Genomic DNA, 1,153,433 nt, shown 5'->3' on the forward strand with positions numbered 1-1,153,433 from the left:
AGTGCAATGTGATGTTTCCTCACATTGCACTCCTCCGTATTATATGCCAGTGTGAGTGAGCCCTAAAGGTGGTGATGCTGGTCGAGTGCTTGTTAGGCTATTTACACAGGTACATGATGTGCTGCAGAGAACTATGGTAGTGTATGAACAGAATGATCTATTATTCTGTGTGAATACTAAATGCGGTCTGCCAGTCCGCAGACCGAATTTAATATGTTGCAAATTGGCGGTCGTTTAATGCCGCCGGTTTGGTAACATAGACCAGGCAGCATATAATCCCCCATGTACATTTGACTAATGTCAGCTGAACCCACTAATATCCATGGCTTAGCGGGCATTCTAATGTGCATGAGGGCCCCTGACATAGAGGTGAGATAAAGATCTAGCATAATTCTGTGGATCCTTTTGTTCCCTGTGTATTAGAGAGTCAGGTGGGATAGCAGCCAGCCAAACAACCAACTGAACCATCGTTATATCAGGGTCAAAGAAGGGGTTACTGTCTGACTCATGAGACACAGGAAGAGGAACTGTGACCGTCTTGTGTTCAGTCTAGAAATGGCCTAAACAGTGGAAGGACCTGCTGGAAAGGGATCCAGCAGAATCTGCATCTGGGAGCATCCCACGGACAGCAGAGAAGTGGAAGATTGGAGCTGAACTTTATTGTGACCAGAACCTGTCTAGATTTGAGGAGATTTCTGTCAGGAACGCTGTTAAAAGATGATAAAGACCAGAGGTTCCAGCCATTTGGCAAATATAAAGTGGAATGTTATGAATGTTTTCTATTGTCTGGTTGAAATAGTTTTTCTTGAGAACAAACTGTGTAAGGCTATGTGCCCACAATGCAGAAAATTTCTGCATCTCCCTGGCAGAAAAAACACATGCACAATCTGCATGCGTTTTTCCTGCAGAATACATGCGGATTCACATGTGTACCCACATGCGTTAACGTATGTGTTTCTGCATGCGGACTGACAAGCACTTTCCAGGCGATAGCATCACTTAGAAAGTGCTTGACAACTAGGTCACACTGTATAAATCCATGCAAACAACATGGATTTATACAGTGTGACCGTAAAAATAAAAAAATAAAGCTATACTTACCCCGATCCTTCGCCGCGTGTGCTGTCGTGCTCTTCCTGGCTTCTTCCGGGTTGCCGGCATCTCACGAGACAGGCTGCGGTCACATGACCGCGACGTCATCTCAGGTCCTGGAAGATAAGCGCGCTGGGGCCGCCGGACAGGTGAATATAAACTTTATTTATTATTTTATTCTTTTTTTTTACAGGTACAATGGTACCCAGGTCTGGATGAGAGTCTCCTCTTCTCCAGACCTGGGTACCATCCACACATAGAGACGCATATTATCCGCGTGTACAAATGTACAGACACGGATTCTATGCGTCTCAATGCAAGTCAATGGCGGCGCTTCCGCAAAATTAATGAACATGCTGCGGATTTATGAGCGCTGCAGAAATGTGCATTGACATTGTGGAATGCCATTGGGGACCATGGGGTGCGGATTACCATGCGTTTTTGATGCGTTTCCGCTGCGGAAATTCCGCAGCGGAAACGCATGAAAAACGCATCGTGTGCACGCAGCCTAAGAGTCAGTTTTCTTCGTCCATTACTCCGCCATGTCCTGAAGAACACCACTGGTACACGACTTACAAACAGCTATCTAAAGTGTATGGGGTTTTAGCCACCAAATATATCAATAGATATACTCGTCTTCATCATTTATTATGATTGTTCCAAAATAAAACTTTCCTATTCCTTATAATTAATCATTGTGTTTGGCAGACACATTTTTATGCAAGTCAGATAAATTTTTTGGCAGATGAAACAGATTTTAATCAGATCCAATGGCCATTTACACACACCAATTTTGGTGTCAGAGGACAGACAATTGACAGTAGGACTAGGACATTTTGAAGCATCCTGCTGAGATCCCAAATGTGGCAGTGTCAGTTATAGATTATTTTACGAAAAGTAATGTGTTGGACAATGGACTAGTGATAAGAAATGCAATGTAAAATAACAATATAAAAACAATAAACAGAAAAGAAGCTATCTTAACTTCCCCTTGTAGATATATTAATGCTAAAGAAGTTAAACCTTTCAACTTTTTTTTACTGATTTTGTCTTTACTGTAATATAATTAATAAAATCAGTTTATATTCATTTTCCTTGGGTCCAGCACTGTGTCTCCGCTGCTCCTTAGGTGACTGTGTACAGGCTCTGCACCAGTGACATTAGATCACCATTGCTGCAACCAATCCCTAAGCGGTGAAGATGTAGTGATGGACCCAGGGAGATTGAGTACTTGCTAATTGTATTATTTAAATTATGGGGAGACTATGGAAATTAGTGAAAAAAGTTGAAATGGGAAAGACTCTATAAATCATGACATGTACATGCAAATTTATGTAAAAAGTAAACATTAAAGCTGGGCAATTACAGTCTGAAGTTACTGGTAAAGTCAATCATAGCTGACAGGATGCAATTGCCATCTATTGTCTATGGCAATCTTTATCCATATTAGATTTCCCTTTTTATTTATCCCTAAAAATATTGTAATCAGCCACAGTAATCACAAAAAAAGCTTTTCTGCCACAGTGAGCTAATTGGAATGAGGTCCATTCCCTAGATTGTGACTGGCTTTACATTTCATATTATGTTGTCCCATGTTTGAATGACATCTTTATTTCATAGTTGAAAGTTTACAGCTCCCCCTCTTGTTGTTTCAAGGGTTCTTTCCAAGACACATGTGTTATCAGTCGTGGTACCACTTGACCATCCTTTAACCCATGTAGGCTTTTTCCTCTTCTGTCATCCAGCAATGGGACATGATCCTTATTTAGCTGCCTTGTCAGATTCTTTGCTTCAAGTGATTGCTCCTCAGTTAAATGTTGTGCTTTGATAGATAGTTCTTCATCCAGATACTTTCGAAGAGACCCCATTTCTCTCTTATGTGGCTGGCTTCCTGGACTACCCCAATGTGCAGTCTCTCGGGTTTCATGTTGAAAATGTAATATTCTTGACAAAGCTGCATTATGCAAGGACCTGGAAAATACTAGGAAAAGCAAGAAATGTTAGCTGGGTTATGTGATGTTTTTACTTTAATCTCATAAAAACCAGGACTGAAAAAGCCTTAATGACCAGCCATTCTCTTTTTTCATTCTTGTCTTCCCACATTTACTCAGCACAGTTTTTTTATTTTTGTACTTATGTGGCTGTATATGGCCTTGTTTCATTCTGGAGATTATGTATAGGTTTTATGAATCTGGTAAGGGGTACATTATAAATAAATGCATAATTTATATACATTTTTTTCAACGCAAATATAGATATAAAGCAATTCTAGCCATATTTTTATTATTGTATGCTCTTCAAATTGGCAAACGCGAAGACTAACTTTGATAAACCGCTTCCATCTTCTCTTCAGGATCCCTAGCTGTCAAAGACCTGATAGAGCTAGACTGCAGGAGTGTTAATGCAGTGACGTCAAAACTGCAGACTGTAACTGCAGACTGAGGACCAGCACCACCCACACTCAAAAGACAGTGGACAGTAACAAAAGGGTTAATATATGGACAGCATTAAAGCTGTCAAGCTCAAGCGTCTCACTACTTTTCATACTAAATAAAGTATAATTTCTCTTAAAGAAGCACTCCCATCTAAGTTTTTATCCTTTTAATATATTGCAGGCATCATATTATATAGCACTGTGTCGTTACAATTGCTCATTTTGCCTTTTTACCCAGTTAATTATTCTCTTTTCTCTTCTCTATTTAGAAACAGGAAGTCTCTTGTCCCTGCATTTATCATTACCCTCTTCAACTGCTGACCCAGTAACTCAACTCCCCCCCCCTCTGCCATTGCAGTGACTCATGACTTGTGCAAAGAAAAAAGACTTCCTGTTTCTACATAGAGCATAGAAGGATTCAGCTAGTCAGTTTTTAGTCACATGATGTCCTAGACCTAATGGAAAAGAGAAGAATAAGCTGGGTAGAAAGGCAAAATGAGCAATTGTAAGTACACAGTGCTACATAATATTTTGATTGCAATATATTAAAATTTCAATTGAAGTGTTTCTTTAGCCTGTTGGTACGCTGCCATTTATTGTTTCTACCATACCATATGCATTTGAACCAGGGAATAAAATTCCAAGCAGTGTGGAATAGAAAATATAAACAGCAAATCCATGACGTTTTTTTAGGGGTTTTTTTGCGACATTTAAAAATGATCTGTTAACTTTGTTTTATAGGTCGATATAATTTATATTCCGACAAATATGAAAAGAGTGATATGTTAATTTTGTTATAGTTTAGATTTCACTATTTACATTTTGGGAAAAGGGAAAGGGATTTAATATAAACTTTTTTGTTAACAGATTGGTGCTGGATCCATTTCTAACTGATGATTACTAGACATGTGAACTTTTCCTCCATAACGCTCATGGGTCGGCTGGGTAAGGCTGTCATTGATGAAAAAGAAAAACTGTTATGAATCTTGGAAAATAGTGATACAAACGCAATTTTTTTTTACCTCCTTACTTTTACAAACCACTTGAATAAAAGAAAACTAAACAAATGTGTTATCGGCTTAATAATATTGACCTGAAGATTAATACTTTCCATTTTTTTCTATATAATGAACATTGTAAAATCAATATCTAAAAAACAATGGCAAAACTGCATTTTTTTCACCATTTCATTCTGCATAGAATTTTTTACCCATGTTTCAGTACATAAAATGGTAAAATTAATAGTGGCATTTAAAAGTACAACTTGTAGTACAAAAAAAAAATCAAGCCCTCATACAGATATGTCGATGGAAAATTTAAAAAATTAAGGATAGGTTGGAGCTTAACTAGTTGACTGTTTTAAAAAAGACCCATATTGAGGAAGAGGGAGAAACACAGGGCTTGCCATGGAGGAAATACCTAGACCATCTACCCTCAAAAAAAGACTTTAAAAATCTAATAGCAGAGGTGAAGGAAACTTGCCGGTCAGAAATAGCCTGGCTAAGACAGGATATACACCAACTATCAGGTCCCTTGGACTCCCTACAAGGTGAACAGGACACACGTGGGAGATCTTCAACTAGTGGTCACTCATCAAAAAAGTATAATACAAGATCTCCAATCTCACATTGAAGATTTGGACAACAGAGGCAGAAGGTCTAATATTAGGATAAGAGGTCTCCCTGAATCAGAGGGACAAGAGGACTTAAAAGCTGTGCTGGAAGAGATTTTCAACCACATCACAGGGGACAGTCAGGACACTTCCATTAAATTTGACAGAGCTCACAGAGCCCTAAAGCCCAAGTCTGCAGCATTCCCAAGGGACATTATTTGTTGCCTTCATGATTATGAAACAAAGGAGAAAATAATGACAAAAGCAAAGGCTCTAAAAATCATAAAATTTAAAGGGACCGAATTACAAATATATCCTGACCTCTCTCACATCACCCTTCAGAAAAGAAGGCTACTCAAGCCTCTATTAAAAGCCCTGGTAGAGCAGGGGATCCCCTACCATGGAGGTTTCCCGTTTGCCTTGACAGCACACAGGGATGGAATTTCATCGATACTTCGCTCTCTAAGAGATTTGGCATCATTTGCAAGGACTTGGACTTAAGAGCAATTAAGATCCAGGACTGGTACAGCTCCACCCCGTCAGATCCACCTCCACCTGTCTGGCGTAAGGTGGGGACAAGGGGGAGAGTGGGACCCTCGCCGCGTAGGAGCTTGACCCCATTTCTGTAGAGATAATCCTGGCTGACTCTGAACGTTGCCTTTTCCTCTTGATTTTTTCTCCGGGGATGTATTGGTCTCTCCCTTGTTTCAATACCGGCCAGTATTACATAGCACACTACATTGGTTTAGTAATTACTGTTGCTTAAAAAGTTTATAACATAATATTGCTCGGTAGAGTGACCTGACCCTTAAAGTTGGGTTATTCCTTAATTTGAATAAGGTACTCTTGGGTGTCCCTCCCACATCTAATTTTTGGGGTCACGAGAATTAGGCCTGGTGCGCTCTCTTAATATCTTGTGGGCTCACTTCGTGCCACATAGCCGACCCCAAACCAAGACTATTTCTTGGGAATACTGGCGTTTAGGTTAATATTTGCTTCTTTGTTTGGCTGTTTGTATGTGTTCATGTCTACCCCCACCCCCATTGTCTCATCCCTTCTCCTCCCCCCTACTATTCCTCCTACGGGAGGAGCTCTTGCAAATACTGGAGGATCGAGGAGGTTTCTATCGCATACTGAGGAGATTGAGGAGACAGGAGAGGTCTAAGGCATTAGTGAGTATATACGGAATTAGTAGAGCTCTTTCTATACTATCACAATACTTAGGTTAATAATAGTGATGAGCGAGCACTAAAATGCTTGGGTGCTCGAAGCTCGGGTCGAGCACATTGGAATACTCAGGTGCTCGACCCGAGCAACGAGCCCAATGTAAGTCTATGGTAATCTCGAGCATTTTTCTGACGGTCCCCCCAGGCGGTCTGCAGAAGGTCAAAAATTGCCCAAATCGATGGGAACGGTGCTCAATTAAACGTCAGGCAGGCAGAATATATAGGAAGACAGGCAGGCAAGGTATATAGGAGGGTGCATGAAAAACATAGCAGGGCAATTGGAACACAATAGTGCCCTCCGATTTTCATGCACCCGTCTCTTTAAAAAAGCCGGCAATTCATCAGCGGCATACATCGGTACCCGACAATTTAGAACAGAAAGAATAGAGCATCACACATAGATTAGATAGATAGAAACAGGTCAGTCACATATATAATAAGTACAGTGATAGTGTTGATTACTGTACTTGTCATTTAGTGTTAAAATAAAGGATTTATTAAAAAAAAATTGGCGTGGGGTTCCCCGTAATTTTAGTCTCTAGCGGAGGTTAAGCAGATGGCTGGGGCACATGTTTGAAGCCAGGGAAGGGGGTAATACCCACGGAGCTTCCCAGGCTACTAATATCAGACCCCAGCTGAATACCTAGCCTTTACTAGCTATTAAAATGGGGGACCCAAAAAAAAAAAAAAATGATGTGGGGTCCCCCCTATTTTAATAGCTAGCAAAGGCTAGGCAGACAGCTGGGGGCTGATATTAATAGCCCAGGAAGGGTGCCATGAATATTGGCCCCCTGCCAGGCTAGAAACACCAGCCGTCAGCCGCCCCAGAAATGGCGCATCCATAGGATGCGCCAATTCTGGCACTTAGCCTCGCTCTTCCCACTGCCCTGTAGTAGTGGCAGTGGGGTAATAGGGCTGGGGTTGATGTCAGCTTATAATGCCAGCTGACATAAAGCCCAGGTTAGTAATGGAGAGGCGTCTATAAGACACCCCCATTACTAACCCCATAGTCAAAGTTAAAAAAAAAACAAACACCCAGAATAAAGTCATTTAATGGAAATAAACACACAATTCTTTAATGTTCTAAATTAAACCCTACTTACCATCACGCCCATTCCAGCTGAAGCCAATGTCTTCTGCAATAAAAATAAAATAAACCAACCTCATCCTTACCTTTCCATGGTTCCCTGGACAGCTCCAGCTCTGCTACATTCACATGACAGGCTGGATCGCAGCCGAAAGAGGCCATCCAGCTTGCCATGCCGCAGACACTGAGAAGCTCAGGCATGCTTGCGCTCCTCAGTGTCTGGCTGTGAGGGCATCCAGATGAGCCGAGTTCATGTCCAATTAACTCAGCTCACCTCATGCACGTCATTGACAGCGTGGGAGAATTCTCCTGCGCTCAAGCAGGAGAATTCTCCCATGCTGGGATGGCATTGAGATGACAGGCTGGATGGCAGCTGAGCGCTGCCATCCAGCACGGCATCCTTCATAGACACTGCAGAGCGCAGGCATGCTTGCGCTCTGCAGTGTCTCTGAAGGATGAAAAGCTGGATGGCAGCGCTCAGCTGCGATCCAGCCTGTCATCTCAATGCCATCCCAGTGTGGGAGAATTCTCCTGCTCAAGCGCTGAGCGCAGAATTCTCCCACGCTGTCAATGACGTGTATGAGGTGAGCTGAGTTCATTGGACATGAGCTCACCTCATGTACATCACTGACAGCGTGGGAGAATTCTCCTGCGCTCACTGCATGCGCAGGAGAAACCTCTCACGCTCACCGCATGCGCAGGAGAATTCTCCCACGCTGTCAGTGACGTGCATGAGGTGAGCTGAGTTCATTGGACATGAACTCGGCTCATCTGGATGCCGTCATAGCCAGACACTGAGGAGCGCAAGTATGCCTGCGCTTCTCAGTGTCTGCGGCATGGCAAGCTGGATGGCAGCTTTCTGCTGCGATCCAGCCTGTCATGTGAATGTAGCAGAGCTGGAGCCATCCTGGGAACCATGGAAAGGTAAGGATGAGGTTGCTTTATTATTTTACTTTTATTGCAGAAGACATTGGCTTCAGCTGGAATGGGCGTGATGGTAAGTATGGTTTAATTTAGAACAATAAAGAATTGTGTGTTTATTTCAATTAAAGGACTTTTTTCTGGGTGTTTGTGTTTTTTAAACTTTGACTATGGGGTTAGTAATGGGGGTGTCTTATAGACGCCTCTCCATTACTAACCTGGGCTTGATGTCAGCTGGCATTATAAGCTGACATCAACCCCAGCCCTATTACCCCACTGCCACCGCTACAGGGCAGTGGGCAGAGCGAGGCTAAGTGCCAGAATTGGCGCATCCTATGGATGCGCCATTTCTGGAGCGGCTGATGGCTGGTGCTTCTAGCCTGGGAGGGGGCCAATATTCATGGCACCCTTCCTGGGCTATTAATATCAGGCCCCAGCTGTCTGCCTAGCATTTGCTAGCTATTAAAATAGGGGGTACCCCATGTCATTTTTTGGGGGGGTCCCCCATTTTAATAGCTGGTAAAGGCTAGGTATTCAGCTGGGGGCTGATATTAGTAGCCTGGGAAGCTCCGTGGGTATTACCCCCTTCCCAGGCTTCAAATATCTGCCCCAGCCGCCTGCTTAACCTCCGCTAGAGACTAAAATTACGGGGAACCCCACGCCAATTTTTTTTTTTAATAAATCCTTTATTTTAACACTAAATGACAAGTACAGTAACCAACACTATCACTGTACTTATTATTTATGTGACTGACATGTTTCTATCTATCTAATCTATGTGTGATGCTCTATTCTTTCTGTTCTAAATTGTCGGGTACCGGTGTATGCCACTGCTGAATTGCCGACTTTTCATGTTTCACTGTGAGCACTGTTCCCATCGATTTGGGCAATCACTGTAATGCCACAACCACCATGGCTGTGACATTACATTGAGTGGCAGACAATCCCTGCATGATTGGTGCTCTAAATAGCACCAAACATGCAGGATGGGGACCCGAGCTCCCGCCCGAGCATCTTGAAAGTACTCGGCGAGCTCCGAGCATCTCGAGTACTGTGATGGTCGGGCGAGTACCGAGCAGTGGCGAGCATGCTCGCTCATCACTAGTTAATAACTCTCAATGTTAAGGGCCTCAACTCCCCCAGAAAAAGAAGACTGGCTCTTCTCGAGCTGAGGGCCCAAAGGGCTGATATCGCCCCTTTACAGGAAACACACTATGATCACTCAGGAACATTTAGTTTTGCAATGCAACACTTCCCTTACGCCTTTTCGGCCTATAGCACTTCCCTTGCTGAACACTTGACCCAATATTTTCAAACTAATAATGGATCTACATCATCTTTGGCTATCCTATGGGAAACCCATAAGGCAGAGTTCATAGGATGGTGCATAGCGGAGGGGACAAGACTAAAGAGAAACTCGACCCAACTACATTCTACCCTATCTTCTCAAAGGAGGCTCTGAGAGGGAAGGTTGGCCACCTCTCCGTCAACTCGCATATTGAGGAAAGTATTAGCTGTTAGGGACAAACTAAAAGATCTATCCATCCGTAAAGTGGAGAAGTTACTTATCTTCTCAAAATAGAAATATTATGAAAGGGGAAATAAGGCCCATACTCTACTTGCTTGTCAACTTCAGGAACGCTCAGTGAACGAGGCACCCCAGGCCCTCAGAAACAGGGAGGGAAATATAAACTATGATTCTGCAGCAATATCTGACAACTTCTTTAAATTATTAAAAAATCTTTACAACTTGCAAGACCAAGACCCATTAACAGGGGATGTTGAGCGTAGGAGAAGGTTGATGGAGGTGTTTTTTTCTGACCTTCGACTTCTGTCTCTCTCTCCTGGGGCTGTAGCATCTCTCAATGAGAGGGTTTCGGAGGAAGTTGTTCAGGACATTTTGAGAGATTTGCCCCAGGGGAGATCGAGGGGACTCGACAGTTTAATGAACTTGTACTATAAGACCTTTTCGGGCATATTGCTTCCTCCTATTGTGGAACTGTTCAACTGTTTTATGTCGGGCTCCCCAATCCCGGAGTCTCTTTCACACTCTCATTTAATACTTATTCCCAAACTGGATAGAGATCCACTCGATTGCGAAAATTACAGGCCTATAGCCCTTCACAAATCAGATTTTATATTTTTTACAAGACTACTTGCAAACAGACTTAATCTTTGGCTTCCTGGTCTCATTCATAAAGATCAGGTGGTGTTTATACCCCATCGACAGGGAGGAGATAACACAAGGAGGATGATTGACCTGGTGCATGTGGCTAATAGAAAAAAGGTTGGAGTGTTATTAAGTTTAGATGCAGAAAGGGCCTTCGATCGCCTCAGCTGGCCATTCCTATTTGAGACTGCTGGAGCCTTCGGGATTTCGGGGGTCTTCACCTATGGCATCCATTAAACTTCCTCACCATGTTTCACCCAGGTTTAGTATAGCTAATGGTACAAGGCAGGGATGTCCCCTGTCCCTGCTCCTGTTGGCGTTGTACATAGAGCCTCTCACCGGAGCTATCCGTAATAATAGAGACATTTCGGGGATAAAGGTTAGGGATAGAGACTTTAGACGTTCGCCGATGACGTTCTCCTTACCCTTACGAATTTCCATATAACACTTCCTAATCTCAAATATGTCCTCAAAAATATTGACGTTTTTACAGGGTATAAAGTTAATTCAGATAAAACAGAGGCGTTACCCCTAAATATTCCCGTGAAGAATTAGAGCTTAGACATTAAATTGAATTACAAATTTAGATGGAAGACTGATGCCATACAATATTTGGGGATTAATTTGACATCCTCTTATAGATCTCTATATTATTATAACTTTCCTTCCCTTATATCAGAATTGAAGGGACTCTTGGTTAAGTGGCCCAAACATCCAATCTCGCTTTTGGGATGTATATCGGCGGTGAAGATGACACTTTTCTGTAAATTGTTATATTATTTTGAGACATTACTGGTGATGGTTCCTAGGAGGGCGCTTAGGGCCCTTCAGACTTGTACAATTAAGTTTATCTGGAACAATGGGAGACATAGAATCTCTAAACACATACTAATCTCTAGTAGATCACACGGGGGACCTAACCAAATATTTTTGCGTCACACATCTAAGGAGGATTCCGTCATGGGCCTCCTTGTGGGCTTACTGTATAACAAGTGGACAGAAATCGAAAAATTGTGGTTGGCCCCGATACACCTGAATTCATTGTTATGGCTGAATAATCCGATTAGGATTCCATGCTTATTATTGGGCCCGATGCAGTTCACTAGGGATGTATGGATGTTTTGTAATAGGAGATTTGTTCTGTCCTCCAAAAACTCTCCCATGATATCCTTTATATTATAACCTTTATTGACAAAGAGCCTGAAGTCACCCATGGCCTTTTCATGGACCAATGCGGGGTTATTCAGATAAGCAGATATAGTAGATAGACAGTCATTAGAGATCCTCCAGTTTGATTTCTTAAAGTTCAACTATGGGCTAACTAACCGGGAAACTATGCAATACATATAAATTAAACACTTGACCCCTACTGATTTTGAAATTCTGTGTAAAAAGGGTCCCTCCACCAAAGGCCTTATTTCAGATATTTATAATTTGATTACTTCACCCAGGGGCAATTATCCTTCCAAACACCCTTATATGACAAGGTGGGAGGACTTGGGAAGAACCCTTCCTTTGCAGACTTGGCAGGTAATATGGATCAAGGCAGCGAAGACGTCAATATGTACTTTGTATAAAGAAAACCAATATAAGATCATGATGTTTTGGTACCATACTCCAGATTTGCTTAACAAAATGAATACTCGGGTTTCGAAACTGTGTTGGAGGTGTATTTCCTTTATGGGGACCCTACAGCACATTTTTTGGATTTGTGGGGCCTTGTCCCCTTTTGGGAAATAGTTTTAACTATGATACAAGAGGTATTACTGGTGGAGTTGGACTTGGATCCCTCGGTTTTTCTTCTTAATGTTTCCCCTAAGGGTTTGGGTAAAAACTCCTTTAAAATTCCTACTACATCTGCTAACAGCAGCCACATCTATAATTGCTTGCTGTTGGAAGAGAACTCCCCCCCCCCATCTAGGCAAGAATACACCTCAAGAATCTGTGATGTTCGACAGATGGAATCAATGACAGCTACTATAAATGACAAGATTGAAATGTTTAACACGGTGTGGGCTCCTTGGGACTACTATTGGGCCCAACATATAGTATAAAATCTTTGCTAGGTTATCTGACACATTATTGAATGCCTTCATGGCCCCTCTTCTTTAGCTAACAATAAGCTGCCCCTCAACCCCCCTTCTCCCTTATGTTTCGTGTCTTATATCTGTTATAATTTTTCTCTTTCTTCTATAACCAATTAAGTCTATGAAAAGTTGGGTTCAGTGAGTAGATTACTTATAAAGAAATGCTGATGTTATAGTTACTATCTGGAAATTACTGATTTAACTCTGTCCATACATATGTACCTTCATATGGTTTTAATTTGGATATATAAAATTTTCAAAATTCTTTAATAAAAATTACAGTTGCAAAAAAAAAATAAAAAGCCCATATGAGGTTTTAAAAAAAGGAAATAGCCAAAGGGGTGACTCCGGTGAACCTTCCCGCAATGGCCCCCTTTCTAAGTAGGTTCCCCAATAAAAAAAAAGGGCGGTCCTCATTTCTCAGGGTTTTGTGGAAGGTTTCAAAATTCCCCAATTTTGTAATCAGGTCCCCTTCTCGATGAGGAAATTAAGGTCGCATTTGAACATCCTGGGGTAGTGTCAGATAAAATTAGGAAAGAAGTTCAGCTTAGGCATATGGCTGTGCCCTTTGAGATTCCCCCGATGTTAGATGTGGTTATATCACCATTGGGTGTGGTCCCTGAAAAAAGAGCCAAGTAAATTTTGGCTGATTCACCACCTTTCGTACCCAAAAGGATTATCGGTGAGTGATGGAATCGATCCCGAGTTATGCTCAGTGGAATACACTTCATTTGATGCGACAGTGCAGTGGGTTATTCGTTGTGGTCTAGGGACATTATTAGCTAAAACAGATGTTGAATCAGCTTTTAGATTATTTCTGGTTCACCAAGAGAGCTTTTGTTTGTTGGGGTATCATTGGGAGGGGGCATATTATCTGGACAGGTGTTTGAATCTTTCACTTCTTTTTTAGAGTGGGTTGTGGGGGACTTTGCAGCAGTATGGTCTGTTATTCACTATTTAGACGATTTTTTGATTTTGGGTCCCCCTGATTCTACTGTTTTTTACCACTTGTTGAGAACAATGGTATGAGTAACAAAGAATTTTGGTATTCTCTTGGCGGAGGAAAAAAAGAAAGGGCCTAGTGCACGGTTGTGTTTTTTTGGGAATTTTCATAGGTTCTGTGGCAATGGAATGCTGTTTACCTAAGGATAAGTTGTTGTCTTTGCAAAAGGAGGTGAATAGTGTTGAGCCACCCCCGTAGTGTTCGAGTTCGGTTCGGTTCGTCGAACACCCGTGTGTTCGCCGAACTGTTCGTCGAACTGTTCGTCGAACACCGTTAAAACCAATGGCAGGCAAACAAAAACACATAGAAACACATAGAAAACACCTTCAAAGGTGTCCAAAAGCTGACAAACTGCTCAGAAGACACAACTAACACATGGAAAAGTGACAAGTACATATAGTCATGCGAAAAGAAAAGAGGTGGAGGAGTAAAAGGAGGGGGAGACACAGATATAGGCATGTCATGCCCTTCTAAAATCCAAAGAGTGAGAAGCCGACACGTTCAGTCAGCTCCTGCCCGTGCCACCTCCGCGTCGCCGGGTTTGTGCCAGAGCCGCAGTGAACCCTGACGGCCAGCCCCCCTCTCCCAATACTGGTGCCTGTCCGCTGGTGGGTCGAGCGAGCCCCCCTGTGGTGGAGGCAGCTCTAAGCTTTTTAATTTAAATTGTCTCTCTAATTTGAATGAATACACTTTAAATCCATTTACAAGGATCTATTGGAGGGCAAGTCTCATGCCAGCAGCCGCTTAATTCCAGCTCCAGTAGCGTCCACTAAAGCTGCTGCAGTTAAAAAGCTTTTATAAGGATCGAGCTCGGCTGTCCACCGCAAGGCATCCTACTGCCAGTCCCAGCCCCTATGCTTTGGGGTGCCTCCTGATGCTCTTCACTGAGTATCCCGTGGTCCCGAAGCATTTCCTTTGAAAAAATTAAGTGTCCAAACTACAGGTGGTGTAGCTTGCTTAACAGCCGGGATAATCTGCTGACTAGCAGACACTGCTACTAGGCACAAAGTATTTCCTGGGCTAGATGCAGTTAAAAATTTGTAATTAGATACTCTCGTTGGATGCTGAGAAAGCATTCCATAGAGTCTCCTGGCACGCCATATATGATTCTCTTAAAAACCTTGGGGTAGGGGTCTAGGGGACCCTTTTATAGCCAAAATCACGGCCCTGTATCGCAATACGTCACCTAGGCTGAAGATAAATGGAACTGTAGCACCCTGAGGGCTCGGTTGCTACAGAGGTATTGCACCTCACCCAGAGGTGTGATATCTCACTCTCAGGTAAGGATGGAGTGTGGATCAGGACCCGACACCTGCATGCATTACACCACATTGCCGTGGGGCAGGGCGACCAATATGCCCCTGAGATGGGCACGACAGTCCCTGTCCCTGGCTGGAGTGGGGGGAGGGAACACTGAGGAAGGGGAACCCTGTAGTGCAGGAGCAGGGAGGAAGCAGTTCCTAGGTGCATTGAGAAGGGAGTATAAACGGTGGGCACCATCTTAGTTCAGTGCAGAGAAGTCTGAGCAGAAGTGGCAGGGAGCAGGGGCTCTGCATGAGCTCTGCTCCGGAGGCGGGCCTAGTAACAGAGGCCCAGGCCTGGAAGAGGGAGAAGGAAGGAAGAGGAGCGGAGAAGGCTCCAGGAACGAGGAACGAAGGGATCCCAGGGGTGCGGACGGGCGAGTCGCCACCGCACGCCCGAATCCACCTGCGTGGAGGGGTCAAGCCAAAGGGGGAGACCGGTCCCCGAAACTAGTGGAGGCAGGAAACGACCCTCAGCTAGAAACAGGAGGCTGTGACATTTTATGTGGCGCAGCCCCTCGCTACACCCGCTAGGAAGGCACCACATAGGGTCAGGGAAACTGGCGCCAAGTTTACCAAGAGGAGGCCCGAGGCAGCCGGACAGAAGGGTTGGTAAGAAAGGCCAGACAAAAGGACACACAAAGGGGGTTCTGTGAAGCGCTCCAAAGTTATCTGGGAGTTGTCTGAGCCCCTCACCTGGTGAGCACAGTAGGACGTGGGCAGCCGTTACCTGCAGACGTGGTCTGGATAATAAGAACTGTGAGTAAAGGCCCTGGACTGCATCACTGACTCGGTGCAGGGCAGCAGCAGTAACGACACGATCACCCCCATCCTCCGCATACACTGCCCTGAGGCTATACTCCTCCCGTGGGGAGTTATGCTACGCTCTGCTGCACCCACAACACCAGCCTCAGCGGTCTGCCCTGGAGCGGCGGTTCACTCTGACCGCAATCTACGGGTGGCGTAGTCGGACATTTAAACATCAAAACCACATAAATAGTTCCGCCACTGGTTTGACCGCCCTGAGCCACGGAACCGGGTCGCCGCCACGGAGACTACAACCACCAGCATCCACCAAAAAGGGTCCGGCTCCGGGTGTCCCAAGGCCCAGGGGGCGCGTCTGAACATTTTCATCACCTTTCACAATCACCAATGGGACAAGGCAGGGATGTTCTCTGTCCCCTCTCTTATACATCCTAGTGACGGAGCACCTGCTCTCATCAATTCGCCAAAACCCCAATATTAGGTGGATTGAGGTGGGAGGCACCGAGTACAAGTGCTCTCTATTTGCTGATGATGTTCTAGTATATATCACTCAATCACATATATCCATCCATGCTGTTATGGCTGAAATAGATCACTTTGTTACATGGTCAAATTTTAAAATCAATGCAGCGAAGTCTGAGGCCCTCGATGTCTCCCTCCCCAAATCCATATAGGATTCCAACCAGTCCAACTTTCCCTTTGCCTGGCCCTCACAGGGTATCAAATACTTAGGAATTCCTATTCATAGAGACCTCTCCCATCTATGTTATCTTAATTTTGGGCCCTTTATTGAACAACTCCATACAGACCACGGTTGGCAAGTTAGAACTGTAAGATTCACTACGTGAACCACTGGTGTTTTGTGGAAAAGCACATGTACACTGTGTTCCAAATTATTATGCAAAAAGTGTTTAGGAGTGATAAGGGAAGAATTTGTTTGTTTGTCAGTTAAACTCATTGATGGTGATGTGTGTCAGGGCTCTTTATATCACTGTAAGCAATTGCAGACACCTGTGCTAATTAGTTTGGCAGGTGTGTCCAATGAAAGGCAAGACTACTTAAGAAGGCTGTCTCACATTATTAAGCAGCCAACATTTTCTGCCAAAATGGGAAAGAAAAAGGATGTGTCGGCTGCTGAGAAGCAACAAATTGTGGAGTGTTTAGGTCAAGGCATGACTACAATCAACATTGTGCGATGATCAGGATGAAGTGTCTTGGCAATCAAGAAGTATGTAGCTGATTCACAGTACACACGTGTGCGTGCTTTTAAGGGCAAATTGAGGACTCTTTCCTACAGGCAATTACGTCAGGTTGAAAGAGCAGCGGCAAAAAAGCCTTGTCATAGCAGCAGACAAGTTTTTGAAGCTGCTTGTGCCTCCAACGTCCCCCGAACAACAAGATGCAGGGTCCTTCAGAGGTTTGCAGCTGTGCATACGCCATCCTGTCGACCTCCTCTATCCACTTCACACAAGCAGAAACGGCTCCAGTGGGCCAAACATTACATGAAGACTGATTTCAAAACTGTTTTGTTCACGGATGAGTGCCGTGCAGCGCTCGATGGTCCAGATGGATGGAGTGGAGGATGGCTGGTTGATGGACACCCCACGCAAACACGGCTACAGCGCCAACAAGGAGGAGGTGGAGTAATGTTTTGGGCTGGAATCATGGGGAGAGAGATTGTCGGCCCCTTTAGGATCCCTGAAGGCGCTAAAGATGAACTCCATAACGTATGTGGATTTTCTCAAACAGCACTTCCTGCCATGGTTCAAGAAGAAGAACCGTGTATTTCACAGCAAGATCATTTTTCTGCATGATAATGCACCATCTCATGCTGCACATAAAACATCTGCATCTCTGGCTGATATGGGCATAAAAGGGGACAAACTTATGGTGTGACCCCCATGCTCCCCTGACCTCTACCCCATTCAGAACCTTTGGAGCATCATTAAAAGGAGTGTCTATGATGGCGGGAGGCAGTTCACATCTAAGCAACAGCTCTGGGAGGGTATTCTGTCCTCATGCAAAACAATTGAAGCAGAAACCATCCAAAACCTGACAAATTCAATGGACGAGAGAGTTCAGAAGCTCCTTTCGAACAAGGGGTCCTATGTGAAAATGTAACATCACCTAGAATAAAGTTTTGAGTTGAAAACTGTTTGATTTTAGTTTCTAACAACCTGCTAATGCTTATAATTTCAAAAATGACCATTTTTTTGGTCTTTATTAAAATGAAAAGGTTGATCGAAAAGTTTGGGGGATCTAAGAGTGTGGCAACCCAGTAGTCATGATTACTTCGTATTCTGACAATATGAGGGTCATGCTGCAGGTAGTGCAGCAAGAAGGCACTTATGTGTCTTGCGCATCTCGGAGCCCCAAAATTATTTTCCGGGCTAGATGCAGCTAAAAATTATTTTTAATTTTAAATCTGGTGAAGCTTTAGTATAGATGGCCTAATAGGATCAGTGCTGCACACTGCTACAAAGCCCAAATTATTTTCCAGTCAAGATACAGATAAACATGATTAGTAATTTGAAAGCTTAAAACGGTTGGTAGGGTGATTTTAACCAATCATCAAGCTTTTACTCTCCCCAGGATGACACAGGGGTAGAAAAGTCGTTTCGGATCCATGATTTGTTCATCTTTATGAACGCGAGTCTGTCTACATTATCAGTGGAGAGCCGCGTGCACTTATCTGTCAGCACACCACCAGCAGCGCTGAACACACGTTCAGACAGAACGCTGGCTGCGGGGCATGACAAGATCTCCAAGGCGTAAGTGGCTAGCTCCGGCCATTTATCCAGATTGGAAGCCCAAAAAGAGCAAGGGTCCAGTGACACAGTCATGGCTTCAATGTTTACTTGGAGATACTCCTGTACCATCGTCTCTAGGCGTTGACTATGTGTCAGACTTCTTGTCTCCTGTGGCCTTGCAAAGGATGGGCTAAAAAAGTGGTGAAATGATTCCGCAAAATTGATGTTACCAGCAGATACTGTGGTTCTGTTACGGTTTGAGTGCTGAACACTTGACGGTCCCACGGTTGGCAAGTTGGAACTGTGAGATTCACTACGTGCACCACTGGTATTTTGTGGAAAAGCACATGTAAGATTCTGCAACAGTCTCTGCTGATACTCCTGCATGCGTGCATCCCTTTCTATGGCAGGAATAATTTCTGCAAATTTACTTTTGTACCGGGGATCTAACAGTGTGGCAACCCAGTAGTTAGGATTATTTCTAATTCTCACAATTCGAGGGTCATGTTGCAGGTAGTGCAGCAAGAAGGCACTCATGTGTGTTGCGCATCCAGGTGCACCAAGTCCCTGTTGTGTTGGTGGCGAGGTAACAATCATGCTTCCTTCCTCTGTCCTCTCCCCCCAACCTCGCACAACAGAAATGTGATCAAGGTCTCCCTCATCTGATGAGTCTTCCATCAGTTCGTCCTCCACTTCTTCCTGGGCTCCTGCACCTTCCTCACTAGTTTGGCTGCTACCATGCGCCCTGGTAAAACCATCTCCCCCACCCTCACATGCCTGCCGCCTTGGTGCTGCCGACCGTCTGGACCTTGCAGATGTTAGCCCTTCCGCATACACCTCCTCCTCCTCTACTTCCTCCACCTCCTTTTGTGCCACCACCTGACTCCGAATTCTGTTTAACATGTGCTCCAGCATGTAAATCACCGGATAATGGCATCGTCAGCACTAAACATCTTCGTCGCCATTTCAAAACTGTGCAGAAGGGTGCATAGGTCCCTGATCTGAGACCACTCCTCCAGCGTGATTTGCCCCACCTCTGGATCTCGTTGGCCCAGGCTATACGTCAGAACGTATTGCACCAGGGCTTGTCGGTGCTGCCACAGTCGCTGCAACATGTGCAGAGTTGAATTCCACCGGGTAGGCACATCGCATTTTAGCCGGTGAAGTGGCAGGCCCAACGACTTCTGTAGAGATGTAAGTCGCTGAGCTGCGGGATGCGAACGGCGGAAGTGAGCACACAGCGACCGTGCCCTCTGCAGAAGGCCATCTAGTCTGGGATAGTGGGCTAAAAATTGCTGGACAACCAGGTTCAACACGTGAGCCATACAAGGCACGTGTGTGACATTGCCCCGGCGAAGGGCCGCACCCAGGTTTGCAGCATTGTCGCACACGGCCTTCCCTGGTTTCAGGTCCAGTGGAGACAACCATTCATGAAATTGGTTCTCCAGAGCTGACCACAACTCCTCAGCTGTGTGACTCACATTTCCCAGACATTTCAAAGTAAAAACCGCCTGATGACGTTGAGCCCTACTGCCAGCATAGTAAGGAGGTGTGCAGGATCCCTTCTGCGCAGTTAGAAAGCTTGTGGCATGACCAGACAGGCTTTGGGTGCAGGTGGAGGACCGAGAGGAGGTTGAGGAGGCAGAAGCAGTGGAGGAACTTTGACATAAAGAGGATTGACGCACAACTCGTGGGGACGGCAAGACTTGGACAGCAGCCCCTTGTCCTGCTGTCACCATAGTTACCCAGTGCCCAGTCAGCGACATGTAACGCCCCTGTCCATGCCTACTCGTCCAAGTGTCTGTGGTGAAATGCACCCTGTCACACACAGAGTTTCTCAAAGAAGCGGTGATGTTGTGTGCGACATGCTGGTGGAGCGCAGGCACACCTTTCTTTGAGAAGTAGTGCCGACTGGGCATCTGGTACTGGGGCACTGCGACGGACATAAGGTCTCAAAAATCCTCTGTGTCCACCAGGCGGAAAGGCAGCATTTCTGTAGCCAAGAGCTTGCAGATGGTGAAATTCAACCTCTTAGCTTTCTCATGGCTAGGAGGAAATGGTCTTTTACTTGTCCACATCTGAGGGACCGAGGGCTGGCTATTGTGCTTAGACGGGGTTGATAAGGGTGTCCCCGGCAAACTGCCGGTCTGTGAGGAAGATGCAGGCGGACATGTTAGGTTGCCTTGATCCAAAGGTGGTGCTATCGATGTCGGACAGCGCTCAACACCAGCTGGTGTTACCACCTCCAAAGAAAATGATGACCTGCCAATCACGCTGGCTGTTGCGGGTGAAGAGGTGGCAGGTCTGCGCCCCAAAACAGGTGTGACTGCTGTCCCCCCAGTCACAGAGGATGAAGAGGCCGCGGATGCACAAGATATGGCAGACGGTGGTTGGCCCGGCCGGCTAGGCCGCATTGTAGCACACTGAGCTTCCCACTGCAACTTATGCTTCATGTCCATGTGCCGGTTCATGCATGAAGTACTCAAACTATGTATTTTTTGGCCTCTACTTAGCTTTTGCTGACAAATGTTACAGATAACACGAGTTGGGTCATCTTTATCGATCTGAAAAAATGCCCAGGCTATGCAAGGCTTAGCACCCATGCGACCTGAAGAGCCACCACGACTTTTGGTGAGAGGCAGAGTTGTGTTTGAGGATGCAGTTGTTGACGTGCTTCCAGTACTACGTCTCTGTCCAGGAAGGCGCAACCTGACCTCATCGTCACTAGCATCTTCCTCCACCTCCTCTGCTGACCTCATCTCTTGGCTGACTGTGGGTTGATAGTAAGTGGGATCTCCAACCTCATCATCATCACCCTGTGCATTATCACACCCGTCGTCCTCAGAGCCAACCTGTTCCTGCCCTGACAAAAAACTAAAGTTGTCGCTCCAATCAGGTATTTGAGTCTTATCATCGTCTTCCTCATTGTCTCCACCAACAGGAGTTACAGTTTGGGAATGAGGGTCTACATTATGGTCAGAACCTTCTGCGTCTGGTCCTGGATCCGACTCATAAAGATTCTGGGCATCAGTGCAGATCATTTCCTCGTCTGGATTCACAGAAGCGCTGGAGTCGACCTCTGATTCCCAGGCTATAGTATGAGTAAACAGCTCTGCAGACTCAACCATCTGTTCTACCTCATACTCAGACGGGCAGCTGGAGATTTGGGAGCTGTGAGGAAGCAAGTGCGATTGGGGTGACACCTTTGAGGACTGGAGTATTTGTGATGTTGAAGTTGATGCTGTTTTTGTGCCTCATCTGGAATTTGTAGCGATTGGCGTGGCCGTAAGAAAGGGATCTTATCACATTGTCCGCTAAAAGAAGTAGACATCTTAGTTTGGCTGGAAGATGGTCTTTCTTCTGCAGATGTTACTGTTGCTTTAACACCTACCCCACGGACACAACCTTTTTTCCCCTTCCCAACATGCCTATTCCCCTTTCCACCAGGAGCAGGCCTTTTTCCACTCATTTTGGTGGTTAACTAATTCACAACTCTGGAGTTGTTTGCACAAAAAAACAATGGATGGGAACCGAGCAGAGCTGAGTGGCCAAACTGTGGTATTAGGCCAAAACTATTGGCTGGGTTAGATGCAGAAAAAAATTATATTCAATTTGCAACCTGATGGAGGTCAGTATAGATGGACTAATAGAGAAAGTCCCACACACTGCTAGAAGGCCAAATATTTTTTCAGAGCTAGATGCAGATAAAAATTATATTCAATTTGCAACCTGATGGAGGTCAGTATAGATGGACTAATAGAACAAGTCCCACACACAGCTAGAAGCCCAAATATTTTTTCAGAGGTACTGTAGATGCAGATAAAAATTATTTTTAATTTTCAACCTGATGGAGGTCAGTATAGATGGATTAATACAACAAGTCCCACACACAGCTAGAAGCCCAATATTTTTTCAGAGGTAGATGCAGAAAAAAATATATTCAGTTTGCAACCTGATGGAGGTCAGTATAGATGGAGTAATAGAACAAGTCCCACACACAGCTAGAAGCCCACATATTTTTTCAGAGGTAGATGCAGATAAAAATTATTTTTAATTTGCAACCTGATGGAGGTCAGTATAGATGGACTAATAGAGAAAGTCCCACACACTGCTAGAAGGCCAAATATTTTTTCAGAGCTAGATGCAGATAAAAATTATTTTTAATTTTCAACCTGATGGAGGTCAGTATAGATGGACTAATAGACCAAGTCCCACACACTGCTAGAAGGCCAAATATTTTTTCAGAGCTAGATGCAGAAAAAAATTATATTCAGTTTGCAACCTGATGGAGGTCTGTATAGATGGATTAATAGAACAAGTCCCACACACAGCTAGAAGCCCAATATTTTTTCAGAGGTAGATGCAGAAAAAAATATATTCAGTTTGCAACCTGATGGAGGTCAGTATAGATGGACTAATACAACAAGTCCCACACACAGCTAGAAGCCCAATATTTTTTCAGAGGTAGATGCAGAAAAAAATATATTCAGTTTGCAACCTGATGGAGGTCTGTATTATTGGATTAATAGAACAAGTCCCACACACAGCTAGAAGCCCAATATTTTTTCAGAGCTAGATGCAGAAAAAAATTATATTCAGTTTGCAACCTGATGGAGGTCAGTATAGATGGACTAATAGAATGATGCTATGCCCAAAAGATTTTACTTCACTAGGTGCAGTAAAAAAATTGGTATTCTATACACAGGTGGTATATCTTGCAACACAGATAGGCTACTCCACTGACTAACACACTCTGCAATAGGCCAAAAAGGATTAGCTTTGCTAGATTCAGCCAAATGCTGTGAAAAAAACTTGCACAGCACTGGCACAGACCTGCCTGGCAAAAACTGATAGGAACTGATGTAACCTAGTCCTGAAAAGGACTCCAATTACAATTAGTCTTTACTCCCACAATCTATCTATTTAAGAGCACAGACCTGCCTGATAAAAGTCGTAGGAAATGCTGTAACCTAGTCCTTAAAAGGACTGCAATCACAACTATTCCCTACTCCCAAGCTATCTGTAGATTTGTGCGAAAATTGGCTTGAAATTAACAAGGTATAGCGCACACAGCAACAGCGATGCCGTCTAACACGCAGCTGCAGCAGTGAGAAAATGGTGGCGATGGGGAAAATGGCTTGGTCTTATAGGGCAAGGACATGTGACATACACTGCCAATGACACATGCCCTTGCTTGTGTGAAAAAAAAGCACTTCGCTCCGTGTGTGCGCTGCTGATAGGCTGACAGATTGCACCTCCCCACTGTAAATGCGAAAAGAGAAAAAAAATGGAGATCTTCATTATTCCTGCAGAGATCCATCCCCTGCCCCTCCCCCCACCCCGCTGTACACTCAAACTGCGTATTAACATTAATTTTCATCATTACTGAGAAAAAATCCAGTTATGATTTTGGTGCACGAACAGTTATCGAACATAACCTCGAACAGCCGAATTTTTCTCAAATTGTTCGTGTTCGCCGAACGGCTCGAACACCGCCCAAAACAGCTCGAATTTGAGATTGGCGAACAGTTCGAGTAGAACAACGCTCATCTCTAGAGGTGAACAGGGCTCGACGTTTAAGAAAAGTAACATTGAGAGAATTGCAGTCGTTGTTGGGAAAGCTATATTTCTCTTGTAGGATCATGCCTATGGGTAGGATTTTTTGCCGGAGATTAGCAGGGGCGACTGCAGGAGTGCGGGCACTGCATCATTATGTGCGATTAAATAAAGAACAAAGGGATGACTTGATGGTGTGGGGAACATTTATAAAGAATTACAACGGACTGTTTATGATACAAAATGAGGTGAAGAGTAATTTTGATTGCAAAATTTACACAGACACAGCAGGAAGTGCTGGTTTTGGCCTATTGTAAAGGTCAGTGGTGTGCGGGGGCTTGGCCTGAGGTTTGGGACAGACTAGGTTTTTTAACCCCTTAGTGACTGGACCAATTTTTGGAAATCTGACCAGTGTCACTTTATGATCAAGACTGTCCACTCACACGGCATTATAACACGGAAAGTCTTTTGGTATGCCTAGGGTTCTACATGGATATGTTATATAGTTCAATACACAAAGTACAAGATCATCATATAGAAAGGTAGTGTACATCAGAACTAACCATAGTTTGAAATAAACTAAATAATACCCAGAGGGAGTAAATCTAAATAACCAATCTTTATTAACAAAATATTCATATTAAAAAGCACATAACATTTTAAAAAATGGGAAAACCACCAGATGGCACCATAACCCATAACAGTAATTAGCTAGCACAGGTCTAACCGGAAAAAGCAATACCACTATGTAGCACCTTGCTGTGTGTGAACACAACTAAAACTTGGAGTAGTGTGGTGTACACATACTCACCACTATATTGCTCACCACATCAATATGAATACTGCTAGTAAAAACAAATTACCTGCTGTGGGTTAGAGGACATCACATAGCCTTCTTCTGAGGTCCAGTCTCAATTTAGATGTTGTAGTCACTATTGATAGCAGCATCTAAGGGGTTAAACAGCCATGATCTGTGCCAAAACTGATCATGGCTGATGCAGCAAGTTGTCAGATATAGTGTACAGGTGACAGCTGCTGGATGGTCACCTGTCAGGGGATGCTAGTTTCTTATATCGCAGGTGAGTAAAAAGACATATTGGTGGTCAAGGGTTAAAGAATTTGACACGGTTAGTTATTTCCAATCATAGTGGTGGTGTCTTTATGGGAAGAGGAGTTTCGGGATCGCAAGATTAGGTTTCATTGTGACAACATGGGGGTGGTAGTGATCATTAATAACCTCATGGCTTCACCTCCACCTGTTATAAGATTGCTCCAGGGAACTAGTGTTAAGGTGCCTTAAACTTAGTGCATGGATTATAGCAGTGCATGTCCCAGAGGTTGAAAATCCATTGCCGACTCTGTCTCGTCTCCAGTTGGACAGTTTTCGCAATTTGGCTCCAAAGGCTCATCAAATCAGGATTGGAATGTCTGAGGCACCTGTGGAAGAGGATTACACAGGTGCAAGGCACTTTATTTGTGGGTCAGTTACTGAGTGCACACGCGAAGCTTATGAGTCAGTGTGGTAAGTATGGGAAAGCTGGTTGTTATATTGGGTTGACATTTTTCTGATAAGAATATGATGTTTGCAGTATTGTTTTTTATTGGGTGAGCATCTGAGTTAAAATGGTTGGTAGCAAAGACAAACAGTTTTGTGGCGGGGCTTGCATTTGGTTTTCAACTTTGGGGCCAAAAAGAAGTGACTAAGGAATTTTTGGTGAGTCAAGCTTTGAAGGGTTATGTCACGGGTGTGTCAGCAGTGACAAACAGTCGCCCAGTAGGTGGTTGCAGGAGATTTCTTCATTTGGCATTAGACACCTTCTTAGAAGCTGTCTCTCTAGGACCCAGTGGCTACCCTCCTCTTGCTAATTAACATCCTGGCCTGGGAGTATAAATACCTGCTGTTTGCTAGAGGGAGGTGACCCCTTGTAAAGGCTTAGAGCAAGTGCATTACTTCTTCCACTCTGGAGCTAAGAGGACATGTGTTCAGCTCTCTGAAGTCGACTAAAGCTAAGCTACCTTCACTTGCTTGTTCCCCCTTGTCGTCTTTAGTGGTCAGTGGGGATCGACTAGCGCTCATCCCCTCCCTTCCCTAGCCAGGGCCAAACGCCAGGGAAAGACAGGGCAAGGTTCCTCTGCAGCGATTGGTGCGGAACCAATATAGGGACGTTAGGGGAGACAGGGTAATACAAGGTCAGCCTGGGAGGTCTCTACTATCCCCTTTTCCAAGAGTCTGGGCCCCCTTTTTCCCCTTCCCTTTGTGTTGCACTTAGTCTTTCCTACACCTTGCGTGACAGGTTATCGAAAGGGTTAATTAAAAATGGATAAGTGACGTTTGGTTTCGTTTGGTGTTTTAGAAAGGCTCAGAGGACAACTGAGAGAGGTTTGTACTTCAACATATGAAACGGCGTTGTTCCGTTTAGTCTTTCCTCTTGCATTCTTTGGGGCTTTGAGAGTCTGTGAATTGGTTTCAAATGGCAAACGGAGGGGAGGCGGTTTACTGTGGGAGGATACTACTTATTGACTGGGGAATAAAATTTTGGATTGCTAGGTTCAAAATGGATCAGGGAGGTTCAGGCAGAAGGATGGTATTAGGAATGGTGATTAGTTCATTAATGCTTTGTTAAATAGATTATCAATCATTTTGGGTGGACAAGAAGGGCCCCTTGCTTTGCCATGCATATGGTTCCTTCCTTTCGAGATTTCAATTTACGGCAGTAATGCGGAAGGGTTTGATGGGTTTTGACTTAGGTTTAGATCCATCTTGTTTCACTTCTCACTCCTTTCAGATAGGCGCAGTAACGGAAGCTGCAGATAGGGGCCTCACGCCGGAGGAAATCAAGCTTTTAGGTAGGTGGAGTTCTCAACATTATAGATCATACATACAACATTAAATGGGTATTATGGTATTTTGTATAAGTTGGGGTTACATGTTTGTTTGCTGCTAATGCGGTTGGTCTTGTGGTTGTGTATTGCAGATGATGGGTCGTATTTAGCATGGATATTCAGACACTCTTTTGTTCATTGGGGGGACTTTGTGTTCGGACATCAGGCCAGAGGGATAACAGCAGGGTTTTTTGAGAGAGGCGGTAATTAATTTATGGCTGAGATTCAAAGGTATGGTGTAGAGTTGGGTGTTACCAGGTGGCATGCCTGGACTTGATGGACAACATATTGGTTCTACATGTAGGTGGGAACAACTTGGGGGCAAGATCAGTTAGAGAAGCTGATAAGGGATATCAGGTTTGACCTTCTGAGATTATAGTTAGCATTTCCCAAAATGTTAGTTGTTTGGTCAGACATAGCTATGAGAAAAACATGGCATCCAGCAAGATCGGTGAAATATATCAACAGAGCACTGGTCAAGTTGAATAGGGCTGTATCGAACTTCATGGCTCGCAATGGTGGCATGTGTGTGCCTCATCATGACTTGGAATCTGGGATGTGTATTTCTGGTTGAAAGATGGGGTTCATTTGAACGCTATTGGGATTGACATTTGGGAGCTGGCTATTCAAAAAGGGATAAAACGCGCTATGGAATTGGTGGCGAGCGCATGCACCTGTCGTTTCAGGGTGCGTTTACGGTGGCGGTGATGGATTTGGTAAAAATTGGTGTTGGGGGGGGAATTTCTGGACTGTTCGCTTCTGGTTGGAATTAAGAATGGCTGATCTGGCACTTAGTGAGGTTCTGGGATGGACCCTGGATGCCTGTGGGTTGGTAGTTGGTTAGTGTGGTCATGGAGATACCGCGACAAAAGGGGGCCAGAAGATTGTAGCGTCTGGTTACACAAACCCCTGCTTCACCTTCCTTTAAGTAGTTCAGGTATTCCATGCTCTATTGTGACCTCCCAGCTCTCTCTCTTGACACACCCCCTGCTTCCCTGTCACATGACTCCTCTGCTTGCAGTCTGTCTTCCCCCTGCAAAAAGAGGTACGGCCCCGGCAGTTCCGGATCCCTTGCTCTGAAAGCACTTACACCCCGGTCTTCCCCCTTACACTCCCGCTCTCCTTTAACTCGCCATTCCACGGGCGAGAGTTCCTTCATAAAACGTTCACATTCTTGGACTTCCTGGACGATACGGTACCATATGAATTGATCTTGCTCGTAACGGTGAGGAGGAACTTCTTCTGTTGTCCGTTCTGACCGGTGTATCTCAGTTTGACCGATGGGAGGTGCAGGGTCACTCGGATTTCCAATCTCCGCCTGCCCAGTGGCTTCAACCGATGTTGTTCCCTCGCCGCCTGCACTGGGGACTGCAGGTAATCGAGTGCTGGGGCTCGGAGGTAGAAATCAACAACTCTTCTTCGTCCACATCGTGGCTTGGAGCAACTGTGACAGGTCCCTCTCTAGAAGCAGGTGATTCTTCTTCATCCTTGTCATCTTTAGACAGACAGGGTCGCAGCATACTACGATGAACCACTCTGGTAGGGGCTCCTTCAAACATAGGTCCTTCAGCGCCAATCCTGCGCTTCACTCGGTGCGGGATCCGTTCCCACCGCCTACTCAATTTTCCCCGGGGTCGCCTGTCCCGAACCAACACCCGCTCCCTTGGCCTCAGAGCTGTCCCTCGAAGAGGCAATGTCTCATGATGTTAGAGCTCCTGAAACTTTTGTTGTACCAACCGTCATAGGGTCTGCAGTCGATGCCGATGTTCTCGGACCCAGGAAGACACCCCCGTCCGTGAGTAGTCCTCCTCGGGGTCCAGCTCTAACTCTGTGATCGCTCGCCCCTTTCGTCCAAACAGCAAGGTATAAGGAGTGAACCCCGTCGTACTATTCACTCGGTTGTTGTAGACCCACACCAGCTCGGCCACAAACTCAGGCCATCGTACCTTCCGATCTTCCTCCAACGTGCGGAGCATTTGGATCAGTGTCCGATTAAAGCATTCACAGGCCCCATTTCCTTGAGGGTGGTAAGGAGTAGTCTGTGACTTCTCAATCTTGTACAACCGGTGCAGCTCTTCCATCACCCGGCCTTGGAAGCAGGCGCCTTGATCGGAATGAATCCTCTTTGGGCAGCCGTACACCCGAATGAAGTCTCGGCAGATGGCCTGCGCAGCTGACTCGGCGGTCTGGTCTCTGGTCGGGGTCACTACCGCAAACTTGGTGAAGTGGTCTGTCATTACCAGGCAATGTTCATACCCGAGATGTGCCGGTCCAACAGTCAAATAGTCGATCATCAGCACCTCCAAGGGGGCAGAAGTCACAATAGTTTGTATGGGGACCCGCTGCTCTGGGGGCTTTACCAGCTCACAGCTCCGACATCTTCGACAAGTGTCTTCTATTGTTGCTCGCAGTCGGGGATGATACACCAGCCTCTGCAACCATTGAAACGTCTTCTCTGGTCAGAAGTGAGCTCCTTGTTCATGAGCTTCCTTAGCCACTACTCCGACCAACTTCTCTGGGATCACCACTTGCCAGGTGCTCCCGAACTCTCGCAGTAGCTGCACCCATCGGTACAGCAGCCCGTCTCGCAAACACAGTCTCTCCCATTGTCCCAGCATTTTCAGCGCTCCCTAGGACAGGGTACTCCTCTCTTCTCGACTGGGGACTTGCCGCAAAGCCACCCATTGATGTAATTGAGCAACTTCTCTGTCAGTCTGTTGAAGTCGGATCCAGTCAGCTCTTGGCCGTCCTAGCACTTGTTCTTCCGACGTCTCTCCGATCTGTCCCTGCGCCGCAGCCAGCGGTCCCACGAAACTTCGGAAGCTTGGGGTCTCATCCGCCTCCAAATCTTCATCGCGGTCATGATCAGGCCGTTTATATGTCACTCTGGATAGGGCGTCGGCGTGAGTATTCTCTGCCTTAGGCCGGTAGGTGATCTTATACTGATACCTGGCCATGCGGGCCACCCACCGCTGCTCCAGGGCCCCCTATTTCGCATTCTCCAAGTTGGCCAGCGGGTTGTTATCTGTTCTCACCAGTACTTTGGACCCGGACAAATACTCAGCAAGCTTCTCCATCTTTGCCCAAACCAGAGCCAGCAACTCTAATTTGAAAGAGCTATAATTATGTGGGTTCCTCTCGGAGTCGTGAAGGGAGCGGCTGGCGTACGCAATCACGCGCTCTTTCCCCTTCTGTACTTGGGATAACATGGCTCCCAGACCATGTAGGCTCCATCAGTGTGGAGTATGAAAGGTTGGGAGAAATCCGCATAGGCAAGTATTGGGGCCTCGGTCAGGGCCATTTTTAGGGCACGGAAGGCCTCTTCCTGGCTGCTTCCCCACCGAATCACCTGATTCTTGGAGCCCGCCGGCACTCCCTTAAGTAGCTCCAGCAATGGGTTGGCTCTGCGGGTGAAGTTCTTCACGAATCTTCGGTAGTACCCGGCAAGTCTCAGGAAGGCCCGAACGTCCTTCACTGTCTTCGGGGTAGGCCACTCCTGTACGGCGGCCACCTTTTCCTGGGTGGGCCTGACTCCTTCACCGGACACAGTATGACCGAGATATTCGATCTGTTTGCAGAACAGGTGGCACTTCTGGGGCTTCACCTTTAGACCATGACTCTGTAAATGACTCAGTACTTGCTCCAGTCGCTGGAGGTGTTCCTCGAAGGTGGCGGCATAGACAATTATGTCGTCAAGGTAAATAAGTGTTGCCTCAAAGTTCAAATCGCCGAGGCACCTCTCCATCAGATGCTGGAACGTTCTGGGGGCGTTAGTCAGGCCGAAGGGCATCCGATTGAACTCGAACAGTTCCATGGGTAATATGAACGCCGTCTTCGCACGGTCATGTTCAGCCACGGGCACCTGCCAGTACCCACTGGCCAGATCCAAGGAGGAGAAGTATCTTGCCTTCCCTAAGGCCGACAGGGACTCTTCGATTCGGGGTAGTGGGTAAGAGTCCTGTACTGTACAGGCATTCAGTCGTCTACAGTCCACACAGAACCGCAGGGTCCCATCTTTCTTCCGGACCAGGACAATCGGGGCTGCCCACGGACTCTGACTCTCCCGTATCACACCATTCTGTAACATATGGGCTAGCATCTCCTTAACCTCTTTATACATCTGGGGAGGTATCTGCCGGTATCTCTCCCGCACTGGGGCAGCGCTCCCAGTAGGAATCTCATGGGTAATGGCTTCGGTGCAACCAAAATCATCCTCATGGCGAGCAAAGACTTCCTGGTACCGCTCCAGCACATCCTCAACCTGCTGCACCTGTCGAGGTGTAAGTCCCGTCAATTCAGCCTGCATTCGTTCTAGGATTCTTCGTCCCCACTTCGCACTAGCCCGGTGGGGTTCAGGGGCACGGTGACCGCCAGAGTCCAGGGGTCTCCTCGTACAGCGGACAGCTGTACCACATTAGGTCGCACCAACTTCTCTGGCATTCCCAGAATCTGGGCTATTTCCACCCTGGGAGGGAGTGTGAGATCATCTTTGCCCAGATTAACACACCGCACTATAATATTGCCACCCCGGACGGTGGCCAGTGTCCGAGCCACCAAGAGTCCCGGGGGTACTTTGTCCATAGATGTTGGTTCTATATGAACTTCGACCCCCTCAAGAGGTGTGCAGGCCCGTGCGGGTAATGCGAGTACAGTTTGTCCGGGCGGTAAGGTGAGCGCCGCAGCTGCTGGCACTATTATTTTCCCCAGGATCTTCCCTTCATTCGACGTCTCCTGAGCCTGGGCAGCTTGGATTAGTTGTTGAAAGACCCTCCTTTGAGGAGTTCGCGGGTCCCACTGGTCTAGAGGAATCTCCTTCGGCTCACTAAGCAGAATTTGCCCGATCTCTTTCAGCACATTCATTCCGAGGGTCACCGGGGGTCCACTTCCGGTTCACCCTGCGACCAGGACGACTCCTTTTTTTCCCACATCTTTTCCACACACTCGTATCTTCATCCACACCACTCCTGCGACCGGGATGGGTAATTGATTAGCTGCTGTGAGTCTAATTACTGGTCCCCAATCAGTCCGCGCTATATCTGGAAATTGCTGTTGAAAGTAGGCTTCTGTCAGCGTAGTCACCTGGGATCCCGTGTCAACCAGGCAGTGAACAGCCCGACCGCTTATTTCGGCCCAGACAGTCGGGCTGCGGGAAACTAGGTCCTTGGGACTTCCTTTCTTTCTTTCCCCTTCCTCAGGCTCCGTGCTGTGTCCCCCGAACACGAAGCCCGCTAGTTTAATGGCTGTCGCGACAGGGGCCGCCTTCGGCAAGCACAGCCCCTGGCATAATTTCCTGCGCCTCCACACTTCCAGCAGGTCGCGTCTGTCTGTATAGGGCTGCCTTACTCCCCTACGGAACTCTCCTGCAAGGGGGGTCCTGAATTCAATTGTTTCCATAACTGGGGCAATCGATCTGGGTATCTCTGGTGTCGGGGCAGGGGTCTTCTTGAGACTGGACCATTCATCCCGCATCTCCTGTATCTCCTTCCGCATCTCTCGAGCCAATTCCTGTTCAGCTGCAGGCGGGGTGGGTATCTTATTACTCCGGACCATCCCTGCCAGGGCCATCACCCCCATCTCCTACTCTCTCACACGTGCATCTGCCCCCACTTCTAGAAAAGTCATACGTGGGTTGGCACGCAGGCGCTCCCGCAAGGCCTACTTCAGCTGCACATCCCTGAGGCCTGCCACAAACTGGTCCCTTAAGATCACGTTAGGGGGGGCCTATTCCCAAATTCCCCATGTCGTCTTTTCTAGTGATATAGGCATGCACCCTCTGTAAGGCATTAACATACAGCGTCACAGTCTCCCCCCTCTTGCTGCACTTGGTGAAATAGTCGTATCCTCAGCTCTCCTACATTGGTGGGATCCCCATGCATTTCCTCCAGTATCCGTACCACTTTTTCTACAGTATCCCGGTCATGGGGAGGGCGGTACATCACGGACTGTCGGGCCTCGCCGTCCAGGGCCAGTAAGGCTATTTCGGCTTGCATAGCTGGGGTCATCGGGTGCATACGTAACATACTCCTAACTCTCTCAGTCCAGTCCCAAAGCATCATATGGTCCCCGGTGAACTTCGGGAGATTGCGGAGCATGGCCCCCAGTGGCAAGCTAGATTTAGGGGCTCCCAGGATGGACTGCTCTGCAGTGTCAGTGTCTAACGACTGCATCCTGCCGACTACGCCAAATGTAACACAGGTACTTTAGATGCAGTGACACAGAAGCACAGAGCAGCCAATACAGGGTTAATAAACAGGGGAAGTTTATAATAACAGGGTAAATCTCCACGCAGGGAGTAACATGGGAGAATATGGAGAAATAGCAGATATTAGTCTGTAACTGACAGTTTTCAGTTTAACTAGATGTAGCAGAGTCAAACGGGTAACAAAAGACAGTTTTTTCACTTATCTGACGTGTATCCTCCACAAGGCAGTTGCTAGCTGGTGCTGGTGACGCTGTCTTCAGGTTTCCCTGCCCAAACAATGCTCCGTCTTCTGGCGGCAGCGGGCGGTCTCCGGTTTTATCCGCTGAGCCCCTAGTCCATAACACGGCACCTCACGTGCTCAGCTCCACGGACCCTGCGTCTCTTCTCCCTACAGTCAGCTTGACACCTCCGGTCCACTGCACTCGGATCCCTTGCTCCAAGTCCTGTAGCCAGGAGCCTGGACCCTCTCACACTGCTCTGCTCCGCGGGACTCCGCTCTGCTTTCCCACGCAAACATCCTTGTCTCTCCCTCTCTCTCTCGTCACACCAGGAGTCCTTCTGTCACCTGACCTCCCAGCTCTCTCTCTCTCGATACACCCCCTGCTTCCCTGTCACATGACTCCTCTGCTTGCAGTCTGTTTTCCCCCTGCAACAAGAGGTACGGCCCCGGCAGTTCCGGATTCCTTGCTCTAAAAGCACTTACACCCCGGTCTTCCCCCTTACATATATACTGACAGACCATGTGACACTTAGATTGCACACAGGTGGACTTCCTTCCACTTAGCTTGTGACTTATGAAAGTAATTGCTTGCACTAGAAATTTTTAGCGGCTTCATAGCACAGGGGGTGAATACATATGCACATGCCAATTTTTATTTATTTTATCCCATACATTTAACTTTTGCCTATATTTTTCTCACTTCACCAACCTAAGCTATTTAGTGCTGTTGCATCACACACAAATCGGATAACAAAAATGTTTAAACACAGTTTGTAATGTATCAAAATAGGTAAAAAGCCAGGGGGGGGGGGGTGAATATTTTTGCAAGTCACTTTATATCTGGAACGCAAAGCACCTTTGATATTGCAAGTATTAGTACATTCTATATATTTCTACCAGGAAAAATCTAAATAGAGACCATATAAATTAGCACTATGTAGCATGACACATATCTCTAAAACTGTGTGGCAAAATAGGGAATACAATTAGGGAAAAACTGGCCACTTTTGATATAGTGACAGGTCCTCTTTAAGTATAGATGTTATTGAAAGGAAAGCACAACAAGGAATTGAGTAATTTACCTCTGACTGGCTGGAAATCACTCCCCTCTGGGGCTTTGTTTTTTGTAAATTGACTCAACGATGGGAAAATGATAAGGGAGAAAGACAGTAGTAATACCTGCAAATAAAGAAAATATAAGAGGGCTTAGAGGCAGAAATCTGAGTAGAAAACTTATATCATTAAATTGTTTAAAAATAAACATTCACTGAAAGCGGACATGCTACCTCAGGTTCTTTTTATTTTCATAAATTCCTTATATCTGTACTCTTGGCCACTCTGTCTAAATGAAATAGGACACATTTGCGAGGGACTGTAACATACAGAATCCTAACAATGTGTAGTGTACTCGCAGTTAGGATACTGCTGTTTCTACCTTCCCAGTGCTCATTATTTGAACATTAACATGCAATCTGCATACTTGCAATCACATGCCAACTACCTTAAATTCCACTTGTCTCAATGATCTAAAAAATGGTCCACAAGAAGTTGAAAGCATCAAAGTACAAACTATACTTATAGGCAGTTACCATGTGTTGTCTTTTTCTCCCAGGTGATATCATTTTAAGGGTATTTTTACGATCTTAAACCTGAAGGCATCAGCAAAGATTATTTGCTGGCTGAAAATCAGCTTTGAAAACAGAGTCATTCTTGCCTCAATGGGCACCTTCTGTTCTAGGTCATGCCACATGCCTATTGTGAAGCTAGTCACTACTAACAGACAGGCCGTGAGGCAGAGAAGTCAGACGTTCCGGGGTCAGTACAAAGAGAGCACGTAGTAAACTAAGGGAAAAGACAAAAGCGTATGTCGGGTCACAGTCCAGGGTCATAATACCAGAGAAATAGCGGATCTAAACAAAGAGGCAAAAACAAACGGGTCCAAAGGTCAGGCAGCAATAGATTAGAACTCACAGCACAAGAATCAGGCAAGCACACACCAGAGAGCAGAAGCTTTGACTGGCACGGATCTAGGCCAGACAGCTCACCTAAATAGCAGGCCAAAGACTAAGAACAGGGAGCACCTGCAGAACTCTGTACCTCCCAAGTCTCAGATATGTAAACTGAGCTGTCAATCAAGGCACCGACAGCTCAGCATGCCCAGCACTGGATAGGATAACAGAGCTGTTCATCACTGAATGCCAGACACACTGAGCGGAGGAATCGAGACACCTAGTAAAATAAACTAGCACATTTTTGGTATCATCATGCCTGGGAGAAATAGGGAAATGTTTTAAGAGATAATTTAGACCAATCACTAATGATTAGAAATGAGCGTTGTTCGAATCGAACTGTTCGCCAATCTCAAATTCGAGCTGTTTTGGGCGGTGTTCGAGCCGTTCGGCGAACACGAACGTTTTGAAAAAAATTCGGCTGTTCGAGGTTATGTTCGATAACTGTTCGTGCACCAAAATCATAACTGGATTTTTTCTCAGTAATGATGAAAATTAATGTTAATACGCAGTTTGAGTGTACAGCGGGGTGGGGGGAGGGGCAGGGGATGGATCTCTGCAGGAATAATGAAGATCTCCATTTTTTTTTTCTCTTTTCGCATTTACAGTGGGGAGGTGTAATCTATTAGCCTATCAGCAGTGCACACACTGAGCGAACTGCTTTTTTTCACACAAGCAAGGGCATGTGTCATTGGCTGTGTATGTCACATGTCCTTGCCCTATAAGACCCAGCCATTTTCCCCGTTGCCACCATTTTCTCACTGCTGCAGCTGCGTGTTAGACGGCACCGCTGTTGCTGTGTGCGCTATACCTTGTTAATTTCAAGCCAATTTTCGCACAAATCTACAGATAGCTTGGGAGTAGGGAATAGTTGTGATTGCAGTCCTTTTAAGGACTAGGTTACATCAGTTCCTATCACTTTTTGCCAGGCAGGTCTGTGCCAGTGCTGCGCAAGTTTTTTTTCACAGCATTTGGCTAAATCTAGCAAAGCAAATCCTTTTTGTCCTCTTGCAGAGTGTGTTAGTCAGTGGAGTAGCCTATCTGTGTTGCAAGATATACCACCTGTGTATAGAATACCAATTTTTTTACTGCACCTAGTGAAGTAAAACCTTTTAGGCATAGCATCATTCTATTAGTCCATCTATACTAACCTCCACCAGGTTGCAAATTCAAAATAATTTTTATCTGCATCTAACCCAGCCAATACTTTTGGGCTAATACCACAGTTTGGCCACTCAGCTCTGCTCGGTTCCCATCCATTGTTTTTTGTGCAAACAACTCCAGAGTTGTGAATTAGTTAACCACCAAAATGAGTGGAAAAAGGTCTGCTGCTGGTGGAAAGGGGAATAGGCGTGTTGGGAAGGGAAAAAAAGGTTGTGTCCATGGGGTAGGTGTTAAAGCAACAGTAACATCTGCAGAAGAAAGACCATCTTCCAGCCAAACTAAGATGTCTACTTCTTTTAGCGGACAATGTGATAAGATCCCTTTCTTACGGCCACGCCAATCGCTACAAATTCCAGATGAGGCACAAAAACAGCAGGTGCTTCAACGGATATCAAGTGCTCCTTTAAGTGGTCTCTCCTCCACCTCAACTTCAACATCACAAATACTCCAGTCCTCAGAGGTGTCACCCCAAATCGCACTTGCTTCCTCACAGCTCCCAAGTCTCCAGCTGCCCGTCTGAGTATGGCGTAGAACAGATGGTTGAGTCTGCAGAGCTGTTTACTCATACTATAGCCTGGGAATCAGAGGTCAGCTCCAGAGCTTCTGTGAATACAGACGAGGAAATGATCTGCACTGATGCCCAGAATCTTAATGAGTCAGATCCAGGACCAGACGCAGAAGGTTCTGACCATAATGTCGACCCAAGTTCCCAAACTGTAACTCCTGTTGGTGGAGACAATGAGGAAGACGATGATGAGACTCAAATACCTGATTGGAGCGACAACTTTAGTTTTTTGTCAGGGCAGGAAGAGGTTGGCTCTGAGGACGACGAGTGCGATAACACACAGGGTGATGATGACGAGGTTGGAGATCCCACTTACTGTCAACCCACAGTCAGCCAGTCGATGAGGTCAGCAGAGGTGGTGGAGAAGGATGCTAGTGACGACGAGGTCAGGTTGCGCCTTCCTGGACAGAGACGTAGTACTGGAAGCACGTCAACAACTGCATCCTCAAACAAAACTCTGCCTCTGACCACAAGTCGTGGTGGCTCTTCAGGTCACATGGGTGCTAAGCCTTGCATAGCCTGGGCATTTTTTCAGATCGATAAAGATGACCCAACTCGTGTTATCTGTAACATTTGTCAGCAAAAGCTAAGTAGAGGCCAAAAATCCATAGTTTGAGTACTTCATGCATGAACTGGCACATGGATATGAAGCATAAGTTGCAGTGGGAAGCTCACTGTGCTACAAAGCGGCCTAGCCAGCCGGGCCAACCACCGTCTGCCACATCTTGTGCATCCGCGGCCTCTTCATCCTCTGTGACTGGGGGGACAGCAGTCACACCTGTTTTGGGACGCAGACCTGCCAACTCTTTACCCGCAACAGCCAGCGTGATAGGTCATCATTTTCTTTGGAGGTGGAAACACCAGCTGGTGTTGAGCGCTGTCAGACATCAATAGTTTGGCTTGATCCAAAGGTGGTGCTAACATGTCCGCCTGCATCTTCCTCACAGACCGGCAGTTTGCCGGGGACACCCTTATCAACCCCGTCTAAGCACAACAGCCAGCCCTCGGTCCCTCAGATGTGGACAAGTAAAAGACCATTTCCTCCTAGCCATGAGAAAGCTAAGAGGTTGAATTTCACCATCTGCAAGCTCTTGGCTACAGAAATGCTGCCTTTCCGCCTGGTGGACAGAGGATTTTCGAGACCTTATGTCCGTCGCAGTGCTCCAGTACCAGATGCCCAGTCGGCACTACTTCTCAAAGAAAGGTGTGCCTGCGCTCCACCAGCATGTCGCACACAACATCACCGCTTCTTTGAGAAACTCTGTGTGTGACAGGGTGCATTTCACCACAGACACTTGGACGAGTAGGCATGGACAGGGGAGTTACATGTCGCTAACTGGACACTGGGTAACTATGGTGACAGCAGGACAAGGGGCTGCTGTCCAAGTCTTGCCGTCCCCACGAGTTGTGCGTCAATCCTCTTTATCTCAAAGTTCCTCCACTGCTTCTGCCTCCTCAACCTCCTCTCGGTCCTCCACCTGCACCCAAAGCCTGTCTGGTCATGCCACAAGCTTTCTAACTGCGCAGAAGGGATCCTGCACACCTCCTTACTATGCTGGCAGTAGGGCTCAACGTCATCAGGCGGTTTTTACTTTGAAATGTCTAGGAAATGTGAGTCACACAGCTGAGGAGTTGTGGTCAGCTCTGGAGAACCAATTTCATGAATGGTTGTCTCCACTGGACCTGAAACCAGGGAAGGCCGTGTGCGACAATGCTGCAAACCTGGGTGCGGCCCTTCGCCGGGGCAATGTCACACACGTGCCTTGTATGGCTCACATGTTGAACCTGGTTGTCCAGCAATTTTTAGCCCACTATCCCAGACTAGATGGCCTTCTGCAGAGGGCACGGTCGCTGTGTGCTCACTTCCGCCGTTCGCATCCCACAGCTCAGCGACTTACATCTCTACAGAAGTCGTTGGGCCTGCCACTTCACCGGCTAAAATGCGATGTGCCTACCCGGTGGAATTCAACTCTGCACATGTTGCAGCGACTGTGGCAGCACCGACAAGCCCTGGTGCAATACGTTCTGATGTATAGCCTGGGCCAACGAGATCAAGAGGTGGGGCAAATCATGCTGGAGGAGTGGTCTCAGATCAGGGACCTATGCACCCTTCTGCACAGTTTTGAAATGGCGACGAAGATGTTTAGTGCTGACGATGCCATTATCAGCATGACTATTCCGGTGATTTACATGCTGGAGCACATGTTAAACAGAATTCGGAGTCAGGTGGTGGCACAAGAGGAGGTGGAGGAAGTAGATGAGGAGGAGTTGTATGCGGAAGGGCTAACATCTGCAAGGTCCAGACGATCGGCAGCACCAAGGTGGCAGGCATGTGAGGGTGCGGGAGATGGTTTTACCAGGGTGCATGGTAGCAGCCAAACTAGTGAGGAAGGTGCAGGAGCCCAGGAAGAAGTGGAGGACGAACTGATGGAAGACTCATCAGATGAGGGAGACCTTGATCACATTTCTGTTGTGCGAGGTTGGGGGGAGAGGACAGAGGAAGGAAGCATGATTGTTACCTCGCCACCAACACAACAGGGACTTGGTGCTCCTGGATGCACAATACACATGAGTGCCTTCTTGCTGCACTACCTGCAACATGACCCTCGAATTGTGAGAATTAGAAAGAATCCTGACTACTGGGTTGCCACACTGTTAGATCCCCAGTACAAAAGTAAATTTGCAGAAATTATTCCTGCCATAGAAAGGGATGCACGCATGCAGGAGTATCAGCAGAGACTGTTGCAGAATCTTACATGTGCTTTTCCACAAAACACCAGTGGTGCACGTAGTGAATCTCACAGTTCCAACTTGCCAACCGTGGGACCGTCGAGTGTTCAGCACTCAAACCATAACAGAAACACAGTATCTGCTGGTAACATCAATTTTGCGGAATAATTTCACCACTTTTTTAGCCCATCCTTTGCAAGGCCACAGGAGACAAGAAGTCTGACACATAGTCAACGCCTAGAGACGATGGTACAGGAGTATCTCCAAGTAAACATTGAAGCCATGACTGTGTCACTGGACCCTTGCTCTTTTTGGGCTTCCAATCTGGATAAATGGCTGGAGCTCGCCACTTATGCCTTGGAGATGTTGTCATGCCCCGCAGCCAGCGTTCGGTCTGAACGTGTGTTCAGCGCTGCTGGTGGTGTGCTGTCAGATAAGCGCACGCGGCTTTCCACTGATAATGTAGACAGACTTGCGTTCATTAAGATGAACAAATCATGGATCTGAAACGACTTTTCTACCCCTGTGTCATCCTGGGGAGAGTAAAAGCTTGATGATTTGTTAAAACCACCTCACCAACCATTTTAAGCTTTCAAATTACTAATCATGTTTATCGGTATCTTGGCTGAAAAATAATTTGGGCCTTGTAGCAGTTTGCAGTACTGATTCTCTTAGGCCATCTATATTAAGCTCCACCAGCTTTCAAATCTATAATAATTTTTAGCTGCATCTAGCCCGGAAAATAATTTTGGGGCTCCTAGATGCACAAGACACATGAGTGCCTTCTTGCTGCACTACCTGCAACATGACCCTCAGATTGTCAGAATTCAAAATAATCCTGACTACTGGGTTGCCACACTCTTAGATCCCCCACACTCTTCGATCAACCTTTTCATTTTAATAAAGAACAAAAAAATGGTCATTTTTGAAATTATAAGCATTAGCAGGTTATTAGAAACTGAAATCAAACAGTTTTCAACTCAAAACTTTATTCTAGGTGATGTTACATTTGCACATAGGACCCCTTGTTCGAAAGGAGCTTCTGAACTCTCTCGTCCATTGAATTTGTCAGGTTTTGGATGGTTTCTGCTTCAATTGTTTAACATGAGGACAGTATACCCTCCCAGAGCTGTTGCTTAGATGTGAACTGCCTCCCGCCATCTTAGACACTCCTTTTGATGATGCTCCAGAGGTTCTCAATGGGGTTGAGGTCAGGGGAGCATGGGGGTCACACCATAAAGTTTGTCCCCTTTTATGCCCATATCAGCCAGAGATGCAGATGTGTTATCTGCAGCATGAGACGGTGCATTATCATGCATGAAAATGATCTTGCTGCACAATACAAGGTTCTTCTTCTTGAACCATGGCAGGAAGTGTTGTTTGAAAAACTCCACATACATTATGGAGTTCATCTTTACACCTTCAGGGATACTAAAGGGGCCGACAATCTCTCTCCTCATGATTCCAGCCCAAAACATTACTCCACCTCCTCCTTGTTGGCACCGTAGCCGTGTTTGCATGGGGTGTCCATCAACCAGCCATCCTCCACTCCATCCATCTGGACCATCGAGCGTTGCACGGCACTCATAGGTGAACAAAACAGTTATAAAGTCAGTCTTCATGTATTGTTTGGCCCACTAGAGCCGTTTCTGCTTGTGTCCAGTGGATAGAGGAGGTCGACAGGATGGCTTACGCACAGCTGCAAACCTCTGAAGGACCCTGCATCTTGTTGTTCGGGGGACGTTGGAGGCACCAGCAGCTTCAAAAACTTGTCTGCTGCTATGAAAAGGCTTTTTTGCCGCTGCTCTTTTAACCTGACGTAATTGCCTGTAGGAAAGAGTCCTCAATTTTCCCTTATCAGCACGCACACGTGTGTACTGTGAATCAGCTACATACTTCTTGATTGTGCGATGATCAGGATGAAGTGTCTTGGCAATGTTGATTGTAGTCATGCCTTGACCTAAACACTCCACAATTTGTTGCTTCTCAGCAGCCGACACATCCTTTTTCTTTCCCATTTTGGCAGAAAATGTAGGCTGCTTAATAATGTGGGACAGCCTTCTTAAGTAGTCTTGCCTTTCATTGGACACACCTGCCAAACTAATTAGCACAGGTGCCTGCAATTGCTTACAGTGATATAAAGAGCCCTGACACACATCACCATCAATGAGTTTAACTGACAAACAAACAAATTCTTCCCTTATCACTCCTAAACACTTTTTGCATAATAATTTGGAACACAGTGTACATGTGCTTTTCCACAAAACACCAGTGGTTCACGTAGTGAATCTTACAGTTCTAACTTGCCAACCGTGGTCTGTATGGAGTTGTTCAATAAAGGGCCCAAAATTAAGATAACATAGACGGGAGAGGTCTCTATGAATAGGAATTCCTAAGTATTTGATACCCTGTGAGGGCCAGGCAAAGGGAAAGTTGGACTGGATGGAATCCTGTATGGATTTGGGGAGGGAAACATCGAGGGCCTCAGACTTCGCTGCATTGATTTTAAAATTTGACCATGTAACAAAGTGATCTATTTCAGCCATAACAGCAGGGATGGATATATGTGATTGAGTGATATATACTAGGACATCATCAGCAAATGCAGAGCACTTGTACTCGGTGCCTCCCACCTCAATCCACCTAATATTGGGGTTATGGCGAATTGATGAGAGCAGGTGCTCCGTCACTAGGATGCATAAGAGAGGGGACAGAGGACATCCCTGCCTTGTCCCATTGGTGATTATGAAAGGTGATGAAAATGTTCTGACGTGCCCCCTGGGCCTTGGGACACCCGGAGGCAGACCCTTTTTGGTGGATGCTGGGGGTTGTAGTCTCCGTGGCGGCGACCCGGTTCCGTGGCTCAGAGTGGTCAAACCAGTGGCGGAACTATTTATGTAGTTTTGATGTTTAAATGTCCGACTACGCCACCCGTGGATTGCGGTCAGAGTGAACCGCCGCTGCAGGGCAGACCGCTGAGGCTGGTGTTGTGGGTGCAGCAGAGCATAGTATAACTCCCCAAGGGAGGAGTATAGCCTCAGGGCAGTGTATGCGGAGGATGGGGGTGATGGTGCAGGGCAGCAGCAGTAATGACACGGAGTCAGTGATGCAGTCAAGGGCCTTTACTCACAGTTCTTATTATCCAGACCACTTCTGCAGTTAACGGCTGCCCGCGTCGTACTGTGCTCACCAGGTGAGGGGCTCGGCCAACTCCCAGATAACTTTGGAGCGCTTCACAGGACCCCCTATGTGTGTCCTTTCTCTGGCCTTTCTTACCCCACCAGTGACCACGCTTCTGTCCGGCTGCCTCGGGCCTCCTCTTGGTAAACTTGGCACCAGTTTCCCTGACCCTGTGTGGTGCCTTCCTAGCGGGTGTAGCGAGGGGCTGCGCCACACAAAATGTCACAGCCTCCGGTTTCTAGCTGAGGGTCGTTTCCCGCCTCCAATAGTTTCGGGGACCGGTCTCCCCTTTTGGCCTGACCCCTCCACGCAGGTGGATTCGGGTGTGCGGTGGCGACTCGCCCGTCCGCACCCCTGGGATCCCTTTGTTCCTCGTTCCTGGAGCCTTCTCCACTCCTCTTCATTCCTTCTCCCTCTTCCAGGCCTGGGCCTCTGTTACTAGGCCCGCCTCCGGAGCAGAGCTCATGCAGAGCCCCTGCTCCCTGCCACTTCTGCTCAGACTTCTCTGCACTGAACTAAGATGGTACCCACCTTTTATACTCCCTTCTCAATGCACCCAGGAACTGCTTCCTCCCTGCTCCTGCACTACAGGGTTCCCCTTTCTCGGTGTTCCCTCCCCCCACTCCAGCCAGGGACAGGGACTGTCATGCTCATCTCAGGGGCATATTGGTCGCCCTGCCCCACGGCAATGTGGTGTAATGCATGCAGGTGTCGGGGTCCTGATCCACACTCCATCCTTACCTGAGAGTGAGATATCACACCTCTGGGTGAGGTGCAATACGTCTGTAGCAACCGAGCTGTCGGGGTGCTACAGTTCCATTTATCTTCAGCCTAGGTGACGTATTGCGATACAGGGCTGTGATTTTGGCTATAAAAGGGTCCCCTAGACCCCTACCCCAAGCTTTTTAAGAGAATAATATATGGCGTGCCAGGAGACTCTATGGAATGCTTTCTCAGCATCCAACGAGAGTATCTAATTACAAATTTTTAACTGCATCTAGCCAAGGAAATACTTTGTGCCTAGTAGCAGTGTCTGCTAGTCAGCGGATTATCCCAGCTGTTAAGCTACACCACCTGTAGTTTGGACACTTAATTTTTTCAAAGGAAATGCTTTGGGCCCCCGGGATACTCAGTGAAGAGCACCGGGAGGCACCCCAAGGCACAGGGGCTGGGACTGGCGGTAGGACGCCTTGAGGTGGACCGCCAATCTCGATCCTTATAAAAGCTTTTTAACTGCAGCAGCTTTAGTGGACGCTACTGGAGCTGGAATTCCCGCAGCTGCTGGCATCAGACTTGCCCTCCAATAGATCCTTGTAAAAGGATTTAAAGTGTACTCATTCAAATTAGAGAGACAATTTAAATGAAAAAGCTTAGACCTGCCTCCACCGCAGGGGGGCTCGCTTGACCCACCAGCAGACAGGCACCAGTATTGGGAGAGGGGGCCTGGCCGTCAGGGTCCACCGCAGCTCTGGCACAAACACGGCGACACGGAGGTCGCACGGGCAGGAACGGACTGGCCGTGTCGGCTTTGCATTTTTTTGGTTTTAGAAGGGCATGACATGCCTATATCTGTGTCTCCCCCTCCTTTTACTCCTCCACCTCTTTTCTTTTCGCATGACTATATGTACTAGTCACTCTTCCATGTGTTAGTTGTGTCTTCTGAGCAGTTTGTCAGCTTTTGGACACCTTTGAAGGTGTTTTCTATGTGTTTCTATGTGTTTTTGTTTGCCTGCCATTGGTTTTAATGGTGTTCGAAGGTGTTCGTCTTACAGTTCGTCTAACATACGGGTGTTCGATGAACCGAACTCGAACACTACAGGGGTGGCTCAACACTACTAATGATTTGAAAATTTTTAACTATAACTCTATGGTATGTAGTAATGTGGTTTAGAAAGGTTTGTTCTTATATTTATGCTATGATCTACAAAGTAATGAAAGGCCATATCCAATTTTCAAAAAATATAATTTCCTTATTAAATTTAAAATATATCAATGTATTTTAGAATATACATTGGTCTAAAAAATACATATTAGTATATTTGGTATCTATGTAATCAAAATAAAAACAGAAGTAAATCTAGAGACATAAGTAAAGTTTTGTATTTAAAAATGTACACATGAAATTTAAGAAAATTTAATTTTTCCCACTTATTTGCAAGATTTGTATTACAATAAAAGAAATATATCTATCTATAATATGTATCAATAAAAGAAGACCCTGGTACCTTTGCAATTACAGTAGTAAAATCATGGGGGTACATATAATTTCTACAAGGTTATAATCTATTAAATATAAGCATGGCAAAATTGCTAAATTTAGTTTAGTTATTAACGCCTTAACCCCGAAGCCTGTTTTCACCTTCCTGACAAGGCCAATTGTTTTAATGCTGATCAGTGTCACTTTATGAGGTAATAACTCTGGAATGCTTCAACGAAGTGCCCTTGGGTCATGGCCAGCAATGTACACATGCGCTGCCTGCGCTCCGGTTGGATGCTGACCCCGTGTCTCTGCGTCTGGTGACTCGGGTCACATGACCTGTTCCCGGCGTCACCGATCACATGACGCAGGTGCCCGCAACTTCCAGTCCCTCCTGGTGGCGCATGCGTTGTCACCTTGTTTGGTCTTTCCACATCGGCCATCAATCATCGCCAGCGTCTGTGGTCACAGAACGCCACATATCCGCCCCTTCCAGCCCATGGTCCGCAAACTTCCAGTTTCACTTGTACAGTATGAACGGTGTCATCTCCCTTGGTTCCCCTGATTGGTCACAGCACCTTTTTAAATCTCCTGGTTCTAATGGACACTACCACCTAATGAAGGATTCTCATCCGAAACGCACGCAGGGGCTGCGCTTCACTTTTCTCCAGTACCACTTTGTTCAGGTATTTAAATCATACTTTTTTGTCTATCATTTTTGACCTTACCATATGACCACCTTTCCTGTCACCTTCCTCCCCTTCCCCTTCCTTTCCCTTTCACTTTATATTGTTATATGTGTCGACACATACAGGCGCTTCTCACAAAATTAGAATATCATCAAAAAGATAATTTATTTCAGTTCTTCAATACAAAAAGTGAAACTCATTATATAGGGTAATTACAAACAGAGTGATCTATTTCAAGTGTTTATTCCTGTTAATGTTGATGATTATGGCTTACAGCCAATGAAAACACAAAAGTCATTATCTCAGTAAATTAGAATACTTTATAACAACTAATGATGAGCGAGCACTAAAATTGGAATGCTCGAGTGCTTTGTCCGAGTAATGAGCCCAATGTAACTATGGGAAACTCGAGTATTTTTCCGGCGGCTCCCCCCGCCGGTCTGCAGAGGGCCTAAAAGTTGCCCAAATTGATGGGAACCATGCTCAAATGACATAGGAACAGCATGGGGAAGACCCCTGGAAGCATTTCTGACTCCCAGGTTTCTGCTGTCAACAATGTTGTCAGAGGTATTACACCACTTTTACAGACTCACAATAAAGCTTACAAAAACAAAACCAAAATAGATTTTCATGGGAAAAGTGTTAAGGAACATACGGTACTTTCCAGGGTAATGACTTGAATATAAGGCAAAATAAATATACAAAAACAAAAATGCTCCTCCACACATTGAGCTATGTTTTGCACTTTTGCTTTGCTTTCAAATAAGACAAATGCATTCACTGGGAAATGTCAGTTTAACATTTTACAACTTTATCTGGCCATGTGGTGTGTGACACATCATCAGACACATCCTGTTTTATTTATGATGGAGGGACTCTGAAAGTCATAAAGCCTATTTTTATAGGGACATCAAATGGCCCTTACTATTCTTAAAAGGCCAGCAGTCGGACCTCGCTATTGTTAGAGAGTCATCAGCCAGTTATGCTTTGTTGTTCCCATTATTAATGAGTGGGTCTCATACTGTTATTGCATATGCAGTGACTGCAAGGGCTGCCAGAAATTTGGGTGCAACCCAATACCCCTAGAGGAGGGTCTCAGTAAAAAAAATGCTCCCATTATAAAGGAGCAGGTCTCCTATAGTGGTAATTCCCAGCTGTGACTGCAAGGGCTGCCAAAATTTGGGAAAAACCCCACTAACAATTTAAAGACACATAGAGCTAGGCCACAGTAACAACATGTTCCCATTACAAAGGAGAGGGTCTGCTATAGGGTATGCAGTGAGTCCAACAGCTGCCATAATTTAGGAAAAACCCTACTAACAATTTAAAGACACAGAGGTGGGAATTAAAAAGTAGAAGGTCTCCCATACTGTTTGCCTATGCAGTGACTGCAATGGCTGCCAAAATTTGGAGGCACTCCAATGCCCCTTGCAAGAGACGTAGAGGTCAGAAAACAATATTCCCATTAATAGGAAGTGGGTCTCCCATACTGTTTGCGTATGCAGTGAAGCAACGGATGCCAAAAATTTGGAAGAACTCCAATGCCCCTTGCAAGAGACGTAAATATGTTGATATGGTACATATGGTGGTGATATGGTGGTGGAGGATGAGGATGTGGAGAAGGAGGAGGACAATAGAAAATAGACAAAATCAAGAAGCGTATACCCATGTCTGGGTGTGAAGACAGAGGTGCATGGGAGCTCCCCAAAAAAAGACACTGTATTTGAGTTTATGCTATGCTGCTATCATTCAGTGGTGTTGAGAAGTCTGGTCCAATCCAGCCCTTGTTCATTTTTATAAGAGTCAGCCTGTCAGCATTTTCAGTTGACAGGCGGATGCGCCTATCGGTTATAATTCCACCGGCGGCACTAAATCCCCGCTATGACCTCCATGGCATAGAGAGCCAGTTCGTGCCACGTGTCCAGCTTGGATATCCAATAATTATAAGGCACAGAGGAATCACGGAGGATGTTGGTACGGTCGGCAAGGTACTCCCTCACCATCTTCCCAAACTTTGCACTCCTTGTGAGAGTACCCCCTGCTTCAGGACCTGTGTGATAGGAGGGTCTGAAAAAACTGTCCCAGAACTTTGACAGTGTTCCCCTGCCTCTGCTGGATTGCATTTGTGGCTCTCTCACCTGTACTCCTTGGTTGTCTAACGAACTGTGACCTCTGTCGCCAGCATTTTCAGATGGGAATTTTTTTTAATAATTCCGCAAAAAGGGCATTCCGGTACTCCCCCATTTTATTAGGCCTGTCCAGCGTGGGAATAAGAGACAAAGTTTTCCTTGTTGCGTGGGTCTAGAAGTGTCACCAACCAGTAATGACTGTCACCTAAAATTTGGACAATGCGGCAATACTTCCATGTCCTCACCAAGAGGACAATTGACCATGCTCCTCATCCTCCCTGTCCTCAGGCTATCCACACTGAACAGACGGTATGACAATTGTGCGGATAGTACCATCTATAGCACAGGAAACACTTTGCAATGAGATAAGGCTGGGCTGTGTGGAATCACCCTGAATGGTTCCTTGCTCCATCTCATCGTATTCCGCCTGCAATGCATCCTCTTTAATTGTGAGCAGAGAGCGTTTCAGAAGACAGAAGCGGGATGGTGACGCTAATTATGGCATCATTGCCGCTCACCATCTTGGTGGAGTCCTGAAAGTTTTGGAAGATGGTACATATGTCTGACATCCATGTCCACTCCTGAGGTCTTATGTGTGGAGTCTGAACTGAATACTGATGGCCTTGTTTTTGCTGGTAGTCAACAACTGCCCTCTTCTGCTCACAAATCCTTCCCAACATCTGCAATGTAGAGTTCCATCGCAGATCAGTCGGTGAGCTGGAAGCTGCAAACGCTGCTGAAGCACTGCAAGGGCGGCGGAAGCTGTAGGTGACTTTCTAAAATGGGCACACAGGCGGCGTACTTTGACAAGCAGATCCAGGTAGGTTTTGAGAAACTGCTGAACGACGAGGTTAAGCACATGGGCCAGGCTTGGTACTTGTGTGAGCTCACCTTGCCTCAGAGCCGCCACCAGGTTCCAGCCATTGTCACACATGACCATGCCTGGCTGTAGGATCAGCGGTGTCAGCCACAGATCTGCCTGCTCTTTCAGAGCTGTCCACAACTCTTCAGCCTTGTGCGGTTTGTCACCTAAGCTTATTAGCTTCAGCACAGCCTGTTGCCATTTGGCCGTGGCAGTGCTGCAGTGCTTCCAGCTTGCGACATATGTGGTAATTTTGGAGATGGAAGCTGAAGAGGAGGAGGAGGTGCAGAAGCTGTAGAATGTGGGGGCAATCCTGATTGACCCAGGGCCCGCAATCCTCGGCGTCGGGAGGTCGTGTTCCATCCCGAGGTCCAACTGGGTCCCGGCTTCCACTGTATTAACCCAGTGTGCAGTCAGCGAGATCTACCGTCCATGCCCACAAGCACTTGTCCACGTGTCCGTGGTTAGGTGGACTTTCCCAGTAACTGCGTTGTTGAGGGCACGTCTAATGTTGCGGGACACGTGCTCGTGTAATGCGGAGACGGCATAAGGAAGAAATAGTGGCGACTGTGGACAGAGTATCGAGGGACGGCCACCGCCGACAGGTGGCGGAAAGCTTCCGTCTCCATGAGCCTAAAAGGCAACATTTCAAGTGCAAGCATTCGCGAAATGTGTGAATTTAGTAGTGTGGCCTGTGGGGCATTGTGTGCATATATGCTATTGCTTTCTAAGGACTGGGGTAGGGACAACTTATGGGGACAAGAACGTGGACGTGCTTGTTGATGGTGCTAGTTGAGAGTGTGCAATGAGAGGTGCAGGGCGTGAGGCATTTTGGCACGCGCTATGGACAGGGGATTGGCGTGCACGCGGAACAAGCAGTGGTGTCACCCACAGACACTGTTGTGGACCCTGGGGTTCGGCCCACTTAGTCGGGTGGTTTGCTGCCATGTGCCTGATAATGCTGGTGGTGGTCAAGCTGCTAGTTTTGCTACCTCTGCTGATGCTGGCCTGGCAGGTGGTGCAAATGGCCTTTTTGGGGTTATCAGCAGAGTCTTTAAAAAATAACCAGACTTGGGAAGACCTAACAGTTGTACTGGCAACTTCTGTCGTGTTGGTGTTAAGAGGAAAGCTTTCCTGCCTTGTGTCGGCGGCCACCACATTGCTTCTTCCTGCCTGTTATGGTGCTATGCCTCCCTCCCCCTGTGTGCTGCTGTCCTCACTCTGTATGTTCCTCTGCCAGGTTGGGTCAGTTACCCACCTCGTCTTTCACTTCCGCACTCTGGTCCTCTTCCTGACTTTCTGGCATTTGTGTCTCATCATCATGATCATCCACCTCTTGTGACAGTAATTGCACTTTCCCACCATCGCCTTTGTGTGACCGTGGCTGTTCCAATATTTGGGCATCACTACACGCGTTCTCCTCTTGACTCGCTTGAAGCTGGCCGGGCGAGAGGCCCGAATCCTCAAATGGAAAAGTGAACAGCTATTCCGAGTGTCCAAGTGTGAGATCAGTTGTCTCCGGGCACTCGGCATGGTGGGAGGAAGGAGGATCAGGTGAAGGACTATGCGGTCCAGACTCACGGCTACAGAGACTTGACCGTGTAGAAGACAAGGTGGTGGTGGTGGTGGCTAAGTGACTGGAAGCATCGGCTATCCAACCAATAACCTTTTGACACTGCTCTGGGTTCAATAGTGGTGTTCTGTGGTCCCCTAGTTATTGGGACAGGAAGGTCGAGCGACAAGATGTGGGTGTTTGTTGTGGCACAATTTCAGCTTGCCCACTGCCTTGGCCTCTGTATGCACCATCATCACCATCATGTCCAGTTCCCCATCCCTTGCCACGTGCCTTCCCAATTTTAAATGGAGGACAATATCTTCCACGCTCACAACAAATGACTGAATTTGGAGCGAACTTATATGTGGTCCGTGTGACGGAGAAAACACAGTTTTAAATGCCTGGCCTGTAGGTAACTATTTTGAACAGCAAACCGGTGTCAAAAACTTTCTGACACTGAAAAAAAATTGAATGGAGGCCAGAAATGGCAGTATTCCACTTGCCCGTCCTTTGCCCATTTTTAATGGAGGACAATATTTTCCATGTACACGAGAAATGGCTGATTTTGGAACACAGTTATATGTGATAAGTCTGATTGAGAACCACGATTTTAAATAGCAGGCCTGTAATTTGCTAATATTATTCTACACAGAGATCTAGTGCGAATAGCTTGACCGACCCACTGCAACAGAATGGAAATGGAAGAAATGTCTGATTTTGGAACACTCTTATATGTGATATGTCTGACAGAGAACCACGGTTTTAAATAGCAGGCCTGTAATTTACTAATACTATTCTTCACAGACACCTAGTCTAAATAGCTTGACCGACACACTGCAACTAAATGGAAAAGGAAGCCAATATTTTCCACGTTCAGTTCAAATTTCTGGGTTCTTATCGCTGAAATATGGAACAGATCTGGCTTTATTCTGCAGTTAGAACAAGCAAATGGAGCAGAAAAATGGTGTACTCTGGATTGTTTTTAAGCAAATAACCAGGATTAAGATAAAAAAAATAATTTGCCCTGATATCTGAGGCCATGTCTACAAATATCTGTAAATATTACAGCAGCAGCAGACAGGACGTTCAATGAACCTTCTTGTGCTGTGTCATACCCTGCAGTCTGCCACATACACTGCTTGCCTACCTAGCACCGGTTATATTCAGCTGGATTAGTCCTCAGAAGGACTGTTCGTTCAGATGGATATAGATATATGTTGTGGAATACCTATACTAACTATAAACAAGCAAATCTCTCCTTGACTCAGCAGCAGCTCTCCCTACTCCAGGGGTAGGATTCAGCCGGTTCGATGGAACCGCTTGTTAGTAGAGCAGCCGGTTCCTTGAACCGGGAACATCCAGGGCCGCAATCCGGTTCAGTGACTTCTCTCTCTTCTCATGCTGGCCACAGTGTTTTTTGTCTGCTGCTCCTGCCACTGATACACCTGGGGCAGGAGTCTGGCCAGCCGGGAGAGGGTGCTGCCGGGAAGCTGCCTGTGCCCCACTGTCCTGCTGCTGTGCTGCGCCGTGTACCTGGGGGGTGCTGTGTGCGTGCTGCTGCTGGGGACGGTGTGCATGTGCACCCTGCATTGTGCCGGCCGCCGGGCGGGACCCGGGCCCCCAAACTTCACCCGAGCCTGTTGGTGGGATGTCACTGGGAGACGGTGCATCACCAGCAGGAGTTGTATGTGACCTCTCTGCTGGCCAAGTCTGGCACAACAAGCAGGTAGTAACTAGCTGTCCATTAGTATTCGGGCACATTGCCAAATAAAAAAAAGTCCCAAACAACCCCTTTAAGTGCATCTTCCCATCTGCTTGACTTCTATCTATCTCTACCCTTCTCTGGCTCTATGCAACCAGTGCTGTTGATCAGTGAGAGGTGGAAACATATGGAAACCAAGCAGGTGGGAAGGTGTATTTAAATGATTGGCCCGCCGTGAAACACTGATCTTCAGTAATTGGTTTAAACAGTCATTTGGTGCTCACAGAGTCCTTTAGGGCTGTTCAAAACAGATAAGGCGCTTAGTGCTTCATGGTGGGGCCAATCATTTAAATACACCTTCCCACCTGCTTGGTTTCCATGTGTTTCCACCCTTCTTTGGCTCTATGAAGCCAGAGCTCTCAGAGGGGGAGAGGAGATTGAGGGGGAAAAAAGTAGTGGGAAGGTCGGTGCACTTAAATGTTCAGCCGCCATAATGCACCAAGCGGCGGGACTTTGTCAGCATACAATGACTGTTCAAAATGAGTCCCTTTTAAAGGGGACGTGTCATGTAAAAAAATGTTGTTAATCTGCAGGTTAATAGGGTTCTGAAACTGCCGGGCTGTGCGCACTAAAAGCCAGGAATAAATTTACGTCATTCCTTTGACTTTCAGTCATAAAGGCCCAGCTTCCGTTAAGACTTTGTACATAGTGAACGGTGGCTGTAACCACGCCCAGGCAATGACTGACAGCTGGCTCAGCATTGCAAAATACATTTTGCATGCATATGTAAATTTTTGCATATGGAGGGTTGATGTTATAAATATAATTTTTTTGTTGACTATAAATTCACAGTTGCAAAAGGACCTATGGATTCAAACACAGAAATACATATAACTAGATTATTGTTGGCTGGTTTTTAAAAAGTCGACTTTGAATATTCATATATACTTGCATATGTCTTTCAGGCAAAATACCGAGTATTTCTGGGGTTGCTCGGTGGGAGCTCGGGTCTCCTCCCTGCATGTTTGGCACTCTTTAGAGTGCCAATAAACATGCAGGGATTGCCTGACACTCACTGTAATGCCGTAGCCATGTTGGTTGTAGCATTACAGTGATTGGCTGGCTGCACAGCGTCATCAGGTCTATATCAGACCTGGCGCAGCCATGCTCGTCAGTCACTCGGGAATCAGACAGTGTAGGGAGAGGTGCTGCTGAGCTAGGGAGAGATTTGCTTGTTTCTAGTTAGTGTAGGCATACCAAACTATATTAGAGACAAATATCCATCTCAACAAACAGTCCTTCTGAGGACTAATCCATCTGCAGAGATATCAGGCAGGCAGGGTATATAGCAGACTGCAGTGCACATAGGACAAGAGGCTCCATTCCAGTTTTGTCTGCTGAAGCTGTTAGATATTTCTAGAAATAGGCCAAGGAATAATTTTTTTTTGCATCTTAATCCTCATTATTTTCTTAAAAAGCAATCAAGAGAACACAGTTTTTCTGCGCCATTTGCTTGTTGGCACTGCAGAATACAGCCAGGTCCTTTCCATATTAGAGCACTAAAAATCCAGCTATTTATAATCGTGCTTTTCTCCATCACACGGATCACATATACGTTTTCAGAAAATACTGCCATTTCTGACTTTCATTCAATTTTTTTTTCAGTGTGTCTGCAAAGGTTTTTACACCGGTTTGCTGTTCAAAATAGTTACCTACTGGACAGGTATTTAAAACTGTGTTTTCTCCGTCACACGGACCACATATAAGTTAGCTCCAAATTCAGTAATTTGTTGTGAGCGTGGAAGATATTGTCCTCTATTTAAAATGGGCAAGGCATGTGGCAAGGGATGGGGAACTTTACATGATGGTGCATACAGAGGCCGAGGCCGTGGGCAAGCTGAAATTGTGCCACAACAAACACCCACATCTTCTCAGTCGACCTTCCTGTACCAATTAATAGGGGACCGCAGAACACCACTATTGAACACAGAGCAGTGTCAAAAGGTTATTGGTTGGATAGCAGATGCTTCCAGTCACTTAGCCACCACCACCACCACCTTGTCTTCCACATGGTCAAGTCTCAGTAGCTGCGAGTCTGGACCGCATATTCCTCACCCTGAACCTCCTTCCTCCCACCATGACGAGTGCCCAGAGACAACTGATCCCACACTTGGACACTCCAAAGAGCTGTTCACTTTTCCATTTATAGATTCGGGCCTCTCGCCCGGTCCACTTGAAGCGGGGCAAAAGGAGATCGCATGTAGCAATGCAAAATTATATTAGAGCAGCCACGGTCACACAAAGGTGACGGTGGGAAAGTGGCACAAGGGGTGGATGATGATGAGACACAATTGCCAGAAAGTCAGGAGAAGGACCAGAGTGCGGAAGTGGAAGACGAGGTGGTGGATGATATAGTAACTGACCCAACCTGGCAGGAGGACATGCAGAGCAAGGACAGCAGCACACAGGGGGAGGTAGGCAGAGCACCCCAACAGGCAGGAAGAAGCAGTGTGGTGGCCAGAGACAGAAGGCAGGCAACCGTTCCCCGTAACACCAACACGAAGGAAGTTGCCAGTACATCTGTTAGGTCTTCCAGAGTCTGGTTGTTTTTTTAAAGACTCTGCCGATAACCCCAAAAAGGCCATTTGCACCACCTGCCAGGCCAGCATCAGCAGAGGTAGCAAAACGACCAGCCTGACCACCACCAGCATGATCAGGCACATGGCAGCAAAGCACCCGACTTTGTGGGCCAAACCGCGGGGTCCAGGAACAGTGTCTGCAGGTGGTACCATTGCTTCTTCCGCTGTTGTGCATGCAAGCCAATCCCCTGTCCATGGTGCATGCGAAGATGCCTCCTGCCTTGCACACTCTCAAGTATAAATACAGCACAGGAGACTGATTGGAATCAGACACAATAGATACCCAGTCAGAAGGATCCATTAAAGCGAGGGTAAACTAGATAATTAATACTTAACCTTTAATAGATTTAGTTAAAATATTTATGATTAAAAAAGAAGATAACCACGGTATAGACCCAAACACATATAAACCATGTCAGGTCAGAGACCTAGATGTCCTACAACAGGCCATGGTGGGCCGGGGATAAGTTATCCCGACCAGAACAATGCCTGCTACAGTGTCCAGCCAATATTGGATGGACAAGAAGAAATAGCAATCAAGAGGAGTAAACTGGTATCAAACAAATTCTCAATGTTCTCAATGGACACACAAAGCCAGAATACTCACAAATTTTTAAAAATATAGACAGTGCTAGATAACTAATATATAAGGAACGTCCTTACCCATGAGTTGCAGAACATCTATGGTACCGGGAGGAGTTCTCCAAGGAGGGGAGGCAGATCCACTTGCCCCTAACAACCCCTTGCTCCTGCCCTTACAAGGACAGTCCACATCTAGCCACTGTACTCTATAACCCTGTGCTTTCCCTATAGTATTAATTGTCTAGTTTTCCCTCGCTTTAACTGATCCTTTAGACTTGGTATCTGTTTTGTCTGATTCCAATCAGTCTCCTGTGCTGTATTTGTTATGATCTGCACCAAGAACTAAGGAAAGATAGGGGAAAGCTGTCCCTACAGTAAGACTAAGCTGAATCAGTACAATGTAGCGGGCTGCCTGTTCCTAGTGAACAGACCCACCTTCGTCCTTGGCTAGTCTGAACGAAGACCTATAGAATTAAAGGAGGGGGTCCCTAAAAGAACTAAGGACTGGGACAAAAATGGGACACCTCCTAAACAGAAATTGTTGTAGAACACAAAAGACAAACTGACAAAAAGTACTAGAGGTCCAAGAGGACCAAGCAAACTGACAGAGATCGGCACCGAAGCACCAGGCTAGCAAAACAGTCAATAAACACTGAAGTCCAGCAAAGCCAGAAGGGTGGAGCTGGAATATATAGGCAGATGGTCATGTGACCGCAAACACCAGATAGAATCCTCCTGTTAGAAAAAACTAACAGTAGTTATATTTTGATTTTAAGGGTTTAAGGCAGGTTTTCTATCAACAGGATTAAATACAGAACAGTGGCTACTGGAAGCTAGGGAAGTCTTTTCTGATCAGAGTTTCACACAAAAGAGATACACCCCCTTATAATGCAGCCTTTAGAGAATTAACACAAACATATAAAGACCAGATTACTACTAGGTGGGAGGTGAGAAGCTTGGAAAGCTACATTAAAGAAAAAATTGTGCCCCGAGGGCTTAGGATCAACCTAATAGCGGGCCCTAAGCATAAGGACCCAAACTTTCTCGTTAGGTGGGAGCAGGAGGCAACTAGCAGTTCCATTCGCTTTATTCAGTTATTACTAGAAGAGGAACAGTTGTCCCTGACCACACTGAACGAGAGGGTAAAGGAACAAGTGGAGGTCATTAAAAAATTCTCAGCAGAGCCGGATTTCTCGACAAAAGAGACTAAACTTCAGAACGCTCTAGAACGATTCCAAAATCATCTGAAAGATCGTAAACATAAACAATACTCTACAGACAGTCAGGACTTGAAGGATAACAAGGCCTATCTTGTACTTAATAATAAAACTACCCTACATGAGAGAGAAGTTGATCTATCTTCTACCGAAAACGAACGGTCGGACTCTGAGATTAGGGGTAGACAACAAAAGAGAGGAGGGAGAGGTAGGGGGTCACTCACGTGGGGGATATAGAGCATATGATCAACAATTTAAATCCCCTGGCTCCCCTTTTCCTTTTTTAGAGCAGGCTTACCCACTCAGGAGTCACATTCAACAGAACAAAAATTAAAATCTGATATTCAGATTATTAACTTCTCTAAGAGAATTTTGAATCAGACTGAAATTGGAGTCCTGAGCAAGGGTCTTTCCTTTATCCCTACCTCCAATTTTGATACTTTCTGGGCTAATAAGGACCTCCACCTGTTCCTCATTTCAACATTTTATCCGCCAAGATAATAGTATGTGCTCAGAAATGGGCATTTCCAGTGAGATACTAAGAGATATAAAACTATTGAATAGCATCGGTGAGGTAGATCCCAACCTGAGAGGTATGGGTCCGTTTACTTCCTTAAAAAATAAGAGCACAAAAAAATGACATCTCTGCAATTGATGTTTTTTGTAATCTTGTCAGCAGGGACTTCAAAAATCTTTCTGGTCATTATAATCCCTCGGCTTTCAATTGCACTAAATTAGAGATAACGGCCTTGAGGAGTTTGGAACAGGACAGCCACAATGTCATCAAACCCTCTGGTAAGGGTGGCAACGTGGTTGTCCTGAACACTCCTCACTACAGACAAATGTGTGAGAATCTTTTGAACGATCTCCAGGGGTATGAAGTGTTACCCTATAATACCACAGCACAGTACACGCAAGAACTTAAAGTGATACTTGATGGACTGTCTAATAAAGTAATCAGTAAAACTGAACATGATTTTCTGTTACGAACACATCCGGTCACTGCCACATTCTACTGCTTACCGAAAGTTCACCCTTTAACAGGATAGACCCATTGTCTCTGGGATAAATAGTTTGACTCAAAATATAGGCATTTATTTGGACCAGATTTTAAAACCTTTTGTTACATCCCTACAATCATTTGTTCAGGACACCCCTGATCTGTTACATAAATTGGAGGGCCTCTCTGTCGAACCTGAGGTAATGATTGGAAGTATCGATGTAGAGTCTCTCTATTCTTCTATATCCCATTACAAAGGTCTGCATGCAATGCAATTCTTCCTGAGTACAAGAGGCTGCCAATACGAAACCCATAACAAATTCGTGATTAAACTGTTGGAATTCTGTCTGACGAGAAACTATTTCCTCTTTGACCATAAAGTGTACCACCAGCTCAGGGGCACCGCGATGGGCAGTCCCTGTGCGCCCACTTACGCAAATCTGTTCCTGGGCTGGTGGGAGGACACTGTGGTCTTTGGAGGAAATATGGAAGAGCACACCTCTAGACTCGAACTATGGACACGTTACATTAATGACATGTTCTTGATCTGGAAGGGGGATCAGCATAATTTTGATTTTTTCATCAATTCACGGAACCATAATGACATTGGGATGTATTTTACATTGGTACTCGAGAAATCCACACTTCCCTTCCTTGATGTGGTTATTACCAAAAACGAGACTGGTGAATTGGCAACCGAAACATACAGAACACTGACAGCAACAAATTCACTCGTACAATGGGATAGCAGCCACCCCAAACATCTAAAAATGGGCATACCCAAGGGGCAGTAGCTAAGGCTAAGGAGGAATTGTTCCAGTATGGCAGTTTTTGAGACTCAGGCCAGAGACCTGAGAGATAGATTCAGGAATAGGGGCTATCCTGACTATATCCTAAAGAAGGCCTACCACGCGGCAAAAAATATGAATCGCTGCTGTCTTTTGGTACCTAAGAAAAAAGCCCCTACACCTGAATTGTTCAGATTTGTGACAACTTTTGACAATGGGGCCAAACAAGTGAGGGAAATCCTCAATAAACACTGGGCCATCTTGCGCATGGACTCTGATGTCGGAAACCTTTTGACTGACTGCCCTCTGATTACCTAAAGAAGGGGTAGATCTATAAAATGACAGGTTGGTTCACAGTCACTATGGAACACCCAGAACTCCTACTTGGTTGGACAATCATAAAGGATGTTTTAAATGCCATAATTGTGTCGCTTGGCAATATATCCAAACTGGTACAAGTTTCAGAAGCAAGGTTACTGGTAAAAGCTACGACATACGACCGTTTATTAACTGCCGTACCAGAGGGGTGACATACAAAGCCACGTGCACCTGTGGCCTCGAATATGTTGGCAAAACCATCCGTGAGTTTATGCGCAGGATAGGTGAGCACATTGGCGATGTGAAACATCAAAGGGACACCCCCTGGCGAGGCACCTGAACTTATGCCACAATGGCGATACTAAACTCATCAAATTTATGGGGATTGATCACATACGGAAACCACAGAGTGGAGCAAATTGGGACAGGCTGGTTCTGCAGGCGGAAATCTGGATACAGTGTCCCCACTGTTAGAATCCTCCTGTTAGTTTTTGCTATCTTGTGTTTTGCGGTCACGTGACCATCTGCCTATATATTCAAGCTCCGCCCTTCTGGCTTTGCTGGACTTCAGTGTTGTTTTGACTGGCTCTCTAGCCAGGTGCCCATCTCTGTCAGTTCTTGGTCCTCTGTGACCTTTAGTACTTTTTGTCAGTTTGTCCTTTTTGCTATGCAACAACTTCTGTTTAGGAGGTGTCCAATTTTTGTCCCAGTTCTTAGTTCTTTTAGGGACCCCTCCCTTTATTCTATAGGTCTCCGTTCAGACTAGCCGAGGACGAAGGCAGGTCTGTTCACATGGAACAGGCAGCCCACTACATCGTAGGGATTCAGCTTAGTCTTACAGTAGGGACAGCTGTCCCTTATCTTTCCTTAGTTTAGGTTGCAGATCATAACACCCTCTGGGCATGAATGAGCAGTGTACATATAATGGCTTTATATAGTCCCCTGTAATTTGCTTGACCTCCTTCTATGGTTTCATAATTATCCCTTTACATGTGTTTTTACATACATCTCTATTAGTACTCTGACCTTCCCATACATGGTCTAATATAAAGCTCTAGTGGCTGCTTTTATTCTAATTCTGTAATAGTTGTTGCCATAGGTAACCCTTATATTCCTGTCAATTTTACCACTTATACAGTGTCCACTCATTAAATAGTTCATTGAGCTTGATATATACCTATATTTGGTTTCGTCTCAATGCGTGTGTGTCACCCAGTAATTTTTTCTTGATTTGATAATTATTTGACTGACTAAACACGTGCATTGTGAACCCCCCGGTAATTGCAACTACGCAATCTTGGTAACCAGCCCGGACGCTGTATGCGGTGACGTCACCGGATGTGACCTCACTGGTTGTGATGCATCTGTGTTTCATTGGGCTGGTTTGCATTTCACTGTTGGCTCCGGTATGTGCGGCCGGACGTGACATCACCGGATGCTGCATCACTGGAAGTGACGCTCCTGCGGTCCACACAAGCGGAAGTGCGGTCCATACACTGGGCGTGCATTCCACATGCTACTCTAGGGCCATTTGCAGCGTTATAGACCTGACATATGAATATAATGGTGGTCATTTACATACTACTCCTTTCATTGGACAATGAAACTAGCGCATTATGTTTTTGTTACACCCCATCTCTATATAAACCCTGTACTATGACTGATAGTCATGCTCTTTGAGTTAGTGATTAGTCTAGCTCCATATGTGCTATAGTTCAAGTCCCCTGATGACTCAGGTTGGAAGAAATGCGTTGGGACTATAGGGAAAGCACAGGGTTATAGAGTACAGTGGCTAAATGTGGAATGTCCTTGTAAGGGCAGGAGCAAGGGGTTGTTAGGGGCAAGTGGATCTGCCTCCCCTCCTTGGAGAACTCCTCCCGGTTCTTTATATATTAGTTATCTAGCAAGGTCTATATTTTTATAAATTTGTGAGTATTCTGGCTTTGTGAGTCCATTGAGAACATTGAGAATTTATGTTTGATACCGGTTTACTCCTCTTGATTGCTATTTATTCTTGTCCATCCAATATTGGATGGACACTGTAGCAGGAATTGTTCTGGTCGGGATAACTTATCCCCGACCAACATCCGCCTGTTGTAGGACATCTAGGTCTCTGACCTGACATGGTTTATCTCCGTTTGGGTCTATACCGTGGTTATTTTCTTTTTTAATCATAAATATTTTAACTAAATCTATTAAAGGTTAAGTATTAATTGTCTAGTTTACCCTCGCTTTAACGGACACTCAAGTAGCAGCATCAGGAACACGTCCATGTCCTTGTCCCAGCGCAGCGTTCAGTTGTCTATACCCCAGTCCTTGGAACTGAAGCGCAAATACGCAGCCAATGCCCCACAGGCCACACTACTAAATTCTCACATTTCACGACTGCTTGCGCTCAAAATGTTGCCTTTTAGGCTGGTGGAGATGGAAGCATTCCGCAACCTGATGGCGGCGGCCGTCCCCCGGTACTCGGTCCCCAGCCGCCACTATTTCTCCTCGTGTGCCGTCCCCACATTACACAAGCACGTGTCTCAAAACGTTAGCCGTGCTCTCAACAACACAGATACCGGTTAAGTCCACCCAACCAAAGACACGTGGACAAGTGCTTGTGGGCAGGGACGGTACAGCTCGCTGACTGCACACTGGGTTAACATAGTGGAAGCCAGGACCCAGTCGGACCTTGGGATGGAACACGTCTTCCAGATGCCAAGGATTGCGGGCCCTAGATCAATCAGAGTTGCCACCAGAGTCTACAACTCCTGCACCTCATTCTCCTCAGCCTCCTCCTCCTCTTCAGCTTCCATCTCCGAAATGACCACATCAGTCACAAGCTGGAAGCACTGCCACGGCCAAGTGGCAACAGGTTGTGCTGAAGCTAATATGCTTAGGTGACAAACCAAACAATGCTGAAGAGTTGTGGACAGCTCTGAAGGAGCAGGCAGATCTGTGGCTCACACCGCTGAACCTACAACCAGGCATGGTGGTGTGTGACAATGGCCGGAACCTGGTGGCGGCTCTGAGGCGAGGCGAGCTCACACACGTACCATGCCTGGCCCATGTGCTTAACCTCGTGGTTCAGCGGTTTCTGAAATCCTACCCAGAGCTGCCAGATCTGCTTGTTAAAGCACGCCGTCTGTGTGCTCATTTTAGAAAGTCACCTACAGCTTCCGCCGCCCTTGCCATGTTTCAGCAGCGTTTGCAGCTTCCGGCTCACAGACTGGTGTGTGATGTCCCCACGCATTGGAACTCAAAAACTGCCCTCTTCTGCTCACAAATCCTTCCCCACATCTGCAGTGTAGAGTACCAGCATCAACAAGGCCATCGGTATTCAGTTCAGACTCCACACATAAGACCTCAGGAGTGGACATGGATGTCAGACATATGTACCATCTTCCAAAACTTTCAGGACTCCACCAAGATGGTGAGCGATGCCATAATTAGCGTCACCATCCCGCTTCCCTGTCTTCTGAAACGCTCTCTGCTCACAATCAAAGAGGATGCATTGCAGGTGGAGCACGATGATGTGGAGCAAGGAACCATACAGGGTGATTACACACAGCCCAGCCTCATCTCAATGTGGTTTGGGTGACAATGAGGAAGAGGAAGAACAAGAGCTAGTTTCATGCGCTATAGATGGTAATACCTGCACAGCTGTCATACTGTCTGGGGAGGAAGGGAGGAAGGGAAGGAAGGAAGGAAGGAAGGAAGGAAGGAAGGAAGGAAGGAAGGAAGGAAGGAAGGAAGGAAGGAAGGAAGGAAGGAAGGAAGGAAGGAAGGAAGGAAGGAAGGAAGGAAGGAAGGGGAGGAGGGGAGCATGGTCATTCATCCTCTTGGTGAGGATACGGAAGTCTAGCCTGTTTGCAGTCTGGCACGCATGGCTGAGTTTATGTTACGCTGTCTTTCCCATGACCCTCGCGTTCTCAAAATTTTGGGTGACAGTCATTACTGGTTGGTGACACTTCTAGACCCACGCTACAAGGAGAAATTTATATCTCTTATTCCTGAGGCAGACAGGTCTACAAAAATGGGGCAGTACCAGAAAGCCCTTGTAGCATTACTATTAAAAAAATTCCCCTCTGAAAACACTGGTGGCAGAGATCACAGTTCGTTGGACAACCAAGGAGTACAGGTGAGAGACACAAATGCAATCCAGCAGAGGCAGGGGTACACTGTCAAAGTTCTTGGACAGTTTTCTCAGACCCTCCCATCACATAGGCCCTGAGGTGCGGGATACTCTCACAAGCAGTGCAAAGTTTGGGAAGATGCTGAGAAAGCACCTTGCCGACCGTACCAACGTACTCCGTGATTCCTCTGTGTCTTATAATTATTGGGTATCCAAGCTGGATACATGGAATGAACTGGATCTCTATGCCTTGGAGGTCCTGGCCTGCTCTGCCGCTAGCATTTTATCAGAGCGGGTTTTAGTGCCGCTGGTGGAATTATAACTGATAAGCGCATCTGCCTGTCAACTGAAAATGCTGACAGGCTGACTCTTGTAAAAATGAACAAGGTCTGGATTGGGCCAGACTTCTCAACACCACCGAATGATAGCAGCGTAACAAACTCAAATCCAGTGTCTTTTCTTGGGAGGTGTATTCCCATGCACCTTTTCACACCCACACATGGGTATACGCTTCCTGATTTTGGCTATTTGCTCTTGTCCTCCTCCTTCTCCTCATCCTCATCCACCATATCACCATGGTGACTGTGGTCCGTGAAGCAACACCCACATAATTTTTTTAAAGGGTGTTTATGATGCCCGTAAAAAAAATTTTTTATACAGTATGTTCATATATACCCCCCAGGGGTAAATGTTTGCCAGCCCATACACTTAGTGCATGGGAATTACAAGTATAGGAGGCCCACTCCTTTCTAAGGGGAACATTTTTTATGAGGCCCTCCTCCACGTCTCTTCCAAGGGGCATTGGAGTGCCTCCCAATTTTTGGCAGTCCTTGCATTCACTGCATAGGCCAACACTATGGGAGACCCTCTCCTTTCAAATGGGAATTTGTCATTACTGTGGCCCTGCTCAATGTGTGTTTAAATTGTTAGTGGAGTTTTTCCAAAATTTTGGCAGCCCTTGCAGTCACAGCTGGGCATTACCACTATACTTCCTTTATAATGGGAACAATTGATTTTTACTGAGACCCTCCTCTATGTCTCTTCAAAGGGGTATTGGGTTGCGTCCAAGTTTTTGGTAGCCCTTGCAGTCACTGGATACGCAATAACAGTATAGGAGACCCACTTGTTAATAATGGGAACAACAAAGCATAGCCAGCTGATGGCCATCTAACAATAGCGAGGGCCGACTGCTGGCCTTTTAAGGCTGCCTGATGGCCCTATAAAAATAGGCTTTATGACTTTCAGAGTCCTTCCATCATAAATGAAACAGGATGTGTCTGATGCGTCACACACCACATTGCCAGATAAGATTGTAAAATGTTAAAATGACATTTCCCGGTGAATGCATTTGTCTTAAAAAAAATAACATAAAAAAACCCAAAACAATAGGATCTTTCTTTAGTATAAAAACAACGTCGCCAATGTAACTTCAATGTAATCACATTGTTCAGCTCTTGCACCTCGTCCTCCATCTCCGAAATGACCACATCAGTCACAACAGCACTGCAGCACTGCCTTGGCCAAGTGGCAACAGGCTGTGCTGAAGATAACATGCTTAATGCTTAGGTGACAAACCGCCCAGCGCTGCAGAGTTTTTGAAAGCTGTAACACAGCAGCCTGATATGTGGCTCTCACCGCTGAACATACAGCCAGGCATGGTCGTGTGTGACAATGGGCGGAATCTGGTGACGGAGAAATGACAGCTGGAGTAGATATGGTTTCACTGTATGCCAGTCCTTTCACCGAGCTAAAGAATATGGCTGTGGTGAAATACAACTCCCACTAAGAAGCCGTTTCAGATTGAAAAACATTGTGCCCACCAGAAGGTTTGATTCTGAAGGCTCACCTTTCACCCCCACTCAAGAGCCCCACTGGGAGAAATAGTGACTGCTGGGGACCAAGTATGGACACGAGGCATGAGGCTGTGAAAAGCTTCCGCCTCCATGAGCCTAAAAGGCTACATTTGAAGTGCAAGCAGCTGTCCAGAAATCTGGCAGTTTAGTATTGCGGCCTGTATGGGTGGCTGGCTGCATACTTGCACTTGCATTCCAAATAACAGAAAACTAAGCAGATGGTGGTCTCCATCATGATCATGGCCTCACCTCGGCACTATGAACTTTCCGGAAGGAGAAGCCAGGGCCCACCGGAGGAGTCTCCGGTTTTCTGGTGGGTCAGTCCATCCCTGCCGAGAAGCAGCCCTGGCTAAGAAAAGTGTGGGGGGGGGAGGTTCCCGGACACTCTATGGCTGCTTTTTTAATGTGGATGGGATGTGCTTATGCATTTTATTTCTCAAACCGCATTGCAGATCAGGCCATTGCCCAACTCTGTAGTCATGAAATTAAATGTGCAAAGAAAGAGGTTTGTGTGTCAAAGCACCACCAAAAAGTAGAAGCTGATGTTGCATGGGCTGCCATTGTTTCTGCAGCAAGTTGCATTAGAGGACTTCTTGAGAGAAATGACACGCAGAGTAGATGCAGTTTCCAGTATGCCAGTCCTTTCACTGAGCTAAAGAATATGGCTGTGGTAAAATACAACTCTAAGCAAAAAAAGCTATGGACTGGCTCCGTACCGTCCCTGGCCACATTCACCTGTCCACGTGTTTGTGGTTAGGCGGTCCTTCCCAGTAAGTGCACTGGGGAGGGCAAGGGTAATGTTGTGGGACCCATGCTTGTGGAAGGCGGAGACGATACCAGGAGAAATTGTTACGAAACTGCAACTCCACACTAGGGCAGAAGACGGAAAAGCTGTCCATGCACTAGCTCTAGACTGAAGCCGTACAGTGGAGTGGGCAACCTATTCCTAGCGAATAGACCCACCAACGTTTCCTATACTAAACTCAAAAGGAGACCCTGAAAGAACTAAGGACTGGGAAAAACAAACAAACAGGTAACCTCCTAACAAGAAACTAGAGGAAGCTGCAGGAACGAAAAAGGGAATAAAGGAATCTTCAGCAGGCAGAACTAGAGGATCCTAGAACTGCACAAAACTAAAACACAGAAAGTACTACTACCAAACCTCCTAGCCAGAACAATAGCAGATAAACACTGTTGTCCGGCAAGGACTAGAAGGCAGGTGCTGGGTAATAAAGGGTGATACATTCACCTGATCTTAGTCAAAACCAACACCAGGGGAAAAAGACCAACAACCTGAAAACCACAACAAAATGGCGGATGGTCCCAAAGAAACAGATTCTGACAGTACCTCCCCTTTTATGAGGATCCTCTCGGCTGAGCCTTATTCAGGAATCTCCTGTGAAAAGCTTTAATCAGCCTTGAGGCCGAGTCATCTTCAGCTTTCACCCAAGAATTATCCTTGGGACCAAATCCTTTCCAGGACACAAGATACTGTAACTAGTGTTGAGCGAGCACTAAAATGCTCGGGTGCTCGAAGCCCGGGCCGAGCTCACCGTGATACTCGGGTGCTCGACCCGAGCAACGAGCCCAATGTTAGTCTATGGGAGACCCGAGCATTTTTGCGTCGGCACCCCCGGCAGTCTGTAGAAAGCCTAAAAAGTGTCCAAAACGATAGCGACAATGCTCAAATAACATGGGCATCGCCCCAGGATGCATTTTTGACCCCCAGGTCACTGCTATCAACAATGTGGTCAGAGGTATTAAGCCACTTTACAGGCTCACAATAAAACGTTCAAAAACTAAACTGAAACGGTTTTCCTGTGAAATATGTTAAGGAACATCCTTTCCAGGGTAAAGACTTGTGTATAAGGTAAAATAAATAATCAAAAACAAAAATACTCCACCACACCTTGGGCTATGTTCACAAGTAGCATTTTTTATGCGTTTTTGCACTTTTGTATTGCTTTCAACTGTGACAAATGCATTCACCGGGAAATGTCATTTTAACATTTTACAACCTTATCTGGCCATGTGCTGTGTGACACATGCATACAGTGCTGAAAAGACATGGGAACAGCATGGGGAAGACCCCTGGAAGCATCTCTGACACCCAGGTCACTGCCTAAAAGTGTGCCCATCAGAAGTGATCCTTGCCGCATCATAAGATGCAGACTTGCAACTATCCCCGTGCAAGTCCTTGTCCCAGGGCAGTGTTCAATTGTACCACCCCCATTCCTTGCAATGCAAGCACAAGTATGCAGCCTGCCACCCACTCACCCCCAAGATGCAATACCATACTGCTTGCTTGCACTTGAAATTGGGCCTTTTAGGCATGTGGAGGCAGAATCTGGCCACCACGTCATGGCTGCATTGGCGGCCTGGTATCCATACTCAGCCCCCAGCCACCCGGCGGCCGGGTGTCCACGCTTGGTCCCCAGCCGCCGGGGGGGCGGCCGGGTGTCCATACTCTGTTCCAAGCCGCCCCGCGGCCGGGTGCCCACAGACGGTCCCCAGCCGCCGGGGGGCGGCCGGGTGTCCATACTCTGTTCCCAGCCGCCCCGCGGCCGGGTGCCCACAGACGGTCCCCAGCCGCCTGGGGGTGGCCGGGTGTCCATACTCTGTTCCCAGCCGCCCCGCGGCCGGGTGCCCACAGACGGTCCCCAGCCGCCTGGGGGTGGCCGGGTGTCCATAAACGGTCCCCAGTCGCCCTTATTTGTCCCAGTGCGCCTTATACACAAGCGCGCATACCAAAACATTAACTGTGCCCTCCCCAGTGCATTTAGTGGGAAGGACAGCCTAACCACAAACACGTGGACAAGTGAATGTGGCCAGGGATGGTCCAACTCACTGACGCCTCCACACTAGATTAATATTGTGGAAGCCGGGAAACAGTTGGACACTGGGATGCAACACGTCCTCCAGACATAGAGGATTGCGGGTCCTGGGTCAATCAGGCTTCAACACAAAGTTCAGAAGGTAGACAGCAGCTGTGGTTGGCCTCCTAGACAACGAATAAATTATTCATGATCATGAGGCCATCCATCTCCTTAGCTTTCTGTTCCTTGGAATGCAAGCGCATGTATGTAGTAGCGTTTTGGCGCATATCCTACCTCCTCCGAGGAATGCTGGATGTTTTCCTGCTACTATCCCAGTTCTATGACTCCCGTTAAAACAAAGCTTCAGGTGATGAATGATGGATGAGGTGGTGGCAAAGGAGAAAGAGCAGGAGTAACAGGGACCATTCACATCAATATCAGGCCAGTCAACCACACATGTCTTGTAGGATATGTCTCTGTACCAAAAGGAGCGGTTCGGCTACACAGTTATAGGGAATACAGTAAGTACAAAACCTATCAAAAATTTTGAGGCACTCCAATGCCCCTTGGAAGTGACATGGAGGTCAGAGGTCCTTAACTAAACCATTTTTCCATTTATAGCAACTGGGTCTCCTGTACACTGTTGGCCTAAGCAGTGAATGGAAGGCTTTCCAAAAATTATGAAGAACTGCAATGCCCCTTGAAACAGACGTGGATTACAGCGTACTAAAAACCTTCTACCCATTATTGGGGAGTGGGTCTCCCTTAGTGTTCGCCTATGCATTGAAAAGCAAAAGCTGACTAAAATTAGGAGGAAATGCAATGCCCGTTGGAAAAGTCGTGGAGGTTAGAGGTAATTAAAAACATTATTTCAATGCCCCTTGGAAGAGCTGTGGAGTTCAGAGTGGTTTAACAAGACGGTTTTAATGCCCCTTGGAAGAGACGTGGAGGTCACAGTAGCTTAACAAGATGGTTTTAATGCCCCTTGGAAGAGACGTGGAGGTCACAGTAGCTTAACAAGATGGTTTTAATGCCCCTTGGAAGAGACGTGGAGTTCAGAGTGGTTTAACAAGATGGTTTTAATGCCCCTTGGAAGAGACGTGGAGGTCACAGTAGCTTAACAAGACGGTTTAAATGCCCCTTGGAGGAGACGTGGAGGTCACAGTAGCTTAACCTTCCTCTTGTGTTAGGGTCGTGACCGACCCGTTTTAGGTTTTAAATGCATACAAATTCTACATACATTTGTTTATTGCATCAAGACTGACTTTTTCAGGAATTTATTTTTAAACAAAATACAATAAATAAAACAATTTTACTAAATTGTAAAAATGCTCTTATTAAAATTATAACATTTGTGTTGTTGGGGTCAATTTCGACCCAGGTCTAATATAAGAGTAAAAAAACAATAAGTCCCAAAACTGAACTCATAAACACAATATAAACCAACAGCCCACAGCCAGCTCTACCTCCAACAACTTGAGTTAGGGACATGTCTAGGCATGTATGGCATCTCCAGTTTACACATGCAACAATGAGGAGAAGATATGATGTAAGCCAAATTCTGGATTATATCTTAGATGATAATGAATCAGAGGACACACAGCAGCAAACTGATACAGATGAACAGGTTTCTGAGGAGGAAGATGATGTGGAGTATCAAGAGGAAGACACAGACAGTTCTGATCAGTCTGATGAGGAGGTCACTGGTGCTGAAGCTGCTCCCGCTGAAAGATTCAAATCCAAAAGTGGCAAGATCAGTTGGAGCTCAGTACCTCCAGATGTACATGGCAGGGCAGATGCTGCAAATGTCATAAAAATGACCTCTGGGATCACAAGGTTTGCTGTGACAAGAGTAAGTGACATCAAGTCATGTTTTGATCTGTTTATGACATGGTCAATAAAAAAAGTCATTATTGCTATGACAAACCTTGAAGGAAAAAAAGTCCATGGCAACATGTGGAATGACCTTCATGATGATGTCCTGGATGCCTACATTGGTGTTCTTCTCCTTGCTGGAGTGTACAAATCCTGCCATGAGGCAGGAATATTTTCCGGGCAACAATGTCACTTCAAAATTTTCAAATGATATCAAGAGTCCTCAGATTTGAAAACAGAGACACCAGAACAAAATCTGACAAACTTGCTCCCATCAGGGATGTTTGGGAGAAATGGGTGCAGCTCCTTCCACTGATGTTCAACCCAGGGCCAGAGGTGACAGTAGACGAACGTTTTCTACCTTTCCGCGGAAAATGCCCCTTCCGGCAATACATGCCAAGTAAGCCAGGCAAATACGGCATAAAAATTTGGGCAGCCTGTGATGCAAAAACTAGCTATGCATGGAATCTACAGATTTACACAGGCAAGTCTGCAAGCGGCATCCCTGAAAAAAAAACAAGGAAAACGTGTAGTCCTCGATATGACTACTGGACTGCAGGGTCACAACATTACTTGTGACAATTTTTTTACCAGCTATGACCTTGGGCAAGAACTTCTCAGGAGGAAAATCACCATGGTGGGCACAGTGAAAACAAACAAACCTGAGCTGCCCACTGAATTGTTGCAGATGAAGGACAGGGCTCCACTTTCCTCAAAGTTTGTTTTTACAGACACCACCACTACTGTTTCATACTGCCCCAAAAAACGACGGAATGTGGTACTGATGTCCACACTTCACAAAGATGCAGCTGTGTCATCAGGAAGTGACAAAAAGCCCAGAATCATCCTGGACTATAACAAAAACAAAGGAGGAGTGGACAACCTGGACAAGGTGACTGCCACCTACACTTGCCAGCGAATGACTAGGAGATGGCCAATGGTTGTATTTTACAACATCCTTGATGTGTCAGCATGCAATTCATTTGTGTTGTGGACCCACATTCACCAAGGATGGAATTCAAAGAAAAAACACAAGCGGAGGATGTTTCTTGAGGAACTAGGAAGATCCCTTGTCAAGGCGCACATTGACCAAAGGGAACGAGTGCCCCGAGACCCAGCCGCTGCAGCCTTGGTCCGACAACTCCAGAGCTCAACAAGTGCTTCGTCCACACCCACAGCAACACAGAGCATCATCACCAGCATCCTCCTCAACCAGGCCTGCCTCAACATCAACCACAACAGCCACAACCCCAGTGAGACCACCTGATTCTAAAAGAAAGAGGTTTCAGGTCTGCCCTAGCAATAAGGACAGAAAGACAAATAAATCGTGCTTCGGCTGCAAAAAATACCTCTGCAAAGAACACACAAAAAGTGTCACTTTTTGCCACACATGCATCTAAATACTAATGCATCAAAAAACTAGTACTTGATTTCTGTATATTTGCTTGATTGATTGTTGTTTGTTTGTTTGTTTGTCCTAGAAAAGCTACTTTTTATTATTATTGCTATTAATGTTAATATAATTTTCATCTTTTATTTGTATTAAAGTTCAATAAAAAAAAAAATCTGTTTTTTGCCTTTTTCATAAAGTAGTTAGATATGGGTCAAAATTGACCCTTAACACCATAGATGTTACTAGAGTTAATATATATATATATATATATATATATATATATATATATATATATATATATATATACACACATACACATATATACACACATACATACATACATACATGCTTTTTTTTTACATTTAAGAAATGTGTTCCAAAACCCTTCAGTAATAGTCAGGCAATATAACAAACTTTTTTAAGTTTATATTATTCTCTTGAGGTTCATTTGACAATATTTTTATATTGAAAATGAAGGGTATGCTCTCAAATGAAAGGCCCAGAGGGCCACAACAAAAATATTAAAATCAATCCTTCCATGGATGAGAAACCCTAACAAGGTAACTAAGAGGTAAGAAACAAATCGGATCATAAATAACTGTTTGTAGGGTATCCTAGGGGTGATTTAAGACACGGGTCAAAACCGACCCGTTAACATAAGAAAGAGTAACAGAAAGCTAACAGAAGAGGAAGGTTAACAAGATGGTTTTAATGCCCCTTGGAAGAGCCATGCAGTACAGCATATTAAAAACATTATTTCCATTATTAGGGAGTGGGTCTCCCATAGTCTTTGCCTATGCCTTCCAAGCAAAAGCTGCCAAAAATTAGGACGGAGGAACTTGCAATGCTGGCAACACGGACCACGGTCACCCTGGTGGTATAGTGGTGATGGAGGCTGAGGATAAGGAGAAGAGCAAAAAACAGCCGAAATGAGGAAGCATATACCCATGTGTGGGTGTGAAGCGGTGCATGGGAATACACCTCCCGAAATAACACAGTGGATTTGACGTTATGCTACTCTGCTGTCATTTGGTGGTGATGAGAAGTCTGGCCCAATCCACCCCTGGTTTATTTTGATAAGGGTCAGCTTGTCAGTTGACAGGCGAGTGCGCTTATCAGTCATAATTCCCCCAGCAGCACTAAAAACACACTCTGATAACACGCTAGTGGCAGGGCAGGCCAGGACCTCCAAGGCATACAGAGAGAATTCATTACAAGTGTCCAGCTTGGATACCAATAATTAAAAGGCACAGAGGAATCACGGAGGACGCTGGAACGGTTGGCAAGGTACTCCCTCACCATCTTTTGAAACTTTCCACTCCTTGTGAGAGTACCCCACGCCTCAGGGCCTGTAAGCTGGGCGGGTCTCAGAAAACTGTCCCAGAATGTTGACAGTGTTCCCCTACGTCTGCTGGATTGGAGTTGCGTCTCTCTCGCCTGTACGCCTTGGTTGGGCAACGAACTGTGACCTCTGCCGCTAGCGTGTTCAGATGGGAATTTTTTTAACAGTTCTGCAGCAACGGCCTTCTGGTACTGCCCCATTTTTGTAGACCTCTCCACCTCAGGAATAAGAGAGTGAAAGTTCTCCTTGTAGCGGGGGTCTAAAAGTGTCACCAACCAGTAATGACTGTCACCCAATATTTTGACAACGCGTGCCAGACTGGTAATGGGCAAGATTTCCGTGTCCTCACCAAGATGACGACCTACCATGCTCTCCTCCTCCTTCTCCCCCCTGTCCTCAGGCCACCCACGCTGAACCGACAGTGTGACAGTTGTTCAGGTAATACCGTCTACAGCGCATGATACCAGCTCCTGTTCTTCCTCCTCCTCCTCTCCCTCATTGTCCCCGAATGCACGTTGGGATGAGATGAGGCTGGGCTGTGTGTAATCGCCCGCTATGGCTTTTTGATCCATCTCATCATACTCTGGCTGCAATGCCTCCTCTTTAATTCTCTGCAGAGAGTGTTGCAAAAGACCGACAAGTGGGATGCTGATACTAATGAAGGCGTTATCGCCACTCACCATCTTGGTGGGCTCCTCAAAGTTTGTCAGGATGGTACATATGTCAGACATCCAGGTCCACTCCTGAGGTCTTATGTGTGGAATCTGACCTGAATATCGATGGCCTTGTTGCAGCTGGTACTCCACAACTGCTCTCTTCTGCTCACAAATCCTTTGCAACATGTGAAGGGTAGAGTTCCAACGTGTGGGGACATCACACACCAGTCGGTGTGCCGGAAGTTGCAAATGCAGCTGCAACACAGCAAGGGTGACAGAAGCTGTAGGCGACTTCCGAAAATGAGCTGACAGGTGGCGTACCTTGAAGAGCAGATCTGGCAACTCGGGGTACGATTTAAGAAACCGCTGAACCACGAGGTTAAGCACATGAGCCAGGCATGGTACGTGTGTGATCTTGCTTCGCCTCAGAGGGGGGAGGGGGGAGGGGGGAGGAGGAGGAGGAGGAGGAGGAGGAGGAGGAGGAGGAGGAGGAGGAGGAGGAGGAGGAGGAGGAGGAGGAGGAGGAGGAGGAGGAGGAGGAGGCAACTCTGACTGACATAGGGCCCGCAATCCTCGGTGTGGGGAGTGTGTGTTCTGTCCCAAGGTCCGATTGGGTCCCGGCTTCCACTATGTTTACCCAGCGTGCCGTCTGGGAGATGTACCGTCCCTGGCCACAAGCACTCGTCCACGTGTCTGTTGTCAGGTGGACTCTCCCAGTAACTGCGTTGTTGAGGGCATGGCAGATGTTTTGGGACACGTGCTTGTGTAGTGCGGGGATGGCACACCGGTCAAAATAGTGTCGGCTGGGGACCGAGTACCGAGGGACGGCCACTGCCATAAGGTTGCGGAAGGGTTCCGTCTCCACCAGCCTAAAAGTCAGCATTTCCTACACAAGCAGTCGTGAAATGAGCGAATCTAGGACTGTGGCCTGTGGGGTGTTGGCTGCGAATTTGTGCTTTCGTTCAAAGGTCTGGGATATGGACGCGGACGTTGATGCGGTTTCTTGAGAAACTGCCATAACAAGTGAAGGCTGAGAGGAGGGGGCATCTTTGCATGCAGTATGGACAGGGGATTGCCTTGCACACACAACAGGGGGTTCTCTTACACACACAACAGCGGAAGAAGCAGTGGTGACACCCGCTGACACTGGTCGTGGACCCTGGGGTTTGCCCCACAAAGTCGGGTGCTTTCCTAACATGTGCCTGATCATGCTGGTGGTGGTCAGGCTGGTAGTTTTATCACCCCATGCTGATGCTGGCATGGCAGGTGGTACAAATGGCCTTTTTGGGGTTATCAGCAGAGTCTTTAAATAATTCCAGACTCTGGAAGACCTACCGGTTGTAATGGCAACGTCCCTCGTGTTGGTGTTACGGGGAAAGGTTGCCCGCCTTCTGTCTGCGGCAACCACACTGCTTCTTCCTGCCTGTTGGGGTACTCTGCCTCTCTCCACCTGTGTGCTGCTGGCCTCGCTCTGCGTGTCCTCCTGCCACGTTGGGTCAGTTACTAGATCACCCACCACCTCCTTCTCTTCCACTTGTGCACCACGATGCTCCTCCTCACTTCGTGGCAATTGTGTCTCGCCATCATCCACCTCTTATGACAAATTGCCAGCATCGCCTTCCTGTGGCTGTTCAAATATTTGGCCATCGCTACATGGGATCTCCTCTTCCACCACTTCAAGCGGAGCAGGCGAGGGGCCCAAATATTGAAATGGACAAGTGAACAGCTCTTCAGAGTGTCCAACTGTGGGATCAGTTGCTGTCTGACGACTCTCGGCATGGTGGGAGGAAGGAGCATCAGGGTGAGGAGGAGTATGCGGTCGAGACTCACGGCTACTAAGACTTGACCGTGTGGAAGACAGACCGGAGGTGGTGGTGCCCAGGTAACTGGAAGTATTATCTGCTATCCAATTAATAACCTGTTCACACTGACCAGTTCGCAATAGTGGTCTTGTTGTTGTGTGCTTCCCTAGTAATTCGGTCAAGAACTGGGAGCGAGAAGATGTGGCTGTTGGTTGTGGCACATTTTCACCTTGGCCACGGCCTCGTCCTCTGCACGCACCATGACCAGAACGTCCAGTTCCACGTCCCTTGCCACGCGCCTTGCGCATTGTAAATGAAGTAAAATAGCTTACACTCGCACTATCAATGGAAAAAGGGTAATACAAAGTAGATTAGAACCGTGGAAGAGGAAAACCACAGTTCTATTTCTCTGGCCTACACCAGAATCTTTTAAACAGATATATTTGTGTCTGAACACTCACAGACACACTCAATTTTTTTTTTTTTGGGGGGGGGGGGGATACAAAAATGTTAATAAGACGGGTATTTGTACAGTCTGACTAAGGAAAAAAAAAAAAAAAAGAGGATTTAGATGAAAAAAAAAAAAAAAGTATTTTTCCTGGCCCCTGAGACCTGGGGATAAGTCGAGCAATTTGACCAGCAGCAGCACACAGGACTGTTATGCAGTGTTTGTTGGTATACAGCCTGCCTGCCTGATATCTGGGATGGATATTAGTCCTCAGAAGGACTGTTTGTTTGAATTTGAAGGCTTTAGAGACCCTACACTAAATCTCTCCCTAGCTCAGCAGCACTCTCCCTACACTGTCTGATCCGGAGCTACTGTGTCCAAGATGGCGGCGCCCGGTTTTAAATACTCGAGGTGACGCAGTGCGGCCAGCCAATCACTGTAATGCCCACAACCAACATGGCTGCGGCATTACAGTGACTGTCTGGCAATCCCTGCATGTTCATTGGCTCTGTAAAGAGTGCGAAACATGCAGGGCGGAGACCTGAGCTCCCGCCCGAGTAACCCGAAAATGCTCGGTGCTCGCCGAACATCCCGAGTAGTGAGATGCTCAGGTAAGTACCAAGCAGTGTCGAGCATGCTCGCTCAACACTAACTGTAACCCTCCTCTGAGCCACCTAGAATCTAAAATGCGTGAAATTTCAAATTCGCTGTCCTCATCAAATGGAGGGACAGTCGGCATCGCCCCCTTATCTGGCGTGTCCGCTTTCTTCAGTAACGATACTTGAACTGAATTAATTCTCCAGGATGAGGGAATGTTTAATCTCACCGCTGCCGAGCTGACCACCTGAACCACTTTGAAGGGTCCTGCAAACTTAGGCCCCAGTTTTTTAGAAGGGATCTTCAAACGCAGGTTCTTAGAGGACAACCAGACCATGTCCCCAACAGCAAACAAAGTCTCCCTTCTTTTCTTGTCAAAATATTTTTTGGACCTCTTATTCGCCTCTTTAAGATTATGGCGTACCTCGGTCTAAACCCTTTCCAAATTTTCTGAGAAACTCTCCTCCTCAGGCACTGCCGCCCTAATTTTAGAAAATGGGCCAAAAGATTGATTCCTCCCTGTACAGCAAAACGAAGGAGAACACCCAGCCGAGGAAGACGTATGGTTATTAAGAGCAAACTCAGCTAGTGGTAGATATGCAGACCACATCTCCTGATTATCTGCTACAAAACACCTTAAAAACTGCTCGACGTCTTGGTTCTTCCTTTCGGTCTGTCCATTGGACTCCGGATGATATCCAGACGAGAATGACAAATGAACCTTTAATCTGTCACAGAAAGCACGCCAAAAACGAGCCACAAACTGAGGTCCTCTATCGGAAATCATGTCCGTGGGAACAACATGTAGCCTGACAATCTCTTTCACAATCGCCTTAGCTAGAGTCTTGGCGCAGGGTAGTTTATTGAACGGGACCAGATGGCACATCTTACTAAACTGATCCACAACAAACCCGATGACAGAAAACCCCTCAGAGAACGGCAGATCGGTGATAAAATCCATAGCAAGATGCGTCCATGGCAAACTAGGGACCTCCAAAGGTCACAGCAACCCCGCAACCGGGGCATGTGAGGCCTTCAACCTAGCGCACACAGTACACTGATGCACCCACTTGATGATTTCTCTTAGCCACTGTGGCCACCAGAAACTCTGACCAATCGACCTTCTAGTTTCCGAAATGCCTGGATGACCCGCCAACCGAGACTCCTGACATTCAGCAAACAAAGCTCTCCTCAAGGCTCTAGGCACAAATAATTTACCATACGGAGTGTTTGTTGCTGCAGCATTCTGGGCCCCCAGGATGCTATTCTCCAACTCAGAACCAAATGCTGCTACCACCACCCCACTCTGCAAAATACATTCCTCCTTCTCCGTATTAACCGCTGGAGTGAAATTATGAGACAGGGTATCCGCTTTAACATTCTTTGTCCCAGGAATATATGTTATGGAGAAATGGAACTGGGCAAAAAACAGTGCCCACCTAGCTTGATGGACATTCAAACGTTTAGCAGCATCCAGATATATCAGATTTTTATGATCAGTAAAAACCTGTATCGGATGTCTAGCCCCCTCCAAAAAATGTCGCGAATGTTCAAATGTGAGTGTAATTGCCAGCAGTTCTTGGTTCCCTCGATCATAGTTGAGCTCTGCTTCCGAGAATTTTTTAGAAAAGAAAGCACCCCATCCTTACCCTCCTGGGACAGAACTGCCCTCATCCCTACTGATGAGACATTAACCTCTACCATAAATGGCTTGATCTCATCTGGCTGGATCAAAACAGGGGCAGAGCTAAACCTCTCTTTGAGATGCTCAAAAGCCTTAACTGCCTCAGTGGACCATTGGACCGTATTAGCACCCTTCTTGGTGAGATCAGTTATAGGTTTAGCGATAACAGAAAAATTCTTTATGAACTTTCTGTAATAATTCGCAAACCCTAAAAATCTCTAAATGGACTTTAAACATTCAGGCCTAGGCCACTCCAGTACTGCCTGAACCTTCACCGGGTCCATCTCAAACCCATCACCGGAGACAAAGTACCCCAAAAAACTAATTTTCTGAACCGCAAACTCGCACTTCTCTAGCTTAGCAAAGAGACTGTTTTCACTCAAAATCTGTAGAACTTCGTGGACTCTGCCAATGCGACAACAGATTGGGTGAATAGATCAAAATATCATCCAAATAAACAATAACGCTCCTACCGATCAACGGCCTCAGAATGTCATTAATAAAAATTTGAAAAAACGCAGGCGCATTTGTAAGGCCAAAAGGCATCACCAGACGCTCAAAATGACTCTCCGGGGTATTAAAAGCTGTCTTCCATTCATCGCCCTCCTTCACCCGCAACAAATTATATGCCCCTCGAAGGTCAATCTTAGAAAACCACTTCGCTCTAGTTAGTTGATTTAACAAATCCGGAATCAGCGGCAACGGGTAAGGATTGCGCACAGTGATCTTATTAATCTCCCGAAAATCCAAACACGGCCTAAGACCCCCATCCTTCTTTTTAACAAAAAAAAAATCCTACAGCCACAGGGGACTTAGAGGGTCTTATATGACCTGCAGCTAAACTAGTCTGTAGGTACTCCTTCAAAGCCTCTCTCTCGGGAATCGTCAGATTAAATAAATGACTCTTAGGGAGCGTAGTACCTGGGACGAACTCATAGTAACATAACATAGTAACATAGTTTTTAAGGTTGAAGGAAGACTAAGTCCATCTAGTTCAACCCATAGCCTAACTTGTTGATCCAGAGGAAGGCAAAAAAAAACATGTGGCAAACACTAAGCTCCAATTGGGGAAAAAAATTCCTTCCTGACTCCATACGACAATCAGACTAGTTCCCTGGATCAACGCCCTATCAAGGAATCTAGTATTTATAACCTGTAATATTATACTTTTCAAGAAAGGCATCCATGCCCTTCTTAAATTTTAACAGTGAATCACTCATTACAACATCATGCGGCAGAGTTCCATAGTCTCACTGCTCTTACAGTAAAGAATCCCCGTCTGTGATTATGATTAAACCTTCTTTCCTCCAGACGTAGAAGATGCCCCCTTGTCCCCGTCTCAGGCCTCATAGTAAAAAGATCAGTAGAAAGTTCTTTGTACTGTCCCCTCATATACTTGTACATAGTAATAAGATCACCCCTAAGCCTTCTTTTTTTCACATTAAATAACCCCAAGTGTAATAACCTGTCTTGGTATTGCAGACCCCCCAGTCCTCTAATAACCTTGGTCGCTCTTCTCTGCACCCGCTCTAGTTCAGCTATGTCTTTCTTATACACCGGAGACCAGAACTGTACACAGTATTCTAAGTGTGGTCGCACTAATGACTTGTATAGAGGTAAAATTATGTTCTCCTCATGAGTATCTATGCCTCTTTTAATGCATCCCATTATTTTATTTGCCTTTGCAGCAGCAGCCTGACACTGGCCACTAAACGTGAGCTTGTCATCCACCAATACACCCAGGTCTTTTTCTGTTACAGTTTTGCCCAGTGTTTTACAGTTAAGCATATTATACATTTTATTTCCTCTGCCCAAGTGCATTACCTTACATTTATCCCCATTAAAGCTCATTTGCCATTTATCAGCCCAAGCTTCTAGTTTACATAGATCCTCCGGTAATATAAAATTGTCCTCCTCTGTATTGATTACCCTGCAGAGTTTAGTGTCATCTGCAAATATTGAAATATTACTCTGTATGCCCCCTACAAGGTCATTAATAAATATGTTAAAAAGAAGGGGGCCCAATACTGACATCTGTGGTACCCCACTGTTAACTGAGACCCAGTCTGAGTGTTTTCCATTTATAACCACCCTTTGTTTCCTATCACTGAGCCAATTCTTTACCCACATACATATATTTTCCCCTATCCCCAATGTTCTCATTTTATGTATCAACCTTTTGTGTGGAACCGTATCAAAAGCTTTTGAAAAGTCCATATACACAACATCCACTGCATTTCCTTGGTCCAGTCCAGAACTTGCCTCCTCATAAAAACTGATCAGATTAGTTTGACAGGAACGGTCCCTCGTAAACCCATGTTAATATTGGGTCATGAGGTTATTCTTCTTCAGATACTCTATCATAGCATCTCTTAGGAAACCCTCCAGGATTTTACCCACAGTAGAGGTTAAGCTTACCGGCCTATAATTTCCAAGTTCAGTTTTTGTCCCCTTTTTGAATATTGGCACCACATTTGCTATACGCCAGTCCAGTGCTACAGACCCTGTTATTATGGAATCTTTAAAGATTAAAAATAATGGTCTATCTATGACATTACTTAATTCCTGCAGTACTCGCGGGTGTATCCCATCCGGGCCCGGGGATTTGTCAACTTTAGTGATTTTTTGATACACACCTGCTGGGTTAAGCAAGTGACATTTACTGGAGAATTTTTGTTATCACTAATCATGTTTTCTGTTATGCGATTTTCTTGTGTAAATACGGTTGAAAAAAAATCATTTAGCATATTGTCTTTTTCCTCATCCTCATCCACCATTTCACCCAGACTATTTTTAAGGGGGCCAACACTATCATTTTTTAGTGTTTTACTATTTATGTAGTTAAAGAACATTTTGGGGTTATTTTTACTTTCTCTGGCAATGATTCTCTCTGCCTCAATCTTTGCTGCCTTGATTTGGTTTTTACAGAATTTATTTAATTTTCTATATTTATTTAATGCCTCATCACTACCTACTTGCTTTAGGTCTGTAAATGCTTTCTTTTTGTCACTTATTGCGCCCCTTACAGCTCTATTTAGCCATAGTGGTTTCCTCCTATTTCTAGCATGTTTATTCCCAAGGGGTATATATTGTGCACAGGTCCTATTCAGGATGTTAATAAATGTCTCCCATTTGCTTTGTGTAGCTTTATGTCTCAGGATATCGTCCCAGGACCACTGGAGCCGGCAAATTAGCAAGTACAAATAAGTCTATATGCTCCATATTCATAATTAGTGGGAACCCGGAGACCTTCCGAGAAATGCGCCCATGCTCCAGGGGAGTGTTATCAATCGCCACAACAGGGAAAGGAGACGACAAAGGTTCAAAAAAACTTATACTTGGCTAGAAATTGTTGATCAATCAAATTAAGAGCAGCACCACAATCAACCATTACCTGAAAATCAATGGAATAACCATGATAGGCTGTATTGCCAGATAAAAACACTCCTGCGGAACATAAAAATGCTATACAAACAGGAGAGTTGCTCCTGCTGACCCTTTTTTTTTTTTTTTTTCCTTCCTTATGTGAGCCTCGCATTGCTTAATAAAATGGTCAGCCTTACCACAATACAAACATAGCCTCCCAGAGAACCTCCTCTCCCTCTCCTGGGAATGGGAGGACATCGCCCCAACTTGCATCGGTTCACCGCTGACGGCGTGACTACCCTGAGAGACAGGGTCCAACATTAAAAGGGTCTTCTCTTCACTCTGCCTGGCTCTCAATCTTCTATCCACACAGATAGCTAGCTGCATAGCTGTTTCCAGAGTGGCAGGTGCAGGATATGCAATGAGCAAATCTTTAACTCTTTCATTCAAACCTGCCAGAAACTGACTCTTGACTGCTGGGTCATTCCATCTGACCTCTGCGGACCATCGTCTGAACAGGGTGCTATACCTCTCAGCCTCACCAGAACCCTGTTTAAGCCGTCTGAGCTCTGCCTCATCTGATATGACCCAATCAGGATCATCATATAGCAATCCCAATGCAGTAAAAAATGCTTCTACTGATGTCAAACAATAATCATTAGGATGTAAAGAAAATGCCCAGATCTGGGGTTTGCCTCGCAATAAAGACATAATAATCCCCACACGCTGTAAATCACTCCCTGAGGACCCAGATCTAAGCCGAAAATATACTAAACATGCATTTTTATACATAAAAAATTCCTGCCGTTTACCAGAAAAAAACACAGGTAATCCTACCTTCGGATCATCAGGGCGTGCTCCAGGGCAATTACTTACTCAGGTGCTGTTGCAGACTGGCTGCTTGCAGAGTTAACCCTTGCAGGCGCTGAGCAAGCTCCTGGACGCTGTTCATACTGAAGGAATCAGGATGAGGATTTTTTTATATATAACTGTTAGGAAACTGCAACTGCACACTAGGGCAGAAGAGGGAAAAGCTGTCCCTGCACTAGGTCTAGACTGAAGACCTACGGTGGAGTGGGCAACCTATTCCTAGTGAATAGGCCCATCAAAGTTTCCTAGACTAAACTCAAAAGAAGACCTAAAGGAGGTAGGGAAGGGGACCCTGAAAGAACTAAGGACTGGGAAAAAACAAACAGGTGACCTCCTAACAAGAAACTAGAGGAAGCTGCAGAAAAGCAAAAGGGAATAAAGATAAAGGAATTTTCAGCAGGCAGAAGTAGAGGATCCTAGAACTGCACAAAACTAAACACAGAAAACCTCATAGCCAGACCTCTAGTGGATAAACACTGTTGCCCAGCAAGGACTAGAAGGCAGGTACTGGGTAATAAAGGGTGATACATTCACCTGATCTTAGTCAAAACCAACACCAGGGGGAAAAGACCAACAACCAGAAAACCACAACAAAATGGCGGATGGTCCCAAAGAAACAAATTCTGACAGAAATAGTGGCGACTGGGACACCCAGCCGCCACCGGCATGAGGTTATGAAAAGCCTCCGCCTCCACGAGCCTAAAGAGCCACATTTCAAGTGAAAGCAGCTTTAGAGGACTTCCTGGGAGAAATGACAGGTGGGTAGATATGGTTTCCCAAGTCCTTTCGCCAAGCTAAAGAATATGGCTATGGTGAAATACAACTGTCAGCATAAAAAGCTGTGGCCGTACCGTTCCTGGCCACATTGACTTGACCACGTGTTTGTGGTTAGGCGGTTCTTCCCAGTAAGTGCACTTGTGGAAGGCGGAGACGATACCAGGAGAAATAGTGGTGGCTGGGGACCGAATATGGATACCCGGTCGCCGCTGCCATAAGATTGTGGACAGCTTCTGCCTCCACGAGCCTAAAAGGTCACATTTCAAGTGCAAGCAGCTGTCAAAAATTTGGCAGTATAGTATTGCAGCCTGTGGTTGGCTGCATACTTGCGCTTGCATTCCAAGTAATGGGGTAGGGACAACTGAACGCTGCACTGGGACAAGGACGTGGACGGTGATTGTTGCAAGTCTGCAAAGACAGGTGCATGGCGGGAGGCATCTTCGCATGCACCAATGATCACTTATGATGGGCACACTTTTAGGCAGTGACCTGGGAGTCAGAGATGCTTCCAGAGGTCTTCCCCATGCTGTTCCCATGTTTTTTCAGCACTGTATGCATGTGTCTGAGGATGTGTCACAAACCACATGGCCAGATAAGGTTGTAAAATGTTAAAATGACATTTCCCAGTGAATGCATTTGTCTTGGCTGAAAGCAATGCAAAAGTGCAAAAACGCATAAAAAACGCTGTGTGAACATAGCCCAAGTTGTGGAGGAGTATTTTTGGTTTTGGTTATTTATTTTGCCTTATACACAAGTCTTTTCCCTGGAAAGGATGTTCCTTAACAGATTTCCCAGGAGAATCCATTTTGGTTTTGTTTTTGTATGTTTTATTGTGAGTCCGTAAAAGTGGCATAATACCTCTGACAACGTTGTTGACAGCAGTGACCTGGGAGTCAGAAATGCTTCCAGGGGTCTTTCCCATGCTGTTCCCATGTCATTTGAGCACTGTTCCCATTGATTTGGGCAATTTTTAGGCCCTCTGCAGACCACCGGGGGGAGCCTCCTGAAAAATGCTCGAGTTTCCCATAGACTTACATTGGGTTCGTTGCTCGCGTCGAGTACCCGAGTATTCCAATTTGCTCGACCCGAGCAACGAGTACTCGAGCATTTTAGTGCTCGCCCATCACTACATGCAATGTCTAGATCTCACGATAAAGCTGAGACATTTTTAGAGCTTCAAAGGGTAGTATACTAACAACGGCTTTTGACAGGGTCAATGAGAAAGTATTGGCTTCAACAATACATGTTTTTAATATTGTGTACAGTCTAGCTTTACGAAATCAGCCTTTGGCTGACATAGAGGCAGAAATTGAACTAAATGAAACAAATGGCGCTGATCTGGGAGTAGGTATGCATTCAAGGAAAACTGCCATGACAATCATTCAACATATATCCTCAGAAATTAGAAAGGATTTGTTTTTTTAGGGTGAGTGCACACGATGCGGTTGTAATGCGTTTCCGAGGTGGTTATTCCGCTGCGGAAACGCATTAAAATCACTTGGAAAGAGGTCTGCCATGTATACCAATGATATTCCGCACGTGCTGTGCACCTGATACGGAAATTTCCACTGCGAATTATCATTGCGGCACAAACCGCAGCACAACAAATTTAGGCGTGATTTCGCGGCGAAATGGCGCCCATTGACTTGCATTAAATCGCAGCAAACCCGCATCTAATATATACTTACCTTGTAATGTCTTCACATCCTGTTCCGTCCATATGTGTCCGGATCCCAGAATTCCAAGCAGTGGAAGTTCGCAGACCGCCATATTGGGACACCCAAGTGATGGGTGTCTCAATATGGAACCGCTGGTGGTACCAGCCTCTTGCGCGGTACCATCAGTGAAACACAGTCGCACAACACACACACACTGTATACGCTGTATGCACCACACATACACAAACACACACACTCTGTATAAGCCGTACGCACCACGCACACACACACTGTATATGCCATACGCACCACACACACACACTGTATACGCCGTACACACCACACACACACTGTATACGCTGTACGCACCACACACTTTATATGCCGTACGCACCACATACACACACACTGTATACGCCGTACACACCACACACACATTGTATACGCCGTACGCACCACACACGCTCACTGTATTCGCCGTACGCACCACACACACACACACACACACTGTATATGCCGTACACACACACACACACACTGTATACGCTGTACGCACCACACACACTGTGTACGCTGTTCGCACCACATACACACACTGTATACGCCGTGCGCACCACACACACACACTGTATACGCCGTACGCACCACACACACTGTATACGCCGTACGCACCACACACACTGTATACGCCGTACGCACCACATACACTGTATACGCCGTACGCACCACATACACTGTATATGCCGTACACACACACTCTGTATACGCCGTATGCACCACACACACACTGTATACGCCATATGCACCATCACACACACACACACTCTGTATACGCCATACGCACCATACACACACACTGTATATGGCGTACGCAACACACACACACTGTATATGCTGTACACACCACACACACACTGTATACGCTGTACGCACCAAACACTTTATATGCCGTACGCACCACATACACGCACACACACACACACACACACTGTATACGCCGTACGCACCACACACACATTGTATACGCCGTACGCACCACACACGCACACTGTATTCGCCGTATGCACCAGACACACACACTGTATACGCCGTACGCACCACACACACTGTATATGCCGTACACACACACACACTGTATACGCCGTATGCACCACAAACACACTGTTAAAAATTTGCAATTAGATACTCTCATTGGATGCTGAGAAAGCATTCCATAGAGTCTCCTGGCACGCCATATATTATTCTCTTAAAAAGCTTGGGGTAGGGGTCTAGGGGACCCTTTTATAGCCAAAATCACGACCCTGTATCGCAATACGTCACCTAGGCTGAAGATAAATGGAACTGTAGCACCCCGAGGGCTCGGTTGCTACAGAGGTATTGCACCGCACCCAGAGGTGTGATATCTCACTCTCAGGTAAGGATGGAGTGTGGATCAGGACCCCGACACCTGCATGCATTACACCACATTGCCGTGGGGCAGGGCGACCAATATGTCCCTGAGATGGGCACAACAGTCCCTGTCCCTGGCTGGAGTGGGGGGAGGGAACACCGAGGAAGGGGAACCCTGTAGTGCAGGAGCAGGGAGGAAGCAGTTCCTGGGTGCATTGAGAAGGGAGTATAAAAGGTGGGCCTCATCTTAGTTCAGTGCAGAGAAGTCTGAGCAGAAGTGACAGGGAGCAGGGGCTCTGCATGAGCTCTGCTCCGGAGGCAGGCCTAGTAACAGAGGCCCAGGCCTGGAAGAGGGAGAAGGAAGGAAGAGGAGTGGAGAAGGCTCCAGGAACAAGGAACGAAGGGATCCCAGGGGTGCGGACGGGCGAGTCGCCACCGCACGCCCGAATCCACCTGCGTGGAGGGGTCAGGCCAAAGGGGGAGACCGGTCCCCGAAACTAGTGGAGGCGGGAAACGACCCTCAGCTAGAAACCGGAGGCTGTGACATTTTATGTGGCGCAGCCCCTCGCTACACCCACTAGGAAGGCACCACATAGGGTCAGGGAAACTGGCGATAAGTTTACCAAGAGGAGGCCCGAGGCAGCCGGACAGAAGCGTTGGTAAGAAAGGCCAGACAAAGGACACACAAAGGGGGTCCTGTGAAGCGCTCCAAAGTTATCTGGGAGTTGACTGAGCCCCTCACAGTACGACGTGGGCAGCCGTTACCTGCAGAAGTGGTCTGGATAATAAGAACTCTGATTAAAGGCCCTGGACTGCATCACTGACTTCGTGTCGTTACTGCTGCTGCCCTGCACCATCACCCCCATCCTCCGCATACACTGCCCTGAGGCTATACTCCTCCCTTGGGGAGTTATACTACGCTCTGCTGCACCCACAACACCAGCCTCAGCGGTCTGCCCTGCAGCGGCGGTTCACTCTGACCGCAATCCACGGGTGGCGTAGTCGGACATTTAAACATCAAAACCACATAAATAGTTCTGCCACTGGTTTGACCGCCCTGAGCCACGGAACCGGGTCGCCGCCACCGAGACTACAACCACCAGCATCCACAAAAAAGGGTCCGGCTCCGGGTGTCCCAAGGCCCAGGGGGTGCGTCAGAACAATTTCATCACCTTTCATAATCACCAATGGGACAAGGCAGGGATGTCCTCTGTCCCCTCTCTTATACATCCTAGTGACGGAGCACCTGCTCTCATCAATTCGCCATAACCCCAATATTAGGTGGATTGAGGTGGGAGGCACCGAGTACAAGTGCTCTGCATTTGCTGATGATGTCCTAGTATATATCACTCAATCACATATATCCATCCCTGCTGTTATGGCTGAAATAGATCACTTTGTTACATGGTCAAATTTTAAAATCAATGCAGCGAATTCTGAGGCCCTCGATGTCTCCCTCTCCAAATCCATACAGGATTCCATCCAGTCCAACTTTCCCTTTGCCTGGCCCTCACAGGGTATCAAATACTTAGGAATTCCTATTCATAGAGACCTCTCCCATCTATGTTATCTTAATTTTGGGCCCTTTATTGAACAACTCCATACAGACCACGGTTGGCAAGTTAGAATTGTAAGATTCACTACGTGAACCACTGGTGTTTTGGGGAAAAGCACATGTACACTGTGTTCCAAATTATTATGCAAAAAGTGTTTAGGAGTGATAAGGGAAGAATTTGTTTGTTTGTCAGTTAAACTCATTGATGGTGATGTGTGTCAGGGCTCTTTATATCACTGTAAGCAATTGCAGACACCTGTGCTAATTAGTTTGGCAGGTGTGTCCAATGAAAGGCAAGACTACTTAAGAAGGCTGTCCCACATTATTAAGCAGCCTACATTTTCTGCCAAAATGGGAAAGAAAAAGGATGTGTCGGCTGCTGAGAAGCAACAAATTGTGGAGTGTTTAGGTCAAGGCATGAATACAATCAACATTGCCAAGACACTTCATCCTGATCATAGCACAATCAAGAAGTATGTAGCTGATTCACAGTACACACGTGTGCGCGCTGATAAGGGAAAATTGAGGACTCTTTCCTACAGGCAATTACGTCAGGTTAAAAGAGCAGCGGCAAAAAAGCCTTGTCATAGCAGCAGACAAGTTTTTGAAGCTGCTGGTGCCTCCAACGTCCCCCGAACAACAAGATGCAAGGTCCTTCAGAGGTTTGCAGCTGTGCGTAAGCCATCCTGTTGACCTCTTCTATCCACTGCACACAAGCAGAAACGGCTCCAGTGGGCCAAACAATACATGAAGACTGACTTCAAAACTGTTTTGTTCACCTATGAGTGGCGTGCAACGCTTGATGGTCCAGATGGATGGAGTGGAGGATGGCTGGTTGATGGACACCCCACGCAAACACGGCTACAGCGCCAACAAGGAGGAGGTGGAGTAATGTTTTGGGCTGGAATCATGGGGAGAGAGATTGTCGGCCCCTTTAGGATCCCTGAAGGGGTAATGATGAACTCAATAATGTATGTGGAGTTTCTCAAACAGCACTTCCTGCCATGGTTCAAGAAGAAGAACCGTGCATTCCACAGCAAGATCATTTCATGCATGATAATGCACCGTCTCATGCTGCACATAACACATCTGCATCTCTGGCTGATATGGACATAAAAGGGGACAAACTTATGGTGTGACCCCCATGCTCCCCTGACCTCAACCCCATTCAGAACCTCTGGAGCATCATCAAAAGGAGTGTCTATGATGGCAGGAGGCAGTTCACATCTAAGCAACAGCTCTGGGAGGGTATTCTGTCCTCATGCAAAATAATTGAAGCAGAAACCATCCAAAACCTGACAAATTCAATGGACGAGAGAATTCAGAAGCTCCTTTCGAACAAGTGGTCCTATGTGCAAATGTAACATTACCTAGAATAAAGATTTGAGTTGAAAACTGTTTGATTTCAGTTTCTAATAACCTGCTAATGCTTATAATTTCAAAAATGACCATTTTTTTGTTCTTTATTATAATGAAAAGGTTGATCGAAGAGTGTGGAGGATCTAAGAGTGTGGCAACCCAGTAGTCAGGATTATTTCGAATTCTGACAATCTGAGGGTCATGTTGCAGGTAGTGCAGCAAGAAGGCACTCATGTGTCTTGCGCATCTAGGAGCCCCAAAATTATTTTACGGGCTAGATGCAGCTAAAAATTATTATTAATTTTAAATCTGGTGGAGCTTAGTATAGATGGCCTAATAGAATCAGTACTGCACACTGATACAAAGACCAAATAATTTTCCAGCCAAGATACAGATAAACATGATTAGTAATTTTAAATCTTGTGGAGCTTCGTATAGATGGCCTAACAGAATCATTACTGCACACTGCTACAAAGCCCAAATAATTTTCCAGCCAAGATACAGATATATATGATTAGTAATTTTAAATCTGGTGGAGCTTAGTATAGATGGCCTAATAGAATCAGTACTGCACACTGCTACAAAGCCCAAATAATTTTCCAGCCAAGATGCAGATTAACATAATTAGTAATTTGAAAGCTTAAAACGGTTGGTGAGTAGTGTTGAGCGATACCTTCCGATATCAGGAAATATCGTATCGGATTGGATCGGACCGATACTCAAAAAGTATCGGATATCGCCGATTCCAATACCGGAAACCAATGCAAGTCAATGGGACACTAATATCTGAATGAAAATAAACCCTTTCTTTCCTTGTAGGTTAATTCTACATGAAGTAAAACAACTAAGAATAATGTAGAATGTATTATGCGAAAAGCCGGCAATTCATCAGCGCATACACCGGTACCCGACAATTTACAACAGAAAGAATAGAGCTTCACACATAGATTAGATAGATAGAAACATGTCAGTCACATATATATGAAGTACAGTGACAGTGTTGCTTACTGTACTTGTCATTTAGTGTAAAGGATTTATTAAAAAAAATAATAGTGTTTTCATGCACCGTCTCTTTAAGAAAGCCGGCCGGCAATTCAGCATCTGTACCCGACAATTTAGAATAGAAGGAATAGAGAATCACACATAGATTAGATAGATAGAAACATGTCAGTCACATATATATGAAGTACAGTGACAGTGTTGATTACTGTACTTGTCATTTAGTGTTAAAATAAAGGATTTATTTAAAAAAAAATTGGCGTGAGGTTCCCCTTAATTTTAGTCTCTAGCGGAGGTTAAGCAGACGGCTGGGGCAGATGTTTGAAGCCTGGGAAGGGGGTAATACCCACAGAGCTTCCCAGGCTACTAATATCAGCCCCCAGCTGAATACCTAGCCTTTACTAGCTATTAAAATGGGGGACCCCCCCAAAAAAATGACGTGGGGTCCCCCCTAATTTAATAGCTAGCAAAGACTAGGCAGACAGCTGGGGGCTGATATTAATAGCCCAGGAAGGGAGCCATGAATATTGGCCCCCTCCCAGGCTAGAAACACCAGCCGTCAGCCGCCCCAGAAATGGCGCATCCATAGGATGCGCCAATTCTGGCACTTAGCCTCGCTCTTCCCACTGCCCTGTAGCGGTGGCAGTGGGGTAATAGGGTTGGGGTTGATGTCAGCTTATAATGCCAGCTGACACCAAGCCCAGGTTAGTAATGTAGAGGCGTCTATAAGACACCCCCATTACTAACCCCATAGTCAAAGTTAAAAAAAAAACACAAACACCCAGAATAAAGTCCTTTAATTCAGGGGTCGACAAAGTTGTTCAGAATCTAGGAGCCAGCCAAAAAATTTAGGAGCCAGAATTTTTTTTAAGCAAACTGTACATATAGACCCCCTCACACACGGCGTCTCCCCGGGGAGCACGGCCTTTGTATGTACTTACACAGGTAGCGGGAGATGAGAACGGGCCCCCGGCCACAGCGATCCTTCCCCCGTAACCCAACTCTCCCTGTCCAGTCCCGGAGCATAAGGGGGGCGGAGCAAAGTGGAGAAGGCGGCCTGAGCGATACTGTCCCTGCTTCCTCCGATTGGATGACTCCGTGCAGGAGGTGGGATTGGATTGAGAGTATTTTTTTTTCTTCTCAACTCCTCAACTCCTCAAGCACCAGGCAACATTTTCTAGGCGCCACTGGCGACCAGGCGCCTGGGTTTGTCGAGCCCTGCTTTAATTGAAATAAACACACAATTCTTTATTGTTCTAAATTAAACCATACTTACCGTCACACCCATTCCAGCTGAAGCCAATGTCTTCTGCAATAAAAGAAAAATAATAAAGCAACATCATCCTTACCTTTCCATGGTTCCCACGATGGCTCCAGCTCTGCTACATCGAGATGACAGGCTGGACCGCAGCAGAACGCTGCCATCCAGCTTGCCATGCCGCAGACACTGAGAAGCGCAGGCATGCTTGCGCTCCTCAGCGTCTCTCTGTGACGGCATCCACATGAGCCGACAATGAACTCGGCTCACCTCAGGCACGTCACTGACAGCGTGGGAGAATTCTCCTGCACTCAGCGCTTCAGCGTGAGAATTTTCTCACGCTGTCAGTGACGTGCATGAGGTGAGGTCATGTCCAATGAACTCAGCTCACATCATGCACGTCACTGACAGTGTGGGAAAATTCTCACGCTGAAGCGCTGAGTGCAGGAGAATTCTCCCACGCTGTCAATGACGTGCATGAGGTGAGGTCATGTCCAATGAACTCAGCTCACCTCATGCACGTCTCTGACAGCGTGGGAGAAATCTCACGCTGAAGCGCTGAGTGCAGGAGAATTTTCCCACGCTGTCAGTGACGTGCATGAGGTGAGCCGAGTTCATTGGACATGACCTCGGCTCATCTGGATGCCGTCACAGAGAGAAACTGAGGAGCGCAAGCAAGCCTGCGCTTCTCAGTGTCCGCGGGATGACAGGCTGGATGGCAGCGTTCTGCTGCGGTCCAACCTGTCATCTCGATGTAGCAGAGCTGAAGCTGTCGTGGGATACATGGGAAGGTAAGGATGAGGTTGCTTTATTATTTTTCTTTTATTGCAGGAGATCGTTGGCTTCAGCTGGAATGGGCGTGGTGGTAAGTATAGTTTTATTTAGAACAATAAAGAATTGTGTCTTTATTTCAATTAAAGGACTTTATTCTGGGTGTTGTGTTTTTTTTAAATACTTTACTAGAAATTCATGGTGGTCATGTCTAATATTGGCGTGACCCCATGAATTTCGGGCTTAGGGCCAGCTGATAATGCCAAGCTGGCCTTAACCCCTTTATTACCCAGTGAGCCACCGCACCAGGGCCCTGGATGAGTTGGGTACAGCGCCAGAAGATGGCGCTTCTATGAACAAGCCATTTTCCGGGGCGGCTGCGGACTGCAATTTGCAGCGGGTGGGGCCCAGAAAGCTTGGGTCTCCCTGCGCTGCAGATTCCAGCCCCCAGCTGCCTAGTTGTACCTGGCTGGACACAAAAATAGGGCGAAGCTCCACGTATTTTTTTTTTTAATTATTTCATGAATTTCCTGAAATAATTAAAAAAAAATTGACGTGGGGCTTCGCGCTATATTTGTGTCCAGCCAGGTACAGCAGGCAGGAACGGGCTGCCCCCAACCACCAGCTGCCTATTTGTACCTGGCCGGACACAACAATATAGGGAAGCCCTTTTTTTCTTTATTATTTCATGAATTTCATGAAATAATTAAAAAAAAAAATACGTGGGGCTTCTCCCTATTTTTGTGTCCAGCCAGGTACAACTAGGCAGCTGGGGGCTGGAATCTGCAGCGCAGGGAGGCCCAAGCTTTCTGCCCCCCCCCTCCCCCGCTGCAAATTGCAGTCCGCAGCCACCCCGGAAAATGGCACGTTCATAGAAGCTGGATGCTGTACCTGGCTGGCATACAAAAATATGGCAAAACCCACGTCAAAATTTTTGGGAAAAATTAATTAAAAAATAAATAATAATTTAGGGACTGCATCTTTATTAACTCCTCAAATGTCATTTAGTGTTAAAATAAAGGATTTATTTAAAAAAAAAATTGGCGTGGGATCCCCCATAATTTTAGTCTCTAGCGGAGGTTAAGCAGACGGCTGGGGCAGATGTTTGAAGCCTGGGAAGGGGGTAATACCCACGGAGCTTCCCAGACTACTAATATCAGTCCCCAGCTGAATACCTAGCCTTTACTAGCTATTAAAATGGGGGACCCCCCCCAAAAAAATGACGTGGGGTCTCCCCTATTTTAATAGCTAGCAAAGGCTAGGCAGACAGCTGGGGGCTGATATTAATATCCCAGGAAAGGTGCCATGAATATTGGCCCCCTCCCAGGCTAGAAACACCAGCCGTCACACACTTAGCCTCGCTCTTCCACGCTGCCCTGGTGCGGTGGCAGGGGGTAATAGGGCTGGGGTTCATGTCAGCGCCAGCTGCCATGAAGCCCAGGTTAGTAATGATGGGCGTCTATAAGACACCCCCATTACTAACCTACAAAGTGTTAAAAAGAAAAAACACACTACACCCAGAAAAAAATAATTTATTTGAAATAAAACACACCATTTTATTTAATTCTTAGTTTACTAAAAAAAAAAATAGTTACCTGTCCACGTTCCTGCGCTGATCTCCCATGCACAGCTGTCACATCTGGAGATCTGTGCATGGCTGCTGTAAGCTCACGCTGCCGGGAACACGTCCGCTCCCGGCAGCGGGAGCCACTGACTGAGGTCACCGGAGTGCATTCACGATACAGCAGGGCCGTAAAGCAGCTAACCGGAGCAGCGCTGCCTAAACTCCGGTGTACCCGCTTATGCAATGACGGGGCTGCTTTACGGCCCCGTCATTCTAGCGGCGGCAGCGGTTCAGAGCGGTCACATTCTATGTGGCTGCTCTGAACTGGAGATCTTCGTGGGACACTCGTGGACTACTACGGAGGGGTAAGGATAAGGTTGTGGTTTATTATTTTATATTTTATTACAGGAGATCGATGGCTTCGGGGAATTAGGTGTCTAGGTGAGTATAGGTGTAGTTTTTTATTTTTTACTTTATTTTAGGTGGCGATCGGCGGGGACAGGTAATGTATGAACTAATTTATTGTAGGTAACCACTGGCCACCAATGACATGTATTTAAAATTTATTGGGGACCATGGGCAGTTTAAATAGCAGGATCAGGCTGATGGGAACTACTGCTCCCATCGAGCTGATCCTGCTGGCACGAGTGGACGGGGGACAGACATAGGCCGATGGGAGTAGTAGTGTCACATCGGCCTATGTCTGCCTGCACGCACACACCCGCAGACATCGCACAGACACCGCGCACACACACCCGCACAGACACCGCACACACTCGCAGACATTGCTCAGACACCGCGCACACCCCCGCAGACATCGCACAGACACCCACACACACCAATCATGACGGGTCTGGGAGGTGAGGCTGACCTGTGCGGCCGTGGGAAAGTTCATGTGATTTCATGCAATGCAGTCAAGCATGAACTCACATGAACCCTCCGAGGGCACCGCGGCGACTTCAAATGAACAGCTGATCGGCATCACCTGATACCTCAGCTGTTCATTTGAAATAACCGGCGGGAAAGCGCAGCACAGAAAGGGAAAGCCAGCGGTGAAGTCTTTTCACTGCCGGCTTCCCCGCCCAGGTCCTTCGCTCCCTGCTCCTTGGTGCTGCGCTCCCCGCCCGGTCTTAACTTACGATCAGGATGGGAGGTGGCGAGGGGAGTGGAGGATCGAGGTGGGAGGCTGCGGGGAAGCAGTATGGGGCTGTGTGATTGTTTAAAAGCCGGCGGCTATTTACCGCCCGCCGGCTTTTTACCGCGCGCCGGCATTTAAACAATCAGGAGAATTCTCCCACGCTGGGATGGCATTCTGATGACAGGCTGGATCTCAGCTGAGTGCTGCCATCCAGCTTGTCATCGTTCAGAGACCCTGCAGAGAGCAGGCATTAGGGGAACTTCCGATTCCGGTATTCGATATTGTAAAAGTATCGGAATTAAGTATCGGAATTCCGATACCGCGAATATCGGCCGATACCCGATATTTCAGTATCGGAATGCTCAACACTATTGGTGAGGTGATTTTAACCAATCATCAAGCTTTTACTCTCCCCAGGATGACACAGGGGTAGAAAAGTCGTTTCGGATCCATGATTTGTTCATCTTAATGAATGTGAGTCTGTCTACATTATCAGTGGAGAGCCGAGTGCGCTTATCTGTCAGCACACCACCAGCAGCGCAGAACACACGTTCAGACCGAACGCTGGCTGCGGGGCATGACAAGATCTCCAAGGCGTAAGTGGCGAGCTCCGGCCATTTATCCAGATTTGAAGCCCAAAAAGAGCAAGGGTCCAGTGACACAGTCATGGCTTCAATGTTTACTTGGAGATACTCCTGTACCATCGTCTCTAGGCGTTGACTATGTGTCAGACTTCTTGTCTCCTGTGGCCTTGCAAAGGATGGGCTAAAAAAGTGGTGAAATGATTCCGCAAAATTGATGTTACCAGCAGATACTGTGTTTCTGTTACGGTTTGAGTGCTGAACACTAGAGATGAGCGTTGTTCGACTCGAACTGTTCGCCAATCTCAAATTCGAGCTGTTTTTGGCAGTGTTCGAGCCGTTCGGCGAACACGAACGATTTGAGAAAAATTCAGCTGTTCGAGGTTATGTTCGATAACTGTTCGTGCACCAAAATCATAACTGGATTTTTTCTCAGTAATGATGAAAATTAATGTTAATACGCAGTTTGAGTGTACAGCGGGGTGGGGGGAGGGGCAGGGGATGGATCTCTGCAGGAATAATGAAGATCTCCATTTTTTTTTCTCTTTCCCGCATTTACAGTGGGGAGGTGCAATCTGTCAGCCTATCAGCAGCGCACACACGGAGCGAAGTGCTTTTTTTCACACAAGCAAGGGCATGTGTCATTGGCAGTGTATGTCACATGTCCTTGCCCTATAAGACCAAGCCATTTTCCCCATCGCCACCATTTTCTCACTGCTGCAGCTGCGTGTTAGACGGCACCGCTGTTGCTGTGTGCGCTATACCTTGTTAATTTCAAGCCAATTTTCGCACAAATCTACAGATAGCTTGGGAGTAGGAATAGTTGTGATTGCAGTCCTTTTAAGGACTAGGTTACAGCATTTCCTACGACTTTTATCAGGCAGGTCTGTGCTCTTAAATAGATAGATTGTGGGAGTAAAGACTAATTGTAATTGGAGTCCTTTTCAGGACTAGGTTACATCAGTTCCTATCAGTTTTTGCCAGGCAGGTCTGTGCCAGTGCTGTGCAAGTTTTTTTCACAGCATTTGGCTGAATCTAGCAAAGCTAATCCTTTTTGGCCTATTGCAGAGTGTGTTAGTCAGTGGAGTAGCCTATCTGTGTTGCAAGATATACCACCTGTGTATGGAATACCAATTTTTTTACTGCACCTAGTGAAGTAAAATCTTTTCGGCATAGCATCATTCTATTAATCCATCTATACTGACCTCCATCAGGTTGCAAACTGAATATAATTTTTTTCTGCATCTAGCTCTGAAAAAATATTTGGGCTTCTAGCAGTGTGTGGGACTTGTTCTATTAGTCCATCTATACTGACCTCCATCAGGTTGCAAACTGAATATAATTTTTTTCTGCACCTAGCTCTGAAAAAATATTTGGCCTTCTAGCAGTGTGTGGGACTTTCTCTATTAGTCCATCTATACTGACCTCCATCAGGTTGCAAATTAAAAATAATTTTTATCTGCATCTACCTCTGAAAAAATATTTGGGCTTCTAGCTGTGTGTGGGACTTGTTCTATTAGTCCATCTATACTGACCTCCAACAGGTTGCAAATTAAAAATAATTTTTTGTCTGCATCTAGCTCTGAAAAAATATTTGGCCTTCTAGCAGTGTGTGGGACTTTCTCTATTAGTCCATCTATACTGACCTCCATCAGGTTGCAAATTAAAAATAATTTTTATCTGCATCTACCTCTGAAAAAATATTTGGCCTTCTAGCAGTGTGTGGGACTTGTTCTATTAGTCCATCTATACTGACCTCCATCAGGTTGCAAATTGAATATAATTTTTTTCTGCATCTAGCTCTGAAAAAATATTTGGCCTTCTAGCAGTGTGTGGGACTTGTTCTATTAGTCCATCTATACTGACCTCCATCACGCTGCAAATTCAAAATAATTTTTTGTCTGCATCTAGCTCTGAAAAAATATTTGGCCTTCTAGCAGTGTGTGGGACTTTCTCTATTAGTCCATCTATACTGACCTCCATCAGGTTGCAAATTAAAAATAATTTTTATCTGCATCTACCTCTGAAAAAATATTTGGGCTTCTAGCTGTGTGTGGGACTTGTTCTATTAGTCCATCTATACTGACCTCCATCAGGTTGCAAACTGAATATAATTTTTTTCTGCATCTAGCTCTGAAAAAATATTTGGCCTTCTAGGAGTGTGTGGGACTTTCTCTATTAGTCCATCTATACTGACCTCCATCAGGTTGCAAATTAAAAATAATTTTTATCTGCATCTACCTCTGAAAAAATATTTGGGCTTCTAGCTGTGTGTGGGACTTGTTCTATTAGTCCATCTATACTGACCTACATCAGGTTGCAAACTGAATATAATTTTTTTCTGCATCTAGCTCTGAAAAAATATTTGGCCTTCTAGCAGTGTGTGGGACTTTCTCTATTAGTCCATCTATACTGACCTCCATCAGGTTGCAAATTAAAAATAATTTTTATCTGCATCTACCTCTGAAAAAATATTTGGGCTTCTAGCTGTGTGTGGGACTTGTTCTATTAGTCCATCTATACTGACCTCCATCAGGTTGCAAACTGAATATAATTTTTTTCTGCATCTAGCTCTGAAAAAATATTTGGCCTTCTAGCAGTGTGTGGGACTTTCTCTATTAGTCCATCTATACTGACCTCCATCAGGTTGCAAATTAAAAATAATTTTTATCTGCATCTACCTCTGAAAAAATATTTGGGCTTCTAGCTGTGTGTGGGACTTGTTCTATTAGTCCATCTATACTGACCTCCATCAGGTTGCAAACTGAATATAATTTTTTTCTGCATCTAGCTCTGAAAAAATATTTGGCCTTCTAGCAGTGTGTGGGACTTTCTCTATTAGTCCATCTATACTGACCTCCATCAGGTTGCAAATTAAAAATAATTTTTTGTCTGCATCTAGCTCTGAAAAAATATTTGGCCTTCTAGCAGTGTGTGGGACTTTCTCTATTAGTCCATCTATACTGACCTCCATCAGGCTGCAAATTAAAAATAATTTTTATCTGCATCTACCTCTGAAAAAATATTTGGGTTTCTAGCTGTGTGTGGGACTTTTTCTATTAGTCCATCTATACTGACCTCCATCAGGTTGCAAACTGAATATAATTTTTTTCTGCATCTAGCTCTGAAAAAATATTTGGCCTTCTAGGAGTGTGTGGGACTTTCTCTATTAGTCCATCTATACTGACCTCCATCAGGTTGCAAATTAAAAATAATTTTTATCTGCATCTACCTCTGAAAAAATATTTGGGCTTCTAGCTGTGTGTGGGACTTGTTCTATTAGTCCATCTATACTGACCTCCATCAGGTTGCAAACTGAATATAATTTTTTTCTGCATCTAGCTCTGAAAAAATGTTTGGCCTTCTAGCAGTGTGTGGGACTTTCTCTATTAGTCCATCTATACTGACCTCCATCAGGTTGCAAATTAAAAATAATTTTTTGTCTGCATCTAGCTCTGAAAAAATATTTGGCCTTCTAGCAGTGTGTGGGACTTTCTCTATTAGTCCATCTATACTGACCTCCATCAGGCTGCAAATTAAAAATAATTTTTTTCTGCATCTAGCTCTGAAAAAATATTTGGGCTTCTAGCAGTGTGTGGGACTTGTTCTATTAGTCCATCTATACTGACCTCCATCAGGTTGCAAACTGAATATAATTTTTTTCTGCATCTAGCTCTGAAAAAATATTTGGCCTTCTAGCAGTGTGTGGGACTTTCTCTATTAGTCCATCTATACTGACCTCCATCAGGTTGCAAATGAAAAATAATTTATATCTGCATCTAGCTCTGAAAAAAATATTTGGCCTTCTAGCAGTGTGTGGGACTTTCTCTATTAGTCCATCTATACTGACCTCCATCAGGTTGCAAATTAAAAATAATTTTTTGTCTGCATCTAGCTCTGAAAAAATATTTGGCCTTCTAGCAGTGTGTGGGACTTTCTCTATTAGTCCATCTATACTGACCTCCATCAGGCTGCAAATTAAAAATAATTTTTTTCTGCATCTAGCTCTGAAAAAATATTTGGGCTTCTAGCAGTGTGTGGGACTTGTTCTATTAGTCCATCTATACTGACCTCCATCAGGTTGCAAACTGAATATAATTTTTTTCTGCATCTAGCTCTGAAAAAATATTTGGCCTTCTAGCAGTGTGTGGGACTTTCTCTATTAGTCCATCTATACTGACCTCCATCAGGTTGCAAACTGAATATAATTTTTATCTGCATCTAGGTCTGAAAAAATATTTGGCCTTCTAGCAGTGTGTGGGACTCATTGTATTAGGCCATCTATACCAAGCTCCACCAGCTTTGAAATTAATAATAATTTTTAGCTGCATCTAGCCCTGAAAATAATTTTTCCCAATAGTGGTAGCAATAGAAATATGGGGCGCGCGCCTGGCTACCAAAAATATACGCTTCATAACACAAAACACCAGCCTAGCGCACTGCATTAATAAGATGGCATCATCGTCTCTCCCAGTGCTAGGCCTACTACGCAGGCTAGCATTCCTGTGCCTAAAACACAATGTATGGGTCCGCGCTAGCCACTATGCTGAGGGGTATAAAGCTGCTGCTAACGCTTTATAACAATTCAATTGGCAGATTTTCACAGAGCTCTTCCACAACGCCCACCCATCGGGCAACAGTTGCCCACCCTCCCTATGGGATCTAGTGGCGAATAGTTGATGCCATTAATCAGAGCGTCAGTTGCCCCGTCAACGTGGCAAGCATACGGTAAGGCATGGGAAGAGTGGACACGACTAGTAGCAGGCAGACGGGTTGACCAATGTGAACAAGCCAGATCACAAGTCACCATAGAATTTCTCCACCAGCTAATGATGAGGGGCATATCAGGGGCGTCAGCGCAGCGGTGTCTGACCGGAGTAGCACTTCACTTCCAACTACTGAATTGGGGAGATGTGACAAAGATTCATCATCAGACAATCCATAAAAGGGTGGAAAAGGGGTCAGCCAAGTCAGGAATGTAGACGTCCCGTCCCGTGTCACTAAAACTGATTTCTCACATCTTATCCCTAACACCATTAACATGACACTCACAATTTGAAGCAACACTAATGTCTACTGCATTTGTGATCGCCTTCTTCGGGGCGCTATGTATAAGCGAATTAGTCCCTCAATCCAAAATTACCACCAGTGGAGGCTTATTACACCAGGACGTAGTCATAGCCAATAATGCAATACGTCTACGCATACACCAATCGAAAACGGTTCCAGCGGGCAGGGGTACTTGGGTACTTCTACAACCCACAAACGGTACACTGAGTCGGGTAACAATAGTAAAAACATATCTAACCATCAGATCACAAAGTAATTTCTTCCTATCACACATTGATGGAACGCCATTATCAAGATACCTGTTCCAAGCTATATTTAATAAATGCATAACATCGGCAGGGAACCACCCCAAAGATTACGGGACACACTCATTCCGCATAGGTGGGCCACGGAAGCAGCAAGAGCAGGACTGTCAGAAACGGAAGTTCAGAGGATAGGGAGATGGCGATCCACGTGTTTGGCGAGATACATAAGACCGGACTTGTTATCCTAACGTGGTTTGTTTCTTTTACAGGTGACGCTAAGCCAACGGTGTGAGTGATAGGCCACTCGTATATATATTGGGCACAAAAAAGGGCGAAAGTCCGCCCAGGCGGGAGGAAATTAGAGTTTCATAACACATATTTCAACTGGAGAGGTATTAGAGGCCTGCTATGGCCACAGGTACTAATGGAGGTAATCAAGGTAGGGAGAGAGGCAAGAGGTCCGGTCATCTTAGTTATACAGGCCGGGGGAAACAACCTAGGTCATCACAAGAGCGCATAACTAATGGCAATAATGAAACTAGACACTGAGCGCTTCAGAGAATTTTTCACAAAATTAGCTATAGTATGGTCAGAGATTGTACCGATAGCGGTATGGCAAGGTGCGCGAGACATCACGGCCATCGAATGGACAAGGCGGGTAATAAATATTCGGATGGCAAAATTTAGAAGAGACAGAGGCTGTGTAGTGATACGACACCGACAACTGGAAGGAGATAAAGCAGGCCTCATACGGCCCGACGGTGTTCACTGAATAGATATTGGACTGGACATATTCCTGTCAGGACTCCAGGACGGAGTGGAACAAGCGTTAAGAGTGATGGGTGGGGGTCAGAGTCCTGCATACGAGTACGCTGGATCCTCCGTGGCCTGGAAATAGAAAGGACATGTTGGAGAGTTACACTTGTTGGCCAACTTGCCGCAGTGGGGACCCAGGGCATGCTGCAACAAGCTGAATTATTTTAGAAATAAAATGCCTTTCTAATGGAATGAGTATAAAGAGTTAATAAAGCTGTGACCGATCCTCACCCATCCAGTTGTAAGAGTTACATTATTGTATTGTCCATGAAAGGGGGGCGGTAGGGGGGCTGAGCATCTGGGTTTGGTTGGGGGTCCCCACAGTCTGCCTAGGCTAGATTCATTTAAAAATTCTTATTAGATACACAGGCGGTGCAGCTTGCTTCGCAGCTTGGCTACTACGCCCAAAGTATTGCCTAGGCTAGATGCAGTTAAAAATTCTACGCTGACTAGCAGACACTGAAGATTTGGAGCAGACCTCTGAGTAAACAGCTCTTCAGACTCAACCATCTGTGTTACCTCAAGCCATAGTGTATGTAGTTTCTTACAGTTAAAAGGGGGGGGGGTGCGACCCAACCCACCTGGAATTGATGATGCCAACATCACGTAAGACACAGCAAGGGGACTCCCAAAATTGTGGCACAGACACCACTTAACCCTAGAACGCATACCTGTGGCCTTGCAGGCCCGCCCAGTTAATTGTTTTCTATTTTCTGCAAGATTACTTTAGTTAGAATTTTGAAACTCTAGGTATTCTTCATGTATATAGTTGTTTGTCATTTGAGTTTGAGTTATTCCATGTTATTTGCACACGGGCCTAAAGGGCCCCAGGTATGTGAAAGTGTAGATTTTTATGGTCATGCGTTCTAGGGTTAAGTGGCATCAATTTCCCCACTGTTGCTTAAAACGGTTGGTGAGGTGATTTTACCAAATCCCCAAGCTTTTAGTCTCCCAAGGATGACACAGGGGTAGAAATGTCCTTGCGAATCCATGATTTGTTCATCTTTATGAACGTGAGTCTGTCTACATTCTCAGTGGACAGCCGCGTGCGCTTATCTGTCAGCACACCACCAGCAGCGCTGAACACACGTTCAGAGAGAACGCTGGCTGCATGGCATGATAAGATCTCCAAGGCGTGAGTGGCGAGCTCCGGCGATTTTTCCAGATTGGAATACCAAAATGAGCAAGGGTCCAGTGACACAGTCATGGCTTCGATGTTCACTTGGAGATTCTCCTGTACCATCCTCTCTAGGCATTGACTATGTGTCAGACTTCTTGTCTCCTGCGGCCTTGCAAAGGATGGTCTAAAAAAGTGGTGAAACGATTCCACAAAATTGCTGTTACCAGCAGATACTGTGTTACTGTTACTGTTTGAGTGATGAAGACTCGACAGTCCCACCGTTGGCAAGTTAGAACTGTGAGATTCACTACGTGCATCACTGGTGTTTTGTGGAAAAGCACATGTAAGATTCTGCAACAGCGTCTGCAGATACTCCTGCATTCGTCAATACCTTTTTATGGCAGGAATTATTTCGACAAATATACTTTTGTACCGGGGATCTAAGAGTGTGGCAACCCAGTAGTCGGGATTACTTCGAATTCTGACAATCCTGGGGTCATGTTGCAGGTAGTGCAGCAAGAAGGCACTCATGTGTCTTGCGCATCCAGAAGGACCAAGTCCTTGTTGTGTTGGTAGCGAGGTAAGAATCATGCTTCCTTCCTCTGCCCTCTCCCTCCAACCTCGCACAACAGAAATGTGATCAAGGTCTCCCTCATCTGATGAGTCTTCCATGCCCATCGCCAGTTCGTCCTCCACTTCTTCCTCGGCTCCTGCACCTTCCTCAACAGTTTGGCTGCTACCATGCGCCCTGGTTAATCCCTCTCCCCCACCCTCCCATGCCTGCCGCCTTGGTGCTGCCAACCGTCTGGACCTTGGAGATGTTATCCCTTCCGCATACGACTCCTCCTCTACTTCCTCCACCTCCTCTTGTCCCACCACCTGACTCTGAATTCTGTTTAATGTGTGCTCCAGCATGTAAATCACCGGAATAGTCATGCTGATAATGGCATCGTCGTCAGCACTAAACATCTTCGTCGCCATTTCAAAACTGTGCAGAAGGGTGTGTGGCGCCCCTGAGGGTTCAGTCGCCACAGAGTTACTGCATCTCACCCAGAGGTGTGGTATCTCACCCTCAGGTAAGGAAGGCGTATGGCTCGGGACCCTAACTCCTGCATCCAACACATACCCGCAGTGGGGGTAGGGCGAGATTGCTCCTAAGGGAGAGCACAGTCCCAGGTCCCTAGCTGGTTTGAGGGTCCTATGTAGTGGGTGCTTAGGGGAGCAGCTTAGGGGAGCACATGACAAGGAGAGTATAAATATGAAGCCATCTTAGAAAGAGCAAGCCAGACAGAGGAGGAAAAGTGACAGGAGCAGAGACTAGGCATGAGCTCTGCTCCGGAGGCAGGCCTAGCCTGGGAGGCCCAGGACTGAAGGAGAGAAGAGAGGAATGGGAGCTGGAAGGCTCCAGGAACCGAAGGGACCCTACGGCTACGGGCCGTGCAGAAGGCCACCCGTACTCCCGCTGCTACCAGGAGGTAGAGGGGTCAGGCCAGATAAGGGGAACCGGTCCCTCAACTAGCGGAGAAACAGCAAGGCTCAACTAGAAACCGGAGGCTGCTGCATTTCATGTACTGCAGGCCAAAGTCCACACCAGTCTCACTAAGAAGGTAGCCACATAGGACCCAGGGGACGGAACACACGTCACCCGCCAAGGCCCGAGGATACCGGATAGAAGTGTCACTGGGTGTGAGGTGCAGGGAGAAGGCCAGAGAAAGGACACACAGAAGGGGGTCCTGCTAAGTACTCCGGAGCTATCTGGGGGTGGACTGAGCCCCTCACTGAGTATGCACAGCACGACGGGGGAGATTGCTCTGGTACCTGTAATCTGGACTACAACAACTGTGAGTAATATCTTGAGACGATATCACACGGACTCTGTGTTCATTACTGACTCCCTGCACTACAACCACCATCATCCACCCACACTGCCCTGAAGCTACACTCTTCCTGTGGTGAGTAATAATACCGTTGCTGCAAAACCACCAGCTTCAGAGGACTGTTCGGCAGCGGCGGCCCCTTTGGCCGCACTCCACAGGTGGCGTAGTCAGACATTATAAAATCCATATATACAAATTACCCTTGGATTGACCGCCCTGGGTCACGGACTGGGTCACCGCCACAGTGACTACAACCCCCAGCGTCTACCGGCCCGGCTCAGGGTACCCCATGGCCCAGGGGGCGCGTCAACTTCATAGGTCCCTGATCTGAGACCACTCCTGCAGCGTGATTTGCCCCACCTCTGGATCTCGTTGGCCCAGGCTATACGTCAGAACGTATTGCACCAGGGCTTGTCGGTGCTGCCACAGTCGCTGCAACATGTGCAGAGTTGAATTCCACCGTGTCGGCACATCGCATTTCAGCCGGTGAACTGGCAGGCCCAATGACTTCTGTAGAGATGTAAGTCGTTGAACTGCGGGATGCGAACGACGGAAGTGAGCACATAGCGACCATGCCCTCTGCAGAAGGCCATCTAGTCCGGGATAGTGGGCTAAAAATTGCTGGACAACCAGGTTCAACACGTGAGCCATACAAGGCACGTGTGTGACATTGCCCCGGCGAAGTGCCGCACCCAGGTTTGCAGCATTGTCGCACATGGCCTTCCCTGGTTGCAGGTCCAGTGGAGACAACCTTTCATGAAACTGGGTCTCCAGAGCTGACCACAACTCCTCAGCTGTGTGACTCACATTTCCCAGACATTTCAAAGTAAACACTGATGCCGTTGAGCCCTGCTGCCAGCATAGTAAGGAGGTGTGCAGGATTCCACCTGTGCAGTTAGAAAGCAGGTGGCATTACCAGACAGGCTTTGGGTGCAGGTGGAGGACCGAGAGGAGGTTGAGGAGGCAGAAGCAGTGGAGGAACTTCAAGATACTTCGAGATAAAGAGGATTGACGCACAACTCGTGGGGACGGTAAGACTTGGACAGCAGCCCCTTGTCCTGCTGTCACCATAGTTACCCAGTGCCCAGTCAGCGACATGTAACGCCCCTGTCCATGCCTTCTCGTCCAAGTGTCTGTGGTGAAGTGCACCCTGTCACACACAGAGTTTCTCAAAGAAGCGGTGATGTTGTGTGTGACATGCTAGTGGAGCACAGGCACACCTTTCTTTGAGAAGTAGTGCCGACTGGGCATCTGGTACTGGGGCACTGTGACGGACATAAGGTCTTGAAAATCCTCTGTGTCCTCCAGGTGGAAAGGCAGCATTTCTGTAGCCAACAGCTTGCAGATGGTGAAATTCAACCTCTTAGCTTTCTCATGGCTAGGAGGAAATGGTCTTTTACTTTTCCACATCTGAGGGACCGAGGGCTGGCTGTTGTGCTTAGACGGTGTTGAGTAGGGTGTCCCCGGCAAACTGCCGGTCTGTGAGGAAGATGCAGGCGGACATGTTAGGTTGCCTTGATCCAAAGGTGGTGCTCTCGATGTCGGAGAGCGCTCAACACTAGCAGGTGTTTCCACTTCCCAATGAACTGACGACCTGCCAATCACACTGGCTGTTGCGGGTAAAGAGGTGGCAGGTCTGCGTCCAAAAACATGTGTGACTGCTGTCCCCCCAGTCACAGAGGATGAAGAGGCTACGAATGCACAAGATGGGGCAGACGGTGGTTGGCCCAGCTGGCTAGGCCGCATTGTAGCACAGTGAGCTTCCCACTGCAACTTATGCTTCATATCCATGTGACGGTACATGCATGAAGTACTCAAACTATGGATTTTTTGGCCTCTACTTAGCTTTTGCTGACAAATATTACAGATAACACAAGTTGGGTCATCCTTATCGATCTGAATAAATGCCCAGGCTATGCAAGGCTTAGAGCCCATGTGACCTGAAGAGCCACTACGACTTGTGGTCAGAGGCAGAGTTGTGGTTGAGGATGCAGTTGTTGACGTGCTTCCAGTACTCCGTCTCTGTTCAGGAAGGCGCAACCTAACCTCGTCGTCAATAGCATCTGTGATGCCCCGCTGCGCTTGGTATCACAGATCCTAGAAGAGTGCATTGATGGAATCCTCCACAAGAGGCCCCCATAAACATTCACACATCTCCACCTTCCACCTCAGACCAGCAGAGGGAGCCCGTTAGGGATATAAATAGGGAAGGTGGAGCTAGGCAGTTCAGTTCCTCTGAAGAGTTCCTGCAGTAGAGAAGCCTAAGAGAGGTCAGTCTGCAGTGGAGCTCAGTCTAGTCTAGAGAACCCAGTTAATAGTTCAGCAGTGGAGCACGAGGCTCCTGCTTGCTAGATTCAGGGAGCCCAGATAGAGCTTAAGGTGTGCCGGTGCCGTAAGATTAGTGAAGCGCGGCAAGCTGCCGTTAGTGTGTATAGCCTAGTGAGGGCCCGAGTAGGCTGAAGGCGAGTGGCGAGTTAGTACATAAGGGGCAGAGGAGCTTAACCAGCTCACCCCGAAGCATTTACCAGATACAGGATCCGAGCTTACCGGTATCTCTATGACCCAGTAAGGCATAACCGGAATCCCTGGAGAACTACAAGTCCCAGGATCGCTAAGGTGCTGATATGTAACAGAGCCAGGAGAAACTTAGGCCCCGCATACTGGGAGCTTGAACTCCAAGAGAAGGCCCTACCACAAGGTCAGCCAGCGCAGGACAGAGACAAAGTTAGGCCTAGCTCCAGGCAGGTCAGAAACTTACTACGCAGAGGCAAGAAACAGGAGGCCCTACACCCGCTCATTGGGGAGGATCCTGATATGCACCCTTCACCCTACAGTGCTCCGGGATGTGCCTGAATTTCCACCAGTAAAAGGTACTGAAGTGACAACCGTGTCCGTTCCCGTTCTTGCTCTGACCCAGCTGGGTCTCGCCTGTCCTGCATTCCCCCTGCATACGCTGCCCTGAGACCTAGTTCCACCTGTGGGGAGCTATACCATCGAGCTGCCTTATCACCGACCTCAGTGGACTGCTGCAGCACTGGTGCTTGTCACCAGATACCACAGGTGGCGTCATGAACTCTTATAAAATTAACAATTATCCACCCTTTTAAAGAGAGACCCCAGGGTACGGGCCAGGGAGCCGACCACCGCGACATCCCCAAGGCCAGGCAAATGCCCGGGTACCGAGTCATCCCCATCCCCAGGGCTAGTCACATCCTCCTCCACCTCCTCTGCTGACCTCATCGACTGGCTGACTGTGGGTTGACAGTAAGTGGGATCTCCAACCTCGTCATCATCACCCTGTGTGTTATCACACCCGTCGTCCTCAGAGCCAACCTCTTCCTGCCCTGACCGAAAAGTCAAGTTGTCGCTCCAATCAGGTATTTGAGTCTCATCATAGTCTTCATCATTGTCTCCACCAACAGGAGTTACAGTTTGGGAACAAGGGTCTACATTATGCACAGAACCTTCTTCATCTGGTCCTGGATCCGACTTATAAAGATTCTGGGCATGAAATCAGATCATTTCCTCATCTGGATTAACAGAAGCTCTGGAGCAGACCTCCGTTTCCCAGGCTATAGTATGAGTAAACAGCTGTGCAGACTCAACCATCTGTGTTACCCCATACTCAGACGGGCAGCTGGAGACTTGGGAGCTGTGAGGAAGCAAGTCCGATTGGGGTGACACCTCTGAGGGCTGGAGTATTTGTGATGTTGAAATTGAGGTGATGGAGAGCCCACTTGAAGGAGCACTTGATATCCGTTGAAGCACCTGCTGTTTTTGTGACTCATCTAGAATTTGTAGCGATGGGCGTCTCCGTAAGAATGGGATCGTATCACATTGTCCACGAAAAGAAGTCGACATCTTAGTTTGGCTGGAAGATGGTCTTTCTTCTGCAGATGTTACTCCCCCCCCCCCCCCACCGTGGGGGGCCTCGACCCACCGGCGGACAGGCACCAGTATTGGGATAGGGGGGCTGGCCGTCAGGGTCCACCGCGGCTCTGGCACAAACCCGGCGACACAGAGGTGGCACGGGCAGGAACGGACTGGCCGTGTCGGCTTCTCACTTTTTGGATTTTAGAAGGGCATGACATGCCTATATCTGTGTCTCCCCCTCCTTTTACTCCTCCACCTCTTTTCTTTTCGCATGACTATATGTACTTGTCACTTTTCCATGTGTTAGTTGTGTCTTCTGAGCAGTTTGTCAGCTTTTGGACACCTTTTGAAGGTGTTTTCTATGTGTTTCTATGTGTTTTTGTTTGCCTGCCATTGGTTTTAACGGTGTTCGAAGGTGTTCGACGAACAGTTCGGCGAACACACGGGTGTTCGACGAACCGAACCGAACTCGAACACTACGGGGGTGGCTCAACACTACTGAACACTCGACGGTCCCACGGTTGGCAAGTTGGAACTGTGAGATTCACTACGTGCACCACTGGTGTTTTGTGGAAAAGCACATGTAAGATTCTGCAATAGTCTCTGCAGATACTCCTGCATGCGTGCATCCCTTTCTATGGCAGGAATAATTTCTGCAAATTTACTTTTGTACTGGGGATCTAACAGTGTGGCAACCCAGTAGTCAGGATTCTTTCTAATTTTCACAATTCGAGGGTCATGTTGCAGGTAGTGCAGCAAGAAGGCACTCATGTGTCTTGCGCATCCAGGAGCACCAAGTCCCTGTTGTGTTGGTGGCAAGGTAACAATCATGCTTCCTTCCTCTGTCCTCTCCCCCCCAACCTCGTACAACAGAAATGTGATCAACCAGGTTCAACACGTGAGCCATACAAGGCACGTGTGTGACATTGCCCCGGCGAAGGGCCGCACCCAGGTTTGCAGCATTGTCGCACACGGCCTTCCCTGGTTTCAGGTCCAGTGGAGACAACCATTCATGAAATTGGTTCTCCAGAGCTGACCACAACTCCTCAGCTGTGTGACTCACATTTCCCAGACATTTCAAAGTAAAAACCGCCTGATGACGTTGAGCCCTACTGCCAGCATAGTAAGGAGGTGTGCAGGATCCCTTCTGCGCAGTTAGAAAGCTTGTGGCATGACCAGACAGGCTTTGGGTGCAGGTGGAAGACCGAGAGGAGGTTGAGGAGGCAGAAGCAGTGGAGGAACTTTGAAATAAAGAGGATTGACGCACAACTCGTGGGGACGGCAAGACTTGGACAGCAGCCCCTTGTCCTGCTGTCACCATAGTTACCCAGTGTCCAGTCAGCGACATGTAACGCCCCTGTCCATGCCTACTCGTCCAAGTGTCTGTGGTGAAATGCACCCTGTCACACACAGAGTTTCTCAAAGAAGCAGTGATGTTGTGTGCGACATGCTGGTGGAGCGCAGGCACACCTTTCTTTGAGAAGTAGTGCCGACTGGGCATCTGGTACTGGGGCACTGCGACTGACATAAGGTCTCGAAAATCCTCTGTGTCCACCAGGCGGAAAGGCAGCATTTCTGTAGCCAAGAGCTTGCAGATGGTGAAATTCAACCTCTTAGCTTTCTCATGGCTAGGAGGAAATGGTCTTTTACTTGTCCACATCTGAGGGACCGAGGGCTGGCTGTTGTGCTTAGACGGGGTTGATAAGGGTGTCCCCGGCAAACTGCCTGTCTGTGAGGAAGATGCAGGCTGACATGTTAGGTTGCCTTGATCGAAAGGTGGTGCTATTGATGTCGGACAGCGCTCAACACCAGCTGGTGTTAACACTTCCAAAGAAAATGATGACCTGCCAATCACGCTGGCTGTTGCGGGTAAAGAGGTGGCAGGTCAGCGTCCCAAAACAGGTGTGACTGCTGTCCCCCCAGTCACAGCGGATGAAGAGGCCGCGGATGCACAAGATGTGGCAGACAGTGGTTGGCCCGGCCGGCTAGGCCGCATTGTAGCACAGTGAGCTTCCCACTGCAACTTATGCTTCATGTTTATGTGCCGATTCATGCATTAAGTACTCAAACTATGGATTTTTTGGCCTCTACTTAGCTTTTGCTGACAAATGTTACAGATAACACGAGTTGGGTCATCTTTATCGATCTGAAAAAATGCCCAGGCTATGCAAGGCTTAGCACCCATGCGACCTGAAGAGCCACCACGACTTGTGGTGAGAGGCAGAGTTGTGTTTGAGGATGCAGTTGTTGACGTGCTTCCAGTACTACGTCTCTGTCCAGGAAGGCGCAACCTGACCTTGTCGTCACTAGCATCCTCCTCCACCTCCTCTGCTGACCTCATCTCTTGGCTGACTGTGGGTTGACAGTAAGTGGGATCTCCAACCTCATCATCATCACCCTGTGTGTTATCCCGTCGTCCTCAGAGCCAACCTGTTCCTGCCCTGACAAAAAACTAAAGTTGTCGCTCCAATCAGGTATTTGAGTCTCATCATCGTCTTCCTCATTGTCTCCACCAACAGGAGTTACAGTTTGGGAATGATGGTCTACATTATGGTCAGAATCTTCTGCGTCTGGTCTTGGATCCAACTCATAAAGATTCTGGGCATCAGTGCAGATCATTTCCTCGTCTGGATTCACAGAAGCTCTGGAGCCGACCTCTGATTCCCAGGCTATAGTATGAGTAAACAGCTCTGCAGACTCAACCATCTGTTCTACCCCATACTCAGATGGGCAGCTGGAGATTTGGGAGCTGTGAGGAAGCAAGTGCGATTGGGGTGACACCTCTGAGGACTGGAGTATTTGTGATGTTGAAGTTGAGGTGGAGGAGAGCCCACTTAAAGGAGCACCTGATATCCGTTGAAGCACCTGCTGTTTTTGTGCCTCATCTGGAATTTGTAGTGATTGGCGTGGTCGTAAGAAAGGGATCTTATCGCATTGTCCGCTAAAAGAAGTAGACATTTTAGTTTGGCTGGAAGATGGTCTTTCTTCTGCAGATGTTACTGTTGCTTTAACACCTACCCCACGGACACAACCTTTCTTCCCCTTCCCAACACGCCTATTCCCCTTTCCACCAGCAGCAGGCCATTTTCCACTCATTTTGGTGGTTAACTTATTCACAACTCTGGAGTTGTTTGCACAAAAAAACAATGGATGGGAACCGAGCAGAGCTGAGTGGCCAACCTGTGGTATTAGGCCAAAAGTATTGGCTGGGTTAGATGCAGATAAAAATTATATTGAATTTGCAACCTGATGGAAGTCAGTATAGATGGACTAATCGAACAAGTCCCACACACTGCTAGAAGCCCAAATTTTTTTTCAGAGCTAGATGCAGAAAAAAATTATATTCAATTTGCAATCTGATGGAGATCAGTATAGATGGACTAATAGAACAAGTCCCACACACTGCTAGAAGCCCAAATATTTTTTCAGAGCTAGATGCAGAAAAAAAATATTTTTAATTTGCAACCTGATGGAGGTCAGTATAGATGGACTAATAGACCAAGTCCCACATACTGCTAGAAGCCCAAATTTTTTTTCAGAGCTAGATGCAGAAAAAATATATATTCAATTTGCAATCTGATGGAGGTCAGTATAGATGGACTAATAGAACAAGTCCCATACACTGCTAGAAGCCCAAATTTTTTTTCAGAGCTAGATGCAGAAAAAAATTATATTGAATTTGCAACCTGATGGAGGTCAGTATAGATGGACTAATAGAATGATGCTATGCCCAAAAGGTTTTACTTCACTAGGTGCAGTAAAAAAATTGGTATTCTATACACAGGTGGTGTAGCTTGCAACACAGATAGGCTACTCCACTGACTAACACACTCTGCAAGAGGCCAAAAAGGATTTGCTTTGCTAGATTTAGCCAAATGCTGTGTAAAAAAAACTTGCACAGCACTGGCACAGACCTGCCTGGCAAAAACTGATAGGAACTGATGTAACTTAGTCCTGAAAAGGACTGCAATTACAATTAGTCTTTACTCCCGCAATCTATCTATTTAAGAGCACAGACCTGCCTGATAAAAGTCATAGGAAATGCTGTAACCTAGTCCTTAAAAGGACTGCAATCAGAACTCTTCCCTACTCCCAAGCTATCTGTAGATTTGTGCTTAAATTGGCTTGAAATTAACAAGGTATAGCGCACACAGTAACAGCGGTGCCGTCTAACACGCAGCTGCAGCAGTGAGAAAATGGTGGCGACGGGGAAAATGGCTGGGTCTTATAGGGCAAGGACATGTGACATACACTGCCAATGACACATGCCCTTGCTTGTGTGACAAAAAGCAGTTCGCTCCGTGTGTGCGCTGCTGATAGGCTGACAGATTGCACCTCCCCACTGTAAATGCGGGAAAGATAAAAAAAAAATGGAGATCTTCATTATTCCTGCAGAGATCCATCCCCTGCCCCTCCCCCCGCCCCGCTGTACACTCAAACTGCGTATTAACATTAATTTTCAGCATTACTGAGAAAAAATCCAGTTATGATTTTGGGGCACGAACAGTTATCGAACATAACCTCGAACAGCCGAATTTTTTTCAAATCGTTCGTGTTCGCCGAACGGCTTGAACACCGCCCAAAACAGCTCGAATTTGAGATTGGCAAACAGTTTGAGTCGAACAACGCTCATCTCTATTTATAACATGGAGCCGTGAAAATAAAAAAATCAAACTTTTTCCATAAAAATTATGTTTTAGCCCTAATTTTTTTATTTTCACAAGGGTAAGAGGAGAAAATGGACCCCAGAAACTGTTGTGCAATTTCTCCTGAGTACGCCAATACCCCGTATGTGGGGAAAATACAGTGTTAGGGCGCACGGCAGAGTTCAGAAGGGAAGGAGCAATGTGTGACTTTTTGAACGCAAAATTGGCTGGAATCGAGAGTGGACGCCATGTCGCATTTGGAGAGCCCCTGATGTGCCTAAATAGTGGAAACCCCCCCACAAGTGACCCCATTTTGGAAACTACACCCCTCAAAGATTTTATCAAGGGGTATAGTTAACATTTTGAACCCAGAGGTACGACACAGAATTTGATAACATTAGGTCATCATATTGAATAAATTGTCATTAGTCTTGAGCGCAAGTGCTCGCTAAGCAAGTGATCACGGGTGCTCGAGTGACATGCTCGAGTCCCCACCCGTATGTTTCACGGTTATTAGACACCCAAAAAAACATGCAATCCTCGCAAGGTTTTTTGGCCACGAAGCATATGGGGTGGAGACTCGAGCATGTCACTCAAGCACCTGCGATACTCAGTGCATACCCGAGCAACCGAAACAAACTCAAGTAGCGAGCACTTGCACTCAACGCTAGTCGCCATATCGTCATCTTTTTTTTTTACTTTTAAAAAAAATTCCAACCCTAACCCTAGCCTTACCCTAACACCAACCCCAACCCTAGCCCAACCATAACCCCAACCCCAACCCCAACCCTAACCCTAGCACAACCCTAAACCGAGAGTTTATTTTTTACACCCTTCCTCGTGCAGTATAAGTGATTAGACTACTTTATTCTTCGGGTCGGTGCGATTACAGCGATACCAGAATCATATCGGGATTTTATGATTGACAGCTGTCACACACTAAAAGACACATTTTTTTGTAAAATCTAGTTTTTGCATCGCCATATTTTAAGAGCTATAATTTTTCCATATTTTGGCCGACAGAGTCATGTGATGGCTTGTTTTTTGCAGGATGAGTTGACGTTTTTATTGGTGCCATTTTCAGGCACGTGACATTTTTTGATCGCTTTCTATTCCGATTTTTGGGCAGATAAGGTAGCTTTATTCTTTGGATCAGTACGTTTACAGCCGTACCACATTTATATAGCTTTTCTATGATTTGGCGCTGTTTCACAATGAAAGCTATTTTATAGAAAAAAAATATTTTTTGCATCGCTTTATTTTGAGAGCTATGACTTTTTAGTTTTTCGGCTGATGGAGCTGTATGGCAGCTTGTTTTTTGCGGGACAAGATGACGTTTTCAGCTGTACCATTTTTATTTATATTCGTCTTTTTGATTGCGTGTTATTCCATTTTTTATTTTTTTTTTACTGTGTTCACTGAGGGGGCTAACTAGTGGGACAGTTTTATAGGTCAGATCGTTCCGGACGTGGCGATACCAAGTATGTGTACTGTTATTGTTTTGTTTTGTTTTTTTCATAATAATATTTATTGATGGGTACATTATATTTTTATTTTTGGTGGATTATTTTTTTTTTATATTTTTAATTTTTTTAATTTTATTTTTTCACTTCGACACTTTTTTTTACTTTTATTCTTTGTCCCACTATGGGACTTTCACTTTTTTAATTCTGATCACCTGTATAGCATAGGGATGGAGCACAATCCCTGTGCTATACAGGCTGTCGGCGCTGCAGATGCAGAAGATACTTTGGTCATGCACTGTGCATGACCAAAATATCTTCCTGCTGTCTGGTGACCCGGATGTTGTAAAGACGACATCAGGTCGTCATGGCAACATCCGGGAAGCAACGGCAGACATCGCTGGACGCCGGCAAGAGAGGCGAGTATAACGATCACCTCCCCTTGTCCCCACAATGCTGCAATCGACTTTGATTGCTGCATTGCGGGGGTTACTGTGCCAGGAGTGGTGCGGGACGCTCTCAGCACATAGCACTGGATGTCAGCTGTGACAATCAGCTGACACCCGGTGGCGATCGAGCCCGCACACCCGGGCGCGATTGCAAAGATGTACTAATACGTATCAGGCTCTTAAAGCTGAGGGCGCAGATACGTATTAGAACGTCTTGGGCTTTAAAGGGGTTAAAAGACTACTGTCACAGATACCACAATAACACAGAAAATTGCATCAATTGTGAAGGCTACACTATGAAAGATGTACAAGATGTGCTTCTAATCCATGGGAAGTCTTTTGATGATTTCAATTTACCACGACCAGCAAACAAAAAAAGTCAGCCTCAAGAGGACTACGATAAGGAATATGAGTTGACAAGGGCTGCAGAGATGAAAGAAACTCTGAATCAGGAGCAACATTTTGCCTACGAGGCCATAGTTCAAGCTTTATAAGACACCACATTAACACCTAAGTGCTTCTTTATTGATGGCCCTTGTGGCAGTGGAAAAAACTACCTATACCATCTACTCATACATTATGTACGAGGACAAGGAGACGTTGTCTCACCTGCAGCCACAACAGGAATAGCAGCCAACTTGCTACGTGGAGGACGAACAATGCACTCTCTCTATGGCATACTGTTACGCTCACGCCCGGACTGACTGGCGTGAGCGTGGTTAGTGGTCCCACTGGGCCACGAACCGAGGAGTGCCTGGAGGGGCATGACAGAGACAACGAGTTGAAGTTATGTGCAGGTTCAGATACTTCAGGAAAAGGGAAGAATCGGACATAGAGACAAACAGGTAATGGGCAAGGACACAGTTCAGATAGGAACTGAACCTGGAACAAGATACAGGAACGAGCCTGGGTACTCAGCCCTCAGGGTGGTTGAAACAGACTAGAAGTCCCAGATACAGGTAAAGGGCCTGGGTACTCAGCCCCCAGGGTGGCTGAAACAGACAAGATACCTGACAGGCCCTGGCAACTCAGTTGCACAGAACACACTGAAAGAAAGCGTTGCTCAGGCACCTTCTACTGGGTGGAGGGGGTTTAAGTATCCAGTGACTCACAGCAATAGGCTGGGGATGCATTAGGACTGCGCACACTAACTTTAAGAATCAGGAAGTAACAGCGCCGCCACCCTAAGCAATCAGACAAGAGACATGCACACAGCAAGTAATGGAGCAAAGTGTGTAGCCGGGACTGATAGGTAAGTTGGCGGTCTTGCATGGTGGGAGATGGTAAGCCATGCCAGCACGCCGCCAGGGATGTTACACATACCAATTGATATCAACGAAACATCTGTTTCCGGGATTAAAAGTGATACCAATGCCACCAAAAAGTTACAACATACTAAACTTTTTATCATTGATGAGTGCACAATGGCACAAAACCATGCTTTGAATGTCATTGATAGACTTCTATGTGATGTCATGACAACACATGTTGCTGACAAAAATCAAGTACCCTTTGGTGGTAAAGTTTTTGTTTTTGGAGGAGCCTTCAGACAATGCCTTCCTGTACTTGCTAATGCCACAAGAACAGAAATTGTAGACTCCTGTGTTAAATATTCAAAACACTGGAAAAACTTTATAAGACTGCTGCTATAACAACATACGCTTCCAGTGATCCAGAATACAGCAATTGGTTGCTTAATCTAGGAAACGGTGAGCCCGTCAACGAACACAACCTTGGAGATTATGTCATAGAAATTCCTCCTGACATGCTGTGCACTGGCTGTTTAGTGATTGACATCTTTGAAAACATTACCATTTTGCCAATGACAAAGACAGTGTTAACACTGCAGCATCACATGCAATACTCTGTCCAAAAAATGAGGATGTACACCTTCTCAACTCTCAAATAATGGATAGAATGAGTGGCGAGTACATTGTATATACAAGCGACGATTCTGTGGATGCTGATGGCGATGATGAAAGTGAGCAGTACCCAGTGGAGTTTTTAAATTCTCTGACGCCATCGGCAATGCTATCACATCAACTCCAACTTAAAATTGGCACCATTGTCATGCTACTGTGAAACCTCAATACCAACAAAGGTCTCTGCAATGGAACTCAGCTGATTGTCACTGCCTTACACCCCAACATCATACAGGCTAAAGTGATTACTGGATCAGCCGAAGGGGGCATTGTATTTATTCCACGCATAGATTTGTGTCCATCTGACACTGGGTTACCTTTAAATTAAGAAGATGACAGTTTCCAGTCAAACCTGCATTCACAATGACTATTAACAGACCCTTAATCGAGTGGGTATTTATTTACCTGAACCAGCCTCTAGACATGGACAGCTATACGTTGCTTTCTCCAGAGTGAAGCAACGCTCCCATGTCAAAGTGAAAGTTAATAATACACCATTTCAAGGAAAATTGTTATGTAATAGTGATAACATTTTTACAAGGTATGCTGTTTATAAAAATGTTTTAAATTAATCCATTTAATTTGTAATATGATTAATAGATACCGTGTAAGATTTATAGGTAGATGACGAATAAATATCACATAGATATACATAGACAGTATAAATAGATAGATATTTTATATATAAATACATATAACATAGATAGGTGGATAGATAGATGCACATACACATAGATAGATGTTTCATAGCTATGAGATAGATATAGATAGATTGTGTGATATATAGACAGATATTTAATATTGTAAGGTGATCACAGGGGAGATATGTGTCATGCAGTTTGTAAAACTTGGTGATATGAACCCGGATTTAATGCTCCAGTGTCACAGATGCTGAGAAACTTAAATTAACTTTAACAGGGCTGGGTTTTTTGTGAACAGCTAAAGAGATGGGTGGAACGGATGTTCACCATATCTCCACCTCAGGGTGTGGTCCATAGAGGTAGATAGATATAAACATACATAGATAAATAGATAGCTAGATAGATGATAGACACATATGACATACATTGATAGATGATAGATACATGTGAGATACATCGATGATAGAGACATACATAGATGAGAGATAGAAAGAAATGACATACATACATTAAATATAGATTGAGACATAGACAAATAACAGATTATAGAGACATGGGTAGTAGTGATGAGCGAACACGCTCGCCACTACTCGGTACTCGCCCGAGCATCATGGTGCTCGACAAGCTCGGCACTCGGCGAGTATTTCCGGGTTGCTCGGGTAGGAACTCGGGTCCCCTCCCTGCATGTTTGGCGCTCTTTAGAGAGCCAATGAACATGCAGGGATTGCCTGCCATGCACTGTAATGCCGTAGCCAAGTTGGTTGTGGGCATTACAGTGATTGGCTGGCCGCACAGCATCATCAGGTGTATATCAGACCTGGTGCCGCCATGCTCGTCACAGTCACTCCAGATCAGACAGTGTAGGGAGAGGTGCTGCTGCTGCGTCAGGGAGAGATTTGCTTGTGTATTAGGTAGTGTAGGGAGAAAAACCGTACATTACACATATCCATCTTAACAAACAGTCCTTTTGAGGACTAACTAATTCATCTGCAGAGATATCAGGCAGACAGTGTATATAGGCAGGCAGGCAGTGTATATAGCAGACTGCAGTGCACATAGGACAAGAGGCTCCATTCCAATTCTGCCTTCTGCTGCTGTTAGATATTTCTATACAAAGGCCCAGGTCTCAGCGGCCAGGAATAATTTTTTCTGCATCTTAATCCTCATTATATGCTTAAAAAGCAATCCAGAGAACACGTTTTTTCTGCACCATTTGCTTGTTGCCACTGCAGAATACAGCCAGGTCCTTTCCAAATTACAGCGCTAGAAATCCAGCTATTTAAAACAGTGTTTTCTCCGTCACACGGATAACATATACGTTTTCAGAAAATACTGCCATTTCTGGCCTCCATTAAAAAATGTTTTCAGTGTGTCAGCAAAGTTTTTGACACTGGTTTTCTGTTCAAAACAGTTACCTACAGGCCAGGTATTCAAAACTCTGTTTTCTCCGTCACACAGCTCACATATACGTTGTCAGAAAATACTGCCATTTCTGGCCTCAATTAAAAATTTGTTTCAGTGTGTCAGTGAAGCAATTCACAGCAGTTTGCTGTTCAAACTACTTACCTACAGGCCAGGTATTTAAAACTCTGTTTTCTCCGTCACATGGATCACATATAAATTTGCTCCAAACTCAGTCATTTGTAGTGAGCATGGAAGATACTGTCCTCCATTTAAAATTGACAAGGCACGTGGCAAGGGACGGGGAACTGGACGTGATGATAATGGTGCATGCAGAGGCCGAGGACAAGGCCGTGGGCAAGCCGAAATTGTGCCACAACAAACACCCACATCTTCTCGCCTGACCTTCCTGTCCCAATTTCTAGGGGACCGCAGCACACCACTATTGAACCCAGAGCAGTGTCAAAAGATTGTTGGTTGGATAGCGGATAGTGCTTCCAGTCACTTAGCCACCACCACCACCCTGTCTTCCACACGGTCAAGTCTCAGTAGCCTTGAGTCTGGACCGCATATTCCTCACCCTGATCCTCCTTCCTCCCACCATGCCGAGTACCCAGAGACAACTTATCCCACACTTGGACACTCCGAAGAGCTGCTCACTTTTCCATTTATAGATTCGGGCCTCTAACCCGGTTGATACATAAAATGAGAACAATGGGGATAGGGGTAAATATATGTATGTGGGTTAAGAATTGGATCAGTGATAGGAAACAAAGGGTGGTTATTAATGGAAAACACTCAGACTGGGTCTCAGTTAACAGTGGGGTACCACAGGGGTCAGTATTGGGCCCCCTTCTTTTTAACATATTTATTAATGACCTTGTAGGGGGCATACAGAGTAATATTTCAATATTTGCAGATGACACTAAACTCTGCAGGGTAATCAATACAGAGGAGGACAATTTTATATTACAGGAGGATCTATGTAAACTAGAAGCTTGGGCTGATAAATGGCAAATGAGCTTTAATGGGGATAAATGTAAGGTAATGCACTTGGGCAGAGGAAATAAAATTGTATAATTATATGCTTAATTGTAAAACACTGGGCAAAACTGTAACTGAAAAAGACCTGGGTGTATTGGTGGACGACTAGCTCACGTTCAGTGGCCAGTGACAGGCAGCTGCTGCAAAGGCAAATAAAATAATGGGATGCATTAAAAGAGGCATAGATGCTCATGAGGAGAACATAATTTTACCTCTATAGAAGTCATTAGTGCGACCACACTTAGAATACTGTGTACAGTTCTGGTCTCCGGTGTATAAGAAAGACATAGCTGAACTAGAGAGGGTGCAGAGAAGAGCGACCAAGGTTATTAGAGGACTGGGGGGTCTGCAATACCAAGACAGGTTATTACACTTGGGGTTATTTACTGTGGAAAAAAGAAGGCTTAGGGGTGATCTTATTATTATGTACAAGTATATGAGGGGACAGTACAAAGACCTTTCTACTGATCTTTTTACTCTGAGGCCTGAGACGGGGACAAGGGGGCATCTTCTACGTCTAGAGGAAAGAAGGTTTAATCATAATCACAGACGGGGATTCTTTACTGTAAGAGCAGTGAGACTATGGAACTCTCTGCTGCATGATGTTGTAATGAGTGATTCACTATTAAAATTTAAGAAGGGCATGGATGCCTTTCTTGAAAAGTATAATATTACAGGTTATATATATACTAGATTCCTTGATAGGGCGTTGATCCAGGGAACTAGTCTGATTGTCGTATGGATTCGGGAAAGAATTTTTTTCTCCAATGTGGAGCTTAGTGTTTGCCACATGGTTTTTTTTTGCCTTCCTCTGGATCAACATGTTAGGCTATGGGTTGAACTAGATGGACTTAGTCTTCCTTCAATCTTAAAACTATGTTACTATGTTAGTTAAAGCGGGGCAAGAGGAGATCGCATGTAGCGATGCCCAAATATTTGAGCAGCCACGGTCACATGAAGGCGACGGTGGGAAAGTGTCACAAGAGGTGGACGATGATGAGACACAATTGCCAGAAAGTCAGGAGGAGGACCAGGGTGTGGAAGTGGAAGACGAGGTGGTGGATGATATAGTAACTGACCCAAGCTGGCAGGAGGACATGCAGAGCGAGGACAGCAGCACACAGTGGGAGGGAGGCAGAGCACCCCAACAGGCAGGAAGAATCAGTGTGCTGGCTGCAGACAGAAGGCAGGCAACCGTTCCCCCTAACACCAACACGAAGGAAGTTGCCAGTACATCTGAGTCTGGTTGTTTTTTAAAGACTGTGCCGATAACCCCAAAAAGGCCATTTGCAACACCTGCCAGGCCAGCATCAGCAGGTGTGGCAAAACGACCAGCCTGACCACCACCAGCATGATCAGGCACATGGCAGCAAAGCACCCGACTTTGTGGGCCAAACCCCAGGGTACAGGAACAGTGTCTGTGGGTGGCACCATTGCTTCTTCCGCTGTTGTGCATGCAAGCCAATCCCCTGTCCATGGTGCATGACTAGATGCCTCCTACCCTGCACCTGTCGTTGCACACTCTCAAGTAGCAGCATCAGGAAGCACGTCCATGTCCTTGTCCCAGCACAGTGTTCAGTTGTCCATACCCCAGTCCTTGGAACGCAAGCGCAAATATGCAGCCACCGCCCCACAGGCCACACTACTAAATTCTCATATTTCACGACTGCTTGCGCTCGAAATGTTGCCTTTTAGGCTCGTGGAGATGGAAGCATTCCGAAACCTGATGGTGGTGGCCGTCCCCCGGTACTCAGTCCCCAGCCACCACTATATCTCCCAGCGTGCGGTCCCCGCATTACACAAGCACGTGTCCCACAAGTTACCGGTAAAGTCCACCTAACCACGGACACGTGGACAAGTGCTTGAGGGCAGGGACGGTACATCTCTTTGATGGCACACTGGGTTAACTTAGTGGAAGCCGGGATCCAGTCGGACATTGGGACGGAACACGTCCTCCCAACGCCAAGAATTGCGGGCCCTAGGTCAATCAAGGTTGCCCCAATGGTCTACAGCTCTTGCACATCATCCTCCTTAGCCTCCTCCTCCTCTTCAGCCTCCATCTCCGAAATGACCACATGAGTCACAAGCTGGAAGCAATGCAGCATTGCCTCGGCTAAGGGGCAACAGGCTGTGCTGAAGCTAATATGCTTAGGTGAAAAAACACACAATTCTGAAGAGTTGTGGACAGCTCTGAAAGAACAGGCAGATCTGTGGCTCACACCGTTGAACCAACAGACAGGCATGGTCATGTGTGACACTGGCCGGAACCTGGTGGCGGCTCTGAGGCGAGGCGAGCTCACACACGTACCATGCCTGTCCCATGTGCTTAACCTCGTGGTTCAGCGGTTTCTCAAATCCTACCCAGAGCTGCTGGATCTGCTTGTTAAAGTACGCTGCCTGTGTGCCCATTTTAGAAAGTCAGCTACAGCTTCCGCCGCCCTTGCAGTGTTTCAGCAGCGTTAGCAGCTTCCGGCTCACAGACTAGTGTGTGATGTCCCCACATGTTGGAACTCTACACTGCAGACGTTGGGAAGGATTTGTGAGCAGAAGAGGGCAGTTGTTGAGTACCAGCATCAATAAGGCCGTCGGTATGCAGTTCAGACTCCACACATAAGACCTCAGGAGTGGACATGGATGTCAGACATATGTACCATCTTCCAAAACTTTGAGGACTCCACCAAGATGGTGAGCGATGCCATAATTAGCGTCACCATCCCGCTTCCCTGTCTTCTGAAATGCTCTCTGCTCACAATCAAAGAGGATGCATTGCAGGTGGTGCACGATGAGATGGAGCAAGGAACCATACAGGGTGATTACACAGAGCCAAGCCTCATCTCATCCCAACGTGGATTGGGTGACAATGAGGAAGAGGAGGAGGAGGAAGGACAGGATGTAGCATCGGCGTCTCTGCCCCCTGCCAGGCAGAGACGCCGTCCCTCTCACCTCCCTGCTCCCCGTCCAAATGTGTTTTTTTTGTCCTCATATGGATACAATGTAAATTAAAGCACCTTTGTCATAAATTTTTCCATGTTAATAAAATGTTACCTTTACCTACTTTGTTTTCATTTTAACACACGGGGAGGGGTGAGTGTGTGGCGCCCCTGGGGGTTCAGTCGCCACAGAGGTACTGCATCTCACCCAGAGGTGTGGTATCTCACTGTCGGGTAAGGAGGGAGTGCTGCCCAGGACTCAAACACCTGCATCCAACACATCCCACTTCAGTAGGGGCAGGGCGAGATTGCTCCTAAGGTAGAGCACAGTACCTGGTCCCTAGCTGAAGGGTGGAACCATGTAGTGGGTGTGGGTGGATGAAGATGTTCAGGGGAGCACATGAGAGGGAGAGTATAAATAGGGAAGCCATCTTGGGAGTGGAGAGACAGTCTGGGAGAACAGTGAAGGGAGCAGGAGCTCTGCAGGAGCTCTGCTCGGGAGGAGGGCCTAGTGAGAGAGGCCCAGGACAGACTGAGGAGGAAAGGAGCAGGAAGAAAGGCTCCAGGAGTGAAGAAGGGATCCCAGGGGTACGGGCAGTGCTGGAGGCCACCCGTACACCCGAATCTACCAGGCGGTGGAGGGATCGAGCCATAGAGGGGACTGGCCCCTAAATAGTGAGAATTACAAAGTTCAACTAGAAACCGGAGGCTTCTGTACTTTCATGGTGCAGTTGCCACATCCGCACTCAAGTCGCCAAAAAGGTAACCACATAGGATCCAGGGAACTCCAGGTTGCCCAGAAAGATCCGAGGATACCGGCTTGGGGCACTGTTTGCAAGGCGCAGGGCAAGAAGGGTGAGAGCCAGCGCAGGAAGACGGCTGAGAAGGGCATATAGAACGGGGTCCTGTCAGGCACTCTTGAAATACCTGAGGGATTGCTGAACCCCTGCCCGGTGAACGCAGCACGATGTGGGAAGTTATGATCTGCAGTTGTAACCAGGAGCAAAGTGAGAACTGTGAGTAAACCCAGAAGACTGCACCCCACTGTCTCTGTGAATTATTGCTGCGCCATCACCCACTGCACTACACTGCCCAGCATCATCTACCTCATCATAACAACTACACTGCCCTGGAGCTAAGCTCTACCTGTGGAGAGCTAAACCAACTCTGCTGCATTAATAATCGCTCCAGAGGACCCGCTCCGCAGCGGCGACTCCCTTTAGCCGCATACCACAGGTGGCGTCACGAACTTTATATAAAAACTATAAATCCCCTGTAAATAACCCCTTTTATTGACCGCCCTGGGTCACGGACCGGGTCACCGCCACTGTGACATCTCCCCTAGAAACGACCTGCCCGGCTACCGAGTACCCCACGGCCCAGGACAAACGAGAGAACACATGAGGGAAGAAGACAGCACAGGGGTGGAGAGATGGAGCAGGCAAGGGGGAGAGCACATGGGGTACACAGGTCAAAGAAGAGATCACATGAGAGGAGAAGACAGCAGATGGGGGAGAGAGAAAGTGCAAAAAGGGGAGAGAGAGAGAGAGCACGGGGGGGGGGACAGCTGATTAACCCCAGTGACCCCCTGCAGCCTGTATACTGACAGGGGGTGATTTTACAGCTGTGTCAATGATGGCTGATGTCACAGCTGTAGAATTGATCCGGATCGTCGTGGGACAGTCGTGATCGTGAATTGCGTCGTTGATGACGGATGTAACATACCTGGCGGCGTCCTTCCATAGTGGTCCATCTCCCACTGTGCAAGAGCGCGCACTTGATCTCCAATCCAGAATGTCTCTCTGGCTTCCCTCCATGCTGTCTGTTTGCTTCTGTGTGCTGCTGCTTAAGGGCGGCGCCTGATCACTTCCTGCTTTTTATACCTGCTGCAGGCACACCCCTTGTGCGTCCTCAGCCTATTGCTGTCTGTCACCTGGTATTTAAACCAGCTGCTCCAATTAACCCGTGCCTGAGCATTGTGTTTCATTCAGTGTGTGCTTTCACTCTGAATGTGCCAGGTCCCTTTCTGTGTTTGCTTGCCTTTCTTGTAGGCTGTATTTCCAGTCCTGTCTGAACACTCTCCTTGCCTGTTCGTTCCGCCCTCTAGGGGCCGCATACCTAGACCCACTCCCGTATCTTGTCTGTCCTGTCTGAACACGCTCCTAGCCTGTTCCTCCCGCCCTCTAGGGGCTGCATACCTAGACCCGCTCCTGTATCTTGCTGCTGTGTCTGTTCTTGTCTGTATACTCTCCTAGCCTGTTTTCCTGTGTTTCTCTATGTCCGTTCCTTTCCTTTTTCTGCAGAGTCTGAACTCGTACCTAACTCCTGCTTGTTGTCTCTGTACTCCCGTTTGTGAGTTTGTGGTTCAATCGCTACTTCACTGCAAGTACCCTGTGGGTATCTGGCTCTGCCTTTCCCTTCCTGTCTGTTCCGTGTGAAGAGACTTGTCCCCCCAGCTCTGCCTTGCTCACCGCTCCGGCGGTTCTAGCCTGCTCTGCCTTGCTCACCGCTCGGGCGGTTCTAGCCTGCTCTGCCTTGCTCACCGCTCGGGCGGTTCTAGCCTGCTCTGCCTTGCTCACCGCTCCGGCGGTTCTGGCCTGCTCTGCCTTGCTCACCGCTCCGGCGGTTCTAGCTTGCTCTGCCTTGCTCACCGCTCCGGCGGTTCTAGCCTGCTCTGCCTTGCTCACCGCTCCGGCGGTTCTAGCCTGCTCTGCCTTGCTCACCGCTCCGGCGGTTCTAGCCTGCTCTGCCTTGCTCACCGCTCCGGCAGCCTTGCTCCGCTCTGACCCTTTTGCTCACTGCTCCGGCAGTCTCGCTCCGCTATGACTCCTTTGCTCACTGCTCCGGCAGTCTCGCTCCGCTCTGACTCCTTTGCTCACTGCTCCGGCAGTCTCGCTCCGCTCTGACTCCTTTGCTTACTGCTCCGGCAGTCTCACTCCGCTCTGACTCCTTTACTCACTGCTCTGGCAGTCTCGCTCCGCTCTGACTCCTTTGCTCACTGCTCCGGCAGCCTTGCTCCGCTATGACTCCTTTGCTCACTGCTCCGGCAGTCTCGCTCCGCTCTGACTCCTTTGCTCACTGCTCCGGCAGTCTCGCTCCGCTCTGACTCCTTTGCTCACTGCTCCGGCAGTCTCACTCTGCTCTGACTCCTTTGCTCACTGCTCTGGCAGTCTCGCTCCGCTCTGACTCCTTTGCTCACTGCTCCGACAGTCTCGCTCCGCTCTGACTCCTTTGCTCACTGCTCCGGCAGTCTCGCTCCGCTCTGACTCCTTTGCTCACTGCTCCGGCAGTCTCGCTCAGCTCTGACCTCTTGCTCACTGCTCCAGGCAGCCTTGTCCTGCTCTACTCTTGCTCACTGCTCCAGGCAGCCTTGTCCTGCTCTACTCTTGCTCACCGCCCCAGGCGGCCTCGTCCTGCTCTACTCTTGCTCACCGCTCCAGGCGGTCTCGTCCTGCCCTGCTCTCGCTCACCTCTCTGGGCGGCCTCACTCTGCTGTGTTTGTCTGCCACATCTGTGGTTCTGTTCCTGAGTCCCAGTGTGTACTGGGTCCTATCCCACCTGTGTTCCTACCTGCTAGTGCCTCCCTGTCTGCACTCTAGCTGTGCTTGCCTGTACCCCCCTGCCTGCATACCCGCCTGCCTGCTTACCAGTCGTGCCTGCCTATACCCACCAGTCTGTGTGCCAGCCTACCAGTCTGTTCCTGTATTCCCTTGTGTGGGTCAACAGCCGTGTCCGGGGTCTGTCCTGGAGTAGCACCTGGTCCCTCTGCTCGGTTCCTCCTTGGTGCACTGGCGTCGTATGCCGTCGTGCGACCCTGGTCGGATCGGGTGAATACCTAGTTACGCCCCTCCAGGCATTCACTCTCCGGCACGGTCCAGTGGAATCACACGCACACGCCGCTCAGCCCCGGCGTGTGCATTACAACGGACAGGTGAGGGATACTGTTGTTTGTTTTTTTCAGGAGATCGAGGGCTTCGCGGAGGCGAGTCATTAAAATACTTTATTCTGGCCGTGTCATTTGTTGAAAATGTGCCGACCATTTTACTAATCGGTTAGTAATGGGGCGTCTTATAGATGCCCTCCATCACTAACCTGGGCTTCACATCAGCCGCCAATACAAAGCTGACGTGAACCCCAACCCCATTACCACCAGCCACCACTACAGGGCATTGTGGAAGAGCAAGGCTAAGTGCCAGATTTAGTGCATCTTATGGATGCGCCATTTCTGGGACTGCTGAGGGGTGATATCAATAGCCGCAAAGGGGGCTAGTATCCATGGCCCCTTCGATGGCTATTAATATCAGCCCACAGCTGTCTATCTTAGCCTTTGCTGGCTTGATTTTATAGGGGGACCCCACATCAGTTTTTTTCCAGTAATCTAGCCAGTAAAGGCTAAACAAACAGCTGTGTGCTGATATTAATAGCAATGGAACATTGTTGGCTAATGGCCCCTTCCGCGACTAATAATATCATCCTCCAGCAGTCGGCTTTCCCTCTGCTGGTTATAAAAATGACGTGGGAGCCAACGCCATTTTTTTTTTAATTTTAGACTTTGTGCCCATAATTCAGACGTAGCAGCGCTTTGGACGCAAATTTTTGCTGCTTCCAAAATGTTGCATTCTATTGAATGCAGGTAAATCCACATGTGTTCACTGAACTTTTTCTGGCAAGGAGAGACAAAAATGCTCAGGAAATTTCTGCTTCAGATCTGCATCGTGGGCACATACCCTCAAATTGTTAGTTGTAAAGCTAAGTTGTGTCTTATAATTGATGAATAATCCACTGTATCTCAGAAGAGTGTTCTGGTTATCTATATACGTTGTAATCTACCCACTTGTCCAGACCCTGTCAATGTCTTTGTTGATCTGAAGGAGCTTTAGTTTACTACCGCTGAGACCATAACCAATGCTCTCTTTTCATGCTTGTGGGAAAAAGGTTTTAACAAAGAGTATTTAATGGAAAATTTGATAGGATTTTGTTCTGCTGGAGCTAGTGCCATGCTGGGTTGCAAGTCTGGGGTGGCTACCAGTGTTCCAAAAGAATATCCAAAAATTGTCATATGGCACTGTTTAAGCCACAGAGTTCAACTTGCTCTTGATGATGTAATCAGTTCCATATCTCAAGTGAATCACTTTAAAATTTGCCTTGAACAAATATATAATATTTACCATGTATCCAACAAAAATCAGTTAGAACTTCATAAAATAGCAGCAGATCTAGAGTTGGAAATAGTCAAGATTGGTAGAATTCTGGGTCCTCGTTTGGTAGCTAATAGTGCTCGGCTCGTGCTGCAAAAGCTGTGTGGAGCGTGTATTCAGCCCTGTATAAGCACTTTTCAAATGACAAATCTTTAATGGGGCTAAAAAAAAAAAAAATGGAAAATTTTCGTTTCTTAAAAGATTTGGCTTTAATGATAGAAATTCTGGAGGAGCTTTCTCTTCTATCCCTTGCTTTACAACAACGAGAGATATTTCTTGTAAGAGCTGACCATCTAGTTTGTAGATGCATTAGGGCACTTAAAAACTTAATACAGAGCCATTTAAAGATATTCCGTTTCAAGTTATTGAAAAAAATACTGGGCTTCGACGATCAAAATTAATCCAAAGTGTCATTGACAATATGAAAAGTAGGTTGCTTTCTACTGCTAATACAAGACAGATGGACACTGCTACATGTGAACAAAATGTAAACCACTACAAATATTTATTGTCCCTCTTCTTATTATTGGAACCAAGTTCATGACCATCTGAGCTCATACTATCTCCATGGGCCGAAGTAAAAGGCAAGTTACAAAATTTAAGTGACATCCTCAAATTCCACATCAAAATGAATGATTTTCGTGACTACATAGACAACCGATGTCTTGCAACTAGTAGCCTTCCACCCTCCATTCAAGAATTAAAGAAAATTATTTGTGTAATAGAAGTCAGTAGCGCTGAAGCTGAAAGAGGATTCAGCATCATGAATAATATTGCTACACAAGAAAGAAGCAGCCTTAGTGTTTCTAATATTTCACACCTTATGACGATCAAAACTCCTGCCAAACCTCTTTCCAACTGGGGTCCAGAAAAATATGTGAAGTCTTGGTTAAGGAAAAATCATTACACTGCCACAGATCGTAGAGTGAAAAAAACAAAAACAAAACATTATGATGAAAATTCTGTTGCCATTTGGTCTCTGTTTTAATGGTCAATAAGTACAATATTTCAGTTTCTCTGACCACGTCTTTTTGTCTGCTAATCCATCTTCATTGATTTAAAATGGGTTTGCTGGACGTCAGCACTCCTCCCTGTCATTGCGCGCTGACAACTGACAACCTATGCAGTCCTGTACATATGGTATGGCCGGACAGTTTGGCTGCATAATATGTCAGGTGTCACCAGGCAATAACCTGAGCAGTTCTCGCATTGACTGTTGGCAAGCCTTGCTGCATAATTATTCTCTGCACTTGGGTAAACCATTCTCCATACTTTCTTTTAGTTGCTACATCAACAGCCAATACTGTAGGAAAAGTGTGAAAAGCAACAATAAATTCAGACAAACTAAATCTTGAACATCTTTTTCTTTGAGACAGACAACACTTATCAAATGTTGTGGTGCACTAAGGCTGTGTGCCCACAATGCGGATTTAATGCATTTCCTCCACGGAAACGCATTAAAATCGCTTGTTAATAGGTCTGCCATGTTTCCCAATGATAATCCGCATGTGCTGTGCACATGCTGCGGAAATTTCCGCTTAGGATTATCATTACGGAAAAATCCGCAGCACAACCATTAATTGTGCAGAATCGCAGCAAAATCGCCATCATTGACTTGCATTGGACCGCATAATATCCGCATGACTACATGTACACATGTACACGCATGGATGGTACCCGGGTCTGGAGAAGAGGAGACTCTCCTCCAGACCCGGGTACCATAGTACCTGTAAGTAAAAAAAGAATTAAAATAAAAAATTACCTTATATTTACCTTCTGATGGCCCCCCGTTCTGCTCCCGGTGTCGCTGCTGGCTCCGTGGCGGGTACTGGTAATGTAAAAGGACCTTCCATGATGTCAGCGGTCATGTGACAGGTCACACGACCACCACTTTTTTTTGGAGGTTTCTGTATGTTTCAGAATTTTAGCAAGAATGTGAATACTGAGAATTTTCAGCATTGCATTATTGCAAATTTATCTTGTAAACTAATTCTTTTATATTGTTACTACATTTTTTCTGGTTGTAATATAATTAGTGATGAGTGAGCAATAAAATGCTCGGGTACTCGTTCGAGTCGAGCAAATTGGAATGCTCAAATGCTCGGACCGAGTAACAAGCCCAATGTACAGTACAGACCAAAAGTTTGGACACACCTTCTCATTTAAAGATTTTTCTGTATTTTCATGACTATGAAAATTGTACATTCACACTGAAGGCATCAAAACTATGAATTAACACATGTGGAATTATATACTTAACAAAAAAGTGTGAAACAACTGAAAATATGTCTTATATTCTAGGTTCTTCAAAGTAGCCACCTTTTGCTTTGATGACTGCTTTGCACACTCTTGGCATTCTCTTGATGAGCTTCAAGAGGTAGTCACCGGAAATGGTCTTCCAACAATCTTGAAGGAGTTCCCAGAGATGCTTAGCACTTGTTGGCCCTTTTGCCTTCACTCTGCGGTCCAGCTCACCCCAAACCATCTCGATTGGGTTCAGGTCTGGTGACTGTGGAGGCCAGGTCATTTGGCGTAGCACCCCATCACTCTCCTGCTTGGTCAAATAGCCCTTACACAGTCTGGACGTGTGTTTGGGGTCATTGTCCTGTTGAAAGATAAATGATGGTCCAACTAAACGCAAACCGGATGGAATAGCATGCCGCTGCAAGATGCTGTGGTAGCCATGCTGGTTCAGTATGCCTTCAATTTTGAATAAATCCCCAACAGTGTCACCAGCAAAGCACCCCCACACCATCACACCTCCTCCTCCATGCTTCACGGTGGGAACCAGGCATGTAGAGTCCATCCGTTCACCTTTTCTGCGTTGCACAAAGACACGGTGGTTGGGACCAAAGATCTCAAATTTGGACTCATCAGACCAAAGCACAGATTTCCACTGGTCTAATGTCCATTCCTTGTGTTTTTTAGCCCAAACAAGTCTCTTCTGCTTGTTGCCTGTCCTTAGCAGTGGTTTCCTAGCAGCTATTTTACCATGAAGGCCTGCTGCACAAAGTCTCCTCTTAACAGTTGTTGAAGAGATGTGTCTGCTGCTAGAACTCTGTGTGGCATTGACCTGGTCTCTAATCTGAGCTGCTGTTAACCTGTGGTTTTTGAGGCTGGTGACTCTGTTAAACTTATCCTCAGAAGCTGAGGTGACTCTTGGTCTTCCTTTCCTGGGGCGGTCCTCATGTAAGCCAGTTTCTTTGTAGCGCTTGATTGTTTTTGCAACTGCACTTGGGGACACTTTCAAAGTTTTCCCAATTTTTCGCACTGACTGACCTTCATTTCTTAAAGTAATGATGGCCACTCGTTTTTCCTTACTTAGCTGCTTTTTTCTTGTCATAATACAAATTCTAACAGTCTATTCAACAGGACTATCAACTGTGTATCTACCAGATTTCTGCACAACACAACTGATGGTCCCAACCCCTTTTATAAGGCAAGAAATCCCACTTATTAAACCTGACAGGGCACACCTGTGAAGTGAAAAACATTTCCGGTGACTACCTCTTGAAGCTCATCAAGAGAATGCCAAGAGTGTGCAAAGCAGTCATCAAAGCAAAGGTGGCTACTTTGAAGAACCTAGAATATAAGACATATTTTCAGTTGTTTCACACTTTTTTGTTAAGTATATAATTCCACATGTGTTAATTTATAGTTTTGGTGCCTTCAGTGTGAATGTACAATTTTCAAAGTCATGACAATATAGAAAAATCTTTAAATGAGAAGGTGTGTCCAAACTTTTGGTCTGTACTGTAAGTCTATGGGAAATTCGAGCATTTTTATGGCGGAACCCCCCGGCGGTCTGCAGAGGGCCTAAAAATTGCCCAAACCTATGGGAACAGTGCTCAAATGATATGGGATCAGTATGGGGAAGACCCCTGGAAGCATTTCGGACAACCAGGTCACTGCTGTAAACAATGTTGTCAGAGTATTACACCACTTTTACGGACTCATAATAAAACATGCAAAAACAAAACCAAAATGGATTTTCCTGGGAAAAATGTTAAGGAACATCCTTTCCAGGGTAATGACTTGTATATAAGGAAAAATAAATAACCAAAAACAAAAATGCTCCTCCACACCTTGGGCTATGTTCACATGTAGCGCTCTGATGTGTTTTTTCACTTCTGAATTGCTTTTAACCAAGACAAATGCATTCACTGGGAAATGTCATTCTAACATTTTACGTTAGCTGGCCATGTGGTGTGTGACACATCATCAGACACATCCTGTTTCATTTATGATGGAGGGATTCTGAAAGTCACAAAGCCTATTTTTATAGGGTCATCAGGTGGCCCTTACTATTCTTAAAGGGCCAGCAGTCGGCCCTCGTTATTGTTAGAGAGCCATCAGCCGGCTATGCTTTGTTGTTCCCATTATTAACGAGTGGGTCTCCTATACTGTTATTGCATATGCAGTGACTGCAAGGGCAGCCAAAAATTTGGAGGAACTCCAATGCCCCTTGCAAGAGACATAGAGGTCGGAAGGCCTCCTGCAAAAAAGGCTCCCATTATTGGGAAGTGTGTCTCTCATACTGTTTGCCTATGCAGTGAAGCAACGGATGCCAAAAATTTGGAAGAACTGCAATACCCCTTGCAAGAGAAATAAATATGTTGATATGGTACATATGGTGGTGATATGGTGGTGGAGGATGAGGATGTGGAGAAGGAGGAGGACAATAGAAAATAGACAAAATCAAGAAGCGTATACCCATGTCTGGGTGTGAAGACAGAGGTGCATGGGAGCTCCCCAAAAAAAGACACTGTATTTGAGTTTATGATATGCTGCTATCATTCAGTGGTGTTGAGAAGTCTGGTCCATTCCAGCCCTTGTTCATTTTTATAAGAGTCAGCCTGTCAGCATTTTCAGTTGACAGGCGGATGCGCCTATCGGTTATAATTCCACCGGCGGCACTAAATCCCCGCTATGACCTCCATGGCATAGAGAGCCAGTTCGTGCCACGTGTCCAGCTTGGATATCCAATAATTATAAGGCACAGAGGAATCACGGAGGATGTTGGTACGGTCGGCAAGGTACTCCCTCATCATCTTCCCAAACTTTGCACTCCTTGTGAGAGTACCCCCTGCTTCAGGACCTGTGTGTTAGGAGGGTCTGAAAAAACTGTCCCAGAACTTTGACAGTGTTCCCCTGCCTCTGCTGGATTGCATTTGTGGCTCTCTCACCTGTACTCCTTGGTTGTCCAACGAACTGTGACCTCTGTCGCCAGCATTTTCAGATGGGAATTTTTTCACTAATTCCGCAACAAGGGTCTTCTCGTACTGCCCCATTTTAATAGGCCTGTCCTGCAAAGGAATAAGAGACAAAGTTCTTCCTGTAGCATGGGTCTAGAATTGTCACCAACCAGTAATGACTGTCACCTAAAATTTGGACAACGCGAGGGTCACAGGAAAGGCAGCATAACATAAACTCAGCCATGTGTGCCAGACTGCAAAGAGGCAAGACTTCAGTGTCCTCACCAAGAGGACGACTGACCATGCTCTACTCCTCATCCTCCTCAGGCCATCCATGCTGAACAGACGGTATGACAGTTTTGCAGGTAGTATCATCCATAGTGCAGGAAACTACCTTCTGCTCTCCTCCTCCTCTCCCTCATTGTCACCCAATACTCATTGGGATGAAATGAGGCTGGGCTGTGTGGAATCACCCTGTATGGTTCCATGCTCCATCTCATTGTACTCTGCCTGCAATGCATCTTTTAATTGAGAGCACAGGGCATTTCAGAAGACAGAAGTGGGATGGTTACGCTAATTGTGGCATCATCACCACTCAACATCTGGCTGGAGTGCTCAAAGTTTTGGAGGATGGTACATATGTCTGACATCCATGTCCATTACTGAGATTTTATGTGTGGAGTCTGATCTGAATATTGATGGCCTTGTTGATGCTGTTAGTCAACAACTGCCCTCTTCTGCTCACAAATCCTTCCCAACATCTGCAATGTAGAGTTCCAACGCGTGGGGACATCGCAGATCAGTTGGTGAGCTGAAAGCTGCAAACACTGCTGAAGCACGGCAAGAGCGGCAGAAGCTGTAGGTGACTTTCTAAAATGGGCACACAGACAGCGTGCTTTAACAAGCAGATCTGGCAACTCTGGGTAGGATTTCAGAAACCGCTGAAAGCACATGGGCCTCAGAGCTGCCACCAGGTTCCAGCGATTGTCACACATGACCATGCCTGGCTGTAGGTTCAGCGGTGTCAGCCACAGATCTTCCTGCTCTTCAGCGTTGCGTGGTTTGTCCCCTAAGCATATAAGCTTCAGCACAGCATGTTGCTGCTTGGCTGAGGCAATGCTGCAGTCCTTCCAGCTTGTGACTGATGTGGTCATTTTGGAGATGGAGGTTGAAGAGGAGGAGGTGCAGGAGGTGTAGAATATGGGAGCAACTCTGATTGACCCAGGGCAGGCAATCCTCGGCATCGGGAGGACGTGTTCTGTCCCAAGGTCCGACTGGGTCCCGGCTTCCACTATGTTAACCCAGTGTGCCGTCATCGAGATGTACCGTCCCTGCCCACAAGCACTTGTCCACGTGTCCGTGATTAGGTGGACTTTCCCAGTAAATTCGTTGTTGAGGGCATGGCTAATGTTGTGGGACACGTGCTTGTGTAATGCAGGGACGGCACACCCGGAGAAATAGTGGCGGCTGGGGACTGAGAACCAAGGGACAGTGGCCGCCATCAGTTTGCGGAAAGCTTCCGTCTCCACGAGCCTAAAAGGCAACATTTCGAGCACAATCTTTAGCGAAATGTTTGAATTTAGTAGTGCGGCTGTGGGGCGTTTGCTGTGTATTTGCGCTTGCGTTCCAAGGACTGGGGTAGGGACAATTGAACGCTGCGCTGGGACAAGGACGTGGACATGCTTGCTGATGGTGCTAGTTGAGAGTGTACAATGATAGGTGCAGGGTGGGAGGCATCTTAGCATGCGCCATGGACAGGGGATTGGCATGCATGCACAACAGCGGAACAAGCAGTGGTGTCACCCGCAGATACTGTTTCTGGACCCTGGGGTTCGGCCCACTTAGTTGGGTGCTTTGCTGCCATGTGCCTGATCATGCTAGTGGTAGTCAGGCTGCTAGTTTTGCTACCCCTGCTGATGCTGGCCTGGCAGGTGTTGCAAATGGCCTTTTTGGGGTTCTCGACAGAGTCTTTAAAAAACAACCAGACTCAGGAAGACCTAACAGTTGTACTGGCAACTTCCGTCGTGTTGATGTTACGAGGAAAGGTTGCCCGCCTTCTGTCTGTGACCACCACATTGCTTCTTCCTGCCTGTTGGGGTGCTCTGCCTCCCTCCCCGTGTGCTGTTGTCCTCGCTCTGTGTGTCCCCCTGCCAGGTTGGGTCAGTTACTATATCATCTACCACCTCGTCTTCCACTTCCGCACCCTGGTCCTTTTCCTGACTTTCCGGCAATTGTGTCTCATCATCGTCCACCTCTTGTGACACTTTCCCACCGTCGCCTTCATGTGACTGTGGCTGCTCAAATATTTGTGCATCGCTACGTGGGGTCTCCTCTTGCCCTGCTTCAAGTGGACGAAAGAATCTATAAATGAAAAAGTGAACAGCCCTTTGGAGTGTCCAAGAGTGGGATCAGTTGTCTCCGGGCACTCGGCATGGTGGGAGGAAGGAGGATCTGGGTGGGGAATATGCGGTCCAGACTCACGGCTACTGAGACTTGACCGTGTGGAAGACAGGGTGGTTGTGGTGGTGGCTAAGTGACTGGAAGCATTATCTGCTATCCAACCATTAACCTTTTCACACTGCTCTGTGTTCAATAGTGGTGTTCTGCGGTCCACTATTAATTGGGACAGTAAGGTCGAGCGACATGATGTGGGTGTTTGTTGTGGCACAATTTCAGCTAGCCCACGTCCTCAGCCTCGTCCTCTGCATGCACGATCACCATTACATTCACTTCCCCGTCCCTTGCCACACGTCTTACCCATTTTAAATGGAGGACAATATTTTCCAAGTTCACTACAAATGGCTGGATTTGAACTGCAGTGATATGAGATACGTGTGACGGAAAACCACAGTTTTAAATAGCTGCCCTGTAGGTTACTATTTTTCACAGCTACCTTGTGTCAATAACTTCACTGACACACTGCAACAAAATTTAAATGGAGGCCAATATTTTCCACGTTCACTACAAATTTCTGGATTTTTATCGCTGTAATATGGAAAGGACCTGGCTGTATTCTGCTGTGGCAACAAGCAAATGGAGCAGAAAAACGGTGTTCTCTGTATTGCTTTTTAAGCAAATAATCAGGAATAAAGATCAAAAAAATCATGAATTATTCCTGGCCCCTGATATCTGGGGCTATTTCTAGAAATATCTGTAACAGCAGCAGCAGGCAGACATGGAATGGAGCCTCTTGTTATGTATTATACACTGCAGTCTGCCAAATACACTGCCTGCCTCCCTAGCTATGATATATTATATGTATATACGTTGTGGAATACCTAGACTAACAGGACGTTCAATGGACCCTCTTGCTATGTGCACTGCAATCTGCCACATACACGGCCTGCCTATCTCCTGCTATCACCTGCACCACTGAAAATATGCAGCTGGATTAGTCCTCAGAAGGACTGTTAGTTTAGATGGATATATATATGTTGTTGTATACCTACACTAACTAATAAACAACCAAATCTCTCCCTAGCTCAGCAGCAGCTCTCCCTACTATGCCTGTTTCCGGGGTAGACTCTGACGAACATGGCGGCGCCAGATCTGATATAGACCTGATGACGCTGTGCGGCCAGCCAATTACTGTAATGCCACAACCAACATGGCTACGGCATCACAGTGTTTGACAGGCAATCCCTGCATGTTCACTGGCTCTCTAAAGAGCGCCAAACATGCAGGGAGGGGACCAGAGTTCCCACTCGAGCAACCAGGAAATACTCGCAGAGCGTCGAGCATCTCGAGCAGTGAGATGCTCGGGCGAGTACCGAGCAGTAGCAAGCATGTTCGCTCATCACTAAATGTAATTTTTGACCACCCATTCATGGTCAAATTCGCATTTCTTTTGTTGCTTGACTGTTCTATTTGCCTGCTGAATCAGTCCTGATACTGCTTGACCTCAGCACTGCTTACTGTCAATGAATGCTGACAATTTGTGCAGTCCTGTACATACTGTATGCCAGGACAGTAACGTTCGTGTATATAATTGTTTAATGTGGATTTTTATCTGTATTTTCTGTTGAATATTAAAATATCTAATCAGTAAATTGCATGTTATTTTTTAACTAACAAATTAGTATTTAGTTCAAATCCCTTAATCTTTCACACTATGGCACACAGTTCAGTATTTATTTTGACATTACTATAGTAAAATATGACAATTTAACTCTGCAATTAAAATCATCATTGTTTGACATAGATGGGTCTTGAGTAACGCCAGTTAGCAGGAAGGATATAGTGATTTTAATTTTAATTACCATTAGGACACAGACAGACTGTCGTATGAATCAGAATGTAGTGCACAGCCTGGCCAGCCGGTCAGCCAACTTAGACAGCTGCATAGAAATACATGCAGCCGTCACACTTAGGTCAGGAGAGCCACCCGCCAGAAAGTGCACTGTTCTGATCTCACTGTAATTTATTTTTTTCAACTGTTTGACTACGCCCCTACTTGTATATGTTTGAAGAAAAGGTGTGTGTAAATGGGTGTGGCTTAAAAAGGTTGTGGCTTTAAAAAATGGGTGTGGTTTTCCTACACACAAACACAGAACCTGCTGTTAAAAATTTGAATCCCGCCCCTGCCCTACTCTGCCTGGTTCCGGTGTAGACAGACGAGCATGACGGCGCCCGGTCTTATATAGACCTGATGATGCTGTGCAGCCAGCCAATCATTGTAATGCCCACAACCACCATGGCTGCGGCATTACACTGCATGGCAGACAATCCCTGCATGTTCATTGGCTCTCTAAAGAGCGCCAAACATGCAGGGAGGAGACCCGAGCTCCTGCCTGAGCAACCCCGGAAATACTCACCGAGCTTGTCGAGCACAGTGATGCTCGGGCGAGTACCGAGCAGTGGCGAGAGCGTTCGCTCATCACTAATAACAGCTTGAAAAATCATTTTAAAATCTGAAATGTTGGCCTACTGAAATGTATGTTCAGTAAATGCACTCAATACTTGGTCGGGGCTCCTTTTGCATCAATTACTGCATAAATGCGGCGTGGCATGGAGGCGATCAGCCTGAGGCACTGCTGAGGTGTTATGGAAGCCCAGGTTGATTTCATAGCAGCCTTCAGCTCGTCTGTATTGTTGGGTCTGGTGTCTCTCATCTTCCTCTTGAGAATACCCCATAGATTCTCTATGGGTTTAAGGTGAGGCGAGTTTGCTGGCCAATCAAGCACAGTGATACTGTTGTGTGTAAACCAGGTATTGGTACTTTTGGCAGTGTGGACAGGTGCCAAGTCCTGCTGGAGAATGACATTTCCATCTCCAAAAATCTTGTCGGCAGAGGGAAGCATGAAGTGCTCTAAAATTTCCTGGTAGACGGCTGCACTGACTTTGGTCTTGATAAAACACAGTGGACCTACACCAGCAGGTGACATGGCTCCCCAAACCATCACTGATTGTGGAAACTTCACACTAGACCTCACGCAGCTTGGATTGTGGCCTCCGCACTCTTCCTCCAGACTCCTGGGACCTTGATTTCCAAATGAAATGCAAAATTTACTTTCATTTGAAAACAACACCTTGGACCATTGAGCAACAGTCCAGGTCTTTTTCTTCTTGACCCAGGTAAGATGCTTCTGGCATTGTCTATTGGTCATGAGTGGCTTGACACAAGGATTGCGACACTTGTATCCCATGTCCTGGATACGTCTGTGTGTGGTGGTTCTTGAAGCAATGACTCCAGCAGCAGTCCACTACTTGTGAATCTCCCCCAAATGTTTGAATGGCCTTTTCTTAACAATCCTTTCAAGGCGGTGGTTATCCCGGTTTCTTGTGCACCTTTTTCTACCACACTTTTTCCTTCCACTCAACTTTCCATTAATATGCTTGGATACAGCACTGTGTGATTTGCAAGCTTCTTTAGCAATGACCTTTGGTGGCTTACCCTCCTTGTGGAGTGTGTAAATGACTGCCTTCTGGACATCTGTCAAGTCAGCAGTCTTCTCCATGATTGTGGAGCCTACTGAAACAGACTAAGGGATCACTCAGTTTGCAATGACTCTATATAATATATGAGTTTCAATGTTTGTATTGAAAAACTGAAATAATTAACTTTTTGATGATATTCTAATTTTGTGAAAAGCACCTGTATATATAAAATGGGTGGAATTTGCATACTACCACTGGTCATATATGTATGTACCTCTTCATTCTGATGACAGTACATCTCATAGGGACATGAAACACGGCACAACATTTCAATTTCACACTATACCAATATGCATTATATGTACAGTATGTCATGCATGTGTGATTTATTGTTTGCACATGGTGGTCTATTATCCATTACACATTTGACAGTATATGATATATCATAGGTACTGTCCATGTGCACACCACACAGGTACCATATACAATTTTCGTGTGTGATACACTTTTGCCACATGGTGGTCGATAATTTATTGTATATTGATACCATATGTTATACCCTAAGTACTGTCCATGTACATAATCCTTTTTGTGGTCCTCCACCTGTTGTTACTAATATTCTATTGATTGATTTATTGATTTATTAATTTTGAGTGCAGGCTCTCTTGTGCATGTAGTTCCACTTTAACCATTTATTCAATAAAGGTTTTTTATCCTTTCTAATTATTGGACCCAACAATCGGTAGTTCTCCTGGTCAGTTGTGTTCTCATCCGAATAGTCTGCCATTTATTCGTCCATATAGCAAACATATATTACTACATGGGTGATTTTTATTGACTATTCAGTCTCTTTAAAAATCCTCTATACATGTTGCTATGCTTAGTGTGTTTTGTGGAACTTTGTAAATACAGTAGTAAAATCATGGGGGTACATATAATTTCTACAAGGTTATAATCTATTAAATATAATCATGGCAAAATTGCTAAATTTATTTTGATCCTTAACCCTTTCACCCCGAAGCCTATTTTCACCTTCTTGACCAGGCCAATTTTTTTTTATTCTGACCCGTGTCACTTTTTGAGGTAATAACTCTGGAACACTTCCACTAGGATTCTGGTTATTCTGAGTGTGTTTTTTCGTGACATATTGTACTTCATGATAGTGATAACATTTCTTTGATATGGCTTACCTTTATTTGTGAAAAAATCTGAAATTTGCAGAAAATTGTGAAAATTTAGCAATTTTCAAACTTTTAATCTTTATGCCCTTAAGTCAGAGAGATATGTCACACAAAATAGTTCATAAATAACATTTCCCACATGTCTACTTTACATCAGCACAATTTTGGAAACATAATTTTTTTTGTTATAAGGGTTTGAAGTTGACCAGTGATTTCTCATTTTCCAACAAAATTTACAAAACCATTTTTTTAGGGACCACATCACATTTGAAGTGACTTTCAGGGGTCTATATGACAGAAAATACCCAAAACTGCACCCATCAAGGTGCTCAAAACCACATTCAATAAGTTTATTAACACTTCAGGTGCTTCACAGGAATTATTGGAATGTGGAAGGAATAAATAAACATTTAACTTTTTTTCACAAAAATTTTACTTTAGACCTCTTTTTTTTTTTTTTTTATTTCACAAGGGTAACAGGAGAAAATGGACCCCAAAATTTGTTGTGCAACTTCTCCTGAGCACATCAATGCCCAATATGTGTGGGAAAACCACTGTTTCGGCACACGACCGGGCTCGGAAGGGAATGAGCGCCATTTGAATTTTTTAATGTAAAATTTGCTGGCACAATTAACGAACGCCATGTCGAGTTTGCGAGTTTGGAGGGCCGCTGATGTGCCTAAATAGTAGAAAACCCCACAAGTGACACTATTTTGAAGACTAGACCCCTCAGGGAACTTATATAGATGTGTAGTGAGCACACTGAACCTTCAGGTGCTTTACAGAAGTTTATAACATTGAGCCATGAAAATAAAGAAATCACCTTTTTCCACAAAAATGTTTTATTTTAGCCCCAAATTTTGCATTTTCACTAGGGTCACAGGAAAAATTGCACCATACAATTTAATTAGCAATTACTCCTGAGTACACAGATACCCAATATGTGGAGGAAAACTACTGTTTGGGCGCACGGCAGGGCTTAGAAGCGAAGGAGTGCCATTTGACTTTTTGAATGTAAAATTTGCTGGAATAATTTGCATTTGGAGAGACCCTGATATGCCTAGAAAGTGGAAACCCCCCCCCACAAGTGTCATCATTTTGGAAACTAGACCCTCAAGGTACTTATCTAGATGCATGGTGAGCACTTTCAACCTCCAGGTGATTCACAGAAGTTTATAACATTGAGCCGTGAAAATAAAAAAATAAAAAAAAAAACACATTTTTCCCGTAAGGCTTTGTGCCCACGATGCAGAAATGAAGCAGAAAATGTATGCAGCATTTCTGCATCTCCCTGGCAGAAAAAACGCATGCAGATTGTGCATGCGTTTTCCTGCAGAATACATGCGGATTGACATGCGTATCCACATGCGTTAACGCATGTGTTTCCGCATGCGGACTGACAAGCACTTTCCAGGCGATAGCATCACTTGGAAAGTGCTTGACAACTAGGTCACACTGTATAAATCCATGCAAACAACATGGATTTATACAGTGTGACCATAAAAATAAAAAAATAAAGCTATACTTACCCCCGATCCCCCGCCGCGTGTGCTGTCGCGCACGTCTTGGCTTCTTCCAGGTTGCCGGCATCTCGCGAGACACCCTACGTCATCTCAGGTCCTGGAAGATGATCGCTGCTGGGGCCGCCGGACAGGTGAATATAAACTTTATTTTTTATTTTATTCTTTTTTTTACAGGTACAATGGTACCCAGGTCTGGATGAGAGTCTCCTCTTCTCCAGACCTGGGTACCATCCGCACATTGAAACGCATATTATCCGCTTGTACAAATGTACAGACACGGATTCTATGCGTCTCAATGCAAGTCAATGGCGGCGCTTCCGCAAAATTAATGGACATGCTGCGGATTTATGAGCGCTGCAGAAACGCTGCGGAAAAATCCGCAGCATGTGCATTGACATTGCGGAATGCCATTGGGGACCATGGGGTGCGGATTACCACGGGTTTTTGATGTGTTTCCGCTGCAGAAATTCTGCAGCGGAAAAGCATGAAAAACGCAACGTGTGCACGCAGCCTAAGAATGTTTTTTAGCACAAAATTTTGCATTTTCACAAGGGTAACAGGAGAAAATGGACCCCAAAATTTGTTGGCAAATTTCTCCTGAGTATGCAGATACCCCTGACCTGTTACTGCCAATGTGGTTTCCTACCTGATGGCTTCCCTCTACCCACATACCCAGGGATCCCATGATCCCGTCCCTGAAATAAAGACTCTACAACATGTTATTTGTTGGATAAATTTGGCCACAGCGGCAGTTTATATATATATAATATATGGAGGGAGGGTTCTTGGAGCTAATAGATCTGGCTTTAAATTAACTATAAAAATCAACCACCATGTTACCCTCAGCCGTTCAGCACCAGCTGGAGGGCACCAAAACTTCCACATTCCGTGAAAGACCAACCAACTAAATGCTCCCGAGGTAAAAACCCCGTCCAGAGCCCAGAACCAACTGCCAGATCACCCTCCACTCAATTTAAACGACCTGGAATTTTTCCCAATTCCTTCCACCGACAATTCAGTACCAACTCCAAGAACCCCACCCCCGCCAACCACGAACAGCCCTGAAACCTTAGGCTCGTGAGTGCCCCTAAGCCACCAAAGCCCTTTCAATCCCCTCCTGGGATTGAAGGGCCCAAAGATCGATACCGATATCATTGAGATGAACACCGTCCTTCAACCAAAAATTTCCAACCCCCGATTCCAACTCAAAGCGCCTAACACTTATGCCACCATTCCTTGACACAAAGCTAGACACCGCCCTATTTAATTTTACTCTTGCCCTATTTATACCTTTTTCTGATCTGACCACCCGCCATTTTTTCCTGGGCACTATATCTGACCAAACCGTCACAATCTCAAAAAATCAAAACGGATATCCAAAATCCACTCTCTCACGGGCCTTGCACCCAAATCGTTCCCTCCCAAATCCACAACCAGAATATCCGGTGTTCTGTCCAATCTTGCCGTTTTATGAAATTCTGACAAAACCGGCTCCATACCATCCCCTAAAACCTAGCCACCTTATAACCACTTGTACCCTCGGAAAGCCCAATTGCCTACCGTCACGCCTTACGTCAGCACGCAGCGCCCCCCCAATGCACATACGAATGTCTAAAAATCCAAGCTAACAAGGGAATGTCACCTAAAAGAATAATAATAAGCATATTCAACAACTATTCAACAACTCTCAAATAACAAAAATCTGCGGTATTTAACTCCAAACATACGTCAAATAACGGTCCGAACTCCACCTGCCAATCCGCTTTATCACCTCAGCCCCCAAACCGCACCTATCAGCCTCAGACGCTGCGCCAATCCTAAAGGAATGCGAACCATAAACACCTGGACTAAGGCCCAACTCCTGCACTCCCTTTTTTAGGACCGCTATAAACTGGAAAAGGGAAAGAAATGACCCGTCGCAATGACGTAACAGTGGGCCGGATCTACCTGACCACACTTGTCAATAAACCTCCAAGCACCTTCTTGGACACATCAAAGCCCTGTTCACTCAAAGCACTTACCTCTACCCAACTGATGAATTTTTTAGCGTCTAATCCAAAAATCGATACCCCAGGCCCAGCAACTCATGTCTTCGGCTAATAAACCTCCCTCCCCATTTCTGCTGGGGGCGACCAACTTGCCTACTCTCATTGCCCCGAAAAAAGCTAAGGAAAAGGCTAACTTAAACAGAGCCGCCTCAAAAGTAGAACAACAAATCCTTTCCAACATACTAAACGTGACTGGCCTACGCTTATCCAAACTCTTGCTACCTTTTCGAAAACCTCTAAGTGCCTGCTTGACCAAAAAGGATTTAGTAACATCAGTCAAACCCTGTAACTTGAAACCGAATGCGAGTCCAGCAACAAATTTAATAATTCTAGATGCCGACCACCCTAAGTCCGCAGCCTTTCCAACCAAAAACAAGGCAGCCAGCGTCCTATCCTCGTCACTCTCTATTGCCCCCCAATGCGACACCCAGCTTTGCCATACTCGCCATGATGCCTCGTAAGCAGACCAGATTGAACTCGCCACTGACTCCTGGATCAATCTTCCAGCTCGTCCGTAATCAGCTGCCACAACTGCGAAGGGCATTCCACTCCTGCGACTTCTGCCTCTGGTGCCAATGCACGGAAACGCTCCCACTGGAAACGAGACAAAGTATCCGCTATAGAATTTTGGACACCCGGCACATGTACCGCTGAAATCCATGCATTCAACTCCAAACACCTGAGTACCAGTTCCCTGACCAGATTAATAACCGGAGGAGACGAAGCCGACAAGCTGTTAATCACCGTCATCACACCCATATTATCGCAGTGAAACCTGACTCTCCGATTCAAAAAGAAATCACCCCAAATCGAGACTGCAACTACAATTGGGAATAATTCCAACAGAGCGCGATTCTTTGTAAGACCCCTCTCTTTCCACGAATCAGGCCATTTACCCACGCTCCACTTTCCCTTACAGAAAGCTCCATAGCCAGCACTGCCTGCCGCGTCCGTGTAAGTCTCGCAATCAAAGCTGTTCAAAAACTCCTGCTGAATCAACTACCTGCCGTTGTAATTGCCCAAAAAACACTTCCACACCAACAAATCCGCTCTATGCTCTCTATTCAAATGAATAAAGTGATGCGATGCCCGCACTCCCGCAGTTTCCCTTGACAACCTACGACAAAATATTCTGCCCATAGGCATGATCCCACAAGCAAAGTTCAATCTCCCTAGCAGCGACTGGAGCTCCTTCAATGTCACCTTACGCAATTTACCAATTCACTCGACCTCCTGCCTGAGTAACAACAATTTATCCTTGGGCAATCGACACTCCATGCTTTCCGTATCAATCAATATTCCCAAAAAACTCAATACAGTACAAGGACCTTCGGTTTTCTCTTTTGCTAAAGGGACCCCAAAACGTTCCGCCACCCACACCATGGCTGCTAACAAATTACCATAGACAAACGAATCTGGGGGACCTATGAACAAAAAATTGTCCAGGTAGTGGATAACTGACTGCACACCTGCAACATTCCTGACCACCCATTCCAGAAAAGTACTGAAAGTTTCAAACAATGAACATGAAATAGAACAACCCATAGGCAAACACCTATCCAGGTAATAACCTTTGTTCCAAAAACAACAGTCATTAACCGAACAACCTTTCGGGTACGACAAATGCTGGATGAGGCGAAATTTGTTCGGCTCCTTCTTAGGCACTACCCCCAAAGGAGAAATGATCACACCTTCAACCGGTAGACTATCAAAAGGCCCCGCCATACGACGTAACTCCACTTCCTTTGCCAACTTAACACCGACAACCTTTGGATGCAACAAAGCAGACCTCAAATTCTTAACAGAAAAAGGAACCGTATGGTCAGGAGGCGGGATCCTGAAAGCTTCCAAAAACCATCATTAATAATCCTGGCCTTCGATTGATCAGGATATCTACTTAGAAAGGGGGCCATCCCTAGCAGATTCATTGGAGTCACCCCCTTGACCAGTACCCACAGACATCCTTCCTTTTCCTTTTTTGAAGCATTTTGCAGCCCCATGGGAGCTCCCGTTGCAATGGGAACAAACATGTTTGAACTTACAGCCGTTCCCATATTTGCACTGGCCATCATTAAATTGCCAGCACGTTCCCGACTTCTCTTTTCCTCCCTGTGCTCCCTGACTACCTCCACCCGGTCCTGAATATTGACTCCCGCTTCCTCCGCTCCTGTGAAAGGACTGCCCGTATCTAGCCAGGGCCATTACTTTTAACCAAAGACCAATATCCTTCTGGTCCCACTTAATCTCAGGCCGCACCGCCTTCCTCTGCCTGAATTGCTTGTCGTACCTCAGCCATGTCTGACCTCCGTAAGTACGATGCGCTTCCCCAATCGCGTCTAAGTAATAGAATAAACCCGAGCAATTTTCAGGAAACTTTTCCCCAATGACGCTGGCCAATACAGCATATGCTTAAAGCCAATTTGCAAAAGTCTGAGGGATCAAGCGCCACCTGCGCTTCTCTTCCTCTTCCTTTTTGCTATCATCCTTCCTCCCCTTGTCTAAATTAAACTTCTCCATGGGAAGGAGGGAGAAAATTTCAACATATTCATCACGCCAAATTTTCTCCTTCACCTCCTTTTTTAAATGTGCCCCCAGTGGCCCCTTGAAGCACACATACACCTTACCCTTTGCCCTATCATCCAGCTTCACCGTATCGCACTTGTCCTTTTCCGTCTGAACCGATACTGAAACGCCCATAGATGCTACCTCTGTGCCCGCCGCAGACCCTATCGTAACGCAACTGGGTTGCAGCAAAACCTCCTGGCCTGGTAACCAGGCTCCTACGGGGGATGCCCTTGAGCCATCCGCAGCCCCGCTCTCCATTCTAAGCAAAATCTGTGACATGCTATGCAATATATCCCTAATCCCCAATACCTCTGCACCCCTGGGACCACCTAAACTCCTCCCCCTGGCCCTACAAACTGACCGCTACCTCCCCCTAGCAAAACAGCCCCTGCGGGTCGACAAACAAGACATAGAATCATACTCACGCAACTGTGCAGGTGCTGTGTCCCCGCCAGCCGGAATTCCTGAGTCCTGATGATCACCTCTTCCGTCACAGTCACCGCTGGAATCGGATCCTTCTGTGTCCGTTCGCCGCTCAAGGCCCGTGCCCCTGGCCTCCACGTCACCAGGGGACTGTCTTCTCCTCGACGATCGCCTCCCACCAGACCGTCTTGCACTCCTGGATCCAGCTCTGGGCCTCCTCTGGCTACCAGACCCAGACGCACTGGCCTGATCCGTGCTTACCGAACGAACGCTGCCAGGCAGCGCGGTGTCGCTGCCCGCCGCTCCTTCCCTTCCGCATCGTCCATGTGAGCCAGGCAGCAGTGGATCCCTGGACTGCTTGCCTGCCAGCAGATGCTTGCCTCCCTGGTGTCATAGCGGTCCTCCCAGCAGGCACCCCGATAGGGGCATCTCCAGTGGCGCCTGCCGTTTACTGCGCTGCTCCCCTGATTGTCCTGGGCCCTCTCCCATCATTATGGCCCCCACCGCTGGTAGCAGTTGACCTGTGCGGCCCAGCTGCACCGCTCAGCCGGGGCCCGGACCTCCAGCGACGCTGTTCCCGCGGGCCGCACATCCGGTGTGGCCCTCACTTCCGGCGCGGCCCTGACTTCCAGTGCGGGCCGCGCTCCGCGCCGTGCAGAGCCAACAGGCTAGCTGGACGGATTCCTGCCGGGGCGAGCGCAGCGGGCAGGGACCACACCATCTTGCTCTCCTTCCGCAGGGTCCCCGGATGGGCTCCAGAGCCTGCGCCTGTTGCCCATGGCTACCTCCGGTGACCGTCTCTCCAGGGGCCGGGTCCTCCTGCTCCTTCTCACAGCTCCGGACAGCGCCTCCATATTCACAGCTGGGCCTCCAGCCATCCCCCTCTCCGTGACCTGGCGACGTCTCTGAGCTGGCCCACAAGGGATTCGACGGACGCCATCTCTGGGTAAATCACTCTGCTGCTCCTCAGGGGATGGCGGTTTTCCCGCACTTTTCCCTATATATACACCTCTCCCACTACCCGTCCCCAACTTCCCCTTATCCAATCCCCAAGACCGCTTTATTCAAAAAAGGGGGGGGGTGAAACCCCCAGGCCAATCCCGGTCATGGGTGGCTTCCCCATAGCTGTGCTGTCTCCAGCCCCCTCCTATATGTGGTCGAAAACTACTTTTGAGGAATAGTGAAAAGCTCAGAAGGGAAGAAGCGCCATATTGAAGTTCAGATTTTGCTGGGCTGGTTTGAGGGTGCCAAGTCACATTGGCAGAGCCCCCGAGGTGCCAGATCAGCCGGACCCCCATAAGTGACCCTATTTTACAAACTACACATCTCAATGAATTACTCTAGGGGTGAGGTGACCATATTAACACCACAGGTGTGTCACAGAATTTTATACCATTGGGCAGTGAAGAAAAAATAATTGCATTTTTACCACAAAAAAATTTTTTAGCCCCAGATTTTACATTTTCACACTGGGAAATGGGTAAAAATGGCACTAAAATTTGTCCCACAATTTCTGCTGAATGTAGAAATACCCTGTACCCTACTGCATAGCCACACGGTGAGACTCAGAAAGGACGGAGCGCTTTTTGCCTCCTGGAGTGCAAATTTTCCTAGAAAAGTTTGCGGACTCCATATACAGAGTCCCTACGTGCTAGAAGACCAGAATCCCCTCAAGTGACCCCATTTTGGAACTTATACCCCTTTGTGAATTTATCCACAGGTGTAGTGACGATTTTGACTCCATGGGTGTTTTCCAGAAACAAGCAGCAGTGGATGTTGCTAAGTGAAGATTGTAAACTGCCATTGTAGTTACCAGTACGCTGTAGTGAGCAGTACGTTATGCCCAGCTCATGCTTCTGGAGACATGCACCCGTAAATTAGGCGGGCTCTCATCGCTACAGGAATGCCAAACATGTGGACACTAACTGCAGTTTTGATGCACTGGAGCTCAGAAGGGAGAGGGATATTTGGATTTGGGAGCACAGAATTTGCCGAGTTTCTTTTGGAGGGCGAGGAGCCATTTCGTTTTTCCAGAGCCTTTGTACTACCACTAACGTGGAAGCCCCCTATATTTTCATTAACAGGTGACGGACCTGAGTGGGAACTTGCATTTTTTGTGAATGGAGTTGAAGCTTTTATTGGGAACATTTTACATAACATTTGGGATCACATTTAACCTGCGCTTTACGATGAGCACTTATATTGGTGTTCCCATCTAAATCTCAAAGTGACGTGATTCAGATGAAATCCCCAAGGGATCCATTCACTATGATGAGGCAGCAGAGATTCTCTGGACTCTTATCTGGCCTCTGCTCAGAGGTATCCTTTTCAGAAGTGCACAAAACTGTGGCCAACAGCACTTTTATGCATGCTTAATAAAAAGACGGACACCTCCGAATCATAGGCCAGAAGGCGTCCACAGTGTCTCCATCTGCCTCATTACAGGGAATCTTCCGCCGGAGGTTCTATCTGAATCACATATTTCACAGATTTACACGGAAATCCTGCTGCAAGCACTCAGCGCAGGGCGCAAGATAAATGTGGGCCGAGCCATACTGCGATCTTTGTGAGGCAGAAAGAACCAATCAGCAGCAGGTGAAGAATTGGTTTTATTTATTTTTTTATGGTGTACCTCGTATACGGTATCATGATAAAGCATAACTTTTTTGTCTTGTTTTTCATTTGATTTTTTTACGGTGTTCACTGAAGGGGTTAACTAGTGGGACAGTTTTATAGGTCGGGTCCTTACGGACGCGGTGATACCAAATATGTGTAATTTTTTTTACACAGATAAATTTATTTATTGCAGCACTGATAGAGAATATTTGCTCTAATAGACCTGCTAACACAAAAAAACGTAAAGATAGAAATAATTAAAAAAATAATTTATTGTATTGATTTTTCATTAAAGTGCTGCATGTGGTGGAAGACTTATCAGTTAGGACACAACCGTGTGCTCCTATGTGAGAACTACTCAAAAGATAGCTGACTGACCTTTTCAGGCTATGGAACACTTCCTAGAAGGAGGATGTACCTTTAATATTAATGTAAAAGGGGGGGGGGTGGAGGGGGTTTGAGTGATGGCACAAGTTCAATACACAAACTGTCAATTGTGAGTACTTGTAGGCAGCTGATGGTAGGATGACAGTCAATGATGCAATCACTGATGGATTGGCAGAATGAGAGATTAATCTTGTGCTTGTTTGTGCCTAGAGGCTGCGGACCAGAAAAGATGGTTTAACTTAACATCTGGTGTCAGGTCCTGCTTATGGCCCTTCTTGCTTCCTGGGCGGGTGAGGTGAGGGTGGCAGGCTGCGGTTACCGGATGAAGAATCCACTGCAAATTGGGGTGTGTTGACTCAGGGCTCCAGGTTTTTGTGGGCCCTGGGCGAAAGAGTCTCAGTGGGCCCCTTTAACACATACCATGATTCATGATGCATAGATACCGCAGAGAAATATATATATAGAGTACAATGCCAAAGATTTCACTTCATACATTATATGAGCGATATCTATTGTAAATTCTTCAAAAGCTCAGAAACCTGCGAATCCTCGCAGTGCACAGTGCAGCACCACATAGTCCTCCATACAGTATTATGGGCCCCATATATTGCTCCATACAGAATAATGACCCCACACTGTCCTTAATACAGTGTTATGGGCCCCATATAACACTCCATAAAGGATACTGGCCCCCCTATAACGCTCCATAGAGGATACTGGCCCCCATATAACGCTCCATACAGGATACTGGCCCCCATATAACGCTCCATACAGAATACTGGCCCCCATATAACGCTCCATACAGAATACTGGCCCCCACATAATGCCCCATGCAGGCTGTGCCCCTACATAATGCCCCATGCAGGCTGTGCCCCAACATAATGCCCCATGCCGGATGTCACTTCCCCCCATATAATGCCCGAAGCAGGATGTCACTCCCCCCATAAAAATTCCCCATGCAGTGTGTCACCCCCCCCCATATAATGCCCCATGCAGGATGTCACTCCCCCATATAGTGCCCCATGCAGGATGTCACCCCCCCATATAATGCCCCTGCAGGATGTTATCACCCCCCCCATATAATGCCCCATGCAGGATGTCATCACCCCCCCCATATAATGCCCCATGCAGGATGTCATCACCCCCCCCATATAATGCCCCATGCAGGATGTCATCACCCTCCCATATAATGCCCCATGCAGGATGTCATCACCCTCCCATATAATGCCCCATGCCTCCATACATATAAAATCAAAAACAAATGCTCACCTCACTTCTCACCTGCTGCTGCTGCTCTGGGTTCCAGCATCACTGGCGTCTTCCCGCTCTGCTCTGGCTCAGGAGAGAGCGTGGTGTAAAGACGTCACCGTGCCCTCAGACCTGAGACGTCACAGTGCAGCAGCCGCAGAAGAGATAGGACCTGCTGCGGAGGCACAGGGAGGGGTAAGTATTGTGCTTCCGGGGCCCTGATCAAGCGGGAGGGGGGGCCCAAGCACTGGCACCACACCGCTCATGGGTCCCGTAGCACGCCGGTGTGGCCAACGTTGAGTGCCCGGGTGCTGACGCCAGCCCTGCGGTGACTGCTGCAGAGCAGAAGGGAAGCTGAGGGAGATAGGAAGCAGAGCCCCGGCTGGAGACTCACAGTCCACAGTGGTGGCTTAGAAACGTTGGCACGCTGAGAAATTAGCAGGTAGGACCTGCGTGACGTCACGGCACGTGCCGGGTCCCGTGATAGTATCGGTACATGTGATAGCTTCCAAACTAATGTCATTAATGACATTTGACTCATTAGCGAGAAAAGATGTTCTAACTTCAAACACGGCCTATGAACGCAGAGCAGTTAAACAAATATAATCCAATCAAAATATTATTATACGTCCGTCAGATAAGAGGGGAGAGATTGTAGTGAGCTGGCAGGCTCTGGCTGTTCTGTGATAATTGAGATAGAGCCTGTGACAGAAATGATAACGCAGGATGGTGTTGCCACCTTGTGGCCAGAGGTTGCACCTGCGCAGGATGTGATGACAGAGAAAAAGACTGAGTCTCCTGTGTCCCTCCCTGGAGAGTCACGTGAGCAAAGTGGAAAAAAAAAGCGCGCGAGGAGTCTGAGGTGGTCTGTGAAAGGAACCAGGACGGTGTGCAGGTCCTCGTGTGTGCCGTAGAGGATACTCTCAACGTGGTTTCTGTTATCTGACACCTTATCCTCAGAGTTTTCCCCAGATTCCGCACTGCTGAAGGATTCAGCTGTTACACTCCCCGCTACTGGAGTGTGAATCACATAAGGGAATCCACAAGAGCTACTACCCGGATCAGAGAGACTGTAAGCGGGACCTCTGGCGAGAGGCCAAAGTATTCCTTCCTTTCAACAAAGTCTGCTGTTCCAGTTTTTTTCGGCTGGGACGCCTTCCTGCAAAGAAAGACAGGCATGCGACGGGGGTCACATCCTTCTGGAGTAAAGGACTGGTAACGTGTGAGTAGGGACAGTGAGGGTCAGCTTATAAGTACACGTTATTGCTGTGAACATTTACGGTTGTCATTTATTGTGTTCGGCTGTGTTAAAAATGTATACAAGTAAAGATACGGTTATCAAGGTAGAGTCTGTGTGTGGGGATCTTGCTGGGCCAGATCATGGATATCAACGCGCGACCTTGCCTGCGGTCACTTCATCTGGCGTAGTCGGCAGGATCTGTGACCAGCAAGATTCCCACCCAGGCCACGTGTACAGTCAGAAAGCCCCGCCGGTGTCTATGTGAATCAGGTCAGGAAATTTGGCGGACGAAACTACTCTGTACCAGAGTGGGCGGAACAAGTCCGGATACTGGGGGAAATGTATAATATTGACCCTAAGACCTTGGCAGAAATGGCGGTACTGACGCTAGAAGGGGAGTCAGACTGGAGACGGTCAGGGGCCAGCGTACAGTGGATGATTTGGTGCGGGTGCTGGAGAACACCTATGGGCCGACCACATACCCGGGAACACTGCGACACATGTTCTTTAGACGGACGCAGCTTGAATGGGAGGATATTCCCCAATATGCGAACGCCCTTCAGGTACTCCTTGAACAAGCCTGTGGAAAAGGGGAACAACTAGCTGGTATGGCTCCTCGTGACCTGGTACTGAGAGACCAATTTGTAATAGGACTGAGAGACCAGTATCTTAACCGCACGTTACAGGACTTGATCCGGATGATGCCGACTCTTACTTTTGCTGAAGTCAAACAGGAAGCCATAGAACATTCAAGGGGACCCGTCATGGATGTGGGGATTCAAGGTGCTGCGTGCAGATCCATATCTGACATTAAAAATCCGAACAGTGACACGGAAGACCTGAAACAGAAGGTAGCAAACTTACAGAAACAGATATTACAGTTAACATTAGACCGACAGGGAGACCAGCGAAGACAGCCTAGCCGTCCCGTGGGACAGTGTTGGTCATGCGGTGATCCTCGCCATAGGGCAAATCGTTGTCCTCAACAATTCCCTCCGCAAAAACCTCCGTCGCACCAACGAACAAACCCTCAGTCACCCCAGCGAAGGGAATTTCGATCAGACCAGCGAATGGAACCCCAGCCATATCCACAAGCAGAGCTACCATGCCGGGCCTCACCACAATGGCCGCCGTTAAACTAGACACCCCTGCAGTTGAGGCTCGCACGGCAGGGGAGGCCAAAGAGAGGAGTGTGGAAAAACAGAGCCTACGGCAGAGTACTCTTGCCTCGAGTAGCCCGACACCTGAAGATGTCCTGGAAGGAATTGCCGTACAGGGACTGATGGACACTGGGTCACAAGTGACCACGATCTCTGAACAGTTTTACGAAAATTACCTCAAACCAAGAACTGCTTGAGACCCAGACACCGCCATTAAGATTATTGCAGCTAATAATCTACCCATTCCAGTGACCGGAGTTGCTTGGATGGACACAAAGGCCTGCGGACAGGGAAACGAGGGATCGTCATCGTCAAGGAAGGTTTCGGCTCCGAGACCCCAGTGATAGTTGGAATGAACATCTTGAAAGACCTGGATCTTATGCTGTTGACAAGAAAAGGACCCAAATACTGGCAGAAAGTCACCAAACATAAGCCGACTCGTCTGGCGTTCCAGCGCGTAATCCGGACCGTTGGACTTCAACAGATGGCAGAGGAACAACTACCCCTAGCCGCCATTCCGGTGCCACGCCGTACCCGGATTACTTTGCCCGCTGAAAAAGAGACAGTCATTTCCTTACCCCTTAACACCTACCGACAACTTGAGGGGGTTGAAGTGTTGATCGAGCCGAGGACCCCAAGTGGGGGTAAGCTAAACCCACTAGTTGCTCGCACTCTGGCCGTCGTGAGGAACGGGAGAGTCCCTGTCAGGCTAAACAACACCGCAGACGTAGGCCTAGCCCTTGAAGCCGGCACTCAACATGCCCGGGTATATGCTCTACCCACGGAAGTGAATCCCATTGGACCCCTAAAATTCACACCGTCTACAGAAGGCGACTGGACGGTAACCGTCTCAGCCATAAACGCTAAAGTAGACGATGAAGACATTGGGCGAAAACTAAGGGAAAAAGTACAGCTAGACACGTCTCAATACACCAAACAAGAAGTGTCTCAAGTGGAGGAACTCCTACGGGAACACCAAGACTCCTTTGCAAAGCATGACACAGACTTTGGGTGTACCACCAGTATCCAGCACGAGATACCCACGGGCGATACCCCCCCTATCCGCGAGAGGTACCGGCAGATACCACCTCAACAATACCAGGAGGTGAAAAGCCTATTAGAATTCATGCTACACACCGGAGTGGTACGTGAAAGCCAGAGCCCGTGGGCTGCACCCGTGGTGATAGTCAAAAAGAAAGATGGTTCCCTGAGATTTTGCGTAGACTAAAGTAGGCTGAACGCTTGCACTATCCGGGACTCATATCAACTTCCCCAGATCGAAGAGTCACTGACCGCCCTGAAGAAGGCCAAATATTTTTCGTCCCTAGACCTGGCCAGTGGATATTGGCAGGTTCCAATGAGTGAGAAGGACAGGGAAAAGACCGCCTTCATCCTTCCCATGGGCCTGTATGAGTTCGACCGGATGCCGTTCGGCTTGAATAACGCACCAGGGACCTTTCAGAGACTGATGGAACGCTGTCTGGGAGACTTCAACTTTGAGTGTATGCTGATATACCTTGACGACATCGTGGTATACTCCGCCACCTTTGAGGATCATCTTCACAAGCTTGGCCAAGTGTTCCAGCGCTTGAGGGGACATGGCTTGAAGTTGAAGCCCAGCAAGTTCCGTCTGTTCCAGCAGGAAATCAATTACTTGGGTCACCGGATCTCGGCCGAAGGTGTCCAGCCCTCTCCGGAGAAGATAGCAGCCGTTCAAGAGTGGCCGCAGCCAACTACCGTCAAAGAAGTCCGGGCTTTTCTGGGGCTGTCAGGCTACTACCGTCGGTTTGTCAAGGACTTTGCTCGGCTTGCTGAACCACTGCATGAGGTTCTCCGAGGGACCGCGAACAGTCCCAGAGGACGACGCATCAGTTGGGGGCCTGACCAAGAAAAATCCTTTCAGGCACTTAAGGCTGCTCTAACATCACCCCCTGTTCTGGCGTATGCAGATTACACATTACCGTTCCAGTTGCACACCGACCCCAGCCTTCAAGGTCTAGGGGCGGTCCTCTCTCAAGTTCAAGATAATAAAGAACGCGTAATAGTCTATGCCACTAGGTCTCTCCGTGACACCGAAAAGAATCCCGTCAACTACAGCTCCTTCCGCTTGGAACTCTTGGCTCTGACTTGGGCTATGACGGAGAAATTTGCTGGCTATCTGACAGGAGCGGAGGTGCTGGTCATGACGGACAACAATCCTCTCGCCCACCTAGAGAATGCCAAACTAGGGGCAATGGAACAGCGCTGGATGGCCAGGCTCTCTAGATTCCAGTACAAAATTAAATACAGAGCGGGGAATGAGAATCAGAATGCTGACAGCCTGTCTAGAGTGACATCATCCCCGCCAGTGGGGGACCGGGATGAAGAGTGGGAGGAAGATGTGATGCCTGACTTTGCCCGGCTCGCAAAGCAAATAGAAGATAGCCACCAGTATGCTGTAGGAGGGATTGAAGCTGTAGTGGGATCTCCCCTGTCCCAGCAAGAATGGGCCAAGCTTCAAGATCGAGATCCCGAGCACGTCTTACTGAAACGGTATGTGAATAAACAAGAGAAACCGCCCTCCGAAGTGAGAGCCCGACTGTCGACCGGAGCCTTGACTCTGCTTGCCCAATGGGATCGGCTGATCATGAAAGATGGAGTCCTGTATCTCAGGGCCCTTTTATCCCATATGCTGGAGGAGTGTTTGCAGATTGTCGTCCCGCTGCAGTTGGCCCATGAGATGGTGGGCGAAGCTCACAGGAGGAACGGCCACTTCGGCATAGACAAGACCCTCCGGTGGACCCAGCAGTTCATTTTTTGTCCGGGGCTCCGTAAGCTGGTTGAAAGCGTCTGTCAAGAATGCCGTACCTGTGAATTCCACGAGTCCGCTGAGCAGCGTGCACCCGTCCAGACTATTAGGACGTCGAGGCCCCTCGAGCTGTTGATGGTAGACTATCTGTTGATGGGGACGGCGAATAGTGGCTACCAGTACTGTCTGGTGATGGTGGACCACTTCACGAAATTCGCCGTAGCTGTTGCTACCAAGGATCAGACTGCCGAATCAGCTGCACAGGCCATCTGTCAACAGTTCGTTCGGGTCTACGGATGTCCGGAGCGGCTGCACTCTGATCAGGGGGCTTGTTTCGAAGGGCGAGTCATTTAAGAACTCCAACGGATGTATGGAATCAAGAAGTCCAGGACCACCCCTTACCATCCACAAGGGAATGGCGCGTGTGAACACTTTAACCGGACCCTCTTACAACTGATCCGGACACTGGCTGAAGACAAAAAGCCCGACTGGCCTCGATTCCTCCCAGAACTGCTGTGGGCCTATAATAATCAAGTCCATTCCGTCACCGGATACACCCCATACACCCTTCTATTTGGCCATCCAGGCAAAGACATCCATGAGTTGCAACTGTCTAACTCCGAAGAAGATACCTGTGGTACCTATCCTTCCTGGCTACCAACACACCGCCAGAGAATGGAGACTGTCTACCGGCTAGTAGGCCGACAAATCCAGGATCAAGTGCATGCTGACCCACTTCCGGTACAAGAGGACTCACTGAATTTAGGTCAACTGGTCCTAGTCCGTATAAAGAAACCGCAAGGGAAACTCTGGCCCAAGTGGGAGACCGAAGTCTATCGAGTAATTGGACACCCGTACCCCGGTGGCCTCGTCTATCGAGTGCAGGGCGAAGACAGCGGCAGCATCCGTAATTTGCACCGTAATATGTTGTGCCCCTGTCGCTCCTAGCCTGACTCCCCTACTGTGATACCTAGAGAGATGGATATCACTTATACTGTCGGAGACACTGACCCCGGGGATGTAGAGATTGAATGCATGCCTACCCCTGTCCGTCGGACTGACGCTCTTGAAACGATTACCTCCTCTACTGACATGTCGACTGGGAAAGAGAGTAGGGTGACTGATCGTAGAGAGGGGATCCAACCCGTTAGACGGACAACGAGGACCACTGCAGGGGTACCTCCAGGACAGTCCTACAGGGACCAATATGTGTGGCCCTCTTCCCAGCCGCCCCCTGTCACATCCACAGCCATCGCCGCCCTGGAGCCGGTCGTTGGCAGGGACTGCCAACCTTTGAGCAGGGGGGGCGTGTAGTGAGCTGGCAGGCTCTGGCTGTTCTGTGATAATTGAGATAGAGCCTGTGACAGAAATGATAACGCAGGATGGTGTTGCCACCTTGTGGCCAGAGGTTGCACCTGCGCAGGATGTGATGACAGAGAAAAAGACTGAGTCTCCTGTGTCCCTCCCTGGAGAGTCACGTGAGCAAAGTGGAAAAAAAAAGCACGCGAGGAGTCTGAGGTGGTCTGTGAAAGGAACCAGGACGGTGTGCAGGTCCTCGTGTGTGCCGTAGAGGATACTCTCAACGTGGTTTCTGTTATCTGACACCTTATCCTCAGAGTTTTCCCCAGCTTCCGCACTGCTGAAGGATTCAGCTGTTACACTCCCCGCTACTGGAGTGTGAATCACATAAGGGAATCCACAAGAGCTACTACCCGGATCAGAGAGACTGTAAGCGGGACCTCTGGCGAGAGGTATTCCTTCCTTTCAGCGAAGTCTGCTGTTCCAGTTTTCTTCGGCTGGGACGCCTTCCTGCAAAGACAGACAGGCCTGCGACGGGGGACACATCCTTCTGGAGTAAAGGACTGGTAACGTGTGAGTAGGGACAGTGAGGGTCAGCTTATAAGTACACGTTATTGCTGTGAACATTTACGGTTGTCATTTATTGTGTTCTGCTGTGTTAAAAATGTATACAAGTAAAGATACGGTTATCAAGGTAGAGTCTGTGTGTGGAGATCTTGCTGGGCCAGATCATGGATATCAACGCGCGGCCTTGCCTGCAGTCACTTCAAGATTGTGGTGCTGGATTAAGACCAATATCACATTTAATCTATGAGACTACTGAGCGATAACAGCACGTACAAATTAATGAATAATACAAGTCATTTTTGAAATTCATACCAAGAGGAAACTTGGTGTCTAATTGCAGTATCCAAAATGCCTCAGGCAGTGCCAGCTGTTGCTGCCAGCTACCACCACGTGTAGGACACTGAACTTTTTCAATAGCAAGAAAAGAAAAAAATGATAGATCCCCTTTATGCAAGGTGGCAAAATGCTTTACAGCTCATATTTTTAGCTATCCACTTTTTTATTTTCCGAGTACTGTATCCTATGTAATAAAGGTTGCATTTGTTGCATTGAATACAATACACCACATGGCTTATCTCACAGTTTATAAAAGAGTTTATGCGATACTGCATGCCTATGTGTGAATTGAAGGTGCGTTTTTTATGCTACGCATAGCAGCATACCCCGCATCTATTGAGAGAACACAACATTTGAGGAAACCTACAATGGAGAGCCACGACGTCGGGGTTTTTAGACAGCGCAGCAGACTGGGTGACAGAATATCTCCAAGAGAGACACCCTTTCTAGCAACACATTTACAGCCACCTTGAATATACTTTATGAAGGGTATCATCCTGATTAACAACAGGTAGGTATTATGCAGGCGAGCTTTAGGTAATTTGGCACCAGGAACAAGATCAATAGCACAATCTTAAGGACGATGAGGAGGTAATGTCTGTCTCTCTTCCGAAAACACATCTCTGAAGTCTTTCAGGTACCCTGGCAGACCCTCCAGAGTAGCAGAGCATAATTGTACAGAACTGAAACATTTCTTATAACAATTGAGGCTGCTCCACTTAACAATCTCCTTCTGACATCAATCAATAAAGGATTGTGAATAAGCAGCTATGGAAGCTCCAGTACCACTCCAGCAAGAAAATTATCCAAGACCAAACAGGAAATGGATTCAGAGCGAAGTGTGATTTCCACCATTACCCATTTAACGAAGTTCTGAAGTAGTGGTGTTTTGTCAATGGTAAAAATTTAAATGTTTTTTTTCCAGATCCCTAATAATAATTTCAGGACCAGTCCCGAATCAATAAAGTTAGCTGCAGAACCGCAGTCAATGAACGCCAATGCTGGCAACACATGACTTTTGAAGGACAAAACCATGTTAAGCAGCACTTTATATGAGGAGAAAAAAGATACCTGGAATATAAGGAGAAAAGAGGTACTTGGAAGTCTCAGTGACCCCCTAGACAATCACCCAAACGTGTTTTTGCGACGGCTTGTCCGTTTGAAGGTGAGTTGGACAGTCATTAAAAAAAATGTCCTGCAAGACCACAGTATAGAAAGAGTCCAAGATCTTGTCTACATCTTTTCTCCACAGAACAAAAACTGTCAACTCCAATTGCCAATGTCTCCACCTCAGGTAAAATGAACATGCTCCAGGGTAGTATAACAAGCACACTGCTGCTCACTACATTTCTTACAGATTCTGCTGTCCATCCACATGGCCTGGGTCATGGCCTCCGCCTAAAAACAAGGGGGATGGTGAAGACCCAGAGCCTCCTTCAGAGTCTCAGAAAGACCTTTGTGGAACTGGTGCCTAACAGCTGTATCATTCCACAGAACTTCAGTGGACCATTGCAGAACTTGGTGCAGTAGTCCTCAGCGTTACGGTCCCCCTGTGTCAGGTTCATGATCTTGCCACAGCAACCTGGATCCTGTCAGGTTCATCATAGATTAAACCTAAGGTGCCAGAAAAGGCTTCAAAAGAAGACTCTTCTGGGGCTTGTGGGGATAAAGAAAATGACCAGGTCAGAGGACCCGCTCGTTGTAGGAACAAGACTATCCGCACCCGCTGGAACTCAGCCCCTGAAGACCAAGAAAACAGGATACAAAATAGCGTACAGTTGTACCCGAACACCCTATAATGGATTTTCTCTCCTGAAAAATGAACATGGCGTGTCACTACAGGTCCGGGAGAGACCAACTGTACATCAGAAGGTACAGACATCACAGCCACTGCTGGCAGTAGAGAACTATAGGAAGTTTTCAAACTAAATATCTGACCCAGCAACTGATATTGCATTCCAGACATCATTTGCGTCAGAGTCGCCACAGAGCGTGTGAATGGGATCCATACTGGCGAAAAAGACAAATATATAGACCAATTGTAATATGACACTTGGTCAGATCTCATGGATAAGCCTTGAGTCGGGAACGTCAAGTAGTCTGAGGTGATAAGCCAGGAGGGCAAGTCATAAACAGAGGGATGAGCTAAAGGCGTAGTCAGGTCACAGTCCAGGGTCAGAAATTCCAAAAAGGACGCTGAGTGGTGGAATCGTGACAAGAAATGTGGATTTTAGATCGTTCATCCAACCCAGTACCATATGAACAATCTCAACAATGGTTGCCGTAGACATCTATCAGAGACACTCCAGGCTTCAATTCTTTTATCTCTGGTTCAGGATGATGATTTTAAGAACCGTATTTTTCGGACTATAAGACAGGCTGTGGAGTCGGAGTCGTGGAGTCAGAGTCGCTGTCCATTTTGGTGGAGTCGGAGTCCGTATAAAATGGACCGACTCCAACTCCTAAAATATATAATAAATTGGGTACAGTAGTTCAATGCAGTTTGTGGGGAATATTTTTTTCATAATAATTTGGGAAAGTTATGAAATGTCCTATAAATACCTGTCCTATTCCAGATCTAACGGTCTAGACATTAAGCTGAGATGAATCTGTGCTACAGAAAATTTATCACTTAAACATGAGCCATGTATGAGGGAGTCAGAATCGTGGAGTTAGAGTTAGAGTCATGGAAATTGAGGAGTCTGAGCCGGAGTTGGAGTCGGAGGTTTGGATTAACGACTCCACAACCCTGCTATAAGATGCACATTTTTCCTCCAATATTTTATATTAATTATATATATATATATATATATATATATATATATATATATATATATATATATATATATATATATATATATATACATATACACACACCGTACAGACGACAAGTTTGGACACACGTCATTCAAAGATTTTTCTGTATTTTCATGACTTTGAAAATTGTACATTCACATTGAAAGCATCAAGACTATGAATTAACACATGTGGAATTATATACTTAACAAAAAAGTGTGAAACAACTGAAAATATGTCTTATATTCTAGGTTCTTCAAAGTAGCCACCTTTTGCTTTGATGTCTGCTTTGAACTCTTGGCATTCTCTTGATGAGCTTCAAGAGGTAGTCATCGGAAATGGTTTTCACTTCACAGGTGTGCCCTGTCAGGTTCAATAAGTGGGATTTCTTGCCTTATAAATGGGGTTGGGACCATCAGTTGTGTTGTGCAGAAGTCAGGTGGATACACAGCTGATAGTCCTACTAAATAGACTGTTAGCTGCTTTTTTCTTGCCATAATACAAATTCTAAGTAAAGAAAAACGAGTGGCCATCATAACTTTAAGAAATGAAGGTCAGTCAGTCCGAAAAATTGGGCAAACTTTGAAAGTGTCCCCAAGTGCAGTTGCAAAAACCATCAAGCGCTACAAAGAAACTGTCTCACATGAGGACCGCCCCAGGAAAGGAAGACCAAAAGTCACCTCTGCTTCTGAGGATAAGTTTATCCGAGACACCAGCCTCAGAAATCGCAGGTTAACAGCAGCTCAGATTAAAGACCAGGTCAATGCCACACAGAGTTCTAGCAGCAGACACAACAACAGTTAAGAGGAGACTTTGTGCAGCAGGCTTTCATGGTAAAATAGCTGCTAGGAAATCACTGCTAAGGATAGGCAACAAGCAGAAGAGACTTGTTTGAGCTAAAGAACACAAGGAATGGACATTAGACCAGTGAAAATCTGTGCTTTGGTCTGATGAGTCCAAATTTGAAATCTTTGGTTCCAACCACCGTGTCTTTGTGCAACGCAGAAAAGGTGAACGGATGGACTCTACATGCCTGGTTCCCACCGTGAAGTATGGAGGAGGAGGTGTGATGGTGTGGGGGTGCTTTGCTGGTGACACTGTTGGGGATTTATTCAAAATTGAAGACATACTGAACCAGCATGGCTACCACAGCATCTTGCAGCAGCATGCTAATCCATCCGGTTTGCATTTAGTTGGACCATCATTTATTTTTCAACAGGACAATGACCCCAAACACACCTCCAGGCTGTGTAAGGGCTATTTGACCAAGAAGGAGAGCGATGGGGTACTACGCCAGATAACCTAGCCTCCACAGTCACCAGACCTGAACCCAATCAAGATGGTTTGGGGTGAGCTGGACCGCAGAGTGAAGGCAAAAGGGCCAACAAGTGCTAAGCATCTGTAAGGCAGCGCTAGTCATCATGCTGGGGGACACTCGCTGCACCGGGTCAATTAAAGCACACCAGCCACGTTTTCCAGTGTTTCACAATCCAGCAGTTTATTATACTTCACTACTGCTTATCACCGAGTCCAACTCAGTGGCTCGCCGACATACACATATAATGTCCAGGAGCCTTTTCAAGTGGCAGACAGGTCCACTTGGCTCCAGCTACAGCCTTCAGAAAAGTCACTTATATCAATGTCCATATTAATGTCCACATCAAGCAGTGTTTTACCTTTGCCAGCTCGTAGCTGCTTCAGTCAGTTTTGTTCTGCCACCACTGTGGCTTTATGGCTTCCCAGCCCTCGTTCCCTCAAAGGCTACTGGTATGTTTCACGCACACACAACATCCAGCCTTCGCCTTCCAGGACTCTTGCCTTCCAAGCCGGCTTTCCCTCCAAGGCCACTGGCATCTCTACACAGGATCCAGCCTCTGCCTTTCAGGACTCTGCCGGGCTTCACTAAGCCTCACTAGGCCTCTTACTCTCACGGTGTCCCACACACGGGGAACAGGCCTCATGCCTTTTCACACCCTGTCTCAAAAGCACCAGGGTTTATATATCATCCAGTGCACACACAGGACCTGTGCTGATGTCACAGTCATGTGATCAGACCTTCTGTGTGCACAGGACCTGTGCGATGTCACAGTCATGTGACCAGTCACCTGAGGGGGAGGTACATGGTCAGCCAAAACACACCCTGGACCATTACAGTAATGCCGCAAGCCGCTGCATTACACATCTCTGGGAACTCCTTCAAGATTTTTGGAAGACCATTTCCGGTGACTACCTCTTGAAGCTCATCAAGCGAATGCCAAGAGTGTGCAAAGCAGTCATCAAAGCAAAAGGTGGCTACTTTGAAGAACCTAGAATATAAGACATATTTTCAGTTGTTTCACACTTTTTTGTTAAGTATATAATTCCACATGTGTTAATTCATAGTTTTGATGCCTTCAGTGTGAATGTACAATTTTCAAAGTCAGAAAATTTTCAATACAGAAAAATCTTTAAATGAGAAGGTGTGTCCAAACTTTTGGTCTGTACTGTATGTGTGTGTATATATATATATATAATATATACACACGCACACACACACACACACATACACACTGCTCAAAAAAATAAGGAAAACTCTCAAATAACACATCCTAGATCTGAATGAATGAAATATTCTCATTGAATACTTTGTTCTGTACAAAGTTGAATGTGCCGACAACAAAATCACACAAAAATCATCAATGGAAATCAAATTTATTAACCAATGGAGGCCTGGATTTGGAGTCACCCCCAAAAATAAAGTGGAAATACACACTACAGACTGATCCAACTTTGATGTAATGTTCTTAAAACAAGTCAAAATGAAGCTCAGTATTGTGTGTGGCCTCCACGTGCCTGTATGACCTCCCTACAATGCCTGGGCATGCTCCTGATGAGGTTGCGGATGGTCTCCTGTGGGACATCCTCCCAGACCTGGACTAAAGAATCCGCCAACTCCTGGGCAGTCTGTGGTGCAACGTGACGTTGATGAAGCGAGACATGATGTCCCAGATGTGCTCAATCGGATTCAGGTGTGGGGAACAGGCGGGCCAGTCCATAGCTTCAATGCCTTCATCTTGCAGGAACTGCTGACACACTCCAGTCACATGAGGTCTGGCATTGTCCTGCATTAGGAGGAACCCAGGGCCAACCGCACCAGCATATGGTCTCACAAGGAGTTTGAGGATCTCATCTCGGTACCTAATGGCAGTCAGGCTACCTCTGGCGAGCACATGGAGGGCTGAGCGGCCCTCCAAAGAAATGCCGCGCCACACCATTACTGACCCACTGCCAAACCGGTCATGATGAAGGATGTTGCAGGCAGCAGATCACTCTCCAGACTCTGTCACATCTGTCACATGTGCTCAGTGTGAACCTGCTTTCATCTGTGAAGAGCACAGGGCGCCAGTAGCGACTTTGCCAATCCTGGTGTTCTGTGGCAAATGCCAAGCGTCCTGCACGGTGTTGGGATGTGAGCACAAACCCCATCTGTGGATGTCGGGCCCTCATACCACCCTCATGGAGTCGGTTTCTAACAATTTGTGCAGACACATGCATATTTGTGGCCAGCTGGAGGTCATTTTGCAGGGCTCTGGCAGTGCTCCTCCTATTCCTCCTTGCACAAAGGCGGAGGTAGAGGTCCTGCTTCTGGGTTGTTGCCCTCTTACGGCCCCCTGCACGTCTCCTGGTGTACTGGCCTGTCTCCTGGTAGCACCTCCAGCCTCTGGACACTACGCTGACAGACACAGCAAACCTTCTTGCCACAGCTCACATTGATGTGTCATCCTGGATGAGCTGCACTACCTGAGCAACTTCTGTGGGTTGTAGAGTCCATCTCATGCTACCACGAGTGTGAAAGCACAACTAACATTCAAAAGTGACCAAAACATCAGCCAGAAAGCATTGGTACTGAGATGTGGTCTGTGGTCCCCACCTGCAGAACCACTCCTTTATTGAGGGTGTCTTGATAATTGTCAATAATTTCCATCTATTGTCTATTCCATTTACACAGCAGCATGTGAATTGATTGTCAATCAGTGTTGTTTCCTAAGTGGACAGTTTGATTTCACAGAAGTTTGATTTACTTGGAGCTATATTCTGTTGTTTAAGTGTTCCCTTTATTTTTTTGAGCCGTGTGTGTATAATTATATATATAATATATATATATATATATACACACATACACACACACATACTGTGGCTCTGGGTGGTAATGGGTGTCTTCAGCCTACACTGAAAATGAAAAATGAATATTCACTGCTCCCTATGCCCATGGGAGTGAGGAGCAGTGAATATTCATTTTCCTTAATAGCGTGCACACTGTACCTGTAGTGCGGCTCCTGGTATGTATGGCACCCTCATCCCTCTTCCTGGTATGTATGGCACCCTCATCCCTCTTCCTGGTATGTATGGCACCCTTCATCCCTCATCCCTCTTCCTGGTATGCTTGTAACCCCCTGATCCCCATCACGCTGCACACAAAAAATAAACAATTATACTCACTTCCTCTCTCCTCTAGCGCTGCATCCTGCTCTGCTGCCGACAGGGATCTCAACTGTGTGAGCCGCGCATGGCGTAACTGCCATGTGCCCTCACACTGTGAAATGCTGTGCCAGAATAATCACTGCTCCCTACGCCTGGACTGTTTGCATGGGGAGCAGTGACCATTCACTCTGCTTAATAGCGCACACACTGTACCCCCAGCACAGCTCCTGCTGCCGCTCTGCGGTCTGTGTGCCTGCTATTAAAGACCATGAATATTCACTACAACCCATGGGAGTGGATTCACCTGATGATGTTCAGCTCACCTGATGGAAAAAAAACTTTTAACTTTCAAGATGTGATTGGACACTTTATCCCAGTTGGAAGGAAATTAGAACATATGTGAAATAACGGTAATCTGGTCCACCACTCAATCTACAAATTTTTCAAGTAAAAAGACGCTTTATTGATCCATTGAAAAAGTACAAAACCTACAAAAAATCCGTCATGTTTCAAACTTAGAAATATGTATGGTTCTTAGTTATGGCATGACTAAGAACCTTACATATTTCTAGGTTCGCCCCTGTCAATACTGAGATCTGTGTAGTGCCATCTTCCCTTCTCTGTTACTATCTCTAAAAGCTTTAGTGGATTTGTAAAATTTTTGCAAAGCACTCAGCTATATAGAAGACTTTGCAACAACAAAATGGTAAAAAAAAATTAATGAAGACGATTAAGAAAGTTGCCTAAATTTACATTAGGCAAGCAAGTGAAGTCACACATTGGACATCTGGCTACCTGACCACATACTAAACATCATCAAGTTTCACTTATATTGTAAATTAAAAAAAAAAACATTGCTATAAATAGATCAGACTAGACAAACAAGTCCATATGACCCTACATGAAAAGTGTACTAGAGTAAATGGGAATATCAATTCCCACTATCAATCCTACTTGCCACGCCAGATAAATGCAGGCCCAGACATGACAATTAATAAAAGACTTGGTCAACTAAATCTAATAAGGAGTAGTGTTGATCGAGCACTAAAATGCTCGGGTGCTCGAAGCTCGGGCCGAGCTCACCGTGATACTCAGGTGCTTGACCCGAGAAACAAGCCCAATGTTAGTCTATGGGATACCCGAGCATTTTTGCGGAGGCACCCCCGGCAGTCTTTTAAAAACCTAACAAGTGCCCAAAACGATAGTGACAGTGCTCAAATGACATGGACAGCATGGGGATCGCCCCAGGAAGCATTTCTGACCCCCAGGTCACAGCTGTCAACAACGTGGTCAGAGTTATTAAGCCACTTTTACAGGCTCACAATAAAACGTTCAAAAACGAAACTGAAACTGCTTTCCTGTGAAATATGTTAAGGAATTTCCTTTCCAGGGTAAAGACTTGTGTATAAGGTAAAATAAATACCCCCCCCCCCCCCAAAAAAAAAACTCCTCCACACCTTGGGCTATGTTAACAAGTAGCATTTTTTATGCGTTTTTGCCTTTTGTATTGCTTTCAACCGTGACAAATGCATTCACCGGGAAATGTCATTTTAACATTTTACAACCTTATCTGGCCATGTGCTGTGTGACACATGCATACAGTGCTGAAAAGACATGGGAACAGCATGGGGAAGACCCCTGGAAGCATCTCTGACACCCAGGTCACTGCCTAAAAGTGTGCCCATCAGAAGTCATCCTTGCCGAATCAGAAGATGCAGACTTGCAACTATCCCCATGTAAATTCTTGTCCCAGGGCACTGTTCAATTGTACCTCCCCCATTCCTTGCAATACAAGCGCAAATATGCAGCGTATGTGGCGCCCGGGTGGAGGAGAGGTCGGTGATGGTTGTTGCGCCTCTCCTTCCCCCTCTCGCTAGCCCACCCTGAGAGTTGGGGTACTCGGAGCCGGGCCACTGTGGAAGTTGGATGTAGTCGCGGCCTAGGCCCGGTCCGTGCCCAGGGTGGCCACATAAAAATAAGGGCTAGGAGGGACGGTGGTCTGTGACAGTGATTCGAGTGGTATTCGACTACGCCACCTGTGGTGTCTGGTGATGGCCACCAGCGCTGCGGCAGTCCTCGGAGGCGGGATGTAGTGGCAGCAGGCGATGGTATAACTCCCCACAAGAGGAGCTGGGCCTCAGGGCAGAGAAACGCGGATGGAGGGAGTTGTAGTGGATTCTGGTGCTGTACGGTGTGGTGCGATAATAAGAGTCCGGAGGCCATAGGGGTAGTCTTCCAGGTCTTTACTCACAGATTGGTAAGCAGCGGCAAGGCTTCTCCCTGCTCCTCACGGCGCTCTGCGGCCACCAGGTCTGGGGGTCCGGCAACCTCCGAGGTAGTTCAGGTGCTTGATCAGGACCCCGCACCAAAGTGTTCCTAGACTTTTAACGAAGTCCTCTCCTGTCCGTGTGTGTAGTAAGGCCGGGTCTCCATCTGGACTATGCACAGAACAAGGGTACGGCGGCAATTCCGTTCTGTCCGTCACCCGGTGGGATCCACTGAGCCTTCCGGGATTCTCCGACAGAGACGTGAAGTAACAAAGTCAGATATCGGGGGCCGGTACCCCTTTTGCAGCAGGAGTCCCTCTGACTAGGCCAGAATGAGGTATGCAGGTGGCGTAAGCTGCTCCGTCCGTATTCCCTGGGATCCTTTTGCCTGTGGAGCTTTCTCCTCTACTCCCCTCCTGGCCTTCTTAAGCAAGGGCCCTTGACCCAAATGATGATGATGATAAAACTTAGCATCTGCTTTGTTTTCTTTTAATGCAAGCATAAGTGTGCAGCCTGCCACCCACCCACCCCCAGGCTGCAATGCCATACTGCTAGCTTGCACTTGAAATAGGGCCTTTTAGTTTTGAGGAGGCCGAAGCTGGCCACTACCTCATGGCTGCTTCAGCAGCGAGGTATCCATACTCAGTCCCCAGCCGCCCCTATTTGTCCCGGTGTGCCTTATACATAAGATTAAGCGCGTATACCAAAACATTAACTGTGCCCTCCCCAGTGCATTTAGTGGGAAGGACAGCCTATTCCGCTGTAGTATGTGCAAGCCAAATCCCTGTTCATGGTACATGCGAAGATGCCTCCCACCCTGCACCTGTCGTTCCGGACTTGCAACTATCCCCATTCAAGTCCTTGTCCCAGGGAAGTGTTCAATTGTACCTCACCCATTCCTTGCAATGCAAGTGCAAGTATGCATCCTGCCACCCACCCACCCCCAGGCTGCAATACCATACTGCTTGCTTGCACTTGAAATTAGGCCTTTTAGGCATGTGGAGGCGGAATCTGGCCAACATGTCATGGCTGTGTTGGCAGCCTGGAATCCATACTCAGTCCCCAGCCGCCCAGCGGCCGGGTGACCACAAACGATCCCCAGCCGCCTGGGGGCAGCCGGGTGTCCATAAACGGCCCCCAGCCGCCCATATTTTTCCTGTCAACTTCCCCCCACACACTTTTCTTAGCCCGGCCTGCTTTAGGGCAGCATTGGACGAGACCACCAGAGAACCAGACTCCTCTGGTGGGCCCTGGCTTCTCCATCAGGGGAGTTGAGAGTGCCAAGGCGAGGACCATGATGATGATGATGATACAAGTTAGCATCTGCTTTGTTTTCTTGGAATGCGAGCGCATGAATGTAGTAGCGGCTAGGCCTGAGCTGGTCAGCGTTTTGGCGCATATCCTACCTCCTCCGAGGATTGCTGGATGTTTTCCTGCTACTATTCCAGTTCTATGACTCCCGTTAAAACAAAGCTTCAGGTGATAAATGATGGAAGAGGTAGTGGCAAAGGAGAAAGAGCAGGAGGAACAGGGACCATTCACATCAATATCAGGCCAGTCAACCACATATGTCTTGTAGGATATGTTTCTGTAACAAAAGGAGAGGTTTGGCTACACAGTTATAGGGCATACAGTGAGTGCAATGCCTACCAAAAATTTTGAGGCACTCCAATGCCCCTTGGAAATGACATGGAGGTCAGAGGGCCTTAACTAAACCGTTTTTTCCATTTATAGCAACTGGGTCTCCTGTACACTGTTAGCCTAAGCAGTGAATGGAAGGCCTTCCAAAAATTATGAGGAACTTGCAATGCCCCTTACAAGAGCCATGCAGTACAGCATATTACAAACATTATTCCCATTATTGGGGAGTGGGTCTCCCATAGTATTTGCTTATGCCTTCCAAGCAAAAGCTTCCAAAAATTAGGACGGACCAACTTGCAATGCCCCTTACAAGAGCCATGCAGTACAGCATATTACAAACATTATTCCCATTATTGGTGAGTGGGTCTCCCATAGTATTTGCTTATGCCTTCCAAGCAAAGGCTTCAAAAAATTAGGAGGAAATGCAATGCCCGTTCGAAGACTCGTGGAGGTCCCAGTAGCTTAACAAGATGCTTTTAATGTCCCTTACCAGAGACGTGGAGGTCAGAGTGGTATAACCAGATGCTTTTAATGCCCCTTACAAGAGACGTGGAGGTCAGAGTGGTATAACCAGACGCTTTTAATGCCCCTCAGAAGAGACATGGAGGTCAGAGTGGTATAACAAGACGCTTTTAATGCCCCTCAGAACAGACGTGGAGGTCAGAGTGGTACAACAAGACGCTTTTAATGCCCCTCAGAAGATACATGGAGGTCAGAGTGGTATAACAAGACGCTTTTAATGCCCCTCAGAAGAGACGTGGAGGTCAGAGTGGTATAACAAGACGCTTTTAATGTCCCTCAGAAGAGACGTGGAGGTCAGTGTGGTATAACAAGACGCTTTTAATACCCCTTACCAGAGACAGGGAGGTCAGAGTGGTATAACAAGACGCTTTTAATGCCCAATACAAGAGACGTGGAGGTCAGAGTGGTATAACAAGATGCTTTTAATGCCCCTCAGAAGAGACGTGGAGGTCAGAGTGGTTTAAGAAGACGCTTTTAATGCCCCTCAGAAGAGACGTGGAGGTCAGAGTGGTATAACAAGACGCTTTTAATGCCCCTTACAGGAGCCATACAGTACAGCATCTTAAAAATATTATTCCCATTATTGGGGAGTGGGTCTCCCATAGTCTTTGCTTATGCCTTCCAAGCAAAATCTGACAAAAATAAGGACGGAGGAACTTTCAATAATGGCAACACGGACCACGGTCACCCTGGTGGTATAGTGGTGGTGGAGGCTGAGGATAAGGAGAAGAGCAAAATACAGCCGAAATGAGGAAGCGTATACCCATGTGTGGTTGTGAAGCGGTGCATGTGAATACACCTCATGAAATAACACAGTGGATTTGACTTTATGTTACTCTGCTGTCATTTGGTGGTGATGAGAAGTCTGGCCCAATCCAGCCCTTGTTCATTTTGATAAGGGTCAGCTTGTCAGCATTGTCAGTTGACAGGCGAGTGCGCTTATCAGTTATAATTCCCCCAGCGGCACTATAAACACGCTCCGATAACACGCTAGCGGCAGGGCAGGCCAGGACCTCCAAGGTGTACAGAGCGAGTTCATTCCAAGTGTCCAGCTTGGATACCCAATAATTAAAAGGCACAGAGGAATCACGGAGGATGCTGGTACGGTCGACAAGGTACTCCCTCATCATCTGTTGAAACTTTCCACTCCTTGTGAGAGTACCCCACGCCTCAGGGTCTGTCCAAAGGGAGGGTCTGAGAAAACTGTCCCAGAACATTGACGGTGTTCCCCTGCCTCGGCTGGAGGGGAGTTGCCTCTCTCTCGCTTGCACGCTTTGGTTGGTCAACGAACTGTGACCTCTGCCGCTAGCGTGTTCAGATGGGAATTTTTTTAACAGTTCTGCAGCAAGGGCCTTTTGGTACTGGCCCATTTTTGTGGACCTCTCCACCTCAGGAATAAGAGAGTGAAAATTTTCCTTGTAGTGGGCATCTACAAGTGTCACCAACCAGTAATGACTGTCACCCAACATTTTGACAACGCGAGGGTCACGGTTAAGGTAGCGTAACATAAAGTCAGCCATGCGTGCCAGACTGGTAACGAGCAAGACTTCAGTGTCCTCACCAAGATGACTACTGACCATGCTCTCCTTCTCCTCCTCTTCCTCCTCCTCCTCCTCCCCCTTGTCCTCAGGCCACCCACTCTGAACCGACGGTATGACACTTGTATAGGTACTACCGTCTACAGCGCATGATAACAGCTCCTGTTCTTCTTCCTCCTCCTCCTCTCCCTCATTGTCCCCCAATGCACGTTGGGATGAGATGAGGCTGGGCTGTGTGTAATCGCCCACTACGGCTTCTTGTTCCATCTCATCATACTCTGGCTGCAATGCCTCCTCTTTAATTCTCTGCAGAGAGCGTTGCAAAAGACAGACAAGTGGGATGCTGACACTAATGATGGCATCATCACCACTCACCATCTTGGTGGCCTCCTCAAAGTTTGTCAGGATGGTACATATGTCAGACATCCAGGTCCACTCATGAGGTTTTATGTGTGGAGTCTGACCTGAATATCGACGGCCTTGTTGCAGCTGGTACTCCACAACTGCTCTCTTCTGCTCACAAATCCTTTGCAACATGTGGAGGGTAGAGTTCCAACGTGTGGGGACATCACACACCAGTCGATGTGCCGGAAGCTGCAAACACTTTTGCAACACAGCAAGGGCGGCAGAAGCTGTAGCTGACAGGCGGCGTACTTTCACGAGCAGATCTGGCAACTTGGTTTACGATTTAAGAAACCGCTGAACCACGAGGTTAAGCACATGAGCCAGGCATGGTACGTGTGTGATCTCGCCTCGCCTCAGAGCCGCCACCAGGTTACGGCCATTGTCACACACGACCATGCCTGGATGTAGGTTCAGCGGTCTCAGCCACAGATCTGCCTGCTCTTTCACAGCTGTCCACAATTCACAAGCAGTGTGAGGTTTATCTCCTAAGCTTATGAGTTTCAGCACAGCCTGTTGCTGCTTGGCTGAGACACTACTGCAGTGCTTCCAGCTTGTAACTGATGTGGTGATATCTGAGATGGAGGCTGAACATGAGGAGGAGGAAGAGGATGATGCGCAGGAGCTGTACACTGTGGGGGCAACTCTGACTGACATAGGGCCCGCAATCCTCGGTGTGGGCAGGATGTGTTCTGTCCCAAGGTCCGACTGGGTCCCGGCTTCCACTATGTTTACCCAGTGTGCCGTCAGGGAGATGTACCGTCCCTGGCCACAAGCACTTGTCCACGTGTCCGTTGTCAGGTGGACTCTCCCAGTAACTGCGTTGTGGGCACGGCAGATGTTTTGGGACACGTGCTTGTGTAGTGCGGGGATGGCACACCGGGCAAAATAGTGTCGGCTGGGGACCGAGTACCGAGGGACGGCCACCGCCATAAGGTTGCGGAAGGATTCCGTCTCCACCAGCCTAAAAGGCAGCATCACTCTGACTTCAGACTTTTCAATTTTCAATCCCCCCAGCGCATGCACAGATTCAACAGTTTCTGAACGAGGAACTGCGGAGATGTATGTGGTATGTATACTCTGGGGCAGAAGCCGTGTAGTGGTTGTGGGCTCGCTCCATAGAGATGTATTGAGCGAGGCCATGCCCACTAGGCGGCGACGTCCACTGGATAGCCATGCCCACTGGACGACCTTACCCTCGCTCCATACATTTGTATGGAACGAATCTGCGCTTACTAGACAGCTTCTGCCCCAGAGTATGCATATCGCACACATCACCGCCGTTCTTGGCTCAAAAACTGGCAAATCCTTGCAGCGCATAACGCCTGCACTGAGGCGGATTCAAAAGTCTGAAGTCACACAGAGTGACTGCAGACTTTTCATTTTAGACCAGACAACCCCTTTAAATACATATGTATTTACCATTACTAATTAGTAGTGATGAGCGAGCACTAAAATGCTCGGGTGCTCGAAGCTCGGGTCGAGCACATTGGAATACTCGGGTGCTCGACCCGAGCAACGAGCCCAATGTAAGTCTATGGGAAACTAGAGCATTTTTCTGGCGGTCCCCCCCGGCGGTCTGCAGAAGGTCAAAAATTGCCCAAATCGATGGGAACAGTGCTCAATTAAATGTCAGGCAGGGAGAATATATAGGCAGACAGGCAGGCAAGGTATATAGGAGGGTGGATGAAAAACATATCAGGGCACTTGGAACACACCCGTCTCTTTAAAAAAGCTGGTCCCAATTCAGCATCGGCATCCACCGGTACCCGACAATTTAGAACACAAAGAATAGAGCATCACACATAGATTAGATAGATAGCAACATGTCAGTCACATATATAATAAGTACAGTGACAGTGTTGGTTAGTGTACTTGTTATTTAGTGTTAAAGGATTTATTTAAAAAAAAATAATAGTGTTTTCATGCACCGTCTCTTTAAAAAAGCCAGCCGGCAATTCAGCATCGGTACCCGACAATTTAGAACAGAAAGAATAGAGCATCACACATAGATTAGATAGATAGAAACTAGTCTTGAGCGAGCACTAAAATTCTCGGGTGCTCGAAACTCGGGCCGAGCTCGCCGTGATACTCGGGTGCTCGACCCGAACAACGAGCCCAATGTTAGTCTATGGGAGACCCGAGCATTTTTGCGGCAGCACCCCCGGCAGTCTGTAGAAAGCCTAAAAAGTGCCCGAAACGATAGTGACAGTGCTCAAAAGACATGGGGACAGCATGGGCATCGCCCCAGAAAGCATTTCTGACCCCCAGGTCACTGCTGTCAACAACGTGGTCAGAGGTATTAAGCCACTTTTATGGGCTCACAATAAAACGTTCAAAAACGAAAATGAAACTGCTTTCCTGTGAAATATGTTAAGGAACATCCTTTCCAGGGTAATGACTTGTGTATGAGATGGGGAAAGGGGAAAGTTGGAAAAGTGTGGATATAAGGAAATAAAATGCATAAACTTTATTGATTAATTAAAATCCTATAAATGTGAAATAGCTCATGCATCTATAGATGCATATAAGGTAACCACTTACTAGTTAAAAAAGTGGTACCCACTAATAGATCTGGCTGGATGTAGTGTAGGGCAAATTATGGGACACCTCAGTCAAGTCCCTCTAATGTAGGACCGAGGTTATATATATATGATATCCCCATATATTGGAATAGCCTAAATATGAATGTCCGGTGGAACAATTAAAGACACATATAGTTGCTATAGTAGCAAAATGTACATGTATCAGTCTGCCATAGGGCATTACTATTCACCACCTGACAGACATATATATATATGTATGTATAGGCTCGCTTAAATCCAGTTGTTTTAAATATTAACAGTGGGAGATGTCAGACATCAGCACTCGCCTTCTGCTCAATCACACAATTGCACAGTACGTGTATTTAGGCTGCTATTAATGAGCCGGCACTGTTCAAAGTCATTAGCAGGAGGAGATCACACTGACAAGCGATCGTCTCCTCTGTTACACTGAGGGGCCGTCCGCTGCACCGAGCGGCTCCTCACATGTCAGAGGTTAATGATCTCACTGTAATACAGCCTGTCCAGCTGTACAATTGATCGCCCGAGTGGGGAATAGTATATTATCCCCTGTCTCATTCCCTGCACGCACGTGCCGGCATGCCCAGCACAAACAGCTGATCGCTGCAGTGTTGAGCAGTCCGCTGTCTCGTAGCTGCACACGTGTTTGATGTGTCCGACTCAAACAGCCGAACACTGCGGCTATACTCTATATGATCCGCTACAGCTAAGGGTGCTGACACAGTTCTCCCTTATTATAATGCTGCCATATTATGCATATTCCTAGGGTAGATTCTCATTCCCCCCTACACTATCTTGCAGCTCAGATAAGTTCCCTGACGCGCGTTTCGCCGGTATACCGGCTTTTTCCTAAGGGTGAGGTCGGCCTCCAACTCCGGATCTTTATATCATCCAAAGTGATTGACATGAGTATCGACCAATCATATTATGTTAATCAAAGGAAAAAAAACCAAACATTTCCTTTCTCTAAATCAAATGATTCTTATGTGTATAAATCATATTATTTCAACAATATTAGGACAGGCAAATTGTCCATTTGTATAAATTATAGGAGTAACACAAAAGGAAGAATTCCTAGGGTAGATTCTCATTCCCCCCTACACTATCTTGCAGCTCAGATTCAAAATTGAATATATTTGGAGTAGCTCCTCTATAAATATATTCAATTTTGAAAGATCAATCAATTGTAAAGTATGAGTACTGATCTCTAGAATATTAATGTCTCGAATCATACTCACATTATTCTTCCTTTTGTGTTACTCCTATAATTTATACAAATGGACAATTTGCCTGTCCTAATATTGTTGAAATAATATGATTTATACACATAAGAATCATTTGATTTAGAGAAAGGAAATGTTTGGTTTTTTTTCCTTTGATTAACATAATATGATTGGTCGATACTCATGTCAATCACTTTGGATGGTATAAAGATCCGGAGTTGGAGGCCGACCTCACCCTTAGGAAAAAGCCGGTATACCGGCGAAACGCGCGTCAGGGAACTTATCTGAGCTGCAAGATAGTGTAGGGGGGAATGAGAATCTACCCTAGGAATATGCATAATATGGCAGCATTATAATAAGGGAGAACTGTGTCAGCACCCTTAGCTGTAGCGGATCATATAGAGTATAGCCGCAGTGTTCGGCTGTTTGAGTCGGACACATCAAACACGTGTGCAGCTACGAGACAGCGGACTGCTCAACACTGCAGCGATCAGCTGTTTGTGCTGGGCATGCCGGCACGTGCGTGCAGGGAATGAGACAGGGGATAATATACTATTCCCCACTCGGGCGATCAATTGTACAGCTGGACAGGCTGTATTACAGTGAGATCATTAACCTCTGACATGTGAGGAGCCGCTCGGTGCAGCGGACGGCCCCTCAGTGTAACAGAGGAGACGATCGCTTGTCAGTGTGATCTCCTCCTGCTAATGACTTTGAACAGTGCCGGCTCATTAATAGCAGCCTAAATACACGTACTGTGCAATTGTGTGATTGAGCAGAAGGCGAGTGCTGATGTCTGACATCTCCCACTGTTAATATTTAAAACAACTGGATTTAAGCGAGCCTATACATATATACATATATATGTCTGTCAGGTGGTGAATAGTAATGCCCTATGGCAGACTGATACATGTACATTTTGCTACTATAGCAACTATATGTGTCTTTAATTGTTCCACCGGACATTCATATTTAGGCTATTCCAATATATGGGGATATCATATATATATAACCTCGGTCCTACATTAGAGGGACTTGACTGAGGTGTCCCATAATTTGCCCTACACTACATCCAGCCAGATCTATTAGTGGGTACCACTTTTTTAACTAGTAAGTGGTTACCTTATATGCATCTATAGATGCATGAGCTATTTCACATTTCTAGGATTTTAATTAATCAATAAAGTTTCTGCATTTTATTTCCTTATATCCACACTTTTCCAACTTTCCCCTTTCCCCATCTCATATGACTACTTTGGTGGTGTACACCTGTGGATATAGATCTGATGAGAATAGACTATTCTTTTGATTAATGACTTGTGTATAAGGTAAAATAAATAATTAAAAACAAAAATACTCCTGCACACCTTGGGCTACGTTCACAAGTAGCATTTTTTATGCGTTTTTGCACTTTTGTATTGCTTTCAACTGTGACAAATGCATTCCCCGGGAAATGTCATTTTAACATTTTACAACCTTATCTGCCCATGTGCTGTGTGACACATGTATACAGTGCTGAAAAGACATGGGAACAGCGTGGGGAAGACCCCTGGAAGCATCTCTGACACCCAGGTCCTTGCCTAAAAGTGTGCCCATCAGAAGTGATCCTTGCACATCAGAAGATGCAGACTTGCAACTATCTCCGTGCAAGTCCTTGTCCCAGGGCAGTGTTCAATTGTACCTCCCCCATTCCTTGCAATGCAAGGGCAAGTATGCAGCCTGTCACCAACCCACCCCCAGGCTGCAATACCAAACTGCTAGCTTGCTCGCACTTGAAACTGGGCTTTTTAGTTTGGAGGAGGCCGAAGCTGGCCACTACCTAATGGCTGCTTCGGCAGCGAGGTATCCATACTCAGTCCCCAGCCGCCCGGCGGCCAGGTGTCCATACTCTGTCCCCAGCTGTCTGCGGGCAGCCGGGTGTCCATAAACGGTCCCCAGCCGCCCCTATTTCTCCTGTCAACTTGCCCCCACACACTTTTCTTAGCCCGGCCTGCTTTAGGGCAGCATTGAACGAGCCCACCAGAGAACCAGACTCCTCCGGTGGGCCCTGGTTTAAATCAGGGGAGTTGAGAGTGCCAAGGTGAGGAGCATGATGATGATGATAGAAGTTAGCATCTGCTTTGTTTTCTTGGAAGGCAAGCGTAAGTGTGCAACCTGCCACCCACCCACCCCCACGCTGCAATACCATACAGCTAGCTTGCTTGCACTTGAAATTGGGCCTCTTAGGCATGTGGAGGCAGATGCCGGCCACCATGTCATGGCTGCGTCGGCGGCCTGGTATGCATACTCAGTTCCCAGCCGCCTGACGGCCGGGTGTCCACGCTCGGTCCCCAGCCGCCTGGGGGCGGCCGGGTGTCCATAAATGGTTCCCAGCCACCCCTATTTCTCCTTGGAACGTCCCCCCACACTTTTCTTAACCCAGCCTGCTTTAGGGCAGCTTTGGACGAGCCCACCAGAGAACCAGACTCCTCCGGTGGGCCCTTGCTTCTCCATCAGGGGAGTTGAAGGTGCCAAGGTGAGGGGCATGATGATGATGATAAATTAGCATCTGCTTTGTTTTTTTGGAATGCAAGCGCATGTATGTAGTAGCGGCTAGGCCTGAGGTGGTCAGCGTTTTGGCGCATATCTTACCTCCTCCGAGTATTGCTGGATGTTTTCCTGCTACTATCCCAGTTCTATGACTCCCGTTAAAACAAAGCTTCAGGTGATGAATGATGGATGAGGTGGTGGCAAAGGAGAAAGAGCAGGAGGAACAGGGACCATTCACATCAATATCAGGCCAGTCAACCACACATGTCTTGTAGGATATGTTTCTGTACCAAAAGGAGAGGTTCGGCTACACAGTTATAGGGCATGCAGGGAGTGCAATGCCTACCAAAAATTTCGAGGCACTCCAATGACCCTTGGAAGTGACATGGAGGTTAGAGGGCATTAACTAAACCATTTTTTCCATTTATAGCAACTGGGTCTACTGTGCACTGTTGGCCTAAGCAGTGAATGGAAGGCTTTCCAAATTTATGAGGAACTGCAATGCCCCTTGAAACAGACGTGGATTACAGCTACTAAAAACCTTCTACCCATTATTGGGAAGTGGGTCTCTCTTAGTGTTCGCCTATGCATTGAAAAGCAAAAGCTGACTAAAATTAGGAGGAAATGCAATGCACGTTGGAAGAATGGTGGAGTGCGCAGTGGAATAAAAAGACAATATCAATGCCCCTTGAAAAAGTGGTGGAGGTCGCAGTAACTTAACAAGACAGTTTTAATGCCCCTTGGAAGAGACGTGGAGGTTGCAGTAGCTTAACAAGACGGTTTAAATGCCCCTTGGAAGAGACGTGGAGGTCGCAGTAGCTTAACAAGACGGTTTAAATGCCCCTTGGAAGAGACGTGGAGGTCGCAGTAGCTTAACAAGACGGTTTTAATACCCCTTGGAAGAGACGTGGAGGTCGCAGTAGCTTAAGACGGTTTTAATGCCCTTTGGAAGAGACGTGGAGGTCGCAGTAGCTTAACAAGATGGTTTAAATGCCCCTTGGAAGAGCCATGCAGTACAGCTTCTTAAAAACATTATTCCCATTATTGGGGAGTGGGTCTCCCATTGTCTTTGCCTATGCCTTCCAAGCAAAAGCTGCCAAAAATTAGGACGGAGGAACTTGCAATGCTGGCAACACGGACCAAGGTCACCCTGGTGGTATAGTGGTGGTGGAGGCTGAGGATAAGGAGAAGAGCAAAATACAGCCGAAATGAGGAAGCGTATACCCATGTGTGGGTGTGAAGCGGTGCATGGGAATACACCTCCCGAAATAACACAGTGGATTTGACTTTATGTTACTCTGCTGTCATTTGGTGGTGATGAGAAGTCTGGCCCAATCCAGCCCTTGTTCATTTTAATAAGGGTCAGCTTGTCAGCATTGTCAGTTGACAGGCGAGTGCGCTTATCTATAATAATTCCCCCAGCGGCACTAAAAACGCGCTCCGATAACAAGCTAGCGGCAGGGCAGGCCAGGACCTCCAAGGCATACAGAGCAAGTTCATTCCAACTGTCCAGCTGGGATACCCAAAAATTAAAAGGCACAGAGGAATCACGGAGGATGCTGGTACGGTCGGCAAGCTACTCCCTCATCATCTTTTGAAACTTTCCACTCCTTGTGAGAGTATCCCGCGCCTCAGGGCCTGTAAGCTGGGCGGGTCTCAGAAAACTGTCCCAGAACGTTGACAGTGTTCCCCTGCCTCTGCTGGATTGGAGTTGCGTCTCTCTCGCCTGTACGCCTTGGTTGGGCAACGAACTGTGACCTTTGCCGCTAGCATATTCAGATGGGAATTTTTTTAAGAGTTCTGCAGCAAGGGCCTTCTGGTACTGCCCCATTTTTGTAGACCTCTCCACCTCAGGAATAAGAGAGTGAAAGTTCTCCTTGTAGCGGGGGTCTAAAAGTGTCACCAACCAGTAATGACTGTCACCCAACATTTTGACAACGCGAGGGTCACGGTTAAGGCAGCGTACCATAAAGTCAGCCATGCGTGCCAGACTGGTAACGGGCAAGACTTCCGTGTCCTCACCAAGATGAAAACTGACCATGCTCTCCTCCTCCTCCTCCTCCCCCCTGTCCTCAGGCCACCCACGCTGAACCGACGATATGACAGTTGTACAGGTACTACCATCTACAGCACATGATACCAGCTCCTGTTCTTCCTCCTCGTCTCCCTCATTGTCCCCCAATGCACGTTGGGATGAGATGAGGCTGGGCTGTGTGTAATTACGGATTCTTGATCCATCTCATCATACTCTGGCTGCAATGCCTCCTCTTTAATTCTCTGCAGAGAGCGTTGCAAAAGACAGACAAGTGGGATGCTGACACTAATGTTGGCATCATCGCCACTCACCATCTTGGTGGCCTCCTCAAAGTTTGTCAGAATGGTACATATGTCAGACATCCAGGTCCACTCATGAGGTCTTATGTGTGGAGTCTGACCTGAATATCGACGGCCTTGTTGCAGCTGGTACTCCACAACTGCTCTCTTCTGCTCACAAATCCTTTGCAACATGTGGATGGTAGAGTTCCAACATGTGGGGACATCACACACCAGTCGGTGTGCCGGAAGCTGCAAACGCTTTTGCAATACAGCAAGGGCGGCGGAAGCTGTAGCCGACTTGCGAAAATGAGCTGACAGACGGCGTACTTTCACGAGCAGATCTGGCAACTCGGGGTACGAATTAAGAAACTGCTGAACCACGAGGTTAAGCACATGAGCCAGGCATGGTACGTGTGTGATCTCGCCTCGCCTCAGAGCGGCCACCAGGTTACGGCCATTGTCACACACGACCATGCCTGGATGTAGGTTCAGCGATCTCAGCCACAGATCTGCCTGCTCTTTCACAGCTGTCCACAACTCACAAGCAGTGTGAGGTTTTTCACCTAAGCTTATGAGTTTCAGCACAGCTTGTTGCCGCTTGGCTGAGGCAGTACAGCAGTGCTTCCAGCTTGTAACTGATGTGGTGATATCTGAGATGGAGGCTGAACATGAGGAAGAGAGGGAGGATGATGCGCAGGAGCTGTACACTGTGGGGGCAACTCTGACTGACATAGGGCCCGAAATCCTCGGTGTGGGGAGGATGTGTTCCTTCCCAAGGTCCGACTGGGTCCCGGCTTCCACTATGTTTATTCAGTGTGCCGTCAGGGAGATGTACCGTCCCTGGCCACAAGCACTTGTCCACGTGTCTGTTGTCAGGTGGACTCTCCAAGTAACTGCGTTGTTGTGGGCACGGCAGATGTTTTAGGACATGTGCTTGTGTAGTGCGGGGATGGCACACCGGGCAAAATAGTGTCGGCTGGGGACTGAGTACCGAGGGACGGCCACCGCCATAAGGTTGCGGATGGAGTCCGTCTCCACCAGCCTAAAAGGCAGCATTTCCAACGCAAGCAGTCATGAAATGTGCGAATTTAGGACTGTGGCCTGTGGTGTGTTGGCTGCGAATTTTCACTTTCGTTCAAAGCTCTGGGATATGGACAATTGAACGCAGCGGTGGGACGTGGACGTGGATGCTGTTTCTTGAGAAACTGCCATAACAAGTGAAGACTGAGAGGAGGGGCATCTTTGCATGCAGTATGGACAGGGGATTGCCTTGCACACACAACAGGGGGTTCTATTAAATGCACAACAGCGGAAGAAGCAGTGGTGACACCCGCTGACACTGGTCGTGGACCCTGGGGTTCACCCCACAAAGTTGAGTGCTTTGCTGCCATGTGCCTGATCATGCTGGTGGTGGTCAGGCTTGTAGTTTTGTCAACCCTGCTGATGCTGGCATGGCAGGTGGTACAAATGGCCTTTTGGGGTTATCAGCAGAGTCTTTAAAAAAATTCTAGACTCTGGAAGACCTACCGGTTGTACTGGCAACATCCCTCGTGTTGGTGTTACGGGGACCAGTTGCCCGCCTTCTGTGTGCGGCCACCACACTGCTTCTGCCTGCCTGTTGGGGTACTCTGCCTCCTTCCCCCTGTGTGCTGCTTGCTCGCTCTGCGTGTCCTCCTGCCACGTTGGGTCAGTTACTAGATCATCCACCACCTCCTCCTCTTCCATTTCCGCACCACGGTCCTCTTCCTCACTTTGTGGCAATTGTGTCTCGTTATCGTCCACCTCTTGTGACAAATTGCCAGCGTTGACTTCCTCTGGCCATGGCTCTTCAAATATTTGGGCATCGCTACATGGGATCTCCTCTTCCACCACTTCAAGCGGAGCAGGTGAGGGGCCCAAATATGGAAATGGACCAGTGAACAGCTCTTCAGAGTGTCCAAGTGTGGAATCACTTGCTGTCTGACGACACTCGGCATGGTGGGAGGAAGGAGCATCAGGGTGAGGAGGAGTATGCGGTTGAGACTCACAGCTACTAAAACTTGACCGTGTGGAAGACAGACCGGAGGTGGTGCTGCCCAGGTAACTGGAAGTATTATCTGCTATCCAATTAATAACCTGTTCACACTGTTCAGTTCGCAATACTGGTGTTGTAGTGTGCTTCCCTAGTAATTCGGTCAAAAAGTGGGAGTGAGAAGATGTGGCTGTTGGTTGTGGCACATTTTCACCTTGGCCACGGCCCCGTCCTCTACACGCACCATCACCAGAAAGTCCAGTTCCACGTCCCTTGCCACGCACCTTGCCCATTGTAAATGAAGTAAAATAGCTTACACTCGCACTATCAATGGAAAAAGGGTAATAAAAAGGAGATTAGAACCGTGGAAGAGGAAAACCACAGTTCTATTTCTCTGGCCTACACCAGAATCTTGTAAACAGATATATTTGTGACTGAACAGACAGGGAGACACTATTACTGTTTTTGTTTACGTAAAACAGGCCAAAAGCTGGATAATACAGAGATTTGAATTGTGGAAATGCAAAACCATAGTTATAGTTATGTGGCGTACACCAGAATCTTTCAAACAGATATATTTGTGTCTGAACAATCAGGGAGACATTACTATTACTGTCTTTCTTTACGGAAAAAATACCCAAAGCTGGATAATACAGAGATTTGAACCATTGAACTGCAAAACCACAGTTCTAATTTACTGGCGTATACCAGACTTTTTTAAATAGATATATTTGGGGCTGATCAGTCAGCGACACACTCAAACTGTTTTTTTAATGTAAAAAATGCCCAAAAGTGGATAATACAGAGATTTGAACCGTGGAAATGCAAAACCACAGTTATAGCTATGTGGCGTACACCAGAATCTGAGATATATTTGTGTGTGAACAATCAGGGAGACACTATTACTGTTTTTCTTTACGGAAAAAATACCAAAAGCTGGATAATACAGAGATTTGACCCGTGGAACTGCAAAACCACAGTTATAGTTATGTGGCGTACATCAGACTCTTTTAAACAGATATATTGGTGTCTGACCAGTCAGGGAGACACTATTACAGTTTTTTTTATGGCAAAAAATGCCAAAAACAGGATAATACAGAGATTTGAACCGTGGAACTGCAAAACCACAGTTATATTTTTCTGGCCTACACCAGACTCTTTTAAACAGATATATTGTTGTCTGAACAGTCACAGACACACTCAATCTTTTTTTTTGGGGGGGGGGGGGGGGGGGTACCAAAAGGTTAATAAGATGCGTATTTGGACAGTCTGACTGAGGGAAAAAAAAAATACAGGATTTAGATGAAAAAAAAAATTTTTTCCTGGCCCCTGAGACTGGGGTGATAAGTCTAGCAATTTGACCAACAGGAGCACACAGGACTGTAATGCAGCGTTTGCTGGTATATCCACTGCGTCTCCTATACAGCCTGCCTGCCTGCCTGATATCTGGGATGGATATTAGTCCTGAGAAGGACTGTTTGTTTGATTTGGCAGGCTTTAGAGACCCTACACTACCTATTTCGCACTATATATCTCTCCCTAACTCAGCAGCACTGACCCTACACTGTCTGATACGGAGCGACTGTGTCCAAGATGGCGGCGCCCGGCTTTAAATACTCGAGGTGACGCTGTGCGGCCAGCCAATCACTGTAATGTCCACAAACAACATGGCTGCGGCATTACAGTGACTGGCTGGCAATCCCTGCATGTTCATTGGCTCTGTAAAGAGCGCCAAACGTGCAGGGCGGAGACCCAAGCTCCCAACCGAGTAACCCGGAAATGCTCGGTGCTCGCCGAACATCCCGAGTAGTGAGATGCTCAGGCGAGTACCGAGCAGTGTTGAGCAATCTCGCTCAACACTAATAGAAACATGTCAGTCACATATATAATAAGTACAGTGATAGTGTTGGTTACTGTACTTGTCATTTAGTGTTAAAATAAAGGATTTATTAAAAAAAAAAATGGCGTGGGGTTCACCGTAATTTTAGTCTCTAGCGGAGGTTAAGCAGACGGCTGGGGCAGATATTTGAAGCCTTGGAAGGGGGTAATAACCACGGAGCTTCCCAGGCTACTAATATCAGCCCCCAGCTGAATACCTAGCTTTTACTAGCTATTAAAATGGGGGACCCAAAAAAAAATGACATGGGGTCCCACCTATTTTTACAGCTAGCAAAGGCTAGGCAGACAGCTGGGGGCTGATATTAATAGCCCAGGAAGGGTGCCATGAATATTGGCCCCCTCCCAGGCTAGAAACACCAGCCGTCAGCCGCCCCAGAAATGGCGCATCCATAGGATGTGCCAATTCTGGCACATAGCCTCGCTCTTCCCACTGCCCTGTAGCGGTGGCAGTGGGGTAATAGGGCTGGGGTTGATGTCAGCTTATAATGCCAGCTGACATCAAGCCCAGGTTAGTAATGGAGAGGCGTCTATAAGACTCCCCCATTACTAACCCCATAGTCAAAGTTAAAAAAAAACACAAACACCCAGAATAAAGTCCTTTAATTGAAATAAAGACACATTCCTTTAATGTTCTAAATTAAGCCCTACTTACCGTGTCGCCCATTCCAGCTGAAGCCAACGATCTCCTGCAATAAAAATAAAATAAACCAACCTCATCCTTACCTTTCCATGGTTCCTAGGACAGCTTCAGCTCTGCTACACTGACATGACAGGCTGGAGCGCAGCAGAATGCTGCCATCCAGCTTGCCATGCCGCAGACACTGAGAAGCGCAGGCATGCTTGCGCTCCTCAGTGTCTGGCTGTGACGGCATCCAGATGAGCCGGGGTCATGTCCAATGAACTCAGCTCACCTCATGCACATCACTGACAGCGTGGGAGAATTCTCCTGCGCTCACAGCTTGAGCAGGAAAATTCTCCCACACTGGGATGGCATTGAGATGACAGGCTGGATCGCAGCTAAGCGCTGCCATCCAGCATGCCATCCTTCATAGACACTGCAGATCGCAGGCATGCTTGCGCTCTGCAGTGTCTCCGAAGCGCTATCTGCAGTGTCTCTGAAGCGCTGGATCGCAGCAGAGCGCTACCATCCAGCTGGTCATCCTTCAGAGACACTGCAGAGCGAAAGCATGTCTCTGAAGGATGACAAGCTGGATGGCAGCCCTCAGCAGTGATCCAGCCTGTCATCTCAATGTCATCCCAGCGTGGGAGAATTCTCCTGCTCAAGCTGTGAGCGCAGGAGAATTCTCCCACGCTGTCAGTGACGTGCATGAGGTGAGCTGAGTTCATTGGACATGAACTCGGCTCATCTGGATGCCATCACAGCCAGACACTGAGGAGCTTCACTGAGGAGCTTCTCAGTGTCTGCGGCATGGCAAGCTGGATGGCAGCTTTCTGCTGCGATCCAGCCTGTCATGTGAATGTAGCTGTCCTGGGAACCATGGAAAGGTAAGGATGAGTTTGGTTTATTATTTTACTTTTATTGCAGGAGATCGTTGGCTTCAGCTGGAATGGGCGTGATGGTAAGTATGGTTTAATTTAGAACAATAAAGAATTGTGTGTTTATTTCAATTAAAGGACTTTATTCTGGGTGTTTGTGTTTTTTTAACTTTGACTATGGGGTTAGTAATGGGGATGTCTTATAGACGCCTCTCCATTACTAACCTGGGCTTGATGTCAGCTGGCATTATAAGCTGACATCAACCCCAGCCCTATTACCCCACTGCCACCGCTACAGGGCATTGGGAGAGCGAGGCTAAGTGCCAGAATTGGCACATCCTATGGATGCGCCATTTCTGGGGCGGCTGACGACTGGTATTTCTAGCCTGGGAGGGGGCCAATATTCATGGCACCCTTCCTGGGCTATTAATATCAGCCCCCAGCTGTCTGCCTAGCCTATGCTAGCTATTAAAATAGGGGGGACCCCATGTCATTTTTTTGGGGTCCCCCATTTTAATAGCTAGTAAAGGCTAGGTATTCAGCTGGGGGCTGATATTAGTAGCCTGGGAAGCTCCGTGGGTATTAGGCTCTTCCCAGGCTTCAAACATCTGCCCCAGCCATCTGCTTAACCTCTGCTAGAGACTAAAATTACGGGGAACCCCATGCCAATTTTTTTTTTTAATAAATCCTTTATTTTAACACTAAATTACAAGTACAGTAACCAACACTATTACTGTACTTATAATATATGTGACTGACATGTGTCTATCTATCTAATCTATGTGTGATGCTCTATTCTTTCTGTTCTAAATTGTCGGGTACCGGTGTATGCCGCTGCTGAATTGCCAGCTTTCATGTTTCACTGTGAGCACTGTTCCCATCGATTTGGGCAACCACTGTAATGCCACAACCACCATGGCTGTGGCATTACAGTGAGTGGCAGACATTCCCTGCATGATTGGTGCTCTAAATAGCGCCAGAAATGCAGGACGGGGACCTGAGCTCCCGCCCGAGCATCGCGTACTGAGATGCTCTGGCGAGTACCGAGCAGTGGCGAGCATGCTCGCTCATCACTACTAATTAGTGATCGTGATGATATACATTTTTAAAACCTATTTGTAAAACATCCATATTACTAAGCCGTTTAACTATTTACAAATTATATAAAACCATATTTCCTTTTTTAACTATATCTAACTGTGCAAACATGATTTTAACAAAAAACATTTTCAATGAGGCTTGTTGTTAGTGGGGGTGATTTTTATCACTTTTGTGTGATTAGTAATCTTAGTTCTGCTGTGTCAGCGCAGTGATGAAGTAAAAATTAATTGGGTGAAATAAATTTAATAACAAAAATAAATTATGTGGCTCTGAGGTTTGATATACTTATAAGTCACAAAAGGATAGATTGCGTGAATGCACTGGCATTGGAGGCTATTATAAGTGTTATTATTTTACTTGGGGAAATATAGTGATTGAGAAAGGGTTGTCAGAGCAGTGGACAACTCCTTTAAAGGTTGCATGCAATATAATACACAAATTGGAAATTTAATTCATGATCTTACTCACTGCTACACATGTTCCTGTCTGAGCTGCCTTTCCTGCGGTCTGAGAGACTAATGCTTGAAGTTTGCGCAGTTGTTCAAGGAGGGACCTAAAAAGACAAAAACATAATTGTTTTATTGGTTCTAATTACTAAATAGCTCATAATTAATTAGTTGAAAGGACTGTCCTCATTCAACAAACTTCTGTCCACAGGCTCAGTTAGATGTACAAAAACAAACGGAAACGTAGGGGTAGCTTGTAAAAAAACCCAGAAAGAATATAAAAGCGCTCCATCAGGCTAGTATAGATGGGGAATTTAGATTATCGTAGGGTAACAAGTTAGTGCTCACATTATTGCATCACATAACCACATCAGACCAAATCTATATCGGTCTATCCACCGATCAGATAGGAAGAGATTCTAACCACAAGAGTTTAAAATCTAGTACTTTATTGATCATAATCATAATAAAAATATTAAAGAATGAATTAAAATCAGACAGGGCAAAAATAACCTCCAAAGTAACACACGAGGTAACACAAATCAATATGCAGAAAAATATACAGGGGTAGTAAAAGGTGAGTAGTCTAGTACCACAGCTTAATACTATAGATAAAGATTAATACAAATATATCCTAATCGTGCTGAAGGACGTGGTCACATGTCAACCTATTTACTGATCTCTCTGAGGACATCATATAGCCCAGTAACACTGTGGTAAATCATTTACATGGAGCACAGCCCCTTCATGTAAGTCCTCACCCAATCATAGTTCTGTGGTAACATAAAGGTTTATTATTGCATCACATGTTGAGTGGATTTGTTTCCGCTTGGTATTCTTTCCCCAGTGGGTACCAACCCAACTGAGGATCAATAAGTTGAAACGCGATGGTACTCAATGCAGGAAAACTGGTTCAATATGAATACATTGAAGATGGTATGGGGATCAACAGAAGACCATAAAAATGACAGTGAGGTTCCTTTAATCTCCAATAAAACTATGCATTTCAGGGACCCAGGACTCCTTTGTCAATTTGCAGAGGAAGGAAACACATAGTATTACTTGAGATTATCAATTAAAGGAACCTAACAGTAATTCTTATGGTCTTTTAAGAATCACTGTGACATCTTCAAGGTATTCATATGTGTCACCCAGGGGAATATAGGGGACTCGGTACCCGGGCCTTTTACCTTGTTTAGAATGTCACGGCAGTCGGCTCCTGGGCCCGTACTCTGGGTCTCTCTTTATAAAGGGGTTTTAGTATACAGTTTGTCTCGTGACGCCACCTGTGGTTTCCGGTAATGGTTACCGGCGCTGCTGCAGACCTCCGGGGGGGTGATGGGATGGCAGCTGGCATGTTTCTGCTCACCACAGGCGGAGCAGGCCCCAGGGCAGTGTAGGTGCAAATGGTGATGATGCTGGGGCTTGCAGTGCAGGAGAGATGGCGCAGCTGCAGTAACTGACAGAGACAGGAGATTCACTTCGGTACCTTTACTGGTGCGGATGTCAGGTACGGTCCAGGGTACTCGGTAGGAAGGGTGCACTTCAGGACTTCTCCCCAGTGAGCGGGTATAAGGCCTCCTGTTCCATGCATTCCTCTCTCTAAGCTGCTGGCCAGCCTGCAACTGGGCCTAGCTTCTGTGTCATGCTGTTCCTTCACCTGTCGCTTGGTAGTAGGACCTTTTTCTGGCAAACACTATCCCTGGACGCCGGGGCCTTCTTGGTTCCTAGTCCTGTCAAGGGTTTAGCTTCAGGTCAACCAGGGACTTGTAGTCCTCCTGGTATGTCGGTAATCCCTACTGGGTATAAAGGATCCTGTAGGCGCGGACCCGGTGTCCGGTTCGTGTCTTGGGGTGAGCCTTTGATGCTCCTCTGCCCCCTCAACTTCTCTCTCCTCTCCTCCTTGCCTTCGGCCACACTCGGGGCCCTCAATACAGCAGCAGACGTGCTGCTCCTTCACTGGTGTCAGCGCCAGCACGCTTCTAACTGACTGTCTAACTCCACCCTCCATATATATATCCCTATCCGGGCTCCCTCTGGTGGTCTGAGGTGGAAGGGTGGAGGTGTTTGTTTGTAGTGAGGGCCTCTTGTGGAGGAGTCCATCCATGCACCCTTTTGGGTCCTGTGGTACCTGTGAACAGCAGGGTGCCACACATATAGAACCGAGCGTTTACTTGTGCTCCCTGGATCCAGTGCTGTGTCTTTGCAACTATCCCTGTCTCTAAATCTGTTTATCTATACACGTTATTGTCATATTTCCTTATGCCTCTCTCCGTGGGGGCAAAGGTACCATGCTTCCTGCGGACAGTGGCATTTTGGATATACATATACTATATACAATTTTATAGTGTATGGGTCTTGTTACATAATAATCAACAGTATGTCAACTTATTATAATAATTCTATATACATATCACATGTTCTTTTCATTAACGTGTATACATAATCAGATATTTCTCTGATGATTATTTGTCCTCTTGATTCTTCGATTTCTATTGTTTTGCTATCTGTAAGATATATGTACAAGCATTGCTATATATGGTTTATCTTTGTATCATGTGTGGATACCATCAATGTGCACCACACAGTTTATTAGTCCCCTAATTATCCGCTCTGTCCAATCATCATACTGATATCATACACCCTCCCCCTTCAACTATATTGCAAATATGCCGGTATTCTGATATCGGGATGTGAGTATATCATTATGGGATGCTGGAGGCGGTACCTGATTGCCGATCACGTGATGCCGTGGGCGTTTGTCGTTCCTCCGGGACACGCGAGTCTTGATGACGCTTTTTGTCCATTTAATTAGGGGCTACACACACTATCTAGTTACACGTGGGGCGGTACGTATACCCGTGGTCACGTGATGTGAGGGGGGTTATCAACTCCCTGCAATCACGTGACGCGCGGGGTGGACCCAACGTTGCGTTACCATGGACAGCAAAGTAAACTTCCTGGAGGGGTGGATTCAGGATGCGGAACTGCGTCCATTTGTGGATGCATTAGTATTATTGATTGGTCAATTACCAAATTCTCTTTTGCATCCTGCGCGCCTATTGGTTAATGGTACTATAAATATGAGACTGATATTTAGTATGTCACCGCCCCCAGAAGAAGGCACAGCGCCGAAACACGCGTAGGGGTGACAGCACCTGGGTTCGCACCACCTGATTCCCACACATGAAAGTCTCAGTACTCTGTACCTATGTTTGCTGTCTAAATGGTGACTAATTTTCCTTGTGTCTAGCCATGCACTGCGCATTTTAGTGGCTCATTGGAGCCTGTTTTATAGTCTATACATTACCTTGGCTATGGGGTATGTTTGACATATCCCTATTTATATATGTCCCATTTCAGCGAATCTTTACCTTTAATCTATACCATGTGTTGGATCTATATATATATATCTAATTTCAGTGATTTTTTATGACTAATCTATATTATGTGTTGGATTGAACCTAGAGTACTTACCTTTTTGTGCCCACTACTTATGCATCTGCGCCATATAAGTTAAATATGTATGTCAGTTTTTAATCTTGGATTATAATAAACTTTGCATTTTGAATATTACAATGTTCTTATACGTCATTCGCTTTATATGAACCAGAAATAATGGTATGCCTTAAAGCTATTCCCATTAGCTGCTTTGCAGTGAATCATACAGTTAACTGGCTGTGGCGAGAGTGACTGAGTACTCGACTATACATTTACTACACATTTTGAACACCATGTGAAAGAAAATATAACTATTGTTCATAGCAAGTATAGTGAAAATAATATTATTTTTTATTATTTTTACAGAAGATGTAATAGGTCATGGAGAGCCAACCCCTTCATTAGATGTTATTTATCTATCTATCTTGTATATCTGCTGTGAGACAGTGAGGGAAATCATATACGAGGGTCGTTATATGCCCCCGAGAATGTGCATAGAAAAATACTGAACCCGCTGGAGAGCTTTGTAATTACAGCCACAGCTGTGGTAACAATGCAAAGTAAAAGAGAAAGTGGACTTGGTCCAGCTATTTGACCAGGTCAGATTTAGGAAAACATGACATGGGCTTTTATTTTTGGAGAGATATGTAGGATGCTAGTGGGACAGATCTTTCCCTCCACTCCGGGTTTTGGGAGTGGCTCATGTCCACGATTCTCATTTCAATTTTCAGAAAAGGTTTGGTTGTATCAGTACTGGTTTTGCAAGCAGGAAAGCAGGAGCTCTGTGTAAACCAGGTCTGTGTGAGACTGACCACAGAACAGTGCCAGAGAGAGCTAAACCATTGGTGCACCCACAACCGCGGATTAATACGGACTGTTACGGACGATCCGGCTGCAAACCGGAGGATAACGTTTTGGTTATTTTTGTAGATTGCCAAAATAAAGATATTTAAAGAAAACCTAATTATACACAAAAAGTCCAAAAAGTCATAGTCAGACACTTTGATACATTTATCAACAACCAATCTGTTGCGGCATATAGCCGCCAGACAAGAAGAGATTCTGACACTAGAATATTAAGAAATATCACAATTTTATTTGAAAAATAATAAAAACAGATAAGAAGACAGGGTGAATCACCTCCACAAATTGGGGGGGCTGGACACACAGTATAATCTCAAAAAACAGCGTTAAATATAAAAAAAGATGGACCCTAAAAAGGTTGTCAAATCTGTCTCCTCCTGCATGAATGACCATAAGAAAAAAGGGAGGGAAGAAGATATGCTTAACAAAATAGTGTGCAAGTGCATCAAGATAAGTACTCTATATATTTTTCCTGTATGTGTAAAATAAAAATCTATGAGCCATGAAATAGAATAAATCTACCACAAAACAGGAAGGGGGAAAAAGATACCTAAATAGGTGGAAGAATGGATTTACCTTGTAAGTGATGAAGGTATCAGAAATGCTGGAGATAACTGTGACCTCCCCACACCTCGATGGACGCCGTTTCGCTGGTTGCTTCTTCCGGAGGTGTCGACACTGATACCTTTATCACTTACAAGGTAAATTCATTCTTCCACCTATTTGGGTATCTTTTTCCCCCTTCCTGTTTTGTGGTAGATTTATTCTATTTCATGGCTCCCTTTATTCTTATGGTCATTCATGCAGGAGGAGACAGATTTGACAACCTTTTTTAGGGTCCATCTTTTTTTTATATTTAACGCTGTTTTTTGAGATTATACTGTGTGTCCAGCCCCCCCAATTTGTGGAGGTGATTCACCCTGTCTTCTTATCTGTTTTTATTATTTTTCAAATAAAATTGTGGTATTTCTTAATATTCTACTGTCAGAATCTCTTTTTGTCTGGCGGCTATATGCCGCAACATGTATACTGGTTGTTGATTTAAAGAAAACCTGTCAGCAAGATTTTGCCAAGTACATTACAGGCATTGTCATGTTGATACTGTTAAACTGATTAAAATGACAAATTCGTTTTGTGGTTCTTGTGTAATTTGTGTTTGAAGTTTTCATTTAATGATATGTTTGTGCTTCAGGGTGGGACTGTGGGAAGGGTCTTATCTTGGTGCTCTATACAAGAGAAACCAAGAAAAGATGTGCCCGCAATGCCGCCCTGAAACACAAGCATGTTGCTCATTATAGAGAAAGACAGAGAGACAGACAGAGAGACTTATTTCATGCAATAAAATGCTAATAAATTATGTAAAAATCATACAATGTGATTTTCTGGATTTTTTTAAGATTCTGTCTCTCACAGGTGAAGTGTACCTACAATAAAAATCACAGACCTCTCCATTCTTTGTAGGTGGGAAAAATTGCAAAATCGGCAGTGTATCACATACTTATTTTCCCCACTGTATATGTGAAAGAAAGTATTCCTTCATCCTGTTTCCTTTTCTTCATTGCTTTGTGGTAAAGCAATAAGCTCGGCTGTAGGTGGAGGTAGACACAGGACATTGTCTCTTTAAATTTAGGGTCAGTTTACTCAGCGTCATAAACTACCCAGTAGTCCATAAAGGAAAAAACACAACTCATTTGGCTAAAGTGGCAAAACAAAATACAAAACTTGCAGCACAGTCCGTATATCAGCCAAGGTCTGGCCACTCACGATTAAGCTCCCACGGTTCAGCACAGCACGTGCGAGCTCCTCTCTGGAGCAAGATTTCCCCAGGTACCGAACACCTCTGAGTGTCAAGGCTGGCTATTTAAAGCCAGAGCACTCCCTGGATTGGAGATAGGGTGGATAACATGCCGCCCATTTCGTTATCCACTAAAAACATTCCCTTGTAAACCTGGGCTGTTAACCCTCTCTGCACTTAATGTGCAGGAGAAACTTCCATGTTTTCAGATATCTCCTTTCCGACACCCTACCAGTGACTTTGTCACAGCTTCCAGTTCTCTAAGCCTGTTTGTATTGTTTTTAGGTCTAGCCTACACAGCAACTTAGTCACATGAGAAATGCCTGAAATTACACCAGTTGCACCATTAGATTGATTTTACAGCAGTTGTTAAAAATTTTACAATTAAGAAATGTAATATGCATATTTTGTAACATAAAAAATTATAAATATTGCATTGCGACTTCAAATTTTAAGGTATAGTATATTTCAAGCTAAAAAGTCTCAGTTAAAGGTGAATCTGTCAGAATGACCCATCACCCCCTTTCCTCACCCTCCTGGGAAAACAAACAATTGTTTATATAATTATTTTGCTTTCTGAAAGATAGTCAATCATATATTTACTTGTGCTAGCCATTTATCACTGACTGAAACATTCCTGCTTTAATTCATTTGCAAATGAGTCTGAAGTGCTCTGGACATGATTCATGGATGTATTCCCCACCCAGCTGCAACTTTGCTTAACAAGCAAGTTTACTGACTTGGCTACACAGTGAGCTGTCAGTCAGGGAAAGTGGAACTGGGCTAGGAATAGAGCCAAGGAGGCAGAAGAAGTGTTCTGACATATCTGGAGTACTTTACTATCATTTGCATTTGAATTAAAAAAGTAAGCTTTCAGTCAGAGAGCAACAGAGTGGATAAATAAAGGTGAGAATGACATTATGTTCAACACAACAACATGACCATATAAATAGCTGGGGAGGAGGGGCATTCTCAAAGATACCTTTTTAATTTCTAATTAAAATTAAATTGAATATAGTATTTTGTAAAATATAAACCACTCACAAGTTGTGTTTCTCCAGCATTAGAACTTTGCGGTGCAGTTCCAGATTCTGAGCTGTACAAGCAGACATCCTAAAAGATGCAAACAAAAAAGATGCTTCAGAGATTTACGCAATATACTGTACCACATTCTACAAGGATAATAGGTTTGGCAGATTATGTTGCCTTTTGTAGTAATCAAAACAATATTTACCACTGCACATTCTTAAGATTTTCAAGACTTTATTTCAGAAGCATGTTCCAACATTTCAGTAACCAAACGACCAAATGTTTGTGCAGCTGACTATCTATAATGGTTGCGTAGACTAAGCTGCAGGCAGAAAGATTTCACAATGTTTTTTTCTCTGCTGCAAACAAAACGATTGACCTTCTGGTCCTACCAAAATTAATGTGTTTGGGCAACTTTACTCTTTAACCAATTCTCGACATGTAATATGTCAGGTCCCTGTCTTTGAAGCAGATGATGGCTGTGTTATTCTGCAAACATGCCTTCATTCAGCGATGTTGATAAAAAAAATTGTAGCGCCCCGAGGGTTCGGCCGCTACAGGGGTATTGCACCTCTGCCAGAGGTATGATATCCCACTCCCGGGTAAGGATGGAGTATGGACCAGGGCTCGGTTAGCTGCATACAGCACACTCACCCCATTTCCGGGGGACAGTTCAATGGTGCTCCCATTTATACAGTAATGCAGGCACGACCGACTATGTCCCTGGCTGGAGTGGGGAGGGGGGAGGAAAACCCAGTGATGTAGGAGCAGGAGGGGATGGTTTCTGGGCATAGGTAGGAGCCCATTGGTTGCAAGTCACCTGGGCTCATACACAGAGAGGGAGGTTTATAAGGTGGGCACCATCTTAGTCCTGGGTCTGTTCAGTCAGAGGAGTGAGAGAAGGAGTTCAGCCAGAGAGGGCTGACAGGGAGCTGTGGCTCAGTCTGGGCCCAGCTCCACAAGGCAGGCCTTGAGTGAAGGCCAGGGCCAGAAGAAAGGAACAGAAAGGAACAGAAACAGAAAGGAACAGAACACCAAGAGAGGCACAGAGACACGAAGGCAGAAGGAACCCTAAGGACCCAGGAGATTGCGGGTGACGGGTTGGCAGAACAGGGTACCGGATCCAAAGTTGGTGAAGGTGACTAATCCTTAACCAAGAACCGGCAGTTGTGACCATTTACTGGTGCGACCCCTCACTACACCTACTAGAAAGGCATACCACATAGGGTCAGGGAAGTGGGCACCCAGCCTCCCAAGAGAAGACCCGAGGCAGCTGGACAGAAGTAGTGTCACTGGTGGGGCACGGCTGACTAAAGGACAGAAGGGAGTCCTGTGCCACACTCTGGAATCACCTGGGGGTTGGTCGAGCCCCTTGCCTGGTGGACGCAGCACGGCTCGGGCGGTCCTACCTGCGCACAAGTGACCTGGATGAGAACTGTGAGTAAAGAACCTGAACTGCAACACCTTGTCTCTGTGCTTTCTCACCGCATACAGCACTACTAGTACTGGGACGCCCGTGCACCATCACTCCCATCATCCACACTTACTGCCCCGAGGCTATACTCCTCCCGTGGGGAGTTATCCCATTCTCTGCTGTGCACACAACACCAGCCTCAGCGGTCTGCCTCGCAGCGGCGGTACACCTTGACCGCGATCCACGGGTGGCGTAGTCGGACAATTAACCTAAAACTGATACAAGACCGTCACTGGTTTGACCACCCTGAGCCACGGGACCAGGTCGCCACCACGGAGACTACAATCCCCAGAGAACCGGCTCCGGGTAACCCAAGCACGTGTACACGCGGCCCAGGGAGCGTGTCAAAATGATGGCTCTTGGAAGAAGGGGTGGAAAAAAATAAAAGTCATACAGCAAGTACACAGATCCCATTTCATCCAAACAATAACGCATGACGTCTAGCGTAAAGCGTAAAATACTTTGAAAAGTTACAACATTTTTGGCAAAAATGTTGTGAACTTTTGGTCAACTGCCCAAAATGGGCAGTGTTGGAGTGGGACAGGGCGTGGCTATGACCACTTGTCTAATTCTTGACTAGCTGTGGTGTACCGTACATCACAAATCTTACTCCAGTCTCTGACTGAAGTAAGATTTGTGGAGATGCACCTCTTAATGAATCAAGCAAGTCTCACTCCAACACGCCCCCTTATAAAGAATGGTGTCATGAATCAGCATTAAGACCTATATAAACATTGACTATATGAATGTGTTTAATTACTATTACTGCAGTATCCACTATATATAGAGGAAATGTAAGTTTCTTAGTGGAGATTTTGATTATATTATGTAACGATAGTGGTCAACAACAAAGCGACCTCATCAGATGGAACCTTACATGAAAGGACTCGCCTCTCTTGGTCATAGTCTTTCCAAATACAAATAGGTCCAAGATTACAAAATCCAGCAATATTCTGCTGTAACAAAAAGCACACTCCATGTACAATGAAAAGAAACAAAAACATTCTTTGTTGGTGAGAAAAACCTGCCGATGTTCAGTTAGTGGGCAAACTTCTTAGGTCATAATAACATTTTCAGATTACACTGAAATATTTAAAACATCTGCAGAGTCAGATTGCATCTGTGGTGCTGAACTGATTGGTGCAAATAATTTTGTCTATGTTAAAATTGTGGGGTTTGCAGGACACAACCAATTTTGTTTTTGCTTTTTTTTCACTTTAGTTTCTTCCTCCACTGTTCCTAGAGCCATAACTTTTTCCATTTACATACAGTAGCTCTATAAGGGCATGTTTCTTATGGTACAAATTTGAATGGCACCATTCAATTTACCAGTACTACAACCCCTGGCAAAAATTATGGAATCACCGGGCTCGGCTGATGTTCATTCAGTTGTTTAATGTTGTTGAAAAAAAGCAGATCACAGACATGGCACAAAACTAAATTCATTTCAAATGGCAAATTTAGGGCTTTAAGAAACACTAAAAGAAATCAAGATAAAAAATGTGTAAGGGTAATTTTTTTCAGACCAAGCAGAGGGAAAAATTATGGAATCACTCAGTTCTGAGGAAAAAATTATGGAATCACCCTGTAAATTTTCATTTCCAAAACTAACACCTGCATCAAATTAGATCTGCTCGTTAGTCTGCATCTAAAAAAGAGTGATCACACCTTGGAGAGCTGTTGCACCAAGTGGACTGACATGAATCATGGCTCCAAGAGAGATGTGAATTGAAACAAAGGAGAGGATTATCAAACTCTTACAAGAAGGTAAATCATCACGCAATGTTGCAAAAGATGTTGGTTGTTCACAATCAGCTGTGTCTAAAATCTGGACAAAATACAAACAACATGGGAAGGTTTTAAAGGCAAACATACTGGTAGACCAAGGAAGACATCAAAGCGTCAAGACCAGAAACTTAAAGCAATATGTCTCGAAAACAGGAAATGCACAACAAAACAAATGAGGAACGAATGGGAGGAAACTGGACTCAATATCTGTGACCGAACTATAAGAAACCGCCTAAAGGAAATGGGATTTACATACAGAAAAGCTAAACATAAGCCATCATTAACACCTAAACAGAAAAAAACAAGGTTACAATGGGCTAAGGAAAAGCAATCTTGGACTGTGGATGACTGGATGAAAGTCATATTCAGTGATGAATTGCAAATCTGTATTGGGCAAGGTGATGATGCTGGAACATTTGTTTGGTGCCGTTCCAATGAGATTTATAAAGATGACTGCATGAAGAGAACATGAAAATTTCCACAGGCATTGATGATATGGGGCTACATGTCAGGTAAAGGCACTGGGGAGATAGCTGCCATTACATCTTCAATAAATGCCCAAGTTTACATTGATATTTTGGACAGTTTTCTTATACGATCAATAGAAAAGATGTTTGGGGATGATGACATCATTTTTCAAGATGATAATGCATCCTGCCATAGAGCAAAAACTGTGAAAACATTCCTTGAAAGGAGACACATAAGGTCAATGTCATGGCCTGCAAATAGTCTGGATCTCAATCCAATTGAAAATCTTTGGTGGAAGTTGAAGAAAATGGTCCATGACAAGGCTCCAACCTGCAAAACTGATCTGGCAACAGCAATTAGAGAAAGTTGGAGCCAGATTGATGAAGAGTACAGTTTGTCAATCATTAAGTCCATGCCTCAGAGACTGCAAGCTGCTATTAAAGCCAGAGGTGGTGCAACAAAATACTAGTGATGTATTGGAGTGTTCTTTTGTGTGTTTGTTTTTCATAATTCCAGAATTTTTTCCCCAGAATTGAGTGATTCCATAATTTTTTCCCTCTGCTTGGTCTGAAAAATAATACCCTTACTGAGTACCACATTTTTTATCTTGATTTCTTTTAGTGTTTCTTAAAGCCCTAAAGTTACCATTTGAAATGACTTTAGTTTTGTGCCATGTCTGTGATCTACTTTTTTTTCAACAAAATTAAACAACTGAATGAACATCCTCCGAGCCCGGTGATTCCATAGTTTTTGCCAGGGGTTGTATATAATGTATTGGAAAGTGTCCAAAATTTTGTGAGGTGAAATGTTGAAAAGGTTCTCTCATAGTTTTTTGTGCTTCGTTTTCACAGTGGTCATTGTGCAGTAAAAATGAGCTGTCAACAAGATTCTCCAAGTCAGTAGGTTTACGATAGCGATACTAAACTTGTATAGTTTTTTGTTTCCCATGTGTGGCCAGAGTAGATACATGACTCGCCCCCTGGGTCGTGGGGTACTCGGCAGCCGGGCCTATGGCTGCTTGTGGGGGATATCACGATGGCTGGCCCGGTCCGTGACCCAGGGCGGTCAATAAAAAGGGGAATATTTACAGGGGATTATAAGAGTTCATGACGCCACCTGTGGATTGCAACTAAAGGGGGCCGCCGCTGCGTAGCAGTCCTCTGGAGCTGGTGTTAAAGCAGCAGGGATGGTGTGGCTCTCCACAGGTAGAGCTAGCCCCAGGGCAGCGTGGGTGTAATTGATGGTGGTGCAGGGAAGAGACGACAGGTTGGTCCCGGAGGAAAGACGGACACTCACACGGTGATAAGTTTCAGTACCTTTACTGGTGATGATACAGGCATGGTCCAGGGTACTTGGTGGCAGTGTGCACTTCTGGACCTCTCCCCAGTGAGCGGGTATAGGGCCTCCTGATCCTTTGCTTCCACTTGCTAAGCTCTGACCTGCCTGGAGCTAGGCCTGGCTTGACTACTGTCTCTCCCTCTTGCACCTGCTGACCTGGTGGTAGGGCTTTCTTTTGGAGATCACTCTCCCTGGATGCTGGGAACTCCGTGACTCCTAGCCCTGGTGCTGTAGTCAGCGTTTGGTAAACATGGGACTTGAAGTCCCCCAGGTATCCGGTGAATCCTACTGGGTATGAAGAGCCCTGTAGGCGCGGACCCGGTGTCCGGTGTAAAATTCGGGGTGAGCCTGCTATGCTCCTCTGCCCCCTTGTTACTCCTTCCCTCCTCTCGCCTTCGGCCACGCTCGGGGCCCTCACTAGGCTTCAGTGCTTGCTGGAGGCCTAGCTTGCCTCACACAGCAGCCTGCGTGCCGCTCACCCACTGCATACCAATTACAAGAAAGTGGGCTCTGCTGATAAGTAATATAGATATACACTGTGTGCCAAATTATTAGGCAAATGAGTATTTTGATCACATGATACTTTTTATACATGTTGTCCTACTCCAAGCTGCATAGGCTTGAGAGCCAACTACCAATTACCGTAAGTAAATCTGGTGATGTGCATCTCTGTAATGAGGGGGGGTGTTGACTAATTACATCAACACCCTATATAAGGTGTGCTAAATTATTAAGCAACTTCCTTTCCTTTGGCAAAATGGGTCAGAAGAGTGATTTGATGGGCTCTGACAAGTCCAAAATTGTGAGATGTCTTGCAGAGGGATGCAGCAGTCTTGAAATTTCCAAACTTTTGAAGCGTGATCATTGAACAATCAAGCATTTCATGGCAAATAGCCAATAGGGTCGCAAGAAGCGTGGTGGCCAAAAAAGGCGCAAAATAACTGCCCATGAATTGAGGAAAATCAAGCGTGAAGCTGCCAAGATGCCATTCGCCACCAGTTTTGCCATATTTCAGAGCTGCAAAGTTACTGGAGTATCAAAAAGCACAAGGTGTGTGATACTCAGGGACATGGCCAAGGTAAGGAAGGCTGAAAAACGACCACCTTTGAACAAGAAACATAAGATAAAAAGTCAAGAATGGGCCAAGAAATATCTTAAGACTGATTTTTCAAAGGTTTTATGGACTGATGAAATGAGAGTGATTCTTGATGGGCCAGATAGATGAGCCAGAGGCTAGATCAGTAAAGGGCAGAGAGCTCCACTCCGATTCAGACGCCAGCAAGGTGGAGGTGGGGTACTGGTATGGGCTGGTATCATCAAAGATGAACTTGTGGGACCTTTTTGGGGTGAGGATGGAGTGAAGCTCAACTTCCAGACCTACTGCCAGTTTCTGGAAGACAACTTCTTCAAGCAGTGGTACAGGAAGAAGTCGGTATCGTTCAAGAAAGACATGATTTTCATGCAGGACAATGCTCCATCACATGCATCCAACTACTCCACAGCGTGGCTGGCCAGTAAAGGTCTAAAAGAAGAAAAAATAATGATATTGCGCCCTTGTTCACCTGATCTGAACCCCATAGAGAACCTGTGGTCCATCATAAAATGTGAGATCTACAGGGAGGGAAAACAGTACACCTCTTGAAACAGTGTCTGGGAGGCTGTGGTGGCTGCTGCACGCAATGTTGATGGAAAACAGATCAAGCAACTGACAGAATCTATGGATGGAAGGCTGTTGAGTGTCATCATAAAGAAAGGTGGCTATATTGGTCACTCATTTTTTTGGTTTTTGTTTTTGCATGTTAGAAATGTTTATTTCTAAATTTTGTGCACTGATATTGGTTTACCTGGTGAAAATAAACAAGTGAGATGGGAATATATTTGGTTTTTATTAAGTTGCCTAATAATTCTGCACAGTAATAGTTACATGCACAAACAGATATCCTCCTAAGATAGCCAAATCTAAAAAAAAAAACACTCCAACTTCCAAAAATATTAAGCTTGGATATTTATGAGTCTTTTGGGTTGATTGAGAACATAGTTGTTGATCAATAATAAAAATAATCCTCTAAAATACAACTTGCCTAATAATTCGGCACACAGTGTCAATATAACGGGGTGCTATAGTAACCTGATATAATTAAGCAAAATAGTTTGGAAGAAAAAGACTCAGGATATACAACCGTGCACACCCAATATTGAAAAAATAGCAAAATCTTTACTACATGATTACACACTGACAACAAAAAATAAGATAAAAACATTTAAAAACAGACAGTGCATTACAATATTCATGAGGGGGAAATGATAATAATAATATTCCAAAGGCAATAAATCCCCCTTAAGCCACAGGTATAATTTGCATCAATTGTAATATCCCATAGTACAATAACAATTTGGACCAAACTATGTCATCCAAGTCACGAGTGACATGGCACAGCTAGTACTAATATATATAATAAATAACAAACCAGGCTCTCCTGAATGGTCAGATCATAAATATAAGTGAATCATGGAATGTGTGGGAATAATTACCTGCTGGCGTGAGAGACCCTACGCGTTACGCTGCTGAATCGCAGCTTCGTCAGGGGTATGTTGTCAGTGGGCACATGTGTGTTAAATAGTATGTCCAATTTCATGTGACTCCTTTCAGGTGAGAATCCATGATTTCACCTGAACTCTTCAGCGTTATGGCATGTTAGACGGCGACTTCCTGTCGCTGATGCGTTCCACCTAGACCCTGCGGTGGAACGCAATCGGAAGTGAAGGTTACGTCATATCCGGTTTGAGATAAACCGCCCCATCAGGAAGCGCAGGGAAAAATAATCCCCTAGGGGCCACCGAGTCAAGCATAAAAATCCACCTAGATTCTGATCTCAATATATCCCTAGTGTGATCCGAATTACGTGGGTTGGGCCTCATTTTTTGGAGGCCCGTGACTCGAAATTTATTGGGGTTACTTGAATGGAATTGAAGGAAGTGCAGGGCCACTGAGGAAATGGCCCTGCCCTTCCTCAAGTCCTGTTGATGTTTGATACAGTAAGTCTGAATGCGGGGACAGCGAATCTGGTGCTGATTGGGCGCAAGACTCATATGACTTAACAACTTCTCGTGAGCCAAGAGACACAGTTTGAATGGCGTGGGAACCAAAGTTGATTATAAGTGTTTTTATTTTAATGGGGGCAAACATTTAGTTTGAGAAGGGGTTGTCTAAGTAGTGGACAAGCCCTTTAATTAGTTTCATATTTTGATGAATCAGAATTTTATTAATGCAGCAATAGAAAATGTTTGTTTTGATTTTATTTATTTACTTTTATTTTCTCCCATCAGCAGAACCAGGTCCAAGTTAGCTGCAACGGGGGCCTTTGGTTCCCCATTATCATGTCAAGTGAAACCAGTGGAAGCCAGTGACTGCTCCAACCGTCAATTGCTCCATTTACTGTAACTGACTAGGCATCCTCAATAGGTGATCAAGAAAAGATAATATACAATGAACATAGAGATATACTGTATGATGTCCTTAGAAACAGAAAAAAATGGCCGGCACTACCAAAACAAGAAATAGGTGTGTAGGTGTGTACAGGTGCTTACTAGGAGCAGCTATCTCCATATACAACTAACAAACAAAGCAGCACACTGTAACGCTAAGTATGTGAACATGAAGTATATGAAATGTAAATCGCATTACTGCTGTAGAAAATAGAAATAAATGAGAAATCTTAGTGCATAAATTGGCCAATTCATGTGTACCTGATTTTAATTGCAGCAGGTTCTTGCCTTCCCACACACAAGCAGACTTACATCTCTCAGAGAGGTATTCACATTGATAAGGTCCTGGTATTTTTGAGAAACGCCTTATCGCGGCTACCAGGTACACATGAATTGGCCAATTTATGAGCTAAGATTTCTCATTTATTTCTATTTTCTACAGCAGTAATGCTATTCAGATTTAATATATTTCATGTTTGCATACTGTACTTAGCATTACAGTGTGCTGCTTTGTTCGTTAGATATACAGTGCTGGCCAAAAGAATTTGTGATTGCAATCATTTTCAGGAAGAAACTGAATATTATCTGACAGAATTGCAGGGGTGCCAATACTTTTGGCCAGCACTGTATGATGTCCTTGTCAAACCCTTCAGATCATAAACGGGCAGTCATGTGGCAGTGCAAATAACTCCACAAAGCAGCAAGTGGTGTCCTGTCACTCATTGAGTGCAGCTCCGGGGCCGCTCGCTGCAGCGCCTCATTCTTCCTGGCTACTCTGTTGATCGGTCGCATGGATTACAGCGAGGGACACTTAGAAGAGGTGAGTATAAGGATTTTAATTTTATGCTTATTTTTACAGGTGGACACTGCGGGAGCAGACCCAACTACCCTAATCATTGTCCCTGCTAGTGCTGATCGCAGCGCTGGCAGGGAACCATTATGAGGGCAGTGTTCAGCACCCGGCGCTTGGGAACAACGCTAACTGTACCGCAGATTCCCAAGTGCCGGTACGTGTAACACGGATGTCATCAGTGTGTGGTATGTGTTTACAATGACCCATTCACTTGAAAGGGTCCATGTGATCAGTGCTGCCGGCCAAAAACAGACATGTCAGTGTGTTTCCACGGACCATGTGATCCACACACTGACCTGTCTGTTTTTCCTGTGAATGGGTTTGTATGTGTCAGTGTGTATGGTACGTGTGGAAACTGTCACCACACGTACCGGACATACTGACGTCTGAAAGAGGCCTAAAATGGGGTTGATTGAGTAGTGGAAAACACTGCGCCCCGGCACTGACAGCCGCTCAGCATTAGAGCTCTTTCACATGTCCAAATATTACCGGTATTGGAAAAAACAGTACTGGAGATATCCGAGTCAGTGTGTACCTGTGTAAAAGAAAAAGAAAATAGGGAGCGCGGATTGAGTAGAACCTGATGTGCCAGTGAGTAAAGGATAGGTGCCGGGTGATTGCTAACCTGAAGAGGTTGTGAAACCCTGTACAACCCTGGTGTGAAGCGTGGAAGTCCGGGAAACAGCGTGGTGTCGGGCTACTCTTCCTGGTGCAGGTCACGTGACCGATAGGAGGCGTCGCCATGGATGACACGTCGAAAGTCCTAACACCACCGTTTGGCAACTCCTTTGTTGCGGCTCACCTTAGCGCTCCCTTTTGCAGTGTGTACCTGGGTGGAATACTTGTGGCAACCGTGTGCTGCATCAGGATCACACGTATCAACACTTGCGAATTAGCGCTACAGTTAGTGCTGTTCCCAAGCACGGGGTGCTGGAGGCATCACTCATTATTATCCCCTGCTTGCGCTGCAATCAGCACCAGCAGAGGACAATGTTGAGAGTTGTATTGTGCCACATCTGTGTCCAGCAAGTGTTAAAATAAGAATAAAATAAAAAAAATCCTTATACTCACCTGTCCCACGCTATAATCCATCTGGCCGACAGGCGACCGTATACGCCGAGAAGCAAAGCAGAATGACTCGCTGCAGCAAGCGGACCCCTGACCTGCGCTGAGCTCAGTGAGCGGTCCAGCAGCTCAGTGCAGTTCAGAGTCCCGCTCGCTGCAGCGAGTCAGTCATTCTGCTCTGCTCCTTGGTGTGTGTGGTCGCCTGTCGATCAGAAGAGTTACAGCATTGGACACTGGATTTAGGTGAGTATAAAGATTTTTTTTTATTTTATTCTTATTTTTACACTTGCTGGACACAGCGGGGCTAAATACAACTGTCAACATTAATTCCCTGCTCGTGCTGATCGCAGAGCCAGCAGGGAACCATGATGAGGGCAGCATTCAGCATCCGGCGCTTGGGGACAGTGCTAACTGTACACTGATTCCCAAGCACCGGTACATGTCACGGATGTGCACACTGCGTGTGTCAGTGTCTCCAGTACGTGTGGAAACTGTCACCACACATACTGGAGATACTGACGTGAGAAAGAGGCCTTAAAGCCGGTTTTCAGTCAGTGCAGGAGCGCAGTTACAGTGTACATCTACAGTAATAATGGTTCATGAGTCCCCAGCATTACTTATGACTTATGTGATCGGCCAGTCATGTGACCACGTTTGCTATTTGCATGTGTTGACTACACTTTCTGCTTGTCTCAATTCTCTTCTATTGAGAGAAGCCAAGCCAACACAAGCAAATAGCAAACGTGGTTGCATGATAAGTGATGCTGGGGACTCATGACAGAAGTTGCAGACTGCAGAATAAAATAATAAATAAAGTTTATACTCACCTTTCCGAAGGCTTCTCTGCATGCCGGCATCACTGAAGGACCTTCGGTGACATCACAGTCATGTGACCGCAGGCCCTTCACCGCTCTGTCTCGCGATATGCCGGCAGCCGGGAACCAGCCAGTAAGCAGCGCTGCAGCCACACCGGGGCCTCGGGGGTGAGTATAGCTATATTTTATTTTATTTTTACCGTTCACACTGTATAAATCCATGCCGGTTGCATGGATTTATACAGTGTGACCTTGTAGTCAAGCACTTTCCAAGTGATGCTATCGCCTGGAAAGCGCTTGTCAATCTGCATGCGGAAACGCATGTGAATCCGCATGTGTTCTGCAGGAAAAACGCATGCACAATCTGCATGCGTTTTTTCTGCCAGGGAGATGCAGAAATGCTGCAGAAATTTTCTGCTTCATTTCTGCATCGTGGGCACATAGCCTTATCCCAAGCCCGCACAACCCCTTTAATAACTTTATACAAATAATAAGCTGCATATTATGAAATTATTAAAGGGATTGTCTAGTCTGAAGCTATAAGTGTGCAGTAACTATGTGACCGCAGACTTGTGAATCCTCACATTGCATGCACAGCACACTGTCAGGACTCTCCAGTGCGGGCAGCGGGTTGTCATCTGACCTCATGTATGCGATTTGCAAACACCTGGCCACATTCCGACTAGACTGTTTACGGTCTCTCTCAATACACTTGTATTGAATGAGGCAGAGCAGTTGGAATATGGCCAGGAGCATGCAAACCGCATGCTCGCTGATACGGGCAATGGCAAATTCTCAGTGTGCGTAATGTGAGGATTCACAAGTCTGCAGTCACAAAGAGGCACGGCAGACTTGTAGATTTAGACCGGACAACCCCTTTAGAGAGAGTGCAGCTCATGCCATGGTTACTGTATGGGGGATTATTGTACTATCAGGCAGGGGCTTTATTATAATACCTAAGCTGTAAATATAATAAGCCCCCTACCTCCCTATCTCCACCCCCCCAGACAGCAGCTATGACATAAGATTGCACATAATCTCAGTACACAAGCCCCCAGTGCCCCCCACCCCCACTACCCCAATTCAGCTCCCTCTCTTCACCTCACATCCACCCCACTCCCACAGTAACAGTATATGCTGCAATTCATTAAAAAAAAACTAAACTGGCTACAGCAGCACTTACATTTGAGCCTGATGATGATTGGTCCGGGTCAGGCACAGTCTAGGCACAATCTCTGCTGCAGCAGGTCAGGAGTCACTAGGACTCAGGGTCCAGTGTGGAGCAATCAGAGCGCTCATGGGGTGGAGCTAACTGCAGCACTGCCAGCCTATAGAAGATCAGGACAGGCCGGCTTGCTCAGCTCAGCTACTTAGCTCAGGCAGGGGAGCGAGGGAGGTGGAGCGGCTCCTCTTTGGCAGACAGTACAGCAAACGTGTGAGTCACAGGCAGCTTTTGAACAGACACTCCCGCGCTGTGTATGCTGGGTCCTGCTCTGCGTGACGTCATGCAGCAGGGCGGGCCCAGAATCATTTAAACAGCCTGCGGCCACGGGCCTGCAGCGGTGGCAAAACACATGCGATTGTGAATTATAATGGGGGCAATTCATGGGCCCTCCTGAAGCTTCGGGCCCTGGGCGGTAGCCCAGATTGCCCTCATTATAATCCGCCTATGTATTACATCTGGCATATGCTGAGTATATTGTGGGCTCAGTTTCTGAGCCTGCTCCATGCACAAGGACTTAACATAAGACAAAAATCAAATACTAACAGTAGTATGTGTTGTCAGACACTTAAGCAGTTAAGAAGGAGCTATTCACTACTGAACAACCTGTTTAACCCACTTGATTTGGTGAGAGAAGTTGCCTCCTCCTTTGTCTAACCATGTCATGAAAGCCTAGGTTTGCCCTTGGAGTTGGAGTCTGTGTTAGGGTAGGTTCACATGAGCATATCTTTGGTCCAATTGCTGTTTGTGAAAAAACGGACAGTACACAGACCAATGTGATTCAAAGGGGCAATGCAGATGAGTGATTTTTTTTCTTGGACCAAACCTGAATGTGAAAAAAATAACATCATGTACTTGTAAGGGTGTGTTCGGGGTGATTCATGCCCTTCATCCCTTCCTAATGAAATAGGTACAGTCTTGTTGTAATGTGTACAAGGTTTTATAATTATTAACACTGTGCATGATTTAAATGCATTTTATTCACATTGAAAGGCTATAGTATTATATTGTATTACATGATTAGATATGAATAATCAACAGAAATAACTGAACGGCACTTCCAAAACAAGAAATAGGTGTGTACAGGTGCTTACAAGGAGCAGCTACCTGACTAGATAGGGATAGTGTAAGGATAAGCAGTTAACATGTAGATATAGGATTAACATTAGGCATAAGCTAAAACTTTAGTGCAGTTGTGGGCAAAATAGAGATACTAAGTGTGAAGTGTCAGTGATGACACAGGTAATTGTTTTAAGAATAGCTCCAGTGTGGGAGAAACTTAGTTTATATGTTTAGGGAATTTCCTAGTTGGGGGGCGTAGTTAAGATAAGAAAGAGAGCATTTCCTGTCAGAGATCAGTTCAGTCAGAGGTTGTGAAGTGACTAGTGTGAGGCCCAAGTTCAGATGCTGTGGGCTGCTAGGAACAGCATATGGTCATTGAGCGAGATAGTGGGAGGCCAAGCTGAGATCTATAATGGTTATTCCTATAACATCCGGAGACTACTGCTCGGGCCAGGTACCAATGAGCGGGCCTGGTCTTCTGATATCTCGAAGTCGGTGGACGTGGAATTACTTGGAGGACAGATGGGGGCTGGTCCCGAGTGCACTGCCAGAATGGACAGCGAATTCCTGAGGCTGATGGAGTCAGCAGGCTTGGGGTTAGTCCAGAATAAGCATGTGACAGAACAGAGGAGGAATTGTGCTAAGGAGGAATAAACTGTGCTTTGCTGTGTCCTAGTGCACCTGTACCCACTTGATGAACTTGGACTGTTTTGTAAAAGTTTGAATGTTTCAAGAAACCTGGTGTCCCATGAACTGTGTACATCAGCTCCTGCGGACAGAAGCCTGGAGGAAACCAAGACCTACAGCCCACAAGTGAGTGTGATGCATCCTACAGAACACTAGGACTAGGACATCCCCTGTCTGTAAAATGCCAGGCGCAACCCAACAGCAGCTCGGTCATGACTACCATTCTGTTGCACTTTACACATGGCACAGTCAGCAGGATTCAGAGACCTTGCATACAGCAAGCAGAGGAAACCTTGAAACGGCCAAGATGGCGGTTGTTAGAAGTGCCAAGATGGTCCTGAGTGCCAACAACAAGGTATCTTGTTAAGGTATCTTGGAGGCTGGCGATAGCTCCGCCCATCGTGGGCGTATTGAGAAGGAAACAACACGAAAATTTGTCTGGTACGGGTGCTGTGCTGAGCCCAGGTTGCAGCCCCCTGTGAGCTGTGCCCACCCATCGTGGGTGCAGCGAAGCAAGAAAAAATCCTGCCCGTTAATGATGATCCCCGAGGAGCAGGAGGAGATTGAAGCTGAACGGGTGGAGCGGCCAAAAGGGGCTCCACCCGTGAAGGGGTGGAGTCTGGAAGAAGGAGCTTCCTCATATAGCAGCACGGCGCCATTGCAGCAAATGATGGTGAAGAATATGCAGCGTACAAGTATGTCGTTCCGCGGTGCTATCAGCCGCATGGATTGGGAGTGGTGCAAGATGCACCAGGAGCTGTCGCAGCAACCCGGAGGCCGCTGGGGAGTAGATGGAGATAGGAATGCCCCGTGGAGTGGTCCACTTCCATTCCTGCCTGAGTGGTTTCCTTTTGAGAAAGATCGACTATGGCTGTGAAGGAGATCCAGACAAGGGATCGGTAGCATCGGCGTCTCTGCCTCCTGCCGGGCAGAGACGCCGTTCCCCTCACCGCCGTGGACCAGGTCCGGCATCCTCCTGCTCCCCTGCCGCTGTGGCGTGCACTGCGCGCAGCTTTCTGGGCTCTGTGCTCTTAAAGGGGCCGCGCATGCCGTCCTATAGAGTCCCCGGCCAATGGCCGGAGGACTGCCACTATATAAGGCACCTCCTCCAAAATGGAGGTGCCTGTGCAAGGTTGTTGTTCCATATGCTAACACTTGCTTCAGCCCTCAGGTCCCACTGCCTGTCATTCCTGCCCACCAGTCTGCCTGCCAGTTACCTGTTGTGCCCGCCAGCCTGCTTACCTGGAAGCACCTGCCAGTTACCTGCCGTGCCCGCCAGCCTGCCTACCTGGAGCACCTGTCTGTTACCTGTCGTGCCCGCTAGCTTGCCTACCCGGAGCACTCGTCTGGCTATCTTCCGTACCAGCCTGCTTATCTACCCGGACGACCCATCAGCCTTCCAGCCGTGCTCATCTGCTGTACCGGTCAGTTCCTGCCATCTGACCCGAGGGAGTCACCTGCTCTCACACAAGGTCGGTCCCAGAGTGGCACCTGGTCCCCCTGCTCAGTCCCTCCCTGGTTCACGGAGTCGATTGAGCTGCCCTGCGACCTTGGTCAGGCCGAGTAGGCACTTAGTCACGCCCCTCTGGTCCCTCCTTGCACCGAAGCACAGAGGTTCCACCACCCGAACTTGTAACAGGATCGAAGAAACAACATCTAGAAGGTGTCTAAACAGAGCAGCCGTCGTGCAGTTGCGACTGTGGACTGAAAACCATACGGGCAGCCTGGGAAGTCATCCCCGTTGGGCGCATCACAGGTGGTGAGTTCATCACAAGCCCCTGCCCCACTGCCCACTATGTATCAGTAGGACTCCTGGGTTCCCCCCACTCAAGAAGCTAGGTGGATAGCAGTGGTAGTAGAAGTGAAGAAGCGCCGGTAGCGCCGCATCAGTGAGGAGCTCCAGCATCCCGAGGGAGCCATGGCTAGCCGTATGACATGCGGTCTAATTAAGTTCTTTTTCCCAACACGAGGGTATGGGTCTATCCGGGAGGCTGGGACCGGTGGGAAAATATACGTTAATGCCTGGTCCATTACATTTGAGGGCCCCCCTGCAGGAATGGGACCTGGTGGCCTTCATAAGGGAAGAAGGTCCCAGGTGTCCTTATGTGCTAGCAGTTACCAGGATTTCCTCTGAAGAATAACGGCAGAATAGAGAGGCCCAGAGGCTCGTACGGCCACAGGTGACGGCCGCAGCTCAGGTGGCAGCCACTGAAAAGGAGGACCTCATTTCCCTGGGGTCAGTTTCACCAGTTCCGGGGCCTGAGACTACAGGTGTCTGAGCTGCACCCACAAGTGATGGCATGGCCACCAAGTCCAATGATTAGAGAGCAAGTCTGTAGAGGAAGCGGGGACTTGTCCTCGAGTGTGTCATCCACCGGGCCCACTTTCATATATGTGCAGGGCCATCGAGTGGCCAACTATTCCGGCCACAAATAAACTCCAGAATAAGCGCGTCCCCTTTAAGTTTTTGGGCTAATTCTGAGTTGTGCTAGTTGCGCCACAAAATGGAAAAGACTGTTCTGCATCTCTGAGGGCAAGGGACCCTAAAGGAAAACTGGGAATGCCCGGTACTGGCCAGTATGGCCCCAAGTTTGTTTGCAGTGAACTGTTTTAGGCTCCCAAGTTCTGTTACACTTGTTGCGCATTCCTCTGCTGGATTATGGGACTGAAACCTCTATAGGGTTAATCAACCCATTCGCAACATACATGGACTGTGTGTGTAGCTGGTCTGAGGACTGTGCCCTTTTTTTTCCTTGAACTGTCTTTATACTCACCTTTAACTTTCCTCATAGGGGCTGATGAGCAGCACAGTTGTTTTAAAGGGGCTGTATTTTGCAAAAAGGAGGGACTGTTAGGACGACCCGAGGATCGTGCCGGGTCATTGCTCCTGGACTGTCGGAGCTCTGGTGAGATGGAGAGTTGATGTTTAATATGTACTTCCTGTGTTTGGATACCCAGAGCAGGATAAGTTGGCCAATGTGCCTGTTATATTTTAAAATGGACACGTCGTGTCTAGGTCCCAGGAGCAAGGGGACAGTTGAACCCATGTTTTAAGAAGAAGGAACTTAGACACTTAATGGGGGTTACCACAGCGGAGGGACCAGGGTCAGACGGACCCGAGGAACAAAAATGGATACCCGATGAACGAGCCTGGTTAAAAGAGAAATCTGCCCTAAGACATCATTAAAGTATGGGCTAATGAGGCCAGAGAAGGACTCTAGTAAAAAAGCATTATAACTGTATATGTTTACTAAATGTATTAAAATGGTACTGCATAAATATTTTATCAGTACCGTATGGTCAGGGACGACCATGTTTTACTAGGGAGGAATGTAAGGGTGTGTTCAGGGCAATTCATACCCTTCATCCCTTCCCAAGGAGTACGCTCTTGTTGTAATGTGTACAAGGTTTTATGATTATTAACACTGTGCATGATTCAAATGTATTTTATTAACATTGACAGGCTATAGTATTGTATTGTATTACATTACTAGATATGGATAGTCAACAGAAAAAACTGACCGGCACTTCCAAAACAAGAAATAGGTGTGTACAGGTGCTTACAAGGAGCAGCTACCTGAGAAATCTTAGCGCATAAATTGGCCAATTCATTTTAATTGCAGCGGGATCTTGCATTCCCACACACAAGCACACTTTTGTCTCTTAGAGAGGAGTTCACACAGGCAGGTTCCTGGTATAACGAGAAATGCCTTAACATGGCTACCAGGTACACATGAATTGGCCAATTTATGCGCTAAGATTTTTAATTTATTTCTATTTTCTAGAGCAGTAATGCGATTCAAATTTCATATATTTCATGTAAGTATACTTAGCGTTGTAGAGTGCTACTTTGTTTGTTAGTTAGATATGGATAGTGTAAGGATAAGCAGTTAACAATGTAGATATAGGATTAACATTAGGCACAATAGAGATAGGAAGTGTGAAGTGTCAGTGATGACACAGGTAATTGTTTTAAGAATAGGTCCAGTGTCAGAGAGGCTTAGTTCATGTGTTTAGGGAATTTCCCAGTTGGGGGGGTGCATAGTTAAGATAAGAGGGAGAGCATTTCCAGTCAAAGATCAGTTTAGTCAGAAGTTGGGAAGTGACTAGTGTGAGGTCCAAGTTCAGATGCGGAGGGCTGCTGGGAACCAGGGGTGGATTAAGAGTAGCTAGGGCCAAGGGCAGTTCAGAAAGTCTGGGCCCCCTCCACCCTCGTCACGCAAATTTTTCCCTTATGCACAAAACTATACATAACGTAGTGCTATACATAACAGAACAGAAATGGGAGATTAATTTTCCCAAGGGGCCACATGAGAGACTGTGACTGTTGTGGAGGCCGAACCAATAGGCTGAAATTAAAGGCTGCTCAATATAAATATACTAATTATTTTTGTATATTAATTGTATGACTTTATAGTAAGCAGAATTAAAGGGAACCTGTCAGGTCCCGTATGCTCTCCAATCCAGCAGCATTCAGCTATATGCAATTATACCCCCTCCTGTAACATTATTCAGTTAAATAAATGCTTTAAAAATTATTTCTAACCTTTTCTTTCCCTATCCTAATGAGGGTTTTGACTAGTCGATAGGGTGTTAGTTGCCCAGACTAGTCAGCCTTCTTCCATGTTATCACGCCCCTGCAGGCATGATAACATAATTTGCACGAGTGGCATCATCATTGGCTAATGCAAATGTGCTCAGGCAGAGTCACTGCGCCTCTGCTGCCGAGTGTCCGATTCCCAGCTTCAGAGGCAAGCGCTGCACATGACCTGAAGTTCAGACGATAGCCCCCTCAATCAATAACCAAAGAGATGAACCTATGGGGCCCTTATACATGTAAACCAGTCCATAACAAAACAAAAAAAAACTAAAAAAATTCTCTTTATTTAATTAATTTAAAAATCCAATACATAAATGCACCCACATTTAGGCTGTGTGCCCACTATGCGTTTTCCAAGCGTTTATACTGCGGAATTTCCGCAGCATAAACGCTTGGGAAACGCTTGGTAATCCGCCCCCCATGGTCCCCAATGACAAGCCGCAATGTCAATGCCCATGCTGCGGATTTTCCGCAGCATTTATGCTGCACTCAAAAATCCGCAGCATGTCCATTAATTTTGCGGACACGCAGCGTAATCACCGACATTGACTTGCATTGAAACGCATAATATCCGTGTCAGTACATTTGTACACACGGATATTATGCGTTTCTATGTGCGGATGGTACCCAAGTCTGGAGAAGAGGAGACTCTCATCCAGACCTGGGTACCTTAGAAACTGTAAAAAAAAGAATTTAAAATAAAAAATATAGTTTATACTCACCTTCCGATGTCCTCCCGGTGTTCTCTCTGCCGCGTCCGGACTCTTGCAATGCTTGCGCTCATGTGAATGACCTGCCATGACGTCACTGATTCATGTGACCCATCACATGGCTCAATGACGTCACCACAGGTCATTCACATCAGCGCAAGCATTGCAAGAGACCGGACGCGGCAGAGAGAACACCGGGAGGACATCGGAAGGTGAGTATAAACTATATATTTTTTTTTTTTATCATTCTTTTTCTTTTTTTTTAACTAACTTGGTCACATTACTATAAATCCATGCCAGTTGCATGGATTTATATAGGTATATAAGGAAAGAAAAGGGAAATTTCAGCCTACCATGCATATGCCATAAGGGTCTACTGGTGCACGGAAATCCTTGGTAGCAAGTCCAGGGATGAGAAGCAGTAGGAAGTGGTTTAGAAAAACCACTTCCTAATGGACTAAACCACTTCCTAATGGATTTATATAGTGTGACCAAGTTGTCAAGCACTTTCCAAGTGATGCTAAAATCGCTTGGAAAAGCACTTGATAACCCGCATGCAGAAATGCATGCAAAAACGCTTGACAAACGCTTCTACCTGGCGGGAAAACGCATGCAAAAAACGCATGCGTTTTTCCTGCCAGGGAGAGGAATAAAAAATATGCAGAATTTCTGCATCGTGGACACATAGCCTTACACAGACACAAAGTGATTTAAAAAGAAAGAGCAGAAATAATCAGAGACAGGGATGAGTTCTGCCCTTCACAATTCCCTCCCGGACAGCGGAGGTCGGCCCCTAAGGTGAAGCGGTCTTGTGGCCCCGCTCCTCGTCAACTGCACCTATGTAACTCTACCACTAGCCCAGCCCCCCAGGATAACATCATGCCCTGCAGCTCCCCCCTTCCCCAGGATAACATCATGCTCTGCAGCTCCCCCCCTCCCCAGGATAACATTATGCCCTGCAGCTCCCCCTCCCCCGGATAACATAATGCCTTGCAGCCTCCCCCCCCAGGACAACATTATGCCCTGCAGCTCCCCCTCCCCCGGATAATATAATGCCTTGCAGCCTCCCCCCCCCCAGGATAACATCATGCCCTGCAGCTCCCCCTATCCTAAGATAACATAATGCCTTGCAGCCCCCCCAGGATAACATCATGCCCTGCAGTTCCCCCCCAGGATAACATCATGCTTTGCAGCCCCCCCATAGGATAACATCATGCCCCGCAGCCCCCCCCCTCAAATAACATAATGCCTTGCAGCCCACCCCCAAGATAACATCATGCCCTGCAGCTGCCCCCCAGGGTAACATTATGCCCTGCAGCTCCCCCCAGGATAACAATGCCCTGGTAGTGGGAGGCCAAGCTGCGATATATAACGGTTATTTCTATGATGTCCGGAGCCTACGGCTTGGGCCATGTAGCAAGGAGTGGGCCTGGTCTTCTGATATCTCAAGGTCGGTGGACGTGGAATTACAGTGAATTCTTGAGGCTGATGGAGTCAGCAGGCTTCGGGTTAGTCCAGATTAAGCATGTGACAGAACAGAGGAGGAATTGTGCTAAGGAGGAATAAACTGTGCTTTGCTGTGTCCTAGTGCACCTGTACCCACTTGATGAACTTGGACTGTTTAGTAATACTTTGAATGTTGCAAGAAACCGGATGTCCCATGAATTGTGTGCGGCGGCTCCTGCGGCCAGAAGCCTGGAGGAAACAGAGACCTGCAGCACTCAAGTGATTGTGATGAACCCAGACCCTACAGCACACTAGTACTGGAACACCCCCGTCTGTAAAGTGCCAGAGCACAACCGGACAGCAGCTCGATTGCGACTACCGCTCTGTCGCACTTTACACTCTTATTTATTCTGAGTGTTGGATGAGACCTACCCATTCAAGCCTTTGGATGTGCAAAAAAAAATCAGATGCCATTTAGAGTCACCGTATAGTATCTGTTTTTTATGGATACATTGCAATTCTTTAAAATAGGAAACTGTAAATGATTAATAACTACTCTTATTAACTAATACCTACTGCTATAAAAAATGGATTGCATACGGACTGCATATGGATGACAAGTGAGAAAAATATCCCTTGAGTCATGCGAAACTACCCTAAGGCTATGTGCCCACGATGCAAAAATGCAGCAGAAATTTTCCTGAGCATTTCTGCATCTCCCTGGCAGAAAAACGCATGCGCTTTTTACATGCGTTTTTGACGTGTATTTGATGCACATTTGACGCGTTTTTTTTGCCATGCGTTTTTCTAATGCATTGTATAGACAAATGCGCATGCAGAAAAGCACAAGAATTGGTCATGTCCGTATTTTTTCTGTGAGTAAAATCTGCGCAGAAAAAATCCTGACCATGTGCACAGAACTTGCAGAATGTCATAGGAAGTCATGGGATAAGGTACGCAATGCGTTTCTGTGCTTCAAATACTGATAGTGGGGCCGTGACCTTAGTAACTGTTCAGCATCCAGCTGATATTTGAGATTATGTGTCAGACCCTCACCAATCTGATTTGTAGTGAAACATTTCTTTAATAAACACAAATCCATATTTTTCATTACACTCTTTTTTCTTTGCTCATCAAGTTCCACTTGTTATTTTACTGCAAGGCTGTAACAACACATTGTGGTCACAGCTTGCGGTCCCGAGCAGCGTGAATACAATGCATGCTTTTTTAGTATAAATATATATACCTGGTCTCCAGTCCTTCCATGTACTCTTTCTTCTTCTTTCGACTTTCTTGTGCTGACTGTTTATTGCGGATTTTACGTCTAATTTTCTTAAGGATGCGTTCTTCATACTGTTAATTAAGTACATTACAAACATTTTCAGCTCTTTTCTGACGGTTGTCGGGAAATGTGGCCAAATAAAATAAATACATCTGCTGCTTGCAATGACAGTGCAGCTGCCACTAATGGAAGCTAACTTTGTACAGATTTATACAGATCCCATAGTATTAAATACTAAACCTACATGCAAGGAGAATGTCATTTATCAAATAACAAAAATACACTGTCTACTGCAGATTTCTGCTGAAATTAGTTTTACACAGAATTTTGAACCTAACAACGATGTATCTAGGAGGGGGAGGGGGCAGCCGGGGCATGTGCCCCAAGCGCAGCCAGCAGGGGGAGTGCAGTCGGGTCAGTGGTCCGAAGTGTCTTCCCCAGCATTCTGCCGCCCCCCAGATTGGGACTCAGCCGTTATCTGAGTAGTGATGGGTAAAATGCGATTTTTTGGTGAGCCGGCTCTTTTGGCTCCGAAAATGGCTCTTCATTTCCTATTACCTTTGGCTTTAAATTTGAAGCCAAATTCTGGTATGTTTTAACCCATGATTGTATACCTTTTAGTAAAAATCTACACATGTGCCAATTTATGACATAAAACAGAATAGTTTCCAGAATAACCAGATTTTATATTATTTGCTGTAAAAACTTTAACAAACACAAAATGAACATGCAAAATACCAACAAGATACTAATTATCAGTGCCACATTTTAAAGCTACCTTCACACTTGGCGAGTTCGCTGTGGGCTGTCTGCTGCAAACAGTCTGCAGCAAAACTGCAGTGTCAAATGTCGCATCTGCATCCAGGCGGATTTAGATAAGGAATTTGCTGCGGAATTCACCCGTCCATTGACTGCAATGAATTTCGCATATCGGATATTCTGCACATACTGACATGCTGCTGCTGAAGCCAATTTCACACCTCATGTCAGATTCTGAATTTTTCCACGAAGTGAGAATGTGTTTTGGATAAAAACCATTGCCACTGTTGGCTTCTGTAAATGCCATGGAATTTCCACGCTGATGATCTGCATGGAAACTCCGCTGCAAATCCACAAAGTGTGAAGGCAGCCTAAAATTGTCTTTAGGACCCATTGGATAGATAAACTAAGTGCCATAGCTTGGATGGACTGATTCAGTTTATTTCTTCTGTTATTATCTGTTTTGGAAAAGACTGTTTTTTTGGTGTCCCACCAAGGACCAATGTCTTTTGCCATCACTAATATAATGTCATTAAAGGGGTTGGATCACATGGGCATTAGTGCCATTAATTGAAGAGAACTTTTTAAAATAGGTATATTCTCCATATACTTATTTTAAAAATTCTGCTTCAATCCTGCTGGTATTCCATAAAAACCTATGTAACTGTTTACATGGGTTTCCATGGAAGTTGTCCTGTGCCGGAGCCCTATTCAGCAAAAGACACACAGGATGCGACCATGTTGTCGGCCAGCGCTCGCTGACTGACCGCATGGACTATGCAGCACCCGAGCCTGCGATCCAGTGATGCTCAATCCAGCGATGGTATGTTTGCAGAGGAGATCCTTATCTGCCCTGCCCATATGCATCGCTGGATCATTTGTTCTCTTCCATTCAAGTGAATGAGAGAGAACAAGGGACGCACATTTACATCCGCTGTTTCTCCATCGCTCAGCGAGGATTTACAAGCTGGCGGTAAATAACTATAATCAGGCTAAATCCAGATGTCAGTGTTCCTTTAATAAAGTGCCTGACTGCCTGACTGCTGCTTGCTTGTCACAGATTGGAGGGGGGCGGGGCTGTGAGTCAGTGCTATGTGCGGCAGCAGGAGGAGCAGGCATTCTCAGTCTCCTGGATAAGATCAGAGTGACTACTGCCGGGAGGGGAGGGGCCGGGAGGGGCGGGGCCAGAGGGGAAGGAGGGGCGGGGCCAGAGGGGTGGGGCGTGGCCAGAGGGGAAGGGTGGGGCGGGGCCAGAGGGGAGGGAGGGGTGGGGTGGGGCCAGAGGGGAGGGAGGGGCGGGGCCAGAGGGGAGGGAGGGGAGGGGTGGGGCAGGGCCAGAGGGGGAGGGGCGGGGCGGGGCCAGAGGGGAGGGAGGGCGGGGCGGGGCCAGAGGGGATGAAGGGGCGGGGCTGTGAGTCAGTGCTATGTGCGGCAGCAGGAGGAGCAGGCATTCTCAGTCTCCTGGATAAGATCAGAGTGACTACTGCCGGGAGGGGAGGGGCCGGGAGGGGCGAGGCCAGAGGGGAAGGAGGGGCGGGGCCAGAGGGGAGGGAGGGGCGGGGCCAGAGGGGAGGGAGGGGCGGGGCCAGAGGTGAGGGAGGGGTGGGGCCAGAGGTGAGGGAGGGGCGGGGCCAGAGGGATGGGTGGGGCGGGGCCAGAGGTGAGGGAGGGGTGGGGCCAGAGGGGAGGGAGGGGTGGGGCCAGAGGGGAGGGAGGGGTGGGGCGGGGCCAGAGGGGGGAGGGGCGGGGCCAGAGGGGAGGGAGGGGCGGGGAAGGGCCAGAGGGGAAGGAGGGGCGGGGCCAGAGGGGAGGGAGGGGAGGGGCAGGGCGGGGCCAGAGGGGAGGGAGGGGCGGGGCCAGAGGGGGAGGGATGGGTGGGCGGGGCCAGAGGTGAGGGAGGGGTGGGGCCAGAGGGGAGGGAGGGGTGGGGCGGGACCAGAGGGGAGGGAGGGGCCAGAGGGGACGGAGGGGTGGGGCGGGGCCAGAGGGGAAGGAGGGGCGGGGCCAGAGGGGAGGGAGGGGAGGGGCAGGGCGGGGCCAGAGGGGACTGACTGTTGAACGTGAACTGGCAAAGAGCCGTTTAAATTTCAATTGGCTCCCTGCCAGGAGCCGACTCATATGATTCACTATAAAGAGCCGGCTCGTTCAGGAGCTACCCATCACTAGCATGAGGCTCAGAGAAGCTGCAGCGTGCTGACTCCCAGTGATTGTAGTCGCATATCTCAAACAAGAGTATAATTGAAGCTCTGACCACCGGGTCAGCACCACGCTAGAAGTGTGATCAGGTCATGTGATCATGCTGCTGACGTCACTCGCTGGCACCCAGAAGCACGAAGAGCATGGAACATGGGCGGTAAGTGCTCCACACTGGAGCTGAAGACAACGAAGATTACTGGGGGGGGGACACTTCCTGTGTGGGTGGGTGTATTTACTGTGGGAAGTATATACTCTGTGTGTGTGGACGGGTGTGTATTTATTGTTGGGGTATATACTCTGTGTGTGGGGGGTGTATTTACTGTGTGGGGTATATACTCTGTGAGGTGTATATATTGTGTGTGGGTATTTACTGCATAGGGGAGATTTAGTGTAACTGGGGGAAGATTTGAGGACACAAGTTTGGGGAGCAAGGAAGGGACCAGTGCAGAAACAATATGGAGAGTCAAGGGGATGTGTGAGGAGGCAGTACAGAAAGTGTGAGGGTAAATGTATGATGCGGGAGGGGGAAACGCGTGAGGAGACTATTGAGGGAACGAGGAAACAGTATGGGGGGAGAAAAGTGTGAGTGAGCAGAGAAAAGAGACTGAGAAGTGGGCGGGGGATAGCATGGGGGGACAGTGTAAGATCACAGGAAGAGACTGTATGCTAAGGAGGGGGAGTGTGGTGAGGGGGCACAGTACAGAGACTGGGCCCCTACAGGGGGGACACAGTGTGAGAGGACAATGTGAAGACAGGCCCCAGTATGGTAAGGAGAGGACAGTGTGGAGGGCATGTACCATAAGAGGGACAGTGTGGGAGTCATATTTTGTGCAGGAAATATAATGAGGGGCAATTATTTATTCAGGGGCTCAGTGTAGGGCAGATATTTTTATTCAGGAGCATTATAATGACACAGCTATCTTTAAAGGGGTTGTCCAGTCAAAAGTGATAAGTCTGCAATCACGCTGTGTCACTGCAGTTTTATTAATCCCTCCAGCGCAGGCTCTGTGCGCTGCGGGGATTTGCCAGTTTTAGACCCAGTAACGGAGGGTATGTATGTGTTCTACATGCCCCCAGCCAGTGGGCACGGCCTCGCTCTCTATGCACTTGTACAAGTGTATGGAGCGAGGCAGTGCTGAATGGCTGGGAATATGTAGATATGTATAACATACAAATAGCCTCCGGTCCCGGGTCTCATTCCGGCGAATCCCCGCAGCTAACAGAGCCTGTGCTGGAGAGATTCATAAGACTGCAGTGACACAGCGTGATTGCAGAATTATCACTTTTGACCGGACAAGCCCTTTAAGGGCACCGTGTGGGGATGTGCTGGAGAAAGATGGAGGTCTGCAGAGATGAGCTGTGGATGAGCAAAGTCATCATGGCATCTGGACAAGATGAAGAAGTAAAGAAAGACAACGACTCCAAAGACAATGTCATCCATCGGGTACCTGGATGTAAATGTTTTTTCGTGATACTAATTCTCAGATTTTTATTTATGTTAGGAGCATTAAAAATGTTGTCCACGTTTGTGATGAGTCTGCAGTCATTCTAAGTGACTGCAGACTTCTGAATTCTCACAGTGTGCACTGCATGCTGTCAGGATTCTCTCATGCCGGCGATTTGTATACATGCAGTCACGTGCTGACTAGACATGCGTGTCGTCACTCAATGAAAATGAATTGAGCGAGGCAGGACACGTCTAGGCAGAATGTGGCCATAAGTATACAACTCTCATACTTGTGCTGACATGACCGTCCATTTTTGCCATGGAAAGGGAGAATCCTAAAAGTGTGCAGTGCATGCGCTGTGAGAATTCAGAAGCCTGCAGTCACATAGAATGACTGCAGACTTTCATCTCAAACCTTCAAAAGCCTTTTAATTATAAAATGAAGCCCTGTAGCTAATTCTAACAGTGTGTAACATCCTCACTGTCAGGATTCAGATCTGCTTGCAGGTTCCATCAGTCATCCCATGGCCACTTCACTCGTATGTGATGTTATTACTTACTGTCACGTGACAACTAGCTTCTCTTCCTGCTTCTCTGTTTTTCACTGAACATTGAGAGAATTAGGAAGAGCAGTTTGTTGGCATGTGACCATAAGTGCAAGTCGCATTTTTGCTTGGGATGGGGGGGGCGCCAAACTGAATTCTTGCCCCGGGTGCCAGTCCTAGATGCAACTCTGCCTAACTACACTTGTTAAAGATATCAGGGGACACATTCTGAGTTTTGTTATAGGACCTTTAACCCTTTTCTGACGTGGTACGTAATTGTACGCACCACGTCATAACCCCCGGTTCAGCGCGGGCTCCAGCGTGGAGCCTGCACTAAACCGGACACATGACAGCTGATCTATACAGCTGACATGTGCCTGCAAAAGCTGCGGGTGGAATCGCGATCCACCCGCGTCTGTTAACTAGTTAAATGCCATTAACAATCTCTGGCATTTAAACTGGCATTTAACTTGCGCAAATTGGATGCGCGTCCCTTACCCTGCCCATCGGTGACCCTATCACATGATGGAGGTCACCGGTGGGTTGGCATGACAACCCGGGGTCTGCAAGAGACCCCTGTGGTTATCATGGCCAGATTGCTATGAGCACCGCCCAGTGGTCGGCGCTCATAGCAAGTGAGCAAATCTGCTACATACAGGCGATCTGCTCATTGCCTGTATGTAGCAGTGCCGATCAGGTAATTGCTGCTTCTAGTTTCCCATGGAGACTATTGAAGCAAGCAAAAAGTAAAAAAAAAAAAAGTTTTTAAAAATATTAAAAAAATATAAAAGTTTAAATCACCCCCCTTTCGCCCCATTCAAAATAAAACAATAAAAAAAACACATATTTGGTATCGTCGCATTCAGAATCGCCCGATCTATCAATATAAAAAAGAATGAATCCGATCGGTAAACAGTGTAACGAGAAAAAATTCTAAACGCTAGAATTACGCTTTTTTGGTCGCTGCAATATTGCGATAAAATGCAATAACGGGCGATCAAAACATCGGATCTACCCTAGAATGGTATCAATAAAAAAGTCAGCCCGGTGCGCAAAAAATAAGCCCTCACCCGGCCCCAGATCCCAAAAAATGGAGACGCTACGGGTCTCGGGAAATGGCGCCATATATTTTTTTTTTTTAACACTTAAATAAAAAAAAAAACCTATACATGTTTGGTGCCCACAAACTCGTAGTGACCTGGAGAATAATAATGGCAGGTCAGTTTTAGCATTCAGTGAACTTGGTAAAAAAAAAACAACCCAAAACACAATTGTGGAATTGCACTTTTTTTTGCAATTTCACCGCACTTGGAATTTTTGTCCCATTTTCCCGCACACGATATGGTAAAACCAGTGATGTCGTTCCAAAGTACAACTCGTCCCGCAAAAAATAAGCCCTCACACGGCCATATTGACCAAAAAATAAAAACCCTATGGCTCTGGGAACAAGGGGAGCAAAAAACGAAAGCGGAAAATGCTCTGTCATGAAGGGGTTAAGATACATAAACCAAAGGGGCCAATGAAGAGTGGACAGTAATTTATCTACTTTTTTTTACATGCAGTTAGAAACTAGTTTAACCCCTTCCTGCCAAAGCCAATTTTCACCTTCCGAACCAGGCCAAATTATTCAAATCTGATGTGTCACTTTGTGTGGTAAAAACTCTAGAATGCTTCTAAATATCTCCGTGATTGTGAGAATGTTTTTTTTCATGACACATTAGCCACGATTCAAAAAGACCTGCATGAACAACGCCAATCTTGGTGAGGGAGCAAGTTGCAGTCGGCTGCTCCTGATTCATTAAGAGATGTATGGAGCTCAATGAATGAAGAGTGTCTGATAAGTGGCATGCGCCTCCATTCTCCTCGCCACAAATCTTATTACAGCTGGGGACTGGAGTAAGATTTCCAGCTTAAGGAATATCAAAGCTAATACTGAATTAAACAAGCTGTTGTCACATCCCTGTCCCAACCCAGCTCTGCCCAAAATGGCAAGAAAACGGCAAAAAATGCAAATTTTTTACGCAACTTAGTGATTTTTGTGAGTCTTTATCGCATTTTTGACTCGTGGGTTTTTGTCTCTTCTTGGTATGTCATGTTTAAATAAAACTGCTTTTCTTTTGATACTTCCTAGTATTTGGCTTTGACAAGATTTTATTGATAAAGTCATGTGTGGATTACGTGCGTTTTTTTCATGTTTTCCCACAGCGGAAACGCACTAAAAATGCATACACATTTTTTTTTACTTATGAATTTTCCACATCTATTGCAAGCCTATGGGGTAAATCTACACATAACTCAGCATACCCGCAAGAGATAAAAGCAAGTGGTGGATTTCAAACACACGCCGCAGGTCAGAGAACCATAACAGCACAGTGGGCATGAGATTTTGTATAAATCTCATCCACTTTGCTGAAATTGTAAGACTTTGCATTTTTTGCACAGCTATAACACACAGCATCAAAAACTTACCAAAAACTCATCATGGGCACACAGCCTAAGGTCACGTGCCCACATTGAAATTTGGTGACTTTTTTGCCTCAGTATTTGTAGCCAAAACCAGGAGTAGAACAATCAGAGGAAAAGTATAATCGAAACACGGCACTCCTGTATTTATCACCCACTCATGGTTTGGTTTTACAAATATTGACATTAAAAACTCACATACTCAACATGTGCATGTGGCCGTAGGGTATTCAACACCACATTCAGAAAGTTTTATAACGCTTCAGAGGAGCCACAAGAATTAATACAAAGAAAAAAATGAAATTATTTTTTGAACCAAAATGTTGCTTTTTCCCCCAATTTTTTTATTTTTACAAGGGTCAAGGGAGAAGTACACTGATACCTCATAAGTGATACCAGTTTGAGCACACAGTTGGGCTTGGAAGAGAATGAGAGTAGAGATGAGCAAATGTTTTGAAGTTTGGGTTCGTCAATCAAACCCAAATGGGGCCCCGAACATATCTGGTTTCCCGTGCTGTCATCTGCTTGACAGCGCGGGAGACGGGCTGTGATCGACGGTAAGATCGCTACCGTCCGCAGCTGTGACAGTGACCTGCGGTAAAAAGCTTACCGCCGGTCATACACGCTGGCTGATGGGACTACTACCACCATCATCCGGCACCTTCTGTCACTGTACACAAGCAGCACAAGCACCGCTGATGGGAGGAATAATCTCTCATCAGCAGTGCTTGTGCAGTGAAAGTGAAAGTATAAAAAAAAAATTAAATAAATAATTATGTAGATAAAAATAAACACATTATACTCACCTACATCTTGGCCCCAATGTTCTCAGCACCAGTAAAATTTAAAAAAACACCATATACTCACCTTACTACTAATCCCCAAAGCCCATGTCCCCTGTAATAGACATAAAATAATAAACCACCATAATCCTCACTTGTCCGCCGCAATGTAACAGCGAGTGTCTCACGTCGATGTCACTGATAGCACAGCCACATCAGGAGATATGACTGTGCTATACGGCAGCAGGCGATACACTAACAGGAGCGCGATCGCTGCCGGCAGTGTATAGCGCAGAGCTGCCGGCACTGAGGTCACTGGTGTTCAAACAGCTGAAGATCAGCTGAGAGCTCCAAGACCTCACGGCACCGGTGCTGCGTGAGAATTTTCCCACGCAACACTGATGCCATAAGTGAGGTCCCGGAGCTCTCCGCTGATCTTCAGCTGTTTGAACTCAAGTGACCTCAGTCACTGCAGCACAGCGCTATAAACTGACAGGAGTGATTACACTCCTGTCACTGTGTACAGTGCTCTCTTCTACAGCAGTCACACTAGTGATTGCTGATGTGGCTGCTGAAGAAGTGACCAATGATCGCCATGGGATACTGGGATTATGTCATGACTGCGGACAGGTGAAGGATATTGTTGTTTTTTATTTTTGGGTTCTTTCAGGAGATGAGGACTTTGGGAATGGGCGTTAGGTGAGTATACGGTGTTTTTTATTTTCAAATAAATTATTAAAACCGTGTGGAATTTTATATGAATAAAATACTTTATTCTGGCTGTGTCTTTATTGAAAAAATGTAAAAAAAACTTACTACGGGGTTAGTAACGGGAGCGTCTTATAGACGCCTCTCCATTATTAACCTGGGTTTCATGCCAGCCGCCAATACTAGCCTGACATAAACCCCACCTTATTACCCCATTCTCCATCGCTACACGGCAGTGGGAAGAGCGGAGGCTAAGTGCCAGAATTGGCGCATCTTATGGATGCGCCATTTCTGGAGCGGCTCAGGACTGATATTATTAGCTTTGGAGGGGGCCAGGATCCATGGCCCTATTCCTGGCTATTAATATCAGCTCACAGCTGTCTGTTTAGCCTTTGCTGGTTAGATATTATAGGGGCACCCTATGTCAATTTTTTCTGGGGACCCCTGTAATCAAGCCAGTAAAGGCTAAGCAAACAGCTGTGAGCTGTTATTAATAGCCAGTGAACATCTTTGGCTAATGGCCCCTTCCCCGGCTAGTAATATCAGCCCCCAGCTGTTGGCTTTCCCACTGCTGGTTATGAAAATGATGCAGGATCCCACTCCATTTTTTTTTTTTTTTAATTGAATTCTTCATTCATAAGAAGTCCCATGCCCACTGTGCTTGTTTTTGACGCTGCGTAAACTCACCCGCAGCATGTAAATTTTTGTAGCGGAGAAGCAAGTCTCCACTACAGATTTTGACTGATTGAAATGTCATTACATGCGGTGGATCCGCATGTACTGACAAAACAAGTGCAGCATTAGAATGCAGCGTTTTGGACGCAGTGATATTTTCACCCCTGGGCCGTTGGTAATCCAAGGGTTAAGGTATGTGCACACAATCCGGACAAGCAGTGCTTTAGACGCAGCATACTTTATGCTGCGTCCAAAGCTTTACGTTCTATTGAACGCAGGTGAGTCATTGAGTTCATTGAACCATGTGGATTTCTAGAAATCCCATCCACTATGCTGTAATATCTGGCCGCTGCGTGTTTGACGCTGCATAAGCACGCAGCGTCAAACCCGCTGTGGCTCCTGATCGTATGCACATACCCTTAAAACGATGTTACATGGTTTTTTTTTCAAATATCTTTAGCTCCAAAAAGCATTCATTGCTGTACAAAAACACGTGCAAAAAATGCACCAAAAACTCTGCAGCAAAGTAAATGATAAATGTGAAGTGTCATGCACATGACTCGCCCCCTGGGCCATGGGACACTCGGAGCCGGGCAACGGGGAAACGATGGTAGTAGTGGCAACCCGGTCCGTGGCTCAGGGTGGTCAGACCAGTGGCAGTCCTTTATAAGTTTTAAGTGATGTCCGACTACGCCACCCATGGATTGCGGTTATTATGAACCGCCGCTGCAAAGTAATCCCCTGAGGCTGATGGTGTGCGCAGCTGAGATTATATAGCTCCCCACGGGAGGAGTGTAACCCCAGGGCGGTGCAGTGGATGGTGGGGGTGATGGTGAAGAGAGTCCCAGTACCGTTAGTGCTGGAGGATCAAGGAGTACACAGACAACGTACTGCAGTCCAATGTCTTTTACTCACAGTTCATATGCTCCGGGTCACTTCTGTCAGCAATGACCGCCCGAGCCGTGCTGCGTCCACCAGGTGAGGGGCTCGGTCAACCCCCAGGCAGTTCAGGAGCATGGCACAGGACCCCCTTCTATCCTTTCTCTGGCCTGCCCCACCAGTGACCCACTTTTGTCCAGCTGCCGCGAATCTGCGCGGGTAAACGTGGGCCCCGTTCCCCGCTGTCCTATATGGTGCCTTCCTAGCAGGTTTGATGAGGTGTCGCACCAATAAATGATCACGACCTCCTGTCTTTGGCTGAGGGTAGTTTCTCCTCCACCAACTTGGGATCCGGTACCCTTAATCTGCCTGACCCTTCACCCGGTATTCTCACGGGCTCTTAGGGTCCCTTCCACCTTCTTGTTCCTGAGCCCTTCTGTTTCTCTGTCTCTTCTCCTTCTTTCCTGTTCCTTCTCCTCCTCCTTCCTCGGCCTCTCACTAGTCCCACTTCTGAGCAGAGCTCCTACAGAGCCTCCACTCCCTGTCTTCTCCTCTCACTAACTCAACCCAGATCTAAGATGGTGCCCACCTTTTATACTTCCCTCTAGAACATTAGCCCAGGTGACCAGCAACCAATGAGCTCCTACCTACGCTCAGGAACCGTCCCCTCCTGCTCCTACATCACTGGGTATTCCTCCCCCCTCCCCACTCCAGCCAGGGACATGGTCTGTCGTGCCTGCATTCGTACCTAAATGGGAGCACCGTTGAACTGTCCCCCGGAAATGGGGTGAGTGTGCTGTATGCAGCTACCTGAGCCCTGGTCCATACTCCATCCTTACCCGGGAGTGGGATATCACACCTCTGGCAGAGGTGCAATACCTCTGTAGCGACTGAGCCCTCGGGGCACTACACACACATTGAGCATTTTTTGACTTGCAGATTTGGGGCAGCAAATAATCATCAACATGTCAATTCTCTGTGCGTTTTTGTCACATTTTTTGCCTGCATTTGTTCAACGCATCAATGGGTGAAAACACAGGCAAAACGCACCAAAAGCCAAAAAAGAAAATAATCTTCAGCATGAAAATTCTCTGTGCATTGAATGCACCGAAAAAAACACTTGCACGGTGAGAAATTTCCTACGCTCGTACCATTGACATCAGCGCGAGCATGGGAAATTTCTCACCATGCACTGACGTTATTTGCCCGCACAGCGAACGTGAGAACTTTCTCACGCTCGTGCTGACATCAATGAGTTGAAAGGAGTTCATGTAACATGAACCCAGCTCAACTTTATGACGGCAATGCAAGTCACTGAGGTGCGCAAGCTGGATGGCAGGCTGCATAGTTGCATCAAGCTACTATACAGCCTACCATCTAGATGTAGCAGAGCTAGACCTGTCGCAGGACAAATGGATTATGTTCTTCATGTCGGAGAGGTGAGGATGAGGTTAGTTTATTATTTTATTTTTATTGTAGGTGACAATGGATTCAGTGGAATGGGCGTTATGGTAAGTAGGGTTTAATTTAAAACTAATAAAGGAGTCTGTGTGGCTATTTCAAATAAACTATTTTATTCTGGGTGTGGGTGTTTTTTTTCCACTATTTAACTTTCACTATGGGGTTAGTAATGGGGGCGTCTTGTAGACACCTCTTTATTACTAACCTGGGCTTTATGTCAGCTACCAATATAAGCTGACATCAACCCCAGCCCTATAACCCCACTTGGCACCACCACAGGGCAATGGGCAGAGCGGAGGATAAGTGCCAGAATTGGCGCATCTTATGGATGTGCTATTTCTGGGGCGGTTGAGGGATGATGTTTGTAGTCAATATTCATGGCCCCTTTCTAGGCTATTAACATCAGCCCCCAGCTGTCTGCCTAGCCTTTCCTGGCTATTAAAATAGGGGGACCCCATGTCAATTTTTTTTTTAGTGGTCCCCCATTTTAATAGCCAGTAAAGGCTAAGTATACAGCTGTGGGCTGATATTAATAGCCTGGTAAGCTCCATGGGTATTACCTCCTTCCCAGGCTAAAAACATCTGCCCACAGGTGTCCGATTAACCTCTGTTGGTGTGTAAAATTACGGGGGACCAGGGGCGGACTGGCCAACCGAAGGATCGGGAAAACCACCAGTGGGCCACATGTCCCGATGGCCACGCCCCCAAGCCCCGCCCCCTACCCCACCTTGGCCCTGTACAGAGAACAGAGGGCCCCCCGGTTCGCTAATCATACGATTAGTGATGGGACTTCTGCAGTGGCAAAGCAGGGAGAGCGATCTCTCTGCTCTGACTGCTGCCACAGTTCCCCTCTGCCTCCTTTGTGCAGCGAGACACTGCCGGCGCGTGCGCAGGAGGTCGGTCTCAGGGCGATGACGTCATCGCCCTGAGACTGCTTCCTGTGCGCGCAGTAGAGGACGGACCCGGCGTTGCCCCAGGCAGCGGCAGCAGAATGTATGGGCTCCTGTCAGGTATATATTATTGGAGGCAGCAGAATGTATGGGCTCCTGTCAGGTATATATTATTGGAGGCAGCAGAATGTATGGGCTCCTGTCAGGTATATATTATTGGAGGCAGAAGAATCCATGGGCTCCTGTCAGGTATATATTATTGGAGGCAGCAGAATGTATGGGCTCCTGTCAGGAATATATTACTGAAAATAAGTAGAAAGATAGGGGCGCAATAGCGCTGTTATCCAACAACAACCAAGTAGGTAAAAAGAAAATGTGCTCACCTTTATGGGTTGTGAAATGCACAACTCATGTAAGAATTAGTGACGAAGGGCTGCAGACAGCACAGAATCCCTAGGGATCTTGTAGGTAGTCTGTAGTAGGATGAAGTAGGATGAAGTAGGTGCTGGTAAAAAATCCGCGCTCCTCCGTAGTGAAGAAATTTGACTAGAGATTGTATAATTAAACAATCTTGTAGTTTATTGTTAAAAGCTACGATTACTACGCGTTTCGTGGACGTCCCGTCCACTTCCTCAGGTACATAGCTGAACATATATTATTGGAGGCAGCACAATCTATGGGTTCCTGTCAGGTATATATTATTGGAGGCAGCAGAATGAATGAGCTCCTGTCAGGTATATATTATTGGAGGCAGCACAATCTATGGGTTCCTGTCAGGTATATATTATTGGAGGCAGCAGAATGAATGGGCTCCTGTCAGGTATATATTATGGGAGGCAGCAGAATGAATGGGCTCCTGTCAGGTATATATTATTGGAGGCAGCAGAATCTATGGGCTCCAGTCAGGTATATATTATTAGAGGCAGGAGAATGTATGGGCTCCTACCAGGTATATATTATTGGAGGCAGGAGAATGCATGGGCTCCTGTCAGGTATGTATTATTGGAGGCAGCAGAATGTATGGGCTCCTATCAGGTATATATTATTGGAGGCAGCAGAATCTATGGGCTCCAGTCAGGTATATATTATTAGAGGCAGGAGAATGTATGGGCTCCTACCAGGTATATATTATTGGAGGCAGGAGAATGCATGGGCTCCTGTCAGGTATGTATTATTGGAGGCAGCAGAATGTATGGGCTCCTATCAGGTATATATTATTGGAGGCAGCAGAACGTGTGGACTCCTGTCAGGTATATATTATTAGAGGCTGCAGAATGTATGGGCTCCTGTCAGGTATATATTATTGGAGGCAGCAGACTGTATGGGCTCCTCTCAGGTATATATTATTGGACACAGCAGAATCTATGGGCTCCTGTCAGGTATATATTATTGGAGGTGGCAGAAACTATGGGCTCCTGTCAGGTATATATTATTGGAGGCAGCAGAATCTATGGGCTCCAGTCAGGTATATATTATTGGAGGCAGCAGAATCTATGGGCTCCAGTCAGGTATATATTATTGGAGGCAGCAGAATCTATGGGCTCCAGTCAGGTATATATTATTGGAGGCAGCAGAATCTATGGGTTCCTGTCAGGTATATATTTTTGGAGACAGCAGAATGAATGGGCTCCTGTCAGGTATATATTATGGGAGGCAGCAGAATGAATGGGCTCCTGTCAGGTATATATTCTTGGAGGCAGGAGAATGTATGGGCTCCTGGCAGGTATATATTATTGGAGGCAGCAGAATCTATGTGCTCCTGTCAGGTATATATTATTAGAGGCTGGATTATGTATGGGCTCCTGTCAGGTGTATATTATTGGAGGTAGCAGAATCTATGGGCTCCTGTCAGGTACATATTATTAGAGGCAGCAGAATCTATGGGCTCCTACCAGGTATATATTATTGGAGCCAGCAGAGTGTTTGGGCTCCTGTCAGGTATATATTATTGGAGGCAGGAGAATGTATGGGCACCTGTCAGGTATATATTATTGGAGGCAGCAGAATCTATGGGCTCCTGTCAGGTATATTTTATTGGAGGCAGGAGAATCTATGGGCTCCTACCAGGTATATATTATTGGAGGCAGCAGAATCTATTGGTTCCTGTCAGGTATATATTATTGGAGGCAGCAGTATCTATGGGCTCCTGTCAGGTATATATTATTAGAGGCAGGAAAATGTATGGGCTCCTGTCAGGTATATATTATTGGAGGTAGCAGAATATATGGGCTCCTGTCAGGTACATATTATTGGAGGCAGCAGAGTGTATGGGCTCCTGTCAGGTATATATTATTGGAGGCAGCAGAATCTATGGGCTCCTGTCAGGTATATTGGAGGCAGCAGAGTGTATGGGCTCCTGTCAGGTATATATTATTGGAGGCAGTAGAATGTATGGGCACCTGTCAGGTATATATTATTGAAGGCAGCAGAATGTATGGACTCCTGTCAGGTATATATTATTGGAGGCAGGAGAATGTATGAGCTCCTGTCAGGTATATATTATTGGAGGCAGCAGAGTGTATGGGCTCCTCTCAGATATATATTATTGGAGGCAGCAGAATGTATGGGCTCCTGTCAGGTACATATTATTGGAGGCAACAGAATCTATGGGCTCCTGTCAGGTATATATTATTGGAGGCAGCAGAATGTATGGGCTCCTGTCAGGTATTTATTATTGGAGGCAGGAGAATCTATGGGCTCCTGTCAGGTATATATTATTGGAGGCAGCAGAATGTATGGGCTCCTGTCAGGTATATATTATTAGAGGCAGCAGAATGTATGGACTCCTGTCAGGTATATACTATTGGAGGCAGGAGAATGTATGTGCTCCTGTCAGGTATATATTATTGGAGGCAGGAGAATCTATGGGCTCCTGTCAGGTATATATTATTGGAGGCAGAAGAATATATGGGCTCCTGTCGGGTATATATTATTGGAGGCAGCAGAATCTATGGGCTCCTGTCAGGTATATATTATTGGAGGCAGCAGAATCTATGGGCTCCTGCCAGGTATATTTTATTGGAGGCAGCAGAATCTATGGGCTCCTGTCAGGTATATATTATTAGAGGCAGGAGAATGTATGTGCTCCTGTCAGGTATATATTATTGGAGGCAGCAGAATGTATGGGCTCCTGTCAGGTATATATTATTAGAGGCAGGAGAATGTATGAGCTCCTGTCAGGTATATATTATTGGAGACAGCAGAATCTATGGGCTCCTGTCAGGTATATGTTATTGGAGGCAGCAGAATCTATGGGCTCCAGTCAGGTATATATTATTGGAGGTAGCAAAATGTATGGGCTCCTGTCAGGTATATATTATTGGAGGCAGCAGAATGTATGGGCTCCTGTCAGGTATATATTATTAGAGGCAGGAGAATCTATGGGCTCCAGTCAGGTATATATTATTGGAGGCAGCAGAATGTATAGGCTCCTGTCAGGTATATATTATTAGAGGTAGGAGAATCTATGGGCTCCTGTCAGGTATATATTATTGGAGGCAGGAAAATTTATGGGCTCCTGTCAGGTATATATTATTGGAGGCAGCAGAATGTATGGGCTCCTGTCAGGTATATATTATTGGAGGCAGCAGAATCTATGGGCTCCTACCAGGTATATATTATTGGAGGCAGCAGAATGTATGGGCTCCTGTCAGGTATATATTATTGGAGGCAGGAGAATGTATGGGCTCCTGTCAGGTATATATTATTGGAGGCAGCAGAATCTATGGGCTCCTGTCAGGTATATACTATTAGAGGCAGGAGAATCTATGGGCTCCTGTCAGGTATATATTATTGGAGGCAGGAGAATGTATGGGTTCCTGTCAGGTATATATTATTGGAGGCAGCAGAATCTATGGGCTCCTGTCAGGTATATATTATTAGAGGCAGCAGAATGTATGGACTCCTGTCAGGTATATATTATTGGAGGCAGGAGAATGTATGGACTCCTGTCAATTATATATTATTGGATACAGCAGAATGTATGGGCTCCTGTCAGGTATATATTATTGGAGGCAGGAGAATCTATGGGCTCCTGTCAGGTATATATTATTGGAGGCAGCAGAATCTATGGGCTCCTACCAGGTATATATTATTAGAGGCAGGAGAATCTATGGGCTCCTCTCAGGTATATATTATTGGAGCCAGCAGAATATATGGGCTCCTAGCAGGTATATATTATTGGAGGCAGCAGAATGTATGGGCTCCTGCCAGGTATATATTATTGGAGGCAGCAGAATGTATGGGCTCCTGTCAGATATATATTATTGGAGGCAGCAGAATGTATGGGCTCCTGTCAGGTACATATTATTGGAGGCAACAGAATCTATGGGCTCCTGTCAGGTATATATTATTGGAGGCAGCAGAATGTATGGGCTCCTGTCAGGTATTTATTATTGGAGGCAGGAGAATCTATGGGCTCCTGTCAGGTATATATTATTGGAGGCAGCAGAATGTATGGGCTCCTGTCAGGTATATATTATTAGAGGCAGCAGAATGTATGGACTCCTGTCAGGTATATACTATTGGAGGCAGGAGAATGTATGTGCTCCTGTCAGGTATATATTATTGGAGGCAGGAGAATCTATGGGCTCCTGTCAGGTATATATTATTGGAGGCAGAAGAATATATGGGCTCCTGTCGGGTATATATTATTGGAGGCAGCAGAATCTATGGGCTCCTGTCAGGTATATATTATTGGAGGCAGCAGAATCTATGGGCTCCTGCCAGGTATATTTTATTGGAGGCAGCAGAATCTATGGGCTCCTGTCAGGTATATATTATTAGAGGCAGGAGAATGTATGTGCTCCTGTCAGGTATATATTATTGGAGGCAGCAGAATGTATGGGCTCCTGTCAGGTATATATTATTAGAGGCAGGAGAATGTATGAGCTCCTGTCAGGTATATATTATTGGAGACAGCAGAATCTATGGGCTCCTGTCAGGTATATGTTATTGGAGGCAGCAGAATCTATGGGCTCCAGTCAGGTATATATTATTGGAGGTAGCAAAATGTATGGGCTCCTGTCAGGTATATATTATTGGAGGCAGCAGAATGTATGGGCTCCTGTCAGGTATATATTATTAGAGGCAGGAGAATCTATGGGCTCCAGTCAGGTATATATTATTGGAGGCAGCAGAATGTATAGGCTCCTGTCAGGTATATATTATTAGAGGTAGGAGAATCTATGGGCTCCTGTCAGGTATATATTATTGGAGGCAGGAAAATTTATGGGCTCCTGTCAGGTATATATTATTGGAGGCAGCAGAATGTATGGGCTCCTGTCAGGTATATATTATTGGAGGCAGCAGAATCTATGGGCTCCTACCAGGTATATATTATTGGAGGCAGCAGAATGTATGGGCTCCTGTCAGGTATATATTATTGGAGGCAGGAGAATGTATGGGCTCCTGTCAGGTATATATTATTGGAGGCAGCAGAATCTATGGGCTCCTGTCAGGTATATACTATTAGAGGCAGGAGAATCTATGGGCTCCTGTCAGGTATATATTATTGGAGGCAGGAGAATGTATGGGTTCCTGTCAGGTATATATTATTGGAGGCAGCAGAATCTATGGGCTCCTGTCAGGTATATATTATTAGAGGCAGCAGAATGTATGGACTCCTGTCAGGTATATATTATTGGAGGCAGGAGAATGTATGGACTCCTGTCAATTATATATTATTGGATACAGCAGAATGTATGGGCTCCTGTCAGGTATATATTATTGGAGGCAGGAGAATCTATGGGCTCCTGTCAGGTATATATTATTGGAGGCAGCAGAATCTATGGGCTCCTACCAGGTATATATTATTAGAGGCAGGAGAATCTATGGGCTCCTCTCAGGTATATATTATTGGAGCCAGCAGAATATATGGGCTCCTAGCAGGTATATATTATTGGAGGCAGCAGAATGTATGGGCTCCTGCCAGGTATATATTATTGGAGGCAGCAGAATGTATGGGCTCCTGTCAGGTATATATTATTGGAGCCAGCAGAATGTATGGGCTCCTAGCAGGTATATATTATTGGAGGCAGCAGAATGTATGGGCTCCTGCCAGGTATATATTATTGGAGGCAGCAGAATGCATGGGCTCCTGTCAGGTATATATTATTGGAGGCAGCAGAATGTATGGGCTCCTGCCAGGTATATATTATTGGAGGCAGCAGAATGTATGGGCTCCTGTCAGGTATATATTATTGGAGGCAGCAGAATGCATGGGCTCCTGTCAGGTATATATTATTGGAGGCAGCAGAATCTATGGTCTCCTGTCAGGTATATATTATTGGAGGCAGGAGAATGTATGGGCTCCTGTCAGGTATATATTATTGGAGGCAGCAGAATGTATGGGCTCCTGTCAGGTATATATTATTGGAGCCAGCAGAATGTATGGGCTCCTAGCAGGTATATATTATTGTAGGCAGCAGAATGTATGGGCTCCTGTCAGGTACATATTATTGGAGGCAGCAGAATGTATGGGCTCCTGTCAGGTATATATTTTTGGATGCAGCAGAACCTATGGGTTTCTGTCAGGTATATATTATTGGAGGCAGCAGAATCTATGGGCTCCTGTCAGGTATATATTATTAGAGGCAGCAGAATCTATGGGCTCCTGTCAGGTATATATTATTGGAGGCAGCAGACTGTATGGGCTCCTGTCAGGTAAATATTATTGGAGGCAGGAGAACCTATGGGCTTCTGTCAGGTATATATTATTGGAGGCAGCAGAATCTCTGGGCTCCTGTCAGGTATATATTATTAGTGGCAGGAGAATCTATGGGCTCCTGTCAGGTGTATATTATTGGAGGCAGCAGACTGTATGGGCTCCTACCAAGTATATAGTATTGGAGGCAGGAGAATGTATGGGCTCCTGTCAGGTATATATTATTGGAGGTAGGAAAATGTATGGGCTCCTACAAAGTATATAGTATTGGAGGCAGGAGAATGTATGGGCTCCTGTCAGGTATATATTATTGGAGGCAGGAGAATCTATGGGCTCCAGTCAGGTATATATTATTGGAGGCAGCAGAATGTATGGGCTCTTGTCAGGTATGTATTATTGGAGGCAGGAGAATGTATGGGCTCCTGTCAAGTATATATTATTGGAGGCAGCACAATGTATGGGCTCATACCAGGTACATATTATTGGAGGCAGGAGAATGTATGGGCTCCTGTCAGCTATATATTATTGGGGGCAGGAGAATGTATGGCCTCCTGTCTGGTATATATTATTGGAGGCAGGAGAATCTATGGGCTCCAGTCAGGTATATATTATTGGAGGCAGGAGAATCTATGGGCTCCAGTCAGGTATATATTATTGGAGGCAGCAGAATGTATGGGCTCTTGTCAGGTATGTGTTATTGGAGGCAGGAGAATGTATGGGCTCCTGTCAGGTATATATTATTGGAGGCAGCACAATGTATGGGCTCATACCAGGTACATATTATTGGAGGCAGGAGAATGTATGGGCTCCTGTCAGGTATATATTATTGGAGGTAGGAAAATGTATGGGCTCCTACCAAGTATATAGTATTGGAGGCAGGAGAATGTATGGGCTCCTGTCAGGTATATATTATTGGAGGCAGGAGAATCTATGGGCTCCAGTCAGGTATATATTATTGGAGGCAGGAGAATCTATGGGCTCCAGTCAGGTATATATTATTGGAGGCAGCAGAATATATGGGCTCCTGTCAGGTATATATTATTGGAGGCAGGAGAATGTATGGGCTCCTGTCATGTATATATTATTGGAGGCAGCAGAACCTATGGGCTCCAAACAGGTATATATTTTTGGAGGCAGCAGAATGTATGGGCTCCTGCAGGTATATATTATTGGAGACAGCAGAATGTATGGGCTCCTGTCAGGTATATATTATTGGAGGCAGCAGAATGTATAGGCTCCTGTCAGGTATATATATTATTGGAGGCAGCAGAATTTATGGGCTCCTGTCAGATATATATTATTGGAGGCAGGAGAATGTATGGGCTCCTGTCAGGTATATATTATTGGAGGCAGCAGAATCTATGGTCTCCTGTCAGGTATATATTATTGGAGGCAGCAGAATCTATGGGTTCCTGTCAGGTATATATTATTGGAGGCAGGAGAATGTATGGGCTCCTATCAGGTATATATTATTGGAGGCAGGAGAATCTATGGGCTCCTGTCAGGTATATATTATTGGAGGCAGGAGAATGTCTGGGCTCCTGTCAGGTATATATTATTGGAGGCTGCAGAATCTATGGGCTCCTGTCAGGTATATATTATTGTAGGCAGCGGAATGTATGGGCTCCTGTCAGATATATATTATTGGAGGCAGGAGAATGTATGGGCTCCTGTCAGGTATATATTATCGGAGGCAGCAGAATCTATGGGCTCCTGTCAGGTATACATTATCGGAGGCAGGAGAATGTCTGGGCTCCTGTCAGGTATATATTATTGGAGGCTGCAGAATCTATGGGCTCCTGTCAGGTATATATTATTGGAGGCAGGTGAATGTATGGGCTCAGGTCAGGTATATATTATTGGAGGCAGGAGAATGTATGGGCTCCTGTCAGGTATATATTATTGGAGGCAGGAGAATCTATGGGCTCCTGTCAGGTATATATTATTGGAGGCAGCAGAATCTATAGGCTCCTACTAGTTATATATTATTGGAGGCAGCAGAATCTATGGGCTCCTACTAGGTATATATTATTGGAGGCAGGAAAATGTATGGGCTCCTACAAAGTATATAGTATTGGAGGCAGGAGAATGTATGGGCTCCTGTCAGGTATATATTATTGGGGGCAGGAGAATGTATGGCCTCCTGTCAGGTATATATTATTGGAGGCAGGAGAATCTATGGGATCCAGTCAGGTATATATTATTGGAGGCAGGAGAATCTATGGGCTCCAGTCAGGTATATATTATTGGAGGCAGCAGAATGTATGGGCTCTTGTCAGGTATGTATTATTGGAGGCAGGAGAATGTATGGGCTCCTGTCAGGTATATATTATTGGAGGCAGCACAATGTATGGGCTCATTCCAGGTACATATTATTGGAGGCAGGAGAATCTATGGGCTCCAGTCAGGTATATATTATTGGAGGCAGCAGAATGTATGGGCTCCTGTCAGGTATATATTATTGGAGGCAGCAGAATGTATAGGCTCCTGTCAGGTATATATTATTGGAGGCAGCAGAATTTATGGGCTCCTGTCAGATATATATTATTGGAGGCAGGAGAATGTATGGGCTCCTGTCAGGTATATATTATTGGAGGCAGCAGAATCTATGGTCTCCTGTCAGGTATATATTATTGGAGGCAGCAGAATCTATGGGTTCCTGTCAGGTATATATTATTGGAGGCAGGAGAATGTATGGGCTCCTATCAGGTATATATTATTGGAGGCAGGAGAATCTATGGGCTCCTGTCAGGTATATATTATTGGGGGCAGGAGAATGTCTGGGCTCCTATCAGGTATATATTATTGGAGGCTGCAGAATCTATGGGCTCCTGTCAGATATATATTATTGTAGGCAGCGGAATGTATGGGCTCCTGTCAGATATATATTATTGGAGGCAGGAGAATGTATGGGCTCCTGTCAGGTATATATTATTGGAGGCTGCAGAATCTATGGGCTCCTGTCAGGTATATATTATTGGAGCCAGCAGAATGTATGGGCTCCTGTCAGGTATATATTATTGGAGGCAGGTGAATGTATGGGCTCCGGTCAGGTATATATTATTGGAGGCAGGAGAATGTATGGGCTCCTGTCATGTATATATTATTGGAGGCAGCAGAATGTATGGGCTCCTGTCAGGTATATATTATTGGAGGCAGCAGACTGTATGGGCTCCTGTCAGGTATATATTATTGGAAACAGCAGAATGTATGGGCTCCTGCGGGTATATATTATTGGAGGCAGCAGAATCTATGGGCTCCTGTAAGGTATATATTATTAGAGGCAGGAGAATGTATGGGCTCCTGTCAGGTATATATTATTAGAGGCAGCAGAATGTATGAACTCCTGTCAGGTATATATTATTGGAGGCAGCAGAATGTATGGGCTCCTGTCAGGTATTTATTATTGGAGGCAGGAGAATCTATGGGCTCCTGTCAGGTATATATTATTGGAGGCAGCAGAATCTATGGGCTCCTGCCAGGTATATATTATTAGAGGCAGCAGAATGTATGAACTCCTGTCAGGTATATATTATTGGAGACAGCAGAATCTATGGGCTCCTGTCAGGTATATATTATTGGAGGAAGGAGAATGTATGTACTCCTGTCAGGTATATATTATTGGAGGCAGCAGAATGTATGGACTCCTGTCAGGTATATATTATTGGAGGCAGGAGAATGTATGTGCTCCTGTCAGGTATATATTATTGGAGGCAGGAGAATCTATGGGCTCCTGTCGGGTATATATTATTGGAGGCAGCAGAATCTATGGGCTCCTGTCAGGTATATATTATTGGAGGCAGCAGAATCTATGGGCTCCTGTCAGGTATATATTATTAGAGGCAGGAGAATGTATGGGCTCCTGTCGGGTATATATTATTGGAGGCAGCAGAATCTATGGGCTCCTGTCAGGTATATGTTATTGGAGGCAGCAGAATCTATGGGCTCCAGTCAGGTATATATTATTGGAGGCAGCAAAATGTATGGGCTCCTGTCAGGTATATATTATTGGAGGCAGCAGAATGTATGGGCTCCTGTCAGGTATATATTATTATAGGCAGGAGAATCTATGGGCTCCAGTCAGGTATATATTATTGGAGGCAGCAGAATGTATAGGCTCCTGTCAGGTATATATTATTAGAGGCAGGAGAATCTATGGGCTCCTGTCAGGTATATGTTATTGGAGGCAGGAAAATTTATGGGCTCCTGTCAGGTATATATTATTGGAGGCAGCAGAATGTATGGGCTCCTGTCAGGTATATATTATTGGAGGCAGCAGAATCTATAGGCTCCTACCAGGTATATATTATTGGAGGCAGCAGAATGTATGGGCTCCTGTCAGGTATATATTATTGGAGGCACGAGAATGTATGGACTCCTGTCAGGTATATATTATTGGAGGCAGTAGAATGTATGGATTCCTGTCAGGTATATATTATTGGAGGCAGGAGAATGTACGGACTCCTGTCAGGTATATATTATTGGAGACAGCAGAATCTATGGGCTCCTTCCAGGTATATATTATTGGAGGCAGGAGAATGTATGGGCTCCTGTCAGGTATATATTATTGGAGGCAGTAGAATGTATGGCTCCTCTCAGGTATATATTATTGGAGGCAGGAGAATGTATGGGCTCCTGTCAGGTATATATTATTGGAGGCAGGAGAATGTATGGGCTCCTGTCTGGAATATATTATTGGAGACAGGAGAATGTATGGACTCCTGTCAGGTATATATTATTGGAGGCAGTAGAATTTATGGCTCCTCTCAGGTATATATTATTGGAGCCAGGAGAATGTATGGGCTCCTGTCAGGTATATATTATTAGAGACAGCAGAATGTATGGGCTCCTGTCAGGTATATATTATTGGAGGCAGCAGAATGTATGGGCTCCTGTCAGGTATATATCATTGGAGGCAGCAGAATGTATGGGCTCCTGTCAGGTATATATCATTGGAGGCAGCAGAATGTATGGGCTCCTGTCACGTCCATATTTTTGGAGGCAGCAGAATCTATGGGATCCTGTCAGGTATATATTATTGGAGGCAGCAGAATCTATGGGCTCCTGTCAGGTATATATTATTGGAGGCAGGAGAATCTTTGGGTTCCTGTCAGGTATATATTATTGGAGCCAGCAGAATGTATGGGCTCCAGTCAGGTATATATTATTGGAGGCAGGAGAATGTATGGACTCCTGTCAGGTATATATTATTGGAGGCAGCATAATCTATGGGCTCCTGTCAGGTATATATTATTGGAGGCAGCAGAATCTATGGGCTCCTGTCAGGTATATATTATTAGAGGCAGGAGAATCTATGGGCTCCTGTCAGGTATATATTATTGGAGGCAGCAGAATCTATGGGCTCCTGTCAGGTATATATTATTAGAGGCAGCAGAATGTATGGACTCCTGTCAGGTATATATTATTGGAGGCAGCAGAATCTATGGGCTCCTACTAGGTATATATTATTGGAGGCAGCAGACTGTATGGGCTCCTACCAAGTATATAGTATTGGAGGCAGGAGAATGTATGGGCTCCTGTCAGGTGTATATTATTGGAGGTAGGAAAATGTATGGGCTCCAACAAAGTATATAGTATTGGAGGCAGGAGAATGTATGGGCTCCTGTCAGGTATATATTATTGGGGGCAGGAGAATGTATGGCCTCCTATCAGGTATATATTATTGGAGGCAGGAGAATCTATGGGCTCCTGTCAGGTATATATTATTGGAGGCAGGAGAATGTCTGGGCTCCTACCAAGTATATAGTATTGGAGGCAGGAGAATGTATGGGCTCAGGTCAGGTATATATTATTGGAGGCAGGAGAATGTATGGGCTCCTGTCATGTATATATTATTGGAGGCAGCAGAATGTATGGGCTCCTGTCAGGTATATATTATTGGAGGCAGCAGAATGTATGGGCTCCTGTCAGGTATATATTATTGGAGGCAGGAGAATCTATGGGCTCCTGTCAGGTATATATTATTGGAGGCAGCAGAATCTATGGGCTCCTACCAGGTATATATTATTGGAGGCAGCAGAATCTATAGGCTCCTACTAGGTATATATTATTGGAGGCAGCAGAATCTATGGGCTCCTACTAGGTATATATTATTGGAGACAGGAGAAAGTATGGACTCCTGTCAGGTATATAATATTGGAGCCAGGAGAATGTATGGGCTCCTGTCAGGTATATATTATTGGAGGCAGGAGAATGTATGGGCTCCTGTCAGGTATATATTATTGGAGGCAGCAGACTGTATGGGCTCCTGTCAGGTAAATATTATTGGAGGCAGGAGAACCTATGGGCTTCTGTCAGGTATATATTATTGGAGGCAGCAGAATCTCTGGGCTCCTGTCAGGTATATATTATTAGTGGCAGGAAAATCTATGGGCTCCTGTCAGGTATATATTATTGGAGGCAGAAGACTGTATGGGCTCCTACCAAGTATATAGTATTGGAGGCAGGAGAATGTATGGGCTCCTGTCAGGTATATATTATTGGAGGTAGGAAAATGTATGGGCTCCTATCAGGTATATATTATTGGAGGCAGGAGAATCTATGGGCTCCTGTCAGGTATATATTATTGGAGGCAGGAGAATGTCTGGCCTCCTGTCAGGTATATATTATTGGAGGCAGGAGAATCTATGGGCTCCTACCAGGTATATATTATTGGAGGCAGGAGAATCTATGGGCTCCTACCAGGTATATATTATTGGAGGCAGGATAATCTATGGCCTCCTGTCAGGTATATATTATTGGAGGCAGGAGAATCTATGGGCTCCAGTCAGGTATATATTATTGGAGGCAGCAGAATGTATGGGCTCCTGCGGGTATATATTATTGGAGGCAGCAGAATCTATGGGCTCCTGTCAGGTATATATTATTGGAGGCAGCAGAATGTATAGGCTCCTGTCAGGTATATATTATTGGAGGCAGCAGAATTTATGGGCTCCTGTCAGATATATATTATTGGAGGCAGCAGAATGTATGGGCTCATTCCAGGTACATATTATTGGGGGCAGGAGAATGTATGGGCTCCTGTCAGGTATATATTATTGGAGGTAGGAAAATGTATGGGCTCCTACCAAGTATATAGTATTGGAGGCAGGAGAATGTATGGGCTCCTGTCAGGTATATATTATTGTAGGCAGCGGAATGTATGGGCTCCTGTCAGATATATATTATAGGAGGCAGGAGAATGTATGGGCTCCGGTCAGGTATATATTATCGGAGGCAGCAGAATCTATGGGCTCCTGTCAGGTATATATTATCGGAGGCAGGAGAATGTCTGGGCTCCTGTCAGGTATATATTATTGGAGGCTGCAGAATCTATGGGCTCCTGTCAGGTATATATTATTGGAGCGAGCAGAATGTATGGGCTCCTGTCAGGTATATATTATTGGAGGCAGGTGAATGTATGGGCTCCGGTCAGGTATATATTATTGTAGGCAGGAGAATGTATGGGCTCCTGTCATGTATATATTATTGGAGGCAGCAGAATGTATGGGCTCCTGTCAGGTATATATTATTGGAGGCAGCAAACTGTATGGGCTCCTGTCAGGTATATATTATTGGAAACAGCAGAATGTATGGGCTCCTGCGGGTATATATTATTGGAGGCAGCAGAATGTATGAGCTCCTGCGGGTATATATTATTGGAGGCAGCAGAATCTCTGGGCTCCTGTAAGGTATATATTATTGGAGGCAGCAGAATCTATGGGCTCCTGTCAGGTATATATTATTGGAGGCAGTAGAATGTATGGACTCCTGTCAGGTATATATTATTGGAGGCAGCAGAATGTATGGGCTCCTGTCAGATATATATTATTGGAGGCAGGAGAATGTATGGGCTCCTGTCAGGTATATATTATTGGAGGCAGCAGAATCTATGGGCTCCTGTCAGGTATATATTATTGGAGCCAGCAGAATGTATGGGCTCCTGTCAGGTATATATTATTGGAGGCAGGTGAATGTATGGGCTCCTGTCAGGTATATATTATTGGAGGCAGCAGACTGTATGGGCTCCTGTCAGGTAAATATTATTGGAGGCAGGAGAACCTATGGGCTTCTGTCAGGTATATATTATTGGAGGCAGCAGAATCTCTGGGCTCCTGTCAGGTATATATTATTAGTGGCAGGAGAATCTATGGGCTCCTGTCAGGTATATATTATTGGAGGCAGAAGACTGTATGGGCTCCTACCAAATATATAGTATTGGAGGCAGGAGAATGTATGGGCTCCTGTCAGGTATATATTATTGGGGGCAGGAGAATGTATGGCCTCCTGTCAGGTATATATTATTGGAGGCAGGAGAATCTATGGGCTTCAGTCAGGTATATATTATTGGAGGCAGCACAATGTATGGGCTCATTCCAGGTACATATTATTGGAGGCAGGAGAATGTATGGGCTCCTGTCAGGTATATATTATTGGAGGTAGGAAAATGTATGGGCTCCTACCAAGTATATAGTATTGGAGGCAGGAGAATGTATGGGCTCCTGTCAGGTATATATTATTGGGGGCAGGAGAATCTATGGCCTCATGTCAGGTATATATTATTGGAGGCAGGAGAATGTATGGGCTCCAGTCAGGTATATATTGTTGGAGGCAGCAGAATCTATGGGCTCCTGTCAGGTATATATTATTGGAGGCAGCAGAATGTATAGGCTCCTGTCAGGTATATATTATTGGAGGCAGCAGAATTTATGGGCTCCTGTCAGATATATAATATTGGAGGCGGGAGAATGTATGGGCTCCTGTCAGGTATATATTATTGGAGGCAGCAGAATCTATGGTCTCCTGTCAGGTATATATTATTGGAGGCAGCAGAATCTATGGGTTCCTGTCAGGTATATATTATTGGAGGCAGGAGAATGTATGGGCTCCTATCAGGTATATATTATTGGAGGCAGGAGAATCTATGGGCTCCTGTCAGGTATATATTATTGGAGGCAGGAGAATGTCTGGGCTCCTGTCAGGTATATATTATTGGAGGCTGCAGAATGTATGGGCTCCTGTCAGGTATATATTTGTTATGCACACGCCCGGGCTAAGCGGCGTGTGCGTGTGATTGGTAGTGATTCCACTGGACCGTGCAGGAGAGTGAATGCCTGGAGGGGCGTAACTAGGTATTCACCCGATCCGACCAGGGTCGCACGACGGCATACGACGCCAGTGCACCAAGGAGGAACCGAGCAGAGGGACCAGGTGCTACTCCAGGACAGACCCCGGACACGGCTGTTGACCCACACAGGGGAATACAGGAACAGACTGGTAGGCTGGCACACAGACTGGTGGGTATAGGCAGGCACGACTGGTATGCAGGCAGGCGGGTATGCAGGCAGGGGGGTAAAGGCAAGCACAGCTAGAGTGCAGACAGGGAGGTACTAGCAGGTAGGAACACAGGCGGGATAGGACCCAGTACACACCGGGACTCAGGAACAATACAGGCAGAGGGTTACAGGCAAGCACAGCTAGAGTGCAGACAAGGCTGAGCAGGAGGGACAGGGCTCTGTTCACACTGAACAGACAGGAAGGGAAAGGCAGAGCCAGATACCCACAGGGTACTTGCAGTGAAGTAGCGAGTGGACCACAAACTCACAAACGGGAGTACAGAGACAACAAGCAGGAGTTAGGTACGAGTTCAGACTCTGCAGAAAAAGGAAGGGAACGGACATAGAGGCAAAACAGGTAAAGGATAGGAGAGAGTTCAGACTGGAACTGAGTGTACGGAGGAGACCGACACTGCAGCGGAATACAGGAGCGGGTCTGGGAATACGGCCCCCAGAGAGGCGGGACGAACAGGCAAGGAGCGTGTTCAGACAGGACAGACTAGATACAGGAGCGGGTCTAGGTAATCGGCCACTAGAAGGCGGGAGGAACAGGCTAGGAGCGTGTTCAGACAGGACAGACAAGAGAACACAGAAAGGACTCAGTTCAGACACGGGAACTAATACCGCAAAGCAAGAGACATACAGGACTCAGTTCAGACACGGGAGCTGATACCGCAAAGCAGGAGACATACAGGACTCAGTTCAGACACGGGAACTAATACCGCAAAGCAGGAGACATACAGGACTCAGTTCAGACACGGGAACTAATACCGCAAAGCAGGAGACATACAGGACTCAGTTCAGACACGGGAACTAATACCGCAAAGCAGGAGACATACAGGACTCAGTTCAGACACGGGAACTAATACCGCAAAGCAGGAGACATACAGGACTCAGTTCAGACACGGGAGCTGATACCACAAAGCAGGAGGAATAGACAGGACTAAGTTCAGACAGGCCTGGAAATACAGCCTCCAGGAAAGGCAGACAAGGAAACAAAGAACGGGACCTGGCACCTTCAGAGTGCAAGCACACACTGAAGGAAACACTATGCACAGGCCGGGATAGAAGGGAGCTGCTGAGCTATATACCAAGTGACAGACAGCAATAGGCTGAGGACGCACAAGGGGCGCGACCCACAGCAGGTACAAAAAGCAGGAAGTGATCGGGCGCCGCCCTTAAGCAGCAGAAACAGACACAAACAGACAGCATGGAGGGAAGCCAGAGAGACATTCTGGACAGGAGATCAAGTGCGCTCTCTTGCACAGTGGGAGATGGACCACCATGCAAGGACGCCGCCAGGTATGTTACAATATTATTGGAGGCAGGTGAATGTATGGGCTCCGGTCAGGTATATATTATTGTAGGCAGGAGAATGTATGGGCTCCTGTCAGATATATATTATTCTAGGCAGGAGAATGTATGGGCTCCTGTCAGGTATATATTATTGGAGGTAGGAGAATGTATAGACTCCTGTCAGGTATATATTATTGGAGGCTGCAGAATCTATGGGCTCCTGTCAGGTATATATTATTGTAGGCAGCGGAATGTATGGGCTCCTGTCAGATATATATTATTGGAGGCAGGAGAATGTATGGGCTCCTGGCAGGTATATATTATCGGAGGCAGCAGAATCTATGGGCTCCTGTCAGGTATATATTATCGGAGGCAGGAGAATGTCTGGGCTCCTGTCAGGTATATATTATTGGAGGCTGCAGAATCTATGGGCTCCTGTCAGGTATATATTATTGGAGCTAGCAGAATGTATGGGCTCCTGTCAGGTATATATTATTGGAGGCAGGTGAATGTATGGGCTCCGGTCAGGTATATATTATTGTAGGCAGGAGAATGTATGGGCTCCTGTCATGTATATATTATTGGAGGCAGCAGAATGTATGGGCTCCTGTCAGGTATATATTATTGGAGGCAGCAGACTGTATGGGCTCCTGTCAGGTATATATTATTGGAAACAGCAGAATGTATGGGCTCCTGCGGGTATATATTATTGGAGGCAGCAGAATGTATGGGCTCCTGCGGGTATATATTATTGGAGGCAGCAGAATCTATGGGCTCCTGTCAGGTATATATTATTGGAGGCAGGAGAATGTATGGACTCCTGTCAGGTATATATTATTGGAGGCAGCAGAATGTATGGGCTCCTGTCAGATATATAGTATTGGAGGCAGGAGAATGTATGGGCTCCTGTCAGGTATATATTATTGGAGGCAGCAGAATCTATGGGCTCCTGTCAGGTATATATTATTGGAGCCAGCAGAATGTATGGGCTCCTGTCAGGTATATATTATTGGAGGCAGGTGAATGTATGGGCTCCTGTCAGGTATATATTATTGGAGGCAGGAGAATGTATGGGCTCCTGTCAGGTAAATATTATTGGAGGCAGGAGAACCTATGGGCTTCTGTCAGGTATATATTATTGGAGGCAGCAGAATCTCTGGGCCCCTGTCAGGTATATATTATTAGTGGCAGGAGAATCTATGGGCTCCTGTCAGGTATATATTATTGGAGGTAGGAAAATGTATGGGCTCCTACAAAGTATATAGTATTGGAGGCAGGAGAATGTATGGGCTCCTGTCAGGTATATATTATTGGGGGCAGGAGAATGTATGGCCTCCTGTCAGGTATATATTATTGGAGGCAGGAGAATCTATGGGCTTCAGTCAGGTATATATTATTGGAGGCAGGAGAATGTATGGGCTCCTGTCAGGTATATATTATTGGAGGCAGCACAATGTATGGGCTCATTCCAGGTACACATTATTGGAGGCAGGAGAATGTATGGGCTCCTGTCAGGTATATATTATTGGAGGTAGGAAAATGTATGGGCTCCTACCAAGTATATAGTATTGGAGACAGGAGAATGTATGGGCTCCTGTCAGGTATATATTATTGGGGGCAGGAGAATCTATGGCCTCCTGTCAGGTATATATTATTGGAGGCAGGAGAATCTATGGGCTACAGTCAGGTATATATTATTGGAGGCAGCAGAATGTATGGGCTCCTGCGGGTATATATTATTGGAGGCAGCAGAATCTATGGGCTCCTGTCAGGTATATATTATTGGAGGCAGCAGAATGTATAGGCTCCTGTCAGGTATATATTATTGGAGGCAGCAGAATTTATGGGCTCCTGTCAGATATATATTATTGGAGGCAGGAGAATATATGGGCTCCTGTCAGGTATATATTATTGGAGGCAGCAGAATCTATGGTCTCCTGTCAGGTATATATTATTGGAGGCAGCAGAATCTATGAGTTCCTGTCAGGTATATATTATTGGAGGCAGGAGAATGTATGGGCTCCTGTCAGGTATATATTATTGGAGGCTGCAGAATCTATGGGCTCCTGTCAGGTATATATTATTGTAGGCAGCGGAATGTATGGGCTCCTGTCATGTATATATTATTAGAGGCAGCAGAATGTATGGGCTCCTGTCAGGTATATATTATTGGAGGCAGGAGAATGTCTGGGCTCCTGTCAGGTATATATTATTGGAGGCTGCAGAATCTATGGGCTCCTGTCAGGTATATATTATTGTAGGCAGCGGAATGTATGGGCTCCTGTCAGATATATATTATTGGAGGCAGGAGAATGTATGGGCTCCTGTCAGGTATATATTATTGGAGGCAGCAGAATCTATGGGCTCCTGTCAGGTATATATTATTGGAGGCAGGAGAATGTATGGGCTCCTGTCAGGTATATATTATTGGAGGCAGCAGAATCTATGGGCTCCTGTCAGGTATATATTATTGGAGCCAGCAGAATGTATGGGCTCCTGTCAGGTATATATTATTGGAGCCAGCAGAATGTATGGGCTCCTGTCAGGTTTATATTATTGGAGGCAGGAGAATGTATGGGCTCCTGTCAGGTATATATTATTGGAGGCAGGAGAATGTATGGGCTCCTGCGGGTATATATTATTGGAGGCAGCAGAATCTATGGGCTACTGTCAGGTATATATTATTAAAGGCAGGAGAATGTATGGGCTCCTTTCAGGTATATATTATTGGAGGCAGGAGAATGTATGGTCTCCTATCAGGTATATATTATTGGAGGCAGCAGAATCTATGGGCTCCTGTCAGGTATATATTATTGGAGGCAGCAGAATGTATAGGCTCCTGTCAGGTATATATTATTGGAGGCAGCAGAATGTATGGGCTCCAGTCAGGTATATATTATTGGAGACAGCATAATCTATGGGCTCCTGTCAGGTATATATTATTGGAGGCAGCAGAATCTATGGGTTTCTGTCAGGTATATATTATTGGAGGCAGCAGAATCTATGGGCTACTGTCAGGTATAGATTATTAAAGGCAGGAGAATGTATGGGCTCCTTTCAGGTATATATTATTGGAGGCAGGAGAATGTATGGGCTCCTGTCAGGTATACATTATTGGAGGCAGCAGAATATATGGTCTCCTGTCAGGTATATATTATTGGAGGCAGCAGAATATATGGTCTCCTGTCAGGTATATATTATTGGAGGCAGCAGAATGTATGGGCTCCTGTCAGATATATATTATTGGAGGCAGGAGAATGTATGGGCTCCTGTCAGGTATATATTATTGGAGGCAGCAGAATCTATGGGCTCCTACCAGGTATATATTAATGGAGGCAGCAGAATATATAGTCTCCTGTCAGGTATATATTAATGGAGGCAGCAGAATCTATGGGTTCCTGTCAGGTATATATTATTGGAGGCAGGAGAATGTATGGGCTCCTACCAGGTATATATTATCGGAGGCAGGAGAATGTATGGGCTCCTGTCAGGTATATATTATTGGAGGCAGCAGAATCTATGGGCTCCTGTCAGGTATATATTATTGGAGGCAGCAGAATCTATGGGCTCCTGTCAGGTATATATTATTGGAGCCAGCAGAATGTATGGGCTCCTGTTAGGTATATATTATTGGAGGCAGGAGAATGTATGGACTCATGTCAGGTATATATTATTGGAGGCAGGAGAATGTATGGGCTCCTGTCAGGTATACATTATTGAAGGCAGCAGAATGTATGGGCTCCTGTCAGGTATATATTATTGGAGGCAGCAGAATCTATGGCCTCCTGTCAGGTATATATTATTGGAGGCAGCAGAATCTATGGGCTCCTGTCAGGTATATATTATTGGAGGCAGCAGACTGTATGGGCTCCTGTCAGGTATATATTATTGGAGACAGCAGAATGTATGGGCTCCTGCGGGTATATATTATTGGAGGCAGCAGAATCTATGGACTACTATCAGGTATATATTATTAAAGGCAGGAGAATGTATGGGCTCCTTTCAGGTGTATATTATTGGAGGCAGGAGAATGTATGGGCTCCTGTCAGGTATATATTATTAGAGCCAGCAGAATGTATGAACTCCTGTCAGGTATACAGTACAGACCAAAAGTTTGGACACACCTTCTTATTTAAAGATTTTTCTGTATTTTCATGACTATGAAAATTGTACATTCACACTGAAGACATCAAAACTATGAATTAGCACATGTGGAATTATATACTTAGCAAAAAAGTGTGAAACAACTGAAAATATGTCTTATATTCTAGGTTCCTCAAAGTAGCCACCTTTTGCTTTGATAACTGCTTTGCACACTCTTGGCATTCTCTTGATGAGCTTCAAGAGGTAGTCACCGGAAATGGTTTTCACTTCACAGGTGTGCCCTGTCATGTTTAATAAGTGGGATTTCTTGCCTTATAAATGGTGTTGGGACCATCAGTTGTGTTGTGCAGAAGTCAGGTGGATACACAGCTGTTAGTCCTACTGAATAGACTGTTTTAATTTGTATTATGGCAAAAATAAAGCAGCTAAGTAGAGAAAAACGAGTGTCCATTATTACTTTAAGAAATGAAGGTCAGTCAGTGCGAAAAATTGGGAAAACTTTGAAAGTGTCCCCAAGTGAAGTTGCAAAAACCATCAAGCGCTACAAAGAAACTGGTTCACATGAGGACCGCCCCAGGAAAGGAAAACCAAGAGTCACCTCTGTTTCTGAGGATAAGTTTATCCGAGTCACCAGCCTCAGAAATTGCAGTTTAACAGCAGCTCAGATTAGAGACCAGGTCAATGCCACACAGAGTTCTAGCAACAGACACATCTCTTCAACAACTGTTAAGAGGAGACTTTGTGCAGCAGGCCTTCATGGTAAAATAGCTGCTAGGAAACCACTGCTAAGGACAGGCAACAAGCAGAAGAGACTTGTTTGGGCTAAAGAACACAAGGAATGGACATTAGACCAGTGGAAATCTGTGCTTTGGTCTGATGAGTCCAAATTTGAGATCTTTGGTTCCAACCACCGTCTCTTTGTGCGACGAGAAAAGGTGAACGGATGGACTCTACATGCCTGGTTCCCACCGTGAAGCATGGAGGAGGAGGTGTGATGGTGTAGGGGTGCTTTGCTGGTGACACTGTTGGGGATTTATTCAAAACTGAAGGCATACTGAACCAGCATGGCTACCACAGCATCTTGCAGCGGCATGCTATTCCATCCGGTTTGCGTTTAGTTGCACCATCATTTATTTTTCAACAAGACAATGACCCCAAACACACCTCCAGGCTGTGTAAGGGCTATTTGACCAAGAAGGAGAGTGATGGGGTTCTACGCCAGATGACCTGGCCTCCACAGTCACCAGACCTGAACCCAATCGAGATGGTTTGGGGTGAGCTGGACCGCAGAGTGAAGGCAAGAGGGCCAACAAGTGCTAAGCATCTCTGGGAACTCCTTCAAGATTGTTGGAAGACCATTTCCGGTGACTACCTCTTGAAGCTCATCAAGAGAATGCCAAGAGTGTGCAAAGCAGTCATCAAAGCAAAAGGTGGCTACTTTGAAGAACCTAGAATATAAGACATATTTTCAGTTGTTTCACACTTTTTTGATAAGTATATAATTCCACATGTGTTAATTCATAGTTTTGATGCCTTCAATGTGAATGTACAATTTTCATAGTCATGAAAATGCAGAAAAATCTTTAAATGAGAAGGTGTGTCCAAACTTTTGGTCTGTACTGTATATTATTGGAGGCAGGAGAATGTATGGACTCCTGTCAGGTATATATTACTAGAGGCAGCAGAATGTATGGACTCCTGTCAGGTATATATTATTGGAGGCAGCAAAATCTATGGGCTCCTGTCAGGTATATATTATTGGAGGCAGCAGAATGTATGGGCTCCTGTCAGATATATATTATTGGAGGCAGGAGAATGTATGGGCTCCTGTCAGGTATATATTATTGGTGACAGCAGAATCCAAGGGGTCCTGTCAGGTATATATTATTGGAGGCAGCAGAATGTATGGGCTCCTGTCAGATAGATATTATTAGAGGCAGCAGAATGTATGGGCTCCTGCGGGTATATATTATTGGAGGCAGCAGAATCTATGGGCTCCTGTAATGTATATATTATTGGAGGCAACAGAATGTATGGGCTCCTGTCAGGTATATATTATTGGAGGCAGCAGAATGTATAGGCTCCTGTCAGGTATATATTATTGGAGGCAGCAGAATCTATGGTCTCCTGTCAGGTATATATTATTGGAGGCAGCAGAATCTATGGGTTCCTGTCAGGTATATATTATTGGAGGCAGGAGAATGTATGGACTCATGTCAGGTATATATTATTGGAGGCAGCAGAACGTGTGGGCTCCTGTCAGGTATATATTATTGGAGGCAGCAGAATGTATGGGCTCCTGTCAGGTATATATTATTAGTGGCAGCAGAATCCAAGGGGTCCTGTCAGGTATATATTATTGGTGGCAGCAGAATCCAAGAGGTCCTGTCAGGTATATATTATTGGAGGCAGCAGAATGTATGGGCTCCTGCGGGTATATATTATTGGAGGCAGCATTAATGTATGGGCTTCTGTAAGGTATATATTATTGGATGCAGCAGAATGTATGGGCTCCTGTCAGGTATATATTATTGGAAGCAGCAGAATGTATAGGCTCCTGTCAGGTATATATTATTGGAGGCAGCAGAATGTATGGGCTCCTGTCAGATATATATTATTGGAGGCAGGAGAATGTATGGTCTCCTGTCAGGTATATATTATTGGAGGCAGCAGAATCTATGGTCTCCTGTCAGGTATATATTATTGGAGGCAGCAGAATCTATGGGTTCCTGTCAGGTATATATTATTGGAGGCAGGAGAATGTATGGTCTCCTATCAGGTATATATTATTGGAGGTAGGAGAATGTATGGGCTCCTACCAGGTATATATTATTGGAGGCAGGAGAATGTATGGGCTCCTGTCAGGTATATATTATTGGAGGCAGGAGAATCTATGGGCTCCTGTCAGGTATATATTATTGGAGGCAGCAGAATCTATGGGCTCCTGTCAGGTATATATTATTGGAGGCAGCAGAATCTATGGACTCCTGTCAGGTATATATTATTGGAGCCAGCAGAATGTATGGACTCCTGTCAGGTATATATTATTGGAGGCAGGTGAATGTATGGCCTCCTGTCAGGTATATATTATTGGAGGCAGGAGAATGTATGAGCTCCTGTCAGGTATATATTATTGGAGGCAGGAGAATGTATGGGCTCCTGTCAGGTATATATTATTGGAGGCAGGAGAATCTATGGGCTCCTGTCAGGTATATATTATTGGAGGCAGCAGAATCTATGGGCTCCTGTCAGGTATATATTATTGGAGGCAGCAGAATCTATGGACTCCTGTCAGGTATATATTATTGGAGCCAGCAGAATGTATGGACTCCTGTCAGGTATATATTATTGGAGGCAGGTGAATGTATGGCCTCCTGTCAGGTATATATTATTGGAGGCAGGAGAATGTATGAGCTCCTGTCAGGTATATATTATTGGAGGCAGGAGAATGTATGGACTCATGTCAGGTATATATTATTGGAGGCAGCAGAACGTGTGGGCTCCTGTCAGGTATATATTATTGGAGGCAGCAGAATGTATGGGCTCCTGTCAGGTATATATTATTGGAGGCAGCAGAATGTATGGGCTCCTGTCAGGTATATATTATTGGAGGCAGGAGAATGTATGGGCTCCTGTAAGGTATATATTATTGGAGGCAGGAAAATGTATGGGCTCCTGTCAGGTATATATTATTGGAGGCAGGAGAATGTATGGGCTTCTGTCAGGTATATATTATTGGAGGCAGGAGAATGTATGGGCTCCTGTCAGGTATATATTATTGGAGGCAGCAGAATGTATGGGCTCCTGTCATGTATATATTATTGGAGGAAGCAGAATCTATGGGTTCCTGTCAGGTACATATTATTGGAGCCAGCAGAATCTATGGGCTCCTGTCAGTTATATATTATTGGAGGCAGCAGAATGTATGGGCTCCTACCAGGTATATATTATTGGAGGCAGCAGAATGTATGGGCTCCTGTCAGGTATATATTATTGGAGGCAGGAGAATCTATGGGCTCCTGTCGGGTATATATTATTGGAGGCAGGAGAATGTATGGGGTCCTGTCAGGTATATATTATTGGAGGCAGCAGAATATATGGACTCCTGTCAGGTATATATTATTGGAGGCAGGAGAATGTATGGGCTCCTGTCAGGTATCTATTATTGGAGGCAGCAGAATCTATGGGCTCCTGTCAGGTATATATTATTAGAGGCAGCAAAATGTATGGACTCCTGTCAGGTATATATTATTGGAGGCAGCAGAATGTATGGACTCCTGTCAGGTATATATTATTGGAGGCAGCAGAATCTATGGGTTCCTGTCAGGTATGTATTATTGGAGGAAGGAGAATGTATGTACTCCTGTCAGGTATATATTATTGGAGGCAGCAGAATGTATGGACTCCTGTCAAGTATATATTATTGGAGGCAGCAGAATCTATGGGTTCTTGTCAGGTATATATTATTGGAGGCAGGAGAATGTATGGGCTCCTGTCAGGTATATACTATTGGAGGCAGCAGAATGTATGGGCTCCTGTCAGGTATATATTATTAGAGGCAGCAGAATGAATGGATTCCTGTCAGGTATATATTATTGGAGGCAGCAGAATGTATGGACTCCTGTCAGGTATATATTATTGGAGGCAGCAGAATCTATGGGCTCCTGTCAGGTATATATTATTGGAGGAAGGAGAATGTATGGACTCCTGTCAGATATATATTATCGGAGGCAGCAGAATGTATGGGCTCCTGTCAGGTATATATTATTGGAGGCAGTAGAATGTATGGACTCCTGTCAGGTATATATTATTGGAGGCAGCAGAATGTATGGGCTCCTGTCAGGTATATATTATTGGGGGCAGGAGAATCTATGGCCTCCTGTCAGGTATATATTATTGGAGGCAGCAGAATCTATGAGCTCCTTTCAGGTATATATTATTGGAGGCAGCAGAATGTATGGGCTCCTGTCAGGTATATATTATTGGAGACAGCAGAATCTATGGGCTCCTGTCAGGTATATATTATTAGAGGTAGCAGAATGTATGAGCTCCTGTCAGGTATATATTATTGGAGACAGCAGAATCTATGGGCTCCTGTAAGATATATATTATTTGACAATCATGCCCATTGCCCAGCTCCCACCATATGTTGATCGCCAGCCAGATAAAACAAGGCAGCTGGGGGCTGTGATTCGTAGCATGGTAAGGCTCAAGTGTTCTTGGCCCCCCACGCTGAAAATCGCAGCCTGCAGCCACCCTGGTCATCATAGCACCATATTCAAGTGCTTTACCCGCCTCTTCCAGCGGCCCTGGTGGTGAGTGGCACCCTAGGTAATAATAGGGTTAGTACCAGACCAGCTTTGTATTATCAGCTGGTACTAAGCCCGAAATTCATGGTGTCACGCTATATTAGACATAGCCACATGAATTTCTAGTAAAAAAAAAAAAAAAAAGAAGACAGAAATTTATTTTTATTTTTTTTTAAAACTCCATCTTTAATAAAGAAAAATCCTCACTCCAACGTAATCCGTCTTCTGTCTTCAGCTCTGCTACATCTCTGCCATCAGACAAATATGTCTGCTGACAGAGATGAGCCGGCACAGAATGACACTGGAGCACTGTTACTATGTAGTGCGGCACTATGTTTCTTTTTTTGTCATTTAATGCAGTGTAGAAATCTTGGGAAAAGTGTGGATTGTGCTCTGGAAGTGATCAGTTATAGATAACTATGTTATTTTCTGCAGAGATAAGTTCTGCATAGAAGATGTGATATATCGGTCTGCAGATAAAGAACTTCACCTAGAGACATCAGTGGTGAGGATGTGTATTACCTATACACACACACTAACACTATATACAGAGCTCCTGTATGTAATGTCACTGGTGATCACTGTATTACCTATACACTCACACTGAGCTCCTGTGTATAATGTCACTGGTGATCACTGTATTACCTCTACACTGACACTATATACAGAGCTCCTGTGTATAATGTCACTGGTGATCACTGTATTACCTCTACACTGACACTATATACAGAGCTCCTGTGTATAATGTCACTGGTGTTCACTGTATTACCTCTACACTCTGAGGCAGTGACCCGGGATCGTATACGAGGGATGTTATATATCCCCCAGAATGTGTACAGAGACCTATTAAATCCATTGGAGTGCATTGCAGTTACAAACTTACCTGCGGCTGCAATGCAGGAATGAAGGTGAGCATTAGCCTGACCAGGTCATCTGGCGAAATCAGATTAGTAAAACCCCGCAGGGCCTTCATTTCTTGGAGGATGTTACAGGAAGGCGCTGGGGCGGCCTCCTTCCTCCAACCCGGGTTTTCTAGTGGCTCTTGCCACAGGTCCTTTAAAAACCCTGCACTAAGGATTAGTGTTGTTCTGTATTGGAACCTGCTAGGAGCTTAGCAGGAAAGCTCAGCAGGATTGAGTGTGTCTGAACCCACGCCTGGGAAGGCTCTGCACCTGTCAGGCTGTGAGCAGCCCGACGCGGCCGTTGTTTAAGGACTCGTGTTAACCCGGCTGCGAACCGGAGGACTTTTCTGTTTACCCGTGAGTTGCTGAATAAAAGCTGTTTATGTTGGACTTGCTTGGGTCATTGCCTCAGTTACTGCACGGTGTGAACACCGCCGCCTTACAGTTTGGTGGACAATGCGGGCATTGTGACTGAGGCATACCCCCACCCGCAGCTGCATGACCACAATCCGGCCTGCCACCTTTCAGTTCCACCCTATCGAGAAAATGGACGAGCTGTTAAAGCAGCTGGTACACACCCAGCAGCAGCAGCTGCAGTCTCAGCGGCAACAGCATGAACAGCACCAGAGTCTCCAATGAAAACTGCTGGAGTAGTACCTGAGTCTCCAATGGCAACAGCAGGAGCAGCACCAGGATCTCCAACGGCAGCAGCAAAAAACAAATTGCTGCCCTGCGGGAAACGGCCACAACACTGATTCGAGAACGTCGAGAGGCCCGGGACAAGGTTCGCTCAGCGTTGAGGAAGATGGGACCGGAGGACGACGTGGAAGCCTTCCTGACCATCTACGAATGCACAGCAGAGCGGGAAAACCTACCAGCCGGCCAGTGGGCGGAAGTGGTGGCTCCGTTTCTGGTCGGCGATGCCCAAAAGGCCTACTACGACCTCAGTCGAGAGGACGCCCAGGACTACCAGAGGCTCAAAGGTGAGATCCTTGCCCGGCTGGGGGTCAATGTGTGTCACCCTGGCCTGGATGCCACAAGTGTAAATAAAGCTGTGTCTGAGAGCAAGGGGGAGGTTCTCTAGTCAGGGGAACATTAGCATGCAATGCCTCCTGTCTCAGGCCAGTAGGGGGAGCAGGCTGCCCCTATAAAAGCTGGTACTGGGGACAGGGTTAGAGAGAACTGGATTGCCTGTCTCAACTCGGAGACGTGTCCCAGAGTGGAGCAGGTACAGAAAGTTGATTGCACCTAAGAGGAAGTGTGGCAGTAGGAGAGAGACACCAGCCAGAGACAAGAGGCGAAGAGAGTCTGTCTTGGCAGAGAAAAGACTTAATTTTACCAGACTTTGGTGTCTGAGGCTGGAAGGATTCCACATCCCCCAGCAGAGAACCAGCCCGCAAGGGACTGTACATTCCTTGGCCTAAGAAGCCTGGAGGCCCTGCCACAACCGAAGGGACCAGTAAAGCCGTACAAGGCTGGGAGCAGAAAGGAACCCACGTCGCAGGCCATACAGGCGAGAAAGCACGGAAGATCGGAAACGTGGGCTGTTACCCTATCAGGAGGAGATAGCCAGAAGGAGCGTAGAAAGCACGGTAGGCCTACACCCTCACCCTGACCAGGGCCAATTTCCCCGTTGCTCTCAGACATCCAGGTCCCCTCCTAGCTGGGACTGTTTGTGGGTCAGTTTACCTGTTAGTAAAGACCCTGGACTGCAACCTGTTGTCTGTGTGCTCCTTGCTCCTCCAGCACTACCATCACTCCCACCATCCACTATACTGCCCTGGGGCCGCACTCTTCCCGTGGGGAGTCACACTACCATAGCTGCACACCTCATCAGCCCCAGCGGTCTGCATGCAACGGCGGTTCCTAATAACCGCAATCCACGGGTGGCGTAGTCGGACATAATCAATATAACGGACTACCACTGGCCTGACCACCCTGAGCCACGGAACCGGGTTGCCACTACTACTCCCATCGTTCCCTATTGCCCGGATCCGAGTGCCCCACGGCCCAGGGGGCGAGTCAGCTTTGGCGTAGTCGGCAGGATTTCGTGCCCGCAACCACCGGGTACTGCGTGCCTGAAAAAGACTGTTGTAAACTTACCTGTGGAGAAGTTTCCCGCCATCAGACGCCATCTCGGACCGTTTCCCGCCGTCTTCTGCCGTCTTCCCGCCATCGGACGCCATCTTCAGGACGCCGCGCGGGAAGAAGAGGGGCGTGGACGTCAAAACCGCGCGAGATCTGAAGCTCCACCCCACGCACCGACGCTGCGCAAGGTCCTGGAAGGGAGAGAGAGCGACGCTGACGTCATCAGGACGCGACGCCAGGTCCTCGTACATAGCAGCAGCAGCGGAGCCGCGGCCTACAGAAGAGGATCGTCGGAAGGTAGGCCACACTTCACTAGGGGGGGAGGAAGATGTCGGACACAGAGGCGCCCACTACCACCAACGCGGCTGCAGCAGCGGTGATGCCCTTTTCCTTGCCCTACATCCCTGGAGCGGCCTGGCTGCCCAAATACTCAGGGGAGCCCCATGCCCTAACTGACTTCAAGGAAAGACTGTATAGTTTGTTCCAAGTTTACCCCCTGACAGAGGAACAGAAGGTCAGCATATTGACAGGGCAGTTAACTGGCGCAGCCCAAAGGGAGGTAAAATCATGGCCCATTGAGGAGAAAGGGACTGTGAAGGGTATTCTGGCCCGGCTGCGGGGTACCTTTGATACACGTACCTCCGCTGAGATTAAAATGAGGTTCTATGGATGTAAGCAGCGGGCACAGGACAGCATCAGAGACTATGCCTTAAATTTACAGGAAGCCTTGAGGGCTATTCAACAAACTGACCCTGGCAGTGTGCAGGAAACCGATAAGCTGCTAACAGAACAATTCATAGAGGGTCTGCTGTCCAGCGCCCACAGGGCCCAGCTGCGCCTCATGTTCTTCCAGAACCCCGACCTGACCTTTGCCCAATTTAAGGACAGGGCCATAAGGGTGCTCCGTGAATCTGCAACCAGTGGCGCTATCAACCCCCGGCGCCCTGCTATCACCTACCACCAGGAGGCGGCGCCCTCCTCTATGGACTCCGTGGAGGCTGATGCACAGGCCCTGAACCAAGCCCCGTCGAAAGGCCTGCACCACCAAGTCCAGGAGCTGACCAGGAGCGTCGCGGCGTTGACCAGGACCGTCCAGGCGTTGCAAGTGGACCCGTCAAGACCCATCGAGCTGGCTTCAAGTCCGGAGGATGTCCCGTGGCGTCGACAGAGGAGGATCCCGTCGTTCCGAGGGAGGCCCACAGACCGCTACGCAGAGGATGGACAGCCCATTTGCCGTCGATGCAACCAGCCCGGACACATTTCCAGGTACTGTAATTTAAACGGGTCCAACCTGGGGCAGAGGGCCGACCCCCAGGCATAAGATCACCAGGCCCTTATAATTGGCGCGATAAGTACGTTGGGGGGCGCCCGGTTTTACCCGTGGTGCTGGACGGTATCCCCATGAGCGCCTAGCTGGATACTGGGTCGCAAGTAACTTGAGCATCATCGCCAGTAATGGCTTACCCGTGCCGCAGATGGGGTTCAAGGAGATGACCATTAAAATTGGTAAAGTTGAACTGCCGGCACAGGAAGTGATTATTGTGGACATTGACCGTCATGAAAGTCACCCTAAAATAACTGTGGGTACTAACATAATTGAAAATTGTCTTTCAGAGGTAATTGTAATCTTATAACAGGTGGCGGTGAATGCTAGTTCCAGCCAACAGAGAGTCCTCAACAAGGAGATAAAAGCCCTGATGAGACGGCAGCAGGTAGAACTGTCTGGTGGTGAGATCGGTAGCGTAAGACTCAGTGATCCATTCCCCATTTCCATGCCTCCCAAAAGTGAAATGATGATCTGGTGTCGGACTGCAATCGGGTTGAGAGGTAGAGACTACCAAGCCATGGTAGAACCCGTGTACTCAGACAGCAGGCCCACCATTTTGACAGCCCGGGGGGTGGTTGATGTCCATCATGGGAGGGTGCCCGTCCGCATCCTCAACATTGGGGAGAGGGAAGTACACTTACCCAGGTACGCTACACTGGCCAAACTGTTTGTCGTCGAACACAAAGCTATCAGGGCCGTGGAACCCTTGCCTCCATCTCCACCGGCGGAGGGTAATGGCTCCCAGAAACAAAAGGAGGACTGGTGCCAGAAACTCCACGTGGGTGCTGACTCCACTCCCCTGCACCAAAAACAAGGAGTCTACCGGGTGGTACAGGAGTACGAGAGAGTCTTTAGTAAGCACCCGCTAGACTTCGGCAGAGTAAAAGGGATAGAACACCACATCCCCACAGGGAGCCATCCACCAATAAAAGAGAGGCACAGACCTGTACCCCCTGCACATTATCAGAACGCCAAGGGTATGCTAAGGGAGATGAAAGAAGCTGGGGTCATTAGAGACAGCTGTAGCCCCTGGGCAGCCCCCTTGGTTCTGGTCAAAAAGAAAGACGGCACCATGAGAATGTGCGTGGACTATAGACAAATCAACCGTATCACCCACAAAGACGCATATCCGCTGCCTAGAATAGAAGAGTCTTTAGCCGCACTAAAATCTGCTAACTTCTTTTCTACTTTGGACCTTACTAGCGGGTACTGGCAGGTTCCTGTGGCAGAGGCTGACAAGGAGAAGACCGCCTTCACCACCCCGATGGGACTGAGCGAATTCAACTGCATGCCTTTCGGGCTCTGCAACGCACCAGGGACCTTCCAGCGGCTGATGGAATGCTGTCTAGGGCACCGAAACTTCGAGACGGTCCTCCTTTACCTGGACGACGTGATCATCTATTCGAAGACCTACGAGGATCATCTGAAGCACCTGGCCGAGGTGTTCGAAGCCCTGGCAGGCTACGGCCTGAAGGTGAAGCCATCGAAGTGTCACCTGCTGAAACCGAAAGTCCAGTACCTAGGGCACGTGGTAAGCGCGGAAGGAGTGGCCCCCGACCCTGACAAGGTCACGGCAATCAAGAGCTGGCCAAGCCCCTCGAACATCAAAGAGGTGAGACAGTTTCTCGGGTTGGTAGGCTACTACCGAAGGTTCATCCCCGGGTTCACTAAGATGGCAGCTCCTATGCAGGACCTCCTGATCGGACAGTCCAAGTCCAGAAGTCAAAAGCCACCCTTCAAGTGGGATAAACCGGAAGAGGAGTCCTTCCGCCAGCTAAAGTTGGCCCTCACTGGGGATGAGATCCTGGCCTACCCTGATTATGGCCAGCCTTTCATTCTCCACACAGATGCCAGTAATGTGGGACTGGGAGCCGTACTGTCCCAAAACCAACAGGGCAGAGAACGGGTGATCGCATACGCCAGCCGGAAGCTGAGGCCCACCGAAAGGAACCCGGAGAATTACAGTTCCTTCAAGCTAGAATTCTTGGCGGTGGTGTGGGCCGTGACGGAACGCTTCAAGCATTACCTGGCCTCCGCAAAGTTCACCGTGTACACGGACAACAACCCGTTGACACACCTGGACAATGCAAGACTGGGTGCCCTGGAACAGCGGTGGATGGCCCGTCTCTCCAACTATGACTTCGTGATCAAGTACCGGGCAGGCAAAACCAACGCCAACGCGGACGCCCTATCAAGAATGCCTCACTTACCTGAAGGTGACGAAGACCCAGAAGAGCTGGAAGAGGTAGAACTCCCCGCGTTTCACCGGTATGGAGCCGCTGAACACTCTCACCGCGTGAAGGAGGAGGATCTAACAACTGTGATGATGAATCCCCTACCTCACCACAGCTGGGCCGAAACCCAAGATAGTGACCCTGCTGTCCGTCTGGTGAAAGATCTGCTGACCCGGGAAGACGCCCGCCTAGATCCAGATGCCCCAGAGGAAGCCAAGCAGCTATGGAAGGAGAAGAGCAAGCTGTTCCTCTACGAAGGCAAGTTGTGCAGAAGGATTGTTAACCACCGGACGCACGAGCTGACCTGGCAAGTCGTGGTCCCAAGGCGAGATGCAGCTATGGTCCTGGGGGCTTACCATGACAGAGCGGGACACTTCGGTTGGAAGAAACTGGAGTTCCTACTAAGAGGAAGGTTCTTTTGGGTCGGCATGAGAGGAGCTGTGGAAAAATGGTGCAGAGACTGTGGCCCTTGTCACCTAAGGAGGAAGGACCGTACCAGCCAGAAGACACCCTTGAGGCCCATCGTCACCACGCAGCCTCTTGAGCTGGTAGCTCTGGACCACGTCAAATTGGCTCCAAGCCGGTCTGGATACATCTACGCCCTGACAATCGTGGACCACTATTCCCGTTTTCTAGTGGTGGTCCCGGTAAAGGACTTGACAGCCCAAACAGCGGCCAGAGCCTTCCAGCAATACTTCTGCCGTCCACACGGGTATCCGGAACAGGTCCTGACAGACCAGGGTCCAGCGTTCGAGGCTGAAATCTTCCAGGAGTTCTGCAACCTCTATGGCTGTAAGAAGATTCGTACAACGCCTTACCACCCCCAAACCAACGGGATGTGTGAGAAGATGAACAATATAGTCATTGATCTCCTGAAGACGTTGCCCCTGGAGGAACGCAGCCTGTGGCCAGAAAAATTGCCGGACCTGGTAGACATGTACAACAACATCCCGGTGAACGCTACAAACTGCACCCCGGCTTACCTGATGCGAGCTAGACCAGGTAAGCTGCCCGTAGACCTGGAGATGGGAGTCCTAATACCTGAGGACACCTCCCCGGATGCGGACTGGGATACGGAAAGGCAACTGCAGTACAAGAAGGTACAGGAGAGTGTGGAGAAGAGCCTGGCCCAGGTGAGAGAGAAGCAAGAAAGACTCTTCAATCAACACGCCCCTGCTAGTCCCCTAGAACCTGGTGAGCAAGTCCTAAAGCGAAAAAGAAGGCTACATAAGTTGGACGACCAGTGGGAAAGGGAACCCTACACCGTACTGCAGTCTGACCACGACAACCCAAAGGTGTGCGTGATCACCAAGGACGGAGGAGAAACCACTAGTGTCGTCTCCAGGGACCACCTCAAAAGATGCCCCGAGCAACTCCGTAGTGCAGAAGAGGATCAGAGTGACCTTGAACCCGCAGAGGACAAGGAAGAAATGATCAGCACCGTTCTCGGAGAGTTCCCTCAGTCCTGGACTCGCATAAATGATGCCATAGTGGTACCTGTCCTGCATTTGCTGCAACCGGCACAGCAACAACCAACACCAGAGCCGGAAGGTGAAGAGGAGCAAGCGGTTCCAGAGGCAGAAGAGCCTGTTCCAGCAGCCCAGGAGAGTCAACCCTCTGCTGACAGTGAGCCTGCCATGCCTGCGGTAAGCCAAAGAACCCGCAGACAGCTGCCTGCCTTACCTGTACACCCAGCTGGTAGCTGTACCCCTAACGCTAGTGGGGAAAGCCAGGTTGGTCCACCACCAGACAGTGGGTTAAGGAGGTCAACCAGGAGCACAAAGGGACAGATACCCGCTCGCTGGAGAATATAGAGTGTACTAAGATTGTAAATAACCCTGTTGCCAAATGTTGAAATGTTTGCCAAAGTTACCTGCATGTTTATTGATAGTGTGTTTCAGTTTCTTGCAGCTACCGTAAGGATTCACAGGTTATGGACTTTTTATAACCGGGACCTGGTATGGACTGCATTCTGAGCCTAACCCAGGAATGAACTAAGACTGTGAAAGACTTGGGGTAGGACAGACCCCCACCTGGTTAAGGCTCCCCGTTGTTTTGGTGATATGGACACCCGGTCACAGACCACACTGTGACCTAAAGAACTCAATTTGTGCGCCGTCTGTCTATTAATGTTTTATTGTTATGCCTATTGTTTTTGTTTATTGTTTAGTCCCGGAGTACTAAATTTCACTAGGGGGGAATGTGTCACCCTGGCCTGGATGCCACAAGTGTAAATAAAGCTGTGTCTGAGAGCAAGGGGGAGGTTCTCTAGTCAGGGGAACATTAGCATGCAATGCCTCCTGTCTCAGGCCAGTAGGGGGAGCAGGCTGCCCCTATAAAAGCTGGTACTGGGGACAGGGTTAGAGAGAACTGGATTGCCTGTCTCAACTCGGAGACGTGTCCCAGAGTGGAGCAGGGACAGAAAGTTGATTGCACCTAAGAGGAAGTGTGGCAGTAGGAGAGAGCCACCAGCCAGAGACAAGAGGCGAAGAGAGCCTGTCTTGGCAGAGAAAAGACTTAATTTTACCAGACTTTGGTGTCTGAGGCTGGAAGGATTCCACATCCCCCAGCAGAGAACCAGCCTGCAAGGGACTGTACATTCCTTGGCCTAAGAAGCCTGGAGGCCCTGCCACAACCGAAGGGACCAGTAAAGCCGTACAAGGCTGGGAGCAGAAAGGAACCCACGTCGCAGGCCATACAGGCGAGAAAGCACGGAAGCTTGGAAACGTGGGCTGTTACCCTATCAGGAGGAGATAGCCAGAAGGAGCGTAGAAAGCACGGTAGGCCTACACCCTCACCCTGACCAGGGCCAATTTCCCCGTTGCTCTCAGACATCCAGGTCCCCTCCTAGCTGGGACTGTTTGTGGGTCAGTTTACCTATTAGTAAAGACCCTGGACTGCAACCTGTTGTCTGTGTGCTCCTTGCTCCTCCAGCACTACCATCACTCCCACCATCCACTATACTGCCCTGGGGCCGCACTCTTTCCGTGGGGAGTCACACTACCATAGCTGCACACCTCATCAGCCCCAGCGGTCTGCATGCAGCGGCAGTTCCTAATAACCGCAATCCACGGGTGGCGTAGTCGGACATAATCAATATAACGGACTACCACTGGCCTGACCACCCTGAGCCACGGAACCGGGTTGCCACTACTACTCCCATCGTTCCCTATTGCCCGGATCCGAGTGCCCCACGGCCCAGGGGGCGAGTCAAATGCATATGTGAGGGCTCAGTGTGTGTTTTCGTGGGCCTTTGTGGAGACCCGACTCGCCCGGTCTCAGGCTTATGACCTCCTGCAGCTGGTAAAGAGGTGGCTCCAGCCTGAAACTTTGTCTCCAGCCCAGATGGTGGAGAGGGTGGTGGTTGACCGGCTGGTTAGGACTCTGCCGGTCGCTATCCAACGTTGGGTGGGGCAAGGGGACCCCGGCACCCTCGACCAGGTGGTCAGTCTGATCGAGTGCTGCTCGGCCACTCAGGACTTCATTCGAGACTCCATGCCCTGTCATCTGTCACGCCGATCCCTGCCAACCCAGGAATCGGGAAAGGGGTAGCGTCTCTCCGCTGAGGAGAGTCAGCTCCATGCCCGTGCTGAAGGAGTACCCTGGAGTGAGAGTGTCAGGAGACCGGTTCCCTCCCAATCTGTCATAAGACCTAACAGTGCCTCCTTCCTTAGGTGCTGGTGGTGTCAGGGGCCGGGACATGTGGTGGCTAATTGTCCCCTGACTGCAGAACCCATGGACTGCGGATATAGCCGCTGGGTCTCAATGTATGCCCAGACCGTCTGCACGGCAAGCGTCGACCCCCGGGACAGTGATCTCCAACTCTGCCAGGTACTGGTTAATCGGTACCCCACGGAGGCCCTCCTGGACTCAGGGAGCCTCGTGACTTTGGTACATGGGTCTCTGGTGGCAGGAGACAACCCCAGTGGACAGCCAGTCGGGGTTGTGTGTATCCATGGGGACCTCCGAGAGTACCCAACTGCGAAGGTAGTTTTGTCCATGCCATGTGGAGATATAAAACATGTGGTGGGGGTGGTAAAAACTCTTCCCTATGGGACTGTGTTGGGAAGAGACTTGCCCCTGTTCTGGACTCTGTGGAAAAACAAAATCCACTCTCCCCCTATAAAACGTTTTACAGGCACTGTACCTGACGAACCCAAGTCAGGGGAACCTGCCGTAGGGGTGTCCAACATAGGGACAGAGTGTGACCCCGATAGGTTTCCCTTAGAGGTGCTGGCAGGAGAGGTCGAGGAGACCCCATCGACCCCCGAGCTGGACGTGTCCCGGGACACGTTTGGGACAGCTCAGCTACAGGATCCCACCCTGACTCAGGCGCGGGAAAGGGTGATAGAGGTAAATGGCGTAGCACAATAGCCTGGCGCAGATACTGTTTTTCCACGCATGGTAGTCAACAGTGAGTTGCTCTATAGGATAGATAAGATCAGGGACGAGGTGGTGGAACAGTTGGTGGTACCTCAGTCGTACCGTTGGGTGGTTCTAGATTTGGCACACACACACCTGCTGGGTGGACACTTAGGGGTAAAAAAGACGCAAGAACGTATCTTGCAGCGGTTCTTTTGGCCTGGGGTTTACGCGGAGGTCAAAAGGTACTGCGAATCCTGCCCCGAATATCAGTTGACCACACCCACCGCAAGTTTCCGTAGCCCATTGGTACCCCTGCCAGTGATAGAAGTACCTTTTGAACGGATTGCAATGGACTTGGTAGGGCCTATTGTAAAATCCGCCCGTGGCCAACAACATATACTGGTGGTCGTCAACTATGCCACCCGGTACCCGGAGGCTATACCGCTACGCCACACCTCGGCAAAACTGATTGCACGGAAGCTGTTTGCCATGTTCTGTCGCCTTGCACTACCTAAGGAGATCCTGAGGAATCACAGGACCCCTTTTATGTCCAAGGTGACGAGGAAACTGTGCAAACTGCTGAAAATAAAACAGTTGTGCACCTCGGTGTACCTCCTTCACACCGACAGGCTAGTAGAACGGTTCAATAAAACCCTCAAGTCCATGTTAAAAAAGGTGGTTTCTAAGGACGGAAGGGATTGGGACATGTTGCTACCCTATTTGATGTTCGCCGTCCATGAGGTACCCCAGGCTTCCACAGGGTTCTCTCCCTTTGAGTTATTGTACGGCAGACATCCTAGGGGTCTGTTGGACGTAGCCAAAGAGACATGGGAGCAAGATCCGACTCCTCATAGGAGTATAATTGAACACGTGGCTAATATGCAGGACCGGATCGCGGCGGTCATGCCCATCGTGAAAGAACATCTGTTAGATGCTCAAGCAGCCCAGAGGCGCACATATGATAAAAGAGCCAGAGTCAGGTCTTTTAACAAGGGAGACCGGGTGTTAGTACTGATACCCACAGCCGAGAGTAAGCTCATGGCCAAGTGGCCATATGAGGTTCGAGAAAAAGTGGGGGAGGTAAATTACTGGGTGTATCAGCCCAGAAGGAGGAAACCTGAGCAGCTTTACCATGTAAATCTGCTAAAGCCTTGGAAAGATCGAGAGTGTTTAGTTACAGACGTCACCCCGGGCATATCGCCAGAGAGTTCTCTACCTTCAGCCAGGGAAGCGTCCAAGGGGGAGGTCAGGATAAGTGATGCCCTCACTAAACCGCAGCAACGGGAGGCTCGCTCGCTGGTGCAGCACAATACCGACGTGTTCTCAGAGCTACCGGGTAGGACTACGGTTATCCAACATAACATTGTCACTGAACCTGGGGTAAGGGTGCGAACGAGACCGTACCGGGTACCCGAAGCCTGGAGGCAAGCCATCACGAATGAGGTAAAACAAATGCTCCAGTTAGGCGTCATCGAGGAATAACTGAGTGAGTGGGCTAGCCCCATCGTACTGATTCCAAAACCAGACGGATCGTTACACTTCTGTAACGATTTCCGGAAATTGAATGAAGTGTCAAAGTTTGACCTCTATCCAATGCCCAGGGTGGACGAGCTGATTGAGAGACTGGGGCAGGCCCAGTACTTTACCATGCTCGATCTCACCAAGGGTTACTGGCAGGTACCTCTCACAGATTTGGTGAAGGAAAAGACCACCTTCGTAACTCCGGAGGGTCTATACCACTATATGGTCTTACCTTTTGGGTTACATGGGGCCCTGGGTACATTCCAGAGGTTGATGGACCTAGTGCTCAAGCCTCATCAGGAGTACGCGTCCTCGTATCTAGATGATATTATCATCTTTAGCACCGACTGGCATACGCACCTATCACAGGTACAAGCGGTGCTGGATTCTCTCAGAGCCGCGGGGTTAACGGCAAACCCCAAAAAATGTGCGATAGGGCTAGAGGAAGCCCGATATTTGGGGTATGTGATAGGCTGAGGAGCAATCAAGCCCCAAATCAGTAAAGTTGAGGCCATAAAAAACTGGCCTAAACCATCAAGTACAAAGCAGGTGAGGGCGTTCCTTGGCATCCTTGGGTATTACCGCCGGTTTATGCCTAATTTTGCTGGGCGAACGGCGGCCCTGACCGATTTCTTGAAAGGAAAAAAAATCGGTAATGGTTCGGTGGAACCCTCAGGCAGAAGAAACTTTTCAGTCCATGAAGTTGGCAAGTTGGCATTGTGTGGACAGCCGGTCCTCATCAGCCCCAACTTCAAGGAGACCTTCATTGTACAGACAGATGCCTCAGAGGTAGGCCTAGGGGCGGTATTGTCACAAAAAGTGAATGGTGAAGAGCACCCGGTCACCTACTTGTCCCGGCAGAGAATAACTATAGCGTGGTAGAGAAGGAGTGTTATGCTATTAAATGGGCCTTGGAATCGCTACGTTATTATTTACTCGGGCGTCAGTTCCGCTTGGTATGGATGAGGAATGCCAAGGAGAGGAATGCGCGAGTCACCAGGTGGTTCCTGTCACTGCAAAATTTCAGTTTCTCTGTAGAACATCACCCTGGGAAGTTGCAAGTAAACGCGGATGCCCTGTCCCGTGCACCCAGTATGGTGGCAAATGTTTAACCCCACAAGTTTGAACAGAGGGGGGGGGTATGTGAGGCAGTGACCGAGATCGTATACGAGGGACGTTATATATCCCCCAGAATGTGTACAGAGACCTATTAAATCCATTGGAGTGCATTGCAGTCACAGACACAGCTGCAGCTGCAATGCAGGAATGAAGGTGAGCAATGACCTGGTCAGACTACCTGGCTAAGGCAGATTAAGTAAAACCCGGCAGGGCCTTCATTTCTTGGAGGAGGTCACAGGAGGCAGTGGGGCGGCCTCCTCCCTCCAATCCGGGTTTTCCAGTGGCTCTTGCCACAGGTCTTTTAAAACCCTGCACTAAGGGTTAGTGTTGTTCTATGCTGGAACCTGCTAGGAGCATAGCAGGAATGCTCAGCAGGATTGAGTGTGGCTGAACCCAGACCTGGGAAAGCTCTGCTCATGTCAGGCTTTGAGCGGCCCGACACGGCCGATGCCCCCGGCAACTGTTGTTTATGGACTCATGTTAAACCGGCTCATGTTACCCGTGAGTTGCTGAATAAAAGCTGTTTATGTTGGACTTGCTTGGGTCATTGCCTCAGTTACTGCACGGTGTGAACACCGCCGCCTTGCAACACTGACACTAAATATAGAGCTCCTGTGTATAATGTCACTGATAATCTCTGCATTATCTGTACACTGACTCTATATACAGAGATTTTTTACATTTTCATTATCAGTCACTATCTGGTGCCATTATGTGCCATGGTCATGGCGTGGCGGTATTTGTCCCTTGTATGTGGTGTTATGTGGACAGTCACTATGTGGTGGTAATATGTGGTCTTCTCATGGTGTGGCAGTATATATACCTTGTACTTGGTAGTATTTGATCACTATGTGGTGGTATGTGTTCTGGTCATGGTGTGGCGGTATTTCTCTCTTCTATATGGCATTATTAGTCTAGATATAGTGGATTGTTGTCAGTCATTTGTTTTTTCGGATATTAAGAATGGGAACATTCTTTATTTGCAATACATATTAAATACTTGGATGTTTAACCTCTCCTTGTGTTGTGACTATTACACAGCAGCAGAGATACACTTCAGCTCAAGATGCAAAAAATAAGCTGTCACACAGCCCCAGATCCAAAAAAATGAGAACATTACGGTGCGCAGAACATGGCGCAAAAAGTGTGATTTTTTTTAATTCAAACTTTTGAATTTGTTTTCACCACTTAGATACCAGTAAAGGTATACATGTTTGGTATCTACGAACTCGTACTGACCCGAGGCATCACATTGTCACGTCGGTTTTACCATATAGTGAACATGGTGACTAAAAAACCCAATAAACAAACATGTAATAGCACTTTTTTTGCCATTTTACTGCACTTGGAATTTTTGTTGCCATTTCCCTGTACACTATATGGTAAAATAAATGATTGCATCTGAAAGTACAACTCGTCCCACAAAAAAACTGTCTTTCCTGCTGTTACAGACTTTTATATGACTACAATTTATATTCTGCTGCTTACACAAACATTTTTACAGTTTACAAGACACTTCTTACACTTGCTTGCACCCAGGTTTCATGTGAAAGAGTGTTCTCAAAGCTGAAAATTGTAAAAAATTGTCTGAGGTCTTCGATTGGACAGGAGCTTTTAGAGTCACTCCTTCTGTTGAACATTGAGTATGACATTTCAAGGAACTTAGACTATGATGACATTATTAATATGTATGCAATGTCATCTTCTGTTCTGAAAAAAAAAACTTTTGTAATTTTGCTGCTGAATGACTGTTAGTGTGTGTTTATTTGTTGTTTTGGGCCTTTCACTAACAATTGAATGGTATTGTATTATAGAGGAGAGGAAAACGTGCAATACAAACTTCCAAAATGCTTACAGAATTCTTTAAGTTTTCCCAGTGGGCCAAGTTTGGTGCTGCTACAATGATGCTGGCTGCTGGGATGCTAGATAGATGCAGGTTCAGTTTGTGGCACTTATACTTTGAGAATGTACCTTGAAAGTATTTATTGTTATTGCTCTGTTATGGCACTTTATCACACACTGATGTGAATAAGATAACAGTGTTCCTCTTTTGCCAGGAGTGTTTCCTTAGTTTGTTATTTATTGGTTAATAAAGTTGATTCATTTTGAAAGAGTTTGTGGACTTATGTTATTCCTATATACGGTAACTGCATGGTGCTGGTGGGCCCCAAGATTGATTTTTTCCTGGTGGGCCCAGGTACTCCAGTCCGGTGCTGTGGGGGACCCCACGCCATTTTTTTTTTAATTCTTTAATTTATCAATAAATTATATGCACAGTAAGTAACACAGTCACTGTACTAATAATATATGTCACTGACCTCTTTCTATCTAACTATTCTATGTATGTAAACTATTCTCTCCATTCTATAATGTCAGGTACCGCTGTGATTTTACAGTATGTGGCTAATGAATTGTTGGGTTTCAAGGAGATGGCTACGTGAATTTCGGACGGCGCTCGCATGGTTCGAGTGTCGTTTGATTTTTTTCATGCACCCATTAGCTTGCATTGAAGAGTCTCGTCAGAGATATGCGGCAATACGCAGCATGCTGCGATTTTTTTTCGACTTCAGCTGTGAAAAAAATCGCAGATGAGATGTACCTCATAGAATAACATTGGTCAGAGTGCAATCCAATTTTTTATCCGTTTTTCTCGCAATGAGTTTGAGCCCTTAAAGCAATGTCTCACGTTTCTTTTTCAAACGTGAAAAAAAGCATACAAAAATGCACCAAAAACCCTGCACCAAAATGAATGAGAAACATGAAGTGTTATGCATACATTGAGCATTTTTTGAGTTGCAGATTTGGTGCAGAAAATGATCTTCAGCATGTCAGTTCTTTGCGTTTTTTATCCGTTTTTTGCCTGCTTTTCTTTCAGTGCATTCAGTGGGTGAAAAACACAGGCAAAACGCACCAAAAGCCAAAATAGAGAATAATCATGTCAATTCTCTGTGCATTTCTTGCCTGCATTTTTCACTCATTGAATGCACTGAAAAAATGCAGGCAAAATAGCGACATAAAATGCATCAAAATTGCAGCAAAAATGCAGCCAATAGAACGCAGTTAAATCGCGGCAAAAACGCAGGCAATAACAATAATCAAAATCACGTGTTTTTGCTACAATATTGATGCATTTTAGCCACGATTTTGATGTTTTATTGCCTGAGTTTTTGCAGCGATTTTACATTGATATGTGTTATTGCTGCGATTTTGTCGCATTTTTTTGGCGAGATTTTGCCTGCGTTTTTTCAGTGCATTCAATGCACAGAGAATTGACATGCTGAAGATTATTTTCTATTTTTGCTTTTGGTGCATTTTGCTTGCATTTTTTATCCATTGAATGCACGGTAAAAACGCCTTAAAAAATGGGGCAAAAATGCACATGGAATTGAAATGATGATGATGATTATTTTCTGCACCAAATCTGAAAGTCAAAAAATACTCAACATGTACAGGCCCAGCGTCAGCACCCGGGCAAGTGCCGGGGCCCTGAGCAGGAGGGGGACCCACTCGCTGTCGGGCACCCCGGCGCACTATGGGGCCCGTGAGCAGAGGAGCTTGCTCAGGGCCCAGGCACAATACTTACCTCTCCCCGTGCCTCCGCAGCTCTGGCCTCTTCCGTCTCTTGACTGTGATGTTTCAGGTCAGAGGGTGCGTCCTCTGCTGAGCAGTCACAGAGCAGGCAGCGGGAAGAAGCCGGCAACGCTGAGGAGTTCGGAGCGGAGCAGAGTAGCGGCAGCAGGAGAGGTGAGGTGAGTATTTTATTTTTTATATGTATGGAGGCATGGAGCATTATATGGGGCCCATACAGGATGGGGCATTATATGGGGCCGACTCTGTATAGAGTAATATATATGGCCCATACAGGATGAAGCAATATATGGGGCCCAGCCTGCATGGAACATTATATGGGGGCCAGTATACTGTATGGAGCATAATATGGGGAACAATATACTGTGTGGAGCATTATATGGGGCCCATAATACTGTATGGAGGACTATACTGTCCAGTCTGCAGTATGTGCTGCGAGGATTCACCGGTTTCTGAGATATTGTAGAATTTACAATAGATATCACTCATGTAATGTAAGAAGTGAGTGAAATCTTTGGCATTGTACTATATATATATTTCTCTGCCGTATCTTTGCATCATGAATCGTGGTATGTGTTAAAGGGGCCCATTGAGACTCTTTCGCCTGGGGCCCACGAAAACCTGGAGCCGGCCCTGAACATGTGCATGACACTTGACGTTTCTCATTTACTTAGCTGCAGAGTTTTTTCATGCATTTTTGTACAGCAATGAATGCTTTTTGCAGCTAAAGATATTTGAAAAAAGAAACGTGGGACATCGCTTTAAGGGTATGTGCATACAATCAGGAGCTGCTGCGGGTTTGACGCTGCGTGCTAATTCAGCATCAAACCCGCAGCTGCCAGATGTTACAGCATAGTGGATGGAATTTGTAGAAATCCCATGTCCACTATGCGTTCATCTTTGCCTGGGGGTCACCCGCAGACTCGGACATGCGGTGTGTCTTTCAAGACCGCACCATGTCAATTTCTCTTGCGGAATCGCTAGTTTCCGCAAGAGAAATCTGATCAGTACAATGTATTGAATCCCGTGAATCTGCATGGTTCAATGAACACATGCGGATACACCTGCGTTCAATAGAATCCAGCACTTTGGATGCAGCATAAAGTATGCTGCGTCCAAAGCGCTGCTTGTCCGGATTGTGTGCACATACCTTAACCCTTGGTTTACCATGAGACAAGGGGAGAGTATTTTTGCTGAGTCCAAAACGTTACGTTCTAATGCCGCACTTGTTTTGTCAGTACATGTGAATCCACCACATGTAAAGACATTTCAATCTGTCAAAATTTGCTTCAGAGACTTGAGTCTCCGCTACAGAAATGGACATGCTGCGGGTGAGTTTACACAGCGTCAAAAACAAGCACAGTGGGCATGGGATTTCTTATAAATGTTATAAAATGAAGAATTAAATAAAAAAATGGCATGGGCTCCAGCGTCATTTTCATAACCAGCAGAAGGAAAGCCAACCACTGGGGGCTGATATTACTAGCCGGGGAAGGGGCCATTAGCCAAAGATGTTCCCTGGCTATTAATAACAGCTCACAGCTGTTTGCTTAGCCTTTACTGGCTAGATTACAGGGGGACCCCAGAAAAAAATTGACATAGGGTCCCTCTATAAAATCTAACAAGCAAAGGCTAAACAGACAGCTGTGAGCTGATATTAATAGCCAGGGAAGGGGCATGGATCCTGGTCCCCTATGAAGATAATAATATCAATCCTCAGACTCGCCAGAAATGGCGCATCCATAAGCTGCGCCAATTCTGACAATTGGCCTCTGCTCTTTCCACTGCCGTGTAGCGGTGGGGTAATAGGGTGGGGTTCATGTCAGGCTTGTATTGGCGGCTGATATGAAGCCCAGGTTAGTAATGGAGAGGCTTCTATAAGATGCCCCATTACTAACACCTTAGTAAGGTTTTTGACATTTTTTAACCCAATGCCCAGTCCCCAAAGCCCTCGTCTCCTGTAAGAAGCCAAAAATAAAAAATAACAATATCCCTCACCTGTCCGCCGTCATGACGTAGTCCCAGTGCCCCACGGTGATCCGGGTCACTTCTACAGCAGCCACATCAGCAATCACTGATCTAACTGCTGTAGAAGACAGCACTTGTATGCACTGACAGGAGTGTAATCACTCCTGTCAGTGTATAGTGTTGCGCTGCAGTGACTGAGGTCACTTGAGTTCAAACAGCTGAAGATCAGATGAGAGCTGTGGGACCTCACTTATGGCATTAGTGTTGTGACTCGCCCCCTGGGCCGTGGGGCACGCGGAACCGGGCAGTAGGGAGACGCTGGGAGTAGTAGTGGCGGCCCGGTCCCACGGCTCAGGGTGGTCAGACCAATGGTAGTCTGCTACGTGCTTCAGATAATGTCCGACTACGCCACCCGTGGATTGCGGTTATTAGGAACCGCCGCTGCATGCAGACCGCTGGGGCTGATGAGGTGTGCAGCTGGGATAGTGTTACTCCCCACGGGAAGAGTGCGGCCCTAGGGCAGTGTAGTGGATGGTGGGAGTGATGGTGGTGAGAGTCCCAGTACCGGTAGTGCTGGAGGAGCGAAAGAGCACACAGACAATGTACTGCAGTCCAATGTCGTTCATTCACAGTTCAGGTACTCCAGGTCACTTCTGTACAGGTAGTGACCGCCCGAGCCGTGCTGCGTCCACCAGGTGCGGGGCTCGGTCAACTCCCAGGCAGTTCAGGAGCATGGCACAGGACCCCCTTTAATCCTTTCTCTGGCCTGCCTCACCAGTGACCCACTTTTGTCCAGCTGCCGCGGACTTGTGCGGTTAAATGTGGGCCCCGTCCTCCGCTGTCATATATGGTGCCTTCCTAGCAGGTTTGATGAGGTGTCGCACCAATAAATGATCACGACGACCGGTCTTTCGCTGAGGGTAGTTTCTCCTCCACCAACTTGGGATCCGGTACCCTTAATCTGCCTGACCCTTCACCCTGGATTCTCGTGGGTTCTTAGGGTCCCTTCCACCTTCTTGTTCCTGCTCCCTGTCAGCTCCCCTCACAGACTGAACTTCTTCTCTCACTGAACACTGTTCTAAGATGGTGCCCACCTTTTATACCTCCCTCTGACCATGAGCCCAGGTGACCAGCAACCAATGAGCTACTTCCTACGCTCAGGAACCAACCCCTATCTGCCCCTACAGCACTGGGTGTTCCACCCCCCTCCCCACTCCAGGCAGGGACATAGTCGGTCGTGCCTGCACTTCTGTCTAGTGGGAGCACCATTGAGCTGTCCCTCGGAAATGGGGTGTGTGTGCTGTATGCAGCTAACTGAGCCCTGGTCCATACTCCATCCTTACCCGGGAGTGGAATATCACACCTCTGGTCTGAGGTGCAATACCCCTGTGGCGCCCAAGAGGAGGAGCTGCGGTACCGCCCAGACATGGACTACCCTGAGGGTCCTTTCTCTGGCCTGCCTCACCAGTGACCCACTTTTGTCCAGCTGCCGCGGACTTGTGCGGTTAAACGTGGGCCCCGTCCTCTGCTGTCCTATATGGTGCCTTCCTAGCAGGTTTGATGAGGTGTCGCACCAATAAATGATCACGACGACCGGTCTTTGGCTGAGGGTAGTTTCTCCTCCACCAACTTGTGATCCGGTACCCTTAATCTGCCTGACCCTTCACCCTGGATTCTCGTGGGTTCTTAGGGTCCCTTCCACCTTCTTGTTCCTGAGCCCTTCTGTTTCTCTCTCTTCTCCTTCTTTCCTGTTCTGTCTTCTCCTCCTTCCCTTGGCCTCTTCTCCAGGCCCACTTCTCCTTCTCCTCTCAGGCTTCGGCCTCTTCTCTAGGCCTGCCTGTGGAGCAGCACTCAGCCTGAGCTGCTGCTCCCTGTCAGCTCCCCTCACAGACTGAACTTCTTCTCTCACTGAACACTGTTCTAAGATGGTGCCCACCTTTTATACCTCCCTCTGACCATGAGCCCAGGTGACCAGCAACCAATGAGCTCCTTCCTACACTCAGGAACCAACCCCTATCTGCCCCTACAGCACTGGGTGTTCCACCCCCCTCCCCACTCCAGGCAGGGACATAGTCGGTCGTGCCTGCACTTCTGTCTAGTGGGAGCACCGTTGAGCTGTCCCTCGGAAATGGGGTGTGTGTGCTGTATGCAGCTAACTGAGCCCTGGTTCATACTCCATCCTTACCCGGGAGTGGAATATCACACCTCTGGTCTTAGGTGCAATACCCCTGTAGCGGCCGAACCCTCGGGGCGCTACAGTTGCATGGGAAAATTCTCACGCAGCACCAGTGCCGTAAGTGAGGTCTCGGAGCTCTCAGCTGACCTTCAGCTGTTTGAACACCAGTGACCTCAGTACCGGCAGCGATCGTACTCCTGTCAGTGTATTGCCGGTTGCCGGATAGCACAGTCACATCTCCTGATGTGGCTGTGCTATCCGTGACATCGACTTGAGACACTCGCTATTATATGGACTGCGGCAGACTGGTGAGGATTATGGTTGTTTATTATTTTATGTTTATTACAGGGGACACGGTCTTCGGGGATTAGGTGTAAGTTGAGTATATGGTGTTTTTTTATTTTTTACAGGGGACGAGAACATCGAGGACAAGATATAGGTGAGTATAATGTGCTTTTTACTTTTATTTACATATTTATTTATTTTACCTTTTTTTTTTTTTACTTTCACTGCACAAGCGCCACTGATGACAGATGACTCCTCACATCAGCGGCACTTGAGCTGCTTGTGTACAATTACAGAATGCGCCGGATGATGGGGGCAGAAGCCCCATCAGCCGGCGCCTGTGACCTGCGATAAGCTTTTTAACGCAGGTCACTGTCACAGCTGCGGGATCATACTGACACCTGACAGCATGAGCCCGCAGCGCTGTGACTGTTGGTAGCGATCTTACCGCCCATCACAGCCCCTGTTTCCCATGCTGTCACGCAGATGACAGCGCGGGAAACCAGATATGTTCGTGTTCGGGGCTGACTTTTGCCGATTTTTGCGCAAACACAAAAAACTTGGGAACACAAATGCGAATGTGCCATATTCGTGCCGAATTTGAAATTGGCGATCGTTTTTCGAATATATTCGTTCATCTCTAAATGAGAGCAATTTGATTTTTGAAGTGTAAGTTTGCCTGCAATGGATTGTGAACCTAATGTTACATTTGCAGAATCACGAGGTGCCAAAACAGCAGAAACCTCACTCCCACCCCAAGTGACTCCATTTAGGAAATTACACCCTTCAAGGAAATCGTGTATGTATGTGATGGCCATCTTCAACTCACAGGTGCCTCACTGAATTTTTACATTTTGGACTGAGATAATGAAATATTACTAGTTTTGAGCGAGTATGTTCTGTTCCGAGTATGCTCGGGCGAGCTCCGAGTATTTACAGCTGCTTGGTGATATGGTTGAATCGCTCCCGTGTGCATGATTTGCAACTGTTTGACAGCTTTATTACATATGAGGAATGTGTAAGAAATAGACATTCCTCCCATGTATTAAAACAGTCAAACAGTTGCAAATCATGCACACGGGAGCGATTCAACCATATCACCGAGCAGCTGTAAATACTCGGAGCTCGGCCCGAGCATACTCGGCGAAAGGGTTAACAGAACATACTCGCTCAGCACTAAATATTACATGTTTTTTTATATGAAAATGTTGCTTTAGCCTAAATTATTAATTTTCACCAAAGGTAACAGGAAAAATTGAATAATAGCTTGGGTATGCGCCACTTTTCTTCAGTACGCCAATACACCAAAGTTGTTGGAAACTACTGTTTGGGCACATGGTAGGGGAAGGCACATCATTTGATGTTTGTAAAGCAATTTTTCTGGAATAGATTGCGGATGTCATGTTCCATTTGCAGGGCCCCTGAGGTGCCAGAAAATCAGCATTTACCCCCCTCCCTTCACAATTGACCTTATTTTGGAAACTTCTTGCACCACTCATGGAATTTATCCAGGTGCACAGCTTTTCCTATGATAATCTCTGAGCTCTGAGGTGCCAGAACAGCAGAAACCCTGCTCCAGTTACTTTATTTTGGAAATTACACTCTTCTGGGGATTCATCTATACATGTAGTGACTATTTTGAATCAATGGGTGATTTCCAGAAACAAACACGCTGTGGATGTTGCAGACTAAAAAATATACTGTAAATATACATTGTATTGCTCAATACATTGTGTTCAGCTTGAGCTTCTGGATACACACACCCCATAAATTAAGTGGGCTCTCCCAGCTACACTAATGCCACATATGCGGACACTAACTGCTGTTTAGGCACAGCATGGGGCTCAGAAAGTTTGGAGACATTTGGATTTGAGAGAGCAGATTTCACTGGTTCACTTTTGGGTGAAATGACAACCATTGGCTCCTCAAAGGTCAATCTGGGGGTGGGGCAAATGGAGAAAGAGAGAGACCCCTCTCACAACCTTCTAAATGTTGTGATTAGTGTTGAGCGATACCTTCCGATATCGGGAAATATCGGATCGGATTGGATCGGACCGATACCCAAAAAATATCGGATATCGCCGATTCCGATACCGGAAACCAATGCAAGTCAATGGGACACAAATATCGGAATGAAAATAAACCCTTTCTTTCCTTGTAGGTTAATTCTACATGAATGAAAACAACTAAGAATAATGTAGAATGTATTGGGGGAGGTGGAGGAGACATTAAAGGCATAGAGTTTTAGCCCAATCAAATGGAATAGCAGAAATTAATATTTTTTTTAAGACGTTCGGAGTTACAAAGATATTGACTATGTTAAGCTTTTTTATATTTTGTCAGATATTTATGTTTCACTACTTCCATGCTCTTCACCTTCTTTTTTACTTCTCCCACACTTTCTCCTTCATCATCCTCAGCAGCAGCATCTTTTTCATCAACTTCTTCTTCACCTTCTTCATCTTCTTCTTCTTCACCTTCTTCCTATTATTTTTTTTTTTACATTCTTCATATTCTTCTTATTCAACTATTATTCTTCTTCATATTCTTCTTCTTCATCATATTCTTATTTGTGACAGGCATTCCTGTAGTTGTTATCTATAAAAGTTTGAAGATTACATCTTCTGTTCTGCCTGTCACAAAAGATTTACAATAGTATTTGTCCGCGTTCAGTTTGGCCTGCAGCAGCAGGTTTTTTCCAGGGGCACCACGAGGAGGAACAGACTCACCCCCATACACTGCTTAGTCGTCTTCTGCTTATAATTTAGATAATATCTTTTGCTCTGATTTTTAGTCTTATGCATAATGTTCTTCTACTTTTTGTTCTGCAGCGTCTTGTTCTTTTTCTTCTTGGTCTTCTGTCTCTTGTTCTTCTGTATCTTGGTGGTTGTTTTCTTGTATGTTCGCCGAACTGTTCATCGAACACCTTCGAACACCGTTAAAACCAATGGCAGGCAAACAAAAACACATAGAAACACATAGAAATCACATAGAAAACACTTCAAAGGTGTCCAAAAGCTGACAAACTGCTCAGAAGACACAACTAACACATGGAAAAGTGACAAGTACATATAGTCATGCAAAAAGAAAAGAGGTGGAGGAGTAAAAGGAGGGGGAGACACAGATATAGGCATGTCATGCCCTTCTAAAACCAAAAAAGTGCGAAGCCGACATGGCCAGTCCGTTCCTGCCCGTGCGACCTCCGTGTCGCCGGGTTTGTGCCAGAGCTGTGGTGGACCCTGACGGCCAGCCTCCCTCTCCCAATACTGGTGCCTGTCCGCTGGTGGGTCGAGCGGGCCCCACTGCAGTGGAGGCAGGTCTAATCTTTTTAATTTAAATTGTCTCTCCAATTTGAATGAGTACACTTTAAATCCTTTAACAAGGATCTATTGGAGGGCAAGTCTCATGCCAGCAGCCGCGGTAATTCCAGCTCCAGTAACGTCCACTAAAGCTGCTGCAGTTAAAAAGTTTTTATAAGGATTGAGCTTGGCGGTCCACCGCAAGGCGTCCTACCGCCAGTCCCAGCCCCTGTGCCTTGGGGTGCCTCCCCGATGCTCTTCACTGAGTGTCCCGGGGGCCCGAAGCATTTCCTTTGAAAAAATTAAGTGTCCAAACTGCAGGTGGTGTAGCTTGTTTAACAGCTTGGTTAATCCGCTGACTAGCAGACACTGCTACTAGGCACAAAGTATTGCTTGGGCTAGATGCAGTTAAAAATTTGCAATTAGATACTCTCGTTGGATGCTGAGAAAGCATTATATAGAGTCTCCTGGCACGCCATATATTATTCTCTTAAAAAGCTTGGGGTAGGGGACCCTTTTATAGCCAAAATCATGGCCCTGTATCGCAATCCGTCAGCTAGGCTGAAGATAAATGGAACATTATCATCACCTTTCATAATCACCAATGGGACAAGGCAGGGATGTCCTCTGTTCCCTCTCTTATACATCCTAGTGATGGAGCACCTGCTCTCATCAATTCACTATAACCCTAATATTAGGGGGATTGAGGTGGGAGGCACCGAGTACAAGTGCTCTGCATTTGCTGATGATGTCCTAGTATATATCACTCAACCACATACAGTGCCTACAAGTAGTATTCAACCCCCTGCAGATTTTGCTGGTTGACACATGCGGAATTAACTTGGCATTGTGACATTTGTACTGTAGATCAGCCTGGAAGTGGGAAATGCACTGCAGCAAATATTGTTGTTTTTTTTTTTGTTTGTTTTTTTTAAACGTTAAAAGTTAATTCAGAGTGTCATTTATTATTCAACCCCTCAAACCACAAGAATTCTGTTTGGTCCCCCTAAAGTATTAAGAAGTAGTTCAGGCACCAAGAATAATGAGCTTCACATGTGTGGATTAAAGATCTCTTTTGCCAGCCTTTTCTGACTATTTAAGACCCTCCCCAAACTTGTGAACAGCACTCAGACATGGTCATCATGGGAAAGACAAAGGAGCATTCCAAGGCCATCAGAGACAAGATCGTGGAGGGTCACAAGGCTGGCAAGGGGTACAAAACCCTTTCCAAGGAGTTGGGCCTACCTGTCTCCACTGTTGGGAGCATCATCCGTAAGTGGAAGGCTTATGGAACTACTGTTAGCCTTCCACGGCCTGGACAGCCTTTGAAAGTGTCCTCCCGTGCCGAGGCCAGGCTTGTCCGAAGAGTCAAGGCTAACCCAAGGACAACAAGGAAGGAGCTCCGGGAAGATCTCATGGCAGTGGGGACATTGGTTTCAGTCAATACCATAAGTATCGTACTCCACCGCAATGGTCTCCGTTCCAGACGAGCCCATAAGGTAACTTTACTTTCAAGGCGTCATGTCAAGGCTCGTCTACAGTTTGCTCATGATCACTTGGAGGACTCTGAGACAGACTGGTTCAAGGTTCTATGGTCTGATGAGACCAAGATCGAGATCTTTGGTGCCAACCACACACGTGACGTTTGGAGACTGGATGGCACTGCATACGACCCCAAGAATACCATCCCTACAGTCAAGCATGGTGGTGGCAGCATCATGCTGTGGGGCTGTTTCTCAGCCAAGGAGCCTGGCCATCTGGTCCGCATCCATGGAAAGATGGATAGCATGGCCTACCTGGATATTTTGGTCAAGAACCTCCGCTCCTCCATCAAGGATCTTAAGATGGGTCGTAATTTCATCTTCCAACAAGACAACGACCCAAAGCACACAGCCAAGAAAACCAAGGCCTGGTTCAAGAGGGAAAAAGTCAAGGTATTGGAGTGGCCTAGTCAGTCCCCTGACCTTAACCCAATTGAAAACTTGTGGAAGGAGCTCAAGAATAAAGTCCACATGAGACACCCAAAGAACCTAGATAACTTGGAGAAGATCTGCATAAAAGAGTGGGCCAAGATAACTCCACAGACCTGTGCCGGCCTGATCAGATCTTATAAAAGACGATTATTAGCTATAATTGCAAACAAGGGTTATTCCACAAAATATTAAACATAGGGGTTGAATAATAATTGACCCACACTTTTATGTTTAAAATTTAATAAAATTCAACTGAGCAACATAACTTTTTGGTTTGTAAGATTTATGCTTCTGTTCATAAATCCTACTCTCGTTTGCAGTTTGAAGGCTCTAACTTATTTGCATCTTATCAAACCAGTTAAATCTGCAGGGGGTTGAATACTACTTGTAGGCACTGTATATCCATCACTGCTGTTATGGCTGAAATAGATCACTTTGGTACATGGTCAAATTTTAAAATCAATGCAGCGAAGTCTGAGGCCCTCGATGTCTCCCTCCCCAAATCCATACAGGATTCCATCCAGTCCAACTTTCGCTTTGACTGGCCCTCACAGGGTATCAAATACTTATGAATTCGTATTCATAGAGACCTCTCCCGTCTATTTTATCTTAATTTTGGGCCCTTTATTGAACAACTCCATAGAGATCTTACTTCTTGGACAGTGAAGGATTTTTCCTGGTTCGGCAAAATAAATATACTAAAAATGAACGTCCTACCTAAACTCTTGTACCTCTTCCAAACCATTCCCGTGGTAATTCTCTCAAATTTTTGGAAAAGACTACACAGTAGCTTTTGCAGATTTATTTGGGCAAGTGGGCGTCCACGCATTCGGGGGGACGTTCTGATCAGACACAAACAAAAGGGGGGCCTTAGCCTTCCGGATTGTAGAAGGTAATACATGGCAGCAGTACACGCTAGAATCCTGGACTTCTTCCATTATTCGGAGGGGAAATTGTGGGTCAAAATAGCTCAATCCATTTGTCCTAAAGCTCTTACCACTCTCCCATGGTGCGCCCATTTAATTGTCCCCTCTCTTGGCCTCATGTCATATAGTACTTATGCCACTGCTTTGGCTTTGAGATCCCCAAAAAAAAAGCTTATCCTCAATCGACCCCCAGGGCCCCTTGCTCTCGATTTCAAATAATCCAGATTTCCCACCAAGACTATCTGCAAATAGATTTCTCGGTTCAAATAAATCCCATCCGATATTATTTTCTCATGTCATCTCCAATACTTCGCTGCTCTCCCTCAATGACTTGTTACAGGGAAGAGCCACTTCCCCGAAGGCTAATTTTGAATATAGCCAGTTACAACACTTCTATTCAACTGTGAAGAAGCGCACACATCTTCATAGAGATCTCACAAACTTTGAAAAATTGAGCCTATCATTGTCAACCCCTACACACTCCATCTCCCTACTGTATAATCTCCTCATTGCCCAGGTAACTGACAATAGGCCAGGATTCTGCGGTGCATGGGAAAGGGAACTGGGGAAGTCCTTCTCTGACTCACAATGGGATAAATGTTTCTCCCTAACACATAAAACCTCAATAGGGTTCAAAGCTCAGGAAACCTCCTTCAAAATTATCTCTAGATGGTACTGGGTACCAGCAGTCCTTCATAGATGGTATCCAGTGGTCTCAGATAGATGTTGGAGATGTGGGGAGGGGGAAGGGACAATGTTACACATATGGTGGGCATGCCCTATAATAAATGCATTTTGGGCAAAGGTGGTTCCCATGATTGAGAAAATAACTGGTTTGACTATCCCTAATACGCCAGAAGCCCTCCTTTTATCAATGTTACCAATAAGTAAACATAGTTATAAAAGGTCATCAATAGGCTACCTAATACAGGCGGCTAAGAATGTCATTCCACGACACTGGAAAAGCAGAGACCCACCCACTGTGGAGGAATGGTTTACGGAGATCTCCCTCCTTAATAGGATGGAGCATCTGATTGCCATCTCACCGGCTGATGTTGATAGATACTGTGTGATTTGGAGGGATTGGATTGATTTGCAAAACTTTGACGCCTACCATCTAGCCCCCAACTAAAGTAATCCGTGATGTCGGCACAACAATGATCATAATCGCACTCTATTGATTGGCGGTCTGCTGTGGTCCGCTCCCTCTCTCTCTATCTTTCATATGGAAAAATACATGCTTGATCTGGATATTGATGGAAAACCCTCCTTGTACCCCCGATGTACTGTCGTTATGCATAGATTTATAGTTATACTACCCCTTTTACTATGTATATTGTATTTTCTTGTACTTTTTCAACACAAAAATAAAAAAAAACCTTGAATTTGAAAAAAAAAAATTGTAATTAGATCTACAGGCTGTGGCTACTCCGCTGACTAGCAGACACTGAAGCTTTGGAGCAGACCTCTGATTGCCAGGCTATAGTATGAGTAAACAGCTCTTCAGACTCAACCATCTGTGTTACCCCAAGCCATAGTGTATGTAGTTTCTTACGGTTAGAAGGTGGGGGGAGAGACCCGACCCACCTGGAATTGACAATGGCAACGTCATGTAAAACACAGCAAGGGGACTCCAAAAAGAGTCTCCATTTTTTCCCAAAATTGTGGCACAGACACCACTTAAGTGGCATCAATTGTCCCAGAGTTGCTTAAAATGGTTGGTGAGGTGATTTTCCAAAATCCTCAAGCTTTTAGTCTCCCCAGAATGACACAGGTGGCGCAGATGGTGGTTGTCCCGGCCCGCTAGGCCGCATTGTAGCACAGTGAGCTTCGCACTGCAACTTATGCATGAAGTACTCAAACTATGGATTTTTTGGCCTCTACTTAGCTTTTGGTGACAAATGTTACAGATAACATGAGTTGGGTCATCCTTATCGATCTGAAAAAATGCACAGGCTATGCAAGGTTTAGAGCCCATGCGACTCTGCTACTAGCAATACTATCAAATGATTGGCTGGGTTAGATTCAGAGCGTCTGGGTTTGGTTGGGGGTCCCCACAGTCTGCCTAGGCTTGATGCAGTTAAAAATTATTATTAGATACACAGGAGGTGCAGCTTGCTTCGCAGCTGGGCTAATACGCCCAAAGTATTGGTAGACTCTATACTAAATAAGGAAGGATTCACTGACTGTGGTGGCCCCTCCGTGGGCCGTGGCGATTGGTGGAGATTTGGTGGATGATTATAGAAGAAAGCTCCTTAATAGAGAAAGTTGGTGGATTTATACTTTAAATACACGTGTACCAGTGGGTTTAAACATCAGACATGATTTAATGTATCATTATGAGTGATCATTTATAGATTATTATTATAATATACATGTTCCTTTTTTCTTCTTTTTCTTTTGGATTATTTACATTTATATGCATTGTTTCTATGCTAGACGATTTTAACATGGTATGTGTGTTTAAATTTCTGATTAACTCAGCCTTGAACAGGTGCATAGCAGGACATGACATATAAATACCACTTCCTTGCTGTTTGTTTGCTATGCAATGATTAAGAACCTTTAGTTCGAAACGCGTTTGCGGTTCTTCTCCAAGGTGGACTTTTAAAATATTTTTTGTATGATCCAGTAAAAAGTGGATTTTAGAAGATTTGTTCAGCTGGATCTTCCTGGTTCCTCATGTTCGTCTGGTAGCACTCCTGGCTCCGTGCTGTTGATCTTCTAGGTGGGTGAGCTGATTTTTTCCTTTCTTTTTCTGCCATATGGCGATTGATCATCCACTTTCGCTGCCCCTTACTCAACGAATTCACAAACATCTCCCGTCGGTTTGGAGTCCCATTATGCCCAACCAAAAATATAGGCCCCACAACTAAAAAAAATCGTTCTTAGACATCGAAATCGACACCACAGCAAGGTTGTTCCGCCTCCCATGGGAAAAAATACCAAAACATTACACCTGATCTGGGTTTTTTGCGCAGTATGGAAAGTAACACTACAGCAGATGCAAGTATTACTAGGTCTCCTCGTGTTTGCGAGCTGGGTGATGCCAGTCGGAAGGTTTTTTTCTCTTCATTTATCGCCCGCAACAAAAGGGGCATCTAAACCGAGTCATAGAATCAGAATCAGCAGGCAGCTACGGGCGGACTTAGAGGTGTGGAAAATCTTCTTATAATCATTCAACGGTCACACGTTATTTATGTCAGCAGAACAGTCCAACATTCAACTAAGATTATTCACCGGGGCGGGAGAATCAGGGTGTACAGGGTCCTATCCCGCCTGTGTTCCTACCTGCTAGTGCCTCCCTGTCTGCACTCTAGCCGTGCTTGCCTGTACCCCCCTGCCTGCATACCAGTCGTGCCTGCCTATACTAACCAGTCTGTTCCTGTATTCCCCTGTGTGGGTCAACAGCCGTGTCCGGGGTCTGTCCTGGAGTAGCACCTGGTCTGCTCGGTTCCTCCTTGGTGCACTGGCGTCGCATGCCGTCGTGCGACCCTGGTCGGATCGGGTAAATACCTAGTTACGCCCCTCCAGGCATTCACTCTCCGGCACGGTCCAGTGGAATCACACGCACACGCCGCTCAGCCCGGGCGTGTGCATTACACCCTCAATCCAAAATTAACACCAGTGGAGGCTTATTACACCAGAACGTAGTCATAGCCAATAATGCAATACCTCTACGCATACGCAAATCGAAAACGGTTCCAGCGGGCAGGGGCCCTTGGGTACTTCTACAGCCCACAAACGGTACACTGAGCCCGGTAACAATAGTAAAAACATATATAACCATCAGATCACAAAGTAATTTCTTCCTATCACACATTGATGGAACGCCATTATCAAGATACTAGTTCCAAGCTATATTTAATAAATAGAGAAAAGGAGGAGAACACTGAGTAAAAGCTAAAAACATATAATTTTATTAGTTCATTTCATTAAACAAACCCACACAAATCAGTGCAAGGCTGGAACACCCGGTCAGAGTACACACACATAGGTTAATTAAGTCAGCTGTGTGAATTAAGCATCTTAATAGGCTAAATGATAGATAATAATAAGCCAAATATGATACGCCAAAGGATTAATAATCACATAAGAGCTTCATGCAGCATGCTTTTGCTCATATCAGATGATGACACACAGATATAGATGAAAAGCCCATACAGTAATCATGATAATAGTACATATCATTAGAGTATAAGTATAAAGGAGAGGGCTCCATCCAGCGTTCATAAAGATCAGTTTAAAAGCAAACAATAACTCATACCCATGTTTGCAGAGGTCTGCGCCGGGTCCCCAGCCAAGCCGCAGCCCCAAACGCACGCTTTCGCCGTCTGGCTTCCTCAGGGGGCTCCTCCTCCCCTACTTCCTCCACCTCCTCTTGTGCCACCACCTGACTCCGAATTCTGTTTAACATGTGCTCCAGCATGTAAATCACCGGAATAGTCATGCTGATAATGGCATCGTCAGCACTAAACATCTTCATCGCAATTTCAAAACTGTGCAGAAGGGTGCATAGGTCCCTGATCTGAGACCACTCCTCCAGCCTGATTTGCCCCACCTCTGGATCTCATTGGCCCAGTCTATAAGTCAGAACGTATTGCACCAGGGCTTGTCGGTGCTGCCACAGTCGCTGCAACATGTGCAGAGTTGAATTCCACCGTGTTGGCACATCGCATTTTAGCCGGTGAAGTGGCAAGCCCAACGACTTCTATAGAGATGTAAGTCGCTGAGCTGCGGGATGTGAATGGCGGAAGTGAGCACACAGCGACCGTGCCCTCTGCAGAAGGCCATCTAGTCCGGGATAGTGGGCTAAAAATTGCTGGACAACCAGGTTCAACACGTGAGCCATACAAGGCACGTGTGTGACATTGCCCAGGCGAAGGGCCGCACCCAGGTTTGCAGCATTGTCGCACACAGCCTTCCCTGGTTGCAGGTCCAGTGGAGACAACCATTCATGAAACTGGTTCACCAGAGCTGACCACAACTCCTCAGCTGTGTGACTCACATTTCCCAGACATTTCAAAGTAAAAACCGCCTGATGACGTTGAGCTCTGCTGCAAGCACAGTAAGGAGGTGTGCAGGATCCCTTCTGCGCAGTTAGAAAGCTTGTGGCATGACCAAACAGGCTTTGGGTGCAGGTGGAGGACCGAGAGCAGGTTGAGGAGGCAGAAGCAGTGGAGGAACTTCGAGATAAAGAGGATTGACACACAACTCGTGGGGACGGCAAGACTTGGACAGCAGCCCCTTGTCCTGCTGTCACCATAGTTACCCAGTGCCCAGTCAGCGACATGTAACGCCCCTGTCCATGCCTACTCGTTCAAGTGTCTGTGGTGAAATGCACCCTGTCACACACAGAGTTTCTCAAAGAAGCGGTGATGTTGTGTGACATGCTGGTGGAGCGCAGGCACACCTTTCTTTGAGAAGTAGTGCCGACTGGGCATCTGGTACTGGGGCACTGCGAAGGAAATAAGGTCTCGAAAATCCTCTGTGTCCACCAGGCGGAAAGGCAGCATTTCTGTAGCCAAGAGCTTGCAGATGGTGAAATTCAACCTCTTAGCTTTCTCATGGCTAGGAGGAAATGGTCTTTTACTTGTCCACATCTGAGGTACCGAGGGCTAACTGTTGTGCTTAGACGGGGTTGAGTAGGGTGTCCCCGGCAAACTGATGGTCTGTGAGGAAGATGCAGGCGGACATGTTAGGTTGCCTTGATCCAAAGGTGGTGCTCTCGATGTCGGAGAGCGCTCAACACCAGCTGGTGTTTCCACTTCCAAATAAAATGATGACCTGCCAATCAGGCTGGCTGTTGCGGGTAAAGAGGTGGCAGGTCTGCGTCCCAAAACTGATGTAACTGCTGTCCCCCCATTCACAGAGGATGAAGAGGCCGCGGATGAACAGATGGGGCAGACGGTGGTTGGCCCGGCCCGCTAGGCCCTATTGTAGCACAGTGAGCTTCCCACTGCAACTTATGCTTCATATCCATGTGACGGTTCATGCATGAAGTACCCAAAATATGGATTTTTTGGCCTCTACGTAGCTTTTGCTGACAAATGTTACAGATAACACGAGTTGGGTCATCCTTATCGATCTGAAAAAATGTCCAGGCTATGCAAGGCTTAGAACCCATGCGACCTGAAGAGCCACCACGACTTGTGGTCAGAGGCAGAGTTGTGTTTGAGGATGCAGTTATTGACGTGCTTCCAGTACTACGTCTCTGTCCAGGAAGGCGCAACCTGACCTCGTCATCACTAGCATCCTCCTCCACCTCCTCTGCTGACCTCATCGATTGGCTGACTATGGGTTGACAGTAAGTGGGATCTGCAACCTCGTCATCATCACCCTGTGTGTTCTCACACCCGTCGTCCTCAGAGCCAACCTCTTCCTGCCCTGACAAATAACTCAAGTTGTCGCTCCTCATTGTCTCCACCAACAGGAGTTACAGTTTGGGAACGAGGGTCTACATTATGCTCCGAACCTTCTTCATCTGGTCCTGGATCCGACTCATAAAGATTCTGAGCATCAGTGCAGATCATTTCCTCGTCTGGATTCACAGAAGCTCTGGAGCCGACCTCTGATTCCCAGGCTATAGTATGAGTAAACAGCTCTGCAGACTCAACCATCTGTTATACCCCATACTCAGACGGGCAGCTGGAGACTTGGGAGCTGTGAGGAAGCAAGTGCGATTTGGGGTGACACCTCTGAGGACTGGAGTATTTGTGATGTTGAAGTTGAGGTGGAGGAGAGCCCACTTAAAGGAGCACTTGATATCCGTTGAAGCATCTGCTGTTTTTGTACCTCATCTGGAATTTGTAGCGATGGGCGTGGCCGTAAGAAAGGGATCGTACCACATTGTCCACTAAAAGAAGTAGACATCTTAGTTTGGCTGGAAGATGGTTTTTCTTCTGCAAATGTTACTGTTGCTTTAACACCTACCCCACGGACACAACCTTTTTTCCCTTCACAACACGCCTATTCCCCTTTCCACCAGCAGCAGGCTTTTTGTCACTCATTTTGGTGGTTAACTAATTGACAACTCTGGAGTTGTTTGCACAAAAAACGATGGATGGAAACCGAGCAGAGCTGAGTGGCCAAATTGTGGTACTAGCCCAAAAGGATTGGCTGGGTTTGCAGCAGTAAAACAATTTTATTAGATACACAGGTGGTGGAGCTTGGTATAGATGGCCTAATAGAATGAGTACCACACACTGCTACAGGCCCCAAAATATTTTCCAGGCAAGATGCAGCTAAAAATTATTAGTAATTTGAAAGCTGGTGGAGCTTAGTATAGATGGCCTAATAGAATGAGTACCACACACTGCTACAGGCCCAAAATTATTTTCCAGGCAAGATGCAGCTAAAAATTATTAGTAATTTGAAAGCTGGTGGAGCTTAGTATAGATGGCCTAATAGAATGAGTACCACACACTGCTAATATGCCCAAAAGGTTTTACTTGGCTAGGTGCAGTAAAAAATCTGTATTACATACACAGGTGGTGTAGCTTGCAACACAGATAGGCTACTCCACTGACTAACACAGACTGCAAGAGGCCCAAAAGGATTTGCTTAGCTAGATTTAGCCAAATGCTGTGAAAAACACTTGCACAGCACTAAAACAGACCTGCCTGGCAAAAAGTGATAGGAACTGATGTAACCTAGCCCTCAAAAGGGCTGCAATTACAACTAGTCACTACTCCCAAGCTATCTGTCTATTTCAGATAAAATTCGCTTGCAATTCACACAGTAATACTGTATAGTGCTCACACAGCAGCAGCGGTGCCGTCTAACACTCAGCTGCAGCAGTGAGAAAATGGTGGCGACAGGGAAAATGGCTGGGTCTTATAGGGCAAGGACATGTGACATACACAGCCAATGACACATGGCCTTGCTTGTGTGAAAAAAAGCACTTGGCTCCGTGTGTGCGCTGCTGATAGGCTGACAGACTGCACCTCCCCACTGTAAATGCGGGAAAGAGAAAAAAAATGGAGATCTTCATTATTTCTGTAGAGATCCATTCCATGCCCCTCCCCCCGCCCGCTGTACACTCAAACTGTGTATTAACATTGATTATCAGCATTACTGTGAAAAAATCCAGTTACAATTTTGGTGCACGAACAGTTATCGAACATAACCTCGAATAGCCGGAGTTCTTTCAAATCGTTCGGGTTCGTCGAACGGCTCGAACACCGCCCAAAACAGCTCGAATTTGAGATTGGCGAACAGTTCGATTCGAACACCGCTCATCTCTACCGAGGACTAGCTGATGGTACTGGAACCCAGTTACTAAGCAGGAGATACCTGTGCCAGAAAGCACTACCAAGGACCAGCAGACGTTGGTGGAACTCGGATACCGAGAAGGAGGCACCTAAGCCAAAGGCGCTGCCGAGAACCAGCTGACTGTACTGGAACCCGGATTGGTAGCAGAAGGTACACATGAAAAAAGAGTTGCAAGGCCGTGAGCCGGCCGGAGTTACCGAAACCCACAGCCCTACAGGGGGTGCTTGTCCTATTGGCACTATGGAACCAGCCTTCATTGCCAGATCCAGCAGCCCACATAGGAGTCACCTAAACTGCAGGCACCATAGAGAGGCAAAGTGACGTTGACACTACCAGGAAACAGCTGACGTGCTGGAACCAGGCTGGGCAGGAGGGAGTACCCATGCCAAAGACACTGCTGGGAAACAGCTGGCGGTGCTGGAACCCAGGGTAAATACTAATAACAGAGTGGAGCCAGAGGCCTAATTGGAGCAAGTTTAAAATCAGTAGTAGCGTGAATGTTGTCAGAGCAGGAGAAATTGCCGGACACACAGCAGGGGAACAGCGGATGTTACTGAACCCCAATAACACTGGAGCAAGTGTTGACTGTGCAGACGGCACTTCTCAGCGGCAACTGGCGGTGTTGGAGCCCAGGGTAAATAATAAAAACAGAGTGGAGCCAGAGGTCTAATTGGAGCAAGTTTAAAATCAGTAGTAGTGTGAATGTGGACAGAGCAGGAGAACTTGCCGGACAAACAGCAGGGGAACAGCTGACGTTACTGAACCCCAATAACACTGGAGCAAGTGTTGACTGTGCAGATGACACTACTGAGCGGCAACTGGCAGTGTTGGAGCCCAGGGTAAATACTAAAAACAGAGTGGAGCCAGAGGTCTAATTGGAGCAAGTTTAAAATCAGTAGTAGTGGGAATGTGGACAGAGCAGGAGAAATTGATGGACACACAGCAGGGGAACAGCTGACGTTACTGAACCCCAATAACACTGGAGCAAGTGTTGACTGTGCAGACGGCACTTCTGAGCGGCAACTGGCAGTGTTGGAGCCCAGGGTAAATACTAAAAACAGAGGAGCCAGAGGTCTAATTGGAGCAAGTTTAAAATCAGTAGTAGTGTGAATGTGGACAGAGCAGGAGAAATTGATGGACACACAGCTGGGGAACAACTGACGTTACTGAACCCCAAAAACACTGGAGCAAGTGTTGACTGTGCAGACGGCACTTCTGAGAGGCAACTGGCAGTGTTGGAGCCCAGGGATTACATTTCAGGTGGTAGAAACAGGAACACAACAGGAGACTTGGATACTGTTGCCAAACAATTATTTAATCTGGAAGAGGACTGGCAAATTCATGTGAGATCCAGGCCTTGTTCATTTTCAGAAAAGTAAGCCGGTCAACGTTATCGGAGGATAGTCGGATGCGACGGTCTGTTAGTACACCACCTGCGGCACTAAAGATGCGCTCCGATAATACGCTAGCAGCAGGGCAAGCCAGCAACTCCAGTGCATACTGGCTAAGCTCTGGACATGTATTCAGCTTAGAGACCCAAAACTTGAAGGGGGAAGAGCCGTCGGAGTACACTGAGAGGGCAAGACATGTAGTCTGTCACCATCTGACAGAAACGTTGCCTCCTGCTGACTGGAGCCGTCTGTGATGGTGTAGACATTTGTGGGGGGGACACAAAACTTTGCCACATTTGGGCCATACTGGTCTTGCCTTGTGCTGAGGCGCTGCTTCTGCTCCCTCTTTTTGCAGAGCTTCCTCCACTGCCTCGATGCACTGAGCTGCTTTGTAAAGCACTAGCAGCACTGCTCTCTGGTGGAATGGAAAACATAATGGAATGCACCAGTTTGTCTTGGTACACCCGCATTTTACGCTCCCGGTTCAACGGTGTTATGAGGCTTTGTAAGTTGTCCTGGTAGCGAGGATCTAGGAGGGTGGACACCCAATAATCAGCTGTGTTGAGAATGTGGGCGATGCGGCGGTCGTTTCTCAGGCACTGCAGCATGAAATCAACCATGTGCTGCAGACTGCCAACTGGCCAAGAAATGCTGTTCCCTGCTTGAGGCGTGATCTCTGCCTGCTCTGCATCACTCCACCCTCGCTCTAGATACTGACTACTAGAGCATTGTGTACCTCCCTCCTCTGGACAGATGTCTTCCTCCTCCATTGACTCCTCCTCATCCTCCTCACAAAGTGTCCTCTGCCTAGGCCTTTGTGAGTAACCACGTTGCGCAGACTGTACAGAAGCAGATGGCATTTGTGACTCCTCATCCTCCACCTCTTCCAAAACCACCTCCCTTAGTGCTTGCAGTGTTTTTTCAAGCAAGAAGATAATGGGGATAGTCATGTTGACTAGTGCATCATCTTCACTCGCCATCCGCGTGGAATAATCGAAGGCACGCAAAACGTGGCAGATGTTCTTCATAGAGGCCCACTCAGTGGTGGTGAAGTGTGCGACTTGTTTGCGCCTGCTGCAGCTGGTACTCCATTACTGCTGCTTGCTGCTCCCACAACCTCTCCAACATATGTAACTTTGAATTCCACCTGGTGGGTAGGTCACACACTACCATGCCTGGCTGGAGATTCGCTGGCACAAACCACACGTCGCTCTGCTTCTTGATGGCATTCCAGAGCTCCTGCGCTGTGTGGCTTCGATTCCCCAAAGAAATTAATTTCAATACGGCCTGTTGATGTTTTGCCACGGCTGTGCTTATATCGGTCGTAACAAGTAACCGTTCACGGGTCAATGTGGAGGTAGACCATGACGGCTCCTGCAGCACTGATTCAGAGGAACTGGAGTATGAGGAGGAGTCAATGTGTACAGACTGGATTCCTGCAATCCTTGGAGTTGGCAGAACATGTACAGCGCCACTCTCAAGATCTGTACCCGGCTCCACAACATTTACCCAATGGGCAGTGAGGGAAAGGTCCCTGTCCATGCTTACTGGTCCACGCATCGGTGGTCAGGTGAACCTTGCTACTGATGGTGTTTTGTAGCGCATGTTTAATTTTTCCCTCCATATGCTGTTGCAGGGCAGGGACGGCTTGCCTGCTGAAATAAAAGCGGCTGGGCACGTTGTATTATGGGACTGCCAATGCCATCAAGTTACGGAAGGTGTCAGTCTCCACCAGCCTGAATGATAGCATTTCAAGGGAATGTAGTTTTGCAATGCCAGCATTCTGAGCCTGTGCTCGGTGGTGGTTTGCCGAGTATGGGCGCCCTTTCTCCCATGCCTGTGCTAACGATGGCAGTATAGACTGGCCTGGGAGTGTGAGGATGACAGGGAACGTGATGCTGTGGGTGGAATGACACTGTGTCTCTATACAACTGTGCCAGAGGTTCTTTCATGGCGATCCTGTGAAAGCCGAACCAGTTGTGTGTGAGCTGGAGGAAGAGGCTACAACACGAGCTGAAGAGGTGGTAGGTGGCGCTGTAGGTTGGCCTAGGTCTTCAGTGTGTCTTTGTAACTCCACCACGTGCTTGGGCCGCACATGTTTCCGCATATTTGTGGTATTGAGGTTGCTGACACTTTTCCCTCTTTTCACTTTCTGATTACACAGCTTGCATTTGACAAAGCAAATGTCATCTGCAACTGTGTCCAAAAAGGACCAGGCACTGCAAGTCTTGGGAGCGCCCGTTCTGGGTTTTGGAAGAGGCATGCTCCTAATGGGTGCCGAAGTGGAGGCTACAGGCAACCAAGTCTGCCCCCTCCCTCTCCCTCCTTTTTGGGCCGTTCGGGGAATCTCTTCCTCAGAGCAGCTCCCACCGCCTTCCTGTTCCTCACGCCATAATGGGTCAAGGACCTCATCATCTACACTACCCTCTTCAAACAACTGCTTCTCCTCGGTAGTCTCGAAAGCACAGTGCGCACCAGAAAGTGGCACCTGAGTCTCATCATCAGATGCGTACTGAGGTGTGCTGACCATAGGCACTGGCCCACCCGCCTCTTCAGATTCAGAGAGACAAAGAGGTTGCGCATCACTGCATACTACCTCTTCTTCAAATTCTAGAATTCTGCTTGGCTGGCCCCCTCTTTCCAAGCCAAGAGATTCAGAGAACAGAAGTAGAGGTGGCTCCTGTCCAGGGCTCTCTGACTGCCTGGGAAATTTGGCAGGTGGTGAAGAGAGAGATGAGTGCTCTTCAGTAGAGATGAGCGGTGTTCGAATCGAACTGTTCGCCAATCTCAAATTCGAGCTGTTTTGGGCGGTGTTCGACCCGTTTGGCGAACACGAACGATTTGAAAAAAATTCAGCTGTTCGAGGTTATGTTCGATAACTGTTCGTGCACCAAAATCATAACTGTATTTTTTTCTCAGTAATGCTGAAAATTAATGTTAATACGCAGTTTGAGTGTACAGAGGGGTGGGGGGAGGGGCAGGGGATGGATCTCTGCAGAAATAATGAAAATCTCCATTTTTTTTTCTCTTTCCCGCATTTACAGTGGGGAGGTGCAATCTGTCAGCCTATCAGCAGCGCACATACGGAGCGAACTGCTTTTTTTCACACAAGCAAGGGCATGTGTCATTGGCAGTGTATGTCACATGTACTTGCCCTAAAGACCCAGCCATTTTCCTCGTCACCACCATTTTCTCACTGGTGCAGCTGCGTGTTAGACGGCACCGCTGTTGCTGTGTGCGCTATACTTTGTTAATTTCAAGCCAATTTTCGCACAAATCTACAGATAGCTTGGGAGTAAGGAATAGTTGTGATTGCAGTCCTTTTAAGGACTAGGTTACATCATTTCCTACGACTTTTATCAGGCAGGTCTGTGCTCTTAAATAGATAGGTTGGGAGTAAAGACTAATTGTAATTGCAGTCCTTTTCAGGGCTAGGTTACATCAGTTCCTATGACTTTTTGCCAGGCAGGTCTGTTTTAGTGCTGTGCAAGTTTTTTTCACAGCATTTGGCTAAATCTAGCAAAGCAAATCCTTTTTGTCCTCTTGCAGTGTGTGTTAGTCAGTGGAGTAGCCTATCTGTGTTGCAAGCTACACCACCTGTGTATAGAATACCATTTTTTTTACTGCACCTAGTGAAGTAAAACCTTTTGAGCATAGCATCATTCTATTAGTCCATCTATACTAACCTCCACCAGGTTGCAAATTCAAAATAATTTTTATCTGCATCTAGCTCTAAAAAAATATTTCGGCTTGTAGCAGTGTGTGGGACTTGTTCTATTAGTCCATCTATACTAACCTCAACCAGGTTGCAAATTGAATATAATTTTTTATTGCATCTAGCTCTGAAAAAATATTTGGGCTTGTAGCAGTGTGTGGGACTTGTTCTATTAGTCCATCTATACTAACCTCCACCAGGGTGCAAATTCAAAATAATTTTTATCTGCATCTAGCTCTGAAAAACTATTTGGGCTTGTAGCAGTGTGTGGGCCTTGTTCTATTAGTCCATCTATACTAACCTCCACCAGGTTGCAAATTCAATATAATTTTTTTCTGCATCTAGCTCTGAAAAAATATTTCGGCTTGTAGCAGTGTGTGGGACTTGTTCTATTAGTCCATCTATACTAACCTCCACCAGGTTGCAAATTCAATATAATTTTTTTCTTCATCTAGCTCTGAAAAAATATTTTGGCTTGTAGCAGTGTGTGGGACTTGTTCTAATAGTCCATCTATACTAACCTCCACCAGGTTGCATATTCAAAATAATTTTTATCTGCATCTAACCCAGCCAATACTTTTGGGCTAATACCACATTTCGGCCACTTAGCTCTGCTCGGTTCCCATCCATTGTTTTTTGTGCAAACAACTCCAGAGTTGTGAATTAGTTAACCACCAAAATGAGTGGAAAAAGGCCTGCTGCTGGTGGAAAGGGGAATAGGTGTGTTGGGAAGGGAAAAAAAGGTTGTGTCCGTGGGGTAGGTGTTAAAGCAACAGTAACATCTGCAGAAGAAAGACCATCTTCCAGCCAAACTAAGATGTCTACTTCTTTTAGCGGACAATGTGATAAGATCCCTTTCTTAAGGTCACGCCAATCGCTACAAATTCCAGATGAGGCACAAAAACACCAGGTGCTTCAACGGATATCAAGTGCTCCTTTAAATGGGCTCTCCTCCACCTCAACTTCAACATCACAAATACTCCAGTCCTCAGAGGTGTCACCCCAATCACACTTGCTTCCTCACAGCTCCCAAGTCTCCAGCTGCCCATCTGAGTATGGGGTAGAACAGATGGTTGAGTCTGCAGAGCTGTTTACTCATACTATAGCCTGGGAATCAGAGGTCGGCTCCAGAGCTTCTGTGAATGATCTGCGCTGATGCCCAGAATCTTTATGAGTCGGATCGAGGATCGGACGCAGAAGGTTCTGACCATAGTGTCGACCCAAGTTCCCAAATTGTAACTCATGTTGGTGGAGACAATGAGCAAGAGAATGATGAGACTCAAATACCTGATTGGAGCGACAACTTTAGTTTTTTGTCAGGGCAGGAAGAGATTGGCTCTGAGGACGACGGGTGTGATAACACACAGGGTGATGATGACGAGGTTGGAGATCCCACTTACTGTCAACCCACAGTCAGCCAGTCGCTGAGGTCAGCAGAGGAGGTGGAGGAGGATGCTAGTGATGACGAGGTCAGGTTGCGCCTTCCTGGACAGAGCCGTAGTACTGAAAGCACGTCAACAACTGCATCCTCAAACACAACTCTGCCTCTGACCACAAGTCGTGGTGGCTCTTCAGGTCGCATGGGTGCTAAGCCTTGCATAGCCTGGGCATTTTTTCAGATCGATAAAGATGACTCAACTCGTGTTATCTGTAACATTTGTCAGCAAAAGCTAAGTGGAGGCCAAAAAATCCATAGTTTGAGTACTTCATGCATGAACCGGCACATGGATATGAAGCATAAGTTGCAGTGGGAAGCTCACTGTGCTACAATGCGGCCTAGCCGGCCGGGCCAACCACCGTCTGCCACATCTTGTGCATCCGCGGCCTCTTCATCCTCTGTGACTGAGGGGACAGCAGTCACACCTGTTTTGGGACGCAGACCTGCCACCTCTTTACCCACAGCAGCCAGCGTGATTGGCAGGTCATCATTTTCTTTGGAGGTGGAAACACCAGCTGGTGTTCAGAGCTATCCGACATCGATAGCACCACCTTTGGATCAAGGCAACCTAACATGTCCGCCTGCATCTTCCTCACAGACCGGCAGTTTGCCGGGGACACCCTTCTCAACCCCGTCTAAGCACAACAGCCAGCCCTCGGTCCCTCAGATGCGGACAAGTAAAAGACCATTTCCTCCTAGCCATGAGAAAGCTAAGAGGTTGAATTTCACCATCTGCAAGCTCTTGGCTACAGAAATGCTGACTTTCCACCTGGTGGATACAGAGGTTTTTTTCGAGACCTTTTGTCCGTCGCAGTGCCCCAGTACCAGATGCCCAGTTGGCCCTACTTCTCAAAGAAAGGTGTGCCTGCGCTCCACCAGCATGTCGCACACAAAATCACCGCTTCTTTGAGAAACTGTGTGTGACAGGGTGCATTTCACCACAGACACTTGGACGAGTAGACATGGACAGGGGTGTTACATGTCGCTGACTGGGCACTGGGTAACTATGGTGGCAGCAGGACAAGGGGCTGCTGTCCAAGCCTTGCCGTCCCCACGAGTTGTGCGTCAATCCTCTTTATCTCAAAGTTCCTCCACTGCTTCTGCCTCCTCAACCTCCTCTCGGTCCTCCACCAGCACCCAAAGCCGGTTTGGTCATGCCACAAGCTTTCTAACTGCGCAGAAGGGATCCTGCACACCTCCTTACTATGCTGGCAGCAGGGCTCAATGTCATCAGGCGGTTTTTACTTTGAAATGTCTGGGAAATGTGAATCACACAGCTGAGGAGTTGTGGTCAGCTCTGGAGAACCAGTTTCATGAATGGTTGTCTCCACTGGACCTGAAACCAGGGAAGGCCGTGTGCGACAATGCTGCAAACCTGGGTGCGGCCCTTCGCCGGGGCAATGTGACATACGTGCCTTGTATGGCTCACGCGTTGAACCTGGTTGTCCAGCAATTTTTAGCCCACTATCCCGGACTAGATGGCCTTCTGCAGAGGGCACAGTCGCTGTGTGCTCACTTCCGCCGTTCGCATCCCGCAGCTCAGTGACTTACATGTCTACAGAAGTCGTTGGGCCTGCCACTTCACCGGCTAAAATGCGATGTGCCTACCTGGTGGAATTCAACTCTGCACATGTTGCAGCGACTGTGGCAGCACCGACAAGCCCTGGTGCAATACGTTCTGACGTATAGCCTGGGCCAACGAGATCCAGAGGTGGGGCAAATCATGCTGGAGGAGTGGTCTCAGATCAGGGACCTATGCACCCTTCTGCACAGTTTTGAAATGGCGACGAAGATGTTTAGTGCTGACGATGCCATTATCAGCATGACTATTCCGGTGATTTACATGCTGGAGCACATGTTAAACAGAATTCGGAGTCAGGTAGTGGCACAAGAGGAGGTGGAGGATGTAGAGGAGGAGGAGTTGTATGCGGAAGGGCTAACATCTGCAAGGTCCAGACGGTTGGCAGCACCAAGGCGGCAGGCATGTGAGGGTGGGGGAGATGGTTTTACCAGGGCGCATGGTAGCAGCCAAACTAGTGAGGAAGGTGCAGGAGCCCAGGAAGAAGTGGAGGACGAACTGATGGAAGACTCATCAGATGAGGGAACCCTTGATCACATTTCTGTTGTGCAAGGTTGGGGGAGAGGACAGAGGAAGGAAGCATGATTGTTACCTTGCCACCAACACTACAGGGACTTGGTGCTCCTGGATGCGCAAGACACATGAGTGCCTTCTTGCTGCACTACCTGCAACATGACCCTTGAATTGTGAGAATTAGAAATAATCCTGACTACTGGGTTGCCACACTGTTAGATCCCCGGTACAAAAGCAAATTTGCAGAAATTATTCCCGCCATAGAAAGGGATTCACGCATGCAGGAGTATCAGCAGAGACTGTTGCAGAATCTTACATGTGCTTTTCCACAAAACACCAGTGGTGCACGTAGTGAATCTCACAGTTCCAACTTGCCAACCGTGGGACCGTCGAGTGTTCAGCACTCAAACCGTAACAGAAACACAGTATCTGCTGGTAACATCAATTTTGCGGAATCATTTCACCACTTTTTTAGCCCATCCTTTGCAAGGCCACAGGAGACAAGAAGTCTGACACATAGTCAACGCCTAGAGACGATGGTACAGGAGTATCTCCAAGTAAACATTGAAGCCATGACTGTGTCACTGGACCCTTGCTCTTTTTGGGCTTCCAATCTGGATAAATGGCCGGAGCTGGCCACTTACGCCATGGAGATCTTGTCATGCCCCGCAGCCAGCGTTCTGTCTGAACGTGTGTTCAGCGCTGCTGGTGGTGTGCTGACAGATCAGCGCACGGGGCTCTCCACTGATAATTTAGACAGACTCACGTTCATAAAGATGAACAAATCATGGATCCGAAACGACTTCTCTACCCCTGTGTCATCCTGGGGAGAGTAAAAGCTTGATGATTTGTTAAAATCACCTCACCAACCGTTTTAAGCTTTCAAATTACTAATCATGTTTATCTGTATCTTGGCTGGAAAATAATTTGGGCCTTGCAGCAGTTTGCAGTACTGATTCTGTTAGGCCATCTATACTAAGCTCCACCAGCTTTCAAATTAATCATAATTTTTAGCTGCATCTAGCCCGGAAAATAATTTTGGGGCTCCTAGATGCGCAAAACACATGAGTGCCTTCTTGCTGCATTACCTGCAACATGACCCTCAGATTGTCAGAATTCAAAATAATCCTGACTACTGGGTTGCCACACTCTTAGATCCCCCACACTCTTCGATCAACCTTTTCATTTTAATAAAGAACAAAAAAATGGTCATTTTTGAAATTATAAGCATTAGCAGGTTATTAGAAACTGAAATCAAACCGTTTTCAACTCAAAACTTTATTCTAGGTGATGTTACATTTGCACATAGGACCCCTTGTTCAAAAGGAGCTTCTGAACTCTCTCGTCCATTGAATTTGTCAGGTTTTGGATGGTTTCTGCTTCAGTTGTTTTGCATGAGGACAGAATACCCTCCCAGAGCTGTTGCTTAGATGTGAACTGCCTCCTGCCATCATAGACACTCCTTTTGATGATGCTCCAGAGGTTCTCAATGGGGTTGAGGTCAGGGGAGCATGGGGGTCACACCATAAGTTTGTCCCCTTTTATGCCCATATCAGCCAGAGATGCAGATGTGTTATGTGCAGCATGAGACGGTGCATTATCATGCATGAAAATGATCTTGCTGCGGAATACATGGTTCTTCTTCTTGAACCATGGCAGGAAGTGCTGTTTGAGAAACTCCACATACATTATGGAGTTCATCTTTACCCCTTCAGGGATCCTAAAGGGGCCGACTATCTCTCTCCCCATGATTCCAGCCCAAAACATTACTCCACCTCCTCCTTGTTGGCACCGTAGCCGTGTTTGCATGGGGTGTCCATCAACCAGCAATCCTCCACTCCATCCATCTGGACCATCGAGCGTTGCACGGCATTCATCGGTGAACAAAACAGTTTTGAAGTCAGTCTTCATGTATTGTTTGGCCCACTGGAGCCGTTTCGGCTTGTGTACAGTGGATAGAGGAGGTCGACAGAATAGCTTACGCTCAGCTGCAATCCTCTGAAGGACCCTACATCTTGTTGTTCGGGGGACGTTGGAGGCACCAGCAGCTTCAAAAACTTGTCTGCTGCTATGACAAGGCTTTTTGCCGCTGCTCTTGTAACCTGACGTAATTGCCTGTAGGAAAGAGTCCTCAATTTTCCCTTATCAGCACGCACACGTGTGTACTGTGAATCAGCTACATACTTCTTGATTGTGCGATGATCAGGATGAAGTGTCTTGGCAATGTTGATTGTAGTCATGCCTTGACCTAAACACTCCACAATTTGTTGCTTCTCAGCAGCCGACACATCCTTTTTCTTTCTCATTTTGGCAGAAAATGTAGGCTGCTTAATAATGTAGGACAGCCTTCTTAAGTAGTCTTGCCTTTCATTGGACACACCTGCCAAACTAATTAGCACAGGTGTCTGCAATTGCTTACAGTGATATAAAGAGCCCTGACACACATCACCATCAATGAGTTTAACTGACAAACAAACAAATTCTTACCTTATCACTCCTAAACACTTTTTGCATAATAATTTGGAACACAGTGTACATGTGCTTTTCCACAAAACACCAGTGGTTCACGTAGTGAATCTTACAGTTCTAACTTGCCAACCGTGGTCTGTATGGAGTTGTTCAATAAAAGGCCCAAAATTAAGATAACATAGACGGGAGAGGTCTCTATGATTACGAATTCCTAAGTATTTGATACCCTGTGAGGGCCAAGCAAAGGGAAAGTTGGACTGGATGGAATCCTGTATGGATTTGGGGAGGGAAACATCGAGGGCCTCAGACTTCGCTGCATTGATTTTAAAATTTGACCATGTAACAAAGTGATCTATTTCAGCCATAACAGCAGGGATGGATATATGTGATTGAGTGATATATACTAGGACATCATCAGCAAATGCAGAACACTTGTACTCGGTGCCTCCAACCTCAATCCACCTAATATTGGGGTTATGGCGAATTGATGAGAGCAGGTGCTCCGTCACTAGGATGTATAAGAGAGGGGACAGAGGACGTCCCTGCCTTGTCCCACTGGTGATTATGAAAGGTGATGAAAATGTTCTGATGCGCCCCCTGGGCCTTGGGACACCCAGAGCCGAACCCTTTTTGGTGGATGCTGGGGGTTGTAGTCTCCGTGGCGGCGACCCGGTTCCGTGGCTCAGGGCGGTCAAACCAGTGGCGGAACTATTTATGTGGTTTTGATGTTTAAATGTCCGACTACGCCACCCGTGGATTGCGGTCAGAGTGAACCGCCGCTGCAGGGCAGACCGCTGAGGCTGGTGTTGTGGGTGCAGCAGAGCGTAGTATAACTCCACACGGGAGGAGTATCGCCTCAGGGCAGTGTATGCGGAGGATGGGGGTGATGGTGCAGGGCAGCAGCAGTAACGACACGGAGTCAGTGATGCAGTCCAGGGCCTTTACTCACAGTTCTTATAATCCAGACCACTTCTGCAGGTAACGGCTGCCTGCGTCGTACTGTGCTCACCAGGTGAGGGGCTCGGCCAACTCCCAGATAACTTTGGAGCGCTTCACAGGACCCCCTATGTGTGTCCTTTCTCTGGCCTTTCTTACCCCACCATTGACCACGCTTCTGTCCGGCTGCCTCGGGCCTCCTCTTGGTAAACTTGGCGCCAGTTTCTCTGACCCTATGTGGTGCCTTCCTAGCTGGTGTAGCGAGGGGCTGCGCCACATAAAATGTCACAGCCTCCGGTTTCTAGCTGAGGGTCGTTTCCCGCCTCCACTAGTTTCGGGGACCAGTCTCCCCCTTTGGCCTGACCCCTCCACGCAGGTGGATTCGGGCGTGCGGTGGCGACTCGCCCGTCTGCACCCCTGGGATCCCTTCGTTCCTCGTTCCTGGAGCCTTCTCGGCTCCTCTTCCTTCCTTCTCCCTCTTCCAGGCCTGCGCCTCTGTTACTAGGCCCGCCTCCGGAGCAGAGCTCATGCAGAGCCCCTGCTCCCTGTCACTTCTGCTCAGACTTCTCTGCACTGAACTAAGATGGTGCCCACCTTTTATACTCCCTTCTCAATGCACCCAGGAACTGCTTCCTTCCTGCTCCTGCACTACAGGGTTCCCCTTCCTCGGTGTTCCCTCCCCCCACTCTAGCCAGGGACAGGGACTGTCGTGCCCATCTCAGGGGCATATTGGTCGCCCTGCCCCACGGCAATGTGGTGTAATGCATGCAGGTGTCGGGGTCCTGATCCACACTCCATCCTTACCTGAGAGTGAGATATCACACCTCTGGGTGAGGTGCAATACCTCTGTAGCAACCGAGCCCTCGGGGTGCTACAGTTCCATGTATCTTCAGCCTAGGTGACGTATTGCGATACAGGCCTGTGATTTTGGCTATAAAAGGGTCCCCTAGACCCCTACCCCAAGCTTTTTAAGAGAATAATATATGGCGTGCGAGGAGACTCTATGGAATGCTTTCTCATCATCCAACGAGAGTATCTAATTACAAATTTTTAACTGCATCTAGCCCAGGAAATACTATGTGCCTAGTAGGAGTGTCTGCTAGTCAGCGGATTATCCCAGCTGTTAAGCAAGCTACACCACCTGTAGTTTGGACACTTAATTTTTTCAAAGGAAATGGTTCGGGCCCCCGGGACACCCAGTGAAGAGCATCAGGAGGCACCCCAAGGCACAGGGGCTGGGACTGGCGGTAGGACACCTTGCGGTGGACCGCCAAGCTCGATCCTTATAAAAGCTTTTTAACTGCAGCAGCTTTAGTGGACGCTACTGGAGCTGGAATTCCCGCAGCTGCTGGCATCAGACTTGCCCTCCAATAGATCCTTGTAAAATGATTTAAAGTGTACTCATTCAAATTAGAGAGACAATTTAAATGAAAAAGCTTAGACCTGCCTCCACCGCAGGGGGGCACGCTCGACCCACCAGCGGACAGGCACCCCGTCTCATGCTGCACATAACACATCTGCATCTCTGGCTGCTATGGGCATAAAAGGGGACAAACTTATGGTGTGACCCCCATGCTCCCCTGACCTCAACCCCATTGAGAACCTCTGGAGCATCATCAAAAGGAGTGTCTATGATGGCAGGAGGCAGTTCACATCTAAGCAACAGCTCTGGGAGGGTATTCTGTCCTCATGTTAAACAATTGAAGCAGAAACCATCCAAAACCTGACAAATTCAATGGACGAGAGAGTTCAGAAGCTCCTTTCGAACAAGGGGTCCTATGTGCAAATGTAACATCACCTAGAATAAAGTTTTGAGTTGAAAACTGTTTGATTTCAGTTTCTAATAACCTGCTAATGCTTATAATTTCAAAAATGACCATTTTTTTGTTCCTGGAGGCTGTATTTCCAGGCCTGTCTGAACACGCTCCTAGCCTGTTCCTCCCGCCCTCTAGGGGCTGCATTCCTTGACCCGCTCCTGTATCTAGTCTGTCCTGTCTGAACACGCTCCTAGCCTGTTCCTCCCGCCCTCTAGGGGCTGCATTCCTAGACCCGCTCCTGTATCTAGTCTGTCCTGTCTGAACACGCTCCTAGCCTGTTCCTCCCGCCTTCTAGGGGCTGCTACCTAGACCCGCTCCTGTATCTCGCTACTGTGTCTGTTCTTGTCTATATACTCTTCTAGCCTGTTTCCCGTGTTTCTCTATGTCCACACCTTTCCTTTTTCTGCAGAGTCTGAACTCGTACCTAACTCCTGCTCGTTGTCACTGTACTCCCGTTTGTGAGTTTGTGGTCCACTCGCTACTTCACTGCAAGTACCCTGTGGGTATCTGGTTCTGCCTTTCCCTTCCTGTCTGTTCCGTGTGAACAGAGCCCTGTCCCTCCTGCTCTGCTCTTGCTCACCGCTCCAGGCGGTCTCGTCCTGCTCTGCTCTTGCTCACTGCTCCAGGCGGTCTCGTCCTGCTCTGCTCTTGCTCACCGCTCCAGGCGGTCTCGTCCTGCTCTGCTCTTGCTCACCGCTCCAGGCGGTCTCGTCTTGCTCTGCTCTTGCTCACCGCTCCAGGCGGTCTCGTCCTGCTCTGCTCATCCTCACCGCTCCAGGCGGTCTCGTCCTGCTCTGCTCTTGCTCACCGTTCCAGGCGGTCTTCGTCCTGCTCTGCTCTTGCTCACCGCTCCAGGCGGTCTCGTCCTGCTCTGCTCTTGCTCACCGCTCCAGGCGGTCTCGTCCTGCTTTGCTCTTGCTCACCACTCCGGGCAGTCTCGTCCTGCTCTGCTCTTGCTCACCGCTCCGGGCAGTCTCGTCCTGCTCTGCTCTTGCTCACCGCTCCGGGCGGTCTCGTCCTGCTCTACTCTTGCTCACCGCTCCGGGCGGTCTAGTCCTGCTCTGCTCTTGCTCACCGCTCCGGGCGGTCTCATCCTGCTCTACTCTTGCTCACCGCTCCGGGCGGTCTTGTCCTGCTCTGCTCTTGCTCACCACTCCGGGCGGTCTCGTCCTGCCCTGCTCTCGCTCACCTCTCTGGGCGGCCTCACTCTGCTGTGTTTGTCCGCCACATCTGTGGTTCTGTTCCTGAGTCCCAGTGTGTACTATCCCGCCTGTGTTCCTACCTGCTAGTGCCTTCCTGTCTGCACTCTAGCCGTGCTTGCCTGTACCCCCCTGCCTGCATACCCGCCTGCCTGCATACTAGTCGTGCCTGCCTATACTAACCAGTCTGTTCCTGTATTCCCCTGTGTGGGTCAACAGCCGTGTCCGGGGTCTGTCCTGGAGTAGCACCTGGTCCCTCTGCTCGGTTCCTCCTTGGTGCACTGGCGTCGTATGCCGTCATGCGACCCTGGTCGGATCGGGTGAATACCTAGTTACGCCCCTCCAGGCATTCACTCTCCGGCACGGTCCAGTGGAATCACACGCACACGCCGCTCAGCCCGGGCGTGTGCATTACAAAGCCCAAATATTTTTTCAGAGCTAGATGCAGAAAAAAATTATTTTGAATTTGCAACCTGGTGGAGGTTAGTATAGATGGACTAATAGAACAAGTCCCACACACTGCTACAAGCCCAAATATTTTTTCAGAGCTAGATGCAGAAAAAAATTATATTGAATTTGCAACCTGGTGGAGGTTAGTATAGATGGACTAATAGAACAAGTCCCACACACTGCTACAAGCCCAACTATTTTTTCAGAGCTAGATGCAGAAAAAAATTATATTGAATTTGCAACCTGGTGGAGGTTAGTATAGATGGACTAATAGAATGATGCTATGCCCAAAAGGTTTTACTTCACTAGGTGCAGTAAAAAAATTGGAATTCTATACACAGGTGGTGTAGCTTGCAACACAGATAGGCTACTCCACTGACTAACACACACTGCAAGAGGACAAAAAGGATTTGCTTTGCTAGATTTAGCCAAATGATGTGAAAAAAACTTGCACAGCACTAAAACAGACCTGCCTGACAAAAAGTGATAGGAACTGATGTAACCTAGCCCTCAAAAGGACTGCAATTACAATTAGTCTTTACTCCCAACCTATCTATTTAAGAGCACAGACCTGCCTGATAAAAGTGATAGGAACTGATGTAACCTAGCCCTGAAAAGGACTGCAATTACAATTAGTCTTTACCCCCAACCTATCTATTTAAGAGCACAGACCTGCCTGATAAAAGTGATAGGAACTGATGTAACCTAGCCCTGAAAAGGACTGCAATTACAATTAGTCTTTACTCCCAACCTATCTATTTAAGAGCACAGACCTGCCTGATAAAAGTCATAGGAAATGATGTAACCTAGTCCTTAAAAGGACTGCAATCACAACTATTCCCTACTCCCAAGCTATCTGTAGATTTATGCGAAAATTGGCTTGAAATTAACAAAGTATAGCACACACAGCAACAGCGGTGCCGTCTACCACGCAGCTGCAGCAGTGAGAAAATGGTGGCGACGGGGAAAATGGCTGGGTCTTATAGGGCAAGGACATGTGACATACACTGCCAATGACACATGCCCTTGCTTGTGTGAAAAAAAGCACTTCGCTCCGTGTGTGCGCTGCTGATAGGCTGACAGATTGCACCTCCCCACTGTAAATGCGGGAAAGAGAAAAAAAAAATGGAGATCTTCATTATTCCTGCAGAGATCCATTCCCTGCCCCTCCCCCCGCCCCGCTGTACACTCAAACTGCATATTAACATTAATTTTCAGCATTACTGAGAAAAAATCCAGTTATGATTTTGGTGCACGAACAGTTATCGAACATAACCTCGAACAGCTGAAATTTTTTCAAATCGTTCGTGTTCGCCGAACGGCTCGAACACCGCCCAAAACAGATCGAATTTGAGATTGGCGAACAGTTCGATTCTAACACCGCTCATCTCTAGTCATGAGGGGGACTGCAAATGATGAAGTACAGAGTGGGGGCGTTGAAGTTGCATGAGTGTGACTTATTTGGCGGAAAGAGTATGGATGCTAACTATATTAGGTGGGGAAAAGTGGCTATTTATAGTTAGTGGGGGCGCAGTGGTGGATTACAATTTATATTTGGAATGGTGGGTTGCATAATAACTAATGATATATTAATGGTGGGTTGCATAATAACTAATGATATATTAATGGTGGGTGCACGTCTGTATTCAGTAGAAGGGGAAAAAGTGAGGAATGTGCACTGGAAGCGCTGCTCTAGATAACTGTGTTATTTTATGCAGAGATGAGTCCTGTCTGGAAGAAGTGATGGCGGTCTGCGCGGATTGAAAAAGAAAAGCAAATATGAAGGATTTCTACTAGAGACGTCACTGGTGAGTAAGTGTGTTACCTGTGCACTTAAACTATACACTGTACACTATACACAGCGCTCCTGTGCATAATATCAATGGTGTTCACTGTATTACCAGAACATTATACACTATAGACAGAGCTCCTGTGTATAATGTCACTGATGATCCCTGTATTACCTATACACTGACACTATATACAGAGCTCCCGTGTATAATGGCACTTATGGTAATATTAGTATTGTATTTTTTTATTAATGATCAGTTTTGTAACATTCTGTCACTATGCGGTGGTGATATGTGGCCTGATGATGGTGTGGTGGTATTTGTTCCTTGTATGTGGTATTATTCGGTTACTATGTGGTAGTAATAGGTGATTTGGTCATGGTGTGGCAGTATCTGTTCCTTGTACGTGGTATTATTTAGTTGCTATGTGGTGGTAATATGTGATCTGGTCATGGTATGTCCCCAATCCAGGTCCCCATATTGCACATCTGTCCCCAATCCAGGTCCCCATATTGCACATATGTCCCCAATCCAGGTCCCCATATTGCACATATGTCCTCAATCCAGGTGCCCATATTGCACATATGTGCCCAATCCAGGTAAGCATATTGAGATTTGTCCCCATCCAGGTCCCCATATTGCACATGTCCCATATTGCACATATGTCCCCATCTAGGTCCCCATATTGCACATGTCCCCATATTGCACATATGTCCCCATCTAGGTCCCCATATTGCACATCTGTCCCCATATTGCTCCTCTGTCCCATCCAGGTCCCCATATTGTACATATGTCCCCATCCAGGTCCCCATATTGCACATATGTCCCCAATCCAGGTCCCCATATTGCACATATGTCCCCAATCCAGGTCCCCATATTGCATATATGTCCCCAATCCAGGTCCCCATATTGCACATATGTCCCCATCCAGGTCTCCATATTGCACATATGTCCCCATCCAGGTTTCCATATTGCACATATGTCCCCATCCAGGTACCCATATGGCACATGTCCCATACTGCAGATATGTCCCCATCCAGGTCCCGATATTAAACATGTCCCCATTTTGCAGATACGTCTCCATCCAGGTCCCCATATTGCACATATGTCCCAATCCAGGTCTCCATATTGCACATATGTCCCAATCCAGGTCTCCATATTGCACATATGTCCCCATCCAGGTCTCCATATTGCACATATGTCCCCATCCAGGTCCCAATATTGCACATATGTCCCCATCCAGGTCTCCATATTGCACATATGTCCCCATCCAGGTCTCCATATTGCACATATGTCCGCATCCAGGTCTCCATATTGCACATATGTCCCCATCCAGGTCTCCATATTGCACATATGTCCCCAATCCAGGTCCCCATATTGCACATATGTGCCCAATCCAGGTCCCCATATTGCACATATGTGCCCAATCCAGGTCCCCATATTGCACATATGTGCCCAATCCAGGTCCCCATATTGCACATATGTGCCCAATCCAGGTCCCCATATTGCACATATGTCCCCAATCCAGGTCTCCATATTGCACATATGTCACCAATCCAGGTCCCCATATTGCACATATGTCCACAATCCAGGACCCCATATTGCACATATGTCCCCATCCAGGTCCCCATATTGCAGATATGTCCCCATCCAGGTCCCCATATGGCACATTTGTCCCCATCCAGGTCCCCATATTGCAGATATGTCCCCATATTACAGATATATCCCCATCCATTTCCCCATATGAAAGATATGTCCCCATCCAGGTCCCCATATTGCAGATATGTCCCCATATTGCAGATATGTCCACATCCAGGTCCCCAAATTGCAGATATGTCCCCATCCAGGTCTCCATATTGCACATATGTCCCCATCCAGGTCCCCATATTGCACATATGTCCCCATCCAGGTCTCCATATTGCACATATGTCCCCAATCCAGGTCCCCATATTGCACATATGTGCCCAATCCAGGTCCCCATATTGCACATATGTCCCCAGTCCAGGTCTCCATATTGCACATATGTCCCCAATCTAGGTCCCCATATTGCACATATGTCCCCATCCAGGTCCCCATATTGCATATGTGTCCCCATCCAGGTCCCCATATTGCACATGTGAACCCATCCACGTCCCCATATTGCAGATATGTCCCCATCCAGGTCCCCATATTGCACGTGTCTCCATCCAGGTCCCCATATTGCAGATATGTCCCTATTTTGCAGATATGTCCCCATCCAGGTCCCCATATTGCACATATGTCCTTATCCAGGTCCCCATATTGCACATATGTCTCTGTCCAGGTCCCCATATTGCAGATATGTCCCCGTATTGCAGATATGTCCCCATCCAGGTCCCTATATTGCAGATATGTCTCCATCCAGGTCTCCATATTGTAGCTAGGTCCCCATATTGTGGATATGTCCCCTGTGCCGTTCTTCACATGCACATAATAACAGAGAAAAAAAAAAAAAGATTCTTCTCACCTGTCCTCCGTTCCCTCGGCGCCCTTTCTGCACATGTGACCCGCAAGCAACATAGACCCCGTAACAATCGCTGCCCAGGCCAGGTGCCGCGGACATTAGCATTTTAGTTCAGTGTATTGCCGCTCAGAGACCGGCTCTCTTCACAGCAATACCAATGTCAGCTGCCTATCAGAGACCAGCAGCTGACATCTGCGCATGGCAGTGACGTCATATGCCGCTGCGCTGGGACGCAGACGTCAGCTGCTGGCCTCTGATAGGCCGGCGGCTGACACTGGTATTGCTGTGCAGAGAGCCGGTCTCTGTGTGGCAATACACTGAACTAAAGCACTGATGTCCGTGGCTCCTGGACCAGGCCGCGATTATTAAGGGGTCTATGGTGCCTTCATGCCGCATAAAGCAGCCTGAGGAGCCACGTGTTTGAGACCTCTGATCTAGTACTTTACTTAATTGGCTTTCTGGATGAAGCACCTGATATAAGTTCTGAGACTTCAAGAGAATTTTTATCCAACAGTGAAGATTATTGCCCATCAGTCTGTATACCGCCTCATAATGAGGCTCCTTTCAGAGACAAAAATATAAGAAATATAAGTAGTAGGAATTTAATGGATGAAATACACGCCACTGATGCCTCGCCCACTATACAGTTTATGAGAAGTATTTGCAAGCCCTTCTAGGGTCATTTTATCCCCCAGTTGCAGAATCACAAAAAATAAAAAGATTACTGACCTGGATGAGGAAACAGTAAAAGTATTTGAGTATCCCTCAATTGACAGTGATTTGGCTTCTGAAATTGTTATAAAAAAATCTCCTGAAAAAATTGGAATTATCCATTTTAAAAAATATTAACCCTACACGCTCTAGTATTTTTGTTGCATTCCCTACTATTAATAAAAAATACTCAAAAAAAAACAAAGAAGCTTTAACCATAACCTCTCAGCAACAACATGAGATTACAAGCTCTAAATCAGATTAGAAAAGAAATCTTAAATTTCAAACTTCAATTGGCCAAGTTTGAGGATTTTAACAAGATTAACAACCTAAAATTAAGAGGTATTCCTAAATCAATCCTCCACTTTAAATTGAAAGATTACATATCAAAAATGACGGTTCAACTAGTTCCACTTTAGGCAAATACAAAATAGTCACCAAAGCATACAGAATTTTTAAACCTACATATATCCCTGAGGAAATTGCAAGGGATATGATAGTTTCCTTTCCTTCCACTCTCCTCTAAAATGAAACAAATTATTAAAACTGTCAGGGATTCCAACACACACAAAGGGATAACACCGGGGAGATCACGCGATACCTCACCGCGCCGTCACACTGTCAGTATTTCATCCGGAGTCGCGAGCACGTGATCTAGACTACTCACTGAGTAGGTATCGGTAAGTGACCAGTGAGCGTATGGCGTCACACCTCTGGGTTCCAAAGCCTGGAATCCGTGCTTAATGCCCTCCGTATGGTCACTGTCAGCTTCACGATAGCCCAATTATTATTAGTCTCTGCCACCACCGACCGAGTTTGAAATATAATACAGGCCTGGCCGGATGCCTGTGCTTTGGTAGCGTATATGGCTTCGGGGGAGGGAACGATTACAGAAGAAAAGAAACAGAACTATTAAATCTATACTTAATCCAAAAGGGAGACAGTGTTTAAGAAAAATATATACAAAGATGTTACAAAGGAGACATTAAAATACATAAGCAGTTACATAAAATAAACAGGATAAAAGAAGACAACTTACACTATACAGTTCGCAGGGACGAATCAGCATAGGTGGAGGAGGGGCTCCCCAGTTGATTTGAGCGTTATCGAACGTGACCCGTTGCTTATAATTCTTATTCCCCCCTGGCAATGAGTGAGTCTGTACTGTCCATGGGTTCTCTTATACCTAAGGGAAGATCTGGCCACACGCCCCATGTGGTCACATCATGTGGGCCAGTCTTCAACCTGTACATTTTTATTGAAAAAGCTAACTTTTGCAATAACTTATCACTCGTTGATCGCAGAAGCTTGCAAATGACGCCATTTTTTCCCTTATGATTTCGTGTAAGCTACACCGTGTGCAGAATTATTAGGCAAATGCGTATTTTGATCACTTCGATACTTTTCATACATGTTGTCCTACTCCAAGCTGAATAGGCTTGAGAGCCAACTACCAATTAAGTAAATCTGGTGATGTGCATCTCTGTAATGAGGAGGGGTGTTTTCTAATGACATCAACACCCTATATAAGGTGTGCTTAATTATTAGGCAACTTCCTTTCCTTTGGAAAAATGGGTCAGAAGAGAGATTTGACGGGCTCTGTAAAGTCCAAAATTGTGAGATGTCTTGCAGAGGGATGCAGCAGTCTTGAAATTTCCAAACTTTTGAAGCGTGATCACCGAACAATCAAGCATTTCATGGCAAATAGCCAACAGGGTTGCAAGAAGAGTGTTGGCCAAAAAAGGCGTAAAATAACTGCCCACGAATAGAGGAAAATCAAGCGTGAAGCTGCCAAGATGCCATTCGCCACCAGTTTTGCCATATATCAGAGCTGCAAAGTTACTGGAGTATCAAAAAGCACAAGGTGTGCGATACTCAGGGACATGGCCAAGGTAAGGAAGGCTGAAAAACGACCACCTTTGAACAAGAAACATAAGATAAAACGTCAAGAAAGGGCCAAGAAATATCTTAAGACTGATTTTTCAAAGGTTTTATGGACTGATGAAATGAGAGTGACTCTTGATGGGCCAGATGGATGGGCCAGAGCCTGGATCAGTAAAGGGCAGAGAGCTCCACTCCGACCCAGACGCCAGCAAGGTGGAGGTGGGGTACTTGTATGGGCTGGTATCATCAAAGATGAACTTGTGGGACCTTTTCGGGTTGAGGATGGAGTGAAGTTCAACTTTCAGACCTACTGCCAGTTTCTGGAACACAACTTCTTCAAGCAGTGGTACAGGAATAAGTCAGTATTGTTCAAGAAAAACATGATTTTCATGCAGGACAATGTTCCATCACATGCATCCAACTACTCCACAGCGTGGCTGGCCAGTAAAGGTCTAAAAGAAGAAAAAATAATGACATGGCCCCCTTGTTCACCTGATCTGAACCCCATAGAGAACCTGTGGTCCATCATAAAATGTGAGATCTAAAGGGAGGGAAAACAGTACACCTCTCGGAACAGTGTCTGGGAGGCTGTGGTGGCTGCTGCACGCAATGTTGATGGAAAACAGATCAAGCAACTGACAGAATCTATGGATGGAAGGCTGTTGAGTGTCATCATAAAGAAAGGTGGCTATACTGATCACTAATTTTTTTGTTTTTAGTTTTTGCATGTCAGAAATGTTTATTTCTACATTTTGTGCACTGATATTGGTTTAAATGGTGAAAATAAACAAGTGAGATTGGATTATATTTGGTTTTTATTAAGTTGCCTAATAATTCTGCACAGTAATAGTTACCTGCACAAACAGATATCCTCCTAAGATAGCCAAATCCAAACCATCCAAGTGAGGAAAGCTTTCTTGAAAGAACTCCTTCGGGTTGGAATTACCTACCGATGGTATGAATCTGCTACTGTGCAAGTTAAAACAGGAAAAAGGACTTTCTTTATCACCTCTCCAGATGAAGGGCCTGATCTTTTACTACAGCTGGGCATAATTCCTACAAGACGACAACACGTCTTCTCAAAATGAACAAAACACCAATCATTTTAATGTCCTTCGATGTGGAATACAAAAAAATATTTTGGCTAATACATCTTTTAGTGGTCTACCATTTGGATTACAAATTATTTAATTACTATATGGAATACTAATGGAAGGCTACAAGAGATTAAAAAACAATCACTTGGATTATGACTATTGGAACTACAAGAATAGGACATTCACATTATAATGGATTACAACTTTCTCTCAACAGGTTTTGTCTTCCGTTGGATCCAAGGCATTATTACAGATGATAACGTATGTCAGCAAGAATTTACATCACTCAAATTATTAATACTGTGTTGAGAAACTGTGGATTTCATGTTAAGGATATTTAAAATCTACGTGTTTCTATATTGTCTCTTAAACCGGACTATCCGCCACATAGGGCCAGTGGGTATACCCCAAAGCCAACAAGTGTTTATGCACAACATGAAACATTTTGTGTGTATTAAGTTTTTTCTTTGTACTAATCGGTCTATTTTACTGTGTCTAACTGTAATAATAGGAGAAAGCTACAGTTATTTTATTATGATCCATATTTGAACCTTAACATTGTATGTACACTTGTATTTAATTCCTATCTTTTATAGGGATTTGTTTTTCCTTTATTTCCATTCCTTCCCTTCCCCATTAAAATATTGCTTTCCTCCCTCCCTCCAATTTCCCTCCCATCTTTCCTCCGCCTTACAGGATTGTCTATGTATGTTTTGTATATTGTTTGCATACTATCTTTTACCCTTTTAAATGTAAAAAGCAATAAAAATTATTGAAACACAAAGATAGTGGGAACCCTGTACATTAATGATGAATGGCTTAAGTGACCTTAGTTTCTTTTTGTACTTCCATCACTGTCTTCAGTATGATAATGATGGGTTATGACCTAAATTTAATTTTTAATTTGTTAAAATGTTATGATATGTGCAATGGTTAGTGATAAATAGCCATCTCACAATGTACTGTAAAGTAAAATTACACAGCTTGACCACTTATATTAATATACAGTATGTTTCCATTACTATGGTTAGGAGAAAAATTATTGTCATCACACTACTGTGATCCTCATATTACCTTTGTGAGTGGTAGTTGGGTAGGCAGTGTTATCCCTTCCTTTGAAAGAAGTTTTTTTTCATCTTCAGTCAGAAATAATTCACCACAAGTCCCAGAATTCTGACCACTTAATGGGAAGCTAGGCTGCTGCTTTGAGAAAATCATTGCAAAGGAAAAAAAATAAGTTTGGCGTAGAGCATTAAAAGGCAAATAATATACCATTTTGGTTAAGCAAATGTCTGCTTTTAAACTAATGTATAGCTTACCAAATCAAAGTTATTTGACAGCAAAAGATCTTTTACAGTCAGGGAATATGGTATATCTCTGCCCTGAGAATGAATTTTCATATTGTCCGCCCTACAAGGCTGTCCTGTCCACAAGTCTAAAAAGGAAGATACAGAGTTAAAATTGTACCGTAATTATCCATCTATCCATCAATTCATCCAGCCATGTTCTTTATCTGTACAGGAGCACTGCAAGAAGACCCTATGACATAGACACAAATAGAATAAATAAACATTTGATGCCATCAGACTTTCAAAAGTCCCTTAAAGGCCACTAATTCAACGTATTTAAACTATTTGAGAGAACTTATAGACATGAGATTCTTGGCATTGCCCAACAAGGACAAATATGCATCGTATTACATTCCAATGACAACTATTCTGTATTTTTGTATATCTTTCTAAAGTTCAACAATATTTTATTACTGAAAAATTTTCTAAATATACGTAAAACAGTGAATGGTTTACTTGCATATTTTGTTTTCAAATGATAAAGCAAAGTCTTTACTACTAAATTGGTCATTTATTTTATGATGACCAAGAATTATCATAGCTTAGAAATTCAATCTCATTAAAATTGTGAACAGCGCAATGGCTCAGTGGTTTGCACTATTAAAGATTGTCATCTGGGACTTTGCTTATTTTTTTATATGGGGCTAAGAACTAACAGGCAGGTAGTTTCACACTCCCTCATGAAGCAGTAGCGAAATGGAATTGGAGTGGTGTGAGGGGGCTGTGGTATGTCCTGGTATCTCTGTATACTACTTTCTAGACTTATAATTGCCGTTGCATATGCACTATACTTTTTATGCTCGTAGAGATGTGTGTGTATATGTGTGTGTGTGTGTGTGTATATATATATATATATATATATATATATATATATATATATATATAATATATATTTGTGGCAAAGCGACTTGCTCGGCTCTCCAGAGATAGACACAGAACACATGGTTTGGGTACACTTCCTGCAGGTTTATTGTGTGGCATAAATTCCAGCAGCGTCCCATAAAAAATAAACAGCCCCTCTTGGGGTTAACGGGAAAACAAAAGATAAAGTATAACAGAGTCCTTTATCCAGCGAGGCTTTGCCCGCTCCAGGTAGCACCGTGAAGTCTCAGCAACACCAGTCCACCGGTGCTGCTCTCCGGCTTCAGCCCAACACAGCCTGGAGACTTCACCCTCCAGACCACACACTACAGAGAGGAAAAATAGTGACTCAGCATTTAAACCTAGCTCAGCCACACCCTGAGGAGAGGTAGTGTGAATGGTTTCCCACCCTACTTGCCATTCACAAAAAAACACACCCTTTAAATGAGTTAACCCCCAGTATATAACATGCTGGCAGAAATTTATATATAAGTCACTGGTAGTGTGTCAGAAGGAATGTATGTGTCGCTGAGACTCTTAAACTCAGTGATGTGAAAACATGCAAGTTTCTCCTGCACATTCGATGCAGAGAGAGTTAATAGGTTTACATTTACAAGGGAATTTTTTTAGTGGATAACAAAAGTGCTGGGTGAGACATTATCCACCCTACCTCCCAATCAGGGGAGTGTTTGGGCTTTAAATAGCCAGCCCTGACACTTAGGTGTGTTCAGTACCTGGGGAAACTTTGTTCCAAGAAGGAGTTAGCACGGGGTGTGCTGAACCTGTGTGTGGCTAACTTGTGAGTGGCCAGACCTTGGCCGAGATAGGGACTGTGCTACAAGTTTTGTGTTTTGTTTTGTCTCTTTTCCCGAATAAGGCTGTGCTTTCTATATGGACTACCGGGTAGTTTATGCCTACTAAATAAACTAACTCGAAAATTTAAAGGGACAGTATCCCATGTTTTACCTCTGCATACAGCCAAGCTTGTCGCTATACCACAAGTGGTGTTAGAATTGCGGGCAAAACTCCCAGCGAACACGTGTCACTGTCACAGGAAGGCCTGCATGTCCTGGGTGAAGTAGGCTGTGAGCCAGCAAGTGACTCCGGACAAAATGTATGACCTCCTTAAGCATCTGTTGCAGTCACAACAAGCGCAGCACCAGCAGCAGCAAGCGCAACACCAGCAGATGCTACAGCAACATCAGATGGCATAACAGGAGACCACCAAACTGCTTATGCAGCAGCTCCAGCTCCAGCAGCAGGCCTAACAGGACCAGTGCCGACAACAGCAGCAGCAGATCGATTTGCTTGCAGAGGCGATCTGTGGCTCGGCAACAGCTCCGACGACAAAGTCAGTGGACGACTTTGTGGTCCAAAAGGCGATAAGGGGAGCGCTGCAGAAAATGACTCCGGGTGATGACGTGGAGACTTTTCTAACGGTATTCTAGAGGGTCACCGAGAGGGAGAGGCTTCCGCCAGAGCAATGGGCAGAGGTGTTGACGCCATACCTGACGGGGGGAAACCCAGAAGGCGTTTTATGACTTGGCCTTACAGGAAGCCAAGGAGTATGCCAAGTTAAAGACTGAAATTTTGGCACGTTTGGGGGTAACAATGACTGTCAGGGCGCAGCGCGTCCACTGCTAGGCATATCACCGCGAGAAACCACCGCGCTCCCAAATGTTTGACCTATTGCACTTGGTGCAAAAATGTCTGCAACCAGAATTTTCTACCCTGGCGCAGATCATGGAGGGAGTCGTGATGGATCGGTACGTGCAGTCCTTACCGTGGTCAGTACAGACTTGGGTTGCCCAGGGCGATGAACTGGTCGGACTGGTTGAGAGGTACCAGGAGGTCGAGAGTTCCGTGGGAAAACAGCCCACTCCGTACTGGGGGTCCCAGTCAGGCGCGGAGGCCCAAAAGGGGGTGGAGCGTCCAAGGTCCAAAGGGGCGGGAGAGGTAGTGCCCAAGGTCCCCTCGGGAGAGATTATTTGTTTGCGGTGTCACGGCCCAGGCCATGTATCTGTAACACAGGTACTTTAGATGCAGTGACACAGAAGCACAGAACAGCCAATACAGGGTTAATAAACAGGGGAAGTTTATAATAACAGGGTAAATCTCCACGCAGGGAGTAACAGGAGAAAATATGGGGAAATAGCAGATATTAGTCTGCAACTGACAGTTTTCAGTTTAACTAGATGTAGCAGAGTCAAACTAGTAACAAATGACAGTTTCTTCACTTAGCTGACTTGTATCCTCTACAAGGCAGTTGCCAGCTGGTGCAGGTGATGATTTCTTCAGGCATCCCCGCCCAAACAATTGTCCGTCTTCTGGCGGCAGCGGGCGGTCTCCGGTTTTACCCACTGAGCCCCTAGTCCATAACACGGCACCTCACATGCTCAGCTCCACGGACCCTGCGTCTCTTCTCCCTACAGTCAGCTTGACTCCTTCGGTCGACTGCACTCGGATCCCTTGCTCCAAATCCTGTAGCCAGGAGCCTGGACCCTCTCACACTGCTCTGCTCCGCAGGACCCATCTGAACTTTCCCGTGCAAACGTCCTTGTCTCTCCCTCTCTCTCATCACACCAGGAGTCCTTCTATCACATGACCTCCCAGCTCTCTCTCTCGACACACCCCCTGCTTACCTGTCACATGACTCCTCTGCTTGCAGTCTGTCTTCCCCCTGCAACAAAAGGTACAGCCCCGGCATTTCCGGATCCCTTGCTCTGAAAGCACTTACACTCCGGTCTTCCCCCTTACACTCCCGCTCTCCTTTAACTCGCCATTCCACGGGTGAGAGTTCCTTCATAAAACGTTCACATTCTTGGACTTCCTGGACGATACGGTACCATATGAATTGATCTTGTTCTTAACAGTGAGGAGGCACTCCTGCTGTTGTCCATTCTGACCGGCGTAACTCAGTTTGACCGATGAAGGGTGCAGGGTCACTCGGATTTCCAATCTCCGCCTGCCCGGTGGCTTCAACCGATGTTGTTCCCTCGCCGCCTGCACTGGGGACTGCAGGTAATCGAGTGCTGGGGCTCAGAGGTAGAATCAACATCTCTTCTTCATCCACATCGTGGCTTGGGGCAACTGTGACAGGTCCCTCTCTAGAAGCAGGTGATTCTTCTCCACCCTCGTCATCTTTAGACTACGATGAACCACTCTGGTAGCGGCTCCTTCAGCCCCCTCGGGTTGAACTTCATACACAGGTCCTTCAGCACCAATCCTGCGCTTCACTCAGTGCGGGGTCCGTTCCCACCGCCTACTTAATTTGCCCCGGGGCCGCCTGTCCCGAACCAACACCCGCTCCCTTGGCCTCAGAGCTGTCCCTCAAAGAGGCAATGTCTCATGATGTTTGAGCTCCTGAAACTTTTGTTGTACCAACCGTCAGAGGGTCTGCAGTCGATGCCGATGTTCTCGGACCCAGGAAGACACCCCCATCTGTGGGTAGTCCTCCTCGGGGTCCAGCTCTAACTCGGTGATCTCTCGTCCCTTTCGTCCGACCAGCAAGGTATAAGGAGTGAACCCCGTCGTACTATTCACTCGGTTGTTGTAGACCCACACCAGCTCGGCCACAAACTCAGGCCATCGTTCCTTCCGATCTTCCTCCAACGTGCGGAGCATTTGGATCAGTGTCCGATTAAAGCGTTCACATGCCCCATTTCCTTGAGGGTGGTAAGGAGTAGTCCGTGACTTCTCAATCTTGTACAACCGGTGCAGCTCTTCCATCACCCGGCCTTGGAAGCTGGCGCTTTGATCGGAATGAATCCTCTTTGGGCAGCCGTACACCCGAATGAAGTCTCGGCAGATGGCCTGCGCAGCTGACTCGGCGGTCTGGTCTCTGGTCGGGGTCACTACCGCAAACTTGGTGAAGTGGTCTGTCATTACCAGGCAATTTTCATACCCGAGATGTGCCGGTCCAACAGTCAAATAGTCGATCATCAGCACCTCCAAGGGGGCAGAAGTCACAATAGTTTGTATGGGGACCCGCTGCTCTGGGGGCTTTAACAGCTCACAGCTCCGACATCTTCGACAAGTGTCTTCTAATGTTGCTCGCAGTCGGGGATGATACACCAGCCTCTGCAACCATTGAAACGTCTTCTCTGGTCCCAAGTGAGCTCCTTGTTCATGAGCTTCCTTAGCCACTACTCCGACCAACTTCTCTGGGATTACCACTTGCCAGGTGCTCCCGAACTCTCGCAGTAGCTGCACCCGTCGGTACAGCAGCCCGTCTCGCAAACACAGTCTCTCCCATTGTCCCAGCATTTTTAGTGCTCCCGAAGACAGGGTACTCCTCTCTTCTCGACTGGGGACTTGACGCAAAGCCACCCTTTGACGTAATTGAGCAACTTCTCTGCCAGTCTGTTGAAGTCGGATCCAGTCATCTCTTGGCCGTCCTAGCACTTGTTCTTCCGACGTCTCTCCGATCTGTCCCTGCGCCGCAGCCAGCGGTCCCACGAAACTTCGGAAGCTAGGGGTCTCATCCGCCTCCAAATCTTCATCGCGGTCATGATCAGGCCGTTTATATGTCACTCTGGATAGGGCGTCGGCGTGAGTATTCTCTGCCTTAGGCCGGTAGGCGATCTTATACTGGTTCCTGGCTATGCGGGCCAACCACCGCTGCTCCAGGGCCCCCAATTTCGCTTTCTCCAGGTGGGCCAGCGGGTTGTTATCTGTTCTCACCAATACTTCGGACCCGGACAAATACTCCGCAAACTTCTCGGTCATTGCCCAAACCAGAGCCAGCAACTCTAATTTGAAAGAGCTATAATTATCTGGGTTCCTCTCGGAGTCGTGAAGGGAGCGGCTGGCGTACGCAATCACGCGCTCTTTCCCCTTCTGTACTTGGGATAACATGGCTCCCAGACCATGTAGGCTCCCATCAGTGTGGAGTATGAAGGGTTGGGAGAAATCCGCATAGGCAAGTATTGGGGCCTCGGTCAGGGCCATTTTTAGGGCACGGAAGGCCTCTTCCTGGCTGCTTCCCCACCGAATCACCTCATTCTTGGAGCCCGCCGGCACTCCCTTAAGTAGCTCCAGCAATGAGTTGGCTCTGCGGGTGAAGTTCTTCACGAATCTTCGGTAGTACCCGGCAAGTCTCAGGAAGGCCCGAACGTCCTTCACTGTCTTCGGGGTAGGCCACTCCTGTACGGCGGCCACCTTTTCCTGGGTGGGCCTGACTCCTTCACCGGACACAGTATGACCAAGATATTCGATCTGTTTGCGGAACAGGTGGCACTTCTGAGGCTTCACCTTTAGGCCATGACTCTGTAAATGACTCAGTACTTGCTCCAGTCGCTGGAGGTGTTCCTCGAAGGTGGCGGCATAGACAATTATGTCGTCAAGGTAAATAAGTGTTGCCTCAAAGTTCAAATCGCCCAGCCACCTCTCCATCAGATGCTCGAACGTCCCGGGGGCGTTAGTCAGGCCGAAGGGCATCCGATTGAACTCGAACAGTCCCATGGGTAATATGAACGCCGTCTTCGCACGGTCATGTTCGGCCACGGGCACCTGCCAGTACCCACTGGCCAGATCCAAGGAGAAGAAGTATCTTGCCTTCCCTAAGGCCGACAGGGACTCTTCGATTCGGGGTAGTGGGTAAGAGTCCTGTACTGTACAGGCATTCAGTCGTCTATAGTCCACACAGAACCGCAGGGTCCCATCTTTCTTCTGGACCAGGACAATCGGGGCTGCCCACGGACTCTGACTCTCCCGTATCACACCATTCTGTAACATATGGGCTAGCATCTCCTTAACCTCTTTATACATTTGGGGAGGTATCTGCCGGTATCTCTCCCGCACTGGGGCAGCGCTCCCAGTAGGAATCTCATGGGTAATGGCTTCGGTGCAACTAAAATCATCCTCATTGCGAGCAAAGACTTCCTGGTACCGCTCCAGCACATCCTCAACCTGCTGCACCTGTCGAGGTGTAAGTCCCGTCAATTCAGCCTGCATTCGTTCTAGGATTCTTCGTCCCCACTTCGCACTAGCCCGGTGGGGTTCTGGGGCACGGTGACCGCCAGAGTCCAGGGGTCTCCTTGTACAGCAGACAGCTGTACCACATTAGGTCGCACCAACCTCTCTGGCATTCCCAGAATCTGGGCTATTTCCGCCCTGGGAGGGAGTGTGAGATCATCTTTGCCCAGATTAACACACCGCACTATAATATTGCCACCCTGGACGGTGGCCAGTGTCCGAGCCACCAAGAGTCCCGGGAGTACTTTGTCCATCGATGTTGGTTCTATATGGACTTCGAACCCCTCAAGAGGTGTGCAGGCCCGTGTGGCTAATGTGAGTACAGTTTGTCCGGGCGGTAAGGTGAGCGCCGCAGCTGCTGGCACTATTATTTTTCCCCAGGATCTTCACTTCATTCGACGTCTCCTGAGCCTGGGCAGCTTGGATTAGTTGTTGAAAGACCCTCCTTTGAGGAGTTCGCGGGTCCCACTGGTCTAGAGTAATCTCCTTCGGCTCACTAAGCAGAATTTGCCCGATCTCTTTCAGCACATTCATTCCGAGGGTCACCGGGCGTCCACTTCCTGTTCCCCCTGCGACCAGGATGACTCCTTTTTTTCCCACATCTTTTCCACACACTCTGAGGAGTTCGCGGGTCCCACTGGTCTAGAGGAATCTCCTTCGGCTCACTAAGCAGAATTTGCCCGATCTCTTTCAGCACATTCATTCCGAGGGTCACCGGGCGTCCACTTCCTGTTCCCCCTGCGACCAGGACGACTCCTTTTTTTCCCACATCTTTTCCACACACTTGTATCTTCATCCACACCACTCCTGCGACCGGGATGGGTAATTGATTAGCTGCCGTGAGTCTAATTACTGGTCCCCATTCAGTCCGCGCTATCTCTGGAAATCGCTGTTGAAAGTAGGCTTCTGTTATCGTAGTCACCTGGGATCCCGTGTCAACCAGGCAGTGAACAGCCCGACCGCTTATTTCGGCCCAGACAGTCGGGCTGCTGGAAACTAGGTCCTTGGGACTTCCTTTCTTTCTTTCCCCTTCCTCAGGCTCCGTGCTGTGTCCCCCGAACACGGAGCCTGCTAGTTTAATGGCTGTCGCGACAGGGGCCGCCTTCGGCAAGCACAGCCCCTGGCATAATGTCCTGCGCCTCCACACTTCCAGCAGGTCGTGTCTGTCTATATAGGGCTGCCTCACTCACCTACGGAACTCTCCTACAAGGGGGGTCCTGAATTCAATTGTTTCCATAACTGGGGCAATCGATCTGGGTATCTATGGTGTCGGGGCAGGGGTCTTCTTGAGACTGGACCATTCATCCCGCATCTCCTGTATCTCCTTCCGCATCTCTTGAGCCAATTCCGGTTCAGCTGCAGGCGGGGTGGGTACCTCATTACTCCGGACCATCCCTGCCAGGGCCATCACCCCCATCTCCTGCTCTCTCACACGTGCATCTGCCCCCACTTCTAGAAAAGTCATACATGGGTTGGCACGCAGGTGCTCCCGCAAGGCCTGCTTCAGCTGCACATCCCTGTGGCCTGCCACAAACTGGTCCCTTAAGATCACGTCAGGGGAGCCTATTCCCAATTCCCCATGTCGTCTTTTCTAGTGATATAGGCATGCACCCTCTGTAAGGCATTAACATACTGGGTCACAGTCTCCCCCCTCCTGCTGCACTTGGTGAAACAGTCGTATCCTCAGCTCTCCGTACCACTTTTTCTACAGTATCCCGGTCATGGGGAGGGTGGTACATCACGGACTGTCGGGCCTCGCCGTCCAGGGCCAGTAAGGCTATTTCAGCTTGCATAGCTGGGGTCATCGGGTGCATACGTAACATACTCCTAACTCTTTCAATCCAGTCCCACAGCATCATATGGTCCCCGGTGAACTTTGGGAGATTGCGGAGCATGGCCCCCAGCGGCAAGCTAGATTTAGGGGCTCCCAGGATGGACTGCTCTGCAGTGTCAGTGTCTAACGACTGCATCCTGCCGACTACGCCAAATGTAACACAGGTACTTTAGATGCAGTGACACAGAAGCACAGAGCAGCCAATACAGGGTTAATAAACAGGGGAAGTTTATAATAACAGGGTAAATCTCCACGCAGGGAGTAACAGGAGAAAATATGGGGAAATAGCAGATATTAGTCTGCAACTGACAGTTTTCAGTTTAACTAGATGTAGCAGAGTCAAACTAGTAACAAATGACAGTTTCTTCACTTAGCTGACTTGTATCCTCTACAAGGCAGTTGCCAGCTGGTGCAGGTGATGATTTCTTCAGGCATCCCTGCCCAAACAATGCTCCGTCTTCTGGCGGCAGCGGGCGGTCTCCGGTTTTACCCGCTGAGCCCCTAGTCCATTACACGGCACCTCACGTGCTCAGCTCCACGGACCCTGCGTCTCTTCTCCCTACAGTCAGCTTGACACCTCTGGTCCACTGCACTCGGATCCCTTGCTCCAAGTCCTGTAGCCAGGAGCCTGGACCCTCTCACACTGCTCTGCTCCGCAGGACTCAGCTCCGCTTTCCCCCGCAAACATCCTTGTCTCTCCCTCTCTCTCTCGTCACACCAGGAGTCCTTCTGTCACCTGACTTCCCAGTTCTCTCTCTCGACACACCCCCTGCTTCCCTTTCACATGACTCCTCTGCTTGCAGTCTATCTTCCCCCTGCAACAAGAGGTACGGCCCCGGCAGTTCCGGATCCCTTGCTCTGAAAGCACCCCGGTCTTCCCCCTTACATATCTGCCCTCTGTCCGCTGCCCTCTAACTTCTGAACAGATGGACTGTAGCCTGGGACTTCGCTGCTCCTACTATGCCTACCCCTCCTGCAGTGTAGACTATCAGCCCGGTAAAGGGTCACCGTCGTGTCCAGTGACTGTTAATGGGGTACTGGTGGTAGGACTCCTTGACTCAAGGAGCTTGGTGACTCTCATAAGGGCCACGCTCCCACACCAGTTAATCACCGGGAGAAACATGGGTGTGCGGTGCATACACGGGGACGCAAAGGATTACCCTATTGCCAGAGTGACAATACACACTGACTGTGGAGCTGAGTCCCATGAGGTGGGGGTGGTTAGGGATCTGCTCCACACAGTGATAATAGGGCGGGACTTCAGTCTGTTCTGGCACTTGTGGCAGAAAGCGGGGGTGCCTAGTGTCTCAACCGGGAGTCTGTTAAAAATAATATTATTATTATTATTATTATTATTTTTTGGGCTCTGCATTGTTATCTGCGGCCAATAATAAATAAATAATATTTTCAATCCATCATTCCACTATTCAAGTGGATTTTATTCTTTACAAAAACTTGGTTCCACTTCTAGAGTGATAGTTTTGCCAGGCAGTGTCTTCATAAAGATTTGCATGCCCCCTCTAAGACAGAGAACCAAGTGCAAAGTTGACTCTTTTTGAATGTTGTAATCTGAGAGTGTATGGCACTATAATGCATTTTTTTTCCTTTTTAAAAATCCACCACTCAGGAGCAGTGGGAATAGAGAAAAAAAACTGGACACTAGAATACCTTATAATTTTGGTATTATATCATATATTGGCTTTTCAGTCATTGCACTCTGACCTTTTTCTTTCACTGTACTATTTCTCCTCTATAGATTGTGCATGCGCAATGCACCTGCGCAGTATGGCCAGACACAGAAGAACACATCAGCTATTACAGGTGAGAGGGAGGAGGACGAGGATGAAGGACCGTGGTGCCAGAGATCGCGGTATGCGTAAGCGCTGACCTTATACCGCCATCTCCGGCGCCATTCGGACACATACCTCGATCTCCAGCGAGAATAATGTATTTACTTGGCTCATGTTTATAGATGATGTGCTTTTGTTATGGACTGGCGCCCAGGAGGACTGTGAGGCCTTTAACCTGAGGCTTATTTTAATTGCAGATCACGCAACTTGGTTTACGCCTTGGTCTGTGGTTGCGCAAATATTTATGTTGGACAGATGACACAGGAATTGAGGAAACGGATCCAACAACACCTCTCGAATATTTCAACAGCCAGGAGCGACCGGGACAAGGACAAGTCAATTAAAACGGTGGCTGCGCATTTCCTGGAGGTCCACAATAGCAGATTGACCGGATTACAGGTAATGGGACTGGAACATATACGAACAAACATTAGGGGAGGTGGCACTTCTGAGATGTGAATCGAAATGGATCTATAACCTACATAGCCTTCCTCCTCAGGGCCGATATGGAGAATTGTTGTTCACAGAATTTTATTAACAGCTGTGAGTTCATTCTGTTAATGCTCCCCCATATAACTCTCCTCTTTGTAGGGGTTTTTATTTGGAAGCTTCTGAAGATCTACCTGGAAGCCTGGGAGGCTGTTTCTTGTCCACCACATCATTGGGGTCTGGCCGTGTATACGGTGCTGCCATTTCATCGGTGCATATGTGAAGAGCACTGAGCATAATTCTGGATTCAACCGTTTGGTGGAGAAACTGTTGGCCGTGGCCTCGTCCAGGAGGAACATCTTTGGAATGTGGAGTGGACGGACATTGGGACTCTTATGAGATGCTTATCTTTATGTGGACTGTATGCTCAACATTCTGAATATAGAGCTTGATCTATATTCCCACTTGTGGGACCCCTTTGGGGTATATAATTACTATCTAATAGGGGAACTACTAGATGGTTCTCCTTGTTTTGGTACTAACTGACAGTGGAGTTTATCTCTGGTGACCAATATTGTTACTTAATGGAGTTTTCTCCTTGGACACATGGAAATGGCATCTGTGATGTTTTCTAACCCCCACTATGGATAGGGGAATGTATATACTTTCGTTTGGCTCTTCCTGTTCGTTCGCCTTGTTCTGGAATGTGCCCAACTGATTAGTGCATGCAGGTCCTCATATTCAGGAGTATACGGGTCTGTAATGATGTTTCGTACCATGGGAGGGACTTGGTTTGTACATATATAAGAATTAAATGAATAACAACCTGGATTATTATTTTTGCAATACTGAGTGAGTTGGCTCTTAAGTATAGGTTTGGAATTGACCTTACTGGACGGTATTATATGGGGTTGGTTTTATGTGTCTTCCTCTGAAGACCTTTTCCATTGGGATGGACATGTCGTTTTCAATGCATAACGCATTGGGAGTCTCTGCATAAAGAGTTCCGCCTCATGCACAATCCATACCATTGGAGTCTTTACACAACGATGCATGCACGGATGTATGTTAATGTAGGTGTGTGGATGAGCTCATCTGTCTGAATATGTACAGTACAGACCAAAAGTTTGGACACACCTTCTCATTTAAAGATTTTTCTGTATTTTCATGACTATGAAAATTGTACATTCACACTGAAGGCATCAAAACTATGAATTAACACATGTGGAATTATATACTTAACAAAAAAGCGTGAAACAACTGAAAATATGTCTTATATTCTAGGTTCTTCAAAGTAGCCACCTTTTCCTTTGATGACTGCTTTGCACACTCTTGGCATTCTCTTGATGAGCTTCAAGAGGTAGTCACCGGAAATGGTTTTCGCTTCACAGGTGTGCCCTGTCAGGTTTAATAAGTGGGATTTCTTGCCTTTGGGACCATCAGTTGTGTTGTGCAGAAGTCAGGTGGATACACAGCTGATAGTCCTACTGAATAGACTGTTAGAAATTGTATTATGGCAAGAAAAAAGCAGCTAAGTAAATAAAAACTAGTGGCCATCATTACTTTAAGAAATGAAGGTCAGTCAGTGCGAAAAATTGGGAAAACTTTGCAAGTGTCCCCAAGTGGAATTTTATACTTAACAAAAAAGTGTGAGACAACTGAAAATATGTCTTATATTCTAGGTTCTTCAAAGTAGCCACCTTTTGCTTTGATGACTGCTTTGCACAGTCTTGGCATTTTCAAGAGGTAGTCACCGGAAATGGTCTTCCAACAATCTTGAAGGAGTTCCCAGAGATGCTTAGCACTTGTTGGCCCTTTTGCCATCACTCTGCGGTCCAGCTCACCCCAAACCATCTCGATTGGGTTCAGGTCTGGTGACTGTGGAGGCCAGGTCATCTGGCGTAGCACCCCATCACTCTCCTTCTTGGTCAAATAACCCTTACACAGCCTGGAGGTGTGTTTGGGGTCATTGACCTTTTGAAAGTAAATGATGGTCCAACTAAACGGAAACCGGATGGAATAGCATGCCGCTGCAAGATGCTGTGGTAGCCATGCTGGTTCAGTATGCCTTCAATTTTGAATAAATCCCCAACAGTGTCACCAGCAAAGCACCCCCACACCATCACACCTCCTCCTCCATGCTTCACGGTGGGAACCAGGCATGTAGAGTCCATCCGTTCACCTTTTCTGCGTCGCACAAAGAGACGGTGGTTGGAACCAAAGATCTCAAATTTGGACTCATCAGACCAAAGCACAGATTTCCACTGGTCTAATGTCCATTCCTTGTGTTCTTTAGCACAAACAAGTCTCTTCTGCTTGTTGCCTGTCATGGGGGAGCAGAATATACCAGGATGGGGGAGCACATACCAGGATGGGGGAGCACATACCAGGATGGAGGACCAGGATGGGTGAGCACATACCAGGATGAGGGAGTATATGCCGGGATGGGAGACCAGGGTGGGGGAGCACATACCAGGATGGGGGAGCATGGACCAGGATCGGGGAGCATATACCAGGAGGGGGGATCACATACCAGGATGGAGGACAAGGATGGGTGAGCATATACCAGGATGGTGGACCAGGATGGGTGAGCATATACCAAAATGGGAAGCATGGACCAGGATGAGGGACCAGGATGGGGGGGAGCATGTACTAGAATGGGGGACCAGGATGGCAGAGCATATACCAGGATGGCGGACCCGGATGGGGGAGCATATACCAGGATGGGGGGAGCATATACCAAGATGGGGGACCTGGATGGGGGAGCATATACCAGGATGAGGGACCCAGATGGGGGAGCATATACCAGGATGGGAGACCAGGATGGGGGAGCATATACCAGGATGGGGGGAGCATTTGGTTTGTTATGGGTTCTGGCCCGGCACCGTTTCAGTCATTGCTTTGAGAATAGAGAGCAGCTGCTGTAACCCCAGCCCTGACTGACAGCCGGCCTCGATGTAGAGCCAGTGTCAGTCAGTGTCGGGGGTGCAGTTACAGGGGATGACTGAACCAGCACCGCCCCGCCTCCATGACTGAAGCCGAATGCTGGCATGGAGAATAAAGTTCATTTTCTCCCCAATGCACTCTGCTGCGTGCGGGCACTGGGAGGCATAATAACGCTATTAATCTGCAGATTAACCGCATACAGTGGTGGCCAAAAGTATTGGCACCCCTGCAATTCTGTCAGATAATACTCAGTTTCTTCCTGAAAATGATTGCAATCACAAATTCTTTGGTATTATTATCTTCATTTAATTTGTCTTCAATGAAAAAACACAAAAAGAATTGTCCTAAAGCCAAATTGGATATAATTCCACACCAAACCTAAAAAAGGGGGTGGACAAAAGTATTGCCACTGTTTGAAAAATCATGTGATGCTTCTCTAATTCGTGTACTTAACAGCACCTGTAACTTACCTGTGTCACCTGACAAGTGTTTGCAATAACTAAATAACACTTGCAGCCAGTTACCATGGATTAAAGTTGACTCAACCTCTGTCCTATGTCCTTGTGTGTACCACATTGAGCATGGAGAAAAGAAAGAAGACCAAAGAACTGTCTGAGGACTTGAGAAACCAAATTGTGAGGAAGCATGAGCAATCTCAAGGCTACAAGTCCATCTCCAAAGACCTGAATGTTCCTGTGTCTTCCGTGCGCAGTGTCATCAAGAAGTTTAAAGCTCATGGCACTGTGGCTAACCTCCCTAGATGTGGACGGAAAAGAAAAATTGCCGAAAAATTTCAACGCAAGATTGTGCGGATGGTGGATAAAGAACCTCGACTAACATCCAAAAAAGTTCAAGCTGCCCTGCAGTCCGAGGGTATAACATTGTCAACCCGTACTGAATGAAAAGGGACTGTATGGTAGGATACCCAGGAAGACCCCACTTCTTACCCCGAGACATAAAAAAGCCAGGCTGGAGTTTGCCAAAACTTACCTGAGAAAGCCTAAAACGTTTTGGAAGAATATTCTCTGGTCAGATGAGACAAGAGTCGAGCTTTTTGGGAAAAAGCATCAACATAGAGTGTACAGGAAAAAAAAGAGCCATTCAAAGAAAAAAACACGGTCCCTACAGTCAAACATGGCGGAGGTTCCCTGATGTTTTGGGGTTGCTTTGCTGCCTCTGGCACTGGACTGCTTGACCGTGTGCATGGCATTATGAAGTCTGAAGACTACCAACAAATTTTGCAGCATAATGTAGGGCCCAGTGTGAGAAAACTGGGTCTCCCTCAGAGGTCATGGGTATTCCAGCAGGACAATGACCCAAAACACACTTCCAAAAGCACTATAAAATGGTTTGAGAGAAAGCACTTGAGACTTCTAAGGTGGCCAGCAATGAGTCTAGACCTAAATCCCATAGAACACCTGTGGAGAGATCTTAAAATGGCAGTTTGGAGAAGGCACCCTTCAAATATCAGGGACCTGGAGCAGTTTGCCAAAGAAGAATGGTCTACAATTCCAGCAGAGCATTGTAAGAAACTCATTGATGGTTACCGGAAGCGGTTGTTCGCAGTTATTTTGGCTAAAGGTTGTTGCAACCAAGTATTAGGCTGAGGGTGCCAATACTTTTGTCTGGCCCATTTTTGAAGTTTTGTGTGAAATGATCAATGATTTGATTTTTGCTTCATTCTCTTTTGTGTTTTTTCCTTGCAAGCAAATTAAATGAAGATAATAATACCAAAGAATTTGTGATTGCAATCATTTCCAGGAAGAAACTGATTGTATTATCTGACAGAATTGCAGGGGTGCCAATACTTTTGGCCACCACTGTATATGAGGGTTAATAGTGTTATTTCTGATGACAGGATCCCTTTAATTTTGCAGCACAATACTTCAATAAAATGTCGTCGGAGTCAGCGCATGCACACACTCTATCTGGCTCCGTTTTTTTTTTAAGACACTGACTGCGAATTCGCAAATACAGTGTCTTCAATAAAATGACACCGGATAGCAAGGTATGCACATGTGCCATTTTATTTAAATAACATACTACAACGTCAACATAGCAGTGTGCATGCAATGCCCATCGCCATTACGCCTATTGCCAGTGCGTGTGTACTGCTATGTTTACGTTGTAATACATTACTTCAATAAAATGGTGCCGGAGTCACCGCATGTGTATACCATGCTATCCGGCGCCATTTTATTGAAGACACTGTATATACAAATTTGCAGACAGTGTGTTAAAAAAAAAAAAAAAAAAAAAAAAATGGTGCCGGAAATGTACCAATAAAAATGCTCGCTATCCGGGCGTAGAACGGATTCAATAGCTAGTATTATATAGTGCCTTATAACCATATTACATCTGGACAGGTCTGCCACCAGGAATTTCAGGGCCCCATACTGGCAAAATTTTCGGGCCCCCTTGAGACTCCGCCCAGGCTCCACCCCAGCTCCGCCTTCACCCTTCAAACCTTCCACAGTCACACTGCCCACTCTTGAAAATACTCCACTTCTGCACCATGTCCTCACCAATCACACATTAACAGTTCCCATTGAACACCATGTTACATACATAGCCAGTAGCTTTTGTTTTGGCTAAAATATATTTTAAACCGCCACCACAACAACATAGACTCTTCTGACTGGGCCCTACTCTATCCTAACCTATTAAACATTTCCCAAAATAGCCAGTACTATTTTTATTTATTTTTCTTTAAGGGAATATGTCAAGTACATTTTTTAAAATGACCAATAATATCACATACAAGAGACAAATACTGTCAACACCATGACCAGACAGCATATTACCACCACATAGTTAAATAATAATACCATGTACAAGGAATACCGCCACACCATAACCAGACCACATATTACCATCACATAGTGACCGAATAATACTACATGCAAGGAACAAATACTGCCACACCTAGACCAGACCACATATTGCCACCACATAGTGCCCGAATACTACAATACTGATCATTAATAAAAAATCACAATACTAATATTACCATAAGTGCCATTATACACAGGAGCTCTGCACATAGTATACAGTGTATAGTGACCGTGTACAGGAAATATGATGCTCATCAGTGACATTATACACAGGAGCTCTGTACATAGTGTCAGTGTACAGGTAATACAGGGATCACCAGTGACAATATACACAGGAGCTCTGTACATAGTGTCAGTGTACAGATAACACACTGACTCACCAGTGATGTCTCTAGTTGAAGTCCTTCATCTTTTCTTTTCTCCATGCAGCGCTGACTGTTATTACTTCTTCCAGCCAGGACTCATCTATGCATAAAATAACACAGTTATCTAAAGCACATTCCCCAACTTCTACACTACACAGCTGAATAACAGATGTGCACCCACCATTAATATGTAATTAAGTATTATGCAACCCACCATTCCAAATATATATTGTAATCCACCACTGCGCCCCCACTAAATGTAAATAGCCACTTTCCCCACCTAATAAATATATAAAGTAATTAGAACCTGTACTGTTTACCCCAATTCATTACCAGTCACACTCCATCATCCTCAACACCCCCCTCTCCCAATTCATTATATTTACATGCCCCCTCCGCCCCAATTCATTTTGTCATGTCCTTTCTTTCCCACCCCCACTTCATCATCATTTACTCTCTCTTACCCCCAATTCATTATCATTTGCTTTCCCCACCCACACGCTCAATTATCATTATTTGCGCTACCCCACCCTCAATTCATTATTTTCTCTCCCCATCCCCACTCCCAATTCATTTGCTCTCCCCACCCCCCACTCCCAATTTATCATTTGCTCAATCCACTCCCACTCCCAGTTCATCATATGCTCTCCCCACCCCCCCATTCTTCATTTGCTCTTTCCTCCTCCACTCCCAATTCATCATTTGCTCTCCCTAACACCCACTTCAATATTTGCTCTCCCCACCCCCCACTGCCAGTTCATCATATGTTCTCCCGCCCCCCACTCCCAGTTCATCATGAGCTATCTCCACCCCCCAGTCCCAGTTCATCATGTTCTCTCCTCACCTCCAGTTCCAGTTCATCATGTGCTCTCCCCACCCCCCACTACCAGTTCATCATATGCTCTCCCCACCCCCCACTCCCAGTTCATCATATGCTCTCTCCACCTCCACTCTCCCAGTTCATGATATGCTGTGCTCCCCCCACCCCTAGTTCATCATATGCTTTACCCACTCCCAGTTCATTATATGCTCTCACCACCCCCACTCCCAGTTCATCATGTGCTCTCCCCACCCCAAGTTCATCATATATATACTCTCCCCAACCCCCACTCCCAGTTCATCATATGCTCTCCAAATCCCCACACTCCCAGTTCATCATGTGCTCTCCCCACCCCCAAGCTATCATATGCTCTCCCCATCCCCCACTCCCAGTTCATCATGTGCTCTCTCCACCCCCACTCCCAGTTCATCATGTGCTCACCCAACCCCCCACTCCCAGTTCATCATATGCTCTCCTGTCATGGGCAGGTCAGAGTTGACAGTCACCCTGCAGTTGGTTGCAGGAGATCTCTATGGTTGGCATTGCAAACAGCTTCTTAGATGAGAGGCTGTCTTTAGGACCTAGAGGCTACCTCCCTCTGGCTAATTAGCTCTTTGGCCTGGGTGTATATATACCTGGTGTGTCTGAGAGGGAGTTGCCGGCTATATTCATTTCTACTTGTGAGGCTTAGCAGGAGCAGTACTTCGTCCTCTCTGGAGCTTGAGACCGTGTGGATATTTGGAGTCATCTAAAGCTAAGCTATTTCCCCCTGTTTTGTCTACCCTTGTTGTCTATAGTGTTTAGTGGAGGTTGTCTAGTGTTCATCTCCTCCCATCCCTAGCCGTAGCCATAAGCCAGGGAAAGTAGGGTGAGGCACGCGTGCGGCGATTGCTGAAGAGGCAATATAGGGACGGTAGTTGAGACAGGGTGACGCTAGAACAGACTAGGAGGTCTCCACTCTCCCCTTTCCCTAGTGTCTGGGCTCCCTTTTCCCTCTGTGTTGCACTAACACCTGGTGTGACATCTCCCCATCCTCCAGTCCCAGTTCATCACATGCTCTCCCCACCCTCCAGTCCCAGTTCATCATATGCTCTCCCCACCCCCACACTCCCCAGTTCATCATATGCTCTACCCAACTCCACTCCCAGTTCATCATATGCTTTACCCACTCCCAGTTCATCATATGCTCTCTCCACCTCCACACTCCCAGTTCATGGTATGCTGTGCTCCCCCCACCCCTAGTTCATCATATGCTTTACCCACCTCCTCTCCCAGTTCATTCTATGCTCTCCCCACCCCCACTCCCAGTTCATCATGTGCTCTCCCCACCCCCACTTCATCATGTGCTCTCCCCACCCCCACTTCATCATGTGCTCTCCCCACCCTCCCAAATTCATAATATGCTCTCCCCATCTCCACACTACCAGGTCATCATATGCTCTACCCACCCCCACCTCCACTCCCAGTTCATCATATGCTCTACCCACCCCCACTCCCAGTTCATCATATGCTCTCCCACCCCCAAGACCATTTAATTAATTCTATTTAAAAAAAAAAAAAAAAAGTTTTTCAATACTTACCTCTCATATGATCCCTACAGGTGCAGCTCCACTTCCAGACTGGCATCCTGGCGCTCCATGCCGGTGAGTACGCGATGACATCATCGCATACGCGCCAACTCCAGCGCTTCATAGAAGAGATGGAGGGATTCCCTTGGAGCTGCATGGCCGTTCGGCTGTGAGTGCTCCAAAGCAGAAGCTCACTGCACCTAGATATAAGCCGCTACCTATGGCTTCATGCCAGCACATGATACCCCGGGGCCCCGTGAGCAGGAGCACAAGAGGGGAGGGCTCAGACCAGGCCCTCACTCTTTATTGCTGCTCACTGGGCCCGATACATCAGTAAGGGCAGTAATGCCCTGATGGCGACCCTGCATCTGGGTATCACAACGAAAAAATAACTACTTGTAACCTTTTGAGACAAACTCATTCCCCACTCATTTTCTTTTATGCATTTTAAATATCCTTATGTTTATGTGTTTGTTTTTATATGGTTTGCTCTCTAATAAAAATTATATATTTTTTTACACATTGCTCTGTTGTGAGTACTCCTTGTGGTTTTCCATTTCTAACATCCTGTCTGTTCTGTCCAGCACTGAACTCTGCCTGCTCAGTAGAGTCACGAACAGCTCCTGCTGGCATTTCTGCGGCTTCCGGTGATTTCACGTTGACAGAGCCACGTCTTTTCTTGTGCTCTGCTCTGTTGATGAGGCATCTCTGCTGATGTCATGCTGATAGGCAGTAAGGAGTTGACTGTCAAACTATGGGAATTTGTTTGTCAATCAGCATAACTTCTGTAGTTATGCCCCATCAACAGAGCAGAGGGGAAGAGAAAGAGCTGCTCTTTTGACACGAGGTCAACTGAAACAGCAGAATTGCCGGCAGGAGCAGTCTGTGAACTGGCAGAGATTGGTGCCAGGCAGAGCCGACAGGTAGTTGGCAATTACTAACTGTAAGATCTTTGCCTCATAGCAAACGTCAGAAAAGTCCCGAATAGCCCCTTTAACTTTCAGCACTTGGGTAATAGGTTTGGATCCCATTTGAGGTTCCTGCATGTAGTTTGTATATTTACTCTATTTTTTGGGGGGGAATACTTTGGCTTCCTTTCATAGTCCAAAATTATAGTAATGGTTAAGAAGTTGGAATTGCTGTGTGTGCTTGCACAGAATTACTTTTGCAACTTATGCTGCCTTTGACATTGTGAATGGCTACTTCCCCATAGACCCAACTTGAAACTGGTTAGCAATATTGTTTCCTTCCTTTTGCTCCTTAAGTTGACTGAAGAAGAATGTCGTTTTAATAGTTATTTCATAAATCAATAGTACACATGAAAATAGACAACTTTGTAATATATCCTATCAGATAAATCTTCTTTCTTTGCCAAAATTGAAGAGTCATTATCCAAATTCTCAATTCTGAGATTAACTGTATTCAGTGAAGACAGACTTTCCCATTACTGAGATATGAGGTGGCAGTTGCTACTGATAAGATTTATCTAGATAGGAGGGTGAGGAAGAGGGAGTATTTTTCTATCCTACAAAGTGATGGCATACAGGCGAGATGTGGCATCACTTTCTGATTGGTGGAACACTGACCCTCTGAGATCCCCACAGTCACACCTCTGTTTTAACATATTGTTAAAGAATTATTTGAATATGCTATATTTCCATTTTAAATACAATACTGCAAAGCTAAAGTTTTATTACACTCCTCAAAATGTAAATTGCAACATTAAGAAGACAAGTCGTAAGGTTATGCAAATTGAGGAAGTAGCAGGTGTCACCGTGAACTGCAAATTATTACATTTTCAAGCACCCATCTCCAGTCTGTGGTACTTGGGAGGTAAATAAAAGCCAAATTGAAACCATTTTTTTTTAACTTCCTATGACCTACATGTACTCCTAATACATGGATTAGGAGTAGTGATAATCGAGCATGCTCGTTGCTCGAGATTTACGAGCATGCTCGGGCAAGTACCTATTATCTTCAGCGTGCTCGGGGGTTAAGTTTTCGTCTCTCCATGAAGATGATTTGCTTCTGTTTGACAGCTTTAATACATGTGAGGAATGCTTGTTTTTACAGCATTCCTCACATGTATTAAAGCTGTCAAACAGTCGCAAATCATGTTCACGGAGCGACGAAAACTTAACCCCCGAGCACGCTGAAGATAATAGGTACTCGCCCAAACGTGCTCTTAAATCTCGAGCAACGAGCATGCTCGATCATCACTAATTAGGAGTGTTGATCCTACTGACAGATTCCCTTTATCAATCCTGTAATTTTAATAATTCCACAACATCTTCTTCGTGTTGCAATTTCAATGTTGAATAGTGTATTACTGACATTATTGTGAGTTAGTCATTTATTATCTTGTTTAACTTAAAACAAGTCTCCTCTTTTAGTTTACATAAAATACCTGAATTTTCACCCAGATCAATAGACACATTAGGTTCTTGTAAATCCGTCTGATTGTGCATAATATGGTAAGAATCTGTATAGTTGTACTGGCCAGGGCTATCCTGTTGGTCTGAGTGGTTATCTTCAGAAAGACCACTATCACTGGCAGCAGGTGACCAGAGATTTGAGTCTGAGGATGAATCATTAGGTGCCAGCAGGAAAGACAAAAATGCCTCATCATCCTTGGTAAAATTCTGCATCAGAAAATAATAACATTATAACAGATAAAAATAAAGAAACCAATACAGCATTGCTAAATGATCTATGAATATATATACCAACATTTGTTTCAGATGTCCATGAGGTCTCAGCAGTTGAATATTCATGGCGCAGAATTCCATCTTGGCAATCAAACAGCAAATCTAGAAGCTCCAAACTCTGCACACCATCTTGATTAAATGCATTGGCATCCTGGGTGTATAAAAGGAGAAAGGTAAGATTAAGGACTTAAAATTTATGAAAATAAAAATATTCAGGGGGCATTCATGCAGATTTTATCAAAGTGCCAGGGCAGTTAAACATAGCAATTGGATAGGGCAGGAGACAGGTAAGCCATGCAAGGAATTCAAAGAAACTTATTTCCAGGTAAGTTGAATTGCAAAATGTATTCACCATATGTATGTATGTACTTTTGGGAAACCATATCTACTCCAGCTGTCATTTCTCCCAGGAAGTCCTCTAAAGCTGCTTGCACTTGAAATGTGGCCTTTTAGGCTCATGGAGGCGGAAGCTTTTCACAACCTTATGCCGGCGGCGGCCGGGTGTCCATACTCGGTCCCCAGCCGCCACTACTTCTCCCGGTGTCATCTCTGCTTTCCACAAGCACAGGTCCCCACAACTTTACCCGTGCCCTCCCCAGTGCACTTATTGAGAAGGACCGCCTAACCACAAACACGTGATCAAGTGAATGTGGCCAGGAACGGTATAGAGCCAGTCCACAGCTTGTCAGTGAGTTGTATTTCACCACAGCCATATTTTTTAGCTTGATGAAAGGACTGACTTTTGGGAAACCGTATCTACTCCAGCTGTAATTTCTCACACAAAGTCCTCTAAAGCTGCTTCCACTTGAATTGTGGCCTTTAGGCTCGTGGAGGCAGAAGCTTTTCACGACCTCATGCCGGCGGCGGCTGGGTGTCCATACTCGGTCCCCAGCTGCCACTATTTCTCCCGGTGTCGTCTCTGCCTTCAACAAGCAAGGGTCCCTGAACATTACTGCTGGTGCTTTTCTGTGGGAATCTGCTTGCCTCTTACTAGCCAGGAATATTTCCAGTGAATTATGGTACGACGTCATGGTATTAGCACTGCCCCCAGTACCAGTAGCAAAGCCATCCCCAATTTCCTTCTCAGGAATTCTATTTGGTAGACTGGGTGGCTGCCCAAATAAATTAGTTTCTCACAAAGGAGCTGAAGATGCTGAGTGGCAGTAGGTGCAAGTTTCTCCAGCCTGTTAGATAACAGAGGGTGAACGACAGCACATTGGCTCAGTGGTTAGCTCTGAAGCCTTGCAGCGCTGGGATCCTAGGTTCAAATCCCAGCAAGGACAACATCTGCAAGGATTTTGTATGTTCTCCTTGTGTTTGCGTGGGGTTCCACCTCCAGTAAAAAAGGAGCCATAGAGTGTCCGGGAACCTTCACACACATTTTTCTTAGCCAGGACTGCTTCTCGGCAGGGTTGGACAGTCCCACCAGTGAATCCTCGGGTGGGCCCTGGCTTCTCCATCAGGAGAGTTCATGATAGCGCAAACTTTGCAGCAGCTATGGGGCTCTTGAGTGGAGGAGAAAGGTGAGCCCTCAAAATCAAATCCTCTGGTGGGCCTAATGTTTTTCAGTTTGAAACTGCTTCTCAGTGGCAGTTGTATTTCACCACAGTCATATTCTTTAGTTCGGTGAAAGGACTAGCATAGAGGGAAACCGTATCTACTCCGGCTGTCATTTCTCCGTCACAAGGTTCCACCCATTGTCACACATGACCATGCCTGGCTGTATGTTCAGCGGTGAGAGCCACAGATCAGGCTGCTGTGTTACAGCTTTCAACAACTCTGGAGCGCTGAGCGATTTGTCACCTAAACATTAAGCATGTTATCTTCAGCACAGCCTGTTGCCACTTGGCCAAGGCAGTGCTTTCAGATTGTGACTGATGCAGTCATTTTGGAGATGGAGGCCGAACAGAAGGAGGAGGTGCAGGAGCTGAACAATGTCATTACATTGAGGTTACATTGTCGACTTTGTTTTTTATACTAAACAAAGATTCTACTGTTTTTTTTTACATTATTTTTTAAGACAAATGCATTCACCACACTGGGAAATGTCATTTTAACATTTTACAACCTTAACTGGCCATGTGGTGTGTGACAAATCATCAGACACATCCTTTTCATTTATGATGGAGGGACTCTGAAAGTCACAAAGCCTATTTTTATAGGGCCATCAGGCAGCCCTTACTATTCTTAAAAGGCCAGCAGTCGGCCCTCGCTATTGTTAGAGAGCCATCAGCCGGCTATGCTTTGTTGTTCCCATTATTAACAAGTGGTTCTCCTATATTGCAATTGCGTATGCAGTGACTGCAAGGGCAGCCAAAAATTTGGACGCAACCCAATACCCCTTTGAAAAGCCATAGAAGAGGGTCTCGGTAAAAAAAAAGTTCCCATTATAAAGGAGCGGGTCTCCTATAGTGGTAATCCCCATGCTGTGACTGCAAGGTGTAACATACCTGGCGGCGTCCTTGCATAGTGGTCCATCTCCCACTGTGCAAGAGCGCGCACTTGATTTCCAGTCCGGACTATCACTTTGGCTTCTTTCCATATTGTCTGTTTTGCTCTGCTGTGTCTGCTTAGGGCGACGCCCGCTGAACTTCCTGTTTCTTGTAGCAGCTGCAGACACACCCCTAATGCGTCCTCAGCCTATTGCTGTCTGTCACCTGGTATTTAACCCAGCTCCTCCCTGGAATCCTTGCCTGAGCATCTTGTTTTGTCAGTTGGCTTCTTGTCACTGATGTGCCAGGTCCTGTCTATGTTTCCTGCCTTGCAGTATCAGTTCCCGTGTCTGAACTGTGTCCTGTCTGTGTACTCTAGACAGCTGCCTTTCCTGGAGGCTGTATTTCCAGGCTCGTGTGAACACGCTCTTAGCCTGTTCGTCCCGCCCTCTGGGGGCCGCATACCCAGACTCGCTCCGGTATCTCGCTACAGTAACAGTTCCTGGCTTTACATTGGCTAGTTCCTGTATTGTTTGCAGTAACAGTTCCTGTCTGAACTGTCTCCTAACCTGTCTCCTGTTTTTCTCTATGTCCGTACCTTCCCTTTTTCTGCAGAGTCTGAACCTGTACCTAACTCCTACTCGTTGTCGCTGTACTTCCGTTTGTGAGTTTAGAGTTCACTCGCTACTTCATTGCTAGTATCTTGTGTGTTTCTGGTTCTGCCTTCCCCTTCCTGTCTGTTCTGTGAGAACAGAGCCCTGTCCCCTCTGCTCTGCCTTGCTCACCGCTCCGGCGGTTCTAGCCTGCTCTGCCTTGCTCACCGCTCCGGCGGTTCTAGCCTGCTCTGCCTTGCTCATCGCTCCGGCGGTTCTAGCCTGCTCTTCCTTGCTCACTGCTCCGGCGGTTCTAGCCTGCTCTGCCTTGCTCACCGCTCCGGCGGTTCTAGCCTGCTCTGCCTTGCTCACCGCTCCGGCGGTTCTAGCCTGCTCTGCCTTGCTCACCGCTCCGGCGGTTCTAGCCTGCTCTGCCTTGCTCACCGCTCCGGCAGTTCTAGCCTGCTCTGCCTTGCTCACCGCTCCGGCGGTTCTAGCCAGCTCTGCCTTGCTCACCGCTCCGGCGGTTCTAGCCTGCTCTGCCTTGCTCACTGCTCTTGCGGTTTTCGCTCTGCTCTGACCCTTTGCTCACTGCTCCGACAGTCTCGCTCTGCTCTGACCCTTTGCTCACTGCTCCGGCAGTCTCGTTCTGCTCTGACCCTTTTCTCACTGCTCTGGCAGTCTCGTCCTGCTCTACTCTCGCTTACCGCTACTGGTGGTCTCGTCTTGCTCTGCTCTTGCTCGCCGCTCCGGGTGGTCTCACTCTGCTGTGTTTGTCCACCGCATCTGCGGTTCTGTTCCTGAGTCCCAGTCTGAACTGGGTCCTATCCACTCTGTGCTCCAACCTGTCGTACCAGCCAGTACCTCCCTGCCTGCATACCAGTCGTGCTCGCCAGCATCCACCCGTCTGCATTCCAGCCGTGTCTGCCTATACCCAACAGTCTGTGTGCCAGCCTAACCTGCCTGTTCCAGTATTCCCCTGTGTGGGTCAACAGCCGTGTCCGGGGTCTGACCTGGAGTGGCACCTGGTCCCTCTGCCCGGTTCCTCCCTGGTGCACTGGCGTCGTATGTCGTCGTGCGACCTTAGTTGGATCGGGCAGATACTTAGTTATGCCCCTCCAGGCACTCTCCGGTTCATGGCACAGTGGAATCACTAAACAAGCACACGCCAGTCAGTCCGGGCGTGTGCATTACACAAGGGTTGACAAAATTTAGGAAAAACCCCACTAACAATTTAAAGACACAGAGCAGGACCATAGTAACGACATATTCCCATTAGAAAGGGGAGGGTCTCCCATACTGTTTGCCTATGCAGTGAAGCAACGGCTGCCAAAAATTTGGAGGAACTTCAATGCCCCTTGCAAGAGAAGTAGAGGTCAGAGAGCCTCCTAAAAAAATGTTCCTATTATTAAGAAGTGGGTCTACCATAGTGTTTGCCTATGCAGTGAATGCAAAAGCAGCCAAAAATTTGGAGGAACTCCAATGCCCCTTGCAAGACACAGAGGCGGTGATATAGTAGATATGGTGGTGAATGATATGGTGATGGAGGATGAGAAGAGGGAGGAGGACAAGAGCAACGATCTATAGCGCATGAAACTAGCTCCTGTTCTTCCTCCTCCTCCTCTTCCTCATTGTCACCCAATCCACGTTGGGATGAAATGAGGCTGGGCTGTGCGTAATCACCCTGTATGTTTCCTTGCTCCATTTCATCATGCTCCTCCTGCAATGCATCCTCTTTGATTGTAAGCAGAAAGCGTTTCAGAAGACAGAGAAGCGGGATGGTGACGCTAATTATGGCATCATCGCCGCTCACCATCTTGGAGTCCTCAAAGTTTTGGAGGATGGTACAGATGTCTGACATCCATTTCCACTCCTGAGGTCTTTTGCATGGAGTCTGACCTGAATACAGACGGCCTTGTTGATGCTGGTAGTCAACAACTGCCCTCTTCTGCTCACAAATCCTTCCCAACATCTGCAGTGTAGAGTTCCAACGCAAGAGCGGCGGAAGCTGTAGCTGACTTTCTAAAATGGGCACACAGGAGGCGTACTTTGACAAGCAGATCCGGCAGCTCCGGGTAGGTTTTGAGAAACCGCTGAACCACAAGGTTAAGCACATGGGCCATGCATGGTACATGTGTGAGCTCGCCTCATCTCAGAGCCGCCACTAGTTCATTCCACATGTCCAGCTTGGCAAGGTACTCGCTCACCATTTTCCCAAATTTTGCACTCCTTGTGAGAGTACCCCACGCCTCAGGGCCGGTGCGATGGGAGGGTCTGAGAAAACTCTTCCAGAACGTTGATAGTGTTCCCTTGCCTCTGCTGGATTGGAGTTGTCTCTCTTGCCTCTACTCCTTGGTTGTGCAACGAACTGTCACATCTGCCGCCAGCATGTTCAGATGGGAATTTTTTTAATAATTCCGCAACAAGGGCCTTCTGGTACTGCCCCATTTTAGTAGACCTGTGCGCCTTGAGAATAAGAGATTGAAAGTTCTCGTTGTAGCATGGGTCTAGAAGTGTCACCAACCAGTAATGACTGTACCCCAAAATTTGGAGAATGAAAGGGTCACCGGAAAGGCAGCGTAACATAAACTCAGCCATGCGAGCCAGACTGCAAACAGGCTAGACTTTCATGTCCTCACCAAGAGGACAACTGACCAGGCTCTTCTCCTCCTCCTCCTCCCTGTCCTCAGGCCATGCATGCTGAACAGACGGTACAGAACAGACAGTTGTGCAGGTAGTACTGTCTATAGTGCATAAAAATAGCGCCTCCTCTTCCTCATTATCACCCTATCCATGTTGGGATGAGATGAGGCTGGGCTGTGTGTAATCACCCTCTATGGTTCCTTGCTCCATCTCATCATGCTCCGCCTGCAATGCATCCTCTTTGATTGTGAGCAGAGAGCGTTTCAGAAGACAGAGATGCAGGATGGTGATGCTAATTATGGCATCTTCACCGCTCATCATCTTTGGTTGAGTCCTCAAAGTTTCGGAGGATGGTACAGATGTCTGACATCCATTTCCACTCCTGAGGTCTTTTGCGTGGAGTCTGACCTGAATACAGATGGCCTTGTTGATGCTGGTAGTCAACAATTGCCCTCTTCTGCTCATAAACCCTTCCCAACATCTGCAATGTAGAGTTCCAATGTGTGGGGACATCACACACCAGTCGGTGAGCCGGAAGCTGCAAACGCTGCTGAAACATGGCAAGGGCGGCGGAAACTGTACGTGACTTTCTAAAATGGGCACACAGGCTGCTTTGACAAGCAGATCCGGCACCTCCGGGTAGGTTTTGAGAAACCGCTGAACCATGAGGTTAAGCACATGGGCCAGGCATGGTACGTGTGTGAGCTCACCTCTCCTCAGAGCCACCATCAGGTCCCGGCCTTTGTCACATCACCATGCCTGGCTGTAGGTTCAGCGGTGACAGCCATAGATCTGCCTGCTCTTTCAGAGCTGTTCACAACTCTTCAGCATTGTGTGGTTTGTCACCTAAGCATATTCGCTTCAGCACAGTCTGTTACCGCTTGGTCGAGGCAGTGTGGCAGTGCTTCCAGCTTGCGACTGATGTGCTCATTTTGGAGATGGATGCTGAAGAGGAGGAGGAGGTGCAGGAACTGTATTATGTGGGGACAACCTTGATTGACCCAGGGCCCACAATCCTCGGCGTCAGGAGGACGTGTTCTGTCCCAAAGTCCGACTGGTTCCCGGCATCCACTATATTAATGGTGCCACAGACCCAGGAAGGTGCATAGATGGACTTCTCCACAAGAGGCCCTCACTACATACAAACACCTCCACCTTCCACCTCATACCAGCAGAGGGAGCCCGGATAGCGATATACAGTTATATGAAAAAGTTTGGGCACCCCTATTAATCTTAAGCTTATTGTTTTATAAAAATTGGTGTTTTTGCAGCAGCTATTTCAGTTTGATATATGTAATAACTGTTGGACACAGTAATGTTTCTGCCTTGAAATGAGGTTTATTGTGCTAACAGAAAATGTGCAATCTGCATTCAAACAAAATTTGACAGGTGCATAAGTATGGGCACCTCACCAGAAAAGTGACATTAATATTTAGTAGATCCTCCTTTTGCCTCTAGTCACTTCCTGTAGCTTTTAATGAGTTCCTGGATCCTGGATGAAGGTATTTTTGACCATTCCTCTTTACAAAACAATTCCAGTTGAGTTAAGTTTGATGGTCGCCGAGCATGGACAGCCCTCTTCAAATGATCCCACAGATGTTCAATGATATTCAGGTCTGGGGACTGGGATGGCCATTCCAGAACATTGTAATTGTTCCTCTGCATGAATGCCTGAGTAGATTTGGAGCGGTGTTTTGGATCATTGTCTTGCTGAAAGATCCATCCCCTGCGTAACTTCAACTTTATCACTGATTCTTGAACATTATTGTCAAGAATCTGCTGATACTGAGTGGAATCCATGCGTCCCTCAACTTTAACAAGATTCCCGGTGCCGGCATTGGCCACATAGCCCCAAAGCATGATGGAACCTCCACCAAATTTTACTGTGGGTAGCAAGTGTTTTTCTTGGAATGCTGTGTTTTTTTGCCGCCATGCATAACGCCTTTTTGTATGACCAAACAACTCAATCTTGGTTTCATCAGTCCACAGGACCTTCTTCCAAAAAGAAATTGGCTTCTCCAAATGTGCTTTTGCATACCTCAGCCGACTCTGTTTGTGGCGTGCTTGCAGAAACGGTTTCTTTCGCATCACTCTCCCATACAGCTTCTCCTTGTGAAAAGTGCGTTGTGTAGTTGACCGATGCACAGTGACACCATCTGCAGCAAGTTGATGCTGCAACTCTCTGGAGGTGGTCTGAGGATTGTCCTTGACTGATCTCACCATTCTTCTTCTCTGCCTTTCTGGTGTTTTTCTTGGCCTGCCACTTCTGGCCTTAACAAGAACTGTCCCTGTGTTCTTCCATTTCCTTACTATGTTCCTCACAGTGGAAACTGACAGGTTAAATCTCTGAGACAGCTTTTTGTATCCTTCCCCTGAACAACTATGTTGAATAATCTTTGTTTTCAGATCATTTGACAGTTGTTTTGAGGAGCCCATGATGCCACTCTTCAGAGGAGATTCAAACAGAAGAACAACTTGCAAGTGGCCACTTTAAGTAGCTTTTCTCATGATTGCATACACCTGGCTATGAAGTTCAAAGCTCAATGAGGTTACAAAACCCAAAAAAGTGCTTTAGTAAGTCAGTAAAAAGTAGGTAGGAGTATTTAAAACAAGAAAATGATAAGGGTGCCCATACTTATGCACCTGTCAAATTTTGTTTGAATGCAGATTGCACATTTTCTGTTAGTACAATAAACCTCATTTCAAGGCAGAAACATTACTGTGTCCAACAGTTATTACATATATCAACCTGAAATAGCTGTTGCAAAAACACCAATTTTTATAAAGCATTAAGCTTAAGATTAATAGGGGTGCCCAAACTTTTTCATATAACTGTATATAGGGAAGGTGGAGCCAGGCAGCTGAGTTCTTAGTTGGAATTCAGCAGTGAGTTGGATTAGTGAGTCTGCAGTGAGGCAGATGGAGTGCAGACTGAGAGAGAGTCTGAGAGCGTGCTGACACTCAGAGAGCAGCGAAGACGTAGTGACTCGCCCCCTGGGCGTGGGGCACCCGGAACCGGGTTTCTATGCAATGATTGGGGTAGTAGTGGCAACCCGATTCCGTGGCTCAGGGTGGTCAGACCAAATGCTGTGGCAGTCTATTTGTGCAGTTATGAATGTACAACTACGCCACCCGTGGATTGCGGTTAGAGATAACCGCCGCTGCAAGGCAGACCGCTGAGGCTGGTGTTGGTGTGCAGCACAGGGAAAGGATAACTCCCCACAGGAAGAGCCTCAGGGCAGTGCAAGAGGATGCCGGGGGTGGTGGTGCAGGCGCAGCATAAATGACACAGAGTCCAATGGTGCAGTTCAGGCCTTTTACTCACAGTTGGTTTCCAAGTCACTTCTGTCAGCAATGACTGCCCAAGCCGTGCTGCGTCCACCAGGTGAGGGGCTCGGTCAACCCCCAGGTAGTTCAGGAGTATGGCACAGGAACCCTTCTATCCTTTCTCCGGCCTCTCGTGCCCCAGCAGTGACCACGCTTCTGTCCAGCTGCCTCGGGCCTTCTCTTAGTGAAACTTGGCGCCAGTTTCCCTGACCCTATGTGGTGCCTTCCTAGCGGTTGTAGCAGGGGGTCGCACCAATAGATGATTATGACCTCTGGTTTTTGGCTGAGGGATAATTTACCTCCACCAACTTGGGAATCCGGTACCCTTCCATGACCTGACCCTTCACCCGATATAACGCGGGTTCGCAACAGTTGCTGTCCGTTCTGCTCTCTCTTAGGGTCCCTTCTGCCTTCTTGTTTCTGGAGCCTTTCTACTCCTCTGTCTCTCCTCTTTCCTTCCTTCTCCTTCTTCTCTCCTCCTCTCTGGCCCCGGCCTTCTCTCTAGGCCTGCCTCGTGGAGCTGAGCTCAGGCTGAGCCACAGCTCCCTGTCAGCTCTCTCCTCCTTCTGCTCTGACTGTCTGAACACTGCTCTAAGATGGCCCCCACCTTTTATCTGCTTCTCTGTGTCTGAGCTCAGGTGACCTGCACCCAATGAGCTCCTTCCTATGCTCCAGAAACCGTCCCCTTCTGCTCCTACATCACTGGGTTCTCTCCCCCCTCCCCACTCCAGCCAGGGACATGGTCATTTGTGCCTGCATAAATGGGAGCACCGTCGAACCTGTCAGTCGTGCCTGCATAAATGAGAGCACCGTCGAGCTGTCCCCTGGAAATGGGGTGAGTGTGTGTATGCAGTTAACTGAGCCCTGGTCCATACTCCATCCTTACCTGGAAGTGGAATATCACACTTCTGGTTGAGGTGCAACACCCCTTTAGCAACCAAACCCTCGGGGCGCTACAGTAGCACATCAGCTGCCGAGTAGTGAGGGCCCGAGTGTGGCCGATGGCGAGGAGAAAAGTAGAGTGGAGTCAAGGGGGCAGAGGAGCATAGTAAGCTCACCCCGTTATACAAGCCGGACACCGGGTCCGCGCCTACAGGGATCCTTTACTCCCAGTAGGGATAACCGGAATCCCAGGAGGACTACAAGTCCCTGGCAAACAAGAAGCTAGACACACACAGGACCAGGAACCACGAAGGTCCCGACATCCAGGGATAGTGGTTACCAACCGGAGGTCCTACTTCTGAGCAACAGGTGAAGTAACCGCAGGACACATAAGCTAGGCCCAGTTGCAGGCTGGCCAGGAGCATACACGGAGGCAGACATGGATTAGGAGGCCTTATACCTGCTCACTGGGGAGAAGTCCTGAAGTGTGTCCTTCGCCCGGAGTACCTTGGACCGTACCGAACAACTGCACCAGTAAAGATATTGAAGCGAATCCCCTGTCTCTGTCCGTTACTCCGGCTGCGCCATCTCTCCCCCTGCACCACAACGCCCAGCGCAACCTGCATAGTTTTCACTGCCCTGAGGCCTGCTCCACCTGTGGGGAGCCGTTCCATCCCAAGCTGCCCTAACATTTGCCTCAGAGGACTGTTGCAGCGCTGGTAATCCTCACCAGGCACCACAGGTGGCATCACGAACTTTCCAAATCCACTATAAATCTATCTCCTCTTTTTACTGACCGCCCTGGGTCACGGACCAGGCCAGCTACCGTGATACTTCCCCCCAAGCAACCAGAGGCCCGGCTGCCGAGTATCCCACAGCCCAGGGGGCGCGTCATTAACCCAGTGTGCTGTCAGCAAAATGTACCATCCCTGCCCACAAGCACTTGTCCACGTGTCTGTGGTTAGGTGGACTTTCCCAGTAACTGCGTTGTTGAGGGCGCGGCTAATTTTGTGGGACATGTGCTTGTGTAATGCGGGGACGGCACACCGGGAGAAATAGGTTGCGGAAAGCTTCCATCTCCACGATCCTAAAAAGCAACATTTTCAGCGCAAGCAGTCGCAAAATGTATGAATTTAGTAGTGAGGCCTGTGGGGCGTTGGGTGCGTATTTGCGCTTGCGTTCCAAGGACTGGGGTATGGACAACTGAACGCTGCGCTGGGACAACGACGTGGACATGCTTGCTGATCGTGCTACTTGAGAGTGCAATGACAGGTGCAGGGAAGGAGGCATCTTCGCATGCGCCATGGACAGAGGATTGACTTGCACGCACAACAGCAGAAGAAGCAGTGGTGCCACCCACAGACACTGTTCCTAGACCCTGGGGTTCCACCCACTTAGTCGGGTGCTTTGCTGCCATGTGCCTGATCATGCTGGTGGTGGTCAGGCTGCTAGTTTTGCTACCCCTGCTGATGCTGGCCTGGCAGGTGGTGCAAATGGCCTTTTTGAGGTTATCGGCAGAGTCTTTAAAAAACAACCAGACTCAGGAAGACCTAACAGTTGTACTGGCAACTTCCGTCGTGCTGATGTTACGGGGAATGGTTGCCCGCCTTCTGTCTGCGGCCACCACACTGCTTCTTCCTGCCTGTTGTGGTGCTCTGCCTTCCTCCCTGTGTGCTGTTGTCCTCACTCTGTATGTCCCCCTGCCAGGTTGGATCAGTTACTATATCATCCACAACCTCGTCTTCCACTTCCGCACCCTGGTCCTCCTCCTGACTTTCTGGCAATTGCGTCTCATCATCATCCACCTCTTGTGACAGTTTCCCACCGTTGCCTTCGTGTGACCTCCTCTTGCCCCGCTTCAAGTGGACAGGGTGAGAGGCCTGAATCTATAAATGGAAAAGTGAACAGCTCTTCGGAGTGTCCAAGTGTGGAATCAGTTGTCTCCGGGCACTCGGCATTGTGGGAGGAAGGAGGATCACGGTGGGGAATATGCGGTCCAGACTCACGGATACTGAGACTTTACAGTGTGGAAGACAGGGTGGTAGTGGTGGTGGCTAAGTGACTGGAAGCATTATCTGCTATCCAACCAATAACCTTTTCAAACTGCTCTGTGTTCAGCAGTGGTGTTCTGCGGTCCCCTATTAACTGGGACAGGAAGGTCGAGCGAGAAGATGTGGGTGTTTGTTGTGGCTCAATTTCAGCTAGCCCACGACCTCGGCCTTGTCCTCTGCATGCACCATCATCACCATCATGTCCACTTCCCTGTCCCTTGCTCATTTTAAATGGAGGACAATATTTTCCACGTTCACTAAACATGGCTGGATTTGAATCGCAGTAATATGTGATACGTGTGACGTAAAACCACAGTTTTAAATAGCTGGCCTGTAGGTAACTATTTTTAACAGGGACCTCGTGTCAATAACTATGCTGACACACTGCAACAAAATTTCAATGGAGGCCAGAAATGGCAGAATTTTCAGCGCAATTATATGTAATCCGTATGACGGACAAACTACAGTTTTAAATAGATGCATTTTTAGCGCTGTAATATGGAAAGGATCTGGCTGTATTCTGCAGTGCCAACAAGGAAATGGAGTGGAAAAACAGCGTTCTCTGGATTACTTTTTAAGCAAATAATCAGGATTAAGATCCAAAAAATAATTATTCCTGGCCCCTGATACTTGGGGCTATTTCTAGAAATATCTGTAAAAGCACCAGCAGACAGAACTGGATCTCTTTTATTATAAAAATATAAAACAAACCATAAATACATACTATACAAAATAACAAAATGCAAATCCCCAACGAAACACAAACAAGTCCAAAATTATAATGTCCAGTAAACATAAAGCAAAAATGTCCAGCATAAAACATAAAATGTCCACTTCCACAAAATCCTTATTCCCCCCAGCAAGGGAAGACCTTAACCTCATTTTTTTTTTTTTTAACCAGAAAAAACCCTTCCAACATTCACTCTCATTCATACCTATACATTTATAATTAACACCCCAAAGAAAATAACAAACTGACCCACTGCCAAAAACTTAAAGAAAAAGGCCACCTGGCCGAAAACTTAAGACACAGCAAACTTTTTTTTTGTGTTTTTTTTGTTTTTTGTTCCCCCCCCCCCCCCACCATTTTTAAAAACACCCAAGGTCCCACGAAAGTCTGTGGCCTTATCACAGCAAGGTACCACGAAAGTTTGTGGCCATTAAATCACACATAACGGGTCCTTTTCCCCGCATCCCGTAGGACGTCCATTTTCCCAACACCCCTCCCCCCACCCCCCCTGAAACTCCCCACCCAACCTACACTAAACCCCCCCGCGCGCAAAACCACATACATACAATACACAAAACTATACATGTATATACACTACACAACATAACCAAAGCAATAAACACAACATAACAATAATAACAACTGACCATAGCCATTTTTTTTTTTTTTAACCAAAAGTCAGACCCAAGTTCAGTGCTTGCAAGCCCTATATTCGGGTTTCTAATACCGTAAAACAAAAAACTACAATGTGAGGGGAGCAGCCCACCACCAGGAAACTGGAGACTACCGAGGCTCTCACCCTAATCTAGCACACAACACCCTATCCCTCTCTAATAAAGAAAAAGAAAAAACTGTCCCTACCACCCTACCAATCTTTCCCTACCTGTCCCTACCTGTCCCTCACTGACCCTCACTACCAACCTAATGCTAACTACCTGTCCCTGAAGACTGTCCCTGTCTGTCCCTCTGTTACCCTACACATCTATCTGACCCTACAAATAAATATAAAATATAGAAAGGGACTAAACTAACCCTATCACAGACACACAAACCCTAACTCTCCCTAGGGCACATTAAATGAGAACCCCCTCCATAGAAGGGAGGCCCTCCCTGCACCCAGCCTCTCATACTCCAGCGAGCACACTTTTGCCAGGTCACCCAGGATGTTCCTAATCAACTCTTCCCAGGGGAGGACTTTCTGCTGGGTGGACACTAAACACCGTGCGTTCCACATGTAGAACCTAGTCACTAAACTAACTAAGAAAACAGTGCCCCGATCTCGGCCACAAAGGGACCTGAATGCCCCATAGGCCCACTCCGCATAGGAAAGGCCTGCCAGCCTGGGCCAGCCAATGGAAGCACCCACCCTACTGTAGACCTCTGTATTAAAGGGACACTGAAGCAGGAAGTGCTCCATGCTTTCAAGCATGCCGCCACACTCCTCGCGGGGACAATCCCGGTCATCAGCGTTCCTGTACTTCAGGTTGCCCCTCACATACAGTCTCCCATGGAAGCAGCGCCAAGCCAAGTCACAAAACTTCAAGGGGATCCGCTTAGAGTTTAATAACCCGAGCCCCACCTCCAGATCCCGGCTTGGGTAATCCTTGAGGGCCAGGGGCTTCTGGAAGTGGGTCAAAAGAACCCTATTGTCAAGTAACCTCCTTGACAAGGTCCTGATCTCCCACACTCCCAGACCCCACCGGCGGATCACCTTCACAACCAGGGTAGCATAAGCCCGAAGATGCCCATGAGGCGTGCAAAGGTACTTCACCCGCCCTCCTGTCTCCCATTCCTGGAAGAAAGGCCGAAACCAACCCCTACAGGAGAATAGCCACGGAGGAGCCCTCTCTAACCAGAGGTTGGCGATGTTTGCCTTAAGAAAGGTGTTTACTAGAAACACCACTGGGTTGACCATACCCAACCCTCCTAGTCTCCTCGTGCGGTACGTGACCTCCCTCTTGATTAGGTTCAGCCTATTCCCCCATAATAGTTGGAAGAAAGAGGTTCTGGCAAGATGCAGACGCTGCCCAGGTATATTAATAAAGGGAGCAAATACCCCTTGGCCAGGTTAACCCTTTCCCTCAGGGTCAAGGACCAACCCTTCCACTGATCCACCTTCTAGGCGGCAATCTTAAGTCTGCCCTCCCAGTTTTGCTGGGGATAGTCCCCCGGGCCGAAACTGATGCCTAAAATTTTTGCTGTGGCCTGAGGCCCTGGAAGGGTGTCCGGGAGAATCAAAACTTGGATCTCTCCCTCCCAGCCAGAGACTCTCACACTTATCCCGGTTGATCATGGACCCAGATGCCACCGAGTAGCGCTCAACCTCAGACATGACCCAGTCCGCCTCCTCTCTCGAGAATACAAAGAGGGAAACGTCGGCGGCGTATGCCACTACCCTCAAGGTGGCCTCTGGCTCCGCCCGGTCCATCCCGACTCCCACCAACGGTCCGCGCTCCCTTAAAAAGGGGTCGATCGCGAACACGTATAACAGTGGACTCAGAGGACAGCCCTGGCGGACACCAGACCTCACCTCAAAAGGGGGTCAGACCCAACCGTTCACAAGCGGAAAAGTCTCTGCCCCATTGTATAATACTCTCAACCAATCAACAAACCTCCCGGGCAGACCGTACCTCAGAAGGACGGACCAGAGGTACTCATGGTTAACCCGGTCAAAGGCCTTCACTTTGTCTAAGGACAGCAAGTACCCCTTCCAGTGACCTGCCCTGCTCTGCTCCACTGCCTCTCGGACACCGAGCACAGCACTAAAAGTACTGCGGCCTGGAACAGAGCAGTGCTGGGCCCCCGAAAGGAGCCCGGGGTGCAAACTTCACCAACCAATTAAAAAGCACCTTTGCCAGAACCTTTCGGTCTGTATTGAGAAGCGCTATGGGACGCCAATTCTCAATACGGGACGAGTCTTTACCCTTCGACAGAATAATCAGGGCGGACTTCCTCATTGAACCGGGCAGAATGTCCGAGGAGAGACATTCATTAAAAACCTCAGTCATGAGGGGGACCAAAGAGTCCCTAAAAGTCCTGTAAAACTCGGATGTTAAGCCATCCGGACCGGGCGATTTTTTGGGCCGGAGCCCATCAATGGCCCGTCTCACTTCCTCTTCCCTGATTGCTTCTGCCAAAACATGAAGAGAGGGGTCATCCCCTGGCTCAGGGATGGTTTCAGCCAGGAAAGCCGACATCTCATCCCGATCTGGATCCCTCCTTCCCAAGAGGTGCGAGTAGAAGGATCTGACCACCTCCAGGATCCCTGATTTGGATCTGTTCAGGGAACCCGTACTGTCGATCAGTCCTGTTACCATCTTGCAACTCACTGACATCCTGCAGTTCCTGTAGGGGTCGGGCGAGCGGTACCTCCCGAAATCCCTCTCAAAAACTAAGGATGTGTGCCTATCATACTGGCACCCCTTGAGCAAGGTCTTCACCCTGGAGATTTCCTCCCAGTCCCCTCCAGTCGAGACGAGCTGCTCGAGTTTCCTCCCCAGCTCTCGATACAGGCGGTACCTGTTCAGGCCTCTGAGGCTCGAGAGCTGACGGAAGAACCCCGCAACCCTTCTTTTGAAGATCTCCCACCACTCAGACTTACTGCTACAGAGACCCAAGAGAGGTACCTGGCTCTGAAGAAAATCCTCAAAGGATTGTCTCACATCCGCTTCTTCCAACAGGGACAAATTCAGCTTCCATAGGCCTCTCCCTATCTGGGGAGTCTCTGTAACATTCAAGGAAAAGAAAATGAAACAGTGATCGGAGAATTCCACCTCAACAGCGGACACTGCAGAAGAGACGGCTTCCTCCTTTAAGAAAAACCTATCTATCCTAGACCTACAACTACCCCTATGAAAGGTGAAACCCCCGTGACCTGGGGTGTGCCGGATGTGGACATCCACCAGGCGAGCTTCGCTTGCTATGCTATTAAGAGTATTACTATCAAAAGCCAGCCTTCGGTCTCCGGGGCCTCCCCTATCACGGGATCTAGTTATAGTATTAAAGTCCCCACCGAAGACCACCTGCCGGCTGGTAAAAAGATAGGGCTTGATCTTCAGGAAGAGACATTTACGGTCCCACTTTGACTGTGGACCATAGATGTTAATGAGCCGGAGCTCCTGTCCCCCCATGAAGACGTCAAGGACCAAGCACCTCCCCATTTCTACCTCGATCACCCATCTGCATTACACTGAAGCGGCCTTAAAAAGGACCGCTACCCCGCTATACGGCTCGGCCACAAGAGACCAGTATGAGGGCCCGCACCTCCACTCCCTCCTTGCTTTGTAATCGGCCCCCCATGTCCGTTAGTCTGGTCTCCTGCAAAAATAAAATGTCAGCCTCAACTCGGTTGAAAAAATCTGGCCGTATCTGACTTTATACTGGCGACATTAATCGACGCCAGAGTCAACGGGGTAGGTTCCGCCATCATGGGTGATTGAGTTAGACGGCCTTCTTTTTGACCGTACCCCCCGATTTTTTGTGCTCACCTTCAGAGGAGGAGCCAGACTCTCCCCTCCTCTTTAGTGACACAGAGGTGTCCATAGCACCTGACACCTTCTTCCCAGTACTGGGTTCCTCACCCCTGGACCCCGGGGCAGTCCCCCCCAGAGGAAAGTGAGCCCCCCGGAGGATGGACCACGATCCTCCCTAAAGGCGCCTTAGATGTTACCGCCGGTCCCTCGCCCCCGACCTCCGACACAGCAGAGTAATCGAGGGCATGGAACCGGTTGGAGAGGAGGATCAGAGGGGAGCCGGTGAGCCCTTCCGTAGGCAACTTAGTGGCCGGGGGGGGGGCTTTAGATGTTTTTGCCCCTTTTTTGTTCCTCCTCCGACTCTTACTGTCACCTGATTTTTTAGGCTGCTCCACCACCTCCTCGTCCAGACTTTCATACTGGGAGGAATCATCAGAAGCAGCCACCTCCTCCCTCTCCATCCTCCTGATCTCCTCGTTCACCGCCTCCTCCCCCAGGGCCTCAGGGGTGGGGACAGACTTCTGGGGTGGGGACAGACATCACCCCAGTCGCCTGAGGCTTATCCTGCCCCCTACCCCCACGGCGCCTCACCTGTTGCCACTGGTGGGCAGATGTACTGGCCTCGCCTTCCCTCACTGGGCCCTCAGCTCCTCTCCTACCCCCACCTCCAGCTCCAGCAGAGGATGCACCACCGGGGACCCCCCCACGGCTCTCCCCTGCCTGACCAGAGATGGTGTTAGAAACGGAGCGGGGGCAGCGGCTATACGGGTGACCTAGGTCACCACACAGGTGACACCTAATGTCACCACAGGCCGTGGCAAGATGACCTACCCCGCCACACAAGGCACATTTCTGCACCTTGCAGCCGTGCTTCGGTTGCCCCAGGTAGAAGATCAGGATCCTGTCCCTCCCCAGAAATGCTGAGGAGGGGATGTGAGTGACAGTACCACCTTAGACCTTCAACCTCATTATGAAGGTCCAGCCCCCTGACCAAATACCAAACTCGTCCCTGTTTTTATTTGGAACGTCCGTGACCTCCCCATAGCGAGAAAGCCACGTCACGATGTCAATTCCAGAGAGTGACTCGTTATTGGTTAGAACGGTCACTCTCTTTACTCCGTTTTGGCGAGAAACCGCCTGAACGGCAAAGTCTCGCCAGCCAGGCTCCCCCTTCACCAGTTCAAAATTCGAACAGAAAAGCTCTAGGCCCTCTGGCCGAACAAAACTGATGTGGAAGATGGGGATACCAAAAGGATGGATCAGGGCAAAGATGTCAGTCGCCCTGAAGTTCATCTTCAGGAGGAGCTCCACGACCCTCGCTCTTGGCGGGCACGCTTCACTGCCCCTCCACCAAAGACGGACCACATTCCTCCTGGCCACCCCCTGCCCGGCTGTCGGAAGGGACCACCCTTTTATCTTGGAAGGCGGCCAGGCCATGTCTATCTAGCCAAAAGGCCAGGTCCACCTCTCTTCCCTCTACCTGGATATTCCGTTCTCCCTTCTTGAGGGCCTCCAGGAAACGGCGTCGCAGGTCACCATCCCTGAGGTCCAGAGGTGAGGAAGCCCCCCGAGAAGACCCCGAGGCCCCGGCTACTACCCCCGCAAAACTCCGGGGACCAGCAGCCGGGGGGGCAGATGGACCAGCCCCGTCCCCACTCCCCCCACTACCAACAGACATACCAACACTTATATCCTCCACCACAGACACATTCATACCCACAGTCACCACACTTGCCCCACTCCCACTCACATGCACACTGGGGTCACAGTTTTTTTTTTTCTCCACACATTTTTTACCAGCAGGTTTTTCAACAGCATCACCACTGCTGCCACCTGCTGGCAGCACCTTCCCTGCCAGGGGGTCTTGGGAACCGGGTGCTGCTGCCATTTTTGCTGGCGTCCCTGCCCCAGATAAGCCCACGGGCACCGACAGGCAGGCATCACCTCCATTTTCAGCCATAGCCGTGGCACCATTGCTCCCAGCAGCTTCCAGCGCTAAGCCCCGCCCCTTTTGGCGGAGCCACACCCACTTGGGCGATGTTAGCACACGAGGCCACGCCCCCCGCACCCGGCAGCACGGTGGGGGCCCCAGAGGCCACTACCACCGGCGCTGTGGGTGACAGAGAGGCCACGCCCCCCGCACCAGGCAGCACAGTGGGGGCCCCAGAGGCCACTCCCACCGGTGCCGTGGATGACAGGGAGGCCACGCCCCCCGCACCAGGCAGCACAGTAGGGGCCCCAGAGGCCACTCCCACTGGCGCCGTGGACGGCTGGGAGGCCACGCCCCCCAAAGCTGGCCGCGCCGGGACCCCCGAAGGCAACCCGGAACCCGGTCTACTCACAGGGGCCCCTGGACCAGCGGCACCAGCTCTCAGGGGCATAGCACCCCCTACCGTCACACCCTTTACCACAAAAAGCCTGGCAACCCCAGCTCCGGCGGCCAGTCCCAGGCTAGGCCACTCCCCCTCGGCACCCACCGGCGGTGGAGCCCCCCGCGCTGACCCATTACTGGGCCCCTGCGCAGGGGGCCCCGACCTCACCGCGGATTTTGCCAGGGGAGCAAGCCCCACCTTACACTTATGAGCCGGTTCTGCCGGAGCCGCAGGCCCCGCGCCCTTTACTTTACCAGGTTTCTGTGTCCCTAAAAGTGATCCAGATTTTTTAGTGGATCCGTGTGTGAGGGACCCAGACACCCCAGCACACGCCACTGGAGATGCAGCCCCGGCTGTCGGTGCGCCGCCGGCAGCGCAGGAGGCAGTGGCAGATGTACACGCCGCCCCCTGCACGCCAGCAGGCGCACCAGGTGCCAGGTCAGACCCCCCTTTTACCGGGGATCCAGCCCGAGCACCACCACTGATGACTCCCACCGTCGGGCCGCCCTCCGCGCCATGCTCCATATCAGACACGTCCGACCCACTACCTCCATTACCACAAACAGAGGCAGCGCTCTGCGTGCCATGGCCTATATTCTCCCCACTCCCTCGCTGTGGACCCACAACAGAGTCCAAGCCGGGGTGGGTGGTGGGTGCCGCACAACGGGACAGGGGGGCCCCAGAGAGGGGGACATACACAAACTTATGTGCAATAGATGTTTTCTTCTTTTTTTTTTTTTGCTTTTCTCTTCATCCCCCTCCCAGGTGCCTCATCCTCGCAGATCTCATCCCCGAACGTAAGCTGACCAAAACGTACCGGGGACTCGATCTGCTGCATGATAAGGCAGCCCCGCTGACTACTGCTACTCCCATCCTCCTCATCTTCTCCCTCGCTCCCGCTGCCCTCTGAAGGGCTAGAATCAGATGGGAGAGCCATCTGCTCAGGGGCTATCCCGCTATGCGATGCCTGGAGATCACTTACCAGGCCACCAGGCGGTGGGTAGGGTTCAACCTCCTCCACGCATACCTCTTCCTCCTCCACCGCCTGGCCGGGGCCCTGCGACCCCTCCAGAGCCTGACCGGTCATGGCTCCGAACCGGTCATCGTTCATCAGCTTCTCCCGAAAGGGTCCACTGCCACTTGTATGGCCCGCTTGATCTTCCGGACCGCAGCGGATAGCTCAGGCTTCTTGCTGCCAGAGGCCCTCTCGGACCTCTCCTGAGCTACCCTCAACTCCCCCCAGAGGGAACTTAGCTTTTTTGAGGTGTCCTCATACTCGCAGAGGTGCGCATGGACACGGAAGGCATAGGTGACGGTTGCCTCCCTCGACACCTTGGTACCCCAATCCAGGGGCACCGCAGCAGCACCTCTGCTGGCACTCGACCTACCTCCGGAGGGAGGAGCTGCCGCAGTCGTAGCCTCGGGGGTCCTCCGGGTCTTCATGGTGGATCCATTGCTGCCTTTGCCTGATATTGCAGCCTTAGCCGAGTTGGTGTTCCTCCCACCCCCCGCCGGCTTAGACCGGGAGGTGGGAGCCGGGGGCCCAGCCCCGGAGGCCAGTCCCACTATGAGCCTTCTTCCCTGGGAAGGGGGCAGACAAAAAGTCCCAGATGGAAAAAATTACCTCCCTTCCCAGGAGCTCTCTCCAAACACAGCACACAGTCCAGGAAGCACACTGCACACAGCTCACTGCACGCTCCGCCTCCACCACTTCCTGTAAGAAGCTGCAACAGGCTGAACTGGAATGGGCCCTCTTTCTATGTGCACTGCTGTCTTCCATATACACTGCCTGCCTAGCACTGATATCTATGCAGCAGGATTAGTCCTCAGAAGGACTCTTCGTTGAGATGGGTATGTGTAGAATATGTTGTGATATACCTACACTAACTAAGAAACAAGCGAGTCTCTTCCTAGCTCAGCAGCACCTCTCCCTACACTGCCTGATTCCGGAGTAGACTGTGACGAGCATGGCGGCGTCAGGTCTGATATAGACCTGATGAAGCTGTGTGGCCAGCCAATTACTGCAATGCCACAACTAACATGGCTGTGGCATTACAGTGTGTGGCAGACAATCCCTGCATGTTCATTGCCTCTGTAAAGAGCGCCAAACATGCAGGGAGGGGACCCAAGCTCCTGCTGAGCAACCCCGGAAATACTCGGCGAGTGAGATGCTCGGGTGAGCACCGAGCAGTAGCGAGCATGCTCGCTCATCACTACTCCCAATCCCCTAACGTTATGCATTCTCCTCACTCCTGCGCTGCATCTAGCTCACTTTCTATCTTTGAACTGGTCACTGAAGAAGTAAACAGGCTCCTTGCATCTTCTCTCCCTACTACCTGCAGCATTGATACTGTTCCCTCACATCTCCTTCAGTCCCTTTCCCCTGCTGTCACCACTAACCTAACTAAAATATTTAAACTCTCTCTCATCTGGTATATTTTCCTCCTTATTTAAACATGCCAGCATACATCCATTACTTAAAAAGCCATCCCTCTACCAGAACTGTACTGCTAACTACAGACCTGTCTCTAATCTTCTCTTCATCTGTAAACTCCTGGAATGCTTGGTCCACTCCTGTCTAATCTGCTATTTCTCAGATAACTCTTGACCCTTTACAATCCGGTTACCACTCTTTTCACTCTACTGAAACTGCCCTCACTAAAGTCTCTAATGATCTAACAGATAAATCTAATGAAAACTACTCATGCTGATTCTCCTGGATCTCTCTGCAACAATTTACACTGTGGATCACCAGCTCCTCCTCACTATGCTCCGCTCTAAAGGTCTCAAAGATACGGTTCTCTCCTGGTTCTCCTTCTACCTCTCTGACTGCCCCTTCACTGTATCTTTTGCTGAATCCTCTTCCTGTTACTGTTGGGGTTCAGTCAAAGGCCTTCCTCCTCTTCTCATTATATACTGTCGCCCCTATTGGACAAACCATCAGTAGATTCGGTTTTCAGTACCACCTCTATGCTGATGGCAAGTAATTATACACATTGTCTCATAACATCAGCCCTACGTTATTATAAAATACAAGTGATTGTCTTTCCGCGTCCTCTAACATTATATCCTCACTCTATCTAAAAATGAATCAGTCAAAAACTGAACTCCTTGTGTTTCTTCCCTCCACTAACCTACCTATGCCCAATATTGTCATTTCAGTATGTGGTTCTACCATTACTCCTCAGCAACATGCCTGCTGCCTTGGCGTCATTCTTGATTCAGATTTTTCATTCACCCCCTATATCCGAAACTCTCTCACTCATGTCACCTACACCTCAAAATATCTCTAGAATTTGACTTTTTCTTACCTTTGACTCTGCAAAAACTCATATTGTTGCGCTTATTCATTTTCATGTGGACTGTCAACTGATCAGTCTCCTTCTTACTAAACTCTCCCCTCTCCCAATCTGTCCAGAATGCTGCAGCCAGGATCATATTCCTTTCCAAATGCTACATCAATCCCTCTACCCTGTCAGTCATTGCACTGGTTGCCCATCCGCTACAAAGTTCAATACAAACTTATCACTCTCATATACAAAGCTTTCCACAGCTCAGCACCTCCATACATCTCCTCCCTTGTCTCAGTCTACCACCCTACCCATGCCCTTCCGTTATGCTAATGACCTAAGACTGACATCCTCAATAATCCGAACTTCCCACTTCCGTCTCCAAGACTTCTTGCGTGCGGCACCAATTCTATGGAAATCATTGCCCCAGACAATTTGATTAATTACCAATACCCACAGTGTAGCGGCGGCGTCCCTGCCCTCTGCTAGGCAGGGACGCTGTTCCCCTCACCTCTCTGCTACGAGCCCGAGTCCTCCTCCCGCTCTGCTGTCAGCGCGCGCTCCTTCCCGGCGTCCTCCTCCCGCTCTGCTGTCAGCGCGCGCTCCTTCCCGGCGTCCTCCTCCCGCTCTGCTCTCAGCGCGCGTCCCTTCCCGGCCCCTGTGCTTAGGGCGCGCGCGCTCCCCTCCTCTTAAAGGGGCCGCGCGCGCCGTCCTAAGGAGTCCCCGGCCAATGGCCGGAGGACTTCATCATATATAAGGCACCTCCTCCAAAATGGAGGTGCCCGAGCAATGTTGTTTGCACCAGTGTCTCACCTGTGCTTCAGCCCTCAGGTCCCGTTGCCAGTTACCTGCCAGTTTACCTGCCAGATTCCTGCCTGATTACTTGTTACCTGCCTGCTAGTCTGAGGTCCGACGGTCTGCCTTACCATTCCCGTCAGTCTGTCTAAGGACCAGCCTGTCCGCTCACCTGGGAGCGCACATCAGCTACCTGCTTGCTTGCCTGAGGTCCGACGGTCTGCCTTCCAAACTCCTGTCAGTCTGTCTATGGACCAGCTTGCCCGCTCACCTGGGAGCGCTCATCTGCTGCCTGTCTCCTAGCCTACCTGGAGGCTCCGCCGTCACGTGCTGTGACCACCTGCCTGTCCAGTGACTTCTGCCCGCTCACCTGGGAGCGCTCATCTGCTGCCTGTCTGCTAGCCTACCTGGAGGCTCTGCCGTCACGTCCCGTGACCACCTGCCCGTCCAGTGACTTCTGCCCGCTCACCTGGGAGCGCTCATCTGCCGCCTGTCTGTTGGTCTTCCTGGAGGCTCCGCCGTCACATGCTGTGACCACCCGTTTATCCAGAGACTCTCGCCTGCTCACCTGGGAGCTCACGTCTATCTTCAGCCGCCACAGGTCGTACCAACCCTTTACCTAGAGACTGCCCTGTTCACTTGCCGTGACCTCCAGCCCGTTCACTCAGAGACTGTCCCGTTCTCCTGCTGTGACTGCCTGCCTGGTCGCCACCCGCTCCCTTACAAGGACTGCCCCCTTGTATAGTAGCTCAGAGGTTCCGCCTCCCAGACCCGTTACAGGTTTGCTCGGGCCATGGAACCCGGTGGCACCCAAGCTCCCTCGCTCTCGGACCTGTGTCATGAACTGTCCCGTCAAAGGTCCCAACAGGAGTCCATCCTGGGTCACCTGCGGAATGTCAATACTCGCATGGACACTCTGACTGCTCCACCAACAACCTCCGCCAGTGCCATGTCTCGCAATCCGGCAGCTCCGCAGCCCACTAACACCATGATATCCTACCCCGGACCCCGGCTTTCTGCACCTCCTCGCTTCGGAGGCGACTCCGCCCAGGCTCGGGGCTTCATAAATCAGTGCACCCTGCACTTTGAACTATTGTCCCACCAGTTTAACTCCGATCGAGCCAAAATTGCATTCATCATGTCCCATCTCACCGGGGAGGCTTTGGCCTGGCTAAATCCTCTATGGGAGAGAGGAGACCCCCTGGTGTCCAACTTGCCTGCTTTTCTCACGGCTTTCCGGAAAGTCTTCGACGAACCCGGACGGAAGACCTCATCCGCATCATCATTGCTACGCCTCCGTCAGGGGAGTCTCACCGTGGGCCAATATGCCATACGGTTCCGTACCCTTGCCTTGGAGCTGGCCTGGGATAACGACGCTCTGGTTTCCGTCTTCTGGGAGGGTCTGTCCGGCCGTATTAAAGATGAACTTGCCGGTCGGGACATTCCTACCACTCTCGATGACTTAATAACTCTTGCCACCCGGATTGACCTACGGTTCCAGGAGCGTGCCAGAGAGGTTACCCGTGAGAGGAGGTTACCACGTCTAGCTCCTACTTTTCAGAAACCCGTCACTCCTTCTGTCTCAAACCAGGAACACTCTCCTGAGCCTATGCAGGTCGACCAGACCAAGATGGTCAAAACCCGTCAGGACTTACGCCATGCTGAGGGGACCTGCTTCTACTGTGGCAGTAAGGAGCACCGGATCCGTGCCTGCCCGGAGAGGTCGGGAAACGCCTGTGTCTAGGTTCGCTCAGAGAGGTCCACCTAGACAAGAATAAATCCTCTCCATCCCTGCTGTTGTCAGTTTCAATCGTCTACGGGGAGAACCGTTATTTCGAACTAGCCCAACTTGACTCTGGAGCAGCCGGGAATCTTATTTCACAGTCCCTGGTAGAGAAATACCGCATCCCCACCAAACCTCTGGCTGTACCCTTGTCTGTCGCTGCCGTGGATGGGGGCCTCTTACCTCGTCCCATCGAACTCATCACCGAATCCATTACTCTGCAGGTGGGAATGCTGCATTCTGAAAGTATCTCCTTTCATGTTCTGCCTGGACTCTCTCACGCCCTCTTGCTAGGTCTGCCTTGGCTCCAGAGACATGCACCCGTGCTTGACTGGCAAACCGGAGAAGTCCTTCGCTGGGGACAAGACTGTCATAAAACCTGCCTGGTTCCCGTCCATCCCTCTCCTACCCCAGCTAATCTACCTGGACTTCCGATTCCTTATTGGTCTTATGCTGATGTCTTTAATAAAAAGGAGGCAGAGACATTACCACCTCATAGACCATACGACTGCCCCATCGACCTGTTACCCGGTACTACTCCTCCCCGTGGGCGTATTTATCCATTATCCGCTGCTGAGACCCGGTCGATGTCCGAATATATTGAGGAGAATCTGGCCAGGGGATTCATCCGGAAATCTACCTCCCCGGCGGGAGCAGGCTTCTTCTTCGTCAAAAAGAAGGACGGCTCTCTCCGTCCCTGTATAGACTATAGAGGCCTAAACCAGATCACGGTGAAGAATAAGTACCCCCTTCCGCTCATTCCAGAATTATTTGATCGTCTGAGGGGGGCTAGAATCTTCACCAAACTGGACCTCCGTGGGGCGTACAACCTGGTTCGTATCCGTCAGGGGGATGAATGGAAGACGGCATTCAACACCCGGGACGGCCACTATGAATACCTGGTAATGCCCTTTGGTCTCTGTAATGCTCCTGCCGTCTTTCAAGAGTTGGTCAATGACATCTTCCGGGACCTTCTCTACTCCTGCGTAGTGGTGTACCTGGACGACATCTTGGTCTTCTCTCCGGATCTCCAGACTCACCGGAGGGACGTTCGTCAAGTCCTGCTCAGGCTCAGGCAGAATCACCTCTTCGCTAAATACGAGAAGTGCCTCTTTGAGCAGACCTCGCTTCCGTTTTTGGGCTACATTATTTCTCAGACCGGCCTATGAATGGATCCAGAGAAACTGTCTGCCATCGAGAAATGGCCCCGACCGGAGGGGTTGAAGGCCATTCAGCGGTTCCTGGGCTTCGCCAACTACTACCGCCTCTTCTGACCACACTTCTCTTCTCGGACTGCCCCAATTTCCGCGCTCACCCGTAAGGGTACTAATCCCAAAGAGTGGCCGCCCGAAGCAGAAGAAGCCTTTCTTTCCTTAAAACAGGCCTTCTCTTCCGCCCCGGTGCTGCATCGCCCGGACGGCAACAAGCAGTTCTTCCTGGAAGTGGACGCCTCCTCCTCTGGAGCTGGAGCGGTACTTACTCAAAAATCTTCTTCCGGGAGAATGGTAACTTGCGGCTTCTTCTCTAAACTCTTCTCCTCCTCGGAGCGCAATTATTCCATAGGAGATCGAGAGTTATTGGCCATCAAACTGGCATTGGAGGAGTGGCGTTACCTGCTTGAGGGGGCTCTTCACCCGGTAATAATTTACACTGACCACAAGAACTTGGCTTACCTCCAGCATGCCCAGAGACTTAACCCGCGCCAAGCCCAGTGGTCCTTGTTTTTTGCTCGTTTTGATTTTGTCCTTCATTTTCGCCCGGCTGGCAAAAACGTCAAGGCGGACGCCTTGTCTCGATCCTTTCTGGTGTCTGATCTCGAGGAAGATCCGAAACACATCATCGATCCCGCCAGAGTAATGCAGGTGGCTCCCGTGAGTCTAAATCGTCTCCCTCCCGGTAAGACGTTCGTATCAGTACCTGATCGGGAGAAGATCCTACACTGGGGTCATTCGTCTAAACTAGCTGGCCACGCCGGTCAGAAAAAGACCCTCCAGCTTATTACCCGGCACTACTGGTGGCCTAACCTGCACAAGGATGTAATAGACTTTGTTTCTGCCTGTGTGTCCTGCGCCCGCAACAAAGTTCCGAGACACCTGCCGGCCGGCCGCCTTCTTCCTCTGCCAGTACCTGCTGCCCCCTGGCAGCATATAGCGATGGACTTCATAACTGATCTGCCCGTCTCTGCCGGTTGTACGGTCATTTGGGTGGTCGCTGACCGCTTTTCCAAAATGGCTCACTTCATTCCCCTGCCAGGCCTTCCGTCTGCACCCGAGCTGGCTAAAGACTTTTTCCGCCACATCTTCCGTCTTCATGGCCTGCCCCGTCACATCGTGTCGGATCGAGGGGTACAGTTCACTTCTCGTTTCTGGAGAGCCACTTGTAAATTGCTGGACGTCACCCTGGACTTCTCCTCCGCTTACCACCCACAGTCTAATGGTCAAGTGGAGCGGATCAATCAGAACCTGACCAGTTACCTCCGGCACTTCGTTAATGCCCACCATTCTGACTGGGTGGATCTCCTGCCATGGGCCGAATTCTCGTACAACAATCACGAGAGCGAATCTTCCTCCAAATCCCCGTTTTTTGTAGTCTACGGTCAGCATCCTCGGATCCCGTTTCCCGTCTCCACCTCGGTGGACAATCCGGCTGCGGAATCTCTTGTTAACAAATTTTCCTCCATATGGGAGAGTACCCGGTCCGCACTCCTTCTGTCATCCGAGCGTATGAAAAGACATGCTGAAAAAAAACATCTGGACCCTCCTCAATTCCGTCCTGGGGATAAAGTCTGGCTCTCGTCCAAATATGTCCGGCTCAAGATCCCTTCCTATAAGTTAGGGCCTCGGTTCATCGGCCCACTGGAGGTCATCAGTCAGATCAACCCGGTGGCCTATAAATTGAAACTCCCGGCCAACTTGCGGATCCCTAACTCCTTCCATGTATCTCTCCTCAAACCTGTGGTACTTAACTCTTTTTCCAAGTCTACAGGTCCGCCTCCTGCTCCGGTTTCCGCTGAAAACGAGTTTGAGGTAGAGAACATTCTGGCCACCAAAAGGGTAAGAGGTAAAACCTTTTTTCTGGTAGATTGGAGGGGGTTTGGTCCTGAGGAGAGAACGTGGGAGCCCCGGGAGAACATCCATGCCCCTCTCATTCTTGCTAAATTTCTGTCTGGCCTAAAAAAGGGGGGGCCTAAAGGGGGGGGTACTGTAGCGGCGGCGTCCCTGCCCTCTGCTAGGCAGGGACGCTGTTCCCCTCACCTCTCTGCTCCGAGCCCGGCGTCCTCCTCCCGCTCTGCTGTCAGCGCGCGCTCCTTCCCGGCGTCCTCCTCCCGCTCTGCTGTCAGCGCGCGCTCCTTCCCGGCGTCCTCCTCCCGCTCTGCTCTCAGCGCGCGTCCCTTCCCGGCCCCTGTGCTTAGGGCGCGCGCGCGCGCGCTCCCCTCCTCTTAAAGGGGCCGCGCGCGCCGTCCTAAGGAGTCCCCGGCCAATGGCCGGAGGACTTCATCATATATAAGGCACCTCCTCCAAAATGGAGGTGCCCGAGCAATGTTGTTTGCACCAGTGTCTCACCTGTGCTTCAGCCCTCAGGTCCCGTTGCCAGTTACCTGCCAGTTTACCTGCCAGATTCCTGCCTGATTACTTGTTACCTGCCTGCTAGTCTGAGGTCCGACGGTCTGCCTTACCATTCCCGTCAGTCTGTCTAAGGACCAGCCTGTCCGCTCACCTGGGAGCGCACATCAGCTACCTGCCTGCTTGCCTGAGGTCCGACGGTCTGCCTTCCAAACTCCTGTCAGTCTGTCTATGGACCAGCTTGCCCGCTCACCTGGGAGCGCTCATCTGCTGCCTGTCTCCTAGCCTACCTGGAGGCTCCGCCGTCACGTGCTGTGACCACCTGCCTGTCCAGTGACTTCTGCCCGCTCACCTGGGAGCGCTCATCTGCTGCCTGTCTGCTAGCCTACCTGGAGGCTCTGCCGTCACGTCCCGTGACCACCTGCCCGTCCAGTGACTTCTGCCCGCTCACCTGGGAGCGCTCATCTGCCGCCTGTCTGTTGGTCTTCCTGGAGGCTCCGCCGTCACATGCTGTGACCACCCGTTTATCCAGAGACTCTCGCCTGCTCACCTGGGAGCTCACGTCTATCTTCAGCCGCCACAGGTCGTACCAACCCTTTACCTAGAGACTGCCCTGTTCACTTGCCGTGACCTCCAGCCCGTTCACTCACAGACTGTCCCGTTCTCCTGCTGTGACTGCCTGCCTGGTCGCCACCCGCTCCCTTACAAGGACTGCCCCCTTGTATAGTAGCTCAGAGGTTCCGCCTCCCAGACCCGTTACACACAGTTTTAAGAGTGCCCTAAAAACACATTTATTTAGACTGGCCCAACACCTCACCACACTTATTCAACTATCTCTGTTTTGCCCATACAAAACTTTCTTCAAAATCAGGACCTTCGTAGCATCTGTGTTACTAGCCCTCTGTGTCTGTACTTGTACTGATTCTTGCTGGTGACCTGTTCGTACAGCGTTATGTGAATGCCCCTATGAATTTTACTGATGGCCAGAATGTACAATACAAGCATTTTTTACCATTTAACTTTCAGGTCTCCCTATTTCCTGATAGATTGTAAACTTACTCCTTTTGGTATCTGTTGATTTATGTGTTATTCAGTAATGTCTTTATTGTCTGTACAAGTACCCTCTAATTTGTAAAGTGTTGCGGAATATGTTGGCATTATAGAAATAAAAATTATTATTCTATACTGTAATGATTTCATATCTTATTGTCTGTTTGAATGTTTTGAAAAAAGTTGTTTAGTCTTTTCAATTGGCTCATCAACTTTCACATACAGTGGCATGTAAAAGTTTGGGCACCCTTGGGCACAATTATTGTTAATGTGAACAGTTATGCAAATTGAAGATGAAATGATCTCTAAAAGGCCTAAGGTTAAAGATATACAGTACAGACCAAAAGTTTGGACACATCTTCTCATTTAAAGATTTTTCTGTATTTTCATGACTTTGAAAATTGTACATTCACACTGAAGGCATCAAAACTATGAATTAACACATGTGAAATTATATACTTAACAAAAAAGTGTGAAACAATTGAAAATATGTCTTATATTCTTGGTTCTTCAAGGTAGCCACCTTTTGCTTTGTTGACTGCTTTGCACACTCTGGCATTCTCTTGATGAGCTTCAAGAGGTAGTCACCGAAAATCGTTTTCACTTCACAGGTGTGCCCTGTCAGGTTTAATAAGTGGAATTTCTTGCCTTTGGGACCATCAGTTGTGTTGTGCAGAAGTCAGGTGGATACACAGCTGATAGTCCTACTGAATAGACTGTTAGAATTTGTATTAAGGCAAGAAAAAAGCAGCTAAGTAAATAAAAACAAGTGGCCATCATTACTTTAAGAAATGAAGGTCAGTCAGAGAGAAAAATTGGGAAAACTTTGACAGTGTCCCCAAGTGCAGTTGCAAAAACCATCAAGCGCTACAAAGAAACTGGCTCACATGAGGACCGCCCCAGGAAAGGAAGACCAAGAGTCACCTCTGCTTCTGAGGATAAGTTTATCCGAGTCACCAGCCTCAGAAATCGCAGGTTAACAGCAGCTCAGATTAGAGATCAGGTCAATGCCACACAGAGTTCTAGCAACAGACACCTCTCTCCAACAACTGTTAAGAGGAGACTTTGTGCAGCAGGCCTTCATGGTAAAATAGCTGCTAGGAAACCACTGCTAAGGACAGGCAACAAGCAGAAGAGACTTGTCTGGGCTAAAGAACACAAGGAATGGACATTAGACCAGTGGAAATCTGTGCTTTGGTCTGAGGAGTCCAAATTTGAGACGCAGAAAAGGTGAACGGATGGACTCTACATGCCTGGTTCCCAGAGAGAAACCAAAGACAAGAAAAATACCCAAATAACTGAAAGTAAATGTATAGATCGCACAGTGCAAAAATAATAATAAATAATAAAGGGTATTTAGTTAACATAATTTTGATCAAAATAATGTAAAAGATATCCCGCCACTTCACGGTAACCCTTATGGGACAGTCCTAACTCTAATATTAAAAACCTTACCATTTGTCAAGTGATATACATAGAGACAAGGGCAGAGAGACTGGATCGCTAGTGTAAGCATAAAACCGAGGCAGAATGAGCGTCTCGGCCCAGACAAAGGGCGGTCACACCCTTTTATATGCACTAAAGCATACTGACTGCAAAGAAAAAAACAGGAAAAATGCCTGGTTCCCACCGTGAAGCATGGAGGAGGAGGTGTGATGGTGTGGGGGTGCTTTCCTGGTGACACTGTTGGGGATTTATTCCAAATTGAAGGCATACTGAACCAGCATGGCTGCCACAGCATCTTGCAGCGGCATGCTATTCCATCCGGTTTGTGTTTAGCTGGACCATCATTTATTTTTCAACAGGTCAATGACCCCAAACACACCTCCAGGCTGTGTAAGGGCTATTTGACCAAGAAGGAGAGTGATGGGGTGCTTCGCCAGATGACCTGGCCTCCACAGTCACCAGACCTGAACCCAATCGAGATGGTTTGGGGTGAGCTGGACCTCAGAGTGAAGGCAAAAGGGCCAATAAGTACTAAGTATCTCTGGGAACTCCTTCAAGATTGTTGGAAGGCCATTTCTGGTGACTACCTCTTGAAGCTCATCAAGAGAATGCCAAGAGTGTGCAAAGCAGTCATCAAAGGAAAAGGTGGCTACTTTGAAGAACCTAGAATATAAGACATATAGTTATATGAAAAAGTTTGGGCACCCCTATTAATCTTAAGCTTAATGTTTTATAAAAATTGGTGTTTTTGCAGCAGCTATTTCAGTTTGATATATGTAATAACTGTTGGACACAGTAATGTTTCTGCCTTGAAATGAGGTTTATTGTACTAACAGAAAATGTGCAATCTGCATTCAAACAAAATTTGACAGGTGCATAAGTATGGGCAGCTCACAAGAAAAGTGACATTAATATTTAGTAGATCCTCCTTTTGCAAAAATAACAGCCTCTAGTCACTTCCTGTAGCTTTTAATGAGTTCCTGGATCCTGGATGAAGGTATTTTTGACCATTCCTCTTTACAAAACAATTCCAGTTCAGTTAAGTTTGATGGTCGCCGAGCATGGACAGCCCTCTTCAAATGATCCCACAGATGTTCAATGATATTCAGGTCTGGGGACTGGGATGGCCATTCCAGAACATTGTAATTGTTCCTCTGCATGAATGCCTGAGTAGATTTGGAGCGGTGTTTTGGATCATTGTCTTGCTGAAAGATCCATCCCCTGCGTAACTTCAACTTTATCACTGATTCTTGAACATTATTGTCAAGAATCTGCTGATACTGTGTGGAATCCATGCGTCCCTCAACTTTAACAAGATTCCCGGTGCCGGCATTGGCCACACAGCCCCAAAGCATGATAGATCCTCCACCAAATTTTACTGTGGGTAGCAAGTGTTTTTTTCGGAATGCTGTGTTTTTTTGCCGCCATGCATAATGCCTTTTTGTATGACCAAACAACTCAATCTTGGTTTCATCAGTCCACAGGACCTTCTTCCAAAAAGAAATTGGCTTCTCCAAATGTGCTTTTGCATACCTCAGCCGACTCTGTTTGTGGCATGCTTGCAGAAACGGCTTCTTTCGCATTACTCTCCCATACAGCTTCTCCTTGTACAAAGTGCGTTGTATAGTTGACTGATGCACAGTGACACCATCTGCAGCAGGTTGATGCTGCAGCTCTCTGGAGGTGGTCTAAGGATTGTCCTTGACTGATCTCACCTTTCTGATGTTTTTCTTGGCCTGCCACTTCTGGCCTTAACAAGAACTGTCCCTGTGTTCTTCCATTTCCTTACTATGTTCCTCACAGTGGAAACTGACAGGTTAAATCTCTGAGACAGGTTTTTGTATCCTTCCCCTGAACAACTATGTTGAATAATCTTTGTTTTCAGATCATTTGACAGTTGTTTTGAGGAGCCCATGATGCCACTCTTCAGAGGAGATTCAAACAGGAGAACAACTTGCAAGTGGCCACTTTAAGTAGCTTTTCTCATGATTGCATACACCTGGCTATGAAGTTCAAAGCTCAATGAGGTTACAAAACCAAAAAAGTAGGTAGGAGTATTTAAAAGAAGAAAATTATAAGGGTGCCCATACTTATGCACCTGTCAAATTTTGTTTGAATGCAGATTGCACATTTTCTGTTAGTACAATAAACCTCATTTCAAGGTAGAAACATTACTGTGTCCAACAGTTATTACATATATCAAACTGAAATAGCTGTTGCAAAAACACCAATCTTTATAAAACATTAAGCTTAAGATTAATAGGGGTGCCCAAACTTTTTCATATAACTGTATTTTCAGTTGTTTCACACTTTTTTGTTAAGTATATAATTCCACATGTGTTAATTCATAGTTTTGATGCCTTCAGTGTGAATGTACAATTTTCATAGTCATGAAAATACAGAAAATTCTTTAAATGAGAAGGTGTGTCCAAACTTTTGGTCTGTACTGTATACCAAACTGAAAGGAAGACAATGGCCTTGGAGGGTTATATTAAATATGTATTTACAAAATGGGGAGAATCCCAGAAAAAAAACCCTCTAACAAGCCATAAAACTTAGCTTTATTTATTATATTAAAAATGCCTTAGGGTATAAAAACTTGTCCCTAATCTGCTTTGAGTATTATTATAGTGGTGTAGACTTATATATATTCACTTAGCGACACCCCGTGGTGCCGTCATTCAATAGGCTGATTAGGACAATCTGTACTCATATATATATACATATATATGCTATATATATACATATACACACACACCGTATTTTTCGGACCATAAGAAGCACTTTTTTTCCCCCTAACTTGAAAGGAAAATGGGGGGTGCATCTTATGGTTCGAATGTTACTTTACTGATGGTGGTGAAGCGAGGATCGCAGGGTCTTCCGGCAGCTGCAGAGGTGAGATGCAGCTGGAGCCGGAGCCTGTACTTGTGCTGGAGGGGCTGGTGTTGGGCGATGAAGCAGAGGTGCTGGGACCTGTGCCGGTCTGTGTTAGCGGCATCCTGCAGTGAAGTAGAGGAGCCGGGGCTTGTGCCGGGCTGTGAGTGGCGTCCGGCGGAGCAGCAGAGGCGCATGTGCGGCTTCCGGTGGAAGCGGCTACCTTCCTGAGGCTGTGATCTACAGGAAGATGGCCACCTGAGCCGGCGCATGCGCCGACCGGGAGCTCCGGTGGCCATTTTCCTGTAGATCACGGCCTCAAGTCGGAAGTCGCACACACTTCTCTGCCTCACCGCTGGACTCCGCTCACAGCCCAGCACAGGCCCTGGCTCCTCTGACTCACCGCCGGACATCGCTAACAGCTAATTGACAGGCCCCGGCCCCAGTCAGACACTGGCCCCGCAGCATTTAACCTCTTCTGCTGCCGCCGCCGGGTTCCTGAGGCAGGGAAAGGAGGGACCTGCGATCCTGCTCCACCACCACCGCAACCCACAGCTGCTGGAGTACCGGCTTCATGTATCCAGGGTCCGCAGCATTCCTCCACTTATGCCGGGCCAGTTTCCTGAAGGACCCTGGCTCCTGTGACCCCTGCTCCACCACCCTCTAGGTAAGATGTCATACCTATTCAGACAATAAGACTGTAATACAGCGGCTTGAGGCATTACTGTAATGGTCCAGGAAGTGTGTTCTGGCTGACCATGTACCTCTCCCTCAGGTGACTGATCACATGACTGTGACATCATCACAGGTCCGGTGCACACAGAAGGACTGATCACATGACTGTGACATCATCACAGGTCCTGTGTGCACTGAAGGATATATAAATCCTGGTGTTTTTGAAACAGAGTGGAAGGCGTGAGGCCTGTTCCCTGTGTGTGGGACACAGTTAGCCTGGAGAGGCTAGAGAGAGAGTGAGGCCTAGAGAGGCCTGGTGAAGCCTGAAAGACAGAGGCTGGATCCCTGGGTGTGTGGGGGATCCCAGTAGCCTTGGAAGGTACGAGACCTGGAGACCACGTCTAGGAAGCCGTAAAGCCACAGCGGTGGCAGAACCGAGCTGAGAGAAGCAGCTAAAACCCGGCAAAGGTAAGAAACGCTGCTTGATGTGGACATTGATATTGTTACCTTGCTGAAGGCTGTATCTGGAGCCAAGTGGACATATCTGTCACTGGAAAGGCTCTTGGATATTATATGTGTAACATGTTGGCGAGCCACTGAGATGGACTATGTTATGTGCGGTGTTATGCACACGCCCGGACTGACTGGCGTGTGCATGATTTGTGATCCCACTGTACCATGAGCCGAGGAGTGCCTGGAGGGGCGTAACTAAGTATCTACCCGATCCTACCAAGGTCGCACGGCAGCTAACGACTCCGTGAACCTAGGAGGAACCGAGCAGAGGGACCAGGTGTGACTCCAGGTCAGACCCCGGTCACAGTTGCTGACCCACACTGGGGAATGCAGGAACAGGCAGGTTAGACTGGCAGACAGGCAGGTGGGTATTGGCAAGTACGGCTGGTATGCCGACAGGGAGGTACTAGCAGGTTGGAGCGCAGGCTAGATAGGGTCCAGTACAGACTGGGAGACGGGTTCAAAGCCGCAGATGTGGTAATCAAGCAGAGTAAAACGAAACCGCAGGTGCGGTGGACAAGGCTGAGCAGAGCGAAACCGCAGGTGCGGTGGACAAGGCTGAGCAGAGCGAAACCGCAGGTGCGGTGGAAAAGGCTGAGCAGAGCGAAACCGCAGGTGCGGTGGACAAGGCTAAGTAGAGCGAAACCGCAGGTGTGGTGGACAAGGCTAAGCAGAGCGAAACAGCAGGTGTGGTGGACAAGGCTGAGCAGAGCGAAACCGCAGGTACAGTGGACAGGGCTGAGCAGAGAGAAACTGCAGGTGCGGTGGACAAGGCAGAGCAAAGCGAAACTGCAGGTGAAGTGGACAAGGCTGAGCAGAGCGGACAGGGCTCTGTTCACACTGAACAGACTGGAAGAGACAAGCAGAACCAGATACACACAAGGTACTACACATGAAGTAGCGAGTGGACACAAAACTCACAAACAGAAGTAAGAGACAACAAGTTGGAGTTAGGTGCAGGTTCAGATACTGCAGGAAAAGGGAAAGTACGGACATAGAGAAAAACAGGTTAGGAGAGTGTTCAGACAGGAACTGACACTGCAACAAGATACAGGAGCGAGTCTGGGTATGCGGCCCCCAGAATGGCAGACAAACAGGCTAGAAGACTCAGATAACAGGTCTGGGTATGTGGCCCCCAGAAGGTGGGACGAACAGGCTAGGAGCGTGTTCAGACAGGCCTGGGAATACATCCTCCAGGAAGGCGGACAGGCAGGAAAAAGAGAACGGGACCTGGCATATCAGATGCAAGGAGCTCTCTGAGGGTAAGAGTTGCTCAGGCACCAGCTTCAAGGTGGAGCTGGTTTAAATATCCAGTGACAGACAGCAATAGGCTGAGGACGCATTAGGGGTGTGCCCACAGCATCTACAAAAAACAGGAAGTAACCGGGCCGCCGCCCTAAGCATTCAGGACAGGGACAAGCAGACAGCATGAACAGAAGCCAGGCTGGCAGACTGGACTGAAGATTAAGTTTGCGATCTTGCATAGTGGGAGATGGTGCACTATGCAAGTACGCCGCCAGGTATGTTACAGTACCCCCTCCTTACGCCCCCTCTTCTTCAAGCCTGCAAGAGTGTTCTGCCCAGAATTGGGAGGCCAATCCTTCTCTTCAAGAGGATTACCTCTTCTGTCCACTAGAGGAAACAAAACTGGTCTCATCATCTTGGTAACTAGGATGCTTCCTCCCATCAAGCCATCCTCAGCAACAGATGAAGTGGGTGAAGTACCAGGTACAGGGTGTAAGAAAGTCTCACTCCAATTGTTATCAGGTAGCACCCCGGAGGATTCAGGAGGCAACTGGAGGTCCTCCGCCTGGTTGGAGGGGTGCAGAGACTTGGAGGTATCCACTGCTTCGAAGTACACTTTGTCAAGCTCACTGGATGAAGTGGGCGAGGTATCAGGTACAGGGTGTAGGAAAGTCTCTCTCCATTTGTTATCAGTTAGCACCCCGGAGGATTCAGGAGGCAACTGGAGGTCCTCCGCCTGGTTGGAGGGGTGCAGAGACTTGGAGGTATCCACCGCCTTGATGGAAGTAAGGCCAGATTTATTAGAGATGGAGGGTCCTTGCTTTGAGACCATCTTCAGTCTGGTTTCAGAGATGACATGTCTGTGAGGCGGGACGGTACCCGAAGCTAGATCTTTGGTACAATCGTCGAGACTGTGTGGGGACATTGCCTCCGCTTCTCTTCTTTCGGAGACTTCAGCGCACAGCGAGTTGGCGACTAGCAGATCTGGTGAAGAAGAAGAAACTGCTGACTGTCCTGAAGATATGGGGACTGGACACCCCTTGCGCCTTAGCATTCCCGTGGATACACCATGCAAGGTCTCCAGACCTGAGCGGGCAGTAGATCACTCGGCTCTGGACGACTTGTGGGTAAACCAGTCAGCACCTGGAATGTAAGCTTCTTCAAGTGTAATGCTCCAATCTGGAGCTTAATTTGTACAGACATATTTTGACTGTTTCTGAGTAGGGCTCGTCCTTCCACTGACAATGCCCAAACTGGCTTATGGAGTTTTCGGACGGGAATCAAGCACAGATTCTTCAAGGCTTTATGCCCGAAACTTCTGGTTAATCCGAGACTTTCACTTGCCACGGAGACAGTCATGGTCATCTGTGGAGAGGAAACACTAACGCCAAGGGCAGCCTCTCCTACAGGCCTAATGTCTTGGGATTCTCCAACCTTCTCTGGACGAAGACAGTCAGGGGGTCCCAAACAACCGCAGCGGGACCGCAATCCGATTTTGTGGCTGAGTTCCAGGCTCTGCTTCGCCTGACGAACATGGTCAACCTTCATGGATTCAGTGCAGGTAGCTGCTTCTGCAGGCTGGGGAACAGGAGGTCTTTGGGAGGACAGAACCTGGCGAGATGGTTTCCCTTTACGCCTTGCACATCTGGACTGCCTCTTGAGGTTGGGAAGAGAAGTATTCTGCGGAGCATAGTCATCCTGTGTGGACTCTGGGTGGGCAGCAGTCTCTTCAGTCTGGAGAACTGGTGAGTTACCCACACACATTACCCATCAGGGCTGCTCCGTGATATTGGGAAGGGAAGCTTTAGCAGAGGCTTCAGGATTGGGGTCATCAAAGACCATTAGAAAGGCCACCAGGAAGGCCTGCAGGTCGAAGACGATAGGGTCCCATGCTTCCCATAGGGGAGTGATCTATTTCAAGGCATCACCCGCTAGGTAGGACATCATAAATGCCACTTTAACTCGATCGGTAGGAAAATAGTGAGGATAGAACTTGAAATGCAGCAGGCATTGCTCTACGAACGCACGACTTCGTTTTGGAACCCATACTACCATGGCGGATGCGCAGGAACGAGTGCTGATAGCTCCATTTGGACTGGTGTGTACATCGCCTGGACATCAGCTTGCGAAAAATTTTTCTTGGTGCACGTATTCGCCAGACAAGGATTCAAATGTCTCTGAGAGCGAAGGGCCTTGGGGCTCAACGGGAACCATGGCCTGAGCATACAGTTATGCACACGCCTGGACTGACTGGCGTGTGTGTGATTTGTGATCCCACTGTACCATGAGCCGAGGAGTGCCTGGAGGGGCGTAACTAAGTATCTACCCGATCCGACCAAGGTCGCACGGCGGCTAACGACTCCGTAAACCTAGGAGGAACCGAGCAGAGGGACCAGGTGTGACTCCAGGTCAGACCCCGGTCACAGTTGTTGACCCACACGGGGAATACAGGAACAGGCAAGTTAGACAGGCAGACAGGCAGGTGGGTATTGGCAAGTACGGCTGATATGCCGACAAGAAGGTACTAGCAGGTTGGAGCGCAGGCTAGATAGGGTCCAGTACAGACTGGGAGACTGGTTCAGAGCCGCACATGCGGTAATCAAGCAAAGTGAAACGAAACCGCAGGTGCGGTGGACAAGGCTGAGCAGAGCGAAACCGCAGGTGTGGTGGACAAGGCTGAGCAGAGCGAAACTGCAGGTGCGGTGGACAAGGCTGAGCAGAGCGAAACCGCAGGTGCGGTGGACAAGGCTGAGCAGAGCGAAACCGCAGGTGCGGTGGAAAAGGCTGAGCAGAGTGAAACCGCAGGTGCGGTGGACAAGGCTGAGCAGAGCAAAACCACAGGTGCGGTGGACAAGGCTGAGCAGAGCAAAACCACAGATGCGGTGGACAAGGCTAAGCAGAGCGAAACCGCAGGTGCGGTGGATAAGGCTGAGCAGAGCAAAACCACAGATGCGGTGGACAAGGCTAAGCAGAGCGAAACCGCAGGTGCGGTGGATAAGGCTGAGCAGAGCGAAACCGCAGGTGCGGTGGACAAGGCAGAGCAAAGCGAAACCGCAGGTGCCGTGGACAAGGCTGAGCAGAGCGAAACCGCAGGTGCAGTGGACAGGGCTCAGCAGAGCGAAACCGCAGGTGCAGTGGACAAAGCTGAGCAGAGCGAAACCGCAGGTGCGGTGGACAAGGCTGAGCAGAACGAAACCGCAGGTGCGGTGGACAAGGCAGAGCAAAGCGAAACCGCAGGTGCGGTGGACAAGGCAGAGCAAAGCGAAACCGCAGATGCGATGGACAATGCCGAGCAAAGCGAAACCGCAGGTGCGGTGGACAAGGCTGAGCAGAGCAAAACCGCAGGTGCGGTGGACAAGGCAGAGCAAAGCGAAACCGCAGGTGCGGTGGACAAGGCTGAGCAGAGCGAAACCGCAGGTTCGGTGGACAAGGCTGAGCAGAGCGAAACCACAGGTGCGGTGGACAAGGCAGAGCAAAGCGAAACCGCAGGTGCGGTGGACAAGGCTGAGCAGAGCGGACAGGGCTCTGTTCACACTGAACAGACTGGAAGAGACAAGCAGAACCAGATACACACAAGGTACTACACATGAAGTAGCGAGTGGACACAAAACTCACAAACAGAAGTACAGAGACAGCGAGTTGGTGTTAGGTGCAGGTTCAGATACTGTAGGAAAAGGGAAAGTACGGACATAGAGAAAAATAGGCTAGGAGAGTGTTCAGACAGGAACTGACACTGCAACAAGATACAGGAGTGAGTCTGAGTATGCGGCCCCCAGAATGGTGGACAAACAGGCTAGAAGACTCAGATAACAGGTCTGGGTATGCGACCGCCAGAAGGCGGGACGAACAGGCTAGGAGCGTGTTCAGACAGGCCTGGGAATACAGCCTCCAGGAAGGCAGACAGGCAGGAAAAACAGAATGGGACCTGGCAAATCAAAGGCAAGGAGCTCCCTCTGAGGGTAAGAGTTGCTCAGGCACCAGCTTCAAGGTGGAGATGGTTTAAATATCCAGTGACAGACAGCAATAGGCTGAGGATGCATTAGGGGTGTGCCCACAGCAGCTACAAAAAACAGGAAGTAACCAGGCCGCCGCCCTAAGCAGTCAGGACAGGGACAAGCAGATTAAGTTTGCGATCTTGCATAGTGGGAGATGGTGCACTGTGCAAGTATGCCGCCAGGTATGTTACATGCGGTTTATGATAAGCAATAAACTGCTGGATTGTGAAATACCGGAAAGACGTTGCATGTGTGCTTTAATTGTCCCGGTGAAGCGAGTGCCCCTCAGCATGATGAATAGCGCTACCTTACATGTGATTGGAGAATGCGGCAACTGCAGCCTGGTTGCTAGGGGCAACGGCAGCCTGGTTGCTAGGGGTAATGGCACAGGATGACGAGTGTAGATGCAAGCATCTTGCTGTGGCTCGGCGGGTTCACGAAGATTAAAGCATCTGGCGGTAACTCGGCGGGGTTACGAAAATTGTCCTTGCACTCAAACCTGGTTTGCTGTGGCTCGGCGGGGTCACGAAGATTAAAGCATCTGGCTGTAACTCGGCGGGATTACGAAAATTGTCCACACAACTCAAACCTTGTTTGCTATGGCTCGGCGGGGCCACGAAAATTTTTCCAGAGAGAGCGGTGTGAAGTGTCTAGTGTGAACAGTGTACCGCGATGGCTGTGAATGGAGCAGCAAATGAGACTGAAGCTATTGAGCGATTAAAGTGCTGGTGAAAACCGCAGCAGGTATTTGAGAAACGTCTACAGGACATGGTGCAGGAACGGCAGGAGCTGTTGGCACCGTATAGAATGGCGGCAGCGGACCATGCCTTGAGTTCTCCTGTGACGCCGGTACTATCCCAGAGTGCCCCGGGAGGTAGTAAGATATGTTGTGAACTGGGTCCTAAGACTATTGCTGTTTTTTTTTGTAAAAATCCCACTACAGGTGTGGGTGTCCAAAAGGGGGCAGAGTCTCAATAGGGGGCGGAGTGTCAAAAGAGCGTGGAGTATAGAAAACCAAAATTGGTTACTGGTTGTGGGTTGGTACTGCCTAAAAATGACAATTTGACCATTGATAACGGGGTAGCTCCAGTAGAAGGGGTTGACGTCTAAGTGGGAGGTGACTTGTTGGTCCACAATACCATGGGGAGTGACTCAGACCCCATAGCTGACGGTGACACTACGAAAGTAGAAACAGAGTTCAGTCAGGAGGAGCTTGACGAGGTGAGAAAGTCCCCCTCTTTTCGTCGACGGCGCAAGGGCCACAAAAAAGTTGCTCCTGTAGACTTTGCTGAAAGGGCAAATAAAAAAAATGCAATGTTGTGTGCCTTTATTCTGAGTGTGGATCCTCCTTTAGAAACAGAAGAGGAGGTGATGTTGCCAGTACCAACCTCCAATACAGTACTGAGACAGAAGGATCAGGATCCGACAGCCCTGAAAGAGGAGGCGGCCAGTCATGACCAAGAGCTGGAGCCTGTCAGGCAGCAGTATCAGAGTGACATGCAGCAACTAAGGAAAAACCTGGAGAACGTGTCCTCAGACCAGCTGAGCCTGGAATCTGAATGGCAGAAAATAAACCAGGTTGTGAGGAACTTACAGCGAGAACTGGAGGAAAGCAGCGAGGAAATCAACAAATGAAAGGAAATGTTCCAGAAAAATAAAGAGGACCTCTGCAAAACCAGAGAGGAGGTTTTTCAGTTGAAGCTTGACAAAGTGGAGTTTGAAGATGAGCTGTACGAGATGAAAGATCGTTTCTCCCTGGTACAGTCAGAGCTAAACCAAGTGAAGAAAGGCTCTGTGGATGCGAATGAAGTGCAGAGATTTCAAGACCAAGTAAAGTCTCTAATGCAGGAGAAGGAGCGGCTGGAGGACTCTCTGTACCAGCGAGAATGGGAGCTATCCACCCTGAAGGAGTCAATAAAGGATGAAGTGTTTGGTCACGACCGTGAGGCAGTGAAGAGGAATGAAAGGTTCAATAGGGAACTGCAACAAATCAAGAGAGACTATGAGGATCTCCTCAAGGTTAAGGAAAAACTAGAGGATGATAAAACTGTTGCAGAGTACATGTGCCAGGTGATTGAGACTACTCTACAGGACACCCGTGCCTTAAGGATAGAATCTGCAGGATGGAGGAATCCATCGGAGAAGGGAGGTATGAAGCAAATGCCTCTTCAAATAATGCGAGCTTGGATGATTCGGTGGATGTAAGAGCCGAGATCAAGGAGCTCAAGGAGACGCTACAAGCCAATTTGAAGCAAGAGAAGTTTGAGAGACTGGCTGTCGAGAGCCGAGTGGGCGCATTGGAGACAGAGAGCTCTGAGAAATTTCTGCTGATATAGGAGCAGTTAAAGCCGGAAGAGCTTCAGAGATGGGCTGCTGAGAGGCGAATAGCTGAGCTAGAGAAAGAAGTTGTCAAGCTCAAAAGTTGCCTGGCAAAGTACCAATCGGTGAACGAGGCCTCCTTGGAGAATGAGAAGGGCAACAAGTTGTGCTCAGTCCTTTGGGCTATGAGAGGGTGGACCTGAGGAGAGCTGAGAAAGTGTTGAAAGAAAATAAGTATGAAATTGGGGTGGTCAAGACGAGAATTCTTGAGTTCATAGCTGTGAGTCAGCTCAGGGGAAGCATACAGGGTGAAGAAGCTGAAAGTCAGTTGTCCCTGAAACCTGAGCCAGATGATCATTTGAAGACCACTGGTGAGACAGAAACGTCTCGGTACAAGTGTCTCATAGAAGTACCCGAAGATTTGAGAGAAGAATGCACCAGAGAGTCGGTGCATGAAGAGTTTAAGAAGGCCGCGGGAGCCTGTAAGGTGTACTTGACCTCAGAAGCTAAACAACTGGTGGTCCTGTCCACAACCAAAGTCACAGTGAAGAGGGCTATCCTAAGTGACATGCACTGGCGATGTATTCACACAAAGAGGTTTGTCCAGTTGAAGACAGAACAAGCCATTAGACAACTGGAGCTTATGAGAAAAGCTCAAAGTCTGTGTGAAGAGGTCATCCGAGTGCCTCATGCTCTGGTAAGAAAGCTCATTGGGAGAAGTGGTCAAGCCATGCAAATGATGGTAAAGAAGTCTGGTGTGATGAAAGTAAGCAGTCCACGTGATCGTCACGACTGGATACCAGATGAAGGCGGCATGGTGTCATTCTCCGCTGTAGGAACGGAAGAAAATCTTGCATATGTACGAATGCTGATGGAGTACCGAGTGACCTACCTGCGAGAGGTAGAACAGTTGAATCTCACCAGACGGCGAATGGAAAGACAGCATCATCTGAGCAGCAGAAGATGTCAGCCGTCTATAAATTGTGAGACCAGACAGAGAAAGGGCCCTTCAAATAATGGGACGGCTACAGTAGAAGTTAGAGACCTTTCAAGATGTCCTGAGGATAGTGGGCGTGGGTTTAGAGGTAGTGAGACCTCCACTAACTCAGGTCTGAGAGGCCCATACAAACGACCCAATAGAGTACGGGACAGTACGGAGTCGAACCGGACCTTAGATACAAGGGCATGTGAGTCACACTGCTGTATTGACCGCTGGGAGCGGGGGGAGGTCTGACAAGGTTCTGACTGACCGCTGGGAGCGGGGGAGGTCTGACAAGGTTACGACCCGGAAATGTGACTTGACGAAGTCAGTGACAATGACAGATGGTAGGTCCCTAAGGAATGGGCTAATATCGATGACTAATGTTCCAGGGGTTAGCAGTGCAATTGTCAAGTATATGGTCTCTGTGTGAACTGTGGGTTATAATGTGATTGTGTATATTATGTGTTCAACCCCACAAGTTTGAACAGAGGAGGGGGATATGTAAGGCAACGGCTTGCAGCATTACTGTAATGGTCCAGGAAGTGTGTTATGGCTAACCATGTACCTCTCCCTCAGGTGACTGATCACATGACTGTGACATCATTACAGGTCCTGTGCGCACAGAAGGTCTGATCACATGACTGTGACATCATCATAGGTCCTGTGTGCACTGAAGGATATATAAATCCTGGTGTTTTTGAAACAGAGTGGAAGGCGTGAGGCCTGTTCCCTGTGGTGTGGGACACCGTTAGCCTGGAGAGGCTAGAGAGAGAGTGAGGCCTAGATAGGCCTGGTGAAGCCTGAAAGGCAGTGGCTGGATCCCTGGGTGTGTGGGGGATCCCAGTAGCCTTGGGAGGTACGAGGCCTGGAGACCACGTCTAGGAAGCCGTAAAGCCACAGCAGTGGCAGAACCGAGCTGAGAGAAGCAGCTAAAACCCGGCAAAGGTAAAAAACGCTGCTTGATGTGGACATTGATATTGTTACCTTGCTAAATGCTGTATTTGGAGCCAAGTGGACATATCTGTCACTGGAAAGGCTCTTGGACATTATATGTGTAACATGTCGGCGAGCCACTGAGATGGACTATGTTATGTGCGGTTTATGATAAGTAATAAACTGCTGGATTGTGAAATACTGGAAAGACGTTGCATGTGTGCTTTAATTGTCCCGGTGAAGCGAGTGCCCCTCAGTATGATGAATAGCGCTAACTTACAGACGGACCCCATCTTATAAAAAATATTATTTTTTTTTATATACTAGCTGTACTACCCGGCTTCGCCCGGGTTAATAACTGCTGTTAGCAAAATAGAATGTGTTAACAAAAATGTATTCTCAACACAAAAACCACAAATCAAATAGATAGAAATGTAATTATTAAAAGGCAAAAACTAAGCTAATAGAAGCATTTCACAACATATATTTCAACACCAGAGATATTCCACACAGATTTAACTAAATTGGCCAAGTAATGTGAAGTAATCTTCTACTCCTTATTCGAGAGCCTTTTCATAAACGACATTCTTAGTTCTTCCTTCAGGTGCAAACACAAACAGATTTTTGGCTGTTCCAACTCTTGAACAGGCCACATAAAGTTGGCCATGAGAAAAGTATGGAGACTGTAAGTCGATTCCAACTACAGTACAGACCAAAAGTTTGGACACACCTTCTTATTTAAAGATTTTTTTGTATTTTCATGACTATGAAAATTGTACATTCACAAAACTATGAATTAACACATGTGGAATTATATACGTAACAAAAAAGTGTGAAACAACTGAAAATATTATTATTATTATTTATTATTATAGCGACATTTATTCCATGGCGCTTTACATGTGATAGGGATGTACATAACAAAAGCATTTACATAATCTTAACAAAATGAGTCAGCGACTGGTACAGGAGGAGCGAGGACCCTGCCCGCGAGGGCTCACAGTCTACAAGGGATGGGTGAGGATACATTAGGTGAGGGTAGAGCTGGTCGTGCAGTGGTGTTTACTGCAGGTTGTAGGCTTGTCGGAAGAGGTGGGTCTTCAGGTTCCTTTTGAAGGTTTCCACGGTCGGCGAGAGTCTGATATGTTGGGGTAGAGAGTTCCAGAGTAGGGGGGAAGCACGGGAGAAATCTTGTATACGATTGTGGGAGGAGGAGATAAGAGGGGAGTAGAGAAGGAGATCTTGTGAGGATCGGAGGTTGCGTGCAGGTAAGTACCGGGAGACTAGGTCACAGATGTATGGAGGAGACAGGTTGTGGATGGCTTTGTGTGCCATGGTTAGGGTTTTGAACTAAATTCTCTGGGCAATGGGGAGCCAGTGAAGGGATTGACAGAGAGGAGAGGCCGGGGAATAGCGGGGGGACAGGTGGATTAGTCGAGCAGCAGAGTTTAGGATAGATTGGAGAGGTGCAAGAGTGTTGGAAGGGAGGCCACGGAGCAGGAGGTTGCAGTAGTCGAGGCGGGATATGATGAGGGCATGCACTAGTGTTTTTGCAGAGTCTTTGCTGAGGAAAGCACGGATCCGGGAGATGTTTTTGAGTTGGAGTCGGCAGGAGGTGGAAAGGGCTTGGATATGTGGCTTGAAGGAGAGATCAGAGTCCAGGGTTACCCCAAGGCAGCGAGCTTGTGGGACTGGGGAGAGTGAACAGCCATTGACATTGATGGATAGGTAGGATGGGGGATGTGAATGAGAGGGTGGAAAGATGATGAACTCTGTTTTATCCATGTTGAGTTTTAGAAATCTGTCGGAGAAGAAGGATGAGATGGCGGACAGACATTGTGGGATTCTGGTTAGTAGGGAGGAGATATCGGGTCCAGAGAGGTAGATCTGTGTGTCGTCAGCATAGAGGTGATACTGAAAGCCGTGAGACTCTATGAGCTGTCCCAGGCCGAAGGTGTAGATGGAGAAGAGCAGAGGTCCTAGAACTGAACCTTGGGGGACACCGACAGATAGGGGGCGAGATGAGGAGGTGGTGCGTGAGTGGGAGACGCTGAATGTCCTGTCTGTTAAGTATGAGGAGATCCTAGATAGAGTCAAGTCCGTGATGCCAAGAGATGAGAGAATCTGGAGTAAGAGGGAATGGTCCACTGTGTCAAAGGCAGATGACAGGTCCAGAAGGAGGAGGATGGAGTAGTGTTGCTTGGATTTGGCATTTAGTAGGTCGTTGGTGACTTTGGTCAGGGCAGTTTCAGTCGAGTGATGGGGTCGGAAGCCAGATTGTAGACGGTCGAAGAGGGAGCAGGAGGAGAGGTGGGAGGACAGTTCAAGGTGGACATGTTGTTCTAGAAGTTTTGAGGCAAAGGGGAGGAGTGATATGGGGCGGTAGCTAGTCAGAGAGGAAGGGTCAAGGGAGGGCTTTTTGAGGATGGGTGTGATTGCGGTATGTTTGAAACATGAGGGGAAGACTCCGGTTGTTAGTGATAGATTGAAGAGGTGGGTTAGGGTTGGGATGAAGACTGTGGTGAGGTTAGTGATGAGGTGGGATGGGATTGGGTCAAGTTCGCAGGTGGTGAGGTGTGATTTGGAGAGTAAAGAGGAGACTTGACCTTCTGTAATGGTGGAGAAGTGGTGTTTGGAGGAGGAGGGTTGAGTAGATATGAGGAGGGGTTGTGTGGACTTTAGGCCAAAGTTTTGTCTGATGGTGTCAATCTTCTGTTTGAAGAATGAGGCAAAGTCGTCGGCTGAGATGAGAGAAGAGGGAGGAGGTGCTGGGGGACGAAGGAGAGAGTTGAAAGTGTTAAATAGCTGTTTAGGGTTGTGAGATAGGGAGGATATGAGAGATGAGAAGTAGGTTTGTTTTGCTGTAGTGAGTGCAGACTTGAAATTAGTGAGCGATTGCTTGAATGCGATGAAGTGCTCGATGGAGTGAGACCTTTTCCATCTCCGCTCCGCAACCCTGGAGGCCCGGCGCAGTTCTTTGGTAAGTTTAGTGTGCCAGGGTTGCCTGTTGAATGTGCGAGGTGTGGTGTGTGTGAGAGGGGCGATCGAGTCTAGAGCTGAAGCTATTGTGATGTTATATGAAGCAGCAGCAACGTCTGCATCGTGTAAGGAATTTATGTCTGTGAGAGGAAGGAGGGATTCAGAGAGAGAGTGTAGGTCAAGGTGTTTGAGATTTCTGCGAGGGTGTGTGAGTTTGTGGAGTGGGGATTGTGCACCCGGAGAGGAGATGGTAGAGAATGTGAGGAGGTTATGGTCAGAGAGAGGGAGTGGTGAGTTAGAGAGGTTAGATAGGGAACAGAGGTGGGTGAAGATGAGGTCCAGTGTGTGGCCATCTTTGTGGGTGGGTGTGGAAGACCATTGAGTGAGTCCAAAGGAGGAAGTGAGGGATAGGAGCTTAGAGGCAGACGAGTGGGGAGTGTCAATGGGGATGTTGAAGTCACCCATTATGATAGTGGGGATGTCAGTGGAAAGGAAGTAAAGCAGCCAGGTGGTGAAATGGTCTAAGAAGGTGGTGGCTTGCCCTGGGGGTCGGTAAACGACGGCCAGTTGGAGGTTGAAGGGGGAATAGATGCGCACACAGTGCACCTCAAAAGAGGGGAGTGTAACGGAGGGTGGCAGTGGGATTTTGGTGAAAGCGCAGAGTTCTGATAGGAGGAAACCTACGCCTCCACTATGTTTGCCATTGGGGCGGGGGGTGTGGGAAAGGTGGAATCCGCCATATGAAAGGGCAGCTGGGGAGGCTGAGTCAGAGGGGGTGAGCCAGGTTTCGGTGATGGCGAGGAAGGAGAGTTTGTTTGTAATGAAAAGATCGTGGATGAAGGAAAGTTTGTTGCAGACAGAGCGAGCGTTCCATAGAGCTCCTGTTAGTATAGCTGAGGAGGTGGGTATTAGTTGGATGGGTATGAGGTTAGAAGGGTTGCGACAGTTTGAGGAAGGTCATGGATAGGAGGTAGAAGTGACTGTGGGGATATGGCGAGGAGGACCAGGATTTGGAGAGATATCTCCAGCAGTGAGGAGGAGCAGAGAAAGTGTTAGCAGGTGGGAACAGGAGAGAGCGTGAGGTGGCTGTCTGTCTTTGGAGATCCAGGATTGAATGTTGAGGAATAATTTGGAGGAGGAGGTGAGGTGAATTGGGAGGATAGAGGGAGAGATGAAGAGTTTCTTACTAGGTGTAGGGATTTGAGGGGTTATTAGAAAGTGGAGGACTATAGAGGAAAAAGTGAGAGCTAACAGAAACATAGTTAAAAGAGTATGAGTGGTCAAAGTGTTTGTTACCTGACTCCTGCCCTGACTAACTGCCTCTGAAATAACTGCCACTTCTCTCCGAAGCCACTTTTCATAAGAAGACGCGTGCACACCCCAGCACGCGTGCACCCCTTACAGAGAGTCTAAATATATAGGCCACATTAAACTATATCAGGTGAAGGGCATTGTGGGAAAGGCTTGTGGATAAAATATGTCTTATATTCTAGGTTCTTCAAAGTAGCCACCTTTTGCTTTGATGACTGATTGCACACTCTTGGCATTCTCTTGATGAGCTTCAAGAGGTAGTCACCGGAAATGGTCTTCCAACAATCTTGAAGGAGTTCCCAGAGATGCTTAGCACTTGTTGGCCCTTTTGCCATCACTCTGCGGTCCAGCTCACCCCAAACAATCTCGATTGGGTTCAGGTCTGGTGACTGTGGAGGCCAGGTCATCTGGCGTAGCACCCCATCATTCTCCTTCTTGGTCAAATAGCCCTTACACAGCCTGGAGGTGTGTCTGGGGTCATTGTCCTGTTGAAAAATAAATGATGGTCCAACTAAACGTAAACCGGATGGAATAGCATGCCACTGCAAGATGCTGTGGTAGCCATGCTGGTTCAGTATGCCTTCAATTTTGAATAAATCCCCAACAGTGTCACCAGCAAAGCACCCCCACACCATCACACCTCCTCCTCCATGCTTCACGGTGGGAACCAGGCATGTAGAGTCCATCCGTTCACCTTCTCTGCGTCGCGCAAAGACATGGTGGTTGGAACCAAAGATCTCAAATTTGGACTCATCAGACCAAAGCACAGATTTCCACTGGTCTAATGTCCATTCCTTGTGTTCTTTAGCCCAAACAAGTCTCTTCTGCTTGTTGCCTGTCCTTAGCAGTGGTTTCCTAGCAGCTATTTTACCATGAAGACCTGCTGCACAAAGTCTCCTCTTAACAGTTGTTGAAGAGTTGTGTCTGCTGCTAGAACTCTGTGTGGCATTGACCTGGTCTCTAATCTGAGCAGCTGTTAACCTGCGATTTCGGAGGCTGGTGACTCGGATAAACTTATCCTCAGAAGCAGAGGTGACTCTTGGTCTTCCTTTCCTGGAGCAGTCCTCATGTGAGCCAGTTTCTTTGTAGCGCTTGATGGTTTTTGCAACTGCACTTGGGGACACTTTCAAAGTTTTCCCAATTTTTCGGACTGACTGACCTTCATTTCTTAAAGTAATGATGGCCACTCGTTTTTCTTTACTTAGAATTTGTATTATGGCAAGAAAAACGCAGCTAACAGTCTATTCAGTAGGACTATCAGCTATGTATCCACCAGACTTCTGCACAACACAACTGATGGTCCCAACCCCATTTATAAGGCAAGGAATCCCACTTATTAAACCTGTGAAGTGAAAACCATTTCCGGTGACTACCCCTGGAAGCTCATCAAGAGAATGCCAAGAGTGTGCAAAGCAGTCATCAAAGCAAAAGGTGGCTACTTTGAAGAACCTAGAATATGACATATTTTCAGTTGTTTCACACTTTTTTGTTAACTATATAATTCTACAAGTGTTATGTCATAGTTTTGATGCCTTCAGTGTGAATGTACAATTTTCATAGTCATGAAAAGACAGAAAAATCTTTAAATGAGAAGGTGTGTCCAAACTTTTGGTCTATACTGTACTCTCAAGGACCGTCCTTGAGCCTTGTTGATGGACATAGCAAATGCCAGTTGAATAGGAAACTGGAGGCGTTTAAAATCAAATGCAAATCAGATGGAATGAGAGGAATTGTTGGAATGAAAACATCTCCTGTGGCACATCCTGTCAAAATGGTTGCCTCAATTACATGTGGAAACAGGTTCTTAATCAAGAGTCTTGTTCCATTACACAGCTTTGGTGGATCCAAATTTCTCAATAGCAGAATAGGTGCTCCAGGTTTTGGAAAGAGGTTGTGAGGAGGAAGTCCTTGTGGCTCCAAGGAATTGAGGAACTTAGTTGGATGAAATAATGCTTGAGCAGGGTCTATTACTGTATCCACTGACTTGTAGGTTGTGCACACACCTGGAAGGAGATTTAGAATTTGAAGATTGATCTTGTTGACACTGTCATTTTTGGGAGCTAGAATAGCCCTTTCACACAGCCAGCCAGAATTTTTGAAGTGGAGTTGAATGTTTGGAAAAATCTTTGCTTTCAACTCCTCAATGGAAGTCACAATGCAACAAAAGTTGCTTGGGAAGGTGATCTGTCCAGTGGTTGAGTTTACTGGTGCCTTGCCATCTCCAATAGTCAACAGCTGGCTCGAAAACAGTCCAGAAGAAACATCGCCTGTCATATAGACCCTCATGTTTGTGTTCAGTGACATTTTCTTTACTTTTCTCCAAAGGTACGATGCTTTGAGACAGGCATTCAGTTCGTCTGCAGGGGTTGATCTTGGAATAACAGGTAGTGTTTGGCGGAAGTCACCTGCCAAAACAACAACTACTCCTCCCATGATATATTTGTTGCTACGCAGGTCTTGCAGCAGTCTGTCCACTGCTTCCAGAGCCCTTTTTTGTGACATTGTGCATTCATCCCAAATGATGGCACTGCATTTTTGAAGCAATTTGGCCAGTCCTGATCCCTTGGCAATATTACACACATGGCTGTCACTATGAGACAGGTTAAGTGGTAGTTTGAATGTCAAATGTGCTGTCCTGCCACCTTTTAAAAGCGTAGCTGCAATTCCAGAAGATGCCACTGCAAGTGCAATCTTTTTTTGTTGTCGAAATTTTGCCAGGAGCAAGTTGATTACAAATGTCTTTCCTGTTCCACCAGGAGCATCAAGGAAGACAATCCCACTGTTGTTGGTTTCACTGAAACTTAAAATGTAGTTATAGGCGTCCCTTTGATCTGGTACCAATATTGGCTCGTTCTGAGACACAAATGCTGTCAGTTCATAAATATTGTAGCTTGTTTCTAGGAAAATCTCCCTACACATTTGGATGCCTTCAGGATTTCTTATTGGAGCAGGCAAACCAAGCAACTGTAAGGCTTTTCCTGACATTGCTATGCACTGATCTTCAAGGAGCATTAAGGTTTCATTGAACATTTCCTCAGTGAAGTTGATGAGTTGCTGAGGATTTTCCCTTCTAATCGGCATGAGGATGTCCTCACTGAGATCAGTTTTGTACTTTGTCCAAATCTCAAGAGGAATTGAAATGCTACAGGTTGTTAGAATAATAGCAAAGAGGTGTCTTAGTCGCTTTGGGGTTTGTGTGGCCGCTGCTTCACTGAGGGTCATGTCCCAGTGTCCATCAGTTTCCAAAAGTCCTTTTCTTTGGCAAGCTTCCCTGAATGTTTCACACACATGGCCTCCGACGATCTTCAGGTCAGAAAATGATGTAGGGCCTTTGACAACATGAAGTAACATGCACAGGTAGAAGCACTCTGCATTTGACGGATGAACAGTATAGACGTGACCAAGAGTATTAGTTGCTTTCACCCCTGGATAGCCTTCAATATCAAGCCCCCGTTTCCTCCATTCCAGTGTTTTTCTGGAGGCATTCCAAGTGTAGTACTTTGGTAAATCACAGTAGAGAATTGTTTTTGCAAAAGGGTCTTGTTGACACAGCGCAAAAAATGCCAAGAGGTTGGTCTTAGGTGGTGTTAGGAGCTGCTGCTGCAAGTTTGCAGAGTTAAAGTAAATTCTCTGTCCATTTTCCAAGTCCACACTTAGATGCACAACTGGTGGGTAGCGCTCATGAATGGAGAATCCTAGTATTCTCCAAACAGCTTCATTGCTGCTTATGTACCTGCCCATCCAGAATGCCTCCACTTCATCAATAATAGGTCCATTTTTCTGGGGTTCAAAAACTGCTTGATCACTTCCTTTGTGGACATATTTGCAGATATACTTGATTGATTTCATAGAGTGGCAAGATTCGACATTTATGTGGGCCTGGAAGATTTTTGAGAGCAAAGGGTTGTAAGGCACTACCCACCTGTTCTCAATTTGTATCTCTTGGAGTGATGATCCAACACGCATTTTGAGCTTTGCTATGAAACTACCATCGCCTGGCTTTCTTCTTCGGTAGACTGGATATCCATCTTGTCCTGTTTGGGTTTCTTGGACCAGGGATCGTGGGTAATGCTTTGAACACCTGCCATCAATCATACAGGAAGAATTTTTGTTCAGACTCCCACACGGACCATGGATCATGTTGTTCGTGATGGTGTCAAACAGCAATGGGTCAATCTGAGGGTCTGGCAATTCGGCACTGATGATATTGTCAATTTTGGTAGGCTCTATTTTTTGCTTCAGCCAAATCAAGATGTGGGCGTGAGGAAGGCCTCTTTTTTGCCATTCAACTGAATACATCCAGCACTGCGTCTCACCATAAATATGTGATTTTGTGATGAGATTAGTCATTTTTGAAAGTTTCTATTTGAAAACCCAAGCAATAAGGTCATGGCGATTCACTGTTTTTTGGCCCGGCAACGGGTGCCCTCCAATTTCCTCCCAGGCAGGATTGCAAGTAAAGGTGATGAAAAGATCTGGACGGCCATACTTTCTCACATAAGTCATTGCATCCTGTGTGTATTCATGCATGTGTCATGGACTTCAAGTGACAGTTGATGGAAGAATAACCATTTTCCCCAACTCTTTTGGATCAGCATCATTTGCAACAGCATCTCTAAGGTGAATAAATTCCTCTGCCCTGAGCTTCTTTTGATTTAGTCGGATATATAAAAGACGTTCACTCTCAATCTTTGCATACATGTCAACAATAAATTGGTGGAAGAGGTGTTTGCATTTCAAGATGTGATTTTCCCCAGCAAATCTTGTCATGACCCTATATGCATAGAAGTCCATGGCAGACACTTTTTTTCCTGAAGGGTTGCCTGTTGTAGGATCTGTCTGATGTATTCCTAAGTGATAGCCAGCCTGCCCTGCCAAAAGATGATTGGATATTGCAGAGCATCATAGGACTTGTGAGTTTCTGCTACTCGTTGCAAACTATTGTTCCTTTTCTGAAGCACAATGTCACGGCTTTGAAAATCATTACCTACAATCAAGATGGCTACCTCATCAAATGTGGGAGCATAGAAACGTCGCTGATGTTCACCTTGTGGTGTTTTGTCAGCTCGAATGACAACCTTGTAATCGTCATTTGGCATGCATTCAAGTGAAAAGTTGAACATATAGATTGTTGGAATGAAGGAACTGCTGCAAAATAGTGACCATATCAAGGCGAGTGTTAGGAATTAAAGAGTATCTCCGCTGAGCCTCTGCTTCTGCATTTCCCATAAAGAAGAGTTGAAGAAATTGAGGTTCTTCTCCTTGTAATGGAAGCAGTGGGCCAATTGAGTGGTAAACCTGTCCTTGAACTTTAAATGCCGGCATAAATCCTGTTGTAAACATTTCTTTTGTAGCACCAAATGATGTCATTTGGAAGCAGGAGTTGTACTTCCTAATGTTGTCCAAGAAATGCTTTGATATTGTTACTGGTACCTGTCATCAGAGACTTTAGGGGATCTAGTGGTGACAGGAGAGGTGGAAGTTTTATCTTGCCATTTGCTCAGCATAAACCTGGCGGTTCATCTTTCCATTTCAGGGCACTGCAGTACATGCAGACCACATCCATTTTTCCTATCTGAACTTTAGGATTATCCTGATAGTTTATGTCTGACTGGTAACAAAAGGCAGCATGTTTCAAATCTCCAACCATTTCCTGTGCCCTGGTGGAAGAAATAGCAATTCTCATAGTGGCAAGTCGGCCTTCTCTCTGCTAAGATGACTCATTGGCCATTGAGGAAGCAGCTCTTCTTCTCTTATCTGTAAGCCTCGCTTCCCTCTCCTCATAAAGTTCATTGGCTCTTGAAGAAGCAGTTCTTGTTCTCTTGTCTGCAAGCCTCGCTTCCCTCTCCTCGAAAAGTTCATTGGCCCTTGAGGAAGCAGCTCTTGTTTTCATGTCTGCAAGCCTCGCTTCCCTCTCCTCAGAAAGTTCATTGGCTCTTGAGGAAGCAGCTCTTGTTTTCATGTTTGCAAGCCTCGCTTCCCTCTCCTCAGAAAGTTCATTAGCCCTTGAGAAATCAGCTCTTGTTTTCATGTCTGCAAGCCTCGCTTCTGTGGCGCCCCTGAGGGTTCAGTCGCCACAGAGGTACTGCACCTCAACCAGAGGTGTGGTGTCTCCCTTCTCTCAGGTAAGAAGGGAGTGCTGCCCGGAACCCCAACACCTGCATCCAACACTACACTGCTCCAGGCCGGCTGGAAGGGCAAGACGCAATGTAGTTTTCTGCTGAGGCCAGTCGCTGGCTGGAGAGAAGGGAACCGAAAGGTAGGGGGAACCAGTAGTGGGTGTGGGTGGAGGAAGTAGTTTAGGGGAACACTTATAGAAGGAGGTATAAAATGGGAAGCCATCTTAGGGTGGCAGGTCAGAACAGAAGGACAGTTCAGAAGAACAGTCAGGGAGCAGAGTCTCATTCGGAGCTCTGCTCCACAGGCAGGGCCTAGTCCTAGAGGCCCAGGAGGGGAGCAGGGAGTAGGCTCCGTTCTGTTGAAGGGATCCTAGGGGGTACGGCGAGTGCGAGACGGCATCCGTATGTCCCGAATCTGTCAGAAGACAGAGGGATCTAGGCCGCAAGAAGGGGACCGGCCCCTGGTCCAGCCGTGTACTCCAGGTCTCGGCTGGGAAAACCGGAGGCTTCTGGCTTATATAGTCAGTTGCGGAAGCCTCGTTCTAATCACCGTGAGGATCAAGCAGGTCTGTGAACTCCGACGGACAGGAGGGACTTCAGAGCACCCGAACGGGATTCAGAGTGGGGAAGCGCAGGGCAGGAGGGAAAAGGACCCAGCGTGAAGACGGTTTAGCTTGGAACACAAGAAAGTGGGGTTCTGCCAGGTACTCCCAAGCTGCCTGAGGAAGAACTGAACCCCTGCCTGGTGAACGCAGCGCGACGTGGGAGGCTAGCACCTGTACAGTGCACCCGTGGAACTGCCATAAGAACTGTGAGTAAAAACTCGATGACTGCACTGTACTGCCTCCGTCCATTCTTTCATCGGCGCCATCGTTCCCCCTGCACTACAACGCCCAGCGCAACCCACTCTCTCATTACACTGCCCTGAGGCCCTCTCCACCTGTGATGAGCCGTTCCATCATAAGCTGCCCTAACATCTGCCTCAGAGGACTGTCGCAGCGCTGGTGATCCTCACCAGGCACCACAGGTGGCATCACGAACTCTTATAAAATCCTAAATAAATAATTCCCCTTTTTGGGTTGACCGCCCTGGGCCAGCCACCGTGATATACCCTACAAGCAGCCACAGGCCCGGCTGCCGGGTACCCCATGGTCCTGGGGGTGAGTCACTTCTCTCTCCTCAGAAAGTTCATTGGCTCTTGAGGAAGCAGCTCTTGTTTTCATGTCTGGTAGCCTCGCTTCCCTCTCCTCAGAAAGTTCATTGGCTCTTGAGGAAGCAGCTCTTGTTTTCATGTCTGCAAGCCTCGCTTCTCTGTCCTCAGAAAGTTCATTGGCTCTTGAGGAAGCAGCTCTTGTTTTCATGTCTGCAAGCCTCGCTTCCCTCTCAGAAAATTCATTGGCCCATGAGGAAGCAGCTCTTGTTCTCTTTTCTGCAAGCCTCGCTTCCCTCTGCTCAGAAAGTTCATTGGCTCTTGAGGAAGCAGCTTCTGTTCTCATGTGTGTCAGCCTTGTTTCTCGGTCTTCACATTTTTCATTGGCCTGTAATGCAGCTTTTCTTTTCGCATCAGCTGACATTCGTGCCATGAAATTCCTTTTCTTATGAGGCATTATTGTGGTATAAATAGTCTGTAACTGGCAGTTTCTATATCCTCTCACATAGAAGTAATGGGACTGACATCAGACTTTCCACCAACACACCCTAACTGACATCTTATTACCTTACACAAGCTTTGTTATACTGAGAATGTCCTTTGTTGCCTATATTAACCAATCACAGCTCAGATTAATTAACTGTAGCAAAATAGAAGCTGAGCTGTGATTGGTTGCTATTGGCAGCCTGATAAATCTTTGTGAGATGAGTTTTGTGTGTGCTGAGGGTGGTATATGTGTTCAAGCACGTGGTAGTGTGTGGCGCATTTTGTGTGTGTGTTCATATCCCGTGTGTGGTGAGTATGAGTATCCCAAGTCGGGGCCCCACCTTAGCAACTGTACGGTATATACTCATTGGCACCATCTCTCTCATTCTTTAATTCTCCCTTGTTCACATGTGGCAGCTGTCAATTTGCCTCCAACACTTTTCCTTTCACTCTTTCCCCATTATGTAGATAGGGGCAAAATTGTTTGGTGAGTTGGAACACGCAGGGTTAAAATCTCGCCTCACAACATAGCATATGACGCTCTCGGGGTCCAGACTTGTGACTGTGCAAAATTTTGTGGCTGTAGCTGTGACGGTGCAGATGCCAATCCCGGACATACACACATACATATATATATATACATACATACTGTATATATATATATATATATATATATATATATATATATATATATATATATATATATATATATATATATATATTGTAATGCAGCAGCTTGCTAACATTACTGTAAATGGTCCAGGATGTGTTCTACCTGACCATGTACCTTCCCCTTTAACTGACTGGTCACATGATCGTGACATCACACAGGTCCTTATGCACACAGTTATGGTCCTGTCAGTATGTGTGTGTGTGTGTGTGCACGGGATGCATATATAAACCCTGCTTGATGGGAGACAGGTGTGTTCCGTGAGAGAGGCATGAGGCCTGGTCCCGTGTGTGTGGGACACCGACCGTGTGAGGCCTAGTGAGGCCGAGTGAAGCCTGGCAGCCTGAAAGGTCGAGGCTGGATCTTGTGTAGATACAAGTGGCCTTGGAAGGCAGCGCTTTGGAGTGAAGCCTGGTACCTGAAAGGTCGAGACTGGATCCTGTGTGGATGCTAGTGGCCTTGGAAGGCAGAGGCTTGGTGAAGAGTCCGGAAAGGCGCAGACTGGATGTGTGTGAGTGAAACATCCCAGTAGCCTTAGACGGGACGACGGCTGGAGACCCCCACCTGGGAAGCCACAAAGCCACAGTGGTGGCGGATTAAAAGGACTGCAGCAACTGAACCCGGCAAAGGTAATACACTTTGTTACATGGACTGTGTTATGGACATTGCTATAGTATTACCTTGCTGAAGGCTGTGTCCTGGGCCAATTGGGCCTGTCTGCTATTTGAGAGACTCCCGGATGTTAAGTGTGTAAACATGCCGGTGACAAACTAAGATGGACATTATGTGTGTGAACAGCGGTTTATGATAACTTAATAAACTGCTGTATTGAGAAAATACCGGAAGGACATTGCACGTGTGCTTAATTTACCCGGTGCAGCGAGTATCCCCCAGTATGATGACTAGCACTGCCTTACATATGGTTCGAGGATGCGGGCAACGACAACCCGGTTGCTAGCGTCAACGGCACAGGACGACGAGTGTGGATAAAGCATCTTGCGGCAACTCGGCGGGGTTGCGAAGATTGGCGTCGCACTCAAACCTGGCTTGCTGTGGCTCGGCGGGGCTCACGAAGTTTAAAGCATCTTGCGGCAACTCGGCGGGGTTGCGAAGATTATCGTCGCACTCAAACCTGGTTTGCGGTGGCTCGGCGGGGCCACGAATATTTTTTCCGGGAGAGTGGTGAAGTTCTAGTGTGAACAGCGTACCGCGATGGCTGTGAGCAAAGCAGCAGATCTGTCTGGAGCTATTGAGCGGTTGAAGGGCCGGTTGGGACCGGATCAGGTATTTGGGAAACTTTTACTGGACATGGTGCACGAACCGCAGGAGCTGTGGGCACCATATGGAATGGCGGCAGTGGACCATTCTATGGACTCTCCGGGGGCGCCAGTGTTGTCCCAGAGTGCCCGGGGAGGTGGTAAGAGATGTTGTGAACTGAGTCCTAAGACTACTGCTGATTTTTTGTGTAAAAATTACCCTGCCGGTGTGGTTGTTAAAAAGGGGGCGGAGTCAAAAAAGGGGCAGATTTTCACAAGAGTGTGGACTGCAGAAAACTGGAAATTGTTACTGGTTGTGGGTTGGTACCTCCTAAAAATGACAATGTGACCGTTGATAACGGGGTAACTCCAGTAGAAGGGGGTGACGTCAAAGTGGGAGGTGACCTGTTAGTCCACAACACCATGGGGAGTGACACAGACCCCGTAGCTGACTGTGACACTATGAAAGTAAAAAGTGAGTTCGGTCAGGAGGGGCTAAACGAGGGGAGAGAGTCCCCCTCTCGTCGTCGACGGCGCAAGGGCCACAAAAAGGTTGCTCTGGTAGTCCTCGCTGAAAATGAAAATAAAGAGAATGTAGTACTGTGTGCCTTTGCTTCAAGTGTGGGTCCTCCTTTAGAGGTAGAAGAGGAGGTGACGTTGCCAGTAGCAACCTCCGGTACGGTACTGAGACTGACAGATCAGGATCTGACAGCCCTGATAGGGAAGGTGGCCAGTCATGACCAAGAACTGGAGCCTATCAGGCAACAGTGTCAGAGTGACGTGCAGCAGATAAGGGAAAACCTGGGGAAGGTGTCCGCAGACCAGCTGAGCCTGGAGTCTGAACAGCAGAAAATATACCAGGTTATGAGGAACTGGCAGCGAGACGTGGAGGGAAGCAACGCGGAAATTAACCATTGGAAGGAAATGTTCTACGCAATTAAGGAGGACCGCCGCAAAATCAAGGAAGAGGTTTTGCAGTTGAAGTTTGAAAAGGAGGCGCGGCAGGATGGTGTTTCTGGACGTGAACAAATCCTAGAACGACTGCGCAAACAGCTCAACCAGGAGTTGTGTGACTCCAAGAAGGAGTGTGGTGAATGCAGTAGGGAACTGCAACAGAGTAAGAGAGATTATGAGGATCTCCTCAAGGTGAAGGAAAAACTAGAGGAGGATAAGGCGGGTGCAGAGCAAGTGCCCCAAGTGGTTGAGACCACTCTGCAAGACACCCGTGAGGAGAATGATGGTCTCCGGGGAAAGACCCTAGATCTGGAAGCTCAGGTGAAGGAGCTACCGATGTCCTGTGATACTCTCCAGAAGGCGGAGACGTACCTTAAGGAAACAGTCAGCAAGATGGAAGCTGAGCGAGAGAGGATGGAGGAGTCCATCGGAAAAGCCACAGACCAGGGCCAGGAGTTGACCGCTGGTGATGGGAGGTATGAAGCAGATACCTCCTCGAGTGATGTGGGCTCGGAGGGTTCGGTGGATGTCGGAGCAGAGTTCAAGCAGCTCAAGAAGTTGCTTCAAACCCAGTGGACGCAAGAGAAGCGCGAGAGACTGGCTATTGAGAGCCGAGTGGGCGCATTGGAGACGGAGAGGTCTGAGAGAACTCTGCTGCTGGAAGAGCAGTTGAAGCAGGAAGAGCTTCAGAGGCGGGCCGCTGAGAGGCGAGTGGTGGAGCTAGAGGAAGAAGTTTCCGGGCTCAAAAGTCGCCTGACAAAGTATCACTCAGTGAACGAGGCCTTCTTGGAGAAGGAAAAGGGCGAACACGTTGCACTCACTCCCTTATACCATGAGAAGGTGGACCTGAGGAGATCTAAGAGCATGATAACAGAAGATAAATATGAAGTGGAAGTGGTCAAGACGAAAATTCGTGAATTTGTAGCTGTGAGTCAGCTCAGGGTAAGCATACAGGGGGAAGAAGCTGAAAGTCAGTTGTCCCTGAACCCTGAGCTGGTTGATCGTCTGGAAACCACTGGTGAGACCGAAACGTCTTGGTACAAATGCCTCGTAGATGTACCCGAGGATTTGAGGGAAGAATGCACCCGTGAGTCCGTGCATGAAGAGTTTAAGAAGGCTGTGGGAGCCTGTAAGGTGTACTTGACCTCAGAAGCTAAACAGCTGGTGGTCCTGTCCACGACCGAAGTCACAGTGAAGAGGATGGCTATCCTAAGTGACATGCACTGGCGATGTATTCGCACGAAGCGGTTTCTCCGGTTGAAGAAGGAGCAAGCCGTTAGACAACTGGAGTTGTTGAGGAAAGCTCGCAGTATGCGTGAAGAGGTCATCCGGGTGCCTCATTTTCTGGTGAGGAAGCTCGTTGGGAGAAATGGTGGAGCCATGCAGATGATTTTCAAGAAGTCTGGTGTAGTGAAAGTAAGCAGTCCACGTAATCGTCAGGACTGGATACCAGACGAAGACGACATGGTATCATTCTCCGTTGTAGGAACAGAAGAAAGCCTGGAATATATATGCATGCTGATTGAGTACCGAGTGATCTACCTGCAGGAGGTAGAACAATTGAATCTCGCTAGACTGCGAGTAGATAGCCAGCATCATCTGAGCAGCAGAAGATGGAAGACGTCTAGAAATAGTGAGACCCGACAGAGAAAGGGCCCCTAAATAACAGAACAGCTACAGCTGGAGTTAGGGACCTTTCAAGATGTCCTGAGAGTAGTGGGCGTGGGTTTAGAGGTAGTGAGACCTCCAGTAACTCAGGTTTGAGCAGCCCATACAAACGACCCCATAGAGGACGGGACAGTATGGAGTCAAACCGGACCTTAGATACCAGGGCATGTGAGTCACACCGCTGTATGACTGACCGCTGGGAGCGAGGGAGACCTGACAAGGTTACGACTGACCGCTGGGAGCGGGGGAGGTCTGACAAGATTATGACTGACCGCTGGGAGCGGGGAAGACCTGACAAGTTTACGACCCGGAAAGGTGACCTGACGAAGTCAGTGACAGTGACAAATGGTAGGTCCCTAAGGAATGGGCTAATGTCGTTGACTAAGGTTCCAGGGGCTGAGTAGCACAATTGTAAAGTACATGGTCTCTATGTGAGCTGGGGGTTATAATGTTATTGTGTTTATTATGTGTTCAACCCCACAAGTTTGAACAGAGGGGGGAATATGTAATGCAGCAGCTTGCTAGCATTACTGTAAATGGTCCAGGATGTGTTTTACCTGACCATGTACCTTCCCCTTTAACTGACTGGTCACATGACCGTGACATCACACAGGTCCTTATGCACACAGTTAAGGTCCTGTCAGTATGTGTGTGTGTGTGTGTGTGTGTGTGTGTGCGCACGGGATGCATATATAAACCCTGCTTGATGGGAGACAGGTGTGTACCGTGAGAGAGACATGAGGCCTGGTCCCGTGTGTGTGGGACACCGACCGTGTGAGGCCTAGTGAGGCCGAGTGAAGTCTGGCAGCCTGGAAGATCGAGGCTGGATCTTTTGTAGATACCAGTGGCCTTGGAAGGCAGCGGCTTTGGAGTGAAGCCTGGTACCTGAAAGGTCGAGACTGGATCCTGTGTGGATGCTAGTGGCCTTGGAAGGCAGAGGCTCGGTGAAGAGTCCGGAAAGGCGCAAACTGGATGTGTGTGAGTGAAACATCCCAATAGCCTTAGACGGGACGACGGCTGGAGACCCCCACCTGGGAAGCCACAAAGCCACAGTGGTGGCGGATTAAAAGGACTGCAGCAACTGAAACCGGCAAAGGTAATACACTTTGTTACATGGACTGTGTTATGGACATTGCTATAGTATTACCTTGCTGAAGGCTGTGTCCTGAGCCAATTGGGCCTGTCTGCTATTTGAGAGACTCCCGAATGCTAAGTGTGTAAACATGCCGGTGACAAACTAAGATGGACATTATGTGTGTGAACAGCGGTTTATGATAACTTAATAAACTGCTGTATTGAGAAAATACCGGAAGGACATTGCACGTGTGCTTAATTTACCCGGTGCAGCGAGTATCCCCCAGTATGATGACTGGCGCTGCCTTACAATATATATATATATATATATATATATATATATATATATATAATGTATAGCCTTTGTGTTACGCTCATGCCCGGACTGACTGGCGTGAGTGTGATTAGTGTTCCCACTGTACCATGAGCCGAGGAGTGCCTGGAGGGGCGTAACTAAGTATCTACCCGATCCGACCAAGGTTGCACGGCGGCTATCAACTCCGTGAACCAAGGAGGAACCGAGCAGAGGGACCAGGTGCTACTCCAGGTCAGACTCCGGTCACAGCTGTTGACCCACACCGGGGAATACAGAAACAGGCAGGTTAGGCTGGCACAGAGACAGGTGAGTATTGGCTGGCACAGCTGTTATGCAGGCAGGGTGGATACTGGCAGGCACGGCTGGCGTGCTGACAGGGAGGCACTAGCAGACTGAAGCGCAGGCTGGATAGGGTCCAGTACAGACTGGGATACAGGAACAGAGCCGCAGATGTGGTAGACAAGCAAAGCACAGCAAAACCGCCGGAGCGGTGAGCAAACAGAGCAGAGCGAAATGGCAGGTGCGGTAAACGGACAGAGCAGAGCAAAACCCGTGGATGCGGTAAACGAACAGAGCAGAGCAAAACCCGCAGGTGCGGTAAATGGACAGAGCAAAGCAAAACCCGCAGGTGAGGTAAATGAGCAGAGCAAGGCAAAACCCACGGAAGCGGCGAACAAGCCAAGCAGAGCAAAACCACAAACGCGGTGAACAAGCAAAGCAGAGCAAAACCGCAGACGCGATGAACAAGCAAAGCAGAGCAAAACCGCAGACGCGGTGAACAAGCAAAGCAGAGCAAAACCGCAGACGCGGTGAACAAGCGGAGCAGAGAAAAACTGCAGACGCGGTGGACAAGGCAGAGCAGAGAGGAACCGCCGCAGTGGTGAGCAAGGCAGAGCAGAGAGGACAGGGCTCTGTTAACACGGAACAGACTGGAAGGGACAAGCAGAACCAGATACACACAAGGTACTTGCAATGAAGTAGCGAGTGGACTCCAAACTCACAAACAGAAGTACAAAGACAACGAGTTGGAGTTAGGTACAGATTCAGACACTGCAAGAAAAGGGAAAATACAGACATGGAGACAAACAGGCTAGGAGAGTGTTCAGACAGGAACAGACACTGCAACAAAATACAGGAGCGGGTCTGGGTATATGGCCCCCAGAGAGGCGGACAAACAGGCTAGGAGATAGTTCAGACAGGCCTGGGAATACAGCCCTCAGGTTGGCGGACAGGCAAGAAACAGAACGGGATGGGACCTGACACATCAAAGGCAAGGAGCCCTCTGAAGGTAAGAGTTGCTCAGGCACCTCCTACTGGGTGGAGGGGGTTTAAATATCCAGTGACTCACAGCAATAGGCTGGAGACGCATTAGGGGTGTGCCCACAGCAGCTACAAGAATCAGGAAGTAACCGGGCCGCCGCCCCAAGCAGTCAGAACAGAGGCATGCACACAACATGAACAGGAGCAAGATTTGCAAACTGGACTGAAGGGTAAGATTGTGATATTGCATAGTGGGAGATGGTGCACTATGCAAGTATGCCGCCAGGGATGTTACACTTTGTATATAGAGCTCAGCCAATGTGAGCAGTTCTTGCAAATACAGGAAATAGACCTAAGTTAACATGTCGCCAATACACTGGATTAAAACAATGAGCTAATCACTTTACATCAGGGTGGATAAAAATCAATGTTTTTTTTTAAAAAATCAAAAAAATCGGATTTTTTTGATTTAAATCGGATTTTTTTCAATAAACTGCTTTTTGAGGAAAATATTTTACCATCCAAAGGTTCTTCCATCATGAGATAAAGCTGAGTTGTTTAACTCAGTAGAATAAAGGCTGTATATGTGTAACATTCACAATGCCATGCTCTTCCAGAGGTTTCTGTAGGATTAGTGGGCAGTTTCTCTCCTATATTATCACAGACGCTCGCTTTACTTACGCAGTTCTCAAAACTGAATTTGACTCCGCAGAGGTCCCAGCCTCTTCTTCACGGCAAAAATGTTACAACATGAACAGAGTTGAGAAAAAGACCTTAATCCTATTGTTCTACAAACCTATGAATACAGAATCAACCCCTTCAGTGCCAAGTCCAAGAAGTTAGACAATATGTTTCTGATTGTTTGGAGTGGAATAGATCTGCACAACACAAGAAGAATGTGAATCTAAGTGTGAGGAGGAGGAAGGGCAAGCAGACAAGAAAATGAAAGTGAAACTTTGAGCACAATACTGCAGCATAGCCACAGACAGACAAGTCTGGATCTGTTTGTGTGTACGATCTGAGGTTTATTACATTCTTTCCTTATAATGGCAGCAGGCCGTAAAAGAGACCCAGTTTGGGAATATTTTAATGAAGCTCCTTCGCCTATCGGTAAGGCAGGCATGCGTGCAAAATGCAAACGATGCAACAAAGAGATGCAAGGCCTGGTGGCGCGAATGAGGCAACATCATGAGAAGTGCGGTGATGAAGATGACCAAAGAAACACTTCTGAACAGGCAGGATCTGTTGGTAAACATTTTTATTGAATCCTATTTCTAAAGACTGAACTGTCATGTGTGAGAAAAATTATATTTCTTATTATTACTGCATGTTACTGTCATTTGGTACAGTTATGAAGAAAAACAAATATTCCTTTTTCAGGCAGGGGCAGTTATGTGTTGTGTACAATAAGCAGAAATTGTATAAACAATAAAATAACAGCATTGACTTTTTTTGTTTAGGGGAATTCATGGATTCTGGAAACTATCCACCTCCAAGATCACCATCATCCTGTTCTATAGTTTCAGAGTTATCCATCCAGGATAGTGCTTCATTAGCAGCAGCATCATCATCAGACACCCACAGCCACATATCACCATCACCCAAAAGGAAGAAAAAACCTTTACCTCCTGGAACCACCATAGATAGGTTTGTGATAAGAACTAGCAGATTAGAAAAAGAGTTGATTGATGAAAAAATTGCCCAGTTTATTTATGCAACGAACTCTTCTTTCCGTCTGACTGAGAACCCACATTTCATTAATATGGTTCAGTCACTGAGACCAGGATACAGTCCACCCAGCAGAGCTGATGTTGCAGGGAAACTGCTGGATCAAGTGTATGACAGAGAAATGGAGCAACGTGCAACAGCTCTGGAGGGTAAAATTGTTAACCTAAGTATTGATGGGTGGAGTAATGTCCACAATGATTCTTGTGCTTGTATAACAACAGAAGAAGGTAAAGTCTTCCTTGCACAAACAACTGATACGTCAGGAAATGCACACACAGCAGAATACTTACAAGAAGTGGCAGTAAAAGCTATAACAACATGTGAACAAAAATTCAAATGTCTAGTACGCAGTTTGGTCACTGACAATGCTGCAAAAGTATCCAAGATGAGAAGAAATTTAGAAGAGCAGGGAGGGAATACAAAGCTGCTAATAACATATGGTTGCAGTGCTCATTTGCTGCACCTCTTAGCCAAAGACTTAAGTGTTCCAGAAATAAAGGCTAATGTTGTTGAAATTGATAAATACTTCCGTAATAATCATTTTGCTGCAGCAGCTCTGAAAAGGATGGGTGGAACCAAGCTAATGCTCCCACAAGATGTTAGATGGAACTCTGTGGTGGACTGTTTTGAGCAGTATATCAAAAACTGGCCTATTCTGATGACACTTTGCGAAGAAAATCGAGATAAAATAGATGGCACTGTCACGGCCAAAATCCTCAACATTGGGCTTAAGAGAAATGTTGAACATATGCTGAGCTTCCTGAAACCCATCTCTCAAGCTTTAAACAAAATACAGAAAAATAGCTGTTTTATTGCGGATGCTGTTGAAATTTGGAAGGAACTGAGTGAACACTTAAAAACAGAACTACACATGGACAGAATTAAATTACAAGCAGTAAACAAACAAATGGGACAAGCACTGACTCCAGCTCATTTTTTGGCAAATATTGTCAATATCCAATATCATTGTCAAAACCTAAGTGCTGAGGAAGAGGAGTTAGCTATGACATGGGTATCCAGCAATCATCCATCTTTAATGCCAACTATAATAAACTTCAGAGCTAAGGGGGAACCATTCAAGAAATATATGTTTGCTGAAGATATTTTAAGGAAGGTCACACCAGTAAACTGGTGGAAGTCACTTAAGCGCTTGGATTTAGAGACTGTTCAAGTAATGATTTCACTTTTAACAGCAGTAGCTTCTTCTGCAGGCGTTGAAAGAATATTCTCTTCCTTTGGACTCATTCATTCTAAATTGAGAAATCGGTTGGGACCCAATAAAGCAGGAAAGCTTGTTTTTCTTTTCCAGATTATGAATAGGAACAAAGAAGAAGATGATGATGAAGATGACGACGAGTGAGCTACAGAGGACAGCAGGGACAGTAGTATTTAAGTTTTTCATGTGTCGGCTGGGCTGACAGTCTAAGTTTCTTAAAATATATATACATTTTGTTTAGCCAAATTAGTTAACAAACATGGATGTTTGTTTAAGCAAATAACTTATGCTGTAATGTTGTTATTGTTTCAGTTGAATAAATCTATTTAAATTGTTATTAAGGTCAGGATTATTTTTCTCCTTCCTAAGTACAACAGAACAGTGGTGTCCAAATATGAATGATTAACCCATTAAACTGGGGAGAAAAAAGTAATATAAAAAGTGATTCTAAAAATCTTCATCTACTTGCATGTTAAAGTAGCAAGAACTAGTTTAAGTAGAAACTTTGATTTAAATCACTGATTTAAATCAAGCCTTACTGACTAGTGATTTAAATCGTGATTTAAATCAGTTAGATTTAAATCAAATCCACCCTGCTTTACATCATGAATAAATGAGAGATGTATCCTGATTAGTGATGCACGAGCATGCTCACTACTGCTCAGTACTAGCCAGAGCATCTCACTGTTCGAGATGCTCGGTGAGTACTTCTAGGATGTTCGGGCAGGAGCTTGAGTCCCCGCCCCGCATGTTTGGCGCTGTTTAGACAGTGAATAAACATGCGGGGATTGCCTGCCGCTCACTGTCATGCCGCAGCCATGTTGGTTGTGGCATTACAGTGACTGGCTGGCTGCATAGCTTCACCGGGTCTATATAAGACCCGGGACCCTATGATCGCCACAAACTACCCTTCAGACAGGCAGAGTAGGGAGAGGCGCTGCTGAGCTAGGAAGAGAATTGGCGGTTTACTAGTTAGTTTAGATGTATATTGCTCTTGAATACCTAACAGTCCTTCTAAGGACTAATCCAGCTGCATATATTATTCCTGGTGATAGCAGGAGTTAGGCGGGCAGAGTATAGAGCAGAATAGGGTCCATTACACTTTCTGTCTGCTGCTGTTACAGATATCTGTAGCCCTAGATATCTGGGCTATTTTTTTTTTTTGCTCTTAATCCGGATTATTTGCTTAAAAAGCAATATAGTACACCATTTTTACTGCTCCATTTGCTTGTTAGCAGAATACAGCCAGATTTGGTTGATTCATTCACATTGCTGTATTGTGGAAGCAGAGAAACTTGTCCATCATCATCAGTGATCCAATATTACTGTGGTAAAAATCGTGAAACTTTTTGGAGCATGCCAAATATTACTCTCCATTTAAAGTCTGCCAGTTGTGTGTTGCTCAACCTATTCACACTTGGTCGCTGACCAATACCATAGTACAAGGCCACTGCCTAAAACCGTGGTCATCAGACGTGATCCGATATTACTGCAGTAATAATTGTGACATTTTGTGGAGCGTGCCAAATCTTACGCTCCATTGCAAGGCACGTGGCAAGGGACAGGGAAGTGGACGTGATGTTGATGGTGTATGCAGAGGCCAAGGCCATGGGCAAGCTGAAATTGTGTCTGCTGAGGGAGCACAACAAGCACCCACATCATGTCGCCCTACTTTCCTGTCTCAATTTGTAGGGGGCTGCGGAACACCACTATTGAAGCCAGAGCAGTATGAAAAGGTTGTTGGTTGGATAGCAGATACCACCACCACTACCACCCTGTCTCCACACGGTCCAGTCTCAGTAGCCGTGTGTCTGGACCACATATTCGTCACCCTGATCCTCCTTCCTCTCACCATGCCGAAAGCCTGGAGACAACTCATCCCACACTTGGACACTCCGAAGAGCTGTTCACTTTTCCATTTATAGATTCAGGCCTCTTGCCGGGCCCAGGGTAAGAGGAGATCGCATGTAGCGATGCCCAAAATCTTTGAGCAGCCACGGTCACACGAAGACGACGCTGGAAAAGTGCAATTACTATTGCAAGATGTGGATGTTGATGATGAGACACAATTGCCAGCAAGTCAGGAGGAGACCCAGGGTGCGTACATGGAAGACGAGGTGGTGGACGATGAAGTTACTGACCCAAAGTGGCAAGGTGACATGCATAGCAAAGACAGCAGCACAGAGGGCGAGGTAGGCATAGCACCACAACAGGCAGGAACAAGAAGTTGGGTGGCCACAGATACAAGGTGGGCAACTGTTTCCCGGAACGCCAAAACGAGTTAAATTGCCAGTCCAACTGTTCGGTCTTCCAGCGTCTGGCTCTTTTTTTAAAGACTGTCCAAATAACCTCAAAAAGGCCATTTTCAACATCTGCCATGCCAGCATCAGCAGGGGCAGCAAAACTACCAGCTTGACCACCGCCAGCATTCTCAGGTACATGACATCAAAGCACCGGACTAGTTAGGCCGAACGCCAGGATCCAGAAAGTATCTGCGGGTGACACCACTGCCTGTTCCGCTGTTGTGCGTGAACGCCAATCCCCTGTCCATTGCGCAGGCCAAAATGCCTCCCGCCCTGCACCTGTCGTTGCACGCCTGCAACCACCACCATCAGCAACCAATTCCACGTCCTTGTCCCAGGGCAGCGTTCAGTTGTCCCTACCTCAGTCCTTTAAACACAAGCCCAAATATGCAGCCAACCATCCACAGTCCAGCACTAAACTGCCACATTACTCAAAAGCTTGCACTTGAAATGTTGCCTTTTAGGCTCGTGGAGACGGAATCTTTCCGCAAACTCATGGCGGCGGCCATCTTTCGGTACTCGGTCCCCAGCTGCCAATATTTCTCCCGGTGTGCCGTCCCTGCCTTACACAAGCACATGTCCCAGAACATTACCCGTGCCTTAAACAACGCAGTTACTGGGAAGGTCCAACTAACCACCGACATGTGGACAAGTGCTTGTGGCCAGGAACCATACATCTCGCTGATGGCACACTGGGTTAATATAGTGAAAGCCGGGACCCAGTCGGACCCTTGGCCAGAACACGTCCTCCCGTCGAGGAGTGCGGGCTCTGGGTCTGTCAGGCTTACCCCCACATTCTGCAGCTCCTGCACCTCCCCTCCTCCTCTTCAGCCTCCATCTCCGAAATGACCACATCAGTCAGAAGCTGGAAGCACTGCCTTGGTCAAGCAGCAACAGGCTGTGCTGAAACGAATATGCTTAGGGGACAAACTGCACCCCTCTACAGAGTTGTTGACAGCGGTAACAGAGCAGGCAGATGTGGCTGTTACCGCTGAACGTACAGCCAGGCATGGTCATGTGTGACAATGAACGGAACCTGGTGGCGGCTCAGAGGCTAGGCAAGCTCGCACACGTACCAAGCCTGGCCCATTTGCTCAACCTAGTGGTTCAGCGGTTTATCAAAACCTACCCGGATCTGTCTGAGCTGCTTGTGAAAGCCTGTGTGCCCATTTCCGAAAGTCAGCTACAGCTTTTGTGTCCTCGCCATGCTTCAGCAGTGTTTGCAGCTTCTAGCTCACAGACTGGTGTGTGATGTCACCACACATTCTCACTTAACCTTGCATATGTTGGGAAGGATTTGTGAGCAGCAGAGGGCAGTTGGTGAGTACCAGCTTCAACACGGTTATCGGTATTCAGGTCAGTCTCCGCATATAAGAACTGATAAGTGGGCATGGATGTTTGACATCTGTGCCGTCCTCCAAAACTTTCAGAACTCCACCAAGATTAGCATTACCATCCCGCTTCTCTGTCTACTGAAATGCTTGCTGCTCACAATTAAAGAGGAGGCATTGCAGGCTGAGCACAATGAGATGGAGCAAGGAACTATGCAGTGTGATGCCACACAGTGCAGCCTCATCTCATCTCAACGCGGATTGGGTGATAATGAGGAGGAGGAGGAAGAGAAGGAGGAACAGGAGCTGTTTTCCTGCGCTACAGACGGTACTACCCACACAACAATCATACCGTTTGATTAGCATGGATGGCCTGAGGAGAGGGAGAACGAGGATGAGGAGGAGGAGAGCATGGACAGTCGTCCTCTTGGTCAGTACAAAGAAGTCTTGGCTGTTGGCAGTCTGCCACACATGGCTGATTTTTATGTTCTACTGCCTTTCCCGTGACCCTCGCGTTGTACGCATTTTGGGCAACAGTAATTACTGGTTGGTCACACTTCTAGACCCACACTACAAGGAGAACTTTCTATCTCTCCTTCCCGTGGCAGAGAGGTCTAATAAAATATTGCAGTACCAGAAGGCCCTTGTTGAAGAATTATTAAAATTCCCATCCAATTTACAACCAAGGAGTACATGCGATGGAGACACAAATATGATGCAGCAGAGGAAGAGGAACACTGTCAAAGATGTAGGACAGTTTTCTCAGACCCTCCCAGCGCACAGGCCCTGATGCGCGGGGTACTCTGACAAGGAGGGTAACGTTTTGGAAGATGCTGAAGGACTACCTTGCCGACCGTACCAATGTCCTCCGTGATTCCTCTGTGCCTTATAACTATTGGGTATCCAAGCTGGACACGTGGCATGAACTGGCTCTCTACACCTTGGAGGTCCTGGCCTGCCCTGCTGCTAGCGTTTTGTCAGAGCAGTTTTAATGCCCCCTGGGACATTAAAACTGATAGGCGCATCCGCCTGTCAACTGAAAATGCCAACAGGCTGACACTTATAAAAATGAACAAGGGCTGGATTGGGACAAACTTCTCAACATCACCAGATGATAGCAGCGGAACATAAAGTCAAATCCAGCATTTTTTAGGGGGAGGGGGTCTATTCCCATGCACGTCTTCACATTCAGACATGGGTATACACTTTCTGATTTTGTCTATTTTCTGTTGTCGTCCTCTTTCTCCTCATCCTCCGCCACCATATCAGCAGTGTGACCATGATGCAACACCCACATAATTTTTTTGAGGGTGTTTAGGATGCCCATGGGCATTACCAGTATAGGAAACCCACTCCTTAACAATAGTAACAATTTTTGTTTAATGAGGACCTCCTCTATATCTCTTCAAAGGGATATTGGAGTGTTTCCAATTTTTTGGCAACCCTTGAGGTCACTGCATACGCAATAATAGTATAGGAGACTCACTCGATAATAATGGGAACAACAAAGCCTAGCCAGCCGATGGCCCTCTAACAATAGTAAGGGGCGCATGAGAGCCTTGTAAAAATAGGCTCTGTGACTTTCACAGTTCCTCATTCATAAATGAAACAGGATGTTTTTGATCCTGTCTCACACACCACATGGCCAGATAAGGTAGTAAAATTTTAAAATTTCATTTACCAGTTAATGTATTTTTCACTGTTGAAAGCAATGCAAAAGTGCAAAAATGCATCAAAAACACTATGTTTGAACATAGGCCAATGTGTGGAGGAGCATTTCTGTTTTTGGTTATTTATTTTGCCTTATATGCAAGTCATTACCCTGGAATGTTCCTTAACATTTTTTCCAGGAAAATCCATTTTGGCTTCGTTTTTGTATGTTTTATTGTGAGTCCTTAAAAGTGGCATAATACTCTGACAACACTGTTGACAGCAGAGACCTGGGAGTCAGAGATGCTTCCAGGGGTCTTCCCCATTGCTGCTTGACACAACCTTGCATGGGAGTTAAAAAGACTCAGTTTGCTCCAGGGAAACGCCGGTGATACGTCTGTGTACCTTTGTGCAGGCTTGGAGCTCTAGCAGTCGGCTAGCTTCTTCTCTGGTGGCCTTGGAGGACACTTGGCGTTACTCCTCTGGTGTATATAGGAAGCTATGTGGGTGTTCATACTGTGTATAGGACGCTGTGTGAGGGCTCATACTGTATATAGGACACTGTGTGTGGGCTCATACTGTAAAATAGAAACAGATGACGATCTGTAGCTGTCCCTATGACAACTCTCAATGTACAATCAGACAATTCAGCAGGATAGATGGTATGAAAATATATATCGTATAAAACATAACTTTAACTAAGGCCATTTAAAACTACCGTACCTAGGATTCAAATACAGACATAAAGTGCAATAAATCCACAAAGTGATAGTGCTTAAAAGAGTAATTGGTTTGGTCTCACCACTCAAATGATGTTTTCACAGGCCGGTAGACCCGGACTTCCAAGGCCTCAAGGGCTGAGGATAATCATCAGGGCTCAACAACGATCCGGAGAAATATTAATAATATGCTGATTTCCCCTGTCGTGCCCCTGCAAAGCTCCCGCCCTGACAAGGGCAGTCCCCAAGTTTGAGACTAGGTCTAATGTCCCCACCAAAGCCACTATAGCCAATATACTATTATGTACGCAATCCCTACGTGTTTCTTCCTCCATAGGGAGGATTCATCAGGGGATATAGAAGTGAAAGATCTAGCATGCTCCCGCTAGGTAAGAGCGGTGTGCACTGCGTCTCGAACAATGGGCCTATATATACAGTGCATTGTGAAAGTATTTGGCCCCCTTGAACTTTTCTACCTTTTGCCACATTTCTGGCTTCAACAAAGATATAAAATTCAAAGTTTTTCGGGAAGAATCAACAACAAGTGGGACACAATCGTGAAGTGGAACGAAATTTATTGGATATTTTAAACTTTTTTAACAAATTAAAAACTGAAAAGTGGGGCATGCAATATATATATAGATAATATACTATTATCTATCTATATATACAGTACAGACCAAAAGTTTGGACACACCTCATTTAAAGAATTTTCTGTATTTTCATGACTATGAAAATTGTACATTCACACTGAAGGCATCAAAACTATGAATTAACACATGTGGAATTATATACTTAACAAAAAAGTGTGAAACAACTGAAAATATGTCTTATATTCTAGGTTCTTCAAAGTAGCCACCTTTTGCTTTGATGACTGCTTTGCACACTCTTGGCATTCTCTTGATGAGCTTCAAGAGGTAGTAACTAGTGTTGAGCGAGCACTAAAATGCTCGGGTGCTCGAAGCTCGGGCCGAGCTCGCCGTGATACTCGGGTGCTCGACCCGAGCAACGAGCCCAATGTTAGTCTATGGGAGACTCAAGCATTTTTGCGGTGGCACCCCCGGCAGTCTTTTAAAAGCCTAACAAGTGCCCAAAACGATAGTGACAGTGCTCAAATGACATGGGGACAGCATGGGGATTGCCCCAGGAAGCATTTCTGACCCCCAGGTCACTGCTGTCAACAACGTGGTCAGATCTATTAAGCCACTTTTACAGGCTCACAATAAAACGAAAGTGAAACTTTTTTCCTGTGAAATATGTTAAGGAACATCCTTTCCAGGGAAAAGACTTGTGTATAAGTTAAAATAAATGACCAAAAACAAAAATACTCTTCCACACCTTTGGCTATGTTCACAAGTAGCATTTTTTATGCGTTTTTGCACTTTTGTATTGCTTTCAACTATGACAAATGCATTCACCGGGAAATGTCATTTTAACATTTTACAACCTTATCTGGCCATGTGCTGTGTGACACATGCATAAAGTGCTGAAAAGACATGGGAACAGCATGGGGAAGACCCCTGGAAGCATCTCTGACTCCCAGGTCACTGTCTAAAAGTGTGCCCATCATAAGTGATCCTTGCCGCATCAGAAGATGCAGACTTGCAACTATCCCCATGCAAGTTCTAGTCCCAGGGCAGTGTTCAATTGTACCTCCCCCATTCCTTGCAATACAAGCGCAAGTATGCAGCCTGCCACCCACCCACCCCCAGGCTGCAATACCATACTGCTTGCTTGCTTGAACTTGAAATTGGGCCTTTTAGGCATGTGGAGGCGGAATCTGGCCACCACGTCATGGCTGTGTTGGCGGCCTGGAATCCATACTCAGTCCCCAGCCGCCCGGCGGCCGGGTGTCCATACTCAGTCCCGAGCCGCCCCGCGGCCGAGTGTCCACACGGTCCCCAGCCGCCTGGGGGCAGTCGGGTGTCCATAAACGGTCCCCAGCCGCCCCCATTTCTCCTTGGAACATCCCCCCACACTCTTTTCTTAGCCCGGCCTGCTTTAGGCAGCATTGGACGAGCCCACCAGAGAACCAGACTCCTCCGGTGGGCCCTGACTTCTCCATCGGTGGAGTTGAGAGTGCCAAGGTGAGGAGCATGATGATGATGACAGAAGTTAGCATCTGCTATGTTTTCTTTTAATGCAAGTGTAAGTGTGCAGCCTGCCACCCACCCACCCCCAGACTGCAATTCCATACTGCTAGCTTGCACTTGAAATGGGGGCTTTTAGTTTAGAGGAGGCCGAAGCTGGCCACTACCTCATGGCTGCTTCGGCAGCGAGGTATCCATACTCAGTCCCCAGCCGCCCCTATTTGTCCTGGTGTGCCTTATACATAAGATTAAGCGCGTATACCAAAACATTACCTGTGCCCTCCCCAGTGCATTTAGTGGGAAGGAGAGCCTATTCCGCTGTAGTGTGTGCATGCCAAACCCCTGTTCATGGTACATGCGAAGATGCCTCCCACCTTGCGCCTGTCGTTGCAGACTTGCAACTATCCCCATTCAAGTCCTTGTCCCAGGGCAGTGTTCAATTGTACCTCTTCCATTCCTTGCAATGCAAGCGCAAGTATGCAGCCTGCCACCCACCCACCCCCAGGCTGCAATACCATACTGCTTGCTTGCTTGCACTTTAAATTGGGCCTTTTAGGCATGTGGAGGCGGAATCTGGCCACCACGCCATGGCTGTGTCGGCGGCCTGGTATCCATACTCAGTCCCCAGCCGCCTGGTGGCCGGGTGTCCCCGCTTGCTCCCCAGCCTCCAGGGGGTGGCCGGGTGTCCATACTCGGTCCTCAGCCACCCCTATTTGTACCGGTAACCTTTCCCACACTTTTCTTAGCCTGGCCTGCTTTAGGGCAGCATTGGCCGAGCCCACCGGACTATCAGACTCCTCCGGTAGGCCCTGGCTTCTCCATCAGGGGAGTTGAGAGTGCCAAGGTGAGGAGCATGATGAGTATGATAGAAGTTAGCATCTGCTTTGTTTTGTTGTAATGCAAGCGCATGTATGTAGTAGCGGCTAGGCCTGAGGAGGTCAGCGTTTTGGCGCATATCCTACCTCCTCCGAGGATTGCTGGATGTTTTCCTGCTACTATCCAAGTTCTATGACTCCTGTTAAAACAAAGCTTCAGGTGATAAATGATGGATGAGGTAGTGGCAAAGGAGAAAGAGCAGGAGGAACAGGGACCATTCACATCAATATCAGGCCAGTCAACCAGATATGTCTTGTAGGATATGTTTCTGTAACAAAAGGAGCGGTTCGGCTACACAGTTATAGGGCATACAGTGAGTGCAATGCCTACCAAAAATTTCGAGGCACTCCAATGCCCCTTGGAAATGACATGGAGGTCAGAGGGCGTTAACTAAACCTTTTTTTCCATTTATAGCAACTGGGTCTCCTGTGCACTGTTGGCCTAAGCAGTGAATGGAAGGCTTTCCAAAAATTATGAGGTACGGCAATGCCCCTTACAAGAGCCATGTGTGGCACCCCAGGGGTCTGGTCACCACAGTAATAGAGATTACGTCGGAGAGCAAGTGGGAGGTTTCCTGGTCAGCATCCCTTAAACATGCAACATCCTCCTGCCCCAGTCCTGGGAGGGGAGAATTCTGCCCTTATAAACTGGATCTGGGGTGGGGTTGAGTGAGTCAGAGAACAGAGAACAGTCAGAGTCAGAGTGATAGCAAGGGAAAGTAACAGCAAGGAGCTCTGTAGGAGCTAGGAGCTAAAGACGAGGGGCTGGAAGCTGAGCAGAGCTCGCCCTGGCAGAAGACAATAGGAACCGGACACAGGAGTCCGAAGCTGTGAGGACTTATATATCCAGCAGCAGAAACCAGCCGGCAGGGGCTTTCAGGTCCTCTGGCCATAGAAGCCCGGAGGCTCAGTCACAAGCAAGGGACCAGCACCGCTGTCATGGAGCGGAGGCTAGCAGAAGGCCCCAAGTCACCAGCCATACGGGTGAGCACCACACGGTACACTCGGGGACGTGGGCTACTTCTACCCACTTACAGCAAGGTAGCCAGGAAGAGTGCAGACAGACGGGGAGGCCTACAACTCCACCTGGCCAGGGGAACTCCTGCTTGCTCACAGACTGACCAGGCCTCTTATGCTAGCCAGTCTACCTTATAATCATTAGTAAAGACCCTGAACTGCACTGCAAAGACTCTGAGTCATTCCTGCTGCGCTCGTGCACCATCACCCCCATCATCCACACTCACTGCCCTGAGGCTATACTCCTCCCGAGGGGAGTTATCCCATTATATGCTGCGCACACAACACCAGCCTCAGCGGTCTGCCTCGCAGCGGTGGTACTCCCTGACCGCAATCCACGGGTGGCGCAGTCGGACAATTAACCTCAAAGCCTAAGAAAGATTGTCACTGGTTTGACCAGCCTGAGCCACGGGACCGGGTCACCGCCACGGAGACTACAGACCCCAGAGACCCGGCACCGGGTATCCCACACACGTGTACACACGGCCCAGGGGGCGCGTCACATGCAGTACAGCATATTACAAACATAAGTCCCATTATTGGGGAGTGGGTGTCCCATAGTATTTGCTTATGCCTTGCAAGCAAAAGCTGCCAAAAATTAGGACGGAGCAACTTGCAATGCCTCTTACAAGAGCCATGCAGTACAGCATATTACAAACATAAGTCCCATTATTGGGGAGTGGGTCTCCCATAGTATTTGCTTATGCTTTCCCAGCAAAAGCTGCCAAAAATTAGGACGGAGCAACTTGCAATGCCCCTTACAAGAGCCATGCAGTACAGCATATTACAAACATAAGTCCCATTATTGGGGAGTGGGTGTCCCATGGTATTTGCTTATGCTTTCCCAGCAAAAGCTGCCAAAAATTAGGACGGAGGAACTTGCAATGCTGGCACCCTGGTGGTATAGTGGTGGTGGAGGCTGAGGATAAGGAGAAGAAGATTAAACAGCCGAAACGAGGAAGCGTATACCCATGTGTGGGTGTGAAGCGGTGCATGTGAATACACCTCCCGAAATAACACAGTGGATTTGACTTTATGTTACTCTGCTGTCATTTGGTGGTGATGAGAAGTCTGGCCCAATCCAGCCCTTGTTCATTTTGATAAGGGTCAGCTTGTCAGCATTGTCAGTTGACAGGCGAGTGCGCTTATCAGTTATAATTCCCCCAACGGCACTAAAAACACGCTCCGATAACACGCTAGCGGCAGGGCAGGCCAGGACCTCCAAGGCGTACAGAGCGAGTTCATTCCAAGTGTCCAGCTTGGATACCCAATAATTAAAAGGCACAGAGGAATCACGGAGGACGCTGGTACGATCGGCAAGGTACTCCCTCACCATCTTTTGAAACTTTCCACTCCTTGTGAGAGTACCCCGCGCCTCAGGGCCTGTAAGCTGGGCGGGTGTCAGAAAACTGTCCCAGAACGTTGACAGTGTTCCCCTGCCTCTGCTGGATTGGAGTTGCATCTCTCTCGCCTGTACGCCTTGGTTGGGCAACGAACTGTGACCTCTGCCGCTAGCGTGTTCAGAAGGGAATTTTTTTAAGAGTTCTGCAGCAAGGGCCTTCTGGTGTTGCCCCATTTTTGTAGACCTCTCCACCTCAGGAACAAGAGAGTGAAAGTTCTCCTTGTAGCAGGGGTCCACAAGTGTCACCAACCAGTAAAGACTGTCACCCAACATTTTGACCACTCGAGGGTCACGGTTAAGGCAGCGTAACATAAAGTCAGCCATGCGTGCCAGACTGGTAACGGGCAAGTTTTCAGTGTCCTCACCAAGATGACGACTGACCATGCTCTCTTCCTCCTCTTCCTCCTCCCCCCTGTCCTCAGGCCACCCACGCTGAACCGACGGTATGACACTTGTACAGGTACTACCGTCTACAACGCATCATAGCAGCTCCTGTTCTTCCTCCTCCTCCTCCTCCTCCTCCTCCTCTCCCTCATTGTCCCCCAATGCACGTTGGGATGAGATGAGGCTGGGCTGTGTGTAATCGCCCGCTACGGCTTCTTGATCCATCTCATCATACTCTGGCTGCAATGCCTCCTCTTTAATTCTCTGCAGAGAGCGTTGCAAAAGACAGACAAGTGGGATGCTGACACTAATGATGGCGTCATCGCCACTCACCATCTTGGTGGCCTCCTCAAAGTTTGTCAGGATGGTACATATGTCAGACATCCAGGTCCACTCCTGAGGTCTTATGTGTGGAGTCTGACCTGAATATCGACGGCCTTGTTGCAGCTGGTACTCCACAACTGCTCTCTTCTGCTCACAAATCCTTTGCAACATGTGTATGGTAGAATTCCAACGTGTGGGGACATCACACACCAGTCGGTGTGCCGGAAGCTGCAAACGCTGCTGCAACATAGGAAGGGCGGCGGAAGCTGTAGCCGACTTGCGAAAAGGAGCTGACAGGCGGCGTACTTTCACGAGCAGATCTGGCAACTCGGGGTACGATTTAAGAAACCGCTGAACCACGAGGTTAAGCACATGAGCCAGGCATGGTACGTGTGTGATCTCGCCTCGCCTCAGAGCCGCCACCAGGTTACGGCCATTGTCACACACGACCATGCCTGGATGTAGGTTCAGCGGTCTCAGCCACAGATCTGCCAGCTCTTTCACAGCCGTCCACAACTCACAAGCAGTGTGAGCTTTATCACCTAAGCTTATGAGTTTCAGCACAGCCTGTTGCCGCTTGGCGGAGGCAGTACTACAATGCTTCCAGCTTGTAACTGATGTGGTGATATCTGAGATGGAGGCTGAACATGAGGAGGAGGAGGAGGATGTGCAGGAGCTGTACACTGTGGGGGCAACTCTGACTGACATAGGGCCCTCAATCCTCGGTGTGGGGAGGATGTGTTCCGTCCCAAGGTCCGACTGGGTCCCGGCTTCCACTATGTTTATCCAGTGTGCCGTCAGAGAGATGTACCGTCCCTGGCCACAAGCACTTGTCCACGTGTCCGTTGTCAGGTGGACTATCCCAGTAACTGCGTTGTTGAGGGCACGGCAGATGCTTTGGGACACGTGCTTGTGTAGTGCGAGGATGGCACACCGGGCAAAATAGTGTCGGCTGGGGACCGAGTACCGAGGGACGGCCACCGCCATAAGATTGCGGAAGGATTCCGTCTCCACCAGCCTAAAAGGCAGCATTTCCAATGCAAGCAGTCATGAAATGTGCGAATTTAGGACTGTGGCCTGTGGGGCGTTAGCTGCGAATTTCCGCTTTCGTTCAAAGGTCTGGGATATGGACAATTGAACGCTGTGGTGGGACGTGGACGTGGACGTTGATGCTGTTTCTTGAGAAACTGCCATAACAAGTGAAGACTGAGAGGAGGGGGCATCTTTACATGCAGTATGGACAGGGGATTGCCTTGCACACACAACAGGGGGTTCTATTGCACGCACAACAGTGGAAGAAGCAGTGGTGACACCCGCTGCCACTGGTCGTGGACCCTGGGTTTCGCCCCACAAAGTCGGGTGCTTTGCTGCCATGTGCCTGATCATGCTGGTGGTGGTCAGGCTGGTAGTTTTGTCACCCCTGCTGATGCTGGCATGGCAGGTGGAACATATGGCCTTTTTGGGGTTATCAGCAGAGTCTTTAAAAAAATTCCAGACTCTGGAAGACCTACCGCTTGTACTGGCAACGTCCTTCGTGTTGGTGTTACGGGGAACGGTTGCCTGCCTTCTGTCTGCGGCCACCACACTGCTTCTTCCTGCCTGTTGGGGTACTCTGCCTCCCTCCCCCTGTGTGCTGCTGGCCTCACTCTGCATGTCCTCCTTCCACGTTGGGTCAGTTACTAGATCATCCACCACCTCCTCCTCTTCCACTTGCGCACCACGATCCTCCTCCTCACTTTGTGGCAATTGTGTCTCATCATCGTCCACCTCTTGTGACAGATTGCCAACGTCGACTTCCTGTGTCCGTGGCTGTTCAAATATTTGGGCATCGCAACATGGGATTTCCTCTTCCACCACTTCAAGCGTATCAGGCGAGGGGCCCAAATATGGAAATGGACCAGTGAACAGCTCTTCAGAGTGTCCAAGTGTGGAATCACTTGCTGTCTGACGACACTCGGCATGGTGGGAGGAAGGAGCATCAGGGTGAGGAGGAGTATGCGGTCGAGACTCACGGCTACTAAAAGTTGACCGTGTGGAAGACAGACCGGAGGTGGTGGTGCCCAGGTAACTGGAAGTATTGTCTGCTATCCAATTAATAACCTGTTCACACTGATCAGTTCTCAATACTGATGTTGTTCTGTGCTTCCCTAGTAATTTGGTCAATTAGTAGGAGCGAGAATATGTGGCTGTTGGTTGTGGCACATTTTCACCTTGGCCACGGCCCCGTCCTCTGCACGAACCATCACCAGAACGTCCACTTCCACGTCCCTTGCCATGCGCCTTGCCCATTGTAAATGAAGTAAAATAGCTTATAATTGCACTATCAATGGAAAAACGGTAATAAAGAGTAGATTAGAACCGTGGAAGAGGAAAACCACAGTTATTGTTTACTGGGGTATACCACACTTTTTTAAATAGAGATGTTTGCGGCTGAACAGTGAGCGACACACTCAAACTGCTTTTTTTTTAGATACCAAAGGCCCCAAACTGGATAGTACAGCGATTTGACCCGTGGAACTGCGAATCCACACTGGGATGTCGGGCCTACACAAGACTATTTTCAACAGATATATTTTTGTGTCACAACAGTCAGGAGACACTACTGTTTTTCTTTATGGAAAAAACTACCAAAACCTGAATAATAGAGATTTTTTACCGTGGGATGGCAAAACCACAGTTATTGTTTACTGGGGTATACCACACTTTTTTAAATAGAGATATTTGCGGCTGAACAGTGAGCGACACACTGAAACTGCTTTTTTTTTTTAGATACCAAAGGCCCAAAACTGGATAGTACAGCGATTTGACCCGTGGAACTGCGAAACCACACTGGGATGTCGGGCTTACACAAGACTATTTTCAACAGATATATTTTTGTGTCACAACAGTCAGGAGACACTACTGTTTTTCTTTACGGAAAAAACTACCAAAACCTGAATAATAGAGATTTTTTTACCGTGGAACAGCAAAACCACAGTTATAATTTACTGGTGTATACCAGGCTTTTTAAAATATATATATATTTGCGGCTGAACAGTGAGCGACACACTCATACTGTTTTTTTTAGATACAAATGGCCCAAAAGTGGATAATACAGAGGTTTGTACCGTGGAACTGCAAAACCACACTTGTATTTCTCGGGCCTACACCAGACTATTTTCAACAGATATATTTGTGTCTGAAAAATCAGGGAGACACTATTTTTTTTTTTTTTTTTACAGCAAAAAATGCAAAAAGCAGGATAATAGAGATTTTTTACCGTGGAACAGCAAAAGCACACTTCTGTCTCTCTGGCCTACACCAGACTATTTTCAACAGATATATTTGTGTCTGAAAAATCAGGGAGACACTATTATTTTTATACAGCAAAAAAATGGCAAAAATAGGATAATAGAGATGTTTTACCGTGGAACATCAAAACCACAGTAATAATTTACTGGTGTATACCAGGCTTTTTAAAATATATATATATTTGCGGCTGAACAGTGAGCGACACACTCATACTGTTTTTTTTAGATACAAATGGCCCAAAAGTGGATAATACAGAGGTTTGTACCGTGGAACTGCAAAACCACACTTGTATTTCTCGGGCCTACACCAGACTATTTTCTACAGATATATTTGTGTCTGAAAAATCAGAGGCACACTTTTTTTTTTGGGGGGGGGGGGGGGGACACCAAAAGGTTAATAAGATGGGTATTTGTACATTGTGAAGGAGGAAAAAAAAAAGAGGATTTAGATTAAAAAAAAAGGATTTTTCCTGGCCCCCGGGACCTGGAGCTAAGTCCAGCAATTTCAGCAACAGGAGCAGCACACAGGACTGTAATGCAGCGTTTGCTGGTATAACCACTGCGTCTCCTATACAGCCTGCCTGCCTGATATGCCTGGGATGGATATTAGTCCTGAGAAGGACTGTTTGTTTGATCTGGCAGGCTTTACAGACCCTACACTAACTATTTTGCAGGATATATCTCTCCCTAAATCAGCAGCGCTGTCCCTACACTGTCTGATCCGGAGCGACTGTGTCCAAGATGGCGGCGCCCGGTTTTAAATACTCGAGGTGACGCTGTGCGGCCAGCCAATCACTGTAATGCCCACAAACAACATGGCTGCGGCATTACAGTGACTGGCTGGCAATCCCTGCATGTTCATTGGCTCTGTAAAGAGCGCCAAACATGCAGGGCGGAGACCCGAGCTCCCGCCCGAGTAACCTGGACATGCTCGGTGCTCGCCGAACATCCCGAGTAGCGTGATGCTCGGGCGAGTACCGAGCAGTGTCGAGCATGTTCGCTCAACACTAGTAGTCACCGGAAATGGTTTTCACTTCACAGGTGTGCCCTGACAGGTTTAATAAGTGGGATTTCTTGCCTTATAAATGGGGTTGGGACCATCAGTTGTGTTGTGCAGAAGTCTGAATAGACTGTTAGAATTTGTATTATGGCAAGAATAATACAGGCCCAATTGACTCTGATGGTCCATGACAAATACACCATAGTAGGAGCATCGGCAATAGCAGTGTATCTCCTAATCTGTCCCCTGAGGAGCCCTGAATGAGGAGAGGGTGAAACACGTTGGGATAGCTGTTTGATGATTTTGGGACTTTTTCCTATGCACTGGTACAACCTATAGAACATATTTTGAATTGAACTATCCTGTTTCTACCTGAAAGCATTCTACTACCTACCTCAGATAAGTCAATTTCTCTCTTGTAGCATTTTTGTTGTTTTTATTGCTTTTTTGAGCTTACTGCTCTTTGATTGTTTTGGAGAGATCAGTGATTATCTCTCTAACCATACTTTGAGAGATTAAAATGTATGGAGTACTTGTCATATGTTTATAAGTATTTGGTTGTGACCTAGGCGGTACCACTGCATAGGATCATAAATTTTTATCTTAAATATCTTTAAGTTAACGTGTGTTTGGTGCAAGGGTACAATAGGGCAACTAAGCGAAAGCCGACGTGGAGCAGGGAGACCAAATCGTCTCACTAGGGTGATAAACGTCCGCTATTAGGCAGGTTCCCAGTTTTTGAGGGATATCTAGGGCCAGCCTGAATGACATTATCTAAGTATACCCCTTACCCCTTACCCCTACCCTTTGCTGCACAGACACTTTTATGTTTTTTGTCCATTATATGACCATTAGTTGGTGTTTTAAATTATCTATTAAAAGTTATATCTTAATTTAAGTTTTTTTCTTATTTTGTCTGGTTCATAACATACCCTAGTAGCTTAACTTTGCCTTTGGCAAGCGTCTTCTGTTTCTACATAGACCAGAGAAAACAGAAGAATTAGCTGGGTACAAAATTAGCAAGTGTAAGTACAATGCTATATAATATGATGACTGCAATATATTAAGATGATAAAAACTTTGATGGGAGTGTTTCTTGAAGTATATTTTAACATTCAAGCCCATTGTACCATCAAATGTACTATACTGCTGAGGTGAAGTGTGCAAAGTCATTTGTTTTACTAACAAGTCCTGCGATTGTTTCTTTGTATATTCTTTGCACACTTTGCATATTCAACAGGATAGCACAACCAAAATGTTACAGCCACAGTACATGATAAACCATGCCCCAAGTAGCAGTAGCACTTCAACTTCTTTAAAAGTTACCTTTAGGGGAATGACGCGCCCCCCTGGGCCGTGGGGTACTCGGCAGCCGGACCTATGGATGCCTGTACAGGGGTTATCACGGTGGCTGGCCCAGTCCGTGGCCCAAGGCGGTCAGTGCAAAAAGGGGAATATTACTGATAGGAAAGTTCGTGATGCCACCTGTGGTGCCTGGTGAGGATCACCAGCGCTGCGACAGTCCTCTGAGGCAGATGTTAGGGCAGCTTATGATGGAATGGCTCCCTACAGGTGGAGCAGGCCTCAGGGCAGTGTAATGAGAGAGTGGGTTGCGCTGGGCGTTGTAGTGCAGGGGGAACGATGGCGCAGATGAAATGATGGACGGAGGCAGAGCGCTGCAGTCATCCGAGTTTTTACTCACAGTTCTTATGACAAATCCACGGGTGCACTGTACAGGTGCTAGCCTCCCACGTCGCGCTGCGTTCACCAGGCAGGGGTTCAGTTCTTCCTCAGGCAGATTAGGAGTACCTGCAGAACCCCACTTTCTCGTGTTCCTAGCTAGACCGTCTTCACGCTGGGTCTTTCTCCCTCCTGCCCTGCGCTTCCCCACTCTGAATCCCGTTCGGGTGCTCTGAACTCCCTCCTGTCCGTCGGAGTTCACAGACCTGCTTGACCCTCACGGTTATTAGAACGAGGCTTCGGCAACTGACTATATAAGCCAGAAGCCTCTGGTTTTCCCAGCCGAGACCTGGAGTACACGGCTGGACCAGGGGCCAGTCCCCTTCTTGCGGCCTAGATCCCTCTGTCTTCTGACAGATTCGGGGCGGACGGGTGCCATCCTGCTCTCGCCGTACCCCCTAGGATCCCTTCTGTAGAACGGAGCTTACTCCATGCTACCCTCCTGGGCCTCTAGGACTAGGCCCTGCTTGTGGAGCAGAGCTCCTAAAGAGACTCTGCTCCCTGACTGTTCTTCTGAACTGTCCTTCTGTTCTGACCTGCCACCCTAAGATGGCTTCCCATTTTATACCTACTTCTAAAAGTGCCCCCCTACTTCCTCCACCCACACCCACTACTGGTTCCCCCTACCTCTGGGTTCCCCCCACTCCAGCCAGGGACAGGGCTCAGCAGAAAACTACATTGCGTCTTGCCCTTCCAGCCGGCCTGGAGCAGTGTAGTGTTGGATGCAGGTGTTGGGGTTCCGGGCAGCACTCCCTCCTTACCTGAGAGAAGGGAGACACCACACCTCTGGGGGAGGTGCAGTTCCTCTGTGGCGACTGAACCCTCAGGGGAGCCACAGGAAACCATATGTGAAATTTAATAGACAATGGCCCCAATTCATCAAAAGTGATTACACCAGAATTCTGTTGTAAATCACTTTGACAAGTTGCAAAGTTACTGCTCAAAGAGGGCTTCTCCCACCTTTGGCAAAACTAGTGCAGCTGGGGTGGCGCAATGGCATGACACCACATTCATGACAAGCTGTGATGTTCCTTACTCCAGAACTCTTTTCTCCATTTCCTAACTGGTGTAAAATTTGTTGCAGGTTGCATGGATGCGCATGCGACTTGTCAGACACTTCTGATTCATTAAAAGGCATGCGCCTCTTATTGAATCAGAAGTGTACACAAGCATCCATCCAATTATACCTTGTTCCCCTATACCATAACGTAATGTTAAAAAGGATTCCTGCAGGGGCGAACATACCGCTGGTGCAGCCGATGAAGCTGCATCGGGGCCCGGAGTGTCAGGGGGGGTCCTTGCCAGGCAGCTAATATTGAGGGCAATCTGGCCTGCTTCTTGGAGCCCGAAGCTCCAGGGGGCCCATGGCCAGATTGCCCTCTCATGTGCAACAGGCAGGGAGAGATCCCTCCAGCTTCACTGCCTACAGGATGAAAATGTCAGCGGAGCTGAGGGATCCATGCTCTGCTTCCTGCCCGGAGCTTCCTCCCGGACAGATGCGCGCAGCTTGATGAAGTCATCATGCAGCGCGCACCTGGGTCAGGCAGAAAGTTACCGGCAATGAGGATGCTGCAGGGGAGTGGGCTGAGAGGTAAGTTGTTTTATCTTCTTTTTTTTTTTACTGAAATGCTGGGGAGAGGAACAGGAGAATGAGGGGAGGTGGGGGAGAGCAATGATGGGGTTGGTGGGCGTGGGGAGAGCAATGATGGGGATGGTGGTGATGGGGAGAGCAATGATGGGTATGGTGGCAATGGGAAGAGCAATGATGGGGATGGGGAGAGCAATTGTGGGGATGTGGAGAGCAATGATGGGGATGGTGGGGCTGGAGAGAGCAATGATGGAGCTGGGGAGAGCAATGATGGGGGGGCTGGAGAGAGCAATGATGGGGGTGCTGGGAGAGAGCAATGATGAGGGTGCTGGGAGAGAGTAATGATGGGGCTGGGGAGAGAAATGATGCGCTGGTGGTAGAGAGCAATGATGGGAGTTCTGGGAGAGAGCAATGATGGGGGTTTCGCTTTGCTTGTACTATAAAGCCTTGTATATTTTCCATGTCCACATAGCCTTACAGTTAATTGGGGAGACTCACAGAGACTGAATAATTTATATTATTGGCCAGCGGAGATTATAGTTAATGGGGGGCACAGTGCTGCTTATCACTTTATATTTTGATTGGTGCTTGGCTAATAGTAAATTAATGGGGGGGTTACATATCTTTATACAGGGGCACAGTGCGGGTGAAACACGTGTATATATGCAATATATGTGACCTTGGTTTTTTTAGGGCTGCACTAATCATCGTGACAAGACAAGTCGTGGCTGGGAGATGTTGACATGAAGGTCTGACCGGATGGAGAAGAAACAGCAGAAACCGACTATGATCAGATGAGATATATTATTCTGTATCTGCACTGTGTGACTTGGAGTGATGATGTTATCTGTAAAATACCTTATTATGTATAGCACAGTCTCTTAGTATATAGTGTATTCACTTATTATGTATAGTGACATCCCTAGTTACAGTTTTCTCTTTTATTATGTATCATACCCTCCTTTATTACGTACCGTCCTCTCTAGTCATATATAGTTTCCTCTGTTATGTACAGTGCTGTCCCTTACATAGTGTATTCTTGTTATTTATCTGTCACAGTGCCCTCTTTTATTACATAGTCGTCTCTTGTTCGATATAAAATGACTGCTGATGGAGCAGCTGGTGACCAGAAGGCCAGTCCATCAGCTCCTCCATAAGAAAAGAAGCTTTCCCATGATCCATCAGCCGTCATTGCATTATATATCTAACAAGAGAAGATGGTAAGTAATAAAGACAGGGGGCTATAAATAATCCAATATGTAAGGGACGGTGCTGTACATAACAAGAGAGGGCACTGTGTAATAAGGGACGGCAATATACATAATAAAGGAGGCTATGTAAGAGGTATATATGCGAGTGTGGCTATATATACACATCTGTTGCTTTGTCGCCATAAAAGGGTGGGAGCCCAGACACATTTCTTGCACAGGGGCCCCAAGTAGTCCGTGTCCGCCCCTGGATTCGTGGATAATCTGCACTGCCGGTATACCCTTATGATAGATCCAAGTCCAGACAGACGGTATTAGCGTTTTTTTCTTTATTCAGTGTAAGGCGGCGGTGTTCACACCGTGCAGTAACTGAGGCAGTGACCCAAGCAAGTCCAACATAAACAGCTTTTATTCAGCAACTCACGGGTAAACAGAAAGTCCTCCGGTTCGCAGCCGGGTTAACATGAGTCCTTAAACAACGGTTGCCGGGGGCAATGGCCGCGCCGGGCCGCTCAAAGCCTGACAGGTGCAGAGCTTTCCCAGGCCTGGGTTCAGCCACACTCAATCCTGCTGAGCTTTCATGCTAAGCTCCTAGCAGGTTCCAAAACAGACCAACACTAATCCTTAGTGCAGGGTTTTTAAAGGACCTGTGGCAGGAGACACTGGAAAACCCGGGTTGGAGGGAGGAGGACGCCCCACTGCCTCCTGTGACCTCCTCCAAGAAATGAAGGCCCTGCCGAGTTTTACTTAATCTGCCTTAGCCAGGTAGTCTGACCAGGTCAATTCTCACCTTCATTCCTGCATTGCAGCCACAGGTATGCCTGTGACTGCAATGCACTCCAATGGTTTTAATAGGTCTCTGTACACATTCTGGGGGATATATAATGTCCCTCGTATACGATCCCGGTCACTGCCTCACATATCCCCCCCCCCCTCTGTTCAAACTTGTGGGGTTGAACATTTGCCATCATACAGGGTGCCCGGGACAGGGCATCCGCGTTTCCCTGCGACTTCCCAGGGCGATGTTCTACAGAAAAACTGAAATTTTGCAGTGATAGGAACCACCTGGTGACTCGCGCATTCCTCTCCTTGGCATTTCTCATCCATACCAAAGGTGAGTGGTCCGTCACCAAGCAGAACTGACGCCCGAGTAAATAATAACGTAGCGATTCCAAGGCCCACTTAATAGCCAAACACTCCTTCTCTACCACGCTATAGTTTTTCTCTGCCAGGACAAGTAGGTGACCGGGTGCTCTTCACCATTCACTTTTTGTGACAATACCGCCCCTAAGCCTACCTCCGAGGCATCTGTCTGTACAATGAAGGTTTCCTTGAAGTTGGGGCTGATGAGGGCCGGCTGTCCACACAGGGCCAACTTCATGGACTGAAAAGCTTATTCTGCCTGAGGGTTCCACCGAACCATTACCGATCTTTTCCCTTTCAAGAGATCAGTCAAGGCCGCCGTTCGCCCAGCAAAACTAGGTATAAACCGGCGGTAATACCCAAGGATGCCAAGGAACGCTCTCACCTGCTTTGTACTTGACGATTTAGGCCAGTTTTTTATGGCCTCAACTTTATTGATTTGGGGCTTGATAGCTCCTCGGCCTATCACATACCCCAAATATCGGGCTTCCTCTAGCCCTATCGCACATTTTTGGGGGTTTGCCGTTAACCCCGCGGCTCTGAGAGAATCCAGCACCACTTGTACCTGTGATAGGTGCGTATGCCAGTCAGTGCTAAAGATGATAATATGATCTAGATACGCTGACGTGTACTCCTGATGATGCTTGAGCACTATGTCCATCAACCTCTGGAATGTAGCCGGGGTCCCATGTAACCCAAAAGGTAAGACCACATAGTGATATAGACCCTCCGGCGTTATGAAGGCGGTCTTTTCCTTCGCCGATTTTGTGAGAGGTACCTGCCAGTAACCATTGGTGAGATCGAGCATGGTAAAGTACTGGGCCTGCCCCAGTCTCTCAATCAGCTCATCCACCCTGGACACTGGATAAAGGTCAAACTTCGACACTTCATTCATTTTCTGGAAATCGTTACAGAAGCGTAACGATGCGTCTGGTTTCGGAATCAGTATGATGGGGCTAGCCCACTCACTCTGTGATTCCTCTATGACGCCTAACTGAAGCATTTGTTTTACCTCAGCCGTGATGGCTTGCCTCCGGGCTTCGGGTACCCAGTACGGTCTCATTCGCACCCTTACCCCAGGTTCGGTGACAATGTCATGTTGGATAACCGTAGTCCTACCCGGTAGCTCTGAGAACACGTCGGTGTTGTGCTGCACCAGCAAGCGAGCCTCCCGTCGCTGCTGTTTAGTGAGGGCATCACTTATCCTGACCTCCCCCTTGGACGCTTCCCGGCTGAAGGTAGAGAACTCTCTGGCGATATGCCCGGAGTGACGTCTGTAACTAAACACTCTCGATCTTTCCAAGGCTTTAGCAGGTTTACATGGTAAAGCTGCTCAGGTTTCCTCCTTCCGTGCTGATACACCCGGTAATTTACCTCCCCTACTTTTTATCGAACCTCATATGGCCCTTGCCACTTGGCCATGAGCTTACACTCAGCTGTGGGTATCAGTACTAACACCCGGTCTCCCTTGTTAAAAGACATGACTCTGGCTCTTTTATTATATGTGCGCCTCAGGGCTGCCTGGGCATCTAACAGATGTTCTTTCACGATGGGCATGACCGCCTCGATCCAGTCCTGCATACTAGCCACGTGTTCAATTATACTCCTATGTGGAGTCGGCTCTTGTTCCCATGTCTCTTTAGCTATGTCCAACAGACCCCTAGGGTGTCTGCCGTACAATAACTCAAAGGGAGAGAACCCTGTGGAAGCCTGGAGTACCTCACGGATGGCGAACATCAAATAGGGTAGCAACATGTCCCAATCCCTTCCGTCCTTAAAAACCACCTTTTTTAACATGGACTTGAGGGTTTTATTGAACCGTTCTACTAGCCCGTCGGTTTGAGGGTGGTACACCGAGGTGCGCAATTGTTTAATTTTTAGCAATTTGCACAGTTCCCTTGTCACTTTGGACATAAAAGGGGTCCCCTGATCAGTCAGGATCTCCTTAGATAGTCCAAGGTGACAGAACATGGCAAACAGCTCCCGTGCAATCAGTTTTGCCGAGGTGTGGCGTAGCGGTATAGCCTCCGGGTACCGGGTGGCATAGTCGACCACCACCAGTATATGTTGGTGGCCACGGGCGGATTTTACAATGGGCCCTACCACCTCTATGTCTGAGAGCGCGCGCTGCTCAGATGCCGACATGAGCTGCTGCAGACAGGACTCAGCGCTGGAGCAGAGGTGAGGAAGGAAGGTGAGTATTAATGTTTATTGTTTTATGTGCAGTGATTGGGGGATGAGGGGGCCACACATACCAGGAATGGGGGATTGAGGAGGCGACACATACCAGGAATGGGGGATTGAGGAGGCTACACATACCAGGATTTGGGGATTGAGGAGGCCACACATACCAGGGATGGGGGATTGAGGAGGCCACACATACCAGGGATGGGGGATTGAGGAGGCCACACATACCAGGATTTGGGGATTGAGGAGGCCACACATACCAGGAATGGGGGATTGTGGAGGCCACACATATCAGGGATGGGGGATTGAGGAGGCCACACATACCAGGGATGGGGGATTGAGGAGGCCACACATACCAGGGATGGGGGATTGAGGAGGCCACACATACCAGGATACTTGGATTGAGGAGGCCACACATACCAGGAATGGGGGATTGAGGAGGCCACACATACCAGGGATGGGGGATTGTGGAGGCCACACATACCAGGAATGGGGGAGTGAGGATGCAACACATACCAGGAATGGGGGATTGAGTAGGTCAAACATACCAGGGATGGGGGATTGCGGAGGCCACACATACCAGGAATTGGGGATTGTGGAGGCCACACATACCAGGAATGGGGGATTGAGGAGGCAACACATACCAGGAATGGGGGATTGAGGAGGCCACACATACCAGGGATGGGGGATTGAGGAGGCCACACATACCAGGGATTAGGGGATTTAGGGGCCACACATACCAGGGATGGGGGATTGAGGAGGCAACACATACCAGGGATTAGGGGATTGAGGAGGCCACACATACCAGGGATGGGGGATTGAGGAGGCCACACATACCAGGGATGGGGATTGAGGAGGCAACACATACCAGGGATTAGGGGATTGAGGAGGCCACACATACCAGGGATGGGGGATTGAGGAGGCCACACATACCAGGGATGGGGGATTGAGGAGGCCACACATACAAGGGACGGGGGATTGTGGAGGCCCACATACCAGGGATTAGGGGATTGAGGAGGCCACGCATACCGGAAATGGGGATGAGGGGAGCCACGCATACCGGAGATGGGGATGAGGGGAGCCACGCATACCGGAAATGGGGATGAGGGGAGCCACGCATACCGGAAATGGGGATGAGGGGAGCCACGCACACCGGAAATGGGGATGAGGGGAGCCACACATACCGGAAATGGGGATGGGGGGAGCCACGCATACCGGAAATGGGGATGAGGGGAGCCACGCATACCGGAAATGGGGATGAGTGGAGCCACGCATACCGGAAATGGGGATGAGGGGAGCCACGCATACCGGAAATGGGGATGAGGGGAGCCACGCATACCGGAAATGGGGATGAGGGGAGCCACGCATACCGGAAATGGGGATGAGGGGAGCCACGCATACCGGAAATGGGGATGAGGGGAGCCACGCATTCCGGAAATGGGGATGAGGGGAGCCACGCATACCGGAAATGGGGATGAGGGGAGCCACGCATACCGGAAATGGGGATGAGGGGAGCCACGCATACCGGAAATGGGGATGAGGGGAGCCACGCATACCGGAAATGGGGATGAGGGGAGCCACGCATACCGGAAATGGGGATGAGGGGAGCCACGCATACCGGAAATGGGGATGAGGGGAGCCACGCATTCCGGAAATGGGGATGAGGGGAGCCACGCATACCGGAAATGGGGATGAGGGGAGCCACGCATACAGGAAATGGGGATGAGGGGAGCCACGCATACCAGAAATGGGGATGAGGGGAGCCACGCATACCGGGATCGGGGATGAGGGGAGCCACGCATACCGGGATCGGGGATCAGGGGAGCCACGCATACCGGGATCGGGGATGAGGGGAGCCACGCATACCGGGATCGGGGATGAGGGGAGCCACGCATACCGGGATCGGGGATGAGGGGAGCCACGCATACCGGGATCGGGGATGAGGGGAGCCACGCATACCGGGATCGGGGATGAGGGGAGCCACGCATACCGGGATCGGGGATGAGGGGAGCCATGCATACCGGGATCGGGGATGAGGGGAGCCACGCATACCGGGATTGGATGGTGGGGACAGGATGGGGGCAGCACATACCAGCATGGGAGACCATATACCAATAAAAATGCTCGCCACCCGGGCGTAGAATGGGTGATTCAATAGCTAGTACAGTATATATGTAGCTATGCACACACACATATACTTACACTTATGCACACACACACACATCACTATAGACTGAGATTCTGCAGCAACTGAGGTGTGTTATGAGGTTGTGGAGCAGTCAAAGTGTATTATGAGGTTCAGCAGCAGCTGCTGTGCATATTACGAGGTTCTGCAGCAGCTGCTGTGCATATTACAAGGTTCTGCAGCAGCTGAAGTGTATTATAAAGTTATTATGAGGTATATATTTAGATACTTACTTACACTCTTGCATACAGACATCACTATAGCCTTCACAGTACTCATACTTCAGGGGTGATGTGGAGACACGTGGAGTGTAGTGATTGTGCTGCTTTCCCTAGATGAGGACACTGCTGCTCTGTTATTTCCAATACTGGAGTGATGATGCTGAGGCAGATACTGACAGCCAATGAGTGTGCCGTGGGCGGGCAGCGGGCGGGGCTGGTCAGTGAGGCTGGGCGGTGACAGCTTTGGTTGTGAGGTTAGATAATACAGCACAGGGAGCTGTCAAGTTTGGTAGAGCCGCAGGTAAACAAAGTAAGTGCAGGGAATGAAGTGAAATTCAAAGTGAAATTCAGGAGTAACAAAAGGCAGAAACAAAAAACAAAATGTATAGAGGTGTTGTATATTATAATACAGCAGAGATTAGCTTAACAGTTTGTCAGGCAATCCCCGCATGTTTTGGGGCTATCTAACAGCCGTGAAACATGCGGCCGCGGGGACTCGAACATGTCACTCGGACACCTAGGGCAAACTTGAGTAACGAGCACTTGCACTCGTCTCTAATGGTCTCCTTTTTGTCAGCCGCAGACCTAAAGCAGCCTACAGAATGCCTGAAACATGCATAAAACATCAGCATCCCGGCACAAGTGGCATGAATGTATGTTTGGACACTGACTGTGCTGGCAGACTCAGAATTAGGTGAGTATATAGTGTTTATATTTTTTATTGTACAAGTCAATACATGTAGGGGTATGTGGGGGCATTACACCGTATAAATGGTGCTGTCAGGGCCTTCATAATTTTTCATAATTTATATAGTGAGCTGTGTGGTCCTTTAAACTGTGTATGGGAGGCTGTTGCCCTGTATTATATGTAAAGAGCTGTGGGGGCCCCATGCTGTACATAAAGTGATATGAGGATATTCTACTGTATATATAAAGTTGTGGGGCCACAATATTGTATATTGTATATAGTGCACTGTGGAGGCCCCATACTGTATGTAGGGTGTTGTGGGGACCATTATAATGTGTATAGAGGACTGTGGGGGCCATTATACTATATATAATGGCCTTTGGCGCCACATATTGTGTAAAGGGCGCTATAGGGACATTACAGTGTATATAGGGGGCTGAAGGGCCACCATACTGTGTATATGGAGCTGTGGGAGACATAATACAGCATATAGGGGAGAAACAGCACTCACCTAATCCTTTTGGTTAAAAGTTCTTTATCCCATTCATATGGACATTATTTCAGTGGCATGCAGGAATAACAAGGGATGGGGGAGCACAGGCGGTGGGCGTTTCGCATCTGGCTGACGCTTCTACTGGTCCACTCTCCATGGCCTTCGACCGTGCTCTCCCCGCCCAAACTCCCTTTTTTTCCTCATATGAATGGAATAAAGGACTTTTAACCGAAAGGATTGGGTGAGTGCTGCTTTTCTAGTTTTTCTCACGATTATATTCAAGTCTCATCCTTGAACCTCCCGACATTATCCTAAAGATTTTGCCTTTCCAGATGCTTGTTTTTTGTCAACATTTGATTTGCAGATAACGTTGTAAAATTGGTGCCCGTTCACCTCTATTCTATGTAGGAGTATATAGTGGAGCTCTGGGGGATATCATACTGTATATAGGGGATCTGTGGGGGAATCAAAATGTGTGTAGGAGTAGTGTTAGAGCAATAGTGGATATTATTACCTTTTAGGGGTACTCAGCTGAGAAGATTACATTTCAAGTGGGCACTTAGCAGGCATTATTACATTATAGAGCCATTATAACTGTCAAAAAAGCACATAGAAGGCATTATTTCTATAGCACTTATGGAAGGCTTAATATTTTCTAGAGGCAATTTTACCATCTAGAGGGCACGGCGGTGCCATAAGTATGTGGGGCACTGTTACCATGCCACATAGCAAGTACAGTAATAGAGATAAATACAGCAGCGGCTCAGTATGGGGGTATCATCAGAATGGGGAGTTTTTGTAGGCTGGGAATAGTGCTGTGTTGTAAACTCTGCAGACTAGAAGTTATATCGGTCTGGGCCAGATGGAGAAGACAGGTAAAAGTGAATGACTCAATTAGAAAGAATGTCGCCTTTAAGTCAATATCTATATCTGTACTGTAATCTCTTAACATGTTCTTCAGAATTGTTGACTACCACGAAATGATCACCGCATGGTGGTAATATTGGTGTTGGGTCTTGTATATCGTTCATGCTAGAATAAAAATCATTGTCCTTGGCAGCACATCGCCCCGTATAAACAGGAGATCTGCTGCTGATAACATGATTTACTGTAGCTTTATTCTTCGGGTCAGTGCGTTTACTGCGGTACCACATTTATGTAATTTTTTTATGTTTTTGCGCTTTTACATAAAACTTTTATAGAAAAAATAATTATATTTGCATCGCTTTATTCTGAGTGCTGTAACTTTTTAATTTTTCAGCTGATGGAGCTGTATTCATTTTCAGTGGTACCATTTTTACTTACATCCGTCTTTTTGATTGCATTTTACTCCACTTTTTTCCAGCGGTATGATAAAAACACATAGTTTCTCGTGTTTTTTGGGGTTTTTTACGCTGTTCCCTGAAAGGGTTAACTAGTGTGACACGTTTATAGATCGCGTCGTTCCGGACACAGCGATACCAAATATGTGTACTTTTTTGTTTATTTTTATTGTTTTTTTACCTAAAAATCTGTATTTATTAGTGTAATATATATATATATATATATATATATATATATATATATATATATATACATACATACATACATATATATAAACTATTTTTTTTTTTTTTTTTTTTTTAGATTTTTACAATAACTTTTTTACTTAGTCCCACTATGGGACTTTCACTTTTTTCATAGGTATAATGTATTGCAATGCACTAGCATTGCAATACATTATACCTCTATTGAAAGCTCCTGAGACTATGCTGTGCATTGGTCTCAGGAGCTTTCCATAGCTTGGTGACCTGGGGGTCATCATGATGACCCCTGGTCACCATGGCAACGGTCGGGCCTATGCGATGACGTCATGGGGGCGCCGACCTGAAGGCAGAGAGAGCTCCCAGCCCTCTGCCGGTCTCCTGAATGCTGCGATCGCGCTCGATTGCAGTATTCAGGGGGTTAAAAGCCAGGGGCGGTGCTGTCACCGCTCCTGGCTGTTTAGTGCCAGAGCTCAGCCACTGGCAGCTCTGAGCTCTGCCACTGATAGAGCAGCAGATGCTGAAATTTCAGTGTCTCCTGCTCCATCATGCTGTGATCGGTCAGTCAGATTGACTGATCGAACGCAGCAATCTGGGTGCAGGGACCAATGGCATGGGTCCCTGCCCTCCTTCTCGTGCCGCTCAGCTGTCTCAGACAGCTGTCGGCACTGAACTGGCACATCGTATTTACACGCTGTGCCAGTTCAAAGCTATGACGGACACTGCACGGCAAGGAGCAGTAACTTACACCCGCTCATGCCATGCTGTGTCCATCATTGAGCGTTATGGGGTTAAAGTCTAGCAGTTGTGTGTTGTTCCAAACTATTCACACTTGGTTGCTGATAAAAAACATACTACAAGGCCAGTGCCTAAAACCGTGATCATCAGACGTGATCCCATATGACTGTGGTAATAATCGTGATATTTTTGGGACCTTGTCAAATATATTACTCCATTTAAAGTCTGCTAGTTGTGTGTTGTTCAACCTATTCACACTTGGTCGCTGAACGATATCATACTAATAGGTCACTGACTGACAATAAAATATGCAAAAAACTAATCTAAAATGGATTTTCCTGGAAGAAACTTTATTTGCAGGGTCATGGCTTGTATATAAGGCAAAACAAATAAAAAAAAAAAAAAAGGACTGTGGAAGAGATTTATGCGACCAGAATGAACACTCATCTCGAGCTGATGCTAAAACCTAGCAGCACCTGTCCCTATTGTAAATGCATCTAACAGCGGTATTGATAGGGAATAGAATAGATTTTAAAAAATTTTCTGCAGCACGCAGTATAAGGCAATAATACCCGGTTGCATCGATGTAATACGCCATCCATACTGCGGTAGCTCACCCGTAAATTTATTTCAGACATGACAGGTAATCTAGAATATAGAATCTATTTGAATTGTCCTTCCCATTATACTGTTATTGCGTATGCAGCAATTTCAAGGGCTGCCAAAAATTAGGACGCACTCCAATACACATTTGAAGAGACTAAAAAAAAACTATAAAAAACAGCATGATCTTTAGTATAAAAGCCAGACTCGTCAATGTAACCTCAATGTAATCACATTCTAAAGCTCCTGCTCTTCCTCCTCCTCTTTGGCCTCCAACTCCAAAATGACCATATCAGTCGCAAGCTGGAAGCACTGCAGCTCAGCCATGTGGCAACAGACTGTGCTGAAGATAATATGCTTAGGTGACAAATCAAACACCACTGCAGAGTTGTTGAAAGCTGTAACAGAGCAGGCAGATCTGGGGCTCTCATCGCTGAACATACAGCCAGGCATGATCATGTGTGACAATGGCCGGAACCTGATGGCGGACAAATAATAGCTGGAGTAGATAAGGTTTCCCTCTATGCCATTCCTCTCACCGACCTAAACAATATGGCTGTGGTGAAATACAACTCTCACAGAGAAGCAGCCCTGGCTAAGAAAAGTCTATGTGAAGGTTCCCGGTCACTCTATGGCTGCTTTTTTTTTTTTACTGTGGATTGGCTCCAGCAATCTATAAGAATTAAGAGCAATCTGGCATCTTGGCAAAGCCCAATTCTGTTCTTCCTTTGATATCTAACAAACAGTTCATGCTGGAGAAACTTGCACCTACTGCCACTCAGTGTCTTCAGCGTCTTTCTGAAAAACTAATGTTTGGGCAGCCAGTATACCAAATAAAATTCCTGAGATGGAAATTGTGGATGGCTTCACTTCTGGTACTGGGTGCTAATACCAAACCATGGCGTGCCATAATTCACTGGAAATACTCCTGGCTGGTTGGAGACAAGTTCATTCCCACAGAAAAGTACCATGGAAACTTCATGGAACGACAATGGGATGTCCGGCGGATGGCACAAGACACGAATGCAACAGGAGATAGAGGGGGAAGGAGGGCCCTAGCGGTAGGGAATAAGGGAAGGGACACCTCCTGACACCAACCTGTGTCTGTCCTTAAGCTCCTCTATCATCCCTAGATGGGTCCTTTTCCATCTTGTGCGATCACGTGCCTAAGCCCTCGCTGGCCCTGGACTTAACCTGGCTAGTGTTCAGGCCAGCGAGACACTAGTCTCACCACTACAATAGGACAACACAAGTATGGAAAGACAAACAATGGGAAGATAACATAAAATACACATTTCTCCAACAGAAAACTTCACCGCTATAATAGCAACGAACACCACAGCTTCTCCAGCGACTGGCTCCTTCAAAGAGGTCAGCATAGAATGAACTATAACCAGCGGTCAGCTGATGGATCATATGGCTATTGAAAGGGAGGTGGGTGTGGCACCAACAAACATCAGCTGAAAGCAAAAGGCTGTCAGCAAGAGACTAACATTAACCCTTGCTAGACCAAAAGGAAAAAAAACTACTTTTAAATTACACCATAACCAGAGCTGCCACGAATCACCAAATTATTCGTGACAACCAGCAAGCTATGGAGATGGTGGACTCTATCATCTTGAAGGAGTTTGCTCGTTGGCTACGAGACTGACCACCGCTGCTGTCTACCTTGTGAATATTGTGTTGAAGCTTGATTGACCCAGGGCCCGCAATCCTCTACGTCGGAAGGACGTGTTACATCCCACGGTCCGACTGGGTCCCGGCTTCCACAATATTAACCCAGTGTGTCATTAGTGAGATGTAACGTCTCTGGCCACAAGCACTTGTCCACTTGTTTGTGATTAGGTAGTCCATCACAATAATTGCTCTGGTGAGCTTACGGGTAATGTTCTGGGACCCGTGCTTGTATAAGGCGGGGACAGCACACCGGGAAAAATGGTGGTCGCTGGGGACCGAGTATCAAGTGACAGCTGCCTCCGCCTCCACTAGCCTAAAAGGCAAAATTTCTAGTGCAAGCAGTCAAGGAAAATGTGGCAGTTTAGTATTGTGGCCTGTGGCTGCGTATTTGCGTTTGCGTTCCAAGGACTGCGGTAGGGACAACTGAACGCTGAGGGACAACTGAGAAATACACCGACTCCAAGTAAAAAAAAAACTCCCGATTCCGCACATTCCTCAAACAAGAATCTGCAAAAACACTAGTGCATGCCCTCATCATCTCCTGCCTCAACTAATGCAACCTCCTGCTCTGTAGCCTCCCTTCTTGCACCCCTCCAATCTATCCTAAAGTCTGCTGCCCCACTAATGCACCGTCCCCCCCGTTATTCCCCGGCCTTTTGTCTGTCAATCCCTTCACTGGCTCCCCATTGCCCAGAGACTCCAGTTTAAAACCCTAACCTTGGCATGAAAAGCCATTCACATCCTTTCTCCTCCATACATCTGTGACCTAGTCTCCCAGTACTTACCTGCATGTAACCTCCGATTCTCACAAGATCTCCTTCTCAACTCCCCTCTTATCTCCTGTTCCCACAATCGCATACAAGATTTCTCCTGTGCATCCCCTCTACTCTGGAACTCTCTACTCCAACATATCAGACTCTCACTTACTGTTGAAACCTTCAAAAGGAACCTGAAGACCTCTTCTGACAAGTGTACAAACTGCAGTAACCCTCGGTCCACCATACCGCTGCACGACCAGTTCTATCCTCACCTACTGTATCCTATTCCTCACCCATCCCTTGCAGACTGTGAGCCCTCGCGGGCAGGGTCCTCTCTCCTCCTGTACAAGTCACAGTCACGTTTTTGTTCAAGATTATTGTAATTGTTTTTGCTATGTATACCCCATTTTCACATGTAAGGCACTCTAATGATAAATAATGTAATCCAGACTCAAGGCTACTGAGACTGGACCGTGTGGAAGACAGGGTGGTGGTGGTTGCAAACTGACAGGAAGCATTATTTATTTATCTGCTATTCAACCAATAACCTTTTCACACTGGTCTGACTTCATTAGTGGTATTCCACGGCCCCCTAGAAAGTGGGACAGGAAGCTAGGTCGACATGATGTAGGTGCTAGTTGTGCTCCCTCAGCAGGAAAAGTTTCATCTTGCCCGCGGCCTCGGCCTCTGCGTGCACCATCACCATTACATCCACTTCCTGGTCCCTTTGCCAAGCGCCTTGCCAATTTTAAATGGAGTTTAATATTGGTCACGTTACCAAAAATGTCTGTATTATTACTGCAGTAATATATGATCACGTCTGATGACCACGGTTTTAGGCAGTGACCTGGGAGTCAGAGATGCTTCTAGGGGTCTACCCCATGCTGTTCCCATGTCATTTCAGCACTGTATGGATGTGTCTGATCATATCTCACACACCACATGGCCAGATAAGGTAGTAAAATGTTAAAATGACATTTTACTGGTGAATGTATTTTTCACAGTTGAAAGCAATGCAAAAGTGCAAAAACTCATCAAAAACGCTCAGTGTGAACCTAGCCCAAGGTGTGGAGGAGCATTTTTTGGGGGTGGGTATTTATTTTGCCTTATATGCAAGTCATTACCCTGGAAAGAATGTTCCTTAACATTTTTCCAGGAAAATCTATTTTGGTTTCGTTTTCGTTTTATTGTGAGTCCGTAAAAGTGGCGTAATATTTTGACAACGTTGTTCACAGCTAGTGACCTGGCAGTCAGAGATACTTCCAGGGGTCTTCCCCATGCTGTTCCCATGTCATTTGAGCACTGCTCTCATAGATTTGGGCAATTTTAAGGCACTCGAGCACCCGAGCATTACGCTTTGCTCGACTCGAACAACGAGCATTCAAGCATTTTAGTGCTCGCTCATCACTAATGTCCCCCACATGCAAAAACAGGAACCATATTTCTGCGCATCTCAAAGAAACTTTCAACAGACGTAGGATGAAGTGCCTAAGGCGCATGTCTAGGGAAATAGTGCCAAAATCACGCCATTATAGTTAGTAAAGGATATCATAATATATAAGGGGCAATGTACTCATTATTTATTATCAAAATTATTAAATACTTTTATATATATATATATACTAGCTATTGAACCCGTTCTACACCCATGTGGCGAGCATTTTTATTGGTACACTTTTTATTCCATTTCATTTTTTTAAAGACACTGTGTCTACGAATTTGCATATGCAGTTTCTTTAACCCCTTTACCCTCGAGGGTGGTTTGCACGTTAATGACCAGGCCAATTTTTACAATTCTGACCACTGTCACTTTATGAGGCAATTACTCTGTAACGCTTCAACGGATCCCACTGATTCTGTGTTTGTTTATTTGTGACATATTGTACTTCATGATAGTGGTAACATTTATTCGATATCACTTGTGAAAAAAAACAAAATTTGGCGAAAATTTAGCAATTTTCAAATTTTTAAATTCCATGCCCTTAAATCAGAGAGATATGTCACACAAAATAGTTAATTAATAACATTTCCCACATGTCTACTTTACATCAGCACAATTTTGGAACCAAATTTTTTTTTTATTAGGGAGCTATAAGGGTTAAAATTTGACCAGCGATTTCTCATTTTTACAACAAAATTTACAAAACCATTTTTTAGGGACCACATCACATATGAAGTGACTTTGAGGGGCCTTTATGATAGAAAATACCCAAAAGTGACACCATTCTAAAAACTGCACCCCTCAAGGTGCTCAAAATCACATTCAAGAACTTTATTAACCCTTCAGGTGCTTCACAGGAATTTTTAAAATGTGTAAGAAAAAAATGAGAATTTATTATTTTTCCCAAAAATGTTACTTTAGACCCCAATTTTTTTATTTTCGCAAGGGTATCATTAAAAAATTAACCTCAAAATGTGTTTTGCAATTCCTCCTGAGCATGCTGATACCCCATATGTTGGGGAAAACTACTGTTTGGGCGCACTGCAGGGTTCGGAAGGGAAGGAGCGCCATTTGACTTTTTGAATATAAAATTTTCTTAAATAATTAGTGGACGCCATGTTGCGTTTGGGAAGCCCCTGATGTGCCTAAACAGTGGAAGCCCCCCCATAAGTGAGACCATTTTGGAAACTAGACCCCTAAGGGAACTTATCTAGATGTGTAGTGAGCACCTTGAACCCCCAGGTGCTTCACAGAAGTTTATAACATTGAGCTGTAAATATAAAATTTTCACATTTTTCCAACAAAAATGTTTTTCAGCCTCCAATTTTGCATTTTTATAAGGGTAACAGGAGAAATTTGACCATGCAATTTGCTGTGCAATTTCTACTGAGTACACCGATACCCCATATGTGCAGGAAAACACTGTTTGGGCGCATGGCAGAGTTCAGAAGGGAAGGAGCGCAATTTGACTTTTTGAATGTAAAATTAGCTTGAATAATTAGCGGATGCCATGTTGCGTTTGGAGAGCCCCTGATGTACCTAAACAGTGGAAACCCCCCACAAGTGACCCCATTTTGGAAACTACACCCCTCAAGGATTTTATCAAGGGGTATAGTGAACATTTTGAACCCAGAGGTACGACACAGAATTTGATAACCTTAGGTCATCATATTGAATAAGTTGTCATTAGTGTTGAGTGCAAGTGCTCGCTACTTGATTTTGCATCGGTTACTCAGGTATGCACCATGTGTCGCGGGTGCTCAAGTGACATGCTCGAGTCCCTGCCCGCATGTTTCATGGTTATTAGTCACCCAACAAAAAGACATGCGGGGATCGCTCATGCATGGCAGGTGATATGGGGCAGAGACTCGAGCATGTCATTCGAGCACCTGCTATACTCGGTGCATACCAGAGCACCCGATGCAAAATCAAGTAGTGAGCACTTGCGCTCAACACTAGTCGCCATATTGTCGTCATTTTTTTTCTTTACTTCTGAAAAAATCCCAACCCTAATACAACCCCAACCCTAACCCTAGTACATCCCTAATCCTAGCCCAACCCTAACCCTAGCACAACCCTAACTCTAGAGTTTATTTTTTACGCCGTTCCTCATGCGGTATAAGTGATTAGACATCTTTATTCTTCGGGTCGGTGCAATTACAGTGATAGCAAATTTATATCGGGTTTTTATGATTGACAGTTGTCACACACTAAAAAACTCTTTTTTTTGCTAAAACTAGTTTTTGCATCGCCATATTTTGAGAGCTATCATTTTTCCATATTTCGGCTGATAAAGTCATGTGACTGCTTGTTTTTTTACTGGATAAGTTAATGTTTTTATTGGTATCATTTTTGGGCACGTAACATTTTTTGATCGCTTTCTACTCTGATTTTTTGGAGGCAGAATAAACAAAAACCAACAATTCAGGAATTGTTTTTTTGGTTTTTTTTTATGCCATTCCGCGTGTGGTAAAATTGATAAGGCAGCTTTATTCTTCGGGTCAGTACATTTACAGCGGTACCACATTTATATATTTTTTTTCATGTTTTGATGCTTTTACACAATAAAAACTATTTTATGGAAAAAATAATTGTTTTTGCATTGCTTTATTTTGAGAGCTATAACTTTTTTATTTTTTGGCTGATGGAGCTGTATGGCAGCCTGTTTTTTGTGGCACAAGATGATGTTTTCAGCGGTACCATTCGTCATTTTGATCGCGTTTTATTCCATATTTTGTTTGGCAGTATGATGATAAAAGCATCATTTTTTACTTAGTTTTTTATTTTTATATTTTACCGTGTTCACTAAAGGGGTTAACTAGTGGGACAGTCTTATAGGTCACGTCATTCCGGACACAGTGATACCAAATATGTGTACTTTTATTGGTTTATTTTTCTTTCATAAGATTATTTATTTATGGGTACAATATATATATAGATTTTTTGCATTATTTTTTTCATTTTTTTTTTTCATATTTTTACAATTTTTTTTTCACTTTCTGACATTTTTCTTACTTTTACACATTGTCCCACTATGGGACTTTCACTTTTTACATTCTTATCAGCTGTATTAGCACAGAAATGCAGCCCCATCCCTGTGCTATACAGACTGTCAGAGCTGCACAGGGAGAAGTTACTTTGGTCGCGCACTGCACATGACCAAAGTAACTTCTTGCCTCCTGGTCACCCGGATGTTGTCATGATGACATCGGGTCACCATGACAACATCCAGGACCGGACTCAGATGATGCTGGAGAGGAGGTAAGTATCGGCGCTTACCTCCCCCCTTGCTCCCGCAATGCTGCGATCGATTTCAATCGCAACATTTTGGAGGTTAATGTGCAGGGAGCGGTCCTGAAAAGCAAATAGCCCTTGCCCCCCAAAAGAAATTCAGAAAATTCTGTACTCCCAAATCAAAATGTCCCCCCTTCTGATCCCCACAATGTGCCTAAACTAGGGTCCACATGTTTGGCATTTCTGTAGCGATGAGAGCCAGCCTAATTTAAGAGTGCGTGTCTTCAGAAGCAATATTCACTGCTACTTGTTTCTGGAAAACACCCACGTAGTCAAAATCGTCACTAAACCTTTAGATAAATTCCCAAAGAGGTATACACTGTGTTCCAAATTATTATGCAAATAATATTTTCTCAGATTTTCCCAAATTACCTATATGAATTGCAGTCATTGTAATTTTCCAGTCAAATAACTATTAGAGTACAATTGAAAGGTTTTTGTACAAACTGCCTATGATAACAGAATATTTTTAAAAAAAAATAAAACACTCAAACTGCACTCAAAATGCATGTTCCAAATTATTATGCACAGCAGAGTTTTCAACAAGAACAAAAAAATGGTCATTTTTGAAATTATAAGCATTAGCAGGTTATTACAAACTGAAATCAAACAATTTTCAACTCAAAACTTTATTCTAGGTGATGTTACATTTGCACATAGGACCCCTTGTTCGAAAGGAGCTTCTGAACTCTCTCGTCCATTGAATTTGTCAGGTTTTGGATGGTTTCTGCTTCAATTGTTTTGCATGAGGACAGAATACCCTCCTAGAGCTGTTGCTTAGATGTGAACTGCCTCCCGCCATCATAGACACTCTTTTTGATTATGCTCCAGAGGTTCTCAATGGGGTTGAGGTCAGGGGAGCATGGGGGCCACACCATAAGTTTGTCCCCTTTTATGCCCATAGCAGCCAGAGATGCAGATGTGTTATGTGCAGCATGAGACTTTGCATTATCATGCATGAAAATGATCTTGCTGCGGAATGCACGGTTCTTCTTCTTGAACCATGGCAGGAAGTGCTGTTTGAGAAACTCCACATACATTATTGAGTTCATCTTTACCCCTTCAGGGATCCTAAAGGGGCCGACAATCTCTCTCCCCATGATTCCAGCCCAAAACATTACTCCACCCAGCCCAAAACATTACTCCACCTTCTCCTTGTTGACACCGTAGCCGAATTTGCATGGGGTGTCCATCAACCAGCCATCCTCCACTCCATCCATCTGGACCATCGAGCGTTGCACGGCACTCATCGGTGAACAAAACAGTTTTGAAGTCAGTCTTCATGTATTGTTTGGCCTACTGGAGCCGTTTCTGCTTGTGTTCAGTGGATAGAGGAGGTCGACAGGATGCCTTACGCACAGCTGCAAACCTCTGAAGGACCCTGCATCTTGTTGTTCTGGGGACGTTGGAGGCACCAGCAGCTTCAAAAACTTGTCTGCTGCTATCACAAGGCTTTTTTGCCGCTGCTCTTTTAACCTGACGTAATTGCCTGTAGGAAAGAGTCCTCAATTTTCCGTTATCAGCATGCACACGTGTGTACTGTGAATCAGCTACATACTTACCATATTACCATGAAATCAGAATAAACCTTTCCCATTTTAGGTCAATTAGGATTACCATGATTTTTAATATTTGTCAAATTCCAGAATAAAGAGCGAGAGAGAATATTTTAAGGCATTTTTATTACTTACTGCAAAGTTAAAAGTTTACATAAATTTCATTAGTATTTGGTACCATTGCTCTTAAACTGAATAACTTGGGTCAAACGTTTTGGATATCCTTCCACAAGCTTCTCACAATAGTTGGTCGGAATTTGGTCCCATTCCTCCTGACAAAACAGGTGTAACTGATCCAGGTTTGTAGGTCGCCTTGCTCGCACCTGCCTTTTCAGCTTTGCCCATAAATTTTCAATTGGATTGAGATCAAGGCTTTGATATGGCCACTCCGAAAAATTGACTTTGTTATACTTAAGCCACTTTGTTACCATTTTGGCAGCATGCTTCAGGTCATTGTCCATTTGGAAGACCCATTTCTGCCCAAGCTTTAACCTCCTGGCTGATGTCTTGAGATGTCGCTTCAGTATTGCCACATAATCTTCTTTTCTCATGATGCCATCTATTTTGTGAAGTACACCAGTACCTCCTGCAGCAAAACAACCCCACAACATGATTCTGCCACCCCTGTGTTTCAGTTGGGATGGTGTTCTTAGGCTTCCAAGCTTCTCCCTTTTTCCTCCAAACGTAACAATGGTCATTATGCCCAAAAAGTTAAATTTTTGTTTTATCAGACCACAGGACATGTCTCCAAAAATTAAGGTCTTTGTTCCTGTGTGCATTTGGAAACATTTTAGGTTTCTTTTAGAGTAATGATTTCTTCCTGGCAGAGTGGCCTTTCAGCCCACGTTGATACAGTACTCGTTTCACTGTGGATATTGACACAATTTTACCAGCTTCCAACCGCATCTTCATAAGGTCTTTTGCTTTTGTCCTTGGGTTGATATGCACAAGTCAAACTAAAGCGCGTTCATCTCTGGGACACAGAGCCTGTCTCCCTCCTGAGCGGTATGATGGCTGGACATTCCCATCTTGTTTGTACTTGCGTTTAATTGTTTGTACAGATGAACAAGGCAACTTCAGGAATCTTGAAATTGTACACAAGGATGAGCTAGACTTGTGCAAGTCCACAATTCTCTTCCTGATATCTTGGCTGATATCTTTAGACTTTCCCATGATGATACACCTGTGTTTCAGGTGTGCATTAAAATACATCCATAAGTGTGTCTCTAATTAACTCAGATGTTGCTAGAAAAACTGTCAGAAGCTTCCAAACACATGACATCATCATATGGGCAGTCCCGAATTGTTAAAGGCATAGTAATCTTAGTGTATGTAAACTTTTGACTTTGCAGTAAGTAATAAAAATGCCTTAAAACATTCTCTCGCTCTCATTATTCTGGCATAAAAAAATGATGGTAATCCTAATTGACCTAAAACAGGAAAGGTTTATTCTGATTTCATGTCAGATATTGAGAAAAACATACATATGTGTCTTTTTATATAGTGTATGTATACTTCGGGTTTCAACTGTATATAATGTACTGATAATATAGGGGTGTACTTAGTTTTGCTGAGAGCATATTATATATATATATATATATATAATGTACTGATAACACGGGGTGTACTCACTTATGTTGAGCGTTGTGTACATAATGTACTGATATTACAGTGGGTGTACTCACTTATGTTGAGTGCTGTATATATAATGTACTGATAATACAGGGTGTACTCACCTATGCTTTGCGCTGTATATATAATGTACTGATAATACGGGGGGTGTACTCACTTATGTTGAGCACTGTATATTTAACAGTGGTGGACCTACCGTCAATTCTGCAGGAGGGCCATTGCCAGGCCGCTAATATTGAGGGCAATCTGGCCTGCTGCTCAGAGCCCCAGGCTCCGGGGAGCCCATGGCCAGATTTCTCTCATCATATGCGGCGGGCAGGGAGTGATTCCTCTAGCACTGCTGCTGACAGGAAGAAAATTGCAGCGGAGCTGGAGGGATCCATCCTCACCTCTGCTGACATCCGTCCTCATCTCTGATGACATCATCATGCAGCTCACGCCTGGGTCAGAGCGAAAGTTTCTGGCAACGAGGATGATGCTGCTGCAGGGGAGCGGGTTGAGAGGTAAGTTGTGTTTTTTTTATATATATATATATATATATATATATATATATATATATATATATATATATATATATATATATTTTTTTTTTTTATACTGAAACGCTGGGGAGAGGAACAGGAGAATGAGGGGAGGTGGGGGAGAGCAATTCTGGGGCTGGGGAGAGCAATGATGGGGATGGGGAGAGCAAAGATGGGGATGGTGGGGATGGGGAGAGCAATGACGGGGGTTGCTGGGAGAGATCAATGATAGGGGTGGTGTAGGGAGAGCAATGATGGGGTGCTGGGAGAGAGCAATGATGGGGGTGCTGGGAGAGAGCAATGATGGGGGTTTCACTTTGCTTGTACTGAAAAGCCTTGTATATATATTTTCTGTGTGCAAATAGCCTTACAGTTAATTGGGGAGAATCAAAGAGACTGAATAATTTATATTATTGGTCGGTGGAGATTATAGTTAATGGGGGGCACAGTGCTGCTTATCACTTTATAATTTGATTGGTGCTTGGCTAATAGTATATTAATGGGGGGGTTACATATCTGTATTCAGGGGCGCAGTGCGGGTGAAACGCATGTGTATACATACAATATATGCAACCTTGTTATTTTCTAGGCTGGAGAGTATCGTAACAAGACAAGTCGTGGCTGGGAGATGTAGACATAAAAGGTCAGACCAGATGGAGAAGAAGCAGCAGAAACCGACTCTGATCAGATGAGACGTCAGCGGTAAGTGCCTGGATGTAAATATTATTCTGTATCTGCACTGTGTGACTTGGAGTGATGATGTTATCTGTAAAATCCCTTAGGCTGCATTCTCACATTTGTGTGAAATGTCTGTGAGCTGCCCGATTTTTTTATCGGATGGTCCACGGACTCGTACAGTTATATAGATCCATTCACACATCCATGAAAATGACGGATCTGAGAATGAGATCTAAGAGGGTCAGAGAATGTCCTGTTCTGATCCAATTTTGAGGATCAGAATAAGACATGCACAATGTGTCTGTAAAAGCGGGCGGCACACCAACACTGCACCCAGATGCAGGAATGTAGCCTTATTATTTATAGCACAGTCCCTTAGTATATAGTGTACTCACTTATTATGTATAGCGCCATCCTTAGTTATATAGTTTCATCTTTTATTATGTATAACACCCTCCTTTATTACGTACCATCCTCTCTAGTTATATACGGTGCCAACTCTTATTATATAGCTTCCTCAGCTGTGATGTACAGTGCAGTCCTTTACATAGCGTATTCTTGTTATTTTTGTCAGTCACAGCGTAATCTTTTATTACATAGTTGTCTCTTGTTCGATCTAAAATGACTGCTGATGGAGCAGCCGGTAACCAGAAGACCGGTCCATCAGCTCCTACATTAGAAAAGAAGCTTTCACATGCTCCTTCAGCCATCACTGCATTATATTTTGTGGTAAGACGACTCGCTCGGCCACTTCTGGAAGTAGACTCAGGAATCAGGGTTTTCTTTGCAGGCTTTATTAACAGCATAAAGCTCTGCACTCCAGCAAAATAAATACAGCCTTACTTGGCTAAACAAAACAAAAGATAAACTATAGCACAGTCCATATATGTGTGTGCGGGTCGCACACACAGGTTATGTCCAGCCTTCAGCTCCCTCCTGAGCTATGGCTGACCAGTCTGGAGACCTTGCCTCTCCAAACACAACTCAAAGAAAGAAAAAAACAGGGCCGAACATTTAAACGATGCTCAGCCACAACCTGAGGTGGAGGTATGGGGAATGACGTCACTCCCATCACTGTCATTCCCCTAAAACCACGCCCTTTAATTGTGTTAACCCACCAGCATATAACATGCTGGCAGAAAGTCCATTGGTTTCAGTTCACACAGGCTAGCAACCTGTGCGACACATACCTCCCCTCATATATCATACCAGTGACTCTGTCGCATACTCTCCCCCTCTGCCCAAAGCCGGGGGTTTGGGCACCTTCCAATACCAGACAGGGAATTCTAGAAAGGGCATCAGCGTTCCCGTGTAACTTCCCGTGCCTATGCTCTACGTGAAAGTTGAAGTCCTGAAGAGCTAGGAACCATCTAGTTACCCTGGCATTTTTACCCCTCTTTTCCCTCAACCATCTCAACGGGGCATGGTCTGACGCCAACTTAAACTTCTGGCCTAGTAGGTAGTATCTTAGTGTATCTATGGCCCATTTTATGGCTAGACACTCTTTTTCTACTATTGTGTAGTTTTTCTCACAGGATGAAAGCTTCCGGCTCAGATAGAGAATGGGATGTTCTTCTCCATTTATCTCTTGAGAGAGTACGGTTCCTAGACCAACCTCTGAAGCATCTGTCTGAACCACAAACTCTTTCTTGAAGTCTGGTGCGACCAGGACCGGCTGTTTACACAGTGCCGACTTCAATACACAACAACACAGTCTCTGATTCCTCCGTCCACTTCACCATGGTTGATCTGGTGCCTTTTAGGATATCCGTCAGTGGCGCGGCCATCATGGCAAAATTTGGGATAAACCGCCGGTAATATCCCACCATTCCCAGGAATGCTCTCACTTGCTTCTTGGAGAGCGGTTTCGCCCAGGTCTGGATTGCCTCCACTTAATTAACTTGCAGCTTTATTTCGCCTCTCCCGACGACATAGCCCAAGTACTTGGCCTCCTCTTTTCCAACGGCACATTTTTTTAGATTTATTGTAAATCCCACCTTCCTTAGAGCATCCAGAACTGCCTGTAGTTTAGGTAGATGACTTTCCCAGTCTGGGCTAAAGACTACAATGTCATCAAGGTACGCTGCGGCATACTTATGTGGGGCTAGGATCCGATCCATAGCCCTCTGGAAGGTGGCTGGGGCCCCCTGTAGTCCGAACGGCATCCGAGTGTATTGGAAGCACCCATCAGGTGTTGATAAAGCTGTCTTCTCCTTGGCCGTCTGGGACATGGGGATCAGCCAGTAGCCCTTCGTCAGGTCCAGAGTGGTGATGTACCTCGCCGGTCCAAGCCTCTCGATGAGTTCATCGACGCGGGGCATCGGGTACGCGTCACACTTGGAGACCTTATTCAGCCGGTGGTAATCATTACAAAACCTCCACTCTCTGTTGGGTTTTGGCACGAGGACGATGGGGCTCGACCATCCACTCTTTGACTGGTCTAACATCCTCTTTGCCTCGGTCGAGATCACCTCCCGGCATGCTTCAGGAATCCTGTACGGCTTCAGGTTCACCCTTATATGCGGCTCTGTTAGCACATCATGTTCTACCACCTGGGTATGCCCCGGCAACTCTGAGAACAGGTCCCGATTCTGCTGGAGTAGTTCTCGACACTGTTGCTTCTGGGCTGGCGAAAGGGTCTCCGCTATCGTGACATCTTCCACCTGGCCTTCAGGAGTGGCTCCCAGGCAAGGAGTTCCCACGGGCTCCCGATCTCGCCACGGCTTGAGCAGGTTTACATGGTACACCTGGTGTGGCTTTCTTCGGCCAGGCTGGTGGACTCTGTAGTTCACTTCACCGGGTTTCTCCACCACCTCATACGGGCCTTGTCACTTGGCCAGAAACTTGCTTTCAACGGTGGGAATAAGAACCAGGATGCGATCCCCAGGTTGGAACTGTCTCAGCCTTGCCGACCGGTTATACACCCTGGACTGGGCTTCATGCTCCTGGAGGAGATGTTCCTTCATGATGGGCATCACCTTCGCCATTCTCTCCTGTAACTGGGCGACATGTTTGATGATGCTCCGGTGGGGCGTGACCTCAGCCTCCCAGGTTTCCTTGGAGATGTCTAGGAGACCTCTTGGATGCCGTCCATACAGGAGCTCAAATGGAGAGAAGCCAGTGGAGGCTTGAGGAACTTCTCTGACAGAGAAAAGCAGAAATGGGAGCAGGTAGTCCCAGTCTCGCCCATCCTTTTCAACGACCTTCCTGAGCATCGCCTTTAAGGTCTTATTGAAATGTTCCACTAGGACGTCTGTCTGCGGATGATAAACTGAGGTCCGAATCTGGGCAATCTGAAGGACTCTGCATAGCTCCATCATCACCTTGCTCATGAAGGGGGTTCCTTTGTCTGTCAAAATCTCTTTTGGCAGACCTGTCTGAGCAAAAATATGAACTAGTTCTCAGGCTATACTTTTACTGGACGAGTTTCTTAGGGGTACCGCTTCAGGGTACCGGGTCGCATAGTCCAAGACCACCAGGATGTATTTGTGGCCTCGGGCTGATTTAACTAAGGGACCCACGAGGTCCATGGCAATCCTCTCAAAGGGAACCTCTATGACAGGTAGTGGAACTAAGGGACTACGGAAGTGGGAGGTGGGAGCGGTTATCTGGCAGGTGGGGCAGGACCTACAATAGTTTAAGATTTCCCGATAACATCCTGGCCAATAAAACCTCCTTATTATTTTCTCCTGAGTTTTTTCAACCCCTAGGTGTCCCCCCAGAATATGTGAGTGTGCCATGTTTAATATCCTCTGATGGTATGAACCTGGAACTAACAGCTGTTCCACTACCTCTTCACTTTTTAGTTTGGTCACCCGGTTTAATAGCTCCCTCTGAACAGCAAAGTGTGGATACCTGGTGTCCGCCCCCGGCTCTTGAGCAACACCATTACAAAAAGTAACATTATCCCACACCACTTTCAAGGTCCAGTCCCGAACCTGAGCTGACCCAAAGTTCTCTTCAGCCACCTCTAATTCAGGGAGGTCGACCACCTCACACACAGTCTTGTCCTCGTCGCTGACAAGGACACATAGTAGGAACTCATCCACTTCCGATGTCGAACGGGGTATTTCTCTAGGGTCCTGGCATTTTTCCACGGGACTCGGTCTGGATTCCTTCCCCCACAAGTCCCAGAACAAGGGAAAATCGCACCCCAAAATGATGGGATGTATCAGGTCCCTGACCACCCGACCTTGTGGGATTGGGCACCACAGTCTGTTCCGACTGTCACTCTGGCCACCGAGTAGTTCTTGGCGTCCCCATGTATGCAGATGACGCCCACAGATTGGGTAGGGTTCAGCTGGTGGGGAAGGGTGGCACTGATTAAGGTTACCAGACTCCCAGAGTCCAACAGCCCCAGGACCATCACTCCGTTAACGGATACGGCAAACCCCTGCGGGCCCTCGCTGGCTTGGCAGTCCACACTTAAGGCTGGGTAAGCATAATATGAACATCGTCTGCCTAAGCTGCAGCCCATTGGCTCAGCAGAGGTATGACACTGGGCAGCTACGTGTCCCGGATTGCGACACCGTCAACAGATCACATCCTTAAAAACATTCCTTGCGGCTCCTTCAGTGGAAGTGGGACGCCCCCCAGTTGTTGTTCTGAACCCTTTCCGAGGTGAACCCGCCCCCTTTTGGGCACTCCAGTACGGGGAGGTGATTATGTCAGGTTTCCCTAGGGATTTTTTGACCACTTGGTACCTCTCTATCAGGCCCATGAGGTCGATCGCGTTCTGAGGGTCGCCCTGGGCAACCCAGGTCTGCACCAGCCTGGGTAGGGAATGGATGAACCTGTCCATCACCCCACGCTCAACCATCTGGGCAGGAGTGGAAGACTTTGGTTGCAGCCATTTCTGGACTAGATGTAACAAGTCGAACATCTGTGACCATGGAGGTTTGTCTCCAGCATATGCCCAGGGGTGGACCCTTTGCACTCTGACAGACATAGTCACTCCTGAGCGTGCCAATATCTCGTTTTTTAATTTTGCGTACTCCTTTGCATCTTGTAAAGTCAGATCATAATAGGCCTTCTGCGGCTCCAGGGTCAAATATTGCGCCAGAACCTCCGCCCACTGCTCCTGAGGTAATCTCTCCCATTCCGACACCCTTTCAAAAACAGTCAGGAACGCCTCAACGTTATCCCCCTGGGTCATCTTCTGTAAGGTTCTCCTTACCGTTTTCCTGACGTGTGCGTCCTCACCTGGATCTGGGGGTGGAGCAGATGTCCTGCCACAGATCTCCCTTCCTAGGAGCTCCATTTGTCGTTGCTGCTGCTGCATTTGCTGTATCAGGAGTTTGTCTCCTGCTGCTGTTCCCGTTGCGGCTGAAGCTGCTCTCTGTGCTGCTGCTGCTGCATGCTCTGCTGGGTCTGCAAGGGCAGTTGCTGCATGCTCTGCTGACTTTGGGCCAGGTGCTTAACGAGCTCCTCCATGCTGCCGGACTTCTCTGGCTGGCTGGCGGCCTTTAACCAGGACATCCACTGGTCTCTGTGGCAGGTACACGTGTTCCTGGAATATTGCACGCACTCTCGCACCAACAGTGGTAAGACGACTCGCTCGGCTACTTCCGGAAGTAGACTCAGAAACCCGGGTTTTCTTTGCAGGCTTTATTAACCGCATAAAGCTCTGCACTCCAGCAAAATAAATACAGCCTTACTTGGCTAAACCACAGAAACAAAAGATAAACTATAGCACAGTCCATATATGTGTGTGCAGGTCGCACACACAGGTTATGTCCAGCCTTCAGCTCCCTCCTGAGCTATGGCTGACCAGTCTGGAGACCTTGCCTCTCCAAACTCAACTCAAAGAAAAAAAACAGGGCTGAACATTTAAACGTTGCTCAGCCACGCCCTGAGGTGGAGGTATGGGGAATGACGTCCCTCCCATCACTGTCATTCCCGTAAAACCACGCCCTTTAAGTGAGTTAACCCACCAGCATATAACATGCTGGCAGAAATTCCATTGGTTTCAGTTCACACAGGCTAGCAACCTGTGCGACACATACCTCCGCTCATATATCATACCAGTGACTCTGTCACAATATCTAACAAGAGAGGACGGTATGTAATAAAGAACAGGGGGCTATAGATAATCTAATATGTAAGGGACGGTGCTGTACATAACGAGAGAGCAGAGTGTAATAAGGGACAGCAATATACATAATAAAGGAGGCTATGTAAGAGGTATATATGAGTGTGTGGCTATATATATATCTGTAGCTTTGTCGCCATAAAAGGTGGGGGACCCAGACACATTTCTTGCACAGGGGCCACAAGCAGTCAGTGTCTGCCCCTGATATATAATGTACTGATAACACAGGAGGTGTACTCAGCTATGTTTTGCGCTGTATATATAATGTACTGGTAATACAGGGGTGTACTCACTTATGCTGAACCCTGTATATATAATGTACTGACAATACAGGGGTGTACTCCCTTATGCTGAGCACTGTATATATAATGTACTGATAATGCAGGGGTGTACTCACTTATGCTGAGCCCTGTATATATAATGTACTGATAATACAGGGGTGTACTCACTTATGCTTAGCACTGTATATATAATGTGCTGATAATACAGGGGTGTACTCACTTATGCTGAGCGCTGTATATATAATGTACTGGTAATACAGGGGTGTACTCACTAATGCTGAGCCCTGTATACATAATGTACTGATAATACAGGAGGTGTACTCACTTATGCTGAGCACTGTATATATAATGTACTGATAATACAGGGGGTGTACTCACTTATGCTGAGCACTGTATATATAATGTACTGAGAATACAGGGGTGTACTCACTTATGCTGTGCACTGTATATATAATGTACTGATAATACAGGGGTGTACTCAGTTATGTTTTGCGCTGTATACATAATGTACTGATAATACAGGGGGTGTACTCACTTATGTTGAGCGCTGTATATATAATGTACTGATAATACAGGGGTGTACTCACTTATGCTGAGCACTGTATATATAATGTACTGAGAATACAGGGGTGTACTCACTTATGCTGAGCTCTGTATATATAATGTACTGATAATACAATGGGTGTACTCACTTATACTGAGCACTGTATATATAATGTACTGATAATACAGGGGGTGTACTCACTTATGCTGAGCCCTGTATATATAATGTACTGATAATACAGAGGTGTACTCACTTATACTTAGCACTGTATATATATAATGTACTGACAATACAGGGGTGTACTCACTTATGCTTAGCACTGTATATATAATGTACTGATAATACAGGGGTGAACTCACTTATGCTGAGCACTGTATATATACTGTACTGATAATACAGGGGTGTACTCCCTTATGGTGAGCCCTGTATATATAATGTGCTGATAATACAGGGGTGTACTCACTTATACTGAGTGCTGTATATATAATGTACTGATAATACAGGGGTGTACTCACTTATGCTGAGCTATGCATATATAATGTACTGATAATACAGGGGGTGTACTCACTTATGTTGAGCGCTGTATATATAATGTACTGATAATACAGGGGGTGTACTCACTTATGTTGAGCGCTGTATATATAATACACTGATAATACAGGGGTGTACTCACTTATGTTGAGCGCTGTATATATAATGTACTGATAATACAGGGGTGTACTCACTTATGCTGAGAGCTGTATATATAATGTACTGATAATACAGGGGTGTACTCACTTATGCTGAGAGCTGTATATATAATGTACTGATAATACAATGGGTGTACTCACTTATGCAGAGCACTGTATATACAATGTACTGATAATACAGTGGTGTACTCACTTATGCTGAGCCCTGTATATATAATGTACTGATAATACAGGGGTGTACTCACTTATGCTGAGCCCTGTATATATAATGTACTGATAATACAATGGGTGTACTCACTTATGCAGAGCACTGTATATATAATGTACTGATAATACAGGGGTGTACTCACTTATGCAGAGCGCTGTATATATAATGTACTGAGAATACAGGAGTGTACTCACTTATGCTGAGCCCTGTATATATAATGTACTGAGAATACAGGGGTGTACTCACTTATGCTGAGCCCTGTATATATAATGTACTGAGAATACAGGAGTGTACTCACTTATGCTGAGCCCTGTATATATAATGTACTGATAATACAGGGGTGTACTCACTTATGCTGAGCCCTGTATATATAATGTACTGAGAATACAGGAGTGTACTCACTTATGCTGAGCCCTGTATATATAATGTACTGATAATACAGGGGTGTACTCACTTATGCTGAGCCCTGTATATATAATGTACTGAGAATACAGGAGTGTACTCACTTATGCTGAGCTCTGTATATATAATGTACTGATAATACAGGGGTGTACTCACTTATACTGAGCGCTGTATATATAATGTACTGATAATACAGGGGTGTACTCACTTATGCTAAGCACTGTATATATAATGTACTGATAATACAGGGGGTGTACTCACTTATACTGAGCCCTATATATATAATGTACTGAGAATACAGGAGTGTACTCAGTTATGTTGAGCGCTGTATATATAATGTACTGATAATACAGGGGTGTACTCACTTATGCTAAGCGCTGTATATATAATGTACTGAGAATACAGGGGTGTACTCACTTATGCTAAGCGCTGTATATATAATGTACTGAGAATACAGGGGTGTACTCACTTATGCAGAGCGCTGTATATATAATGTACTGAGAATACAGGAGTGTACTCACTTATGCTTAGCACTGTATATATAATGTACTGATAATACAGGGGTGTACTCACTTATGCTGAGCCCTATATATAATGTACTGATAATACAGGAGTGTACTCACTTATGCTAAGCGCTGTATATATAATGTACTGAGAATACAGGGGTGTACTCACTTATGCTAAGCGCTGTATATATAATGTACTGAGAATACAGGGGTGTACTCACTTATGCAGAGCGCTGTATATATAATGTACTGAGAATACAGGAGTGTACTCACTTATGCTTAGCACTGTATATATAATGTACTGATAATACAGGGGTGTACTCACTTATGCTGAGCTCTGTATATATAATGTACTGATAATACAATGGGTGTACTCACTTATACTGAGCACTGTATATATAATGTACTGATAATACAGGGGGTGTACTCACTTATGCTGAGCCCTGTATATATAATGTACTGATAATACAGAGGTGTACTCACTTATACTTAGCACTGTATATATAATGTACTGACAATACAGGGGTGTACTCACTTATGCTTAGCACTGTATATATAATGTACTGATAATACAGGGGTGTACTCAGTTATGTTGAGCGCTGTATATATAATGTACTGACAATACAGGGGTGTACTCACTTATGCTGAGCCCTGTATATATAATGTACTGAGAATACAGGAGTGTACTCACTTATGCTGAGCCCTGTATATATAATGTACTGATAATACAGGGGTGTACTCACTTATGCTGAGCCCTGTATATATAATGTACTGAGAATACAGGAGTGTACTCACTTATGCTGAGCTCTGTATATATAATGTACTGATAATACAGGGGTGTACTCACTTATACTGAGCGCTGTATATATAATGTACTGATAATACAGGGGTGTACTCACTTATGCTAAGCACTGTATATATAATGTACTGATAATACAGGGGTGTACTCACTTATACTGAGCCCTATATATATAATGTACTGAGAATACAGGAGTGTACTCAGTTATGTTGAGCGCTGTATATATAATGTACTGATAATACAGGGGTGTACTCACTTATGCTAAGCGCTGTATATATAATGTACTGATAATACAGGGGGTGTACTCACTTATGCTGAGCCCTATATATAATGTACTGATAATACAGGAGTGTACTCACTTATGCTAAGCGCTGTATATATAATGTACTGAGAATACAGGGGTGTACTCACTTATGCTAAGCGCTGTATATATAATGTACTGAGAATACAGGCGTGTACTCACTTATGCTTAGCACTGTATATATAATGTACTGATAATACAGGGGTGTACTCACTTATGCTGAGCTCTGTATATATAATGTACTGATAATACAATGGGTGTACTCACTTATACTGAGCACTGTATATATAATGTACTGATAATACAGGGGGTGTACTCACTTATGCTGAGCCCTGTATATATAATGTACTGATAATACAGAGGTGTACTCACTTATACTTAGCACTGTATATATAATGTACTGACAATACAGGGGTGTACTCACTTATGCTTAGCACTGTATATATAATGTACTGATAATACAGGGGTGAACTCACTTATGCTGAGCACTGTATATATAATGTACTGATAATACAGGGGTGTACTCTTATGGTGAGCCCTGTATATATAATGTGCTGATAATACAGGGGTGTACTCACTTATACTGAGTGCTGTATATATAATGTACTGATAATACAGGGGTGTACTCACTTATGCTGAGCTATGCATATATAATGTACTGATAATACAATGGGTGTACTCACTTATACTGAGCACTGTATATATACTGTACTGATAATACAGGGGTGTACTCTTATGGTGAGCCCTGTATATATAATGTGCTGATAATACAGGGGTGTACTCACTTATACTGAGTGCTGTATATATAATGTACTGATAATACAGGGGTGTACTCACTTATGCTGAGCTATGCATATATAATGTACTGATAATACAATGGGTGTACTCACTTATGTTGAGCGCTGTATATATAATACACTGATAATACAGGGGTGTACTCACTTATGTTGAGCGCTGTATATATAATGTACTGATAATACAGGGGTGTACTCACTTATGCTGAGAGCTGTATATATAATGTACTGATAATACAGGGGTGTACTCACTTATGCTGAGAGCTGTATATATAATGTACTGATAATACAATGGGTGTACTCACTTATGTTGAGCGCTGTATATATAATACACTGATAATACAGGGGTGTACTCACTTATGCTGAGCCCTGTATATATAATGTACTGATAATACAGGGGTGTACTCACTTATGCTGAGCCCTGTATATATAATGTACTGATAATACAGGGGTGTACTCACTTATGCAGAGCACTGTATATATAATGTACTGATAATATAATGGGTGTACTCACTTATGCTGAGCGCTGTATATATAATGTACTGATAATACAGGGGTGTACTCACTTATGCAGAGCACTGTATATATAATGTACTGATAATACAGGGGTGTACTCACTTATGCAGAGCACTGTATATATAATGTACTGATAATATAATGGGTGTACTCACTTATGCTGAGCGCTGTATATATAATGTACTGATAATACAGGGGTGTACTCACTTATGCAGAGCACTGTATATATAATGTACTGATAATACAGGGGTGTACTCAGTTATGCTGAGCACTGTATATATAATGTACTGATAATACAGGGGTGTACTCACTTATGCTGAGCTCTGTATATATAATGTACTGATAATACAATGGGTGTACTCACTTATACTGAGCACTGTATATATAATGTACTGATAATACAGGGGGTGTACTCACTTATGCTGAGCCCTGTATATATAATGTACTGATAATACAGAGGTGTACTCACTTATACTTAGCACTGTATATATAATGTACTGATAATACAGGGGTGTACTCACTTATGCTTAGCACTGTATATATAATGTACTGATAATACAGGGGTGTACTCAGTTATGTTGAGCGCTGTATATATAATGTACTGACAATACAGGGGTGTACTCACTTATGCTGAGCCCTGTATATATAATGTACTGAGAATACAGGAGTGTACTCACTTATGCTGAGCCCTGTATATATAATGTACTGATAATACAGGGGTGTACTCACTTATGCTGAGCCCTGTATATATAATGTACTGAGAATACAGGAGTGTACTCACTTATGCTGAGCTCTGTATATATAATGTACTGATAATACAGGGGTGTACTCACTTATACTGAGCGCTGTATATATAATGTACTGATAATACAGGGGTGTACTCACTTATGCTAAGCACTGTATATATAATGTACTGATAATACAGGGGTGTACTCACTTATACTGAGCCCTATATATATAATGTACTGAGAATACAGGAGTGTACTCAGTTATGTTGAGCGCTGTATATATAATGTACTGATAATACAGGGGTGTACTCACTTATGCTAAGCGCTGTATATATAATGTACTGATAATACAGGGGGTGTACTCACTTATGCTGAGCCCTATATATAATGTACTGATAATACAGGAGTGTACTCACTTATGCTAAGCGCTGTATATATAATGTACTGAGAATACAGGGGTGTACTCACTTATGCTAAGCGCTGTATATATAATGTACTGAGAATACAGGGGTGTACTCACTTATGCAGAGCCCTGTATATATAATGTACTGATAATACAGTGGTGTACTCACTTATACTGAGCCCTATATATATAATGTACTGAGAATACAGGAGTGTACTCAGTTATGTTGAGCGCTGTATATATAATGTACTGATAATACAGGGGTGTACTCACTTATGCTAAGCGCTGTATATATAATGTACTGATAATACAGGGGTGTACTCACTTATGCTGAGCCCTATATATAATGTACTGATAATACAGGAGTGTACTCACTTATGCTAAGCGCTGTATATATAATGTACTGAGAATACAGGGGTGTACTCACTTATGCTAAGCGCTGTATATATAATGTACTGAGAATACAGGCGTGTACTCACTTATGCTTAGCACTGTATATATAATGTACTGATAATACAGGGGTGTACTCACTTATGCTGAGCTCTGTATATATAATGTACTGATAATACAATGGGTGTACTCACTTATACTGAGCACTGTATATATAATGTACTGATAATACAGGGGGTGTACTCACTTATGCTGAGCCCTGTATATATAATGTACTGATAATACAGAGGTGTACTCACTTATACTTAGCACTGTATATATAATGTACTGACAATACAGGGGTGTACTCACTTATGCTTAGCACTGTATATATAATGTACTGATAATACAGGGGTGAACTCACTTATGCTGAGCACTGTATATATACTGTACTGATAATACAGGGGTGTACTCTTATGGTGAGCCCTGTATATATAATGTGCTGATAATACAGGGGTGTACTCACTTATACTGAGTGCTGTATATATAATGTACTGATAATACAGGGGTGTACTCACTTATGCTGAGCTATGCATATATAATGTACTGATAATACAATGGGTGTACTCACTTATGTTGAGCGCTGTATATATAATACACTGATAATACAGGGGTGTACTCACTTATGTTGAGCGCTGTATATATAATGTACTGATAATACAGGGGTGTACTCACTTATGCTGAGAGCTGTATATATAATGTACTGATAATACAGGGGTGTACTCACTTATGCTGAGAGCTGTATATATAATGTACTGATAATACAATGGGTGTACTCACTTATGTTGAGCGCTGTATATATAATGTACTGATAATACAGGGGTGTACTCACTTATGCAGAGCACTGTATATATAATGTACTGATAATACAGGGGTGTACTCAGTTATGCTGAGCACTGTATATATAATGTACTGATAATAACAGTGGTGTACTCACTTATGCTGAGCCCTGTATATATAATGCACTGATAATACAGTGGTGTACTCACTTATGCTGAGCCCTATATATATATAATGTACTGATAATACAGGGGTGTACTCACTTATGCTGAGCCCTGTATATATAATGTACTGATAATACAGGGGTGTACACACTTATACTGAGCCCTGTATATATTATGTACTGATAATACAGGGGGTGTACTCACTTATGCAGAGCACTGTATATATAATGTACTGATAATACAGGGGTGTACTCACTTATGCTGAGCCCTGTATATATAATGTACTGATAATACAGGGGTGTACTCACTTATGCTGAGCACTGTATATATAATGTACTGAGAATACAGGGGTGTACTCACTTATGCTGAGCCCTGTATATATAATGTACTGATAATACAGGGGTGTACACACTTATACTGAGCCCTGTATATATTATGTACTGATAATACAGGGGTGTACTCACTAATGCTGAGCCCTGTATATATAATGTACTGATAATACAGGGGTGTACTCACTTATGCTGAGCCCTGTATATATAATGTACTGATAATACAGGGGTGTACACACTTATACTGAGCCCTGTATATATTATGTACTGATAATACAGGGGGTGTACTCACTTATACTGAGCACTGTATATATAATGTACTGATAATACAGGGGGTGTACTCACTTATACTGAGCACTGTATATATAATGTACTGATAATACAATGGGTGTACTCACTTATGCAGAGCACTGTATATATAATGTACTGATAATACAATGGGTGTACTCACTTATGCAGAGCACTGTATATATAATGTACTGATAATACAGGGGTGTACTCACTTATACTGAGCGCTGTATATATAATGTACTGATAATACAGGGGTGTACTCTGTTATACTGAGCGCTGTATATATAATGAACTGATAATACAGGGGTGTACTCACTTATGCTAAGCACTGTATATATAATGTACTGATAATACAGGGGTGTACTCACTTATGCTAAGCACTGTATATATAATGTACTGATAATACAGGGGGTGTACTCACTTATACTGAGCTCTGTATATATAATGTACTGAGAATACAGGAGTGTACTCAGTTATGTTGAGCGCTGTATATATAATGTACTGATAATACAGGGGTGTACTCACTTATGCTAAGCGCTGTATATATAATGTACTGATAATACAGGGGGTGTACTCACTTATGCTGAGCCCTATATATAATGTACTGATAATACAGGAGTGTACTCACTTATGCTGAGCACTGTATATATAATGTACTGAGAATACAGGGGTGTACTCACTTATGCTGAGCACTGTATATATAATGTACTGATAATACAGGGGGTGTACTCACTTATGCTGAGCCCTGTATATATAATGTACTGATAATACAGGGTGTACTTACTTATGCTGAGCGCTGTATATATAATGTACTGATAATACGGGGGGTGTACTCACTTATGCAGAGCGCTGTATATATAATGTACTGATAATACAGAGGTGTACTCACTTATGCAGAGCGCTGTATATATAATGTACTGAGAATACAGGAGTGTACTCACTTATGCTGAGTCCTGTATATATAATGTACTGATAATACAGGGGGTGTACTCACTTATGCTGAGCCCTGTATATATAATGTACTGACAATACAGGGGTGTATTCACTTATGGTGAGCCCTGTATATATAATGTACTGATAATACAGGGTGTACTCACTTATACTGAGTCCTGTATATATAATGTACTGATAATACAGGGGTGTACTCACTTATGCTGAGCCTTGTATATATAATGTACTGATAATACAGGTGGTGTACTCAGTTATGTTGAGCGCTGTATATATAATGTACTGATAATACAGGGGTGTACTCACTTATGCTAAGCGCTGTATATATAATGTACTGATAATACAGGGGTGTACTCACTTATACTGAGCACTGTATATATAATGTACTGAAAATACAGGGGATGTACTCACTTATACTGAGCACTGTATATATAATGTACTGATAATACAGGGGTGTACTCACTTATGCTGAGCACTGTATATATAATGTACTGAGAATACAGGGGTGTACTCACTTATGCTGAGCCCTATATATAATGTACAGATAATACAGGGGGTGCACTCAGTTATGTTGAGCGCTGTATATATAATGTACTGATAATACAGGGGTGTACTCACTTATGCTGAGCCCTGTATATATACGGTTCTGATAATACAGGGGGTGTACTCACTTATGCTGAGCTATGCATATATAATGAACTGATAATACAGGGGTGTACTCACTTATGCTGAGCGCTGTATATATAATATACTGATAATACAGGGGTGTACTCACTTATGCTGAGTGCTGTATATATAATGTACTGATAATACAGGGGTGTACTCACTTATGCTGAGCTATGCATATATAATGTACTGATAATACAATGGGTGTACTCACTTATGTTGAGCGCTGTATATATAATACACTGATAATACAGGGGTGTACTCACTTATGCTGAGCCCTGTATATATAATGTACTGATAATACAGGGGTGTACTCACTTATGCTGAGCCCTGTATATATAATGTACTGATAATACAGGGGTGTACTCACTTATGCTGAGCACTGTATATATAATATACTGAGAATACAGGGGTGTACTCACTTATGCTGAGCCCTATATATAATGTACTGATAATACAGGGGGTGTACTCACTTATGCTGAGCCCTATATATAATGTACTGATAATACAGGAGTGTACTCAGTTATGTTGAGCGCTGTATATATAATGTACTGATAATACAGGGGTGTACTCACTTATGCTAAGCGCTGTATATATAATGTACTGATAATACAGGGGTGTACTCACTTATGCTGAGCCCTGTATATATAATGTACTGATAATACAGGGGTGTACTCACTTATACTGAGCACTGTATATATAATGTACTGATAATACAGGGGATGTACTCACTTATACTGAGCACTGTATATATAATGTACTGATAATACAGGGGATGTACTCACTTATACTGAGCACTGTATATATAATGTACTGATAATACAGGGGTGTACTCACTTATGCTGAGCACTGTATATATAATGTACTGAGAATACAGGGGTGTACTCACTTATGCTGAGCCCTATATATAATGTACAGATAATACAGGGGGTGCACTCAGTTATGTTGAGCGCTGTATATATAATGTACTGATAATACAGGGGTGTACTCACTTATGCTGAGCGCTGTATATATAATGTACTGATAATACAGGGGTGTACTCACTTATGCTGAGCCCTGTATATATACGGTTCTGATAATACAGGGGGTGTACTTGTGGCACCCCAGGGGTCTGGTTTCCACAGTAATGCAATATTATGTCTGAGAGCAGGTGGGAGGTCTCTTGGTCAGGAATCCTATGCATGCCACACCTCCTGCCCAGTCCTGGGAGGGGAAGAACTTCCCCTATATAAACCGGGGGCTGAGGCAGGGTTAGAGAGAAAGAGTAGAGAACAAGAAGAGAAGCAGCTATAGGAAGAAACAACAGGAGCTCTGTGGGAGCAGTGCTACAAGGAGTCAGGGGCTGGCAGCTGCAGAGCTCGCCCTGACTGAGAAGTTATCACCGGACCCGGAGTCCGAGGCTGTGGGGACTAACCCTTACCCAGCAGCAGAAACCGACCGGCAGGGGATTTCAAGTCCTCTGGCCCAGAAACCCGAAGGCACGGTCACACGCGTGGGACCAGCACCGCCGTCGTGGAGCGGAAGCCATTAGAAGGCCCCGAGTCACCGGCCATACGGGTGAGCACCACACGGTACACTCAGGGACGTGGGCTACTTTTACCCGCCTCTAGCAAGGTAGCCAGAAGAGTACAGTTAGTTGGGAAGGCCTACAACTCTGCCTGGCCAGGGGAGTTCCCATCTGCTCAAGGACTGACCAGGCCCCGATCGCTAGCAAGTACTCCGGGAGGGTCTATCTTTGTCACCAGTAAAGACCCTGAACTACACCGCATCGTCTCTGAGTGGTTCCTGCTACCCCCATCATCCACGTCGGCTGCCCTGAGGCCATACCCCTCCCGTTGGGGGTTATACCATCCACGCTGCACCATCCTTCCACCGGCCTCAGCGGTCTGCCCTGCAGCGGCAGCTCCATAGCTGCATTCAACGGGTGGCGTAGTCATCCAACATCTACTGCTAATACTAAGCCACACAGTTTGACACCCTGGGCACGGACCGGGTCACCGCCACAAGGACTACTACCCCTGTCCATATCCGGCTCCGGGTATCCCCTGAACATGGCCCAGGGGGCGCGTCAACTTTTGGCGTAGTCGGCAGGATTTCGTGCCCGCAACCACCGGGTACTGCGTGCCTGAAAAAGACTGTTCAAACTTACCAGTGGTGAAGATTCCCGCCATCTGTGAAGATTCCCGCCATCCGTGGAGTTTTCCCGCCATCCGGCGCCATCTTCTGCCTTCTTCCCGCCATCCGTGGAGTTTTCCCGCCATTCGGCGCCATCTTAAAGACGCCGCGCGGGAAGAAGAGGGGCGTGGACTCCGAAAGCGCGCGAGAACTGAAGCCCCGCCTCACGTCCGGACGTTGCGTAAGGTCCTGGAAGGAGCCCAGCAGACGCCGACGTCACAGGAGCGCGACGGAAGGTCCTCAACCCTGACGATCCACTGCGGAGCCGCGGCCTACGGAAGAGGATCATCGCAAGGTAGGCCACGGTCCACTAGGGGGGAGGAAGATGTCGGATACGGAGGAGAGCTTCACTGCCTCAACCCCCGCCAGCGCCACCGCTGCTGCAGTCATGCCTTTCACCATGCCCTATATCCCGGGAGCAGCCTGGCTACCCCAGTACTCAGGGGAGTCACATACCCTGAATGACTTTAGAGAAAAGCTGGATAGCCTCTTCCAGGTGTACCCCCTCACAGAAGAGCAAAAAGTGAGCATCCTGGTGGCCCAACTAACCGGGGCAGCCCAAAGGGAGGTAAAGTCCTGGCCACCTGGGAGGAGGACTGTCGCAGGGATACTAACCCGGCTGAAGGACACCTTTGATACCCGCACCTCAGCCGAGATTAAGCTTAGATTCTACGGGTGCAAGCAGCGAGCCCATGAGAGTATAAGGGACTATGCACTAAACCTACAAGAGGCCCTGAGAGCCATTAAGCAGACCGACCCTGACAGCGTGGGAAACGAGGACAGGCTGTTGACCGAACAATTTATAGAGGGACTATATTGCAATGTCCACCGAACCCAGTTGCGGGCCATAGCCTTACAGGATCCTCATCTAGACTTTGCACAGTTCAAGGGCAGAGCCATCCGGGTGCTCCGAGAACCGGCACCGGGTGGCGTTGTGGCCCACAGGCGCCCTGCTACCGCTTACCACCAGGAGGCGGCGCCCTTGTCGGCAGGGCCTGTGGGAGCTGATGCGCAGGCTTTGAACAATGACCCGGCTCCAGACCTGCACCATCAGGTCCAAGAGCTAGCTAAAAGCGTTGCTGCGCTAACCCGAACTGTGCAGTCTTTACAGGTTTCCACTCCGGGGAAGATCCAGCTGGCATCCGGACCGGAGGACATCCCGTGGCGTAGACCAAGGAGGACCCCACCGGCCAGAGGAAGACCCAGCGACCGATACAACGAGGACGGACAACCCATCTGCCGCCGCTGCAATCAACCCGGACATATGGCAAGGTACTGTCCTTTAAACTGGCACAACCTGGGGTAGAGGGCCAACCCCCAGGAAAAAGATCACCAGGCCCATCGAACTGGCGCGACAAATATGTGGGAGGACGTCCAGTCTTGCCTGTGGTACTGGATGGCATCCCTATGAGTGCCCTACTGGACACCGGGTCACAGGTCACCACCATCCCGTACGTGCTCTTCAAGCAGTACTGGAATGACTCGGATATCACCCGCTACCCAGACGACGACTTGAGTATCATCGCCAGCAATGGTCAACCCGTGCCACAGATCGGATTTAAAGAGATGACCATTAAAATCGGTAGAGTCGAACTGGCAGCACAGGGACTGATCATTGTAGACATTGACAAGCGCGAGAGTCACCCAAAGATAACTCTAGGGACTAATGTGATTGAAAATTGTCTTGCAGAGGTGATTTTCATTTTACAGCAGGTTGCCAAAAACGCCAGCTCCGGCCAGCAGCGAGTGCTCCAGAAAGAGATCCGGGCACTGATGCGACGGCAACAGGTGGAACTCTCCGGTGGTGAGATTGGTAGCGTAAGAATGTGTGACCCTTTCCCTATTGCCATGCCCCCGAAAAGTGAAATGATGATTTGGTGCCGGGCAGCTATTGGTCTGAGAGGTAGAGATTACCAGGCCATGGTAGAACCAGTCTACTCAGACAGTAGGCCCACCATTTTGACAGCCCGGGGGGTAGTTGATGTACGCCATGGGAGGGTGCCCGTTCGCATAATAAATATTGGGAAAAGGGAAGTATACCTGCCCCGGTATGCTACGCTAGCCAAATTATATACTATCAACCAAAATTCTATACAGTCTGTGGAACCCTTGCCTCCATCTCACCCGGAGGAAGGTAACGGCTCTAAGAAAATAATGGAGGATTGGTGTCAGCAACTACATTTGGGTACTGACTCCACTCCCTCCCACCAGAAACAGGGAGTCTACCGGGTGGTTCAAGAGTACGAGAGAGTGTTTAGTAAACACCCGTTAGACTTCGGGCGAGTCAAGGGGGTAGAACACCACATCCCCACGGGAGACCATCCTCCCATAAAAGAGAGGTATCGACCCGTACCTCCTGCACACTACCAACACGCCAAGGGGATGCTTAGAGACATGAAGGAGGCTGGGGTAATCAGGGATAGCTGTAGCCCCTGGGCAGCTCCACTAGTCTTGGTCAAAAAGAAAGACAACACCATGAGAATGTGTTTAGATTACCGGAAAATTAACCGTATCACACACAAAGATGCGTACCCCTTACCAAGAATAGAGGAGTCGTTGGCTGCTTTAAAATCTGCTAACTTCTTCTCCACCTTGGATCTCACTAGCGGGTACTGGCAGGTTCCTGTAGCAGAGGCGGACCGGGAGAAGACTGCATTCACCACCCCGATGGGACTTAGCGAGTTTACCTGCATGCCGTTCGGACTCTGCAATGCACCAGGAACCTTCCAACGATTAATGGAGTGCTGTCTGGGACACAGAAACTTCGAGACGGTCCTGTTGTACCTGGACGATGTCATCGTATATTCCAAGACTTATGAGGACCACCTGAAACATCTGGCGGAAGTGTTCGAAGCTCTGGCAAGTTACGGCCTAAAGGTGAAACCCTCCAAGTGTCACCTCCTGAAGCCAAAGGTGCAGTACCTGGGACACGTGGTGAGTGCTGACGGAGTGGCTCCCGACCCTGATAAGATCACCGCAATTAAGGAATGGCCAAGCCCCTCCAGCGTAAAAGAAGTGCGGCAGTTCTATAGGCTACTACCGAAGGTTTATTCCCGGTTTCACCAAAAAGGCAGCTCCTATGCAGGACCTCCTGATAGGCCAGTCCAGGAAGGCCAAGAACCAGAAGCCACCCTTCAGATGGGAGAAGCCGGAAGAAGAGTCCTTCCGCCAGCTGAAGATGGCCCTCACGGGGGATGAAATCCTGGCGTACCCTGATTATAGCCAGCCCTTTATCCTCTACACCGACGCCAGTAACATCGGGCTAGGAGCCGTACTGTCCCAGATCCAGCAGGGGAAAGAACGGGTAATTGCTTACGCTAGCCGAAAACTGTGACCCACCGAAAGAAACCCTGAGAATTACAGCTCATTTAAGCTAGAGTTCCTGGCAGTGGTGTGGGCAGTCACCGAACGCTTTAAGCACTACCTCGCTTCTTCCCGGTTCACCGTGTACACGGATAACAACCCGTTGACACACCTGGACACAGCAAGACTCGGTGCCCTAGAGCAGAGATGGATGGCCCGCTTGTCCAACTATGAGTTCACCATCAAATACCGGGCAGGACGCTCCAATACCAACGCGGACGCCCTGTCCAGGATGCCAAATCTACCGGACGTAGGGGAAGATTCAGAGGGACTGGAAGAAGTTGAACTCCCCGCATTCCACCGTCATGGGACTATCCAGTATTCCCACCGTGTAAGGAGTAAATCCGCTACGTTCAACCCCTTACCCCATTATAACTGGGTGGAGACGCAAGACAGTGACCCTGCCGTCCGACTGGTAAAGGAGATGCTGACTCGGCCAGATGCACGCCTTGACTCAGACGCTCCGGAGGAAGCCAAGCAACTGTGGGCTGAGAAGAGTCGTCTGTTCCTTTACAAGGGGAAGTTATGCCGCAGAGTGGTTAACTCCCGGACGCATGAACTAATCTGGCAAGTAGTGGTGCCAAGAAGAGACGCAGCTATGGTGATGGAGGCATACCACGACGGAGCTGGGCACTTCGGATGGAAGAAGCTGGAGTTCCTGCTGCGCGGGCGGTTCCATTGGGTAGGCATGAGAGGAACCATCGAGAGGTGGTGCAGAGACTGTGGCCCGTGCAACCTAAGAAGGAAGGACCGTGCCAGCCAGAAGGCTCCCCTGCAGTCCATCGTCACCCGGCAGCCGTTGGAACTGGTAGCCTTGGATCATGTAAAACTGACCCCAAGCAGAAGTGGCTACGTCTATGCGCTGACCATCGTGGATCACTACTCCCGGTTCTTGGTTGTCGTCCCCGTCAAGGACTTAACAGCTCAAACAGCAGCTAGAGCCTTCCAGCAGCATTTCTGCCGTCCACACGGGTACCCGGACCAAGTGTTGACGGACCAGGGACCTGCCTTTGAAGCGGAGGTCTTCCAAGAATTCTGCACTCTGTATGGCTGCCGGAAGATAAGGACGACACCCTATCATCCGCAAACTAATGGACTTTGTGAGAAAATGAACCAGGTGGTGATAGATCTTCTGAAAACATTGCCCCTGGAAGAACGCAGTCTGTGGCCCGAGAAGCTGCCCGACCTAGTGGACCTATACAACCACATCCCGGTAGGTTCCACCAACTGTACCCCGGCTTACCTGATGAGGGCAAGACCTGGTAAGCTACCTGTTGACCTGGAGATGGGAGTCCTGACACCCGAGGACACTTCACCAGAAACAGACTGGGACACAGAGAGGCAGCAGCAGTACCGGAAAGTACAGGAGAGCGTGGAGCGAAGTCTCTGTCAAGCTAGGGAAAGACAAGAGAAAATTTACAACCAATATGCTCCCGCTGTTCCCCTGGTGCCCGGAGAGCAGGTCTTGAAGCGGAAAAGACGGCTCCACAAGTTGGACGACCAGTGGGAGAAGGACCCGTACACCGTACTGCCCTCAAGCCACGAGAACCCGAAGGTCTGTACCATCAGCAAAGACGGAGGGGAAACCACAGCCATTGTTTCCCGGGATCACCTGAAGAAGTGTCCCGAACAGCTACGGGACCCTGAAGAGGAACAAGAAGACCCTCGACCCGTAGAGGAAAGGGAAGATATGGTTAGTACTGTGCTCGGAGACTTCCCTCGGTCTTGGACTCAAGTCAATGGCGCTGTTGTGGTACCCGTCCTCACGTTCCTCCAACCAGCATCCCAAGTGCCTACGGAGACACGGGTAGAGCTGGAAGAACAGCCGGCCCAGGAGGCAGAAGACCCCACACAAGCAGACCAGGAAAATCAACCCTCTGCCTATAGTGAGCCTGCCATACCCCTAGTGAGCCAAAGAGTCCGTAGACGGCTGCCCAGTTTACCCTTGACAGCTCCTATACCCTGTAGCTCAGGACCAGTCAGCCAGCTCCGTAGGTCCACTAGGGTCACTAGAGGCCAGTTGCCCATACGGTGGAGGATCTAAATGTTTAAGCTGTCTTATTAATGTTTACCTGTTTATTGTTGCTTGTGTATAATTTTGTGTTTCTAGTTATTTATAGGAGTCTTTGGTGGATTTACCGGGAATCCTTTGTACATTTAATTGGAGCGTAACCCAGGACGGACTAAAAGACTGCTAAGGACTCGGGGCAGGACAGACCCCTACCTGGTTACGTCTCCCTGTTTTGGTGAAATGGACACCTTTGTTTTCTTCAAAGACTGCACCCGGTTGCGGACACGCCGTGACCATCTTTATGTGTTTCCTTATTGTAATGTTATTGTTTATATCTTGTTATGTTTACAAAAGTATGTTTAGTCCCGGAGTACTAAATTTCACTAGGGGGGAATGTGGCACCCCAGGGGTCTGGTTTCCACAGTAATGCAATATTATGTCTGAGAGCAGGTGGGAGGTCTCTTGGTCAGGAATCCTATGCATGCCACACCTCCTGCCCAGTCCTGGGAGGGGAAGAACTTCCCCTATATAAACCGGGGGCTGAGGCAGGGTTAGAGAGAAAGAGTAGAGAACAAGAAGAGAAGCAGCTATAGGAAGAAACAACAGGAGCTCTGTGGGAGCAGTGCTACAAGGAGTCAGGGGCTGGCAGCTGCAGAGCTCGCCCTGACTGAGAAGTTATCACCGGACCCGGAGTCCGAGGCTGTGGGGACTAACCCTTACCCAGCAGCAGAAACCGACCGGCAGGGGATTTCAAGTCCTCTGGCCCAGAAACCCGAAGGCACGGTCACACGCGTGGGACCAGCACCGCCGTCGTGGAGCGGAAGCCATTAGAAGGCCCCGAGTCACCGGCCATACGGGTGAGCACCACACGGTACACTCAGGGACGTGGGCTACTTTTACCCGCCTCTAGCAAGGTAGCCAGAAGAGTACAGTTAGTTGGGAAGGCCTACAACTCTGCCTGGCCAGGGGAGTTCCCATCTGCTCAAGGACTGACCAGGCCCCGATCGCTAGCAAGTACTCTGGGAGGGTCTATCTTTGTCACCAGTAAAGACCCTGAACTACACCGCATCGTCTCTGAGTGGTTCCTGCTACCCCCATCATCCACGTCGGCTGCCCTGAGGCCATACCCCTCCCGTTGGGGGTTATACCATCCACGCTGCACCATCCTTCCACCGGCCTCAGCGGTCTGCCCTGCAGCGGCAGCTCCATAGCTGCATTCAACGGGTGGCGTAGTCATCCAACATCTACTGCTAATACTAAACCACACAGTTTGACACCCTGGGCACGGACCGGGTCACCGCCACAAGGACTACTACCCCTGTCCAGATCCGGCTCCGGGTATCCCCTGAACATGGCCCAGGGGGCGCGTCATACTCACCTATACTGAGCACTGTATATATAATGTACTGATAATACAGAGGTGTACTCACTTATGCTGAGCACTGTATATATAAAATGTACTGATAATACAGGGGGTGTACTCACTTATGCTGAGCACTGTATATATAATGTACTGTTAATACAGGGGTGTACTCACTTATACTGAGCACTGTATATATAATGTACTGATAATACAGGGGTGTACTTACTTATGCTGAGCACTGTATATATAATGTACTGAGAATACAGGGGGTGTACTCACTTATGCTGAGCACTGTATATATAATGTACTGTTAATACAGGGGTGTACTCACTTATACTGAGCACTGTATATATAATGTACTGATAATACAGGGGTGTACTCACTTATGCTGAGCTCTGTATATATAATGTACTGATAATACAATGGGTGTACTCACTTATGCTGAGGATTGGGGGGTGAGGGTCCCACACATACCATGATTGGAGGATGAGGGGACCATACATACCAGGATTGTGGGGTGAGGGGACCACGCATACCAGGATTGGGGGGGGGAGGGGGCCGCACATACCAGGATTGGGGGATGAGGGGTACCAAGCATACAAGGATTGGGGGTGAGGGGACCATGCATACCAGGATTGTGGGGTGAGGGGACCATGCATATCAGGATGAGGGGTACCACACATACCAGGATTGGGGAATGAGGGGACCATGCATACCAGGGTTGGGGGATGAGGGGACCATACATACCAGGATTGGGGGATGAGGGGACCATGCATACCAGGATTGGGGGGTGAGGGGACCATACATACCAGGTCTGGGGGGTGAGGGGACCATACATACCAGGTCTGGGGGGTGAGGGGACCATACATACCAGGATTGGGGGACGAAGGATACCATACATACCAGGATTGGGGGTGAGGGGACCATGCATACAAGGATTGGGGGTGAGGGGACCATGAATACCAGGATTGGGGGTGAGGGGACCATGCATACCAGGATTGGGGGTGAGGGGACCATGCATACCAGGATTGGGGCGTGATGGGTGCCATGTATCATGCATACCATTATGTGGGGTACCATGCATACCAGGATTGGGGATGAGGGGTGCCATACATACCAGGATTGAGATGAGGGCTACCATGCATACCAGAATAGGGATGAGGGGACCATGCATACCAGGATCCTGGTATGCATGGTTCCCTCACCCCCCAATCCTGTTATGTGTGGCCCCCTCACCTCCCAATCCTGGTATGTGTGGCCCCCTCATCTCCCACACTGCAAATGTGTCTTCAGTAAAATGGCGCCGGATAGCAATATGCGCATGCACTGATTCCAACGCCTTCACTCCGCCCCCGGCCAGAATTGAGGCGCTGCGGCAACGCTCCTCCCTGTCAGGTAAGTATGTAAGTATGGTATGCGTTCAGTGTCCACACATACCGCGATTTCCGGCGCCATACACACTCCTCTTACCTGTAACGGCTCCATGCGTGCCTCTGTCTGGAGCCAGACTGCGCAGGCATGTCACGCTTGCGCAGTCTATAGAGGCTTCAGACAGAGGGATGCTTGTAGTGTTATATATATACACACACACACACACACACACACACACACGGTCAAAATTGTTGGTACCCCTCGTTTAATGAAAGAAAAACCCACAATGGTCACAGAAATAACTTGAATCTGACAAAAGTCATAATAAATTAAAAGTCAATGAAAATGAACAAATGAAAGTCAGACATTGCTTTTCAACCCTGCTTCCACAGAATTTAAAAAAAAAAATAAACTCATGAAATAGACCTGGACAGAAATGATGGTACTCTTAACTTAATATTTTGTTGAACAACCTTTTGAGGCAATCACTGCAATCAAACAATTCCTATAACTGTCAATGAGACTTCTGCACCTCCACGTATAGCACACAGTATATAGTCAAATCCCCCTGCTTCACATATAGCCAAGTCTCCCTCCCCCACATAGAGCATACAGTATATAGACAAGCCTCCCTCCCTCCCCCACAGATAGTATACAGTAAATAGACAAGTCCCCCTCCACCAAAATTGATACATTTAGATCTATTATTCTATCACACATCTCAATTGCACTTAAAATAATATTTAATAATGTTAACTAAGCTGCTTCCACTTACAGTTTTCTGCGCTCACAGGAGTCACTGTCTTCTTGAGGAGGTCCGGGCAGCTGCTGCACTCTGGGTAATGACTCAGCACCAATCTCAGCACAGTCTGATCCAGCTGCTACTCTCAGGTGCCAGAGAGGAATGAGGGGCCTGCTGCTGTGGTGACCTCCCCCTGCCCCACGCCACAAGATCTCATTGTGCTGGGAGGGGGACGGGGAGGTACAATTAAAGCTGGTCGGACTGACACCTCTGCAGGAGAGCAGTCATTTACCACACTAATTAGCTCTGCACTGATTGCTGGGCTAATACTCATCCATAGTGGCACATTCACCCCTTCAACTGCTGTGCTTGTGATTGGTGTTGGAGTCAGGCTCACACCTGTGTAGGAGATGTGTCACCGTTAGTAGCACCTCTACTGCACTGATGTCAGTCAGACTCTGATTCCTAGCGTGAGCACAGCAGGGGAACAAGGGAATGTGCCTCTATGGATGGGGATTAGCCCAGCAGAGCAACACTGACACACCCAAAACCTAGGCTGCAGGTATTTAAATGAAAACTGTGGACATGAGCCACATGCAAGACCCGGGCTGGAGGGAGTGCACCTCCCCACTGCCATCCTGTAGTTCACTCCAAAAATAAAAAATAAAATCCCATGCCATGTTTTCTTAAATCCAACATAGCCAAATAGTTTGACCAAGTCCAAACTTTACTTTTATTTTGCACTGCAACCACAGCTGTGCCTGTGACTGCAATGCACTCCTGCGGGTTCAATATGCTTCTATGCGCATCCTGGGGGATACATACTGTCCCTCGCATATGATCCCCCTCACTGTCTCACAATATATATGTGTAACACCTGTTGTGAGGCCCATGTGTGTAATTTCAGCAGAGTCAGTCTCTACACAGACATTCACAGCAGCAGACTTTAATGAACCTCTTCCTGCACTAACTTGGACTACAACTCCCAGTAGACATTGCTTCTCTCTACATCACATAGGAGGAGGAGCAACAGAGGAAGAGATGGATTGGATTAGCTGGGCAAGCTGAAGAAGGAGGGAGGAGTCGAGGCCAGTGAACATGAGGGCTGTCAGCCATTGGTAAGAACAGACAAGACCATTACAGAGTAGTCTTGAGCCACCCCCGTAGTGTTCGAGTTCGGTTCGGTTCGTCAAACACCCGTATGTTCGACGAACTGTTCGTCGAACTGTAAGACGAACACCTTCGGACACCGTTAAAACCATTGGCAGGCAAACAAAAACACATAGCAACACATAGAAAACACATAGAAAACACTTCAATGGTTTCCAAAAGCTGACATACTGCTCAGAAGACACAACTAACACATGGAAAAGTAACAAGTACATATAGTCATGCGAAAAGAAAAGAGGTGGAGGAGTTAAAGGAGGGGGAGACACAGATATAGGCATGTCATGCCCTTCTAAAACCAAAAAAGTGCGAAGCCGACACGGCCAGTCCGTTCCTGCCCGTGCGACCTCGGTGTCGCCATGTTTGTGCCATAGCTGCTTTGGACCCTGACGGCCAGCCCCCCTCTCCAAATACTGGTGCCTGTCCGCTGGTGGGTCGAGCGAGCCCCCCTGCGGTGGAGGCAGGTCTAAGCTTTTTCATTTAAATTGTCTCTCTAATTTGAATGAGTACACTTTAAATACTTTTACAAGGATCTATTGGAGGGCAAGTCTGATGCCAGCAGCTGCGGGAATTCCAGCTCCAGTAGCGTCCACTAATGCTGCTGCAGTTAAAAAGCTTTTATAAGGATCGAGCTCGGCAGTCCACCGCAAGGCGTCCTACCGCCAGTCCCAGCCCCTGTGCCTTGGGGTGCCTCCCGATGCTCTTCACTGAGTATCCCGGGGGCCCGAAGCATTTCCTTTGACAAAATTAAGTGTCCAAACTACAGGTGGTGTAGCTTGCTTAACAGCTGGGATAATCCGCTGACTAGCAGACACTGCTACTAGGCACAAAGTATTTCCTGGGCTAGATGCAGTTAAAAATTTGTAATTAGATACTCTCATGGATGCTGAGAAAGCATTCCATAGAGTATTCTGGCACGCCATATATTATTCTCTTAAAAAGCTTGGGGTAGGGGTCTAGGGGACCCTTTTATAGCCAAAATCACGGCCCTGTATCGCAATACGTCACCTAGGCTGAAGATAAATGGAACTGTAGCACCCCGAGGGCTCGGTTGCTTCAGAGGTATTGCACCTCGCCCAGAGGTGTGATGTCTCACTCTCAGGTAAGGATGGAGTGTGGATCAGGACCGCGACACCTGCATGCATTACACCACATTGCCGTGGGGCAGGGCGACCAATATGCCTCTGAGATGGGCACGACAGTCCCTGTCCCTGGCTGGAATGGGGGGAGGGAACACCGAGGAAGGGGAACCCTGTAGTGCAGGAGCAGGGAGGAAGCAGTTCCTGGGTGCATTGAGAAGGGAGTATAAAAGGTGGGCACCATCTTAGTTCAGTGCAGAGAAGTCTGAGCAGAAGTGACAGGGAGCAGGAGCTCTGCATGAGCTCTGCTCCGGAGGCGGGCCTAGAAACAGAGGCTCAGGCCTGGAAGAGGGAGAAGGAAGAGGAGCAGAGAAGGCTCCAGGAACGAGGAACGAATGGATCCCAGGGGTGCGGACGGGCGAGTCGCCACCGCACGCCCGAATCCACCTGCGTGGAGGGGTCAGGCCAAAGGGGGAGACCGGTCCCCGAAACTAGTGGAGGCGGGAAACGACCCTCAGCTAGAAACCGGAGGCTGTGACATTTTATGTGGCGCAGCCCCTCGCTACACCCGCTAGGAAGGCACCACATTGGGTCAGGGAAACTGGCGCCAAGTTTACCAAGAGGAGGCCCGAGGCAGCCGGACAGAAGCGTGGTCACTGGTGGGGTAAGAAAGGCCAGAGAAAGGACACACAAAGGGGGTCCTGTGAAGCGCTCCAAAGTTATCTGGGAGTTGGCTGAGCCCCTCACCTGCTGAGCACAGTACGACGTGGGCAGCCGTTACCTGCAGAAGTGATCTGGATAATAAGAACTGTGAGTAAAGGCCCTGGACTGCATCACTGACTCCGTGTCGTTACTGCTGCTGCCCTGCACCATCACCCCCATCCTCCGCATACACTGCCCTGAGGCTATACTCCTCCCGTGGGGAGTTATACTACGCTCTGCTGCACCCACAACACCAGCCTCAGCGGTCTGCCCTGCAGCGGCGGTTCACTCTGACCGCAATCCACGGGTGGCGTAGTCGGACATTTAAACATCAAAACCACATAAATAGTTTCGCCACTGGTTTGACCGCCCTGAGCCACGGAACCGGGTCGCCGCCACGGAGACTACAACCCCCAGCATCCACCAAAAAGGGTCCGACTCCGGGTGTCCCAAGGCCCAGGGGGCGCGTCAGAACATTTTCATCACCTTTCATAATCACCAATGGGACAAGGCAGGGATGTCCTCTGTCCCCTCTCTTATACATCCTAGTGACGGAGCACCTGCTCTCATCAATTCGCCATAACCCCAATATTAGGTGGATTGAGGTGGGAGGCACCGAGTACAAGTGCTCTGCATTTGCTGATGATGTCCTAGTATATATCACTCAATAACATATATCCATCCCTGCTGTTATGGCTGAAATAGATCACTTTGTTACATGGTCAAATTTTAAAATCAATGCAGCGAAGTCTGAGGCCCTCGATGTTTCCCTCCCCAAATCCATACAGGATTCCATCAAGTCCAACTTTCCCTTTGCCTGGCCCTCACAGGGTATCAAATACTTAGGAATTCCTATTCATAGAGACCTCTCCCGTCTATGTTATCTTAATTTTGGACCCTTTATTGAACAACTCCATACAGACCACGGTTGGCAAGTTAGAACTGTAAGATTCAATACATGAACCACTGGTGTTTTGTGATTAGTAATTTGAAAGCTTAAAATGGTTGGTGAGGTGATTTTAACAAATCATCAAGCTTTTACTCTCCCCAGGATGACACAGGGGTAGAAAAGTCGTTTCGGATCCATGATTTGTTCATCTTTATGAACGTGAGTCTGTCTACATTATCAGTGGAGAGCCGCGTGCGCTTATCCGTCAGCACACCACCAGCAGCGCTGAACACACGTTCAGACATAACGCTGGCTGCGGGGCATGACAAGATCTCCAAGGCGTAAGTGGCGAGCTCTGGCTATTTATCCAAATTGGAAGCCCAAAAAGAGCAAGGGTCCAGTGACACAGTCATGGCTTCAATGTTTACTTGGAGATACTCCTGTACCATCGTCTCTAGGCGTTGACTATGTGTCAGACTTCTTGTCTCCTGTGGCCTTGCAAAGGATAGGCTAAAAAAGTGGTGAAATGATTCCGCAAAATTGATGTTACCAGCAGATACTGTGGTTCTGTTACGGTTTGAGTGCTGAACACTCGACGGTCCCACGGTTGGCAAGTTGGAACTGTGAGATTCATTACATGCACCACTGGTGTTTTGTGGAAAAGCACATGTAAGATTCTGCAACAGTCTCTGCTGATACTCCTGCATGCGTGCATCCCTTTCTATGGCAGGAATAATTTCTGCAAATTTACTTTTGTACTGGGGATCTAACAGTGTGGCAACCCAGTAGCCAGGATTCTTTCTAATTCTCACAATTCGAGGGTCATGTTGCAGGTAGTGCAGCAAGAAGGCACTCATGTGTCTTGCGCATCCAGGAGCACCAAGTCCCTGTTGTGTTGGTGGCGAGGTAACAATCATGCTTCCTTCCTCTGTCCTCTCCCCCCAACCTCGCACAACAGAAATGTGATCAAGGTCTCCCTCATCTGATGAGTCTTCCATCAGTTCGTCCTCCACTTCTTCCTGGGCTCCTGCACCTTCCTCACTAGTTTGGCTGCTACCATGCACCCTGGTAAAACCATCTCCCCCACCCTCACATGCCTGCCGCCTTGGTGCTGCCGACCGTCTGGACCTTGCAGATGTTAGCCCTTCCGCATACAACTTCTCCTCCTCTACTTCCTCCACCTCCTCTTGTGCCACCACCTGACTCCGAATTCTGTTTAACATGTGCTCCAGCATGTAAATCACCAGAATAGTCATGCTGATAATGGCATCGTCAGCACTAAACATCTTCGTCGCCATTTCAAAACTGTGCAGAAGGGTGCATAGGTCCCTGATCTGAGACCACTCCTCCAGCTTGATATGCCCCACCTCTGGATCTCGTTGGCCCAGGCTATACGTCAGAACGTATTGCACCAGAGTTTGTCTGTGCTGCCACAGTCGCTGCAACATGTGCAGAGTTGAATTCCACCAGGTAGGCACATCGCATTTTAGCCGGTGAAGTGGCAGGCCCAACGACTTCTGTAGAGATGTAAGTCGCTGAGCTGCGGGATGCGAATGGCGGAAGTGAGCACACAGAGAAAGTGCCCTCTGCAGAAGGCCATCTAGTCCGGGATAGTGGGCTAAAAATTGCTGGACAACCAGGTTCAACACGTGAGCCATACAAGGCACGTGTGTGACATTGCCCCGGCGAAGGGCCGCACCCAGGTTTGCAGCATTGTCGCACACGGCCTTCCCTGGTTTCAGGTCCAGTGGAGACAACCATTCATGAAACTGGTTCTCCAGAGTTGACCACAACTCCTCAGCTGTGTGACTCACATTTCCCAGACATTTCAAAGTAAAAACCACCTGATGACGTTGAGCCCTGCTGCCAGCATAGTAAGGAGGTGTGCAGGATCCCTTCTGCGCAGTTAGAAAACTTGTGGCATGACCAGACAGGCTTTGGGTGCAGGTGGAGGACCGAGAGGAGGTTGAGGAGGCAGAAGCAGTGGAGGAACTTTGAGATAAAGAGGATTGACGCACAACTCGTGGGGACGGCAAGACTTGGACAGCAGCCCCTTGTCCTGCTGTCACCATAGTTACCCAGTGCCCAGTCAGCGACATGTAACACCCCTGTCCATGCCTACTCGTCCAAGTGTCTGTGGTTAAATGCACCCTGTCACACACAGAGTTTCTCAAAGAAGAGGTGATGTTGTGTGCGACATGCTGGTGGAGCGCAGGCACACCTTTCTTTGAGAAGTAGTGCCGACTGGGCATCTGGTACTGGGCCACTGCGACGGACATAAGGTCTCGAAAATCCTCTGTGTCCACCAGGCGGAAAGGCAGCATTTCTGTAGCCAAGAGCTTGCAGATGGTGAAATTCAACCTCTTAGCTTTCTCATGGCTAGGAGGAAATGGTCTTTTACTTGTCCACATCTGACGGACCGAGGGCTGGCTGTTGTGCTTAGACGGGGTTGAGAAGGGTGTCCCCGGCAAACTGCCGGTCTGTGAGGAAGATGCAGGCGGACATGTTAGGTTGCCTTGATCTAAAGGTGGATCTATCGATGTCGGACAGCGCTGAACACCAGCTGGTATTTCCACCTCCAAAGAAAATGATGACCTGCCGCTGGCTGTTGCGGGTAAAGAGGGGGCAGGTCTGCGTCCCAAAACAGGTGTGACTGCTGTCCCCCCAGTCACAGAGGATGAAGAGGCCGCGGATGCACAAGATGTGGCAGACGGTGGTTGGCCAGGCCAGGTAGGCCGCATTGTAGCACAGTGAGCGTCCCACTGCAACTTATGCTTCATATCCATGTGCCAGTTCATGCATGAAGTACTCAAACTATGGATATTTTGGCCTCTACTTAGCTTTTGCTGACAAATGTTACAGATAACACGAGTTGGGTCATCTTTATCGATCTGAAAAAATGCCCAGGCTATGCAAGGCTTAGCACCCATGTGACCTGAAGAGCCACCACGACTTGTGGTCAGAGGCAGAGTTTTGTTTGAGGATGCAGTTGTTGACGTGCTTCCAGTACTACGTCTCTGTCCAGGAAGGCGCAACCTGACCTCGTCGTCACTAGCATCCTCCTCCACCTCCTCTGCTGACCTCATCGACTGGCTGACTGTGGGTTGACAGTAAGTGGGATCTCCAACCTCGTCATCATCACCCTGTGTGTTATCACACCCGTCGTCCTCAGAGCCAACCTCTTCCTGCCCTGACAAAAAAACTAAAGTTGTCGCTCCAATCAGGTATTTGAGTCTCATCATCGTCTTCCTCATTGTCTCCACCAACAGGAGTTACAGTTTGGGAACTTGGGTCGACATTATGTTCAGAACGTTCTGCGTCTGGTCCTGGATCCGACTCATAAAGATTCTGGGCATTAGTGCAGATCATTTCCTCATCTGGATTCACAGAAGCTCTGGAGCCGACCTCTGATTCCCAGGCTATAGTATGAGTAAACAGCTCTGCAGACTCAACCATCTGTTCTACCCCATACTCAGACGGGCAGCTGGAGACTTGGGAGCTGTGAGGAAGCAAGTGAAATTGGGGTGACACCTCTGAGGACTGGAGTATTTGTGATGTTGAAGTTGAGGTGGAGGAGAGCCCACTTAAAGGAGCACTTGATATCCGTTGAAGCACCTGCTGTTTTTGTGCCTCATCTGGAATTTGTAGCGATTGGCGTGGCCGTAAGAAAGGGATCTTATCATATTGTCCGCTAAAAGACGTAGACATCTTAGTTTGGCTGGAAGATGGTCTTTCTTCTGCAGATGTTACTGTTGCTTTAACACCTACCCCACGGACACAACCTTTTTTTCTCTTCCCAACATGCCTATTCCCCTTTCCACCAGCAGCAGGCCCTTTTCCACTCATTTTGGTGGTTAACTAATTCACAACTCTGGAGTTGTTTGCACAAAAAACAATGGATAGGAACTGAGCAGAGCTGAGTGGCCAAACTGTGGTATTAGCCCAAAAGTATTGGCTGGGTTAGATGCAGATAAAAATTATTTTGAATTTGCAACCTGGTGGAGGTTAGTATAGATGGACTAATAGAACAAGTCCCACACACTGCTACAAGCCAAAATATTTTTTCAGAGCTAGATGCAGAAAAAAATTATATTCAATTTGCAATCTGGTGGAGGTTAGTATAGATGGACTAATAGAACAAGTCCCACACACTGCTACAAGCCGAAATATTTTTTCAGAGCTAGATGCAGAAAAAAATTATATTGAATTTGCAACCTGGTGGAGGTTAGTATAGATGGACTAATAGAACAAGTCCCACACACTGCTACAAGCCCAAATATTTTTTCAGAGCTAGATGAGGTTAAAAATTATATTGAATTTGCAACCTGGTGGAGGTTAGTATAGATGGACTAATAGAATGATGCTATGCCCAAAAGGTTTTACTTCACTAGGTGCAGTAAAAAAATTGGTATTCTATACACAGGTGGTGTAGCTTGCAACACAGATAGGCTACTCCACTGACTAACACACACTGCAAGAGGACAAAAAGGATTTGCTTTGCTAGATTTAGCCAAATGCTGTGAAAAAAACTTGCACAGCACTAAAACAGACCTGCCTGGCAAAAAGTGATAGGAACTGATGTAACCTAGCCCTCAAAAGGACTGCAATTACAATTAGTCTTTACTCCCAACCTATCTAAGAGCACAGACCTGCCTGATAAAAGTCATAGGAAATGATGTAACCTAGTCCTTAAAAGGACTGCAATCACAACTATTCCCTACTCCCAAGCTATCTGCAGATTTGTGCGAAAATTGGCTTGAAATTAACAAAGTATAGCGCACACAGCAACAGCGGTTCCGTCTAACACGCAGCTGCAGCAGTGAGAAAATGGTGGCGACGGGGAAAATGGCTGGGTCTTATAGGGCAAGGACATGTGACATACACTGCCACTGACACATGCCCTTGCTTGTGTGAAAAAAAGCAGTTCGCTCCGTGTGTGCGCTGCTGATAGGCTGACAGATTGCACCTCCCCACTGTAAATGCGGGAAAGAGAAAAAAAAATGGAGATCTTCATTATTTCTGCAGAGATCCATCCCCTGCCCCTCCCCCCGCCCCGCTGTACACTCAAACTGCGTATTAACATTAATTTTCAGCATTACTGAGAAAAAATCCAGTTATGATTTTGGTGCACGAACAGTTATCGAACATAACCTCGAACAGCCGAATTTTTCTCAAATCGTTCGTGTTCGCCGAACGGCTCGAACACCGCCCAAAACAGCTCGAATTTGAGATTGGCGAACAGTTCGATTCGAACACCGATCATCTCTGCTACAGAGCAGAGCTTGGGGTGCAGACTTATGATTTTGATAAACTCTGTGAAAGGACTGTGAGCTTTCTAATTGCACCAGAACCCCAGACTAGCCAGAGGATCCTGGAATGCCCTTCTCCTCCTGGCTCCACAGAAAGAAGGAGAATTCTGCCTCCCATCACTAAAGGATTGAATCCTGAAACCCCAGACTGGAAGACTGTGGGTCTTCAGAACAGCTACTTCAAAGAGTGAGTAGCTTGCTGGGGTGTATGGTTCCACTGTGGACCAATGTATAAAAACCTGTCTGTAAGGGAACCTTGCTGATACTTGTGGTTCCACACCAATTGAAGCTATAAGGGTATGTGCACACGATCAGTGTCCACAGCGGATTGGATGCAGCGCAAGTGCGCTGCGTGCAATCCGCAGCGGCCAGATATTCAGCATAGTGGATGGGATTTATACAAACCCCATGCCCACTATGTGTCTGCAGCCCACCCGCGGAAATTGACATGCAATGCGTCTTTCCAGACCGCAGCATGTAAATTTCTCCTGTGGGTCTGCATGCGGGCTTTCCCCATAGACCTAATCTCTGTAGGTTGTCTGCATGTGAGAAAGAAAAAAAAGGTCAGCGCTCATTTACATAATGAGCTGAAGCCGGAGGCTGCTCCTCCGCAGCCGACGCCGGATAGTACAGGAGGAGCGAGGACCCTGCCCGCGAGGGCTCACAATCTACAGGGGATGGGTGAGGATACAGTAGTTGAGGGTAGAGCTGGTCGTGCAATGAATGGTGGAGTGAGGGTTACTGCAGGTTGTAGGCTTGTCGGAAGAGGTGGGTCTTCAGGTTCTTTTTGAAGGTCTCCATGGTAGGCGAGATGTTTTGGGGTAGAGAGTTAAAGAGTAGGGGGGATGCATGGGTGAAATCTTGTATACGATTGTGAGAAGAGGAGATAAGAGGGTAAGAGGGGAGTAGAGAAGGAGATCTTGTGAGGATCGGAGGTTGCGTGTAGGTAAGTACCGGAGACTAGGTCACAGATGTATGGGGGAAGGTTTCCATGGTAGGCAAGAGCCTGATATGTTGGGGTAGAGAGTTGCAGAGTAGGGGGGATGCATGGGAGAAATCTTGTATGTGATTGGAGGAAGAGGAGGAGATCTTGTGAGGATCGGAGTTTGCGTGTAGGTAAGTACTGGGGGACTAGGTCACAGAAGTATTGGTGAAATAGCTTTTGTCAGATCAGTGGTAATATCCATGTTTCAAAATAACCCATTGTAAATGGTTAATTGCTAAATCCCCATTAGTGTTGCTGAAGGAAAGTGTAATTTTCTACTATAAATTCTCTTTCCTTTAGCCATAAGCAGCAGCATTATCCCTCCTAATAAGCTATTTTCAATCAGGTAGGCACTTGGTCCATAGCCCCTCTAATAGAAGTAGAAGTGATTGTCAGGGAAGCAGTCAAACCATAGCCGTTCTAATAGAAGTGGAACCGATCATCAAGGAGGCACAGAGAGAAGTGGAACCGATTGTTTCTTGGCTCTCATCAGCATACCTTGTGATGTTTTTCTGCTTAGTTTTTATAAGTACACGATGTGTCTGCACAGTAGTAGGGCTATATAGGCTGACAATTCATTTGATTCAAAGTTATCACCCGTTCTATCATTTCAGGAGGACAGAATCCCCCATTGGTGCTGCTGCTTTGGACTAAGGGAAAGGGAATTAATGGTAAGAAATGTAACTTTACTTACCACTGGAATCCCCTGCTGTTTCAGTGCTGTTGCTCTGCTTGTCTCTGTCAGAATCAGAAATTATGGCAGTCTTTGCTTCCGGCACCAACTGAGACCATCAGAAGAGCAACAGAGAAGTGGTGGAGGATTCCAGTTGTTATCTATATATATAATCGTCTAATTCTGTTTGTCTGTAACAGAAATCCTGCGTCGCTGATTGGTCGCGCCAGCCGCCCGTGACCAATCAGCGACAGGCGCAGTCCGGCCGCGAATTGGCGAAGAATTTGAACCACGCTTTGCTGATCGGCCGGCCGGGCGCGACCAATCAGCGATATTGGAGTGGCTACTTTAAATTAACCCCCCAATGTATCCCCCCGGGGCCCATAATGAATTTCGTAAATACCTCATGTTGCCAATACTGCCTGTGCGCGGCACTATCGCTGACCGCGCACAGGCAGCACACGACCCCCTGCTGCTGCCGGCTCTTGCTTTCGCTTATGTCACGACTATTTGCGGCTGCAGCTAGGGGTCTCCTGTTCCGCATTCCATGGTGAGTGACGGGTTGTGGGCGGGGTTATCCCCATCGAGTCACACCCGGCATTCATCGCGCGCTCTCTCAATGAATGGGCGCGCGGTTACTTCTGGGCTGACGAGAGGGTCTCCGCTATTGTGACATTTTCCACCTGGCCTTCGGGAGTGGCTCCCAGGCAAGGAGTTCCCACAAGTTCCCGATCTCGCCACGGCTTGAGCAGGTTTACATGGTACACCTGGTGTTGCTTTTTTCCACAAGACTGGTGGACTCTGTAGTTCACTTCACCGAGCTTCTCCACCACCTCATACGGGCCTTGCCACTTGGCCAGAAACTTACTTTCAATGGTGGGAATGAGAACCAGGACGCAATTCCCAGGTTGGAACTGTCGCAGTCTTGCCGACCGGTTATGCACCCTAGCCTGGGCTTCCTGTGCCTGGAGGAGATATTCCTTCACGATGGGCATCACCTTCGCCATTCTCTCCTGTAACCTGGCAACAGGCTCGATGATGCTCTGAAGGGATGTGACCTCGGCCTCCCAGGTTTCCTTGGCGATGTCTAGGAGACCTCTTGGATGCTGTCCATACAGGAGCTTAAGTGGAGAGAAGCCAGTGGAGGCTTGAGGAACTTCTCTGACAGAGAAAAGCAGAAATGGGAGCAGGTAGTCCCAGTCTCGCCCATCCTTTTCAACGACCTTCCTGAGCATCGCCTTTAAGGTCTTATTGAAATGTTCCACTAGGACGTCTGTCTGCGGATGATAAACTGAGGTCCGAATCTGGGCAATCTGAAGGACTCTGCATAGCTCCATCATCACCTTGCTCATGAAGGGGGTTCCTTTGTCTGTCAAAATCTCTTTTGGCAGACCTGTCTGAGCAAAAATATGAACTAGCTCTCGGGCTATACTTTTACTGGATGAGTTCCTTAGGGGCACCGCTTCAGGGTACCGGGTCGCAAAGTCCATGACCACCAGGATGTATTGGTGGCCCCGGGCCAATTTAACTAAGGGACTCATGAGGTCCATGGCAATAATCTCAAAAGGAACCTCTATGGCAGGTAGTGGAACTAAGGGACTACTGAAGTGGGAGGTGGCGTGGTTATCTGGCAGGTGGGGCAGGACCTACAATAGGTTAAGATTTCCCGATAACATCCTAGCCAATAAAACCTCCTCATTATTCTCTCCTGGGTTTTCTCAACCTCTAGGTGTCCCCCAGAATATGCGAGTGTGCCATGTTTAATACCCTCCGACGGTATGAACCAGGAACTAAAAGCTGTTCCACTACCTGTTCACTTTTTAGTTTGGTCACCCAGTATAATAGCTTAAGCTGAACTGCAAAGTGTGGGTACCTGGTGTCCGCCCCCGGCTCTAGAGCAACACCATTACAAACAGTAACATCCCACGCCCCTTTTAAGGTCAAGTCCCGAACTTGAGCTGACCCAAAGTTCTCTCCGGGCACCTCTAATTCAGGGAGGTCTGCCACACAGTCTCGTCCTCGTCGCAAACAAGGACACATAATGGGAACTCATCCACTTGCGATGTTGACCGGGGTATTTCTCTAGGGTCCTGGCTTTTTTCCACAGGACTCAGTCTGGATCCCTTCCCCCACAAGTCACAGAACAAGGGAAAATCGCGCCCCAAAAGAAGGGATGTATCAGGTCCCTGACCACCCCGACCTCGTGGGATTGGGTGCCAGAGTCTGTTCCGATTATCACTCTGGCAACTGGCTAGTTCTTGGCGGCCCTCGCTGGGTTGACAGTCCACACTGCAGGCTGGGTAAACATAATAAGAACATTGTCTGCCTAGGCTGCAATCCATTGGCTCAGCAGACGTATGACACTGGGCAGCTACGTGTCCCGGATTGTGACACCGCCAACAGATCACATCCTTAACAACAGTCCTTGCGGCACCTTCAGTGGAAGTGGGACGCCCCCCAATTGTGGTTCTGAACCCCTTCCGAGGTGAACCCTCCCCCTTTTGGGCACTCCAATACGGGGAGGTGATTATATCGGGTTTCCCTAGGGATTTTTTGACCACTTGGTACCTCTCTACCAGGCCCATGAGGTCGTCCACGTTCCGAGGGTTGCCCTGGGCAACCCAGGTCTGCACCGGCGGCCTGGATATGGAATGGATGAACCTGTCCATCACCACACGCTCAACCATCTGGGCAGGAGTGGAAGACTTTGGCTGCAGCCATTTCTGGACTAGATGTAACAAGTCGAACATCTTTGAGCGTGGAGGTTTGTCACCAGCATACGCCCAGGGGTGGACCCTTTGCACTCTGACAGACATAGTCACTCCTGAGTGTGCCAATATCTCTGTTTTTAATTTTGAGTACTCCTTTGTGTCTTGTAAATTCAGATCATAATAGGTCTTCTGTGGCTCCCCGGTCAAATATGGCGCCAGATATCCGCCTACTGCTCCTGAGGCAATCTCTCCTGTTCTGCCACCCTTTCAAAAACAGTCACGAACGCCTCAACGTCATCCCCCGAGGTCATCTTCTGTAAGGTTCTCCTTACCGTTTTCCTGATGTGTGAGTCATCACCTGGATCTGGGGGTGGAGCCGATGTCCTGCCACGGAGCTCCCCTGCTAGGAGTTCCATCTGTTGTTGCTGCTGCTGGATTTGCTGTATCAGGAGTTTGTCTCCTGTTGCTGCTCCCGTTGCTGATGTAGCTGCTCTTGGTGCTGCTGCTGATGCTCTGCTGGGTCTGCTGCATGCTCTGCTGGGTCTGCAAGTGCAGTTGCTGCATGCTCTGCTGGCTCTGGACCAGGTGCTTAATGAGCTCCTCCATGCTGCCGGACTTTTCTGGCTAGCTGGTGGCCTTTACCCAGGACATCCACCGGTCTCTGTGGCAGGTACACGTGTTCCTGGAATCTTGCACGCACTCTCGCACCAACTGTGGTAAGAAGCCTCACTTGGCCACTTCTGGAAGTAGACTCAGGAACCATGTTTTCTCTGCAGGCTTTTTTATGTGGCATAAAGCTCTGCCTGCAGCAAAAATAAACACAGCCTTACTGGCAAAACAACAAAACAAAAAGATAAACGATAACACAGTCCATTAGCAGTGTGGGATTAGCCACACTGTAGTTCTAGGTTTCAGCTCCTCTCTGAGCTGTGGCCTTCCAGTCTGGAGTCCTTGCCACTCCAAACTCAACAACAGAAAAAAAAAGGTTACTGAGCATTTAAATGTTGCTCAGCCACACCCACACCCTGAGGCGGAGGTATGGGGAATGACTTCCCTCCTGTAATGGGTCTGGGAGGCGGAACCTCTGAGCTACTATACAAGGGGGCGGTCCTTGTAAGGGAGCGGGTGGCGACCAGGCAGGCAGTCACAGCAGGTGACCGGGACAGTCTCTGGATGAACGGGCAGGAGGTCACGGCAAGTGACCGGGGCAGTCTCTGGATGAACGGGCAGGAGGTCACGGCAAGTGACCGGGGCAGTCTCTGGATGAACGGGCAGGAGGTCACGGCAAGTGACCGGGGCAGTCTCTGGGTAAAGGGTTGGTACGACCTGTGGCGGCTGATGGTAGACGTGAGCTCCCAGGTGAGTAGGCGAGAGTCTCTGGATAAACGGGTGGTCACAGCATGTGACGGCGGAGCCTCCAGGAAGACCAACAGACAGGCAGCAGATGAGCGCTCCCAGGTGAGCGGGCAGAAGTCTCTGGACAGGCGGGTGGTCACAGCATGTGACGGCGGATCCTCCAGGTAGGCTAGCAGACAGGCAGCAGATGAGCGCTCCCAGGTGAGCGGGCAGGAGTCTCTGGACAGGCAGGTGGTCACAGCACGTGACGGCGGAGCCTCCAGGTAGGCTAGCAGGCAGGTAGCAGATGTGCGCTCCCAGGTGAGCGGGCAAGCTGGTCCATAGACAGACTGACAGGAGTTGGAAGGCAGACCGTCGGACCTCAGGCAAGCAGGCAGGTAGCTGATGTGCGCTCCCAGGTGAGCGGGCAAGTTGGTCCTTAGACAGACTGACAGGAGTTGGAAGGCAGACCGTCGGACCTCAGGCTAGCAGGCAAGTAGCAGAATATCAGGCAGGAATAAGACAGCAAGCTGGCAGGAATCTGGCAGGTAACTGGCAGGTAACTGGCAACGGGACCTGAGGGCTGAAGCAGAGTAGTGAACAGTGCAACAACATTGCTCGGGCACCTCCATTTTGGAGGAGGTGCCTTATATATGGTGAAGTCCTCCGGCCATTGGCCGGGAACTCCTTAGGACGGTGCGCGCGGCCCCTTTAAGAGGGAGGGAGCGCGCGCGCGCGCGCCCTAAGCACAGTGGCCGGGAAGGAGCGCGCGCTGCCAGCAGAGCGGGAGGAGGACGCCGGGCTCAGAGCAGAGAGGTGAGGGGAACAGCGTCCCTGCCTAGCAGAGGGCAGGGACGCCGGCGCTACACCTCCCATCTCTACGTCATTCCCATAAAACCACACCCTTTAAAAGAGTTAACCTCTAGCATATAACATGCTGTCAGAAAGTCTATTGGTTTCAGTTCACACAGGCTAGCAACTTGCGTGACACATACCTCCCCTCATATGCCATGCCAGTGACTGTCACAGCTTTTACCAAATATTTTCCACCTTTGGGCCATGTTCAAATGTTCAGTATTTGGTCAGTATTTACATTGGTATTTGTAAGGCAAAATAACAAGTGGGTGAAAAGTGCAGAATTGTTGCACGTGTTTCTATTATGCTTTTTGTCTGATTATAATAATAATCTTTTTATTTATATAGCGCCAACATATTGCACAGCGCTTTACAATTCAGACAATTTACAGACATTATCGGCACTGTCCCCATTAGGGCTCACAATCTACATTCCCTATCAGTATGTCTTTGGAGTCTGTGAGGAAACCGGAGAACCTGGAGGAAACCCACGCAAACATGGGGAGAACATACAAACTCCTTGCAAATGTTGTCCTTGGTGGGATTTGAACTCAGGATCCCAGTACTGCAAGGCTGCACTGCTAACCACTGAGCCACTGTGCTGATGTTAAATACTGACCACATGTAAACGAGGTCTTAGAATAGTACATGGAGCCTTACTATTGCCATCAAAATTAAGTATTTACTGCTTCTATTATTATACAACAGTTAACATATCCAAAACTTTACAGAGCTGTAGTATAGGGTTAGTGACTCACTTTTAGCTAGAATTTCTGTGTCCCCCGGCAAAGATTCAGGTCACATCCCTAGCCCTGTCTTGAAACTAATTTGATCAAAGCAGACCAACACCTTGCATTATGGTCCAGGAGAATATGGATTCAAACATATTTGAAGGATGCTATAAAATTTACAAATGCTTCATCTCAAAACTGATGCAAGTAGGCATCATCAGGGTGGCATGGTGGCACAGTGGTTAGCACTGCAGCCTTGCAGTGCTAGGGTCCTGGGTTCAAATCCCACCAAGGACAACATCTGCAAGGAGTTTGTATGCTCTTCCCATGTTTGCGTGGGTTTCCTCCGGGTTCTCTGGTTTCCTCCCACATTCCAAAGACCTACTGATAGGGAATCTAGATTGTGAGCACCAATGGGGACAGCAACAATAATGTATGTAAAGTGCTGCAGAATATGTTAGCACTATATAAAAATAAAGATTATTACTATTATTATCATGGAAAATATATCCTATGGCTACTGAAGTATACAGTATATGCACAATATATTTCAAGAATAGTTGAAATATGAATTAAAATCAAAGACTGTGATATTCTAGCAAGTAGCCTCCAATTTGTTTATAACACACAAGAAAGTTTGCAAATTAATATTTCAAGTTTTTTTCCTTATTTATTTGTTATATACAATTGTGCTTGGAACAAAAAAAATCTTTCAAAAATCCTGTATAGATAAAAGTTTGCTATCACGCAGGGAGATATCAGTTTCTGGACTTTACTCCCAAAGTGTACTCGTGTCTCATGCAGATGATTAACACAGGGTCCAAAGGAGAAGGAATGAAAATGCAAATGTTTAATTAAGGAGGTTGTCCAACTCTTGGGACATTATTTTTTAATTAAATGTGTATATTTAGGGTTGAAAATCATGTTGGCAATTGGGTTTTGGTCTCATAGTGAGAATTAAATTACTAGACATGACATTCATTTTATCCAAAAATTTCTTTAAAAATATAAATAGATCTTCATTAGAAAACATGGATCCCAGAGCGAGGTGTTCCCGTGTACATTCCCCTTTGATGTAATCTGTGGTCATAAGTCAGCTGAAAGGAGTTTAAAAAAAGACCTGATAAAAGTGTTATAAACTCTACCATTGGACCATCAGAATGAGCTCGCTGATGGATTCTGTAGCCAGCAATAGGCAGTGCAACACAGAGGCAATAGCAAATTTGTTAATGAAACACAATTACAAAAAATTATTTTTTGGGGGGCCAAAAGTACATGCATTTAATTAAGAAAAAAAATGTCCACAAAAATGGACAACCCTTTTAAGCATATATAGTGCATTAAACTAAAATAACTGGGTAAAAAACAATGTTTTTTTGCTAAAATCTGTTTATCAGATACGCTTATATAAATTACTCACAGATAGAAATATACACCTAGCAATTCCCAGCACGTCCATGCACCTAAGCTGTGGAATCCACCTTTTTGTGACTATAAATCTGTCTACAAAAGTTTGAATAGGGAAATCAGAATTTGTATTCAAGCATAGTGATACAGAAGAGTACGGTATTTCTTTTTTATTATAAAGTAGAAACGAATGGAATTAAATATCAACACATAAAGCATAACAATAAGACATTTACTGTTATTTCCTGAAATACAATTTATGTCTATGAATTCCAATACTTAAAGCCTCACTTTAAGAGGTTGTCTGGTTTAGGCAAATCCTTATTTATTTATTTTTTTCATTTTGCCAAAACAATAAGCAGGTCAAGAGAACTCTCTCTGTAGGGAACCTTTGTGTTAAGCTGGGCAGACAGTGAAGCTGATGGGTGTGCTAGGTTCCATCTGAAATTATTTACGATGTACAAAAACAGCAAGAACAGGACACAATCACTATACTATGTTTCTTTTTCTGCCTAATACCTTTAAAGGAGAGAAAGATTTTTGTGCATTAATTAAAGGTCTTAAATATAATACAGCTGAATTGCACATACTTAAATTTAGATTAGAGAAACAAAATAAGCCTAGTTTAAAAATCTTGACGTGCCAGTCTGTCTTTGCTGAGATTTACTGCAACGTATCTAAAGTTTACCTACCATGTTAAAAAGCCATCATCTAAACATCAGTGGTATTTTGGGGCTGAAACCCTTAACAATTGCTAAAATATCAAAATGGCAACATTCAGTTGAGAAGTTGTACTCCATTGGGTCTGATCAGCTCTGAGACTTAAGATTTTCACGGTTGATATTACCATAGTTAAAGGTAGACTGCAGCCTTAACTGACACTGCAAAAGCTGAACAAAAAATGACTAAATGACTGAAAACATACCTGGGTCTTGAACTCCATGTCTCTCGCAGTCTATTATTATCTTCCAAAAAATTTCTCAAAGTGTGTTAGTTTCCCTGTCTAAACAGTTCATGTACACACTCAGTGCCAATGTTGTAGCTTTCTCCAAAACACCTTCCTTCTTCTGTTTTTCTTCTCCTCTTTCCCTCAAGTATATGTCCCCAGGCTGGATTAGAGTAACAGAGTGTTTGTGAAACAAGGGATCAAAGTCCTTTTAGATCATTTTACTTTGACCTTTATCATATATTACTGTACTACACTGAAGACAGACATACTTTATACGGAAATGTAGGTAAAAAATATGAAAATAATTCTATTTGGAGATATTTTTGTTTCTATATTAACCCCTTTATGACCTTGAACGCATATGTACTTCCAAGATCGCCTCCCCCTGTTTGATGTGGGCTCAGGCAGTGAGCCCGCATCTTTTCTGTCACATGACGGCTGATCTGATCAGCCGTCATGTGCCCCTAACAGATGAGGGTGGAATCGCGATCCACCTGCTTCTGTTAACATGTTAAATGCTTCTGTCAAAGTCCGACAGCAGCATTTAACATTGTTGCGCTGGAAGCGTGTCATAAGACTTGCCGATCAGCACTCCCATCACATGATCGTGGGTTGCCGATTGGTTGGCATGACAACCTGGTTGTCATAATCAATCTTGCCAAGCGGTCAGTGCTCATAGCAGATGAGCATTTCTGCAACACATAGCAGGGTTGAAGTCCTGCTATGTGTTGCACAGGCGATCAGATGATCGCAGCTTCTAGTCTCCCATGGAGACTATTGAAGCAAGTGAAAAGTACAAACATTTTTTGGAAAATATAAAAAAATATAAAAGTTCAAATCAACCCACTTTCGCCCCATTCAAATTAAAACAATTCAAAAAAATTCAAAAATACACATATTTGATATTGCAGCGTTCAGAATCGCCTGATCTATCAATATAAAAAATAATAATCCGATCGATATAAGTCATAACAAGAGGAAAAATCAAAACGCCAAAATTACGTTTTTTGGTCACTGCAACATTGCAATAAAATGCAATAACAGGCGATCAAAACATCGGATCTACACCATAATGGTATAAAAATAAAAAAAAGTCAGCTCAGCACACAAAAAATAAGCTCTTACCCAGCCCCAGATCGCGAAAAATGGAAACGCTACGCCTTTTTTTTTTTTTTTTTTAACAAACGTTGGATTTTTTTTCACTACTTAAATAAAAAGAACCTATACATGTTTGGTGTCTATGAACTCATAATGACCAGGAGAATCGTAATCGCAGGTCAGTTTTAGCATCCAGTGAACGTGGAAAGAAAAAAAAAAACAATTGTGGGATTGCACTTGTTTTGCAATTTCACCACACTTGGAATTTTTTTTTCCCGTTTTCCAGTACACGATATGGTAAAAACAATGGTCTCTTTCAAAAAGTTCAACTCGTCCCACAAAAAACAACCCCTCACACGGCCATATTGACCGAAAAATAAAAAAATGATGGCTTTGGGAAGAACAGGAACAAAAAAAGAAAACGCAAAAACTGAAAAACCCAAAGTGGTAAAGGGGTTAATAGTTGAAATGTGCATTGTCCGATAGTGTTTGTAAAAACAAGCACTTTTGCAATTTACTAATTAAAATTTTCAGCTGTTTTGGACATATTAATGTAGCACCCCAAGGGCTCGGTTGCTACAGGGGTATTGCACCTCGACCCAGAGGTGTGATATTCCACTCCCGGGTAAGGATGGAGTGTGGACCAGGACTCGTTTAGCTGCATGCACCACACACACCCCATTTCCGAGGGACAGCTCAACGGTGCTCCCACAGAAGTGCAGGCACGACAGTTTCTGTCCCTGGCTGGAGTGGGGAGGGGGAGGAAAACCCAGTGGTGTAGGAGCAGATAGGGGTGGGTCTCTGGGCATAGGTAGGAGCATATTGGTTGCTAGTCACCTGGGCTCACACATAGAGGGAGGTATATAAGGTGGGCACCATCTTAGAACAGTGTTCAGTCCGGGGAGTCTGTTCAGGGAGAAGGGAAGTCTGTGCAGTCTGAGGAGGAGTGACAAGGAGCAGAGCTGCTGCATGGGCTCTGCTCCCAGGCAGGCCTTGTCAGGAGGCCGGGGCCTGAGAGAGAGAGAGAGAGAAGAAGGAACAGAAAGGAAAGTAAGAAAGGAACAAGAACATCAAGAAAGGCCCAGAGACACGAGGACAGAGGGAACCCTAAGGACCCAGGAGATTGCGGGTGACGGGTTGGCAGAGCAGGGTACCGGAACCCAAATTGGTGGAGGCAACAAATTCCTCAGCCAAAGACCGGAGGTTGTGACCACATCTTGGTGCGACCCCTCACTACATCCACCAGGAAAGCATACCATATAGGGTCAGGGAAACCGGAGAGAGGTTTCGCCAATAGAAGGCCCGAGGAAGCTGGACAAAGGTGAGTCACTGGTGGGGACGGCCAGAGAAAGGAAAAGAAGGGAGCCCTGTGCCACGCTCTGGAATTGCCTGGGAGTTGGTCGAGTCCCCTGCCTGGTGGACGCAGCACGGCTTGGGCAGTCATCGCCTGCAGGATTGACACGAATAACAACTGTGAGTAAAGCATTGGAAACTGCAACCCCACGTCTCTGTGCTTCTTCACCGCACCAGCACAACTGGTGCTGGGACACTCGCGCACCATCACTCCCATCATCTCCACACTAACTGCCCTGAGGCTATACTGCTCCTGTGGGGAGTCATCCCATTCTAAGCTGCACACATAATACCAGCCTCAGCGGTCTGCCCTGCAGCGGCGGTCCCCATTGACCGCAATCCACGGGTGGCGTAGTCGGACATTTGTTATTACACTAAGACAGCCACTGAATTGACCACCCTGGGCATGGACCGGGTCAGCGCCACGGAGACTACAACCCCCAGCGATCCGGCTCCGGGTGTCCCCTGCACAACACAGGCCCAGGGGGTGCGTCATTAACACAATTCTGTTGTTTTTATATTGAAAAAGTTCCAGTATAACATCATAGCTGATACATACTTATATTGTTAATTATGCCCACAAAAATGTAGCAACTCAATCAAATATGAAAATATGGAGAACAGAGTTCATGCTACTTGATAAAAAATACAGTTTATTGAACAAATATTTAAAAACAGATAACAGGCAATTTGTAGAAGAACAAGTGAAGAAAAAACAGTGTTAGGGCTAGGAGTGTTTACTATTCTGTTGTTTCCAGCTCATTGCCTAGGAAGCCGAACACCGCTGCTGTCTAGCTTCTAAGCATTGTGATGAAGCTGGCTAGCATTTGGAGGTAACAATTGTGCTCCAGCGATCCTGGCTAAGTTCAAAAGGGTGCTTACAATTTCAATATCAAAAAAGCTGAGGCATAAAAAAAAAGCACAATATGGTTTTTGAATAACTTCGAAATGCTCCACCAGCAGCGCAGTAAAACCTTTTAATTTTTCCACTGCAGTGTAAGTTCAATAGAAAAGAGCTGGTAAGCACAACATATAGGTGCTTCTCACAAAATTAGAATATCATCAAAGTTAATTTATTTCAATTCTTTAATACAAAAAGTGAAACTCATATTATATAGAGTCATTACAAACAGAGTGATCTATTTCAAGTGTTTATTTCTGTTAATGCTGATGATTATGGCTTACAGCCAATGAAAAAACAAAAGTCATTATCTCAGTAAATTAGAATACTTTATATCAACAGCTTGAAAAATTATTTTAAAATCTGAAATGTTGGCCTACTGAAATGTATGTTCAGTAAATGCACTCAATACTTGGTCGGGGCTCTTTTTGCATCAATTACTGCTCAGTGCGGCAATGTGGCATGGAAGCGATCAGCCTGTGGCACTGCTGAGGTGTTATGGAAGCCCAGATTGCTTTAATAGCAGCCTTCAGCTCGTCTGCATTGTTGGGTCTGGAGTCTCTCATCTTCCTCTAGACAATACCCCATAGATTCTCTATGGGGTTAAGGTCAGGGGAGTTTGCTGGCCAATCAAGCACAGTGATACTGTTGTGTGTAAACCAGGTATTGGTACTTTTGGCAGTGTGGACAGGGGCCAAGTCCTGCTGGAGAATGACATTTCCATCTCCAAAAAGCTTGTCGGCAGAGGGAAGCATGAAGTGCTATAAAATTACCTGGTAGACGGCTGAACTGACTTTGGTCTTGATAAAACACAATGGACCTACACCAGCAGATGACATGGATCCTCAAACCATCACAGATTGTGGAAACTTCACACTAGACCTCAAGCAGCTTGGATTGTGGCCTCTCCACTCTTCCTCCAGACTCTGGGACCTTGATTTCCAAATGAAATGCAAAATTTACTTTGCATTTACTTAGTGTTAATGACTGCCTTCTGGACATCTGTCCAGTCAGCAGTCTTCCCCATGATTGAGGAGCATACTGAAACTGACTAAGGGACTGTTTTAAATGCTTAGGAAGCCTTTCCAGGTGTTTTTTTTGTTAATTATACTAATTTACTGAGTTAAAGGGGTATTCCTATCTCCAAGATCCTATCCCAATATGTAGTAGGTGTAATAATAATATTAGAAAATACCTCCAATTAGAAATGTAGTATAGTATTTTTGATTCGCTATGTCTCTTTCCTCATGTGCAGACATTGCAGGACCTTAGGTATAGGTATATATAGGTATAATGACTTTTGTGTTCTCATTGGCTGTAATGCATAATCATCAACATTAACAGAAATAGACACTTGAAATAGATCACTCTGTAATGACTCTACAGTATATAATATGCACCTGTATGTGCTGCAGTCTTGCCAAGGTAGTTGATCTCCAAGGCAATGAGCTGTAAACAAAAGAAAAGCGTTAATACCTAAAGTATGGCTAAAAATTTTAATAAGTGGTAAATTGCAAAGTTGCTTAAACCTCTTCCCGACCTTGGACGTACCCAGTATGTCATGGTTGGTAAGTATGTCATGGCTAAATACGGTACCACGACCGCAGAATTACTATCAGTAGGCTTCCTATAAGTTGTACTGATTACTGTGTATGTATCTACTTCTCCTATCAATGTTATATCCAAAAAGTTGATGATTCTGAGAGTCAAAGAAAAGGTAAAAGTGAAATTAAATTCATTATTATTGATGTATGCTGCAAAATTGATTGCTTCTTCTTCCGAACCTTTCCCAATCAGTATCAAATCATCTATATAATGCCCATAAAAATAATTTATACTAGAAAATGGATTATTGTTATTGAACAGAAATTCCTGTTCCTAAACAAACCAAGTTTGCTAAAGAAGGGGAGAACTTCCCCCCATACTTACTCCCTGTTTCTGTAAATAAAAATTGTCATCACATGAAAATAATTGAAGCTTAATAAAAAAGAAACCGGTAGTACTGAAGATTGTTGTATTGTTTCTATGTAAGTACTTCTGTATATTTTTTTAGAAAAAATTCCAAACAATATAAAGTCACTTTGTGGGAAATTGAGGGATAAAAACTGACCACATCACAACCTAGCCATCTAAAGGAGGGATACCAATGGTAATTCTGGAGAGTTGCAAGTAACACTTTGTTATCTTTGATATGTCCTGGCAATGGTTGTAAGTAGTGGTCCACTCAGTCACCCAATTTCTCTCCCAGAGAGCCTGTACCCGAGATGATTGGTCTGAAAAGGGGAGGATCCCCATTATCCCTCGATTCCCCACAAAATGGCTTTAAATTGTTTGTATTTTTTTCTAAAAAAAATAAAGTACTTACACAGAAACAATACAACAATTTTCAGTACTACTGGTTTATTTTTTATTAAGCCACAATTATTTTTCATTTGACAGGTTATTTATTTTTAAAAGAAACAGGGAGTAAGTATGGGGGGGGAAGTTCTCCCCTTCTTTAGCAAACTTGGTTTGTTTGGGAAGAAGAATTTCTGTTCAATGACAATAATCCATTTTCTAGTATAAATTATTTTTATGGGCATTATATAGATCATTTGATACTGATTGGGAAAGGTTCGGAAGAAGAAGCAATCAATTTTGCAGCATACATCAATAATAATGAATTTAATTTCACTTTTACCTTTTCTTTGACTCTCAGAATCATCAACTATTTGGATATAACATTGATAGGAGATGTAGATACATACACAGTAATCAGTACAACTTATAGGAAGCCTACTGATAGTAATTCAGTTTTGCAAGCACAATCATGCCATTTGCCACATATAATCAAAAACATCCCAGTGGGGGAACTAATGTGAATGAAAAGAAACTGTTACTCCAAAAATAGCTTTGACAAAGAAGCAGCTGCGGTCCATACCTGATTAAAACAGAGGGGTTTTCCAGACTGGACCTTACAACAGGCAGAAACTATAGTAGGCAACACTAGTAGGAATAATTTATTACTTGATCATCATAAACAATCTCTGACCAAAATAAACAATCAATGCATTACTTTTTCAACCCAATACAGCCCCAAGTAGCAGAAAATTGTTGGTATCATCAAGAAATATCTCCCAATTCTCAATCAGGATCCTAAGCTATCCAATATCATGCAGAATTTTGATGTGACATTCGTGGCTAAAAAGGCTCCCACCTTAGGCAGTATTCTATCACCTAGCCTTTTTCAAACCAGTATTAAACAAAAACCTACTTGGCTTTCGTTGAAAGGTTTTTATAAGTGTGGACACACTCATTGTAAATCATGCAGTCATGCGAATATTAATACTACATTTAGTTCTAATATTAATAAACAGCAATATGCTATACATAGTTTTATTAATTGTAATACTACGCGGGTTATATACCTTATAGAATGTGCAGAATATCAAATTCAGTATGTGGGATGTACATCAGGCCCTCTAAAAAAACGCATTCGCAGACATCTTTCTAATGTGGTCAGCCCCACAGCAATAAACATTTCAGCTGTGTCCAACCGCTTTTGCGATAAACACAATGGTGATACAAAATACATTAAATTTATGGGTATTGAAAAAGTTTTTAAACCTTTTAGAGGAGGTGGTTTAAGAAGGAAAATTCTAAATAGGGAGTCATTCTACATCTTTATGGTACAGACCAGAGTTTAAATGTGAGACAGGATTTGATCTTGCAATACAATTGATCCAATTGTCAGTATGTTTTATATGTATCATGGTATTTTCTACCAAAATGTATTTTAATGTGTTGTATCATTCTGTTTTTCATTTGTTTTTCTATTTCACACAATGTTCCCACATAGGATTAATGAGGATCTCCGAGCTGGTAATCAAACTGGTGTTTTTGTGATCAAGTAGGAGGGAACTATTATTACTATAAGAGTAACGCAGATGCCTGTCAGGTTAGATCATGACTAAGGCTCTCTAAGCCGAAACGCGTTGATCCAGCCAGGGGCCACTGTGTGCTTTGCTTGGTTTGTTTGTTTTTTAATTGATGAATAAAATTGATCTTTTACTTACCTTTCATCGCTGGAGAATTTCCTCTTTCTATTTTTTCTCCCCCGCCCCCCTTTGCACCACCTCAGTGTGTGCATCCTACAACCGCCGAGTTGCTGATCAGACTCACTGATTAGCGTCCGTGCTCGCTTTTGGCAAGGACTTTTATTTTTATTCCTGTCTATTCTTTTTTTTATCCTTTTTTTGCACCACATTCATGCATGCGTCCTACAGCCGTCGAGCGCTGACGTTCATCAGTGATTGGCCTCCAGTTGTTGTTTTTTTGCATGAAAAACTAATTAATAAATAATCATTTAGACTACTTGATAGGACTAGATTAGGAACAGTAAAAATATTATATCTTTTTTACGGGATATAATCGGGGTTAGTGTCAGATAGTTGCGGGCACTCAGTAATTTTTTTTTTGCTGATGTCCGTTTAGTAAGTTTGTTTTTTATTTTACCAAATTTTTTATATATTTTTTTTATCTTTTTCTTTCTAGATTATTTTTTTTCTCCTCTTAATAAAAAAAAAGTTTACACCAAACACTCACACACACACACAGAAACACTGTATATGTGAAAAAATGTCATCCCGCTCGTCCCAAACAAAGTATTCAGCAGAGGAGGCATATGCTTTCCTTGCCTCCTACACTGATGGTGAGGAAGAGGATGCCACTTTCCTTTATTTTTCATCCTCCTCCTCAAGTGATACTGAACCGCCACGCAGACGCCTCAGGAGAAAAAAAATGAACCAGCACCCATCGTCACTGACCCTGTATGGACCTCAACACCCCCACCCCTCTCCCCCACCAAAATTATGAGCCACAGATTCCTAATTTTGTGGCACAATCGGGAATCGAACTTGACACCACTGGCCTTACAAAAATAGACTTTTTCAAAGTCTTTTTCTCTGAGGATTTTGTGAACCTTATGGTGGCCGAAACAAATTTGTACACCCAGCAATTTTTGGCCCAAAACACCACAACTTCATTTTCTAACAGGACCCCTGTAAACGCACGGTGTCCTCCCTGAGATTACCCCAATTTTGACAGTCTTTTCAAAGTTTGGCCGGTCATTGAGCACTTCAACAACAATTTTGCTAAGGTGTACGTCCCCCCAAAGGGACATCTGCATGGATGAGTCCCTAATATATTTCAAGGAGAGGCTCAGATTCTGACAGTATCTGCCCAGGAAGAGGGTCAGGTACAGAATTATGCTCTACAAACTGTGCTAGAATACCTCCGGGTACACCCACAGGTTTAGCGTTTAGGAAGGGAAGGAAGGGTACATAAACTGTAAAGAAAGGACTCAAAGGGCCAGATTCAACAAAGTATTCTGGCATATAAAGCATTAAAAATTTGCATTATTTTGTTACAACTCAAGGCTGCACTAAAATATTGCAACGTTTTGCATTCTCTGCCATTTTCGCCTGGGCCGGGACAGGTGCGTGCCGACCACTGCTTGTCAAGTTCAGGATTCATTTGCTACATCACAAATCTTATTCTAGCAGGAACTGAAGTAGGATTTGTGGCGAGGCACACACAGTGGTGCGCGCCACTTGTCCAAAGTTCCTGGCATACACCTCTTCATGAATCAGAAGCATCTGATTCCAACTCATCTCATCGAGAGCAGCATGAACAACACCAGTCTTGATTAATATGGCCAGTGGACTCTACTGTATTGATGGCTATACTCAGTGGCAGGCTGGGCCATGGGGCAGAGAGGCATATGCCCCCCGGGCCAGTCACTAAGCAGCTGATTAAGGCCGCTGGTGGACTGGTGCTGTTGTATATGTGCAGGCCGGCCGCATCACAGTGAAGCAAACATGCCCACTGCATCCTGTGTGTGGCCATCTGCTGAAGTAGAGGAAGCATGGCTGCATCTTCTTACTGCCAGAGAGGAGCCTGTGGGCGGGACAGACAGGAGGCATCTGTAATTACAAGAGTATGAGCTTCAGCTCTCTGTGTGGTGAGGAGATGGCTAGCGATGAGCGAACTTGCTCGCCACTGCTCAGTACTCGCCTGAGCATCACGGTGCTCGACAAGCTCGGCGAATATTTCCGTGTTGCTCGGGCGGGAACTCTGGTCCCCACCCTGCATGTTTGGCGCTCTTTAGAACATGCAATGATTGCTTATCATTCACTGTAATGCCGTAGCCATGTTGGTTGTGGGCATTACAGTGATTGGCTGGCCGCACAGCATCATCAGGTCTATATAAGATCTGGCGCCACTATGCTCATCACAGTCTACCCTGGAACCAGGCAGAGTAGGGAGAGCTGCTGCTGAGTCAGGGAGAGATTTGCTTGTTTATAGTTAGTAAAAGTATTACACAGCATATCTATATATCCATCTGAACTAACAGTCCTTCTGAGAACTAACCAGCAGCATATATTCAGTGGTGATAGCAGTAGTTAGTCAGGCAGACAGTGTATGTGGCAGACTGCAGTGCATATAGTGTAAGAGGGTCCATAGCACGAACATGCTGTTCTCTTATTGTTCTGATATTTGTAAACATAACCCCATATATCAGGGGTCAGGGCAATTTTTTTTTTTTTTTATCTTAATCCTGGTTATTTGCTTAAAGCAATCCAGAGTACACAATTTTTCTGCTCCATTTGCTTGTTAGCAGTGTATAATTCAGCCAGATCTGTTCCATAGATCAGCGATAAAAATCCAGAAATTTGAACTGAACGTGGAAGATATTGGCCTCCTTTACCATTCTGTTGCAGTGTGTCGGTCAAGCTATTCACACTAGGTCTCTGTGAAGAATAGTATTAGTACATTACAGGCCTGCTATTTAAAACCGTGGTTCTCTGTCAGATTTATCATATATAAGTGTATTCCAAAATCAGCCATTTCTCGTGAACGTGGAAAATATTGTCCTCAATTTAAAATGGGCAAGGTGCGTGGCAAGGGACGGGGAAGTGGATGTGATGGTGATGGTGCATGCAGAGGCTGAGGATGTGGCCACGGGGAAGCTGAAATTGTGCCACAACAAACACCCACATCTTTTCGCTCGACCTTCCTGTCCCAATTACTAGGGGACCACAGCACACCACTATTGAACCCAGAGCAGTGTCAAAAGGTTGTTGGTTGGATAGCAGATAATGCTTAGAGTCACCAACACCACCCTGTCTTCCACATGGTCAAGTCTCAGTAGCCGTGAGTCTGGACCGCATATTCCTCACCCTGATCCTCCTTTCTCCTACCATGCCGAGTGCCCGGAGATCTTGGATTTCACACTTGGACACTCAAAAGAGCTGTTCACGTTTCCATTTGTAAATTCGGGCCTTTTGCTCGGCCAGCTTCAAGTGAGTCAAGAGGAGAACATGTGTAGTGATGCCCAAATATTTGAGAAGCCACGGTGACACAAAGGCGACGGTGGAAAAGTGCAATTACTGTCGCAAGAGGTGGATGATGATGGTGAGACACAATTGCCAGAAAGTCAGGAGGAGGACCAGGGTAACTGACCCAACCTGGCAGGGGGACATGCAGAGCGAGGACAGCAGAACACAAGGGGAGGGAGGCGTAGCACCACAACAGGCAGGAAGAAGCAGTGTTTGTGGCCGCAGACACAAGGCGGGAAAGCGTTCCCCGTAATGCCAACACAACGGAAGTTGCCAGTACAACTGTTAGGTCTTCCCAAGTCTGGTTCTTTTTTAAAAACTCTGCAGATAACCCCAAAAAGGCCATTTGCACCACCTGCCAGGCCAGCATCAGCAGGGGTAGCAAAACTAACAGCCTGACCACCACCAGCATGATCAGGCACATGGCAGCAAAGCACCCGACTAAGTGGGACGAACCCCAGAGTCCAAAAACAGTGTCTGCGGGTGACACCACTGCTTCTTCCACTGTTGTACGTGCATGCCAATCCCCTGTCCATGGCACATGCTAAAATGCCTCCCGCCCTGCACCTGTCGTTGCACACTCTCAACTAGCACCATCAGCAGCACGTCCACATCCTTGTCCCACCATAGCGTTCAGTTGTCCCTACCCCAGTCCTTGGAACGCAAGCGCAAACACGCAGCCAACGTACCACAGGCCATACTACTAAATTCACACATTTCGCGAATGCTTGCACTTGAACTGTTGCCTTTTAGGCTCGTGGAGACGGAAGCTTTCCGAAACCTAATGGCGGTGGCTGTCCCTCGGTATTCAATCCCTAGCCGCCACTATTTCTCCTGGTGTGCCGTCCCCACATTACACGAGCACGTGTCCACAACATTAACTGTGCCCTCAATAACGCAGTTACTGGGAAAGTCCATCTAACCTCGGACAGGTGGATAAGTGCTTGTGGGCAGGGACGGTAGATCTCGCTGACTGCACACTGGGTTAATACAGTGGAAGCCGGGACCCAGTTGGACCTTGGGATGGAACACGACCTCCCGACGCCGAGGATTGCGGGCCCTGGGTCAATCAGGATTGCCCCCACATTCTACAGCTTCTGCACCTCCTCCTCCTCTTCAGCTTCCATCTCCAAAATTACCACATATGTCGCAAGCTGGAAGCACTGCAGCACTGCCACGGCCAAATGGCAACAGGCTGTGCTGAAGCTAATAAGCTTAGGTGACAAACCGCACAAGGCTGAAGAGTTGTGGACAGCTCTGAAAGAGCAGGCAGATCTGTGGCTGACACCGCTGATCCTACAGCCAGGCATGGTCATGTGTGACAATGGCTGGAACCTGGTGGCGGCTCTGAGGCAAGGTGAGCTCACACAAGTACCAAGTACAAGTAAGCTTGTGGGCAGGGACTATGCATCTCGCTGATGGCACACTGGGTTAATATAGTGGAAGCCAGGATCCAGTCAGACCTTGGGACAGAACACGTCCTCCTGACGCAGAGGATTGTGGGCCCTGGGTCAATCAGGGATGCCCCCACATTCTACATCTCCTGCACCTCCTTCTCTTCATCATCCATCTCCAAAATGGCCACATCAGTCAAAAGCAGGAAGCACTGCAGCACTGCCTCAGCCAAGCGGCAACAGGCTGTGCTGAAGCTAATATGCTTAGGTGACAAAACCCACAACGCTGAAGAGTTGTGGACAGCTCTGAAAGAGCAGACAGATCTATGGCTGACACCGCTAACCCTACAGCCAGGCATGGCCAGAACCTGGTGGCAGCTCAGAAGCGAGGTGAGCTCACACACGTACCATACCTGACACATGTGCTTAACCTCGTGGTCAAGCATCAACAGCATCAACAAGGCCATCGGTATTCAGGTCAGACTCCACATATAAGACCTCAGGAGTGGACATGGATGTCAGACATCTGTACCATCCTCCAAAACTTTGAGGACTGCACCAAGATGGTGAGCGGCGATGATGCCATAATTAGCATCACCATCCTGCTTCTCTGTCTTCTGAAGCGCTCTCTGCTCACAATTAAAGAGGATGCATTGCAGGCAGAACACGATGAGATGGAGCAAGGAACCATACAGGGTGATTCCACACAGCCCAGCCTAATCTCATCCAATCGTGGATTGGGTGAAAATGAGGAGGAGGAAGAACAGGAGCTAGTTTCCTGCACTATTGTTCAGCGTGGATGGGCTGAGGACAGGGAGGAGGAAGATGAGGAGGAGAGCATGGTCAGTCGTCCTCTTGGTGAGGACATGGAAGTCTTTCCTGTTAGCAGTCAGGCACACATGGCTGAGTTTATGTTACGCTGCCTTTCCCGTGACCCTCGTGTTGTCCAAATTTTGGGTGACAGACATTACTGGTTGGTGACACTTCTAGACCCACGCAACAAGGAGAACTTTTTGTGTCTTACTCCCATGCCGGACAGGCCTAATAAAATGGGGCAGTATCAGAATGGCCTTGTTGCGGAATTATTTAAAAAATTCCCATCGGAAAACGCTGGTGGCAGAGGTCACAGTTCAATTGACAACCAAGGAGTACAGGCGACAGACAAAAATGCAATCCAGCAGAGGAAGGGGAACGCTGTCAAAGTTCTAGGACAGTTTACTCAGACCCTACCATTGCACAGGCCCTGAGGCGCGGGGTACTCTCACAAGGAGGGAAACGTGTCGGAAGATGGTGAGGGAGTACCTTGTTGACCGTACCAACGTCCTCCGTGATTCCTCTGCGCCTTATAATTATTGGGTATCCAAGCTGGACACGTGGCATGAAGTGGCTCTCTACGCCTTGGAGGTCCTGGCCTGCCCTGCTGCTAGCGTTTTGCCATAGCAGGTTTTTAGTGCCGCTAGGGGAATTATAACCGATAGGCGCATCTGCCTGTCAACTGAAAATGCTGACAGGCTGACTCATATAAAAATGAACAAGGGCTGAATTGGGTCAGGCTTCTCAACACCACCGAATGATAGCAGCGTAACATAAACTGAAATACAGTGTCTTTTTTTGGGGAGGTCTAACTCTATTCCCATGCACCTCTGTCTTCACACCCACATATGGGTATACGCTTCCTGATTTTGTCTATTTGCTCTTGTCCTCCTCCTTCTCCTCATCTTCCACCACCATATCACCACCATATCTATGTGTAAGAGACATTAGAGTTACTCCAAATTTTGGGCAGCCGTTGCATTCACTGCATAGGCAAACAGTATGGGAGACTCACTTCCTAATAATGGGAACATTGTTTTCAGGAGGCCCTCCGACCTCTTCGTCTCTTGCAAGGGACATTGGAGTTCCTCCAAATTTTTGGCAAACGTTGCATTCACTGCATAGGCAAACAGTATGGGAGACCCACTCCTTTTTAACCCCTTTACCCCCGAGGGTGGTTTGCTCATTAATGACCAGGCCAATTTTTACGATTCTGACCACTGTCATTTTATGAGGTAATTACTCTGGAACGCTTCAACGGATCCCCCTGATTCTGAGACTGTTTTTTCATGACATATTGTGCTTCATGATTGTGGTAAAATTTCTTCAATATCACTTGCGTTTATTTGTGAAAAAAATGGAAATTTGGCGAAAATTTTGAAAATTTTGCAATTTTCAAAATTTGATTTTTTTATGCCTTTAAATCAGAGAGATATGTCACACAAAATAGTTAATAAATAACATTTCCCACATGTCTACTTTACATCAGCACAATCATGGAACCAAATTTTTTTTTTGTTAGGGAGCTATAATGGTTAAAAGTTGACCAGCAATTTCTCATTTTTCCAACAAAATTTGCAAAACCATTTTTTTAGGGACCACATCACATTTGAAGTCACTTTGAGAGGTCTTTATGACAGAAAATACCCAAAAGTGACACCATTCTAAAAACTGCACCCCTCAAGGTGCTCAAAACCACATTGAAGACGTTTATTAACCCTTCAGGTGCTTCACAGGAATTTTTGGACTGTGGAAGAAAAAAATTAACATTTAACTTTTTTTCACAAAAATGTTACTTTAGACCCATTTTTTTTTATTTTCGCAGGGGTTACCAGAAAAAATGGACTCCAAAATTTGTTGTGCAATTTCCCCTGGGCACGCAGATACCCCATATGTGGGGAAAAAACACTGTTTGGGCGCACGGCAGGGCTCTGAAGGGAAGGATCGCCATTTGACTTTTTGATTGTTTAATTTGCTTGAATAATTAGCGGACGCCATGTTGCGTTTAGAGAGCCCCTGTGTGCCTAAACATTGGAGCTCCCCCACAAGTGACCCCATTTTGGAAACTAGACCCCCCAAGGCACCTATCTAGATGCATATTGAGCACTTGGAACCCCCAGGTGCTTCACAAATTGATTTGTAAAAATGAAAAAGTGGAAAAAAACCACTTTATATTTTTACGGATTAATTTGTGAAGCACCTGGGGGTTCCAAGTGCTCACTATGCATCTAGATAGGTGCCTTGGGGGGTCTAGTTTCCAAAATGGGGTCACTTTTGGGGGAGCTCTAATGTTTAGGCACGCAGGGGCTCTCCAAACTCGACATGGTTCCAATTTGTTAGCGGACACCATGTCGCGTTTGGAGAGCCCCTGTGTGCCTAAACATTGAAGCTCCCCCATAAGTGACCCCATTTTGGAAACTAGACCCCCCTCAGGGAACTTATCTAGATGTGTGGTGAGCACTTTGAACCCTCAACTGTTTTGCAAAGGTTTATGACGTAGAGCCGTGAAAAAAAAAAATTTTTTTTTCCACAAAAACGCTTTTTAGCCGCAATATTTTTATTTTCACGAGGGTACTAGGATAAATTGGACCCCAAAAGTTGTTGTTCAATTTCTCCTGAGTACGCTGATACCCCATGTGTTGGAGAAAACTACTGTTTGGGCGCATGTCAGGGCTCGGAAGGTAAGGAGTGACACTTTGGAATGCAGACTTTGATGGAATGGTCTGCGGGCGTCATGTCACGTTCTCAGAGCCCCTGATGTGCCTAAACAGTGGAAATGCCCAACAAGTGCCCCCTTTTTGGAACGGATACCTGATTTGTCAATTTTATAATGTAGTGTTATACGCCAGTTGTGTAGGACAACCTGACAAACACTACACAACTGAAGTATGACAACCTGACGAACACTACGTAAGCTGTGTAGTGTTAGTCAGGTTGTCATACGTCAGAAATTAATTCAATAGTCCATGGAAGTATGGTACCTTTTGAAGCAGTCTTTCATGCAGAGGCCAGGTTTGTCGGGGCAGGTGTCACATTGGTAAATGGTGTCCTTGCGTATTCCCCTTCGGTAACACACTCGGCACTTCTTTTGTGACTTAACTTTTTTTCCGCTGTGAGGGATCTGCCCCGGGAAATGCTGGCCCAGTACAATTCGAGGTCCTTCAATTCCAGAAGTAGTGGGGCCCGCTCCGCCACCACTGCCAAATATCAGGGCCTTGATAATTGTCTCCTGGAAGTGAAGGTACGACGCAGAAGTCTGGCCTGCACATTTTGACAGAAGGAAAGCGTTGTGCATTGCCATCTGAACAATGTGCACGGCCAGCTTCTTATACCATACCTTGGCCTTTCTCAAAGCACTGTACGGCTGGAGGACTTGATCGGGGAGATCAACTCCCCCCATGTACTTGTTGTACCTCACTACACAGTCTGGTTTGGCGACCTGTGTAGTGGAACCTCTTACAGTGCTGAGGGTGCTGCCATCACCATGTATGGTGGTCAAGAGAAGGACATCCCTCTTGTCCTTGTACTTGACCACCAATAGGTGGTCGCTACATTGGGCTCTGCTCTCACCCCTTCTGAGCAGCTGCCCAATTAGCGTCTTTGGGATTTTTGCGGACAGTACCACAAGCTGGGGTATGTCGCGCAGAGAGGGACTTGAAGAGCGGGATACTTGTATAAAAGTTATCCACGTACAGGTGATAACCTTTATCCAGCAGTGGGTGCACCAAGTCCCACACAATTTTCCCACTCACTCCCAGAACAGGGGGGCATTCAGGGGGTTCAATCCGGGAGTCCTTCCCTTCATAAACTCTAAACTTGTGAGTGTACCCTGAGGTACTCTCACAAAGTTTATACAGCTTGATCCCATACCTGGCCCTCTTACTGGGCAGGTACTGCCGAAATCCAAGCCGCCTCTTAAAATGAACTAGGGACTCATCCACGCAGATGTCCCTTTGTGGCACATACACTTCAGCAAACTTATTGTTGAAGTGCTCGATGACCGGCCGAACTTTGAAAAGACGATCAAATTTCGGGTCATCGCGTGCAGGACACCTTGCATTATCTTGGTAATGCAAGAACTTGTGGATGGCCTCAAAACGTGTCCGGGTCATGACCATTCAGAACACTGGAGTGTTATACAAAACGTCAACACTCCAGTATTGCCGAACCTCTGTTTTTTTCAGGATGCCCATATGAAGGACCAGGCCCCAAAACTTTATCATTTCTTCTGTGTCTACAGGAGACCAGTTAGAAAATGATGAAGAGGGGTTTTGTTCCAAAAATTGATGAGCATACAAATTAGTTTGGCCCACCATGAGGTTTATAAAATCCTCAGAGAAAAAGACTTTGAAAAAGTCTATTTCTGTGAGGCCGGTGGTGTCAAACTTGATTCCTGATTCTGCCACGAAATCAGGAATCAGTGGCTCAAAATTTTCGGGGGGCGATGTCCATATGGGTTCAGTAGTGGGGGGCGCTGGAACATCTTCTCTCTTGCGACGACTGCGGGGAGGTCCAGCAGCACCTGAGGAGGAAGAGGAGGAAGAGGAGGAAGAAGAGGAGGAAGAGGAGGATGATGAGGCATCGGAAAAGTAAAGAAATGTGGGATCCTCGCCCTCGGTGTCAGTCTCAGTGTCGGAAGCAACAATAGCGTATGCCTCCTCCGCTGAATAGTGAGTTGGGGATGAGCCGGACATTTTTTTTTTCTTGTGTATGTGGTGCGTGTGTATCAGTACTTTATTTAGAGTGTGTGTGTGTCAGTGTGCTTGGTGTGAACTTTTTTTTTCTGAAAAAAAAAAGAGAAAAAAAGGAACTACAGTAGGTGGTGCAAACAGCGAGCATGATTGCGGAACAGTGAAAAAGTCCTGAAAAGCAGCGAGCACGTACGTTGATCAGTGACGTAGACACTGCTCAGCGCTTGGCCGCTGCAGGACGCACGAAAAAAAACAAAATTTGGGGGGGGGGACTGGGGGTAAAAGGAGGAGGGGAGAGGAGGAGGGGGGAGAGGAGTGGATGAGGGGAGAACAGAGATTGGTTTACCAAAGTCTTCTCTGTTCTTCTTTCAGCAGGATCAGCAGCAGGTTCTGGAAGAGGCTCTGGAGCAGGATCTGCAGTAGCAGGATAAGGAACTGGAGACCCAGCAAACTGGAGACAGCAGCAGGACGCCGGAGCAGGAGATCCAGGACCCTGGAGACAGCAGCAGGACGCCGGAGCAGGAGATCCAGGACCCTGGAAACAGCAGCAGGACGCCGGAGCAGGAGACCCAGGACCCTGGAGACAGCAGCAGGATGCCGAAGCAGGAGATCCAGGACCCTGGAGACAGCAGCAGGACACCGGAGCAGGAGATGCAGGACCCTGGAGACAGCAGCAGGACGCCAGAGCAGGAGATGCAGGACCCTGGAGACCGCAGCAGGATGCCGGAGCAGGAGATCCAGGACCCTGGAGAGCGCAGCAGGATGCCGGAGCAGCAGCAGCGACAGGAGCAGGTAGGAGAAAGGTCTTGTAGTGTAACAGAAGATTCTGTGGCACTACAAGGCCCAGCACAGCGCAGATAAGACATAACCGCTCTGTAGAAATCCTCACCAAGTGTGAGGATCTGCAGGGCGGTCACAGGGGTGTGACAGGGTGGTCACAGGCCGGTCACAACCCGGTCAGGTACTCTGATTGGTGCGATGATGATGAAATCGTTCGCACCACTCAGAGATGGCTGGGGCCTGGGCAGCATCACTGGGGGTCACAGGGAGGTGACAGGCAGGTCACAAGCCAATCACCAGGCCGTGACTGCCCTGTTAGCGCGCGGTCCCGCTGTGATCGGTGCGATCGATTAAATCGGCGATCGCACCGATCCTAGCAGTTTGGGGAGAGGGCTGGGGTTACAAGGCGACATCACTGTGAGAAATGCTGTGATTGGCTGTTCAGAACTGAACAACCAATCACAGCGATCGTGGGTGGGAAGGGGCGGCGACACCCCTCGAGATGCCGGCGCCATCTACCCTAAGGTAAGACGGCACCGGAATCTTAATGCTGTCACCGCGACTTCGGTGCCGCATTAAAGATAGGGTGTATTAATACGTATCTGGTCCATAAGGCCCAGGGCACAGATACGTACTAATACGCCCTATGTCATAAAGGGGTTAATGGGAACATGTCGTTACTGTGACCCAGCTCTATGTGTCTTTAAATTGTTAGTGGGGTTTTTCCTAAATTTTGGCAGCCGTTGCACTCACTGCATACCCTATAACTGTATAGCAGACCCTCTCCTTTCTAATGGAAACATGTCGTTACTGTGGCCCAGCTCTATGTGTCTTTAAATTGTTATTATTTTTTTTTCAAATATTGGCAGCCTTTGCAGTCACTGCATGGGCATTACCACTGTAGGAGACCCACTCCTTTATAATGGGAACATTTTTTTTTACTGAGACCCTCCTCTATTTCTCTTCAAAGCGTTATTGGGGTGCGTCCAAATTTTTGGCACCCATTCCAGTCACTGCATATGCAATAACAGTATGGCAGACCCATTCTTTAATAATAGGAACAACAAAGCCGACAGCTGGCTCTTTAAGAATAGTAAGGGCCGCCTGATGGCCCTTGAGGTAAGACGACTTGCTCGGCCGCTTCCGGAAGTAGACTCAGGGACCGGGTTTTATCTGCAGGCTTTATTATATGGCAAAAAGCCCTGCAAGTCCAGCATAAATAAACATGGCCTTACTGGCAAAACAACAAAGCAAAAGATAAATAATAGCACAGTCCATATGTATGTGGAATTCGCCCACACAGGTTGTAGTCCCAACCTTCAGCTCCGTCCTGAGCTGAAGCTTTCTGAGTCTGGAGATCTTGCCACTTCAGACCACAACACAAAAACAAAACAAAACAGGACTTAACATTTAAACCATGCTCAGCCACACCCTGAGGGGAGGTATTGTGAATGACGCCCCTCCCATCTCTATGTCATTCACATAAAACCACACCCTTTTAAAAGAATTAACCCCCAGCATATAACATGCTGACAGAAATTCAGTAGGTCTCAGTTCACACAAGAGAAAAACCTGAGTGACACAACTCCCCTAGTAATACACACCAGTGACTCTGTCACACCCTATAAAAGTAGTCTGTGACTTTCAGATTCCCTCCTTCATAAATTAAACAGGATGTGTCTGATCATGTCTCACACACCACATGGCCAGATAAGGTTGTAAAATGTTAAAATGACATTTCCTGGTGAATGGATTTTTCACTGTTGAAAGCAATGCAAAAGTGCAGAAACGCATCAAAAACGTTACGTGTGAACATAGCTCAAGGTGTGGAGGAGCATTTTTGTTTTTGTTTATTTATTTTGCCTTATATACAAGTCATTATGTTACTTAACATATTTCCCAGGAAAATCCATTTTGGTATGTTTTATTGTGAGTCAGTAAAAGTGGCATAATACTCTGACAACGTTGTTGACAGCTGTGACCTGGGAGTCAGAAATGCTTCCAGGGGTCTTCCCCATGCTGTTTCCATGTCATTTGAGCACTGTTCCCATCGATTTGGGCAATTTTTAGGCCCTCTGCAGACCGCCAAGGGGAGCCGCCGGAAAAATGCTCGAGTTTGCCATAGAATTACATTGAGCTTGTTAATCGGACCGAGCACTCAAGCATTCCAATTTGCTCGACCCGAGGAACAAGTAGCCAAGCATTTTAGTGCTCGCTCATCACTAGAGATGGCAGGACGCTGCTCACCTGCTGATAAATCCAGGACCGGGTCCTGTATAGTGTCAGTGACTGCTCTGCTGATTTTTCCACTGAGATTTATTGCAAGAGTTTGAACTTTCAGGGTCTCCTTGTCAGTGCCAAGTCATCATTAGCTCCAGCATTACCAGATGCACAGGAAAGTTCAGTCTGCTGCAATAAATCTCTGTCCCTATTTCTCAGAGTGACCAGAGACACTATACATAATCCTGCACTGGACTGATCAGCCCTGAACCTGGGGACAGGACATCACATGTTTTATACATGGTCCTGTATATACAGTATATCCTGTGCCAGGTGCAGGATTGATCCATCCAGTGCATATTAAATTGTATATCTGTGCACATTTTATAACACTATAGTATAAAGAATAATACAGACATCATCTGTTTTGGGAGCGTGCCAGATACTACACTCCATTTAAAGTCTGCCAGTTGTGTGTTGTTCAAACCTACACACGTGGTCAAAATTGTTGGTACCCCTCGTTTAATGAAAGAAAAACCCACAATGGTCACAGAAATAACTTGAATCTGACAAAAGTAATAATATATTAAAAATCTATGAAAATGAACAAATGAAAGTCAGACATTGCTTTTCAACCCTGCTTTCACAGAATGTTTAAAAAAATTAAACTCATGAAATAGGCCTGGAGAGAAATGATGGTACCCCTGAAAATAATGTGACACAAGGGACATGTTTAATCAAGTTGTGTCCACTAATTAGCATCACAGGTGTCTATAATCTTGTAATCAGTCAATGGGCATGTATGTAGGGCTACAGATACTCACTGTGCTGTTTGGTGACATGGTGTGTACCACACTCAACATGGACCAGAGAAAGCAAAGGAAAGAGTTGTCTCAGGAGATTACAAATAAAATTATAGACAAGCATGTTAAAGGTGAAGGTTATAAAACCATCTCCAAGCAGCTTGATGTTCCTGTGACTACAGTTGCACATATTATTCAGAAATTTAAGATCCATGGGACTGTAGCCAACCTTCCTGGATGTGGCCGCAGGAGGAAAATTGATGACAAATCAAAGAGATGGATAATACGAATGGTAACAAAAGAGCCCAGGATAACTTCTAAAGAGATTAAAGGTGAACTTCAAGCTCAAGGAACATCAGTGTCAGATCGCACCATCCGTCGTTGTTTGATCCAAAGTGAACTTCATGGGAGACGACCAAGGAGAACACCATTGTTGAAAAAAAATCATAAAAAATCCATACTGGAATTTGCCAAACTACATATTGACAAGCCACAAAGCTTCTGGGAGAATATCCTATGGACAGATGAGACAAAGATGGAAGTTTTTGGCAAGACACATCAACTCTATGTTCACAGACTGAAAAATTAAGCCTATCAAGAAAAGAACACTGTCCCTACTGTGAAACATAGAAGAGGCTCTATTATGTTCTGGGGCTACTTGGCTGCATCTTGCACAGGGTGTCTTGAATCTGTGCAGGGTACAATGAAATCTCAAGACTATCAAGGGGTGAAAGTTCCTGCACAGCGATAGGTGTGAAACCTATATAGGGATGATAAGGTAGGCAGGGTGATATTAGATCTTGCCTAGGGGTCTCCACTTCTCCTTTCCCTAATGTTTGGGCTTCCTCCCCCTCTTCCCTTCGTGTTGCACTTAGTCTTTCCCTCACCTTGCGTGACAGAAGGTTTCCGGACACTCTATGGCTGCTTTTTTATTGTGGACTGGCTCCAGCAATCTATAAGACTTAAGAGCAATCTGGCACCTTGGCAAAGCCCAATTCTGTTCTCCCTCTGATATCTAACAAACAGGTCATGCTGGAGAAACGTGCACCTACTGCCACTCAGTCTCTTCAGCTCCTTTGTGAGAAACTAATGTTTGGGCAGCCATTCTACCAAATAAAATTCCTGAGATGGAAATTGTGGATGGCTTCGCTTCTGGTACTGGGTGCTAATACCAAACCATGGCGTGCCATAATTCACTGGCTATTCCTGGCTGGTTGGAGACTAGCTCATTCCCACAGAAAAGTACCAGTGTCACGGAACGACAAGGGGACGTCCGGCGGACAGCACAGCTCACGGATGAAATGGGAGATAGAGGGGGAAAGAGAGCCCTAGAGGTAGGGAACAAGGGAAGGGACACCTCCTAACACCAACCTGTGTGTGTCCTTAAGCTCTCGTATCGTCCCTAGATGGGTCCCCCCCCCCTGTGCGCGATCACATGCTTAAGCCCTTGCTGGCCCTGGACTTAACCTGGCTAGTTCTAAGGCCAGCAAGACATCTCACCTCGACAATGGGACAACACAAGGAAGGGAAGACAAACATTGGGAATATAACCACATAAAATACACATCTCTCCAACAGAAAGCTTCAATGCTGCAATAGCAAAAAACACCACAGCTTCTCCAGCGACTGGCTCCTTCAAAGAGGTCAACATAGAATGAACTATAATCAGAAGTCAGCTGATGGTTCATGTGGTTATTTAAAGGGAGGTGCGAGTGGCACCAACCAACATCAGCTGACCGCGAAAGGCTGTCAGCAAGAGACTAATATTAACCCTTGCTGGACCAAAAGGAAAAAAATACATTTAAATTACAGCATAACCAGAGTTGCCACGAATCTCCAAATTATTCCTGACAACCAGCAAGCTAAGGAGATGGTGGCCTCTATCATCATGGAGTTTTCTCGCTGTCTAGGAGACCGACCACCGCTGCTGTCTACCTTATGAACATTGTGTTGAAACTTGATTGACCCTCTGCGTTGGGAAGACGTTTTCCGTCCTAGGGTCCGACTGGGTCCCGGCTTCCATAATATTAACCCAGCGTGCCGTCAGTGAGATGTACTGTCCCTGGCCACAAGCACTTGTCCACGTGTCTGTGGTTAGGTGGTCCTTCCAATTAACTGCGTTGGTGAGGGTACGGGTAATGTTCTGGGACCCATGCTTGTATAAGGCGGGGACGGCACACCGGGAGAAATAGTGGCGGCAGTACCGAGGGACAGCCGCCACCAGGAGGTTGCGAAAAGCTTCCGCCTCCACGAGCCTAAAAGGCAAAATTTCTAGTGCAAGTAGTCGAGAAATCTGGCAGTTTAGTATTGTGGCCTGTGGGTGGATGACTGCGTATTTGCGCTTGCGTTCCAAGGACTGGGGTAGGGACAACTGAACGCTGAGGGACAACTGAGGAATATGCCGACTTCAAGTACAAAAAATCTCCCGGATCCGCACATTCCTCAAACAAGAATCTGCAAAAACAATTGTGCATGCTCTCATCATCTCCCGCCTCGACTACTGCAACCTCCTGCTCTGTGGCCTCCCTTCTCGCACCCCTCCAATCAATCCTAAACTCTGGTGCCCGACTAATCCACCTGTCACCCCGCTATTCCCCGGCCTTTCCTCTCTGTCAATCCCTTCACTGGCTGCCCATTGAACAGAGACTCCAGTTCAAACCCTAACCTTGGCATGCAAAGCCATTCACAACCTGTCTCCTCTATACTTCTGTGACCTAGTCCCCTGGTACTTGCCTACACGCAAATTCCGATCCTCACAAGACCTCCTCCTCTTCTTCCAATCACATACAAGATTTCTTCCGTGCATCCCCCCAACTCTGCAACTCTCTACCACAACATATCAGGCGCTTGCCTACCATGGAAACCTTCAAAAGTAACATGAAGACCTACCTCTTCCGACAAGCCTAAAACCTGCAGAAACCAGCGCTCCACCACATCGCTGCACGACCAGCTCTACCCTCACCTACTGTATCCTCACCCATCCCTTGTAGACTGTGAGCCCTCATGGGCAGGGTCCTCTCTCCTCCTGTACCAGTCACCGTCACGTTTTTGTTCAAGATTATTGTAATTTTTTGCTATGTATACCCCTTTTTCACATGTAAGGCACTATAATAAAAAATAATAATAATGTGGTCCAGACTCACAGCTACTGAGACTGGATAGTGTGGAAGACAGGGTGGTGGTGGTTGCAAACTGACTGGAAGCATTATTTACACTGTGTTCCAAATTATTATGCAAATAATATTTTCTCAAATTTTCCCAAATTACCTATATGAATTGCAGTCATTGTAATTTTCCAGTCAAATAACTATTATAGTACAATTGAAAGGTTTTTGTACAAACTGCCTATGATAACAGTATATTTTTAAAAAAAATAAAACACTCAAACTGCACTCAAAATGCATGTTCCAAATTATTATGCACAGCAGAGTTTTCAACCTTTTCATTTTAATAAAGAACAAAAAAATGGTCATTTTTGCAATTATAAGCATTAGCAGGTTATTACAAACTGAAATCAAACAGTTTTCACCTCAAAACTTTATTCTAGGTGATGTTACATTTGCACATAGGACCCCTTGTCCGAAAGGAGCTTCTGAACTCTCTTGTCCATTGAATTTGTCTGGTTTTGGATGGTTTCTGCTTCAATTGTTTTGCATGAGGACAGAATACCCTCCCAGAGCTGTTGCTTAGATGTGAACTGCCTCCCGCCATCATAGACACTCCTTTTGATGATGCTCCAGAGGTTCTCAATGGGGTTGAGGTCAGGGGAGCATGGGGGCCACACCATAAGTTTGTCCCCTTTTATGCCCATAGCAGCCAGAGATGCAGATGTGTGGATCGAGGGGATTTCTCACGGTGATACTCCCAGCGATGGACCCGCTGCGCCCTGACAGTCATTGTCACCCCCAGGCACGCCAAAATTTCTATTTTTAGCTTCTCATATTCCTTGGCGTCTTGCAAGGCCAAGTCACAGTAAACCTTCTGGGGTTCCCCCGTCAAGTATGGTGCCAGCACCTCTGCCCATTGCTCTGGTGGCAATTTCTCCCGCTCTGCCACCTTCTCAAAAACAGTCAGGAACACCCCAACAACATCACCCGGGGTAATCTTTAGCAAAGCTCTTCTTGCCGTCTTCCTGACGTGTGAGTCATCACCTGCAATTGGGGGAGGGATGGTTTCTCTACTGCTGACTTCCCCTGCTAGGAGTTCCATCTGGCATTGCTGCTGTTGGTTCTGCAGCATCAGGAGTTTATTTGTCTCCTGCTGTACCTGATACTGCTGCTGCTCTCGGTGCTCCTTCTGGAACTTTGCCTGCTGTTGCTGTAGCTGCTGCTGGTGCTGCGCTTGCAACAGATGTTTGAGCAGTCACACGTGTTTGCTGGGAGTGTTGCCCACAATTCTAACACCACCTGTGTTAAAACGGCTTGCTGGGCTGTACACTGAAGTAGACACGAAACACTGTCTCTTTAAATTTTCAGGTTAGTTTATTAAGCGTCATAAGCTAACCTGGAGTCCATAAAGTAAACATAGCCCATTCAGCATAAAGGCAAAACAAAAATAGAAATATGCAGGACAGTCCGTATGTCAGCCGGGTCCGGCCACTGAGGGTAATTCACATGTCAGCACAACACCTGCGAGCTCCTTTCTGGAGCATGTTTTCTCTTGAAACTGACCACCTCCTGAGTCAAAAGGCTGGCTCTTTATAGCCCCAAACCACACCCTGGAGTGGAGATATGGTGGATGGAGTCCCTCCCAGAACTTAGCCATCCACCTGTAAAGCATGCCCTTGTAAACCTGGCTATTAACCCTCTCTGCACCTAATGTGTAGGAGAAACTTCCATGCTTCACATCACTGAAGCCAATCGTCTCAGTGAAACATATCTCCTCTCCAGTATTCTGACAGTGACTTTGTCATACCACATATATCAATATATTATGTAATACTTTATTAACACCTACCTTTGGGCGAATTTGGATGTTTGGTTACAGTGTGTACACACATATAAACTAACAGCACAACATGGCCCCATATGCACACACTCTTACATATTACACTGTTGGTTGATCTGGGTCCAAACTTTTGGGGCTAATGCTCCATCTATATGTATGTTTGTTTGAACTTCATCTGGTCATTCTTGGCCTTCGATATGCACACAGGCACTTTAAATCTAATGTGACTTCCTTGTATGGTGTGAGCGCATGCGCGCTGATCCCTCTTCTGCCGTGCACCCACCTCCCTGTCTGTTCTCCTGTCCCGGTCACGTGCTTTGTGGCCTGGCGCCGGCCACCCCACGTGGCCTTAATGGTGGTGTGGCGGGCCGATGGATGTGCCGCAGGATTGGGCAATTGGCGTGCATATTCCAAATGAACCATTTGTTATTGAACCAAGGCGATCACGTGACCGCAAGGTCCTGTTACTTAAATGGGACATTTTCCACCTTTGGCCACGCCCCCTGAGGAAGCTATTATAGCAAAATGTGAGTTGGGGATCGGGAGTCTGAACTGCCACCGCTTTGGACCATGGGTACTTACTGTATTTATACACTTATACAGTTTTTTCATCCCTGTATGGTTTCATATTAATGTGAGTGGGCTACCAGTGATAGATGCCAGCACACACTGTTGTGATATTGAGTGCATGGTTGCATCATACTGCCCTCTCTTTGTATGCCCAACACGGATTCTGATTTACTGTACCCCTGCCCTTTATATGGTCATGCATAGCACTATCCTCACTTGAGTAGTGGTTGGCACATCCAGACCCATTTTCTGGGTTTTACTTCTACTTTGTAATATTATTGATACTTTTTCTGCCCTCCCTTTCTTGTTCTTACTTTGTGAATAATGATCAATTTTATCTATTATGAAATAAACTATACTTTCTACTTGAAATAACATTTACTCACTGTCCTACTCTGTCTAATATATATCCTGTATACTATATGTGTAATACTGGCATATACAGCATAATAAGTAACTCACATATAATATACTTTTACCCGTTTCATGTTGTGGAGTTCAATTGTGACCTGCTTGAGTGAGTAGAGTTGCAAAAAAAACCACAAGCAAAAAAATCGACATTCCTAGGTAATAGTGATGAGCGAGAATGCTCGGTACTCGCCCGAGGATCTCACTGCTCGAGATGCTCGGCGCTCGGCTAGTATTTCCGGGGTTGCTCGGTGGGAGCTCGGGTCTCCTCCCTGCATGTTTGGTGCTCTTTACTGAGCCAATCAACATGCAGGGATTGTCTGACACACACTCTAATGTGTAACGGGTCTGGGAGGCGGAACCTCTGAGCTACTATACAAGGGGGCGGTCCTTGTAAGGGAGCAGGTGGCGACCAGGGAAGACGGGCAGGCAGTCACAGCAGGTGACCGGGACAGTCTCTGAGTGAACGGGCAGGAGGTCACGGCAAGTGACCGGAGCAGTCTCTGGAAGAACGGGCTGGAGGTCACGGCAAGTAACCGGGGCAGTCTCTGGGTGAACGGGCTGGAGGTCACGGCAAGTGACTGGGGCAGTCTCTGGGTGAAGGGTAGGTACGACCTGTGATGGCAGAGCCTCCTAGCAGGCAGATGGTTGATGTATGCTCCCAGGTGAGCAAGCGAGAGTCTCTGGAGTGGCAGGTGGTCACAGCACGTGACGGCGGAGCCTCCAGGTAGGCTAGCAGGCAGGTAACAGGTGTGCGCTCCCAGGTGAGCGGGCAGGAGTCTCTGGAATGGCAGATGGTCACAGCACGTGACGGCGGAGCCTCCAGGTAGGCTAGCAGGCAGGTAACAGGTGTGCGCTCCCAGGTGAGCGGGCAGGAGTCTCTGGAATGGCAGATGGTCACAGCACGTGACGGCGGAGCCTCCAGGTAGGCTAGCAGGCAGGTAACTGGTGTGCGCTCCCAGGTGAGCGGGCGAGCTGGTCCATAGACAGACTGACCGGAGTAGTAAGGCAGACCGTCGGACCTCAGGCAAGCAGGCAGGTAGCTGACGTGCGCTCCCAGGTGAGCGGGCAGACTGGTCCTTAGACAGACTGACCGGAGTAGTAAGGCAGACCGTCGGACCTCAGGCAAGCAGGCAGGTAGCAGGAATGTCAGGCAGGAAACAGGCAGCAAACTGGCAGGACTCTGGCAGGAATCAGGCAGATAACTGACAGGAAACTGGCAACGGGACCTGAGGGCTGAAGCAGAGTAGAACAGTGCAACAACATTGCTCGGGCACCTCCATTTTGGAGGAGGTGCCTTATATATGATGAAGTCCTCCGGCCATTGGCCGGGGACTCCTTAGGACGGCGCGCGCGGCCCCTTTAAGAGGAGGGGAGCGCGCGCGCGCGCGCCCTAAGCACAGGGGCCGGGAAGGAGCGCGCGCTACCAGCAGAGCGGGAGGAGGACGCCGGGCTCGGAGCAGAGAGGTGAGGGGAACAGCGTCCCTGCCTAGCAGAGGGCAGGGACGCCGACGCTACAGTACCCCCCCCTTTAGGCCCCCCCTTTTTTAGGCCAGACAGAAATTTAGCAAGGATGAGAGGGGCATGGATATTCTCCCGGGGCTCCCACGTTCTCTCCTCAGGACCAAACCCCTTCCAATCTACCAGAAAAAAGGTTTTTCCTCTTACCCTTTTGGTGGCCAGAATGTTCTCTACCTCAAACTCGTTTTCAGCGGAAACCGGAGCAGGAGGCGTACCTGTAGACTTGGAAAAAGAGTTAAGTACCACGGGCTTGAGGAGAGATACATGGAAGGAGTTAGGGATCCGCAAGTTGGCCGGGAGTTTCAATTTATAGGCCACCGGGTTGATCTGACTGATAACCTCCAGAGGACCGATGAACCGAGGCCCTAACTTATAGGAAGGAATCTTGAGCCGGACATACTTGGACGAGAGCCAGACTTTATCCCCAGGACGGAATTGAGGAGGATCCAGACGTTTTTTGTCAGCATGTCTTTTCATACGCTCGGATGACAGAAGGAGTGCGGACCGGGTACTCTCCCATATGGAGGAAAATTTGTTAACAAGAGATTCCGCAGCCGGATTGTCCACCGAGGTGGAGACGGGAAACGGGATCCGAGGATGCTGACCGAAGACTACAAAAAACGGGGATTTGGAGGAAGATTCGCTCTCGTGATTGTTGTACGAGAATTCGGCCCATGACAGGAGATCCACCCAGTCAGAATGGTGGGCATTAACGAAGTGCCGGAGGTAACTGGTCAGGTTCTGATTGATCCGCTCCACTTGACCATTAGACTGTGGGTGGTAAGCGGAGGAGAAGTCCAGGGTGACGTCTAGCAATTTACAAGTGGCTCTCCAGAAACGAGAAGTGAACTGTACCCCTCGATCCGACACGATGTGACGGGGCAGGCCATGAAGACGGAAGATGTGGCGGATAAAGTCTTTAGCCAGCTCGGGTGCAGACGGGAGGCCTGGCAGGGGAATGAAGTGAGCCATCTTGGAAAAGCGGTCAGCGACCACCCAAATGACCGTACAACCGGCAGAGACGGGCAGATCAGTTATGAAGTCCATCACTATATGCTGCCAGGGGGCAGCAGGTACTGGCAGAGGAAGAAGGCGGCTGGCTGGCAGGTGTCTCGGAACTTTGTTGCGGGCGCAGGACACACAGGCAGAAACAAAGTCTATTACATCCTTGTGCAGGTTAGGCCACCAGTAGTGCCGGGTAATAAGCTGGAGGGTCTTTTTCTGACCGGCGTGGCCAGCTAGTTTAGACGAATGACCCCAGTGTAGGATCTTCTCCCGATCAGGTACTGATACGAACGTCTTACCGGGAGGAAGACGATTTAGACTCACGGGAGCCACCTGCATTACTCTGGCGGGATCAATGATATGTTTAGGTTCTTCCTCGAGGTCAGATACCAGAAAGGATCGGGACAAGGCGTCCGCTTTGATGTTCTTGTCAGCCGGGCGAAAATGTAGAACAAAATCAAAGCGAGCAAAATACAAGGACCACCGGGCTTGGCGCGGGTTAAGTCTCTGGGCATGCTGGAGATAAGCCAAGTTCTTGTGGTCAGTGTAAATTATTACCGGATGAAGAGCCCCCTCGAGCAGGTAACGCCACTCCTCCAATGCCAGTTTGATGGCCAACAACTCTCGGTCTCCTATGGAATAATTGCGCTCTGAGGAGGAGAAGAGTTTAGAGAAGAAGCCGCAAGTTACCATCCTCCCGGAAGATGATTTTTGAGTAAGTACCGCTCCGGCTCCAGAGGAGGAGGCGTCAACTTCCAGGAAGAACTGCTTGTTGCCGTCCGGGCGATGCAGTACCGGGGCGGAAGAGAAGGCCTGTTTTAAGGAAAGAAAGGCCTCCTCTGCTTCGGGCGGCCACTCTTTGGGATTAGTACCCTTACGGGTGAGCGCGGAATTTGGGGCAGTCCGGGAAGAGAAGTGTGGTATGAAGAGGCGGTAGTAGTTGGCGAAGCCCAGGAACCGCTGAATGGCCTTCAACCCCTCCGGTCGGGGCCATTTCTCGATGGCAGACAGTTTCTCTGGATCCATTCGTAGGCCGGTCTGAGAAATAATGTAGCCCAAAAACGGAAGCGAGGTCTGCTCAAAGAGGCACTTCTCATATTTAGTGAAGAGGTGATTCTGCCTGAGCCTGAGCAGGACCTGACGAACGTCCCTCTGGTGAGTTTGGAGATCCAGAGAGAAGACCAAGATGTCGTCCAGGTACACCACAACGCAGGAGTAGAGAAGGTCCCGGAAGATGTCATTGACCAACTCTTGAAAAACGGCAGGAGCGTTACAGAGACCAAAGGGCATTACCAGATATTCATAGTGGCCTTCCCGGGTGTTGAATGCAGTCTTCCATTCATCCCCTTGACGGATACGGACCAGGTTGTATGCCCCACGGAGGTCCAGTTTGGTGAAGACTCTAGCCCCCCTCAGGCGATCAAATAATTCTGGAATGAGCGGAAGGGGGTACTTATTCTTCACCGTGATCTGGTTAAGACCTCTATAGTCTATACAGGGACGGAGAGAGCCGTCCTTCTTTTTTACGAAGAAGAAGCCTGCTCCCGCCGGGGAGGTAGATTTCCGGATGAATCCCCTGGCCAAATTCTCCTCAATATATTCGGACATCGACCGGGTCTCAGCAGCGGACAATGGGTAAATACGCCCACGGGGAGGAGTAGTACCGGGTAACAGGTCGATAGGACAGTCGTATGGTCTATGAGGGGGTAATGTCTCTGCCTCCTTTTTATTAAAGACATCAGCAAATGACCAATAGGGAATCGGAAGTCCAGGTAGATTAGTTGGGGTAGGAGAAGGACGGACGGGATGAACAGGAACCAAACAAGTCTTATGACAGTCCTGTCCCCAGCGAAGGACTTCTACGGTCTGCCAGTCAAGCACGGGTGCATGTCTCTGGAGCCAAGGTAGACCTAGTAAGAGGGCGTGAGAGAGTCCAGGCAGAACATGAAAAGAGATGCTCTCAAAATGCAGCATTCCCACCTGCAGGGTTATGGATTCGGTGATGAGTTGGATGGGACGTGGTAAGAGGCCCCCATCCACAGCAGCGACAGATAATGGTACAGCCAGAGGTTTGGTGGGAATGCGGTATTTTTCTACCAGGGACTGTGAAATAAGATTCCCGGCTGCTCCAGAGTCAAGTTGGGCTAGTTCGAAATAACGGTTCTCCCCGCAGACGATTGAGACTGACAGCAGCAGAGATGGAGAGGATTTATTCTTGTCTAGGTCGACCTCTCTGAGCGAACCTAGACACAGGCGTTTCCCGACCTCTCCGGGCAGGCACGGATCCGGTGCTCCTTACTGCCACTGTAGAAGCAGCTACCCTCGGCACGGCGTGAGTCCTGACGGGTTTTGACCATCTTGGTCTGGTCGACCTGCATAGGCTCAGGAGAGCGTACCTGGGTAGAGACGGAGGGAGTGACGGGTTTCTGAAAAGTAGGAGCTAGACGTGGAATCCTCCTCTCACGGGTGACCTCTTTGGCACGCTCCTGGAACCGTAGGTCAATCCGGGTGGCAAGAGTTATTAGATCATCGAGAGTGGTAGGAATGTCCCGACCGGCAAGTTCATCTTTAATACGGCCGGACAGACCCTCCCAGAAGACGGATACCAGAGCGTCGTTATCCCAGGCCAGCTCCGAGGCAAGGGTACGAAACCGTATGACATATTGGCCCACGGTGAGACTTCCCTGACGGAGGCGTAGCAGTGATGATGCGGATGAGGTCTTCCGTCCGGGTTCGTCGAAGACTTTCCAGAAAGCCGTGAGAAAAGCAGGCAAATTGGACACCAGGGGGTCTCCTCTCTCCCATAGAGGATTTAGCCAGGCCAGGGCCTCCCCGGTGAGATGGGACATGATGAAGGCAATTTTGGCCCGGTCGGAGTTAAACTGGTGGGACAAAAGTTCAAAGTGCAGGGTGCACTGATTTATGAAGCCCCGAGCCTGGGCGGAGTCGCCTCCGAAGCGAGGAGGTGCAGAAAGCCGGGGTCCGGGGTAGGATACCATGGTATTAGTGGGTAGCGGAGCTGCCGGGTTGCGAGTCATGGCACTGGCGGTGGTTGCTGGCGGAGCAGTCAGAGTGTCCAGACGAGTATTGACATTCCGCAGGTGACCCAGGATGGACTCCTGTTGGGACCTTTGACGGGACAGTTCATGACACAGGTCCGAGAGCGAGGGAGCTTGGATGCCACCGGGTTCCATGGCCCGAGCAAACTGTAACGGGTCTGGGAGGCGGAACCTCTGAGCTACTATACAAGGGGGCGGTCCTTGTAAGGGAGCAGGTGGCGACCAGGGAAGACGGGCAGGCAGTCACAGCAGGTGACCGGGACAGTCTCTGAGTGAACGGGCAGGAGGTCACGGCAAGTGACCGGAGCAGTCTCTGGAAGAACGGGCTGGAGGTCACGGCAAGTGACCGGGGCAGTCTCTGGGTGAACGGGCTGGAGGTCACGGCAAGTAACTGGGGCAGTCTCTGGGTGAAGGGTAGGTACGACCTGTGATGGCAGAGCCTCCTAGCAGGCAGATGGTTGATGTATGCTCCCAGGTGAGCAAGCGAGAGTCTCTGGAGTGGCAGGTGGTCACAGCACGTGACGGCGGAGCCTCCAGGTAGGCTAGCAGGCAGGTAACAGGTGTGCGCTCCCAGGTGAGCGGGCAGGAGTCTCTGGAATGGCAGATGGTCACAGCACGTGACGGCGGAGCCTCCAGGTAGGCTAGCAGGCAGGTAACAGGTGTGCGCTCCCAGGTGAGCGGGCAGGAGTCTCTGGAATGGCAGATGGTCACAGCACGTGACGGCGGAGCCTCCAGGTAGGCTAGCAGGCAGGTAACTGGTGTGCGCTCCCAGGTGAGCGGGCGAGCTGGTCCATAGACAGACTGACCGGAGTAGTAAGGCAGACCGTCGGACCTCAGGCAAGCAGGCAGGTAGCAGGAATGTCAGGCAGGAAACAGGCAGCAAACTGGCAGGACTCTGGCAGGAATCAGGCAGGTAACTGACAGGAAACTGGCAACGGGACCTGAGGGCTGAAGCAGAGTAGAACAGTGCAACAACATTGCTCGGGCACCTCCATTTTGGAGGAGGTGCCTTATATATGATGAAGTCCTCCGGCCATTGGCCGGGGACTCCTTAGGACGGCGCGCGCGGCCCCTTTAAGAGAAGGGGAGCGCGCGCGCGCCCTAAGCACAGGGGCCGGGAAGGAGCGCGCGCTACCAGCAGAGCGGGAGGAGGACGCCGGGCTCGGAGCAGAGAGGTGAGGGGAACAGCGTCCCTGCCTAGCAGAGGGCAGGGACGCCGACGCTACATAATGCCGCAGCCATGTTGGTTGTGGCATTACAGTGATTGGCTGGCCGCACAGCGTCATCAGGTGTATATCAGACCTGGTGCCGCCATGCTCGTCACAGTCACTCCGGAACCAGGCAGTGTAGGGAGAGGTGCTGCTGCGTCAAGGAGAGATTTGCTTGTTTCTAGTTAGTGTAGATATACCAAACTATAGTAGAGACACATATCCATCTCAACTAACAGTCCTTCTGAGGACTAATCCATCTGCAGAGATATCAGGCAGGCAGTGTATATAGGCAGGCAGGCAGTGTATATAGCAGACTGCAGTGCACATAGCACAAGAGGCTCCATTCCAGTTTTGTCTGCTGCTGCTGTTAGATATTTCTAGAAATAGGCCCAGGTCTCAGGGGCCAGGAATAATTTTTTTTGGGATCTTAATCCTCATTATTTGCTTAAAAAGCAGTCCAGAGAACACAGTTTTTCTGCGCCATTTGCTTGTTGGCACTGCAGAATACAGCCAGGTCCTTTCCATATTACAGAGCTTAAAATCCAGCTATTTAAAACTATGGTTTGTCATTCACACGGATCACATATATGTTCGCTCCAAATTCAGCCATTTGTAGTGAGCGTGGTGTATATTGTCCTCCATTTAAAATGGGCAAGGCACGTGGCAAGGGACGTGGAACTGGACGTGATGGTGATGGTGCATGCAGAGGCAAAGGCCGTGGGCAAGCTGGAATTGTGCCACAACAAACACCCACATCTTCTCGCTCGACCTTCCTGTCCCAATTAATAGGGGACCGCAGAACACCACTATTGAACACAGAGCAGTTTGAAAAGGTTATTGGTTGGATAGCAGATAATGCTTCCAGTCACTTAGCCACCACCACCCTGTCTTCCACATGGTCAAGTCTCAGTAGCCGTGAGTCTGGACTGCGTACCCCTCACCCTGATCCTCCTTCCTCCCACCATGCCGAGTTCCCAGAGACAACTGATCCCACACTTGGACACTCAGAAGAGCTGTTCACTTTTCCATTTATAGTTTTGGGCCTCTTGCCTGGTCCACTTGAAGCAGGGCAAGAGGAGATCGCATGTAGCGATACTCAAATATTTGAGCAGCCACGGTCATACGAAGGCGATGGTGGGAAAGTGTCACAAGAGGTGGACGATGATGAGACACAATTGCCAGAAAGTCAGGAGGAGGACCAGGGTGCGGAAGTGGAAGACGAGGTGGTGGATGATATAGTAACTGACCCAACCTGGCAGGAGGACATGCAGAGCGAGGACAGCGGCACACAGGTGGAGGGAGGCAGAGCACCCCAGCAAGCAGGAATTAGCAGTGTGGTGGCAGCAGACAGAAGGCGGGCAACCATCCCCCGTAACACCAACACGACGGAAGTTGCCAGTACAACTGTTAGGTCTTCCCGAGTCTGGTTGTTTTTTAAAGACTCTACCGATAACCCTTAAAAGGCCATTTGCACCACCTGCCAGGCCAGCATCAGCAGGGATGGAAAAACTACCAGCCTGACCACCACCAGCATGATCAGGCACATGGCAGCAAAGCACCCAACTTTGTTGGCTGACCCCCAGGGTCCAGGAACAGTGTCTGCAAGTGACATCACTGCTTCTTCTGCTGTTGTGCGTGCAAGCCAATCCCCTATCCATAGTACATGCGAAGATGCCTCCCGCCCTGCACCTGTCGTTGCACACTCTCAACTGGCACCATCAGCAAGCAAGTCCTTGTCCCAGCGCAGGGTTCAGTTGTCCCTACCCCAGTCTTTGGAACGCAAGCGCAAATACACAGTCAACGCCCCACAGGCCTCACTACTAAATTCACACATTTCGCGACTGATTGCGCTCGAAATGTTGGGTCAATCAGGGTTGCCCCCACAGTCTACAGCTCCTGCACCTCTTCCTCCTCAGCCTTCTCCTCCTCTTCAGCCTCCATCTCCGAAATGACCACATCAGTCACAAGCTGGAAGCACTGCAGCACTGCCTCGACCAAGCGGCAACAGGCTGTGCTGAAGCTAATAAGCTTAGGTGACAAACCACTCTGAAAGAGCAGGCAGATCTGTGGCTGACACTACTGAACCTACAGCCAGGCATGGTCATATGTGACAATGGCCGGAACCTGATGGCGGCTCTGAGGTGAGGTGAGCTCACACATGTACCACATGTACGTGCTCTGACACGTGGATCAGCGGTTTCTCAAAAGCTACCCGGATCTGCTTGTCAAAGTAAGCCACGTGTGTGCCCATTTTAGAAAGTCAGCTACAGCTTCCGCCGCACTTGACGTGCTTCAGCAGCGTTTGCAGCTTCCGGTTCACCGACTGGTGTGTGATGTCCCCACGTGTGGGAACTCTACACTGCAGATGTTGGGAAGGGTTTGTGAGCAGAACAGGGCAGTAGTTGACTACCAGCATCAGGTCAGGTCAGACTCCACACATAAGACCTCAGGAGTGGACATGGATGTCAGACATCTGTACCATCCTCCAAAACTTTGAGGACTCCACCAAGATGATGAGCGGCGATGATGCCATGATTAGCGTCACCATCCCACTTCTCTGTCTTCTGAAACACTCTCTGCTCACAATCAAAGAGGATGCATTGCAGGCAGAGCACAATGAGATGGAGCAAGGAACCATACAGGGAGATTACACACAGCTCAGCCTCATCTCATCCCGACATGGATTGGGTGACAATGAGGGAGAGGAGGAGGAGGAAGAACAGGAGCTAGTTTCATGCGCTATTGATGGTACTACCTGCACAACTGTCATGTCGTCTGTTAAGCGTGGATGGCCTGAGGACAGGGATGAGGAGGGGAGAGCATGGTCAGTCGAGCCTGTTAGCAGTCTGGCATGCATGGCTGAGTTTATGTTACGCTTCCTTTCCCGTGACCCTCGCGTTCTCAAAATTTTGGGTGACAATCATTACTGGCTGGTGACACTTCTAAACCCACGCTACAAGGAGAGCTTTATATTTCTTATTCCTGAGGCGGACAGGTCTACAAAAATGGGGCAGTACCAGAAGGCCCTTGTTGTGGAACTATTAAAATAATTCCCATCTGAAAACCCTGGTGGCAGGGGTCACAGTTCGCTGGACAACCAAGGAGGACAGGCTAGAGAGGCACAACTCCAGTCCAGCAGAGGCAGGGGAACACTGTCAAAGTTCTGGGAGAGTTTTCTCAGCCCCTCCCATCGCACAGGCCCTGAGGCGCGGGGTACTCTCACAAGGAGTGCAACGTTTGGGAAGATGCTGAGGGAGTACCTTGCCGACCGTACCAATGTCCTCCGTGATTCCTCTGTGCCTTATAATTATTGGGTATGCAAGCTGGACACGTGGAATGAACTGGCTCTCTACACCTTGGAGGTCCTGGCCTGCCCTGATGCTAGCGTTTTATCAGAGACGGGTTTTATTGCCGCTGGTGGAATTATAACTGATAAGCGCATCTGCCTGTCAACTGAAAATGCTGACAGGCTGACTGTTATAAAAATGAACAAGGTCTGGATTTGGCCAAACTTCTCAACACCACTGAATGATAGCAGCGTAACATAAACTCAAATCCAGTGTCTTTTTTTGGGAGGTGTATTCCCATGCACCTTTTCACACCCACACATGGGTATGCGCTTCCTGATTTTGGCTATTAGCTCTTGTCTTCTTCCTTCTCCTTATCCTCCACCACCATATCATCAGGGTGACCGTGGTCTGTGATGCAACACCCACATAATTTTTTTAAAGGGTGTTTATAATAAAAAAAAATTATATAGTATGTTCATGTATACCCCCCAGGGGTAAATGTTTGTCAGCCAATACACTTAGTGCATGGGTATTACAAGTATAGGAGAGCCGCTCCTTTCTAATGGGAACATTTTTTTATGATGCCCTCCTCCACGTCCTTTCCAAGATGCATTGGAGTGCCTCCGAATTTTTGGCAGCCCTTGCATTCACTGCATAGGCCAACACTATATGGGAGACCCACTTCCTAATAATGGGAACATTTTTTTTTGGAGGCCCTCCTCTGTCTCTTCCAAGGGGCATTGGAGTAGGTCCAAATTTTTGGCAGCCCTTGCATTCAATGCATAGGCAAACAGTATGGGAGACCCACTTCCTAATAATGGGAACATTGTTTTCAGGAGGCACTCCTCTAAGTCTCTTCAAAGGGGTATTGGGATGCGTCCAAATTTTGGGCAGACCTGCCAGTCACTGCATACGCAATAACAGTATAGGAGACCCACTCTTTAGTAATGGGAACAACAAAGCATAGCCGGCTGATGGCTCTATAAGAATAGCGAGGGCTGACTGCTGGCCCTTTAAGAATCATAAAGGCCGCCTGATGGCCCTATAAAAGTAGGCTTTGTGACTTTTAGAGTCCCTACTTCATAAATAAAACAGGATGTGTCAGATCATGACTCACACACCACATGGCCAGATAAGGTTGTAAAATGTTAAAATGACATTTCCTGGTGAATGCATTTGTCACCGTTGAAAGCAATGCAAAAGTGCAAAAACGCATCAAAAACGCTACGTGTGAACATAGCCCAAGGTGTGGAGGAGTATTTTTGGTTTTGGTTATTTATTTTGCCTTATATACAATTAATTACCCTGGAAAGGATGTTCCTTAACATATTACCCAGGAAAATCCATCTAGTTTTTTTTTTGTATGTTTTATTGTGAGTCCGTAAAAGTGACGTAATACCTCTGACAACGTTGTTGACAGCAGTGACCTGGGAGTCAGAAATGCTTCCAGGGGTCTTCCCCATGCTGTTACCATGTCATTTGAGCACTGTTCCCATCGATTTGGGCATTTTTAGGCCCTCTGCAGACCTCCGGGTGGAGCCGTCTGAAAATTGCTTGAGTTTCCCATAGACTTACATTGGGCTCGTTGCTCGGGTCGAGCACCCAAGTATTCCAATGTGCTCGACCCGAACATCAAGCACCCGAGCATTTTAGTGCTCGCCCATCACTACTAGGTAACTCTGTAGTACCCCTATACTCGTGTGAGCACCATTACTTCTGGCATATGTTTTTCTCAGGGGTGTAGAACAGCACAGCATACCTTGCTTTACTACACCTCTAAAAACTTATATGACGTGCCCCCTGGGCCGTGGGGTACTCGGTAGCCGGGTCGGTCATTGCTAGGGGAGATGTCACAGTGGCGGTGACCCGGTCCGTGACCCAGGGCGGTCAATAAAAGGAGATATTTACAGCGGATTTATAAAGTTCGTGACGCCACCTGTGGCATGCGGCTATATGTAGCCGCCGCTGCGGAGCAGGTCCTCTGGAGCCGGTGTTAGTGCTGCAGAGTTGGTATAGCTCTCCACAGGTAGAGCTTAGTTCCAGGGCAGCGTACATGTAGTGGTGCCATAGATGAAGCTGGGCAGGCAGTGTAGTGTGTAGCGTCGGCGTCCCTGCCCTCTGCTAGGCAGGGACGCTGTTCCCCTCACCTCTCTGCTCCTTCCCGGCGTCCTCCTCCCGCTCTGCTGTCAGCGCGCGCTCCTTCCCGGCCCCTGTGCTTAGGGCGCGCGCGCTCCCCTCCTCTTAAAGGGGCCGCGCACGCCGTCCTAAGGAGTCCCCGGCCAATGGCCGGAGGACTTCATCATATATAAGGCACCTCCTCCAAAATGGAGGTGCCCGAGCAATGTTGTTTGCACCTGTGTCTCACCTGTGCTTCAGCCCTCAGGTCCCGTTGCCAGTTACCTGCCAGTTACCTGCCAGATTCCTGCCAGCTTGCTGTCCTTGTCCTGCCTGATATCCAGTCACCTGCCTGCTAGCCTGAGGTCCGACGGTCTGCCTTACTACTCCTGTCAGTCTGTCTAAGGACCAGCTTGCCCGCTCACCTGGGAGCGCACATCAGCTACCTGCCTGCTTGCCTGAGGTCCGACGGTCTGCCATCCTACTCTTGTCAGTCTGTCTATGGACCAGCTTTCCCGCTCACCTGGGAGCGCACTTCAGTTACCTGCCTGCTAGCCTACCTGGAGGCTCCGCCGTCACGCGCTGTGACCATCTGCCTTTCCAGAGACTCCAGCCCGCTCACCTGGGAGCACCCACCTGTTACCTGCCTGCTAGCCTACCCGGAGGCTTCGCCGTCACGTGCTGTGACCACCTACCATTCCAGAGACTCTCGCTTGCTCACCTGGGAGCACACATCTACCATCTGCCTGCTAGCCTACCCGGAGGCTCTGCCATCACAGATCGTACCTACCCTTTACCTAGAGACTGCCCCGGTCACTTGCCGTAACTCCCTGCCCGTTCATCCAGAGACTGCCCCGATCACTTGCCGTGACTCCCAGCCCGTTCATTCAGAGACTGTCCCGGTCACCTGCTGTGACTGCCTGCCCGTCATCCCTGGTTGCCGCCCGCTCCCTTACAAGGACCGCCCCCTTGTATAGTAGCTCGGAGGTTCCGCCTCCCTGACCCGTTACAGTTTGCTCGGGCCATGGAACCCGGTGGCACCCAAGCTCCCTCGCTCTCGGACCTGTGTCATGAACTGTCCCGTCAGAGGTCCCAACAGGAGTCCATCCTGGGTCACCTACGGAATGTCAATTCTCGCCTGGACACTCTGACTGCTCCACCTGCAACCACCGCCAGTACCATGACTCGCAACCCGGCAGCTCCGCTACCCACTAATACCATGGTATCCTACCCCGGACCCCGGCTGTCTGCACCTCCTCGCTTCGGAGGCGACTCCGCCCAGGCTCGGGGCTTCATAAATCAGTGCACCCTGCACTTTGAACTTTTGTCCCATCAGTTTAACTCCGACCGGGCCAAAATTGCCTTCATCATGTCCCATCTCACCGGGGAGGCCCTGGCCTGGCTAAATCCTCTATGGGAGAGAGGAGACCCCCTGGTGTCCAACTTGTCTGCTTTTCTCACGGCTTTCCGGAAAGTCTTCGACGAACCCGGACGGAAGACCTCATCCGCATCATCTTTGCTACGCCTCCGTCAGGAAAGTCTCACCGTGGGCCAATATGCCATACGGTTCCATACTCTTGCCTCGGAGCTGGCCTGGGATAACGACGCTCTGGTATCCGTCTTCTGGGAGGGTCTGTCCGGCCGTATTAAAGATGAACTTGCCGGTCGGGACATTCCTACCACTCTCGATGATCTAATAACTCTTGCCACCCGGATTGACCTACGGTTCCAGGAGCGTGCCAAAGAGGTCACCCGTGAGAGGAGGATTCCACGTTTAGCTCCTACTTTTCAGAAACCCGTCATTCCCTCCGTCTCTACCCAGGTACACTCTCCTGAGCCTATGCAGGTCGACCAGACCAAGATGGTCAAAACCCGTCAGGACTCACGCCGTGCCGAGGGGAGCTGCTTCTACTGTGGCAGTAAGGAGCACCGGATCCGTGCCTGCCCGGAGAGGTCGGGAAACACCTGTGTCTAGGTTCGCTCAGAGAGGTCGACCTAGACAAGAATAAATCCTCTCCATCTCTGCTGCTGTCAGTCTCAATCATCTGCGGGGAGAACCGTTATTCCGAACTAGCCCAACTTGACTCTGGAGCAGCCGGGAATCTTATTTCACAGTCCCTGGTAGAAAAATACCGCATTCCCACCAAACCTCTGGCTGTACCATTATCCGTCGCTGCTGTGGATGGGGGCCTCTTACCACGTCCCATCCAACTCATCACCGAATCCATTACCCTGCAGGTGGGAATGCTGCATTCTGAAAACATCTCTTTTCATGTTCTGCCTGGACTTTCTCACGCCCTCTTACTAGGTCTACCTTGGCTCCAGAGACATGCACCCGTGCTTGACTGGCAGACCGGAGAAGTCCTTCGCTGGGGACAGGACTGTCATAAGACTTGTTTGGTTCCTGTTCATCCCGTCCGTCCTTCTCCTACCCCAACTAATCTACCTGGACTTCCGATTCCCTATTGGTCATTTGCTGATGTCTTTAATAAAATGGAGGCAGAGACATTACCCCCTCATAGACCATACGACTGTCCTATCGACCTGTTACCCGGTACTACTCCTCCCCGTGGGCGTATTTACCCATTGTCCGCTGCTGAGACCCGGTCGATGTCCGAATATATTGAGGAGAATTTGGCCAGGGGATTCATCCGGAAATCTACCTCCCCGGCGGGAGCAGGTTTTTTCTTCGTAAAATAGAAGGACGGCTCTCTCCGTCCCTGTATAGACTATAGAGGTCTTAACCAGATCACGGTGAAGAATAAGTACCCTCTTCCGCTCATTCCAGAATTATTTGATCGCCTGAGGGGGGCTAGAGTCTTCACCAAACTGGACCTCCGTGGGGCGTACAACCTGGTCCGTATCCGTCAAGGGGATGAATGGAAGACTGCATTCAACACCCGGGACGGCCACTACGAATATCTGGTAATGCCCTTTGGTCTCTGTAACGCTCCTGCCGTCTTTCAAGAGTTGGTCAATGACATCTTCCGGGACCTTCTCTACTCCTGCGTAGTGGTGTACCTGGACGACATCTTGGTCTTCTCTCCGGATCTCCAGACTCACCGGAGGGACGTTCGTCAGGTCCTGCTCAGACTCAGGCAGAATCACCTCTTCGCTAAATATGAGAAGTGCCTCTTTGAGCAGACCTCGCTTCCATTTTTGGGCTACATTATTTCTCAGACCGGCCTACGAATGGATCCAGAGAAACTGTCTGCCATCGAGAAATGGCCCCGACCGGAGGGGTTGAAGGCCATTCAGCGGTTCCTGGGCTTCGCCAACTACTACCGCCTCTTCATACCACACTTCTCTTCCCGGACTGCCCCAATTTCCGCGCTCACCCGTAAGGGTACTAATCCCAAAGAGTGGCCGCCCGAAGCAGAGGAGGCCTTTCTTTCCTTAAAACAGGCCTTCTCTTCCGCCCCGGTACTGCATCGCCCGGACGGCAACAAGCAATTCTTCCTGGAAGTTGACGCCTCCTCCTCTGGAGCCGGAGCGGTACTTACTCAAAAATCATCTTCCGGGAGGATGGTAACTTGCGGCTTCTTCTCTAAACTCTTCTCCTCCTCAGAGCGCAATTATTCCATAGGAGACCGAGAGTTGTTGGCCATCAAACTGGCATTGGAGGAGTGGCGTTACCTGCTCGAGGGGGCTCTTCATCCGGTAATAATTTACACTGACCACAAGAACTTGGCTTATCTTCAGCATGCCCAGAGACTTAACCCGCGCCAAGCCCGGTGGTCCTTGTTTTTTGCTCGCTTTGATTTTGTTCTACATTTTCGCCCGGCTGACAAGAACATCAAAGCGGACGCCTTGTCCCGATCCTTTCTGGTGTCTGACCTCGAGGAGGAACCTAAACATATCATCGATCCCGCCAGAGTAATGCAGGTGGCTCCCGTGAGTCTAAATCGTCTTCCTCCCGGTAAGACGTTCGTATCAGTACCTGATCGGGAGAAGATCCTACACTGGGGTCATTCGTCTAAACTAGCTGGCCACGCCGGTCAGAAAAAGACCCTCCAGCTTATTACCCGGCACTACTGGTGGCCTAACCTGCACAAGGATGTAATAGACTTTGTTTCTGCCTGTGTGTCCTGCGCCCGCAATAAAGTTCCGAGACACCTGCCAGCCGGCCGCCTTCTTCCTCTGCCAGTACCTGCTGCCCCCTGGCAGCATATAGCGATGGACTTCATAACTGATCTGCCCGTCTCTGCCGGTTGTACGGTCATTTGGGTGGTCGCTGACCGCTTTTCCAAAATGGCTCACTTCATTCCCCTGCCAGGCCTTCCGTCTGCACCCGAGCTGGCTAAAGACTTTATCCGCCACATCTTCCGTCTTCATGGCCTGCCCCGTCACATCGTGTCGGATCGAGGGGTACAGTTCACTTCTCGTTTCTGGAGAGCCACTTGTAAATTGCTAGACGTCACCCTGGACTTCTCCTCCGCTTACCACCCACAGTCTAATGGTCAAGTGGAGCGGATCAATCAGAACCTGACCAGTTACCTCCGGCCCTTCGTTAATGCCCACCATTCTGACTGGGTGGATCTCCTGCCATGGGCCGAATTCTCGTACAACAATCACGAGAGCGAATCTTCCTCCAAATCCCCGTTTTTTGTAGTCTACGGTCAGCATCCTCGGATCCCGTTTCCCGTCTCCACCTCGGTGGACAATCTGGCTGCGGAATCTCTTGTTAACAAATTTTCCTCCATATGGGAGAGTACCCGGTCCGCACTCCTTCTGTCATCCGAGCGTATGAAAAGACATGCTGACAAAAAACGTCTGGACCCTCCTCAATTCCGTCCTGGGGATAAAGTCTGGCTCTCGTCCAAATATGTCCGGCTCAAGATCCCTTCCTATAAGTTAGGGCCTCGGTTCATCGGCCCACTGGAGGTCATCAGTCAGATCAACCCGGTGGCCTATAAATTGAAACTCCCGGCCAACTTGCGGATCCCTAACTCCTTCCATGTATCTCTCCTCAAACTTGTGGTACTTAACTCTTTTTCCAAGTCTACAGGTCCGCCTCCTGCTCCGGTTTCCGCTGAAAACGAGTTTGAGGTAGAGAACATTCTGGCCACCAAAAGGGTAAGAGGTAAAACCTTTTTTCTGGTAGATTGGAGGGGGTTTGGTCCTGAGGAGAGAACGTGGGAGCCCCGGGAGAACATCCATGCCCCTCTCATTCTTGCTAAATTTCTGTCTGGCCTAAAAAAGGGGGGGCCTAAAGGGGGGGGTACTGTAGCGTCGGCGTCCCTGCCCTCTGCTAGGCAGGGACGCTGTTCCCCTCACCTCTCTGCTCCGAGCCCGGCGTCCTCCTCCCGCTCTGCTGTCAGCGCGCGCTCCTTCCCGGCGTCCTCCTCCCGCTCTGCTGTCAGCGCGCGCTCCTTCCCGGCCCCTGTGCTTAGGGCGCGCGCGCGCTCCCCTCCTCTTAAAGGGGCCGCGCGCGCCGTCCTAAGGAGTCCCCGGCCAATGGCCGGAGGACTTCATCATATATAAGGCACCTCCTCCAAAATGGAGGTGCCCGAGCAATGTTGTTTGCACCTGTGTCTCACCTGTGCTTCAGCCCTCAGGTCCCGTTGCCAGTTACCTGCCAGTTACCTGCCAGATTCCTGCCAGCTTGCTGTCCTTGTCCTGCCTGATATCCAGTCACCTGACTGCTAGCCTGAGGTCCGACGGTCTGCCTTACTACTCCTGTCAGTCTGTCTAAGGACCAGCTTGCCCGCTCACCTGGGAGCGCACATCAGCTACCTGCCTGCTTGCCTGAGGTCCGACGGTCTGCCATCCTACTCTTGTCAGTCTGTCTATGGACCAGCTTTCCCGCTCACCTGGGAGCGCACTTCAGTTACCTGCCTGCTAGCCTACCTGGAGGCTCCGCCGTCACGCGCTGTGACCATCTGCCTTTCCAGAGACTCCAGCCCGCTCACCTGGGAGCACCCACCTGTTACCTGCCTGCTAGCCTACCCGGAGGCTTCGCCGTCACGTGCTGTGACCACCTACCATTCCAGAGACTCTCGCTTGCTCACCTGGGAGCACACATCTACCATCTGCCTGCTAGCCTACCCGGAGGCTCTGCCATCACAGGTCGTACCTACCCTTTACCTAGAGACTGCCCCGGTCACTTGCCATAACTCCCTGGCCGTTCATCCAGAGACTGCCCCGATCACTTGCCGTGACTCCCAGCCCGTTCATTCAGAGACTGTCCCGGTCACCTGCTGTGACTGCCTGCCCGTCATCCCTGGTTGCCGCCCGCTCCCTTACAAGGACCGCCCCCTTGTATAGTAGCTCGGAGGTTCCGCCTCCCTGACCCGTTACATAGTGCAGGGGTGATGGCTCAGATAATAATCACAGAGATAGTGGGGTGCAGTCTTCAGGATTTACTCACGGTTGTTGCAATCCAAGTTACAGGTACCAGTGTAACTTCCCTTGCCGTGCTGTGCTTACTTAGGGAGGGGTTCAGCTAACCCCCAGATACCTCCAGAGTACATAGCGGGACCCCCTTCTGTGTGTTCCTTCTGGCCGTCTCCCTGCACCTCACACCTAGTGTCCCAATCCAGTAACCGCGGGCCTTGTCGGGCGACGTCTTCTCTGTCCCCTGGGTCCTCTATGGCTACCTTCTTGGTGAGACAGATGTGGCTAGTGTCTGCAGTACCTCCTGGTTCCTGGAGCCTTTCTCCTGCTCCTCTCCTTCCTCAGTATTGGGCCTCTCTGGCTAGGCCCTCCTCCTGAGCAGAGATCCTGCAGAGCTCCTGCTCCCTCTACTTCTCCTCTCAGACTGATCTGAACTCCCAAGATGGTTCCCTATTTTATATCCCTTCCTTTAAAGTGCTCCTCTGAACTACGTCCTCCACCCACAACCACTACATTGTTCCCCCTACATTGGTTCCCCTCACTCGAGCCAGGGACAGGGCTCAGCGGAAGCATGACGCATCTTGCCCCTTCAGCTGGTCTGGAGTAGTGTGGTGTTGGATGCAGGTGTTAGGGTCCTGGGCAGCACTCTATCCTTACCTGAGAGTGAGATACCACACCTCTGGGTGAGATGCAGTACCTCTGTGGTGACTGAACCCGCAGGGGCGCCACATACCTCCTTGGTAAAACACAGCACGTCCGCGGGCTGGAACAGAGTAAAAACAAAGCAATTTTAAAGACATGCAATTTTTAGAATGCATTCGCATATAAGATTATAAACATAACATTTCTTCCCTTTATGGGAGGCACATTACTTGAATGTTACTGGTTTCTTTATCAAAACATTATAGAAGCACTTTTAATAACATTGCCTTCACTTATATAAAACATTTTTCACATATAACATTTTTCAACTCAATACAGTGAGATCCATAACCGGGTGTCCATCTCACTGAGCAAGGTACTATCTGGTGAACATGAGGGACCCATCCGAAAACCCTCAACGTAGGCCCTGGGCGTGGCTGCAGGGCATAGGTGATCCAGGTGTTGGACCACATCTTCGGCCACGCCAAACGGGTTTTTGTTCAGTGGTCTTTTAATATAAAACGAATAAGGGGCACTTTAAGAAGTGCAACTATTTTACATGTGAAAGTCTTTGGCTGCTCACAGTCCTCAGCCTGTCAGTTTGTATACCCTTACTGGGTAGTTATGTAAACACTTTTCAGTTCACTCAACAATGATGTACCCTTCCGGGTAACTATTTACAGTACAGTTCAGTTTCACTCAAGTAGTGGTGCTCCCTCCGGGGAAACACCTGTCCACCCAGGGTTGGCGCCAGCACCCGGCGCACCCGGGCAAGTGCCTGGGCCCTGAGCAGGCAGGGGGGCCCACGCACCCTCGGGCACCCCGCCGCGCTATGGGACCCATGAGCGGAGGAGAGCGGTGTCAGCGTCCCCTCCCCCCCCCGCTTTTGCCCGCTGCCAGAGGCCCTGAGCAACAATACTTTCCTCTCCCAGTGACTCCGCAGCAGCTCCGGTCTCTTCCGCGTCCTCTGACTGCGACGTCTCTGGTCAGAGGTCGCGGTGACATCTTTACACCGCGCTCTCTCCTGAACCATCACAGCGCAGAGCGGGAAGACGCCGGCGACGCTGGAGTCCGGAGCAGCGACAGCAGGTGAGGAGTGAGGTGAGTATTTATTTATTTTTTTAAATGGGGCATTATAAGGGAGGGGGGTGAAATCCTGCATGGGGCATTATAAGGGGGAAAGTTACATCCTGCATGGGGCATTGTAAAGGAGGGGGGGAGTGACATACTGCATGGGGCATTATAAGGAAGGGGGGGAGAAGTGACATCCTGCATGTGGCATTAAAAGGGGGGGAAGTGACATCCTTCATGGGGCATTATATGGGGGGGAGAAGTGATACCCTGCATGGGGCATTATAAGGGGGGGTGACATAATGCATGGGGCATTATAAAGGGGGTGACATCCTGCATTGGGCATTATAAGGGGGGAACAGCCTGCGTGGGGCATTATAAAGGGGGAACAGCCTGCATGAGGCATTATGGGGGGGGGCAGCCTGCATGAAGCGTTATATGGGGGCCAGTATCCTGTATGGAGTGTTATAAGGGAGCCAGTATCCTGTATTGAGCGCTATAATGGGGCCAGTATCCTGTATGGAGCGTTATAATGGGGCCAGTATCCTGTATGGAGCGTTATATGGGGACCAGTATCCTGTATGGAGCATTATAAGGGGGCCAGTATCCTGTATGGAGCGTTATATGGGGACCAGTATCCTGTATGGAGCATTATATGGGGGCCAGAATCCTGTATGGAGCGTTATAATGGGGCCCGTATCCTGTATGGAGCGTTATATGGGGGCCAGTATCCTGTATGGAGCGTTATAAGGGGGCCAGTATCCTGTATGGAGCGTTATAATGGGGCCAGTATCCTGTATGGAGCGTTATATGGGGACCAGTATCCTGTATGGAGCGTTATAAGGGGGCCAGTATCCTGTATGGAGCGTTATATGGGGACCAGTATCCTGTATGGAGCATTATATGGGGGCCAGTATCCTGTATGGAGCGTTATAATGGGGCCCGTATCCTGTATGGAGCGTTATATGGGGGCCAGTATCCTGTATGGAGCGTTATATGGGGACCAGTATCCTGTATGGAGCGTTATAAGGGGGCCAGTATCCTGTATGGAGCGTTATATGGGGACCAGTATCCTGTATGGAGCGTTATATGGGGGCCAGTATCCTGTATGGAGCGTTATATGGGGGCCAGTATCCTGTATGGAGCGTTATATGGGGGCCAGTATCCTGTATGGAGCGTTATATAGGGGCCAGTATTCTGTATGGAACGTTATATGGGGGCCAGTATCCTGTATGGAGCGTTATATGGGCGCCAGTTTCCTGTATGGAGCTTTATATGGTTGCCAGTATTCTGTATGGAGCGATTCACCGGTTTCTGAGCTATTGTGGAATTTACAATAGATATCACTCATGTAATGTAAGAAGTGAAATCTTTGGCATTGTACTATATATATATTTCTCTGCGGTATCTGTTCATCATGAATCGTGGTATGAGTTAAAGGGGCCCACTGAGACTCTTTCACCTGGGGCCCACATAAACCTGGAGCCGGCCCTGTGTCCACCATAGGCTGGCCCAGCTGGGTCATCAGCCTCTGATTGCAGGGGCATGTCCTCCTCCACTACCCTGTGGACGCTCAGGGCATACCATCCCCACTCACCTCTGTGTCTGGTGTAGGTGACGCGATCACCAGGGTACAGGTCTCTGTCCGGATGTCCTTCCTTTAGATGGGACTCCACGTCCCTCCTGTTAACAAAAAGATCCGTCTCGGCCTGTGGATCCCTGATGAAACCCCATCCTCCATCCAGGTTGAATTTCACCACGGTCCCTTCTGCATGGGGACCGTGTGCAGCCTCCTTGTTTCTGTGGGCCCGGGCCTTCTCCTCCATATTCCGGGCCTTCATCCTCTCCTAGTGCGCCCGCCTGATGCGCCGCTCTTTTTCCAGCTGCTCGCGCTCCCTCTTACAGTGCTCCACCCGGCGCCCAGCTTCTGCTCTAGTCTCCTGGGGAAATCCCATGAGGTTCCCCCCAGGGTTATCCCACAGGAACTGGTCCTCTTCACTCCTGGAGATGGCTGAGGGCTCAGGAGTGGGTAACAGCGGGAGGTTTCGGTCTTCCACCTCTGTGGACCAGTCCCAGGGCAGGCGCCTGTACACCCACTCAGGTGTCAGGGGAGGTGGTTCCTGCAAGGGGACCAGGAGCGAGCTGGCGTCACTGGTGCCTGGGGGTGATGGTTCCAGGCCCAGGAGTATGTGAGTATGTCTAGAGCGTGCGTGCCCGGAGACGGATGATATTGAAGGAGGGCCAGGAACGGATCTGCACTTTCCACGCCCGGGGACGGAGGGCTCTGCAGGGGGACCAGGAGCGGGCCTGAGTCTGTAGCGCCCAGGGTTGACGGCTCCAGCAGGGGGCCCAGGAGCAGGTCAGCGCCTTCAGCGCCTGGGACAGGGAGACTCCTCTTACCTGCTGCCGCGGTGTCACGGGTGTGTTGCCACGAAGATCGTCACGAGTACACAGCCTGACTTCTCGCAGCTGACTTGTTGGTGCTTTGTGTTTTCTCGGCAGTGAAGGAGTTAATTCTCTCTCTCTCTGGGCTAGCTGAGGTCCAGCCTCGCCCAGCTGCAATCAATGCTTCTTTAGTGAGACTCCTTCATATTCCTGCAGGTCTGTATGGGAGGTGTCGGTGAAAGCTTTTCATTCAGACTTACAGAGCGGATCGTGGTGTTTGGAGTTGCTGAGATAAGTGTATTTGGAAGTGTTATTTCCCTTTCCTCGCTTTATCATTTATCTCCTTTCCCGTTGGTGTTCCCTCTGTTGTAGTTGTGTAGAAGTTGTATGCAAGGTGGTTTTGGTTTTTCCCTTGTACTGTCTCGTTCGTCTAAATACTGTGTGTGGGCATATTATTTCTGGTTCCCAATTGTTGTGATCGGGGTCCTTCTCAGGACTAGATTACTGAGGTGCAGGGATCCTCAGGAGGTAGGGGTTACGCTGGCGGCCTGGACCTCTGTACCTTTAACAGTACCTCCAGGTTTAGGGATTAGTCAGGGCCCCAGCTTAGGGTCAGCTTAGGCCCCCTACCTCCAGTATTCTGTGACAGTGTGACATTTTCACCGACCAACTTAGTTTTTCTCCAGCTACCATGGATCCAGTAGCCGGTCTAGCTCGGCAGTTGCAGAGTTTGTCCATGGGGCTGGCGGACGTCAGGTCCAAGGTTTTGCATCCTCTGGAGCAAGCCGGACCAGAACCTAAAGTAGCTCTCCCTGACAGGTTCACTGGGGGACGGGACAAGTTTTTTGTTTTCCGGGAGGCATGCAAATTGTACTTTCGGCTGCGGCCTCGGTCATCGGGCAGTGAAGAACAAAGGGTGGGAATTGTCATCTCGCTCCTACAAGGGGACCCACAATCTTGGGCGTTCTCTCTTCCCCCAAGCTCCCCGGTTCTCCAGTCAGTGGATAGGTTTTTCGCTGCTCTGGGACTCGTATATGATGACCCAGATCGGATCTCCCTTGCTGAGTCTAAGTTACGTAGGATTCAGCAGGGAGATCGTCCGGCGGAGGAATTCTGTTCGGAGTTCCGTAGGTGGGCCACGGACACCCAGTGGAATGACCCGGCTCTTAGGAGCCAGTTTTGTCATGGTTTATCCGACAAATTACAGGATGTGTTGGCACAGTATGACTCTCCCGCGTCACTGGAAGCCGCTATGGCCCTTGCTATTCGCGTTGACAGACGGCTTCGGGAGAGGTGCGGGATAACTCTACCCCCTGTAATGTCTCCACCTCCTACAAGGTCCCCTCATATGGTGGTTCCCCTGGTCAGTCCGGAGGAGCCTATGCAATTAGGAGGGACATCATTTCGGGGAAGGGGACCGGTGGTGCGCCATAAGACAGGAAGGTGTTTCCTCTGCGGGAAAAAGGGACATTTTATTGGGGGGTGTCCATCCCGTCCCTTGCAGAGTAAAGAGTCGTCGAAAAAACTGTTGATCCCAGGTTGTGTGGTGGACGGCAATCTGGGAGTAGGTATTTCGTCCCTAGGTTCGTCTCAGTTTCTCGTACCGGCGGAGGTGGTGGTGGGTACGAGAACTGAGAGGATATCTGTTCTTCTGGATAGTGGGGCCGGGGCTAATCTGGTAGATGCTCGGTTTGCCCGGGTTCAAGGTATGCGATTGAGTGAGTTGGCTAAACCCATCCCCATATTCTCGATCGATGCCAGGCCTCTCGGTCAGGGAAGTTTTTTGCAAGCTGTGCATGGCGTAAAACTTCAAGTGGGGGCAATACATGAAGAACTGTTGTCTTGCTACGTGTTGGAGGGTCTTCCCACTCCTATAGTGTTGGGCCTTCCTTGGTTAGCTAAGCATAACCCGGTTATTAATTGGCAAACCAGAGAGATAAGCCAATGGAGTAAATTCTGTAATAAAAACTGCATGAACACGGTCATCGGTGCGGTTACTCCTTGGGTCTTACCTCCATTTCTGGCGGACTTTGAGGATGTATTCTCGGAGAATGGGTGTCAGGAACTACCTCCTCATCGCGAGTATGACTGTTCTGTAAAACTGCTCCCTGAGGCCAAGTTACCTAAAGCTAGGTTGTATAACCTTTCTGGTCCTGAGAGGCAGGCCATGAAGGATTATATTTCTGAAAGTCTGGCTAAGGGGCATATTAGACCTTCATCTTCACCGGTGGCCGCGGGGTTCTTCTTTGTTAAGAAGAAAGATGGAGGCCTACGCCCTTGCCTGGATTTCCGTGAACTTAATCGGATTACGGTCCGAGATCCGTATCCGCTCCCACTTATTCCCGATCTCTTTAATCAGATCGTGGGCGCTAAATGGTTCTCTAAGTTGGATCTCAGGGGGGCGTACAATCTGATTAGGATGAAGGAGGGGGATGAGTGGAAGACGGCTTTTAACACTCCGGAGGGGCATTATGAGAACCTTGTCATGCCATTCGGTCTGACTAATGCCCCGGCGGTGTTTCAACACTTTGTTAATGATATTTTTCGCCACCTGGTGGGACAGTTTGTTGTCATATATCTGGATGATATCTTAATTTACTCGCCGGATCTGGTGTCTCATCAGGAGCACGTTAGACAGGTGTTACAGATCTTGCGGGATAATAAACTGTATGCCAAGTGGGAAAAGTGTGTGTTCGCCGTACAGGAACTCCAGTTTTTAGGCTTCCTGGTTTCAGCGTCCGGTTTTCGTATGGACCCTGGGAAAGTGCGGGCAGTTCTTGAGTGGGATCGGCCGGAGAATCTTAAGGCACTACAACGTTTCCTGGGGTTTGCTAACTATTACCGGAAGTTCATTCGTAATTTCTCGTCCATGGTTAAGCCTCTCACAGACATGACTAAAAAGGGGACGGATTTTTCTAGGTGGTCTGACAAGGCTTGTCAAGCATTCTCCTCCTTGAAAAAATGTTTTGCCTCGGCACCCATACTCATTCAACCTGATGCGTCTCAGCCATTCTTTGTAGAGGTAGACGCTTCCGAGGTAGGGGTGGGAGCAGTATTGTCACAGGGTTCGTCCCCTGGTAAGTGGCATCCGTGCGCCTTTTTCTCTAAAAAATTGTCGTCCGCTGAGAGGAATTACGATGTCGGCAATAGGGAACTCTTGGCCATTAAGTTAGCTTTTGAGGAGTGGCGCCATTTTTTGGAGGGGGCAGTTCATCCGGTCACCGTCATCACCGATCACAAGAACCTGCTATATCTGGAGTCCGCTAAACGTCTGAATCCCAGACAAGCTAGGTGGTCATTGTTTTTTACCAGGTTTAATTTCGTCGTTACATATCGTCCTGGGTCTAAAAATGTAAAGGCGGATGCCTTATCTCGTAGTTTCCCTGGTGCCGGGAATACGGACGACCCGATTCCTATTCTTCAGGAGGGGGTGGTGGTTTCGGCAGTATGCTCTGAGCTGGAGGAGGAGATATTGGAGGCTCAGGGGGACGCCCCTGTTGGACCTCCAGGGAGACTGTTCGTTCCAGATCAGTTGCGACAAAAGGTGATCGAGGCACACCATAACTCAGTTTTTGCAGGACACCCGGGGAGTAAAGCAACTGTGGATCTCCTCTCGCGTCGGTTTTGGTGGCCTAACTTACATAAAGAGGTGGTAACTTTTGTCGCGTCCTGTGGGGTTTGTGCGCGCTCTAAGACCTCACATACCCGTCCGTCTGGGGCCCTCTTACCTTTGAAGATCCCGGAGCGTCCTTGGACTCATCTGTCTATGGACTTTATTACGGACCTCCCTCCGTCTTCGGGTAAAACGGTCATACTCGTTGTAGTGGACAGGTTCAGCAAGATGGCACATTTTATCGCTCTTCCGGCTCTCCCTAATGCTAAAACTCTTGCGCAGGTGTTCATTGGGGAGATTGTGAGGCTTCACGGTGTACCCTCCGAGGTGGTGTCTGATCGGGGGTCTCAGTTTGTGTCCAAGTTCTGGAAGGCGTTTTGTGCACGGCGGGGGATGCATTTGTCATTCTCGTCGGCTTTTCATCCTCAGACCAATGGTCAGACGGAACGTATGAACCAGAGCTTGGAGACATATCTTCGGTGTTTTGTGTCTGAGAACCAGGAGGACTGGGCTTCTTTCCTACCTCTGGCAGAGTTTGCTCTCAATAATAGGCGGAGCGAGTCCACTGGTAAGTCCCCGTTTTTTGGGGCATATGGTTTTCACCCCCAGTTTTGTACTTTCAGTAGGGGGGGCTCTTCGGGGGTTCCGGAGGAGGAACGATTTTCCTCATCTCTCGCTTCAGTATGGAGAGGGGTGCTGAAGAATCTGAATACTATGGGGAACCGATACAAACGTATGGCTGATAGGAGGAGAGTGTCTGGTCCGGACCTAAGTGTGAACGATCAGGTATGGTTGTCTACCAGGAATATTAAACTTAAGGTTCCCTCCTGGAAACTGGGTCCCAGGTTCATCGGGCCGTACAGAATCAGTTCTGTTATTAATCCGGTGGCATTCCGTCTTGACCTCCCCCCTACGTTTAAAATTCACAACGTGTTTCACAGATCATTGCTTAAGAGGTATGTGGCGCCGGTGGTACCGTCACCTTTACCTCCCCCTCCTGTGGTTGTCAATGGTAACTTGGAGTTCCAGGTATCGAGGGTCATTGATTCACGCTTTAATCGCCGGTCCCTTCAGTACTTGGTTCATTGGAAGGGGTATGGTCCTGAGGAGAGGATGTGGGTTCCTGCGTCGGATATTAACGCAGACCGATTAGTTCGGGCCTTCCACACGACTCACCCGGATAAACCTGGCCCTGAGGGTCCGGAGGCCCCTCGTAGAAGGGGGGGTACTGTCACGGGTGTGTTGCCACGAAGATCGTCACGAGTACACAGCCTGACTTCTCGCAGCTGACTTGTTGGTGCTTTGTGTTTTCTCGGCAGTGAAGGAGTTAATTCTCTCTCTCTCTGGGCTAGCTGAGGTCCAGCCTCGCCCAGCTGCAATCAATGCTTCTTTAGTGAGACTCCTTCATATTCCTGCAGGTCTGTATGGGAGGTGTCGGTGAAAGCTTTTCATTCAGACTTACAGAGCGGATCGTGGTGTTTGGAGTTGCTGAGATAAGTGTATTTGGAAGTGTTATTTCCCTTTCCTCGCTTTATCATTTATCTCCTTTCCCGTTGGTGTTCCCTCTGTTGTAGTTGTGTAGAAGTTGTATGCAAGGTGGTTTTGGTTTTTCCCTTGTACTGTCTCGTTCGTCTAAATACTGTGTGTGGGCATATTATTTCTGGTTCCCAATTGTTGTGATCGGGGTCCTTCTCAGGACTAGATTACTGAGGTGCAGGGATCCTCAGGAGGTAGGGGTTACGCTGGCGGCCTGGACCTCTGTACCTTTAACAGTACCTCCAGGTTTAGGGATTAGTCAGGGCCCCAGCTTAGGGTCAGCTTAGGCCCCCTACCTCCAGTATTCTGTGACAGTGTGACACGCGGCCACTCCTGTGCTGCACTCTGCCTCCTGGTGCTGGTCCGACTACGCCAAGGCTGGGGCGCTGTCTGCTGATTACAGTGCTGGCTGCTGCAGGTTCGCCATTCTCTCCATTCATCTCCTGTTTCCAGCTGGCGATGGCATCTTGCTGGGCCCACTCCATTCTCCGGCTTAGGTCCTCCATCCCGGCATAGAGAAACTCCGCATCCTCCCAGGAAAGCTTGGAGACCACCTCCTCTAACGTAAGGGGTGTCTCAGGCTCTTGCAGGCCACAGGCTGGAGTTCCTGGCTCACCTCCTTCCATCTTGTCTGCCGGGTGTCCCAGTTTTCTTCTTTTCTCTCCCCTTTCGGGGGTGGTCCCATGGCTGCTTGATGTCGGACACACCTTGGGGCAGCCCCCCCAGCTTGACAGACACATCCACATACATGGTCACTGCTGCTCGGGGCGGGCCCCGCTTTTGGCGCTATTCTGGAACCCAGCCCACGATGGGAGGTTCTTTGTTGTCCTTGATAACGCACATAATGGGGACCGTTCTTCTAGGGCGGGCGCCACATTCAGTATAGAACACAGTCTTTAGGCGCACAATACCCGATGATAACGGGTGGGTTCATAAGCTGTTCGTGATGCCAAGTATGACGTGCCCCCTGGGCCGTGGGATATTCGGTAGCCGGGCTGGTCGTTGCTAGGGGAGATGTCACAGTGGCGGTGACCCGGTCCGTGACCCAGGGCGGTCAATAAAAGGAGATATTTACAGGGGATTTATAAAGTTCGTGACGCCACCTGTGGTATGCGGCTATATGTAGACCTGACCCCTCCACCTCCTGGCAGATTCGGGCGTACGGGTGGCTTCCAGCACTACCCGTACCCCTGGGGTCCTTTCCTCGTTCCTGGAGCCTTTCTCCTGCTCCTCTCCTTCCTCAGTGTTGGGCCTCTCTGGCTAGGCTCTCCTCCTGAGCAGAGCTCCTGCTCCCTCTACTTCTCCTCTCAGACTGATCTGAACTCCCAAGATGGTTCCCTCTTTTATATCCCTTCCTTTCAAGTGCTCCCCTGAACTACGTCCTCCACCCACAACCACTACATGGTTCCCCCTACTTTGGTTCCCCCCACTCCAGCCAGGGACAGGGCTCAGCGGAAGCATGACGCATCTTGCCCCTTCAGCTGGTCTGGAGTAATGTAGTGTTGGATGCAGGTGTTAGGGTCCTGGGCAGCACTCTATCCTTACCTGAGAGTGAGATACCACACCTCTGGGTGGGATGCAGTACCTCTGTGGCGACTGAACCCTCAGGGGCGCCACATATACTCTACCTAAAGGTAGTCATACACAAGGCTAGGTGTACCACTGACTACTACAGTGTATGGCTCTGTAGAGCGCTGCCTCTCAATTTCTTCTCTGTGTTTTTTCTAATGTGCCCTTGTTTGACAGATGCTTCGATTTAAATGAAGACAACCACCTTAAGGTATGTGCAAACGTTGCGTTCGTGCTGCGTTTTCCCTGCGTTTTTTCTGCAAAAAACGCAGCATTTTATAGTATCAGCAAAGTGATTGAGATATTTGCTTATTTCTTAAATGCAGATTTGAAATAGTTTCATATCTGCTGCATGTTCATTCTTTCAGTGTTTTTCATCCATTCCAATGCGTGGGGAAAAAACGCATAAAAAACTGCATCAAAAATGTTTATATTTTATGCAGCGGTTTTCTTGCCAATGGACATGTTTTTGGTGCAGAAATGTCTGCAGCAAATACATAACGTGTGTATGTACCCTTAACTTATGTGCACACGTTCAGGATTTGCAGCAGAAAATTCTGTTGCAAATCCTGATGTGTTGGCAGGGAAAATGCTACATAAAATACACCTGTTTTTGGTTTGTTTTTTTAATTGCATTTTTGTTGTATATTTTCTCTACTTATTAGTATGGGTGAAAAAAGCTGCAAGAATTGACATACTGCAGATTAGAATCTGATGCAAATCTGTTAGGAAAAAAATAAGTGACATGTGTATTCTTTTTGATGGGACAGCAAAATGCAGTATATTTTCAGTGCCAAATTTGTGCTGAAAAAAATACATCAAACATGCAACATGTGCAAATGGCCTTAAACAAAAATAGCACCACATTTTTAAATGGATCCAGGTCAACTACATAGAAAGGATATAACAAGAGGTGAGCGGATCGATATGTGGGACACTGGTCCAGCATTCAGTTCATTGATACCTGGCTGCCTGTCGGGAGGCCTGCGAATCTCCTATTTAACGTCACTTGTGGGGGCGGCACTAGGGTCTGCTCGCTCATTCTTTACTTCCAATGACAGTGCGCTCTGTTGCCGGCTCATCACTTGCGACCGGTAAGAGAGCGCATTGTCACTGTGCACTGAGAAGAACAGTTCACAGTGACCAGAATCTACTGAGCAAGACCCCCTTAGTAACCATCGGACCCCCGCGATGAGAATTGCAGGTCCCGATGGTTAACATGGTATCCTGAGGTCATGTGATGACCTCAGTGTATGGTGGCCTGTGAGATATAGCTATCACTTGTACTTTACTATGGGTGAGTTTGACCTGTTATAAATACTGTTTTCCATTTACATCTTACCTGTATGGTTGTGGTAGTGATATGTGGTGCTCTATTGACAAAAAGTGGAGACTCTCTGTTATCTATATATATTTTTCAGGAGATTGTATAATTTATAGACTTGTTACATATATGGAATTTTCCTTATAAATAATTTATTTACCTCTCCTTTGAATGAGCTGTACAATTATGGGATCCATATGAGTGATATACTAAAATCCTCTAATATAGGAATTCCCTGTCTATTAACTCTCATATAAACGTAGAAATGTGCAGAAAAAACAACACTCACCATGTTCGGACCCGCAGAAGCATAGCAAAATGGCTGTTGTCCTCCTTCACTTCCCCGCTCCCCCTGCTTTCCAAAGGATTGTCCCGCCACATGGAATAAAGGACATTATTATTTTTAAAGAATGGTGAGTGCTGTTTTTTCTGCACATTTCTACATCATATCTTGATTACTTACATTTTTATTGCACCACCATTCTAAGATAACGGTGGTATGCTTCACATTAATAGGTGATTCAAAAAACTGAACACTGGTTGGTGCCACTTTTTCTTGTATTTTTCTATCATATGTAAGGTGGCGGTGTTCACAGGCAGTAACTGAGGAGTGACCCAAGCAAGTCCAACATAAGCAGCTTTTATTCAGCAACTCATGGGTAAAATAGAAAGTCCTCCATTTCGCAGCCGGGTTAACATGAGTCCATAAACAATGGTTGCCGGGGGCAACGGCCACGCCTGGCCGCTCAGAGCCTGACGGGTGCAGAGACTTCCCAGGTGTTGTTCAGCTACACACAGGCCCGCAAAGCTTTCCTCCTATGCTCCTAGCAGGTCTCAACACCGAACAACACTGACTCATAATGCAGGGTTTTTAAAGGACCTGTGGCAAGAGCCACTGGAAAACATGGGTTGGAGGGAGGAGGTCGCCCCACTGCCTTCCTGTAGCCTCCTCCAAGAAATGAAAGCCCTGCCGGGTTTTACTTAATCTGTCTTAGCCAGATAGCCTGACCAGGTCAATGCTCACCTTCATTCCTGTATTGCAGCCGCAGCTGTGTCTGTGACTGCTATGCACTCCAACGGGTTTAATAGGTCTCTGTACACATTCTGGGGGATATATAATATCCTTCATATACGATCCCAGTCACTGACTCACATATCCCCCCCCCCTCTGTTCAAACTTGTGGGTTTGAACATTTGTCACCATACTGGGTGCCCGGGACAGGGCATCCGCGTTTGCCTGCGACTTCCCAGTGTGATGTTCTACAGAGAAACTGAAATTTTGCAGTGACAGAAACCACCTGGTGACTCGCGCATTCCTCTCCTTGGCGTTTCTCATCCATACCAAGGGTGAGTGGTCCGTCACCAAGCGGAACTGACGCCCGAGCAAATAATAACGTAGTGATTCCAGGGCCCACTTAATAGCCAATCACTCCTTCTCTACTACGTTATAGTTTTTCTCTGCTGGGGTAAGCTTTCTACTCAAGTAGGTGACCGGGTGCTCTTCACCATTCACTTTTTGTGACAATACCGTCCCTAGGCCTACCTCCGAGGCATCTGTCTGTACAATGACGGTTTCCTTGAAGTTCGTGCTGATGAGGACCAGCTGTCCACACAGGGCGAATTTCATGGACTGAAACGCTTCATCTGCCTGAGGGTTCCACCGAACCATTACCAATTACTTTTCCCTTTGAAGAGATCGGTTAGGGCCGCCGTTTTCCCAGCGAAATTAGGTATAAACCAGCGGTAATACCCAAGGATGCTAAGGAACGCCCTCATCTGCTTTGTACTTGACGGTTTAGGCCAGTTTTTAATGGCCTCAACTTTATTAATTTGGGGCTTGATAACTCCTCGGCCAATCACATACCCCAAATATCGGGCTTCCCCTAGCCCTATCGCACATATTTTTGGGTTTGCCGTTAACCCCGTGGCTCTGAGAGAATCCAGCTCCTCTTGTACCTGGGATAGGTGAGTATGCCAGACGGTGCTAAAGATGATGATATCATGTAGATACGCGGACGCGTACTTTTGATGGGGCTTGAGCACTATGTCCATCAGCCTCTGGAATGTAGTCGGGGCCCCATGTAACCCAAAAGGTAAGACCACATCGTGATATAGACCCTCCGGAGTTATGAAGGCAGTCTTTTCCTTCACCAATTTCGTGAGAGGTACCTGCCAGTAACCCTTGGTGAAATTGAGCGTGGTAAAGTACTGGGTCTGCCCCAGTCTCTCAATCAGCTCATCTATCCTGGGCATTGGATAAAGGTCCAACTTTGACACTTCATACAATTTTCGCAAATCGTTACAGAAGCGTAACGATCCGTCTTGTTTCGGGATAAGTATGATGGAGCATTTGTTTCACCTCAGCCGTGATGGCTTGCTTCCGGGCTTCGAGTACCCGGTACGGTCTCATTCGTACCCTTACCCCAGGTTCGGTGACAGTGTCATGTGGGAGAACCGTAGTCCTACCCGGTATCTCTGAGAACACGTTGGTATTCTGCCGCACCAGCGAGCGAGCCTCCCGTTGCTGCTATTTAGTGAGAGCATCACTTATCCTGACCTCTCCCTCGGACACATCCCTGGCTGAAGATAGAGAACTCTCCGATGGCATGCCCGAAGTGACCTCTGTAACTAAACACTCTCGATCTTTCCAAGGTTTTAGCAGGGTTACATGATAAAGCTGCTCAGGTTTCCTTCTTCCGGGCTGATACACCCGGTAATTTACCTCATCCACCTTTTCTCAAACCTCATATTGTTATGATCTGCAACATAAACTAAGGAGAGATAGGGGAAAGCTGTCCCTACAGTAAGACTAAGCTGAATCCCTACGATGTAGCGGGCTGCCTGTTCCTTGTGAACAGACCCGCCTTCGTCCTCGGCTAGTCTGAACGAAGACCTATAGAATTAAGGAAGGGGTCCCTAAATGAACTAAGGACTGGAACAAAAATGGGACACCTCCTAAACAGAAGTTGTTGCAGAACACAAAAGACCAAACTGACAAAAAGTACTAGAGGTCCCAGAGGACCAAGCGAACTGACAGAGATAGGGAACGAAGCACCTGGCTAGAAAGACAGTCAAAACAACACTGAAGTCCAGCAAAGCCAGAAGGGCGGAGCTGGAATATATAGGCATATGGTCACGTGACCGCAAAACACAAGATAGCAAAAACTAACAGGAGGGTTCTAACACATATGCCCCTTGCCACTTGGCGATGAGCTTACTCTTGGCTGTGGGTACAAGTACTAACACCCGATCGCCCTTGTTAAAAGACCTGACCGTGGCTCTTTTATTATATGTTCTACTCTGTGCTGCCTGGGCATCTAACAGATGTTCTTTCATGATGAGCATGACAGACGCAATCCGATCCTGCATACTAGCCACGTGTTCATTTATACACCTATGTGGAGTCGGCTCTTGTTCCCATGTCTCTTTAGCTATGTCCAACAGACCCCTAGGGTGTCTACCGTACAATAACTCAAAGGGAGAGAACCCTGTGGAAGCCTGGGGTACCTCACGGACGGCGAACAGCAAATAGGGTAGCAACATGTCCCAATCCCTTCCGTCCTTAGAAACCACCTTTTTTAACATGGATTGAGGGTTTTATTGAACCGTTATACTAGCCCGTCGGTCTGAGGGTGGTACACCGAGGTGCACAATTGTTTCATTTTCAGCAGTTTGCACAGTTCCCTTGTCACCTTGAACATAAAAGGGGTCCCTTGATCCGTCGGGATCTCCTTAGGTAGCCCAAGGTGACAGAACATGGCAAACAGCTCCCGTGCAATCAGTTTCGCCAAGGTGTGGCGTAGCGGAATAGCCTCTGAGTACCGGGTGGCATAGTCGGCGACCACAAGTATATGTTGGTGGCCACGAGCTGATTTCACAATGGGCCCTATCAAGTCCATTGCAATCCGTTCAAAAGGTACCTCTATCACTGGCAGAGGTACCAATGGGCTACGGAAACTTGCGGTGGGTGTGGTCCGCTGACATTCGGGGCCGGATTCGCAGTACTTTTGGACCTCCGCATAAATCCCATGCCAAAAGAACCGCTGCAAGATATGCTTTTGCATCTTTTTAAACCCTAAGTGTCCACCCAGCAGGTGTGTGTGTGCCATTTTCAGAACCGCCCGATGGTACGACTGAGGTACCACTAACTGTTCCACGACCTTGTCCCTGATTTTGTCTACCCTATAGAGCAACTCATCGTTGACCACCATGCCTGGAAACACAGTATCTGCACCGGGCTGTTGAGCTACTCCATTTACCTCTAACACCCTTTCCCGCTCCCGAGTCAGGGTGGGATCCTGTAGCTGAGCTGTCTGAAACATGCCCCGGGACACATCCAGCTCGGGGATCGATGGGGTCTCCTCGACCTCTCCTTCCAGCACCTCTAGGGGAAACCTATTGGGGTCACACTCTGTCCCTAGGTTGGACACCCCTACGGCAGGTACCCCTGTCTTGGGTTCTTCAGGTACAGCGCCTGTAATAAATTTTACCGGGTGAGATTGGATTTTGTTTTACCACAGAGTCTAGAACAGGTGCAAGCCTCTTCCCAACACAGTCCCATAGGGAAGAGTTTTTACCACCCCCACCACATGTTTCGTGTCCCCACATGGCGTGGACAAAACTACCTCCGCGGTTGGGTATTCTTGGAGGTCCCCATGGATACACACAACCCCGACTGTCCGTCCACTGGGGTTGTCTCCTGCCACCAGCGACCCATGTACCAAAGTCACTAGGCTCCCCTAGTCTAAGAGGGTCTCCGTTGGGTACCCATTACCCAGTACCTGGCACAGTTGGGGCTCACTGTCTGGGGGGTCGGCACTCGCAGTGCAGACATTCTGGGCATACATTGAGACCCGGCAGTTATACCCGTAGTCCATGGGCTCTGTAGTCAGGGGGCAGTTAGCAACCACATGTCCCGGCCCCTGACACCGCCAGCACCTAATGGTGGAGGTACTGTTAGTTCTTGTGACAGTTTGGGAGGGAACCGGTCTCCTGCCACTCTCACTCTGGGGTACCCCTTCAGCATGGGTACGGTGCTAACTGTCCTCAGCAGAGGGACTCGAGCTCTTGCCCGGTTCCTGGGTTGGCAGGGTCCGGCGTGACAGCCGCGAGGGGCAGAGACAGGTATAAATACCTGAGTGGCTGAGTACCGTTCGATCAGGCTGATCACCTGGTCAAGGGTACAGGGGTCCCCTTGCCCTACCCAATGTTGGATAGCAGTTGGCAGAGTCCTCACCAGCGGTCGACCATCACCCTCTCCACCATCTGGGCTGGAGTCAAAGTCTTAGGCTGGAGCCACCTCTTTACCAGCTGCAGAAGGACATAAGCCTGAGACCGGGTGGGTCGGGTCTCCACAAAGGCCCATGAAAATATGTGCTGAACCCTCACGTATGTATTGACCCCCAGTCGGGCAAGGATCTCACCTTTGAGCCTCTGGTAGTCCTGGGCGTCCTCCCGACTGAGGTCGAAGTAGGCCTTCTGGGCATCTCCGACCAAAAACAGAGCCACCACTTCCGCCCACTGGCCGGCTGGTAGGTTTTCCCGCTCTGCTGTGCGTTCATAGATGGTAAGGAAGGCTTCCTCATTGTCCTCAGGTCCTATCTTCCTCAACGCTGAGCGAACCTTGTCTGGGGCCTCTTGATGTTCCGGGGCTGGTGTCGTCGGCATCTCCCACAGAGCTGTGAGCTGCTGCACGATCAGCTCATTGGTGTGCTGCTGCTTGAACTGCTCCCGCTGCTGCCGCTGCGTGAGGACCAATTGCTCCTCCATTTTGTCCATGGGGTTGGGCTGAAAGGTGGTAGGCAGGATTGTGGTCATGCAGCTGCCGGTGGGGCATGCCTCAATTACAATGCCCGCATTCTCCACCAAACTGTAAGGAGGCGGTGGTCACACCGTGAAGTAACTGAGGCAGTGACCCAAGCAAGTCCAACATAAGCAGCTTTTATTCAGCAAACTTACAGGTAAACAGAAAGCCATGTTAACACAAGTCCATGACAATGGTTACCGGGGGCAACAGCCACGCCGGGCTGCTCAGAGCCTGATGGGTGCAGAGCCTTCCCAGGTGTGGGTTCAGCTACACACAGGCCCGCCGAGCTTTTCTGCTATGCTCCTAGCAGTTCCCAACACTGAACAACACTAACCCTTAATGCAGGGTTTTTAAAGGACCTGTTGCAAGAGGCTCCACTGCCTTCCTGTAGCCTCCTCCAAGAAATGAAGGCTCTGCCGGGTTTTACCTAATCTGCCTCACCCAGATAACCTGACTAGGTCAATGCTCACCTTCATTCCTGCATTGCAGCCGCAGCTGTGAAGCCGTTGCACTCCAACGGGTTTAATAGGTCTTTGTAGACATTCTGGGCAATATATAACGTCCCTTGTATATGATCCCAGTCACTGACTCACCCATATAAACATGTTGGTTTACGTTTACACTTCACAACCTCTAATTCGTTTTGCCCAGTTTATTGCATCTCAGGGTGACAGCTTAAATTCTTTTTTGTCTACCTCGCTGTTTATTTGTGTTGTGTATATTTAGTCTAATTGTGTATTAATAAAATTCTACTTTTGAATTTATTGATGAAGTCAGCACTCCATTTTTTATTATTTGATCATTAGTAGGAGTTTCTTCCAGAATACACTGTGTGCCAAATTATTAGGCAAGTTGTATTTTAGAGGATTATTTTTATTATTGATAAACAACTATATTCTCAATCAACCCAAAAGACTCATAAATATCCAAGCTTAAAATTTTTGGAAGTTGGAGTGTTTTTTTTTAGATTTGGCTATCTTAGGAGGATATCTGTTTGTGCAGGTAACTATTAATGTGCCGAATTATTAGGCAACTTAATAAAAACCAAATATAATCCCATCTCACTTGTTTATTTTCACCAGGTAAACCAATATCAGTGCACAAAATTTAGAATTAAACATTTCTGACATGCAAAAACTAAAACCAAAAAAATTAGTGATCAATATAGCCACCTTTCTTTATGATGACTCTCAACAGCCTTCCATCCATAGATTCTGTCAGTTGCTTGATCAGTTTTCCATCAACATTGCGTGCAGCAGCCACCACAGCCTCCCAGACACTGTTCCGAGAGGTGTACTGTTTTCCCTCCCTGTAGATCTCACATTTTATGAATGACCACAGGTTCTCTATGGGGTTCAGATCAGGTGAACAAGGGGGCAATGTCATTATTTTTTCTTCTTTAAGAACTTTACTGGCCAGCCACGCTGTGGAGTAGTTGGATGCATGTGATGGAGCATTGTCCTGCATGAAAATCATGTTTTTCTTGAACGATACCGACTTCTTCCTGTACCACTGCTTGAAGAAGTTGTCTTCCAGAAACTGGCAGTAGGTCTGGGAGTTGAGCTTCACTCCATCCTCAACCCAAAAAGGTCCCACAAGTTCATCTTTGATGATACCAGCCCATACCAGTACCCCACCTCCACCTTGCTGGCATCTGAGTTGGAGTAGAGCTCTCTGCCCTTTACTGATCCAGCCTCTGGCCCATCCATCTGGCCCATCAAGAGTCACTCTCATTTCATCAGTCCATAGAACCTTTGAAAAATCATTCTTAAGATATTTCTTGGCCCATTCTTGACATTTTATCTTATGTTTCTTGTTCAAAGGTGGTCGTTTTTCAGCCTTCCTTACCTTGGCCATGTCCCTGAGTATCACACACCTTGTGCTTTTTGATACTCCAGTAACGTTGCAGCTCTGGCAAAACTGGCAAAACTGGTGGCGAATGGCATCTTGGCAGCTTCACGCTTGATTTTCCTCCATTCATGGGCAGTTATTTTGTGCCTTTTTTGGCCAACACTCTTCTTGCGACCCTGTTGGCTATTTGCCATGAAACGCTTGATTGTTCGGTGATCACGCTTCAAAAGTTAGGAAATTTCCAGACTGTTGCATCCCTCTGCAAGACATCTCACAATTTTGGACTTTTCAGAGCCCATCAAATCTCTCTTCTAACCCATTTTGCCAAAGGAAAGGAAGTTGCTTAATAATTAAGCACACCTTATATAGGGTGTTGAGGTCATTAGTCAACACCCCTCCTTGTTACAGAGATGCACATCACCAGATTTACTTAATTGGTAGTTGGCTCTCAAGCCTATGCAGCTTGGAGTAGGACAAAATGTATAAAAAGTATCATGTGATCAAAATACTCATTTGCCTAATAATTTGGCACACAGTGTAGGCATCCATTACAATTTAATCTGACATCTGAATATGTTACCTGCATAATGAGATTCTTAACTATTTATTTAATTGTCTGTGTTCCTGTGAATTTTACTATGTGATAGCAGCAAAACCTAAAAAAATGTATAAATATGGTATCGCCTTATCACTTATACTACATGGTGAACTATGCAAAATTAAAAATAAGGACTATTCTTGTACTGCTGTCTATATGTTCATTCTAACTCCCAAAAATCGAAATAAGGCTCGGCACACATTTATCCTGCGCTTTCTGCTGAGCGCTTACTTCGGGTTTCTGTGTAAATTCCCTAAAACTGTGATTCAAACAAAACCCCAGACAGAACCACTTACTTATAAGGCAAATAGTCACTTTAGACTGGTCTTTGTTTCTGCGTCTTTTTAGCGCACAAGTGTAGGCGACCGCAGATCAGTGCACGCCTAAAAAGATGGATACCACCGGAGGAGACTCCAAATGGAGCACAAAGTGTCTCCATCTGCTTCATTATGGTGGGTGGTTCCTTTCGGGGTTTCGTCTGAATCATATTTTTGTGGGATTTACATGGAAACCACGATGTAAGTGCTCAGCATGGAAGACAAGAATGTGATCCCAGCCTTATTCTGGTATTATGTACCCCAAAATGTTACCAATAAAAACCCTAATTTATCCTGCGCAAAACGAGCCCCACTCAGGTCCGTCATCGGTCACTGGAACTTTTATGAGTCCCACGTTACTGGTAGAACAAAGACTCTGGAAAGGCGACATGGCTCCCGCCCTCTCAATTAAAATCCAGTGAATACTGCACTCCCAAATCCAAATCCCCCCCAGCTTCTGAGCCCCACTGTACCTAAACAGCAGTAAGCGGCCATATGTTTGGCATTATTGTAGTGGGGAGAGAGCACTTAATTTACACAATGAGTGTCTCCAGAAGCACAAGCTGGGCACAATGTATGGGTGCGCTACAATATATGGGGGCACAATGTATGGGCACTAAACTAGCATATTTGCAATTCTCCAGAAAAAAAGCCTGGCGTGGATGTTACAAAATAGTCACTGGAGCCGTAGATGAATTCATTGAGAGGTGTGATTTCTACAATTGGGGTCACTTTTGGGGTTTCTCTGCTGTTCTGGCACCTTTGGGGGTCCGCAAATGTTGCCTGCATACTATAATACCAAAATCCGTGCTCCAAAAGCCAAATAGCGCTGCTTCCTTCTCAGCTACGACATGTATGTGGCCTAACATATTTCTGACGACATATGGGACATCACTGCATTTGAGAGAAACTGCGCAATAAATGATGGGGTCCAGTTGCCACTATTAACCCTTGTCTACCTGACAAGTTTGCAGAAAATAAAAAAATTACATTTTTACCACAAAAATATCATATTTTCACAACTCAAGCTTATAAAATTCTGTAAGGCACCTATGGGTTCAAAATACTCACTACATTCGAAGATGAATTTCTTAGGCAGTGAAGTTTTCAATATGGGGTCACAGTAGGGGGGGATTCTGCTGTTGTGGCACCTTAGGGGCTTAGCTAATGGAGCCCACAATCTATTCAAACTATTCAAACAAATTCTGCATTCTAATTGTCAAGTAGAGATCCTTCCCATCTGACCCCTGCCGTGTGCTCAAACAGTAGTGTACAATCACATATGGGGTATCACTGTGTTTGGTAAAAATTGCATAACAAATTATGGTTTCCATTTCCCCCTATTACACCTTGTGTAAATTATAAATCTGGTGCTAACACAATATTTATGTGGAAAAAAAATATTTTTTTGTTCTCACATCTAGAAGTTATAAAGCTTTGTGAATCACCTAAAAATGCTCAGTACACCACTAGATGAAGTCCTTGAGGGGCTAGCTTCCAAAATGATGGGGGGGGGGGGTTCTGCTCTTTTCACATGTCAATCCATTCCAGACAAATAGCTCTCTTTCCTTTCCCAGCCCTGCCATGTGCCCAAACAGAAGTTTTTAACCACATTTGGAGTATCATCGCGTTCGGGAAAAATTGCATAACAAACTATGGGATTCATTTTCTCTCTCCTATTATCCATTGTGAAAATTACAAATTGTAGGCTAAAACTGCATTTTCGTGAAAAAAATGAAATATTTTTAATATGACGACCTAATGTTATCAAATTCTGTGTAGTACCTGTGGGTTCAAAATACTCACTATACCCATGGATAAAATCCTTGAGGGGTGAGGTTTCCAAAATGGGGTAACTTGTGGGGGTTTCCACTGTTTAGGCACATCAGGGGCTCTCCAAACACGATATGACGCCCGCAGACCATTCCATCAAAGTCTGCGTTTTAAAACTCTTTCCTTTCCCGGCCCTGCCATATGCCCAAACAATAGTTTTCCCCTATATATGGTGTAAATGTGCACTCAGGAGCAATTACATAACATATTTTGGGGTCCATTTTCTCTTGTTACCCTTGTGAAAATAAAAAAAATTGGGGCTAAAAGTAAATTTTTGTGGGAAAAATGTGATTTTTTATTTTCACCGCTGTGCATTATAAACGTCTGTGAAGCACCTGGGGTTTCAAGTTGTGCATCACACATCTAGATACATTCCATGAAGGGTCTAGTTTCCAAAATGGTGTGACCTGTGAGTTTTCACTGTTTAGGCACATCAGGGGCTTTCCAAATGCGATATGGCGTCTGGCCTCGATTCCAGACATTTCTGCATTGAAGAAGTCAAACGGTGCTTCTTCCATTCCAAGACGTGCCAAGGGCCCAAACAGTAATTTTACCCCACATATGAGGTATCGGCATACTGAGGAGAAATTATGAAACACATTTTCAAAAATGATGCAGATGTAAAGTAGATATGTGGATATTAACTATTTTGTGTGAAATAACGTTCTGGTTTAAGGGCATAAGTATTAAAAGTTTGAAAATTACTACATTTTTGCCAAATTTCCGATATTTTCACAAATAACGCAAGTCATATCGAAGAAATTTTTTATTATGAAGTACAATATGTCACAAAAAACAATCTCAAAATCAGTGGGATCCTTTAACCGCTTCCCGACCGCCCACTGTAGATAAACGTCCACGCTGCCTGGGCTCTGTGCAGCGCGGATGTTTAAAAAAGGTGGGTGGTCCCGCAGCGCTCAGGACCCCCAGGGTCCTACAAGCGCTGCGATTCCGGTGCAGAGCGATAGCTCTGACAGGGAACATCATCGGGACCTGATTGGATCAGGTCTCAGTGATGTTAACCCTTTGCTGTCTTCTATATGCCGCGATCTATAGTGATCGCGGCATATAGAAGACAGCAGGAGGAGAGGGGGTCGTCCACTTACCTCTCCGACGACCCCTGATACCTTCCAGGATCTTGGGTTTCTATGGCAGCTGGAGGTCACATGACCGCCTCCAGCTCTGCCATATATGGTGTCCTGCCTGGCTCAGCCTGCAGCTGAAGCCAGGCCGGAGACTCTGACTGTGAAACAGTCAGTGAAGATCTCATGTAATGTAATATATGTCTATTTCATTACATGAGATCAGGGATCAGAAAAATAAAAATTAATGTCCCATACAGGGACTAAGTAAAAATGTAAAAAAAAGTAAAAAAAAATGTTTTGAAACTGTTAAAAAAAAATACTAAATAAATTAAAATAAATAAATAAAATATTAAACCGATAAATGCGTATATTTATGCAAAAATAAAAAAAAGTACACATATTTGGTATTGCCGCGTCCGAAACAACCCGAGCTATAGAACTGTCACACTAATTAACTCCTTCTGTGCACACCGTAATAAAAATAAATAAAAAACGGAGCAAAAAACTATGCTTTTTCCTCATATCGCCAAACAAAAAGTGGAAAAAAATGCGATCAAAAAGCAAAATGGAAATAAAAATGGTACCGCTGAAAATGTCATCTTGTTCCGCAAAAAAAAGCCGCCATACAGCTCCATCAGCCGAAAAATAAAAAAGTTATAGCGCTCAGAATAAAGCAATGCAAAAAAATATTTTTTCTATCAAATTGTTTTATTGTGTAAAAGCGCCAAAACATAAAATAATATACAGTAAGTGTAGTATCGCTGTAAACGTACTGACCCGAAGAATAACGCTGCCTGATCACTTTTACTACACGCAGAACGGCATAAAAAAAAAACCTCAAAAAACAATTCCTGAATTGTTGGTTTTTGTTAATTTTACCTCCCAAAAAACGGAATAGAAATCGATCAAAAAATGTCCCGTACCCAAAAATGGTATAAATAAAAATGTCAACTCGTCCCGCAAAAAACAAGCCATCACATGACTCTGTCTGCCGAAATATGGAAAAATTATAGCTCTCAAAATATGGCGATGCAAAAACTAGATTTTGTAAAAAAAAAGCGTCTCTTAGTGTGTGACAGCTGTCAGTCATAAAAACCTGATATAAATCTTTTATCTCTGTAATCGCACCGACCCGAAGAATAAAGTAATGTAATCAGTTATATCACACTAGGAACGGTGTAAAAAAATAAATAAAACCAATTCTTCACCTGCTACTGATTTGTTTATTATGTCTCCCAAAGATCGCAGTATGGCTCGGCACACATTTATCCTGCGCTCTGCGCTGAGCACTTACCCCAGAGTTTCCGTGTAAATCTCTGAAATATGTGATTCAGCCGGAACCCATGACGGAAGATTCCCTGTAATGAGGCAGATATAGGCCACTATGGATGCCGTCTAGCCTGTGATCCCACTGTGTCATTTGTTTTAGGTGTGCATAAAAGTGCGGTTGGCCCAGTTTTGTGCACTTCTGAAAAAAAGGACACCACTAAACAGAGGCCAGATGGAGTCCAGAGTAACTCTGCTGCCTCATTACAGTGAATGGATCCCGCAGGGGTTTCATCTGAATTACATCACTTGGAAATTTAGATGGAAACCCCTATGTAAGTGCTCAGCCTAGAGCGCCGGATAAATGTTACGTAAAATGTTCCCAATAAAAGCTTCAACTCCTCAAAAAAAAGCTAGTCCCCACTCAGGTCCGTCATCTGTTAAAAATATAAGGGACTTCCAAGTTACTGGTAGCAGAAAGGCTCTAGAAAAGCAAAATGGCCCTTTCCCCCCAAAAGAAATTCAGAAAATTTTGTGCTCCCAAATCCAAATGCCTATTCTACAATAATTTGTTCTCCAATTGTCAAATAGCGCTCCGTCCCCCCCAGATCTCGCCGTATGGCTGAGTGGTACGATACAGCCACATATGGGGTATTGCCACTTTTAGAAGAAATTTTGTGACACATTTCGGCACCATTTTTACCCATTGCCCTGTGTGAAAATGTAAAATATGAGGGTAAAACATTTTTTTGTGGTAAAAATATAATTATGCTTTTTTCACTGCCCAATGGTATAAATTTAAAAATACTCACTACTTCCCTAGATGAATTCCTTGAGAGGTGTAGTTTACAAAATGTGGTCACTTGTGGGGGTTTCTGCTGTTTCGGCATGTCAGCGACTCTTCAAATGTGACATGGTGTCTGCTGCCTATCCCAGCCAACTTAGCGCTCCTTTCTCTTCCGAACCCTGCCGTACACCAAAGCAGTGGTTTTCCCCCACATATGGGGTATCAGCGCACTCAGGAGAAATTGTACAACAAATTTCATGGTGCAATTTATCCTGTTACGCTTATGATAATGCAAAATTAGGGAATGAAAAACATTTTTTGTGGGAAAAATGTGAAAATTTTATTTTTATGGCTCAATATTATAAACTTCTGTGAAGCAGCTGGGGGTGCAAGGTGCTCACCACACATCTAGATAAGTTCCCTAAGGGGCCTAGTTTCCAAAATGGTGTCACTTGTGGGGGGTTTCCACTGTTTAGGCACATCAGGGGCTCCCCAAATGCAACATGGCGTCCGCTAATTATTCAAACAAATTTTACATTCAAAAAGTCAAATGGCGCTCCTTCCCTTTCAAACCCTGCCGTGCGCCCAAACAGTGGTTTGCCTCCACATATGGGGTATTGGCGTGTTCAGGAGAAATTTCACAACAAATTTCATGGTGCAATTTATCCTATTACCCTCATGATAATGCAAAATTAAGGGATGAAAAACGTTTTTGTGGGAAAAATGTGAAAATTTTATTTTTACAGCTGATTATTATAAACTTCTGTGAAGCACCTTGGGGTTCAAGGTGCTCACCACACATCTAGATAAGTTCCCTAAGGGGTCTAGTTTCCAAAATGGTGCCACTTGTGGGGGGTTTCCACTGTTTAGGCTCATCAGGGGCTCTCCAAACACAACATGGCGTCTGCTAATTATTCAGACAAATTTTACATTCAAAAAGTCTAATGGCGCTCCTTCCCTTCCGAACCCTGCAGTGCGCCCAAACAGTGGTTTTCCCTCACATATGGGGTATCAGCGCGCTCAAGAGAAATTGCACAAAAAATTTTGGGGTCCATTTTTTCCTGTTACCCCTGTGAAAATAAAAAAAAATGGGTCTAAAGTAACATTTTTGTGAAAAAAGTTAAATGTTAATTTTTTTCTTCCATATTCCAAAAATTCCTGTGAAGCACCTGAAGGGTTAATAAAGTTCTTGAATGTGGTTTTGAGCACCTTAAGGGGTGCAGTTTTTAGAATGGTGTCACTTTTTGGTATTTTCTGTCATAAAGACCCCTCAAAGTGACTTCAAATATGATGTGGTCCCTAAAAAAATGTTTTTGTAAATTTTGTTGGAAAAATGAGAAATCGCTGGTCAACTTTTAACCCTTATAGCTCCCTAATAAAAAAAAATGTTGGTTCCAAAATTGTGCTGATGTAAAGTAGACATGTGGGAAATGTTATATATTAACTATTTTGTGTGACATATCTCTCTGATTTAAGGGCATGAAAATTCAAAGTTTGAAAATTGCAAAATTTTCAAAATTTTCGCCAAATTTCCGATTTTTTCACAAATAAACGCAAGTGATATCAAAGAAATTTTACCACTATCATGAAGTACAATATGTCATGAAAAAACAATCTCAGAATCAGGGGAATCCGTTGAAGCGTTCCAGAGTAATTACTTCATAAAGTGACAGTGGTCAGAATTGAAAAAATTGGCCCGGTCACGAAGGCAAAAACAGGCTCTGGTGCGAAGTGGTTAAAGCATTCCAGAGTTATTACCAGATAAATTGACACTGGACAAATTTCAAAAATTTAGCCTGGTCATTAAGTTGAAAATTGGCTATGTCACTAAGGTGTTAAACTATATGATTTGTTGCGTTAAACGACCAGAAATCAGCTACATGTTTCGTCATTGTCAGTTATTTAATTGACTGTTTAAACAATGTTGCTGCTCTTAAAAAAGCACTCCCATCAAAGTTTTTATTCTCTTAATATATTGCAGGCATCATGTTATATGGCACCCTGTACTTACAGTTGCTCATTTTGCCTTTCTACCCAACTAATTCTTCCTTTTTGTCTACTCTATGTAGAAACAGAAAGTCTCTTGTAGAGATGATTGAATGTTTCAATGTTCGATTCGGATTACAATCGCCGAATTTGCAATATTCTCCGATTTATTCGTCGAACGTTACTGAACACCATAGGATTCAATGGAGGGACAAAAAAACACATACACAACACCTTAAAATGGGACCAGAAGCTGCCAAAACACATCCAATTAGGGGTAGACACCTGGATAGTACCATCGATTGACCCAGAGAACAAGTACTATAATTATTATTACTATTACAGCAACATTTATTCCGTGGCATTTTACATGTCAAAAGGGGTCACTGACTGGTACAAGAGGAGAGAGGACTTTGCCCGCGAGGGCACAGAAACAATCTACAAGAGATGGGTGAGGATACAGTAGATCAGGGTACAGCTAGTCGTGCAGCGGTATGCTGGAGCAAGGGTTACCGCATATTGCACGCTTGTCACAAGAAGTGGGTCTTCAGCTCCCTTTTCAAGGTTTGCACGGCAGGCGACAGTCTGATGTGTTGGGGTACAGAATTACACAGTAGCGAAGATGCACGGGACAAATCTTGTATGCGATTGAGATAAGAAGAGATAAGAGGGAAGAAGAGAAGGAGATCTTGGAAGGATGGGAAGTTACGTGCAGGTAACTAGTACAGGGAGACTAGGTCACACATGTATGGAGGAGACAGGTTTTCGATAGCTTGGTATGCCAAAGTTAGGCTTTTCAACTGGAGTCTCTGGGCAACAGGGAGCCAGCACAGGGATTGACAGAGGGGAGAAGCCTGTGAATAGGGGGGTGACAGGTGGATTAATCAGCCAGCACAGTTTAGGATAGATTGGAGGGGTGCGAGAGTGGTAGAAGGGAGGCCACAGAGCAGGAGCTTGTAGTAGTCGAGGCGGGAGATGATGAGGGCGCGCACTGGTGTTTTTCTACATTCATGGTTGAGGTATGTGCGGATCCCCGAGATACTTTGGAGTTGGAATCAGCAGCAAGTGGAAAGGGCTTGGATCTGACATTTGAAGGACAGATCAGAAGCAAGCTTGCGGCACTGGGGAGAGTGGGCAGCCATTCACTTTGATTGATAGGTAAGTTGGAGGGGGGTGAATGAGATGGTGGAAATATCATGCATTCTGTTATATCCATGTTAATTTTTACAAATCTAGCAGAGAAGAAAGATGAAATACAGGACACACATTGTGGGATTCTGGTTTGTAAGGAGGTGATATCAGGTCCAGAGAGGTAGATCTGTGTGTCATCAGCATAGAGGTGACTCTGAAAGCCGTGAGACCATGAGCTGTCCCAGGCCAAAAGAGTAGATGGAAAAGAGCCTGGTCCTACAACTGAACCTAAGGGGACACCGACACATAGGGGGTGAGATGAGGAGGTGGTGTGTGAGTGAGAGACACTGATTGTCCTGTCGGTTAGGTATGAAAAGATCCAAGACAGGGCCAAGCATTTGATGCAGAGAGATGAGAGTCTGTAGTAAGAGGGCATGGTCTACTGTGTCAAAAGCAGATGACAGGTCTAGGAGGAGGAAGACAGAGTAGTCTGGTTTGGATTTGGCAGTTAGTAGGTCGTTGGTGACTTTAGTCATGGCAGTTTCAGTTAAATGGTGGGGCCAGAAGCCTGATTGTAAGCTGTCAAATAAGGAGCAGGAGGAGAGGTGGGAGGACAGTACAAAATAGACGTGTTGATCCAGTAGTTTGGAGGGATAGGGGAGAAGTGAGGTGGGGCAATAGCTAAACATAGGATAGGTCAAGGGAGGGCTTTTGGAGGATGGGTGTGATCGAGGTATGTTGGAATCATGAGGGGAAGACACCAGTTGTTAGTAACAGGTAGAAGAGGAGGGTTAGGCTTGGGATGAAGAATGTGGTACGGTTTGGAATGAGGTGGTATGGTATTAGGTCAAGTTCACAGGTGGTGAGATGTGATTTGGAGAGTAAAGATGATCTTCCGTGATGGCGGAGAAACTTGTTTTGGAGGAGCAGAGTTGAGTAGTTATGAGAGAGAAGGGGCTGTTAGGACTTTAGGCAAAAACTTTGCCCTATGTTATCAATCGTCTGCTTGAAGAATGAGGCTAAGTCTTCAGCTGAGATGAGAGGAGAGAAGAGGGAGGGGGAGCTGGTGGACAGAGGAGGGACTTGAAAGTACTGAATAGCTGTTTAGGGTTGTGAGATACATATGATATGAGAGATGAGAAGTAGGTTTGTTTTGCTGCAGTGAGCAATTGTGCAGCATCTTGAAAACTTCTGTTACTCCATTTCCTGTCTTTGGCAGTCGCACAGCGGTACGCCTTGTAGATGAGGGGCAGGAAGAACATGTGATCCAGTAGATGACAAGCGCTGCATCAAGTGGCCTCTGCTACTCTTCCTCCACCTTAACATCAGACACAGTACAGTCCTCAGAGGTGCAACCCCAATTACCCTTGTTTTCACCCACGTCACAACTCTCCAACCGGCCAACTGACTGTGGGGAAGCACAGATGGGCGAGTCTGCAGAGCTGTTCACACATTCTATTCAGGAGCATCAGAGGTCTGATCCAAAGCTTCACAGACTCAAGAGGGGGAAAGCATGTGTAGCAATGTCCATATTTGTTTTCAGTTGATCCGGGCCCGGACGAAGTAGGGTCCGAGAAGAATCCAAACCCTCGTCAACAGACGTTAACCCCTGGGGGTTGGCATGGATGGGTTGGAGAAAGAAATAAATACACACCAGAACATGGAAAACTAAACTAATATACAACAGGTACAAAGACAGAGAAAAACATCAGGGTATATATAAGGTCAAGGAGATTCTAGATCAAAACCCAATGAAGGACAGATAAGTTTGTATAATGGATCAACGAAGCAGAATAAATATAGAGGAAAACCAGAGAGACAAAGCTTCGAATCAAGATCCACAGAATTACATAGTATTGATAAACTTTTATTAATTCATAATCATAGGTAGGAAAAAAGGGGGAAATTCACAGTTACAGGGAACAAATGGAGGATAAAATAACAAAAGAACAAACGGGCACGAGCAAGGAACATATCAATGCAAAATCCGCATTGGATAATATCAACCAGGCTGCCAGTCAATAATCTAGAATTGATCCAAGGATGATACATAAAGTGCAAATGCTTGAAAAACAAATAGAGACTACAAGGTATCTGACTTCAGAATTCCAGTCATTATAATTAATAAATATATAAACAGTAGTCAGCACAGCCAAGCATGTTAAATGATGGACCCCATAAAGTGCATAGGCAGGAATAGTCCTAATAAGCAAAAAGGGGCAAACAGCCTGGGAAATCACAGAAAATATCACATAGTTACTTACACCTAATGCAGATAGCGTTCCTTGCTGGCGCTCACCCTGACACGTGTTTCGACACGGCTGCCTTTGTCACGGCTGCAATTTTGTGGATCTTGATTTGAAGCTTTGTCTCTCTGGTTTTCCTCTAATATACAACAGGGTTTGGAAAACTAAACTACTAAACAGCTAAGGTTGGAGAATGAAACAAATACACACCAGAACATGAAGAACTAAACTAATAGAAAGCAGGGGGTTGGAGAACTAAACTAATTTTGTGGATCTTGATTTGAAGCTTTGTCTCTCTGGTTTTCCTCTAATATACAACAGGGTTTGGAAAACTAAACTACTAAACAGCTAAGGTTGGAGAATGAAACAAATACACACCAGAACATGAAGAACTAAACTAATAGAAAGCAGGGGGTTGGAGAACTAAACTAATAAGACAACAGGTGTTGGAAAACTAACCTACTAAACAGCTATGCTTGAAGAACTAAACCACTACACATCAGGCAATGGAGATCTAAACCACTAGACACCAAGGTGTCACTAGACAGCAAGTGTTGGAATCCCCAAGGCTTGCGGGACAAAGCTCTGTATCTAACACTTTCTCCAGTACTTCTGCATCCTCCACCTCCTGTAGGGCCTCCACCTGCACCCTCAACCTCTGCCTTACTGAGACACACGTTCCAACAGTGCAGAGAGAATCTCCCCCATCTCTGTACTGAGCAGCCAGGTCTCACCGCAGTCAGGTAGTGTTAAAATTAATATGCCTTGGAGATTGCAGTCATACAGCTGAAGAGTTGTGGACAGCTCAGCAGGCTGAGTTTGAGCAATGGCTGTCTCCACAGAACTTGGACCAAGGGAAGGCCGTGTGCCATAACTGTGCAAACCTGGTGTCGTGACCAGGGGATGTGGACGACTCAGCGCCCGGGCCTTGTTGTTGCCTGACCTTGGGGGATGTCGCGGTGGTCGGCTTACGGGCCCGTACCCTGGGGTGGCTCTTAAAAGTCAAAGGGGGGAAGGTTTATATGGGATAGGGGAATGTTCGTAACGCCACCTGTAGATTCTGGAGAGGATCACCAGCGCTGCGGCAGTCCTCTGAGGCCGGTATTTAGGCAGCTTAGTTGGTACGACTCCTCAGGGGCCTCAGGGCAGCGTAAGTGTAGGGATGCAGCCAGGTCAGAGGAAGGATAGGCAGACACACAACAGTTCACTTCAGTACCTTTACTGGTGGTGTTTCAGGCACGAACCAGGGCTCTTTAGGGTGAAGGGTGCATATCAGGACTCTCCCCAGTGAGCGGGTGTGGGGCCTCCTGTTCCTTGCCTTTCCTTGATAAGTTTCTGACCTGCCTGGAGCTAGGCCTAACTTGTTCTCTGTCTTGCACCTGCTGACCTGGTGGTAGGGCCTTCTGTTGGAGTTCACACTCCCTGGTCTCTGGGGCCTCCGTGACTCCTGACCCTGGTACGTAATCAGCTTTTGGTGTTCCTGGGACATATAGTTCGCCAGGGGTTCTGGTTGTTTCTGCTGGGAGTAAGGAATCCCTGCAGACACGGACCCGGTGTCCGGTATATGTTCTTGGGGTGAGCGGGTAAAGCTCCTCTGCCCCCTATGTTGCTCTCGTTCCACTCGCCTTCGGCCGCGCTCAGGGCCCTCGCTAGGCTTCACACGGGCAGTAGGCCTCGCTACTCTTCACCGCTCTTTTGGCGTCGGCACGCCTCTGGCTCACTTCTCTGAGCTCTCTGAGTCTGAACTCTCTCTAGAGGAACTGACTGAGATCCACTGCAGACTGACCTCTCTCATGCTCATCTTCTGCAGGAACTGGAACTAGCTCTCTCCCCTGAGGAAACTGTTCTCTAGACTGTCTGACTAACTCCACCCTCCAGTATATATATCCCTATCCGGGCTCCCTCTGGTGGTCTGAGGTGGTAGGGTGAAGATGTGTGAATGCTATGAGGGCCTCTTGTGGAGAAGTCCATCCATGCACCCCTCTGGGATTTGTGGCACCTATGCGCAGCAGGGCACCACACTGGTGGCAGCCCTACGCCGGGGCAACCTCAGACACATGCCTTGCATAGCTCGCATCCTCAACCTGATGGTACAGCAATTTCTCCGCCACTATCCCGGCCTGGATGCACTGCTGCAGAAACCACGGTCTCTGTGTGCTCACTTAAAACTATACATATGAGCAGGATCTTTAGTATAAAAGCCAGACTGCTAGACAACAAGCAAACTCCTTCATGATGATACAGGCCACCATCTCCTTGGCTTGCTGGTACATTTCTGTGGGAATGAGCTTGTCTCCAACCAGCGAGGAATATCCAGTGAATGGCACACCACGGTTTGGTATTAGCACCGAGTACCAGAAGCAAAGCCATCCACAATTTCTGTAACTCAGAAATTTTATTTGGTAGACAGGCTGAGCAAACATTAGTTTCTCACAAAGGAGCTGAAGACACTGAGTAGCAGTAGGTGCTAGTTTCTCCAGTATGACCTGTTTGTTATTGTTAGATATCAGAGGGAGAACATAACTGGGCTTTGCCAAGGTGCCATATTGCATCTTAAGTCTTATAGACTCTGCACTTGCTGCCTTACATTCTATAGAATGGTGGGGAAGGAGAAAGTAGGTTGTGGATAGTGTTGAGCCACCCCCGTAGTGTTCGAGTTCGGTTCGGTACGTCGAACACCTGTATGTTCGCCGAACTGTTCGTCGAACACAGTCAAACACCGTTAAAACCAATGGCAGGCAAACAAAAACACATAGAAACACATAGAAAACACCTTCAAAGGTGTCCAAAAGCTGACAAACTGCTCAGAAGACACAACTAACACATGGAAAAGTGACAAGTACATATAGTCATGCGAAAAGAAAAGAGGTGGAGGAGTAAAAGGAGGGGGAGACACAGATATAGGCATGTCATGCCCTTTTAAAACCAAAAAACTGCGAAGCCGACACGGCCAGTCCGTTCCTGCCCGTGCGACCTCCGTGTCGCCGGCTTTGTGCCAGAGCCGCGGTGGACCCTGACGGCCAGCCCCCCTATCCCAATACTGGTGCCTGTCCGCTGGTGGGTCGAGCGAGCCCCCCTGCGGTGGAGGCAGGTCTCATCTTTTTAATTTAAATTGTCTCTCTAATTTGAATGAATACACTTTAAATCCTTTTACAAGGATCTATTGGAGGGCAAGTCTCATGCCAGCAGCCGTGGTAATTCCAGCTCCAGTAGCGTCCACTAAAGCTGCTGCAGTTAAAAAGCTTTTATAAGGATCGAGCTTGGCGGTCCACGGCAAGACGTCCTACTGCCCATCCCAGCCCCTGTGCCTTGGGGTGCCTTCCCGATGCTCTTCACTGAGTGTCCCGGGGGCCCGAACCATTTCCTTTGAAAAAATTAAGTGTCCAAACTACAGGTGGTGTAGCTTGCTTAACAGCTGGGATAATCCGCTGACTAGCAGACACTGCTACTAGGCACAAAGTATTTCCTGGGCTAGATGCAGTTAAAAATTTGTAATTAGATACTCTCGTTGGATGCTGAGAAAGCATTCCATAGAGTCTCCTGGCACGCCATATATTATTCTCTTAAAAAGCTTGGGCTAGGGGTCTAGGGGACCCTTTTATAGCCAAAATCACGGCCCTGTATCGCAATACGTCACCTAGGCTGAAGATAAATGGAACATTTTCATCACCTTTCATAATCACCAATGGGATAAGGCAGGGATGTCCTCTGTCCCCTCTCTTATACCTCCTAGTGACGGAGCACCTGCTCTCATCAATTCGCCATAACCCCAATATTAGGTGGATTGAGGTGGGAGGCACCGAGTACAAGTGCTCTGCATTTGCTGATGATGTCCTAGTATATATCACTCAATCACATGTATCCATCCCTGCTGTTATGGCTGAAATAGATCACTTTGTTACATGGTCAAATTTTAAAATCAATGCAGCGAAGTCTGAGGCCCTCGATGTCTCCCTCCCCAAATCCATACAGGATTCCATCCAGTCCAACTTTCCCTTTGCCTGGCCCTCACAGGGTATCAAATACTTAGGAATTCCTATTCATAGAGACCTCTCCCGTCTATGTTATCTTAATTTTGGGCCCTTTATTGAACAACTCCATACAGACCACGGGTGGCAAGTTCGAACTGTAAGATTCACTACGTGAACCACTGGTGTTTTGTGGAAAAGCACACGTACACTGTGTTCCAAATTATTATGCAAAAAGTGTTTAGGAGTGATAAGGTAAGAATTTTTTTGTTTGTCAGTTAAACTCATTGATGGTGATGTGTGTCAGGGCTCTTTATATCACTGTAAGCAATTGCAGACACCTGTGCTAATTAGTTTGGCAGGTGTGTCCAATGAAAGGCAAGACTACTTAAGAAGGCTGTCCCACATTATTAAGCAGCCTACATTTTCTGCCAAAATGGGAAAGAAAAAGGATGTGTCGGCTGCTGAGAAGCAACAAATTGTGGAGTGTTTAGGTCAAGGCATGACTACAATCAACATTGCCAAGACACTTCATCCTGATCATCGCACAAGAAGTATGTAGGTGATTCACAGTACACACGTGTGCGTGCTGATAAGGGAAAATTGAGGACTCTTTCCTACAGGCAATTACGTCAGGTTAAAAGAGCAGCGGCAAAAAAGCCTTGTGATAGCAGCAGACACGTTTTTGAAGCTGCTGGTGCCTCCAACGTCCCCCGAACAACAAGATGCAGGGTCTTTCAGAAGTTTGCAGCTGTGCGTAAGCCATCCTGTCGACCTCCTCTATCCACTGTACACAAGCAGAAACGGCTCCAGTGGGCCAAACAATACATGAAGACTGACTTCAAAACTGTTTTGTTCACCGATGAGTGCCGTGCAACGCTCGATGGTCCAGATGGATGGAGTGGAGGATTGCTGGTTGATGGACACCCCATGCAAACACGGCTACGGCGCCAACAAGGAGGAGGTGGAGTAATGTTTTGGGCTGGAATCATGGGGAGAGAGATTGTCGGCCCCTTTAGGATCCCTGAAGGGGTAAAGATGAACTCCATAATGTATGTGGAGTTTCTCAAACAGCACTTCCTGCCATGGTTCAAGAAGAAGAACCATGTATTCCGCAGCAAGATCATTTTCATGCATGATAATGCACCGTCTCATGCTTCACATAACACATCTGCATCTCTGGCTGATATGGGCATAAAAAGGGACAAACTTATGGTGTGACCCCCATGCTCCCCTGACCTCAACCCCATTGAGAACCTCTGGAGCATCATCAAAAGGAGTGTCTATGATGGCAGGAGGCAGTTCACATCTAAGCAACAGCTCTGGGAGGGTATTCTGTCCTCATGCAAAACAATTGAAGCAGAAACTGTCCAAAACCTGACAAATTCAATGGATGAGAGAGTTCAGAAGCTCCTTTCGAACAAGGGGTCCTATGTGCAAATGTAACATCACCTAGAATAAAGTTTTGAGTTGAAAACTGTTTGATTTCTGTTTGTAATAACCTGCTAATGCTTATAATTTCAAAAATAACCATTTTTTTGGTCTTTATTAAAATGAAAAGGTTGATCGAAGAGTGTGGAGGATCTAAGAGTGTGGCAAGCCAGTAGTCAGGATTATTTCGAATTCTGACAATCTGAGGGTCATGTTGCAGGTAGTGCAGCAAGAAGGCACTCATGTGTCTTGCGCATCTAGGAGCCCCAAAAATATTTTCCGGGCTAGACGCAGCTAAAAATTATTATTAATTTGAAAGCTGGTGGAGCTTAGTATAGATGGCCTAATAGAATCAGTACTGCAAACTGCTACAAGGCCCAAATTATTTTCCAGCGAAGGTACAGATAAACATGATTAGTAATTTTAAATCTGGTGGAGTTTAGTATAAATGGCCTAATAGAATCAGTACTGCACACTGCTACAAGGCCCAAATTATTTTCCAGCCAAGATACAGATAAACATGATTAGTAATTTTAAATCTGGTGGAGTTTAGTATTGATGGCCTAATAGAATCAGTACTGCAAACTGCTACAAGGCCCAAATTATTTTCCAGCCAAGATACAGATAAACATGATTAGTAATTTGAAAGCTTAAAACGGTTGGTGAGGTGATTTTAACAAATCATCAAGCTTTTACTCTCCCAAGGATGACACAGGGGTAGAAAAGTCGTTACAGATCCATGATTTGTTCATCTTTATGAACTTGAGTCTGTCTACATTATCAGTGGAGAGCCGCGTGCGCTTATCTGTCAGCACACCACCAGCAGCGCTGAACACACGTTAAGACAGAACGCTGGCTGCGGGGCATGACAAGATCTCCAAGGCGTAAGTGGCGAGCTCCCGCCATTTATCCAGAATGGAAGCCCAAAAAGAGCAAGGGTCCAGTGACACAGTCATGGCTTCAATGTTCACTTGGAGATTCTCCTGTACCATCGTCTCTAGGCGTTGACTATGTGTCAGACTTCTTGTCTCCTGTGGCATTGCAAAATATGGGCTAAAAAAGTGGTGAAATGATTCCGCAAAATTGATGTTACCAGCAGATACTGTGTTTCTGTTACGTTTTGAGAGCTGAACACTTGACGGTCCCACCCTTGGCAAATTGGAACTGTGAGATTCACTACGTGCACCACTAGTGTTTTGTGGAAAAGCACATCTAAGATTCTGCAACAGTCTCTGCTGATACTCTTGCATGCGTGCATCTCTTTCTATGGCAGGAATAATTTCTGCAAATTTACTTTTGTACCGGGGATCTAACAGTGTGGCAACCCAGTAGTCATGATTCCTTCTAATTCTCACAATTCAAGGGTCATGTTGCAGGTAGTGCAGCAAGAAGGCACTCATGTGTCTTGCGCATCCAGGAGCACCAAGTCCCTGTTGTGTTGGTGGCGAGGTAACAATCATGCTTCCTTCCTCTGCCCTCTCCCCCCAACCTCGCACAACAGAAATGTGATCAAGGTCTCCCTCATCTGATGAGTCTTCCATCAGTTCATCCTCCACTTCTTCCTGGGCTCCTGCACCTTCCTCACTAGTTGGGCTGCTACCATGCGCCCTGGTAAAACCATCTCCCCCACCCTCACATGCCTGCCGCCTTGGTGCTGCCGACCGTCTGGACCTTGCAGATGTTAGCCCTTCTGCATACAACTCCTCCTCCTCTACTTCCTCCACCTCCTCTTGTGCCACCACCTGACTCTGAATTCTGTTTAACATGTGCTCCAGCATGTAAATCACCGGAATAGTCATGCTGATAATGGCATCGTCAGCACTAAACATCTTCGTCGCCATTTCAAAACTGTGCAGAAGGGTGCATAGGTCCCTGATCTGAGACCACTCCTCCAGCGTGATTTGCCCCACCTCTGGATCTCGTTCGCCCAGGCTATACGTCAGAAAGTATTGCACCAGGGCTTGTCGGTGCTGCCACAGTCGCTGCAACATGTGCAGAGTTGAATTCCACCGGGTAGGCACATCGCATTTTAGCCGGTGAAGTGGCAGGCCCAACGACTTCTGTAGAGATGTAAGTTGCTGAGCTGCGGGATGCGAACGGCGGAAGTGAGCACACAGCAACCATGCCCTCTGCAGAAGGCCATCTAGTCTGGGATAGTGGGCTAAAAATTGCTGGACAACCAGGTTCAACACGTGAGCCATACAATGCACGTGTGTGACATTGCCCCGGCGAAGGGCCGCACCCAGCTTTGCAGCATTGTCGCACACGGCCTTTCCTGGTTTCAGGTCCAGTGGAGACAACCATTCATGAAACTGGTTCTCCAGAGCTGACCACAACTCCTCAGCTGTGTGACTCACATTTCCCAGACATTTCAAATTAAAAAACTGCCTGATGACGTTGAGCCCTGCTGCCAGCATAGTAAGGAGGTGTGCAGGATCCCTTCTGCGCAGTTAGAAAGCTTGTGGCATGACCAGACAGGCTTTGGGTGCAGGTGGAGGACCGAGAGGAGGTTGAGGAGGCAGAAGCAGTGGAGGAACTTCAAGATAAAGAGGATTGACGCACAACTCGTGGGGACGGCAAGACTTGGACAGCAGCCCCTTGTCCTGCTGTCACCATAGTTACCCAGTGCTCAGTCAGCGACATGTAACGCCCCTGTCCATGCCTACTTGTCCAAGTGTCTGTGGTGAAATGCACCCTGTCACACACAGAGTTTCTCAAAGAAGCGGTGATGTTGTGTGCGACATGCTGGTGGAGCGCAGGCACACCTTTCTTTGAGAAGTAGTGTCGACTGGGCATCTGGTACTGGGGCACTGCGACGGACATAAGGTCTTGAAAATCCTCTGTGTCCACCTGGCGGAAAGGCAGCCTTTCTGTAGCCAAGAGCTTGCAGATGGTGAAACTCAACCTCTTAGCTTTCTCATGGCTAGGAGGAAATGGTCTTTTACTTGTCCACATCTGAGGGACCGAGGGCTGGCTGTTGTGCTTACACGGGGTTGAGAAGGGTGTCCCCGGAAAACTGCCGGTCTGTGAGGAAGATGTAGGTGGACATGTTAGGTTGCCTTGATCCAAAGGCGGTGCTATCGATGTCGGACAGTGCTGAACACTAGCTGGTGTTTCCACCTCCAAAGAAAATGATGACCTGCCAATCACGCTGGCTGTTGCGGGTAAAGAGGTGGCAGGTCTGCGTCCCAAAACAGGTGTGACTGCTGTCCCCCCAGTCACAGAGGATGAAGAGGCCGCGGATGCACAAGATGCGGCAGACGGCGGTTGGCCCGGCCGGCTAGGCCGCATTGTAGCACAGTGAGCTTCCCACTGCAACTTATGCTTCATATCCATGTGCCGGTTCATGCATGAAGTACTCAAACTATGTATTTTTTGGTCTCTATTTAGCTTTTGCTGACAAATGTTACAGATAACACGAGTTGGGTCATCTTTATCGATCTGAAAAAATGCCCAGGCTATGCAAGGGCTTGCGTCTAACACGCAGCTGCAGCAGTGAGAAAATGGTGGTGACGGGGAAAATGGCTGGGTCTTATAGGGCAAGGACATGTGACATACACTGCCAATGACACATGCCCTTGCTTGTGTGAAAATAAGCAGTTCGCTCCGTGTGTGCGCTGCTGATAGGCTGACAGATTGCACCTCCCCACTGTAAATGCGGGAAAGAGAAAAAAAAATGGAGATCTTCATTATTTCTGCAGAGATCCATCCCCTGCCCCTCCCCCCGTCCCGCTGTACACTCACACTGCGTATTAACATTAATTTTCAGCATTACTGAGAAAAAATCCAGTTATCATTTTGGTGCACGAACAGTTATCGAACATAATCTCGAACAGCCGAATTTTTTTCAAATTGTTTGTGGTCGCCGAACGGCTCGAACACCGCCCAAAACAGCTCGAATTTGAGTTTGGCGAACAGTTCGAGTCGAACATCGCTCATCTCTAGTCGTGGAGTTGCAATAGCTTCGGTGGTGTTGAGGTGAGGTCAATGGCAGGCTGTAGGCTGTCTTGAAGAGATGGGTTTTCAGGTTGTGTCTGAAGGATCTGAATGTGGTGGCTAATCGGACGTGTTGAGGCACAGAATTCCAGAGGATGTGGGATATTTGGTAGAAGTATTTGGTGAGGAACAAATACGTGTAGAAAGAAGGAGGTCTTGGGAGGACCTGAGATTGCGGAAGGGAATATATCAGATTAGTTCAGAGATGTACGGAGAAGAAAGGTTATGGATGGCTTTGTACGTCAGTGTTAGTAGTTTGAACTGGATACGCTGGGCAATTGGGAGCAAGTGAAGTGATCTTATAGATTGCAATCTTATGGATTGCTGGAGCCAGTCCACAGTAAAAAAAAGCAGCCATAGAGTGTCCGGGAACCTTCCCACACACTTTTCTTGGCCAGGGCTGCTTCTTGGTAGGCTGGACGGGCCCACCAGAGTACCAGAGAATCCTCCGCTGGGCCCTGGCTTCTCCATCAGGAGAGTTCATAGCGCAAACCTTTCAGGTTGTGATGATGATAACGCCATCCATCTCCTTAGTTTTCTGTTACTTGGAATGCAAGTGCAAGTATTCAGCCAGCCACCCACCCACCCACAGGCCGCCATACTAAACTGCCACATTTCTGGACAGCTGTTTGCACTTGAAATGTTGCCTTTTAGGCTCGCGGAGGCAGAAGCTTTTCATAACCTCATGCCGGCGGCCGGGTCTCCATACTCTGTCCCCAGCCACTACCATATCTCCCGGTGTCATCCCCACTTCCCACAAGCACGGGTCCCAGAACATTACCCGTGCCATCCCCAGTGCACTTAGTGGGAAGGACCGCCTAACCACAAACACGTGGACAAGTGAATGTGGCAAGGGATGGTACGGAGCCAGTCCACAGAAAAAAAACAGCCATAGAGTGTCCGGGAACCTTCTGACACACTTTTCTTAGCCAGAGATGCTTCTCAGCAGAGTTGGATGGGTCCACCAGAGAACCGGAGAATCACCGGTGGGCCCTAGCTTCTCCTATAGGAGAGTACATAGCGCAAACCTTGCAGCTGCTTTGGGGCTGTTTAGCGGGGGAGAAAGGTGGTCCCTGAGAATCAAATCTTCTGGTGGGCCCAATGTTCTTCAGTCTGACACTGCTTCTCTGTGAGAGTTATATTTCACCACAGCCATATTCTTTAGCTCGGTGAAAGGACTGGCATAGAGGGAAACCTTATCTACTCTGGCTGTCATTTCTCCCAGGAAGTCCTCTAATGCAGCTTGTTGCATATGCAATGGCAGCCCATCCAACATCAGCTCACACTTCTCTGTGGTACTTAGTCACAGACAAAGATCTTTCTTTACGCCTTGAATTTAATCACTACAGAGTTAGACAATGAAAAAACCTGAAGGTCTGAACTTAAACGTAAGTTGATGTGCATGCAAAATGTAAATGCATGTTCATACAAGGCCATTAAACAGAGAGAAACCAAGAACAAGAAAAATATCCAAATAACTGAAAGTAGATGTATAAATCGCACAGTGCAAAAATAATAATAAATAATAAAGGGTATTTAGTTAACATAATTTTGATAAAAATAATGTGAAAGCCATCCCGCAACTTCACGGCAACCCTTATGGGACAGTCCTAACTCTAATATTAAAAACCTTACCATTTGTCAAGTGACATACATATGGACAAGGGCAGAGAGACTGATCCCTAGTGTAAGCATAAACCGAGGCGAAATGAGCGTCTCAGCCCAGACAAAGGGCGGCCACACCCTTTTATATGCACTAAAGCATACTGACTGCAAAGAAAAAACAATGGCCTTGTGTGAACATGCATTTACATTTTGCATGCACATCAACTTACGTTTCAGTTCAGACCTTCAGGTTTTTTCTTTGCAGTCAGTATGCTTTAGTGACCACCAAACCACAGACCACCAAATTTAACTGTTTTCTGGGTGTATTTTGGATCCATACGGGCTCCAGTAGGTCTCTTGCAGTATTTGCTGCGGCTGTGGTGTAATTGTACTGAAGATTCATCAGAGAAATCCACCTTCTGCCACTTTTCCAGCGTCCATCTGTTTAGCAGGCTGTGGGACTTTGCAAATGCCACACAGTTTTTTATTTGCCTTTTGTTTAGTGCTGGCTTCTGGGCACTGATTCGACCATGGAGGCCATTTCGAGACAGAATCCTACAAACTGTTCTAGTTGACACAGGGACTTGAGGTGACCACGCCTGTTGGAGCTCTGCTGCAGTGGAAGAGGGGCTTGCTTTGGATTTTCTAACCAACAAACATTCCTCCTGAGCAGTTGTCTTGCGGGGTCTGCCGGACCTGGGCTTGTCAAATACATCTCCAGTCTCTTCAAATCTTTTTTTAATTCTTTGTGCTTGACGCTGAGACACATTAAAGATGCCAGCCACTTCTGCAGTGGATCTGGTCTTCAGCCTCTTGATAATCAAGGCTTTGGTCGCAGGGTGGATTTTTGGCATGTTGTCAGAGCTCAAGTTGCAGTTCAAGTGAAGGTCTGGGGTGCTGTTTTTTTTTTATACACACCCACTAATTAACCGATCATTTACTGAGCACTGGAGAGGATGTAAACTAGAATTGGGTGCATTATATGACCAGGCGACAAAATTTTTGTCTTGCCAAAATCTGACCATTCTGTGTTCATTAAATGATCAATATTCCAGCATTGATGCCAATTTATTTTCTTAACCAAAACCAAATTTGGGAGGGTTTCAGCTTTCAAAAGAGTAATTTATAAAACCAATGGATGAATTTAATGTCAGGTTATAAGCTTTTATTTACATAACATGGATAAGCGACATAACTTCTGTCAGGGAGTGTAGATAACTCCAGACAAATGTGCACAAGTCCTCAAGCTTCAGAGAGAACAAAGTATTGCTTTTGCTAAAGCCTTCACAAGTAGTAAAGAATATCGACGGCACCTCCCTCTGAAACACAGCAGGTATTTATACACCCAGACACGGTGTTAATTAGCCAGAGGAAGGTAGCCACTGGGTCCTAGAGACTGCCTCTAAAAAGATGTCTGTAATGCCAAACGAAGAGATCTCCTGCAACCAACTGTAGGACGACTGTCTGTCACTTCTGACACACCCGTGACAATAACATAGAATATATGCTCCAAGATATTTCAAACTCAGATCTAGCGTGCTGTATCACGTTAGTCACAGTAAAAAATAGATTTAATTACTCTGCATACAGCTGAATTTCACTGCCACTAAAGGACTAGGTGGCATATAGCAGTGTAACACGTCTGAGACAGAAAAAAATCTTTGGTGGACTGTGGCTAGCAACAGAAAAAAATCTTTGGTGGACTGTGGCTAGCAACAGAAAAAAATCTTTTTTTAGCTCTGAAAACAGCTGAATTTCACCGCCACTAACATAGTAGCTGACATATAGCAGAGTGTATGACGTTTGCCACACAAAAAAAGTCTTTGTTGGACTGTGGCTAGCAACAAAAAAAATCTTTTTTTTACTCTGAAAACAGCTGAATTTCACCCACCAAAAAAATGACAAACTAGGCTAACACAGCTTGCACTATGACATTAGCAAATGAAAAAAAAAGGTTTTTGTGCTTTGCAGATAGCTGAATTTCAACCCCACAAATCAAAAAGTGGCCTACAAGACAGCGTCGGACTGGCCCACCGGGACACCGGGAGATCCCCTGGTGGGCCTGGGGTCCTTGGTGGGCCCCCGTGACGGAAATAGTGGGGCTTGCCCGCCGGTAATCGGTTCGTGATCTTTCTGATCACGGGCCCAGCAGAGGCCTCTGATGGGCCCGTGGTCAGAAAGCATACCTTCCTCTTGTTGGCCGGGAACATCTGCTTGTCTCTGCTATAGGCTGTGCACAGACGGCGCATAGCAGTGACGTTCAAAGGCTGCCGGTCAATCAAGCGTTCGGCCTCTGATAGGCCGGCTGGCATTTAACGTCACTGCTATGTGCCGGGCGCTAATGACAGTGTGCAGCGCATAGCCCAGGATGGGGGGGGATATGACACACAGGGGCCCATGATGGAAGCGATATATGATGCACAGGGGCACATGATGGAGTGGGGATATGACACACAGTGGCCCATGATGGAGGGGTGGGATATGACACACAGGGGCCCATGATGGAGGGGGTGGTATATGACACACAGTGGCCCATGATGAAGGGGTGGGATATGACACACAGGGGCCCATGATGGAGGGGGGTAGATTTGACACACAGGGGCCAATGATGGAGGAGGGGATGTGACACATAGGGGCCCATGATGGAAGAGAGGGATATGACACACAGGGGCTCATGATGGAGGGGTGGTATGACAAAGGGGCCCATGATGGAGGGGGGGATATGACACACAGTAGCCCATGATGGAGGGGGGGATATGACACACAGTGGCCCATGATGGAGGGGGGGTATGACACACAGGGGCCCATGATGGAGGAGGGATATGACACACAGGGGCCCATGATGGAGGTGGGGGATATGACACAGAGGGGCCCATGATGGAGGGGGGATATAACACACAGTGGCCCATGATGGAGGGGGGGATATGACATATAGGGACCCATGATGGAGGGGGGGATATGACATATAGGCACCCATGATAGAGAGGGGGGTGACACATAGGGGCCCATGATGGAGGGGGAGTGACACATAGGTGCCCATGATGGAGGGGGGGGCAAGAGAGCGGATCACACATAGGGGCCCATGATGGGGGGGGAGGATGATACATGGGGGCCAATGATGGGGGATGATACGTACAGGCCCAGGATGAGTGAGGGGGATACATGGGAGCATTGGATGGAGGACATTATTAAATAAAGGGGGCCTGTATGGGTAGCAATTATTGTATGGGGGCCAGGATGAGGTATTATTAGTTTATGGTGGCAAGTGGGAACATAATTACAGTAGGGAACATTACTGTTGTAATATAATTTACTTTTGAGGATACTGTTATCCATGGGGGAGTAACAAAAGGGGGGTCTTGTTACTGTGCAGGGCGGCACTATGTTGCTTTTTTTCTTCATTTGGTGTAGTGTAGAAATCAGGGAATAAGTGTGGAATGTGCTCTAAAAGTGATCAGCTATTGATAACTGTGTGTTATTTTCTGCAACAACAAGTCCTGGATGGGAGAAGTGATGGCGGTCTGTGCCGGATGAAAAAGAAAAGTGAAGATGAATGACTTCAACTAGAGACGTCACTGGTGAGTCAGTATATTACATGTAAATTCACACTATACACTGTATACAGAGCTCCTGTGCATAATGTCACTGGTGATCCCTGTATTTCCTGTACACCGACACTATATACAGAGCTCCTGTGTATAAAATCACCAGTGGTAATATATGTGTTATTAGTATTGTGTTTTTTATTCATGATCCCTATTGTAGTATTATTCGTTGACTATGTAATGGTAAAATGTGGTCTGGTCATGGTATGGCGGTATTTGTTCCTCGTATGTGGTATTATTCGGTCACTATGTGGTGGTAATATGTGGTTTGATCATGGTGTGGCGGTATTGATTCCTTGTATGTAGTATTTTTCGCTCACTATGTGGTGGTAATATGTGGTCTGGTCATGGTGTGGCGGTATTTATGCCTTGTATGTGGTATTATTCAGTCACTATGTGATGCTAATATATAGTCTGGTCGTGGTGTGGTGGTATTTGTCCCTTGTTTGTGGTATTATTTGGTTACTATGTGGTGGTAATATGTGATCTGGTCATGGTATGACAGTATGTGTCCCTTGTATGTGATGGTATTGGTCTTGGTATAGTGGATTGTGTTGTGTATGGCAGCCATTTGTTCTCTCTGATATCAATAAAGGGAAGATTCTTTATTTCCAATAGAGATTAATTGCTTTGACGTTTAACCTCTCCCTGTCCTGTGTCTATTGCACAGTAGCAAATATGAACTTAGAGAGGTTCTCCAGTGAAAACAAGTAATCACCTATCCTAAGGCCACGTTCACATGTTCAGTATTTTGTCAGTACTTTACATCAGTATTTGGAAGCCAAAACCAGTAGGGGGTGATAAATTCAGAAGTGGTGACGTGTTTCTATTATACTTTTCCTCTGATTGTTCCACTCCTGGTTTTGGCTTAGAAATAAGTGATGTAAAATACTGAACGTGTGAACGTGACCTAAGGATAAGTTATTGATTGGTTTGGGGCCTGACTGCTGGGACCTGCACCTATCTGCAGAATGTGGAGCTTTTCTCCCCATTAGACTGGAGCTCATGTGCGACTTGATCACTGATCCATTCATTCCCCTCAGTGCCTGTTCCTGTGTTTTTCTGGAAGCCCCAAAGAGAATGAATGGAGCTGTTGTCAGACGTCCCACCTGCCACTGCATTTTAAAATGGGGATAAAAGTGCCCTGTCAGGGATAAAAGTTCCCCATTCTTCTGATTGGTGCAGTTTCCAATGATATTACCTACCTAACCTGTGATTCGGTGATAATTTGTTTTCATCAAAGAACCCTGTAATGTAAACTTTCGTAATTGTACATCCCAGTTATAGTATGTGCACAGTAGATGCTTATGAGCCTCCTGTGATTTACACTCGATGCTCCAGTATAACAGGGATAACGTCTAAAAAACACATAGAAACACATATAAAACACCTTCAAAGGTGTCCAAAAGCTGACAAACTGCTCAGAAGACACAACTAACACATGGAAAAGTGACAAGTACATATAGTCATGCGAAAAGAAAAGAGGTGGAGGAGTAAAAGGAGGGGGAGACACAAATATAGGCATGTCATGCCCTTCTAAAACCAAAAAAGTGCGAAGCTGACACGGCAAGTCCGTTCCTGCCCGTGCGACCTCCGTGTCGCCGGCTTTGTGCCAGAGCCACGGTGGACCCTGACGGCCAGCCCGCCTCTCCCAATGCTGGTGCCTGTCCGCTGGTGGGTCGAGCGAGCCCCCCTGCGGTGGAGGCAGGTCTAATCTTTTTAATTTAAATTGTCTCTCTAATTTGAATGAATACACTTTAAATCCTTTTACAAGGATCTATTGGAGGGCAAGTCTCATGCCAGCAGCCTCGTAATTCCAGCTCCAGTAGCGTCCACTAAAGCTGCTGCAGTTAAAAAGCTTTTATAAGGATCGAGCTCGGCGGTCCACCGCAAGGCGTCCTACCGCCAGTCCCAGCCCATATGCCTTGGGGTGCCTCCCCGATGCTCTTCACTGAGTGTCCCGGGGGCCTGAACCATTTCCTTTGAAAAAATTAAGTGTCCAAACTACAGGTGGTGTAGCTTGCTTAACAGCTGGGATAATCCGCTGACTAGCAGACACTGCTACTAGGCACAAAGTATTTCCTGGGCTAGATGCAGTTAAAAATTTGTAATTAGATACTCTCGTTGGAAGCTGAGAAAGCATTCCATAGAGTCTCCTGGCACGCCATATATTATTCTCTTAAAAAGCTTGGGGTAGGGGTCTAGGGGACCCTTTTATAGCCAAAATCACGGCCCTGTATCGCAATACGTCACCTAGGCTGAAGATATATGGAACATTTTCATCACCTTTCATAATCACCAATGGGACAAGGCAGGGATGTCCTCTGTTCCCTCTCTTATCCATCCTAGTGACGGAGCACCTGCTCTCATCAATTCGCCATAACCCCAATATTAGGTGGATTGAGGTGGGAGGCGCCGAGTACAAGTGCTCTGCATTTGCTGATGATGTCCTAGTATATATCACTCAATCACATGTATCCATCCCTGCTGTTATGGCTGAAATAGATCACTTTGTTACATGGTCAAATTTTAAAATCAATGCAGCGAAGTCTGAGGCCCTCGATGTCTCCCTCCCCAAATCCATACAGGATTCCATCCAGTCCAACTTTCCCTTTGCCTGGCCCTCACAGGGTATCAAATACTTAGGAATTCCTATTCATAGAGACCTCTCCCATCTATGTTTCTTAATTTTGGGCCCTTTATTGAACAACTCCATACAGACCACGGTTGGCAAGTTAGCACTGTAAGATTCACTACGTGAACCACTGGTGTTTTGTGGAAAAGCACATGTACACTGTGTTCCAAATTATTATGCAAAAAGTGTTTAGGAGTGATAAGGTAAGAATTTTTTTGTTTGTCAGTTAAACTCATTGATGGTGATGTGTGTCAGGGCTCTTTATATCACTGTAAGCAATTGCAGACGCCTGTGCTAATTAGTTTGGCAGATGTGTCCAATGAAAGGCAAGACTACTTAAGAAGGCTGTCCCACATTATTAAGCAGCCTACATTTTCTGCCAAAATGGGAAAGAAATAGGATGTGTCGGCTGCTGAGAAGCAACAAATTGTGGAGTGTTTAGGTCAAGGCATGACTACAATCAACATTGCCAAGACACTTCATCCTGATCATCACACAATCAAGAAGTATGTAGCTGATTCACAGTACACACGTGTGCGTGCTGATAAGGGAAAATTGAGGACTCTTTCCTACAGGCAATTATGTCAGGTTAAAAGAGCAGCGGCAAAAAAGCCTTGTCATAGCAGCAGACAAGTTTTTGAAGCTGCTGGTGCCTCCAACGTCCCCCGAACAACAAGATGCGGAGTCCTTCAGAGGTTTGCAGCTGTGCGTAAGCCATTCTGTCGACCTCCTCTATCCACTGCACACAAGCAGAAATGGCTCCAGTGAGCCAAACAATACATGAAGACTGACTTCAAAACTGTTTTGTTCACCGATGAGTGCCGTGCAACGCTCGATGGTCCAGATGGATGGAGTGGAGGATTGCTGGTTGATGGACACCCCACGCAAACACGGCTACAGCGCAAACAAGGAGGAGGTGGAGTAATGTTTTGGGCTGGAATCATGGGGAGAGAGATTGTCGGCCCCTTTAGGATCCCTGAAGGGGTAAAGATGAACTCCATAATGTATGTGGAGTTTATCAAACAGCACTTCATGCCATGGTTCAAAAACAAGAACCATGTATTGCGCAGCAAGATCATTTTCATGCATGATAATGCACCGTCTCATGCTGCACATAACACATCTACATCTCTGGCTGATATGGGCATAAAAGGGGACAAACTTATGGTGTGACCCCCATGCTCCCCTGACCTCAACCACATTCAGAACCTCTGGAGCATCATCAAAAGGAGTGTCTATGATGGCGGGAGGCAGTTCACATCTAAGCAACAGCTCTGGGAGGGTATTCTGTCCTCATGCAAAACAATTGAAGCAGAAACCATCGAAAACCTGACAAATTCAATGGACAAGAGAGTTCAGAAGCATCTTTCGAACAAGGGGTCCTATGTGCAAATGTAACATCACCTAGAATAAAGTTTTGAGTTGAAAACTGTTTGATTTCAGTTTCTAATAACCTGCTAATGCTTATAATTTCAAAAATGACAATTTTTTTGTTCTTTATTAAAATGAAAAGGTTGATCGAAGAGTGTGGGGGATCTAAGAGTGTGGCAACCCAGTAGTCAGGATTATTTCGAATTCTGACAATCTGAGGGTCATGTTGCTGGTAGTACAGCAAGAAGGCACTCACGAGTCTTGCGCATCTAGGAGCCCCAAAATTATTTTCCGGGCTAGATGCAGCTAAAAATTATTATTAATTTGAAAGCTGGTGGAGCTTAGTATAGATGGCCTAATAGAATCAGTACTGCAAACTGCTACAAAGCCCAAATTATTTTCCAGCCAAGATACAGATAAACATGATTAGTAATTTTAAATCTGGTGGAGTTTAGTATAGATGGCCTAATAGAATCAGTTCTGCACACTGCTACAAGGCCCAAATTATTTTCCAGCCAAGATACAGATAAACATGATTAGTAATTTTAAATCTGGTGGAGCTTAGTATAGAAGGCCTAATAGAATGAGTACTGCACACTGCTACAAGGCCCAAATTATTTTCCAGCCAAGATACAGATAAACATGATTAGTAATTTTAAATCTGGTGGAGTTTAGCATAGATGGCCTAATATAATCAGTACTGCACACTGCTACAAGGCCCAAATTATTTTCCAGCCAAGATACAGATAAACATGATTAGTAATTTGAAAGCTTAAAATGGTTGGTGAGGTGATTTTAACAAATCATCAAGCTTTTACTCTCCCCAGGATGACACAGGGGTAGAAAAGTCGTTTAGGATGCATGATTTGTTCATCTTTATGAACGTGAGTCTGTCTACATTATCAGTGGAGAGCTGCGTGCGCTTATCTGTCAGCACACCACCAGCAGTGCTGAACACACGTTCAGACAGAACGCTGGCTGCGGGGCATGACAAGATCTCCAAGGCGTAAGTGGCGAGCTCTGGCCATTTATCCAGATTGGAAGCCCAAAAAGAGCAAGGGTCCAGTGACACAGTCATGGCTTCAATGTTTACTTGGAGAAACTCCTGTACCATCGTCTCTAGACGTTGACTATGTGTCAGACTTCTTGTCTCCTGTGGCCTTGCAAAGGATGGGCTAAAAAAGTGGTGAAATGAATAAGCAAAATTGATGTTACCAGCAGATACTGTGTTTCTGTTACGTTTTGAGAGCTGAACACTCGACGGTCCCACGGTTGGCAAGTTGGAACTGTGAGATTCACTAAGTGCACCACTAGTGTTTTGGGGAAAAGCACATGTAAGATTCTGCAACAGTCTCTGCTGATACTCCTGCATGCGTGCATCTCTTTCTATGGCAGGAATAATTTCTGCAAATTTACTTTTGTACCGGGGATCTAACAGTGTGGCAACCCAGTAGTCAGGATTATTTCTAATTCTCACAATTCGAGGGTCATGTTGCAGGTAGTGCAGCAAGAAGGCACTCATGTGTCTTGCGCATCCAGGAGCACCAAGTCCCTGTTGTGTTGGTGGCGAGGTAACAATCATGATTCCTTCCTCTGCCCTCTCCCCCCAACCTCGCACAACAGAAATGTGATCAAGATCTCCCTCATCTGATGAGTGTTCTATCAGTTTGTCCTCCACTTCTTCCTGGGCTCCTGCACCTTCCTCACTAGTTTGGCTGCTACCATGCTCCCTGGTAAAACCATCTCTCCCACCCTCACATGCCTGCCGCCTTGGTGCTGCCGACTGTCTGGACCTTGCAGATGTTAGCCCTTCCGCATACAACTCCTCCTCCTCTACTTCCTCCACCTCCTCTTGTGCCACCACCTGACTCCGAATTCTGTTTAACATGTGCTCCAGCATGTAAATCACTGGAATAGTCATGCTGATAATGGCATCGTCAGCACTAAACATCTTTGTCGCCATTTCAAAACTGTGCAGAAGGGTGCATAGGTCCCTTATCTGAGACCACTCCTCCAGCGTGATTTGCCCCACCTCTGGATCTCGTTGGCCCAGGCTATACGTCACAACGTATTGCACCAGGGCTTGTCGGTGCTGACACAGTTGCTGCAACATGTGCAGAGTTGAATTCCACCGGGTAGGCACATCGCATTTTAGCCGGTGAAGTGGCAGGCCCAACGACTTCTGTAGACATGTAAGTCGCTGAGCTGCGGGACGCGAACAGCGGAAGTGAGCACACAGCAACCGTGTCCTCTGCAGAAGGCCATCTAGTCCGGGATAGTGGGCTAAAAATTGCTGGACAACCAGGTTCAACACGTGAGCCATACAAGGCACGTGTGTGACATTGCCCCGGCGAAGGGCCGCAGTGAGGTTTGCAGCATTGTCGCACACGGCCTTCCCTGGTTTCAGGTCCAGTGGAGACAACCATTCATGAAACTGGTTCTCCAGAGCTGACCACAACTCCTCAGCTGTGTGACTCACATTTCCCAGACATTTCAAAGTAAAAATCGCCTGATGACGTTGAGCCCTGCTGCCAGCATAGTAAGGAGGTGTGCAGGATCCCTTCTGCGCAGTTAGAAAGCTTGTGGCATGACCAGACAGGCTTTGGGTGCAGGTGGAGGACCGAGAGGAGGTTGAGGAGGCAGAAGCAGTGGAGGAACTTTGAGATAAAGAGGATTGACGCACAACTCGTGGGGACGGCAAGACTTGGACAGCAGCCCCTTGTCCTGCTGTCACCATAGTTACCCAGTGCCCAGTCAGCAACATGTAACGCCCCTGTCCATGCCTACTCGTCCAAGTGTCTGTGGTGAAATGCACCCTGTCACACACAGAGTTTCTCAAAGAAGTGGTGATGTTGTGTGCGACATGCTGGTGGAGCGCAGGCACACCTTTCTTTGAGAAGTAGTCCTGACTGGGCATCTGGTACTGGGGCACTGCGACGGACATAAGGTCTCGAAAATCCTCTGTGTCCACCAGGCGGAAAGGCAGCATTTCTGTAACCAAGAGCTTGCAGATGGTGAAATTCAACCTCTTAGTTTTCTCATGGCTAGGAGGAAATAGTCTTTTACTTGTCCACATCTGAGGGACCGAGGGCTGGCTGTTGTGCTTAGATGGGGTTGAGAAGGGTGTCCCCGGCAAACTGCCCGTCTGTGAGGAAGATGCAGGCGGACATGTTAGGTTTCCTTGATCCAAAGGTGGTGCTATTGATGTCGGACAACGCTGAACACCAGCTGGTGTTTCCACCTCCAAAGAAAATGATGACCTGCCAATCACGCTGGCTGTTGCGGGTAAAGAGGTGGCAGGTCTGCATCCCAAAACAGGTGTGACCGCTGTCCCCTCAGTCACAGAGGATGAAGAGGCCGTGGATGCACAAGATGTGGCAGACGGTGGTTGGCCCGGCCGCATTGTAGCACAGTGAGCTTCCCACTGCAACTTATGCTTCATATACATGTGCCGGTTCATGCATGAAGTACTCAAACTATGTATTTTTTGGCCTTTACTTAGCTTTTGCTGACAAATGTTACAGATACCACGAGTTGGGTCATCTTTATCGATCTGAAAAAATGCCCAGGCTATGCAAGGCTTAGCACCCATGCGACCTGAAGAGGCACCACGACTTGTGGTCAGAGGCAGAGTTGTGTTTGAGGATGCAGTTGTTGATGTGCTTCCAGTACTATGTCTCTGTCCAGGAAGGCGCAACCTGACCTCGTCGTCTCTAGCATCCTCCTCCACCTCCTCTGCTGACCTCAACTCTTGGCTGACTGTGGGTTGACAGTAAGTGGGATCTCCAACCTCGTCATCATCACCCTGTGTGTTATCACACCCGTCGTCCTCAGTGCCAACCTCTTCCTGCCCTGACAAAAAACTAAAGTTGTCGCTCCAATCAGGTATTTGTGTCTCATCATCACCTTCCTCATTGTCTCCACCAACAGGAGTTACAGTTTGGGAATGAGGGTCTACATTATGGTCAGAACCTTCTGCGTCTGGCCCTGGATCCGATTCATAAAGATTCTAGGCATCAGTGCAGATCATTTCCTCGTCTGGATTCACAGAAGCTCTGGAGCTGTCCTCTGATTCCCAGGCTATAGTATGAGTAAACAGCTCTGCAGTCTCAATCATCTGTTCTACCCCATACTCAGACGGGCAGCTGGAGACTTGGGAGCTGTGAGGAAGCAAGTGCGATTGGGGTGATACCTCTGAGGACTGGAGTATTTGTGATGTTGAAGTTGAGGTGGAGGAGAGCCCACTTAAAGGAGCACTTGATATCCGTTGAAGCACCTGCTGTTTTTGTGCCTCATCTGGAATTTGTAGCGATTGGCGTGGCCGTAAGAAAGGGATCTTATCACATTGTCCGCTAAAAGAAGTAGACATCTTAGTTTGGCTGGAAGATGGTCTTTCTTCTGCAGATGTTACTGTTGCTTTAACACCTACCCCACAGACACAACCTTTTTTTCCCTTCCCAACACACCTATTCCCCTTTCCACTAGCAGCAGGCCTTTTTCCACTCATTTTGGTGGTTAACTAATTCACAACTCTGGAGTTGTTTGCACAAAAAACAATGGATGGGAACCGAGCAGAGCTGAGTGGCCAAACTGTGGTATTAGCCCAAAAGTATTGGCTGGGTTAGATGCAGATAAAAATTATATTGAATTTGCAACCTGGTGGAGGTTAGTATAGATGGACTAATAGAACAAGTGCCACACACTGCTACAAGCTGAAATATTTTTTCAGAGCTAGATGCAGAAAAAAATTATATTGAATTTGCAACCTGATGGAGGTTAGTATAGATGGACTAATAGAACAAGTCCCACACACTGCTACAAGCCGAAATATTTTTTCAGCGCTAAATGCAGAAATTTTTTTTATTGAATTTGCAACCTGATGGAGGTTAGTATAGATGGACTAATAGAACAAGTCCCACACACTGCTACAAGCCGAAATATTTTTTCAGAGCTAGATGCTGATAAAAATTATTTTGAATTTGCAACCTGCTGGAGGTTACTATAGATCAGGGGTCCTCAAACTACGGCCCGCGGGCCACATGCGGCCCGCGGAGGACTTTTATCCGGCCCGCCGGGCTGTGGGCAGAGGAGAGCGGTGTCAGCGCCCGCCCTTCCCCCCGCTTGCTCAGGGCCCCGGCAGCCGGATACTTACCTCTCCCCGTGCCTCCGCAGATCCGCTGTCTTCCTGGTCTGCGCTCCTTGTGACGTCTCAGGTCAGAGGGTGCGGTGCTGTCTTTACACTGCGCCCTCCCCTGAGCCGTCACAGGGAGCGCAGTGCGGGACGTCGCTGCCGCGACACTGGAGTCCGGACCTGAGCAGAGGCAGCAGGCAAGGAGGGAGGTGAGTATTGGATTTTTTTTTTAATGTATGGAGGCATGGGACATAATATTAGGGGTGACATCCTGCCTGTGGCATTTTATGGGGGGGTGACATCCTGAATGGGGCATTATATGGGGGGGGGGTGAAATCCTGAATGGGGCATTATATGGGGGGGTGACATCCTGAATGGGGCATTATATGGGGGGGTGACATGCTGCATGGGGCATTATATGGGGGGTGACATCCAGCATGGAGCATTATATGGGGGGGTGACATCCTGAATGGGGCATTATAAAGACAGGGGGGTGATATCTTGCACGGGGCATTATATGGTGGGAGAAAGGGAAATCCTGCCTGGAGAATAATAAGGGGGGAACAGCCTGCATAGGGCATTATAAGGGTGAAACAGCCTGCCTATTGAGGACCTATGCTGCCTATTGGAAACATTTACCTGCCTATTTGGGACATTTACCTGCCTATTGGGGACCTATGCTGCCTATTGGGAACATTTACCTGCCTATTGGGGACATTTACCTGCCTATTGGGGACCTATGCTGGCTTTTGGGTACATTTACCTGCCTATTGGGGACCTATGCTGCCTATTGGGTACATTTACCTGCCTATTGGGGACCTATGCTGCCTATTGGGGATATTTACCTGCCTATTGGGGATATTTACCTGCCTATTGGGGACATTTACCTGTCTATTGGGGATATTTACCTGCCTATTGAGGACCTATGCAGCCTATTGGGTACAGTTACCTACCTATTGAAATACCGGTTGATTTAACTTTACTTGTTCTTCATTTTAAATATTGTATTTGTTCCTGTATTGTTTTTTTAACTACAAAATAAGATATGTGCAGTGTGCATAGTAATTTGTTCATAGTTTTTTTTAAAAACTATATTTCGGCCCTCCAATGGTCTGAGGGACCGTGAACTGGCCCCCTGTTTAAAAAGTTTGAGGACCCCTGCTATAGATGGACTAATAGAACAAGTCCCACACACTGCTACAAGCCAAAATATTTTTTCAGAGCTACATGCAGAAAAAAATTATATTGAATTTGCAACCTGGTGGAGGTTAGTATAGATGGACTAATAGAATGATGCTATGCCCAAAAGGTTTTACTTCACTAGGTGCAGTAAAAAAAATGGTATTCTATACACAGGTGGTGTAGCTTTCAACACAGATAGGCTTCTCCACTGACTAACACACACTGCAAGAGGACAAAAATGATTTGCTTTGCTAGATTTAGCCAAATGCTGTGAAAAAAACTTGCACAGCACTGGCACAGACCTGCCTGGCAAAAAGTGATAGGAACTGATGTAACCTAGCCCTGAAAAGGACTGCAATTACAATTAGTCTTTACTCCTACAACCTATCTAAGAGCACAGACCTGCCTGATAAAAGTCATAGGAAATAATGTAATCTAGTCCATAAAAGGACTGCAATCACAACTATTCCCTACTCCCAAGCTATCTGTAGATTTGTGCGAAAATTGGCTTGAAATTAACAAAGTATAGCGCACACAGCAACAGCGGTGCCGTCTAACACACAGCTGCAGCAGTGAGAAAATGGTGGCGACGGGGAAAATGGCTGGGTCTTATAGGGCAAGGACATGTGACATACACTGCCAATGACACATGCCCTTGCTTGTGTGAATAAAAGCAGTTCGCTCCGTGTGTGCGCTGCTGATAGGCTGACAGATTGCACCTCCCCACTGTAAATGCGGGAAAGAGAAAAAAAAATGGAGTTCTTCATTATTTATGCAGAGATCCATCCCCTGCCCCTCCCCCCGCCCCGCTGTACACTCAAACTGCATATTAACATTAATTTTCAGCATTACTGAGAAAAAATCCAGTTATGATTTTGGTGCACGAACAGTTATTGAACATAACCTCGAACAGCCGAATTTTTTTCAAATCGTTCGTGTTCGCCGAACGGCTCGAACACCGCCCAAAACAGCTCGAATTTGAGATTGGCGAACAGTTCGAGTCGAACAACGCTCATCTCTATTGATCACATTAGCAAGTACAAAAATAGATTGAAGGTCTGCATGAAGCGCAGACAGTACAGCCGATGCACAACACTGTTCTGTTCCATAGGCCCTGCTCTTTCTGTCAGAATCTCAGTAATTGCACAAAAACAAAAAAAAGGGCTGCAAGGTCAATAGAACTGACTTCCACAGAAGCGCCCATCTATCTTGCTAATATCTCTCATTACACAGGACACAGCACACTCAGCAGCATCTATCTCCTTCAGTGACATGCATAAAATGGCGCTGAGGGAACTTGGCCGTTTTTATATAGAGAAGATGTGTGATTTCAGCAGCCAATTGCAGAAGCCCTTGTGTCTGGGACACTGTAGATGCTTCCTGTGCTCTGATTGGCTAGCTGCGCTTTCCTGACTTAAAGTTACCGCCTACAGGAAACAAAAAAAACAGTGCTCCGCTGATCTGACCTGTTCTGAGGTATCACTAGCCTCCCACTCATATACCACGTCCCCCCGCTCATCATACACAAGCACTATGCTAGCAAAACTGTAAAAAATGCTGTAGCTGCCCCGCAATCACGTAAACACGAAAATTCGCCGAACGTTACTGATTTGCCCGAATTTAACAAATTTAACAAATTTTCCGATCGCAAATCCGACTGTGCCCCATTCGTGTCGAACTTAAGTTTGGAGATTGGATCTCGAACATATTCACTCATCACTAGTCTCTTGTCCCTGCATTTATCATCCTGCTCTTCAACTCTTGACCCAGCTGCTCCCTCCTCCATCCTGCCATAGACTTTTGCATTGACTTATGAATCTTGCAGAGAAAATTGACCTCATCTTTCTACATAGGGCTTATAAAAATTCAGCTAGTCAGTTTTTAATCACGTGATGTCATAGACCTAATTGAAAACAGAAGAATTTACTGGGTAGAAAGTCAAAATGAGCACAGTGCCATATAACACAATGATTGCAATATATTAGGCCACGTGCACATGGTGAGCTTTTCATCTTAGTATGTGCAAGCCAAAGCCAGGAGTGGAACAATCAGAGGAAATGTATAATAGAAACACGGCACCACTTCTGTTTTTATCACCCACTCCTGGTTTTGGCTTACAAATACTGAGGTAAAAGACTAACCAAATACTGAACGTGTGCACGTGCCCTTAACCCCTTTACCCCCGAGGGTGGTTTGCACGTTAATGGCCAGGCCAATTTTTACAATTCTGACCACTGTCACTTTATGAGGTAATAACCCTGGAACGCTACAACGGATCCCGCTGATTCTGAGACAGTAGTAAAATTTCTTCTATATCAAAATTTTAAATATTTTGCAATTTTCAAAATTTGAATTTTTATGCCCTTAAATCAGAGAGATTTGTCACTCAAAATAGTTAATAAATAACATTTCCCACATGTCTACTTTACATCAGCACAATTTTTTTTATTAGGGAGCTATAAGGGTTAAAAGTTGACCAGCGATTTCTCATTTTTACAACAAAACAAAATTTACAAAACCATTTTTTTAGGGACCACATCACATTTGAAGTCACTTTGAGGGGTCTTTATGACAGAAAATACCCAAAAGTGACACCATTCTAAAACTGCACCCCTCAAGGTGCTCAAAACCACATTCAAGAAGTTTATTAACCCTTCAGGTGCTTCACAGGAATTTTTGGAATGTGGAAGAAAAAAATGAACATTTAACTTTTTTCACAAAAATGTTACTTTAGATCCAATTTTTTTTATTTTCGCAAGGGTAACAGGAAAAAATGGACCCCAAAATGTGTTGTGCTATTTACCCTGAGCACACAGATGCCCCATACATGGGGGAAAACCACTGTTTGGGCACAAGGCAGGGCTCGGAAGAGAAGGAGCGCCATTTGACTTTTTGAATGTAAAATTTGCTTGAATAATTAGCGGACGCCATATTGCATTTGGAGAGCCCTGATGTGCTTAAACAGTGGAATGCCCCACGAGTGACACCATTTTGGAAACTAGACCCCTCAGAGAACTTATCTAGATGTGTGGTGAGCACCCTGAACCCCCAGGTGTTTCGCAGAAGTTTATAACATTGAGCCGTAAAATAAAAATTTGCACATTTTTCCACAAAAATGTTTTTCAGCCCCCAATTTTGCATTTTTATAAGGGTAACAGGAGAAATTGCACCATGCAGTTTGTTGCACAATTTCTCCTGAGTACGCCGATACCCCATATGTGGGGGAAAACCCCTGTTTGGGCGCACGGCAGAGCTCGGAAGAGAAGGAGCGCCATTTCACTTTTGAATGTAAAATTTCTCCTGAGTAAGCAGATACCCCATATGTGGGGGAAAACCACTGTTTGGGCACACGGCAGGGTACGGAAGGGAAGGAGTGCCATTTGACTTTTTGAATGTAAAATTTACTTTAATACTTAGCGGATGTGCCCCTGATGTGCCTAAACAGTGGAAAAACCCCACAAGTGACACCATTTTGGAAACTAGACCCCTCAGGGAACTTATCTAGATTTGTGGTGAGCACCCTGAACCCCCAAGTGCTTTGCAGAAGTTTGTAACATAGAGCCGTGAAAATAAAAAAATCAAACTTTTTCCACAAAAATAATGTTTTAGCCCCATTTTTTTTATTTTCACAAGGGTAAGAGGAGAAAATGGACCCCAGAAACTGTTGTGCAATTTCTCCTGAGTACGCCAATACCCCGTATGTGGGGAAAATACAGTGCTTGGGCGAACAGCAGAGTTCAGAAGGGAAGGAGCATTGTGTGACTTTTTGAACGCAAAATTGGCTGGAATTGAGAGCGGCCGCCATGTCACGTTTGGAGAGACCCAGATGTGCCTAAACAGTGGAAACCCCCCCACAAGTGACCGCATTTTGGAAACTACACCCCTCAAGGATTTTATCAAGTGGTATAGTGAACATTTTGAATCCAGAGGTACGACACAGAATTTGATAACATTAGGTCATCATATTGAATAAGTTGTCATTAGTCTTGAGCGCAAGTGCTCGCTACTTGAGTTTGCATCAGGTACTCAGGTATGCATCATATATCGCGCGCGCTTGAGGGACATAGTCAAGTCCCCGCTCGCATGTTTCATGGTTATTAGACACCCAAAAAAAAACATGCGGGGATCGCTCATGCATGGTAGGCAATTCCCGCTAGGTTTTTTTGGCCAAGAAGCATATGGGGCAGAGACTCGAGCATGTCACTTGAGCACCTGCGATACTCAGTGCATACCCAAGCACCTGATGCAAACAAAAGCAGCGAGCACTTGCGCTCAACACTAGTCGCCATATCGTCATGTTTTTTTATTTTTTACTTTTGAAAAAAATCCCAACCCCATCACAACCCTTACTCTAACACAACCCTAACCCTAGAGTTTATTTTTCACGCCGTTCCTCGTGCGGTATAAGTGATTATACGACTTTATTCTTTGGGTCTGTGCAATTACAGCGATACCAGATTCATATCGGGTTTTTATGATTGACAGCTGTCACACACACTAAAAGACGCATTTTTTTTGCAAAATCTAGTTTTTGCATCGCGTTATTTTGAGAGCTAGAATTTTTTCATATTTTGGCTGACAGAGTCATGTGATGGCTTCTTTTTTGCAGGATGAGTTGACGTTTTTATTGGTGCCATTTTCAGGTACGTGATATTTTTTGATCGCTTTCTACTCCGATTTTTGCGAGGCAGAATAAACAAAAACCAGCAATTCCAGAATTTTTTTTTATGTTTTTTTTTATGCTGTTCCGCATGTGGTAAAATTAATAAGGCAGCGTTATTCTTCGGGTCAGTACATTTACAGCGGTACCACATTTATATTGTTTTTCTATGTTTTGGCGCTTTTACACAATAAAAAGTATTTTATAGAAAAAAATATTTTTTGCATCACTTTATTCTGAGAGCTATAACTTTTTTATTTTTCAGCTGATGGAGCTGTATGATGGCTTGTTTTTTGCGGTACAAGATGATGTTTTCAGCAGTAACATTTTCATTTATATTCATCTTTTTGATCGCGTGTTATTTCATTTTTTGTTTGGCGTTATGATGATAAAGCATTGTTTTTTTGCTTCATTTTTTTTTTTTACCGTGTTCACTGAAGGGGCTAACTAGTGGGACACTTTTATAGGTCAGGTCGTTATGGACGCGAAGATACCAAATATATATACTTTTATTGTTTTTTTTGCTTTTTTTTCATAATATTTATTAATGGATACATTATATTTTTATTTTTGGTGGATTATTTTTTTTATTTTTTTGTTATATTTTTACAATTTTTTTTTTTTTTTTTCATTTTGTAACACTTTTTGGACATTTATTCTGTGTCCCACTCTGGGACTTTCACTTCTTTTATTCTGATCGCCTGCATAGCATAGTGATGGAGCACCATCCCTGTGCTATACAGGCTGTCAGTGCTGCACAGGGAGAAGATTATTTGGTCATGTACTGCGCATGACCAAAGAATCTTCCTGCTGTCTGGTGACCCGGATGTTGTCATGACGATATCAGGTCATCATGGCAACATCCAGGAAGCAGCGGTAGACAGCGCTGGAGGCCATAAGAGGAGGTGAGTATTGCGATCACCTCCCCTTGCCACCGCAATGCTGCTATCGACTTCGATATATCTGCATAGGGTTGTTTTGTCCCTTTTATTGATCTTTGATGATTTTTCCAAGTGCCGGGTTTTTGCCCGACTATTGACCCTTAGTTTAGGCTGTTTTCTTGGGGCATTTTTGGCTGTTTTAATTGTTTTTATTGGGTCATTGTTGTCTATATTTATGTACTAATAAAGGTTTGATATTACTACAGTGTTTATCATATTTTGGTGGAATCCCCATTTATGCATGTCTCTCGCTTCAGTATTGCCACAATCTTCTTTTCTCATGATGCCATCTATTTTGTGAAGTGCAACAGTCCCTCCTGCAGTAAAACAACCCCACAACATGATGCTGCCATCCCTGTGTTTCACAGTTGCGATGGTGTTCTTGTTTCCAAGTTTCTCCCTTTTTCCTCCAAACGTAACGATGGTCATTATTCCCAAAAAGTTAAATTTTAGTTTCATCAGACCACAGGACAAGTCTCCAAAATTAAGGTCTTTGTTCCTGTGTGTATTTGCAAACATGTAATCTGTCTTTTTTATGTTCCTTTTGGAGTAATGGCTTCTTACTGGCAGAGTGGCCTTTCAGCCCATGTTGATACGGTACTCGTTTCACTGTGGATATAGACACAATCTTACCAGCTTCCGCCATCATCTTCACAAGGTCTTTTGCTTTTGTCCTTGGGTTGATATGCACATGTCGGACCAAAGAACGATGATCTCTGGCACACATAGCCCATCTGCTCCCTGAACGGTATGATGACTGGACATTTCCATCTTGTTTGTACTTGCGTATAATTGTACAGATGAACGAGGTACCTTCAGGTATCTTGAAATTTTACCCAAGGATGAGCCAAACTTGTGCAAATCCACAATTCTCTTTCTGAAATCTTGTCTGATTCCTTTAGACTTTCCCAAGATGCTACGCTAAGAAGCAGTGTGTTTCAGGTGTGCATTAAAATACATCCACAGGTGTGTCTCTAACTCAGATGTTGCCAGAAGCTTCCAAACATATGACATCATCATATGGGTAGTCCCGAATTATTTAAAGGCATAGTAATCTTAGTGTATGTAAACTTTTGACTTTTCAGTAAGTAATAAAAGTACCTTAAAACATCCTCCACGTAGTGACAAGGGACTGTGGGCACCTACATGATCCCTTGAACTAGGGGCGTCCTAGTTTATCCCTGTACCCCGGATTACTCCTGAAGGTGAAGACACCGGGTTCTTGTACCCATCTATACTCCTAACTTAATCCTTATCTGATCCCTCTACCACCCAGGGAGGTGAGGGGCTGAATTGTATAGGAAAACTCTAACCAGACAGGGTTAAAAATAAAATTACACTCACAAAACAACAAAGTGGGAAACAGAGAAGGTATATGAAGGGGAATCCAAATGTGAGAGGATAAGGAAAAACATGCAAACCAACTCCACTCAGCAATCTCCAGAAAAACTCTTCAACCATCAATTCTAAACACTGAACTTTCTCTTTCACCACCAAATCAGGAAGCAGAGCTATCACAGGCAACTCCCAAGTGCCAGTGGGCAGCATATATACCAGAGGGGAGTGGCAAACACAGAACAGCTGAGACAATTCAGCTCCAGGAGATCAACTGCACCATTTAATAGGATGATGAAGCAGTTCTAATAAGTGCAGGAGTTCGTGTAAACCAGACGCCATAATCTTTTGGCCCCTCTCTGTCATTGTATCCCCGTGACAGATACATTATTTACCATTATGAATATCCTTCACTCTTGTTATTCTGTGATCTTTCCAGGCTGGTGGAGTAGAAGAGTTACTAATTGCATTTTTAAGGAAAGTGGAATATTTTTCATTTATTCATACTTTTTTTTTTTTTTTTGCAAGTCCGCAAATAAATTACTTCCAAGCAGCAAAGGTAGCAGATATCGTAGGAACTTAGAAGATTGGAAGTGAGGGATTCATTAAATAATTTAAGAGTTTTAAATGTAGTGGTTCTTTGTTATTTTTAAAAAAAATCTATATCAGTACAGCTGTGTACTTTAACATTATTAAACCAGTTTCTGCTTTGTTTAATCAGGTTAGTAAAATAATAACCAGAAATATTAGGTAAGCTGAAACCTCCTCTTTTTTATGTTTCATTAAAGTGAGTTTTGAGATACTTGGTTTCTTATGCTTCCATATAAAGCTGTTTAGAAGAGACTGCATTTTATTGATCCAATTTAGATCGATTATGAGGGGAATTGCTCTAAAAGTGTATAGAATTTTTGGTAATGTTACCATTTTGAATGCTAGAATTCTCCCTAATCACAATAGTTTGGTTTCTGAAAAACAATCAATGTCCTCCTGTACTGTTTTCAATAGGTTATCTAAGTTGAAATCAATAATATTTATAATATTTTAGTGTAGTAAGGGAAGTACCTAAGTAGAATATATTTTCATTTTCCCATTTGAAAAGAGATTCTTTTTCATGCTTTCCTGTAGGGACTGATCAAAGCTAAAATTTTAGATTTTTTTTTTATCTTATAATAAAATACATTAGCATTTTTTTCTAATATTGATATAATTTCTGTTATCGAATTTAGAGGATCTGATATACAGTAGATAAAATGATATCATCAGCGAATAAGCAGATTTTATATTGCCATGTATCTGTGTGAGTACCTTTTAATTTTCGTGTTGGTCCAACTCCTAATATGTTCTGCTGAGGGCTACATTAGTAGTGTAGATAGCAGAGGGGAAAGTGAGCGGCCTTGACATGTCCTACTAGTGATTTTAAATGATTTGGATAAGTAACCATTCACTGAAATTCTCGCAGAAGGTGCTGAGTATAGAGCCATTATCGATCTAATTATTTGTTTGTCAAAACCAAATTTATTTCATATTGACTCAAAAATCCTGAAAATATCCTATTGATTGCCTTCTCTGCTTCCAAAGCTAGTAGCAGAGAATGCATTCTAGAAATTTCTATCAAAGAGATCAAGTTGATGGTCCTTCTAGTCCCATCAGTTGATTGTCTCCCTTCTACGAAACCATGCTGGTCATTATGTATTACATCAGGTAAGATTTTTTTTTTAGCTTATTAGCAATTAGTTTGGAATATCTATAATATAATGCTACAGCGCAGTCTGGCTTCAGAAAGAAGAACGCATGGAGCCGTTACAGGTAAGAGGAGTGTGTCTGGCACCGGGGATGGCGGTATGCGTAGACACTGAACGCATACCGCGATGTCCGGCGCCATACTTATCTGACCAGAAGGAGTGTTGCCGCGGTGCCTCTCTTACATAGTTACATAGTTAGTAAAGCCGAATAAAGACTTGCGTCCATCAAGTTCGACCTGTTAGTTCTGTAATTGCTAAAGTTGATCCAGAGGAGGGCAAAAACCCCAAATGATTTAGCCAATCTGCACCTGAGGAAAAATTCCCTCCCGACTCTGAAACCAGCAGTCAGAATAAATCCCTGTATCAACCTACTATTTTATTCTATTTTTAAGTATATGCAGAAATCTGCCTGGTATCTAGAACAGCATCCAGTCCCCGCTTGAACTGGTTTAGTGAATCCGACATTACCGTCTCCTCACTCAGTGAATTCCATATTCTCACTGCTCTTACCGTAAAGAACTCCTTCCTATGCTGGTGCTGAAACCTTTTCTCTTCCAGTCTTAGTGAATGCCCTCTTGTTACCGTAATATCCCTCCTTTTGAACAAATCCCGAGCAAGGTCTCTATACTGTCCCCTAACATATTTGTACACATTTATTATGTCCCCCCTCAACCTTCTCTTTTCCAGGCTGAATAGTCCTAGTTTTGCCAACCTCTCTGGGTATTGCAGTCCCTCCATTCCCCTTATTAATTTTGTTGCCCTCCTTTGTACCTTTTCAAGCTCTCTTCTCGCCGGAGACTGGGGCAGGAGTGAACGCATCGGAATCGGCGCATGCGCATAGCGCTATCCGGCGCCATTTTACTGAAGACACATTTGCAGTGTGTCTTCAGCAAAATGGCGCTGGACAGCACAGTGTGGGCATGCACGTTCTCCAGCGCCGCACTCCTCCTCCGGCCTCCGGCAGAACAGGACACCGCATCGCTGGAGCACAGGGAAGAAAGGTGAGAAAAGTGTTTTGGGTCTTTTTGTATGTGTGCAACATGAAAGGGATGAGGGGGCCATACATACCAGGATTGGGGGGTGAGGGGGCCATGCATACCAGTATTGAGGGGAGCCATGCATACCAGGATTGGGGATGAGGGGGGCCATGCATACCAGGATTGGGGATGAGGGGGGCTAAGCATACCAGGATAGGGATCTGGGGGGGGCATGCATACCAGGATAGGGATCTGGGGGGGCCATGCATACCAGGATAGGGATCTGGGGGGGGGCATGCATACCAGGATAGGAATCTGGGGGGGCCATGCATACCAGAATTCGGGTGAGGGGCCATGCATGCCAGGATAGGGATGAGGGGTACCAAGATGAGGGATGGGGTGCCATGCATACCAGGATAGGGATGAGGGGTACCATACATACTAGGATAGGGATGAGGGATGGGGTACCATGCATACCAGGATAGGGATGAGGGGTACCATGCATACCAGGATGAGGGGCGCCATGCATGCCAGGATTGGGATGTGGGATGGGATGCCATGCATACCAGGATTGGGGATGAAGGGTGCCATGCATACCAGGATTAGGGGTGGGGGCTGCCATGCATACCCGGATTGGGGGTGAGGGGTGCCATGCATACCAGGATAGGGATGAGGGCAGCACATAACAGGATGGAGGAAAAGGATTGGGGAGCACAAATACCAGGAAGGGGACAGCACATACCAGCATGGGGGACAATATACCAATAATGCTCGCCACCCGGGCGTAGAACGGGCTCAATAGTTAGTATTTTAATGTCCAAGTTAATTATCAAAAATGATCTGTAATTAGCAACCGAAGATAAATCCCCTTTAGGTTTGGGAAAAAGGGTGATGGTAACGGATAACATTTCAACAGGAAATTCCCCTTTCAGAGAAGCATAATTAACCCCTCTCTGACGTGAGGCGTAATAATACGTCCCTGTGCTATGGGCTTAATGACCAGGTATGTATAATTACATCTCAGCGATCATGCCCTCACAGAGGCTGTGTGGGTGCGATCGCCGCCGGGTGTCAGCTGATTCTGACAGCAGACACCCAGCACTCAGTGCTATGAGCGGTGCCTGTACCGCTCCCAGCACTTTCACCTCCTAAATGCTGCAACAGTAGCATTTAGCAAGTGAGCAGAGGTACAAAAGCCCCTCTGCTTTTGGATCGGAGACCCCGCAATGTCATTGCGGGGCCAGGATCATTGTCATGGTGACTCGATGTCGTCACAACGACATCCGGGTCCCCAGGCACTAGCAAAGTAGTTTGATCATGCACAGTGCTGCAGGGCTCACAGTTATAAGGTATAGCAGTGATATATACAGTATATTACTCATAAATAATTATTATTATGAAAAAAATAAACAATAAAAGTACACATATTTTGTATCGCCACGTCCGGAACAACCTGTCCTATAAAACTATCCCACTAGTTAACCCCTTTAGTGAACACGGTAAAAAAAAACAATGCAAATTTTATTATACTGCTGAACAAAAAATTAAATAAAATGCGATCAAAAAGTCGAATGTAAATAAAAATGGTACCGCTGAAAACGTCATCTTGTCCCGCAAAAAATAAGCTGCCATACAACTCCATCAGCCAAAAAACATAAAAGTTATAGTGCCCAAAAAAATCTTTTTTTATAAAATATTTTTTATTGTGTAAAAGCGCCAAAACATAAAGAAAGATATACATGTAGTATTGCTGTCAACGTACTAACCTGAAGAATAAAGCTGCCTTATCAATTTTACCACACGCCGAACGTCATAAAAAAAAAATTCCTGAATTGTTGGTTCTTGTTTATTCTGCCTCCCAAAAGTCGGAATAGAAACCGATCAAAAAATGTCACGTGCCCAAAAATGGTACCAATAAAAACGTCAACTTGTCCGACAGAAAATAAGACCTTACATGACTGTTGGCTGAAATATGGAAGAATTATAGCTCTCAATATATGACGATGCAAAAACTAGTCTTTGCAAAAAAAAAAGCATTTTTTTAGTGTGTAACACCTGCCAAACATAAAAACCCCATATAAACCTGGTATCGCTGTAATTGCACTGACCCGAAGACTAAAGTCGTCTAATCACTTATACTGCACGAGGAACGGCGTAAAAAGTAAATAAAACTAATTCTTCACCTGCTGCTGATTTGTTCATTCTTCATCTCAAAGATCGCAGTATGGCTCGGCTCACATTTATTCTGCGCTGAGCACTTACACCGGGGTTTCCATGTAAATTTCTGAAATACGTGATTCATATGGAACCCCTGGCAGAAGATTCCCTGTAATGAGGCAGATGGAGGCACCATAGATGCAGTCTGGAATGTGATACCATGGTGTCCGTCTTTTTATTAGGCGTGCATAAAAGTGCCGTCAGCCACAGTTTTGTGAACCTCTGGAAAAAAAGGACACTGCTAAACAGAGTTACTCTGCTGCGTCATTATAGTGAATGAATCCCTCAGGGGTTTCCTCTGAATTACGTCACTCAGAGATTTAAATGTAAACTCTGATATCAGTGCTCAGCGTAGAGCACAGGATAAATGGGAACATTTTACATAACGTTTTGGATTACATTAAAAGCTTTGACTCAATCCACAAAAAAAGCAAGTCCCCACTGTTAATTGAAACATAGGGGGCTTCCACATTACTAGTAGCACAAAGGCTCTGGAAAATCGAAATGGCCCTTGCCCCCCAAAAGAAACTCAGCAAATTCTGTGCTCCCAAATACAAATGCCCACATCCCTTTTGACCTCCACAGTGTGCCTAAACCGCAGTTAGCGTCTACATGTTTGACATTTCTGTAGAGATGAGAGCCCACCTAATTGACGGGTGCATGACTCCTGAAGCACGAGCTGGGCTACAACTGCAGTTTGCAATTTTCACTCAGCAGCATCCACTGCTGCTTGTTTCTGGAAAACACCCATGTAGTTAAAATCCTCACCACACCTGTAGATAAATTCCCAAAGGGATATCATTTTTAAAATGAGGTCACTTGCGGGGGGATTATTCTCTTCTACCACTTAGGAGCTGTGTATATGGAGCCTGCATTTCTAGGAAAATTTTCGCTCCAGGAGGCAACTAGGGCCGTGTGGAGTCTGGAGTCTAGCCGTGTGGCTAAACAGTACTGTACAGCCACATATGGGGCATTTTTACATTCAACAAAAATTGTGTAACAAATCTTGGTGCCATTTTTACCCATTTCCCGGTGTGAAAATGTAAACTCTGTGGCTAAAACAAAACTTTGGTGGTAAAAATTTAATTATTCTTTCTTCAGCGTCCATTGGTGTAAAATTCTGTGAGGCACATGTGGTGTCAATATGCTCACTGCACCCCTAGATGAAGAAGTGTAGTTAGTAAAATGGGGTCTCTTATGGGGGGTTATGCTGTTCTGGCATCTTAGGGGCGCTGCCAATGTGACATGGCCGCAGGAAACCAGCCCAGCAAAATATAAACTTCAATATGGCGCTTCTTCCCTTCTGAGCTTTGAACTGTGCCTCAAAAGTAGTTTTCGACCACATATGGGGTATCAGCGTAATTTTGGGGTCCATTTTTGGGTTCGAGGTGCTCACCACACATCTGAATAAATTTCTTAAGTGGTCTAGTTTCCAAAATGCGGTCACTTGTGGGGAGTTTCCACTGTTTAGGCACATCAGGGGCTCTCCAAATGCAATATGACACCCGCAGACCATTTCATCAATGTCTGCTTTCCAAAATGTCATTCCTTCCTTTCTGACCCCTGCCGTGCGCCCAAACAATGATTTTCCCCCACATATGGGGTATCTGAGTGCTCAGGAGAAATTTTTCAACAAATTATGGGGTCCACTTTCTCCTATTACCCTTGTGAAAATAATTTTTCTTTAGGCTAAAATAACAATTTTGTGGAAAACATTTGATTTTTTTTTATTTTCACAAGTCAACGTTATAATTTTCTGTGAAGCACCTGGGGTTTCAAAGTGCTCACCACACATCTAGATAAATTCATTCGGGGTTCTAGTTTCCAAAACGGGGGCACTGTTTGGGCATTTCCACTGTTTAGGCACATCATGGGCTCTGCAAACGCGACATGACGTCCGCAGACCATTCCATCAAAGTCTGCATTCCAAAACATCACTCCTTCCCTTCAGAGCCCTGACGTCTGCCCAAACAGTGGTTTTCTCCCACATATGGGGTATTAGCATACTCAGGAGAAATTGCTCAACAACTTTTAGGGTCCAATTTCTCCTAAAAGATCATTTTTGTGGAAAAAAGTGTTTTTTTTTATTTTCAGGGCTCTAGGTTATTAACTTTTGTTAAACACTTGGGGGTTCAAAGTGCTCACCACACATCTAGAGAAGTTTAAGGGGTCTAGTTTCCAAATTAGGGTCACTTGTGTTTTTTTTCGCTGTTTAGGCACATCAGGGGCTCTCCAAATGCCACTCTCAATTCCAGCGAGTTTTGCTTTGAAAAAGTCAAGCGGGGCTCCTTCACTTCCGAACCCTGCCGTGCGCCCAAACAATGGTTTTCCCTCACATATTGGGTATCATCATACTCAGGAGAAATTGCACAACAAGTTTTGAGGCCCAATTTCCGAAAAAATTTAAGCTAGAAGATAATTTTTGTGGAAAAAATGTGATTTTTTATTTTCACGGCTCTACATTATAAACTTTTGTGAAACACTTAGGGGTTCAAAGTGCTCACCACACATCTAGATAAGTTCCTTGTGGGGGGTTTCCACTGTTTAGGCACATCAGGGGCTCCCCAAGTGCAACATGGCGTCCACTAATTATTCAAGCAAATTTTATATTCAAAAAGTCAAATGGTGCTCCTTCCCTCCAAGTCGTGCCGTGCGCCCAAACAGTGGTTTTCCCCCACATATGGGGCATCAGCGTGCTCAGGAGAAATTGCATGGCACATTTTGGGAACCATTTTTTCCTGTTACCCTTGCAAAAATAAAAAAATTGGGTCTAAGGTAAAAAGTTTGTGAAAAAAGTGAAATGTTCATTGTTTTCTTCCACGTTCCAAAAATTCCTGTGAAGCATCTGAAGGGTTAATAAACTTCTTAAATGTGGTTTTGAGCACCTTGAGGGGTGCAGTGTTGAGAATGGTGTCACTTTTTGGTATTTCTGTCATAAAGACCCCTCAAAGTCACTTTAACTAAAGATGAGAGAACCTTTAAATGTTCGATTCATCCAAGCTTCGTGAACTTCTCGATATTCATCGAATAATTCAACAAACGGTTTGTCGATCATACTGAACCCTATTGGATTCAATGGGAGGCAAAACCAAATGCATACATAACACCTTCAAAAGGGTCAAAAAGCTGCCAAAACAGCTCAAATTAGGGGCAGAAAAAGGAAAAGTGGTATTAAGTGACCCACTGTACACATTTTAAAATGGCACAGCAGCAGTAAGCCATGGGCCATGCATGAGGTATCAGGGTCTGGGGCAGCATTTACTGCTTTGAATTGAACTTCAAATTAAGACGAGGTGGGTGAGGGCTCGGTGTAGGCCTGCTCTGCTGGGAGCCTGATACAACATGCAACAGCTCAAGCTGCTTTTATGCTCAGCCACACTCTGATAGCAGAAAAATCCATTTCAGTGGACAGAAGGGTGACTTAAAACACTTGTTCTGGGAATGTAATGGTATCAACAGATTATGGAAGAAAGTTGAAACTCTCATTTCTGAGGTTTTTGGAGGTACCATTGTATTCACCCCTCATCTATTAGCCCTAGGTATTAACAAGTTGATGAAAGAACACCAACTTATATTTTATCATATTCTAATCACCACTAACCACTTGATTGCCACATTTTGGAAAAAAAAGAGAAATTCCCACAATTATTAACATAATCGAACGGATTGCTGAACATAATATTTATGAACATAATCACGCCTTAAAAACAACTTTTTAAAATATGAGAGGGGATGGTCTCTTTGGAACAAGAAATTGTCCTCTTGTATGTCTTAAGAATATTATAAGTCTATCTATTATAATACGATGGATAGCCGGGTAGAATAAGCTTACAGGCACACTTTTCTATCTGTGTTCTTTGTTTGTTCATGTGATTGTTTTGTATGACTCCTTACCCTTCTTTCCCAAAACTATCCTCTTCCTTTTCCCTTCCCTCTCCCTTTCCTTTATCCCTATTATCCCTATTATATGAATAATTTTAGTTGCATGCTAATAAAATTTGTCCCAATCTTTCCTTTCTTTTCCGTCCCGCTTTTCCCTCCCTCTTTCCCTTTACCTGTTAAAAGTTAATTGTTATTGATATTGTTGATATACCATTTACCTATTGTTAAACTCAATAAAAATCAGTTTCATAGATTGGTATTGGTACAAAAATTTAAGGCTAGTAACACGGGTAGTTGACTGAAAGTAAGTAGAGGCCTGCCGCTCTGGGAGGCCTACTGCTACAGGCAACACACATGAAGGAGACCCAACCAAGAGTCTCCCCATTTCCAAAAATTAGAGCCTGACACCCTATGTGGTAAACTAACTCCTGGTTTCATGTAACGGGTCTGGGAGGTGGAACCTCAGAGCAACTATACAAAGGGGCAGTCCTTGTAAGGAAGCGGGTGGCTCCCAGGGAAGGCGGGCAGGTAGTCACGGCAAGTGACAGGGACAGTCTCTGGGTAGAAGGGCAGGAGGTCACGGCAAGTGACGGGGACAGTCTCTGGGTAGAAGGGCAGGAGGTCACGGCAAGTGACGGGGACAGTCTCTGGGTAGAAGGGCAGGAGGTCACGGCAAGTGACGGGGACAGTCTCCTGACAAGCGGATGGTCACGGCAAGTGACAGCAGGGTAAGAGTCTCTAGACAGGCAGGTGGTCACAGCAAGTGACAGCAGGATAAGAGTCTCTAGACAGGCAGGTGGTCACGGCAAGTGACGGCAGGGAAAGAGTCTCTAGATAGGCTAGCAGGCAGGTAGCAGGTGAGCGCTCCCAGGTGAGCGGGCAGGAGTCTCTGGACAGGCAGGTGGTCACAGCAAGTGACGGCAGAGCCTCCAGGTAGGCTAGCAGGCAGGTAACAGGTGAGCACTCCCAGGTGATCGGGCGGGCAGATCCATAGACAGACTGACAGGAGTTGGAAGGCAGACTGTCGGACCGCAGGAATGCAAGCAGATAGACAGGAATCAGGTAGGTATCAAGCAGAGATCTGGCAGGTAACTGGCAGGTATCTGGTAACGGGACCTGAGGGCTGAAGCAGAGTTGAAAGGCTTTGCAACAACATTGCTCGGGCACCTCCATTTTGGAGGAGGTGCCTTATATATGGTGAGGTCCTCCGGCCATTGGCCGGGGACTCCTTAGGACGGCGCGCGCGGCCCCTTTAAGAGAGGGGGAGCGCGAGCGCGTGCCCTAAGCACAGAGGCCGGGAAGCATTGCGCACTGCCAGCAGAGCGGGAGGAAGCTGCCGGGCACGGAGCGGAGAGGTGAGGGGAACGGCGTCCCTGCCTAGCAGGAGGCAGGGACGCCGACGCTACATTTCATATGCTAAGACACTGCTTATTTGTTTCTTATGATAACTTTTTGCTTCTAATTGCTGCTTAAGGCAATACTACCCTCTCTTATTTATACATATATATACACTGTGTGCAGAATTATTAGGCAAATGAGTATTTTGCTCACATGATACTTTTTATGCATGTTGTCCTACTCCAAGCTGCATAGGCTAGAGAGCCAACTATCAATTAAGTAAATCTGGTGATGTGCATCTCTGTAATGAGGAGGGGTGTTGACTAATGACATCAGCACCCTATATAAGGTGTGCTTAATTATTAGGCAACTTCCTTTCCTTTGGCAAAATGGGTCAGAAGAGAGATTTCACGGGCTCTGTAAAGTCCAAAATTGTGAGATGTCTTGCAGAGGGATGCAGCAGTCTGGAAATTTCCAAACTTTTGAAGCGTGATCACCGAACAATCAAGCGTTTCATGGCAAATAGCCAACAGGGTTGCAAGAAGCGTGTTGGCCAAAAAAGGCGCAAAATAACTGCCCATGAATTGAGGAAAATCAAGGGTGAAGCTGCCAAGATGCCATTAGCCACCAGTTTTGCCATATTTCAGAGCTGCAACGTTACTGGAGTATCAAAAAGCACAAGGTGTGTGATACTCAGGGACATGGCCAAGGTAAGGAAGGCTGAAAAACGATCACCTTTGAACAAGAGATGACTCGCCCCCAGAGCCGTGGGGTACTCGGCAGCCGGGCCTATGGATGCCGGCAGGGGATATCACGGTGGCTGGTCCGGTCCGTGGCCCAGGGCGGTCAACAAAAAGGGGTTTTTGGGGTTTATATGGGATAGTTTGTGACGCCACCTGTGGAATGCGGCTAAAGGGGGGCCGCCGCTGCGGCAGGGATGGTGTGGCTCTCCACAGGAAGAGCTAGCTCCAGGGCAGTGTGGATGATGGTTGTGCTGGGTGTTGTAGGGCAGGGGGGAAGATGACGCAGTTGAAATGATGGACGGAGGCAATGCAGTGCAGTCATCCAAGCCTTTACTCACAGTTGTTAAGTTCCTCAGGTTGCACTGTCAGCTTACAGCCTCCCACGTCGCGCTGCGTTCACCAGACCGGGGTTCAGCTCTTCCTCAGGTGATTTAAGAATGCCTGACAGAACCCCGCTCTCTTGTATTCCTCACTAGACCGTCTTCACGCTGGGTCTTCTCTCTCCTGCCCTGCGCTCCCCCACTCTCAATCCTATTCGGGTGCTCTGAAGTCCCTGCTGCCTTACTGGAGTTCCCGTACCTGCTTGACCCTCTCGGGGATTAGAATGAGGCTTTGGCAACTGGACTATGAAAGCCAGAAACCTCTGTTTTTTCCAGCTGAGACTTGAAGTTACACGACTGTTCAAGAGGCCGGTCCCCTTCTTGCAGCCTACGATCCTTCTGACACCTGGCAGATTCGGGGCGTACGGGTGCCATTCTACACTCGCCGTACCCCCTAGGATCCCTTCTATAGATCGGAGCCTACTCCTCTGTTCCCCTCCTGGGCCTCTAGCACTAGGCCCCACCTGTGGAGCAGAGCTCCTAAAGAGACTCTGCTCCCTGACTGTCTTGACTCACTCACTCCTCTTACTCCACTGACCTGCCACCCTAAGATGGCTTCCCTTTTTATACCTACTTTCAAAGTGCTCCCCTAAACTACTTCCTCCACCCACACCCACTACTGGTTCCCCCTACCTCTGGGTTCCCCCCACTCCAGCCAGGGACAGGGCTCAGCAGGAAACACATTGCATCTTGCCCTTCCAGCCGGCCTGGAGTAGTGTAGAGTTGAATGTGGGTGTTGGGGTTCCGGGCAGCACTCCCTCCTTACCTGAGAGAAGGGAGACATCACACCTCTGGGTGAGGTGCAGTAACTCTGTGGCGACTGAACCCTTTTTTCAAAGGTTTTATGGACTGATGAAATGAGAGTGACTCTTGATGGGCCAGAGGCTGGATCAGTAAAGGGCAGAGAGCTCCACCCAGCAAGGTGGAGGTGGGGTACTGGTATGGGCTGGTATCATCAAAGATGAACTTGTGGGACCTTTTCGGATTGAGGATGGAGTGAAGCTCAACTCCCAGACCTACTGCCAGTTTCTGGAAGACAACTTCTTCAAGCAGGGTACAGGAAGAAGTCGGTATCGTTCAAGAAAAACATGATTTTCATGCAGGACAATGCTCCATCACATGCATCCAACTGCTCCACAGGGTGGATGGCCAGTAAAGGTCTAAAATAAGAAAAAATAATGACATGGCCCCCTTGTTCACCTGATCTGAACCCCATAGAGAACCTGCGGTCCATAATAAAATGTGAGATCTACAGGGAGGGAAAACAGTACACCTCTCGGAACAGTGTCTGGGATGCTGTGGTGGCTGCTGCACGCAATGTTGATCGAAAACAGATCAAGCAACTGACAGAATCTATGGATGGAAGGCTGTTGAGAGTCATCATAAAGAAAGGTGGCTATATTGATCACTAATTTTTTGGGATTTTGTTTTTGCATGTCAGAAATGTTTATTTCTAAATTTTGTGCACTGATATTGGTTACCTGGTGAAAATAAACAAGTGAGATGGGATTATATTTGGTTTTTATTAAGTTGCCTAATAATTCTGCACAGTAATAGTTACCCGCACAAACAGATATCCTCCTAAGATAGCCAAATCTAAAAAAAAAAACACTCCAACTTCCACAAATATTAAGCTTGGATATTTATGAGTCTTTTGGGTTGATTGAGAGCATTGTTGTTGATCAATAATATAAATAATCCTCTAAAATACAACTTGTCTAATAATTCTGCACACAGTGTGTATATATATATATATACAGTACAGACCAAAAGTTTGGACACACCTTTTCATTTAAAGATTTTTCTGTATTTTCATGACTATGAAAATTGTACATTCACAGTGAAGGCATCAGAACTATGAATTAACACATGTGGAATTATATACTTAACAAAAAAGTGTGAAACAGCTTAAAATGTCTTATATTCTAGGTTCTTCAAAGTAGCCACCTATTGCTTTGATGACTGCTTTGCACACTCTTGGCATTCTCTTGATGAGCATCAAAAGGTAGTCACCGGAAATGGTTTTTACTTCACAGGTGTGCTCTGTCAGGTTTAATAAGTGGGATTTCTTGCCTTATAAATGGGGTTGGGACCATCAGTTGTGTTGTGCAGATGTCAGGTGGATACACAGCTGATAGTCCTACTGAATAGACTGTTAGAATTTGTATTATGGCAAGAAAAAAGCAGCTAAGTAAAGAAAAATGAGTGGCCATCATTACTTTAAGAAATAAAGGTCAGTCAGTCCGAAAAATTGGGCAAACTTTGAAAGTGTCCCCAAGTGCAGTTGCAAAAACCATCAAGCGCTACAAAGAAACTGGCTCACATGAGGACCGCCCCAGGAAAGGAAGACCAAGAGTCACCTCTGCTTCTGAGGATAAGTTTATCCGAGTCACCAGCCTCAGAAATCGCAGGTTAACAGCAGCTCAGATTAGAGACCAAGTCAATGCCACACAGAGTTCTAGCAGCAGACACATCTCTACAACAACTGTTAGGAGGAGACTTTGTGCAGCAGGCCTTCATGGTAAAATAGCTGCTAGGAAACCACTGCTAAGGACAGGCATCAAGCAGAAGAGACTCTTTTGGGCTAAAGAACATAAGGAATGGACATTAGACCAGTGGAAATCTGTGCTTTGGTCTAATGAGTCCAAATTTGAGGTCTTTGGTTCCTACCACCGTGTCTTTGTGCGACGCAGAAAAGGTGAACGGATGGACTCTACATGCCTGGTTCCCACCGTGAAGCATGGAGGAGGAGGTGTGATGGTGTGGGGGTGCTTTGCTGGTGACACTGTTGGGGATTTACTCAAAATTGAAGGCATACTGAACCAGCATGGCTACCACAGCATCTTGCAGCGGCATGCTATTCCATCCGGTTTGCGTTTAGTTGGACCATCATTTATTTTTCAATAGGACAATGACCCCAAACACACCTCCAGGCTGTGTAATGGGCTAATTGACCAATAAGGAGATATATATATATAGTATATATATACAGTACAGACCAAAAGTTTGGACACACCTTCTCATTTAAAGATTTTTCTGTATTTTCATGACTATGAAAATTGTACATTCACACTCAAAGCATCAAAATTATGAATTAACACATCTGGAATTATATACTTAACAAAAAAGTGTGAAACAACTGAAAATATGTGTTAAATTCTAGGTTCTTCAAAGTAGCCACCTTTTGCTTTGATGACTGCTTTGCACACTCTTGGCATTCTCTTGATGAGCTTCAAGAGGTAGTCACCGGAAATGTTCTTCCAACAATCTTGAAGGAGTTCCCAGAGATGCTTAGCACTTGTTGGTCCTTTTGCCTTCACTCTGCGGTCCAGCTCACCCCAAACCATCTCGATTGGGTTCAGGTCTGGTGACTGTGGAGGCCAGGTCATCTGGCGTAGCACCCCATCTGTTATGAGCTCGGTTGCAACAACTTTATTAAAAATGGAAATCAACCAAACTCGGGCTCCGCGATTCAGCCTAGAGGACTGCAGACGAACACCCTCCGGGTAAGAAGGTAAAACAACCAACTAATGTATAAATCCCTCCAGTGTAGTGTTACTACACACTGGGACGGGAAAAGGGATTCGCACTATCTCCGCTAACTGCACGAGAGATGTGCGACAATTAACGTAGCCGTAGGCCTGTTAACTGTACAGAGGCTACGCAGCAGGCGCTAGGAAGTGTGTGTTACTCACGCCGGCGTGTACGTGCTTCCAGCCGGTGTGCGACCGGGCTGCGGAGTAACTCTCCACGTGGCTAACAGGCGGAGCCAGGGATATGGAGCCCGCAGTCTGCTCAGGGTGTATAGCAACCCCCTTGCCAGAGCCAGACTGCCAAACGGGAACTACCTGCCTCCCCCAGTTAAGTCTGCCTAAGTCCCGCTAAACCTGCCTAAGCGCCGCTAAACATGCCTAAGCGACCTTAGCTAATCAGCCGAGCGAACTCTGGCATTGGCAGGTCACGGAGAGAGCAGCTAGGGAGCACGTGGAGCCCAAACAGACAAGCGTCCACAAAGGAACACAACCTAAACTGAATGATCAGAGCGCACCACCATGTGCGAACTATTTAAATACTAAGCCCTGCCCACCATCGCATTATTGATCGCACTACTGATGGCGTCACCCGCGACCAATCAGGCGGTGCTAGGTCACTGGATCAGCTGACACCAAACCACCAATCACGGTCCGCATGTCACGGGTATGCTCAGTGCAGTGCACCCTGGACTTAGGCTGTAGCAGCCCTGTTCCTTTCCGCAACTGATGCTTAATGCTACTAGGAACAAAGACCCAGAGACAGCCTGTACATCTCGTGCACTGGCTAGGTGTTGGGACTGATGGTGATGCTGAGCAGCATCTGCTCTGGCTGGACCAGAATGGGAGACCACAGAATCCACTTATGATTTTGACCCAATTTCAGGTCCAGCAAACGCCCGACGCCTAATACCATCACTCTCCTTCTTGGTCAAATAGCCCTTACACAGCCTGGAGTTGTGTTTGGGGTCATTGTTGTAGTATCGGCGTCTCTGCCCCCTGACAGGAAGAGACGCTGCCGCGCTCCCTGCCCGGCGCTCTTCCCTCTGTTGCTGCTGGCACGCGCAGCTCCCCAGACACTGTGCTTAAGGCGCACCCTCCCTCTTAAAGGGGCCGCGCGCACCGTCCCAAGGAGTCCCCAGCCAATGGCCGGAGGACCTCTCATATAAAAGGCACCTCCTCCAAAATGGAGGTGCCCGTGCAAGGTTGTAGCTTTGTGTGTTATACTCTGCTTCAGCCCTCAGGACTCGCTGCTAGCCTGACTACCAGTCCAGCCTGCCAGCCTGACTACAAGTCCAGTCCGCCAGCTTGTCTACTCTCCAGCCCGACAGTCTGTCTACAGTCCAGTCTGCCAGTCTGTCTATGGGCTCCACCCGCCTGCTTACTTGGAAGCACCTGCCCGTTACCTGCCATGCCTGCTAGCCCGCTTACCTAGAAGCAACTGCCTGTTACCTGCTGTGCCTACTAGCCAGCCTACCTGAAGGCTCCTGCATGTTACCTGCCGTGCCTGCCAGCCCGCTTACCTAGAAGCACTTGCCTGTTACTTGCCGTGCCCACCAGCCAGCCTACCTGGAGGCTCCTGCTTGTTACCTGCCGCGTCTGCCAGTCCATCTGTCCGGATCACCCGTCAGCTTGCCTGCCGTGCTCATCTGCTGTACCGGTCAGTCCCTGCCTTCTGACCCGTGGGAGTCACTTGCTCTCATACAAGGTCGGTCCCAGAGTAGCACCTGGTCCCTCTGCTCGGTCCTTCCCTGGTCACGGAGTCGATTGAGCCGCTGTACGACCTTGGTCGGTCCGAGTTGATACCTAGTTACGCCCCTCTGGTCCCTCCTTGCGCTGCAGCACAGAGGTTCCACCAACCGGATCCATAACAGTTTGCACGGGCTATGCAACCCGGTGGCCTCCAGGCCCCTTCGCTTGCTGACTTGTACCAGGAGGTTTCTCGTCAGAGATCCCAACAGGAAACCATCCTGACCTACCTGCGGTCTGTCAACTCTCACCTGGACACGCTGTCTTTTGCACCTGTATCCGTCCCAAGTCAAGTGACACCCGCTCCGGCAGCGCCGCTGCCTACCAATACCACGGCATCCAGCCTAGGACCCCGGCTTTCTGCGCCTCCTCGTTTTGGAGGTGACCCTATCCTATGTCGGGGCTTTCTGAACCAGTGCACGTTGCACTTTGAACTTCTGCCACATCAGTTTCCCTCCGACAGGGCCAAGGTGGCGTTCGTCATGTCTCACCTCACCGGGGAAGCATTGGCATGGCTTAACCCTCTATGGGAGAGAGGGGATTCCCTGGTGTCCGATCTTCGAGCTTTCCTCACAGCCTTCCGGAAGGTCTTCGATGAACCCGGACGAAGGATTTCTACTGCCTCCTCATTGCTCCGTCTCCGCCAAGGGAGTCTCACCGTGGCCCAGTATGCCATACGGTTCCGTACCCTCACTTCTGAGCTTGCCTGGGACAACGAGGCCCTGGTGTCCACTTTCTGGGAGGACCTTTCCGGTCGGATTAAGGACAAGTTAGCCAGCCGGGACATTCCTACCACCCTGGATGACCTGGTGTCACTAGCAACCTGGATTGACATCCGTTTCCTAGAACGTGCTAAGGAGACTACCTGGGAGAGAAGATTTCCTCATCTTGCTCCTGTTTTCCAGAAACTGGCTTCCCAATCAGCAACTCCCCGGGCACGCTCGCCCGAACCTATGCAGATCGACCAGACCAAGATGGTCAAGTCTTGCCAAGAAACACGCCGAGCTGAGGGGAGCTGCTTCTACTGTGGTAGTAATGAGCACCTGATCCGTTCCTGCCTGGTGAAGCCGGGAAACTCCAGTGTCTAGGACCGCTCGGAGAGGTCGTCCTGGGCAAGAGTAAATCCTCTCCGGTCTTGACTTTGTCTGTCTCTTTCTCCTGTGGAGAGAACCGCTTCTTTGAGACCACCCATCTGGACTCCGGAACCGCTGGGAATCTCATTTCCTAGTCCCTTGTACAGAAATATCAGATTCTTACCAAATCTCTGGCTGAACCATTGGCAGTCGCTTCCGTGGATGGAAGACTCCTTCCGGTGACCATCTTGCTCGTCACAGAGCCTGTAACCCTGCAGGTGGGAAAGCTGCACTTTGAGAGGATCTCCTTCCATATGCTTTCCGGACTCTCTCACCCTCTTTTGCTAGGTCTACCCTGGCTACAGAGACATGAACCCGTTCTGAACTGGCAATCCGGTGAGGTGCTCCGTTTGGGGCAGGATTGCCATAAGACCTGCCTGGTTCCGGTTCGCCTGGCTTGACCTCCATCTACTCCGACTAATTTACCCGGTCTACCTGCACCTTACTGGTCCTATGCTAATGTCTTCGACAAGAAGGAGGCAGAGACACTGCCACCTCATAGGCCGTATGACTGCCCTATCGACCTGATACCCGGTGCCACTCCACCCTGTGGGCGTATTTATCCGTTGTCGTTGGCCGAAACCCGATCCATGTCGGAGTACATCGAAGAAAATCTGGCTAGGGGATTCATCCGGAAATCTTCCTCCCCGGCTGGAGCCGGATTTTTCTTTGAAAAAAAGAAAGACGGTTCACTACGCCCATGTACCGATCATAGAGGTCTCAACCAAATCACTATCAAAAACAAATACCCCTTGCCGCTCATCTCTGAGCTGTTCGACCGCCTTAAAGGCACGAAGATCTTCACCAAGCTTGATCTTCGTGGGGCGTATAACTTGGTCCGGATCCGCCAAGGAGACGAGTGGAAGACGGCATTCAATACCCGGAGGGTCACTATGAATACCGTGTGATGCCCTTCAGCCTCTGTAATGCTCCCGCCGTCTTCCAAGAATTAGTTAACGGCATCTTCCGTGACCTCTTATATTCATGTGTGGTGGTGTACCTGGATGACATCTTGGTCTTCTCTCCGTATCTTCCCACACCAGAGGGATGTTCATCAGGTCCTGCTTAGGCTCAGGCAGAATCACCTTTAAGCGAAATTTGAGAAGTGCCTCTTTGAGCAGACGTCCCTTCCGTTCCTGGGCTATATTATCTCTAAGACTGGTCTACGGTTGGACTCCGAGAAGGTCTCTGCCGTCTTAAAGTGGCCCCATCCGGAGGGGTTGAAGACGATTCAGCGATTCCTGGGCTTCGCCAACTATTACCGTATCTTCATTCCACATTTCCCTTCCCGGACTGCTCCCATCTCTGCGCTCACCCGAAAGGGAGCAAATCCTAAGGAATGGCCGTCCGAAGTGGAGGAGGCCTTGCTTTCCTTAAAACAAACCTTCTCTTCCGCCCCTGTGCTGCACCGTCCAGATAGCCACAAACAGTTCTTTCTGGAGGTTGATGCTTCCTCTTCCGGAGCCGGAGCGGTGCTCACCCAGAAATCTCCATCCAGGAGAATGGTAACCTGCGGCTTCTTCTCCAAGCTCTTCTCATCTGAGCGCAACTACTCCATAGGAGACCGAGAACTGCTAGCCATCAAATTGGCGCTGGAAGAGTGGCATTACCTGCTCGAGGGGACTCTGCACCCGGTGGTCATCTATACTGACCACAAAAACCTGGCTTATCTACAGAAAGCCCAAAGACTCAATCCGCGTCAGGACCGGTGGTCTTTGTTCTTCGCCCGCATCAACTTTACCCTACATTACCACCCGGCGGACAAGAATGTTAAAGCCGACGCCATGTCCCGATCCTTCCTGTCGTCCGATCAAGAGGAGGAGCCTATGCATATCATCGATCCCTCCAAAGTGATGAATGTGGCCCCCTTGGATCTTTCTCATCTCCCACCCGGTAAGACATTTGTAACGGTTTCGGATCGTAAGAAGGTTCTTCACTGGGGTCATTCATCCAAATTAGCCAGCCATGCTGGCCAGAAGAAGACCTTCCGGCTCATTACCCGGCATTACTGGTAGCCTACCCTGCGCCAGGATGTGGTAGAGTTCGTCATGGCCTGTTCGTCCTGTGCTCGCAATAAAGTTCCCAGATATCTTCCAGCCGGCCGTCTCCTGCCTCTCCCCGTACCTACTGCCCCGTGGCAACATTGCAATGGACTTTATTACTGATCTCCATGTTTCTGCCGGTTGCATGGTTATTTGGGTGGTCGCTGACCGCTTTTCTAAAATGGCTCACTTCATCCCTCTGCCTGGTCTCCTGTCTGCATCTGTGCTGGCTAAGGATTTCATCCATCACATCTTTTGTCTCCACGGCCTACCCCTCCACATAGTGTCTGATCGAGGAGTCCAGTTCACTTCGCACTTCTGGAGAGCTACGTGTAAACTGCTGAGTGTCACCCTGGATTTCTCCTCTGCTTAACATCCGCAGTCCAATGGCCAAGTGGAACGTATTAATCAGATCCTTACCAGCTACCTCCGGCATTTCGTCAACGCTCATCATACCGATTGGATGGTAGATGCTAGAATGTATGGGCTCCTGGTAGGTGGTAGATGCTAGAATGTATGGGCTCCTGGTAGGGGATAGATGCTAGAATGTATGGGCTCCTGGTAGGTGGTAGATGCTAGAATGTATGGGCTCCTGGTAGGGGATAGATGCTAGAATGTATGGGCTCCTGGTAGGGAATAGATGCTAGAATGTATGGGCTCCTGGTAGGGGGATAGATGCTAGAATGTATGGGCTCCTGGTAGGCAGTAGATGCTAGAATGTATGGGCTCCTGGTAGGTGGTAGATGCTAGAATGTATGGGCTCCTGGTAGGGGGTAGATGCTAGAATGTATGGGCTCCTGGTAGGTGGTAGATGCTAGAATCTATGGGCCCCTGGTAGGTGGTAGATGCTAGAATGTATGGGCTACTGGTAGGGGGTAGATGCTAGAATGTATGGGCTCCTGGTAGGGGGTAGATGCTAAAATGTATGGGCTCCTGTTAGGGGGTAGATGCTAAAAGGTATGGGCTCCTGGTAGGCGGTAGCTGCTAGAATGTATGGGCTCCTGGTAGGTGGTAGATGCTAGAATGTATGGGCTCCTGGTAGGAAGTAGATGCTAGAATGTATGGGCTTCTGGTAGGGAATAGATGCTAGAATGTATGGGCTCCTTGTAGGGGGTAGATGCTAGAATGTATGGGCTCCAGGTAGGGGATAGATGCTAGAATGTATGGGCTACTGGTAGGCGGTAGATGCTAGAATGTATGGGCTCCTGGTAGGTGGTAGATGCTAGAATGTATGGGCTACTGGTAGGCGGTAGATGCTAGAATGTATGGGCTCCTGGTAGGAGGAAGATGCCAGAATGTATGGGCTCCTGGTGGGGGGTAGATTCTAGAATCTATGGGCTCCTGTTAGGGGGTTGATTCTAGAATGTATGGGCTCCTGGTAGGGGGTAGACGCTAGAATGTGTAGTGGGGATAGATGCTAGAATGTATGGGCTCCTGGTAGGTGGTAGATGCTAGAATGTATGGGCTCCTGGTAGGGGTTAGATGCTAGAATGTATGGGCTCCTGGTAGGTGGTAGATGCTAGAATGTATGGGCTCCTGGTAGGTGGAATATGCTAGAATGTATGGGCCCCTGGTAGGGGATAAATGCTAGAATGTATGGGCCCCTGGTAGGGGGTAGATGCTAGAATGTATGGGCTCCTGGTAGGCAGTAGATGCTAGAATGTATGGGCTCCTGGTAGGTGGTAGATGCTAGAATGTATGGGCTCCTGGTAGGGGGTAGATGCTAGAATGTATGGGCACCTGGTAGGAGGTAGATGCTAGAATCTATGGGCTCCTGGTAGGTGGTAGATGCTAGAGTCTATGGGCTCCTGGTAGGGGGTAGATGCTAGAATGTATGGGCTCCTGGTAGGGGGTAGATGCTAAAATGTATGGGCTCCTGGTAGGGGGTTGATGCTAAAATGTATGGGCTCCTGGTAAGCGGTAGCTGCTAGAATGTATGGGCTCCTGGTAGGTGGTAGATGCTAGAATGTATGGGCTTCTGGTAGGGAATAGATGCTAGAATGTATGGGCTCCAGGTAGGGGATAGATGCTAGAATGTATGGGCTCCTGGTAGGTGGTAGATGCTAGAATGTATGGGCTCCTGGTATGGGGTAGATGCTAGAATGTGTGGGCTACTGGTAGGCGGTAGATGCTAGAATGTATGGGCTCCTGGTAGATGGTAGATACTAGAATGTATGGGCTACTGGTAGGTGGTAGATGCAAGAATGTGTGGGCCCCTCGTAGGGGGTAGATTCTAGAATGTATGGGCTCCTGGTAGGGGGAAGATGCTAAAATGTATGGGCTACTGGTGGAGGGTAGATTCTAGAATGTATGGGCTCCTGTTAGGGGGTAGATGCTAGAATGTATCAGCTCCTGGTAGGGAGTAGATGCTAGAATGTGTAGTGGGGCAGATGCTAGAATGTATGGGCTCCTGGTAGAGGATAGATGCTAGAATGTATAGGCTCCTGTTAGGTGGTAGATTCTAGAATGTATGGGCTCCTGGTAGGGGGTAGATGCTAGATTGTATGGGCTCCTAATAGGGGATAGATGCTAGAATGTATGGGCTCCTGGTAGGTGGTAGATGCTAGAATGTATGGGCTCCTGGTAGGGGTTAGATGCTAGAATGTATGGGCTCCTGGTAGGTGGTAGATGCTAGAATGTATGGGCTCCTGGTAGGTGGAATATGCTAGAATGTTTGGGCCCCTGGTAGGGGATAAATGCTAGAATGTATGGGCCCCTGGTAGGGGGTAGATGCTAGAATGTATGGGCTCCTGGTAGGGGTTAGATGCTAGAATGTCTGGGCTACTGGTAAGTTGTAGATGCTAGAATGTATGGGCTCCTGGTAGGGGTTAGATGCTAGAATGTATTGGCTCCTGGTAGGGGGTGATTGCTAGAATGCATGGGCTCCTGGTAGGTGGTAGATGCTAGAATGTATGGGCTCCTGGTAGGGGATAAATGCTAGAATGTATGGGCTCCTGGTAGGCGGTAGATGCTAGAATGTATGGGCTCCTGGTAGGGGGTAGATGCTAGAATGTATGGGACCCTGGTAGGTAGATAGATGCTAGAATGTATGGGCTCCTAGTAGGCGGTAGATGCTAGAATGTATGTGCTCCTGGTAGGCGGTAGATGCTAGAATGTATGGGCTCCTGGTAGGGGATAGATGCTAGAATGTATGGGCTCCTGGTAGGCGGTAGATGCTAGAATGTATGGGCTCCTGGTAGGAGGAAGATGCCAGAATGTATGGGCTCCTGGTGGGGGGTAGATTCTAGAATCTATGGGCTCCTGGTAGGGGGTAGACGCTAGAATGTGTAGTGGGGATAGATGCTAGAATGTATGGGCTCCTGGTAGGTGGTAGATGCTAGAATGTATGGGCTCCTGGTAGGGGTTAGATGCTAGAATGTATGGGCTCCTGGTAGGTGGTAGATGCTAGAATGTATGGGCTCCTGGTAGGTGGAATATGCTAGAATGTATGGGCCCCTGGTAGGGGATAAATGCTAGAATGTATGGGCCCCTGGTAGGGGGTAGATGCTAGAATGTATGGGCTCCTGGTAGGCAGTAGATGCTAGAATGTATGGGCTCCTGGTAGGTGGTAGATGCTAGAATGTATGGGCTCCTGGTAGGGGGTAGATGCTAGAATGTATGGGCACCTGGTTGGAGGTAGATGCTAGAATCTATGGGCTCCTGGTAGGTGGTAGATGCTAGAATGTATGGGCTCCTGGTAGGGGGTAGATGCTAGAATGTATGGGCTCCTGGTAGGGGGTAGATGCTAAAATGTATGGGCTCCTGGAAGGGGGTTGATGCTAAAATGTATGGGCTCCTGGTAAGCGGTAGCTGCTAGAATGTATGGGCTCCTGGTAGGTGGTAGATGCTAGAATGTATGGGCTTCTGGTAGGGAATAGATGCTAGAATGTATGGGCTCCAGGTAGGGGATAGATGCTAGAATGTATGGGCTCCTGGTAGGGGGTAGATGCTAGAATGTATGGGCTACTGGTAGGCGGTAGATGCTAGAATGTATGGGCTCCTGGTAGGTGGTAGATGCTAGAATGTATGGGCTCCTGGTATGGGGTAGATGCTAGAATGTATGGGCTACTGGTAGGCGGTAGATGCTAGAATGTATGGGCTCCTGGTAAATGGTAGATACTAGAATGTATGGGCTCCTGGTAGGTGGAATATGCTAGAATGTTTGGGCCCCTGGTAGGGGATAAATGCTAGAATGTATGGGCCCCTGGTAGGGGGTAGATGCTAGAATGTATGGGCTCCTGGTAGGGGTTAGATGCTAGAATGTCTGGGCTACTGGTAAGTTGTAGATGCTAGAATGTATGGGCTCCTGGTAGGGGTTAGATGCTAGAATGTATGGGCTCCTGGTAGGGGGTGATTGCTAGAATGCATGGGCTCCTGGTAGGTGGTAGATGCTAGAATGTATGGGCTCCTGGTAGGGGATAAATGCTAGAATGTATGGGCTCCTGGTAGGCGGTAGATGCTAGAATGTATGGGCTCCTGGTAGGGGGTAGATGCTAGAATGTATGGGACCCTGGTAGGAAGATAGATGCTAGAATGTATTGGCTCCTAGTAGGCGGTAGATGCTAGAATGTATGTGCTCCTGGTAGGCGGTAGATGCTAGAATGTATGGGCTCCTGGTAGGGGATAGATGCTAGAATGTATGGGCTCCTGGTAGGGGATAGATGCTAGAATGTATGGGCTCCTGGTAATGGGTAGATGCTAGAATGTATAGGCTCCTAATAGTTGATAGATACTAGAATGTATTGGCTCCTGGTAGGTGGTAGATGCTAGAATGTATGGGCTCCTGGAAGGGTTTAGATGCTAGAATGTATGGGCTCCTGGTAGGTGGTGGATGCTAGAATGTATGGGGTCCTGGTAGGTGGTAGATGCAAAAATGTATGGTCCCCTGGTAGGGGATAAATGCTAGAATGTATGGGCCCCTGGTAGGGGTAAATGCTAGAATGCATGGGCTCCTGTTAGGGGTTAGATGTTAGAATGTCTGGGCTCCTGGTTCATGGTAGATGCTAGAATGTATGGGCTCCTGGAAGAAGGTAAATGCTAGAATGTATGGGCTCCTGGTAGGTGGTAGATGCGAGAATGTATGGGCTCCTGGTAGTGGGTAGCTGCTAGAATGTATGGGCCGCTGGTAGGGGGTAGTTGCTAGAATGTATGGGCTCCTGGTAGGGGGTAGATGCTAGAATGTATGGGCTCCTGGTAGGGGATAGTTGCTAGAATGTATGGGCTACTAGTAGGGGGTAGATTTTAGAATGTATAGGCTTCTGGTAGGGGGAAGATGCTAGAATGTATGGGCTCCAGGTAGGTGGTAGATGCTAGAATGTATGGGCTCCTGGTAGGTGGTAGATGCTAGAATGTATGCGCTCCTTGTAGGGGGTAGATGCTAGAATGTATGGGCTGCTGGTAGGCGGTAGATGCTAGAATGTATGGGCCCCTGGTAGGGGGAAGATGCTAGAATGTATGGGCTCCTGGTAGGGGATAGATGCTAGAATGTATGGGCTCCTGGTGGGTGGTAGATGCTAGAATGCGTGGGCTCCTGGTAGGGGGTAGATGCTAGATTGTATGCGATCTTAATAGGGGATAGATGCTAGAATGTATGGGATCCTGGTAGGGCGTAAATGCTAGAATGTATGGGCTCCTGGTAGGGGGTAGATGCTAGAACGTATGGGATCCTGGTAGGCGGTAGATGCTAGAATGTATGGGCTCCTGGTAGGTGGAGGATGCTAAAATGTATGGGCCCCTGGTAGGTGGTAGATGCTAGAATGTATGGGCCCCTGGAATGGGGTAGATGCTAGAATGTATGGGCTCCTGGTAGCCGGTAGATGCTAGAATGTATGGGCTACTGGTAGTGGGTAGATGCAAGAATGTATGGGCACCTGGTAGTGGGTAGATGCTAGAATGTATGGGCTCCTGGTAGGGGGAAGATGCTAGAATGTATTGGCTCCTTGTCGGTGGTAGATGCTAGAATGTATGGGCTCCTGGTAGGTGGTAGATGGTAGAATGTATGGGCTCCTAGTAGGGGGTAGATGCTAGAATGTGTAGAAGGGTAGATGCTACAATGTATGGGCTCTGGGTAGGGGATAGATGCTAGAATGTTTGGGCTCCTGGAAGGTGGTAGATGCTAGATTGTATGGGCTCCTAATAGAGGATAGATGCTAGAATGGATGGGCTCCTGGTAGGGTGTAGATGCTAGATTGCATGGGCTCCTAATAGAGGATAGATGCTAGAATGGATGGGCTCCTGGTAGGTGGTAAGGGTTAGATGCTAGAATGTATGGGCTCCAGGTAGGTGGTAGATTCTAGAATGTATGGGCCCCTGGTAGGGGATAAATGCTAGAATTTATGGGCTCCTGGTAGGGGGTAGATGCTAGAATGTATGGGCTCCTGGTAGGGGTGAGATGCTAGAATGTCTGGGCTCCTGGTAGGTGGTAGATGCTAGAATGTATGGGCTACAGGTAGGTGGTAGATGCTAGAATGTATGGGCTCCTGGCAGGGGGTAGATGCTAGAATGTATGGGCCCCTGGAAGGGGGTAGTTGCTAGAATGTATTGGTTCCTGGTAGGGGGTAGATGCTAGAATGTATAGGCTCCTGATAGGCGGTAGATGCTAGAATATATGGGCTCCTGGTTGGTGGTAGATGCTAGAATGTATGGGCTCCTGGTTGGTGGTAGATGCTAGAATGTATGGGCCCCTGGTACAGGGTAGATGTTGGAATGTATGTGCTCCTGGTACTGGGTAAATGCTAGAATGTATAGGCTCCTGGTAGGGGATAAATGCTAGAATGTATGGGCTCCTGGTAGGTGGTAGATTCTAGAATGTATGGGCTCCTGGTAGGGGTATATGCTATAATGTATGGGCTACTGGTAGGGGGTAGATGCTTGAATGTATGGGCTACTGGTAAGGAGTAGATGCTAGAATGTATGGGCTCCTGGTCGGGGATAGATGCTAGCATGTATGGGCTCCTGGTAAGGGGTAGATGCTAGAGTGTATGGACTCCTGGTGCGGGGTAGATGCTAGAATGTATGTGCTCCTGGTAGGCGGTAGATGCTAGAATGTATGGGCTCCTGGTAGGGGATAGATGCTAGAATGTATGGGCTCCTGGTAGGGGATAGATGCTAGAATGTATGGGCTCCTGGTAATGGGTAGATGCTAGAATGTATAGGCTCCTAATAGTTGATAGATACTAGAATGTATGGGCTCCTGGTAGGTGGTAGATGCTAGAATGTATGGGCTCCTGGAAGGGGTTAGATGCTAGAATGTATGGGCTCCTGGTAGGTGGTGGATGCTAGAATGTATGGGGTCCTGGTAGGTGGTAGATGCAAAAATGTATGGTCCCCTGGTAGGGGATAAATGCTAGAATGTATGGGCCCCTGGTAGGGGTAGATGCTAGAATGCATGGGCTCCTGTTAGGGGTTAGATGTTAGAATGTCTGGGCTCCTGGTTCATGGTAGATGCTAGAATGTATGGGCTCCTGGAAGAAGGTAGATGCTAGAATGTATGGGCTCCTGGTAGGTGGTAGATGCGAGAATGTATGGGCTCCTGGTAGTGGGTAGCTGCTAGAATGTATGGGCCGCTGGTAGGGGGTAGTTGCTAGAATGTATGGGCTCCTGGTAGGGGGTAGATGCTAGAATGTATGGGCTCCTGGTAGGGGATAGTTGCTAGAATGTAAGGGCTCCTGGTAGGGGGAAGATGCTAGAATGTATGGGCTCCAGGTAGGTGGTAGATGCTAGAATGCATGGGCTCCTGGTAGGTGGTAGATGCTAGAATGTATGCGCTCCTGGTAGGGGGTAGATGCTAGAATGTATGGGCTGCTGGTAGGCGGTAGATGCTAGAATGTATGGGCCCCTGGTAGGGGGAAGATGCTAGAATGTATGGGCTCCTGGTAGGGGATAGATGCTAGAATGTATGGGCTCCTGGTGGGTGGTAAATGCTAGAATGTGTGGGCTCCTGGTAGGGAGTAGATGCTAGATTGTATGCGATCTTAATAGGGGATAGATGCTAGAATGTATGGGATCCTGGTAGGGCGTAAATGCTAGAATGTATGGGCTCCTGGTAGGGGGTAGATGCTAGAACGTATGGGATCCTGGTAGGCGGTAGATGCTAGAATGTATGGGCTCCTGGTAGGTGGTGGATGCTAAAATGTATGGGCCCCTGGTAGGTGGTAGATGCTAGAATGTATGGGCCCCTGGAATGGGGTAGATGCTAGAATGTATGGGCTCCTGGTAGCCGGTAGATGCTAGAATGTATGGGCTACTGGTAGTTTGTAGATGCAAGAATGTATGGGCCCCTGGTAGTGGGTAGATGCTAGAATGTATGGGCTCCTGGTAGGGGGAAGTTGCTAGAATGTATTGGCTCCTTGTCGGTGGTAGATGCTAGAATGTATGGGCTCCTGGTAGGTGGTAGATGGTAGAATGTATGGGCTCCTAGTAGGGGGTAGATGCTAGAATGTGTAGAAGGGTAGATGCTACAATGTATGGGCTCCGGGTAGGGGATAGATGCTAGAATGTTTGGGCTCCTGGAAGGTGGTAGATGCTAGATTGTATGGGCTCCTAATAGAGGATAGATGCTAGAATGGATGGGCTCCTGGTAGGGTGTAGATGCTAGATTGCATGGGCTCCTAATAGAGGATAGATGCTAGAATGGATGGGCTCCTGGTAGGTGGTAAGGGTTAGATGCTAGAATGTATGGGCTCCAGGTAGGTGGTAGATTCTAGAATGTATGGGCCCCTGGTAGGGGATAAATGCTAGAATTTATGGGCTCCTGGTAGGGGGTAGATGCTAGAATGTATGGGCTCCTGGTAGGGGTGAGATGCTAGAATGTCTGGGCTCCTGGTAGGTGGTAGATGCTAGAATGTATGGGCTACAGGTAGGTGGTAGATGCTAGAATGTATGGGCTCCTGGCAGGGGGTAGATGCTAGAATGTATGGGCCCCTGGAAGGGGGTAGTTGCTAGAATGTATTGGCTCCTGGTCGGGGGTAGATGCTAGAATGTATTGGCTCCTGGTAGGGGGTAGATGCTAGAATGTATAGGCTCCTGGTAGGTGGTAGATGCTAGAATGTATGGGCCCCTGGTACAGGGTAGATGTTGGAATGTATGTGCTCCTGGTACTGGGTAAATGCTAGAATGTATAGGCTCCTGGTAGGGGATAAATGCTAGAATGTATGGGCTCCTGGTAGGTGGTAGATTCTAGAATGTATGGGCTCCTGGTAGGGGTAGATGCTATAATGTATGGGCTCCTGGTAGGTGGTAGATTCTAGAATGTATGGGCTCCTGGTAGGGGTAGATGCTATAATGTATGGGCTACTGGTAGGGGGTAGATGCTAGAATGTATGGGCTACTGGTAAGGAGTAGATGCTAGAATGTATGGGCTCCTGGTCGGGGATAGATGCTAGCATGTATGGGCTCCTGGTAAGGGGTAGATGCTAGAGTGTATGGACTCCTGGTACGGGGTAGATGCTAGAATGTATGGGCTCCTGGTATGGGGTAGATGCTAGAAGGTATAGGCTCCTGGTAGGCAGTAGATGCTAGAATGTATGGGCTCCTGGTAAGTTATAGATGTTAGAATGTATGGGCTACTGGTAGGGGGTAGATGCAATAATGTATGGGCCCCTGGTAGGGGGTAGATGCTAGAATGTATGGGCTCCTGGTAGCAGGTAGATGCTAGAATGTATGGGTTCCTGGTAGGAGGTAGATGCTAGAATGTTTGGGCTCCTGGTAGGGGGTAGATGCCAGAATGTGTAGGGGGGTAGATGCTAGAATGTATGAGCTCCTGGTAGGGTATAGATGCTAGAATGTATGGGCCCCTGGTAGGTGGTAGATTCTAGAATGTATGGGCTCCTGGTAGGGGGTAGATGCTAGAATGTATAGGCTCCTAATAGCTGATAGATACTAGAATGTATGGGCTCCTGGTAGGTGGTAGATGCTAGAATGTATGGGCTCCTTGAAGGGGTTAGATGCTAGAATGTATGGGCTCCAAGTAGGTGGTAGATGCTAGAATGTATGGAGTCCTGGTAGGTGGTAAATGCTAAAATGTATGGTCCCCTGGTAGGGGATAAATGCTAGAATGTATGGGCCCCTGGTAGGGGGTAGATGCTAGAATGTATGGGCTCCTGTTAGAGGTTAGATGCTAGAATGTCTGGGCTCCTGGTTCATGGTAGATGCTAGAATGTATGGGCTCCAGGTAGAAGGTAGATGCTAGAATGTATGGGCTCCTGGTAGGTGGTAGATGCTAGAATGTATGGGCTCCTGGTAGTGGGTAGCTGCTAGAATGTATGGGCCCCTGGTAGGGGGAAGAAGCTAGAATGTATGGGCTCCTGGAAGGGGGATAGATGCTAGAATGTATGGGCTCCTGGTAGGTGGTAGATGCTAGAATGTATACGCTCCTGGTAGGGGGTAGATGCTAGAATGTATTGGCTACTGGTAGGTGTTAGATGCCAGAATGTACGGGCTCCTGGTAGGGCGTAGATGCTAGAATATATGGGCTCCTAGTAGGGGGTAAATGCCAAAACGTATGGGCTCCTGGTAGGCGGTAGATGCTAGAATGTATGGGCTCCTGGTAGGTGGTAGATGCTAAAATGTATGGGCCCCTGGTAGGGGGTAGATGCTAGAATGTATGGGCCCCTGGTATGGGGTAGATGCTAGAATGTATGGGCTCCTGGTAGTCGGTAGATGCTAGAATGAATGGGCTACTGGTAGTGGGTAGATGCAAGAATGTATGGGCCCCTGGTAGTGGGTAGATGCTAGAATGTATGGTCTCCTGGTAGGGGGAAGATGCTAAAATGTATGGGCTCCTGGTCGGTGGTAGATGTTAAAATGTATGGGCTCCTGGTAGGTGGTAGATGGTAGAATGTATGGGCTCCTAGTAGGGGGTAGATGCTAGAATGTGTTGAAGGGTAGATGCTAGAATGTATGGGCTCCTGGTAGGGGATAGATGCTAGAATGTTTGGGCTCCTGGTAGGTGGTAGATGCTAGAATGGATGGGCTCCTGGTAGGGGGTAGATGCTAGATTGTATGGGCTCCTAATAGAGGATAGATGCTAGAATGGATGGGCTCCTGGTAGGTGGTAAGGGTTAGATTCCAGAATGTATGGGCTCCTGGTAGGTGATAGATTCTAGAATGTATGGGCCCCTGATAGGGGATAAATGCTAGTCTTTATGGGCTCCTGGTAGGGGGTAGATGCTAGAATGTATGGGCTCCTGGTAGGGGTTAGATGCTAGAATGTCTGGGCTCCTGGTAGGTGGTAGATGATAGAATGTATGGGCTACTGGTAGGTGGTAGATGCTAGAATGTATGGGCCCCTGGTAGGTGGTAGATGCTAGAATGTATGGGCTCCTGTTAGGGGTTAGATGCTAGAATGTCTGGGCTCCTGGTTCATGGTAGATGCTAGAATGTATGGGCTCCTGGTAGAAGGTAGATGCTAGAATGTATGGGCTCCTGGGAGGTGGTAGATGCTAGAATGTATGGGCTCCTGGTAGTGGGTAGCAGCTAGAATGTATGGGCCCCTGGTAGGGGGAAGAAGCTAGAATGTATGGGCTCCTGGTAGGGAGATAGATGCTAGAATGTATGGGCTCCTGGTAGGTGGTAGATGCTAGAATGTATACGCTCCTGGTAGGGGGTAGATGCTAGAATGTATTGGCTCCTCTTAGGTGGTAGATGCCAGAATATATGGGCTCCTGGTAGGGCGTAGATGCTAGAATGTATGGGCTCCAAGTAGGGGGTAGATGCCAAAACCTATGGGCTCCTGGTAGACGGTAGATGCTAAAATGTATGGGCCCCTGGTAGGGGGTAGATGCTAGAATGTATGGGCCCCTGGTATGGGGTAGATGCTAGAATGTATGGGCTCCTGGTAGCCGGTAGATGATAGAATGTATGGGCTACTGGTACTGGGTAGATGCAAGAATGTATGAGCCCCTGGTAGTGGGTATATGCTAGAATGTATGGTCTCCTGGTAGGGGGAAGATGCTAAAATGTATGGGCTCCTGGTCGGTGGTAGATGCTAGAATGTATGGGCTCCTGGTAGGTGGTAGATGGTAGAATGTATGGGCTCCTAGTAGGGGGTAGATGCTAGAATGTGTAGAAGGGTAGATGCTAGAATGTATGGGCTCATGGTAGGGGATAGATGCTAGAATGTTTGGGCTCCTGGTAGGTGGTAGATGCTAGAATGGATGGGCTCCTGGTAGGGGGTAGATGCTAGATTGTATGGGCTCCTAATAGGGGATAGATGCTAGAATGGATGGGCTCCTGGTAGGGTGTAGATGCTAGATTGTATGGGCTCCTAATAGAGGATAGTTGCTAGAATGGATGGGCTCCTGGTAGGTGGTAAGGATTAGATACTAGAATGTATGGGCTCCTGGTAGGTGGTAGATTCTAGAATGTATGGGCCCCTGATAGGGGATAAATGCTAGACTTTATGGGCTCCTGGTAGGGGGTAGACGCTAGAATGTATGGGCTCCTGGTAGGGGTTAGATGCTAGAATGTCTGGGCTCCTGGTAGGTGGTAGATGCTAGAATGTATGGGCTACTGGTAGGTGGTAGATGCTAGAATGTATGGGCTCCTGGCAGGGGGTAGATGCCAGAATGTATGGGCCCCTGGAAGGGGGTAGTTGCTAGAATGTATTGGCTCCTGGTAGGGGGTAGATGCTAGAATGTATTGGCTCCTGGAAGGGGGTAGATGCTAGAATGTATATGCTCCTAGTAGGCGGTAGATGCTAGAATATATGGGCTCCTGGTAGGTGGTAGATGCTAGAATGTATGGGCCCCTGGTACAGGGTAGATGTTGGAATGTATGTCCCCCTGGTACTGGGTAAATGCTAGAATGTATAGGCTCCTGGTATGGGATAGATGCTAGAATGTATGGGCTCCTGGTAGGTGGTAGATTCTAGAATGTATGGGCTCCTGGTAGGGATAGATGCTAGAAAGTATGGGCTACTGGTAGGGGGTAGATGCTAGAATGTATGGGCTCCTGGTAGGGGGTAGATGCTAGAATGTATGGGCTCCTGGTCGGGGATAGATGCTAGCATGTATGGGCTCCTGGTAGGGGGTAGATGCTTGAGTGTATGGACTCCTGGTACGGGGTAGATGCTAGAATGTATGGGCTCCTGGTATGGGGTAGATGCTAGAAGGTATAGGCTTCTGGTAGGCGGTAGATGCTAGAATGTATGGGCTCCTGGCAAGTTGTAGATGCTAGAATGTATGGGCTACTGGTAGGGGGTAGATGCAAGAGTGTATGGGCCCCTGGTAGGGGGTAGATGCTAGAATGTATGGGCTTCTGGTAGGGGGTAGATGCTAGAATGTATGGGTTCCTGGTAGGAGGTAGATTCTAGAATGTATGGGCTCCTGATGGGGGGTAGATGCTAGAATGTATGGGCTCGTGGTAGATGCTAGAATGTATGGGCTTCTGGAAGGGGTTAGATGCTAGAATGTATGGGCTCCTGGTAGGTGGTAGATGCTAGAATGTATGGGTTCCTGGTAGGAGGTAGATGCTAGAATGTTTGGGCTCCTGGTAGGGGGTAGATGCCAGAATGTGTAGGGGGGTAGATGCTAGAATGTATGGGCTCCTGGTAGGGTGGTAGGGTATAGATTCTAGAATGTATGGGCTCCTGGTAGGTGGTAGATTCTAGAATGTATGGGCTCCTGATAGGGGGTAGATGCATAGGCTCCTAATAGTTGATAAATACTAGAATGTATGGGCACGTGGTAGATGCTAGAATGTATGGGCTTCTGGAAGGGGTTAGATGCTAGAATGTATGGGCTCCTGGTAGGTGGTAGATGCTATAATGTATTGGGTCCTGGTAGGTGGTAGATGCTAAAATGTATGGTCCCCTGGTAGGGGATAAATGCTAGAATGTATGGGCCCCTGGTAGGGGGTAGATGCTAGAATATATGGCCTCCTGTTAGGGGTTAGATGCTAGAATGTCTGGGCTCCTGGTTCATGGTAGATGCTAGAATGTATGGGCTCCTGGTAGAAGGTAGATGCTAGAATGTATGGGCTCCTGATAGGTGGTAGATGCTAGAATGTATGGGCCCCTGGTAGGGGGTAGATGCTAGAATGTATGGGCTACTGGTAGGGGGTAGATGCTAGAATGTATGGACTCCTGGTAGGTGGTAGATGCTAGAATGTATGGGCTCCTGGTAGGGGGCAGATGCTAGAATGTATGGGCTGCTGGTATGCGGTAGATGCTAGAATGTATGGGCCCCTGGTAGGGGGTAGATGCTAGAATGTATGGGCTCCTGGTAGGGGATAGATGCTAGAATGTATGGGCTCCTGGTGGGTGGTAGATGCTAGAATGTATGGGCTCCTGGTAGGGGGTAGATGCTAGATTGTATGCGATCCTAATAGGGGATAGATGCTAGAATGTATGGGCTCCAGGTAGGTGGTAGATGCTAGAATGTGTGGGCCCCTAGTAGGGGATAAATGCTAGAATGTATGGGCCCCTGGTAGAGGGTAGATGCTAGAATGTCTGGGCTCCTGGTAGGTGGTAGATGCTAGAATGTCTTGGCTCCTGGTAGGGGTTAGATGCTAGAATGTAATGGCTCCAGGTAGGGGGTAGATACTAGAATGTATGGGCTCCTGGTAGGTGGTAGTAGCTAGAATGTATGGGCCCCTGGTAGGGGATGAATGCTAGAATGTATGGGCCCCTGGTAGGGGTTAGATGCTATAATGTATGGGCTCCTGGTAGGTGGTAGATGCTAGAATGTATGGGCTCCTTTTATGAGGTAGATGCTAGAATGTATGGCCTTCTGGTAGAAGATAGATGCTAGAATGTATGGGCTTCTGCTAGGTGGTAGATGCTAGAATGTATGGGCTCCTGGCAGGGGGATAGATGCTAGAATGTATGGGCTCCTGGTAGGGGATAAATGCTAGAATGTATGGGCTCCTGGTAGTTGGTAGATGCTAGAATGTAGGGGCTCCTGGTATGGTATAGATGCTAGAAAGAATGGGCTCCTGGTAGGGGGTAGATGCTAGAATGTATGGCTGCTGGTAGGTGGTAGATGCTAGAATGTATGGGCTCCTGGTAGGTGGTAGATGCTAGAAAGTAAGGGTTCCTGGTAGTAGGATAGATGCTAGAATGTATGGGCTCCTGGTAGGGGATAAATGCTAGAATGTATGGGCTCCTGGTAAGCGGTAGATGCTAGAATGTATGGGTTACTGGTAGGGGATAGATGCAAGAATGTATGGGCTCCTGGTAGGGGATAGATGCTAGAATGTATGGGCTGCTGGTAGGTGGTAGATGCTAGAATGTGTGGTCTTCTGGTAGGCATTAGATGCTAGAATGTATGGGCTCTTGGTAGGTGGTAGATGCTAGAATGTATGGGCTTCTGGTAGGTGGTAGATGCTAGAATGTATGGGCTCCTGGTATTGGATAGATGCTAGAATGTATGGGCTCCTGCTATGGGGTAGATGCCAGAACGTTTGGGCTCCTGGTAAGGGGTAGATGCTAAAATGTATGGTCTCCTGGTAGGGGATAGATGCTAGAATGTATGGGCTCCTGGTACTCGGTAGGTGCTAGAATGTATGGCCTCCTGGTATTCGGTAGATACTAGAATGTATGGGCTCCTGGTAGGTGGTAGTTGCTAGAATGTATGGGCTCCTCGTAGGGGTTAGATGCTAGAATGTATGGGCTGCTGGTAGGCGGTAGATGCTAGAATTTATGGGCCCCTGGTAGGGGGTAGATGCTAGAATGTATGGGCTCCTGGTAGGGGATAGATGCTAGAATGTATGGGCTCCTGGTGGGTGGTAGATGCTAGAATGTATGGGCTCCTGGTAGGGGGTAGATGCTAGATTGTATGCGATCCTAATAGGGGATAGATGCTAGAATGTATGGGCTCCTGGTAGGTGGTAGATGCTAGAATGTGTGGGCCCCTGGTAGGGGATAAATGCTAGAATGTATGGGCCCCTGGTAGAGGGTAGATGCTAGAATGTCTCGGCTCCTGGTAGGTGGTAGATGCTAGAATTTATTGGCTCCTGGTAGGGGTTAGATGCTAGAATGTAATGGCTCCAGGTAGGGGGTAGAAGCTAGAATGTATGGGCTCCTGGTAGGTGGTAGTAGCTAGAATGTATGGGCCCCTGGTAGGGGATAAATGCTAGAATGTATGGGCCCCTGGTAGGGGTTAGATGCTATAATGTATGGGCTCCTGGTAGGTGGTAGATGCTAGAATGTATGGGCTCCTGGTATGGGGTAGATGCTAGAATGTATGGGCTTCTGGTAGAAGATAGATGCTAGAATGTATGGGCTTCTGCTAGGTGGTAGATGCTAGAATGTATGGGCTCCTGGTAGGGGGATAGATGCTAGAATGTATGGGCTCCTGGTAGGGGATGAATGCTAGAATGTATGGGCTCCTGGTAGTTGGTAGATGCTAGAATGTAGGGGCTCCTGGTATGGTATAGATGCTAGAAAGTATGGGCTCCTGGTAGGGGGTAGATGCTAGAATGTATGGCTGCTGGTAGGTGGTAGATGCTAGAATGTATGGGCTCCTGGTAGGTGGTAGATGCTACGAAGTATGGGTTCCTGGTAGTAGGATAGATGCTAGAATGTATGGGCTCCTGGTAGGGGATAAATGCTAGAATGTATGGGCTCCTGGTAAGCGGTAGATGCTAGAATGTATGGGTTACTGGTAGGGGATAGATGCAAGAATGTATGGGCTCCTGGTAGGGGATAGATGCTAGAATGTATGGGCTGCTGGTAGGTGGTAGATGCTAGAATGTGTGGTCTTCTGGTAGGCATTAGATGCTAGAATGTATGGGCTCTTGGTAGGTGGTAGATGCTAGAATGTATGGGCTTCTGGTAGGTGGTAGATGCTAGAATGTATGGGCTCCTGGTATTGGATAGATGCTAGAATGTATGGGCTCCTGCTATGGGGTAGATGCCAGAACGTTTGGGCTCCTGGTAAGGGGTAGATGCTAAAATGTATGGTCTCCTGGTAGGGGATAGATGCTAGAATGTATGGGCTCCTGGTACTCGGTAAGTGCTAGAATGTATGGCCTCCTGGTATTTGGTAGATACTAGAATGTATGGGCTCCTGGTAGGTGGTAGTTGCTAGAATGTATGGGCTCCTCGTAGGGGTTAGATGCTAGAATATATGGGCTACTGGTACGTGGTAGATGCTAGAATGTATGTGCTCCTGGTAGGGGGTAGATGCTAGAATGTATATACCCCTGGTAGGGGGTAGATGCTAGAATGTATGGTCTCCTGGTAGGTGGTAGATGTTAGAATGTATGGGCCCCTGATACTGGGTAAATGCTAGAATGTATGGGCTCCAGGTAGGGGGTAGATTCTAGAATGTATAGGCTCCTGGTAGGGGGTAAATGCTAGAATATATGGGCTCCTGGTAGGGGATAGATGCTAGAATGTATGGGCTCCTGGTAGGGGCATAGATGCTACAATGTATGGGCTCCTGGTAGGGGATAGAAGCTAGAATGTATGGGCTGCTGGTAGGTGGTAGATGCTAGAAAGTATGGGCTCCTGGTAGGGGGTAGATGCTAGAATGTATGGGCTGCTGGTAGGTGGTAGATGCTAGAATATATGCGCTCCTGGTAGGTGGTAGATGCTAGAATGTATGGGCTGCTGGTAGGTGGTAGATGTTAGAATATATGCGCTCCTGGTAGGTGGTAGATGCTAGAATGTATGGGCTCCTGGTACGTGGTAGATGCTAGAATGTATGGGCTCCTGGTAGGGGATAGATGCTAGAATGTATGGGCTCCTGGTAGGCGGTAGATGCTAGAATGTATGGGCTCCTGGTAGGAGGATAGATGTAAGAATGTATGATCTGCTGGTAGGTGATAGATGCTAGAAAGTATGGACTCCTGGTAGGGGGTAGATGCTAGAATGTATGGACTCCTGGTAGGAGAATAGATGCTAGAATGTATGCGCTCCTGGTTGGTGGTAGATGCTAGAATGTATGGGCTCCTGGTATGGAATAGATGCTAGAATGTATGAGCTCCTGGTAGGGAAAAGATTCCATAATGTATGGGCTCCTGGTAGGGAATAGATGCTAGAATGTATGGGCTCCTGGTAGGTGGTAGATCCTAGAATGTATGGGCTCCTGGTAGGCTGTAGATGCTAGAATGTATGGGCTCCTGATAGGTGGTAGATGCTAGAATGTATGGGCTCCTGGTAGGTGGTAGATGCTAGAATGTATGGGCTCCTGGTAGGGGGGTAGATGCTAGAATGTATGGGCTCCTGGTAGGGGGCAGATGCTAGAATGTATGGGCTGCTGGTATGCGGTAGATGCTAGAATGTATGGGCCCCTGGTAGGGGGTAGATGCTAGAATGTATGGGCTCCTGGTAGGGGATAGATGCTAGAATGTATGGGCTCCTGGTGGGTGGTAGATGCTAGAATGTATGGGCTCCTGGTAGGGGGTAGATGCTAGATTGTATGCGATCCTAATAGGGGATAGATGCTAGAATGTATGGGCTCCTGGTAGGTGGTAGATGCTAGAATGTGTGGGCCCCTAGTAGGGGATAAATGCTAGAATGTATGGGCCCCTGGTAGAGGGTGGATGCTAGAATGTCTGGGCTCCTGGTAGGTGGTAGATGCTAGAATGTCTTGGCTCCTGGTAGGGGTTAGATGCTAGAATGTAATGGCTCCAGGTAGGGGGTAGATGCTAGAATGTATGGGCTCCTGGTAGGTGGTAGTAGCTAGAATGTATGGGCCCCTGGTAGGGGATAAATGCTAGAATGTATGGGCCCCTGGTAGGGGTTAGATGCTATAATGTATGGGCTCCTGGTAGGTGGTAGTTGCTAGAATGTATGGGCTCCTTTTATGAGGTAGATACTAGAATGTATGGCCTTCTGGTAGAAGATAGATGCTAGAATGTATGGGCTTCTGCTAGGTGGTAGATGCTAGAATGTATGGGCTCCTGGCAGGGGGATAGATGCTAGAATCTATGGGCTCCTGGTAGGGGATAAATGCTAGAATGTATGGGCTCCTGGTAGTTGGTAGATGCTAGAATGTAGGGGCTCCTGGTATGGTATAGATGCTAGAAAGAATGGGCTCCTCGTAGGTGGTAGATGCTAGAAAGTAAGGGTTCCTGGTAGTAGGATAGATGCTAGAATGTATGGGTTACTGGTAGGGGATAGATGCAAGAATGTATGGGCTCCTGGTAGGGGATAGATGCTAGAATGTATGGGCTGCTGGTAGGTGGTAGATGGTAGAATGTGTGGTCTTCTGGTAGGCATTAGATGCTAGAATGTATGGGCTCTTGGTAGGTGGTAGATGCTAGAATGTATGGGCTTCTGGTAAGTGGTAGATGCTAGAATGTATGGGCTCCTGGTATTGGATAGATGCTAGAATGTATGGGCTCCTGCTATGGGGTAGATGCCAGAACGTTTGGGCTCCTGGTAAGGTGTAGATGCTAAAATGTATGGTCTCCTGGTAGGGGATAGATGCTAGAATGTATGGGCTCCTGGTACTCGGTAGGTGCTAGAATGTATGGCCTCCTGGTATTCGGTAGATACTAGAATGTATGGGCTCCTGGTAGGTGGTAGTTGCTAGAATGTATGGGCTCCTCGTAGGGGTTAGATGCTAGAATGTATGGGCTGCTGGTAGGCGGTAGATGCTAGAATTTATGGGCCCCTGGTAGGGGGTAGATGCTAGAATGTATGGGCTCCTGGTAGGGGATAGATGCTAGAATGTATGGGCTCCTGGTGGGTGGTAGATGCTAGAATGTATGGGCTCCTGGTAGGGGGTAGATGCTAGATTGTATGCGATCCTAATAGGGGATAGATGCTAGAATGTATGGGCTCCTGGTAGGTGGTAGATGCTAGAATGTGTGGGCCCCTGGTAGGGGATAAATGCTAGAATGTATGGGCCCCTGGTAGAGGGTAGATGCTAGAATGTCTCGGCTCCTGGTAGGTGGTAGATGCTAGAATTTATTGGCTCCTGGTAGGGGTTAGATGCTAGAATGTAATGGCTCCAGGTAGGGGGTAGATGCTAGAATGTATGGGCTCCTGGTAGGTGGTAGTAGCTAGAATGTATGGGCCCCTGGTAGGGGATAAATGCTAGAATGTATGGGCCCCTGGTAGGGGTTAGATGCTATAATGTATGGGCTCCTGGTAGGTGGTAGATGCTAGAATGTATGGGCTCCTGGTATGGGGTAGATGCTAGAATGTATGGGCTTCTGGTAGAAGATAGATGCTAGAATGTATGGGCTTCTGCTAGGTGGTAGATGCTAGAATGTATGGGCTCTTGGTAGGGGGATAGATGCTAGAATGTATGGGCTCCTGGTAGGGGATAAATGCTAGAATGTATGGGCTCCTGGTTGTTGGTAGATGCTAGAATGTAGGGGCTCCTGGTATGGTATAGATGCTAGAAAGTATGGGCTCCTGGTAGGGGGTAGATGCTAGAATGTATGGCTGCTGGTAGGTGGTAGATGCTAGAATGTATGGGCTCCTGGTAGGTGGTAGATGCTACGAAGTATGGTTTCCTGGTAGTAGGATAGATGCTAGAATGTATGGGCTCCTGGTAGGGGATAAATGCTAGAATGTATGGGCTCCTGGTAAGCGGTAGATGCTAGAATGTATGGGTTACTGGTAGGGGATAGATGCTAGAATGTATGGGCTGCTGGTAGGTGGTAGATGCTAGAATGTGTGGTCTTCTGGTAGGCATTAGATGCTAGAATGTATGGGCTCTTGGTAGGTGGTAGATGCTAGAATGTATGGGCTTCTAATAGGTGGTAGATGCTAGAATGTATGGGCTCCTGGTATTGGATAGATGCTAGAATGTATGGGCTCCTGCTATGGGGTAGATGCCAGAACGTTTGGGCTCCTGGTAAGGGGTAGATGCTAAAATGTATGGTCTCCTGGTAGGGGATAGATGCTAGAATGTATGGGCTCCTGGTACTCGGTAAGTGCTAGAATGTATGGCCTCCTGGTATTTGGTAGATACTAGAATGTATGGGCTCCTGGTAGGTGGTAGTTGCTAGAATGTATGGGCTCCTCGTAGGGGTTAGATGCTAGAATATATGGGCTACTGGTACGTGGTAGATGCTAGAATGTATGTGCTCCTGGTAGGGGGTAGATGCTAGAATGTATATACCCCTGGTAGGGGGTAGATGCTAGAATGTATGAGCTCCTGGTAGGGGTTAGATGCTAGAATGTATGGGCTCCTGGTAGGTGGTAGATGTTAGAATGTATGGGCCCCTGATACTGGGTAAATGCTAGAATGTATGGGCTCCAGGTAGGGGGTAGATTCTAGAATGTATAGGCTCCTGGTGGGGGGTAAATGCTAGAATGTATGGGCTCCTGGTAGGGGATAGATGCTAGAATGTATGGGCTCCTGGTAGGGGCATAGATGCTACAATGTATGGGCTCCTGGTAGGGGATAGAAGCTAGAATGTATGGGCTGCTGGTAGGTGGTAGATGCTAGAAAGTATGGGCTCCTGGTAGGGGGTAGATGCTAGAATGTATGGGCTGCTGGTAGGTGGTAGATGCTAGAATATATGCGCTCCTGGTAGGTGGTAGATGCTAGAAAGTATGGGCTCCTGGTAGGGGATAGATGCTAGAATGTATGGGCTCCTGGTAGGCGGTAGATGCTAGAATGTATGGGCTCCTGGTAGGAGGATAGATGTAAGAATGTATGATCTGCTGGTAGGTGATAGATGCTAGAAAGTATGGACTCCTGGTAGGGGGTAGATGCTAGAATGTATGGACTCCTGGTAGGAGAATAGATGCTAGAATGTATGGGCTGCTGGTAGGTGATAGATGCTAGAATGTATGCGCTCCTGGTTGGTGGTAGATGCTAGAATGTGTGGGCTTCTAGAAGGTGGTAGATGCTAGAATGTATGGGCTCCTGGTATGGAATAGATGCTAGAATGTATGAGCTCCTGGTAGGGAAAAGATTCCATAATGTATGGGCTCCTGGTAGGGAATAGATGCTAGAATGTATGGGCTCCTGGTAGGTGGTAGATCCTAGAATGTATGGGCTCCTGGTAGGCTGTAGATGCTAGAATGTATGGGCTCCTGATAGGTCGTAGATGCTAGAATGTATGGGCTCCTGGTAGGTGGTAGATGCTAGAATGTATGGGCTCCTGGTAGGGGGGTAGATGCTAGAATGTATGGGCTCCTGGCAGGTAGTAGATGCTAGAATGTATGGGCTCCTGGTAGAGGGTAGATGCTAGAATGTATGGGCTACTGGTAGGGGGTAGATTCTAGAATGTATGGGCTCCTGATAGGTGGTAGATTCTAGAATGTATGGGCTCCTGGTAGGGGGTAGATGCTAGAATGTATAGGCTCCTAATAGTTGATAGATACTAGATTGTATGGGCTCCTGGAAGGGGTTAGATGCTAGAATGTATGGGCTCCTGGTAGGTGGTAGATGCTAGAATGTATGGGGTCCTGGTAGGTGGTAGATGCAAAAATGAATGATCCCTGGTAGGGGATAAATGCTAGAATGTATGGGCCCCTGGTAGAGGGTAGATGCTAGAATGTATGGGCTCCCGTTCGGGGTTAGATGCTAGAATGTCTGGGCTCCTGGTTCATGGTAGATGCTAGAATGTATGGGCTCCTGGTAGAAGGTAGATGCTAGAATGTATGGGCTCCTGGTAGGTGGTAGATGCTAGAATGTATGGGCTCCTGGTAGGGGGTAGCTGCTAGAATGTATGGGCCCCTGGTATGGGGTAGATGCTAGAATGTATGGGCTCCTGGTAGGGGGTAGATGCTAGAATGTATTGGCTCCTGGTAGGTGGTAGATGCTAGAATGTATGGGCTCCTGGTAGGCCGTAGATACTAGAATGTATGGGCTCCTGGTAGGGGGGTAGATGTTAGAATGTATGGGCTCCAGATAGGGGATAGATACTAGAATGTATGGGCTCCTGGTAGGGGGTAGATGCTAGAATGTATGGGCTCCTAGTAGGGGGTAGATTCTAGAATGTATATGCTCCTGGTAGTGGGAAGATGCTAGAATGTATGGGCTACTGGTAGGGGAAAGATGCTAGAATGTATGGGCTCCTGGTAGGGGGATAGATGCTAGAATGTATGGGCTCCTGGTAGGTGGTAGATGCTAGAATGTATAGGCTCCTGGTAGGGGATAGATGCTAGAATGTATGGGCTCTTGGTAGGTGGTAGATGCTAGAATGTATGGGCTTCTGGTATGTGGTAGATGCTAGAATGTATGGGCTCCAGGTAGGGGGTAGATGCTAGAATTTATGGGCTCCTGGTAGGGGGTAGATGCTAGAATGTATGGGCCCCTGGTAGGGGATAGATGCTAGAATGTATGGGCTCCTGGTAGAGGATAGATGTTAGAATGTATGGGCTCCTGGTCGGTGGTAGGTGCTAGAGTGTATGGGCTCCTGGTAAGGGGTAGATGATAGATTGTATGGGCTCCTGGTATGTGGTAGATGCTAGAATGTATGCGCTCCTGGTAGGGGGATAGATGCTAGAATGTATGGGCTCCTGGTAGGGGGATAGATGCTAGAATGTATGGTCTCCTGGTAGGGGGAAGATGCTAGAATGTATGGGCTCCTGGTAGGGGCTAGATGCTATAATGTATGGGCTCCTGGTAGGTGGTAGATGCTAGAATGTATGGGCTCCTGGTATGGAGTAGATGCTAGAATGTATGGGCTTCTGGTAGAAGATAGATGCTAGAATGTATGGGCTCCTGGTAGGTGGTAGATGCTAGAATGTATGGGCTCCTGGTAGGTGGTAGATGCTAGAATGTATGGGCTCCTGGTAGGGATTAAATGCTAGAATGTATGGGCTTCTGGTCGGTGGTAGATGCTAGAATGTATGGGCTCCTGGTAGGGGGTAGATGCTAGATTGTATGCGATCCTAATAGGGGATAGATGCTAGAAAGTATGGGCTCCTGGTAGGTGGTGGATGCTAGAATGTGTGGGCCCCTGGTAGAGGATAAATGCTAGAATGTATGGGCCTCTGGTAAAGGGTAGATGCTAGAATGTCTGGGCTCCTGGTAGGTGGTAGATGCTAGAATGTATGGGCTCCTGGTAGGGGTTAGATGCTAGAATGTAATGACTCCAGGTAGCGGGTAGATGCTAGATTGTATGGGCTCCTAGTGGGTGGTAGATGCTAGAATGTATGGGCCCCTGGTAGGGGATAAATGCTAGAATGTATGGGCCCCTGGTAGGGGGGTTGATGCTATAATGTATGGGCTCCTGGTAGGTGGTAGATGCTAGAATGTATGGGCTCCTGGTATGGAATAGATGCTAGAATGTATGGGCTTCTGGTAGAAGATAGATGCTAGAATGTATGGGCTTCTGCTAGGTGGTAGATGCTAGAATGTATGGGCTCCTGGTAGGGGGATAGATGCTAGAATGTATGGGCTCCTGGTAGGGGATAAATGATAGAATGTATGGGCTCCTGGTAGTCGGTAGTTGCTAGAATGTATTGGCTCCTGGTAGGGTATAGATGCTAGAAAGTATGGGCTCCTGGTAGAGGGTAGATGCTAGAATGTATGGCTGCTGGTATGTGGTAGATGCTAGAATGTATGGGCTTCTGGTAGGTGGTAGATGCTAGAAAGTATGGGCTCCTGGTAGGAGGATAGATGCTAGAATGTATGGGCTCCTGGTAGAGGATAAATGCTAGAATGTATGGGCTCCTGGTAGGGAATAGATGCTAGAATGTATGGGCTCCTGGTAGGGGGTAGATGCTAGAGTGTATGGGCTCCTGGTAGGTGGTAGATGCTAGAATGAATGGGCTCCTGGTAGGGGATAGATGGTAGAATGAATGGGCTGCTGGTAGGTGGTAGATACTAGAATGTATGGGCTTCTGTTAGGCGTTAGATGCTAGAATGTATGGGCTCTTGGTAGGTGGTAGATGCTAGAATGTATGGGCTTCTGGTAGGTGGTAGATGCTAGAATGTATTGGCTCCTGGTAGGGGATAAATGCTAGAATGTATGGGCCCCTGGTATGGGGTAGATGCTAGAATGTTTGGGCTCCTGGTAGGGGGTAGATGCTAAAATGTACGGTCTCCTGGTAGGGGATAGATGCTAGAATGTATGGGCTCCTGATAGGGTGTAGATGCTAGAATGTATGGGCTTCTGGTAGAAGATAGATGCTAGAATGTATGGGCTTCTGCTAGGTGGTAGATGCTAGAATGTATGGGCTCCTGGTAGGGGGATAGATGCTAGAATGTTTGGGCTCCTGGTAGGGGGTAGATGCTAAAATGTATGGTCTCCTGGTAGGGGATAGATGCTAGAATGTATGGTCTCCTGGTAGGGTGTAGATGCTAGAATGTATGGGCTTCTGGTAGAAGATAGATGCTAGAATGTATGGGCTTCTGCTAGGTGGTAGATGCTAGAATTTATGGGCTCCTGGTAGGGGGATAGATGCTAGAATGTATGGGCTCCTGGTAGGGGATAACTGATAGAATGTATGGGCTCCTGGTAGTCAGTAGATGCTAGAATGTATAGGCTCCTGGTAGGGTATAGATGCTAGAAAGTATGGGCTCCTGATAGAGGGTAGATGCTAGAATGTATGGCTGCTGGTATGTGTTAGATGCTAGAATGTATGGGCTTCTGGTAGGTGGTAGATGCTAGAAAGTATGGGCTCCTGGTAGGAGGATAGATGCTAGAATGTATGGGCTCCTGGTAGAGGATAAATGCTAGAATGTATGGGCTCCTGGTAGGGAATAGATGCTAGAATGTATGGGCTCCTGGTAGGGGGTAGATGCTAGAGTGTATGGGCTCCTGGTAGGTGGTAGATGCTAGAATGAATGGGCTCCTGGTAGGGGATAGATGGTAGAATGAATGGGCTGCTGGTAGGTGGTAGATGCTAGAATGTATGGGCTTCTGGTAGGCGTTAGATGCTAGTATGTATGTGACGCGCCCCCTGGGCCATGTTCGGTGAATACCCGAAGCCGGATCTGATAGGGGTAGTAGTCCTCGTGGCGGTGACCCGGTCCGTGCCCAGGGTGTCAAACCAAATGGCAGAATTTAGAATAAGATGTTGTAGAGTTCGACTACGCCACCCGTTGAATGCGGTTATGAAACCGCCGCTGCAGGGCAGACCGCTGAGGCCGGTGGTACGGTTGTGTAGCGTGGATGGTATAACCCCCAACGGGAGGGGTATGGCCTCAGGGCAGCAGACGTGGATGATGGGGATAGCAGAATTGCACGCAGGCACCAGGAACCACTCAGAGACGGTGCGGTGTAGTTCAGGGTCTTTACTGGTGGCAAAGGTAGACCCTCCCGGGAGTACTGGCTAGCGATCGGGGCCTGGTCAGTCCGTGAGCAGATAGGATCTCCCCTGGCCAGGCGGAGTTGTAGGCCTCCCCAACTAATTGTACTCTTCCTGGCTTCCTTGCTAGAAGCGGGTAAAAGTAGCCCACGTCCCTGAGTGTACCGTGTGGTGCTCACCCGTATGGCCGGTGACTCGGGGCCTTCTGGTAGCCTACGCTCCACGACGGCGGTGCTGGTCCCTTGCGTGTGACCGTGCCTTCGGGTTTCTTGGCCAGAGGACCTCAAATCCCCTGCCGGTCGGTTTCTGCTGCTGGGTATTGATCAGTCCCCACAGCCTCGGACTCCGTGTCCGGTGAGATCTCTTCAGTCAGGATGAGCTCTACAGCTTCCAATCCCTGACCCCTTTTATCACTGCTCCCACAGAGCTCCTGATCTCCCTGTATCTGCTCCACTCCAGACCAGACTGTGTCTCTGTCTGGGACTCCTCTTCTTCTCTCCTTCTCACTCTAACCCTGCCTCAGCCCCAGTTTATATAGGGGAAGTTCTTCCCCTCCCAGGACTGGGCAGGAGGTGTGGCATGCTTAGGGTTCCTGACCAGGAGACCTCCCACCTGCTCTCAGACGTAATATTGCTATTACTGTGGTAACCAGACCCCTGGGGTTCCATATTCCCCCCTAGTAAAATTTAGTACTCCGGGACTAAACATATTTTTGAAAACATAACAGGGTATAAACAGGAACAATACAATAAGGAAAAACACGTTAAGGTGGTCACGGCGTGTCCGCAACCGGGTGCAGTTTTTGAAGCAATAAGGGTGTCCATTTCACCAAAGAACGGGGAGCCGTAACCAGGTAGGGGTCTGTCCTGCCCCGAGTCTTTAACAGTCTTTAGTCTGTTCCTGGGTTACGCTCCAAACATATATACAAAGAATTCCGGTTAATCCTCAAAAAAACACCTATAAAATAACTGGAAAACATAATTATTTACAAGCAACAGTAAACAGGTAAATACCAATAAAACAGTCTGAACACTTTAGATCCTCCAACGTACGGGCAACTGGCCTCTATTGGCCGTAGTAGACCTACGGAGCTTACTGACCGGTCCTGAGCTACAGGGTGTAGGAGCTGTCAAAGGTAAGCTGGGCAGCTGTCTACGGGCTCTTTGGCTCACTAGAGGCATGGCAGGCTCACTATAAGCAGAGGGTCGATTCTCCTGGTCTGCTTGTGTGGGGTCTTCTGCCTCCTGGACCGGCTGCTCTTCCAGCTCTACCTGTTTTTCCGTAGGCACTTGGGATGCTGGCTGGAGGAAGGTGAGGACGGGTACCACAACAGCGCCATTCACTTGTGTCCAAGACCGAGGGAAGTCTCCGAGTACAGTACTGACCATCTCTTCCCTTTCCTCTGCGGGTCGAGGGTTTTCTTGATCTTCTTCAGGGTTTCGTAGCTGCTCGGGACACTTCTTCAGGTGATCTCGGGAGACAATGGCTGTGGTTTCTCCTCCATCCTTACTGATTGTGCAGATTTTTGGGTTTTCATGGCTTGATGGCAGTACGGTGTACGGGTCCTTCTCCCACTGGTCGTCCAACTTGCGGAGCCGTCTTTTCCTCTTCAAGACCTGCTCTCCAGGTACCAGGGGAACAGCGGGAGCATACTGGTTGCAAGTCTTCTACTGTCTTTCTCTTGCTTGACAGAGACTTCGCTCAACGCTCTCCTGTACTTTCCGGTACTGCTGCTGCCTCTCTGTGTCCCAGTCTGCTTCTGGTGAAGTGTCCTCGGGTGTCAGGACTCCCATATCCAGATCAACAGGCAGCTTACCAGGTCTTGCTCTCATTAGGTAAGCCGGGGTACAGTTGGTAGAACCTACCGGGATGTGGTTGTATAGGTCCACCAGATCAGGCAGTTTCTCAGGCCACAGACTGCGTTCTTCCAGGGGCAATGTTTTCAGAAGGTCTATCACCACCTGGTTCATCTTCTCGCAGAGTCCATTGGTTTGCGGATGATAGGGTATTGTTCTTATCTTCCGGCAGCCATACAGAGTGCAGAACTCCTGGAAGACTTCCGCTTCAAAGGCAGGTCCTTGGTCCGTCAGCACCTGCTCTGGGTATCCATGTGGACGGCAGAAGTGCTGCTGGAAGGCTCTAGCTGCTGTTTGAGCCGTTAAGTCCTTGACGGGGACTACAACCAAGAACCGGGAGTAGTGATCCACGATGGTTAACGCATAGACGTAGCCACTTCTGCTGGGGGTCAGTTTTACATGGTCCAAGGCTACCAGTTCCAACGGCTGCCTGGTGACGATGGACTGCAGGGGAGTCTTCTGGCTGGCACGGTCCTTCCTTCTTAGGTTGCATGGGCCACAGTCTCTGCACCACCTCTCGATGGTTCCTCTCATGCCTACCCAGTGGAACCGCCCGCGCAGCAGTAACTCCAGCTTCTTCCATCCGAAGTGCCCAGCTCCGTCGTGGTATGCCTCCAGTACCATAGCCGCGTCTCTTCTTGGCACCACTACTTGCCAGATCAGTTCATGCGTCCGGGAGTTAACCATTCTGCGGCACAACTTCCCCTTGTAAAGGAACAGTCGACTCTTCTCAGCCCACAGTTGCTTGGTCTCCTCCGGAGCGTCTGGGTCAAGGCGGGCATCTGGCTGAGTCAGCATCTCCTTCACCAGTCGGACGGCGGGGTCACTGTCTTGCGTATCCGCCCAGTTGTAATGAGGTAAGGGGTTGAACGTAGCGGATTGCTTACCCCTTACACGGTGGGAATACTGGGTAGTCCCATGACGGTGGAACGCGGGGAGTTCAACTTCTTCCAGTTCCTCTGGATCTTCCCCTACGTCCGGTAGGTTTGGCATTCTGGACAGGGCGTCCGCGTTGGTATTGGAGCGTCCTGCCCGGTATTTGATGGTGAACTCATAGTTGGACAGGCGGGCCATCCATCTCTGCTCCAGGGCACCGAGTCTTGCAGTGTCCAGGTGTGTCAACGGGTTGTTATCCGTGTACACGGTGAACCGGGAAGAGGCGAGGTAGTGCCAAAAGCGTTCGGTGACTGCCCACACCACTGCCAGGAACTCTAGCTTGAATGAGCTGTAATTCTCAGGGTTTCTTTCGGTGGGTCGCAGTTTTCGGCTGGCGTAAGCAATTACCCGTTCTCTCCCCTGCTGGATCTGGGACAGTACGGCTCCTAGCCCGATGTTACTTGCGTCGGTGTAGAGGATAAAGGGCTGGCTGTAATCAGGGTACGCCAGGATTTCATCCCCCGTGAGGGCCATCTTCAGCTGGCGGAAGGACTCTTCTTCCAGCTTCTCCCATCTGAAGGGCGGCTTCTGGTTCTTGGCCTTCCTGGACTGGCCTATCAGGAGGTCCTGCATAGGAGCTGCCTTTTTGGTGAAACCGGGAATGAATCTTCGGTAGTAGCCTACCAACCCGAGGAACTGCCGCACTTCCTTTACGCTGGAGGGTCTTGGCCATTCCTTAATCGCGGTGATCTTATCAGGGTCGGGAGCCACTCCGTCAGCACTCACCACGTGTCCCAGGTACTGCACTTTTGGTTTTAGCAGGTGACACTTAGACGGTTTCACCTTCAGACCGTAGTTTGCCAGGGCTTCAAACACTTCCGCCAGGTGTTTCAGGTGGTCCTCGTAGGTTTTGGAATAAACTATAACATCGTCCAGGTACAGCAGGACCGTCTCAAAGTTCCGGTGTCCCAGACAGCATTCCATCAATCGTTGGAAGGTTCCTGGTGCGTTGCAGAGTCCGAACGGCATGCAGGTAAACTCGCTAAGTCCCATCGGGGTGGTGAATGCGGTCTTCTCCCGGTCCGCCTCTGCTACAGGAACCTGCCAGTACCCGCTAGTGAGATCCAAAGTGGAGAAGAAGTTAGCAGATTTTAAAGCAGCCAAAGACTCCTCTATTCTTGGTAAGGGGTACGCATCTTTGTGTGTGATACGGTTGATTTTCCGGTAATCTACACACATTCTCATGGTGTTGTCTTTCTTTTTAACCAAGACTAGTGGAGCTGCCCAGGGGCTGCAGCTATCCCTGATTACCCCAGCCTCCTTCATGTCTCTAAGCATCCCCTTGGCGTGTTGGTAGTGTGCAGGGGGTACGGGACGATACCTCTCCTTTATGGGAGGATGGTCTCCCGTGGGGATGTGATGCTCCACTCCCTTTACTCGCCCGAAGTCTAGCGGGTGTTTACTGAACATTCTCTCGTATTCCTGGATCACCCGGTAGACTCCCTGCTTTTGGTGAGCGGGTGTGGAGTCAGTACCCAAATGCAGTTGCTGACACCAGTCCTCCATTTGTTGCTTAGAGCCGTTACCTTCCTCTGGATGAGATGGAGGCAAGGGTTCCACGGACTGTACAGAATTTTGGTTGATGGTATACAATTTGGCTAGCGTAGCATACCGGGGCAGGTACACTTCCCTCTTCCCGATATTTATTATGCGAACGGGCACCCTCCCATGGCGTACATCAACCACCCCCCGTGCCGTCAAAATGGTGGGCCTACTGTCTGAGTAGACTGGTTCTACCATTGCCTGGTAATCTCTACCTCTCAGACCAATAGCTGCCCGGCACCAAATCATCATTTCACTTTTCGGGGGCATGGCAATAGGGAAAGGGTCACACATTCTCACGCTACCAATCTCACCACCGGAGAGTTCCACCTGTTGCCGTCGCATCAGTGCCCGGATCTCTTTTTGGAGCACTCGCTGCTGGCCGGAGCTGGCGTTCTTGGCAACCTGCTGTAAAATGAGAATCACCTCTGCAAGACAATTTTCAATCACATTAGTTCCTAGAGTTATCTTTGGGTGACTCTCGCGCTTGTCAATGTCCACAATGATCAGTCCCTGTGCTGCCAGTTCGACTTTACCGATTTTAATGGTCATCTCTTTAAATCCGATCTGTGGCACGGGCTGACCATTGCTGGCGATGATACTCAAGTCGTAGTCTGGGTAGCGGATTATATCCGAGTCATTCCAGTACTGCTTGAAGAGCACGTACGGGATGGTGGTGACCTGTGACCCGGTGTCAAGTAGGGCACTCATAGGAATGCCATCCAGTACCACAGGCAAGACTGGACGTCCTCCCACGTATTTGTCACGCCAGTTCGATGGGCCTGGTGATCTTATTCCTAGGGGTTGGCCCTCTACCCCAGGTTGTGCCAGTTTAAAGGACAGTACCTTGCCATATGTCCGGGTTGATTGCAGCGGCGGCAGATGGGTTGTCCGTCCTCGTTGTATCGGTCGCTGGGTCTTCCTCTGGCCGGTGGGGTCCTCCTTGGTCGGCGCCACGGGATATCCTCTGGTCCGGATGCCAGCTGGATCTTCCCTGGAGTAGAAACCTGTAAAGACTGCACAGTTCGGGTTAGCGCGGCAACGCTTTTAATTAGCTCTTGGAACTGATGGTGCAGGTCTGTAGCCGGGTCATTGTTTAAAGCCTGCGCATCAGCTCCCACAGGCCCTGCCGACAAGGGCGCCGTCTCCTGGTGATAAGTGGTAGCTGGGCGTCTGTGGGTCACAGCGCCACCTGGTGCCGGTTCTCGGAGCACCCGGATGGCTCTGTCCTTGAACTGTGCAAAGTCCAGATGAGGGTCCTGTAAGGCCATTGCCCGCAACTGGGTTCGGTGGGCATTGCAATGTAGACCCTCTATAAATTGTTCAGTCAACAGCTTGTCCTCATTTCCCACGCCGTCAGGGTCGGCCTGCTTAATGGCTCTCAGGGCCTCTTGTAGGTTTAGTGCATAGTCCCTTATATTCTCATGTGCTCGCTGCTTGCACCCGTAAAATCTAAGCTTGATCTCGGCTGAGGTACGGGTATCAAAGGTGTCCTTCAGCCGGGCTAGTATCTCTGCGACAGTCCTCCTCCTCCCAAGTGGCCATGACTTCACCTCCCTTTGGGCTGCCCCTGTTAATTGAGCCACCAGGATGCTCACTTTTTGCTCTTCTGTGAGGGGGTACACCTGGAAGAGGCTATCCAGCTTTTCTCTGACGTCATTTAGGGTATGTGACTCCCCTGAGTACTGGGGTAGCCAGGCTGCCCCCGGGATATAGGGCATGGTGAAAGGCATGACCGCAGCAGCGGTGGCGCTGGCAGTGGCTGTGGCAGTGAAGCTCTCCTCCGTATCCGACATCCTCCTCCCCCCTAGTGGACCGTGGCCTACCTTGCGATGATCCTCTTCCGTAGGCCGCGGCTCCGCAGTGGATCGTCAGGGTTGAGGACCTTCCGTCGCGCTCCTGTGACGTCGGCGTCTGCTGGGCTCCTTCCAGGACCTTACGCAACGTCCGGACGGGGGGGCGGAGCTTCAGTTCTCGTGCGCTTTCGGAGTCCACGCCCCTCTTCTTCCCGCTCGGCGTCCTCAAGATGGCGTCCAATGGCGGGAAAACTCCACGGATGGCGGGAAGAAGGCAGAAGATGGCGCCGGATGGCGGGAAAACTCCACGGATGGCGGGAAGAAGGCAGAAGATGGCGTCGGATGGCGGGAATCTTCACCACAGGTAAGTTTAACAGTCTTTTTCAGGCACGCAGTACCCGGTGGTTGCGGGCACGAGATCCTGCCGACTACGCCAAAGTTGACGCGCCCCCTGGGCCATGTTCGGAGAATACCCGGAGCCGGATCTGATAGGGGTAGTAGTCCTCGTGGCGGTGACCCGGTCCGTGCCCAGGGTGTCAAACCAAGTGGCAGAATTTAGAATAAGATGTTATAGAGTTCGACTACGCCACCCGTTGAATGCGGTTATGAAACCGCCGCTGCAGGGCAGACCGCTGAGGCCGGTGGTACGGTTGTGCAGCGTGGATGGTATAACCCCCAACGGGAGGGGTATGGCCTCAGGGCAGCGGACGTGGATGATGGGGATAGGAGAATTGCACGCAGGCACCAGGAACCACTCAGAGACGGTGCGGTGTAGTTCAGGGTCTTTACTGGTGGCAAAGGTAGACCCTCCCGGGAGTACTGGCTAGCGATCGGGGCCTGGTCAGTCCGTGAGCAGATAGGATCTCCCCTGGCCAGGCGGAGTTGTAGGCCTCCCCAACTAATTGTACTCTTCCTGGCTACCTTGCTAGAAGCGGGTAAAAGTAGCCCACGTCCCTGAGTGTACCGTGTGGTGCTCACCCGTATGGCCGGTGACTCGGGGCCTTCTGGTAGCCTCCGCTCCACGACGGCGGTGCTGGTCCCTTGCGTGTGACCGTACCTTCGGGTTTCTTGGCCAGAGGCATTGAAATCCCCTGCCGGTCGGTTTCTGCTGCTGGGTATTGATCAGTCCCCACAGCCTCGGACTCTGTGTCCGGTGAGATCTCTTCAGTCAGGATGAGCTCTACAGCTTCCAATCCCTGACCCCTTTTATCACTGCTCCCACAGAGCTCCTGATCTTGCTCTCCCTGTATCTGCTCCACTCCAGACCAGACTGTGTCTCTGTCTGGGACTCCTCTTCTTCTCTCCTTCTCACTCTAACCCTGCCTCAGCCCCAGTTTATATAGGGGAAGTTCTTCCCCTCCCAGGACTGGGTAGGAGGTGTGGCATGCTTAGGGTTCCTGACCAGGAGACCTCCCACCTGCTCTCAGACGTAATATTGCTATTACTGTGGTAACCAGACGCCTGGGGTTCCACATATGGGCTCCTGGTAGGTGGTAGATGCTAGAATGTATGGGCTCCTGGTAGGGGTTAGATGCTAGAATGTATGGGCTACTGGTAGGTGGTAGATGCTAGAATGTATGGGCTCCTGGTAGGGGGGTAGATGCTAGAATGTATGGGCTCCTGGTAGGCTGTAGATGCTAGAATGTATGGGCTAATGGTAGGTGGTAGATGCTAGAATGTATGGGCTCCTGGTAGGTGGTAGATGCTAGAATGTATGGGCTCCTGGTAAGAGGATAGATGCTAGAATGTATGGGCTGCTGGTAGGTGATAGATGCTAGAAAGTATGGACTCCTGGTAGGGGGTAGATGCTAGAATGTATGGATTCCTGGTAGGAGGATAGATGCTAGAATGTATGGGCTGCTGGTAGGTGATAGATGCTAGAATGTATGGGCTCCTGGTAGATGGTAGCTGCTAGAATGTATGGGCTTCTGGTAGGTGGTAGATGCTAGAATGTATGGGCTCCTGGTATGGGGTAGATGCCAGAATGTATGGGCTACTGGTAGGGAATAGATGCTAGAATGTATGGGCTCCTGGTAGGGAATAGATGCTAGAATGTATGGGCTCCTGGTAGGTGGAAGATGCTAGAATGGATGGGCTCCTGGTAGGCTGTAGATGCTAGAATGGATGGGCTCCTGGTAGGTGGTAGATGCTAGAATGTATGGGCTCCTGGTAGGTGGTAGATGCTAGAATGTATGGGCTCTTGGTAGGTGGGTAGATGCTAGAATGTATGGGCTCCTGGTAGGTGGTAGATGCTAGAATGTATGTGTGGCACCCCAGGGGTCTGGTTTCCACAGTAATGTAATGTTATGTCTGAGAGCAGGTGGGAGGTCCTTTGGTCAGGGATCCTGTGCATGCCACACCTCCTGCCCAGTCTTGGGAGGGGAAGGACTTCCCCTATATAAACCCGGGGCTGAGGCAGGGTTAGTGAGTAGAAGAAGAGCAGAAGTAGAGACAGAGAAGCAGCATAGGAAGCAACAACAGGAGCTCTGTGGAGCAGTGTTACAAAGAGTCAGGGGCTGGCAGCTGCAGAGCTCGCCCTGACTGAGGAGTATCACCGGACCCGGAGTCCGAGGCTGTGGGGACTAATCTCTACCCAGCAGCAGAAACCGACCGGCAGGGGATTGCAGGTCCTCTGTCCCAGAAACCCGAAGGCACGGTCACAAGCGTGGGACCAGCACCGCCATCGTGGAGCGGAAGCCATTAGAAGGCCCCGAGTCACCGGCCATACGGGTGAGCACCACACGGTACACTCAGGGACGTGGGCTACTTATACCCGCCTCTAGCAAGGTAGCCAGAAGAGTACAGTTAGTTGGGAAGGCCTACAACTCCGCCTGGCCAGGGGAAATCCCATCTGCTCAAGGACTGACCAGGCCCCTATCGCTAGCAAGTACTCCGGGAGGGTCTATCGTTGTTACCAGTAAAGACCCTGAATTACACCGCACCGTCTCTGAGTGGTTCCTGCTACCCCTATCTTCCACGTCGGCTGCCCTGAGGCCATACCCCTCCCGTTGGGGGTTATACCATCGCGCTGCACAATTCTACACCGGCCTCAGCGGTCTGCCCTGCAGCGGCAGCTCCATAGCTGCAAATCAACGGGTGGCGTAGTCGACCCTCAAATAACATCTATCAAGACTGCCATACACTGAGGTTGACTCCCTGGGCACGGACCGGGTCCCGCCACTCGGAGACTACAACCCTCATCTGATCCGGTTCCGGGTAAGCCCCGTGTGCGAGACGCTACGCGACACAGCAGGCCCAGGGGCGCGTCAACTTTGGCGTAGTCGGCAGGATTACGTGCCCGCAACCACCGGGTACTGCGTGCCTGAAAAAGAGACTTTTCAAACTTACCTGTGGTGAAGATTCCCGCCATCCGGCGCCATCTTCAGCCTTTTTCCCGCCATCGGTGAAGTTTCCCGCCATCCGGCGCCATCTTCTGCCTTCTTCCCGCCATCCGTGGAGTTTTCCCGCCATTGGACGCCATCTTGAGGACGCCGCGCGGGAAGAAGAGGGGCGTGGACTCCGAAAGCGCGCGAGAACTGAAGCCCCGCCTCACGTCCGGACGTTGCGTAAGGTCCTGGAAGGAGCCCAGCAGACGCCGACGTCACAGGAGCGCGACGGAAGGTCCTCAACCCTGACGATCCACTGCGGAGCCGCGGCCTACGGAACAGGATCATCGCAAGGTAGGCCACGGTCCACTAGGGGGGAGGAAGATGTCGGATACGGAGGAGAGCTTCACTGCCTCAACCCCCGCCAGCGCCACCGCTGCTGCAGTTATGCCCTTCACCATGCCCTATATCCCGGGAGCAGCTTGGCTACCCCAATACTCAGGGGAGTCACATACCCTGCATGACTTTAGAGAAAAGCTGGATAGCCTCTTCCAGGTGTACCCCCTCACAGAAGAGCAAAAAGTGAGCATCCTGGTGGCCCAACTAACCGGGGCAGCCAAAAGGGAAGTAAAATCCTGGCCACCTGGGAGGAAGACTGTCGCAGGGATACTAACCCGGCTGAAGGACACCTTTGATACCCGCACCTCAGCCGAGATTAAGCTTAGATTCTACGGGTGCAAGCAGCAAGCGCATGAGAGTATAAGGGACTATGCACTAAACCTACAAGAGGCCCTGAGGGCCATTAAGCAGACCGACCCTAATGGAGTGGGAAACGAGGACAGGCTGCTGACCGAACAATTTATAGAGGGTTTATATTGCAATGCCCACCGAACCCAGTTGCGGGCAATGGCCTTACAGGACCCTCATCTGGGATTTGCACAGTTCAAGGACAGAGCCATCCGGGTGCTCCGAGAACCGGCACCAGGTGGCGTTGTGACCCACAGACGCCCCACTACCACTTATCACCAGGAGGCGGCGCCCTTGTCGACAGGGCCTGTGGGAGCTGATGCGCAGGCTTTGGACAATGACCCGACTCCAGACCTACACTATCAGGTCCAGGAGCTAGCTAAGAGCGTTGCCGCGCTAACCCGAACTGTGCAGTCTTTACAGGCTTCCACTCCAGGGAAGATCCAGCTGGCATCCGGACCGGAGGACATCCCGTGGCGTCGACCAAGGAGGACCCCACCGGCCAGAGGAAGACCCAGTGACCGATACAGCGAGGACGGACGACCCATCTGCCGCCGCTGCAATCAACCCGGACATATGGCAAGGTACTGTTCTTTAAACGGGCACAACCTGGGGTAGAGGGCCAACCCCCAGGAAAAAGATCACCAGGCCCATCGAACTGGCGCGACAGATATGTGGGAGGACGTCCAGTCTTGCCTGTGGTACTGGATGGCATTCCCATGAGTGCCCTACTGGACACCGGGTCACAGGTCACCACTATCCCGTACGTGCTCTTTAAGCAGTACTGGAATGACTCGGATATTACCCGCTACCCTGACGACGACTTGAGTATCATCGCCAGCAATGGCCAGCCCGTGCCACAGATCGGATTTAAAGAGGTGACCATCAAAATCGGTAGAGTCGAACTGGCCGCACAGGGACTGATCGTTGTAGATATTGACAAACATGAGAGTCACCCAAAAATAACTCTAGGAACTAATGTAATTGAAAATTGTCTTGCAGAGGTGATTTTCCTTTTACAGCAGGTTGCCAAGAACGCCAGCTCCGGCGAGCAGCGGGTGCTCCAGAAAGAGATCCGGGCACTGATGCGACGGCAACAAGTGGAACTCTCCGGCGGTGAGATTGGTAGCGTAAGAATGTGTGACCCTTTTCCTATTGCCATGCCCCCAAAAAGTGAAATGATGATTTGGTGCCGGGCAGCTATTGGTCTGAGAGGTAGGGATTACCAGGCAATGGTAGAACCAGTTTACTCAGACAGTAGGCCCACCATTTTGACAGCACGGGGGGTAGTTGATGTACGCCATGGGAGGGTGCCCGTTCGCATAATAAATATCGGGGAGAGGGAAGTGTACCTGCCCCGGTATGCCACGCTAGCCAAATTATATACCATTAACCAAAATTCTATACAGTCTGTGGAACCCTTGCCTCCATCTCACCCGGAGGAAGGTAACGGCTCTAAGAAAGACATGGAGGACTGGTGTCAGCAACTACATCTGGGTACTGACTCCACTCCCTCACACCAGAAACAAGGAGTCTATCGGGTGGTTCAAGAGTATGAGAGAGTGTTTAGTAAACACCCGATAGACTTCGGGCGAGTCAAGGGGGTAGAACACCGCATCCCCACGGGAGATCATCCTCCCATAAAAGAGAGGTATCGACCCGTACCCCCTGCACATTACCAACACGCCAAGGGGATGCTTAGAGACATGAAGGAGGCTGGGGTAATCCGGGATAGCTGTAGCCTCTGGGCAGCCCCACTAGTTTTAGTCAAAAAGAAAGACAACACCATGAGGATGTGTGTAGATTACCGGAAAATCAACCGTATCACACACAAGGATGCGTACCCCTTACCAAGGATAGAGGAGTCATTGGCTGCTTTAAGATCTGCTAACTTCTTCTCTACCTTGGATCTCACTAGCGGGTACTGGCAGGTTCCTGTAGCAGAGGCGGACCGGGAGAAGACCGCATTCACCACCCCGATGGGACTTAGCGAGTTCACCTGCATGCCGTTCGGACTCTGCAACGCTCCAGGAACCTTCCAACGATTAATGGAGTGCTGTCTGGGCCACAGAAACTTCGAGACGGTTCTGTTGTACCTGGACGATGTCATCGTATATTCCAAGACTTATGAGGACCACCTGAAACACCTGGCGGAGGTGTTCGAAGCTCTGGCGAGTTACGGCCTAAAGGTGAAACCCTCCAAGTGTCACCTCCTGAAACCAAAGGTGCAGTACCTGGGACACGTGGTGAGCGCTGACGGAGTGGCTCCCGACCCTGATAAGATCACCGCAATTAAGGGATGGCCAAGCCCCTCCAGCGTAAAAGAAGTGCGGCAGTTCCTCGGGTTGGTAGGCTACTACCGAAGGTTTATTCCCGGTTTCACCAAAAAGGCAGCGCCTATGCAGGACCTCCTGATAGGCCAGTCCCGGAAGGCCAAGAACCAGAAGCCGCCCTTCAAATGGGAGGAGCTGGAAGAAGAGTCCTTCCGCCAGCTGAAGATGGCCCTCACGGGGGATGAAATCTTGGCGTACCCGGATTATAGCCAGCCCTTTATCCTCTACACCGACGCCAGTAACATCGGGCTAGGAGCCGTACTGTCCCAGATCCAGCAGGGGAAAGAACGAGTAATCGCCTACGCCAGCCGAAAACTGCGACCCACCGAAAGGAACCCCGAGAATTACAGCTCATTTAAGCTAGAGTTCCTGGCCGTGGTATGGGCAGTCACCGAGCGCTTTAAGCATTATCTCGCTTCTTCCCGGTTCACCGTGTACACGGATAACAACCCGTTGACACACCTGGACACGGCAAGACTCGGTGCCCTGGAGCAGAGGTGGATGGCCCGTCTGTCCAACTACGAGTTCACAATCAAATACCGGGCAGGACGCTCCAATACCAACGCGGACGCCCTGTCCAGGATGCCCAACCTGCCGGACGAAGGAGAAGATCCGGAGGGACTGGAAGAAATTGAACTCCCTGCGTTCCACCGTCATGGGACTATCCAGTATTCCCACCGGGTAAGGAGCAAGCAGGCTGCTACGTTGAACCCCTTACCTCACTACAACTGGGCGGAAACGCAAGACAGCGACCCTGCCGTCCGACTGGTGAAGGAGATGCTGACTCGGCCGGAGGCTCGCCTTGAACCAGACGCTCCGGAGGAAGCCAAACAACTATGGGCGGAGAAGAGTCGACTGTTCCTTTACAAGGGGAAGTTGTGCCGCAGAATGGTTAACTCCCGGACGCATGAACTACTCTGGCAAGTAGTGGTGCCACGAAGAGACGCAGCCATGGTGATGGAGGCATACCACGACGGAGCTGGACACTTCGGGTGGAAGAAGCTGGAGTTCCTGCTGCGCGAGCGGTTCCACTGGGTAGGCATGAGGGGAACCATCGAGAAGTGGTGCAGAGATTGTGGCCCGTGCAACCTGAGAAGGAAGGACCGTGCCAGCCAGAAGACTCCCCTGCAGTCCATCGTCACCCGGCAACCGTTGGAACTGGTAGCCTTGGATCATGTAAAACTGACCCCAAGCAGAAGTGGCTACGTCTACGCGTTAACCATCGTGGATCATTACTCCCGGTTCTTGGTTGTCGTCCCCGTCAAGGACTTAACGGCTCAAACAGCAGCTAGAGCCTTCCAGCAGCACTTCTGCCGTCCACACGGGTACCCGGACCAAGTGCTGACGGACCAGGGACCTGCCTTTGAAGCGGAGGTCTTCCAGGAATTCTGCAATCTGTATGGCTGCCGGAAGATAAGGACGACACCCTACCATCCGCAAACTAATGGACTTTGTGAAAAAATGAACCAGGTGGTAATGGATCTTCTAAAAACGTTGCCCCTGGAAGAACGCAGTCTGTGGCCTGAGAAGTTGCCCGATCTGGTGGACCTATACAACCACATCCCGGTAGGTTCCACCAACTGTACCCCGGCTTACCTAATGAGGGCGAGACCTGGTAAGTTACCTGTTGACCTGGAAATGGGAGTCCTGACACCTGAGGACACTTCACCAGAAACAGACTGGGACACAGAGAGGCAACAGCAGTACCGGAAAGTACAGGAGAGCGTGGAGCGAAGTCTCTGTCAGGCTAGGGAAAGGCAAGAGAAAACTTACAACCAGTATGCTCCCGCTGTTCCCCTGGTACCCGGAGAGCAGGTCTTGAAGAGGAAAAGACGGCTCCACAAGTTGGACGACCAGTGGGAGAAGGACCCGTACACCGTACTGCCCTCAAGCCACGAGAACCCGAAGGTCTGTACCATCAGTAAAGACGGAGGGGAAACCACAGCCATTGTATCCCGGGACCACCTGAAGAAGTGTCCCGAACAACTGAGGAACCCTGAAGAGGAACAAGAAGACCATCGACCCGTAGAGGAAAGGGAAGATATGGTTAGTACCGTGCTCGGGGACTTCCCTCGGTCTTGGACTCAAGTCAATGGTGCAGTTGTGGTACCCGTACTCACCTTCCTCCAACCATCATCCCAAGTACCTACGGAGCAACCGGTAGAGCTGGAAGAGCAGCCGGTCCAGGAGGCAGAAGACTCTACACAAGCAGACCCGGAAAATCAACCCTCTGCTTATAGTGAGCCTGCCATACCCCTAGTGAGCCAGAGGGCCCATAGACAGCTGCCCAGTTTACCCTTGACAGCTCCTACACCCTGTAGTTCAGGGCCAGACAGTCAGCTCCGTAGGTCCACTAGGGCCACTAGAGGCCAGTTACCCGCACGTTGGAGGATCTAAATGTGTAAGCTATCTTATAATGTTTACCTGTTTATAGTTGCTTGTGTATAATTTTGTGTTTCTAGTTATTTTTAGGAGTCCTTGGTGGATTTACCGGGAATCCTTGTACAATTAGTTGGAGCGTAACCCAGGATGGACTAAAGACTGTTAAGGACTCGGGGCAGGACAGGCCCCTACCTGGTTACGTCTCCCTGTTTTGGTGAAATGGACACCTTGCTTTCCCTCAAAGACTGCACCCGGTTGCGGACACGCCGTGACCATCGTTATGTGTCTCTTTATTATAATGTTTTGGTTGTACTCTGTTATGTTTACAAAAATGTGTTTAGTCCCGGAGTACTAAATTTTACTAGGGGGGAATGTGGCACCCCAGGGGTCTGGTTTCCACAGTAATGTAATGTTATGTCTGAGAGCAGGTGGGAGGTCCTTTGGTCAGGGATCCTGTGCATGCCACACCTCCTGCCCAGTCTTGGGAGGGGAAGGACTTCCCCTATATAAACCCGGGGCTGAGGCAGGGTTAGTGAGTAGAAGAAGAGCAGAAGTAGAGACAGAGAAGCAGCATAGGAAGCAACAACAGGAGCTCTGTGGAGCAGTGTTACAAAGAGTCAGGGGCTGGCAGCTGCAGAGCTCGCCCTGACTGAGGAGTATCACCGGACCCGGAGTCCGAGGCTGTGGGGACTAATCTCTACCCAGCAGCAGAAACCGACCGGCAGGGGATTGCAGGTCCTCTGTCCCAGAAACCCGAAGGCACGGTCACAAGCGTGGGACCAGCACCGCCATCGTGGAGCGGAAGCCATTAGAAGGCCCCGAGTCACCGGCCATACGGGTGAGCACCACACGGTACACTCAGGGACGTGGGCTACTTATACCCGCCTCTAGCAAGGTAGCCAGAAGAGTACAGTTAGTTGGGAAGGCCTACAACTCCGCCTGGCCAGGGGAAATCCCATCTGCTCAAGGACTGACCAGGCCCCTATCGCTAGCAAGTACTCCGGGAGGGTCTATCGTTGTTACCAGTAAAGACCCTGAATTACACCGCACCGTCTCTGAGTGGTTCCTGCTACCCCTATCTTCCACGTCGGCTGCCCTGAGGCCATACCCCTCCCGTTGGGGGTTATACCATCGCGCTGCACAATTCTACACCGGCCTCAGCGGTCTGCCCTGCAGCGGCAGCTCCATAGCTGCAAATCAACGGGTGGTGTAGTCGACCCTCAAATAACATCTATCAAGACTGCCATACACTGAGCTTGACTCCCTGGGCACGAACCGGGTCCCGCCACTCGGAGACTACAACCCTCATCTGATCCGGTTCCGGGTAAGCCCCGTGTGCGAGACGCTACGCGACACAGCAGGCCCAGGGGCGCGTCATATGGGCTCCTGGTAGGGTGTAGATGCTAGAATGTATGGACCCCTGGTAGGGGGTAGATGCTAGAATGTATGGGCTCCTGGTAGGTGGTAGATGCTAGAATGTATGGGCTCCTGGTAGGGGGGTAAATGCTAGAATGTATGGGCTCTTGGTAGGTTATAGATGCTAGAATGTGTGCGCTCCTGGTAGTTTGTGGATCCTAGAATATATGGGCTCCTGTTAGGGGGGTAGATACTAGAATGTATGGGATCCTGGAAGGTGGTAGATGCTAGAATGTATGGGCTCCTGGTAGGGGGTAGATGCTAGAATGTATGAGCTCCTGGGAGGGGGGGTTAGATGCTGGAATGTATGGGCTCCTGGTAGGGGGTAGATGCTAGAATGTATGGGCTCCTGGTAGGGGGTAGATGCTAGAATGTATGAGCTCCTGGGAGGGGGTGTTAGATGCTAGAATGTATGGGCTCCTGGTAGGGGCTAGATGCTAGAATGTATGGGCTCCTGGTGAGGGGTAGATGCTAGAATGTATGGGCTCCTGGTAGGGGATAGATGCTAGAATGTATGGGCTCTTGGTAGCGCGTAGATGCTAGAATGTGTGGGCTCCTGGTAGGTTGCAGATGCTAGAATGTATGGTCCCCCTGGTAGGGGGTAGTTGCTAGAATGTATGGGCTCCTGGTAGGGGATAGATGCTAGAATGTATGAGCTCCTGGTAGGTGGAAGTTACTAGAATGTATGGGCTCCTGGTAGGGGATAGATGATAGAATGTATGGGTTCCTGGTAGGGGATAGATGCCAGAAAGTACGGGCTCCTGGTAGGGGATAGATGCTAGAATGTATGGGCTTCTGGTAGGCGGTAGATGCTAGAATGTATGTGCTTCTGGTAGGTGGTAGATGCTAGAATGTTTGGGCTCTTGGTAGGTGGTAGATGCTAGAATGTATGGGCTTCTGTTAGGCGGTAGATGCTAGAATGAATGGGCTACTGGTAGGGGATAGATGCTAGAATGTATGAGCTCCTGGTAGGTGGAAGTTGCTAGAATGTATGGGCTCCTGGTATGGGGTAGAAGCTAGAATGTAGGGGCTCCTGGTAGAAGGTAGATGCTAGAATGTATGGGCTCCTGGTAGGGGGTAGATGCAAGAATGTATGGGCTTCTGGTAGGGGGTAGATGCTAGAATGTATGGGCACCTGGTAGGGGGTAGATGCTAGAATGTATGGTCTCCTGGTAGGGGATAGATGCTAGAATGTATGGGCTCCTGGTATGGGGTAGATGCTAGAATGTATGGGCTCCTTGTAGGGGGTAGATGCTAGAATGTATGGGCTCCTGGTAGGGGGTAGATGCTAGAATGTATGTGCTCCTGGTAGGGGGTATATGCTAGAATGTATGGGCTCCTGGTAGGGGGAAGATGCTAGAATGTATGGGCTCCTGGTAGGGGGAAGATGCTAGCATGTATGGGCTCCTGGTAGGGCGTAGATGCTAGAATGTATTGGCTCCTGGTAGGGGGTAGATGCTAAAACGTATGGGCTCCTGGTAGGCGGTAGATGCTAGAATGTATGGGCTCCTGGTAGGTGGTAGATGCTAAAATGAATGGGCCCCTGGTCGGGGGTAGATGCTAGAATGTATGGGCCCCTGGTATCCGGTAGATGCTAGAATGTATGGGCTCCTGGTAGCCGGTAGATGCTAGAATGTATTGGCTACTGGTAGTGGGTAGATGCAAGAATGTGTGGGCACCTGGTAGGGGGTAGATGCTAGAATGTATGGGCTCCTTGTAGGGGGTAGATGCTAGAATGTATGGGCTCCTGGTAGGGGGTAGATGCTAGAATGTATGGGCTCCTGGTAGGCAGTAGATGCTAGAATGTATGGGCTCCTGTAATCAAAGTTTCTCAGCAGGTGCATATTAACTAATAATTAAAGCTCCATGGCTAGCACCTAATGACATTTACTGTAGACAAATCGCTAATCATAAATATACAGCGAAGGGAAAGATGCGATCAAAGCTACACGGCAGGTGATTAATCATAAAATATAGCTTTTATTAAATATATAATTAAGAAAAAATACACCACATAATATGGCAGAGACAGTGCAAGACATACATATCAAAAATATCTAAAATACCATCATGCTCAATGGACACAGAGGTCCACATATAAAACACCCACCAGGACTATAATATAGACCCTAATGCACCTGATCAACGGATCTCTAATATATATATCCAAGTAGTGTATCTCTAGTGGTCAGCTCATACAACCTAGCTGTGTAGCTCCTGGTAGGGTATAGATGCTAGAAAGTATGGGGTCCTGGTAGGGGGTAGATGCTAGAATGTGTGGCTGCTGGTAGGTGGTAGATGCTTGAATGTATGGGCTCCTGGTAGGTGGTGGATGCTAGAAAGTATGGGCTCCTGGTAGGAGGATAGATGCTAGAATGTATGGGCTTCTGGTAGTGGATAAATGCTAGAATGTATGGGCTCCTGGTAGTCGGTAGATGCTAGAATGTGTGGGTTCCTGGTAGGGGATAGATGCCAGAATGTACGGTCTCCTGGTAGGTGGTAGATGCTAGAATGCATGGGCTTCTGGTAGGCTGTAGATGCTAGAATGTATGTGCTCCTGGTAGGTGGTAGATGGTAGAATGTTTGGGCTTCTGGTATTTGGTACATGCTAGAATGTATGGGCTCCTGGTAGGGGGTAGATGCTAGAATGTATGGGCCCCTGGTATGGGGTAGATGCTAGAATGTTTGGGCTCCTGGTAGGAGGTAGATGCTAAAATGTTTGGTCTCCTGGTAGGGGATAGATGCTAGAATGTATGGGCTCTTGGTAGGGGGTAGATGCTCGAATGTATGGGCTCCTCGTAGGTGATAGATGCTAGAATGTATGGGCTCCTGGTAGGTGGTAGATGCTAGAATGTATGGGCTCCTGGTAGGTGGTAGACACTAGAAAGCATGGGCTCCTGGTAGGTGGTAGATGCTAGAAAGTATGTGCTCCTGGTAGGTGGTAGATGCTAGAATGTTTGGGCTCCTGGTAGGTGGTAGATGCTAGAATGTATGGGCTTCTGGCAGGCGGTAGATGCTAGAATGTATGGGCTCCTGGTAAGGGATAGATGCTAGAATGTATGGGCTCCTGGTATGGGGTAGAAGCTAGAATGTAGGGGCTCCTGGTAGGGGGTAGATGCTAGAATGTATGGGCTCCTGGTAGGGGGTAGATGCAAGAATGTATGGGCTTCTGGTAGGGGGTAGATGCTAGAATGTATGGGCACCTGGTAGGGGGTAGATGCTAGAATGTATGGGCTCCTGGTAGGGGATAGATGCTAGAATGTATGGGCTCCTGGTATGGGGTAGATGCAAGAATGTATGGGCTCCTTGTAGGGGGTAGATGCTAGAATGTATGGGCTCCTGGTAGGGGGTAGATGCTAGAATGTATGGGCTCCTGGTAGGCAGTAGATGCTAGAATGTATGGGCTCCTGGTAGGGTATAGATGCTAGAAAGTATGGGCTCCTGGTAGGGGGTAGATGCTAGAATGTATGGCTGCTGGTAGGTGGTAGATGCTAGAATGTATGGGCTCCTGGTAGGTGGTAGATGCTAGAAAGTATGGGCTCCTGGTAGGAGGATAGATGCTAGAATGTATGGGCTCCTGGTAGCGGATAAATGCTAGAATGTATGGGCTCCTGGTAGTCGGTAGATGCTAGAATGTATGAGTTCCTGGTAGGGTATAGATGCCAGAATGTACGGGCTCCTGATAGGGGATAGATGCTAGAATATATGGGCTGCTGGTAGGGGGTAGATGCTAGAATGCATGGGCTTCTGGTAGGCGGTAGATGCTAGAATGTATGTGCTCCTGGTAGGTGGTAGATGGTAGAATGTTTGGGCTCTTGGTAGGTGGTAGATGCTAGAATGTATGGGCTTTTAGTAGTTGGTAGATGCTAGAATGTATGGGCTCCTGGTAGGGAATAGATGCTAGAATGTATGGGCTCCAGGTAGGTCGTGGATGTTAAAATGTATGGGCTTCTGGTAGTCGGTAGATGCTAGAATGTATGGGCTCCAGGTAGGGGATAGAAGCTAGAATGTATGGGCTTCTGGTAGGGGTTAGATGCTAGAATGTATGGGCCCCTGGTAGGGGATAGATGCTAGAAAGTATGGGCTCCTGGTATGGGGTAGATGCTAGAATGTAAGGCTTCCTGGTAGGGGGTAGATGCTAGAATGTATGGGCTCCTGGTAGGGGGTAGATGCTAGAATGTATGGGCTCTTGGTAGGGGGTAGATGCTAGAATGTATGGCCTCCTGGTAGGGGTTAGATGCTAGAATGTATGGGCTCCGGGTAGGGGATAGATGCTAGAATGTATGGGCTCCTGGTAGGGGGTAGATGCCAGAATGTGTGGGCTCCTGGTAGGGGGTAGATGCTAGAATGTAAGTAATCCTGGTAGGGGGTAGACGCTAGAATGTATGGGCTCCTGGTAGGGTGTAGATGCTAGAATGTATGGGCTCCTGGTAGGGGATAGATGCTAGAGTGTATGGGATCCTGGTAGGGGGAAGATGATAGAATGTATGAGCTCCTGGTAGGGGGTAGATGCTAGAATGTATGGGCTACTGGTAGGGGATAGATGCTTGAATGTATGGGCTCCTGGTATGGGGTAGATGCTAGAATATATGGGCTCCTGGTAGGTGGTAGATGCAAGAATGTATGGGCTCCTGGTAGGGGGTAGATGCTAGAATGTATGTGCTCCTGGTAGGGGGTATATGCTAGAATGTATGGTCTCCTGGTAGGGGGAAGATGCTAGAATGTATGGGCTCCTGGTAGGGGGAAGATGCTAGAATGCATGGTCTCCTGGTAGGGGAAGAAGCTAGAATGTATTGGCTCCTAGTAGGGGGATAGATGCTAGAATATATGGGCTCCTGGTAGGTGGTAGATGCCAGAATGTATTGGCTCCTGGTAGGGGGTAGATGCTAGAATGTATGTGCTCCTGGTAGGGGGTATATGCTAGAATGTATGGGCTCCTGGTAGGGGGAAGATGCTAGAATGTATGGGCTCCTGGTAGGGGGAATATGCTAGCATGTATGGGCTCCTGGTAGGGCGTAGATGCTAGAATGTATTGGCTCCTGGTAGGGGGTAGATGCTAGAACGTATGGGCTCCTGGTAGGCGGTAGATGCTAGAATGTATGGGCTCCTGGTAGGTGGTAGATGCTAAAATGAATGGGCCCCTGGTCGGGGGTAGATGCTAGAATGTATGGGCCCCTGGTATCCGGTAGATGCTAGAATGTATGGGCTCCTGGTAGCCGGTAGATGCTAGAATGTATGGGCTACTGGTAGTGGGTAGATGCAAGAATGTATGGGCCCCTGGTAGGGGGTAGATGCTAGAATGTATGGGCTCCTGGTAGGGGGTAGATGCTAGAATGTATGGACTCCTGGTAGGGGATAGATGCTAGAATGTTTGGGCTCCTGGTAGGTGGTAGATGCTAGAATGGATGGGCTCCTGGTAGGGGGTAGATGCTAGATTGTATGGGCTCCTAATAGAGGATAGATGCTAGAATGGATGGGCTCCTGGTAGGGTGTAGATGCTAGATTGTATGGGCTCCTAATAGAGGATAGATGCTAGAATGGATGGGCTCCTGGTAGGTGGTAGGGGTTAGATGCTAGAATGTATGGGCTCCTGTAGGGGGTAGATGCTAGAATGTATGGGCTCCTGGTAGGGGATAGATGCTAGAATGTTTGGGCTCCTGGTAGGTGGTAGATGCTAGAATGGATGGGCTCCTGGTAGGGGGTAGATGCTAGATTGTATGGGCTAATAATAGAGGATAGATGCTAGAATGGATGGGCTCCTGGTAGGGTGTAGATGCTAGAATGTATGGGCTCCTGGTAGGGGGTAGTTGCTAGAATGTATCGGCTCCTGGTAGGGGTTAGATGATAGAATGTCTGGGCTCCTGGTAGGTGGTAGATGCTAGAATGTATGGGCTCCTGGTAGGGGGAAGATGCTATAATGTATGGGCTCCTGGTAGGGGGAAGAAGCTAGAATGTATTGGCTCCTAGTAGGGGGATAGATGCTAGAATGCATGGGCTCCTGGTAGGTGGTAGATGCTAGAATGTATACGCTCCTGGTAGGGGGTAGATGCTAGAATATATTGGCTCCTGGTAGGTGGTAGATGCCAGAATGTATGGGCTCCTGGTAGGGCGTAGATGCTAGAATGTATGGGCTCCTGGTAGGGGTTAGATGCTAGAACGTATGGGCTCCTGGTAGGCGGTAGATTCTAGAATGTATGGGCTCCTGGTAGGTGGTAGATGCTAAAATGTATGGGCCCCTGGGAGGGAGTAGATGCTAGAATGTATGGGCCCCTGGTATGGGGTAGATGCTAGAATGTATGGGCTCCTGGTAGCCGGTAGATGCTAGAATGTATGGGCTACTGGTAGAGGGTAGATGCAAGAATGTATGGGCCCCTGGTAGGGGGTAGATGCTAGAATGTATGGGCTCCTGGTAGGGGTAAGATTCTAGAATGTATGGGCTCCTGGTAGGGGGTAGATGCTAGAATGTATGGGTTCCTGGTAGGTGGTAGATGGTAGAATGTATGAGCTCCTGGTAGGGTGTAGATGCTAGAATGTGTAGAAGGGTAGATGCTAGAATGTATGGGCTCCTGGTAGGGGATAGATTCTAGAATGTTTGGGCTCCTGGTAGGTGGTAGATGCTAGAATGGATGGGCTCCTGATAGGGCGTAGATGCTAGATTGTATGGGCTCCTAATAGACGGTAGATGCTAGAATGGATGGGCTCCTGGTAGGGTGTAGATGCTAGATTGTATGGGCTCCTAATAGAGGATAGATGCTAGAATGGGTGGGCTCCGTGTAGGTGGTAGGGGTTAGATGCTAGAATGTATGGGCTCCTGGTAGGTGGTAGATTCTAGAATGTATGGGCCCCTGGTAGGGGATAAATGCTAGAATGTATGGGCTCCTGGTAGGGGGTAGATGCTAGAATGTATGGGCTCCTGGTAGGGGTTAGATGGTAAAATGTCTGGGCTCCTGGTAGGTTGTAGATGCTAGAATGTATGGGCTCCTGGTAGAAGGTAGATACTAGAATGTATGGGCTCCTGGTAGGTGGTAGATGCTAGAATGTATGGGCTTCTGGTAGGGGGTAGATGCTAGAATGTATGGGCCCCTGGAAGGGGGTAGTTGCTAGAATGTATTGGCTCCTGGTAGGGGGTAGATACTAGAATGTATTGGCTCCTGGTAGGGGGTAGATGCTAGAATGTATGGGCTCCTGCTAGGGGGTAGATGCTAGAATGTATGGGCCCCTGGTATCCGGTAGATGCTAGAATGTATGGGCTCCTGGTAGCCGGTAGATGCTAGAATGTATGGGCTACTGGTAGTGGGTAGATGCAAGAATGTATGGGCCCCTGGTAGGGGGTAGATGCTAGAATGTATGGGCTCCTGGTAGGGGGTAGATGCTAGAATGTATGGGCTTCTGGTAGGGGATAGATGCTAGAATGGATGGGCTCCTAATAGAGGATAGATGCTAGAATGGATGGTCTCCTGGTAGGTGGTAGCGGTTAGATGTTAGAATGTATGGGCTCCTGGTAGGTGGTAGATTCTAGAATGTATGGGCCCCTGGTAGGGGATACATGCTACAATGTATGGGTTCCTGGTAGGTGGTAGATGGTAGAATGTATGAGCTCCTGGTAGGGTGTAGACGCTAGAATGTGTAGAAGGGTAGATGCTAGAATGTATGGGCTCCTGGTAGGGGATAGATGCTAGAATGTTTGGGCTCCTGGTAGGTGGTAGATGCTAAAATGGATGGGCTCCTGATAGGGCGTAGATGCTAGATTGTATGGGCTCCTAATAGACGGTAGATGCTAGAATGGATGGGCTCCTGGTAGGGTGTAGATGCTAGATTGTATGGGCTCCTAATAGAGGATAGATGCTAGAATGGATGGGCTCCTGGTAGGTGGTAGGGGTTAGATGCTAGAATGTATGGGCTCCTGCTAGGTGGTAGATTCTAGAATGTATGGGCCCCTGGTAGGGGATAAATGCTAGAATGTATGGGCTCCTGGTAGGGGGTAGATGCTAGAATGTATGGGCTCCTGGTAGGGGTTAGATGCCAAAATGTCTGGGCTCCTGGCAGGTTGTAGATGCTAGAATGTATGGGCTCCTGGCAGAAGGTAGATACTAGAATGTATGGGCTCCTGGTAGGTGGTAGATGCTAGAATGTATGGGCTTCTGGTAGGGGGTAGATGCTAGAATGTATGGGCCCCTGGAAGGGGGTAGTTGCTAGAATGTATTGGCTCCTGGTAGGGGGTAGTTACTAGAATGTATTGGCTCCTGGTAGGGGGTAGATGCTAGAATGTATGGGCTCCTGGTAGGGGGTAGATGCTAGAATGTATGGGCCCCTGGTATCCGGTAGATGCTAGAATGTATGGGCTCCTGGTAGCCGGTAGATGCTAGAATGTATGGGCTACTGGTAGTGGGTAGATGCAAGAATGTATGGGCCCCTGGTAGGGGGTAGATGCTAGAATGTATGGGCTCCTGGTAGGGGGTAGATGCTAGAATGTATTGGCTTCTGGTAGGGGATAGATGCTAGAATGTTTGGGCTCCTGGTAGGTGTTAGATGCTAGAATGGATGGGCTACTGGTAGGGGGTAGATGCTAGATTGTATGGGCTCCTAATAGAGGATAGATGCTAGAATGGATGGTCTCCTGGTAGGGTGTAGATGCTAGATTGTATGGGCTCCTAATAGAGGATAGATGCTAGAATGGATGGGCTCCTGGTAGGTGGTAGATTCTAGAATGTATGGGCCCCTGGAAGGGGATACATGCTACAGTGTATGGGCTCCTGGTAGGTGGTAGATGCTAGAATGTATGGGCTTCTGGGAGGGGCCAGATGCTAGAATGTATGGGCCCCTGGAAGGGGGTAGTTGCTAGAATGTATTGGCTCCTGGTAGGGTGTAGATGCTAGAATGTATTTGCTCCTGGTAGGGGGTAGATGCTAGAATGTATGGGCTCCTGGTAGGTGGTAGATGCTAGAATGTATGGGCCCCTGGTACAGGGTAGATGTTGGAATGTATGTTCCCCTGGTACTGGGTAAATGCTAGAATGTATGGGCTCCTGGTAGGGGATAGATGCTACAATGTATGGGCTCCTGGTAGGTGGTAGATTCTAGAATGTATGGGCTCCTGGTAGGGGTAGATGCTAGAATGTATGGGATACTGGTAGGGGGTAGATGCTAGAATGTATGGGCTCCTGGTAGGAGGTGAATGCTAGAATGCATGGGCTCCTGGTCGGGGTAGATGCTAGCATGTATGCACTCCTGATAAGGGGTAGATGCTAGAATGTATGGGCCCCTGGTAGGGGATAGATGCTAGAGTGTATGGACTCCTGGTACGGCGTAGATGATAGAATGTAAGGGCTCCTGGTATGGGGTAGATGCTAGAAGGTATAAGCTCCTGTTAGAAGGTATATGCTAGAATGTATGGGCTCATGGTAGGTGGTAGATGCTAGAATATATGGGCTCCTGGTAGAGGGTAGCTGCTAGAATGTATGGTCTCCTGGTAGGGGGTAGATGCTAGAATGTATGGGCTCCTGGTAGGGGGTAGATGCTAGAATGTATGGGCTCCTGGTAAGGGGTAGATGCTAGAATGTGTGGGCTCCTAGTAGGGGGTAGATTCTAGAATGTATAGGCTCCTGGTAGGGGGAAGATGCTAGAATGTATAGGCTCCTGGTAGGTGGTAGATGCTAGAATGTATGGGCTAATGGTAGGTGGTAGATGCTAGAATGTATGGGCTCCTGGTAGGGGGTAGATGCTAGAATGTATGGGCTCCTGGTAGACGTTAGATGCTAGAATGTATGGGCTCCTGGTAGGGGATAGATGCTAGAATGTATGGGTTCCTGGTAGGGGGTAGATGCTAGATTGTATGCGATCCAAATAGGGGATAGATACTAGAATGTATGGGCTCCTGGTAGGTGGTAGATGCTAGAATGTATGGGCTCCTGGTAGGGGTTAGATGCTAGAATGTATGGGCTCCTGGTCGGTGGTAGATGCTAGAATGTATGGGCTCCTGGTAGGGGGTAGATGCTAGATTGTATGCGATCCTAATAGGGGATAGATGCTAGAATGTATGGGCTCCTGGTAGGTTGTAGATGCTAGAATGTGTGGGCCCCTGGTAGGGGATAAATGCTAGAATGTATGGGCCCCTGGTAGAGGGTAGATGCTTGATTGTCTGGGCTCCTGGTAGGTGGTAGATGCTACAATGTAAGGGCTCCTGATAGGGGGTAGATGCTAGAATGTATTGGCTCCAGGTAGTGGGTAGATGCTAGAATGTATGGGCTCCTGGTAGGTGGTAGATGCTAGAATGTATGGGCCCCTGGTAGGGGATAAATGCTAGAATGTATGGGCCCCTGGTAGGGGATAGATGCTATAATGTATGGGCTCCTGGTAGGTGGTAGATGCGAGAATGTATGGGCTTCTGGTAGAAGATAGATGTTAGAATGTATGGGTTTCTGGTAGGGGGATAGATGCTAGAATTTCTGGGCTCCTTGTAGGGGGATAGATGCTAGAATGTATGGGCTCCTGGTAGGGGATAAATGCTTGAATGTATGGGCCCCTGGTAGAGGGTAGATGCTTGAATGTCTAAGCTCCTGGTAGGTGGTAGATGCTAGAATGTAAGGGCTCCTGGTAGGGGGATAGATGCTAGAATGTATGGGCTCCTGGTAGGGGAAAAATGCTAGAATGTATGGGCCCCTGGTAGAGGGTAGATGCTTGAATGTCTGGGCTCCTGGTAGGTGGTAGATGCTAGAATGTAGGGGCTCCTGGTAGTGTATAGATGATAGAAAGTATGGGCTCCTGGTAGGGGATAGATGCTAGAATGTATGGCTGCTAGTAGGTGGTAGATGCTAGAATGTATGGGCTCCTGGTAGGGGGAAGATGCTAGAATGTATGGGCTCCTGGTAGGGGGTAGATGCTAGAATGTATGGGCTCCTGGTAGGTGGTAGATGGTAGAATGTATGAGCTCCTGGTAGGGGGTAGATGCTAGAATGTGTAGAAGGGTAGATGCTAGAATGTATGGGCTCCTGGTAGGGGATAGATGCTAGAATGTTTGGGCTCCTGGTATGTGGTAGATGTTAGAATGGATGGGCTCCTGGTAGGGGGTAGATGCTAGATTGAATGGGCTCCTAATAGAGGATAGATGCTAGAATGGATGGGCTCCTGGTAGGTGGTAGGGGTTAGTTGCTAGAATGTATGGGCTCCTGGTAGGTGGTAGATTCTAGAATGTATGGGCCCCTGGTAGGGGATAAATGCTAGAATGTATGGGCTCCTGGTAGGGGGTAGATGCTAGAATGTATGGGCTCCTGGTAGGGCTTAGATGCTAGAATGTCTGGGCTCCTGGTAGTTGGTAGATGCTAGAATGTATGGGCTCCTGGTAGAAGGTAGATACTAGAATGTATGGGCTCCTGGTAGGTGGTAGATGCTAGAATGTATGGGCTTCTGGTAGGGGCCAGATGCTAGAATGTATGGGCCCCTGGAAGGGGGTAGTTGCTAGAATGTATTGGCTCCTGGTAGGGTGTAGATGCTAGAATGTATTTGCTCCTGGTAGGGGGTAGATGCTAGAATGTATGGGCTCCTGGTAGGCGGTAGATGCTAGAATGTATGGGCTCCTGGTAGGTGGTATATGCTAGAATGTATGGGCCCCTGGTACAGGGTAGATGTTGGAATGTATGTTCCCCTGGTACTGGGTAAATGCTAGAATGTATGGGCTCCTGGTAGGGGATAGATGCTACAATGTATGGGCTCCTGGTAGGTGGTAGATTCTAGAATGTATGGGCTCCTGGTAGGGGTAGATGCTAGAATGTATGGGCTACTGGTAGGGGGTAGATGCTAGAATGTATGGGCTCCTGGTAGGAGGTGGATGCTAGAATGCATGGGCTCCTGGTCGGGGTAGATGCTAGCATGTATGCACTCCTGGTAGGGGGTAGATGCTAGAATGTATGGGCCCCTGGTAGGGGATAGATGCTAGAGTGTATGGACTCCTGGTACGGCGTAGATGATAGAATGTAAGGGCTCCTGGTATGGGGTAGATGCTAGAAGGTATAAGCTCCTGGTAGGCGGTAGATGCTAGAATGTATGGGCTACTGGTAGGGGGTAGATGCAAGAATGTAGGGGCTCCTGGTTGGGGGTAGATGCTAGAATGTATGGATACCTGGTAGGAGGTAGATGCTTGAATGTTTGGGCTCCTAGTAGGGGGGAGAGCCAGAATGTGTAGGGGGGTAGATGCTAGAATGTATGGGCTCCTGGTAGGGTATGGATGCTAGAATGTATGGGCTCCTGGTAGGTGGTAGATTCTCGAATGTATGGGCTCATGGTCGGTGGTAGATGCTAGAATGTATGGGCTCCTGGAAGGGGTTAGATGATAGAATGTATGGCTCCTGGTAGGTGGTAGATGCTAGAATGTATGGGGTCCTGGTTGGTGGTAGATTCTAAAATGTATGGTCCCCTGGTAGGGGATAAATGCTAGAATGTATGGTAGGGAGTAGATGCTAGAATGTCTGGGTTCCGGTTACGTGTTAGATGCTAGAATGTCTGGGCTCCTGGTTCATTGTAGATGCTAGAATGTATGGGCTCCTGGTAGAAGGTTTATGCTAGAATGTATGGGCTCCTGGTACGTGGTAGATGCTAGCATGTATGGGCTCCTGGTAGGGGGTAGCTGCTGGAATGTATGGGCCCCTCGTAGGGGGTAGATGCTAGAATGTATGGGCTCCTGGTAGGGGGTAGATGCTAGAATGTATGGGCTCCTGGTAGGTGGTAGATGCTAAAATGTATGGTCTCCTGGTAGCGGATAAATGCTAGAATGTATGGGCCCCTGGTAGGGGGTAGATGCTAGAATGTCTGGGCTCCTGGTTCATGGTAGATGCTAGAATGTATGGGCTCCTGTTAGAAGGTATATGCTAGAATGTATGGGCTCATGGTAGGTGGTAGATGCTAGAATATATGGGCTCCTGGTAGAGGGTTGCTGCTAGAATGTATGGGCCCCTGGTAGGGGGTAGATGCTAGAATGTATGGGCTCCTGGTAGGGGGTAGATGCTAGAATGTGTAGAAGGGTAGATGCTAGAATGTATGGGCTCCTGGTAGGGGATAGATGCTAGAATGTTTGGGCTCCTGGTAGGTGGTAGATGTTAGAATGGATGGGCTCCTGGTAGGGGGTAGATGCTAGATTGAATGGGCTCCTAATAGACGATAGATGCTAGAATGGATGGGCTCCTGGTAGGGTGTAGATGCTAGATTGTATGGGCTCCTAATAGAAGATAGATGCTAGAATGGATGGGCTCCTGGTAGGTGGTAGGGGTTAGTTGCTAGAATGTATGGGCTCCTGGTAGGTGGTAGATTCTAGAATGTATGGGCCCCTGGTAGGGGATAAATGCTAGAATGTATGGGCTCCTGGTAAGGGGGTAGATGCTAGAATGTATGGGCTCCTGGTAGGGCTTAGATGCTAGAATGTCTCGGCTCCAGGTAGTTGGTAGATGCTAGAATGTATGGGCTTCTGGTAGGTGCCAGATGCTAGAATGTATGGGCCCCTGGAAGGGGGTAGTTGCTAGAATGTATTGGCTCCTGGTAGGGTGTAGATGCTAGAATGTATGGGCTCCTGGTAGAAGGTAGATACTAGAATGTATGGGCTCCTGGTAGGTGGTAGATGCTAGAATGTATGGGCTTCTGGTAGGGGCCAGATGCTAGAATGTATGGGCCCCTGGAAGGGGGTAGTTGCTAGAATGTATTGGCTCCTGGTAGGGTGTAGATGCTAGAATGTATTTGCTCCTGGTAGGGGGTAGATGCTAGAATGTATGGGCTCCTGGTAGGCGGTAGATGCTAGAATGTATGGGCTCCTGGTAGGTGGTAGATGCTAGAATGTATGGGCCCCTGGTACAGGGTAGATGTTGGAATGTATGTTCCCCTGGTACTGGGTAAATGCTAGAATGTATGGGCTCCTTGTAGGGGATAGATGCTACAATGTATGGGCTCCTGGTAGGTGGTAGATTCTAGAATGTATGGGCTCCTGGTAGGGGTAGATGCTAGAATGTATGGGCTACTGGTAGGGGGTAGATGCTAGAATGTATGGGCTTCTGGTAGGAGGTGGATGCTAGAATGCATGGGCTCCTGGTCGGGGTAGATGCTAGCATGTATGCACTACTGGTAAGGGGTAGATGCTAGAATGTATGGGCCCCTGGTAGGGGATAGATGCTAGAGTGTATGGACTCCTGGTACGGCGTAGATGATAGAATGTAAAGGCTCCTGGTATGGGGTAGATGCTAGAAGGTATAAGCTCCTGGTAGGCGGTAGATGCTAGAATGTATTGGCTACTGGTAGGGGGTAGATGCAAGAATGTAGGGGCTCCTGGTTGGGGGTAGATGTTAGAATGTATGGATTCCTGGTAGGAGGTAGATGCTAGAATGTTTGTGCTCCTAGTAAGGGGGAGATGCCAGAATGTGTAGAGGGGTAGATGCTAGAATGTATGGGCTCCTGGTAGGGTATGGATGCTAGAATGTATGGGCTTCTGGTAGGAGGTAGATTCTCGAATGTATGGGCTCATGGTCGGTGGTAGATGCTAGAATGTATGGGCTCCTGGAAGGGGTTAGATGATAGAATGTATGGGCTCCTGGTAGGTGGTAGATGCTAGAATGTATGGGGTCCTGGTTGGTGGTAGATTCTAAAATGTATGGTCCCCTGGTAGGGGATAAATGCTAGAATGTATAGTAAGGAGTAGATGCTAGAATGTCTGGGTTCCGGTTACGGGTTAGATGCTAGACTGTCTGGGCTCCTGGTTCATGGTAGATGCTAGAATGTATGGGCTCCTGGTAGAAGGTTTATGCTAGAATGTATGGGCTCCTGGTACGTGGTAGATGCTAGCATGTATGGGCTCCTGGTAGGGGGTAGCTGCTGGAATGTATTGGCCCCTCGTAGGGGGTAGATGCTAGAATGTATGGGCTCCTGGTAGGGGGTAGATGCTAGAATGTATGGGCTCCTGGTAGGTGGTAGATGCTAAAATGTATGGTCTCCTGGTAGCGGATAAATGCTAGAATGTATGGGCCCCTGGTAGGGGGTTGATGCTAGAATGTCTGGGCTCCTGTTACTGGTTAGATGCTAGAATGTCTGGGCTCCTGGTTCATGGTAGATGCTAGAATGTATGGGCTCCTGTTAGACGGTATATGCTAGAATGTATGGGCTCATGGTAGGTGGTAGATGCTAGAATATATGGGCTCCTGGTAGAGGGTAGCTGCTAGAATGTATGGGCCCCTGGTAGGGGGTAGATGCTAGAATGTATGGGCTCCTGGTAGGGGGTAGATGCTAGAATGTATGGGCTCCTGGTAGGGGGTAGATGCTAGAATGTGTGGGCTCCTAGTAGGGGGTAGATTCTAGAATGTATAGGCTCCTGGTAGGGGGAAGATGCTAGAATGTATAGGCTCCTGGTAGGTGGTAGATGCTAGAATGTATGGGCTCCTGGTAGGTGGTAGATGCTAGAATGTATGGGCTCCTGGTAGGGGGTAGATGCTAGAATGTATGGGCTCCTGGTAGGCGGTAGATGCTAGAATGTATGGGCTCCTGGTAGGGGATAGATGCTAGAATGTATGGGCTCCTGGTAGGGGGTAGATGCTAGATTGTATGCGATCCTAATAGGGGATAGATGTTAGAATGTATGGGCTCCTGGTAGGTGGTAGATGCTAGAATGTATGGGCTCCTGGTAGGGGTTAGATGCTAGAATGTATGGGCTCCTGGTCGGTGGTAGAAGCTAGAATGTATGGGCTCCTGGTAGGGGGTAGATGCTAGATTGTATGCGATCCTAATAGGGGATAGATTCTAGAATGTATGGGCTTCTGGTAGGTGGTAGATGCTAGAATGTGTGGGCCCCTGGTAGGGGATAAATGCTAGAATGTATGGGCCCCTGGTAGAGGGTAGATGCTTGATTGTCTGGGCTCCTGGTAGGTGGTAGATGCTAGAATGTAAGGGCTCCTGGTAGGGGGTAGATGCTAGAATGTATTGGCTCCAGGTAGCGGGTAGATGCTAGAATGTATGGGCTCCTGGTAGGTGGTAGATGCTAGAATGTATGGGCCCCTGGTAGGGGATAAATGCTAGAATGTATGGGCCCCTGGTAGGGGGTAGATGCTATAATGTATGGGCTCCTGGTAGGTGGTAGATGCGAGAATGTATGGGCTTCTGGTAGAAGATAGATGTTAGAATGTATGGGTTTCTGGTAGGGGGATAGATGCTAGAATTTCTGGGCTCCTTGTAGGGGGATAGATGCTAGAATGTATGGGCTCCTGGTAGGGGATAAATGCTAGAATGTATGGGCCCCTGGTAGAGGGTAGATGCTTGAATGTCTGAGCTCCTGGTAGGTGGTAGATGCTAGAATGTAAGGGCTCCTGGTAGGGGGATAGATGCTAGAATGTATGGGCTCCTGGTAGGGGATAAATGCTAGAATGTATGGGCCCCTGGTAGAGGGTAGATGCTTGAATGTCTGGGCTCCTGGTAGGTGGTAGATGCTAGAATGTAGGGGCTCCTGGTAGGGTATAGATGCTAGAAAGTATGGGCTCCTGGTAGGGGATAGATGCTAGAATGTATGGCTGCTAGTAGGTGGTAGATGCTAGAATGTATGGGCTCCTGGTATGGGGAAGATGCTAGAATGTATGGGCTCCTGGTAGGGGGTAGATGCTAGAATGTATGGGCTCCTGGTAGGTGGTAGATGGTAGAATGTATGAGCTCCTGGTAGGGGGTAGATGCTAGAATGTGTAGAAGGGTAGATGCTAGAATGTATGGGCTCCTGGTAGGGTGTAGATGCTAGATTGTATGGGCTCCTAATAGAGGATAGATGCTAGAATGGATGGGCTCCTGGTAGGTGGTAGGGGTTAGTTGCTAGAATGTATGGGCTCCTGGTAGGTGGTAGATTCTAGAATGTATGGGCCCCTGGTAGGGGATAAATGCTAGAATGTATGGGCTCCTGGTAGGGGATAGATGCTAGAATGTTTGGGCTCCTGGTAGGGCTTAGATGCTAGAATGTCTGGGCTCCTGGTAGTTGGTCGATGCTAGAATGTATGGGTTCCTGGTAGAAGGTAGATACTAGAATGTATGGGCTCCTGGTAGGTGGTAGATGCTAGAATGTATGGGCTTCTGGTAGGGCCCAGATGCTAGAATGTATGGGTCCCTGGAATGGGGTAGTTGCTAGAATGTATTGGCTCCTGGTAGGGTGTAGATGCTAGAATGTATTTGCTCCTGGTAGGGGGTAGATGCTAGAATGTATGGGCTCCTGTTAGGCGGTAGATGCTAGAATGTATGGGCTCCTGGTAGGTGGTAGATGCTAGAATGTATGAGCCCCTGGTACAGGGTAGATGTTGGAATGTATGTTCCCCTGGTACTGGGTAAATGCTAGAATGTATGGGCTCCTGGTAGGGGATAGATGCTACAATGTATGGGCTCCTGGTAGGTGGTAGATTCTAGAATGTATGGGCTCCTGGTAGGGGTAGATGCTAGAATGTATGGGCTACTGGTAGGGGGTAGATGCTAGAATGTATGGGCTCCTGGTAGGAGGTGGATGCTAGAATGCATGGGCTCCTGGTCGGGGTAGATGCTAGCATGTATGCACTCCTGGTAGGGGGTAGATGCTAGAATTTATGGGCCCCTGGTAGGGGATAGATGCTAGAGTGTATGGACTCCTGGTACGGCGTAGATGATAGAATGTAAGGGCTCCTGGTATGGGGTAGATGCTAGAAGGTATAAGCTCCTGGTAGGCGGTAGATGCTAGAATGTATGGGCTACTGGTAGGGGGTAGATGCAAGAATGTAGGGGCTCCTGGTTGGGGGTAGATGCTAGAATGTATGGATTCCTGGTAGGAGGTAGATGCTAGAATGTTTGGGCTCCTAGTAGGGGGGAGATGCCAGAATGTGTAGGGGGGTAGATGCTAGAATGTATGGGCTCCTGGTAGGGTATGGATGCTAGAATGTATGGACTCCTGGTAGGTGGTAGATTCTCGAATGTATGGGCTCATGGTCGGTGGTAGATGCTAGAATGTATGGGGTCCTGGAAGGGGTTAGATGATAGAATGTATGGGCTCCTGGTAGGTGGTAGATGCTAGAATGTATGGGGTCCTGGTTGGTGGTAGATTCTAAAATGTATGGTCCCCTGGTAGGGGATAAATGCTAGAATGTATGGTAGGGAGTAGATGCTAGAATGTCTGGGTTCCGGTTACGGGTTAGATGCTAGAATGTCTGGGCTCCTGGTTCATGGTAGATGCTAGAATGTATGGGCTCCTGGTAGAAGGTTTATGCTAGAATGTATGGGCTCCTGGTACGTGGTAGATGCAAGCATGTATGGGCTCCTGGTAGGGGGTAGCTGCTGGAATGTATGGGCCCCTCGTAGGGGGTATATGCTAGAATGTATGGGCTCCTGGTAGGGGGTAGATGCTAGAATGTATTTGCTCCTGGTATGTGGTAGATGCTAAAATGTATGGTCTCCTGGTAGCGGATAAATGCTAGAATGTATGGGCCCCTGGTAGGGGGTAGATGCTAGAATGTCTGGGCTCCTGTTACTGGTTAGATGCTAGAATGTCTGGGCTCCTGGTTCATGGTAGATGCTAGAATGTATGGGCTCCTGTTAGAAGGTATATGCTAGAATGTATGGGCTCATGGTAGGTGGTAGATGCTAGAATATATGGGCTCCTGGTAGAGGGTTGCTGCTAGAATGTATGGGCCCCTGGTAGGGGGTAGATGCTAGAATGTATGGGCTCCTGGTAGGGGGTAGATGCTAGAATGTATGGGCTCCTGGTAGGGGGTAGATGCTAGAATGTGTGGGCTCCTAGTAGGGGGTAGATTCTAGAATGTATAGGCTCCTGGTAGGGGGAAGATGCTAGAATGTATAGGCTCCTGGTAGGTGGTAGATGCTAGAATGTATGGGCTCCTGGTAGGTGGTAGATGATAGAATGTATGGGCTCCTGGTAGGGGGTAGATGCTAGAATGTATGGGCTCCTCGTAGGCGGTAGATGCTAGAATGTATGAGCTCCTGGTAGGGGATAGATGCTAGAATGTATGGGCTCCTGGTGGGTGGTAGATGCTAGAATGTATGGGCTCCTGGTAGGGGGTAGATGCTAGATTGTATGCGATCCTAATAGCGGATAGATACTAGAATGTATGGGCTCCTGGTAGGTGGTAGATGCTAGAATGTATGGGCTCCTGGTAGGGGTTAGATGCTAGAATGTATGGGCTCCTGGTCGGTGGTAGATGCTAGAATGTATGGGCTCCTGGTAGGGGGTAGATGCTAGATTGTATGCGATCCTAATAGGGGTTAGATGCTAGAATGTATAGGCTCCTGGTAGGTGGTAGATGCTAGAATGTGTGGGCCCCTGGTAGGGGATAAATGCTAGAATGTATGGGCCCCTGGTAGAGGGTAGATGCTTGATTGTCTGGGCTCCTGGTAGGTGGTAGATGCTAGAATGTAAGGGCTCCTGGTAGGGGGTAGATGCTAGAATGTATTGGCTCCAGGTAGCGGGTAGATGCTAGAATGTATGGGCTCCTGGTAGGTGGTAGATGCTAGAATGTATGGGCCCCTGGTAGGGGATAAATGCTAGAATGTATGGGCCCCTGGTAGGGGGTAGATGCTATAATGTATTGGCTCCTGGTAGGTGGTAGATGCGAGAATGTATGGGCTTCTGGTAGAAGATAGATGTTAGAATGTATGGGTTTCTGGTAGGGGGATAGATGCTAGAATTTCTGGGCTCCTTGTAGGGGGATAGATGCTAGAATGTATGGGCTCCTGGTAGGGGATAAATGCTAGAATGTATGGGCCCCTGGTAGAGGGTAGATGCTTGAATGTCTGAGCTCCTGGTAGGTGGTAGATGCTAGAATGTAAGGGCTCCTGGTAGGGGGATAGATGCTAGAATGTATGGGCTCCTGGTAGGGGATAAATGCTAGAATGTATGGGCCACTGTTAGAGGGTAGATGCTTGAATGTCTGGGCTCCTGGTAGGTGGTAGATGCTAGAATGTAGGGGCTCCTGGTAGGGTATAGATGCTAGAAAGTATGGGCTCCTGGTAGGGGATAGAAGCTAGAATGTATGGCTGCTAGTAGGTGGTAGATGCTAGAATGTATGGGCTCCTGGTAGGTGGTAGATGCTAGAAAGTATGGGCTCCTGGTAGGAGGATAGATGCTAGAATGTATGGGCTCCTGGTAGGGGATAAATGCTACAATGTATGGGCTCCTGGTAGGCGGTAGATGCTAGAATGTGTGGGTTACTGATAGAGGATAGATGCCAGAATGTATGGGCTCCTGGTAGGGGATAGATGCTAGAATTTATGGGCTGCTGATAGGTGGTAGATGCTAGAATGTATGGGCTTCTGGTAGGCATTAGATGCTAGAATGTATGGGCTCTTGTTAGGTGGTAGATGCTAGAATGTATGGGCTCCTGGTAGGTGGTAGATGCTAGAATGTATGGGCTCCTGGTAGGGGATAGATGCTAGTATGCATGGGCTCCTGGTATGGGGTAGATGCTAGAATGTTTGGGCTCCTGGTAGGAGGTATATGCTAAAATGTATGGTCTACTGGTAGGTTATAGATGCTAGAATGTATGGGCTCCTGGTAGGCGGTAGATGCTAGAATGTATGGGCTCCTGGAAGGCGGTAGATGCTAGAATGTATGGGCTCCTGGTAGGAGGATAGATGCTAGAATGTATGGGCTCCTGGTAGGGGATAAATGCTACAATGTATGGGCTCCTGGTAGGCGGTAGATGCTAGAATGTGTGGGTTACTGATAGAGGATAGATGCCAGAATGTATGGGCTCCTGGTAGGGGATAGATGCTAGAATTTATGGGCTGCTGATAGGTGGTAGATGCTAGAATGTATGGGCTTCTGGTAGGCATTAGATGCTAGAATGTATGGGCTCTTGTTAGGTGGTAGATGCTAGAATGTATGGGCTCCTGGTAGGTGGTAGATGCTAGAATGTATGGGCTCCTGGTAGGGGATAGATGCTAGTATGCATGGGCTCCTGGTATGGGGTAGATGCTAGAATGTTTGGGCTCCTGGTAGGAGGTATATGCTAAAATGTATGGTCTACTGGTAGGTTATAGATGCTAGAATGTATGGGCTCCTGGTAGGCGGTAGATGCTAGAATGTATGGGCTCCTGGAAGGCGGTAGATGCTAGAATGTATGGGCTCCTGGTAGGTGGTAGACGCTAGAATGTATGGGCTTCTGGTAGGTGGTAGATGCTAGAATGTATTGGCTCCTGGTAGGGGATAGATGCTAGAATGTATGGGCTCCTGCTATGGGGTAGATGCTAGAATGTTTGGGCTCCTGGCAGGGGGTAGATGCTAAAATGTATGGTCTCCTGGTAGGGGATAGATGCTAGTATGTATGGGCTCCTGTTAGGCGGTAGATGCTAGAATGTATGGGCTCCTGGTAGGCGTTAGATGCTAGAATGTATAGGCTCCTGGTAGGTGGTAGATGCTAGAATGTATGGGCTCCTGTTAGTGGTTAGATGATAGAATATATGGTCTACTAGTAGGTGGTAGATGCTAGAATGAATGGGCTCCTAGTAGGGGGTAGATGCTAGAATGTATGGACCCCTGGTAGGGGGTAGATGCTAGAATGTATGAGCTCCTGGTAGGGGTTTGATGCTAGAATGTATGGGCTCCTGGTAGGTGGTAGATGCTAGAATGTATGGGCCCCTGGAAGGGGGTAGATATTAGAATGTATGGGCCCCTGGTACTGGGTAAATGCTAGAATGTATGGGCTCCAGGTAGGGGGTAGATTCTAGAATGTATGGGCTCCTGGTAGGGGGTAAATGCTAGAATGTATGGGCTCCTGGTAGGGGAATGATGCTAGAATGTATGGGCTCCTGGTAGGGGGGCAGATGCTAGAATGTATGGACCCCTGGTAGGTGGTAGATGCTAGAATGTATGGGCTCCTGGTAGGGTGTAGATGCTAGAATGTATGGACCCCTGGTAGGTGGTAGATGCTAGAATGTATGGGCTACTGGTAGGTGGTAGATGCTAGAATGTATGGGCTCCTGGTAGAGGGTAGATGCTAGAATGTATGGGCTACTGGTAGGGGGTAGATGCTAGAATGTATGGGCTTCTGGTAGGTGGTAGATGCTAGAATGTATGGGATCCTGGTACGGAATAGATGCTAGAATGTATGGGCTCCTGGTAGGGAATAGATGCTAGAATGTATGGGCTCCTGGTAGGGAATAGATACTAGAATGTATGGGCTCCTGGTAGGTGGTAGAAGCTAGAATGTATGGGCTTCTGGTAGGGGGTAGATGCTAGATTGTTTGCGATCCTAATAGGGGATAGATGCTAGAATGTATGGGCTCCTGGTAGGTGGTAGATGCTAGAATGTGTGAGCCCCTGGCACATGATAAATGCTAGAATGTATGGGCCCCTGGTAGGTGGTAGATGCTAGAATGTATGGGCTCCTGGTAGGGGATAGATGCTAGAATGTATGGGCTCCTGGTATGGGGTAGATGGTAGAATGTTTGGGCTCCTGGTAGGGGGTAGATGCTAAAATGTATGGTCTCCTGGTAGGGGATAGATGCTAGAATGTATGGGCTCCTGGTAGTGGGTAGATGCTAGAATGTATGGGCTCCTGGGAGGGGGGGTTAGATGCTGGAATGTATTAGCTCCTGGTAGGGGGGAGATGCTAGAATGTATGGGCTCCTGGTGAGGGGTAGATGCTAGAATGTATTGGCTCCTGGTAGGGGATAGATGCTAGAATGTATGGGCTCTTGGTAGCGCGTAGATGCTAGAATGTATGGGTTCCTGGTAGGTTGTAGATGCTAGAATGTATGGGCCCCCTGGTAGGCGGTAGTTGCTAAAATGTATGGGCTCCTGGTAGGGGATAGATGCTAGAATGTATGAGCTCCTGGTAGGTGGAAGTTGCTAGAATGTATGGGCTCCTGGTAGGAGGATAGATGCTAGAATGTATGGGCCCCCTGGTAGGCGGTAGTTGCTAAAATGTATGCGCTCCTGGTAGGGGATAGATGCTAGAATGTATGGGCTCCTGGTAGGTGGTAGATGCTAGAATGTATGGGCTCCTGGTAGGAGGATAGATGCTATAATGTATGGGCTCCTGGTAGGGGATAAATGCTAGAATGTATGGGTCCTGGTAGGCGGTAGATGCTAGAATGTATGGGTTCCTGGTAGGGGATAGATACCAGAATGTACGGTCTCCTGTTAGGGGATAGATGCTAGAATGTATGGGCTGCTGGTATGGGGTAGATGCTAGAATATTTGGGCTCCTGGTAGGGGGTAGATGCTAAAATGTATGGTCTCCTGGTAGGGGATAGATGCTAGAATGTATGGGCTCCTGGTAGGGGGTAGATGCTAGAATGTATGGGCTCCTGGTAGTCGGTAGATGCTCAAATGTATGGGCTCCTGGTAGGTGGTAGATGCTAGAATGTATGGGCTCCTGGTAGGGGTTAGATGCTAGAATGTATGGGTTACTGGTAGGTGATAGATGCTAGAATGTATGGGCTCCTGGTACGGGGTAGATGCTGGAATGTATGGACCCCTGGTAGGGGGTAGATGCTAGAATGTATGAGCTCCTGGTAGGGGTTAGATGCTAGAATGTATGGGCTCCTGGTAGGTGGTAGATGCTAGGATGTTTGGGCCACTGGAAGGGGGTAGATATTAGAATGTATGGGCTCCTGGTAGGGGGTAGATGCTAGAATGTATGGACTCCAGGTAGGGGGTAGATGCTAGAATGTTTGGGCTCCTGGTAGGGGGTAGATCCTAGAATGTATGGGCTCCTCATAGGGGGATAGATTCTAGAATGTATGGGCTCCTGGTAGGGGATAGATGCTAGAATGTATGGGCTGCTGGTAGGTGGTAGATGCTAGAAAGTATGGGCTCCTGGTAGGGGTTAGATCCTAGAATGTATGCACTCCTGGTAGGGGATAAATGCTAGAATTTATGGGCTCCTGGTAGGCTGTAGATGCTAGAATGTATGGGCTCCTGGTAGGAGAATAGATACTAGAATGTATGGGCTGCTGGTAGGTGATAGATGCTAGAAATTATGGACTCCTGGTAGGAGGATAGATGCTAGAATATATGGGCTGCTGGTAGGTGATAGATGCTAGAATGTATGGGCTTCTGGAAGGCGGTACATGCTAGAATGTATGGGCCCCTGGTAGGTGGTAGATGCTTGAATGTATGGGCTTCTGGTAGGTGGAAGATGCTAGAATGTATGGGCTCCTGGTAGGGGGTAGATGCAAGAATGTATGGGCTCATGGTAGGGGGTAGATGCTAGAATGTATGGGCTCCTGGTAGGGGATAGATGTTAGAATGTATGGGCTCCAGGTATGAGGTAGATGCCAGAATGTATGGGCTCCTCATAGGGGGTAGATACTAGAATGTATGGGCTCCTGGTAGTGGGTAGATGCTAGAATGTATGGGCTCCTGGTAGGCAGTAGATTCTAGAATGTATGGGCTCCTGGTAGGGTATAGATGCTAAAAAAGAATGGACTCCTGGAAGGGGGTAGATGCCAGAATGTATGGTCTACTGGTAGGGGGTTAATGATAGAATGTATGGGCTCCTGGTAGGGGGGTAAATGCTAGAATGTATGGGCTCCTGGTAGGTAATAGATGCTAGAATGTGTGGGCTCCTGGTAGTTGGTGGATGCTAGAATGTATGGGCTCCTGTTAGGGGGGTAGATACTAGAATGTATGGACTCCTGGAAGGTGGCAGATGCTAGAATGTATGGGCTCCTGGAAGGGGGTAGATGCTAGAATGTATGGGCTCCTGGTAGGGGGTAGATGCTAGAATGTTTGGGCTCCTGCTGGTGATAGATGCTAGAATTTATGGGCTCCTGTTAGGGGGTAGATGCTAGAATGTATGGGCTCCTGGGAGTGGGGGTTAGATGCTGGAATGTATGGGCTCATGGTAGGGGGTATATGCTAGAATGTATGGGCTCCTGGTGAGGGTTAGATGCTAGAATGTATGGGCTCCTGGTAGGTTGTAGATGCTAGAATGTATGGGCTTCTGGTAGGGGATAGATGCTAGAATGTATGGGCTCTTGGTAGCGGGTAGATGCTAGAATGTATGGGTTCCTTGTAGGGGGTAGATGCTAGAATGTATGAGCTCCTGGAAGGGGGTAGATGCTAGAATGTATGGGCTCCTGGTAGGCAGTAGAAGCTAGAATGTATGGGCTCCTGGTAGGCTGTAGATGCTAGAATGTATGGGCCCCTGGTATTGGGTAGATGTTACAATGTTTGGGCCCTTAGTACTGGGTAGATGCTAGAATGTATGGGCTTCTGGTAGGAGATAGATGCTAGAATGTATGGGCTTCTGGTAGGGGGTAGATGCTAGAAAGTATGTGCTCTTGGTAGGGGGTAGATGCTAGATCGTATGGGCTCCTGGTAGGGGTAGATAATAGAATGTATCGGCTCCTGGTAGGGGGTAGATGCTAGAATGTATGGGCTCCTGGTAAGTGATAGTTGCTAGAATGTATGGGCTCCTGGTAGGAGGTAGATGCTAGAATGTATGGGCCCCTCGTATTGGATACATGCTAGAATGTATGGGCTCCTGGTAGGGGGTAGATGCTAGAATCTATGAGCTCCTGGTAGGGGGTAGATGCTAGAATTTATGGGCTCCTGGTAGGGGATAGTTGCTAGAATGTATGGGCTCCTGGTAGGGGGTAGATACTAGAAAGTATGGGCTCCTGGTAGGGGGTAGATGCTAGAATGTATGGGCTCCTGGTAGGGGGTAGATGCTAGAATGTATGGGCTCCAGGTAGGGGTAGATGCTAGAATGTATGGGCTACTGGTAGAGGGGATAGATGCTACAATGTATGGGCTCCTGGTAGGGGGTAGATCCTAGAATGTATGGCCTCCTGGTTGGGGTAGATGCTAGAATGTATGGGCTCCTGGTATGGGGTAGATGCTAGAATGTGTGGGCTCCTGGTAGGGGGTAGATGATAGAATGTATGGGCTCCTGGTAGGGGGTAGATGCTAGAATGTATTGGCTCCTGGTAGGGGCAAGATGCTAGAATGTATGAGCTCCTGGTAAGGGGTCAGATGCTAGAATGTATGGGCTCCTGGTAGGGGATAGATGCTACAATGTACGGGCTCCAGGTAGGTGGTAGATGCTAAAATGTACTGGCTCCTGGTAGGTGGTAGATGCTAGAATGTATGGGCTTCTGGTAGGGGATAGATGCTAGAATGTATGGGCTTCTGGTAGGGGGTAGATGCTAGAAAGTATGGGCTCCTGGTAGGAGGTAGATGGTAGATCATATGGGCTCCTGGTAGGGGGTAGATGCTAGAATGTATGGGCTCCTGGTAGGGGGTAGATGCTAGAATGTATGGGCTCCTGGTAAGGGATAGTTGCTAGAATGTATGGGCTCCTGGTATGGAGTTAATGCTAGAATGTATGGGCCCCTCGTAGTGGATAGATACTAGAATGTATGGGCTCCTGGTAGGGGGTAGATGCTAGAATGTATGATCTCCTGGTAGGGGATAGATGCTAGAATGTATGGGCTCCTGGTAGGGGATAGTTGCTAGAATGTATGTGCTCCTGGTAGGGGGTAGATACTTGAAAGTATGGGCTCCTGGTAGGGGGTAGATGCTAGAATGTATGGGCTCCTGGTAGGGGGCAGATGCTAGAATGTGTGGGCTCCTGGTAGGGGGATAGATGCTAGAATGTATGGGCTCCTGGTAGGGGATAGATGCTAGAATGTATGGGCAGCTGGTAGGTGGTAGATGCTAGAAAGTATGGGCTCCTGGTAGGGGGTAGATGCTAGAATGTATGGGCTGCTGGTAGGTGGTAGATGCTAGAATATATGGGCTCCTGGTAGGTGGCAGATGCTAGAAAATATGGGCTCCTGGTAGGGGGTAGATGCTAGAATGTATGGGCTCCTGGTATGGGATAAATGCTAGAATGTATAGGCTCCTGGTAGGCGGTAGATGCTAGAATGTATGGGCTCCTGGTAGGAGGATAGATGCTAGAATGTATGGGCTGCTGGTAGGTGATAGATGCTAGAATGTATGGGCTTCTGGTAGGTGGTAGATGCTAGAATGTATGGGCTCCTGGTATGGGGTAGATGCTAGAATGTATGGGCTTCTGGTAGGTGGTAGATGCTAGAATGTATGGGCTCCTGGTATGGGGTAGATGCTAGAATGTATGGGCTTCTGGTAGGGGATAGATGCTAGAATGTATGGGCTTCTGGTAGGGGGTAGATGCTAGAAAGTATGGGCTCCTGGTAGGAGGTAGATGGTAGATCGTATGGGCTCCTGGTAGGGGGTAGATGCTAGAATGTATGGGCTCCTGGTAGGGGGTAGATGCTAGAATGTATGGGCTCCTGGTAAGGGATAGTTGCTAGAATGTATGGGCTCCTGGTAGGGGATAGATGCTAGAATGTATGGGCTGCTGGTAGGTGGTAGATGCTAGAAAGTATGGGCTCCTGGTAGGTGGTAGATGCTAGAAAGTATGGGCTCCTGGTAGGTGGTAGATGCTAGAAAGTATGGGCTCCTGGTAGGGGGTAGATGCTAGAATGTATGGGCTCCTGGTAGGTGGTAGATGCTAGAATGTATGGGCTGCTGGTAGGTGGTAGATGCTAGAATATATGGGCTCCTGGTAGGTGGTAGATGCTAGAAAATATGGGCTCCTGGTAGGGGGTAGATGCTAGAATGTATGGGCTCCTGGTATGGGATAAATGTTAGAATGTATAGGCTCCTGGTAGGCGGTAGATGCTAGAATGTATGGGCTCCTGGTAGGAGGATAGATGCTAGAATGTATGGGCTGCTGGTAGGTGATAGATGCTAGAATGTATGGGATTTTGGAAGGCGGAACATGCTAGAATGTATGGGCTCCTGGTAGGTGCTAGATGCTAGAATGTATGGGCTTCTGGTAGGTGGTAGATGCTAGAATGTATGGGCTCCTGGTATGGGGTAGATGCTAGAATGTATGGGCTTCTGGTAGGTGGTAGATGCTAGAAAATATGGGCTCCTGGTAGGGGGTAGATGCTAGAATGTATGGGCTCCTGGTATGGGATAAATGCTAGAATGTATAGGCTCCTGGTAGGCGGTAGATGCTAGAATTTATGGGCTCCTGGTAGGAGGATAGATGATAGAATGTATGGGCTGCTGGTAGGTGATAGATGCTAGAATGTATGGGATTTTGGAAGGCGGTACATGCTAGAATGTATGGGCTCCTGGTAGGTGGTAGATGCTAGAATGTATGGGCTTCTGGTAGGTGGTAGATGCTAGAATGTATGGGCTCCTGGTATGGGGTAGATGCTAGAATGTATGGGCTTCTGGTAGGGGGTAGATGCTAGAATGTATGGGCTCGTGGTAGGGGATAGATGCTAGAATTTATGGGCTCCTGGTAGGTGGTAGATGCTAGAATGTATGGGCTCCTGGTAGGTGGTAGATGCTAGAATGTATGGGCTCCTGGTAGGTGGGTAGATTCTAGAATGTATACGCTCCTGGTAGGTGGTAGATTCTAGAATGTGTGGGCTCCTGGTAGGGTGTAGATGCTAGAATGTATGGACCCCTGGTAGGGCGTAGATGCTAGAATGTATGGGCTCCTGGTAGGTGGTAGATGCTAGAATGTTTGGGCTCCTGGTAGGGGGTAGATGCTAGAATATATGGTCTACTGGTAGGGGGTTAATGCTAGAATGTATGGGCTCCTGGTAGGGGGGTAAATGCTAGAATGTATGGGCTCCTGGAAGGTAATAGATGCTAGAATGTGTGGGCTCCTGGTAGTTGGTGGATGCTAGAATGTATGGGCTCCTGTTAGGGGGGTAGATACTAGAATGTATGGACTCCTGGAAGTTGGCAGATGCTAGAATGTATGGGCTCCTGGAAGGAGGTAGATGCTAGAATGTATGTGCTCCTGGTAGGGGGTAGATGCTAGTATGTTTGGGCTCCTGCTGGTGATAGATGCTAGAATTTATGTTCTCCTGTTAGGGGGTAGATGCTAGAATGTATGGGCTCCTGGGAGGGGGGGTTAGATGCTGGAATGTATGGGCTCCTGGGAGGGGGGGTTAGATGCTGGAATGTATGGGCTCATGGTAGGGTGTATATGCTAGAATGTATGGGCTCCTGGTAGGGGGTAGATGCTAGAATTTATGGGCTCCTGGTAGGTGATAGATGCTAGAATTTATGGGCTCCTGTTAGGGGGTAAATGCTAGAATGTATGGGCTCCTGGTGAGGGCTAGATGCTAGAATGTATGGGCTCCTGGTAGGTTGTAGATGCTAGAATGTATGGGCTTCTGGTAGGGGATAGATGCTAGAATGTATGGGCTATTGGTAGCGGGTAGATGCTAGAATGTATGGGCTCCTGGTAGGGGATAAATTCTAGAATGTATGGGCTCCTGGTATGGGGTAGATGGCAGAATGTTTGGGCTCCTGGTAGAGGGTAGATGCTAAAATGTATGGTCTCCTGGTAGGGGATAGATGCTAGAATGTATGGGCTTCTGGTAGGGTATATATGCTAAAATGTATGGGCTCCTGGTAGGCGGTAGATGCTATAATATATGGGCTCCTGGTAGGTGGTAGATGCTAGAATGTATGGGCTCCTGGTAGGGGTTAGATGCTAGAATGTATGGGCTACTGGTAGGTGGTAGATGCTAGAGTGTATGGGCTCCTGGTAGGGGGTAGATGCTAGAATGTATGATCTCCTGGTAGGGGATAGATGCTAGAATGTATTGGCTCCTGGTAGGGGATAGTTGCTAGAATGTATGTGCTCCTGGTAGGGGGTAGATACTTGAAAGTATGGGCTCCTGGTAGGGGGGTAGATGCTAGAATGTATGGGCTCCTGGTAGGGGGCAGATGCTAGAATGTGTGGGCTCCTAGTAGGGGGATAGATGCTAGAATGTATGGGCTCCTGGTAGGGGATAGATGCTAGAATGTATGGGCTGCTGGTAGGTGGTAGATGCTAGAAAGTATGGGCTCCTGGTAGGGGGTAGATGCTAGAATGTATGGGCTGCTGGTAGGTGGTAGATGCTAGAATATATGGGCTCCTGGTAGGTGGTAGATGCTAGAAAATATGGGCTCCTGGTAGGGGGTAGATATTAGAATGTATGGGCTCCTGGTAGGGGGTAGATGCTAGAATGTATGGACTCCAGGTAGGGGGTAGATGCTAGAATGTTTGGGCTCCTGGTAGGGGGTAGATCCTAGAATGTATGGGCTCCTCATAGGGGGATAGATACTAGAATGTATGGGCTCCTGGTAGGGGATAGATGCTAGAATGTATGGGCTGCTGGTAGGTGGTAGATGCTAGAAAGTATGGGCTCCTGGTAGGGGTTAGATCCTAGAATGTATGCACTCCTGGTAGGGGATAAATGCTAGAATTTATGGGCTCCTGGTAGGCTGTAGATGCTAGAATGTATGGGCTCCTGGTAGGAGAATAGATACTAGAATGTATGGGCTGCTGGTAGGTGATAGATGCTAGAAATTATGGACTCCTAGTAGGAGGATAGATGCTAGAATATATGGGCTTCTGGAAGGCGGTACATGCTAGAATGTATGGGCCCCTGGTAGGTGGTAGATGCTTGAATGTATGGGCTTCTGGTAGGTGGAAGATGCTAGAATGTATGGGCTCCTGGTAGGGGGTAGATGCAAGAATGTATGGGCTCATGGTAGGGGGTAGATGCTAGAATGTATGGGCTCCTGGTAGGGGATAGATGTTAGAATGTATGGGCTCCAGGTATGAGGTAGATGCCAGAATGTATGGGCTCCTCATAGGGGGTAGATACTAGAATGTATGGGCTCCTGGTAGTGGGTAGATGCTAGAATGTATGGGCTCCTGGTAGGCAGTAGATTCTAGAATGTATGGGCTCCTGGTAGGGTATAGATGCTAAAAAGTATGGACTCCTGGAAGGGGGTAGATGCCAGAATGTATGGTCTACTGGTAGGGGGTTAATGCTAGAATGTATGGGCTCCTGGTAGGGGGGTGAATGCTAGAATGTATGGGCTCCTGGTAGGTAATAGATGCTAGAATGTGTGGGCTCCTGGTAGTTGGTGGATGCTAGAATGTATGGGCTCCTGTTAGGGGGGTAGATAATAGAATGTATGGACTCCTGGAAGGTGGCAGATGCTAGAATGTATGGGCTCCTGGAAGGGGGTAGATGCTAGAATGTATGGGCTCCTGGTAGGGGGTAGATGCTAGAATGTTTGGGGTCCTGCTGGTGATAGATGCTAGAATTTATGGGCTCCTGTTAGGGGGTAGATGCTAGAATGTATGGGCTCCTGGGAGTGGGGGTTAGATGCTGGAATGTATGGGCTCATGGTAGGGGGTATATGCTAGAATGTATGGGCTCCTGGTGAGTGTTAGATGCTAGAATGTATGGGCTCCTGGTAGGTTGTAGATGCTAGAATGTATGGGCTTCTGGTAGGGGATAGATGCTAGAATGTATGGGCTCTTGGTAGCGGGTAGATGCTAGAATGTATGGGCTCCTGGTATGGGGTAGATGCTAGAATGTATGGGTTCCTTGTAGGGGGTAGATGCTAGAATGTATGAGCTCCTGGAAGGGGGTAGATGCTAGAATGTATGGGCTCCTGGTAGGCAGTAGAAGCTAGAATGTATGGGCTCCTGGTAGGCTGTAGATGCTAGAATGTATGGGCCCCTGGTATTGGGTAGATGTTACAATGTTTGGGCCCTTAGTACTGGGTAGATGCTAGAATGTATGGGCTTCTGGTAGGAGATAGATGCTAGAATGTATGGGCTTCTGGTAGGGGGTAGATGCTAGAAAGTATGTGCTCTTGGTAGGGGGTAGATGCTAGATCGTATGGGCTCCTGGTAGGGGTAGATAATAGAATGTATGGGCTCCTGGTAGGGGGTAGATGCTAGAATGTATGGGCTCCTGGTAAGTGATAGTTGCTAGAATGTATGGGCTCCTGGTAGGAGGTAGATGCTAGAATGTATGGGCCCCTCGTATTGGATACATGCTAGAATGTATGGGCTCCTGGTAGGGGGTAGATGCTAGAATCTATGAGCTCCTGGTAGGGGGTAGATGCTAGAATTTATGGGCTCCTGGTAGGGGATAGTTGCTAGAATGTATGGGCTCCTGGTAGGGGGTAGATACTAGAAAGTATGGGCTCCTGGTAGGGGGTAGATGCTAGAATGTATGGGCTCCTGGTAGGGGGTAGATGCTAGAATGTATGGGCTCCAGGTAGGGGTAGATGCTAGAATGTATGGGCTACTGGTAGAGGGGATAGATGCTACAATGTATGGGCTCCTGGTAGGGGGTAGATCCTAGAATGTATGGCCTCCTGGTTGGGGTAGATGCTAGAATGTATGGGCTCCTGGTATGGGGTAGATGCTAGAATGTGTGGGCTCCTGGTAGGGGGTAGATGATAGAATGTATGGGCTCCTGGTAGGGGGTAGATGCTAGAATGTATTGGCTCCTGGTAGGGGCAAGATGCTAGAATGTATGAGCTCCTGGTAAGGGGTCAGATGCTAGAATGTATGGGCTCCTGGTAGGGGATAGATGCTACAATGTACGGGCTCCAGGTAGGTGGTAGATGCTAGAATGTACTGGCTCCTGGTAGGTGGTAGATGCTAGAATGTATGGGCTTCTGGTAGGGGATAGATGCTAGAATGTATGGGCTTCTGGTAGGGGGTAGATGCTAGAAAGTATGGGCTCCTGGTAGGAGGTAGATGGTAGATCGTATGGGTTCCTGGTAGGGGGTAGATGCTAGAATGTATGGGCTCCTGGTAGGGGGTAGATGCTAGAATGTATGGGCTCCTGGTAAGGGATAGTTGCTAGAATGTATGGGCTCCTGGTATGGAGTTAATGCTAGAATGTATGGGCCCCTCGTAGTGGATAGATACTAGAATGTATGGGCTCCTGGTAGGGGGTAGATGCTAGAATGTATGATCTCCTGGTAGGGGATAGATGCTAGAATGTATGGGCTCCTGGTAGGGGGTAGATGCTAGAATGTATGGGCTCCTGGTAGGGGGCAGATGCTAGAATGTGTGGGCTCCTGGTAGGGGGATAGATGCTAGAATTTATGGGCTCCTGGTAGGGGATAGATGCTAGAATGTATGGGCTGCTGGTAGGTGGTAGATGCTAGAAAGTATGGGCTCCTGGTAGGGGGTAGATGCTAGAATGTATGGGCTGCTGGTAGGTGGTAGATGCTAGAATATATGGGCTCCTGGTAGGTGGCAGATGCTAGAAAATATGGGCTCCTGGTAGGGGGTAGATGCTAGAATGTATGGGCTCCTGGTATGGGATAAATGCTAGAATGTATAGGCTCCTGGTAGGCGGTAGATGCTAGAATGTATGGGCTCCTGGTAGGAGGATAGATGCTAGAATGTATGGGCTGCTGGTAGGTGATAGATGCTAGAATGTATGGGATTTTGGAAGGCGGTACATGCTAGAATGTATGGGCTCCTGGTAGGTGGTAGATGCTAGAATGTATGGGCTTCTGGTAGGTGGTAGATGCTAGAATGTATGGGCTCCTGGTATGGGGTAGATGCTAGAATGTATGGGCTTCTGGTAGGGGATAGATGCTAGAATGTATGGGCTTCTGGTAGGGGGTAGATGCTAGAAAGTATGGGCTCCTGGTAGGAGGTAGATGGTAGATCATATGGGCTCCTGGTAGGGGGTAGATGCTAGAATGTATGGGCTCCTGGTAGGGGGTAGATGCTAGAATGTATGTGCTCCTGGTAAGGGATAGTTGCTAGAATGTATGGGCTCCTGGTAGGGGGTAAATGCTAGAATGTATGGGCCCCTCGTAGTGGATAGATACTAGAATGTATGGGCTCCTGGTAGGGGGTAGATGCTAGAATGTATGATCTCCTGGTAGGGGATAGATGCTAGAATGTATGGGCTCCTGGTAGGGGATAGTTGCTAGAATGTATGTGCTCCTGGTAGGGGGTAGATACTTCAAAGTATGGGCTCCTGGTAGGGGGTAGATGCTAGAATGTATGGGCTCCTGGTAGGGGGCAGATGCTAGAATGTGTGGGCTCCTGGTAGGGGGATAGATGCTAGAATGTATGGGCTCCTGGTAGGGGATAGATGCTAGAATGTATGGGCTGCTGGTAGGTGGTAGATGCTAGAAAGTATGGGCTACTGGTAGGGGGTAGATGCTAGAATGTATGGGCTGCTGGTAGGTGGTAGATGCTAGAATATATGGGCTCCTGGTAGGTGGTAGATGCTAGAAAATATGGGCTCCTGGTAGGGGGTAGATGCTAGAATGTATGGGCTCCTGGTAGGTGATAGATGCTAGAATGTATGGGATTTTGGTAGGAGGATAGATGCTAGAATGTATGGGCTGCTGGTAGGTGATAGATGCTAGAATGTATGGGATTTTGGAAGGCGGTACATGCTAGAATGTATGGGCTCCTGGTAGGTGGTAGATGCTAGAATGTATGGGCTTCTGGTAGGTGGTAGATGCTAGAATGTATGGGCTCCTGGTATGGGGTAGATGCTAGAATGTATGGGCTTCTGGTAGGGGATAGATGCTAGAATGTATGGGCTTCTGGTAGGGGGTAGATGCTAGAAAGTATGGGCTCCTGGTAGGAGGTAGATGGTAGATCGTATGGGCTCCTGGTAGGGGGTAGATGGTAGAATGTATGGGCTCCTGGTAGGGGGTAGATGCTAGAATGTATGGGCTCCTGGTAGGGGATAGATGCTAGAATGTATGGGCTGCTGGTAGGTGGTAGATGCTAGAAAGTATGGGCTCCTGGTAGGGGGTAGATGCTAGAATGTATGGGCTGCTGGTAGGTGGTAGATGCTAGAATATATGGGCTCCTGGTAGGTGGTAGATGCTAGAAAATATGGGCTCCTGGTAGGGGGTAGATGCTAGAATGTATGGGCTCCTGGTATGGGATAAATGTTAGAATGTATAGGCTCCTGGTAGGCGGTAGATGCTAGAATGTATAGGCTCCTGGTAGGAGGATAGATGCTAGAATGTATGGGCTGCTGGTAGGTGATAGATGCTAGAATGTATGGGATTTTGGAAGGCGGAACATGCTAGAATGTATGGGCTCCTGGTAGGTGGTAGATGCTAGAATGTATGGGCTTCTGGTAGGTGGTAGATGCTAGAATGTATGGGCTCCTGGTATGGGGTAGATGCTAGAATGTATGGGCTTCTGGTAGGTGGTAGATGCTAGAAAATATGGGCTCCTGGTAGGGGGTAGATGCTAGAATGTATGGGCTCCTGGTATGGGATAAATGCTAGAATGTATAGGCTCCTGGTAGGCGGTAGATGCTAGAATTTATGGGCTCCTGGTAGGAGGATAGATGCTAGAATGTATGGGCTGCTGGTAGGTGATAGATGCTAGAATGTATGGGATTTTGGAAGGCGGTACATGCTAGAATGTATGGGCTCCTGGTAGGTGGTAGATGCTAGAATGTATGGGCTTCTGGTAGGTGGTAGATGCTAGAATGTATGGGCTCCTGGTATGGGGTAGATGCTAGAATGTATGGGCTTCTGGTAGGGGGTAGATGCTAGAATGTATGGGCTCGTGGTAGGGGATAGATGCTAGAATTTATGGGCTCCTGGTAGGTGGTAGATGCTAGAATGTATGGGCTCCTGGTAGGTGGTAGATGCTAGAATGTATGGGCTCCTGGTAGGTGGGTAGATTCTAGAATGTATACGCTCCTGGTAGGTGGTAGATTCTAGAATGTATGGGCTCCTGGTAGGGTGTAGATGCTAGAATGTATGGACCCCTGGTAGGGCGTAGATGCTAGAATGTATGGGCTCCTGGTAGGTGGTAGATGCTAGAATGTTTGGGCTCCTGGTAGGGGGTAGATGCTAGAATATATGGTCTACTGGAAGGGGGTTAATGCTAGAATGTATGGGCTCCTGGTTGGGGGGTAAATGCTAGAATGTATGGGCTCCTGGAAGGTAATAGATGCTAGAATGTGTGGGCTCCTGGTAGTTGGTGGATGCTAGAATGTATGGGCTCCTGTTAGGGGGGTAGATACTAGAATGTATGGACTCCTAGAAGGTGGCAGATGCTAGAATGTATGGGCTCCTGGAAGGAGGTAGATGCTAGAATGTATGTGCTCCTGGTAGGGGGTAGATGCTAGTATGTTTGGGCTCCTGCTGGTGATAGATGCTAGAATTTATGTTCTCCTGTTAGGGGGTAGATGCTAGAATGTATGGGCTCCTGGGAGGGGGGGTTAGATGCTGGAATGTATGGGCTCATGGTAGGGGGTATATGCTAGAATGTATGGGCTCCTGGTAGGGGGTAGATGCTAGAATGTATGGGCTCCTGGTAGGTGATAGATGCTAGAATTTATGGGCTCCTGTTAGGGGGTAAATGCTAGAATGTATGGGCTCCTGGTGAGGGCTAGATGCTAGAATGTATGGGCTCCTGGTACGTTGTAGATGCTAGAATGTATGGGCTTCTGGTAGGGGATAGATGCTAGAATGTATGGGCTCTTGGTAGCGGGTAGATGCTAGAATGTATGGGCTCCTGGTAGGGGATAAATTCTAGAATGTATGGGCTCCTGGTATGGGGTAGATGGCAGAATGTTTGGGCTCCTGGTAGAGGGTAGATGCTAAAATGTATGGTCTCCTGGTAGGAGATAGATGCTAGAATGTATGGGCTTCTGGTAGGGTATATATGCTAAAATGTATGGGCTCCTGGTAGGCGGTAGATGCTAGAATATATGGGCTCCTGGTAGGTGGTAGATGCTAGAATGTATGGGCTCCTGGTAGGGGTTAGATGCTAGAATGTATGGGCTACTGGTAGGTGGTAGATGCTAGAGTGTATGGGCTCCTGGTAGGGGGTAGATGCTAGAATGTATGATCTCCTGGTAGGGGATAGATGCTAGAATGTATTGGCTCCTGGTAGGGGATAGTTGCTAGAATGTATGTGCTCCTGGTAGGGGGTAGATACTTGAAAGTATGGGCTCCTGGTAGGGGGTAGATGCTAGAATGTATGGGCTCCTGGTAGGGGGCAGATGCTAGAATGTGTGGGCTCCTAGTAGGGGGATAGATGCTAGAATGTATGGGCTCCTGGTAGAGGATAGATGCTAGAATGTATGGGCTGCTGGTAGGTGGTAGATGCTAGAAAGTATGGGCTCCTGGTAGGGGGTAGATGCTAGAATGTATGGGCTGCTGGTAGGTGGTAGATGCTAGAATATATGGGCTCCTGGTAGGTGGTAGATGCTAGAAAATATGGGCTCCTGGTAGGGGGTAGATGCTAGAATGTATGGGCTCCTGGTATGGGATAAATGTTAGAATGTATGGGCTCCTGGTAGGCGGTAGATGCTAGAATGTATGGGCTCCTGGTAGGAGGATAGATGCTAGAATGTATGGGCTGCTGGTAGGTGATAGATGCTAGAATGTATGGGATTTTGGAAGGCAGAACATGCTAGAATGTATGGGCTCCTGGTAGGTGGTAGATGCTAGAATGTATGGGCTTCTGGTAGGTGGTAGATGCTAGAATGTATGGGCTCCTGGTATGGGGTAGATGCTAGAATGTATGGGCTTCTGGTAGGTGGTAGATGCTAGAAAATATGGGCTCCTGGTAGGGGGTAGATGCTATAATGTATGGGCTCCTGGTATGGGATAAATGCTAGAATGTATAGGCTCCTGGTAGGCGGTAGATGCTAGAATTTATGGGCTCCTGGTAGGAGGATAGATGCTAGAATGTATGGGCTGCTGGTAGGTGATAGATGCTAGAATGTATGGGATTTTGGAAGGCGGTACATGCTAGAATGTATGGGCTCCTGGTAGGTGGTAGATGCTAGAATGTATGGGCTTCTGGTAGGTGGTAGATGCTAGAATGTATGGGCTCCTGGTATGGGGTAGATGCTAAAATGTATGGGCTTCTGGTAGGGGGTAGATGCTAGAATGTATGGGCTCGTGGTAGGGGATAGATGCTAGAATTTATGGGCTCCTGGTAGGTGGTAGATGCTAGAATGTATGGGCTCCTGGTAGGTGGTAGATGCTAGAATGTATGGGCTCCTGGCAGGTGGGTAGATGCTAGAATGTATACGCTCCTGGTAGGTGGTAGATTCTAGAATGTATGGGCTCCTGGTAGGGTGTAGATGCTAGAATGTATGGACCCCTGGTAGGGCGTAGATGCTGGAATGTATGGGCTCCTGGTAGGTGGTAGATGCTAGAATGTTTGGGCTCCTGGTAGGGGGTAGATGCTAGAATATATGGTCTACTGGTAGGGGGTTAATGCTAGAATGTATGGGCTTCTGGTAGGGGGGTAAATGCTAGAATGTATGGGCTCCTGGAAGGTAATAGATGCTAGAATGTGTGGGCTCCTGGTAGTTGGTGGATGCTAGAATGTATGGGCTCCTGTTAGGGGGGTAGATACTAGAATGTATGGACTCCTGGAAGGTGGCAGATGCTAGAATGTATGGGCTCCTGGAAGGAGGTAGATGCTAGAATGTATGTGCTCCTGGTAGGGGGTAGATGCTAGAATGTTTGGGCTCCTGCTGGTGATAGATGCTAGAATTTATGTTCTCCTGTTAGGGGGTAGATGCTAGAATGTATGGGCTCCTGGGAGGGGGGGTTAGATGCTGGAATGTATGGGCTCATGGTAGGGGGTATATGCTAGAATGTATGGGCTCCTGGTAGGGGGTAGATGCTAGAATTTATGGGCTCCTGGTAGGTGATAGATGCTAGAATTTATGGGCTCCTGTTAATGGGTAAATGCTAGAATGTATGGGCTCCTGGTGAGGGCTAGATGCTAGAATGTATGGGCTCCTGGTAGGTTGTAGATGCTAGAATGTATGGGCTTCTGGTAGGGGATAGATGCTAGAATGTATGGGCTCTTGGTAGCGGGTAGATGCTAGAATGTATGGGCTCCTGGTAGGGGATAAATTCTAGAATGTATGGGCTCCTGGTATGGGGTAGATGGCAGAATGTTTGGGCTCCTGGTAGGGGGTAGATGCTAAAATGTATGGTCTCCTGGTAGGGGATAGATGCTAGAATGTATGGGCTTCTGGTAGTGTATATATGCTAAAATGTATGGGCTCCTGGTAGGCGGTAGATGCTAGAATATATGGGCTCCTGGTAGGTGGTAGATGCTAGAATGTATGGGCTCCTGGTAGGGGTTAGATGCTAGAATGTATGGGCTACTGGTAGGTGGTAGATGCTAGAGTGTATGGGCTCCTGGTAGGGGGTAGATGCTAGAATGTATGGGCTCCTGGTAGGCGGTAGATGCTAGAATGTATGGGCTCCTGGTAGGAGGATAGATGCTAGAATGTATGGGCTGCTGATAGGTGATAGATGCAAGAAAGTATGGACTCCTGGTAGGGGGTAGATGGTAGAATGTATGGACTCCTGGTAGGAGGATAGATGCTAGAATGTATGGGCTGCTGGTAGGTGATAGATGCTAGAATGTATGGGCTCCTGGTAGGTGCTAGATGCTAGAATGTATGGGCTTCTGGTAGGTGGTAGATGCTAGAATGTATGGGCTCCTGGTATGGGGTAGATGCTAGAATGTATTGGCTCCTGGTAGGGAATAGATGCTAGAATGTATGGGCTCCTGGTAGGGAATAGATGCTAGAATGTATGGGCTCCTGGTAGGTGGTAGATGCTAGAATGTATGGGCTACTGGTAGGCTGTAGATGCTAGAATGTATTGGCTCCTGGTAGGTGGTAGATGCTAGAATGTATGGGCTCCAGATAGGTGATAGATGCTAGAATGTATGGGCTCCTGGTAGGGGGGCAGATGTTAGAATGTATGGACTCCTGGTAGGTGGTAGATGCTAGAATGTATGGGCTCCTGGTAAGGTGTAGATGCTAGAATGTATGGACCCCTGGTAGGGGGTAGATGCTAGAATGTATGGGCTCCTGGTAGGTGGTAGATGCTAGAATGTATGGGCTCCTGGTAGAGGGTAGATGCTAGAATGTATGGGCTACTGGTAGGGGGTAGATGCTAGAATGTATGGGCTCCTGTTAGAGGGGTAAATGCTAAAATGTATGGGCTCTTGGTCGGTAATAGATGCTAGAATGTGTGGGCTCCTGGTAGTTTGTGGATGCTAGAATGTATGGGCTCCTGGTAGGGGGTAGATGCTAGAATGTATGGGCTCCTGGGAGGGGGGTGTTAGATGCTGGAATGTATGGGCTCCTGGTAGGGGGTAGATGCTAGAATGTATGGGCTCCTAGTGAGGGGTAGATGATAGAATGTATTGGCTCCTGGTAGGGGATAGATGCTAGAATGTATGGGCTCATGGTAGCGCGTAGATGCTAGAATGTATGGGCCCCCTGGTAGGGGGTAGATGCTAGAATGTATGGGATCCTGGTAGGGGATAGATGCTAGAATGTATGAGCTCCTGGTAGGTGGAAGTTGCTAGAATGTATGGGCTCCTGGTAGGGGATAGATGCTAGAATGTATGGGCTCCTGATATGGGGTAGATGCTAGAATGTAGGGGCTCCTGGTAGGGGTGTAGATGCTAGAATGTATGGGCTCCTGGTTGGGGATAGATGCAAGAATGTATGGGCTTCCCATAGGGAGTAGATGCTAGAATGTATGGGCACTTGGTAGGAGGTAGATGCTAGAATGTATGGGCTCCTGGTAGGGGATAGATGCTAGAATGTATGGGCTCCTGGTATGGGGTAGATGCTAGAATGTATGGGCTCCTTGTAGGGGGTAGATGCTGGAATGTATAGGCTCCTGGTAGGGGGTAGATGCTACAATGTATGGGCTCCTGGTAGGCAGTAGATGCTAGAATGTATGGGCTCCTGGTAGGGTATAGATGCTAGAAAGTATGGGCTCCTGGTAGGGGGTAGAAGCTAGAATGTATGGGCTCCTGGTAGGCGGTAGATGCTAGAATGTATGGGTTCCTGGTAGGTGGTAGATGCTAGAAAGTAAGGGCTCCTGGTAGGAGGATAGATGCTATAATGTATGGGATCCTGGTAGGGGATAAATGCTAGAATGTATGGGCTCCTGGTAGTCGGTAGATGCTAGAATGTATGGGTTCCTGGTAGGGGATAGATGCCAGAATGTATGGGCTCCTGGTAGGGGATAGATGCTAGAATGTATGGGCTGCTGGTAGGTGGTAGATGCTAGAATATATGGGCTTCTGGTAGGCGGTAGATGCTAGAATTTATGGGCTCCTGGTAGGGGTTAGATGCTAGAATGTATGAGCTCCTAGTAGGTGGAAGTTGCTAGAATGTATGGGCTCCTGGTAGGGGATAGATGCTAGAATGTATTTGCTTCTGGTATGGAGTAGAAGCTAGAATGTAGGGGCTCCTGGTAGGGGGTAGATGCTAGAATGTATGGGCTCCTGGTAGGGATTAGATGCAAGAATGTATGGGCTTCTGGTAGGTGGTAGATGTTAGAATGTATGGGCACCTGGTAGGGGGTAGATGCTAGAATGTATGGGCTCCTGGTAGTGGATAGATGCTAGAATGTATGGGCTCCTGGTATGGGGTAGATGCTAGAATGTATGGGCTCCTTGTAGTGGGTAGATGCTAGAATGTATGGGCTCCTGGTAGGGGGTAGATGCCAGAATGTATGGGCTCCTGGTAGGCAGTAGATGCTAGAATGTATGGGCTCCTGGTAGGGTATAGATGCTAGAAAGAATGGGCTCCTGGTAGGGGGTAGATACTAGAATGTATGGCTGCTGGTAGGTGGTAGACGCTAGAATGTATGTGCTCCTGGTAGGTGGTAGATGCTAGAATGTATGGGCTCCTGGTAGGAGGATAGATGCTAGAATGTATGGGCTTCTGGTAGGGGATAAATGCTAGAATGTATGGGCTCCTGGTAGGCGATAAATGCTAGAATGTATGGGCTCCTGGTAGGCGGTAGATGCTAGAATGTATGGGTTCCTGGTAGGGGATAGATACCAGAATGTACCGGCTCCTGGTAGGGGATAGATGCTAGAATGTATGGGCTGCTGGTTTGGGGTAGATGCTAGAATGTTTGGGCTCCTGGTAGGGGGTAGATGCTAAAATGTATGGTCTCCTGGTAGGGGATAGATGCTAGAATGTATGGGCTCCTGGTAGGGGGTAGATGCTAGAATGTATGGGCTCCTGGTAGTCGGTAGATGCTCAAATGTATGGGCTCCTGGTAGGTGGTAGATGCTAGAATGTATGGGCTCCTGGTAGGGGTTAGATGCTAGAATGTATGGGCTACTGGTAGGTGGTAGATGCTAGAATGTATGGACTCCTGGTAGGGGGTAGATGCTGGAATGTATGGACCCCTGGTAGGGGGTAGATGCTAGAATGTATGAGCTCCTGGTAGGGGTTAGATGCTAGAATGTATGGGCTCCTGGTAGGTGGTAGATGCTAGGATGTATGGGCCACTGGAAGGGGGTAGATATTAGAATGTATGGGCCCATGGTACTGGGTAAATGCTAGAATGTATGGGCTCCTGGTAGGGGGTAGATGCTAGAATGTATGGACTCCTGGTAGGGGGTAGATGCAAGAATGTATGGACTCCTGGTAGGGGGTAGATGCAAGAATGTTTGGGCTCCTGGTAGATGCTAGAATGTATGGGCTCCTCGCTCCTCGTAGGGGGATAGATACTAGAATGTATGGGCTCCTGGTAGGGGATAGATGCTAGAATGTATGGGCTGCTGGTAGGTGGTAGATGCTAGAAAGTATGGGCTCCTGGTAGGGGGTAGATGCTAGAATGTATGGTCTGCTGGTAGGTGTTAGATGCTAGAATATATGGGCTCCTGGTAGTTGGTAGATGCTAGAAAGTATGGGCTAATGGTAGGGGTAAGATGCTAGAATGTATGCACTCCTGGTAGGAGGATACATACTAGAATGTATGGGCTGCTGGTAGGTGATAGATGCTAGAAAGTATGGACTCCTGGTAGGAGGATAGATGCTAGAATGTATGGGCTGCTGGTAGGTGATAGATGCTAGAATGTATGGGCTTCTGGAAGGCGGTACATGCTAGAATGTATGGGCCCCTGGTAGGTGGTAGATGCTAGAATGTATGGGCTTCTGGTAGGGGGTAGATGCTAGAATGTTTGGGCTCCTGGTAGGGGGTAGATGCAAGAATGAATGGGCTCATGGTAGGAGGTAGATGCTAGAATGTATGGGCTCCTGGTAGGGGATAGATGTTAGAATGTATGGGCTCCAGGTATGGGGTAGATGCCAGAATGTATGGGCTCCTCGTAGGGGGTAGATGCTAGAATGTATGGGCTCCTGGTAGTGGGTAGATGCTAGAATGTATGGGCTCCTGGTAGGCAGTAGTTTCTAGAATGTATGGGCTCCTGGTAGGGTATAGATGCTAAAGAGTATGGACTCCTGGTAGGGGGTAGATGCTAGAATGTATGGGCTCCTGTTAGGTGGTAGATGCTAGAATGCATGGGCTCCTGGTAGGTGGTAGATGCTAGAATGTATGGGCTGCTGGTAGGTGATAGATGCTAGAATGTATGGGCTGCTGGTAGGTGGTAGATGCTAGAATGTATGGGCTCCTGGTATGTGGTAGATGCTAGAAAGTATGGGCTCCTGGTAGGAGGATAGGTGCTAGAATGTATGGGCTCCTGGTAGGGGATAAATGCTAGAATGTATGGGGTTCTGGTATGCGGTAGATGCTAGATTGTATGGGCTCCTGGTAGGGGATAGATGCTCGAATGTATGGGCTGCTGGTAGGTGGTAGATGCTAGAATGTATGTGCTCCTGGTAGGTGGTAGATGCTAGAATGTTTGGGCTCTTCGTAGGTGGTAGATGCTAGAATGTATGGGCTTCCGGTAGGTGGTAGATGATAGAATGTATGGGCTCCTGGTAGGGGATAGATGCTAGAATGTTTGGGCTACTGGAAGGGGGTAGATGCTAAAATGTATGGTCTCCTGGTAGGGGATAGATGCCAGAATGTATGGGCTCCTGGTAGGGGGTAGATGCTAGAATCTATGGGTTCCTGGTAGGCGGTAGATGCTAGAATGTATGGGCTTCTGGTAGGGTATATATGCTAAAATGTATGGGCTCCTGGTAGGCGGTAGATGCTAGAATATATGGGCTCCTGGTAGGTGGTAGATGCTAGAATGTATGGGCTCCTGGTAGGGGTTAGATGCTAGAATGTATGGGCTACTGGTAGGTGGTAGATGCTAGAGTGTATGGGCTCCTGGTAGGGGGTAGATGCTAGAATGTATGATCTCCTGGTAGGGGATAGATGCTAGAATGTATTGGCTCCTGGTAGGGGATAGTTGCTAGAATGTATGTGCTCCTGGTAGGGGGTAGATACTTGAAAGTATGGGCTCCTGGTAGGGGGTAGATGCTAGAATGTATGGGCTCCTGGTAGGGGGCAGATGCTAGAATGTGTGGGCTCCTAGTAGGGGGATAGATGCTAGAATGTATGGGCTCCTGGTAGAGGATAGATGCTAGAATGTATGGGCTGCTGGTAGGTGGTAGATGCTAGAAAGTATGGGCTCCTGGTAGGGGGTAGATGCTAGAATGTATGGGCTGCTGGTAGGTGGTAGATGCTAGAATATATGGGCTCCTGGTAGGTGGTAGATGCTAGAAAATATGGGCTCCTGGTAGGGGGTAGATGCTAGAATGTATGGGCTCCTGGTATGGGATAAATGTTAGAATGTATGGGCTCCTGGTAGGCGGTAGATGCTAGAATGTATGGGCTCCTGGTAGGAGGATAGATGCTAGAATGTATGGGCTGCTGGTAGGTGATAGATGCTAGAATGTATGGGATTTTGGAAGGCAGAACATGCTAGAATGTATGGGCTCCTGGTAGGTGGTAGATGCTAGAATGTATGGGCTTCTGGTAGGTGGTAGATGCTAGAATGTATGGGCTCCTGGTATGGGGTAGATGCTAGAATGTATGGGCTTCTGGTAGGTGGTAGATGCTAGAAAATATGGGCTCCTGGTAGGGGGTAGATGCTATAATGTATGTGCTCCTGGTATGGGATAAATGCTAGAATGTATAGGCTCCTGGTAGGCGGTAGATGCTAGAATTTATGGGCTCCTGGTAGGAGGATAGATGCTAGAATGTATGGGCTGCTGGTAGGTGATAGATGCTAGAATGTATGGGATTTTGGAAGGCGGTACATGCTAGAATGTATGGGCTCCTGGTAGGTGGTAGATGCTAGAATGTATGGGCTTCTGGTAGGTGGTAGATGCTAGAATGTATGGGCTCCTGGTATGGGGTAGATGCTAAAATGTATGGGCTTCTGGTAGGGGGTAGATGCTAGAATGTATGGGCTCGTGGTAGGGGATAGATGCTAGAATTTATGGGCTCCTGGTAGGTGGTAGATGCTAGAATGTATGGGCTCCTGGTAGGTGGTAGATGCTAGAATGTATGGGCTCCTGGCAGGTGGGTAGATGCTAGAATGTATACGCTCCTGGTAGGTGGTAGATTCTAGAATGTATGGGCTCCTGGTAGGGTGTAGATGCTAGAATGTATGGACCCCTGGTAGGGCGTAGATGCTGGAATGTATGGGCTCCTGGTAGGTGGTAGATGCTAGAATGTTTGGGCTCCTGGTAGGGGGTAGATGCTAGAATATATGGTCTACTGGTAGGGGGTTAATGCTAGAATGTATGGGCTTCTGGTAGGGGGGTAAATGCTAGAATGTATGGGCTCCTGGAAGGTAATAGATGCTAGAATGTGTGGGCTCCTGGTAGTTGGTGGATGCTAGAATGTATGGGCTCCTGTTAGGGGGGTAGATACTAGAATGTATGGACTCCTGGAAGGTGGCAGATGCTAGAATGTATGGGCTCCTGGAAGGAGGTAGATGCTAGAATGTATGTGCTCCTGGTAGGGGGTAGATGCTAGAATGTTTGGGCTCCTGCTGGTGATAGATGCTAGAATTTATGTTCTCCTGTTAGGGGGTAGATGCTAGAATGTATGGGCTCCTGGGAGGGGGGGTTAGATGCTGGAATGTATGGGCTCATGGTAGGGGGTATATGCTAGAATGTATGGGCTCCTGGTAGGGGGTAGATGCTAGAATTTATGGGCTCCTGGTAGGTGATAGATGCTAGAATTTATGGGCTCCTGTTAATGGGTAAATGCTAGAATGTATGGGCTCCTGGTGAGGGCTAGATGCTAGAATGTATGGGCTCCTGGTAGGTTGTAGATGCTAGAATGTATGGGCTTCTGGTAGGGGATAGATGCTAGAATGTATGGGCTCTTGGTAGCGGGTAGATGCTAGAATGTATGGGCTCCTGGTAGGGGATAAATTCTAGAATGTATGGGCTCCTGGTATGGGGTAGATGGCAGAATGTTTGGGCTCCTGGTAGGGGGTAGATGCTAAAATGTATGGTCTCCTGGTAGGGGATAGATGCTAGAATGTATGGGCTTCTGGTAGTGTATATATGCTAAAATGTATGGGCTCCTGGTAGGCGGTAGATGCTAGAATATATGGGCTCCTGGTAGGTGGTAGATGCTAGAATGTATGGGCTCCTGGTAGGGGTTAGATGCTAGAATGTATGGGCTACTGGTAGGTGGTAGATGCTAGAGTGTATGGGCTCCTGGTAGGGGGTAGATGCTAGAATGTATGGGCTCCTGGTAGGCGGTAGATGCTAGAATGTATGGGCTCCTGGTAGGAGGATAGATGCTAGAATGTATGGGCTGCTGATAGGTGATAGATGCAAGAAAGTATGGACTCCTGGTAGGGGGTAGATGGTAGAATGTATGGACTCCTGGTAGGAGGATAGATGCTAGAATGTATGGGCTGCTGGTAGGTGATAGATGCTAGAATGTATGGGCTCCTGGTAGGTGCTAGATGCTAGAATGTATGGGCTTCTGGTAGGTGGTAGATGCTAGAATGTATGGGCTCCTGGTATGGGGTAGATGCTAGAATGTATTGGCTCCTGGTAGGGAATAGATGCTAGAATGTATGGGCTCCTGGTAGGGAATAGATGCTAGAATGTATGGGCTCCTGGTAGGTGGTAGATGCTAGAATGTATGGGCTACTGGTAGGCTGTAGATGCTAGAATGTATTGGCTCCTGGTAGGTGGTAGATGCTAGAATGTATGGGCTCCAGATAGGTGATAGATGCTAGAATGTATGGGCTCCTGGTAGGGGGGCAGATGTTAGAATGTATGGACTCCTGGTAGGTGGTAGATGCTAGAATGTATGGGCTCCTGGTAAGGTGTAGATGCTAGAATGTATGGACCCCTGGTAGGGGGTAGATGCTAGAATGTATGGGCTCCTGGTAGGTGGTAGATGCTAGAATGTATGGGCTCCTGGTAGAGGGTAGATGCTAGAATGTATGGGCTACTGGTAGGGGGTAGATGCTAGAATGTATGGGCTCCTGTTAGAGGGGTAAATGCTAAAATGTATGGGCTCTTGGTCGGTAATAGATGCTAGAATGTGTGGGCTCCTGGTAGTTTGTGGATGCTAGAATGTATGGGCTCCTGGTAGGGGGTAGATGCTAGAATGTATGGGCTCCTGGGAGGGGGGTGTTAGATGCTGGAATGTATGGGCTCCTGGTAGGGGGTAGATGCTAGAATGTATGGGCTCCTAGTGAGGGGTAGATGATAGAATGTATTGGCTCCTGGTAGGGGATAGATGCTAGAATGTATGGGCTCATGGTAGCGCGTAGATGCTAGAATGTATGGGCCCCCTGGTAGGGGGTAGATGCTAGAATGTATGGGATCCTGGTAGGGGATAGATGCTAGAATGTATGAGCTCCTGGTAGGTGGAAGTTGCTAGAATGTATGGGCTCCTGGTAGGGGATAGATGCTAGAATGTATGGGCTCCTGATATGGGGTAGATGCTAGAATGTAGGGGCTCCTGGTAGGGGGTAGATGCTAGAATGTATGGGCTCCTGGTTGGGGATAGATGCAAGAATGTATGGGCTTCCCATAGGGAGTAGATGCTAGAATGTATGGGCACTTGGTAGGAGGTAGATGCTAGAATGTATGGGCTCCTGGTAGGGGATAGATGCTAGAATGTATGGGCTCCTGGTATGGGGTAGATGCTAGAATGTATGGGCTCCTTGTAGGGGGTAGATGCTGGAATGTATAGGCTCCTGGTAGGGGGTAGATGCTACAATGTATGGGCTCCTGGTAGGCAGTAGATGCTAGAATGTATGGGCTCCTGGTAGGGTATAGATGCTAGAAAGTATGGGCTCCTGGTAGGGGGTAGAAGCTAGAATGTATGGGCTCCTGGTAGGCGGTAGATGCTAGAATGTATGGGTTCCTGGTAGGTGGTAGATGCTAGAAAGTAAGGGCTCCTGGTAGGAGGATAGATGCTATAATGTATGGGATCCTGGTAGGGGATAAATGCTAGAATGTATGGGCTCCTGGTAGTCGGTAGATGCTAGAATGTATGGGTTCCTGGTAGGGGATAGATGCCAGAATGTATGGGCTCCTGGTAGGGGATAGATGCTAGAATGTATGGGCTGCTGGTAGGTGGTAGATGCTAGAATATATGGGCTTCTGGTAGGCGGTAGATGCTAGAATTTATGGGCTCCTGGTAGGGGTTAGATGCTAGAATGTATGAGCTCCTGGTAGGTGGAAGTTGCTAGAATGTATGGGCTCCTGGTAGGGGATAGATGCTAGAATGTATTTGCTTCTGGTATGGAGTAGAAGCTAGAATGTAGGGGCTCCTGGTAGGGGGTAGATGCTAGAATGTATGGGCTCCTGGTAGGGATTAGATGCAAGAATGTATGGGCTTCTGGTAGGTGGTAGATGTTAGAATGTATGGGCACCTGGTAGGGGGTAGATGCTAGAATGTATGGGCTCCTGGTAGTGGATAGATGCTAGAATGTATGGGCTCCTGGTATGGGGTAGATGCTAGAATGTATGGGCTCCTTGTAGTGGGTAGATGCTAGAATGTATGGGCTCCTGGTAGGGGGTAGATGCCAGAATGTATGGGCTCCTGGTAGGCAGTAGATGCTAGAATGTATGGGCTCCTGGTAGGGTATAGATGCTAGAAAGAATGGGCTCCTGGTAGGGGGTAGATACTAGAATGTATGGCTGCTGGTAGGTGGTAGACGCTAGAATGTATGTGCTCCTGGTAGGTGGTAGATGCTAGAATGTATGGGCTCCTGGTAGGAGGATAGATGCTAGAATGTATGGGCTTCTGGTAGGGGATAAATGCTAGAATGTATGGGCTCCTGGTAGGCGGTAGATGCTAGAATGTATGGGTTCCTGGTAGGGGATAGATACCAGAATGTACCGGCTCCTGGTAGGGGATAGATGCTAGAATGTATGGGCTGCTGGTTTGGGGTAGATGCTAGAATGTTTGGGCTCCTGGTAGGGGGTAGATGCTAAAATGTATGGTCTCCTGGTAGGGGATAGATGCTAGAATGTATGGGCTCCTGGTAGGGGGTAGATGCTAGAATGTATGGGCTCCTGGTAGTCGGTAGATGCTCAAATGTATGGGCTCCTGGTAGGTGGTAGATGCTAGAATGTATGGGCTCCTGGTAGGGGTTAGATGCTAGAATGTATGGGCTACTGGTAGGTGGTAGATGCTAGAATGTATGGACTCCTGGTAGGGGGTAGATGCTGGAATGTATGGACCCCTGGTAGGGGGTAGATGCTAGAATGTATGAGCTCCTGGTAGGGGTTAGATGCTAGAATGTATGGGCTCCTGGTAGGTGGTAGATGCTAGGATGTATGGGCCACTGGAAGGGGGTAGATATTAGAATGTATGGGCCCATGGTACTGGGTAAATGCTAGAATGTATGGGCTCCTGGTAGGGGGTAGATGCTAGAATGTATGGACTCCTGGTAGGGGGTAGATGCAAGAATGTATGGACTCCTGGTAGGGGGTAGATGCAAGAATGTTTGGGCTCCTGGTAGATGCTAGAATGTATGGGCTCCTCGCTCCTCGTAGGGGGATAGATACTAGAATGTATGGGCTCCTGGTAGGGGATAGATGCTAGAATGTATGGGCTGCTGGTAGGTGGTAGATGCTAGAAAGTATGGGCTCCTGGTAGGGGGTAGATGCTAGAATGTATGGTCTGCTGGTAGGTGTTAGATGCTAGAATATATGGGCTCCTGGTAGTTGGTAGATGCTAGAAAGTATGGGCTAATGGTAGGGGTAAGATGCTAGAATGTATGCACTCCTGGTAGGAGGATACATACTAGAATGTATGGGCTGCTGGTAGGTGATAGATGCTAGAAAGTATGGACTCCTGGTAGGAGGATAGATGCTAGAATGTATGGGCTGCTGGTAGGTGATAGATGCTAGAATGTATGGGCTTCTGGAAGGCGGTACATGCTAGAATGTATGGGCCCCTGGTAGGTGGTAGATGCTAGAATGTATGGGCTTCTGGTAGGGGGTAGATGCTAGAATGTTTGGGCTCCTGGTAGGGGGTAGATGCAAGAATGAATGGGCTCATGGTAGGAGGTAGATGCTAGAATGTATGGGCTCCTGGTAGGGGATAGATGTTAGAATGTATGGGCTCCAGGTATGGGGTAGATGCCAGAATGTATGGGCTCCTCGTAGGGGGTAGATGCTAGAATGTATGGGCTCCTGGTAGTGGGTAGATGCTAGAATGTATGGGCTCCTGGTAGGCAGTAGTTTCTAGAATGTATGGGCTCCTGGTAGGGTATAGATGCTAAAGAGTATGGACTCCTGGTAGGGGGTAGATGCTAGAATGTATGGGCTCCTGTTAGGTGGTAGATGCTAGAATGCATGGGCTCCTGGTAGGTGGTAGATGCTAGAATGTATGGGCTGCTGGTAGGTGATAGATGCTAGAATGTATGGGCTGCTGGTAGGTGGTAGATGCTAGAATGTATGGGCTCCTGGTATGTGGTAGATGCTAGAAAGTATGGGCTCCTGGTAGGAGGATAGGTGCTAGAATGTATGGGCTCCTGGTAGGGGATAAATGCTAGAATGTATGGGGTTCTGGTATGCGGTAGATGCTAGATTGTATGGGCTCCTGGTAGGGGATAGATGCTCGAATGTATGGGCTGCTGGTAGGTGGTAGATGCTAGAATGTATGTGCTCCTGGTAGGTGGTAGATGCTAGAATGTTTGGGCTCTTCGTAGGTGGTAGATGCTAGAATGTATGGGCTTCCGGTAGGTGGTAGATGATAGAATGTATGGGCTCCTGGTAGGGGATAGATGCTAGAATGTTTGGGCTACTGGAAGGGGGTAGATGCTAAAATGTATGGTCTCCTGGTAGGGGATAGATGCCAGAATGTATGGGCTCCTGGTAGGGGGTAGATGCTAGAATCTATGGGTTCCTGGTAGGCGGTAGATGCTCGAATGTATGGGCTCCTGGTAGGTGGTATATGCTAGAATGTATGGGCTCCTGGTAGGGGTTAGATGCTAGAATGTATGGGCTACTGGTAGGTGGTAGAAGCTAGAATGTATGGGCTCCTGGGCTCCTCTTAGGGGGTAGATGCTAGAATGTATGGACCCCGGGTAGGGGGTAGATGCTAGAATGTATGAGCTCCTGGTAGGGGTTAGATGCTAGAATGTATGGGCTCCTGGTAGGTGGTAGATGCTAGAATGTATGGGTCCTTGGAAGGGGGTAGATATTAGAATGTATGGGCCCATGGTACTGGGTAAATGCTAGAATGTATGGGCTCCTGGTAGGGGGTAGATGCTAGAATGTATGTGCTCCTGGTAGGGGATAAATGCTAGAATGTATGGGGTTCTGGTATGCGGTAGATGCTAGATTGTATGGGCTCCTGGTAGGGGATAGATGCTCGAATGTATGGGCTGCTGGTAGGTGGTAGATGCTAGAATGTATGTGCTCCTGGTAGGTGGTAGATGCTAGAATGTTTGGGCTCTTGGTAGGTGGTAGATGCTAGAATGTATGGGCTTCCGGTAGGTGGTAGATGCTAGAATGTATGGGCTCCTGGTAGGGGATAGATGCTAGAATGTTTGGGCTACTGGAAGGGGGTAGATGCTAAAATGTATGGTCTCCTGGTAGGGACTAGATGCTAGAATGTATGGGCTCCTGGTAGGGGGTAGATGCTAGAATCTATGGGCTCCTGGTAGGCGGTAGATTCTCGAATGTATGGGCTCCTGGTAGGTGGTAGATGCTAGAATGTATGGGCTCCTGGTAGGGGTTAGATGCTAGAATGTATGGGCTACTGGTAGGTGGTAGAAGCTAGAATGTATGGGCCCCTGGGCTCCTCTTAGGGGGTAGATGCTAGAATGTATGGACCCCTGGTAGGGGGTAGATGCTAGAATGTATGAGCTCCTGGTAGGGGTTAGATGCTAGAATGTATGGGCTCCTGGTAGGTGGTAGATGCTAGAATGTATGGGTCCTTGGAAGGGGGTAGATATTAGAATGTATGGGCCCATGGTACTGGGTAAATGCTAGAATGTATGGGCTCCTGGTAGGGGGTAGATGCTAGAATGTATGTGCTCCTGGTAGGGGGTAGATGCTAGAATGTATGGGCTCCTGATAGGGGATAGATGCTAGAATGTGTGGGCTCCTGGTAGGGGGATAGATGCTAGAATGTATGGGCTCCTTGTAGGGGATAGACGCTAGAATGTATGGGATTTTGGAAGGCGGTACATGCTAGAATGTATGGGCTCCTGGTAGGTGGTAGATGCTAGAATGTATGGGCTTCTGGTAGGTGGTAGATGCTAGAATGTATGGGTTCCTGGTATGGGGTAGATGCTGGAATGTATGGGCTTCTGGTAGGGGGTAGATGCTAGAATGTATGGGCTCCTGGTAGTGCATAGATGCTAGAATTTATGGGCTCCTGGTAGGAGGTAGATGCTAGAATGTGTGGGCTCCTGGTAGGTGGTAGATGCTAGAATGTATGAGCTCCTGGTAGGTGGTAGATGCTAGAATGTATGGGCTCCTGGTAGGTGGGTAGATGCTAGAATGTATGCGCTCCTGGTAGGTAGTAGATGCTAGAATGTATGGACTCCTGGTAGGGTGTAGATGCTAGAATGTATGGACCCCTGGTAGGGGGTAGATGCTAGAATGTATGGGCTCCTGGTAGGTGGTAGATGCTAGAGTGTATGGGCTCCTGGTAGGGGGTAGATGCTAGAATGTATGGGCTACTGGTAGGGGGTAAATGCTAGAATGTATGGGCTCATTGTAGGGGGGTAAATGCTAGAATGTATGGGCTCTTGGTAGGTAATAGATGCTAGTATGTGTGGGCTCCTATTAGTGGGGTAGATACTAGAATGTATGGGCTCCTGGAAGGTGGAAGATGCTAGAATGTATGGGCTCCTGTTAGGGGGTAGATGCTAGAATGTATGGGCTCCTGGGAGGGGGGGTTAGATGCTGGAATGTATGGGCTCCTGGTAGGGGGTAAATGCTAGAATGTATGGGCTCCTGGTAGGGGTAGATGCTAGAATGTATGGGCTCCTGGTAGGTGATAGATGCTAGAATTTATGGGCTCCTGTTAGGGGGTAGATGCTAGAATGTATGGGCTCCTGGTGAGGGTTAGATGCTAGAATGTATGGACTCCTGGTAGGTTGTAGATGCTAGAATGTATGGGCTCCTGGTAGGGGATAGATGCTAGAATGTATAGGCTCTTGGTAGCTGGTAGATGCTAGGATGTATGGGCTCCTGGTAGGTTGAAGATGCTAGAATGTATTGGCCCCTGGTAGGGGATAGATGATAAAATGTATGGGCACCTGGTAGGGGGTAGATGCTGGAATGTATGGGCTCCTGGTAGGGGATAGATGCTAGAATGTATGGGCTCCTGGTATGGGGTAGATGCCAGAATATATGGGCTCCTTGTAGGGGGTAGATGCTAGAATGTATGGGCTCCTGGTAGGGGGTAGATGCTAGAATGTATGGGCTCCTGGTAGGCAGTAGATGCTAGAATGTACGGGCTCCTGGTAGGCTGTAGATGCTAGAATGTTTGGGCCCCTGGTATTGAGTAGATGTTAGTATGTTTGGGCCCCTGGTACTGGGTAGATGCTAGAATGTATGGGCTTCTGGTAGGGGATAGATGCTAGAATGTATGTTCTTCTGGTAGGGGGTAGATGCTAGAATGTATGGGCTCCTGGTAGGGGGTAGATACTAGAAAGTATGGTCTCCTGGTAGGGGGTAGATGCTATAATGTATGGGTTCCTGGGAGGGGGTAGATGCTAGTATGTATGGGCTCCTGGTAGGGGGTAGATGCTACAATGTATGGGCTCCTGGTATGGGGTAGATCCTAGAACGTATGGCCTCCTGGTTGGGGTAAATGCTAGAATGTATGGGCTCCTGGTATGGGGTAGATGCTAGAATGTATGGGCTCCTGGTAGGGGGTAGATGCTAGAATGTATGGGCTCCTGGTAGGGGGTAGATGCTAGAATGTATTGGCTCCTGGTAGGGGCAAGATGCTAGAATGTATGAGCTCCTGGTAGGGGGGTAGATGCTAGAATGTATGGGCTCCTGGTAGGGGATAGATGATACAATGTATGGGCTCCAGGTAGGTGGTAGATGCTAGAATGTACTGGCTCCTGGTAGGGGCTAGATGCTAGAATGTATCGGCTTCTGGTATTGGATAGATGCTAGAATGTATGGGCTTCTGGTAGGGGGTAGATGCTAGAAAGTATGGGCTCCTGGTAGGAGGTAGATGCTAGATCGTATGAGCTCCTGGTAGGGGGTAGATGCTAGAATGTATGTGCTCCTGGTAGGGGGTAGATGCTAGAATGTATGGGCTCCTGGTAGGGGATAGATGCTAGAATGTGTGGGCTCCTGGTAGGGGGATAGATGCTAGAATGTATGGGCTCCTGGTAGGGGATAGATGCTAGAATGTATGGGCTGCTGGTAGGGGCATAGATGCTAGAAAGTATGGGCTCCTGGTAGGGGGTAGATGCTAGAATGTATGGGCTTCTGGTAAGTGGTAGATGCTAGAATATTTTGGGCTCCTGGTAGGTGGTAGATGCTAGAAAATATGGGCTCCTGGTAGGGGGTAGATGCTAGAATGTATGGTCTCCTGGTATGGGATAAATGCTAGAATGTATGGGCTCCTGGTAGGCGGTAGATGCTAGAATGTATGGGCTCCTGGTAGGAGGATAGATGCTAGAATGTATGGGCTGCTGGTAGGTGAAAGATGCTAGAATGTATGGGATTTTTGAAGGCGTTACATGCTAGAATGTATGGGCTCCTGGTAGGTGGTAGATGCTAGAATGTATGGGCTTCTGGTAGGTGGTAGATGCTAGAATGTATGGGCTCCTGGTATGGGGTAGATGCTAGAATGTATGGGCTTCTGGTAGGGGGTAGATGCTAGAATGTATGGGCTCGTGGTAGGGGATAGATGCTAGAATTTATGGGCTCCTGGTAGGTGGTAGATGCTAGAATGTATGGGCTCCTGGTAGGTGGTAGATGCTAGAATGTATGGGCTCCTGGTAGGTGGGTAGATGCTGGAATGTATACGCTCCTGGTAGGTGGTAGATTCTAGAATGTATGGGCTCCTGGTAGGGTGTAGATGCTAGAATGCATGGGCTCCTGGTAGGGGATAGATGCTAGAATGTTTGGGCTCCTGGTAGGGGGTAGATGCTAGAAAATATGGTCTACTGGTAGGGGGTTAATGCTAGAATGTATGGGCTCCTGGTAGGGGGGTAAATGCTAGAATGTATGGGCTCTTGGTAGGTAATAGATGCTAGAATGTGTGGGCTCCTGGTAGTTGGTGGATGCTAGAATGTATGGGCTCCTCTTAGGGGGGTAGATACTAGAATGTATGGACTCCTGGAAGGTGGCAGATGCTAGAATGTATGGGCTCCTGGAAGGGGGTAGATGCTAGAATGTATGGGCTCCTGGTAGGGGGTAGATGCTAGAATGTTTGGGCTCCTGCTGGTGATAGATGCTAGAATTTATGGGCTCCTGTTAGGGGGTAGATGCTAGAATGTATGGGCTCCTGGGAGGGGGGGTTAGATGCTGGAATGTATGGGCTCATGGTAGGGGGTATTTGCTAGAATGTATGGGCTCCTGGTGAGGGTCAGATGCTAGAATGTATGGGCTCCTGGTAGGTTGTAGATGCTATAATGTATGGGCTTCTGGTAGGGGATAGATGCTAGAATGTATGGGCTCTTGGTAGCGGGTAGATGCTAGAATGTATGGGTTCCTGGTAGGTTGAAGATGCTAGAATGTATTGGCCCCTGGTAGGGGATAGATGGTAGAATGTATGGGCACCTGGTAGGGGGTAGATGCTGGAATGTATGGGCTCCTGGTAGGGGATAGATGCTAGAATGTATGGGCTCCTGGTATGGGGTAGATGCTAGAATGTATGGGGTCCTTGTAGGGGGTAGATGCTAGAATGTATGAGCTCCTGGTAGGGGGTAGATGCTAGAATGTATGGGCTCCTGGTAGGCAGTAGAAGCTAGAATGTATGGGCTCCTGTTAGGCTGTAGATGCTAGAATGTATGGGCCCCTGGTATTGGGTAGATGTTACAATGTTTGGGCCCTTAGTACTGTGTAGATGCTAGAATGTATGGGCTTCTGGTAGGAGATAGATGCTAGAATGTATGGGCTTCTGGTATTGGGTAGATGCTAGAAAGTATGGGCTCCTGGTAGGGGGTAGATGCTAGATCGTTTGGGCTCCTGGTAGGGGGTAGATGCTAGAATGTATGGGCTCCTGGTAGGTGGTAGATGCTAGAATGTATGGGCTCCTGTTAAGGGATAGTTGCTAGAATGTATGGGCTCCTGGTAGGAGGTTTATGCTAGAATGTATGGGCCCCTCGTAATGGATAGATGCTAGAATGTATGGGCTCCTGGTAGGGGGTAGATGCTAGAATGTATGAGCTCCTGGTAGGGGGTAGATGCTAGAATGTATGGGCTACTGGTAGGGGATAGTTGCTAGAATGTATGGGCTCCTGGTAGGGGGTAGATACTAGAAAGTATGGGCTCCTGGTAGGGGGTAGATGCTACAATGTATGGGCTCCTGGTAGGAGGTAGATGCTAGAATGTATGCGCTCCAGTTAGGGGGTAGATGCTAGAATGTATGGGCTCCTGGTAGAGGGGATGGATGCTACAATGTATGGGCTCCTGGTAGGGGGTAGATCCTAGAATGTATGGCCTCCTGTGTGGGGTAGATGCTAGAATGTATGGGTTCCTGGTATGGGGTAGATGCTAGAATGTGTGGGCTCCTGGTAGGGGGTAGATGATAGAATGTATGGGCTCCTGGTAGGGGGTAGATGCTAGAATGTATTGGCTCCTGGTAGGGGCAAGATGCTAAAATGTATGAGCTCCTGGTAGGGGGTCAGATGCTAGAATGTATGGGCTCCTGGTAGGGGATAGATGCTAGAAAGTATGGGCTCCTGATAGGAGGTAGATGGTAGATCGTATGGGCTCCTGGTAGGGGGTAGATGCTATAATGTATGGGCTCCTGGCAAGGGATAGTTGCTAGAATGTATGGGCTCCTGGTAGGCGGTAAATGCTAGAATGTATGGGCCCCTCGTAGTGGATAGATACTAGAATGTATGGGCTCCTGGTAGGAGGTAGATGGTAGATCGTATGGGCTCCTGGTAGGGGGTAGATGCTAGAATGTATGGGTTCCTGGTAAGGGATAGTTGCTAGAATGTATCGGCTCCTGGTAGGGGGTAAATGCTAGAATGTATGGGCCCCTCGTAGTGGATAGATACTAGAATGTATGGGCTCCTGGTAGGGGGTAGATGCTAGAATGTATGATCTCCTGGTAGGGGATAGATGCTAGAATGTATGGGCTCCTGGTAGGGGATAGTTGCTAGAATGTATGTGCTCCTGGTAGGGGGTAGATACTTGAAAGTATGGGCTCCTGGCAGGGGGTAGATGCTAGAATGTATGGGCTCCTGGTAGGGGGTAGATGCTAGTATGTGTGGGCTCCTGGTAGGGGGATAGATGCTAGAATGTATGGGCTCGTGGAAGGGGATAGATGCTGGAATGTATGGGCTGCTGGTAGGTGGTAGATGCTAGAAAGTATGGGCTCCTGGTAGGGGGTAGATGCTAGAATGTATTGGCTGCTGGTAGGTGGTATATGCTAGAATGTATGGGCTCCTGGTATGGGATAAATGCTAGAATGTATAGGCTCCTGGTAGGCGGTATATGCTAGAATGTATGGGCTCCTGGTAGGAGGATAGATGCTAGAATGTATGGGCTGCTGGTAGGTGATAGATGCTAGAATGTATGGGATTTTGGAACGCGATACATGCTAGAATGTATGGGCTCCTGGTAGTTGGTAGATGCTAGAATGTATGGGCTTCTGGTAGGTGGTAGATGCTAGAATGTATGGGCTCCTGGTATGGGGTAGATGCTAGAATGTATGGGCTTCTGGTAGGGGGTAGATGCTAGAATGTATGGGCTTCTGGTAGGGGGTAGATGCTAGAATGTATGGGCTCGTGGTAGGGGATAGATGCTAGAATTTATGGGCTTCTGGTAGGTGGTAGATGCTAGAATGTATGGGCTCCTGGTAGGTGGTAGATTCTAGAATGTATGGGCTCCTGGAAGGGTGTAGATGCTAGAATGTATGGACCCCTGGCAGGGCGTAGATGCTAGAATGTATGGGCTCCTGGTAGGTGGTAGATGCTAGAATGTTTAGGCTCCTGGTAGGTGGTAGATGCTAGAATGTATGGGCTCCTGGTAGGGGGGTAAATGCTAGAATGTATGGGCTCCTGGTAGGTAATAGATGTTAGAATGTGTGGGCTCCTGGTAGTTGGTGGATGCTAGAATGTATGGGCTCCTGTTAGGGGGGTAGATACTAGAATGTATGGACTCCTGGAAGGTGGCAGCTGCTAGAATGTATGGGCTCCTGGAAGGGGGTAGATGCTAGAATATATGGGCTCCTGGTAGGGGGTAGATGCTAGAATGTTTGGGCTCCTGCTGGTGATAGATGCTAGAATTTATGGGCTCCTGTTAGGGGATAGATGCTAGAATGTATGGGATCCTGGGAGGGGGGTTAGATGCTGGAATGTATGGGCTCATGGTAGGGGGTATATGCTAGAATGTATGGGCTCCTGGTAGGGGGTAGATGCTAGAATTTATGGGCTCCTGGTAGGTGATAGATGCTAGAATTTATGGGCTCCTGTTAGGGGGTAGATGCTAGAATGTATGGGCTCCTGGTGAGGGCTAGATGCTAGAATGTATGGGCTCCTGGTAGGTTGTAGATGCTAGAATGTATGGGCTTCTGGTAGGGGATAGATGCTAGAATGTATGTGCTCTTGGTAGCGGGTAGATGCTAGAATGTATGGGCTCCTGGTAGGTTGAAGATGCTATAATGTATTGGTCCCTGGTAGGGGATAGATGGTAGAATGTATGGGCACCTGGTAGGGGGTAGATGCTGGAATGTATGGGCTCCTGGTAGTGGATAGATGCTAGAATGTATGGGCTCCTGGTATGGGGTAGATGCTAGAATGTATGGGCTCCTTGTAGGGGGTAGATGCTAGAATGTATGAGCTCCTGGTAGGGGGTAGATGCTAGAATGTATGGGCTCCTGGTAGGCAGTAGATGCTAGAATATATGGGCTCCTGGTAGGCTGTAGATGCTAGAATGTATGGGCCCCTGGTATTGGGTAGATGTTACAATGTTTGGGCCCTTAGTACTGGGTAGATGCTAGAATGTATGGACTTCTGGTAGGAGATAGATGCTAGAATGTATGGGCTTCTGGTAGGCGGCAGATGCTAGAAAGTATGGGCTCCTGGTAGGGGGTAGATGCTAGATCGTATGGGCTCCTGGTAGGGGGTAGATGCTAGAATGTATGGGCTCCTGGTAGGGGGTAGATGCTAGAATATATGGGCTCCTGGTAAGGGATAGTTGCTAGAATGTATGGTCTCCTGGTAGGAGGTAGATGCTAGAATGTATGGGCACCTCGTAGTGGATAGATGCTAGAATGTATGGGCTCCAGGTAGGGGGTAGATGCTAGAATGTATGAGCTCCTGGTAGGGGGTAGATGCTAGAATGTATGGGCTCCTGGTAGGGGATAGTTGCTAGAATGTATGGGCTACTGGTAGGGGGTAGATACTAGAAAGTATGGGCTCCTGGTAGGGGGTAGATGCTAGAATGTATGGGCTCCTGGTAGGGGGTAGATGCTAGAATGTATGGGCTCCAGTTAGGGGGTAGATGCTAGAATGTATGGGCTCCTGGTAGAGGGGATGGATGCTACAATGTATGGGCTCCTGGTAGGGGGTAGATCCTAGAATGTATGGCCTCCTGGTTGGGGTAGATGCTAGAATGTATGGGCTCCTGGTATGGGGTAGATGCTAGAATGTGTGGGCTCCTGGTAGGGGGTAGATGATAGAATGTATGGGCTCCTGGTAGGGGGTAGATGCTAGAATGTATTGGCTCCTGGTAGGGGCAAGATGCTAAAATGTATGAGCTCCTGGTAGGGGGTCAGATGCTAGAATGTATGGGCTCCTGGTAGGGGATAGATGCTAGAAAGTATGGGCTCCTGATAGGAGGTAGATGGTAGATCGTATGGGCTCCTGGTAGGGGGTAGATGCTATAATGTATGGGCTCCTGGATAGGGATAGTTGCTAGAATGTATGGGCTCCTGGTAGGCGGTAAATGCTAGAATGTATGGGCCCCTCGTAGTGGATAGATACTAGAATGTATGGGCTCCTGGTAGGAGGTAGATGGTAGATCGTATGGGCTCCTGGTAGGGGGTAGATGCTAGAATGTATGGGTTCCTGGTAAGGGATAGTTGCTAGAATGTATGGGCTCCTGGTAGGGGGTAAATGCTAGAATGTATGGGCCCCTCGTAGTGGATAGATACTAGAATGTATGGGCTCCTGGTAGGGGGTAGATGCTAGAATGTATGATCTCCTGGTAGGGGATAGATGCTAGAATGTATGGGCTCCTGGTAGGGGATAGTTGCTAGAATGTATGTGCTCCTGGTAGGGGGTAGATACTTGAAAGTATGGGCTCCTGGCAGGGGGTAGATGCTAGAATGTATGGGCTCCTGGTAGGGGGTAGATGCTAGTATGTGTGGGCTCCTGGTAGGGGGATAGATGTTAGAATGTATGGGCTCGTGGAAGGGGATAGATGCTAGAATGTATGGGCTGCTGGTAGGTGGTAGATGCTAGAAAGTATAGGCTCCTGGTAGGGGGTAGATGCTAGAATGTATTGGCTGCTGGTAGGTGGTATATGCTAGAATGTATGGGCTCCTGGTATGGGATAAATGCTAGAATGTATAGGCTCCTGGTAGGCGGTATATGCTAGAATGTATGGGCTCCTGGTAGGAGGATAGATGCTAGAATGTATGGGCTGCTGGTAGGTGATAGATGCTAGAATGTATGGGATTTTGGAAGGCGATACATGCTAGAATGTATGGGCTCCTGGTAGTTGGTAGATGCTAGAATGTATGGGCTTCTGGTAGGTGGTAGATGCTAGAATGTATGGGCTCCTGGTATGGGGTAGATGCTAGAATGTATGGGCTTCTGGTAGGGGGTAGATGCTAGAATGTATGGGCTCGTGGTAGGGGATAGATGCTAGAATTTATGGGCTTCTGGTAGGTGGTAGATGCTAGAATGTATGGGCTCCTGGTAGGTGGTAGATTCTAGAATGTATGGGCTCCTGGAAGGGTGTAGATGCTAGAATGTATGGACCCCTGGCAGGGCGTAGATGCTAGAATGTATGGGCTCCTGGTAGGTGGTAGATGCTAGAATGTTTAGGCTCCTGGTAGGTGGTAGATGCTAGAATGTATGGGCTCCTGGTAGGGGGGTAAATGCTAGAATGTATGGGCTCCTGGTAGGTAATAGATGTTAGAATGTGTGGGCTCCTGGTAGTTGGTGGATGCTAGAATGTATGGGCTCCTGTTAGGGGGGTAGATACTAGAATGTATGGACTCCTGGAAGGTGGCAGCTGCTAGAATGTATGGGCTCCTGGAAGGGGGTAGATGCTAGAATATATGGGCTCCTGGTAGGGGGTAGATGCTAGAATGTTTGGGCTCCTGCTGGTGATAGATGCTAGAATTTATGGGCTCCTGTTAGGGGGTAGATGCTAGAATGTATGGGATCCTGGGAGGGGGGGTTAGATGCTGGAATGTATGGGCTCATGGTAGGGGGTATATGCTAGAATGTATGGGCTCCTGGTAGGGGGTAGATGCTAGAATTTATGGGCTCCTGGTAGGTGATAGATGCTAGAATTTATGGGCTCCTGTTAGGGGGTAGATGCTAGAATGTATGGGCTCCTGGTGAGGGCTAGATGCTAGAATGTATGGGCTCCTGGTAGGTTGTAGATGCTAGAATGTATGGGCTTCTGGTAGGGGATAGATGCTAGAATGTATGTGCTCTTGGTAGCGGGTAGATGCTAGAATGTATGGGCTCCTGGTAGGTTGAAGATGCTATAATGTATTGGTCCCTGGTAGGGGATAGATGGTAGAATGTATGGGCACCTGGTAGGGGGTAGATGCTGGAATGTATGGGCTCCTGGTAGTGGATAGATGCTAGAATGTATGGGCTCCTGGTATGGGGTAGATGCTAGAATGTATGGGCTCCTTGTAGGGGGTAGATGCTAGAATGTATGAGCTCCTGGTAGGGGGTAGATGCTAGAATGTATGGGCTCCTGGTAGGCAGTAGATGCTAGAATATATGGGCTCCTGGTAGGCTGTAGATGCTAGAATGTATGGGCCCCTGGTATTGGGTAGATGTTACAATGTTTGGGCCCTTAGTACTGGGTAGATGCTAGAATGTATGGACTTCTGGTAGGAGATAGATGCTAGAATGTATGGGCTTCTGGTAGGCGGCAGATGCTAGAAAGTATGGGCTCCTGGTAGGGGGTAGATGCTAGATCGTATGGGCTCCTGGTAGGGGGTAGATGCTAGAATGTATGGGCTCCTGGTAGGGGGTAGATGCTAGAATATATGGGCTCCTGGTAAGGGATAGTTGCTAGAATGTATGGTCTCCTGGTAGGAGGTAGATGCTAGAATGTATGGGCACCTCGTAGTGGATAGATGCTAGAATGTATGGGCTCCAGGTAGGGGGTAGATGCTAGAATGTATGAGCTCCTGGTAGGGGGTAGATGCTAGAATGTATGGGCTCCTGGTAGGGGATAGTTGCTAGAATGTATGGGCTACTGGTAGGGGGTAGATACTAGAAAGTATGGGCTCCTGGTAGGGGGTAGATGCTAGAATGTATGGGCTCCTGGTAGGGGGTAGATGCTAGAATGTATGGGCTCCAGGTAGGGGGTAGATGCTAGAATGTATGGGCTCCTGGTAGGGGGTAGATGCTAGAATATATGGGCTCCTGGTAAGGGATAGTTGCTAGAATGTATGGTCTCCTGGTAGGAGGTAGATGCTAGAATGTATGGGCACCTCGTAGTGGATAGATGCTAGAATGTATGGGCTCCAGGTAGGGGGTAGATGCTAGAATGTATGAGCTCCTGGTAGGGGGTAGATGCTAGAATGTATGGGCTCCTGGTAGGGGATAGTTGCTAGAATGTATGGGCTACTGGTAGGGGGTAGATACTAGAAAGTATGGGCTCCTGGTAGGGGGTAGATGCTAGAATGTATGGGCTCCTGGTAGGGGGTAGATGCTAGAATGTATGGGCTCCAGGTAGGGGGTAGATGCTAGAATGTATGGGCTCCTGGTAGAGGGGATAGATGCTACAATGTATGGGCTTCTGGTAGGGGGTAGATCCTAGAATGTATGGCCTCCTGGTTGGGGTAGATGCTAGAATGTATGGGCTCCTGGTATGGGGTAGATGCTAGAATGTGTTGGCTCCTGGTAGGGGGTAGATGATAGAATGTATGGGCTCCTGGTAGGGGGTAGATGCTAGAATGTATTGGCTCCTGGTAGGGGCAAGATGCTAGAATGTATGAGCTCCTGGTAGGGGGTCAGATGCTAGAATGTATGGGCTCCTGGTAGGGGATAGATGCTACAATGTATGGGCTCCAGGTAGGTGGTAGATGCTAGAATGTACTGGCTCCTGGTAGGGGGTAGATGCTAGAATGTATGGGCTTCTGGTAGGGGATAGATGCTAGAATGTATGGGTTTCTGGTAGGGGGTAGATGCTAGAAAGTATGGGCTCCTGGTAGGAGGTAGATGGTAGATCTTATGGGCTCCTGGTAGGGGGTAGATGCTAGAATGTATGGGCTCCTGGTAGGGGGTAGATGCTAGAATGTATGGGCTCCTGGTAAGGGATAGTTGCTAGAATGTATGGGCTCCTGGTAAGGGGTAGATGCTAGAATGTATGGGCCTCTCGTAGTAGATAGGTACTAGAATGTATGGGCTCCTGGTAGGGGGTAGATGCTTGAATGTATGGGCTCCTGGTATGGGGTAGATGCTAGAATGTATGGGCTACTGGTAGGGTGTAGATGCTAGAATGTATGGACCCCTGGTAGGGGGTAGATAGTAGAATGTATGGGCTCCTGGTAGGTGGTAAATGCTAGAATGTATGGGCTCCTGGTAGGGGGTAGATGCTAGAATGTATGGGCTACTGGTGGGGGGGTTAATGCTAGAATGTATGGGCTCCTGGTAGGGGGGTAAATGCTAGAATGTATGGGCTCTTGGTAGGTAATAAATGCTAGAATGTGTGGGCTCCTGGTAGTTGGTGGATGCTAGAATGTATGGGCTCCTGTTAGGGGGGTAGATACTAGAATGTATGGGCTCCTGGAAGGTGGCGGATGCAAGAATGTATGGGCTCCTGGTAGGGGGTAGACGCTAGAATGTATGGGCTCCTGGGAGGAGGGGTTAGATGCTGGAATGTATTTGCTCCTGGTAGGGGGTAGATTCTAGAATGTATGGGCTCCTGGTAGGGGGTAGATGCTAGAATGTATGGGCTCCTGGTAGGTGATAGATGCTAGAATTTATGGGCTCCTGTTAGGGGGTAGATGCTAGAATGCATGGGCTCCTGGTGAGGGTTAGATGCTAGAATGTATGGGCTCCTGGTAGGTTGTAGATGCTAGAATGTATGGCCTCCTGGTAGGGGATAGATGCTAGAATATATGGGCTCTTGGTAGCGGGTAGATGCTAGAATGTATGGGCTCCTGGTAGGTTGAAGATTCTATAATGTATTGGCCCCTGGTAGGGGATAGATGCTAGTATGTATGGGCACCTGGTAGGGGGTAGATGCTGGAATGTATGGGCTCCTGGTAGGGGATAGATGCTAGAATGTATGGGCTCCAGGTATGGGGTAGATGCTAGAATGTATGGGCTCCTTGTAGGGGGTAGATGCTAGAATGTATGAGCTCCTGGTAGGGGGTAGATGCTTGAATGTATGGGCTCCTGGTAGGCAGTAGATGCTAGAATGTATGGGCTCCTGGTAGGCTGTAGATGCTAGAATGTATGGGCCCCTGGTATTGAGTAGATGTTAGAATGTTTGGGCCCCTAGTACTGGGTAGATGCTAGAATGTATGGGCTTCTGGTAGGAGATAGATGCTAGAATGTATGGGCTTCTGGTAGGGGGTAGATGCTAGAAAGTATGGGCTCCTGGTAGGGGGTAGATGCTAGATCGTATGGGCTCCTGGTAGGGGGTAGATGCAAGAATGTATAGGCTCCTGGTAGTGGGTAGATGCTAGAATGTATGGGCTCCTGGTAAGGGATAGTTGCTAGAATGTATGGGCTCCTGGTAGGGGGTAGATGCTAGAATGTATGGGCCCCTCGTAGTGGATAGCTTCTAGAATGTATGGGCTCCTGGTAGGGGGTAGATGCTAGAATGTATGAGCTCCTGGTAGGGGGTAGATGCTGGAATGTATGGGCTCCTGGTAGGGCATAGTTGCTAGAATGTATGGGCTCCTGGTAGGGGGTAGATACTAGAAAGTATGGGCTCCTGGTAGGGGGTAGATGCTAGAATGTATGGGCTCCTGGTAGGGGATAGATGCTAGAATGTATGGGCTCCTGGTAGAGGGGAATATATGCTACAATGTATCGGCTCCTGGTAGGGGGTAGATCCTAGAATGTTTGGCCTTCTGGTTGGGGTAGATGCTAGAATGTATGGGCTCCTGGTATGGGGTAGATGCTAGAATGTGTGGGCTCCTGGTAGGGGGTAGATGCTAGAAGGTATGGGCTCCTGGTAGGGGGTAGATGCTAGAATGTATGAGCTCCTGGTAGGGGGGTAGATGCTAGAATGTATGGGCTCCTGGTAGGGGATAGATGCTACAATGTATGGGCTCCAGATAGTTGGTAGATGCTAGAATGTACTGGCTCCTGGTAGGGGGTAGATGCTAGAATGTTTGGGCTTCTGGTAGGGGATAGATGCTAGAATGTATGGGCTCCTGGTAGGGGGTTGATGCTAGAATATGTGGGCTCCTGGTAAGGGATAGTTGCTAGAATGTATGGGCTCCTGGTAGGGGGTAGATGCTAGAATGTATGGGCTCCTGGTAGGGGATAGTTGCTAGAATTTATGAGCTCCTGGTAGGGGGTAAATGCTAGAATGTATGGGCTCCTGGTAGGGGATAGTTGCTAGAATGTATGGCTCCTGGTAGGGGGTAGATACTTCAAAGTATGGACTCCTGGTAGGGGGTAGATGCTAGAATGTATGGGCTCCTGGTAGGGGCTAGATGCTAGAATGTATGAGCTCCTGATACGGGGTAGATGCTAGAATGTATGGGCTCCTGGTAGGGGATATATGCTACAATGTATGGGCTCCAGGTAGGTGGTAGATGCTAGAATGTACTGGCTCCTGGTAGGGGGTAGATGCTAGAATGTATGGGCTTCTGGTAGGGGATAGATGCTAGAATGTATGGGCTCCTGGTAGGGGGTAGATGCTAGAATATATGGGTTCCTGGTAAGGGATAGTTGCTAGAATGTATTGGCTCCAGGTAGTCGGTAGATGCTAAACTGTAATGGCCCCTTGTAGTGGATAGATGCTTGAATGTATGGGCTCCTGGTAGGGGGTAGATGCTAGAATGTATGAGCTCCTGGTAGGGGGTAGATGCTAGAATGTATGGGCTCCAGGTAGGGTATAGTTGCTAGAATGTATGGGCTCCTGCTAGGGGGTAGATACTTGAAAGTATGGGCTCCTGGTAGGGGGTAGATGCTAGAATGTATGGGCTCCTGGTAGGGGGTAGATGTTAGAATGTATTGGCTAATGGTAGGGGGTAGATGCTAGAATGTATGGGCTCCTGGTAGGGGGTAGATGCTGCAATGTATGGGCTCCTGGTAGGGGGTAGATCCTAGAATGTATGGGCTCCTGGTTGGAGTAGATGCTAGAATGTATGGGCTCCAGGTATGGGGTAGATGCTAGAATGTATGGGCTGCTGGTAGGGGTTAAATGCTACAATGTATGGGCTCCTGGAAGGGGGTAGATGCTAGAATGTACTTGCTCCTGGTAGGGGGAAGATGTTAGAATGTATGAGCTCCTGGTAGGGGGGAAGATGCTAGAATGTACTGGCTCCTGGTAGGGGGTAGATGCTAAAATGTATGGGCTCCTGGTAGGGGGTAGATGCTAGTATGTATGGGCTCCTGTTAGGGGGAAGATGCTAGGATGTATGGGCTCCTGGTACGGGGAAGATGCTAGAATGCATGGGCTCCTGGTAGGGGGATATATGCTAGAATGTATGGGCTCCTGGTAGGTGGTAGATGCTAGAATGTATGGGCTTCTGGTAGGTGGTAGATGCTAGAATGTATGGGCTCCTGGTAGGGGATAGATGCTAGAATGTATGGGCTCCTGGCATAGGGTAGATGCTAAAATGTATGGGCTCCTGGTAGCGGGTAGATGCTAGAATGTATGGGCCCCTGGTAGGTGGTAGATGATAGAATGCATAGGCTACTGGTACTCGATAGATGCTAGAATGTATGGGCTCCTGGTTGTTGGTAGATGCTAAAATGTATGGGCTCCTGGTGGGGAATAGATGCTGAAATGTATGGGCTCCTGGTAGGGGATAGATGCTAGAATGTATGGGCTCCTGGTAGGAGGTAGATGCTTGAATGTATGGGCTCCTGGTAGGTGGTAGATGCTAGAATGTATGAGCTTCTGGTAGGGAATAGATGCTAGAATGTATGGGCTCCTGGTAGGTGTTAGATGGTAGAATGTATGGGCTCCTGGTAGGTGGTAGATGCTTGAATGTATGGGGTCCTGGTAGGTGGTAGATGCTAGAATGTATGAGCTCCTGGTAGGGAATAGATGCTGGAATGTATGGGCTCCTGGTAAGGGATAGATGCTAGAATGTATGGGCTCCTGGTAGGTGGTAGAAGCTAGAATGCATGGGCTCTTGGTAGGTGGTAGATGCTAGAATGTATGGGCTCATGGTAGGTGGTAAATGCTAGAATGCATGGGCTCCTGGTAGGGAATAGATGCTAGAATGTATGGGCTCCTGGTAGGTGGTAGATGCAAGAATGTTTGGGCTCCAGGTAGGTGGTAGATGATAGAATGTATGGGCTCCTGGTAGGGAATAGATGCTGGAATGTACGGACTACTGGTAGGGGATAGATGCTAGAATGTATGGGCTCCTGGTAGGTGGTAGATGCTAGAATGTATGGGCTCCTGGTAGGTGGTAGATGCTAGAATGTATGGTCTCCTGGTAGGTGGTAGAAGCTAGAATGCATGGGCTCCTGGTAGGTGGAAGATGCTAGAATGTATGGGATCCTGGTAGGTGGTAGATGCTAGAATGTATGGGCTCCTGGTAGGGAATAGATGCTGGAATGTATGGACTCCTGGTAGGGGATAGATGCTAGAATGCATGGGCTCCTGGTAGGTGGTAGATGCTAGAATGTATGGGCTCCTGGTAGGTGGTAGATTCTAGAATGTAGGAGCTCCTGGTAGGGGGTAGATGCTAGAATATATGGGCTCCTGTTAGGGAATAGATGCTAGAATGTATGGGCTCCTGGTAGGGAATATATGCTAGAATGTATGGGCTCCTGGTAGGTGGTAGATGCTAAAATGTATGGGCTCCTGGTGGGGAATAGATCCTAGAATGTATGGGCTACTGGTAGGTGGTAGTTGCTAGAATGTATCGACTCCTGGTAGGTGGTAGATGCTAGAATATATGGGCTCCTGGTAGGGGATAGATGCTAGAATGTATGGGCTCCTGGTAGGTGGTAGATGCTAGAATGTATGGGATCCTGGTAGGGAATAGATGCTAGAATGTATGGGCTCCTGGAAGGTGTTGGATGCTAGAATATATGGGCTCCTCGTTGGTGGTAGATGCTAGAATGTATGGGCTACTGGTAGGTGGTAGATGATAGAATATATGGGCTCCTGGTAGGGAATAGATGCTAGAATGTATGGGCTCCTGGTAGGTGGTAGATGCTAGAATGTATGGGCTCCTGGTAGGTAGTAGATGCTAGAATGTATGGGCTCCTGGTAGGTTGTAGATGCTAGAATGTATGGGCTCCTGGTAGGGAATATATGCTAGAATGTATGGGCTCCTGGTAGGTGGTAGATGCTAGAATGCATGGGCTCCTGGTGGGGAATAGATCCTAGAATGTATGGGCTCCTGGTAGGTGGTAGTTGCTAGAATGTATCGGCTCCTGGTAGGTGGTAGATGCTAGAATATATGGGCTACTGGTAGGGGATAGATGCTAGAATGTATGGGCTCCTGGAAGGTGTTAGATGCTAGAATGTATGGGCTCCTGGTAGGTGGTAGATGCTAGAATGTATGGGCTACTGGTAGGTGGTAGATGATAGAATGTATGGGCTCCTGGTAGGGAATAGATGCTAGAATCTATGGGCTCCTGGTAGGTGGTAGATGCTAGAATGTATGGGCTCCTGGTAGGTGGTAGATTCTAGAATGTATGGGCTCCTGGTTGGTGGTAGAAGCTAGAATGCATGGGCTCCTGGTAGGTGGTAGATGCTAGAATGTATGGGATCCTGGTAGGTGGTAGAAGCTACAATGTATGGGCTCCTGGTAGGGAATAGATGCTGGAATGTATGGGCTCCTGGTAGGTGGTAGGTGCTTGAATGTATGGGCTCCTGGTAGGTGGTAGTTGCTAGAATGTATCGGCTCCTGGTAGGTGATAGATGCTAGAATATATGGGCGCCTGGTAGGGAATAGATGCTAGAATGTATGGGCTCCTGGTAGGTGGTAGGTGCTTGAATGTATGGGCTCCTGGTAGGTGGTAGATGCTAGAATGTATGAGCTCCTGGTAGGGAATAGATGCTAGAATGTACGGGCTCCTGGTAGGTGTTAGATGCTAGAATGTATGGGCACCAGGTAGGTGGTAGATGCTTGAATGTGTGGGCTCCTGGTAGGTGGTAGATGCTAGAATGTATGAGCTCCTGGTAGGGAATAGATGCTGGAATGTATGGGCTCCTGGTAAGGGATAGATGCTAGAATGTATGGGCTCCTGGTAGGTGGTAGATGCTAGAATGCATGCGCTCTTGGTAGGTGGTAGATGCTAGAATGTATGGGCTCCTGGTAGTGGGTAAATGCTAGAATGCATGGGCTCCTGGTAGGGAATAGATGCTAGAATGTATGGGCTCCTGGTAGGTGGTAGATGCTAGAATGTATGGGCTCCTGGTAGGTGGTAGATGATAGAATGTATGGGCTCCTGGTAGGGAATAGATGCTTGAATGTATGAGCTGCTGGTAGGTGGTAGATGCTAGAATGTTTGGGCTCCCGGTAGGTGGTAGATGCTAGAATGTTTGGGCTCCTGGTAGGTATTAGATGCTTGAATGTATGGTCTCCTGGTAGGTGGTAGAAGCTAGAATGCATGGGCTCCTGGTAGGTGGTAGATGCTAGAATGCATGGGATCCTGGTAGGTGGTAGATGCTAGAATGTATGGGCTCCTGGTAGGGAATAGATGCTGGAATGTATGGACTCCTGGTAGGTGGTAGTTGCTAGAATGTATCGGCTCCTGGTAGGTGGTAGATGCTAGAATATATGGGCTCCTGGTAGGGGATAGATGCTATAATGTATGGGCTCCTGGTAGGTGGTAGATGCTAGAATGTATGGGCTCCTGGTAGGGAATAGATGCTAGAATGTATGGGCTCCTGGTAGGTGTTAGATGCTAGAATGTATGGGCTCCTGGTAGGTGGTAGATGCTAGAATGTATGGGCTCCTGGTAGGTGGTAGATGCTAGAATGTATGGGCTCCTGGTAGATGGTAGATGCTAGAATGTATGGGAACCTGGTAGGTGGTAGATGATAGAATGCATGGGCTCCTGGTAGGGAATAGATGCTAGAATGTATGGGCTCCTGGTAGGTGGTAGATGCTAGAATGTATGGGCTCCTGGTAGGTGGTAGATGCTAGAATGTATGGGCTCCTGGTAGGTGGTAGATGCTAGAATGTATGGTCTTCTGGTAGGTGGTAGAAGCTAGAATGCATGGGCTCCTGATAGGTGGTAGTTGCTAGAATGTATGGGATCCTGGTAGGTGGTAGATACTAGAATGTATGGGCTCCTGGTAGGGAATAGATGCTGGAATGTATGGACTCCTGGTAGGGGATAGATGCTAGAATGTATGGGCTGCTGGTAGGGAATATATGCTAGAATGTATGGTCTCCTGGTAGGTGGTAGATGCTAGAATGTATGGGCTCCTGGTAGGTGGTAGATGCTAGAATGTAGGGGCTCCTGGTAGGTGGTAGATGCTAGAATATATGGGCTCCTGGTAGGGAATAGATGCTAGAATGTATGGGCTCCTGGTAGGGAATATATGCTAGAATGTATGGTCTCCTGGTAGGTGGTAGATGCTAGAATGTATGGGCTCCTGGTGGGGAATAGATCCTAGAATGTATGGGCTCCTTGTAGGTGGTAGTTGCTAGAATGTATCGGCTCCTGGTAAGTGGTAGATGCTAGAATATATGGGCTCCTGGTAGGGGATAGATGCTAGAATTTATGGGCTCCTGGTAGGAGGTAGATGCTAGAATGTATGGGCTCCTGGTAGGGAATAGATGCTAGAATGTATGGGCTCCTGGTATGTGGTAGATGCTAGAATGTATGGGTTCCTGGTAGGTAATAGATGCTACAATGTATGGGTTCCTGGTAGGGGATAGATGTTAGAATGTATGGGCTCCTGGTAGGTGGTAGATGCTAGAATGTATGGGCTCCTGGTAGGTTGTTGATGCTAGAATGTATGGGCTCCGGGTAGGGAATAGATGCTAGAATGTATGGTCTCTTGGTAGGTGGTAGATTCTAGAATGTATGGGCTCCTGGTAGGTAATAGATGCTACAATGTATGGGTTCCTGGTAGGGGATAGATGTTAGAATGTATGGGCTCCTTGTAGGTGGTAGATGGTAGAATGTATGGGCTCCTGGTAGGGGGTAGATGCTAGAATGTATTGGCTCCTGGTAGGGGGAAGATGCTAGAATGTATGAGCATCTGGTAGGGGGGTAGATGCTAGAATATATGGGCTCCAGGTAGGTGGTAGATGCTAGAATGTATGGGCTCCAGGTAGGTGGTAGATGCTAGAATGTTCTGGCTTCTGGTAGGGGGTAGATGCTAGAATGTATGGGCTCCTGGTAGGGGGTAGATGCTAGTATGTATGGGCTCCTGGTAGGGGGAAGATGCTAGTATGTATGGCTCCTGGTAGGGGGAAGATGCTAGAATGTATGGGCTCCTGGTAGGGGGAAGATGCTAGAATGTATGGGATTCTGGTAGGTGGTAGATGCTAGAATGTATGGGCTTCTGATAGGTGGTAGATGCTAGAATGTATGGGCTCCTGGTAGGGGATAGATGCTAGAATGTATGGGCTCCTCGTATGGGGTAGATGCTAGAATGTATGGGCTCCTGGTAGGTGGTAGATGATAGAATGTATGGGCTCCTGGTAGGTGGTAGATGCTATAATGTATGAGCTCCTGGTAGGCAATAGATGCTAGAATGTATGGGATCTTGGTAGGTGGTAGATGCTCAATGTATGGGCTCCAGTTAGGGAATAGATGCTGGAATGTATGGGCTCCTGGTAAGGGATAGATGGTAGAATGTATGGGCTCCTGGTAGGTGGTAGATGCTAGAATGCATGGGCTCTTGGTAGGTGGTAGATGCTAGAATGTATGGGCTCCTGGTGGGGAATAGATCCTAGAATGTATGGGCTCCTTGTAGGTGGTAGTTGCTAGAATGTATCGGCTCCTGGTAGGTGGTAGATGCTAGAATGTATGAGCTCCTGATAGGTGTTAGATGCTAGAATGTATGGGCTCCTGGTAGGTGGTAGATGCTAGAATGTATGGGCTCCTGGTAGGGGGTAGATGTTAGAATGTATGGGCTCCTGGTAGGGGGTAGATGCTAGAATGTATGGGCTCCTGGTAAGGGGTAGATGCTACAATGTATGGGCTCCTGGTAGGGGGTAGATCCTAGAATGTATGGGCTCCTGGTTGGAGTAGATGCTAGAATGTATGGGCTCCTGGTATGGGGTAGATGCTAGAATGTATGGGCTACTGGTAGGGTGTAGATGCTAGAATGTATGGACTCCTGGTAGGGGGCAGATAGTAGAATGTATGGGCTCCTGGTAGGTGGTAAATGCTAGAATGTATGGGCTCCTGGAAGGGGGTAGATGCTAGACTGTATGGGCTACTGGTAGGGGGTTAATGCTAGAATGTATGGGCTCCTGGTAGTGGGGTAAATGCTAGAATGTATGGGCTCTTGGTAGGTAATAAATGCTAGAATGTGTGGGCTCCTAGTAGTTGGTGGATGCTAGAATGTATGGGCTCCTGTTAGGGGGGTAGATACTAGAATGTATGGGCTCCTGGAAGGTGGCGGATGCAAGAATGTATGGGCTCCTGGTAGGGGATAGATGTTAGAATGTATGGGCTTCTGGTAGGTGGTAGATGCTAGAATGTATAGGCTCCTGGTAGGTTGTAGATGCTAGAATGCATAGGCTCCTGGTAGGGGATAGGTGCTAGAATGTATGGGCTCCTTGTAGGTGGTAGATGGTAGAATGTATGGGCTCCTGGTAGGTGGTAGATGCTTGATTGTTTGGGCTCCTGGTAGGGGATAGATGCTAGAATGTATGGGCTCCTCGTATGGGGTAGATGCTAGAATGTATGGGCTCCTGGTAGGTGGTAGATGATAGAATGTATGGGCTCCTGGTAGGTGGTAGATGCTATAATGTATGAGCTCCTGGTAGGCAATAGATGCTAGAATGTATGGGATCTTGGTAGGTGGTAGATGCTAGAATGTATGGGCTCCAGTTAGGGAATATATGCTGGAATGTATAGGCTCCTGGTAAGGGATAGATGGTAGAATGTATGGGCTCCTGGTAGGTGGTAGATGCTAGAATGCATGGGCTCTTGGTAGGTGGTAGATGCTAGAATGTATGGGCTCCTGGTGGGGAATAGATCCTAGAATGTATGGGCTCCTTGTAGGTGGTAGTTGCTAGAATGTATCGGCTCCTGGTAGGTGGTAGATGCTAGAATGTATGGGCTCTTGATAGGTGTTAGATGCTAGAATGTATGGGCTTCTGGTAGGTGGTAGATGCTAGAATGTATGGGCTCCTGGTAGGGGGTAGATGTTAAAATGTATGGGCTCCTGGTAGGGGGTAGATGCTAGAATGTATGGGCTCCTGGTAAGGGGTAGATGCTGCAATGTATGGGCTCCTGGTAGGGGGTAGATCCTAGAATGTATGGGCTCCTGGTTGGAGTAGATGCTAGAATGTATGGGCTCCTGGTATGGGGTAGATGCTAGAATGTATGGGCTACTGGTAGGGTGTAGATGCTAGAATGTATGGACCCCTGGTAGGGGGCAGATAGTAGAATGTATGGGCTCCTGGTAGGTGGTAAATGCTAGAATGTATGGGCTCCTGGAAGGGGGTAGATGCTAGACTTTATGGGCTACTGGTAGGGGGGTAAATGCTAGAATGTATGGTCTCTTGGTAGGTAATAAATGCTAGAATGTGTGGGCTCCTAGTAGTTGGTGGATGCTAGAATGTATGGGCTCCTGTTAGGGGGGTAGATACTAGAATGTATGGGCTCCTGGAAGGTGGCGGATGCAAGAATGTATGGGCTCCTGGTAGGGGGTAGATTCTAGAATGTATGGGTTCCTGGGAGGGGGGATTAGATGCTGGAATGTATGGGCTCCTGGTAGGGGGTAGATGCTAGAATGTATGGGCTCCTGGTAGGGGGTATATGCTAGAATGTATGGGCTCCTGATAGGTGATAGATGATAGAATTTATGGGCTCCTGTTAGTGGGTAGATGCTAGAATGCATGCGCTCCTGCTGAGGGTTAGATGCTAGAATGTATGGGCTCGTGGTAGGTTGTAGATGCTAGAATGTATGGGCTCCTGGTAGGGGATAGGTGCTAGAATGTATGGGCTCTTGGTAGCGGGTAGATGCTAGAATGTATGGGCTCCTGGTAGGTTGAAGATGCTAGAATGTATTGGCCCCTGGTAGGGGATAGATGCTAGAATGTATGGGCACCTGGTAGGGGGTAGATGCTGGAATGTATGGGCTCCTGGTAGGGGATAGATGCTAGAATGTATGGGCTCCAGGTATGGGGTAGATGCTAGATTGTATGGGCTCCTTGTTGGGGGTAGATGCTAGAATGTATGAGCTCCTGGTAGGGGGTAGATGCTAGAATGTATTGGCTCCTGGTAGGCAGTAGATGCTAGAATGTATGGGCTCCTGGTAGGCTGTAGATGCTAGAATGTATGGGCCCCTGGTATTGAGTAGATGTTAGAATGTTTGGGCCCCTAGTACTGGATAGATGCTAGAATGTATGGGCTTCTGGTAGGAGATAGATGCTAGAATGTATGGGCTTCTGGTAGGGGGTAGATGCTAGAAAGTATGGGCTCCTGGTAGGGGGTAGATGCTAGATCGTATGGGCTCCTGGTAGGGGGTAGATGCTAGAATGTATGGGCTCCTGGTAGGGGGTAGATGCTAGAATGTATGGGCTCCTGGTAAGGGATAGTTGCTAGAATGTATGGGCTCCTGGTAGGGGGTAGATGCTAGAATGTATGGGCCCCTCGTAGTGGATAGATGCTAGAATGTATGGGCTCCTGGTAGGGGGTAGATGCTAGAATGTATGGGCTCCTGGTAGGGGGTAGATGCTAGAATGTATGGGCTCCTGGTAGGGGATAGTTGCTAGAATGTATGGGCTCCTGGTAGGGGGTAGATACTAGAAAGTATGGGCTCCTGGTAGGGGGTAGATGCTAGAATGTATGGGCTCCTGGTAGGGGGTAGATGCTAGAATGTATGGGCTCCTGGTAGGGGGTAGATGCTAGAATGTATGGGCTCCTGGTAGGTGGTAGATGCTAAAATGTATGGGCTCCTGGTGGGGAATAGATCCTAGAATGTATGGGCTACTGGTAGGTGGTAGTTGCTAGAATGTATCGACTCCTGGTAGGTGGTAGATGCTAGAATATATGGGCTCCTGGTAGGGGATAGATGCTAGAATGTATGGGCTCCTGGTAGGTGGTAGATGCTAGAATGTATGGGATCCTGGTAGGGAATAGATGCTAGAATGTATGGGCTCCTGGAAGGTGTTGGATGCTAGAATATATGGGCTCCTCGTTGGTGGTAGATGCTAGAATGTATGGGCTACTGGTAGGTGGTAGATGATAGAATATATGGGCTCCTGGTAGGGAATAGATGCTAGAATGTATGGGCTCCTGGTAGGTGGTAGATGCTAGAATGTATGGGCTCCTGGTAGGTAGTAGATGCTAGAATGTATGGGCTCCTGGTAGGTTGTAGATGCTAGAATGTATGGGCTCCTGGTAGGGAATATATGCTAGAATGTATGGGCTCCTGGTAGGTGGTAGATGCTAGAATGCATGGGCTCCTGGTGGGGAATAGATCCTAGAATGTATGGGCTCCTGGTAGGTGGTAGTTGCTAGAATGTATCGGCTCCTGGTAGGTGGTAGATGCTAGAATATATGGGCTACTGGTAGGGGATAGATGCTAGAATGTATGGGCTCCTGGAAGGTGTTAGATGCTAGAATGTATGGGCTCCTGGTAGGTGGTAGATGCTAGAATGTATGGGCTACTGGTAGGTGGTAGATGATAGAATGTATGGGCTCCTGGTAGGGAATAGATGCTAGAATCTATGGGCTCCTGGTAGGTGGTAGATGCTAGAATGTATGGGCTCCTGGTAGGTGGTAGATTCTAGAATGTATGGGCTCCTGGTTGGTGGTAGAAGCTAGAATGCATGGGCTCCTGGTAGGTGGTAGATGCTAGAATGTATGGGATCCTGGTAGGTGGTAGAAGCTACAATGTATGGGCTCCTGGTAGGGAATAGATGCTGGAATGTATGGGCTCCTGGTAGGTGGTAGGTGCTTGAATGTATGGGCTCCTGGTAGGTGGTAGTTGCTAGAATGTATCGGCTCCTGGTAGGTGATAGATGCTAGAATATATGGGCGCCTGGTAGGGAATAGATGCTAGAATGTATGGGCTCCTGGTAGGTGGTAGGTGCTTGAATGTATGGGCTCCTGGTAGGTGGTAGATGCTAGAATGTATGAGCTCCTGGTAGGGAATAGATGCTAGAATGTACGGGCTCCTGGTAGGTGTTAGATGCTAGAATGTATGGGCACCAGGTAGGTGGTAGATGCTTGAATGTGTGGGCTCCTGGTAGGTGGTAGATGCTAGAATGTATGAGCTCCTGGTAGGGAATAGATGCTGGAATGTATGGGCTCCTGGTAAGGGATAGATGCTAGAATGTATGGGCTCCTGGTAGGTGGTAGATGCTAGAATGCATGCGCTCTTGGTAGGTGGTAGATGCTAGAATGTATGGGCTCCTGGTAGTGGGTAAATGCTAGAATGCATGGGCTCCTGGTAGGGAATAGATGCTAGAATGTATGGGCTCCTGGTAGGTGGTAGATGCTAGAATGTATGGGCTCCTGGTAGGTGGTAGATGATAGAATGTATGGGCTCCTGGTAGGGAATAGATGCTTGAATGTATGAGCTGCTGGTAGGTGGTAGATGCTAGAATGTTTGGGCTCCCGGTAGGTGGTAGATGCTAGAATGTTTGGGCTCCTGGTAGGTATTAGATGCTTGAATGTATGGTCTCCTGGTAGGTGGTAGAAGCTAGAATGCATGGGCTCCTGGTAGGTGGTAGATGCTAGAATGCATGGGATCCTGGTAGGTGGTAGATGCTAGAATGTATGGGCTCCTGGTAGGGAATAGATGCTGGAATGTATGGACTCCTGGTAGGTGGTAGTTGCTAGAATGTATCGGCTCCTGGTAGGTGGTAGATGCTAGAATATATGGGCTCCTGGTAGGGGATAGATGCTAGAATGTATGGGCTCCTGGTAGGTGGTAGATGCTAGAATGTATGGGCTCCTGGTAGGGAATAGATGCTAGAATGTATGGGCTCCTGGTAGGTGTTAGATGCTAGAATGTATGGGCTCCTGGTAGGTGGTAGATGCTAGAATGTATGGGCTCCTGGTAGGTGGTAGATGCTAGAATGTATGGGCTCCTGGTAGATGGTAGATGCTAGAATGTATGGGAACCTGGTAGGTGGTAGATGATAGAATGCATGGGCTCCTGGTAGGGAATAGATGCTAGAATGTATGGGCTCCTGGTAGGTGGTAGATGCTAGAATGTATGGGCTCCTGGTAGGTGGTAGATGCTAGAATGTATGGGCTCCTGGTAGGTGGTAGATGCTAGAATGTATGGTCTTCTGGTAGGTGGTAGAAGCTAGAATGCATGGGCTCCTGATAGGTGGTAGTTGCTAGAATGTATGGGATCCTGGTAGGTGGTAGATACTAGAATGTATGGGCTCCTGGTAGGGAATAGATGCTGGAATGTATGGACTCCTGGTAGGGGATAGATGCTAGAATGTATGGGCTGCTGGTAGGGAATATATGCTAGAATGTATGGTCTCCTGGTAGGTGGTAGATGCTAGAATGTATGGGCTCCTGGTAGGTGGTAGATGCTAGAATGTAGGGGCTCCTGGTAGGTGGTAGATGCTAGAATATATGGGCTCCTGGTAGGGAATAGATGCTAGAATGTATGGGCTCCTGGTAGGGAATATATGCTAGAATGTATGGTCTCCTGGTAGGTGGTAGATGCTAGAATGTATGGGCTCCTGGTGGGGAATAGATCCTAGAATGTATGGGCTCCTTGTAGGTGGTAGTTGCTAGAATGTATCGGCTCCTGGTAAGTGGTAGATGCTAGAATATATGGGCTCCTGGTAGGGGATAGATGCTAGAATTTATGGGCTCCTGGTAGGAGGTAGATGCTAGAATGTATGGGCTCCTGGTAGGGAATAGATGCTAGAATGTATGGGCTCCTGGTATGTGGTAGATGCTAGAATGTATGGGTTCCTGGTAGGTAATAGATGCTACAATGTATGGGTTCCTGGTAGGGGATAGATGTTAGAATGTATGGGCTCCTGGTAGGTGGTAGATGCTAGAATGTATGGGCTCCTGGTAGGTTGTTGATGCTAGAATGTATGGGCTCCGGGTAGGGAATAGATGCTAGAATGTATGGTCTCTTGGTAGGTGGTAGATTCTAGAATGTATGGGCTCCTGGTAGGTAATAGATGCTACAATGTATGGGTTCCTGGTAGGGGATAGATGTTAGAATGTATGGGCTCCTTGTAGGTGGTAGATGGTAGAATGTATGGGCTCCTGGTAGGGGGTAGATGCTAGAATGTATTGGCTCCTGGTAGGGGGAAGATGCTAGAATGTATGAGCATCTGGTAGGGGGGTAGATGCTAGAATATATGGGCTCCAGGTAGGTGGTAGATGCTAGAATGTATGGGCTCCAGGTAGGTGGTAGATGCTAGAATGTTCTGGCTTCTGGTAGGGGGTAGATGCTAGAATGTATGGGCTCCTGGTAGGGGGTAGATGCTAGTATGTATGGGCTCCTGGTAGGGGGAAGATGCTAGTATGTATGGCTCCTGGTAGGGGGAAGATGCTAGAATGTATGGGCTCCTGGTAGGGGGAAGATGCTAGAATGTATGGGATTCTGGTAGGTGGTAGATGCTAGAATGTATGGGCTTCTGATAGGTGGTAGATGCTAGAATGTATGGGCTCCTGGTAGGGGATAGATGCTAGAATGTATGGGCTCCTCGTATGGGGTAGATGCTAGAATGTATGGGCTCCTGGTAGGTGGTAGATGATAGAATGTATGGGCTCCTGGTAGGTGGTAGATGCTATAATGTATGAGCTCCTGGTAGGCAATAGATGCTAGAATGTATGGGATCTTGGTAGGTGGTAGATGCTCAATGTATGGGCTCCAGTTAGGGAATAGATGCTGGAATGTATGGGCTCCTGGTAAGGGATAGATGGTAGAATGTATGGGCTCCTGGTAGGTGGTAGATGCTAGAATGCATGGGCTCTTGGTAGGTGGTAGATGCTAGAATGTATGGGCTCCTGGTGGGGAATAGATCCTAGAATGTATGGGCTCCTTGTAGGTGGTAGTTGCTAGAATGTATCGGCTCCTGGTAGGTGGTAGATGCTAGAATGTATGAGCTCCTGATAGGTGTTAGATGCTAGAATGTATGGGCTCCTGGTAGGTGGTAGATGCTAGAATGTATGGGCTCCTGGTAGGGGGTAGATGTTAGAATGTATGGGCTCCTGGTAGGGGGTAGATGCTAGAATGTATGGGCTCCTGGTAAGGGGTAGATGCTACAATGTATGGGCTCCTGGTAGGGGGTAGATCCTAGAATGTATGGGCTCCTGGTTGGAGTAGATGCTAGAATGTATGGGCTCCTGGTATGGGGTAGATGCTAGAATGTATGGGCTACTGGTAGGGTGTAGATGCTAGAATGTATGGACTCCTGGTAGGGGGCAGATAGTAGAATGTATGGGCTCCTGGTAGGTGGTAAATGCTAGAATGTATGGGCTCCTGGAAGGGGGTAGATGCTAGACTGTATGGGCTACTGGTAGGGGGTTAATGCTAGAATGTATGGGCTCCTGGTAGTGGGGTAAATGCTAGAATGTATGGGCTCTTGGTAGGTAATAAATGCTAGAATGTGTGGGCTCCTAGTAGTTGGTGGATGCTAGAATGTATGGGCTCCTGTTAGGGGGGTAGATACTAGAATGTATGGGCTCCTGGAAGGTGGCGGATGCAAGAATGTATGGGCTCCTGGTAGGGGATAGATGTTAGAATGTATGGGCTTCTGGTAGGTGGTAGATGCTAGAATGTATAGGCTCCTGGTAGGTTGTAGATGCTAGAATGCATAGGCTCCTGGTAGGGGATAGGTGCTAGAATGTATGGGCTCCTTGTAGGTGGTAGATGGTAGAATGTATGGGCTCCTGGTAGGTGGTAGATGCTTGATTGTTTGGGCTCCTGGTAGGGGATAGATGCTAGAATGTATGGGCTCCTCGTATGGGGTAGATGCTAGAATGTATGGGCTCCTGGTAGGTGGTAGATGATAGAATGTATGGGCTCCTGGTAGGTGGTAGATGCTATAATGTATGAGCTCCTGGTAGGCAATAGATGCTAGAATGTATGGGATCTTGGTAGGTGGTAGATGCTAGAATGTATGGGCTCCAGTTAGGGAATATATGCTGGAATGTATAGGCTCCTGGTAAGGGATAGATGGTAGAATGTATGGGCTCCTGGTAGGTGGTAGATGCTAGAATGCATGGGCTCTTGGTAGGTGGTAGATGCTAGAATGTATGGGCTCCTGGTGGGGAATAGATCCTAGAATGTATGGGCTCCTTGTAGGTGGTAGTTGCTAGAATGTATCGGCTCCTGGTAGGTGGTAGATGCTAGAATGTATGGGCTCTTGATAGGTGTTAGATGCTAGAATGTATGGGCTTCTGGTAGGTGGTAGATGCTAGAATGTATGGGCTCCTGGTAGGGGGTAGATGTTAAAATGTATGGGCTCCTGGTAGGGGGTAGATGCTAGAATGTATGGGCTCCTGGTAAGGGGTAGATGCTGCAATGTATGGGCTCCTGGTAGGGGGTAGATCCTAGAATGTATGGGCTCCTGGTTGGAGTAGATGCTAGAATGTATGGGCTCCTGGTATGGGGTAGATGCTAGAATGTATGGGCTACTGGTAGGGTGTAGATGCTAGAATGTATGGACCCCTGGTAGGGGGCAGATAGTAGAATGTATGGGCTCCTGGTAGGTGGTAAATGCTAGAATGTATGGGCTCCTGGAAGGGGGTAGATGCTAGACTTTATGGGCTACTGGTAGGGGGGTAAATGCTAGAATGTATGGTCTCTTGGTAGGTAATAAATGCTAGAATGTGTGGGCTCCTAGTAGTTGGTGGATGCTAGAATGTATGGGCTCCTGTTAGGGGGGTAGATACTAGAATGTATGGGCTCCTGGAAGGTGGCGGATGCAAGAATGTATGGGCTCCTGGTAGGGGGTAGATTCTAGAATGTATGGGTTCCTGGGAGGGGGGATTAGATGCTGGAATGTATGGGCTCCTGGTAGGGGGTAGATGCTAGAATGTATGGGCTCCTGGTAGGGGGTATATGCTAGAATGTATGGGCTCCTGATAGGTGATAGATGATAGAATTTATGGGCTCCTGTTAGGGGGTAGATGCTAGAATGCATGCGCTCCTGCTGAGGGTTAGATGCTAGAATGTATGGGCTCGTGGTAGGTTGTAGATGCTAGAATGTATGGGCTCCTGGTAGGGGATAGGTGCTAGAATGTATGGGCTCTTGGTAGCGGGTAGATGCTAGAATGTATGGGCTCCTGGTAGGTTGAAGATGCTAGAATGTATTGGCCCCTGGTAGGGGATAGATGCTAGAATGTATGGGCACCTGGTAGGGGGTAGATGCTGGAATGTATGGGCTCCTGGTAGGGGATAGATGCTAGAATGTATGGGCTCCAGGTATGGGGTAGATGCTAGATTGTATGGGCTCCTTGTTGGGGGTAGATGCTAGAATGTATGAGCTCCTGGTAGGGGGTAGATGCTAGAATGTATTGGCTCCTGGTAGGCAGTAGATGCTAGAATGTATGGGCTCCTGGTAGGCTGTAGATGCTAGAATGTATGGGCCCCTGGTATTGAGTAGATGTTAGAATGTTTGGGCCCCTAGTACTGGATAGATGCTAGAATGTATGGGCTTCTGGTAGGAGATAGATGCTAGAATGTATGGGCTTCTGGTAGGGGGTAGATGCTAGAAAGTATGGGCTCCTGGTAGGGGGTAGATGCTAGATCGTATGGGCTCCTGGTAGGGGGTAGATGCTAGAATGTATGGGCTCCTGGTAGGGGGTAGATGCTAGAATGTATGGGCTCCTGGTAAGGGATAGTTGCTAGAATGTATGGGCTCCTGGTAGGGGGTAGATGCTAGAATGTATGGGCCCCTCGTAGTGGATAGATGCTAGAATGTATGGGCTCCTGGTAGGGGGTAGATGCTAGAATGTATGGGCTCCTGGTAGGGGGTAGATGCTAGAATGTATGGGCTCCTGGTAGGGGATAGTTGCTAGAATGTATGGGCTCCTGGTAGGGGGTAGATACTAGAAAGTATGGGCTCCTGGTAGGGGGTAGATGCTAGAATGTATGGGCTCCTGGTAGGGGGTAGATGCTAGAATGTATGGGCTCCTGGTAGGGGGTAGATGCTAGAATGTATGGGTTCCTGGTAGAGGGGATAGATGCTACAATGTATGGGCTCCTGGTAGGGGGTAGATCCTAGAATGTATGGCCTCCTGTTTGGGGTAGATGCTAGAATGTGTGGGCTCCTGGTATGGGGTAGATGCTAGAATGTGTGGGCTCCTGGTAGGGGGTAGATGCTAGAATGTATGGGCTCCTGGTAGGGGGTAGATGCTAGAATGTATTGACTCCTGGTAGGGGCAAGATTCTAGAATATATGAGCTCCTGGTAGAGGGGTAGATGCTAGATTGTATGGGCTCCTGGTAGGGGATAGATGCTACAATGTATGGGCTCCAGGTAGGTGGTAGATGCTAGAATGTACTGGCTCCTGGTAGGGGGTAGATGCTAGAATGTATGGGCTTCTGGTAGGGGATAGATGCTAGAATGTATGGGCTCCTGGTAGGGGGTAGATGCTAGAATATATGGGCTTCTGGTAAGGGATAGTTGCTAGAATGTATGGGCTCCAGGTAGGGGGTAGATGCCAGACTGTATGGGCCCCTCGTAGTGGATAGATGCTAGAATGTATGGGCTCCTGGTAGGGGGTAGATGCTAGAATGTATGTGCTCCTGGTAGGGGGTAGATGCTAGAATGTATGGGCTCCTGGTAGGGGATGGTTGCTAGAATGTATGGGCTCCTGGTAGGGGGTAGATACTTGAAAGTATGGGCTCCTGGTAGGGGGTAGATGCTAGAATGTATGGGCTCCTGGTAGGGGCAAGATGCTAGAATGTATGAGCTCCTGATAGGGGGGTAGATGCTAGAATGTATGGGCTCCTGGTAGGGGATAGATGCTACAATGTATGGGCTCCAGGTAGGTGGTAGATGCTAGAATGTACTGGCTCCTGGTAGAGGGTAGATGCTAGAATGTATGGGCTTCTGGTAGGGCATAGATGCTAGAATGTATGGGCTCCTGGTAGGGGGTAGATGCTAGAATATATGGGTTCCTGGTAAGGGATAGTTGCTAGAATGTATTGGCTCCAGGTAGGGGGTAGATGCTAGACTGTAATGGCCCCTCATAATGGATAGATGCTAGAATGTATGGGCTCCTGGTAGGGAGTAGATGCTAGAATGTATGAGCTCCTGGTAGGAGGTAGATTCTAGAATGTATGGGCTCCTGGTAGGGGATAGTTGCTAGAATGTATGGGCTCCTGGTAGGGGGTAGATACTTGAAAGTATGGGCTCCGGGTATGGGGTAGATGCTAGAATGTATGGGCTCCTGGTAGGGGGTAGATGTTAGAATGTATGGGCTCCTGGTAGGGGGTAGATGCTAGAATGTATGGGCTCCTGGTAGGGGGTAGATGCTACAATGTATGGGCTCCTGGTAGGGGGTAGATCCTAGAATGTATGGGCTCCTGGTTGGAGTAGATGCTAGAATGTATGGGCTCCTGGCATGGGGTACATGCTAGAATGTATGGGCTTCTGGTAGGGGTTAAATGCTACAATGTATGAACTCCTGGAAGGGGGTATATGCTAGAATGTACTTGCTCCTGGTAGGGGGAAGATGGTAGAATGTATGAGCTCCTGGTAGGGGGGTAGATGGTAGAATGTATGGGCTCCTGGTAGGGGATAGATGCTAGAAGGAGATCGTAGAAGAAATTTTAGAACCACTCTCCATAATCTTTGAAAATTCTTGGAGAACAGGAGAAGTCCCAGAAGACTGGAGAAGAGCAAATGTTGTTCCTATCTTCAAAAAGGGGAAGAAGGGGACAGATGCTAGAATGTATGGGCTCCAGGTATGGGGTAGATGCTAGAATGTATGGGCTCCTTGTTGAGGGTAGATGCTAGAATGTATGAGCTCCTGGTAGGGGGTAGATGCTAGAATGTATTGGCTCCTGGTAGGCAGTAGATGCTAGAATGTATGGGCTCCTGGTAGGCTGTAGATGCTAGAAAGTATGGGCCCCTGGTATTGAGTAGATGTTAGAATGTTTGGGCCCCTAGTACTGGGTAGATGCTAGAATGTATGGGCTTCTGGTAGGAGATAGATGCTAGAATGTATGGGCTTCTGGTAGGGGGTAGATGCTAGAAAGTATGGGCTCCTGGTAGGGGGTAGATGCTAGATCGTGTGGGCTCCTGGTAGGGGGTAGATGCTAGAATGTATGGCCTCCTGGTAGGGGGTAGATGCTAGAATGTATGGGCTCCTGGTAAGGGATAGTTGCTAGAATGTATGGGCTCCTGGTAGGGGGTAGATGCTAGAATGTATGGGCCCCTCGTAGTGGATAGATGCTAGAATGTATGGGCTCCTGGTAGGGGGTAGATGCTAGAATGTATGGGCTACTGGTAGGGGGTAGATGCTAGAATGTATGGGCTCCTGGTAGGGGATAGTTGCTAGAATGTATGGGCTCCTGGTAGGGGGTAGATACTAGAAAGTATGGGCTCCTGGTAGGGGGTAGATGCTAGAATGTATGGGCTCCTGGTAGGGGGGTAGATGCTAGAATGTATGGGCTCCTGGTAGGGGGTAGATGCTAGAATGTATGGGTTCCTGGTAGAGGGGATAGATGCTACAATGTATGGGCTCCTGGTAGGGGGTAGATCCTAGAATGTATGGCCTCCTGTTTGGGGTAGATGCTAGAATGTGTGGGCTCCTGGTATGGGGTAGATACTAGAATGTGCGGGCTCCTGGTAGGGGGTAGATGCTAGAATGTATGGGCTCCGGGTAGGGGGTAGATTCTAGAATGTATTGACTCCTGGTAGGGGCAAGATTCTAGAATATATGAGCTCCTGGTAGAGGGGTAGATGCTAGATTGTATGGGCTCCTGGTAGGGGATAGATGCTACAATGTATGGGCTCCAGGTAGGTGGTAGATGCTAGAATGTACTGGCTCCTGGTAGGGGGTAGATGCTAGAATGTATGGGCTTCTGGTAGGGGATAGATGCTAGAATGTATGGGCTCCTGGTAGGGGGTAGATGCTAGAATATATGGGCTCCTGGTAAGGGATAGTTGCTAGAATGTATGGGCTCCAGGTAGGGGGTAGATGCTAGACTGTATGGGCCCCTCGTAGTGGATAGATGCTAGAATGTATGGGCTCCTCGTAGGGGGTAGATGCTAGAATGTATGTGCTCCTGGTAGGGGGTAGATGCTAGAATGTATGGGCTCCTGGTAGGGGATGGTTGCTAGAATGTATGGGCTCCTGGTAGGGGGTAGATACTTGAAAGTATGGGCTCCTGGTAGGGGGTAGATGCTAGAATGTATGGGCTCCTGGTAGGGGCAAGATGCTAGAATGTATGAGCTCCTGATAGGGGGGTAGATGCTAGAATGTATGGGCTCCTGGTAGGGGATAGATGCTACAATGTATGGGCTCCAGGTAGGTGGTAGATGCTAGAATGTACTGGCTCCTGGTAGAGGGTAGATGCTAGAATGTATGGGCTTCTGGTAGGGGATAGATGCTAGAATGTATGGGCACCTGGTAGGGGGTAGATGCTGGAATGTATGGGCTCCTGGTAGGGGATAGATGCTAGAATGTATGGGCTCCAGGTATGGGGTAGATGCTAGATTGTATGGGCTCCTTGTTGGGGGTAGATGCTAGAATGTATGAGCTCCTGGTAGGGGGTAGATGCTAGAATGTATTGGCTCCTGGTAGGCAGTAGATGCTAGAATGTATGGGCTCCTGGTAGGCTGTAGATGCTAGAATGTATGGGCCCCTGGTATTGAGTAGATGTTAGAATGTTTGGGCCCCTAGTACTGGGTAGATGCTAGAATGTATGGGCTTCTGGTAGGAGATAGATGCTAGAATGTATGGGCTTCTGGTAGGGGGTAGATGCTAGAAAGTATGGGCTCCTGGTAGGGGGTAGATGCTAGATCGTATGGGCTCCTGGTAGGGGGTAGATGCTAGAATGTATGGGCTCCTGGTAGGGGGTAGATGCTAGAATGTATGGGCTCCTGGTAAGGGATAGTTGCTAGAATGTATGGGCTCCTGGTAGGGGGTAGATGCTAGAATGTATGGGCCCCTCGTAGTGGATAGATGCTAGAATGTATGGGCTCCTGGTAGGGGGTAGATGCTAGAATGTATGGGCTCCTGGTAGGGGGTAGATGCTAGAATGTATGGGCTCCTGGTAGGGGATAGTTGCTAGAATGTATGGGCTCCTGGTAGGGGGTAGATACTAGAAAGTATGGGCTCCTGGTAGGGGGTAGATGCTAGAATGTTTGGGCTCCTGGTAGGGGGTAGATGCTAGAATGTATGGGCTCCTGGTAGGGGGTAGATGCTAGAATGTATGGGTTCCTGGTACAGGGGATAGATGCTACAATGTATGGGCTCCTGGTAGGGGGTAGATCCTAGAATGTATGGCCTCCTGTTTGAGGTAGATGCTAGAATGTGTGGGCTCCTGGTATGGGGTAGATGCTAGAATGTGTGTGCTCCTGGTAGGGGGTAGATGCTAGAATGTATGGGCTCCTGGTAGGGGGTAGATGCTAGAATGTATTGACTCCTGGTAGGGGCAAGATTCTAGAATATATGAGCTCCTGGTAGAGGGGTAGATGCTAGATTGTATGGGCTCCTGGTAGGGGATAGATGCTACAATGTATGGGCTCCAGGTAGGTGGTAGATGTTAGAATGTACTGGCTCCTGGTAGGGGGTAGATGCTAGAATGTATGGGCTTCTGGAAGGGGATAGATGCTAGAATGTATGGGCTCCTGGTAGGGGGTAGATGCTAGAATATATGGGCTTCTGGTAAGGGATAGTTGCTAGAATGTATGGGCTCCAGGTAGGGGGTAGATGCCAGACTGTATGGGCCCCTCGTAGTGGATAGATGCTAGAATGTATGGGCTCCTGGTAGGGGGTAGATGCTAGAATGTATGTGCTCCTGGTAGGGGGTAGATGCTAGAATGTATGGGCTCCTGGTAGGGGATGGTTGCTAGAATGTATGGGCTCCTGGTAGGGGGTAGATACTTGAAAGTATGGGCTCCTGGTAGGGGGCAGATGCTAGAATGTATGGGCTCCTGGTAGGGGCAAGATGCTAGAATGTATGAGCTCCTGGTAGGGGATGGTTGCTAGAATGTATGGGCTCCTGGTAGGGGGTAGATACTTGAAAGTATGGGCTCCTGGTAGGGGGTAGATGCTAGAATGTATGGGCTCCTGGTAGGGGCAAGATGCTAGAATGTATGAGCTCCTGATAGGGGGGTAGATGCTAGAATGTATGGGCTCCTGGTAGGGGATAGATGCTACAATGTATGGGCTCCAGGTAGGTGGTAGATGCTAGAATGTACTGGCTCCTGGTAGAGGGTAGATGCTAGAATGTATGGGCTTCTGGTAGGGCATAGATGCTAGAATGTATGGGCTCCTGGTAGGGGGTAGATGCTAGAATATATGGGTTCCTGGTAAGGGATAGTTGCTAGAATGTATTGGCTCCAGGTAGGGGGTAGATGCTAGACTGTAATGGCCCCTCATAATGGATAGATGCTAGAATGTATGGGCTCCTGGTAGGGAGTAGATGCTAGAATGTATGAGCTCCTGGTAGGAGGTAGATTCTAGAATGTATGGGCTCCTGGTAGGGGATAGTTGCTAGAATGTATGGGCTCCTGGTAGGGGGTAGATACTTGAAAGTATGGGCTCCGGGTAGGGGGTAGATGCTAGAATGTATGGGCTCCTGGTAGGGGGTAGATGTTAGAATGTATGGGCTCCTGGTAGGGGGTAGATGCTAGAATGTATGGGCTCCTGGTAGGGGGTAGATGCTACAATGTATGGGCTCCTGGTAGGGGGTAGATCCTAGAATGTATGGGCTCCTGGTTGGAGTAGATGCTAGAATGTATGGGCTCCTGGCATGGGGTACATGCTAGAATGTATGGGCTTCTGGTAGGGGTTAAATGCTACAATGTATGAACTCCTGGAAGGGGGTAGATGCTAGAATGTACTTGCTCCTGGTAGGGGGAAGATGGTAGAATGTATGAGCTCCTGGTAGGGGGGTAGATGGTAGAATGTATGGGCTCCTGGTAGGGGATAGATGCTAGAAGGAGATCGTAGAAGAAATTTTAGAACCACTCTCCATAATCTTTGAAAATTCTTGGAGAACAGGAGAAGTCCCAGAAGACTGGAGAAGAGCAAATGTTGTTCCTATCTTCAAAAAGGGGAAGAAGGGGACAGATGCTAGAATGTATGGGCTCCAGGTATGGGGTAGATGCTAGAATGTATGGGCTCCTTGTTGAGGGTAGATGCTAGAATGTATGAGCTCCTGGTAGGGGGTAGATGCTAGAATGTATTGGCTCCTGGTAGGCAGTAGATGCTAGAATGTATGGGCTCCTGGTAGGCTGTAGATGCTAGAAAGTATGGGCCCCTGGTATTGAGTAGATGTTAGAATGTTTGGGCCCCTAGTACTGGGTAGATGCTAGAATGTATGGGCTTCTGGTAGGAGATAGATGCTAGAATGTATGGGCTTCTGGTAGGGGGTAGATGCTAGAAAGTATGGGCTCCTGGTAGGGGGTAGATGCTAGATCGTGTGGGCTCCTGGTAGGGGGTAGATGCTAGAATGTATGGCCTCCTGGTAGGGGGTAGATGCTAGAATGTATGGGCTCCTGGTAAGGGATAGTTGCTAGAATGTATGGGCTCCTGGTAGGGGGTAGATGCTAGAATGTATGGGCCCGTCGTAGTGGATAGATGCTAGAATGTATGGGCTCCTGGTAGGGGGTAGATGCTAGAATGTATGGGCTACTGGTAGGGGGTAGATGCTAGAATGTATGGGCTCCTGGTAGGGGATAGTTGCTAGAATGTATGGGCTCCTGGTAGGGGGTAGATACTAGAAAGTATGGGCTCCTGGTAGGGGGTAGATGCTAGAATGTATGGGCTCCTGGTAGGGGGGTAGATGCTAGAATGTATGGGCTCCTGGTAGGGGGTAGATGCTAGAATGTATGGGTTCCTGGTAGAGGGGATAGATGCTACAATGTATGGGCTCCTGGTAGGGGGTAGATCCTAGAATGTATGGCCTCCTGTTTGGGGTAGATGCTAGAATGTGTGGGCTCCTGGTATGGGGTAGATGCTAGAATGTGTGGGCTCCTGGTAGGGGGTAGATGCTAGAATGTATGGTCTCCGGGTAGGGGGTAGATGCTAGAATGTATTGACTCCTGGTAGGGGCAAGATTCTAGAATATATGAGCTCCTGGTAGAGGGGTAGATGCTAGATTGTATGGGCTCCTGGTAGGGGATAGATGCTACAATGTATGGGCTCCAGGTAGGTGGTAGATGCTAGAATGTACTGGCTCCTGGTAGGGGGTAGATGCTAGAATGTATGGGCTTCTGGTAGGGGATAGATGCTAGAATGTATGGGCTCCTGGTAGGGGGTAGATGCTAGAATATATGGGCTCCTGGTAAGGGATAGTTGCTAGAATGTATGGGCTCCAGGTAGGGGGTAGATGCTAGACTGTATGGGCCCCTCGTAGTGGATAGATGCTAGAATGTATGGGCTCCTCGTAGGGGGTAGATGCTAGAATGTATGTGCTCCTGGTAGGGGGTAGATGCTAGAATGTATGGGCTCCTGGTAGGGGATGGTTGCTAGAATGTATGGGCTCCTGGTAGGGGGTAGATACTTGAAAGTATGGGCTCCTGGTAGGGGGTAGATGCTAGAATGTATGGGCTCCTGGTAGGGGCAAGATGCTAGAATGTATGAGCTCCTGATAGGGGGGTAGATGCTAGAATGTATGGGCTCCTGGTAGGGGATAGATGCTACAATGTATGGGCTCCAGGTAGGTGGTAGATGCTAGAATGTACTGGCTCCTGGTAGAGGGTAGATGCTAGAATGTATGGGCTTCTGGTAGGGGATAGATGCTAGAATGTATGGGCTCCTGGTAGGGGGTAGATGCTAGAATATATGGGTTCCTGGTAAGGGATAGTTGCTAGAATGTATTGGCTCCAGGTAGGGGGTAGATGCTAGACTGTAATGGCCCCTCGTAGTGGATAGATGCTAGAATGTATGGGCTCCTGGTAGGGAGTAGATGCTAGAATGTATGAGCTCCTGTTAGGGGGTAGATTCTAGAATGTATGGGCTCCTGGTAGGGGATAGTTGCTAGAATGTATGGGCTCCTGGTAGGGGGTAGATACTTGAAAGTATGGGCTCCGGGTAGGGGGTAGATGCTAGAATGTATGGGCTCCTGGTAGGGGGTAGATGTTAGAATGTATGGGCTCCTGGTAGGGGGTAGATGCTAGAATGTATGGGCTCCTGGTAGGGGGTAGATGCTACAATGTATGGGCTCCTGGTGGGGGGTAGATCCTAGAATGTATGGGCTCCTGGTTGGAGTAGATGCTGGAATGTATGGGCTCCTGGTATGGGGTACATGCTAGAATGTATGGGCTTCTGGTAGGGCTTAAATGCTACTATGTATGGGCTCCTGGAAGGGGGTTAATGCTAGAATGTACTTGCTCCTGGTAGGGGGAAGATGGTAGAATGTATGAACTCCTGGTAGGGGGGTAGATGGTAGAATGTATGGGCTCCTGGTAGGGGATAGATGCTAGAAGGAGATCGTAGAAGAAATTTTAGAACCACTCTCCATAATCTTTGAAAATTCTTGGAGAACAGGAGAAGTCCCAGAAGACTGGAGAAAAGCAAATGTTGTTCCTATCTTCAAAAAGAGGAAGAAGGTGGACCCAGGGAACTATAGGCCGGTGAGTCTGACTTCTATACCAGGAAAGATCTTTGAACAAATTATTAAACAACATGTATGTAAGTACATGGATAAGAATGAAGTGATTAACCAGAGTCAGCATGGGTTTGTAACTAACAAGTCATGTCAGACTAACTTAATTTCCTTCTATGACAGAATCACTGACTGGGTGGATCAGGGAAATGCTGTAGATATAGTATATCTTGACTTCAGCAAAGCATTTGACAAAGTATCTCACACCATCCTTATTGAAAAATGACCAAGTATGCAATGGACCAGGCAACTGTTAGGTGGATTCATAACTGGCTTAGTGATCGGACTCAAAGGGTGGTTGTAAATGGCTTCACATCCAGCTGGATGAATGTCTCAAATGGGGTACTACAGGGCTCCGTCTTGGGACCTGTATTGTTCAACATCTTTATCAATGATTTAGATGAAGGAATTGAGGGTAAACTGATTAAATTTGCTGATGACACAAAGCTAGGAGGGATAGCTAATACTAGAGAAGAGAGAGAGAGGATTCAAAAAGACCTAAATAAACTGGAGCAGTGGGCAGCAACCAACAGAATGGTTTTTAACAGGGAAAAATGCAAAGTACTACATCTGGGCAATAAAAATGAAAAAAGCATATACAGAATGGGAGGAATAGAGCTAAGCAACAGTACATGTGAAAAAGACTTAGGTATACTAATAGATCATAGACTGAACATGAGTCAACAGTGTGATGCAGCAGCAAAAAAGGCAAATACAATTCTGGGATGTATTAACAGAAGCATACAGTCTAGATCACGTGAAGTCATTATCGGTCTTTACTCCTCTGTGGTCCGACCTCATCTGGAATACTGTGTACAGTTTTGGGCACCACATTTTAAAAAAGACATAGACAAACTGGAGCAAGTTCAGAGAAGAGCAACCAGAATGGTGACTGTTCTGCAAACCATGTCCTATGAGAAACGGTTGCAGGATTTGGGAATGTTTAGCTTGCAAAAAAGAAGACTGAGAGGAGACTTAATAGCTGTCTACAAATATGTCAAGGGCTGTCACATTGTAGAAGGATCATCTTTATTCTCATTTGCACAAGGAAAGACTAGAAGCAATGGGATGAAACTAAATGGGAGGAGACACAGATTAGATATTAGAAAAAACTTTTTGACAGTTAGGGTGATTAATGAGTGGAACAGGCTGCCACGAGAGGTGGTGAGTTCCCCTTCAATGGACGTCTTCAAACAGAGGCTGGACAGACATCTGTCTGAGATGATCTAGTGAATCCTGCTTTGAGCAGGGGGTTGGACCAGATGACCCAGGAGGTCCCTTCCAACTCTACCATTCTATGATTCTATGATTCTATGATTCTAGAATGTATGGGCTCCAGGTACGTGGTAGATGCTAGAATGTACTGGCTCCTGGGAGGGTGTAGATGCTAGTATGTATGGGCTCCTGTTAGGGGGAAGATGCTAGGATGTATGGGCTCCTAGTACGGGGAAGATGCTAGAATGTATGGGCTCCTGGTAGGGGGATATATGCTAGAATGTATGGGCTCCTGGTAGGTGGTAGATGCTAGAATGTATGGGCTTCTGGTAGGTGGTAGATGCTAGAATGTATGGGCTCCTGGTAGGGGATAGATGCTAGAATGTATGGGCTCCTGGTATAGGGTAGATGCTAGAATGTATGGGCTCCTGGTGGCGGGTAGATGCTAGAATGTATGGGCCCCTGGTAGGTGGTAGATGATAGAATGCATAGGCTACTGGTACGCGATAGATGCTAGAATGTATGGGCTCCTGGTTGTTGGTAGATGCTAAAATGTATGGGCTCCTGGTGGGGAATAGATTCTGGAATGAATGGGCTCATGGTAGGGGATAGATGCTAGAATGTATGGGCTACTGGTAGGTTTTAGATGATAGAATGTATGGGCTCCTGGTAGGTGTTAGATGCTAGAATGAATGGGCTCCTGGTAGGTGGTAGATGCTTGAATGTATGGGCTCCTGGTAGGTGGTAGATGCTAGAATGTATGAGCTCCTGGTAGGGAATAGATGCTAGAATGTATGGGCTCCTGGTAGGTGGTAGATGCTTGAATGTATGGGCTCCTGTTAGGTGGTAGATGCTAGAATGTATGAGCTCCTGGTAGGGAATAGATGCTGGAATGTATGGGCTCCTGGTAAGGGATAGATGCTAGAATGTATGGGCTCCTGGTAGGTGGTAAAAGCTAGAATGCATGGGCTTTTGGTAGGTGGTAGATGCTAGAATGTATGGGCTCATGGTAGGTGGTAAACGCTAGAATGCATGGGCTCCTGGTAGAGAATAGATGCTAGAATGTATGGGCTCCTGGTAGGTGGTAGATTCTAGAATGTATGGGCTCCAGGTAGGTGGTAGATGATAGAATGTATGGGCTCCTGGTAGGGAATAGATGCTAGAATGTATGAGCACCTGGTAGGTGGTAGATGCTAGAATGTATGGGCTCCTGGTAGGTGGTAGATGCTAGAATGTATGGGCTCCTGGTAGGTGGTAGATGCTAGAATGTATGGTCTCCTGGTAGGTGGTAGTAGCTAGAAAGCATGGGCTCCTGGTAGGTGGAAGATGCTAGAATGTATGGGATCCTGGTAGGTGGTAGATGCTAGAATGTATGGGCTCAAGGTAGGGAATAGATGCTAGAATGTATGGACTCCTGGTAGGGGATAGATGCTAGAATGTATGGGCTCCTGGTAGGTGGTAGATGCTAGAATGTATGGGCTCCTGGTAGGTGGTAGATGCTAGAATGTAGGGGCTCCTGGTAGGGGGTAGATGCTAGAATATATGGGCTCCTGGTAGGGAATAGATGCAAGAATGTATGGGCTGCTGGTAGGGAATATATGCTAGAATGTATGGGCTCCTGGTAGGCGGTAGATGCTAGAATGTATGGGCTCCTGGTGGGGAATAGATCCTAGAATGTATGGGCTCCTGGTAGGTGGTAGTTGCTAGAATGTATCGGCTCCTGGTAGGTGGTAGATGCTAGAATATATGGGCTCCTGGTAGGGGATAGATGCTAGAATGTATGGGCTCCTGGTAGGTGGTAGATGCTAGAATGTATGGGCTCCTGGTAGGGAATAGATGCTAGAATGTATGGGCTCCTGGAAGGTGTTAGATGCTAGAATGTATGGGCTCCTGGTAGGTGGTAGATGCTAGAATGTATGGGCTCCTGGTAGGTGGTAGATGCTAGAATGTATGGGCTCCTGGTAGGTGGTAGATGATAGAATGTATGGGCTCCTGGTAGGGAATTGATGCTAGAAAGTATGAGCTCCTGGTAGGTGGTAGATGCTAGAATGTATGGGCTCCCAGTATGTGGTAGATGCTAGAATGTATGGGCTCCTGGTAGGTAGTAGATGCTAGAATGTATGGTCTCCTGGTAGGTTGTAGAAGCTAGAATGCATGGGCTCCTGGTAGGTGGTAGATGCTAGAATGTATGGGATCCTGATAGGTGGTAGATGCTAGAATGTATGGGCTCCTGGTAGGGAATAGATGCTGGAATGTATGGACTCCTGGTAGGGGATAGATGCTAGAATGTATGGGCTCCTGGTAGGTGGTAGAAGTTAGAATGTATGGGCTCCTGGTAGGTGGTAGATGCTAGAATGTAGGGGCTCCTTGTAGGTGGTAGATGCTAGAATATATGGGCTCCTGGTAAGGAATAGATGCTAGAATGTATGGGCTCCTGGTAGGGAATATATGCTAGAATGTATGGGCTCCTGGTAGGTGGTAGATGCTAGAATGTATGGGCTTCTGGTGGGGAATAGATCCTAGAATGTATGGGCTCCTGGTAGGTGGTAGTTGCTAGAATGTATCGGCTCCTGGTAGGTGGTAGATGCTAGAATATATGGGCTCCTGGTAGGGGATAGATGCTAGAATGTATTGGCTCCTGGTAGGTGGTAGATGCTAGAATGTATGGGCTCCTGGTAGGGAATAGATGATAGAATGTATGGGCTCCTGGTAGATGTTAGATGCTAGAATGTATGGGCTCCTGGTAGGTGGTAGATGCTAGAATGTATGGGCTCCTGGTAGGTGGTATATGATAGAATGTATGGGCTCCTGGTAGGGAATAGATGCTAGAATGCATGGGCTCCTGGTAGGTGGTAGATGCTAGAATGTATGGGCTCCTGGTTGGTGGTAGATGCTAGAATGTATGGGCTCCTGGTAGGTGGTAGATGCTAGAATGTATGGTCTTCTGGTAGGTGGTAGAAGCTAGAATGCATGGGCTCCTGGTAGGTGGTAGATGCTAGAATGTATGGGATCCTGGTAGGTTGTAGATGCTAGAATGTATGGGCTCCTGGTAGGGAATAGATGCTGGAATGTATGGACTCCTGGGAGGGGATAGATGCTAGAATGTATGGGCTCCTGGTAGGTGGTAGATGCTAGAATGTATGGGCTCCTGGTAGGTGGTAGATGCTAGAATGTATGGGCTCCTGGTAGGTGGTAGATGCTAGAATATATGGGCTCCTGGTAGGGAATAGATGCTAGAATGTATGGGCTCCTGGTAGGGAATATATGCTAGAATGTATGGGCTCCTGGTAGGTGGTAGATGCTAGAATGTATGGGCTCCTGGTGGGGAATAGATCCTAGAATGTATGGGCTCCTGGTAGGTGGTAGTTGCTAGAATGTATCAGCTCCTGGTAGGTGGTAGATGCTAGCATATGTGGGCTCCTGGTAGGGGATAGATGCTAGAATGTATGGGCTCCTGGTAGGTGGTAGATGCTAGAATGTATGGGCTCCTGGTAGGGAATAGATGCTAGAATGTATGGGCTCCTGGTAGGTGTTAGATGCTAGAATGTATGGGCTCCTGGTAGGTGGTAGATGCTAGAATGTATGGGCTCCTGGTAGGTAATAGATGCTACAATGTATGGGTTCCTGGTAGGGGACAGATGTTAGAATGTATGGGCTCCTGGTAGGTGGTAGATGCTAGAATGTATGGGCTCCTGGTAGGTTGTAGATGCTAGAATGCATAGGCTCCTGGTAGGGGATAGGTGCTAGAATGTATGGGCTCCTTGTAGGTGGTAGATGGTAGAATTTATGGGCTCCTGGTAGGTGGTAGATGCTTGATTGTTTGGGCTCCTGGTAGGTGGTAGATGCTAGAATGTATGGGCACCTGGTAGGGAATAGATGCTAGAATGTATGGGCTCCTGGTAGGTGGTAGATGCTAGAATGTATGGGCTCCTGGTAAGTGGTAGATACTAGAATGTATGGGCTCCTGGTGGGGAATAGATGCTAGAATGTATGTGCTCCTGGTAGGTGGTATATGCTAGAATGTATGGGCTCCTGGTAGGGAATAGATGCTGGAATGTATGGGCTCATGGTAAGGGATAGATGCTAGAATGTATGGCCTCCTGGTAGGTGGTAGATGCTATAATGCATGGGCTCTTGGTAGGTGGTAGATGCTAGAATGTATGGGCTCCTGGTAGCTGGTAGATGCTAGAATGTTTGGGCTCCTGGTAGGTGTTAGATGCTAGAATGTATGGGCTCCTGATAGGTGGTGGATGCTAGAATGTATGGGCTCCTGGTGGGGAATAGATGCTGGAATGTATGGGCTCCTGGTAGGGGATAGATGCTAGAATGCTTGGGCTACTGGCAGGTTTTAGATAAAAGAATGTATGGGCTCCTGGTAGGTGGTAGATGCTAGAATATATGGGCTCCTGGTAGGGGATAGATGCTAGAATGTATGGGCTCCAGGTAGGTGGTAGATGCTAGAATCTACTGGCTCCTGTGAGGGGGTAGATGCTAGAATGTATGGTCTTCTGGTAGGGGATAGATGCTAGAATGTATGGGCTTCTGGTAGGGGGTAGATGCAAGAAATTATGGGCTCCTGGTAGGGGGTAGATGCTAGATCGTATGGGCTCCTGGTAGGGGGTAGATGCTAGAATGTATGGGCCCCTGGTTGGGGGTAGATGCTAGAATGTATGGGCTCCTGGTAAGGGATAGTTGCTAGAATGTATGGGCTCCGGGTAGGGGGTAGATGCTAGAATGTATGGGCCCCTTGTAGTGGATAGATGCTAGAATGTATGGGCTCCTGGTAGGGGGTAGATGCTAGTATGTATGAGCTCCTGGTAGGGGGTAGATTCTAGAAAGTATGGGCTCCTGGTAGGTGGTAGATGCTAGAATGTATGGGCTCCTGGTAGGGGATAGATGCTAGAATGTATTGGCTCCTGGTAGGTGGTAGATGCTAGAATGTATGGGCTCCTGGTAGGGAATAGATGATAGAATGTATGGGCTCCTGGTAGATGTTAGATGCTAGAATGTATGGGCTCCTGGTAGGTGGTAGATGCTAGAATGTATGGGCTCCTGGTAGGTGGTATATGATAGAATGTATGGGCTCCTGGTAGGGAATAGATGCTAGAATGCATGGGCTCCTGGTAGGTGGTAGATGCTAGAATGTATGGGCTCCTGGTTGGTGGTAGATGCTAGAATGTATGGGCTCCTGGTAGGTGGTAGATGCTAGAATGTATGGTCTTCTGGTAGGTGGTAGAAGCTAGAATGCATGGGCTCCTGGTAGGTGGTAGATGCTAGAATGTATGGGATCCTGGTAGGTGGTAGATGCTAGAATGTATGGGCTCCTGGTAGGGAATAGATGCTGGAATGTATGGACTCCTGGGAGGGGATAGATGCTAGAATGTATGGGCTCCTGGTAGGTGGTAGATGCTAGAATGTATGGGCTCCTGGTAGGTGGTAGATGCTAGAATGTATGGGCTCCTGGTAGGTGGTAGATGCTAGAATATATGGGCTCCTGGTAGGGAATAGATGCTAGAATGTATGGGCTCCTGGTAGGGAATATATGCTAGAATGTATGGGCTCCTGGTAGGTGGTAGATGCTAGAATGTATGGGCTCCTGGTGGGGAATAGATCCTAGAATGTATGGGCTCCTGGTAGGTGGTAGTTGCTAGAATGTATCAGCTCCTGGTAGGTGGTAGATGCTAGCATATGTGGGCTCCTGGTAGGGGATAGATGCTAGAATGTATGGGCTCCTGGTAGGTGGTAGATGCTAGAATGTATGGGCTCCTGGTAGGGAATAGATGCTAGAATGTATGGGCTCCTGGTAGGTGTTAGATGCTAGAATGTATGGGCTCCTGGTAGGTGGTAGATGCTAGAATGTATGGGCTCCTGGTAGGTAATAGATGCTACAATGTATGGGTTCCTGGTAGGGGATAGATGTTAGAATGTATGGGCTCCTGGTAGGTGGTAGATGCTAGAATGTATGGGCTCCTGGTAGGTTGTAGATGCTAGAATGCATAGGCTCCTGGTAGGGGATAGGTGCTAGAATGTATGGGCTCCTTGTAGGTGGTAGATGGTAGAATGTATGGGCTCCTGGTAGGTGGTAGATGCTTGATTGTTTGGGCTCCTGGTAGGTGGTAGATGCTAGAATGTATGGGCACCTGGTAGGGAATAGATGCTAGAATGTATGGGCTCCTGGTAGGTGGTAGATGCTAGAATGTATGGGCTCCTGGTAAGTGGTAGATACTAGAATGTATGGGCTCCTGGTGGGGAATAGATGCTAGAATGTATGTGCTCCTGGTAGGTGGTATATGCTAGAATGTATGGGCTCCTGGTAGGGAATAGATGCTGGAATGTATGGGCTCATGGTAAGGGATAGATGCTAGAATGTATGGCCTCCTGGTAGGTGGTAGATGCTATAATGCATGGGCTCTTGGTAGGTGGTAGATGCTAGAATGTATGGGATCCTGGTAGCTGGTAGATGCTAGAATGTTTGGGCTCCTGGTAGGTGTTAGATGCTAGAATGTATGGGCTCCTGATAGGTGGTGGATGCTAGAATGTATGGGCTCCTGGTGGGGAATAGATGCTGGAATGTATGGGCTCCTGGTAGGGGATAGATGCTAGAATGCATGGGCTACTGGCAGGTTTTAGATAAAAGAATGTATGGGCTCCTGGTAGGTGGTAGATGCTAGAATATATGGGCTCCTGGTAGGGGATAGATGCTAGAATGTATGGGCTCCAGGTAGGTGGTAGATGCTAGAATCTACTGGCTCCTGTGAGGGGGTAGATGCTAGAATGTATGGTCTTCTGGTAGGGGATAGATGCTAGAATGTATGGGCTTCTGGTAGGGGGTAGATGCAAGAAATTATGGGCTCCTGGTAGGGGGTAGATGCTAGATCGTATGGGCTCCTGGTAGGGGGTAGATGCTAGAATGTATGGGCCCCTGGTTGGGGGTAGATGCTAGAATGTATGGGCTCCTGGTAAGGGATAGTTGCTAGAATGTATGGGCTACTGGTAGGGGGTAGATGCTAGAATGTATGGGCCCCTTGTAGTGGATAGATGCTAGAATGTATGGGCTCCTGGTAGGGGGTAGATGCTAGTATGTATGAGCTCCTGGTAGGGGGTAGATTCTAGAAAGTATGGGCTCCTGGTAGGGGGTAGATGCTAGAATGTATGGGCTCCTGGTAGTGGGTAGATGCTAGAATGTATGGGCTCCTGGTAGGGAGTAGATGCTAGAATGTATGGGCTCCTGGTATGGGGTAGATGCTAGAATGTATGGGTTCCTGGTAGTGGGTAAATGCTATAATGTATGGGCTCCTGGTAGGGGGTAGATGCTAGAATGTATTGGCTCCTGGTAGGGGGAAGATGCTAGAATGTATGAGCTCCTGGTAGGGGGGTAGATGCTAGAATGTATGGGCTCCTGGTAGGGGATAGATGCTAGAATGTATGGGCTCCAGGTAGGTGGTAGATGCTAGAATGTTCTGGCTCCTGGTAGGGGGTAGATGCTAGAATGTATGGGCTCCTGGTAGGGGGTAGATGCTAGTATGTATGGGCTCCTGGTAGGGGGAAGATGCTAGTATGTATGGGCACCTGGTAGGGGGAAGATGCTAGAATGTATGGGCTCCTGGTAGGGGGAAGATGCTAGAATGTATGGGATCCTGGTAGGTGGTAGATGCTAGAATGTATGGGCTTCTGGTAGGTGGTAGATGCTAGAATGTATGGGCTCCTGGTAGGGGATATATGCTAGAATGTATAGGCTCCTGGTAGGTGGTAGATGCTAGAATGTATGAGCTCCTGGTAGGCAATAGATGCTAGAATGTATGGGATCTTGGTAGGTGGTAGATGCTAGAATGTATGGGCTCCAGTTAGGGAGTAGATGCTGGAATGTATGGGCCCCTGGTAAGGGATAGATGGTAGAATGTATGGGCTCCTGGTAAGTGGTAGATGCTAGAATGCATGGGCTCTTGGTAGGTGGTAGATGTTAGAATGTATGGGCTCCTGGTGGGGAATAGATCCTAGAATGTATGGGCTCCTGGTAGGTGGTAGTTGCTAGAATGTATGGGCTCCTGATAGGTGTTAGATGCTAGAATGTATGGGCTCCTGGTAGGTGGTAGATGCTAGAATGTATGGGCTCCTGGTAGGTGGTAGATGCTACAATGTATAGGTTTCTGGTACGGGATAGATGTTAGAATGTATGGGCTCCTGGTAGGAAATAGATGCTGGATTGTATGGGCTCCTGGTAGGAAATAGATGCTGGAATGTATGGGCTCCTGGTAAGGGAAAGATGGTCGAATGTATGGGCTCCTGGTAGGTGGTAGATGCTAGAATGCATGGGCTCTTGGAAGGTGGTAGATGCTAGAATGTATGTGCTCCTGGTAGTTGGTAGATGCTAGAATGTATGGGCTCCTGGTAGGTGGTGGATGCTAGAATGCATGGGCTCTTGGTAGGTGGTAGATGCTAGAATGTATGGGCTCCTGGTGGTTAATAGATCCTAGAATGTATGGGCTCCTGGTAGGTGGTAGTTGATAGAATGTATCGGCTCCTGGTAGGTGGTAGATGCTAGAATGTTTGGGCTCCTGATAGGTGTTAGATGATAGAATGTATGGGCTCCTGGTAGGTGGTAGATGCTAGATTGTATGGGCTCCTGGTAGGTGGTAGATGCTACAATGTGTAGGTTCCTGGTAGGGGATAGATGTTAGAATGTATGGGCTCCTGGTAGGTGGTAGATTCTAGAATGTATGGGATCCTGGTAGGTTGTAGATGCTAGAATGTATGGGCTCCTGGTAGGTGGTAGATGCTAGAATGTATGGGCTCCTGGTAGGTGGTAGATACTAGAATGTATGGGCTCCTGGTGGGGAATAGATGCTAGAATGTATGTGCTCCTGGTAGGTGGTAGATGCTAGAATGTATGGGCTCCTGGTAGGGAATAGATGCTGGAATGTATGGTCTCATGGTAAGGGATAGCTGCAAGAATGTATGGACTCCTGGTAGGTGATAGATGCTATAATGCATGGGCTCTTGGTAGGTGATAGATCCTAGAATGTATGGGCTCCTGGTAGGTGGTAGATGCTAGAATGTTTGGGCTCCTGGTAGGTGGTAGATGCTAGAATGTATGGGCTCCTGTTAGGTGGTAGATGCTAGAATGTATGAGCTCCTGGTGGGGAATAGATGCTGGAATGTATCGGCGCCTGGTAGGGGATAGATGCTAGAATGTATGGGCTACTGGCAGGTTTTAGATGATAGAATGTATGGGCTCCTGGTAGGTGTTAGATGCTAGAATGTATGGGCTCCTGGTAGGTGGTAGATGCTTGAATGTATGGGCTCCTGGTAGGTGGTAGATGCTAGAATGTATGAGCTCCTGGTAGGTAATAGATGCTAGAATGTATGGGATACTGGTAGGTGGTAGATACTAGAATGTATGGGCTCCTGGTAGGAAATAGATGCTGGAATGTATGGGCTCCTGGTAAGGGATAGATGGTAGACTGTATTGGCTCCTGGTAGGTGGTAGATGCTAGAATGCATGGGCTCTTGGTAGGTGGTAGATGCTAGAATGTATGTGCTCCTGGTAGATGGTAGATGATAGAATGTATGGGCTCCTGGTAGGTGGTAGATGCTAGAATGTATGGGCTCCTGGTAGGTGGTAGATACTAGAATGTATGGGCTCTTGGTGGGGAATAGATGCTAGAATGTATGTGTTCCTGGTAGATGGTAGATGCTAGAATGTATGGGCTCCTGGTAGGGAATAGATGCTGGAATGTATGGGCTCATGGTAAGGGATAGCTGCAAGAATGTATGGACTCCTGGTAGGTGGTAGATGCTATAATGCATGGGCTCTTGGTAGGTGGTAGATGCTAGAATGTTTGGCTCCTGGTAGGTGGTAGATGCTAGAATGTATGAGCTCCTGGTGGGGAATAGATGCTGGAATGTATGGGCTCCTGGTAGGGGATAGATGCTAGAATGTATGGGCTACTGGCAGGTTTTAGATGATAGAATGTATGGGCTCCTGGTAGGTGTTAGATGCTAGAATGTATGGGCTCCTGGTAGGTGGTAGATGCTTGAATGTATGGGCTCCTGGTAGGTGGTACATGCTAGAATGTATGAGCTCCTGGTAGGGAATAGATGCTAGAATGTATGGGATCCTGGTAGGTGGTAGATGCTAGAATGTATGGGCTCCTGGTAGGAAATAGATGCAGGAATGTATGGGCTCCTGGTAAGGGATAGATGGTAGAATGTATGGGCTCCTGGTAGGTGGTAGAAGCTAGAATGTATGGGCTCCTGGTAGGTGGTAGATGCTAGATTGTATGGGATCCTGGTAGGTGGTAGGTGCTAGAATGTATGGGCTCCTGATAGGGAATATATGCTGGAATGTATGGGCTCCAGGCAGGGCATAGATGCTAGAATGTATGGGCTCCTGGTAGGTGGTAGATGGTAGAATGCAAGGGCTCCTGGTAGGTCGTAGATGCTAGAATGTATGGGCTTCTGGTAGGGAATAGATGCTAGAATGTATGGGCTCCTCGTAGGTGGTAGATGCTAGATTGTAAGGGCTGCTGGTCGGGAATAGATGCTAGAATGTATGGGCTCCTGGTAGGGAATATATGCTAGAATGTATAGGCACCTGGTAGGGGTTAGATGCTAGAATGTATGGGCTCCTGGTAGGGGGTAGATGCTAGAATGTATTGGCTCCTGGTATTGGGAAGATGCTACAAATGTATGAGCTCCTTTTAGGGGGGTAGATGCTAGAATTTAGGGGCTCCTGGTAGGGGGTAGATGCTAGAATGTATGGGCTCCTGGTAGGGGGTAGATGCTAGAATGTATTGGCTCTGGTTTGGGAAGATGCTAGAATGTATGAGATCCTTTTAGGGGGGTAGATGCTAGAATGTATGGGCTCCTGGTAGGGGATAGATGCTAGAATGTATGGGCTCCAGGTAGGTGGTAGATGCTAGAATGTACTGGCTCCTGGTAGGGGGTAGATGCTAGAATGTATGTGCTTCTGGTAGGGGATAGATGCTAGAATGTATGGGCTTCTGGTAGGGGGTTGATGCTAGAAAGTATGGGCTCCAGGTAGGGGGTAGATGCTAGATCGTATGGGCTCCTGGTAGGGGTAGATGCTAGAATGTATGGGCTCCTGGTAGGGGATAGATTCTAGAATGTATGGGCTCCTGGTAAGGGATAGTTGCTAGAATGTATGGGCTCCTGGTAGGGGGTAGATGCTAGAATGTATGGGCCCCTCTTAGTGGATAGATGCTAGAATGTATGGGCTCCTGTTAGGGGGTAGATGCTAGAATGTATGAGCTCCTGGTAGGGGGTAGATGCTAGAATGTATGGGCTCCTGGTAGGGGATAGTTGCTAGAATGAATGGGCTCCTGGTAGGGGGTAGATACTAGAAAGTATGGGCTCCTGGTAGGGGGTAGATGCTAGAATGTATGGGCTCCTGGTAGGGGGTAGATGCTAGAATGTATGGGCTCCTGGTAGGGGGTAGATGCTAGAATGTATGGGCTCCTGTTAGGGGGTAGATGCTACAATGCATGGGCTCAGGTAGGCGGTTAGATGCTTGATTGTTTGGGCTCCTGGTAGGTGGTAGATGCTAGAATGTATGGGCTCCTGGTAGGGAATAGATGCTAGAATGTATGGGCTCCTGGTAGGTGGTAGATGCTAGAATGTATGGGCTCCTGTTAGTGGTAAGATGCTAGAATGTATGGGCTCCTGGTAGGTGGTAGATTCTAGAATGTATAAGCTCCTGGTGGGGAATAGATGCTAGAATGTATGGGCTCCTGGTTGGGAATAGATGCTGAAATGTATGGGCTCCTGGTAAGGAATAGATGCTACAATGTATGGACTCCTGGTAGGTGGTAGATGCTATAATGCATGGGCTCTTGGTAGGTGGTAGATGCTAGAATGTATGGGCTCCTGGTACATGGTAGATGCTAGAATGTTTGGGCTCCTGGTAGGTGGTAGATGCTAGAATGTATGGGCTCCTGGTAGGTGGTAGATGCTAGAATGTATGGACTCCTGGTAGGGAATAGATGTTGGAATGTATGGGTTCCTGGTAGGGGTTAGATGCTAGAATGTATGGGCTCCTGGTAGGTGGTAGATGCTATAATGTAAGGGCTCCTTGTAGGTGGTAGATGCTAGATTGTATGGGCTTCTGGTAGGGAAAAGATGCTAGAATGTATGGGCTCCTGGTAGATGGTAGATGCTAGATTGTAAGGGCTACTGGTCGGGAATAGATGCTAGAATGTGTGGTATCCTGGTAGGGGGTAGATGCTAGAATGTATGAGCTCCTGGTAGGGGGTAGATGCTAGAATGTATGGGCTCCTAGTAGGTGGTAGATGCTAGAATGTATGGGCTCCTGGTATGGGGTAGATGCTAGAATGTATGGTCTCCTGGTAGGTGGTAGATGCTAGAATGTATGGGCTCCTGGTAGGTGGTAGATGCTAGAATGTATGGGCTCCTGGTAGTGAATATATGCTAGAATGTGTGGGCTCCTGGTAGGTGGTAGATGCTAGAATTTATGGGCTCCTGGTGGGGAATTGATGCTAGAATGTATGGGCTCCTGGTAGGTGGTAGTTGCTAGAATGTATGGGGTCCTGGTAGGTGGTATATGCTAGATTGTATGGGCTCTTGGTAGGTGTTAGATTCTAGAATGTATGGGCTCCTGGTAGGTGGTAGATGCTAGAATGTATAAGCTCCTGGTAGGTGGTAGATGCTAGAATGTATGGGCTCCTGGTAGAGGATAGATGCTAGAATGTATGGGCTCCTGGTAGGTGGTAGATGCTAGAATGCATGGGCTCCTGGTAGGTTGTAGATGCTAGAATGCATGGGCTCCTGGTAGGGGATAGATGCTAGAATGTATGGGCTCCTTGTAGGTGGTAGATGGTAGAATGTTTGGACTCCTGGTAGGTGGTAGAAGCCTAATTGTTTGGGCTCTTGGCAGGGGGTAGATTCTAGAATGTATTGGCTTCTGGTAGGGAATAGATGCTAGAATGTATGGGCTCCTGGTAGGTGGTAGACGCTAGAATGTATGTGCTTCTGGTAGGGAATAGATGCTGGAATGTATGGGCTCCTGGTAGGTGGTAGATGCTAGAATGTGAGAGCTCCTGGTAGGGAATAGATGCTAGAATGTATGGGATCCTGGTAGGTGGTAGATGATAGAATGTATGGGCTCCTGGTAGGTGGTAGATGCTAGAATGTGTGGGCTCCTGGTAGGTGGTAGATGCTAGAATGTATGGGCTCCTGGTAGGTGGTAGATGCTAGAATGTGTGGGCTCCTGGTAGGCGGTAGATTCTAGAATGTATGGGCTCCTGGTAGGTGGTAGAAGCTAGAATGTATGGGCTCCTGGTAGGTGGTAGATGCTAAATGTATGAGATCCTGGTAGGTGGTAGATGCTAGAATGTATGGGCTCCTGGTTGGGAATAGATGCTGGAATGTATGGGCTCCTGGTAGGGGAGAGATGCTAGAATGTATGGGCTCCTGGTAGGTGGTAGATGCTAGAATGTAAGGGCTCCTGGTAGGTGGTAGATGCTAGAATGTATGGGCTTCTGGTAGGGAATAGATGCTAGAATGTATGGGCTCCTGGTAGGTGGTAGATGCTAGATCGTAAGGGCTACTGGTCGGGAATAGATGCTAGAATGTATGGGCTCCTGGTAGGGAATATATGCTAGAATGTATTTGCTCCTGGTAGGTGGTAGATGCTAGAATGTATGGACTCCTGGTGGGGAATAGATGCTAGAATATATAAGCTCCAGGTAGGTGGTAGTTGCTAGAATGTATGGGCTCCTGGTTGGTGGTAGATGCTAGAATATATGGACTCCTGGTAGGGGACAGATGCTAGAATGTATGGGCTCCTGGTATGGTGTAGATGCGAGAATGTAGGGGCTACTGGTAGGGGGTAGATGCTAGAATGTATGGGCTCCTGGTAGGGGGTAGATGCAAGAATGTATGTGCTCCTGGTAGGGGGTAGATGCTAGAAAATATGGGCACCTGGTATGGGGTAGATGCTGGAATGTATGGGCTCCTGGTAGGGGATAGATGCTAGAATGTATGGGCTACTAGTATGGGGTAGATGCTAGAATGTATGGGCTCCTTGTAGGGGGTAGATGCTAGAATGTATGGGCTCCTGGTAGGGGGTAGATGCTAGAATGTATGGGCTCCTGGCAGGCAGTAGATGCTAGAATGTATGGGCTCCTGGTAGGCTGTAGATGCTATAATGTAAGTGCCCCTGGTATTGAGTAGATGTTAGAATGTTTGGGCCCCTCATACTGGGTAGATGCTATAATGTATGGGCTTCTGGTAGGGGATAGATGCTAGAATGTATGGGCTTCTGGAAGGGGGTAGATGCTAGAAAGTATGGGCTCCTGGTAGGGGGTAGATGCTTTATCGTATGAGCTCCTGTTAGGGGGTAGATGCTAGAATGTATGGTCTCCTGGTAGGGGGTAGATGCTAGAATGTATGGGCTCCTGGTAAGGGATAGTTGCTAGAATGTATGGGCTCCTGCTAGGGGGTAGATGCTAGAATGTATGGGCCCCTCGTAGTGGATAGATGCTAGAATGTATGGGCTTCTGGTAGGGGGTAGATGCTAGAATGTATGAGCTCCTGGTAGGGGATAGATGCTAGAATGTATGATCTCCTGGTAGGGGATAGTTGCTAGAGTGTAAGGGCTCCTGGTAGGGGGTAGATACTAGAAAGTATGGGCTCCTGGTAAGGGGTAGACGCTAGAATGTATGGGCTCCTGGTAGGGGGTAGATGCTTGAATGTATGGGCTCTTGGTAGGGGGTAGATGCTAGAATGTATGGGCTCCTGGTAGGGGGTAGATGCTACAATGTATGGGCTCCTGGTAGGGGGTAGATCCTAGAATGTAAGGACTCCTGTTTGGGGTAGATGCTAGAATGTATGGGCTCCTGGTATGGGGTAGATGCGAGAATGTATGGGCTCCTGGTGGGGGGTAGATGCTAGAATGTATGGGCTCCTGGTAGGGGGTAGATGCTAGAATGTATTGGCTCCTGGTAGGGGGAAGATGCTAGAATGTATGAGCTCCTTTTAGGGGGGTAGATGCTAGAATGTATGGGCTACTGGCAGGTTTTAGATGATAGAATGTATGGTCTCCTGGTTACTGGTAGATGCTAGAATGTTTGGACTCCTGGTAGGTGGTAGATGCTAGATTGTATGGGCTCCTGGTAGGTTGTAGGTGCTTGAATGTATGGGCTCCTGGTAGGTGGTAGATGCTAGAATGTATGAGCTCCTGGTAGGGAATAGATGCTAGAATGTATGGGATCCTGGTAGGTGGTAGATGCTAGAATGTATGGGCTCCTGGTAGGAAATAGATGTTGGAATGTATGGGCTCCTGGTAAGGGATAGATGGTAGAATGTATGGGCTCCTAGTAGCTGGTAGATGCTAGAATGCATGGGCTCCTGGTAGGTGGTAGATGCTAGAATGTATGGGCTCCTGGTAGGTGGTAGATGCTAGAATGTATGGGCTCCTGGTAGGTGGTAGATGCTAGAATGTGTGGGCTTCTCTTAGGCGGTAGATGCTAGAATGTATGGGCTCCTGGTAGGTGGTAGAAACTAGAATGTATGGGCTCCTGGTAGGTGGTAGATGCTAGAATGTATGAGATCCTGGTAGGTGGTAGATGCCAGTATGTATTGGCTACTGGTTGGCAATAGATGCTGGAATGTATGGGCTGCTGGTAGGGGATAGATGCTAGAATGTATGGGCTCCTGGTAGGTGGTAGATGCTAGAATGTAAGGGCTCCTGGTAGGTGGTAGATGCTAGAATGTATGGGCTTCTGGTAGGGAATAGATGCTAGAATGTATGGGCTCCTGGTAGGTGGTAGATGCTAGATTGTAATGGCTACTGGTCTGGAATAGATGCTAGAATGTATGGGCTCATGGTAGGGAATATATGCTAGAATGTATGGGCTTCAGGTAGGTGGTAGTTGCTAGAATGTATGGGCTCCTGGTAGGTGGTAGATGATAGAATGTAAGGGCTCCTGGTAAGTGGTATATGCTAGAATGTATGGGCTTCTGGTAGGGAATAGATGCTAGAATGTATGGGCTCCTGGTAGGTGGTAGATGCTAGATTGTAAGGGCTACTGTTCGGGAATAGATGCTAGAATGTATGGGCTCCTGGTAGGGAATATATGCTAGAATGTATGGGCTCCTGGTAGTTGGTAGATGCTAGAATGTATGGGCTCCTGGTGGGGAATAGATGCTAGAATGTATAAGCTCCAGGTAGGTGGTAGTTGCTAGAATGTATGGGCTCCTGGTTGGTGGTAGATGCTAGAATGTATGGGCTCCTGGTAGATGAAAGATGCTAGAATGTATGGGCTCCTGGTATGGGGTAGATGCGAGAATGTATTGGCTCCTGGTAGGGGGTAGATGCTAGAATGTATGGGCTCTTGGTAGGTGGTAGATGCAAGAATGTATGGGCTCCTGGTAGGGGGTAGATGCTAGAATATATGGGCACCTGGTATGGGGTAGATGCTGGAATGTATGGGCTCCTGGTAGGGGATAGATGCTAGAATGTATTGGCTCCTGGTATGGGGTAGATGCTAGAATGTATGGGCTCCTTGTAGGGGGTAGATGCTAGAATGTTTGGGCTCCTGGTAGGCAGTAGATGCTAGAATGTATGGGCTTCTGGTAGGCTGTAGATGCTATAATGTAAGGGCCCCTGGTATTGGGTAGATGTTAGAATGTTTGGGCCCCTCGTACTGGGTAGATGCTAGAATGTATGGGCTTCTGGTAGGGGATAGATGCTAGAATGTATGGGCTTCTGGTAGGGGGTAGATGCTAGAAAGTAAGGGCTCCTGGTAGGGGGTAGATGCTTGATCGTATGGGCTCCTGGTAGTGGGTAGATGCTAGAATGTATGGGCTCCTGGTAGGGGGTAGATGCTAGAATTTATGGGCTCCTGGTAAGGGATAGTTGCTAGAATGTATGTGCTCCTGGTAGGTGGTAGATGCTAGAATGTATGGGCTCCTGGTAGGTGGTAGATGATAGAATATATGGACTACTGGTAGGGAATAGATGCTAGAACGTATGGGCTCCTGGTAGGTGGTGGATGCTAGAATGTATGGGCTCCTGGTAGGTGGTAGATGCTAGAATGTATGGGCTCCTGGTAGGCTGTAGATGCTATAATGTAAGGGCCCCTGGTATTGTGTAGATGTTAGAATGTTTGGGCCCCTCGTACTGGGTAGATGCTAGAATGTATGGACTTCTGGTAGGGGGTAGATGCTAGAAAGTAAGGGCTCCTGGTAGGGGGTAGATGCTAGATCGTATAAGCTCCTGGTAGTGGGTAGATGCTAGAATGTATGGCTCCTGGTAGGGGGTAGATGCTAGAATTTATGGGCTCCTGGTAAGGGATAGTTGCTAGAATGTATGGGCTCCTGGTAGGTGGTGGATGCTAGAATGTATGGGCTCCTGGTAGGTGGTAGATGCTAGAATGTATGGGCTCCTGGCAGGTGGTAGATGCTAGAATGTATGGGCTCCTGGTAGGTGGTAGAAGCTAGAATGTTTGGGCTCCTGGTATGTGGTAGATGCTAGAATGTATGGGATCCTGTTAGGTGGTAGATGCTACAATGTATGGGCTCCTAGTAGGGAATAGATGCTGGAATGTATGGAATCCTGGTAGGGGATAGATGCTGGAATGTATGGGCTCCTGGTAGGTGGTAGATGCTAGAATGTAAGGGCTCCTGGTAGGTGGTAGATGCTAGAATATATGGGCTTCTGGTAGGGAATAGATGCTAGAATGTATGGGCTCCTGGTAGGTGGTAGATGCTAGAATGTAGGGGCTCCTGGTAGGTGGTAGATGCTAGAATGTATGGGCTCCTGGTAGGGAATAGATGCTAGAATGTATGGGCTCCTGGTAGAGAATATATGCTAGAATGTATGGGCTCCTGGTAGGTGGTAGATGCTAGAATCTATGGGCTCCTGGTGGGGAATAGATCCTAGAATGTATGGGCTTCTGGTAGGTGGTAGTTGCTAGAATATATGGGCTCCTGGTAGGTGGTAGATGCTAGAATGTATTGGCTCCTGGTAGGTGGTAGATGCTAGAATGTATGGGCTCCTGGAAGGTGGTAGATGCTACATTGTATAGGTTCCTGGTAGGGGATAGATGTTAGAATGTATGGGCTCCTGGTAGGTGTTAGATTCTAGAATGTATGGGCTCCTGGTAGGTTGTAGATGCTAGAATGTATGGGCTCCTGGTAGGTGGTAGATACTAGAATATATGGGCTCTTGGTGGGGAATAGATGCTAGAATGTATGTGCTCCTGGTAGGTGGTAGATGCTAGAATGTATGGGCTCCTGGTAGGGAATAGATGCTGGAATGTATGGGCTCATGGTAAGGGATAGCTGCTAGAATGTATGGACTCCTGGTAGGTGGTAGATGCTATAATGCATGTGCTCTTGGTATTTGGTAGATGCTAGAATGTATGGGCTCCTGGTAGGTGGTAGATGCTAGAATGTTTGGGCTCCTGGTAGGTGGTAGATGCTAGAATGTATGGGCTCCTGGTAGGTGGTAGATGCTAGAATGTATGGGTTCCTGGTAGGGAATAGATGCTAGAATGTATGGGCTCCTGGTAGGGAATAGATGCTAGAATGTATGGGCCCCTGGTAGGGGGTAGATGCTAGAATGTATGGGCTCCTGGTAGGTGGTAGATGCTAGAATGTATGAGCTCCTGGTGGGGAATAGATGCTGGAATGTATGGGCTCCTGGTAGGGGATAGATGCTAGAATGTATGGGCTACTGGCAGGTTTTAGATGATAGAATGTATGGGCTCCTGGTAGATGGTAGATGCTAGAATGTATGGGCTCCTGGTATGGGGTAGATGCTAGAATGTATGGTCTCCCGGTAGGTGGTAGATGCTAGAATGTATGGGCTCCTGGTAGGTGGTAGATGCTAGAATGTATGGGCTCCTGGTAGGGAATATATGCCAGAATGTGTGGGCTCCTGGTAGGTTGTAGATGCTAGAATGTATGGGCTCCTGGTGGGGAATAGATGCTAGAATTTATGGGCTCCTGGTAGGTGGTAGTTGCTAGAATTTATGGGGTCCTGGTAGGTGGTATATGCTAGAATGTATGGGCTCCTGGTAGGTGTTAGATGCTAGAATGTATGGGCTCCTGGTAGGTGGTAGATGCTAGAATGTATGGGCTCCTGGTAGGTGGTAGATTCTAGAATGCATGGACTCCTGCTAGGTTGTAGATGCTAGAATGCATGGTCTCCTGGTAGGGGATAGATGCTAGAATGTATGGGCTCCTTGTAGGTGGTAGATGATAGAATGTATGGACTCCTGGTAGGTGGTAGAAGCCTAATTGTTTGGGCTCTTGGTAGGGAATAGATGCTAGAATGTATGGGCTCCTGGTAGGTGGTAGATGCTAGAATGTATGGGCTCCTGGTAGGTGGTAGATACTAGAATGTAAGTGCTCCTGGTGGGGAATAGATGCTAGAATGTAGGTGCTCCTGGTAGGTGGTAGATGCTAGAATGTATTGGCTCCTGGTAGGGAATAGATGCTAGAATGTATGGGCTCCTGGTAGGTGGTAGATGCTAGAATGTATGGGCTTCTGGTAGGGAATAGATGCTGGAATGTATGGGCTCCTGGTAAGGAATAGATGCTAGAATGTATGGACTCCTGGTAGGTGGTAGATACTAGAATGTATGGGCTACTGGCAGGTTTTAGAAGATAGAATGTATGGGCTCCTGGTAGGTGGTAGAGAATGTATGGGCTCCTGTTAGGTGGAAGATGTTAGATTGTATGGGCTCCTGGTAGTTGGTAGATGCTTGAATGTATGGGCTCCTGGTAGGTGGTAGATTCTAAAATGTATGAGCTCCTGGTAGGGAATAGATGCTATAATGTATGGGGTCCTGGTAGGTGGTAGATGCTAGAATGTATTGGCTCCTGGTAGGAAATAGATGCTGGAATGTATTGGCTCCTGGTAAGGGATAGATGGTAGAATGTATGGGCTCCTGGTAGGTGGTAGATGCTAGAATGTATAAGCTCCAGGTAGGTGGTAGTTGCTAGAATGTATGGGCTCCTGATTGGTGGTAGATGCTAGAATGTATGGGCTCCTGGTAGGTGTTAGATGCTAGAATGTATGGGCTCCTGGTAGATGGTAGATGCTAGAATGTATGGGCTCCTGGTAGGTGGTAGAAGCTAGAATGTATGGGCTCCTGTTAGGTGGTAGATGCTAGAATGTATGGGATCCTGTTAGGTGGTAGATGCTAGAATGTATGGGCTCCTGGTAGGGAATAGATGCTGGAATGTATGGGCTCCTGGTAGGGGATAGATGCTAGAATGTATGGGCTCCTGGTAGGTTGTAGATGCTAGAATGTAAGGGCTCCTGGTAGGTGGTAGATGCTAGAATGTATGGGCTTCTGGTAGGGAATAGATGCTAGAATGTATGGGCTCCTGGTAGGTGGTAGATGCTAGAATGTAGGGGCTCCTGGTAGGTGGTAGATGCTAGAATGTATGGGCTCCTGGTAGGGAATAGATGCTAGAATGTATGGGCTCCTGGTAGGGAATATATGCTAGAATGTATGGGCTCCTGGTAGGTGGTAGATCCTAGAATGTATGGGCTCCTGGTGGGTAATAGATCCTAGAATGTATGGGCTCCTGGTAGGTGGCAGTTGCTAGAATATAAGGGCTCCTGGTAGGTGTTAGATGCTAGAATGTATTGGCTCCTGGTAGGTGGTAGATGCTAGAATGTATTGGCTCCTGGTAGGTGGTAGATGCTAGGTTCCTGATACAAAAAGCGAACAACACGTAGTCTTTTTCAATTTTGCTATAAAGATAGATTCAACTTTATTAATACATATAATTATTTTAGTACAAAATTGTAAAATTAGACAAGATCTGGGCAGGAGGGGGATGGAAAATAACAGCAGGAGGCGCAAAACAATGATAAGGGAAAAGAAGATGACAGCACCTGGGAAAATTTAAAATAAGAGGTACCCTTGTGCACCAGCCTTTGTTAGAGCCACACATCCTGAAACAGCTGAAAGAGTAGACAATTAATATATGTATATTGCAAAGTAGGAAGCTGCACAGGCAGTGGCAGTATAATCAGGGTTAATACCCTCAAAACCAATAGCATGAACACACAAGCTTAGTGAACCTCGGTGCCGCTTACCCCTTATCAGTGATGCGCCTCCAAAGAGTAGTATGGGTGGTACTGGCTTCCCGATGCGCGTTTCGCGTGGAGTACCAAACAGCTTTCTCAAGGGAAGGTAAATTGACTGCGTGACAGGACCTTAAAGTACCTAGGTTACCGGTCACGTGGTGCACCACGTGATCGGAGACCGGCCAATAGGATCGCATGTACGGCGCACGCGCACGGGGCAGAGCAGTCCCGGTACATGACACCCGGTGGTCACATCCGGGAGCGCGCAGCAAAAGGCTGCGCACACACGGACGAGAAGAGCGCCGAATGTCCAGGCCGGGAAACTGAATGCACCGGGCACGCGCGTACAGCAAACCAAGGCAAGTAAATATAACACATTACCATGGCAACATCTGACAATGGGCATACACATAGAGGGGGGGGGAGAGAGGCATAACAAAAAAGATAAGTTGTGTAGTGGAAGGTGAGTCCAATCTGAATTGTAGCAAACTTGTGGGGACCAACCTAGACAACAGAGAATAAAAAAGAAAAGAAAAAAGGACAAGTAAAATTAGTAATTAAAGAAAACAGAACACCAATTGTACACAGAGACCATGGGAACACGCAGGCAATGTATAGAATGTACTGCACAAACAACACTAGAAGTTTAAAACTTGATAAAAAACAGAGACAAAATACAAAAAAAGGAAAAAATAAAAATATAAATAAGAAAGAATACAGGAGAACAAGCACGCACAGATGGAACCTATTATAAATATGGGGCAAAACTAAGTGTTTCATTCAAACCCTTGGGGGACATAGTGTCTAAGGTCACTATCCATTTGGTTTCCCGCTGTGCTAAAATACGTTTAACATTGCCCCCCCTCACCCCCCACCGTACCATATCAATAGCATGGATGGAGAGTGAAGACGCATCACAGTTGTGGAATTGCCGGAAGTGGCGGGGGAGTGTCTTTAGCTCGGAGGGGTTTGTCACTGACTTGGCTGCGGCAATGTCCCTAACGTGCTCCCGAACCCTAACTCTGAGCTCTCTGGATGTAAGACCAATATAAATAAGTGGACATCCACATGTGGCGTAGTAGATCACATTAGTAGAGCTGCAGGAGATACGATGTTGAATCTGAAATTGTCTGTCTCCTGTTGCAGAGTCAAAGGTTCGGGTACGTAGGACATTGGCGCAAGCCAAGCAGTGACCACAGGGGAAACAACCCAAAATGGGTTGACTTGCAGAGAGGAAGGTATTATTAATGGGAACATAGTGACTTCTGACAATCAAATCATCCTGATTTCGGGCTCTCCTTGCAGTCATGGATGGAAACTCACTGATAGAGCCTATAAGGCAGGGTTCAGTCAAAAGTATTGACCAGTGTTTCCTCAGAATGGCACGCATATTATCCCATTCCGTGTTGTATGTAGTACTAAATCGTGTCAGGCCTTCAGTCCGTTTGGTTTGTTTATGCCAATATAGGAGCTGGGACCGTGATGTTGCCTTAGCCCTATTGTATCCTTTTTTAATTGATCTATTGCTATAACCTCGTTGTGCAAATCTCTGCCTAAGAGCTCTAGCCTGAGTTTCAAAATCCCGAGAGGAGGAGCAAATCCGCCTCACCCTCAGGAACTGTCCCACCGGGACGGCCCCTATGGTTGCGGGATTATGGGAGGAAGAAGCATGAATCAATGAATTTACTGCTGTTGACTTTCTAAAAACGTCAGTACGAATGGAAAAGTCATCATCGACCTCCAAACTGATATCAAGAAAGTCAATTTTAGCAGCATCCGCCTTATGAGTCAGGCGGATATTCAAATTATTGGTATTAATTTCCCCCATAAATTTCTCGAGCTGCTGCACTGTACCCCTCCACAGAAAGAAGATATCATCTATGTATCTATACCAGCACAGCACATGGTCAGCGGCCCACCCGCCCTCGCCACCAAAGAGGGATCTCTCCCATGAGCCCAGGAAGAGATTGGCGTACGAGGGCGCGCAGGCCGCACCCATTGCTATGCCACGTTGTTGGAGGTAAAACTGATCCTTAAAGATGAAAAAATTATGGGTCAAAATGAAGTGCAATAGCTCGAGAATAAACCCGCATAAGGGGCCGTCCAGATGGGAGGCCCCGAGAAAGAGACGGACAGCTTCCAATCCGTCTGTGTGGGAAATACACGTGTACAAGGTCTCCACGTCAGCTGTAACTAATAAAGTATCTGCATCCACAAAGACGCCGTCAACCCGAGTAAGGACGTCCGTCGTGTCTTTAATATACGATGGGAGAGTCTCAACCAGTGGTTTAAGATAAAAATCCACCAATTTGCAGATTGGTTCACAGAGATTCTCTATCCCTGACACGATCGGACGTCCCGGTGGGTTGGCCGCGTCTTTGTGGATTTTTGGTAATAAATAAAAAGTGGAAATCTTTGGAAACTTAACTGTAAGTCCCTCAAGGACCTTTTTAGTGATGATATTTGTTTCAAATGCACTACCGAGGATAGATTGAAGTTCGGCCGAGAAGGTGGGCAATGGATTAAATGGCAGTTTTTTATAAGTTGTCTTATCCCGTAGTTGACGTAGTGCCTCCTTTTCATAAAGGGCTGATGGCCATATTACAATGTTCCCCCCCTTGTCTGCCTGTTTAAACACCAAATCAGGGTATGCCTGGAGCTTAGATATGGCTGCCCTTTGAGAGTATGTAAGATTATCATATCTTCGTGCAGTGGAGAGCCTCCTAAAGTCATCAGAGACAAGTCTAGTGAAGATCTCCACTGCCGGGCTGATTGACAGGGGGGGGAAACGTGTGGATTTGGGAAGTATCTGAGGAGGAAACCTACCTCTAACTGCCGGGGTCTGTTCATCAAGAAGTTCTTCTAATGTCTGCAAAGCCTCCCTCTCAGCCGAATTCATCATGGGTGGAATCATTGTGTCCCTAGAGTGTAATTTCTTTAAAATTAATTTTCGTGCAAAGAGATTTAGGTCCTTGAGGGCTGTGAAAAAATGAAACCCGTTAGAAGGTGAAAATGTTAGGCCCATACTAAGCACCTGTAATTCAGGTTCAGAAAATTTGTATGAGGAAAGGTTAATCACCTGTAGCCCCCCCTGGTTGTCACCTCCCGACTGTCCATTTACGGGTGCCTGACGCTTTGCGTTCTGTCGTGTTGTGACCCGTTGTGTTCCACTATTAGATCCAGATTTAGCATTTTTAGGAATAGATGCTATTTGATCACCGGAAATATCAGAACGGAGAGACGAAGACCTTGATCTTGAGGACATATCATCCCTAAAGCGTGATTGTGATCGATTTTGTGGATTTCTCCATTTATAGACTCTATTGACCTTTAAGTCATTAATGTCCCTCTGAAATTTCTTTATTTTGACTTTTTGAAGTTCATCCGCTAAATTCTGAATCTCAGCATCAATCTCATCATTTAATTTCTTAAATGCAGATGTAGTGAGGTCTTTGTTGAGGCAAGTCAGGAGGCCTTCAATCTCTTTTTCCATGTCAATTATTGAAGCATGATTCCTATCCCTAAGGAGTGAGAGAAAACCCCGGGAACATACGTTGGCACATTCCTCCCATTTGTTTTTAACCGGTTCAGGACCGCCCACTGTACATAAACGTCGGCGCTGCCCGGACTCTGTGCAGCGCCGACGTTTAAAAACGGTGGGTGGTCCCGCAGCGCTCAGGACCCCCAGGGTCCTGCTAGCGCTGCGGTACCGGTTCAGAGCGATAGCTCTGACATGTGGCATCATGGGGACCTGAATGGATCAGGTCCCCATGATGTTAACCTGTTCCTATCTTCTAGATGCCGCGATCCATAGCGATCGCGGCATTTAAAAGATAGTAACAGCTGGTGGTCGGCGATCGGGACCCCCCACATACCTCAGGAGCGGCGGGGATCCCGATGCTGTGACCTCTGACATCATTGAGACCTGATTGGCTCAGGTCTCGATGATGTCAGCGTCACACCAGCCAATCAGAGAGATCACCAGGGAAGTTTGTTTTAGCAACAAACTTTCCCGGGCGATCTGCCTGATAAATACACTGTTTCTCCTCCGATCTCAGTGAGAGAGCAGAGGAGAAACAGTGTGACAAGAGCTGTCAGCCTTGCCACTGTGAAAGTAAAAAAAAATAAAATAAAAAAGAAAGTAAGAGTTAGGGTTCGTGAGTCTGTCAGTCAGTCAGTCCTGTCAGATCTATCAGTCAGTTAGTCCTGTCAGATCTATCAGTCAGTCAGTCCTGTCAGATCAGTCAGTCAGTCAGTCCTGTCAGATCAGTCAGTCAGTCCTGTCAGATCAGTCAGTCCTGTCAGATCTGTCAGTCAGTCAGTCCTGTCAGATCTGTCAGTCAGTCAGTCCTGTCAGATCTGTCAGTCAGTCAGTCAGTCCTGTCAGATCTGTCAGTCAGTCAGTCCTGTCAGATCAGTCAGTCAGTCAGTCCTGTCAGATCAGTCAGTCAGTCCTGTCAGATCAGTCAGTCCTGTCAGATCTGTCAGTCAGTCAGTCCTGTCAGATCTGTCAGTCAGTCAGTCCTGTCAGATCTGTCAGTCAGTCAGTCAGTCCTGTCAGATCTGTCAGTCAGTCAGTCCTGTCAGATCAGTCAGTCAGTCCTGTCAGATCTGTCAGTCAGTCAGTCCTGTCAGATCTGTCAGTCAGTCAGTCCTGTCAGATCTGTCAGTCAGTCAGTCCAGTCAGTCAGTCCTGTCAGATCAGTCCAGTCAGTCAGTCCTGTCAGATCAGTCCAGTCAGTCAGTCCTGTCAGATCTGTCAGTCAGTCAGTCCTGTCAGATCAGTCAGTCAGTCCTGTCAGATCAGTCAGTCAGTCCTGTCAGATCAGTCCCGTCCGTTCAGTCCGGTCCGTTCAGTCCAGTCAAAAAATCTAAAAATAAAATGGCCCGTCAGACTTATACCGCAGAGGAGGTGTATGCCCTGCTGTGTTCTGACACTGATGACAGCGCAATCTCAGATGGAGATATGGATTTTGAGGGCTTTAGTAGCGGCGACACTGAGAGCTCAGAAATGAGCAGTGATTCTGTTCCATCCTCAAGCCCAAGGACCAGTACAACAATAGGGGCAAATAGCGCTACTGGAGAAACGTCTCCAAATCAGGGAACACTGCCCAGTACAAGCGCTGTCCCTGCTACTAGTGAATTGGCGCACGCCAGTGTACAAGGGGCGTTGCCACATGATCTAGCATTTCCCAGATGGGAGGCTTCGGATTCGGCTGCTCCATTCAGCCCTGATTTCAACGCCATTCCTGGTATAAATGTGGAGGTGGAAGATTTTGGACCAATTCATTTTTTTAATTTGTTTTTTACAGACAGCTTGCTAGAGCATATTGTCGTGCAAACAAATTTATACGCGTCCCAATTCATAAGCCAGAATCCCCGATCTTACTATGCTAGGGCAAATTTATGGACACCAACTAATGTCCCGGAAATAAAAAAATTTTTAGGACTTACATTTGCCATGGGGCTTGTTAAAAAACCGAGCATTCGATCCTACTGGTCCAACCACCCTGTTCAAGCCACCCCTATGTTTTCAGTCATTCTGCCTAGGACCCGTTATGAAATGCTCATGCGGTTTTGGCATTTTAACGACAATAGTCAATGCCTGCCCAGAAATGCCCCAGAACATGACAGGTTATATAAAATTAGACCCATCATTGAAAATTTGACAGAAAAATTCTTAAGCCTCTACACCCCAACACAAAATATTTCTATAGATGAGTCCCTTGTAAAATTCAAAGGAAGACTGCACCTCAAGCAATTTATCCCATCTAAAAGGGCAAGGTTTGGAATAAAGCTCTATAAAATGTGCGAAAGTTCAACCGGATACACATCCGCTTTCCGCATATATGAGGGGAAAGATAGCCAACTAAACCCACCAGGATGCCCTACTTATCTGGGGACATCTGCAAAAATTGTTTGGGAGCTGATAAGTCCATTTTTTCAAAAAGGCTACAATCTATATGTGGACAATTATTACACCAGCATACCCCTATTTAAAAGTCTGGTTGAACACAACATCGGGGCTTGTGGGACCATCCGTAAAAACCGTCAGGGGTTTCCACAACCATTGGTCAACCAAAAGTTCCAAAAGGGGCAGTCAGGGGCTGTACGCAATGGAGAGCTGCTTGCCCTGAAATATAGGGATAAGAGGGATATTTTTGTCCTCAGCTCGATCCACACAGATGCCACAAGGGCCATTGTAGAACTAGGATCCACCACTCCAAAGCAAAAACCTGTGTCAGTCATTGACTACAACAAACACATGGGGGGTGTGGACCTTGCAGACCAGGTTCTACAGCCATACCAGGTATCAAGAAAGTCCTATACCTGGTATAAAAAGTTGGTTATCTATTTGTTTCAGGTGGCCACATACAATTCTTTTGTGTTGTACAAAAAAGCAGGAAATTCAGATCCTTTTCTTGATTATCAAGAAAAGGTCATTGAAAATCTTGTCTTCCAAAGTGTTAGCCCCGCTCATCCATTAGAATCTGAGGATGTGAAAAGACTCACTGAGCGACATTTTATTGCACTTATTCCAGCAACGGAAACAAGAAGGAACCCCCAGAAAAGATGTCGTGTATGTACTAAGAGAGGAATGAGGCGTGATACCCGCTACTATTGCCCACAATGCCCATCATTGCCAGCCTTATGCGTCACTGACTGCTTTAAAATCTACCACACAGAACCACGTTTTTAAACTGTAAAACTGTATCCCAATTTGTCATTCAAACATTTGGTTCATTTAGTGAATGACACATTCGAGTAGAGCTCACTTAATTTCCAAGGGGGGTTCTCCAGAATCTAAACCTTCCATTGCGTGCTTGTTTCTGGAAATCATCCATTGAGTTAAAATGGTCACTAAACCCATAGATGAATTCCCAGAGGGGTGTCATTTCCAAAATGGGGTCACTTCAGGGGGGATTCTTTAGCTCTGGTACTCTGAAAAGTGCCAGAACAGCATAATCCCCCCTGAAGTGACCCCATTATGGAAATGACACCTCTGTGGGAATTCATCTATGGGTTTAGTGACCATTTACCTACTTATTTTCCCACCACTAGATTAATTTATATAGAGGAGTAGATTGTAAAATTCGGTCACTTGTTGTGGGTTTCCTCTGTTTAGGCACCTCAGGGGCTGTCCAAATGCAACATGGCGTCCGCTATCCATTCCAGTCAAATTTCCATTCCAAAAGTCAAATGGCGCTCCTTACCTTCCGAGCCATGCCGTGCGCCCAAACAGTGGCTTTGCACCACATATGGGGTATCATCGTGCTCAGGAGAAATTGCACAACACATTTTGGGGTCCATTTTTTCTGGCTGCCCTTGTGAAAATTAAAAATTTGAGGCTAAAGTAGCAGTTTTGTGTTAAAAATGTGTTTTTTTATTTTCACCCTTCAACATTATAAAATTGTGTGAAGCCCCTGGGGGTTCAAGGTGCTCACCACACATCTAGATAAGTTCCTTGAGGGGTCTAGTTTCCAAAATGGGGTGACTTGTTGGGGGTTTCCTCTGTTTAGGCACCTCAGGGGCTCTCCAAATGCAACATGGCGTCCGCTATCGATTCCAGTCAAATTTCCATTCCAAAAGTCAAATGGCGCTCCTTACCTTCCGAGCCATGCCGTGCGCCCAAACAGTGGCTTTGCACCACATATGGGGTATCAGCGTGCTCAGGAGAAATTGCACAACACATTTTGGGGTCCATTTTTTCTGGCTGCCCTTGTGAAAATTAAAAATTTGAAGCTAAAGTAGCAGTTTTGTGTTAAAAATGTGTTTTTTTATTTTCACCCTTCAACATTATAAAATTGTGTGAAGCCCCTGGGAGTTCAAGGTGCTCACCACACATCTAGATAAGTTCCTTGAGGGGTCTAGTTTCCAAAATGGGGTGACTTGTTGGGGGTTTCCTCTGTTTAGGCACCTCAGGGGCTCTCCAAATGCAACATGGCGTCCGCTATCCATTCCAGTCAAATTTCCATTCCAAAAGTCAAATGGCGCTCCTTACCTTCCGAGCCATGCCGTGCGCCCAAACAGTGGCTTTGCACCACATATGGGGTATCAGCGTGCTCAGGAGAAATTGCACAACACATTTTGGGGTCCATTTTTTCTGGCTGCCCTTGTGAAAATTAAAAATTTGAGGCTAAAGTAGCAGTTTTGTGTTAAAAATGTGTTTTTTTATTTTCACCCTTCAACATTATAAAATTGTGTGAAGCCCCTGGGAGTTCAAGGTGCTCACCACACATCTAGATAAGTTCCTTGAGGGGTCTAGTTTCCAAAATGGGGTGACTTGTTGGGGGTTTCCTCTGTTTAGGCACCTCAGGGGCTCTCCAAATGCAACATGGCGTCCGCTATCCATTCCAGTCAAATTTCCATTCCAAAAGTCAAATGGCGCTCCTTACCTTCCGAGCCATGCTGTGCGCCCAAAAAGTGGCTTTGCACCACATATGGGGTATCAGCGTGCTCAGGAGAAATTGCGCAACACATTTTGGGGTCCATTTTTTCTGGCTGCCCTTGTGAAAATTAAAAATTTGAGGCTAAAGTAGCAGTTTTGTGATAAAAATGTGTTTTTTTATTTTCACCCTTCAACATTATAAAATTGTGTGAAGCCCCTGGGGGTTCAAGGTGCTCACCACACATCTAGATAAGTTCCTTGAGGGGTCTGGTTTCCAAAATGGGGTGACTTGTTGGGGGTTTCCTCTGTTTAGGCACCTCAGGGGCTCTCCAAATGCAACATGGCGTCCGCTATCGATTCCAGTCAAATTTCCATTCCAAAAGTCAAATGGCGCTCCTTACCTTCCGAGCCATGCCGTGCGCCCAAACAGTGGCTTTGCACCACATATGGGGTATCAGCGTGCTCAGGAGAAATTGCACAACACATTTTGGGGTTCATTTTTTCTGGCTGCCCTTGTGAAAATTAAAAATTTGAGGCTAAAGTAGCAGTTTTGTGAAAAAAAGTTAAATGTTCATTGTTTTCTTCCACATTCCAAAAATTCCTGTGAAGCACCTGAAGGGTTAATAAACTTCTTGAATGTGGTTTTGAGCACCTTGAGGGGTGCAGTTTTTAGAATGGTATCACTTTTGGGTATTTTCTGTCATAAAGGCTCCTCAAAGTCACTTCAAATAAGATGTGGTCCCTAAAAAAATGTTTTTCTAAATTTTGTTGTAAAAATGAGAAATCGCTGGTCAACTTTTAACCCTTATAGCTTCCTAACAGAAAAAAATTTTGGTTCGAAAATTGTGCTGATGTGAAGTAGACATGTGGGAAATGTTATTCATTAACTATTTTGTGTGACATATCTCTCTGATTAAAGGGCATGAAAATTCAAAGTTTGAAAATTGCAAAATTTTCAAAATTTTCGCCAAATTTCCGATTTTTTCACAAATAAACGCAAGTGATATCGAAGAAATTTTACCACTATCATGAAGTACAATATGTCACGAAAAAACAATCTCAGAATCAGGGGGATCCGTTGAAGCGTTCCAGAGTAATTACCTCATAAAGTGACAGTGGTCAGAATTGAAAAAATTGGCCCGGTCACGAAGGCAAAAACAGGCTCTGGCGCGAAGTGGTTAAAAACATCGTCCTCAATAGGGAAAGAAGGAAACACCTGGACCCGAAGGCCCCTAAGAATGAGCCCTCGTTGTATATATCTATCAAGAAATGCGAGGTTCCACCATGTGCGCGTTCTCCTTCTAATTAAATCCTTTAGCTGTGTCACCATAAATTGAGTATCTGAACCAGTGTCAATAGTGTTGACATCCACACCCTCCTTGCATACATCATTAAGGGAAGAGAGCCATGTGACGTCACGGGCCCTGTAGTCCATGTGAAAAACGGTATAAACTGTGAAAAACACAGAGGAAATAGTTATAACAAACAATCCCAAACGCGTATTGTTTGTGGGCACATGAATCCGTCTGGACCAACTGTGCACAGTTGGTCCAGACGGATTCATGTGCCCACAAACAATATGCGTTTGGGATTGTTTGTTATTGTATAGGTTCCTGGTAGGGGATAGATGCTAGAATGTATGGGCTCCTTGTAGGTTGTAGATGCTAGAATGTATGGGCTCCTGGTAGGTGGTAGATACTAGAATGTATGGGCTCCTGGTGGGGAAGAGATGCTAGAATGTATGTGCTCCTGGTAGGTGGTAGATGCTAGAATGTATGGGCTCCTGGTAGGGAATAGATGCTGGAATGTATGGGCTCATGGTAAGGGATAGCTGCTAGAATGTATGGACTCCTGGTAGGTGGTAGATGCTATAATGCATGGGCTCTTGGTAGGTGGTAGATGCTAGAATGTATGGGCTCCTGGTAGGTGGTAGATGCTAGAATGTTTGGGCTCCTGGTAGGTGGTAGATGCTAGAATGTATGGGCTCCTGGTAGGTGGTAGATGCTAGAATGTATGGGCTACTGGCAGGTTTTAGATGATAGAATGTATGGGCTCCTGGTAGGTGGTAGATGCTAGAATGTATGGGCTCCTGGTATGGGGTAGATGCTAGAATGTATGGTCTCCCGGTAGGTGGTAGATGCTAGAATGTATGGGCTCCTGGTAGGTGGTAGATGCTAGAATGTATGGGCTCCTGGTAGGGAATATATGCTAGAATTTGTGGGCTCCTGGTAGGTGGTAGATGCTAGAATGTATGGGCTCCTGGTGGGGAATAGATGCTAGAATGTATGGGCTCCTGGTAGGTGGTAGTTGCTAGAATGTATGGGATCCTGGTAGGTGGTATATGCTAGAATGTATGGGCTCCTGGTAGGTGTTAGATGCTAGAATGTATGGGCTCCTGGTAGGTGGTAGATGCTAGAATGTATGGGCTCCTAGTAGGGGATAGATGCTAGAATGTATGGGCTCCTGGTAGGTGATAGATGCTAGAATGCATGGGCTCCTGCTAGGTTGTAGATGCTAGAATGCATGGTCTCCTGTTAGGGGATAGATGCTAGAATGTATGGGCTCCTTGAAGGTGGTAGATGATAGAATGTATGGACTCCTGGTAGGTGGTAGAAGCCTAATTGTTTGGGCTCTTGGTAGGGGGTAGTTGCTAGAATGTATGGGATCCTGGTAGGGAATAGATGCTAGAATGTATGGGCTCCTGGTAGGTGGTAGATGCTAGAATGTATGGACTCCTGGTAGGTGGTAGAAGCCTAATTGTTTGGGCTCTTGGTAGGGGGTAGTTGCTAGAATGTATGGGATCCTGGTAGGGAATAGATGCTAGAATGTATGGGCTCCTGGTAGGTGGTAGATGCTAGAATGTATGGGCTCCTGGTAGGGAATAGATGTTAGAATGTATGGGATTCTGGTAGGTGGTAGATGCTAGAATGTATGGGCTACTGGTAGGGAATAGATGCTGGAATGTATGGGCTCCTGGTAAGGAATAGATGCTAGAATGTATGAACTCCTGGTAGGTGGTAGATGCTAGAATGTATGGGCTACTGGCAGGTTTTAGATGATAGAATGTATGGGCTCCTGGTAGCTGGTAGAGAATGTATGGGCTCCTGGTAGGTGGAAGATGCTAGATTGTATGGGCTCCTGGTAGTTGGTAGATGCTTGAATGTATGGGCCCCTGGTAGGTGGTAGATGCTAAAATGTATGAGCTCCTGGTAGAGAATAGATGCTAGAATGTATGGGCTCCTGGTAGGTGGTAGATGCTAGAATGCATGGGCTCCTGGTAGGTGGTAGATGCTAGAATGTATGGGCTCATGGTAGGTGGTAGATGCTAGAATGTATGGGCTCCTGGTAGGTGGTAGATGCTAGAATGTGTGGGCTCCTGGTAGGCGGTAGATGCTAGAATGTATGGGCTCCTGGTAGGTGGTAGAAGCTAAAATGTATGGGCTCCTGGTAGGTGGTAGATGCTAGAATGTATGAGATCCTGGTAGGTGGTAGATGCTAGAATGTATGGGCTCCTGGTTGGGAATAGATGCTGGAATGTATGGGCTCCTGGTAGGGATAGATGCTAGAATGTATGGGCTCCTGGTAGGTGGTAGATGCTAGAATGTAAGGGCTCCTGGTAGGTGGTGGATGCTAGAATGTATGGGCTTCTGGTAGGGAATATATGCTAGAATGTATGGGCTCCTGGTAGGTGGTATATGCTAGAATGTATGGGCTCCTGGTAGGTGTTAGATGATAGAATGTATGGGCTACTGGTAGGTGGTAGAAGCATAATTGTTTGGGCTCTTGGTAGGTGGTAGATGTTAGAATGTATGGGCTCCTGGTAGGTGGTAGATACTAGAATGTAAGGGCTCCTGGTGGGGAATAGATGCTAGAATGTATGTGCTCCTGGTAGGTGGTAGATGCTAGAATGTATTGGCTACTGGTAGGGAATATATGCTAGAATGTATGGGCTCCTGGTAGGTGGTAGATGCTAGAATGTATAGGCTTCTGGTAGGGAATAGATGCTGGAATGTATGGGCTCCTGTTAAGGAATAGATGCTAGAATGTATGGGCTCCTGGTAGGTGGTAGATGCTAGAATGCATGGGCTCCTGCTAGGTGGTAGATGCTAGAATGCATGGTCTAGTGGTAGGGGATGGATGCTAGAATGTATGGGCTCCTTGTAGGTGGTAGATGATAGAATGTATGGACTCCTGGTAGGTGGTAGAAGCCTAATTGTTTGGGCTCTTGGTAGGGGGTAGTTGCTAGAATGTATGGGATCCTGGTAGGGAATAGATGCTAGAATGTATGGGCTCCTGGTAGGTGGTAGATGCTAGAATGTATGGGCTCCTGGTAGGTGGTAGATACTAGAATGTAAGTGCTCCTGGTGGGGAATAGATGCTAGAATGTATGTGCTCCTGGTAGGTGGTAGATGCTAGAATGTATTGGCTCCTGGTAGGGAATAGATGTTAGAATGTATGGGATTCTGGTAGGTGGTAGATGCTAGAATGTATGGGCTACTGGTAGGTGGTAGATGCTAGAATGTATGGGCTCCTGGTAAGTGGTAGATACTAGAATGTAAGTGCTCCTGGTGGGGAATAGATGCTAGAATGTATGTGCTCCTGGTAGGTGGTAGATGCTAGAATGTATTGGCTCCTGGTAGGGAATAGATGTTAGAATGTATGGGATTCTGGTAGGTGGTAGATGCTAGAATGTATGGGCTACTGGTAGGGAATAGATGCTGGAATGTATGGGCTCCTGGTAGGTGGTAGATGCTAGAATGTATGGGCTCCTGGTAAGTGGTAGATACTAGAATGTAAGTGCTCCTGGTGGGGAATAGATGCTAGAATGTATGTGCTCCTGGTAGGTGGTAGATGCTAGAATGTATTGGCTCCTGGTAGGGAATAGATGTTAGAATGTATGGGATTCTGGTAGGTGGTAGATGCTAGAATGTATGGGCTACTGGTAGGGAATAGATGCTGGAATGTATGGGCTCCTGGTAAGGAATAGATGCTAGAATGTATGAACTCCTGGTAGGTGGTAGATGCTAGAATGTATGGGCTACTGGCAGGTTTTAGATGATAGAATGTATGGGCTCCTGGTAGCTGGTAGAGAATGTATGGGCTCCTGGTAGGTGGAAGATGCTAGATTGTATGGGCTCCTGGTAGTTGGTAGATGCTTGAATGTATGGGCCCCTGGTAGGTGGTAGATGCTAAAATGTATGAGCTCCTGGTAGAGAATAGATGCTAGAATGTATGGGCTCCTGGTAGGTGGTAGATGCTAGAATGCATGGGCTCCTGGTAGGTGGTAGATGCTAGAATGTATGGGCTCATGGTAGGTGGTAGATGCTAGAATGTATGGGCTCCTGGTAGGCGGTAGATGCTAGAATGTATGGGCTCCTGGTAGGTGGTAGAAGCTAAAATGTATGGGCTCCTGGTAGGTGGTAGATGCTAGAATGTATGAGATCCTGGTAGGTGGTAGATGCTAGAATGTATGGGCTCCTGGTTGGGAATAGATGCTGGAATGTATGGGCTCCTGGTAGGGATAGATGCTAGAATGTATGGGCTCCTGGTAGGTGGTAGATGCTAGAATGTAAGGGCTCCTGGTAGGTGGTGGATGCTAGAATGTATGGGCTTCTGGTAGGGAATATATGCTAGAATGTATGGGCTCCTGGTAGGTGGTATATGCTAGAATGTATGGGCTCCTGGTAGGTGTTAGATGATAGAATGTATGGGCTACTGGTAGGTGGTAGAAGCATAATTGTTTGGGCTCTTGGTAGGTGGTAGATGTTAGAATGTATGGGCTCCTGGTAGGTGGTAGATACTAGAATGTAAGGGCTCCTGGTGGGGAATAGATGCTAGAATGTATGTGCTCCTGGTAGGTGGTAGATGCTAGAATGTATTGGCTACTGGTAGGGAATATATGCTAGAATGTATGGGCTCCTGGTAGGTGGTAGATGCTAGAATGTATAGGCTTCTGGTAGGGAATAGATGCTGGAATGTATGGGCTCCTGTTAAGGAATAGATGCTAGAATGTATGGGCTCCTGGTAGGTGGTAGATGCTAGAATGCATGGGCTCCTGCTAGGTGGTAGATGCTAGAATGCATGGTCTCCTGGTAGGGGATGGATGCTAGAATGTATGGGCTCCTTGTAGGTGGTAGATGATAGAATGTATGGACTCCTGGTAGGTGGTAGAAGCCTAATTGTTTGGGCTCTTGGTAGGGGGTAGTTGCTAGAATGTATGGGATCCTGGTAGGGAATAGATGCTATAATGTATGGGCTCCTGGTAGGTGGTAGATGCTAGAATGTATGGGCTCCTGGTAGGTGGTAGATACTAGAATGTAAGTGCTCCTGGTGGGGAATAGATGCTAGAATGTATGTGCTCCTGGTAGGTGGTAGATGCTAGAATGTATTGGCTCCTGGTAGGGAATAGATGTTAGAATGTATGGGATCCTGGTAGGTGGTAGATGCTAGAATGTATGGGCTACTGGTAGGGAATAGATGCTGGAATGTATGGGCTCCTGGTAAGGAATAGATGCTAGAATGTATGAACTCCTGGTAGGTGGTAGATGCTAGAATGTATGGGCTACTGGCAGGTTTTAGATGATAGAATGTATGGGCTCCTGGTAGCTGGTAGAGAATGTATGGGCTCCTGGTAGGTGGAAGATGCTAGATTGTATGGGCTCCTGGTAGTTGGTAGATGCTTGAATGTATGGGCTCCTGGTAGGTGGTAGATGCTAAAATGTATGAGCTCCTGGTAGGGAATAGATGCTAGAATGTATGGGCTCCTGGTAGCTGGTAGATGCTAGAATGCATGGGCTCCTGGTAGGTGGTAGATGCTAGAATGTATGGGCTCATGGTAGGTGGTAAATGCTAGAATGTATGGGCTCCTGGTAGGTGGTAGATGCTAGAATGTGTGGACTCCTGGTAGGCGGTAGATGCTAGAATGTATGGGCTCCTGGTAGGTGGTAGAAGCTAAAATGTATGGGCTCCTGGTAGGTGGTAGATGCTAGAATGTACGAGATCCTGGTAGGTGGTAGATGCTAGAATGTATGGGCTCCTGGTTGGGAATAGATGCTGGAATGTATGGGCTCCTGGTAGGGATAGATGCTAGAATGTATGGGCTCCTGGTAGGTGGTAGATGCTAGAATGTAAGGGCTCCTGGTAGGTGGTGGATGCTAGAATGTATGGGCTTCTGGTAGGGAATATATGCTAGAATGTATGGGCTCCTGGTAGGTGGTATATGCTAGAATGTATGGGCTCCTGGTAGGTGTTAGATGATAGAATGTATGGGCTACTGGTAGGTGGTAGAAGCATAATTGTTTGGGCTCTTGGTAGGTGGTAGATGTTAGAATGTATGGGCTCCTGGTAGGGGGTAGATACAAGAATGTAAGGGCTCCTGGTGGGGAATAGATGCTAGAATGTATGTGCTCCTGGTAGGTGGTAGATGCTAGAATGTATTGGCACCTGGTAGGGAATATATGCTAGATGGTAGATGCTAGAATGTATAGGCTTCTGTAGGGAATAGATGCTGGAATGTATGGGCTCCTGGTAAGGAATAGATGCTAGAATGTATGGACTCGTGGTAGGTGATAGATGCTAGAATGTATGGGCTACTGGCAGGTTTTAGATGATAGAATGTATGGGCTCCTGGTAGGTGGTAGATGCTAGAATGTATGGGCTCCGGGTAGGTGGTAGATGCTAGATTGTATGGGCTCCTGGTAGGTGGTAGATGCTTGAATGTATGGGCTCCTGGTAGGTGGGAGATGCTAGATTGTATGGGCTCCTGGTAGGTGGTAGATGCTAGAATGTATGGGCTCCTGGTAGGTGGTAGAGGCTAGATTGTATGGGCTCCTGGTAGGTGGTAGATGCTTGAATGTATGGGCTCCTGGTAGGTGGTAGATGCTAGAATGTATGAGCTCCTGGTAGGGAATAGATGCTAGAATGTATGGGCTCCTGGTAGGTGGTAGATGCTAGAATGTATGGGCTCCTGGTAGGTGGTAGATGCTAGAATGTGTGGGCTCCTGGTAGGTGGTAGATGCTAGAATGTGTGGGATCCTGGTAGGTGGTAGATGCTAGAATGTATGGGCTCCTGGTAGGAAATAGATGCTGGAATGTATGGGCTCCTGGTAAGGGATAGATGGTAGAATGTATGGGCTCCTGGTAGGGAATAGATGCTAGAATGTATGGGCTCCTGGTAGGTGGTAGATGCTAGATTGCAAGGGCTACTGGTCGGGAATAGATGCTAGAATGTATGGCCTCCTGATAGGGAAGATATACTAGAATGTATAAGCTCCTGGTAGGTGGTAGATGCTAGAATGTATGGGCTCCTGGTAGGTGGTAGATGCTAGAATGTATGGGCTTCTGGTAGGTGGTAGATGCTAGAATGTATGGCCTCCTGGTAGGGGATAGATGCTAGAATGTATGGGCTCCTGGTATGGGGTAGATGCTAGAATGTATGGGCTCCTGGTAGCGGGTAGATGCTAGAATGTAGGGGCTCCTGGTAGGTGGTAGATGATAGAATGCATAGGCTCCTGGTACGCGATAGATGCTAGAATGTATGGGATCCTGGTAGGTGGTAGATGCTAGAATGTATGGGCTCCTGGTGGGGAATAGATGCTGGAATGTATGGGCTCCTGGTAGGGGATAGATGCTAGAATGTATGGGCTACTGGTATGTGTTAGATGCTAGAAGGTATGGGCTCCTGGTAGGTGGTAGATGCTAGAATGTATGGGCTCCTGATAGGAGGGGGTAGATGCTACAATGTATGAGCTCCTGGTAGGGGGTAGATCCTAGAATGTATGGGCTCCTGGTTGGAGTAGATGCTAGAATGTATGGGCTCCTGGTATGGGGTAGATGCTAGAATGTATGGGCTCCTGGTAGGGGGTAAATACTAGAATGTATGGGCTTCTGGTAGGGGGTAGATGCTAGAATGTATTGGCTCCTGGTAGGGGGAAGATGCTAGAATGTATGAGATTCTGGTAGGGGGGTAGATGCTAGAATGTATGGGCTCCTGGTAGGGGATAGATGCTAGAATGTATGGGCTCCAGGTAGGTGGTAGATTCTAGAATGTACTGGCTCCTGGTAGGGGGTAGATGCTAGAATGTATGGGCTCCTGATTGGGGGTAGATGCTAGTATGTATGGGCACCTGGTAGAGGGAAGATGCTAGTATGTATGGGCTCCTGGTAGGGGGAAGATGCTAGAATGTATGGGCTCCTGGTAAGGGGAAGATGCTAGAATGTATGGGCTCCTGGTGGGTGGTAGATGCTAGAATGTATGGGCTTCTGGTAGGTGGTAGATGCTAGAATGTATGGGCTCCTGGTAGGGGATAGATGCTAGAATGTATGGGCTCCTGGTATGGGGTAGATGCTAGAATGTATGGGCTCCTGGTAGCGGGTAGACGCTAGAATGTATGGGCTCCTGGTAGGTGGTAGATGATAGAATGCATAGGCTCCTGGTACGCGATAGATGCTAGGATGTATGGGCTCCTGGTAGGTGGTAGATGCTAGAATGTATGGGCTCCTGGTAGGTGGTAGATGCTAGAATGTATGGGCTCCTGGTGTGGAATACATGCTGGAATGTATGGGCTCCTGGTAGGGGATAGATGCTAGAATGTATGGGCTACTGGTAGGTGGTAGATGCTTGAATGTATGGACTCCTGGTAGGTGGTAGATGCTAGAATGTATGAGCTCCTAGTAGGCAATAGATGCTAGAATGTATGGGATCCTGGTAGGTGGTAGATGCTAGAATGTATGGGCTCCAGGTAGGGAATAGATGCTGGAATGTATGGGCTCCTGGTAAGGGATAGATGCTAGAATGTATGGGATCCTGGTAGATGGTAGATGCTAGAATGCATGGGCTGTTGGTAGGTGGTAGATGCTAGAATTTATGGGCTCCTGGTTGGTGGTAGATGCTAGAATGTATGGGCTCCTGGTAGGTGTTAGATGCTAGAATGTATGGGCTCCTGGTAGGTTGTAGATGCTAGAATGTATGGGCTCCTGTTAGGTGGTAGATGCTAGAATGCATGGGCTCCTGGTAGGGGATAGATGCTAGAAGGTATGGGCTCCTTGTAGGTGGTAGATGGTAGAATGTATGGGCTCCTGGTAGGTGGTAGAAGCTTGATTGTTTGGGCTCCTGGTAGGGGGTAGTTGATAGAATGTATAGGCTCCTGGTAGGGAATAGATGCTAGAATGTATGGGCTCCTGGTAGGTGGTAGATTCTAGAATATATGGGCTCCTGGTAGGTGGTAGATGCTAGAATGTATGGTCTCCTGGCAGGTGGTGGATGCTAGAATGTATGGGCTCCTGGTAGGTGGTAGATGCTAGAATGTATGCGATCCTGGTAGTAGGTAGATGCTAGAATGTATGGGCTCCTGGTGGGGAATAGATGCTGGAATGTATGGGCTCCTGGTAGGGGATAGATGCTAGAATGTATGGGCTCCTGGTAGGTGGTAGATGCTAGAATGTAAGGGCTCCTGGTAGGTGGTGGATGCTAGAATGTATGGGCTTCTGGTAGGGAATATATGCTAGAATGTATGGGCTCCTGGTAGGTGGTAGATGCTAGATTGTAAGGGATACTGGTCGGGAATAGATGCTAGAATGTATGGGCTCCTGGTAGGGAATATATGCTAGAATGTGTGGGCTCCTGGTAGGCGGTAGATGCTAGAATGTATGGGCTCCTGGTGGGGAATAGATGCTAGAATGTATGGGCTCCTGGTAGGTGGTAGTTGCTACAATGTATGGGCTCCTGGTAGGTGGTATATGCTAGAATGTATGGGCTACTCGTAGGTGTTAGATGCTAGATTGTATCGGCTCCTGGTAGGTGGTAGATGCTAGAATGCATGGGCTCCTGCAAGGTTGTAGATGCAAGAATGCATGGGCTCCTGGTAGGGGATAGATGCTAGAATGTATGGGCTCCTGGTAGGTGGTAGATGCTAGAATGTATGGGCTTCTGATAGGGAATAGATGCTAGAATGTATGGGCTCCTGGTAGGTGGTATATGCTAGATTGTAAGGGCTACTGGTCGGGAATAGATGCTAGAATGTATGGTCTCCTGATAGGGAATATATGCTAGAATGTATGGGCTCCTGGTAGGTGGTAGATGCTAGAATGTATGGGCTCCTCGTGGGGAATAGATTCTAGAATGTATAAGCTCCAGGTAGGTGGTAGATGCTAGAATGTATGGGCTCCTGGTAGGGGATAGATGCTAGAATGTATGGGCTCCTGGTATGGGGTAGATGCTAGAATGTATGGGCTCCTGGTAGTGGGTAGATGCTAGAATGTAGGGGCTCCTGGTAGGTGGTAGATGATAGAATGCATAGGCTCCTGGTACGCGATAGATGCTAGAATGTATGGGCTCCTGGTAGGTGTTAGATGCTAGAATGTATGGGCACCTGGTGGGGAATAGATGCTGGAATGTATGGGCTCCTGGTAGGGGATAGATGCTAGAATGTATGGGCTACTGGTATGTGTTAGATGCTAGAAGGTATGGGCTCCTGGTAGGTGGTAGATGCTAGAATGTATGGGCTCCTGATAGGGGGCAGATGCTACAATGTATGGGCTCCTGGTAGGGGGTAGATCCTAGAATGTATGGGCTCCTGGTTGGAGTAGATGCTAGAATGTATGGGCTCCTGGTTTGTGGTAGATGCTAGAATGTATGGGCTCCTGGTAGGGGGTAAATACTAGAATGTATGGGCTTCTGGTAGGGGGTAGATGCTAGAATGTATTCGCTCCTGGTAGGGGGAAGATGCTAGAATGTATGAGCTGCTGGTATGGGGGTAGATGCTAGAATGTATGGGCTCCTGGTAGGGGATAGATGCTAGAATGTATGGGCTCCAGGTAGGTGGTAGATTCTAGAATGTACTGGCTCCTGGCAGGGGGTAGATGCTAGAATGTATGGGCTCCTGATTGGGGTAGATGCTAGTATGTATGGGCACCTGGTAGGGGGAAGATGCTAGTATGTATGGGCTCCTGGTAGGGGGAAGATGCTAGAATGTATGGGCTCCTGGTAGGGGAAAGATGCTAGAATGTATGGGCTCCTGGTAGGTGGTAGATGCTAGAATGTATGGGCTTCTGGTAGGTGGTAGATGCTAGAATGTATGGGCTCCTGGTAGGGGATAGGTGCTAGAATGTATGGGCTCCTGGTATGGGGTAGATGCTAGAATATATGGGCTCCAGGTAGCGGGTAGATGCTAGAATGTATGGTCTCCTGGTAGGTGGTAGATGATAGAATGCATAGGCTCCTGGTACGCGATAGATGCTAGGATGTATGGGCTCCTGGTAGGTGGTAGATGCTAGAATGTATGGGCTCCTGGTAGGTGGTAGATGCTAGAATGTATGGGCTCCTGGTGGGGAATAGATGCTGGATTGTATGGGCTCCTGGTAGGGGATAGATGCTAGAATGTATGGGCTACTGGTATGTGTTAGATGCTAGAAGGTATGGGCTCCTGGTAGGTGGTAGATGCTTGAATGTATGGACTCCTGGTAGGTGGTAGATGCTAGAATATATGAGCTCCTAGTAGGCAATAGATGCTAGAATGTATGGGATCCTGGTAGGTGGTAGATGCTAGAATCTTTGGGCTCCAGGTCGGGAATAGATGCTGGAATGTATGGGCTCCTGGTAAGGGATAGATGCTAGAATGTATGGGCTCCTGGTAGGTGGTAGATGCTAGAATGCATGGCTGTTGGTAGGTGGTAGATGCTAGAATTTATGGGCTCCTGGTAAGTGGTAGATGCTAGAATGTATGGGCTCCTGGTAGGGAATAGATGCTAGAATGTATAAGCTCCAGGTAGGTGGTAGTTGCTAGAATGTATGGGCTCCTGGTTGGTGGTAGATGCAAGAATGTATGGGCTCCTGGTAGGTGTTAGATGCTAGAATGTATGGGCTCCTGGTAGGTGGTAGATGCTAGAATGTATGGGCTCCTGTTAGGTGGTAGATGCTAGAATGCATGGGCTCTTGGTAGGGGATAGATGCTAGAAGGTATGGGCTCCTTGTAGGTGGTAGATGGTAGAATGTATGGGCTCCTGGAAGGTGGTAGAAGCTTGATTGTTTGGGCTCCTGGTAGGGGGTAGTTGATAGAATGTATAGGCTCCTGGTAGGGAATAGATGCTAGAATGTATGGGCTCCTGGTAGGTGGTAGATGGTAGAATATATGGACTCCTGGTAGGTGGTAGATGCTAGAATGTATGGTCTCCTGGTAGGTGGTGGATGCTAGAATGTATGGGCTCCTGGTAGGTGGTAGATGCTAGAATGTATGCGATCCTGGTAGGAGGTAGATGCTAGAATGTATGGGCTCCTGGTGGGGAATAGATGCTGGAATGTATGGGGTCCTGGTAGGGGATAGATGCTAGAATATATGGGCTCCTGGTAGGTGGTAGATGCTAGAATGTAAGGGTTCCTGGTAGGTGGTGGATGCTAGAATGTATGGGCTTCTGGTAGGGAATATATGCTAGAATGTATGGGCTCCTGGTAGGTGGTAGATGCTAGATTGTAAGGGATACTGGTCGGGAATAGATGCTAGAATGTATGGGATCCTGGTAGGGAATATATGCTAGAATGTGTGGGCTCCTGGTAGGTGGTAGATGCTAGAATGTATGGGCTCCTGGTGGGGAATAGATGCTAGAATGTATGGTCTCCTGGTAGGTGGTAGTTGCTAGAATGTATGGGCTCCTGGTAGGTGGTATATGCTAGAATGTATGGGCTACTGGTAGGTGTTAGATGCTAGATTGTATCGGCTCCTGGTAGGTGTTAGATGCTAGAATATATGGGCTCCTGGTAGGTGGTATATGCTAGAATGTATGGGCTCCTGGTAGGGGATAGATGCTAGAATGTATGGGCTCCTGATAGGTTGTAGATGCAAGAATGCATGGGCTCCTGGTAGGTTGTAGATGCAAGAATGCATGGACTCCTGGTAGGGGATAGATGCTAGAAGGTATGGGCTCCTTGTAGGTGGTAGATGGTAGAATGTATGGGCTACTGGTAGGTGGTAGAAGCACAATTGTTTGGGCTCTTGGTAGGGGTAGTTGCTAGAATGAATGGGATCCTGGTAGGGAATAGATGCTAGAATGTATGGGTTCCTGGTAGGTGGTAGATGTTAGAATGTATGGGCACCTGGTAGGTGGTAGATACTAGAATGTAAGGGCTCCTGGTGGGGAATAGATGATAGAATGTATGTGCTCCTGGTAGGTGGTAGATGCTAGAATGTATTGGCTCCTGGTAGGGAATAGATGCTAGAATGTATGGGCTCCTGGTAGGTGGTAGATGCTAGAATGTATAGGCTTCTGGTAGGGAATAGATGCTGGAATGTAGGGGCTCCTGGTAAGGAATAGATGCTAGAATGTATGGACTCCTGGTAGGTGGTAGATGCTAGAATGTATGGGCTACTGGCAGGTTTTAGATGATAGAATGTATGGGCTCCTGGTAGGTGGTAGATGCTAGAATGTATGGGCTCCTGGTAGGTGGTAGATGCTAGATTGTATGGGCTCCTGGTAGGTGGTAGATGCTTGAATGTATGGGCTCCTGTTAGGTGGTAGATGCTAGAATGTATGAGCTCCTGGTAGGGAATAGATGCTAGAATGTATGGGCTCCTGGTAGGAAATATATGCTGGAATGTATGGGCTCCTAGTAAGGGATAGATGGTAGAATATATGGGCTCCTGGTAGGTGGTAGATGCTAGAATGTATGGGCTCCTGGTAGGAAATAGATGCTGGAATGTATGGGCTCCTAGTAAGGGATAGATGGTAGAATGTATGGGCTCCTGGTAGGTGGTAGATGCTAGAATGTATGGGCTCCTGGTAGGTGGTAGATGCTAGAATGTATGGGCTCCTGGTAGGTGGTAGATGCTAGAATATATGGACTCCTGGTAGGTGGTAGATGCTAGAATGTATGGTCTCCTGGTAGGTGGTGGAAGCTAGAATGTATGGGCTCCTGGTAGGTGTTAGATGCTAGAATGTATGAGATCCTGGTAGGTGGTAGATGCTAGAATGTATGGGCTCCAGGTTGGGAATAGATGCTGGAATGTATGGGCTCCTGGTAGGGGATAGATGCTAGAATGCATGGTCTCCTGCTAGGTTGTAGATGCAAGAATGCATGGGCTCCTGGTAGGGGAAAGATGCTAGAATGTATGGGCTCCTTGCAGGTGGTAGATGGTAGAATGTATGGGCTACTGGTAGGTGGTAGAAGCATAATTGCTTGGGCTCTTGGTAGGGGGTAGTTGCTAGAATGTATGGGATCCTGGTAGGGAATAGATGCTAGAATGTATGGGCTCCTGGTAGGTGGTAGATTTTAGAATGTATGGGCTCCTGGTAGGTGGTAGATACTAGAATGTAAGGGCTCCTGGTGGGGAATAGATGCTAGAATGTATGTGCTCCTGGTAGGTGGTAGATGCTAGAATGTATTGGCTCCTGGTAGGGAATAGATGCTAGAATGTATGGGCTCCTGGTAGGTGGTAGGTGCTAGAATGTATAGTCTTCTGGTAGGGAATAGATGCTGGAATGTATGGGCTCCTGGTAAGGAATAGATGCTAGAATGTACGGGCTCCTGGTAGGTGGTAGATGCTAGAATGTATTGGTTCCTGGTAGGGAATAGATGCTAGAATGTATGGGCTCCTGGTAGGCGGTAGGTGCTAGAATGTATAGGCTTCTGGTAGGGAATAGATGCTGGAATGTATGGGCTCCTGGTAAGGAATAGATGCTAGAATGTACGGACTCCTGGTAGATGGTAGATGCTAGAATGTATGGGCTACTGGCAGGTTTTAGATGATAGAATGTATGGGCTCCTGGTAGGTGGTAGATGCTAGAATGTATGGGCTCCTGGTAGGTGGTAGATGCTAGATTGTATGGGCTCCTGGTAGGTGGTAGATGCTTGAATGTATGGGTTCCTGGTAGGTAGTAGATGCTTGAATGTATGGGCTCCTGGTAGGTGGTAGATGCTAGAATGTATGAGCTCTTGGTAGGGAATAGATGCTAGAATGTATGGGATCCTGGTAGGTGGTAGATGCTAGAATGTATGGGCTCCTGGTAGGAAATAGATGCTGGAATGTATGGGCTCCTGGTAAGGGATAGATGGTAGAATGTATGGGCTCCTGGTAGGTGGTAGATGCTAGAATGTATGGGCTCCTGGTAGGTGGTAGATGCTAGAATGTATGGGCTCCTGGTAGGTGGTAGATGCTAGAATGTGTAGGCTCCTGGTAGGTGGTAGATGCTAGAATGTATGGGCTCCTGGTAGGTGGTAGAAGCTAGCATGTATGGGCTCCTGGTAGGTGGTAGATGCTAGAATGTATGAGATCCTGGTAGGTGGTAGATGCTAGAATGTATGGGCTCCTGGTTGGGAATAGATGCTGGAATGTATGGGCTCCCGGTAGGGGATAGATGCTAGAATGTATGGGCTCCTGGTAGGTGGTAGATGCTAGATTGTAAGGGCTACTGGTCGGGAATAGATGCTAGAATGTATGGGCTCCTGATAGGGAATATATGCTAGAATGTATGGGCTCCTGGTAGGTGGTAGATGCTAGAATGTATGGGCTCCTGGTGGGGAATAGATGCTAGAATGTATAAGCTCCAGGTAGGTGGTAGATACTAGAATGTATGCGCTCCTGGTAGGGGGAAGATGCTAGAATGTATGAGCTCCTGGTAGGTGGTAGATGCTAGAATGTAAGGGCTCCTGGTAGGTGGTGGATGCTAGAATGTATGGGCTTCTGGTAGGGAATATATGCTAGAATGTATGGGCTCCTGGTAGGTGGTAGATGCTAGATTGTAAGGGATACTGGTCGGGAATAGATGCTAGAATGTATGGGCTTCTGGTAGGTGGTAGATTCTAGAATGTATGGCCTCCTGGTAGGGGATAGATGCTAGAATGTAAGGGCTCCTGGTAGGTGGTGGATGCTAGAATGTATGGGCTTCTGGTTGGGAATATATGCTAGAATGTATGGGCTCCTGGTAGGTGGTAGATGCTAGATTGTAAGGGATACTGGTCGGGAATAGATGATAGAATGTATGGGCTTCTGGTAGGTGGTAGATTCTAGAATGTATGGCCTCCTGGTAGGGGATAGATGCTAGAATGTATGGGCTCCTGGTATGGGGTAGATGCTAGAATGTATGGGCTCCTGGTAGCGGGTAGATGCTAGAATGTAGGGGCTCCTCGTAGGTGGTAGATGATAGAATGCATAGGCTCCTGGTACGCGATAGATGCTAGAATGTATTGGCTCCTGGTAGGTGGTAGATGCTAGAATGTATGGGCACCTTGTGGGGAATAGATGCTGGAATGTATGGGCTCCTGGTAGGGGATAGATGCTAGAATGTATGGGCTACTGGTATGTGTTAGATGCTAGAAGGTATGGGCTCCTGGTAGGTGGTAGATGCTAGAATGTATGGGCTCCTGATAGTGGGTAGATGCTACAATGTATGGGCTCCTGGTAGGGGGTAGATCCTAGAATGTATGGGCTCCTGGTTGGAGTAGATGCTAGAATGTATGGGCTCCTGGTATGGGGTAGATGCTAGAATGTATGGGCTCCTGGTAGGGGGTAAATACTAGAATGTATGGGCTTCTGGTAGGGGGTAGATGCTAGAATGTATTGGCTCCTGGTAGGGGGAAGATGCTAGAATGTATGAGCTCCTGGTAGGGGGGTAGATGCTAGAATGTATGGGCTCCTGGTTGGGGATAGATGCTAGAATGTATGGGCTCCAGGTAGGTGGTAGATTCTAGAATGTACTGGCTCCTGGTAGGGGGTAGATGCTAGAATGTATGGGCTCCTGATTGGGGGTAGATGCTAGTATGTATGGGCACCTGGTAGGGGGAAGATGCTAGTATGTATGGGCTCCTGGTAGGGGGAAGATGCTAGAATGTATGGGCTCCTGGTAGGGGGAAGATGCTAGAATGTATGGGCTCCTGGTAGGTGGTAGATGCTAGAATGTATGCGCTTCTGGTAGGTGGTAGATGCTAGAATGTATGGGCTTCTGGTAGGTGGTAGATGCTAGAATGTATGGGCTCCAGGTAGCGGGTAGATGCCAGAATGTATGGGTTCCTGGTAGGTGGTAGATGATAGAATGCATAGGCTCCTGGTACACGATAGATGCTAGAATGTATGGGCTCCTGGTAGGTGGTAGATGCTAGAATGTATTGGCTCTTGGTAGGTGGTAGATGCTAGAATGTATGGGCTCCTGGTGGGGAATAGATGCTGGAATGTATGGGCTCCTGGTAGGGGATAGATGCTAGAATGGATGTGCTACTGGAATGTGTTAGATGCTAGAAGGTATGGGCTCCTGGTAGGTGGTAGATGCTTGAATGTATGGACTCCTGGTAGGTGGTAGATGCTAGAATGTATGAGCTCCTAGTAGGCAATATATGCTAGAATGTATGGGATCCTGGTAGGTGGTAGATGCTAGAATGTATGGGCTCCAGGTAGGGAATAGATGCTGGAATGTATAGGCTCCTGGTAAGGGATAGATGCTAGAATGTATGGGCTCCTTGTAGGTGGTAGATGCTAGAATGCATGGGCTGTTGGTAGGTGGTAGATGCTAGAATTTATGGGCGCCTGGTAAGTGGTAGATGCTAGAATGTATGGGCTCCTGGTAGGGAATAGATGCTAGAATGTATGGGCTCCTGGTAGGTGGTAGATGCTAGAATGTATGGGCTCCTGGTAGGTGGTAGATGATAGAATGTATGGACTACTGGTTGGGAATAGATGCTAGAATGTATGGGCTCCTGGTAGGTGGTAGATGCTAGAATGTATGGGCTCCTGGTAGGTGGTAGATGCTATAATGTATGGGCTCCTGGTAGGTGGTAGTTGCTAGAATGTATGGGCTCCTGGTAGGTGGTAGAAGCTAGAATGTATGGGCTCCTGGTAGGTGGTAGATGCTAGAATGTATGGGATCCTGTTAGGTGGTAGATGCTAGAATGTATGGGCTCCTGGTAGGGAATAGATGCTGGAATATATGGACTCCTGGTAGGGGATAGATGCTAGAATGTATGGGCTCCTGGTAGGTGGTAGATGCTAGAATGTATGGGCTTCTGGTAGGGAATAGATGCTGGAATGTATGGGCTCCTGGCAGGGAATATATGCTAGAATGTATGGGCTCCTGGTAGGTGGTAGATGCTAGAATGTATGGGCTCCTGGTGGGGAATAGATCCTAGAATGTATTGGCTCCTGGTAGGTGGTAGATGCTAGAATGTATGGGCTCCTGGTGGGGAATAGATCCTAGAATGTATTGGCTCCTGTTAGGTGGTAGATGCTAGAATGTATGGGCTCCGGGTAGGTGGTAGATGCTAGAATGTAGGGACTCCTGGTAGGTGGTAGATGCTAGAATGTATGGGCTCCTGGTAGGGAATAGATGCTAGAATGTATGGGCTCCTGGTAGGGAATATATGCTAGAATGTATGGGCTCCTGGTAGGTGGTAGATGCTAGAATGTATGGGCTCCTGGTGGGGAATAGATCCTAGAATGTATTGGCTCCTGGTAGGTGGTAGTTGCTAGAATGTATGGGCTCCTGGTAGGTGTTAGATGCTAGACGGTATGGGCTCCTGGTAGGTGGTAGATGCTAGAATGTATGGGCTCCTGGTAGGTGGTAGATGCTAGAATGTATGGGCTTCTGGTAGGTGGTAGATGCTAGAATGTATGGCCTCCTGGTAGGGGATAGATGCTAGAATGTATGGGCTCCTGGTATGGGGTAGATGCTAGAATGTATGGGCTCCTGGTAGCGGGTAGATGCTAGAATGTAGAGGCTCCTGGTAGGTGGTAGATGATAGAATGCATAGGCTCCTGGTACGCGATAGATGCTAGAATGTATGGGCTCCTGGTACGTGGTAGATGCTAGAATGTATGGGCACCTGGTGGGGAATAGATGCTGGAATATATGGGCTCCTGGTAGGGGATAGATGCTAGAATGTATGGGCTACTGGTATGTGTTAGATGCTAGGAGGTATGGGCTCCTGGTAGGTGGTAGATGCTAGAATGTATGGGCTCCTGATAGGGTGTAGATGCTACAATGTATGGGCTCCTGGTAGGGGGTAGATCCTAGAATGTATGGGCTCCTGGTTGGAGTAGATGCTAGAATGTATGGGCTCCTGGTATGGGGTAGATGCTAGAATGTATGGGCTCCTGGTAGGGGGTAAATACTAGAATGTATGGGCTTCTGGTAGGGGGTAGATGCTAGAATGTTTTGGCTCCTGGTAGGGGGAAGATGCTAGAATGTATGAGCTCCTGGTAGGGGGGTAGATGCTAGAATGTATGGGCTCCTGGTAGGGGATAGATGCTAGAATGTATGGGCTCCAGGTAGGTGGTAGATTCTAGAATGTACTGGCTCCTGGTAGGGGGTAGATGCTAGAATGTATGGGCTCCTGATTGGGGGTAGATGCTAGTATGGATGGGCACCTGGTAGGGGGAATATGCTAGTATGTATGGGCTCCTGGTAGGGGGAAGATGCTAGAATGTATGGGCTCCTGGTAGGGGGAAGATGCTAGAATGTATGGGCTCCTGGTAGGTGGTAGATGCTAGAATGTATGGGCCTCTGGTAGGTGGTAGATGCTAGAATGTATGGGCTACTGGAAGGTTTTAGATGATAGAATGTATGGGCTCCTGGTAGGTGGTAGAGAATGTATGGGCTCCTGGTAGGTGGTAGATGCTAGATTGTATGGGCTCCTGGTAGTTGGTAGATGCTTGAATGTATGGGCTCCTGGTAGGTGGTAGATGCTAGAATGTATGAGCTCCTGGTAGGGAATAGATGCTAGAATGTATGGGATCCTGGTAGGTGGTAGATGCTAGAATGTATTGGCTCCTGGTAGGAAATAGATGCTGGAATGTATTGGCTCCTGGTAAGGGATAGATGGTAGAATGTATGGGCTCCTGGTAGGTGGTAAATGCTAGAATGCATGGGCTCCTGGTAGGTGGTAGATGCTAGAATGTATGGGCTCCTGGTAGGTGGTAGATGCTAGAATGTATGGGCTCCTGGTAGGTGGTAGATGCTAGAATGTATGGGCTCCTGGTAGGTGGTAGATGCTAGAATGTGTGGGCTCCTGGTAGGCTGTAGATGCTAGAATGTATGGGCTCCTGGTAGGTGGTATAAGCTAAAATGTATGGGCTCCTGGTAGGTGGTAGATGCTATAAATGTATGAGATCCTGGTAGGTGGTAGATGCTAGAATGTATTGGCTCCTGGTTGGGAATAGATGCTGGAATGTATGGGCTCCTGGTAGGGGATAGATGCTAGAATGTATGGGCTCCTGGTAGGTGGTAGATGCTAGAATGTAAGGGCTCCTGGTAGGTGGTAGATGCTAGAATGTATGGGCTTCTGGTGGGGAAGAGATGCTAGAATGTATAGGCTCCTGGTAGGTGGTAGATGCTAGATTGTAAGGGCTACTGGTCGGGAATAGATGCTAGAATGTATGGTCTCCTGGTAGGGAATATATGCTAGAATGTATGGGCTCCTGGTAGGTGGTAGATGCTAGAATGTATGGGCTCCTGGTGGGGAATAGATGCTAGAATGTATAAGCTCCAGGGAGGTGGTAGTTGCTAGAATGTATGGGCTCCTGGTTGGTGGTAGATGCTAGAAAGTATGGGCACCTGGTAGGTGTTAGATGCTAGAATGTATGGTCTCCTGGTAGGTGGTAGATGCTAGAATGTATGGGCTCCTGTTAGGTGGTAGATGCTAGAATGCATGGGCACCTGGTAGGGGATAGATTCTAGAATGTATGGGCTCCTTGTAGGTGGTAGATGGTAGAATGTATGGGCTCCTGGTAGGTGTTAGAAGCTTGATTGTTTGGTCTCCTGGTAGGGGGTAGTTGCTAGAATGTACAGGCTCCTGGTAGGGAATAGATGCTAGAATGTATGGGCTCCTGGTAGGTGGTAGATGCTAGAATGTGTGGGCTCCTGGTAGGGAATAGATGCTGGAATGTATGGGCTCATGGTAAGGGATAGCTGCTAGAATGTATGGGCTCCTGGTAGGTGGCAGATGCTAGAATATTTGGGCTCCTGGTAGGTGGTAGATTCTAGAATGTATGGTCTCCTGGTAGGTGGTAGATGCTAGAATGTATGGGCTCCTCGTAGGGAATATATGCTAGAATGTGTGGGCTCCTGGTAGGTGGTAGATGCTAGAATGTATGGGCTCCTGGTGGGGAATAGATGCTAGAATGTATGGGCTCCTGGTAGTTGGTAGTTGCTAGAATGTATGGGGTCCTGGTAGGTGGTATATGCTAGAATGTATGGGCTCCTGGTAGGTGTTTGATGCTAGAATGTATGGGCTACTGGTAGGTATTAGATGCTAGAATGTATGGGCTCCTGGTAGGGGATAGATGCTAGAATGTATGGGCTACTGGTAGGTGGTAGATGCTAGAATGCATGGGCTCCTGCTAGGTTGTAGATGCTAGAATGCATGTGCTCCTGGTAAGTGATAGATGCTAGAATGTATGGGCTCCTTGTAGGTGGTAGATGGTAGAATGTATGGACTCCTGGTAGGTGGTAGATGCTAGAATGTATGGGCTCCTGGTAGGTGGTAGATACTAGAATGTAAGGGCTCCTGGTGGGGAATAGATGCTAGAATGTATTGGCTGCTGGTAGGGAATAGATGCTAGAATGTATGGGCTCCTGGTAGGTGGTAGATGCTAGCATGTATGGGCTCCTGGTAGGTGGTAGATGCTAGAATGTATGGGCTTCTGGTAGGGAATAGATGCTGGAATGTATGGGCTCCTGGTAAGGGATAGATGGTAGAATGTATGGGCTCCTGGTAGGTGGTAAATGCTAGAATGCATGGGCTCCTGGTAGGTGGTAGATGCTAGAATGTATGGGCTCCTGGTAGGTGGTAGATGCTAGAATGTATGGGCTCCTGGTAGGTGGTAGATGCTAGAATGTATGGGCTCCTGGTAGGTGGTAGATGCTAGAATGTGTGGGCTCCTGGTAGGCTGTAGATGCTAGAATGTATGGGCTCCTGGTAGGTGGTAGAAGCTAAAATGTATGGGCTCCTGGTAGGTGGTAGATGCTATAAATGTATGAGATCCTGGTAGGTGGTAGATGCTAGAATGTATGGGCTCCTGGTAGGTGGTAGATGCTGGAATGTATGGGCTCCTGGTAGGTGGTGGATGCTAGAATGTGTAGGCTCCTGGTAGGGAATAGATGCTAGAATGTATGGGCTCCTGGTATGTGGTAGATGCTAGAATATATGGGCTCCTGGTAGGTGGTAGATGCTAGAATGTATGGGCTCCTGGTAGGTGGTGGATGCTAGAATGTATGGGCTCCTGGTAGGTGGTAGATTCTAGAATGCATGGGCTCCTGCTAGGTTGGAGATGCAAGAATGCATGTGCTCCTGGTAGGGAATAGATGCTAGAATGTATGGGCTCCTTGTAGGTGGTAGATGGTAGAATGTATGGGCTACTGGTAGGTGGTAGAAGCATAATTGTTTGAGCTCTTGGTAGGGGGTAGTTGCTAGAATGTATGGGATCCTGGTAGGGAATAGATGCTAGAATGTATGGGCTCCTAGTAGGTGGTAGATGTTAGAATGTATGGGCTCCTGGCAGGTTTTAGATGATAGAATGTATGGGCTCCTGGTAGGTGGTAGAGAATGTATGGGCTCCTGGTAGGTGGTAGATGCTAGATTGTATGGGCTCCTGGTAGTTGGTAGATGCTTGAATGTATGGGCTCCTGGTAGGTGGTAGATGCTAGAATGTATGAGCTCCTGGTAGGGAATAGATGCTAGAATGCATGGGATCCTGGTAGGTGTTAGATGCTAGAATGTATTGGCTCCTGGTAGGAAATAGATGCTGGAATGTATTGGCTCCTGGTAAGGGATATATGGTAGAATGTATGGGCTCCTGGTAGGTGGTAGATGCTAGAATGCATGGGCTCCTGGTAGGTGGTAGATGCTAGAATGTATGGGCTCCTGGTAGGTGGTAGATGCTAGAATGTATGGGCTCCTGGTAGGTGGTAGATGCTAGAATGTGTGGGCTCCTGGTAGGCGGTAGATGCTAGAATGTATGGGCTCCTGGTAGGTGATAGAAGCTAAAATGTATGGGCTCCTGGTAGGTGGTAGATGCTAGAATGTATGAGATCCTGGTAGGTGGTAGATGCTAGATTGTATTGGCTCCTGGTTGGGAATAGATGCTGCAATGTATGGGCTCCTGGTAGGGGATAGATGCTAGAATGTATGGGCTCCTGGTAGGTGGTAGATTCTAGAATGTAAGGGCTCCTGGTAGGTGGTAGATGCTAGAATGTATGGGCTTCTGGTAGGGAATAGATGCTAGAATGTATGGGCTCCTGGTAGGTGGTAGATGCTAGATTGTAAGGGCTACTGGTCGGGAATAGATGCTAGAATGTATGGGCTCCTGGTAGGGAATATATGCTAGAATGCATGGGCTCCTGGTAGGTGGTAGATGCTAGAATGTATGGGCTCCGGTTGGGGAATAGATGCTAGAATGTATAAGCTCCAGGTAGGTGGTAGTTGCCAGAATGTATGGGCTCTTGGTTGGTGGTAGATGCTAGAATGTATGGGCTCCTGGTAGGTGTTAGATGCTAGAATGTATGGGCTCCTGGTAGGTGGTAGATGCTAGAATGTATGGGCTCCTGGTAGTGAATAGATGCTAGAATGCATGGGCTCCTGGTATGTGGTAGATGCTAGAATATATGGGCTCCTGGTAGGTGGTAGATGCTAGAATGTATGGGCTCCTGGTAGGTGGTGGATGCTACAATGTATGGGCTCCTGGTAGGTGGTAGATGCTAGAATGTATGCGATCCTGGTAGGTGGTAGATGCTAGAATGCATGGGCTCCTGCTAGGTTGTAGATGCAAGAATGCATGGGCTCCTGGTAGGGGATAGATGCTAGAATGTATGGGATCCTTGTAGGTGGTAGATGGTAGAATGTATGGGCTACTGGTAGGTGGTAGAAGCATAATTGTTTGGGCTCTTGGTAGGGGGTAGTTGCTAAAATGTATGGGATCCTGGTAGGGAATAGATGCTAGAATGTATGGGCTCCTAGTAGGTGGTAGATGTTAGAATGTATGGGCTCCTGGCAGGTTTTAGATGATAGAATGTATGGGCTCCTGGTAGGTGGTAGAGAATGTATGGGCACCTGGTAGGTGGTAGATGCTAGATTGTATGGGCTCCTGGTAGTTGGTAGATGCTTGAATGTATGGGCTCCTGGTAAGTGGAAGATGCTAGAATGTATGAGCTCCTGGTAGGGAATAGATGCTAGAATGTATGGGATCCTGGTAGGTGGTAGATGCTAGAATGTATTGGCTCCTGGTAGGAAATAGATGCTCGAATGTATTGTGTCCTGGTAAGGGATATATGGTAGAATGTATGGGCTCCTGGTAGGTGGTAGATGCTAGAATGCATGGGCTCCTGGTAGGTGGTAGATGCTAGAATGTATGGGCTCCTGGTAGGTGGTAGATGCTAGAATGCATGGGCTCCTGGTAGGTGGTAGATTCTAGAATGTGTGGGCTCCTGGTAGGCGGTAGATGCTAGATTGTATGGGCTCCTGGTAGGTGGTAGAAGCTAAAATGTATGGGCTCCTGGTAGGTAGTAGATGCTAGAATGTATGAGATCCTGGTAGGTGGTAGATGCTAGATTGTATTGGCTCCTGGTTGGGAATAGATGCTGGAATGTATGGGCTCCTGGTAGGGGATATATGCTAGAATGTATGGGCTCCTGGTAGGTGGTAGATGCTAGAATGTAAGGGCTCCTGGTAGGTGGTAGATGCTAGAATGTATGGGCTTCTGGTAGGGAATAGATGCTAGAATGTATGGGCTCCTGGTAGGTGGTAGATGCTAGATTGTAAGGGCTACTGGTAGGGAATAGATGCTAGAATGTATGGGCTCCTGGTAGGGAATATATGCTAGAATGTATGGGCTCCTGGTAGGTGGTAGATGCTAGAATGTATGGGCTCCGTGTGGGGAATAGATGCTAGAATGTATAAGCTCCAGGTAGGTGTTAGTTGCCAGAATGTATGGGCTCCTGGTTGGTGGTAGATGCTAGAATGTATGGGCTCCTGGAAGGTGTTAGATGCTTGAATGTATGGGCTCCTGGTAGGTGGTAGATGCTAGAATGTATGGGCTCCTGTTAGGTGGTAGATGGTAGAATGTATGGGCTCCTGGTAGGTGGTAGAAGCTTGATTATTTGGGCTCCTGGTAGGGGGTAGTTGCTAGAATGTATAGGCTCCTGGTAGGGAATAGATGCTAGAATGTATGGGCTCCTGGTAGGTGGTAGATGCTAGAATATATGGGCTCCTGGTAGGTGGTGGATGCTAGAATGTATGGGCTCCTGGTAGGTGGTAGATACTAGAATGTATGCGATCCTGGTAGGTGGTAGATGCTAGAATGTATGGGCTCCTGGTGGGGAATAGATGCTGGAATGTATGGGCTCCTGGTAGGGGATAGATGCTAGAATGTATGGGCTCCTGGTAGGTGGTAGATGCTAGAATGTAAAGGCTCCTGGTAGGTGGTGGATGCTAGAATATATGGGCTTCTGGTAGGGAATATATGCTAGAATGTATGGGCTCCTGGTAGGTGGTAGATGCTAGATTGTAAGGGATACTGGTCGGGAATAGATGCTAGAATGTGTGGGCTCCTGGTAGGGAATATATGCTAGAATGTGTGGGCTCCTGGTAGGTGGTAGATGCTAGAATTTGTAACGGGTCTGGGAGGCGGAACCTCTGACCTACTATACAAGGGGGCGGTCCTTGTAAGGGAGCGGGTGGCGACCAGGGAAGACGGGCAGGCAGTCACAGCAGGTGACCGGGACAGTCTCTGAGTGAACGGGCTGGAGGTCACGGCAAGTGACCGAGGCAGTCTCTGGGTGAACGGGCTGGAGGTCACGGCAAGTGGCCGGGGCAGTCTCTGAATGAAGGGGCAGGAGGTCACGGCAAGTGACCGGGGCAGTCTCTGAATGAACGGGCAGGAGGTCACGGCAAGTGACCGAGGCAGTCTCTGGGTGAAGGGTAGGTACGACCTGTGATGGCAGAGCCTCCAGGTAGGCTAGCAGGCAGATGGTTGATGTATGCTCCCAGGTGAGCAAGCGAGAGTCTCTGGAATGGCAGGTGGTCACAGCACGTGACGGCGGAGCCTCCAGGTAGGCTAGCGGGCAGGTAACAGGCGTGCGCTCTCAGGTGAGCGGTCAGGAGTCTCTGGAATGGCAGGTGGTCACAGCACGTGACGGCGGAGCCTCCAGGTAGGCTAGCAGGCAGGTAGCAGGAGTGCGCTCCCAGGTGAGCGGGCAAGCTGGTCCATAGACAGACAGACGGAGTAGTAGGGCTGACCGTCGGACCTCTGGCAAACAGGCAGGTAGCTGATGTGCGCTCCCAGGTGAGCGGGCAGGCTGGTCCTTAGACAGACTGACAGGTGTAGTAAGGCAGACCGTCGGACCTCTGGCAAGCAGGCAGGTAGCAGGAATAACAGGCAGGAAGCAGACAGCAAACTGGCAGGACTCTGGCAGGAATCAGGCAGGTAACTGACAGGTAACTGGCAACGGGACCTGAGGGCTGAAGCAGAGCAGTGAACAGTGCAACAACATTGCTCGGGCACCTCCATTTTGGAGGAGGTGCCTTATATATGATGAAGTCCTCCGGCCATTGGCCAGGGACTCCTTAGGACGGCGCGCACGGCCCCTTTAAGAGGGAGGGAGCGCGCGCGCCCTAAGCACAGTGGCCGGGAAGGAGCGCGCGCTGCCAGCAGAGCGGGAGGAGGACGCCGGGCTCGGAGCAGAGAGGTGAGGGGAACAGCGTCCCTGCCTAGCAGAGGGCAGGGACGCCGACGCTACAGTACCCCCATCTTTAGGCCCCCCCTTTTTTAGGCCAGACAGAAATTTAGCAAGGATGAGAGGGGCATGGATGTTCTCCCGGGGCTCCCATGTTCTCTCTTCAGGACCAAACCCCTTCCAATCTACCAGAAAAAAGGTCTTCCCTCTTACCCTTTTGGTGGCCAGAATGTTCTCTACCTCAAATTCGTTTTCAGCGGAAACCGGAGCAGGAGGCGTACCTGTAGACTTGGAGAAAGAGTTAAGTACCACGGGTTTGAGGAGAGATACATGGAAGGAGTTAGGGATCCGCAAGTTGGCCGGGAGTTTCAATTTATAGGCCACCGGGTTGATCTGACTGATGACCTCCAGAGGACCGATGAACCGAGGCCCTAACTTATAGGAAGGAATCTTGAGCCGGACATACTTGGACGAGAGCCAGACCTTATCCCCAGGACGGAATTGAGGAGGATCCAGACGTTTTTTGTCTGCATGTCTTTTCATACGCTCGGATGACAGAAGGAGTGCGGATCGGGTACTCTCCCATATGGAGGAAAATTTGTTAACAAGAGATTCCGCAGCCGGATTGTCCACCGAGGTGGAGACGGGAAACGGGATCCGAGGATGTTGACCGAAGACTACAAAAAACGGGGATTTGGAGGAAGATTCGCTCTCGAGATTGTTGTACGAGAATTCGGCCCATGGCAGGAGATCCACCCAGTCAGAATGGTGGGCATTAACGAAGTGCCGGAGGTAACTGGTCAGGTTCTGATTGATCCGCTCCACTTGACCATTAGACTGTGGGTGGTAAGCGGAGGAGAAGTCCAGGGTGACGTCTAGCAATTTACAAGTGGCTCTCCAGAAACGAGAAGTGAACTGTACCCCACGATCCGACACGATGTGACGGGGCAGGCCATGAAGACGGAAGATGTGGCGGATAAAGTCTTTAGCCAGCTCGGGTGCAGACGGGAGGCCTGGCAGGGGAATGAAGTGAGCCATCTTGGAAAAGCGGTCAGCGACCACCCAAATGACCGTACAACCGGCAGAGACGGGCAGATCAGTTATGAAGTCCATCACTATATGCTGCCAGGGGGCAACAGGTACTGGCAGATGAAGGAGGCGACCGGCTGGCAGATGTCTCGGAACTTTGTTGCGGGCGCAGGACACACAGGCAGAAACAAAGTCTATTACATCCTTGTGCAGGTTAGGCCACCAGTAGTGCCGGGTAATAAGCTGGAGGGTCTTTCTCTGACCAGCGTGGCCAGCTAGTTTAGACGAATGACCCCAGTGTAGGATCTTCTCCCGATCAGGAACCGATACGAACGTTTTACCAGGAGGAAGACGATTTAGACTCACGGGAGCCACCTGCATTACTCTGGCGGGATCGATGATATGTTTAGGTTCTTCCTCGAGGTCAGATACCAGAAAGGATCGGGACAAGGCGTCCGCTTTGATGTTCTTGTCAGCCGGGCGAAAATGTAGAACGAAATCAAAGCGAGCAAAAAACAAGGACCACCGGGCTTGGCGCGGGTTAAGTCTCTGGGCATGCTGGAGATAAGCCAAGTTCTTGTGGTCAGTGTAAATTATTACCGGATGAAGAGCCCCCTCGAGCAGGTAATGCCACTCCTCCAATGCCAGCTTGATGGCCAATAACTCTCGGTCTCCTATGGAATAATTGCGCTGAGAAGAGTTTGGAGAAGAAGCCGCAAGTTACCATCCTCCCGGAAGATGATTTTTGAGTAAGTACAGCTCCGGCTCCAGAGGAGGAAGCGTCAACCTCCAGGAAGAACTGCTTGTTGCCATCCGGACGATGCAGCACCGGGGCGGAAGAGAAGGCCTGTTTTAAGGAAAGAAAGGCCTCCTCTGCTTCGGGCGGCCACTCTTTGGGGTTAGTACCCTTACGGGTGAGCGCGGAAATTGGGGCAGTCCGGGAAGAGAAGTGTGGTATGAAGAGGCGGTAGTAGTTGGCGAAGCCCAGGAACCGATGAATGGCCTTCAACCCCTCCGGTCGGGGCCATTTCTCGATGGCAGACAGTTTCTCTGGATCCATTCGTAGGCCGGTCTGAGAAATAATGTAGCCCAGAAACGGAAGCGAGGTCTGCTCAAAGAGGCACTTCTCATATTTAGCGAAGAGGTGATTCTGCCTGAGCCTGAGCAGGACCTGACGAACGTCCCTCCGGTGAGTCTGGAGATCCGGAGAGAAGACCAAGATGTCGTCCAGGTACACCACAACGCAGGAGTAGAGAAGGTCCCGGAAGATGTCATTGACCAACTCTTGAAAGACGGCAGGAGCGTTACAGAGACCAAAGGGCATTACCAGATATTCATAGTGGCCGTCCCGGGTGTTGAATGCAGTCTTCCATTCATCCCCTTGACGGATACGGACCAGGTTGTACGCCCCACGGAGGTCCACTTTGGTGAAGACTCTAGCCCCCCTCAGGCGATCAAATAATTCTGGAATGAGCGGAAGGGGGTACTTATTCTTCACCGTGATCTGGTTAAGGCCTCTATAGTCAATACAGGGACGGAGAGAGCCGTCCTTCTTTTTTACGAAGAAGAAGCCTGCTCCCGCCGGGGAGGTAGATTTCCGGATGAATCCCCTGGCCAAATTCTCCTCAATATATTCGGACATCGACCGGGTCTCAGCAGCGGACAATGGGTAAATGCGCCCACGGGGAGGAGTAGTACCGGGTAACAGGTCGATAGGACAGTCGTATGGTCTATGAGGGGGTAATGTCTCTGCCTCCTTTTTATTAAAGACATCAGCAAATGACCAATAGGGAATCGGAAGTCCAGGTAGATTAGTTGGGGTAGGAGAAGGACGGATGGGATGAACAGGAACCAAACAAGTCTTATGACAGTCCTGTCCCCAGCGAAGGACTTCTCCGGTCTGCCAGTCAAGCACGGGTGCATGTCTCTGGAGCCAAGGTAGACCTAGTAAGAGGGCGTGAGAGAGTCCAGGCAGAACATGAAAAGAGATACTCTCAGAATGCAGCATTCCCACCTGCAGGGTTATGGATTCGGTGATGAGTTGGATGGGACGTGGTAAGAGGCCCCCATCCACAGCAGCGACAGATAATGGTGCAGGCAGAGGTTTGGTGGGAATGCGGTATTTTTCTACCAGGGACTATGAAATAAGATTCCCGGCTGCTCCAGAGTCAAGTTGGGCTTGTTCGAAATAACGGTTCTCCCCGCAGATGATTGAGACTGACAGTAGCAGAGATGGAGAGGATTTATTCTTGTGTAGGTCGACCTCTCTGAGCGAACCTAGACACAGGCGTTTCCCGACCTCTCCGGGCAGGCACGGATCCGGTGCTCCTTACTGCCACAGTAGAAGCAGCTCCCCTCGGCACGGCGTAAGTCCTGACGGGTTTTGACCATCTTGGTCTGGTCGACCTGCATAGGCTCAGGAGAGTGTACCTGGGTAGAGACGGAGGGAGTGACGGGTTTCTGAAAAGTAGGAGCTAGACGTGGTAACCTCCTCTCACGGGTGACCTCTCTGGCACGCTCCTGGAACCGTAGGTCAATCCGGGTGGCAAGAGTTATTAGATCATCGAGAGTGGTAGGAATGTCCCGACCGGCAAGTTCATCTTTAATACGGCCGGACAGACCCTCCCAGAAGACGGATACCAGAGCGTCGTTATCCCAGGCCAGCTCCGAGGCAAGGGTACGGAATCGTATGGCGTATTGGCCCACGGTGAGACTTTCCTGACGGAGGCGTAGCAGTGAAGATGTGGATGAGGTCTTCCGTCCGGGTTCGTCGAAGACTTTCCGGAAAGCCGTGAGGAAAGCAGGCAAGTTGGACACCAGGGGGTCTCCTCTCTCCCATAGAGGATTTAGCCAGGCCAGGGCCTCCCCGGTGAGATGGAACATGATGAATGCAATTTTGGCTCGGTCGGAGGTAAACTGGTGGGACAATAGTTCAAAGTGCAGGGTGCACTGATTTATGAAGCCCCGAGCCTGGGCGGAGTCGCCTCCGAAGCGAGGAGGTGCAGAAAGCCGGGGTCCGGGGTAGGATATCATGGTATTAGTGGGCAGCGGAGCTGCCGGATTGCGAGACATGGCACTGGCGGAGGTTGCTGGTGGAGCAGTCAGAGTGTCCAGACGAGTATTGACATTCCGCAGGTGACCCAGGATGGACTCCTGTTGGGACCTTTGACGGGACAGTTCATGACACAGGTCCGAGAGCGAGGGAGCTTGGGTGCCACCGGGTTCCATGGCCCGAGCAAACTGTAACGGGTCTGGGAGGCGGAACCTCTGAGCTACTATACAAGGGGGCGGTCCTTGTAAGGGAGCGGGTGGCGACCAGGGAAGACGGGCAGGCAGTCACAGCAGGTGACCGGGACAGTCTCTGAGTGAACGGGCTTGAGGTCACGGCAAGTGACCGAGGCAGTCTCTGGGTGAACGGGCTGGAGGTCACGGCAAGTGGCCGGGGCAGTCTCTGAATGAAGGGGCAGGAGGTCACGGCAAGTGACCGGGGCAGTCTCTGAATGAACGGGCAGGAGGTCACGGCAAGTGACCGAGGCAGTCTCTGGGTGAAGGGTAGGTACGACCTGTGATGGCAGAGCCTCCAGGTAGGCTAGCAGGCAGATGGTTGATGTATGCTCCCAGGTGAGCAAGCGAGAGTCTCTGGAATGGCAGGTGGTCACAGCACGTGACGGCGGAGCCTCCAGGTAGGCTAGCGGGCAGGTAACAGGCGTGCGCTCCCAGGTGAGCGGGCAGGAGTCTCTGGAATGGCAGGTGGTCACAGCAGGTGACGGCGGAGCCTCCAGGTAGGCTAGCAGGCAGGTAGCAGGAGTGCGCTCCCAGGTGAGCGGGCAAGCTGGTCCATAGACAGACAGACGGAGTAGTAGGGCTGACCGTCGGACCTCTGGCAAACAGGCAGGTAGCTGATGTGCGCTCCCAGGTGAGCGGGCAGGCTGGTCCTTAGACAGACTGACAGGTGTAGTAAGGCAGACCGTCGGACCTCTGGCAAGCAGGCAGGTAGCAGGAATAACAGGCAGGAAGCAGACAGCAAACTGGCAGGACTCTGGCAGGAATCAGGCTGGTAACTGACAGGTAACTGGCAACTGGACCTGAGGGCTGAAGCAGAGCAGTGAACAGTGCAACAACATTGCTCGGGCACCTCCATTTTGGAGGAGGTGCCTTATATATGATGAAGTCCTCCGGCCATTGGTCGGGGACTCCTTAGGACGGCACGCGCGGTCCCTTTAAGAGGGAGGGAGCGCGCGCGCGCGCCCTAAGCACAGTGGACGGGAAGGAGCACGCGCTGCCAGCAGAGCGGGAGGAGGACGCCGGGCTCGGAGCAGAGAGGAGAGGGGAACAGCGTCCCTGCCTAGCAGAGGGCAGGGACGCCGACGCTACAGAATGTATGGGCTCCTGGTGGGGAATAGATGCTAGAATGTATGGGCTCCTGGTAGGTGGTAGTTGCTAGAATGTATGGGCTCCTGGTAGGTGGTATATGCTAGAATGTATGGGCTCCTGGTAGGTGTTAGATGCTAGATTGTATCGGCTCCTGGTAGGTGGTAGATGCTAGAATATATGGGCTCCTGGTAGGTGGTAGATGCTAGAATGTATGTGCTCCTGGTAGGGGATAGATGCTAGAATGTATGGGCTCCTGGTAGGTGGTAGATGCTAGAATGCATGGGCTCCTGCTAGGTTGTAGATGCAAGAATGCATGGGCTCCTGGTAGGGGATAGATGCTAGAAGGTATGGGCTCCTTGTAGGTGGTAGATGGTAGAATGTATGGGCTACTGGTAGGTGGTAGAAGCAAAATTGTTTGGGCTCTTGGTAGGGGGTAGTTGCTAGAATGTATGGCATCCTGGTAGGGAATAGATGCTAGAATGTATGGGCTCCTGGTAGGTGGTAGATGTTAGAATGTATGAGCTCCTGGTAGGTGGAAGATAACAGAATGTAAGGGCTCCTGGTGGGGAATAGATGCTAAAATGTTTGTGCTCCTGGTAGGTGGTAGATGCTAAAATGTATTGGCTCCTGGTAGGGAATAGATGCTAGAATGTATGGGCTCCTGGTAGGTGGTAGATGCTAGAATGTATAGGCTTCAGGTAGGTTTTAGATGATAGAATATATGGGCTCCTAGTAGGTGGTAGATGCTAGAATGTATGGGCTCCTGGTAGGTGGTAGATGCTAGATTGAATGGGCTCCTGGTAGGTGGTAGGTGCTTGAATGTATCGACTCCTTGTAGGTGGTAGATGCTAGAATGTATGAGCTCCTGGTAGGGAATAGATGCTAGAATGTATGGGATCCTGGTAGGTGGTAGATGCTAGAATATATGGGCTCCTGGTAGGAAATAGATGCTGGAATGTATGGGCTCCTGGTAAGGGATAGATGGTAGAATGTATGGGCTCCTGGTAGGTGGTAGATGCTAGAATGTATGCGCTCCTGGTAGGTGGTAGATGCTAGAATGTATGGGCTCCTGGTAGGTGGTAGATGCTAGAATGTATGGGCTCCTGGTAGGTGGTAGATGCTAGAATGTATGGGCTCCTGGTAGGTGGTAGATGCTAGAATGTGTGGGCTCCTGGTAGGTGGTAGATGCTAGAATGTATGGGATCCTGGTAGGTGGTAGAAGCTAGAATGAATGAGATCCTGGTAGGTGGTAGATGCTAGAATGTATGGGCTCCTGGTTGGGAATAGATGCTGGAATGTATGGGCTCCTGGTAGGGGATAGATGCTAGAATGTATGGGCTCCTGGTAGGTGGTAGATGCTAGAATGTATGGGCTTCTGGTAGGGAATAGATGCTAGAATGTATGGGCTCCTGGTAGGTGGTAGATGCTAGATTGTAAGGGCTCCTGGTCGGGAATAGATGCTAGAATGTATGGGCTCCTGGTAGGGAATATATGCTAGAATGTATGGGCTCCTGGTAGGTGGTAGATGCTAGAATGTATGGGCTCCTGGTGGGGAATAGATGCTAGAATGTATAAGCTCCAGGTAGGTGGTAGATGCTAGAATGTATGGGCTCCTGGTAGGTGTTAGATGCTAGAATGCATGGGCTCCTGGTAGGTGGTAGATGCTTGAATGTATGGGCTCCTGGTAGGTGGTAGATGCAAGAATGCATGGGCTCCTGGTAGGGGATAGATGCTAGAATGTATGGGCTCCTTGTAGGTGGTACATGGTAGAAAGTATGGGCTCCTGGTAGGTGGTAGAAGCTTGATTGTTTGGGCTCCTGGTAGGGAATAGATGCTAGAATGTATGGGCTCCTGGTAGGTGGTAGATACTAGAATATATGGGCTCCTGGTAGGTGGTAGATGCTAGAATGTATGGGCTCCTGGTAGGGAATAGATGCTAGAATGTATGGGCTCCTGGTAGGTGGTAGATGCTAGAATGTATGGGCTCCTGGTGGGGAATAGATGCTAGAATGTATGGGCTCCTGGTAGGTGGTAGTTGCTAGAATGTATGGGCTCCTGGTATGTGGTATATGCTAGTATGTATGGGCTCCTGGTAGGTGTTAGATGCTAGATTGTATCGGCTCCTGGTAGGTGGTAGATGCTAGAATGTATGGGCTCCTGGTGGGTAATAGATGCTAGAATGTATGGGCTCCTGGTAGGTGGTAGTTGCTAGAATGTATGGGCTCCTGGTAGGTGGTATATGCTAGAATGTATGGGCTCCTGGTAGGTGTTAGATGCTAGAATTTATGGGCTCCTGTTAGGTGGTAGATGCTAGAATGTATGGGCTCCTGTTAGGTGGTAGATGCTAGAATGTATGCGATCCTGGTAGGTGGTAGATGCTGGAATGTATGGGCTCCTGGTGGGGAATAGATGCTGGAAAGTATGGGTTCCTGGTAGGGGATAGATGCTAGAATGTATGGGCTCCTGGTAGGTGGTAGATGCTAGAATGTAAAGGCTCCTGGTAGGTGGTGGATGCTAGATTATATGGGCTTCTGGTAGGGAATATATGCTAGAATGTATGGGCTCCTGGTAGGTGGTAGATGCTAGATTGTAAGGGATACTGGTCGGGAATAGATGCTAGAATGTATGGGCTCCTGGTAGGGAATATATGCTAGAATGTGTGGGCTCCTGGTAGGTGGTAGATGCTAGAATGTATGGGCTCCTGGTGGGGAGTAGATGCTAGAATGTATGGGCTCCTGGTAGGTGGTAGTTGCTAGAATGTATGGGCTCCTGGTAGGTGGTATATGCTAGAATGTATGGGCTCCTGGTAGGTGTTAGATGCTAGATTGTATCGGCTCCTGGTAGGTGGTAGATGCTAGAATATATGGGCTCCTGGTAGGTGGTAGATGCTAGAATGTATGTGCTCCTGGTAGGTGGTAGATGCTAGAATTCATGGGCTCCTGCTAGGTTGCAGATGCAAGAATGCATGGGCTCCTGGTAGGGGATAAATGCTAGAATGTATGGGCTCCTTGTAGGTGGTAGATGGTAGAATGTATGGGCTACTGGTAGGTGGTAGAAGCAAAATTGTTTGGGCTATTGGTAGGGGGTAGTTGCTAGAATGTATGGCATCCTGGTAGGGAATAGATGCTAGAATGTATGGGCTCCTGGTAGGTGGAAGATACTAGAATGTAAGGGCTCCTGGTGGGGAATAGATGCTAAAATGTTTGTGCTCCTGGTAGGTGGTAGATGCTAAAATGTATTGGCTCCTGGTAGGGAATAGATGCTAGAATGTATGGGCTCCTGGTAGGTGGTAGATGCTAGAATGTATGGGCTCCTGGTGGGGAATAGATGCTAGAATGTATGGGCTCCTGGTAGGTGGTAGTTGCTAGAATGTATGGGCTCCTGGTAGGTGGTATATGCTAGAATATATGTGCTCCTGGTAGGTGATAGATGCTAGAATGTATGGGCTCCTGGTAGGTGGTAGATGCTAGAATGCATGGGCTCCTGCTAGGTTGTAGATGCAAGAATGCATGGGCTCCTGGTAGGGGATAGATGCTAGAATGTATGAGCTCCTTGTAGGTGGTATATGGTAGAATGTATGGGCTACTGGTAGGTGGTAGAAGCAAAATTGTTTGGGCACTTGATAGGGGGTAGTTGCTAGAATGTATGGCATCCTGGTAGGTGGAAGATACTAGAATGTAAGGGCTCCTGGTGGGGAATAGATGCTAAAATGTTTGTGCTCCTGGTAGGTGGTAGATGCTAAAATGTATTGGCTCCTGGTAGGGAATAGATGCTAGAATGTATGGGCTCCTGGTAGGTGGTAGATGCTAGAATGTATAGGCTTCAGGTAGGTTTTAGATGATAGAATGTATGGGCTCCTGGTAGGTGGTAGATGCTAGAATGTATGGGCTCCTGGTAGGTGGTAGATGCTAGATTGAATGGGCTCCTGGTAGGTGGTAGGTGCTTGAATGTATCGGCTCCTTGTAGGTGGTAGATGCTAGAATGTATGAGCTCCTGGTAGGGAATAGATGCTAGAATGTATGGGATCCTGGTAGGTGGTAGATGCTAGAATGTATGGGCTCCTGGTGGGGAATAGATGCTAGAATGTATAAGCTCCAGGTAGGTGGTAGATGCTAGAATGTATGGGCTCCTGGTAGGTGTTAGATGCTAGAATGCATGGGCTCCTGGTAGGTGGTAGATGCTTGAATGTATGGGCTCCTGGTAGGTGGTAGATGCTAGAATGCATGGGCTCCTGGTAGGGGATAGATGCTAAAATGTATGGGCTCCTTGTAGGTGGTACATGGTAGAATGTATGGGCTCCTGGTAGGTGGTAGAAGCTTGATTGTTTGGGCTCCTGGTAGGGAATAGATGCTAGAATGTATGGGCTCCTGGTAGGTGGTAGATGCTAGAATATATGGGCTCCTGGTAGGTGGTAGATGCTAGAATGTATGGGCTCCTGGTAGGTGGTGGATGCTAGAATGTATGGGCTCCTGGTAGGTGGTAGATGCTAGAATGTATGCGATCCTGGTGGGTAGTAGATGCTAGAAAGTAAGGGCTCCTGTTAGGTGGTAGATGCTAGAATACATGGGCTCCTGGTAGGGGAATAGATGCTAGAATGTATGGGCTCCTGGTAGGTGGTAGATGCTAGAATGTATGGGCTCCTGGTAGGTGGTAGACCCTAGAATGTATGGGCTCCTGGTAGGGAATAGATGCTAGAATGTATAGGCTCCTGGTAGGTGGTAGATGCTAGAATGTATGGGCTCTTGGTAGGGAATAGATGCTAGAATGTATGGGCTCCTGGTAGGTGCTAGATGCTAGAATGTATGGGCTCCTGGTAGGTGGTAGACCCTAGAAAGTATTGGCTCCTGGTAGGGAATAGATGCTAGAATGTATGGGCTCCTGGTAGGTGGTAGATGCTAGAATGTATAAGCTTCTGGTATGTTGTAGATGCAAGAATGTATGGGCTCCTGGTAGGGAGTAGGTGCTAGAATGTATGGGCTCCTGGTAGGGAATATATGCTAGAATGTATGGGCTCCTGGTAGGTGGTAGATGCTAGAATGTATGGGCTCCTGGTGGGGATTAGATGCTAGAATGTATGGGCTCCTGATAGGTGGTAGATGCTAGAATGTATGGGCTCCTGGTAGGTGGTAGATGCTAGAATGTATGGGCTCCTGGTAGGTGGTAGATGCTAGAATGTATGGGCTCCTGGTAGGGAATAGATGCTAGAATGTATGGGCGCCTGGTAGGGAATAGATGCTAGAATGTATGGGCTCCTGGTAGGGAATATATGCTAGAATGTATGGGCTCCTGGTAGGTGGTAGATGCTAGAATGTATGGGCTCCTGGTGGGGAATAGATGCTAGAATGTATGGGCTCCTGGTAGGTGGTAGACCCTAGAATGTATGGGCTCCTGGTAGGGAATAGATGCTAGAATGTATGGGCTCCTGGTAGGTGGTAGAGGCTAGAATGTATGAGCTACTGGTAGGTGGTAGATGCTAGAATGTATGGGCTCCTGGTAGGGAATAGATGCTAGAATGTATGGGCTCCTGGTAGGGAATATATGCTAGAATGTATGGGCTCCTGGTAGGTGGTAGATGCTAGAATGTATGGGCTCCTGGTGGGGAATTGATGCTTGAATATATGGGCTCCTGGTAGGTGGTAGATGCTAGAATGTATGGGCTCCTGGTAGGTGGTAGATGCTAGAATGTATGGGCTCCTGGTAGGTGGTAGATGCTAGAATGTATGGGCTCCTGGTAGGGAATAGATGCTAGAATGTATGGGCGCCTGGTAGGCAATAGATGCTAGAATGTATGGGCTCCTGGTAGGGAATATATTCTAGAATGTATGGGCTCTTGGTAGGTGGTAGATGCTAGAATGTATGGGCTCCTGGTGGGAATAGATGCTAGAATATATTGGCTCCTGGTAGGTGGTAGATGCTAGAATGTATGGGCTCCTGGTAGGTGTTAGATGCTAGAATATATGGGCTCCTGGTAGGTGGTAGATGCTAGAATGTATGGGCTCTTGGTAGGGAATAGATGCTAGAATGTATGGGCTCTTGGTAGGTGGTAGATGCTAGAATGTATGGGCTCCTGGTAGGTGGTAGACCCTAGAAAGTATGGGCTCCTGGTAGGGAATAGATGCTAGAATTTATGGGCTCCTGGTAGGTTGTAGATGCTAGAATGTATGGGCTCCTGGTAGGTTGTAGATGCTAGAATGTATGGGCGCCTGTTAGGGAATAGATGCTAGAATGTATGGGCTCCTGGTAGGGAATATATGCTAGTATGTATGGGCTCCTGGTAGGTGGTAGATGCTAGAATGTATGGGCTCCTGGTGGGGAATAGATGCTAGAATGTATTGGCTCCTGGTAGGTGGTAGATGCTAGAATGTATGGGCTCCTGGTAGGTGGTAGACCCTAGAATGTATGGGCTCCTGGTAGGGAATAGATGCTAGAATGTATGGGCTCCTGGTAGGTGGTAGATGCTAGAATGTATGAGCTACTGGTAGGTGGTAGATGCTAGAATGTATGGGCTCCTGGTAGGGAATAGATGCTAGAATGTATGGGCTCCTGGTAGGGAATAGATGCTAGAATGTATGGGCTCCTGGTAGGTGGTAGATGCTAGAATGTGTGGGCTCCTGGTGGGGAATTGATGCTAGAATGTATGAGCTCCTGGTAGGTGGTAGATGCTAGAATGTATGGGCTCCTGGTAGGTGGTAGATGCTAGAATGTATGGGCTCCTGGTAGGTGGTAGATGCTAGAATGTATGGGCTCCTGGTAGGTGGTAAATGCTAGAATGTATGGGCTCCTGGTAGGTGGTAGATGCTAGAATGTATGGGCTCCTGGTAGGTGGTAGATGCTAGAATGTATGGGCTCCTGATAGGGAATAGATGCTAGAATGTATGGGCGCCTGGTAGGGAATAGATGCTAGAATGTATGGGCTCCTGGTACGGAATATATGCTAGAATGTATGGGCTCCTGGTAGGTGGTAGATGATAGAATGTATGGGCTCCTGGTGGGAATAGATTCTAGAATATATTGCCTCCTGTAGGTGGTAGATGCTAGAATGCATGGGCTCCTGGTAGGTGTTAGATGCTAGAATATATGGGTTCCTGGTAGGTGGTGGATGCTAGAATGTATGGGTTCCTGGTAGGTGTTAGATGCTAGAATGTATGGGCTCCTGGTAGGTGGTAGATGCTAGAATGTATTTGCTCCTGGTAGGTGGTAGATGCTAGAATGTATGTGCTTCTCGTAGGGGATAGATGCTAGAATGTATGGGCTCCTTGTAGGTGGTAGATCCTAGAATCTATGGACTCCTGGTAGGGGGTAGATGCTAGAATGTATGAGCTCCTGGTAGGGGGTAGATGCTACAATGTATGGGCTCCTGGTAGGGGGTAGATCCTAGAATGTATAGGCTCCTGGTTGGGGTAGATGCTAGAATGTATGGGCTCCTGGTATGGGGTAGATGCTAGAATATATGGGCTCCTTGTAGGTGGTAGAAGCTTGATTGTTTGGGCTCCTGGTAGGGGGTAGATGCTAGAATGTATGGGCTCCTGGTAGGTGGTAGATGCTAGAATGTATGGGCTCCTGGTAGGTTGTAGATGCTAGAATGTATGGGCGCCTGTTAGGGAATAGATGCTAGAATGTATGGGCTCCTGGTAGGAGATAGATGCTAGAATGTATGGGCTCCTGGTAGGTGGTAGATGCTAGAATGTAAGGGCTCCTGGTAGGTGGTAGATGCTAGAATGTATGGGCTTCTGGTAGGTGGTAGATGCTAGAATGTATGGGCTCCTGGTACGTGGTAGATGCTAGATTGTAAGGGATACTGGTCGGGAATAGATGCTAGAATGTCTGGGCTCCTGGTAGGGAATATATGCTAGAATGTGTGGGCTCCTGGTAGGTGGTAGATGCTAGAATGTATGGGCTCCTGGTGGGGAATTGATGCTAGAATGTATGGGCTCCTGGTAGGTGGTAGTTGCTAGAATGTATGGGCTCCTGGTAGGTGGTATATGCTAGAATGTATGGGCTCCTGGTAGGTGTTAGATGCTAGATTGTATCGGCTCCTGGTAGGTGTTAGATGCTAGAATATATGGGCTCCTGGTAGGTGGTAGATGCTAGAATGTATGGGCTCCTGGTAGGGGATAGATGCTAGAATGCATGGGCTCCTGCTAGGTTGTAGATGCAAGAATGCATGGGATCCTGGTAGGGGATAAATGCTAGAATATATGGGCTCCTTGTAGGTGGTAGATGGTAGAATGTACAGGCTACTGATAGGTGGTAGAAGCATAATTGTTTCAGCTTTTGGTAGGGGGTAGTTGCTAGAATGTATGGGATCCTGGTTGGGAATAGATGCTAGAATGTATGGGCTCCTGGTAGGTGGTAGATACTAGAATGTAAGGGCTCCTGATGGGGAATAGATGCTAGAATGTATGTGCTCCTGGTAGGTGGTAGATGCTAGAATGTATTGGTTCCTGGTAGGGAATAGATGCTAGAATGTATGGGCTCCTGGTAGGTGGTAGATGCTAGAATGTATAGGCTTCTGGTGGGGAATAGATGCTGGAATGTATGGGCTACTGGTAAGGAATAGATGCTAGAATGTATGGGCTCCTGGTAGGTGGTAGATACTAGAATGTAAGGGCTCCTGGTGGGGAATAGATGCTAGAATGTATGGGCTACTGGCAGGTTTTAGATGATAGAATGTATGGGCTCCTGGTAGGTGGTAGATGCTAGAATGTATGGGCTCCTGGTAGGTGGTAGATGCTAGATTGTATGGGCTCCTGGTAGGTGGTAGATGCTAGAATGTATGAGCTCCTGGTAGGTGGTAGATGCTAGAATGTATGAACTCCTGGTAGGGAATAGATGCTAGAATGTATGGGATCCTGGTAGGTGGTAGATGCTAGAATGTATGGGCTCCTGGTAGGAAATAGATGCTGGAATGTATGGGCTCCTGGTAAGGGATAGATGGTAGAATGTATGGGCTCCTGGTAGGTGGTAGATGCTAGAATGTATGGGCCCCTGGTAGGTGGTAGATGCTAGAATGTATGGGCTCCTGGTAGGTGGTAGATGCTAGAATGTCTGGGCTCCTGGTAGGTGGTAGATGCTAGAATGTATGGGCTCCTGGAAGGTGGTAGAAGCTAGATTATATGGGCTCCTGGAAGGTGGTAGATGCTAGATTATATGGGCTCCTGGAAGGTGGTAGATGCTAGAATGTATGAGATCCTGGTACGTGGGATATGCTAGAATATATGGGCTCCTGGTTGGGAATAGATGCTAGAATGTATGGGCTCCTGGTAGGTGGTAGATGCTAGAATGTATGGGCTTCTGGTAGGGAATAGATGCTAGAATGTATGGGCTCCTGGTAGGTGGTAGATTCTAGATTGTAAGGGCTACTGGTCGGGAACAGATGCTAGAATTTATGGGCTCCTGGTAGGGAATATATGCTAGAATGTATGGGCTCCTGGTAGGTGGTAGATGCTAGAATGTATGGGCTCCTGGTGGGGAATAGATGCTAGAATGTATAAGCTCCAGGTAGGTGGTAGTTGCTAGAATGTATGGGCTCCTGGTTGGTGGTAGATGCTAGAATGTATGGGCTCCTGGTAGGTGTTAGGTGCTAGAATGTATGGGCTCCTGGTAGGTGGTAGATGCTAGAATGTATGGGCTCCTGGTAGGTGGTAGATGCTAGAATGTCTGGGCTCCTGGTAGGTGGTAGATGCTAGAATGCATGGGCTCCTGGTAGGGGATAGATGCTAGAATGTATGGGCTCCTTGTAGGTGGTAGATGCTAGAATGTATGGGCTCCTGGTGGGGAATAGATGCTAGAATGTATAAGCTCCAGGTAGGTGGTAGTTGCTAGAATGTATGGGCTCCTGGTAGGTGGTAGATGCTAGAATGTATGAGATCCTGGTAGGTGGTAGATGCTAGAATGTATGGGCTCCTGGTTGGGAATAGATGCTGGAATGTATGGGCTCCTGGTAGGGGATAGATGCTAGAATGTATTGGCTCCTGGTAGGTGGTAGATGCTAGAATGTATGGGCTTCTGGTAGGGAATAGATGCTAGAATGTATGGGCTCCTGGTAGGTGGTAGATGCTAGATTGTAAGGGCTACTGGTCGGGAATAGATGCTAGAATTTATGGGCTCCTGGTAGGGAATAGATGCTAGAATGTATAAGCTCCAGCTAGGTGGTAGTTGATAGAATGTATGGGCTCCTGGTTGGTGGTAGATGCTGGAATGTATGGGCTCCTGGTAGGTGTTAGGTGCTAGAATGTATGGGCTCCTAGTAGGTGGTAGATGCTAGAATGTATGGGCTCCTGGTAGGTGGTAGATGCTAGAATGCATGGGCTCCTTGTAGGGGATAGATGCTAGAATGTATGTGCTCCTTGTAGGTGGTACATGGAAGAATGTCTGGGCTCCTGGTAGGTGGTAGATGCTAGAATGTATGGGCTCCTGGAAGGTGGTAGAAGCTAGATTATATGGGCTCCTGGAAGGTGGTAGATGCTAGATTATATGGGCTCCTGGAAGGTGGTAGATGCTAGAATGTATGAGATCCTGGTACGTGGGATATGCTAGAATATATGGGCTCCTGGTTGGGAATAGATGCTAGAATGTATGGGCTCCTGGTAGGTGGTAGATGCTAGAATGTATGGGCTTCTGGTAGGGAATAGATGCTAGAATGTATGGGCTCCTGGTAGGTGGTAGATTCTAGATTGTAAGGGCTACTGGTCGGGAATAGATGCTAGAATTTATGGGCTCCTGGTAGGGAATATATGCTAGAATGTATGGGCTCCTGGTAGGTGGTAGATGCTAGAATGTATGGGCTCCTGGTGGGGAATAGATGCTAGAATGTATAAGCTCCAGGTAGGTGGTAGTTGCTAGAATGTATGGGCTCCTGGTTGGTGGTAGATGCTAGAATGTATGGGCTCCTGGTAGGTGTTAGGTGCTAGAATGTATGGGCTCCTGGTAGGTGGTAGATGCTAGAATGTATGGGCTCCTGGTAGGTGGTAGATGCTAGAATGCATGGGCTCCTGGTAGGGGATAGATGCTAGAATGTATGGGCTCCTTGTAGGTGGTACATTGTAGAATGTATGGGCTCCTGGTAGGTGGTAGATGCTAGAATGTATGGGCTCCTGGTGGGGAATAGATGCTAGAATGTATAAGCTCCAGGTAGGTGGTAGTTGCTAGAATGTATGGGCTCCTGGTCGGTGGTAGATGCTAGAATGTATGAGATCCTGGTAGGTGGTAGATGCTAGAATGTATGGGCTCCTGGTTGGGAATAGATGCTGGAATGTATGGGCTCCTGGTAGGGGATAGATGCTAGAATGTATTGGCTCCTGGTAGGTGGTAGATGCTAGAATGTATGGGCTTCTGGTAGGGAATAGATGCTAGAATGTATGGGCTCCTGGTAGGTGGTAGATGCTAGATTGTAAGGGCTACTGGTCGGGAATAGATGCTAGAATTTATGGGCTCCTGGTAGGGAATAGATGCAAGAATGTATAAGCTCCAGCTAGGTGGTAGTTGATAGAATGTATGGGCTCCTGGTTGGTGGTAGATGCTGGAATGTATGGGCTCCTGGTAGGTGTTAGGTGCTAGAATGTATGGGCTCCTAGTAGGTGGTAGATGCTAGAATGTATGGGCTCCTGGTAGGTGGTAGATGCTAGAATGCATGGGCTCCTTGTAGGGGATAGATGCTAGAATGTATGTGCTCCTTGTAGGTGGTACATGGAAGAATGTATGGGCTCCTGGTAGGTGGTAAAAGCTTGATTGTTTGGGCTCCTGGTAGGGAATAGATGCTAGAATGTATGGGCTCCAGGTAGGTGGTAGATGCTAGAATGTATGGGCTCCTGGTAGGTGGTGGATGCTAGAATGTATGGGCTCCTGGTAGGTGGTAGATGCTAGAATGTATGCGATCCTGGTGGGTGGTAGATGCTAGAAAGTAAGGGCTCCTGTTAGGTGGTAGATGCTAGAATGTATGGGCTCCTGGTAGGGAATAGATGCTAGAATGTATGGGCTCCTGGTAGGTGGTAGATGCTAGAACATATGGGCTACTGGCAGGTTTTAGATGATAGAATGTATTGGCTCCTGGTAGGTGGTAGATGCTAGAATGTATGGGCTACTGGCAGGTTTTAGATGATAGAATGTATGGGCTCCTGGTAGGTGGTAGATGCTAGAATGTATGGGCTCCTGGTAGGTGGTAGATGCTAGAATGTATGGGCTCCTGGTAGGTCTAGATGCTTGAATGTATGGGCTCCTGGTAGGTGGTAGATGCTAGAATGTATGAGCTCCTGGTAGGGAATAGATGCTAGAATGTATGGGATCCTGGTAGGTGGTAGATGCTAGAATGTATGGGCTCCTGGTAGGAAATAGATGCTGGAATGTATGGGCTCCTGGTAAGGGATAGATGGTAGAATGTATGGGCTCCTGGTAGGTGGTAGATGCTAGAATGTATGGGCCCCTGGTAGGTAGTAGATGCTAGAATGTATGGGCTCCTGGTAGGTGGTAGATGCTAGAATGTATGGGCTCCTGGTGGGGAATAGATGCTAGAATGTATGGGCTCCTGGTAGGTGGTAGATGCTAGAATGTATGGGCTCCTGGTAGGTGGTAGATGCTAGAATGTATGGGCTCCTGGTAGGTGGTAGATGCTAGAATGTATGGGCTCCTGGTTGGGAATAGATGCTAGAATGTATGGGCGCCTGGTAGGGAATAGATGCTAGAATGTATGAGCTCCTGGTAGGTAATATATGCTAGAATGTATGGGCTCCTGGTAGGTGGTAGATGCTAGAATGTAGGGGCTCCTGGTAGGTGGTAGATGCTAGAATGTATGGGCTCCTGGTAGGTGGTAGATGCTAGAATGTATGGGCTCCTGGTAGGTGGTAGATGCTAGATTGTATGGGCTCCTGGTAGGTGGTAGATGCTTGAATGTATGGGCTCCTGGTAGGAAATAGATGCTGGAATGTATGGGCTCCTGGTAAGGGATAGATGGTAGAATGTATGGGCTCCTGGTAGGTGGTAGATGCTAGAATGTATGGGCTCCTGGTAGGTGGTAGATGCTAGAATGTATGAGATCCTGGTAGGTGGTAGATGCTAGAATGTATGGGCTCCTGGTTGGGAATAGATGCTGGAATGTATGGGCTCCTGGTAGGCGATAGATGCTAGAATGTATGGGCTTCTGGTAGGGAATAGATGCTAGAATGTATGGGCTCCTGGTAGGTGGTAGATGCTAGATTGTAAGGACTACTGGTCGGGAATAGATGCTAGAATTTATGGGCTCCTGGTAGGGAATATATGCTAGAATGTGTGGGCTCCTGGTAGGTGGTAGATTCTAGAATGTATGGGCTCCTTGTAGTTGGTACATGGTAGAATGTATGGGCTCCTGGTAGGTGGTAGATGCTAGAATGTAGGGGCTCCTGGTGGGGAATAGATGCTAGAATGTATAAGCTCCAGGTAGGTGCTAGAATGTATGGGCTCCTGGTAGGTGGTAGATGCTAGAATGTATGAGATCCTGGTAGGTGGTAGATGCTAGAATGTATGGGCTCCTGGTTGGGAATAGATGCTGGAATGTATGGGCTCCTGGTAGGGGATAGATGCTAGAATGTATGGGCTCCTGGTAGGTGGTAGATGCTAGAATGTATGGGCTTCTGGTAGGGAATAGATGCTAGAATGTATAAGCTCCAGGTAGGTGGTAGTTGCTAGAATGTATGGGCTCCTGGTTGGTGGTAGATGCTAGAATGTATGGGCTCCTGGTAGGTGTTAGGTGCTGTGATGAAAGCCGGCCGGTGGGTGCAGCTCTCTGGTGCCCCTTTACCTCTCAGGTCAGTCAAGGTACTGCACCTAGAGAAAGTAGTGCCAGGTAGCTGCAACCAGCGCAGGGAACACGGTGAGTGTTATCCCTTCAACGTCACTAAACGGTAACGTCACTACACAGCACAACTCGCTAGCGCCCTCTTAGCCTCAGGTCAGTCAAGGAACTGCACCTAGGATAAGCGGTCGCCAGAGAGACTGTCCTGTAACCTACTGGGTATCGGGGCCCTCTGTAGTGAGGGCGGTATATATATATCTTCCTTGGCCGCGCCAGGAATATATATATCTGAACCTCCGACCGTCACTACCAGCCTTCCCCAATCCCCAGTTGGTATGCTGCCACCAGTCCCTATTTTAGATATACGCCCAGTTCGTGAATGGGCCTATATCGGGTCAGGAACCAACCCTGGGTAGCGTTTTTGGCTTGAGCCGAGCTCACACGGACGTGCGTTCGTTATGCAGAATAAAAGGCAGGCCCACAATTACTTGAGGTAATTGATTATAATAATACACTAGATACACGATATACAACTAAATATACACAGGTATAAGGTCAGGCTAAACGATACAACAATGGAATACAACACACAGAATCACCACAGCATATCAGTTACCGGTTTCTTGATTTTCTTGTGACGCAGGGAGAGGATTCTGCGGTTGCAGGCACGGTTCTTTGTTACAGGCTGAGGCCTACCACCGCATGGTCAGACTGCTCCTCCCCTTGGTGGCCTCAGCTGGTGCTCAGATGTTCAGCACACCACTCTTGGGTCAAGACTGACTTATCTCTTGTCTGTCCTGCTATCTTACCTGCCCCGTCCCGCCCACTGCTGGTGAGGTCAGCTGGCTCAGTCTCCACCCTCAGGTCTAACTTCGATCAGAAGCCCAAATTCTATGGAACCCAATAACTTCTTCTGGGATGGTCTCATGATACCCCCAGGGGTTCCCATGGATTCGGGCCGCCGTAACCGACCTTTTGATATCAATTATGATACCATACGGTCCTCAGGAATGGCTCAGCGCTATATCTTGGCTTCCAGAGCACGTACAAACGTCTACCGCGGAGGCTTGTGTGCGCAATGGCTCCGGGACGCCGTGATATTTTTTTATTGGCCCATCCCACGCAACATGCGTGTACTATTCATGTTTCTATACCTTATGCCTCCATGCTTGTGACAGACAAAGAAACTAGTCCTATGGGACAAATGGTCAGTTACAGATGGACGAAGCACCCCCCCCCTGCTGGCTGTGTTTCCTCTCGAAGTCTTTGAAGCTCCTAGCATTCAAGTGTTAAGTAGGCCCTAGGGCTTCTTATCTTACAGGAGCCTGGATGGGGGGAAACTATCTAGTTGACGTTTTAACAGAAGGTCCCAAGGGTGGGGGCTGCTGAAGTGTGGCCATCCCTGGATATGATTTATCATTACCAAGATGGCGGCTACGGGTTCATCACACCTCCCCCTATACGAGGGCGCGAGGGGGTAGCACATTCCTGTGTTCCCCCGTGCGTCCTTCTGCACCCTCCCCTTGCCGGGATAACCCGTCAGCGTTACCGTGGTCACGGCCTCTTCTGTGGCGAATGGAGAAGTGGTACTGCTGGAGAGCGAGGCTCCAGCGTAGCAACCTGCCATTCGACCCAGAGACCGTGTGTAACCAGCTGAGGGGGTTGTGGTCCGTCTCCACGGTGAAATGGCTCCCGTACAAGTAGGGCTGCAGACGCTGCAGGGCCCATACAATTGCCAGGCATTCTTTTTCCACCGTGGAGTAAGCCACCTCCCGGGGCAGTAGCTTCCTGCTCAGGTACAAGACAGGATGTTCCTGGCCTGTCGTGTTGACCTGACTTAGCACAGCACCGAGGCCAAAGTCACTGGCGTCGGTCTGTACCACAAACGGCCGGTCGAAGTCGGCAGCTTGCAGTACAGGGGAGCTACTTAGGGCGGCCTTGAGTGCCCCGAAAGCTGTCTCGCAGGCGACTGTCCAGTCGACTGCGACGGGCAGCTTCTTCTTGGTGAGGTCCGTCAGGGGCTTGGCCAGGGTGCTATAGTGTGGGACGAACCTCCTATAGTACCCGGCGGTCCCCAAGAAGGACATCACCTGCTTTTTGGTCCTAGGAGTGGGCCAGGATGCGATGGCATCCACTTTCCCAGGTTCTGGCTTCAGAACCCCCCCGCCTACCCGGTGACCCAGGTAGAGGACCTCACTCATGCCCAGCTGGCACTTTTCCGGCTTGATGGTCAAGCCTGCCCGGTGGATCCGACCGAGCACCTGCCGCAGGTGCTCTAGGTGATCCTCCCAAGTGGGACTGAAGACTGCAATATCGTCCAAGTACGCAGCCGCGTACCCTTCAAGTCCCTCAAGCAGCGTATTGACCATCCGCTGAAAAGTGGCAGGGGCATTCTTCATGCCGAATGGCATCACTGTGGACTCGTACAGTCCAAAAGGGGTGATAAAGGCAGAGCGTTCCCTTGCCGCGGGGGTCAGAGGAATCTGCCAGTACCCCCGGCTCAGATCCATGATGGTCAGGTACTTAGCCCCGGCCATCCGATCGAGCAGGTCATCGATGCGTGGTATGGGGAACGCATCGGTGGCCGTTACAGCGTTGAGCCCCCGGTAGTCCACGCAGAACCGTGTAGTTCGGTCCTTCTTTGGAACGAGGACTACAGGCGAGGCCCACGCGCTGCTGGATGCCTGGATCACCCCCAGCTTCAGCATCTCGTCTATCTCTTGGCGCATGTTTCCCTGCACCTCGAAAGAGACCCGATATGCTGAACGCCGGATCGGCGGGTGATCGCCAGTGTCCACGTCGTGGACAGCCATCTCAGTCCTTCCGGGCAGGCTGCTGAACAGCCCCCGGAAGGGGTGCAGGGTGGTCCCCAGCTGGGACCGTTGGTCCTCCGTGAGCTGGTGGCCAACCCCCACATCCTCGATGGACCCACCCGCCTTGGCTTGGGTGAGCAGATCCAGGAGGGTTTCTACCTCTCCTTCCTCGGGAAGGTTGCACACTGGGTGGGCAGTCGCTTCCCGCTCATGATGAGCCTTCATCATGTTCACGTGGAAGGCCTTCCTCCTTCCACGGGCGTGATCCAGGGTGACCAGATAGGTGACGGCGTTGAGTTTCTGGTGCACGAAGTAGGGACCTTCCCAGGCTGCCTGAAGCTTGTTCTGTGGTACGGGGACCAGTACCCACACCTTTTGACCCACCTGGTAGGTCCTCTCACAAGCATTCTGGTCGTACCACCGCTTCTGGTCGGCCTGGGCCTGGGCCATATTGGCCTGCACCAGCTTTGCCAAGGCCATCATCCTGTCCCGGTGGCGCACGACATACTCGATGACCGACACCTCGGGGGTGGCCAAATCCCCTTCCCATGCTTCCTTCACCAGAGCCAGGGGGCCCCGTACCCGTCGCCCGTACAGGAGCTCAAAGGGGGAGAACCCCGTTGAGGCCTGCGGAACCTCCCGGTAAGCAAATAGGAGGTGTGGGAGGTAACGCTCCCAGTCTCTCCCATGGGAGTCGACCAACATCTTAAGCATCTGCTTTAAGGTGCCATTGAACCGCTCACACAGGCCATTAGTCTGTGGGTGATACGGGCTGGCCACCAGATGTTGCACCTGCATTTGCTTACAGAGGGACTCCATCAGCCGCGACATGAACTGGGTCCCTCGGTCGGTGAGCATTTCCGGGGAGAAACCCACTCTGGAGAAGATCTCCAGTAAGGCGGTAGCCACCTTGTCGGCCCGAATGGACGACAAAGCTACCGCTTCCGGGTACCGGGTGGCATAGTCCACTACCGTGAGTATGAAGCATTTCCCGGAGTGGCTGGGAGTGGACAGAGGTCCAATAAGATCCACAGCGACCCTCGAGAAAGGCTCTTCGATGATTGGCAGAGTTACCAGTGGGGCTTTGGGGAGCGGCCCCGCCTTCCCCACCCTCTGACAGGTGTCACACGAACGGCAGTAGGCACCCACCGCGGCTCCCATCCCAGGCCAGTAGAAATGCTGAGCTATCCTGGCCTTGGTTTTAGCGATCCCTAGGTGTCCGGCCATCGGAATCTCGTGTGCGATCCGCAACAATTCCGCCCTGAACGGATAGGGTACCACTAACTGTCGGTCCCTGGGCCACGCCTCCGGTGAACCCTGCTGGACCGTTACCCGGTACAGCCGTCCCTGGTCCCAGACCACACGCTCGCAGTCTGACTCCATGGGAGGCTGTGCCGCCTGTTCCTTGGGAGCTTTCAGGCTGTCGTCTGCTTCCAACGCAGCCTGAAATTCCTGACTTGATGTGGCCAGAATCGACGAAACTGCCACATCCTCCGTCAGCCCCTCCGGGCATGTCACCTGGCCGCTGTCTGACCCGGCAGACACTTGGTCAGAAGTGGGGAAGCCGTCGGACCTCTGCAAGGCTCCTTGGGCTCCGGCGCTCCCACTCCTGGTGACAGCGGCTATGACCGCTGTGACCGTGGGTAGTGCCCGCTTCCCCTCTGTTTCTGACCAAGCCGCCCGATCAGGCAGGCTTCCTAGGCCTTTGGACATCTCGGATGTGGGGAACTCCTGCCCTGGGGTCTTACCTGGCGGCCCCTCTCTTGGGACACCCCCACCCCCCATGGCCTGTTCCTCCCCCTGCAGTGGGCCTATACTCAGCAGCCTGGATACCCCTGGGAGCCCTACACTGCCGGTAGCTGCCCCCCTCTCCATCCCTGAGCTTCCCTCTACAGAATCCTGCCCGCCCCCTCCCTCACCGGAGGACAAGAGGTCACGGCACGCCGGCTGACAACCTCTGCGGGCATCCCCACACTCCCCACCTGCTTTCACTAACCCTGTTTGTGTTGTGTCTGTGCAGGTGTTACCCTCAGGTTTCACTCCCTCCTCCTCAGCAGGACGCACACTACATACAACATGGTTGGCATTAGCAGCAGACAAATCAATACACTCTTGGGGGGGCCGAACTTGGGGGTTCAGAGGGTACATACTGCGATACTAGACGCCCCAAGTCGGTCCCTAATAAAACATTTGCGGGAATATTTGGCGTTACTCCCACCTCCCGCATCCCCCTCCCGGCACCCCAGTCCAAATACACCATGGCAACGGGAAGTGCCGGCTCCACGCCTCCAACCCCGGAGACGGAAAGAGTCTTTCCTGGTACCAAGTCCTGGGGGGACACCACCTCAGGCCGTACCAGTGTTCGTTCAGCGCCAGTGTCCCGCAGTCCCATGACCGCAGAACGGCCTATGGTGACGGGTTGGATGTTGTCCAGGGACCTACCACCACCCCCTCCCACACACAAAACATTGGGCGCTCTCTGGGACTGGGATGGGGTCTTTTGGCGCTGGGGACACTCAGCCCTAAAGTGTCCTGGTTTGTTGCATAGATGACAACGTCTTACGTCTGGTCCTTGCCTGGAGAGGGCAACAGGGGGATACACCCCTTGTGTTCTAGGGGCCGGGGAAACAGGGGCATGACTGGGCTTAACCCCTCTCCAGGTGCTGCTGGCAGACTTCTTCAGCTCAGGCGCCCTGTTATTGGCATACTCGTCTGCCAGGGCGGCTGTAGCAGAAGCCCCTGTTGGTTTTCGGTCATGGAGGAACTGTCGGAGGTCCTCTGGGCAGTTCCACAAGAACTGCTCCGTGACGAACAGTTCCTGGACCTCCTGGCGGGTAGTAAGCGCTAGACCCGAGGTCCAGTGCTCTGCGGCTCTCAACAGCGCCCGCATATGATCGGTCCAGGTGTCCTTGGGGCCACGCAGCAGGCTCCGGAACTTCTGGCGGTACGACTCGGGAGTGAGGTTGTACTGCCGGATCAGGGCCCGCTTGATGCAGTCGTAGTTCTGTACCTCCCCGGCAGGTAAGTCCCCCAAGGCATCCAGGGACTTACCCCTCAAACGGGGGGTCAGGTATCTAGCCCACTGATCCCGGGCCAGATGGTGCTGAAGACAGGTCCGTTCAAATGCCACCAGAAAGGAGTACAGGTCCCCATCCTTCTCCAGTAGAGGGAAGTCCTCAGCTCGGACTTTGGACGACTTGGTCTCCTGATGGGTTGGTTGCTCTAGCGGAAGCCCCCGCTGGGCCAGGTCCAGTCGGTGCTGGCGCTCCGCAGCTCGCTCTGCACGCTCCGCAGCCTCCCGGCGCTCTGCAGCTTCACGCTCCGCAGCCTCCCGGCGCTCTGCAGCTTCACGCTTCGCAGCCTCCCGGCGCTCTGCAGCTTCACGCTTCGCAGCCCGCTCCGCAGCCTGCTCTGCACGCTCCTCCTCCGCTGCCTTGCGCTCCTCCTCCGCTGCCTTCTCTGATGCTGCCAGGAGGGTTTTGTAGACGGCATCGCCATGAGACTGGAGACTTGCCATAGCCGCTTGTAAAAGGGCTTGTGATCTGGACAGGCTGGGCTGGGTAGGTGGTGGGCAGCCCACTGCGGGACCGTATACTGGGGACTGGCTCCCTGAGGTGCCCGGGCTGGACTCCTCCTCGCCATGAGTAACAATGTCCTCCCCTCCTGCCACACGGACCGTAGCATTAGCCTCCTGCAGGGTCTTGCTCCTGGTGCCGTCTGCCATCTTGGTAACCGACACCGCTGCAACCCTGAGTTTGCACACACCTTGTTATACTTTTAGCCTGACCGTCTAACGTTGGGCTGACCTTAAGACTCCAGCAGTGGAAGTTACCACTGGCAGTCTTTAGTGCCTGGGAGTAGGGGTCCCACAACACTATTATTCTGCAATCCCACCGCTCTGCCACCAATGTGATGAAAGCCGGCCGGTGGGTGCAGCTCTCTGGCGCCCCTTTACCTCTCAGGTCAGTCAAGGTACTGCACCTAGAGAAAGTAGTGCCAGGTAGCTGCAACCAGCGCAGGGAACACGGTGAGTGTTATCCCTTCAACGTCACTAAACGGTAACGTCACTACACAGCACAACTCGCTAGCGCCCTCTTAGCCTCAGGTCAGTCAAGGAACTGCACCTAGGATAAGCGGTCGCCAGAGAGACTGTCCTGTAACCTACTGGGTATCGGGGCCCTCTGTAGTGAGGGCAGTATATATATCTTCCTTGGCCGCGCCAGGAATATATATATCTGAACCTCCGACCGTCACTACCAGCCTTCCCCAATCCCCAGTTGGTATGCTGCCACCAGTCCCTATTTTAGATATACGCCCAGTTCGTGAATGGGCCTATATCGGGTCAGGAACCAACCCTGGGTAGCGTTTTTGGCTTGAGCCGAGCTCACACGGACGTGCGTTCGTTATGCAGAATAAAAGGCAGGCCCACAATTACTTGAGGTAATTGATTATAATAATACACTAGATACACGATATACAACTAAATATACACAGGTATAAGGTCAGGCTAAACGATACAACAATGGAATACAACACACAGAATCACCACAGCATATCAGTTACCGGTTTCTTGATTTTCTTGTGACGCAGGGAGAGGATTCTGCGGTTGCAGGCACGGTTCTTTGTTACAGGCTGAGGCCTACCACCGCATGGTCAGACTGCTCCTCCCCTTGGTGGCCTCAGCTGGTGCTCAGATGTTCAGCACACCACTCTTGGGTCAAGACTGACTTATCTCTTGTCTGTCCTGCTATCTTACCTGCCCCGTCCCGCCCACTGCTGGTGAGGTCAGCTGGCTCAGTCTCCACCCTCAGGTCTAACTTCGATCAGAAGCCCAAATTCTATGGAACCCAATAACTTCTTCTGGGATGGTCTCATGATACCCCCAGGGGTTCCCATGGATTCGGGCCGCCATAACCGACCTTTTGATATCAATTATGATACCATACGGTCCTCAGGAATGGCTCAGCGCTATATCTTGGCTTCCAGAGCACGTACAAACGTCTACCGCGGAGGCTTGTGTGCGCAATGGCTCCGGGACGCCGTGATATTTTTTTATTGGCCCATCCCACGCAACATGCGTGTACTATTCATGTTTCTATACCTTATGCCTCCATGCTTGTGACAGACAAAGAAACTAGTCCTATGGGACAAATGGTCAGTTACAGATGGACGAAGCACCCCCCCCCTGCTGGCTGTGTTTCCTCTCGAAGTCTTTGAAGCTCCTAGCATTCAAGTGTTAAGTAGGCCCTAGGGCTTCTTATCTTACAGGAGCCTGGATGGGGGGAAACTATCTAGTTGACGTTTTAACAGAAGGTCCCAAGGGTGGGGGCTGCTGAAGTGTGGCCATCCCTGGATATGATTTATCATTACCAAGATGGCGGCTACGGGTTCATCACAGGTGCTAGAATGTATGGGCTCCTGGTAGGTGGTAGATTCTAGAATGTATGGGCTCCTGGTAGGTGGTAGATGCTAGAATGCATGGGCTCCTGGTAGGTGGTAGATGCTAGAATGCATGGGCTCCTGGTAGGGGATAGATGCTAGAATGTATGGGCTCCTTGTAGGTGGTACATGGTAGAATGTATGGGCTCCTGGTAGGTGGTAGAAGCTTGATTGTTTGGGCTCCTGGTAGGGAATAGATGCTAGAATGTATGGGCTCCAGGTAGGTGATAGATGCTAGAATATATGGGCTCCTGGTAGGTGGTCGATGCTAGAATGTATGGGCTCCTGGTAGGTGGTGGATGCTAGAATGTATGGGCTCCTGGTAGGTTGTAGATGCTAGAGTGTATGCGATCCTGGTGGGTGGTAGATGCTAGAAAGTAAGGGCTCCTGTTAGTTGGTAGATGCTAGAATGTATGGGCTCCTGGTAGGGAATAGATGCTAAAATGTATGGGCTCCTGGTAGGTGGTAGATGCTAGAATGTATGGGCTCCTGGTAGGTGGTAGACCCTAGAATGTATGGGCTCCTGGTAGGGAATAGATGCTAGAATGTATGGGCTCCTGGTAGGTGGTAGATGCGAGAATGTATGGGCTCTTGGTAGAGAATAGATGCTAGAATGTATGGGCTCCTGGTAGGTGGTAGATGCTAGAATGTATGGGCTCCTGGTAGGTGGTAGATGCTAGAATGTATGGGCTCCTGGTAGGGAATAGATGCTAGAATGTATGGGCGCCTGGTAGGGAATAGATGCTAGAATGTATGAGCTCCTGGTAGGTAATATATGCTAGAATGTATGGGCTCCTGGTAGGTGGTAGATGCTAGAATGTAGGGGCTCCTGGTAGGGAATAGATGCTAGAATGTATTGGCTCCTGGTAGGTGGTAGATGCTAGAATGTATGGGCTACTGGCAGGTTTTAGATGATAGAATGTATGGGCTCCTGGTAGGTGGTAGATGCTTGAATGTATGGGCTCCTGGTAGGTGGTAGATGCTAGAATGTATGAGCTCCTGGTAGGGAATAGATGCTAGAATGTATGGGATCCTGGTAGGTGGTAGATGCTAGAATGTATGGGCTCCTGGTAGGAAATAGATGCTGGAATGTATGGGCTCCTGGTAAGGGATAGATGGTAGAATGTATGGGCTCCTGGTAGGTGGTAGATGCTAGAATGTATGGGCCCCTGGTAGGTGGTAGATGCTAGAATGTATGGGCTCCTGGTAGGTGGTAGATGCTAGAATGTCTGGGTTCCTGGTAGGTGGTAGATGCTAGAATGTATCTGCTCCTGGAAGGTGGTAGAAGCTAAAATGTATGGGCTCCTGGTAGGTGGTAGATGCTAGAATGTATGAGATCCTGGTAGGTGGTAGATGCTAGAATGTATGGGCTCCTGGTTGGGAATAGATGCTGGAATGTATGGGCTCCTGGTAGGGGATAGATGCTAGAATGTATGGGCTCCTGGTAGGTGGTAGATGCTAGAATGTATGGTCTTCTGGTAGGGAATAGATGCTAGAATGTATGGGCTCCTGGTAGGTGGTAGATGCTAGATTGTAAGGACTACTGGTCGGGAATAGATGCTAGAATTTATGGGCTCCTGGTAGGGAATATATGCTAGAATGTATGGGCTCCTGGTAGGTGGTAGATGCTAGAATGTATGGGCTCCTGGTGGGGAATAGATGCTAGAATGTATAAGCTCCAGGTAGGTGGTAGTTGATAGAATGTATGGGCTCCTGGTTGGTGGTAGATGCTAGAATGTATGGGCTCCTGGTAGGTTGTAGATTCTAGAATGTATGGGCTCCTGGTAGGTGGTAGATGCTAGAATGCATGGGCTCCTGGTAGGGGATAGATGCTAGAATGTATGGGCTCCTTGTAGGTGGTACATGGTAGAATGTATGGGCTCCTGGTAGGTGGTAGATGCTAGAATGTAGGGGCTCCTGGTGGGGAATAGATGCTAGAATGTATAAGCTCCAGGTAGGTGCTAGTTGCTAGAATGTATGGGCTCCTGGTAGGTGGTAGATGCTAGAATGTATGAGATCCTGGTAGGTGGTAGATGCTAGAATGTATGGGCTCCTGGTTGGGAATAGATGCTGGAATGTATGGGCTCCTGGTAGGGGATAGATGCTAGAATGTATGGGCTCCTGGTAGGTGGTAGATGCTAGAATGTATGGGCTTCTGGTAGGGAATAGATGCTAGAATGTATAAGCTCCAGGTAGGTGGTAGTTGCTAGAATGTATGGGCTCCTGGTTGGTGGTAGATGCTAGAATGTATGGGCTCCTGGTAGGTGTTAGGTGCTAGAATGTATGGGCTCCTGGTAGGTGGTAGATTCTAGAATGTATGGGCTCCTGGTAGGTGGTAGATGCTAGAATGCATGGGCTCCTGGTAGGGGATAGATGCTAGAATGTATGGGCTCCTTGTAGGTGGTACATGGTAGAATGTATGGGCTCCTGGTAGGTGGTAGAAGCTTGATTGTTTGGGCTCCTGGTAGGGAATAGATGCTAGAATGTATGGGCTCCAGGTAGGCAATAGATGCTAGAATGTATGGGCTCCTGGTAGGTGGTGGATGGTAGAATGTATGGGCTCCTGGTAGGTGGTAGATGCTAGAGTGTATGCGATCCTGGTGGGTGGTAGATGCTAGAAAGTAAGGGCTCCTGTTAGTTGGTATATGCTAGAATGTATGGGCGCCTGGTAGGGAATAGATGCTAAAATGTATGGGCTCCTGGTCGGTGGTAGATGCTAGAATGTATGGGCTCCTGGTAGGTGGTAGACCCTAGAATGTATGGGCTCCTGGTAGGGAATAGATGCTAGAATGTATGGGCTCCTGGTAGGTGGTAGATGCGAGAATGTATGGGCTCTTGGTAGAGAATAGATGCTAGAATGTATGGGCTCCTGGTAGGTGGTAGATGCTAGAATGTATGGGCTCCTGGTAGGTGGTAGACCCTAGAATGTATGGGCTCCTGGTAGGGAATAGATGCTGGAATGTATGGGCTCCTGGTAGGTGGTAGATGCTAGAAAGTATGGGCTACTGGTAGGTGGTAGATGCTAGAATGTATGGGCTCCTGGTAGGGAATAGATGCTAGAATGTATGGGCTCCTGGTAGGGAATATATGCTAGAATGTATGGGCTCCTGGTAGGTGGTAGATGCTAGAATGTATGGGCTCCTGGTGGGGAATAGATGCTAGAATGTATGGGCTCCTGGTAGGTGGTAGATGCTAGAATGTATGGGCTCCTGGTAGGTGGTATATGCTAGAATGTATGGGCTCCTGGTAGGTGGTAGATGCTAGAATGTATGGGCTCCTGGTAGGGGATAGATGCTAGAATGTATGGGTGCCTGGTAGGAAATAGATGCTAGAATGTATGGGCTCCTGGTAGGTAATATATGCTAGAATGTATGGGCTCCTGTTAGGTGGTAGATGCTAGAATGTAGGGGCTCCTGGTGGGGAATAGATGCTAGAATGTATTGGCTCCTGGTAGGTGGTAGATGCTAGAATGTATGGGCTCCTGGTAGGTGGTAGACCCTAGAATGTATGGGCTCCTGGTAGGGATAGGATGATAGAATGTATGGGCTCCTGGTAGGTTATAGATGCTAGAATGTATGATCTACTGGTAGGTGGTAGATGCTAGAATGTATGGGCTCCTGGTAGGGAATAGATGCTAGAATGTATTGGCTCCTGGTAGGGAATATATGCTAGAATGTATGGGCTCCTGGTAGGTGGTTGATGCTACAATGTATGGGCTCCTGGTGGGGAATAGATGCTAGAATGTATGGGCTCCTGGTAGGTGGTAGATGCTAGAATGTATGGGCTCCTGGTAGGGAATAGATGCTAGAATGTATTTGAGCCTGGTAGGGAATAGATGCTAGAATGTATGGGCTCCTGGTAGGGAATATATGCTAGAATGTATGGGCTCCTGGTAAGGAATATATGCTAGAATGTATGGGCTCCTGGTGGGGAATAGATGAGAGAATGTATTGGCTCCTGGTAGGTGGTAGATGCTAGAATGTATGGGCTCCAGGGAGGTGTTAGATGCGAGAATGTATGGGCTCCTGGTAGATGGTAGATGCTAGAATGTATGGGTTCCTGGTAGGTGTTAGATGCTAGAATGTATGGGCTCCTAGTAGGTGGTAGATGCTAGAATGTATGGGCTCCTGGTAGGTGGTAGATGCTAGAATTTATGTGCTTCTCGTAGGGGATAGGTGCTACAATGTATGGGCTCCTTGTAGGTGTTAGATTCTAGAATGTATGGACTCCTGGTAGGGGGTAGATGCTACAATGTATGGGCTCCTGGTATGGGGTAGATCCTAGAAAGTATGGGCTCCTGTTTCGGGTAGATGCTAGAATGTATGGGCTCCTGGTATGGGGTAGATGCTAGAATGTATGGGCTCCTGGTAGGGGGTAGATGCTAGAATGTATGGGCTCCTGGTAGGGGGTAGATGCTAGAATGTATTGGCTCCTGGTAGGGGGAAGATGCTAGAATGTATGAGCTCCTTTTAGGGGGGTAGATGCTAGAATGTATGGGCTCCTGGTAGGGGATAGATGCTAGAATGTATGGGCTCCAGGTAGGTGATAGATGCTAGAATGTACAGGCTCCTGGTAGGGGGTAGATGCTAGAATGTATGGGCTTCTAGTAGGGGATAGATGCTAGAATGTATGGGCTTCTGGTAGGGGGTAGATGCTAGAAAGTATGGGCTCCAGGTAGGGGACAGATGCTAGAATGTATGGGCTCCTGGTATGGGGTAGATGCTAGAATGTATGGGCTCCTGGTAGGGGGTAGATGCTAGAATGTATGGGCGCCTGGTAGGGAATAGATGCTAGAATGTATGGGCTCCTGGTAGGTAATATATGCTAGAATGTATGGGCTCCTGGTAGGTGGTAGATAATAGAATGTATGGGCTCCTGGTGGGGAATAGATGCTAGAATGTATTGGCTCCTGGTAGGTGGTAGATGCTAGAATGTATTTGCTCCTGGTAGGTGGTAGACCCTAGAATGTATGGGCTCCTGGTAGGGATTAGTTGCTAGAATGTATGGGCTCCTGGTAGGTGTTAGATGCTAGAATGTATGATCTACTGTTAGGTGGTAGATGCTAGAATGTAATGGGCTCCTGGTAGGGGGTAGACGCTAGAATGTATGGGCTCCTTCTGGTAGGGAATAGATGCTAGAATGTATGGGCGCCTGGTAGGGAATAGATGCTAGAATATATGGGCTCCTGGTAGGTAATATATGCTAGAATGTATGGGCACCTGGTAGGTGGTAGATGCTAGAATGCATGGTCTCCTGGTGGGGAATAGATGCTAGAATGTATTGGCTCATGGTAGGTGGTAGATGCTAGAATGTATGGGCTCCTGGTAGGTGGTAGATGCTAGAATGTTTGGGCTCCTGGTAGGTGGTAGATGCTAGAATGTATGGGCTCCTGGTAGGTGGTAGATGCTAGAATGTATGGGCTCCTGGTGGGGAATAGATGCTGGAATGTATGGGCTCCTGGTAGGGGATAGATGCTAGAATGTATGGGCTCCTGGTAGGTGGTAGATGCTAGAATGTAAGGGCTCCTGCTAGGTGGTAGATGCTAGAATGTATGGGCTTCTGGTAGGGAATAGATCCTAGAATGTATAGGGCTCCTGGTAGGTGGTAGATGCTAGATTGTAAGGGCTACTTGTCGGGAATAGATGCTAGAATGTGTGGGATCCTGGTAGGGGGTAGATGCTAGAATGTATGGGCTCCTGGTGGGGAATAGATGCTAGAATGTATGTGATCTTGGTAGGTGGTAGATGCTAGAATGTATGGGCTCCTGGTAGGGAATAGATGATAGAATGTATGGGCTCCTTGTAGGTGGTAGATGCTAGAATGTATGGGCTCCTAGTAGGTGGTAGATGCTAGAATGTATGGGCTCCTGGTAGGTGGTAGATGCTAGAATGTATGGGCTCCTGGTAGGGTATAGATGCTAGAATGTATGGGCTCCTGGTAGGTGGTAGATGGTAGAATGTATGGGCTCCTGGTAGGTGGTAGATGCTAGAATGTATGGGCTCCTGGTAGGGGGTAGATGCTAGAATGTATGAGCTCCTGGCAGGTGGTAGATGCTAGAATGTATGGGCTCCTGGTTGGTGGTAGATGCTAGAATGTATGGGCTCCTGGTAGATGGTAGATGCTAGAATGTATGGGCTCCTGGTAGGTGGTAGATGCTAGAATGTGTGGGCTCCTGGTAGGGAATAGATGCTAGAATGTATGGGCTCCTGGTAGGTGGTAGATGCTAGAATGTATGGGCTCCTGGAAGGGAATAGATGCTAGAATGTATGGGCTCCTGGTAGTGTGGCAGATGCTAGAATGTATGGGCTCCTGGTAGTGTGGCAGATGCTAGAATGTATGGGCTCCTGGTAGGTGGTAGATGATAGAATGTATGGGCTCCTGGTAGGTGGTAGATGCAATAAATTATGGGCTCCTGGTCGGTGGTAAATGCTAGAATGTATGGGCTCCTGGTAAAGGATTGATGCTAGAATGTATGGGCTAATGGTAGGTTGTAGATGCTAGAATTTACGGGCTCCTGGTAGGGAATAGATGCTAGAATGTATGGGCTGCTGGTAGGTGGTAGAGCTTAGAATGTATGGGCTCCTGGTAGGTGGTATATGCTACAATGTCTGGGCTCCTGGTAGGGGATAGATGCTAGAATGTCTGTGCTCCTGGTAGGTGGTAGATGCTAGAATGTATGGGCTCCTGGTAGGTGGTGGATGCTAGAATGTATGGGCTACTGGTAGGTGGTAGATGCTAGAATGCATGGGCTCCTGGTAGGGGATAGATGCTAGAATGTATGGGTTCCTTGTAGGTGGTACATGGTAGAATGTATGGGCTCCTGGTAGGTGGTAGAAGCTTGATTGTTTCAGATTCTGGTAGGAAATAGATGCTAGAATGTATAAGCTCCAGGTAGGTGGTAGTTGCTAGAATGTATGGGCTCATGGTTGGTGGTAGATGTTAGAATGTATGGGCTCCTGGTAGGTGTTAGATGCTAGAATGTATGGGCTCCTGGTAGGTGGTAGATGCTAGAATGTATAGGCTCCTGGTAGGTGGTAGATGCTAGAATGCATGGGCTACTGGTAGGGGATAGATGCTAAAATGTATGGGCTCCTTGTAGGTGGTACATTGTAGAATGTATGGGCTCCTGGTAGGTGGTAGAAGCTTGATTGTTTGGGCTCCTAGTAGGGAATAGATTCTAGAATGTATGGGCTCCAGGTAGGTGGTAGATGCTAGAATATATGGGCTCCTGGGAGGTGGTAGATGCTAGAATGTATGGGCTCCTGGTAGGTGGTGGATGCTAGAATGTATGGGCTCCTGGTAGGTGGTAGATGCTAGAATGTATGCGATCCTGGTGGGTGGTAGATGCTAGAAAGTAAGGGCTCCTGTTAGGTGGTAGATGCTAGAATGTATGGGCTCCTGGTAGGGAATAGATGCTAGAATGTATGGGCTCCTGGTAGGTGGTAGATGCTAGAATGTATGGGCTCCTGGTAGGTGGTAGACCCTAGAATGTATGGGCTCCAGGTAGGGAATAGATGATAGAATGTATGGGCTCCTGGTAGGTGGTAGATGCTAGAATGTATGGGCTCTTGGTAGGGAATAGATGCTAGAATGTATGGGCTCCTGGTGGGGAATAGATGCTGGAATGTATGGGCTCCTGGTAGGGGATAGATGCTAGAATGTATGGGCTCCTGGTAGGTGGTAGATGCTAGAATGTAAGGGCTCCTGCTAGGTGGTAGATGCTAGAATGTATGGGCTTCTGGTAGGGAATAGATGCTAGAATGTATAGGGCTCCTGGTAGGTGGTAGATGCTAGATTGTAAGGGCTACTTGTCGGGAATAGATGCTAGAATGTGTGGGATCCTGGTAGGGGGTAGATGCTAGAATGTATGGGCTCCTGGTGGGGAATAGATGCTAGATTGTATGTGATCTTGGTAGGTGGTAGATGCTAGAATGTATGGGCTCCTGGTAGGGAATAGATGATAGAATGTATGGGCTCCTGGTAGGTGGTAGATGCTAGAATGTATGGGCTCCTAGTAGGTGGTAGATGCTAGAATGTATGGGCTCCTGGTAGGTGGTAGATGCTAGAATGTATGGGCTCCTGGTAGGGTATAGATGCTAGAATGTATGGGCTCCTGGTAGGTGGTAGATGGTAGAATGTATGGGCTCCTGGTAGGTGGTAGATGCTAGAATGTATGGGCTCCTGGTTGGGGGTAGATGCTAGAATGTATGAGCTCCTGGCAGGTGGTAGATGCTAGAATGTATGGGCTCCTGGTTGGTGGTAGATGCTAGAATGTATGGGCTCCTGGTAGATGGTAGATGCTAGAATGTATGGGCTCCTGGTAGGTGGTAGATGCTAGAATGCATGGGCTACTGGTAGGGGATAGATGCTAAAATGTATGGGCTCCTTGTAGGTGGTACATTGTAGAATGTATGGGCTCCTGGTAGGTGGTAGAAGCTTGATTGTTTGGGCTCCTAGTAGGGAATAGATTCTAGAATGTATGGGCTCCAGGTAGGTGGTAGATGCTAGAATATATGGGCTCCTGGGAGGTGGTAGATGCTAGAATGTATGGGCTCCTGGTAGGTGGTGGATGCTAGAATGTATGGGCTCCTGGTAGGTGGTAGATGCTAGAATGTATGCGATCCTGGTGGGTGGTAGATGCTAGAAAGTAAGGGCTCCTGTTAGGTGGTAGATGCTAGAATGTATGGGCTCCTGGTAGGGAATAGATGCTAGAATGTATGGGCTCCTGGTAGGTGGTAGATGCTAGAATGTATGGGCTCCTGGTAGGTGGTAGACCCTAGAATGTATGGGCTCCAGGTAGGGAATAGATGATAGAATGTATGGGCTCCTGGTAGGTGGTAGATGCTAGAATGTATGGGCTCTTGGTAGGGAATAGATGCTAGAATGTATGGGCTCCTGGTGGGGAATAGATGCTGGAATGTATGGGCTCCTGGTAGGGGATAGATGCTAGAATGTATGGGCTCCTGGTAGGTGGTAGATGCTAGAATGTAAGGGCTCCTGCTAGGTTTTAGATGCTAGAATGTATGGGCTTCTGGTAGGGAATAGATGCTAGAATGTATAGGGCTCCTGGTAGGTGGTAGATGCTAGATTGTAAGGGCTACTTGTCGGGAATAGATGCTAGAATGTGTGGGATCCTGGTAGGGGGTAGATGCTAGAATGTATGGGCTCCTGGTGGGGAATAGATGCTAGATTGTATGTGATCTTGGTAGGTGGTAGATGCTAGAATGTATGGGCTCCTGGTAGGGAATAGATGATAGAATGTATGGGCTCCTGGTAGGTGGTAGATGCTAGAATGTATGGGCTCCTAGTAGGTGGTAGATGCTAGAATGTATGGGCTCCTGGTAAGTGGTAGATGCTAGAATGTATGGGCTCCTGGTAGGGTATAGATGCTAGAATGTATGGGCTCCTGGTAGGTGGTAGATGGTAGAATGTATGGGCTCCTGGTAGGTGGTAGATGCTAGAATGTATGGGCTCCTGGTTGGGGGTAGATGCTAGAATGTATGAGCTCCTGGCAGGTGGTAGATGCTAGAATGTATGGGCTCCTGGTTGGTGGTAGATGCTAGAATGTATGGGCTCCTGGTAGATGGTAGATGCTAGAATGTATGGGCTCCTGGTAGGTGGTAGATGCTAGAATGTATGGGCTCCTGGTAGGGAATAGATGCTAGAATGTATGGGCTCCTGGTAGGTGGTAGATGCTAGAATGTATGGGCTCCTGGAAGGGAATAGATGCTAGAATGTATGGGCTCCTGGTAGTGTGGCAGATGCTAGAATGTATGGGCTCCTGGTAGTGTGGCAGATGCTAGAATGTATGGGCTCCTGGTAGGTGGTAGATGATAGAATGTATGGGCTTCTGGTAGGTGGTAGATGCAATAAATTATGGGCTCCTGGTCGGTGGTAAATGCTAGAATGTATGGGCTCCTGGTAAAGGATTGATGCTAGAATGTATGGGCTAATGGTAGGTTGTAGATGCTAGAATTTACGGGCTCCTGGTAGGGAATAGATGCTAGAATGTATGGGCTGCTGGTAGGTGGTAGAGCTTAGAATGTATGGGCTCCTGGTAGGTGGTATATGCTACAATGTCTGGGCTCCTGGTAGGGGATAGATGCTAGAATGTCTGTGCTCCTGGTAGGTGGTAGATGCTAGAATGTATGGGCTCCTGGTAGGTGGTGGATGCTAGAATGTATGGGCTACTGGTAGGTGGTAGATGCTAGAATGCATGGGCTCCTGGTAGGGGATAGATGCTAGAATGTATGGGTTCCTTGTAGGTGGTACATGGTAGAATGTATGGGCTCCTGGTAGGTGGTAGAAGCTTGATTGTTTCAGATTCTGGTAGGAAATAGATGCTAGAATGTATAAGCTCCAGGTAGGTGGTAGTTGCTAGAATGTATGGGCTCATGGTTGGTGGTAGATGTTAGAATGTATGGGCTCCTGGTAGGTGTTAGATGCTAGAATGTATGGGCTCCTGGTAGGTGGTAGATGCTAGAATGTATAGGCTCCTGGTAGGTGGTAGATGCTAGAATGCATGGGCTACTGGTAGGTGGTGGATGCTAGAATGTATGGGCTCCTGGTAGGTGGTAGATGCTAGAATGTATGGGCTCCTTGTAGGTGGTACATTGTAGAATGTATGGGCTCCTGGTAGGTGGTAGAAGCTTGATTGTTTGGGCTCCTAGTAGGGAATAGATTCTAGAATGTATGGGCTCCAGGTAGGTGGTAGATGCTAGAATATATGGGCTCCTGGGAGGTGGTAGATGCTAGAATGTATGGGCTCCTGGTAGGTGGTGGATGCTAGAATGTATGGGCTCCTGGTAGGTGGTAGATGCTAGAATGTATGCGATCCTGGTGGGTGGTAGATGCTAGAAAGTAAGGGCTCCTGTTAGGTGGTAGATGCTAGAATGTATGGGCTCCTGGTAGGGAATAGATGCTAGAATGTATGGGCTCCTGGTAGGTGGTAGATGCTAGAATGTATGGGCTCCTGGTAGGTGGTAGACCCTAGAATGTATGGGCTCCAGGTAGGGAATAGATGATAGAATGTATGGGCTCCTGGTAGGTGGTAGATGCTAGAATGTATGGGCTCTTGGTAGGGAATAGATGCTAGAATGTATGGGCTCCTGGTAGGTGGTAGATGCTAGAATGTATGGGCTCCTGGTAGGTGGTAGATGCTAGAATGTATGGGCTCCTGGTAGGTGGTAGATGATAGAATGTATGGGTTCCTGGTAGGTGGTAGATGCAATAAATTATGGGCTCCTGGTCGGTGGTAAATGCTAGAATGTATGGGCTCCTGGTAGGTTGTAGATGCTAGAATATATGGGCTCCTGGTAGGTGGTAGATGCTAGAATGTATGGGCTCCTGGTAGGTGGTGGATGCTAGAATGTATGGGCTCCTGGTAGGTGGTAGATGCTAGAATGTATGCGATCCTGGTAGGTGGTAGATGCTAGAATGTATGCGATCCTGGTGGGTGGTAGATGCTAGAAAGTAAGGGCTCCTGTTAGGTGGTAGATGCTAGAATGTATGGGCTCCTGGTAGGGAATAGATGCTAGAATGTATGGGCTCCTGGTAGGTGGTAGATGCTAGAATGTATGGGCTCCTGGTAGGTGGTAGACCCTAGAATGTATAGGCTCCAGGTAGGGAATAGATGCTAGAATGTATGGGCTCCTGGTAGGTGGTAGATGCTAGAATGTATGGGCTCTTGGTAGGGAATAGATGCTAGAATGTATGGGCTCCTGGTAGGTGGTAGATGCTAGAATGTATGGGCTCCTGGTAGGTGGTAGACCCTAGAATGTATGGGCTCCTGGTACGGAATAGATGCTAGATTGTATGGGCTCCTGGTAGGTGGTAGATGCTAGAATAAATGGGCTCCTGGTAGGTGGTAGATGCTAGAATGTTTGAGCTCCTGGTAGGGAATAAATGCTAGAATGTATGGGCTCCTGGTAGGTGGTAGATGCTAGAATGTATGGTCTCCTGGTAGGTGGTAGTTGCTAAAATGTATGGGCTCCTGGTAGGGAATGGATGGTAGAATGTATGGGCTCCTGGTAGGTGGTAGATGCTAGAACGTATGGGCTCCTGGTATGTGGTAGATGCTAGAATGTATGGGCTCCTGGTAGGTGGTAGATACTAGAATGTATGGGCTCCTGGTAGGGGATAGATGGTAGAATGTATGGGCTCCTTGTAGGTGGTAGATGCTAGAATGTATGGGCTCCTGGTAGGTAGATGAATGTAGAATGTATGGGCTCCTGGTAGGTGGATGAATGTAGAATGTATGGGCTCCTGGTAGGTGGTAGATGCTAGAATGTATGGGCTCCTAGTAGGTGGTAGATGCTAGAATGTATGGGCTTCTGGTAGTTGGTAGATGCTAGAATGTATGGGCTCTTGGTAGGGAATAGATGCTAGAATGTATGGGCTCCTGCTAGGTGGTAGATGCTAGAATGTATGGGCTCCTGGTAGGTGGTAGATGCTAGAATGTATGGGCTCCTGGTAGGTGGTAGATTCTAGAATGTATGGGCTCCTGGTTGGGGATAGATGCTAGAATGTATGGGCTCCTGGTACGTGGCAGATGCTAGAAAGTATGGGCACCTGGTAGGGAATAGATGCTAGAATGTACGGGCTCCTGGTAGGTGGTAGATGCTAGAATGTATGGGCTCCTGGTAGGTGGTAGATGCTATAATGTATGGGCTCCTGGTAGGGAATAGATGCTAGAATGTATGGGCCCCTGGTAGGTGGTAGATGCTAGAATTTATGGGCTCCTGGTAGGAAATAGATGCTAAAATGTATGGGCTCCTGGTAGGTGTTAGATGCTAGAATGTATGGGCTCCTGGTAGGTGGCAGATGCTAGAATGTATGGGCTCCTGGTATGGAATAGATGCTAGAATGTATGGGCTCCTGGTAGGTGGTAGATGCTAGAATGTATGGGCTCCTGGTAGGTGGTAGATGCTAGAATGTATGGGCTCCTGGTAGGTTGTAGATGCTAGATTGTGTGGGCTCCTAGTAGGGAATAGATGCTAGAATGTATGGGCTCCTGGAAAGTGGAAGATGCTAGAATGTATGGGCTCCTGGTAGGTGGTAGATGCTAGAATGTATGGGCTCCTGGTAGGGAATAGATGCTAGAATGTATGGGCTCCTGGTAGGTGGTAGATGCTAGAATGTATGGGCTCCTGGTAGGTGGTAGATGCTAGAATGTATGGGCTCCTGGTAGATGGTAGATGCTAGAATGTATGGGCTCCTGGTTGGTGGTAGATGCTAGAATGTATGGGCTCCTAGTAGGGGATAGAAGCTAGAATGAATGGGCTCCTGGTAGGTGGTAGATGTTAGAACGTATGGGCTCATGGTAGGTGGTAGATGCTAGAATGTATGGGCTCCTGGTAGGTGGTAGATGCTAGAATGTATGGGCTCCTAGCAGGGGATAGATGTTAGAACGTATGGGCTCCTGGTAGGTGGTAGATGCTAGAATGTATGGGCTTCTGGTAGTGGGTAGATGCTGGAATGTATGGGCTCCTGGTAGGGAATAGATGCTAGAATGTATGGGCTCCTGCTAGGTGGTAGATGCTAGAATGTATGGGCGCCTGGTAGGTGGGAGATGCTGGAATGTATGGGCTCCTGGTAGGGGATAGATGCTAGAATGTATGGGCTCCAGGTAGGTGGTATATGCTAGAATGTCTGGTCTCCAGGTAGGTGGTTGATGCTAGAATGTATGGGCTCCTGGTAGGTGGTATATGCTAGAATGTATGGGCGACTGGTAGGTGGGAGATGCTGGAATGTATGGGCTCCTGCTAGTTTGTAGATGCTAGAATGTATGGGCGCCTGGTAGGTGGGAGATGCTGGAATGTATGGGCTCCTGGTAGGGAATAGATGCTAAATGTATGGGCTCCTGGTAGGTGGTAGATGCTAGAATGTATGGGCTCCTGGTAGGTGGTAAATGCTAGAATGTATGGGCTCCTGGTAGGGAATAGATGCTAAATGTATGCGCTCCTGGTAGGTGGTAGATGCTAGAATGTATGCGCTCCTGGTAGGTGGTAGATGCTAAAAAGTATGGGCTTATGGTAAGTGGTAGATGCTAGAATGTATGGACTCCTGGTAGGTGGTAGATGCTAGATTGTATGGGCTCCTGGTAGAGAATAGATGCTAGAATGTATGGGCCCCTGGTAGGTGGTAGATGCTAGAATGTATGGGCTCCTGGTAAGTTGTAGATGCTAGATTGTGTGGGCTCCTAGTTGGTAATAGATGCTAGAATGTATGGGCTCCTGGTAGGTGGAAGATGCTAGAATGTATGGGCTCCTGGTAGGTAGTAGATGCAAGAATGTTTGGGCTCCTGGTAGGTGGTATATGCTAGAATGTATGGGCTACTGGTAGGAAATAGGTGCTACAATGTATGGGCTCCTGGTAGGTCGTAGATGCTAGAATGTATGCGCTCCTGGTAGGTGGTAGATGCTAGAATGTATGGGCTCCTGGTAGATGGTAGAAAGTATGGACTCCTTGTAGGTGGTAGATGCTAGAATGTATGGACTCCTGGTAGGTGGTAGATGCTAGAATGTATGGTCTCCTGGTAGGTGGAAGATGCTAGAATGTATGGGCTCATGGTCGGGAATAGATGCTAGAATGTTTGGGATCCTGGTAGGTGGTTGATTCTAGAATGTATGGGATCCTGGTAGGTGGTAGATGCTAGAATGTATGGGCTCCTGGTAGGGGATAGATGCTAGAATGTATGGGCTCCTGGTAAGTGATAGATGCTAGAATGTATGTGCTCCTGGTAGGTGGTAGATGCTAGAGTATATGGGCTCCTGGTTCTAAATAGATGCTAGAGTGTATGGGGTCCTGGTAGGTGGTAAATGCTACAATGTATGGGCTCCTGGTAGGTGTTTGATTCTAGAATGTATGGGCTCCTGGTAGGTGGTAGATGCTAGAATGTATGGGCTCCTGGTAGGTGGTAGATGCTAGAATGTATGGGCTCCCTTTAGGGAATAGATGCTAGGATGTATGGGCTCCTGGTAGGTGGTAGATGCTAGAATGTATGGGCTCCTGGTAGGGAATAGATGCTAGAATGTATGGGCTCCTGGTAGGTGGTAGATGCTAGAATGTATGGGCTCCTGGTAGGTGGTAGATGCTAAAATGTATGGGCTCCTGGTAGGTGGTAGATGGTAAAATGTATGGGCTCCTGGTAGGTGGTAGATGCTAGAATGTATGGACTACTGGTAGGTGGTAGATGCTAGAATGTATGGACTACTGGTAGGTGGTAGATGCTAGAATGTATGGGCTTCTGGTAGGTGGTAGATACTAGAATGTATGGACTCCTGGTAGGTGGTAGATGCTAGAATGTATGGGATCCTGGTAGGCGGTAGATGCTAGAATGTATGGGCTCCTGGTAAGGAATAGATGTTAGAATGTATGGACTCCTGGTAGGTGGTAGATGCTAGAATGTATGGGCTTCTGGTAGGTGGTAGATACTAGAATGTATGGGCTCCTGGTAGGGGATAGATACTAGAATGTATGGACTCCTGGTAGGTGGTAGATGCAATAAATTATGGGCTCCTGGTCGGTGGTAACTGCTAGAATGTATGGGCTCCTGGTAAAGGATTGATGCTAGAATGTATGGGCTAATGGTAGGTTGTAGATGTTAGAATTTACGGGCTCCTGGTAGGGAATAGATGCTAGAATGTATGGGCTGCTGGTAGGTGGTAGATCTTAGAATGTATGGGCTCCTGGTAGGTGGTATATGCTAGAATGTCTCTGCTCCTGGTAGGGGATAGATGCTAGAATGTCTGTGCTCCTGGTAGGTGGTAGATGCTAGAATGTATGGGCTCCTGGTAGGTGGTGGATGCTAGAATGTATGGGCTACTGGTAGGTGGTAGATGCTAGAATGCATGGGCTCCTGGTAGGGGATAGATGCTAGAATGTATGGGTTCCTTGTAGGTGGTACATGGTAGAATGTATGGGCTCCTGGTAGGTGGTAGAAGCTTGATTGTTTCAGATTCTGGTAGGAAATAGATGCTAGAATGTATAAGCTCCAGGTAGGTGGTAGTTGCTAGAATGTATGGGCTCATGGTTGGTGGTAGATGTTAGAATGTATGGGCTCCTGGTAGGTGTTAGATGCTAGAATGTATGGGCTCCTGGTAGGTGGTAGATGCTAGAATGTATAGGCTCCTGGTAGGTGTTAGATGCTAGAATGCATGGGCTCCTGGTAGGGGATAGATGCTAGAATGTATGGGCTCCTGGTAGGTGGTAGATGCTAGAATGTATGGGCTCTTGGTAGGGAATAGATGCTAGAATGTATGGGCTCCTGTTAGGTGGTAGATGCTAGAATGTATGGGCTCCTGGTAGGTGGTAGATGCTAGAATGTATGGGCTCCTGGGAGGTGGTAGATGATAGAATGTATGGGCTCCTTGTAGGTGGTACATTGTAGAATGTATGGGCTCCTGGTAGGTGGTAGAAGCTTGATTGTTTGGGCTCCTGGTAGGGAATAGATTCTAGAATGTATGGGCTCCAGGTAGGTGGTAGATGCTAGAATATATGGGCTCCTGGGAGGTGGTAGATGCTAGAATGTATGGGCTTCTGGTAGGTGGTGGATGCTAGAATGTATGGGCTCCTGGTAGGTGGTAGATGCTAGAATGTATGCGATCCTGGTGGGTGGTAGATGCTAGAAAGTAAGGGCTCCTGTTAGGTGGTAGATGCTAGAATGTATGGGCTCCTGGTAGGGAATAGATGCTAGAATGTATTGGCTCCTGGTAGGTGGTAGATGCTAGAATGTATGGGCTCCTGGTAGGTGGTAGACCCTAGAATGTATGGGCTCCAGGTAGGGAATAGATGCTAGAATGTATGGGCTCCTGGTAGGTGGTAGATGCTAGAATGTATGGGCTCTTGGTAGGGAATAGATGCTAGAATGTATGGGCTCCTGTTAGGTGGTAGATGCTAGAATGTATGGGCTCCTGGTAGGTGGTAGATGCTAGAATGTATGGGCTCCTGGGAGGTGGTAGATGATAGAATGTATGGGCTCCTGGTAGGTGGTAGATGCAATAAATTATGGGCTCCTGGTCGGTGGTAAATGCTAGAATGTATGGGCTCCTGTTAGGTTGTAGATGCTAGAATTTACGGGCTCCTGGTAGGGAATAGATGCTAGAATGTATGGGCTCCTGGTAGGTGGTAGATCCTAGAATGTATGGGCTCCTGGTAGGTGGTATATGCTAGAATGTCTGGGCTCCTTGTAGGGGATAGATGCTAGAATGTCTGTGCTCCTGGTAGGTGGTAGATGCTAGAATGTATGGGCTCCTGGTAGGTGGTGGATGCTAGAATGTATGGGCTCCTGGTAGGTGGTAGATACTAGAATGCATGGGCTCCTGGTAGGGGATAGATGCTAGAATGTATGGGCTCCTTGTAGGTGGTACATGGTAGAATGTATGGGCTCCTGGTAGGTGGTAGAAGCTTGATTGTTTGGGATCCTAGTAGGGAATAGATGCTAGAATGTATAAGCTCCCGGTAGGTGGTAGTTGCTAGAATGTATGTGCTCATGGTTGGTGGTAGATGCTAGAATGTATGGGCTCCTGGTAGGTGTTAGATGCTAGAATGTATGGGCTCCTGGTAGGTGGTAGATGCTAGAATGTATAAGCTCCTGGTAGGTGGTAGATGCTAGAATGCATGGGCTCCTGGTAGGGGATAGATGCTAAAATGTATGGGCTCCATGTAGGTGGTACATTGTAGAATGTATGGGCTCCTGGTAGGTGGTAGAAGCTTGATTGTTTAGGCTCCTGGTAGGGAATAGATTCTAGAATGTATTGGCTCCAGGTAGGTGGTAGATGCTAGAATATATGGGCTCCTGGTAGGTGGTAGATGCTAGAATGTATGGGCTCCTGGTAGGTGGTGGATGCTAGAATGTATGGGCTCCTGGTAGGAGGTAGATGCTAGAATGTATGCGATCCTGGTAGGTGGTAGATTCTAGAATGTATGCGATCCTGGTGGGTGGTAGATGCTAGAAAGTAAGGGCTCCTGTTAGGTGGTAGATGCTAGAATGTATGGGCTCCTGGTAGGGAATAGATGCTAGAATGTATGGGCTCCTGGTAGGTGGTAGATGCTAGAATGTATGGGCTCCTGGTAGGTGGTAGACCCTAGAATGTATAGGCTCCAGGTAGGGAATAGATGCTAGAATGTATGGGCTCCTGGTAGGTGGTAGATGCTAGAATGTATGGGCTCTTGGTAGGGAATAGATGCTAGAATGTATGGGCTCCTGGTAGGTGGTAGATGCTAGAATGTATGGGCTCCTGGTAGGTGGTAGACCCTAGAATGTATGGGCTCCTGGTAGGGAATAGATGCTAGAATGTATGGGCTCCTGGTAGGTGGTAGATGCTAGAATAAATGGGCTCCTGGTAGGTGGTAGATGCTAGAATGTTTGGGCTCCTGGTAGGGAATAAATGCTAGAATGTATGGGCTCCTGGTAGGTGGTAGATGCTAGAATGTATGGGCTCCTGGTAGGTGGTAGTTGCTAAAATGTATGGGCTCCTGGTAGGGAATGGATGGTAGAATGTATGGGCTCCTGGTAGGTGGTAGATGCTAGAACGTATGGGCTCCTGGTATGTGGTAGATGCTAGAATGTATGGGCTCCTGGTAGGTGGTAGATACTAGAATGTATGGGCTCCTGGTAGGGGATAGATGGTAGAATGTATGGGCTCCTTGTAGGTGGTAGATGCTAGAATGTATGGGCTCCTGGTAGGTGGATGAATGTAGAATGTATGGGCTCCTGGTAGGTGGATGAATGTAGAATGTATGGGATCCTGGTAGGTGGATGAATGTAGAATGTATGGGCTCCTGGTAGGTGGTAGATGCTAGAATGTATGGGCTCCTAGTAGGTGGTAGATGCTAGAATGTATGGGCTTCTGGTAGTTGGTAGATGCTAGAATGTATGGGCTCCTGGTAGGGAATAGATGCTAGAATGTATGGGCTCCTGCTAGGTGGTAGATGCTAGAATGTATGGGCTCCTGGTAGGTGGTAGATGCTAGAATGTATGGGCTCCTGGTAGGTTGTAGATTCTAGAATGTATGGGCTCCTGGTTGGGGATAGATGCTAGAATGTATGGGCTCCTGGTACGTGGCAGATGCTACAAAGTATGGGCTCCTGGTAGGGAATAGATGCTAGAATGTACGGGCTCCTGGTAGGTGGTAGATGCTAGAATGTATGGGCTCCTGGTAGGTGGTAGATGCTAGAATGTATGGGCTCCTGGTAGGGAATAGATGCTAGAATGTATGGGCCCCTGTTAGGTGGTAGATGCTAGAATGTATGGGCTCCTGGTAGGAAATAGATGCTAAAATGTATGGGCTCCTGGTAGGTGTTAGATGCTAGAATGTATGTGCTCCTGGTAGGTGGCAGATGCTAGAATGTATGGGCTCCTGGTAGGGAATAGATGCTAGAATGTTTGGGCTCCTGGTAGGTGGTAGATGCTAGAATGTATGGGCTCCTGGTAGGTGGTAGATGATAGAATGTATGGGCTCCTGGTAGGTTGTAGATGCTAGATTGTGTGGGCTCCTAGTAGGGAATAGATGCAAGAATGTATGGGCTCCTGTAAAGTGGAAGATGCTAGAATGTATGGGCTCCTGGTAGGTGGTAGATGCTAGAATGTATGGGCTCCTGGTAGGGAATAGATGCTAGAATGTATGGGATCCTGGTAGGTGGTAGATGCTAGAATGTATGGGCTCCTGGTAGGTGGTAGATGCTAGAATGTATGGGCTCCTGGTAGATGGTAGATGCTATAATGTATGGGCTCCTGGTTGGTGGTAGATGCTAGAATGTATGGGCTCCTAGTAGGGGATAGATGCTAGAATATATGGGCTCCTGGTAGGTGGTAGATGTTAGAACGTATGGGCTCATGGTAGGTGGTAGATGCTAGAATGTATGGGCTCCTGGTAGGTGGTAGATGCTAGAATGTATGGGCTCCTAGCAGGGGATAGATGCTAGAACGTATGGGCTCCTGGTAGGTGGTAGATGCTAGAATGTATGGGCTTCTGGTAGTGGGTAGATGCTAGAATGTATGGGCTCCTGGTAGGGAATAGATGCTAGAATGTATGGGCTCCTGCTAGGTGGTAGATGCTAGAATGTATGGGCGCCTGGTAGGTGGGAGATGCTGGAATGTATGGCATCCTGGTAGGGGATAGATGCTAGAATGTATGGGCTCCTGGTAGGTGGTAGATGCTAGAATGTATGGTCTCCTGGTAGGTGGTTGATGCTAGAATGTATGGGCTCCTGGTACGTGGTATATGCTAGAATGTATGGGCGACTGGTAGGTGGGAGATGCTGGAATGTATGGGCTCCTGCTAGTTTGTAGATGCTAGAATGTATGGGCGCCTGGTAGGTGGGAGATGCTGGAATGTATGGGCTACTGGTAGGGAATAGATGCTAAATGTATGGGCTCCTGGTAGGTGGTAGATGCTAGAATGTATGGGCTCCTGGTAGGTGGTAAATGCTAGAATGTATGGGCTCCTGGTAGGGAATAGATGCTAAATGTATGGGCTCCTGGTAGGTGGTAGATGCTAGAATGTATGGGCTCCTGGTAGGTGGTAGATGCTAAAAAGTATGGGCTTATGGTAAGTGGTAGATGCTAGAATGTATGGACTCCTGGTAGGTGGTAGATGCTAGATTGTATGGGCTCCTGGTAGAGAATAGATGCTAGAATGTATGGGCCCCTGGTAGGTGGTAGATGCTAGAATGTATGGGCTCCTGGTAAGTTGTAGATGCTAGATTGTGTGGGCTCCTAGTAGGTAATAGATCCTAGAATGTATGGGCTCCTGGTAGGTGGAAGATGCTAGAATGTATGGGCTCCTGGTAGGTGGTAGATGCAAGAATGTTTGGGCTCCTGGTAGGTGGTATATGCTAGAATGTATGGGCTACTGGTAGGGAATAGGTGCTAAAATGTATGGGCTCCTGGTAGGTCGTAGATGCTAGAATGTATGCGCTCCTGGTAGGTGGTAGATGCTAGAATGTATGGGCTCCTGGTAGATGGTAGAAAGTATGGACTCCTTGTAGGTGGTAGATGCTAGAATGTATGGACTCCTGGTAGGTGGTAGATGCTAGAATGTATGGTCTCCTGGTAGGTGGAAGATGCTAGAATGTATGGGCTCATGGTAGGGAATAGATGCTAGAATGTTTGGGATCCTGGTAGGTGGTTGATTCTAGAATGTATGGGATCCTGGTAGGTGGTAGATGCTAGAATGTATGGGCTCCTGGTAGGGAATAGATGCTAGAATGTATGGGCTCCTGGTAAGTGATAGATGCTAGAATGTATGTGCTCCTGGTAGGTGGTAGATGCTAGAGTATATGGGCTCCTGGTTCTAAATAGATGCTAGAGTGTATGGGGTCCTGGTAGGTGGTAAATGCTACAATGTATGGGCTCCTGGTAGGTGTTTGATTCTAGAATGTATGGGCTCCTGGTAGGTGGTAGATGCTAGAATGTATGGGCTCCTGGTAGGTTGTAGATGCTAGATTGTGTGGGCTCCTAGTAGGGAATAGATGCAAGAATGTATGGGCTCCTGTAAAGTGGAAGATGCTAGAATGTATGGGCTCCTGGTAGGTGGTAGATGCTAGAATGTATGGGCTCCTGGTAGGGAATAGATGCTAGAATGTATGGGATCCTGGTAGGTGGTAGATGCTAGAATGTATGGGCTCCTGGTAGGTGGTAGATGCTAGAATGTATGGGCTCCTGGTAGATGGTAGATGCTATAATGTATGGGCTCCTGGTTGGTGGTAGATGCTAGAATGTATGGGCTCCTAGTAGGGGATAGATGCTAGAATATATGGGCTCCTGGTAGGTGGTAGATGTTAGAACGTATGGGCTCATGGTAGGTGGTAGATGCTAGAATGTATGGGCTCCTGGTAGGTGGTAGATGCTAGAATGTATGGGCTCCTAGCAGGGGATAGATGCTAGAACGTATGGGCTCCTGGTAGGTGGTAGATGCTAGAATGTATGGGCTTCTGGTAGTGGGTAGATGCTAGAATGTATGGGCTCCTGGTAGGGAATAGATGCTAGAATGTATGGGCTCCTGCTAGGTGGTAGATGCTAGAATGTATGGGCGCCTGGTAGGTGGGAGATGCTGGAATGTATGGCATCCTGGTAGGGGATAGATGCTAGAATGTATGGGCTCCTGGTAGGTGGTAGATGCTAGAATGTATGGTCTCCTGGTAGGTGGTTGATGCTAGAATGTATGGGCTCCTGGTACGTGGTATATGCTAGAATGTATGGGCGACTGGTAGGTGGGAGATGCTGGAATGTATGGGCTCCTGCTAGTTTGTAGATGCTAGAATGTATGGGCGCCTGGTAGGTGGGAGATGCTGGAATGTATGGGCTACTGGTAGGGAATAGATGCTAAATGTATGGGCTCCTGGTAGGTGGTAGATGCTAGAATGTATGGGCTCCTGGTAGGTGGTAAATGCTAGAATGTATGGGCTCCTGGTAGGGAATAGATGCTAAATGTATGGGCTCCTGGTAGGTGGTAGATGCTAGAATGTATGGGCTCCTGGTAGGTGGTAGATGCTAAAAAGTATGGGCTTATGGTAAGTGGTAGATGCTAGAATGTATGGACTCCTGGTAGGTGGTAGATGCTAGATTGTATGGGCTCCTGGTAGAGAATAGATGCTAGAATGTATGGGCCCCTGGTAGGTGGTAGATGCTAGAATGTATGGGCTCCTGGTAAGTTGTAGATGCTAGATTGTGTGGGCTCCTAGTAGGTAATAGATCCTAGAATGTATGGGCTCCTGGTAGGTGGAAGATGCTAGAATGTATGGGCTCCTGGTAGGTGGTAGATGCAAGAATGTTTGGGCTCCTGGTAGGTGGTATATGCTAGAATGTATGGGCTACTGGTAGGGAATAGGTGCTAAAATGTATGGGCTCCTGGTAGGTCGTAGATGCTAGAATGTATGCGCTCCTGGTAGGTGGTAGATGCTAGAATGTATGGGCTCCTGGTAGATGGTAGAAAGTATGGACTCCTTGTAGGTGGTAGATGCTAGAATGTATGGACTCCTGGTAGGTGGTAGATGCTAGAATGTATGGTCTCCTGGTAGGTGGAAGATGCTAGAATGTATGGGCTCATGGTAGGGAATAGATGCTAGAATGTTTGGGATCCTGGTAGGTGGTTGATTCTAGAATGTATGGGATCCTGGTAGGTGGTAGATGCTAGAATGTATGGGCTCCTGGTAGGGAATAGATGCTAGAATGTATGGGCTCCTGGTAAGTGATAGATGCTAGAATGTATGTGCTCCTGGTAGGTGGTAGATGCTAGAGTATATGGGCTCCTGGTTCTAAATAGATGCTAGAGTGTATGGGGTCCTGGTAGGTGGTAAATGCTACAATGTATGGGCTCCTGGTAGGTGTTTGATTCTAGAATGTATGGGCTCCTGGTAGGTGGTAGATGCTAGAATGTATGGGCTCCTGGTAGGTGGTAGATGCTAGAATGTATGGGCTCCTGGTAGGGAATAGATGCTAGGATGTATAGGCTCCTGGTAGGTGGTAGATGCTAGAATGTATGGGCTCCTGGTAGGGAATAGATGCTAGAATGTATGGGCTCCTGGTATTTGGTAGATGCTAGAATGTATGGGCTCCTGGTAGGTGGTAGATGCTAAAATGTATGGGCTCCTGGTAGGTGGTAGATGGTAAAATGTATGGGCTCCTGGTAGGTGGTAGATGCTAGAATGTATGGACTACTGGTAGGTGGTAGATGCTAGAATGTATGGGCTCCTGGTAGGTGGTAGATACTAGAATGTATGGGCTCCTGGTAGGGGATAGATACTAGAATGTATGGACTCCTGGTAGGTGGTAGATGCTAGATTGTATGGGATCCTGGTAGGCGGTAGATGCTAGAATGTATGGGCTCCTGGTAAGGAATAGATGCTAGAATGTATGGCCTCATGGTAGGTGGTTGATGCTAGAAAGTATGGGCTCATGGTAGGTGGTAGATGCTAGAATGTATGGGCTCCTGGTAGGTGGTAGATGCTAGAATGTATGGGCTCCTGGTAGGTCTTAAATGCTAGAATGTATGGGCTCCTGGTAGGGAATAGATGCTGAAATGTATGGGCTCCTGGTAAGTGGTAGATGCTAGAATGTATGGGCTCCTGGTAGGTGCTAAAATGTATGGGTTCCTGGTAGGTAGTAGATGCTAGAATGTATGGGCTCCTGGTAAGGAATAGATGCTAGAATGTATGGGCTCCTGGTAGGGAATAGATGGTAGAATGTGTGGGCTCCTGGTATATGGTAGATGCTAGAATGTATGTGTTTCTGGTAGGTGGTAGATGCTAGAATGTATGGGCTCCTGGTAATAAATAGATGCTAGAATGTATGGGCTCCTGGTAGGTGGTAAATGCTAGAATGTATGGGCTCCTGGTAGGGAATAGATGCTGAAATGTATGGGCTCCTGGTAAGTGGTAGATGCTAGAATGTATGGGCTCCTAGTAGGTGGTAGATGCTAGAATGTATGGGCTCCTGGTAGGTGCTAAAATGTATGGGTTCCTGGTAGGTAGTAGATGCTAGAATGTATGGGCTCCTGGTAAGGAATAGATGCTAGAATGTATGGGCTCCTGGTAGGGAATAGATGGTAGAATGTGTGGGCTCCTGGTAGTTGGTAGATGCTAGAATGTATGGGCTCCTGGTAGGGAATAGATGCTAGAATGTCTGGGCTCTTGGTAGTTGGTAGATACTAGAATGTATGGGCTCCTGGTAGGTGGTAGATGCTAGAATGTATGGGCTCCTGGTAGGTGGTAGATGCTAGAATGTATGGGCTCCTGGTAGTTGGTAGATGCTAGAATGTATGGGCTCCTGGTAGGGAATTGATGCTAGAATGTCTGGGCTCCTGGTAGTTGGTAGATACTAGAATGTATGGGCTCCTGGTAGGTGGTAGATGCTAGAATGTATGGGCTCCTGGTAGGTGGTAGATGCTAGAATGTATGGGCTCCTGGTAGGGAATACATGCTAGAATGTATGGGTTCCTGGTAGGTGGTAGATGCTAGAAAGTATAGGCTCCTGGTAGTTGATAGATGCTAGAATGTATGGGCTCCTGGTAGGGAATAGATGCTAGAATGTATGGACTCCTGGTAGGTGGTAGATGCTAGAATGTATGGGCTTCTGGTAGGCGGTAGATGCTAGAATGTGTGTGCTCCTGGCAGGGGATAGGTGCTAGGATGTATTGGCTCCTCGTAGGGAATAGATGCTAGAATGTATGGGCTCCTTGTAGGTGGTAGATGCTAGAATGTATGGGCTCCTGGTAAGTGATTAATGCTAGAATGTATGGGCTCCTGGTAGGTGGTAGATGCAAGAATGTTTGGGGTCCTTTTTAGGTTGTAGATGCTAGAATATATGGTCTCCTGGTAGGGAATAGATGCTAGATGTGCAGACATGGCCAAAAGTATTGAGAATAAGACAAATAGTAATTTTTCCAAAGTTTACTGCTTCATTTTTTGTAATGGCAATTTGCATATACTCCTGAATGTCAAAGAGTGATCAGCTTAACAGCAATTATTGTACTTGCAAAGTCAATATTTGCCCGGAAGATGAGCTTTAACCCCCAGAACACATTTCAACTTCATTGCAGTCCTGCCTTAAAAGGAGCAGCTAACATCGTTTTAGTGATTGATCCATTAACACAGGTGTGGGTGTTGATGAGGACAGGGCTGGCTATCAATCAGTCATGATTAAGTAAGAATGACATCACTGGACACTTTAAAAGGAGGCAGGTTCTTGGTATCATTGTTTCTCTTCAGTTAACCATGGTTATCTCTAAAGAAACATGTGCAGCCATCATTGCACTGCACAAAAATGGCCTAACAGGGAAGAGTATCCCAGCTACAAAGATTGCACCTCAGTCAACAATCTATCGCATCATCAAGAACTTCAAGGATAGAGCTTCCATTGTTGTCAAAAAGGCTCCAAGGCGCCCAAGAAAGACCAGCAAGTGCCAGGACCGTATCTTAAAACTGTTTCAGCTGCGGGATCGGACTATCAGCAGTGCCGAGCTTGCTCAGGATTGGCAGCAGGCTGGTGTGAGTGCTTCTGCACGCACTGTGAGGCGGAGACTCTTTGAGCAAGGGCTGGTTTCAAGGAGGGCAGCAAAGAAGCCACTTCTCTCCAGAAAAAACACCAGGGACCGACTGATATTCTGCAAAAGGTACAGGGAGTGGACTGCTGAGGACTGGGGCAAAGTCATTTTCTCTGATGAATCCCCTGTTCGATTGTTTGGGACATCTGGAAAACAGCTTATTCGGAGAAGAAGAGGTGAGCGCTACCACCAGTCTTGTCTCATGCCAAATTTAAAGCATCCTGAAACCATTCATGTGTGGGATTGCTTCTCAGCCAAGGGAATCGGCTCACTCACAGTCTTGCCTAAAAACACAGCCATGAATAAAGAATTGTACCAGAATGTCCTCCAAGAGGAACTTCTCCCAACCGTCCAAGAGCAGTTTGGCGCCCAAAAATGCCTTTTCCAGCATGATGGAGCACCTTGCCATAAAGCAAAGGTGATAACAAAATGGCTCATGGAACAAAACATAGAGATTTTGGGTCCATGGCCTGGAAACTCCCCAGATCTTAATCCCATTGAGAAGTTGTGGTCAATCATCAAGAGACGGATGGACAAACAATAACCAACTAATTCTGGCAAAATGCAAGCATTGATTATACAAGAAAGGACTGCTATCAGTCAGGATTTGGTCCAAAAGTTGATTGAGAGCAAGCCAGGGAGAATTACAGAGGTCTTGAAGAAGAAGGGGCAACACTGCAAATATTGACTTGCTGCATTAACTCATTCTGTCAATATAACCTATTGGTACTCATAATATGATTGCAATTATATTTCTGTATGTGATATAAACATCAGACAAACAATAATAAAAACCAGAGGCCAGCAGATCATGTGAAAATATAGTTTTGGTGTCATTCTCAAAACTTTTGGCCATGACTGTATGGGCTCCTGTTAGGTGGTAGATGCTAGAATGTATGGTCTCCTGGTAGGTGGTAAATGCTAGAATGTATGGGCTCCTGATAGGCAATAGATGCTAGAATGTATGGGCTCCTGGTAGGTGGTAGATGCTAGAATGTATGGGCTTCTGGTAATAAATAGATGCTAGAATGTATGGGCTGTATTTTAGTGATTGATCCATTAACACAGGTGTGGGTGTTGATGAGGACAGGGCTGGTGATCAATCAGTCATGATTAAGTAAGAATGACATCACTGGACACTTTAAAAGGAGGCAGGTTCTTGGTATCATTGTTTCTCTTCAGTTAACCATGGTTATCGCTAAAGAAACACGTGCAGCCATCATTGCACTGCATAAAAATGGCCTAACAGGGAAGAGTATCCCAGCTACAAAGATTGCACCTCAAAAAGGCTCCAGGGCGCCCAAGAAAGAACAGCAAGTGCCAGGACCGTATCTTAAAACTGTTTCAGCTGCGGGATCGGACTACCAGCAGTGCCGAGCTTGCTCAGGATTGGCAGCAGGCTGGTGTGAGTGCTTCTGCACGCACTGTGAGGCGGAAACTCTTTGAGCAAGGGCTGGTTTCAAGGAGGGCAGCAAAGAAGCCACTTCTCTCCAGAAAAAACATCAGGGACCGACTGATATTCTGCAAAAGGTACAGGGAGTGGACTGCTGAGGACTGGGGCAAAGTCATTTTCTCTGATGAATCCCCTGTTCGATTGTTTGGGACATCTGGAAAACAGCTTATTCGGAGAAGAAGAGGTGAGCGCTACCACCAGTCTTGTCTCATGCCAAATTTAAAGCATCCTGAAACCATTCATATGTGGGATTGCTTCTCAGCCAAGGGAATCGGCTCACTCACAGTCTTGCCTAAAAACACAGCCATGAATAAAGAATTGTACCAGAATGTCCTCCAATAGGAACTTCTCCCAACCGTCCAAGAGCAGTTTGGCGCCCAAAAATGCCTTTTCCAGCATGATGGAGCACCTTGCCATAAAGCAAAGGTGATAACAAAATGGCTCATGGAACAAAACATAGAGATTTTGGGTCCATGGCCTGGAAACTCCCCAGATCTTAATCCAATTGAGAAGTTGTGGCCAATCATCAAGAGACGGGTGGACAAACAAAAACCAACTTAATTCTGGCAAAATGCAACCATTGATTATGCAAGAAAGGACTGCTATCAGTCAGGATTTGGTCCAAAAGTTGATTGAGAGCAAGCCAGGGAGAATTACAGAGGTCTTGAAGAAGAAGGGGCAACACTGCAAATATTGACTTGCTGCATTAACTCATTCTAACTGTCAATATAACCTATTGGTACTCATAATATGATTGCAATTATATTTCTGTATGTGATATAAACATCAGACAAACAATAATAAAAACCAGAGGCCAGCAGATCATGTGAAAATATAGTTTTGGTGTCATTCTCAAAACTTTTGGCCATGACTGTATGGGCTCCTGGTAGGTGGTAGATGCTAGAATGTATGGTCTCCTGGTAGGTGGTAAATGCTAGAATGTATGGGCTCCTGATAGGCAATAGATGCTAGAATGTATGGGCTCCTGGTAGGTGGTAGATGCTAGAATGTATGGGCTTCTGGTAATAAATAGATGCTAGAATGTATGGGCTCCTGGTAGGTGGTCGATGCTAGAATGTATGGGCTCCTGGTAGGTGGTAGATTCTAGAATGTATGGGCTCCTGGTAGGGAATAGATGCTAGAATGTATGGGCTCCTGGTAGGTGGTAGATACTAGAATGTATGGGCTCCTGGTAAGGAATAGATGCTAAAATGTATGGGCTCCTGGTAGGTGGTAGATGCTTGAATGTATGTGCTCCTGGTAGGGAAAACATGATAGAATGTATGGGCTCCTGGTAGGTGGTAGATGCTAGAAAGTATAGGCTCCTGGTAGGTGATAGATGCTAGAATGTATGGGCTCCTGGTAGGGAATAGGTGCTAGAATGTATGGGCTCCTGGTAGGTGGTAGATGCTAGAATGTATGGGCTTCTGGTAGGGGGTAGATGCTAGAATGTATGGGCTCCTGGCAGGGGATAGATGCTAGAATGTATGGGGTCCTCGTAGGGAATAGAAGCTAGAATGTATGGGCTCCTGGTAGGTGGTAGATGCTAGAATATATGGGCTCCTGGTAGGGAATAGATGCTAGATGTATGGTCTCCTGGTAGGTGGTAGATGCTAGAATGTATGGGCTCCTGGTAGGTAGTAAATGCTAGAATGTATGGGCTCCTGGTAGGGAATTGATGCTAGAATGTATGGGCTCCTGGTAGGTGGTAGATGCTAGAAAGTATAGGCTCCTGGTAGGTGATAGATGCTAGAATGTATGGGCTCCTGGTAGGGAATAGGTGCTAGAATGTATGGGCTCCTGGTAGGTGGTAGATGCTAGAATGTATGGGCTCCCGGTAAGTGGTAGATGCTAGAATGTATGGGTTCCTGGTAGGTGGTAGATGCTAGAATGTATGGGCTCCTGATAGGTGGTAGATGGTAGTATCTATGGGCTCCTGCTGGGGATTAATGCTAGAATGTATGGGCTCCTGCTAGGTGGTAGATGCTAGCGAGTATGGGCTCCTAGTAGGGGATAGATGCTAGAATGTATGGGCTCCTGGTAGGTGGTAGATGCTAGAATGTATGGGCTCCTGGTAGGGGATAGATGCTAGAATGTATGGGCTCCTGGTCGTTGGTAGATGGTAGAATGTATGGGCTCCTGGTAGGTGGTAGGTGGTAGAATGTATGGGCTCCTGGTAGGTGGTAGATGCTAGAATGTATGGGCTCCTGGTAGGGAAGAGATGATAGAATGTAATGGCTCCAGGTAGGTGGTAGATGCTAGAATGTATGGGCTCCTGGTAGGTGGTAGATGCTAAAATGTATGGGCTCCTGGTAGGGAATAGATGCTAGAATGTATGGGCTCCTGGTAGGTGGTAGATGCTAGAATGTATGGGCTCCTGGTAGGTAATAGATGCTAGAATGTATGGGCTCCTGGTAGGTGGTAGATGCTAGAATGTATGGGCTCCTGGTAGGTGGTAGATGCTAGAATGTATGGGCTCCTGGTAGGTGGTAGATGCTAGATTGTTTGGGCTCCTGGTAGGGAATAGATGCTAGAATGTATGGGGCCCTGGTAGAGAATAGATCATAGAATGTATGGGCTCCTGTTAGGTGGTAGATGCTAGAATGTATGTGCTCCTGGTAGGTGGTAGATGCTAGAATGTATGGGCTCCTGGTAGGGAATAGATGCTAGAATGTATGGGCTCCTGGTTGGTGGTAGATGCTAGAATGTATGGACTTCTGGTAGGGGGTAGATGCTAGAATGTATGGTTTCCTGGTAGAGGATAGATGCTAGAATGTATGGGCTCCTGGTAGGGAATAGATGCTAGAACGTATAGGCTCCTGGTAGGTGGTAGAAGCTAGAATGTACGGGCTACAGGTAGGTGCTAGATGCTAGAATGTATGGGCTCCTGGTAGGGAATAGATGCTAGAACGTATGGGCTCCTGGTAGGTGGTAGATGCTAGAATGTTTGAGCTCCTGGCAGGTTGTATATACTAGAATGTATGGGCTCCTGGTCGGGAAGAGATGCTAGAATGTATGAGCTCCTAGTAGGTGGTAGCTGCTAGAATGTATGGGCTCCTGGTAGGGGGGAGATGCTAGAATGTGTGGGCTCCTGGTAGGTAATAGATTCTAGAATGTATGTTCTCCTGGTAGGTGGTAGATGCTAGAATATATGGGCTCCTGGTAGGTGGTAGATGCTACAATGTATGGGCTCCTGGTAGGGAATAGATGCTAGAATGTATGGGCTCTGGGTAGGTGGTAGATGCTAGAATGTATGGGCTCCTGGTAGGTGGTAGATGCTAAAATGTAAGGGCTCCTGGTAGGTGGTAGATGCTAGAATGTATGGGCTCCTGGTAGGTGGTAAATGCTAGAATGTATGGGCTCCTGGTAGGTGTTAGATGCTAGAATGTATGGGCTCCTGGTAGGGAATAGATGCTAGAATGTATATCATGTCCTGGTAGGTTGTAGATACTAGAATGTATGATCTCCTGGTAGGTGGTAGATGCTAGAATGTATGGGCTCCTGGTAGGGATTAGATGCTAAAATGTGTGGGCTCCTCGTAGGTGGTAGATGCTAGAATGTATGGGCTTCTGGTAGGGGGCAGATGCTAGAATGTATGGGCTACTGATAGGGGATAGATGATAGAATGTATGGGCTCATTGTAGGGAATAGATGCTAGAATGTATGGGCTCCTGGTAGTTGGTATATGCTAGAATTCATGGGCTCCTGGTTGGTGGTAGATGCTAGAATGTATGAGCTCCTGGTAGATGGTAGATGCTAGAATGTATGGGCTCCTGGTAGGTGGTAGATGCTAGAATTCATGGGCTCCTGGTAGGTGGTAGATGCTAGAATGTATGGGCTCCTGGTAGGTGGTAGATGCTAGTATGTATTGGCTCCTGGTAGGGAATAGATGCTAGAATGTATGGGCTCCTGGTAGGAGGATAGATGCTAGAATGTATGGGCTCCTGGTAGGTGGTAGATACTACAATGTATGGGCTCCTGGTAGATGGTAGATGCTATAATGTATGGGCTCCTGGTAGGTGGCAGATGCTAGAGTGTATGGGCTCCTGGAAGTGGTTTAATGCTAGAATGTATGGGCTCCTCGTTGGGCATACATGCTAGAATTTATGGGCTCCTGGTGAGTGGTAGATGCTAGATTGTATGGGCTCCTGGTAGGTGGTAGATGGTAGAATGTATGGGCTCCTGGTAGGTGATAGAAGCTAGAATGTATGGGCTCCTGTAGTTGGTAGAGGCTAGACTGTATGGGCTCCTGGTAGGTGATAGATGCTAGAATGTGTGGTATCTTGGTAGGTGGTTGATGCAAAAATGTTTGGCTCCTGGTAGGGAAGAGATGCTAGAATGTATGTGCTCCTGGTAGGGAATAGATGCTAGAATGTATGGGCTCCTGGTAAGTGGTAGATGCTAGAATGTAAGGGCTCCTGATGGGGAATAGATGCTAGAATGTATGTGCTCCTGGTAGGTGGTAGATGCTAGAATGTATTGGTTCCTGGTAGGGAATAGATGCTAGAATGTATGGGCTCCTGGTAGGTGGTAGATGCTAGAATGTATAGGCTTCTGGTGGGGAATAGATGCTGGAATGTATGGGCTACTGGTAAGGAATAGATGCTAGAATGTATGGGCTCCTGGTAGGTGGTAGATACTAGAATGTAAGGGCTCCTGGTGGGGAATAGATGCTAGAATGTATGGGCTACTGGCAGGTTTTAGATGATAGAATGTATGGGCTCCTGGTAGGTGGTAGATGCTAGAATGTATGGGCTCCTGGTAGGTGGTAGATGCTAGATTGTATGGGCTCCTGGTAGGTGGTAGATGCTAGAATGTATGAGCTCCTGGTAGGTGGTAGATGCTAGAATGTATGAACTCCTGGTAGGGAATAGATGCTAGAATGTATGGGATCCTGGTAGGTGGTAGATGCTAGAATGTATGGGCTCCTGGTAGGAAATAGATGCTGGAATGTATGGGCTCCTGGTAAGGGATAGATGGTAGAATGTATGGGCTCCTGGTAGGTGGTAGATGCTAGAATGTATGGGCCCCTGGTAGGTGGTAGATGCTAGAATGTATGGGCTCCTGGTAGGTGGTAGATGCTAGAATGTCTGGGCTCCTGGTAGGTGGTAGATGCTAGAATGTATGGGCTCCTGGAAGGTGGTAGAAGCTAGATTATATGGGCTCCTGGAAGGTGGTAGATGCTAGATTATATGGGCTCCTGGAAGGTGGTAGATGCTAGAATGTATGAGATCCTGGTACGTGGGATATGCTAGAATATATGGGCTCCTGGTTGGGAATAGATGCTAGAATGTATGGGCTCCTGGAAAGTGGAAGATGCTAGAATGTATGGGCTCCTGGTAGGTGGTAGATGCTAGAATGTATGGGCTCCTGGTAGGGAATAGATGCTAGAATGTATGGGCTCCTGGTAGGTGGTAGATGCTAGAATGTATGGGCTCCTGGTAGGTGGTAGATGCTAGAATGTATGGGCTCCTGGTAGATGGTAGATGCTAGAATGTATGGGCTCCTGGTTGGTGGTAGATGCTAGAATGTATGGGCTCCTAGTAGGGGATAGAAGCTAGAATGAATGGGCTCCTGGTAGGTGGTAGATGTTAGAACGTATGGGCTCATGGTAGGTGGTAGATGCTAGAATGTATGGGCTCCTGGTAGGTGGTAGATGCTAGAATGTATGGGCTCCTAGCAGGGGATAGATGTTAGAACGTATGGGCTCCTGGTAGGTGGTAGATGCTAGAATGTATGGGCTTCTGGTAGTGGGTAGATGCTGGAATGTATGGGCTCCTGGTAGGGAATAGATGCTAGAATGTATGGGCTCCTGCTAGGTGGTAGATGCTAGAATGTATGGGCGCCTGGTAGGTGGGAGATGCTGGAATGTATGGGCTCCTGGTAGGGGATAGATGCTAGAATGTATGGGCTCCAGGTAGGTGGTATATGCTAGAATGTCTGGTCTCCAGGTAGGTGGTTGATGCTAGAATGTATGGGCTCCTGGTAGGTGGTATATGCTAGAATGTATGGGCGACTGGTAGGTGGGAGATGCTGGAATGTATGGGCTCCTGCTAGTTTGTAGATGCTAGAATGTATGGGCGCCTGGTAGGTGGGAGATGCTGGAATGTATGGGCTCCTGGTAGGGAATAGATGCTAAATGTATGGGCTCCTGGTAGGTGGTAGATGCTAGAATGTATGGGCTCCTGGTAGGTGGTAAATGCTAGAATGTATGGGCTCCTGGTAGGGAATAGATGCTAAATGTATGCGCTCCTGGTAGGTGGTAGATGCTAGAATGTATGCGCTCCTGGTAGGTGGTAGATGCTAAAAAGTATGGGCTTATGGTAAGTGGTAGATGCTAGAATGTATGGACTCCTGGTAGGTGGTAGATGCTAGATTGTATGGGCTCCTGGTAGAGAATAGATGCTAGAATGTATGGGCCCCTGGTAGGTGGTAGATGCTAGAATGTATGGGCTCCTGGTAAGTTGTAGATGCTAGATTGTGTGGGCTCCTAGTTGGTAATAGATGCTAGAATGTATGGGCTCCTGGTAGGTGGAAGATGCTAGAATGTATGGGCTCCTGGTAGGTAGTAGATGCAAGAATGTTTGGGCTCCTGGTAGGTGGTATATGCTAGAATGTATGGGCTACTGGTAGGAAATAGGTGCTACAATGTATGGGCTCCTGGTAGGTCGTAGATGCTAGAATGTATGCGCTCCTGGTAGGTGGTAGATGCTAGAATGTATGGGCTCCTGGTAGATGGTAGAAAGTATGGACTCCTTGTAGGTGGTAGATGCTAGAATGTATGGACTCCTGGTAGGTGGTAGATGCTAGAATGTATGGTCTCCTGGTAGGTGGAAGATGCTAGAATGTATGGGCTCATGGTCGGGAATAGATGCTAGAATGTTTGGGATCCTGGTAGGTGGTTGATTCTAGAATGTATGGGATCCTGGTAGGTGGTAGATGCTAGAATGTATGGGCTCCTGGTAGGGGATAGATGCTAGAATGTATGGGCTCCTGGTAAGTGATAGATGCTAGAATGTATGTGCTCCTGGTAGGTGGTAGATGCTAGAGTATATGGGCTCCTGGTTCTAAATAGATGCTAGAGTGTATGGGGTCCTGGTAGGTGGTAAATGCTACAATGTATGGGCTCCTGGTAGGTGTTTGATTCTAGAATGTATGGGCTCCTGGTAGGTGGTAGATGCTAGAATGTATGGGCTCCTGGTAGGTGGTAGATGCTAGAATGTATGGGCTCCCTTTAGGGAATAGATGCTAGGATGTATGGGCTCCTGGTAGGTGGTAGATGCTAGAATGTATGGGCTCCTGGTAGGGAATAGATGCTAGAATGTATGGGCTCCTGGTAGGTGGTAGATGCTAGAATGTATGGGCTCCTGGTAGGTGGTAGATGCTAAAATGTATGGGCTCCTGGTAGGTGGTAGATGGTAAAATGTATGGGCTCCTGGTAGGTGGTAGATGCTAGAATGTATGGACTACTGGTAGGTGGTAGATGCTAGAATGTATGGACTACTGGTAGGTGGTAGATGCTAGAATGTATGGGCTTCTGGTAGGTGGTAGATACTAGAATGTATGGACTCCTGGTAGGTGGTAGATGCTAGAATGTATGGGATCCTGGTAGGCGGTAGATGCTAGAATGTATGGGCTCCTGGTAAGGAATAGATGTTAGAATGTATGGACTCCTGGTAGGTGGTAGATGCTAGAATGTATGGGCTTCTGGTAGGTGGTAGATACTAGAATGTATGGGCTCCTGGTAGGGGATAGATACTAGAATGTATGGACTCCTGGTAGGTGGTAGATGCAATAAATTATGGGCTCCTGGTCGGTGGTAACTGCTAGAATGTATGGGCTCCTGGTAAAGGATTGATGCTAGAATGTATGGGCTAATGGTAGGTTGTAGATGTTAGAATTTACGGGCTCCTGGTAGGGAATAGATGCTAGAATGTATGGGCTGCTGGTAGGTGGTAGATCTTAGAATGTATGGGCTCCTGGTAGGTGGTATATGCTAGAATGTCTCTGCTCCTGGTAGGGGATAGATGCTAGAATGTCTGTGCTCCTGGTAGGTGGTAGATGCTAGAATGTATGGGCTCCTGGTAGGTGGTGGATGCTAGAATGTATGGGCTACTGGTAGGTGGTAGATGCTAGAATGCATGGGCTCCTGGTAGGGGATAGATGCTAGAATGTATGGGTTCCTTGTAGGTGGTACATGGTAGAATGTATGGGCTCCTGGTAGGTGGTAGAAGCTTGATTGTTTCAGATTCTGGTAGGAAATAGATGCTAGAATGTATAAGCTCCAGGTAGGTGGTAGTTGCTAGAATGTATGGGCTCATGGTTGGTGGTAGATGTTAGAATGTATGGGCTCCTGGTAGGTGTTAGATGCTAGAATGTATGGGCTCCTGGTAGGTGGTAGATGCTAGAATGTATAGGCTCCTGGTAGGTGTTAGATGCTAGAATGCATGGGCTCCTGGTAGGGGATAGATGCTAGAATGTATGGGCTCCTGGTAGGTGGTAGATGCTAGAATGTATGGGCTCTTGGTAGGGAATAGATGCTAGAATGTATGGGCTCCTGTTAGGTGGTAGATGCTAGAATGTATGGGCTCCTGGTAGGTGGTAGATGCTAGAATGTATGGGCTCCTGGGAGGTGGTAGATGATAGAATGTATGGGCTCCTTGTAGGTGGTACATTGTAGAATGTATGGGCTCCTGGTAGGTGGTAGAAGCTTGATTGTTTGGGCTCCTGGTAGGGAATAGATTCTAGAATGTATGGGCTCCAGGTAGGTGGTAGATGCTAGAATATATGGGCTCCTGGGAGGTGGTAGATGCTAGAATGTATGGGCTTCTGGTAGGTGGTGGATGCTAGAATGTATGGGCTCCTGGTAGGTGGTAGATGCTAGAATGTATGCGATCCTGGTGGGTGGTAGATGCTAGAAAGTAAGGGCTCCTGTTAGGTGGTAGATGCTAGAATGTATGGGCTCCTGGTAGGGAATAGATGCTAGAATGTATTGGCTCCTGGTAGGTGGTAGATGCTAGAATGTATGGGCTCCTGGTAGGTGGTAGACCCTAGAATGTATGGGCTCCAGGTAGGGAATAGATGCTAGAATGTATGGGCTCCTGGTAGGTGGTAGATGCTAGAATGTATGGGCTCTTGGTAGGGAATAGATGCTAGAATGTATGGGCTCCTGTTAGGTGGTAGATGCTAGAATGTATGGGCTCCTGGTAGGTGGTAGATGCTAGAATGTATGGGCTCCTGGGAGGTGGTAGATGATAGAATGTATGGGCTCCTGGTAGGTGGTAGATGCAATAAATTATGGGCTCCTGGTCGGTGGTAAATGCTAGAATGTATGGGCTCCTGTTAGGTTGTAGATGCTAGAATTTACGGGCTCCTGGTAGGGAATAGATGCTAGAATGTATGGGCTCCTGGTAGGTGGTAGATCCTAGAATGTATGGGCTCCTGGTAGGTGGTATATGCTAGAATGTCTGGGCTCCTTGTAGGGGATAGATGCTAGAATGTCTGTGCTCCTGGTAGGTGGTAGATGCTAGAATGTATGGGCTCCTGGTAGGTGGTGGATGCTAGAATGTATGGGCTCCTGGTAGGTGGTAGATACTAGAATGCATGGGCTCCTGGTAGGGGATAGATGCTAGAATGTATGGGCTCCTTGTAGGTGGTACATGGTAGAATGTATGGGCTCCTGGTAGGTGGTAGAAGCTTGATTGTTTGGGATCCTAGTAGGGAATAGATGCTAGAATGTATAAGCTCCCGGTAGGTGGTAGTTGCTAGAATGTATGTGCTCATGGTTGGTGGTAGATGCTAGAATGTATGGGCTCCTGGTAGGTGTTAGATGCTAGAATGTATGGGCTCCTGGTAGGTGGTAGATGCTAGAATGTATAAGCTCCTGGTAGGTGGTAGATGCTAGAATGCATGGGCTCCTGGTAGGGGATAGATGCTAAAATGTATGGGCTCCATGTAGGTGGTACATTGTAGAATGTATGGGCTCCTGGTAGGTGGTAGAAGCTTGATTGTTTAGGCTCCTGGTAGGGAATAGATTCTAGAATGTATTGGCTCCAGGTAGGTGGTAGATGCTAGAATATATGGGCTCCTGGTAGGTGGTAGATGCTAGAATGTATGGGCTCCTGGTAGGTGGTGGATGCTAGAATGTATGGGCTCCTGGTAGGAGGTAGATGCTAGAATGTATGCGATCCTGGTAGGTGGTAGATTCTAGAATGTATGCGATCCTGGTGGGTGGTAGATGCTAGAAAGTAAGGGCTCCTGTTAGGTGGTAGATGCTAGAATGTATGGGCTCCTGGTAGGGAATAGATGCTAGAATGTATGGGCTCCTGGTAGGTGGTAGATGCTAGAATGTATGGGCTCCTGGTAGGTGGTAGACCCTAGAATGTATAGGCTCCAGGTAGGGAATAGATGCTAGAATGTATGGGCTCCTGGTAGGTGGTAGATGCTAGAATGTATGGGCTCTTGGTAGGGAATAGATGCTAGAATGTATGGGCTCCTGGTAGGTGGTAGATGCTAGAATGTATGGGCTCCTGGTAGGTGGTAGACCCTAGAATGTATGGGCTCCTGGTAGGGAATAGATGCTAGAATGTATGGGCTCCTGGTAGGTGGTAGATGCTAGAATAAATGGGCTCCTGGTAGGTGGTAGATGCTAGAATGTTTGGGCTCCTGGTAGGGAATAAATGCTAGAATGTATGGGCTCCTGGTAGGTGGTAGATGCTAGAATGTATGGGCTCCTGGTAGGTGGTAGTTGCTAAAATGTATGGGCTCCTGGTAGGGAATGGATGGTAGAATGTATGGGCTCCTGGTAGGTGGTAGATGCTAGAACGTATGGGCTCCTGGTATGTGGTAGATGCTAGAATGTATGGGCTCCTGGTAGGTGGTAGATACTAGAATGTATGGGCTCCTGGTAGGGGATAGATGGTAGAATGTATGGGCTCCTTGTAGGTGGTAGATGCTAGAATGTATGGGCTCCTGGTAGGTGGATGAATGTAGAATGTATGGGCTCCTGGTAGGTGGATGAATGTAGAATGTATGGGATCCTGGTAGGTGGATGAATGTAGAATGTATGGGCTCCTGGTAGGTGGTAGATGCTAGAATGTATGGGCTCCTAGTAGGTGGTAGATGCTAGAATGTATGGGCTTCTGGTAGTTGGTAGATGCTAGAATGTATGGGCTCCTGGTAGGGAATAGATGCTAGAATGTATGGGCTCCTGCTAGGTGGTAGATGCTAGAATGTATGGGCTCCTGGTAGGTGGTAGATGCTAGAATGTATGGGCTCCTGGTAGGTTGTAGATTCTAGAATGTATGGGCTCCTGGTTGGGGATAGATGCTAGAATGTATGGGCTCCTGGTACGTGGCAGATGCTACAAAGTATGGGCTCCTGGTAGGGAATAGATGCTAGAATGTACGGGCTCCTGGTAGGTGGTAGATGCTAGAATGTATGGGCTCCTGGTAGGTGGTAGATGCTAGAATGTATGGGCTCCTGGTAGGGAATAGATGCTAGAATGTATGGGCCCCTGTTAGGTGGTAGATGCTAGAATGTATGGGCTCCTGGTAGGAAATAGATGCTAAAATGTATGGGCTCCTGGTAGGTGTTAGATGCTAGAATGTATGTGCTCCTGGTAGGTGGCAGATGCTAGAATGTATGGGCTCCTGGTAGGGAATAGATGCTAGAATGTTTGGGCTCCTGGTAGGTGGTAGATGCTAGAATGTATGGGCTCCTGGTAGGTGGTAGATGATAGAATGTATGGGCTCCTGGTAGGTTGTAGATGCTAGATTGTGTGGGCTCCTAGTAGGGAATAGATGCAAGAATGTATGGGCTCCTGTAAAGTGGAAGATGCTAGAATGTATGGGCTCCTGGTAGGTGGTAGATGCTAGAATGTATGGGCTCCTGGTAGGGAATAGATGCTAGAATGTATGGGATCCTGGTAGGTGGTAGATGCTAGAATGTATGGGCTCCTGGTAGGTGGTAGATGCTAGAATGTATGGGCTCCTGGTAGATGGTAGATGCTATAATGTATGGGCTCCTGGTTGGTGGTAGATGCTAGAATGTATGGGCTCCTAGTAGGGGATAGATGCTAGAATATATGGGCTCCTGGTAGGTGGTAGATGTTAGAACGTATGGGCTCATGGTAGGTGGTAGATGCTAGAATGTATGGGCTCCTGGTAGGTGGTAGATGCTAGAATGTATGGGCTCCTAGCAGGGGATAGATGCTAGAACGTATGGGCTCCTGGTAGGTGGTAGATGCTAGAATGTATGGGCTTCTGGTAGTGGGTAGATGCTAGAATGTATGGGCTCCTGGTAGGGAATAGATGCTAGAATGTATGGGCTCCTGCTAGGTGGTAGATGCTAGAATGTATGGGCGCCTGGTAGGTGGGAGATGCTGGAATGTATGGCATCCTGGTAGGGGATAGATGCTAGAATGTATGGGCTCCTGGTAGGTGGTAGATGCTAGAATGTATGGTCTCCTGGTAGGTGGTTGATGCTAGAATGTATGGGCTCCTGGTACGTGGTATATGCTAGAATGTATGGGCGACTGGTAGGTGGGAGATGCTGGAATGTATGGGCTCCTGCTAGTTTGTAGATGCTAGAATGTATGGGCGCCTGGTAGGTGGGAGATGCTGGAATGTATGGGCTACTGGTAGGGAATAGATGCTAAATGTATGGGCTCCTGGTAGGTGGTAGATGCTAGAATGTATGGGCTCCTGGTAGGTGGTAAATGCTAGAATGTATGGGCTCCTGGTAGGGAATAGATGCTAAATGTATGGGCTCCTGGTAGGTGGTAGATGCTAGAATGTATGGGCTCCTGGTAGGTGGTAGATGCTAAAAAGTATGGGCTTATGGTAAGTGGTAGATGCTAGAATGTATGGACTCCTGGTAGGTGGTAGATGCTAGATTGTATGGGCTCCTGGTAGAGAATAGATGCTAGAATGTATGGGCCCCTGGTAGGTGGTAGATGCTAGAATGTATGGGCTCCTGGTAAGTTGTAGATGCTAGATTGTGTGGGCTCCTAGTAGGTAATAGATCCTAGAATGTATGGGCTCCTGGTAGGTGGAAGATGCTAGAATGTATGGGCTCCTGGTAGGTGGTAGATGCAAGAATGTTTGGGCTCCTGGTAGGTGGTATATGCTAGAATGTATGGGCTACTGGTAGGGAATAGGTGCTAAAATGTATGGGCTCCTGGTAGGTCGTAGATGCTAGAATGTATGCGCTCCTGGTAGGTGGTAGATGCTAGAATGTATGGGCTCCTGGTAGATGGTAGAAAGTATGGACTCCTTGTAGGTGGTAGATGCTAGAATGTATGGACTCCTGGTAGGTGGTAGATGCTAGAATGTATGGTCTCCTGGTAGGTGGAAGATGCTAGAATGTATGGGCTCATGGTAGGGAATAGATGCTAGAATGTTTGGGATCCTGGTAGGTGGTTGATTCTAGAATGTATGGGATCCTGGTAGGTGGTAGATGCTAGAATGTATGGGCTCCTGGTAGGGAATAGATGCTAGAATGTATGGGCTCCTGGTAAGTGATAGATGCTAGAATGTATGTGCTCCTGGTAGGTGGTAGATGCTAGAGTATATGGGCTCCTGGTTCTAAATAGATGCTAGAGTGTATGGGGTCCTGGTAGGTGGTAAATGCTACAATGTATGGGCTCCTGGTAGGTGTTTGATTCTAGAATGTATGGGCTCCTGGTAGGTGGTAGATGCTAGAATGTATGGGCTCCTGGTAGGTTGTAGATGCTAGATTGTGTGGGCTCCTAGTAGGGAATAGATGCAAGAATGTATGGGCTCCTGTAAAGTGGAAGATGCTAGAATGTATGGGCTCCTGGTAGGTGGTAGATGCTAGAATGTATGGGCTCCTGGTAGGGAATAGATGCTAGAATGTATGGGATCCTGGTAGGTGGTAGATGCTAGAATGTATGGGCTCCTGGTAGGTGGTAGATGCTAGAATGTATGGGCTCCTGGTAGATGGTAGATGCTATAATGTATGGGCTCCTGGTTGGTGGTAGATGCTAGAATGTATGGGCTCCTAGTAGGGGATAGATGCTAGAATATATGGGCTCCTGGTAGGTGGTAGATGTTAGAACGTATGGGCTCATGGTAGGTGGTAGATGCTAGAATGTATGGGCTCCTGGTAGGTGGTAGATGCTAGAATGTATGGGCTCCTAGCAGGGGATAGATGCTAGAACGTATGGGCTCCTGGTAGGTGGTAGATGCTAGAATGTATGGGCTTCTGGTAGTGGGTAGATGCTAGAATGTATGGGCTCCTGGTAGGGAATAGATGCTAGAATGTATGGGCTCCTGCTAGGTGGTAGATGCTAGAATGTATGGGCGCCTGGTAGGTGGGAGATGCTGGAATGTATGGCATCCTGGTAGGGGATAGATGCTAGAATGTATGGGCTCCTGGTAGGTGGTAGATGCTAGAATGTATGGTCTCCTGGTAGGTGGTTGATGCTAGAATGTATGGGCTCCTGGTACGTGGTATATGCTAGAATGTATGGGCGACTGGTAGGTGGGAGATGCTGGAATGTATGGGCTCCTGCTAGTTTGTAGATGCTAGAATGTATGGGCGCCTGGTAGGTGGGAGATGCTGGAATGTATGGGCTACTGGTAGGGAATAGATGCTAAATGTATGGGCTCCTGGTAGGTGGTAGATGCTAGAATGTATGGGCTCCTGGTAGGTGGTAAATGCTAGAATGTATGGGCTCCTGGTAGGGAATAGATGCTAAATGTATGGGCTCCTGGTAGGTGGTAGATGCTAGAATGTATGGGCTCCTGGTAGGTGGTAGATGCTAAAAAGTATGGGCTTATGGTAAGTGGTAGATGCTAGAATGTATGGACTCCTGGTAGGTGGTAGATGCTAGATTGTATGGGCTCCTGGTAGAGAATAGATGCTAGAATGTATGGGCCCCTGGTAGGTGGTAGATGCTAGAATGTATGGGCTCCTGGTAAGTTGTAGATGCTAGATTGTGTGGGCTCCTAGTAGGTAATAGATCCTAGAATGTATGGGCTCCTGGTAGGTGGAAGATGCTAGAATGTATGGGCTCCTGGTAGGTGGTAGATGCAAGAATGTTTGGGCTCCTGGTAGGTGGTATATGCTAGAATGTATGGGCTACTGGTAGGGAATAGGTGCTAAAATGTATGGGCTCCTGGTAGGTCGTAGATGCTAGAATGTATGCGCTCCTGGTAGGTGGTAGATGCTAGAATGTATGGGCTCCTGGTAGATGGTAGAAAGTATGGACTCCTTGTAGGTGGTAGATGCTAGAATGTATGGACTCCTGGTAGGTGGTAGATGCTAGAATGTATGGTCTCCTGGTAGGTGGAAGATGCTAGAATGTATGGGCTCATGGTAGGGAATAGATGCTAGAATGTTTGGGATCCTGGTAGGTGGTTGATTCTAGAATGTATGGGATCCTGGTAGGTGGTAGATGCTAGAATGTATGGGCTCCTGGTAGGGAATAGATGCTAGAATGTATGGGCTCCTGGTAAGTGATAGATGCTAGAATGTATGTGCTCCTGGTAGGTGGTAGATGCTAGAGTATATGGGCTCCTGGTTCTAAATAGATGCTAGAGTGTATGGGGTCCTGGTAGGTGGTAAATGCTACAATGTATGGGCTCCTGGTAGGTGTTTGATTCTAGAATGTATGGGCTCCTGGTAGGTGGTAGATGCTAGAATGTATGGGCTCCTGGTAGGTGGTAGATGCTAGAATGTATGGGCTCCTGGTAGGGAATAGATGCTAGGATGTATAGGCTCCTGGTAGGTGGTAGATGCTAGAATGTATGGGCTCCTGGTAGGGAATAGATGCTAGAATGTATGGGCTCCTGGTATTTGGTAGATGCTAGAATGTATGGGCTCCTGGTAGGTGGTAGATGCTAAAATGTATGGGCTCCTGGTAGGTGGTAGATGGTAAAATGTATGGGCTCCTGGTAGGTGGTAGATGCTAGAATGTATGGACTACTGGTAGGTGGTAGATGCTAGAATGTATGGGCTCCTGGTAGGTGGTAGATACTAGAATGTATGGGCTCCTGGTAGGGGATAGATACTAGAATGTATGGACTCCTGGTAGGTGGTAGATGCTAGATTGTATGGGATCCTGGTAGGCGGTAGATGCTAGAATGTATGGGCTCCTGGTAAGGAATAGATGCTAGAATGTATGGCCTCATGGTAGGTGGTTGATGCTAGAAAGTATGGGCTCATGGTAGGTGGTAGATGCTAGAATGTATGGGCTCCTGGTAGGTGGTAGATGCTAGAATGTATGGGCTCCTGGTAGGTCTTAAATGCTAGAATGTATGGGCTCCTGGTAGGGAATAGATGCTGAAATGTATGGGCTCCTGGTAAGTGGTAGATGCTAGAATGTATGGGCTCCTGGTAGGTGCTAAAATGTATGGGTTCCTGGTAGGTAGTAGATGCTAGAATGTATGGGCTCCTGGTAAGGAATAGATGCTAGAATGTATGGGCTCCTGGTAGGGAATAGATGGTAGAATGTGTGGGCTCCTGGTATATGGTAGATGCTAGAATGTATGTGTTTCTGGTAGGTGGTAGATGCTAGAATGTATGGGCTCCTGGTAATAAATAGATGCTAGAATGTATGGGCTCCTGGTAGGTGGTAAATGCTAGAATGTATGGGCTCCTGGTAGGGAATAGATGCTGAAATGTATGGGCTCCTGGTAAGTGGTAGATGCTAGAATGTATGGGCTCCTAGTAGGTGGTAGATGCTAGAATGTATGGGCTCCTGGTAGGTGCTAAAATGTATGGGTTCCTGGTAGGTAGTAGATGCTAGAATGTATGGGCTCCTGGTAAGGAATAGATGCTAGAATGTATGGGCTCCTGGTAGGGAATAGATGGTAGAATGTGTGGGCTCCTGGTAGTTGGTAGATGCTAGAATGTATGGGCTCCTGGTAGGGAATAGATGCTAGAATGTCTGGGCTCTTGGTAGTTGGTAGATACTAGAATGTATGGGCTCCTGGTAGGTGGTAGATGCTAGAATGTATGGGCTCCTGGTAGGTGGTAGATGCTAGAATGTATGGGCTCCTGGTAGTTGGTAGATGCTAGAATGTATGGGCTCCTGGTAGGGAATTGATGCTAGAATGTCTGGGCTCCTGGTAGTTGGTAGATACTAGAATGTATGGGCTCCTGGTAGGTGGTAGATGCTAGAATGTATGGGCTCCTGGTAGGTGGTAGATGCTAGAATGTATGGGCTCCTGGTAGGGAATACATGCTAGAATGTATGGGTTCCTGGTAGGTGGTAGATGCTAGAAAGTATAGGCTCCTGGTAGTTGATAGATGCTAGAATGTATGGGCTCCTGGTAGGGAATAGATGCTAGAATGTATGGACTCCTGGTAGGTGGTAGATGCTAGAATGTATGGGCTTCTGGTAGGCGGTAGATGCTAGAATGTGTGTGCTCCTGGCAGGGGATAGGTGCTAGGATGTATTGGCTCCTCGTAGGGAATAGATGCTAGAATGTATGGGCTCCTTGTAGGTGGTAGATGCTAGAATGTATGGGCTCCTGGTAAGTGATTAATGCTAGAATGTATGGGCTCCTGGTAGGTGGTAGATGCAAGAATGTTTGGGGTCCTTTTTAGGTTGTAGATGCTAGAATATATGGTCTCCTGGTAGGGAATAGATGCTAGATGTGCAGACATGGCCAAAAGTATTGAGAATAAGACAAATAGTAATTTTTCCAAAGTTTACTGCTTCATTTTTTGTAATGGCAATTTGCATATACTCCTGAATGTCAAAGAGTGATCAGCTTAACAGCAATTATTGTACTTGCAAAGTCAATATTTGCCCGGAAGATGAGCTTTAACCCCCAGAACACATTTCAACTTCATTGCAGTCCTGCCTTAAAAGGAGCAGCTAACATCGTTTTAGTGATTGATCCATTAACACAGGTGTGGGTGTTGATGAGGACAGGGCTGGCTATCAATCAGTCATGATTAAGTAAGAATGACATCACTGGACACTTTAAAAGGAGGCAGGTTCTTGGTATCATTGTTTCTCTTCAGTTAACCATGGTTATCTCTAAAGAAACATGTGCAGCCATCATTGCACTGCACAAAAATGGCCTAACAGGGAAGAGTATCCCAGCTACAAAGATTGCACCTCAGTCAACAATCTATCGCATCATCAAGAACTTCAAGGATAGAGCTTCCATTGTTGTCAAAAAGGCTCCAGGGCGCCCAAGAAAGACCAGCAAGTGCCAGGACCGTATCTTAAAACTGTTTCAGCTGCGGGATCGGACTATCAGCAGTGCCGAGCTTGCTCAGGATTGGCAGCAGGCTGGTGTGAGTGCTTCTGCACGCACTGTGAGGCGGAGACTCTTTGAGCAAGGGCTGGTTTCAAGGAGGGCAGCAAAGAAGCCACTTCTCTCCAGAAAAAACACCAGGGACCGACTGATATTCTGCAAAAGGTACAGGGAGTGGACTGCTGAGGACTGGGGCAAAGTCATTTTCTCTGATGAATCCCCTGTTCGATTGTTTGGGACATCTGGAAAACAGCTTATTCGGAGAAGAAGAGGTGAGCGCTACCACCAGTCTTGTCTCATGCCAAATTTAAAGCATCCTGAAACCATTCATGTGTGGGATTGCTTCTCAGCCAAGGGAATCGGCTCACTCACAGTCTTGCCTAAAAACACAGCCATGAATAAAGAATTGTACCAGAATGTCCTCCAAGAGGAACTTCTCCCAACCGTCCAAGAGCAGTTTGGCGCCCAAAAATGCCTTTTCCAGCATGATGGAGCACCTTGCCATAAAGCAAAGGTGATAACAAAATGGCTCATGGAACAAAACATAGAGATTTTGGGTCCATGGCCTGGAAACTCCCCAGATCTTAATCCCATTGAGAAGTTGTGGTCAATCATCAAGAGACGGATGGACAAACAATAACCAACTAATTCTGGCAAAATGCAAGCATTGATTATACAAGAAAGGACTGCTATCAGTCAGGATTTGGTCCAAAAGTTGATTGAGAGCAAGCCAGGGAGAATTACAGAGGTCTTGAAGAAGAAGGGGCAACACTGCAAATATTGACTTGCTGCATTAACTCATTCTGTCAATATAACCTATTGGTACTCATAATATGATTGCAATTATATTTCTGTATGTGATATAAACATCAGACAAACAATAATAAAAACCAGAGGCCAGCAGATCATGTGAAAATATAGTTTTGGTGTCATTCTCAAAACTTTTGGCCATGACTGTATGGGCTCCTGTTAGGTGGTAGATGCTAGAATGTATGGTCTCCTGGTAGGTGGTAAATGCTAGAATGTATGGGCTCCTGATAGGCAATAGATGCTAGAATGTATGGGCTCCTGGTAGGTGGTAGATGCTAGAATGTATGGGCTTCTGGTAATAAATAGATGCTAGAATGTATGGGCTGTATTTTAGTGATTGATCCATTAACACAGGTGTGGGTGTTGATGAGGACAGGGCTGGTGATCAATCAGTCATGATTAAGTAAGAATGACATCACTGGACACTTTAAAAGGAGGCAGGTTCTTGGTATCATTGTTTCTCTTCAGTTAACCATGGTTATCGCTAAAGAAACACGTGCAGCCATCATTGCACTGCATAAAAATGGCCTAACAGGGAAGAGTATCCCAGCTACAAAGATTGCACCTCAAAAAGGCTCCAGGGCGCCCAAGAAAGAACAGCAAGTGCCAGGACCGTATCTTAAAACTGTTTCAGCTGCGGGATCGGACTACCAGCAGTGCCGAGCTTGCTCAGGATTGGCAGCAGGCTGGTGTGAGTGCTTCTGCACGCACTGTGAGGCGGAAACTCTTTGAGCAAGGGCTGGTTTCAAGGAGGGCAGCAAAGAAGCCACTTCTCTCCAGAAAAAACATCAGGGACCGACTGATATTCTGCAAAAGGTACAGGGAGTGGACTGCTGAGGACTGGGGCAAAGTCATTTTCTCTGATGAATCCCCTGTTCGATTGTTTGGGACATCTGGAAAACAGCTTATTCGGAGAAGAAGAGGTGAGCGCTACCACCAGTCTTGTCTCATGCCAAATTTAAAGCATCCTGAAACCATTCATATGTGGGATTGCTTCTCAGCCAAGGGAATCGGCTCACTCACAGTCTTGCCTAAAAACACAGCCATGAATAAAGAATTGTACCAGAATGTCCTCCAATAGGAACTTCTCCCAACCGTCCAAGAGCAGTTTGGCGCCCAAAAATGCCTTTTCCAGCATGATGGAGCACCTTGCCATAAAGCAAAGGTGATAACAAAATGGCTCATGGAACAAAACATAGAGATTTTGGGTCCATGGCCTGGAAACTCCCCAGATCTTAATCCAATTGAGAAGTTGTGGCCAATCATCAAGAGACGGGTGGACAAACAAAAACCAACTTAATTCTGGCAAAATGCAACCATTGATTATGCAAGAAAGGACTGCTATCAGTCAGGATTTGGTCCAAAAGTTGATTGAGAGCAAGCCAGGGAGAATTACAGAGGTCTTGAAGAAGAAGGGGCAACACTGCAAATATTGACTTGCTGCATTAACTCATTCTAACTGTCAATATAACCTATTGGTACTCATAATATGATTGCAATTATATTTCTGTATGTGATATAAACATCAGACAAACAATAATAAAAACCAGAGGCCAGCAGATCATGTGAAAATATAGTTTTGGTGTCATTCTCAAAACTTTTGGCCATGACTGTATGGGCTCCTGGTAGGTGGTAGATGCTAGAATGTATGGTCTCCTGGTAGGTGGTAAATGCTAGAATGTATGGGCTCCTGATAGGCAATAGATGCTAGAATGTATGGGCTCCTGGTAGGTGGTAGATGCTAGAATGTATGGGCTTCTGGTAATAAATAGATGCTAGAATGTATGGGCTCCTGGTAGGTGGTCGATGCTAGAATGTATGGGCTCCTGGTAGGTGGTAGATTCTAGAATGTATGGGCTCCTGGTAGGGAATAGATGCTAGAATGTATGGGCTCCTGGTAGGTGGTAGATACTAGAATGTATGGGCTCCTGGTAAGGAATAGATGCTAAAATGTATGGGCTCCTGGTAGGTGGTAGATGCTTGAATGTATGTGCTCCTGGTAGGGAAAACATGATAGAATGTATGGGCTCCTGGTAGGTGGTAGATGCTAGAAAGTATAGGCTCCTGGTAGGTGATAGATGCTAGAATGTATGGGCTCCTGGTAGGGAATAGGTGCTAGAATGTATGGGCTCCTGGTAGGTGGTAGATGCTAGAATGTATGGGCTTCTGGTAGGGGGTAGATGCTAGAATGTATGGGCTCCTGGCAGGGGATAGATGCTAGAATGTATGGGGTCCTCGTAGGGAATAGAAGCTAGAATGTATGGGCTCCTGGTAGGTGGTAGATGCTAGAATATATGGGCTCCTGGTAGGGAATAGATGCTAGATGTATGGTCTCCTGGTAGGTGGTAGATGCTAGAATGTATGGGCTCCTGGTAGGTAGTAAATGCTAGAATGTATGGGCTCCTGGTAGGGAATTGATGCTAGAATGTATGGGCTCCTGGTAGGTGGTAGATGCTAGAAAGTATAGGCTCCTGGTAGGTGATAGATGCTAGAATGTATGGGCTCCTGGTAGGGAATAGGTGCTAGAATGTATGGGCTCCTGGTAGGTGGTAGATGCTAGAATGTATGGGCTCCCGGTAAGTGGTAGATGCTAGAATGTATGGGTTCCTGGTAGGTGGTAGATGCTAGAATGTATGGGCTCCTGATAGGTGGTAGATGGTAGTATCTATGGGCTCCTGCTGGGGATTAATGCTAGAATGTATGGGCTCCTGCTAGGTGGTAGATGCTAGCGAGTATGGGCTCCTAGTAGGGGATAGATGCTAGAATGTATGGGCTCCTGGTAGGTGGTAGATGCTAGAATGTATGGGCTCCTGGTAGGGGATAGATGCTAGAATGTATGGGCTCCTGGTCGTTGGTAGATGGTAGAATGTATGGGCTCCTGGTAGGTGGTAGGTGGTAGAATGTATGGGCTCCTGGTAGGTGGTAGATGCTAGAATGTATGGGCTCCTGGTAGGGAAGAGATGATAGAATGTAATGGCTCCAGGTAGGTGGTAGATGCTAGAATGTATGGGCTCCTGGTAGGTGGTAGATGCTAAAATGTATGGGCTCCTGGTAGGGAATAGATGCTAGAATGTATGGGCTCCTGGTAGGTGGTAGATGCTAGAATGTATGGGCTCCTGGTAGGTAATAGATGCTAGAATGTATGGGCTCCTGGTAGGTGGTAGATGCTAGAATGTATGGGCTCCTGGTAGGTGGTAGATGCTAGAATGTATGGGCTCCTGGTAGGTGGTAGATGCTAGATTGTTTGGGCTCCTGGTAGGGAATAGATGCTAGAATGTATGGGGCCCTGGTAGAGAATAGATCATAGAATGTATGGGCTCCTGTTAGGTGGTAGATGCTAGAATGTATGTGCTCCTGGTAGGTGGTAGATGCTAGAATGTATGGGCTCCTGGTAGGGAATAGATGCTAGAATGTATGGGCTCCTGGTTGGTGGTAGATGCTAGAATGTATGGACTTCTGGTAGGGGGTAGATGCTAGAATGTATGGTTTCCTGGTAGAGGATAGATGCTAGAATGTATGGGCTCCTGGTAGGGAATAGATGCTAGAACGTATAGGCTCCTGGTAGGTGGTAGAAGCTAGAATGTACGGGCTACAGGTAGGTGCTAGATGCTAGAATGTATGGGCTCCTGGTAGGGAATAGATGCTAGAACGTATGGGCTCCTGGTAGGTGGTAGATGCTAGAATGTTTGAGCTCCTGGCAGGTTGTATATACTAGAATGTATGGGCTCCTGGTCGGGAAGAGATGCTAGAATGTATGAGCTCCTAGTAGGTGGTAGCTGCTAGAATGTATGGGCTCCTGGTAGGGGGGAGATGCTAGAATGTGTGGGCTCCTGGTAGGTAATAGATTCTAGAATGTATGTTCTCCTGGTAGGTGGTAGATGCTAGAATATATGGGCTCCTGGTAGGTGGTAGATGCTACAATGTATGGGCTCCTGGTAGGGAATAGATGCTAGAATGTATGGGCTCTGGGTAGGTGGTAGATGCTAGAATGTATGGGCTCCTGGTAGGTGGTAGATGCTAAAATGTAAGGGCTCCTGGTAGGTGGTAGATGCTAGAATGTATGGGCTCCTGGTAGGTGGTAAATGCTAGAATGTATGGGCTCCTGGTAGGTGTTAGATGCTAGAATGTATGGGCTCCTGGTAGGGAATAGATGCTAGAATGTATATCATGTCCTGGTAGGTTGTAGATACTAGAATGTATGATCTCCTGGTAGGTGGTAGATGCTAGAATGTATGGGCTCCTGGTAGGGATTAGATGCTAAAATGTGTGGGCTCCTCGTAGGTGGTAGATGCTAGAATGTATGGGCTTCTGGTAGGGGGCAGATGCTAGAATGTATGGGCTACTGATAGGGGATAGATGATAGAATGTATGGGCTCATTGTAGGGAATAGATGCTAGAATGTATGGGCTCCTGGTAGTTGGTATATGCTAGAATTCATGGGCTCCTGGTTGGTGGTAGATGCTAGAATGTATGAGCTCCTGGTAGGTGGTAGATGCTAGAATGTATGGGCTCCTGGTAGGTGGTAGATGCTAGAATTCATGGGCTCCTGGTAGGTGGTAGATGCTAGAATGTATGGGCTCCTGGTAGGTGGTAGATGCTAGTATGTATTGGCTCCTGGTAGGGAATAGATGCTAGAATGTATGGGCTCCTGGTAGGAGGATAGATGCTAGAATGTATGGGCTCCTGGTAGGTGGTAGATACTACAATGTATGGGCTCCTGGTAGATGGTAGATGCTATAATGTATGGGCTCCTGGTAGGTGGCAGATGCTAGAGTGTATGGGCTCCTGGAAGTGGTTTAATGCTAGAATGTATGGGCTCCTCGTTGGGCATACATGCTAGAATTTATGGGCTCCTGGTGAGTGGTAGATGCTAGATTGTATGGGCTCCTGGTAGGTGGTAGATGGTAGAATGTATGGGCTCCTGGTAGGTGATAGAAGCTAGAATGTATGGGCTCCTGTAGTTGGTAGAGGCTAGACTGTATGGGCTCCTGGTAGGTGATAGATGCTAGAATGTGTGGTATCTTGGTAGGTGGTTGATGCAAAAATGTTTGGCTCCTGGTAGGGAAGAGATGCTAGAATGTATGTGCTCCTGGTAGGGAATAGATGCTAGAATGTATGGGCTCCTGGTAAGTGGTAGATGCTAGAATGTAAGGGCTCCTGATGGGGAATAGATGCTAGAATGTATGTGCTCCTGGTAGGTGGTAGATGCTAGAATGTATTGGTTCCTGGTAGGGAATAGATGCTAGAATGTATGGGCTCCTGGTAGGTGGTAGATGCTAGAATGTATAGGCTTCTGGTGGGGAATAGATGCTGGAATGTATGGGCTACTGGTAAGGAATAGATGCTAGAATGTATGGGCTCCTGGTAGGTGGTAGATACTAGAATGTAAGGGCTCCTGGTGGGGAATAGATGCTAGAATGTATGGGCTACTGGCAGGTTTTAGATGATAGAATGTATGGGCTCCTGGTAGGTGGTAGATGCTAGAATGTATGGGCTCCTGGTAGGTGGTAGATGCTAGATTGTATGGGCTCCTGGTAGGTGGTAGATGCTAGAATGTATGAGCTCCTGGTAGGTGGTAGATGCTAGAATGTATGAACTCCTGGTAGGGAATAGATGCTAGAATGTATGGGATCCTGGTAGGTGGTAGATGCTAGAATGTATGGGCTCCTGGTAGGAAATAGATGCTGGAATGTATGGGCTCCTGGTAAGGGATAGATGGTAGAATGTATGGGCTCCTGGTAGGTGGTAGATGCTAGAATGTATGGGCCCCTGGTAGGTGGTAGATGCTAGAATGTATGGGCTCCTGGTAGGTGGTAGATGCTAGAATGTCTGGGCTCCTGGTAGGTGGTAGATGCTAGAATGTATGGGCTCCTGGAAGGTGGTAGAAGCTAGATTATATGGGCTCCTGGAAGGTGGTAGATGCTAGATTATATGGGCTCCTGGAAGGTGGTAGATGCTAGAATGTATGAGATCCTGGTACGTGGGATATGCTAGAATATATGGGCTCCTGGTTGGGAATAGATGCTAGAATGTATGGGCTCCTGGTAGGTGGTAGATGCTAGAATGTATGGGCTTCTGGTAGGGAATAGATGCTAGAATGTATGGGCTCCTGGTAGGTGGTAGATTCTAGATTGTAAGGGCTACTGGTCGGGAACAGATGCTAGAATTTATGGGCTCCTGGTAGGGAATATATGCTAGAATGTATGGGCTCCTGGTAGGTGGTAGATGCTAGAATGTATGGGCTCCTGGTGGGGAATAGATGCTAGAATGTATAAGCTCCAGGTAGGTGGTAGTTGCTAGAATGTATGGGCTCCTGGTTGGTGGTAGATGCTAGAATGTATGGGCTCCTGGTAGGTGTTAGGTGCTAGAATGTATGGGCTCCTGGTAGGTGGTAGATGCTAGAATGTATGGGCTCCTGGTAGGTGGTAGATGCTAGAATGTCTGGGCTCCTGGTAGGTGGTAGATGCTAGAATGCATGGGCTCCTGGTAGGGGATAGATGCTAGAATGTATGGGCTCCTTGTAGGTGGTAGATGCTAGAATGTATGGGCTCCTGGTGGGGAATAGATGCTAGAATGTATAAGCTCCAGGTAGGTGGTAGTTGCTAGAATGTATGGGCTCCTGGTAGGTGGTAGATGCTAGAATGTATGAGATCCTGGTAGGTGGTAGATGCTAGAATGTATGGGCTCCTGGTTGGGAATAGATGCTGGAATGTATGGGCTCCTGGTAGGAGATAGATGCTAGAATGTATTGGCTCCTGGTAGGTGGTAGATGCTAGAATGTATGGGCTTCTGGTAGGGAATAGATGCTAGAATGTATGGGCTCCTGGTAGGTGGTAGATGCTAGATTGTAAGGGCTACTGGTCGGGAATAGATGCTAGAATTTATGGGCTCCTGGTAGGGAATAGATGCTAGAATGTATAAGCTCCAGCTAGGTGGTAGTTGATAGAATGTATGGGCTCCTGGTTGGTGGTAGATGCTGGAATGTATGGGCTCCTGGTAGGTGTTAGGTGCTAGAATGTATGGGCTCCTAGTAGGTGGTAGATGCTAGAATGTATGGGCTCCTGGTAGGTGGTAGATGCTAGAATGCATGGGCTCCTTGTAGGGGATAGATGCTAGAATGTATGTGCTCCTTGTAGGTGGTACATGGAAGAATGTCTGGGCTCCTGGTAGGTGGTAGATGCTAGAATGTATGGGCTCCTGGAAGGTGGTAGAAGCTAGATTATATGGGCTCCTGGAAGGTGGTAGATGCTAGATTATATGGGCTCCTGGAAGGTGGTAGATGCTAGAATGTATGAGATCCTGGTACGTGGGATATGCTAGAATATATGGGCTCCTGGTTGGGAATAGATGCTAGAATGTATGGGCTCCTGGTAGGTGGTAGATGCTAGAATGTATGGGCTTCTGGTAGGGAATAGATGCTAGAATGTATGGGCTCCTGGTAGGTGGTAGATTCTAGATTGTAAGGGCTACTGGTCGGGAATAGATGCTAGAATTTATGGGCTCCTGGTAGGGAATATATGCTAGAATGTATGGGCTCCTGGTAGGTGGTAGATGCTAGAATGTATGGGCTCCTGGTGGGGAATAGATGCTAGAATGTATAAGCTCCAGGTAGGTGGTAGTTGCTAGAATGTATGGGCTCCTGGTTGGTGGTAGATGCTAGAATGTATGGGCTCCTGGTAGGTGTTAGGTGCTAGAATGTATGGGCTCCTGGTAGGTGGTAGATGCTAGAATGTATGGGCTCCTGGTAGGTGGTAGATGCTAGAATGCATGGGCTCCTGGTAGGGGATAGATGCTAGAATGTATGGGCTCCTTGTAGGTGGTACATTGTAGAATGTATGGGCTCCTGGTAGGTGGTAGATGCTAGAATGTATGGGCTCCTGGTGGGGAATAGATGCTAGAATGTATAAGCTCCAGGTAGGTGGTAGTTGCTAGAATGTATGGGCTCCTGGTCGGTGGTAGATGCTAGAATGTATGAGATCCTGGTAGGTGGTAGATGCTAGAATGTATGGGCTCCTGGTTGGGAATAGATGCTGGAATGTATGGGCTCCTGGTAGGGGATAGATGCTAGAATGTATTGGCTCCTGGTAGGTGGTAGATGCTAGAATGTATGGGCTTCTGGTAGGGAATAGATGCTAGAATGTATGGGCTCCTGGTAGGTGGTAGATGCTAGATTGTAAGGGCTACTGGTCGGGAATAGATGCTAGAATTTATGGGCTCCTGGTTGGGAATAGATGCTGGAATGTATGAGATCCTGGTAGGTGGTAGATGCTAGAATGCATGGGCTCCTTGTAGGGGATAGATGCTAGAATGTATGTGCTCCTTGTAGGTGGTACATGGAAGAATGTATGGGCTCCTGGTAGGTGGTAAAAGCTTGATTGTTTGGGCTCCTGGTAGGGAATAGATGCTAGAATGTATGGGCTCCAGGTAGGTGGTAGATGCTAGAATGTATGGGCTCCTGGTAGGTGGTGGATGCTAGAATGTATGGGCTCCTGGTAGGTGGTAGATGCTAGAATGTATGCGATCCTGGTGGGTGGTAGATGCTAGAAAGTAAGGGCTCCTGTTAGGTGGTAGATGCTAGAATGTATGGGCTCCTGGTAGGGAATAGATGCTAGAATGTATGGGCTCCTGGTAGGTGGTAGATGCTAGAACATATGGGCTACTGGCAGGTTTTAGATGATAGAATGTATTGGCTCCTGGTAGGTGGTAGATGCTAGAATGTATGGGCTACTGGCAGGTTTTAGATGATAGAATGTATGGGCTCCTGGTAGGTGGTAGATGCTAGAATGTATGGGCTCCTGGTAGGTGGTAGATGCTAGAATGTATGGGCTCCTGGTAGGTCTAGATGCTTGAATGTATGGGCTCCTGGTAGGTGGTAGATGCTAGATTGTATGAGCTCCTGGTAGGGAATAGATGCTAGAATGTATGGGATCCTGGTAGGTGGTAGATGCTAGAATGTATGGGCTCCTGGTAGGAAATAGATGCTGGAATGTATGGGCTCCTGGTAAGGGATAGATGGTAGAATGTATGGGCTCCTGGTAGGTGGTAGATGCTAGAATGTATGGGCCCCTGGTAGGTAGTAGATGCTAGAATGTATGGGCTCCTGGTAGGTGGTAGATGCTAGAATGTATGGGCTCCTGGTGGGGAATAGATGCTAGAATGTATGGGCTCCTGGTAGGTGGTAGATGCTAGAATGTATGGGCTCCTGGTAGGTGGTAGATGCTAGAATGTATGGGCTCCTGGTAGGTGGTAGATGCTAGAATGTATGGGCTCCTGGTTGGGAATAGATGCTAGAATGTATGGGCGCCTGGTAGGGAATAGATGCTAGAATGTATGAGCTCCTGGTAGGTAATATATGCTAGAATGTATGGGCTCCTGGTAGGTGGTAGATGCTAGAATGTAGGGGCTCCTGGTAGGTGGTAGATGCTAGAATGTATGGGCTCCTGGTAGGTGGTAGATGCTAGAATGTATGGGCTCCTGGTAGGTGGTAGATGCTAGATTGTATGGGCTCCTGGTAGGTGGTAGATGCTTGAATGTATGGGCTCCTGGTAGGAAATAGATGCTGGAATGTATGGGCTCCTGGTAAGGGATAGATGGTAGAATGTATGGGCTCCTGGTAGGTGGTAGATGCTAGAATGTATGGGCTCCTGGTAGGTGGTAGATGCTAGAATGTATGAGATCCTGGTAGGTGGTAGATGCTAGAATGTATGGGCTCCTGGTTGGGAATAGATGCTGGAATGTATGGGCTCCTGGTAGGCGATAGATGCTAGAATGTATGGGCTTCTGGTAGGGAATAGATGCTAGAATGTATGGGCTCCTGGTAGGTGGTAGATGCTAGATTGTAAGGACTACTGGTCGGGAATAGATGCTAGAATTTATGGGCTCCTGGTAGGGAATATATGCTAGAATGTGTGGGCTCCTGGTAGGTGGTAGATTCTAGAATGTATGGGCTCCTTGTAGTTGGTACATGGTAGAATGTATGGGCTCCTGGTAGGTGGTAGATGCTAGAATGTAGGGGCTCCTGGTGGGGAATAGATGCTAGAATGTATAAGCTCCAGGTAGGTGCTAGAATGTATGGGCTCCTGGTAGGTGGTAGATGCTAGAATGTATGAGATCCTGGTAGGTGGTAGATGCTAGAATGTATGGGCTCCTGGTTGGGAATAGATGCTGGAATGTATGGGCTCCTGGTAGGGGATAGATGCTAGAATGTATGGGCTCCTGGTAGGTGGTAGATGCTAGAATGTATGGGCTTCTGGTAGGGAATAGATGCTAGAATGTATAAGCTCCAGGTAGGTGGTAGTTGCTAGAATGTATGGGCTCCTGGTTGGTGGTAGATGCTAGAATGTATGGGCTCCTGGTAGGTGTTAGGTGCTGTGATGAAAGCCGGCCGGTGGGTGCAGCTCTCTGGCGCCCCTTTACCTCTCAGGTCAGTCAAGGTACTGCACCTAGAGAAAGTAGTGCCAGGTAGCTGCAACCAGCGCAGGGAACACGGTGAGTGTTATCCCTTCAACGTCACTAAACGGTAACGTCACTACACAGCACAACTCGCTAGCGCCCTCTTAGCCTCAGGTCAGTCAAGGAACTGCACCTAGGATAAGCGGTCGCCAGAGAGACTGTCCTGTAACCTACTGGGTATCGGGGCCCTCTGTAGTGAGGGCGGTATATATATATCTTCCTTGGCCGCGCCAGGAATATATATATCTGAACCTCCGACCGTCACTACCAGCCTTCCCCAATCCCCAGTTGGTATGCTGCCACCAGTCCCTATTTTAGATATACGCCCAGTTCGTGAATGGGCCTATATCGGGTCAGGAACCAACCCTGGGTAGCGTTTTTGGCTTGAGCCGAGCTCACACGGACGTGCGTTCGTTATGCAGAATAAAAGGCAGGCCCACAATTACTTGAGGTAATTGATTATAATAATACACTAGATACACGATATACAACTAAATATACACAGGTATAAGGTCAGGCTAAACGATACAACAATGGAATACAACACACAGAATCACCACAGCATATCAGTTACCGGTTTCTTGATTTTCTTGTGACGCAGGGAGAGGATTCTGCGGTTGCAGGCACGGTTCTTTGTTACAGGCTGAGGCCTACCACCGCATGGTCAGACTGCTCCTCCCCTTGGTGGCCTCAGCTGGTGCTCAGATGTTCAGCACACCACTCTTGGGTCAAGACTGACTTATCTCTTGTCTGTCCTGCTATCTTACCTGCCCCGTCCCGCCCACTGCTGGTGAGGTCAGCTGGCTCAGTCTCCACCCTCAGGTCTAACTTCGATCAGAAGCCCAAATTCTATGGAACCCAATAACTTCTTCTGGGATGGTCTCATGATACCCCCAGGGGTTCCCATGGATTCGGGCCGCCGTAACCGACCTTTTGATATCAATTATGATACCATACGGTCCTCAGGAATGGCTCAGCGCTATATCTTGGCTTCCAGAGCACGTACAAACGTCTACCGCGGAGGCTTGTGTGCGCAATGGCTCCGGGACGCCGTGATATTTTTTTATTGGCCCATCCCACGCAACATGCGTGTACTATTCATGTTTCTATACCTTATGCCTCCATGCTTGTGACAGACAAAGAAACTAGTCCTATGGGACAAATGGTCAGTTACAGATGGACGAAGCACCCCCCCCCTGCTGGCTGTGTTTCCTCTCGAAGTCTTTGAAGCTCCTAGCATTCAAGTGTTAAGTAGGCCCTAGGGCTTCTTATCTTACAGGAGCCTGGATGGGGGGAAACTATCTAGTTGACGTTTTAACAGAAGGTCCCAAGGGTGGGGGCTGCTGAAGTGTGGCCATCCCTGGATATGATTTATCATTACCAAGATGGCGGCTACGGGTTCATCACACCTCCCCCTATACGAGGGCGCGAGGGGGTAGCACATTCCTGTGTTCCCCCGTGCGTCCTTCTGCACCCTCCCCTTGCCGGGATAACCCGTCAGCGTTACCGTGGTCACGGCCTCTTCTGTGGCGAATGGAGAAGTGGTACTGCTGGAGAGCGAGGCTCCAGCGTAGCAACCTGCCATTCGACCCAGAGACCGTGTGTAACCAGCTGAGGGGGTTGTGGTCCGTCTCCACGGTGAAATGGCTCCCGTACAAGTAGGGCTGCAGACGCTGCAGGGCCCATACAATTGCCAGGCATTCTTTTTCCACCGTGGAGTAAGCCACCTCCCGGGGCAGTAGCTTCCTGCTCAGGTACAAGACAGGATGTTCCTGGCCTGTCGTGTTGACCTGACTTAGCACAGCACCGAGGCCAAAGTCACTGGCGTCGGTCTGTACCACAAACGGCCGGTCGAAGTCGGCAGCTTGCAGTACAGGGGAGCTACTTAGGGCGGCCTTGAGTGCCCCGAAAGCTGTCTCGCAGGCGACTGTCCAGTCGACTGCGACGGGCAGCTTCTTCTTGGTGAGGTCCGTCAGGGGCTTGGCCAGGGTGCTATAGTGTGGGACGAACCTCCTATAGTACCCGGCGGTCCCCAAGAAGGACATCACCTGCTTTTTGGTCCTAGGAGTGGGCCAGGATGCGATGGCATCCACTTTCCCAGGTTCTGGCTTCAGAACCCCCCCGCCTACCCGGTGACCCAGGTAGAGGACCTCACTCATGCCCAGCTGGCACTTTTCCGGCTTGATGGTCAAGCCTGCCCGGTGGATCCGACCGAGCACCTGCCGCAGGTGCTCTAGGTGATCCTCCCAAGTGGGACTGAAGACTGCAATATCGTCCAAGTACGCAGCCGCGTACCCTTCAAGTCCCTCAAGCAGCGTATTGACCATCCGCTGAAAAGTGGCAGGGGCATTCTTCATGCCGAATGGCATCACTGTGGACTCGTACAGTCCAAAAGGGGTGATAAAGGCAGAGCGTTCCCTTGCCGCGGGGGTCAGAGGAATCTGCCAGTACCCCCGGCTCAGATCCATGATGGTCAGGTACTTAGCCCCGGCCATCCGATCGAGCAGGTCATCGATGCGTGGTATGGGGAACGCATCGGTGGCCGTTACAGCGTTGAGCCCCCGGTAGTCCACGCAGAACCGTGTAGTTCGGTCCTTCTTTGGAACGAGGACTACAGGCGAGGCCCACGCGCTGCTGGATGCCTGGATCACCCCCAGCTTCAGCATCTCGTCTATCTCTTGGCGCATGTTTCCCTGCACCTCGAAAGAGACCCGATATGCTGAACGCCGGATCGGCGGGTGATCGCCAGTGTCCACGTCGTGGACAGCCATCTCAGTCCTTCCGGGCAGGCTGCTGAACAGCCCCCGGAAGGGGTGCAGGGTGGTCCCCAGCTGGGACCGTTGGTCCTCCGTGAGCTGGTGGCCAACCCCCACATCCTCGATGGACCCACCCGCCTTGGCTTGGGTGAGCAGATCCAGGAGGGTTTCTACCTCTCCTTCCTCGGGAAGGTTGCACACTGGGTGGGCAGTCGCTTCCCGCTCATGATGAGCCTTCATCATGTTCACGTGGAAGGCCTTCCTCCTTCCACGGGCGTGATCCAGGGTGACCAGATAGGTGACGGCGTTGAGTTTCTGGTGCACGAAGTAGGGACCTTCCCAGGCTGCCTGAAGCTTGTTCTGTGGTACGGGGACCAGTACCCACACCTTTTGACCCACCTGGTAGGTCCTCTCACAAGCATTCTGGTCGTACCACCGCTTCTGGTCGGCCTGGGCCTGGGCCATATTGGCCTGCACCAGCTTTGCCAAGGCCATCATCCTGTCCCGGTGGCGCACGACATACTCGATGACCGACACCTCGGGGGTGGCCAAATCCCCTTCCCATGCTTCCTTCACCAGAGCCAGGGGGCCCCGTACCCGTCGCCCGTACAGGAGCTCAAAGGGGGAGAACCCCGTTGAGGCCTGCGGAACCTCCCGGTAAGCAAATAGGAGGTGTGGGAGGTAACGCTCCCAGTCTCTCCCATGGGAGTCGACCAACATCTTAAGCATCTGCTTTAAGGTGCCATTGAACCGCTCACACAGGCCATTAGTCTGTGGGTGATACGGGCTGGCCACCAGATGTTGCACCTGCATTTGCTTACAGAGGGACTCCATCAGCCGCGACATGAACTGGGTCCCTCGGTCGGTGAGCATTTCCGGGGAGAAACCCACTCTGGAGAAGATCTCCAGTAAGGCGGTAGCCACCTTGTCGGCCCGAATGGACGACAAAGCTACCGCTTCCGGGTACCGGGTGGCATAGTCCACTACCGTGAGTATGAAGCATTTCCCGGAGTGGCTGGGAGTGGACAGAGGTCCAATAAGATCCACAGCGACCCTCGAGAAAGGCTCTTCGATGATTGGCAGAGTTACCAGTGGGGCTTTGGGGAGCGGCCCCGCCTTCCCCACCCTCTGACAGGTGTCACACGAACGGCAGTAGGCACCCACCGCGGCTCCCATCCCAGGCCAGTAGAAATGCTGAGCTATCCTGGCCTTGGTTTTAGCGATCCCTAGGTGTCCGGCCATCGGAATCTCGTGTGCGATCCGCAACAATTCCGCCCTGAACGGATAGGGTACCACTAACTGTCGGTCCCTGGGCCACGCCTCCGGTGAACCCTGCTGGACCGTTACCCGGTACAGCCGTCCCTGGTCCCAGACCACACGCTCGCAGTCTGACTCCATGGGAGGCTGTGCCGCCTGTTCCTTGGGAGCTTTCAGGCTGTCGTCTGCTTCCAACGCAGCCTGAAATTCCTGACTTGATGTGGCCAGAATCGACGAAACTGCCACATCCTCCGTCAGCCCCTCCGGGCATGTCACCTGGCCGCTGTCTGACCCGGCAGACACTTGGTCAGAAGTGGGGAAGCCGTCGGACCTCTGCAAGGCTCCTTGGGCTCCGGCGCTCCCACTCCTGGTGACAGCGGCTATGACCGCTGTGACCGTGGGTAGTGCCCGCTTCCCCTCTGTTTCTGACCAAGCCGCCCGATCAGGCAGGCTTCCTAGGCCTTTGGACATCTCGGATGTGGGGAACTCCTGCCCTGGGGTCTTACCTGGCGGCCCCTCTCTTGGGACACCCCCACCCCCCATGGCCTGTTCCTCCCCCTGCAGTGGGCCTATACTCAGCAGCCTGGATACCCCTGGGAGCCCTACACTGCCGGTAGCTGCCCCCCTCTCCATCCCTGAGCTTCCCTCTACAGAATCCTGCCCGCCCCCTCCCTCACCGGAGGACAAGAGGTCACGGCACGCCGGCTGACAACCTCTGCGGGCATCCCCACACTCCCCACCTGCTTTCACTAACCCTGTTTGTGTTGTGTCTGTGCAGGTGTTACCCTCAGGTTTCACTCCCTCCTCCTCAGCAGGACGCACACTACATACAACATGGTTGGCATTAGCAGCAGACAAATCAATACACTCTTGGGGGGGCCGAACTTGGGGGTTCAGAGGGTACATACTGCGATACTAGACGCCCCAAGTCGGTCCCTAATAAAACATTTGCGGGAATATTTGGCGTTACTCCCACCTCCCGCATCCCCCTCCCGGCACCCCAGTCCAAATACACCATGGCAACGGGAAGTGCCGGCTCCACGCCTCCAACCCCGGAGACGGAAAGAGTCTTTCCTGGTACCAAGTCCTGGGGGGACACCACCTCAGGCCGTACCAGTGTTCGTTCAGCGCCAGTGTCCCGCAGTCCCATGACCGCAGAACGGCCTATGGTGACGGGTTGGATGTTGTCCAGGGACCTACCACCACCCCCTCCCACACACAAAACATTGGGCGCTCTCTGGGACTGGGATGGGGTCTTTTGGCGCTGGGGACACTCAGCCCTAAAGTGTCCTGGTTTGTTGCATAGATGACAACGTCTTACGTCTGGTCCTTGCCTGGAGAGGGCAACAGGGGGATACACCCCTTGTGTTCTAGGGGCCGGGGAAACAGGGGCATGACTGGGCTTAACCCCTCTCCAGGTGCTGCTGGCAGACTTCTTCAGCTCAGGCGCCCTGTTATTGGCATACTCGTCTGCCAGGGCGGCTGTAGCAGAAGCCCCTGTTGGTTTTCGGTCATGGAGGAACTGTCGGAGGTCCTCTGGGCAGTTCCACAAGAACTGCTCCGTGACGAACAGTTCCTGGACCTCCTGGCGGGTAGTAAGCGCTAGACCCGAGGTCCAGTGCTCTGCGGCTCTCAACAGCGCCCGCATATGATCGGTCCAGGTGTCCTTGGGGCCACGCAGCAGGCTCCGGAACTTCTGGCGGTACGACTCGGGAGTGAGGTTGTACTGCCGGATCAGGGCCCGCTTGATGCAGTCGTAGTTCTGTACCTCCCCGGCAGGTAAGTCCCCCAAGGCATCCAGGGACTTACCCCTCAAACGGGGGGTCAGGTATCTAGCCCACTGATCCCGGGCCAGATGGTGCTGAAGACAGGTCCGTTCAAATGCCACCAGAAAGGAGTACAGGTCCCCATCCTTCTCCAGTAGAGGGAAGTCCTCAGCTCGGACTTTGGACGACTTGGTCTCCTGATGGGTTGGTTGCTCTAGCGGAAGCCCCCGCTGGGCCAGGTCCAGTCGGTGCTGGCGCTCCGCAGCTCGCTCTGCACGCTCCGCAGCCTCCCGGCGCTCTGCAGCTTCACGCTCCGCAGCCTCCCGGCGCTCTGCAGCTTCACGCTTCGCAGCCTCCCGGCGCTCTGCAGCTTCACGCTTCGCAGCCCGCTCCGCAGCCTGCTCTGCACGCTCCTCCTTCGCTGCCTTGCGCTCCTCCTCCGCTGCCTTCTCTGATGCTGCCAGGAGGGTTTTGTAGACGGCATCGCCATGAGACTGGAGACTTGCCATAGCCGCTTGTAAAAGGGCTTGTGATCTGGACAGGCTGGGCTGGGTAGGTGGTGGGCAGCCCACTGCGGGACCGTATACTGGGGACTGGCTCCCTGAGGTGCCCGGGCTGGACTCCTCCTCGCCATGAGTAACAATGTCCTCCCCTCCTGCCACACGGACCGTAGCATTAGCCTCCTGCAGGGTCTTGCTCCTGGTGCCGTCTGCCATCTTGGTAACCGACACCGCTGCAACCCTGAGTTTGCACACACCTTGTTATACTTTTAGCCTGACCGTCTAACGTTGGGCTGACCTTAAGACTCCAGCAGTGGAAGTTACCACTGGCAGTCTTTAGTGCCTGGGAGTAGGGGTCCCACAACACTATTATTCTGCAATCCCACCGCTCTGCCACCAATGTGATGAAAGCCGGCCGGTGGGTGCAGCTCTCTGGCGCCCCTTTACCTCTCAGGTCAGTCAAGGTACTGCACCTAGAGAAAGTAGTGCCAGGTAGCTGCAACCAGCGCAGGGAACACGGTGAGTGTTATCCCTTCAACGTCACTAAACGGTAACGTCACTACACAGCACAACTCGCTAGCGCCCTCTTAGCCTCAGGTCAGTCAAGGAACTGCACCTAGGATAAGCGGTCGCCAGAGAGACTGTCCTGTAACCTACTGGGTATCGGGGCCCTCTGTAGTGAGGGCAGTATATATATCTTCCTTGGCCGCGCCAGGAATATATATATCTGAACCTCCGACCGTCACTACCAGCCTTCCCCAATCCCCAGTTGGTATGCTGCCACCAGTCCCTATTTTAGATATACGCCCAGTTCGTGAATGGGCCTATATCGGGTCAGGAACCAACCCTGGGTAGCGTTTTTGGCTTGAGCCGAGCTCACACGGACGTGCGTTCGTTATGCAGAATAAAAGGCAGGCCCACAATTACTTGAGGTAATTGATTATAATAATACACTAGATACACGATATACAACTAAATATACACAGGTATAAGGTCAGGCTAAACGATACAACAATGGAATACAACACACAGAATCACCACAGCATATCAGTTACCGGTTTCTTGATTTTCTTGTGACGCAGGGAGAGGATTCTGCGGTTGCAGGCACGGTTCTTTGTTACAGGCTGAGGCCTACCACCGCATGGTCAGACTGCTCCTCCCCTTGGTGGCCTCAGCTGGTGCTCAGATGTTCAGCACACCACTCTTGGGTCAAGACTGACTTATCTCTTGTCTGTCCTGCTATCTTACCTGCCCCGTCCCGCCCACTGCTGGTGAGGTCAGCTGGCTCAGTCTCCACCCTCAGGTCTAACTTCGATCAGAAGCCCAAATTCTATGGAACCCAATAACTTCTTCTGGGATGGTCTCATGATACCCCCAGGGGTTCCCATGGATTCGGGCCGCCATAACCGACCTTTTGATATCAATTATGATACCATACGGTCCTCAGGAATGGCTCAGCGCTATATCTTGGCTTCCAGAGCACGTACAAACGTCTACCGCGGAGGCTTGTGTGCGCAATGGCTCCGGGACGCCGTGATATTTTTTTATTGGCCCATCCCACGCAACATGCGTGTACTATTCATGTTTCTATACCTTATGCCTCCATGCTTGTGACAGACAAAGAAACTAGTCCTATGGGACAAATGGTCAGTTACAGATGGACGAAGCACCCCCCCCTGCTGGCTGTGTTTCCTCTCGAAGTCTTTGAAGCTCCTAGCATTCAAGTGTTAAGTAGGCCCTAGGGCTTCTTATCTTACAGGAGCCTGGATGGGGGGAAACTATCTAGTTGACGTTTTAACAGAAGGTCCCAAGGGTGGGGGCTGCTGAAGTGTGGCCATCCCTGGATATGATTTATCATTACCAAGATGGCGGCTACGGGTTCATCACAGGTGCTAGAATGTATGGGCTCCTGGTAGGTGGTAGATTCTAGAATGTATGGGCTCCTGGTAGGTGGTAGATGCTAGAATGCATGGGCTCCTGGTAGGTGGTAGATGCTAGAATGCATGGGCTCCTGGTAGGGGATAGATGCTAGAATGTATGGGCTCCTTGTAGGTGGTACATGGTAGAATGTATGGGCTCCTGGTAGGTGGTAGAAGCTTGATTGTTTGGGCTCCTGGTAGGGAATAGATGCTAGAATGTATGGGCTCCAGGTAGGTGATAGATGCTAGAATATATGGGCTCCTGGTAGGTGGTCGATGCTAGAATGTATGGGCTCCTGGTAGGTGGTGGATGCTAGAATGTATGGGCTCCTGGTAGGTTGTAGATGCTAGAGTGTATGCGATCCTGGTGGGTGGTAGATGCTAGAAAGTAAGGGCTCCTGTTAGTTGGTAGATGCTAGAATGTATGGGCTCCTGGTAGGGAATAGATGCTAAAATGTATGGGCTCCTGGTAGGTGGTAGATGCTAGAATGTATGGGCTCCTGGTAGGTGGTAGACCCTAGAATGTATGGGCTCCTGGTAGGGAATAGATGCTAGAATGTATGGGCTCCTGGTAGGTGGTAGATGCGAGAATGTATGGGCTCTTGGTAGAGAATAGATGCTAGAATGTATGGGCTCCTGGTAGGTGGTAGATGCTAGAATGTATGGGCTCCTGGTAGGTGGTAGATGCTAGAATGTATGGGCTCCTGGTAGGGAATAGATGCTAGAATGTATGGGCGCCTGGTAGGGAATAGATGCTAGAATGTATGAGCTCCTGGTAGGTAATATATGCTAGAATGTATGGGCTCCTGGTAGGTGGTAGATGCTAGAATGTAGGGGCTCCTGGTAGGGAATAGATGCTAGAATGTATTGGCTCCTGGTAGGTGGTAGATGCTAGAATGTATGGGCTACTGGCAGGTTTTAGATGATAGAATGTATAGGCTCCTGGTAGGTGGTAGATGCTAGAATGTATGGGCTCCTGGTAGGTGGTAGATGCTAGATTGTATGGGCTCCTGGTAGGTGGTAGATGCTTGAATGTATGGGCTCCTGGTAGGTGGTAGATGCTAGAATGTATGAGCTCCTGGTAGGGAATAGATGCTAGAATGTATGGGATCCTGGTAGGTGGTAGATGCTAGAATGTATGGGCTCCTGGTAGGAAATAGATGCTGGAATGTATGGGCTCCTGGTAAGGGATAGATGGTAGAATGTATGGGCTCCTGGTAGGTGGTAGATGCTAGAATGTATGGGCCCCTGGTAGGTGGTAGATGCTAGAATGTATGGGCTCCTGGTAGGTGGTAGATGCTAGAATGTCTGGGTTCCTGGTAGGTGGTAGATGCTAGAATGTATCTGCTCCTGGAAGGTGGTAGAAGCTAAAATGTATGGGCTCCTGGTAGGTGGTAGATGCTAGAATGTATGAGATCCTGGTAGGTGGTAGATGCTAGAATGTATGGGCTCCTGGTTGGGAATAGATGCTGGAATGTATGGGCTCCTGGTAGGGGATAGATGCTAGAATGTATGGGCTCCTGGTAGGTGGTAGATGCTAGAATGTATGGTCTTCTGGTAGGGAATAGATGCTAGAATGTATGGGCTCCTGGTAGGTGGTAGATGCTAGATTGTAAGGACTACTGGTCGGGAATAGATGCTAGAATTTATGGGCTCCTGGTAGGGAATATATGCTAGAATGTATGGGCTCCTGGTAGGTGGTAGATGCTAGAATGTATGGGCTCCTGGTGGGGAATAGATGCTAGAATGTATAAGCTCCAGGTAGGTGGTAGTTGATAGAATGTATGGGCTCCTGGTTGGTGGTAGATGCTAGAATGTATGGGCTCCTGGTAGGTTGTAGATTCTAGAATGTATGGGCTCCTGGTAGGTGGTAGATGCTAGAATGCATGGGCTCCTGGTAGGGGATAGATGCTAGAATGTATGGGCTCCTTGTAGGTGGTACATGGTAGAATGTATGGGCTCCTGGTAGGTGGTAGATGCTAGAATGTAGGGGCTCCTGGTGGGGAATAGATGCTAGAATGTATAAGCTCCAGGTAGGTGCTAGTTGCTAGAATGTATGGGCTCCTGGTAGGTGGTAGATGCTAGAATGTATGAGATCCTGGTAGGTGGTAGATGCTAGAATGTATGGGCTCCTGGTTGGGAATAGATGCTGGAATGTATGGGCTCCTGGTAGGGGATAGATGCTAGAATGTATGGGCTCCTGGTAGGTGGTAGATGCTAGAATGTATGGGCTTCTGGTAGGGAATAGATGCTAGAATGTATAAGCTCCAGGTAGGTGGTAGTTGCTAGAATGTATGGGCTCCTGGTTGGTGGTAGATGCTAGAATGTATGGGCTCCTGGTAGGTGTTAGGTGCTAGAATGTATGGGCTCCTGGTAGGTGGTAGATTCTAGAATGTATGGGCTCCTGGTAGGTGGTAGATGCTAGAATGCATGGGCTCCTGGTAGGGGATAGATGCTAGAATGTATGGGCTCCTTGTAGGTGGTACATGGTAGAATGTATGGGCTCCTGGTAGGTGGTAGAAGCTTGATTGTTTGGGCTCCTGGTAGGGAATAGATGCTAGAATGTATGGGCTCCAGGTAGGCAATAGATGCTAGAATGTATGGGCTCCTGGTAGGTGGTGGATGGTAGAATGTATGGGCTCCTGGTAGGTGGTAGATGCTAGAGTGTATGCGATCCTGGTGGGTGGTAGATGCTAGAAAGTAAGGGCTCCTGTTAGTTGGTATATGCTAGAATGTATGGGCGCCTGGTAGGGAATAGATGCTAAAATGTATGGGCTCCTGGTCGGTGGTAGATGCTAGAATGTATGGGCTCCTGGTAGGTGGTAGACCCTAGAATGTATGGGCTCCTGGTAGGGAATAGATGCTAGAATGTATGGGCTCCTGGTAGGTGGTAGATGCGAGAATGTATGGGCTCTTGGTAGAGAATAGATGCTAGAATGTATGGGCTCCTGGTAGGTGGTAGATGCTAGAATGTATGGGCTCCTGGTAGGTGGTAGACCCTAGAATGTATGGGCTCCTGGTAGGGAATAGATGCTGGAATGTATGGGCTCCTGGTAGGTGGTAGATGCTAGAAAGTATGGGCTACTGGTAGGTGGTAGATGCTAGAATGTATGGGCTCCTGGTAGGGAATAGATGCTAGAATGTATGGGCTCCTGGTAGGGAATATATGCTAGAATGTATGGGCTCCTGGTAGGTGGTAGATGCTAGAATGTATGGGCTCCTGGTGGGGAATAGATGCTAGAATGTATGGGCTCCTGGTAGGTGGTAGATGCTAGAATGTATGGGCTCCTGGTAGGTGGTATATGCTAGAATGTATGGGCTCCTGGTAGGTGGTAGATGCTAGAATGTATGGGCTCCTGGTAGGGGATAGATGCTAGAATGTATGGGTGCCTGGTAGGAAATAGATGCTAGAATGTATGGGCTCCTGGTAGGTAATATATGCTAGAATGTATGGGCTCCTGTTAGGTGGTAGATGCTAGAATGTAGGGGCTCCTGGTGGGGAATAGATGCTAGAATGTATTGGCTCCTGGTAGGTGGTAGATGCTAGAATGTATGGGCTCCTGGTAGGTGGTAGACCCTAGAATGTATGGGCTCCTGGTAGGGATAGGATGATAGAATGTATGGGCTCCTGGTAGGTTATAGATGCTAGAATGTATGATCTACTGGTAGGTGGTAGATGCTAGAATGTATGGGCTCCTGGTAGGGAATAGATGCTAGAATGTATTGGCTCCTGGTAGGGAATATATGCTAGAATGTATGGGCTCCTGGTAGGTGGTTGATGCTACAATGTATGGGCTCCTGGTGGGGAATAGATGCTAGAATGTATGGGCTCCTGGTAGGTGGTAGATGCTAGAATGTATGGGCTCCTGGTAGGGAATAGATGCTAGAATGTATTTGAGCCTGGTAGTTAATAGATGCTAGAATGTATGGGCTCCTGGTAGGGAATATATGCTAGAATGTATGGGCTCCTGGTAAGGAATATATGCTAGAATGTATGGGCTCCTGGTGGGGAATAGATGAGAGAATGTATTGGCTCCTGGTAGGTGGTAGATGCTAGAATGTATGGGCTCCAGGGAGGTGTTAGATGCGAGAATGTATGGGCTCCTGGTAGATGGTAGATGCTAGAATGTATGGGTTCCTGGTAGGTGTTAGATGCTAGAATGTATGGGCTCCTAGTAGGTGGTAGATGCTAGAATGTATGGGCTCCTGGTAGGTGGTAGATGCTAGAATTTATGTGCTTCTCGTAGGGGATAGGTGCTACAATGTATGGGCTCCTTGTAGGTGTTAGATTCTAGAATGTATGGACTCCTGGTAGGGGGTAGATGCTACAATGTATGGGCTCCTGGTATGGGGTAGATCCTAGAAAGTATGGGCTCCTGTTTCGGGTAGATGCTAGAATGTATGGGCTCCTGGTATGGGGTAGATGCTAGAATGTATGGGCTCCTGGTAGGGGGTAGATGCTAGAATGTATGGGCTCCTGGTAGGGGGTAGATGCTAGAATGTATTGGCTCCTGGTAGGGGGAAGATGCTAGAATGTATGAGCTCCTTTTAGGGGGGTAGATGCTAGAATGTATGGGCTCCTGGTAGGGGATAGATGCTAGAATGTATGGGCTCCAGGTAGGTGATAGATGCTAGAATGTACAGGCTCCTGGTAGGGGGTAGATGCTAGAATGTATGGGCTTCTAGTAGGGGATAGATGCTAGAATGTATGGGCTTCTGGTAGGGGGTAGATGCTAGAAAGTATGGGCTCCAGGTAGGGGACAGATGCTAGAATGTATGGGCTCCTGGTATGGGGTAGATGCTAGAATGTATGGGCTCCTGGTAGGGGGTAGATGCTAGAATGTATGGGCGCCTGGTAGGGAATAGATGCTAGAATGTATGGGCTCCTGGTAGGTAATATATGCTAGAATGTATGGGCTCCTGGTAGGTGGTAGATAATAGAATGTATGGGCTCCTGGTGGGGAATAGATGCTAGAATGTATTGGCTCCTGGTAGGTGGTAGATGCTAGAATGTATTTGCTCCTGGTAGGTGGTAGACCCTAGAATGTATGGGCTCCTGGTAGGGATTAGTTGCTAGAATGTATGGGCTCCTGGTAGGTGTTAGATGCTAGAATGTATGATCTACTGTTAGGTGGTAGATGCTAGAATGTAATGGGCTCCTGGTAGGGGGTAGACGCTAGAATGTATGGGCTCCTTCTGGTAGGGAATAGATGCTAGAATGTATGGGCGCCTGGTAGGGAATAGATGCTAGAATATATGGGCTCCTGGTAGGTAATATATGCTAGAATGTATGGGCACCTGGTAGGTGGTAGATGCTAGAATGCATGGTCTCCTGGTGGGGAATAGATGCTAGAATGTATTGGCTCATGGTAGGTGGTAGATGCTAGAATGTATGGGCTCCTGGTAGGTGGTAGATGCTAGAATGTTTGGGCTCCTGGTAGGTGGTAGATGCTAGAATGTATGGGCTCCTGGTAGGTGGTAGATGCTAGAATGTATGGGCTCCTGGTGGGGAATAGATGCTGGAATGTATGGGCTCCTGGTAGGGGATAGATGCTAGAATGTATGGGCTCCTGGTAGGTGGTAGATGCTAGAATGTAAGGGCTCCTGCTAGGTGGTAGATGCTAGAATGTATGGGCTTCTGGTAGGGAATAGATGCTAGAATGTATAGGGCTCCTGGTAGGTGGTAGATGCTAGATTGTAAGGGCTACTTGTCGGGAATAGATGCTAGAATGTGTGGGATCCTGGTAGGGGGTAGATGCTAGAATGTATGGGCTCCTGGTGGGGAATAGATGCTAGAATGTATGTGATCTTGGTAGGTGGTAGATGCTAGAATGTATGGGCTCCTGGTAGGGAATAGATGATAGAATGTATGGGCTCCTTGTAGGTGGTAGATGCTAGAATGTATGGGCTCCTAGTAGGTGGTAGATGCTAGAATGTATGGGCTCCTGGTAGGTGGTAGATGCTAGAATGTATGGGCTCCTGGTAGGGTATAGATGCTAGAATGTATGGGCTCCTGGTAGGTGGTAGATGGTAGAATGTATGGGCTCCTGGTAGGTGGTAGATGCTAGAATGTATGGGCTCCTGGTAGGGGGTAGATGCTAGAATGTATGAGCTCCTGGCAGGTGGTAGATGCTAGAATGTATGGGCTCCTGGTTGGTGGTAGATGCTAGAATGTATGGGCTCCTGGTAGATGGTAGATGCTAGAATGTATGGGCTCCTGGTAGGTGGTAGATGCTAGAATGTGTGGGCTCCTGGTAGGGAATAGATGCTAGAATGTATGGGCTCCTGGTAGGTGGTAGATGCTAGAATGTATGGGCTCCTGGAAGGGAATAGATGCTAGAATGTATGGGCTCCTGGTAGTGTGGCAGATGCTAGAATGTATGGGCTCCTGGTAGTGTGGCAGATGCTAGAATGTATGGGCTCCTGGTAGGTGGTAGATGATAGAATGTATGGGCTCCTGGTAGGTGGTAGATGCAATAAATTATGGGCTCCTGGTCGGTTGTAAATGCTAGAATGTATGGGCTCCTGGTAAAGGATTGATGCTAGAATGTATGGGCTAATGGTAGGTTGTAGATGCTAGAATTTACGGGCTCCTGGTAGGGAATAGATGCTAGAATGTATGGGCTGCTGGTAGGTGGTAGAGCTTAGAATGTATGGGCTCCTGGTAGGTGGTATATGCTACAATGTCTGGGCTCCTGGTAGGGGATAGATGCTAGAATGTCTGTGCTCCTGGTAGGTGGTAGATGCTAGAATGTATGGGCTCCTGGTAGGTGGTGGATGCTAGAATGTATGGGCTACTGGTAGGTGGTAGATGCTAGAATGCATGGGCTCCTGGTAGGGGATAGATGCTAGAATGTATGGGTTCCTTGTAGGTGGTACATGGTAGAATGTATGGGCTCCTGGTAGGTGGTAGAAGCTTGATTGTTTCAGATTCTGGTAGGAAATAGATGCTAGAATGTATAAGCTCCAGGTAGGTGGTAGTTGCTAGAATGTATGGGCTCATGGTTGGTGGTAGATGTTAGAATGTATGGGCTCCTGGTAGGTGTTAGATGCTAGAATGTATGGGCTCCTGGTAGGTGGTAGATGCTAGAATGTATAGGCTCCTTGTAGGTGGTAGATGCTAGAAGGCATGGGCTACTGGTAGGGGATAGATGCTAAAATGTATGGGCTCCTTGTAGGTGGTACATTGTAGAATGTATGGGCTCCTGGTAGGTGGTAGAAGCTTGATTGTTTGGGCTCCTAGTAGGGAATAGATTCTAGAATGTATGGGCTCCAGGTAGGTGGTAGATGCTAGAATATATGGGCTCCTGGGAGGTGGTAGATGCTAGAATGTATGGGCTCCTGGTAGGTGGTGGATGCTAGAATGTATGGGCTCCTGGTAGGTGGTAGATGCTAGAATGTATGCGATCCTGGTGGGTGGTAGATGCTAGAAAGTAAGGGCTCCTGTTAGGTGGTAGATGCTAGAATGTATGGGCTCCTGGTAGGGAATAGATGCTAGAATGTATGGGCTCCTGGTAGGTGGTAGATGCTAGAATGTATGGGCTCCTGGTAGGTGGTAGACCCTAGAATGTATGGGCTCCAGGTAGGGAATAGATGATAGAATGTATGGGCTCCTGGTAGGTGGTAGATGCTAGAAAGTATGGGCTCTTGGTAGGGAATAGATGCTAGAATGTATGGGCTCCTGGTGGGGAATAGATGCTGGAATGTATGGGCTCCTGGTAGGGGATAGATGCTAGAATGTATGGGCTCCTGGTAGGTGGTAGATGCTAGAATGTAAGGGCTCCTGCTAGGTGGTAGATGCTAGAATGTATGGGCTTCTGGTAGGGAATAGATGCTAGAATGTATAGGGCTCCTGGTAGGTGGTAGATGCTAGATTGTAAGGGCTACTTGTCGGGAATAGATGCTAGAATGTGTGGGATCCTGGTAGGGGGTAGATGCTAGAATGTATGGGCTCCTGGTGGGGAATAGATGCTAGATTGTATGTGATCTTGGTAGGTGGTAGATGCTAGAATGTATGGGCTCCTGGTAGGGAATAGATGATAGAATGTATGGGCTCCTGGTAGGTGGTAGATGCTAGAATGTATGGGCTCCTAGTAGGTGGTAGATGCTAGAATGTATGGGCTCCTGGTAGGTGGTAGATGCTAGAATGTATGGGCTCCTGGTAGGGTATAGATGCTAGAATGTATGGGCTCCTGGTAGGTGGTAGATGGTAGAATGTATGGGCTCCTGGTAGGTGGTAGATGCTAGAATGTATGGGCTCCTGGTAGGGGGTAGATGCTAGAATGTATGAGCTCCTGGCAGGTGGTAGATGCTAGAATGTATGGGCTCCTGGTTGGTGGTAGATGCTAGAATGTATGGGCTCCTGGTAGATGGTAGATGCTAGAATGTATGGGCTCCTGGTAGGTGGTAGATGCTAGAATGTATGGGCTCCTGGTAGGGAATAGATGCTAGAATGTATGGGCTCCTGGTAGGTGGTAGATGCTAGAATGTATGGGCTCCTGGAAGGGAATAGATGCTAGAATGTATGGGCTCCTGGTAGTGTGGCAGATGCTAGAATGTATGGGCTCCTGGTAGTGTGGCAGATGCTAGAATGTATGGGCTCCTGGTAGGTGGTAGATGATAGAATGTATGGGCTTCTGGTAGGTGGTAGATGCAATAAATTATGGGCTCCTGGTCGGTGGTAAATGCTAGAATGTATGGGCTCCTGGTTAAGGATTGATGCTAGAATGTATGGGCTAATGGTAGGTTGTAGATGCTAGAATTTACGGGCTCCTGGTAGGGAATAGATGCTAGAATGTATGGGCTGCTGGTAGGTGGTAGAGCTTAGAATGTATGGGCTCCTGGTAGGTGGTATATGCTACAATGTCTGGGCTCCTGGTAGGGGATAGATGCTAGAATGTCTGTGCTCCTGGTAGGTGGTAGATGCTAGAATGTATGGGCTCCTGGTAGGTGGTGGATGCTAGAATGTATGGGCTACTGGTAGGTGGTAGATGCTAGAATGCATGGGCTCCTGGTAGGGGATAGATGCTAGAATGTATGGGTTCCTTGTAGGTGGTACATGGTAGAATGTATGGGCTCCTGGTAGGTGGTAGAAGCTTGATTGTTTCAGATTCTGGTAGGAAATAGATGCTAGAATGTATAAGCTCCAGGTAGGTGGTAGTTGCTAGAATGTATGGGCTCATGGTTGGTGGTAGATGTTAGAATGTATGGGCTCCTGGTAGGTGTTAGATGCTAGAATGTATGGGCTCCTGGTAGGTGGTAGATGCTAGAATGTATAGGCTCCTGGTAGGTGGTAGATGCTAGAATGCATGGGCTACTGGTAGGTGGTGGATGCTAGAATGTATGGGCTCCTGGTAGGTGGTAGATGCTAGAATGTATGGGCTCCTTGTAGGTGGTACATTGTAGAATGTATGGGCTCCTGGTAGGTGGTAGAAGCTTGATTGTTTGGGCTCCTAGTAGGGAATAGATTCTAGAATGTATGGGCTCCAGGTAGGTGGTAGATGCTAGAATATATGGGCTCCTGGGAGGTGGTAGATGCTAGAATGTATGGGCTCCTGGTAGGTGGTGGATGCTAGAATGTATGGGCTCCTGGTAGGTGGTAGATGCTAGAATGTATGCGATCCTGGTGGGTGGTAGATGCTAGAAAGTAAGGGCTCCTGTTAGGTGGTAGATGCTAGAATGTATGGGCTCCTGGTAGGGAATAGATGCTAGAATGTATGGGCTCCTGGTAGGTGGTAGATGCTAGAATGTATGGGCTCCTGGTAGGTGGTAGACCCTAGAATGTATGGGCTCCAGGTAGGGAATAGATGATAGAATGTATGGGCTCCTGGTAGGTGGTAGATGCTAGCATGTATGGGCTCTTGGTAGGGAATAGATGCTAGAATGTATGGGCTCCTGGTAGGTGGTAGATGCTAGAATGTATGGGCTCCTGGTAGGTGGTAGATGCTAGAATGTATGGGCTCCTGGTAGGTGGTAGATGATAGAATGTATGGGTTCCTGGTAGGTGGTAGATGCAATAAATTATGGGCTCCTGGTCGGTGGTAAATGCTAGAATGTATGGGCTCCTGGTAGGTTGTAGATGCTAGAATATATGGGCTCCTGGTAGGTGGTAGATGCTAGAATGTATGGGCTCCTGGTAGGTGGTGGATGCTAGAATGTATGGGCTCCTGGTAGGTGGTAGATGCTAGAATGTATGCGATCCTGGTAGGTGGTAGATGCTAGAATGTATGCGATCCTGGTGGGTGGTAGATGCTAGAAAGTAAGGGCTCCTGTTAGGTGGTAGATGCTAGAATGTATGGGCTCCTGGTAGGGAATAGATGCTAGAATGTATGGGCTCCTGGTAGGTGGTAGATGCTAGAATGTATGGGCTCCTGGTAGGTGGTAGACCCTAGAATGTATAGGCTCCAGGTAGGGAATAGATGCTAGAATGTATGGGCTCCTGGTAGGTGGTAGATGCTAGAATGTATGGGCTCTTGGTAGGGAATAGATGCTAGAATGTATGGGCTCCTGGTAGGTGGTAGATGCTAGAATGTATGGGCTCCTGGTAGGTGGTAGACCCTAGAATGTATGGGCTCCTGGTACGGAATAGATGCTAGATTGTATGGGCTCCTGGTAGGTGGTAGATGCTAGAATAAATGGGCTCCTGGTAGGTGGTAGATGCTAGAATGTTTGAGCTCCTGGTAGGGAATAAATGCTAGAATGTATGGGCTCCTGGTAGGTGGTAGATGCTAGAATGTATGGTCTCCTGGTAGGTGGTAGTTGCTAAAATGTATGGGCTCCTGGTAGGGAATGGATGGTAGAATGTATGGGCTCCTGGTAGGTGGTAGATGCTAGAACGTATGGGCTCCTGGTATGTGGTAGATGCTAGAATGTATGGGCTCCTGGTAGGTGGTAGATACTAGAATGTATGGGCTCCTGGTAGGGGATAGATGGTAGAATGTATGGGCTCATTGTAGGTGGTAGATGCTAGAATGTATGGGCTCCTGGTAGGTAGATGAATGTAGAATGTATGGGCTCCTGGTAGGTGGATGAATGTAGAATGTATGGGCTCCTGGTAGGTGGTAGATGCTAGAATGTATGGGCTCCTAGTAGGTGGTAGATGCTAGAATGTATGGGCTTCTGGTAGTTGGTAGATGCTAGAATGTATGGGCTCTTGGTAGGGAATAGATGCTAGAATGTATGGGCTCCTGCTAGGTGGTAGATGCTAGAATGTATGGGCTCCTGGTAGGTGGTAGATGCTAGAATGTATGGGCTCCTGGTAGGTGGTAGATTCTAGAATGTATGGGCTCCTGGTTGGGGATAGATGCTAGAATGTATGGGCTCCTGGTACGTGGCAGATGCTAGAAAGTATGGGCACCTGGTAGGGAATAGATGCTAGAATGTACGGGCTCCTGGTAGGTGGTAGATGCTAGAATGTATGGGCTCCTGGTAGGTGGTAGATGCTATAATGTATGGGCTCCTGGTAGGGAATAGATGCTAGAATGTATGGGCCCCTGGTAGGTGGTAGATGCTAGAATTTATGGGCTCCTGGTAGGAAATAGATGCTAAAATGTATGGGCTCCTGGTAGGTGTTAGATGCTAGAATGTATGGGCTCCTGGTAGGTGGCAGATGCTAGAATGTATGGGCTCCTGGTATGGAATAGATGCTAGAATGTATGGGCTCCTGGTAGGTGGTAGATGCTAGAATGTATGGGCTCCTGGTAGGTGGTAGATGCTAGAATGTATGGGCTCCTGGTAGGTTGTAGATGCTAGATTGTGTGGGCTCCTAGTAGGGAATAGATGCTAGAATGTATGGGCTCCTGGAAAGTGGAAGATGCTAGAATGTATGGGCTCCTGGTAGGTGGTAGATGCTAGAATGTATGGGCTCCTGGTAGGGAATAGATGCTAGAATGTATGGGCTCCTGGTAGGTGGTAGATGCTAGAATGTATGGGCTCCTGGTAGGTGGTAGATGCTAGAATGTATGGGCTCCTGGTAGATGGTAGATGCTAGAATGTATGGGCTCCTGGTTGGTGGTAGATGCTAGAATGTATGGGCTCCTAGTAGGGGATAGAAGCTAGAATGAATGGGCTCCTGGTAGGTGGTAGATGTTAGAACGTATGGGCTCATGGTAGGTGGTAGATGCTAGAATGTATGGGCTCCTGGTAGGTGGTAGATGCTAGAATGTATGGGCTCCTAGCAGGGGATAGATGTTAGAACGTATGGGCTCCTGGTAGGTGGTAGATGCTAGAATGTATGGGCTTCTGGTAGTGGGTAGATGCTGGAATGTATGGGCTCCTGGTAGGGAATAGATGCTAGAATGTATGGGCTCCTGCTAGGTGGTAGATGCTAGAATGTATGGGCGCCTGGTAGGTGGGAGATGCTGGAATGTATGGGCTCCTGGTAGGGGATAGATGCTAGAATGTATGGGCTCCAGGTAGGTGGTATATGCTAGAATGTATGGTCTCCAGGTAGGTGGTTGATGCTAGAATGTATGGGCTCCTGGTAGGTGGTATATGCTAGAATGTATGGGCGACTGGTAGGTGGGAGATGCTGGAATGTATGGGCTCCTGCTAGTTTGTAGATGCTAGAATGTATGGGCGCCTGGTAGGTGGGAGATGCTGGAATGTATGGGCTCCTGGTAGGGAATAGATGCTAAATGTATGGGCTCCTGGTAGGTGGTAGATGCTAGAATGTATGGGCTCCTGGTAGGTGGTAAATGCTAGAATGTATGGGCTCCTGGTAGGGAATAGATGCTAAATGTATGCGCTCCTGGTAGGTGGTAGATGCTAGAATGTATGCGCTCCTGGTAGGTGGTAGATGCTAAAAAGTATGGGCTTATGGTAAGTGGTAGATGCTAGAATGTATGGACTCCTGGTAGGTGGTAGATGCTAGATTGTATGGGCTCCTGGTAGAGAATAGATGCTAGAATGTATGGGCCCCTGGTAGGTGGTAGATGCTAGAATGTATGGGCTCCTGGTAAGTTGTAGATGCTAGATTGTGTGGGCTCCTAGTTGGTAATAGATGCTAGAATGTATGGGCTCCTGGTAGGTGGAAGATGCTAGAATGTATGGGCTCCTGGTAGGTAGTAGATGCAAGAATGTTTGGGCTCCTGGTAGGTGGTATATGCTAGAATGTATGGGCTACTGGTAGGAAATAGGTGCTACAATGTATGGGCTCCTGGTAGGTCGTAGATGCTAGAATGTATGCGCTCCTGGTAGGTGGTAGATGCTAGAATGTATGGGCTCCTGGTAGATGGTAGAAAGTATGGACTCCTTGTAGGTGGTAGATGCTAGAATGTATGGACTCCTGGTAGGTGGTAGATGCTAGAATGTATGGTCTCCTGGTAGGTGGAAGATGCTAGAATGTATGGGCTCATGGTCGGGAATAGATGCTAGAATGTTTGGGATCCTGGTAGGTGGTTGATTCTAGAATGTATGGGATCCTGGTAGGTGGTAGATGCTAGAATGTATGGGCTCCTGGTAGGGGATAGATGCTAGAATGTATGGGCTCCTGGTAAGTGATAGATGCTAGAATGTATGTGCTCCTGGTAGGTGGTAGATGCTAGAGTATATGGGCTCCTGGTTCTAAATAGATGCTAGAGTGTATGGGGTCCTGGTAGGTGGTAAATGCTACAATGTATGGGCTCCTGGTAGGTGTTTGATTCTAGAATGTATGGGCTCCTGGTAGGTGGTAGATGCTAGAATGTATGGGCTCCTGGTAGGTGGTAGATGCTAGAATGTATGGGCTCCCTTTAGGGAATAGATGCTAGGATGTATGGGCTCCTGGTAGGTGGTAGATGCTAGAATGTATGGGCTCCTGGTAGGGAATAGATGCTAGAATGTATGGGCTCCTGGTAGGTGGTAGATGCTAGAATGTATGGGCTCCTGGTAGGTGGTAGATGCTAAAATGTATGGGCTCCTGGTAGGTGGTAGATGGTAAAATGTATGGGCTCCTGGTAGGTGGTAGATGCTAGAATGTATGGACTACTGGTAGGTGGTAGATGCTAGAATGTATGGACTACTGGTAGGTGGTAGATGCTAGAATGTATGGGCTTCTGGTAGGTGGTAGATACTAGAATGTATGGACTCCTGGTAGGTGGTAGATGCTAGAATGTATGGGATCCTGGTAGGCGGTAGATACTAGAATGTATGGGCTCCTGGTAAGGAATAGATGTTAGAATGTATGGACTCCTGGTAGGTGGTAGATGCTAGAATGTATGGGCTTCTGGTAGGTGGTAGATACTAGAATGTATGGGCTCCTGGTAGGGGATAGATACTAGAATGTATGGACTCCTGGTAGGTGGTAGATGCAATAAATTATGGGCTCCTGGTCGGTGGTAACTGCTAGAATGTATGGGCTCCTGGTAAAGGATTGATGCTAGAATGTATGGGCTAATGGTAGGTTGTAGATGTTAGAATTTACGGGCTCCTGGTAGGGAATAGATGCTAGAATGTATGGGCTGCTGGTAGGTGGTAGATCTTAGAATGTATGGGCTCCTGGTAGGTGGTATATGCTAGAATGTCTCTGCTCCTGGTAGGGGATAGATGCTAGAATGTCTGTGCTCCTGGTAGGTGGTAGATGCTAGAATGTATGGGCTCCTGGTAGGTGGTGGATGCTAGAATGTATGGGCTACTGGTAGGTGGTAGATGCTAGAATGCATGGGCTCCTGGTAGGGGATAGATGCTAGAATGTATGGGTTCCTTGTAGGTGGTACATGGTAGAATGTATGGGCTCCTGGTAGGTGGTAGAAGCTTGATTGTTTCAGATTCTGGTAGGAAATAGATGCTAGAATGTATAAGCTCCAGGTAGGTGGTAGTTGCTAGAATGTATGGGCTCATGGTTGGTGGTAGATGTTAGAATGTATGGGCTCCTGGTAGGTGTTAGATGCTAGAATGTATGGGCTCCTGGTAGGTGGTAGATGCTAGAATGTATAGGCTCCTGGTAGGTGTTAGATGCTAGAATGCATGGGCTCCTGGTAGGGGATAGATGCTAGAATGTATGGGCTCCTGGTAGGTGGTAGATGCTAGAATGTATGGGCTCTTGGTAGGGAATAGATGCTAGAATGTATGGGCTCCTGTTAGGTGGTAGATGCTAGAATGTATGGGCTCCTGGTAGGTGGTAGATGCTAGAATGTATGGGCTCCTGGGAGGTGGTAGATGATAGAATGTATGGGCTCCTTGTAGGTGGTACATTGTAGAATGTATGGGCTCCTGGTAGGTGGTAGAAGCTTGATTGTTTGGGCTCCTGGTAGGGAATAGATTCTAGAATGTATGGGCTCCAGGTAGGTGGTAGATGCTAGAATATATGGGCTCCTGGGAGGTGGTAGATGCTAGAATGTATGGGCTTCTGGTAGGTGGTGGATGCTAGAATGTATGGGCTCCTGGTAGGTGGTAGATGCTAGAATGTATGCGATCCTGGTGGGTGGTAGATGCTAGAAAGTAAGGGCTCCTGTTAGGTGGTAGATGCTAGAATGTATGGGCTCCTGGTAGGGAATAGATGCTAGAATGTATTGGCTCCTGGTAGGTGGTAGATGCTAGAATGTATGGGCTCCTGGTAGGTGGTAGACCCTAGAATGTATGGGCTCCAGGTAGGGAATAGATGCTAGAATGTATGGGCTCCTGGTAGGTGGTAGATGCTAGAATGTATGGGCTCTTGGTAGGGAATAGATGCTAGAATGTATGGGCTCCTGTTAGGTGGTAGATGCTAGAATGTATGGGCTCCTGGTAGGTGGTAGATGCTAGAATGTATGGGCTCCTGGGAGGTGGTAGATGATAGAATGTATGGGCTCCTGGTAGGTGGTAGATGCAATAAATTATGGGCTCCTGGTCGGTGGTAAATGCTAGAATGTATGGGCTCCTGTTAGGTTGTAGATGCTAGAATTTACGGGCTCCTGGTAGGGAATAGATGCTAGAATGTATGGGCTCCTGGTAGGTGGTAGATCCTAGAATGTATGGGCTCCTGGTAGGTGGTATATGCTAGAATGTCTGGGCTCCTTGTAGGGGATAGATGCTAGAATGTCTGTGCTCCTGGTAGGTGGTAGATGCTAGAATGTATGGGCTCCTGGTAGGTGGTGGATGCTAGAATGTATGGGCTCCTGGTAGGTGGTAGATACTAGAATGCATGGGCTCCTGGTAGGGGATAGATGCTAGAATGTATGGGCTCCTTGTAGGTGGTACATGGTAGAATGTATGGGCTCCTGGTAGGTGGTAGAAGCTTGATTGTTTGGGATCCTAGTAGGGAATAGATGCTAGAATGTATAAGCTCCCGGTAGGTGGTAGTTGCTAGAATGTATGTGCTCATGGTTGGTGGTAGATGCTAGAATGTATGGGCTCCTGGTAGGTGTTAGATGCTAGAATGTATGGGCTCCTGGTAGGTGGTAGATGCTAGAATGTATAAGCTCCTGGTAGGTGGTAGATGCTAGAATGCATGGGCTCCTGGTAGGGGATAGATGCTAAAATGTATGGGCTCCATGTAGGTGGTACATTGTAGAATGTATGGGCTCCTGGTAGGTGGTAGAAGCTTGATTGTTTGGGCTCCTGGTAGGGAATAGATTCTAGAATGTATTGGCTCCAGGTAGGTGGTAGATGCTAGAATATATGGGCTCCTGGTAGGTGGTAGATGCTAGAATGTATGGGCTCCTGGTAGGTGGTGGATGCTAGAATGTATGGGCTCCTGGTAGGAGGTAGATGCTAGAATGTATGCGATCCTGGTAGGTGGTAGATTCTAGAATGTATGCGATCCTGGTGGGTGGTAGATGCTAGAAAGTAAGGGCTCCTGTTAGGTGGTAGATGCTAGAATGTATGGGCTCCTGGTAGGTGGTAGATGCTAGAATGTATGGGCTCCTGGTAGGTGGTAGACCCTAGAATGTATAGGCTCCAGGTAGGGAATAGATGCTAGAATGTATGGGCTCCTGGTAGGTGGTAGATGCTAGAATGTATGGGCTCTTGGTAGGGAATAGATGCTAGAATGTATGGGCTCCTGGTAGGTGGTAGATGCTAGAATGTATGGGCTCCTGGTAGGTGGTAGACCCTAGAATGTATGGGCTCCTGGTAGGGAATAGATGCTAGAATGTATGGGCTCCTGGTAGGTGGTAGATGCTAGAATAAATGGGCTCCTGGTAGGTGGTAGATGCTAGAATGTTTGGGCTCCTGGTAGGGAATAAATGCTAGAATGTATGGGCTCCTGGTAGGTGGTAGATGCTAGAATGTATGGGCTCCTGGTAGGTGGTAGTTGCTAAAATGTATGGGCTCCTGGTAGGGAATGGATGGTAGAATGTATGGGCTCCTGGTAGGTGGTAGATGCTAGAACGTATGGGCTCCTGGTATGTGGTAGATGCTAGAATGTATGGGCTCCTGGTAGGTGGTAGATACTAGAATGTATGGGCTCCTGGTAGGGGATAGATGGTAGAATGTATGGGCTCCTTGTAGGTGGTAGATGCTAGAATGTATGGGCTCCTGGTAGGTGGATGAATGTAGAATGTATGGGCTCCTGGTAGGTGGATGAATGTAGAATGTATGGGATCCTGGTAGGTGGATGAATGTAGAATGTATGGGCTCCTGGTAGGTGGTAGATGCTAGAATGTATGGGCTCCTAGTAGGTGGTAGATGCTAGAATGTATGGGCTTCTGGTAGTTGGTAGATGCTAGAATGTATGGGCTCCTGGTAGGGAATAGATGCTAGAATGTATGGGCTCCTGCTAGGTGGTAGATGCTAGAATGTATGGGCTCCTGGTAGGTGGTAGATGCTAGAATGTATGGGCTCCTGGTAGGTTGTAGATTCTAGAATGTATGGGCTCCTGGTTGGGGATAGATGCTAGAATGTATGGGCTCCTGGTACGTGGCAGATGCTACAAAGTATGGGCTCCTGGTAGGGAATAGATGCTAGAATGTACGGGCTCCTGGTAGGTGGTAGATGCTAGAATGTATGGGCTCCTGGTAGGTGGTAGATGCTAGAATGTATGGGCTCCTGGTAGGGAATAGATGCTAGAATGTATGGGCCCCTGTTAGGTGGTAGATGCTAGAATGTATGGGCTCCTGGTAGGAAATAGATGCTAAAATGTATGGGCTCCTGGTAGGTGTTAGATGCTAGAATGTATGTGCTCCTGGTAGGTGGCAGATGCTAGAATGTATGGGCTCCTGGTAGGGAATAGATGCTAGAATGTTTGGGCTCCTGGTAGGTGGTAGATGCTAGAATGTATGGGCTCCTGGTAGGTGGTAGATGATAGAATGTATGGGCTCCTGGTAGGTTGTAGATGCTAGATTGTGTGGGCTCCTAGTAGGGAATAGATGCAAGAATGTATGGGCTCCTGTAAAGTGGAAGATGCTAGAATGTATGGGCTCCTGGTAGGTGGTAGATGCTAGAATGTATGGGCTCCTGGTAGGGAATAGATGCTAGAATGTATGGGATCCTGGTAGGTGGTAGATGCTAGAATGTATGGGCTCCTGGTAGGTGGTAGATGCTAGAATGTATGGGCTCCTGGTAGATGGTAGATGCTATAATGTATGGGCTCCTGGTTGGTGGTAGATGCTAGAATGTATGGGCTCCTAGTAGGGGATAGATGCTAGAATATATGGGCTCCTGGTAGGTGGTAGATGTTAGAACGTATGGGCTCATGGTAGGTGGTAGATGCTAGAATGTATGGGCTCCTGGTAGGTGGTAGATGCTAGAATGTATGGGCTCCTAGCAGGGGATAGATGCTAGAACGTATGGGCTCCTGGTAGGTGGTAGATGCTAGAATGTATGGGCTTCTGGTAGTGGGTAGATGCTAGAATGTATGGGCTCCTGGTAGGGAATAGATGCTAGAATGTATGGGCTCCTGCTAGGTGGTAGATGCTAGAATGTATGGGCGCCTGGTAGGTGGGAGATGCTGGAATGTATGGCATCCTGGTAGGGGATAGATGCTAGAATGTATGGGCTCCTGGTAGGTGGTAGATGCTAGAATGTATGGTCTCCTGGTAGGTGGTTGATGCTAGAATGTATGGGCTCCTGGTACGTGGTATATGCTAGAATGTATGGGCGACTGGTAGGTGGGAGATGCTGGAATGTATGGGCTCCTGCTAGTTTGTAGATGCTAGAATGTATGGGCGCCTGGTAGGTGGGAGATGCTGGAATGTATGGGCTACTGGTAGGGAATAGATGCTAAATGTATGGGCTCCTGGTAGGTGGTAGATGCTAGAATGTATGGGCTCCTGGTAGGTGGTAAATGCTAGAATGTATGGGCTCCTGGTAGGGAATAGATGCTAAATGTATGGGCTCCTGGTAGGTGGTAGATGCTAGAATGTATGGGCTCCTGGTAGGTGGTAGATGCTAAAAAGTATGGGCTTATGGTAAGTGGTAGATGCTAGAATGTATGGACTCCTGGTAGGTGGTAGATGCTAGATTGTATGGGCTCCTGGTAGAGAATAGATGCTAGAATGTATGGGCCCCTGGTAGGTGGTAGATGCTAGAATGTATGGGCTCCTGGTAAGTTGTAGATGCTAGATTGTGTGGGCTCCTAGTAGGTAATAGATCCTAGAATGTATGGGCTCCTGGTAGGTGGAAGATGCTAGAATGTATGGGCTCCTGGTAGGTGGTAGATGCAAGAATGTTTGGGCTCCTGGTAGGTGGTATATGCTAGAATGTATGGGCTACTGGTAGGGAATAGGTGCTAAAATGTATGGGCTCCTGGTAGGTCGTAGATGCTAGAATGTATGCGCTCCTGGTAGGTGGTAGATGCTAGAATGTATGGGCTCCTGGTAGATGGTAGAAAGTATGGACTCCTTGTAGGTGGTAGATGCTAGAATGTATGGACTCCTGGTAGGTGGTAGATGCTAGAATGTATGGTCTCCTGGTAGGTGGAAGATGCTAGAATGTATGGGCTCATGGTAGGGAATAGATGCTAGAATGTTTGGGATCCTGGTAGGTGGTTGATTCTAGAATGTATGGGATCCTGGTAGGTGGTAGATGCTAGAATGTATGGGCTCCTGGTAGGGAATAGATGCTAGAATGTATGGGCTCCTGGTAAGTGATAGATGCTAGAATGTATGTGCTCCTGGTAGGTGGTAGATGCTAGAGTATATGGGCTCCTGGTTCTAAATAGATGCTAGAGTGTATGGGGTCCTGGTAGGTGGTAAATGCTACAATGTATGGGCTCCTGGTAGGTGTTTGATTCTAGAATGTATGGGCTCCTGGTAGGTGGTAGATGCTAGAATGTATGGGCTCCTGGTAGGTTGTAGATGCTAGATTGTGTGGGCTCCTAGTAGGGAATAGATGCAAGAATGTATGGGCTCCTGTAAAGTGGAAGATGCTAGAATGTATGGGCTCCTGGTAGGTGGTAGATGCTAGAATGTATGGGCTCCTGGTAGGGAATAGATGCTAGAATGTATGGGATCCTGGTAGGTGGTAGATGCTAGAATGTATGGGCTCCTGGTAGGTGGTAGATGCTAGAATGTATGGGCTCCTGGTAGATGGTAGATGCTATAATGTATGGGCTCCTGGTTGGTGGTAGATGCTAGAATGTATGGGCTCCTAGTAGGGGATAGATGCTAGAATATATGGGCTCCTGGTAGGTGGTAGATGTTAGAACGTATGGGCTCATGGTAGGTGGTAGATGCTAGAATGTATGGGCTCCTGGTAGGTGGTAGATGCTAGAATGTATGGGCTCCTAGCAGGGGATAGATGCTAGAACGTATGGGCTCCTGGTAGGTGGTAGATGCTAGAATGTATGGGCTTCTGGTAGTGGGTAGATGCTAGAATGTATGGGCTCCTGGTAGGGAATAGATGCTAGAATGTATGGGCTCCTGCTAGGTGGTAGATGCTAGAATGTATGGGCGCCTGGTAGGTGGGAGATGCTGGAATGTATGGCATCCTGGTAGGGGATAGATGCTAGAATGTATGGGCTCCTGGTAGGTGGTAGATGCTAGAATGTATGGTCTCCTGGTAGGTGGTTGATGCTAGAATGTATGGGCTCCTGGTACGTGGTATATGCTAGAATGTATGGGCGACTGGTAGGTGGGAGATGCTGGAATGTATGGGCTCCTGCTAGTTTGTAGATGCTAGAATGTATGGGCGCCTGGTAGGTGGGAGATGCTGGAATGTATGGGCTACTGGTAGGGAATAGATGCTAAATGTATGGGCTCCTGGTAGGTGGTAGATGCTAGAATGTATGGGCTCCTGGTAGGTGGTAAATGCTAGAATGTATGGGCTCCTGGTAGGGAATAGATGCTAAATGTATGGGCTCCTGGTAGGTGGTAGATGCTAGAATGTATGGGCTCCTGGTAGGTGGTAGATGCTAAAAAGTATGGGCTTATGGTAAGTGGTAGATGCTAGAATGTATGGACTCCTGGTAGGTGGTAGATGCTAGATTGTATGGGCTCCTGGTAGAGAATAGATGCTAGAATGTATGGGCCCCTGGTAGGTGGTAGATGCTAGAATGTATGGGCTCCTGGTAAGTTGTAGATGCTAGATTGTGTGGGCTCCTAGTAGGTAATAGATCCTAGAATGTATGGGCTCCTGGTAGGTGGAAGATGCTAGAATGTATGGGCTCCTGGTAGGTGGTAGATGCAAGAATGTTTGGGCTCCTGGTAGGTGGTATATGCTAGAATGTATGGGCTACTGGTAGGGAATAGGTGCTAAAATGTATGGGCTCCTGGTAGGTCGTAGATGCTAGAATGTATGCGCTCCTGGTAGGTGGTAGATGCTAGAATGTATGGGCTCCTGGTAGATGGTAGAAAGTATGGACTCCTTGTAGGTGGTAGATGCTAGAATGTATGGACTCCTGGTAGGTGGTAGATGCTAGAATGTATGGTCTCCTGGTAGGTGGAAGATGCTAGAATGTATGGGCTCATGGTAGGGAATAGATGCTAGAATGTTTGGGATCCTGGTAGGTGGTTGATTCTAGAATGTATGGGATCCTGGTAGGTGGTAGATGCTAGAATGTATGGGCTCCTGGTAGGGAATAGATGCTAGAATGTATGGGCTCCTGGTAAGTGATAGATGCTAGAATGTATGTGCTCCTGGTAGGTGGTAGATGCTAGAGTATATGGGCTCCTGGTTCTAAATAGATGCTAGAGTGTATGGGGTCCTGGTAGGTGGTAAATGCTACAATGTATGGGCTCCTGGTAGGTGTTTGATTCTAGAATGTATGGGCTCCTGGTAGGTGGTAGATGCTAGAATGTATGGGCTCCTGGTAGGTGGTAGATGCTAGAATGTATGGGCTCCTGGTAGGGAATAGATGCTAGGATGTATAGGCTCCTGGTAGGTGGTAGATGCTAGAATGTATGGGCTCCTGGTAGGGAATAGATGCTAGAATGTATGGGCTCCTGGTATTTGGTAGATGCTAGAATGTATGGGCTCCTGGTAGGTGGTAGATGCTAAAATGTATGGGCTCCTGGTAGGTGGTAGATGGTAAAATGTATGGGCTCCTGGTAGGTGGTAGATGCTAGAATGTATGGACTACTGGTAGGTGGTAGATGCTAGAATGTATGGGCTCCTGGTAGGTGGTAGATACTAGAATGTATGGGCTCCTGGTAGGGGATAGATACTAGAATGTATGGACTCCTGGTAGGTGGTAGATGCTAGATTGTATGGGATCCTGGTAGGCGGTAGATGCTAGAATGTATGGGCTCCTGGTAAGGAATAGATGCTAGAATGTATGGCCTCATGGTAGGTGGTTGATGCTAGAAAGTATGGGCTCATGGTAGGTGGTAGATGCTAGAATGTATGGGCTCCTGGTAGGTGGTAGATGCTAGAATGTATGGGCTCCTGGTAGGTGGTAAATGCTAGAATGTATGGGCTCCTGGTAGGGAATAGATGCTGAAATGTATGGGCTCCTGGTAAGTGGTAGATGCTAGAATGTATGGGCTCCTGGTAGGTGCTAAAATGTATGGGTTCCTGGTAGGTAGTAGATGCTAGAATGTATGGGCTCCTGGTAAGGAATAGATGCTAGAATGTATGGGCTCCTGGTAGGGAATAGATGGTAGAATGTGTGGGCTCCTGGTATATGGTAGATGCTAGAATGTATGTGTTTCTGGTAGGTGGTAGATGCTAGAATGTATGGGCTCCTGGTAATAAATAGATGCTAGAATGTATGGGCTCCTGGTAGGTGGTAAATGCTAGAATGTATGGGCTCCTGGTAGGGAATAGATGCTGAAATGTATGGGCTCCTGGTAAGTGGTAGATGCTAGAATGTATGGGCTCCTAGTAGGTGGTAGATGCTAGAATGTATGGGCTCCTGGTAGGTGCTAAAATGTATGGGTTCCTGGTAGGTAGTAGATGCTAGAATGTATGGGCTCCTGGTAAGGAATAGATGCTAGAATGTATGGGCTCCTGGTAGGGAATAGATGGTAGAATGTGTGGGCTCCTGGTAGTTGGTAGATGCTAGAATGTATGGGCTCCTGGTAGGGAATAGATGCTAGAATGTCTGGGCTCTTGGTAGTTGGTAGATACTAGAATGTATGGGCTCCTGGTAGGTGGTAGATGCTAGAATGTATGGGCTCCTGGTAGGTGGTAGATGCTAGAATGTATGGGCTCCTGGTAGTTGGTAGATGCTAGAATGTATGGGCTCCTGGTAGGGAATTGATGCTAGAATGTCTGGGCTCCTGGTAGTTGGTAGATACTAGAATGTATGGGCTCCTGGTAGGTGGTAGATGCTAGAATGTATGGGCTCCTGGTAGGTGGTAGATGCTAGAATGTATGGGCTCCTGGTAGGGAATACATGCTAGAATGTATGGGTTCCTGGTAGGTGGTAGATGCTAGAAAGTATAGGCTCCTGGTAGTTGATAGATGCTAGAATGTATGGGCTCCTGGTAGGGAATAGATGCTAGAATGTATGGACTCCTGGTAGGTGGTAGATGCTAGAATGTATGGGCTTCTGGTAGGCGGTAGATGCTAGAATGTGTGTGCTCCTGGCAGGGGATAGGTGCTAGGATGTATTGGCTCCTCGTAGGGAATAGATGCTAGAATGTATGGGCTCCTTGTAGGTGGTAGATGCTAGAATGTATGGGCTCCTGGTAAGTGATTAATGCTAGAATGTATGGGCTCCTGGTAGGTGGTAGATGCAAGAATGTTTGGGGTCCTTTTTAGGTTGTAGATGCTAGAATATATGGTCTCCTGGTAGGGAATAGATGCTAGATGTGCAGACATGGCCAAAAGTATTGAGAATAAGACAAATAGTAATTTTTCCAAAGTTTACTGCTTCATTTTTTGTAATGGCAATTTGCATATACTCCTGAATGTCAAAGAGTGATCAGCTTAACAGCAATTATTGTACTTGCAAAGTCAATATTTGCCCGGAAGATGAGCTTTAACCCCCAGAACACATTTCAACTTCATTGCAGTCCTGCCTTAAAAGGAGCAGCTAACATCGTTTTAGTGATTGATCCATTAACACAGGTGTGGGTGTTGATGAGGACAGGGCTGGCTATCAATCAGTCATGATTAAGTAAGAATGACATCACTGGACACTTTAAAAGGAGGCAGGTTCTTGGTATCATTGTTTCTCTTCAGTTAACCATGGTTATCTCTAAAGAAACATGTGCAGCCATCATTGCACTGCACAAAAATGGCCTAACAGGGAAGAGTATCCCAGCTACAAAGATTGCACCTCAGTCAACAATCTATCGCATCATCAAGAACTTCAAGGATAGAGCTTCCATTGTTGTCAAAAAGGCTCCAGGGCGCCCAAGAAAGACCAGCAAGTGCCAGGACCGTATCTTAAAACTGTTTCAGCTGCGGGATCGGACTATCAGCAGTGCCGAGCTTGCTCAGGATTGGCAGCAGGCTGGTGTGAGTGCTTCTGCACGCACTGTGAGGCGGAGACTCTTTGAGCAAGGGCTGGTTTCAAGGAGGGCAGCAAAGAAGCCACTTCTCTCCAGAAAAAACACCAGGGACCGACTGATATTCTGCAAAAGGTACAGGGAGTGGACTGCTGAGGACTGGGGCAAAGTCATTTTCTCTGATGAATCCCCTGTTCGATTGTTTGGGACATCTGGAAAACAGCTTATTCGGAGAAGAAGAGGTGAGCGCTACCACCAGTCTTGTCTCATGCCAAATTTAAAGCATCCTGAAACCATTCATGTGTGGGATTGCTTCTCAGCCAAGGGAATCGGCTCACTCACAGTCTTGCCTAAAAACACAGCCATGAATAAAGAATTGTACCAGAATGTCCTCCAAGAGGAACTTCTCCCAACCGTCCAAGAGCAGTTTGGCGCCCAAAAATGCCTTTTCCAGCATGATGGAGCACCTTGCCATAAAGCAAAGGTGATAACAAAATGGCTCATGGAACAAAACATAGAGATTTTGGGTCCATGGCCTGGAAACTCCCCAGATCTTAATCCCATTGAGAAGTTGTGGTCAATCATCAAGAGACGGATGGACAAACAATAACCAACTAATTCTGGCAAAATGCAAGCATTGATTATACAAGAAAGGACTGCTATCAGTCAGGATTTGGTCCAAAAGTTGATTGAGAGCAAGCCAGGGAGAATTACAGAGGTCTTGAAGAAGAAGGGGCAACACTGCAAATATTGACTTGCTGCATTAACTCATTCTGTCAATATAACCTATTGGTACTCATAATATGATTGCAATTATATTTCTGTATGTGATATAAACATCAGACAAACAATAATAAAAACCAGAGGCCAGCAGATCATGTGAAAATATAGTTTTGGTGTCATTCTCAAAACTTTTGGCCATGACTGTATGGGCTCCTGTTAGGTGGTAGATGCTAGAATGTATGGTCTCCTGGTAGGTGGTAAATGCTAGAATGTATGGGCTCCTGATAGGCAATAGATGCTAGAATGTATGGGCTCCTGGTAGGTGGTAGATGCTAGAATGTATGGGCTTCTGGTAATAAATAGATGCTAGAATGTATGGGCTGTATTTTAGTGATTGATCCATTAACACAGGTGTGGGTGTTGATGAGGACAGGGCTGGTGATCAATCAGTCATGATTAAGTAAGAATGACATCACTGGACACTTTAAAAGGAGGCAGGTTCTTGGTATCATTGTTTCTCTTCAGTTAACCATGGTTATCGCTAAAGAAACACGTGCAGCCATCATTGCACTGCATAAAAATGGCCTAACAGGGAAGAGTATCCCAGCTACAAAGATTGCACCTCAAAAAGGCTCCAGGGCGCCCAAGAAAGAACAGCAAGTGCCAGGACCGTATCTTAAAACTGTTTCAGCTGCGGGATCGGACTACCAGCAGTGCCGAGCTTGCTCAGGATTGGCAGCAGGCTGGTGTGAGTGCTTCTGCACGCACTGTGAGGCGGAAACTCTTTGAGCAAGGGCTGGTTTCAAGGAGGGCAGCAAAGAAGCCACTTCTCTCCAGAAAAAACATCAGGGACCGACTGATATTCTGCAAAAGGTACAGGGAGTGGACTGCTGAGGACTGGGGCAAAGTCATTTTCTCTGATGAATCCCCTGTTCGATTGTTTGGGACATCTGGAAAACAGCTTATTCGGAGAAGAAGAGGTGAGCGCTACCACCAGTCTTGTCTCATGCCAAATTTAAAGCATCCTGAAACCATTCATATGTGGGATTGCTTCTCAGCCAAGGGAATCGGCTCACTCACAGTCTTGCCTAAAAACACAGCCATGAATAAAGAATTGTACCAGAATGTCCTCCAATAGGAACTTCTCCCAACCGTCCAAGAGCAGTTTGGCGCCCAAAAATGCCTTTTCCAGCATGATGGAGCACCTTGCCATAAAGCAAAGGTGATAACAAAATGGCTCATGGAACAAAACATAGAGATTTTGGGTCCATGGCCTGGAAACTCCCCAGATCTTAATCCAATTGAGAAGTTGTGGCCAATCATCAAGAGACGGGTGGACAAACAAAAACCAACTTAATTCTGGCAAAATGCAACCATTGATTATGCAAGAAAGGACTGCTATCAGTCAGGATTTGGTCCAAAAGTTGATTGAGAGCAAGCCAGGGAGAATTACAGAGGTCTTGAAGAAGAAGGGGCAACACTGCAAATATTGACTTGCTGCATTAACTCATTCTAACTGTCAATATAACCTATTGGTACTCATAATATGATTGCAATTATATTTCTGTATGTGATATAAACATCAGACAAACAATAATAAAAACCAGAGGCCAGCAGATCATGTGAAAATATAGTTTTGGTGTCATTCTCAAAACTTTTGGCCATGACTGTATGGGCTCCTGGTAGGTGGTAGATGCTAGAATGTATGGTCTCCTGGTAGGTGGTAAATGCTAGAATGTATGGGCTCCTGATAGGCAATAGATGCTAGAATGTATGGGCTCCTGGTAGGTGGTAGATGCTAGAATGTATGGGCTTCTGGTAATAAATAGATGCTAGAATGTATGGGCTCCTGGTAGGTGGTCGATGCTAGAATGTATGGGCTCCTGGTAGGTGGTAGATTCTAGAATGTATGGGCTCCTGGTAGGGAATAGATGCTAGAATGTATGGGCTCCTGGTAGGTGGTAGATACTAGAATGTATGGGCTCCTGGTAAGGAATAGATGCTAAAATGTATGGGCTCCTGGTAGGTGGTAGATGCTTGAATGTATGTGCTCCTGGTAGGGAAAACATGATAGAATGTATGGGCTCCTGGTAGGTGGTAGATGCTAGAAAGTATAGGCTCCTGGTAGGTGATAGATGCTAGAATGTATGGGCTCCTGGTAGGGAATAGGTGCTAGAATGTATGGGCTCCTGGTAGGTGGTAGATGCTAGAATGTATGGGCTTCTGGTAGGGGGTAGATGCTAGAATGTATGGGCTCCTGGCAGGGGATAGATGCTAGAATGTATGGGGTCCTCGTAGGGAATAGAAGCTAGAATGTATGGGCTCCTGGTAGGTGGTAGATGCTAGAATATATGGGCTCCTGGTAGGGAATAGATGCTAGATGTATGGTCTCCTGGTAGGTGGTAGATGCTAGAATGTATGGGCTCCTGGTAGGTAGTAAATGCTAGAATGTATGGGCTCCTGGTAGGGAATTGATGCTAGAATGTATGGGCTCCTGGTAGGTGGTAGATGCTAGAAAGTATAGGCTCCTGGTAGGTGATAGATGCTAGAATGTATGGGCTCCTGGTAGGGAATAGGTGCTAGAATGTATGGGCTCCTGGTAGGTGGTAGATGCTAGAATGTATGGGCTCCCGGTAAGTGGTAGATGCTAGAATGTATGGGTTCCTGGTAGGTGGTAGATGCTAGAATGTATGGGCTCCTGATAGGTGGTAGATGGTAGTATCTATGGGCTCCTGCTGGGGATTAATGCTAGAATGTATGGGCTCCTGCTAGGTGGTAGATGCTAGCGAGTATGGGCTCCTAGTAGGGGATAGATGCTAGAATGTATGGGCTCCTGGTAGGTGGTAGATGCTAGAATGTATGGGCTCCTGGTAGGGGATAGATGCTAGAATGTATGGGCTCCTGGTCGTTGGTAGATGGTAGAATGTATGGGCTCCTGGTAGGTGGTAGGTGGTAGAATGTATGGGCTCCTGGTAGGTGGTAGATGCTAGAATGTATGGGCTCCTGGTAGGGAAGAGATGATAGAATGTAATGGCTCCAGGTAGGTGGTAGATGCTAGAATGTATGGGCTCCTGGTAGGTGGTAGATGCTAAAATGTATGGGCTCCTGGTAGGGAATAGATGCTAGAATGTATGGGCTCCTGGTAGGTGGTAGATGCTAGAATGTATGGGCTCCTGGTAGGTAATAGATGCTAGAATGTATGGGCTCCTGGTAGGTGGTAGATGCTAGAATGTATGGGCTCCTGGTAGGTGGTAGATGCTAGAATGTATGGGCTCCTGGTAGGTGGTAGATGCTAGATTGTTTGGGCTCCTGGTAGGGAATAGATGCTAGAATGTATGGGGCCCTGGTAGAGAATAGATCATAGAATGTATGGGCTCCTGTTAGGTGGTAGATGCTAGAATGTATGTGCTCCTGGTAGGTGGTAGATGCTAGAATGTATGGGCTCCTGGTAGGGAATAGATGCTAGAATGTATGGGCTCCTGGTTGGTGGTAGATGCTAGAATGTATGGACTTCTGGTAGGGGGTAGATGCTAGAATGTATGGTTTCCTGGTAGAGGATAGATGCTAGAATGTATGGGCTCCTGGTAGGGAATAGATGCTAGAACGTATAGGCTCCTGGTAGGTGGTAGAAGCTAGAATGTACGGGCTACAGGTAGGTGCTAGATGCTAGAATGTATGGGCTCCTGGTAGGGAATAGATGCTAGAACGTATGGGCTCCTGGTAGGTGGTAGATGCTAGAATGTTTGAGCTCCTGGCAGGTTGTATATACTAGAATGTATGGGCTCCTGGTCGGGAAGAGATGCTAGAATGTATGAGCTCCTAGTAGGTGGTAGCTGCTAGAATGTATGGGCTCCTGGTAGGGGGGAGATGCTAGAATGTGTGGGCTCCTGGTAGGTAATAGATTCTAGAATGTATGTTCTCCTGGTAGGTGGTAGATGCTAGAATATATGGGCTCCTGGTAGGTGGTAGATGCTACAATGTATGGGCTCCTGGTAGGGAATAGATGCTAGAATGTATGGGCTCTGGGTAGGTGGTAGATGCTAGAATGTATGGGCTCCTGGTAGGTGGTAGATGCTAAAATGTAAGGGCTCCTGGTAGGTGGTAGATGCTAGAATGTATGGGCTCCTGGTAGGTGGTAAATGCTAGAATGTATGGGCTCCTGGTAGGTGTTAGATGCTAGAATGTATGGGCTCCTGGTAGGGAATAGATGCTAGAATGTATATCATGTCCTGGTAGGTTGTAGATACTAGAATGTATGATCTCCTGGTAGGTGGTAGATGCTAGAATGTATGGGCTCCTGGTAGGGATTAGATGCTAAAATGTGTGGGCTCCTCGTAGGTGGTAGATGCTAGAATGTATGGGCTTCTGGTAGGGGGCAGATGCTAGAATGTATGGGCTACTGATAGGGGATAGATGATAGAATGTATGGGCTCATTGTAGGGAATAGATGCTAGAATGTATGGGCTCCTGGTAGTTGGTATATGCTAGAATTCATGGGCTCCTGGTTGGTGGTAGATGCTAGAATGTATGAGCTCCTGGTAGGTGGTAGATGCTAGAATGTATGGGCTCCTGGTAGGTGGTAGATGCTAGAATTCATGGGCTCCTGGTAGGTGGTAGATGCTAGAATGTATGGGCTCCTGGTAGGTGGTAGATGCTAGTATGTATTGGCTCCTGGTAGGGAATAGATGCTAGAATGTATGGGCTCCTGGTAGGAGGATAGATGCTAGAATGTATGGGCTCCTGGTAGGTGGTAGATACTACAATGTATGGGCTCCTGGTAGATGGTAGATGCTATAATGTATGGGCTCCTGGTAGGTGGCAGATGCTAGAGTGTATGGGCTCCTGGAAGTGGTTTAATGCTAGAATGTATGGGCTCCTCGTTGGGCATACATGCTAGAATTTATGGGCTCCTGGTGAGTGGTAGATGCTAGATTGTATGGGCTCCTGGTAGGTGGTAGATGGTAGAATGTATGGGCTCCTGGTAGGTGATAGAAGCTAGAATGTATGGGCTCCTGTAGTTGGTAGAGGCTAGACTGTATGGGCTCCTGGTAGGTGATAGATGCTAGAATGTGTGGTATCTTGGTAGGTGGTTGATGCAAAAATGTTTGGCTCCTGGTAGGGAAGAGATGCTAGAATGTATGTGCTCCTGGTAGGGAATAGATGCTAGAATGTATGGGCTCCTGGTAAGTGGTAGATGCTAGAATGTAAGGGCTCCTGATGGGGAATAGATGCTAGAATGTATGTGCTCCTGGTAGGTGGTAGATGCTAGAATGTATTGGTTCCTGGTAGGGAATAGATGCTAGAATGTATGGGCTCCTGGTAGGTGGTAGATGCTAGAATGTATAGGCTTCTGGTGGGGAATAGATGCTGGAATGTATGGGCTACTGGTAAGGAATAGATGCTAGAATGTATGGGCTCCTGGTAGGTGGTAGATACTAGAATGTAAGGGCTCCTGGTGGGGAATAGATGCTAGAATGTATGGGCTACTGGCAGGTTTTAGATGATAGAATGTATGGGCTCCTGGTAGGTGGTAGATGCTAGAATGTATGGGCTCCTGGTAGGTGGTAGATGCTAGATTGTATGGGCTCCTGGTAGGTGGTAGATGCTAGAATGTATGAGCTCCTGGTAGGTGGTAGATGCTAGAATGTATGAACTCCTGGTAGGGAATAGATGCTAGAATGTATGGGATCCTGGTAGGTGGTAGATGCTAGAATGTATGGGCTCCTGATAGGAAATAGATGCTGGAATGTATGGGCTCCTGGTAAGGGATAGATGGTAGAATGTATGGGCTCCTGGTAGGTGGTAGATGCTAGAATGTATGGGCCCCTGGTAGGTGGTAGATGCTAGAATGTATGGGCTCCTGGTAGGTGGTAGATGCTAGAATGTCTGGGCTCCTGGTAGGTGGTAGATGCTAGAATGTATGGGCTCCTGGAAGGTGGTAGAAGCTAGATTATATGGGCTCCTGGAAGGTGGTAGATGCTAGATTATATGGGCTCCTGGAAGGTGGTAGATGCTAGAATGTATGAGATCCTGGTACGTGGGATATGCTAGAATATATGGGCTCCTGGTTGGGAATAGATGCTAGAATGTATGGGCTCCTGGTAGGTGGTAGATGCTAGAATGTATGGGCTTCTGGTAGGGAATAGATGCTAGAATGTATGGGCTCCTGGTAGGTGGTAGATTCTAGATTGTAAGGGCTACTGGTCGGGAACAGATGCTAGAATTTATGGGCTCCTGGTAGGGAATATATGCTAGAATGTATGGGCTCCTGGTAGGTGGTAGATGCTAGAATGTATGGGCTCCTGGTGGGGAATAGATGCTAGAATGTATAAGCTCCAGGTAGGTGGTAGTTGCTAGAATGTATGGGCTCCTGGTTGGTGGTAGATGCTAGAATGTATGGGCTCCTGGTAGGTGTTAGGTGCTAGAATGTATGGGCTCCTGGTAGGTGGTAGATGCTAGAATGTATGGGCTCCTGGTAGGTGGTAGATGCTAGAATGTCTGGGCTCCTGGTAGGTGGTAGATGCTAGAATGCATGGGCTCCTGGTAGGGGATAGATGCTAGAATGTATGGGCTCCTTGTAGGTGGTAGATGCTAGAATGTATGGGCTCCTGGTGGGGAATAGATGCTAGAATGTATAAGCTCCAGGTAGGTGGTAGTTGCTAGAATGTATGGGCTCCTGGTAGGTGGTAGATGCTAGAATGTATGAGATCCTGGTAGGTGGTAGATGCTAGAATGTATGGGCTCCTGGTTGGGAATAGATGCTGGAATGTATGGGCTCCTGGTAGGAGATAGATGCTAGAATGTATTGGCTCCTGGTAGGTGGTAGATGCTAGAATGTATGGGCTTCTGGTAGGGAATAGATGCTAGAATGTATGGGCTCCTGGTAGGTGGTAGATGCTAGATTGTAAGGGCTACTGGTCGGGAATAGATGCTAGAATTTATGGGCTCCTGGTAGGGAATAGATGCTAGAATGTATAAGCTCCAGCTAGGTGGTAGTTGATAGAATGTATGGGCTCCTGGTTGGTGGTAGATGCTGGAATGTATGGGCTCCTGGTAGGTGTTAGGTGCTAGAATGTATGGGCTCCTAGTAGGTGGTAGATGCTAGAATGTATGGGCTCCTGGTAGGTGGTAGATGCTAGAATGCATGGGCTCCTTGTAGGGGATAGATGCTAGAATGTATGTGCTCCTTGTAGGTGGTACATGGAAGAATGTCTGGGCTCCTGGTAGGTGGTAGATGCTAGAATGTATGGGCTCCTGGAAGGTGGTAGAAGCTAGATTATATGGGCTCCTGGAAGGTGGTAGATGCTAGATTATATGGGCTCCTGGAAGGTGGTAGATGCTAGAATGTATGAGATCCTGGTACGTGGGATATGCTAGAATATATGGGCTCCTGGTTGGGAATAGATGCTAGAATGTATGGGCTCCTGGTAGGTGGTAGATGCTAGAATGTATGGGCTTCTGGTAGGGAATAGATGCTAGAATGTATGGGCTCCTGGTAGGTGGTAGATTCTAGATTGTAAGGGCTACTGGTCGGGAATAGATGCTAGAATTTATGGGCTCCTGGTAGGGAATATATGCTAGAATGTATGGGCTCCTGGTAGGTGGTAGATGCTAGAATGTATGGGCTCCTGGTGGGGAATAGATGCTAGAATGTATAAGCTCCAGGTAGGTGGTAGTTGCTAGAATGTATGGGCTCCTGGTTGGTGGTAGATGCTAGAATGTATGGGCTCCTGGTAGGTGTTAGGTGCTAGAATGTATGGGCTCCTGGTAGGTGGTAGATGCTAGAATGTATGGGCTCCTGGTAGGTGGTAGATGCTAGAATGCATGGGCTCCTGGTAGGGGATAGATGCTAGAATGTATGGGCTCCTTGTAGGTGGTACATTGTAGAATGTATGGGCTCCTGGTAGGTGGTAGATGCTAGAATGTATGGGCTCCTGGTGGGGAATAGATGCTAGAATGTATAAGCTCCAGGTAGGTGGTAGTTGCTAGAATGTATGGGCTCCTGGTCGGTGGTAGATGCTAGAATGTATGAGATCCTGGTAGGTGGTAGATGCTAGAATGTATGGGCTCCTGGTTGGGAATAGATGCTGGAATGTATGGGCTCCTGGTAGGGGATAGATGCTAGAATGTATTGGCTCCTGGTAGGTGGTAGATGCTAGAATGTATGGGCTTCTGGTAGGGAATAGATGCTAGAATGTATGGGCTCCTGGTAGGTGGTAGATGCTAGATTGTAAGGGCTACTGGTCGGGAATAGATGCTAGAATTTATGGGCTCCTGGTTGGGAATAGATGCTGGAATGTATGAGATCCTGGTAGGTGGTAGATGCTAGAATGCATGGGCTCCTTGTAGGGGATAGATGCTAGAATGTATGTGCTCCTTGTAGGTGGTACATGGAAGAATGTATGGGCTCCTGGTAGGTGGTAAAAGCTTGATTGTTTGGGCTCCTGGTAGGGAATAGATGCTAGAATGTATGGGCTCCAGGTAGGTGGTAGATGCTAGAATGTATGGGCTCCTGGTAGGTGGTGGATGCTAGAATGTATGGGCTCCTGGTAGGTGGTAGATGCTAGAATGTATGCGATCCTGGTGGGTGGTAGATGCTAGAAAGTAAGGGCTCCTGTTAGGTGGTAGATGCTAGAATGTATGGGCTCCTGGTAGGGAATAGATGCTAGAATGTATGGGCTCCTGGTAGGTGGTAGATGCTAGAACATATGGGCTACTGGCAGGTTTTAGATGATAGAATGTATTGGCTCCTGGTAGGTGGTAGATGCTAGAATGTATGGGCTACTGGCAGGTTTTAGATGATAGAATGTATGGGCTCCTGGTAGGTGGTAGATGCTAGAATGTATGGGCTCCTGGTAGGTGGTAGATGCTAGAATGTATGGGCTCCTGGTAGGTCTAGATGCTTGAATGTATGGGCTCCTGGTAGGTGGTAGATGCTAGAATGTATGAGCTCCTGGTAGGGAATAGATGCTAGAATGTATGGGATCCTGGTAGGTGGTAGATGCTAGAATGTATGGGCTCCTGGTAGGAAATAGATGCTGGAATGTATGGGCTCCTGGTAAGGGATAGATGGTAGAATGTATGGGCTCCTGGTAGGTGGTAGATGCTAGAATGTATGGGCCCCTGGTAGGTAGTAGATGCTAGAATGTATGGGCTCCTGGTAGGTGGTAGATGCTAGAATGTATGGGCTCCTGGTGGGGAATAGATGCTAGAATGTATGGGCTCCTGGTAGGTGGTAGATGCTAGAATGTATGGGCTCCTGGTAGGTGGTAGATGCTAGAATGTATGGGCTCCTGGTAGGTGGTAGATGCTAGAATGTATGGGCTCCTGGTTGGGAATAGATGCTAGAATGTATGGGCGCCTGGTAGGGAATAGATGCTAGAATGTATGAGCTCCTGGTAGGTAATATATGCTAGAATGTATGGGCTCCTGGTAGGTGGTAGATGCTAGAATGTAGGGGCTCCTGGTAGGTGGTAGATGCTAGAATGTATGGGCTCCTGGTAGGTGGTAGATGCTAGAATGTATGGGCTCCTGGTAGGTGGTAGATGCTAGATTGTATGGGCTCCTGGTAGGTGGTAGATGCTTGAATGTATGGGCTCCTGGTAGGAAATAGATGCTGGAATGTATGGGCTCCTGGTAAGGGATAGATGGTAGAATGTATGGGCTCCTGGTAGGTGGTAGATGCTAGAATGTATGGGCTCCTGGTAGGTGGTAGATGCTAGAATGTATGAGATCCTGGTAGGTGGTAGATGCTAGAATGTATGGGCTCCTGGTTGGGAATAGATGCTGGAATGTATGGGCTCCTGGTAGGCGATAGATGCTAGAATGTATGGGCTTCTGGTAGGGAATAGATGCTAGAATGTATGGGCTCCTGGTAGGTGGTAGATGCTAGATTGTAAGGACTACTGGTCGGGAATAGATGCTAGAATTTATGGGCTCCTGGTAGGGAATATATGCTAGAATGTGTGGGCTCCTGGTAGGTGGTAGATTCTAGAATGTATGGGCTCCTTGTAGTTGGTACATGGTAGAATGTATGGGCTCCTGGTAGGTGGTAGATGCTAGAATGTAGGGGCTCCTGGTGGGGAATAGATGCTAGAATGTATAAGCTCCAGGTAGGTGCTAGAATGTATGGGCTCCTGGTAGGTGGTAGATGCTAGAATGTATGAGATCCTGGTAGGTGGTAGATGCTAGAATGTATGGGCTCCTGGTTGGGAATAGATGCTGGAATGTATGGGCTCCTGGTAGGGGATAGATGCTAGAATGTATGGGCTCCTGGTAGGTGGTAGATGCTAGAATGTATGGGCTTCTGGTAGGGAATAGATGCTAGAATGTATAAGCTCCAGGTAGGTGGTAGTTGCTAGAATGTATGGGCTCCTGGTTGGTGGTAGATGCTAGAATGTATGGGCTCCTGGTAGGTGTTAGGTGCTGTGATGAAAGCCGGCCGGTGGGTGCAGCTCTCTGGCGCCCCTTTACCTCTCAGGTCAGTCAAGGTACTGCACCTAGAGAAAGTAGTGCCAGGTAGCTGCAACCAGCGCAGGGAACACGGTGAGTGTTATCCCTTCAACGTCACTAAACGGTAACGTCACTACACAGCACAACTCGCTAGCGCCCTCTTAGCCTCAGGTCAGTCAAGGAACTGCACCTAGGATAAGCGGTCGCCAGAGAGACTGTCCTGTAACCTACTGGGTATCGGGGCCCTCTGTAGTGAGGGCGGTATATATATATCTTCCTTGGCCGCGCCAGGAATATATATATCTGAACCTCCGACCGTCACTACCAGCCTTCCCCAATCCCCAGTTGGTATGCTGCCACCAGTCCCTATTTTAGATATACGCCCAGTTCGTGAATGGGCCTATATCGGGTCAGGAACCAACCCTGGGTAGCGTTTTTGGCTTGAGCCGAGCTCACACGGACGTGCGTTCGTTATGCAGAATAAAAGGCAGGCCCACAATTACTTGAGGTAATTGATTATAATAATACACTAGATACACGATATACAACTAAATATACACAGGTATAAGGTCAGGCTAAACGATACAACAATGGAATACAACACACAGAATCACCACAGCATATCAGTTACCGGTTTCTTGATTTTCTTGTGACGCAGGGAGAGGATTCTGCGGTTGCAGGCACGGTTCTTTGTTACAGGCTGAGGCCTACCACCGCATGGTCAGACTGCTCCTCCCCTTGGTGGCCTCAGCTGGTGCTCAGATGTTCAGCACACCACTCTTGGGTCAAGACTGACTTATCTCTTGTCTGTCCTGCTATCTTACCTGCCCCGTCCCGCCCACTGCTGGTGAGGTCAGCTGGCTCAGTCTCCACCCTCAGGTCTAACTTCGATCAGAAGCCCAAATTCTATGGAACCCAATAACTTCTTCTGGGATGGTCTCATGATACCCCCAGGGGTTCCCATGGATTCGGGCCGCCGTAACCGACCTTTTGATATCAATTATGATACCATACGGTCCTCAGGAATGGCTCAGCGCTATATCTTGGCTTCCAGAGCACGTACAAACGTCTACCGCGGAGGCTTGTGTGCGCAATGGCTCCGGGACGCCGTGATATTTTTTTATTGGCCCATCCCACGCAACATGCGTGTACTATTCATGTTTCTATACCTTATGCCTCCATGCTTGTGACAGACAAAGAAACTAGTCCTATGGGACAAATGGTCAGTTACAGATGGACGAAGCACCCCCCCCCTGCTGGCTGTGTTTCCTCTCGAAGTCTTTGAAGCTCCTAGCATTCAAGTGTTAAGTAGGCCCTAGGGCTTCTTATCTTACAGGAGCCTGGATGGGGGGAAACTATCTAGTTGACGTTTTAACAGAAGGTCCCAAGGGTGGGGGCTGCTGAAGTGTGGCCATCCCTGGATATGATTTATCATTACCAAGATGGCGGCTACGGGTTCATCACACCTCCCCCTATACGAGGGCGCGAGGGGGTAGCACATTCCTGTGTTCCCCCGTGCGTCCTTCTGCACCCTCCCCTTGCCGGGATAACCCGTCAGCGTTACCGTGGTCACGGCCTCTTCTGTGGCGAATGGAGAAGTGGTACTGCTGGAGAGCGAGGCTCCAGCGTAGCAACCTGCCATTCGACCCAGAGACCGTGTGTAACCAGCTGAGGGGGTTGTGGTCCGTCTCCACGGTGAAATGGCTCCCGTACAAGTAGGGCTGCAGACGCTGCAGGGCCCATACAATTGCCAGGCATTCTTTTTCCACCGTGGAGTAAGCCACCTCCCGGGGCAGTAGCTTCCTGCTCAGGTACAAGACAGGATGTTCCTGGCCTGTCGTGTTGACCTGACTTAGCACAGCACCGAGGCCAAAGTCACTGGCGTCGGTCTGTACCACAAACGGCCGGTCGAAGTCGGCAGCTTGCAGTACAGGGGAGCTACTTAGGGCGGCCTTGAGTGCCCCGAAAGCTGTCTCGCAGGCGACTGTCCAGTCGACTGCGACGGGCAGCTTCTTCTTGGTGAGGTCCGTCAGGGGCTTGGCCAGGGTGCTATAGTGTGGGACGAACCTCCTATAGTACCCGGCGGTCCCCAAGAAGGACATCACCTGCTTTTTGGTCCTAGGAGTGGGCCAGGATGCGATGGCATCCACTTTCCCAGGTTCTGGCTTCAGAACCCCCCCGCCTACCCGGTGACCCAGGTAGAGGACCTCACTCATGCCCAGCTGGCACTTTTCCGGCTTGATGGTCAAGCCTGCCCGGTGGATCCGACCGAGCACCTGCCGCAGGTGCTCTAGGTGATCCTCCCAAGTGGGACTGAAGACTGCAATATCGTCCAAGTACGCAGCCGCGTACCCTTCAAGTCCCTCAAGCAGCGTATTGACCATCCGCTGAAAAGTGGCAGGGGCATTCTTCATGCCGAATGGCATCACTGTGGACTCGTACAGTCCAAAAGGGGTGATAAAGGCAGAGCGTTCCCTTGCCGCGGGGGTCAGAGGAATCTGCCAGTACCCCCGGCTCAGATCCATGATGGTCAGGTACTTAGCCCCGGCCATCCGATCGAGCAGGTCATCGATGCGTGGTATGGGGAACGCATCGGTGGCCGTTACAGCGTTGAGCCCCCGGTAGTCCACGCAGAACCGTGTAGTTCGGTCCTTCTTTGGAACGAGGACTACAGGCGAGGCCCACGCGCTGCTGGATGCCTGGATCACCCCCAGCTTCAGCATCTCGTCTATCTCTTGGCGCATGTTTCCCTGCACCTCGAAAGAGACCCGATATGCTGAACGCCGGATCGGCGGGTGATCGCCAGTGTCCACGTCGTGGACAGCCATCTCAGTCCTTCCGGGCAGGCTGCTGAACAGCCCCCGGAAGGGGTGCAGGGTGGTCCCCAGCTGGGACCGTTGGTCCTCCGTGAGCTGGTGGCCAACCCCCACATCCTCGATGGACCCACCCGCCTTGGCTTGGGTGAGCAGATCCAGGAGGGTTTCTACCTCTCCTTCCTCGGGAAGGTTGCACACTGGGTGGGCAGTCGCTTCCCGCTCATGATGAGCCTTCATCATGTTCACGTGGAAGGCCTTCCTCCTTCCACGGGCGTGATCCAGGGTGACCAGATAGGTGACGGCGTTGAGTTTCTGGTGCACGAAGTAGGGACCTTCCCAGGCTGCCTGAAGCTTGTTCTGTGGTACGGGGACCAGTACCCACACCTTTTGACCCACCTGGTAGGTCCTCTCACAAGCATTCTGGTCGTACCACCGCTTCTGGTCGGCCTGGGCCTGGGCCATATTGGCCTGCACCAGCTTTGCCAAGGCCATCATCCTGTCCCGGTGGCGCACGACATACTCGATGACCGACACCTCGGGGGTGGCCAAATCCCCTTCCCATGCTTCCTTCACCAGAGCCAGGGGGCCCCGTACCCGTCGCCCGTACAGGAGCTCAAAGGGGGAGAACCCCGTTGAGGCCTGCGGAACCTCCCGGTAAGCAAATAGGAGGTGTGGGAGGTAACGCTCCCAGTCTCTCCCATGGGAGTCGACCAACATCTTAAGCATCTGCTTTAAGGTGCCATTGAACCGCTCACACAGGCCATTAGTCTGTGGGTGATACGGGCTGGCCACCAGATGTTGCACCTGCATTTGCTTACAGAGGGACTCCATCAGCCGCGACATGAACTGGGTCCCTCGGTCGGTGAGCATTTCCGGGGAGAAACCCACTCTGGAGAAGATCTCCAGTAAGGCGGTAGCCACCTTGTCGGCCCGAATGGACGACAAAGCTACCGCTTCCGGGTACCGGGTGGCATAGTCCACTACCGTGAGTATGAAGCATTTCCCGGAGTGGCTGGGAGTGGACAGAGGTCCAATAAGATCCACAGCGACCCTCGAGAAAGGCTCTTCGATGATTGGCAGAGTTACCAGTGGGGCTTTGGGGAGCGGCCCCGCCTTCCCCACCCTCTGACAGGTGTCACACGAACGGCAGTAGGCACCCACCGCGGCTCCCATCCCAGGCCAGTAGAAATGCTGAGCTATCCTGGCCTTGGTTTTAGCGATCCCTAGGTGTCCGGCCATCGGAATCTCGTGTGCGATCCGCAACAATTCCGCCCTGAACGGATAGGGTACCACTAACTGTCGGTCCCTGGGCCACGCCTCCGGTGAACCCTGCTGGACCGTTACCCGGTACAGCCGTCCCTGGTCCCAGACCACACGCTCGCAGTCTGACTCCATGGGAGGCTGTGCCGCCTGTTCCTTGGGAGCTTTCAGGCTGTCGTCTGCTTCCAACGCAGCCTGAAATTCCTGACTTGATGTGGCCAGAATCGACGAAACTGCCACATCCTCCGTCAGCCCCTCCGGGCATGTCACCTGGCCGCTGTCTGACCCGGCAGACACTTGGTCAGAAGTGGGGAAGCCGTCGGACCTCTGCAAGGCTCCTTGGGCTCCGGCGCTCCCACTCCTGGTGACAGCGGCTATGACCGCTGTGACCGTGGGTAGTGCCCGCTTCCCCTCTGTTTCTGACCAAGCCGCCCGATCAGGCAGGCTTCCTAGGCCTTTGGACATCTCGGATGTGGGGAACTCCTGCCCTGGGGTCTTACCTGGCGGCCCCTCTCTTGGGACACCCCCACCCCCCATGGCCTGTTCCTCCCCCTGCAGTGGGCCTATACTCAGCAGCCTGGATACCCCTGGGAGCCCTACACTGCCGGTAGCTGCCCCCCTCTCCATCCCTGAGCTTCCCTCTACAGAATCCTGCCCGCCCCCTCCCTCACCGGAGGACAAGAGGTCACGGCACGCCGGCTGACAACCTCTGCGGGCATCCCCACACTCCCCACCTGCTTTCACTAACCCTGTTTGTGTTGTGTCTGTGCAGGTGTTACCCTCAGGTTTCACTCCCTCCTCCTCAGCAGGACGCACACTACATACAACATGGTTGGCATTAGCAGCAGACAAATCAATACACTCTTGGGGGGGCCGAACTTGGGGGTTCAGAGGGTACATACTGCGATACTAGACGCCCCAAGTCGGTCCCTAATAAAACATTTGCGGGAATATTTGGCGTTACTCCCACCTCCCGCATCCCCCTCCCGGCACCCCAGTCCAAATACACCATGGCAACGGGAAGTGCCGGCTCCACGCCTCCAACCCCGGAGACGGAAAGAGTCTTTCCTGGTACCAAGTCCTGGGGGGACACCACCTCAGGCCGTACCAGTGTTCGTTCAGCGCCAGTGTCCCGCAGTCCCATGACCGCAGAACGGCCTATGGTGACGGGTTGGATGTTGTCCAGGGACCTACCACCACCCCCTCCCACACACAAAACATTGGGCGCTCTCTGGGACTGGGATGGGGTCTTTTGGCGCTGGGGACACTCAGCCCTAAAGTGTCCTGGTTTGTTGCATAGATGACAACGTCTTACGTCTGGTCCTTGCCTGGAGAGGGCAACAGGGGGATACACCCCTTGTGTTCTAGGGGCCGGGGAAACAGGGGCATGACTGGGCTTAACCCCTCTCCAGGTGCTGCTGGCAGACTTCTTCAGCTCAGGCGCCCTGTTATTGGCATACTCGTCTGCCAGGGCGGCTGTAGCAGAAGCCCCTGTTGGTTTTCGGTCATGGAGGAACTGTCGGAGGTCCTCTGGGCAGTTCCACAAGAACTGCTCCGTGACGAACAGTTCCTGGACCTCCTGGCGGGTAGTAAGCGCTAGACCCGAGGTCCAGTGCTCTGCGGCTCTCAACAGCGCCCGCATATGATCGGTCCAGGTGTCCTTGGGGCCACGCAGCAGGCTCCGGAACTTCTGGCGGTACGACTCGGGAGTGAGGTTGTACTGCCGGATCAGGGCCCGCTTGATGCAGTCGTAGTTCTGTACCTCCCCGGCAGGTAAGTCCCCCAAGGCATCCAGGGACTTACCCCTCAAACGGGGGGTCAGGTATCTAGCCCACTGATCCCGGGCCAGATGGTGCTGAAGACAGGTCCGTTCAAATGCCACCAGAAAGGAGTACAGGTCCCCATCCTTCTCCAGTAGAGGGAAGTCCTCAGCTCGGACTTTGGACGACTTGGTCTCCTGATGGGTTGGTTGCTCTAGCGGAAGCCCCCGCTGGGCCAGGTCCAGTCGGTGCTGGCGCTCCGCAGCTCGCTCTGCACGCTCCGCAGCCTCCCGGCGCTCTGCAGCTTCACGCTCCGCAGCCTCCCGGCGCTCTGCAGCTTCACGCTTCGCAGCCTCCCGGCGCTCTGCAGCTTCACGCTTCGCAGCCCGCTCCGCAGCCTGCTCTGCACGCTCCTCCTCCGCTGCCTTGCGCTCCTCCTCCGCTGCCTTCTCTGATGCTGCCAGGAGGGTTTTGTAGACGGCATCGCCATGAGACTGGAGACTTGCCATAGCCGCTTGTAAAAGGGCTTGTGATCTGGACAGGCTGGGCTGGGTAGGTGGTGGGCAGCCCACTGCGGGACCGTATACTGGGGACTGGCTCCCTGAGGTGCCCGGGCTGGACTCCTCCTCGCCATGAGTAACAATGTCCTCCCCTCCTGCCACACGGACCGTAGCATTAGCCTCCTGCAGGGTCTTGCTCCTGGTGCCGTCTGCCATCTTGGTAACCGACACCGCTGCAACCCTGAGTTTGCACACACCTTGTTATACTTTTAGCCTGACCGTCTAACGTTGGGCTGACCTTAAGACTCCAGCAGTGGAAGTTACCACTGGCAGTCTTTAGTGCCTGGGAGTAGGGGTCCCACAACACTATTATTCTGCAATCCCACCGCTCTGCCACCAATGTGATGAAAGCCGGCCGGTGGGTGCAGCTCTCTGGCGCCCCTTTACCTCTCAGGTCAGTCAAGGTACTGCACCTAGAGAAAGTAGTGCCAGGTAGCTGCAACCAGCGCAGGGAACACGGTGAGTGTTATCCCTTCAACGTCACTAAACGGTAACGTCACTACACAGCACAACTCGCTAGCGCCCTCTTAGCCTCAGGTCAGTCAAGGAACTGCACCTAGGATAAGCGGTCGCCAGAGAGACTGTCCTGTAACCTACTGGGTATCGGGGCCCTCTGTAGTGAGGGCAGTATATATATCTTCCTTGGCCGCGCCAGGAATATATATATCTGAACCTCCGACCGTCACTACCAGCCTTCCCCAATCCCCAGTTGGTATGCTGCCACCAGTCCCTATTTTAGATATACGCCCAGTTCGTGAATGGGCCTATATCGGGTCAGGAACCAACCCTGGGTAGCGTTTTTGGCTTGAGCCGAGCTCACACGGACGTGCGTTCGTTATGCAGAATAAAAGGCAGGCCCACAATTACTTGAGGTAATTGATTATAATAATACACTAGATACACGATATACAACTAAATATACACAGGTATAAGGTCAGGCTAAACGATACAACAATGGAATACAACACACAGAATCACCACAGCATATCAGTTACCGGTTTCTTGATTTTCTTGTGACGCAGGGAGAGGATTCTGCGGTTGCAGGCACGGTTCTTTGTTACAGGCTGAGGCCTACCACCGCATGGTCAGACTGCTCCTCCCCTTGGTGGCCTCAGCTGGTGCTCAGATGTTCAGCACACCACTCTTGGGTCAAGACTGACTTATCTCTTGTCTGTCCTGCTATCTTACCTGCCCCGTCCCGCCCACTGCTGGTGAGGTCAGCTGGCTCAGTCTCCACCCTCAGGTCTAACTTCGATCAGAAGCCCAAATTCTATGGAACCCAATAACTTCTTCTGGGATGGTCTCATGATACCCCCAGGGGTTCCCATGGATTCGGGCCGCCATAACCGACCTTTTGATATCAATTATGATACCATACGGTCCTCAGGAATGGCTCAGCGCTATATCTTGGCTTCCAGAGCACGTACAAACGTCTACCGCGGAGGCTTGTGTGCGCAATGGCTCCGGGACGCCGTGATATTTTTTTATTGGCCCATCCCACGCAACATGCGTGTACTATTCATGTTTCTATACCTTATGCCTCCATGCTTGTGACAGACAAAGAAACTAGTCCTATGGGACAAATGGTCAGTTACAGATGGACGAAGCACCCCCCCCCTGCTGGCTGTGTTTCCTCTCGAAGTCTTTGAAGCTCCTAGCATTCAAGTGTTAAGTAGGCCCTAGGGCTTCTTATCTTACAGGAGCCTGGATGGGGGGAAACTATCTAGTTGACGTTTTAACAGAAGGTCCCAAGGGTGGGGGCTGCTGAAGTGTGGCCATCCCTGGATATGATTTATCATTACCAAGATGGCGGCTACGGGTTCATCACAGGTGCTAGAATGTATGGGCTCCTGGTAGGTGGTAGATTCTAGAATGTATGGGCTCCTGGTAGGTGGTAGATGCTAGAATGCATGGGCTCCTGGTAGGTGGTAGATGCTAGAATGCATGGGCTCCTGGTAGGGGATAGATGCTAGAATGTATGGGCTCCTTGTAGGTGGTACATGGTAGAATGTATGGGCTCCTGGTAGGTGGTAGAAGCTTGATTGTTTGGGCTCCTGGTAGGGAATAGATGCTAGAATGTATGGGCTCTAGGTAGGTGATAGATGCTAGAATATATGGGCTCCTGGTAGGTGGTCGATGCTAGAATGTATGGGCTCCTGGTAGGTGGTGGATGCTAGAATGTATGGGCTCCTGGTAGGTTGTAGATGCTAGAGTGTATGCGATCCTGGTGGGTGGTAGATGCTAGAAAGTAAGGGCTCCTGTTAGTTGGTAGATGCTAGAATGTATGGGCTCCTGGTAGGGAATAGATGCTAAAATGTATGGGCTCCTGGTAGGTGGTAGATGCTAGAATGTATGGGCTCCTGGTAGGTGGTAGACCCTAGAATGTATGGGCTCCTGGTAGGGAATAGATGCTAGAATGTATGGGCTCCTGGTAGGTGGTAGATGCGAGAATGTATGGGCTCTTGGTAGAGAATAGATGCTAGAATGTATGGGCTCCTGGTAGGTGGTAGATGCTAGAATGTATGGGCTCCTGGTAGGTGGTAGATGCTAGAATGCATGGGCTCCTGGTAGGGGATAGATGCTAGAATGTATGGGTTCCTTGTAGGTGGTACATGGTAGAATGTATGGGCTCCTGGTAGGTGGTAGAAGCTTGATTGTTTCAGATTCTGGTAGGAAATAGATGCTAGAATGTATAAGCTCCAGGTAGGTGGTAGTTGCTAGAATGTATGGGCTCATGGTTGGTGGTAGATGTTAGAATGTATGGGCTCCTGGTAGGTGTTAGATGCTAGAATGTATGGGCTCCTGGTAGGTGGTAGACCCTAGAATGTATGGGCTCCAGGTAGGGAATAGATGCTAGAATGTATGGGCTCCTGGTAGGTGGTAGATGCTAGAATGTATGGGCTCTTGGTAGGGAATAGATGCTAGAATGTATGGGCTCCTGTTAGGTGGTAGATGCTAGAATGTATGGGCTCCTGGTAGGTGGTAGATGCTAGAATGTATGGGCTCCTGGGAGGTGGTAGATGATAGAATGTATGGGCTCCTGGTAGGTGGTAGATGCAATAAATTATGGGCTCCTGGTCGGTGGTAAATGCTAGAATGTATGGGCTCCTGTTAGGTTGTAGATGCTAGAATTTACGGGCTCCTGGTAGGGAATAGATGCTAGAATGTATGGGCTCCTGGTAGGTGGTAGATCCTAGAATGTATGGGCTCCTGGTAGGTGGTATATGCTAGAATGTCTGGGCTCCTTGTAGGGGATAGATGCTAGAATGTCTGTGCTCCTGGTAGGTGGTAGATGCTAGAATGTATGGGCTCCTGGTAGGTGGTGGATGCTAGAATGTATGGGCTCCTGGTAGGTGGTAGATACTAGAATGCATGGGCTCCTGGTAGGGGATAGATGCTAGAATGTATGGGCTCCTTGTAGGTGGTACATGGTAGAATGTATGGGCTCCTGGTAGGTGGTAGAAGCTTGATTGTTTGGGATCCTAGTAGGGAATAGATGCTAGAATGTATAAGCTCCAGGTAGGTGGTAGTTGCTAGAATGTATGTGCTCATGGTTGGTGGTAGATGCTAGAATGTATGGGCTCCTGGTAGGTGTTAGATGCTAGAATGTATGGGCTCCTGGTAGGTGGTAGATGCTAGAATGTATAAGCTCCTGGTAGGTGGTAGATGCTAGAATGCATGGGCTCCTGGTAGGGGATAGATGCTAAAATGTATGGGCTCCATGTAGGTGGTACATTGTAGAATGTATGGGCTCCTGGTAGGTGGTAGAAGCTTGATTGTTTGGGCTCCTGGTAGGGAATAGATTCTAGAATGTATTGGCTCCAGGTAGGTGGTAGATGCTAGAATATATGGGCTCCTGGTAGGTGGTAGATGCTAGAATGTATGGGCTCCTGGTAGGTGGTGGATGCTAGAATGTATGGGCTCCTGGTAGGAGGTAGATGCTAGAATGTATGCGATCCTGGTAGGTGGTAGATTCTAGAATGTATGCGATCCTGGTGGGTGGTAGATGCTAGAAAGTAAGGGCTCCTGTTAGGTGGTAGATGCTAGAATGTATGGGCTCCTGGTAGGGAATAGATGCTAGAATGTATGGGCTCCTGGTAGGTGGTAGATGCTAGAATGTATGGGCTCCTGGTAGGTGGTAGACCCTAGAATGTATAGGCTCCAGGTAGGGAATAGATGCTAGAATGTATGGGCTCCTGGTAGGTGGTAGATGCTAGAATGTATGGGCTCTTGGTAGGGAATAGATGCTAGAATGTATGGGCTCCTGGTAGGTGGTAGATGCTAGAATGTATGGGCTCCTGGTAGGTGGTAGACCCTAGAATGTATGGGCTCCTGGTAGGGAATAGATGCTAGAATGTATGGGCTCCTGGTAGGTGGTAGATGCTAGAATAAATGGGCTCCTGGTAGGTGGTAGATGCTAGAATGTTTGGGCTCCTGGTAGGGAATAAATGCTAGAATGTATGGGCTCCTGGTAGGTGGTAGATGCTAGAATGTATGGGCTCCTGGTAGGTGGTAGTTGCTAAAATGTATGGGCTCCTGGTAGGGAATGGATGGTAGAATGTATGGGCTCCTGGTAGGTGGTAGATGCTAGAACGTATGGGCTCCTGGTATGTGGTAGATGCTAGAATGTATGGGCTCCTGGTAGGTGGTAGATACTAGAATGTATGGGCTCCTGGTAGGGGATAGATGGTAGAATGTATGGGCTCCTTGTAGGTGGTAGATGCTAGAATGTATGGGCTCCTGGTAGGTGGATGAATGTAGAATGTATGGGCTCCTGGTAGGTGGATGAATGTAGAATGTATGGGATCCTGGTAGGTGGATGAATGTAGAATGTATGGGCTCCTGGTAGGTGGTAGATGCTAGAATGTATGGGCTCCTAGTAGGTGGTAGATGCTAGAATGTATGGGCTTCTGGTAGTTGGTAGATGCTAGAATGTATGGGCTCCTGGTAGGGAATAGATGCTAGAATGTATGGGCTCCTGCTAGGTGGTAGATGCTAGAATGTATGGGCTCCTGGTAGGTGGTAGATGCTAGAATGTATGGGCTCCTGGTAGGTTGTAGATTCTAGAATGTATGGGCTCCTGGTTGGGGATAGATGCTAGAATGTATGGGCTCCTGGTACGTGGCAGATGCTACAAAGTATGGGCTCCTGGTAGGCAATAGATGCTAGAATGTACGGGCTCCTGGTAGGTGGTAGATGCTAGAATGTATGGGCTCCTGGTAGGTGGTAGATGCTAGAATGTATGGGCTCCTGGTAGGGAATAGATGCTAGAATGTATGGGCCCCTGTTAGGTGGTAGATGCTAGAATGTATGGGCTCCTGGTAGGAAATAGATGCTAAAATGTATGGGCTCCTGGTAGGTGTTAGATGCTAGAATGTATGTGCTCCTGGTAGGTGGCAGATGCTAGAATGTATGGGCTCCTGGTAGGGAATAGATGCTAGAATGTTTGGGCTCCTGGTAGGTGGTAGATGCTAGAATGTATGGGCTCCTGGTAGGTGGTAGATGATAGAATGTATGGGCTCCTGGTAGGTTGTAGATGCTAGATTGTGTGGGCTCCTAGTAGGGAATAGATGCAAGAATGTATGGGCTCCTGTAAAGTGGAAGATGCTAGAATGTATGGGCTCCTGGTAGGTGGTAGATGCTAGAATGTATGGGCTCCTGGTAGGGAATAGATGCTAGAATGTATGGGATCCTGGTAGGTGGTAGATGCTAGAATGTATGGGCTCCTGGTAGGTGGTAGATGCTAGAATGTATGGGCTCCTGGTAGATGGTAGATGCTATAATGTATGGGCTCCTGGTTGGTGGTAGATGCTAGAATGTATGGGCTCCTAGTAGGGGATAGATGCTAGAATATATGGGCTCCTGGTAGGTGGTAGATGTTAGAACGTATGGGCTCATGGTAGGTGGTAGATGCTAGAATGTATGGGCTCCTGGTAGGTGGTAGATGCTAGAATGTATGGGCTCCTAGCAGGGGATAGATGCTAGAACGTATGGGCTCCTGGTAGGTGGTAGATGCTAGAATGTATGGGCTTCTGGTAGTGGGTAGATGCTAGAATGTATGGGCTCCTGGTAGGGAATAGATGCTAGAATGTATGGGCTCCTGCTAGGTGGTAGATGCTAGAATGTATGGGCGCCTGGTAGGTGGGAGATGCTGGAATGTATGGCATCCTGGTAGGGGATAGATGCTAGAATGTATGGGCTCCTGGTAGGTGGTAGATGCTAGAATGTATGGTCTCCTGGTAGGTGGTTGATGCTAGAATGTATGGGCTCCTGGTACGTGGTATATGCTAGAATGTATGGGCGACTGGTAGGTGGGAGATGCTGGAATGTATGGGCTCCTGCTAGTTTGTAGATGCTAGAATGTATGGGCGCCTGGTAGGTGGGAGATGCTGGAATGTATGGGCTACTGGTAGGGAATAGATTCTAAATGTATGGGCTCCTGGTAGGTGGTAGATGCTAGAATGTATGGGCTCCTGGTAGGTGGTAAATGCTAGAATGTATGGGCTCCTGGTAGGGAATAGATGCTAAATGTATGGGCTCCTGGTAGGTGGTAGATGCTAGAATGTATGGGCTCCTGGTAGGTGGTAGATGCTAAAAAGTATGGGCTTATGGTAAGTGGTAGATGCTAGAATGTATGGACTCCTGGTAGGTGGTAGATGCTAGATTGTATGGGCTCCTGGTAGAGAATAGATGCTAGAATGTATGGGCCCCTGGTAGGTGGTAGATGCTAGAATGTATGGGCTCCTGGTAAGTTGTAGATGCTAGATTGTGTGGGCTCCTAGTAGGTAATAGATCCTAGAATGTATGGGCTCCTGGTAGGTGGAAGATGCTAGAATGTATGGGCTCCTGGTAGGTGGTAGATGCAAGAATGTTTGGGCTCCTGGTAGGTGGTATATGCTAGAATGTATGGGCTACTGGTAGGGAATAGGTGCTAAAATGTATGGGCTCCTGGTAGGTCGTAGATGCTAGAATGTATGCGCTCCTGGTAGGTGGTAGATGCTAGAATGTATGGGCTCCTGGTAGATGGTGGAAAGTATGGACTCCTTGTAGGTGGTAGATGCTAGAATGTATGGACTCCTGGTAGGTGGTAGATGCTAGAATGTATGGTCTCCTGGTAGGTGGAAGATGCTAGAATGTATGGGCTCATGGTAGGGAATAGATGCTAGAATGTTTGGGATCCTGGTAGGTGGTTGATTCTAGAATGTATGGGATCCTGGTAGGTGGTAGATGCTAGAATGTATGGGCTCCTGGTAGGGAATAGATGCTAGAATGTATGGGCTCCTGGTAAGTGATAGATGCTAGAATGTATGTGCTCCTGGTAGGTGGTAGATGCTAGAGTATATGGGCTCCTGGTTCTAAATAGATGCTAGAGTGTATGGGGTCCTGGTAGGTGGTAAATGCTACAATGTATGGGCTCCTGGTAGGTGTTTGATTCTAGAATGTATGGGCTCCTGGTAGGTGGTAGATGCTAGAATGTATGGGCTCCTGGTAGGTTGTAGATGCTAGATTGTGTGGGCTCCTAGTAGGGAATAGATGCAAGAATGTATGGGCTCCTGTAAAGTGGAAGATGCTAGAATGTATGGGCTCCTGGTAGGTGGTAGATGCTAGAATGTATGGGCTCCTGGTAGGGAATAGATGCTAGAATGTATGGGATCCTGGTAGGTGGTAGATGCTAGAATGTATGGGCTCCTGGTAGGTGGTAGATGCTAGAATGTATGGGCTCCTGGTAGATGGTAGATGCTATAATGTATGGGCTCCTGGTTGGTGGTAGATGCTAGAATGTATGGGCTCCTAGTAGGGGATAGATGCTAGAATATATGGGCTCCTGGTAGGTGGTAGATGTTAGAACGTATGGGCTCATGGTAGGTGGTAGATGCTAGAATGTATGGGCTCCTGGTAGGTGGTAGATGCTAGAATGTATGGGCTCCTAGCAGGGGATAGATGCTAGAACGTATGGGCTCCTGGTAGGTGGTAGATGCTAGAATGTATGGGCTTCTGGTAGTGGGTAGATGCTAGAATGTATGGGCTCCTGGTAGGGAATAGATGCTAGAATGTATGGGCTCCTGCTAGGTGGTAGATGCTAGAATGTATGGGCGCCTGGTAGGTGGGAGATGCTGGAATGTATGGCATCCTGGTAGGGGATAGATGCTAGAATGTATGGGCTCCTGGTAGGTGGTAGATGCTAGAATGTATGGTCTCCTGGTAGGTGGTTGATGCTAGAATGTATGGGCTCCTGGTACGTGGTATATGCTAGAATGTATGGGCGACTGGTAGGTGGGAGATGCTGGAATGTATGGGCTCCTGCTAGTTTGTAGATGCTAGAATGTATGGGCGCCTGGTAGGTGGGAGATGCTGGAATGTATGGGCTACTGGTAGGGAATAGATGCTAAATGTATGGGCTCCTGGTAGGTGGTAGATGCTAGAATGTATGGGCTCCTGGTAGGTGGTAAATGCTAGAATGTATGGGCTCCTGGTAGGGAATAGATGCTAAATGTATGGGCTCCTGGTAGGTGGTAGATGCTAGAATGTATGGGCTCCTGGTAGGTGGTAGATGCTAAAAAGTATGGGCTTATGGTAAGTGGTAGATGCTAGAATGTATGGACTCCTGGTAGGTGGTAGATGCTAGATTGTATGGGCTCCTGGTAGAGAATAGATGCTAGAATGTATGGGCCCCTGGTAGGTGGTAGATGCTAGAATGTATGGGCTCCTGGTAAGTTGTAGATGCTAGATTGTGTGGGCTCCTAGTAGGTAATAGATCCTAGAATGTATGGGCTCCTGGTAGGTGGAAGATGCTAGAATGTATGGGCTCCTGGTAGGTGGTAGATGCAAGAATGTTTGGGCTCCTGGTAGGTGGTATATGCTAGAATGTATGGGCTACTGGTAGGGAATAGGTGCTAAAATGTATGGGCTCCTGGTAGGTCGTAGATGCTAGAATGTATGCGCTCCTGGTAGGTGGTAGATGCTAGAATGTATGGGCTCCTGGTAGATGGTAGAAAGTATGGACTCCTTGTAGGTGGTAGATGCTAGAATGTATGGACTCCTGGTAGGTGGTAGATGCTAGAATGTATGGTCTCCTGGTAGGTGGAAGATGCTAGAATGTATGGGCTCATGGTAGGGAATAGATGCTAGAATGTTTGGGATCCTGGTAGGTGGTTGATTCTAGAATGTATGGGATCCTGGTAGGTGGTAGATGCTAGAATGTATGGGCTCCTGGTAGGGAATAGATGCTAGAATGTATGGGCTCCTGGTAAGTGATAGATGCTAGAATGTATGTGCTCCTGGTAGGTGGTAGATGCTAGAGTATATGGGCTCCTGGTTCTAAATAGATGCTAGAGTGTATGGGGTCCTGGTAGGTGGTAAATGCTACAATGTATGGGCTCCTGGTAGGTGTTTGATTCTAGAATGTATGGGCTCCTGGTAGGTGGTAGATGCTAGAATGTATGGGCTCCTGGTAGGTGGTAGATGCTAGAATGTATGGGCTCCTGGTAGGGAATAGATGCTAGGATGTATAGGCTCCTGGTAGGTGGTAGATGCTAGAATGTATGGGCTCCTGGTAGGGAATAGATGCTAGAATGTATGGGCTCCTGGTATTTGGTAGATGCTAGAATGTATGGGCTCCTGGTAGGTGGTAGATGCTAAAATGTATGGGCTCCTGGTAGGTGGTAGATGGTAAAATGTATGGGCTCCTGGTAGGTGGTAGATGCTAGAATGTATGGACTACTGGTAGGTGGTAGATGCTAGAATGTATGGGCTCCTGGTAGGTGGTAGATACTAGAATGTATGGGCTCCTGGTAGGGGATAGATACTAGAATGTATGGACTCCTGGTAGGTGGTAGATGCTAGATTGTATGGGATCCTGGTAGGCGGTAGATGCTAGAATGTATGGGCTCCTGGTAAGGAATAGATGCTAGAATGTATGGCCTCATGGTAGGTGGTTGATGCTAGAAAGTATGGGCTCATGGTAGGTGGTAGATGCTAGAATGTATGGGCTCCTGGTAGGTGGTAGATGCTAGAATGTATGGGCTCCTGGTAGGTGGTAAATGCTAGAATGTATGGGCTCCTGGTAGGGAATAGATGCTGAAATGTATGGGCTCCTGGTAAGTGGTAGATGCTAGAATGTATGGGCTCCTAGTAGGTGGTAGATGCTAGAATGTATGGGCTCCTGGTAGGTGCTAAAATGTATGGGTTCCTGGTAGGTAGTAGATGCTAGAATGTATGGGCTCCTGGTAAGGAATAGATGCTAGAATGTATGGGCTCCTGGTAGGGAATAGATGGTAGAATGTGTGGGCTCCTGGTATATGGTAGATGCTAGAATGTATGTGTTTCTGGTAGGTGGTAGATGCTAGAATGTATGGGCTCCTGGTAATAAATAGATGCTAGAATGTATGGGCTCCTGGTAGGTGGTCGATGCTAGAATGTATGGGCTCCTGGTAGTTGGTAGATGCTAGAATGTATGGGCTCCTGGTAGGGAATAGATGCTAGAATGTCTGGGCTCTTGGTAGTTGGTAGATACTAGAATGTATGGGCTCCTGGTAGGTGGTAGATGCTAGAATGTATGGGCTCCTGGTAGGTGGTAGATGCTAGAATGTATGGGCTCCTGGTAGTTGGTAGATGCTAGAATGTATGGGCTCCTGGTAGGGAATTGATGCTAGAATGTCTGGGCTCCTGGTAGTTGGTAGATACTAGAATGTATGGGCTCCTGGTAGGTGGTAGATGCTAGAATGTATGGGCTCCTGGTAGGTGGTAGATGCTAGAATGTATGGGCTCCTGGTAGGGAATACATGCTAGAATGTATGGGTTCCTGGTAGGTGGTAGATGCTAGAAAGTATAGGCTCCTGGTAGTTGATAGATGCTAGAATGTATGGGCTCCTGGTAGGGAATAGATGCTAGAATGTATGGACTCCTGGTAGGTGGTAGATGCTAGAATGTATGGGCTTCTGGTAGGCGGTAGATGCTAGAATGTGTGTGCTCCTGGCAGGGGATAGGTGCTAGGATGTATTGGCTCCTCGTAGGGAATAGATGCTAGAATGTATGGGCTCCTTGTAGGTGGTAGATGCTAGAATGTATGGGCTCCTGGTAAGTGATTAATGCTAGAATGTATGGGCTCCTGGTAGGTGGTAGATGCAAGAATGTTTGGGGTCCTTTTTAGGTTGTAGATGCTAGAATATATGGTCTCCTGGTAGGGAATAGATGCTAGATGTGCAGACATGGCCAAAAGTATTGAGAATAAGACAAATAGTAATTTTTCCAAAGTTTACTGCTTCATTTTTTGTAATGGCAATTTGCATATACTCCTGAATGTCAAAGAGTGATCAGCTTAACAGCAATTATTGTACTTGCAAAGTCAATATTTGCCCGGAAGATGAGCTTTAACCCCCAGAACACATTTCAACTTCATTGCAGTCCTGCCTTAAAAGGAGCAGCTAACATCGTTTTAGTGATTGATCCATTAACACAGGTGTGGGTGTTGATGAGGACAGGGCTGGCTATCAATCAGTCATGATTAAGTAAGAATGACATCACTGGACACTTTAAAAGGAGGCAGGTTCTTGGTATCATTGTTTCTCTTCAGTTAACCATGGTTATCTCTAAAGAAACATGTGCAGCCATCATTGCACTGCACAAAAATGGCCTAACAGGGAAGAGTATCCCAGCTACAAAGATTGCACCTCAGTCAACAATCTATCGCATCATCAAGAACTTCAAGGATAGAGCTTCCATTGTTGTCAAAAAGGCTCCAGGGCGCCCAAGAAAGACCAGCAAGTGCCAGGACCGTATCTTAAAACTGTTTCAGCTGCGGGATCGGACTATCAGCAGTGCCGAGCTTGCTCAGGATTGGCAGCAGGCTGGTGTGAGTGCTTCTGCACGCACTGTGAGGCGGAGACTCTTTGAGCAAGGGCTGGTTTCAAGGAGGGCAGCAAAGAAGCCACTTCTCTCCAGAAAAAACACCAGGGACCGACTGATATTCTGCAAAAGGTACAGGGAGTGGACTGCTGAGGACTGGGGCAAAGTCATTTTCTCTGATGAATCCCCTGTTCGATTGTTTGGGACATCTGGAAAACAGCTTATTCGGAGAAGAAGAGGTGAGCGCTACCACCAGTCTTGTCTCATGCCAAATTTAAAGCATCCTGAAACCATTCATGTGTGGGATTGCTTCTCAGCCAAGGGAATCGGCTCACTCACAGTCTTGCCTAAAAACACAGCCATGAATAAAGAATTGTACCAGAATGTCCTCCAAGAGGAACTTCTCCCAACCGTCCAAGAGCAGTTTGGCGCCCAAAAATGCCTTTTCCAGCATGATGGAGCACCTTGCCATAAAGCAAAGGTGATAACAAAATGGCTCATGGAACAAAACATAGAGATTTTGGGTCCATGGCCTGGAAACTCCCCAGATCTTAATCCCATTGAGAAGTTGTGGTCAATCATCAAGAGACGGATGGACAAACAATAACCAACTAATTCTGGCAAAATGCAAGCATTGATTATACAAGAAAGGACTGCTATCAGTCAGGATTTGGTCCAAAAGTTGATTGAGAGCAAGCCAGGGAGAATTACAGAGGTCTTGAAGAAGAAGGGGCAACACTGCAAATATTGACTTGCTGCATTAACTCATTCTGTCAATATAACCTATTGGTACTCATAATATGATTGCAATTATATTTCTGTATGTGATATAAACATCAGACAAACAATAATAAAAACCAGAGGCCAGCAGATCATGTGAAAATATAGTTTTGGTGTCATTCTCAAAAATTTTGGCCATGACTGTATGGGCTCCTGTTAGGTGGTAGATGCTAGAATGTATGGTCTCCTGGTAGGTGGTAAATGCTAGAATGTATGGGCTCCTGATAGGCAATAGATGCTAGAATGTATGGGCTCCTGGTAGGTGGTAGATGCTAGAATGTATGGGCTTCTGGTAATAAATAGATGCTAGAATGTATGGGCTGTATTTTAGTGATTGATCCATTAACACAGGTGTGGGTGTTGATGAGGACAGGGCTGGTGATCAATCAGTCATGATTAAGTAAGAATGACATCACTGGACACTTTAAAAGGAGGCAGGTTCTTGGTATCATTGTTTCTCTTCAGTTAACCATGGTTATCGCTAAAGAAACACGTGCAGCCATCATTGCACTGCATAAAAATGGCCTAACAGGGAAGAGTATCCCAGCTACAAAGATTGCACCTCAAAAAGGCTCCAGGGCGCCCAAGAAAGAACAGCAAGTGCCAGGACCGTATCTTAAAACTGTTTCAGCTGCGGGATCGGACTACCAGCAGTGCCGAGCTTGCTCAGGATTGGCAGCAGGCTGGTGTGAGTGCTTCTGCACGCACTGTGAGGCGGAAACTCTTTGAGCAAGGGCTGGTTTCAAGGAGGGCAGCAAAGAAGCCACTTCTCTCCAGAAAAAACATCAGGGACCGACTGATATTCTGCAAAAGGTACAGGGAGTGGACTGCTGAGGACTGGGGCAAAGTCATTTTCTCTGATGAATCCCCTGTTCGATTGTTTGGGACATCTGGAAAACAGCTTATTCGGAGAAGAAGAGGTGAGCGCTACCACCAGTCTTGTCTCATGCCAAATTTAAAGCATCCTGAAACCATTCATATGTGGGATTGCTTCTCAGCCAAGGGAATCGGCTCACTCACAGTCTTGCCTAAAAACACAGCCATGAATAAAGAATTGTACCAGAATGTCCTCCAATAGGAACTTCTCCCAACCGTCCAAGAGCAGTTTGGCGCCCAAAAATGCCTTTTCCAGCATGATGGAGCACCTTGCCATAAAGCAAAGGTGATAACAAAATGGCTCATGGAACAAAACATAGAGATTTTGGGTCCATGGCCTGGAAACTCCCCAGATCTTAATCCAATTGAGAAGTTGTGGCCAATCATCAAGAGACGGGTGGACAAACAAAAACCAACTTAATTCTGGCAAAATGCAACCATTGATTATGCAAGAAAGGACTGCTATCAGTCAGGATTTGGTCCAAAAGTTGATTGAGAGCAAGCCAGGGAGAATTACAGAGGTCTTGAAGAAGAAGGGGCAACACTGCAAATATTGACTTGCTGCATTAACTCATTCTAACTGTCAATATAACCTATTGGTACTCATAATATGATTGCAATTATATTTCTGTATGTGATATAAACATCAGACAAACAATAATAAAAACCAGAGGCCAGCAGATCATGTGAAAATATAGTTTTGGTGTCATTCTCAAAACTTTTGGCCATGACTGTATGGGCTCCTGGTAGGTGGTAGATGCTAGAATGTATGGTCTCCTGGTAGGTGGTAAATGCTAGAATGTATGGGCTCCTGATAGGCAATAGATGCTAGAATGTATGGGCTCCTGGTAGGTGGTAGATGCTAGAATGTATGGGCTTCTGGTAATAAATAGATGCTAGAATGTATGGGCTCCTGGTAGGTGGTCGATGCTAGAATGTATGGGCTCCTGGTAGGTGGTAGATTCTAGAATGTATGGGCTCCTGGTAGGGAATAGATGCTAGAATGTATGGGCTCCTGGTAGGTGGTAGATACTAGAATGTATGGGCTCCTGGTAAGGAATAGATGCTAAAATGTATGGGCTCCTGGTAGGTGGTAGATGCTTGAATGTATGTGCTCCTGGTAGGGAAAACATGATAGAATGTATGGGCTCCTGGTAGGTGGTAGATGCTAGAAAGTATAGGCTCCTGGTAGGTGATAGATGCTAGAATGTATGGGCTCCTGGTAGGGAATAGGTGCTAGAATGTATGGGCTCCTGGTAGGTGGTAGATGCTAGAATGTATGGGCTTCTGGTAGGGGGTAGATGCTAGAATGTATGGGCTCCTGGCAGGGGATAGATGCTAGAATGTATGGGGTCCTCGTAGGGAATAGAAGCTAGAATGTATGGGCTCCTGGTAGGTGGTAGATGCTAGAATATATGGGCTCCTGGTAGGGAATAGATGCTAGATGTATGGTCTCCTGGTAGGTGGTAGATGCTAGAATGTATGGGCTCCTGGTAGGTAGTAAATGCTAGAATGTATGGGCTCCTGGTAGGGAATTGATGCTAGAATGTATGGGCTCCTGGTAGGTGGTAGATGCTAGAAAGTATAGGCTCCTGGTAGGTGATAGATGCTAGAATGTATGGGCTCCTGGTAGGGAATAGGTGCTAGAATGTATGGGCTCCTGGTAGGTGGTAGATGCTAGAATGTATGGGCTCCCGGTAAGTGGTAGATGCTAGAATGTATGGGTTCCTGGTAGGTGGTAGATGCTAGAATGTATGGGCTCCTGATAGGTGGTAGATGGTAGTATCTATGGGCTCCTGCTGGGGATTAATGCTAGAATGTATGGGCTCCTGCTAGGTGGTAGATGCTAGCGAGTATGGGCTCCTAGTAGGGGATAGATGCTAGAATGTATGGGCTCCTGGTAGGTGGTAGATGCTAGAATGTATGGGCTCCTGGTAGGGGATAGATGCTAGAATGTATGGGCTCCTGGTCGTTGGTAGATGGTAGAATGTATGGGCTCCTGGTAGGTGGTAGGTGGTAGAATGTATGGGCTCCTGGTAGGTGGTAGATGCTAGAATGTATGGGCTCCTGGTAGGGAAGAGATGATAGAATGTAATGGCTCCAGGTAGGTGGTAGATGCTAGAATGTATGGGCTCCTGGTAGGTGGTAGATGCTAAAATGTATGGGCTCCTGGTAGGGAATAGATGCTAGAATGTATGGGCTCCTGGTAGGTGGTAGATGCTAGAATGTATGGGCTCCTGGTAGGTAATAGATGCTAGAATGTATGGGCTCCTGGTAGGTGGTAGATGCTAGAATGTATGGGCTCCTGGTAGGTGGTAGATGCTAGAATGTATGGGCTCCTGGTAGGTGGTAGATGCTAGATTGTTTGGGCTCCTGGTAGGGAATAGATGCTAGAATGTATGGGGCCCTGGTAGAGAATAGATCATAGAATGTATGGGCTCCTGTTAGGTGGTAGATGCTAGAATGTATGTGCTCCTGGTAGGTGGTAGATGCTAGAATGTATGGGCTCCTGGTAGGGAATAGATGCTAGAATGTATGGGCTCCTGGTTGGTGGTAGATGCTAGAATGTATGGACTTCTGGTAGGGGGTAGATGCTAGAATGTATGGTTTCCTGGTAGAGGATAGATGCTAGAATGTATGGGCTCCTGGTAGGGAATAGATGCTAGAACGTATAGGCTCCTGGTAGGTGGTAGAAGCTAGAATGTACGGGCTACAGGTAGGTGCTAGATGCTAGAATGTATGGGCTCCTGGTAGGGAATAGATGCTAGAACGTATGGGCTCCTGGTAGGTGGTAGATGCTAGAATGTTTGAGCTCCTGGCAGGTTGTATATACTAGAATGTATGGGCTCCTGGTCGGGAAGAGATGCTAGAATGTATGAGCTCCTAGTAGGTGGTAGCTGCTAGAATGTATGGGCTCCTGGTAGGGGGGAGATGCTAGAATGTGTGGGCTCCTGGTAGGTAATAGATTCTAGAATGTATGTTCTCCTGGTAGGTGGTAGATGCTAGAATATATGGGCTCCTGGTAGGTGGTAGATGCTACAATGTATGGGCTCCTGGTAGGGAATAGATGCTAGAATGTATGGGCTCTGGGTAGGTGGTAGATGCTAGAATGTATGGGCTCCTGGTAGGTGGTAGATGCTAAAATGTAAGGGCTCCTGGTAGGTGGTAGATGCTAGAATGTATGGGCTCCTGGTAGGTGGTAAATGCTAGAATGTATGGGCTCCTGGTAGGTGTTAGATGCTAGAATGTATGGGCTCCTGGTAGGGAATAGATGCTAGAATGTATATCATGTCCTGGTAGGTTGTAGATACTAGAATGTATGATCTCCTGGTAGGTGGTAGATGCTAGAATGTATGGGCTCCTGGTAGGGATTAGATGCTAAAATGTGTGGGCTCCTCGTAGGTGGTAGATGCTAGAATGTATGGGCTTCTGGTAGGGGGCAGATGCTAGAATGTATGGGCTACTGATAGGGGATAGATGATAGAATGTATGGGCTCATTGTAGGGAATAGATGCTAGAATGTATGGGCTCCTGGTAGTTGGTATATGCTAGAATTCATGGGCTCCTGGTTGGTGGTAGATGCTAGAATGTATGAGCTCCTGGTAGGTGGTAGATGCTAGAATGTATGGGCTCCTGGTAGGTGGTAGATGCTAGAATTCATGGGCTCCTGGTAGGTGGTAGATGCTAGAATGTATGGGCTCCTGGTAGGTGGTAGATGCTAGTATGTATTGGCTCCTGGTAGGGAATAGATGCTAGAATGTATGGGCTCCTGGTAGGAGGATAGATGCTAGAATGTATGGGCTCCTGGTAGGTGGTAGATACTACAATGTATGGGCTCCTGGTAGATGGTAGATGCTATAATGTATGGGCTCCTGGTAGGTGGCAGATGCTAGAGTGTATGGGCTCCTGGAAGTGGTTTAATGCTAGAATGTATGGGCTCCTCGTTGGGCATACATGCTAGAATTTATGGGCTCCTGGTGAGTGGTAGATGCTAGATTGTATGGGCTCCTGGTAGGTGGTAGATGGTAGAATGTATGGGCTCCTGGTAGGTGATAGAAGCTAGAATGTATGGGCTCCTGTAGTTGGTAGAGGCTAGACTGTATGGGCTCCTGGTAGGTGATAGATGCTAGAATGTGTGGTATCTTGGTAGGTGGTTGATGCAAAAATGTTTGGCTCCTGGTAGGGAAGAGATGCTAGAATGTATGTGCTCCTGGTAGGGAATAGATGCTAGAATGTATGGGCTCCTGGTAAGTGGTAGATGCTAGAATGTATGGGCTCCTGGTAGGTGGTAGATGCTAGAATGTATGGGCTCCTGGTAGGGAATAGATGCTAGAATATATGGGCTCCTGGTAGGTGGTAGATGCTAGAATGTATAGGCTTCTGGTAGGGGGTAGATGCTAGAATGTATGGCCTCCTGGTAGGGGATATATGCTAGAATGTATGGGCTCCTGGTAGGCGGTAGATGCTAGAATGTATGGGCTCCTGGTAGGTGGTAGATGGTAGAATGTATGGGCTCCTGGTAGGTGGTAGATACTAGAATGTTTGGGCTCCTGGTAGGTGGTAGATGCTGCAATGTATGGGCTCATGGTAGGTGGTAGATGCTAGAATGTATGGGCTCCTGGTAGGTTGTAGATGATAGAATATATGGGCTCCTGGTAGGTGGTAGATGCTAGAATGTATGGACTCCTGGTAGGTGGTAGATGCTAGAATGTATGTGCTCCTGGTAAATGGTAGATGCTAGAATGTATTGGCTTCTGGTAGGGTGTAGATGCTAGAATGTATGGGCTTCTGGTAGGGGGTAGATGCTACAATCTATGGGCTCCTGGTAGGGGATAGATGATAGCATGTATGGGCTCCTGTTAGGGGATAGATGCTAGAATGTATGGGCTCTTGGTATGTGGTAGATGCTAGAATGTATGAGCTCCTGGTAGGTGGTAGATGCTAGAATGTATGGGCACCTGGTATGTGGTAGATGCTAGAATTCATGGGCTCCTGGTAGGTGGTAGATGCTAGAATGTATGGGCTCCTGGTAGGTGGTAGATGCTAGTATGTATTGGCTCCTGGTAGGGAATAGATGCTAGAATGTATGGGCTCCTGGTAGGAGGATAGATGCTAGAATGTATGGGCTCCTGGTAGGTGGTAGATGCTAGAATGTATGGGCTCCTGGTAGGTGGTAGATGCTATAATGTATGGGCTCCTTTAGGTTTCAGATGCTAGAGTGTATGGGCTCCTGGAAGGGGCTAGATGCTAGAATGTATGGGCTCCTCGTTGGGCATACATGCTAGAATTTATGGGCTCCTGGTGAGTGGTAGATGCTAGAATGTATGGGCTCCTGGTAGGTGGTAGATGGTAGAATGTATGGGCTCCTGGTAGGTGGTAGAAGCTAGAATGTGTGGGCTCCTGGTAGGTGGTCGAGGCTAGACTGTATGGGCTCCTGGTAGGTGATAGATGCTAGAATGTATGGTATCTTGGTAGGTGCTAGATGCTAAAATGTTTTGACTCCTGGTAGGGAATAGATGCTAGAATGTATGTGCTCCTGGTAGGGAATAGATGCTAGAATGTATGGGCTCCTGGTAAGTGGTAGATGCTAGAATGTATGGGCTCCTGGTAGGTGGTAGATGCTAGAATGTATGGGCTCCTGGTAGGGAATAGGTGCTAGAATATATGGGCTCCTGGTAGGTGGTAGATGCTAGAATGTATGGGCTCCCGGTAGGTGGTAGATGCTAGAATGTATGGGTTCCTGGTAGGTGGTAGATGCTAGAATGTATGGGCTCCTGATAGGTGGTAGATGGTAGTATCTATGGGCTCCTGCTGGGGATTAATGCTAGAATGTATGGGCTCCTGCTAGGTGGTAGATGCTAGAGAGAATGGGCTCCTAGTAGGGGATAGATGCTAGAATGTATGGGCTCCTGGTAGGTGATAGATGCTAGAATGTATGGTATCTTGGTAGGTGCTAGATGCTAAAATGTTTTGGCTCCTGGTAGGGAATAGATGCTAGAATGTATGTGCTCCTGGTAGGGAATAGATGCTAGAATGTATGGGCTCCTGGTAAGTGGTAGATGCTAGAATGTATGGGCTCCTGGTAGGTGGTAGATGCTAGAATGTATGGGCTCCTGGTAGGGAATAGGTGCTAGAATATATGGGCTCCTGGTATGTGGTAGATGCTAGAATGTATGGGCTCCCGGTAGGTGGTAGATGCTAGAATGTATGGGTTCCTGGTAGGTGCTAGATGCTAGAATGTATGGGCTCCTGATAGGTGGTAGATGGTAGTATCTATGGGCTCCTGCTGGGGATTAATGCTAGAATGTATGGGCTCCTGCTAGGTGGTAGATGCTAGAGAGTATGGGCTCCTAGTAGGGGATAGATGCTAGAATGTATGGGCTCCTGGTAGGTGGTAGATGCTAGAATGTATGGGCTCCTGGTAGGGGATAGATGCTAGAATGTATGGGCTACTGGTCGGTGGTAGATGCTAGAATGTATGGGCTCCTGGTAGGTGGTAGGTGGTAGAATGTATGGGCTCCTGGTAGGTGGTAGATGCTAGAATATATGGGCTCCTGGTAGGTGGTAGATGCTAGAATGTATGGGCTCCTGGTAGGGAAGAGATGATAGAATGTATGGGCTCCAGGTAGGTCGTAGATGCTAGAATGTATGGGCTCCTGGTAGGTGGTAGATGCTAGAATGTATGGGCTCCTGGTAGGGAATAGATGCTAGAATGTATGGGCACCTGGTAGGTGGTAGATGCTAGAATGTATGGGCTCCTGGTAGGTAATAGATGCTAGAATGTATGGGCTCCTGGTAGGTGGTAGATGCTAGAATGTATGGGCTCCTGGTAGGTGGTAGATGCTAGAATGTATGGGCTCCTGGTAGGTGGTAGATGCTAGATTGTTTGGGCTCCTGGTAGGGAATAGATGCTAGAATGTATGGGCCCCTGGTAGAGAATAGATCATAGAATGTATGGGCTCCTGTTAGGTGGTAGATGCTAGAATGTATGTGCTCCTGGTAGGTGGTAGATGCTAGAATGTATGGGCTCCTGGTAGGGAATAGATGCTAGAATGTATGGGCTCCTGGTTGGTGGTAGATGCTAGAATGTTTGGACTTCTGGTAGGGGGTAGATGCTAGAATGTATGGTTTCCTGGTAGAGGATAGATGCTAGAATGTATGGGCTCCTGGTAGGGAATAGATGCTAGAACGTATAGGCTCCTGGTAGGTGGTAGAAGCTAGAATGTACGGGCTACAGGTAGGTGCTAGATGCTAGAATGTATGGGCTCCTGGTAGGGAATAGATGCTAGAACGTATGGGCTCCTGGTAGGTGGTAGATGCTAAAATGTTTGAGCTCCTGGCAGGTTGTATATACTAGAATGTATGGGCTCCTGGTCGGGAATAGATGCTAGAATGTATGAGCTCCTAGTAGGTGGTAGCTGCTAGAATGTATGGGCTCCTGGTAGGGGGGAGATGCTAGAATGTGTGGGCTCCTGGTAGGTAATAGATGCTAGAATGTATGTTCTCCTGGTAGGTGGTAGATGCTAAAATGTAAGGGCTCCTGGTAGGTGGTAGATGCTAGAATGTATGGGCTCCTGGTAGGTGGTAAATGCTAGAATGTATGGGCTCCTGGTACGTGTTAGATGCTAGAATGTATGGGCTCCTGGTAGGGAATAGATTCTAGAATGTATATCATGTCCTGGTAGGTTGTAGATACTAGAATGTATGATCTCCTGGTAGGTGGTAGATGCTAGAATGTATGGGCTCCTGGTAGGGATTAGATGCTAAAATGTGTGGGCTCCTCGTAGGTGGTAGATGCTAGAATGTATGGGCTTCTGGTAGGGGGCAGATGCTAGAATGTATGGGCTACTGATAGGGAATAGATGATAGAATGTATGGGCTCATTGTAGGGAATAGATGCTAGAATGTATGGGCTCCTGGTAGTTGGTATATGCTAGAATTCATGGGCTCCTGGTAGGTGGTAGATGCTAGAATGTATGAGCTCCTGGTAGGTGGTAGATGCTAGAATGTATGGACTCCTGGTAGGTGGTAGATGCTAGAATTCATGGGCTCCTGGTAGGTGGTAGATGCTAGAATGTATGGGCTCCTGGTAGGTGGTAGATGCTAGTATGTATTGGCTCCTGGTAGGGAATAGATGCTAGAATGTATGGGCTCCTGGTAGGAGGATAGATGCTAGAATGTATGGGCTCCTGGTAGGTGGTAGATGCTACAATGTATGGGCTCCTGGTAGATGGTAGATGCTATAATGTATGGGCTCCTGGTAGGTGGCAGATGCTAGAGTGTATGGGCTCCTGGAAGTGTTTTAATGCTAGAATGTATGGGCTCCTCGTTGGGCATACATGCTAGAATTTATGGGCTCCTGGTGAGTGGTAGATGCTAGAATGTATGGGCTCCTGGTAGGTGGTAGATGGTAGAATGTATGGGCTCCTGGTAGGTGGTAGAAGCTAGAATGTATGGGCTCCTGTAGGTGGTAGAGTCTAGACTGTATGGTCTCCTGGTAGGTGATAGATGCTAGAATGTGTGGTATCTTGGTAGGTGGTTGATGCAAAAATGTTTTGGCTCCTGGTAGGGAAGAGATGTTAGAATGAATGTGCCCCTGGTAGGGAATAGATGCTAGAATGTATGGGCTCCTGGTAAGTGGTAGATGCTAGAATGTATGGGCTCCTGGTAGGTGGTAGATGCTAGAATGTATGGGCTCCTGGTAGGGAACAGATGCTAGAATATATGGGCTCCTGGTAGGTGGTAGATGCTAGAATGTATAGGCTTCTGGTAGGGGGTAGATGCTAGAATGTATGGCCTCCTGGTAGGGGATATATGCTAGAATGTATGGGCTCCTGATAGGTGGTAGATGCTAGAATGTATGGGCTCCTGGTAGGTGGTAGATGGTAGAATGTATGGGCTCCTGGTAGGTGGTAGATACTACAATGCTTGGGCTCCTGGTAGGTGGTAGATGCTGCAATGTATGGGCTCATGGTAGGTGGTAGATGCTAGAATGTATGGGCTCCTGGTAGGTTGTAGATGATAGAATATATGGGCTCCTGGTAGGTGGTAGATGCTAGAATGTATGGACTCCTGGTAGGTGGTAGATGCTAGAATGTATGGGCTCCTGGTAAATAGTAGATGCTAGAATGTATGGGCTTCTGGTAGGGTGTAGATGCTAGAATGTATGGGCTTCTGGTAGGGGGTAGATGCTACAATCTATAGGCTCCTGGTAGGGGATAGATGACAGCATGTATGGGCTCCTGGTAGGGCATAGATGCTAGAATGTATGGGCTCTTGGTATGTGGTAGATGCTAGAATGTATGAGCTCCTGGTAGGTGGTAGATGCTAGAATGTATGGGCACCTGGTAGGTGGTAGATGCTAGAATTCATGGGCTCCTGGTAGGTGGTAGATGCTAGAATGTATGGGCTCCTGGTAGGTGGTAGATGCTAGTATGTATTGGCTCCTGGTAGGGAATAGATGCTAGAATGTATGGGCTCCTGGTTGGAGGATAGATGCTAGAATGTATGGGCTCCTGGTAGGTGGTAGATGCTAGAATGTATGGGCTCCTGGTAGGTGGTAGATGCTATAATGTATGGGCTCCTGGTAGGTGGCAGATGCTAGAGTGTATGGGCTCCTGGAAGGGGTTAGATGCTAGAATGTATGGGCTCCTCGTTGGGCATACATGCTAGAATTTATGGGCTCCTGGTGAGTGGTAGATGCTAGAATGTATGGGCTCCTGGTAGGTGGTAGATTGTAGAATGTATGGGCTCCTGGTAGCTGGTAGAAGCTAGAATGTATGGGCTCCTGGTAGGTGGTCGAGGCTAGACTGTATGGGCTCCTGGTAGGTGATAGATGCTAGAATGTATGGTATCTTGGTAGGTGCTAGATGCTAAAATGTTTTGGCTCCTGGTAGGGAATAGATGCTAGAATGTATGTGCTCCTGGTAGGGAATAGATGCTAGAATGTATGGGCTCCTGGTAAGTGGTAGATGCTAGAATGTATGGGCTCCTGGTAGGTGGTAAATGCTAGAATGTATGGGCTCCTGGTAGGAGGATAGATGCTAGAATGTATGGGCTACTGGTAGGTGGTAGATGCTACAATGTATGGGCTCCTGGTAGATGGTAGATGCTATAATGTATGGGCTCCTGGTAGGTGGCAGATGCTAGAGTGTATGGGCTCCTGGAAGTGGTTTAATGCTAGAATGTATGGGCTCCTCGTTGGGCATACATGCTAGAATTTATGGGCTCCTGGTGAGTGGTAGATGCTAGAATGTATGGGCTCCTGGTAGGTGGTAGATGGTAGAATGTATGGGCTCCTGGTAGGTGGTAGAAGCTAGAATGTATGGGCTCCTGTAGGTGGTAGAGGCTAGACTGTATGGGCTCCTGGTAGGTGATAGATGCTAGAATGTGTGGTATCTTGGTAGGTGGTTGATGCAAAAATGTTTTGGCTCCTGGTAGGGAAGAGATGCTAGAATGTATGTGCTCCTGGTAGGGAATAGATGCTAGAATGTATGGGCTCCTGGTAAGTGGTAGATGCTAGAATGTATGGGCTCCTGGTAGGTGGTAGATGCTAGAATGTATGGGCTCCTGGTAGGGAATAAATTCTAGAATATATGGGCTCCTGGTAGGTGGTAGATGCTAGAATGTATAGGCTTCTGGTAGGGGGAAGATGCTAGAATGTATGGCCTCCTGGTAGGGGATATATGCTAGAATGTATGGGCTCCTGGTAGGTGGTAGATGCTAGAATGTATGGGCTCCTGGTAGGTGGTAGATGGTAGAATGTATGGGCTCCTGGTAGGTGGTAGATACTAGAATGTTTGGGCTCCTGGTAGGTGGTAAATGCTGCAATGTATGGGCTCATGGTAGGTGGTAGATGCTAGAATGTATGGGCTCCTGGTAGGTTGTAGATGATAGAATATATGGGCTCCTGGTAGGTGGTAGATTCTAGAATGTATGGACTCCTGGTAGGTGGTAGATGCTAGAATGTATGGGCTCCTGGTAAATGGTAGATGCTAGAATGTATGGGCTTCTGGTAGGGTGTAGATGCTAGAATGTATGGGCTTCTGGTAGGGGGTAGATGCTACAATCTATGGGCTCCTGGTAGGGGATAGATGATAGCATGTATGGGCTCCTGGTAGGGGATAGATGCTAGAATGTATGGGCTCTTGGTATGTGGTAGATGCTAGAATGTATGAGCTCCTGGTAGGTGGTAGATGCTAGAATGTATGGGCACCTGGTAGTTGGTAGATGCTAGAATTCATGGGCTCCTGGTAGGTGGTAGATGCTAGAATGTATGGGCTCCTGGTAGGTGGTAGATGCTAGTATGTATTGGCTCCTGGTAGGGAATAGATGCTAGAATGTATGGGCTCCTGGTAGGAGGATAGATGCTAGAATGTATGGGCTCCTGGTAGGTGGTAGATGCTAGAATGTATGGGCTCCTGGTAGGTGGTAGATGCTATAATGTATGGGCTCCTGGTAGGTGGCAGATGCTAGAGTGTATGGGCTCCTGCAAGGGGTTAGATGCTAGAATGTATGGGCTCCTCGTTGGGCATACATGCTAGAATTTATGGGCTCCTGGTGAGTGGTAGATGCTAGAATGTATGGGCTCCTGGTAGGTGGTAGATGGTAGAATGTATGGGCTCCTGGTAGGTGGTAGAAGCTAGAATGTATGGGCTCTTGGTAGGTGGTCGAGGCTAGACTGTATGGGCTCCTGGTAGGTGATAGATGCTAGAATGCTTGGTATCTTGGTAGGTGCTAGATGCTAAAATGTTTTGGCTCCTGGTAGGGAATAGATGCTAGAATGTATGGGCTCCTGATAGGTAGTAGATGCTATAATGTATGGGCTCCTGGTAGGTGGCAGATGCTAGAGTGTATGGGCTCCTGCAAGGGGTTAGATGCTAGAATGTATGGGCTCCTCGTTGGGCATACATGCTAGAATTTATGGGCTCCTGGTGAGTGGTAGATGCTAGAATGTATGGGCTCCTGGTAGGTGGTAGATGGTAGAATGTATGGACTCCTGGTGGGTGGTAGATGCTAGAATGTATGGGCTCCTGGTAGGGAATAGATGCTAGAATGTATGGGCTCCTGATAGGTAGTAGATGCTAGAATGTATGGGCTCCTGGCAGGTAGTAGATGCTAGAATGTATGGGCTCCTGGTAGGTGGTAGATGCTAGAATGTATGGGCTCTTAGTAGGTGGTATATGCAAGAATGTATGGGCTCCTGGTAGGGAATAGATGCTAGAATGTATGGGCTCCTGGTAGGTGGTAGATGCAAGAATGTATTGGCTCCTTGTAGGTGGTAAACGCTAGAATGTATGGTCTCCTGGAAGGGAATAGATGCTAGAATGTATGGACTCCTGGTAGGTGGTAGATGCTAGAATGTATGAGCTCCTGGTAGGGAATAGATGCTAGAATGTATGGGATCCTGGTAGGTGGTAGATGCTAGAATGAATGGTCTCCTGGTAGGAAATAGATGCTAGAATGTATGGGCTCCTGGTAGGTAGTAGATGCTAGAATGTATGGGCTCCTGGTAGGTAGTAGATGCTAGAATGTATGGGCTCCTGGTAGGTGATAGATGCTAGAATGTATGTGCTCCTGGTAAGTGATAGATGCTAGAATGTATGGGCTCCTGGTAGGTGGTAGACGCTAGAATGTATGGGTTCCTGGTAGGGAATAGATTCTAGAATGTATGGGCTCCTGGTATGTGGTAGATGCTAGAATGTATGAGCTCCTGGTAGGGAATAGATGCTAGAATGTATGGGCTCCTGGTAGGTGGTAGATGCTAGAATGTATTTGCTCCTGTTAGGTTGTAGATGCTAGAATGTATGAGCTCCTGGTAGGTGGTAGATGCTAGAATGTATGAGCTCCTGGTAGGTGGTAAATGCTAGAATGTAAGGGCTCCTGATAGGTGGTAGATGCTAGAATGTATTGGCTCCTGGTAGGTGGTAGATGCTAGAATGTATGGGCTCTTGGTAGGTGGTAGATTCTAGAATGTATGAGCTCCTGGTAGGTGGTAGATGCTAGAATGTATGGGCTCATTGTAGGCGGTAGATGCTAGAATGTATAAGCTCCTGGTAGGGAATAGAAGCTAGTATGTATGGGCTCCTGGTACGTGGTAGATGCTGGAATGTATGGGCTCCTGGTAATTGGTAGATGCTAGAATGTATGGGCTCCTGGTACGTGGTAGGGGCTAGAATGTATGGGCTCCTGGTAGGTGGTAGATGCTAGAATGTATGGCCTCCTGGTAGGGGATAGATGCTAGAATGTATGGGCTCCTGGTAGGTGGGAGATGCTGGAATGTATGGGCTCCTGGTAGGGAATAGATGCTAGAATATATGGGCTCCTGGTAGGTGATAGATGCTAGAATGTATGGGCTCCTGGTAGGTGGTATATGCTAGAATTTATGGGCTTCTGGTAGGAGATAGATGCTAGAATGTATGGACTCTTGGTAGTTGGTAGATGCTAGAATGTATGGGCTCCTGGTAGGTGGTAGATGCTAGAATGTATGGTCTCCTGGTAGGTGGTAGATGCTAGAACGTATGTGCTCCTGGTAGGTAATAGATGCTAGAATGTATGGGCTCCTGGTAGGTGGTAGATGCAAGAATGTTTGGGCTACTGGTAGGTGGTAGATGCTAGAATGTATGGGCTACTGGTAGGGAATAGGTGCTAAAATGTATGGGCTCCTGGTAGGTGGTAGATGCTAGAATGTATGCGTTCCTGGTAGGTGGTAGATGCTAGAATGTATGGGCTCCTGGTAGATGGTAGAAAGAATGGACTCCTGGTAGGTAGTAGATGCTAGAATGTATGGACTCCTGGTAGGTGGTAGATGCTAGAATGTATGGTCTCCTGTTAGGTGGTAGATGCTAGAATGTATGGGCTCATGGCAGGGAATAGATGCTAGAATGTATGGGATCCTGGTAGGTGGTTGATTCTAGAATGTATGGGCTCCTGGTAGGGGATAGATGCTAGAATGTATGGGCTCCTGGTTCTAAATAGATGCTAGAATGTTTGGGGTCCTGGTAGGTGGTAATTGCTACAATGTATGGGCTCCTGGTAGGTGGTTGATTCTAGAATGTATGGGCTCCTGGTAGGTGGTAGATGCTTGAATGTATGGGCTCCTGGTAGGTGGTAGATGCTAGAATGTATGGGCTCCTGGTAGGTGGTAGATGCTAGAATGTATGGGCTCCTGGTAGGGAATAGATGCTAGGATGTATGGGCTCCTGGTAGGTGGTAGATGATAGAATGTATGGGCTCCTGGTAGGGAATAGATGCTAGAATGTATGGGCTCCTGGTAGGTGGTAGATGCTAGAATGTATGGGCTCGTGGTAGGTGGTAGATGCTAAAATGTATGGGCTCCTGGTAGGTGGTAGATGGTAGAATGTATGGGCTCCTGGTAGGTGGTAGATGCTAGAATGTATGGACTACTGGTAGGTGGTAGATACTAGAATATATGGGCTCCTGGTAGGGGATAGATGCTAGAATGTATGGACTCCTGGTAGGTGGTAGATGCTAGAATGTATGGGAACCTGGTAGGCGGTAGATGCTAGAATGTATGGGCTCCTGGTAAGGAATAGATGCTAGAATGTGTGGCCTCATGGTAGGTGGTAGATGCTGGAATGTATGGGCTCCTGGTAGGTGGTAGATGCTAGAATGTATGGGCTCCTGGTAGGTGGTAGATGCTAGAATGTATGGGCACCTGGTAGGTGGTAAGTGCTAGAATGTATGGGCTCCTGGTAGGGAATAGATGCTGAAATGTATGGGCTCCTGGTAGGTGGTAGATGCTAGAATGTATGGGCTCCTGGTAGGTGGTAGATGCTAGAATGTATGGGCTACTGGTAGGTGCTAAAATGTATGGGTTCCTGGTAGGTGGTAGATGCTAGAATGTATGGGCCCCTGGTAATAAATAGATGCTAGAATGTATGGGCTCCTGGTAGGTGGTAGATTCTAGAATATATGGGCTCCTGGTAGGTGGTCGATGCTAGAATGTATGGGCTCCTGGTAGTTGGTATATGCTAGAATGTATGGCCTCCTGGTAGGGAATAGATGCTAGAATGTCTGGGCTCCTGGTAGTTGGTAGATACTAGAATGTATGGGCTCCTGGTAGGTGGTAGATGGTAGAATGTATGGGCTCCTGGTAGGTGGTAGATGCTAGAATGTATGGACTACTGGTAGGTGGTAGATACTAGAATATATGGGCTCCTGGTAGGGGATAGATGCTAGAATGTATGGACTCCTGGTAGGTGGTAGATGCTAGAATGTATGGGAACCTGGTAGGCGGTAGATGCTAGAATGTATGGGCTCCTGGTAAGGAATAGATGCTAGAATGTGTGGCCTCATGGTAGGTGGTAGATGCTAGAATGTATGGGCTCCTGGTAGGTGGTAGATGCTAGAATGTATGGGCTCCTGGTAGGTGGTAGATGCTAGAATGTATGGGCACTTGGTAGGTGGTAAGTGCTAGAATGTATGGGCTCCTGGTAGGGAATAGATGCTGAAATATATGGGCTCCTGGTAGGTGGTAGATGCTAGAATGTATGGGCTCCTGGTAGTTGGTAGATACTAGAATGTATGGGCTCCTGGTAGGTGGTAAATGCTAGAATGTATGGGCTCCTGGTAGGTGGTAGATGCTAGAATGTATGGGCTCCTGGTAGGGAATACATGCTAGAATGTATGGGTTCCTGTTAGGTGGTAGATGCTAGAAAGTATAGGCTCCTGGTAGGTGATAGATGCTAGAATGTATGGGCTCCTGGTCGGGAATAGATGCTAGAATGTATGGACTCCTGGTAGGTGGTAGATGCTAGAATGTATGGGCTTCTGGTAGGGGGTAGATGCTAGAATGTGTGTGCTCCTGGCAGGGGATAGGTGCTAGAATGTATTGGCTCCTCGTAGGGAATAGATGCTAGAATGTATGGGCTCCTTGTAGGTGGCAGATGCTAGAATGCATGGGCTCCTGGTAAGTGATTAATGCTAGAATGTATGGGCTCCTGGTAGGTGGTAGATGCAAGAATGTTTGGGGTCCTTTTTAGGTGGTAGATGCTAGAATGTATGGTCTCCTGGTAGGGAATAGATGCTAGATGTGCAGACATGGCCAAAAGTATTGAGAATGAGACAAATAGTAATTTTTCCAAAGTTTACTGCTTCATTTTTTGTAATGGCAATTTGCATAAACTCCTGAATGTCAAAGAGTGATCAGCTTAACAGCAATTATTGTACTTGCAAAGTCAATATTTGCCCGGAAGATGAACTTTAACCCCCAGAACACATTTCATCTTCATTGCAGTCCTGCCTTAAAAGGAGCAGCTAACATCGTTTTAGTGATTGATCCATTAACACAGGTGTGGGTGTTGATGAGGACAGGGCTGGCGATCAATCAGTCATGATTAAGTAAGAATGACATCACTGGACACTTTAAAAGGAGGCAGGTTCTTAGTATCATTGTTTCTCTTCAGTTAACCATGGTTATCTCTAAAGATACACTTGCAGCCATCATTGCACTGCACAAAAATGGCCTAACAGGGAAGAGTATCCCAGCTACAAAGATTGCACCTCAGTCAACAATCTATTGCATCATCAAGAACTTCAAGGATAGAGCTTCCATTGTTGTCAAAAAGGCTCCAGGGCGCCCAAGAAAGACCAGCAAGTGCCAGGACCGTATCTTAAAACTGTTTCAGCTGCGGGATCGGACTACCAGCAGTGCCGAGCTTGCTCAGGATTGGCAGCAGGCTGGTGTGAGTGCTTCTGCACGCACTGTGAGGCGGAGACTCTTTGAGCAAGGGCTGGTTTCAAGGAGGGCAGCAAAGAAGCCACTTCTCTCCAGAAAAAACATCAGGGACCGACTGATATTCTGCAAAAGGTACAGGGAGTGGACTGCTGAGGACTGGGGCAAAGTCATTTTCTCTGATGAATCCCCTGTTCGATTGTTTGGGACATCTGGAAAACAGCTTATTCGGAGAAGAAGAGGTGAGCGCTACCACCAGTCTTGTCTCATGCCAACTTTAAAGCATCCTGAAACCATTCATGTGTGGGATTGTTTCTCAGCCAAGGGAATCGGCTCACTCACAGTCTTGCCTAAAAACACAGCCATGAATAAAGAATTGTACCAGAATGTCCTCCAAGAGCAACTTCTCCCAACCGTCCAAGAGCAGTTTGGCGCCCAAAAATGCCTTTTCCAGCATGATGGAGCACCTTGCCATAAAGCAAAGGTGATAACAAAATGGCTCATGGAACAAAACATAGAGATTTTGGGTCCATGGCCTGGAAACTCCCCAGATCTTAATCCCATTGAGAAGTTGTGGTCAATCATCAAGAGACGGGTGGACAAACAAAAACCAACTAATTCTGGCAAAATGCAAGCATTGATTATGCAAGAAAGGACTGCTATCAGTCAGGATTTGGTCCAAAAGTTGATTGAGAGCAAGCCAGGGAGAATTACAGAGGTCTTGAAGAAGAAGGGGCAACACTGCAAATATTGACTTGCTGCATAAACTCATTCTGTCAATATAACCTATTGGTACTCATAATATGATTGCAATTATATTTCTGTATGTGATATAAACATCAGACAAACAATAATAAAAACCAGAGGCCAGCAGATCATGTGAAAATATAGTTTTGGTGTCATTCTCAAAACTTTTGGCCATGACTGTATGGGCTCCTGTTAGGTGGTAGATGCTAGAATGTATGGTCTCCTGGTAGGTGGTAAATGCTAGAATGTATGGGCTCCTGATAGGCAATCGATGCTAGAATGTATGGGCTCCTGGTAGGTGGTAGATGCTAGAATGTATGGGCTTCTGGTAATAAATAGATGCTAGAATGTATGGGCTCCTGGTAGGTGGTCGATGCTAGAATGTATGGGCTCCTGGTAGGGAATATATACTAGAATGTATGGGCTCCTGGTAGGTGGTAGATACTAGAATGTATGGGCTCCTGGTAAGGAATAGATGCTAAAATGTATGGGCTCCTGGTAGGTGGTAGATGCTTGAATGTATGTGCTCCTGGTAGGGAATACATGCTAGAATGTATGGGCTCCTGGTAGGTGGTAGATGCTAGAAAGTATAGGCTCCTGGTAGGTGATAGATGCTAGAATGTATGGGCTCCTGGTAGGGAATAGATGCTAGAAAGTATAGGCTCCTGGTAGGGAATACATGCTAGAATGTATGGGCTACTGGTAGGGAATAGGTGCTAAAATGTATGGGCTCCTGGTAGGTCGTAGATGCTAGAATGTATGCGCTCCTGGTAGGTGGTAGATGCTAGAATGTATGGGCTCCTGGTAGATGGTAGAAAGTATGGACTCCTTGTAGGTGGTAGATGCTAGAATGTATGGACTCCTGGTAGGTGGTAGATGCTAGAATGTATGGTCTCCTGGTAGGTGGAAGATGCTAGAATGTATGGGCTCATGGTAGGGAATAGATGCTAGAATGTTTGGGATCCTGGTAGGTGGTTGATTCTAGAATGTATGGGATCCTGGTAGGTGGTAGATGCTAGAATGTATGGGCTCCTGGTAGGGAATAGATGCTAGAATGTATGGGCTCCTGGTAAGTGATAGATGCTAGAATGTATGTGCTCCTGGTAGGTGGTAGATGCTAGAGTATATGGGCTCCTGGTTCTAAATAGATGCTAGAGTGTATGGGGTCCTGGTAGGTGGTAAATGCTACAATGTATGGGCTCCTGGTAGGTGTTTGATTCTAGAATGTATGGGCTCCTGGTAGGTGGTAGATGCTAGAATGTATGGGCTCCTGGTAGGTGGTAGATGCTAGAATGTATGGGCTCCTGGTAGGGAATAGATGCTAGGATGTATAGGCTCCTGGTAGGTGGTAGATGCTAGAATGTATGGGCTCCTGGTAGGGAATAGATGCTAGAATGTATGGGCTCCTGGTATTTGGTAGATGCTAGAATGTATGGGCTCCTGGTAGGTGGTAAATGCTAAAATGTATGGGCTCCTGGTAGGTGGTAGATGGTAAAATGTATGGGCTCCTGGTAGGTGGTAGATGCTAGAATGTATGGACTACTGGTAGGTGGTAGATGCTAGAATGTATGGGCTCCTGGTAGGTGGTAGATACTAGAATGTATGGGCTCCTGGTAGGGGATAGATACTAGAATGTATGGACTCCTGGTAGGTGGTAGATGCTAGATTGTATGGGATCCTGGTAGGCGGTAGATGCTAGAATGTATGGGCTCCTGGTAAGGAATAGATGCTAGAATGTATGGCCTCATGGTAGGTGGTTGATGCTAGAAAGTATGGGCTCATGGTAGGTGGTAGATGCTAGAATGTATGGGATCCTGGTAGGTGGTAGATGCTAGAATGTATGGGCTCCTGGTAGGTGGTAAATGCTAGAATGTATGGGCTCCTGGTAGGGAATAGATGCTGAAATGTATGGGCTCCTGGTAAGTGGTAGATGCTAGAATGTATGGGCTCCTAGTAGGTGGTAGATGCTAGAATGTATGGGCTCCTGGTAGGTGCTAAAATGTATGCGTTCCTGGTAGGTAGTAGATGCTAGAATGTATGGGCTCCTGGTAAGGAATAGATGCTAGAATGTATGGGCTCCTGGTAGGGAATAGATGGTAGAATGTGTGGGCTCCTGGTATATGGTAGATGCTAGAATGTATGTGTTTCTGGTAGGTGGTAGATGCTAGAATGTATGGGCTCCTGGTAATAAATAGATGCTAGAATGTATGGGCTCCTGGTAGGTGGTCGATGCTAGAATGTATGGGCTCCTGGTAGTTGGTAGATGCTAGAATGTATGGGCTCCTGGTAGGGAATAGATGCTAGAATGTCTGGGCTCTTGGTAGTTGGTAGATACTAGAATGTATGGGCTCCTGGTAGGTGGTAGATGCTAGAATGTATGGGCTCCTGGTAGGTGGTAGATGCTAGAATGTATGGGCTCCTGGTAGTTGGTAGATGCTAGAATGTATGGGCTCCTGGTAGGGAATTGATGCTAGAATGTCTGGGCTCCTGGTAGTTGGTAGATACTAGAATGTATGGGCTCCTGGTAGGTGGTAGATGCTAGAATGTATTGGCTCCTGGTAGGTGGTACATGCTAGAATGTATGGGCTCCTGGTAGGGAATACATGCTAGAATGTATGGGTTCCTGGTAGGTGGTAGATGCTAGAAAGTATAGGCTCCTGGTAGTTGATAGATGCTAGAATGTATGGGCTCCTGGTAGGGAATAGATGCTAGAATGTATGGACTCCTGGTAGGTGGTAGATGCTAGAATGTATGGGCTTCTGGTAGGCGGTAGATGCTAGAATGTGTGTGCTCCTGGCAGGGGATAGGTGCTAGGATGTATTGGCTCCTCGTAGGGAATAGATGCTAGAATGTATGGGCTCCTTGTAGGTGGTAGATGCTAGAATGTATGGGCTCCTGGTAAGTGATTAATGCTAGAATGTATGGGCTCCTGGTAGGTGGTAGATGCAAGAATGTTTGGGGTCCTTTTTAGGTTGTAGATGCTAGAATATATGGTCTCCTGGTAGGGAATAGATGCTAGATGTGCAGACATGGCCAAAAGTATTGAGAATAAGACAAATAGTAATTTTTCCAAAGTTTACTGCTTCATTTTTTGTAATGGCAATTTGCATATACTCCTGAATGTCAAAGAGTGATCAGCTTAACAGCAATTATTGTACTTGCAAAGTCAATATTTGCCCGGAAGATGAGCTTTAACCCCCAGAACACATTTCAACTTCATTGCAGTCCTGCCTTAAAAGGAGCAGCTAACATCGTTTTAGTGATTGATCCATTAACACAGGTGTGGGTGTTGATGAGGACAGGGCTGGCTATCAATCAGTCATGATTAAGTAAGAATGACATCACTGGACACTTTAAAAGGAGGCAGGTTCTTGGTATCATTGTTTCTCTTCAGTTAACCATGGTTATCTCTAAAGAAACATGTGCAGCCATCATTGCACTGCACAAAAATGGCCTAACAGGGAAGAGTATCCCAGCTACAAAGATTGCACCTCAGTCAACAATCTATCGCATCATCAAGAACTTCAAGGATAGAGCTTCCATTGTTGTCAAAAAGGCTCCAGGGCGCCCAAGAAAGACCAGCAAGTGCCAGGACCGTATCTTAAAACTGTTTCAGCTGCGGGATCGGACTATCAGCAGTGCCGAGCTTGCTCAGGATTGGCAGCAGGCTGGTGTGAGTGCTTCTGCACGCACTGTGAGGCGGAGACTCTTTGAGCAAGGGCTGGTTTCAAGGAGGGCAGCAAAGAAGCCACTTCTCTCCAGAAAAAACACCAGGGACCGACTGATATTCTGCAAAAGGTACAGGGAGTGGACTGCTGAGGACTGGGGCAAAGTCATTTTCTCTGATGAATCCCCTGTTCGATTGTTTGGGACATCTGGAAAACAGCTTATTCGGAGAAGAAGAGGTGAGCGCTACCACCAGTCTTGTCTCATGCCAAATTTAAAGCATCCTGAAACCATTCATGTGTGGGATTGCTTCTCAGCCAAGGGAATCGGCTCACTCACAGTCTTGCCTAAAAACACAGCCATGAATAAAGAATTGTACCAGAATGTCCTCCAAGAGGAACTTCTCCCAACCGTCCAAGAGCAGTTTGGCGCCCAAAAATGCCTTTTCCAGCATGATGGAGCACCTTGCCATAAAGCAAAGGTGATAACAAAATGGCTCATGGAACAAAACATAGAGATTTTGGGTCCATGGCCTGGAAACTCCCCAGATCTTAATCCCATTGAGAAGTTGTGGTCAATCATCAAGAGACGGATGGACAAACAATAACCAACTAATTCTGGCAAAATGCAAGCATTGATTATACAAGAAAGGACTGCTATCAGTCAGGATTTGGTCCAAAAGTTGATTGAGAGCAAGCCAGGGAGAATTACAGAGGTCTTGAAGAAGAAGGGGCAACACTGCAAATATTGACTTGCTGCATTAACTCATTCTGTCAATATAACCTATTGGTACTCATAATATGATTGCAATTATATTTCTGTATGTGATATAAACATCAGACAAACAATAATAAAAACCAGAGGCCAGCAGATCATGTGAAAATATAGTTTTGGTGTCATTCTCAAAACTTTTGGCCATGACTGTATGGGCTCCTGTTAGGTGGTAGATGCTAGAATGTATGGTCTCCTGGTAGGTGGTAAATGCTAGAATGTATGGGCTCCTGATAGGCAATAGATGCTAGAATGTATGGGCTCCTGGTAGGTGGTAGATGCTAGAATGTATGGGCTTCTGGTAATAAATAGATGCTAGAATGTATGGGCTGTATTTTAGTGATTGATCCATTAACACAGGTGTGGGTGTTGATGAGGACAGGGCTGGTGATCAATCAGTCATGATTAAGTAAGAATGACATCACTGGACACTTTAAAAGGAGGCAGGTTCTTGGTATCATTGTTTCTCTTCAGTTAACCATGGTTATCGCTAAAGAAACACGTGCAGCCATCATTGCACTGCATAAAAATGGCCTAACAGGGAAGAGTATCCCAGCTACAAAGATTGCACCTCAAAAAGGCTCCAGGGCGCCCAAGAAAGAACAGCAAGTGCCAGGACCGTATCTTAAAACTGTTTCAGCTGCGGGATCGGACTACCAGCAGTGCCGAGCTTGCTCAGGATTGGCAGCAGGCTGGTGTGAGTGCTTCTGCACGCACTGTGAGGCGGAAACTCTTTGAGCAAGGGCTGGTTTCAAGGAGGGCAGCAAAGAAGCCACTTCTCTCCAGAAAAAACATCAGGGACCGACTGATATTCTGCAAAAGGTACAGGGAGTGGACTGCTGAGGACTGGGGCAAAGTCATTTTCTCTGATGAATCCCCTGTTCGATTGTTTGGGACATCTGGAAAACAGCTTATTCGGAGAAGAAGAGGTGAGCGCTACCACCAGTCTTGTCTCATGCCAAATTTAAAGCATCCTGAAACCATTCATATGTGGGATTGCTTCTCAGCCAAGGGAATCGGCTCACTCACAGTCTTGCCTAAAAACACAGCCATGAATAAAGAATTGTACCAGAATGTCCTCCAATAGGAACTTCTCCCAACCGTCCAAGAGCAGTTTGGCGCCCAAAAATGCCTTTTCCAGCATGATGGAGCACCTTGCCATAAAGCAAAGGTGATAACAAAATGGCTCATGGAACAAAACATAGAGATTTTGGGTCCATGGCCTGGAAACTCCCCAGATCTTAATCCAATTGAGAAGTTGTGGCCAATCATCAAGAGACGGGTGGACAAACAAAAACCAACTTAATTCTGGCAAAATGCAACCATTGATTATGCAAGAAAGGACTGCTATCAGTCAGGATTTGGTCCAAAAGTTGATTGAGAGCAAGCCAGGGAGAATTACAGAGGTCTTGAAGAAGAAGGGGCAACACTGCAAATATTGACTTGCTGCATTAACTCATTCTAACTGTCAATATAACCTATTGGTACTCATAATATGATTGCAATTATATTTCTGTATGTGATATAAACATCAGACAAACAATAATAAAAACCAGAGGCCAGCAGATCATGTGAAAATATAGTTTTGGTGTCATTCTCAAAACTTTTGGCCATGACTGTATGGGCTCCTGGTAGGTGGTAGATGCTAGAATGTATGGTCTCCTGGTAGGTGGTAAATGCTAGAATGTATGGGCTCCTGATAGGCAATAGATGCTAGAATGTATGGGCTCCTGGTAGGTGGTAGATGCTAGAATGTATGGGCTTCTGGTAATAAATAGATGCTAGAATGTATGGGCTCCTGGTAGGTGGTCGATGCTAGAATGTATGGGCTCCTGGTAGGTGGTAGATTCTAGAATGTATGGGCTCCTGGTAGGGAATAGATGCTAGAATGTATGGGCTCCTGGTAGGTGGTAGATACTAGAATGTATGGGCTCCTGGTAAGGAATAGATGCTAAAATGTATGGGCTCCTGGTAGGTGGTAGATGCTTGAATGTATGTGCTCCTGGTAGGGAAAACATGATAGAATGTATGGGCTCCTGGTAGGTGGTAGATGCTAGAAAGTATAGGCTCCTGGTAGGTGATAGATGCTAGAATGTATGGGCTCCTGGTAGGGAATAGGTGCTAGAATGTATGGGCTCCTGGTAGGTGGTAGATGCTAGAATGTATGGGCTTCTGGTAGGGGGTAGATGCTAGAATGTATGGGCTCCTGGCAGGGGATAGATGCTAGAATGTATGGGGTCCTCGTAGGGAATAGAAGCTAGAATGTATGGGCTCCTGGTAGGTGGTAGATGCTAGAATATATGGGCTCCTGGTAGGGAATAGATGCTAGATGTATGGGCTCCTGGTAGGTGGTAGATGCTAGAATGTATGGGCTCCTGGTAGGTAGTAAATGCTAGAATGTATGGGCTCCTGGTAGGGAATTGATGCTAGAATGTATGGGCTCCTGGTAGGTGGTAGATGCTAGAAAGTATAGGCTCCTGGTAGGTGATAGATGCTAGAATGTATGGGCTCCTGGTAGGGAATAGGTGCTAGAATGTATGGGCTCCTGGTAGGTGGTAGATGCTAGAATGTATGGGCTCCCGGTAAGTGGTAGATGCTAGAATGTATGGGTTCCTGGTAGGTGGTAGATGCTAGAATGTATGGGCTCCTGATAGGTGGTAGATGGTAGTATCTATGGGCTCCTGCTGGGGATTAATGCTAGAATGTATGGGCTCCTGCTAGGTGGTAGATGCTAGCGAGTATGGGCTCCTAGTAGGGGATAGATGCTAGAATGTATGGGCTCCTGGTAGGTGGTAGATGCTAGAATGTATGGGCTCCTGGTAGGGGATAGATGCTAGAATGTATGGGCTCCTGGTCGTTGGTAGATGGTAGAATGTATGGGCTCCTGGTAGGTGGTAGGTGGTAGAATGTATGGGCTCCTGGTAGGTGGTAGATGCTAGAATGTATGGGCTCCTGGTAGGGAAGAGATGATAGAATGTAATGGCTCCAGGTAGGTGGTAGATGCTAGAATGTATGGGCTCCTGGTAGGTGGTAGATGCTAAAATGTATGGGCTCCTGGTAGGGAATAGATGCTAGAATGTATGGGCTCCTGGTAGGTGGTAGATGCTAGAATGTATGGGCTCCTGGTAGGTAATAGATGCTAGAATGTATGGGGTCCTGGTAGGTGGTAGATGCTAGAATGTATGGGCTCCTGGTAGGTGGTAGATGCTAGAATGTATGGGCTCCTGGTAGGTGGTAGATGCTAGATTGTTTGGGCTCCTGGTAGGGAATAGATGCTAGAATGTATGGGGCCCTGGTAGAGAATAGATCATAGAATGTATGGGCTCCTGTTAGGTGGTAGATGCTAGAATGTATGTGCTCCTGGTAGGTGGTAGATGCTAGAATGTATGGGCTCCTGGTAGGGAATAGATGCTAGAATGTATGGGCTCCTGGTTGGTGGTAGATGCTAGAATGTATGGACTTCTGGTAGGGGGTAGATGCTAGAATGTATGGTTTCCTGGTAGAGGATAGATGCTAGAATGTATGGGCTCCTGGTAGGGAATAGATGCTAGAACGTATAGGCTCCTGGTAGGTGGTAGAAGCTAGAATGTACGGGCTACAGGTAGGTGCTAGATGCTAGAATGTATGGGCTCCTGGTAGGGAATAGATGCTAGAACGTATGGGCTCCTGGTAGGTGGTAGATGCTAGAATGTTTGAGCTCCTGGCAGGTTGTATATACTAGAATGTATGGGCTCCTGGTCGGGAAGAGATGCTAGAATGTATGAGCTCCTAGTAGGTGGTAGCTGCTAGAATGTATGGGCTCCTGGTAGGGGGGAGATGCTAGAATGTGTGGGCTCCTGGTAGGTAATAGATTCTAGAATGTATGTTCTCCTGGTAGGTGGTAGATGCTAGAATATATGGGCTCCTGGTAGGTGGTAGATGCTACAATGTATGGGCTCCTGGTAGGGAATAGATGCTAGAATGTATGGGCTCTGGGTAGGTGGTAGATGCTAGAATGTATGGGCTCCTGGTAGGTGGTAGATGCTAAAATGTAAGGGCTCCTGGTAGGTGGTAGATGCTAGAATGTATGGGCTCCTGGTAGGTGGTAAATGCTAGAATGTATGGGCTCCTGGTAGGTGTTAGATGCTAGAATGTATGGGCTCCTGGTAGGGAATAGATGCTAGAATGTATATCATGTCCTGGTAGGTTGTAGATACTAGAATGTATGATCTCCTGGTAGGTGGTAGATGCTAGAATGTATGGGCTCCTGGTAGGGATTAGATGCTAAAATGTGTGGGCTCCTCGTAGGTGGTAGATGCTAGAATGTATGGGCTTCTGGTAGGGGGCAGATGCTAGAATGTATGGGCTACTGATAGGGGATAGATGATAGAATGTATGGGCTCATTGTAGGGAATAGATGCTAGAATGTATGGGCTCCTGGTAGTTGGTATATGCTAGAATTCATGGGCTCCTGGTTGGTGGTAGATGCTAGAATGTATGAGCTCCTGGTAGGTGGTAGATGCTAGAATGTATGGGCTCCTGGTAGGTGGTAGATGCTAGAATTCATGGGCTCCTGGTAGGTGGTAGATGCTAGAATGTATGGGCTCCTGGTAGGTGGTAGATGCTAGTATGTATTGGCTCCTGGTAGGGAATAGATGCTAGAATGTATGGGCTCCTGGTAGGAGGATAGATGCTAGAATGTATGGGCTCCTGGTAGGTGGTAGATACTACAATGTATGGGCTCCTGGTAGATGGTAGATGCTATAATGTATGGGCTCCTGGTAGGTGGCAGATGCTAGAGTGTATGGGCTCCTGGAAGTGGTTTAATGCTAGAATGTATGGGCTCCTCGTTGGGCATACATGCTAGAATTTATGGGCTCCTGGTGAGTGGTAGATGCTAGATTGTATGGGCTCCTGGTAGGTGGTAGATGGTAGAATGTATGGGCTCCTGGTAGGTGATAGAAGCTAGAATGTATGGGCTCCTGTAGTTGGTAGAGGCTAGACTGTATGGGCTCCTGGTAGGTGATAGATGCTAGAATGTGTGGTATCTTGGTAGGTGGTTGATGCAAAAATGTTTGGCTCCTGGTAGGGAAGAGATGCTAGAATGTATGTGCTCCTGGTAGGGAATAGATGCTAGAATGTATGGGCTCCTGGTAAGTGGTAGATGCTAGAATGTATGGGCTCCTGGTAGGTGGTAGATGCTAGAATGTATGGGCTCCTGGTAGGGAATAGATGCTAGAATATATGGGCTCCTGGTAGGTGGTAGATGCTAGAATGTATAGGCTTCTGGTAGGGGGTAGATGCTAGAATGTATGGCCTCCTGGTAGGGGATATATGCTAGAATGTATGGGCTCCTGGTAGGCGGTAGATGCTAGAATGTATGGGCTCCTGGTAGGTGGTAGATGGTAGAATGTATGGGCTCCTGGTAGGTGGTAGATACTAGAATGTTTGGGCTCCTGGTAGGTGGTAGATGCTGCAATGTATGGGCTCATGGTAGGTGGTAGATGCTAGAATGTATGGGCTCCTGGTAGGTTGTAGATGATAGAATATATGGGCTCCTGGTAGGTGGTAGATGCTAGAATGTATGGACTCCTGGTAGGTGGTAGATGCTAGAATGTATGTGCTCCTGGTAAATGGTAGATGCTAGAATGTATTGGCTTCTGGTAGGGTGTAGATGCTAGAATGTATGGGCTTCTGGTAGGGGGTAGATGCTACAATCTATGGGCTCCTGGTAGGGGATAGATGATAGCATGTATGGGCTCCTGTTAGGGGATAGATGCTAGAATGTATGGGCTCTTGGTATGTGGTAGATGCTAGAATGTATGAGCTCCTGGTAGGTGGTAGATGCTAGAATGTATGGGCACCTGGTATGTCGTAGATGCTAGAATTCATGGGCTCCTGGTAGGTGGTAGATGCTAGAATGTATGGGCTCCTGGTAGGTGGTAGATGCTAGTATGTATTGGCTCCTGGTAGGGAATAGATGCTAGAATGTATGGGCTCCTGGTAGGAGGATAGATGCTAGAATGTATGGGCTCCTGGTAGGTGGTAGATGCTAGAATGTATGGGCTCCTGGTAGGTGGTAGATGCTATAATGTATGGGCTCCTTTAGGTGGCAGATGCTAGAGTGTATGGGCTCCTGGAAGGGGCTAGATGCTAGAATGTATGGGCTCCTCGTTGGGCATACATGCTAGAATTTATGGGCTCCTGGTGAGTGGTAGATGCTAGAATGTATGGGCTCCTGGTAGGTGGTAGATGGTAGAATGTATGGGCTCCTGGTAGGTGGTAGAAGCTAGAATGTGTGGGCTCCTGGTAGGTGGTCGAGGCTAGACTGTATGGGCTCCTGGTAGGTGATAGATGCTAGAATGTATGGTATCTTGGTAGGTGCTAGATGCTAAAATGTTTTGACTCCTGGTAGGGAATAGATGCTAGAATGTATGTGCTCCTGGTAGGGAATAGATGCTAGAATGTATGGGCTCCTGGTAAGTGGTAGATGCTAGAATGTATGGGCTCCTGGTAGGTGGTAGATGCTAGAATGTATGGGCTCCTGGTAGGGAATAGGTGCTAGAATATATGGGCTCCTGGTAGGTGGTAGATGCTAGAATGTATGGGCTCCCGGTAGGTGGTAGATGCTAGAATGTATGGGTTCCTGGTAGGTGGTAGATGCTAGAATGTATGGGCTCCTGATAGGTGGTAGATGGTAGTATCTATGGGCTCCTGCTGGGGATTAATGCTAGAATGTATGGGCTCCTGCTAGGTGGTAGATGCTAGAGAGAATGGGCTCCTAGTAGGGGATAGATGCTAGAATGTATGGGCTCCTGGTAGGTGATAGATGCTAGAATGTATGGTATCTTGGTAGGTGCTAGATGCTAAAATGTTTTGGCTCCTGGTAGGGAATAGATGCTAGAATGTATGTGCTCCTGGTAGGGAATAGATGCTAGAATGTATGGGCTCCTGGTAAGTGGTAGATGCTAGAATGTATGGGCTCCTGGTAGGTGGTAGATGCTAGAATGTATGGGCTCCTGGTAGGGAATAGGTGCTAGAATATATGGGCTCCTGGTAGGTGGTAGATGCTAGAATGTATGGGCTCCCGGTAGGTGGTAGATGCTAGAATGTATGGGTTCCTGGTAGGTGCTAGATGCTAGAATGTATGGGCTCCTGATAGGTGGTAGATGGTAGTATCTATGGGCTCCTGCTGGGGATTAATGCTAGAATGTATGGGCTCCTGCTAGGTGGTAGATGCTAGAGAGTATGGGCTCCTAGTAGGGGATAGATGCTAGAATGTATGGGCTCCTGGTAGGTGGTAGATGCTAGAATGTATGGGCTCCTGGTAGGGGATAGATGCTAGAATGTATGGGCTACTGGTCGGTGGTAGATGCTAGAATGTATGGGCTCCTGGTAGGTGGTAGGTGGTAGAATGTATGGGCTCCTGGTAGGTGGTAGATGCTAGAATATATGGGCTCCTGGTAGGTGGTAGATGCTAGAATGTATGGGCTCCTGGTAGGGAAGAGATGATAGAATGTATGGGCTCCAGGTAGGTGGTAGATGCTAGAATGTATGGGCTCCTGGTAGGTGGTAGATGCTAGAATGTATGGGCTCCTGGTAGGGAATAGATGCTAGAATGTATGGGCACCTGGTAGGTGGTAGATGCTAGAATGTATGGGCTCCTGGTAGGTAATAGATGCTAGAATGTATGGGCTCCTGGTAGGTGGTAGATGCTAGAATGTATGGGCTCCTGGTAGGTGGTAGATGCTAGAATGTATGGGCTCCTGGTAGGTGGTAGATGCTAGATTGTTTGGGCTCCTGGTAGGGAATAGATGCTAGAATGTATGGGCCCCTGGTAGAGAATAGATCATAGAATGTATGGGCTCCTGTTAGGTGGTAGATGCTAGAATGTATGTGCTCCTGGTAGGTGGTAGATGCTAGAATGTATGGGCTCCTGGTAGGGAATAGATGCTAGAATGTATGGGCTCCTGGTTGGTGGTAGATGCTAGAATGTTTGGACTTCTGGTAGGGGGTAGATGCTAGAATGTATGGTTTCCTGGTAGAGGATAGATGCTAGAATGTATGGGCTCCTGGTAGGGAATAGATGCTAGAACGTATAGGCTCCTGGTAGGTGGTAGAAGCTAGAATGTACGGGCTACAGGTAGGTGCTAGATGCTAGAATGTATGGGCTCCTGGTAGGGAATAGATGCTAGAACGTATGGGCTCCTGGTAGGTGGTAGATGCTAAAATGTTTGAGCTCCTGGCAGGTTGTATATACTAGAATGTATGGGCTCCTGGTCGGGAATAGATGCTAGAATGTATGAGCTCCTAGTAGGTGGTAGCTGCTAGAATGTATGGGCTCCTGGTAGGGGGGAGATGCTAGAATGTGTGGGCTCCTGGTAGGTAATAGATGCTAGAATGTATGTTCTCCTGGTAGGTGGTAGATGCTAAAATGTAAGGGCTCCTGGTAGGTGGTAGATGCTAGAATGTATGGGCTCCTGGTAGGTGGTAAATGCTAGAATGTATGGGCTCCTGGTACGTGTTAGATGCTAGAATGTATGGGCTCCTGGTAGGGAATAGATTCTAGAATGTATATCATGTCCTGGTAGGTTGTAGATACTAGAATGTATGATCTCCTGGTAGGTGGTAGATGCTAGAATGTATGGGCTCCTGGTAGGGATTAGATGCTAAAATGTGTGGGCTCCTCGTAGGTGGTAGATGCTAGAATGTATGGGCTTCTGGTAGGGGGCAGATGCTAGAATGTATGGGCTACTGATAGGGAATAGATGATAGAATGTATGGGATCATTGTAGGGAATAGATGCTAGAATGTATGGGCTCCTGGTAGTTGGTATATGCTAGAATTCATGGGCTCCTGGTAGGTGGTAGATGCTAGAATGTATGAGCTCCTGGTAGGTGGTAGATGCTAGAATGTATGGACTCCTGGTAGGTGGTAGATGCTAGAATTCATGGGCTCCTGGTAGGTGGTAGATGCTAGAATGTATGGGCTCCTGGTAGGTGGTAGATGCTAGTATGTATTGGCTCCTGGTAGGGAATAGATGCTAGAATGTATGGGCTCCTGGTAGGAGGATAGATGCTAGAATGTATGGGCTCCTGGTAGGTGGTAGATGCTACAATGTATGGGCTCCTGGTAGATGGTAGATGCTATAATGTATGGGCTCCTGGTAGGTGGCAGATGCTAGAGTGTATGGGCTCCTGGAAGTGTTTTAATGCTAGAATGTATGGGCTCCTCGTTGGGCATACATGCTAGAATTTATGGGCTCCTGGTGAGTGGTAGATGCTAGAATGTATGGGCTCCTGGTAGGTGGTAGATGGTAGAATGTATGGGCTCCTGGTAGGTGGTAGAAGCTAGAATGTATGGGCTCCTGTAGGTGGTAGAGTCTAGACTGTATGGTCTCCTGGTAGGTGATAGATGCTAGAATGTGTGGTATCTTGGTAGGTGGTTGATGCAAAAATGTTTTGGCTCCTGGTAGGGAAGAGATGTTAGAATGAATGTGCCCCTGGTAGGGAATAGATGCTAGAATGTATGGGCTCCTGGTAAGTGGTAGATGCTAGAATGTATGGGCTCCTGGTAGGTGGTAGATGCTAGAATGTATGGGCTCCTGGTAGGGAACAGATGCTAGAATATATGGGCTCCTGGTAGGTGGTAGATGCTAGAATGTATAGGCTTCTGGTAGGGGGTAGATGCTAGAATGTATGGCCTCCTGGTAGGGGATATATGCTAGAATGTATGGGCTCCTGATAGGTGGTAGATGCTAGAATGTATGGGCTCCTGGTAGGTGGTAGATGGTAGAATGTATGGGCTCCTGGTAGGTGGTAGATACTACAATGCTTGGGCTCCTGGTAGGTGGTAGATGCTGCAATGTATGGGCTCATGGTAGGTGGTAGATGCTAGAATGTATGGGCTCCTGGTAGGTTGTAGATGATAGAATATATGGGCTCCTGGTAGGTGGTAGATGCTAGAATGTATGGACTCCTGGTAGGTGGTAGATGCTAGAATGTATGGGCTCCTGGTAAATAGTAGATGCTAGAATGTATGGGCTTCTGGTAGGGTGTAGATGCTAGAATGTATGGGCTTCTGGTAGGGGGTAGATGCTACAATCTATAGGCTCCTGGTAGGGGATAGATGACAGCATGTATGGGCTCCTGGTAGGGCATAGATGCTAGAATGTATGGGCTCTTGGTATGTGGTAGATGCTAGAATGTATGAGCTCCTGGTAGGTGGTAGATGCTAGAATGTATGGGCACCTGGTAGGTGGTAGATGCTAGAATTCATGGGCTCCTGGTAGGTGGTAGATGCTAGAATGTATGGGCTCCTGGTAGGTGGTAGATGCTAGTATGTATTGGCTCCTGGTAGGGAATAGATGCTAGAATGTATGGGCTCCTGGTTGGAGGATAGATGCTAGAATGTATGGGCTCCTGGTAGGTGGTAGATGCTAGAATGTATGGGCTCCTGGTAGGTGGTAGATGCTATAATGTATGGGCTCCTGGTAGGTGGCAGATGCTAGAGTGTATGGGCTCCTGGAAGGGGTTAGATGCTAGAATGTATGGGCTCCTCGTTGGGCATACATGCTAGAATTTATGGGCTCCTGGTGAGTGGTAGATGCTAGAATGTATGGGCTCCTCGTAGGTGGTAGATTGTAGAATGTATGGGCTCCTGGTAGCTGGTAGAAGCTAGAATGTATGGGCTCCTGGTAGGTGGTCGAGGCTAGACTGTATGGGCTCCTGGTAGGTGATAGATGCTAGAATGTATGGTATCTTGGTAGGTGCTAGATGCTAAAATGTTTTGGCTCCTGGTAGGGAATAGATGCTAGAATGTATGTGCTCCTGGTAGGGAATAGATGCTAGAATGTATGGGCTCCTGGTAAGTGGTAGATGCTAGAATGTATGGGCTCCTGGTAGGTGGTAAATGCTAGAATGTATGGGCTCCTGGTAGGAGGATAGATGCTAGAATGTATGGGCTACTGGTAGGTGGTAGATGCTACAATGTATGGGCTCCTGGTAGATGGTAGATGCTATAATGTATGGGCTCCTGGTAGGTGGCAGATGCTAGAGTGTATGGGCTCCTGGAAGTGGTTTAATGCTAGAATGTATGGGCTCCTCGTTGGGCATACATGCTAGAATTTATGGGCTCCTGGTGAGTGGTAGATGCTAGAATGTATGGGCTCCTGGTAGGTGGTAGATGGTAGAATGTATGGGCTCCTGGTAGGTGGTAGAAGCTAGAATGTATGGGCTCCTGTAGGTGGTAGAGGCTAGACTGTATGGGCTCCTGGTAGGTGATAGATGCTAGAATGTGTGGTATCTTGGTAGGTGGTTGATGCAAAAATGTTTTGGCTCCTGGTAGGGAAGAGATGCTAGAATGTATGTGCTCCTGGTAGGGAATAGATGCTAGAATGTATGGGCTCCTGGTAAGTGGTAGATGCTAGAATGTATGGGCTCCTGGTAGGTGGTAGATGCTAGAATGTATGGGCTCCTGGTAGGGAATAAATTCTAGAATATATGGGCTCCTGGTAGGTGGTAGATGCTAGAATGTATAGGCTTCTGGTAGGGGGAAGATGCTAGAATGTATGGCCTCCTGGTAGGGGATATATGCTAGAATGTATGGGCTCCTGGTAGGTGGTAGATGCTAGAATGTATGGGCTCCTGGTAGGTGGTAGATGGTAGAATGTATGGGCTCCTGGTAGGTGGTAGATACTAGAATGTTTGGGCTCCTGGTAGGTGGTAAATGCTGCAATGTATGGGCTCATGGTAGGTGGTAGATGCTAGAATGTATGGGCTCCTGGTAGGTTGTAGATGATAGAATATATGGGCTCCTGGTAGGTGGTAGATTCTAGAATGTATGGACTCCTGGTAGGTGGTAGATGCTAGAATGTATGGGCTCCTGGTAAATGGTAGATGCTAGAATGTATGGGCTTCTGGTAGGGTGTAGATGCTAGAATGTATGGGCTTCTGGTAGGGGGTAGATGCTACAATCTATGGGCTCCTGGTAGGGGATAGATGATAGCATGTATGGGCTCCTGGTAGGGGATAGATGCTAGAATGTATGGGCTCTTGGTATGTGGTAGATGCTAGAATGTATGAGCTCCTGGTAGGTGGTAGATGCTAGAATGTATGGGCACCTGGTAGTTGGTAGATGCTAGAATTCATGGGCTCCTGGTAGGTGGTAGATGCTAGAATGTATGGGCTCCTGGTAGGTGGTAGATGCTAGTATGTATTGGCTCCTGGTAGGGAATAGATGCTAGAATGTATGGGCTCCTGGTAGGAGGATAGATGCTAGAATGTATGGGCTCCTGGTAGGTGGTAGATGCTAGAATGTATGGGCTCCTGGTAGGTGGTAGATGCTATAATGTATGGGCTCCTGGTAGGTGGCAGATGCTAGAGTGTATGGGCTCCTGCAAGGGGTTAGATGCTAGAATGTATGGGCTCCTCGTTGGGCATACATGCTAGAATTTATGGGCTCCTGGTGAGTGGTAGATGCTAGAATGTATGGGCTCCTGGTAGGTGGTAGATGGTAGAATGTATGGGCTCCTGGTAGGTGGTAGAAGCTAGAATGTATGGGCTCTTGGTAGGTGGTCGAGGCTAGACTGTATGGGCTCCTGGTAGGTGATAGATGCTAGAATGTATGGTATCTTGGTAGGTGCTAGATGCTAAAATGTTTTGGCTCCTGGTAGGGAATAGATGCTAGAATGTATGGGCTCCTGATAGGTAGTAGATGCTATAATGTATGGGCTCCTGGTAGGTGGCAGATGCTAGAGTGTATGGGCTCCTGCAAGGGGTTAGATGCTAGAATGTATGGGCTCCTCGTTGGGCATACATGCTAGAATTTATGGGCTCCTGGTGAGTGGTAGATGCTAGAATGTATGGGCTCCTGGTAGGTGGTAGATGGTAGAATGTATGGACTCCTGGTGGGTGGTAGATGCTAGAATGTATGGGCTCCTGGTAGGGAATAGATGCTAGAATGTATGGGCTCCTGATAGGTAGTAGATGCTAGAATGTATGGGCTCCTGGCAGGTAGTAGATGCTAGAATGTATGGGCTCCTGGTAGGTGGTAGATGCAAGAATGTATGGGCTCTTAGTAGGTGGTATATGCAAGAATGTATGGGCTCCTGGTAGGGAATAGATGCTAGAATGTATGGGCTCCTGGTAGGTGGTAGATGCAAGAATGTATTGGCTCCTTGTAGGTGGTAAACGCTAGAATGTATGGTCTCCTGGAAGGGAATAGATGCTAGAATGTATGGACTCCTGGTAGGTGGTAGATGCTAGAATGTATGAGCTCCTGGTAGGGAATAGATGCTAGAATGTATGGGATCCTGGTAGGTGGTAGATGCTAGAATGAATGGTCTCCTGGTAGGAAATAGATGCTAGAATGTATGGGCTCCTGGTAGGTAGTAGATGCTAGAATGTATGGGCTCCTGGTAGGTAGTAGATGCTAGAATGTATGGTCTCCTGGTAGGTGATAGATGCTAGAATGTATGTGCTCCTGGTAAGTGATAGATGCTAGAATGTATGGGCTCCTGGTAGGTGGTAGACGCTAGAATGTATGGGTTCCTGGTAGGGAATAGATTCTAGAATGTATGGGCTCCTGGTATGTGGTAGATGCTAGAATGTATGAGCTCCTGGTAGGGAATAGATGCTAGAATGTATGGGCTCCTGGTAGGTGGTAGATGCTAGAATGTATTTGCTCCTGTTAGGTTGTAGATGCTAGAATGTATGAGCTCCTGGTAGGTGGTAGATGCTAGAATGTATGAGCTCCTGGTAGGTGGTAAATGCTAGAATGTAAGGGCTCCTGATAGGTGGTAGATGCTAGAATGTATTGGCTCCTGGTAGGTGGTAGATGCTAGAATGTATGGGCTCTTGGTAGGTGGTAGATTCTAGAATGTATGAGCTCCTGGTAGGTGGTAGATGCTAGAATGTATGGGCTCATTGTAGGCGGTAGATGCTAGAATGTATAAGCTCCTGGTAGGGAATAGAAGCTAGTATGTATGGGCTCCTGGTACGTGGTAGATGCTGGAATGTATGGGCTCCTGGTAATTGGTAGATGCTAGAATGTATGGGCTCCTGGTACGTGGTAGGGGCTAGAATGTATGGGCTCCTGGTAGGTGGTAGATGCTAGAATGTATGGCCTCCTGGTAGGGGATAGATGCTAGAATGTATGGGCTCCTGGTAGGTGGGAGATGCTGGAATGTATGGGCTCCTGGTAGGGAATAGATGCTAGAATATATGGGCTCCTGGTAGGTGATAGATGCTAGAATGTATGGGCTCCTGGTAGGTGGTATATGCTAGAATTTATGGGCTTCTGGTAGGAGATAGATGCTAGAATGTATGGACTCTTGGTAGTTGGTAGATGCTAGAATGTATGGGCTCCTGGTAGGTGGTAGATGCTAGAATGTATGGTCTCCTGGTAGGTGGTAGATGCTAGAACGTATGTGCTCCTGGTAGGTAATAGATGCTAGAATGTATGGGCTCCTGGTAGGTGGTAGATGCAAGAATGTTTGGGCTACTGGTAGGTGGTAGATGCTAGAATGTATGGGCTACTGGTAGGGAATAGGTGCTAAAATGTATGGGCTCCTGGTAGGTGGTAGATGCTAGAATGTATGCGTTCCTGGTAGGTGGTAGATGCTAGAATGTATGGGCTCCTGGTAGATGGTAGAAAGAATGGACTCCTGGTAGGTAGTAGATGCTAGAATGTATGGACTCCTGGTAGGTGGTAGATGCTAGAATGTATGGTCTCCTGTTAGGTGGTAGATGCTAGAATGTATGGGCTCATGGCAGGGAATAGATGCTAGAATGTATGGGATCCTGGTAGGTGGTTGATTCTAGAATGTATGGGCTCCTGGTAGGGGATAGATGCTAGAATGTATGGGCTCCTGGTTCTAAATAGATGCTAGAATGTTTGGGGTCCTGGTAGGTGGTAATTGCTACAATGTATGGGCTCCTGGTAGGTGGTTGATTCTAGAATGTATGGGCTCCTGGTAGGTGGTAGATGCTTGAATGTATGGGCTCCTGGTAGGTGGTAGATGCTAGAATGTATGGGCTCCTGGTAGGTGGTAGATGCTAGAATGTATGGGCTCCTGGTAGGGAATAGATGCTAGGATGTATGGGCTCCTGGTAGGTGGTAGATGATAGAATGTATGGGCTCCTGGTAGGGAATAGATGCTAGAATGTATGGGCTCCTGGTAGGTGGTAGATGCTAGAATGTATGGGCTCGTGGTAGGTGGTAGATGCTAAAATGTATGGGCTCCTGGTAGGTGGTAGATGGTAGAATGTATGGGCTCCTGGTAGGTGGTAGATGCTAGAATGTATGGACTACTGGTAGGTGGTAGATACTAGAATATATGGGCTCCTGGTAGGGGATAGATGCTAGAATGTATGGACTCCTGGTAGGTGGTAGATGCTAGAATGTATGGGAACCTGGTAGGCGGTAGATGCTAGAATGTATGGGCTCCTGGTAAGGAATAGATGCTAGAATGTGTGGCCTCATGGTAGGTGGTAGATGCTAGAATGTATGGGCTCCTGGTAGGTGGTAGATGCTAGAATGTATGGGCTCCTGGTAGGTGGTAGATGCTAGAATGTATGGGCACCTGGTAGGTGGTAAGTGCTAGAATGTATGGGCTCCTGGTAGGGAATAGATGCTGAAAGGTATGGGCTCCTGGTAGGTGGTAGATGCTAGAATGTATGGGCTCCTGGTAGGTGGTAGATGCTAGATTGTATGGGCTACTGGTAGGTGCTAAAATGTATGGGTTCCTGGTAGGTGGTAGATGCTAGAATGTATGGGCCCCTGGTAATAAATAGATGCTAGAATGTATGGGCTCCTGGTAGGTGGTAGATTCTAGAATGTATGGGCTCCTGGTAGGTGGTAGATGCTAGAATGTATGGGCTCCTGGTAGTTGGTATATGCTAGAATGTATGGCCTCCTGGTAGGGAATAGATGCTAGAATGTCTGGGCTCCTGGTAGTTGGTAGATACTAGAATGTATGGGCTCCTGGTAGGTGGTAGATGGTAGAATGTATGGGCTCCTGGTAGGTGGTAGATGCTAGAATGTATGGACTACTGGTAGGTGGTAGATACTAGAATATATGGGCTCCTGGTAGGGGATAGATGCTAGAATGTATGGACTCCTGGTAGGTGGTAGATGCTAGAATGTATGGGAACCTGGTAGGCGGTAGATGCTAGAATGTATGGGCTCCTGGTAAGGAATAGATGCTAGAATGTGTGGCCTCATGGTAGGTGGTAGATGCTAGAATGTATGGGCTCCTGGTAGGTGGTAGATGCTAGAATGTATGGGCTCCTGGTAGGTGGTAGATGCTAGAATGTATGGGCACCTGGTAGGTGGTAAGTGCTAGAATGTATGGGCTCCTGGTAGGGAATAGATGCTGAAATATATGGGCTCCTGGTAGGTGGTAGATGCTAGAATGTATGGGCTCCTGGTAGTTGGTAGATACTAGAATGTATGGGCTCCTGGTAGGTGGTAAATGCTAGAATGTATGGGCTCCTGGTAGGTGGTAGATGCTAGAATGTATGGGCTCCTGGTAGGGAATACATGCTAGAATGTATGGGTTCCTGTTAGGTGGTAGATGCTAGAAAGTATAGGCTCCTGGTAGGTGATAGATGCTAGAATGTATGGGCTCCTGGTCGGGAATAGATGCTAGAATGTATGGACTCCTGGTAGGTGGTAGATGCTAGAATGTATGGGCTTCTGGTAGGGGGTAGATGCTAGAATGTGTGTGCTCCTGGCAGGGGATAGGTGCTAGAATGTATTGGCTCCTCGTAGGGAATAGATGCTAGAATGTATGGGCTCCTTGTAGGTGGCAGATGCTAGAATGCATGGGCTCCTGGTAAGTGATTAATGCTAGAATGTATGGGCTCCTGGTAGGTGGTAGATGCAAGAATGTTTGGGGTCCTTTTTAGGTGGTAGATGCTAGAATGTATGGTCTCCTGGTAGGGAATAGATGCTAGATGTGCAGACATGGCCAAAAGTATTGAGAATGAGACAAATAGTAATTTTTCCAAAGTTTACTGCTTCATTTTTTGTAATGGCAATTTGCATAAACTCCTGAATGTCAAAGAGTGATCAGCTTAACAGCAATTATTGTACTTGCAAAGTCAATATTTCCCCGGAAGATGAACTTTAACCCCCAGAACACATTTCATCTTCATTGCAGTCCTGCCTTAAAAGGAGCAGCTAACATCGTTTTAGTGATTGATCCATTAACACAGGTGTGGGTGTTGATGAGGACAGGGCTGGCGATCAATCAGTCATGATTAAGTAAGAATGACATCACTGGACACTTTAAAAGGAGGCAGGTTCTTAGTATCATTGTTTCTCTTCAGTTAACCATGGTTATCTCTAAAGATACACTTGCAGCCATCATTGCACTGCACAAAAATGGCCTAACAGGGAAGAGTATCCCAGCTACAAAGATTGCACCTCAGTCAACAATCTATTGCATCATCAAGAACTTCAAGGATAGAGCTTCCATTGTTGTCAAAAAGGCTCCAGGGCGCCCAAGAAAGACCAGCAAGTGCCAGGACCGTATCTTAAAACTGTTTCAGCTGCGGGATCGGACTACCAGCAGTGCCGAGCTTGCTCAGGATTGGCAGCAGGCTGGTGTGAGTGCTTCTGCACGCACTGTGAGGCGGAGACTCTTTGAGCAAGGGCTGGTTTCAAGGAGGGCAGCAAAGAAGCCACTTCTCTCCAGAAAAAACATCAGGGACCGACTGATATTCTGCAAAAGGTACAGGGAGTGGACTGCTGAGGACTGGGGCAAAGTCATTTTCTCTGATGAATCCCCTGTTCGATTGTTTGGGACATCTGGAAAACAGCTTATTCGGAGAAGAAGAGGTGAGCGCTACCACCAGTCTTGTCTCATGCCAACTTTAAAGCATCCTGAAACCATTCATGTGTGGGATTGTTTCTCAGCCAAGGGAATCGGCTCACTCACAGTCTTGCCTAAAAACACAGCCATGAATAAAGAATTGTACCAGAATGTCCTCCAAGAGCAACTTCTCCCAACCGTCCAAGAGCAGTTTGGCGCCCAAAAATGCCTTTTCCAGCATGATGGAGCACCTTGCCATAAAGCAAAGGTGATAACAAAATGGCTCATGGAACAAAACATAGAGATTTTGGGTCCATGGCCTGGAAACTCCCCAGATCTTAATCCCATTGAGAAGTTGTGGTCAATCATCAAGAGACGGGTGGACAAACAAAAACCAACTAATTCTGGCAAAATGCAAGCATTGATTATGCAAGAAAGGACTGCTATCAGTCAGGATTTGGTCCAAAAGTTGATTGAGAGCAAGCCAGGGAGAATTACAGAGGTCTTGAAGAAGAAGGGGCAACACTGCAAATATTGACTTGCTGCATAAACTCATTCTGTCAATATAACCTATTGGTACTCATAATATGATTGCAATTATATTTCTGTATGTGATATAAACATCAGACAAACAATAATAAAAACCAGAGGCCAGCAGATCATGTGAAAATATAGTTTTGGTGTCATTCTCAAAACTTTTGGCCATGACTGTATGGGCTCCTGTTAGGTGGTAGATGCTAGAATGTATGGTCTCCTGGTAGGTGGTAAATGCTAGAATGTATGGGCTCCTGATAGGCAATCGATGCTAGAATGTATGGGCTCCTGGTAGGTGGTAGATGCTAGAATGTATGGGCTTCTGGTAATAAATAGATGCTAGAATGTATGGGCTCCTGGTAGGTGGTCGATGCTAGAATGTATGGGCTCCTGGTAGGGAATATATACTAGAATGTATGGGCTCCTGGTAGGTGGTAGATACTAGAATGTATGGGCTCCTGGTAAGGAATAGATGCTAAAATGTATGGGCTCCTGGTAGGTGGTAGATGCTTGAATGTATGTGCTCCTGGTAGGGAATACATGCTAGAATGTATGGGCTCCTGGTAGGTGGTAGATGCTAGAAAGTATAGGCTCCTGGTAGGTGATAGATGCTAGAATGTATGGGCTCCTGGTAGGGAATAGATGCTAGAATGTATGGGCTCCTGGTAGGTGGTAGATGCTAGAATGTATGGGCTTCTGGTAGGGGGTAGATGCTAGAATGTATGGGCTCCTGGCAGGGGATAGATGCTAGAATGTATGGGGTCCTTGTAGGGAATAGATGCTAGAATGTATGGGCTCCTGGTAGGTGGTAGATGCTAGAATGTATGGGCTCCTGGTAGGGAATAGATGCTAGATGTATGGGCTCCTGGTAGGTGGTAGATGCTAGAATGTATGGGCTCCTGGTAGGTGGTAAATGCTAGAATGTATGGGCTCCTGGTAGGGAATTGATGCTAGAATGTATGGGCTCCTGGTAGGTGGTAGATGCTAGAATGTATGGGCTCTCGGTAGGTGGTAGATGCTAGAATGTATGGGCTCCTGGTAGGTGGTAGATGCTAGAATGTACGGGCTCCTGATAGGTGGTAGATGGTAGTATCTATGGGCTCCTGCTGGGGATAGATGCTAGAATGTATGGGCTCCTGCTACGTGGTAGATGCTAGAGAGTATGGGCTCCTAGTAGGGAATACATGCTAGAATGTATGGGTTCCTGGTAGGTGGTAGATGCTAGAAAGTATAGGCTCCTGTTAGGTGATAGATGCTAGAATGTATGGGCTCCTGGTAGGTTGTAGATGATAGAATATATGGGCTCCTGGTAGGTGGTAGATTCTAGAATGTATGGACTCCTGGTAGGTGGTAGATGCTAGAGAGTATGGGCTCCTAGTAGGGGAGAGATGCTAGAATGTATGGACTCCTGGTAGGTGGTAGATGCTAGAATGTATGGGCTTCTGGTAGGGGGTAGATGCTAGAATGTGTGTGCTCCTGGCAGGGGATAGATGCTAGAATGTATTGGCTCCTCGTAGGGAATAGATGCTAGAATGTATGGGCTCCTTGTAGGTGGTAGATGCTAGAATGTATGGGCTCCTGGTAAGTGATTAATGCTAGAATGTATGGGCTCCTGGTAGGTGGTAGATGCAAGAATGTTTGGGGTCCTTTTTAGGTGGTAGATGCTAGAATGTATGGGCTCCTGGTAGGGAATAGATGCTAGATGTGCAGTCATGGCCAAAAGTATTGAGAATGAGACAAATAGTAATTTTTCCAAAGTTTGCTGCTTCATTTTTTGTAATGGCAATTTGCATATACTCCTGAATGTCAAAGAGTGATCAGCTTAACAGCAATTATTGTACTTGCAAAGTCAATATTTGCCCAGAATATGAACTTTAACCCCTAAAACACATTTCAACTTCATTGCAGTCCTGCCTTAAAAGGAGCAGCTAACATCTTTTTAGTGATTGATCCATTAACACAGGTGTGGGTGTTGATGAGGACAGGGCTGGCGATCAATCAGTCATGATTAAGTAAGAATGACATCACTGGACACTTTAAAAGGAGGCAGGTTCTTGGTATCATTGTTTCTCTTCAGTTAACCATGGTTATCTCTAAAGAAACACGTGCAGCCATCATTGCACTGCACAAAAATGGCCTAACAGGGAAGAGTATCCCAGCTACAAAGATTTTACCTCTGTCAACAATCTATCGCATCATCAAGAACTTCAAGGATAGAGCTTCCATTGTTGTCAAAAAGGCTCCAGGGCGCCCAAGAAAGACCAGCAAGTGCCAGGACCGTATCTTAAAACTGTTTCAGCTGCGGGATCGGACTACCAGCAGTGCCGAGCTTGCTCAGGATTGGCAGCAGGCTGGTGTGAGTGCTTCTGCACGCACTGTGAGGCGGAGACTCTTTGAGCAAGGGCTGGTTTCAAGGAGGGCAGCAAAGAAGCCACTTCTCTCCAGAAAAAACATCAGGGACCGACTGATATTCTGCAAAAGGTACAGGGAGTGGACTGCTGAGGACTGGGGCAAAGTCATTTTCTCTGATGAATCCCCTGTTCGATTGTTTGGGACATCTGGAAAACAGCTTATTCGGAGAAGAAGAGGTGAGCGCTACCACCAGTCTTGTCTCATGCCAACTTTAAAGCATCCTGAAACCATTCATGTGTGGGATTGTTTCTCAGCCAAGGGAATCGGCTCACTCACAGTCTTGCCTAAAAACACAGCCATGAATAAAGAATTGTACCAGAATGTCCTCCAAGAGCAACTTCTCCCAACCGTCCAAGAGCAGTTTGGCGCCCAAAAATGCCTTTTCCAGCATGATGGAGCACCTTGCCATAAAGCAAAGGTGATAACAAAATGGCTCATGGAACAAAACATAGAGATTTTGGGTCCATGGCCTGGAAACTCCCCAGATCTTAATCCCATTGAGAAGTTGTGGTCAATCATCAAGAGACGGGTGGACAAACAAAAACCAACTAATTCTGGCAAAATGCAAGCATTGATTATGCAAGAAAGGACTGCTATCAGTCAGGATTTGGTCCAAAAGTTGATTGAGAGCAAGCCAGGGAGAATTACAGAGGTCTTGAAGAAGAAGGGGCAACACTGCAAATATTGACTTGCTGCATAAACTCATTCTGTCAATATAACCTATTGGTACTCATAATATGATTGCAATTATATTTCTGTATGTGATATAAACATCAGACAAACAATAATAAAAACCAGAGGCCAGCAGATCATGTGAAAATATAGTTTTGGTGTCATTCTCAAAACTTTTGGCCATGACTGTATGGGCTCCTGTTAGGTGGTAGATGCTAGAATGTATGGTCTCCTGGTAGGTGGTAAATGCTAGAATGTATGGGCTCCTGATAGGCAATCGATGCTAGAATGTATGGGCTCCTGGTAGGTGGTAGATGCTAGAATGTATGGGCTTCTGGTAATAAATAGATGCTAGAATGTATGGGCTCCTGGTAGGTGGTCGATGCTAGAATGTATGGGCTCCTGGTAGGGAATATATACTAGAATGTATGGGCTCCTGGTAGGTGGTAGATACTAGAATGTATGGGCTCCTGGTAAGGAATAGATGCTAAAATGTATGGGCTCCTGGTAGGTGGTAGATGCTTGAATGTATGTGCTCCTGGTAGGGAATACATGCTAGAATGTATGGGCTCCTGGTAGGTGGTAGATGCTAGAAAGTATAGGCTCCTGGTAGGTGATAGATGCTAGAATGTATGGGCTCCTGGTAGGGAATAGATGCTAGAATGTATGGGCTCCTGGTAGGTGGTAGATGCTAGAATGTATGGGCTTCTGGTAGGGGGTAGATGCTAGAATGTATGGGCTCCTGGCAGGGGATAGATGCTAGAATGTATGGGGTCCTTGTAGGGAATAGATGCTAGAATGTATGGGCTCCTGGTAGGTGGTAGATGCTAGAATGTATGGGCTCCTGGTAGGGAATAGATGCTAGATGTATGGGCTCCTGGTAGGTGGTAGATGCTAGAATGTATGGGCTCCTGGTAGGTGGTAAATGCTAGAATGTATGGGCTCCTGGTAGGGAATTGATGCTAGAATGTATGGGCTCCTGGTAGGTGGTAGATGCTAGAATGTATGGGCTCTCGGTAGGTGGTAGATGCTAGAATGTATGGGCTCCTGGTATTTGGTAGATGCTAGAATGTATGGGCTCCTGATAGGTGGTAGATGGTAGTATCTATGGGCTCCTGCTGGGGATAGATGCTAGAATGTATGGGCTCCTGCTACGTGGTAGATGCTAGAGAGTATGGGCTCCTAGTAGGGAATACATGCTAGAATGTATGGGTTCCTGGTAGGTGGTAGATGCTAGAAAGTATAGGCTCCTGTTAGGTGATAGATGCTAGAATGTATGGGCTCCTGGTAGGTTGTAGATGATAGAATATATGGGCTCCTGGTAGGTGGTAGATTCTAGAATGTATGGACTCCTGGTAGGTGGTAGATGCTAGAGAGTATGGGCTCCTAGTAGGGGAGAGATGCTAGAATGTATGGACTCCTGGTAGGTGGTAGATGCTAGAATGTATGGGCTTCTGGTAGGGGGTAGATGCTAGAATGTGTGTGCTCCTGGCAGGGGATAGATGCTAGAATGTATTGGCTCCTCGTAGGGAATAGATGCTAGAATGTATGGGCTCCTTGTAGGTGGTAGATGCTAGAATGTATGGGCTCCTGGTAAGTGATTAATGCTAGAATGTATGGGCTCCTGGTAGGTGGTAGATGCAAGAATGTTTGGGGTCCTTTTTAGGTGGTAGATGCTAGAATGTATGGGCTCCTGGTAGGGAATAGATGCTAGATGTGCAGTCATGGCCAAAAGTATTGAGAATGAGACAAATAGTAATTTTTCCAAAGTTTGCTGCTTCATTTTTTGTAATGGCAATTTGCATATACTCCTGAATGTCAAAGAGTGATCAGCTTAACAGCAATTATTGTACTTGCAAAGTCAATATTTGCCCAGAATATGAACTTTAACCCCTAAAACACATTTCAACTTCATTGCAGTCCTGCCTTAAAAGGAGCAGCTAACATCTTTTTAGTGATTGATCCATTAACACAGGTGTGGGTGTTGATGAGGACAGGGCTGGCGATCAATCAGTCATGATTAAGTAAGAATGACATCACTGGACACTTTAAAAGGAGGCAGGTTCTTGGTATCATTGTTTCTCTTCAGTTAACCATGGTTATCTCTAAAGAAACACGTGCAGCCATCATTGCACTGCACAAAAATGGCCTAACAGGGAAGAGTATCCCAGCTACAAAGATTTTACCTCTGTCAACAATCTATCGCATCATCAAGAACTTCAAGGATAGAGCTTCCATTGTTGTCAAAAAGGCTCCAGGGCGCCCAAGAAAGACCAGCAAGTGCCAGGACCGTATCTTAAAACTGTTTCAGCTGCGGGATTGGACTACCAGCAGTGCCGAGCTTGCTCAGGATTGGCAGCAGGCTGGTGTGAGTGCTTCTGCACGCACTGTGAGGCGGAGACTCTTTGAGCAAGGGCTGGTTTCAAGGAGGGCAGCAAAGAAGCCACTTCTCTCCAGAAAAAACATCAGGGACCGACTGATATTCTGCAAAAGGTACAGGGAGTGGACTGCTGAGGACTGGGGCAAAGTCATTTTCTCTGATGAATCCCCTGTTCGATTGTTTGGGACATCTGGAAAACAGCTTATTCGGAGAAGAAGAGGTGAGCGCTACCACCAGTCTTGTCTCATGCCAACTTTAAAGCATCCTGAAACCATTCATGTGTGGGATTGCTTCTCAGCCAAGGGAATCGGCTCACTCACAGTCTTGCCTAAAAACACAGCCATGAATAAAGAATTGTACCAGAATGTCCTCCAAGAGCAACTTCTCCCACCCGTCCAAGAGCAGTTTGGCGCCCAAAAATGCCTTTTCCAGCATGATGGAGCACCTTGCCATAAAGCAAAGGTGATAACAAAATGGCTCATGGAACAAAACATAGAGATTTTGGGTCCATGGCCTGGAAACTCCCCAGATCTTAATCCCATTGAGAAGTTGTGGTCAATCATCAAGAGACGGGTGGACAAACAAAAATCAACTAATTCTGGCAAAATGCAAACATTGATTATGCAAGAAAGGACTGCTATCAGTCAGGATTTGGTCCAAAAGTTGATTGAGAGCAAGCCAGGGAGAATTATAGAGGTCTTGAAGAAGAAGGGGCAACACTGCAAATATTGACTTGCTGCATTAACTCATTCTAACTGTCAATATAACCTATTGGTACTCATAATATGATTGCAATTATATTTCTGTATGTGATATAAACATCAGACAAACAATAATAAAAACCAGAGGCCAGCAGATCATGTGAAAATATAGTTTTGGTGTCATTCTCAAAACTTTTGGCCATGACTGTATGGGCTCCTGGTAGGTGGTAGATGCTAGAATGTATGGTCTCCTGGTAGGTGGTAAATGCTAGAATGTATGGGCTCCTGATAGGCAATAGATGATAGAATGTATGGGCTCCTGGTAGGTGGTAGATGCTTGAATGTATGGGTTCCCGGTAATAAATAGATGCTAGAATGTATGGGCTCCTGGTAGGTGGTCGATGCTAGAATGTATGGGCTCCTGGTAGGTGGTAGATTCTAGAATGTATGGGATCCTGGTAGGGAATAGATGCTAGAATGTATGGGCTCCTGGTAGGTGGTAGATACTAGAATGTATGGGCTCCTGGTAAGGAATAGATGCTAAAATATATGGGCTCCTGGTAGGTGGTAGATGCTAGAAAGTATAGGCTCCTGGTAGGTGATAGATGCTAGAATGTATGGGCTCCTGGTAGGGAATAGGTGCTAGAATGTATGGGCTCCTGTAGGTGGTAGATGCTAGAATGTATGGGCTTCTGGTAGGGGGTAGATGCTAGAATGTATGGGCTCCTGGCAGGGGATAGATGCTAGAATGTATGGGGTCCACGTAGGGAATAGAAGCTAGAATGTATGGGCTCCTGGTAGGTGGTAGATGCTAGAATATATGGGATCCTGGTAGGGAATAGATGCTAGATGTATGGGCTCCTGGTAGGTGGTAGATGCTAGAATGTATGGGCTCCTGGTAGGTAGTAAATGCTAGAATGTATGGGCTCCTGGTAGGGAATTGATGCTAGAATGTATGGGCTCCTGGTAGGTGGTAGATGCTAGAATGTATGGGCTCCCGGTAGGTGGTAGATGCTAGAATGTATGGTTTCCTGGTAGATGGTAGATGCTAGAATGTATGGGCTCCTGATAGGTGGTAGATGGTAGTATCTATGGGCTCCTTCTGGGGATAAATGCTAGAATGTATGGGCTCCTGCTAGGTGGTAGATGCTAGAGAGTATGGGCTCCTAGTAGGGGAGAGATGCTAGAATGTATGGGCTCCTGGTAGGTGGTAGATGCTAGAATGTATGGGCTCCTGGTAGGGGATAGATGCTAGAATGTATGGGCTCCTGGTCGGTGGTAGATGGTAGAATGTATGGGCTCCTGGTAGGTGATAGGTGGTAGAATGTATGGGCTCCTGGTAGGTGGTAGATGCTAGAATGTATGGGCTCCTGGTAGGTGGTAGATGCTAGAATGTATGGGCTCCTGGTAGGGAAGAGATGATAGAATGTATGGGCTCCAGGTAGGTGGTAGATGCTAGAATGTATGGGCTCCTGGTAGGTGGTAGATGCTAGAATGTATGGGCTCCTGGTAGGGAATAGATGCTAGTATGTATGGGCTCCTGGTAGGTGGTAGATGCTAGAATGTATGGGCTCCTGGTAGGTAATAGATGCTAGAATGTATGGGCTCCTGGTAGGTGGTAGATGCTAGAATGTATGGGCTCCTGGTAGGTGGTAGATGCTAGAATGTATGGGCTCCTGGTAGGTGGTAGATGCTAGATTGTTTGGGCTCCTGGTAGGGAATAGATGCTAGAATGTATGGGCCCCTGGTAGAGAATAGATCCTAGAATGTATGGGCTCCTGTTAGGTGGTAGATGCTAGAATGTATGTGCTCCTGGTAGGTGGTAGATGCTAGAATGTATGGGCTCCTGGTAGGGAATAGATGCTAGAATGTATGGGCTCCTGGTTGGTGGTAGATGCTAGAATGTATGGACTTCAGGTAGGGGGTAGATGCTAGAATGTATGGTTTCCTGGTAGAGGATAGATGCTAGAATGTATGGACTCCTGGTAGGGAATAGATGCTAGAATGTATGGGCTCCTGGTAGGTGGTAGAAGCTAGAATGTACGGGCTATAGGTAGGTGCTAGATGCTAGAATGTATGGGCTCCTGGTAGGGAATAGAAGCTAGAACGTATGGGCTCTTGGTAGGTGGTAGATGCTAGAATGTTTGGGCTCCTGCTAGGTGGTATATACTAGAATGTATGGGCTCCTGGTCGGGAATAGATGCTAGAATGTATGGGCTCCTAGTAGGTGGTAGCTGCTAGAATGTATGGGCTCCTGGTAGGTGGTAGATGCTAGAATGTGTGGGCTCCTGGTAGGTAATAGATGCTAGAATGTATATTCTCCTGGTAGGTGGTAGATGCTAGAATATATGGGCTCCTGGTAGGTGGTAGATGCTACAATGTATGGGCTCCTGGTAGGGAATAGATGCTAGAATGTATGGGCTCTGGGTAGTTTGTAGTTGCTATAATGTATGGGCTCCTGGTAGGTGGTAGATGCTAGAATGTATGGGCTCCTGGTAGGTGGCAGATGCTAGAATGTATGGGATCCTGGTAGGTGGTAAATGCTAGAATGTATGGGCTCCTGGTAGGTGTTAGATGCTAGAATGTATGGGCTCCTGGTAGGGAATAGATGCTAGAATGTATATCATGTCCTGTTAGGTTGTAGATACTAGAATGTATGATCTCCTGGTAGGTGGTAGATGCTAGAATGTATGGGCTCCTGGTAGGGATTAGATGCTATTATGTGTGGGCTCCTCGTAGGTGGTAGATGCTAGAATGTATGGGCTTCTGGTAGGGGGCAGATGCTAGAATGTATGGGCTACTGATAGGGGATAGATGATAGAATGTATGGGCTCATTGTAGGGAATAGATGCTAGAATGTATGGGCTCCTGGTAGTTGGTAGAGGCTAGAATTCATGGGCTCCTGGTAGGTGGTAGATGCTAGAATGTATGGGCTCCTGGTAGGGAATATATACTAGAATGTATGGGCTCCTGGTAGGTGGTAGATACTAGAATGTATGGGCTCCTGGTAAGGAATAGATGCTAAAATGTATGGGCTCCTGGTAGGTGGTAGATGCTTGAATGTATGTGCTCCTGGTAGGGAATACATGCTAGAATGTATGGGCTCCTGGTAGGTGGTAGATGCTAGAAAGTATAGGCTCCTGGTAGGTGATAGATGCTAGAATGTATGGGCTCCTGGTAGGGAATAGATGCTAGAATGTATGGGCTCCTGGTAGGTGGTAGATGCTAGAATGTATGGGCTTCTGGTAGGGGGTAGATGCTAGAATGTATGGGCTACTGGCAGGGGATAGATGCTAGAATGTATGGGGTCCTTGTAGGGAATAGATGCTAGAATGTATGGGCTCCTGGTAGGTGGTAGATGCTAGAATGTATGGGCTCCTGGTAGGGAATAGATGCTAGATGTATGGGCTCCTGGTAGGTGGTAGATGCTAGAATGTATGGGCTCCTGGTAGGTGGTAAATGCTAGAATGTATGGGCTCCTGGTAGGGAATTGATGCTAGAATGTATGGGCTCCTGGTAGGTGGTAGATGCTAGAATGTATGGGCTCTCGGTAGGTGGTAGATGCTAGAATGTATGGGCTCCTGGTAGGTGATAGATGCTAGAATGTATGGGCTCCTGATAGGTGGTAGATGGTAGTATCTATGGGCTCCTGCTGGGGATAGATGCTAGAATGTATGGGCTCCTGCTACGTGGTAGATGCTAGAGAGTATGGGCTCCTAGTAGGGAATACATGCTAGAATGTATGGGTTTCTGGTAGGTGGTAGATGCTAGAAAGTATAGGCTCCTGTTAGGTGATAGATGCTAGAATGTATGGGCTCCTGGTAGGGAATAGATGCTAGAATGTATGGACTCCTGGTAGGTGGTAGATGCTAGAATGTATGGGCTTCTGGTAGGGGGTAGATGCTAGAATGTGTGTGCTCCTGGCAGGGGATAGATGCTAGAATGTATTGGCTCCTCGTAGGGAATAGATGCTAGAATGTATGGGCTCCTTGTAGGTGGTAGATGCTAGAATGTATGGGCTCCTGGTAAGTGATTAATGCTAGAATGTATGGGCTCCTGGTAGGTGATAGATGCAAGAATGTTTGGGGTCCTTTTTAGGTGGTAGATGCTAGAATGTATGGGCTCCTGGTAGGGAATAGATGCTAGATGTGCAGTCATGGCCAAAAGTATTGAGAATGAGACAAATAGTAATTTTTCCAAAGTTTGCTGCTTCATTTTTTGTAATGGCAATTTGCATATACTCCTGAATGTCAAAGAGTGATCAGCTTAACAGCAATTATTGTACTTGCAAAGTCAATATTTGCCCAGAATATGAACTTTAACCCCTAAAACACATTTCAACTTCATTGCAGTCCTGCCTTAAAAGGAGCAGCTAACATCTTTTTAGTGATTGATCCATTAACACAGGTGTGGGTGTTGATGAGGACAGGGCTGGCGATCAATCAGTCATGATTAAGTAAGAATGACATCACTGGACACTTTAAAAGGAGGCAGGTTCTTGGTATCATTGTTTCTCTTCAGTTAACCATGGTTATCTCTAAAGAAACACGTGCAGCCATCATTGCACTGCACAAAAATGGCCTAACAGGGAAGAGTATCCCAGCTACAAAGATTTTACCTCTGTCAACAATCTATCGCATCATCAAGAACTTCAAGGATAGAGCTTCCATTGTTGTCAAAAAGGCTCCAGGGCGCCCAAGAAAGACCAGCAAGTGCCAGGACCGTATCTTAAAACTGTTTCAGCTGCGGGATTGGACTACCAGCAGTGCCGAGCTTGCTCAGGATTGGCAGCAGGCTGGTGTGAGTGCTTCTGCACGCACTGTGAGGCGGAGACTCTTTGAGCAAGGGCTGGTTTCAAGGAGGGCAGCAAAGAAGCCACTTCTCTCCAGAAAAAACATCAGGGACCGACTGATATTCTGCAAAAGGTACAGGGAGTGGACTGCTGAGGACTGGGGCAAAGTCATTTTCTCTGATGAATCCCCTTTTCGATTGTTTGGGACATCTGGAAAACAGCTTATTCGGAGAAGAAGAGGTGAGCGCTACCACCAGTCTTGTCTCATGCCAACTTTAAAGCATCCTGAAACCATTCATGTGTGGGATTGCTTCTCAGCCAAGGGAATCGGCTCACTCACAGTCTTGCCTAAAAACACAGCCATGAATAAAGAATTGTACCAGAATGTCCTCCAAGAGCAACTTCTCCCAACCGTCCAAGAGCAGTTTGGCGCCCAAAAATGCCTTTTCCAGCATGATGGAGCACCTTGCCATAAAGCAAAGGTGATAACAAAATGGCTCATGGAACAAAACATAGAGATTTTGGGTCCATGGCCTGGAAACTCCCCAGATCTTAATCCCATTGAGAAGTTGTGGTCAATCATCAAGAGACGGGTGGACAAACAAAAATCAACTAATTCTGGCAAAATGCAAACATTGATTATGCAAGAAAGGACTGCTATCAGTCAGGATTTGGTCCAAAAGTTGATTGAGAGCAAGCCAGGGAGAATTATAGAGGTCTTGAAGAAGAAGGGGCAACACTGCAAATATTGACTTGCTGCATTAACTCATTCTAACTGTCAATATAACCTATTGGTACTCATAATATGATTGCAATTATATTTCTGTATGTGATATAAACATCAGACAAACAATAATAAAAACCAGAGGCCAGCAGATCATGTGAAAATATAGTTTTGGTGTCATTCTCAAAACTTTTGGCCATGACTGTATGGGCTCCTGGTAGGTGGTAGATGCTAGAATGTATGGTCTCCTGGTAGGTGGTAAATGCTAGAATGTATGGGCTCCTGATAGGCAATAGATGATAGAATGTATGGGCTCCTGGTAGGTGGTAGATGCTTGAATGTATGGGTTCCCGGTAATAAATAGATGCTAGAATGTATGGGCTCCTGGTAGGTGGTCGAGGCTAGAATGTATGGGCTCCTGGTAGGTGGTAGATTCTAGAATGTATGGGATCCTGGTAGGGAATAGATGCTAGAATGTATGGGCTCCTGGTAGGTGGTAGATACTAGAATGTATGGGCTCCTGGTAAGGAATAGATGCTAAAATATATGGGCTCCTGGTAGGTGGTAGATGCTAGAAAGTATAGGCTCCTGGTAGGTGATAGATGCTAGAATGTATGGGCTCCTGGTAGGGAATAGGTGCTAGAATGTATGGGCTCCTGTAGGTGGTAGATGCTAGAATGTATGGGCTTCTGGTAGGGGGTAGATGCTAGAATTTATGGGCTCCTGGCAGGGGATAGATGCTAGAATGTACGGGGTCCACGTAGGGAATAGAAGCTAGAATGTATGGGCTCCTGGTAGGTGGTAGATGCTAGAATATATGGGATCCTGGTAGGGAATAGATGCTAGATGTATGGGCTCCTGGTAGGTGGTAGATGCTAGAATGTATGGGCTCCTGGTAGGTAGTAAATGCTAGAATGTATGGGCTCCTGGTAGGGAATTGATGCTAGAATGTATGGGCTCCTGGTAGGTGGTAGATGCTAGAATGTATGGGCTCCCGGTAGGTGGTAGATGCTAGAATGTATGGTTTCCTGGTAGATGGTAGATGCTAGAATGTATGGGCTCCTGATAGGTGGTAGATGGTAGTATCTATGGGCTCCTTCTGGGGATAAATGCTAGAATGTATGGGCTCCTGCTAGGTGGTAGATGCTAGAGAGTATGGGCTCCTAGTAGGGGAGAGATGCTAGAATGTATGGGCTCCTGGTAGGTGGTAGATGCTAGAATGTATGGGCTCCTGGTAGGGGATAGATGCTAGAATGTATGGGCTCCTGGTCGGTGGTAGATGGTAGAATGTATGGGCTCCTGGTAGGTGGTAGGTGGTAGAATGTATGGGCTCCTGGTAGGTGGTAGATGCTAGAATGTATGGGCTCCTGGTAGGTGGTAGATGCTAGAATGTATGGGCTCCTGGTAGGGAAGAGATGATAGAATGTATGGGCTCCAGGTAGGTGGTAGATGCTAGAATGTATGGGCTCCTGGTAGGTGGTAGATGCTAGAATGTATGGGCTCCTGGTAGGGAATAGATGCTAGAATGTATGGGCTCCTGGTAGGTGGTAGATGCTAGAATGTATGGGCTCCTGGTAGGTAATAGATGCTAGAATGTATGGGCTCCTGGTAGGTGGTAGATGCTAGAATGTATGGGCTCCTGGTAGGTGGTAGATGCTAGAATGTATGGGCTCCTGGTAGGTGGTAGATGCTAGATTGTTTGGGCTCCTGGTAGGGAATAGATGCTAGAATGTATGGGCCCCTGGTAGAGAATAGATCCTAGAATGTATGGGCTCCTGTTAGGTGGTAGATGCTAGAATGTATGTGCTCCTGGTAGGTGGTAGATGCTAGAATGTATGGGCTCCTGGTAGGGAATAGATGCTAGAATGTATGGGCTCCTGGTTGGTGGTAGATGCTAGAATGTATGGACTTCAGGTAGGGGGTAGATGCTAGAATGTATGGTTTCCTGGTAGAGGATAGATGCTAGAATGTATGGACTCCTGGTAGGGAATAGATGCTAGAATGTATGGGCTCCTGGTAGGTGGTAGAAGCTAGAATGTACGGGCTATAGGTAGGTGCTAGATGCTAGAATGTATGGGCTCCTGGTAGGGAATATAAGCTAGAACGTATGGGCTCTTGGTAGGTGGTAGATGCTAGAATGTTTGGGCTCCTGCTAGGTGGTATATACTAGAATGTATGGGCTCCTGGTCGGGAATAGATGCTAGAATGTATGGGCTCCTAGTAGGTGGTAGCTGCTAGAATGTATGGGCTCCTGGTAGGTGGTAGATGCTAGAATGTGTGGGCTCCTGGTAGGTAATAGATGCTAGAATGTATATTCTCCTGGTAGGTGGTAGATGCTAGAATATATGGGCTCCTGGTAGGTGGTAGATGCTACAATGTATGGGCTCCTGGTAGGGAATAGATGCTAGAATGTATGGGCTCTGGGTAGTTTGTAGTTGCTATAATGTATGGGCTCCTGGTAGGTGGTAGATGCGAGAATGTATGGGCTCCTGGTAGGTGGTAGATGCTAGAATGTATGGGATCCTGGTAGGTGGTAAATGCTAGAATGTATGGGCTCCTGGTAGGTGTTAGATGCTAGAATGTATGGGCTCCTGGAAGTGAATAGATGCTAGAATGTATATCATGTCCTGTTAGGTTGTAGATACTAGAATGTATGATATCCTGGTAGGTGGTAGATGCTAGAATGTATGGGCTCCTGGTAGGGATTAGATGCTATTATGTGTGGGCTCCTCGTAGGTGGTAGATGCTAGAATGTATGGGCTTCTGGTAGGGGGCAGATGCTAGAATGTATGGGCTACTGATAGGGGATAGATGATAGAATGTATGGGCTCATTGTAGGGAATAGATGCTAGAATGTATGGGCTCCTGGTAGTTGGTAGAGGCTAGAATTCATGGGCTCCTGGTAGGTGGTAGATGCTAGAATGTATGGGCTCCTGGTAGGTGGTAGATGCTAGAATTCATGGGCTCCTGTTAGGTGGTAGATGCTAGAATGTATGGGCTCCTGGTAGGTGGTAGATGCTAGTATGTATTGGCTCCTGGTAGGGAATAGATGCTAGAATGTATGGGCTCCTGGTAGGAGGATAGATGCTAGAATGTATGGGCTCCTGGTAGGTGGTAGATGCTAGAATGTATGTGCTCCTGGTAGGTGGTAGATGCTATAATGTATGGGCTCCTGGTAGGGGTTAGATGCTAGAATGTATGGGCTCCTCGTTGGGCATACATGCTAGAATTTATGGGCTCCTGGTGAGTGGTAGATGCTAGAATGTATGGGCTCCTGGTAGTTGGTAGATGGTAGAATGTATGGGCTCCTGGTAGGTGGTAGAAGCTAGAATGTATGGGCTCCTGGTAGATGATAGATGCTAGAATGTATGGTATCTTGGTAGGTGGTAGATGCTAAAATGTTTTGGCTCCTGGTAGGGAATAGATGCTAGAATGTATGTGCTCCTGGTAGGGAATAGATGCTAGAATGTATGGGTTCCTGGTAAGTGGTAGATGCTAGAATGTATGGGCTCCTGGTAGGTGGTAGATGCTAGAATGTATGGGCTCCTGGTAGGGAATAGATGCTACAATATATGGGCTCCTGGTAGGTGGTAGATGCTAGAATGTATGGGCTTCTGGTAGGGGGTAGATGCTAGAATGTATGGCCTCCTGGTAGGGGATATATGCTAGAATGTATGGGCTCCTGGTAGGTGGTATATGCTAGAATGTATGGGCTCCTGGTCGGTGGTAGATGCTAGAATGTATGGGCTCCTGGTAGGTGGTAGATGGTAGAATGTATGGGCTCCTGGTAGGTGGCAGATGCTAGAATGTTTGGGCTCCTGGTAGGTGGTAGATGCTGGAATGTATGGGCTCATGGTAGGTGGTAGATGCTAGAATGTATGGGCTCCTGGTAGGTGGTAGATGATAGAATATATGGGCTCCTGGTAGGTGGTAGATGCTAGAATGTATGGGCTCCTGGTAGTTGGTAGATGCTAGAATTCATGGGCTCCTGGTAGGTGGTAGATGCTAGAATGTATGAGCTCCTGGTAGGTGGTAGATGCTAGAATGTATGGGCTCCTGGTAGGTGGTAGATGCTAGAATTCATGGGCTCCTGGTAGGTGGTAGATGCTAGAATGTATGGGCTCCTGGTAGGTGGTAGATGCTGGTATGTATTGGCTCCTGGTAGGGAATAGATGCTAGAATGTATGGGCTCCTGGTAGGAGGATAGATGCTAGAATGTATGGGCTCCTGGTAGGTGGCAGATGCTAGAGTGCATGGGCTCCTGGAAGGGGTTAGATGCTAGAATGTATTGGCTCCTCGTTGGGCATACATGCTAGAATTTATGGGCTCCTGGTGAGTGGTAGATGCTAGAATGTATGGGCTCCTGGTAGGTGGTAGATGGTAGAATTTATGGGCTCCTGGTAGGTGGTAGAAGCTAGAATGTATGGGCTCCTGGTAGGTGATAGATGCTAGAATGTATGGTATCTTGGTAGGTGGTAGATGCTAAAATGTTTTGGCTCCTGGTAGGGAATAGATGCTAGAATGTATGTGCTCCTGGTAGGGAATAGATGCTAGAATGTATGGGTTCCTGGTAAGTGGTAGATGCTAGAATGTATGGGCTCCTGGTAGGTGGTAGATGCTAGAATGTTTGGGCTCCTGGTAGGTGGTAGATGCTGGAATGTATGGGCTCATGGTAGGTGGTAGATGCTAGAATGTATGGGCTCCTGGTAGGTGGTAGATGATAGAATATATGGGCTCCTGGTAGGTGGTAGATGCTAGAATGTATGGGCTCCTCGTAGGTGGTAGATGCTAGAATGTATGGGCTCCTGGTAAATGGTAGATGCTAGAATGTATGGGCTTCTGGTAGGGGGTAGATGCTACAATCTATGGGCTCCTGGTAGGGGATAGATGATAGCATGTATGGGCTCCTGGTAGGGGATAGATGCTAGAATGTATGGGCTCTTGGTAGGTGGTAAATGCTAGAATGTATGGGCTCCTGGTAGGTGGTAGATGATAGAATGTTTGGGCTCCTGGTAGATGGTAGATGGTAGAATGTATGGACTCCTGGTGGGTGGTAGATGCAAGAATGTATGGGCTCCTGGTAGGGAATAGATGCTAGAATGTATGGGCTCCTGATAGGTAGTAGATGCTAGAATGTCTGCGCTCCTGGTAGGGAATAGATGCTAGAATATATGGGCTCCTGGTAGGTGGTAGATGCTAGAATGTATGGGCTTCTGGTAGGGGGTAGATGCTAGAATGTATGGCCTCCTGGTAGGGAATATATGCTAGATTGTATGGGCTCCTGGTAGGTGGTAGATGCTAGAATGTATGCTCTCCTGGTAGGTGGTAGATGCTAGAATGTATGAGCTCCTGGTAGGTTGTAGATAGTAGAATGTATGGGCTCCTGGTAGGTGGTAGATGCTAGAATGTTTGGGCTCCTGGTACGTGGTAGATTCTGGAATGTATGGGCTCATGGTAGGTGGTAGATGCTAGAATGTATGGGCTCCTGGTAGGTCGTAGATGCTAGAATGTATGAGCTCCTGGTAGGTGGTAGATTCTAGAATGTATGAGCTCCTGGTAGGTGGTAAATGCTAGAATGTATGGGCTCCTGATAGGTGGTAGATGCTAGAATGTATTGGCTCCTGGTAGGTGGTAGATGCTAGAATGTATGAGCTCCCGGTAGGTGGTAAATGCTAGAATGTATGGGCTCCTGGTAGGGAATAGATGCTAGAATGTATGGGCTGCTGGTAGGTGGTAGATGCGAGAATGTATGGGATCCTGGTAGGTAGTAGATGCTAGAATGTATGGGCTCCTGGTAGGTGGTAGATGCTAGAATGTATGGGCTTCCGGTAGGTGGTAGATTCTAGAATGTATGGGCTCCTGGTAGGTGGTAGATGCTAGAATGTATGGGCTCCTGATAGGTGGTAGATGGTAGAATCTATGAGCTCCTGTTGGGGATAGATGCTAGAATGTATGGGCTCCTGTTAGGTGGTAGATGCTAGAGAGTATGGGCTACTAGTAGGGGATAGATGCTAGAATATATGGGCTCCTGGTAGGTGATAGATGGCAGAATGTATGGGCTCCTGGTAGGGGATAGATGCTAGAATGTATGGGCTCCTGGTAGGTTGTAGATGCTAGAATGTGTGGGCTCCTGGTAGGGGATAGATGCTAGAATGTATGGGCTCCTGGTAGGTGGTTGATGGTAGAATGTATGGGCTCCTGGTAGATGGTAGGTGGTAGAATGTATGGGCTCCTGGTAGGTGGTAGATGCTTGAATGTATGGGCTCCTGGTAGGAAAGAGATGATAGAAGGTATGGGCTCCTGGTACATGGTAGATGCTAGAATGTATGGGCTCCTGGTAGGTGGTAGATGCTAGAATGTATGGGCTCCTGGTAGGGAATAGATGCTAGAATGTATGGGCTCCTGGTAGGTGGTAGACTCTAGAATGTATGGGTTCCTGGTATTTGGTAGATGCTAGAGTGTATTGGCTCCTGGTAGGGAATAGATGCTAGAATGTATGGGCTCCTGGTAGGAGGTAGATGGTAGAATGTATGGGCTCCTGATAGATGGTAGATGGTAGAATGTATGGGCTCCTGGTCGGTGGTAGATGCTAGATTGTATGGGCTCCTGGTAGGTAATAGATGCTAGAATGTATGGCCTCCTGGTAGGTGGTAGATGCTAGAATGTATGGGCTCCTGGTAGGAATAGATGCTAGAATGTATGGGCTCCTGGTAGGTGGTAGATGGTAGAATGTATGGGCTCCTGGTAGGTGGTAGATGCTAGAATGTATGAGCTCCTGTTTGGTGGTAAATGCTAGAATGCAAGGAAAAAACACAAAAGAGAATGAAGCAAAAAGCAAATCATTGAACATTTCACATGAAACTCCAAAAATGGGCCAGACAAAAGTATTGGCACCCTCAGCCTAATAGTTGGTTGCACAAACTTTAGCCACAATAACTGCGAACAACCGCGTCCGGTAACCATCAATGAGTTTCTTACAATGCTCTGCTGGAATTGTAGACTATTCTTCTTTGGCAAACTGCTCCAGGTCCCTGATATATGAAGGGTGCCTTCTCCAAACTGCCATTTTGAGATCTCTCCACAGGTGTTCTATGAGATTCAGGTCTGGACTCATTGCTGGCCACCTTAGAAGTCTCCAGTGCTTTCTCTCAAATCATTTTATAGTGCTTTTGGAAGTGTGTTTTGGGTCATTGTCCTGCTGGAAGACCAATGACCTCTGAGGTAGCCCCAGCTTTCTCACAATGGGCCCTACATTATGCTGCAAAATTTGTTGCTAGTCTTTAGACTTCATAATGCCATGCACACGGTCAAGCAGTCCAGTGCCAGAGGCAGCAAAGCAACCCCAAAACATCAGGGAACCTTCGCCATGTTTGACTGTAGGGACCGTGTTCTTTTCTTTGAATGCATCTTTTTTTTTTTCTGTACACTCTATCTTGATGCTTTTTCCCAAAAAGCTCGAATTTTGTCTCATCTGACTAGAGAACATTCTTCCAAAACTTTTTAGGCTTTCTCAGGTAAGTTTTGGCAAACTCCAGCCTGGCTTTTTTATGTCTCGGGGTAAGAAGTGGGGTCTTCCTGGGTATCCTACCATATAGTCCCTTTTCATTCAGACGCCGACAGATAGTACGGGTTGATACTGTTGTACCCTCGGACTGCAGGGCAGCTTGAACTTGTTTGGATGTTAGTCGAGGTTCTTTATCCACCATCCGCACAATCTTGCGTTGAAATCTCTCACCAATTTTTCTTTTTTGTCCACATCTAGGGAGGTTAGCCACAGTGCCATGGGCTTTAAACTTCTTGATGACACTGCGCACGGAAGACACAGGAACATTCAGGTCTTTGAAGATGGACTTGTAGCCTTGAGATTGCTCATGCTTCCTCACAATTTGGTTTCTCAAGTCCTCAGACAGTTCTTTGGTCTTCTTTCTTTTCTCCATGCTCAATGTGGTACACACAAGGACACAGGACAGAGGTTGAGTCAACTTTAATCCATGTTAACTGGCTGCAAGTGTGATTTAGTTATTGCCAACACCAGGGGCGTACATAGGAATCATGGGGCCCCATAGCAGAAGCTCTAATTGGGCCCCCCCCCCCAAAAAAAATGTAAATAATTGTCGGGGTCACCAAAGAACAGATCTCACAACTTTCCATCCTTTACATAGTAATTTTCCTCCTGCTGACGTCCTAGATCTCTCTTTAATTGCCCCATAAAGTGTGATGCCAAAAAAGGGCCCCCCAAACACAGTATGAAACCCCCATGGTGAATTCCTCCACATGCACAGTATAATGACCCTACTGTACCCCACCTCAACTCCCAGGGTAAAGTATGCTGACCCCAACACAGTATGATCCCCCAACTGTGAGCCGCTAGAGAGGTTGGTACATAATAAGGGACGGCGCTATACATAATAAAAGAGGAAACTATATAACTAAGAAAGGCTACATTCCTGCATCTGTGTGCAGTGTCAGTGTGCTGCCCTGTTTTACTGACGCATTGAGCATGTCCTATTCTAATCCTCAAAATCGGATCAGAACAGGACATTCTCTGACCCTCTTAGATCTCATTCTCAGATCCGTGATTTTCATGGATGTGTGAATGGATCTATAAAACTGTACGAGTCCGTGGACCATCCGATAAAAAGATCTGGCAGCACACGGACATTTCACACAAATGTGAGAATGCAGCCTAAGGTATTTTACAGATAACATCATCACTCCAAGTCACACAGTGCAGATACAGAATAATATTTACATCCAGGCACTTACTGCTGACGTCTCGTCTGATCAGAGTCGGTTTCTGCTGCTTCTTCTCCATCTGGTCAGACCTTCATGTCGACATCTCCCAGCCACGACTCGTCTTGTCACGATGATCTCCAGCCTAGAAAATAACAAGGTCACATATTGTATGCATACATGTGTCTCCCCCACACTGCGTCCTCGAATACAGATATGTAACCCCCCCCCCACTAATATACTATTAGCCACTTAGTAATCAAAATATAAAGTGATAAGCAGCACTGTGCCCCCCATTAACTATAATCTGCACCGGCCAATAAAATAAATTTTTCAGTCTCTGTGACTCTCCCCAATTAACTGTAAGGCTATGCACACACGGAAAATATACAAGGCTTTACAGTACAAGCAAAGTGAAACCCCCATCATTTCTCTCTACCAGCACCCCCATCATTGCTCTCTCACAGCACCCTCGTCATTGCTCTCTCCCAGCACCCCATCATTGCTCTCTTCCACCACCTCCATCATTGCTCTCTCTCAGCACCCCCATCATTACTCTCTCCCAGCACCCCCGTCAATGCTCTGTCCCAGCACCCCCGTCATTGCTCTGTCCCAGCACCCTCATCGTTGCTCTCTTCCAGCACCCCCATCAATTCACTCTCCCAGCACCCCCATCATTGCTCTCTCTCAGCACCCGCATCATTGCTCTGTCCCACCACCCCCATCATTGCTCTCTCCCAGCCCCCATCATTGCTTTGTCCCAGCACCCCCATCATTGCTCTGTCCCAGCACCCCCATCATTGCTCTGTCCCAGCACCCCATCATTGCTCTGTCCCAGCACCTCCATTAATGCTCTCTCCCAGACCTCCCATCATTGCTCTCTCCCAGCACCCCCATCATTGCGCTCTCCCAGCACCCCCATCATTTCCTCTCAGCACGCCCATCATTACTCTGTCCCAGCACCTCCATCATTGCTCTCTCCCAGCCCCACATAATTGCTCTCTCCTAGCAACACGTCATTGCTCTCCCCTTCCCTACCATTCCCATCATTGCTCTCCACAGCCCTATCAGCCCAATTATTGCTCTTCCCAGCCCCATCAGCCCCATTATTGCTCTTCCCAGCCGCATCATTCCTCTCCCCAGCCCCATCAGCCCCATTATTGCTCTTCCCAGCCCCATCAGCCCCATTATTGCTCTTCCCAGTCCCATCATTCCTCTCCCTAGCCCCATCAGCCCCATTATTGCTATCCCCAGCCCCATCATCCCATCATTCCTCTCCCCAGCCCCATCAACTCCATTATTCCTCTCCCCAGCCCCATTATTGCTCACCCCAGCCCCACCATCCCATCATTGCTCTCCACAGCCCCACCATCCCCATCATTGCTCTCCCCCGCCCCATCATTCCTCTCCCCAGCCCCATCATTGCTCTCCCTAGCCCAACCATCCTATTATTCCTCTCCCAAGCCCCATCAATCCCATCATTCCTCTTCCCATCCCCATTATTGCTCTCCCCAGCCCCATAAGCCCCATTATTGCTCTCCCAAGCCCCATCAACCCCATTATTCCTCTCCCCAGCCCCATCAACCCCATTTTTGCTCTCCCCAGCTCCATCAACCCAATTTTTCCTCTCTCCAGCCCCATCAGCCCTCTCCCCAGCCCCAATATTTCTCTCCCCAGTCCCATCAGCCCCATTATTCCTCTCCCCAGCCCCACCATTGCCCTCCCCCCAGCTCCCCTCCCCAGCATTTCAGTAAAAAAAAAAAACAACAACTTACCTCAGCTCGCTCCCCTGCAGCAGCATCCTCCTGGTTGCCGGCAGCTTTCTTCCTGACCCAGGCGCGCTGCATGATGACGTCATCAAGCTGCGCGTGCCTGGGTCAGGGAGGAAGCAGAGGACGAACCCTCCAGCTCCGCTGCTATACTCCTCCTGACAGCAGCGGAGCTGCAGGGATTGCTCCCTGACCGCCGCGTACCTTGCGGGCCCCTTGGTGCAGCTGCATGGTTTGGACCCGGCGCTGCTGCACCGGCGGCGGTATGTCCACCACTGGACTGCTATGGGGCCCCCCGGCTCACGGGCCCCAAAGCAGTCGCGTAGTCTGCCGCCATTGGCGGTATGCCACTAGCCAACACCTGTTAGGTCCCACAGGTAAGTTACAGGTGATGTTAATTACACGAATTAGAGAAGCATCACATGATTTTTCAAACATTGCCAATACTTTTGTCCACCCCCTTTTTCAGGTTTGGTGTAGAATTATATCCAATTTGGCTTTAGGACAATTCTCTTTGTGTTTTTTCCTTGCAAGCAAAGTAAATGAAGATAATAATACCAAAGAATTTGTGATTGCAATCATTTTCAGGAAGAAACTGAGTATTATCTGACAGAATTGCAGGGGTGCCAATACTTTTGGCCACCACTGTATGAGCTCCTGGTAGGTGGTAGATGCTAGAATGTGTGGACTCCTGGTAGGGTATAGATGCTAGAATGTATGGGCTCCTGGTAGGTGGTTGATGGTAGAATGTATGGGCTCCTGGTAGATGGTAGGTGGTAGAATGTATGGGCTCCTGGTAGGTGGTAGATTCTAGAATGTATGGGCTCCTGGTAGGTGGTAGATGCTTGAATGTATGGGCTCCTGGTAGGGAAGAGATGCTAGAATGTATGGGCTACTGGTAGGTGGTAGACGCTAGAATGTAAGGACTCCTGGTAGGTGGTAGATGCTAGATTGTATGGCCTCCTGGTAGGGAATAGATGCTAGAATGTATGGGCTCCTGGTAGGTGGTAGACGCTAGAATGTAAGGACTCCTGGTAGGTGGTAGATGCTAGATTGTATGTCCTCCTGGTAGGGAATAGATGCTAGAATGTATGGGCTCCTGGTAGGTGGTAGACGCTAGAATGTATGGGCTCCTAATAGGTGGTAGATGCTAAAATGTATGGGTTCCTGGTAGGTGGTAGATGCTAGAATGTATGGACTCCTGGTAAGGAAGAGATGCTAGAATGTATTGGCTGCTGGTAGGGAATAGATGCTAGAATGTATGGGCTCCTGATAGGTGGTAGATGCTATAATGTATGGGCTCCTGGTAGGTGGTAGATGCTAGAATGTACGGGCTCCTGGTAGGTGGTAGATGCTAGAATGTATGGGCTCCTGGTAGGTCGTAGATGCTAGATTGTATGGACTCCTGGTAGGGAATAGATGCTAGAATGTATGGGCCCCTGCTAGGGAATAGATGCTAGAATCTATGGGCTCCTGGTAGGTGGTAGATACTAGAATGTATGGGCTCCAGGTAAGTGGTAGATGCTAGAATGTATGGGCTCCTGGTAGGGAATACATGCTAGAATGTATGGGCTCCTGGTAGGTGGTAGATGCTAGAAAGTATAGGCTCCTGGTAGGTGATAGATGCTAGAATGTATGGGCTCCTGGTAGGGAATAGAAGCTAGAATGTATGGGCTCCTGGTAGGTGGTAGATGCTAGAATGTATGGGCTCCTGGTAGGTGGTAGATGCTGGAATGTATGGGCTCCTGGTAGGTGGTAGATGCTAGAATGTATTGGCTCCTGGTAGAGAATAGATGCTAGAATGTATGGGCACCTGGCAGGTGGTTGATGCTAGAATGTATGGGCTCCTGGTAGTGAATACATGCTAGAATGTATGGGCTCCTGGTAGGTGGTAGAGGCTAGAATGTACGTGCTCCTGGTAGGTGGTAGATGCTAGAAAGTATAGGCTCCTGGTAGGTGATAGATGCTAGAATGTATGGGCTCCTGGTAGGGAATAGATGCTAGAATGTATGGGCTCCTGGTAGGTGGTAGATGCTAGAATATATAGCATGTTCTGATAGGTGGTAGATGCTAGAATGTATGGGCTCCTGGTAGGGATTAAATGCTAGAATGTATGGGCTCCTGGTAGGTGGTAGATGCTAGAATGTATGGGCTTCTGGCAGGGCCAGCGTCAGCACCCGGCGCACCCGGGCAAATGCCAGGGCCCTGAGCAGGCAGAGGGACCCACTGGCGGTCGCGCACCCTGCTGGGCTATGGGCGGAGGAGAGCGGTGTCAGCGCCCGCCCTTCCCCCCGCTTGCTCAGCGCCCCGGCAGCCGGATACTTACCTCTCCCCGTGCCTCCGCAGATCAGCTGTCTTCCTGCTCTGCGCTCCCTGTGACGTCTCAGGTCAGAAGGCGTGGTGACGTCTTTACACCGCGCCCTCCACTGAGCCGTCACAGGGAGCTCTGAGCGGGAAGACACCGACAACGCTGGAGTTCGGACCCGAGCAGCGGGCAGCGGACAGCGGGCAGCAGGCAGCAGGCAGCAGGTAGCAGGTAGCTGGTGAGGAGAAGGGAGGTGAGTATTTGATTTTTTTTTTTTAATGTATGGAGGCAAGGGGCAGTATAAAGAGAGGGGGGGACATCCTGCATGGGGCATTATAAAGAGAGGGGGGGACATCCTGCATGGGGCATTATAAAGAGAGGGGAGGACATCCTGCATGGGGCATTATAAAGAGGAGGGGGAACAGCCTGCATGGGGCATTATAAAGGGGGGGGCAGCCTGTATGGGGCATTATGTGGGGGTTAACAGCCAGCATGGAGCATTAAAAGGGGGGGGGGCTGAATGGGGCATTATGTGGGGGGGAACAGCCTGCATGGAGCATTATAAAGGGGGGGGCAGCCTGTATGGGGCATTATGTGGGGGGTAAGAGCCTGCATGGAGCATTAAAAGGGGGGGCCTGTATGGGGCATTATGTGGGGGGTAAGAGCCTGCATGGAGCATTATAAGGGGGGGACAGCCTGTATGGGGCATTATGTGGGGGGTAACAGCCTGCAAGCAGCATTATATGGGGGCCAGTATCCTGTATGGAGCATTATAAGGGGACCGGTATCCTGTATGGAGCTTTATATGGGGGCCAGTATCCTGTATGGAGTTTTATAAGGGGACCAGTATCCTGTATGGAGCTTTATATGGGGGCCAGTATCCTGTATGGAGCTTTATAAGGGGACCAGTATCCTGTATGGAGCGTTTTATGGGGGCCAGAATTCTGTATGGAGCCTTATATGGGGGCCAGTATTCCGTATGGAGCCTTATATGGAGGCCAGTATTCCGTATGGAGCCTTATATGGGGGCCAGTATTCCGTATGGGGCCTTATATGGGGGCCAGTATTCCGTATGGAGCCTTATATTGGGGCCAGTATTCCGTATGGAGCCTTATATGGGGGCCAGTATTCCGTATGGGGCCTTATATGGGGGCCAGTATTCCGTATGGAGCCTTATATTGGGGCCAGTATTCCGTATGGAGCCTTATATGGGGGCCAGTATTCCGCATGGAGCCTTATATGGGGGCCAGTATTCCGCATGGAGCCTTATATGGGGGTCAGTATTCCGCATGGGGCCTTATATGGGGGCCAGTATTCCGTATGGGGCCTTATATGGGGGCCAGTATTCCTTATGGGGCCTTATATGGGGGCCAGTATTCCGTATGGGGCCTTATATGGGGGCCAGTATTCCGTATGAAGCGTTATATGGGGGCCAGTATTCCGTATGGAGCCTTATATGGGGGTCAGTATTCCGAATGGAGCCTTATATGGGGGCCAGTATTCCGTATGGTGCCTTATATGGGTTCCAGTATTCCTTATGGGGCCCTATATGGGGGCCAGTATTCCGTATGGGGCCTTATATGGGGGCCAGTATTCCGTATGAAGCGTTATATGGGAGCCAGTATTCTGTGTGGAGCGATTCACCGGTTTCTGAGCTATTGTGGAATTTACAATAGATATCACTCATGTAATGTAAGAAGTGAAATCTTTGCATTGTAATATATATACAGTACAGACCAAAAGTTTGGACACACCTTCTCATTTATAGATTTTTCTGTATTTTCATGACTATGAAAATTGTACATTCACACTGAAGGCATCAAAACTATGAATTACCACATGTGGAATTATATACTTAACAAAAAGTGTGAAACAACTAAAAATATGTCTTATATTCTAGGTTCTTCAAAGTAGCCACCTTTTGCTTTGATGACTGCTTTGCACACTCTTGGCATTCTCTTGATGAGCTTCAAGAGGTAGTCACCAGAAATGGTCTTCCAACAATCTTGAAGGAGTTCCCAGAGATGCTTAGCAATTTTTGGCCCTTTTGCCTTCACTCTGTGGTCCAGCTCACCCCAAATCATCTCGATTGGGTTCAGGTCTGGTGACTGGGGAGGCCAGGTCATCTGGCGTAGCACCCCACCACTCCCCCTCTTGGTCAAATAGCCCTTACACAGCCTGGAGGTGTGTTTGGGGTCATTGTCCTGTTGAAAAATAAATGATGGTCCAACTAAACGCAAACCGGATGGAATAGCATGCTGCTGCAAGATGCTGTGGTAGCCATGCTGGTTCAGTATGCCTTCAATTTTGAATAAATCCCCAACAGTCACCAGCAAAGCACCCCCACACCATCACACCTCCTCCTCCATGCTTCACGGTGGGAACCAGGCATGTAGAGTCCATCCGTTCACCTTTTCTGCGCCGCTCAAAGACACAGTGGTTGGAACCAAAGATCTCAAATTTGGACTCATCAGACCAAAGCACAGATTTCCACTTGTCTAATGTCCATTCCTTGTGTTCTTTAGCCCAAACAAGTCTCTTCTGCTTGTTGCCTGTCCTTAGCAGTGGTTTCCTAGCAGCTATTTTACCATGAAGGCCTGCTGCACAAAGTCTCCACTTAACAGTTGTTGAAGAGATGTGTCTGCTGCTAGAACTCTGTGTGGCATTGACCTGGTCTCTAATCTGAGCTGCTGTTAACCTGCTATTTCTGAGGCTGGTGACTCGGATAAACTTATCCTCAGAAGCAGAGGTGACTCTTGGTCTTCCTTTCCTGGGGTGGTCCTCATGTGAGCCAGTTTCTTTGTAGCGCTTGATGGTTTTTGCAACTGCACTTGGGGACACTTTCAAAGTTTTCCCAATTTTTCGGACTGACTGACCTTCATTTCTTAAAGTAATGATGGGCACTCGTTTTTCTTTACTTAGCTGCTTTTTTCTTGCCATAATACAAATTCTAACAGTCTATTCAGTAGGACTATCAGCTGTTTATCCACCAGACTTCAACACAACACAACTGATGGTCCCAACCCCATTTATAAGGCAAGAAATCCCACTTATTAAACCTGACAGGGCACACCTGTGAAGTGAAAACCATTTCCGGTGACTACCACTTGAAGGTCATCAAGAGAATGCCAAGAGTGTGCAAAGCAGTCATCAAAGCAAAAGGTGGCTACTTCGAAGAACCTAGAATATAAGACATATTTTCAGTTGTTTCACACTTTTTTGTTAAGTATATAATTCCACATGTGTTAATTCATAGTTTTGATGCCTTCAGTGTGAATGTACAATTTTCATAGTAAAGAAAATACAGAAAAATCTTTAAATGAGAAGGTGTGTCCAAACATTTGGTCTGTACTGTATATATATATATATATATATATATATATATATTTATTTTTCTCCGCCGTATCTCTGCATCATGAATCGTGGTATGTGTTAAAGGGGCCCACTGAGACTCTTTCGCCCGGGGACCAGAAAAACCTGGAGCCGGCCCTGGCTTCTGGTAGGGGGTAGATGCTAGAATGTATGGGCTCCTGATAGGGAATAGATGCTAGAATGTATGGGCTCCTGGTAGGTGGTAGATGCTAGAATGTATGGGCTCCTGGTAGGTGGTAGATGCTAGAATGTATGGGCTCCAAGTAGCGGATAGATGCTAGAATGTATGGGCTCCTGGTAGGTGGTAGATGCTAGAATAAATGGGCTCCTGGTAGGTGGTAGATGCTAGAATAAATGGGCTCCTGGTAGGTGGTAGATGCTAGAATGTTTGGGCTCCTGGTAGGGAATAGAAGCTAGAATGTATGGGCTCCTGGTAGGTGGTAGATGCTAGAATGTATGGGCTCCTGGTAGGGAATGGATGCTAGAATGTATGGGCTCCTGGTAGGTGGTAGATGCTAGAATGTATGGGTTCCTGGTAGGTGGTAGATGCTAGAATGTATGGGCTCCTAGTAGCGGATAGATGCTAGAATGTATGGGCTCCTGGTAGGTGGTAGATGCTAGAATGTTTTGGCTCCTGGTAGGGAATAGATGCTAGAATGTATGGGCTCCTGGTGCGTGGTAGATGCTAGAATGTATGGTCTCCTGGTAGGTGGTAGTTGCTAGAATGTATGGGCTCCTGGTAAGGAATTGATGGTAGAATGTATGGGCTCCTGGTAGGTGGTAGATGCTAGAACGTATGGGCTCCTGGCATGTGGTAGATGCTAGAATGTATGGGCTCCTTGTAGGTTGTAGATACTAGAATGTATGGGCTCCTGGTAGGGGATAGATGGTAGAATGTATGGGCTCCTTGTAGGTGGTAGATGCCAGAATGTATGGGCTCCAGGTAGGGGATAGATGCTAGAATGTATGGGATCCTGGTAGGTGGATGAATGTAGAATGTATGGGCTCCTGGTAGGGAATAGATGCTAGAATGTATGGGCTCCTGGTAGGTGGTAGATGCTAAAATGCTAGAATGAATGGGCTCCTGGTAGGTGGTAGATGCTAGAATGTATGGGCTTCTGGTAGTGGGTAGATGCCAGAATGTATGGGCTCCTGGTAGTGAATAGTTGCTAGAATGTATCGGCTCCTGGTAGGGGAAAGATGCTAGAATGTATGGGCTCCTGGTAGGTGGTAGATGCTAGAATGTATGGGCTCCTGGTAGGTGGTAGATTCTAGAATGTATGGGCTCCTGGTTGGGGATTGATGCTAGAATGTATGGGCTCCTGGTACGTGGCAGATGCTAGAAAGTATGGGCTCCTGGTAGGGAATAGATGCTAGAATGTATGGGCTCCTGGTAAGTGGTAGATGCTAGAATGTATGGGCTCCTTGTAGGTGGTAGATGCTAGAATGTATGGGCTACTGGTAGGAAATAGATGCTAAAATGTATGGGCTCCTGGTAGGTGTTAGATGCTAGAATGTATGGGCTCCTGGTAGGTGGTAGATGCTAGAATGTATGGGCTCCTGGTAGGGAATAGATGCTAGAATGTATGGGCTCCTGGTAGGTGGTAGATGCCAGAATGTATGGGCTCCTGGTAGGTGGTAGATGCTAGATTGTATGGGCTCCTGGTACAGAATAGATGCTAGAATGTATGGGCCCCTGGTAGGTGGTAGATGCCAGAGTGTATGGGCTCCTGGTAGGTTGTAGATGCTAGATTGTGTGGGCTCCTAGTAGGGAATAGATGCTAGAATGTATGGGCTCCTGGTAGGTCGAAGATGCTAGAATGTATGGGCTCCTGGTAGGTGGTAGATGCTAGAATGTATGGGCTGCTGGTAGGGAATAGATGCTAGAATGAATGGGATCCTGGTAGGTGGTAGATGCTAGAATGTATGGGCTCCTGGTAGGTGGTAGATGCTAGAATGTATGGTCTCCTGGTAGGTGGTAGATGCTAGAATGTATGGGCTCCTGGTTGGTGGTAGATGCTAGAATGTATGGGCTCCTAGTATGGGATAGATGCTAGAATGTATGGGCTCCTGGTAGGTGGTAGATGCTAGAATAAATGGGCTCCTGGTAGGTAGTAGATGCTAGAATGTATGGGCTCCTGGTAGGGAATAGATGGTAGAATGTATGGGCTCCTGGTAGGTGGTAGATGCTAGAACGTATAGGCTCATGGTAGGTGGTAGATGCTAGAATGTATGGGCTCCTGGTAGGTGGTAGATGCTAGAATGTATGGGCTCCTAGCAGGGGATAAATGCTAGAATGTATGGGCTCCTGGTAGGTGGTAGATGCTAGAATGTATGGGCTTCTGGTAGTGGGTAGATGCTAGAATGCATGGGCTCCTGGTAGGGAATAGATGCTACAATGTATGGGCTCCTGCTAGGTGGTAGATGCTAGAATATATGGGCGCCTGGTAGGTGGGAGATGCTGGAATGTATGGGCTCCTGGTAGGGGATAGATGCTAGAATGTATGGGCTCCTGGTAGGTGGTAGATGCTAGAATGTATGGTCTCCTGGTAGGTGGTAGATGCTAGAATATATGGGCTTCTGGTAGGTGGTAGATGCTAGAATGTATGGGCGCCTGGTAGGTGGGAGATGCTGGAATGTTTGGGCTCCTGCTACGTTGTAGATGCTAGAATGTATGGGCGCCTGGTAGGTGGGAGATGCTAGAATGTATGGGCTCCTAGCAGGGGATAAATGCTAGAATGTATGGGCTCCTGGTAGGTGGTAGATGCTAGAATGTATGGGCTTCTGGTGGTGGGTAGATGCTAGAATGTATGGGCTCCTGGTAGGGAATAGATGCTACAATGTATGGGCTCCTGCTAGGTGGTAGATGCTAGAATGTATGGGCGCCTGGTAGGTGGGAGATGCTGGAATGTATGGGCTCCTGGTAGGGGATAGATGCTAGAATGTATGGGCTCCTGGTAGGTGGTAGATGCTAGAATGTATGGGCTTCTGGTAGGTGGTAGATGCTAGAATGTATGGGCGCCTGGTAGGTGGGAGATGCTGAAATGTATGGGCTCCTGCTAGGTTGTAGATGCTAGAATGTATGGGCGCCTGGTAGGTGGGAGATGCTGGAATGTATGGGCTCCTGGTAGGGGATAGACGATAGAATGTATGGGCTCCTGGTAGGTGGTAGATGCTAGAATGTATGGGCTCCTGGTAGGTGGTAAATGCTAGAATGTATGGGCTCCTGGTAGGGAATAGATGCTAAAATGTATGGGCTCCTGGTAGGTGGTAGATGCTAGAATGTACGGGCTCCTGGTAGGTGGTAGATGCTAGAATGTATGGGCTTATGGTAGGTGGTAGATGCTAGAATGTATGGGCCCCTGGTAGGGGATAGATGCTAGAATGTATGGGCTCCTGGTAGGTGGGAGATGCTGGAATGTATGGGCTCCTGGTAGGGAATAGATGCTAGAATTTATGGGCTCCTGGTAGGTGGTAGATGCTAGAATGTATGGGCTCCTGGTAGGTGGTATATGCTAGAATTTATGGGCTTCTGGTAGGGGATAGATGCTAGAATGTATGTACTCCTGGTAGGTGGTAGATGCTAGAATGTATGGGCTCCTGGTAGGTGGTAGATGCTAGAATGTATGGTCTCCTGGTAGGTGGTAGATGCTAGAATGTATGGGCTCCAGGTAGGGAATAGATGCTAGAATGTATGGGCTCCTGGTAGGTGGTAGATGCTAGAATGTTTGGGCTCCTGGTAGGTGGTAGAAGCTAGAATGTATGGGCTCCTGGTAGGGAATAGGTGCTAAAATGTATGGGCTCCTGGTAGGTGGTAGATGCGAGAATGTATGCGCTCCTGGTAGGTGGTAGATGCTAGAATGTATGGGCTCCTGGTAGTTGGTTGATTCTAGAATGTATGGGATCCTGGTAGGGGATAGATGCTAGAATGTATGGGCTCCTGGTAAGTGGTAGATGCTAGAATGTATGTGCTCCTGGTAGGTGGTAGATGCTAGAATGTATGGGCTCCTGGTTCTAAATAGATGCTAGAATGTACGGGCTCCTGGTAGGTGGTAGTTGCTAGAATGTATGGGCTCCTGGTAGGTGGTAGATGCTAGAATGTATGGGCTCCTGGTAGGGAATAGATGCTAGGATGTATGGGCTCCTGGTAGGTGGTAGATGCTAGAATGTATGGGCTCCTGGTAGGGAATAGATGCTAGAATGTATGGGCTCCTGGTAGGTGGTAGATGCTAGAATGTATGGGCTCCTGGTAGGTGGTAGATGCTAAAATGTATGGGCTCCTGGTAGGTGGTAGATGGTAGAAAGTATGGACTCCTGGTAGGTGGTAGATGCTAGAATGTATGGTCTCCTGGTAGGTGGTAGATGCTAGAATGTATGGGCTCATGGTAGGGAATAGATGCTAGAATGTATGGGCTCCTGGTAGTTGGTTGATTCTAGAATGTATGGGATCCTGGTATGTGGTGGATGCTAGAATGTATGGGCTCCTGGTAGGGGATAGATGCTAGAACGTATGGGCTCCTGGTAAGTGGTAGATGCTAGAATGTATGTGCTCCTGGTAGGTGGTAGATGCCAGAATGTATGGGCTCCTGGTTCTAAATAGATGCTAGAATGTATGGGCTCCTGGTAGGTGGTAGTTGCTAGAATGTGTGGGCTCCTGGTAGGTGGTAGATGCTAGAATGTTTGGGCTCCTGGTAGGGAATAGATGCTAGGATGTATGGGCTCCTGGTAGGTGGTAGATGCTAGAATGTATGGGCTCCTGGTAGGGAATAGATGCTAGAATGTATGGGCTCCTGGTAGGTGGTAGATGCTAGAATGTATGGGCTCCTGGTAGGTGGTAGATGCTAAAATGTATGGGCTCCTGGTAGGTGGTAGATGGTAGAATGTATGGGTTCCTGGTAGGTGGTAGATGCTAGAATGTATGGACTACTGGTAGGTGGTAGATGCTAGAATGTATGGGCTCCTGGTAGGTGGTAGATGCTAGAATGTATGGGCTCCTGGTAGGGGATAGATGCTAGAATGTATGGGCTCCTGGTAGGTGGTAGATGCTAGAATGTATGGGATCCTGGTAGGCGGTAGATGCTAGAATGTATGGGCTCCTGGTAAGGAATAGATGCTAGAATGTATGGGCTCCTGGTAGGTGGTAGATGCTAGAATGTATGGGCTCCTGGTAGGTGGTAGATGCTAAAATGTATGGGCTCCTGGTAGGTGGTAGATGGTAGAATGTATGGGCTCCTGGTAGGTGGTAGATGCTAGAATGTATGGACTACTGGTAGGTGGTAGATGCTAGAATGTATGGGCTCCTGGTAGGTGGTAGATGCTAGAATGTATGGGCTCCTGGTAGGGGATAGATGCTAGAATGTATGGGCTCCTGGTAGGTGGTAGATGCTAGAATGTATGGGATCCTGGTAGGCGGTAGATGCTAGAATGTATGGGCTCCTGGTAAGGAATAGATGCTAGAATGTATGGCCTCATGGTAGGTGGTTGATGCTAGAAAGTATGGGCTCATGGTAGGTGGTAGATGCTAGAATGTATGGGCTCCTGGTAGTTGGTAGATGCTAGAATGTATGGGCTCCTGGTAGGTGGTAAATGCTAGAATGTATGGGCTCCTGGTAGGGAATAGATGCTGAAATGTGTGGGCTCCTGATAGGTGGTAGGTGTTAGATGCTAGAATGTATGGGCTCCTGGTATGTGGTAGATGCTAGAATGTATGGGCTCCTGGTAGGTGCTAAAATGTATGGGTCCCTGGAAGGTGGTAGATGCTAGAATGTATGGGCTCCTGGTAAGGAATAGATGCTAGAATGCATGGGCTCCTGGTAGGGAATAGATGGTAGAATGTGTGGGCTCCTGGTATGTTGTAGATGCTAGAATGTATGTGCTCCTGGTAGGTGGTAGATGCTAGAATGTATGGGCTCCTGGTAATAAATAGATGCTAGATTGTATGGGCTCCTGGTAGGTGGTCGATGCTAGAATGTATGGGCTCCTGGTAATAAATAGATGCTAGAATGTATGGGCTCCTGGTAGGTGGTTGATGCTAGAATGTATGGGCTCCTGGTAGGTGGTAGATTCTAGAATGTATGGGCTCCTGGTAGGTGGTAGATGCTAGAATGTATGGGCTCCTGGTAGTTGGTAGATGCTAGAATGTATGGGCTCCTGGTAGGGAATAGATGCTAGAATGTCTGGGCTCCTGGCAGTTGGTAGATACTAGAATGTATGGGCTCCTGGTAGATGGTAGAATGTATGGGCTCCTGGTAGGTGGTAGATGCTAGAATGTATGGGCTCCTGGTAGGGAATACATGCTAGAATGTATGGGTTCCTGGTAGGTGGTAGATGGTAGAAAGTATAGGCTCCTGGTAGGTGATAGATGCTAAAATGTATGGGCACCTGGTAGGGAATAGATGCTAGAATGTATGGACTCCTGGTAGTTGGTAGATGCTAGAATGTATGGGCTTCTGGTAGGGGGTAGATGCTAGAATGTGTGTGCTCCTGGCAGGGGATAGATGCTAGAATGTATTGGCTCCTCGTAGGGAATAGATGCAAGAATGTATGGGCTCCTTGTAGGTGGTAGATGCTAGAATGTATGGGCTCCCGGTAAGTGATTAATGCTAGAATGTACGGGCTCCTGGTAGGTGGTAGATGCAAGAATGTTTGGGGTCCTTTTTAGGTGGTAGATGCTAGAATGTATGGGCTCCTGGTAGGGAATAGATGCTAGATGTGCAGTCATGGCCAAAAGTATTGAGAATGAGACAAATAGTAATTTTTCCAAAGTTTACTGCTTCATTTTTTGTAATGGCAATTTGCATATACTCCTGAATGTCAAAGAGTGATCAGCTTAACAGCAATAATTGTACTTGCAAAGTCAATATTTGCCCAGAAGATGAACTTTAACCCCCAAAACACATTTCAACTTCATTGCAGTACTGCCTTAAAAGGAGCAGCTAACATCTTTTTAGTGATTGATCCATTAACACAGGTGTGGGTGTTGATGAGGACAGGGCTGGCGATCAATCAGTCATGATTAAGTAAGAATGACATCACTGGACACTTTAAAAGGAGGCAGGTTCTTGGCATCATTGTTTCTCTTCAGTTAACCATGGTTATCTCTAAAGAAACACGTGCAGCCATCATTGCACTGCACAAAAATGGCCTAACAGGGAAGAGTATCCCAGCTACAAAGATTGCACCTCAGTCAACAATCTATTGCATCATCAAGAACTTCAAGGATACAGCTTCCATTGTTGTCAAAAAGGCTCCAGGGCGCCCAAGAAAGACCAGCAAGTGCCAGGACCGTATCTTAAAACTGTTTCAGCTGCGGGATCGGACTACCAGCAGTGCCGAGCTTGCTCAGGATTGGCAGCAGGCTGGTGTGAGTGCTTCTGCACGCACTGTGAGGCGGAGACTCTTTGAGCAAGGGCTGGTTTCAAGGAGGGCAGCAAAGAAGCCACTTCTCTCCAGAAAAAACATCAGGGACCGACTGATATTCTGCAAAAGGTACAGGGAGTGGACTGCTGAGGACTGGGGCAAAGTCATTTTCTCTGATGAATCCCCTTTTCGATTGTTTGGGACATCTGGAAAACAGCTTATTCGGAGAAGAAGAGGGGAGTGCTACCACCAGTCTTGTCTCATGCCAACTTTAAAGCATCCTGAAACCATTCATGTGTGGGGTTGCTTCTCAGCCAAATTAATCGGCTCACTCACAGTCTTGCCTAAAAACACAGCCATGAATAAAGAATTGTACCAGAATGTCCTCCAAGAGCAACTTCTCCCAACCGTCCTAGAGCAGTTTGGCGCCCAAAAATGCCTTTTCCAGCATGATGGAGCACCTTGCCATAAAGCAAAGGTGATAACAAAATGACTCATGGAACAAAACATAGAGATTTTGGGTCCATGGCCTGGAAACTCCCCAGATCTTAATCCCATTGAGAAGTTGTGGTCAATCATCAAGAGACGGGTGGACAAACAAAAACCAACTAATTCTGCCAAAATGCAAGCATTGATTATGCAAGAAAGGACTGCTATCAGTCAGGATTTGGTCCAAAAGTTGATTGAGAGCAAGCCAGAGAGAATTACAGAGGTCTTGAAGAAGAAGCGGCAACACTGCAAATATTGACTTGCTGCATTAACTCATTCTAACTGTTAATATAACCTATTGGTACTCATAATATGATTGCAATTATATTTCTGTATGTGATATAAACGTCAGACAAACAATAATAAAAACCAGAGGCCAGCAGATCATGTGAAAATATAGTTTTGGTGTCATTATCAAAACTTTTGGCCATGACTGTATGGGCTACTGGTAGGTGGTAGATGCTAGAATGTATGGTCTCCTGGTAGGTGGTAAATGCTAGAATGTATGGGCTCCTGATAGGCAATAGATGCTAGAATGTATGGGCTCCTGGTAGGTGGTAGATGCTAGAATGTATGGGCTCCTGGTAATAAATAGATGCTAGAATGTATGGGCTCCTGGAAGGTGGTAGATTCTAGAATGTATGGGCTCCTGGTAGGGAATAGATGCTAGAATGTATGGGCTCCTGGTAGGTGGTAGGTACTAGAATGTATGGGCTCCTGGTAAGGAATAGATGCTAAAATGTATGGACTCCTGGTAGGTGGTAGATGCTTGAATGTATGTGCTCCTGGTAGGGAATACATGCTAGAGTGTATGGGCTCCTGGTAGGTGGTAGATGCTAGAATGTATGGGCTCCTGGTAGGTGGTAGATGCTAGAATGTATGGGCTTCTGGTAGGGGGTAGATGCTAGAATGTATGGGCTCCTGGCAGGGGATAGATGCTAGAATGTATGGGGTCCTCGTAGTGAATAGAAACTAGAATGTATGGGCTCCTGGTAGGTGGTAGATGCTAGAATGTATGGGCTCCTGGTAGGTGGTAGATGCTAGAATGTATGGGATCCTGGTAGGTGGTAAATGCTAGAATGTATGGGCTCCTGGTAGGGAATTGATGCTAGAATGTATGGGCTCCTGATAGGTGGTAGATGCTAGAATGTATGGGCTCCCGGTAGGTGGTAGATACTAGAATGTATGGGCTCCTGGTAGGTGGTAGATGCTAGAATGTATGGGCTCCTGATAGGTGGTAGATGGTAGTATCTATGGGCTCCTGCAGGGGATATATGCTAGAATGTATGGGCTCCTGCTAGGTGGCAGATGCTAGAGAGTATGGACACTTAGTAGGGGATAGATGCTAGAATGTATGGGCTCCTGGTAGGTGGCAGATGCTTGAATGTATGGGCTCCTGGTAGGGGATAGATGCTAGAATGTATGGGCTCCTGGTAGGTGGTAGATGATAGAATGTATGAGCTCCTGGTAGGTGGTAGATGATAGAATGTATGGGCTCCTGGTAGGTGGTAGATGCTAGAATGTATGGGCTCCTGGTAGGTGGTAGATGCTAGAATGTATGGGCTCCTGGTAGGGAATAGATGCTAGAATGTATGGGCTCCTGGTAGGTGGTAGATGCTAGAATGTATGGGCTCCTGGTAGGTAATAGATGCTAGAATGTATGGGCTCCTGGTAGGTGGTAGATGCTAGAATGTATGGGCTCCTGGTAGGTGGTAGATGCTAGAATGTATGGGCTCCTGGTAGGTGGTAGATGCTAGAATGTATGGGCTCCTGGTAGGGAATAGATGCTAGAACGTATGGACTCCTGGTAGGTGGTAGATGCTAGAATGTTTGGGCTCCTGGTAGGTGGTAGATACTAGAATGTATGGGCTCCTGGTCGGGAATAGATGCTAGAATGTATGGGCTCCTAGTAGGTGGTAGCTACTAGAATGTATGGGCCCCTGGTAGGTGGTAGATGCTAGAATGTGTGGGCTCCTGGTAGGTAATAGATGCTAGAATGTGTGTGCTCCTGGTAGGTGCTAGATGCTACAATGTATGGGCTCCTGTTAGGGAATAGATGCTACAATGTATGGGCTCTGGGTAGGTGGTAGATGCTCGAATGTATGGGCTCCTGGTAGGTGGTAGATGCTAGAATGTATGGGCTCCTGGTAGGTGGTAGATGCTAGAATGTATGGGCTCCTGGTAGGTGGTAAATGCTAGAATGTATGGGCTCCTGGTAGGTGGTAGATGCTAAAATGCTAGAATGAATGGGCTCCTGGTAGGTGGTAGATGCTAGAATGTATGGGCTTCTGGTAGTGGGTAGATGCCAGAATGTATGGGCTCCTGGTAGTGAATAGTTGCTAGAATGTATCGGCTCCTGGTAGGGGAAAGATGCTAGAATGTATGGGCTCCTGGTAGGTGGTAGATGCTAGAATGTATGGGCTCCTGGTAGGTGGTAGATTCTAGAATGTATGGGCTCCTGGTTGGGGATTGATGCTAGAATGTATGGGCTCCTGGTACGTGGCAGATGCTAGAAAGTATGGGCTCCTGGTAGGGAATAGATGCTAGAATGTATGGGCTCCTGGTAAGTGGTAGATGCTAGAATGTATGGGCTCCTTGTAGGTGGTAGATGCTAGAATGTATGGGCTACTGGTAGGAAATAGATGCTAAAATGTATGGGCTCCTGGTAGGTGTTAGATGCTAGAATGTATGGGCTCCTGGTAGGTGGTAGATGCTAGAATGTATGGGCTCCTGGTAGGGAATAGATGCTAGAATGTATGGGCTCCTGGTAGGTGGTAGATGCCAGAATGTATGGGCTCCTGGTAGGTGGTAGATGCTAGATTGTATGGGCTCCTGGTACAGAATAGATGCTAGAATGTATGGGCCCCTGGTAGGTGGTAGATGCCAGAGTGTATGGGCTCCTGGTAGGTTGTAGATGCTAGATTGTGTGGGCTCCTAGTAGGGAATAGATGCTAGAATGTATGGGCTCCTGGTAGGTCGAAGATGCTAGAATGTATGGGCTCCTGGTAGGTGGTAGATGCTAGAATGTATGGGCTGCTGGTAGGGAATAGATGCTAGAATGAATGGGATCCTGGTAGGTGGTAGATGCTAGAATGTATGGGCTCCTGGTAGGTGGTAGATGCTAGAATGTATGGTCTCCTGGTAGGTGGTAGATGCTAGAATGTATGGGCTCCTGGTTGGTGGTAGATGCTAGAATGTATGGGCTCCTAGTATGGGATAGATGCTAGAATGTATGGGCTCCTGGTAGGTGGTAGATGCTAGAATAAATGGGCTCCTGGTAGGTAGTAGATGCTAGAATGTATGGGCTCCTGGTAGGGAATAGATGGTAGAATGTATGGGCTCCTGGTAGGTGGTAGATGCTAGAACGTATAGGCTCATGGTAGGTGGTAGATGCTAGAATGTATGGGCTCCTGGTAGGTGGTAGATGCTAGAATGTATGGGCTCCTAGCAGGGGATAAATGCTAGAATGTATGGGCTCCTGGTAGGTGGTAGATGCTAGAATGTATGGGCTTCTGGTAGTGGGTAGATGCTAGAATGCATGGGCTCCTGGTAGGGAATAGATGCTACAATGTATGGGCTCCTGCTAGGTGGTAGATGCTAGAATATATGGGCGCCTGGTAGGTGGGAGATGCTGGAATGTATGGGCTCCTGGTAGGGGATAGATGCTAGAATGTATGGGCTCCTGGTAGGTGGTAGATGCTAGAATGTATGGTCTCCTGGTAGGTGGTAGATGCTAGAATATATGGGCTTCTGGTAGGTGGTAGATGCTAGAATGTATGGGCGCCTGGTAGGTGGGAGATGCTGGAATGTTTGGGCTCCTGCTACGTTGTAGATGCTAGAATGTATGGGCGCCTGGTAGGTGGGAGATGCTAGAATGTATGGGCTCCTAGCAGGGGATAAATGCTAGAATGTATGGGCTCCTGGTAGGTGGTAGATGCTAGAATGTATGGGCTTCTGGTGGTGGGTAGATGCTAGAATGTATGGGCTCCTGGTAGGGAATAGATGCTACAATGTATGGGCTCCTGCTAGGTGGTAGATGCTAGAATGTATGGGCGCCTGGTAGGTGGGAGATGCTGGAATGTATGGGCTCCTGGTAGGGGATAGATGCTAGAATGTATGGGCTCCTGGTAGGTGGTAGATGCTAGAATGTATGGGCTTCTGGTAGGTGGTAGATGCTAGAATGTATGGGCGCCTGGTAGGTGGGAGATGCTGAAATGTATGGGCTCCTGCTAGGTTGTAGATGCTAGAATGTATGGGCGCCTGGTAGGTGGGAGATGCTGGAATGTATGGGCTCCTGGTAGGGGATAGACGATAGAATGTATGGGCTCCTGGTAGGTGGTAGATGCTAGAATGTATGGGCTCCTGGTAGGTGGTAAATGCTAGAATGTATGGGCTCCTGGTAGGGAATAGATGCTAAAATGTATGGGCTCCTGGTAGGTGGTAGATGCTAGAATGTACGGGCTCCTGGTAGGTGGTAGATGCTAGAATGTATGGGCTTATGGTAGGTGGTAGATGCTAGAATGTATGGGCCCCTGGTAGGGGATAGATGCTAGAATGTATGGGCTCCTGGTAGGTGGGAGATGCTGGAATGTATGGGCTCCTGGTAGGGAATAGATGCTAGAATTTATGGGCTCCTGGTAGGTGGTAGATGCTAGAATGTATGGGCTCCTGGTAGGTGGTATATGCTAGAATTTATGGGCTTCTGGTAGGGGATAGATGCTAGAATGTATGTACTCCTGGTAGGTGGTAGATGCTAGAATGTATGGGCTCCTGGTAGGTGGTAGATGCTAGAATGTATGGTCTCCTGGTAGGTGGTAGATGCTAGAATGTATGGGCTCCAGGTAGGGAATAGATGCTAGAATGTATGGGCTCCTGGTAGGTGGTAGATGCTAGAATGTTTGGGCTCCTGGTAGGTGGTAGAAGCTAGAATGTATGGGCTCCTGGTAGGGAATAGGTGCTAAAATGTATGGGCTCCTGGTAGGTGGGAGATGCTGGAATGTATGGGCTCCTGGTAGGGAATAGATGCTAGAATTTATGGGCTCCTGGTAGGTGGTAGATGGTAGAATGTATGGGCTCCTGGTAGGTGGTAGATGCTAGAATGTATGGACTACTGGTAGGTGGTAGATGCTAGAATGTATGGGCTCCTGGTAGGTGGTAGATGCTAGAATGTATGGGCTCCTGGTAGGGGATAGATGCTAGAATGTATGGGCTCCTGGTAGGTGGTAGATGCTAGAATGTATGGGATCCTGGTAGGCGGTAGATGCTAGAATGTATGGGCTCCTGGTAAGGAATAGATGCTAGAATGTATGGCCTCATGGTAGGTGGTTGATGCTAGAAAGTATGGGCTCATGGTAGGTGGTAGATGCTAGAATGTATGGGCTCCTGGTAGTTGGTAGATGCTAGAATGTATGGGCTCCTGGTAGGTGGTAAATGCTAGAATGTATGGGCTCCTGGTAGGGAATAGATGCTGAAATGTGTGGGCTCCTGATAGGTGGTAGGTGTTAGATGCTAGAATGTATGGGCTCCTGGTATGTGGTAGATGCTAGAATGTATGGGCTCCTGGTAGGTGCTAAAATGTATGGGTCCCTGGAAGGTGGTAGATGCTAGAATGTATGGGCTCCTGGTAAGGAATAGATGCTAGAATGCATGGGCTCCTGGTAGGGAATAGATGGTAGAATGTGTGGGCTCCTGGTATGTTGTAGATGCTAGAATGTATGTGCTCCTGGTAGGTGGTAGATGCTAGAATGTATGGGCTCCTGGTAATAAATAGATGCTAGATTGTATGGGCTCCTGGTAGGTGGTCGATGCTAGAATGTATGGGCTCCTGGTAATAAATAGATGCTAGAATGTATGGGCTCCTGGTAGGTGGTTGATGCTAGAATGTATGGGCTCCTGGTAGGTGGTAGATTCTAGAATGTATGGGCTCCTGGTAGGTGGTAGATGCTAGAATGTATGGGCTCCTGGTAGTTGGTAGATGCTAGAATGTATGGGCTCCTGGTAGGGAATAGATGCTAGAATGTCTGGGCTCCTGGCAGTTGGTAGATACTAGAATGTATGGGCTCCTGGTAGATGGTAGAATGTATGGGCTCCTGGTAGGTGGTAGATGCTAGAATGTATGGGCTCCTGGTAGGGAATACATGCTAGAATGTATGGGTTCCTGGTAGGTGGTAGATGGTAGAAAGTATAGGCTCCTGGTAGGTGATAGATGCTAAAATGTATGGGCACCTGGTAGGGAATAGATGCTAGAATGTATGGACTCCTGGTAGTTGGTAGATGCTAGAATGTATGGGCTTCTGGTAGGGGGTAGATGCTAGAATGTGTGTGCTCCTGGCAGGGGATAGATGCTAGAATGTATTGGCTCCTCGTAGGGAATAGATGCAAGAATGTATGGGCTCCTTGTAGGTGGTAGATGCTAGAATGTATGGGCTCCCGGTAAGTGATTAATGCTAGAATGTACGGGCTCCTGGTAGGTGGTAGATGCAAGAATGTTTGGGGTCCTTTTTAGGTGGTAGATGCTAGAATGTATGGGCTCCTGGTAGGGAATAGATGCTAGATGTGCAGTCATGGCCAAAAGTATTGAGAATGAGACAAATAGTAATTTTTCCAAAGTTTACTGCTTCATTTTTTGTAATGGCAATTTGCATATACTCCTGAATGTCAAAGAGTGATCAGCTTAACAGCAATAATTGTACTTGCAAAGTCAATATTTGCCCAGAAGATGAACTTTAACCCCCAAAACACATTTCAACTTCATTGCAGTACTGCCTTAAAAGGAGCAGCTAACATCTTTTTAGTGATTGATCCATTAACACAGGTGTGGGTGTTGATGAGGACAGGGCTGGCGATCAATCAGTCATGATTAAGTAAGAATGACATCACTGGACACTTTAAAAGGAGGCAGGTTCTTGGCATCATTGTTTCTCTTCAGTTAACCATGGTTATCTCTAAAGAAACACGTGCAGCCATCATTGCACTGCACAAAAATGGCCTAACAGGGAAGAGTATCCCAGCTACAAAGATTGCACCTCAGTCAACAATCTATTGCATCATCAAGAACTTCAAGGATACAGCTTCCATTGTTGTCAAAAAGGCTCCAGGGCGCCCAAGAAAGACCAGCAAGTGCCAGGACCGTATCTTAAAACTGTTTCAGCTGCGGGATCGGACTACCAGCAGTGCCGAGCTTGCTCAGGATTGGCAGCAGGCTGGTGTGAGTGCTTCTGCACGCACTGTGAGGCGGAGACTCTTTGAGCAAGGGCTGGTTTCAAGGAGGGCAGCAAAGAAGCCACTTCTCTCCAGAAAAAACATCAGGGACCGACTGATATTCTGCAAAAGGTACAGGGAGTGGACTGCTGAGGACTGGGGCAAAGTCATTTTCTCTGATGAATCCCCTTTTCGATTGTTTGGGACATCTGGAAAACAGCTTATTCGGAGAAGAAGAGGGGAGTGCTACCACCAGTCTTGTCTCATGCCAACTTTAAAGCATCCTGAAACCATTCATGTGTGGGGTTGCTTCTCAGCCAAATTAATCGGCTCACTCACAGTCTTGCCTAAAAACACAGCCATGAATAAAGAATTGTACCAGAATGTCCTCCAAGAGCAACTTCTCCCAACCGTCCTAGAGCAGTTTGGCGCCCAAAAATGCCTTTTCCAGCATGATGGAGCACCTTGCCATAAAGCAAAGGTGATAACAAAATGACTCATGGAACAAAACATAGAGATTTTGGGTCCATGGCCTGGAAACTCCCCAGATCTTAATCCCATTGAGAAGTTGTGGTCAATCATCAAGAGACGGGTGGACAAACAAAAACCAACTAATTCTGCCAAAATGCAAGCATTGATTATGCAAGAAAGGACTGCTATCAGTCAGGATTTGGTCCAAAAGTTGATTGAGAGCAAGCCAGAGAGAATTACAGAGGTCTTGAAGAAGAAGCGGCAACACTGCAAATATTGACTTGCTGCATTAACTCATTCTAACTGTTAATATAACCTATTGGTACTCATAATATGATTGCAATTATATTTCTGTATGTGATATAAACGTCAGACAAACAATAATAAAAACCAGAGGCCAGCAGATCATGTGAAAATATAGTTTTGGTGTCATTATCAAAACTTTTGGCCATGACTGTATGGGCTACTGGTAGGTGGTAGATGCTAGAATGTATGGTCTCCTGGTAGGTGGTAAATGCTAGAATGTATGGGCTCCTGATAGGCAATAGATGCTAGAATGTATGGGCTCCTGGTAGGTGGTAGATGCTAGAATGTATGGGCTCCTGGTAATAAATAGATGCTAGAATGTATGGGCTCCTGGAAGGTGGTAGATTCTAGAATGTATGGGCTCCTGGTAGGGAATAGATGCTAGAATGTATGGGCTCCTGGTAGGTGGTAGGTACTAGAATGTATGGGCTCCTGGTAAGGAATAGATGCTAAAATGTATGGACTCCTGGTAGGTGGTAGATGCTTGAATGTATGTGCTCCTGGTAGGGAATACATGCTAGAGTGTATGGGCTCCTGGTAGGTGGTAGATGCTAGAATGTATGGGCTCCTGGTAGGTGGTAGATGCTAGAATGTATGGGCTTCTGGTAGGGGGTAGATGCTAGAATGTATGGGCTCCTGGCAGGGGATAGATGCTAGAATGTATGGGGTCCTCGTAGTGAATAGAAACTAGAATGTATGGGCTCCTGGTAGGTGGTAGATGCTAGAATGTATGGGCTCCTGGTAGGTGGTAGATGCTAGAATGTATGGGATCCTGGTAGGTGGTAAATGCTAGAATGTATGGGCTCCTGGTAGGGAATTGATGCTAGAATGTATGGGCTCCTGATAGGTGGTAGATGCTAGAATGTATGGGCTCCCGGTAGGTGGTAGATACTAGAATGTATGGGCTCCTGGTAGGTGGTAGATGCTAGAATGTATGGGCTCCTGATAGGTGGTAGATGGTAGTATCTATGGGCTCCTGCAGGGGATATATGCTAGAATGTATGGGCTCCTGCTAGGTGGCAGATGCTAGAGAGTATGGACACTTAGTAGGGGATAGATGCTAGAATGTATGGGCTCCTGGTAGGTGGCAGATGCTTGAATGTATGGGCTCCTGGTAGGGGATAGATGCTAGAATGTATGGGCTCCTGGTAGGTGGTAGATGGTAGAATGTATGAGCTCCTGGTAGGTGGTAGGTGGTAGAATGTATGGGCTCCTGGTAGGTGGTAGATGCTAGAATGTATGGGCTCCTGGTAGGTGGTAGATGCTAGAATGTATGGGCTCCTGGTAGGGAATAGATGCTAGAATGTATGGGCTCCTGGTAGGTGGTAGATGCTAGAATGTATGGGCTCCTGGTAGGTAATAGATGCTAGAATGTATGGGCTCCTGGTAGGTGGTAGATGCTAGAATGTATGGGCTCCTGGTAGGTGGTAGATGCTAGAATGTATGGGCTCCTGGTAGGTGGTAGATGCTAGAATGTATGGGCTCCTGGTAGGGAATAGATGCTAGAACGTATGGACTCCTGGTAGGTGGTAGATGCTAGAATGTTTGGGCTCCTGGTAGGTGGTAGATACTAGAATGTATGGGCTCCTGGTCGGGAATAGATGCTAGAATGTATGGGCTCCTAGTAGGTGGTAGCTGCTAGAATGTATGGGCCCCTGGTAGGTGGTAGATGCTAGAATGTGTGGGCTCCTGGTAGGTAATAGATGCTAGAATGTGTGTGCTCCTGGTAGGTGCTAGATGCTACAATGTATGGGCTCCTGTTAGGGAATAGATGCTACAATGTATGGGCTCTGGGTAGGTGGTAGATGCTCGAATGTATGGGCTCCTGGTAGGTGGTAGATGCTAGAATGTATGGGCTCCTGGTAGGTGGTAGATGCTAGAATGTATGGGCTCCTGGTAGGTGGTAAATGCTAGAATGTATGGGCTCCTGGTAGGTGGTAGATGCTAGAATGTATGGGCTCCTGGTAGGGATTAGATGCTAGAATGTGTGGGCTCCTGATAGGTGGTAGATGCTAGAATGTATGGGCTTCTGGTAGGTGGCAGATGCTAGAATGTATGGGCTCCTGGTAGGGATTAGATGCTAGAATGTGTGGGCTCCTGGTAGGTGGTAGATGATAGAATGTATGGGCTCATTGTAGGGAATAGATGCTAGAATGTATGGGCTCCTGGTAGTTGGTAGATGCTAGAATTCATGGGCTCCTGGAAGGTGGTAGATGCTAGAATGTATGAGCTCCTGGTAGGTGGTAGATGCTAGAATGTATGGGCTCCTGGTAGGTGGTAGATGCTAGAATTCATGGGCTCCTGGTAGGTGGTAGATTCTAGACTGTATGGGCTCCTGGTAGGTGGTAGATGCTAGCATGTATTGGCTCCTGGTAGGGAATAGATGCTAGAATGTATGGGCTCCTGGTAGGCAGTAGATGCGAGTATGTATTGGCTCCTGGTAGGTGGTAGATGCTGGAATGTATGGGGTCCTGGTAGGGAATAGATGCTAGAATGTATGGGCGCCTGGTAGGGAATAGATGCTAGAATGTATGGGCTCCTGGTAGGTAATATATGCTAGATTGTATGGGCTCCTGGTAGGTGGTAGATTCTAGAATGTATGGGCTGCTGGTGGGGAATAGATGCTAGAATGTATTGGCTCCTGGTAGGTGGTAGATGCTAGAATGTATGGGCTCCTGGTAGGTGGTAGACCCTAGAATGTATGGGCTCCTGGTAGGGATTATATGCTAGAATGTATGGGCTCCTGGTAGGTGTTAGATGCTAGAATTTATGATTTACTGGTAGGTGGTAGATGCTAGAATGTATGGGCTCCTGGTAGGGAATAGATGCTAGAATGTATGGGCTCCTGGTAGGGAATATATGCTAGAATGTATGGGCTCCTGGTAGGTGGTAGATGCTAGAATGTATGGGCTCCTGGTGGGGAATAGATGCTAGAATGTATTGGCTCCTGGTAGGTGGTAGATGCTAGAATGTATGGGCTACTGGTAGGTGTTAGATGATAGAATGTATGGGCTCCTGGTAGATGGTAGATGCTAGAATGTATGGGTTACTGGTAGGTGAAGGATGCTAGAATGTATGGGCTCCTGGTAGGTGGTAGATGCTAGAATGTATGGGCTCCTGGTAGGTGGTAGATGCTAGAATTTATGTGCTTCTCGTAGGGGATAGATGCTAGAATGTATGGGCTCCTTGTAGGTGGTAGATTCTAGAATGTATGGACCCCTGGTAGGGGGTAGATGCTACAATGTATGGGCTCCCGGTATGGGGTAGATCCTAGAAAGTATGGGCTCCTGTTTGGGGTAGATGCTAGAATGTATGGGCTCCTGGTATGGGGTAGATGCTAGAATGTATGGGCTCCTGGTAGGGGTAGATGCTAGAATGTATGGGCTACTGGTAGGGGGTAGATGCTAGAATGCATTGGCTCCTGGTAGGGGGAAGATGCTAGAATGTATGAGCTCCTTTTAGGGTGGTAGATGCTAGAATGTATGGGCTCCTGGTAGGGGATAGATGCTAGAATGTATGGTCTCCTGGTAGGTGATAGATGCTAGAATGTACAGGCTCCTGGTAGGGGGTAGATGCTAGAATGTATGGGCTTCTGGTAGGGGATAGATGCTAGAATGTATGGGCTTCTGGTAGGGGGTAGATGCTAGAAAGTATGGGCTCCAGGTAGGGGGTAGATGCTAGAATGTATGGGCTCCTGGTAGCGGGTAGATGCTACAATGTATGGGCTCCTGGTAGGGGGTAGATGCTAGAATGTATGGGCTCCTGGTAAGGGATAGTTGCTAGAATGTATGGGCTCCTGGTAGGGTGTAGATGCTAGAATGTATGGGCCCCTCGTAGTGGATAGATGCTAGAATGTATGGGCTCCTGGTAGGGGGTAGATGCTAGAATGTATGAGCTCCTGGTAGGGGGGTAGATGCTAGAATGTATCGGCACCTGGTAGGGGATAGTTGCTAGAATGAATGGGCTCCTGGTATGGGGCAGATACTAGAAAGTATGGGCTCCTGGTATGGGGTAGATGCTAGAATGTATGGGCTCCTGGTAGGGGGTAGATGCTAGAATGTATGGGCTCCTGGTAGGGGGTAGATGCTACAATGCATGTGCTCCTGGTAGGGGGGTAGATGCTTGATTGTTTGGGCTCCTGGTAGGTGGTAGATGCTAGAATGTATGGGCTACTGGTAGGGAATAGATGCTAGAATGTATGGGCTCCTGGTAGGTGGTAGATGCTAGAATGTATGGGCTCCTAGTAGGTGGTAGTTGCTAGAATGTATGGGCTCCTGGTAGGTGGTAGATACTAGAATGTATGAGCTCCTGGTGGGGAATAGATTCTAGAATGTATGAGCTCCTGGTAGGGAATAGATGCTGGAATGTATGGGCTCCTGGTAAGGGATAGATGCTACAATGTATGGACTCCTGGTAGGTGGTAGATGCTATAATGCATGGTCTCTTGGCAGGTGGTAGATGCTAGAATGTATGGGCTCCTGGTAGGTTGTAGATGCTAGAATTTACGGGCTCCTGGTAGGGAATAGATGCTAGAATGTATGGGCTACTGGTAGATGGTAGATGATAGAATGTATGGGCTCCTGGTAGGTGGTAGGTGCTAGAATGTATGGGCTCCTGGTAGGCGATAGATGCTAGAATGTATGGGCACCTGGTAGGTGGTAGATACTAGAGTGTATGGGTTCCTGGTGGGAAATAGATGCTTGAATGTATGTGCTCCTGGTAGGTGGTAGATGCTAGAATGTATGGGCTCCTGGTAGGGAATAGATGCTAGAATGTATGGGCTCCTGGTAGGTGGTAGATGCTAGAATATATGGGCTCCTGGTAGGTGAGAGATGCTAGAATGTATGGACTCCTGGTAGGTGGTAGATGCTAGAATGTATGGGCTCCTGGTAGGTGGTAGACCCTAGAATGTATGGGCTCCTGGTAGGGAATAGATGCTAGAATGTATGGGCTCCTGGTAGGTGGTAGATGCTAGAATGTATGGGCTCCTGGTGGGGAATAGATGCTAGAATGTATAGGCTCCTGGTAGGTGGTAGATGCTAGAATGTATGGGCTCCTGGTAGGTGGTAGATGCTAGAATGTATGGGCTCCTGGTAGGTGGTAGATGCTAGAATGTATGGGTTCCTGGTAGGGAATAGATGCTAGAATGTATGGGCGCCTGGTAGGGAATAGATGCTAGAATGTATGGGCTCCTGGTAGGTAATATATGCTAGATTATATGGGCTCCTGGTAGGTGGTAGATTCTAGAATGTATGGGCTCCTGGTGGGGAATAGATGCTAGAATGTATTGACTCCTGGTAGGTGGTAGATGCTAGAATGTATGGGCTCCTGGTAGGTGGTAGACCCTAGAATGTATGGGCTCCTGGTAGGGATTAGATGCTAGAATGTATGGGCTCCTGGTAGGTGTTAGATGCTAGAATGTATGATCTACTGGTAGGTGGTAGATGCTAGAATGTATGGGCTCCTGGTAGGGAATAGATGCTAGAATATATGGGCTCCTGGTAGGGAATATATGCTAGAATGTATGGGCTCCTGGTAGGTGGTAGATGCTAGAATGTATGGGCTCCTGGTGGGGAATAGATGCTAGAATGTATGGGCTCCTGGTAGGTGGTAGATGCTAGAATGTATGTGCTCCTGGTAGGTGGTAGATGCTAGAATGTATGGGCTCCTGGTATGTGGTAGATGCTAGAATGTATGGGCTCCTGGTAGGGAATAGATGCTAGAATGTACGGGAGCCTGGTAGGGAATTGATGCTAGAATGTATAGGCTCCTGGTAGGGAATAGATGCTAGAATGTATGGGCTCCTGGTAGGTGGTAGATGCTAGAATGTATGGGCTCCTGGTGGGGAATAGATGCTAGAATGTATTGGCTCCTGGTAGGTGGTAGATGCTAGAATGTATGGGTTCCTGGTAGGTGTTAGATGCTAGAATGTATGGGCTCCTGGTAGGTGGTAGATGCTAGAATGTATGAGCACCTGATAGGTGGTAGATGCTAGAATTTATGTGCTTCTCGTAGGGGATAGATGCTAGAATGTATGGGCTCCTTGTAGGTGGTAGATTCTAGAATGTATGGACCCCTGGTAGGGGGTAGATGCTACAATGTATGGGCTCCTGGTATGGGGTAGATCCTAGAAAGTATGGGCTCCTGGTATGGGGTAGATGCTAGAATGTATGGGCTCCTGGTAGGGGGTAGATGCTAGAATGTATGGGCTCCTGGTAGGGGGTAGATGCTAGAATGTATTGGCTCCTGGTAGGGGGAAGATGCTAGAATGTTTGAGCTCCTTTTAGGGGGGTAGATGCTAGAATGTATGGGCCCCTGGTAGGGTATAGATGCTAGAATGTATGGGCTTCAGGTAGGTGATAGATGCTAGAATCTACAGGCTCCTGGTAGGGGGTAGATGCTAGAATGTATGGGCTTCTGGTAGGGGATAGATGCTAGAATGTATGGGCTTCTGGTAGGGGGGTTGATGCTAGAAAGTATGGGCTCCAGGTAGGGGGTAGATGCTAGAATGTATGGGCTCCTGGTAGGGGGTAGATGCTAGAATGTATGGGCTCCTGGTAGGGGGTAGATGCTAGAATGTATGGGCTCCTGGTAAGGGATAGTTGCTAGAATGTATGGGCTCCTGGTAGGGGGTAGATGCTAGAATGTATGGGCCCCTCGTAGTGGATAGATGCTAGAATGTATGGGCTCCTGGTAGGGGGTAGATGCTAGAATGTATGAGCTCCTGGTAGGGGGGTAGATGCTAGAATGTATCGGCTCCTGGTAGGGGATAGTTGCTAGAATGAATGGGCTCCAGGTATGGGGTAGATACTAGAAAGTATGGGCTCCTGGTATGGGGTAGATGCTAGAATGTATGGGCTCCTGGTAGGGGGTAGATGCTAGAATTTATGGGCTCCTGGTAGGGGGTAGATGCTACAATGCATGTGCTCCTGGTAGGGGGGTAGATGCTTGATTGTTTGGGCTCCTGGTAGGTGGTAGATGCTAGAATGTATGGGCTACTGGTAGGGAATAGATGCTAGAATGTATGGGCTCCTGGTAGGTGGTAGATGCTAGAATGTATGGGCTCCTAGTAGGTGGTAGATGCTAGAATGTATGGGCTCCTGGTAGGTTGTAGATACTAGAATGTATGAGCTCCTGGTGGGGAATAGATTCTAGAATGTATGAGCTCCTGGTAGGGAATAGATGCTGGAATGTATGGGCTCCTGGTAAGGGATAGATGCTACAATGTATGGGCTCCTGGTAGGTGGTAGATGCTAGAATGTTTGGGCTCCTGGTAGGTGGTAGATGCTAGAATGTATGGGCTCCTGGTAGGTGGTAGATGCTAGAATGTATGGGCTCCTGGTGGGGAATAGATGCTGGAATGTATGGGCTCCTGGTATGGGATAAATGCTAGAATGTATGGGCTCCTGGTAGTTGGTAGATGCTAGAATGTATGGGCTACTGGTAGGGAATACATGCTAGAATGTATAGGCTCCTGGTAGGTGGTAGATGGTAGATTGTAAGGGCTACTGGTCGGCAATACGTGCTAGAATGTGTGGGATCCTGGTAGGTGGTAGATGCTAGAATGTATGGGCTCCTAGTAGGTGGTAGATGCTAGAATGTATGGGCTCCTGGTAGGTGGTAGATGCTAGAATGTATGGGCTCCTGGTAGGGTATAGATGCTAGAATGTATGGGCTCCTGGTAGGTGGTATATGCTAGAATGTATGGGCTCCTGGTAGGTGGTAGATGCTAGAATGTTTGGGCTCCTGGTAGGTGGTAGATGCTAGAATGTATGGGCTCCTGGTAGGTGGTAGATGCTAGAATGTATGGGCTCCTGGTGGGGAATAGATGCTGGAATGTATGGGCTCCTGGTAGGGGATAGATGCTAGAATGTATGGGCTCCTGGTAGTTGGTAGATGCTAGAATGTAAGGGCTCCTGGTAGGTGGTAGATGCTAGAATGTATGGGCTTCTGGTAGGGAATAGATGCTAGAATGTATAGGCTCCTGGTAGGTGTTAGATGCTAGATTGTAAGGGCTACTGGTCGGGAATAGATGCTAGAATGTGTGGGATCCTGGTAGGTGGTAGATGCTACAATGTTTGGGCTCCTGGTAGGGAATAGATGATAGAATGTGTGGGCTCCTGGTAGGTTGTAGATGCTAGAATGTATGGGCTCCTAGTAGGTGGTAGATGCTAGAATGTATGGGCTCCTGGTAGGTGGTAGATGCTAGAATGTTTGTGCTCCTGGTAGGGTATAGATGCTAGAATGTATGGGCTCCTGGTAGGTGGTAGATGCTAGAATGTATGGGCTCCTGGTAGGTGGTAGATGCTAGAATGTATGGGCTCCTGTTAGGGGGTAGATGCTAGAATGTATGGGCTCCTGGCAGGTGGTAGATGCTAGAATGTATGTGCTCCTGGTTGGTGGTAGATGCTAGAATGTATGGGCTCCTGGTAGATGGTAGATGCTAGAATGTATGGGCTCCTGGTAGGTGGTAGATGCTAGAATGTATGGGCTCCTGGTAGGGAATAGATGCTAGAATGTATGGGCTCCTGGTAGGTGGTAGATGCTAGAATGTATGGGCTCCTGGAAGGGAATAGATGCTAGAATGTATGGGCTCCTGGTAGTGTGGCAGATGCTAGAATGTATGGGCTCCTGGTAGGTGGTAGATGCTAGAATGTATGGGCCCCTGGTAGGTGGTAGATGCAATAAAGTATGGGCTCCTGGTCGGTGGTAGATGCTAGAATGTATGGGCTCCTGATAAAGGATTGATGCTAGAATGTATGGGCTACTGGTAGGTTGTAGATGCTAGAATTTACAGGCTCCTGGTAGGGAATAGATGCTTGAATGTATGGGCTCCTGGTAGGTGGTAGATCCTAGAATGTATGGGCTCCTGGTAGGTGGTATATGCTAGAATGTCTGGGCTCCTGGTAGGGGATAGATGCTAGAATGTCTGTGCTCCTGGTAGGTGGTAGATGCTAGAATGTATGGGCTCCTGGTAGGTGGTAGATGGTAGAATGTATGGGCTCCTGGTAGGTGGTAGATGCTAGAATGTATGGGCTCCTGGTAGGGAATAGATGCTAGAATGTATGGGCTCCTGGTAGGTGGTAGATACTAGAGTGTATTGGCTCCTGGTGGGGAATAGATGCTAGAATGTATGGGCTACTGGTAGGTGGTAGATGCTATAATGTATGGGCTCCTGGTAGGGAATAGATGCTGGAATGTATGGGCTTCTGGTAGGTGGTAGATGATAGAATATATGGGCTCCTGGTAGGTGATAGATTCTAGAATGTATGGGCTCCTGGGAGGTGGTAGATACTAGAGTGTATTGGCTCCTCGTGGGGAATAGATGCTAGAATGTATGGGCTTCTGGTAGGTGGTAGATGCTAGAATGTCTGTGCTCTTGGTAGGTGGTAGATGCTAGAATGTATGGGCTCCTGGTAGGTGGTAGATGGTAGAATGTATGGGCTCCTTGTAGGTGGTAGATGCTAGAATGTATGGGCTCCTGGTAGGGAATAGATGCTAGAATGTATGGGCTCCTGGTAGGTGGTAGATACTAGAGTGTATTGGCTCCTGGTGGGGAATAGATGCTAGAATGTATGGGCTCCTGGTAGGTGGTAGATGCTAGAATGTATGGGCTCCTGGTAGGGAATAGATGCTAGAATGTATGGGCTTCGGGTAGGTGGTAGTTGATAGAATATATGGGCTCCTGGTAGGTGATAGATGCTAGAATATGTGGGCTCCTGGTAGGGAATACATGCTAGAATGTATAGGCTCCTGGTAGGTGGTAGATGCTAGAATGTATTGGCTCCTGGAAGGGAATAGATGCTAGAATGTATGGGCTCCTGGTAGGTGGTAGATGCTAGAATGTATGGGCTCCTGGTAGGTTGTAGATGCTAGAGAGTATGGGCTCCTGGTAGGTGGTAGATGCTAGATTGTATGGGCTACTCGTAGGTGGTAGACGCTAGAATGTATGAGATCCTGGTAGGGAATAGATGCTAGAATGTATGGGATCCTGGTAGGTGGTAGATACTAGAATGTATGGGCTCCTGGTAGGAAATAGATGCTGGAATGTATGGGCTCCTGGTAAGGGATAGATGGTAGAATGTATGGGCTCCTGGTAGGTGGTAGATGTTAGAATTCATGGAGTCTTGGTAGGTGGTAGATGCTAGAATGTATGTGCTCCTGATAGGTGGTAGATGCTAGAATGTATGGGCTCCTGGTAGGTGGTAGATGCTAGAATGTATGGGCTCCTGGTAGGTGGTAGATGCTAGAATGCATGAGCTCCTGGTAGGTGGTAGAAGCTAGAATGTATGGGCTCCTGGTAGGTGGTAGATGATAGAATGTATGGGATCCTGGTAGGTGGTAGATGATAGAATGTATGGGCTCCTGGTAGGGAATAGATGCTGGAATTTATGGCCTCCTGGTAGAGGATAGATGCTAGAATGTATGGGCTCCTGGTAGGTGGTAGATGCTAGAATGTAAGGGCTCCTGGTAGGTGGTAGATGCTAGAATGTATGGGCTTCTGGTAGGGAATAGATGCTAGAATGTATGGGCTCCTGCTAGGTGGTAGATGCTAGAATGTAAGGGCTACTGGTCGGGAATAGATGCTAGAATGTGTGGGATCCTGGTAGGTGGTAGATGCTACAATGTTTGGGCTCCTGGTAGGGAATAGATGATAGAATGTGTGGGCTCCTGGTAGGTGGTAGAAGCTAGAATATATGGGCTCCTGGTGGGGAATAGATGCTAGAATGTATGGGCTCCTGGAAGGTGGTAGTTGCTAGAATGTATGGGCTCCTGGTAGGTGGTAGATGCTAGAATGTATGGGCTCCTGGTAGGGGATAGATGCTAGAATGTATGGACTCCTGGTAGGGGATAGATGGTAGAACGTATGGTCTCCTTGTAGGTGGTAGATGGTAGAATGTATTGGCTCCTGGTAGGTGGTAGAAGCTTGATTGTTTGGGCTCTTGGTAGGGGGTAGTTTCTAGAATGTATGGGCTCCTGGTAGGGAATAGATGCTAGAATGTATGGGCTCCTGGTAGGTGGTAGATGCTAGAATGTATGGGCTCCTGGTAGGTGGTAGATATTAGAATGTAAGGGTTCCTGGTGGGGAAAAAATGCTAGAATGTATGTTCTCCTGGTTGGTGGTAAATGCTAGAATGTATTGGCTCCTGGTTGGGAATAGATGCTAGAATGTATGGGCTCCTGGTAGGTGGTAGATGCTAGAATGTATGGGCTCCTGATAGGGAATAGATGCTGTAATGTATGGGCTCCTGGTAAGGGATAGATGCTTGAATGTATGGACTCCTGGTAGGTGGTAGATGCTATAATGCATGGGCTCTTGGTAGGTGGTAGATGCTAGAATGTATGGGCTCCTGGTAGGTGGTAAATGCTAGAATGTTTGGGCTCCTGGTAGGTAGTAGATGCTAGAATGTATGGGCTCCTGGTAGGTGGTAGATGCTAGAATGTATGGGCTCCTGGTAGGGGATAGATGCTAGAATGTATGGGCTCCTGGTAGGTGGTAGATGCTAGAATGTATATGATCCTGGTAGGTGGTAGATGCTAGAATGTATGGGATCCTGGTAGGTGGTAAATGCTAGAGTGTATGGGCTCCTGGTAGGGAATAGATGCTAGAATTTTTTTGCTCTGGTAGTTGGTAGATGCTAGAATGTATGGGCTCCTGGTAGGTGGTAGATGCTCGAATGTATGTGACGCGCCCCCTGGGCCATATTCTTTAGGGGAATACCCGGAGCCGGATCAGATGGGGGTTGTAGTCTCCGAATGGCTGTGACCCGGTCCGTGCCCAGGGTGTCAAGCTCAGTTGTATGTGGCAGTCCTACAGATGTTATTAAGTTCTTTGTGTCGACTACGCCACCCGTTGTATTGCGGTCACTACGGCCGCCGCTGCAGCAGGGTCCACTGAGGCTGATGGTGTTTGGTGCAGCTTGGTAGGATAACCCCCAACGGGAGGGGTATAGCCTCAGGGGGACAGGTGCAGAGGATGGGGGTTGTGGTGGTGCTGTGCAGACGGCAATCAGAGACAGAGTCGGGTTATGCAGTTTAGGGTGTTTACTTACTGCAGATGTTCCGGTCACTCTAGCTCCAAGTGACCACCCGAGCCGTGCTGCGTCCACCAGGTCCTGGATCCGGCCAACCCCCAAACAAGTCCGGAGCGTGGCCCTGAGCTCTCCCTCTGTCCTTTCCTCTGGCCGTCCCCACCAGGGATCCACCTAGGTCCAGCTCCCTCGGGCCTTCTATTGGGAAACCCTTGGCCTTGGGCTCCCTGACCCTACACGTGGTTTGCCTTCGGGGTGGATGTGGTAGGTGGCCGTGGCAGATGCTGCCCACGGCCTCCGGTCTCTGGCTAGGGTGTGTTTTAGCCCCCACCAGTTTGGGATTCGGTACCCTGTTGCCGACTCTTCACCCGGTGCTTGAATTTGGGTTCTTGGAGTCCTTTCAGCTTCCCCCTCTGGGTCTCTCTTTCTCTGCTCCTCTCTCACTCTCTGGGCCACTCTTCTCCTCTGCAGCAGACTGACTTCCTCCTCTCCAACTGACTTGTTCTCTGCAGCTGACTTGTTCCCTGCAACTGACAGGCTCCTCTACAACTGACCCTGATCTTAGTTGGTGCCCTCCTTATATATCCCTCTATGTGTGAGCTCAGGTGACCAGCACCCAATGAGCTCCTAGCTCTACCCAGACTGCTCCCCCTATCTGCCCCTACACTACAGGGATGTTCCAACCCCCTCCCACTCCAGCCAGGGACAGACTCGGTCGTACCTGCACATTTCTAAGTGGGAGTACCGTCGGCCTGCCCCTCGGAAATGGGATGTGTGTAGTGCAAGCAGCCTACTGAGCTCAGTTCCACACTCCATTCCTGCCCCGGAGTGGAATATCACACCTCTGGCTGAGGTGCAATACTCCTGTAGCAGCCGAATCCTCAGGGTGCTACATATGGGCTCCTGGTAGGTTGTAGATGCTAGATTTTATGGGCTCCTGGTAGGTGGTAGATGCTTGAATGTATGGGCTCCTGGTAGGTGGTAGATGCTAGAATGTATGGGCTTCTCGTAGGGGATAGATGCTAGAATGTATGGGCTCCTTGTAGGTGCTAGATGCTAGAATGTATGGGCTCCTGGTAGGGGGTAGATGCTAGAATGCATGGACTCCTGGTAGGGGATAGATGGTAGAATATATTGGCTCCTGGTAGGTGGTAGATGCTTGAATGTTTGGGCTCCTGGTAGGTGGTAGATGCTAGAATGTATGGGCTCCTGGTAGGGAATAGATGCTAGAATGTATGGGCTCCTGGTAGGTGGTAGATGCTAGAATGTATGGGCTCCTAGTAGGTGGTAGATACTAGAATGTATAGGCTCCTGGTGGGGAATAGATGCTAGAATGTACGTGTTCTTGTTAGGTGGTAGATGCTAGAATGTATGGGCTCCTGGTAGGGAATAGATGCTAGAATGTATGGGCTCCTGGTAGGTGGTAGATGCTAGAATATATTGGCTCATGGTAGATGATAGATGCTAGAATGAATGGGCTCCTGGTAGGTGGTAGATGCTAGAATGTATGGGATCCTGGTAGATGGTAGATACTAGAATGTATGGGCTCCTGGTAGGTAGTAGATGCTAGAATGTATGGGCTCCTGGTAGGGAATAGATGCTAGAATGTATGGGCTCCTGGTAGGTGGTAGATGCTAGAATGTATGGGCTCCTGGTAGGGAATAGATGCTAGAATGTATGGGCTCCTGGTAGGTGGTAGATGCTAGAATGTATGGGCTCCTGGTAGGTGGTAGATGCTAGATTGTATGGGCTCCTGGAATGTGGTAGATGCTAGAATGTATGGGCTCCTGGTTGGTGGTAGATGCTAGAATGTATGGGCTCCTGGTAGGTGGTAGATGCTAGAATGTATGGGCTCCTGGTAGATTGTAGATGCTAGAATGTATGGGCTCTTGGAAGTTGGTAGATGCTAGAATGTATGGGCTCCTGGTAGGGAATAGATGCTAGAATATATGGGCTCCTGGTCTGGAATAGATGCTAGAATGTATTGGCTCCTGGTAGGTGGTAGATGCTAGAATGTATGGGCTCCTGGAAGGGAATATATGCTAGAATGTATGGGCTCCTGGTAGTGTGGCAGATGCTTGAGTGTATGGGCTCCTGGTAGGTGGTAGATGCTAGAATGTATGGGCTCCTGGTAGGTGGTAGATGCTAGAATGTATGGGCTCCTGGTAGGTGATAGATGCTAGAATGTATTGGCACCTGGTAAAGGATTGATGCTAGAATGTATGGGCTCCTGGTTGTGTGGTAGATGCTAGAATGTATGGGCTCCTGGTAGGTGGTAGATGCTAGAATGTGAGGGTTCCTGGTAGGTTGTAGATGCTAGAATGTATGGGCTCCTGGTAGGTGGTAGATGCTAGAATGTATGGGCTCCCGGTAGGTGGTAGATACTAGAATGTATGGTCTCCTGGTAGGTGGCAGATGCTAAAATGTATGGGCTCCTGGTCGGTGGTAGATGCTAGAATGTATGGGCACCTGGTAAAGGACTGATGCCAGAATGTATGGGCTACTGGTAGGTTGTAGATGCCAGAATGTCTGGGCTCCTTGTAGGTGGTAGATGCTAGAATGTATGGGCTCCTGGTAGGTGGTAGATGCTAGATTGTATGGGCTCTTGGAAGGTGGTAGATGCTAGAATGTATGGGCTCCTGGTTGGTGGTAGATGCTAGAATGTATGGGCTCCTGGTAGGTGGTAGATGCTAGAATGTATGGGCTCCTGGTAGATTGTAGATGCTAGAATGTATGGGCTCCTGGTAGTTGGTAGATGCTAGAATGTATGGGCTCCTGGTAGGGAATAGATGCTAGAATATATGGGCTCCTGGTCTGGAATAGATGCTAGAATGTATTGGCTCCTGGTAGGTGGAAGATGCTAGAATGTATGGGATCCTGGAAGGGAATATATTCTAGAATGTATGGGCTCCTGGTAGTGTGGCAGATGCTAGAATGTATGGGCTCCTGGTAGGTGGTAGATGCTAGAATGTATGGGCTCCTGGTAGGTGGTAGATGCTAGAATGTATGGGCTCCTGGTAGGTGATAGATGCTAGAATGTATTGGCACCTGGTAAAGGATTGATGCTAGAATGTATGGGCTCCTGGTTGTGTGGTAGATGCTAGAATGTATGGGCTCCTTGTAGGTGGTAGATGCTAGAATGTAAGGGCTCCTGGTAGGTTGTAGATGCTAGAATGTATGGGCTACTGGTAGGTGGTAGATGCTAGAATGTATGGGCTCCCGGTAGGTGGTAGATACTAGAATGTATGGGCTCCTGGTAGGTGGCAGATGCTAAAATGTATGGGCTCCTGGTCGGTGGTAGATGCTAGAATTTATGGGCACCTGGTAAAGGACTGATGCCAGAATGTGTGGGCTACTGGTAGGTTGTAGATGCCAGAATGTCTGGGCTCCTTGTAGGTGGTAGATGCTAGAATGTATTGGCTGATGGTAGGGGATAGATGCTAGAATGTATGGGCTCCTGGTAGCTGGTAGATGCTTCAAAGTTTGGGCTCCTGGTAGGTGGTAGATGCTAGAATGTATTGGCTCCTGGAAAGAAATAGATGCTAGAATGTATGGGCTCCTGGTAGGTGGTAGATAGTAGAGTGTATGGGCTCCTGGTGGGAAATAGATGCTTGAATGTATGTGCTCCTGGTAGGTGGTAGATACTAGAATGTATGGGCTCCTGGTAGGGAATAGATGCTAGAATGTATGGGCTCCTGGTAGGTGGTAGATGCTAGAATATATGGGCTCCTGGTAGGTGATAGATGCTAGAATGTATGGGCTCCTGGTAGGTGGTAGATGCTAGAATGTATGGGCTCCTGGTAGGTGGTAGATACTAGAATGTATGGGCTCCTGGTAGGGAATAGATGCTAGAATGTATGGGCACCTGGTTGGTGGTAGATTCTAGAATGTATGGGCTCCTGGTACGTGCTAGATACTAGAATGCATGGGCTCCTGGTGGGGAATAGATGCTAGAATGTATGTGTTCTTGGTAGGTGGTAGATGCTAGAATGTATTGGCTCCTGGTAGGGAATAGATGCTAGAATGTATGGGCTCCCGGTAGGTGGTAGATGCTAGAATATATTGGCTCCTGGTAGATGATAGATGCTAGAATGAATGGGCTCCTGGTAGGTGGTAGATGCTAGAATGTATGGGCTCCTGGTAGGTGGTAGATACTAGAATGTATGGGCTCCTGGTAGGGAATAGATGCTAGAATGTATGGGCACCTGGTTGGTGGTAGATTCTAGAATGTATGGGCTCCTGGTACGTGCTAGATACTAGAATGCATGGGCTCCTGGTGGGGAATAGATGCTAGAATGTATGTGTTCTTGGTAGGTGGTAGATGCTAGAATGTATTGGCTCCTGGTAGTGAATAGATGCTAGAATGTATGGGCTCCCGGTAGGTGGTAGATGCTAGAATATATTGGCTCCTGGTAGATGATAGATGCTAGAATGAATGGGCTCCTGGTAGGTGGTAGATGCTAGAATGTATGGGCTCCTGGTAGGTGGTAGATGCTAGAATGTATGGGCTGGTAGGTGGTAGATGCTAGAATGTATGGGCTCCTGGTAGGGAATAGATGCTAGAATCTATGGGCTCCTGGTAGGTGGTAGATGCTAGAATGTATGGGCTCCTGGTAGGTGGTAGATGCTAGATTGTATGGGCTCCTGGAAGGTGGTAGATGCTACAATGTAGGGGCTCCTGGTAGGTGGTAGATTCTAGATTGTTTGGGCTCCTGGTAGGTGGTAGATGCTAGAATGCATGGGGTCCTGGTAGATTGTAGATGCTAGAATGTATGGGCCCCTGGTAGTTGGTAGATGCTAGAATGTATGGGCTCCTGGTAGGGAATAGATGCTAGAATATGTGGGCTCCTGGTAGGTGGTAGATGCTAGAATGTATGGGCTCCTGGAAGGGAATAGATGCTAGAATGTATGGGCTCCTGGTAGTGTGGCAGATGGTAGAATGTATGTGCTCCTGGTAGGTGGTAGAGGCTAGAATGTATGGGCTCCTGGTAGGTGGTAGATGCTATTAATTATGGGCTCCTGGTCGGTGGTAGATGCTAGAATGTATGGGCACCTGGTAAATGATTGATGCTAGAATGTATGGGCTCCTGGTAGTGTGGTAGATGCTAGAATGTATGGGCTCCTGGTAGGTGGTAGATGCTAGAATGTATGGGCTCCTGGTAGGTGGTAGATGCTAGAATGTATGGGCTCCTGGTAGGTGGTAGATGCTAGAATGTATGGGCTCCCGGTAGGTGGTAGATACTAGATTGTATGGGCTCCTGGTAGGTGGTAGATGCTAGAATGTATGGGCTCCTGGTCGGTGGTAGATGCTAGAATGTATGGGCACCTGGTAAAGGATTGATGCCAGAATGTATGGGCTACTGGTAGGTTGTAGATGCTAGAATTTACGGGTTCCTGGTAGGGAATAGATGCCAGAATGTATGTGCTCCTGGTAGGTGGTAGATGCTAGAATGTATGGGCTCCTGGTAGGTGGTAGATGCTAGAATGTATGGGCTCCTGGTAGGGGATAGATGCTAGAATGTATGGGCTCCTGGTAGGTGGTAGATGCTTGAAAGTTTGGGCTCCTGGTAGGTGGTAGATGCTAGAATGTATGGGCTCCTGGTAGATTGTAGATGCTAGAATGTATGGGCTCCTGGTATTTGGTAGATGCTAGAATGTTTGGGCTCCTGTTAAGGAATAGATGCTAGAATATATGGGCTCCTGGTAGGGAAAAGATGTTAGAATGTATGCGATCCTGCTAGGTGGTAGATGCTAGAATGTATGGGCTCTTGGAAGGGAATAGATGCTAGAATGTATGGGCTCCTGGTTGGTGGTAGATGCTATAAAGTATGGGCTCCTGGTCTGTGGTAGATGCTAGAATGTATGGGCACCTGGTAAAGGATTGATGCTAGTATGTATGGGCTCCTGGAAGTCTGGTAGATGCTAGAATGTATGGGCTCCTGGTAGGGGGTAGATGCTAGAATGAATGGGCTCCTGGTAGGTGGTAGATGCTAGAATGTATGGGATCCCGGTAGGTGGTAGATACTAGAATGTATGGGCTCCTGGTAGGTGGTAGATGCTAGAATGTATGGGCTCCTGGTCGGTTGTAGATGCTAGAATGTATGGGCACCTGGTAAAGGATTGATGCCAGAATGTATGGGCTACTGGTAGGTTGTAGATGCTAGAATTTACGGGCTCCTGGTAGGGAATAGATGCTAGAATGTATGGGCTACTGGTAGGTGGTAGATGGTAGAATGTATGGGCTCCTGGTAGGTGGTAGATGCTAGAATGTATGGGCTCCTGGTAGGCGATAGATGCTAGAATGTATGGGCTCCTGGTAGGTGGTAGATGCTTGAAAGTTTGGGCTCCTGGTAGGTGGTAGATGCTAGAATGTATGGGCTCCTGGTAGGGAATAGATTCTAGAATGTATGGGCACCTGGTAGGTGGTAGATGCTAGAATGTATGGGCTCCTGGTAGGTGGTAGATGCTAGAATGTATGGGCTCCTGGTAGGGAATAGATGCTAGAATGTATGGGCTCCTGGTAGGTGGTAGATGCTAGAATATATGGGCTCCTGGTAGGTGAGAGATGCTAGAATGCATGGGCTCCTGGTAGGTGGTAGATGCTAGAATGTATGGGCTCCTGGTAGGTGGTAGACCCTAGAATGTATGGGCTCCTGGTAGGGAATAGATGCTAGAATGTATGGGCTCCTGGTAGGTGGTAGATGCTAGAATGTATGAGCTACTGGTAGGTGGTAGATGCTAGAATGTATGGGCTCCTGGTAGGGAATAGATGCTAGAATGTATGGGCTCCTGGTAGGGAATATATGCTAGAATGTATGGGCTCCTGGTAGGTGGTAGATGCTAGAATATATGGGCTCCTGGTAGGTGAGAGATGCTAGAATGCATGGGCTCCTGGTAGGTGGTAGATGCTAGAATGTATGGGCACCTGGTAGGTGGTAGATGCTAGAATGTATGGGCTCCTGGTAGGTGGTAGATGCTAGAATGTATGGGCTCCTGGTAGGGAATAGATGCTAGAATGTATGGGCTCCTGGTAGGTGGTAGATGCTAGAATATATGGGCTCCTGGTAGGTGAGAGATGCTAGAATGCATGGGCTCCTGGTAGGTGGTAGATGCTAGAATGTATGGGCTCCTGGTAGGTGGTAGATGCTAGAATGTATGGGCTCCTGGTGGGGAATAGATGCTAGAATGTATAGGCTCCTGGTAGGTGGTAGATGCTAGAATGTATGGGCTCCTGGTAGGTGGTAGATGCTAGAATGTATGGGCTCCTGGTAGGTGGTAGATGCTAGAATGTATGGGCTCCTGGTAGGTGGTAGATGCTAGAATGTATGGGTTCCTGGTAGGGAATAGATGCTAGAATGTATGGGCGCCTGGTAGGGAATAGATGCTAGAATGTATGGGCTCCTGGTAGGTAATATATGCTAGATTGTATGGGCTCCTGGTAGGTGGTAGATTCTAGAATGTATGGGCTCCTGGTGGGGAATAGATGCTAGAATGTATTGACTCCTGGTAGGTGGTAGATGCTAGAATGTATGGGCTCCTGGTATGTGGTAGACCCTAGAATGTATGGGCTCCTGGTAGGGATTAGATGCTAGAATGCATGGGCTCCTGGTAGGTGTTAGATGCTAGAATGTATGATCTACTGGTAGGTGGTAGATGCTAGAATGTATGGGCTCCTGGTAGGGAATAGATGCTAGAATGTATGGGCTCCTGGTAGGGAATATATGCTAGAATGTATGGGCTCCTGGTAGGTGGTAGATGCTAGAATGTATGGGCTCCTGGTGGGGAACAGATGCTAGAATGTATGGGCTCCTGGTAGGTGGTAGATGCGAGAATGTATGTGCTCCTGGTAGGTGGTTGATGCTAGAATGTATGGGCTCCTGGTGTGTGGTAGATGCTAGAATGTATGGGCTCCTGGTAGGGAATAGATGCTAGAATGTATGGGAGCCTGGTAGGGAATAGATGCTAGAATGTATGGGCTCCTGGTAGGGAATATATGCTAGAATGTATGGGCTCCTGGTAGGTGGTAGATGCTAGAATGTATGGGCTCCTGGTGGGGAATAGATGGCAGAATGTATTGGCTCCTGGTAGGTGGTAGATGCTAGAATGTATGGGCTCCTGGTAGGTGTTAGATGCTAGAATGTATGGGCTCCTGGTAGATGGTAGATGCTAGAATGTATGGGTTCCTGGTAGGTGTTAGATGCTAGAATGTATGGGCTCCTGGTAGGTGGTAGATGCTAGAATGTATGAGCACCTGGTAGGTGGTAGATGCTAGAATTTATGTGCTTCTCGTAGGGGATAGATGCTAGAATGTATGGGCTCCTTGTAGGTGGTAGATTCTAGAATGTATGGACCCCTGATAGGGGGTAGATGCTACAATGTATGGGCTCCTGGTATGGGGTAGATCCTAGAAAGTGTGGGCTCCTGTTTGGGGTAGATGCTAGAATGTATGGGCTCCTGGTATGGGGTAGATGCTAGAATGTATGGGCTCCTGGTAGGGGGTAGATGCTAGAATGTATGGGCTCCTGGTAGGGGGTAGATGCTAGAATGTATTGGCTCCTGGTAGGGGGAAGATGCTAGAATGTATGAGCTCCTTTTAGGGGGGTAGATGCTAGAATGTATGGGTTCCTGGTAGGTGTTAGATGCTAGAATGTATGGGCTCCTGGTAGGTGGTAGATGCTAGAATGTATGAGCAACTGGTAGGTGGTAGATGCTAGAATTTATGTGCTTCTCGTAGGGGATAGATGCTAGAATGTATGGGCTCCTTGTAGGTGGTAGATTCTAGAATGTATGGACCCCTGATAGGGGGTAGATGCTACAATGTATGGGCTCCTGGTATGGGGTAGATCCTAGAAAGTATGGGCTCCTGTTTGGGGTAGATGCTAGAATGTATGGGCTCCTGGTAGGGAATAGATGCTAGAATATGTGGGCTCCTGGTAGGTGGTAGATGCTAGAATGTATGGGCTCCTGGAAGGGAATAGATGCTAGAATGTATGGGCTACTGGTAGGTGTTAGATACTAGAGTGTATGGGCTCCTGGTGGGAAATAGATGCTTGAATGTATGTGCTCCTGGTAGGTGGTAGATACTAGAATGTATGGGCTCCTGGTAGGGTATAGATGCTAGAATGTATGGGCTTCAGGTCGGTGATAGATGCTAGAATGTACAGGCTCCTGGTAGGGGGTAGATGCTAGAATATATGGGCTTCTGGTAGGGGATAGATGCTAGAATGTATGGGCTTCTGGTAGGGGGGTAGATGCTAGAATGTATGGGCTCCAGGCAGGGGGTAGATGCTAGAATGTATGGGCTCCTGGTAGGGGGTAGATGCTAGAATGTATGGGCTCCTGGTAGGGGGTAGATGCTAGAATGTATGGGCTCCTGGTAAGGGATAGTTGCTAGAATGTATGGGCTCCTGGTAGGGGGTAGATGCTAGAATGTATGAGCTCCTGGTAGGGGGGTAGATGCTAGAATGTATCGGCACCTGGTAGGGGATAGTTGCTAGAATGAATGGGCTCCAGGTATGGGGTAGATACTAGAAAGTATGGGCTCCTGGTATGGGGTAGATGCTAGAATTTATGGGCTCCTGGTAGGGGGTAGATGCTAGAATGTATGGGCTCCTGGTAGGGGGTAGATGCTACAATGCATGTGCTCCTGGTAGGGGGGTAGATGCTTGATTGTTTGGGCTCCTGTTAGGTGGTAGATGCTAGAATGTATGGGCTACTGGTAGGAAATAGATGCTAGAATGTATGGGCTCCTGGTAGGTGGTAGATGCTAGAATGTATGGGCTCCTAGTAGGTGGTAGATGCTAGAATGTATGGGCTCCTGGTAGGTGGTAGATACTAGAATGTTTGAGCTCCTGGTGGGGAATAGATTCTAGAATGTATGAGCTCCTCGTAGGGAATAGATGCTGGAATGTATGGGCTCCTGGTAAGGGATAGATGCTACAATGTATGGACTCCTGGTAGGTGGTAGATGCTATAATGCATGGTCTCTTGGCAGGTGGTAGATGCTAGAATGTATCGGCTCCTGGAAGGTGGTAGATGCTAGAATGTAAGGGCTACTGGTCGGCAATAGATGCTAGAATGTGTGGGATCCTGGTAGGTGGTAGATGCTACAATGTTTGGGCTCCTGGTAGGGAATAGATGATAGAATGTATGGGCTCCTGGTAGGTGGTAGATGCTTGAATGTATGGGCTCCTAGTAGGTGGTAGATGCTAGAATGTATGGGCTCCTGGTAGGTGGTAGATGCTAGAATGTATGGGCTCCTGGAAGGGTATAGATGCTAGAATGTATGGGCTCCTGGTAGGTGGTAGATGCTAGAATGTATGGGCTCCTGGTAGGTGGTAGATGCTAGAATGTATGGGCTCCTGGTTGGTGGTAGATGCTAGAATGTATGGGCTCCTGGTAGATGGTAGATGCTAGAATGTATGGGCTCCTGGTAGGTGGTAGATGCTAGAATGTATGGGCTCCTGGTAGGGAATAGATGCTAGAATGTATGGGCTCCTGGTAGGTGGTAGATGCTAGAATGTATGGGCTCCTGGAAGAATGTATGGGCTCCTGGTAGTGTGGCAGATGCTAGAATGTATGCGCTCCTGGTAGGTGGTAGATGCTAGAATGTATGGGCCCCTGGTAGGTGGTAGATGCAATAAAGTATGGGCTACGGGTCGGTGGTAGATGCTAGAATGTATGGGGTCCTGGTAAAGGATTGATGCTAGAATGTATGGGCTACTGGTAGGTTCTAGATGCTAGAATTTACAGGCTCCTGGTAGGGAATAGATGCTAGAATGTATGGGCTCCTGGTAGGTGGTAGATCCTAGAATGTATGGGCTCCTGTTAGGTGGTATATGCTAGAATGTCTGGGCTCCTGGTAGGGGATAAATGCTAGAATGTCTGTGCTCCTGGTAGGAGGTAAATGCTAGAATGTATGGGCTCCTGGTAGGTGGTAGATGGTAGAATGTATGGGCTCCTGGTAGGTGGTAGATGCTAGAATGTATGGGCTCCTGGTGGGGAATAGATGCTAGAATGTATGGGCTCCTGGTAGGTGGTAGATGCTAGAATGTATGGGCTCCTGGTAGGGAATAGATGCTGGAATGTATGGGCTTCTGGTAGGTGGTAGATGATAGAATATATGGGCTCCTGGTAGGTGATAGATGCTAGAATGTATGGGCTCCTGGTAGGTGGTAGATACTAGAGTGTTTTGGCTCCTGGTGGGGAATAGATGCTAGAATGTATGGGCTCCTGGTAGGTGGTAGATGCTAGAATGTCTGTGCTCCTGGTAGGTGGTAGATGCTAGAATGTATGGGCTCCTGGTAGGTGGTAGATGGTATAATGTATGGGCTCCTGGTAGGTGGTAGATGCTAGAATGTATGGGCTCCTGGTAGGGAATAGATGCTAGAATGTATGGGCTTCTGGTAGGTGGTAGATACTAGAGTGTATTGGCTCCTGGTGGGGAATAGATGCTAGAATGTATGGGCTTCTGGTAGGTGGTAGATGATAGAATATATGGGCTCCTGGTAGGTGATAGATGCTAGAATGTGTGGGCTCCTGGTAGGGAATACATGCTAGAATGTATGGGCTCCTGGTAGGTGGTAGATGCTAGAATGTATGGGCTCCTGGTAGGTTGTAGATGCTAGAAAGTATGGGCTCCTGGTAGGTCGTAGATGCTAGATTGTATGGGCTCCTGGTAGGTGGTAGACGCTAGAATGTATGAGATCTTGGTAGGGAATAGATGCTAGAATGTATGGGATCCTGGTAGGTGGTAGATGCTAGAATGTATGGGCTCCTGGTAGGAAATAGATGCTGGAATGTATGGTCTCCTTGTAGGTGTTAGATGGTAGAATGTATGGGCTCCTGGTAGGTGGTAGAAGCTTGATTGTTTGGGCTCTTGGTAGGGGGTAGTTGCTAGAATGTATGGGCTCCTGGTAGGGAATAGATGCTAGAATGTATGGGCTCCTGGTAGGTGGTAGATGCTAGAATGTATGGGCTCCTGGTAGGGGGTAGATGCTAGAATGTATGGGCTCCTGGTAGGGGGTAGATGCTAGAATGTATTGGCTCCTGGTAGTGTGACAGATGCTAGAATGTATGGGCTCCTGGTAGTGTGGCAGATGCTAGAATGTATGGGCTCCTGGTAGGTGGTAGATGCTAGAATGTATGGGCTCCTGGTAGGTGGTAGATGCTAGAATGCATGAGCTCCTGGTAGGTGGTAGAAGCTAGAATGTATGGGCTCCTGGTAGGTGGTAGATGCTAGAATGTAAGGGCTCCTGGTAGGTGGTAGATGATAGAATGTATGGGCTTCTGGTAGGGAATAGATGCTAGAATGTATGGGCTCCTGCTAGGTGGTAGATGCTAGAATGTAAGGGCTACTGGTCGGGAATAGATGCTAGAATGTATGGGCTCCTGGTAGGGAATATATGCTAGAATGTGTGGGCTCCTGGTAGGTGGTAGATTCTAGAATATATGGGCTCCTGGTGGGGAATAGATGCTAGAATGTATGGGCTCCTGGAAGGTGGTAGTTGCTAGAATGTATGGGCTCCTGGTAGGTGGTAGATGCTAGAATGTATGGGCTCCTGGTAGGGGATAGATGCTAGAATGTATGGGCTCCTGGTAGGGGATAGATGGTAGAATGTATGGTCTCCTTGTAGGTGTTAGATGGTAGAATGTATGGGCTCCTGGTAGGTGGTAGAAGCTTGATTGTTTGGGCTCTTGGTAGGGGGTAGTTGCTAGAATGTATGGGCTCCTGGTAGGGAATAGATGCTAGAATGTATGGGCTCCTGCTAGGTGGTAGATGCTAGAATTTATGGGCTCCTGGTAGGTGGTAGATATTAGAATGTAAGGGTTCCTGGTGGGGAAAAAATACTAGAATGTATGTGCTCCTGGTAGGTGGTAGATGCTAGAATGTATTGGCTCCTGGTTGGGAATAGATGCTGGAATGTATGGGCTCCTGGTAAGGGATAGATGGTAGAATGTATGGGCTCCTGGTAGGTGGTAGATGTTAGAATGCATGGAGTCTTGGTAGGTGGTAGATGCTAGAATGTATGTGCTCCTGGTAGGTGGTAGATGCTAGAATGTATGGGCTCCTGGTATGTGGTAGATGCTAGAATGTATGGGCTCCTGGTAGGTGGTAGATGCTAGAATGCATGAGCTCCTGGTAGGTGGTAGAAGCTAGAATGTATGGGCTCCTGGTAGGTGGTAGATGATAGAATGTATGGGATCCTGGTAGGTGGTAGATGATAGAATGTATGGGCTCCTGGTAGGGAATAGATGCTGGAATTTATGGCCTCCTGGTAGAGGATAGATGCTAGAATGTATGGGCTCCTGGTAGGTGGTAGATGCTAGAATGTATGGGCTTCTGGTAGGGAATAGATGCTAGAATGTATGGGCTCCTGCTAGGTGGTAGATGCTAGAATGTAAGGGCTACTGGTCGGGAATAGATGCTAGAATGTATGGGCTCCTTGTAGGGAATATATGCTAGAATGTGTGGGCTCCTGGTAGGTGGTAGATGCTAGAATATATGGGCTCCTGGTGGGGAATAGATGCTAGAATGTATGGGCTCCTGGAAGGTGGTAGTTGCTAGAATGTATGGGCTCCTGGTAGGTGGTAGATACTAGAATGTATGGGCTCCTGGTAGGGGATAGATGCTAGAATGTATGGGCTCCTGGTAGGGGATAGATGGTAGAATGTATGGTCTCCTTGTAGGTGTTACATGGTAGAATGTATGGGCTCCTGGTAGGTGGTAGAAGCTTGATTGTTTGGGCTCTTGGTAGGGGGTAGATGCTAGAATGTATGGGATCCTGGTAGGTGGTAGATATTAGAATGTAAGGGTTCCTGGTGGGGAAAAAATGCTAGAATGTATGTTCTCCTGGTTGGTGGTAAATGCTAGAATGTATTGGCTCCTGGTTGGGAATAGATGCTAGAATGTATTGGCTCCTGGTTGGGAATAGATGCTAGAATGTATGGGCTCCTGGTAGGTGGTAGATGCTAGAATGTATGGGCTCCTGATAGGGAATAGATGCTGGAATGTATGGGCTCCTGGTAAGGGATAGATGCTAGAATGTATGGACTCCTGGTAGGTGGTAGATGCTATAATGCATGGGCTCTTGGTAGGTGGTAGATGCTAGAATGTATGGGATCCTGGTAGGTGGTAAATGCTAGAATGTTTGGGCTCCTGGTAGGTAGTAGATGCTAGAATGTATGGGCTCCTGGTAGGTGGTAGATGCTAGAATGTATGGGCTCCTGGTAGGGGATAGATGCTAGAATGTATGGGCTCCTGGTAGGTGGTAGATGCTAGAATGTATATGATCCTGGTAGGTGGTAGATGCTAGAATGTATGGGTTCCTGGTAGGTGGTAGATGCTAGAATGTATGGGCTCCTGGTAGGGAATAGATGCTAGAATGTATGGGCTCTGGTAGTTGGTAGATGCTAGAATGTATGGGCTCCTGGTAGGTGGTAGATGCTCGAATGTATGGGCTCCTGGTAGGTTGTAGATGCTAGATTTTATGGGCTCCTGGTAGGTGGTAGATGCTTGAATGTATGGGCTCCTGGTAGGTGGTAGATGCTAGAATGTATGGGCTTCTTGTAGGGGATAGATGCTAGAATGTATGGGCTCCTTGTAGGTGCTAGATGCTAGAATGTATGGGCTCCTGGTAGGTGGTAGATGCTAGAATGCATGGGCTCCTGGAAAGGGATACATGCTAGAATGTATGGGCTCCTTGTAGGTGGTAGATGGTAGAATATATGGGCCCCTGGTAGGTGGTAGATGCTTGAATGTTTGGGCTCCTGGTAGGTGGTAGAGGCTAGAATGTATTCTCTCCTGGTAGGGAATAGATGCTAGAATGTATGGGCTCCTGGTAGGTGGTAGATGCTAGAATGTATGGGCTCCTAGTAGGTGGTAGATACTAGAATGTATAGGCTCCTGGTGGGGAATAGATGCTAGAACGTACGTGTTCTTGTTTGGTGGTAGATGCTAGAATGTATTGGCTCCTGGTAGGGAATAGATGCTAGAATGTATGGGCTCCTGGTAGGTGGTAGATGCTAGAATATATTGGCTCCTGGTAGATGATAGATGCTAGAATGAATGGGCTCCTGGTAGGTGGTAGATGCTAGAATGTATGGGATCCTGGTAGGTGGTAGATACTAGAATGTATGGGCTCCTGGTAGGTAGTAGATGCTAGAATGTATGGGCTCCTGGTAGGGAATAGATGCTAGAATGTATGGGCTCCTGGTAGGTGGTAGATGCTAGAATGTATGGGCTCCTGGTAGGGAATAGATGCTAGAGTGTATGGGCTCCTGGTAGGTGGTAGATGCTAGAATGTATGGGCTCCTGGTAGGTGGTAGATGCTAGATTGTATGGGCTCCTGGAAGGTGGTAGATGCTAGAATGTATGGGCTTCTGGTTGGTGGTAGATGCTAGAATGTATGGGCTCCTGGTAGGTGGTAGATGCTAGAATGTATGGGCTCCTGGTAGGGAATAGATGCTAGAATATATGGGCTCCTGGTCTGGAATAGATGCTAGAATGTATTGGCTCCTGGTAGGTGGTAGATGCTAGAATGTATGGGCTCCTGGAAGGGAATATATGCTAGAATGTATGGGCTCCTGGTAGTGTGGCAGATGCTAGAATGTATGGGCTCCTGGTAGGTGGTAGATGCTAGAATGTATGGGCTCCTGGTAGGTGGTAGATGCAAGAATGTATGGGCTCCTGGTAGGTGATAAATGCTAGAATGTATTGGCACGTGGAAAAGGATTGATTCTAGAATGTATGGGCTCCTGGTTGTGTGGTAGATGCTAGAATGTATGGGCTCCCGGTAGGTGGTAGATGCTAGAATGTAAGGGCTCCTGGTAGGTTGTAGATGCTAGAATGTATGGGCTCCTGGTAGGTGGTAGATGCTAGAATGTATGGGCTCCCGGTAGGTGGTAGATACTAGAATGTATGGTCTCCTGGTAGGTGGTAAATGCTAAAATGTATGGGCTCCTGGTCGGTGGTAGATGCTAGAATGTATGGGCACCTGGTAAAGGATTGATGCCAGAATGTATGGGCTACTGGTAGGTTGTAGATGCTAGAATGTCTGGGCTCCTTGTAGGTGGTAGATGCTAGAATGTATTGGCTGATGGTAGGGGATAGATGCTAGAATGTATGGGCTCCTGGTAGCTGGTAGATGCTTGAAAGTTTGGGCTCCTGGTAGGTGGTAGATGCTAGAATGTATGGGCTCCTGGAAGGAAATAGATGCTAGAATGTATGGGCTACTGGTAGGTGGTAGATACTAGAATGTATGGGCTCCTGGTAGAGAATAGATGCTAGAATGTATGGGCTCCTGGTAGGTGGTAGATGCTAGAATGTATGGGCTCCTGGTGGGAAATAGATGCTTGAATGTATGTGCTCCTGGTAGGTGGTAGATACTAGAATGTATGGGCTCCTGGTAGGGAATAGATGCTAGAATGTATGGGCTCCTGGTAGGTGGTAGATGCTAGAATATATGGGCTCCTGGTAGGTGATAGATGCTAGAATGTATGGGCTCCTGGTAGGTGGTAGATACTAGAATGTATGGGCTCCTGGTAGGGAATAGATGATAGAATATATGGGCTCCTGGTCTGGAATAGATGCTAGAATGTATTGGCTCCTGGTATGTGGTAGATGCTAGAATGTATGGGCTCCTGGAAAGGAATATATGCTAGAATGTATGGGCTCCTGGTAGTGTGGCAGATGCTAGAATGTATGGGCTCCTGGTAGGTGGTAGATGCTAGAATGTATGGGCTCCTGGTAGGTGGTAGATGCTAGAATGTATGGGCTCCTGGTAGGTGATAGATGCCAGAATGTATTGGCACCTGGTAAAGGATTGATGCTAGAATGTATGGGCTCCTGGTTGTGTGGTAGATGCTAGAATGTATGGGCTCCTGGTAGGTGGTAGATGCTAGAATGTAAGGGCTCCTGGTAGGTGGTAGATGCTAGAATGTATGGGCTCCCGGTTTGTGGTAGATACTAGAATGTATGGTCTCCTGGTAGGTGGTAGATGCTAAAATGTATGGGCTCCTGGTCGGTGGTAGATGCTAGAATGTATGGGCACCTGGTAAAGTATTGTTGCCAGAATGTATGGGCTACTGGTAGGTTGTAGATGCTAGAATGTCTGGGCTCCTTGTAGGTGGTAGATTCTAGAATGTATTGGCTGATGGTAGGGGATAGATGCTAGAATGTATGGGCTCCTGGTAGCTGGTAGATGCTTGAAAGTTTGGGCTCCTGGTAGGTGGTAGATGCTAGAATGTATGGGCTCCTGGAAGGAAATAGATGCTAGAATGTATGGGCTCCTGGTAGATGGTAGATACTAGAGTGTATGGACTCCTGGTGGGAAATAGATGCTTGAATGTATGTGCTCCTGGTAGGTGGTAGATACTAGAATGTATGGGCTCCTGGTAGGGAATAGATGCTAGAATGTATGGGCTCCTGGTAGGTGGTAGATGCTAGAATATATGGGCTCCTTGTAGGTGATAGATGCTAGAATGTATGGGCTCCTGGTAGGTGGTAGATGCTAGAATGTATGGGCTCCTGGTAGGTGGTAGATACTAGAATGTATGGGCTCCTGGTAGGGAATAGATGCTAGAATGTATGGGCTCCTGGTTGGTGGTAGATTCTAGAATGTATAGGCTCCTGGTACGTGGTAGATACTAGAATGTATGGGCTCCTGGTGGGGAATAGATGCGAGAATGTATGTCTTCTTGGTAGGTGGTAGAGGCTAGAATGTATTGGCTCCTTGTAGGGAAAAGATGCTAGAATGTATGGGCTCCCGGTAGGTGGTAGATGCTAGAATGAATGGGCTCCTGGTAGGTGGTAGATGCTAGAATGTATGGGCTCCTGGTAGGTGGTAGATGCTAGAATGTATGGGCTGGTAGGTGGTAGATGCTAGAATGTATGGGCTGGTAGGTGGTAGATGCTAGAATGAATGGGCTCCTGGTAGATGATAGATGCTAGAATGAATGGGCTCCTGGTAGGTGGTAGATGCTAGAATGTATGGGCTCCTGGTAGGTGGTAGATGCTAGAATGTATGGGCTGGTAGGTGGTAGATGCTAGAATGTATGGGCTCCTGGTAGGGAATAGATGCTAGAATGTATGGGCTCCTGGTAGGTGGTAGATGCTAGAATGTATGGGCTCCTGGTAGGTGGTAGATGCTAGATTGTATGGGCTCCTGGAAGGTGGTAGATGCTAGAAGGTAGGGGCTCCTGGTAGGTGGTAGATGCTAGATTGTATGGGCTCCTGGTAGTTGGTAGATGCTAGAATGCATGGGGTCCTGGTAGGTGGTAGATGCTAGATTGTATGGGCTCCTGGAAGGTGGTAGATGCTAGAATGTATGGGCTCCTGGTAGGTGGTAGATGCTACAAATTATGGGCTCCTGGTCGGTCGTAGATGCTAGAATGTATGGGCACCTGGTAAATGATTGATGCTAGAATGTATGGGCTCCTGGTAGTGTGGTAGATGCTAGAATGTATGGGCTCCTGGTAGGTGGTAGATGCTAGAATGTATGGGTTCCTGGTAGGTTGTAGATGCTAGAATGTATGGGCTCCTGGTAGGTGGTAGATGCTAGAATGTATGGGCTCCCGGTAGGTGAAAGATACTAGAATGTATGGGCTCCTGGTAGGTGGTAGATGCTAGAATGTATGGGCTCCTGGTCGGTGGTAGATGCTAGAATGTATGGGCACCTGGTAAAGGATTGATGCCAGAATGTATGGGCTACTGGTAGGTTGTAGATGCTAGAATTTACGGGTTCCTGGTAGGGAATAGATGCCAGAATGTATGGTCTCCTGGTAGGTGGTAGATGCTAGAATGTATCGGCTCCTGGTAGGTGGTAGATGCTAGAATGTATGGGCTCCTGGTAGGGGATAGATGCTAGAATGTATGGGCTCCTGGTAGGTGGTAGATGCTTGAAAGTTTGGGCTCCTGGTATGTGGTAGATGCTAGAATGTATGGGCTCCTGGTAGATTGTAGATGCTAGAATGTATGGGCTCCTGGTAGTTGGTAGATGCTAGAATGTATGGGCTCCTGGTAAGGAATAGATGCTAGAATATATGGGCTCCTGGTAGGGAATAGATGCTAGAATGTATGCGCTCCTGGTAGGTGGTAGATGCTAGAATGTATGGGCTCTTGGAAGGGAATAGATGCTAGAATGTATGGGCTCCTGGTAGTGTGGCAGATGATAGAATGTATGGGCTCCTGGTAGGTGGTAGATGCTAGAATGTATGGGCTCCTGGTTGGTGGTAGATGCTATAAAGTATGGGCTCCTGGTCGGTGGTAGATGCTAGAATGTATGGGCACCTGGTAAAGGATTGATGCTAGAATGTATGGGCTCCTGGAAGTGTGGTAGATGCTAGAATGTATGGGCTCCTGGTAGGTGGTAGATGCTAGAATGAATGGGCTCCTGGTAGGTGGTAGATGCTAGAATGTATGGGATCCCAGTAGGTGGTAGATACTAGAATGTATGGGCTCCTGGTAGGTGGTAGATGCTAGAATGTATGGGCTCCTGGTCGGTGGTAGATACTAGAATGTATGGGCACGTGGTAAAGGATTGATGCCAGAATGTATGGGCTACTGGTAGGTTGTAGATGCTAGAATTTACTGGCTCCTGGTAGGGAATAGATGCTAGAATGTATGGGCTACTGGTAGGTGGTAGATGAGAGAATGTATGGGCTCCTGGTAGGTTGTAGATGCTAGAATGTATGGGCTCCTGGTAGGCGCTAGATGCTAGAATGTATGGGCTCCTGGTAGGTGGTAGATGCTTGAAAGTTTGGGCTCCTGTTAGGTGGTAGATGCTAGAATGTATGGGCTCCTGGTAGGGAATAGATTCTAGAATGTATGGGCACCTGGTAGGTGGTAGATACTAGAGTGTATGGGCTCCTGGTGGGAAATAGATGCTTGAATGTATGTGCTCCTGGTAGGTGGTAGATGCTAGAATATATGGGCTCCTGGTAGGTGAGAGATGCTAGAATGTATGGGCTCCTGGTAGTTGGTAGATACTAGAATGTATGGGCTCCTGGTAGGTGGTAGATACTAGTATGGAGGGGCTACTGGTGGGGAATAGATGCTAGAATGTATAGGCTCCTGGTAGGTGGTAGATGCTAGAATGTATGGGCTCCTGGTAGGTTGTAGATACTAGAATGTATGGGCTCCTGGTGGGGAATAGATGCTAGAATGTATGTGTTCTTGGTAGGTGGTAGATGCTAGAATGTATTGGCTCCTGGTAGGGAATAGATGCTAGAATGTATGGGCTCCTGGTAGATGATAGATGCTAGAATGAATGGGCTCCTGGTAGGTGGTAGATGCTAGAATGCATGGGCTCCTGGTAGGTGGTAGATGCTAGAATGTATGGGCTCCTGGTAGGTGGTAGATGCTAGAATGTATGGGCTCCTGGTAGGGAATAGATGCTAGAATGTATGGGCTCCTAGTAGGTGGTAGATGCTAGAATGTATGGGCACCTGGTAGGGAATAGATGCTAGAATGTATGGGCTCGTGGTACGTGGTAGATGCTAGAATGTATGGGCTCCTGGTAGGTTGTAGATGCTAGAATGTATGGGCTCCTGGTAGGGGATAGATGATAGAATGTATGGGCTCCTGGTAGGTGGTAGATTCTTGAAATTTTGGGCTCCTGGTAGGTGGTAGATGCTAGAATGTATGGGCTCCTGGTAGGGAATATATGCTAGAATGTATGGGCTCCTGGTAGGTGGTAGATACTAGAGTGTATGGGCTCCTGGTGGGAAATAGATGCTTGAATGTTTGTGCTCCTGATAGGTGGTAGATGCTAGAATGTATGGGCTTCTGGAAGGGAATAGACGCTAGAATGTATGGGCTCCTGGTAGGTGGTAGATGCTAGAATATATGGGCTACTGGTAGGTGATAGATGCTATAATGTATGGGCTCCTGGTAGGTGGTAGATGCTAGAATGTCTGGGCTCCTGGTAGGGGATAGATGCTAGAATGTATGGGCTCCTGGTAGGTGGTAGATGCTAGAATGTATGGGCTCCTGGTAGGTGGTAGATGCTAGAATGTATGGGCTCCTGGTAGGTGGTAGATGCTAGAATGTATGGGCTCCTGGTAGGTGGTAGATGCTTAAATGTATGGGCTCTAGGCAGGTGGTAGATGCTAGAATGCATGGGCTCCTGGTAAGGGATAGATGCTAGAATGTATGGGCTCCTGGCAGGTGGTAGGTGGTAGAATATATGGGCTCCTGGTAGGTGGTAGATGCTAGAATGTATGGGCTCTTGGTAGGTGGTAGATGCTAGAATGTATTGGCTCCTGGTAGTGGGTAGATGCTAGAATGTATGGGCTCCTGGTAGGGGGTAGATTCTAGAATGTATGGGCTCCTGGTTAGGGTAGATGCAAAGAATGTATGAGTTCCTGGTAGGGGTAGATGCTAGAATGTTTGGGCTCCTGGTAGGGAGTAGATGCTAGAATGTATGGGCTCCTGGTAGGGGGTAGATGCCAGAATGTATGGGCTCCTGTTAGGGGGAAGATGATTGAATGTATTGGCTCCTGGTAGGGGGAAGATGCTAGAATGTATGTGCTCCTGGTACCTGGTAGATACTAGAATGTATGGGCTCCTGGTGGGGAATAGATGCTAGAATGTATGGGCTCCTGGTAGGTGGCAAATGCTAGAATGTATGGGCTCCTGGTAGGTGGTAGATACTAGAATGTCTGGGCTCCTGGTGGGGAATAGATGCTAGAATGTATGTGTTATTGGTAGGTGGTAGATGCTAGAATGTATTGGCTCCTGGTAGGGAATAGATGCTAGATTGTATGGGCTCCTGGAAGGTGGTAGATGCTAGAATGTATGGGCTCCTGGTAGGTGGTAGATGCTAGAATGTATGGGCTCCTGGTAGGTGGTAGATGCTAGAATGTATGGGCTCCTGGTAGATTGTAGATGCTAGAATGTATGGGCTCCTGGTAGTTGGTAGATGCTAGAATGTATGGGCTCCTGGAAGGGAATAGATGCTAGAATGTATGGGCTCCTGGTAGGGAATAGATGCTAGAATGTATGGGCTCCTGGTAGGTGGTAGATGCTAGAATGTATGGGCTCCTGGAAGGGAATAGATGCTAGAATGTATGGGCTCCTGGTAGTGTGGCAGATGCTAGAATGTATGGGCTCCCGGTAGGTGGTAGATGCTAGAATGTGTGGGCTCCTGGTAGGTGGTAGATGCTAGAATGTATGGGCTCCTGGTAAGTGGTAGATGCTAGAATGTATGGGCACCTGGAAGGGAATAGATGCTAGAATGTATGGGCTTCTGGTAGTGTGGTAGGTGCTAGAATATATGTGCTACTGGTAGGTGGTAGATGCTAGAATGTATGGGCTCCTGGTAGGTAGTAGATGCTAGAATGTATAGGCTCCTGGTAGGTGGTAGACGCTAGAATGTATGGGCTCCAGGTAGGTGGTAGATACTAGAATGTATGGGCTCCTGGTAGGTGGTAGATGCTAGAATGTATGGGCACCTGGTAAAGGATTGATGCTAGAATGTATGGGCTCCTGGTACTGTGGTAGGTGCTAGAATATATGTGCTACTGGTAGGTGGTAGATGCTAGAATGTATGGGCTCCTGGTAGGTAGTAGATGCTAGAATGTATGGGCTCCTGGTAGGTGGTAGACGCTAGAATGTATGGGCTCCAGGTAGGTGGTAGATACTAGAATGTACGGGCTCCTGGTAGGTGGTAGATGCAAGAATGTATGGGCTACTGGTAGGTTGTAGATGCTTGAATGTATGGGCTCCAGGCTGGTGTTAGATGCTAGAATGCATGGTCTCCTGGTAAGGGATAGATGCTAGAATGTATGGGCTCCTGGCAGGTGGTAGATGGTCGAATGTATGGGCTCCTGGTAGGTGGTAGATGCTTGAAAGTTTGGGCTCCTGGTAGGTGGTAGATGCTAGAATGTATGGGCTCCTGGTAGGGAATAGATGCTAGAATGTATGGGCTCCTGGTAGGTGGTAGAAACTAGAGTTTATGGGCTCCTGGTGGGGAATAAATGCTAGAATGTATGTGCTCCTGGTAGGTGGTAGATGCTAGAATGTATGGGCTCCTGGTAGGGAATAGATGGTAGAATGTATGGGCTCCTGGTAGGTGGTAGATGCTAGAATATATGGGCTCCTGGTAGGTGATAGATTGTAGAATATATGGGCTCCTGGTAGGTGGTAGATGCTAGAATGTATGGGCTCTTGGTAGGTGGTAGATGCTAGAATGTAGTGGCTCCTGGCAGTGGGTAGATGCTAGAATGTATGGGCTCCTGGTAGTGGGTAGATGCTAGAATGTATGGGCTCCTGGTTGGGGTAGATGCAAAGAATGTATGAGTTCCTGGTAGGGGTAGATGCTAGAATGTTTGGGCTCCTGGTAGGGAGTAGATGCTAGAATGTATGGGCTCCTGGTAGGGGGTAGATGCCAGAATGTATGGGCTCCTGGTAGGGGAAATATGCTAGAATGTATGGGCTCCTGGTAGGGGGTAGATGCTAGAATTTACTGTCTCCTGGCAGGGGGAAGTTTCTAGAATGTATGGGTTTCTGGTAGGGGGTAGATGCTAGAATGTATGGGCTCCTGGTAGGTTATAGATGATAGAATGTATGGGCTCCTGGTAGGAAATAGATGCTAGAACGTATGGGCTCCTGGTAGGTGGTAGATGCTAGAATGTATGGGCTTCTGGTAGGGAATAGATGCTAGAATGTATGGGCTCCTGGTAGGTGGTAGATGCTAGAATGTATGGGCTTCTGGTAGGGGGTAGATGCTAGAATGTATGGGTTCCTGGTAGGGAATAGATGCTAGAATGTATGGGCTCCTGGTAGGATTTAGATGATAGAATGTATGGGCTCCTGGTAGGCGCTAGATGCTAGAATGTATGAGCTCCTGGTAGGGAACAGATGCTAGAATGTATGGGATCCTGGTAGGTGGTAGATGCTAGAATGTATGGGCTCCTGGTAGGGAATAGATGCTGGAATGTATGGGCTCCTGGTAAGGGATAGATGCTAGAATGTAAGGGCTCCTTGTAGGTGGTAGATGCTAGAATACATGGGCACTTGGTAGGTGGTAGATGCTAGAATGTATGGGCTCCTGGTAGGTGGTAGATGCTACAATGTATGGGCTCCTGGTATGTGGTAGATTCTAGAATGTATGGGCTCCTGGTAGGTGGTAGATGCTTGAATGTATTGGCTCCTGGTAGGGGGTAGATGCTAGAATGTATGAGCTCGCTGTAGGGAACAGATGATAGAATGTATGGGATCCTGCTGGTGGTAGATGCTAGAATGTATGGGCTCCTGGTAGGGAATAGATGCTGGAATGTATGGGCAACAGGTAAGGGATAGATGCTAGAATGTATTGGCTCCTGGTAGGTGATAGATGCTAGAATGCATGGGCTCCTGGTAGGTTGCAGATGCTAGAATGTATGGGCTCCTGGTAGGTGATAGATGCTTGAATGTATAAGCTCCTGGTAGGTGGTAGATGCTTGAATGTATGGGCTCCTGGTAGGTGGTAGATGCTAGAATGTGTGGGCTCCTGGTAGGTGGTAGATGCTTGAATGTATGGGTTCCTGGTAGGTGATAGCTGCTAGAATGTATGAGCTCCTGGTAGGGAATAGATGCTAGAATGTATGGGCTCCTGGTAGGGAATAGATGCTAGAATGTATGGGATCCTGGTAGGTGGTAGATTCTAGATTGTATGGGCTCCTGGTGGGGAATAGATGCTAGAATGTATGGGCTCCTGGTAGGTGGTAATTGCTAGAATGTATGGGCTAATGCTAGGTGGTAGATGCTAGAATGTATGGGCTCCTGGTAGGTGTTAGATGATAGAATGTATGGGCTCCTGGTAGGTGTTAGATGCTAGAATGTATGGGCTCCTGGTAGGTGGTAGATGCTAGAATGTATGGGCTCCTGGTAGGGGATAGATGCTAGAATGTATGGTCTCCTGGTAGGGGATAGATGCTATAATGTATGGGCTACTTGTAGGTGGTAGATGGTAGAATGTATGGGCTCCTGGTTGGTGGTAGATGATTGATTATTTGGGCTCCTGGTAGGTGGTAGATGCTAGAATGTATGGGCTCCTGGTAGGGAATAGATGCTAGAATGTATGGGCTCCAAGTAGGTGGTAGATGCTAGAATGTATGGGCTCCTGGTAGTTGGTAGATACTAGAATGTATGGGCTCCTAGTAGGTGGTAGATACTAGAATGTATGGGCTCCTAGTGGGGAATAGATGCTAGAATGTATGTGCTCCTGGTAGGTTGTAGATTCTGGAATGTATGGGCTCCTGGTAGATGGTAGATACTAGAATGTATGGGATCCTGGTAGGTGGTAGATACTAGAATATATGGGCGCCTTGTGGGGAATAGATGCTAGAATGTATGGGCTTCTGGTAGGGAATAGATGCTAGAATGTATGGGCTCCTGTTAGGTGGTAGATGCTAGAATGTATGGGCTCCTGGTTGGTGGTAGATGCTAGAATGTATGGGCTCCTAGTAGGTGGTAGATGCTTGAATGTTTGGGCTCCTGGTAGGAGGTAGATTCTAGAATGTATGGGCTCCTGGAAGGTGGTAGATGCTAGAATGTATGGGCTGCTGGTAGGGGATAGATTCTAGATTGTATGGGCTCCTGGTAAGTTGGTAGATGCTAGAATGTATGGGCTCCTCATAGGGGATAGATGCTAGAATGTATGGGCTCCTGGTAGGTGGTAGATGCAAGAATGTATGGGCTCCTGGTAGGTGGTAGATGCAAGAATGTATGGGCTCCTGGTTGGTGGTAGATACTAGAAAGTATGGGCTCCTGGTAGGTGGTAGATGCTAGAATGTATGGGCTCCAGGTAGGTGGTAGGGCTAGAATGCATGGGCTCCCGGTAGGTGGTAGATGCTAGAAAGTATGGGCTCCTGGTAGGTGGTAGATGCTAGAATGTATGGGCTTGTGGTAGGTGTTAGATGCTAGAAAATATTGGCTCCTGGTAGATGATAGATGCTAGAATGAATGGGCTCCTGGTAGGTGGTAGATGCTAGAATGTATGGGCTCCTGGTAGGTGGTAGATGCTAGAATGTATGGGCTGGTAGGTGGTAGATGCTAGAATGTATGGGCTCCTTGTAGGGAATAGATGCTAGAATGTATGGGCTCCTGGTAGGTGGTAGATGCTAGAATGTATGGGCTCCTGGTAGGTGGTAGATGCTAGATTGTATGGGCTCCTGGTAGGTGGTAGATGCTAGATTGTATGGGCTCCTGGTAGGTGGTAGATGCTAGAATGTATGGGCTACTGGTAGGTTGTAGATGATAGAATTTACGCTCTCCTGGTAGGGAATAGATGCTAGAATGTATGGGCTCCTGGTAGGTGGTAGATGATAGAATGTATGGGCTCCTGGTAGGTGGTAGATGCTAGAATGTATGGGCTCCTGGTAGGGGATAGATGCTAGAATGTATGGGCTCCTGGTAGGTGGTAGATGCTTGAAAGTTTGGGCTCCTGGTAGGTGGTAGATGCTAGAATGTATGGGCTCCTGGTAGGGAATAGATTCTAGAATGTATGGGCTCCTGGTAGGTGGTAGATACTAGAGTGTATGGGCTCCTGGTGGGAAATAGATGCTTGAATGTATGTGCTCCTGGTAGGTGGTAGATGATAGAATGTATGGGCTCCTGGTAGGGAATAGATGCTAGCATGTATGGGCTCCTGGTAGGTGGTAGATGCTAGAATATATGGGCTCCTGGTAGGTGAGAGATGCTAGAATGTATGGGCTCCTGGTAGGTGGTAGATACTAGAATGTATGGGCTCCTGGTGGGGAATAGATGCTAGAATGTATGGGCTCCTGGTAGGTGGTAGATGCTAGAATGTATGGGCTCCTGGTAGGTGGTAGATACTAGAATGTATGGGCTCCTGGTGGGGAATAGATGCTAGAATGTATGTGTTCTTGGTAGGTGGTAGATGCTAGAATGTATGGGCTCCTGGTTGGTGGTAGATGCTATAAAGTATGGGCTCCTGGTCGGTGGTAGATGCTAGTATGTATGGGCACCTGGTAAAGGATTGATGCTAGAATGTATTGGCTCCTGGAAGTGTGGTAGATGCTAGAATGTATGGGCTCCTGGTAGGTGGTAGATACTAGAATGAATGGGCTCCTGGTAGGTGGTAGATGCTAGAATGTATGGGATCCCGGTAGGTGGTAGATACTAGAATGTATGGGCTCCTGGTAGGTGGTAGATGCTAGAATGTATGGGCTCCTGGTCGGTGGTAGATGCTAGAATGTATGGGCACCTGGTTAAGGATTGATGCCAGAATGTATGGGCTACTGGTAGGTTGTAGATGCTAGAATTTACGGGCTCCTGGTAGGGAATAGATGCTAGAATGTATGGGTTCCTGGTAGGTGGTAGATGATAGAATGTATGGGCTCCTGGTAGGTGGTAGATGCTAGAATGTATGGGCTCCTGGTAGGGGATAGATGCTAGAATGTATGGGCTCCTGGTAGGTGGTAGATGCTTGAAAGTTTGGGCTCCTGGTAGGTGGTAGATGCTAGAACGTATGGGCTCCTGGTAGGGAATAGATTCTAGAATGTATGGGCACCTGGTAGGTGGTAGATACTAGAGTGTATGGGCTCCTGGTGGGAAATACATGCTTGAATGTATGTGCTCCTGGTAGGTGGTAGATGCTAGAATGTATGGGCTCCTGGTAGGGAATAGATGCTAGAATGTATGGGCTCCTGGTAGGTGGCAGATGCTAGAATATATGGGCTCCTGGTAGGTGAGAGATGCTAGAATGTATGGGCTCCTGGTAGGTGGTAGATACTAGAATGTATGGGCTCCTGGTGGGGAATAAATGCCAGAATGTATCGGCTCCTGGTATGTGGCAGATGCTAGAATATATGGGCTCCTGGTAGGTGAGAGATGCTAGAATGTATGGGCTCCTGGTAGGTGGTAGATGCTAGAATGTATGGGCTCCTGGTAGGTTGTAGATACTAGAATGTATGAGCTCCTGGTAGGGAATAGATGCTAGAATGTATGGGCTTCTGGTAGATGATAGATGCTAGAATGAATGGGCTCCTGGTAGGTGGTAGATGCTAGAATGCATGGGCTCCTGGTAGGTGGTAGATGCTAGAATGTATGGGCTCCTGGTAGGTGGTAGATGCTAGAATGTATGGGCTCCTGGTAGGGAATAGATGCTAGAATGTATGGGCTCCTGGTAGGTGGTAGATGCTAGAATGTATGGGCTACTGGTAGGTTGTAGATGATAGAATTTACGCGCTCTTGGTAGGGAATAGATGCTAGAATGTATAGGCTCCTAGTAGGTGGTAGATGATAGAATGTATGGGCTCCTGGTAGGTGGTAGATGCTAGAATGTATGGGCTCCTGGTAGGTGGTAGATGCTAGAATGTATGGGCTCCTGGTAGGGGATAGATGCTAGAATGTATGGGCTCCTGGTAGGTGGTAGATGCTTGAAAGTTTGGGCTCCTGGTAGGTGGTAGATGCTAAAATGTATGGGCTCCTGGTAGGGAATAGATTCTAGAATGTATGGGCCCCTGGTTGGTGGTAGATACTAGAGTTTATGGGCTCCTGGTGGGAAATAGATGCTTGAATGTATGTGCTCCTGGTAGGTGGTAGATGATAGAATGTATGGGCTCCTGGTAGGGAATAGATGCTAGAATGTATGGGCTCCTGGTAGGTGGTAGATGCTAGAATATATGGGCTCCTGGTAGGTGAGAGATGCTAGAATGTATGGGCTCCTGGTAGGTGGTAGATACTAGAATGTATGGGCTCCTGGTGGGGAATAGATGCTAGAATGTATGGGCTACTGGTAGGTGGTAGATGCTAGAATGTATGGGCTCCTGGTAGGTGGTAGATACTAGAATGTATGGGCTCCTGGTGGGGAATAGATGCTAGAATGTATGTTTTCTTGGTAGGTGGTAGATGCTAGAATGTATTAGCTCCTAGTAGGGAATAGATGCTAGAATGTATGGGCTCCTGGTAGATGATAGATGCTAGAATGAATGGGCTCCTGGTAGGTGGTAGATGCTAGAATGTATGGGCTCCTGGTAGGTTGTAGATACTAGAATGTATGAGCTCCTGGTAGGGAATAGATGATAGAATGTATGGGCTTCTGGTAGATGATAGATGCTAGAATGAATGGGCTCCTGGTAGGTGGTAGATGCTAGAATGCATGGGCTCCTGGTAGGTGGTAGATGCTAGAATGTATGGGCTCCTGGTAGGTGGTAGATGCTAGAATGTATGGGCTCCTGGTAGGGAATAGATGCTAGAATGTATGGGCTCCTGGTAGGTGGTAGATGCTAGAATGTATGGGCTGCTGGTAGGTTGTAGATGATAGAATTTACGCGCTCCTGGTAGGGAATAGATGCTAGAATGTATAGGCTCCTGGTAGGTGGTAGATGATAGAATGTATGGGCTCCTGGTAGGTGCTAGATGCTAGAATGTATGGGCTCCTGGTAGGGGATAGATGCTAGAATGTATGGGCTCCTGGTAGGTGGTAGATGCTTGAAAGTTTGGGCTCCTGGTAGGTGGTAGATGCTAGAATGTATGGGCTCCTGGTAGGGGATAGATGCTAGAATGTATGGGCTCCTGGTAGGTGGTAGATGCTTGAAAGTTTGGGCTCCTGGTAGGTGGTAGATGCTAAAATGTATGGGCTCCTGGTAGGGAATAGATTCTAGAATGTATGGGCCCCTGGTTGGTGGTAGATACTAGCGTGTATGGGCTCCTGGTGGGAAATAGATGCTTGAATGTATGTGCTCCTGGTAGGTGGTAGATGATAGAATGTATGGGCTCCTGGTAGGGAATAGATGCTAGAATGTATGGGCTCCTGGTAGGTGGTAGATGCTAGAATATATGGGCTCCTGGTAGGTGAGAGATGCTAGAATGTATGGGCTCCTGGTAGGTGGTAGATACTAGAATGTATGGGCTCCTGGTGGGGAATATATGCTAGAATGTATGGGCTACTGGTAGGTGGTAGATGCTAGAATGTATGGGCTCCTGGTAGGTGGTAGATACTAGAATGTATGGGCTCCTGGTGGGGAATAGATGCTAGAATGTATGTTTTCTTGGTAGGTGGTAGATGCTAGAATGTATTAGCTCCTGGTAGGGAATAGATGCTAGAATGTATGGGCTCCTGGTAGATGATAGATGCTAGAATGAATGGGCTCCTGGTAGGTGGTAGATGCTAGAATGTATGGGCTCCTGGTAGGTTGTAGATACTAGAATGTATGAGCTCCTGGTAGGGAATAGATGATAGAATGTATGGGCTTCTGGTAGATGATAGATGCTAGAATGAATGGGCTCCTGGTAGGTGGTAGATGCTAGAATGCATGGGCTCCTGGTAGGTGGTAGATGCTAGAATGTATGGGCTCCTGGTAGGTGGTAGATGCTAGAATGTATAGGCTCCTGGTAGGGAATAGATGCTAGAATGTATGGGCTCCTGGTAGGTGGTAGATGCTAGAATGTATGGGCTGCTGGTAGGTTGTAGATGATAGAATTTACGCGCTCCTGGTAGGGAATAGATGCTAGAATGTATAGGCTCCTGGTAGGTGGTAGATGATAGAATGTATGGGCTCCTGGTAGGTGGTAGATGCTAGAATGTATGGGCTCCTGGTAGGGGATAGATGCTAGAATGTATGGGCTCCTGGTAGGTGGTAGATGCTTGAAAGTTTGGGCTCCTGGTAGGTGGTAGATGCTAAAATGTATGGGCTCCTGGTAGGGAATAGATTCTAGAATGTATGGGCCCCTGGTTGGTGGTAGATACTAGAGTGTATGGGCTCCTGGTGGGAAATAGATGCTTGAATGTATGTGCTCCTGGTAGGTGGTAGATGATAGAATGTATGGGCTCCTGGTAGGGAATAGATGCTAGAATGTATGGGCTCCTGGTAGGTGGTAGATGCTAAAATATATGGGCTCCTGGTAGGTGAGAGATGCTAGAATGTATGGGCTCCTGGTAGGTGGTAGATACTAGAATGTATGGGCTCCTGGCGGGGAATAGATGCTAGAATGTATGGGCTCCTGGTAGGTGGTAGATGCTAGAATGTATGGGCTCCTGGTAGGTGGTAGATACTAGAATGTATGGGCTCCTGGTGGGGAATAGATGCTAGAATGTATGTGTTCTTGGTAGGCGGTAGATGCTAGAATGTATTGGCTCCTGGTAGGGAATAGATGCTAGAATGTATGGGCTCCTGGTAGATGATAGATGCTAGAATGAATGGGCTCCTGGTAGGTGGTAGATGCTAGAATGCATGGGCTCCTGGTAGGTTGTAGATACTAGAATGTATGAGCTCCTGGTAGAGAATAGATGCTAGAATGTATGGGCTTCTGGTAGATGATAGATGCTAGAATGAATGGGCTCCTGGTAGGTGGTAGATGCTAGAATGCATGGGCTCCTGGTAGGTGGTAGATGCTAGAATGTATGGGCTCCTGGTAGGTGGTAGATGCTAGAATGTATGGGCTCCTGGTAGGGAATAGATGCTAGAATGTATGGACTCCTGGTAGGTGGTAGATGCTAGAATGTATGGGCTACTGGTAGGTTGTAGATGATAGAATTTACGCGCTCCTGGTAGGGAATAGATGCTAGAATGTATGGGCCCCTGGTTGGTGGTAGATACTAGAGTGTATGGGCTCCTGGTGGGAAATAGATGCTTGAATGTATGTGCTCCTGGTAGGTGGTAGATGATAGAATGTATGGGCTCCTGGTAGGGAATAGATGCTAGAATGTATGGGCTCCTGGTAGGTGGTAGATGCTAAAATATATGGGCTCCTGGCAGGTGAGAGATGCTAGAATGTATGGGCTCCTGGTAGGTGGTAGATACTAGAATGTATGGGCTCCTGGCGGGGAATAGATGCTAGAATGTATGGGCTCCTGGTAGGTGGTAGATGCTAGAATGTATGGGCTCCTGGTAGGTGGTAGATACTAGAATGTATGGGCTCCTGGTGGGGAATAGATGCTAGAATGTATGTGTTCTTGGTAGGCGGTAGATGCTAGAATGTATTGGCTCCTGGTAGGGAATAGATGCTAGAATGTATGGGCTCCTGGTAGATGATAGATGCTAGAATGAATGGGCTCCTGGTAGGTGGTAGATGCTAGAATGTATGGGCTCCTGGTAGGTTGTAGATACTAGAATGTATGAGCTCCTGGTAGAGAATAGATGCTAGAATGTATGGGCTTCTGGTTGATGATAGATGCTAGAATGAATGGGCTCCTGGTAGGTGGTAGATGCTAGAATGCATGGGCTCCTGGTAGGTGGTAGATGCTAGAATGTATGGGCTCCTGGTAGGTGGTAGATGCTAGAATGTATGGGCTCCTGGTAGGGAATAGATGCTAGAATGTATGGACTCCTGGTAGGTGGTAGATGCTAGAATGTATGGGCTACTGGTAGGTTGTAGATGATAGAATTTACGCGCTCCTGGTAGGGAATAGATGCTAGAATGTATGGGCCCCTGGTTGGTGGTAGATACTAGAGTGTATGGGCTCCTGGTGGGAAATAGATGCTTGAATGTATGTGCTCCTGGTAGGTGGTAGATGATAGAATGTATGGGCTCCTGGTAGGGAATAGATGCTAGAATGTATGGGCTCCTGGTAGGTGGTAGATGCTAGAATATATGGGCTCCTGGTAGGTGAGAGATGCTAGAATGTATGCGCTCCTGGTAGGTTGTAGATTCTGGAATGTATGGGCTCCTGGTAGATCGTAGATACTAGAATGTATGGGCTCCTGGTAGGTGGTAGATACTAGAATATATGGTGCCTTGTGGGGAATAGATGCTAGAATGTATGGGCTTCTGGTAGGGAATAGATGCTAGAATGTATGGGCTCCTGGTAGGTGGTAGATGCTTGAATGTTTGGGCTCCAGGTAGGAGGTAGATTCTAGAATGTATGGGCTCCTGGAAGGTGGTAGATGCTAGAATGTATGGTCTGCTGGTAGGGGATAGATTCTAGAATGTATGGGCTCCTGGTAAGTTGGTAGATGCTAGAATGTATGGGCTCCTCGTAGGGGATAGATGCTAGAATGTATGGGCCCCTGGTAGGTGGTAGATGCAAGAATGTATGGGCTCCTGGTAGGTGGTAGATACTAGAAAGTATGGGCTCCTGGTAGGTGGTAGATGCTAGAATGTATGGGCTCCAGGTAGGTGGTAGGGCTAGAATGCATGGGCTCCTGGTAGGTGGTAGATGCTAGAAAGTATGGGCTCCTGGTAGGTGGTAGATGCTAGAATGTATGGGCTTGTGGTAGGTGGTAGATGCTAGAATGTATGGGCACCTGGTAGGGGATTGATGCTAGAATGTATGGGCTCCTGGTAGGTTGTAGATGCTAGAATGTATGGGCTCCTGGTAGGGAATAGATGCTAGAATGTATGGGCTCCTGGTAGGTGGTAGATGCTAGAATGTATGGGCTCCTGGTAGGTGGTAGGTGCTAGAATGTATGGGCTCCTGGTATGTGGTAGATGCTAGTATGTCTGGGCTCCTGGTAGGTGGTAGATGCTAGAATGTATGGGCTCCTGGTAGGTGGTAGATGCTAGAATGTATGGGCTTCTGGTAGGTGGTAGATGTTAGAATGTATGGGCACCTGGTAGGGGATTGATGCTAGAATGTATGGGTTCCTGGTAGGTTGTAGATTCTAGAATGTATGGGCTCCTGGTAGGTGGTAGATGCTAGAATATATGGGCTCCTGGTAGGTGGTAGAGGCTAGAATGTATGGGCTCCTGGTAGGTGGTAGAAACTAGAATGTCTGGGCTCCTGGTAGGTGGTAGATGCTAGAATGTCTGGGCTCCTGGTAGGTGGTAGATGCTAGAATGTATGGGCTCCTGGTAGGTGGTAGATGCTAGAATGTATGGGCTCCTGGTAGGTGGTAGATGCTAGAATGTATGGGCTCCTGGTAGGTGGTAGATGCTAGAATGTATGGGCTCCTGGTGGGGAATAAATGCTAGAATCTATGGGCTCCTGGTAGGTGGTAGATGCTAGAATGTATGGGCGCCTGGTAGGTGATAGATGCAAGAATGTATGGGCTCCTGGTAGGTGGTAGATGCTAGAATGTATGGGCTCCTGGTAGGTGGTAGATGCTAGAATGTATGGGCTCCTGGTAGGGAATAAATGCTAGAATCTATGGGCTCCTGGTAGGTGGTAGATGCTAGAATGTATGGGCGCCTGGTAGGTGATAGATGCAAGAATGTATGGGCTCCTGGTAGGTGGTAGATGCTAGAATGTATGGGCTCCTGATAGGTGGTAGATGCTAGAATGTATGGGCTCCTGTTAGGTGGTAGATGCTAGAATGTATGGGCTCCAGGTAGGGAATAGATGCTAGAATGTATGGTCTCTTGGTAGTTGGTAGATTCTAGAATGTATGGGTTCCTGGTAGGTGGTAGATGCTAGAAAGTATGGGCTCCAGTTTGTGTTATGATCTGCTACAAGCACTAAGGAAAGACAGGAAATCTGTCCCTACAATAGAACTAAGCTAAATCCCTACGATGTAACGGGGAACCTGATCCTGCGATCAGACCCGCTAAAGTCCTCGGCTAGTCTGTACGCAGACCTATAGATGCAAGGGAGGGATCCCTACAAGAACTACGGACTGGGATAAAGTTGGACACCTCCTAGCAGAAATTGTAGCAGAAAAAGACAAACACACAACATAGAACATAAAGGTCCGAAGACCTAGCAAAAACTGACTGAGAAAGGTAACTAAGCACCAGGCTAACTTAAGAGTTGAAATTACAATGAATTCCAGCAAGGCCAGGAGGGCGGAGCAGGATTAAATAGGCAAAAAAGGTCATGTGACCAGCAAGATAGAAAAAACCTAACAGGAGAGTTCTAATAGGTTTGTGGTAGAAGCTAGAATGTATGGGCACCTGGTAGGGGTTTGATGCTAGAATGTATGGGCTCCTGGTAGGGGATAGATGCTAGAAGGTATGGGCTCCTTCTAGGGGATAGATGATAGAATGTATGGGCTCCTGGTAGGGAATAGATGTAAAATGTATGGGCTCCTGGTAGGTGGTAGGTGCTAGAATGTATGGGCTCCTGGTATGTGGTAGATGCTAGCATGTATGGGCTCCTGGTAGGTGGTAGATGCTAGAATGTATGAGCTCCTGGTAGGGAACAGATGCTAGAATGTATGGGTTCCTGGTAGGTGGTAGATGCTAGAATGTATGGGCTCCTGGTAGGGAATAGATGCTGGAATGTATGGTCTCCTGGTAACGGATAGATGCTAGAATGTATGGGCTCCTTGTAGGTGGTAGATGCTAGAATACATGGGCACTTGGTAGGTGGTAGATGCTAGAATGTATGGGCTCCTGGTAGGTGGAAGATGCTAGAATGTATGGGCTCCTGGTAAGTGGTAGATGCTTGAATGTATGGGCTACTGGTAGGTGGTAGATGCTAGAATGTATTGGCTCCTGGTAGGGGGTAGATGCTAGAATGTATGAGCTCCTGGTAGGGAAAAGATGCTAGAATGTATGGGCTCCTGGTAGGTGGTAAATGCTAGAATGTATGGGATCCTGCTGGTGGTAGATGCTAGAATGTATAGGCTCTTGGAAGGGAATAGATGCTTGAATGTATGGGCTCCTGGTAAGGGATAGAAGCTAGAATGTATGGGCTCATGGTAGGTGGTAGATGAGCGAATGCATGGGCTCCTGGTAGGTGGCAGATGCTAGAATGTATGGGCTCCTGGTAGGCGGTAGATGCTAGAATGTTTGGGCTCCTGGTAGGTGGTAGATGCTTTAATGTATGGGCTCCTGGTAGGTGGTAGATTCTTGAATGTATGGGCTCCTGGTAGGTGGTAGATGCTAGAATGTATGATCTCCTGGTAGGGAAGAGATGCTAGAATGTATGGGATCCTGGTAGGTGGTAGATGCTAAAATGTATGGGCTCCTGGTAGGTGGTAGATGCTAGAATGTACGGGATCCTTGTACGTGGTAGATGCTTGAATGTATGGGCTCCTGGTAGGTGGTAGATGCTTGAATGTATGGGCTCCTGGTAGGTGGTAGATGCTAGAGTGTATGAGCTCCTGGTAGGGAATACATGCTAGAATGTATGGGATCCTGGTAGTTGGTAGATGCTGGAATGTGTGGGCTCCTGGTAGGTGGTGGATGCTAGAATGTATGTGATCCTGGTAGGTGGTAGATGCAAGAATGTATGGGCTCCTGGTAGGGAATAGATGCTGGAATGTATGGGCTCCTGGTAAGGGATTGATGCTAGAATGTATGGGGCTCCTGGTAGGTGGTAAATGCTAGAATGCATGGACTCTTTGTAGGTGGCAGATGCTAAAATGTATAGGCTCCTGGTAGGTGGTAGATGCTAGAATGTATGGGCTCCTGGTAGGTGGTAGATGCTAGAATGTATGGGCTTCTGTTAGGGAATAGATGCTAGAATGTATGGGCTCCTGGCAGGTGGTAGATGTTAGAATGTATGGGCTCCTGGTAGGGAATAGATGCTAGAATTTATCGGCTGCTGGTAGGGAATATATGCTAGAATGTATGGGCTCCTTGTAGGTGGTAGATGCTAGATTGTATGGGCTCCTGGTGGGGAATAGATGCTAGAATGTATGGGCTCCTGGTAGGTGGTAATTGCTAGAATGTATGGGCTCCTGGTAGGTGGTAGATGCTAGAATGTATGGGCTCCTGGGAGGTGGTAAATGCTAGAATGTATGGGCTCCTTGTAGGTGGTAGATGCTAGATTGTATGGGCTCCTGGTGGGGAATAGATGCTAGAATGTATGGGCTCCTGGTAGGTGTTAGATGCTAGAATGTATGGTCTCCTGGTAGGTGGTAGATGCTAGAATGTATGGGCTCCTGAGAGGGGATAGATGCTAGAATGTATGGGCTCCTGGTAGGAGGTAGATTCTAGAATGCATGGGCTCCTGGTAGGTGGTAGATGCTAGAATGCATGTGCTCCTGGTAGGGGATAGATGCTAGAATGTATGGGCTCCTTATAGGTGGTAGATGGTAGAATGTATGGGCTCCTGATAGATGGTAGATGATTGATTATTTGGTCTTCTGGTAGGTGGTAGATGCTAGAATATATGGGCTCCAGGTAGGTGGTAGATGCTAGAATGTATGGGCTCCAGGTAGGTGGTAGGTACTAGAATGTATGGGCTCCTGGTAGTTGGTAGATACTAGAATGTATGGGCTCCTGGTAGGTGGTAGATACTAGAATGTATGGGCTCCTGGTGGGGAATAGATGCTAGAATGTTTGTGCTCCTGGTAGGTAGTAGATGCTAGAATGTATGGGCTCCTGGTAGGGGATAGATGCTAGAATGTATGGGCTCCTGGTAGGGGTTTGATGCTAGAATGTATGGGCTACTGGTAGGTTGTAGATGCTAGAATGTATGGGCTCCTGGTAGGGAATAGATGCTAGAATGTATGGGCTCCTGGTAGGTGGTAGATGCTAGAATGTATGGGCTCCTGGTAGGTGGTAGGTGCTAGAATGTATGGGCTCCTGGTATGTGGTAGATGCTAGAATGTCTGGGCTCCTGGTAGGTGGTAGATGCTAGAATGTATGGGCTCCTAGTTGAAAATAGATGCTAAAATGTATGGGCTCCTTGTAGGTGGTAGATGCTAGAATGTATGGGCTTCTGGTAGGTGGTAGATGCTAGAATGTATGGGCTCCTGGTAGGGGATAGATGCTAGAAGGTATGGGATCCTTCTAGGGGATAGATGAAAGAATGTATGGGCTCCTGGTAGGGAATAGATGTAAAATGTATGGGCTCCTGGTAGGTGGTAGATGCTAGAATGTATGGGGTCCTGGTAGGTGGTAGATGCTAGAATGTATGAGCTCCTGGTAGGGAACAGATGCTAGAATGTATGGGTTCCTGGTAGGTGGTAGATGCTAGAATGTATGGGCTCCTGGTAGGGAATAGATGCTGGAATGTATGGGCTCCTTGTAGGTGGTAGATGCTAGAATACATCGGCACTTGGTAGGTGGTAGATGCTAGAATGTATGGGCTCCTGGTAGGTGGAAGATGCTAGAATGTATGGGCTCCTGGTAAGTGGTAGATGCTAGAATGTATGGGCTCCTGGTAGGTGGTAGATGCTAGAATGTATTGGCTCCTGGTAGGGGGTAGATACTAGAATATATGAGCTCCTGGTAGGGAACAGATGCTAGAATGTATGGGCTCCTGGTAGGTGGTAGATGCTAGAATGTATGGGATCCTGCTGGTGGTAGATGCTAGAATGTATAGGCTCTTGGAAGGGAATAGATGCTTGAATGTATGGGCTCCTGGTAAGGGATAGAAGCTAGAATGTATGGGCTCCTGGTAGGTGGTAAATGCGCGAATGCATGGGCTCCTGGTAGGTGGCAGATGCTAGAATGTATGGGCTGCTGGTAGGCGGTAGATACTAGAATGTTTGGGCTCCTGGTAGATGGTAGATGCTTTAATGTATGGGCTCCTGGTAGGTGGTAGATTCTTGAATGTATGGGCTCCTGGTAGGTGGTAGATGCTAGAATGTATGATCTCCTGGTAGGGAAGAGATGCTAGAATGTATGGGATCCTGGTAGGTGGTAGATGCTAGAATGTATGGGCTCCTGGTAGGTGGTAGATGCTAGAATGTACGGGATCCTGGTACGTGGTAGATGCTTGAATGTATGGGCTCCTGGTAGGTGGTAGATGCTTGAATGTATGGGCTCCTGGTAGTTGGTAGATAATAGAATGTATGAGCTCCTGGTAGGGAATACATGCTAGAATGTATGGGATCCTGGTAGGTGGTAGATGCAAGAATGTATGGGCTCCTGGTAGGGAATAGATGCTGGAATGTATGGGCTCCTGGTAAGGGATTGATGCTAGAATGTATGGGCTCCTGGTAGGTGGTAGATGCTAGAATGCATGGACTCTTTGTAGGTGGCAGATGCTAGAATGTATAGGCTCCTGGTAGGTGGTAGATGCTAGAATGTATGGGCTCCTGGTAGGTGGTAGATGCTAGAATGTATGGGCTCCTGGTAGGGAATAGAGGCTAGAATTTATCGGCTGCTGGTAGGGAATATATGCTAGAATGTATGGGCTCCTTGTAGGTGGTAGATGCTAGATTGTATGGGCTCCTGGTGGGGAATAGATGCTAGAATGTATGGGCTCCTGGAAGGTGGTAATTGCTAGAATGTATGGGCTCCTGGTAGGTGGTAGATGCTAGAATGTATGGGCTCCTTGTAGGTGGTAGATGCTAGATTGTATTGTCTCCTGGTAGGTGGTAGATGCTAGAATGTATGGTCTCCTGGTAGGTGGTAGATGCTAGAATGTATGGGCTCCTGATAGGGGATAGATGCTGGAATGTATGGGCTCCTGGTAGGTGGTATATTCTAGAATGTATGGGCTCCTGGTAGGTGGTAGATGCTAGAATGCATGTGCTCCTGGTAGGGGATAGATGCTAGAATGTATGGGCTCCTTATAGGTGGTAGATGGTAGAATGTATGGGCTCCTGATAGGTGGTAGATGATTGATTATTTGGGCTCCTGGTAGGTGGTAGATGCTAGAATGTATGGGCTCCAGGTAGGTGGTAGATGCTAGAATGTATGGGCTCCAGGTAGGTGGTAGGTACTAGAATGTATGGGCTCCTGGTAGTTGGTAGATACTAGAATGTATGGGCTCCTGGTAGGTGGTAGATACTAGATTGTATGGGCTCCTGGTAGGTGGTAGATGGTAGAATGTATGGGCTCCTGGTAGGTGATAGAAGCTAGAATGTATGGGCTCCTGTAGTTGGTAGAGGCTAGACTGTATGGGCTCCTGGTAGGTGATAGATGCTAGAATGTGTGGTATCTTGGTAGGTGGTTGATGCAAAAATGTTTGGCTCCTGGTAGGGAAGAGATGCTAGAATGTATGTGCTCCTGGTAGGGAATAGATGCTAGAATGTATGGGCTCCTGGTAAGTGGTAGATGCTAGAATGTATGGGCTCCTGGTAGGTGGTAGATGCTAGAATGTATGGGCTCCTGGTAGGGAATAGATGCTAGAATATATGGGCTCCTGGTAGGTGGTAGATGCTAGAATGTATAGGCTTCTGGTAGGGGGTAGATGCTAGAATGTATGGCCTCCTGGTAGGGGATATATGCTAGAATGTATGGGCTCCTGGTAGGCGGTAGATGCTAGAATGTATGGGCTCCTGGTAGGTGGTAGATGGTAGAATGTATGGGCTCCTGGTAGGTGGTAGATACTAGAATGTTTGGGCTCCTGGTAGGTGGTAGATGCTGCAATGTATGGGCTCATGGTAGGTGGTAGATGCTAGAATGTATGGGCTCCTGGTAGGTTGTAGATGATAGAATATATGGGCTCCTGGTAGGTGGTAGATGCTAGAATGTATGGACTCCTGGTAGGTGGTAGATGCTAGAATGTATGTGCTCCTGGTAAATGGTAGATGCTAGAATGTATTGGCTTCTGGTAGTGTGTAGATGCTAGAATGTATGGGCTTCTGGTAGGGGGTAGATGCTACAATCTATGGGCTCCTGGTAGGGGATAGATGATAGCATGTATGGGCTCCTGGTAGGGGATAGATGCTAGAATGTATGGGCTCTTGGTATGTGGTAGATGCTAGAATGTATGAGCTCCTGGTAGGTGGTAGATGCTAGAATGTATGGGCACCTGGTATGTGGTAGATGCTAGAATTCATGGGCTCCTGGTAGGTGGTAGATGCTAGAATGTATGGGCTCCTGGTAGGTGGTAGATGCTAGTATGTATTGGCTCCTGGTAGGGAATAGATGCTAGAATGTATGGGCTCCTGGTAGGAGGATAGATGCTAGAATGTATGGGCTCCTGGTAGGTGGTAGATGCTAGAATGTATGGGCTCCTGGTAGGTGGTAGATGCTATAATGTATGGGCTCCTTTAGGTGGCAGATGCTAGAGTGTATGGGCTCCTGGAAGGGGCTAGATGCTAGAATGTATGGGCTCCTCGTTGGGCATACATGCTAGAATTTATGGGCTCCTGGTGAGTGGTAGATGCTAGAATGTATGGGCTCCTGGTAGGTGGTAGATGGTAGAATGTATGGGCTCCTGGTAGGTGGTAGAAGCTAGAATGTGTGGGCTCCTGGTAGGTGGTCGAGGCTAGACTGTATGGGCTCCTGGTAGGTGATAGATGCTAGAATGTATGGTATCTTGGTAGGTGCTAGATGCTAAAATGTTTTGACTCCTGGTAGGGAATAGATGCTAGAATGTATGTGCTCCTGGTAGGGAATAGATGCTAGAATGTATGGGCTCCTGGTAAGTGGTAGATGCTAGAATGTATGGGCTCCTGGTAGGTGGTAGATGCTAGAATGTATGGGCTCCTGGTAGGGAATAGGTGCTAGAATATATGGGCTCCTGGTAGGTGGTAGATGCTAGAATGTATGGGCTCCCGGTAGGTGGTAGATGCTAGAATGTATGGGTTCCTGGTAGGTGGTAGATGCTAGAATGTATGGGCTCCTGATAGGTGGTAGATGGTAGTATCTATGGGCTCCTGCTGGGGATTAATGCTAGAATGTATGGGCTCCTGCTAGGTGGTAGATGCTAGAGAGAATGGGCTCCTAGTAGGGGATAGATGCTAGAATGTATGGGCTCCTGGTAGGTGATAGATGCTAGAATGTATGGTATCTTGGTAGGTGCTAGATGCTAAAATGTTTTGGCTCCTGGTAGGGAATAGATGCTAGAATGTATGTGCTCCTGGTAGGGAATAGATGCTAGAATGTATGGGCTCCTGGTAAGTGGTAGATGCTAGAATGTATGGGCTCCCAGTAGGTGGTAGATGCTAGAATGTATGGGCTCCTGGTAGGGAATAGGTGCTAGAATATATGGGCTCCTGGTAGGTGGTAGATGCTAGAATGTATGGGCTCCCGGTAGGTGGTAGATGCTAGAATGTATGGGTTCCTGGTAGGTGGTAGATGCTAGAATGTATGGGCTCCTGATAGGTGGTAGATGGTAGTATCTATGGGCTCCTGCTGGGGATTAATGCTAGAATGTATGGGCTCCTGCTAGGTGGTAGATGCTAGAGAGTATGGGCTCCTAGTAGGGGATAGATGCTAGAATGTATGGGCTCCTGGTAGGTGGTAGATGCTAGAATGTATGGGCTCCTGGTAGGGGATAGATGCTAGAATGTATGGGCTACTGGTCGGTGGTAGATGCTAGAATGTATGGGCTCCTGGTAGGTGGTAGGTGGTAGAATGTATGGGCTCCTGGTAGGTGGTAGATGCTAGAATATATGGGCTCCTGGTAGGTGGTAGATGCTAGAATGTATGGGCTCCTGGTAGGGAAGAGATGATAGAATGTATGGGCTCCAGGTAGGTGGTAGATGCTAGAATGTATGGGCTCCTGGTAGGTGGTAGATGCTAGAATGTATGGGCTCCTGGTAGGGAATAGATGCTAGAATGTATGGGCACCTGGTAGGTGGTAGATGCTAGAATGTATGGGCTCCTGGTAGGTAATAGATGCTAGAATGTATGGGCTCCTGGTAGGTGGTAGATGCTAGAATGTATGGGCTCCTGGTAGGTGGTAGATGCTAGAATGTATGGGCTCCTGGTAGGTGGTAGATGCTAGATTGTTTGGGCTCCTGGTAGGGAATAGATGCTAGAATGTATGGGCCCCTGGTAGAGAATAGATCATAGAATGTATGGGCTCCTGTTAGGTAGTAGATGCTAGAATGTATGTGCTCCTGGTAGGTGGTAGATGCTAGAATGTATGGGCTCCTGGTAGGGAATAGATGCTAGAATGTATGGGCTCCTGGTTGGTGGTAGATGCTAGAATGTTTGGACTTCTGGTAGGGGGTTGATGCTAGAATGTATGGTTTCCTGGTAGAGGATAGATGCTAGAATGTATGGGCTCCTGGTAGGGAATAGATGCTAGAACGTATAGGCTCCTGGTAGGTGGTAGAAGCTAGAATGTACGGGCTACAGGTAGGTGCTAGATGCTAGAATGTATGGGCTCCTGGTAGGGAATAGATGCTAGAACGTATGGGCTCCTGGTAGGTGGTAGATGCTAGAATGTTTGAGCTCCTGGCAGGTTGTATATACTAGAATGTATGGGCTCCTGGTCGGGAATAGATGCTAGAATGTATGAGCTCCTAGTAGGTGGTAGCTGCTAGAATGTATGGGCTCCTGGTAGGGGGGAGATGCTAGAATGTGTGGGCTCCTGGTAGGTAATAGATGCTAGAATGTATGTTCTCCTGGTAGGTGGTAGATGCTAAAATGTAAGGGCTCCTGGTAGGTGGTAGATGTTAGAATGTATGGGCTCCTGGTAGGTGGTAAATGCTAGAATGTATGGGCTCCTGGTACGTGTTAGATGCTAGAATGTATGGGCTCCTGGTAGGGAATAGATTCTAGAATGTATATCATGTCCTGGTAGGTTGTAGATACTAGAATGTATGATCTCCTGGTAGGTGGTAGATGCTAGAATGTATGGGCTCCTGGTAGGGATTAGATGCTAAAATGTGTGGGCTCCTCGTAGGTGGTAGATGCTAGAATGTATGGGCTTCTGGTAGGGGGCAGATGCTAGAATGTATGGGCTACTGATAGGGGATAGATGATAGAATGTATGGCCTCATTGTAGGGAATAGATGCTAGAATGTATGGGCTCCTGGTAGTTGGTATATGCTAGAATTCATGGGCTCCTGGTAGGTGGTAGATGCTAGAATGTATGAGCTCCTGGTAGGTGGTAGATGCTAGAATGTATGGACTCCTGGTAGGTGGTAGATGCTAGAATTCATGGGCTCCTGGTAGGTGGTAGATGCTAGAATGTATGGGCTCCTGGTAGGTGGTAGATGCTAGTATGTATTGGCTCCTGGTAGGGAATAGATGCTAGAATGTATGGGCTCCTGGTAGGAGGATAGATGCTAGAATGTATGGGCTCCTGGTAGGTGGTAGATGCTACAATGTATGGGCTCCTGGTAGATGGTAGATGCTATAATGTATGGGCTCCTGGTAGGTGGCAGATGCTAGAGTGTATGGGCTCCTGGAAGTGTTTTAATGCTAGAATGTATGGGCTCCTCGTTGGGCATACATGCTAGAATTTATGGGCTCCTGGTGAGTGGTAGATGCTAGAATGTATGGGCTCCTGGTAGGTGGTAGATGGTAGAATGTATGGGCTCCTGGTAGGTGGTAGAAGCTAGAATGTATGGGCTCCTGTAGGTGGTAGAGGCTAGACTGTATGGTCTCCTGGTAGGTGATAGATGCTAGAATGTGTGGTATCTTGGTAGGTGGTTGATGCAAAAATGTTTTGGCTCCTGGTAGAGAAGAGATGTTAGAATGAATGTGCCCCTGGTAGGGAATAGATGCTAGAATGTATGGGCTCCTGGTAAGTGGTAGATGCTAGAATGTATGGGCTCCTGGTAGGTGGTAGATGCTAGAATGTATGGGCTCCTGGTAGGGAACAGATGCTAGAATATATGGGCTCCTGGTAGGTGGTAGATGCTAGAATGTATAGGCTTCTGGTAGGGGGTAGATGCTAGAATGTATGGCCTCCTGGTAGGGGATATATGCTAGAATGTATGGGCTCCTGATAGGTGGTAGATGCTAGAATGTATGGGCTCCTGGTAGGTGGTAGATGGTAGAATGTATGGGCTCCTGGTAGGTGGTAGATACTACAATGCTTGGGCTCCTGGTAGGTGGTAGATGCTGCAATGTATGGGCTCATGGTAGGTGGTAGATGCTAGAATGTATGGGCTCCTGGTAGGTTGTAGATGATAGAATATATGGGCTCCTGGTAGGTGGTAGATGCTAGAATGTATGGACTCCTGGTAGGTGGTAGATGCTAGAATGTATGGGCTCCTGGTAAATGGTAGATGCTAGAATGTATGGGCTTCTGGTAGGGTGTAGATGCTAGAATGTATGGGCTTCTGGTAGGGGGTAGATGCTACAATCTATGGGCTCCTGGTAGGGGATAGATGACAGCATGTATGGGCTCCTGGTAGGGCATAGATGCTAGAATGTATGGGCTCTTGGTATGTGGTAGATGCTAGAATGTATGAGCTCCTGGTAGGTGGTAGATGCTAGAATGTATGGGCACCTGGTAGGTGGTAGATGCTAGAATTCATGGGCTCCTGGTAGGTGGTAGATGCTAGAATGTATGGGCTCCTGGTAGGTGGTAGATGCTAGTATGTATTGGCTCCTGGTAGGGAATAGATGCTAGAATGTATGGGCTCCTGGTAGGAGGATAGATGCTAGAATGTATGGGCTCCTGGTAGGTGGTAGATGCTAGAATGTATGGGCTCCTGGTAGGTGGTAGATGCTATAATGTATGGGCTCCTGGTAGGTGGCAGATGCTAGAGTGTATGGGCTCCTGGAAGGGGTTAGATGCTAGAATGTATGGGCTCCTCGTTGGGCATACATGCTAGAATTTATGGGCTCCTGGTGAGTGGTAGATGCTAGAATGTATGGGCTCCTGGTAGGTGGTAGATTGTAGAATGTATGGGCTCCTGGTAGCTGGTAGAAGCTAGAATGTATGGGCTCCTGGTAGGTGGTCGAGGCTAGACTGTATGGGCTCCTGGTAGGTGATAGATGCTAGAATGTATGGTATCTTGGTAGGTGCTAGATGCTAAAATGTTTTGGCTCCTGGTAGGGAATAGATGCTAGAATGTATGTGCTCCTGGTAGGGAATAGATGCTAGAATGTATGGGCTCCTGGTAAGTGGTAGATGCTAGAATGTATGGGCTCCTGGTAGGTGGTAAATGCTAGAATGTATGGGCTCCTGGTAGGAGGATAGATGCTAGAATGTATGGGCTCCTGGTAGGTGGTAGATGCTACAATGTATGGGCTCCTGGTAGATGGTAGATGCTATAATGTATGGGCTCCTGGTAGGTGGCAGATGCTAGAGTGTATGGGCTCCTGGAAGTGGTTTAATGCTAGAATGTATGGGCTCCTCGTTGGGCATACATGCTAGAATTTATGGGCTCCTGGTGAGTGGTAGATGCTAGAATGTATGGGCTCCTGGTAGGTGGTAGATGGTAGAATGTATGGGCTCCTGGTAGGTGGTAGAAGCTAGAATGTATGGGCTCCTGTAGGTGGTAGAGGCTAGACTGTATGGGCTCCTGGTAGGTGATAGATGCTAGAATGTGTGGTATCTTGGTAGGTGGTTGATGCAAAAATGTTTTGGCTCCTGGTAGGGAAGAGATGCTAGAATGTATGTGCTCCTGGTAGGGAATAGATGCTAGAATGTATGGGCTCCTGGTAAGTGGTAGATGCTAGAATGTATGGGCTCCTGGTAGGTGGTAGATGCTAGAATGTATGGGCTCCTGGTAGGGAATAGATTCTAGAATATATGGGCTCCGTGTAGGTGGTAGATGCTAGAATGTATAGGCTTCTGGTAGGGGGAAGATGCTAGAATGTATGGCCTCCTGGTAGGGGATATATGCTAGAATGTATGGGCTCCTGGTAGGTGGTAGATGCTAGAATGTATGGGCTCCTGGTAGGTGGTAGATGGTAGAATGTATGGGCTCCTGGTAGGTGGTAGATACTAGAATGTTTGGGCTCCTGGTAGGTGGTAAATGCTGCAATGTATGGGCTCATGGTAGGTGGTAGATGCTAGAATGTATGGGCTCCTGGTAGGTTGTAGATGATAGAATATATGGGCTCCTGGTAGGTGGTAGATTCTAGAATGTATGGACTCCTGGTAGGTGGTAGATGCTAGAATGTATGGGCTCCTGGTAAATGGTAGATGCTAGAATGTATGGGCTTCTGGTAGGGTGTAGATGCTAGAATGTATGGGCTTCTGGTAGGGGGTAGATGCTACAATCTATGGGCTCCTGGTAGGGGATAGATGATAGCATGTATGGGCTCCTGGTAGGGGATAGATGCTAGAATGTATGGGCCCTTGGTATGTGGTAGATGCTAGAATGTATGAGCTCCTGGTAGGTGGTAGATGCTAGAATGTATGGGCACCTGGTAGGTGGTAGATGCTAGAATTCATGGGCTCCTGGTAGGTGGTAGATGCTAGAATGTATGGGCTCCTGGTAGGTGGTAGATGCTAGTATGTATTGGCTCCTGGTAGGGAATAGATGCTAGAATGTATGGGCTCCTGGTAGGAGGATAGATGCTAGAATGTATGGGCTCCTGGTAGGTGGTAGATGCTAGAATGTATGGGCTCCTGGTAGGTGGTAGATGCTATAATGTATGGGCTCCTGGTAGGTGGCAGATGCTAGAGTGTATGGGCTCCTGCAAGGGGTTAGATGCTAGAATGTATGGGCTCCTCGTTGGGCATACATGCTAGAATTTATGGGCTCCTGGTGAGTGGTAGATGCTAGAATGTATGGGCTCCTGGTAGGTGGTAGATGGTAGAATGTATGGGCTCCTGGTAGGTGGTAGAAGCTAGAATGTATGGGCTCTTGGTAGGTGGTCGAGGCTAGACTGTATGGGCTCCTGGTAGGTGATAGATGCTAGAATGTATGGTATCTTGGTAGGTGCTAGATGCTAAAATGTTTTGGCTCCTGGTAGGGAATAGATGCTAGAATGTATGGGCTCCTGATAGGTAGTAGATGCTATAATGTATGGGCTCCTGGTAGGTGGCAGATGCTAGAGTGTATGGGCTCCTGCAAGGGGTTAGATGCTAGAATGTATGGGCTCCTCGTTGGGCATACATGCTAGAATTAATGGGCTCCTGGTGAGTGGTAGATGCTAGAATGTATGGGCTCCTGGTAGGTGGTAGATGGTAGAATGTATGGACTCCTGGTGGGTGGTAGATGCTAGAATGTATGGGCTTCTGGTAGGGAATAGATGCTAGAATGTATGGGCTCCTGATAGGTAGTAGATGCTAGAATGTATGGGCTCCTGGCAGGTAGTAGATGCTAGAATGTATGGGCTCCTGGTAGGTGGTAGATGCTAGAATGTATGGGCTCTTAGTAGGTGGTATATGCTAGAATGTATGGGCTCCTGGTAGGGAATAGATGCTAGAATGTATGGGCTCCTGGTAGGTGGTAGATGCAAGAATGTATTGGCTCCTTGTAGGTGGTAAACGCTAGAATGTATGGTCTCCTGGAAGGGAATAGATGCTAGAATGTATGGACTCCTGGTAGGTGGTAGATGCTAGAATGTATGAGCTCCTGGTAGGGAATAGATGCTAGAATGTATGGGATCCTGGTAGGTGGTAGATGCTAGAATGAATGGTCTCCTGGTAGGAAATAGATGCTAGAATGTATGGGCTCCTGGTAGGTAGTAGATGCTAGAATGTATGGGCTCCTGGTAGGTAGTAGATGCTAGAATGTATGGGCTCCTGGTAGGTGATAGATGCTAGAATGTATGTGCTCCTGGTAAGTGATAGATGCTAGAATGTATGGGCTCCTGGTAGGTGGTAGACGCTAGAATGTATGGGTTCCTGGTAGGGAATAGATTCTAGAATGTATGGGCTCCTGGTATGTGGTAGATGCTAGAATGTATGAGCTCCTGGTAGGGAATAGATGCTAGAATGTATGGGCTCCTGGTAGGTGGTAGATGCTAGAATGTATTTGCTCCTGTTAGGTTGTAGATGCTAGAATGTATGAGCTCCTGGTAGGTGGTAGATGCTAGAATGTATGAGCTCCTGGTAGGTGGTAAATGCTAGAATGTAAGGGCTCCTGATAGGTGGTAGATGCTAGAATGTATTGGCTCCTGGTAGGTGGTAGATGCTAGAATGTATGGGCTCTTGGTAGGTGGTAGATTCTAGAATGTATGAGCTCCTGGTAGGTGGTAGATGCTAGAATGTATGGGCTCATTGTAGGCGGTAGATGCTAGAATGTATAAGCTCCTGGTAGGGAATAGAAGCTAGTATGTATGGGCTCCTGGTACGTGGTAGATGCTGGAATGTATGGGCTCCTGGTAATTGGTAGATGCTAGAATGTATGGGCTCCTGGTACGTGGTAGGGGCTAGAATGTATGGGCTCCTGGTAGGTGGTAGATGCTAGAATGTATGGCCTCCTGGTAGGGGATAGATGCTAGAATGTATGGGCTCCTGGTAGGTGGGAGATGCTGGAATGTATGGGCTCCTGGTAGGGAATAGATGCTAGAATATATGGGCTCCTGGTAGGTGATAGATGCTAGAATGTATGGGCTCCTGGTAGGTGGTATATGCTAGAATTTATGGGCTTCTGGTAGGAGATAGATGCTAGAATGTATGGACTCTTGGTAGTTGGTAGATGCTAGAATGTATGGGCTCCTGGTAGGTGGTAGATGCTAGAATGTATGGTCTCCTGGTAGGTGGTAGATGCTAGAACGTATGTGCTCCTGGTAGGTAATAGATGCTAGAATGTATGGGCTCCTGGTAGGTGGTAGATGCAAGAATGTTTGGGCTACTGGTAGGTGGTAGATGCTAGAATGTATGGGCTACTGGTAGGGAATAGGTGCTAAAATGTATGGGCTCCTGGTAGGTGGTAGATGCTAGAATGTATGCGTTCCTGGTAGGTGGTAGATGCTAGAATGTATGGGCTCCTGGTAGATGGTAGAAAGAATGGACTCCTGGTAGGTAGTAGATGCTAGAATGTATGGACTCCTGGTAGGTGGTAGATGCTAGAATGTATGGTCTCCTGTTAGGTGGTAGATGCTAGAATGTATAGGCTTCTGGTAGGGGGTAGATGCTAGAATGTATGGCCTCCTGGTAGGGGATATATGCTAGAATGTATGGGATCCTGGTAGGTGGTTGATTCTAGAATGTATGGGCTCCTGGTAGGGGATAGATGCTAGAATGTATGGGCTCCTGGTTCTAAATAGATGCTAGAATGTTTGGGGTCCTGGTAGGTGGTAATTGCTACAATGTATGGGCTCCTGGTAGGTGGTTGATTCTAGAATGTATGGGCTCCTGGTAGGTGGTAGATGCTTGAATGTATGGGCTCCTGGTAGGTGGTAGATGCTAGAATGTATGGGCTCCTGGTAGGTGGTAGATGCTAGAATGTATGGGCTCCTGGTAGGGAATAGATGCTAGGATGTATGGGCTCCTGGTAGGTGGTAGATGATAGAATGTATGGGCTCCTGGTAGGGAATAGATGCTAGAATGTATGGGCTCCTGGTAGGTGGTAGATGCTAGAATGTATGGGCTCGTGGTAGGTGGTAGATGCTAAAATGTATGGACTACTGGTAGGTGGTAGATACTAGAATATATGGGCTCCTGGTAGGGGATAGATGCTAGAATGTATGGACTCCTGGTAGGTGGTAGATGCTAGAATGTATGGGAACCTGGTAGGCGGTAGATGCTAGAATGTATGGGCTCCTGGTAAGGAATAGATGCTAGAATGTGTGGCCTCATGGTAGGTGGTAGATGCTAGAATGTATGGGCTCCTGGTAGGTGGTAGATGCTAGAATGTATGGGCTCCTGGTAGGTGGTAGATGCTAGAATGTATGGGCACCTGGTAGGTGGTAAGTGCTAGAATGTATGGGCTCCTGGTAGGGAATAGATGCTGAAATGTATGGGCTCCTGGTAGGTGGTAGATGCTAGAATGTATGGGCTCCTGGTAGGTGGTAGATGCTAGAATGTATGGGCTACTGGTAGGTGCTAAAATGTATGGGTTCCTGGTAGGTGGTAGATGCTAGAATGTATGGGCCCCTGGTAATAAATAGATGCTAGAATGTATGGGCTCCTGGTAGGTGGTAGATTCTAGAATGTATGGGCTCCTGGTAGGTGGTAGATGCTAGAATGTATGGGCTCCTGGTAGTTGGTATATGCTAGAATGTATGGCCTCCTGGTAGGGAATAGATGCTAGAATGTCTGGGCTCCTGGTAGTTGGTAGATACTAGAATGTATGGGCTCCTGGTAGGTGGTAGATGGTAGAATGTATGGGCTCCTGGTAGGTGGTAGATGCTAGAATGTATGGACTACTGGTAGGTGGTAGATACTAGAATATATGGGCTCCTGGTAGGGGATAGATGCTAGAATGTATGGACTCCTGGTAGGTGGTAGATGCTAGAATGTATGGGAACCTGGTAGGCGGTAGATGCTAGAATGTATGGGCTCCTGGTAAGGAATAGATGCTAGAATGTGTGGCCTCATGGTAGGTGGTAGATGCTAGAATGTATGGGCTCCTGGTAGGTGGTAGATGCTAGAATGTATGGGCTCCTGGTAGGTGGTAGATGCTAGAATGTATGGGCACCTGGTAGGTGGTAAGTGCTAGAATGTATGGGCTCCTGGTAGGGAATAGATGCTGAAATGTATGGGCTCCTGGTAGGTGGTAGATGCTAGAATGTATGGGCTCCTGGTAGTTGGTAGATACTAGAATGTATGGGCTCCTGGTAGGTGGTAAATGCTAGAATGTATGGGCTCCTGGTAGGTGGTAGATGCTAGAATGTATGGGCTCCTGGTAGGGAATACATGCTAGAATGTATGGGTTCCTGTTAGGTGGTAGATGCTAGAAAGTATAGGCTCCTGGTAGGTGATAGATGCTAGAATGTATGGGCTCCTGGTCGGGAATAGATGCTAGAATGTATGGACTCCTGGTAGGTGGTAGATGCTAGAATGTATGGGCTTCTGGTAGGGGGTAGATGCTAGAATGTGTGTGCTCCTGGCAGGGGATAGGTGCTAGAATGTATTGGCTCCTCGTAGGGAATAGATGCTAGAATGTATGGGCTCCTTGTAGGTGGCAGATGCTAGAATGCATGGGCTCCTGGTAAGTGATTAATGCTAGAATGTATGGGCTCCTGGTAGGTGGTAGATGCAAGAATGTTTGGGGTCCTTTTTAGGTGGTAGATGCTAGAATGTATGGTCTCCTGGTAGGGAATAGATGCTAGATGTGCAGACATGGCCAAAAGTATTGAGAATGAGACAAATAGTAATTTTTCCAAAGTTTACTGCTTCATTTTTTGTAATGGCAATTTGCATAAACTCCTGAATGTCAAAGAGTGATCAGCTTAACAGCAATTATTGTACTTGCAAAGTCAATATTTGCCCGGAAGATGAACTTTAACCCCCAGAACACATTTCATCTTCATTGCAGTCCTGCCTTAAGAGGAGCAGCTAACATCGTTTTAGTGATTGATCCATTAACACAGGTGTGGGTGTTGATGAGGACAGGGCTGGCGATCAATCAGTCATGATTAAGTAAGAATGACATCACTGGACACTTTAAAAGGAGGCAGGTTCTTAGTATCATTGTTTCTCTTCAGTTAACCATGGTTATCTCTAAAGATACACTTGCAGCCATCATTGCACTGCACAAAAATGGCCTAACAGGGAAGAGTATCCCAGCTACAAAAATTGCACCTCAGTCAACAATCTATTGCATCATCAAGAACTTCAAGGATAGAGCTTCCATTGTTGTCAAAAAGGCTCCAGGGCGCCCAAGAAAGACCAGCAAGTGCCAGGACCGTATCTTAAAACTGTTTCAGCTGCGGGATCGGACTACCAGCAGTGCCGAGCTTGCTCAGGATTGGCAGCAGGCTGGTGTGAGTGCTTCTGCACGCACTGTGAGGCGGAGACTCTTTGAGCAAGGGCTGGTTTCAAGGAGGGCAGCAAAGAAGCCACTTCTCTCCAGAAAAAACATCAGGGACCGACTGATATTCTGCAAAAGGTACAGGGAGTGGACTGCTGAGGACTGGGGCAAAGTCATTTTCTCTGATGAATCCCCTGTTCGATTGTTTGGGACATCTGGAAAACAGCTTATTCGGAGAAGAAGAGGTGAGCGCTACCACCAGTCTTGTCTCATGCCAACTTTAAAGCATCCTGAAACCATTCATGTGTGGGATTGTTTCTCAGCCAAGGGAATCGGCTCACTCACAGTCTTGCCTAAAAACACAGCCATGAATAAAGAATTGTACCAGAATGTCCTCCAAGAGCAACTTCTCCCAACCGTCCAAGAGCAGTTTGGCGCCCAAAAATGCCTTTTCCAGCATGATGGAGCACCTTGCCATAAAGCAAAGGTGATAACAAAATGGCTCATGGAACAAAACATAGAGATTTTGGGTGCATGGCCTGGAAACTCCCCAGATCTTAATCCCATTGAGAAGTTGTGGTCAATCATCAAGAGACGGGTGGACAAACAAAAACCAACTAATTCTGGCAAAATGCAAGCATTGATTATGCAAGAAAGGACTGCTATCAGTCAGGATTTGGTCCAAAAGTTGATTGAGAGCAAGCCAGGGAGAATTACAGAGGTCTTGAAGAAGAAGGGGCAACACTGCAAATATTGACTTGCTGCATAAACTCGTTCTGTCAATATAACCTATTGGTAGTCATAATATGATTGCAATTATATTTCTGTATGTGATATAAACATCAGACAAACAATAATAAAAACCAGAGGCCAGCAGATCATGTGAAAATATAGTTTTGGTGTCATTCTCAAAACTTTTGGCCATGACTGTATGGGCTACTGGTAGGTGGTAGATGCTAGAATGTATGGTCTCCTGGTAGATGGTAGATGCTAGAATGTATGGGCTCCTGGTAGGTGGTAGATGCTAGAATGTATGGGCTCCTGTTAGGTGGTAGATGCTAGAATGTATGGTCTCCTGGTAGGTGGTAAATGCTAGAATGTATGGGCTCCTGATAGGCAATCGATGCTAGAATGTATGGGCTCCTGGTAGGTGGTAGATGCTAGAATGTATGGGCTTCTGGTAATAAATAGATGCTAGAATGTATGGGCTCCTGGTAGGTGGTCGATGCTAGAATGTATGGGCTCCTGGTAGGGAATATATACTAGAATGTATGGGCTCCTGGTAGGTGGTAGATACTAGAATGTATGGGCTCCTGGTAAGGAATAGATGCTAAAATGTATGGGCTCCTGGTAGGTGGTAGATGCTTGAATGTATGTGCTCCTGGTAGGGAATACATGCTAGAATGTATGGGCTCCTGGTAGGTGGTAGATGCTAGAAAGTATAGGCTCCTGGTAGGTGATAGATGCTAGAATGTATGGGCTCCTGGTAGGGAATAGATGCTAGAATGTATGGGCTCCTGGTAGGTGGTAGATGCTAGAATGTATGGGCTTCTGGTAGGGGGTAGATGCTAGAATGTATGGGCTCCTGGCAGGGGATAGATGCTAGAATGTATGGGGTCCTTGTAGGGAATAGATGCTAGAATGTATGGGCTCCTGGTAGGTGGTAGATGCTAGAATGTATGGGCTCCTGGTAGGGAATAGATGCTAGATGTATGGGCTCCTGGTAGGTGGTAGATGCTAGAATGTATGGGCTCCTGGTAGGTGGTAAATGCTAGAATGTATGGGCTCCTGGTAGGGAATTGATGCTAGAATGTATGGGCTCCTGGTAGGTGGTAGATGCTAGAATGTATGGGCTCTCGGTAGGTGGTAGATGCTAGAATGTATGGGCTCCTGGTAGGTGGTAGATGCTAGAATGTATGGGCTCCTGATAAGTGGTAGATGGTAGTATCTATGGGCTCCTGCTGGGGATAGATGCTAGAATGTATGGGCTCCTGCTACGTGGTAGATGCTAGAGAGTATGGGCTCCTAGTAGGGAATACATGCTAGAATGTATGGGTTCCTGGTAGGTGGTAGATGCTAGAAAGTATAGGCTCCTGTTAGGTGATAGATGCTAGAATGTATGGGCTCCTGGTAGGTTGTAGATGATAGAATATATGGGCTCCTGGTAGGTGGTAGATTCTAGAATGTATGGACTCCTGGTAGGTGGTAGATGCTAGAGAGTATGGGCTCCTAGTAGGGGAGAGATGCTAGAATGTATGGACTCCTGGTAGGTGGTAGATGCTAGAATGTATGGGCTTCTGGTAGGGGGTAGATGCTAGAATGTGTGTGCTCCTGGCAGGGGATAGATGCTAGAATGTATTGGCTCCTCGTAGGGAATAGATGCTAGAATGTATGGGCTCCTTGTAGGTGGTAGATGCTAGAATGTATGGGCTCCTGGTAAGTGATTAATGCTAGAATGTATGGGCTCCTGGTAGGTGGTAGATGCAAGAATGTTTGGGGTCCTTTTTAGGTGGTAGATGCTAGAATGTATGGGCTCCTGGTAGGGATTAGATGCTATTATGTATGGGCTCCTGGTAGGTGGTAGATGCTAGAATGTATGGTCTCCTGGTAGGTGGTAAATGCTAGAATGTATGGGCTCCTGATAGGCAATAGATGATAGAATGTATGGGCTCCTGGTAGGTGGTAGATGCTTGAATGTATGGGTTCCCGGTAATAAATAGATGCTAGAATGTATGGGCTCCTGGTAGGTGGTCGATGCTAGAATGTATGGGCTCCTGGTAGGTGGTAGATTCTAGAATGTATGGGATCCTGGTAGGGAATAGATGCTAGAATGTATGGGCTCCTGGTAGGTGGTAGATACTAGAATGTATGGGCTCCTGGTAAGGAATAGATGCTAAAATATATGGGCTCCTGGTAGGTGGTAGATGCTAGAAAGTATAGGCTCCTGGTAGGTGATAGATGCTAGAATGTATGGGCTCCTGGTAGGGAATAGGTGCTAGAATGTATGGGCTCCTGTAGGTGGTAGATGCTAGAATGTATGGGCTTCTGGTAGGGGGTAGATGCTAGAATGTATGGGCTCCTGGCAGGGGATAGATGCTAGAATGTATGGGGTCCACGTAGGGAATAGAAGCTAGAATGTATGGGCTCCTGGTAGGTGGTAGATGCTAGAATATATGGGATCCTGGTAGGGAATAGATGCTAGATGTATGGGCTCCTGGTAGGTGGTAGATGCTAGAATGTATGGGCTCCTGGTAGGTAGTAAATGCTAGAATGTATGGGCTCCTGGTAGGGAATTGATGCTAGAATGTATGGGCTCCTGGTAGGTGGTAGATGCTAGAATGTATGGGCTCCCGGTAGGTGGTAGATGCTAGAATGTATGGTTTCCTGGTAGATGGTAGATGCTAGAATGTATGGGCTCCTGATAGGTGGTAGATGGTAGTATCTATGGGCTCCTTCTGGGGATAAATGTTAGAATGTATGGGCTCCTGCTAGGTGGTAGATGCTAGAGAGTATGGGCTCCTAGTAGGGGAGAGATGCTAGAATGTATGGGCTCCTGGTAGGTGGTAGATGCTAGAATGTATGGGCTCCTGGTAGGGGATAGATGCTAGAATGTATGGGCTCCTGGTCGGTGGTAGATGGTAGAATGTATGGGCTCCTGGTAGGTGGTAGGTGGTAGAATGTATGGGCTCCTGGTAGGTGGTAGATGCTAGAATGTATGGGCTCCTGGTAGGTGGTAGATGCTAGAATGTATGGGCTCCTGGTAGGGAAGAGATGATAGAATGTATGGGCTCCAGGTAGGTGGTAGATGCTAGAATGTATGGGCTCTTTGTAGGTGGTAGATGCTAGAATGTATGGGCTCCTGGTAGGGAATAGATGCTAGTATGTATGGGCTCCTGGTAGGGAATAGATGCTAGTATGTATGGGCTCCTGGTAGGTGGTAGATGCTAGAATGTATGGGCTCCTGGTAGGTAATAGATGCTAGAATGTATGTGCTCCTGGTAGGTGGTAGATGCTAGAATGTATGGGCTCCTGGTAGGGAATAGATGCTAGAATGTATGGGCTCCTGGTTGGTGGTAGATGCTAGAATGTATGGACTTCAGGTAGGGGGTAGATGCTAGAATGTATGGTTTCCTGGTAGAGGATAGATGCTAGAATGTATGGACTCCTGGTAGGGAATAGATGCTAGAATGTATGGGCTCCTGGTAGGTGGTAGAAGCTAGAATGTACGGGCTATAGGTAGGTGCTAGATGCTAGAATGTATGGGCTCCTGGTAGGGAATAGAAGCTAGAACGTATGGGCTCTTGGTAGGTGGTAGATGCTAGAATGTTTGGGCTCCTGCTAGGTGGTATATACTAGAATGTATGGGCTCCTGGTCGGGAATAGATGCTAGAATGTATGGGCTCCTAGTAGGTGGTAGCTGCTAGAATGTATGGGCTCCTGGTAGGTGGTAGATGCTAGAATGTGTGTGCTCCTGGTAGGTAATAGATGCTAGAATGTATGGGCTCTGGGTAGTTTGTAGTTGCTATAATGTATGGGCTCCTGGTAGGTGGTAGATGCTAGAATGTATGGGCTCCTGGTAGGTGGCAGATGCTAGAATGTATGGGATCCTGGTAGGTGGTAAATGCTAGAATGTATGGGCTCCTGGTAGGTGTTAGATGCTAGAATGTATGGGCTCCTGGTAGGGAATAGATGCTAGAATGTATATCATGTCCTGTTAGGTTGTAGATACTAGAATGTATGATCTCCTGGTAGGTGGTAGATGCTAGAATGTATGGGCTCCTGGTAGGGATTAGATGCTATTATGTGTGGGCTCCTCGTAGGTGGTAGATGCTAGAATGTATGGGCTTCTGGTAGGGGGCAGATGCTAGAATGTATGGGCTACTGATAGGGGATAGATGATAGAATGTATGGGCTCATTGTAGGGAATAGATGCTAGAATTTATGGGCTCCTGGTAGTTGGTAGAGGCTAGAATTCATGGGCTCCTGGTAGGTGGTAGATGCTAGAATGTATGGGCTCCTGGTAGGGAATATATACTAGAATGTATGGGCTCCTGGTAGGTGGTAGATACTAGAATGTATGGGCTCCTGGTAAGGAATAGATGCTAAAATGTATGGGCTCCTGGTAGGTGGTAGATGCTTGAATGTATGTGCTCCTGGTAGGGAATACATGCTAGAATGTATGGGCTCCTGGTAGGTGGTAGATGCTAGAAAGTATAGGCTCCTGGTAGGTGATAGATGCTAGAATGTATGGGCTCCTGGTAGGGAATAGATGCTAGAATGTATGGGCTCCTGGTAGGTGGTAGATGCTAGAATGTATGGGCTTCTGGTAGGGGGTAGATGCTAGAATGTATGGGCTCCTGGCAGGGGATAGATGCTAGAATGTATGGGGTCCTTGTAGGGAATAGATGCTAGAATGTATGGGCTCCTGGTAGGTGGTAGATGCTAGTATGTATGGGCTCCTGGTAGGGAATAGATGCAAGATGTATGGGCTCCTGGTAGGTGGTAGATGCTAGAATGTATGGGCTCCTGGTAGGTGGTAAATGCTAGAATGTATGGGCTCCTGGTAGGGAATTGATGCTAGAATGTATGGGCTCCTGGTAGGTGGTAGATGCTAGAATGTATGGGCTCTCGGTAGGTGGTAGATGCTAGAATGTATGGGCTCCTGGTAGGTGATAGATGCTAGAATGTATGGGCTCCTGATAGGTGGTAGATGGTAGTATCTATGGGCTCCTGCTGGGGATAGATGCTAGAATGTATGGGCTCCTGCTACGTGGTAGATGCTAGAGAGTATGGGCTCCTAGTAGGGAATACATGCTAGAATGTATGGGTTCCTGGTAGGTGGTAGATGCTAGAAAGTATAGGCTCCTGTTAGGTGATAGATGCTAGAATGTATGGGCTCCTGGTAGGGAATAGATGCTAGAATGTATGGACTCCTGGTAGGTGGTAGATGCTAGAATGTATGGGCTTCTGGTAGGGGGTAGATGCTAGAATGTGTGTGCTCCTGGCAGGGGATAGATGCTAGAATGTATTGGCTCCTCGTAGGGAATAGATGCTAGAATGTATGGGCTCCTTGTAGGTGGTAGATGCTAGAATGTATGGGCTCCTGGTAAGTGATTAATGCTAGAATGTATGGGCTCCTGGTAGGTGATAGATGCAAGAATGTTTGGGGTCCTTTTTAGGTGGTAGATGCTAGAATGTATGGGCTCCTGGTAGGGAATAGATGCTAGATGTGCAGTCATGGCCAAAAGTATTGAGAATGAGACAAATAGTAATTTTTCCAAAGTTTGCTGCTTCATTTTTTGTAATGGCAATTTGCATATACTCCTGAATGTCAAAGAGTGATCAGCTTAACAGCAATTATTGTACTTGCAAAGTCAATATTTGCCCAGAATATGAACTTTAACCCCTAAAACACATTTCAACTTCATTGCAGTCCTGCCTTAAAAGGAGCAGCTAACATCTTTTTAGTGATTGATCCATTAACACAGGTGTGGGTGTTGATGAGGACAGGGCTGGCGATCAATCAGTCATGATTAAGTAAGAATGACATCACTGGACACTTTAAAAGGAGGCAGGTTCTTGGTATCATTGTTTCTCTTCAGTTAACCATGGTTATCTCTAAAGAAACACGTGCAGCCATCATTGCACTGCACAAAAATGGCCTAACAGGGAAGAGTATCCCAGCTACAAAGATTTTACCTCTGTCAACAATCTATCGCATCATCAAGAACTTCAAGGATAGAGCTTCCATTGTTGTCAAAAAGGCTCCAGGGCGCCCAAGAAAGACCAGCAAGTGCCAGGACCGTATCTTAAAACTGTTTCAGCTGCGGGATTGGACTACCAGCAGTGCCGAGCTTGCTCAGGATTGGCAGCAGGCTGGTGTGAGTGCTTCTGCACGCACTGTGAGGCGGAGACTCTTTGAGCAAGGGCTGGTTTCAAGGAGGGCAGCAAAGAAGCCACTTCTCTCCAGAAAAAACATCAGGGACCGACTGATATTCTGCAAAAGGTACAGGGAGTGGACTGCTGAGGACTGGGGCAAAGTCATTTTCTCTGATGAATCCCCTTTTCGATTGTTTGGGACATCTGGAAAACAGCTTATTCGGAGAAGAAGAGGTGAGCGCTACCACCAGTCTTGTCTCATGCCAACTTTAAAGCATCCTGAAACCATTCATGTGTGGGATTGCTTCTCAGCCAAGGGAATCGGCTCACTCACAGTCTTGCCTAAAAACACAGCCATGAATAAAGAATTGTACCAGAATGTCCTCCAAGAGCAACTTCTCCCAACCGTCCAAGAGCAGTTTGGCGCCCAAAAATGCCTTTTCCAGCATGATGGAGCACCTTGCCATAAAGCAAAGGTGATAACAAAATGGCTCATGGAACAAAACATAGAGATTTTGGGTCCATGGCCTGGAAACTCCCCAGATCTTAATCCCATTGAGAAGTTGTGGTCAATCATCAAGAGACGGGTGGACAAACAAAAATCAACTAATTCTGGCAAAATGCAAGCATTGATTATGCAAGAAAGGACTGCTATCAGTCAGGATTTGGTCCAAAAGTTGATTGAGAGCAAGCCAGGGAGAATTATAGAGGTCTTGAAGAAGAAGGGGCAACACTGCAAATATTGACTTGCTGCATTAACTCATTCTAACTGTCAATATAACCTATTGGTACTCATAATATGATTGCAATTATATTTCTGTATGTGATATAAACATCAGACAAACAATAATAAAAACCAGAGGCCAGCAGATCATGTGAAAATATAGTTTTGGTGTCATTCTCAAAACTTTTGGCCATGACTGTATGGGCTCCTGGTAGGTGGTAGATGCTAGAATGTATGGTCTCCTGGTAGGTGGTAAATGCTAGAATGTATGGGCTCCTGATAGGCAATAGATGATAGAATGTATGGGCTCCTGGTAGGTGGTAGATGCTTGAATGTATGGGTTCCCGGTAATAAATAGATGCTAGAATGTATGGGCTCCTGGTAGGTGGTCGAGGCTAGAATGTATGGGCTCCTGGTAGGTGGTAGATTCTAGAATGTATGGGATCCTGGTAGGGAATAGATGCTAGAATGTATGGGCTCCTGGTAGGTGGTAGATACTAGAATGTATGGGCTCCTGGTAAGGAATAGATGCTAAAATATATGGGCTCCTGGTAGGTGGTAGATGCTAGAAAGTATAGGCTCCTGGTAGGTGATAGATGCTAGAATGTATGGGCTCCTGGTAGGGAATAGGTGCTAGAATGTATGGGCTCCTGTAGGTGGTAGATGCTAGAATGTATGGGCTTCTGGTAGGGGGTAGATGCTAGAATGTATGGGCTCCTGGCAGGGGATAGATGCTAGAATGTACGGGGTCCACGTAGGGAATAGAAGCTAGAATGTATGGGCTCCTGGTAGGTGGTAGATGCTAGAATATATGGGATCCTGGTAGGGAATAGATGCTAGATGTATGGGCTCCTGGTAGGTGGTAGATGCTAGAATGTATGGGCTCCTGGTAGGTAGTAAATGCTAGAATGTATGGGCTCCTGGTAGGGAATTGATGCTAGAATGTATGGGCTCCTGGTAGGTGGTAGATGCTAGAATGTATGGGCTCCCGGTAGGTGGTAGATGCTAGAATGTATGGTTTCCTGGTAGATGGTAGATGCTAGAATGTATGGGCTCCTGATAGGTGGTAGATGGTAGTATCTATGGGCTCCTTCTGGGGATAAATGCTAGAATGTATGGGCTCCTGCTAGGTGGTAGATGCTAGAGAGTATGGGCTCCTAGTAGGGGAGAGATGCTAGAATGTATGGGCTCCTGGTAGGTGGTAGATGCTAGAATGTATGGGCTCCTGGTAGGGGATAGATGCTAGAATGTATGGGCTCCTGGTCGGTGGTAGATGGTAGAATGTATGGGCTCCTGGTAGGTGGTAGGTGGTAGAATGTATGGGCTCCTGGTAGGTGGTAGATGCTAGAATGTATGGGCTCCTGGTAGGTGGTAGATGCTAGAATGTATGGGCTCCTGGTAGGGAAGAGATGATAGAATGTATGGGCTCCAGGTAGGTGGTAGATGCTAGAATGTATGGGCTCCTGGTAGGTGGTAGATGCTAGAATGTATGGGCTCCTGGTAGGGAATAGATGCTAGAATGTATGGGCTCCTGGTAGGTGGTAGATGCTAGAATGTATGGGCTCCTGGTAGGTAATAGATGCTAGAATGTATGGGCTCCTGGTAGGTGGTAGATGCTAGAATGTATGGGCTCCTGGTAGGTGGTAGATGCTAGAATGTATGGGCTCCTGGTAGGTGGTAGATGCTAGATTGTTTGGGCTCCTGGTAGGGAATAGATGCTAGAATGTATGGGCCCCTGGTAGAGAATAGATCCTAGAATGTATGGGCTCCTGTTAGGTGGTAGATGCTAGAATGTATGTGCTCCTGGTAGGTGGTAGATGCTAGAATGTATGGGCTCCTGGTAGGGAATAGATGCTAGAATGTATGGGCTCCTGGTTGGTGGTAGATGCTAGAATGTATGGACTTCAGGTAGGGGGTAGAAGCTAGAATGTATGGTTTCCTGGTAGAGGATAGATGCTAGAATGTATGGACTCCTGGTAGGGAATAGATGCTAGAATGTATGGGCTCCTGGTAGGTGGTAGAAGCTAGAATGTACGGGCTATAGGTAGGTGCTAGATGCTAGAATGTATGGGCTCCTGGTAGGGAATATAAGCTAGAACGTATGGGCTCTTGGTAGGTGGTAGATGCTAGAATGTTTGGGCTCCTGCTAGGTGGTATATACTAGAATGTATGGGCTCCTGGTCGGGAATAGATGCTAGAATGTATGGGCTCCTAGTAGGTGGTAGTTGCTAGAATGTATGGGCTCCTGGTAGGTGGTAGATGCTAGAATGTGTGGGCTCCTGGTAGGTAATAGATGCTAGAATGTATATTCTCCTGGTAGGTGGTAGATGCTAGAATATATGGGCTCCTGGTAGGTGGTAGATGCTACAATGTATGGGCTCCTGGTAGGGAATAGATGCTAGAATGTATGGGCTCTGGGTAGTTTGTAGTTGCTATAATGTATGGGCTCCTGGTAGGTGGTAGATGCTAGAATGTATGGGCTCCTGGTAGGTGGTAGATGCTAGAATGTATGGGATCCTGGTAGGTGGTAAATGCTAGAATGTATGGTCTCCTGGTAGGTGTTAGATGCTAGAATGTATGGGCTCCTGGAAGTGAATAGATGCTAGAATGTATATCATGTCCTGTTAGGTTGTAGATACTAGAATGTATGATCTCCTGGTAGGTGGTAGATGCTAGAATGTATGGGCTCCTGGTAGGGATTAGATGCTATTATGTGTGGGCTCCTCGTAGGTGGTAGATGCTAGAATGTATGGGCTTCTGGTAGGGGGCAGATGCTAGAATGTATGGGCTACTGATAGGGGATAGATGATAGAATGTATGGGCTCATTGTAGGGAATAGATGCTAGAATGTATGGGCTCCTGGTAGTTGGTAGAGGCTAGAATTCATGGGCTCCTGGTAGGTGGTAGATGCTAGAATGTATGGGCTCCTGGTAGGTGGTAGATGCTAGAATTCATGGGCTCCTGTTAGGTGGTAGATGCTAGAATGTATGGGCTCCTGGTAGGTGGTAGATGCTAGTATGTATTGGCTACTGGTAGGGAATAGATGCTAGAATGTATGGGCTCCTGGTAGGAGGATAGATGCTAGAATGTATGGGCTCCTGGTAGGTGGTAGATGCTAGAATGTATGTGCTCCTGGTAGGTGGTAGATGCTATAATGTATGGGCTCCTGGTAGGGGTTAGATGCTAGAATGTATGGGCTCCTCGTTGGGCATACATGCTAGAATTTATGGGCTCCTGGTGAGTGGTAGATGCTAGAATGTATGGGCTCCTGGTAGTTGGTAGATGGTAGAATGTATGGGCTCCTGGTAGGTGGTAGAAGCTAGAATGTATGGGCTCCTGGTAGATGATAGATGCTAGAATGTATGGTATCTTGGTAGGTGGTAGATGCTAAAATGTTTTGGCTCCTGGTAGGGAATAGATGCTAGAATGTATGTGCTCCTGGTAGGGAATAGATGCTAGAATGTATGGGTTCCTGGTAAGTGGTAGATGCTAGAATGTATGGGCTCTTGGTAGGTGGTAGATGCTAGAATGTATGGGCTCCTGGTAGGGAATAGATGCTACAATATATGGGCTCCTGGTAGGTGGTAGATGCTAGAATGTATGGGCTTCTGGTAGGGGGTAGATGCTAGAATGTATGGCCTCCTGGTAGGGGATATATGCTAGAATGTATGGGCTCCTGGTAGGTGGTATATGCTAGAATGTATGGGCTCCTGGTCGGTGGTAGATGCTAGAATGTATGGGCTCCTGGTAGGTGGTAGATGGTAGAATGTATGGGCTCCTGGTAGGTGGCAGATGCTAGAATGTTTGGGCTCCTGGTAGGTGGTAGATGCTGGAATGTATGGGCTCATGGTAGGTGGTAGATGCTAGAATGTATGGGCTCCTGGTAGGTGGTAGATGATAGAAAATATGGGCTCCTGGTAGGTGGTAGATGCTAGAATGTATGGGCTCCTGGTAGTTGGTAGATGCTAGAATTCATGGGCTCCTGGTAGGTGGTAGATGCTAGAATGTATGAGCTCCTGGTAGGTGGTAGATGCTAGAATGTATGGGCTCCTGGTAGGTGGTAGATGCTAGAATTCATGGGCTCCTGGTAGGTGGTAGATGCTAGAATGTATGGGCTCCTGGTAGGTGGTAGATGCTAGTATGTATTGGCTCCTGGTAGGGAATAGATGCTAGAATGTATGGGCTCCTGGTAGGAGGATAGATGCTAGAATGTATGGGCTCCTGGTAGGTGGCAGATGCTAGAGTGTATGGGCTCCTGGAAGGGGTTAGATGCTAGAATGTATTGGCTCCTCGTTGGGCATACATGCTAGAATTTATGGGCTCCTGGTGAGTGGTAGATGCTAGAATGTATGGGCTCCTGGTAGGTGGTAGATGGTAGAATTTATGGGCTCCTGGTAGGTGGTAGAAGCTAGAATGTATGGGCTCCTGGTAGGTGATAGATGCTAGAATGTATGGTATCTTGGTAGGTGGTAGATGCTAAAATGTTTTGGCTCCTGGTAGGGAATAGATGCTAGAATGTATGTGCTCCTGGTAGGGAATAGATGCTAGAATGTATGGGTTCCTGGTAAGTGGTAGATGCTAGAATGTATGGGCTCCTGGTAGGTGGTAGATGCTAGAATGTTTGGGCTCCTGGTAGGTGGTAGATGCTGGAATGTATGGGCTCATGGTAGGTGGTAGATGCTAGAATGTATGGGCTCCTGGTAGGTGGTAGATGATAGAATATATGGGCTCCTGGTAGGTGGTAGATGCTAGAATGTATGGGCTCCTCGTAGGTGGTAGATGCTAGAATGTATGGGCTCCTGGTAAATGGTAGATGCTAGAATGTATGGGCTTCTGGTAGGGGGTAGATGCTACAATCTATGGGCTCCTGGTAGGGGATAGATGATAGCATGTATGGGCTCCTGGTAGGGGATAGATGCTAGAATGTATGGGCTCTTGGTAGGTGGTAAATGCTAGAATGTATGGGCTCCTGGTAGGTGGTAGATGATAGAATGTTTGGGCTCCTGGTAGATGGTAGATGGTAGAATGTATGGACTCCTGGTGGGTGGTAGATGCAAGAATGTATGGGCTCCTGGTAGGGAATAGATGCTAGAATGTATGGGCTCTTGATAGGTAGTAGATGCTAGAATGAATGGGCTCCTGGTAGGGAATAGATGCTAGAATATATGGGCTCCTGGTAGGTGGTAGATGCTAGAATGTATGGGCTTCTGGTAGGGGGTAGATGCTAGAATGTATGGCCTCCTGGTAGGGAATATATGCTAGATTGTATGGGCTCCTGGTAGGTGGTAGATGCTAGAATGTATGCTCTCCTGGTAGGTGGTAGATGCTAGAATGTATGAGCTCCTGGTAGGTTGTAGATAGTAGAATGTATGGGCTCCTGGTAGGTGGTAGATGCTAGAATGTTTGGGCTCCTGGTACGTGGTAGATTCTGGAATGTATGGGCTCATGGTAGGTGGTAGATGCTAGAATGTATGGGCTCCTGGTAGGTCGTAGATGCTAGAATGTATGAGCTCCTGGTAGGTGGTAGATTCTAGAATGTATGAGCTCCTGGTAGGTGGTAAATGCTAGAATGTATGGGCTCCTGATAGGTGGTAGATGCTAGAATGTATTGGCTCCTGGTAGGTGGTAGATGCTAGAATGTATGAGCTCCCGGTAGGTGGTAAATGCTAGAATGTATGGGCTCCTGGTAGGGAATAGATGCTAGAATGTATGGGCTGCTGGTAGGTGGTAGATGAGAGAATGTATGGGATCCTGGTAGGTAGTAGATGCTAGAATGTATGGGCTCCTGGTAGGTGGTAGATGCTAGAATGTATGGGCTTCCGGTAGGTGGTAGATGCTAGAATGTATGGGCTCCTGGTAGGTGGTAGATGCTAGAATGTATGGGCTCCTGATAGGTGGTAGATGGTAGAATCTATGAGCTCCTGTTGGGGATAGATGCTAGAATGTATGGGCTCCTGTTAGGTGGTAGATGCTAGAGAGTATGGGCTACTAGTAGGGGATAGATGCTAGAATATATGGGCTCCTGGTAGGTGATAGATGGCAGAATGTATGGGCTCCTGGTAGGGGATAGATGCTAGAATGTATGGGCTCCTGGTAGGTTGTAGATGCTAGAATGTGTGGGCTCCTGGTAGGGGATAGATGCTAGAATGTATGGGCTCCTGGTAGGTGGTTGATGGTAGAATGTATGGGCTCCTGGTAGATGGTAGGTGGTAGAATGTATGGGCTCCTGGTAGGTGGTAGATGCTTGAATGTATGGGCTCCTGGTAGGAAAGAGATGATAGAAGGTATGGGCTCCTGGTACGTGGTAGATGCTAGAATGTATGGGCTCCTGGTAGGTGGTAGATGCTAGAATGTATGGACTCCTGGTAGGGAATAGATGCTAGAATGTATGGGCTCCTGGTAGGTGGTAGACGCTAGAATGTATGGGTTCCTGGTAGGTGGTAGATGCTGGAGTGTATTGGCTCCTGGTAGGTGGTAGATGCTAGAATGTATGGGCTCCTGATAGGTGGTAGATGGTAGAATCTATGAGCTCCTGTTGGGGATAGATGCTAGAATGTATGGGCTCCTGTTAGGTGGTAGATGCTAGAGTGTATGGGCTACTAGTAGGGGATAGATGCTAGAATATATGTGCTCCTGGTAGGTGATAGATGGCAGAATGTATGGGCTCCTGGTAGGGGATAGATGCTAGAATGTATGGGCTCCTGGTAGGTGGTAGATGCTAGAATGTGTGGGCTCCTGGTAGGGGATAGATGCTAGAATGTATGGGCTCCTGGTAGGTGGTTGATGGTAGAATGTATGGGCTCCTGGTAGATGGTAGGTGGTAGAATGTATGGGCTCCTGGTAGATGGTAGATGCTTGAATGTATGGGCTCCTGGTAGGAAAGAGATGATAGAATGTATGGGCTCCTGGTACGTGGTAGATGCTAGAATGTATGGGCTCCTGGTAGGTGGTAGATGCTAGAATGTATGGGCTCCTGGTAGGGAATAGATGCTAGAATGTATGGGCTCCTGGTAGGTGGTAGACTCTAGAATGTATGGGTTCCTGGTAGGTGGTAGATGCTAGAGTGTATTGGCTCCTGGTAGGGAATAGATGCTAGAATGTATGGGCTCCTGGTAGGAGGTAGATGGTAGAATGTATGGGCTCCTGATAGATGGTAGATGGTAGAATGTATGGGCTCCTGGTCGGTGGTAGATGCTAGATTGTATGGGCTCCTGGTAGGGAATAGATGCTAGAATGTATGGCCTCCTGGTAGGTGGTAGATGCTAGAATGTATGGGCTCCTGGTAGGAATAGATGCTAGAATGTATGGGCTCCTGGTAGGTGGTAGATGGTAGAATGTATGGGCTCCTGGTAGGTGGTAGATGCTAGAATGTATTGGCTCCTGGTGGGGAATAGATGCTAGAATGTATGGGCACCTGGTAGGTAGTAGATGCTAGAATGTATGGGGTCCTGGTAGGTGGTAGATGCTAGAATGTATGGGCTCCTGGTAGGTGGTAGATGCTAGAATGTATGGGCTCCAGGTAAGGGGATAGATGCTAGACTGTATGGGCTCCTGATAGGGGCTAGATGCTAGATTGTATGGGCTCCTGGTAGGTGGTAGATGCTAGAATGTATGCGCTCCTGGTAGGTAGTAGATTCTAGAATGTATGGGCTCCTGGTAGGTGGTAGATGCTAGAATATATGGGCTCCTGGTAGGTGGTACATGCTAGAAAGTATGAGCTCCTGGTAGGGAATAGATGCTAGAATGTATGGGCTCCTGGTTGGTGGTAGATGCTAGAATGTATGGCCTCCTGGTAGGGAATAGATGCTAGAATGTATGGGTTCCTGGTAGGTAGTAGATGCTACAATGTATGGGCTCCTGGTAGGTTGTAGATGCTAGAATGTATGGGCTCCTGGTAGGTGGTAGATGCTAGAATGTATGGGCTCCTGGTAGAGAATAGATGCTAGAATGTATGGGCTCCTGGTAGGTGGTAGATGCTAGAATGTATGGGCTCCTGGTAGTTGGTAGATGCTAGAATGTATGGGCTCCTGGTAGGGGATAGATGCTAGAATGTATGGGCTCCTGGTAGGGGATAGATGCTAGAATGTATGGGTTCCTGGTAGGGAATAGATGCTAGAATGTATGGGCTCCTGGTAGGTGGTAGATGCTAGAATGTATGAGCTCCTGGTTGGTGGTAGATGCTAGAATGTATGGCCTCCTGGTAGGGAATAGATGCTAGAATGTATGGGTTCCTGGTAGGTAGTAGATGCTACAATGTATGGGCTCCTGGTAGGTTGTAGATGCTAGAATGTATGGGCTCCTGGTAGGTGGTAGATGCTAGAATGTATGGGCTCCTGGTAGAGAATAGATGCTAGAATGTATGGGCTCCTGGTAGGTGGTAGATGCTAGAATGTATGGGCTCCTGGTAGTTGGTAGATGCTAGAATGTATGGGCTCCTGGTAGGGGATAGATGCTAGAATGTATGGGCTCCTGGTAGGGGATAGATGCTAGAATGTATGGGTTCCTGGTAGGGAATAGATGCTAGAATGTATGGGCTCCTGGTAGGTGGTAGATGCTAGAATGTATGAGCTCCTGGTCGGGAATAGATGCTAGAATGTATGGGCTCCTGGTAGGGAATATATACTAGAATGTATGGGCTCCTGGTAGGTGGTAGATGCTAGAATGTATGGGCTCCTGGTAGGTTGTAGATGCTAGAATGTATGGGCTCCTGGTAGGGGATAGATGATAGAATGTATGGGCTCCTGGTAGGTGGTAGATTCTTGAAATTTTGGGCTCCTGGTAGGTGGTAGATGCTAGAATGTATGGGCTCCTGGTAGGGAATATATGCTAGAATGTATGGGCTCCTGGTAGGTGGTAGATACTAGAGTGTATGGGCTCCTGGTGGGAAATAGATGCTTGAATGTTTGTGCTCCTGATAGGTGGTAGATGCTAGAATGTATGGGCTTCTGGAAGGGAATAGACGCTAGAATGTATGGGCTCCTGGTAGGTGGTAGATGCTAGAATATATGGGCTACTGGTAGGTGATAGATGCTATAATGTATGGGCTCCTGGTAGGTGGTAGATGCTAGAATGTCTGGGCTCCTGGTAGGGGATAGATGCTAGAATGTATGGGCTCCTGGTAGGTGGTAGATGCTAGAATGTATGGGCTCCTGGTAGGTGGTAGATGCTAGAATGTATGGGCTCCTGGTAGGTGGTAGATGCTAGAATGTATGGGGTCCTGGTAGGTGGTAGATGCTTGAATGTATGGGCTCTAGGCAGGTGGTAGATGCTAGAATGCATGGGCTCCTGGTAAGGGATAGATGCTAGAATGTATGGGCTCCTGGCAGGTGGTAGGTGGTAGAATATATGGGCTCCTGGTAGGTGGTAGATGCTAGAATGTATGGGCTCTTGGTAGGTGGTAGATGCTAGAATGTATTGGCTCCTGGTAGTGGGTAGATGCTAGAATGTATGGGCTCCTGGTAGGGGGTAGATGCTAGAATGTATGGGCTCCTGGTTAGGGTAGATGCAAAGAATGTATGAGTTCCTAGTAGGGGTAGATGCTAGAATGTTTGGGCTCCTGGTAGGGAGTAGATGCTAGAATGTATGGGCTCCTGGTAGGGGGTAGATGCCAGAATGTATGGGCTCCTGTTAGGGGGAAGATGATTGAATGTATTGGCTCCTGGTAGGGGGAAGATGCTAGAATGTATGTGCTCCTGGTACCTGGTAGATACTAGAATGTATGGGCTCCTGGTGGGGAATAGATGCTAGAATGTATGGGCTCCTGGTAGGTGGCAAATGCTAGAATGTATGGGCTCCTGGTAGGTGGTAGATACTAGAATGTCTGGGCTCCTGGTGGGGAATAGATGCTAGAATGTATGTGTTATTGGTAGGTGGTAGATGCTAGAATGTATTGGCTCCTGGTAGGGAATAGATGCTAGATTGTATGGGCTCCTGGAAGGTGGTAGATGCTAGAATGTATGGGCTCCTGGTAGGTGGTAGATGCTAGAATGTATGGGCTCCTGGTAGGTGGTAGATGCTAGAATGTATGGGCTCCTGGTAGATTGTAGATGCTAGAATGTATGGGCTCCTGGTAGTTGGTAGATGCTAGAATGTATGGGCTCCTGGAAGGGAATAGATGCTAGAATGTATGGGCTCCTGGTAGGGAATAGATGCTAGAATGTATGGGCTCCTGGTAGGTGGTAGATGCTAGAATGTATGGGCTCCTGGAAGGGAATAGATGCTAGAATGTATGGGCTCCTGGTAGTGTGGCAGATGCTAGAATGTATGGGCTCCCGGTAGGTGGTAGATGCTAGAATGTGTGGGCTCCTGGTAGGTGGTAGATGCTAGAATGTATGGGCTCCTGGTAAGTGGTAGATGCTAGAATGTATGGGCACCTGGTAAAGGATTGATGCTAGAATGTATGGGCTTCTGGTAGTGTGGTAGGTGCTAGAATATATGTGCTACTGGTAGGTGGTAGATGCTAGAATGTATGGGCTCCTGGTAGGTAGTAGATGCTAGAATGTATAGGCTCCTGGTAGGTGGTAGACGCTAGAATGTATGGGCTCCAGGTAGGTGGTAGATACTAGAATGTATGGGCTCCTGGTAGGTGGTAGATGCAAGAATGTATGGGCTACTGGTAGGTTGTAGATGCTTGAATGTATGGGCTCCAGGCTGGTGTTAGATGCTAGAATGCATGGTCTCCTGGTAAGGGATAGATGCTAGAATGTATGGGCTCCTGGCAGGTGGTAGATGGTCGAATGTATGGGCTCCTGGTAGGTGGTAGATGCTTGAAAGTTTGGGCTCCTGGTAGGTGGTAGATGCTAGAATGTATGGGCTCCTGGTAGGGAATAGATGCTAGAATGTATGGGCTCCTGGTAGGTGGTAGATACTAGAGTTTATGGGCTCCTGGTGGGGAATAAATGCTAGAATGTATGTGCTCCTGGTAGGTGGTAGATGCTAGAATGTATGGGCTCCTGGTAGGGAATAGATGCTAGAATGTATGGGCTCCTGGTAGGTGGTAGATGCTAGAATATATGGGCTCCTGGTAGGTGATAGATTGTAGAATATATGGGCTCCTGGTAGGTGGTAGATGCTAGAATGTATGGGCTCTTGGTAGGTGGTAGATGCTAGAATGTAGTGGCTCCTGGCAGTGGGTAGATGCTAGAATGTATGGGCTCCTGGTAGTGGGTAGATGCTAGAATGTATGGGCTCCTGGTTGGGGTAGATGCAAAGAATGTATGAGTTCCTGGTAGGGGTAGATGCTAGAATGTTTGGGCTCCTGGTAGGGAGTAGATGCTAGAATGTATGGGCTCCTGGTAGGGGGTAGATGCCAGAATGTATGGGCTCCTGGTAGGGGAAATATGCTAGAATGTATGGGCTCCTGGTAGGGGGTAGATGCTAGAATTTACTGTCTCCTGGCAGGGGGAAGTTTCTAGAATGTATGGGTTTCTGGTAGGGGGTAGATGCTAGAATGTATGGGCTCCTCGTAGGTTATAGATGATAGAATGTATGGGCTCCTGGTAGGAAATAGATGCTAGAACGTATGGGCTCCTGGTAGGTGGTAGATGCTAGAATGTATGGGTTTCTGGTAGGGAATAGATGCTAGAATGTATGGGCTCCTGGTAGGTGGTAGATGCTAGAATGTATGGGCTTGTGGTAGGGGGTAGATGCTAGAATGTATGGGTTCCTGGTAGGGAATAGATGCTAGAATGTATGGGCTCCTGGTAGGATTTAGATGATAGAATGTATGGGCTCCTGGTAGGCGCTAGATGCTAGAATGTATGAGCTCCTGGTAGGGAACAGATGCTAGAATGTATGGGATCCAGGTAGGTGGTAGATGCTAGAATGTATGGGCTCCTGGTAGGGAATAGATGCTGGAATGTATGGGCTCCTGGTAAGGGATAGATGCTAGAATGTAAGGGCTCCTTGTAGGTGGTAGATGCTAGAATACATGGGCACTTGGTAGGTGGTAGATGCTAGAATGTATGGGCTCCTGGTAGGTGGTAGATGCTACAATGTATGGGCTCCTGGTATGTGGTAGATTCTAGAATGTATGGGCTCCTGGTAGGTGGTAGATGCTTGAATGTATTGGCTCCTGGTAGGGGGTAGATGCTAGAATGTATGAGCTCGCTGTAGGGAACAGATGATAGAATGTATGGGATCCTGCTGGTGGTAGATGCTAGAATGTATGGGCTCCTGGTAGGGAATAGATGCTGGAATGTATGGGCAACAGGTAAGGGATAGATGCTAGAATGTATTGGCTCCTGGTAGGTGATAGATGCTAGAATGCATGGGCTCCTGGTAGGTGGCAGATGCTAGAATGTATGGGCTCCTGGTAGGTGATAGATGCTTGAATGTATAAGCTCCTGGTAGGTGGTAGATGCTTGAATGTATGGGCTCCTGGTAGGTGGTAGATGCTAGAATGTGTGGGCTCCTGGTAGGTGGTAGATGCTTGAATGTATGGGTTCCTGGTAGGTGATAGCTGCTAGAATGTATGAGCTCCTGGTAGGGAATAGATGCTAGAATGTATGGGCTCCTGGTAGGGAATAGATGCTAGAATGTATGGGATCCTGGTAGGTGGTAGATTCTAGATTGTATGGGCTCCTGGTGGGGAATAGATGCTAGAATGTATGGGCTCCTGGTAGGTGGTAATTGCTAGAATGTATGGGCTCCTGCTAGGTGGTAGATGCTAGAATGTATGGGCTCCTGGTAGGTGTTAGATGATAGAATGTATGGGCTCCTGGTAGGTGTTAGATGCTAGAATGTATGGGCTCCTGGTAGGTGGTAGATGCTAGAATGTATGGGCTCCTGGTAGGGGATAGATGCTAGAATGTATGGTCTCCTGGTAGGGGATAGATGCTATAATGTATGGGCTACTTGTAGGTGGTAGATGGTAGAATGTATGGGCTCCTGGTTGGTGGTAGATGATTGATTATTTGGGCTCCTGGTAGGTGGTAGATGCTAGAATGTATGGGCTCCTGGTAGGGAATAGATGCTAGAATGTATGGGCTCCAGGTAGGTGGTAGATGCTAGAATGTATGGGCTCCTGGTAGTTGGTAGATACTAGAATGTATGGGCTCCTAGTAGGTGGTAGATACTAGAATGTATGGGCTCCTAGTGGGGAATAGATGCTAGAATGTATGTGCTCCTGGTAGGTTGTAGATTCTGGAATGTATGGGCTCCTGGTAGATGGTAGATACTAGAATGTATGGGATCCTGGTAGGTGGTAGATACTAGAATATATGGGCGCCTTGTGGGGAATAGATGCTAGAATGTATGGGCTTCTGGTAGGGAATAGATGCTAGAATGTATGGGCTCCTGTTAGGTGGTAGATGCTAGAATGTATGGGCTCCTGGTTGGTGGTAGATGCTAGAATGTATGGGCTCCTAGTAGGTGGTAGATGCTTGAATGTTTGGGCTCCTGGTAGGAGGTAGATTCTAGAATGTATGGGCTCCTGGAAGGTGGTAGATGCTAGAATGTGTGGGCTCCTGGTAGGTGGTAGATGCTAGAATGTATGGGCTCCTGGTAAGTGGTAGATGCTAGAATGTATGGGCACCTGGTAAAGGATTGATGCTAGAATGTATGGGCTTCTGGTAGTGTGGTAGGTGCTAGAATATATGTGCTACTGGTAGGTGGTAGATTCTAGAATGTATGGGCTGCTGGTAGGGGATAGATTCTAGAATGTATGGGCTCCTGGTAAGTTGGTAGATGCTAGAATGTATGGGCTCCTCATAGGGGATAGATGCTAGAATGTATGGGCTCCTGGTAGGTGGTAGATGCAAGAATGTATGGGCTCCTGGTAGGTGGTAGATGCAAGAATGTATGGGCTCCTGGTTGGTGGTAGATACTAGAAAGTATGGGCTCCTGGTAGGTGGTAGATGCTAGAATGTATGGGCTCCAGGTAGGTGGTAGGGCTAGAATGCATGGGCTCCCGGTAGGTGGTAGATGCTAGAAAGTATGGGCTCCTGGTAGGTGGTAGATGCTAGAATGTATGGGCTTGTGGTAGGTGTTAGATGCTAGAAAATATTGGCTCCTGGTAGATGATAGATGCTAGAATGAATGGGCTCCTGGTAGGTGGTAGATGCTAGAATGTATGGGCTCCTGGTAGGTGGTAGATGCTAGAATGTATGGGCTGGTAGGTGGTAGATGCTAGAATGTATGGGCTCCTTGTAGGGAATAGATGCTAGAATGTATGGGCTCCTGGTAGGTGGTAGATGCTAGAATGTATGGGCTCCTGGTAGGTGGTAGATGCTAGATTGTATGGGCTCCTGGTAGGTGGTAGATGCTAGATTGTATGGGCTCCTGGTAGGTGGTAGATGCTAGAATGTATGGGCTACTGGTAAGGTTGTAGATGATAGAATTTACGCTCTCCTGGTAGGGAATAGATGCTAGAATGTATGGGCTCCTGGTAGGTGGTAGATGATAGAATGTATGGGCTCCTGGTAGGTGGTAGATGCTAGAATGTATGGGCTCCTGGTAGGGGATAGATGCTAGAATGTATGGGCTCCTGGTAGGTGGTAGATGCTTGAAAGTTTGGGCTCCTGGTAGGTGGTAGATGCTAGAATGTATGGGCTCCTGGTAGGGAATAGATTCTAGAATGTATGGGCTCCTGGTAGGTGGTAGATACTAGAGTGTATGGGCTCCTGGTGGGAAATAGATGCTTGAATGTATGTGCTCCTGGTAGGTGGTAGATGATAGAATGTATGGGCTCCTGGTAGGGAATAGATGCTAGCATGTATGGGCTCCTGGTAGGTGGTAGATGCTAGAATATATGGGCTCCTGGTAGGTGAGAGATGCTAGAATGTATGGGCTCCTGGTAGGTGGTAGATACTAGAATGTATGGGCTCCTGGTGGGGAATAGATGCTAGAATGTATGGGCTCCTGGTAGGTGGTAGATGCTAGAATGTATGGGCTCCTGGTAGGTGGTAGATACTAGAATGTATGGGCTCCTGGTGGGGAATAGATGCTAGAATGTATGTGTTCTTGGTAGGTGGTAGATGCTAGAATGTATGGGCTCCTGGTTGGTGGTAGATGCTATAAAGTATGGGCTCCTGGTCGGTGGTAGATGCTAGTATGTATGGGCACCTGGTAAAGGATTGATGCTAGAATGTATTGGCTCCTGGAAGTGTGGTAGATGCTAGAATGTATGGGCTCCTGGTAGGTGGTAGATACTAGAATGAATGGGCTCCTGGTAGGTGGTAGATGCTAGAATGTATGGGATCCCGGTAGGTGGTAGATACTAGAATGTATGGGCTCCTGGTAGGTGGTAGATGCTAGAATGTATGGGCTCCTGGTCGGTGGTAGATGCTAGAATGTATGGGCACCTGGTTAAGGATTGATGCCAGAATGTATGGGCTACTGGTAGGTTGTAGATGCTAGAATTTACGGGCTCCTGGTAGGGAATAGATGCTAGAATGTATGGGTTCCTGGTAGGTGGTAGATGATAGAATGTATGGGCTCCTGGTAGGTGGTAGATGCTAGAATGTATGGGCTCCTGGTAGGGGATAGATGCTAGAATGTATGGGCTCCTGGTAGGTGGTAGATGCTTGAAAGTTTGGGCTCCTGGTAGGTGGTAGATGCTAGAACGTATGGGCTCCTGGTAGGGAATAGATTCTAGAATGTATGGGCACCTGGTAGGTGGTAGATACTAGAGTGTATGGGCTCCTGGTGGGAAATACATGCTTGAATGTATGTGCTCCTGGTAGGTGGTAGATGCTAGAATGTATGGGCTCCTGGTAGGGAATAGATGCTAGAATGTATGGGCTCCTGGTAGGTGGCAGATGCTAGAATATATGGGCTCCTGGTAGGTGAGAGATGCTAGAATGTATGGGCTCCTGGTAGGTGGTAGATACTAGAATGTATGGGCTCCTGGTGGGGAATAAATGCCAGAATGTATCGGCTCCTGGTATGTGGCAGATGCTAGAATATATGGGCTCCTGGTAGGTGAGAGATGCTAGAATGTATGGGCTCCTGGTAGGTGGTAGATGCTAGAATGTATGGGCTCCTGGTAGGTTGTAGATACTAGAATGTATGAGCTCCTGGTAGGGAATAGATGCTAGAATGTATGGGCTTCTGGTAGATGATAGATGCTAGAATGAATGGGCTCCTGGTAGGTGGTAGATGCTAGAATGCATGGGCTCCTGGTAGGTGGTAGATGCTAGAATGTATGGGCTCCTGGTAGGTGGTAGATGCTAGAATGTATGGGCTCCTGGTAGGGAATAGATGCTAGAATGTATGGGCTCCTGGTAGGTGGTAGATGCTAGAATGTATGGGCTACTGGTAGGTTGTAGATGATAGAATTTACGCGCTCCTGGTAGGGAATAGATGCTAGAATGTATAGGCTCCTAGTAGGTGGTAGATGATAGAATGTATGGGCTCCTGGTAGGTGGTAGATGCTAGAATGTATGGGCTCCTGGTAGGTGGTAGATGCTAGAATGTATGGGCTCCTGGTAGGGGATAGATGCTAGAATGTATGGGCTCCTGGTAGGTGGTAGATGCTTGAAAGTTTGGGCTCCTGGTAGGTGGTAGATGCTAAAATGTATGGGCTCCTGGTAGGGAATAGATTCTAGAATGTATGGCCCCTGGTTGGTGGTAGATACTAGAGTGTATGGGCTCCTGGTGGGAAATAGATGCTTGAATGTATGTGCTCCTGGTAGGTGGTAGATGATAGAATGTATGGGCTCCTGGTAGGGAATAGATGCTAGAATGTATGGGCTCCTGGTAGGTGGTAGATGCTAGAATATATGGGCTCCTGGTAGGTGAGAGATGCTAGAATGTATGGGCTCCTGGTAGGTGGTAGATACTAGAATGTATGGGCTCCTGGCGGGGAATAGATGCTAGAATGTATGGGCTCCTGGTAGGTGGTAGATGCTAGAATGTATGGGCTCCTGGTAGGTGGTAGATACTAGAATGTATGGGCTCCTGGTGGGGAATAGATGCTAGAATGTATGTGTTCTTGGTAGGTGGTAGATGCTAGAATGTATTGGCTCCTGGTAGGGAATAGATGCTAGAATGTATGGGCTCCTGGTAGATGATAGATGCTAGAATGAATGGGCTCCTGGTAGGTGGTAGATGCTAGAATGTATGGGCTCCTGGTAGGTTGTAGATACTAGAATGTATGAGCTCCTGGTAGAGAATAGATGCTAGAATGTATGGGCTTCTGGTAGATGATAGATGCTAGAATGAATGGGCTCCTGGTAGGTGGTAGATGCTAGAATGCATGGGCTCCTGGTAGGTGGTAGATGCTAGAATGTATGGGCTCCTGGTAGGTGGTAGATGCTAGAATGTATGGGCTCCTGGTAGGGAATAGATGCTAGAATGTATGGACTCCTGGTAGGTGGTAGATGCTAGAATGTATGGGCTACTGGTAGGTTGTAGATGATAGAATTTACGCGCTCCTGGTAGGGAATAGATGCTAGAATGTATGGGCCCCTGGTTGGTGGTAGATACTAGAGTGTATGGGCTCCTGGTGGGAAATAGATGCTTGAATGTATGTGCTCCTGGTAGGTGGTAGATGATAGAATGTATGGGCTCCTGGTAGGGAATAGATGCTAGAATGTATGGGCTCCTGGTAGGTGGTAGATGCTAGAATATATGGGCTCCTGGTAGGTGAGAGATGCTAGAATGTATGCGCTCCTGGTAGGTTGTAGATTCTGGAATGTATGGGCTCCTGGTAGATCGTAGATACTAGAATGTATGGGCTCCTGGTAGGTGGTAGATACTAGAATATATGGTGCCTTGTGGGGAATAGATGCTAGAATGTATGGGCTTCTGGTAGGGAATAGATGCTAGAATGTATGGGCTCCTGGTAGGTGGTAGATGCTTGAATGTTTGGGCTCCAGGTAGGAGGTAGATTCTAGAATGTATGGGCTCCTGGAAGGTGGTAGATGCTAGAATGTATGGTCTGCTGGTAGGGGATAGATTCTAGAATGTATGGGCTCCTGGTAAGTTGGTAGATGCTAGAATGTATGGGCTCCTCGTAGGGGATAGATGCTAGAATGTATGGGCCCCTGGTAGGTGGTAGATGCAAGAATGTATGGGCTCCTGGTAGGTGGTAGATACTAGAAAGTATGGGCTCCTGGTAGGTGGTAGATGCTAGAATGTATGGGCTCCAGGTAGGTGGTAGGGCTAGAATGCATGGGCTCCTGGTAGGTGGTAGATGCTAGAAAGTATGGGCTCCTGGTAGGTGGTAGATGCTAGAATGTATGGGCTTGTGGTAGGTGGTAGATGCTAGAATGTATGGGCACCTGGTAGGGGATTGATGCTAGAATGTATGGGCTCCTGGTAGGTTGTAGATGCTAGAATGTATGGGCTCCTGGTAGGGAATAGATGCTAGAATGTATGGGCTCCTGGTAGGTGGTAGATGCTAGAATGTATGGGCTCCTGGTAGGTGGTAGGTGCTAGAATGTATGGGCTCCTGGTATGTGGTAGATGCTAGTATGTCTGGGCTCCTGGTAGGTGGTAGATGCTAGAATGTATGGGCTCCTGGTAGGTGGTAGATGCTAGAATGTATGGGCTTCTGGTAGGTGGTAGATGTTAGAATGTATGGGCACCTGGTAGGGGATTGATGCTAGAATGTATGGGTTCCTGGTAGGTTGTAGATTCTAGAATGTATGGGCTCCTGGTAGGTGGTAGATGCTAGAATATATGGGCTCCTGGTAGGTGGTAGAGGCTAGAATGTATGGGCTCCTGGTAGGTGGTAGAAACTAGAATGTCTGGGCTCCTGGTAGGTGGTAGATGCTAGAATGTCTGGGCTCCTGGTAGGTGGTAGATGCTAGAATGTATGGGCTCCTGGTAGGTGGTAGATGCTAGAATGTATGGGCTCCTGGTAGGTGGTAGATGCTAGAATGTATGGGCTCCTGGTAGGTGGTAGATGCTAGAATGTATGGGCTCCTGGTGGGGAATAAATGCTAGAATCTATGGGCTCCTGGTAGGTGGTAGATGCTAGAATGTATGGGCGCATGGTAGGTGATAGATGCAAGAATGTATGGGCTCCTGGTAGGTGGTAGATGCTAGAATGTATGGGCTCCTGGTAGGTGGTAGATGCTAGAATGTATGGGCTCCTGGTAGGGAATAAATGCTAGAATCTATGGGCTCCTGGTAGGTGGTAGATGCTAGAATGTATGGGCGCCTGGTAGGTGATAGATGCAAGAATGTATGGGCTCCTGGTAGGTGGTAGATGCTAGAATGTATGGGCTCCTGATAGGTGGTAGATGCTAGAATGTATGGGCTCCTGTTAGGTGGTAGATGCTAGAATGTATGGGCTCCAGGTAGGGAATAGATGCTAGAATGTATGGTCTCTTGGTAGTTGGTAGATTCTAGAATGTATGGGTTCCTGGTAGGTGGTAGATGCTAGAAAGTATGGGCTCCAGTTTGTGTTATGATCTGCTACAAGCACTAAGGAAAGACAGGAAATCTGTCCCTACAATAGAACTAAGCTAAATCCCTACGATGTAACGGGGAACCTGATCCTGCGATCAGACCCGCTAAAGTCCTCGGCTAGTCTGTACGCAGACCTATAGATGCAAGGGAGGGATCCCTACAAGAACTACGGACTGGGATAAAGTTGGACACCTCCTAGCAGAAATTGTAGCAGAAAAAGACAAACACACAACATAGAACATAAAGGTCCGAAGACCTAGCAAAAACTGACTGAGAAAGGTAACTAAGCACCAGGCTAACTTAAGAGTTGAAATTACAATGAATTCCAGCAAGGCCAGGAGGGCGGAGCAGGATTAAATAGGCAAAAAAGGTCATGTGACCAGCAAGATAGAACTCTCCTGTTAGGTTTTTTCTAACAGGTTTGTGGTAGAAGCTAGAATGTATGGGCACCTGGTAGGGGTTTGATGCTAGAATGTATGGGCTCCTGGTAGGGGATAGATGCTAGAAGGTATGGGCTCCTTCTAGGGGATAGATGATAGAATGTATGGGCTCCTGGTAGGGAATAGATGTAAAATGTATGGGCTCCTGGTAGGTGGTAGGTGCTAGAATGTATGGGCTCCTGGTATGTGGTAGATGCTAGCATGTATGGGCTCCTGGTAGGTGGTAGATGCTAGAATGTATGAGCTCCTGGTAGGGAACAGATGCTAGAATGTATGGGTTCCTGGTAGGTGGTAGATGCTAGAATGTATGGGCTCCTGGTAGGGAATAGATGCTGGAATGTATGGTCTCCTGGTAACGGATAGATGCTAGAATGTATGGGCTCCTTGTAGGTGGTAGATGCTAGAATACATGGGCACTTGGTAGGTGGTAGATGCTAGAATGTATGGGCTCCTGGTAGGTGGAAGATGCTAGAATGTATGGGCTCCTGGTAAGTGGTAGATGCTTGAATGTATGGGCTACTGGTAGGTGGTAGATGCTAGAATGTATTGGCTCCTGGTAGGGGGTAGATGCTAGAATGTATGAGCTCCTGGTAGGGAAAAGATGCTAGAATGTATGGGCTCCTGGTAGGTGGTAAATGCTAGAATGTATGGGATCCTGCTGGTGGTAGATGCTAGAATGTATAGGCTCTTGGAAGGGAATAGATGCTTGAATGTATGGGCTCCTGGTAAGGGATAGAAGCTAGAATGCATGGGCTCATGGTAGGTGGTAGATGCGCGAATGCATGGGCTCCTGGTAGGTGGCAGATGCTAGAATGTATGGGCTCCTGGTAGGCGGTAGATGCTAGAATGTTTGGGCTCCTGGTAGGTGGTAGATGCTTTAATGTATGGGCTCCTGGTAGGTGGTAGATTCTTGAATGTATGGGCTCCTGGTAGGTGGTAGATGCTAGAATGTATGATCTCCTGGTAGGGAAGAGATGCTAGAATGTATGGGATCCTGGTAGGTGATAGATGCTAAAATGTATGGGCTCCTGATAGGTGGTAGATGCTAGAATGTACGGGATCCTTGTACGTGGTAGATGCTTGAATGTATGGGCTCCTGGTAGGTGGTAGATGCTTGAATGTATGGGCTCCTGGTAGGTGGTAGATGCTAGAGTGTATGAGCTCCTGGTAGGGAATACATGCTAGAATGTATGGGATCCTGGTAGTTGGTAGATGCTGGAATGTATGGGCTCCTGGTAGGTGGTGGATGCTAGAATGTATGTGATCCTGGTAGGTGGTAGATGCAAGAATGTATGGGCTCCTGGTAGGGAATAGATGCTGGAATGTATGGGCTCCTGGTAAGGGATTGATGCTAGAATGTATGGGGCTCCTGGTAGGTGGTAAATGCTAGAATGCATGGACTCTTTGTAGGTGGCAGATGCTAAAATGTATAGGCTCCTGGTAGGTGGTAGATGCTAGAATGTATGGGCTCCTGGTAGGTGGTAGATGCTAGAATGTATGGGCTTCTGTTAGGGAATAGATGCTAGAATGTATGGGCTCCTGGCAGGTGGTAGATGTTAGAATGTATGGGCTCCTGGTAGGGAATAGATGCTAGAATTTATCGGCTGCTGGTAGGGAATATATGCTAGAATGTATGGGCTCCTTGTAGGTGGTAGATGCTAGATTGTATGGGCTCCTGGTGGGGAATAGATGCTAGAATGTATGGGCTCCTGGTAGGTGGTAATTGCTAGAATGTATGGGCTCCTGGTAGGTGGTAGATGCTAGAATGTATGGGCTCCTGGGAGGTGGTAAATGCTAGAATGTATGGGCTCCTTGTAGGTGGTAGATGCTAGATTGTATGGGCTCCTGGTGGGGAATAGATGCTAGAATGTATGGGCTCCTGGTAGGTGTTAGATGCTAGAATGTATGGTCTCCTGGTAGGTGGTAGATGCTAGAATGTATGGGCTCCTGAGAGGGGATAGATGCTAGAATGTATGGGCTCCTGGTAGGTGGTAGATTCTAGAATGCATGGGCTCCTGGTAGGTGGTAGATGCTAGAATGCATGTGCTCCTGGTAGGGGATAGATGCTAGAATGTATGGGCTCCTTATAGGTGGTAGATGGTAGAATGTATGGGCTCCTGATAGATGGTAGATGATTGATTATTTGGTCTTCTGGTAGGTGGTAGATGCTAGAATATATGGGCTCCAGGTAGGTGGTAGATGCTAGAATGTATGGGCTCCAGGTAGGTGGTAGGTACTAGAATGTATGGGCTCCTGGTAGTTGGTAGATACTAGAATGTATGGGCTCCTGGTAGGTGGTAGATACTAGAATGTATGGGCTCCTGGTGGGGAATAGATGCTAGAATGTTTGTGCTCCTGGTAGGTAGTAGATGCTAGAATGTATGGGCTCCTGGTAGGGGATAGATGCTAGAATGTATGGGCTCCTGGTAGTTGTTTGATGCTAGAATGTATGGGCTACTGGTAGGTTGTAGATGCTAGAATGTATGGGCTCCTGGTAGGGAATAGATGCTAGAATGTATGGGCTCCTGGTAGGTGGTAGATGCTAGAATGTATGGGCTCCTGGTAGGTGGTAGGTGCTAGAATGTATGGGCTCCTGGTATGTGGTAGATGCTAGAATGTCTGGGCTCCTGGTAGGTGGTAGATGCTAGAATGTATGTGCTCCTAGTTGAAAATAGATGCTAAAATGTATGGGCTCCTTGTAGGTGGTAGATGCTAGAATGTATGGGCTTCTGGTAGGTGGTAGATGCTAGAATGTATGGGCTCCTGGTAGGGGATAGATGCTAGAAGGTATGGGCTCCTTCTAGGGGATAGATGAAAGAATGTATGGGCTCCTGGTAGGGAATAGATGTAAAATGTATGGGCTCCTGGTAGGTGGTAGATGCTAGAATGTATGGGGTCCTGGTAGGTGGTAGATGCTAGAATGTATGAGCTCCTGGTAGGGAACAGATGCTAGAATGTATGGGTTCCTGGTAGGTGGTAGATGCTAGAATGTATGGGCTCCTGGTAGGGAATAGATGCTGGAATGTATGGGCTCCTTGTAGGTGGTAGATGCTAGAATACATCGGCACTTGGTAGGTGGTAGATGCTAGAATGTATGGGCTCCTGGTAGGTGGAAGATGCTAGAATGTATGGGCTCCTGGTAAGTGGTAGATGCTAGAATGTATGGGCTCCTGGTAGGTGGTAGATGCTAGAATGTATTGGCTCCTGGTAGGGGGTAGATACTAGAATGTATGAGCTCCTGGTAGGGAACAGATGCTAGAATGTATGGGCTCCTGGTAGGTGGTAGATGCTAGAATGTATGGGATCCTGCTGGTGGTAGATGCTAGAATGTATAGGCTCTTGGAAGGGAATAGATGCTTGAATGTATGGGCTCCTGGTAAGGGATAGAAGCTAGAATGTATGGGCTCCTGGTAGGTGGTAAATGCGCGAATGCATGGGCTCCTGGTAGGTGGCAGATGCTAGAATGTATGGGCTGCTGGTAGGCGGTAGATACTAGAATGTTTGGGCTCCTGGTAGATGGTAGATGCTTTAATGTATGGGCTCCTGGTAGGTGGTAGATTCTTGAATGTATGGGCTCCTGGTAGGTGGTAGATGCTAGAATGTATGATCTCCTGGTAGGGAAGAGATGCTAGAATGTATGGGATCCTGGTAGGTGGTAGATGCTAGAATGTATGGGCTCCTGGTAGGTGGTAGATGCTAGAATGTACGGGATCCTGGTACGTGGTAGATGCTTGAATGTATGGGCTCCTGGTAGGTGGTAGATGCTTGAATGTATGGGCTCCTGGTAGTTGGTAGATAATAGAATGTATGAGCTCCTGGTAGGGAATACATGCTAGAATGTATGGGATCCTGGTAGGTGGTAGATGCAAGAATGTATGGGCTCCTGGTAGGGAATAGATGCTGGAATGTATGGGCTCCTGGTAAGGGATTGATGCTAGAATGTATGGGCTCCTGGTAGGTGGTAGATGCTAGAATGCATGGACTCTTTGTAGGTGGCAGATGCTAGAATGTATAGGCTCCTGGTAGGTGGTAGATGCTAGAATGTATGGGCTCCTGGTAGGTGGTAGATGCTAGAATGTATGGGCTCCTGGTAGGGAATAGAGGCTAGAATTTATCGGCTGCTGGTAGGGAATATATGCTAGAATGTATGGGCTCCTTGTAGGTGGTAGATGCTAGATTGTATGGGCTCCTGGTGGGGAATAGATGCTAGAATGTATGGGCTCCTGGAAGGTGGTAATTGCTAGAATGTATGGGCTCCTGGTAGGTGGTAGATGCTAGAATGTATGGGCTCCTTGTAGGTGGTAGATGCTAGATTGTATGGTCTCCTGGTAGGTGGTAGATGCTAGAATGTATGGTCTCCTGGTAGGTGGTAGATGCTAGAATGTATGGGCTCCTGATAGGGGATAGATGCTAGAATGTATGGGCTCCTGGTAGGTGGTATATTCTAGAATGTATGGGCTCCTGGTAGGTGGTAGATGCTAGAATGCATGGGCTCCTGGTAAGTGGTAGATGCTAGAATGTATGGGCTCCTGGTAGGGAATAGATGCTAGAATATATGGGCTCCTGGTAGGTGGTAGATGCTAGAATGTATAGGCTTCTGGTAGGGGGTAGATGCTAGAATGTATGGCCTCCTGGTAGGGAATATATGCTAGAATGTATGGGCTCCTGGTAGGCGGTAGATGCTAGAATGTATGGGCTCCTGGTAGGTGGTAGATGGTAGAATGTATGGGCTCCTGGTAGGTGGTAGATACTAGAATGTTTGGGCTCCTGGTAGGTGGTAGATGCTGCAATGTATGGGCTCATGGTAGGTGGTAGATGCTAGAATGTATGGGCTCCTGGTAGGTTGTAGATGATAGAATATATGGGCTCCTGGTAGGTGGTAGATGCTAGAATGTATGGACTCCTGGTAGGTGGTAGATGCTAGAATGTATGTGCTCCTGGTAAATGGTAGATGCTAGAATGTATTGGCTTCTGGTAGGGTGTAGATGCTAGAATGTATGGGCTTCTGGTAGGGGGTAGATGCTACAATCTATGGGCTCCTGGTAGGGGATAGATGATAGCATGTATGGGCTCCTGGTAGGGGATAGATGCTAGAATGTATGGGCTCTTGGTATGTGGTAGATGCTAGAATGTATGAGCTCCTGGTAGGTGGTAGATGCTAGAATGTATGGGCACCTGGTATGTGGTAGATGCTAGAATTCATGGGCTCCTGGTAGGTGGTAGATGCTAGAATGTATGGGCTCCTGGTAGGTGGTAGATGCTAGTATGTATTGGCTCCTGGTAGGGAATAGATGCTAGAATGTATGGGCTCCTGGTAGGAGGATAGATGCTAGAATGTATGGGCTCCTGGTAGGTGGTAGATGCTAGAATGTATGGGCTCCTGGTAGGTGGTAGATGCTATAATGTATGGGCTCCTTTAGGTGGCAGATGCTAGAGTGTATGGGCTCCTGGAAGGGGCTAGATGCTAGAATGTATGGGCTCCTCGTTGGGCATACATGCTAGAATTTATGGGCTCCTGGTGAGTGGTAGATGCTAGAATGTATGGGCTCCTGGTAGGTGGTAGATGGTAGAATGTATGGGCTCCTGGTAGGTGGTAGAAGCTAGAATGTGTGGGCTCCTGGTAGGTGGTCGAGGCTAGACTGTATGGGCTCCTGGTAGGTGATAGATGCTAGAATGTATGGTATCTTGGTAGGTGCTAGATGCTAAAATGTTTTGACTCCTGGTAGGGAATAGATGCTAGAATGTATGTGCTCCTGGTAGGGAATAGATGCTAGAATGTATGGGCTCCTGGTAAGTGGTAGATGCTAGAATGTATGGGCTCCTGGTAGGTGGTAGATGCTAGAATATATGGGCTCCTGGTAGGGAATAGGTGCTAGAATATATGGGCTCCTGGTAGGTGGTAGATGCTAGAATGTATGGGCTCCCGGTAGGTGGTAGATGCTAGAATGTATGGGTTCCTGGTAGGTGGTAGATGCTAAAATGTATGGGCTCCTGATAGGTGGTAGATGGTAGTATCTATGGGCTCCTGCTGGGGATTAATGCTAGAATGTATGGGCTCCTGCTAGGTGGTAGATGCTAGAGAGAATGGGCTCCTAGTAGGGGATAGATGCTAGAATGTATGGGCTCCTGGTAGGTGATAGATGCTAGAATGTATGGTATCTTGGTAGGTGCTAGATGCTAAAATGTTTTGGCTCCTGGTAGGGAATAGATGCTAGAATGTATGTGCTCCTGGTAGGGAATAGATGCTAGAATGTATGGGCTCCTGGTAAGTGGTAGATGCTAGAATGTATGGGCTCCTGGTAGGTGGTAGATGCTAGAATGTATGGGCTCCTGGTAGGGAATAGGTGCTAGAATATATGGGCTCCTGGTAGGTGGTAGATGCTAGAATGTATGGGCTCCCGGTAGGTGGTAGATGCTAGAATGTATGGGTTCCTGGTAGGTGGTAGATGCTAGAATGTATGGGCTCCTGATAGGTGGTAGATGGTAGTATCTATGGGCTCCTGCTGGGGATTAATGCTAGAATGTATGGGCTCCTGCTAGGTGGTAGATGCTAGAGAGTATGGGCTCCTAGTAGGGGATAGATGCTAGAATGTATGGGCTCCTGGTAGGTGGTAGATGCTAGAATGTATGGGCTCCTGGTAGGGGATAGATGCTAGAATGTATGGGCTACTGGTCGGTGGTAGATGCTAGAATGTATGGGCTCCTGGTAGGTGGTAGGTGGTAGAATGTATGGGCTCCTGGTAGGTGGTAGATGCTAGAATATATGGGCTCCTGGTAGGTGGTAGATGCTAGAATGTATGGGCTCCTGGTAGGTGGTAGATGCTAGAATGTATGGGCTCCTGGTAAGGAATAGATGCTAGAATGTATGGGCACCTGGTAGGTGGTAGATGCTAGAATGTATGGGCTCCTGGTAGGTAATAGATGCTAGAATGTATGGGCTCCTGGTAGGTGGTAGATGCTAGAATGTATGGGCTCCTGGTAGGTGGTAGATGCTAGAATGTATGGGCTCCTGGTAGGTGGTAGATGCTAGATTGTTTGGGCTCCTGGTAGGGAATAGATGCTAGAATGTATGGGCCCCTGGTAGAGAATAGATCAAAGAATGTATGGGCTCCTGTTAGGTAGTAGATGCTAGAATGTATGTGCTCCTGGTAGGTGGTAGATGCTAGAATGTATGGGCTCCTGGTAGGGAATAGATGCTAGAATGTATGGGCTCCTGGTTGGTGGTAGATGCTAGAATGTTTGGACTTCTGGTAGGGGGTAGATGCTAGAATGTATGGTTTCCTGGTAGAGGATAGATGCTAGAATGTATGGGCTCCTGGTAGGGAATAGATGCTAGAACGTATAGGCTCCTGGTAGGTGGTAGAAGCTAGAATGTACGGGCTACAGGTAGGTGCTAGATGCTAGAATGTATGGGCTCCTGGTAGGGAATAGATGCTAGAACGTATGGGCTCCTGGTAGGTGGTAGATGCTAGAATGTTTGAGCTCCTGGCAGGTTGTATATACTAGAATGTATGGGCTCCTGGTCGGGAATAGATGCTAGAATGTATGAGCTCCTAGTAGGTGGTAGCTGCTAGAATGTATGGGCTCCTGGTAGGGGGGAGATGCTAGAATGTGTGGGCTCCTGGTAGGTAATAGATGCTAGAATGTATGTTCTCCTGGTAGGTGGTAGATGCTAAAATGTAAGGGCTCCTGGTAGGTGGTAGATGCTAGAATGTATGGGCTCCTGGTAGGTGGTAAATGCTAGAATGTATGGGCTCCTGGTACGTGTTAGATGCTAGAATGTATGGGCTCCTGGTAGGGAATAGATTCTAGAATGTATATCATGTCCTGGTAGGTTGTAGATACTAGAATGTATGATCTCCTGGTAGGTGGTAGATGCTAGAATGTATGGGCTCCTGGTAGGGATTAGATGCTAAAATGTGTGGGCTCCTCATAGGTGGTAGATGCTAGAATGTATGGGCTTCTGGTAGGGGGCAGATGCTAGAATGTATGGGCTACTGATAGGGGATAGATGATAGAATGTATGGCCTCATTGTAGGGAATAGATGCTAGAATGTATGGGCTCCTGGTAGTTGGTATATGCTAGAATTCATGGGCTCCTGGTAGGTGGTAGATGCTAGAATGTATGAGCTCCTGGTAGGTGGTAGATGCTAGAATGTATGGACTCCTGGTAGGTGGTAGATGCTAGAATTCATGGGCTCCTGGTAGGTGGTAGATGCTAGAATGTATGGGCTCCTGGTAGGTGGTAGATGCTAGTATGTATTGGCTCCTGGTAGGGAATAGATGCTAGAATGTATGGGCTCCTGGTAGGAGGATAGATGCTAGAATGTATGGGCTCCTGGTAGGTGGTAGATGCTACAATGTATGGGCTCCTGGTAGATGGTAGATGCTATAATGTTTGGGCTCCTGGTAGGTGGCAGATGCTAGAGTGTATGGGCTCCTGGAAGTGTTTTAATGCTAGAATGTATGGGCTCCTCGTTGGGCATACATGCTAGAATTTATGGGCTCCTGGTGAGTGGTAGATGCTAGAATGTATGGGCTCCTGGTAGGTGGTAGATGGTAGAATGTATGGGCTCCTGGTAGGTGGTAGAAGCTAGAATGTATGGGCTCCTGTAGGTGGTAGAGGCTAGACTGTATGGTCTCCTGGTAGGTGATAGATGCTAGAATGTGTGGTATCTTGGTAGGTGGTTGATGCAAAAATGTTTTGGCTCCTGGTAGAGAAGAGATGTTAGAATGAATGTGCCCCTGGTAGGGAATAGATGCTAGAATGTATGGGCTCCTGGTAAGTGGTAGATGCTAGAATGTATGGGCTCCTGGAAGGTGGTAGATGCTAGAATGTATGGGCTCCTGGTAGGGAACAGATGCTAGAATATATGGGCTCCTGGTAGGTGGTAGATGCTAGAATGTATAGGCTTCTGGTAGGGGGTAGATGCTAGAATGTATGGCCTCCTGGTAGGGGATATATGCTAGAATGTATGGGCTCCTGATAGGTGGTAGATGCTAGAATGTATGGGCTCCTGGTAGGTGGTAGATGGTAGAATGTATGGGCTCCTGGTAGGTGGTAGATACTACAATGCTTGGGCTCCTGGTAGGTGGTAGATGCTGCAATGTATGGGCTCATGGTAGGTGGTAGATGCTAGAATGTATGGGCTCCTGGTAGGTTGTAGATGATAGAATATATGGGCTCCTGGTAGGTGGTAGATGCTAGAATGTATGGACTCCTGGTAGGTGGTAGATGCTAGAATGTATGGGCTCCTGGTAAATGGTAGATGCTAGAATGTATGGGCTTCTGGTAGGGTGTAGATGCTAGAATGTATGGGCTTCTGGTAGGGGTTAGATGCTACAATCTATGGGCTCCTGGTAGGGGATAGATGACAGCATGTATGGGCTCCTGGTAGGGCATAGATGCTAGAATGTATGGGCTCTTGGTATGTGGTAGATGCTGGAATGTATGAGCTCCTGGTAGGTGGTAGATGCTAGAATGTATGGGCACCTGGTAGGTGGTAGATGCTAGAATTCATGGGCTCCTGGTAGGTGGTAGATGCTAGAATGTATGGGCTCCTGGTAGGTGGTAGATGCTAGTATGTATTGGCTCCTGGTAGGGAATAGATGCTAGAATGTATGGGCTCCTGGTAGGAGGATAGATGCTAGAATGTATGGGCTCCTGGTAGGTGGTAGATGCTAGAATGTATGGGCTCCTGGTAGGTGGTAGATGCTATAATGTATGGGCTCCTGGTAGGTGGCAGATGCTAGAGTGTATGGGCTCCTGGAAGGGGTTAGATGCTAGAATGTATGGGCTCCTCGTTGGGCATACATGCTAGAATTTATGGGCTCCTGGTGAGTGGTAGATTCTAGAATGTATGGGCTCCTGGTAGGTGGTAGATTGTAGAATGTATGGGCTCCTGGTAGCTGGTAGAAGCTAGAATGTATGGGCTCCTGGTAGGTGGTCGAGGCTAGACTGTATGGGCTCCTGGTAGGTGATAGATGCTAGAATGTATGGTATCTTGGTAGGTGCTAGATGCTAAAATGTTTTGGCTCCTGGTAGGGAATAGATGCTAGAATGTATGTGCTCCTGGTAGGGAATAGATGCTAGAATGTATGGGCTCCTGGTAAGTGGTAGATGCTAGAATGTATGGGCTCCTGGTAGGTGGTAAATGCTAGAATGTATGGGCTCCTGGTAGGAGGATAGATGCTAGAATGTATGGGCTCCTGGTAGGTGGTAGATGCTACAATGTATGGGCTCCTGGTAGATGGTAGATGCTATAATGTATGGGCTCCTGGTAGGTGGCAGATGCTAGAGTGTATGGGCTCCTGGAAGTGGTTTAATGCTAGAATGTATGGGCTCCTCGTTGGGCATACATGCTAGAATTTATGGGCTCCTGGTGAGTGGTAGATGCTAGAATGTATGGGCTCCTGGTAGGTGGTAGATGGTAGAATGTATGGGCTCCTGGTAGGTGGTAGAAGCTAGAATGTATGGGCTCCTGTAGGTGGTAGAGGCTAGACTGTATGGGCTCCTGGTAGGTGATAGATGCTAGAATGTGTGGTATCTTGGTAGGTGGTTGATGCAAAAATGTTTTGGCTCCTGGTAGGGAAGAGATGCTAGAATGTATGTGCTCCTGGTAGGGAATAGATGCTAGAATGTATGGGCTCCTGGTAAGTGGTAGATGCTAGAATGTATGGGCTCCTGGTAGGTGGTAGATGCTAGAATGTATGGGCTCCTGGTAGGGAATAGATTCTAGAATATATGGGCTCCTGGTAGGTGGTAGATGCTAGAATGTATAGGCTTCTGGTAGGGGGAAGATGCTAGAATGTATGGCCTCCTGGTAGGGGATATATGCTAGAATGTATGGGCTCCTGGTAGGTGGTAGATGCTAGAATGTATGGGCTCCTGGTAGGTGGTAGATGGTAGAATGTATGGGCTCCTGGTAGGTGGTAGATACTAGAATGTTTGGGCTCCTGGTAGGTGGTAAATGCTGCAATGTATGGGCTCATGGTAGGTGGTAGATGCTAGAATGTATGGGCTCCTGGTAGGTTGTAGATGATAGAATATATGGGCTCCTGGTAGGTGGTAGATTCTAGAATGTATGGACTCCTGGTAGGTGGTAGATGCTAGAATGTATGGGCTCCTGGTAAATGGTAGATGCTAGAATGTATGGGCTTCTGGTAGGGTGTAGATGCTAGAATGTATGGGCTTCTGGTAGGGGGTAGATGCAACAATCTATGGGCTCCTGGTAGGGGATAGATGATAGCATGTATGGGCTCCTGGTAGGGGATAGATGCTAGAATGTATGGGCCCTTGGTATGTGGTAGATGCTAGAATGTATGAGCTCCTGGTAGGTGGTAGATGCTAGAATGTATGGGCACCTGGTAGGTGGTAGATGCTAGAATTCATAGGCTCCTGGTAGGTGGTAGATGCTAGAATGTATGGGCTCCTGGTAGGTGGTAGATGCTATAATGTATGGGCTCCTGGTAGGTGGCAGATGCTAGAGTGTATGGGCTCCTGCAAGGGGTTAGATGCTAGAATGTATGGGCTCCTCGTTGGGCATACATGCTAGAATTTATGGGCTCCTGGTGAGTGGTAGATGCTAGAATGTATGGGCTCCTGGTAGGTGGTAGATGGTAGAATGTATGGGCTCCTGGTAGGTGGTAGAAGCTAGAATGTATGGGCTCTTGGTAGGTGGTCGAGGCTAGACTGTATGGGCTCCTGGTAGGTGATAGATGCTAGAATGTATGGTATCTTGGTAGGTGCTAGATGCTAAAATGTTTTGGCTCCTGGTAGGGAATAGATGCTAGAATGTATGGGCTCCTGATAGGTAGTATATGCTATAATGTATGGGCTCCTGGTAGGTGGCAGATGCTAGAGTGTATGGGCTCCTGCAAGGGGTTAGATGCTAGAATGTATGGGCTCCTCGTTGGGCATACATGCTAGAATTTATGGGCTCCTGGTGAGTGGTAGATGCTAGAATGTATGGGCTCCTGGTAGGTGGTAGATGGTAGAATGTATGGACTCCTGGTGGGTGGTAGATGCTAGAATGTATGGGCTCCTGGTAGGGAATAGATGCTAGAATGTATGGGCTCCTGATAGGTAGTAGATGCTAGAATGTATGGGCTCCTGGCAGGTGGTAGATGCTAGAATGTATGGGCTCCTGGTAGGAGGATAGATGCTAGAATGTATGGGCTCCTGGTAGGTGGTAGATGCTAGAATGTATGGGCTCCTGGTAGGTGGTAGATGCTATAATGTATGGGCTCCTGGTAGGTGGTAGATGCTAGAATGTATGGGCTACTGGTAGGGAATAGGTGCTAAAATGTATGGGCTCCTGGTAGGTGGTAGATGCTAGAATGTATGCGTTCCTGGTAGGTGGTAGATGCTAGAATGTATGGGCTCCTGGTAGGTAGTAGATGCTAGAATGTATGGGCTCCTGGTAGGTAGTAGATGCTAGAATGTATGGGCTCCTGGTAGGTGATAGATGCTAGAATGTATGTGCTCCTGGTAAGTGATAGATGCTAGAATGTATGGGCTCCTGGTAGGTGGTAGACGCTAGAATGTATGGGTTCCTGGTAGGGAATAGATTCTAGAATGTATGGGCTCCTGGTATGTGGTAGATGCTAGAATGTATGAGCTCCTGGTAGGGAATAGATGCTAGAATGTATGGGCTCCTGGTAGGTGGTAGATGCTAGAATGTATGAGCTCCTGGTAGGTGGTAGATGCTAGAATGTATGAGCTCCTGGTAGGTGGTAAATGCTAGAATGTAAGGGCTCCTGATAGGTGGTAGATGCTAGAATGTATTGGCTCCTGGTAGGTGGTAGATGCTAGAATGTATGGGCTCTTGGTAGGTGGTAGATTCTAGAATGTATGAGCTCCTGGTAGGTGGTAGATGCTAGAATGTATGGGCTCATTGTAGGCGGTAGATGCTAGAATGTATAAGCTCCTGGTAGGGAATAGAAGCTAGTATGTATGGGCTCCTGGTACGTGGTAGATGCTGGAATGTATTTGCTCCTGGTAATTGGTAGATGCTAGAATGTATGGGCTCCTGGTACGTGGTAGGGGCTAGAATGTATGGGCTCCTGGTAGGTGGTAGATGCTAGAATGTATGGCCTCCTGGTAGGGGATAGATGCTAGAATGTATGGGCTCCTGGTAGGTGGGAGATGCTGGAATGTATGGGCTCCTGGTAGGGAATAGATGCTAGAATATATGGGCTCCTGGTAGGTGATAGATGCTAGAATGTATGGGCTCCTGGTAGGTGGTATATGCTAGAATTTATGGGCTTCTGGTAGGAGATAGATGCTAGAATGTATGGACTCTTGGTAGTTGGTAGATGCTAGAATGTATGGGCTCCTGGTAGGTGGTAGATGCTAGAATGTATGGTCTCCTGGTAGGTGGTAGATGCTAGAACGTATGTGCTCCTGGTAGGTAATAGATGCTAGAATGTATGGGCTCCTGGTAGGTGGTAGATGCAAGAATGTTTGGGCTACTGGTAGGTGTTAGATGCTAGAATGTATGGGCTACTGGTAGGGAATAGGTGCTAAAATGTATGGGCTCCTGGTAGGTGGTAGATGCTAGAATGTATGCGTTCCTGGTAGGTGGTAGATGCTAGAATGTATGGGCTCCTGGTAGATGGTAGAAAGAATGGACTCCTGGTAGGTAGTAGATGCTAGAATGTATGGACTCCTGGTAGGTGGTAGATGCTAGAATGTATGGTCTCCTGTTAGGTGGTAGATGCTAGAATGTATAGGCTTCTGGTAGGGGGTAGATGCTAGAATGTATGGCCTCCTGGTAGGGGATATATGCTAGAATGTATGGGATCCTGGTAGGTGGTTGATTCTAGAATGTATGGGCTCCTGGTAGGGGATAGATGCTAGAATGTATGGGCTCCTGGTTCTAAATAGATGCTAGAATGTTTGGGGTCCTGGTAGGTGGTAATTGCTACAATGTATGGGCTCCTGGTAGGTGGTTGATTCTAGAATGTATGGGCTCCTGGTAGGTGGTAGATGCTTGAATGTATGGGCTCCTGGTAGGTGGTAGATGCTAGAATGTATGGGCTCCTGGTAGGTGGTAGATGCTAGAATGTATGGGCTCCTGGTAGGGAATAGATGCTAGGATGTATGGGCTCCTGGTAGGTGCTAAAATGTATGGGTTCCTGGTAGGTGGTAGATGCTAGAATGTATGGGCCCCTGGTAATAAATAGATGCTAGAATGTATGGGCTCCTGGTAGGTGGTAGATTCTAGAATGTATGGGCTCCTGGTAGGTGGTAGATGCTAGAATGTATGGGCTCCTGGTAGTTGGTATATGCTAGAATGTATGGCCTCCTGGTAGGGAATAGATGCTAGAATGTCTGGGCTCCTGGTAGTTGGTAGATACTAGAATGTATGGGCTCCTGGTAGGTGGTAGATGGTAGAATGTATGGGCTCCTGGTAGGTGGTAGATGCTAGAATGTATGGACTACTGGTAGGTGGTAGATACTAGAATATATGGGCTCCTGGTAGGGGATAGATGCTAGAATGTATGGACTCCTGGTAGGTGGTAGATGCTAGAATGTATGGGAACCTGGTAGGCGGTAGATGCTAGAATGTATGGGCTCCTGGTAAGGAATAGATGCTAGAATGTGTGGCCTCATGGTAGGTGGTAGATGCTAGAATGTATGGGCTCCTGGTAGGTGGTAGATGCTAGAATGTATGGGCTCCTGGTAGGTGGTAGATGCTAGAATGTATGGGCACCTGGTAGGTGGTAAGTGCTAGAATGTATGGGCTCCTGGTAGGGAA

At 47.7% G+C, this 1,153,433-nt stretch overlaps 2 protein-coding genes across 5 annotated transcripts; one reads left to right on the forward strand and one right to left on the reverse strand.

The window, feature by feature from the left end:
* Positions 1-1,826: 1,826 nt before the first annotated feature.
* On the reverse strand, positions 1,827-494,171 carry LOC141176474 (cyclic AMP-responsive element-binding protein 3-like protein 3). 4 transcript variants are annotated; one of them, XM_073660425.1, is made up of 11 exons: positions 493,938-494,171; positions 338,887-339,015; positions 338,564-338,798; positions 316,644-316,759; positions 316,399-316,527; positions 216,260-216,366; positions 194,015-194,083; positions 186,893-186,977; positions 132,391-132,510; positions 34,392-34,488; positions 1,827-3,073 (listed from the first exon to the last, which is right to left on the reverse strand). In XM_073660425.1, exons 1-11 carry the CDS (start codon positions 493,953-493,955, stop codon positions 2,721-2,723), a joined length of 1,458 nt encoding a protein of 485 aa, XP_073516526.1. In that variant the 5' UTR covers positions 493,956-494,171; the 3' UTR covers positions 1,827-2,720. The 4 variants fall into 4 exon arrangements, with proteins under 4 accessions (XP_073516526.1, XP_073516527.1, XP_073516529.1 ...); XM_073660426.1 differs by having other exon boundaries at positions 316,399-316,524; positions 493,938-494,170; XM_073660428.1 differs by lacking the exon at positions 132,391-132,510 and having other exon boundaries at positions 316,399-316,524; positions 493,938-494,170.
* On the forward strand, positions 76,418-128,192 carry KIAA1586 (KIAA1586 ortholog). Its single transcript, XM_073660429.1, is given in 5 exon segments — positions 76,418-76,518; positions 83,449-83,657; positions 126,735-127,276; positions 127,279-127,504; positions 127,783-128,192. Coding segments are annotated over 5 exon segments (1,488 nt in total).
* Positions 494,172-1,153,433: the final 659,262 nt, after the last annotated feature.

This window comes from Phyllobates terribilis, unplaced genomic scaffold (genome assembly GCF_046119375.1).
Source record: "Phyllobates terribilis strain yellow unplaced genomic scaffold, ASM4611937v1 Scaffold_26__1_contigs__length_17865784, whole genome shotgun sequence".
In the NCBI taxonomy this organism is placed as follows: Eukaryota; Metazoa; Chordata; class Amphibia; order Anura; family Dendrobatidae; genus Phyllobates; species Phyllobates terribilis.

Excerpts from the sequence above, each read along its gene's own strand:
- LOC141176474 (XM_073660425.1), bottom strand. Across the intron at positions 338,799-338,886 it reads CATGGACATCTGAAACAAAT|AATTTTACCAAGGATGATGA; the intron begins GTTGGTATATAT and ends TTTCTGATGCAG. Across the intron at positions 3,074-34,391 it reads TGATTTCCAGCCAGTCAGAG|TATTTTCCAGGTCCTTGCAT; the intron begins GTAAATTACTCA and ends TGCTTTTCCTAG.